Raw genomic sequence first — 1153433 nt, forward strand, 5'->3', positions numbered from 1 at the left:
GGAGGGCTGATAATTACATAAGAAGTCATGCTAAGATTTGCTATTTCAGTTTATCTGGCCTCTTCCTTATCTCAAGTGCAGGACTAGCAGTTCCCATTCTGAGTATCCGTAATCAAAATATAACGTCTTTTCCTGGAATCCATTGCATGAAGTAATATGCTATTTTATAGTGCCTCTTTTCCATATGCTGTTCTTTCTGGCAAATCCTTCCAGCTAGGTGCTGCTGGAGTGGCTATATTGGTATCACAGGAGTTGGTGTTGGCTCCACAAGCAAAACCATAGGGTGGGTAAAAGAGGGTCTTTTACCACTGGGGAAAAGGACTTGTGTTTGAGCAGACTGTCGGACATTGTCATTGCCTCCACCCTGCTGCTGCCATCCCTATTGAGGAAAAGTGTTTTACACAGAAAATGCACCTAAAAACCCCCTTTCTGTCAGTAACTTCAGCTCCTGTAAGTGATGCACCCTGTGTGCTTTCATGCTGCCATAACACAAAATGCACCCACCTATGTATCAGGGGGCTGTCTGCAAAGGCAGCCTGGGGCAGGCAGACAGGACCTTGAATTTTGTTGCTTCCCTTTAACTTAAAGGGTATTTAAGGTGTTTTTTTCAATTCTTTCTGATTAATTTAGCTATGTCCCACTGAGCCTTTCTCTACACAAAGTTCATCACAGATATCTCCATACCTTCTGCAGAGTTTTTTTTTCTTTCTTTTTCTTTTTTTTTTTTCCCAGAAGTTCCACTAGCAGCAAAGGGGGGAAGCAGTGAAAGCAAGGAGGGTGGTTTATAGATAATGGACAAGGGAAGCTGTAAGGCCCTTTAGTGGCATTATCCTGGGAAAAGTCACATATGTTACTGCAATTTGCAGCAGTGATATCTTTTAAAAATATAACCATTTATTCTCATGCTGCTCTAAAGCACTCAGAGGAAACAAGCCCATTAAAAATGAGGCAGTGGCCTGCAGCTCCTGGAATGTCCTGTGCCACATGCCACAAGGGTGCTCTTGGATTTCAGGTGTGCAGAGGCTATATCCAGCTCCCGGGCACTGGGGTGAATGGAAACACTTCTGATTGCATTAATAGCACAGGGCTAGACTCCAGCTGTCTAAATGCAAGCAATAGGTTGAGACTCTGGGGAGAAACCAGAAATGTTGGCTGTTGTATTACACATGAACAGTGTTAGAATTTAAAAAAAAAGTGTACAAAAGGTCTCTCTATTTTTATATAGCAGAGTGAAAGTATTAGGTATCTGTGGCAATATTTAGTCCCGAGGAAAATGAAATTGAATCCAAGTGACATAATGAGAAAGTGTCTGGCAAAGTCTGGTCCAGGGGAAAAGTAGCAGGGATCATTGCCTTCTAAAATTTAATTTTTTAAGATGAATATGCAATGGAATTGAAAGCCATGTTATAGCTAAAAGCTATTGTATAGTAAAAGCACACTGTTTGGGGGGGAGAGACAGAGGTGTTGGTATTTTAGAGCAGGAAATACGTGGACCAACAAGTGAGAGAGAAAATTTTAGTGTAGTGGGCTGAAACTTGGAAGACGCACAGAAGAGAGCTGTGAGCAGGAAGACAGTAGGGAAGAAGAGCAGAATAAAGAAGGGCAGGATGAAAACTGCCTAAAACTGGCACAGCAGGGTAACTTGGAAAATAATTCACAGTTGGTGTCAGTTCTTGAGCCTTTCTTTCAGACACTCTTCTGCTCAGCTTTGCCATCATGGCAGGTGTCTCAAGTTAACATCAGTTAACACCAGGGTGATTTTCCTTCCCCTTATAAATTGGGGCTGGGAGGGGACTGCTGCAAAGAAGATATTTGAAGAAAGAGCTCTGAGATAGGTAACATTTGTTTGTTGTTTTTTTCTCTGAGATCCTACAAGAAAGAAAAAATGGAATATGTCAGTGTGAACAAAATAAGATGCATCAAGTAAGAAATCCTTCAAATACACTGCAAAGAAAGATTCAAAAAAACAGGTAAATTTGAAGGGGCAGATAATGTGATTGTAGACATTATCTCTGCAGTAGGCAGCAATCTAAGGATGTCTTTGCCAGTGTGGCATTCAAATTTTACCATGGACTGGTGGTTGTTACAGCCACACTGCCCTGGCAGGCCCTCAGTGATGACCCAATGCAGGCCATATGGGGAGCTTGTGGGGCACAGGAGCCTCTGTTGTTCTCCTGCTTACAGAGGCTGTGGTTGGTGGTGCACTTCACTCCTTTCTCCTCCCAGCTTAGAATTATCTCCTTGAGGCTGAGGAAAAACAGAGATAAGAGGTTCCAAGACCATTTTTCCAGGAGAAAATCTTCAATACGCATCTGCTTTTGAGCCCCTTTTCTGTTGTACTAGGGGCATCTACAGCATTGCTCAGCTGCTTTTATTGGTGTGGGCTATACTGAACAGGTGCAGTGCTTTTTTCAATCTCAGATATTCATAAGCCACAACTATGAAGCCTGGAAAAAATCTGTAGCACTGTTTTCCTCTCTGTCTTCAGCCCTTGGTACTTTGCTACACCTCGGCATTATTAATTTATATCTGCACTCAGATATGCTTGGTGTTTGCTAGCAGGTGAAAATAAGATATCTTCAGTTACTGGAGCTGCAGGTGATAGGTGAGTTGAATTTCTTCTGCAAAATCACTGGTCATGATAACTTTTTATGCAGGTAGCAACAAGTACAGAACAAGGGAGTTTATCAAGAGAAGAGCTATGTGCTCACTGAGGAGCAATTGAGCTTCTGAAACCAAATATTTTTGAAGTGGTGTTTGTCTCTCTATTCCTACTTTCATCTGTTCTGACCTGCAGGAGAACCCTAAATGCAAAGTGAGCAGAAGAAAGAAAAAGTGCAAATCAAACTGGTAGTTCTCTTCTGTGGTCTTTCAAGATTCATCTCCTTTTTTTTTTTTTAATAAAAATTGCCAGAACCATTTTATTTCCTGTTAAAATGGAAACATTGCTCCAAATGTCCCTCCAGAATCCCATCTGTTACCTAAAGCTGAGATGGAGGAACTCGAGGTCAAAGCATGAGTTCAGCTTCCTGTGAGAAAGCAGAGCTGAGATTCATTAAACATGTTCAAGCTTTCTTTTAAATGGATTGTTTGCCTCCTAGTTCTCATTAAATACTTCTAAAGGAAGTATTTACATATTAAAATACATTCTTTCTTGGTTTCTGTGCTTTCTCACTGAAGGTAACAGTAAACTACATCTATGGCTTGGCAGTTATCACTTTTTTCATTTTTAGTTTTGCTATTTTTTAATGCTTTCCTAAGCATAGCCAAATTTTGAAAAGCTGCAGCATAACAAAGCAAACTGATGGAAAGGGATCTCTGGGTGTAGCAGAGTAAAGGGGGTGAGCAAGAGTGTGACAGAAAATCCAGCCTTTTCTGCCCTAATGGGAAAAAAAACCAAAACAAAGACCCAAAAAAACAATAAAACAACAAAGTTGAAAAATCTCTTCAGAACAGTTTTCAGTGTTAAATAATTTTGTGTAAAAATGGAATGAAAGAAAAAAAATAGTTCTGTGGCCAATTCTGTGTCCAGCTCTGATCCTGGTCCATGAAATCTTAGCCCCCTTTGAGTTGGATCAGGAGCAAATTGAGAGACAGTCTTAAAATGTTGATGGTCTTGCATGATTCAAGCAGCTGAATTGAGCTGCCTGGTTACATTTTTGCAATATATTATATACAGCACTGAATACTCAAAGGCTATTTGCCTAATGGAAAAGAAAATGGAGAACACATGAGCCAGATTAATAGAGGGAAAATTGGACTGTTTTTCTTTTTTTCTACTGGCATGGTTTCACCTACTTTGATGGAGTTATTAATGATTTATGTTGCTGTGCAACATATATAGCTAGCAGAGTAGGACTAAGGTGAAGGAAAAATGGGCACTTCAAGTGTATGGGACAGTTTGGGGAGGTGAGATGAAGAAAAACAAGAGGGAAATTCATTAAAAATGTGCCTAAAGTTCACTTTTCTATTCAATAAGCAAGAGATAAGCAGGTACTACAGCATCCCCTTTTCCTTTCTCTGCTTGTCTGACAGGGGAGACCCTAGAATCTCTCCAGGGCATGTGGCTGCCAAAGAGGAGCTGTACATTGCAGGGAAAGGAGCTCTCTGGAGGGAGGCATTTCTTTTGCTTAAAAGGCAGAAGTGGAAAAGCTACATTGAACCTTTTAGCTTTGGTTTGCTCAGCTATGGAAAAAGACAGAGCTTGACTTATGGGTTGTTAATTGCCATTGATGGGTAAACAGAAAAGAACCCAATCTTGCTGAGATATTTGTAATTTTTTTTCCAGTTCATTTGAACTGGAAATCAGTGAGACTCAATAAATAGAAAGCCATGAGGTTATCATTCACAGAGCCACTTTTCCTAGTAGAACTGTGCTTTAAATCAGCAGAACTGTCAACCCTTTGACACGGCCAGGCTGTAAATACTCAGTCATCGCTTCATTTGGGGTGCAGGGGAGTGGTGAGAAAGGAACGACCAAAAGCTTTCCCAGAAATATGCTGCCCTAAGGATTCATTTGTTACATAGAGGCTGTGCCAGTGCATTGCTCTGCCAGCCTTGTACCTCTATTGAAATGTCTCTGCTGATTTATTCTCAGTATCTGCATTCCTATGTGTGAGTTCTGTACTTTTCTCCATTTGACTTTGGTATCTGTAACCAAGGCTGAATTTATAGGATTCTGTGTGCAACAGTGCATGGCAAATTCAACTTTATTCTTTTCCTTTTCCAGTTAGTCTCAGTGCTGTTCTGTTATGCTTTGAAATCATGTTGGGTTTTTTTGGTATTTTGCTTTAAAAAAAAGAAAAGAAAAAAAAAGAGAGTTTTAAAAACTTTATCCGCTGTCTGTAACTCTGCAGGAATTAGTCTGGGTATGGGCCTTTTGCAATGCATGTGGCTGGTCCTATTTGTTTGAGTTTGTATCTGAGGATTAAGAGATTTGGGAAAACTCTTTCTTTCTTTCTTTCATGATCCTCTCAGTTGCTTTGACTGGTTTTATGCCTGCCCAAAGGGGGGAAATGGAAACAAAGATGTGTAACTCTTTACACCATGCCCCTCACAGCCAGCAAAACCTTCCACTTGTCACTTGGCAGGAAACAGCAGGATTCCTCTATGACAGACTTGCACTCATTCCATGTTTTTCCCAGCTGTAATTTTAGATTCAATATTGTAATGTTGATGTTGAGTACTCCACATCAACTGAAAAGCCTGACTCCATTTATTTTTTCCACCTTGCCATTGTACAAGTGCTAAATAGGAATAGCTGTGTCAGGAAACACAGTTGTGTATCTGCTGCTAAAAGTGGCCACTGTTAAATTCATTATAGCTGCTTTTTCAAACTAATAAAATCAGAAGTTTCTAGTTTTATGCTCATCCTACATTCACAGTCAGAAGTCCATTTTGTATACTGAAGATTAGTATAAACCACTGCTTGTATCTCCAGTGTTTTTTATTAGCAGAGGCTATTATGGTTTTACAGAAAACATACTCAACTTGGAACTTGCATGCTACTGTATCTAAGGCTGTGATTTGTTTTTTCTGCAAGTAAACCTTCTTGTACAAACATCCTGTTACCAGGTTGCTGGGAAAGGCAAATACCTGTCTCAGTAAGGGTTTGTGCTTTGTCAGCATATGTGAATTCCTTAAGGTTTGGTCTTCTTCCCTGCTGTCATGATGGCAATGAAGTGGTTTCAGTAGCTATTCTTCATGCAAACGAGAGTCTCTGGCCATGAACTGCAGCTTCACCCAGGGGCACTCCACTCCCAGAGCCACGGGTGGGAGGAGAGGCCCCTTGGGTTGGAGGTGTCTTCTCTACTGGGATATTGGAAAACACTAGGTGTCATCAGTGAGGTTTCTTTTTCGAGTTGTAACATGCATTTGAAAACACTCAGCCAATGCTGTTGGCAAATTGGCTGCCCAGGATCTTGGTGCATCTTTATAGGAAAGCCAGGAAGAATCCCTGAAATCCCCATCTCAGACAAGTCTAGCCAAGACTTCAGGTTGTCCAGTAAAAATAGTGTCAGGATTAGGCTTGATTTTTAAGTGCATAGAAGGCTATTTTTTAAAGCCTACTTTTATGAAGAATGAAAACATTATTAAAATACCAAGTGAAATAGAAATTTTCCTTTATTTGTGTTTTAGATATCAGATCTTATTGAGAATTTTTTTCTCTTCTCTCTGTTGTTCTTTCTTTCTGCACAAATCTCTTTCTGTTGCAGTACTGTCTCTAAAATAAAATAGGAATTACTATCTTGTTCAGAGAGGCTGTTTTCTGTCACTGGAATGTGAACAGCAGTGCACGTGGTGCACAGCTCCTTCTCCTGGTCCAAACAATTTTCTGTCCCCAAAGAGGGCAGGGAACTCACTAAGAAAAATATTTAAAAGTTAAACAAAAAAAATTCTCAAACATAAAAATTGCAAGGAGAACAGAGATAAATGTAAGAGGCTGAAGATGCCCCAACAATATTTAAAGAGGTTAAAACTTCTCAGGCAGCACAAAAGATCTCCTTTTGCCTCTGCTATGACTTCACTGTCCTCTTCTGAGTCCACCAAAGCCCAGACAATATGAGTCTTCTTTTGACCACAGGGAGGTTGCCCCTTTTTTCATTCTAGACAATCATCCTTTCTCTTTTTCTCTCCCTCCTGGTCATTTCCAGTGCCAGTTACGATGATGGACGTGGCAGCCAGAAAGAGACAAATTCCAAAAAGAGAAAAGTAATTTTATCTATTTTCCACTTCTTTTCCTAGACATATGTGTATTATTAATACTAAAGAGAAGAGGGATTTTTTAATATAGTCTAAGTAGCTAGAATTTTTATATTCTTTTTTGGAGATTTACTCTCTGAGCTGCTAGGAATGAGGGAGTTTCATCTTTTTGTGTTTAGGGATTAAACTCACCACAGACATTCCAAATTTTCAATTCCTGTCTTGCAGGTGACAGCTGTAATGGCACTAGAGACTTGCAAATCCTGGCCACCAGAGAGCCTAGCCATAATTTACGTAAAAAAATGTAAATAATAAATTTAGGTTTAAATCATAAACCTCTATTAACATCACATTTCATAAAAGGGCATGCGTTCTGGGCAGATGAAAACCCTTTTGTCTCCCTTGCCAGCTCTGGCAATATCTCAGATCCCTGCTATAAAAGAAGTGTGGCTCAAGGAGTAGCATCTATAAACCCAAGACGTATATTTAACATAAAATCTAATTTATTGTCTATGAAATTAAAGCAGATTCTCTTTACAGAGTTTAGAAAGTAGATGTATGGCCAAGTCCAGATCTGCACAGCTACTGGTGTGAATCCTGGATTAGACAGCAAGAATACACTTATCCCTTGGAAACAAACAAACAAACAAAACCAAAAAACAATAAAGCAAAGCCATTCAGGAAATTGTGGTGCTTGATACATTAGCTGTAAGCAGAGAGAATGCTGCCATAAACAGAAATTGGCAAAATACAGTTTAAAGAGTTGCAAATGATAAAATAGCTTTCTATTACCGTTAAGTGGAGAGTTTTTGATTCAATCCAGTTAGAAAAAGGATTGCCACCTAGTGCTAGCTGGCCTGATCCTGTGTCATGCTCTGCAGTCAGTGTCTGGTTTCTGTTGCTACTTCCTAACTGAAGTGGTTTCTAAACAGCAGTTTTTCATTAAATCATAGGAACATCAAGGTTGGAGACCTTGAAGATCATCAAGTCCAACCATCCACCCAGCACTATCACTGTAACCCCGAAAGCACTAAACCATCACCCAGCACCAAATCCAAACTCCTCTTAACCACCTCCCAGGATGGTGACTCCACAACCTCCCTGGGCAACCTATCTCAATGCTTAACCACACTAAGAATAATAATAAAAAAAAAATTAATATCTTCCCATCTGATGAACAGATTTTTGTCCATAATCTGCTTCACTTTCCCAGACCGAATGACCCTAGGCAGTAATTCTCAGCCACATGCACTACTGAGCACTGTCTCTGCTTCACAAAGCCAGAGGGCAGGTGGGCATGTGCTTCTCAAGATTCTGAAGATGACTGCAAATAAACAGCGAGTAAATTTAAGGCAGGCAGTGCTTCTGGAGAAGGGATTGAAAAAAATTACACTTTACATTTTATCCTCTGTTGTAGAGCTTGCCATTTTTTCAGTTCCTTGCCCATACCTTTGCCTCTGGTTCAGCTCTCAAAATAGTCCTTAACTAACAATGGCCCTTTCGAAGCCCTATTAAAAAACAAGAGACATACAAAAAGTGTTGTGGACCTATGGGATGCATTAGCTCAGCCTTTTCTCAGTTGCTTTTTTCTCCTTTAAATTCAGCTGGAATAAACTTAATTTTTATTTCTACTGTTATGAGCTTTCTATCTACAGGGTTGACAGGATTGTCTCTCACCTACCTCAGCTGGAGAGCAACAAGAAAATGTAGTGAATTCAAAAAATTCACCTACAACCCCAGTGATGTCTTCTCCTCCACCCCTACATTCACCACACAGGTAAGAAGCTTGGTTCTTGATTCTGATCTGCTTCCCCATCTTCAGTCTGTTTCCCTTTCCCTCCCTATTCTGCTTCCTCTAGCATTTAAAAACAAAATTCAAAAAGCTAAAAGCACTATGCCATGATCCTTCTTTCTTGCCATTTTTCTAGTAAGCAATCCCTGCTTCTAAAGTGGGAAGTGTTTGTGTTCAGTCCTTTGCTGCTTGTTCCTTCTGAGATATGCAGCAGTTGTTCCTTTAGGGGTAGCTTTACTCATCTGCAGAGCGAAGAGAGCAGTTAGCACCTTTAAAGGTGCTCAAGATCCACTTTTTGAGGAATGCTTGTGGGAATAGGAAGGATTTTGTTCAATCTTTTTTTTAACCAGATGGACGTTTTTCACCACGGGGACTCGTGGCGAGACCTTGGAAAAAGAACATTGTTCTCTGGAAGAGGGTTCATAACTTAATGTCAGCAGAGTAATTCCATCCTATCCCCTTCACATCTTAGAGCAAATCGTTTTTTCCTTGCTTTTACTTTACTCTAAGCCTTGTGGGATTTATGGACATACATGTACATGGCCAAAACACAGATTTGAGTGGAAGTGAAAGATAAGGACAAGCAAAGAAATAGACACTGAGAGACTATGAGATGCTTTTTAAAGCACGAAGGGTCTCCGGCTATCTTTCCATTAAACCTCTTTCGTCACTGGATGGTCTATTATTAGAATAAGAGTACACAAAGTTTTCTGTGTCCATTACATAAAGGCTGCTAATAAATCTTGTTTGGTTCTTTGCTGGCCTATGCCATTTCTCAGCAAAGTAGTTTTGTTATTGCCATGGTGGTTGTTGACTGGGTCCCTGGCAGTCTATAGTGGGAGTTACAGGGAGTCTATAGAGAATGTTGCCCCTCTGATGTGGGATCTTTTGGCATTTGCTGTGTAGTTCTGTCCAAATGAACATGTAAGCAGCAAATGGAGACTCACACCCCCTGCCTACGCAGGAGCTTAGATCAAGAAGCAAAACTACCCCCTGTTTGTATATAAATAGAGTTGTATATAAAATCTCAACACCATTAGCTTACACAAATTGTGTATGCCAATCATTCTAAAAATTCTTTCCAAGCAAGCAAATCCTCTATAAATTTAAGAGATAATTAAATACATGTCTTTCAGTCACTTTACACCTTTGGTAACCTCATCATAACATGCCAGTGGTCTGCCAAAATCCATGACTCCATTTGTAAATTTTAGCTGTTCCAGGAAGTTTGTGCACCTGATGCAATGTTACTTTTATTAAAACTACTGCTTGTTTTAGTTCTTCCCTTTAATTTATCTAGGATCAAGATAGGTTTGTAGCCATTGGAATAATGCTGTATGTGAAGAATGATAACTACTTGAATGATACATCCTGTATCTGGAGAAAACTATACTTTCCAAAAATATGGGGAAGAGCAAAAAGCCATAAATTATTCCTAATATTTTAAATGTTTTGAGGATAAAAGATTATATTCAGTATCACAATATTTTAAGACAAATTGATAATGTAAAATTATTAATGGATTTTCCTTAAATTTTATTTCTCTTGCAGCAAGGCAACTTGTGTTTCACAGTGCTGTTCACTACTTTCCTATTCTGCTCATACCACACAGTCTTTTGTAAACAGACCAAAAGCATCCAGAAGCATCAGTGAGGTTGCCTTGTCCCAGCTGCTCTGAAGTTTGGTCCAAAATTTCAGGCTTGCAAGGCTGTCAACACCCAGCCTTAATTTATTCCACCCTCTCACTTGGTTAGGAATACCCCCTAAGGTCATTTATCATCAAAAAGAAGAAAACAGATCTTTTGCATTAGCAAAGCCAATGGGGCATCTAATACTTTCTGTTTCAAGACATACCCTGAATAACTGTGCAAGAAGCCATCCTACAGAGCCATACATCCCTTCTCAACACTGTTACAAGTTTGTGTATTTCTTTGAAATGTCCAGTTAAAAAAGTTTTTACCAACCCTTTTTTGGAGTTTTTTTTTTGGGGCGGGTTTTTTGGTAGCCATCCCCATTTCCTGCAGTTTGTTTTATAGCTTCCCAGACAGTCCTAGATCTGATGCTTTCCTGAAGTTCTCAGAGATAAAGTCTGTTTCATCTCTGTGGTCTAACAAAGGGACTCTTGTGCCCAGGAGATATATGGAGTGAGTCTGACAGCACCTGATTTTTTGCCAGTGTGCTTCTTTTTCTCCTGTCTTTCATTCACATCTGTGTCTACCTCCATCATATGAAAAGCTTGTTTACAGTCCTACATATTTCTGGGCTTGCAATAACTATGGCTGTTAAGATCACCATTTTCCCCAGGCATTTGCTCTTAAGTCAGACCTTACTAATGACGTCTCAAGCAACGGACTATGATGCCTGCCTGCTAGAGATGTCTGCAACTTTGGCAGTCATGGTTTGGTGTGCCCACCTTGTTTCAGCCCCACTAGCTGGCTGTTGTGATAACAGCTGTCCCTGGTGATGTGGGGACCTGCCCCAGCCCCTGGATTGGTTGTGCACATAACACAGGGATCAATGCATTCCTGACAAAGCCGATTTCCTAGGAAATCATCGGTCAGGTCAGACAGAACACTATGCAGATGAACTGCCCAAATTGTTGCGAAGATCAGTGGAACATGCTGGAGGAAGTTATGCAAAAGTCTAGCTAGACAGACCCAAAACAAGAAAAAACATAAGCCCACGCCTTCTGTCTGGTGATCCTGATGACTGAAGAACAGTGGAAACGTTTATTTGCCAAAAAAGAGCTTCCCTACTCCTTACAAGGAGCTGTGTATATTCATCCCTGTCTTTATGGTCCTCTTAAGGACTTGCATCTCCAGCGACAGGATGAAAAGCTGGTCAAAATTCGTCACTGGAATGAAATGTGAGCTTCCTGCCATCACTCATCCTTTGCCTCTTCCTTTTTCTTTGAATAGATAAGGAGGTGGTTCTCTCCAGAAGGGTTTGTTTGCTTTATGAGGCATTTCAAGCCGAATGCCCGAGGCTGTAAGGTTAACACTGCAGGACAGGGTGTATTGTTTCTCGGCAGTCAAGTTCTGATTTGTGCAAGAAGGAAAAAAGTAATTTCTCATGCTGTTTTCCCTCTCATAAATAGAGCTGGATAGGAGCATTTTTTTGCAAAGATTTTGGTGAGACATGGAAAATGTGCTCTCGCAATTTGCAATCAGCCCTTCTCATGTTTGTTTTTTTTTTTCTTCTAACCAGCTATTTTGAAGTAAGTCTGATTAGCCTGTTCCTAGCATATATTTTGGCTTATGGCAGTGTAAAGTGTTTTATGGTGTGTATGTACTGCATACATGATGTATTACTTTCTTAAATCTATTACCAATTTTTTTTTCTTTAGCACTTCCTGTAGGTTAAACAGAGATAACTGAATCTGGATGTGAATTTTCTGGGTGGAGAGAGAAGGAAAAGAGGAGGTGGAAGGATCAGCAAATTGTTTTGCAAAGAGCCTCTGGGCTGGAGCCATACTTTTGTTTGAAAACTTAGATATATACCCAGTGACTGCTAATGTTAAAAATAACAAAATGTCAATAATCTATGAGAACGCCTAAGTTATAGGTCATGCAGCTACTAATGAAAAGCTCCTATGGCTTCTAAGTGTCCTTTGCCACATGTTTGTTTCATATCTCAGTTCACATGGTTTGTGGGGTGAGGGAAGCCAGCGCATAGAAGCTAATCTGGTAATTCTTGTATGCGTCTTTGTCTTCACAGAAAATCCTCATGGTCCACTGGCTAGTCCAGTGAGAAACAAAAGCTGAGGTTAGGTGAGCATTGCTGGTCTGTTAGAAGAGGACTTGGAGCAGGCTGGGGTGGGAAAAGGAGAGCAACCTGCCTTGGGGAGGAACAGGGTCCATGCTTAGGATCTGGGTCATGCCCCATGCAGTGAAACTTTTCAAGGAGATTTTTCCCTGCTGGGCTAGGAGTGGTGGAAACCCTGCTCATAAAAGAGAAGTGGAAATACTTTTTATAGCTGCTTGCACTTGCACTTCTCCGGATTATTCAGATATTGCAATGATTAATGCAGTAACACTTGCAAGTTACTCAGCTACTACAGTGTTGCAAGCTATATGAGGTAATACAGAAATATTTCGTTCATTTCCAGGGACCAGCTCGCTGGCAGTTTTCCAGCAGCACTGTAAACTTGTAAAACTGATGGATCAGTTTCCCAAGGGTCTTTATTACCAAGACTTCTGACTTCTCAGCAACTGGAACAGCCTTGTAAACTATTCAGACCATGCAAGATGCTTAAAATAAGTTTGCAATTAGTGTTCCTGAGGGGTTTGTGCTGGGCTTCTTTTCCCAAAGACTCTTTTCTGTCATATTTAGCACTGGAGAACTGGATGTAACTCTCCTGGGGCTTATTTCTGTCAATAGGAAAGGGGCACTTTAAAATGAAATTCAGTGCTACTGCTCCCTTCCTCAAAGGCAAAAAACAGTGCACTGAGTGTAAGTTATGTCTCCAGTTCGTTTAAAAAATTCCAAACTTTGGGTTGACTTGGATCTGCTTCCAATGAGGCTTAGCACAAGTATGTGTGTAACTGAGTTTCAAACACAGCTCTACTCATGTATTAAACTCTATGAAACACCATTGCTTTGACTTTTGTCATGTAAAATCTGAACTGGTGTGTGCCTCCTATCTCTTTCAGCTGTTCTACTTTGACATCCCTGTCTCTCTGTGTCGTTAAGGCAGCCAGTTCCTGAGTGAAGCTGTCTTCTCTTTGCTGACACAAGGAGTACAGACCAGGAGCATCATTATTACAATGTGATATTGGATTAATATTTCATTTTTTTAAAGGCTGTCTTTAGAGCGATTATGGTTTTGAAAGCCAAAACAATATTTAGACATATAGTGATTACCTAGGTGAACCCATAACACATATATATATATATATATATATATATGACACAAGTCTACAGTGGTAAGATTTTGCTTTTCATCATAAAGGAAAAGAAAAAAAATGCCACACTTCTGGATGATAAACCTTGTGAGCTGTGCCCTTCCCCTTCAGTTTCAGGCAAATAAAACTAAAAGGGAAGCAGAAGAGCCACTTTGTTCCCCAGCCCTGCCCCCGGGTGTATAAATAGCAGGCGTCTCTGTGCCCCAGTGGCTGCTGGAGTTCCACTCATTCCAGAGATCTTTGGCCACCCTCTTATCAAAACAGAAAGGCTGACTTCACTCCCGCTCTCCCCTGATTGATTTCATGTTGGAAACAGGTAACACGACAGCTTCCATTGTCCTTGAATTAGCCACCTACTTCCAGAGGTCAAACAAACAGGCTGAAGGTCCCAAAACTCACTTCAGATAATTGCTGCCAAAATTCCTTCTCCACAAAATAAGCAGGGGCTGGAGCAGTCCTGGGTGACAAATGTTCTCCAGAGAGAGGGACAGAAACCATCCCGGGCAGGCTAACAAGGGGTATCGAGCTACAGGGCTGGGGAAGAGGCGAAATGTGAGACAAAGTCCAACAGCAATTTTAAACTTAGGACCTGGAGCCACAGAAATTTCTACTTGATTTTAATAGGCTTTGAAATCTTGGTCAAGCTGAGGTGGAGCTGAGCAGTAGCTTAGGACATGGCTGTCAGATCCAATCCTGGAGCTCTGGAGGTTGTTTTACACTGGGCACCAGCATGGCCCTTCACTTGCTGAAAGTTTTCTGGCATCAGCATTTCCTACCAGCTTTCTGCTTTTGTATTTTTAGAAATAATATGAGTTTAAAGGCAGTAAGTGGTGGCTAAAACTTTACACTCTTCTCCCACTCATTTTCACTGTTTTTCCTTCCACCGCTTCCCTAGCTGTTGTTTTAACTACTCTCTCATACATTTTTCTGTCACGTAGCACAGACACTGCAGCTACTGCTGTGCAATCTGTGTCATGCATTTAGCATGTACACTGTGCCTAAGGTGATTGATGTCACCCTGCTGTCACTCTCATCTTTTCTTTAAAATGAAAGCTTAGAGAAAGAGAGGATTGTATTGCTGTGCTTTGGAGGGCTGGCCTCATAAAAAGTGCAGGGCTGTGCCCAGCTAATACATTGCAGGCACTTCATGTTCCTCCAAAGTACTGTCAGCTCCTGTTTAGCCCTAGATTGATTAATTTGACATGTCCCACCTGTAGCTGCATAGATGCTGTGGACTGCAGAGGCATGTAAAACCAATTGCATTAGGTCCTGCCTCACTTGCAGTTGTTTATATATAGTTGTCCTCTGCAAGAAATGGTTGATATGTTTCTCCATATGTGGGTATAATAAATAAACTCTTAGAGAACAACCCAGATATCCACAGTTTTGATTTATCTATGTTAAGGCAATCACCCTGCTGATAGAAAGGATGGCTGAGAAATACCTGCCTTTCAATGACAGCTTTTTCTTTCTTTTCTTCTTTCCTTAAATTGTGTAAGAGAGTATTTTACCCTTGCTTTAACATCCTCGAACAAAACCCTAAACTACTGCTTTTCCCATCTTTCTTTTTTTCCTATCCTGTTTTGAAACAAACAGGGCATTGAGAAACTTGAACTAGTTGAAGATGTCCTTGTTCATTGTAGGGAGGTTGGATTAGATGACCTTTCAAGGTCCATTCCAACCAAAACCAGTCTATGATTCTATGACACTGCTAAGGTTTCTACTTCTGCTGCCTTGCACACATTGGGTTGATAATGTTCTGTGTCTAAGATATCATGAAACATCTCTGTGTTTTAATACTGTCTCTCTCTCTCTCTTTCCATCTTCACTCAGACCTGTGAGTGGCCTTTGGCTCCTGCTGGCTCTGCTCTGAACATCTCTACAGACTGTGCTTGCAGCACTTCTGCACTTTCCTCTCAGCATGGCTTCTTGGGCTCGCCAAAAGCAGTTTGTGTCAGACTAACCTCACAGCTGTCTTCATCACTGAGATTATAAACAAAAGGAATGTGTCAGATCCCATTTATCTGGGCTTTAGGACAGCATCTGATGTCCTGCTTCAATCCTTATGCCGTTCAAGGTCATCGTTTTTATGAGCAAGAAGACTGTAGCATATAATACTGCAACAAAAAGTACCATGAAGAAAGGTAGTTAATGGAGTTTATATGCATTCATGTATATAATTACATAAATATAGAGTTAAAAAATTAAAACATCTTGGAATCTTTTCTGCTTAATTTTTTCATCATTAAACTAGGCACAAAGACGGTAAGTTTGCTGATGACAAAAGCTGGGAGGCCCAATCAGGTGGGAGGAAGATCTGAAAAATGCTATGGGAAGAACAACAATGTGACAAAGTCAAATTCAGAAGCAGAAATAACAAAAGCACACATATGGTTATCAGTTGTCAGTAAGCTGAAAATGGAAGAAAATAGAAAAAATAATCAACTGTGCAATTCCCTAGTACCTTTGGAGCTTCGATATGACTTTGTTTGGAGAGGGAAATGTCATTCTGGGACACGTCAATCAAGATGTTTCCAGTGGAAAAGCTAAATCCATAACAGAAGATGACATCAGTAAGGTGGCCTTAGGACACTATATATGATTTTGATGTCTCATGCCCATGGAAAAATACAAATTTGAGCAGGTGTAAAGAAAGGCTACTGAGATTACCAGGAGTGCCACAATCTTTCTTTACAAATGGAAGGAAGGCAACTTCAACTTGTTCAGTCCAAGAAAATGAAGGTTGACAGGGGATATGGTTTCCCTCTAAAAATACTTAGGAGTCAAACAACAGTGAGGGAGAACTATTTACTATGTGACTAAACTTAGTCTGGAAATGAGATGCAGGTTGTTGGCCATTAAAGCAAACAGAGGCAAGGACAGCCTTCCAATGGGAAAAGCTGGGACCAGAAAAGCACGAGCACTTTTAAGATATAAATTCAATTGAGAAGAAATGCTGTACCACTTTGGGAGGGAATGGCTCTGGCTCAAGCTTGATGACAAATCAGTTTGTGTGACTCCTGGATCCACCCAGTGAGGGCATAGAGAGGTGACAGTTTCTGACTGCCAGGTAGGGATGCAGGATGCTCTTATGTACCTATGGTCCCTTCTGTACCTCTTGCTCATCTTGATTTATGTACAGCATTTCAGTCAAAAATACTGGCACAACGTAGGCTTCATTCTTCTGATGGGGACACCCAGACCTATGGCAGCCAAACTTGCAAAGCCAAGAAGGGGCTGGTGTTTTCACAAATAAATCATTGTAACATAATTCACACATGTTAAAGGTTCACACAAAGGAAGGTGGTGTTGGGAGGAGTCCCTCAGACAGTTTTTCTCACCCTACCAACACAAAGGTTTGGGCTTGGAGTGCCAGGACTGAGGACAAAAGACATCTGATGACTTTCAGATTCCAACTGAATGGTGGGGTGGAGGTGAGAAACAGAACTCCAGCACCTGGAGGTGGGAGAGGTTTTTCCCTGTATGCTGGCATGACTTTTGGGGTTTGGGTAGCTGCAGAAAAAGAGCCACTGCTTGCTAAGCTGGTGACAGCTCTTTTTTCTGGCTCTGCTCTTGGTTTTTCCTCTCCATCTCTGGGCACCCTGAGCTTCAGAGAGAGACAAAGAGAGAGGGGAGAGTCACGGTTGCTTTTGGGACACACTGCAGACCTTTTCTTCCTAGGGACCGACATGGACTGCAAGGAGATTCCTGGGAATTATCGCCACTCCTCCACTCCCAGCTTTTCCTTCTTTTGAACAAGAACAAGAAGAGAGGGAGAGTCTGCTTTTCCCCCACAAAATGGCGTCATCCTGTACTAGGTGAGTGTTCACCCCCTTGTCTCTGCTTCGCTGGGAAAAGACTGAGAATTCACCTCTCAGCCAGCCGAGGTGTGACACTGGCACTGTCCATAAATACAACAGCACCAGAAGGAACCTATCTTGTTGGGGGGTTTTTTGGGTTGTTTTTCTTTTTTTGGTGTTGGGGGAGTAGTTTGCTCTGGTCTGTTTATAGTTATAACTATACATCAATCTATCTATATAGTAGTTAAGAACAGTTATTCTTCTTATATCCATTTTCTAATTAAAGTTCCTTTTTCTTAAATTTAATAAGAAGTCACATGTTTATTGAGGAGGAATCCTCTCATCTTTGGTAAACATTTTGGTTTCCCTCAAACTAAGACAACACATAAATATGCCACTGGTCTGTACAAGTTTGGTTCAAATTCTTAATGTGTATAAATATAAGCTGATCTAGTGACTGTTTCTTTTTTTTTTCCCAATTCTCCTCTGTCAGTAAATATTAGAGGTGTTTTATTTACTGTGGGAATTGCTGTTAGTTTATTTAATATTTTTTGTAGGCAGCAGCTAAAATAAGATCTCCTGGACATGTTCTCAGATTTTACAGCTCTCATGCCTAGTTGGTTTTATTTTTTTTCAGAGAAATATAACTCTAGACATGGTTACAAAGGCCGAGAGAGGTCTCTGCACAGGTTTTTATATGGATTTACTTAAGTTGTTACAAAATTTCGGCCAGTTAAGTCAACACAAAAGGAAAGCTATGTTGATTGTTTTGGTCTTAATTTATTTCCATATGCTTGTAAATGTATTGTTAGACTTGTTGATACACTGGGATGTTACCAGTTTGGACTACGTTCATTTTTGTACTGGTTCAGTTATGGCTGAAGTGACTTGAAAGATTTTGCAGGGTTGTGGTGGCATCTGCTGTGTGCCTATGTCGAATTGCAGAACAGGTCTGTCTTATGAACAGGCTACACTTCTGTGAGCTAGAGGTGCCAGCAGGAATAATGTAGGGTAGCTTCCTGCTCCCCTCCTCTGATGTCTGTCCAAATCCATGTGCCAGGCTGCTTCCAACCTGCCAGGCTCTTCGTGCCACAGCCTGCATCCACTTCCTCCCTTGCTAAGGTAACATATTCCATAGAAGCCTATAGGCGAAGCTGCACCTCTGCTCCCATGACATTAATTAATATAAATAACTCCAAGGATCACTCTGAAAGTTTGGTTGTGTACCTGCCAAACCCTACTAATTGGTATTCATGGTGAATGTCAAACATAGCTCAAAGACATCACTCAGCAAGCCCCTTCAGATGAACTGTAATTAAACCACACCAAGCCACAGATTTCTGCATTAACTGTGCCCTGCCATTAAGGAAAAGGAAATTAAGACAGGCAGCTCTCTTCAAGAGGTAAGATGATTGAAGGCATTACTCCCGTAATGTGCCTGGTTCTGTCAAAAATGGTAAATATGAAGTCTGAGGGTTTTTTCTTTTTCTTGTATTGCTTCATTTGAAGAAGCAGAAAGGGCTATGTCAGGCCAGGGTAGGGTAATCCAGTAGTTAGGAGCTGTGCAGAAATTCGGAAGAACTGGTTTCAATTCTTTGACAGCTGATTCCTCCTATGTATAAATGTTTATTGCCCCTGGTCCCCATCTGTAAAATGAGGCTAATGCTTCACAGTGGGGCTGAGGATGAAGCTGTTCAGGCTGTGATGTGTCGAGAAGCTTCAGATTGGTTTCAGTCCCTAAAATGGGCCATGTTTAATGTGATAAGTATGTAAACTTGAGTTCCTCAAAAGGCTTCTCATGTTTCCTGGAATGAAAAGATTTAGTTGCTGGTTCATTGATTTGGACTCACAAGGAGGAAATGTTTAACCTGTAGCATGGGCTGTGGCAGCCACATAGGTGGTCCTTCTTTTCCCTGAGAAGGAGGGAATAAAACAGACTTTTCTGGTTTAGAACTAGGGATGACCACTCAGTCACTCCAAAGGAATCCAGTAATAACAAACACTTACTTCCTTTGTTTATGCAACTTACCAATATTCTAGATACACTATAAATAAGGAGTATTTTATTAGTAAATATTACTTTTACTTTACAAGGGAAAGCACCAATAAAAAAAAATTAAAGAAGGCTTGATAGGCTAAAAGAAAGAAGCAATCAGTGTACAAAGAAGACCATAAATCAATTTATAACATTAAGAGTTTAATGGCTAACTATCTAAAGTGGGAAGACCAGCACTGCTAAATTTTCAATCTGACAAAAGGCACGGGCTTAAGAACAGTCTTGTTCGCCACCACGGTGAGTGAACTGCAGTCAGACAGAATGACAGCTACAAGAAAACACGCCCGGTGGGAAATCAGGCTGATGAAAAGTGAAGATAGCACAGCCGGAGAGAGAACAGGACCCTAAGAGGAGAGAAAAAAAATGGCGACAAGTAAGAATAAACTTGATCATAGAGGGGTTTTCTGGCCGACAAAACTGACCTGAAGCTAATTGGGTGGGTGTAGCTGCCCAGGTGGCTGGGCTCTGAGCCCCTGGCCAGTCACACTGTGCCCCACCACTGGCTCCTCCTACACAAGGAAGTCTTTGGGCTAACTGGAGTTATTGTGATAGACAGGATGTATGACAGAGGATGTAATTCAGCACTGGGTATCTTTCCAAAACACGGGCAGGAAAAAGAAAAACAGAACAAAACAAACAAAAAACAAAGCCGCCAAACAAACAGAAAAATAAAACTCCTTCTGTGGTACTAGTTCCAGGCCGTTTGGGCTTCAATGTGATCAAAGTGTTAACAGCTTGCCCTGTCAAAAGCTGGCTGCAGCCCCTGCTTCTCAGAAACATAAAGAACATATCTAATTGATCTCTTTTTGGCCACAGAGTTATCTTGGAACTGTAAATAAGCTGTTAGGCTATAGATGATATTCACATTAACCTCTTCAGAGAGAGGGTTACTTTGTGCTGAACACCAGCTATACGCTGAGTGTAAATATTTGTAGTAGCTTTACCTCTGAAAGAAAAGCAAAAGTGAAAGTAGCAGTGCAGTAAAAGCACAGCTCGTAGTTTAATGCCTTAGCACACAAAAAGCTAATATTAGATTAAGTGCTGGTTAATTGAGAATAGTTCTACTGTGCGTTGGTAATATGTTCATAATTTACGGAGCACTTTTTCCATTTACAAGAGCCTTTTTGTACTTCACCACCGCAGGTGATACTCTCTGTCAGTTTTGCAGTGCCCATTATCTGGCACCTAAGGCATTTCATTATCATTTAAACGAGACTTAAGTGCCTGAGTAATTCTGAGATAGTCTGTATCTGCATGGCTAGCTGACTACTGCATTTAATTAATTTCCAGTCTTCTTCCTTGTTAAGAAGGAAAAATGCAAGCTCTGTCTAAAATCTGATGGTGGTGGGAAGAACAGGCAGGCCAGAGTTCTAATTGCTGCTGAGGTTTCTTGCTCAACTTACTATCTCTTATTTCACTATTCAGCTCTAATGAAAAGCTTTCTCTCAAAGAGGAGTATATTTGGAAAGTGACCAAGAATGGCAAGAACTTGAACTAATGAGTTGCCTCTATTTCTATGCCCTGTCTCTGGAGGCAAAGGAAAACAAATTCATTTGTTACAAACTGGATCACAGAGCAGAAAAGTGAGATGAGATTAAAGACAAGACTGCCAGATTTGAACTGGGAGTGGCACTGGCCTGGGTGCAGTGGGTGGGTGTAATGCAGTGGCATGAGGACTCGCTGCGAGTGAAACCTGCTGCAATGCCAACCTCAGAAGTCTCTGCAAGTCCTTCTTTGGTCATGATGAATTAACATAACACTGTCTTGAGATGCTGCATGTGCAGATAGTTTGGGCAAGCTACTCCTCCAACAAGAAAATCTGAAGGCTGGGGGAGAACTGAAGTGGAAAGGATGATTTTCGTTGAACTGGCAAAGTGCAAAATCAAGCACAGTGTGCTCTGGTTCGCTGAGAGCAAATTGCTACCCAAGCAGTCAGCACAGGGACATGGTGACCTTGCAAAGGTCACATGATTCACACTGGGGAGTGGGGTCCTGGAGCTTTTTATACTCTAATAAATAAAACAGCATGCAAGTGACCTAAGGCCCTTGTGACACAATGAAAAATCCCTGTGATGGGGAATTTTTACCTCCATGAATTAAAATCATGTGAGAGTCTGTGAATGTAATGGGGATTTTCCTGATTAGAGATACTTAATAGAAAAACAGCAGACAAAAAAGAGAAAGATTTCTGAAAGAGTGGTTTGGCTGCAGTAGTGAGGGGTTTAGATGCTATTATCTTTGAAATGCTATTTGAAATGCATTTGTCCTAGTCGCAGCAACTGAAAAGACACACAACTCAGTAGGACAATGTTAAAATACCCTTGTTAAGGTTGACGTAACTAGGGCTCAGAAGACAGGACATGCCCTGGTTTCATGCACACTCAGGCACCTAAGGCATGGTCTCCTAACCCAGCATCACCTTCCAGTCTGAGGGCTCCCACTCGGGGTAGCCTGTGAGGGCAATGGGCACAGCAGGGCCAAACGCAGGCTCCCAGCTGACCAAGTGATGAACAAAGCAAGAGTGCAGAGTGGTGGGGCAGGGCCATCCATTATGAGGACTGTGTGTTGTGTTGACTGGTGATAAATAAAAATTTAAAGCTCCCTTCTGCACTGCTCCACAGTAAATCCGTGTTCGAAGAGGGGACTGAAATGACACTGTTAACTCAATGCACATTTCTTTCACAGCTGTTTTTACTTGTAATGGCTTCTGAAGCACATGAAATAAGGCAGAAACCTCAAGCCTCACCTAGTTGTGAGGTGCAGCTGAGCACGACACAGAAGTGCTGTCACCTCATCTTTGCCTTGTTCCTGCCTCTTGCAAAGCGGTGGCAGTGGCTGGCATCGGCAAGCCCAGCAGCACACTCTCCCAGCCAGCCTGCACTGATCAGGCTTGCACATTGTCAAATGGACAGTCCCTGTGTTAAACAGGCATATAACATAATCAGATTAAGCACCATTTTAGAACCTGTTTCAATTCTTGCACCCACTCCTACGGAGAGGCTGTGCCAGAAACCTTCCTTTCCTTCTTGCTGGTGCATCCCGTCTATTTTTTGAGCTGAATTTATCCATGGCTACTCCGTATCTGTTCTTGTGCCAGCGCTTTCTGTTAGCCAGAACAGCTCTTCTGCCTCGCTCCTGTTCCCCACTTTGAAGTACTCAGGGGGCGAGGACGTCCCTGTCAGCCCTCACGTTAATCCACACCTAACTCTGTCTTTCTGTAAGGGCTTCCTGCTCTGCTGCCCCTGCAGCTTCGCCCCCTCCCTGCAGGTGCGCCTTGAGCAAAGAGGGGTGAAAGCGAGAGTTTCCCTATTAAAAAAAAAACCCAAATTCAGTAAAACTGGAGACCGGTGCGCATTGAGCCTCTCCGCCCCTGCCCCGCTCCGGCCCCGTCCCGTGTGTGCCGCGCCGTGCCGGGCAGGGCCGGGCCGTGCCGGGCCAGGGGAGGAGCGGCGGCAGACGGAAGTGAAAACAAGAGCGGGGGCTGGCGCTGCCGCCTCGCAGTCGCGCCCCGGGTGTCTGTGTGTCCTCGCCGCTGCGCTGTGCCGCGCCGCCGGGTCACTGAGTGAGTGCCGCGGGGAAAGAGGGGTGTTGGGCAAATCGCAGTATGCTGGACGCGGTTTGTAAAGTTTCACGGTGCTTATTTTTTCTTTCCGTTTTATTTCTGTGAGCGGGGCACGCAGCCGGTCGCGGCTGCGGAGTGCCCGCCGGCCGTGCCTGTCCCCGGGGCAGCGCCTCGGGGAGCCAGGGCTGCGAACCCTCTGGGCTTCCGTGCCCGGGGCCGAGCGCGCTGCGGTGCCCCAGGGCTGTCGGGCACGGCGCTCTGGTGTGCCCCGGTCGCCAGGCTTTGTGGCGCAGGTGGGGCTGCACGCCGGAGTCCCTCTGCAGTGCCCGGGGCTGGGGCTGTGTCGGCGCCGGCAGCCGCACCAAGCGCTACGTGGGGGGGTTGCCCGGTCCCTGCAGCCTGCGCTGGCCCTGGGGCTCCTCGTCCTGCGGCTCTGTGCAAAGCGGGTGCCGGTGAGTAGGGAGGCTTACGCTGGCACTGCCCCTCAGCCCTTCCCCGGCACAGCCGCCCTGCCCGGGGGGCCGGAGAGCCACCAGTGCCGGGTCCCTGCGTGTGCCCTGGCCGGCAGGACGGCGTTTCTGCCGAGGTTTTGAAATTCCCCCTTCCAGAAGTAGATCCACCGAGCATTTGATCATCTAAAGGAAAGTAGCACAGTTTCACCCTTCGCTGGTTTGTTTGCACAGTGCTCTTCACGTGAAGCGAGGTTGGTGGGTTGCAGTGTTTTCTCGTAGCTGTTGCTCTGACATATTTTAAGAAATTTGTTAAATAAAACTTTGGATGGATCTTCTTTGTCTGCCGTTCCTTCCTGGTGTATCTGTAAGCCTAGAGATGCAGACATGTCAGAATTAAGGGAGTGAGAAAAGAAGGATGAGTGATGCTCGGAGTGATGCATGATATTTCAGCGTGCAGTCTCTTCCCTCCTATTTCTAGTTGCCGCAAATAAAAAAGAACAGTATCCTTTCTTACTATAATTTAATTTTTTTTCTAAGTCTGTAATTGTAACTGGCTGTTACTCAAAAAGCAACACAACAAAAACAAGTGCTTTAGTTTTAACTAGCAGGCAGAGCCTTCTGCTTGTGCCGAGCAACTGCATGTGTGCTGGCCACTAGATGCTTTTCTGCAGTTTCATAGTCTACAGTGACCTGTCACTGCAGTGGATTTCATTTAGAGGGAGTGAAAAGTATTTGTATTCTTATGCAGAAAGAAATCTGTGCCTAATTTTAATCCTCTTTTTAAAGTAATTCCTTGCACAGGGCAATTAAAAAAACTTAGTTCTCACTTAGTGGTGAGCAAGCCCCCTAAGAATCCTATTTCGAACTTGGTAAGGGTTTTTTCTGCCTCTTTAGCTATAGGACAGCTCAGTGGTGTGTTTCCTCTTCTGTACATTGGTGCTTGTTGAGACTTTTAAGGGTGGGTTGTGGCACCTGGGGTCAGAGCTGCCCCTTATTTGGATGTTAACAGGCAGGGACGGGTTGGGAACAGCCCAGGTATACAGTCACCTCTGTTAGACGCTTCCTAATATATAACTTGTACTGCCCACTGCCAGCAGCCCTACTCTGGTTACTTGAGTGGCCGTCGGTGCAACTAAAGTTCACTGTTTGATTTAGAAACAGGACTGAGCAGTGGATCTCTGCTGCTGTTGGATGTGTACCCAGAAACATGTCTTATAGTTGGCTTTTTTGGCGTGTGATATCCCTGGACCGGCAGGGGCTGTGCAACAGCCCTGCTCTTGTCTTTGAGGATAGGCTTCATTCGAAAAAAATCCATCAACTCCAAAAAACTAACACAGCGCACCGTCCCCCCCCCCCCCCCCCCGCCTCCCCCTCCGCTCAGAGTATGAACAGCTAAAACCCGGCTTTGCAGAGTTTGGTGGGTTTGCAGCCAGCTTGCTGCTTGACTGAAGGTCCACCTTAAATGTCCGTAAACGAGTATGGAATCTGGCTGTGCCCCGGTGTAGTCTTACACCAGCCCACCCTGGTGTGCTCCTGCCTGGCTTCAACTATACAAAAATAGACGGCATCCACTACCTAAGATGTCATTGTAACATTGCTTATCTGAGGTGAAACTGAAGCCCTTGTCTTTGACGCTGAACAGCAATTAAGTGCCTAGTTTGCCTTTTAAAGGTAATTTGTTTCCCACATTTGTGGAGAGGGAGATGCTTGGGTTTGCTTCCTCAGCACTGAATTGTGGCTGTGGATATTTTGCTTTAGTTCACAGCTTTCACTTGAGGATTGGTTTCAATATCTGTTTTGTCTGCGACATTGTTCTACCACTTGAAACTGTGCTATAAAATTAAAAAAGTCACAGGCATTTTATTTTCTTCTGATTAACTTCAAAGTTGTGAAGCTTTGACATTGTTGTGTTTACAAATAAGCTTTGAGCTGATGACATGGCAGCATATGATACTCATTTTGTTAGAATTGAATGTGTCAGTAGTGCTAATGTCTTCCATACTTGGGTTTAAGGGATCTATCTGTTCATGCTTCTCTCAATATTGACTTTTTTTTTAAGATGAGTTTTAATGTTGGGTGGGTTTCCCTCTACCCCAACCTCAATGTTTTGTTATTAAGATAAAGTTGTCAAATATATCAGTACCATAAGTTCTCTAAATTCTAAATCCATGTTACCTGTTCCCTAGTTATGTTTCTTCCTAAGCTATGGAGGAAAACAACATGTGAGAAATAAAAGCACAATGACAGACCAGAGGAGGTTTTTGGCTGGTTTGGAGAGAGGGGAAGACAGCCAAAGAAAGAAGGCTTTCAAAGTGGCAGACAGTGCCTTTTGTTTTTATCATCTTTAAATTAAAACTCTAATCCTTTTCTGCAGGCTTTTCCTTGGATTTGGTCCTTGAATACTAAACATCATGAGCAACTACAGCGTGTCTTTGGTTGGGCCGGCTCCCTGGGGTTTCAGACTTCAAGGGGGCAAGGATTTCAATGTGCCTCTGTCTATCTCTCGAGTAAGTTCATTTGCTTCCTTTCCTGCATGTGTGTCTCTGTTATGTTGTGGCCAACCCACAAGCTTCAGACAAAGCCATTAATTACATATACTGGGGCTCAACTTGCCCTATGTCATGGGGAACTGTTTGGGATTGGAGGAGGGATTTGAGCTGGGAAAACAAATCTTTATTGTATGAAGGCTTCAAGTAAATTGTCTGAAGAAGGACTAGGTAATTTGAAGTGGTTGTTTTATCTGTATTTGTTTATGCAACAAACAAAAGAAACTACCCTTGAATTCCTTTCCCTGCTCCCATTCACAAAACAGAGATGCAGAAGTTGGAAACTGATAGGAAACAAGCAAGGCTTGTGCCAGGCTGAGCCTGTGCAGTTCAGATGGGAAGCAGTAGGAAAAAATCACTTGTATTACCCTTGTTTATTCAGCAGCTTTTAGCAGCATGGCGATCTTCTGGTGTCTATTACAAATCCCACTGCTTGCAATGAAAAGGTACTTAAATGACAGTAGTTGTAAATAGCAGTTCATCAATATGTGCCTGAGTGAACGTGCCAGTTTCTCATGAGTGTTTTATAGAGTATATGTTCTGAACTGGTATTCAAAGGATTTGAGGAACTAAGTCAAAACAAATATGATCCTTGTACCCAGGCATTGTCTAACTAGTTTCCTACTTTAAAACTGTATTTTCAGGGAAGGCTTGTCTTTCAGTGTGGGCTGAGTTTCAAAGCCTTTCTCAGATGGCTGAAGCACTTTGCACATAAGATACAGGGACAAATTTTACAATATTGAGTTTCTTGGATCATTGGAAATCTCTGGGTGAAGAAACTGGCTTCTGATGACTGTACCATGGCATCTTCAAATTCGAGTATCAGTGTGGAAGAATACATAGAAATGGCCCCTTCTTTGTCAGCAGCTCTCTTCCTCCTGCTTATTCATGTAGTTTAATGACAAAGATGAATTATTTTGTACACCTGTTGGGACTGCAGAATTGATACTGCTCTGGTAGATGGAGCAGGTTTCTATTTGGGTTTATGCATCATGGCGATATTTTTAGCTAATCTTAACTAGCGATTCAAACTCTGCCAGTTCATTTAGACTTGGCATATCCTATCCACCTGTGGATTTTGTTGGTGAAGACAAAATACAGTTTGGCTCTGCAAAATTCTTTTTATCTGGCTAAAATGGACTGGAGAGCTGTAGAAATTCTGTACAGATGACTGCAGTTGATATCTGAGACAAAAAGGGATTGAAATGCAGTTTATTCCTGAATTCCATGGACTTTCAAGCTAAACTGTACTTCAGTTTCCTGTTGAGTAGCTGGTTACTCATACACAAATGAGAAATTTGAACCGGGGATGCTGATAGCACTCTTCTGATTTGATGGTAGAAGGGCTTTGAAGACAAGGATTTGCTAAAGCATAGGCCTCTGTAGGGTCCTTGTGGGAGACAGTCACTAGCAGTTAAGCACTATAGGCTGTAAGCCATACTAAACAACCAGTTTCAGGAAAGAGTAATACTTTTTTGTAGAAGCTTCTGTTGTACTGGAGATCTAGAGTGCACTCCTGCTGTAAGCAGGCTTTCTATCTGAAAGAGGAAACATATGTTGAAATTAACCTAGACTACAACTTTGTTGCAGGAATCAAATATACTGTTGTGTGGAGTAGCCTGGGGGAATTGGCCTAAATAGCTACCTATAAAAGCCTCAGTTATGGGATTCCCTAGTGACAAATGTTAGTGCCCACAAGAGCAGAACATAGTGAAAGATGGGGACCAGTGTGGTTTTCAAACTTTATTTTGTGCATGAATGGGTGAAGAACAATATCCAATTCACCTGTTATTCCTTGGCACTGTTCCTCAGCTGACCTGTTTCTTCCTACTCACAGTGAAGAGCATGCAATATTAGACTGCCTGGTGCCTATTTTTTTTAACTCCTTTGGATCAAAAAAGTGCTTAGTTCTGGTATACCAGTCCAGCTTTGGCCTGATAGGTGGAAGAATTCAACACCATGTTCCTGGTATGCTAGAACAGTATGTACAGTTCATCCCCCCCAAGCCCTTCTTTTCCTGATGTAGCATAAATTCCTTCCTGTATCCAAAGGCTGCTAATTAAATTATTTTAGCAAAACAGTAATGAGACAGCAGAATTATGTTCCTTGGCAGAGAGGACTATTCGGTTTTGGTTTGTTTTGTTTTTAATTTGTCCTCTAGATGAATCTGGCTGGGTTACTGAGGGCTAATTTCCTGCTTTAGTTTAAACTTTTTGAAATTAAGTTTAAATAAAGTATAGTTTATGAAGCACAGATAATACACTGGTTTCTAAAGCTGTTTATCTAAATGATTCCTAATGATTTGAACAAATTAAGATCTCATGGTTTCTTGGAGAAAGTTTTTAGTAAGTTATTTGACTTTGTACAGGATGCAGCTTAAAAGGGTGTATTCCTTGTTGCCTCCGTAAGGTCAAATGAGCCTGTTTTGTGTTCTTCCGTTGAAATTCTTAAGGTTAACTAAGCTATAACAGGCTAACAGTAGTGCGGGGGTAGCAGTAACTTTTGAGATTTCATAAGCTGGTGTATTGCAGGCTAGTTGCAACATCATTATTATACAGTCACTTCCTAGAGCTCTCTGAGTGCTTTAAAGTTGCTCTGTATACTTAAACAGCTGTAAATATGTAATGGTAAGTGATACATTTGATGTTGGGGATATAGCCTTGTAGTTGGTACATGTATTAGTATAGGTGTATACTATAAATACACATAGTTATGTGTACATATATGACATATACAGTTAGTGCATATATCTATCCATCTATATATATATCAGTACAACTCAAAAGCAGGTGGTACTTATGTGTACTTGTATCTGGCTGGACTTCAACAGGGTGGCTTTTCCCAATCTTCTTCCTTGCCTGGTGAAGGCACTTGTCTGTGCTCTGCAGTCTCATTGCACAGGTCAGGAATTCAGCACTGGGAAGTTGATGCAGGTTGGGAGCAGTGATGGGAGTGTGATGGGCAGTATGGCTCTCATGAAGGAAGGGCTGGCGGGAAGGAAGTTGCTCTGAAAGTAATAAGGAATAAACGGTAGGTTGAGATTTATTAACAGCCAAATGTTAAAGTGTCTCAGGCCACTGTAGGGCTTCCAGGTAGTTAATTCTGGGGTGGTACTGGTATAACAAGACATTGCAAACTGTGAGCAGTTAGCCCACAGTGAAGAAGGTAGAAATTACTGGAGCCAAGGTATGCGAACACAGATTATTCTGAGTTGCTGCTCTTACTTTTTTTGTGTGGCACTTAATGTTGAAGAAGCAACTGTTTTCCTTATTCCTTCAAGACCTATGCTGTGGTGCAAAAACAAAACAAAAAAAATAATGCTAAGATGCAAGATTTATGATTTGGTGGCTGTAAAGTAGCTATTGTAGGAAATGATTAAGATTCAGACTTTTTCCCTGTGGAAAAAAAAAAAGCTCAGTGTTTCTCCATCTCTCTGTAATATATGTAGTCATGTGAAATGACATTTGTCATACTGTGATTGTTGTCACATGAATGAATGGATTGGTTCTGAATCAACACAGATGACTTAAAAATGATCTACTTAATAAGTAGTCTTCACTTCTGTCTGGTAGATTTGGGATGCATTGTCCCAACACTGAGTGTTGTCCACACTGCAAGAATTACATCATGACTCCTTGAAGATTCTCCTTGTTTCTCAGTTGTTTTCAAATAAAATTTATTTCCAGGTGGGGGGATGTTGTGCTAAACATCAGATGGGTCAGAAAAAAAGATGATTGCCAGTAATAATATATCTGCTGATATCCATATAGGTCTGTGGTCTTGGGTAAATCTCACTGACATGGGATATATTCAGTTTGAGACTAACAGTAGTCTGCACGTCACCTCCTAGATTTGTTTGCACAAGAGTTTTTTTCTCATTCAGTAGAAGAAACAAAGAAATGCAGTTTTGGAAATTAAGTACTTCATACATACTGCTAGGTAGGCTTCTTGAAGTAGCTCTTGGGCGCGCTAAATACTGTATTTACAGAATTTGGAGTTAACAGTATCTACAACATGATCTGTGTTATTTAGATACAAGACAGTAGCTTTTAAAACAATCTACACTTCTTTATAGTTTGAATTAACATTATATTTGCTTTAATTTTTTGAAAGCTGGTTAGTTCCCAATGCTTAATAAACATAACCAGAAAAAACTCAGTAAGCATGCCTAGCATTAGAATTGTCAAAGCTGCTGTCTTCTGCAGATTGAAATAAACAGTGTTTGGTATTGATGTTGTATTTGTTATGTTTGCATGACCTGTGAGAGGTTTCAGTATTTGTTCCAAATGTGTGCTTGATATGTTTGTAGCTTATCAAAATTTTTGTGGTGTAGTCTATAAATGATGCTTCTGTCTTTTATGGCAATGTTTACCACTGGAAACAAAGAAATACTGAAACAGAGTTGTTGTTAGAACAGTAATGTAGCCTATATGCAATATACTCTCCCACCTCATGCAAATAAATGGGATTTTTTCTTGTATTTTAAAGTTACTTTTCTGTTGAATCCTGGTGGCAACTCTAGCTTTTGTCCTTCAGAAGATGTTTTGCTATTTGTCTTTCTGCTCCTGTGGGAATTAAATAGAATACAGTCATGTTGAAAAGCTTGACCTGGATGACAATTCTGTTTTTCTATTACTACTTCTTTCAGTATGTTTTCCCCACCACCATCTTCTTTCTGGTTCGCTGATCACTTTGCTTCTTCAAAAAACCCAAACCAGACAAACATCACTCTCCCCCTTAGAAATAATCCCTTTTTTTCCCTGTGTTTTCAGTTTTCATTATTTCATCTGTTTCAAGTATGTTTTTCTGTGTTGAGGTTGCAATCTTATAGTTAATGGAAGACTCATGAAAATCAGTCAGCAAGCAGATGCATCCATGGAGTAGGTGGAAGAGCAGCACACCTTGGGATGAAGTAGGAATGCAAGTACAGCACCTCAGCTGCTCAATATTCATCCCACATGAGCATGCTGACATTCTTTATGCTGGTGTCAGAAGGTCACTATCAGAGGAATTGTCTCCTTTGCTTTCCCTCTTGTCCAGGTACATACATGGTTACCCAGCAAGCTGACCTCATGGATGGAGCATCTGTGATTGGTTTTTTTACTGTGGTTGCTTATTCAGGGCTTTGGCCCTTGGCCTTCTTATTAATATTTTGAAGCAAGCTGTTTTAAAGTCATTAACATCTGTGAAACGAGTGAGAAGAGAATAAAGGAAAACGCTGCTTTCAATGGACCTAGAGCATGTCAGCTTGACTGACTAGAGTCTGGCCAAATCTCTTGCTGTTTGTGTTAATGCTGTCATTTCAAGTAAAATCAAGTTTTGTGTAAATATGAAATGAGTTATTTTAATGGAGATCTGGGGAAATTATCTTTCAAGCAGGCATGTGAAATAGGAGAGAAACACTAGAACAACTGCTGTCCTGGCTGGTGGTAATTGTGTCAGTAACTTTATGCTTCACCCTGGAAGCTACCGAGAGTTACTAACTAAGCCCTAACTGGCAGCTGCTGGCATTGCTGTGCTGGTTCAGTTTGTAACTGAGTTGTGGTGGTTTGCACAAAATACAGCTGAAGATGTATTTCACTATTGCAACTGAGATGGATTGAGAACTGGCTGAATGACTTGAGTTCAGAGGATTATGATCAGTGGTACAGTCTAGTTAGAGGCCTGCAGGTAGTGGTGTTCCCCAGGGGTCAGTACTGGGTCCAGTCCGTAAAACTTATTCATCAGTGATCTGGATGAAATGGACAGAGTGTGCCCTCAGCAAGTTTGCTGATGATACAAAGCTGGGAAGACTGGTAGATACCCCAGTGTGCTGTGCTCCCATTCAGTGAGACCTGGACAGGCTGGAGAGTTAGGCAGAGGGGAACCTAATGAAATTCAACAAAGTGCTGAGCTCTCTAGTACATGAAAGACATGGAACTACTGGAGAAGATCCAATGGAGGGCTGTGATGATGAGTAGGGGGCTCAAACATGTCTTTTGTGAGGAAAGTCTGAGAGAGTTGGACTTGTTCAGCATGGAGAAGACATAAGGGCAGGTGTCAAGAGAATGGGTGTCAGACCCTTCAGTGATGCCCAGGACAAGGGACAACAGGCACAAACTGGAACACATGCAGGTCCATCAGAATATAAGAAAAATCTTCTTTACTTGAAGGGTGACAGAGCACTTGAACAGGCTGCCCAGAGGGACTGTGAAGTCTGCTTTTCTGGAAATATTCAAAACCCACCTGGACACAATCCTACGCTACCTGCTATAGATTCCCCTATTTTAGCAGCAGGGTTGAACTAGGTGGTCTCCAGACATCCCTTCTAAGCCCAGCCATTATTTAATTCTGTAACTTCTGGCACTGTCTGAGATGCTGTCAGACAGTTCAGTATTTACCCACTGATTCTTCTAGGGCAGCAAATGCTGTATTTTGCTGGAGCTATCAGTACTTATGTAATGAATGGGATTTGCCAAGACATCAAGAAGAAGTGTTACTCTCTTCTGTTTAATTCTGTTTACAAGATGTGGCTTACTGAAAAATATACTGAGAATGACAAATGAGCTACCAGTGCCAAAGTCTGTATCCTCTCTTCATTGAGTCCTGAAGGAGCAGAGGCTTTTCTTTGGATAATTAAAAAGCTCCCAGCTGCACAAGTGGTTTAATATGAGCAAGTGTTCTAAAAGTCCTGAGTGCTAGTTAATGCTTTGGAGTTTGCTTAGGGAGCTCCTCAGTTTAATTTGAACATGGAAAGAGAGGTCAGTTGGATGGATGTAATTTCCCAATTGCCTCTTTTCCCAGTCCTGTTTAACCTCTTTGTGCTGAAAATTGGGAAAAGTGCTATGTTTTCCCATACCATTTGTTTTTCTTCTCTTGTCTATTGTGTTGTGCAGTTTAAAGGATGACAGACTGGCACTGGAGGGGGCTTGAGAAGAAGGGAGGGTGCGAGGAAGAAGAGGCATAAGAAAACTGTCTGCCTCTTTTCTGTTTCTGACCTTATTTGTCAGACATCCTGCTCAGATGGAGTAGGAAGCTAACTTTTTAAAAATAGTTCCTCTACTGATGTCATCCCTGCAAAAGTGAAGCTGGCTATACTGGGAGAAAAAGGAACCAAAGAGCTTGTAGCTGAGGAATACCTGATGTGATGTGTGAGCACATTCTTTTTACATTAAAAAATGCTGTTGTTCTTTTTCCCCTTATAAGTGACAGTTTAGTTACAGTATGAGGAATACAAGCTAAATATTTCATGATGGAAAAACTAAAGTATTTGTTTGCAATGTCCATTTCTCAAAGACAGATGTAGTGAAAAAATAAACTCTGATTCGATGTTCAGAGCAGATGCAAAATTGGCAGTCCTTACAGAGACCAAAAGACAGAACCATTTGAATAGTAACCTCAAAAAAATTAGGCATGTTTTCTTTGCAAATATCTGGCCCTGGAGGCCTGACAGCTTCTGTCGACTTCCCCACCATTTGGAGATGCTATTTTTAGTGTAACTGTTTTTCTCATTATTCATTGGCCGATGGCTATCAAAAGGCATTGTGAGAAGAGACATGGTGTTGAAAGGTTTGTTTGGCTTTGGTATGAGGCCAGGAGATAACATTGTTGGCTTTTTTTTTTTAATTTGTTTTGACTTTGTAAGAATAGATTTCATATGTTATCAATATAAGGGAAAGTGTGAGAGAAAACTGTCTCTCATGTGCCTAAGGCAGTGGAAATATGGGAAAGAAGGTATTCTTCCTGCCAGTGGTCATAAAGAATGAAAATTGAGGCTGAGGTTTGTTTGAAAAAATATGAGGAATGGAATCATAGAATCATTTAGGTTGGAAAAAGACCTGTAAGATCATCAAGTCCAACTGTTAATCCAGCATTGCCAAGTCTACCACTAAACCATGTTCTTAAGTGCTACATCTACATGTCTTTTAAATATCTCCAGGAATTGTGACTCAACCATTTTCCTGGGCAGCCTGTTTCAATGCTTGATAACCCCTTTGGTGAAGAAATTTTTCCTAATATCCAGTGTAAACCTCTCCTGCACAACTTGAGACCATTTCCTCTTGTCCTATATCTTTGTTGGGAGAAGAAGCTGATCCTCATCTCACTACAGCCTTCTTTCAGGTAGCTGTAGACAACAATAAGGTCTTCCTGAGCCTGCTTTTCTCCAGGCTAAAAAAACCCAGTTTCCTCAGCTGCTGCTCATCAGACTTGTGCTGCAATCCCTTCACCAACTCCATTGCCCTTCTCTGGACATGCTCCAGCACCTCAATGTCTTTTGTATAGTGAGGGGCCCAAAACTGAACACAGGATTCAAGGTGTGGCCTCAGCAAAGACGAGTATGGGGGTATGATCCGTTCCCTAGTACTCCTGGCCACACTATTTTTGATACAAGCCACGGTGCCATTGACCTTCTAGGTCACCTGGGCACGCTGCTGGCTCACATTCAAGTGGCTGTTGGTCAGCACCTCCAGGTCCTTTTCTGCTGGGACACTTCCCAGCTGCTCTGCCCCCAGCCTGGAGCCCTGCATGGGGTGGTTGTGACCCAAGTGTAGGACCCAGCAGTTGACCTTGTTGAACCTCATACAGTTGACCTCAGCCCATTGTTCCACTGAATGTGTTTACTTCTAGGGGTGAATAAGAATAGAGACAGAAGGAAAGGAGGCCACTGCTAAAGCCAGTGTTACATAAGTCTTTGAATAACTCAGGTCTTCAGGGCAGTAACAGTAGTGAAAATATGACAGAGGTTAGGGTCCTCTTACTATGCAAGGTCCCGAAGCTGAATTTGCGAAGAGAGGTACTATCTTTTATTAGAATTGACGTGAGTTCCCTCCCTCTTTTTGTATTCATCTGCTTCATTCATCACTCACCTTTCAACACTGTCACTTAATGGGATAATGTTCCTCACACAGTAGCTTTTCATCTTTTGTCACTTCAAGACACCAGAGCAGTTTCATGTAGTCTCATGGGTATGCTGTGCCAAGTAGGGAGGTAGCAGGGGGACAAAGTAGCATGCTCTAAGTTGATGGCTGTATCATGATGCACGTTCTCAAAGCGGATTGGTAAGGGCTGCATCAATGGAATAAATTACGTTTTATGCCAAAACTACTGAGTAAGTAGCCACAGAGCACAGAGACTTGTAGGCCAGAAAATTTCAAGTAGAATAGTCCATAATATTTTTCCACTATGGATTATTATTGTAGTTGCTTTCTCATTCTGAATTAGTCCTTCAATGGAAACTTCAGTTTAAAAGTTAAGCTTAGTAAAGGTAAAAGCAGTAGATAGTTGAAATTATTTGAGCGTATGAATTCGTGCAACTGCTGTCAGCTGTGGTTGTAGCAAAGCCCTAAAGTAAAATCTAATGCCTTGTGTGAAGTCCTGTAGGCTAAAAAGTGGATCTTGCCAGGTCTCTAGTAGTCCTGTTGGAAAGGTCACATGCTTTGCATGTTAACTGGCTATGAAAGAAGCTTGACTTATCCTAGTCTATATTAAGGAATGACCTAACACGGTATCTAGTTTTTCCCCTAACAAGTAATAGAACATTGTGAAGTACTAATCATGGGAAGGCAACAGAAACTTTCATTTTATGTTAATTATTTCATAGTTCTTTTGAAGCTGTGACTAGTGATTTAGATCCCAAGCCTGGATTAATGTAGATGGTATCAATTTCAGAACAGTGAAACTCCTGGTTTGTTAAGCTTTTGTATTTATGAATGTAATTGGATCATCTTTAGTTGTTCTTACACCCCAAATTTTTTCAGACTATGGAGAAAATGATCAATGTGTTCTTAAGTGTGATGATGTATTAGTAGCAATAGCATTTGAGATTTTTAGAAAATATTTCTGTAGAACAGAGGCAGGCAAAAACAGTAAAGAATGTAAACTTGAGATGTGTTTTTGTTATTGAAAAAGATTGTATCACCTTGGTAGAAACTATCTATAGAACCTTTTTGTTCAGTACTCTTCCAGAAAATGAAAGGCAGCTTTGCTGTGCAAATGCTCCCTCTGCCAGGCAGAGCAGCTCAATCTCAGAGTTTATAGTGCATTCTGCTATTAAAGTTTTTTCTTTTTAATGTGCATGTTATACTTGACAAGCCAGGTGTAGTTCTGAGTCCAGTGCTGTTAGTAAGTGAAACTTTTCTTTTTTGTCTGTGAAATAAGAGCTCAAAATTGTTGGTGTGTGTTGTTTGGGTTGGGGTTTTTGTTTGTTTTTTTGTTGTTGGGGGTTTTTTTCTTTGTGGCGAGGAAGTGTGAGTCTCCTTTGCCAGTGATTTCTCTTCTCTTTGTGGTTCTAAACATAGCATTGCATTGTGAAAGACTTGGAGTGGTAGACTAATAGGATTGTTTCTCTTCAGCTTGCTTGTGTATCTAAGCAATACCTTCTGTGCTGTTCTAATTTTCTTTACCTAATGCCCTTAAAAGGAGGAACAAAAACCAAAGAAAACTAAACAAAAATCCAGTGGAGATCTACAAGCCAGAGAGCTTGTGCAAGTTGAATTGAGTTTGCTTTTATTAGACCGATAGGGAAATTGAAAGCTTACAAAACTTTAAACAGCAGTAATCACTGGCTGAAGAAGGTTGTCGGAAGAAACATATACTTGCATCTACATGATGGAGCTTAAAGCCAGCTCCACAGATGGAACTCTTTCTCCATTAGTGCTGTAAGCAGGGACACTAGATGGGACTGGTGCAGCAGAGGCTCACTCAGCCCACCAGGTTTGCCTGCAGGGGCTGGAGCTGCTGGTACAATAGTGGGGGCAGTAAGGTCTAAAAGTGGTGAAGCCAGACTTGCTAGGACATGTCTGTCAGTGCAGTAAACTGTGAAAACTACCTTCAAATGCTTATTACATTACAGCTTTTGTCAGCTACAAATACAGTCTATTCTCTCCGCTTTCTAGATGTTTTATTTTGACAACTGTCTAGAAAGAAAAGTAATTATAGCTGGGGTTTACATGAATCTCCTTTGAGAACATATTCAGTTTGTACATTAAATTAGTTTGATAGTGTGCAGATTGAGTGCAATCCTGTAAATGCTAAGAACCCAAGCCTTGGCACTGCAAAAACACTCAAGCAAAAGTGTAATTTTAGGCATATAAGTTGTTTTGATGACTCTTGCTTAAGGTTCAGCCTGAGTTGATGTACATCACTGCTCAGCACCCTGCAGTTTTGGGTCTTCTGACTGTTACCAGAATGAAAAAAGCAATAACTTTGGAGGAGGCAACTTTCCCAGACAACTTTCTGTTTCTCTCAAGGGTGCATTACCCATTGATTGATAGCCACAAGAGAACTGATTAGCAGAGATGTTTGTATGACATCCTGAGAACTCAAGTAGAAACAGACCTTTGAGTGGCCAGTCAATCTTCATCACTAAAACTATGGGGCTAACATAAAGTGGTGTTGTAGCATTTTGAGATAAGGAGTTTTTGTGTATTAGGTATGAAGTGACTTTACTACTCCTTGGTCTTGAAATGCTGTAGAGGTGCTCTATCCCCTTCTCTCTCTTTGCAATCTGCAATTACTGCACTCCTAAGCTACACATTGGTACCTCAGAACAGGTCCTTTTTTTTTTTTGTATAACTTTGTGAAACCATTGCTCCTGAACCACTGACTAAAATAATTAAGCATATTAACAAAATATAGATGTGTAGGTTATTTTGACTGAAAGAGTAAATTTTGTGTGTCTGTCTAGAAATGCAGCTCACTTTCAATGTGAAAACCAAAAGATGGTTTCCTTGAGGTGAGCACTTAAAGCTTGGAGGGTTGAATTCTTGCAGTATCTCTCAGGATCAAAACTACCTGAAAGGAGGTTGTAGCCAGGTGGGGATTGGTCTCTTCTCTCAGGCAAGCAACAGTAGGACAAGAGGGCATGGGCTTAAGCTCTGCCAGGGGAGGTTTAGGCTGGATATCAGGAAGAAGTTCTTTACAGAGAGAGTGCTCAGGCATTGGAATGGCCTGCCCAGGGAGGTGGTGGATTCTCCAACCCTGGAGGTTTTTAAGGTGAGACTGGACATGCCATGATCTAGCAATCAAAGTGGGGTTGGATTAAGGGTTGGACTTGATGATCTCAGAGGTCTCTTCCAACCCAACTGATTCTATGATTCTGTCACCATCCCTCTTATGTCAGAGGGAATGTGATACTCTCTGGACACTTGAATAGCTGCTCTATGGGAGTATTTTCTTCAGTTGGCACATCTACACTTGAACTATAAAATACAGAAACTACTGATTATTAAAACTTCAAGTTACATTAATTTGTTTTGATACCTGACCTGATGAAAACTGCAGCTGTTGCATTTGACAGCCCAGATCATTTTATAACTCTGTCCTGGATGGTGTGGGATGAAATAACTGGAAATTGCTCACAGGAAACTCTGTGCTTTACTTTGTAACCTACTACTGTTGCAGAAGGCTAAACTGCAGGCGTGTTCTCCCCTTGCTTCCTCCTCGCAAGTGCAAGGCACGCTTTTGGCATACTGATGGAGACACATGGGTGTAAGTACAGAGTTTTGGATGCTGTAGCCATTGGCGTCATCTGGTTCCTGACCTCACCAACAGGATGGAGTGCCTCCAGTGCTTCTGGTAACTCTGAATGCCTCCTCTGTTACTGCTGTGTACTTTCTTTTTAATTACATATCCTCATCTATGCCTGTTTGATTAGCTCAGTAATTCTCCCAATCCTACTTTTTGACTTCTGTTGCTTTTTTTAGTAAGGAACATATTCTCTGGCTACAAAAGGAGGTTTTGTAGAGATTCTCTTGTCCTGCTTTGCCCTGATGATGATTACCAAGTGTAAGTCAGCCCCTATCCTGCAGCATGGACTCACTCCTGTGAAAAATCTCCTGTATGACTTGGAGGAGGGCTGAATATAACTGAAAGGTGAAGCCTCACCAGAGGGAATGAACAAAAATACTATCCAGGGAAGAGGGATAAACATGAGCTTTGTGAAATGGGTGACTTCTGTGCTTCAGGAGAAGCATATGCTTGAGAGTGACAGCATGCAAATAGTTTAGATTAAATGCAATGATATTTACATAATATTAGTATCAATACTAGGAAACATAGTGCATAACAATGGGCATTACAAATTAGGAAATACCTCACTTTGGCTTTTTAGATAGCTCAGATTGAATCACAGTTGGTTTTCTAGTGCCATTTTTTTGAGTTTCAGCCAAATAAGTTTGAGTCTTTCAGTTTGTAGCCTGTTTTGGCACAAAGAGGAAGGTAGTTTTGCAAGAACACAGTTTGTACTGCATTCAAGTTTTTGCCCTTGCTTTTCATAGCCTGAGGACCTCTCTCTTACTGCTGAAGTAAGTCTGGCAGGAGTTTTTGCTGTTAGTGATCATGTAAGAGAAGTGCAGTTCAGGAGCAATTATCATTCGTGGCATTAACAGGATTTAGGATTCAAAAAGAATATGATGGGATAAGAATAAAGGGAATAATAGGAACTAGGTATCAAAAAAACCATCCGAAACTAAACAAAACTTACAAAACTATTAAATGTATAAATATGTTTATGAGGGAGATCAAAGTGACAAATGATGAGAGCTTTGGACTCTTTGTAGCAGATGGTATAAGTAGTTACAGCAATAGCTTGCCTCTGTTTTGAATTGCATAAATACTGCATTGTAAGTCTGTAGTCATCTTTTTTCTTATGATTTTTCCTTTCTGTGCCAGTCCTTGCCAGAGTGTAGTATGTCCTGGGTTTATTGTGCCCAGCACTGTGTTTCTGTTTAATCAGAAAAGCAGGGCTGTATGACAGTTTTTGCTTTATTGGTACAGTTGCAGGAAATGCTTCAGCATCAAGAAACAAGCTGTTCTTTTACGCTCTTTTATGAGCACTTGGATACTGCTGGATTGCTGAACAAGTGTAGACATCAGCAGCAGCACCACATGCATACTTTATGTTTCCAGCCCAAAAGGCACTGCCAGCTTCCTCGGGGAAAGTTCTGTAGCTGGCATTGTGTGTGAGGTGGCAAAATGGGTCTACAGGTGGTTTCTGACTTCCATTCTCCTGAGAGATGCTTGGCCACCCTGGGCATGTATATTCAGCTATGTATTTCAGCTGCCCCGTGTGTGGGGCTCTCTTTCAGAGCCTGCTGCAAGATATCCCTGCTGCTCTCCCAGGTTCACGGCTTTCTTCCCTCGGCTGCTTCAGGCTGTTCGGATTCATTAGAGCACAGAGTGTTTAGGTTTCATTTGACCATGAGCTGTTACAATGTCTTTACCAAGTAGCAACTTCGGTTTGATTTCTGTACAGCAATAAATGGAATCTAAAAACAAAGCGTTGGTTAAAAATCACACGTAAGATACCACTTTGGCCATCCTCGCACTCCTTTTCTTCCCACTGGGAAGAGTAAAGGTTGAGTTGTTGTTGAAAGGCTTGAACTAAAATGAAGCCAAAGTCTCAGTAATCAGAGAGGTCACAGTGCAGCACAACAGAGTCGAGTTTGTTTTGCCAGTTGCCCCGTAAGGAGGAGGAACTCATTTGAGATCTGCACCAGTAACCCCAGATGGACGTTGCTCAGGACCACCCATAACTGCCTTCAGCCTCGTTTTCTGTCTTCTGTGTGCTGTAATAATATTCCCAAAGCAGGCCTTCCAAGATTGCTTCAGTTGAGATTATAGTGAAACTCAGAGTTACTCTTGCTGGTGCTGTTTTTGAGTGTCACCATCACTGTGAAATTTTAGGAGGGGGGGAGTGTTGCGGGGACCTTGCATTTAAACTCTCAGGCCTTTACATTGATGTCCTTGTATTCAGTTCAGTTTAAATCACCAAAATAATCCTTCAGTGTTGCATTGAATACTCAATAAAAGTAAATTGGAAAACCTAGCAAAACCTCAGAGTGTATCTTGGCATTAGAATTGTGAGATTAAAAAACACTCCTTATTTCTAGGACCTGACTCATGATTTTTGAATGTGTGAGGGTGGCAGTGCTAGCTGGTCAAGTAGCACGATAAATTTTTCAGGACTTTTGGGCACAGAGCTGTGCCAAATATTTTTCTCATGTTTGGGTTTTTTTCCTAATTCCCAAAACAAATTTTTGCAGATCTCTTATAATCTGGATTGTGTGTGTAATTAAACAGACAACATGTCAAATTTCCAAGTTTCTGCAAATGGTGCATCAAATCCAAGTATTTAAATCAATTACATAGTTACCAGAGTGTTACTGACTGCCTAAAAGCTGTTTTGCCGGGACATGGTGTATGCAGTGTCATGTATATGTGGTAGAGGAAAGTGCATTACAGAGCAGCTGGCTTGCTAGGGATCTTCAGAAATAAACAGTACATGGCATGTGTGGTAGAATTTGACAGTGTTAGGAAAATAAGTAGGGCAAAGTGTCTGATTAATAATGGTGGCTCTAGCTTCTGGTGGCAGCATAGGGAAAGCAGAAGAGGTTGTGGCGGTAGCACGTGGAATAATTGAATAATTCTTCCTGCCTGCCAGGAAGCCCCTGGTGCCCTGAAACTCATTCAGAGAAGTCATAAGTGAATTATCCTCTGACAGATTGCACTCTGTGGGAAGTATTTCTATTAGTTTTTATGAGACATTGCAAGTTGCAGCGGGCCCAGAACATTAAAGGGTGGAGGAGGCTTTCAGTGGAAGTGTATGGGAATTTCCTGCTCAGGACTTCATTGAACACTGGGATGTGGGATGCCATGGGCAAGGAGCCAGGATGTCACCCATCATGCCATGGGGTCATCTCTGGCAGCATGAGGAGGAGGAGTGGGCAGCTGGGAGTATTGGCCTTGTAAATTTCTTGGATGTGACTTGCCACAAACACTGAACAAAGTCTCTCCCTGCTTTAAAATCAGAATTAAAGTGCTAATTTATTTTTTCCACTTACTGAACATGCAGGTGTGAACGAGCTGCCTAATGCCCTGTTTGGTGCAGTAGTGAAATAATGAGGTTGAGAGTGGTGTATGGAAAGCAGTGGGTGATGTGCCTATTTCCTACAGTATATCCAGATGAAAAAGATGAACAGATACACTTATTTCTGTAATTTGCCCATTATGAGCATGCTGATTCCAGACTTCTGTGCCGTGTGGAGTAAGCCCTTTAATGAAGAAATTTTTGAGTTTCCTTTGTCTTTCAAGAATTCACAGTATCAGGGAGACTCCACAACCTCTCTGGGCAGTATGTTCCAGTGCACGGTCACCCGTACAGTAAAGAAGTTCTTCCTCACATTCAGGTGGAACTTCCTGTGCGTCAGTTTCTGCCTGTGGCTTTTGTCCTATTGGTTGGCACCACTGGGAAGAGCCTGGCACCATGTTCTTGGCATTCCCCTTTTAGATATTATATATGTTGATGAGTGTCCCCTTTTCTGGACCAGCATCACTGGTTTCCTCTGATCAGGGGAAACAAACTTTAGTCAGTGAAAAATCTGTATTACTACACCAAATTTCTTTGTTGTTGTGTTTGCTGCTGTTTTAAAAAGTATATGTCATGTGTGGAAAACCCTTCGAAGTAGGGAACAGGATGTGGTAGTCATGATCCTGATGAAACGTTGGAATATGTAGATATGTGGGTAATAGTAACCCAAACCTTTCTTGAAGATGTGTAGGAAATATATTGCTTGATTTATAAATTTGTGCTATTTTTAAAAGGCACTAAAACAAAGATATTGGAGGTAGGTGTGGAAATACATATGTAGGCTCAGTCATTGTAAACTGTAGGGGATTGTAATGTATGTAAACTCATGACTTGTCTTTTTTTAGAGGAGAAGGAATAATGCCTAGGGTATGTACCTTCTGTCTCCATATGCTGTTGTTTAAAATGAATAACTGAGAGCAGAAACATGTAAGCACAGTACTACACAGTTAGCACAGGGATATAATTTCAATTTGCCATCTGCATATCTAACTCATTTATTTGTGACTGGATTTCAGTGCAATAAAGGGCTCTATATTGTAAGTTAAACTAGCTTTCGCATTTTTAACTAACACACTGTGGGAAAAAATTGAATTCCTATGTTCCCCTTAAGAGAAACTCTAACCTTAATAACTTTTCCTTTCTTTATTTATTTCACTTTTGATATACAGGAATATGACAGTTGGCATGATGCCTCCTTTTTGAATTGTGCCATTTAGCATTTCTGGCAGCTGGATATGTGTGGAAAGCTGCATAGTGACAAATCTGTTTCTCATACCTTTTGTAGTCTGTTTTTCATCAGATAGAAAAACGTTAATACTCCCTGAACTTTCCCCCTTTGGCTCACCCGAACAGTAATTTACTTGAGCATTTCCTGTATATTGTCTCTGAATATAGAGCTCAAGCTTTCCGTCTCTGCTGCATTGGACATCTCCACCAGCATGCTTGCCTAGCTTCTTGGGCTACTTTCTGGCACACTCCAGACTTGCATGCTGCAGCGAATTTGGAATGTGCAAACTTGTGGAAGGGAATTTATCCTAATCTGAAGTGAAACTTGAAAAAAATAATAGCATCACAGAATGGGTTGGGTTGAAAAGGACCTTAAAGATCATCTGGTTCCAACCCATCTGCCGTGGGCAGGAATACCTTCCACTAGACCAGCTTACTCAGAGCTCCATCAAACCTGGTCTTGAACACTTCTAGGGATGGGGCACCCCCAACTTCTTTGAACAACCTGTTCCAGTGTCTCATCACTGTCACAGTGAAGAATTTCTTCACAATATCTGATTTAAACTCACCTTTAATTTTAAATGCTTCACTTTGTGTATTTATTGCACTACTATTGACGTTTCCTGTGTATCTTAGCAGTTTCATAAATTTTCTGGTCAAACGGATGTCTGCCTATGAGGAGTTACTGCTTAGAAAAGAAAAGTTCAGACAATCCTGTTTCTTCCACATGTTAAAATATATTTTGATACTAGTAAATGAATATTTTTATAAGTGATTAATAGAACCTTGGTTTTCTAGAGATTTTTCCTTGCTTTTGTTAATGTGTTTTGGCTTTGGACACCCACAGACAAATGAAGAATATGACATAGAGCTGATTTGGCTGTTGAATGAATATTTTAGGTTTCTTCAGGGCGCATGAGAAGTTTTGTGGTTTTTGTGGGCAAATGCCTGTTTTCAGTCAATTGTGCCCATTGTGTCTTAATATCTAAACATGTCCTGAATTTTTAGTGCTTGACTATGCAGTATTTGGATTCATGTGCATGGTCTGGAGTGGTCACATTCTTTAAGCAATCATAATAATGATTTTACCTTTTACTACTTTTCTTCTCGACTGCCTTTTTTTCCTTTTTTCCTTTATAGCAAAGCTGAAATGAGAATGTGGTATTTTCCTTTCCAATGTGCCTTGCTCTGCCATTCCACTGCTAGTTTTGAATGCTGCTGAAACTGTAATTTGTTTCTCTTCCCCAGTTCTTCTTAGACTTGGAGCTCTACTCAGAACTCAAATTGCCTCAGGGAAAAAAAAAGAAAGAAAAACTTTAGATATTTGGGCCAGACTAAAAAAAAAAAAAAAACAAGGACTGGAAATAGTCACGCTGTTGAGGGGAGGTAGATATGATGTCTTTTAATGAGCTCTTCCTCATCAGCAGTTCACTGAAAAAATTACATTGGTGCTCCTTAGAAAATATTTTGAATTATTAATAAACTTTGAAACTTGATTTAGGATGCTGTTTTCTTTAGTCAGGAATGTCTTGAAGTTCTTGAAAAGTCAATTTGTAAGTTATTGCAAGGATTAAACAGAGTCACATTGACATAAGTAGGCTTTTATGTTTATTAGTTTTCAGTGTAGACAAAAAATGTGTATGTGCATGTCTCTCTGCATGTTTTATTTTAGTTTAGTTCTGCAGAATGATGAGGTGAGAGATGTTGCAACACTGTTTTTTGTTCAAAGTACAATCTGACCTGCTGCCAGTGGGCACTGAAAAGTTGTCATGCAAGGCCCAGCTTTTTACTGAAGCATACCAGCCCTGAAACAGAGGTGATAACAAATACCTGCAGGGGTCATGCCTTTAAAAATTTTTCAGCACAGCCCTATTACCAAAATCTTCAGGAGCATTATACATTTATATATTATAGCTGAGCATTGCTGTTAAGCTTGAGGCAGATTCAGTCTCTACGAGCACCCACCACAACTCTTGATCCAGGATTGAAAACTTAATCCAAATTAAAGCAGTATCTGTGCTGTCACTTTCTGGGGAAGGTGTGGCTCAGGCTGTGTCCTGTAGGGCAGCTTCGTACACGCAGTGGTTTGCTATGGCCTGACCCTTCTACCTGGCAGCACCACAAAAAATTGGCAGTGCTAATGATGCTTGAAGTTTCTGTGAAAATCAACCTGGTTTGTGTGTTTTCAAGCCCCTTCCCTCACTGAGATCTCAGACAAGGAGGGACGAATTTCACTGTCAAATAACACAAACGAGTGGCAAAGGTCTCCTCTTCTCTTGGCCATTACATTTCACATACCTGATGAAAGCACAGTGTTTGTTACCTACCCCATGAAATAGCAGTGGTCTGCAATGTTTCAGTGCTCTGTTCTGTTTTTATGTTGCCCTTTAACATGAAGTGTGTGTGCAGGTAATGCCATTGCTATGGTACATCCTGTCCCTCCTCCTGCCTGACCTGGGTTTCTGTGCGTCACACCCTGTGCATGCCTCGGGTGGGGGAGTCTCAGCCCTCCGGGCACAGCACTGGCACTCTCCCTGCCCTGCCTCCCTTGACCTCTTGCATTTTCTCTCATTGCTGGCTGAGGCTGGCCCTGGGAAAGTACACAAGTCCTACAGTTTTGCTAAATGTACTTCAGGTGGATTCTTTTGAATACTTTTCTTATTTCTGCATTAAAATAAGGCCTTTGTTCACAGTTGGAAAATAGTGAAGACTGGATCTATAAATTGGATGAGGAGACCATAAATCATCGTTAAATTCAGTTGCAAACTGAGCTTGTTTGTCTCTATTCAATGTGGGACCCTTTTCCAAGAACCTGTGGCATTTTTCACTGCCTTTGGGGTACTTCTGCATGTCTGGATTTGCCAAAAGCAGTAACTAACTCCTGTAATTCTTAAAACCCTAAAGCTGTGGCACTCTGCTCTGTTTCACCAGAGAACTGGAGGTGAAGCCAAGGGTTCGTTATAAAGCACGGCTGTAACATAATCTATGGGCAGCATGTTAAAGTGACATGCTGGTTCAATGTGCCATGGTTCTAAATAACTTGCATTCATCTCCCCTGAGTACTAAATGAAAGTTTAGACCCTCACTGGGCAGACCACACCACAGTTGGAGCACACTGTTCCACACGTAGGCTCAGGAGTGCCCATGTGTCCATTTTGGAGGTGTTTTTCTACCACTTGCTCTTCCATATCTTTTTTTTAATTAGACTTGTGGTTTGTTTGGGTTTTCTTGCTGTTGTTGATTTTTTTTAGTTTGTTTGATTTTTAAACCAATTTAAGTCAGAGCTCTGAAAGCAAAGCTCTAACTTTCTACATCATGTCAGTCTGTGGTGAAGTGGCTGTGAGCTGTTTCATTCCCATTCCTTACCACCCCAGTGTCTGTAGTAGCGCTAAATTAAGCTAAGTTGATTTTATTTTTACTTCTAGATGATACATTTAGGGGAAACAGCATTTCACCAAGATGAGATTTTCTGGGCAACCATACAAAAATCTCTTAATTGAATGTTGTTTAAAAATTGTAAATAGTATTTAGAAATATTTAATCATGCAGAACTAAACCATCTATCATTCCATCAACCAAAAAGTTCATTTTAATTGGAAAAAGAAATGCAAATGTTTTTCATTGAGGGCCAGTGTTGGTGACCTCTGTGACTAGTACTGATTTCTTCGTGCAATGTGTCCCAGAAACTTAGAGGAGCTTGCCTGGGACTACCTTTGCAATGGTGTGTGTTTATGTGGTTAACCATGTCTCTCAAAATTCTTTTCCAGTCTTGGAATGTTTCCTCTGGTATTACAAGTTTTGTCTTTTTCATTGGAGAGCCCCATCTCCAATAAACTCAAGGCACTGCCTTGAACACTGGCTGAAGTCTGTATTGCCTCAGTTCTGCTATTCCCCATGTACCACCCCCAGCCCCTGTGCTACACCCACTGTTCACCTGTTAGACTTATTTAAGTTTTATTATTATTTTTGGTGGGTAATATCACCAGCTTTTCAGTTAGTGCTAGGGATGGGTGTGTTCTAAAAATTTGGTTTTCAGGAGAACTACATGTAACTGCAGGGCAGTGTCATGTTTAATGATTTAAATTGAAAGTTAAAGAACATTCTTTTTTTTGTTTTGGTGAGGTTTGTGTAATCCTGCCCCAGGGACATAAGAGTTTCCCCACCTGTGCTGGGAAATCAACTTTCACTTGTTGGTTGCCTGTGTTAGATTAGGTGATATAAAGGGAGCTATTACACAGCATATGCATATCTGGCTAGTAATTCTTCACTTAACAAGTCTTTACTTTCTCCGATACCTTCGTTTTCTGTATATTCTTGTGCACCCTTTTGCATGCAGGGTCTGTGTTGCCCTCTCTTCTCTGAGCTGTATCCATCAGACTTTGATGTCTTTGGATGTGACAAGTTATTTTGTTTTTCAATGGGTTGTACTTGATTGCTGTTGTTCCAATTTGTCTCTTCTGCTGGTGAGTTGCTACATCAGTCTTCAGCTCCTCAGGATGATGAAAACCAGCCTGCTTCTGTCTTCTCTGTAACAGGGAGAGGAATGACAGCTATTTCATGTTCATGAGCACTGTGGTTAGTGTTTAGGAAGTGCATATGACAGTAAGAGAGAAGCAGGGAAGTCTGGTGTAACTTCATGCAGGTTAATCACTGTATGCGTTGACATTTGAATGCAAACTTTCAGCTGCACCAGGACTTTCGTATGTCTGGTTGGTATTTCTTTTATTTTTTGTTGGCTTTATTATCTTTCACTAGCCTGGAAGAAGAAAGAAAGAAAGATCATGTTCTGCTTTAAGGTTTGTTTTTTTCAGAATAGTTATGATGTTGGGGTTTTTTTCACCTATATTTAACAGGAATATGGAAGAAAATCTTTCTCTGGTACACGTCTTGTGCTGCTGTCATTTGAATTTTATGTGCTTTCAATTCTTAAAGGCTTGAGCTTCCTCATTACATTTTGAATAGAGTGGGCTGAAGAAGTGAACTTGGTTTACTTGGACATCTGAAGGGCATGAAATGTAACTTCTACAGCAGTTGATTTAGTGTTCTCTTCAGTATGAGTCATTGCTACAAAATACAGTGCTGGAAGTGCCTCTCTCTCTCTTGGCACAACTCTTTTGTTCAGTTAGAGAGAAGCACTTTAGAGATAATGAAATACTTTGTGAAAGTCATGTTACTAAGAAGCTCCTATAAATGAGAGAGAGATCCTCCAGGTACTCTGGAGGGGCAAAATACCAGAAGGAACTGAGAGCGGCAGGGCTCTTGGCTTCTGAGATTGAACGAGGGCTTGTCTCTTTGGAAAAGATGCTCTCCTGGGGATGCCAACCACATCTGGGAGCTAGCAGGAAAAACACCTGGGATGGACACCTGGAAGTCATCAGGTGACTGGTCCTAATGTGAGATGGGAATTATTTTTGCGACTCTGACTCAAGGTGCAGTGGGTCAGTAACTCTTGACTGGGCTAACAAATATGCATTTGTTGCTGCATAAGGGACTTTGCACACTAGCAGCAATAGTGCAAGCTCACATGCATGCTCATACAGACACGGGAGGGTAGGACTCACCTGTAACTGCTGCTCCAGTCAATGAGCATTCCAGTAAGAATGCCAAAGTGCCCATATCCATCATTCTCCACATCCGTTCACTCCGTTTGTAATTTATTTGGAAACACTTGCAAGACACTTGATTTCTCTCCTTTCCCTGCCCACAAATCCTGGTTTGGATGCTACTATTTCCCATTCTTTAGGAATATGTGCAGCAACATGTCTGTGAATTGGTCAATATCAGATCTGTAAGGATGTGTTGTCACTCGAATATCTTGCCAATATCTGGCCCAAACTTTACGTAACATCAGCTAGAGTCCTCTGCAGGAATCTGCAGTTTGGCATCATGGTCTCATGGAGGGTGCCCTGGCTCGTGCACTCTGTATTTCTGTAGGGACTTACTCCCTCAAATCCTTCTCTTGAAACAGAATCTGCTAGTTGCATGAGCTTTCTTGTGGTAAAGGACTGAACTCCAGGTTTAAACCGTGAATGGTGTGTCCGTTTGTGCTCTGAGTAATACGCATGTTGTAAGAAGGAATTTCAGCATTTTTATTTGACCTAAATGCCCTGACAGGTCATAGGTGTTCTTATATAGATTGGAGAAGAGAAAAACCTAGAAAGCCACACTAACTTGGTATCCCCCTAACCTTGTTTATAAGTGGGAAAGTTTCTGAGGAGATGTTTTACTTCCGCATTTTCCAACTTTATTCATTTTCCGTCTGTGGTCATGCTTATTGTTCCCTCTTTTGAGAGGCTGTGTTGTTTAGAAAGTGAAATATTGTCCCTGTTGAACATTTAGAAACTAATTTTGTTAGTGTCTTACTCATTTTTGTTTAACAAGAGGTTGTGCAAAATGCTCATCTCCTCCTTCAGTTTTCATGCTCATATAACTGTTGAGTTCGTGACTGGTAGCAGATTGTACAGAGATGAGAATACCATGGTGTCTAAAAAGCTATTGCATCCTTCTCCAGTTAGTGCTGTAATAGGTTTAAGGACAATCTTATTGGAAAGCTGGAAGCAAAAATAAAAAAGGCATCTCCAACTATTTTACAGGTCTTTCTTGTGCCAGATTCATTTCTCACTGTAACCAATTGCAAGACTCCTTCTGAAAGTAATAGTTTACCAGGGCAGGTTGAATTGCTTTATGTGAGTGACATAAAACTTCAAAGTGAGATTCTATGCATATTAAAATTATTTCAGTATCAAATTCTGGTAAGAATAGGTCTTAGTATTTTTTGTATCCATGTCAGTGCTACTTCTTCCATTCAAAATTCTTACCACTGCATACAGGATTTTTTTTCAGAATGCTGGAGCATTGGTTTTAGTCCCAAAATGTAAATGGTTTAAATTTTTGTTTCCTTAGATGTGATAATATTCATTGTAAACTCTACTTCATTTAGGGAGGATTTATTTTTCTGTGTCTTAACTTTGAAACGGGCTGATTTTAGTTTTGATAGTATAGGGCTATGTACATACAAACAGAGGGGAGAAAAAAACCAGAAAGAGAAAATAAAAATAAAAAAATTCACCAGAGGCCTAATTTTACAGGATTCCTCTGCAAGTCCAGGCTTTGAGTAGCCAGACACATTCTGCTGCACAGTGTCAAGCTGAGAGCAAGTGGTAGACTGTTGCAGGGAGTAAATTTGAATGGTTGAGTTTTCTTCATTTTTTTCAGAGCTATTTGATAACGAGATTTATTAATTGTTTGGCTGTGTGTGTAACTTTTGGATCTCCAGATGTTCTAGTAAGAAAAAAAATATTGCAGCATAACTCAGAGGTTACTATAATTAGTTGCAGTGCAACTGTCAGCAGTGAAACTCAGACAATGCTTAAAATGTAGCAGCAAGAAATATAGTTGAAGTTTGTAGCTGCTACAAGTACACAAATATTTTCCTCTCTGGAGCTTCAGTAAGGAAATTTTGCTTGGGTTTATGTTTAGCCTTACATGTCTGCAATGTATTTGGCAATTGAATGGTAAGGAAAATTTACTTAAAATGAGGGTCTTCATTTTGCAGTCAGGGTATCTGTCCTGAATAGCTTCCTGTTTGCTCTGGACAACTGCTTTTTGTTGTATGCTGCCTAAAAAGAGTTCCAAATTTTCGTGTGGTCTTCTCACACAGGTGTCCAGCAAACAGGACAAGTGCCTTATTGTTTTATATAGAGTTGTGTGTAAAAATAAATATTTCAACACAAGTATTTACTTAAAGAATATGTATGTATACCACCATCTATAGTAATATATCCAGTGTTTTACATACATATATAAATGTATATATAAACCCCCCACACCTTGAACTGTATAAATAAATCATGTAAAAATGATGTTTAAAGTCAAGCAAACTAAAACAGCGTATTGTGTGTGTTTATATATATACACAATTTCAAAACAGAAAATTAAATTTGATAGTGTTATATGGTCTCCTGAGCTGTATTAGCTTGCAATAAAGATCTTTGTCTTAGCTAAAAACAGCTGTATGAATTTATTAAACAACATGCAACAGCTTTAAAATGTGTTTCTTGTTTTCTGAGGGCTTTTCATTGGACTTGTTTTTTTCTGCAGTATTTCATACTTCGGGATTTTAGCCAATATATGACTGGCCCAAAACAAATATCTGCTATAATATTCCCTTGACATATAAAAGGCAAGATACCCACTAGGATTTACTGATGTCTCCTATTTCTGTTCTATTTCTTTGTGCTAGAAGTTTGCATTGACTAATCGCTAGGAGTTCTCCCTCCATTGCATTAAAGGCACATACATATAGGATTATGCTTTTGTGAAGGTCTTGGTACCATCAGCATAATTGCCATGATTGGTTTTTTACTTTCCATGCACTTCAGAGCATGCTTATTGATCTGAAATGAATTGTCATCTTTCACGTGTTTGATTGCTTTTTAATTCCATGTTACCATAGGGACATGCCATAAGCATTAGTGTCTTCATGCTTAAACTATGGAGAAGTTTCTGCACTTTGATGCATTTCTTCTGCATTTCCTCCTTGGGTGCTGAGCTGCATGCTCAAAGGAGTGCTGTCAGAAGTGTAGTTCCAACTCCAGCCTTTTCAGTTGCTGGTTATAATGCTGACAGAAATGGTTCTTTTTGGGTTTGGTTTTTTTTTTTCTCTATATGTGACTCCTAAATGTGTCAAAATGCTCTGTGAGGACTGAATATGGTGGCTGTTACTGCTGCACTTGGGTCTCACCTCGAAAATGGACTTCTGCAGTTTTTGCAGAGTGAGTTTGGGATGGCATTCAGGTGAGGTTGTACTCCCTGGACACATGATTTGTGCCAATAAGCAATTCTTGTAGTGTCTGAACTTGCCTCCGTTTTCTCTTTCCTTATATGGTGCAACTTGTCATTATCTCGGTTCTTTGAAGCAAGCAGGTTGTTTTCTACTTGTTTATGCATGCCTAGTTTCTGGATAGGGAAGTGTAACAATGGCTGGTGTATCATGAGGAATTCGATTTTTAGTGGCATTTCTTGCGACTGACTGTGCTCTTTCTCATCAGATCAGTTTTTGATTCACACTCCCCACTTAATTCTCTGCTTTGCTTTCATGTGTGGAATTGCTTCATTATTTGTATTTCCTTCTCACTGCTGCCATGTAGGAGGCTCTTTGTCCTGTGAGAGGTACTTAAAGGTGAAAAAACCAGGGTATCTTTAAATTACACAGTGTAAGGTATTATGCCATTTGTATTTCTAAATTGGTTGTTCTGGCAACCATGGGTTGACTGCATCATGTTTGATGCAGAAAGGGTGTATCTCATTAAGAGGAACTAAATCACAGAGCATGAAAACAAGATGATATGTATTGGTCTACTGAGATTACTAAAGAGATGGATATTCAGTTAGTTGAGCTAATTGTATCATCTGTAAAGGAATAAAACTAACCCTGTTTGGAAAGAGAGGAAGTACACCATTTTATGCTCTGCAGACATACGTATGGCCTTTACAGAATGGAAATTACTTTCTTTGAGAGTAGCAGAGCTCAGTCCCTTTTGCCACTTCACACTTAAGCTCCCTTAGAAGAAACTAACTCTGCTTCATTTGGGGTTTGTTCAAGAAGCCTCAGCATAAAACTTACATAATAACTTTCCAAACTGTTCATTCCAAATGAGAGAGGCACTGGAAACTTCTATTCTGATGCAAATCATGTGGCTCCTAAGGTGATGCCTGTTTAGCAGTCCCGGGTTAATCGGTGTGCTTTAGTTGAGTTAATTTGCGTTGGCCATCCAAAAAGCCTCCCAAAAACCCCCAAAACCAACCCCACTACTGGAGGAGAGACAGGCAGCTCCTAAAAGCTAAAGCAGACATAAAAACTTTGTGTTGTGTTTCTGGCTATATTTTCATTCCATTTTCTCTCTCTGTCTCTCTGAGGAAATTAAGTGGACAGTAACCTTTACCCACTGGCATATAGTCTTCCAGGGAGAAACCTGGATTAGTTGTGTAAACTCTCTGAATACAAGAATAATGGTCAGAGAGAAGACAGCCAGTTAAAATAAATAGGGCTCTTAAGGCCTGCTGGCACCATGAGAACATGGTTGAGCTCCTTGAGAGAAAACATGCAGAGAAAGCTACTAATTTAGGGTCTCAAATATCTTCAGACATTTTGGTATTTGACTATAAATTGTTTTCCATCACTCAAGTGTTTGGAAAGCATATATTTCTTTGGAATTGCCCATGTTATTCTTGCAAATATGATTTTAGCCATGATGTCTGAATTATTTTGCCTTAGTCGTTTTGACAACTTGTTTTTTGGCATTGTGACATTTCTCCTCCAAATCAGAACATTAGTTGTATCTTATTATTCAAGAAGTATTACCCATCCCATCTTAGTTGCAATCGTTTCATCTCTTTGTTCTCCTGAATGCTTCAAGTGGCTTAGAAAAGCAAGACCAGATGCTTAGTCTTGTTAGATGTCAGTAGAGCTCCACTTGAACAGAACAGTTTCTTTATTCCTCATTGATGTGAATGTGAATTTTAATCATCCTTTGAATACTAGTGGGTATTTCCACATTTTAACTTGTATGTTAGTGCCTGGATACAATGTTTAAGCTACATGTAAAATACGTGGATTGTATCAGAATTTATAGCTACTTCCTTTTCACACCTGCAAGTTCAAAACCAGGGATTGTACTTTCTAATAACTGCTACTGGACTTGCAATCATGAGGTAGTGATGTTCTGTCAAAAATGAAAGCTGAAGACACCCTTTGTGAAATTGTTTCTGCTTCCTTACATCCCGCAATGGTTGGACTGTCATAAGGGAAGGGGGAGAGGTAGCAAAAGTTAAACCTGCTCATGGAGGAGAAGAGCTGCAAGGAAACCATGATCAGTCAGGCCATGACAAGTGAGAGATGGCACTAGTTAGTAAACCTTCTGTCAGCATGGGGAAACTTCCTGCTTATTAACGATCTCTTCTGGGGCAAGCAAGGGAGGCTGAGGGCTGCTGCTGGCATTAGAGTTGATTTGTTTAGCATTAGTTGATTGAAAAATAATAAAAGAGCAGATATTGAAAAGGCCTTCACATTGTGCAGTTATCCTGTTTCATAAACCTGATTTGTACTTTCGGATCTTTTTCTGCATCAACCCAATTTTCTGTAAGAATAATTGACACTGTGTGGTGCCTCTTCTGTTTTAAGTAGTTAACGTACTCCTGTGCTGCTCTGTAGATGTGTAGCTCCATGTTTAGTGCATGCAAGGATGGATAGAGTGAGTGATGTGTATGTATGCAATACATCATTTAAAGTGTAAACCAAGTCAATTTGGTTTTATTTTTTGGTTGGTTTTGGGTTTATTTGCTTTGGGGAGGGGCTCAGTGAGGGAAGCATTAAATAAGTATTAAAAGAAAAATGTTAAGGAGGAAACAGAGAGGGTTGAAACCATTTGTCTTTTTCCTAAAATTTGAACCCACAGGCATGCTCAGCCATGTTTGCATAAAGGGAAAACTCAAACTTTGTGTTAGTTTTTGTTTGATGTAATTTCTGAATGTGAAACTATAGGGATACACAGCTCAGTCACATTAAAATGTATGTTGTTGTCAGGGTTACTGCTGTCAGAACTGAGAATGAAATGAGTGAGATGGTTTTGTGGTTCTTTGCTGGCAAAATGAATGAATGCCTGTGGGCACTCCCTGTTTTCCTGTGGGCTATGATGAGTCAAAGGGCTGTTTTGGGTCTGCTTCAACCAAACCACTGCTGCATTGCAGCAAGGAAGCTGCTACATATGGAGGGAAAGAGATGAAGCAAAGTGGGAGAACCTGGGAGGACAGGTCAAGAGGCAAGCGTGGCCCTCTTGCCAGGCTCTCTCACCAGGGCTAGGGTAGTACTTGCTGTTGAAATCCACAGCCAGACAAACAAGTATGGTTGGTACGTTGCCTTACAGTTTTTTTCTTACACATTATCTTTTATGATTATTGTTGTGCTGTGCATGCTTTAGGTTACAGCTTTATAAATCAGTCTGAAAACACCTCTAAAATTATGGGGAGAAAAAGGAGGGAAATGAAAATGTAGCAAGTGGAAATACAGCCACATGAAGAGAGGTGAGGGCAGGGTTTCCTGGTGGTGATACATACAAAGTACTCTGGTAATCAAACAGGTTTTTTGACTTATGCTAACTTTGATCATTGCTTTCTTTGGGGAAAACCTTTAGCTTATTTTCAGGACTGCCTCATAACCCCTTTTTATAGCTGGTTGCGTCAGTGCTTTCCACAGCAAACCTGGCATTAGGGTTCTTCTAACTCAGCTGTATAAATTTGATCTGGACTTTAAAATTGGCATATGTTCTTGATTTGGAAGTGAGTATCAAGGCTGGCGGGCTAATCTGTTGGCTATGCGAATAATATTGCTGTAGTAAAGGCTGTGAGGAATATGATACAGTGCTCAGTTTCCATTGAGTGCAGAGGAAGCTTATTTGCCACAAAGAGCAGGTGTTCTCATGCTGTTTCTTCCCCCCTCCCTCTCCCCCCATTCAGGAGAATCTGGAGTGTAAGTTGGGTTTTTACTTCCTTCCCGTCATGGAAGTAGGTCAGGAAGGGCTTTGGTGAGCTGTCCTGTTCGGTAGGTCATGCTGGAGCACAGAGTTACCCTATTTGTGCTTGTGGTGTTCAGTTGCTGACCCTGAGTGTTCCATTCTGATGCCTCTGCAGGCTGTGAGGTGCTGAGGTAACCATCAGGAGTCAGGCCAGACATGCAATTTGTGTGACGCAGGTGGTACAGCTACAGAGTATAAGTGTGTCCCACCTTGTATTTTGGAGCAAGCTTGTGTTCTTCTCCTGCAGCAATTCACCAAAGGAGTGCTTTTTAGCGTAATTGAGCTCTACCTATGTTTGAGAGGATACTGTTGAAATACTGGTAATTGGTGCCAGGTGGTACTTTGGTCAGGTGAAAGGAGGCTAAGAATACTGAAGATAGTAACAGATAATGAATGTAAGTGTTAGTATGAAGTGTATAGTAGCAAGGAGATAAAGTCCTTTGGTTTGAATGTCTGTCAAAAGGCAGAACGTAATTTACTGAAAGAGATTTTTCCCATTTGCTTGTTTTCTGATTCTGCAAAGTTCTTTTGTAATGTTCTTTCTCTAAATGAATATGTCGTGTTTTGACTTTTTACATATTTAAAATACTTTATTATCATGAGGAACGTAGACTGAAAGAGAAGCAGGAGCAGTAGTGATATAAAGATCGTTGTCCGGTTGCCTTCTGCTTTGATTATTCATGACTTTAAACTGAGTTGCTATAATATCCAACTGCTTATCAAATGCTCAAGGGGTAAAACCCAAGCTGGAGGGACGTCAACTAGCCCAGAGAGTTTTAAATCAGGTGCAATGAGTAAGATTCTGAGAGAAAGGTGCAGACAACATTGAAGGATTTTGTGTGATGGAGGGAAGGTTATTTACTGTAAGACTATAAAATAGTTTCTTTGGGAAAGTGGTTGTGATACACAACTGTCACAGAAGCTGATTACAGCTAGGGTTGATTCAGGGCAGACAGTTTGGAAAAGATCTTTAGTCAAATAGACCTTTGTCCTGTGAGTAAGTGCAATTTAAGTAATTCATTTATTACTACATGAATGCAAAATAATGGTGGCTCAAAGAAGAGTTGCTTGTCAAGTTTTCTTCTTAGTCATGTGAGAGAAAAATATATGGTTATATGTTAATTGGAAATTAATTAGGCTGCAAGTTACATTGATTCAGAGATACACATGTGTGTGCACACATACAGTTTTCCTGGAAAGGTTCTTTCAAAATATCTCCTTAAAGCTTAAAAGTAAAAAACTCATTGGTTATTGCAAAACAAAATAGTGAGCTGGCTAAAATTTAGCTCTATAAAACAGTTGCATTCCAGGGTGTTTTGGGCCACTTGCTTTTCAAACCCTGAGTTATAGAACTTTGGTGAGATGACTTTTTATACCTTGCTTTTGAAGCTCATCCTAGATCAAGAACTGCTTTAGTTTTGTTCTATCTCCATTTGGAATATGTTTTTGGATGATATTTGCAGTTTTGGAATTCTGATGTTTAAAACCACAAGAACAACATTTTTTTTGTTTTGTTGGTTTGTTTGGGGTTTTTTTCTAAGGCCAAACAAAACTGAAATCTAATATTGGATGGGTTATTTTACTTATGTTTGTTAGAAAGCATTGTGGACATTTCTGGATGGCATAGACTGGCTTTTGGCTTTCAGCCGCAAAGCTGATTGCTGCTGAGGGGCAGAGAAGAGTTTTGCTGTGGGGGCCTGGGGGAGTGATTGGTCTCAGCAGGTGCCTGATCATGAAATGTCTCCTGCTTGCCTCCCCTTCTCTCTCCAAATAAGCTTCCCAGAGTACAGAGACATGGAATTAACTAGGAGGAAACATTCCGGGTTTGACGAGTTCATAGCTTTAAAGTCCATGGTGTAACATCAAGGAAAAAAAGGGGGGAGTTGTTGTTTTGATATTTTTTGTGTTGTTTTTTGTGGGTTTTTTGGTAGCTTTAATTCATGCTTGATTTTAAAAACTTGCATCATTTTGCAAATACAGAATTAAAACAGATCCATCAGGGATTTGAAGAATATTTGTGGTGCTTAGAGGTTAGTTGGATTTTTAGATAGTGACTTTTATAATTTTAATGCTCCACTCTTCGTCACATAGATCCTGTTGTATTGATTCCATGTGGTGACATGGACACATTTAATAAAGATATGTTTTAAGGATATGTCTTTTTTCCAGGTAATACTATGCTTTTATGGGTGACTCATGCAGGATAGTGTTACTGAGATAAGATTAAATTTGGAGCTTAAGAACAAAATCACTTGTATAGGACAAAGAAGGAAAAGGGGGTACAACAGTAGTAGTGAGATAACTTGTAGGTGATGCTATATAAGGAAAATCAAAATGGTATTTTTAAATCTTCTGCATGTATTGGATTTTTCAAAATCTAGGTAAAAAAAAAATTGAGTTACTTTCCATTGTGATGAGGATTATGTATAACCTTTCTTCTGGTTTTGTTTTGAATATGTATGCAGTTTGGGTGCAAATATGTACACAGTTTTGCATATGTAATCTCCTATATGGATATGAGTTTATTTTTTGTAATGATAATGCACAGTTATAGCATTGAAGAAGTGTCAAAATTGAGTCTCCTGAGGTCTGCAGTCTGAAAAAGGTTCGTAATTATTTCAAATGTTCTCATTTCTCTTGCTGTGTTCAGTCGAGATGTTTGTTTATATACTTGTTCTTGTGATAATATTTCTCTTGCATCTATGGTAAAACTGCCCTTGTAGGTTCAAGCCCACTTCATTGTAGGTGTTTCACAAGCTAGAGATGCTGGCTGGTACTTTCAGGGAAGACTCATGTTCTGGCTGAGATGTCCTAGAAGTATCAACCCCCTCTCTTGGTTAGTCAGATGTCTTATTCAGAATCAGAAGGTGTTACTTGGAAGTCTTATCCACTGTGTATAGATAAGGACATTACTGCTCTGGCATCCCTTTGGATGTGCAGTTCTCACACTCTTGGCCCAGTGATTTGTCCAGATATGTCTCTGACAGCCTCACCTACAAGGGATATTCAATTCCCTGCCTGTACAGCAGGACTCATGGACATAGCCAGAGACTCATCATGCTTCTCAGGACCTGTCTGTTCTTTTCCTCATCCCCAAGGTGACATTTCCAGACATAGTTTTAAGGAATTTTCATCCTGGGGTTTTCCTGGATGATTTTACAGCGGTCTTCTACATGTACTTGCAAAGAGTTTCATCCCCTGTGGGCAAGAGTTTCGGAGTGACCTCTTGAGAGTTAGATGGTTAGTAGTGGATTGTTATGTGTTGGCCACTAGAATTAAATAAAAATGCTTGGCTTATTTCAAAATGAATAAATTTGTTTTAATTTACACTTCTGTGGATGATAAGGCTTCCCACCCCTCCATGAAAATAGTTACCCTGAAGCCTGCTTTTGAAGTCTTACTGCCAAATTGTGCGCAGGTTGCTTTTTTCTTTTTTCATCACAAATTACAGCATGTCAGCATCATGTGCATTTGCACACGTTTCGAGAGCTAAATTTTATTCACTTGGGGAGCCCAATCACAAAGCACAGTGATCCATTTGACCTTTAGCTTTTAGCACCCTTACGTTCCTTTCCCTTTTCCAGACCTTGCTGGCAAATGTCAGCATGCTACAACATACCGGTTTAGGGATCTGTTTATGGCAGGTCCCATCCCTCATCCAAAGGTTTGAGGAGCTTTCCTATAAATAGCTATGTTGGTCATAGCTTTCTAGATACTTGTGGAGTTCCCTGATCAGTGTTTTATAGTAATCAGGTCTCGTAGCTCAGAATTTGGATGTGAACACCAAACTTTTTTGAGGAATTTTGCCTTTGTTGTTCAAGTATTTTGTAAAAGGACACACTATAAAACTTGTAATTCTTATGAATTGAGCAAGTCAAAAAGTTTGTCTGAAACCAGAGCATCTCCTTTTTTCCTTTGTCTTTTATGTTTCTTCCTTGCATGGGACTTGCTCTGCCATCTTTTCCTTGTTAGCACCCTCTAGTTTCAACCCTGGATAAAATGGCTATGTTGACTCGTAATGCTGAGGTACTGGCTCCTACTTTGAATCTGAAGATGTGACAAGTCTCTTGCATCTCAGGCCTCTCCCTTCACCAGTCTAATACCAAATGCAAGGATTTTTCCGATTTTGTTTAAAATTTTGTCTGTTGTTTTTAGCTGCTAAAGATTGCTACTTCAGTCAGAAAGTATGGAACTGATGTAGAAAAATGCCAGCTTTGATCGACTGTGAAATTTCCTGGGTTTAGTCTATATGTTGTCAGATGGTAACCTTTTTAGATTTTTGCATTTGCATTTGTCTTGCAGCATTACATGATACTTTTCTCAGTTAAAGTATTTGTCTTCAGATGCCATCCAGTACACATGTCACTGCTGTTGTGTATCATAGTCTCTTGGATTTTAGGAAAGACATAACCCTATCAGGTAGGCTGATGGAACACTTTCCACAGATTTACCTGGTCAAGCGACCATTCATGCACAAATGAATGAGCCCCTAATATTTCATTATTATCTATTTGGTAGGTAATACCAAAAGACAGTTTTCAAGACTTAACTGCACTTACCCTGTTGAAGTGAATGATGTGGAGACTGGTGACTGTACTTTGTAAAGGAACAACAATGAACCAAACTTCCTGGTTCCTACTGAATATATTAAAGCAGGCAGTTAAGAACAGCAGAAATGAAAGCCTTCCTTCTGTCTTCCTTTGTGAAGATACAGAATCATAGAATTGTTAAGGTTGGAAAACACCTAAGGGTCACCAAGTCCAACCATCAACCTAGCAGCACCTAGCGCTGTGTTGACCACTGAATCATATCCTCAGGTGCCATGTCCCATGTCCACACATTTTTTGAATACTTCTAGGGATGATGATTCCAGCACTTCTCTGGACAGCCTCTTCCAATGCTTGTCAATGCTTTCTATGAAAAAAGTTTTCCTCAAATCCATACTAAACCTCACTCGGTGCAACTTGAGACCATTTACTCTCATCCTGTCTCTTCTAACCTTGGGAGGAGAGACTTGACTCCCACCTCACGACAACCTCCTTTCAGATAACTGTAGAGGTTAATAATGTCTGCCCTCAGCCTTCTTTCCTCCAGGCTAAACAACCCCCATTCTCTAGTCACGTGCTGTAGCACAATTGGGGCCCAAGGTAAATGCCACTTTTGGAAATAAAGTAATTCTGCTGTTTGCAGCACTTCCCTAGAAATAGTGATTTCTTCAGGGAACAGACTTGTGCTTGCTGGCAGAGAGAGTTGCCAGGTTTTGTATGCACAGAACCAGCAGATACATCATCTCTGCTGTAAGATAGGAAATACATCTGGGAACAAAGAGGGAATTTGCACCATCCAGGACTGCTCTTTGCAGCCAGCTATAAAATGATCAGCAGATTGAAGATCAGGGATATAAATCAGTGCGTGTATCTTAGCATGTTTTGCTTTACGTGGGTTTCTGTTCTTGGGAATGAAGGTAGTTGAAATCAGTGATATCAGATGAAAAGATTAATTTATTGTTCAGTTGGGGCCAATAATGTGAACTTTACAAAGGTTTGTGTTGCAAGACTGTTTCATTCAAGTGGACCAAAGGCAGTTGAGCTGAATTTGCCAGTGACCTTGATGAAAGAATCTGATTGCTCAAGAGGCCTTTCTTATTCTGATCTGAATATACTGGAGGTCACTGAGGGCTGTAAACCTACGAAGAGAAAGGCAAAACCGTATCCTGTCATTGGTCTGTCTGTGATGTTGAACTTTTGACTTTCTAGCAGTTGCAGCTGGGGAAAATTCAGCTTCAGTATTGGCTTCCATATACATGACCAGGCATTGACAAATAGATGAATGAACTTTGAAGAAATTTTTAAGTGGAAAAGCTAGAATGGAAAAAGCTGGTTAACAATCTTTCTCTCTCCTCTTGTGAGAAAAATTTCATGTATGAGGAGAAAAGGGACTTGGCATGCAGGAAACTGAGTGCTTGTCCCTATTTGTGTCTCTTGGTGAATGTCCATAGCTTCCAGCCAGTAAAGTGGAGTTTGATTGTAAAAAAGAGGCAATACTATGCAATACTTTTCCTGTCATTGAAGTGAAATAAGAATGAGTACCTATAAATACTGCAGCAATTTTCACAGGGACGTGTTCACAGGACTCACAAAGGAGAAAAGATATATTTTTTTTCTTCCTCTTTCTTTCTCTGAAACAGCAATATGAATAAGATATTGTAATTCTGTGTTCAGTATAAGCATAAAGCATCCAGGTTTCTCATTTACCATTCTTGTTATGTTTCAGCTCAATGATGGTGGCAAGGCAGCCCAAGCACATGTGGGGATAGGTGATGTGGTTCTTACCATTGATGGGATAAGCACAGATGGGATGACTCATCTAGAAGCACAAAACAAGATCAAGGCATGTACAGGCAATTTGAACATGACTCTGCAAAGGTAAGATACCTTTATTTAAAGGGAATTGATCGTCATCATAACTGTTGTTTGGAGGATAAAAACATGTAGGTGGTTTGGCAAAGTACATGGAGTTAAGTGGAAATGACTGAAAGATGTGCTGCCATAGCCTAAAATCTATCTTGATTTATAGCATTTTAGAAGGCTTATTAGATGTTAATTATGTGAGTTGACAAAGACCTTTTCCAACCTTGTGTCACCTACTCTAGTTCCTCTTCCTTTTGAACTTTGAGTTTTGTTTAATTCACTTGTTTAGTTGAAACCAGGTCTTATTCAGGCTTTTATTTGCCTGCCCCAGCTGACTAGGGGCATTTCTTTTTTGGGTCAAGTCCCATGGCATAATTTTTATTGGCAAACAAAATCATGGGTTAAACGCTTAAACCTGGAGTTAAATGGATGAAAATACTGCAGCCCGGAGTCTCAGAGGTATGTTTCCCAAAGTAATGCCACCATTTCACAAAGCGTCAGCTTCCCTTTGCTAATTGAAGCATCTGCTATAGAGGTTACAGCTTGGTCAAGTCTTGTTCCTGAAACAGGAATTTTTTGAATCCCAGCATATCTCCGTTAGCCTGGGACTATGTTTTGGTAGGTGTTGAAAGAAGGGAGCAGGATGCTTACATCTGGGTTATTGAACCTGGAGCAGAAAGAGCAACAGCACAAGCAAGAAATTCTTCAAGCTCTCATAAGTCTCCCAGGGTTAAATATTGTTTTTTGTTACAAGACTGCCATTTTGATTTTATGATGTGAGTGAACATCTTGGAGGAGGATTGGCCCCTGAATCCATCACATTGGGAGAAACATTTTTTCTTGTTTTCAAAGAAAACAACAGCAGTTGTATGCCATGGTTGCTCTTTCTGCCTCATTTCAGCAATGCAAAGTGTTGGTTGAGGTGTATCTTTTCACCAGTTACTCACTGTCTTTTGTGGCAAATTATGCTACCTTTAATGAAAGGACTACATCTCTCTGGGAGTTCATTGGTATTAAAGAGATGACATGGTTTTAGATCTGACAAATATCCATCTCTCCAATGTGGTGGGTGCTTGTTCCCAGCCCTAAGTGACATGTACTTGAATGGTTGTACCAGTGCTTTCTTCTAAAAGAGGCTACAGTTCAGCCACACTTGTTGTGTTTTGTTTTTCCTGTTGTCCTGTTCTTTGTTCCTTAGCTACCCTTTGTAAGGGATTCCCTTAACTCAATCTCTGAGGAACGGAGGTTCTTGTGGTGTGGTTCAGGCCTAGGGCATCTTCTGAAGTGAAACTTGTAAAGGTAGCATTAAAAGTTTCTTGATGAAAGACAGGTATTATACCAGCTCATTAGAAGAATTACGTGTCATTGGCTTTTCTGACACCCAACAAGACAGGCAGGTTGTTTAGAATGCACTTTCCAGGATCCCACTGAGTCACTCCAGCAGCAGCTGGGAGTGGGGTGGGTGGGTTGGCCCACTTTCTCCTGTCACCATAATTGGATGGGCAGGGTTAATATCAGATATAGGAAAGTAATAGCAGGTGTGTCTTGGTCAGGCAATAACTTGTCTGAGGCTGCTTTTGTTTGGGTACAGGGATGGGTAGTTTGAAAATTGAATTAATCATGAGTTAGCCTGGTCCCCTGCTGTTCTCACCCTTCCTACCTAGTCTAGCATCTGACTCACCCTTGTTGGCTTCTTGACAGCTGAAGACTAAGTCAGGTTCAGACTAAGAGAGATCAAAGGAATTGCCTTGGTCCCAGCATCTGGGAGTGGGACAGATGTCCTGTCTTTTGGCTCTGCTGGTTTGCAGTCCCATGATCTCAGCTGTTTTGAACTGTGCCTGGATCCCAAGAAACCAAAGCTGTAGACAGTGCTCTCCTGGTTCCTCTGCCTGTGAAAATTTCCTTGTTCTGCTCTTTAACAGATTTGCTTTAGTAGTTTGTTTCTTCCTTATAGTCTGGAAGAAGGTGGTTCTTGGGGTCAGACTGACTCATTCTAGCTGGGGATGTTCGCTGCACATGGGAAGGACAGCTTAAAAGAATAAACAGGGTGGCAAGATAAGGCATTTTAATATTGAAGGTTCTTCATAATTATATTCTTCTGTTCCTGCCTTCTCTCCCAAAACAAACCAGAACTAAATAAAATATTTTAAGCTGTAATTGTTGTCATGGAAGATTAAAGAGATGCTGTCTATGTGAAACAAAGTTGGCCTTCAAAATATGGACTGGTGCCACAGTATGGGAAAATCTAAGACCTATCTTATTTTGTTATTACTGCTTTTAATTATCTTTTATTTTGACATTACTGGGATTTTTATCTACTTTTGCATAGTCTACTGGTAGTTTAAACTATAATGCAAGAATGTGGAGGTTAGTCTTGTAGGAGTACATAACTTCTTAGATACTTCGCTAGTTTGCTTCTACCTTGAAGGAATGCAATGATGAGATGGTTAGTGGTGTTACTTCGTGGTCCACAAGAAATGAAAGAACATTATGGCTTGAGCTAATGGCTTTTTCACTGTGAGCATGTCCACATGGTGTTCATCAAAGACGTGAAAGAATTCAGTTTGAGCAAGTTAGTTGTGGGAACCAGAATATATTTTGTAAATTCAAGTTGGTATATTTTTGATGGTAGCACCAAGTGACTTTTATTCACAGTGAATTGTAAGAAGTGCTGTGCCCTCATCTGTGGATGCCTGCTTTACTCATGATCAGTTATGATTTGACACTAATGTGGAATATGTGGAAATTAATTTAGTGCTACAGACTTAAGTGTAATGTGAAGACAATGACAATATGGGGAAAAATTGCTGGGTGTGGCACAGACCTTATGGCATGTCAGAGATGGGGCTGGCTGTGCTGTGTGCTAGGGAGGGGTTAACCAAAATAATCAGTACTTATTTGAAAAAGAACTGTCTTCTTGCTGGCTTTTAAAGGGCTTTTTTTTGTGTGTTGTGGGGATCAAAATGGTAGTTGGCAGAAGAAACAGTGCTACACTATAAGGATTGTTAGGTCTGTGAGCCTGAGTGAGTCCCATCTGAGGATGATGTATTTCAGCATCCCAGTTTGCTCAGTGATTGGGACATGAGAACATCTTACCTTTTAAAAACTGCAAAGGAAACTTCTTGAGCCAACATGGCAAAGGTGAGAGAGAAAATTCTGTATTATCAGACTCTTTACTGTTTTAACTTGATAGTTAACCTATTCAGGTTTTGACTTGGCTTCCTCTATTTTTTATGTGCAAAGTGGAACAAAAAATTAAGATAAACTAAACAAGGGGTAAGAAGTAGCTTGCCTGAGAGGTTGGAAGCGATATTTAAACAATATCTTCAAAACCTTTACTTACAAGTTTAAAGCAGTATATTTGTGGAGGGAGACTGTCAATGTGCCTCATGTAGAAAACCAGTTTAGATGTTTCATGACTTTTAATTGAATGTTGGCAAAATATTTGAGGGGTGAATAAAGTCTTCCCTTTGTCCTGTGTAAGGCAGTATCACAGCTTGGTTTTTTAAATAAGGAATTGTTCTGTGCCCCAAAAAGGAGATGGAAATGCAGCCGTCACAATTGCAAGTCCACTTTGTTTAGAGATTGCTCAAATGCAAATGGACAAAATTGTGCTTGCCAGCCTTGTGTGCAGTAGTAGACGCTTAGCATTTGCATGTGTTCACAAGTATTTTCAGGTATACCTCTTTAAAATCAGTTAGTTCTCTAAGCAAGTGTCCCTGTACGGTATGAAAGTTATACTTTTAAAAAATTATTAAATTCTAATTTTGGCATGTTATTTGCTCATTTTTCATGCTATATATGACTCAAAATATGGAGTGTGTTTTTCTTTTGTTCTTTTTATTTTGTAACCTGTGAGTTTTAGCTTCTCGATAGATTCCCCTCCTTCCCCAACAAAATTTGTCTTTCTATTAATTCCTTCCTCCCTGAGATCTTGCTCTTTTGCACCCCAATATTTTATTTTCAGTTAAAACCATTCCTGGTTCCCATGAGGACAGATGGAAACCAGATGCTTGATTTTTGGATATATTTTCAAGTTCAGTGACTTAACATGGACTTTTATAAATAAATCTGTAAGGTGCTGAACAGCTAAGAGCCACCACCTATTTTTAAAATATTATTTTTGGGGACTGTGTCTCCAGATTTTTGCCTTAATGATTCTTTGGGAGTGGGAAAGATAAAGAATTGTGGATTTCTATGGATGCGTGAGATCCTGATACTTGTGAAACTCCTGGAAAAAATGTCAGTGAAAATTACAGGGATAAAAGTAAAACAGAAAATGTGGAAAGTTTTTGAGTTTGTTTTTCTTATAATAATATAGAACTTATTTACCTGTCTATTCAGTAAAACAGATAAGCACAGGTATAGTATGATTTTTAAAGGAATTTTTTTCACTCTGCATGAATTTAGACATTGAGACCATTTGGCTTGGAAAGTAAAAGAAGGATCCTCAAGGTTATTTACATCTCTTGTTGTATTGTGGTGCTTCAGAAATCTTTTTGAGTACAGTGAGCTGTTAGTGAGCAGTTACTACCACTTTGCTTCCAGCTCTTCAGTGGAGGAATGTGGCTGTTAAAAAGGAATAGATGAATTTCAGTGATGTCTGTGGATTTGGGTTTTGTTTGGGCGGAGGTCTTTTGTGTTGGCTTTTTTTTCCTCTTAAACCTAAACCCCTAAAGCACAGGATTGCCCAAGTGTCGTAGGTGAGCCTTGCGCCTCATGGGTGTTTTTGATGTCCATGTTGACAGGACTCGGAGACAGAATTTATCTGAGCCTTAAGGCTGAGTTCTGCAGTTTGTAAACTCAAAGGCCATGACATTTATTTTACCTGCCTGTCTGAATGTTTTTCATATGGTTTTCCCTCATATTTTTGTTTTTTCTTTCTGGAAACAAGAAGTCTAGATTTTTAGCTTAAGAACAGATGAAATTCTCATGATTTGAGGTGGCGTAATAGGAAAAAAATGTTATGGGTCATTTGAATTCTAATTTCTAAGATAGTTTTTCAAGTTAACCAATCCAGAAAGGATTTTCAGCGGTAAGACTAGCTCAGTACGCTTTTTTTCTTATTCTCTTTTATTGGTTCTAGTATTGCTTTTATTAGAAAACAATCTAATGATATTACCATTTATTGTTTTGAGAGTCCTGCTCTTGAATGTGTGTTCTGACAATGTATATAGACATAATGGTTGCTTTTGTTCCCATTTTAGATGGGAAAGTGAGGCACCTTGAGGTAGACCAGGTTTTAAGACACTTGAGTCCTTTACTACTCGGATGTTGAAATATTCCTGTAGTGTAGACAGGCAGTAATCTGTTAAATTTATCAAAAATAAAAATCAGCATTGCAGGGAATGGCACCATGGATCCTAAGAGCCCACCTCAGTCACTGTTACAGGAGGATCTGAACTTCTAAAATGTATAAGTCTAAATTTCTCTATAGGACGGTGATAAAACAGTATAACTGCTAATTCCAACAGCAGGAGAGACTATTGTAAAAAGGAAGAGGAGCAAGCAGAAGAATACAAGTATAGAAGGGATTGCAAAGTATTAACAATACAGGCTTCACTTTAGATGATGGTTAAAACTCATGTTTTCAGTTTTATGAGTCATGAGTTCCTTGGTGTGGATATTTTGTTTCTATAAACCATATAAGGATGAGCTTTAAGAAAGCTATGATAAGAATGCGTTTGGAAGTCTTATTTTTCTCCCATCTTTGGTTTACCAGTCATCATCATTTCCCTTACGTAGGTATTTTGACTTTAGTTTTATTCTTCAGTGATTTGCTTTTTTAGTAAATGGAAGAAGCTTGTTTGTCCTATGCCTGTTGAACAGAGACAATAATTGATTGAAAGCCATTGCAGCTTCCGAATAATATTTTCGAAATCCAAAACCAATTTATTTTGCTGTAATTCTTTTAATAATATCAATTCTTATCTAACTTCTTTCAGGAATGTCAAAACCTAGTGTTGGATGATTAAGGAAGTAATCTTTTTTTAATTGAGAACATTGAAACTCAGAACATTTACAGAATTCAGTTGAGATTGTATGACAAGAAATATATAAACAAACCGTATATTGGTAGTTTAACTGCTATTCAAAACCTTTGGCAGTGTATTCCCCAATGCTAGTTTGTTACCCTCAATCAAGAATACTAATTTTCACTAATTATGCCTGAAAACTTAGCCATGTCACTAAGTTTTGAGGTGGCAGATATTCCAGGTAGCTCACTCAGTGGAGCACCTGTGAGACTTCAGACATTCCTATAGGACTTTGTGTTACTGATCACGTACTTTTCTGAAAGTTTCGATAGAAAACACTTAACCAGTTTCTACTCTGTTGCTGATCTTAAAACATTTGTGGACTCATCCCTGCCAAATGCCAGCATTTCAGCAACTTGAGGCCTTAAAGCTCTCCAGTGAACTCTTTTTCAGGGAACAAAAAAACCCCAAACAAAACAAAAAGGAGTTATCAAAGTTTTTAGTGGCCTCTAAGCTCAAAGCAGTAGAGATTTGGGGAATGAATCCAAACAGCTTAATGATGCAGGTACAGCTCTGCCTTGCTCCACATATTAAAATTCCTGAGCCTATTTTGTTTTATTTTTTCATATTATTTGTATAGAATTCCATGTTTCCAAAGAACCATTCAGCTTACAAATCCAGGGATGCAAAAACAGGAAGGTGTGTAATCAAAGACTTTCAATTAAAACCAACACTGTATCATCTAGGGCTGCTGAAGAGGGCCTTTATGACCAAGGAAGAGAAGTAATAAGGTGAAGAAATAATATGGGATCCTGGGGTTTATTGGTTAAATGAACATGGTCACTTATTCTTCAGGCCCTGCCATGGCCTGAATCAGCCTGAACTTTGTGACCTGACCTCCAGGACCAGCACTGCTGTGTGGTGTGCAGTAATTGGGTGTTGCTGAGAAGGCTGCTCTTAATCTGAAAATTTGCAGAATCTGTTTCTGAGCTTATGTTTCTCTGAAGTAAATACTCTGCGCAGCTTCTTCAGATTCTTTTGAGCTCTGTCAGTGTCAGCTTTAGGACTTGGAGGTGACGCATTGCTGGTAAAGAGCCTGTCAGTTTTCACCTCTGTGGGCTTTGTTGGTGGTGCCTTATGAAGACATTCTCTCCTGAGAGCATGGACTGGTGCCTTCCCAGACCACATCTGAGACTGTGACTGCTGGTGGGTGCCTAAGGTGCAGGGTCACAGCTGACCTGAAACCTTCCAGGCTCATACTCTCACACTTTAACAGGAGCTTTTCAAAAGCTGAAAGGTCTTTTTGTGCTGTGCATTGCAGTTAGCCAACTGAATCATCTTAAGTCCTTCTGGTTTATCTTGTTCTGAAATTAAGTGATGTTGAGTTAAAACATTGTCCAAAGAATTCAAAGCTAATGAATGATGCTGGTTTCTTTTTTGCATACAAAGGTTGTTGTATAAGTCTATGTGCTTTTATTGGAAGCAAGTTAGAAAGTTTTTGCTCTTCATTTAAGAGCTGAACAGCTTTAGCTAGCTAAGCAATGCCTTTGGAAAGCCTACCCACACACTAAAGAAATGGAAGGGTATAGCTCTTGCTTCCAGCTGAAATTCAAGATCTTGTTGCACATAGCACTTTGTTGCATGTCAGGCAGCAATTAGTTGAACTACAAAACATGCCCCAGCTAAGTGAATCCAACAAACTAGAGTTTCCTGGAAGTTCAAAGGAGAGTTGCTGGGATGAAAATGGAAGGTTTCAGGGTAAAAACAGAGTTCAGTGTCTTGTACAGGATCATACCTACCCCTATGCCAGGAAAATGGGTGGGACTGAGGGCTAGTTAAGCAATAGCAATAGCAGATTTCCTCACATGGTGTACCGTAGAGTTCTCCTGGGAATCTAAAGCTGCTGAAGATTTGTAAAAGCTGTGCAGTTTCTTGAAGTTGATGCAGTATGTAGCATAGGAACATAAATACAGTAGTAAATATGGATAGTGGACAATGGCAGGTGCCAAAGGCAGATCATTATGTACTGAACATTAGAATGTTTCCTTCAACTTAAAAGATAGTTGAGGACTCTCTTTGTGGGCAGTAGGGAATAACTTAATGCACTCCGCATTCAATTCATATGCTCTTGCTATAATCAAGAAATAACTTTTGCATGCTGAAATTTTATACAAAAGACAACTAGATTGAGGTGGTAAATCTTGTTACTCTGAGTCTGACCATTGCCTAATAGCAATCTCCAACTTGTAACATTGTTTCACTTAAGTTGATTTACATTCTGAGTGTTGAAAAGCCTTTTAATTGCTATAGAAGGGTGGAAGCAGAACATGCGATATATACTCAAACATCACACTGAAGAGATGAAAGTGATCTTTAATAACATAGATGACAGATTGAATTTATTTCTGAAACATTAAATATATGTATTTTAAGAGTACAGGAATACCATTAAGCTAATCTTCATTATGGAAGTTTAAAAAAAATCTCTTGAAAACCACAGAAGTTAATTTTGCTGACTGTCAATAACTACTGTTTAAGAGGTATAAGTACCTACTTGAGGGGAAAGTGGTTACTCTCCACCGATGGTACAATATCAAATTTGCCTTTCTGTAGTCATTTTATGCCAGTGGCTTTGGACTACACCTCCCTTGTCAAGACCTGTTGTGGCCATAGAAATTCAATCCATGTGCTTTTTAATTTTCATTATATCTTCTCTTCACAAACAGGTGATGCTGAAAGGTGTCTTGGTTTCTGGAGGTGGAAAGGAGGTTTTTTTGTTTGTTTGTTTTGGATTTGGTTTGGGTTTGTTTCAGAAAAGGGCAGAAAATGAGCCATTGAGTAGTTCAGATTTTGAAGACTGATAGGAAAGCAATGTTGTTTGCTCTTAGTGTGATTTCCCATCTAAGTCCTGCTTTTTAGTTATTCTGAGAAAAAGTTCATAACTGTGTCTCAGGAAGTGCTTTCAGTAACTGTTTTCCTCCCATTTATGAATAATTCCCAGAGGGGAGTGTAGGGTGGTTTTTTCTTTAATGAGTTAGAGCAAGCCATCAGAAAAGTGTTATTCTTAGGTTTTTGTTATATTTTGTTTCATTTGAAGTGATTCTAATGAAGTGTTTTTCTTCAGGAGTCCTTTGATGCAATTCTGGCTTTCATTTCCTTATTTTCTAATGGACTTCCATGGTGTTCACGATGACAGTCACTGATACTCCATAAGTACTGCAGCATAATGTAGCAAAACATTTTTTATTTCTCTGGTAACATTACCTGCTTCATGCAGTGGCTCATTACAGCTATTTTAAGATGCTATATTGCTTGCAAAATGTTTTCCATAAGTGATCTTGCTATTTCAGGTGTTATTTTATTTACCAGAACTGATTTGGTGGTTAAAACATAGGTTTTAATTTTTTAATTCCATTTCTGGATTTGCAACAGACTTACTTTGCAGCTTTAATGTTTTATTTCCTGAAACTAGAAGTTTCCTCTTTTTCTTATGCAGATAACCTTTATCTGCCTTTCACTCAGCCAAATCAGATCTTACTTGATAGCCATCAAAACTCTGAGGAATTTAATAGATACTAAGAAAAATAAAGTATCATGATGACAGTTAAGTCAGGAATAACTATTAACAATCATTTTGATTTAGTTCTCTGTGAAGTTCATGTTCTCCCCTGAAATACTCTCATTTTGTTGAGAGCCCTGTAGGTAAATAGTGATTGTTGCACTTCTTTTTACATTTTGTTGATGATAGAAATCTGCTTTCAATTCTGAAATAGTATTTAGGTTCTGGAGTGCACATGGGTTTCATTTCCCAAAGGGAAGTTTTCAAAACGAAATAAAATCAGAAGAAAGGTGTGCACCTGAGTGTTCTGATGAAACACTCATTGAATGAAACACAGAAGAGTCTCACTGCCCAGTAAAATAGACCTGAGTGTTTAATCTTCTAATACTGCTGTTAGTCCAATATTAGAAGTAAAATTCAGCTTTGCCTGGTGATTGAATAACAAAGAGGTGTGTAATACTTGATTTCTTAAAAATCCCCACCACTGCTTGGCATTTTCCAATGGGACGTATTTTGGCCTGACACTGAATAGGATGTGTTTCAGTGGATGAGTTTTGGTCTGAACACTAAGCCTGAGAAATAAGAGAATTGAAGAACTGTAAGGATGGCTTTGTCTTAGAGGAGTGTATTGGATCAATGAACCTGTTAGTCTAGTATCCAGACCGGTTGTGGCTGGCATCTGATGATTCAGCAGAAGAGGAGGGGAATGAGAAGCCATGCCTTGTAACCCCTGTGTGGTGAGAACGTGGGTGCTTACACAAGAGATGTGGGTTTGATTATCATAAACATTTGTAACTAATAATTAAAGTGGGGTCTTATAGGCATTGTTTCATGTATCTGTCAACATGACTCTCATCCCAGACAGTCTGACAACATCAAGGTGTTTGTGCTGTGTCTAGATGGGAAGTATTTTTTCACACTGATTGGGGATTTTTTTTTCCAATTGCACTTTTCTCTGGCTTTGGTGCATAGTGTATCCCCACTCAATCCACAGGAAAAAAGGAAGACAGTTTTCTTCTCTAATTTCTGTGCACCCTTTCTGCTTTGGCATGGTTTGCACCAGATCTGAGCCTTTGTCAACTTTGTGGTTTGAGACTTCAGACAGGAAGTCTTGAGGATTCATCTGACACTTCAATTTAGTCACAGCTGAATCCTTATTCCCATCAGAAAAAAAGAAGGCACATTGTCTTTTCAGTTGCTCATGTGCACATTCTTTCATTCATGGGCATGCAGCAATTCCTGGTCTTGAAAGGACTTTGGCTCCCAGCTGGGGCAGAGGCACAGAGGACACACTTTTCTCCTGACCTCATGGTGCTTCTGGTAGAGTCCTTCTGTGTTTGAGCCTCTACTCAGAAAGAAAAATTTCCCTTCATTCCTGTGATGAGTAAGGAGGTTTTATAAAGGTTTTGAACTGCCCTTTTAACCTGCTGTGTTTGTTTGGTGCTTGCTCCATAATTCTCTTCTGTGTTGCACGTGACCTGACACCAGTCGCTGTTGCTGGGGATGTCAGGTCGTTGCTCTCTCCACCCCTGAAGCAACTAATCAATGCAAAGGAAGTATTTGATCCTGCCAATTTCAGGGAGCTCTGAGAAGTGGGAACCTGGATATAAAGATGAGATCAGATGGGGCAGAGCAACAGGGAAGCAATTGTCAGTAAGAATACTATGTTTCAAAGAATGAGGAATCTTTAAAGTAAGGCCAGTGTACCTTTTAGCAGGAGTGGCACATCCACAGCAGAGATGTTTAGTGTTGGCTCATGTCACTGATTGAGCGCAAAGATAAGAGATGTCGAAGACTTGTCTTTGCTTCTGGTCCATGGGAATTAAAAACAAAACAAATAGCTATAGATATATAGGAATTAAATTAAAAAAAATTACTGAAATATCTCAGGACAACTTTGGGTAGTAATTTGCACACTTAAAAATCTGGGCAGGTTTCCTTACTCGCTTTGGTGCTCAAAACAGAACTCGTAGCTCCAGTGAGGGACTTATGACCACTTGAACCACAACTGAACCTGAATTTCTTTGTTTTTACTTAATGACATCTGCTTCTCTTGTAAATAGAGTAAGATTCTCATTCTTGCATATTTTCTCAGTTTAGGATTAATTACACTTGATGCTAACAAAGCGTTGGGTGCATACTTTGTAAAACATTGGTGCAGGTTTAGGCTTTAGCTTTTTTCCTGCCATCCTGTGGCTGTTTAAGCTGAGCAGAGTCTGTCTGTTAACTTCAAATGGGCAAATTATTTCTATCCCCCCTTACTTTCAAATTTACAGCAGATTTATGTGCTTTCATATTTTGGATTATTCAATATTCCTGTTAATGCCTAAAACTTCTCATTTTATGATGTCTGCTGAGTATTTTCTCCCACAGTTTCGGCAAGCTTTAATTTCCTAACATTTCTAATTCTTGCCAAGGTACAATTTGAATACAACTTGGAAAACCCTAACAAAACAAAAAAACCTATGAAGATTTGATAAGTCATTTTTATGTGGGTGTGGCTGAGGGCAAAATCTTCCAAAATAAAAAAAAGTCCAATATGAGAGGCTATAAGCCATTGTCTGAAAACAAAACTTTATAGAGAATTTATGCCAGCAGGTAAGACTGTTTTGAAGCTGGTGTTTCATGTTGCTTTCTGCTTGGAATAAAGTCTTCACCAAACAATTAAATGAGTTGTCTGAGTGGCAATTATTCTGGAGGGCTTGCTTTGACCTGGGACTGATTGCTGCTCTGTAAGAGAGAACATCTTGGCTGAAGGGAATGAATTACAGAAATAATATGAGCTTTGCTGGGGGAAGGGGGGACTCTTAGCACTCATTGTTTTTTTGGAGGGAAAATGACCAAACCAAGGGTAGTCAAGTCTATTGACCTTTCTAGCTCCTAAGCTTCTATGCAAGTAATGGAATGTAGCATACATATTTAAAATGTATTAGAGTTTAGGAAGCCAAAGCACAGTGACTTCAGAGGTAACTAATGCCTCTCAATTGTTAGCAGATTATTTTTCCTTTAGGTACAAAGTGACTCCACATGAGCAGACTATATGTTTCAGTGGCACATGGAGTCACTAAGATACACATGCCTGGGCTAAGTATAATGTGTAACAGTTTTTGCAAGTACAAAAATGTGTAATATTTTCCATTTGAGGCCTCTCAAGTACCAAAATTTGTAAGTGTGTCTGCTGTTAATACTGATCTTGGAGACCCTTGACCAACAGAGTGGCCAGTTATTTCCTTCCCAAGTCTTGGAAGGAAGGTGATAACTTGACAAGTCAGTCACTTTCTACAAAATGTTGTTAACCCATAAGAGACTGCTTCATTAACGTGATAATTAAGTGAATACTGGGACTAATATTTCTGTTTTTCATCTCTTGGAGCTGCCTACAAAGGAGCAATGTTGAATAAGTTCATTACAAAGAGAGTATGGTTGTAGGATTTTTGTATCTTACACTTTGCTGAAGGGAGTTCTCCTTGAGAAGAAAGCTCCTAGTGCAATTTGAGCGAGTTGGAGCAAGGGCAGACTGAAGTTTTCCTTGTGGCAGGGCTGCTAGACTAAGGTGGCACACACAGTGCTCTGCACAAGTATCTTGGGTTTACGTGAAAGCTGAGACAAAATCAATTTTCAGCATAACTTGGGAAAAAAACCACTGTTATTAAAAAATAAAATCAGAAAAAAATATAGAGGGTTTTTTTTTTGCAGGAAATGGAACTGGGGAGAAGAGAATTAGATGTCTCATTTAAGTGAAAACTACTTCCTGCAGTTCTTAGCCACTTTTGTGAAAAGCTGTTAGGTTGGTTTTTTTTAGGATCCAAATATCTGAAATCAATGAGTAAAATTTATAGGTCACTTTATTTTTTAGTTTTATTAAAAGAGAAATGATCCTTACTTACGTTAGCTATTGAAGTATTTTTGTGACACATTATGTAGGTGTTGCAAGCAGTGAAGAACAAATTCTGCTTAGAAATTCTGTTGTGCAGAATACATAGAGGTGAGTGGAGGTAGGATGCCAGTGCTGAAATCAATAATATATCGACTTTACAATAATATTGTTACTGTTGACAATTTTAAAGCCAGTGAGGGACATCAGGGGAAGGTTGGAGAAATCATGAAGTAATTTTTAACGGTTTAATCTGGTAGACTTATCTTGGTAGGGAGGATGGATTCCTAACTTATGTGTTTATTTTTATACTAGAAATAACAAATGTATTTTGGAATAAAATGTGGTTATAAAGGTTTGCATTTCTCTAATATGGAGGGAAAAAAGAGGTTCTTTGTTTAGTGAGAAGTACTTCATCTACTATAAAAGACAGTGGAGCCTGAGGCATTTAGCAGCCTTCCTGGAGAAATGTAATACCTTGCAGGGCTGGACCTGAACCTCTTCTGCCATAAACCAGTAATTAGCGGATAGAGCACATCTTCATCAAGATGTGCAAAAAGGACACCGTGATATTATTCCTTTTGTTTTCCTTTCCTTTCTTTGCCAAAGAGAGATGAAGAAGGTTGTAACTTGTTATGTGGCTATGTCTGTGGATGTAATTTTATGTCAAATTTTTATTTTAAAGCTACAGCTTTCATTTTGGTCATTATTTTGATCATTATACTTTTCTTGGACGAGGTGGGGGCTTTTTTCCCTTCAATACATTAGCACTAAAGAATGACTCTTTGTTAAGATGAGCTATTATGACTAGCTACATGCTGTGGGTGAGGCAAAAAGGAAGTACGAGGGTGAGCTGGAGTTACTACAAACATTAGATATTTACTCTTGACTACCCTGTTGTATAATTCACCAAAATGATTTTATTCTTAAAAAATGTGAAGAATTTGTCTGATGCTTCTCATGATGCACCATCTTCCTGCTGTTTGGTTTTGTATTTTTTTAAAACTCCATGGAAAACTCTTCTCATGAGAAGTCACCAAATTGTTTCCCTCTTGACATTTTCAGAATTCCGCCCCCCCCCCCCCCCACCCCGTTTTATCAGTCTGAATGTTTTTTCTGGGCTTTTTTTTGCGGGGGGTGGGGGTGGGGTGGGGGTGGGGGGCAGGGGGAGGATGGGGGAATTTCTTTGTCTGTTTGCTTTAAGTTACTCTTCCTAAAGAGGAAATGTCAGACATAGCTGCTACACATGTAGGTAAAAAAAAAAAAAGGAAATAGAGATATAGTTCAGGTCATTAATGGTCTAATACTATTCCGTGCTTTAGGTCACTGTAGGTTGCTAGTGGCCAGGCAAGGAGGTAAAAGGGAAGACTGATGGAAATGGACAGAAACTGGAAAAATTGTCAGGGCCCAGAAGTTTATCAGGTTTCTGTGATGGTAGGTATGGAATTCTTTCAGTGTGGGATTAGGGTGCTCTTGCAGTCAGAATTATTTCAAGCTCTCTCTGTTTCTGGGAGTGGTCAAGCCTGTACAAAAGGCTTAGGTAGGCAAGGACCAACCCTGGTGAGAGCTCTCCAAAAATCAGGCTTTGTGCATGTAACTGCTGGAGTGAAGACAACTGTGGGATATCACATATGGAGAGTAGAGGGTAGCCAGCACTACTTTGTTGGTGTCCAAACCATGGTACCCAAACCAAGCCTTGTGTAACTACACAATGTTTTTCAGGATTGTGAAGACATGCTTTCTCGTTTTCTCAAAAGACTACAGAAATCTTAAGTCTTTCACAAGTCAGTGATGTATTTTTCTCCTTGTTCATGGGTGTTTCCTCTTGGAGATAGCAGTTGGGCCAAGAAAAATTATATTGGTCCCTGGTTTGCTTAACATAAGCGTGTTATTAAGAAAAGATGTCTGGACCGTTGAACTTTTCATCTTGTTCAAATCACTCAAGAAGTGCAATTTCCATGCCTAAAAACTGTTGTAGAAAGCAGCTGAGATCTGTGGCTTTTTTCCATGAAAAAATGCCTTTAAGTAGTAGATTTTGGAGTTGCATTCCTCCCCATGGCTTACTAAGACAGTATCTTTTACTAAAACAGCATCTATATAACAATAATTTCCATGATCAAATTAGCTTCCCACTGTTTGCAGCTAGTATTTTCTTCAGTCAGTGATCCAATGCTTTCAAAGTTCTTGTATTTCAGGTAAATAATTGAAATGTTCGGCCCAAATTTGTTCTTTAATAGCAGGGTTTTTTTATTAACAGCTTGGAAAGAGTGTGCAGGTTCTACTGTATGACTGGTGGCAATTTGCCATTCACAATCTCAAGTGAAAACTTGCTAGCCATTTCTGCTTTAGGCTGTGCAACCCATACAATACCTTTTTGAAACTTCAGGGGCTCATTAGCTAGCATGTAAAAGTTGTTATGCCATTGACCTTGCATATTTATTTTAAGTTGTGTCTGTACTTATTGAGTGAAAGATGTAAAGAAACAATGTGAAGTTGGCCACAGCTTATCTTCACTTCTTAAAATAACATAGATACCTCAGAGTGGCATGGTCTTGGGTGATATTTTAATTCTGTTGGCACACTGAAAGAGCCAGCTGGGGCATCACAGACAGACATCAGTTTTGAAGCATTGCAGATACCATCTAAATGCCAAGCTTTTGAGTAGGAAAATATTGTATTTATATATAGATTAAACACACAGTAATCAAAAGTGCCTCACAACACATGTCTGTAATCGTGAACAGCTGGATCAGAACAATGCAGCTGTTGAAATTCCTTCAGGGCCCAGAATACATGTATTTGGTCCAAATTACTCCTGGGTATATCTGTATGCTTTTTAGGGGATACAAAGTTTGGGTTGCATTCATTCAAGAAAATTAGTCCTTGATTATATTTTATCAAGGGAGTGGGTGGTATGAGGAGGCTCATAGATATTTACAAAAGTAATCTAACACCATTCTCACACAGCAAGCAAAGATCACTGTAACAAAGTTGTATAGTGTTTGTGTGTACAGTGTCTAATATGTTGCAGTGCTGCCTCCCCACAGGCTTTAGCTCTATCTACATATTACACAGTGCTGCTCCAGAAATACCTTATAGTGTCATGGGTCATAGAATGTCTTGGCTTGGAAGGCATCTGAAAGATCTGGTTCCAACCACCCCATTTCCCTGGACAGGAACCACTTAGACTAGGTTATGTGGAGCCCCATCCAACCTGGTGTTGAAGACTTCCAGGGATGGGGCATCCACAGCTTCTCTGGGCAACCTGTTCCAGTGCCTCACCACCCTCACAGTAAAGAATTTTTCCTCAGATCCAGTCTAAAAGTACTCTTGATTTAAATCCGTTATCCCTTGTATCAGAACACACCCTTGTAAACAGTTCCTCTCCATCTTTTTTGTAGTCTCCATTCAAATACTGAATGACCACAATCATGTCACTCAAGAGCCTTCTCTTCTCCACACTGAACAACCCAACTCTCAGCCTTTCTGCATAGAAGAGAGGTGTCCCAGCCCTCTAATCATCTTAATGGCTCTCCTTCAGACTTGCTCCAACAGGTCTGTGTCCTCGTGTGCTAAGAACCTCCAGGTGGGTCTCACCAGAGGAGACAAGAGGGGCACAATTGCCTCCCTTGACCTGCTGGCCATGCTGCTTTTGATGCAGCCCAGGACATGATTGTCTTTCTGGGCTGCAGGTGCACACTGCTGGCTCATGTCCAGCCTAACATGGTAACAAACCAGTTAAAAAATGAAAACAAGAATCCTGGTGGTGTTCTAGCCTCTGCTAGCATGCCAATGCATAGCTATAAAAATAATTAGTAGTAAGAGCTAATGTTATGCTGTGCCTGTTGCTGAGGCATGTTTTGCACCAGTTAGTGTTTGAGAACTGGAACATAAAGTTGAGGAAATTCTTTCATTGTGATGGAAACCAGTCTTGTCATCATCGTTGTCATCATGCTGCCTGTGTCTTGTTTTTCCCTTGGGGTTTTTATTAGGAGAAGTTTTCAGCAGCCTCTGGTTCAGCTGAAGTAAGTTACATCATAAAAAGGAGACCAAGAGCAAAGCTGTCAGGGTCTCAAACTAGGAAAGACAGGGGAAGCTTGTGCTTGGCGTGAGGAGCTTTGCTTTGAAACTCTGGTGTGCTCTGTGTGCACTGTAATTTCCTAAGGAATGCAGCAACACAGATCTTATTATGACTGTGCTACTAATTTACAGAGACTCTGATTAAAGACTTCCTGAGATTGGCGTAATCATACTATTTGTAGTGTTTTGGGATGCTGATTTTTTCTTCTTTTCTTTTCTTGGTATGCTAGTTACTTATAGATAGAGACAGATGTTTCTAGAAAGATACCTGAAAGTCAAGAAAACAATGACTCTCTGCAAATGTTAGGCAAAACTTTGCTGTTTTTGAGTGTCCAATGCTAGTGTTAAGTCAAATGTCCATTGAATTCAATAGTTCTGTGAGACTGCCAAAAAGACTGAGCTTGAAGAATAGCCATTTGACCCAGGTCCAAATTTTTTCTGATCAAAAAGATTTTAAAGCCCTGTTGATTTACTTGCCAGAACCTGAAGTAGCCTTGGGATTTGGCAGTCGCTTGGCCGTCATGCGTCAGCAGCAGTGCTTCCTGCGCTCCTGGCCAAATCTAGATAAATGGAAAAGCTTGCATTTTGGAAAGTTTAAACATTTCTTGAAATATTATTCTCTTTGCCTGTGAATTTGAATAGTATGTGAATATATTTGAGAGCGAAACCTTTCTCCTCCTTTTCAAATAACACAGGGGGTTGTGTTTGGTATTATCTGGATTGTGGGACATGGTTAATGGCACTTATTTCAAATTTTATATGGAAAATTGATAGCATTGGGATAACAGAAGCAAGATTAAGAATGAGGAAAAAATAATTTTCACCATTTTCTCTAGTATGGGTTCTCTATAGCTTAAAATCTGATAAAGTACAGGTAGCTTATCTGACCTAGAGATGCCTCAGTCCATTTTATCTCAGTCCACTGTGTAATCTGTCATTTTTTCCTTTGTAAATGCTCACCTCGTTATTAGGTGCCAGAAATGATGTTGCTTGTCTCTATTTACACTCTGTTTTTCAAATGCAGACTATGCCCCACACCTGTTGCTTTCCTTTGAAAAACACATCTCTCCAACATGCATGGTTTATGATGCTAACTTGCAGGCATTCTTTAATTATAAAAGGATATGTGGTGATCTGTCAAGGGACAGTTGTCTCTAAATGGATTAAAAGAAGCTTACATGGTTTAAATATGGGCTATGCCCTTCGTATGTGGAAAATAGTTCAAGTTAGCATGACCTGGCTAAATAGTGTGAATATTTGGTACTTATGCAGGTAACTGGTTAGTTTCTTGATTTCAGATAGTTAATTTTGCATCTCTGTGCATGTGGGATGTAAAGAATAGAAAAAAACTTAAGGCAAATACATGAACTGACAAGTGGTGTTAGGTAAACTGTTCCTAAGCATCAGTCCACAGGAAAAAATGAGACACTGGTTAAATAAAACCTGTCCTATGCCATGCAAGTTCTCAGCTGTTGAGAATCAAAATCGTAGTGTCCTGACTCATCAAGTCTTACTCCCTTCCTTAGTAAAGGTGAAATGAGAATAAATTAATGATTGGCTGCTTGGAAAATGTGTCTTCCTGAAGGATGGTGGTGGCGTCCTGAAAGTGTAACAGCATAAGAAAGATGGGATGTTTGGTAATGCTAGGAAAAGCAGGCAGGTTTTCAGTTATACAGGATTTTCTAGAGGTCTGAAAAAATGCTAAATACAAATTGAGAGCCACCACTACAAGTTTAACTACGTATGTATCTGTTACACCATCTTATATTAACGGTATCTGCAGAGTTGAGAGCATAATTAATAGCTGAATTTCAGCTCATTTTGAGGGTTTGTTTTGATCCAGTTTTTAAAAAATTACTGCCTTTGAAAAATTCCAGTGTACTGTCAGTAGAAAGTCATGTCTGTGGCATAAACCCACAAAATCCCATGAGGTAATAAAAATACATATTGTGCCTGTCAAACATTGTTCCCTTGCTGTGGCTGTGAGGCAAGATGAAAGTAATGTTTGCAGCATTGTGACAAATTCCAACAGATTTTGTGGCCATGAGATGTTTTGCATCTGTTTTGCATCTGTGATTAGTTGCCCACAAAAGCAGTTAATTGCTTTGTATGCTGTAAGTGTGCTATGAATTTTATCCCCTATATATTTTGAGCTGAAGAGGATGAAAGGGTTTTTTTTCAAAAATTAAACTACAGGAAGGAAAAACTCCTTAGTTTTCTGGATCAGTTGGAGTAAGATGGGATTATTAGTTTTTCTCTTCCCTCACAGTTGTTTCAAACAACAGAACTCTGCTTTATTTATTTACTTAATCAATGTTAGTTTCCTTGGCCCGTTTATTGACTACAGAAATTAACTATGTGAGATCATTATTGCTTTTCAATCTTTCTTGCTCAGCTTTTTCAGTAAACAAAATAATTGCCACCTGCAGCTCATATTCTGGCAGTTCGTCTTTGCCTTCCCTTTCCCTTAAAGGTTTGCTGAGACTTGTTGGCCAGGCTAACTTGAGGTCTTGATGCAAGTTGAAAGAAGTCATGTAAGGAAACCTCCAAACAGAAGTTGTTAGATATATAAAGCCATAGTACACAGCCATGTTGAGGCATAAATAGCATTTCTCAGTATTTTAGACCTGCAGTACATCCTGCTAAGCCAGTGACCTTAAATATATAGCCATATAAACAATACACGGAAATGATAAAGTGCCACAAAAGAATCTGTAGTGGTAAAGTTAACAGCTTCTGGCAAGTGCATGGTCATTAAATTGTTTCTATAATAATTCTGTCATGGGGTTTATGGTGCTTCAGCTCTGCTATCCACAGCCACTACCACCTGCCTGTGGGAGCCCCTCCAAACACACTGCAGTGAAGACTTGTTCAGGTGTATGCTGGCTGCAGTGTCCTGGCAGTGAAAAAGCCCATGGTAGTCTTTGTGGCAGTTTGCCAGTCCTGTGCTCATGCACCTCGAGGATGGATATTCAGCCCTTGCTGCTAGGGTGACATGGCAGGGAGGAAAGAGGTGACTGAGAGGCTGAAAATTGGTTGGTTTAGTGGTGGATCCCACTGAGAAGTCAGACAAATTCTTAATGATGTTCCTGACCTTAATTGGAACTAACTAAACCCACAGTATATCCTATTAAAACCATCATCCTTTTAAATAGATGTAGCATCATATTTCTTTATTGGTGTCCCTGGCTTTTCTGCCCCAGCCTCAGGCTCAGCGATTTTCCTGACAGCCATGCGGTTGTGGTAGGCTCTCCATGTGTCCACATAATATGGTTGGGATGATGTACAGCAGATGGAAGTTCAGAAGTTGTAGTATTAGATTGCTCATATTGTTCCCCTATCATGGTAAGTCAGTAAGAAGCAGCTGTCAGGAGGAGCTGGGATTTGGCCAAAGACACCTGAATGGTGATTCTGGAATTTGAGTGGGTGACACCACTTTTTGTGCTGGTGATCTAGTGAAGGATGGGGCTCTTCTCTGCTGTTATTTCCTGATATCTCAGAAGAAGTTTTCATTTTGTTTGGTCAACTGCACTTCCACTAAACTTCTCGGAATTTCTGGAGGCAATGAATGGGTGAGCTGCTTCACAGGGAAGAGATGTGCTTAGCTCCCATAAGAAATAAAATACAATAATGACTCTTGAAATTCCAGATTCTCCATCTGAAAAAAAAAAGCTCATTCCCATGCAGACACTTAAGGGAAAAAATGAAAAATACCAAATAAGGACATGTTGGGGATTGGGAAGCTGGTTGTGATGAATTTCCAGTTAAAATAGATATGACTGCAGTTTTGAATTTATTTGGGTTATGTTTTAAACAAAGGAGGTAATTTAAACATCAGTCACCATATTGTGGAAAGCACTGGAAAACATAATTCAGTGCTTAGTTTTGAATCTTTTAAATTATAACCTAGATTTGATGACAGACTGAAGTCAACATGAAACTGGCCTTTTTCCTTTTTTTTTTTGTAAGAGTTTTGAAGGAGGGACTAGGTCTGCAAGTCATTTAGACCTATGCTTTTCTAAGATGGCTATTTTTAAAAGTAGCTTGCTCTGATAGAATGACTATCTAATAAGCACTCATAAAGAAAATAAAATGTGTAAATTATACCTCATTAAAAGCACAGATATAGTTATTTCATCTTATTTGCACTTAGCTGTTATGTGGATACTCTTACTTAGCACAACAACTTTAGTAAAACCTAAAGAAAAGAAAAAAATTAGCAAGGCTTAACTGATAGAAATTATCTCTGTCAATGAATATAAGAGGTCTTGTATAAAAGTCAGTAGTTTTCCTATTAGCAGTGAGAAGATGGCATTCCTGCTTACCAAACTCAATTATTTAGACACACTGGGCTACCACTTGTATATAGGCTGTTTATAACTGTTCTATAACACCTGGCACCAATCTGCCTTACAGGATTGTAAGGCATCAGCCATACTTGGTTCTGGGAATGCTTTACCTGTTTGGGCTCTTAACAGAGGAGTCATGAGCAGTATGTTCAGATGTGCCTTTCCAGTCCAGTGCTAACCATATGCATGGGATCTCTATCTCCAACCTTCTGCCTTCACGGAGAAGAAACACGTTTTTAAAAGCCCCTGACAGCCAGAAGGTGAGATAAATTCCGTGGTATTTTTCCTTAGCTTTTTGTTTGGTTTTTGGTTTTGCTGTAATAGAATAAAATATTATCTGCCTGCACTTAAATTCTCTTTACAAATGCGTTCAGTAGGGTTGCCACAGACCACAGGAATGAGACTATGAGCAGTGGTTGTCTTTGGGAGGTCTTAAAAACAACTAATCCTTTGTGGGTAGGAATACCAAAGCAGAGGGTAACTTTTTTCTTTCCTAAAATAGCAGCACTGTTTATTTTAACACATAATTATGAAAACAAAAACCTTATTTAAATTTAAGAGGAGGCACCTAAATTTGATTTGGCCAGCTATCAAAAAGTAAAGCAAGAACATATTTTTTCTTTATTTTACCTGACCTAGTGCTTCTTTGTGATCTGGTGTGCTGGGGGAGTGCACAGTGTGAGGATGTGAAGGTATTATATAGTGTATACCAAACGTAAAATGCTGACATGCACATTCTATTAATTCTCCCCCTTTAGACTTATTGAAAGTGTAGAAGCTTGTTGAGATTAATGAACTAATATTCCTAGGCTGAATTTAATGAAATAAGGTGTGAAAATATTATCTCAAGGTACTATTATGTCAAGACATAAATACTGATAGTCTCAGCATACTCCGTTAAATATACCTCCTCAAAGTACATCAAATCAAAAAGTTATAAGGTATTTAAAATGGTTCACTGGGCTGAAGAGATCCTTTTCTGAGATTGGACATACAAACAGAACATCCATAGAAACTCTTCAATATTTTGCTAGTGATGACACTACTGTGTCTCACATTGTTTGTGTTTTAATCATAGAATCGTAGAATATCCTGGGTTTAAAGACACCTTGAAGTCTGTCAGGCTTGGTACTGTGACCACTTCCTTGGGGAGCCTGTTCCAGTGCCCAACCACCCTCTGGGAGAAGAAGTTTTTTTTTTGATATCTAACCTAAACTTCCCCTGACACAACTTCAGGCCATTCTCTTGGGATCTGTCACCACAGAAAGCAGATCAGTGCCTCTCCCTCCTCTTCCTCTTGTGAGAAAATTGTAGACTGCATGAAGTCCCCTCAGTCTCCTCTTCTCCAGGCTGAACAGACCAAGTGTCCTCAGCCTCTCCTCTTACGGCTTCCCCTCAAGGTCCTTCTCCATTTTTATTGCCCTCCTTTGGACGCTCTCTAAGAGCTTAATATCCTTCCCATACTTCAGTGCCCAAAACTGCACACAATGTTCAGGGTGAGGCTGCCCCAGTGCAGAGCAGAGTGGGACAATCTCCGCCCTGGACCAGCTGGTGATGCTTTCCTTGATGCTCCCCAGGACATGGTTGGCCCTCCTGGCTGCCAGGGCACTGCTGACTCATATTCAACTTGCCATCCACCAGGACTCCAAGGTCCCTTTCCACGGGACTGCTTTCCAGCATCTCATTCCCCAGTCTGTACAAAAATCTGGGATTGCCCAATCTGGATGCAGAATTGGCACTTGTCTTTGTTAAACTTCCTACATTGGTGATTGCCCAGCCCTCTAATTTGTTTAGTTCCCTCTGCAGCACCTATCTGCCTTTGAGGGAGTCAACAGCTCCTCCCAGTTTAGTGTCATCAACAGACTTACTTAGTATACATTCAAGTCCAGTATCCAGGTTTGCCAGCCTGATGTGACCCTATTTGATATGCCTGTATTGAATAATCATGAGCATTTGAGTTATCATGAGTTTACAGACTGTTTTGTAGGATAAAAGGAGAAAGAATGAATTTTTAATGTAAGAATTAGTTGGCAGAAGAAGATGTTAGAACCAGTACTCCTGAACATGTGTGGTATCTGAAGCAGCATTTTGCATCCCATCTTTTCTCTTCTGTATTACTGGTTTGAAATTGCCATTTGCCCCCCATAGGCAGGCAGTCAGCAATGATGTTTATGTTGTTTGATTGTAGTTAACATTATTGGACATAATATGGCATGTTCAACTAGATGTAAACTAAAATAATAAACTAGAAAAATGGAATGACTGATGAAATAAAATGTTGACAGCCATCTCCTGGGATGTTGGCAAGCAAGATGACTAGGGCAGATATTTGAAAACATTGCTGTGTTTCTTTAGGTGAAAGAAAAAAAAAGTCCTTTCTGGTTTTTGCAATTACTGCAACATAATCCAGTTTTCATTCATACTTAATGATAATTTTGCTACCTCCGCTTTTCCACATGTTGGGATGTGGACAGGTTTGCAATCTCAGGGCCACAGATGCTTGTCCTGGCAAGATTGCTGAAGTGCTGATTTGGCGGCTGGTGTTGCCCAGGGCAGTGTATGTGTGGGAAATGCAGTTGTAGGCGATATCAGTGCATGTGTAAGGAAACCATTTCTCATGGTGGCTAAGTTGCAACAAGAAACAAGCTTAACAATGTTCTTGCTTTTCTATTGTTGCAAGTCAGAGTGAGGTTGGTAAGAAATTAATTATGACTGTGATAGAGAAGGAGCTTGTGTTTAAAGAAAAAAATAAATATATTTGAATTGTTCTTTTTTTATCTGTGCTTTAAGTTATGTCTACATTTGTTTTTACTCAGATAACCTCTAGTGAAAGTCATGGCTTGTTATAGATGTTAAATGTTTTCTGTTTGTCATCATTATTACATGAGTTGACTAATTTATGAAAAGCACATTTATTTAGCCTTCTACCCTGTCAACTGACTGCTCTCTAGAAAGAAAATGAAGCTAACCAACAGAATTGCAGATTAAAATGGCAAAGCCACTAAAAGATCCAGTTTTTGGAAGGGAGATCTGACCAGTGGCTTTTCAGGGGTGTTAGTATCTGCTGCCAAAACCCGTATTCTGGTGATTGATCAGCTAGGAAAAAGGAGTTAGTATTGAAATGGGAGGGGTGGGATGGGAAGGGAATCCCACATTTCTTCCATCCTTGTCTCAGAAAAGTTCAGTTCAGAGCAGTTTTGTGGAAAATTTTCCAGATTTGACTTAATGTGGTGGACTTGGTAGTGTTGTGGTTATGGTTGGTCTGAGTCTTTAAGATCTTTTCCAACCTAGATGATTCTATAATTCAATAAAGGTGTTGGAGCTTATTTTTGTATCTCACTCCAGAGTTTGAGCAATCCTCCAGGTAAGAGAGGTGAAAACTGCAAACGCTGTATCTATGTTGATACCAGTATTGTGTGTTCCCCTTGTTTATGGAGAGGTTCACAAAGCACAGTTACTTTCTTGTGAATTTCAGATTGAGTTTTGCATCTGCTTTTTGAGTTATAAATGTACTCCCTTGATGAGGAAACAGAAGGACTGGAGATGATGGGGCACTACATGGAGTTCAGAAGAGAGACAACTCTGAAATGTCTTTTGAATTTTAGGTTCAGTGAAAATTTAGTGATTTCTTGGCTGAGGGTTTGGGCCTCTATTGTGTGCTTATACACACAGGACAGCTGAGATTTATATAAAAAAATTCCTGCTTTGCCTTGTGCTTGCTTCCATAATGCTAATTATTGAGACAGCAGAGTATTCATTGATGATCAGTCTTTGGAGATGGTGTATCACACTGTACTCTTCAGAAGCGTGAAGAACAGTAGCTTTAGTAACATGTCTTTCCACCTACTGGTAACTACAGAAGGGTTCTGTCAAATTGGTTGTGTCCTTTTTGATTTATTTATTCTTTAAGTGGGAGAAATACTTGGAAAGTGAATGAATAATAAGAGAATTTAAAGAATGAATAGTTGTTGCTGGGCATATTGCTTACAGTGAAGAGTAGACTAATTCATTTTCCTAATAAGGCTGTGCTGGAAGTTGGAATGTTTTGAATTGCATTAAATGTCATGAAAGTATTCATCGGACCGGAACAGCTTGTGGTATGTTTAGACAGCAAATTTGTTCATGTTTGGTTGAAATGAGCTGTTTACATAGGCTAAATATAGCTCTTCCCCCTCATTCCCCTCCTCATAAAGAATAAATGACTTTGATGTAGAAGTCTGTGCAAAGAATCAGTGTACTTTTATTTTGAATATCAGTATGCCAGTTGGTGAAGGTTGCTGCTTCTGGTTTTGTTGTTTATAATAATTCTTATGAAGTTGCATACTGTAACCATTTGCCCAGGTCTTTTGCCTGAGTTGTTTCTAATATGTCTTTATACCAAGCTTTTATGTCTTTGCTTTGTTTGTATGTTACTGAAAGTATTGCATAAACTAATACACTGAACTACTAGTTTTAAATAATTTAGAAAATATCATGCCTTCGAGCCATCCTGCTTTTTCTAGTAAGTAGTAAGAGGGCAAGTGTGTCATCCCCTTCTGAAAACTTTTATCATCAGTTATTCATACATTCAGTGGGACCAAATCAGCATGAAATCCTAATGTGTTTAATTGCTAGGTGGCAAATGAAGTGTTAGCAGCTACAAAATGTAAAAGATTCTACAGTTTAATTATTTTTTTGGCTATGCAGTTTGGTAGTATCTATGAAAACCTTAAAGGAAATAGCCCTGAAGGAGGAATTTTCTTAAATGAGTGTGTTGGATGTGTTTTGCTTTTCAGCTTGAAGTGTGCATTTCCTTTTGTACTGTCTTGTCTAACCACCCTGCATTTTTCACATTACGATCTTAGTGACTCAGTTTGCTGGGTGAGCATTTTCTTTTTACAATACAGGATAAATCACAGATTTTACTCCAATTATGGTCTGAAGTCAACAAGGCCAAGTTAAACTTCTTGAAGTATGTCTGGGGCACACTAATTTATGTCCTTGTTTCAAGTATGTTTGTGGGGGAAATAATGTTATGTTGTCTCACTCCACTGTTTAAAAGGAACATTGTGAATATTTTGATTACCAAGGGGGTTTTTTCATCCTATCTTTTTCTTTCTTTGTATGATATAGTTGAAGATGAATTTGAAAAGTATGTCTTCAGGTCATCTGGTAATAGCGGTTTGAAGTAATTTCTACTCAGTGCTATATTGATGAATGCAGTGCAATCTCACCTATTGCAAACGCGAATTTGATTATTTCATAAAACCAAAAAAACTCATTAAGTATGTTCCTTTTATGGGACTGAAACTTCAAGGTCCAGCATTAGCAAAGAGATTTTTTTTCTCAGGCGTGAAATACAGTAATTGACTTGAATAATGAATGTCTGCCTACATCTTCCTGTTGGATCAGCTTAATAAATGCGTAAAACATTTCAAGTTACTTTATTTAAAAAAAGTATACATAAGATATGGAGCGAGATGCACATTTCCTTCTGACTCTGGTTTTAAAAAAGAAAGAAAAGTTTCTATATGTATTGGCATTTTTTTCTCCTTGTTGCTTTTGTTGCTGCAAATTGACAACTCTGCAATTAGGAGTGATTAATGATGCACCCCAGTGCTGTGGAGGGCCGGAGGTCAGGCTTTTCATACCCTGCCCACGCTGTGGGAGAGGGGAGAATGGACCTATTCCCCAAAGCAGACAAAACCCTCTCCCTGATGAGAATTGCGGTTGATGTGGACATAATGTGTGTCAGCAGCAATGCACAAGTGGAGAAGGCTAAGTGCAGAAGATGATCTTATCATGTTATGTGTTTTTTTCCTGGTGACATAGCACCTGGATTATATGTATTTCCCTTTTCGTAGGTTAGCTACTGAACCTGCCAGCTGGACTCCTCTTGCTGGAATTTGATGAGCACTGAGGCCCAAAAGATTTTAAGGAAATCAATAAATATTGTGAACAAAATAGTAAAAAGAAGGGGGGTGAGGGAAGGAGGGGAAAGAGGACAAAATGGAAAATGAAAACAAGAGTGTTAAAAGTAGCAAGTGTGCCAAATTCAATTCTGCATGTTTTCCCGGTAAAAATTGAAAAGATAGTTTATACAACAGGAGTGTTTTTAAAATTGTAGCCTCTATTAGCTGATCTCTAAATAAATGAACCTTGTTACCTCCTTAGCAAATTATTTTTTGGAAATGAGAATCTATCTTCAGTTTTTCAAAACCTTGTTCATAAGCTGTGTTACTTGTGTGATTTCAGGCAGAGTATGATTGCCAGTTCTTGGATCGTTAGGGGTGACTGCTTCTCTGAGCAGCTACCAAATGTGGCCAGAAATGTTTTGAAATGTGTCAAGAAGACACTTTTTACAGCATGAAAATACTCAAGTGTATCAGCAGCAACAATGTTTGCAAGCAAAATATTAATGTATCAATTTTTCTGCTTTTTTGATCTATTTCTTTAATTTAGGTGTGTGTGTGTATTTTTCCATACAAGTATACACAAATCTGAAAAAACTCTAATAAGTAAGATGCCTTTTACCTGTAACACGGTGCCATTTCACTTTAACTATAATAAAATGTATCAATTCTTTATCTGCTTAATAGTTTCCATTGTGATACTTCCTTTCCTTCCTACCACCCCATAGTAATTTCAATGTGCCCATTGTTTGGGAGAAGTTTTTTTGTTATCTGCTCTAGAGTTCAAGTGACATTAACCTTACTTTTGAAAAGCAAAGACTGTGCAAAAAGTTTCTGTATTATTTAATTTGCTGAGCTCTTCAGAAGGATTGTTATTGTTGTTGCTCTAAAAGGAAGCTTTCTGTTTTAAGTCTGTATATAGGTTATGTGCTATTTTAAATGAAATTTATCTAACCTGAGCTTTTGGGTTATGTGATGTAGTTCCTGGAGAAAGGATAGAAAACAGCAAGAAAATTGGAGTTGAAGTTTCCTAACTGAATTATGAGTTTTTAAATCAAATAGTACCTGATGATAGATGCTAGAGTTCCTAACATTTATCTGGACAAATTAATTCAGTTTGGTTTAGCCTTGTATTAACAACAGTGTTCTAGGTTTAACTTAAATATTTTTTGTTTCCTTTAGAGAAAACAAACTTAAATATTTTGTATATCTGTGGATGGACCTGCTGTGGCGGAACAGGGAAATGGTTAAAGAATTTGTTTTTTACAATTATGTTTGTTTTTCCTCTTCCAGAGTGGCTTCTGTGCAAAAACCGGATCTTATTCATGTACCAAAGGTATGTTCATCCTCACAACCAAGAAATGTAGCATGTGGCAATATCCATCTGTCCAACCCTGTTATTGATAAGCACTGTCATTCAAACTTTCCTTTCAGTATAACATGCTTGTTTTCCATAAGTTACATTAAGACTATTGCAGCATTTGGATTACTTTTTTTTCCGCTCCAAAAAAAAAAAACAACAAAGGATGAATGAATGTTGTTCCAGATCTCAGAATGCTGGGGTTTTTTAGAATGATATTGCTCATGTTTTCTCTCTGTACCTAAGAGAGAAACAGAAGTAGGTAGGATTTTTTTGTGGTAATTTTTTTCTTTGCTTTTGGGGATTTGTTTCTTTTAATGGACATGAAGATCTTTCTTTGTGTTTGAAAGGAACTTATCCAAATATTACAGTTTGAGACAACACGTCCTCTCACTTTTCTTAAAACCCCAGAGAAATATTTATTCTTCAGTTTTTCTGATGTTTTGTTCTATGCAACAGTTTCAAACCCCCCTTTTTGCTAAGAAGGCTGCAAACTTGAAAATAAAACTGCCTGTACTTGAAAATCCTCTCTAGTGGACATAAATGTGTAGTTTATTACTGTTCTGCTGAATGTGACCTTGAAAGGCCACAGTTTGGGAACCACAATGTTAAAACGTAAATCCCAGCACAAAAAAAAACAATCAAAAAACCCCACCCACATTTTTTGAGTGTATTGATCTGACAAGGGTTATGTGGAGACTCTGGGGAATATCAATGTCCTCTAGCTCTGCTCATAAGGATCTTACCAACAGATCAGTATGTATAGTGTGTGTGTACACATGCACATTACATTTGTGTGTGGGGAACGTGTCTCTCAAACTGGGTTTGAGAGATGGAATGTGGATTTTACAAAAAACACTCGTTTTTTCCACATGAATTACCCGGTGGGTTTTGCAACAGAGCAGTTTTTCAGTTGCTCTGGAATTTGATTGGTGGGGTGTCTGTTTTGGATATGATGAGAAGAGTTAGCATTGTAGAATTTCATATTGATCGTGTACATTTGGGTCATTTCCTTTCCTAAAATGCATGGCTTGGATTGTTTTTTCCATACATTTCATGGCTGCAGTCTCGGTAAAGCTTGCTTCTCTGCTTCCCTTTCTCACGCTTAGGTGGGTTATCTCCTCTGAGAGCAGCAAAAATCCCTACGGAGGAATGTGCATGCGTTTGGCGTGGTTTTGTGTGTTTCTTTTTTTGTTTTTCATCTCACATAGGGAGAACCTACCGAAGTAGTTAAGCCTGTGCCCATTGCCTCTGCTGTTGCACCCAAAGTCACTGCCACAGCGAGCGTGGCTTACAATAAGACACCAAGGCCGTTTGGAGCTGTAACCTCCTCCAAAGTCACCTCCATCCCATCACCGTCCTCCGCATTCACCCCGGCCCAGGCGTCGGCTCCGTCGGTGGCTGCCGCCGCCCCGGCCCCCTTTGCCGCGCCCGGACTGCATGTTAACACCAAGCCTAACCCCGAGCAGCGATCACCCGTGCCGAGCGCTGCTAAACCTGCAGTTAATGTCCCACGGCAGCCCCCAGCGCACAATGCCGCCCCCAGCGCCCCTGCCGGCGACGGCGCCCACGATGTAGCCGAGGGGCCACGACGAGGAGTCAGAGAAAACCAGGGGGAGAATAAACAGCAAAATGGGTAGGTGGGATTTTTTTTTTGCTGTGAGGGTTTTTCCTCACAGGAAAAAAGCTGGGCTTGTTTAAGGGCTAAGTCAAACACAACTTGGAGAAGGCGTTTAATCCTCAGGAGCACCAAATCTCTCAGAAGGAATTTGCATTTTAAAAGAGGTGCTTTGAAGGGCTAAGCTGAACTTATGGTGCTGATTTTGATCACGAGTGACATACCAGTTTACAGAGTGTCACAGCTAAATTGAACAAGGACCACAAAATGCTTCGCATGGTGTATTCTGTACCTTACAACAAGCCTAGTATTAATTTCAATGTCCATGTCTCACTGTGTATTTTGATGCCCAGTACAGTGACTGAAAGCAGCAGGCACTCAGAAATGCAGAGCAGTCTGTCAAGAAGTTTCAAGGGTGCTGTGATGGCGTTGCCCTGGCCCAAAAGGTGGAAAAAGATCCCAGGAGGGAGGCAAAGGGACAGGTGGCTCATTACCTCTCTGTACAACACAGGAGAAACTTTTGTGATATATTTAAGGAAGCTGTCAGGGTTGAGCATGTTTTTTGCAGTGCTATAATGTGAATACCTCAACTTTAAATTTTACCTTTACCCTAAAAAAGCGGTGCAGATTTAAAATTTGAATAATTTCCATATTCAAATACTTACGTTAAAGTGGATATTGGGGACTAAACATTCAAAGGACTGTAAGGCAGCTTATACTGTACCTGGTGTAGTATCTAGGCTAGTAAACAATAGAGTAGCAAATTAAATTGAGCTCAACAGCAGTCCTGGGAACTCAGACTTGCAGCAAGATTTTGACTGAGAACACCTTGGTCTCGCCCAGAAATTCCAGGGCAAGGTTTGGGAGCTGCAGCACCCCAGGAACTGATTCCCAGTGGTGGTTGTACTGAGGGGAGAGGAGGAGGCTGGGCATGAGCAGTCCCATCCCAGTTGGCCTCTCTGCCCAACAGCAGTGTCCAGCAGGATGAATTATGTAATAAAAAGGACAGGAGGGGAACTGTAGGTTTCTCTTCAGTCTTCAGAATTTAAAACCTGCGCTTAAAACCTAGAAGCTGTGGTTACTATTTCCCATCCTGCAAAGGAAAGCAACTGGAAGAACAGGCCTTGTACCTCTCTCCTCTGATATTCTCCCAGTATATAAAGTACATGAAGAACCCTACAGAAAGGTAGACATCCATGTCAACTAAAATACTGAATAAATGGAGTTTCAGTTGAGCTTCTCAACTTCTTTAGGTATCTCCTCCCTTTATCCTGTAGTACAAACATGTTCCATATGTAGACTCATAAAATGCAGTCCATATGCATTTTATACCACACTGCAGTCATAGTAACTTCCAGCCCTTTCTTAAACAGCTGGAGGCAGGAATCCACTCTGCATAGAAGTGGGATGAAATCAGGAGTTCCAAGGACTTGCTCAGTGGTGGTAGAATTGTTGAATACACAATTCTACAAATTAGCAAACAATCTCTTACCTTTCCAGGAATAGTGTTTTAGCAAATAACTGTGTAAGGAGCAATCAAAACCAGCAATTAGTACTAAGAGGAACAATAGCAAGAAAAGTAGTCTCCTGAAAGGAAATGCTGCAGGCATAAAGTAAGCACTTGACAACCAAGATAGGATGACTGGGTGAGCACTGCTATGTGCCCTACCTTACTTAGAGGATGAGTAATACCAAAGAAGAGGATGAATAATCACGGCTGAGAGGTGAAGAAATCCCTCTCTCACTGTCAGTTTTGCATATCTAGCTTGGGAAAACTTGAAAACATTTCAGAGCTGTAAATACTTACTTTATTATGCAGTCTTCCTTATAACACCGTGTTTGGGCTGTCTAACTGTCTTGCAGTCCTAAGGCTCAAAACGAAAACAAGCAGACAAAACCCACTAAGGTGTTTATATTGGTCTGCTGCTACACTACATTTTACATAGTAAAAAAGAAATTTCTACAACAATGTTTAACTATCTCCCCATTTAGAATGGTATCAATGACATCTATGAAATATCAGAAACACTGAAGTTTGGAATCATTGATCAGTCTGAAATAGATTCCATTTTGCAGGATTAATTTTCTCAAAACAAACACGAAAAAAAGCAATTTGTATCTTGTTCATAGATGGCAATGCTGAGCAAACGCATTTCTTTGGACATGCACCTTGTTGTACTCACAGTATCTTCCCTTCCTTTTGGGTTCCCTCAAACCACATTCAGGATATGGACTATTTGATTTCAGGATGGGAATACAGGTTTTGTTTCCCTTGTTTAGTTGTGGCTTAGAAAGCAAGCGACTTACCTTTTATAGGCTGTGTGCAATTGCACTTTTATCAAGACCTTCTTGCCAACTCTTGCATGGAGATGTGCCTGCTGCTTAAAACAGGTAAGATGTCAGTAGACTTCACTCAGTTTAAGTGCAGCTGGGCTAAAATCTTCCTTTGTAGGTTCTCTTGATGATTGTAAGTTTGACTTACATGATATATGGCGTTACCAGAGCTTGGATTTGGAAACTCCTATAGTATTCTGAGTGGCAAAGAATGAATTAACACATCAAATACTTTTTTTCCCTTGCAGATAACAACAATGACCAAGTTAGTATCAACAGCACTGGACTTGAATTATGGTCATTTTTTCTGTTGGAGTAACGAGCATGTATTCTTGTTTTGCAAAATTACAGCTCTTACAGAGTTTTATGTTTCAATTTTGCAAAACAGCTTCAGCTTTTCTCAGTGTAGTAAATTATTTTGTCTGCATTGGACATGACGTGGTTTTGCTTTTCAATGTGCTACATTTTGCAGCTTATTTTTATTCTACAAAACATTTGTGTGGTCTTGCTTTGAGAACTGTAGAACGAAGGGCTGGATTCTGAATCTGTGTAGGAAAAATGAAAATAAAGTACATACACTGTGATTTGTGCATATTAAAATGAAAAATGTTTGAGGTTTTATTGGCCTGTCTTTTTCTCCCTTTGCCTCAAGGCTGAGTTAAGGGACAGCCTGTTTCATTGAGTTTTCCTTTGTCTCTGGCACCACCTTGTTGCCTCAGTGAGTAATTACTGGTAGACTCTTAAGCCTTAAAAAGAGAACCAGTAGGATGCACAAGAGAAGTCTGCGGGATTTTTCCTTTATACCACTTTCAACAAACGTGACAGACTACTTATTTCAGTGTGGAAGTTGCTAGAATGCAGTAAACTGCATGTCAGTAATTACATTTTAATGTATTTCCACACCTTTAAGTACTGTTTTAATTTTCAGATTTTATTTTTGCTATTAATGCTTTAGATGCTTTACTTGATTTTCCTATGTACTACCTGTTCTCCATCCTGAAAATACCATTGTCTTTGTTTCTATACCTCTCTCTATTAGTAACTTGGATGTGTGATAGATGTACTTCACTAATACTGTGTGTCAGTGGATTCAATGTCTTGATATAATTTTGTATCATACCTTTCACATTCTTTGAAGTAGTAAGTATTCTTCTAAGCTTAAGTATTTACTAATGCATTCCATTGAATGGGCCTCATTCTTACTTGTTACAGTTAACATCATTCTCACTAATACTTTCCACTTTTCTTCACCAGAAATAGTTTGACATTAAAAGCACAGTGAAGAAGTAGTGACAAAAATAAAAGTGGCTTTTAATGTTTCATCGAGTTTTGATTTTTAATAATTATTAGAAGTTTTATGTTTTAGGGGCTAGTTATGCACAGCTTTTCTCCTGTAAATTCTGTAAAAATAAATGTACTCTTATAGGGTCTTAGAGATTAATGCTTTGGAATAACAAATGTAGAATTTAGGAGTAGCTTATATAGTTTGAGTCTTCTGTTCCCTTTCCTAAACTGACCAGTGCCATTACATGTGATTTCCATCACTTACTGGAACCAAAGCTTTGAAATCCGGTATTTTTGAAAGTCTGCTTGTGCAGGGATTGATGTTAGAATATAGGTTACTGTAGGAAAAATTTCCAGATGAAAAAATCACCCTACTTTTTTGTCTTTCAAAGAGGGTATCTGCTTGGTATGTTCCAGAACATTCCTATCTATGCTTTCAAATGGCCTGGCTCTGATCAAGACTTTGCCAAGTGCAAAAGACTTCACATGAACTGTGTGGCCCTTGCACATGCACACAGCTGTGCTTTGCCTCTTGAGAGCCATGGAGAGAATTTGTCAAGCAGCACTGGACCTGAACTAGGTAGACTACCCTGCCTTACCAAAACAAATTCCTCTCTCGTCCTGTAAGGAAATCACTCTGAGTTTGTGTGGGAGTTCTCTGCAGTGGCTTTAGTGGTAGAATGAAAATGTCACTGTTAATTGGATTTTAGTGTCCCTTCTTGCAAAACTAATCCAATAGAATAATTACCTGCTCTTCTGTTTCAGCTTTCTGACTTAATTTCTTGTTTTCTTTTTCTCCTTTTCCTGTTTATGCTGGGAAAACTTTCTCTTGCTGTCTTACTCTGTCATCTCCAAGGAAAAACCCGCCCAAACGGTAAAAGTTTAAACATAATTGTTTCAATGATACTATCTTTTACTGTTTCAATTGTTCTATCAGTGAAACAAGTGAAAATATTTCAGTCAGAGTAATTATAAAGCTGTGTTTGGTCCAGAGAACTGAATCTGCGTTCAGGTGGGCCTGAACTGCTGCGCTTCTGCATCTGAACGTGGAAGCTGCCTTTAAATGCTGTGAAAAGTCACAGTTCTGCCTATGTTTTGTAGCTGCCCAAACTCTGAAGCTTTTCCCTCACTGCTCTCCCCTCTGCCTGACACAGCCCCCCACGGAAGCACATTGTGGATACCTATACGGAGTTCTACCACACGCCCACCCACAGCGATGCCAGCAAGAAGCGCCTGATTGAAGACACCGAGGACTGGCACCCCCGGACAGGCACCACCCAGTCCCGCTCCTTCCGTATCCTCGCCCAAATCACCGGCACTGATCATAGTGAGTGGCTTGGTGTAAATGAAACAGAAGTTAATGGCCTTGGACAGATAAGTGTTTTTAAAAGCTGGGAGTGAGGGGAGGAAGTAAAAGGGAAAATATTATTGTAAAACTCCTTCAATTGCTAAATAGCTCCGGATATATACATTAATGGACATTATTCCCGATTAAGTTGAATTAGTACATTCTAGGTAAATTTTAAAATTTCCATTTTTACTCTCAAAGATCTTGGCAGATATGTATTTGTTGTTTCTTTCCCCGCCCCGTATGGTCAAAATGGTGACATTCACGTTCAAATTTTATGCTTCAAAAAAATTAGGTTTTCTGATATGTAGAAAGTCTTTGTCAGTCATACAAAAGTATGTTATCTGCAATGATTTAACCAATCAGAAACACAAATCCATAGTTCCTCAGTTTATTCCCACATTATTTTTCCATCCTCTGCTTTTGCTATGGTGTGATTACATGCATTGGTGGAACAAAATAGGTGATATGGAGAAGGTTCATTCCCAGACATATTATTTTATTATAAAACTTCAATTTCATGTTATGCTGTCAGCTATAATTCACTGGCTGAGATCTGTAATTTTATGTGAAAGCCATCAGAAGTACCATCAGGGGCTTTGAGGTTAGTCATGTTCAGACTGAGGCATCTGATGTAGAGGTAATTATTTTATTCTTCTGCTTTTCACAGCTAGTGCTATAATAAAGAAGTCATTGAGGAAATTGGACCCCTTCCTGGGGGCAGATTTGCTTAAATCAAGTATCTCTAGAAGCTAATGATAACATCTCCCCAAGTATGGGCAATTGCCCATGTGTGATAAATATTCTGAATTTGGACAGTTTTCTGATTATTTTGTAGTTCTGCATTGTGCTAGACCATTAATGATAATTTTCTGCATTCAATTCTCTTTACTAGTCCTTGTAAGTCCTTCTAAGGATCTGAACATTGAATAAGATGTTATCCAGTACAAAGAAATTTATTGTGTTGGCAAATACTGTAAAAAATAACTGCAACTAGATTTGCCAATCTTAAAATTAGGGCTGGGAATTTACATTAACCTTAGTGCATACCTCTAGAACCTTGATGGCTCATAGCCTGGCTGCAAACAGATGCTTGGATTATCACCTGTTACAAGTCCACTGAAGGTTTGTCCAAAACAAATGCCTCTCAACTTCCATTCATCTTCACCTTCTCAAATCACCTTTCTCAATGCCAGCATGGAGAGTGGGCCAAGGGAAAGGGCAGAGACCGGCAGAGCCACTTTTCAGCAATCCTACTAGCAAAACAGCTCTTTAAGTTTATAGACACAACTCGTGTCCATTGGGACGTATTTAGAATCAAAACATTCTAAGGATTCTTGTTGTAATGTCTTGCTGTGGTGAATGTCGTGGCACAGGAGAGAATCTCAGTGTGGTGGTACAGTGTCTCTAGTGCCTTGGAAAATAATTTTTTTTCTGTTTTTCTTCAGTGAAAGAACCAGAAAATGAAGCTGCAAAGAAGTCTAAGTGAGTTGATGTTTTGCATTTTTATTATTTTAATACTTTGCATGTCTTGATTCTTAACTTGTAGTGTTTGATGCATTTGTGTGACATCTGTTTTTAAAATGTTGCTTCTTTTTTTGCCTTTTACTTCAGCATGTAAAAGTCAAGATCTTATTCTTCACAGACCTTTTTTAAAATATTGGTGCAGTCCAGTAGTAAAGTTTGTTCAGGGAATTGTGCAGAGATTTTCTGCAAGCTTGGACTGATTTTTTGCCTGTACAAGGTCAGCTTGTTGATGTGTTTTCCTTCTCGTAAGTCTAACCAGGTGTTTTTGCTTTGTGAGTGCACATCAGATTGCAAGGCGTAGCTGGAAGGTATTGGCGTTCTGGACTGCGAATGAGAGTCACCTGTGTCTGTGCTTTGGGATACATGTTGTTCAAAATGAGCACCAACCAGTCACTAAATCTAATGGTTCTTGAAGTCAGTGAGACTTTTCCTACTGACTTAGACTAATGCTGGATCCAGCTGTTTTGACAGAGAGGAATACAAAGTGATAGGAATAGTGCATGGAGTTTGCATGCTTACTTATGAAACTGCTTAAGACAAACTTTCTTTCTTTCTTTCTTATTTTTCTTCTATCACTTCTTTCCACAGGGAAAAGGTTCACAGCCACGTCACTAGCCCCAAATATACAAAATTACGTGACTGGCACCATGAAGTCTCAGCACGTGTTCTTAATGTCCAGTGATTTTACCCAAGTTGCAAAAGCAAAACACAAACACTTCCTTTCTTCTTTTCCATCTGCTTTGCAAAAAAAAAAAAAAAAAAAGACAGAGAAAAAAGAAAATGTATTTCACTAGCCTTTCTGTGAGAGAAATTCTAGCCTTTTCTATACTTTTCTAACACTTTCCTACTGATGTGTAAAAATTGAGATGAAAATGTTTTTGTGCTAATCATTAGTTGACAAAAAGTACGTATTTAAAACAGAACAACTTGGGTGGCTGAATCTCCCAACATGGCAGAGGAGATGGCTCTTTCAGGGGTGTTTTTTGCCTGAAAGGAGTCCTTTGCATTGCTGAGTTACTGTAGGCTGTTAGAAAGCAGAAGATTTTGAAAAAAAGAATAAGAAATTGTATTACCTTGATTTTGGGTCTGGGGGAAGAAGATGAAGAGGGAATATATGCACTTATTTCAAACTGTCATACTTACCAGGATAATTAGCTCAGATTTGACTAGCAGGTCAATTTTAGAGTGGTTGTAAATGTTTTACAAAGTACAGCAAGAAGAGAGACTGCTTTTAAGCAAAGAAAAAATAAATTAAAAAATATATTCCAGTGTTGTGAATTGAAGTGAAAGCTCAATATTAAAATTCTGCTGCTTAGCCTAGTAATATATTCATGTTCTGGAAAACTTAAAAAAAAAGACTAATTGAGCAGAATATTGCTGTGTACTTGTAAGAGCTTCAACACATCTTCTAGCAGGAATAAGATAAGACAGTAGTATTTATTTATTACAGAGTGAAGCTTATAGGCTTTCTTGTGTTTATAAAAGCTTCACAGCCCTATGTCTCTTGTAAAATAATGTATTATAGTAGCTACACATTTATTAATTTATGCATTCTGAAGCTTGAAGAGTATTTTAATAAAAGTTGCTTTTATCTTAGCTCTGTCTATTCTTCTTTTGAGTCTCTCTAACTCCATGAATAGTCTTCTCATGCATGGAACTGAAATTTCATTGCACCTTTACAGGTTATAGGAAGAGAAACAATTAAATCTCCGCGTCACACTAGGAAAAATCTGAATTGTATAAAACTATCCCAGTGTTAGAGTTCCTGATCATGTTAAAAATGGGGTATGTGTTTGTGTTGTCAAAATTAACACAAAATTTGCAGAAAACAGTAAAATTACTGACCCTTTTGGAACTCTACGGGAGTAAGAATTCCACTAAATAAAACTCTCTTTCGGCTTTTGCAGTGCTCATTGAACCAGATAATGTTTCAGACCTCAAAGGTGAATCGTAAAGCACATATAAAAGCCCAGTCTTTCATAAGTGCTCAGTGAGAACCATTGCAATTGGTGTGGACTTTATGCAGCTGATCTACATGCTCTTCTGATGGAATTAGTCGTGTGAACAGATGCTTCTGCAGACTTGGGAGGATTGTTTTTTATTGCACAGATGGGAACTTGAAAGGAATAGAGACCTTTGGTACCATTTTAAGCCTATGTTTCCTTTTCAGAGGGTTTATGCTGCTACACAATACAGCAGTAGCTTATGGTATTTGTCATTTTATCTTTAGGAAAAGACAAACAGAAAATGGAACCTTCAGGTAATAGCCAAGTTATCTAACACTAACAGTCACCAATGTGGATGCCTCACAATGCACAGCATAAAGTAAAACTAGGTTTGCCCTGGTAACGGTGAACCAAGGGATTCCCCATCTTACACACCTTTTGGTTTAACTCCTTAGGGACAGTAGGGGAAATATTCCCTTTAATAACTTCACTAAAGACTGTTTTGATGAGAAGTGCCAATCAGTTTGATTTCTGCCTCCTCCCTCACATAACTTGATAGTGAGTACTGTGTTACTAAACCCAAGTGTGTTACTGAATGCACATACACCACAAAATAATGATTTGATAAATACTGCATATTAAAATACGAATGTGAAGTAGTGTATTAAAATTGTTTTGCTGGGTATATATAATGTCTTTATGAATGGAAAAAAGATGGGAGTTTCAGAGAACATCGATGCAATGAAAAATATGCGAGATTATCACTTAGACTCCTTGTAAAGGTTTGTTCTTAAGAGCAGAATCGTTTGACCTTCCATTTTTTTTACCTTTGGAGATGTCCCTAGGTAATGAGAATATTTTCATGTTGTTATTAAACTTAACATTATGTTTATCTATCTTACCAGCTCTTATCCCTTCAAAGGGTGAGTTACTTTAGCAAGAAATAGAAGAAAAAAAACCTCTTTACTTTAGGCTACTAAAATTATTAATTTTCTATAAATTCATAATAAAAAAAATCACTAGTTCAAAAAATATTTTATGAATGGTGAAATTAATTTCATTTAGTATTTTAAAGGTGTCATTTCTTCACCCAAAATCCCCATTGCACAGCAGTTACTGGTGTTAAATTTTTGACTTTTTGTTATTGTTTCCAAAACAATGGACCAATTTTTCATTTGCATGTGAATAACATGCCCTAGCTCATGTCTGATTCCCAGCATAAATCTGATCTTTGAAATTATTCTGAATGTTTTTTGATTTAAATGAATAAGCTTAAATTTTGGAGATCTCCTAGTAGTATTAATATGATAACGAAATAGAAACTTCTCTTTCATCAGTAATCTACAGAAAAGTATCCCAATTTAGTAATATTCAGCTTTTCAGGCAGGCACTGTCCAAGACAAATGTTCTGCCTGTTTTTTATTATTGTTTATTTCTAAACTGTAATTCACTAGGGATTTTTGTGTGGATAAACCAGATTTTTGTCTTCAGCAGCTGGAAGGATGGGAAGTATAAAGCACTCACTGAAATGTGTGAATTGCAGCTCTTAAGTCAGTTACTTAAAACTTAGACAGTGTCTGGCCTTTGTATAAAGTTCATTTATATATTTCAGTAACTGATTAGTTCTATTTCTGCAGCACCCTATTTCCAGCTTTCATTTAAATGTTCACTTTTAACCATCTCCTTTTGAGCAATGAGGTACAAATTTGGTTTTGGCCTTAAATTGAGTCAGTTCATTGTCCTAAGTGAAGATATGTTTGCATTTTCCAGATTTGTAGTTTAGTTAATCCATAGAAGCTGGAAAATATTTGTTCTAGTCTTGGTCAGTCCTGAAGAAACCTGTCATGAATCATGTATTTATTTTTTTCTCCCTTATGTCATAAATACATGTAAAGCATACATGGTGATCTACCTGATGGAGCAGGAGCCCAGGATACCTATATTAATTTGAATAAGAACTCCATAGCTACCCCGATTGTGGAGATGCCACCTACACCAGAATTTCCATCCACATCTTTACCACCTATGAGGTCTGCTCCCTGGTCATTCCTAAGTGTTCAATAATTTTCAGCACTTAAGGGTCCCTATTTTTTTAAGATACTTAATTCTGCATGCTAATATAAGAAAAAAAAAAAGAAAGGCATCAATACCTGCCCCTGTGGCTAATTTAGTCTGCTCAAAATTTGTTGATATGATTGCACTCTACCGTGTAGCTCACTTTTATTTTTGTGTATGACAGTGATGTGTCTGACAGGTGCTTTTCTTCAAGTAGAGTGCTTTAAGACAACATTATATAGATTTGGGTTTTTTTTCCTACCACAACTGAGTAAAAGAAAGGACATGAAAACTATTGAGAAATAAGTAGTCTAACCTTCACAAAACTAACACCCTAAGAAAGTTATAGCAAAAGCATATAAAGCTTCAGGAGTGAATCCTACTAGCACTTGTGTCACTCTCTTTTCCAGTATTTCCTAAAGTTTTCCATCTAATCCTATATATATATATATATATATATATATATATATATGTGTGTTCCATCTTTGTAAATGTAAAATACTACTTGGCTTTGTGAGTTCCAAAGCAGCAGGACACTCTCAGCCTTCACTGATAGCATGATACTTCCTAACAATGTTTTGCATAATTTTATTCCCCTAATTGTATTTTGCTGCGAACTCTGTGGTCTTTTTGGTGGTTTGGAGTGGGCTGGGAGGAGGATTATGTCTTTTTGTTATTGTTTGGAGATTTTTTTTTTCAATTTACTAACACTTTCATGAAGTGTTTCCTGTTCTGCATACTATTTTATGTGGATTAAAAGTCTCTTTCTCTGTGTGTCTTCACTTGGTTTTATGACTATGAATGGAGTGAAAACAGTGCTAAACCAGAACCTAGAGCTGCTCTTTTGCCAGCAGCAGACTCCTGCCCTGGCAGTGTCCTCTCTCCCAGACTTTCTGAATGTACTGCCACAGCAGCTTCTGGGAGGTAAATTATTCACAGGAATTTTTGCTTCACTTAATGATCTGTCTATATGTTCTAGTCTGCATTTGTCTGTCTTGGGGGAGAGAGGGTTGTTTGTCATTTACTTAAAATAAACTTCATTAATCTGCCTTGACTAGGGATTTTCCTGGAAATGGTAGGAGGGGGAAGAGAAAATTTGAATAAAGCTGAGGAGATTCATGAACAGTCTCAGGGATACCAGTTAAAATAAGATGCAATATTTAACATATGTACATTTTCAGTGGGTGTCCACCATATCAGTTGGATGGAGTAGCTTTTCAGTGGTCTCAATAACTCAAAAGTAAATATGGATTTAAAAACATAAAAGTAATTTTTTGAACTATGGATTATTTATTTCATTACACTATGCTGTGTTACAATGCAATCAAAGAAATCTGAGGGAATATCTATAAAATTTCCTGTCATTGGCCTTGGATAGTTTTACTGGTGCTTATCTTGACAGGTTGGTGGTGTTTTGGTGGTCATCTATAAGTACTAGACAGCAACAGTAATTTGAAGGGTTATGGTGCTCTTATTGAAGGTCAATAGCATTTTCTGAGGGTTTGTATTTCATTGTGCAGCAGTGTAGCTAGTATTCATTAAACATATACAAAGTACAAAGTTGTAACATGAAACAAAGCTGTTCCTTTAAAAATGAGAGTTAAATGAACAGTGCCTAGCTTTGCCAGGCCCCTAGACAGAGACTCATGCTTGTGCAAAGCATACAGAAATAAACTGTTGGTCACACCTGTGTGGGCTTTCTGCAACTAGAAGACTAATATTAAATTTGGAATTAATAGTCTCACCTTTAAAGCAGTAGTCTCAATTAGTTGAAAGGTGAGGAGAAACTTCACATCAAAATGAAAACCTCTTTTGTTGTCTTTTGAAGACTTTTTTTTTTTGTCTAGGAGATGGTGGGTACCTCCATGAGCTAACATGACATTAGGCAGGAAGGGGTGGTGGGTGATGGTGGGCTGGGTACTTTCATAGTAACCTTTGGTTTGAACCAATACAGTGAAGATTTGGTTGTGAGGTTTTCAGCAGCACACATTCTCTTAAATCACCAAAGATGAAAAATACGCCTAGAAGATGTATGGCAATACCCCTGGTGAGGTTTTGTTTTTTAAGCAGAAAACCTGGATGAAAAGGGCAGGGGAAAAAGTACTACTTTGAGACTTGATTTTCATGACTTCCAGTGAAACTCTAGGATGATTGCATCTACTTGCCCCGTCCCTGAAAGTGTTCAAGACCAAGACCATGTTGGATGGAGCTCTGAGCAACCTGGTTTAGTGAAACGTGTCCCTGTCCCACAGCAGGGGTGTTGGAACTGGGTAATCTTTAAGGTCCTGCCAACCCAGACTATTCTATGATTCTGCTGAGCTGCAGAAATGCCTTGCAGATACCACTACATCTACTGTGTTCTGAGTACCAAGGGGTCTTTTCTAAATCCCAGCTTTGCGTCTGAGTCCAGGAAAAGGAAATTTAAATCTACTCTCACTCAAGACTTACAGCTCTAAGTTTATTATTTGGCAAAATTAGCCTAGCAAGAGAACAGCTTTAAAATGAGAAATCAGAAAGGACAACTATGTTCATGGTGGTTCAGGATGAGAGCCAAAGTATTTATACAAAACAAAATAGATGATAGAATCTTCTGCTTAAGAAGGTCAGAAATCTGAGGAGCTTCTGCAGAGCTGTAGAAGACAGGTTTAGCATTGAGTATGGGAAGGAAAACAGAAATTACCAAGTTGTATAGTGTTGTCTCTCCTGAAATGAGGTATCATAAGCATAGCAACTGTATGTGATGTTTATGTTTTATTACTGAGCTGATGTCCCTGCTTTTATAACACTCTTTTGGGTAGGAAATACAGCAGATCTGATATTCAAAACCACCTTTTTACAAAATGCGAGCTATCAGAAATCTGTATGAAGCAATCGATGACTGCTATGTCAGGCTTTTGGTACAGCTAAATTGGGCCATCCAGAGGTCAGTAGACTTGCTCTTGCTCCTGAAGCCTTGCATTTGTTGTCAGTGACTGGCATAGGTCCTCATTTTCCTAATGGGCTCCATCTTTTCTTGGCTGAAGCTCTGTGATTTATACCACCCACTACTAAACCACCAAGAAAGAGAAAGCTTGCTGTGAAATGTATGGACGATCTGGATTTGATTACTAGATTAAAGTTAAGTTCACTGCTTGTAAGGCAGACTTCATAATGGTTTTTTATTTTAGTTTTAGTTCTTTATTGAAAGCCTCAACTAGTTGCATGGCAGTATAGCAAACTGCTGTAATTTATAGTGTATTATTACTCTATTTCACATATGCAATGTCCTCCTATAAGTTTAACAGTAAAATATTTAAAAGCAATTACTGCCTTTCCAGAAAGTTGCAAAATGTCATCTTAAAAAGTAATCCTGGCAACTTTAGACCATGTAAACCACAGAATCTGGCACTTCCTGAGAAATTACATAACTAATGTAAAGCAGATGCAATGCCAGCAGGTCTTTAGATTGCTCTTTTATATACATGCTTTTTACAGTCATAAAGACTTTTATATTTTCTTTTAGTGGAATTACTCCTGATATAAATACAAAGCTGCAGTATTAAATAGTAGGTATTAAACTTGATCTTTGTTGTGTACTTTTTGACAAGTGGGCAGCCAAGAATATTCTCTGCAGAAATTGTAGTCTCCGAGACTAATTTCTTACTCCTTTTCTAGCTACTGCCAAATCAAGTGAGAAATGAATATACAATGAGTTTGTATTCACTGTTTGTATGAATAAGACTTAGAGTCATCCTGCTCTCCCTTTGGAGCATATACTGTGCATGACTCAGTCCCCTCATCCTCATCTCTTCAAGGCCCTTTTTATGACTTAAAAAACTTCATATAGATGCTGTATGAAGTTTTGGAGAACTTGGTCAGTTCCAGGAGAGGGCAGAATCTGTGTCCACCTGTTTTGATGCAAATTGTTAACTGCTGCTGTACTTTCTTCAACTCAGCCAGGTGTCGTTTTTGTCAGGTTTGATGTTTCTTCATCAGTTTTTCTAATCAACTTCCCTCAGTTCTAGTCAACACAAAAAGGGAATTTGCAAAGACAGAAGTTGCTCATTTAATTGGCAAATGAGTGTCAGGTTGGGGAGGAGCCTTGGGCTGACCAAATTAAAACTGTCAGATCTTTAATAGTTGTTTTGATTTAATGACAAGCAAGAGGAAGTAAAATATGGAGGGAGAATATTCCTTTCGTGTGGTGAATGTGACTTGTCCTGCTTCCTTTTATTCCCTAGAACTTCTGTTTAAGAACCTTTTGGAAATCTTAGCCAAGCAGGCACCTCAATTTTTCAGATTTTAAATACCAGCAGCCAAGTAGTCACAACGTGTAACGTGTCATCTACTTACACTAGGTAGAGTTTCTAATATACTGGTTTTGCACTTGTTCAAGTTCATTGTCTTCTGAGTAACTAGCCAAATATTTTGGGCTTGTGGTTAAAGAAGCACTCAAACTTCAGCTGTAAAAATGCCCCCAAAATTGGTTTCAGCATGGTCTGATTCCTAGGGGATGAGTGTTTGCTTCCTAGGAAAGAAGGACAAAAAGCCCTCCCCTGCTATTCACTTAATCTTCTTTCAAAAGATGCAAGAACACCGATTAGAAAGAGTTGTCAATTGCTGTCTTGTATTTTCAATCAATTGAGAGATTTCTTCTCTGTATATTGTCTCATTATAAGTACTTGTGGAATTAACATCACCTAGGAAAATTACTGTGGAGTTGCCTGCCCCAGATGCAGCAAGCTTTTTGCCAGCAGATAAAGCACCTCATCTCCCTGCAAAGTGTTCTGTGGCCACCCAGATACCTGAGTTCCCGTTGCCTGCTGCCCCGGCAGGGTGGGTGCCTCCTGCAGCCCTGCATGTGGAAACAGCCCATGGGCTGCCTCCTGCTTCTGCCAGGTACATGCAAGCCACCTGCGTTAGAAAGGCAGGATTTGAAACTATAATCTTGCATACATTAAAGCACAGAACAGTTCATTTGAAGGGACTTTAAAGATCGTCTAGCTCCAACACTCCCCTGTCATGGGCACGGACACCTTCCACTAGACCAGGTTGCTCAAACCCCTGCAAGTCTGGCCTTGAACATTTCCAAGGTTGAGGCATCCAGCTTCTCTGGGCAACCTGCTCCAGTTCCTCACCACCCTCACAGTAAAGAATTGCTTTTTAAAATCTAATCTAAATCTCTCCTTTTTTAGTTAAAGGCATAAAGTGCACCTGGTTTTTTTATGATGATGTGGTCAAGATGAAGCAGCTTACAATTGTCTCCTGACTCTCTGAGAATTTTCATAATAATTAGAAATTCAGGTAGCTTTTACACAAACATAATTTTAAAATTAAAACAGCCCTTTGATGGAGGAGGAGAAGCAGTCATGGGTAGAAGATTCACTTGAACTTTTTTTTGCCCAAGTTGGTGACATGAGGAAAATACATAGTGTCCAAGTGTAGAAGGTTTGGGGGGGAAGGTGAAGTGAGCATAATGCATGCAGCTTTGATAGTCCACATCTAATTCACCTGACTTCCAAAGGTTTGTCACCCTTGCTACAAAGTGTGTGTCTTTAAATTGTCAAATAGCCTGAAGTGTTTGGAGCAGAATACAAGAATTATCTTGTGATGGGACATCTGGAATATAGTGTTTATTGGTGCTGAAACAAAGTGCTTCCTTCAGTAATGAACACTACAGGATATTAAACCACACCTGTTTTTTTAGTTTGTTTGGGATTTTTTTTGTTGTTTTTTATAGGTAAAGGGGGCTTTTAAAAAAAGTCCTTGAATGAACTCCTCCTAAGCTTTAGGTAGCCAGAGGTGTAATAAGTGTTTGATTAATTACTTTCCTTCTCTTGCTGCTTTTGGGCAGGCACGAAGCATCTCTTCCTACTTGCGAAGCAGGTTCTTTCAATACAATCTCAAGCTTTCAGTCTAAATCATCTATGAGTCATACAAGGTAAATCTTTTAAGATATACCTACAGCAGACTGCTACACACGAGCAAGATATTCAGGCGGTGGTTTTGTACTTAAATCTGAGAAGTGGTATATAGCTGTGTAAGTGTTTGGAGTGTTCTGTTGATTTTTGTAGTTATTTTTAAAAATACACATCAATTCAGTGGATAATCTTGACATTTTAAAATAAGAACCTGCCACATATTCACCAGTGTAGAAATTATTTTGAAGCCAGTCTGATTTTTCACATTTTTTCTGTCTGTTCATGTTCCTTTATACCTATGTAATGTAGGGAAAATGAAAATGGGGTGAGAATCACACTGAATTTGGTAAAAGTGGCTAAAAACGGACCTGCTGAAGTTAATATCAGCAAATATTCCAAACTTTTCTGTGTTTATTATTTATTATGAAAAAGAGAAGAAGGTAAATGATCTTTGAGGCTTGTTCTGTCCATACCATGGAGACATGTAGGGATCCACATGGAGTGTTCTGGGCTCTGGTTCAGTGGGAATGACCCAGGTGTGTGAAGCAGAGTCTAGGATGTGGAATTTGAAGGCTGACAGATGCTAAATGTAAGTTTTCCAGCCATTAGTGTGGTCTGGTATTGTATTGTGTCTCTGTCAATCTTTCCTACTTTCTCTGTTTTCTCCTGTGTTGGCTCAAAGCTTCTGTGCTACAAAAGTACTGCTGGAAAATCCATCAGGAAGTCTGCCGATCCTTGGATCCACTCCTTTTCCAGTTCTTTCTCCTTTTGAGCAGAGATCAAAAATTAAGAGCATGGCTGCTGCTGCTGTGTCTGCTGCTCTTGCTGTTCGGGCCAGGTAGACATCTACTTTGAAAGGAATGTTTTATAGCTTGATTTAAGAAAGTTCAAGTTCACACAAGAAAAATTGGTTCCTGGCAGGGTTGTGAAATCAGCTGTTTCACAAGAGAGTGGTGGGCAAGTCATTAGAATATGTCCAAGGCTCCCATGCCCCATTTTTAGCTTAGTTCCAGACTGCCACTCTGAACCTTGGTGAGTAATTCTACCATTCTGTTCCTCATGATACCCGTTTTACAGTTCAGTTAGTAAATTAACTGTAAATAACATTTGTGTTCCATGGGTAACAGTGAATAATTTGTATCTTTGAGGAACTTCGATGCTTGAAAACAATAACTTTCTGGGCTCCACCTAAGTCTTTACTGTATTACTTTTTATAATTAGATCAAAAATTTTGCGAAGTTTTTGAATCATCCATTCATTTCAGTAAAATAGTTTTTGAGTATACAATAACACATATGCTTTTCTAAATGACGTGGATGCCCTAAAGTACTAATAAATTATGTACATTATAAAGCATACACAAAACCAGAAAATTTTTAAAAATATTAAAAAAGAATAAATAAACACCATTTCCCAATCTCTTTTTATTTTACTTTTCTAATGGTAAAAAAAAAAATTCTTCTCACACCCTAGGGGGTTGTCTTGTGCATACCCTGAAGTATGCAACCTCCACTTCGTGAACTTCTTATTTAAACATAATTCCTACATCAGTTATCCTGGGTTCAGTTTCTCCATATAGGCTTTTCATGAAGGTTTTTGCGTTTTCAGTGGTGCCTGCCAACTTGGACTTTGTGTAGTCACCTTGTTTGTTTGTGGGGTCTTTTAAAATGCTTGCTAGACTCTCTGAACCTGGTGTCTACCGCTCTCTCTTGGATGCCCTGCTCATCACTCCTGTCGCCAAGCCTCCTCTTCAGGCTGTGGGACCCTCTAGGAAGTCCATAAGTGCTCTGGAGTTGCCAAAGAGCAAAAGGTATTGTCTGAGTGTGGGACACAATTGGCACTTGGGGCTCACAGGAAACTGGCATCTCCTTCAAAGCATGTTTTTGTCATCTGCATGCTTGCAGCAATGCACTTGTTCGGGTCTTTGACATGAGGTCACCAACCCCAACTATCTGCACCCTGGTCCTGCTGATGGTGTTTGTGCAAGTCTACCGTATTAAGTGAGCATTTCCTCACCCACATCAAATGCTTTTCTAATGTGCATGGTGCTGTTTGTGTTGTGTTATGAACTAAATAGCCAGCTAGAGAAGAAACAAGGTACTCTGGCTTGAAACCTCTATCTGACTGAATTATTTGCAACATTTCCTTGAGCAAGTAAGCAGTGTGTTGGATTGCAAGAGTGCTCCAGGAACAAAGAGCTGCTATTTTCAAAGCTCACTTTTAACGTATAAAATCAAATAACTGGTATGCAGTCTAGCAAATAACTTATAAAAATTATTTGCTGTCTAGGCCCTTTGTTCCAGCACTGATTCTGTTCAGTGCACAGGACTGTTTGTTCTCATTTCCTGACCGCAGCTACGTTACTGCTTGCTTCAGTGGAAAGCTGCTTTTATGACTTCAGCTGCAAAGGGAGAAGTCTCTCGTTATTTTACAGGGCAGTATGTATTAAGTTGTCCTAAGGAAGAAATATTTTTTGGCTTTTCATGTACTTATTTGCATTTTCACAAATATTAGACCCTTCTACAGATAAGGCCAAATTACAAGCAGAGCTGAGATTGACTTGATGTAGAGACTTCTGCTGAGTAACAAGAATTAGTTATTTACCTTTTGTTTCATGGCTTCTAAGGTGACCTCAGTCACTAGAAAAGGCTAAAGTAGCCCTAACCTTGGATATATCAAGATCCAGTTTGAATTGCTTGAAAGAAACATCCGTGGATTATTAGGGAGTTTTAAAGGTAGTTTTTAAACTTGTGAAAAATGAATTTTCTCTTAAGCCATTGCAATAGCTATGTTATCCTGGTTCATAGGCTCATAAAGGAAGCATATGATTTTTCAGGCTGTTGGGAACATCTCCAATAGGATATGACCTGAAATTTTGGTACATGTGATGTAGCAATACAGTTAGTCTGAGAATGTTATGCAAAACCTGCATTTTTAAAAGGAATTTTCCCGGAATACCTGATGTTGATCTGAAGATATAAAACATAGGAGGGTAAAGATTTCTGGTTTCCATATTACCAACCTTAGTCCTGAGCTGCCAGCACCAGTAAGGAAGAAGAGGTTACCAGTAGATGGAGCTGTAGAAATTGAGCTTTGTGCTGTCTCGTGCTAGTAAATGAAGGAGCACAGCCTTTATTGTATGGCTTGAGAAACATGTAGGAAAAGGAGATAAATGTATTGTCAGTAACTACATATTCTCATTGAATTTCAATAAAGATCAAGCAAAACTAATCAATTATGTCAGAAATAAAAACAGGTTCGAGAGAAATGCACCCATTGAGTGTGAGAACCTAGGTATTAAAATGTCTTTTCATTACAATCCATCCAGTGACATACTGTAATATGTACACAATTGTAATGCTGCAAAGGTATTTTCAGTGGCAGCTCACTTCATCCCACAATAAAAATAGCTGATAAGGAAGGAGAGCTGAAATCTTACATTCATAAGTATAGAACAGTATATAATAGACTGTCTTACTCAAAACGACAATTGGGTCAACCAAAAAAGCCAAGTAAATAAACTCCTTTAGAGTTTTTATTTTCTGGCTATCTTATATAACTATCATGAAAAGGTAATGAATCTAGGTTTCTTTGCATTATCTCTGGGGAAAAACTCAGGAAGATTGTAGCTGTAACAAAAGCTGCATGTTGATTTTGTTCTGCAGTAAGGTTGCTCCAGAAATATTTCACTTTTATCACTTTCACTTCACTGTCTCTGATCCAAAAAGCTGGCTGTCTTAAACTGCTCTGTACTGGGTAGCTGCCAGAGAACTTGATTTTTTTCTGACTTAGTAACTGGCCTGAAATGGTGCTGAACATCCACACATTTTCTTCTCCACCAGACTCCTCAGTAATGGCCTTTTTTGGAGTTTATAACAGCCATGAAATCTTTCACTAAACTAAGTGTTTCATCCTGATGGCAACAGAGATAGCCTTAAGTTTATGGGACTTGTGTGTTTTTTAACCAACAACACATATGCAGCAAAGGAAAGGATGTATTTAGTATCTTGCGTGTCCAGGAATAGAGCTCTGCCTTAAAATTAAATCCCAAAGCATGAGCACTGTGAAATTTTGGGAAACACCAGCAAGAATTGGTCTTGATGTGGCTTTTGGTTTTGACATGGGTTTTGATTTATCTTCCTGATAACTATGCCACATACAATTACTTTAAAAAAAGGATAATCTTTGAGATGAGCACTGGTGTTAACTCTGAGAGCATACTTATTCTGAAAGATGCTTTGTTTCTGTTAGAACACTGCGTCCAGAAGGGTTACATACTCCCTCCTTGTAACTTGATGTGGAAATAACCTCCACCCAGATGACTTTCTCTGCGCTTTCTTTTTATTACTCTATTTTGCATTTCTTTTTTTCTTGCATGTTACTGGAGCACTGTTAGGTTAACATGAAAAATAAACATTGACTGAGACCGTGGGTTTGTAGTCAGGATGGGAAAAAGGTCAGCACCCAGTGCTTCTCATCTTCTGTTTCTCTGTTGTTACAGCAGAAAACGCTTGCAAAAAGGCATATATATATATTTCTCCAGTTCATGGAATTTCGTCATCATTCTCATACCTGCCTTTTTCTGGTTTCCTAAATATATCTTTAACTATCATGCATTTTGATACTAGACAAAATACGTCACATGATTCGTATGACTTAAAAAACAAAGCTTAAAACAAGAAATTGAGACCTGAGATCCAAGTTTTATCTCAGCTGTGCCAATATCTTACTGTAAAACTTTGGAGGAGCATTTGTGTAACAGTTTACTTACAGGGTTTTTAGAGCAGACAAATAATTCTTTCCTTACTTTGAAAGTGCAAAGTTTTATTAATATAAATGTTTTTAAAAGTTTATATTAAAAAGTCCTTTTCGCTCTCTTTAGTGCTATATCATACCTTGTATATATAATTTTAAAGGCGTTTGTTCATGTTTCTGCAGTGTGCTTGGTATCTACTTGAGGTTAACGGACAGCCATGAGGCAACAATATGTAGTGCTAGGGAAGTCTTATTTTTGTAAAACTACTTTGGCTTTAGAAGATATAAAGCAGAATCAAGGATACCATATTGTACTTGGTTGTACCAGAAACCATTTCTGGCCATCTGAAGAAAGCATTTACATACTGTCCCTTATGTACTACATAACCTCTCCTGTCAGCAGGTTTCCTCAGAACAAGTTAGTTTAACAAACTAGTTAAAATATCGTTTATATCCAGAGAACTATTAGGAAAATACTGATGTACAAGCTGAGCTCAGAGCTCAAGTGATGATGTTTACCAATGGATAGCCAGTATCTTGGGCTTGCACAAGGGAAAAGTCCATTCACATCCCTTGCACCTGCTTGGGAAACTCCAGGAGACTTGGCCCTTGTTACCATTTTAGTGCCGGTAGAAGTTACACGACAGCAAGCTGAATTCCTTTTCAATTAGGACCATAGCTTCTCCTTTGGTTGGTAACAGCATGACACATAGTCAACTTCTCTGAAATTTGGGTGAAGAAATTCTGTGTAGCATTATATAGAAGTCTCAATAGATGAATGGAAGGAGGTTTAGGCATCTATAGCCCTAGACCATGAATTTTTCTTCTCTGGGGTTTTTCCTCTTTCCCTTTTTTTTTCTTTTTTTTTTTTTCCTGGGAGCGGGCAGGAGTCAAGCGGGTAAGAGAGAGGTAAAGCTTCAAAACGTCTAAATACATTCAGAATGTTTTTCCATTGCAAATTTTGTAAAATGCCTTGGAAATGTGTTCAGCCTGGTCTCTGAAAAACTGGTGCTTATTTCATGTGTGACCTGGACCCACTTCCTCCACCACAGGAGGAGGAATTATTGCTTGCTTTTTCTAGGTTTTTTTGTGCCAGTTTCCACAGTGCTTTTGTTGATCAGGAAAGGGTAAGTCTGAGGAGTGTTTTGTGAGCTCTGGATAAAGTTTGCACTGGCACTGGAGCCCCGTGTGTGTCCCCCGACCTCAGACTGGCTCCCCAGAAAGTTGTGTATTTTCCATACATGCACTTACTCTGATAGAAAAAGCCTGCACTGTGTGGTAGGAGTTGTTCTTCATGGAATTTCAGGAGTATCTGTTACACACAGGCTAGCATATGTAAAAGAGAGGTGTCTTTGGCTTGCTTCCTTGCCAGGCATTCTTCTTGGGCTGTTTTTGCAATCTGTGTCCCTTGCAACCCACTTCCAGAATTATTTTGATTAATCTTCCTATAGCTTATTCATCAAACTTATCTTAGGTTTGATGCAAGACTGAATCTGTCAGACTCGTTTCACTCTTCTTTCATTCTTGCAGTGCTAAAACTTCTTGCTCAAAGCTTGGCAGCAGAACATTCACATCTTACAGGGAATGTTGCCTTGCAGGGATTATGACTCTTGGTTGCATTAGTTTTCATCATGAAAAACTTGGTTTTGCTGTTAGTATTCATCAGGTGGAGGAGGAGTGAGTTAGGAAACAGAGTTAAAATGTTAATGCTAGAGACAGCAGGTAGGTGTCTCATTAATAATAGTATAAGGGTTCTAATATTGCAATGTTCTTGAGCTGAACCTGACCTATGAGTATCAGCTGGGAAGTCTGAGAAAGTACTCACGTGGAGCTAGGTAAATAATGAGGTTCATCATTCCTCCCTCAATTTCCAAGTGACAAAACTAAAAACTAGATGGGATCTCTCTTCCATAATCTATTAATGTTCTTGAATTTCAGTATATATTTGTGTCTCTTCCGATCACGTAGTTTCTAGATGTTGAAACTTGGGTCATCATTGTACAATATCCTAGTGAGTTACAAAGTATTAGTTGGGGTAATTGTGAGTATTTTTCAGCCACTTTGCAGAACATAAGTGTGCTTCTGAAAAGATCCATTGCTATATTTATAAAGATGGATAAAAATAATTGGAATTCGAGTGTTTCTCAGTGTAGAAGAGCATAAAGTAAATTGTTGAGGAATTAATTTTGCAGCATGAATTTGAAGTTCAGCATTTCAAAGGTTGAGCTTCTCATGAGGGAGATGCTGGTTAGGGAGCAGCACATCTTTGAAATTGAGACAAAAGTGAATCCAGCTTTCTGCAGAGGATGCTGCATATGCACTCCCAGGGAACTGTGTCATTGGAGGCTGTAATTTATGAAAACTGATGCATGCATTTTTTCATGCAGCCTACCACAGGTGGGCAGTGTCACACAGTAGAGACTTTCCAAGCTGCAGTAGCAGCCTGCCTGTTAAATTTACAGGCTGTGGTGGTGGCTCAGGTTTATTCAACTCATGCTTGAAAGAATGAGACACAGAGTACAAAGCACGTCCAAAATCTGTCAGAAGTTTTGCCCTGAGGCCAGCATGATCCTCTCTGTCAGAATAATGGCTTCAAGCTTTTCTCTTAAGAAGCTTCTTGCCTCAATAACTTACTGGCACATAAGTTGCCATGGGTGATGAAAACCATCACAGGTGGGTTTATAATTGTCTTTCATTTGGGGCTATTAGGATTTCTGCTAATTTATGAATGAAAACCTAAGTGTCTCTAATAATCTGTTGCTTCAGGACACTCCTGTATGGTACAGTCACTTAAGAGTTGGACTTGATGATCCTTGTGGGTCCTTTCCAATGCAGAATATACTGTGATACCGTGAACTAGCTTGCCATGTCATTCACAAGCCTTAGTATTGAACCACAAAAATGGCAGTGGTAGAGTTTTCAGTCAGCATTATAATCAGCCTTGTGGGCATGTGATCAGTCTGTTTCCTCACCTTCTCTTACCTGCAGGGTACCCATTTCTGCTTGTCAAATAGCCTCTTCTCTATAAGACAGCTGCTGATGCAGCAAGATTTTCTTACTTATGATAGATGGTTTGTACTATTTATGATTGATTTGTTCCAGACAAAGGCAGTAAAGAGGTGCTAGGCTGGAAAAGCAATTTGACTAGCAGTAATGAGTCTCTTGGATGGAGAAGGAGGAAACTTTCTCTTTTTAGCACCAACAGTGTTAATGAGGAATTCTTAAACTTTCAGGGGGCTCTGCGCTGGAATGAGTTTGATGGGTTATGTGTCAAATATACTGAACAGTACAGAAGGACGTTTCTGTAACAAGGAAGTTGCAGACACGCACTTTTTTCATAGGGGAAGCCAATCCCAAACTACCTTGTCATCTTTGGCTGCTGAGGTGATACTTCACATCAGAGGATATTTACCTATCCTTTTTCTTTCAGTCTGCAATAGCACTCTTTTATGCGGTGTATCTCCACTGCCTCAGAATCTGCTGTAATAAAGACTTGTATCCTAAGCCTTTAAAGAGACTAACATGTATTTCAGTGCCTCCACACACACTACACAAACGTCTCTAAATACATTTTCAGCATTTGAACATAACAAATTGCAGGGTCTCATTTTGTGCTTCAGTGGGCTTGTGCACACTGCGTGTAGCAAATCCATCAGCATAGGTTCAGCACAGCTACCATCATTACCAAAAGCCTACAATCACAGTAGCTGTTATCCATTAAACTGAGTGTTCAGATATATTCTCTAAACTGTGAATAATTTTTTTATCCCTTACCCAGTAGAAAACTCTAAATACGTGAATTATTTACCCTGTAAATCTAGAGACTAAAACCAGTGAGTTTTATGAGCTTGTGTTTTGTCCTCACGTTGTGTTCAAGTTCTTGCATGTTGTATGGGCAAGGCAATATTTTGTGTGTTTGTAAAGCAAAAATAGATCATGGATTTTTACTTTATGAACTTGGCACAATCTATAAATCTGTGAATGACCCCAGTGAAATTTGCATAGTGCACGTGTGCTGTAAATTTCTTCTCCTTCAGTAGGGGAAAGAATATAAGGCTTCTAGTGTGTTAACTGATGGGTTTTCAAATCTTGCAAAATATGTATTTGGCATGATTTTGTCTGTATTTCACAATGTTGCTGAGTTAATTTCTGGGTTTTGTGCCCCTTTTGGTTTGTAAATGACCTTCATTAGCAATTGCTCCTCTACTTTGAATATTGCAAATGAAAATATTTGTTTTCAGCTTCCCAAAGGTAAGGGAGAAATGAAAAATTTTCTTGCTGGCAGTGTAATTAGTGGCTACTTACACTCTACCTGAATTGTTATTAAGTTCAGTTTCATCATATGTGTTTTTAAAGAGCTGAGAGAGTTCTGCTAACCCTTAAAATATAAAAGCAGCTGTAAACTGCTCTAAAGAGGCAATATAAAATATTGTGCACACTATTTAATGAATAAAGAAACTTACAATTCTTTTAAAAGACTTAATCATTTGGGAGAGCAGTGGCTCACAGGGCAAACTTGCATTTAATTCAGTCACTTTTAGATTGATGAATTTTATTAAGATGTACAAGTATAATCTGACTACATGAGTATTTGCCTAGTCCCCTAGATAAAAAAGAAATATTGAAAAGCTTTAGGAGTGCACCAAATTTACAGCAAGAGTTCTACTTTAACATGTATCATGTTGACAATTATTTTAAATTGAAATTGTGAAGGGATTTAGTTGACTATATTGACTTGTCAGATAATACTCCAGTGCCAAGTGTCCAGTTCTTAAAAAACAGTTTGCATGTGTAACTACCACAGCGCTGTCGGTGATGACAAAGCAGTGGGTGCTGCTTTGTTGCAGCAGTGTGAGGGAATGCCACTCCACCTTTCCATTTCACAAATTGTCTTGTTCTAGCAAGAGACATTTTATTTATTCTCCCCCCCATTTCTAAACAGTGATTCCCTGGAAGCTCCCCAGCCTGCTGCTTTTACGGCCACCCCGGTGAGGAGCATGCCTGCCTGCCAAGACAACGTGGATGTGAGACCTGCTCCCGCCAGCACCACATCTGCTGCAGCCCTCAAGCCAATGGGACCCCTGGGTTCTGCCAAGGGCTGGCAGCCTGCAAACCAAGCAGGTAACTTTCAGAGACACTTTTTCTTGTTTGCTTAAAGACCTTGGGATAGCTCAGGAAAACATACTTTACCTTGGGTGTAAAAACAACAGGCTTCAAATGGTCATTTTGGGTTTTGAGTGCATGCCAGTTTGCTTAGAAAAGAGGATAAGAAAAAACAATTTAACTATTTTAGTAAACCAGTAGCCCTTTGTAAGTAGCCTTATAGGTGTAATTGGTTTCACAAACAAGCAAAATCAGATGTCTCTGACCTATATTAAAACCATTTATACAAATCAATTACATATATGCACCTCACAGTTTCAACTTGGTTCTTCCCACATAGCTGTAGATTCAAACATATTCCATGCTATTTCAGGGGTGGGAATATCAACAGACATGTTTTCCAAGTGATCTTTTCAGAGGTTAATTTAAAAAAGATAAAAGACTAAAACGTTAGAGTGTTTATGTATTTTGCATGTAGGTTTACTTGAGAAGAGTTTCAGATTATTGCATCGGTTTGTGTTACAGAGATGTGTGTAAAGGTGGGTTCTTGCAAGGACAATTTATATAGCTACTACCTTTGAATGTAGTTTGGTGGTTCTTACCCCTTTAAATCCACACTAGAATATCTTACATCTTGAAATCATGCTTTATGAATACTTCTATATTGTAAACATACCTGTATTAAGACAAGTAATATGTGTAACTTCATGCCTGTGTTTTAGTAATATTACTTGAAGTAGTAATTTGGGGTCATCTTTTAATCTGAAGCAGTCTTTGGTCCTGAGCTAAACTTGAGTAGTAATCTCAAAGGATCTGGGAAATCTGCGTTGCTAATTAAGCTTTAACTTCAGATTTTTCTCACTAACATGAGATGAATAGTCTGACAGGATCTAATATACTAAGCCGCTCTATTTGTTTGCTTTTGTTCTGCTGTTAAAGGTTTTCCCTCTTTAAAAGTATATCCTATCCCAAAAAGAAACTACAGAGGCCCTGGCATAAAAATAAAGCCAAAACATGTGGTGTTAATGCTGTGTGTTTTATAAGGGCTTTGGCACTTCTGGCTAAATTACCATTGTGGTTGGTAACAAATACATGTATTTTGGTTTGGATGTGCAGTTCTGCTAGCCAGCCTCAAGATGGCAATGCACTGTCATTGCTGTACTTTCCTGTCAAATAGAGAGTCCATTTTTAAGGGCAAGGTAAAGACTTAGTTAAATTTAGATCAATTTAATTCTAGCACTGTTTTAGTTCTTTGATTTAGCTATCATTAGAGGGGAAAGAACCTCAAAGAAAGCAACAAAACCCCTAACCCTGTTACATTTTTGATAACACGTGTGTGTAGCACAAATGTTTGTGGGAATATGATAATCCTGATAATTACTGATTGTGCTCCATGTTTGACATAACTTTCCGTCTCACCAAGTGATGAATTATTTCACCTACATAGAAACCATCCATCAACTCGGGGTTTCAGTAGTACCACACCCATCATCAGTAAGTTGGTAGGTGTTTCACTAGCATGCTCGAGTATTACTAGGAGTCAAATGTTTGAAATAGTTTGGGTTTTTTAAGACATACACATGAAAGAGGAAATTTAAAGGGTTTAATTAAGCTACATTTGATTCCATATGACTCTGAAAATCTATGGCCATGCTCTTGGATAATGTGAAAATCTCTTCACTTTAGAGATGCCAAGTAGATGGGGGGGTGGGGGAAAGCCAGACAGAGAATTTTTCTTTGTTGTGTTCCAAAATAAATTACAAAAAGCTTAGGAAATTCATGCTGAATAGAGAAGCTGGTAGAAGAAAGTGGTTGTGAGGATGTCAGCTTTATGCTGTGTTGCTGTAGGGTCCTGAGATGCACTGCTTAACTTCTAAAGAAATGTTGTTTTCTCTCCCCCCAGAAATTGGAGGAGCCAGAAATAAAAGCATTTAGGAGAAAGAGGCATTGAAAACTTAGAGTTTCCTAAAATTGGAAAGTGCAGGAAAGATAACACAGCAGTGTGAATGGCAGCTGCCCAGGAATTGGTAGGGGTGGTAGAAAGTACTGTATCCCAGGTGCCAGCAGAGCTTCAGTTAGTGTTTGTGTCTTGGGAACATGCAGAGTCACACGCTGCCATGGGAAACCAGTCTGGGCTTGTCCCCTGTTCATGGAACTGCTCCCTGAAATGGTGAGGACAAGTGGACTACTCGTAGATGTCAAAATGCTCTTGGGTTTTGTTTATCTTCAGCGCTTTCTGACTTCATCAATCTGAAGGCACCTTCATCTTATAGCATTCAGCAAGTCATTGAAGAATTGAGATACCCAGTCCCCCTGCAAGGTGTAATTTTGTAATTGAATTGAAATTCCAACACTTACCAAGATTCTGGAGGCTTGTCCAAAGTCAACCTATCTGACAGGTTTCCCTGCAGGTATGGCCTGTAAACCTGCCCTTGGCTCCCCTGTGGTTTTGTGAGCCATGCATCACCTACATCATTCAAGAAGTCAGTAATGCAGAAGTAGTAGATGGGAAATGGCATCGGCGTCTTTTTCTCAGGCCTGTATTTTACAAAAATGAAAATATCCAAGGTTTTTCTGTACCTGAGTTTACTCAGTAAGGCTGAAACCAGCAGTCTGACAGGTAAAATTTTGGTAAAATTAGTCAGATACTGAAGAAAAAGAAAGACTGTAACTGTTTCAGGATATGCTTGGACTTCAGACATTATTTCTGCTGTTTGCAGTGTGTGTGCATAAAGTTTTCTTTAAAGTCAAATTGCCAGTGCTTCACAGATCAAACAAAATTTGGCTTCATAGGCCATAGGTGTAACAACATTTTAGACAAAAAACCCACCCTGATTTCATAGTTGAAATTTGCCTTGGGAAATAATTAGAAAGAAGACATAATCTTATGTAAATGTGTATCAGCATGCTATTAGTTTATTGGGAGTACAGTTTTGTAGCTCTGATACCACTCACCCCTCTAATGAATATTGTATATAACACCAAGCTGTTTCCATAGCAAAGCAGGCATGTCATAGGATTTTGTTAGTGTCTGGGGAAGCTGTAAGCTGCTGATTGATGGTGTGGCATGAATATTACCAGTGATTTCATTAAGTTGTCTGGCTAAACAGATACCTCATTTGGGTAGACAGCATCTTCTTGGTTGTTAGCTGGAATCTCCCTTTCTTGGATAGGTCACCAGAGATTTCCCCTTTCTTCCCCCCCTCCTTATTAAAAGTTTTGGTTTGGTTTGGTTTTTTTGCTACTGTGAAGGTAACAGGTTTTATTTCTCTTTGGCATAAATTCCTGATATTGCAGGATTCCTAGAGGTTTGTTAGAGGAAATGAGGGATGGCTGCCTCATACTTTATTTTAAGGCATGGGCTAGATGAGCAGGTTAAAAACCTGACTTGTCAAACAAATAAATAAAACAAGTCTCTGGCACATTTTGTTCACAAGTAGTTGAACAGGTGGGGCAGACACACAGTACAGTGGTGGCATGTACCTGGACAATGGTTTCCAAAGAACACATTTGCTATCAGCTTCCCTTATCTGCATTGTTGATTTTTTTCTGTTGTTGAAATAAGTAAAATTTTGGCTGTTACTGTGTGTTAAGTGTATAGACTAGAATTTACAGTAGTTCTCACTTTGTTTTTGTTGAGCTATGAAGCTCTACTCACCCACCAGGGTCAGAAAATTTTTACAGGATTATATTAAATTAAAAAAAAATTACCCAAAGCATCCTACCTACATTGCAGTGAGTTATTCTACTATTTGATAACTATTACTCTACACTTATGTAGCATTGGAACCCAGCTGGAACCCAAAGCGTTTTCGAGTCCTGGGCAAGGACACGATGCCTGCACAGGAATGGCTTTCACTCATCAGTGCCATGCAGTCACTTCTTGGGTGAAACATAACAGCTGCTTGTCAGCATGCTGTAACACTGCACGGCATCTTGAAAGGAAGTGAATAGCACTGTGGCTAATTGAAACTGCCGGGATAATTTAAGAAAGTATAATTGCCCAGTAAACACAACTATACAAGTTGGAGTTAGTCCATGAGACGAATTGTTGTTGTGGAAAGTGTAGCAGGATCTGTGAGGTTCAGAAGCAGTCAGGACTTTTAAGGTTACATTTTTCACATGAAATTGCCTTCTCTTTCCCAGTGTCTTCAAAATGATGTTGTTGGAGGATGAGCTACTGGGGCAGGGGGAACAAGAGAATCTGTGAACCAGGCAGAGCACTGCCAGCACTGCTTTCTGCCTTCCAGGAGCTGGGCAGGCAGCATCCTGCTTTGCTTGTTGGGGTCCAGTGGGATGGCAGGGGTCTCGTGGGGAGCTGTTACAGCTGGTGGCCAGAAAGGCTGGTTTGTTTCTTGGAAATGAGGATTTCTTTGCAATTGATGCCCATTGTTCCTCCTAGGCTTTGCAGCTGAATTAGAAGAATGGGATGAGGAAGGTTTGTGAGAAGTGGTTAAAGCTTGCATTTTAAGTGACCATTTACTCACATGTGACAGTTTCCTTATTTCCAGGGTCTCTCTCAGCCTGATATCACTGGGATATATAATCCCCTTCCAGTAGAGCAGCTAAGGAATGTCAGTATATTCTACAATACCCACAACTAATGTCAGTTGCCTAATCCTGAGCCAGCACATGTGTTAAGCACATGCTCCCTTCAGCAGAGAGAACACACTTGGAAGCTAACTGCAAGTATAGAAAAATTGCTCCCCAGGAATCTTTGTTTTAAAAATTCTGCTATTTCCTTGAAGTTGTTTTCATGTATTTGGTAGCCTTTCATTTACCTCCTCTGAAGTTATCCTTAGCTGTTTTGCTGCATTTTATTTTTTTAATATTGCATTACCCCAATAATTCTAGAATTTTAAAAGTAGAAGAAAATAAAAGCCTACTCCTAGGTGTGATTTGATATCCTGCTGTACATATACTGACAGTCTCATTCTTTGTCTTCTTCTTTGCTACTTATTCTACTACTTACTCCTGTAAAAAAATGGGTAAAAAATCTAGACCATATCAAATTGTGGAGTTTGGCAGTCAAGTCAAACAGTACTGAGATATATTGTGCTATCGTAAAATGCTTGTACTGCCAGTAAGTCCTTGCTCAAGGTCCATAAAGGGATGGACTGCAACACTTTCTGTCCTCGCCATCTTTGCTTTTATGTGTTTCATTTGTAATGACCCCAGCCCCTATATAATTTCTGTTGACCTCACAGGGTACTCTGACTGGGTAAGTTAAGTTGATAGCCCATCAGCTTTGGAATACTTTTGCATGGAAAAAGCAACTGAACTATTGTGTTGGCATCACCTTGTTCAAGTTCTGCAATTTTGTTTTTAGGGCCCTCTTATATTAATTTGTTTCCTTTGTAGAAGAGGAATTTCAAGGCAGGATTAATTATAGGAATTCAAGGAGCTACTTGCCCATTGAGGATCATGGTCTGAACATGTGGAAGAAACTGGAGTAACACTACTAGTCATTAAGGCAAATTCTTGTATTATTGGTAAGTCCTCTGATAGAAACAGGTCCCAAAATATAAGCAGTTCCAGTGTTTTTCACTGAGAAAGGCTGTTAAAGATTGCTCCACCGTGATGTAGTCACCATTCATGAAAACAGAAAGTCTTGTCCGTAAAAGTGTTATGATTGACAGGTCAAAACATAAAAGCTTCCTGATCCTGGTTTATAGACTGTTACTAATTTTTCATCTAATCTAAATTATTATATTGCCATGTGACAGCAAACCACAAGTGTTTTTTTTTTAAAGTTAAGTAATGTGAAGTTATTTAGCCAAGCAAAACCCATTGTGAAACTAGAGTAATTTATAAATGTTAACTTTAACTTCATGGCAGTACGAAATGTTAATTCCTGTAGACATGATGAGAAAAATTAATATGTTTCTAAAACTTAAATGTCTATCCATAAGATCATAGTAAGGATACAGAAATGTACCACCTACCTTTTAGAGACAGAACAGCCTGGTGTAGCTCTCTACAAGATCTGCTGAATAGAATCTCAGCGCTTTGTTACAAATTTTCTCAGACAATTTCCCTGTGATTTGATCTTGCTAAATTCATGTGCTTTTGCACTAAATTGTGCACACTCATGAATTGTTTACACAAGTCAGACAGATGCATGTTTCTTTCTGTAGTCATTTAAACAAGGATAAAGAGATTATTTGGCTCTGTTGTTATTTCCCACCAAGTGGGAACATTTCACCAACTTTCAAAATTAGATGCTTGTTGTCTTTGAGTTGTTAGAAAGCAACTAGCCTCTTGTTATGGTCTGACCAGTTCAGCTCAAAAAGCAACTAGCCTCTTGTTATGGTCTGACCAGTTCAGCTCAAAAAGCAACTAGCCTCTTGTTATGGTCTGACCAGTTCAGCTCAAAAAGCAACTAGCCTCTTGTTATGGTCTGACCAGTTCAGCTCCGCTTCACTTACTAGCACCAGCTCAGATGTACGGTTCAGATGTACAGGTGTAGGACATCCAAGACTTATGCCTAATATTTGTTCAATAAATGAAAAGTCAACGTTCCTTTGGTAAATGCAGTATTCAGTGTTAAACATTAGCTTCATGAAACTGGCAGGTCATCTACATGAAACTGGACAGACATGCTCTCTGCAGGCATAGTCAAGTTGTCCAGGTCAGAATAGGAGCTAAAAGCAACAGAGGCAAAATCTTACCTGCAGAAAGCTACCAAATGAGGTTCTAAAATGTCATTCTAGAGAAATGAAACAGTACTATAGTACAGCTCTTCGTTTTCTCTTTCTCCTTGAGTCACGTTTCTGATAAAAGCAGCGCCAGTTGTTCTAAATTTGTGACGATATGTGAGGTAACAAATCACAAGGAGACGGGCTGAGCAAGCCCAAACCACCATACTCATTTTAATTAAGATACTTTACAGTCATTTACCCAGAGTCTTTCCACTTGAAAGGCTGATTACTAACACAGGAACTATTTCCTCTAGTTGCAGGGGTTGTTGAAATTGGGCCGAGGTGCCACCTGTTTTGATTTTCCACGGGTGCATACCAGCTTTCACCCGGCATTTAAAGACATGATAATGATTTAATCGTTTAATCCTTCCTGTGCTGCCTTTAATCAGCAAGAGGAGTTTAGCTCTGACTGTGTTTCCAAGACTCCATAAGAAAATAAAGAACAACTATGGAACACAGCAGTTGAGCTTTGGATTTGTTGTGGGGTTTTTTTGTGGGTTTTGTTTTTGGTTTTTTCTATCCTCTTACTTGTCCTGTAGCAGTCTTCATTGAACTTATGTGATTTCATACAGGCCTGGAAGTGGATATGGTGTTATATACAGCTACTGCAATGAGCTGACAGCCAAGCTTTTCAGACACATTGCCTTCAACCAGCCATCTGTTTGATTTGGAAGGAAAAAACAGGAAGATTTCTTACACCACAGATATATTAAGAAAAGTCAGAAAGTTGGATATATGAACCTTTATATTTAGCATTTATGATACAGTAGTTTGATAGAAGTGTATAAATCACCGAGTTAGAACACTTTAAAATGAAGTTCTGGCACTCCCACCGCTTAAAGTAGCATTGTTATTTATAGATATTACATGAAGTCTGATGTTATGTTTAAGTGAGCGTTAAACAGTTCAGGCTGTTGTATTGTTGCTACGCACCGGAGAACCTCTGTCAAAGTGACTTTGGCACCACCGCATATCCGCCTTTCCCCCTTTGTCTTCCAAACCTTTCACCAATGTTTGCAGTTATCCATGTGCTCAGCGATGGAACAGCCTATTGTTAGACTAACGAGGGCAAAGTCACACTGGGATTTTTAAAAAAGGAAAAAAAACCCCAATTCTTTACCTTGCCTTAAAGATTGTTAAATATTAAACTAGCCATACCAAGGAGTTTAGTGAAAGCAAACACTGTGGGTTTGCTAAACTTAAACCTAATAAAGTAGTAAGTTAATAGTCAGGTACAGAGTGTTTTCTGTTCTAGAAAAGAAAAAAACAAACCAGCAATGACAATATGCCAGTGCAAATCAGCAGTGCTTTAGACTGTTTAATTAAACAGAGCAAAGGTGAAGTGAAGCCTGCAAAACTCCAAAATTTGTCCACAGAGATCTTTTCATGACTTGCAGAGAACCCAAACCTCTCTGGCACTCAGGTCAGAATAGCTCCTGCTGGGGTGTATAATTCTTATAAATTATTTCTTTTATTTGTCAATTGTATTTACTTACTATAATTTTGAATCTTCAGACTACTCACAAAAGTTGCTATGCAAGAAACAGTGGTGGCAGCCAGAAAATACAGGGTGAGATTGTGTCATGAGGAAGCTGCAGTGGTTTCCTTTCCCATTCCCATATAGTCATCATTCGCAACTAAAAATGTGCGTGCACCGCAACAGATCTCAGGTACCGGGACATCTCCCCAGCACTACTTGAGAACAAAACTGCTGATCCTACATGTAAAACTTAAAAAGCAAAGTATAAAGCAGAAAGCACAGGAGAGCTCAGACCGATTGTCAAGAGGTGAGAGGTCTTCACATAGATTGAGTATCATGATTTGTACCTACCTGGGCTTTACTCATGTGCCCTGGTAGAACTCTGCTGTCTGCAAGCAAAAACATACCTGCATAGGTTTTCTGAACCTGATGTTTTTAAGTCAAGTGGTTGTGTTTCGAATATTTCCAAGGGAAGAGAAAGAGAATACATCAACTCAGTGTCCCCTTCCTCTCTATTTGCAGTAAAAAATCTCATCCAGTACTGGAGTGTTAAACTTGTTTAAGTAGAAGAAATAGATGGGAAACATCAATGTTCATCCTAAACAAGAAAACAGACCTAGTATTTGAAATTCTCTAGCTACAAGAGGTGGAATATTGTTGGAAAAAATAGTGAGAATTCATATAGATTTAAGTAGGGACATTGGGAGTTTTTAAAATCAAAAGCAAACCAACTAAAGAAAAATGACACCAACAATAAAAATGGTCCATGGGTTGTAGTGGAAGTAATGAACCTTTTGTAAAATTACTGAAGTGTTAAAGGCAGGTTTGTGGCCTGTGGAAAGACAGAAGTGGCCAATAAAAGCTATCCTCCTGCTGGTGTTCAGAAGGGAATGAGGAAGATAAAGGACTGAGGCAAATCAAGCAGTGGGAAAGGGAGAATGATCTGTGGCGGAAAAAAAAGCAACCTAGAGAACAACCATAGATGGCTTACAAAGAAATTGATATAATAAATGCAGTGAAATAGGTATTACTGTACTTAGTGCTGTATTTTCTTTAGTAAGAGTATGGATCTGAAGACAATGGAAGCTGGCTGACTTCTTTAGGAAAAAAAAAATCTGAACTGAAAGAAACTTGAGTCCACTTCAGAATAGGAATAGAGGAGAATAAGACTGTGCAAGACTAATGAGATCTTAACGTGATTACCAGCAAAGAGAAAGAGAATCCTTGAAAGAATGTGGGTGTGAGCAAAAATTGTGAGCATGGGCAGGGACCTTCCTTGTTTTCCACTGGTCTCAAGAAATGGAAGAAGAGAGCATTTAATAAAATGCATTAAGGGCTTGCTTTCCAAGGACTTTTGAGCAGAAGTCAGCCTTTTCTGTTGTAGTTCTCAGATGCTGATGGCATGTGCAGTGATCAATTAGGTATTGTTCCCATCATAGTAGACCAAATAGTGGCATAAATTTACAAATGACAGTAGAAAGCCTTTTAGAACTTAGTTTTTGTCCCGTGTCCAGAAATATGCTGGCAAATGTAGAATTATCTGAAGGCTTATTTGTTATTCCTCTTACTCTATTGGTATTGTGGCTGTGATCTCATGGGAGTCCTATGACTGTTGAAAGTCTGGACATTGAACTTGAGTGCACTGTTTTTAGTGGAAGTGAAGTGGGCCTGTTTGCCCTTGCAGATCCTCAGCGCTAAATGCCCAGCTTTATTTTGCTTAAGTCACAGCTTTTGCTTAACACAGTGCTAATTTATGTGGTTTTGCTGAAAAAATAATTTTTTGTTTTAATGCAATGGACTGTCGTCTTCTCTCCCTTTTTAGTGTTTTAAGTAACTGAGAAATGACTAATCCAACAGCTTTGTAGAGGTTTACATAGATAGGTTCTGCTCCTGGTCAGTAGTAACTTTGAAGTTAGGTAGTGTTCAGAAAAGCATCATTCATAAAAACAGCATTAACGAAAGCTGTAATGAGACCAAAGAAAAGGGAACTATTGTGATGTTTGTACTTTCTCCCCCCCACCTTTAAGCAATCAGAAGGACGTTTTTTAACAACGCAGTGCAAACCAGCTAGCTGAGGTGGCAGGATGGGCTTTGGGATGCCGTAGATAAACAGAAATTAGCAATGCTGCAGTTTGATTTATGGCAAAAGCAGTCTTCAAACAGATTTGGTTTTAATGTGTATTGCTGTCTTCTCATCAAATGGAATCTGAAAATTGGAAAGCCATGTGTGATGACAGAGGAGGAAAGTGCTATTAATCAACACCACTTTTGTTCATGTCTTCAAAGCCCTTCTGCCACCTTTCTAATTATTATCTGTTCCTGGGTTTTCAGCTTAGCTGCCATTTATAATATAAAGTGAACTACAGTAGCAGAGTGACTTGTTGAAGATCAAGTGCTTCTATTCATAAATTCTTTCTACTCAGGAATGTCAGATATTTAAAGAATAAAGATGTGATTTTTTTTCAAGACATTGCACATTAATTAATTATGCATTAAATATAATTAATAGTCTTGTGTTAAAAAAAACCAAAAATAAACCCCAAAAAATCAGCCCTAATGAACTGTTATACTCTTTGCTACTTTAGATTTTGAAAAAGATCCAAAAATATGTCAGACTTGAAATTGCCTGGTATGAGAAAATTTGATTAACCAACCATTTAAACAAAAAATAGATGTATGGATATATTGCTTCTTCATACATAGAAAGAGTAAGCAAAAGTGGTATTGAGCCTGTATCAGCAGGTTACCAAGCATGATTATAGTATAAAAGTACTGGTTTGAAGAGTTAATTCCCTGCCAGCTGTGTTGCCTTAGCCTGTGCATGAGTAGAGGAGGAGGTTGATAACTAAATGTTGTGGTAAATCGTGTAGTTCTTGACTATCTTACTTCTGTAAATAGCACTGTCTAGGCATTTCTGCTGGATTTTCTGTAGACTCAGTGTCACTTAAGTTATTTTCTCTGTGAATTAGTATGCCACTTCTGTTTGAGCAGGGAGTGCATTGTTTTCCCTGAAAGGTATTTGCACCTTTTCTGTAGGGCAGAAGCTGATGAGCGTTACATTAATGGTGATAGTGAGAAACACATTTTAATCTTTTCCCTGGAAGATGACAGAAAGAATGAGAGAGGATGAATAACATGAAGATTAACAGCTCCGCACAATAGACTTTTTGCAAAGCTGCGTTCTAATGCCTTCACCTTGGTGTTGGAGAGCTGCATCATTGCAGCAGAAGCATCATCCTGTGCTGTCTGATGTCTCAGTCATTGCTTGATTGTTTGTCTCTGAGTTTCCACTCAAATCTTAACTTCGCTTTTTAATTTACAAGGTTTAGCAAGGCTGCACTAAAGCCGAGACACCAAGTAAACACTCATGGTTTCTTTTGCTTGTGGTTGCTAACACAGGCTATGGCTATGGAAATGTGGGGGGTTTTCAACATACTTGAAAAAGAAAAAGGTATCTCTTCTTGACGGGAATAACTACTCCCATAAACTCATGTTGATGTAGCTTGTCCGTTACCAAGGTACGTATATCAATAGAGGACAAAGACGAGCAGAGGACTGTTTGTTTCTTCATTACTCTTGGCAACTGTGTCATCTGTGCCTTTCATTTTTGTAAATGCATTTTTCAAACTCCTTAAAAATGTATGCCTGTTCTACAGCTCTAAAAACCTGAGTACATATGGAAATGTGTCTTGTATATGTTTCTGAAAATGTCAGGGTTTTATTTGTGTCATAACTTCTATAAGGAGGATGTGACTGTGACCTTTGGAGTGCTTTAGATTGACAGAATGCAGTGATCTAGGATAGTGTTTAATTTCAATTTAAGAATATATTTTCCTTATACAGTACTCTATTTTAAGTTCCTATATGTGTTGTATTGAATGTGTACTCTTGTTTAACTTGTTTGTAATGATGTATGATCTATTGCACTCACTGTGAAATGCTTTGAGTAGGTATGTCATACTCCCCTACCTCTGTTCATACACTGATATTCTTGGCTTCAGCTTTTCTATCTAAAGCAAAATAATGCCTTCACAGGTTGTATATTCTTTTGCCTAACTTCTTCAACATGTTGAAATTTGTCCACTACTTCAAGTTAGCCAAAAGCATTCTGTGTTATTTCACAGACATTTCATTAAGTAGGTAGGACTTATTTAGAAACTTGATGGCAGAGGAGGGGGGAAATGAGCGCTTTTTAATTTGTTCATCTAAGTAGGCAGGTATGCACTGGACAAAGATATTAGGCAAATGGTTTTGGTTGCTTGTATTTCAAATCAATTTCCTTGGTATTGAAAGATGCTCTTCTAAATGCTTTGGCACTCTTTCTGCAGCTCCTGCCAGTGGATGGACATCAAACAGTATTAAATCACCTGGAACAACTGCTCCAAGTGAAAAACCTGCAACAGCACCTCAGCTAAATGAACAAGACACATTGGTTCAGAGGGCAGAGCACATTCCAGCAGGAAAGCGTACTCCTATGTGTGCACACTGTGATCAAGTCATTAGGTTTGTATCTGTTCACTGAGTGCAGTCTTCACTCTGACTAGACCCAGAGAGCAGTGATGAATAGACCTAAATCTAGTTGGCAACCAGTCACCAGTGTTGTTCCCCAGCGCTCAGTATTGGGGCCAGTCCTGCTTAATATCTTTATCAATGATCTGGACTGAGATCCAGATGACCCTTGGTTTGCAGGTGACACAGAAGTGTTCTTCTGCTGGAGGGTGGGAACACTCTGCAGAGGGATCTGGACAGGCTGGACCAATGGACTGAGGCCAATTGCGCAAGGTTCAGCAAGACTGAGTGCTCAGTCCTGCACTTGGGTCACAACAACCCCAGGCAGCTCTACAGGCTGGGGGCAGAGTGGCTGGAACAATGCCTGGCAAAAAAGGAGCAAGGGTGCTTGTCAAAAGCCAGTTGAATGTGAGCCAGAAGTGTGCCCAGGTGGCCAAGAAAGGCAATGGCATCCTGGCTTGTATCAAAAATAGTGCAGCCAACAGGACTAGGGAAGGGATCTGTTCCCTGTGTTTGGCATTGCCACAACTTGAATCCTATTGTTTTGGGCCCCTCACTACAAGAAAGATATTGAGATGCTGAAGCATGTCCAGAGAAGGGCAATGCAGCTGGTGAAGGGTCTGGAACACAGTTCTGAGGAGGAGCGGCTGAGGGAGCTGGGGCTGTTTACTGTGGAGAAAAAGAAGCTCAAGGAGACCTTATGACTCTCTAGAACTACCTAAAAAGGAGGTAGGGAGTCATTCTCTTCTCCCAGGTAGTAAGTGATATGACACAGCCTCAAGATGTGACAGAGGAGGCTTAGGTTGGATATTAGGAAAGATTTCTTCATCAAAACAATTGTCCAGCACTGGAACAGGTGCAGAGGGAAGTGTTGGAGTCATCATCCCTGGAGGTATTTAAGACATGTAGATGTGACACTTAGGGGCTTGGTTTAGTGGTGGACTTGGCAGTGTTGGGTTAATGGTTGGACTTGGTGATCTTAAAGGTCTTTTTCAATCTAAATGATTGTATGATTCTATTCATTCTGAAGGCTGTCTCACAGCAGGGCTTTGTCTTGTTTTTGTGGTTTTCGACTCTTCAGTTGCAAGTGTTTTAAGGCTTCATTTCAGTAGTGCAGAACACTTTTTTTCCTCCATGGTTTCTCTAACAAAAATGAGAATGAGAATAATTCAGAGGAAAAATATTGTGAATGGCTAATAGTCACAGTCTTGCAGCCCATTTTACAGAGAACCAGAAAGCTGGGTGGAATAGAGTAAAAGTAAAACCAAACAAAAGTAAGCACCCACTTATACACCCATTCCAGTAGAATTGGAAATATTTCCTAATTGGAAACCAAGCAGAGAGTATAGTCTTATAAAGACTAATCACAAACATTGATTTATAAATCGTAGTTTCTAAATGAGAGGAAGAAAAAGAATAGGCTTCATTCATACAAGAAAAGCAAGGAATGATGTTTTAACAATTACTAGGACTGGATTAATAATAATCTTCTGCATCGCTAGATTTCAAGCTCTTTGATGGGCTCTCTGGCCTTTGGGAATTACGATAGCTTCTGTCCTCGGTTTGTATGACGTGGGTAGAAAATATTAAGAAACACAAGTTTGCCAAATGAGATTAAGTTAAATACATTTTGTTGAGCCCGTAAGATTTCTTATCGTTAGCCAAGATTTCGTATGGAGGAAGAATTGAATCTGAATTGCATTGGTCAGTCAGTGATTTCTGACAATTAGTCATGATTGTCTCATCCAGGGAATTGTAATTGTTTTTATTGCCAGTGTGCAAATCATCCTCATTTTTATCTACTTTTTATTTCTTCCTGAAAATAGAAATCTCCTAGGATTATTGGAAGAAATATACTCTTTAAAAGTGTTTTCTTGCTTTTCAGTCATTTGTATTGTTGAACTACAAAGAGGAAGAAGTGATGCATTGAAGTATTTTTTTATTCATCTATGTTCCATATTTGCAGTGAACAAAACAGGAGTCCTGCACCATGTTTCACCATGGTTAAAGAACGAAACATTTTTTATTAGAAAATTAAGTTTTGAAAAATGAGAAACTCCATAAGCTGTATAGTTTGCATTCAGTAGAATAGAAAATCAGCCTTTCCTTCATGAGTTTTTGCACCCTCTTGAGCCTTAGCTTCCGTTCTACATCAGAAGAAGCAGGTAATGCAAATCACTTGATCTCTAGGGGTCAGTTGAGTCCAGCTTGTTTGCTTCCATTAGATTTCTATTCTGATAGTTCACTACCAGTTCAGTTAACACTGGGTTAATTTTAGAGGACTCTTTCCTAAGTGATCTGTGATGTTTTGGAAAAGTTATTCCTACTTCCACTGTATATGTCAAAGAAATAAAAATACATGATCCAAATCCCCTTGAAGCAATAGAAAAAGCTTATACAAATTCCCAACACAAGTGCACCTCTGCGTCTTAGTCCAGGTTTTTTTTTTGCTTCCTTGCACAATGAAAGATGAATATCAAAAAGATACACACACTTTTGGGATGAGATTCTTCTAATTTCTTGAACAGTTTGATGTGTATAATAATTCTATCTGTCTTTAGTATGCTGACCTTTTTGTTCCCTGGGCTTTGGATTTGTGTCTAGTAAATGTGCAAGCAACCATTCACTTTCCTTCTTGTTGCTATTATTTTAGTTGAAAACCAAACACAGAACATTGACTGTATGCTGCATCTTTCATGCCAGAGAGTTCATTGCCTTTTACAGCACCTGTGGTTTACCAGGGTTTGCTGATGCTCTGTGCTGTGGAGTCTCGCAGCACAGTCTTCAGATCACACCTGAGCAGTCAGCCTCTCCTCTTGGCCCTTAAATCACTCCTGCTTCTCCCCACTTTCCCACTTTGATCACCATTAAAAAACATATGAGCTGTTGCCCTGTAAATGGGGGAGTGTATTGCTCTGTGGAGCAAGTTACTCCTTGGTGGATACATGAGGAGGAGAAACTGCAGAGCCTTACTTGACAGTACTTCAGACATTGTCACCTATTGTAAGTGACACCTTTTCATGAATAGCAACTGATACCCAGGTCGAACTTCTTTGTAATTTGCTGGTGGTATTTAAACCCTTATATTTCTTTGTGTGTTAAATGCCTACTTGAACATTCTTTCATTTGAGGATGAACTGATGTGTTTTATCAGTGCCAAATATGCCTCATGTCACAGCGTACAGTGAACTTGGAAGATTACGATGGCATTTTAATTCAAGTTTTAGCATAATTACACTTCATGGCCTCAGTGGTAGTGTTACCTATGAAAAGGTAGGAGGGGGATCAAGTTACATTACATTGTACATCTGTTTTGAGACCAAAAAGCATTCTGGAGTTGGTTACTTTACACTCAGGCATAGAATGACCATGGCTGATTGAGCCAAAACCTTTCTTAGAGACACCTTATAACTTTTTAATATATCTTTAATTATTCATACAGTGATTTTCTGAAGGTTCCAGTTTTTTTCCAAAGCTACATTAAGTAAGCTTTTCTTACCATGTCTAAAAGAATCAAAGCTGCAGGCAAATTAAATTTCTCCTGATCCACTTGCTGTGACAATCTGGCAGACTTCTGGCATTTCCTGATGAAATGGTTCTGGTTCCCAGGCAGTCTTACCAAGTTCTGCACTGCAGAGTTGGCTTGCTCTTTGAAGTCCAAATGTGTTTCCCCTGGATCTCCATTGAGAAACATAACCATTGGCGTGTCTGCTTGAGAGTGATAATTTGGCTTTGTCACCCTTGTTTTTAAAGGCAAAAGGGAAAAAGTACAAATGATGCCTTCCTTCAGCACCTCCTATAGTTCAATTGTATACTGTGGCATTTTCAAGTGAGGAGAAGAAGAAAGTTCCAAGAATATAGACTGCTGTATGGTTAAATGTAAAGAGATTGGCCTACTTACCAGATGTGGAAATCCATTTGATCTCTCCACCACCAAATTTCAGTTCTGACTTGCTATCATAATACCACATGAGAAATTAGATTATTGATGTACTAATATAATACATCACAACCTTACTGATGAGTTATATTTAGCCACAAGTGTAAAGACATTGAAATTGTACTTATATTCCCTATATGTTACTTCTTCTTCCAATTCGCCCCAATATCATTGCTATATGCAGAACTCAGATGTTTGACGTGACTACAAAATTTATATACATGGTAATCCTTTGGGGCATAAGATTCTGTAAATACTCTTGTAAATAAAGCAGAATCCCTTTTAAAAATAATAAATAAATTACTGGTTTGTTTTCATATGTGAATTCAGTTCATGTGGCCTAGATGGTGATGCCAGATATTTGTTCAGAAACGCTTAGCATGTTTAAGTAGCCTGGGATAGAGGTGCACATTCATAGCTAACTGTTACCAGTTGGTTCGTGTCATGTCCCATTTGGATGGTAGGAACAGGAGTTTTTAGCACTACTTTTAAAAACATTTTCTGGTCGACAGAGGCATGTGGGATTTTTATTGGGTTAGGTTTTAAATGGGGAAGAAGGTATGAAGCCATCTGCAGCCATCTTCCTAACATTTCATCCCCCCATCTACTGCCTGTTGCATTGCATGAGTGTGGGCATGCACCTGCCTTACTCAAATTGGGCCTTTAAACTCTTTTTCTAATTAATACAGCAAATAAATACCTTTCATTACTGTAGACTGTCATTTTGATGGCAAAACTATGCAGAGACTGGGAACACCTCCAAGTTCTGAATATCATGTTTTAGTGTATTTTACGTGGCAGGTGTTGTTTGGCTGTTGGGGTTTTTTTATTTCTTCTATGTACTTTTGGGCAGCTTTTAAGTTGCAGGTCTCATTAAGCTGCAGTATCAGCCTGACATGTTTAAACTACAGCCTGATTGAAAGTGAGATTGTATTTAGAAAGTATTCTTCTGAACATGTGTGCACAGGGAGCCAGTCTGCTAATGGAACACCTCATAGACATTGTGCAGGGCACAGCCACAGCTGTCTGGAGACTTTGGGAAAGGAGCTCTGTAGGTGCACTCTCAGGCTGTTTCCCATCCGTCTGGTTTCCTGCGCGCTGTCCTGAATGGCTAACCTCAACATGTCAGAGCTGTAAACTCTGGAGAGCTAAATGCAGCAGATGTAAAAATTCCTTCCCCTGCTGTTGCTAGCAGACTTGCTTTCCATTGCAGAACTAACCGAGCCTATCACTTCAGTGCAGATGGCCAGAAACTCAATCCTACCCAGAGCCGGGAGAGCCTCTTTGGTGTCAGCCCTGTGTTAATGAATCTGTTAAATTAGCCTGTGCTGACACGGCGCACTGAGAGCACTTTGTTGTACATAAGGGCTTGTATTGTTTGATCAGTACATAACTGAAAGGGCATTGATGTAAAAAGGTGCTTGTAGAGCAGTGGGAGGGTATCGGGTTAGGTCAGTGTTTGCACTGCTCAGGCATCCACTGGGAGAGGGGGCTGGAAAGCTGTGCTCAACCCCAGCTCGCTCCTTAAAGGACTACAGGCTGCTCTCATGAGCCGTTTTTCACTGGTTTCTCTCCAATAAGCAGTGGTGAATAGAAGAAACTGCCTCAGATTACATATGTTCATCATCTTACAAGGTCTTTAAGTTATCCTAAATCTGTTTGAGTCGCTTGTCTTTGACTTCTCATCTTGTTAAAAATAAATGGTGTCACCAGAGAAAATGTAGAAGAGAAATGAAAGTAATTAGCCTCTACCCTTAATGAAGTTGCCCTCTGTCCTCAGCCTGCTTCTGTTCCCATCCTGGAGTCAATATAAGTAAATTTCAAGGTGTGTTTAAGGGTGTGTGTTTGTTGTTGGTTTTTTTTCTTGTTTGGTTTTGTTGGTTTTTTTTCTTTATTGATGTTGCTTTGTTCATACAAAAATCTTACACAAAAATGTTCTTGTAGCTTACTTGATTTCCAAAAAAATGTTTACCAACAGGTGGTGGTATTGGTATCATACACATTTTTTGCAATGAAGTATTAGATCAGAAATAAATGATACATTATTTGAAAGAATGACATCTTTATTAGTCTTGCTAAAAACATGGAATCTAATGAGGGAGATGAAATTAAATCACAAATTTCACTTGAAACTTAAATTCTGGAAGGTTGAGTGTTGGTGGAACCTTGAAGGTACGTCATTAGAGTAAATATGTTCATTAAAGAAATGAGCATGCTGAATGCATGCAGATGACTATATAAAGACAACAGTATATACCTGGGATTCATGACTTACAAACTGAGAATTTTTTTCTTGACTGAGAAATGGATTAATTTATCTTTTCTATTAATTGTGTTGCATTAGCCAGACAAATGCTATTAGAAGCATTGTTATTCTGCATTTGCTAATGATAGAGGAAGCTCTGTATTTGGAATAAAAAATGTACTTGTTTTATTTACAAAAAATCCTCCTGTAACTGGGATGGGTTACCCTGTAAGAAACTTTACAGTGATTGCATTTTTGTCTCAGAAGAAACTCTTATCTGCTTGTAGTGGGGTCAAGTCCACTTGCATTTGTAGCCTCAATAAAAATGCACTCTGAAACAGAGATGATCCTATCACTGAATCAAATATCTCTTTTCCATAGATGGAAATAATTTGGAACATAGGAAACATCCTTCTTCTTCACTTCCCTTGCAGACACTTCAGCACTGTATTTAATGTAGCTCTAAAATAAGATTTTGGAAATGCAGTGTAGTGAAAAAAATAGTTTTTATTGTAAGCAGGCATTTTTAGGATGTAGTTCAATGGGAATGGATACAGTCAACAATTGATGCCTTTCTTAGAACCTGTAGGAGGAAAGAGAGATGAAGCAGTATATGTGTGTGAACAGTGTAGTAATGGCACAGTGGTATTGTAGGTTAAGCCTATTAACAGCTTTTTACTGGAGCCAACCTAGGGCTATTTGCTGACAATATTTCTTCTTTCTGATCAGAGGACCTTTCTTGGTGGCTTTGGGAAAGTCATGGCATCCAGAGGAGTTTAATTGTGTCCACTGCAAAACCTCCATGGCTTACATTGGATTTGTGGAAGAGAAAGGGATGCTGTATTGTGAGGTCTGCTATGAGAAGTTCTTTGCCCCTGAGTGTTCAAAGTGCCAGAGGAAGATCCTTGGGGTAAGTGACTAGCAAGTGGCCTGTTTTATGATAAGAACAATAACCACAGTGTTCAGTGCATCTCTGCAATGAAATGCCTTTTTACCTGGCCCAGTCTGCATTCTTTTAAACATACTCTTGACATAGCTTTTCAGCTCCCATTGCATACAAACAATGGGTTTGGCTCTTCTAATGTAGAACCTTTTCAATCTCTGAGCAAAAGTGCTGTAGTCTCTTTGGCTCTTCCAAGTTCAGCTCCTGTTTTCATGAAGCTGTTCTGTAGCTGTTGTGATTACCAAATTTTCTTGAGCAAAATGCTTTTAATTGGCAGCTTTTTACAAGAATGGGGGCAGGGAGAAGTAAAAAGAAATACTCTTCCTTAGCTGAGCTGAGCACTGAAGAACACACTGGTTGACTAGACGTGAAGTACTGAAATATTCCCAGTGGTAATGTAGCTAGAAAGACACGTTACCCTACTCGGCGCTGATATTGCTAATTTGAGCCTGCCAGCTAATTGGCTGCTGTTTTACTGCAGGCAGCAATGTGTCTGGATTCTTGTGTAACTGGGGTCACACAGGGCTCTGGCAGCACAATTCTCAAGTCATATTCGGCCCTGTAGCATCTTCCAAAACAGCACAGAGCAGCCATCATTTTCTGCATGATGCCTTTTGATTAACTCTTCAGAGACTTCAGGAGGAGACAGAGATGCTGCTTTTCTTATTTCAGGGAACCATGGTGGGTGAGATCTTGATTAAAATTAAAGAGGTGAACAAATGAGTTGTTAAATCTGTCCAACTTTAACCTGAACCTTCCAAAACCCCCCAAAAGATTGCTCATGAAAAATAAGGAGGTGTGCCATAAATAAAGAACCTCACTAAGTTTAACATTGCAGAACTTACGTGCACAACCCATTTTCAAAGTAGCAGTAGAAAACAAAGTATTCTTGAAATGAATCAAGTGTGGAGGTGTGGTTACCACAATCTAGTCATCACATCAAAATAATGTGTTCATAACACTTTTTCACATCCCCACAGGAAGTAATAAATGCTTTGAAACAAACTTGGCACGTTTCCTGCTTCGTGTGTGTGGCCTGTCATAACCCCATCCGCAATAATGTCTTCCACTTAGAAGATGGCGATCCCTACTGTGAGACGGGTAAGAAGCAACACAACCAAAGATTACTGCAGCTGTGCAGGGAAGCAGAGATCTGTAAGACAGAAAAAACAAATTCATTCCTTTTTCTCAAGCTTCACATCAGAAGTGCCCCAGCAAATTCATGTGACTTTGATATATCGATTCAAAGCAGCAACAACTACTGTAGACACTTGGAGTTTGCAGCAGGAGAAGTTGCTGAAAATTTCTTCATCAGCTTTGGCAGCAGCAGGCTTTTGTCACTGATTTTACCTTTTCTTGTTAAGCCCTCAGCTGTAGGTGTCAGTGACACATCAAAGTGTTAATTTTAGGATGACTTTCTGGTTGACTTTAAAATAATCTGAAGTTTATGTAAATCTTCTTATTTACTAAACACAAGCAAATGCCAGTGGAGTAATGTGTTTTACTCTGAATAGCCTCATTCACAGCCTGAGGAACTTCCAAGAGTAATCAGTCTGTCCAGGTAGTTTTTTGCAGGATCAAGGATAACATCTGTTGAACATATGCTTGGGACAAAAAAACAGGCTATTGGGAAAAATACAGTGATACTATTATAGCACTTGATGAACAGTATTATGTGAATGATGTGACTGACAAGTTCAGAGGGATTCTGATTGAGTTTTTAGCACTTTGAGTTAATCATAACTGTTTTTATAGAATCATAGAGTGGTTTGGGTTGGAAAGGACCTTAAAGATCATCTAGTTCCAACACCTCCCTGCCATGGGCAGGGACACTTTCCACAAGATCATGTTGCTCAAAGCCTGTCAAACCTGGCCTTGAATGCTTCCAGGGATGGGGCATCCACAGCTGCTCTGGGCAACCTGTTCCAGTGTCTCACCACTCTCACAGTAAAGAATTTCTTCTATTACCTGATCTAAACCTGCCTTCTTTCAGTTTAAAACCATTCCCCCTTGTCCTGTTTCTACATGCTTTTGTGAAAAGTCTCTTTCCAGCTTTCTTGTAGGCTCCCTTCACGTACTGTCAGGCTGCTGTAAGGTCTTGCTGAAGCCTTCTTCAGTCTGAACAACCATAACTCTCAGCCTTTCTTCATAGAAGGGGTGCTCCAGCCCTCTGAGCATCTTCGTGATCTTCTCTGTACTTGCTTCAGCAGGTCCACATCCATCCTATCTTGGAGCCCCATAGCTGGATGCAGGGCTCCAGGTGGGGTCTCACCAGAGCAGATGGGGAAAAATCCCCTCACCCACCTGCTGGCCATTCCTCCTGTGACATAGCCCAGGATGCAATTGGCTTTCTGGACTGCAAGCTTACATTGCCAAGTGATATTGCGCTTCTTGTCAACCTATTATTGTTAATATGAGCAGCTTTTATTTATGTTATTTTCCTAGTTTGCTTAAAAACTTCCATGTATCCCTGTGGCCTAGGAGAGAAACAAGTAATTATTAAAACAATTCCCTCAAAATGGAAAAGAGACAAAGCTGTATCAAAACTATCTATTTTCACACTGCATGCTGTTTACATCTGTGTTGGTACTGTCAGTTGGACCCTTTTTATGGTTTTCCTTCTACTTTTAGGAGCATTGCAGTTTAACAACAGATAGAAATGGGTTGACCAGGAAATGATTTAGCACAAAATTCTAATGATCTCTTTGGAGTTAAGATTTCCGTCTGGAAATCCTGTGGTTGTTCACAGCAGGTGCCATGGAGAATGCTAGGTGCTGTAAGGATGAGGAAAGCAGGCAAAATTTATCCAAAACTTCTCATGTCAGGGCTGCTTTAATGAGGCGTTGATAGATACAAAAGGACACTGTAGGTTATTGCTGGCTTGGTGACACAAGTAGGGTAACGTGTTGCTCCTATTGAATTCATGGAGCAGCAGAGGAAACAAGTATATGAGCAGCATCTTCCAGTGTGACAGCATGGTGAAATTTCATCCTGAAGCAATCTGAAGTCCCTAATCCTGGTTACTGTTTGATGATTCAAAAATAGTACTGGAGGAATCAATAACTACCCTTTGGGTGAAAAGCTCATGACCGGGTTTGTTCTGTTAGCATTCAATTCGTGTTCCTGCCATCAAATGATCTGTGTGTAGTGAAGTTCATTGATTTGTACTACTGTTACAACTCCATGCACAAATGTGCATTTTTTCTATACTGCGAGCAGGAAAAACAGTGATGAAATGTCAGGGATACTACACTTGTCTCAAAGTTTGTTTCTGAGATAAAAAGTTGCTAGCACAAGTTAATGTAGACACATTCTGTGAGGTGTTATTGGCAGTGATACTTTGTAATGCCTCTGGCTCTCTAACTAGATGTTAATTTGAGATATATTAATTCTTTTGAGGCTTTCAGTCCAGCTGGAGTTATGAGTCTATGACTAATTTTAAAGAAATACAGAGTAAATGTCATTGCCAACTTTTCTTCTTCGTAGTGTAAAGTAGGGTTATAATTTTAAATCCGTGTTTGAAATTACAACAGCATCATCTATTAATATTAGGGTGTTTAATCTGAAAAATGTTCTGGTTTTGTGTGTCAAGCTAAAATGAAATTAAAAGTCCAAATATCTCCAACTATGAATTTTTTTAAAGTGCAGAGTTAGTAGCCTCGTTTTGAAAATGCTGTATGCAGGAAGCATTGATATGTGACCATATGAGAAGTCCGCCTTGGAACACTTCTATGGTATCTCAATTCAAGCATGCAAAAGCAAAAAAAAAGCTGTTGCCCTTCATTCTCCCTTATCTATTGCCCTTTCTTCAAAAGAAAAGCTAATAAACTTATCAGCACAAACCACAGGCCAACTTATAAAAGGCTTTAACTGCTGGCACCAGGAAAATATCAGTAAGATTCTTTATGAACACAAGTGCAAAAAACAGTATGGTCTTGAGATCATGTCCTTCAGGGATTTTGCACAGATTTGTCCTACCATTTGATATTTTTATTGTCTTTCTTCTGCTTAAACACTTAAAAATTCATACCAGTAGCATGGATTAATGATTGTGATAAGTGAAGCTGTTACTTGCCACTAGTAGCCAGTGAGGCCTTTGCTTTTCCAGTGCTCTTGTGTTCCCCATGCTATTGATATGTCTCCCTGTGATGCATTTTGAGGGAGTTCAGCACACAAAACCCTGCCTTACTAAACAGAAACAGGACTTTTGGGCTTTGACACATCTGATAATCCTCTGTTGACTCTGCTGCAGGAAGCAATAGCGCTTCAGCAGATCTGTAGTATCAAGTAAAGAAACAAAATCCACTTCTATCCCTCTTCCCACTCCTTATAAATCTTCTTTGCAAATAACCCCTGTCGTCCAATTTCCTTGTCAGAGGCAAAGTATTACTATGGTAGTAACACTCAGTTACTGATAGATGGAGTCCAAAGCTTCATTATGTCTGTCACTCCAGTTCTGCTTACTAAGACATGATATGTTTGCCATGGTAGTGTGCTGATGCCAAATTCTCTCATATTGTAGCATGAATGCTGTTGTCTTCTGGAATAAAACACTTCCTTCCTGGGACAGGGAGTTTGAGAGTTGAAATAAGTAAAAAAAGACCAGACCACTTGGATTGAAATTTAGACCTGCACGGGTGGGCAGCAAAGGAATGAGATGCAAACCCCTGAGATGGGGCAAAGCAAGTGTCAAACAACAAGATGATGGGGATGGGTTGGGGGTGGCTTGTCAGTACCTCCAACCCAATTTTATACATGTATTTTTTAATTCTAGTCTGTTCTTCTCACTCTTTTTAAAGCTCTTCTGTCATTGGGGAGTATGAACAGTTCAGTGCCATTTGTTTTAGTTTCTGCTCCATGAGACTCCTAGAGGAGCTTTACTCTGCTATCTCCAGAGGCACCAAATCAATCCAGTGCTTAAAAATGAATGGTAAAAATACTCTTCAGAGAGTCTGGTCACTAATAAGCATCCTGACAGCCTAGTGATACTTCTTGTTAAACGTAGTAAATATATTGCGTGAAGCCTCTGTTTTGGTTTCTTGCTTCTTTTTTTCCCCCTTCTTTTTGGAGGGGAGAGGGGGCTGTTTATTTGGGGGTGTTTCGTTTGCTGTTTTGGCAATTTTTAGTGTGTTTTTTTAAGCCATGTAATAAACTCCAGTGATTAGAATTGTCTTCTGTCCTGATTCAAATGTCTAGATTCTGTTTAGGGCAGAAGCCTAATGATTATATGACTTTGAGTAGTGCCATCTGAGGCAAATATTGTGCCAGAATGTAGGCAGGAGTTCATTACTCACTGAAGAGGTCTGTTGAGTGAACAGCTGGGGTATGCTTTCAAGGCAGAGTTGGAAAGAACATAAGGTCCACGTAGAGTTCACACGGGTGCTCTGCAAGGAGTGCGTTTCCCCCTCCCTGATCATGCTATTGATCCCAAGGAAATGAAACACCAGAAAGATAGAAACATTGCTCACTTGAAAGGGTGAGGAAGGAGATGAGAACTGAATACGCAAGGAGTAGATGACATCCCATTTTTTCCATCTAGGAGATCTTTATTGAGTGTACTCAGTCTTACAAAACTCAGCGAGTCCAAACCCACTGCCACTGAAAGAAAAGCGCAAAGGTCTCAAAGGGTCGGTATTGCTTTTCTGCATATGTTTTAAAAATCTGTTGGTATCTCTTTGCAGATTACTATGCCCTCTTCGGTACTATGTGCCATGGCTGTGAATTCCCCATTGAAGCTGGAGACAGGTTTCTTGAAGCTCTGGGCCACACTTGGCATGACACTTGCTTTGTATGCTCCGTAAGTAAAACTAGTCTACATCGTAAACAAACCTGTGGCAGCAACGCTTGTGCTAACCTGACCATATAGAAGTTAGCAGCTGTAACCTCTTTCAATCCCCTGGGCCCAAACAAGAAATTATTTGGAAGATGTGTTGCTGTTGTAAGCTTTTGGCATCGATCCAGAAGTTGTCCTGGATTGAAGCCATGTGTCCTAGAATTTAACCCTTGACGTTTACCTCTTCGGAGCAAGTGTTGAAGGTCATACAGGAATGGGCTGTGTTTCCAAAGCAGCAAGAGTGCTTTAGACATAAAGACAGTGTTGCTTGCTAATATTGTATAACCAAAACAGAAAATTGCCCAATCTTAATGATTGGGTTGTTTGGGTTTTTTAAAAATGCTGAACCTAACTGTGCTCCCAGTTAAAATCCTGTTGCCTTAAAAAAAGGTTATGCTTACACCAACCACTAGTATTACATCAAAAAGAGTATCCCTAAGAAAAAGGTAATTTTTAGTCTTTGAATATATTTGTGCATAGAACAATACCATGATTTGACATTCTGAATAATTGTGGTGTAATTCATCCATCTGAACTGGGTGATCTTTTCTTTTTTATTCTATTTCAGGTATGTAGTGACAGTTTGGAGGGCCAGACTTTCTTCTCCAAGAAGGACAAGCCACTGTGCAAGAAACATGCTCACTCTGTCAACATCTGATGCTTGGAGCTTATCTTGTGTAACAAACGTACTGAGCAGAAAGGTTAAAATGTCCATGTTCAGTAGTTGGTTAAAATTATTTATATACAATTTTTCTAGAATGCAAGGGAGATGAGAAAACTTGCCTAGGGTATTGTAGACTAATTTTTATCATTTAAGATTTTGCTTCATAAAAAGAAAGGAATCAAGGAATTGCACCCAAACCAAACAATTAGAGTGCCTTTACCTCTTCACTTGGTGCATTACGGTATTAGTTTCATGATTTTTATGGCCACATTTATATCTGTTTCAGTATGAGAAGTGAAGCATCTATAAAAATAAATTCCTGATATTAGAAGTCTTGGTTTGCTGCTCTTCAACAGTGAAAAGGAAACTGACTTCAGCAATCCAGATCGCTTTATTGCGGTGATGTTTTTAAAGTGTGTCTAGAAGTATTGCAGCTAAACTGCATTAAAAGCAACTCAAAGCAAAGATAATACATAGTTCAAAAGCTAATATTTTTATCTGATGTTTATATACATGATGCCTCTTGCACAATTACATGTACCTGTGCCTTTGCAGTTAAATTTCTGATGAGTGTGCAAAGGACAGAGATTTTTACAAAGGAGTTAAGTGGGCCAATGGCTATGCTAGTGAAAAAGAATAGTTTAGAGGATGCCACTTGGAAGAAAATGTGAATGGGATACTCTTCCTTAACTCATGTACTATCAGAACACTGGCCAAAAAGCCCTGCTGCTGAAGGCGTGTTAGATCAGATCTTAAGGGAGCGGGAATTTACACTCTTCTGTTTGCAGTTCAAGTTTTAGATAGCTTTAAGTGCCTCAGAAAGGGGAAAATTGCACTGAATCTGCAGGTAACTGTGTTTAATATCCAGAATGTGAGATTCTGGTGTTGAATGAGGGCAACTGCTGAAGTGCAAGTGAGGACATTGTTTTTCTCTCAGTACATTCTTTACCATGTAGCTCATGAATATTGATGGTGTGCCAGGTAGCGACCTGAAAATTTAACTTTCTTGCTCAGCTGTTATGGTTTTTATTAGTTTAGATTTTATTTCTCCCTTTTCTTCCAGATGTAGGGAATATATTGTTGAATAATACTATATTAGTTAAGCAGCTCAATATCTCTCAGATCCTGCAGGGGAGCAGAGAGACAATGCTGTCATTATGCATTTACCGCGAGCCAGGAGAGCGGCCAGTTCTGTGGCTTGATAGGAATTTTGCATCCACGTGGAGAGTCAGTACAAGACCTGTGCACTAAGTCCAACGTAGCTTCAAATTAGGGCTTAAGTAGAATGGAGCAATTATAAGCAGATAGGGAAAAGGTGGTGCCCATCTTCACAGGGTGAATTTTACTCCGGCAGAATTGCACAAGAGAGAAGGGCATGAGAGCAGATTCTTGAAGGAAATTGAATGTACAGTCTATTTTATTCCACTGAGATGTCAGAGCTGAATTGTTAGTCTTTAGTGCTCTTTCCAGTAGACATTAAAAAAGCCCCCGTGGTGGTTTTGTTGGTGGTGGGGTGAGAGTCAAGTGACAGTTTTATCCATAAAACTATGGGGAAAAATAAAAAAAAAAATTGCTATGGTTGACTAAAGCAATTGTAATGAGGGACATCAACAAAAGAGGAGGAAAGAAACCCAAAATTTCTGTACTGAAATATGAAAAGATATTTGGCTTTCTTATTAATCCAATGAGGCAGTCTCATGTTGTGGGACTGTTTCACTTGATTTCCTGAAGTTGGTTTTCTTCAATACTACCATGTTTCTTTTTTTAACTTCTGGTGGTACAAAAGAAATTTGGTAATTTGGTGAATATTGGTAAATAAGAAGAAATTTGGTGGTACGGTATAAAGCTGTTTTAAATGTTTACAGTCGTGTACCCTTTTGTGAGTTTGGCTGAAAATCAGAAGGGTAGAAGCAGACTGGACAAGATATGGTAATATATAAGCCAGGTTGCTTTTGAAATTAAGTGGAATGTGGAGAAATGAAACCTAGAGCCTAGGTTTCAGTGGAGCTGTATTGCACATGCATGAGGAAAGAGGGTGGGAATGCACAGGATAAGGAATTTCTGCAATTCCAACCTTGCTATTTTAACATAGAATAGAAACGTCTAAGTTTGTCCTTAAAATTCAATTACATTTTTAGTTTCATAATTTTAATTGGAATTGTATTTTTTAATCTATATGCTTTAGGGTTTGAAATTTTTCAGTTGTTAATGAATTTGAGGACAAAAGCCTGAAAGGCTCCAACAGAACTGCTTCATTTAGCTGCTTTGCATTTTAATTTCTGCTTTTATCTATTTGTTTAAAATTTAAAAGGAAGCATAGAGTCACTGATACATAATGAATATTTAATGGCTTTACCAAATTATATAAATCAACTAAAAGGAACATAATTTTTATCATTATTTTAATAAGTGAGATTTTAGTAGAGCACTTTATAATAATGCCATATATCTCACTGAATATTTATTACCCTTTTTTTTGTTTAGAACTATTTCATCCTGGTATCTTTATATTTTGTTTTGTTTGTAAGCCTGCCTTTACCTCTAGAATCTTTTGGGGTGAGAGTGTGTGTATGTGTATGTGTTTATATATATTTCTCTATACATGGGCATGTATACACATACATCGAGAGACGTGTATATATGTGTATTTGTATGAAGACTTAGCAAAAATTGGCACCCTTCCATCATCATTTGGGGATTTCCTGAGATTCCCAACTGTTTTTCATACAACACATTCATATTTTGAGGGAATGCTAGAAAGTCAGGAGAGACATGGTAGTAATGTAACTACTATAGCTTTTTGCATGCATTTTCAGTTAGTAATTATATTTCTTCCAAAACTGCCTGTGAGAGAATTGCATTTAACTCTGGTTGAAGGTAGAAGGCCTTTATAAGTGAATATTTGATTCATAATGACAGTTTCAGTATATTGTAACTAAATAATTCAGGATTATGTGTAAATATAAATGCTTAATATAACAATGCAATAAACATAAAAGCAAAAGCTGAGTTGTAATTCAATGTGTTAGTCTGTTCAATTGTGTACCTATTTCTTCATAGAGCTACTTGCATCAGAGAACCATATAAGCTGCTTTGCAAACACTGTTTTATGCTAAACTACTAGCTGCTAAGTCCTAACAATTTCTTTCCCTGTGTTTAATAATCTTTGGCATCAAATTTTGGCTGTTCACATTTGCAAATTTAAGTACAATTGAAAAACATAACAAGCAAATAAACCCTACTCAAAATTTGAAATTCTCTATCTGTCCTCAGTTATTTTGTGGTTGTTGGATGTTTTCTTTTTCTGAATCATAGTCAGTAAAAGAAAGCCAGTTTTGGATACAGGAATATATATCATTTGAGCTGCTCGTTTTTCAGGGGTTTCAGGTTTTTTTTTAGAATGGAGCTTTGTTCTACAGAAAGGAGCTGGGGGTCCTGGTGGACACCAAGTTGACCATGAGCTAGTGATACCCCCCTTGTGACAAGGAGGACTACAAGCCTCCTGGGATCCATTAGGCAGAGTATTTTTGGCAGATTGGAGAAGCTGATCCTTCTCTGCTCAGCCTTCATGAGATATGTGAAGAGCTGAGTCCAGTGCTGGTCTCACCAGTGCAAAAAGCATGGAGCATAGGTCATACAAAATGAGGCTGGAAGAGCTGGAACTGTTCAGCCTGGAGAAGGGATGGCTCAGGAGGGATCTCACTGATGTGTACAAACACCTGGATAGGAGAGTCAACAAAATGGAGCCAAACTTGGTTCAGTGGTACGTACTGACAGAACAACTGTGAGGATGGTCAAACACTGGCAGGGGCTCCCAAGAGAGATCCTGGAGTCTCTGTACTTGAAGATACTCAAAACCCAACTGGACACAGCCCTTGGGCTAGTTTAGGTCCCTCCATCTCTATAGGTCACTTCCAACCTTGGTAAGTCTCTGCTTCTCCATCTTTTCTGAAGACGGCTTGAAAGATGTAAATACTATAGTGAGTATTGTAGAATATGTAACAATTGGTCAATTAGTATTTATTTGGTACCTTTGCTTCATTCTATCACCCATCTAGAATAATTTGCAATGTTTGTTTAAAAGCATTTAATATTTTTCCTAAGTTGACAGTGTCCAAGGAAATACTGCCTGCTCTGGCAAGCGTTATCTGATCCTGTACATAGCCTTGGCACACAGCAGTCTCTGCTTTCACCACAGGATACTTAACTGTCTATTATAACGTGGCCAATTTCTTCATGATAATACAGTCCGGTAAGAATCACCTTAGCTGAGTATCTCTTAACTAGGCCAATGCACTGTTTTCTACCTTTATTTACACAAGCAAAGGAAAACACTGCACACAGCTCTGTAAAATTTAGAGGCAACTTTACAGAGAACTTGCCTCCCCTTCAGTGTTTAGGCTATGAAGGAGACAAACCCTAGTCTATTTGCAAACAGTATATTAAGCTCCAGAAGCCAAACTTTTAAAGGCATCTAGTCTGCATTTGACGTTTTAATGGCAAAGGTTTGGTTTCTATCAATCACAACGTCATGTAGCATTAAAATGCACCAACAGAAAAAGAGAGAGATCTGTCATTCATTCATTAAGATGCTGTAATCCAGTGCAAGATTTATAGGCTTAAAACTCAATGGTGTGTTTTAACAATAAATCCACTTTCACCGCTCAGCACAGAACAAATCTCTCTGTCACTCAAAATATTTGCTGGTCAAAATGCCCTATATGAGATCTTCAAAGGGTTTCTCACAAAATTGTGTATAAATCCTTTTACCAGCAAAGGCTTAATTTAGGTTCAAGTTTTACTTTCTTGGGACATTGGTTAATATCTTGGGCTCAGACAAGATCTTGGTTATATCAGAAACACATAGGGCCTAATTTATTATTAGCAGTCTGGTGTTAATTAGGGGGAATTACCAGAAATAGTTTGCTTGATGGAAATTTATTATGGGATCACACTTTACTGATGGCAAAATAGCAGTCACTGAAAGAGTGCAGCTCCTTCTCATAACCAACTAATTAATAAGGTGCCAAAATTCCTCTGAGAAGGTTTGGTCCTAACTATGGGAACCTCACAAAGCAAATGGTTCCTATGCAGTATTTAAATTTTAAGAGAGGAAAAGAGAGAGGAGAAAAAGCTGCCTAGCAGAAGTCTCAATAGTAGTATGGCTTTTTCTTGAATTTATGAAAGAAAATATTTAGCTGTGTTTCCAAGCTCATTAAAGAATAGCTTTTCTCAGACAGAAAAACAACAGTTAGTTTATAATCTTGTTTGGTATGCTTGAACTTGGTTTTCAGTTTTACTTGTGCATACAGCACACTACAGCTTGTAATTTTATGAGTTGGGCTTATAATAAGCTTTTATATTGCTCTTTATTGCTCTAATCGTCTTTTTTATCATCATGTGCTGTGAAAGTTGAGGTTGGCATAGACAGGAAACTGAAAAATACAGCAAATCTTTGATAAGCCCCAATGTATTTTATGTATGGGAGTCTGGGGATAGAAAACTACTATCTTATTTTAAGGATCTCATGAAAATTGTGTGAGAATGGCATGTTATAATAAGATGGAATGGAAGGAAAAATGTCTCTAAAGAAATTTTAAATCTCCATGCTTAAATTTATACATCACTGATTTGGGAAAAAGAATAATTTCCAAATGATTTTTTAAGGAAATATTTAAGATAGTAGGGTATGCAAGTTGCAATAAAGCATGTTTGTATTTGTCTGGAAATACCTTAAACTATTTTAAAATATCCAGCATTTTGGGTATGATTTAAAAGGTTTCGCCTGTACTGTGAAACTAAGGATGGTGTCACTGTGCTCTGAGTAGTATTCACACTTTCCATAGGATCACAGTCATTTCCTTTTCATACTCATGCCTTTGCTTTGCTTTCTCTTACTGCTAGGCAGTGGCATTGTTTGTTTTAAAAAGTATTTCAGTACAAGGTAATCCTGTCAGGTGTGTTCCTTTATTTTTCTTTGTGATGCATCAATGATATGTCAAATGTTCCTTTAGTAAATATAAACTTGCACTAAATTTTGGCACTCTTTCCAAAGTGTCAAGTTTTCCCACCAAGAAGTTTCTGCTGGAAAAATAACTCAAGATACTAGACCAAAACAGTAATTATACCCCACTTAAAGTCTTAATTTCCCTTGAAATCCATCAAGCAGAAGGGAAACACATGAAAACAAGTGTAGGGCCAAAATAATTGATAACCTAAACAGATACAGCCTCAATGATTCTAACTTCTTTTGCTCCAAATAAAAATAACAAAACCAAAACCAAACAACTGGTACCAATTTGTCCAGTAGGATCAGAATTAAACTAAGGATTTGGTCCTTACTTTTAGCAGGATTTCCATTAAGCTGTGCTCTCATTTGGGAGTTAACAAAATCATTGAGTACCACACTACCCAGAGACAGGAACATCATTCAAGAAATAGCTCTGCTTCCTAACTCTATATTTAATTTCTCAAACGTCAGATTTACAGTGTCTCTGGATGAACTACAACAGGCTACATAAGAAAGGGAAAAATATTTCCCTTATACTAATCTGCCTGCTCTCACACCTTGCTGATTCAGTGAAATCTAATGAAATTGTTATGCATCTCTACGCAAGTAGAACATAAAAGTTTTGTACTCATCTTGTGCTTGGATCAACATCCTTTGAGAATCGAAAGGATGGTGAATTCCTAATTTGGCTCTGCATGAAAAATGAACTGCTGGTATTTGGACTAAGCTGAGGTACTCTCTGTCGGTTTTACCACATGAGAGTTCTTCAGCATTTCTTACCATTTATGTTTATTGTTCTAGCAGCTTTTCTTCAATTTATATAAAGGCTTCAAAGTGCTCTTAAAGGTGGATTGAGAATTGCTCAGATGTTTCCAATTTCTTTCAAATTCACTTTCATTATTGGAAGTGTTGATCATGACTCTTAAAGTGATCATTCTCTCCTGATGTGTGCAAAGAATAAATTACTTTTCATAGAGCAGGATTTATGTATGTATGTATGTATTTATTTATTTATGGCCTGCTCTTCTTTGTACATTCACAGCCTGTGCCTGTTGGAGGTAGGTAGGGTATAAAATAGAGCCACTTAATATTAGCCTAGGGTTCAGTCATGGACTTACACTTGACTTTAAACAACTGCTGTGAGATTAATCTGCTGTGTGACTTTTTCTTCCACATGTAGTACTCACTGACTATCAATAGAGGTTTACTGGGAAATTCTGACCAGTGGTAGCTGGAGAAGAAAATAGGTTGGACTTTCTCTGAAATAAATCAGTGTATATCAGAGGGAGTAAAATGATACTACAATAAGGCTGCAAATTTGCCTTTAAATCTTGCATGTTGTGTTTTGATGCTTTTCTTTTTCATTTTTTCCAAGTGGATATACCTATGATATCCTGGTGGATATCAGTTTCTGAGGATGCTCTGATAAAGCCTATATGTTATGTTCCTCCTCTCCTGAAAAAAGTCTTTTAAAAGTTTCCTTCTCCTGGGGCCTGTCCAGCCTCAGCTGGTTCTCATGACACAGGATAGAGATGAACCTGCAGAACATTTTAATGTACAAAGCATTTTCAGTGTTTGGTATGAAAGACATAGCTTAGCTCAGAGAAATTTATTTGATCGTAGAGGAAATGGGAAAAAACCCCACGTTAATAACTGTTTGTGCTATCAGTGTCTTCCTTGTTATTCACAAATGAACTTGGTAATGTGATTGTATTGGGTGAGCCCAACATGCCCAATGATAAAGGCTGTTTTCTCTTATTATTCATAGTTTGATGTCCACAAAAAATAACTTTAACATAATGGAAATACATTTTGATTTTGATCCATCAGCTTTCTGGGGGTTGTTCATATGAGTCCCGGTATCCCTGAAAATTGGGTTATGCATGTCAGCCAAAACATGCCATGCAGGCATGGGGATGTTACTTTTAGGAGGGGCTCTCCTTTCATTGCATTCAGCTGTACCAAACAGGAGTGGATTCCTATGGAAACCAGAGCACACGGTCAGGTAATCGGAGTTTGTATCTGAAGAGGACGGAATCAGCACTATCTGCTACATAATGGTGTCCTTTACTTTTCAGCCTTACAGGCATTCTTTAATGGAATATAAATAAACCACACAGCAAAGGCACATGCTGGAGTGGTGTTTATATCAATGCTCTGGTCTGGTTCAAAGCTCAAACTGCTCAGAGGCTTGGAGTGTAAATCTAAAGGAATATTTATTAGCAGCAAAGGCCAAGCACATCAGTCAGTGATATGACCTGAGTAGTGTAAAATCTGTGCAGCTTGTGTGTGTGTGCGTGTGTGAACGTGCAGTTACAGAAATGAAAGCCTGTCATGGTTTAACCCCAACCAGCAACCAAGTACCATGCAGCTGCATAGCACCCCCCTACAGTGAAGAGGAATATCAGAAAAAGTGAAACACGTGGATTGAGATTAGAGCAATGTAATAATTGCAACAAAGTAAAATATAATAATATGGATAATAGTAATGATATCAACAACTACAATTCTAATAGTAATGAAAAGGACATAGAGAGAGGACTAAAACTCAGGAAAAACAAGTGATGCCCAACACGTTTGCACACCACCCACTGACCAATGCCCAATCTGTCCATGAGCAGCTATCAGCAGCCCCTGGCCAACTCCCCCCAGTGCATTTACCAAACATGATGCTCTATGGTATAGAATATCCTCTGGGCTAGTTGGGGTCAGCTGTCCTGGCCATGCTCCCACCCAGCTTCTTGTGCACCTCCTCACCACCAGAACATGGGAAACTGGTAAGTTCTTGATTTAGGGTAAGTACAGCAACAACTAAAACATAAGTGTGTTATCAATGTTATTCTCATTCTGAATCCAAAACCCTGCACTGTACCAGCTAATAAGAAGAAAATTAACTCTATCCCAGCTGAAACCAGGACAAGGCCTCTATAGAGAAAGGTACACCGAGCATCCTCTAAATTTCCCCTGCCTAGCAGTAGATCATACCATGCAGCAAAAAGCATATGAGGAAAGGGGCTTCAAGGCTGCTCTAGGTATGAAGAAATTAATAAAATGGCATGCCAAGCTCCTTTAATGAGCAGAAATGAAGTTGCTTTAAATTCTACCAGAGATTTTGGGCAAGATCAATTCATATTTAAGTGAAAGTTGCATACAGTAAGCATGGACACAAAAAGCTAGAATAAAACTTGTACAGCTGAAGCAGAGGCTAATTACACAACCTTTCTTGCAAATGGAAATTCTAAGTAAGGATTAAATACTTTTCTCGATAAAAATCAGCCAGATATGTTACAAGACTCTTAACTAACACTTGGCCAGAGCAGATGCATGGAAAAGAGCAAATGGAGAAGGAATTGATGATCCTGGAGAAGTGATGCTGGCAGTTCAAGCAAAACAAGATCAAAGAGCAGATTGCTTTCAGGTGAGGTAAGCCAAATATTTTGCTTTTTTTCTAATCACCACACTCCCCAGCTTAGATAGAAGCATTTGCTTCACTTTTGTCATATGATAAATTAGCCAGAGTTATTAAACAAACTGTTTATTTGTATTAATTCCAATAAGCCTGGTTTTAATTTTCTTTCTTTTGTTATAGTTGTCTTATGGATAATGCTCCACAGGTGTATGCAAAGAATAGAAAACCTTATGCTCTGCCTCATAAAGATGTTGAGCATAAAATGCAACCTGCAGCCCTTATCTCATTCGTGGTCTTTGTATCCGGAGAGAGGAGCTCTGTTACAGTATTCTGTACAGCCTTTTGGCCTGGGATCTGGACACAGAGAAATGCTCACTGGAATAAGGCAGAGACTGGGGGTAGCACAATGCTTGTTATGAAGACAATGTGCCTGGAACCCAACAAAGCCCTGCAGCACGTGCTTCCTCTTAAACATGTAAAGAAGTCCCCTTGAAAATAACTGCTTTATTAGACTTCGACTTTAAGCAGTCTGTCACACACATCTTTAAAATAATATTTATAAAGCAAGTTTATCAATGTTTATATTCCTACACCTTTTTTTTTAAATTATTATTGTTTTTAAATTGAGCAGGCTACTTCTCTTCCTTGCAGATCCAGGCAATCTGCACACTTTCTAAGCTCTCCACTTTTGCCACTGTGTGTAGAAGGTGGGTTTTATCAAAATGATTAATAACATTATTATTACTCTGCATGGCTGAATTTGAGGATGGTAACAAGTTTAAGTCATCTTGAATCAGTACAATTACTTACAGCTCCAGCATGAATCTTCTGAAATTTATGGCTGTCTGAGAGCCAGCAAATGGCATTTTTTGATTCTGGACCACTGACACATTTAGTATTCAACATTCTATGTCTGCATATCTAAAAATAGCTGCAGTCTTTGGGACTGTGTTACCCTGCTTCTTCCCAAGTCTGTATCTACATGCCATGTACCCTGTGGGGTAAGGAAGCTGTCTTCAAGTCAACAGCAGTGACCTCTCAGTTCTTCTTGCATGGAGGTCTACGTAGCCAATCCTAAAACATATCACTGAACTGGGGAGATGGAAGCTAAGGGAGATTTATGCTGGAACTAGAGGAGTAAATAGATATTTAGAGATGCTATGAAGAGAAAAGAGGCCATCTGAAGTTGATCAGGTTGGTCTCTGGTGCTGACACAGCAGCAGCAGAGAGAGAAACTGCAATTGCCACAGGGCTTGGCATAGATGGCTGCAACTTCTGGTAACCACTGCATCTCTTTATCAGAAAGCAGCTGCTTTTTTCTAGGGGATATCTTAACCCCCCTTGTGTTTTGTCAGTTCCCCTGCTCGAGTGAGAGAGGGTTTCCATGCGTCATGTGCTTGGCTTTGTTCATCAACCTGGCCATGGCAGATGTGGGTTGCCTTCTGCAGTGCTATGGAGGAGCCAAAAGCAGTATTGTGGAAAGGAGTACAAAAATGCCTCAAAACAGGTTGTGTTCAGACATGGCCAAGCAGCCTGTCAGGAATTAGACCACTTTCATATGGGAGAGTTGGCTTTAAGATTTAAAACTCCACGTGAGAATTACACTGTGTGCAAGAAACCCACTGCTTGTGGTTTTACAAGTGAGTCTCAGGTGCCCTCAATACACTAGGGCACAATAAGAAATAAAAGGTTTACAGAGAACCTTAATTCAGTGGCAAATGACTCTAACAAAATAGATATCCCAGAGCTTGCTGGGATAACTTGCCAATTTTGGCCTAAAATCTTTGCAATAAGGCCAAGAAGAACATGAATAACTGCAATCAAATTAGGTTCTATAGCTGTGGTTCCTAATTCGTGTCAACCCAAGGTAGGATCAGCCCCATCACCTTGCATTTCAGGGATAGTTCAGGCTGCCATTGTTGTTTTCTGGTGCTCCCAGCTTTCCTCCTCCCTGCGAAAAGCACAAGAAAGACACATGCAGTGCCTTGTAAAAGAGAGAGAAGACAGTAAATATTTGTATCGTTGCACAGCTCACATTACAGGTACTGTCCAAGCCTTCCAAACGCCTCTTTAGAAATGAGATAACATTACAGTGCATTTGCACAGGGAATATCTAGGAATAACTGAATGAACATTAATTGTAAAGGCTGGAGACCACAGAACTGAAAGGGCTTTGGTGTTTCTTTCTAAAGAGACTGCAGGTAAAATTGATATATATAATTACATTATCTTACATTTGCTCAGAATTTGGAGACTCTCTAATATGCAGTGTCTGTCTAACTTACAAATGTCTGAGCCCTTCCCAGAAGATTTCACCTGTAATATATTTAATGTATGGCACTTATGCATAGCCAGAATTACCCTTCCTAAATAAGTTTCAGCAGGGATTTACAGCCCTTGTTACAAGGATAGTTCACACTGGCATGTGGTATGAGTTTACTAAAATGGACCAAGATGAATGGAAGCACTACCTCAGATCTTGATATGAGTATTTGCCCATCTGTGTAGTCTTTCTTTGAATACTGCCAAGTTAGGAAATATAAAGTGGCTTCAAAATGTCAAAGTCTTTAATTAAAAAGTAAGAAAAACAGTGACATCTGAAGCTAATATTACAGGGGGAAATAAAAATAGAAACGAAAGCATAGGTAAGAATTTTGATATGATTAGTCAAATGCCAGTGAAGCCAAAACTCAGACTGTGTGGGTATTTTGAGGGAAGCAGTGAAAGTGACTGCTGCACTGCCTGCTTGCTGGATCCTGGGATTTGTCAGCAGTGCTAGGATTGATATGGGAGTTTTTTCTTCTGAAATGAGAAGCTGAAATGAGAGAGGTGGCTGGGACATGTGCAGCATCTCCTGGGGCTCCCTGTCTGCCTGTCCTTGCCAGAAAATGAGCCAAAAAGGAGCATGTCCACTCTATACCACATGCCTGGGCAGTTAAGGCTGAAGCCAAGACCTTATGAGTTGTATTTCCAGTGTTCCCACCATTGCTAAGCACTACAAACTACAGAAGTGAGGTGGGTAGGAGCAGCCTGGTTATGATTGCCATGTCATTGATGAACACTTCAGGCCTGTTCCCTTGGCTGTGCCCTGTTCTCTGAGGCAGGGCAGGAGCCAGCCATTCATCCCCTTCACCACCAGTGGCTCCTGCACCTTGCATCAGGGTGGCTGTCCCTGCCTGCAGCTCAGGGCCAAAGGAAGTATGCCCCAAAAAGCAGAAAGGTTAGCTCATCTGTGGCTTTTACCTTGCAGTCTTTGTTCACGACGGCTACTATATTGGGAGTTTTCTTAGAATACATAGTTATAAACGGTAATGGGAGTTCTCAGAAATATCATTTCAACTCCCTGTACTTGTAACACATGCCAGTACATTCAGGCTCTCATCACAGTTTCCAACCTTGCCCTCATCTTTGAGGCACTCTACTCCCTGCCTCCCCAGACAACAGATACTGGACTATAAAATGCAGGGGACAGTTATCTGACAGATGAATGAGGTTTGTCATACACATTTCAAAACTTGTCACATCTCCCAGAAGATGCTTGTTACCAAACTTGAAGTCACTGCATTTGAATGCAACACCAAAGGACAAATCTGCCCTTGAAGTAATCAGCCTGCATTCATCCCGTGCTGGTTCAAGGGAAATGATGACTTTTTTGTTTGCTTCTATAGAGTAAAATGGATTTAATGTGCATCTTTCTGAAAGCAAATCAATTAAGTGTGGCTATTTGAGAATAGAAAAATGGGAATTGAAAGGGATATCATGCTTCAATTTTAACTAAAAATTTGCAGTCACTTCTTTGGATATTCTCTTTCCTAGTTGATATTTCCTCTGATTTATTCCACTGCAGAAGTGGATCATTTCAGTGAGTTTTATATAAGTCTATTTGGCTGTTTTACAGTTCTCTACATGTTTCGAGATATTCCACTATTAAAAATTTTAAAAGTAGGTGGGGAAAGAGGAAATTTCTGGTTAATATATAACAATTCTTGAAGTCAATGTGCCTGGTTTCAATTTTTCAGGGCATTTCTCCAGATATCTAACGATGCCAGAAAAATAAAAATAGCCAACCAGCAGGACCTTTCTTAAAAATTCCTCTGCAATCCAGCAGAAGTTTCATGGCCCTAATCAGGTCTTTTTCCACTATCATTGGGGAGAAACTGAAAACACTATCACGGGCACACAGAAAAAAAATAAAGCTGCTATATAAAACTGTTGTAGATGATTAAGTCTCTTGCAGCAGAAAGAGTTGGAATTATGTGATCTTTTTGGTAACATCCAGTTATGGTTGACTAAAAGGTCTAGATGTGCTTTGCTTTTGAGATTACTGGAAATGTCAGCTGAGCAATTATATTCATTTACAGTGGGCCATAGGGAGGGCAGCAAGCTTAGTGCAGACACCAGGCTGGTGCTATACTTATTGCTATATCACACACTGTGGACAAGTAGAGGTACGTCTGGAACCAGTGTGTGCAATCCCAGGGATTTCAGATAAATTCACATTCAACTGACGAGAAAAATACCTTGGTTTTGAAAAAAACCCAACCTACTCATTTTTGAAATTGTATATTTTGGTTCAGAAATAAGAAAAGTCTTACATTGATAGTTTGTACAGAGTTCAACTAATAAAAAATTAAATGTGTAAAAAATAGAAGACCTGAGATGGGAATATTTTTCAGGATTCTTATAATTCTCTTGCTTTTGAGGACATATAGTAAGAGGAAAACTTGAAATCTTGAAAACTTATGGGTTTACCCATGAAATTTATTGCATTGTATTAAAAGAGTTTTTATTTTACTGGAGTATTGTGTTGCCCAGAGAGGTTGGGTAGTCTCCATTCTTTCAGGTTTTTGAGTCCCATTTGAATAAAGCCCTGAGTAACTTGGTGTGACCCTACTTGGAGCAGGAGGTTCAGCTAGATACCTCCACAGCTCCCTTCCAAACTGAATTATCCTGTGATCTTATCAAGAAGACAAGGAAGGATGATTTTTATTTCACATTTTAGGCAACATTTTTTGTGTTTGTGTGCAAGAAATGCTCTTTTTGATGGAAAGCAAGGACTTTGTTGGATTCATATATAATTTTGCATGCTTTCCAGGAAATGTAGCTGAAAATACCATATCAAACCACCTTCCATTCCATTAATAGCCTTTTATGATTTTAGGTGCAAATGAAAATATTACAAAATGTGGAAGTTAAATAAATGACGAAACACAAGAGCAGTTAATGACCGAGTAGCTTGGCAAGTGAATTAACAGGATAGTGTGAGCTATATTAGCTTAGTAGGTTGAGCTATGTGTATTATTGATAATACTCTATGCAGGATCAACATTATGAGATCTTCAGTTATTGCTAAAGCAGATGAGCAAATCTGGAATAATTCCAAGTGCACCTCATTCATCCCACCTATGATTTATGCCAGCTGCCAAATGTTATCTATGAAATTCTTTTCATGTCTTTATTCTTATTCTTGCTTTGGCTGATAAGGCAGTATCTGGGCTACTAATCCATATTATATAATTTTTTCCTGTCAATTACTTCTTGTTATTACTTACACATTTCCAATAATATACCTGAAGAAAAATGGACATGTAAAACATTGAATCTAAAATCTTATTCTTGTGCATTCATAGTATTTCAAACTCTTCAGGAAAATATTGTTTCAATTGGCCAAAGCTGTATAAGCCATGGGGAGATGTTTACTCTTGCCTCCATGTGTGCATACATCTTGTTTTACCCCGACTCCAGTCCTGCATAGCAATGTTCATTGAAAACTCCATGGAGGTAACATGCCACATATTAGCTTAGCAGTTGAAGGGTGCATAAATTCAACAGCAAGAGAAAAATGAAATTAAGTAAAGGAAAAAAAATTACTATTTGATGATTTAAAGTCACTTAGACCTCAGCTGTTTTGGGTTTGAACACAAAAAAATGAAACTACATGGGCTTTATGTGAAATCTCTTCCATCTGTTTCAAGCTTTTCATCGTGTGGTTAGATATGAATGTTTCAAACATGTTTTTCATAGATCCATTCTGAGTTTATTGTGATGCCTTCCAGAGGTCACAGTAGAAGTCACTGTAAATAGATTAAATTACCATTCCTGTACAAAGAGAGGAGTATATACAGTAACTGAACTAATCCCAGTCTGACTTCCCAACCTTTTGTGGTTGTTTCAAATAGCAAAGTGAAAATCTTCATATGTGTTTCTTTTGTCTTTGGCAATTTCCAAGCAAGTCATCAATTTCCCCTTCACCTGCAAAGAGTTACCCAAATCCTCTTATTTCATGATACTGATTTATTTTATAATTCTGATACTAAAAGTATCCAGACTAAGTTAGAGTGACTGTGGAAGAAGCTTTATGTCTTTTGGATCCTTAAAAAGACAGCTGACTCAAGCGTAACACGACAGAAGAGCCCCTTGTCTTCCCCCAAGAGGTTAAACCTAATGGACTACAATACTGCAAGTCATATATGGCAGAGAGTTTGGTGCATTGTGGGCTGTTATTGTAGCATAATAGAGGATCTGAAATTTCAATAAAAATTAAACAGTCCTTACAAGGAAGATGTGAAGCAGAGAAGACAAACTAGGAAGCTAATAAGTATAATTAGGATTCATATTGTTTTCCTTTAATGATTTAATGCTCAGGGCCTGTCCTGCCTCTTCTGGCTGAATAAATAGATACCAGAGCAAATACAATCACAAAGTTTGAAGTGTTCATTACTGCAACTAGGTATATCTATAGTATTAAAGCCCTAAGTGTGCAGTTTAGAAAGAGATGGACGTACTTTTGGGGCGGTCCCGTGGTGTAATGGTGAGCACTCCGGACTCCAGATCACGAGGACTCACAAGGTCGTGAGTTCGAATCTCAGTGGAGACTGTCCCAGGCAGTTCAATGCCTCCCTGCCATCCCATCACATCAGATGCTCAGCAGGGTCAGCCCAGTTAGTACCGGCTGCTGTAGACAGTCCTGAGGACTTCACTGTCACTGTCCAAACTCGCTTGGACGAGGCAGATGGACCTCAGGACTTAAACAGTGGGGCCAGTTCTGCGCACGCTGTGTCTCACCTAAAAAATCCACTGTGCAGGCTGGAAGGGCACACCCACATGGGGAGAGCCCTGTCCAAATCTTCGTTCGCGAAGTTTGGCCATACATAGACCTACGCTTAGGTATAGAACAGACTCTTGAGTAAAAAGTTTACTTTTGAGAAAGAATTTACAATAGGTATCATTTTAATGGTTGATTCTGGGGCTAGGATTTTGCCTTACATATTTGCTGCACAAGAGATAGAGAAATACTTGTTGATACAGATGTTAATACATGTAAATTTTTTTAGTCATAAATCAGTTATGAAATAAAAAAAGAAATACTTGCTTCTAAGTGTATATCATTTGCTGAACTGGAAAAAAAAAATTGAAGTCTCAGGACTTTCCAGTGCTGAGAAATTGCTTTTGGAACAGTGAGACACTTCTTTGCATCTGGGCAGAAGGTAAAAATAATGGAGTAAAGGGAAAAGAGATTTTTTTATAGGTGATTCAGGTTTCTTAAAGTAACATGAGAATGTGCTCTGAAGTTTTACATTTCAGAGAAAGTCAAAAGAATTACATTTTTTAATAGATATGGGTAGGATCCTAATTGATTGTATCATATTCCTGGCAAACTATCATATGGGTTCTTATACCAATATCAAGTGTGCTTGTGAGTATAAATACATATACATATATATATCTCAATCATAATATGTACGTGTATATATGTGTATGCCTGGGTTTCTGTAAAATGAAACAGGCCATATGCTTTTTCCTGGGTTATGCCCAGCACATTCATTTAATTATTCAGCGAGAACATACGCTATCAAATTCTTGGACCTTTTCCTTTTATTTCTTTGTCTTTGTAAAAGCTTTGGTACTTTTTGGCATGGGTTCATATAATCAGTAGAGTATATTTAATGGGGCAAAGGCATTTTTATTACCCTTTAAAATGTTTAACAGAGTTTCTGTATAATTTCTCAGCATGTTCTATTTGTTTATTTCTGTATATTTTTGGTATAAAGAGGTAACATTGTGGTGTTAGGTTTTATTACCTTGGCACTGTCATCATTAAAGATGTATCAATCCTTCCATTATGTGCCTATATATTTAGGGACTTACATGCTGGACACAGAACCTCCGTGGGTGTCCTGAGACAAATGGCCCAGTAAGGTGCCCATCATTATTTGCTTTAATTAAGTTTAAAAGAAATTCATTTGACAACTCTTAAATAGCTCAGAATCTGTTTTTCACTTTTTTTTTTTTTGATCCACAAGTGCAATAAGAAAAATATAGTTTTTCTTTGAACAGTTAAGGGATTGATCTGTCACTTCTCAGAAGCTTCATTATCTTAGTTGTAATGGTACATAGTTTGAGATGAGACTGAAGGCTTAATCTCAAGAAGTGACAGCCATTTACTCAATAGCTTAGCCTTACTTTTACCATTATGTGAGAAAAGCAAGTGGAGTGTTTCATATGAAACAGATGAAAATTGAAGTGCATAGAATCTGGATTTTCTCATATGCTACAAAGGGGGGAAACAGTACATATTTGGCCTTTTGAGTTGAAAACAACAGCAACATATTAGTCATTAAAATCATATACATTGTGTTTCTGTTTGCAACACTGATTATCCATTTGATTTTTTTTAAATTCTGACAGCTAAATATTCTTATTTGTACTTGGTTCAATGTAGATTTTTGAGGAGGATTGGTGAGTAATTATGATTTGGTTATAGAATTCGTAAGGAGTTGCACTGAAAAGTTGGTTGCTTGAATGCAAAAGTCCTCACTATCTGAGTTTTCTAGGTATAGCTGTCTTATTAATTCAGTGAATGTGAGTGTAGTAGACCACCTTCTAGACACCTGGTGGGTGGTAATGCAAGCATTTTTACTGCCTGAGTTCCAGTCTGTTGCACAGCTCCATAGAAAGAAATAGTTCATGGTTATAACAACTCAGAGTCAGATTTCGTTTCTGAGCTGTGCTGAGCTTTACCTTTCAAGAGGCAAAGGGGCAGCTACAGCAACATGTTCCTCAGTATTTGAAATCTCTTTCTCACTGCTATGTGTACTTCGTAAGGATCCTTTTTTTTTTCAAAGAAGACATAGCAAGAGGCCAACAGCACTGTTACCCCATAGGCTCCAAATCCTCCTCTCAAATGGTGCTGAGAAGCTAGAGCTTTTCATATGGAGATAACCAGCAGATAACGTGGTTTGACCTCAGACTCTTTCAGCTCCTCTCTTACCAGATACAGAACACAGAGGTGCTAGTAAGATCAGTGGTCGAGTCCAATGCTACATCAGAAGAATGAATACAGCAACTATATTACAGGGCTTGGTTGTTTCAAGTTTAGTGCTATTCCCAAAAGCAAGATAATTCACTAAAAAGGTCCAGTGCTTGGAAAGAGACCAGCATCAAAGATATATTCACTACTGTCCCAGTCTTAGTAAATATGGTTCCTCTCTGTTGGAACAAAATGGTCAAAGTATATCCATTACATTATAGATGCCTTCTGTCGAACAAAATAAATAATTCCAGAATTCTCAGTGTGTGTTGTGAACACAGATGAAGAATATATAAAATTTATGAACATGCATATTTATCATACAGGTAAATACATGCATATATAGATATCCAAGAAGTTAGGAGTGAAGGTAAAATGTGTAGAAGGCCTCTATCTTATTCAATTTGCAGAGTGAAGCATCGCTTTACTTTTTTCATAGTTAAGGATTTACTGTTCACATCTTTGGTCAAACCAGCCCTCTGGAGTAGCATTCCCAAAGAATTAGATTTCCCATAAAGCTGTGAGACACTGCACAACCAAGAAGCAGGTCAGAAGTTCTTTCTGTTTGTCACTGGTTTCTGTGCCTCAGGAATGTCTATAATCCTTGCTCATCCTTGCATGCTTGGGATCCACAGTGTGGAATATAATGGTTCATAAATCACAGCACACCAACTTTTGCTGACTGTTTAACTGCCAGTCCCAAAACTCATGCGCTGCTGATGAAGAGCCAGTCTGCGCTTGGACAAGTGAGAGAAGCAATCGGGTTCCTGCTGACATTTGGAATCTGTTGTCTCAGAAATTGTCATTTTAATGCATGACTGAGAGCCTTATTTCAATTAGAGGTCTGTGCCATTGACTATCAGCTGTGATGTTGTGGAGTTTGCTGTGACAGGGTACTCCCTTTTCCCAGACCAGAGTCTCCACTCAGTCTCTTGACAGTCTGCCAAGCTTCACAACTGGAATGTGTGAAGTTCAGTTTTGAAACAGTTTCTTTCCATCATTCTTGCCTGTTTTGATCTAGTATGTGAAACAGGTTTCTGCTTTTGTTACAGGATTCTTGTTCATTCTTGCCAGATTCAAATTCATTATATAATCTAGCAGCATCAGATGACTGCCTAGGAATGAGTAGCAGATGCATCTCCTGAGATACAGAATTCCTTGCTACAAGCATGCATTGGTGACTTGATCGCCACCACTATATGACTGGATTTTTGTCAACAAAGGCATAATGAATTCAATAAAGCTAAAACCAGACATAATGAACTCTGAAGGGGGTGTGATAAAGAGCTAGCCTCCTCCACCTTAAAAATGATGGGAAAAACATTTGTCCTGGCGCAACCACACTGTCATGGTAATCCTTTCTTGCCTAAGTTCAACTCAGGACTGTTCTCTCGGAGGACAGTCATAGCTATTGTCAGTATTTGTCTGGTTTCTCCATTTACACACTGTTGTACTGTGGGCAGACTCTGATGTACTGTTAAAGCACATTACTCAGCTCCTCTTTAATGTACCAAGGATGACCACTGCTCCAAGTTAATGGATGAGGTCCCTTCATTTGATGAGGGGCTTTGAGACTGCAGTCTGGGTTTTCAATCCCACTGTTGGCATAATGAGAAAGAAGTTACAGGTAATGCTCCTGGGGGTGCCAACGGCTGTACACTTCAGAAACTTGGAAAGAACTTCTGTGAAAACTGGCATGACATATTTTCTAGGTTTTTTAAAATAATAATCCACAAAAAACATCTGTCTACTACTGCTACCAGCAAGAAGTGCAGTGGTAAAGGCCATTAAACAGCTTAGAAACCTCCATTCAGAACTGCTCTGACAAAGCTGTCTAAGCTGCAACTTGACTCTGGAGGTACCTGCCCTCTCTAGGAGCTTTACTGCTTGGTGTTGCGTTCTCCAGTTGTCTAGGGTTGTACCTATGAACTTTTCACCATGAGTTTCACAGAAATAAGAAAACTAGCATGGAAGTGAAACACCTCAAGAGCCTTAAACAGTGCTTTTCTCCCCTAAAGTCATCAGGAACAGTTGATCTTGTAGCATAGGTGCCCCCAAAATGGAGCATAACAGTTGTGCTAGCCATGTCAAGGGGGTATGCAAGTCTGAACAGAGCTGGCAGGTTTTGCTAACAGTGGTGGAACCTACTCCCATAAATAATGACTACTTCAGAAAAGGGAAAGAAAGAAAAACTCAGCAAAAAGACAAAAAAAAGGCCCACTTGTGGGTTAGCCCACTTGTAGGCATTCTCAGAAAATGCCTGACACATACTGAAAGGATTGGGTTCCTCACAAAATGAAGTCACAGCTGTCACCACCTTTTAAAACAGAGCTGGAGGAAGAGAAAAAGGCCATAATTTTCATAATAGCATCCTAGTCAGATTATTCACTGAGAGGATGTTTCTTCCCATGCTGAAGGGAAACCAAGGCCAGAATGTTCCATCTCTGAAAAGCATCCTAGAGCCCGTGCTATAATCTCTATGTTTTGTTTCAATTTAACTTGTCTCTGAGCAAAATAAAAATATTAATTCCGTATTCATTGGCCCAGATGAGATGCATGAAGATTCTTGGGTTCTCATCTCATTATATGTAGACAAAGCAACCAGACCCTGCGCAAGTTATATGGGTGAGTCCTTCAATGCATGAGTGGGCCTAGACCTTCTTCCTTTCCTCTCTAATCCATCTTTGATTATTGAATGAGAGGAGTCTTACCTAAGATGACTATCTGTGGGATGAGACCACTCTATCCCCTGAATTTCCTCCTTCTATTGGGTCTCAGCTGTTTTCACTCCAGCCCTGCCTCCTGACATCCCAAAGTTTCTTGCTCTGTGGTAAGGTACTGGTTTTAGCACACTTGATACAGGACTCATAGCCCTACAGGGCTTTACCAAAGTCCTTCACTGTGTTCCCAGTTATGTAGCTCTGTTTGTGGAGGTCTGTCCCTGGATCATATGCTGGTACAGATACCTTTATGCCCATGTGAGAAGGAAAGGTCTTTCTCCTTAGCTTTTTATACAAGGTTTGTTAACAATTCTTCAAGCAGATATTAATGTCACAGATTGACTATAGACAGTCCTATTACCAGTCCCAACTGAATTATCTGCAGGTTTCCCTTGTAGATCAACAGCTGGCAAGATGCTTTCCAGAACTGACTAATATGTGCACTGTCTTGAGGATCATGAATGGAAGAACATCTGTGCTTAATACTTTTCCACCTTTCAGAAATTCTCCACATTCCACAGATGTGAAATTAGATACTTCATGTGTGAACAGTGCTTTTGAATTTCATTGACAGCTAAAGAATCTAATAACTTGATGACCACAAGGAAACCACATAGAAGACAAAACTTCTTTGGCTTCTAGATGAATTAAGAAAATTTAGCAATAGTGGTCATTATATAAAATATGTATTGGTCATTATTTTTCTGATGGAAAACAAGTGTTAAGGGATCGAAATGTGAGACTGGTACATACTGCATTAAATGGTTGGATATGTACATAGCAACTATTAGGGTTTTATAAATGATTCCTGGTCTGTTTATTGGGGTAGATCAGAGTTTTGTTTCAGGTAACTCCAATTGTCAAGACTGTCAAAAGCAAATTCAACAAACCTGGGTTAGGAGTCATGAACGACAAATTGGAGAATAAATATTGTGCATTATATAAACTGCAGCCAGCAATTTCATTACAAATGGAAAAGCAGAAGGAGATATTTGGATGTTGAATTCTGGGCTAGGAGGGGGTTACTTCTTGCCTTGAGACATAGGGCATGCTGTAAAGGGTGCTTTTAATTCTTTTGAAGGCCATATGCTAATACTACTCATTAACAACTGAATTTATTTCAATCTCATTTCCAGGTAAGAGCTGTTGAGTCATAAAGTGGAGCAGAAAAAGCAATATGGTGCAAGACTTCCATAGCCTGACTTGTGTTTTCTACCATAGATGAGGATGTATCATATATGACTGCAAGCAGGTCATCCTATGCAATGTGCACCAATTTTGGCATACACTGAGGCTAATTTTTGGCATACATTAAGCTTGCATGCTCAAGGGTGAATTCTTACTGTTGTCTAAATATTCTTAGAGGGATTGGTCTTAGTCAAAGTGTAATTATGTACGTACCTTTGATTCAGATAATGAATTTGCATTGTAGTTACCTACAAGAGACTATGTGAACACCCTCTCTCTCTTTCTCTCTCTCTCTGTGTTTCTTTCTCCCTCTCTCTCCCTCTCCCAAGTTTCCTCTATATTATTCTGCTGTGGAAGATGAAACAAGGGATTAAACTACTAAAGGCCAGATAGCAGCACAAGACCTCCTCAGCAGATACTGAGGTCTCCTGGAGCAATTCCCACTGGATTTCCAAATCTGACAAATCACTCTTTGCTTCCTGACAAGCTGGTGACTTGATGGGAGGTTTTCAGACCCCTCACCTACATGACTATGGGCAATCCAAAAAACAAAGGGTTTTTTCGTGTAATATGGACAGCTTCTGGAACAGGAGGAGAGGGAAAGATTTGATGTACAGTTGGCAACTCCCATGTCCAGTGACAGCACTTCATATTTGCTGGTCAGAATACTGGCTTGGCAGATCAGGCATACTAGACTGACATGCTTTGCTTGGTGTTTCTGTTCCTATGTTGTCATCTGGCTGATTTGAAGTCCGGTAGGATTTTTCTTCTGAGGTCAATGGCTCTAGACTTTGCTGTTGTCACACTGTGAAGAAACCATTGATTTAGTAAACTGCACACTGTAACAGTACAAAAGGAAGCTCCTAAGTTAAAGTTGCCACATGGCCAGATTTTCTCAAAGTATCTTTGTCTGAAGTCCTTGGCTTCAAGAAACATTATGAAGCATATTAGTGGCCTCAGATTTTCCGTTTACCAGATATAGCTGATGTTCTTATCAAGGATCTGTTTGGTTGGTACATAAAAATAGTGCTTGGTCAGAATTTTTCAATATTTTTAATATTGTTGAACCCCTAGTTTTTTCAGTCATAGGGAGGATCTTTCCAGAAATTATGCATGTTTCAGATTAGTGGATATGAAATATCTTTTTGTGTTGTCCTTCCGTGATCCTCTAGAAGTAACTCTCCACCCTTCTGTGTTAAAAACTGCTTATCCACATGTATTTCTGCACTGCCTTGGGTGTGCTCTTTTTAGCAGGAATAAACAATCTCAGGGAATGAATAAGCTGTCACAAGCGGCTTGGGAATAAAAAGCAAAGTCATGAAAAGCACAGAGCTAAAAAGGTTCTTTTTGTCAATGCTCATATTCATAGTTCATAAAAACCTAATTCAGAATGTTAATTTACACCCCTTCACCCCTGGGGAAAAAAAGAAAAGAAAAAAAAAGAAAAGAAAAGCCATTCAGTCACTGTGCATTTGTCATTTCTGAGCCAAATGCCGATAATCCTAGTATTTTCCTGTCCCAGAGTCCAAGAAAAATCAACTTTAATCTTATGAAAAATTATTTCATGTACCTAAAATATTGCTTTGTGTGTGGGTGGGGGGTGGTGGTGTTTGAAATGCATTGCTATATTACAGAGTTAGTAAAGCAATCTGTCCCTTGATAGTTTCATGTTCCTCTTACACAGGAACAAAGGAAATAAGACCAATGCATCTGATGCTGAGGTTATGGTAAGATAAACTTCCAACTGATAATGAATTAAAAGTAAAATTCTTGTGATATATTTTTCATTTGTTAGCATGTTTCTGTGTGAAAGACCAGAACTCTTTTTGTCTGAGTCCTGTGCTAATGCATGCAGAGACCCCTTACTCAATGAATTTATACCTGAACAGAGAAGACAGCCAGGTGGAAGGGGAAATGGAGGCACAGTAACAGAGGTGCTTGGGACAAGCTATAACAGCAGCCACAGTAAGAGCTGGTCACAGCATCCCATATGCTAGACTGGAAAAGCAAAGCTGCTGGCCTTCCCTGAAGACATCACCTTCAACTTAAGCCAAATATTTCTTTAGATTGATTTCCTTATCGGGAAGATGAGAGAAAAAGCCAAAGGGTTCCAGGGGGACCAAACATTAGAACAGTTTTTGGTTGGTTGGTTGGTTGGTTGGGGGTTTTTTCCCAGAAAAGGACAAAAGAAAATACTAGCAGTGCTTTTTTTTTTTTTTTTTAATCTATCCTGCTGAGTTTTATGACAAAATATGAACTACACAGTCTGACCTTTTACATATTACTTATCAATGTGTTCTCTCAACCATTGGTCCCTAAGAAGAGCCCTTTAAGTCAAATGAAACACTTTGGCACACTGTAATTACTGATGGTTATTACATGCAGAGAATAAAATGGGAATATTTCACAAATAATGATGGACTACAAAATTGCAAGAAAGCAAAACACACACCCTGTTCTTGCTCCCAAATCTGTCAAAAATTTATCATAAAAGATTCCTCATATGGGGATCTAGAAACAGCTTTTGACTCTGCTACTAGTCCAGCTTGTGGAGTGTTAGGTTTGATGTGTTTGGGAGATGTGTGAGGGTTTGAGGGGCACCAGAACATCCATACATGTGTGGAGAGGAATACTTCTTCCTCAGATCTGAGATCTACCAGGCAAAGCTCTGAAAGCCATGAGAGCTGAGGCTATAGAAAAAGATGTATTCTTCATGGAATAAAGAGTTTTCTCACCACAAAGTGTGTGTCTTTGAACAGGCTGGAGAGACCTCTGTCCTGTCAGCCCCATATAGCTATAAAACCTGTCTGAAACATGTCCAGATGCTCCCTATTGAAGTTACAGGCAATGTCCTACAATAGTCCCCAAAGCTGAGGACCTGAAAGGAAGGAGTTTCAGAGGGAGGGTGGTAACCCAAACTAAGCAAATAACTGTTTTGTTTGACATTTTTCCCAAGGTTCATAATTGAAATAAAAAGCTTTGACCTGTAAGAAACCCTGGGTGTGGTGGAAAGTGCTTCCTGGGCTGGGGGAAACAGGCAAGATGCCCTGTCAGCCGTCTCAGGCATGGGTGAGCAAATATGTGGTCTCTGGCTGAAAAGTGAGTATGATGGGAAATATTTTGCATGGATTCATACTTAATGTTTTTCAGGATTACTCAGGTGCTTTTGTTTTAAGGCTTCAGTACAAACTTGTTCTTAAGGGCTGTGAGAATAATCCTACGCAATAAAAGTTGCTGATGTTTTGGCACAACCAAAATTTCACTCATAACACTTAAATTTTCTAAATCCCATAAGCACAATCTAGCATGGCAAGTGATAATTAATTTACTGGAATATGCAGATCCTAACAAATGAAGATGGTATAACTTGAAAGGCTTCAGAAATTAAGCATCTTAATATGCTGTCAATATGCTCTGTATACAGCACAAAGCAGTGCATGTTTGAGAGCAAAAATAGGTGTGTGAACATGTGTGTGTATTTTTCACTGGACAAAAATGCTGGCTGTAGCTTGGTGAGCAAGAAAATTCCCATGAGATAGGTAGGCAGGAGGTGATATTATAACTGAAATTATTGTCTACATCTTTTGTGCTGAGGGCCTTTTATCATTCTACCAGAAAAGCTCAAGTCCTTTACTTAGACCACAATGTATGAGTTTTATACACCTGCCCTGATTTCTTGAGGGAGACATTTATGGGATTTTCTCTTTTCTTTAAGTAATTTATACTGAAATACATACCCAAGTTCCTCCTCAAAAAAGTAAGAGCTTTCCAAAATAGCCTAAAACTTAATCCAGCATGAGGGACTCTCCTCTAAATAGAAGCATTTTGGAAAGGCTGTAGTATTCTGGAGCTCTTTTTTTGCATCATACTCCTGATAAAATATACTCACAAAATCTAACATCATACATCTCATAGAGAAGAGCACCTTGTGCATACAGAGGGAAAAAGATTTTTCATGGCCTTCTAGCACAGAGGAATTTCAGTCTGTATGTGCTGTACACTGTCCTCATTTTTTCACAGTATAATGTTGCTTTCTTTTCCAGGTATGTCTCTTTCCAGATATTATTTAAGACTTTAAAATCTCTCTAATCTAGACTTTTCCAAAATGCTCACATTTATAATGATTAAACAGCACTTGTCCCACTATATAACCACTAGGTTACCTGGAGAAGCTATAAAAGTTTCATCACCATTTTGGTTGTAGGTTGATTTCTTTAACAGTTTGCCTCCAATCCCACTCTTTGTGTGGGCTTCACCCAAACAGGTAAATGGGAAGGAGACAATGTTTTACTTGACCAACAGGTGAAGTTTTCCTGCTTGTCCTGCTTCCAGCTTGTGGTCATCAGAATCATCTGGGATTCTGTTTATTAAGATTTCTTGTCTCCCTATCCACAGCATCTACTTACAGTGCTTGTTCCATCTGTGCCACTTGGAAAAACATGAGGGCTTTTTATATTCTGAAGTATCTGCTACAAAGACAGACAAAAGTAAGCTGTGGGTGCATCCATAAGTTACTTTTCACCAGGGAGATGAGTGATACATTTCTTAAGAGCACTTGAATTGTTTATGTCCCCCTCTGACATGCATGATTTCCATATAGAATGACCCTGGCTCAGAAAGTACGTTTAAAACGACATCATTTATTATCTGAGCTATGGCTGACAACAATCTGTTCCCTCTTTTGGCCAGGTCTTAAAACCTGACTGCTCCAGTTCGTGTGTCTATCTCACACTGCTGTTGTCTGACTTTGGAGACTGGGAAATGCTTCAGGGTAAGTTACATGGATTCTGTAATGACATAGAAAAAGCATCATTGGAATTTGTAAAAGAGATTGTTTTAATCCAGGAGACAGAAGAAATATCTTAGAAATGGTGAGCATCTGGTGCAAAGAACAAATCTAAAACATTACATTATCACTACTGGGAACTGTGAAATAAGAGTCCACTTTTGTAGTCCTCAGCAGTGCTTTTTTCTGGTAAATGTTACAGTATTAGTAAATGGAGTGTATATTTATGGAACAGCTTTGTCTTTGGTGGGGTCACTATAACGCTGATGAGGCCCATGTCTGCAAAAAAGAGAATTTCATTAGGGCATTTCAAGATTATGAACAGTAATATTTCATGGTTAGGTGCCTTTATGTATGTGCTAATTGGCAATAGGACAGTCTTTTGCTTAGCAAACTGATCCTGAGGGTAATCTCATTGTTTTCTCATGATTTAACAAAGAATTAGAATTCTAAACAGCAGTAAAATGCATTCAGAGGTATTTGACCTTGACCAAATCATAGCTTTTAGTTTAATTTTATTTTGCATTCCTTGCAGAGATTTGATAAACAAGAGAAACTGGCCCTGAGTTTTGCACCTACTATAACTTACTGCTCGTTACTTTTTGGAATTTCTCTTGTGTCTTTTCTGAAACACTGAACCATAATTATGCCAGTCTACCCAGCACATCCTGTTCCCTTCACTGCTCCAGTATAAAGTGTCCGTTGTTCTTAAATTCAGTGACTTTCAGAACACTTTAAAAGAATACATTTTCTTGAAAAGAAAAAGAAATGAAGTCAACAGTGTCTTGTATTAACTTGCTTATGCTCCAGCTAATAGTTGTAGAAACCACCTGTGGAGTGTGTCCTCAGCTTTCCTCAGCCAGGGCAAGTTAAGGAAGATAGCTTGTCCTTGGGACCTTGGGAGAGTCTCAGCTTTGGTGTTTGCATTTGTGGCATAGTTTTCCTGTGCAAAATAATAAATCGGAAAACGAGCTCCAGGCTTGCAGTAATCTTATGAACTCCTCACCTATTACCAATAGGATTGACCATGTTAATGAACCTTACTTGCCCAGAGAAGCTCCATATGGGACCACCACCCACATATCTTACCCAGGTAATCAAGGGCTCCATTGAAGGTCAGGTCTGAAAACTTCCTTCTCTCTGAGCACAGCTTTCTCCAGCACTTTTCCCCAGACCTCTCTGCTGCAGCTGCTGCTTGAAACCTCAGACCTGGCTTGCACCTTGCCATGTTTAGGGTCATAGAAGTACTGGTTCTATCCATTGCTTTCAGGCACTGTGGGAGGACAGGGTCCTGATGAGCAAGTGTATGGCTGATGCTGTCAACTCCCTCCTGCACTGAGCAGCCCCTGACATTACAGCCTTGCAGCTTGGCATCCTTCACTGCAATGGGGCAAGGATGAGATAGAGCATAAATGAAGAGTAACAAAAGCAACTTGTGCTCCAAAGCAATTTGATGCCATCCCTGGATGGCATCTCTTCCTTCTACTGTGACAGCCACACTGCTCAGCTTCATGTCATCTGCAAACTTGCTGAGGTGCACTTGATCTCACTGTCTGTGTCATTGATAAAGGTATTAATGAGCACCAGTCCCAAGACAGAGCTCTGAGGGACATCACTTTTCACCAGTCTCCACCTGGACATAGAGCCATTGACCATCCAGCCAATTCCTCATCCACTGAATAGTCATACCTGTTTGTCCAAAGAGAGGCAAGGCTGTCATGTGGGACTGTGTCCAAGGCCCTACAGAAATCTAGGTAGATACATTGGTTGGTCTTCCCTTGTTGACCATTGCAGTTACTCCATCATAGAAGGCCATCAGATTGCTCAGGCATGATTTGCCCTTAGTAAAGATGTGTTGGCTGTCTCTGATCACCATCTTGTCTCACATGTGCCTTCATATTACTTCCATGAAGATCTATTCCATGATCTTCCCAGACATATAGGTGATGCTCACCTGTCTGTAGTTCCCCAAGACTTCTTTTCTTCCCTGTTTGCAAATAGAAGTGTAGTTTCCTTTTTTGAAGTTGGGGACCTCATCTCCCTGCCATGACTTTCAAATATAATGGAGGGTGACCTGTCAGTAACATTAGCCAGTTCCCTCAATTGTGAATTGGGAAGTCGGGATATGGATCTAGAATAGAATCTGACTCCTTGTTCCTGTATTTTTGGTCAAACCAAACTTTAATCCCTATTTCAATATACTGCAAAGAGAGTTTTTCATTATAGACTTAGAGTTTGCACGTTGCTTCCCTGAGTAAAAGCAAGTCAGCCTCACCAGAGTATCTCCCTTGTGCAATCTTCCGTTCAACTCCAGCATCCTTGCTTACCACCTAATCCTCCTGTGAACTCCAGTGACTGATCTTCATGTTTTCAGATGAGTGTAGAGTGTTAGACATGTATTGCTGGATCATTTCTTGCTATTGTTTTTTTAATTCTTTCCTCATCATAAAGTCTTTTTTTCCCTCTTTTTTCTTTTTTCTTTTTTTTTTTTTATTCTTATGCAGACTTTTTAATTTACATTTTCTTTTATCTGGAATCTCAAACCCCTTGATTCATATTTGCTCTTTATCTTGGTGTACAGGCAAATCTTCAGCTCTGATAGTTGTGCAGATTTAGACCCTGGTAAGAAATAGAAGTATTCGAGACTAACTCTATCCTGGTGTATTTAAAGATTTCAGTTTCTAATACCCATAGATTGCAAATAAAAAATAAAACAATTATCTATAATTTGGTACTAGATCTTAAAACAATAGAATTAGTCATAGTTTATATGCTTGTTTGGTGATGTTGGGTGACGTTTGGTGTTAAGGAGGAGAGAAAGCTGAGGTTTGCTTCCAAAGGATTCTTGCAAAGTGACTTTGAAACATGGCTTAAAGGGTAATTGCTTTTCCATCACAAAAATTTTGAAAGAGAGTAATACTCCAGGTGTTTGATAGACACTTGGTTAAATAATATGTCTGAAGTCAAATGTTCAGTGTAACCCTTTTTTCAGAAAATAACAATTGCAAAGAGAGGAAAACCCCAAATCCTCCATTGGTGTAGGACCTCCCCCAGAAAAAATGTAAGGGGCTGTAATCCAAGAGTTAGAGGTCCAGCATTTACCCATTATTAACTGCATTCACAGGGGAGCCAAGATGCAACAGTAACCACTTGAAATTCTATGGCTCAGTTATTAATGGATTAATTAATTTTTTCTTTCTTTAACACTGTTCACAAGAATAGTTTCAAATTGCATAATGCTTTTAGCTTTCTCCAGTCTGAGGAGAAAAAAGCCAAAGTCAAATATGGTTTGGATAAATAAGGCCATACTTTTAAATGCTTTTTCTGTAATGTGTTACTACTTTTAAACAGTGCCTCAAAGATGTAGAAGTGTTCCTAAGTAATGATACTAAGAAATGCAGGGGAAATGCTGGTGCTTTAATAATAGGAAAATTCTTCAATTTCCAGATGACTGCTTTAGTTGTAGGGTGGGGTTTTTTTCCTTTCTAATAATGGTTTGAGTTTTCTCTCCCTTGTTCAGAAAATAAAAGGAATCCATACTACGTGTGTGCCATCTCTAGATTTATGGCCACATTTATCAATGGGTCTCTCACACTGCCTACAACTTCCCATGCCAGCACCTATTTTTTCAGTGCTACTTCAAAAGGCTAACACTGAACAAATAGATAAAAAAACTTTTTGCTCATACAGATCTGTGAAAAAAAGGTGTGAGTGTTTTGTATAAATGAAAACTGGATCCTCTGGTTGCCAGGTAGAATAAACAAAATTCTTTTCCTCCAGTTAGCTTTCCTAAAACTTACTTTTATCCCACAGGAATATCTGTTTTCAGCAGTAAGAAGGAAGTCTGTAGGAGGCAGTGAAGGACACAACTAAGCCAACAGGACTACTTTTCTGGCTTTCAATATTTGCATCAACTGAGCTTTATCTCTTGTGATAAGTGCTTTCTGCACTCAGTATAAATGTGTCAATGGAGGAATACTTGTGGAGCCCTTTGTGCTGCTTCTCTTCCATTTGAATCTACCAAACTGAGTTTCAGTGGAGCTCAGACACTGCCCACAACTTCCCATCCATTACTTTAACCTTACTAGGGCCACTCCATACAAGAGCTTATAAGCCAGAAAGGGCTGAGCAGGAACGGATTTGTAGGCTGGATTTCCATGCTGTAAAACACTTTCCAGAACTGGCAGGAGCTGATGCTCTACAGTATAATTGCTCTTTCACTTTGGGAACTCAAAGTAAAATATAGAGATCTCATATATGTTTGCTTTTTGATGGATGGTGATAAAAGGGACTGTGCCTCATGTGCTGCTGTGTTTTATTATTATTACAATAATAATAATGTGAAAAGGGTTAAATGGGATTTCTGTAACTCTGATGCAAGAAAGGTTGTATTTCACTAGCAGCAGTTCTCTCTCTGTTATGCACCTGTGAATGCAGGATACGCCTAAGTGTTTGCAAGTGGCCTCTGTGTGTTTATGAGTTTTGTTAACCAAGCCTCCATAAAATTTTTATCTGCCTAAAAAAATGGAATAAGCATCAGATTTAGCTGATGCCACCATACTGGTAGCATGGAAGAGAGAGGAAACTTGTTTCTTTGATATATTTTGTTTTATCCAAAGCCTATGCGGAAGCTACTAAATCCCTATTTACCATGCAAGAGTATATAGTCTTCAGGGCCTGGAGAAAGCTGCTTAAGGTGAAACGGTTTGCTAAGAATGAAGGAGAGCAGAGAATGAAGGCAAATAGACTGACCAGTATGTAAAAAAATTATCTGTTCCTGGCAAAGTAGTTCCTAGAGTGGCAGCACTGTTCTGCTTCCAGGACAGCATCACGACATGCAATGATACAATGAGCTGTGCTCTCTGTGCACAGGTTTGGAGATATCTGTGTCCTGTTAATCTGCTGAAAAACACATCAGTGCAAGCATTTATTAGTAGTGACTGCCAACATTTATGCAGCAAGTGTATGCCTATCTGCAACTTCTATCTGCTAACACATATTTAGGCATCTGTGGGACCTTTACTATTGACACCTTGGTAGCATAAGGAGCCATTTGCAGTTTCATGGTATACTTATTGTGAAATAAGAGCTTTTCCTTATAAGTGGCTTTATAGCTAAGTACTACACTGGGAATTTAAAATATCCCACTTTATCTTCCACCAGACAAATATCCTGCTGTTTTCTTGGCCTGGATCTCAGAACACAGCAGGAAAATAGCTGTAATCCACTTTCCATCTAGTGTCTTCTTGATGCTTAGAGAGATTATCTAATTTCACTGGTGGTTCTCCCATTTCTTATCTATACCAACAACTACAACATATCTTCTGGTATCTGACTACTCTATAACCCTGAATTTGTAGTCTTTTCTGTATATGCCTTTTGGTAAAAGCAAGCTATTTCAGTTGACCCACTTAAGTCTGTCAAAAGAACACCCTAAACCCAAGCAGTGTCCTAATAATATGGCTGGATGCATGGTTCCACCTCCAGTACCCTTTCTAAAAGACATAATGCCATGGGGAACACTGCACCTGAGCTGCAATACAGTCCATGAAAGTAGCTGGGATAAAAGACACTAGTGGGAAGCTCAGGATTTCTCTCCTGAGAATTCAGGGTAGGACAGGGAATTTTTCCATGGCTCCTCTTGAAATGTATGGACTAGCTGGATTGACTGGACCAGGGAAAGAAAGAAAGGCTCTCCAACTTCTGTTTGAGAGCTTCAGTTGGAGCCCACAGAGTCCTTTCTCAAATGATTTTTTGTTTACTTGTATCTCTTACTAGTAATTTCCAATATACAATTACAGTAAGTGGTGATGGTTTGGTTTTTTTTTGTCTGCTTTAATAGCATTTACCTCTGGGTTGTTTCGTTACAATTTTTGATGACCGAAAATTGGTTTTAAAGTTTTCTCTTTCCTCCTGAAAGCATTATGAAGATTTAACTGATTTTATTACAGTATTTTTCTTTATTTTAGAGGAGAAACTATAATAGGTTCATTTGGCAAAATGACTAGCTTCTCAAAGTTTCAATATGCAGCTAGTCCCATAGCCAGCCTGTGTAGGGGAGAATACACAATGATGAATATTTTAAATCTGAGTAGTGTGAAGGTGTGGTAAAGCCAAGGGTATGGAGAGGATGTGGTTGGTGATTCCTGCATGCATAAACTGTTTTAAACATTTTCCTGCCAAGAAATTTCCATTTTTTATAACAAGCTGAAGACAAATGAACTTTCTTGTTTCTGGACATTGTACCCATTGGCTTTCACCTGATGCAGTGCTCTGTCATTAACTCATCAAAAGACTCACTCTTTGGAGCCTCATCAGGAGAAAGCCAGGATATTAAACCACTGGAAATCATCTTTGCATTGCAAAAGAGTGGCAGTTCGATGGATTGTGTGACATGGCAGATCTTGAAAGCATAGCACATCAAGGAAGGAAGGAATTCCATAACTGCAAGGGTATTTGGTGGTTATTTTTGGAGTTTGACTGACAGATCACTATGCAACAGTAATGTGTTATGGGGAGAGCTAGGGAAATAGTGCTGGAGATGGTTATAGTCTGATGTAACTCCAGTGTGATGACAATTCCCTGGCACTTAGTGCTGTTTTATCCCTGACATGCAATGCTCTACATGTCAGCTTTCTTTTGTTTTCCATGGCTTGTTTCTCCTTGCTTTCCACACCATACAACAATGAGCAAGTGAAAAGGATCCTTTTATAAGATAATGAATGTGTTTTGTGGTTGTACATATTCCAATTTAGTATAGGAGAAATGCACTGTATGGCTGAGCCTGTGACTGGCAAAATGGGTACCTGCAAAGAAAATGGCCCCTAATTTCAAAATAAAGTGAGAACCTATTCCTTCCCATTGGGAGAATGAAACACTCTCAGCATGGCATATCTTTTCTTTGGGTGGATCCTAGCCATAGAAATCAACTGTTTTCTCACTGCCATTTTGTAGATCAAGTTTAACACACTTAGAAAGGACAAAACATTACCAACGGAAGATCTCAATAAAGAAATGTACTTTTTCCTATGCAAGCTCTGCTGACTCCATTAGGCTTCCACTGGGACCTTGTCTCCATGTGGTAGTCATATAGCTTGCTGGATAAAGTAAAATAGCTTAAGCAGTTTTGTTACAAGAACTTTTATGGCTGTTTTAATATTGAGTCCCTATTCTTATTTTGATGTCTTAAGGAATACCAAGATCTTTTACTGTCATTGTGCAAAAGGTCAAATTTTATCCCCTGTGACAACACAGCTGCATTCAGGGAGAACTGCTGTTGTTATTGCATTAAATTGGTCATTTTATGCTCTCCAGAAAGTCTGTCACTTTTCAATGGTTTAAATCCAAGAGGAAATCCCATTAATATCAAATAACATCATAGAAAGAACAAGAATATTAATGCATAATAAGAATATACATACACTATGTAGACATGACAAACAGTAAATATAGAAGTCATATTTATTATGTGAGTACTAAACTAAGGAATTTTAAGAGGAAGAAAGTGCATAAAATATACTCCATTATAGTGAAATTAATATTATAAAAGAACAATGACAGACTTACTTTCAATTAAAATAACACCTGTTGTATTAAGTTTCAAAGAAGTGACCAAAGAAAATACTGAGCATAAAACAGAGCACACAGTAAGTGTTTAGTACATCAAAACATTTAAAAATGTTTCAAAGAAGTATGAGATGTAAAAGGGACAAAAACATCGGGGCTTATGTTGAGATTATACTGAAACTTGACTAAAGGACCAACACTCCTGAACAAATAATGTTACATTTAGCTAATTAGATTTTAGAATATGAAATTGTTAAAGTTTGCTGTCTCAGCTGTTTCTTTAAACTGGAAAAAGGTTTAATCTGTATTGTAAAAAAAGTTAGTGGTTCAGAGGGCAGGAGCAATAAAATACTGCTGAAGTTTGGAGAAAAAAATAACAAAATCCACAAGAGTGCAGCCTGAAGTCCCAGCTCTTGGAAGCCTTAGACAACTGAAGAGCTTTTAGTGCATGTGCATTTACTGGACTAGGGTGCACTGCTGCTATCTGCAAGGTGTATGTGGGTGCTTTGGGATGTGCCACAAATGCAGGATGTTTTGTCTGCAGTTTAAGACTGAGTACTTTAACTGAAGTTAAAAACATTACAGGCAACAGTTTAATTTTTAATCAGCGAGCATTCTTTCCCACTGCTGTTGTCCTAGAGACACTCATTTGTTTTTATTCTTTTAAATTTCCTCTAATGATTTTTGCACTGTAAAGTTTCTTACTCAGTAAAGATGTCTAGTGCTCAATTCTGATGTCTTTCAAGCTCTATTTAAATCAATAAGAACTGTGAATGCCAGAAATTCGTAAGAGTACTCCAGCACATTGAAAGTTGCGGAGGATGTTATGGCTGACTGCTGGCTCCTCTTGCTGGTGAAAGATGCTGAGGCAGGCAGCCAGCTGCTCTCCCCAGGAGGGAGTTAGTCCCTGGATCTCAGTTTGGGAATGGCTGTCTTAAATAATTTTGTTCAAAATAGTTCCTTTTATGTTCTTTCCAATTCTCTGTCCCTCTCCAAATTAGCATTTCACGTGGGAAACATGTATACTTTCTTCTTGTTCCTCTCCTTTTATTGAGATGGGCTGTCAGTGCTTTACTCCCAGTGTAATACATAGTTAAACACATATATGTGCCTATGTATCCTATGGCAGAGTGAGGTAACAAGAAGTAACTTTGACCCTTAGCTTCTAGAGTTTGCGCAGCAAATACGAAATAAGCCTGTGCTGCATATATATAAGCATAACTTGAGTCTGTGGATAAAGTTTGAATCAACTCTTGGCCATTAAAATGTGTTTTACATGTTTGAGTTTTTTTATAATCATAGTACAAGAAACACTGGGTAGGTGATCAGTATATCTGATGAACAAAAGCATTTTGGACATAGTGTATGTGGTAATTGTATCTTTCCTAAGTAATGTTTTAGCTGGCTGATGGAGTTTTTGATATTCCGTTTACCACAGTTTAAGGGTTGATTTGAAAATCACAGCACTGCACTATGGACACCATATTAACCATCAGTAAACAGATGGTAGAAGAGCATCAGTTGTAATCTGTGAGTAAACAAATTAAGTCTGGTATTGAGTTTTGAAGATGAGTTGTAATTGTGTTATAGAACTGTAAGAATGTTTTGTCTTATCCTGCCCGTACAGTAAAGAACAAGCTCTATTTAATCTGGCATGGCAATACCAGTTTTTTGCTACGTTACTGAAACCTCCAGCTTTGGTGCAGTAGGAAAATCATAATATCTGATCAACAGTTAGAAAAATGGGAATAAAATAGTTGCATATGTGGTTTTTTCCTTTGTGAAATACATAGGGCCACTGAATGGCAAACAGACTTGGTGAAGTTGTTTACCGAGGAGAAGCAATACATAAAGCACAAAGCCACCAAGTTCTTCCAAAGACATAGAGAATACTACTGTTTTGGAAAGCAAGAGAGAGCATTTGCTTCTAAATTAGAAAGGATTATGTTGTCTTTTCTAAACATAGACAAAAGGTGAAGAGATCACACAATATTTGTTTTTCCACCAGATGGTTTATTTGAACGTCTTTAGCGTGGAGGGGATTCTCCTCCTCTGGCAACATGTAGTATGAGAAGGAATTGCAGAGGAGTAGTGCAGTGCTCAACACTTTGAGGTCAGGAAGGTGAAAGCACGCCAAAAGCTTCTCCAGGAGGCTCAAACATTTTTGTGGTTTCATCTGTTTACCTTAGCAATGATGGAAGATTTAGACAATTACCCAGCAGTCTCAAACAGTGTCTTGTTGGGCAACACTACAATCTCCTTTCCAGTATTGTCTCTGGGAGTATATTTTGAGCATTTTTGTTCAAGTGTTGTTATAATCAGGTCTGATATAATTAGGAATTAAAGAATGATGGCTGAAGTGATCTAGTTAGACGAGATTAACTGGAGCTTGTGGAGAGAAGAGAGGAATTGTGATTCCTTTAATAGAGCTCAGTCCAGGACTGCATATTTTCTGTTGCTGCTGAGTCATCACAGCTCAGAAGGGCATGCATTTCTGAAGATTTGCTATATGTTTTCAAAGAAGTTGGTAAACAACTTTCCCCTTTTGAGCTGCACACTGGCATTGGAGCACTATAGTACAAATCTTTGATTCTCACATAAATAATTAAATAGTTAATTATTTTGATGCCTCAAAGGAAACAATGGTTTTCAGTCTCTCAGTTCAACAGTGTGAAGAGAAGGTGTCCATAAGGCTTTTTTCTCATTACCAACTGTTTAATTTTATGGCACTTTGAATTCAGTTACACCTTCCTTTTGTTCCCTTTATTTTTTTGTCTTCTCTTCCTCTTCATCCCTCTCTTTATTACTTCCTGAGGATGCATTTTTGTTTTCTCTTGAGTTCTATATTTTCTAGGTTTCCCTTGCCAGTGAGTTGTTTTCTAGGAGAGCCAGTGCTCCTATTTGTCTGTGTGTTCTCTTATTGAGCTGTAGGAGGCAAACAGAAAAGGGAAATCAATTGACAAGTGAAGTATCTCTGCTGAGAGGGAAACCTTGGGCTCACAGTAAACAGTATACCTGTGTTATAATGAGCTGTGGCTAGGATACTGGCCAAAAAAAGTGTGGAGCATGAGTGCACAAGGACAGCTTGAATACACAAATTTCACAAAAGAGCAGTGCAGAAATCTTGCTGGAACAAGCTTTCTCCCAGTTTTCTCAGCATTTCTAAATTTGCTTTGACTAGTAATGTCTTCCTCCATGTCTGTCTCTACTATTCACTGAGGTATGTGTAAAGTGATAAAAAGTCTTATGCCTATGGTAGCAGGGAGAGTATAGGTTTGGGTCTGAGAACAGTGAGACATGTAGTGGAAGAAGCTCTGCTTTGGACATAGTTTGCCCTGTCCTCCATGTATCTGTCTCAAAATATTGGAGCAATATTTTGCAAATTAAATATCCTGAGTCAAAGCGGGATGGACGAGTTTCTGTGTATGTGAATGTAGCATTAATACACCAACCCCCTTGGATAGTGAGGGAGTGTATTAACTCCTCTTGAGTGTGAGAAACAGAAACTATGTGACATTAGGGTAATGTGTGTCTGCATCACCAGTGAGTGTGGCCCAGCAGATTTGCCATCTGAAACAGCTGGTTCTGAGGACCTGGTGTTTAGGCCACGCCATTTGTACTGGATGCAGCCTCATCGTGTACATGAGATGCCTGTTGTCCCAAAGTGCATCAAGTGCACTCCTGGGATGCATTTTCTGCTTTGTTGCTCACAGTCTGTGCACCGAGGTTGCTCCACAACTGCTTCAAAGTGCACTCCTGATGCACACTAAAATGCTAATGTATTCACGCCTTGAACATTCACATTTTAAATTCACCTTTTTCTCATTATAACGTTATAGAGGACTAAATTGCAGTCATAAACTTCTAATGTGATAACCTGAACTGCTGATCTGTTATTTCCTTTAATCAATCATAGAAAAGAGAGGAGCAGTAATAAAGTAATAGTGAGGCTGAAAACCCTGAGCTGTAGGGTAGCATGGGATGGTACTGGACTGCCTTTGAGATATGCCACAAGTAGCAGCAGAGTGTCTATGCTGGGGCTGTGGTGCTGCCTACACTTAGTAATAAATTATTGCTGATGCTATAAACAGTGTACAATGTATCGGCGATTCATTTTTCAATTATACGTTCCCACGCTGTCCAGTTTATCTCGATTGTTAATTTCATCCTGGCAGTAAATCGCCTCGCTTCTCTTAAATCTCCCCGTCCCGCCAGCCAAGTGCGGGGGGGACTTGGCTGGGTGTGTGGGAGGAGACGGCGACTGGTTACTTGGCTGGTGATTAATGGACGAGGGTAAGCGGCCCGTGAAGCCCCGTGCCTGAGGCTCCGCAGCCCCTAGTGAGTGATCGGGGGTCCCCTCAGGTGGCAGCGGCGGGGGAGGTGTGGGCGGCAGCTCCGCTCCGGCCGCCGCGCGGGGGCGGGAAGAGGAGGCGGTGGCTAATCCTCCACCGGCTGGCCGGGCGTACGATCTCTAGTGGGAGCTGGAGAGGGCGAGAGGAGGGGAAAGAGCCCCAAACCACCCCAAACCCGAGTACAGCGGCTGCAAGCCCGGCGGGAAGGGGGTGTACGCGGGAGGCAGGAGAGGTGCGAGCGCGGCGGCGGCGGCGGCGAGCGAGGCAGCCCCGGAGAGGAGGCAACGCCGCGGACCCCACCAGCCTTCACAGTCGGTAAGGGCGCGGGAGCCGGGCGGAGAGCGGGTGCTGCGGGGCGGAGATGCTGCGGCCGGGGCTGCACGGGGCGCAAGGGAGTCCCGGGGAGTGCCGGGTCTGAGAGCATCGGTGGCCCCGGCTGCGTGCTCGCCCCATCAGGAGCAGAGCCCCGAAACTCCCCGACGCCTTCCAGCGCAGCGCCGGGGCTCTGCGGGTGCTCGGAGGGCTCCTCTCGCCGCGTCCCGTGCGTGGCACGGAGCGTTCGCCTCGGGCCATCCCGAACTTTAGCTGAGCTGCTGTAGCGAAGAGTGTTAGTGGCCATAGCAGGGAGCCTGGTGGGACCAGATTGTCGGACGTTTTCGGTCACACGCGGCGCCTCGGTACGATCTCGTTCCGCGCACGCCGCAAGCTGGAGAGTAACCTGCAGTGTTCCCAAAGTGAACTTTTAAATAAAAAATACCTGCGTGTCAAGGTACACCTTGTTTTGTAATTGAAGATGATGGAGGGCCCTGTGAGTCTTTGGGAAGGGGGAATGTCTGGGACAGCAGTAAGGTATTGTGAACTGACAGACTTTGTGACTTGTGATGGATTGACCTGAACTCTGATTTACTGGTCAGATTATAGCAGTCGATGTCTTTGGTGATGTTATGCAGAAACATGGCGTTTGACCACTCGACTTAAGAACCTAATCAATGTTAATTACAGAAAGTGTCACTGTTTAGGAGTCTCTTATGGATAAAACCAGAGGTCTGTCTAGTGTCCTGGGTGTGACAGTGCAAAAAGTGGTGCCTGAGGGGCAGTAAAAATAAGAAGTTTAAGGATGATTCTCCAGAAGGCTCTCTCAGCATGCAACGATTTGCAGCGTGGATGCTTCCCAAGGGAGAGCTGGTGTCTTTATAGCACTCACTGATTTCTCCTTTCCATGAACTGCTCTCAGTGCCCCTTGACCTTGTGTAAACTTTTAGCAACATGTGCAAGGAATTTCATAGTTTTAACTCTACAGCGTGTCAAACCCCACACCGTTTTGTTCTGAGCCCTTGTTTGAGAGTACCTATGCCTTACACCGAGTTAGTGCAGAATTGGTCCTTGTTTCTGCCTGTCCCATTTGTGCTTTTATAAACTTTCCATTGTGTTCTCAGTTGTGTCCTTTTCAGGCCAAAATGATCTCTTCTACTTCACTTAAAGTTTACTTTAAGAGGAGGGGAATGAGTACAGACATAGTTATTTTCTGAGAATGGATTATTTTGAACGAGCACATGAAAGTTAGGATGTTAAAACTACAGTCTATGGGAATAATTTACAAAGGCAGTGTATATTAACTTAATAGAGTGGCTACCATGTGATGGCCTAGAGATGACTAGCATGGCTTTACAGCACCAGTTATTCCTGTCTTTTTTTTACTGGCAAAGTCTGCACATTCAGGGAGGGGATTCCTTTAAGGGGTTTTTAAAAGCCACCAAAAGTGAAACAGCATTTTACTATTAGAGTGATATGATGAATTCACAGTATGCTTGTAAGAAGATTCTCTGGTTCATGTGTTGAAATTGTTGTGAAACAGTTTTGCAGTTATTTCAAAATAAGGAATCCATCACAATAAATACAACCTAAGGGCCTTGACTGTCTTCCCACAACCTACTGCCCTGCTTGGCTTCAGCTGAGCTGCCCTTACTTGACACTTGTGCAACCAGGGAAAAAACCCCTCAGGCTTTTTATAACTGTACCTATCTATGTTTGTGTGTGTGTGTCCCTGACCTATAGCAGTCCTTCCTGTGGCTCAGTATACTGAATGCTTTGGCTTCGAGTTAGCACTTAAGTACATGATTTTAAGGATATAACTGGGTCCGTTTTAACTGGTGCACTTGTGTAATTAAAGTGATGCGTATGCTGGGGTCTTTGCTGCAGCCAGGCCCAAGCACTCCTCTCTTTGCAGAATCAAGCCCTCAAGTCTTGAAACTGTTTAAGAGTTTTGGTTGGTAATGATGTAAACTGACAGATTCACAAAGGCTGTTCCCAGCGTCTAATCTTTCTTGCCTCTTTCTGTCATTCTTCTCTGTGTATTGTTTCCTAGAAAACAAGAGCTTCAACAAGTAAAATGCAATATCTGTTGTCAGGTGTAAGGAAACAAGGAGAGGAAGTCTGATGCTTAGGTGGAAATGATGTGTTACTACTCCTAAGAAATTAGATTAACTTTTTTTTAGAAGAATATTTCTGAGCTGTTCTGTTTCTTAACGACTGCTTGCTAGATACTGACTACAAAGCACTTGCCCAGACTGTAAATCCTCTGTGGAAGGGGCTGCTTTGCTTTGTCTTGTGAATGTGATGCTTGGTGCAGTGTGCTGGAGGGAGTGAAGGGGTGTTTCTGAGTCCAGCCTATGTTGCTGCTGACAACAGCCATTGTAGTTGCTTTCAGACAGAATATGGGCTAAGCCAGAAAAGTCTTTAAAAACTTGTGACAGATATTTTCTACCAACCGTAGGGTAGTTGCAAGGAGAGAATAGCATATATAGCAATGTGGTTGTCTATGTTGCCATTACTCTAACTTAGGAAGTTGGCGATGATTTATTGATATATCAGTATCTGACTTGTACATTCCAAAATTATCATTGTGCTGTAACTACTGCAAATATAGAACAGAAACAAATTAATTAATCTATTGGTGTCACCTTGTTAAATAAACTATAAAATATCTTAGATTTATTTCCATTTGGATTTTTGTTCCTTTTCAGAAGATATGAGCTATTGTGAAATTGTTTGTTTGAGAATCTTGCTCCTGATAGGGAAAATTTGGAGGAAAATTATTTTTAAGCCCTGCAGTTTGGTCTAAAATTTGCACATGTCAAACTGTTTTTTTCACTAGTATACATTTCAGACTGGGCTTGGTTCTCATGAGCCCTTGCCTCTTGCTGTTTTATATTTGGTTGAGATAGCAAGAATGTGACAAGAGTTACAGGATAAGGTTTTGAAAAACTCTACAAATTGTAACATTCTGATTATATCTATGAATCGTATTATGCTCTACATCAACAACCTTGTTCTTTTGAGTGCATTAAAGGAGAAAAGACTTATCTGTACCAAATATATGAGAGCTGGACTTTTTTGTAGTAAAGGAATGATTTTGACATAACTAAAATACTTTAAAATGTAGAGTTTGATTACATTATGCCAGTTTTTCATACATTACATTACTGAGTTTACTTTTCTCTGCTTAAAATGTCAACACCTCATCAAGCTGTAAAAAATAAATCCTATGTGATCAATTATTCCTTGTGATCAGTTCATGCCACACTGTGCATACACACACAGGTGTGAGTGCTTACAATGTCCACACAGAGATGTTTGGATCTGTGTGTCTCTGGTCTACAGGCAATATGTTTTAGTTGCTCTCACACACAAACTATTTTGCAGAATGTGATAAGAAGCAAAATCCAAAGGAACCTCTTTCCTTAGGTGTTGTGTCTCACTGGCTGAGCAGTATGTCTGTGCTTCAGCCTTTCTCTCCACAGGGTCACTCACAGGGACTGTATTCTCAGCCCTGCTGCCTGCTTTTCTGCTGCTTGTCAGAGTGAATATCTTTTAGGCCTCCAAGCCTATGTCAGATTTGGTTCTAATTGGCCAATAGACTCAAAATTTATTAGAGAGGGTCTGGTAGACATGTTTATCCACAGATAAGCAAGTCTAAACATTGCCTTGGGAAAGTGGGCTGAAGGAGCTATTTTCTATTGGTCTATGTAAAGCAAGTCCTTGTCTGGTGGTACAGTGGCCAGCTGGGAGGGCATTTGTGTGGAAGTCACCATTACGATTTTGAGCCTTATATAAATGGTATTTGCAATCATCTGTGGCAGCTTGCAGGTCTGCAGATACAAGCCCACAGAGTTTTCAGTTTGAGGATACAGGCACAAATCAGTGAATGTAATGAAGAGACTAGAGTAGCATTTGGGCATGGGAAGAGCATCGGGAATCATAGGTTCCCCCTTTACATGTTCCAGAAAGCTTTTTCAGTAGTGACTGAACTGTAGTATGACACAGCTCTCATAAAGTTTCTTCCCCTGAAACCAACTGTGTTACACATTAAAATTAATTCAATGCAAAAGTCAAAATGCATTGCTACAGACCGCTACACCTCAATGTCATTAAGCCAAAGACTGCAGTTTCACTGACCAGAATGAATGCACCAATTTAAAATGTTAATTATTTAAAGCTACAACTTATTTCCTTAACACAAAAATAACTGTTGCTGTTGTTCTGAAACAAAAGGAAATATTCTTTGGTGTTCAGAAAAATTTCACATCTAAAGCCTAAAACACAAAATGCATTGTATGTAAGAAACATTTATAGAGTAGCCACTTAAAAATTTAACTTAAAAGGTTAAGTTATTCAAGACCTATTCCCTGAAGCTACAAACGTATTTGTTCATGCATAACTTCACTATGTGAATACACTTATGCACTTATAGGTTTGTAAAGTGAAGACCGTAATTAGCTCCAGGTTAATTTTCCTGCTTCCTAATTAAAAACTCACAGGTCAATTAAGGATCAAATAAGACATTACCTTTGTGATTATCTTCCTTGGCAGAAATAGCTGTTCTGATAAATATTTCAATTTCACTGTAATGTGACCTTTTGTCTAATTTGATTACCAATTTTGCCCAAGGAAAGAGAGTTGTGTTTAAATCAGACCATGAAAAGCTAAAATGTTGGAGTATGTATTTTGGGCATATGTGTCTTTTAGGGGGAAAGAAACCGGTGGATGAAAGAATAGATTTATTTGCCTTGCACTGATAATGTGTACATGAACAGGATTTGGCTGTTTTGTTTTTAACTCTCCTAGGTAAACAAATACAACTTTATTTGGAAACAGACAGTTAAATACAATTTTCTTCATGTGTCTGACAGTTTGTCTTTTCCCCAACAGAAATGATGATGAAATGACATCCAGAGTTGTGCATATGGAGTACAGTGCAAAGGGTATAGCTGTACATACATGCTAAATCTTTGCTAGTCAGATTTGCTTCAGAGACTGTTGATTGCAGTCTCTATGAAAGTGAGAGAATTTGGACAAGGCAAGAAAATTCTTGCTTCTGTGCCAGACATATTGCAACATCAGGACACTGTAATGGAGATAAGGTTAATTAGCTATTTGCATTTGCTACTGAAGTTGGATGAGTAGTAGGTTTTTTTTTTTTCCTAGCAGGGAATTTCTCTGCAGGCATAACTATCTGGTAGAGTTTGCTAAAATGAGTAGAGCAAGACTTTTGTAGCCTGCAGAAATACAATTGTGTGCAAGCATCATAGACTTCTTTTATTTGTAGGCAAGTCTTGTAGGGTCTTGTCCTACCAGAAAATCGAAGCGGAGAAACCATTCAAGCTGAGGGTCCTGCTGCTTCAAGGAGATGCCATGGGATGGGTCCATATCCTCTCTCTATCTCTGTTTCTGTCCAGTGGGGTGCAGACACAAGTACCTCTTTTAAAGTGTTTTGAGACCCTGGGTCAAGAATGAGGTTGTGTCCAAGCTGCTGTTGTTGATGGGCATAATGAAACTACAGTTATTCACGACATTGTTTCATGTTTAAAAATATTAATATGATTTTTTTTTCTTTATTCACAAGCATTCCTGGGTAGGCATTCAGGGCTACTGCATTCAGCACCTTGCAGCTATTATGAACACGAAACTTTAAATCTGTGTTGTGCTTTGGGTTTAAACTATTAGTATAATTTCTCTCTGGAAGATAGTAAGAAGTACTTTGCTTTAAGATTGCTTCTGTGATTTCTGCATTCAAACTACAGTCCCTCTAGCTTGGGGTTTTCAAGGTGCACCCATCACTCTTACATCAAGTGAGCTTCCTACAGTAAGAAACATTCATAGAATCATGGAACCATAGAATCATAAAGGTGGAAAAAGACCTTTAAGATCATCAAGTCCAGCCTAGGTCAACTTAGCACCACCACTATATTCACCACTGAGCTACATCCTCAAGTGCCATATCCACATGTTTTCTTAACACTTCCAGAGGTGGCAACTCCACCACTTCCCTGGGCAATCAATTCCAATGCTTTACAATCATGAAAAGAATTTTCCTTGTATCTGATCTAAACTGTCCCTAGTGCAACTTGAGACCATTTCCTCTCATCTGTTGTTACCTGAAAGTAACACCACCCCCGCCCCTACAATCTCTTTTCAGGTAATTGTACAGAGCAGCAAGATCTCCTTGAGCCTCCTTTTGTCCAGGCTAAACACCCCCTGCTCGCTCAGCTGCTCCACATCAGAGGTGTGCTCCAGACCCTTCACTAGCACCACTGCCTTTTTCTGGACATGCTGCAGCATCTCAATGTCCTTTTTTCCAGTGAGGGGCCCAAAACTGGACACAGGATTCAAGGTGCAGCCTCACCTATGCTGAGTACAGGGGAATGATGACTTTCATGGTCCTGCTGGACACATTATTTCCTGTACAAGCCAGGATGCCACTGACCTTCTTGCCCACCTGGGCACACTGCTGGCTCATGTTCAGCTGCTGTTGACCAGTGCACCCAGGTCCTTTCCCGCTGGGCTGCTTTCTGGCCAGTCTTCCCCAGTCTGTAGCACTGCTTGGAGTTGTTACCTGAGAACAGGACTTGGCACTCTCCTTATTGAACCTCATAAAACTGACCTTGACCTTTTAATCCAGCCCGTCCTGTCCACACCATGGGAAGCCAGTTTCTCCAGGAGAATGCTCTGAAACAGTGTCAAAGACTTTGTTAAAATCAAGAGAGTTGACATACATAGCTTTTCCCTTATCCACTAAGAAGGTCACTTTGTCATTCTTCCCACAGGTATTAATCGCCTTTTACAATGGCGTCTTGTCACAGGTGTAATCGTTTTACTAGAGTTAAAATGTACACTTATTTTCCTCCAGAATTTTGGCATCAGTTGGAAATGGAATGTAAACTCTGGGGGTTTATCTAGGAGATAACTGTTTACATAAGGCATGTGAGTTCTACTTGCTTAGCAGTACATGAACTGCAATGGCATCACATTGATGCATGTTTGGATTTTATGGAAAGAACAGGTTTGTGCTTTTCCTGACAATCATCTGAGCAGCAGGCAGATCTGTATTTATGCATTTGAAGAGGAGGAGGAGGAGTACATTTTAAAGCTGAAGCTAATTAACTTTTCTCTGATGCCCACGTCACAACAGTTAGACTTGCCTGTTTTCCTTGTCTTCCACAAGCGAGTCAGAACCACGAAGAAACACCCCAAAATATTTTTTTACAATCAGAATTATGCAGCCTTCTTGGGCTTTTCAGTGTAGAAGGAATGCTACTGGTTGAGAACATGCAGAAATCAATATTTCACTCCCATTAAATATTAAAACAATGAAAACCGTTATTACTTTTAAACTCAGGAATTCATTGACAGGCAGTAATGAAACTTCTTTACAACTGAACTACGAAATTTCTTAGGACTAGTTAATTTTGAAAGAAATTTCCTCTCCTGACAAGAACCAACATGATCTGAATGACACACATGCCTGTGTTTTGCACTCGTGGAATTTTCTTATGACTTGCTTTTTTTGAGGTTTTGCAGAAGTTACTCATTATTTGAAAATCAGTCTTTTACTTTAAAACAAACAAACATGCACAACCCCAAAACCAAAGTAACATGCAGAATAGTTTCTAGTCCTCTGGACTGTAAATTTATTCCTATTTTTAAGATTTGAATCATGAGTTGTTTGACTTTGTGTGTGAAAAATGTCATAATTTTTACTGAACTTGGAGCTGATTTTTTGGATAATGTTTTGCTGGCTTTCTGCAAAAGGGTAGATTTCTGCACCGTTTGTGCAGAACTAAATTTTTCTGATTCACCTTACCAGTTTGGGCAACGTGACTTGGAATGGTGTGAAGAAATGAGAGCCTGTCAAAAGGGTTTGATCTATTTTTATACTGCCCTTCTGCTCTCAAATACTGCACATATATTTGAAATTAATAATCCCAATGTAACTTTTTTCCTTAGCAGCATTTCACTTATTTCTATGAACCTTTCTTAGAATTTCTTTTCCCTTACTGCAAATTGAATAAAAACTAAAGCTGTGTGACTCTACTTCTGTAAATGGATATATTCTCACAGGTTTAATCAATGCTAAATCTTTTTAGAAGTTGGTGGAGCCTTTGTATACAGGCAGAAGCTGTCTTACATGCATTGAAACACCTTTTTTTTTTTAGGTCTTCTGGGGTTTTTTTTATGTTAGTCATACTTAAATGCTGGACTTGGCTCAAGGTGAAAAGTAAACTGTAAATAGTCTGATTGACCAAAAGTGGTACTGTTAAGAATAAATTAATGATCTGAAAGCTGAGCTAAGCTTTTAGAAGTGTTTTCCCATAAAATTAAGGACCTAAATGGGAAGTCTCAGAGCATCTGAGGCAATGGTGTGCCTAGCATTTCTTTTTATCCTCCTTGCTCAAAGATAGGTTCCTCAGCACTCTCAGCAAGGGGAGGGAATGTGCCTGCTCTGCATTAGTCCAAAGATGCCTGCCTTGTTTTGTCTCTTTCCCAGCTGTGATGTGAGATAACCCCACTGCCATCCTTAAGCAAAGTGAGGCAGTCCTCTTGTGAAGTGCAGGTTGTTTTAGCTGGCTAGCACAGAAATGAACAATTGAAAATGCTGTCCTCCTCAAAAATTAATGTCTTTTATCTGTGACTCCAGAAAAAGCAATACTTGCCTAACAGATGTCAAAGGCTAGAGATGGAGAGGGCTTTTTAGGTCTTTTTTTGGGTTTTGTGTTTTTTTTTTTTTAATTGGAAATAGTGGAAGGCAGTACCCATGAGGTGTAGGATAGAGAAGATCCAAACACAGTAATACAAAGAGGTCCTGCAAAGTTGCAACAGTTGGTTTTGGTCTTGTGAATAGACTGATAGCAGCAGTATAACACACAAAGCTTAACGTGTTCTGTGTAGATACACTGGTGCTAGGTGCTCAGATCCCAAAGGGACTGAACAAATGCAAGCTTAGTACTCTGAAACAAATGCCTAAAGTTGTCTGAAGGCACAGCCAAAAGTGAGTGCTCTCAGTCTAACTCTGGGGAGACAAAGCACAGGGGAAAGTCAGGACTCACTGCTTCTGCTCCTCACACTGACCAAGGACAGAAGGAACAAGTTACTTCAGGCAACACCTAAGGATTAGAGATCATAGTGAGAATTGGAAATTATTTTAATAAAATCCTTGAAGAATATGCACAGCAGGTCTTTTTTTCATTCCAGGCTCTGGTGTTGACCCTTTCATTTAGTCTGTTCCCTTAACATGTGTCACACCTACAGCAGGTAATTAAGAGTATGGATCTTTATCTGCGTAGGTTATTTCACTTAAACCAATCTATACTGAAATACTAAAATCATGCTTACATTTGCATATTATATTACTCCAGTGGAAAACCCCAAAATCTGGCCTTTAAATGGCATTGCTGTTTCAGGGAGAAGTTGCAAACCAAGATAGTCCTTTCTGGGTGACCACCGATTGATCATCACTGCTTTGGTGATTTATTGGCGTGATTTCAAAGCATGCACATTCATTTCTGGCCCTTGTTCACTTCTTTGAGCAGTATGACTATTCAGCACCTTTACAAATAAAATAATTATCTTTCTTATTTTGCTTGTGTACAGCAGGTTTTAATTTGGATTTGTAGGGCCTTTGAATTATCCTAGGTGACCATCTGTCTTTTCAGAGAAAACATGTGCTAAATTACAGGTGATTTTTCGCTTTCTAAGAGATATTGATCTAGTTATATTCTCTTTAGCTGTAAAAATGGACTGAGCTGTGGCTTTTCTCTTTTTGTGGGGACTGGAAATTATCACAGGACAGTTGTTAGAAACTTCAAACTACATCTTCAACTGCATACAGTCTGTTAACTGTATCATCAGATAAGGAGAGGTGGTGGGCAATGAATAATAAATACATGTCATGAGTTGAGAAAGTTTCTGCACAGAAAAACCTTTTCTCAATCTTACCGTCCCTTCCATATTTTCCCTAAGGTATTTAAGGTAAAGTGTCAGTCTAGGGGCTGTATTCTTGGAAAGATCTGTATCTGAGAGAGGGTAATTAGGGGGTTTTTATCCCACCATGAGGCAACGCCAAGAGTATCGCATGGATGGATCTATGTGCTGCTTTTTGTTGAATGAAGAAGGAAACCGTGTGATGGTGGCCGTGGTGGCAGAACTGTGTGGTTTTGGGGAGATGAGGAAACAGCTCTGGGCTGCAACACAAGGAATGCATGTGTGAAGTCATTAATCTTGGGGATTTGCTGCATTTTGGTTTTTTTCGTAGAGCCCACACACAGCTTTTGGCTATGGGTATGGCATTTTCCAGCAGATGGTCTGTTGCATAGGAAGGCAAGGGTGATATTGGAGACTTTCTTCGTGCACTCGTGCAGTCAACCCTTTCACACATACTCTTAAATTCTGTGAGCTAGTTTCAAAGGAGCAAAGTAAATGACTGTAAAGTCAGGATCTCTTTGCCCCTACTTTTATTTTCTTTATTGTCCTCAGGCATGCATAAAAGTACAACAGAATTTTGCCACCTTTCCCCTTCCCTTCTGCTTTAAAAGCAGGAAAACAGGTTAGCTATAGAAACAGAAAAGCTGCTAAATGTCCGTTCAACTGTAAAGTAGGGATCAGTTTATGCTCTTGAAAACCCTTTACATTTAGCTAATCTGTGCAGGCAAGATTTAGATTTGTAATGAGGTAAACAGCTGGTTGTGCAGTTAAAACTGGTATTAATGCCCTCTGTAAGATTGTTCCTTCTCTAGTTATCTGACTTCTATAATGTCAGGAGAATACACCACAGCTGACAGGATAAAGTCAAGGGGGTTTGTTGCTATGAATGTGTATCATTTAGGGGATGTAAGCATAGTTTTGTTTCCCTAAGAGCAGTTGTGTGCTACAGTATTGGCTGTTGTATGCACTTTTAAAATAGAGGTGTCCATGTTTAAAGACACTAATTTATGATATTTCTGTCATAAAACTCTTAGAGTAAATGCATTTTCAAATGAGACTTTTTAAAAAAAGTTTATATATCTATGTTGAATATTTTACTGTGGTTTGTTATATTAGCATTCCAAGAAACAAACTATATTATTGAAATAGAAAGAAATAATAAAAAACAAATATGTCTTGCAAAATATCTTCAAAATTATTCCATGTGAGTATAATTAGAATATAGAATATTCTTCCACACACTCTTGTTGGAATTATCTTGCACGCTCTTGTGTTATCAGTTTTGTGGTTTGCTTCGTTCTGTGCATTTGAGTCTATGCATGTATTGTTGCTTGCTGGCACAGATTTCAGAAGTTCAGTGAAACCTTTTGACATTAGTGCTGTCTCTACCCATCCTTACAGGTTGATTCTGCTTTATTCTTCAGAATCCTGCATGTGTGGGCATCTAGATCAAGTTGCTGACCAAAGTATGTGGTAGCTCATGTTCAAGGGGTCTTTCCCCAGAACTAGTGCCCATGGTGGTCTCATTGGAGGTGTGGTGTGAGGATGTGACCAGATGGTACCAACGACCTCAGTGGTGAAACTTCCCTTGGTATCAGTTGTCCTTGCTGGCCCTGACTGAATGAAGTTATCATTGAGGGGAATGCCTCCTAATTCCTGCTATGCAGTGCATGCATAGCAGAAGTTAGGTGGAGTCTATTTTCTGCCATTTGGCACAGTAGAACTAACATGGCATTCACTTGTGCCCTTTGTTTGAGGTCAAAGAAATGATATGTAAAATATGTTCTGCTTCTTTATCAGAGATGTAGAGAAGCCTCATTTCTTTGAAGGAGTCTTCAGGTAGTCTGAAACAGAGACAATCCCCACTGGCACAAACAGTCATGTGGGCTTAATCTAAGTCATTTTCCTTTTCTAATCAAGAGTTTGAGTCGCCTTCACTTCCTTTTGATCTGCTTTTGGAAATAGTGTTTGGGCTGGATCCTTAGTTGCATCTTTGAGCTCTTTTTACTGAGTTTTTCCAAATAAATGCAGATTCTGTGATTACAGTATTTTGCTGATCAGCTGGCATTTGCAAAGGCCATGAACTACATCCATGTAAATGTTCTTCATTTTTTGAGCCATAACATTTAAAAGGTAGTGTTACTATAGCAGATATAAATAATCCTGGAGGTGTTACTCTCTGTCTTATCTTTAAAGCTGCATTGTTTGTTTTTCACAGGGGGTCCATCTAATGTGATTGTCCAGGAAACAGGGCCTCACACTAGTAAGCATAAAATCATGTTGGGCTCTTTGCTTTGAGAGTTTCTCAAATTTCTGTCTGGCCTGAGTATTGTGATTTTTTTTTTTTTCAAACTGTTACTTTTTCTTCATTCTGAAAAGATTTAAAATTTCTTTTAAACATCTGGTTGTAACATTTCTTTGAGGAGTTTGCTCTCAAAATAGCACTTCTTGAAACCATTGTGTACTTTCTGTAGGTGGTCGTCAACATATGCTGGGGCCAGCTGACCAACTGACTAAAAAAATTGATATGTTTATTACTTACTAAATACAGCAATTTTCTTTTCCTCATTTTTTTTTCAATAAAGCACAGTATTGCTTGATCTTTTTGAAGCCTAGGTAACCACAGATCTGCATAAGTCACCTTAACTTAAAGATATTTTTTTGGGTTACTTGATTCTTGTGGCTGGAGGCATCAGTGCTCAGGAGCCCTCTAAAGGGATCCCAGTTCAAATAACTAGCTGACATTTGTTATAATCCCTTTTTTACTGTCTTGGTGTATTTATGATCCTTCCAAGGAAGTTGAGGGATCCAGTCTGAACAGAGAATTCATAGGCACAAGCTGAGAGTGGCAAGTTAGTAAATGCATCACTTGGATGTAGTGGACTACTAATGGCTACGTGCAGTTCAGATGGTTTTACAGGAAGCCTAAGGAATCATGCCACTCATGGAATTCAAGAGTAGATTTTTTTCTGTCCTGCCCTTCTACTATCTCCAACATGATGCTTACCATATCATTTGATGTAGGAAATCCAAAATGGGAGTAGATTGCCATAACCCCTATAAGGTAAGTGATGTACATTTCCATTAGGTCTTTGTTCATGAAAATAAAACAAGGGGCTGCACTAACATGTACCTGACAGCATTTACCTGGAGACTGCCAATATGTGAAATGTCTCTTTGGAATAGTATACATGGGTGAGATTTCACAGAAGTACTTCAGTCAAAATTGCCATAACTGTATATATAAAAATAAGAGTACTGGTACTTCACATTCAGTTTTATTTCTGTGACCATATTGAGAAAGTTTTAACTCAATCACTTACATGGCAAAAAAAATCTGCCTTTTTTGGTGTTACAGTGGAGTGCTCCCTAAAGCCTCATCAGCAAGCTAATAAGCACAGAGCAGAAGACATGATTGTGGAACTGATGATTCAGTCCTGCATTTAGGATGGAAGAACTTTGATTTTCTCTCTTCTGTGGTGAACTTCATGGTAGATATGTCTTTGGAGTATTCCCTTATGTTAAGATTTAGTTTGTGTGGGCTGTATTTTTCACATTTATCAAAGAGAAGAACCAAAGAGGTGATAAATGACAAAGATAAGGATTGTAAGTCCCATATTTGTAGGAAACAGGCTATGATAGAGTGTGTTTGCTTAAAAAATGTCTAAAGGGAACTTTACCAAACAACGTTTTGCTTTACCTATCATCTATGTCAGTGTGGGAATATCTCTTGTCTCATCAGAATTCCATTTTTATTTTCAGAGTTCACCTAAGGCTTTCACTTAAGTCTTAGGGGAGCTGACTTCTTACTGTCACTCAAAGAGGTGGACTTGAAGGTGATGAACACTAGGAAAAAACTGATAAATTGAGATTTTTCACACTGAATATTTAACAGAACTCCCAGTTTAATTGATCTTTGGCAAAACTTGTTTATTCAGATTTAAGTTCTAATCCTTAAAACTGAGCCTGCAGCAATTAGTTAGAAGTTTACCCCTGTGTTTAGCAGCAGACAGAAAGGGTACTTGATGTGATGGAGTTGCAGACATACTCATGAGTTATAAGGAAAGAATTGCAATAGATGATATGATGGTCTGAAATGAAAGCAACAGCTGATTTTTTTCAGTTCAAAATGACCCTGCCAAAAGAGGCAAATGACATCACAAACTGGAAGGTCATTGTTTCTTTATAGACTTATAAAATATGTTTTTATCCAAAAAATACACTGAGAAACTCAAACGATGATGAATAAAAGACTTTAAACTCATGGGAAAGCAGCATCCAGATTTCTGAAAGCTATTCAGAAATCTTCAAAAGTGCTGATGCGTAGGAGGTCTAACCTCATATTAATGGATATAGTCAAATACCTCACTGTTACAATCAGGTATGTGCAATGGCGCATTTTCCAGTGCCCTGTTCTGCTTAACCAAAGAATATGGAAATACAGAAATTACAGAAGCTTACTTGGTTAGTTTTACCAACTTTGAGAGTGTGCAGTGTTGTTTGTCTTGTTATTTTCCATTAGTCAGCTTTTCCCAGCTACAGTTCTTGTATCATCAGCCATGGAAATGAATCCCAATAGCAGCAGTGGTGTAAAGAAGAATATATTTTTTTAAAATGTGCAAATTACTGTAACAATGGGCAAAGTACTCTTTGGCTTCCCATTTTAAAACAAAACAAAATTTAGAGGCTGAATAATTCTAGGCATCCTTCCTGTTTATGACCCGGAAATTCTAGGACTGTATCCTCTCATCTTTTAACAATTTCCCACAAGGGAATAGGAGCCTTCATTTCACTATTCAACAGATGTACAATTTTGTTTTCAAAAATTGGCTTTCTTCTGCTTTTTCCTGCTATGTCTTAAATCCACCTCTGAATAGAGATAGAAACACCAGAGCTCCTCCACTCCAAAGAAGTCACCGAGTAATGTGATGTGTGAAGCTTTCCCTCCTTCATCTTTGTCTGCGCTCACTGGGAATATGAGAAGAGTAATTGTGTGGGACAAGCTTGTGCTTTCAAAGAACATCCATTAGCCTCAGATCCTTTTTCCATTCCCTAAGAAGTTACCAGGTTTGCATGTTCAAATGGTTTTTGTGAGGTGTTTTTGTTTGCTTGAAGACATTGCTTCAACACCTAAATGTCATCTTTTATTCAATCTGGTATGTAGTCAACTACTGATCTCCCCTTGTGAATCCACTTCTTCAGCCCATAGGCATCTTTTTGTTCTTACTCTCCAAATTCTCCAAGATTTCATGCTTCTGTAGAGTCAGGTGCTAGGCTGGTGCTGCTTAATAGTTGTTAGACTTTCTGACTGTGTTGCAGTATTTAATGATAGGTAGGCTATGTACAGGTAGAGCTCATATAGGAAAACATTTGCCTCCTCTCCAGAGAATTCAGTTTGGCTGTATTGAAGTCTACTGACTTTAAGCTGCAAAATCCTAGCAGTTTGTGGATTACAGTTAATAAAAGCACAATTTCAAATCATCAGTTACAAAATAATTTTCATTTCCACTGGTTATACTGCAGTTTTACAATTTGTTAGCTGTGGAAATGACATTGACTTTGGACCTTAATGTTACTCATTTTCCTGCATGAATTTAAGTACAATATTCACTGATTTCCTCTCTTCTCCCTTTTGAGATGGTTCAGGATGAGTGTTTAAAAATAGTTTGAAAAATAAGGAAATTAATTAGATATGTAAATTGGAACAATTCCTTTCCAATTTTGATAAATTGTTTTTCTGTTGCATTCTTCAACATTTAACTTGAATGCAATAATCTATTCAGATACTATTTTTTTTGGTGATGTGTTTGTATTCCCACTCCTTGATCTTTCCATGTTGTAGTTGTAACTGATCGCTTTACATTAGTGTCACCACATGCATGGAAGTGCTCATCTGATGTCTCATGTCTCTGCAATTTTTCCTTGGGCAAGGTGTTTTTGCAAGGAGCAGATTCAGGTGGTCCCTTTCTGTGTGTGCAGTTCAACAGCTGCCAAATACATGAAGTTTGACACAGCTAACATGATTTTAGTCCATTTCACAGAGCAGAAGTTGCACTTAGTTTAGCATCGGGTGCTGTATCCATGTCACTGACTGTTTCTGGAATGTGAGAAGTAATTTGGCAAAGGTACCTCTTGTGGCTCAGGATGGGTGTAGACAGGGATGCTTGCTCAGCCTGAGTTGTAGTGTGACTGCACAGGCTGCCTGTGGGTACTGACCAATCAGATCGTATCCCCCTTGTGCACCCTGTGAGGGTCTGCAGACAAGAGACAAAAGATACAGCCTTTACTTGCAGCTGTATGCCAAGTGTATCCCATATAGGCAAAGAAGTTTTATTGTGTTGGCTTGGATAGGTTGTCTTGCAGGCTTAAGCCTCTACTTGATAACACTCTTTTAATGTAGTTCTTGTGCCTCGTAGTTTCCAAACCTTAAAAAAGGATAGTTTATCTAATGGACTGGATGTTACAAAAGGGTTATTGTGGATGTGAAAGTATATCTCATACAACTTGAGCATATCCAGAGCAAATTATATTCAAACGCTGGCTTTGCTCTCTTTCAGTGGACTCCAGCTGTTCCAGTGGACACTGTTTTTTATCACTGTGCTGGACTACAGGGCTTAAGTGTTGAGACTACAGATGCTTTTATCTTGTATAAGTTTTCAAAGAGTTTCCATGTTGGCAGTTTACATGGCTCAACCTCTTCTCTTTTATGCTTTCTATATGTAATATGCATGGCAGTCACTAGCTAGAGAATCATACTTAGCAGCTGGTCACACTCTGCATTTCTTTCAAGATCTTGTGCGAAACTTCAAAGTTTACATCAACTTACATGAAAAATAACACCTGAGTATCAAAGGGAGAAATGAGCAGAGTACTCAGTAAATGTTGGTGCTGGTTTGAGTGCTATCACGTTGCCATGAACACAACTCATTTCTTTAGAATGTGCACTGATATTTATATTACCTTTCTCTGTGATCCTTTCTAAAGGATTTTTGTCTATGAAAAAAGTCAACAGTGAAAAAGTTTAAAATAAAGTTTTAAATGTGCATTTAGAACTAAGAGGTGGAGATGTCTTGATTTTTTTTTTCTGTTTTACTGTTTTTCAGACTTCATTTATGAACTGCCTTTAGTGTACTGAAGGAAACTAAGATGTTTTATTATGTCATTGGACTCTCATTAGTTACTTGTTTGTTTAACAGGACCATAATTTCATTTGGCAAGCCAAAACTTTATTTTACCACCCCTTTACCTCTCTCTCTTTGCAAAGCCCAAGAAAATCTTTGTCTGAACATTATGCTTCAAAGTAAACCCAGAAACCCCTAGACAAAATAATTCAACTCCCACTTGCAAAGTAGATAGGAATGGCTTAGCACTGCATGTGTAATGTTCCGTGGTTCACTCAGCATTGCAACCCCACTGCCAAGACCAGAACAGCCAGGTGAAAGCAGCCACAAGCTCCGCAGTGTGGGTGAGTCACAGCTCCACTTCTGGGTGGTTTGAGAACATTGGTGAAGAATATTTGGATAAAATAAAAATGACATCTTCTGGTTTAAGGGCTACAGAAGTGAGCAACTTTGAAAATATTATTATGATTTATGAGCTATTAGTTAATGTGGTTCAGTCATGAATTTGGGAATTAGTACTCTAAAGTTTAAAAAATTAAGTGAGTTTGTAATTCACTTGAAGACTGTTTACTAAGTATAATAATTTAGCTAAGAGCTAAGACTCGTGCCTTAACTGCCAGTGAAGTGCTTGTTTATTATATTTCTTTCTTACTAGGTTTTCAAATGGCCCATTCTGACAGGGAAAACTGGATCTGGGTCTGCCAATTTGATTTTCTTCTTTCTGTATCATTGCATTGGTAACTGGAGTTCATCTCAGTTAACTTAATTTTTTAGCACTTCCCCATAGTCAGTGGTGGGAAATGGAAGCTCCAGAAGACAGTTCAGTTTGTCCTATCCTAACATTAAGGTGTTTTAAGACAGAGTGATGAATATTTGTTAATGCAGAGTCCTCTTCCTTGAGGTATCAAAATATTACTAGGGTTGCAGATGAATACATGAGAGATAAATTACATCTTTTTTTAAGGAAATACTTATTTGATCTTTCTAAGTGTGCCACTCCTCTTTATTACTTTTTAAATTTTTATTTATTATTATTATTATTATTTAGGAATGGTTTGAGATACTGAGGTTAAAATATACATTTTTGAGGGTTTAGGGACCCCAACATCAAAATAAGATTTTGAGATTAAATCCTTCCTCTCTTGAGGAATCCTACTTAGAAGCTGATTGCTCTAGCAGAAGCTACCTAGAAGTGCTCCTTGTGCTGTGGTCTTCTGTCTGAGCCTTTCGTGGCAGTGAGACTTCCTGGGTCACTTTCCATTCTCTACCTTTTCATCTATTTTACAATTCCTTTTGTAGAAGTAGCATGTTTCTGCTTTTAAAGTCTGAGTGCCTGATTTCTGTTTCTCTTGCACAAAGGCTGTGTTTTCTGATGCTGAGCTGTGGAGTTGTGAGGACGTTTGCTTTCATTTCCAATCCAAACACCGTCTCAACTGCTTCATACATAGGGCTTGCTATTGCCTTAGTATATATGTTGCTTTTTCCTCTCTGCAAAGAAAGCCTAAGGTGTGTTAGCCAGGGCAGGCAAAGTCAGTGCCATGTGTTTTTACTTATTATTTGCTTTTCAGCAGATGTAGCTGCAGCAAAGCAGTTGACAGCTCTGCCCCACACAGCCACATGCTCTCTGCACCCCCAACAGAGTGGGAGAGAATGGAAGGGAACAGGAAGATAACATGGCTTGAGGTAAAGACAATTTATCAGATAAAGCAAAATCTGCATCTGGTGAGAAAGGAATTCATGCTCTATGTCCCATGGACAGGCAGGTGTTCTGCCATCTCCAGAAATGCAGGTCCTCATCACGTGTAACAGGTACATGGAAGAACAAATGCCATCACTCCAAACAACACCTTTTCTTTCTTCTTCTCCCAGTTTTTATTGCTGACCAAGATGCCATATGGTATGGAATAACCCCTGGGTCAGTTGGGGTCAACTGTCCCAGCTGTGTCCCTTCCTGACCTCTTGTGCAGCACCAACCTGCTCACTGGCAGGGCAGTGTGACAAGCAGAAAAGACTCTGACACTATTAAGCCCTTCTCAGCAATAGTGGAAGCATCTCTGTGTTATCAGCACTGTTTTCACCACAACCAAAACACAGCATCATACCAGTAACTATGAAGAAATTAACTGCGTCCCAGCCAAAGCTGCTACGTGTTTTCTCATCCATAGAGCTGGAATGTGAGTTGGGCAGCTGATGGGGTTATAGACAAGGGCAAGGAAGTGCAAAATGAAGATTTGATCTATTTTTCAATGTCTGGTGTCCTCACTCCAGAGGCAAATCAGATTATTTCTAGTTTGATGTGCTTTCTCTTTTGCTTTTCTTCCCCCTCTACTAAGGTTAATTGGTCTGTCTGTATGGGTGTCCACATTATTGAAATTCCAGTAGTAGCAGCACGGGACTAGTGTTACGTGTCATGGTAGTGACCCCTGGCCACTGGGGATGGCTGCAGTGAGGCTTTCCACCAGAACATGCCTCAGTTTCAGAGTACCAGCTTTTTCTCCCTTGGTCAATCTGATTCAATATTCTTCTCCAATTATAATCAGGTGTATGTTGCTGGGTCAGAAGCAGCTCTCTTCAGATAAGGGGGCTCCTATGCTAGTTGCTACTGAGAAAATATAGATGGTGGAAACTCTAAATACTTTAATAACTTCCTACTGTTAATTCATTATAAATTGGTTGTAGCTAGACAATCTATTTGCTTTCTCAGGAGTTTCAGAATTCTAGATACCTAACTTGTTACACCATGTGTTTGCTTCCCCTTGCAATTCTCAGATGAAGTGTCTAGCTTGCAAAATGTATGAGCCCAGGTTCTAGCTGTGCCCAACTTCTGAGCATACCTAAACACACTGTAGGTAAAAGAGACTAACTAGAATGGAACTACGTGATATTGTGGTATCAAAAAATATTTCATTGAAACAAGAAATTGAACAGGTTGGAAGGGACTATAGTGGGTCACACGCTTCAACCTCCCTACTTAAGCAGGGTTGCCCTACAGCATATTGCACAGGATTGTGTCCAGGCAGTTCTTGAATGTGTCTCATGAGGGAGGCTCCACAGCCTCTCTGCTCACTGGTATTTGGAAACTCCAAGTCCTTCTTGGTACTCCTACAAAAAATGGTGTTAACATTATGGACTACTGTGACAACATTGAATATTTTGGGCAATGATAAGGGGACAAGAGAAGCGGAGATTGTTTCCCTTGCTCTGCTTTGCCAGCCTTCCTCTCCTGTGTTGCCGGAGCAGAGGGGATGCCCAGGTAGGCTTATTCCACTTGGAAAGTGAATGGAGAGATGCATGAGCAGAGCACCAGGCATGAATTGGTGAGGAAAGTCTGACGGCATCAATACTGTGTGTTTCATAGTAGTGTGGTACTCTCAATTTATAATTGTTCACATCTAGTTATGAATACTGACATGCCTGTCACAGAGAAGAGGGAGTTGGAGAGGGATTTTAGTGGGACATTGAGATGTATTTTTTCTGTTCTTACAATTTGTTTGTTTTTTCCACCCTCACATTGCCTTACATTATTTTTCATCATCTTTTTTCTCCTTTCTAGTACATAATTTTGAAGATTAAATATGAAGGTTCTGGTATTATAATATTAAGATTCTGGTGAAGCATCTTCCATCACATTTTTCTGGTGAAGCATCTTCCATCACATTTTTCTGTAGTGAACTGTAGCACAAATGATCCTGTAGTGAAGTGAAAGCACATATGAATGCCAGTAACTGTCTGAATCTAGCCTTGATTCACCATACCTGCTGTTACTGGAGTAAATGCATTATTCATAATTTACATGATACTTTCCTGAAAGCAGTATACTTGAAAGCCACGTGTATAATATAATGTGTCATTATTCCAGAGCTCTGAAAATGTCCTTTTATAATTCTCCTTAGCAGTACAGTTTATGTGATGTGGAAACTATTTTCTGACACGTGTGCCTAAGCAGTGAGCCCTTTGTTAGATCCAATTAGAATTTCTCCCTTGATAGAGTGTGAGGTTCTAAAGTGGTGTTATGCTTGGCCATGGCCAAAATTAATCCAGTCAGTTGGGACTCCCAACATCAATTTTCTGCGATCTCATGGTATAGAACCGCTGATATGTATGTTTACATTCAGCAAACCCAGCATTCAGTGCAAGAGGCAATAACCAGGCCACTTGTCTGGTGCAGTGTGCGACATGTCAGCACATTTTAAAATTATTACATACATATGAGCTACTGTACAATAACACATTCCCCACAAAGTGGTGTAACTCCTCTTCCGCTGGTGAAGAGAGTTTCTTCTTAGTTTTTTTGTTTCTTTTTTTTTTGAGAGTGTGCTACAGATGCTTTGTTTGTGGAGATACTTAAATAGCACTTAAGAAAGTCTTACCTATTATCTGTTTGTTCTGCACTGTAAATTGTTAATTAAAAAAAACCAAACATTTTGTTGATAGCCAATTATTTTGTTTCTTTTAGGAAGTGTTTATTATGGAAGTTTTATTACAGTGTTATAAAGAATTATTTGAGAAACTTAGCTCTTGATTGTGTACTAAGGACACCAATATCAGATGGAGTAAAATACTTTCAAGTATCATTGATTGTTTTCTTTTCTCCATGTAGTTCTTATACTAAAACCTGTGAATGGAGAGTTTGCTGTTGATGCTTTGCTAAAACAAAAGCGATAAATGTGATTCAAATCTAATCCAAATTTGCAGTTCTTCCTGGAAGTTTATACAAAGGCTAGAATTTTTTTGACTAGTTTTGCTTCACAGAAATTTCTGTGAGCATCAAAATGATGCATCCGTTTATTCTGACATGCAAATACTTTTAAAATGAAGCTTTGTTTTGGTGGTTAATTGTGCTCTTCAAGCACAGCAAATCCATGCTCCTCTGTGGCTAGCAGTGAGTAATTGTTCTTGGTGTTCTACACAGCCTGACTTCATGTGCAGTGGCTTCTGCAGGTTGCTTACACAGGCTAGGGACCCCTCCTTGTCCTCTTGATACTTCAGACAGTTGTTGTGGAGTGAGGTCAGGTCCTCTCCCATACTCGTCCTGCAAGTCTGATTGTGCTGCATGGTATGAAAGAGCCCTGAGTGAGACAGAAGTGACTCTCTGAGGAGCAGTTTAGTGGAAAACACAGTAGAGGTGTGATGGCATTGCTCAGTGCTGGGTCATGAGCTTGGGAGAGACACTGAATAAAAGGCTAGGACTATGTCCTATGTCCTGATGACTTTCAGCTGCAGAAGAAGAGTTTCCAAGCTGCAGGGTTTAACAAACCCCTGAAGCTTTCATCAGATGTCACTTATGCATCAGGTTAGCTTGGCAGAGTTACAAGATTCTGGCACCAGAGTAGGTTGCTCTCTCTTTCCACTTCACACCAGTATGGAGTTTATGACCAATCACTCTCAATATCAAAGCTAAAGTTCTTCAAGGACAACCCACCCTAGAAACAGCAAAAAGACTCTCCTTTTTTATTTTAATTTCTTTTTATCCCTTTTTTCTTCCTTTTTTCTTTTTTTTTTTTTTTAATTTCCCCCTTCTGCCCCTGCACTATAAAGGATACTTTTGACAGGAGGAGCCAGAAACCTTGTTTTGTTTTTTTATGTTTTCACTTCTCTTCTGAATATGCATGAGGAGTAGAAACATTTATTTTTCAGGGATTATAGTTCTATTCTTGCTCTGACTAACGTACTCCAGACTCCTTAGTTGTTTTCTTCCTCCTGTACTGTGATGGATCATGTCTTTGGGTTGAAAAGTGCTCGCTCTCAAATTGCTTTTGTTTCAAAATCAGTGTTTGTGGAGGAGAGCTGAACCAATGCTCGTTCTCTGGGAAATAACCCACCATCAGGTCATTTCTATTAGCTTCTAGTACCTCCCAGAAGGAGCCAGATGCTGTACATCATATGTAGGAGGCATGATCCCTACCATGAAAATAAGTCTAAAAGACTCCAAGTACAGCATACTAATTGTGATAGCACATTTCATGAAATGCATACAGAAAGGCATATATTTAAATCATCTGGATAGATGTGACAGAATTGGATTCCTTACATATTTGTTCATGTAAGAACAGTTGCAGTTATACTTCAGATTCCCATTTTTTAAAGCTAAGGATGGTACTGCCTTAGAAAAATTACATAATACATTTTAGTTATCTAAATATAAAGTACAATTTATTGCAATTACTAACTTTGTTTTAAGTGAGAATTTGAAGGCTAGCAAATCTTGTTAGCTGTGTAATTATAAACGGAAGGAACTAAATAGTATTCTGGATACATTTTGCATTTTTCTGGAGGAATTCAGCTGCAGAACAAGTTTTAGATTGCCTTGAAAAAAAGTCATCAGTAAACAACTAAGAGATTTGCTATGATATTAACTAATGTTCCTCAATATAACTGGTATATGCATGTTGGAAGTGTATAACTGATCAAGCAAATGCTAATATATGTGTCATAAGTTATGCTTTTTGCACATAATTTTTGATACCATGTTTCTCAAGGTGAATCAAACTTCACAGTGCTGCTGAAAACATTCCCCTTTTATTTTTGCAAAGAAGCCTTTATGGTAACTTCTTCTGTGAGACTATACAAGATAGTTTACTATCAAGTAAAAAATATATTTTTATATATCTTAAAATATACAAAATCTTGCACTCCATTATTTGAATGTATCTAAGTTAAACAAGACACTTTATGTAAGACTTAAATATTAACTTTTATGAAGCCAGATTCTAGTATTACGCCACAGCTAGTGGAAATCTACCAAGGCTGAGATCAACATAATTTTAGCCCTCTATCTGTTCCTATCTAGAAATTTTTATGAATCTTTGGAATTAGGGTAAAGTGGCATTGGCCTTACTAAAGAATGTCACAATAATTCTTATTTTAAATAACCCTACCTGTTACAACTTTCTAGCTTAAAAAATCTGTTCATAATTTGCGGGGTGTTATTGGGAGAATTATTTTGTCAGCTCATAATTTTTATGCCCTTGGTTTACATTTTCCACTTGGAAAAAGTGTAATCTTCTCTTTTAGTTATTGCCTTGTCACATTCTGCTGCCTTGCTGCAAATAGTTAACCTGTTTTGCTGAATGATGAGTTAAATTTGTCAGGGTCTGTTTTTTACTTTGTTCTCAAGTCATGCTCTCTTGATTCTCTTGCTTCATTCACACCTCTGCCAAGCCCCATCAGTTGCACATACTGTAGTGCTTAGTTTGCTCTCAGGCTTGCCATGAGTATGTGGACAGTTTGTTCACTGCCTCCTGTCCTCCCCTGTGCATGGCATCACTTCTCTAGCAAAACTGTGTCTGTAAACCTAATTCTGATTGGCTTTTTGGACCATTTTTACAACTTTGAAAAATCATCCCCATGAAGAGTATTGGCCATGTTGGGTGACTTTGATTATAAAAGAGTCAATTGTTGGAAAAACTTTTGCATTTGACTTTCTTACATTTTTAAAAAATGCCTTTTTTTTTTATATTGCACAGCCTATTTACACATGAGGATATAAGGCAGAGTGTGAATGGTAGAGGAATTGTTTAGGTAAGATTGTATGGGCAATAAAGCCTAAAAATGAACATCTTAGTTCTTCCTGACCATGAATAATCTGTGGTTTGGTCCTACTGTTATTTATTCTTTCACTCAATAACCAAAAGGCTGACCAATCCAGTGTTACTGGTGAGTACGTGTCAGTTTAAATATAATTCCTTCCTCCAAGCTGTAGTACTAGCTAGGAGTTCTAGAGCTTTTCCCAGTTGCTTTGGGAATTAAAGCCAAGGTTAAAAATACTCCCTGCATCCTTCACAGGTGCTTCCTACCTCTGTGGCATCTTCTTCTAGCTCAGTATTTTTGGTCGATGCCAAAATGGACCAGACTGCAAATATTTCAAGGGCAGAACCGGTCTGCTGGTTTTTAACAGTACAGACTTCAGTGGAAGTGTAAGGTTTCTTAAAAAGTGAACATGACTTCACAACTATTCCTTTTACCATCAGTTTATGTTCATTTCTCATGGAGGAAGCAACAGAAATACTTTTGAGCCTTTTAAAATCACTGAGGTCTTAATTTGTGGTAGATCCACATAGTAATGTGGCTGACTGAAATACATAATAAGCATTTTCTTGTATGTGGTATAATTTTTGTTTTCAGTCAAATTAGAGAGGCGGTAAGTAGAGGGGAGAGCTGTGTGCATTTTTTGGATGTTTTTTACAGCATTTTCTTAGACAAATAAAAAATTGATTTTGCCTACCATTTCTTAAGGTTCACCTTATGTTTTTAATCAGGCTCCTTAAGTCTAAGGTCTAAAATATTTACAGGGTCATAACTTTTAACTTTTGCAGTAGCAACGAAGGGCAAATCTGTCTCTAAGATGTTTAATTTTTGTATTTTAGTTTCTCTTCTGTTGAATTGCTCAGTGTTTGATGGCATTTTTTGGAAATTGTGTTGTATGTACATATTTATGTCAGTGTGCTTAAGAGAGAAAAAAGGGACGTGCACACCTGTTAGGAGGGGAGCTATAAATGACAGTCTGCATTGTCTGCATAGTGTTCCACTGAAAGAAGCTTTGTGCAAGCAGAAGATCTTGGTAACAATAGGGTGGTGGAGGTACTGGCAAACATATCTCTTGTTAAAAAGCAGGAATATGGAGACATGAAATGAGTTTCAAACTGGTCTGTTTGGTACTTATAAAAATACTCAGCATACAGGAATGGATGGAATTCCCTTCAAGTAGTGTATAAATTTACAGGTTTGTTGGCACTACATACTTCCCTTTATCCTGAGTCTTCATGGAAAAAGCAAATGCATACTGGGAAAGTTAATGAGGAACCATTTGAAGGCATTATTCTTGCAGAGCCAAAGGGAAGAATGAATACTTTTGCCTTTTTTTTTCCCCATAATTTCCTTCATGTGTTGTGTTCCGAAAAGAATGCATTCCATAATATCTGCTTCAGCACTGGTTGAGAATTAACCTTAAACTTTCTACTCCTGGACAAATATTTTTCCTTCAGTCTACAGTGTTTAGCTGCATGTCATAACCCAGCCCAACTCTGTTCAGGCAAGTTGTTGTATTGGAGTTAGTATTAAGCATCAGGCAGCAATTTACCAGTGCCATATCTGTCCACTAGCACCTTTCCACTAAAGCAGCGACACTTTGCAGGTACATTGTGCCAACAATATGATACTTAAGAAACTTTCAGTTGAAGTCAGTGAAATGACTGTAATAAGACTCTTGTACACATCCTTGGCAGGACAGAAGTTGGCCATCTTCGAAATTTTCTGTTTCTTGTATTCTCTCTTTTCACATTTTGGATTTTCTTGAACTTTTTCTTCTTGAAAATTAAACTTGAGAGAATTTTTTCCTCCCTTCTCATTTGTCTTGACCATCATTCTCCAATTTCTTTTGCTATTATCTAGTTCATCCACTGACCATGTGCCCTTCCTAAACTAGATTACTGTTAATGTTTGTCTCATTTCAATCCTGATGTTTATTAGGTGGATATAAGGCTATTAGAAACTGCAAGTATGGAAGCACTTTCTCCCACTTTGAGTATTGATATATAATTTCAGAAGTTTTGTTTAGGTTTTTTTTAACAGTAGACATCAGAGAGTTTAAAAAAAAAAGGCCAGTAAACCACATCAAAGGTACAATATTTATGAGAACTATATATTTAATGAGACTTTTAAAATCTATTGTTTAAATTACTTTTCCTTTTGGGGCAACTGCAGAAGTACTTAATAAGCTGGTTTTGAATAAGAGCTGGAAGGAAGTAAAAGAATTACAAGTATTTTCTTACTTTCCATTTGCTGTGAAGAAGAGTTAGTTGATTTGCCAAGTCTGCCTTCAGTTCTGTTTAGTCCAAATAGGAGCCCCAGAGATTTTCTATTGAAAGGAAAATTTTTTATGCAAATGTAAAGAAATTATTCACATCTTGCATATCTATGTGAAGGAATGTTCTACATATCCTAGCCTTTTAAAATTTTAGTGTTACTAAAAGTATCCCTAGTACAGCTCAAGGCTACCCTCAAAGCTATGCCAGTACTTTTGAGGGCTGTAAATGGGGTGTGTTTAGGAGAAGAAAACAGGGACACATTGGATTAGGAGTGTACTGTGGCTATGAACAGCTAGAAATGTTTGTGTAACTTTTAAAAATGAACAGCAGAGTTAAAACAAGCAGAATTGTCTTGATTCAAAAAGGTTATGTGTCAAATTATTCTGTCTGCTTATTCAAAGGATATGCTCCTGGTCCCATGGTACAGGCAGGTGTTATGGAGCATGTTCATAGAGTCTAAAGGCAGTCTTATCCTGACTTGTGAATCACAGCTGTCCCATGTGGGGAGTGCTTGTAGAGACAGCATCAGCCCACTGTTGATGTAAGCTAATATTGACTGCAGAGGGATTGTTCAGCACCTGTGGAGGCCATCTTTAGAAGTGTCCACATTTCACTTCAGGGACCCACTTTAAATTTAGGATTATATTTTCTGGTTTAGTTGTTTGAAGTTTTTTGGTTAATGGGTTTCTCGTGGCCAGATAATCTAGTGGTATTATCCCTTCTGATAGCAAAGTCATTCAGCTTGCACCATCACAAACAGACCAATTTGAGTCCTCTTTTGTAGAGGTAGGAGGGCTTTTATTCTTGTTTCTTTAGTCCAGCTTGGTTATTTGATGGGACCTAACAGAACTGAATACTGGACTCAAATCAAAATATTTTAAGAATTGTGTGCCTGAATTAATTTAGAATTCTTAGTATTTCGGTGTCTGGTATTCAGATTCTAGTTTCCTGCTCTTGTTCATTTCAGTGGGATTCAAATTCCTTGTAAAGAGGAAGGTAATCGGGTAGAAATTCAACAAATGTGAAACTTGTAAATACAGTCAAGTTCCTAGTCTGAGCAATGAGCTGTAGAAGTTCAGGTACAGCAAGCCAATTTTTTCTGATATTCTGATGTCTTTTGTATTTTAACACTTGCAGAGAGGAGTCATTCTCCCACAATATGTTTTGCTAGGCTAGTTTTTCTCAATAGTTGTGTTTTTAGTCGGTGTTTTTTTTGGTGGTGGGATTTGTTTGTTTGGTTGGTTTGGTTTTGTCTTCTTATTTGAGAGAGATTTACCACTTCTGTAGCACCCTGGAAATCCTCCTCTGCCACAGATTTTACTCAATTTTCTAGAGCGTTAATGGCCAGATTTTTATATGCTGTTCCTGAAGTAAAATGACGTTTATGCTTTCCTATCTCTCTTGGTCACATAACACCTGAAAAATTTTCAGGTCATATTTCCCTTTGACGTGTGTGTTTTATGTTGGCAGGTCACAGTCAATCTGTTATCAATGAGTATTGACAATGAGGTATTTTCCCTCCTTGTACTTTTCCTGTTGATAAACAGCTTATTTCCTCATGCTTCCATGCACCTAGCCTTTCATTTTATGCTGCAGGACTTCGTGGTCACATATTTCAAAGTTATCCATTAAATTCTGTGTGATATTCTAAATCGTCCTTCTGTGTGTTGATCATATCTCCTAAGTTTGCATTTGAAGCTGTTTTTTATAAGGCACAGCTGGTTTTGGTTGTTTTTTTGTTGGGTTTCTTTTTTTTTCCCCCCCTTGCTAAGTTCATTGGCAAAAGTACTAAAAAAATGGCTTTCTGAGAAAATATTTGTAAGAATACACTAATAATCCTCACATGGTACATGCTTTCCCTTATTAAAACACTATAAGTTAGTAAGTTGGGTCATACTGCGATTATGTACTTCAAGTTTGCCCCCAGTTTCAGAGTTCACTAAAGATTGCCTTATATGCCACACTATCATAGACTTTGTTGAAAGCCAGATAAATGATATCTATTAGAAATGCTCTTTTAAAAAAACCTAGTTAGGCACACATTCTTCTCTCTCTCTCTTTTTTTTTTTTTGGTAAATAAAGGTACATTTATTCCTATTTACTTCCATTTCTTCAATTTTTTCCCCCTGTGAGTAACTGTCCTAAAGCCATGTATTCTGCTGGAATCAGAATAACTGGATTTTCTTTGCCCAGACTACATTTTTTCTTTCTCAAGTTATGGGTATTATATTTGTTATTTTCCAATTAGATGACACCACCCTCAACATCACAGACCTATTAAAATATTTTCTTTAACACCTCCTGCTTTATGTGCCAGCGTTTCCAGGGCCCTGGGATGTAAATTATCTAGTACTAACTTCAGTTATTAAATTCTATTGAATTTTCCTGTCGCATTGCCTGTGTTTATTTACATGTCTAGCAACTAATCTCAGAGAAGAAAATATAGTTTTTTTCTTTATAAGTTTCTAAATTAAAAGCACATATTTGGTAATTCACATTCGCCAGAAATCTTGAAGCAGCTAGGTAAATGTTCTATAAAATTGCCTGTAGAATTCACTGGGCTATTAATGCTACCCCAGAAACCATAAAAAACACAAGCCATTTGACAGTAAAAGTAATGTACATTTCCCAGAAATCTAAAATTGTGGGGTGAAGAGTCAATTGGCAGAAGAATGGTCATTTTCCTTTGTGACTTTCAACTAACTTTTGACTTTTGTTCAATCTGTTGCCTCTTGACATTCCTTTAGTATAGGAGGAAGAAAATAGATGCGTTGAAATCTTGCATGTGGAGTTTTTTCCTTTCATGTGTCTGATGTTCCAGTCCATCACAAATGTTACTGTCCTTCCAGTTTCCTTTCTACCCTTCCCATATTTCATATCTGTTATTCTATCTGTGCTTTGCTGTCATCTTCTTTATAGTCTTTCCAGCTTCCTGTACAGTCTTCCAGTCCTTGCCTGATTTCCTCATGCTGCCTTTTTTTCCCCTATTCCTCAGTTTTAGAAAGCTGTTGCTTTACATATTCAACCATCTGCGTTTTTAATTTTTTTTTTCTGAAAATCTATCCTTTTCACAGGTAATCTGCTGGATGTAATTTAACCGCCCCAAAACTTCTACGTTGTGTCTGCTCATTCTGTTAAACAGTATTCTCCATCAGTCAGGAACTATGTCTACCTATACGTGCATATATTTGTCCTCATCTCATCCTTCTCATCTTTAGAACCTGTGAATTAGTGTGGTTTCTTTTTTCATGGTGTGGTATTTTGCAGTTCTCATTGCAGGAGTTCACTTTCCAGTAGTGCTTTGTATTACCTGACGGGATCAGGAGAAGCAGAAAATGTGCAGTGTTATTAGCAAAGCAGCTGTCAAGGTATAGATATGTAGATATAGAGGGTTCCCAATTATGTAGAGAGAGCTTTTGGTGTCAAAGAAGGAAACTGCATTATACCTATCATTCAGGAGGTCCTTTCCAGCCTTGCTTTCCTATGAAAAGTCATGGTCAGCCATCGCCCTGTCCAGAAATGTCCTCTTTGGGGTTGCTCAAATTACTGGCAGCATTGATTGGAGCACTTTCTGTTTCTAAGTGTCAGAAGCAGGTTTATGACTGACTCTCTTTATGGGTGGACAAGATGTGATTTAACACATACTTTTCATTGCAAGACCACCCAACTGTAACACTCAGAGGGAGGGAGCTGTGGTTCTTGACCATGTTTTTATATGTTGTATTGATATGTATTGGCTGTGAGAGTATCTGGTTACACATTTGAGCACTCCCAAGCTGTTCTCTAATTGCTCCTGTTTTGCTCAGGGTTGCTTAATGTGTAATCTTGAGTGCTACACTGAACTCATACTATTTAAGCTGCTGGGAGCCTGTGCTCGGCATTAAACGTACAGCTGGTACAGCTGTGGCTACTTCCCTCTGCCACTGTGGAAGCTGCAAGTCTCGCCAAGAAGCAAGCTTGCCAGAGCATTGACCTGTAAAGTGAGTTGCTTTATATTAAAGGCCGTAGAAAACACTTCAGCACATAGCTGCTCCAGTACAACTCATCGTGGTGTGAATGCACTGCAGAAACCCTCTAATTCCCTCCTCGCCTGGGCAAGCACTGTTTCTAATAAGGTTCAGTGAAAAGGTTTAGCAAGTGTAGAATGGAATTTAAATGGTCTAAATTGACTGTAGGTTGTCCTTTGTATTAGCAGCCATTTTCTGGTCTTGTCATGTCCCATTCCCCTCTCCCCACCCAACTCCCCCTGCCCCCAGGCAAACATGCTTTGGTTTAGAGAGCTCTGGTCACTGATGGGGGAAAAACCTCACTATGAGTGGTCAAAGACCAAGAGCCAGGTCTTTAGCTCCTATAAATGAAGAGTTATCATCTGTTCTAGTATTACTGGAGGAAACCACAGAGAAGTTACAGGGATGGGGCCAAGTTCTTCTTGGGCCACTCATGCAGTCAGCTTGCCATGTGGCAAAAAGTGTAGTTTATGTATGCCTTACATATGTGTATATTGTAAGTGTACATAGCACACTGTGTATATGTGAGTGTATATGTGCATATTTAGTTTAATAAGAAAGGGTGGGGGAAAAAGTATGCAAGGAGGAAAAACAGTTTGAGATAATTCATGCCAGTGCGGGGTTGTTGAAGAAAAACTAACTTCACGAAATCTGGCTGGAGCCCTTGCAGAGCCAGCTGTGGGGATTTTGTCCACAGGACAAAAGCTCAGGAGCTACCAAAAACATGAGTTCTGTTTGGATTATAAAGGTCTACTTAATTTTTTGGTTTTTTTTCCTAGCAGGGTAGGTGATTGTTGGGGAACTATCTGAAGAAACTGAGTTTACACAGGGAAGCAAAATCTGTGTAGGGTGGCAGGGTCTTTTGAGAAGTCATCCCACTCAGATATATTTCTTCTAATTTTGTCAGTTGATAATACCAACCCACAAAGTGACTTTTGAAGCTGTGTAGGAATTGTGGCCCAAACTCTCAGATCCCAAACCTGCTGCGTACTGCCAGCACTGGTTTGCCATAACAGGTTTTAAATTTGCTTCCTTAGGCAAAATATTTACTCAGTGGGACTTCAGTTACCAAGCAATTTTTACAATAACTAGCAGCTTTCTTCTAGTAAAGCAAAAGGGTTAAATTCTTGGTATAGGGTTGGAGATGTAATCATAAAAAAGAAACATTAGGGCAATAAAATCTGTCCACAGAGTATACTTGATATCAGTTTTTTCTAGAGTTGTCTTTGAATTATGAAAATGTGTGTGCTAGAGCAAGCTTGGAACCAAAGACCTGTTTTGCCAGGACACACAAGATCTTCCTGAGCTTTTGAGTTTTGTTTGAGTGATGCATTGACTTTCAATGTTTAGAGCATGTCTCAACATCCTTCTTATTTACCTGTTCTGAATGTGCAGTGCTGCCTGACTGCTTGGTGTCTGTGAGTATATATCCATGATGAGTACAAGTCTTGGATGTGACAATCTTTCCATTCCATTTGGTCTTTTTCTGAGAAAAACAATTTCATTGCAGTCATAAAAAGTACACTGTTCCACTTTGCAGATGCAGAGTATAGAAGCTTGATCCTTTTATAGTATTTTTTTTAATCCAGGAAAGCATGCTTACAACAGAAACCCTTTCATAGCAACATCATGGCTTATGTTTCCTCTATATTAAAAAAAAAAATCTTTTTTTTTATTTAAAAGTGTATGTGCAGTTTCTGTGGAAATCTCTATCTAGTGTATTTGATGCCTGAGCTACATGAGTCAGTTTCTTCCTCTTCTCTAGTTTTAAGGAACTTGGTAACATAATGTAAAAATTCCTGTTGTTCATAGAGGGAAAGAACAGCATTTTTACTAGATATGGAAATTTCTAAGTGGAACATGTACAGAGATCAAATACCTTTTGGAGATTTAAGAAGACATTTTATGATTCTGCCTTTTTTGACATAGCGTACAACTTGACAAGTATTTGCTTTTCCATTGTGTTAGAGTAACTCACCTGAGAGAAATCACATAAGTAGAGAAACACAAATTATTTCTTTGAATAACCCTCTCTTCGATGCTTTTCTGAGAATCCAGAAGATAGTAGTGTTGAAAACTTTTACAGCTAACATACTTTGTAGTTGCAGGTAATGTCTATTTTCCAGTTACTGTATGTTCTCAAGTGAGTAGCCAGTTATTTTCCTTTCTCCATATTTTAACAGCCCTAGGGCTCTTGTTACAGGTGATGGCTGGCAATGGTTGGGGGCAGCAGCAGAGTTATGCCAACCTGTGTAGATATTCACTACCTGTTTATGGGTAAGATTGACTGCATACAGTTCTTAGAAGAAAGGTTACATCACAGGGATTGCTGAGGTGAGGGAGAAGTTGAAAGGATATAGCAGGTTTTTTTCTTTTCCTTCTCCAGTTTTAATTTGTTAGCACACCTGCAGGTCTGGCATTTGTTTTCTACTTTGCTTCTCCTCCTTTCAATATATATATAAATGGCCCACTGGAGGCAAAACTACCTCTAGTTTTATTTCCAGCAGACTCAAACCCACGCTGCTGCTCCCCAACACCCACATCCCTGCACCAAGCACACTCCCTCCTTTCCTTTCTCACTGCTAGGTAGTTTGCAAGAGGGAATTGGTGAATGCTGGACTTTGAAATCTCTACAGAAAATAAGAATTTAACACATCTCTCATTTAAAAATTATTTATAATGTTTATATGTAAGGGTAGATATAAAGAGCTTGTAAGATGAACATAGTTTATTGTTCTGCAGGGACAAAAGTTGAAGAGCATGACATCTGGAAAGTTTGGTAATATGAATAAAATCAACTGGAAACAGATGGATAATGGGGATCTCGTCTCCTACTACAAGCCTTCCTGTTTTAAGAAAGTGCTAAATCTGTTTTTAGTACATGACAGTATTTTAAAAAGGACTTTCTGCATCACAGAGGAAGTTGACCCTAAAGTAATATAATTATTTTGTTCTCTGTGGGACCAGCATTTATTCACCCAGGTGAGTAAAAACAATGGGGCCAAAAGTTTCAAATTCAGTTATTGAACTTCTAGTCTTTAGAAAAAGCTGTTATAAAGGTGAGAAATACACAGAAAATACACCATTTACATAACACAAAATTAGGTCTCTCCTCTTGAGTTGCAAGGCCCAGTTGTACTAGTACAAATAATTATTCTTACAATAATTATATTTATTAAAATATTAATTGAAATAATAATTATTATAATAATTAATATTAGTTGTCTATTTAGTCTTGTAATTATTGCATTAAAATCCTGGTTCATCTGAATGAAAACTGAAAACTATTACTCATGTCAGAGAGTAAATGTCAAATTAAAAATAATTTGTTGAAGATCACTTTAAATCATATGATGTGGTATCAGGAAGTTAAAACCAGAAGGTGAGCTAATAACAGGAGATAAATTATCCTTTCACCTGCCATAGAAGACATATTCTTATCCAGAATGCAGTTAAAAATACATTATGCCTTTGAATTATTTGCTTAATATATAGTGTGCTTAATGCCATGATATGTTCTGGAATGTATTATGAATAATTTAGCTGAAGTACACAACTGAGTCTTTTTTCACTTGCAACATTCAGAGATGAGGGCAAGGGAAAATCAAGGTTTTAAAAAAGTTAAGTATTTAATTGTGTTTGTTTCACAGTGCCATATCATTTATATGCATGTGAGACTGTTTCTCTGCATTTACACAGTAGAAGAACCAAAATGAAAATTAATTTGCAAAGCATTAGGAATTATCAAAAGGTTTTGATTTTTGTGTTTGTGAGACTGAAATTTTCTGTATGTAGGTGTTGAGAAGTGACCAAACACAATTTGTTTGCAAACACTGAACAACTTCGGCCTGGCAGTCATGTTTTCATTAACTGACAATAATGACTGCTAAGATCAGTCAGAACAAGAATGGGACTGTCTCAGGAACCTTCTGGCGACTCTGAAGGATGGACCATAGTGAGCATGCCCCATCAGAATCCATTTCCCACTGATCTTCCCGGCTGCTGAGTTCACCTAGTCGGTTTTTTAATTCCCAGTCTCACACAGCAGCCTCATCTGCCAACAGAGATGTTCACTACCAGCTGTAGTGGAAGGGTGCTTTTCCCTGTTGTAAACCACTCCTAAATTTACTGCTTAATATCACTAATTGCTATCTAATGTCACTGCCATTGTCATTTCTTCATTTCTGTTTCTTAAAAAGCCAACTCTGTCAATGTGGTGTGCCTGCTGTAACTCTGCCACCTATCCATGTAGCAGTACCTGGCCTTATTTTTTTGTAGTGGAGTTTCATTAGTGTAATAAAAAATTGTAGGCTTAGATGCGTGAGGTTTGCACCTCTGTACAGTGAGGTAACACTAACTGGAAGGTAGTCCATAAATCAAATCATATATGTTTAAGTATTCTGCAAAGAACAAATCTTACAGATGTGCAGGTCTCTTCTGAAAAGTGAAACCTAAGAAGACACCAGATGCTTGCTTTTATTGGATCCATAAAATCACCTTATGAAATCTGGTTTTAGTAACTGTAGGTTGTACAAAAGTCTGAAAAATATCCATATATTTTAAGATACTAAATATCTTACTAGTGATCAGGGGATTTAAGATAAGCAGAGGTCAACAGATCTAGCAGATTTCTGTTTGCCCTTCTCGACCTCATGCATATTGGAAGCTCTAATACTTGTCTAATCTCTAGACCCCAAAGACATTCTTAGCTTTACATCAGGAGGGGCTACAGGAACTAGGGGTGCTGCAGGGAAGTGCAGTGTTGCGGCTGCAAGGGTTCCTTAGTGAGGGGGACAGAGCTCTGGCTTACGTGGAGGCTGCTGCAGAAGGCCAGGGTTGTTTTGCACCCGCTGCTAGTTCAAAGGGCATTGTGGTGGGAAGAGCGAGTGATTTTCTTGCTTTATAGAAATTCTGTGTGTTTTGGTGAAGACTGTTGATTAGGTTTTGAGAAAAAATATGTTTCCAAATCATGAATAATTAATGCAAGTGTTTAATTTGCTCGTCCCATCCTTTCTTTCCTGTCAGTAACGGGGATTAGAATGAAAGCTGTACAGATAATTCCCAGGAGGTTATTTTCTTTGTTTCAAATGGCACAAATACGTGAAGCACTAGCCTTTGACACAGCATTGTTCTTGAAGAAGGTGATTATAGGACATATTGGATGAAGAATTATAAATTGGTGCTATTTTATACTTGTCCTTCTATGTAGAACCCTCGTACAGAAAAACTGAAGTAACTGTTGTGACTTAGAGAGCACACCATGCCTCACTGTCCGAGCGCCGAGCATCTTGTATAAATGAACAGCCATCAGTTTTAACTCTGCCCTCCAACTGCAGCTGTAGAAATCCCATGGCCAATAGCAGTCTAGTGGGCAGTGACTGAGCCATGACAGACCATCTGTGACAAAAATAACAAGGAACTTTATTCCCCAACTGAAAGTATACATCACGCGTCTTCACAGAGTATGTATTGTGGATGTGGCTCTTTTTTAGGTTTCCATTTTAGCCCTGAGTGTTTAAATGTTATTGTAGGCTGACAGCTCATTTCGGGTGAGACATTCCTTTGAACTTTCAAGGTGGGTGACATGTTCCAGCAAAAGTAGGTGCTTGCTGAATCAGGGGCTTAGTTTCTTTCTACTCGGCAGCACAGAGAATTCACAAGTTAGTTTGTCTTGGCATCTTTTCATTAATGGTTGTAAACAACAGGTGCATGCTGTCATACTTTCCTTCAACGAAAAGAAAAATTTACATTTAACTATGTATACATTCTCATATTGGTTTTGTTTTGATTAGTGTTTATTTCTAATTGATTGTCATTTTCTCAGTTTTAAATATCAGCATACTTCTGATATTTGTATGGATCAATTGACCACTATTTTTTATGCAAATTTTATGGAAGCCTTATGCTTTAAGAAAAAATAGCACTCAATTTATAAAATCTTTGCATGCTGAATAAGGTCCATTGCTAGAGATGTCTGAATTCACTCTGATTCAATATGTCTTCTTCTTTTTACCATGTACCTCTCTTCAAAAACATATCTTATCTTTGAATGCATCAAGTGAGTAATGTTTGAGAAGAGACATGCTTCACATTATGTTCATTGACTTCAGCTCATGCCTTGCAAACTTTCAGTGTGACCCAGGAGTTCCTCTTGCATTGACCAAGAAGGAAAACTAAGCGGTGAGTTCTTGCAATGGACTTGCCAGTGTTCAGCAACAGTAATGTGGTTCTACGTAGGGTGTAGCAACTCACTAATACTGAAATAGAAAGAGGAAGGGAAATTTTGAGCTTACCATGGTCAAACACAATGTTTAAAGCTAACCTACTTCTTGTGTTCCTGCTGTAAACCAACAGAACTTGACTCCTGCCACCAAGCAAATTGTTGAAGGTCAGTGCTGTCACCAATTTTACCATCAAAATGAAAGGATCACTGGTGCAGAGTTTATTTCTGTTTCTAGTCTAGAGGGTCACTAAGATTATAGAATCAGAGTGGCCTGGGTTGGAAGGGACTCTAAAGATCATCTCGTTTCAGTGCCTCTGCCACGGACAGGGACACCTTTCACTAGATCAGGTTGCTCAGAGCACCATCCAGCCTGGCCTTGAACATGTCCAGGGATGACACATCCACAGCTTCTCTGTGCAACCTGTTCCAGTGGTTGACACTGCACAAAGAAGAAGGAAGAGAAAGGGACTGAGAAACCACACCTATGTTTGGGACAGGAGTCCATGCTGTGTTGCTGTGCTGGTATTGCATTGTCTATGAGTAGTTTTCTTGGGGAAACTGAAGTAGGACAAGAAGACCTGAATGCCAAGTGTTAACAAAAATATCAGTGCCTCATACAGTACAGGAACTGTGTAAGAACAGTTAGTCCTTGTATAGAAATTGCCCCAGAGTGCTGAAAACCGGGGAGACCTTGGAGTTACCTGCTGCTTTGTAAACTGATGAATGTTTCCTCATGCTAAAATTGGAGAAACAGCATTCTGCTAGTTCCATTCCCCCTCTATCCCTAGATGTCATCCATATAAACTGGATTAAGTGAGAAACAACCAGAAAATTGGTTTTAGTGGCAAAGAAGTACCTTCATAAATACATACAGTATGTTTTACTGTGCAGAAGATACCTGGGGGCTCCTTTCAAGATGCTCTCTGATCTTATTGTATGGCTGGATGTTGGAAGGTCAAACCAGTTAGGGAAAGTGTCCAAAACATAAAACATTTAGGGCTTTGTTCTATTGCCTATACTTTAGTGCTTGCCACCTTTGGCAGACACCTTCACAGATCCATTAACCATCTGTGCTGGTGAGTGAGATGTTAATGCAAATCTGAAGAAAAAATTGCCAAGGAAAGAAAAACATTGGGAGAACTCTAAAAATATGTCAAAACTAGTTAGGGTGGGTTTGGGGTTTTATAGTAAAACTATGGAATGTTTTAAAAAATAAATAATGAAAAACTATGTAAACCAAAATTCTTACTCAATATACAATATAGTCATTTTGCTTTGTATTTAAGTTTCAGATGGATGCTACAGGAGCTATGTATTATCTTTTGAAACTCCTCTTTCCATATTTTTACAGAAGGTGATACAGTGATTTTGTAGACTTTTGCATCATCTAAAACAGGATGGTCATGGAGCATTACTGTTTGGTTTAGGTTTCTTTGTTGGTTTTTTGGTTTTGTTTTTTTCCCTTTGCTACACACATGGCTTATTCTTTAAGACTGAGCAAAGCCATTGCATTGAGTAACTTTGAATTCATGCTTCATGAGCAGTTTTAATTCTAACATTTACTAATTTGAGAACTTTTCTAACATTACCATTCCTTTAATGAGTTTTTTGTGTTGAGGGTTTTTTTTTTAATTTTAAGCTAAAACCTTGGAACTTGTTTGCCAGATTCCATTAATTGCACCAGTTGAAATAAGTAGAAAAGTTGTTGTTTTCCAGAGCACAAACGTTGAATTGGTGGTTACAGACTTCATTATGAACACCTTCTATTGATGCTTTCACATCCAATAATCTAGAGGCCATAGCTGAGCAAAATCAGAGCCTTGTTTATAATGGCAAATAGTCTTTCATTTATGTGCCTTATAAATTGTCAGTGGCAAATTAACACAATTGAAGATTTTTGTTTCAAATTAATGTGTACTTATTATGCACTCATTATGCATATTTAATGGAAAGAAGGAGATGAACAGACTCCATAGATTGGAGCTTCAGGATTCTCTTGTAGTGTATTGTCTATTTGACTTAATTCCTGGCTATTATGAATGCTCACCTCTTCTCAGCCTTTTCCGTCTGTATGCCAGGCAATTTCAATTTATGGAGTTGTTTGGTTTTGTTTTCTTTGTTTTTCATCCTTAAGAGCATCATTTAGATAAATAAGTACATCACAATGTGCACATTTTTCTGGCTCTTTTCATCTTTCAAAATCAGTTTCTTTTCCAAAAACGAGTTACAAAAAAGCAAATAGGGGTTTTGTATTTTTGAAACCATATTCTACCATTAAACAAATGGAGTTGCTTTTGAGCCCTGTGTCCTTGCTGTGATCCCCTACAGAACATGGAGCAATGGATAACTGTGACTATGCTTTTATGATTCTTCCTTTCAATAAACTTGAATAGGGGGCTCATGATGCTGTTTAACCATTTATTGTGGCTGAATATTAATGTCTTATGGCCCAAATTTTGCAGGTTGCAGATAGCTTTTCCTTTTGAGATACACTTTGGATAGGACTGAGTATTAACAACAATAAGAAAAAAATTGTTGTTATAATTGGACTCAGCAGTTTATTTGGGAAAAATAAATGCTCTGTGTTGTAGGTTTTCTAATTTTACCCACAGGCTAAGTCTTGTATATATAATTATGCTTTAGGAGACATTTTAAGTGCTAGTTGAACCTTTAACCTTTGTTTCCTGTGGAATAATTACAGGATGTGAAAATGGCCAAATGAAACGCTTACTCAGAGAGATTAATAGAATTAGTTAAGCTACTGTTACCTTATGCTTGATTTATATTGTATGTGTAGCTTGAAACAGGCTGTAATGGCATGTGGGTGTTTTCCTATCTTCATACTTGCTAAAGTTTTGCCTTATGTTTATTATTTGCTATGTTATGTGAACTGTTGAAAAAGGCATTTTAGACCACTGGCAGGTAGTTGAATTTCAAAGTCTGGCTCTATTTAAAACAAAACAGTAGTGTTTGAACTTTTTTTTTTTTTTTCAGAAAATAACAGTAATAGAATTGATTCCATCACCTTCCAAGGAAACAAGTTGAAAAAGAAACCTCTGTGGATTAGTAGTCCAGACATCAAATATATTTTGCAGACATTTGAAATCAAGAGTGAGTCAGCTACAATGACAGCAGGGAAAACTAAGAAAAATCACTTGACTGTCTGCATTGCCAAAATTGTTTGAAAAACTAAAAATAAAAAGTCTATAAATATGAGGAGTGGTATAGCAAAAGTAAAACATTTAATCTTATTTAAAGATTCAAGATTAGTGGTAATTCTAATATATTTTCAAGTAAAACATTCAATTAAAAGTGATCTGCTTTTTAAAGTTTGATCTGGTGTGTTTCTTTAAAAATTGTGATGCACTGGCTTTGAGGCAACTTGAATTTTGACCCTTGAAGAAAGTGTTGAATGGTTACCATCTCAATGTTCTCAAACCAAATCTTTAACAGAAAACTTAAATTTAGAATTAGAGGAAAACTTCAAATCAGATTATCTTGTTGGATAATACTTTGGGAGGGACCAGGCAAGTTTTTACCAGATTTCACTGGTGTTGAAGGACTTTTTATTGGGTTATTTTCAGTGAACACTTCACAACCCCCCTTCTGCAGCCTCTATGAGCTACAGCATTTGAGGTCTTCACCCAGGTGAGGAGGAATGTGCCATGGTGTTACCAAGGAGCAGAAGCTCATTGTGGCCCTCAAGACAACTGGCCTCTGGAGCTGGTGGACGGGGAGAGGGAGCTGAATACCCCTCCTGTATTCCAGGAGGAAATAGTGACTGACTTACTGAGCCAGCTGGATCCTAACAAGTCTATGGGACCAGATGGGATCCATCCCAGGGTGATGAAGGAGCTGGCAGAAGAGCTTGCCAAACCACTCTCCATCATCTTCCAACAGTCCTGGCTCTCTGGGGAGGTCCCAGATGATTGGAGGTTGGCCAATGTCACCCCAATCCACAAAAAGGGCTGCAAGCAGGACCCTGGCAACTACAGGCCTGTCAGCCTGACCTCCGTGCCTGGCAGGGTTATGGAGCAGTTCATCCTGGGTGCAATCACACAGCACCTTCAGGGTGGACAAGGGATTAGACCCAGCCAGCATGGGTTTAGGAGGGGCAGGTCCTCTCTGACCAACCTGATCTCTTTCTACGATCAGGTGACCCACCTGGTGGATGAGGGGAAGGCTGTGGATGTGGTCTATCTGGACTTCAGCAAGGCCTTTGATACTGTCTCCCATAATATACTCCTGAAAAAGCTGGTAGCCCATGGCCTGGACAAGTGTACCCTCTCCTGGATTAAGAGCTGGCTGGAGGGTCGGGCCCAGAGAGTGCTGGTGAATGGAGCTGCATCCAGCTGGCGGCCGGTCACCAGTGGTGTTCCCCAGGGGTCTGTATTGGGTCCAGTCCTGTTTAACATCTTTATGGATGATTTAGATGAGGGGATTCAGTCCATCATCAGCAAATTTGCTGATGACACTAACTTGGGAAGGAGTGTCGACCTGCTGGAAGGCAGAAGGGCTCTGCAGAGGGATCTGGATAGACTTGAGAGATGGGCTGATTCCAATGGGATGAAGTTCAACAAGGCCAAGTGCCGGGTCCTGCACTATGGCCACAACAACCCCCAGCAGTGCTACAGGCTGGGCACAGAGTGGCTGGAGAGCAGCCAGGCAGAAAGGGACCTTGGAGTACTAATTGACAGGAAGCTCAACATGAGTCAACAGTGTGCCCAGGTGGCGAAGAAGGCCAATGGGATCCTGTCCTGTATCAAAAATAGCGTGGCCAGCAGGACCAGGGAAGTGATCCTTCCCCTGTACTCTGCGTTGGTGAGGCCACACCTTGAGTACTGTGTTCAGTTCTGGGCCCCTCAGTTCAGAAAGGATTTTGAGGTGCTGGAGCAGGTCCAGAGAAGAGCAACAAGGCTGGTGAAGGGACTGGAGCACAAGCCCTATGGGGAGAGGCTGAGGGAGCTGGGGTTGTTTAGCCTGGAGAAGAGGAGGCTCAGAGGTGACCTCATCACTGTCTATAACTACCTGAAGGGAAGTTATAGTCAGGTGGGGGTTGGTCTCTTCTCCCAGGCACTCAGCAATAGGACAAGGGGGCACGGGCTTAAGCTCTGCCAGGGGAAATTTAAGTTGGATATCAGAAAAAAATTCTTTCCAGAGAGAGTAATCAGGCATTGGAATGGGCTGCCCGGAGAGGTGGTGGATTCACCATCCCTAGAGATTTTTAAATGCAGATTGGACGTGGCGCTGGGTGCCATGATCTGATAAATGGACTAGAGTTGGACCAAGGGTTGGACTCGATGATCTTGGAGGTCTTTTCCAACCCAATCGATTTTATGATTCTATGATCATGGCTCATTTAAAAATCTCAGCAGGTGCCAGCTTAATATATCCATTATTGGTTTTTTGGTTCTTCAACAGAATCTTATTGTAAGGTACAGATGATGGTGCTCATCTTTTGTGAAGATCCTGGGAAAGCTTTGGGGCAATGAACGGAAACCTTTAAAAATTTGACCCACAATTAGAACAAACCTTTCTTATGGAAAATTCTTTTTCAGCAACTTCATTTTGTATCAAAGAGCATTTGGGTAGACCCATTTTACCACTTACCTAAGATCTCTTTAGTGAGCTATTTCACTGCTTTTAAATCCTGTTTTAATTTGGTTTAGAGTTAATATTTACTTCAGTGGTTACAGAAGGCAGTGAAAATGAGATTTATTTTTTTGAAGGTCAGTGAAGTATGAATGTAAAGGAGATTAAAAATCAATTATTAAATCAATATTTCCTTTATTCTCATTCTATTTATGTTTACCTCCTTTTGATGACTTCCCCTTAAAGTATTATGCTAATGTAGGAAATTAAATTCTTTATATATGTTTCTGTATCATCTTAAGTTACAGGATTTCTCATCTCTTTCCTGATAAACATTCTCAGTAAGTTCTCTTAATGTGTATGAGAGATATGTATCCTCTCTGCACACAGACAACTTATTTACAATAATGATTCTGTTAGTAATTATACCAAATTTCTTTTAAGGACAAAATTTGTCTTTTGTTCCTTGCATAGAATGGATATACAATGCCCACATTACAGAATTTCACCAGACATATAAGAAGAAATCCTGGAAAAGGATTGCTAAACATGGAATCTGAATGCAAATATTCTGTGATAAATGTGGATTTTTTGATGAAGAGTGAATGTGTATGCATCATGTCATATTGTGATGGCATGAAGAGTGTGTATGGGCACAGCTCTGTGTGCTGAAGTGTGACACTTCAGCTGGGAACTTATACACCAGAATATCTTCCCTTTTATCTTTGTCATAAAGTCTTTTGTTACATAAGTAATTTTTAAGGAACTTTGAGAAACACAGAGGCTGTGGTTGAAGGAAAATCAACTTAGCAAATCATTAACATCAAAATAGTAAAAGAAGAGAGACTGAAGTATTGAACTATTGACTGTTCTATGTGTTTATCAAGGGACATTAGAATACTATGTTTAAAATAGTTGACTAAAACTTCAGAAGTATTATATTAACATAGGCTTTATTATGAGTATAATATTTATATTGAAATAATGAGAAGGAATACACAAATCCTTTAATATACAGTTATCAAATGCTGGTCGGAGAGCTTCCAATATTTATTGGAATGTCAGTGCCTTCAGAAATGTTTTTATACTTCTACCACATTTTCTAAGATCATGGAATGATTAAATATTAGCCAGTTGTGCTTTTGGGAATAATGAATTTCTGGAAAATATCCCTCTGCTGTCAAAGAAATGACGTTCTGTTCTGTGGAATTCATCTGGAAAGAGCATTTCTTTGGGGGCGATGGGCACCATCTGTGGAATTCCAACTACGTGGAAAACCTGGAGCAGAGATGGGCAAAAAAATAGACTAGGAGGAAGCAGTTCTGAAGAGGTCACTTTGGTAACCTTGTTTTGAGGAGAGGTCTGCATATGTGGTCTGACCTTCTGACCCTTAATAATTCAAGAGTAATGTTACACACTCTTGATGCCTGTATTTCTGTGCTGTAAGCCTTCTAATAATTCCCAATATTCCTGCAGCTTTTAGATATATATTTGCACATACAAAATATATACACACATAAACACTGTGATTGTTATTTACTGTGCTGCCTATGTAGTTAAAGAACATTCAACTCCAAAGTAAACAAAAGCAAAAGGAAACATGCCTTGAGATTCAATTCACAAATTGCTTTCTACTGCAGTGAATTAGTAACTTTGTGCTGTAGTGAGGTACATTTTTTCAACCATTTGGTTCACAAATGACTTTTTACTTCAATATTTTACTGCTGTTGTGTGATTTCATCAATCAAGCAGTGTTTGTTGAGTTATCCGTTTTCATATACATGTTCATTTCGTTTTGGCCATCCAGTTTGAAATATACCATATTCCAAGTTGCAATAGAAAGCTGCCCCTTCTTTTCCTCTTCTTTTGAGACAATGAAGTCTATTCATAAATGGAGAAGATCTGGCTGTCATTTCTCTTGTAGCTTATGTGGCAATGTGGTTTTGTCCAACAGAAAGGAGATCTGTGACTCTGGTGTGTGTATCCCCCACCTCCAATTAACCACATTGTATTTACAGTATGTGGTGGTGGTCTTAATGCAAAATGCAGAGATATGTATGAAGTCTGAAAATAAGAGAGAAGGGTTCTTGTTTCTTGTTTAAAATAGTAATAGTACATCATGTTGTAAATAAGGAAGGATTTAGAATTGTCTCTGATTTTTGTGGTGATATTCTGGCTTTCTTTTTTCATTGCATCAGCTTGAAAGGAACTGTAGTTCTCGCTTCTCTGGGTGTTTCTCACTGTCTAATTACATTGTTAGCCTTATTTAAAAAGGGAGAATAAAAATTGAAATATTATAACTTCTATTGGTGACCTTGTCCCATTATAGCTATTTTTTTCACATTGGAACTATCACATGCATGGATTATTTTAACATATTTCATTATTGTGATAATCCTGTTGTTTCAATGGAAGGTTTCAAATGTATGGTGGCACATTCAGAAATGGATGCTGAATTGGATAAATATTTTTCTGTTTTAATAGGCATTCCATGGTTGTGGCCTGCCAGAGAAGATAGGTTTATTAGGAGACTATCTTTATTTCAGGTGGATGATATTATGATGTTTGTGCATTCAGTAAGGAGAAGGGAATTGAGTTTACCAGTTTTCTTTGGACCACTCTCTCAGAGATCCTGCTTGCACACTGCATGCCAACTGTGGGAGGTTGAGAATGTGTTGCTCTCAGTGTCTGTGTGAGGAACACCTGAATGCTGCATGTCCTCAGCTAGGTACATGAATTGAGCTACCAGTCTTGCACAAGCACCCACTGCAGAAAAGTGAAGGTGGCTAATGGGAACCTCCTGTTCCCCAGGATTTCTACCAATAGTAGCAGCCAGTTTGTGTGTAGAGAACAAAATAGATCCTTGGATCCAGTCTGTGCCTGAGGCTGGAAATTAATTTCCAGTTGCTAAGTGTAGGTGAGGTGGAAGCCAAAGTTATATTCTTAATCTTTGTCCTTTGAAATGTATTTTTGGACTCTTCTTAAACTTACGTGCTTCAAATTAGTAGTGGTAGTTACTTTAAAATGCATAAATAGATGACTCATAATGTCAACACACATGATTTTTGTAGTGCCTTTTCTCTTCAGCTTTTGAGTTCAAAACAACACTAGAATATCTCAAGTATTAATTTCACAACTGCATAAAATACAGTATTCTAATAGTGACAAGTTGATAAATCTCAATAGAGCCACGTAAACTTAAGGGATATTTATACTGTCACATTTTGTTTGTACTCACTTTAAGTGATCACATATGTTTAATTGCTAGGTTTCTTTTCTGAAGTGAGTGGTAATGAATACAGTGTTACTGAATTTCTGCTGATAGGGATGCAGAAAAGTCCTCTGAAGCTGAGTGGATTATTGAAGCTGTTTATTGGACTTTTAAATATCAAAGACTTATGTATTTGAAAAACAAAGTAAAACGAAAAAACCTGAACAAACCAATAACCCTTCCCAAAACCTCAAAAAACCCCAAACCCAGAACCTATTACAGTATCAAACAATGATGGCCCTTGTCGTGGTTGTTTATGGCTGTGTTGTATCTCATTAATCCTGGGATAACTCTGACCCAGTCTCATGAATTATGAATTACACTTTAATCCTTGAGCCTCTGATTTGTGGTACTTGTGTGCCATGAAAATAGTCACAGCAAATACAGGAGCCAAATTTCCCATGTTCCTTATCTTTGCATGGGCTTTCAGAGTGGAAGGGCAGAGTTTATTCTTTTCGTCCTAAGAAAATATTTGAGTGTATTATTTCAAAATACAGTCTGAAATGTCTTTTTTTGGTGGATTTGAGTTGAAAACAGATGGATCATGTTTCATAGTCTCTGTTTAGATAGGTGCTTGTCATTCTAACAAACGAGCAAAGAAGGCTCAGTGTGTGAATGCCTGAATGGCATAGAGCCATAGGCAGGGAAAGCATATTATGGGGGAATGTCATAAAGCATGAGCAGGACAAGGGCTTCATTGCATAGAAGATCACCTGCGGTTCTTTTAGTGCCTGCACCTTGGAGAATCTCTCAGATGGCACTAATTTGCAGTACAGTAACTACTGAAAATAGGAAGTAATAGGAAACGCATTGAAATAAATGAGCCTACAGTGCACAGCAAAGCTCAAGAATGTTACAAGAAAGGTCCTTGTGTTTTTACTGATAGACTGAGCACTGCAAGGCAAAGGGAAGCTAGTAAATTTATGGAGAAGAGTTTAGCCATTTCTGTGAGTTATGTTTAAGATGGCAGATTATCAGCATCTTGCTTTCCATGTGCTGCAGTTTCCCTAGTGTTTGACTGTATGTGTGGAATAGAAGACTTCACAGTTGTCACTGCTAGAATCGTGTCCTTCCAAAGACAGTTCTCCGCAGCTGGAGGTTTTGTCTACTCAGTGTTTTGGTAAATCTTCTGGTTGTTTTTAGTTAGTTAGTTAGTTAGTTTTTGTTTAGAGCCTTATGCTTGTCTCACTGATGTGCCACTATAAAACTGCAAACTTCAAATTGCCACGATGTTAGTAAAAGTGCTGTTTTATGTGATTCTGTCTTATGAAATCACGTAGTCTAAGAGGAAGAGAGAAATTGATTTAGTCCAGATTGATTTTTTTTTGTCTATTTGTATTTAGATTGTTTGACTGCTCACTTTCTTGTCTGTATTGCAGTTCTAATTTTCCCCTTATAAAACTGGTAGGTACAGACCACTGCAAATGCATTAAATCTTTTTCATTCTATTGCAATGTTGGGTAATTTGAGAACTGAAGCCACTAATGAAAACTGATGTCCAGAAGAATTATCTGGGTTTCTACAATCAAACCACGTATTTCTATATGTTATGTTCACATGTTACAAAAAAATTCTCACACAATTTTCCACTTTTTTTTTTTCCTCATGGAGTCTGCATAAAATGGAATCTTGTATTCTCATGCTGTAGCACTTTTCTATAATCTATCTCCCTTAGAAACTTTCTGATGGCATCTATTAATTTTCTCTATAGATTTTAAACACTATTGATGCTGAGTAATGTGTTTAATTAGCCCCAAACCTTCTGTGTAATTATTCCAATCTGTGCTTTTCTCTCAGCATTTGCTTGTAATGCTGACAAATGGCAGGAGGGGGAAAGGGCACTGCCCTGTCAGTGGCCATGGGGCATTTGGTCCTTGAGTTGTCAGAATGCTTTCTCCTTCTGAAAGATCTGTGAAAGAACAATTAAAATACAGTTTAGCTTCATTTAAGAAGTCAAAACAAATATAAGTTCTAGAAAAAAAATCTTCCTTATCTTATGAAACAGGATGTTTTTATGGTTCCTTTAGAGTTTCCCAACTTTTTGTTGTCATAATATCAGCTTACTTGCCAGGGCTAAGTTCAGCTTTGTCTCTATTCTTGCAGGGTTTAAGAGGAAAGATAAATTAGCACAGAATTACAAGTGTTTTCTGAGCAATGTAGAGTGAATACTAACTGAATCCTCTTCAGGTTTTCATGGGCATTGACACCTTTGGCTTCTGTGTTGGTTATTTACCAATTCTGAGGTCAGAGACATGGATGTCAAACCACAGCTATTTTGGTGTGGTAAGGCACAGCTTGAAGTGTACAACTTACTTTTTGGGCAATTTTTTACTCATTCTCAACTTTTCTGTCTTTCTGAGAATAAAATGAAGGAAAGTCTTTATATTTTTCTAAAATATACCATAGAGGTAGCATATGGTCAAATGCCAGCTGAAACGTTTCTTAGACAAATTGTGTAGACCACAATTAGAATAATTGAAGCCAATTAAGGAGAAGAAAGGAAAGCATTTTCAAATAGGACAACATGCTTTTTAGAAGCTGGGAGCTCACATGGAGTGTTATGGTTAAAGGAAGAGAGACCTGCTTTGTCTGTAGTGAAATGTATCACTATTCCTATATTTAATACTATGTTAGCATGGGAAAGTTCTTCTTTTATGAAATCCTTTAAAAATAAGATCGTGAAATCATATCCTTAAAGGCTGTAAATGGAAATTACTGTTTCAAGGATGATAGGCTATACTGTGATTATTGGGGACATTCACTTGTAGGGTGTACCTACCTAAGTTATTTTCTTTACTAACAAAACCCATTAATTTGTTCTTTCAAACAACAGGTTATAAAAACTGTAGAATGACAAACTTCCTGTAGGAACAAAGAAAACTACTTGAATTAGACCATTATCAGCAAATCAGTTGTGTTTATGCCATTGCAAAATTTCTAGGTGTTCCAGTATTGTGAAGAAAATAAGTATTTGGCCACTGTTTGGGAGAAGAATGAAACTGAGCCATTCTGCAACTCTTGAATTGGTGCTGATATATGTAGAACTACTTCAGATAAGATAAGCACTTACTCAATGATCTTAAAGGTCTTTTTCCAACCTAAATGATTCTATAATTGTAAAGATTTTGGGAAGCTATCTAATGAACAATTTCTGTTTCATATTCTAGTGTAATAATGGAGTAGATAGTAGAGAGCAAAGGCAGTGAGGCTCAGGTCCTCCTGTTTCTCCTTGCCTCTCTGCTCTTGTGCCTTTTGTTCAATGTATGAAATTTCTTTTCCTTACAACATGAACATATAATGTATTCATTTTTCAGCAGCATTAATCATCATCATCATCCTTCTATAGCCGTTATTCTCTCTTCCTTTCCTCTTGTGCTTCTATCCTCTAAGATTAATTTTCCAGCCTTGTCTTCAGTCCTCTGCAGCTGATTGAAGCTGCACTTGCTGAGGACTATAATAAAGCTTTTATTGTTATACTGTAGGGTAAATGAATTTTGATTTTTCTGCTGCTTATGAGACTGTTGTTTTCTCCCTAAGACTTACGACATCTGTTGTCATACAAATCCCATCCTACTCCCATGGAAGTGCTTGAGTTGGTGCATTTGTTATAACATGGAGGAACGATGATCCTCAGTTTGTAAGATATGTAAATTATTAGAGTATCCAGAATTATTTTTAGTAATGTGTATCATAAATCTTATTCTTTCAGGGCCTCTGTTAAGACGTAAAGGAAAACTGTGTGGTTGAAGATATTGTAGTGGGTTGCAATATTACCAATTTATCTTGGCAGTGGACCTAATATATAAAAGGGTAATTTTCCTCATAAAACACTATTGTTAAGTACTTTGCTATCGATGGACTGCAGTTCATAGGAACATTTACATATTAGTTGTTGAAATAAGGTAGTAAATATGTAACTAGCTGTATGCCATCAGTGGGCTTTTTTCCAGATAGCATTACATTCTTACTTGGGTATCAGACCAGAATTGGAAGGTCTGTATTATTTGTAATGGTTTAAACCTTCTTTCAGAATATTGCTAATCATTACAAAAATGTTCTTTGTCCACAGGGTGGAGTTAAATTCTTTTGTTCCTGGAAGCTGAATAGGAGGAAGCGGCGTTTCAGCTTTTCTTGGTAAAGGTGAGACAGCATCTGTTGATAAGCATATGACACTGTTCATTATTATGAGCTCACAGAAAGTTTGTCAATGGAGGGTTTGTTTATTTTGGTAGGGTTTTTTTTTTAACTTTTTGTGCTTTGTAGTAAGTGCAATATGTGATAACGTCACTTGTATTGGGAATGGAATGTGTAATTCTACCACAGGTATCAGAAAAGACTCTGAAGATAAGCAAATACCTGTAGGTCAGCATGACAAAGCGGATAGCAATTTGTTCTGTTGCTGGACCTTGTGATATTTTCCATATGCCATTGAATTGGCCTTCCCAAGTTTACTCCATCATGCTTCCACACACTCGGCAAGAGCTCTTAAACACAGTAGTGTTTTCTCAATGCCACTTCTCAAAGAAAATGTATAGGATTTTGTGCTGCTGTCTTCACTGCTCTGTATTGTCACATGACAATGCAGAGGTTGATGTGAGGAGAGAAGGGCCTTGAGATCTATTTTGAGACAATACATTCAAAATTAAGCAGCAAATACCTATCCTACTTCTGTTTGTCAGAAGTAGGAGACTGAGAAGGGGATAAAACTCTGGAAGTCTTTTAGAGATACACCTTCCTCAATGATTCTTGCTTCATGTTGTGCTGAAAGGTCTGATTTTTTTTATAAATTCAAGTGTTGAATTGAAGCCTGCAAGAAACAGAAGTGTAACCTGCAGCTTAGTGTTGAACTCTTAATTACATTTTTTGATGCAGAAATCTACATAGCATTCTCTTTCCTTGTTTCCATTTGACAAATTTTGAAAAATGTGGTTAGGTTTGATGTGACAATTAACTAACACTTACCTCATGCACAGCAGACTGACTGTGAGTCCTCTGTGCAGTGCAGTGCAGGTAGGGAACACAAGCCTGTTCTCGTTTCTGTCCAAAGGGGCTGGAATTCATGCATGGTCATTTACAATTCCACGTGTGAGGGAGGCTGGAATCTCTAATTGAACGTGGTAATGTGTTTGAATGAGCACAAGCTGATCAGTACGTATTCTGTGACTGCATCCGCACATCCACTTATGAGTTGCTCAGAGGTGCATTTAACAGGATGGTAGAATGAAGGCTCCAATTGTATATTAATGTTTGGATTATTAAGAACAGCATGGCTGGTTTGGTTTAGCTTGGCAAAATGCCAATTGCCTAATAATCTATCAGAGTCCCCCCCTTAGGGAAAGGGAGGGAGAAGGAAAAAACCCAAAAAACCCAAAGCCCAAAATGGCAAGCTTCTTATATTTATACAGAAGAGAGACAATTAAAAACAGAATATGATATAACACATATATATACAAATGTGGAAAAATAATAACAACAGCAACTGAGTTGCCCACTCAAAGAACACAGATCTTCACCACCTCAACCCATAAAAACACTCCAACATACTCCCTCCAAAGGACACTCGTCAAGAGAGGAGAAAACCAGCAACAAAAGAAATGAAAAGGTACTTCCCAAACCAAACCGCTGTGAAGTGGTGATGAGGCGCAACAGCCCCAGGAACAGTGATAGCAGGTTTGCTCAGCACCCGCCTATGAGGGGAAAGACAGGGCTAGGCACCTCCTATACCTTCTGTTATACTTGATTTTAGATCAAAATGATATGAAATATCTCTTTGGTTGCTTAGGTCAGGTGATGCTTGTCCCCTCTAATCTATGTAGACTCTCTGGGACTCCTAAACTGAGGCCTTGCTAAAACTAAAGCCAAAACTACTACAATGGCATAAGTCTACTTTTTCAAAGTTAAATAGTTCAGGAAAGAGAAAAAAGAAAAAGGTAACTCTTAACAAAGCTGAAGAGAAATCACATTGACCAAAAATCAGTTTTGTGTTTTTGTGCAGATGTAGCTGATTTTGAGGTTTTCTTTTAAGTATTATACAACTTCCTTGATCAGTAGTTTAAAGTAATGCTATGTAGGGATGCAGTTTTTATGAATTTACAAGTATTTACTGTACTATATGAAGTCTACTACTTTAGAGAATGAGAAAGCTATAATCACCTACATAGCCTTATGATTGTATGGCTATGTAGACAATATGAGTTACATTACCTTCTTGCTTAGCAAAACACAATTAAAATATTTTTGGTATAAAAATGTTCTTTCAAAGTCTTTAGTTTCTGAATTTAGGCTTCAGCTTTGATCTCTTACCCTTTAATTCATACCAAAAAATGCCCCTGACTTTTGTCAAATCCTTCTAATGTACCTGGTGGTCCTGTCATTCTGTCTCCATGTGACTTGTGAAGCCATTGCCCATCATTTCAAATGTTCACATTTTGTGATTTTTAAGTTTACTCAACATATATAATCTCATATGTTAAATTGTTGTTGGAAGAATTCTCAGCCACTCATGAAAGGAGAACTTTGCCTGCTGAAGTGATATACATATTGGAGGATTTGTGGACTTCTAGTGAAGGATTGTGTTCTAGTGTTAGATTGCTAAAGATGCAGGGTGAAAAATTACTATTCCAAAGTACATGAAAATGTATTAATAATAATTTACAGATAAGTTGATATGGCCTGAGCTTAATCTCATTCTAGCAAAACCCATGTTGAAAGAAATGAGAATCTACTAGGTTAAGATGCAATTGAATCGGATTTCTCCGCCCCCCCGCCCCCCTCCCCCACCTTTTTTCCCTCCCCCCTTCTTTCCTGCACTGGAGAACTCAGGTAAAGTAATAGCCTTAAATAGATAATGGTATATACTGTGTGAACTTGCTGGTTACAGTCAAATAATTTTCTTCCCATCCTTGTGAGACTCAGTTGCTTGTATAAAGCACAGTCCTCTGGTCAAACAGTATACTCTTGTATTTTCTGAACATTGAACAGAAGTTATTCCCTCTTAGAGTTTGCTCCATGCTTCTGAAGCGTCTGTTAAGCCTCATTCAGTGATATGTGTAATAGGCTAAGTTTGACTTGCTGCACTTCTTTCTCTGTTTTTAAAAAAATTCTGTACCTCTGCAGTCTCTGTGGTGTGTGCCTCCCCATGGGTGCACAAACAGAACAGCAGCACTTTGCTTGCTCTTTGCTTGTGGGAGTGGAAGACCTCGGAGTTCACACTTATCAGTACCCAGCAAGGTTTAAGGATTGCATTTAATGACAGAAATTTCCAAACATAAACAGCCACAGATTTAGTTTCTGGATGTGTGAATTGATGCTCCTGTGAAGCTGTGGGAGGAAGTCGAGCTGTACAGGCAGGATCAAATAACAATGTCACCGAAAGAAAGTTGTAGTCTGTAAGCTCTGATGCTTCCCCATATCATAACTACTAGTTCAGCTTAAATACTTTTGCAGTGTCTGTAGGCTTCTTGAAGAAAAATGTTAACTGATCTCTGCCTCCTACCCACAGCCTGCTCCAAAACTAACGCCCTTGAGGATTAATTGAGCCTATATTCAACATTATATGTTTCTGCATTATACACAGAAAGTTTGTGTGTAAATTGTGTATGAGCGAAGGATGAATGCTTTGAAAACGTTCTGAAAAACATGCCAGTGTGCTGCCAGTTCAGGCTGGGAAACTCAGGTCCTTGGGAGTGGAAGGCCAGAAACTTCGACATTCCTGTATCTTCCCTCCCAGTTATGATGAATGGTGTAATTTTTTTCATCACAGCATAGTTCAAGTTCAAGCCAACAATCCTCCCCATGTGTGTCTTAATTCTTTCTTCCTTGACCCTTTTTTAAAATCAAGAACCCCTTGGGGCAGCAGCACTTTTCATACATGTCTGGTTTATGGCTGAGCACGTGCGTGTTCTGGTCAGTCTTCCTCCTGAACAGAGAGCTGTGTCAGAAAGTAAATGCCGTCCTCAGAAATAATATTTGCCTCAAAGGACTTGACCTGCTTTGTGATGTTTTTGGAAACAAAATGCAGGAATAAGCGTTATATTGTAAATGAAACAAGGAAAGGAGAGTTGCTGCTTTCCTAAAATAAAAACAGAGCTTTGATACTGCTGAAATGTTTGGTTTGCTGGGGCAGGTTAACTTTCCAGGAAGTTGGATGTTGTCTCGACTTGTTTATTTTGGATATTTCCACTAATTGATTGTAATCTAATTATTCAAATGCAAAGCCAGGCCTCCAAAACAGCCACTGGCTGCCCTTGGAAAGATTTATTGTTATTCTTCCATAGAAGGAGGGGAATTGAGTGGTATTTATGTTACTAGCAGCTTATAGAGCTGGAAGTGGAATCAGTGGAGCCAGTGAAGTGTGTGATATTTTCTGTCTAGGAACTATCTTTCAGTAACTGTTCTCATGACTTTCCGTTTATTGGTGCATGCTATAATTTAAAAAAAACTATCAACAGGAAAAGCCTGATTTGTATAGAAAATGATGGAAGAGAATATTTTGTTCCCTTTCTTGTTTCATATTCTAGTAGTCCATTCCCAATACTGGTAATACATTTTCAGCTTGAAAAGGTGTCTACCATAAAATAGAAATGCTAGGAAATGAACCTCTTTCTCACACAGAGCTCTGTATTTTGTGTCTAAGAGGAAATTAGTACAGAAGAGTGAGACTGGGAGAGGAGTGGATGTTGCTGAATGGAACAGAATGAGTTACTCATTCTTTAGAATAGCCAGAAGGTAAACTCAAGCGCACTTGAAAAACCACACTGGTAAAATACCCGCTGTGTAGTTCAGGCTTTTAAATACAATGTTTACTATTGACTTTTTTATTGGGTTAGAGGAGGAATCAACTCCTGAGAATGCACTGAGAAAAATATGCCATGTGGGATGTTAAAAAGTGGCAATGTAGGCTGTATTGCTTTGCACCCTGCACAGCCACTTAAATGTGTGTGGTGTGTCTCTCCTACATGTAGAATATACGTATATATAGATATGTTCAATATACACACATATATGCATAAATATCCTGTAAACAGATAGACATATGTTCACACATAGTCATATAGGTATGTTTGCACACACATGTATGTGATACATGTGTTAATACATGTGTGTGTATAACAAGGACATGTACAGGTATTCTCAGACTGGAGATGCAGGAAGTGTCATGGAAGGCAGGCGAATGCCCAGGAAGCTATTTTTTTTTTTCAGTAAGGGAGGAAAGGGAGTGAAGGGGTTGATGTTACGATTTACTACTTTACCTGGCAGGACTGAAGTTTGGGTAAGGCTGGGAATGAGATTCTGTTGAGATATATTTATATTGCAGAGGGTGAAGAAGCAGGAGAAGTGTAGAAAAGAACTGTTAAAAAGCCCCTACGACAAAGGAAGAAGAATTTACAGTGCTTAAGAAATGTGAAACAAATCTGAAACCACAGACCATGCATGGCGAAGTTGCTGGCTGAAGTATTAGTTATGATGTAATTAAAATTAAAAAAATTCCAGGTATTTATAAAAAGAAGAAAATAATGTACAAGAAGTTGTGATGGCAAAGATAGGGTAATGTAACCTTTGCAGCTGTGAGGGGTCAAAAGCAGGAGGTAAACACAGAAACTAAACCTCCCTTATCTTGGTACAGAAAGTGGGATTTTCGTAGCCTCTAGCCTTGGATAAAAAGGCAATCTGTAGGATGCCTAGCAGAAGTTGTTGTAGCCCCTAAGAGAGGAAACACACCTTTGTCATCATATGAAATGACTGATTTTCATCACAAATGCACATCTTGTGAATTCATGGAGTGTAAATCCACTGTTGAAAAGATGTTGCGTGGTAAGTCCAGAGCAAAAGAGGAGAAAGCTGAGTCAGATTTTGATTTGCCAGGGTTGGCTATTGGCTGTTGCTGACTGAGACTATTTGAACTGAATTCTGGTATATTAGTATGAGAATACTGACTACATCAACCAGTTTTGTCTACTGAACTACCCCAAACCACTTGAGAAATAAGCTGATCATTTCAGTTCCTTGGAAAATATTATCTGCAGTTGTGACTACTTAATGCATGAAAATGTAACATGCCATGCCAGCGTAGTACAATAGAAGCATTGTGATAATGTGATAATTTGTCTTCCTGAAAAAACATGATTTAGACCACTGAAATCAGTGTGACTGAAGGACACAGTTAAAGTATATCATGTGTTGCTCTCCTGAATAGTGTTAACTGGACCTTAAATACATTCCTAGGTAATGTAGTTGGAGCCACAGAACATCTGTCCATCATATTTGGGACACTGAGATATTCAGTGACCTGAGGTCTTTTATGTGTTATGGATGAATAGCATATTGCAAACTACTGAAACCATGCATGAAGATACTACATTTTGAAAATCACAGCTCTGTGTCGGGAATTGAATTACTTGTGTAGTATATTGCACAACCTATTGGCATGTTGAATGAAAGTCTCTAGAGACCTACAAAAGGAATACTTATTTGGAGAATTAGAAGTCAAAACCAAAGAACTAAGCCTGCTGTAGAGATCAGACTGCTGCACTGAGAAAATCAAAGTCCATGTGTGTGATTTAAACCATGTTTGACATGGAGGGCTTTGGTTTCACCAAGAGACTCACTATGCTATTTGGTTATGTTTTTAAAACCCGCAAGTGTAAATTAGAACTGGCTAATTTTATAATTATTCCCAACAGACACACAAGTAATTTAGTCTCAAACATGTTTATTTTATAAAGACACAATCATTCAAAAAAGAAGTGCTGAGAAACCACAAGTGGTTTGAGCAATAGAGGGTTGGAGCTTTTGCAAACATGCACATTTAAAATGTGGTAGCATTTATTTAAAAGCCGTTGAGTGTTTTGTCTCTTTCTTTGCAGCTTTATGATTGCCCTTAAAGAATAATACCAAAGAACTGGAGGGTGGAAGAGTTGTTTTGTTGATGATGGTATTAATCATTAATTTAGTTTAAATTCCAGGAAAAACCTCAGTTTGTCAAACTTGAGGAATAAGGAACAAAATCATGCCTGTTTCAGATGCTAGTAGAGGAGAGACTGAACCTCAGACTGAATAGAGAAAGGGATTTAAAAATTTTTTTAATCCCAAAACTCGATGGATTGTTTGTTCTGCAGAGACAGGGATACCACTTTAATAGCTCAAAGAAGCGACTGCACACAAGATGCAAATATGCCACGTGGAAAGGACACCATATACAAATAAGTTAAAGTCAAGGTTGTAATACTAGCCTGTATATAAACCCTTAAAAAGGCGACTAGAAATAGTGAGGTTTTCAGCAGTTAATGAGCAAGTTCACATAGGACTCTGATAGTTACTTGTCACAAACTGAGAGGAAAAAAAATGTTTGACAATGTGAAAAGTTGAGTGCCCCACAGTCTTGAGGTCTGCATGATATCATGTTATACTTTTATGTAAAATAGCATGAATAATAACAATACAAATTACAGTGGCAACTGCTCTCATAAACATTGCACTTTCTGAGAGCAGTAACCTTTATTGCAGTAAGCTTATGAAGACTAGTCTGCTTCTTTTACAGGAAAGATTAAACAACTTAAATGTGGCTGCCATGTGCTGTCAAAGGTAAGTTGTAGCCTAGTTTGCTTCTTTAAGGTGTTATTTAAATAAATTTGTATTTACCTTTTTCTAAGCAGTACTTTGCTTTCTGTTTTTGAGAATTATATTCAGCTGGAGGGTGGGGGGGGGGGAAGGGAAGTGAGACATTTATTTTCTATAGTGGAGATATAGAGCTTTTTCTAAACTTTTTGTAACATCTTTAAATACAACTAGGTAGCAACCAGACTTTTTACATTTCCTGTGTAAGTTTGTAGGATCACGTAACTAATTCTTCATCAGGCAATGTATCATGCTTTAGGTTCAAGTTGTCTTACTTCTGGAACAAATTGTTTAGCTATATCCAAAGCATAATGCTGCTGGAGTTAATATAGAATTATCTATTTATGGATTTTCAAAAAGTCTTCAGAAATCAAGCACCAATTTTTCAATAAAGGTAATAGGAGTTAGTACTCTTAACTTCATATAAGCTTTTAAAATTTCATGCCCTACAAGAAGCAGGGTAGCACGGTTGAGAAGTTGAACTGATGTGAAGTATAAAAAAAAGTAACAAATGATTCTTTTAGATGCCAGACCTTTCTGGCAATTCTATAAAATTTCTAGCATAAAGTAGATGAATTTTGTTAATGAATAACAAGTTAGAATACATATTTTAGTCTTTCAGTCTGAAGAACCCACAGCGTTTTAAGGAGTTTTTAGGCTTTTTGGAATGTCTTAAAATGCAGTTAGAACTTTCCACTGAATTCTAGATAATTTTTAACAACATATGGTCATTGATTTTGTTAATTGTACCAGACTCATACCTTCAGTGAAAAACTAGATTTTTAACTTGAGTGAAGAATATAGCCCTAATGAGAACATCTTGAGGAAAGGAATCTTTATGACTATTTATGACAGACTTCTGCTTGTGCTTATCTTCTGCAAGGTTTTAATAGTGGTCATCAAGTTTCCAGCATAGTCTAAAATTTCAATTCCAAGCCTTTCTCTTTGGGCAAATGTACAAGTCATTGCTCTCACTGCTTTTTGCTGTAACAGGTATGCCTTCATATTTACATTTCCCATCAGAAAATGTGTGTTTTAAATTGTTGAGTGCAGGTTTCAAGATTGCCTCTGAAGCTGGAGAACTTTGTGCAAAACAGGTTTTGTGTAGGACATCCTCAGGCAAGTCTCACCAAGGCCAACAGAGAGGCACCTACTGATGGCAGTGGGTGGTTGAGAACCGTGGGTTGCATTCTCCTCTAATATGTTACTGTATATTTTATTCTGTTGGTTTACAGGGTTGTGTGCTAGAAATGTATTTTTGTAGTTTAGGTTATAAAAAAGTCCTGCTGTTCAGTTTTACAGCCATATATATGACACCTAGGTCTTCTGTGAAGTTTTTTATGTACATGCCCTGTTTCACCACTTCCATGCAACAAAGAAGTTTTTTGATAATCAGGCATGAAAATCCTCAAATGTCTTCATCTTCAAACTGGTATTTTATTTTAAATAGTTGCTAAAGTTTGGAACTTTTATGCTTTCTTCCTATAAATTTCAATGCTGAAATATTTTATTTGCAATTCACTTTTCTGTGCATTATTTACAGCATGTGTTTTCCTATTTAATTTTTATTTCCTTTTCTAAATGCTCTAAGACACGTTGCACTTTTTGAGGTTGGATTTTGGGCTTCTGTTTTGGGAATATCGGTTTAGAGAAATGCTCATGGATGTTCAATATGGTCTTTGTATCCTTTTGGTATGAAAAGCAGACATAATGGGTGATTCCTACTTTTTTTACTTTAATGGCTTTCAGCTGCATTTAGCCAGTTATTTTTGGTCTAAATATAATTCAACAGAAGAAGAAAACTAAGTAATTAATGTTGCAAAGTTAGAACTACCGTGTCACTTTTTTTTCAAAGTTGAAAGAAACTGGCTTTAGTCTCAAGGTTTCTGCAGTGACGTGATTTTTTTTTTATTTTAAAGCATACATACCTAAAACACCAACAAACACATGAAACCTATGAGTATTGTTATTCCATATATATCTCTAGCATTTATAGACATATGAAGAATTGAACTACACACTAGTGTTACAAAAGACAAGTCCTTGGCAAATGTGGTACTATGTGAAGAGAGCCTCGGGTTGATAAGTAAACATTCCTTTTTTATTTCATGCAGCTGTGAGTTGTGGGGATTCTACTTCCTTCTTTGAACATGCCCATTCTTCTGTGCTTTTAAAATATTTTAACAAATGTAGATACTGTCAATGAGGCTTTGTATATACAGACCACCTAGAGAACATCTTTTTATGAGGGTTACAGTATTGACTTGAAAAGAGTAAACTTTTGGATGTCTGAAAGGAAAATAAGTAAATGAAAAGACCTTTGAGATTTTCTAGCTGTGGGCATATAAATATATATATATATGCACACACAGTGTGGGAATTTTTGAAAGAATGCAAAAAACCCTAACCATAAGAGGTAACAGATACAGAGGTTTCAGAAATTGTTTGCATAACTCCATGAAATATGAAATTACATATTAATTTTAAATGCTTATGTTCTGCAAAAATCACCTGACATTCAGAAAGTTTATTTTAAAGGCTTTCCCCCCCAATTGCAATTTAATAATATTTATAGGTATAACATTAATATAAAATTCAGCAGTGCAAATAAAATTCACAATAAAGCCCCTCCGTCTGACTCAATACTCAAAGAACTTTCTACTGAGTTTTCCTCCATTAGCGTATGTGTAGTTAAAAGCTACAATTAAAATGTCATCTGAGATAGGTGAGCCATGAATTTGTTTGAGACTGAACTAAGTCCAAAAGATTAAAAAAAAAAGAAAGAAAAAAGGATCCTACAGTACTTCAAACATGATGCCTGCTCCTCTTTGGCTGCCAAAGTTACCCTTGAAGACCTCATTGAAAATGATAGAGATTTACAGCACTTATGTGCATAGTCAAGGAAGGGAAATGAAAATGTAGTTGCAAGCAGTCATCAAAAGCTCAATCTTTCAGTTAGTTTCAGTTAAAAGCACAGTTTATTATGAAGTGTCATGCTCAAGTTGGCAGGATTTTGTCAAGTCTAAGTTGGAGCTAAATCAGCTGCAGGTAGGAGATAAAAGGCCCAATCCATGCCACACTGAAGTAAACCAAAACCTTCCCACCAGATCTAAGACTTTGAAATTTACTAAAATATTTTGATTGTGTGTGATGATTTTTATCTTTTTTAGGCTTTCAGGAATTATTAGAAACATTATTCATTTATATATGTTTAAGAAAAAAATATACTGTGGAAATCATTGTGCTGATCCCAGATACTGGTGCCTGAGCCCTGGGTGTTTGGAGAGTCCAAGAGTGGCTGTTACCCTGTGAGGCCATGATCATCAATACTTGTCACTACATGTGTGTGCTGCAGCATAGCCAAGCCATGCGGATTTGAATCAGGTCAGATGTGAGAACTTGCTCGTGTATTTGTCAGCCTGACACAGCACACAATGTTGTATTTATAGCTGCCTTGTACCAGCTGCAGGAAGAAGGATGATACCTAATCTGGCATAAAATCTACCAAGATAAAATTATTTTATTATTTTTTTAAATTTATTTGTATCGGCAGATACAGGCTTGGTAGCAGTTCAAGTTTTCTTTTGCTTTTATTTGTGTTTTTGGTTGTTGTTGTTTTGGTTTGGGTTTGGTTTGTTTTTTGTTTTTTGGTTTTGTTTTTTTTTGTCATGAGCTTTCACTGCTTTTTTAGGTATTGAGCATCCAAAAGATGCAGTTACCATCTCATTGAACCACATATTACAACTATTATTACTGCATAGTAATAATTTAATATTATTAAATATTTGAGTCGTACTGGAGTAAATTGGGCTGTTATCGGACAGCTAGTAGTTGTCAGGGCACAATTTGTGGAGCTATTTTTTACCCTTCCATTGCAAAGAGGATTTTCCATGACAGCATGCTTTCTCCTCTCCCTGCCCCCAGTTTGTACTCCCACACAAAACTTGCAGTTTTCCTTGCTGTGGCATAAACATTTTTCATAAACAGGAGTTACACTTTTAAGGTAGAATCATACTATGGATTTTTTAAAAACAGGAATTTATTCAGGCATGATACTTCTCTGTTTTATCAGCATAACTGGTGCCATGGTGAACCTGACTCTGGCATAGAAGCATAGTGAATGACAGAAATGTCATAAAATTTGCTATTGAACAGAGACTCATGGCCTTACTGGAGTAAATGCTTGTGGAATTGCACCATCAGAACAGATGATAGTGAACTAGTATTTCACATGAGGACATCTTATCAAAAAAGAGTCAAAAGTTATGCCCTTTTAGATATTTGTTAGTCTTTTCAAAGTCTGGGCAACATGTGGGCTTTTGGGAGACATGGAGTAGTTAAAAGTTTCCTTAAGAGAAATGCAAGATAATAAAAATGTACAATTCAGTTCTATGAAATGGAGTGATCCCCTGGGAAATGTGTTGGAAAAGGTAATTTAATTTAGGGGGGGGGAAAGAAAATTATGAGAGAACAAAAAATTGTCATGTTTCAATTACAAGTACATATTCACATATGTTATGCTTCCATGTATAATCACATTACAGTTCAGGATAAAGTGGATAAAAAAGCCTATGCAGATTTCTGTAAGTGATCCCTGCAACTTGAGATGTGGGATGTGAAGAGCTGTGAGGAATGCCAAGTGGGTTTTTCTGGGTTAAAGAAGAAATGACACTTTCACTTCTCAATTTTATAACATGCTCCCTACTATGTTTATGTAAATAAATACACTGAAAATAATCTGTCAGCAGTTGAAATTTGCATGCAACTGCAGAAATGTCAAAATTTTCAGAGTACCTCCGAACATGCAGCTCTGACTTGGGCAATGCATCATTTAAATGTACGAATTAGTTGGCACCCAGTAAACACTGGTCACAATTTTTTTCAAAGAAAAGAAATACAGAGCAAGTGTGCCGATTTAAACAGTGTTTAGAGCATATTTGTGTAGGTTGGACCATTTCACTTATGCATTAGTTGACCATGAAGGGTTTTGCACAACTGGTTTTTTACAGTGTTACTGACTGCTGAGCATGACTGGGAGTTGGATGCTTGGAGAGGTTTTTGCAGGGTCTGTTGACAGTATAGCCACAAGCAGGCAATATCAGTGCTCAGGCAGAAGAATTTGATGGATAAGATAAACTCCATATAAACTAACAAGCATACCCCTTGGCTGTATTAAGGAAGATGATGGCTGTAAGGTCATGTTAAAGTCCTGAATTGTTTAGGAAAGCTTATGTCTTCCAGCTGGGAAACATCACATAGACAGTTCAGAATACACCAACATTTTGCTTTAACAGAAACACAGAAAGTCAACTTAGGTAATTTTATCTGCTGTGTTCCCTTGGGCCAGTGCTTTAGAAAGGAAGGTAAGATCTGTCATTAGTCATCGTTGCCTCTTGTGAGCTATTAATTTATTATGCTCTTTTATGTCTGCACGTTTTTTTGTAAATAGTGCTTAGATTAAAGTTAAGTGTATGTATTTGTAAAAACAGATGGATTGGACTTTCTTTTTCCTCTGAGTAGGGCTGGTACCATTTTACTCATGTTAAACATCTATACTTGCTGTCTGGGAAAGTTTTGGTAAATTTAAAGGAAGACTAATGGTTGGTGAGAAGAGTAAGTTGCAGAAACTCTGATTACAGTTTTTCTCACTTTTATTAAGAAAGGAACAGCCCATATGTGCTGCATATCTTTTGTAACTCGGTATAACTGCATATACTCACCTCTGTCCTTGAAAAGGTCTTTTGTGGGGCGCTTAAGTGCTGCTCTATCCCAAGGCTGTGTGTACACAGTCATGAAATGGTCATGAGAGAGCTTTGTAAGAACTCCTGAAGGATCTTTCAAGGTGAAGGGTAAATTTAGCATTGTTTTATTAAATAATCTTTCAGCCTTTCCAGCGTTTGATCCTGCTACAGCAGTGCTTTGTGTTGAGGTAAACAGGAACCCTGGAAACACGATGTGATGCTGAGCAATCAGGTTCTCCAAAATTAGTGAATGAAACTGTGCCCTCATTGGAGGAAACTGAGCTGGGATACACACACAGGCACTACTTGAGCAAAAGGTGAACTCAGCTTTTACAAATGATATTAGGCACAAGCTACATAGGTTTAAAAGTCTCAGGTAAGTTTGACTTGTCTTTAGATGAATCATGTACATTCTGTGGCTGCTACAGTTTGGTGATGAGTATTGTCTGACTTCATTATACCATAGGCAGTTCTACTATCTTTAAAGTCTTGGATCAGTAAAAAATTAATTAAGAAGAAAAAGAATTGTAAGGAAATCTCGCTATGGATTCTGGTATTCAGTGGCTCCAGGCAAGCAAGGTGATGATATAGAATTAGGATGCCTGTTTAGTGTAGTATTTCGGCAAGGTAAAGGGTAGCCTAACAAGGAAAAGATAGGATTAGATTTTGCCATTGGGAATAGTTAGCTGCAGAATGATTTCACGCATTATGTTGGAAGAGGGTATTGTAATTGGGAGGAAGGCTTTGGAGTGAGCAGCTTTCTGGCAGAGGGAGACTTCTCTGGGGAAGATGGATCCCGAAAGGAGGGACTCCAGGAGAAATCAGACGTTTGGAAAACCTGGCCTGTTAATACACATGATCTTTTCCATGCTGTATCTTGGTTCTTGACTGTAACCCTTGAGCTGCAGGGAATTTTTGGAGTTTAGTTTATGCCTTCTAAATGTAATTTTGTCCATCTTTTGCCTGTCAAGGTTGTAGAATGGAGGTTTTGCAGCTTATGTACTTCTGTGTCAGTTCCTTAAGTGGAAGATCAAGAGTTGCTGAGAAAAAGATGAAGCTTTGAGAATGTGCCTCTGGAGATGAAAGGAGGGTTTTGAAGGGAGGGTTGAAGCCCACACAAAGGTGCTTTGGCACTACTGTAAAGTGTCATAAGGGTTACCTGAGTCCTCGACCTGTGTACTGGTGAAAAAACATGGGGTGCCCTTCTATGAGAGACAAGATAATACTTAATTGACAGATGTTTTTTATCCTTTCTAAGATAAAAGAAAAACTCGTTTCCGGCCTAGTTGCAACATTGCTGCTAAGCATGATGAAGCCTCTTTACCCAGGGCTCTGCTTTCTTGAGTGGGTTTTTGGATGCCAGAAGTGGATTAGCCCAGTGTTGACATCAAGCTTGTCCCACAGCACAGTGAAAAGAGGAACTCAGTATGTGTAGAATGGAGATAACTTTTCCCACTCATACTCTCTGTGGCTTGCATTCCTGCATGGTGTCTCTCCCAGCTCTGTCTTTGTCAGTTTAGCTGTCTGAATGCTGGAAATGTGAGAGTTTTTGGTTTGATTGCCCATGAACAGATGGCTCAATTGCCAGTGGTTGCTCTCGCTGCTATTCTGTTCTGCTCAGGTGCCTCAAGAGAGTGTTCCCACCTGAGAGCCTGCCTCATGTGCTTCTATGAGGGTAGTGCCCCAAAGCTGGAGAAACCTGAGGAGAGTCAGCCTTCCTGCAAGTAACAGATGGTTACTGTTTCAAATGCAAGGGAAGGAGGGAGGGGGGGGGAAGGGGGGAAGGGGGTGGAGTATTCCTATATAACATGCAATTCTGGGAGAGAAGGGAGGGTTTTCTTGGAAGGAGAGGGTGTTTCTGTGTTGTCTGAAGGGAAACGAGGTGGAAAGACAGATGAAAAAGAGAAAAATGGATTGGAGCTTTTTCATATCCTACTTAATCACAGTCACATGTCAGGCTGCTGGAGAGGAGGGAGGGGATAACTTGTTGAAATGTGTAGCGTGCTGGAATTCTGCGAGTGAGTTGTGCGGTGTGGTGAGTCCTGTGGCTTGCTGCTGCCCTGATGAATAGAGCCTTTCCAGAGCTGCCAAGCCTGAAGCAAATGTGGTCAGGGATTTATTATGAAATGTACCAAACCTTGGCATGGGGCTAATTGCATGTAACAAGGAGCGTGCTGGAAACTCAGACCTGAAAGGTGACAAATGCAGAAAATATTCTATATCTGATGCTGGTGAAAGAGGTTTTGTGCAAGGGAATGTCTGTATGTCTGTGCCTTTTGCTAATGAGCTCTCAAACATAGCTGCGTGTTTTCTTGTTATTAGTTTGGTTAACATAGGTTGAGATTTCTGGTTTTATTTCTTTCACAGTCAATGACAAAAAATAATCACTATATGGCTGTAATAGCTGAAGTTCTTAAAGCAAGTGTCTGGGTGCTGTCTACAAAGTACCTGATGCACACATTGAAAAAGAATAAAGTAGAAAAGTATGAGCCTGGATATTAACAAAATACTGAAGCTGAGAGTTTGAAACTTGAATATAAAGGTTTCAAGAGAGAGCAAAAATAAACTGTAGGCTTTAAAGAGAATACTCTGTTCAGTATCCTCAGTGGTTGAGTAATAAATTTGTACAGCAAGATTGGAGTTTCTTCAAGTTTTAAAGTTTATTAGGCCTGCCAGATCCACATCCTTGCTATGTAATGCATATAATGTCATATTGTGCATCATAGACCTGCACCACAATGACATTTAATCCAATGAATACCTTCTTGCTTCCTTTCAGCACTTCTTTCTGTTCTTCATGTATATCCATAGTTGCATTTTTTCATCTTTTGTTGGTCTTTAATGTCAGACTTGATTAAGCTTTTTCTGTGGCCATGCCAAGGCAGAGACAATTGCTTCTGTCTTTGAAAGCCCTCAAACTATCCAAATGATTATTGTTAAAATCAGAGGTACTTCGAAGAAGGGCATGAAAAGAAAAACTTGGAAAAAAACCCCAGCAATGACAACAACCACCCCCTCACCCCCACCCCCCAATCATGGGATGGATATAGAACTTAATTGACTTGATGTTAACTGACATAGAAGCTAGACAATAGTGAAACATGTTGTAGGAAATAAAAACAAATGCTGCAAGATTTTATGCTAATATTCTTTCTTGTCAAATTGGAAAATTTCTTGTCAATTTTTCTTTGTTTATTGGAGGAGAGCACCTTTTGAGTTGAGATTTCATCCAGAAAACCAACATAAATCCATAGTAAGTGACTTCTCTTGCTTTTCTTCATAGGATATCTGCTTCTTGGCGTTTCTAAAACTTCATCTAAATTACAGGGTCTGAAGAAAACATACCATCTCAATCTTCTTCCTAGTGGTACACGATTTGCTGTACAGTGAGGTATTAAGGAGACAGACATGCAAAATAGAAGCTTCTTATATAGTATTGCCTTCCCCTCAGTTTCCTGTCATGTTGATAGTCAGGAAAGGAGAGATGTACAAATGAGGCAAAAGAAAGCATAAGAAAAGAGAAAACAAGCATGCTGCACACATTCACTATTGTTCTAACGAAAGCTTTTATATGGAGTATGCAATCTAAGGCACTTAGTTCATTTAATGCATTAGCCCATAGTAACTTAATGTGTAAATACTGATACAGGCCTGATACGGTGTGCAGACTAAAAAGTTTTAAAATTATCCTAGTTAAAGATATTTTTGATATGTGAGGGCTATAAGATCTATCAAGTCTTTTATTATTAACAAAAAATGCAGTAGGTATCCTGTAACTTTATTAGATTTATTCCTCTCAAAAACTATTCTTGCTGGTTTTAGCAGCATCCTAGAGATGTCATTTTCAGTCAGATAAACAGTTCTTGAACCATTTTCTACATCTATGAAGCCCAAATAAGAGTTGTTTTTCTTGGCATGGAACATGTTCTATTCTACCTTCCTTTTCCACAATAAATATTCAACATTTTTATAGAAAGCAAGAAATAGTTTTGATACCAAAATGGCAGTGTAAGTTTTGTAAAGGTGCTGTCAGTTGGATTTGAACACAAAGAAGTTTTGTATTTGAAAGAAATTGAGTCAGAGAGAGAATCTCCAGGTATTTCTAGAGGGCTTTTGCCAGGGCAGAAGTTGCTCATTGTTTCTGTCATACTTCCATCTGCGCAAGTTACAGCAGCTTTGTACCTGTTACAGCCTCTCTCCATTAATAGCTTGATCATCCTTCTGTCGACGCTAGCAGGAAATTGTGCTTGACTCCAGCAAAGCTGAAGTATGTTGTGAGGGGTGGTGCTGAGGGAAGGAAAATGCTATCACAAATCACCTTCATCTGCGTGGGCATAATGGTTGCACATCAGACCATAAGCTTTCCCGATCTCCAAAGCGTGCCTTCTTGCTGCCTTTCTAGCAGTTGATCAAAATAGACGTGAGGGGATGCTAAATCTTTCAGTCCCTCTTGCTTTCTCTAGAAGAATGGATGAAATGGGATATCCAGTGGGATATGAATTGATTTTGGAATCAGTTTTTTAACTGAGTGATAGCCAAGTTCACCCCTCTCTTTCCCTTTCCTTAGAGTAAGACTTAAATTTAACAAGGACTCATAAAAGCTGTGGTTTTCACTCTGAGGATATTCTCTAATTTTGGAGGCTTCTGCTGAGGAAATTATTTTCCTCCTCAGTTCCTGATCCCAATAAGCACTAAAGAAGCCATATACAAATAACACTTTGACCCAAGCCAAAAATAATACTGAGCAAGAGTGTTGTCATAGACTAACTCTAGCAGAAGAGCAATTACTGTTTGTAACTTAAAGCCAGCATAAAATTTGAGAAATTCTTTCTACATTTCATCCAACAGCATCGTGTGACAAATTAGTGCCTATCAGGCACATGTAAATGTGAAGATAAAGGGTGTAGTAAAGGTGGAATAGTAGATGTCTCTTGGGTTTGCGCATTAGACAAAATTAGGGGATATTTCATGTCCTTGTACTATCTATGTTCCCATGGTAAGGCTGAAACCTTTAGATACCTTTCTGAGATGGTAGTGTTGCTGAAAGTTCATAGATAATACCAACTAAGTATTTGAGAGTTTGCACCAAAACCAGATATAATGCCCCTGACCCAAAATTTTTACAAAGGATACGTTAGAAGAAAAGTGTAGGTGACTTGGCAGACAGTATTATCTGAAAGAATTCCGGATTTTTGCAGATGTAGCTATGGTTCTTTATATCTTAATAATCGTAAACGTTACTTGCAGATTAAAAGGTCAAAGCTTTTAAATTAAGCAACACCAAATTGTTCTTTGGCACTGTATTAATAGACTAGAAGCATAAAAATAAACCTACAGTGAAGTTAAAAGCCCTAGAAAGATGATTTCTATTATAAATACCTACTAAAGCATGTTTTAATCTAAGGTCAAATGATGAATGTCATTGATGTGAGTATTTAACATATTCAGGAACAGAAATGTATGAGGGACCATAGTTGGAGTAGGCACATAGGCTGGGCTTAGATAATGGACAGGAATTTTTTTACGTCTGTAGTATCCACGTGTAAAACACGTAACAACATCCACTTGTAAAATCTTATATCTGTGCAGTTGGATCACAGTCATCCAGTAAGTTTGACTTTAGCTGCTCAGGAACAAGAGGCAGTCTGGTAAGTGAGAAAGTTTAATAAAAATAGCTGTGCAGATTCCATCTTCTTCAAATATGTGGAGGGGGAAAAAGGTTTTAAAAAAAAATTAGTGAACAGACCAAAAAAACCCAAAAACCCAGTGCCAGACCCCACATACTTGGTAGCACATGAGGGAAGTGCATTTGTTTTCTGAAATTTGGGATGGAAAATCATGTCTTTAATTTCATGAGTTTAAATTTCTTTTAAGTGCATTCTCTGAATGATTTCTGCCACTTTGATAATCCATAAAATAGGCAAAACCAAACTACAAAAGTCAAGACACATGGAACATTGTGTTTTCCTTTGTTTCTCCCAGGTCTGGAGGTGCTGTGCAGTTGTCCCCTGTGGAGTTGAGAGCCACATGCAGTGGTTTTAAGACACGTGGTGAAATTCCCTTGGGGCTTCAGTGAGGCACACAACAGTCCTTAAAGCATGAGAAGCATGTAGCTTATTTTTCAGCATGTTGTCTTGTGTACTTAGAGATTTAAAACACATTTATGTAAGTGTTACTTGAAACAGCTTCCTTGCTCTGTGTGGCATGTGCTGAGATGAACAGAAGCCACATCAGATCTCGTCAGCTGGCTGAAGTCTTTTTCTGTTGATTAAATCTGCACTTCTAGCTACCTGGCTGAGCAAGCAGAATTGCAACAGGGCAAGTGAAAACAGGGACTGCTTTCCTTCTTCTTACTGTTTATCATTCATGCTCATGCACTGCCTAGACCAGCTGCCCAAGGAACTCCTTTCTACACTGTTTGAGGTTCTTTACAAAACAAATTGAAACCATGGGCCTGGCCCTTAAGAGCTCATAGGAACTGCACTTCTTTGCTCTTTCTGCCCAGCTTTGAGTGATGTGCAGGTATACAACTAACTGCAGACTGCCAGGTTGTACTTCTCCCTGTTTTGTGAGGAAAAGCTGAGTGAAATTCAATGACCCATATTAGAGTCAGTCAGATAAATACTGGCTAGTTCACTGCAAATGTAACTTCAGCTAAAAATGGGGTTGGTTGGCTGGTTTTGCCTAGTTGCCAAGTGATGATTCCACTAGAGTTGAGTTTAGGTGCAGTTAACCATTTCTGCCTTTCTTCTCCAGCTAGGATGAATAGTTAAGGCTTGAAATGTGCGGCAATGGCAATTTACAGCCAGATGTTTAACCACTGCTGCTGAGGAGAATGGCAGGTTGTTACCATGGGGGCTGGCTGGAGAGGGGCACAGGGGTGGGAAGGAGGCCAGGGGTTAGAAATAACCCGCTGGTGGGGATCTTTAGGGCCTTTATGTAAACATGGCTGGAATGAAAACAAGGTGGGCTGGTTTTCTTTTTTCCTTTGGAGACCTGTATGGCATCCAAGCACAACATTGCAGGCTGAGCTGCACGCTCCCTTTCAGAAAGGCACCACAGTGCAGGAGATCAGCTCCACAAGTTTGGTTCAGTGCTGGCTTTGTGCACGGCTGCAACTTTCTACATGCATTGTATTTTTGCACTGTGGCTATAAAGGGTGGGGGGAAAAAAGAAAGAAAAAAACAAGGGTTGGGGCAGGGGGAGGGGGCGAATAGCTAGTATAAAAGCAGTGAATTGGAGTGACAATATCCTTGATTTGAGTGATAGGGCCTTATTAGTAAGTAATAATAAAACATACTCAAGTCTTCTATGCTTTTGGATTTCTAAAAAAAATCTCTTAAAATAGAACTATCCTCACTTCTTAATATGAAAAGAAGTTCAAATCAATAGTATTAACTGGCCTTTGTTTTAGTAAGATTCATAGTTAACTCATGTCTGTGTTGAGCTGGAGTTTGCATTCTTATATGTCTTGTTAGAAAACTATACAGCAGCATGTCATTTAGACAAATTTAAAGTTCTTTGACCTATACAGTTCTTACATGAAGTTATACACTCTTTTTGTTTGAGGATGTTCATTTCATCTTCATGGGCCAGCACCTTCATTAATTTATGCATTGTGAACAAGGCTTCTTGCTGAAGTGCTGCATGGTGCCAGCACACACTTGTATCCAGAAAACCCTTTCCAGAAAGGTAGAACCCCCTGCACTTTGCTGTACAAGAGGTCAATTCTCAGCAAAGTGTAGGATCAGATTGGGAAATTCTCTCACCACTTGTTGTGCTGTGTTGGTTAAGGCCATGATAATTGTAGCCAGAGATTCTGTCTCTCTCACCCACCTATTCTCTTTTGACTTGGTGGCACTGGTACACAGCTTGGTAAGATATTCATGTCTGTGCATCTTGCACTGATCCTGCCATTGTTTTAGATGGATGTAACTATCCAAGTGGGAAGACTCAGTGAAGTTTAGAGGTTTACACACAAGGACCAACTTACAAATCAGTCCTCATTTCATTGTCTTCACCCTTCTTCTGGTTTGTGTGGTTTTGTGGTTTGTTTTTTTTTGTTTGGTTTGCTTTGGTATTTTTTGTTTGTTTTTGTTATTTTGCTTTTGTGGGGTTTTTTTGTGTGTGTGTTCTTAATTTTGCTTTGTTTGGGTTTTTTGTTTGTTTATTTGGTTTTTTGGTTTTGTTTTGTTGTTTGGGTCTTTTTTTTTTTTTTTTTTTTTTTTTTTTTGTGGTGGGGTGGAGTTAGAGGGAAAAACAGAGGCTTAAACAGCCTGAGAATTTGAGTGACTTCTTTCACAGACAGTGGGTCAGGGGATGGATTCTACTCCTTGCTTTGCCTCATAGAAAGAAAATCCAAACTTATTTAAGCATGGTGGACTTTGGGCAGTTCCATCATTCACATTACAATCTGAGGGGCAAACGGCACATTACATTTGCTGCTCAAACAAGAGGCACTGAAGGGCTCTCCCCCACTGGGGAGCTGGGAACTAAAACAGCTTTCAAAGTAGGGAAATGTATTTTAAAGGGAAGAACAAAAATCAAAAGCGTGAGGAGCCATTGGCTTGAGCACTGTAATTTCATAGGATGAGGGTAGGTAGGGAGTGAGGACCACAGTGCGTTCCATGCAGGAGAAGCTGAAAGACACACCTTAACACTTCAACTATGGAATTAGTCCCTTGCTTTTTTGCCCCTGAATAAAGAAGAATTATTAGTGTAGCTTCCTGAAGCATCCATTCTAATACCTGTTCTAATGTTGCAACAAGTATAATAAGCTCTAGTATGTTTTACAGAAGGTTAAACAAGTTGTGAAGGAGAAAAATCTTCCTTCTATTTTTCTCCACCAGGAAATCTAAGTGAATTAGAAACAAACCATATTCCATTTAGTCTGTAAATGTTAAGCAGGGAATATCACATGGAATCGACTTTGTAAACACACATACAAATTATTTGGAAAATGAGTTGTGATATACAGCCTATATTTCAAAATACATTGGTACACAAAATATCCCTGGTGACACTGTTATACCCTTGAACAATTTTTCCAAGGACTAACAAACTGACCAGTTGAGAAAGTTGAAAACCCCTATTTTCAGTTACTGTTTTTTCTAAGCAGATACTAATGTATTGTTTTTGCTGTGTTTGAGGGAAGCAAAATTTCAGCTGCCATAACCACATTAAATCAGTAGCTAGTTGCTCAGGAATGCTGCTATTGGCATGTTGCTCTTGAAAGCTTATTAAGAGAGATGAGAGTTTGCTGCAATTAGTACATTTAATGAATAAAATCTTTCTGGGATTTTGTGCAAACGGTAGATTGTCGAGAACTATATGAAATCTGTGAGAGATGTGAGAAACAGGTCATATGGCCTAAAATCAGAGCCACTCTTACAGAATTAATTTGCTTTTCCTCCAGAGATTAACACTTAGCAATTCTGGGCTAAATTTCAAGAAGAGCGAACTCTAACCTGTGCATTTTCCCTTTGCTTGTTTTTCTTAACCTGAAAACAGTTTTAAGAGTGTTTGCAATAAAATGCCAGGAAAAATAAAACGAAATTAAATAATCCATTTTCAAGCTTTGGGAACTACTCTTTTCAGTTTATAAAGAAAGCTAAAAATACCTCCTGTACTCAACAGGCATTTGAAAGCTTGTTTAAATTCAACTTGTTCACCACCAGATGTGCCTAGGTATTTTCTGCTTTAGGCACATGCCCCTGTAGAACTGCCCTTGCCCTTCCAAGTGAGTTTATGTGTAGCACTTGTTGAACCTGCTCTTGAGTTAGCAAATGAGCTTGTGGTTGCTATCTTCTGCTCTTCTCTCCTTCCATCTCTGTCCAGGAAGAAGACTTTGTCCCAGTGCAACTGTTATTCATATTTAACACCCAAAGGTTTATTTTTTCATCTCAGGTATGGACTACAAAAGTAATAGCAGAAAGAATGTTACATGAGCAGACAGTATTGAAGTGCAATTTAAGGAAGGCCTCAGGAAGTGTAGATTTAGAGGGTGTGTTGTGAAAATTTTGTATTTCAACTCCCATTGAGCTGAAGGCTAATGGTATTGAAGCTTGGCATAGTTTTGGTATGAATGTGTATTTCAATGTGAGTATTGCTGGTTTGCTCTTTTAAAACTACACAAACCACTTGTAGGCCTGAGGTCACAATAGGCTGGACCAGATGCTAACCCCGAGTCCAGAGATATCCAAACCTGGATACTCAGAGGATCAGGGCTTACTATGAATTTTACCACACTTCTGCTGTAGCTTGGATGCAGCTTTTCATTATTTTTATGGGAAAAGTAGCAGTAAAGTTATTTAAAAGCTGCCAGTTGGCCATACATTTTAGACAGTTGTTTTTTTGTTTCCATCCTTCCGTCTCTTGACTGTTGTTGAGGTGGGTGCACCCAACTTGTTATGAGATATCCAGTGTTTTGAAATGCTGAATGTGCTGAGAAAAGGCATGTATCTTAACATACTGCTGCTGCCTAAGGACTAAGAAATACAGTAAAAACACACAAGCAAGTTTTCTAGTGGCTTTAGCTCTTACTTGTGAAGACATTCCTGTGGCTGGCAAGATTTACATCTTCCTGATCGTCAATATCATCCTTCTCTTTTCAATTTTAAGCTCAATTTTTTTTTTTTGAGGTATGTTTTGTTCTTTAATCAGAGTAAACTGTTTATCTTTCTAAAATTCACAATTTTCTAGTGCATAAGAACTTGAAAATGAAATCAGGTAGAAGATCATTGTATAAGCTACTTTGAGGTTCATTTTTCTGCTTTTTGTTGTCTTCTCTGAGTCAACGGATTTTGTGGTCCTGGATACTGGATGGATAAGCAAGGACACAAGTCACTTTAGATCTTTCCAATTTTATAAGTAGTTCTCTTTCAGATAACCTAATATAAAATCAATGGTGTTTTTTATACAGTTTCAAAATTGGTAAGCCCCCAGAAGTAAAATACATATAAATGAAACCTCATGAGAAATACTGATGTCCATACCCATGCTTTCTGAATACATTTATCTCAGGTTTTGTTTCTTGGGCTGAAAACTGGAATTCAGCAACAACTGAAGAGCTCTAAGCTCAGACTTGTCAGCCTCTTAGGTAATTTTCTTTTGACTGATGTCTCAGAACTGCCAGAGTTACTGTCTGATTCAGCAGGGGTCTGCGTATGTGAATACACCAACTTAACACTGTAAAATAACAGCACAATAATTAAAGTACGTTATACTGCTAATTTAGATTTTACAGCTGAAAAAGTAAAAATTATGACTGACATTCACATTTGAAAAATGCTTTTCCCCCCTGAGGCATTAACTATTGAAATAGCTGGATATACAACCTGAAGATTGTTAAAGAACTGGAAGAACAAAAAATATAATCTGCTGAAATTTTCAAGGGACTGTGGAATTGAAAGCTTTCTAAGTTTTAATTCATATGAATTGATTTTCTTAGATACAGAGTTAAATCCAGAGGAAGTCTAAATAAACCCAAGCCAAGGTAATACTACTTGTCTGAAATGTTCCCTAATCTCATCTGGTATAGTTGGAAAGTGTTTTTGTGGCCTCTTTGCCTTTAACTCAGTAATACATATGTGCACGTAAGCTGGATTTAGTAACATTATTCCTTTAGGCAATGAGAATGAGTCATAAGAAATGCTTAATAAAACCATGAGCAACTGAAAAAGTTCAATTGGATTGGCAACTGCCATGTCTTCAATTAGGAGAATCTGTTTGCTCTTTCTTTTTCTTAGTCTTAGAATGTATAATTCTTTTTAACCTTCATTCTTAACATGAGTCTTACTGCACTCCACAGAGAATCTTGCTTGCTTCTTGATAATAACGTGTAGCAGTGTGAAAAGTATCTTTAGACCATTAGGAAAAAAGAGTCCCATGCCCAGAAACAGTTTAGACACCAAGGATACCACTCCTGGGTACTGGTGCACAGCTACTTTTGGGTGGCAAAGATTAGTTTCTGCCTCATTTCCTCTGTTTGTGGATGCTCATTGTCACTGTTGAGCTGCTCCTGCAATGGAGGCAGCACTGCTGGTGGTGTGGAGCCAAGGGCTGGAGGTGGGAGCAGGCAGGATGCTCCTCAGTCTCCTGGTCTCTTGCAAACATAGACCCGGGTCTGAAGTGGTGTCAACATGACTTGCTGTTAACATGGACATATCTGCACGTTAGTACGCTTCTGGTTTAAAAGATAATAATTTGTCTAAATTGGAAAATGCAGCATTTTGCAGGTGAGCTAAAGTTCTGTCTGAAATTTGGCACCACCAGAGAATGGCAGCTCAAAATCTCCTGGGTGTCATGCTCTCATTTTCCAGTGGTTTGAGTTACTGACTTGCACTGTAGCAGATACTTTAAATACTTACTTTAGGCACTTTTCTTGATGTCTGGGTACATTATCTGATCCTATTGATACAAATCAGGCATGAGACTTCTCATCTGGAAAGGGCTGCACTGAAGGTGGATAGGGACATATTTGCAAGTGGTTTAATTAATGCAACTGTCAGTGTTCCAGCTTTCCTTAACTGGGTCTTGTATCAGAGAGAGATGCTTTTAATTTAGAACAATGACTTTATGGTTCTAGCATTTTTACCAACTCCATCTATTGTTCCCCACTCCCAAATTTTGATTAAAACCCAGCATTTATGTTAGAATTTAACGTCTGTATGACCTCTTCTCTTTTAAAACTATTTAATTGTTTATGTGCCGGTGGAAAAAAATACTTGGAATCTTTTTTAAAAAAAAAAAAAACAGCTATTTAATTGGGAAGCACGTTGCTTGTAGGAGTGCTTCATGAAGGTGACACATGCTAACTGCAGTGGCTCTGAGACCCCCTTGCTCCTTGTTTTCAAAGGGGAACAATTTTTAACAGATGGGAGCAAGACTTCTTCAACATTGTGATCTGTCCTGTTTAAGGGTAGTCATGAAGGAATATTTTCATGGGTAGCTCTATCAATGAGTAGATGTTCTACAATTCAAAAAGATCATTTCTTCCAATAGAAAAAATAATGTTGCTGGAGCTGAGACTATTACTGTCTCCCTAGAGGTAGTATTAATTAAAAGGCTAAACCCAAGACCAAGGTCAGACATTATTTCCACTTGGAGAGCTTGTTAGAATAAATTGATGGCTTTTGTTTGAATTTGTCTTTTACTCAAGTATCTTATGAAATGTAATAAATCAAAAGTGGCTTGTGAATAGCAAAACATCTAATTCCCTTTTTTTTTGTGAGCAGTGGTTATCTTTGAAGAATGTACTGAACACTTGGAGTGATACAAAATTAAATATAAAAGGACAGACTGTTGTGTTTTGTCTATTATTAGAGAGGTTTACTAGTGCTGGTATTTCTTTTATTACAAGAACTGTTTTGCCACTTATATGTTACTTCTTTGCCATGTTTTCATTTCCCTTGACTTCACTGGTATTCATTCAGTATATTTGTTTAAGGTAAGGTAATTCTTGCAGAATGGCTTTCCCCAGACCTTGTCTTATTGCCCAGTTATGACCTTTAGAATATAAATCAAATGGATTGTGTTCTTCCCTAACATTGGACAATTTCTACCCTCTGAATCAAGCAGAGATTCAATAGGTAAATAAATCCAAAGGTTGAGCACATTTTGTGAGGAGCTGTGTGTCTTCAAATCCCTTGACATCTAGAATTACCTCTTTGTTGAACATCATGCCAGAAGAATATATTAACTATATAAGTAGAAAGGTTTTTGAGATTTCATTTCTTGCAGATAAGCAGAAAACCTGGCTTCTTTTTTTGGAAGTGCTTTCCACTTAAAGCTAATTTTAAAAATAAGAAACAAATAAATCTTGACCTCCTCTTTTTTTCTCTCAGAAATTAAGAATGAATTGTATTTTCTTCAGGTTTTTCCGATCATTTACTCTTTCACAATTAAGATGCAAAAAGTTAATAATAGTAGGAAACTGGTCCACAGAAGGAGACTTTGCAGATTCCTTGGTTGTCCTTTGGAGTGTCTGTAATTTTTATGTTGTTTCAAGAGCTCCATAATATTTTGTTTTCCTATACAAACACCTGCCCCCATATTTCATAAGAATGGCAGTTCTTGTGCTGGGAAACATTTATTTTGAAAAATCTACAGATTTAAAGTGATTAATTTTATTAAAGCAATGTATAGGAAATAATTGCTTTTAGCAGGAGGTCCTCTTTAATATGTGAATTATAAGCTGGGAGGTCTCTTTTATGCTCAATTTTTTTTTTTTTAAAACCCATATTTAATCCACAAGATTAAAAGGTGAAAATGAATTCTTTGTACATTGTTGAAATTTGAGAGTGCTGTCAAGGAGTGAAATTATCCAGAGTTTTGTCAGTCCCATGAATTCAATAATATGCTTTTTGTAAAGCATTGGTACTGTACCCTTTTTATCTTTAGTGTTCCCTCATAAGAGATTTCGGATTTGAATGTTTATTATTTCTTATGATTTACACCACACAAAACCACTACTTGATGTTTTGGACTGGGAAAATCCTGTAGTGCAGCTAAGTTGGAAGTAAGTTCCCTCATGTGCTCATCTGATGGAGAAACATTGACAGATTGGACAAGATGGCTTTTGTAAGGCTCGGTTTGTGTGAACTGCAGTGACAGTGAGAGAACAAACCTCAGCTGGATACAACACACACTGAGACAGCCCTTGAATGAGTTTCTAGGTTGGAGCCTTTTCTTATGAGAGGATGAAACAGGACAACAACAGCTGCACTTCAGTAATTTGGGATGTAATCTTTGGGCCATTCTATAGCTAACTGAGATGTTATTTGAAGGAGTTTAACCAAAAATCAGATTTTTTTACTTGAGATCTTCAGGGCTAGTTTCATGTATGTTCTGAATTCATCATCGATGCTCACTGCGTTTTGTCTGTCTGTTTTTTCTTAGGTTGATTCTCTTCTAATATTGCATTGTCCTGCTGCCAGTCTGGACAAAGTACTGTTGTTATCTGGCACTTTATGGAGACTGTTGACTGAGTTCATACAAAAATTTATGAGTATGTTTATAAAGTACACATTGTCTGGGGTTTGTGTGGATCTTCAAGACTGAAAACTAGTCTGTATATAAAATAAAAAAGCTGGTTATTACTGAATTCAGGAAGTGTAAAGGAATATTCCATCTGCTAAAAATATATTAAAAAGTACATATAAAGATGGTATTTACATAAAAGCAATAATTCTGCTCATTAGTGAAATGGGTTAGATGGTGGTAGTAATTAGCCAAGCTCCTTATATGTAAATTGTGGTAAAAATGAACCATGAACAAATGGCTTTTTATTGCTTTCACGGTAGAGGTTATACTATTATGACATGATGGATTGAAGTGACATAGTCACAGGTCACCCTAGTTATTCAAAATCAAAATCATTTCTCAGGATACCTGGACAGAAATATTTTCCCTTCAGCATTGGGATACCAGGTGGTATCAAGCTCATCGGAGTTTATTTGGTTTTCATAAAAGATTTTCTCATTCTTCATTTATTTATTCCTCATAGACTACTCATTACTGATAGTAGCTGTATCAGAGGTAGTAGTAGATTATATCTGTGTCACACCAACTGGAAGGAGTTTGGCATTTTCTTTTGTGCAGGGTAAAGGTCCCACATGTAAGTGCAGCTCCACTGACACTGCAGCTTTTCTGTATTTTTTGGCAGTAGTTATTTATTCCATCGGTTAGTGATGAGGTTATTATTCTTGTCCTAGAAGATTAAATATTGCTGGAATTTCTGAAAGCATTTTCAACACCTGATGCAGGCAGTAGCATTGAGCAAACAGAAGCACAGCAAGATTTGTTTTATTGAGACACTTGCCTGGCAAGCTGTTTATCCTGTATGTGATCCAACAGGCATTGTACAAACTTTGACAAGCCCTGTGTAGTTTTGATAGAAGGGAAAGTAGCGAAGTGTCCTAAGAATTCTGCTCTGACCTTCCTTCTTAATCTGGTTGAACAGTTTGTTCCTACAGCTGAATTCCTCAAGCCACACAATATTTTATTTCTGATCTTTTTCTATCTGGTGCTGGCCTTTCTGCCAGTTTACACTGCCACCTGTCTTCCTGTCTGGTTTTGAGGTCTTCCCTGCTGTGTTTTTTTTTCTCATCAATACTGCTTCTTTCCAAGCTGTCTTTCCAGTCTGTGAGTATGTGAAGGAACTGAGTAAACTCTCATTTCAGTCCTTGTTCATTTGCAGAGGTAATCCACTTTGCCTGAGACATGCTTGGTTTTGCTTAGCGTATTATTAAATTTGGTTCCGATATCTTCCCTGAGATCAACTGTTCATTTTAGCTGCTGTTTTTTCCCTAAGTGTCTTGAGGATTTTTGTTGTTGCTGATTTTATTTTTTTGTCTTCCCCTGACTTCATATCACTCATGTGCTACCAAAGGAACCTTGACCTTCAAGTAGGATAATGTTATCAGTTTTGTGTTGTACAGTACCGGATACATTCTACTTCATTCTCCTCCTGTCAGCAACAGCAAGTAAAGCAGTTTGCAAGAACTCAAGATATTACAGTAAATGAAAGAGAAGAATGGTGTGCCTTTATCACAGTTATTAGTATTAGTAAACCTTTTCACTGTTGAGGGAATGTTAATGTTACTTTTGTAAAGATTAAAAATAGTTGTTCTGTATTTTTCTTTCAACTTTAAGTTCATTTTTTTTTCTTTCATTCATTTGTACAATCAAAGCAAGTAAGACAGAAGAGTTTGTTGAAAAAGTTGTCTGGTCTTCCTACATGTCACAAGCCATCAAACTTCTTGCAATTACTCTGTATTGAGAAATTGCATATCTGTAATGCAAATGTGTACTTTGCTATTATATATGTTCTGGAAAGGTTTCTTTTACTTTATCTCTTGATATCAAGAGCTAAAGAATCCAACATTACTGGCCTTGGTAATCTAGATCACGGATTAATTGTCCTTTCTGGAATATCTATCCATAGCTGAGGTTTTTTTCATACTTCATCAGCTGAAGTAAGATTGGTGTCTTCTTCCATTGAAGGCACTTGGGCAACTGCAGTAAAATCTGTTCCTAGAGCTCCTCTAAGTTAAGCAACAAAAAGGTTAGTTTGTTTACTGTAAATCCTTTAATGTGTTCTCTCTGACATTTTAGGTGTTGTTCAAAGGCGGGACACAAATTTCTAAGCTGACTTTGATGTCAGTAATGCTGTGCAGAGGCTTGCTTGATGTTGCTCATAGAGCCTGGATCTACAGTCATGACTCTGAAATCAGCCAGTCTTTTGAACAGGTGCTTATTAGTTATTTTTAGCATCAGCTTTTTTGATCAGAATTTTGGATAGTACAAAGTTGAAATGCCTCACAAATACCAATGTGCTTAATTTGTAAGCCCTTATTTAATCCAATATATTGAGGATGAAACCTACTTTGTTTCACTAGATCTATTTTACATAAATCCATAATGTCTGGCATTAATGTAATAACTGTTCATTGTTTTTGTATCAGTTAAATCCCCTGAAAATAGTTCCTTTCCTTGCCTGAATCGGTGTCAGATTACAAGTAGTCTGTAAGAATTTGGGTTGTCCTTCTTTGAATGTTGACACAACATTAATGAACTTCCAGGTTTCTTTAAATATCATTGCTCTTATAGACCTTACTAAAAGGTATTAACAGAGTGGAAATGACTTCATACAAGCCTGTTAGGCTTGTTGTGCCATATGCCGTGAGTGCCTGTTTATTCCCAGTGAGAAATGAACAAGTGGTATCTCGTCTTCCTGGGGTAGCAGTGTATTCTCTTGCTTTTCTGGTACAATTAAGGGCTATAACTGTGTCATTAGAAGGGTGCCTTTTGTCTCTGTGTTAGAAACTGAATGTCTTTTCTGTGTTGTTAGATCAAGTTCATCCTGTAATGTTGAAAGCCGCTGTGCCCAATACCCTTGAAAAAGACTTCAGTATTACTAAGCATGATCTTTTTCTCATATTTAGCTTTACTCTTTTACTTGTTGTAAATAATTTAAGCTCCACATAGAAATCAAGAGAATTTGAGAGTGTTTGGTGTTCCAGTCTTGGATGTATAACACTTGTTCCAGTGTTTTGTACACAGAAACCAAATCAGGCCCCTACATCCCAGCTCATGTGTCCTCCTGGTCACCTACATCTTGATCGGATGAGGGAAGGATGAAGCTGTAACTATAATATGAAACACCTTCCCTCCCATCCAATGCCAATTAAACTTCTCTCCTCTTTGCTCACTCTTTTTTCCCCAAATATCATAACTTTTCACATTACTGTCATGCCAATCATCCTAGCAGATTTCTGTAGTAATCTTGAGTTAGTGAAGTTGATTCTCTCCTTTTATCCTATATGCTTTTAAAATCCCCTTTTGAGTGACCTTCTAAGCAGTCCTAGCAGCTGACCCAAGCTTTCTGTCACTGAACTATGGTGCCACAGGACCTTTTCTTTGTAAGGTTTCAGCTATGTCTCTCTTGCCTGGTGCCACAACATCAAATTCCTGAATTGCAAGCAGCCAGTAACACATAGTAATTTAGAAGGGGTAGCAGTGGCTGTAAGGGAGTATCTTAGGAAACAGAAATTTTTACCAGTCATATGGGAGTAAAGTTCACCTAGGTACAGGTTTTACAATTAGTAAATGGCAGTTGTATATTTCAATAAAAATAAAGGGGTTTGGTATTTGTACACTTCTCAGTGTCTTTTTCTTTTGAAGCATGGCAGTTTGTCAGTCTCCTTTTCTTCAGTGCTAAAATTCTAGGCATTAGAAATTTTGCTTTCTGATGTAGCTTAAGGAAATCTTTGAAGTAAGGTACATTAGCATATGAACTCTGGAACTCTTTGACTGTTCTTGGGTCAGGATAATAAATGTTTGTTCAGGTGCTCGGGCTTACGAAGTGAATATTTTCTGCCTTGTCACAATACATTAGCAATTGGTTGTATTTTCATTAAAGCACTTGTCATATTTTTCAAACCTAGGCTTATTTCTAATTTCTGTTCCCCCAAATTATGAATTTTGAATGTTCTTTTGATCTTGCCTGCTTTAATTCAGAATGAAAGTGTTCCTTGCATTCATATGAAGGTCTCCCTCCCCTGACTGACAGAGGACATGGGAATGGATCAATCAGCTGTCACTTAACAGTGTTAAAGATTCTGAGAGCTTTATCTCTAACCAATTGTGATAAAATGTTTCTTCCAGCTGAATGACAAGCATGTATGCTTGGTAGCTGGTGTCTAATGAGTCCTGTTTTTGTAGTGCTGGGCATATGGCTTGTACCTGGGCAGTGAATCTAAAGCAGTCTAAATATTACAAATCTACTTTATGTTGATGAATTGTGCATTTTCTTGACATATATGCAATAGATTTGATGTGTAGATTTTTTTTAATTATTAATTACAGGTGCATAAGCCGTCTTTGTACTGATTGTGCATTAAGTAAGGTGCAAGAGCTGTTATCCAGAACAAATGGACATTTTATGTTGGTAGGGGGGGAAAAATGTGTTTTGGAAATTGAAAATACTGTCTGGAGATATATCTTGAGAACTAGCTGGAATGTGTAATAACCTTGTTTTCTTGTAAGCAGGAAGGATATGAACAGAATGATACTGTATGCAAACAGAAGTTTTTGAAGCATATTTTCTTAGAGAATTTACTAGGGACAGATGATATTTTGTAGATATTGTATGCATGGTTTTATAAAGGATTTACTTTTGGATTTAATCAGATTAAATAGCACTGGGAAAAATCAGCATAAGAGTTATTTACAATAGGATGTCTGTAGAATGTATACATGTGCCAGAGGGATTCCATCATTTGCTTTTTCTGGTTCTTCTGCATTTAAGTGCTCATTTGCAATATTGCATTAATATAAGGGTTTGGAGTTAATCATAAAAAGAGTGGATAACAGCTTGCTTTGGCTGCAAAGCTGCACTCTCATTTTTTTGGCAGTAGGTAAAAAGGGCTGATTAGGAGAATGTATTTCCTGTATGTTCAAATATAAACCAGACACTTGGTCACAAAAAAATCATTCACTGTTTCCAAGGACTTTTTTTTTTTTTTGAGTGGGCAACGTATTAGTCCTTCTACACAAAACAAGCATCAAGGAAAGGTATTAGCTTTTTCCCTCCTTCCCTCTCCCCCTGGATTCTGGTTATTTCTGCCTTTAAATAGATGGGCTTCCCTAATGGCCACATTAGTGCTTTTAATCCTGCAAAGCAGGAGTGAAAGTGTAGTTACTGTACATAAATATCAAAAGTACTACAGTTCAAGCAGCGTTTTTGATGGTCCAGATTTCATATAATTTTTAACAATGAAGATCTAATCTGCATCTGTGGGTGGCCCATATTCTGATTGTTGATGCTTGCAATTTTTATGGTCATCCCTTTGAATACTTAAACTTTTGTTCATATTTAGATGAGAGAAATCAGGTGTTTTCCAGATCCATTGTGTAAGAACTTCTTTCTGGTGGTGTTCTTCTCTTGGCCTGCTTAGAGCCACTGTTTTGTTTTCCTGTGGTGGTTGTGGTGACTCTGAGTAGCTAGGAGAAGCTGTGGAGAACTTCAGTCAACAGGCAAAAAATACATTCTGGTGATAGTCACATTCTTCCAGTTATGTTTTTCTGGTGAACAGCCCTGGAAGCTTTTAGCTGGCTAACCAACTCACCTTGCCTGTGACAGTTTAACACACACACACAAAAAAAAAAACAAAACCCAGAGAAAAAAGAGTCTTCTGTCATCATTATATCAGTGTTTGCAGTATGAATTGTGACTTGATGATGCAAACTTTCTTATGGAAAACATCCCAAAAGCTCGTGGTGAGGTTTGAGGGCTATGGGAGCCTGTGCACTCAGGCAGGCCATGGTGCCTTACAGGAGCTCAACTCTTTATCCTGGTGTGCACATCTTACGAAACATTTTCCAACACAAGCCCACTGTTTCCATTAAAGGATTTTATGGGGCTCCCTGCACATCATATCTTGCACAGCTTACCCTATTGCCTCTTAAAAGTGTCTTTGAATACAATGACAAGGCCTCCCCGTAGCAGCTTTACAGGCTGCTGGTGAGCGAGTGGGAAGCCCCAGCTGGCTATCCCCGTGCTAGTGGAGCCCCTTTACTGGCTTTTTCAGCTAAAATGTTGAAGCATTTGTTCTGTCTAGTTTAATTAGACATTACTTCCTCGCTGAATAAAGCAAGGAGCTTTGCAAAGTGCTACAAGCTCATGTTCCAGAAGTGCCTCCTCCTATTCTAAGGAAAAATGGGTTCTAATGGAATGCCAATATCTAATTCCCCTCTGTACCTCTCCGATGCCAGTGTAAAGGACATTAATGTAGGCCTAAAAATGAAAACAAAACCTTCATCATCAGGATAGCTCTTGTTTCTTTTAGTATCCCTGGCATAAAATTATATTTTCTTGCTTTTGGTTTCGCAGAGTTACTAAAAAGCCACAAATCTAAATCCCTTATGGGGAAACATGGCACACATTGTGTATACATCGGCTTGTATATGAACACTGCTGGACAGGTCTGCTAAAACTCATCAGTGCTCCTGGATCATTAGATCTGGAGTAACATGCTCAGAACCTTTTTGCCGGTATCTTTAAGAGCCAGGTAGATGCCACAGCTTGTAGCAGCTGGTGGCAGCCCCAGAGCAAGGTGCTGACGGGTGACAGTGGGCAGCAGCCTCAACTCTACTGTGCCTGCCTGAAGGGGCAAGCTGTGTCCCAGCATTTGCAGGATGCTGTTGAACTGCAAAATGACTTCTGGTAGCCTTAGGACAAATCCAGCTCTTTTTGAGGTGCATGCAAGGGCAAGGGTGCCCCCCTCAAACATGACATTCTTGCAAGAAACCTTTTAAGAAGCACATATTGACAGATACTGCGGCTTGGCCTGGTTTTTCTGTGCCTGTGTAGTTATTTCAGTGCATAGGGAAAACAAGTGTGTAAAACCTGAGCATCTTATTGCATATTAATTTTAAAAGTGATAAAAGGATGCCCCAACAACTGATGAATCAGGCACTAAATACACAACACAGTTTGTTTTTTCTAGTAGTGACGGGTGTTTTTGTTCATGAAGCTAAATGTTAAAATATGAGAGAAATAAAACTGAATGATGCACAAATGCACTCAACAATCAGAGTTAAAATTCATCTCCTTAGTAAAGCCCATTTAAATATTAGAGCACTGAAGAAACAAACACTAGATTAGCTTTTAATATAAAAACAACATTGTCTGGCTTTTTTCAAAGGAAGAAAGATACTTTAAAGATTGTATGCAGGTAAAAAAAACATATGAGGCAAACTTCCTACACCAGCAGTTTGATGCTCTGCTTAACTTAGGTTGGATGATGAAGAGCCTCAGGGAGACAGAGGAGGTGGAGGAGAAGCAATTCTAGACCTAAACAGGCGCCGTCACCAAAGAATATTTGTGAACTAATAGTAAAGTTTTGGTAAGACTCTGCCAAGGTAAATTCTTTTCAATGTGGTTAGTAAAGAAGGAAGTGTTCAGTTATTTGATGCTCACCATCTACCAGTGTTATATTTCTATTTTATAAGAATTTTCTCCTTCACATTGTTGTGGTTAGTATTTGAAGGGATAACAATATACAAAATAAAAGCATTGATTGGGAAGGGGTGAACTTAAGCATAGAGCTGGAATGTGTGTGGATCATTTCAATATGCAGGAAAAGCCAGGCAGGACTTGGTGGTTTGATTTAGACTCAATTTTGTGTTTTGAATAGTTTGCCCATCACAAACTGGTTGATGATGATCTCTGGTTTTGGTTACTGCTTCTCCTATAGATTGGGATAGTGCACTTCCAGATGTGATTTTCCAGGCTGATTCAGAGACTTAAAACACTTCAGTGAGTCATAAAGCGAGATATCAGTAGCCATGTTTTTCAAGAGTGTTATGTTCAGACAAGAGCTCAGAGAGGAGGGTGTAAAAGGCTGCTGGATGGTTTGATTGCAAAACTGTTGGCTCTAGGCTCTCATGAAGTCTATGTAGTAATATGGCTATGCCACAACTTCCTGGTGTTATATTGCATTGCCTTGTTAGTTTGATGTTTTCCATTAAAGTAAAAGCAAAGAGTAGAGTGAAATAAGGGAGCAGAAGAATAAGAGATATCTGTCTGCCATGGATTTTCCCTCTTCTTGAAAGGCTTTCATGTCCTCTATCAATTAGTCACCTTCCCTTTACTACGTGATGTGCTGCCCACTCAGAGTTTAGCTGGCAGTTCAGGCACAGTTTGTTCCTGCTGCAAAATCCCTGCAGGCAAAGCAGCTCCACCAGTCTTCCCAGGCTGCCCCATGGTCGCTGGGCTGACCTCTGGGTCTCTTGGTTGCCAGGCTTGAGAAATAGGAGTGTGTTCTTCTGGATTTAGCCAGAATATAAAGATCCAGACTTTTTCAAGTAAGTGTGATCCTATCTATTTTCAAGTTAAGAAGTTTATTTGAAACAGTTTGCTTCAGGTTTGCTTTTGAAACAGGTTGCTTCAGATTGTTGGGTGGGAGGGGGGGTTGTGATGATTTTTGATGTGTAAGCACTCGAGTTTTGTGTTTGCTGCCAGATTTGCTGAGGTTTAATGATGCAGGTAATGTATGGATTCACTGGAGATGGAGATGTATTGAAGCAACAATGTATGCAATTAGATATGTTAGTGTATTTCTGTTTAACTGTTAGAGTTATTAACTTTTGAAGTTATTTGAACAGTTGGTAGAAGTTTTCTGATTGCATGGCTGTATTATGATTTGACAGTCGGTTTCACTTTTACTGTGCTGTTCTGCTTGCTCAGTTGTTCAGTTATTGATCTGGTTTTATTCAATAGGAACAGCAACGATTATAGACATTAATTTCCCATGAAGGTCTTATGTTACCCTTGTTAAAAACAGCATGTTTCTCTGTTAAAACCCCTGAAAAATGCTCTTGTAAAAATTCCTATTCCAGTAGAAAGTTTGAACAGCTGAAAAATGTCACAGCAACATGAGTATATGAATAGGGTGCTTTCCCAGGGAGGCAGAGAAGGTGATGATTTGACAGAATCCCTGATATCTTCAGAGGAATCCTAAAACAGTTATGTGTTTAGGCACTTTGACTTTGAAATTTATGATTTTCTTTATAATTAAAACTGTCTATACTACAGAGGCATAGCTCATGCTTACTCTCCAGTGTTGATCTTGATAGGGCAGAGACCAAATGTTTACTTAGGAGACAGGGTGCCAATCTTTTACATCTACATCAGAGCAGCATCTTATGCAAAATAGTCCTCAAGATGTGATCGAGACTGCTCATGTCATAGCATCAGACCAAAAGCACACACCATTGCCACTTGGAGGGTAAGATTTTAGATGGTATTTGGAGTTGTATTTCAGGGGACAGGTGGAAGTAATGATGAAAATTAGAATGCCTTTGATGCCGTATTTAGCAAGTGCTCTTTTCCTAAAGTGGGAAGATCAAACAACAGGAAGCACTTTCCTAGCTTGTAATATGAGGCTTGGCTTTGCAGCCATTGCTCTATCTGAAAATCGGCCTCTCTTTTGCAGGGAGGAACTAAACTGTTGCTTTCCCTGCTGCCCATAATTTTCCTATTGGGTTTGATCCTCTGTGCAAGTTAAATGCTGGAAGTACACATGGAATCAAGTGAGCACTTTGCCCCTTGCGGTTCATCTCTGCTATCACAGCTGGAAGAGCCTGAATGCCTCCTTCCCCTCCCAGGAAACTCACACCTTGACTGTGCTCAGAGCAAGCAAAGTAACTTCAAAATTAGCGAATTCTGGCTATGGATTGGAGGCTATTGCATTTTTGTCCCCATGAGGGATTTGGTCCAAACCCCTGATAGTTCCCATTATATATGTAAACCAGGTCGCACCAGGTGGTCCAGAACTGCAGAATTTTGTCAAACACATCTGTCAGAGACAGCAGAAGTGGAAGTTACCATTCACATTGGTCTTTGCATGCTGGCTTTCATTGTCTCAGCTGACATTTAACAAAGACCATTCTAATCATCCTCTATTTAGTTTGGTGGCTAATAAACACATCAACTTCATGAAAACTGTTTGCTCAAAGTCAAGCCTCCTGTAAGACATTGAGAAACACTGAAAAGTAAAGGCATGCTGCTCATCCCACTGGTCAACTCTTGTCTAGCTAGGAACTATACACCTGCAGTTATCAAATACAATAAATCAATCCTGTATACCTGAGCCCCTCAGTTATATGTCCTTTCAAACAGAGACCCACATGGGAAGTGTCTCTTGCTTTGCCTGACTGGTCATTTGTTGTATTTTGGCACATACACTCTATACTGTAAATCTAAAATGTGAATAAGTTATGAAAAGAGAGGTGAGATTGAATGCTAATTCTATAAACTGAATGGAAAGTTTGGTTTCACATGTAATACTTTATTTCTTTTGCATTTCTTGTGACTAAGAAAAGAATGGTAGGGGACATAGGCAATGTATCTGAGTTGTGCACATGTAGATGAGCTAATGTTTGCAGTGAGTTGGAGTTGTGGACATAGGCTGGTATATGCCACTCAAGCTTGAGTCTAGCGGTTCTGTCTTTTGTTATGCTTTTTGTATTGCAACTATGTTTAGCGTATCATGTTTTGGTTGCGGTGCGGGTCTGGAGTTCAGTAATGTGATGTGTTATGTATTCAGAACAACAAGGGTCAGGGTTTGCATTTTTTATTTTTCTGACATCGAAAGGCATCTATCAATTAGTCTGAAACTCTCAGGGATCCCCTGCTGTTATTTGTCAGCCATGAACACCTTGTTAAATTTTATTTAAAGTCAGCACTCCATGTTGAGTTGTTGGAATATTGAATTTTTCAGTCCATTGAGACTTGCTTGATTTAAGTGAACTGAGCATGGCTACCTCTCAGTGTACTCAGCATACCAGCAACTTGTGGTTGTAAGCATAAGGCAATAGTCAGTGGCTACCAGCAAGCAGTGACTTGGCATGTCACACTATTCATGTATTTTCTAGTTTTTTTAAATCTTTCTGCCATCCAGGAGGATGAACACAGACTACTCACAAATAGTAACCGACCCAAGTAATTATTAGGCAGTAGATATTCATGTGAGTACTACAAAGCTTTTAATGCAGCAGGTTTTTACTAAATGGCCTTTAAAAGGTCCCTTCTAACTCAAACTATTCTATTATCCTGCAGTGTTAGGTGCACATATTTGTAATATTTGAATAGTAGGAATTATACTGCCTGTATTTTAATAGCTTATTAGCTATTAATATTTTAATAGCTTATTAGCCTGTATTTTAATAGCTTATTAGCTATTAAAATTCTCTAGTATTTTATATACTAGAAGTATATTTGTTTTATTTTCCACAGACATATGGGTAAACATACTGCATGGGTGTTCCTCTGTTTCTTAAAGGAAAGAGCAAATATAAAAAAAATTCCTCTTTATGTAGGTAAATCAGTGTTTTCACATTAGGTGGTGGATGGGAAAAGGCTAAAAATTTTCTTTTGCCCCTAAGTTTGATTTCAGTTAGCACAAGCACTATTGCATGTGATCTCTTAATTTATGTGTGTGGCAAATTCAAAGGTGAGATGACCCAGATCTGATTGCAATCTTGTACCAGTGTAAAGCAGATGGACAACGGCAGCTCCCCATGCAGCCACAGTGCTCTTGTCAGTGGAAGTCAGTCTGAGATCAGAATCTGAAACATTTACATATTCTAGACAAGAAGGTGAAACTTTATATTTAGTGTTGCTAGTTTTGAAGAAACTGTAAAAGAAACTGCATCTTAGCTGGGTTTCTTTCTGTTCTGTTTTCTACTGTCTCTTTCTTTTTGTGCTATGAAGTACAAGGGCAAACTAAGCTAAGATATTAGTGTAAAATAAAAGATTATCTGGTACCTAGGAAAAGGAAAGGGAACCTAATATGCATAGTCCATATACTACTAGTAAGACTTACAACTGGGTCTGTGCAATAAGTGTACCACAGGGCGCCTCGGGTCCTCTCTGAGCAGGCAAAAAGGGATTTCGAAACTGAGCTGGCAACAGCATTTTTTTAAATGGAGAGTTCTCCTCCGTGTTTGGGGTACACAATAAGTACACTACTTTGATGAAATTTTGTCCTTTTTGTTGTTTTAAGGATCCTGGTTTGTTGTAATGGAGGACTTGCATAAGCATGTGCTACATATGCATTGTTCAGATGTTGCTGGAGAAAAATAGCTTTAAATTGGCAAGAAGTGGCTTTTGGGATATGAACATGAATTTCATAAGTCTTTTTATTTAAGGGTAAATTCAAACAAAACAAAGAGGACCTTCAAGGTCTTCATTATAAATAGCAAACAACAAACAAAACCACACAAAAAAGAAAAAGTGTCTTGTGAAAGTGTTAGGCTTTTTAGAAAAACACAAGGGTCTTAGCCCTGATGAGTATCTTCAACCTAAAGTCCAGAAGTACCAGATTTTCTTTCCAAACAAACAGAAGATGCCTTCTGAACATGGATGAGGAATAGGCAAATCAGTTAGCCAGAATAAATAATAAAATGTTGCTGGAGGCACAAGGCAAAGTTTCAATCCAACAGAAATTTAAAATTGTGCGAGCTTTAAAAGGAAGATAAGGTAATACAAAAGTAATGTAACTGATTTTAGAATTGAGTTAGGCACCAGATTATACTTCTTGTATGGTTTCAAGCAAATAACTGAAACTCTAGGCTTCCATTTCCCATCATGAATACAATGAGACAGTGTTTCTTACTTTTAGGAGAGAAGTGAACATTGTTTCTCAAAAATGTCTTCTGTGTAAATTTTTCCTATTGTATGTGGGGTTTTGGGCAGTGGGTGGAGGGTTAAGCTATGTCATTTTATAAGCATCTTTGTTGAATTGTTTTCATGGCACTGTAGAAACAAATGTCTTCACTTAAGTCCCAAATTAAAACTCTTGCATTGCAAGTTTGAGCTTTATTTTGAGCTTTAATATATCATGTTATCATGGAAAATTTTAATTATTTAGAAAATACTTGGAATATTTAGAAATATTTAGCTATGGAGAGAATACTGAAGAATTTTTTTTCCTCCTGTATGTTATTTCTACATCTAGCTTCTGGCACTCCATTACTGTGGATCTTACTGATGTTGTGCTATGTGAACTTTTGAAATTTCCACATAAACTATATATTTTTTATTGCAAATGGTTAGCGTTTGGTTTTCTATTGACTGACTCTATAAAATATGACAAATGTAGGAATATATATTTTTATAATATTACTGAACAAACTATTTTAATTTCCCTGTCTTCTTCTATATTTATCCTCCAATTTTACCAGAGGTAACAAAAAGGTTATGCTAAAGGAATTTGAGCTTGTTGAGACCACCCCTGATTTCTAGGTTTGTGTTTGATTTTAGTCATATTGGATCTAGAGCAGAAGCTCACTCAGTGAAGGAATGCTGTGCAAGAGCCTGAATCTGGGTGTTATGTTTTCATCCCATACCAGCCCAGACCTCTGAGACAGAGATCCCCCTCTCCGAAAATGAGACTCAGACAAAGTGCAAACTCTTCATTTCCTGAAATCTCATTGTTTAGGCCAACAAACAGGCAGGTCAATGTGCAGGTTGCAGAGCTGAAACTGAACACCACCTCAGTTTCCCTGGATCAATGAAGTGTAATTTGAACCTTGTGGTTGCCTGTCCAGCTTGGAGAACCAGCACTGAGAACAAAGGCTCAACACCGCTCCCTTCAGATATTTGAGCAGCAAATATCTGTTCTCTTCTGCTGGCATTTGGCTCAGTGCTGTCCTGTTTAGGTAGGCTAGGCATAAATCTTTTGTGATAGTTATGCCAGCAAATTCTCCTAGAATGGAGGAAGTTTATTCTGTACCTATGTAGAGTAATTTGAAATAAAAAACCAAACCAAACAACAGCATCAAACCCCAAAAACAAACCAGGAAAGAAAAAATGGTTTGAGCTCTGCAGATGTTCACATAGACTGTTTCTTGCAACAAAGCTTCTAGGTCTGACTCTAAGTCAATCTCTTTCTCTGTAAAATTAAGTCAGCAGAGAGTTCTCAGTTAACAACAAATGAAAAAGTTCACATAAGTCTGGCACTAGATGCAGATTAAAGAACAGTAGATGTAGCTAGCTGTGATACCTAATGGTATTTTCAGTAAGTTGTGTGGAAGGTTAAACTCAGCTTCTGCCCTCAGTGGGAGCTGGTGCATACAATTGTGTGCTGTGTTGACTTGAGTGTATTTTGCAGTGTGACTGCTGATTTTGGACAGGGAGCCTTTTTTTGGTCAGTACGAACTCTGGCTCATAGAGTTCAGTTTAGCTGTATTTCAAGTTGTTAATAATTAGGCTTCACTGAGTGTTCATTGGGATGTAATCGGATCCAAGCGAGTATGGATTTTTTACTTGTTTTTACTGAAGAGCTCTTTAGAACTTAGTGGGAGTTGAGTTCATCTCAACCCAAGCACACACATCTTCCTAAAGCAACCTAATTCAATTGATTGGGTTGTTTAGTGACAATAAAGTACAGTGTTAGCAGCACCTTAATTATTTATCCTAACCATGCCATGAGGGTTACGAGTAATACATAGAAATAGATCAAAAGTCTTGCAACTCCATGTCTAAGCAGAAACATGGGGAAAGGAAAAAGGTACCTTCTATTAGTATGTATATGCAATACTGTACAATTACTGCTTGATATGTGCCACACAAATTATCTGCCATATCATGAAAATAGAATTTTATCTGTCAATTCACTCAAATGTGACTGAATTTTAATACTTACGTTAAAATGCACAATATCAAATGTGAAATATTTCCCTTCTCTGTTGCAGATTATACCACCTTAAACAGCAAGACAAGAATATTTCTTGAAAATTAAGAGTTCCTCAGGTAAGGACTGATTTAAGTAATTTTCTTTCTATAAAGACCATTGTTAATAAGCACCATCATGATGCAAACACGGGGCAGTTACTGTTTGTGAACTATGCTGTGAAAAGCTGAAGAAAATTCAATCAAGATGTTTGTGGTGATACAAACTATACTAAACAGAATACTTGAGAAAGACCCATATATGCAGGTTTGAATGGTTTTACTATATTGCATGCTTAGTACCTAGGATGTCTCTCAAGAAGGGATTGGTAAAGAATCGTCTTCTGACAGAAAAAGGAGAGCCAGTTGAGAAAGTTGCTGGAAGTAGTGGGCAGCACTCTGACACCAGGTGTTGGCAGCACGACTCTGGTATAGGCTTCTTGTCCTTGTCCACCTCATATTTTCAGATAAGCATTGGTAGACTTAATGTTCAGGAAATGTCCCTAGTCCCCTTGGGGTTGTTGCTAAATAATAGCATGCCCAGCAGGTTAAGTTGTCATTCTTTGACTGATGTCTCCCCTGGGGTAAACAAGAAGTAGTTCCGCAGAGTAAAAAATCAGCAGCTCTTTGTTTACACAATCTGTTAAAACTCCTGCCTTGTGCTTAGGAAAAAGGATTTGAGTCTTTTCAGGAGCATTGTTGAAAGATTAAATGATTACCCTGTTCATTATGGGAAAACTCCCACTTTGCTGGAGATGATGTTGTAAAGCTTTATAATCACAGTTGACATGAAGTTAAAATGTGAGCAGTTTTTACCTTATCACATAATGGGTTGGGAGTTGCGTGTTTTTTACTTCTAATGAAGACTGGTACAACGCAGGTAAGCAGTTCACTCAACTCTAAGTACAGGAGGGAGAAATACAGAAATTTGATAGATGCTTACAAAACATGAAGATGTCCTTCAAGTTTTGAACTGTCAGTCCACTTTTCCAAGCTAATGAAAACTTTGTGAGCTGCTTAATCTACAGAGACCTTGCCATCCTTTCAGTTTCTTCCTTTTATATACATCTATTTCATCTTAGAGCTTATAAACACAAAACAGGAAGTTGTTGAATTTGGATAATTAAACATTTTTCCATACAGATAGCTCTTCCTGACCCTATTCTGTTACCTTGTCTGAGTATTATAAAGAACCTGAAATGGAGAAATTGTGTTGAAGTTCCTTTGGGTTTACATTCTTGGAACTTTTCCTAGAGCAATTTCATGACTTAATTTGCATTTGGTGTTAGAAAATTTATGACTCTGGTGCTTTGTTACTTATACCTTGGTTTTGAAAGGAAAAAGAATGAATGCCTGTTGAGTTTAAAATAAAGTTGTAATCTTTTCTTATAAAAATGGACATGTTAACTTTGAAAGGCAAGTAAGTTGCATGGAGGTATTAAAAAAAAAGGTATCTGTTATCTTCCAAATGTTATAACCTAAACAAATGAATATAATATATATATAATGTAAGTATAATATATCTATAATGTAAGTATAATATGTATAATGCAAGCATAATCTTTTCTATGTTAATCTTTGTTTATATGGGGACATGGTATAAAAGAATTTTTAGGACCGTTAAAATGCGATAAATATTCTGTGTTCTGTACCAAATCTTTGTCTTCCCATGCCTTTAGAAAATGAGTCTTTTTCTTATTAGCTGCTCAAGCATGTTTTAAGATGTGTATAGAAATACTTCCTTTGAAAAAAACCTTTTTTAATGTTGATTTTGAAACTTTCTAAGGTTAGTAATCTATTTACTGTATGTAACTAAATGATAGCAAATGCTGGTCCTTCTACAGTATCCCAGTATCCTGATTTATTGTTTATCAGCTCGAGTCCAAATAGAAATGAGTACAATGATGATAATAGTACCAATGTAATTGCATGGATGTATACATTACTTTTGGTTGTACATCTGCACAGATGTAGATGGCTTTACTACTTCAGACCAAAGACATTTTGAAGGTGTTTGGATTACTTTGTGCTTAAAATGTAATAAGTTGTCTGGTTCTTCATGCATTGAATACCTGAAAACCCCATTTCAGCTTGGTTTTGCTCTAAGAAGGACTTTAACTTCATTGTGGTTATTCCCCATATATTTCTTCTGTGGAAAGAAGAAATAATAATAATTATAAGAAACAATAATAACAGTGCTAATAACTTCATCTGAAATAATTTTTTGTTAATAATTGACATGGAACCAATGCAGCTGAGAAAAGAATATGGCAGTATTCAGAAAACTGTTACTCTGCACCCTGAGCCTGAAACCACTCAAGTTATTGAGTTGACTTTTTTGACCCATAGTGAGTTGTCTTAAGGAGCACAACCACCTGAAACCTATTTCTTTGTGCAGGGAGCAGGGACCAGAGAGGAAAAAGACAGAGGTGTCTCTCAAGTGGTTTAGCTTTGTACGCTGGTGTCACAGACAGGTCATGAGAAAAGCAGTGATAGTCCAAGGAAAACAGAAGGAGGTTGAGAGTGGGACAGGCAGAGGAAAGTGGATTAGTCTCTTCAGTAGCCATCTGCTGTCATCTGTTCTCAGCTGTCTCATAAAACTGCTCTTCACAACTTGGTGAGGAATTCTCCAGTCTGATGAGTAGGGCAGAATAAAGGGACATATGTCTTACTAGTGAGAGACCCCATAAAACATCTCCATTCCACTAGCTCCTAAGGAAAATAAGCCCTGAGCCTTCTTCCTGCTCAGAGGAACTTTAAAGATGTCTGTTCTTCCTCCTTCTGAATCCTTTTGGCAGATTCAATTTACATCATGCTCTGGGGATTTGATTAATTTCCTATTATTGGCCAAGTCTTGGAAACCCCTGCACTCAAGTTTAGCAAGTGGGCTCTTGAATCTCTGTATCCATGAATTCTGCTCCTACACATAGAACCGATGGCATCTTTACTGTCTGGGAAGATACACCCAAACAAAGTTTGCTTGATGAATAGGTGGCAGTAGAATGTGAAATCTACCCTGTTAACAAAGTGAATAAATTTACTCAATAGGGAACTTTTAAGCAGTTTTTACTGTATGCCTTAGGATCATAATTTTAAATTAGATTTGCTCAAAGTGGAAATCAAGATTCAAGCTGACATCATAAGATATGACCTCCACTAGCAATGAAAACAGTGAAAACATGAGACAAGGGCATTAATCACTGAATAGTTTATAAGCTTGCCCTGAATGCTCATCTGAAATGTTAACACTATTTTATTATATCCAATAACAACTTAAAGTGAAAATTTATGATTGCTGTGGGGTGCCTAAGGTAAGGCAATCAGACTCACTTTATTGTACTCTGGCTCAAATGTTTTGAATCTTTAGCGAAGTGCACAGAGCTACTTGCATGCCTAACCTATTGCTTTTGGTGCATGTGTAACCTACTCCTTTTACTGGGCTGGAAATGTGAGTAGGATAGTAAGGATCAGATTTGGCAGCAAGACTTGGGTGGACTCAAATCTGTTCACACATACCCATTTGTGGGAAGAAGGATTTAATGGGCTCAACATGGAGGTGTTTTTGAAGTTTGGGTCATCATTTTCTGTTTGTTTTTTTTTTTTTTTAATTTTGCTTGGCAATTTGAATTTTGGCTTAAGAGTTCTGATAGGTTGTTTTTTTGGTTTTTTTTTTTTGTTTGGTTTTTTTTGTTTGGTTTGGTTTTTTTTAAGATAGTTGTAGTGGTATTTTTGAATGTACTAGAATATGGAATATAATGAAAGCAATATAGCTTAATTATGCATAACTGACAAGGGCTGTAGTCAAACAAATCTTTTTTTAATTACTTGGTGGAATTACCACTTTAAACCAGTTTGTAGTTTCATTAATTTTTTGAGTCTAAATGTATTTTCATTGATTTTGGTTTTTTGTATCTGATATTTTTTAATTACCAGGTACAAAATTTATTTGGTGGTTTGAAAAGGAAGAAATTTAAGAATGTCTTATTAACTTTAAATTGATCTTAAATTCAATATAATTCCTCTATAATATATTCTCTTTACATGTGAACTCAGTGTATCCCAGAATATTCGAAATTTGAAGTCATGTATCATTGACTTAGTGAAGTTTGGAAAAACACAAGATAAGGTGGGATCAATACTTTCCAAACTATTCACTGCTGCTGTTGACCAACAACACAAAATACTCTTCCTAATGAGCTGGAGTTTATACCTGGTGTTTAAATATCTGACTTGTTAGTGCAGAGTCTTTCGGTGGGAGACCGTCTTTGTTCCTATGTAGGTTGAGGCAGTGATTTAAAAATAGATTTAAACGCTTTTATAGGTGAAAGTGAGCCTAATTGACAGTGAGTTGATTGTACCTTTTGTGTTTTGCTTTATTGGGTAGTTCCAGTAGTAAACTGAATTTATTGAAGTAAATCTATGAAATTGTCTTAATTGCCTGATCTCAATAATATTTTTAAGGAACTGCACTATTTGCCTGTTCTTATTTCAATGTAAGGTACATGGTGCAGCTTGTATATACATATTGTTAGAAAGCTTTGAATGGCTTGCCTGTCTGATCCATTTTAATAGATTCCAGCCTTTTTCCATGACATCATTATTATAACAGACTTCCTAGAAAATATGAACAGCTGCTGTATGTTTTTTCCCTGTGTTTTATATTAAAACTGTAGCAGCTATTCTGTTCTCCACAAATGACAGCAATAGGCTTTTCTGATGTAAAACAAAATGAAAAAAAGTCAAAGTAAGGAACTGTGATACTGTTAACAGGCCAGTAATGTAACAGGTCCCCATGTATGAATCATTTCATAATGCAATAAGGGATTACTTATGCTGCTGTCATACTGGTCAAAGGTTCCTCCCATTTCCTTCCCCCCTCCTCCTGAACTAAACTGTGCATCATTAAAGATGATGAAAACAGTATTGTACTCAGCTTCCTGGTCCAGATGGCAATTTGCATGAAGAATTTTATTGTATTTTTTTCGTAATATTCTTATGTAGACTGTGCTTAGAGGTTTTAAAGTTCTTTTATGTTCAGGTCAAGCAGACTTGCTTCCTTGTTTCTCTGTGCATTCTGGCATTCAGGGACGGCTTAGAGGCCACTGAACATGGAGCTTGGAGTTTTAAATAGAACCAGAAATTCATCAATCTTGTCGTTACACCTAATTTTCTGTCTTTGCTTCTTCTGTAAATAGGTGAAAGGTGTCAAAGAACAATGTGGGCCTTTAGATCATTATATTGCATTTTGTCTGGAATACCTCAAATGGAGTTTTAATATTTTTAGATGACTTGTACAAACCAACAACAAAGTGTGATGTATTTCATGCTGCAATATCTGCATTTGATTTAGTAAAAATATTAGCTATAAACAAAATCTATCCTTTACATGGCTCTAAATAGAAACACGCGACACTGTACAGGATAGGGTCCCTCTTGGGTTTGAAGGTCATCCAACAAGCCAGGAGTTAAAAGCCAACTTGGGTCTCACCTGGGTGCTCCAGCTGGAGTAAGAAAATTTTGTTGATTGAACAACTGCTGCTTAGAGAGATCTGGAAAATCCACTGTAAAATCCAGCTTCTTGTTAGCTAGGCTGGATTTTGCTTCATTGCTCCATAATCAGGACTCGGCTTCAGCCAAACTTTTAATGTGTTGTGTTCCTCTATGATTCTTTTCAGACACCTTTCTTAGGGGATCCAACAACCAGGCTGAGTTATTTGGAGTATGCCCTACCCCATGTATTTGAGTATCAGAAATAGTGTGACAAACAGGACTAGGTCAATAATTGCTCTTCTGTACTCAACCCTGGTGAGGTTGTACTTTGAGTACTAGTGTGTCTAGTTCTTGGCCCTTCTATTCAGGACAGACATTGAGGTGCTGGAGCAAGTCCAGAGAAGGGCAAAAAAGCTGGTTAAGGGTCTACAGGTTAAATCCTAAGAGGAGCAGCTGAGGCCGTTGGGTTTGTTTAGCCTGTAGGAGAGGTGGCTGAAATGTGACCTTACCTCTCTGCTACCTAGCTCAATTGGCTAAATGCTAAGAACACCAAGCTCCTAGGTTTGATCCTATGTATCGGTCATTCACTTGAGAGCTGGACTCAATGATCCTTGTGGGTCCCTTCCAACTCAGAAGATTCTGTGATACCTCAAAGAAGGTTGTAGCAAAGTGGGGTTTGGCCTCTTCTCTCAGGCATCTAGTAACAGGACGAGAGGATATAGTCTTAAGCTGCATCAGGGAAATTTCAGATTAGACATTAGGAGGAATTTCTTTTATGGAAAGCATGCTTAAACATTGGAATGGACTGCCTAGAGAGGTCATGGAGTCATCATTTTTGGAGGTGCTTAAGGAAAGATTGGATGTGGCACTTAGTGCCATTGTCTTGTTAATAGGGAGGTATTTGGTCATAGGTTGGACTTGATGCTCTCAGAGGAGTGCCCAGCAGGCTCCAGCCCTTCACTGCCTTGTGTAGAATGTGTGTCCAGTCTGAGAGGAGGAAGGCATGCTGGAGCCTAGCTGACTTATAGAACAGACAAGTCTTACAATATAATATGGCTGTAAGACAACTCATCATCCATTAATGCTGTTATGTCAGTCCTGTGTCTTGTGGAGTGCTTTCTCTCTTCACTTGAAAATGTCACCTGTGTATTTTCTCTTGAGAGCTGGAAAAAAGAAGTAGCAACTAAGTACATTTCTTCTTTATGAAGCAGAGAGATTGTTTATGCACCAGGTATGTGACTGTGAGCTGATGGAAAAGCGTGGAAAGAAAATCAATACTAACCTTGCAATGAGAAGGTAGATGAGTACTGGACTACATTGTTCCTGTCTGTAGTATTCATCAAATGGTGCCCTCTTTGTGGCTCCATGTAGAGAAATAATTTCATGAACAAAATAACTGATACCTTTTGGCAATTATCAGTTATAAGCCCTTCATCTACTGTGATCTTTACACAAGCTTGCTTGAGCTGTGCTCCATTCATGTCCTAAAGTAGTCTTGAAAGCATGTAACACATGAATAACATTAATGCAAATAATTATTAGCACTGATGTGATAGAATACATGAAAATCACCTTCTGTTTTATAACCATGGAAGTTCTAAACCAACATGTGAGTATATAATGTGACAGATGTTTATAGAAGGAAAAACTAAGGCAATTCCTTTGAATATTTGATGCATTGTGGTATTGGGCAACTAATGGTCGATATCCGTGGCTTCTGGGCAGTACCACATCATGGGTGGGAAGACAGCTTCAGCCCACACACCCCCCTTTGTAGATCAACTCGCACCTGGGTAGTATGGTTAACAAAAATCCAGTCTTATTGCAATGTTAGATGGTTTCTGAAACTTGTTGTTGTGGTTTTTGTTTGTTTTTTTGATTTTGTCATCTCTGTTTTTTTTTCTTTTACGTTGAAATGAGTGTAAAAAGTCTGAAAAAAACAATAAAAATGGGGCAAAATCCGTGTCCCATTTCCACTTAGTTTTTGCAGGTAATTATTAAGCAAAGTGAAGAAACAGCAGGTTTATGTAGAAAGCATTTTAAGACTGTAATTTTTATCATACCACTTCTGCTCTGAGAAAAAAGTCTTTCTCAATACCTTAAAATTCCCCACTATGGAGGAAGCTGTAGGAACTTACTTGTACTGATTTTACTTTATTGTTTTTCTTTTTTAAAGCATGCAGAAATTAATTTCTTCCTTCCTCTTCCCTCAACCCCCCTATTATTTTTGAAGTTTTCATTCTCTTGTACTGCATTTCTGGTCAGTCTGGCTTACTTCAGGTGTGCAGAGTCTGTGGATTGTTTCATTGGTTCATTTCAGTAAATAAACTTCTTTACAAAATAGTTTTTCCATTTCCTACACCCAAAAGAGGGTTCCAGAAAGTAACTGATATTTGCATAAATATATATTAATAGGTTTTAAATAGATGTCAGAGATAAATATTTGCCAGATCATCTTATAAGAATCCTACCTACAAAATAAATCTATTTTGTAGCTTTTACTTTTATTTTAAAAATGCAAAACATCATCCACCCTGTAGAAATTAAACACTTCATGGTGAAAAATAATTTCGCAGTCATTGACACATATTAACTACAATATATAAAATATCAAGTAATTTAATGATAATTACCACATTCATTCTGATTTGTATGGCAAAGCAAAACTGTGGAGAAATTCAATTGAAACTAATGTGATTAATCTATAGTTGCATCACTGAGTCAAATAGTAATATAGAATCATAGAATCGATTGGGTTGGAAAAGACCTCCGAGATCATCAAGTCCAACCCTTGGTCCACCTCCAGTCCATTTACTAGGTTATGGCACTGGATCATGTATTTGTCATTTGAATACAGAGAGATCTGTGAAATAATTTTCTACCCTTCTTCAGGCATATAATGAAAATTGTTTTGCATTTGGCTTCATAGACCTCTGAAATGAAACTCAGAATATGTCTTAGTAACAGCATATGTCCAAAAAATGTAATTCACTGAAAGATTACTTAACTCTGGCTCTCTTATTCAGACCCTTCTTACAGTGAATTGGTATTATAAGGAAAACATGAACCTTTGAGTGAGCAGAGATGGCAATGAAGGACTTGAATATGGCCTGTTTTATAAATAAGTAGCAGTATATTTTAAGTTGAAGGCAAGAAACTGTTTGGTTTTTTGTTTTTTTTTAATTTGCAGTGCAAATGCATCACAATTAGATTTGTGTTAAATTTAATGGCAGGCTAAGGGAAGGAAAGTATGTCTTAATAAACTGAACATGAGGTTTCAGGTATTCATTGCATCTCCCAGCATCAGTGCCTGCCTGTGAAGCAGGTCAGTCAGCTACTTTGTGTTCCACCAGAACTACTCAGAACATCAAAATAAGTAAGAGACAAAGACCTTCCTGAAGCCCACAGTATATGAAAGGCTTTACTGATTTCTGTGGATTTTTTCTCTGCCATGTAAATGTGTATCCTCATGGTAAACCCTTTAGGGTGTAGTTCATGTGTTAGGGTATCACTTGCCAAGACCAGTCTTAGTAAGTGTGGCAGTGTTGCCACAAAAAAAGGAGAAAGTTTGTGAATGTGTCTGGAAAACTTCATCTCATTAGGCCTAAGTAACAATCCCTTGTAGGGATTGGTTTGCTACTCCTTCAATAGATATTTGAGAATTTGTGCTCCCCTGCCATTTCCTAATATTGTGGTACATGTCATACTTGGCGTCTGTTCTGATGGCCATTGTGAATGGTAATGACAGGACTTAGGATGATTTTTTTGGGGTGGGAGTGTGAATTATTTTTCCCTTCATCACCCCATCAGCTTTACACTGGCCCATGTTGGCAATGGGTATAGTCTATAATAAAACTGTTGCCTTTAAAAACAGTACTCTGTTCTCTGGGAAATGGGATGATGCCTGTTAGACCAAATGCAGAAGTCTATATTGCAAACCATTAGTATAACTAAAATGCAGTAGTATTGCGGTTACAGCCACGATATTCAAAGATTGTTAAGGGGGGGGAGGGCAGGGTTTGCACAGAGAGGTAATATCTTTTATTAGATGAACCAATATAGCTGGAAAAAGCCAGATACCTCAGGCAAACAAGTCCTCCTTCAGAACTGTGCAGGAAAGGCCTTGTGTGCCCAAAATCTTGTCTGTTTTTTCCAACTGTATCAGTTGGTCTAATAAAAGATATTACGTCTCCCTGTAAAATTTGCCCAACTGAAACATAAGTATTCCTGTTGGCAGCTTTAATAGAAAAGCCTGCGGCAGCATGGGCATGGTACTTTTCTGAATTTCATACACCATACTTCTGCTTATGCTTTACCTGCCCTGCATTTCTTCTCAGACATGGGGCAGAAAGGGCGAATATGTGCAATTAAAAAGATGACTTCTCAGACATATTTCATCAGAGCAGTTTGTTTATTGCTTTCCTTAGCTCAAATTTTTGATGGAAAGGAAATTTTGCGTTCTGTGGAGTCTGTTTCTTTCTCCCAGCTTGAGAGATATGAGTCCATATCTCCGGTTCATGCTGATCATCCCAATATGGCCAGTGTGTGTGTTGGAATGGTTACAGAAGAGAAAATTGTTCCCTGGGCATCACTCTGCTTTTCTGATTTGTGATGTGCTTAGGGATATAGTGATGATACTCACCCAACAGTTGCTCATAAGTCTCTTGCTTAAATTTTGAAAGGGCTCTCCTTGCAGAAAATAAAAGACAGAAATATTCTTGATGGGAAGTGGGTCTAAAAGGGGTCTGCTGTAATGTGAAAACAAAGGGAGCAGTGTTTCCAGCTATAGCACCAAACATCTTGGAGTCCACTCTGGAAAATGTTTATAGTGTTGTATAGTTTTACTAGTACAGATTGAAGGAAACAGCTTATTGAATGACTTCTGGAGACTAGATTTTTGTTCCAGCGGACTATGAAATAGTGGTCAAAGAAAACACCTTTCTACTATGGGGTGGGAGCAGTGGATCTGTAAAGAGTAGTCAGCTTTCTTGTACAATATTCAAGGACTAATGCTGCTTTTAGACTTATTGAGGGTCCTAAATTTTCAGAAGGCAGTTGGGTTGTGGTGTGGGAGACTGTTTGGATGCCCTTGGGCATGCAAATTGTCCGAGTCCTTCCACAGGGACACTGAGAACAGCATCTGTTGAGCTTTTGCCTTTCCACTTCTACACTCCCAAGGCACTTCATATAAAGCCTGGTTTGCGTGGGCTAGCTTTTAGCCGATAATTTCCTAGCTATGTTTTGCTCGGCATTTCCTTGGTGTGGTGTACATTAACACATGCAGAGCAGTCTTTTCTCTCCCCACAGGACCATGTGTGATAACTGTAGTGCCTGTACCCTTATTGGAAGGATTTCTCTCTTCTCAAGCAATAAATATTATTAAAGCAACAAAGTTCAGTAGCAAGATCATCAGTTTGTTTAATTGTTTTAGGCGTCTTTACTGCTTTTACTGTACTATACTAATGCCAGCTGTTACTGAGGACTGTAGCTGCAGGGTGAGCCTAGGGCTGCCATGGAGTCCCAAGATGGTTTGGCTTTTATTCTACTGCAGCAAGAGAACAAATAGTTCTCTTTGCACATTGCAGAATGAGGTGTGAGTGAGCTGTTGTGTCGTCTCAAGGACCTGGACCAGAGAGCTAGGCTGAAGCCAAGGCCTGAAAAATGTAGCCTCTGCCTAAGTGCCAGAGTGAAAAATAGTTGGGCTGGCATTCTTCCTGTTGTGTTCTGAGGCAGTGACTGAGGAGGACTTGGATTTGAACATGAAAAAACGAGATGCCTCTGTGTTAAATCTACATGTAGACTAAAAATGAGCAAGGAAAGAAAGGTATCAAGGAGGAACAGAGAGAAGTGTGCCAGATGCTGCTTTCACGCAGTATATTTTGTCCCTTCCTCTTCTACTTCCAAAAGAAAATCGCATGCCTTCTTTGGTCTCGGTTGATGTGAAATTGTCCACTTCCTCTTCTAGATCACTAAGCAACTTCGAAGCCTTTAGCCTCAACACCTTTTGTCTCTGTCTTTCCAACAGATGGATTTGCTGAGTCATTCTTAATTCCATAAGTGCCGTGTGCTGAATTTCTCCCTTCCTCACCATGAAGTAATATGGATTCTTTTGGTTGTGCTGTCACAGGACTATGATGACTGCCAGAGTGAGATTATCCTTGATATCAGCATTCAGCTAGGATGTGACAAATTAGCCTGAAAAGAGCCTAAGTCCTAGTGTTCTGTAGTAAAGGAGGTGGAAGACATCCTTTCTGCTTGGAATTCCGCAGTGTTTTCATTGCTGCTCACCTGCCATGCTATGCACTATCCTTGCAGCAGCTGCTTCTTGATACTCTCATTGCATCTTGTGTGGTTCTTATGAACAGCCATGATCTGCTGCATCTTGGCACTCATCTCTGCAGCTGAAAAAAAATTGTTTACTTGCTTGCAAACCAGAAGCCAGCTATCATGTTTACTGCCCATTCACATTTGGAAGATCATTTTGGAGTCAAAAGAAAGCTTAAAATCTGGAGACATTTTGGCACTTGGCTAGTTAAGTAGGTAGATAGGTGGTTCTTGAGTCATGATTTAAGGCACATGTGTTGGTGCACAAGGATACAGAAACAAAACAATGCAAATGCAGTGTGATATAATGTTTAGAAGCTGAAATACAGATATATATGGTCACATGACAAAATATAAGGTGTAAGTCTGGTATAAGAAAATGAATGGCATCTATAGCCAAGAAGAGTCAAGAAGAGAGACAGAAACACATGACCTGAATAAGCAGACCACAGATGCTGAAACAGGCTGTTATGTATAAGGTCTGTGTATGCAGGACAAATCACTGTCATCCAAATCTCTCTTTAAAAAGTAATGAAACACACAGCTACCACCATGAAAGCTTAATGTGCAAGGTCTGCTGTAAATTACATTTCACTGTAATGTGTACAAAGACTCTAAATGCTGGAACTGAATATAATTTGAGGCACATGTGGTAGTAATTCAAAGATATGCTCTTACCCTAATTTCTAATATATGTAACTTGTAGTGTAGTCTTGTTGACTTTTGCAAAATCTAGGCTAATAATAATAAATCATATTTAATGGTTTTGCTGTAACTAGCTTGGAAGACAGCCTGTTGAATCTGAATAGCTTTGTGGTGTTAAAATACAAGCATTAGAAATTAAGGAACCAGTGAGATCAACATGGCATCTCTTTGGTTTACAGTTAGCACCAGTTTTCATGTAACTACTTTGAAGGTTGTGAACACAAAATTTGCTAGATTTGGGGGTTTGGGGTAAATATAGCTTATATTATTTTAACTTTTTTCAAGAATAGTCTTGCAACATGTGCTTCTAGTTCTTTTCTGTATCTTTTTGACAAAGATTTCATATCTAGGTGTTAGTAGTTAGCTTCATTTCTCCACTTTGGCAGAATTCCCCTTTTTGTCTTCTTCACATAAGTTAGTAGGTGGGACTTGCCTCTAGTTGCTGTGAAACGTGAATTTTTGCATGTGTATATTAGTCCTATTTTTAATACTTGCAAACTCTTCTCAGTGATTTCAGGTTTTTTGTCCAGAAAACTTTTGAAATATTTCCTCTTCTTCTTCTTGATGATTCTTCATTATGCATCCTCACATCAGTTTCTGCTGTACACACAGAAGTCTCAGTGTACTCACCACTTTGTCACAGCCATGCAGGCCAACAGTTTTCTTCTGCTTTTTCCTTGTGCTTTGAAAGATGTACCCATTCCTTGTGTGTGCTTCTCTCCTCTTGGCTGGGAATTCAATGCTTTTAATTTTCTGTTCTCCCGTACTAATTCTGGCTAAGTAGATTGGTGTTGCTCTTTTACCTTTAATTAATTAATTCCAAATTCCTCAGCTCCTTTTGAAGAATCCTAGCGCCTCCTGCTCTGAGCAGTTTGCTTCTCTTTCATCATGAGTGACTAAAGCTTTCTCATCTTTTCTCATGATAATCCACAAGCTGCCTCCTCTCTGCTCTTCCCTCATCTCTCTGTTTATTTTAGAGGAGATAGAAGTGCTTTTGTCTAATGTCAGTTCAGTTAGGCACATGTTATGTAATCAGTGACATTTTCTGGACGTTTGAAACCTTGTGGCTCCAGTTGTGTTAAGTATTTGATTTCTTTTTCCACTGGGTTCCATATTTTTCCTTCATTGGAAGGAGATATAATAACCCCAAACACCTTTTTATCACAGGATATTATGACTACAGTAGTTTTTCTCTGTCTCAGCTCCTCATTGCAGAAAAATGATATCTTATGTTTAAAACATGACTCCTTATGTATTGCATTTTTTCCCTAGCAAAAAGACCCCAACAACAACAACAACAAAAAAATCCAGACAATGCAGTTGAACTATGCGTGTCTTCCAGAAAGTTTTCATTCAGAATTTTGCTTATTTGTAGCTAATTTTGGAGCTACTTTACTTTTAGCTTAATGAAGAAAAGCAGTTTAGAGCCAGAAGCTAAAAAGCCAACCAGATGCTGGGTTCTTCATTCTCTGTTCTTGTGTTTTGCAGTATGTAATAAACCAGCTGAGTGCTAGGCTTTGCTAACTATTTTAAACACTCAGGGTAAGCAAGGTTGGAATTAATTTTTGTAACAAAGAGTAAAAAGACAAAATATTTCATACACTTGAGAGATTTTATTTTTATTCCTCTAATTTTTTCTGTGAAAAAAATGTCACTTCTCCTCCTGCCAGGTTTTTGTGCTGACATCCTCTTGTCCACTTGGACCAAAGCTGCTGGTTTTTTTGTTGTTGTTGTTTTTTTGGGGGGGTTGATTCTTTTTGTTTTTTGTTTCATGTGTTTGTTTTTTGGTTTTTTATTCGTTTCAGCTACTAGCCAGTCAGTAAAGATTTTGGAAGCAATATAGGCATAATGCAGGGAAATTGTAAACAAAAAATTGGTTTTTAAAGGAAATAGCCAAGGACTTCTCAAGCTTTGAACCCTCATTTTTATAATTTAGCAGTTTAATACATGAGTTTGTATTCATTATATTTTATCCCTTTCCAAAAACATGTTGAAAAGAATAATGGAGAAGGAGTCCAAGACTCTGAATAAATGTGGAAACATCCATACCTGATGGAATAAATTATGATCCATAGTCAACCCAAAAATTTTGCTACACAGTGAGAATTTTTCCATTCTCTCTGCCTTTTTATATAATCCACCATTTAGATCAGATGCATCTTGGAAGGCTTTTTTGTTGTCAATCTATCTGCCCTTTTCCATATTTTTTGGAGCCAGTCTGCTTTCAGTGGAGCCCAGTGATGGGAAGAGAGACAATGGGCATAAACTGAAATATGGGAAGTTCTGTTTAAACATAAGGTCAAAGAAGGAAGTTTTTCACTGTGAGGGTGTTCAAACTGGCAAAAGTTGCCCAGAGAAGGTCTAGAGTTTACATCCCTGGAAATGCTCAAGATTCAACCAGCCAAGGCCCCCAGAAACCTGCTCTGGCTGTCCCTGTTCTGCACAGAGTGGTTGCATTAGACTCTCTCCAAGGCACCTTCAAACCTCAACTATTATGTGGTTTTATGAAATAATAAATTAAATTTGTGGTATAATCTAAAAGATAGCTGTCTTATTTCTCACCATAAGTGACCAAAAAATTTATTGGTCTAATCTGAAAGTACTATAAATAATTATCCTTTCCCACAAAAAAGAAATGTATTACCATTTTCAGATTTACCACAATGACACACAGCATGGAAACTTAGTTTAAAAAGTAAGAGCAGCTTTTTATTAATTAGCATATTGTTTGTGCATTCCTAGATAAATTGAGTAAATTAAAAGGGTAATTGAGATGGCACTAAAATTATTTTTGTTGTTGCCGATGCAGCTTTTGGAATGTTTCATCAGTTGTTTTCTCGTGTTGTATAGCTCTTTGAATCACTTTGGACTTATATAAATGGCAGTCACTTTTTGGGTAGAAGTGTTAGAAGTCATTCTTCTCAGTGGGAAGGTCTGACAATGTAAAGCAAGGAGCAGTACAGCAGAACAAAGCTGATTTGAAGCCTGTTTCAAAATGGTTCAAAATTAATCTCTAATTTTTATGTAGTCTCTGTAAGTGGATCAATGACTAAGTGTTAAGCTGGTCAAAGAGTCTCAGGTGAGACTAAACATCTCAGACCCCATTCAGATTTCATGTCAAGACCAGACCCAGTGTGGCCCACATTCCTCCTGCATTTGGTATCAGAGGAAGGAGGCTTGATATTCTGGAAGGATGAAAACTTGCCAGGAAGTCTTGGTGCTGTTGACATGATTTATCACAATGTAATAGAAGTAGTTCCTGTTTAGCCTAGTGTAAACTCTGAGTAGTTCTATAGCTGTCATCAATAGTGGAGTCAGTGTGGGATTTTTTTGTGGATAACATAACCAAGGATAACATCCCAGTAGCACTAAATCTTAAATCAGGAGACTCTGTTCTGTTAGAATATCTTGTGATGTTTACATTATTACATTCATTGTGTGAAGAAAAGGAAGGTGCATGGGTAAAGTGTATCTGGGGAAATGAGGACATCAAATCACAACGATCAAACTGTCAAAGCTTCTACATGTGCTTGAGAGATGCCAGACTGCAATACCTACCTGTCTTAGAAAACTAATTCTAATAGAACTGCAAGAAAGGAATCAATTGCATTTGTCTGAGAAACAGAGCTAGTTTGCCTTTCCCATGCATTTCGAGTAATTCTTATCCCTTTGTTTCATATTTCTCCTCCAATGAACTCATCTTCTGACTGTCACACATATGCCTGCAATATGTATCATAGAAAGAATTTGACTCTTATCCAAATATTTAGTCTGATTCAAACAAGCCCAATTCACTGCATATCATTACCTCTGTTTTCTTTTTGCCAGTAGTGTAGCTGTCCAGCAGCTTGTATCCAGCTGTGAGTGCAGGCATGCAGCTGTTCAGGGAAGTCCAATATCAGAAATAAAACAAAGCACCTATGAGTGATGTGTTTGTAGATAAGTGGCATCATTTACTCTCTACATTGATCCTTTACTGTTGAAGACAAACCATCAACATGTTTGAGTAAGTAAGCTGCCTAATTGTGACATTAAAAAGTAGCTGCATAGGTTAAATAATATATGCTGAAATGTATGCTGCTGCTTGACTCTTTTACTGTTTGCTATAGTTGTTTGGCTTTTTAAACAAAGTGAGAAAGCATGGTGAACTGCACAACCCAAGTAAAGTCATTGTTGATAATGTTCAGTTCATTTGTGCTCACTTGTGCTACAGCGACATTACCATAAACAGTCATAAAGAAACCTCTACTATTAGAGGTGTTTTCTCTTCATTATTCCTACATATATTATTTTACTGTGCTTGAGTACAAGCTCTGCTATTAGTTTAAGAAGCATTTTAGAAACTTTTGGATATCCTATTGTTTCAGGATTTTTATACTGAAAAAGGAGATTACTTATACATGATATAGTTGCTTTTATTATGGGAATGGATTACTTAAATATTAGCTCTTACATATGCCAGTCTTGCAAATTAACTATCATTAACTGCTGCGTATGATTGGTGCTTTTTTTTTTTATTTAACTCTATAGTCATATGTTTTGAATATTTCTTTTTCTGTCTCTTCCTTCCCAGTTAATCTCTTCCTCCTGTACAATATGTTTCTAATCCACTTCTTGATTGTGTGGAATCTTTAAAAGCATTTTAAATTGGGATTGTTTTCCTTCTTCTTGCCATTAAGAGACAGTTATCTAGTACATAGTTTATTAGGTGTAGTCTTAAAAGCAGTGATTAATTGACAATGATTTAGGGAGTAGCTGAAAATATTTATATAGACTGACTTACAGCAAAAGAGCTTTAAATTTGAATATTTTCTTCTTCTAAATGACACTAGGCTCCTTTAAAAACAAAAAGAGGAGGGAGATGTTCAATTGTATGGCTTTTGCTCTGACAACTTGCTGGGGGTTGTAGCAAAGTGGGCTCTTCACCCCATTTGTCATCAGCATCTACTCCCTGGGAGACCCAAGGCTGCTGTTTCTGTCCAAAGAAGAGCAAAATGTTTGCACAGTGTTGTTAGAAAGCTACATAAGTGTATTTATATTTCACCTCAGTGCTTCTCATTTCTTCAAAACTTGCAGATCATTTTTAAGGGGTATGAGTATCTTGCCCTACACAAAATGGAAGCAGCAGAAATTTCGATGCAGCTTTTGTTGATTGTGCTGCAGTGAACAGAAAACTGAAACCACATTCTGCAAATTACCTGCTGTATGATGTCTTTATATTTTTAATGGTCTTCTCTTCGAAAGTCCTGTTACAGTATTGCTTCAGTTGTAAAGAACAAACAGGCTATTTATTAAATGTACAGTCAATAGCTTTTCAGCTAATAATGAATAAGTGCTTACAATAATCTATCAACAGTAAAGGATTTTTTTGAAGTCATGTATGATCTTCCTGTCTGCTCCCTGGAGTCCAAAGTATTTATTACTTGGAAACAAAGACCCTTAGAGTCAAAGGTAAGCAATGGCATGCTGAAAGAGCAAGAGCATGCCTGTAAACAGGAATACTGTGGAGAGTTAATAATGGACCTCTGGTAGGGCCCACTGTACATTCAGTCTTTTTTTCCCACCTCATCCCTTCTAACCTAAGAGGCAGTTCCCTCTGGCCGCACTCATAAAGGGTGAGTTCATGCATCATCATAATTTTATGTGCATTCATTAGTCTACAAGGAATGTAATTCTTTTGCATGTTTGTTTTCACTAAATAAATAGCATTTGGTTCGGCAGACTGAGTGTATTGGTAATTACTCTGAGTAGATTCAATGTCCTGTTAGGTTGCACCTTTCAGTGGTGTTTGGATGAAAGCTGTTCTAAAACATGCAAAGTCTTTATGGCAGTATGACCCACCCATGTGGTAGAGCAATAGTCTTCGAGAGAGTGGTCTTTTTCTATTTTGTCATTCTTCAGATAGGACAAATCTGGAACATGGATGGGCACATTTAAGAAAATAACACAAATTAAAAATTAAATTGGTCTACTTTCTAAGAAATTTATAAGCATGTCATGTTTTAGGAGTCCACACTTTTTTCACCAGAGGGAACGCCCTTCTCCCCTGAAGTGAGACACCTTTACTCCCACCCCGGCAATGATGTCAATGGTATCAAACAATTTCCAGGTCTTAGCCATGCTTCTCTCCTGACTACTCTAAAAAATCACCCCTGTCCTGGCTGAAACTGGGACAGAGCAAAAGCTAACAATTCTTACAGTGCTGGATTCACAAAGCTCCAGCCAACTTGAAAAATCTGAATTTTGCTTTAGTTTGAGTTGCCTACAGATAATCCTTTAAAGCTGAATAGAATTCAGTGTGATGGGTGAAGCTTATTAGAATGGTTCATAATGCAAGGATGAATGAAATATGACAAAGTCTTGTTGATATTTGGCACCCGTGCAGAGTTTCAAATAGGCATTCTCAACAAGCAGAAAGAAAATGGATTGTTTTTTTTTTTTTTTAAATGTATTCCTTCTGGCATTTGAAACACTAATTTTTGAGGTTTGTTTGATTACACCAATTTTACAATCACTACTGACAACATTGGGAGATTATCTGCTTTTTAAAGTTCCCTTCTCGTGCTTCAATTGTACACATGCTGCTAACAGCACACCTAAATAAAACGCATATTGGTGCTGCTGTTAAAAACTTACCTTGTGCTTGTGAAACCTGAGAAGGAGGAGACGGTTTGTTAGCTGAAGAGATCATGGTTTATAATTAAAATCAGACCAGTCACTTAGGTTATGAGGGAGAAGAAAGTAGAAATGCAGAATCACAGGAACCTGAAGTTCAGATTTTATGAAATTTGACTTAGGTTTTAATTGTCCAGAAACAGAACAATATTTGCAGCCATGTGCAATCTACTGTCTGTGGGCTATTTTTCCCCAAAGTATTTTTTAGAATCATAAAATGTTTATAACTTGAAGGAATGTGAAAAATACTGTGGTCTTCTTCATAAATGGAGAGACCTTTTGTGGTTTTATTATTTCCTCTTCCTTTTGAAAGCTTCTTTCTTCAGTGATAGTGTTCTGTGTTAAATCAATATCTGAGGTGCTTGTTAAGGATGCTTAAAGCTTTGAAAGTAACTGGTGATGTTTTAGTTGTGACTAAACTCATATTTTTGAGCTTGGGAGGAAAATTTAAGGAAACCTTTTTTAGCGCAGATTATACTTTCAATGCAGTTTGTCATACAAGTGGAATTAAAACTGTTTAAAATATGCTGCTCTGAATTTGTAGAAAGGAGTTTGCCTATGTAGATTGTTATCCCTATTGTAACCAAATTTCCTACATTAATTTTTATTAGGAATATAGATGATTCCACAGATGTATATATGTATGTATCCAAACAATTAAAAGCTTTTATAATCCCCAGAAGGGCAGATGTCTGCTTTCTACTGCTGGTTTAGGGGAGGATGTGCAAGGCCAAGTAGCTGCTGCAGAGTGTCCTTCCATGGTAGCAACTCCTTTTCTTCTGTTAGCATACATTCCTAAAGGAAAGCATACATGGAGGAGTATATAGTCTAAATCCAGTGTGTTGAAATTTGTTTGTTCTAAGTAATGATTTTGCTCATTTGCTTTCCCACCAAAAGTCTGCAACAACTCATTCTGCCCTTCTGCCTTTTCTCCCCCACTTTCACCATTTTTCCAGGTGTTCTTTCATATAGACAGCTTTTAAATTTGCATGAAACATTAGGAAACAGTGACATCTCTGACTAATTCAAATGAAATCACGTACAGGATCAGTTCACCTTCACTGCTCAGTCACTTAATTCTATAAATCCTGGCATTAGGGAGTAGATTTATTCAGTTGAAAAGAAATGCCACTTGATTTGTCTTCACTTTAAGATCTTGCCATCCTCTGCTGCAAAAATAGTTTTTTCTGACAATATGTCTCCTGATTTTACCAAACAAATCAAAGATGATGTGATGCAGAGAAGTATTGAAGTGGCAAGGTATTGATAACAGAATTTTTACTATGCAGTAAGTGTCACACTGATGCTTAGATTATGTATTTCAAGTTGTTTACTGACCTTTTATATGAAACCATTCAACAAAATCAAATTCCAAACACATAATCCATAGGCGTGTCTCCTTTGCTGCAGCTGTCTTTTGCTATAGCTGTGTCTTCTGTGGCTTATGGCATTTCTGAATAGGGAGGCACAGTGATACAGCTGAAAGATTACTATTGATTTACTCTCTGATTAAACAATTAAATTAGTTTCAGATTTTAAAACATTAGTAGTACATATTTTGACTAACTTTGTTATAAAAGATTAGTGTCTCAAATGAGTGCCAGCTGAGTGAGGAAATGAGAAAGCATTATTATAGTAAACTATCAGTAAGGCGTTGGCCTGCAGATGGTCAGTTTTAAGAGATGAGGAAGTTATTTTTGTTAAATGTAAAGAGCTACCCTCCTGCAGAGTGTGTTAAAGACTATTCCTTATGCTTGATCTCAGGTCATAAAAGCTCAGGTATGCACCAGTGTCTTTTTCCACAGTTCACAAAGGCTTTTGACTAGACCTACAGACATCCCACCACCTTTACTGAGAATCTTCTTCCTCCAACTTCATCCTCTCAAGATTTTGGAATTTGTCATTAATGACCCAAGTGTCATCCTAACCCTCATTTCTTTATTCTCTAGTGAAGAGAAAAATCCAATCCATCCCAGCATTTGTTATTTGTAAGAATAACTCCATGTCTTTAAATTCTGTGGATTTCATAAAATTGAAGCCATCTTCATTAGTGTCTGCACAGCTGACAGATTTTCCTGCTGTGCAGAGTACAGGAGAGTAGGCTGTGATGAAGCCTGAGGACTCAAACTCAGAATGACCGCAATTTCACATACATTGCATTTGAAAATGTGCCAGTCTGTATGACAGATGTTACTGTTCTTGTGTGGTTAATATAGGTTTGTCTTAAGTTTTTACTACATTATGAAAACCCTTAGGGGCACTTATTTTCATATTATTCTTGGCTAGAGAATGTTATAGAATTTGGTCTTACAGCTTCAGTCATCTGCTCAGAGAGCTCACTAAAAGTTTCTAAGGCATTTATTAAGAAGAGAAGACAAGAAAAATTTCTGGAGGATTTCTGTCTTGCCTTTCCAGTTAAAGGGAAAAAAACTTCTGTGATAGTTTTATAGGATGCCTTAAATTTCTAATTTTGGGTGAAATTTGGAGGTTAGAAGAAAAGAAAAATCAGTCAGGAAATAGACTCAAAATATTTCAAATTATCTATATTTTATTGATTAATTTGCATACAATACTGAGATGTTTGATTCTGGCAATATAATGCAACACAAGCCTTCAGATGAGTATTGACCACTGAAAAAATGTAAGAAAGTGATGTCATGGTTTATTATAGTAAAAACCATGTCTTGTAGTTTACACTCCCTTGCTAGAGAGACTAAATCCTGAAACAACCTAAAACTTTCTAACTCTCCACTGAACTCAAATGAAGCAATGCCTCTTTTTAGGTCTTTTATATTTGATGACTATAGAAAGCAGTTGGGGCTTTTTTTTTCTTTAATCTAGTACTTTCTTCCTTTGTAAAGAATACTGCCATTAGCTTTGATATATTTTTGTGTCTTTCCTGACGTTATAGTGACAAGATAAGACAAGATACAGGGCAATGTGAAATTACATTCTCACTTTTTAGCCTGTTTTCTGTTTCCTGTTAGTTCATGGGAAGATTTATGGGAAAACAGATGGGCCATGCTTTTATGATCAGTAGGAATTATTCTGAGCTTACTGAGTTTCTCATCTGATATCTGTAATCAAAATTAAGTTCTCTGAAGGTGTTAAAGTTGAGGATCTCTAACTGTGGAATAGAAAATCAGAATTCCTTATTACCAATTTTTCCTTCTAGTGACCACCTCCATCCAATGACCATACCTCTGCCAAGCAGCAACAGTGTTTCCCAAAGTAGAAATAGAGGCACCTGCTCATAAATACATAGAATTATAGAATAGCTTGATTTGAAAGAGACCTCAAAGACCATAAAATTCCAACACCCCTGCTGTGGGCAGGGACACCTTTCACTGGACCACATTGCTCAGAGCCTTGAACACTTCCAGGGATGGGGCAACCTGTTCCAATGTCTCACCATTCTCACAGTAAAGAATTTCTTCCTAATATCTAATCTAAACCTACCTTCAGTTTAAAGACATTCCCCCCTGCCCTGTCACTACATGCCCTTGTAAATAGTCCCTCTCCATCTTTCTTGAGATCCCTTTGGGTACTGGAAGGCACCAATTAGGTCACTATGAAGCCGCCTCTTTTCCAGGCTAAACAATCTGAAATCTCCCAGCCTTTCCTCATAGCAGAGGTGCTCCAGCCCTCTAATCATCTTGGCAACCCTCCTCTGGACTCTCCAACAGGTCCATGTCCTTCCAGTGTTAGGGACCCAGAGTGGGATGCAGAGTGGGTGGGGTCTCACCAAAGTGGAGGGGCAGAATCCCCTTCCTTGACTTGCTGGCCACGCTGGTTTTGATGCAGCCCAGGACATGATTGGCTTTCTGGGCTGCACATGCACATTGCTGGGTCATGTCCAGCCTCTCATCCACCAGCACCCTCAAGTTCTTCCTGGCAGGGCTGCTCTTAATCTGTTCAGTCCTCAGCCTCTATTGATACTGGGGTTTGCCCTGACAAGATACAGCTCCCTATGCTTGGTCCTGTTAAACTGTGTGAGATTCCCATGGGTCCACTTCTTGAGCTTGTCCAGGTCCCTCCGGATAGCATCCCATTCTTTGGGAGTGTCAATCCCACCACCCAGCTTGGTGTCATCTGCACATTTGCTGCAGGTGCACTTGATCCCACTGTCTGTGTCATTAATGAAGATATTAAATAATACTAGACGCAATACAGACCCCTAAGGGGGGTCCTTCGGGACTCTGAGTTATTGATTATTACCCTTTGGACAAGACACTCTAACCAATTTCTTACCCATCTAACAGTCCACTCATCAAATCCATCTCTCTCCAATTTAGAGAGAAGGATGTTGTGAGAGACCATGTAAAAGGCTTTATGGAGGTCCAGATAAATGACATCTGTATCCTTTCCCTTATCCACTGTTGTAGTCATTCCATCATAGAAGGTCAGTAGCTTGGTCAGGCAGGACTTGCCCTTGGTGATGCTGTGCTGGCTGTCCTGAATCACTTCCCTCTCCTCCATGTGCCCTAGCACAGCTTCTAGAAGGATCTGTTCCGTGACCTTCCAGGCACAGAGGTGAGGCTTGACTGGTTAGTAGTTCCCAGCCCCATTTCTATACTCTTTAAAGATGGGTACAATGTTTCCCTTTCTCCAGCCACCTAGGACTTCACCTGACTGCCATGACTTTTCAAATATGGGGAGTGACTTGGCAAAACCAGCCAATTCCTTCAGGATGCTGGGATACATCTCATCAGGTCCCATAAACTTATCCACATTCGGGTTCCTCAGATGGTCATGAATTTGATCTCACAGTGGGAAACACTTTGCTTCTCCACTCCCTATCCTGCTGTCCATCCACTTGACAGGTGTGGAAAGAGTGGTTGCCATTCAAGACTGAGGCTAAAAGTGTTGCTGAGTACCTCAGCCTTCTCCTCATCCATTGTTAATGGTTTTCCAGCAGTTTTTGTTGGGTGGCTACACCTTCTCTGATCTTCCTCTTCTGGTTAACATACCTGTAAAAGCCCTTCCTATTATTCTTTCAGTCCCTTGCCAGGTTCAGTTCCAGATTCACCTTGGCATTCCTCACCACACTCCAACACAACAGAAACTCATCTTTATACTCTTCCCAGGTTACCTGTTCTTGTTTACACTGCTTGTGAATTTGCTTCTTTTCCTTTAGTATGACCAGCAGGTTTCCTGCTCAGCCATGTCTGTCTCTTGCTTTCCTTGCCTCATTTCTTGCTCCAAGGCAGACATGAATCTTTCTAAGTATGAAAACATAACCGTTACAGAGACAAAAACAAATAAACATGCAATTAGTTTGTATAATGTCTGAAAAGTAGCTTTTAAACTCTTTGTGACTAATGTAGAAGGTATCTTATGTGAAAATGCTCAGTAGAGAGGTAGAAAAACAAGTCAAGTGTTAGCAGAACTTTGGACAGATTTCGGTTTGCAAGCCTCACAGGCTTTTTGAACCTACAGGATCAGTTTATAATCTACATTTGGCTTTTGGCATAGACTTTTTTCCCTGTTTGGCAGGAATAGCCATGGAAGAAGTCTTAATTTAATCGAGGATAAAATTCACTGATTCATTATATGAAATAAATGACAGTGTACGATGGAGACACAGATGGAGGTTTTCATATGGTAATGAAATTTTATATAAGATGTTTGAATGTTTGTTGAGGCACAATATGTTAAGGTAGTTTTCAAAAAATTCAAAAGTAATCTTGCAGACCTTTAAAGCTATTTTGTGGTTTCAGAACTTTTGGCATGACTTACTGTATCATAACTAATGTAATGAAAGAAAATAAAATTAGATGCTTTTAAAAATACACTGAATATTTAGAATATTTTTCAATATTTAAACTGGTTTATAGTTGCAGAAATTCAGGCTTCTGGCACAATTTGAATTTTAGTGTCTGCTGCAATCTTTCAGTTTTATAGTATTACTGGAAATAATTTTCCCTTACTGGTGGGTGCATTCCATTCTTTCTTTCCAAATAACTTAAATCTTTGACACAACTGGTTTTCTTTTTTTTTTTTTTTTCAAGTTACTTCATTCAGCAGGTTTTCCCTTTCTTTAAGTCAGATTGGTTACTATGAAACTTTGATATTCTTCATCCTGCTAAAATGTTATTTTGGAACTATATTGGTCCATACAGTTCATTTACCATTCTGTGCCCTGTGGAGATTCTTATTTAACTACAACAGCCTTTTAAAATTTACAATAGTGTTGTCATATTTCTAGTAAGCCTATTACCTCTGACTGATATTAGTGTTAGTCCTAGCTTTAGGGCTAACCAGATTGCATTTTAAGACCTTGAGCTTAAGTGATGTAGCCTCCCTGACATCCGATCCCACCAGATCTCGGAAGCTAAGCAGGGTCAGCCCCAGATTAGTACTTGGATGGGAGAACTCCTGGGAAATGCTGGGTGCTGTAGGTTCTAGTCCCGAGGACTTCACTGTCACTGTCCAAGCTCGCTCGGCCGTGGCAGATGGACCTCAGGACTTAAACAGTGGGGCCAGTTCTGCGCACGCTGAGCCTCACCTAAAACTCCACTGTGCAGGCTGGAAGGGCCCACCCACGTGGGGACAGTCCTTCCCAAATCTTTGTTCGCGAAGATGAGCCACACACAACAACTGTCTCATTATCAAATTGATAAGAGTTGCTGGGTATGCAAAATGCAAGCAAAAAACCAGTAGTGATACATTCACATTTTTCTTGAGCTATCATTCGTCTTTCACAAACTGCAGGCTGCTAAACCTTGCACAGGTTTAACTTTGGATGTCATGGTATTTCACATTGACGTCACTGATCAGAGCAGGAAACATTAGGGTAACTAACATTAGGGTCTGATTGTTTACACTGAAGCTATGAGGTTTTAATGTATGTTACAGTTTCTAATACTGGGATGCTGCTTGTTTTAAGATGTCTACTCACATTTTGTTAAAAAAATTGGCTTTTCTTCTCTTGAATATTTGGGTAACACTGCCCTTCCTCATTTGCCCTCCTCCAACAGTCATCTTCTCAGTGCTGCCAGACTTTTCCAGCCTGCTAAGTTCTTATTTTTTGTCAACTAGCTGTCCTTGTATCACTTGAAGCCAGTGATGCTGGTCTTGTGTACTCTGTCACCTGTGATGTAACCCCCCTGCATGTGCAATGCCAAATAAATGTATTGTTATAAAACTAGCCATCACTAACAGGTGTAGTTGTGGTATCCTTCTCTTGCTCTTGTTCACAGATCTTCTTTGTTTTTTGTGTGGTATAGTAGTGATGTGGTACAGTAAAGGCATGCTGCAAATTTATTTACAGAAGTACAGGAATGCATGTTTCATTAAAATAGACTTCTGTATAATTTTTAAAAAAATCTATGATAATTCTCTGATTTACAGGTGTAGATGTCAAAGAATAAGTTTTTTGACATTATACTGCACATAAACTGTGATAAATACTTGAATTGCTTGGTTTATTGAACCACTCTGGTTTCTGTTTTGTCAGGGATTTATTTGTGGCAGCTTGGAAGTTTGATGGAATGATGTTATGAAACTGTTGTGCACATTACTGAGGATGAAAGCTATGTGCAGGAGCTTTATGATTGAGAAATTTGTAATGAGTAAATTAGTTTAGCAGACATTGCATCTGTCAGTTCACCAAGGCTTAGCAATTACTCATGTCATCAAAATATATTTTCATTTTAATGCAAAAGTTTTTTGTGGCATCAGTGACAAACATCTAAACCAAGGTTTTATAAACAGTGTCCAGTTAAACAAAGTCAGCTTTGGTAGTGGTATATTACTAACGATCATCTTAGTTTTTCAAGTTGTGTAGTAAAGATAAATAAATTGAATGAAAGAATGAAAGCCTTAAGTATGTGAACAAGGTACTAAAAGCACTTCCAAAAGCTGTTGTTGATGAAGGTAATGGAAATAAAGCAGTATAACTTAACATATCTTTCAATTTAGGTGCAGGAGATGAAATTTCTGTTTTGTTCCAAACTTGCTATTAAAACTTCTTCCCTTGACAGAGCTACAAATGGATAAATAAGCACTGGCCATGATCTCAGTGGTGATCTGAAAGATGTGCAGGGATGGTAGCCAGTGGATTATGCCAGACTGTGCCAGCAGGTACAGAAACTCTTTGGTTTAATCACACAAGCTTGATGGTCCTGTAAGCCTTGGAATAGACTGGGGTTTATGTATAGATATTGTCCTGGAGAAAGTGCAGACGGCAAAGAGAATTTAATGGTCATAAGCTACCTCAAAAAGACACTGATTATAAGATAAACTCCTGTAGCTCTTAGTGTTAATGCTGTTATGATATGTTTTATATTTTACTTTGGCAAAAACACACCATTATGCCATCTAATGTATTGATGAAGGCAGAACTTCCAAAAGCTGTTGTTGATGAAGGTAATGGAAATAAAGCAGTATAACTTAACATATCTTTCAATTTAGGTGCAGGAGATGAAATTTCTGTTTTGTTCCAAACTTGCTATTAAAACTTCTTCCCTTGACAGAGCTACAAATGGATAAATAAGCACTGGCCATGATCTCAGTGGTGATCTGAAAGATGTGCAGGGATGGTAGCCAGTGGATTATGCCAGACTGTGCCAGCAGGTACAGAAACTCTTTGGTTTAATCACACAAGCTTGATGGTCCTGTAAGCCTTGGAATAGACTGGGGTTTATGTATAGATATTGTCCTGGAGAAAGTGCAGACGGCAAAGAGAATTTAATGGTCATAAGCTACCTCAAAAAGACACTGATTATAAGATAAACTCCTGTAGCTCTTAGTGTTAATGCTGTTATGATATGTTTTATATTTTACTTTGGCAAAAACACACCATTATGCCATCTAATGTATTGATGAAGGCAGAACATTTTTCTGCATTTGTGGTGCTTGTCCCGTGTCTGCAGGAAAGGCCCCCAGCACCTGTAACACTGGCAGCAGCATGGTATTTCCAGGCAGATGGGGTGGGGAGCCAGTCCATGGCTTTGTCTGAGCAGCTGAGAACTTCATGTGAGCCATGCCGCGGTGTACAGTGACACCGACCTGTGCCATCGGCAGGGAAGGCATTGAGCAAGTGTTGGGGCCAGTATTTATAGACCACTACGTAGCAGTCCTGGAGAGAGAGAGAGACAGAGTAAGAGAAAAATCTTGGCTGATCTGAGGGCAATTTTATTTCAGGTTTCTGTTATTTAAGCAACGTTAAATAAAACCCTCCTGTTGAGTTTAATCTTCTCTCTGAACAGTCCTGCTTCACGTTATGACCAGGTGGAAGCAACATATTTGAAACAAGATATTTGAGGGTAAGTAATTGATTTAGTGTCACTTTTACTTCCAGTGTCCCTGCCCTTTGAGGACATTGCATCAAGAGCTCGGTGTGGTAACTGAGGCATAGTGCTGCCTTTTGCTTAGAGACATTCTGCATGCAGGGATTTTGTATACAGTTACAGAGGAGTATCGTGTGGTTTCTTCACTTAGCAACATGCTTGAAAAGGTCATTCCAAATCAGAAAAGAAATACGCACAGTTCTACTTCCACTATTGAAAGTAGTGTGGGTCATTTAAAATACTGTCTTGTAGTAATGTCTGGGTTGTGGCTTAAAGCATCTGTTTCTTGATGTATAGCCGGTTGTACTTGCATGCAAGTCTGCTGTCCTATATACAATGCTTTTAGTAACAGAAAACAAAAAAACTTTGACTCAAACATCTGTCTGCTGTAGTATTAGCAATCAGGGGCAATACTCAGTCTTTCTAGAGGAGCAGGACAGTAGTTAATGGAATTGCAAAGTTCAGTTTAAAAAAGAAATAATTTTTTCAAAGGTGGGGAGGTGAGTGGCTTATTAGGTGAGAAAAAATTCCCCTTCCTTCATGAATTGGTCAAGGTGACATAGAACACACCCCCATGCAGGCTATTCCCTGATAACAGAGGGGAAATGATTGTTTACAGCAAACTGTTATAACCAAAGTGAAAGAGAGATTCTTCCTCGCCTACCTTCACACAGGCAGCTCCCTACAGCTTTTGAAAAATGAACCTTTTTCCATTACTCACAGTATCTTTTTCAACAGCGTCCTCAATACATACAGGCTGCTGAGTTCATTAGTCTTCTTTGTTTGCCTATTCTAGTGTGTAATTTTAAAAGCCAGGTTACCTAAAAAGGGGATAATTCTTCTAAAACTCTCTCCTGGCAGCAACATGTGAAATCTGTACAATTCAACATTGATGTTTACTATGGTTAGCTCAGAGAAGATTAATGTGTTGCTTAAAGAACACAGCTTTTCCCTGAATGAAATTTATCAGTTGACAGCACTGAAATTACTTCTTTAAGTTAAGAAAATATAGACTTTGGCAGTGGTTGAAGATTTTTGGGGGTGAGTGGGAGGGTGGCTTGCAACTTCAGAGGGTGTTAGACATATACTGAATATGTGTTGAAAACAAAAGTCTGTTGAAATAACTTTAAGCTTGAGGCTCAAGCTAACAAATTAAAGGAAATGCAAGATAGGGCTCACATTAGATCCTTAGCTTTACTTGTTAACACCAATTTTTTGCACGCACAAAGTATGTCACATAAGCCACTATCCACCCATTTAAGACTTAGCACATAAAGGACAAGAACAGTGGTGTTTTCCAGATAAGAAAAACTGTCTATATTTAACAGATCTTGCTGATCATTGTTTCCTATGTGTATCATTTATTTCACATTTTGGTTAGACAGTGTTATCACAAACATTAGAAACATTAAAAGACTACACTGGGAAATGCAATAGGTAAGACAGAAATGTACTTTAAATGGACAAATAACACTAATAAAAGTAATCTGCTGGAAAATTCTCTCATTGCAGAGCTATTCTAGTACAAGGACATTGAAAAAATAAAAGAATATAAAGAATCTAAATGCAAGATGAAACCTCCTCTTTTTTCCCTCTTCTTTACCCAGATTTATTTGTGCTTCTGTTTAAAGGTTATGTGTTCTTTGTCTAGTACCTTGGCCAAATGCAACTAATAAGAAATAAGAGAAAGTATAGTTGTTGAAAAGTACAGTGTGTTTGGACACAGTAGATTACAAAACATTAGTCTACATCCTCAGAGTTTCAGTGTTGTGACTGTACATCCCTAGATGATCATGGCCTTGACAGGTTTTACTGTTATTGTGCTTTACTATTACTGTGCCTTTTACTACTATAGACATACGATTGATTTACCATTGCCAAACCTGCATGGTCCTTAGAGACCATAAACTGTTCTTCAGTAAGTGCCTCTGTGTGTATATCATTATGCTCAGTAAATGTGGCTTAACTGTAGGTAAACAGGTAAAAAAAGGTCTCTCATCTATAACCAAGGGCTGTAAGCTGCAAGTGTGTGCAGTGTTGTGGAATAGGTAATGCAGGAAGGTATCCATCTGACCTTACAATGCGATAGGTTCTTTGCTTTTCCATGTAAGTTAGTAAAACATTTTCTGGTTTGCAAATGTAAGACACATTGAAGGGAAGATATGGAGAAAATGTCAGGATTATAGATATTGCTGGTCTCACCCCAGGGAAGAAATAGCCTCTGAGCTGAATTCGATCTGTTCATGAAGATCTTGATATAACCACGCATTAGCTCTGTAGGTATTTCTTGTTCTTTGGAATGGAGTTTTCTTGACCCTTTCTAAGCTCCACAGAGAGATGCTTTAATGGCATGTTAACCTACTGATCAGTGAACTCCGTGCTAATGGGTCACACTAGAGGCAGAGATTTTCTGTCTGATTGCTGGGATTATCCATGAAAAGTCCAATTACCTGCTGGGGCTGGGGTGAGAAAAGTCACACACTGCCTCTGTAGCACTTATTTCTGTAAGAGTTGTAACAGCATTGGGTGTTGCATGGGTTAATGTTGGGGGATTTTGACTATTCTTGACATGCGTGGGAGGGCTATGAGTGCTTACATACTAGGATGGGAGGAACTCCCGGGATGACTGAAGTTGAAGTTGTCTTCCAGAGATTTTACAAGACTGATGGCTGTGAAGGCTTCACAGGAAAGGACAGTAGAGATAACACTTCTTCTGATGCCCCCTCTCCCCTTACTATTTGGAGCAGGAGCACAGATATTCAAATACATTAGTGGGCATGGCTCTATCTCTTGGCAACCATGTTGTGTTTGGGGTTGGATGTGGCTTTTCTTTGCGTTTTTGAATGTCAAAAGCCACCCTGCCCCTTCATAAGTAATTCTGGAGCTTGAAACTCATTGTATAATTTCAGCTTTAACAGCTGCATTTCCAGGGATGGCATAAACTGGGATGTTTGTGTTCTTGTTTTGCTTTTTTTTTGCTATTTATCTTGCACTCGTTCCATTTGAGGGATCCCCATCTGAATAATCAGGTTGACAGAACAGCATAATTCATGATCTCCATTCAAAGGGGACATGAGATTATGGCACAGTAAAACAATAAGTTTTGGGAACTTTTTTTTGTTGGTTGGTTTGTTTGTTTAAAAAAAGCATATGTATGTACCTGCAAAGGTAACTGCACAGAAATAGTTGCATGCCTTGGTTGAATGTAGTCCTTACAATGGAAAAATAACATAGGAAGGGCCTGGGGTTTTGGTGATTTATCAGGGCATGGAGAGGGCTTAGTATGATTTCTGATGTTACTTCTAATGTGGGATACCAATATGGGAGCTCATCTTGTAACACATCAATTTAGAAAACAATACAGGCTATCAGGCTATTAGGAATTCATTCTTTCTCTCTGATTTTCAAGGAAATCTCTTTGATTTTTTTTTTGCTTGTTTGTTTGGGTTTTTTTTTAATACCCTTTCCATTCAGACATCATCTTAGGGCAAACTCTTTCCTAGTAATAAACTTAGCAGTGTTTGTTTTCATCTCCAGGCTGGTTTCCTCAGCATGGTTTGGTTCTTTTTTAAATATCTGTGTACCCATGCAGAGATGGGAAAATCAGCATAGATTTGCTTTTTATGCCAGTGTCACCTCAATTGTGATACCTTTTATTGTGAGAACAGTGGTACTTGCATCTCTTCATTGCCATAGCTTTCTGATGATGACTTTGAGAGATCTCTTAAGGTTTTGTAACAATGAGCTTGCGAGCAAATAAAAAAAGCAAAATGTGCTTACACAACCAAAGAATAGCATTTATATTTTGGAGTCAGTGCTCTTTCCATTTTTAAGAAAGCTCTTTGGCTCCCATCTCTCCCAGAAGTGGTTTTTCCTTTTCTGTTCCTTCACACCTTTAAATTTATGAACGGGCATATTATTTTCCTAACCTGAAAAGCCTTCCTAATCAGAACATTTATAGAACACTGTATTTGTAGGCACCAAGTTCCTTGATCACTGACGTTTATCTTTTCTCCTGCACACAGGAAGTCCAGTCTTATTTGAGCAAGACTTAGTCACTTTACTGGTGCTCATTTAGGCAAACTAAGAATGCACAGAATTACATGTAATCCTCATTAGTTCTGGTTTAGAAATAGCACTTGCAGTGTGAACAGTCCTTTCAAGTTAGTCTTAGTATGTGGCATGATACAAGAATACTTACAGCATAAGAAAGCTAAAGTTTTCAGGCCATTTAAAAAAAATATTTTTTTTCCTACTGCTTCTCCTTCCAATTTCTTTGTAGTTCTTAATATTCATGTAAAAAGTGTATGTTGACACTGCTAACACTTCTCTGTGATTTGGAGTTATACTACTGAGTACTAGTAGTCCCAGACACATCTTGAAATCTTGAGATAGTTTTACTGAAGGAGTTCACAGAGTATTTTGAGTTGGAAGGGACCCACAAGGATCATGGAATTCAGCTCTTAAATGAATGGCCCATATGGGGCTTGAACGCACAACCTTGGTGTTATTAGCACCATGCTCTAGCCAACTGAGCTAATCTGACATTCTTGTACTCTACAAGTTGCAAATGCACAGAACCTCCATGGCTATACAGAAAGAAGAACCTGGGGAAAGAGTTGGAGCTTTTCACATGCTTTTTAGTTATGATGCTGTCTTTCGTGTTGGAAAGTAGAGGCAGACTTTAACATGTATGACCTCAACAAAATAACTGTGTTTCAGACAGTAACAACAAAGAAGGAGGACCGGGCAAGTACTCTGCATTCTAAAGTGCAAATTGAAAGTCTTCAGCCTGTTGCTTCCTATGTTAAACTGGCACTCAAGAATGTATTTCTTGCAACAGAGGACAAAATACTCTGATTTTTCTTTATCCTTTGTGGTGCACATTGTTACTTGGCCCACAGACCATATGTTTGAAATCTCTCTTTTAAGGTCAGAATACCCTTTACTTACACTTTGCACTATGTGCCAGAGCACTGAAGTGGGACCATGGTTTCTATAAAAATTAAAATAAGTCAGTGAATCGTAGTTATTTACTGGATTTTATCCCACCTCAGAAAGCATAAGTGTAAAGTGTGATTTTTAATTAACAAGCACATTGTCCCAGTGCTTTGACTTGGAAAATTACATATCAGTATCTAGACAGTGTAGAAGACCATTCATTTCTCCCTGCAAGCAATAAATAATATCCTACAACTTCCCAGGAATGTTTTTCTACTTTTTAGCATAGGTACATATGAAGCATTAATGATCAAGGTAAAATAAATGAAGGGTGATCATTGAATAAGACTATGCCATTTGCTAAACAAAACAAACCAAAACCCCCAACCCTTTCCATCCCATCATCTCCTTTATTTCATGATTACAATGGCTCATCCTGATATCCACCAAGAGTTTTGCCTACTAACCTTGAAACGTATCTTTCTGTTTATTGTCAGGACCTTGCTGGCAAATTGAGCTTGACAATGAGCTGGTGAAGGCAGGGGGGAGCAGGGTGACCTGGGACACACAGTTCTGCTAAAACCTTTCAAGGTCGTTAGAGTGCCTTTTCCTTTCCAATGAATCAAATTACCAACTGGGCAGCTACTTCACTTAGCTAATCATTAATGTGGGACCTGTGAACTATAGAGCTTGTAACCCTTTCTCTTGCTAATTAATTTTTGTGTAGGCTAAAATAGTCTTCCTCCTGTTGATGTGAGAGCTCTTAGTGGGGGCAAGTACACTGAAACCTGGCCCAGGTTCTCCCAGAGGTGGGTTGCCCAGCTTTTGCCCAGAGCCCTGCTGTCACCTTGGCTTGGAGGAAACCAATTCTGCTGGCATCCTCTCATAGCTGGCAAATTTGGGGACTGGTTCATGGTAGGTGCAGTTGGCAGGCAGCACATTTCTGCCTTAAGAGTTATCTATCAGCTGCCCTGGGGGTTCTGGTGCCTGTGGAGGTGAGTGTGAGAGGTGAGAGTCTATGCCATGCTCTTCACTTGGGATGTTTTTAACTTGGGATAATTCCTTTCTCCTTGTGTTGAAAAGTGCAGGTCTAATAAGTTTGTGCATGTGGAGTGTTGTAGTTCTAATGGCTTTAGTAAACATGTGGTCTTTAGATACCTTGTGCCAGTAAGAGCAGGGCCAGGTTAAACTCCAGCTGAAGTTCATCTCAATTCCTTAGTAACACTGCTTGTCTCCTCCACACATTGTGCACAAAGTCCCTGTGGATTTGAGAGTAGCTTTTATATCATGTTTTCTCTGCATAATAACAAAATTACTTTTAAAGGATTACTCTTGCATGTATGGTGTAAGATTTTTGCTGTATTTTATACCAGTTAGAAAAAAAGATGTTTCTTATTTCCTGATATTAGCACAAGCATCAAAGGACAGATGCTAACTCCATTTCTGAAGCCACAAAGAGCAGCTGTGCATCTCTCACTAGGCAAAGATGTTTTCTGCAGCCCTTTTGAATGTTTTGAGAGAAGGAAATCTCATACCTGCTGGATGTGACTGGAAAGGGATTCTATTTCAAATGCAGTCACTTCCCCAGTTTTTCACAAGTCCAGCTAAGATGCTGTGGGATAGGGGATTTGCTTGTAAAGTCAGAGAATGTCGATGTACAAATTCTATCATCATTCTTCAGGGATACAAAATCTGCCTTTCTTCCAAGACATATCTGCTTAACTCAGTTCAAAAATAAATGCTGATGACTTTTTACTTTTATCTACTCCATAATGGTGTAAGAAAATGAGCTATATTCTGTTCTGGTTTGTTCATTGTGAACAAAATTGTGAATAAAATTGTGAATTGCTTTCTAACGTGAGCCAGAGAGCACGCAGCACAACTTCAGGTTAGGCTCCAGGTGTACTTCATAAAGCAGGCTGTTAGAAGAACAACTTCTTGTTGTTTTGTTTGATTTAAACTTGTAGATTAAGAAAATGTACTTTGCAAGACAAATACTGATTTTTCATTGTGTCCCTTCTGTCAAACCACTTTTTATCCTATACTTGCACTACCAGGTCTTATTTTTTCATGGAGTTTTTAAAATATTTCTGGCAGTTATCAGCATCCTTTTTACACCCTCAGAACTCTTTAGAATAAAGTAGTACCTAACACTTAAATAGCATTTGCATCCTAAGATGATTTTGAAAGTCTCTATTAATACTTCTTTCCTGAAGGGAAACAGCAATGTGCATGTGTTTAAGATGAAAGCTGAGAGTGTGCTAAGTAACTTATTCTGAGCATGCAAGCAATTGGTTCCATTAAATCTCAGAGTGACTTGAGCATATAATTAGCTTTCAGCTCAAAGCATATGATAAAAAAGAAACATGAACAGCAGTGTGGTTACTCTACCTTAACTGAGTCAGTTACTACTTTGTAAAATGTGCCTGGGAGGAGGGACTGACTTGTTCCTGTGGCTTGGTTGGGCATCAGGATGATGCCTCCATGATATATGATGTCTCCATAGTATAACATTAAAACAAGCAGCCATGTTTGCCATAAGCCATGAGTTTAGCTTTCTAACTCAAATAAAGTAAAAGTTGCTATCTCTTTTCAGTTCAGGTTTTCCATAAAATGCAGATCCTAATGTAAATGACAGAGAGGTTTACTTTTGACAAAGTCCACTAAAGTCAGTTGTAACTCTAGCAGCAAGATAGAAAATCAAGGGATGTGGGGTCATGATGCAGTTCACTGTGAAGAAGCCACTACGCTCCTTGGTTGATTTCCATGAGCAGTAGTTTAATCGTTCAAAATTAAGCAAGTCATATCATGTCATTGGGGTTTTTAATAGACTTATTCAAGATAGATAGAAATTAAAAATGGATAAAAAAATAAAACAAGTTCTGGTTTAAAATGGTGAATGAATTGAGAATGCAATTTAAATCAGTCTGGAGAACATACCGTGATGCAGACGTGATTTTGAGAACGTTCTCTAAAACTTATGATGATGATGAGTGTGCATGATGAAATTCATTAACGGAAAGAGAGGTTTTAGGATTAGGGAAATTCATACTATGTATGTTGTTGATCCACAAAGCATTGTTAGCTTGTATGCCCAGCTGGAGAATACTGTATGCACAGTCATACTCAAGGTATATAGAGAAATTCAACATCTAAATATTAGAGCTGTGTTTTCTGTCTTCTGATAAGCTGAAGCATAGCCATGGTGAAAGAATATAAATACTAAAAATCTTACACAAAACAAAAGAAAAAAGTTGTAATGAGGCTAATCAGATTAGTTAATCTAAATTACTAATGAATGTTAACATCAGTGAAAGTTCATGCTTACTGAAAACAAATAAATACACTCAAATACATGCTATCTGAAAATATTATCTGGTGTATCTGCTCATGGTTATATTTCTCTTTGGCAACGTGAGATTCTACTCTATGGTAAAGGAGGTATCATAGAAATCAGGTTGTTTTGGGGATTTTAGTAGCATCAGTCATGGTGGAGGATATTATTTCATATTAGTATGACTGGTAGAATTTGAGGCCCTGATGGCTAGCTTTAAAATAGTTAGTTGCACAGGTCCTCAAAAGATTTATGAGAAATACTTACATTTCAGTTGCTGACAGTATTGTGCTTGCCTTATTTATTGGCCCTGTCATCTCTGTGCTTTTGGAAATATCACCTCTAATTGTTCTGAATAATTGTAGCAACACCTGCTGGCAAGCCCAGAGTTGATATACTGGAAGCTTTCCCATTGTTGATGTCAGCCAACAAACCATTTGTGTCTTTAGCAGATGTTTTTCATTTCTTTTTCACATGGGATTTATTTAGATCTATTTTCTTTCTCCAGTAAAGAGCCAGACACTTCTTTCAGGCTGTTTACCATCAGAAAGTATATTGACTGGGTTACTGGCACCAAACTTCTATGGATTTTACATATCCACAATGTTAAAATGTTTTGTGTTTTATGAATTCACTTCATCTTCTCTGTTCTTCTGTTTTACAGAAGTTGGACATTTCATATTTTTAAACTTCTAATTAAAAAAAAAATTCTCTACATTGTCTGCCTTTAGATTATAGGTCAACTACATGGTGTTGGCTCAGTTTTTTGGTCTTACTCTGCTACCATCTTGAAACAGCAACTTTTGCTTCCACTCACTTTTAATACTCAGAGCTCCTTGTTCTTTACTTGTTTACAGTCTGTGTGATTTTCTGAATTTCTGATTGCTTCCTCACTGTTTCTGTCAGTTGTGGGTTTTTTTTAAACTTATTTTTATGGTATATGCCACAAAGGCTTAGGTTCTCATTAAAAACAAACACAAAAAAAGGATAAAATATTTACAAATATTAATGCAGAATGAAATAGACCCAAATGAAGGGCACTACAATGAAAAACAGTACCACCCCCCAAAGTATACATTGCTTATAATATGTACTTTGAATCTTTTTGTTCTTGGAGTTATGTAGGAGAAAATAGTATCTATTTCTTTTGTCAATATAGTTCTGAATATATTAGAATTTCACTTTAATTTATAAGTTAAATTTTTGGTTCCCTGTTCTTTGGTAGGGTAGCTACACCTGCCTGTTGATAATAAAATTATATTTCATCAGTGTGCAACATGGACATATGCATTTAAAGAGTTTCTAAAGATTTCAAACTGGACCATGATAAACAGCAGAAATGTCTTCCCTGTCTCTTTTCCTTCTTTCCCAAAAAAATTATTCCCTCCTAAAAAAAGTGCTAAAAATCAGATTTCAGCTATCACAGAATAGCTGTCCAAGCCAGCCATACTGGTTTATAAAGTGTAGCAAGTAAAATGGTGTGCACTTTCTCAATCTTTCTGCTGCAGTGGAAGAGTGCTAGAATCAGTACACTGTCCTTGAGTCACAGATTGTGCTGGACACCTTTATAAAATGCAAATCTACAAAGTCCTGGGCATGAGCTCATAATTCCCAGACCGTGTATCTGTCAACAAGGCTAGTCAGGGCTCACAGTCCCTCTACATTCTTCTAAGGTATTAACCATATATTTATATAAAGCCACAAATGCTTTTTGCCTCTTTCACTTAGACTAGTTGTTACCATTTTATGCCATACTGTAGATATTCTTTCTTTTAATGAAAAACCTCTTAAAGGTATTTATTTTTTATCCAAGAGAGCTTTGTTCATGAGTTAGATGTGCTTTGTACATGACTTTTTTTTATTTTTTTTTATATAGGATGTTAGTCTTCTGTCTTGGAATAAATAGAGAGGTGGGTAAGTAAAATGAAAGTATTTCAGTGACCCAAACTATATTATATTACTAAAGCTGAAATGTATTTTCCCTATCACTTTATGTACTGAATAACAGGTTTATTATTGCTAATTGTACTAAGCTGACGTTTTTGTCTGTGACTTTTGAAGCCATATGGCTGTTTTTCCCTTGACTGAACTGAAAGTAAATTCCCTCTTGCCACTTCTGTTATGCTCAGGTCTCATCCTAATCAAGATTTAAAATTATATGCATGTGATGTCCTATACAGATATATTCCTTAATATGGTATAGTTTCAGCATGAACACATCAGGATGTATTAGCTAAGTACCTTATACACTTCTTCTTCCTCACTTGTTCTTCAGCAGTAGGATACCAAGATGTTTGCATTGATACAGTCAACAGTTTACAGCCATTCTTTCTTTCGGAAGGTTCCAGTTATAATCATCTCCAGGCTCCAATTTGTGCTGTACATGGCCATCTATGTGGGTTTTTGTACCCATTCCAACCACCTGGGTCCCATTACTCCCATTTGGTTCCTATTGCACTGACTTCCTGTCTGTATTATGGAATTTATTTTAATTTTTGAACATTTAACATAAATGATCTTTTATGGTCTGTACATGAAAAAAAAAATCACCACCCCATGTTCTAAAAGTTTCATTTAATTTCTGTATGTTCCTACTTACTCATTGTAGTATCGGTCTATAGGCATACAGTATCAAAATATAACAATGCCTCTTGCCAGAGACTTCACAGAGCAAAGCATGTTTTTAGAATACTAATTTTTAAAATCCCCCTAACTGCTGTTACAGAGTCATAGAAAAATGCTGACAGAGATCTCCCAGGGTCATCCAGCTGTATCCCAAGGCTGAATCCTTACATACTTAAGCAACTCTAGAGAGACAGTTTTCTGACTTTTTCTTAAACATTATGTCAGCTTTACTGGTGTCTCTGGACTACATGGTATGCAACAAGAATTTTTTGTTGTCTAGTGACACCTGATGTGAGGCTAAATTTGCTATTCTCTTTCTCATTGGGAATTCACTGGAATTTATGGGATGCTTTTTTATTTCCTCAAGCTTTCTCTTATTTTGGTTTTAAAAGCATAGGTACATGTTTATATGTGTGTACATAGTTATATAAAATATACTAGAGCATCTTTCATAGCTTAAGTGTTTGCATTGCATTGCCCTTCAGAGATTATTGGCAGGTAGACAGCCATGGTTTATTACTTGTAAGCATGAACAATGATGGTGCTATGCAAAAACATGTAAAGAGCCTTAGACCTTTCTACATGAATGCATAAAAACAGAGGAAGATCTGAACAAGAAAGGAGAGTTCTTTTTCCTTCTAATCAATTAGAATTTTTAATTGCATTTTTCTCTCACAAGTGAACAGAATCTACTTCCCATGGCAAAGCAGAAGGTAAATAGTGTCAATGGCCAACCTCCTCATTTCCCTTTATTTTTCTCCCCTGGCTAATGCCTTCTACCCCAGCCTTACTGCTATTTTCTTTCCCTAAATCCAATGCCAGAATCTACACATCATATGTGTAAAATAAGGTGTGCATAGACCGTTCAGTCCAAATTAGAGATTTTGTATTTCACTCCTAGATGTTTTTTTCCAGATTCCTGGTCATTGACACAGGAAAATACATTCACAAATGGGACATTACAGCGCCCCAGCAGAAACAGGGCCCAAATGCTACTCCATGCCAGCTGACTTGCCATTTCAAACAGAAATACCAAATGGCCCTGTGTCTGTTTCAGAAGACTGTGGAGGGGATACACAGTGGTTGAGTAATTCCAGTACTTTTCACTGGGTAAAAAAGTAACTGAGAGCTAGAAAGCAATTAATTTCCACAGCCACATTGTCTAGAGGCAAGTCCTTAAACTGTCTGCATGTATTTCTTTCTATTATGTGCCTCTTGGGGTCAAGAAAGCAAGGGAAAACATAGATCCTTCCTTCCATATACTGAAATGGCTTACCTGTAGAAAGCTATGCCAGAAATACTGGAATTCTGTGAATTTTTAACTTGGTTGGAAGGTGAAAAGACAAAGACACAGGTGAAAATGCTAACTGATTAGTCTTGTGTATAAAATTTATTTAAGGGCCAATAGCAAACTTCTGTATAAAAATTAATTAGAGCACAGCACAGTCAGTTGTGATCAAAGAACATACATTTATTGTGAAATATATGGTTGCTGGAGACAATTCATTTTTAATTTATTAGATTCCATAAATTGTTTTCTGATAGGTTTTGGAACAGAGATATATCAAGCTTATTCACATAATGCTGGCTCTGGTAACTAGCTAAGTGAATTATAGTTTTGAAGTATATGCTTATTACTCTTTAATAGTAGTAGACAGCAATGAAACTGCATGGAAGTAAGGCTAATGTGTTTTCAGGATTTCAAAAACACTTCTAGCATGGTAGAACATGGTAATATTAGCAAAATAAAACCCCACGCAACTCCTGTAAGGAGTCAGGGAGAAAGTGTGCATTGGTTTCATCTCACTAGTGTGATGTGTAGCATTTTTAGTGAGATGCATGTTTGAAAAGGTGGGATCTTGTTTCATTAGGGATCTGAAGTGCTTTCAGGTTCTTGAAATGTGTATGTGAATTTATGGTGGAATTTCTCTGCATTGCTATTTTCTATGTTGTTGTTGACCTTTTCCAAGGACAGAACATCCCATTCAGAGCATGATCACCCTTTTACCCAGCTGTTTTAACCTGTGCCTTCAGATTGCCCATGTGGGTAGAATTTGGCCTTATCCTGCTGCTCCAGCAGCAGCCCTTGGTAAAACAGACCCATAAGGCCTTAGTTATCTCTTGCTTTGTACTGTTTATAGAGTACTATTAAATGTATAGAAGTCAATATTTTGCTCACCTTTTTCCTTATTTATTGCTGCTTTAATCCATAATGTGATACATGTAGTGCTGAAGTCAAGTAAGATGTAAAAAATTAAAGTGTATATAGAATTAAAATTTCAGTGTCTGTCTGATCTATTCAGTTTATAGGCATAGTGATTGTAGAAGTACAGGAATGAGGAAAGGAAGGTGAGCAGTGTTCTCATGTTTGCAAACCCTTGATTTAACTGCATCTCCCCTGCTGTTCTTTTAGTTTGACCTGTGCTCATTTTATCCCAGTGCAGATTTGGATTCGTAACTAATAATCATTCTGTGTGACTGTGGAAACCAAACTTTTATTTATTACATTAAAAAGCAACTTTCATGTTGGGATCTCCCCCCCCTTTTTGGAGTCAATTTTCAAGTCCTGCCCTTTGTGAATATCAAAGATGGTCTGGTATAGTAGAACAAGACATTTTTTATTCAGAAGAATCCTAAAACATCTGCTCAGTAGAGACCTGATGGCAGAAGGACGGAGGGTGTGTATATATTCTCGGAACTGCATTTGTGTATTCAGTACAGGATGTATGCCAAAATCTTCAGGAAAGCAGCAGGATAATTTTGTTTTAAGATTATTTTGAGGTCTTGGGTCTTATTTTATGTTGTCAAAATATCTGGTAGCAAATTAAATATAATATGCTCACCCCCCTCTCTTTAATTTACAGAAGAACTGAGTTTCTCAAAAAGAAACTGTCTTTGGGGTATATCCAGGTATACACATCTAAATACTGTGGAAGGTTAAGCAGCATCAGACTTTTATTTTCTGAACAAATAAGCTATTACAAATCCGCAGGCATGAAGCCAAGTTATAATAGAATAATTTATTATAATTTAATGTAGATGGTAGATAGAATGGATAGATTGTAATTGAAGCTAAGTGAATAATTCCAGTAAATAATTTATTCAATGAATTTATCCTGTTTTCCTACTCAGAGATTGTTTTTACTCCCCGCTTCCCTCTCCCTTCTTGTGTTTTACAGCCCCTGGGTTTTTTTGTTAACTAGAAGGGTGAGGGCTCTCTTGGTTTCATCATGTGCTGGGCTGTGCTGGCCCCTGTGGCAGTGCTGCTGTTTCACACCTCTGTATCCCCAGCTATGCACAGCTGGGACCCCATCTTGGGGGAAGTCTGGTGAAGTTGGTGGGGCTCTGTGTGGGCCATGCCCATCAGGACAGCAATGGTTACAAAGATGTGGGTCTGGCTGTAAACACAGGTGCCTGCTGCCACTGGTCTTGCCACTGCAAACAGTCCTCTGTGTGCCAAGTGACTGCCAGCACTGCAGTGGGCATTCCTTCAAGGCAAGAATTACATCACAGGGTTTCAGCTTCATCCTCTAGGTTCACAGTTATGTTGGACCTCCTCAGCAAAGACCTACTCAAGATGGATAATAAGGGACTTTCTAGAGGCTGAGAATCATGTTTAACTTGGGCTGTCGATGTCTTCAGGCTTTTTTTTTTGTGTGTGTGTGGTGTTTTTGTTTTGATTTTTTTGGGCTTCAGGAAGAGACTAGAAATGTTTGTGCCATACAAACTCCTTCCAAAAAAAATGTCTCCAGTCCAAGGAACTTGTTTATTGAGTAGAGGCTGAGCTCCCAAAGCCCTGTGGGGCTTTGTTTCTATTACTATATATGCTAGCATACTGCCTGTTCATTGTATTTCTCATATTCTGTCTTGTTCTGCCTTGTCTTCTAGGTTTCTTTCTAGCTTTTAAAACAGTGTTTCTGGAGTTTGGAGCTTTTAATCAAACTTTGTTCCTCCTGAGCTGCCCATCCCTTCTTCATCAGAAACTTAGAAAAAGATTATGAGATGCATATATATTCAACAGATTTGTTTTTTCTGGTTCCCTCAAGGGCCCAAGCTTGTCTTCCACATTTCATTTAACACCAGATGCAGATTTTTGTAACATTTTCTCTCCATATTGCTTTGAATACCGAAAGAGTTTCATGTCACAGTGTTCCTAATTGATATTTTGGGTAGGACTCACTAAAACAAATTGAGCTGTGGACATATCATACCTATTGTTATTCCATATGCATTGCAAACTTAAGTGGGCAGCACTTCATCACTGGTAAGCAGGTCCTACTGTGGTTATGAATTTGCCAAGGTCATCTCCACAGTTACTAGTTTAAGATCTGAAGATTTTAGTATGTTCTTTGTGTAGTATGTGTCATATCTTTGCCCTTCATGTTTATGTTTAGCAGGTATTAATACCAAAATCTACTAGACCACAGAATCTGCTCTTCCATGTCCTGGCTCACTTCTTGCTCCCATAGCTCTAAGATATCACCTGTACCTATGAAAAAGGTCTTTAATCCTACAGTGCTTACCCAGTGCATGCTTGGAGTGATATCACACAAGATCATCCACCTTCACTGTGCTGTCATGGGTCAGATTTTTGTCATTGAGCATAACATCAAGTAGCCGGCTTGATTTCTTAGGAGGCTTGCCTTTTTCTTTTGACAAAAGTGGAATTGTTTGGTTTTATATAGATCATTTATGTACTCTTCAAAGTGACAGTATTCCCCTTGAAAAACTTCAAAACATTAAAGTTTAATATTAATCTATAAAAGCAAATTATTTTAATAATAGAATGTATGAACAATAGTCTAATCTGTTCAGCAGTCTGGAATATTTTTTAATAGATTTCTATATTAATATTGGAGCAAAGACAGTAATTTTTGGTGCTTTTACAGCTGTGAAAACATGCCTATTGCTAAAAGAGACTAAACTGTACCAAAGGGCGCAGTGTGCCAGCAATATTTAATACTTCATTGTAGGTCCACTGTTTTAAACATCTGTCCCTCATTTAGTGTATTTTTAATACAGAATTTTTAGTGTGGGCAAAAATGTAACTGTTTATAGTAAAATGCTTTCTCTGCTACTGAGAAAAAAGCAACTCAGGATTCTATGAGAAAAAGTATTTTTAGTGATTTACGGAATTTGGGTCATTGGCCTTCAAGTTCCATAAAATAGTAAGTAATTTTTATTGAGAGGAACTCATTGCTAAGAACATGAATGTCATTGATTAAGGAAGTTTCCATGAAGTAGATATGGAAGCTGGTAGGGGAGATTACCCTTTAGCCCCCATATTCTGCCGTGCATTATGCATATAAAGGGCATGATGGCATTACTCAGGCTGAGGCAGGTGAGTGCAACAGTCTCCCACAGTAAAAAGGAAGAATTAGGAACTGAGCTGTATGTGAAAGATACTGAGGTTACAGCCACTTGCTGTGATTGTCAGTGTTCTGTGGGCATCATAGAATGTTCAGCTTTGAAGAGACCTTGGGAAGCCATCTAATCTCATCAAAGGCACATCTTCAAATGTGAGATGAGAACATTGGAAAGATGTACTGGGGTCTTGTTATGAGTTAACAGTCCATCAACATAAGAAAGGACTCGGCACTGGTGAGGCTACACCTCAACTCTTGTGTTCACTTTTGGCTCCCTCATGACAAGACAGACACTGAGGTCCTGGAGCAAGTCCAGAGAAGGGCAACAAAGCTGGTGAATGGTTTGGAGCAGAAGTCTGTTGAGGAGCAGATGAGGGAGCTGGGGTTGTTTAGCCTGGAGGAAAGAAGGCTCAAGAGAGACCTTACTGGTTTCTACAACTGCCTTCAAGGACGATGCAGTGAAGTGAGGGTCAGTCTCTTCTCCCAGAGAAGAGCTATGTTTGTTCCATTTGTATAGGTACATGAGGTCAATATGACCTATGGGAATTCAACATCTTTTATGTTTTGTTTTGTTGATTTTTTTTTAAGCACTTCTATTCTTAGTTTTCAATGATGTGGTATGTGGATTAGAATCATACCCTTTTTAGTGATGTCCCTGACTTCAGAACATGCAAGTTCAAAAATAAAATTCAAGAGTACACCCGATGCAGCTCATAATGGCACGAGAAAAGGAAGCCAGGATGTGTCCCTCTTCATTTTTCAGAAGTGTTTTGGAAGGAGTCCTGCAAGTCTTGGCAGGCTTCGTATCTTAGTGGAAAGCCTTGTGATTCATTTTCCTTTGAGAGTTAGTGCTTCACACGAGCAAGGGATTGTAAACTGATTATTTGTTTCAATGAGTGTTAAGATAACACTTTAAGATAAATTTATAATTGTTTGAAATGAAATAATTATTTTGTGAATAGTAATTGTGAATTGTTCTACATAGTATATATAAAAGAAGAAAGTCCACAGGTGTGATGTGTTTAGAAGACCCACCGTCAGCCAGATTACCAATTTCTAGAAATGATTAAAAAAAAAGTATAGTTAAAATAATTTGGGAAGACCAGATATTAACTAAAACATAGACATCTATTTTTTGTAATATAACAGGCACACTTCTGCTGCTGTAGAGGAGCAAGGATAACAGGTGATAATTCTTAAAAATTTGTCCAAGTATATCAAAGACAGAGGAAAATCCATTTTCTTTTGAATTTTTGATCATTTATGTACACTCACTAGGGTCTAATTTCAAAGAATAAATGCAGAGAAAAGTGTAAATATGTATCACTGAAATTGGAATCCTTCTGGAACAAATCTTGAAGTGGAGTTGAACTGTCAGGATGTGGTCAAGACTGAAATCCCAGTTCAAAGAGTCTTGAGCAGGTTGAAGGGACTGCTGAGGTAGGAACTGTGTCAGCCAGTTCCTGTTAATTGCAATCTAGACCCTCTGCCAGGCCTCTGTTCTTGTAGGAACACCAAGATTAGGTCTGTAGCTGTACAGACGTAGTAATTAAGAGACCCTGATTTTAGTGGAGTTACATCCAGGATTGAAGCTCCAAGTGAAGCCAATTGAAAGATTCAGAGGTACTGACTCAATTCAGGATCACCAAAAACTTGTCAATGGTAAGACTTACATGCCCTTTCATAAGGTTATCTAAAATAAATAAAACTTCTCTGAATTCTCTTTTCATGTAAAACTGAAAAATTAAAAAAGGGGTTTCCATCCCGTGCCACTCTATGCACCATAACTGTGGTTGACATAACTTTTTAAAATATTTCAGGAGTAAAATTTCTCTAAAATATCCCAGTACTAAGGGCTTCATTTGTAACAGGCTCAGCAATGTTTCATAGTATTTCCATTTGACTGTACTGTGAGATAACATTTGTGAAGCAGCTCCAGTGTAGTAAAAAGTGCTGATTTCATGGGAGATTGTAAATGACAAGCTCTGCGTCAAATTTAGCTGCTCTTTGGAAGTGGAGAAAATGAAAAGCCCAGTATAATTAAACATCTTTCTGAACTGTTGCATTTTATATATTATGTTAGTTTTCAAAGGTGAGGGCCAAAATAAATGTTTGGAGTTCGCTCTTGGTTCTGTGGCATGGCAGAGATTGACATGCGTTTACAGTTCCATCATGGACACTGGAAAAACCCTGCTCACCACTGGGAGGAACGCGCTTGGCACCAGGTCAAATGCACAGCATGGAAGCATTCACCTAATTAGTGTTTTAACAGCTGCTTAAGGTTTGTTTCAATGGGAAGAAAATTATTGAGCACAATTTTATGTAATTAGTAGAGCATAAAACACGTGGTGTGTCTAATTAAATGTTTAAAACTATTGACATTACGTAGCTACTGTTGAAGTAAATGAAGTGGAAAATCGTTATGATTTTTTCGGTTGGTAAATTACTTCACAATACGCTCAAAGGCCCATTTGATAAGATGAACTCAATCCTAATGCAGAATGATGAGCACCGGGGCCTTTTCACACCCCACAGGTATGTGGAGGTCTCACCAATTTAACTGGAGTGACTGGTTGGTATTTCGGGGCTTTCAAGTGCTGCCAGCATGTGCTCCACTCTTCAGAGCACACTGTGTTAAACGCAAGCATGTCCCGCTCCTTTGGTTCACAGCTCCTCTATCCAAAGAGTGACAAACTGTGCATTGTAAAGCCAAAGCCCTCACATTCTGATCCTGAAACAATAAAGCCATTGAGTAATGATCCAGCAGGCACTTAGAAAAGAAGAGCTTGGAATTGCAAGCAAATTTGCTTATAAAACTTTTTGTATTTCACAGGTTGTGTTGTTGAAGTATTTGGACTTTGTTTTGCAGTTCTCAAGATAGATATGGAAGTGTAATTATGCAACGTCAGTTGTGTGATTACATCCAGTTGTACTACAGGTGCTTCCCTCTGTGCTTGTAACAACCCTGTTCTCATTTTTATTTACAGTAATACAGAACAATGGTGACAGTAAAGCAAACTTTTGAAGTTAGTATTTTCCCCATTTGAATCAATGCAACTTTTGCATAACTGATACTTAATGACACACTTCTTTTTCCTGTCTCAAATGCAATAGAGAAGAAATAGCACAAAAACAGGGAGTGGGGTTTAATTCCAGCTGTGGTAGTCGAATCCAACAAAGACAACAGAAAACCACGGAATTTACACTGAGCTAACTGAGGGTTCATGCACCCTTTTTGATTTGAGTATTTATAGCTCTAAAAGCTGTTTATCATTCTGTATAATACTTTCAGTAACTGTCGATATAACCATAAAATGAGCATATGCATAGTGGAGAGGTAAACATTCCCTAAAAGAAATTATATTTCGGGGGGAAAAAAATAACAAAGGGAGCAGTTGCCTTTTTTGCTTCCATGGCTGTGCATCCGATTGTTCATTTGTTTTTATGGCCTCCAGGAAACCATGAAGTCAGGTTAAGCTGTGATGACAGGTTTGCTGTGGGCTCTCCAGGAAAATAGGCTGCGATTAGTTACTGCTGCTCAGCCTTCCCATTTACTTTCTCAATAAGCCTTTTACTCCTGGAGTTACCCTATGAAAGCTTGAAAGAGAAGGGGGCCTTCTTCATGTATGGGGAGGGAGAGAAGGAGGCAAGCCCCTATGAGCCAGAACTTACTTCCTAGAAAATTAAAATTTGTAGCTGTTACCTGCCAGTAACTGGAATTCTATTTAGGGACTTGCTGTCTTAAAACCTCGTTGGTATGGCATGGAAAGCAATCTATGTTTCCTGATGTACCTCAAAGCACAGGGAGAAGCCTGTGTTTTGCTTTGAGGAAACCTTTCAAACTTAAATGATTTTATCCACTATTTAAATTCAGTGACAAAATTTTTAAAAGTACACTGAGGACTTCAGGAAGAGCAGGAGTGGACATAGTTCACAAGACCACTGGAAAGAGGGATCTGCAGAAGTCTGTAGTCTGTTTTCAGTGTGGGATTTTTAGAGGGTTGTAGCAGCATCAGGGCTGTGTGTAAGGCTGTGGGGCTTCAGCTGTGAGCTGAAAGAGTTAATTTTCAAGTTCACCATGAGCTGTGTTTACTGATCCTTTCTTATTCCTTTGTGATAATTGGCACCTCAGATTCTCTGCTAATTAATTGGGCTGTAAGGGGCAGGTGGCCCATTCTATTTTGGTAATCCCTGTCAGCAAAGTCTATATAATCTCTTTGTTTAATTAAAATGAATTTGTAATAGGGGTGCATGAACTTGCAACAGTTTGGTTTTTTTCCTTCTCTTCCTTTCTCTCTCTCTCCCCCTCTCTCTCCACCTCCCTCTGTCCTGACTTTTCTTTGCTTCACTTCAGTAGGCGTTCACTGCTGGGGGGCTGTTCTGCAGTTGTGGAACCACCACAGTCTGTGTGATATTGTCACTCTCTGGTCTCTTTGGAAATGTCTTACCTCATTAATACTCTCCAAGGCATAAGGCATTGATTTTGAAACATCTTTGTTTTTCTTTTCTTCAAAACAAAGAACACATCCATAGAGAGATTTAAAAATTTCTTCCTACTTTCAGTTAGAAACAGTTTAGAAGGTACATTGAGGATTAAAATAATTTTAGTTAAAAGCAAAATATTTAACCATTGAAACACATAATTGTAATGTTATATCAATTTATTGCTTATATATCTCTATGGCCCTGACAAAAAATTTCAAGCAAGAAAACAAAACCCAATGACAAAAGCATTGTTCATCTTAAGTCAGTCCAGGCAATAAGAGCATGGGTCAGCTTTATAACACTCTCGCTGAGGACTGATTTCAGAATGGAGAGCTGAAAGTAAATTTCTGCTAAGACATACACAATTTCAGTGTATGTTTTGTTACAAATATTGAAATTTCTTTATGCCAACTGCAAACATAGAAGTGGATTGCAAGCCCCGTCCTTGAGGAGGTTGCTTGGATTTGAAGGTCCCCTCTTTCTCTGAGGCCCTCCCTAGTATTTTGTCTAGCTTGTCTTCACATTCCAGAGCAGAGGACAGAAAGTTGCAGGAGGTGGAACAAAACATGGAATTTGTTTTACAAACACTTTAAAGGGATAAGAAGTTGAAGGATAGATGCTGAAGGCTTTCTGTTCCATGGAGGACATTGTACATCATGTGCTCATCTTCTCCAGTGGCCTGACAGATCACTTCTGCTGGCTGCTGTTCAAGGGGAAAATTATACTTTCCTTTTTTTTCTTCCTCCTCTGCCTGTACAGGATACATGCTGGCACCTAGCAGAAATAAGAATTACAATTTTGGCCAAGTTCAACTGCTAGAAAGTAACTATAGGAGTCTGTCAACCTCATGTAGTTAAAAAAAAAATAAGGTGTTATGTAGTAGAGTATTTATATTATCATTATATTCTATGTTCAAGGTGAGGTCACTCAGGAATTCATAGTGGCACTCATTGCTCTTTTATGTTTATTTGAAAAGGGTGGCACAAAAGATCACTTCTTCAGCGGCATCTGGCTCAGTATTTCCTCAGATCCCCAGGACTCTCCTGTTGCAGACATTTTTCCCTGTTACTATTCACATGTTTACTTGTGTTGTATGCTGAAGCTACACATCCAGCTCATTTTCCTGCAGTGTGTTTACTAGTGACACAGATAGGTGTGAATATCTCTGTTGTATGTCTACAGAACTTCAGAACTGTACAACATCAGCAATGTAGGGTGTGTAGGTGATACAATACTCCAGTTATCTCTTTGGGATCATCACATCTGGGAAGTCAGCTCACATACAGCAGATGAAGTCCTGAAGTTATAATGAAGAATGTTTTAGCAAGTGCAGTTTGAAAGATTTTTTTTTTAAATGGATGTCAGTGAATTAGCATTTTCAGTAGGAGATTGAAAGATGTGCCAGCAGACTTGTCAGCATTCCCTTGCAGTACTGTGATTGCATGCCCAGAGCTGCCAGCGTTTGTAACCTCATCATTAGCCTCTCAGTAATTGCCCTTTGTCTGATATCCCAAGTGTCCACACTCAAGTGATCAAATGAAACTGTCTGTTTTCATGAAATAAAGCAAAATGAAGTTTCTAATTCTCGTCAAATAAGGGAGAAGTTTGAAAACTCAAAGACTAGCATGAAAAAAAATCAAGAAATTCTTCTGTTCAAATCACCTGATTTTAAGAGATTATTTGAAGCTTTTGCCATTGAAAGAGAATGAAAACATAAAATGAATGCTGTGCAAATGATTGCAGTGTGTTTTTATCTCCCTTGAAAATCCCAGCCTGTGAAGATGTAGGCACTTTTCCAAATGTATAGGCACTAGTAGATCTTACTTCCACAGTTCTAATCTGTTTGGTTGCTGTTTGCCCCTTTGCCAGAACGGTACTCTGCAATGTCTGCATGGCAAGGGAGAGGAAATTTCAGTTCTGCTTTCTGGCATTTGATGAGGTTCATACTTGAAAGAACTTTTGCAACACAGTGAAAAGCAATCCCGAACTGAAAATGCATCCACGCACAGAATAGCCTGCATCACAGAAGTTGTTAGAATTTTCTGTTGCAAAATTGTATCTTTGAGGTACAAGACTGTGCAGATGTTTAAAGCAGAAAAATATCTCAGTGTACAATGACAGGGGGAAAAAAAGCTGAAATTTTGAAAAGGTCAAGAGGTCCAAAGGAATCTTTTCTCTTAATTGTCATTGAGTGCAACAATTAGGGACCAACTGAACAGCATCTACAGCATCTGTGACTTACTGCAAGTGTGACTACAGTGCATCCTTTTCCTGGCAATTAAGATGCTGTTGTGTAAAGGTGTGACTTCAAAGTTGTGTCTGGGCTCCCCACTCTTCTGTCTTATTAGCACATTTCCTGCAATAGTGATAAGGCTTAAAGGTTTTGCCGACCTCTGTTTGTGAGTCCAAATGAAAACAATGGAGGAGTTGAAAAAACTTCTGAGATGCTTTAAGAGCTTTCTAATTTGGGAAGTTAATTGAATTTCTGTCCAACTCGGTTTAGGTGGCAGATTCCCAGGGGACTGAATGTACAAATATCTCCTCATTGTGACTATTATGTATATGTGATTTTAATTAATAGACTCACAATTCAAGTTACGAATCAGGGTTTATGAGAAATGTGTTAAATATACACAAAATATAATGAGTGATATGACTTTTCAGGTATTTCTATTCCTTTGTTTTTGAGAGTCTCAGGTTTAATATTTTAGTTAGGGTCCTTTTGGTTCTAGACCTAGTTAATCCCAGACTACCACAAGAAAGTATGAACATGTTTGTTTCCTATTACTCTGTAGACTAGAGGTAGAAACTCCTAAAATGCAGCATTTATTTTGTGAAAATCCAGTCTTGAATGTGAGTCATCACATATGGTAATTTCTGTCCAAGTTTTAACATGGCAAGATCTGCATATTTCCCAAAGTAATCCTTCTCTACTGCTAAATGTCAGTAATAGTAGCATAGCAAATCAGTTGCAAAGACTATTTTGCGGTGCTTTTTAAAAGGTAAGCAGTTCCCTCTAAGGAAACATAGAAATAGCATCTTTATTTGGTAACAGTTCTGAGAAATAGCACTTTTTCAGTGGGCCTGAGATTAACAAATTCAATATTTGTTTGTTTAAAGGAAGGACTACTTAACTTCTGGGAGATTATTTTATATATTAGTTTTATTTTAGGATTTTCTTCTATGGAATATTTGGCTGGAATTTCAGCTGACAGACACTCTGGCAACTGAAAGTGGCAACATTTGGCCAGTGAACAGCTTGTCTTCCACACTCAGGCACCACTCAGGCTCTTCCCTAGCCAGCTCTTTCTGTTGCCTTTGTGATAGCCCTCTATTTGCCTCTAGCTTTGAGACAATATTTGCATCCTATACACATGCATAAAGTACCATCTCAGTCTATATATGTTAATAATTATCATCCATCAGCCCTAAAGCAAATTACTGTCACTGAATTCATGGCCTTTTAGTTATCCAAGAAGGACTATGGTAAATGCTCTCAAGCTGTATTTGCATGTCACTGAGGAAATATAGGGCAGCACTCATAGTGTTTTAAGAATGATAAAAGAATTACAATAGTCTGTAGTTTGCAATCAGGATATTCAAATAGCAATATTGCATTATGTCAGTTTTCAAACTTGTGTTAAAACTTGTCCAAACTTAGAGGTGTGTCACTTTCTCTATAACAGCCTGTGTCCTAGCACAGGGTTAGAGGGATTTTCAACACAATATCAATGATAAGCACCTCATTCAGGTCCTCATTTACAAAGCTAATTGTGGGTATGGTTTAATAGCTCTGGAGAACAAGGAAGAAAAGATAGGGCTAACCCGTCCATGTCATGTTACTTCAGCCACTAGAGAGGCTTGTGCTTACTGCCCCATCTATCTGGGGAAAATCCCTTGCAGAGGTTTTAAAGAGATAATAATTAGCAGTAAGGTGATATGTTAAAAGGACTGCCAAAACCACCCCTAGAAATTTGAAGCTCTGAAGAGGCAAACACTGGAGACAGAAAATGCAGATGGCTTGGCTACTGTATTGATTTGCTTTTTCTGGAATTACAAACTCATTCTTTACTTAAAATTAGTGATCAGCAGGGGCTGACTCACCTAGTTTATGATCTAGGCCCCACTTTTCCCTCTCGTAAAGACTCTGTGGGCAGGGGTAGGCCAGATGCTCTGGTGAACTGAAGTCTCTTTCCTGCCATCTTCTCTTCTGAGGGGCTCTCAGAGAGGTGTGCATCCATACTGATGCTAAAGACAGAATTTCCCCCCATCATGGAAGAGAGGAATCACTTGCAAGAACAACATGCCTTTGGGGTATTCCTGCATGAAGGCCTGTTGTGGCCAAGAAAAGCATTATTATTTCTGGTTCAGGTTGGTTGGTGGCTGAAGCAGCTTTCTGAAGCTATGCAGAAGCACTTCTCAATCAATCAACAGAGGAAGGAAAAAAAGCTGACATTGAAAAAAGCAGTCTTTCAGCATGATCAATCTGGCAAACATTTTTTTCATGCCAGGATCACATGGGAAATAAGAAAGGTTTTATTACATGCCATGATATTTATGTTGACCTTCTGGTGCAGAGGTTAGTAAAGCTGATCAGACCATAGCAAAGGCCTGTGGAGATTCTGGTCATCATCAGCAATGAATATGTAAACTGAGCTCAAAATCAGAATGATCTGCTAACTTAGTAGGCTTCTCATCTAATGTTATGTATCAGAAAGCAAATTAGTAATAAAATAATTGGCATCATCTCTAACTTATATTTGAGCCTTGCAGCACTGAAGCTTATTAGTTTGCATGATAGACATCATAGATAATAACACTGAGCTCTCTTACAGTGAACTGCAGGTCCATCCATTGATAAAGTAGAATGCAGACAGATGTTTGCTGCTGGAACAGATGTGCTGGTTTTAATACATTACCACTTATCTGCTGATGATTACTGCCTTTCTACTGAAGAGAATGGGCAAGGCCACTGAATACTCCTCGTCTGCTTTAGTGTAAATTCAGGTATCTTGTCTTAAGCTGCTGTTGAAGGCTGGTTAAAAAGCCTAGCTAACTTGTCTGTGAAATAGATGGGGGTCTCATGCAGTTCACTCTAGCTAGTGTTTTGTAAGGAGCGGAACAGATGTGATAGCTTTCTGTGTGCCTTTAAAAGTAGCAAAAAGCTACTTGTAGAAAGTTCTCTGCCAGGACTGAGATCAAGAAGATAGGAAGGGACATAGCTGCCACATTGTATGTACTTAGAAAACCACCATTGACTTAATAATCATACATCTTCCTAGTTCATAACTCTTTAAAATCATCTTAATCTACCCCTAGGGTTCCTAAAACAAGGAGCCAGTTGAAAATACACTGTATTTCCAATGTGCTCACTCTTGCTAAGAGCATTTACAAAGTACGTGGATTTGTATATAGCAGCTTCCTCTACTATCTGTGCCACAGCTTCACACAGAAACCGTGTCTTTACAATGAACTTAGAGAAACAAATACTTTAAATGTTTTCCCTAGATTTCAAATAGAGAGTATTTCTTTAACGTAGATCTGATTTTTGACCTGGGAGTGGGGCATGTATTTTAGGAGATGCCAGAAATACCTGTTTATGGGAGGCTGTGTGGTACTGTGGCCAGTGTTTGCAAGAAGAAAAATATAAGCACCTTAAAGATAAAATATTATGTGATGCCTTAAAAAGCCCAGGGTGTTAACTTGTAATGTTGCATGCTTAAATCAATGGAGGCAAGAATATACTGTTAATTGGTGTGATGATTCAGTGGAATTGACCACCTTTACATATAGTTCATGTTTCCTTCCATTCTATTTAATGATTTAAAAAATAACAAATACATGAACATTTTGCAAACAAGGGTAGACTACTTAAATAGTTCTGAAATACACTGTCTCAGCTGTAAAAGCAGCTCAGAATTGTTTCTGCAGGTTTCTTGCTTTAAGGTTAGGGGCATTATGTTCTTGTATTGTGTAGACTGCCTGCATGAGTTGCTGCAAAGTTCATTAATACTGCTAAGGCTGTCAGTGGTATTTATGGATATTCATGTGCAATGAACCCTTGAACCTGAGCTAGTCATCTGAGCGTTGATTGTAGTTAGAGTTGTGTTTATGCTTAACATTGGTAGCAGTATTTAATTGCTCCCTAGGAAAAATAATTGCAATTTGAACTCAGTTGTATAGTAGACAAGAGATTGCAAAAATGCCAGGCCTTCAGGAAGGATTGTTCTTATACAAGTATTAATTATTAGACTTCTCTTTTCAGACTCCTGTTTCCAGAGTTTGGGAATGAATGAGGAACAAGTGTATTATTTGAACTGCGCCATGTCCTGCTCCCATTAAAATCACTAATGACAAAAATCACGTTATGGAGTTAATCCTAGTTCACAAATATTTTCCAGGCATTTTTGGTGTCAGCTGCAAGTGGGAGAAGGGGCGATGATGCCGTTTTGCAACAGAGAGGAGTGGAGATATTCCCTTATACTCATCTGAAGAATTTCTAATTCAAAGTATTGCAGTGTTATCTCTGCTAAAGTTTCAGTTCTCATAATATAATATCAGATGGGAAAATCCCCCATAACGCCTGGTATGTCAGCAGAACTGTTATGGTTCTGAGCCTGGTGCTGTTATCCATGTCTTCAGAGTTGCATTTTAGTGCTTTCTTGCCAGTGTAAAGGGAGTTTATATTTCTGTAACTCTAGTGGGGATTCCTTTGGCTTGACACAATCCCGGGAATGTCTTTCAAACCATGTACATACACAGAACAGATGGCTTTCATGGGAAGCAGGAACTACTGTTCAGCATGTAAGAATTTTTTTTTCCATTTCTTGGTAGCTTTTTAACTTGAAATAATCCTTCCATAGATACTGTGTAATGGGAACAATATCTTGAGTTTCTCTTTCTCCATGCCTCTCTTTTTTTCATTTTCCTGTCAAGTTCAAGGAAAAATATTTTTTGCAGATTCTAAGTATAGAGGTGGGTTTGGGTTTTGGGGTGGTGGTGGTGTTTATTTATTTATTTTAGCTTTAAGTTCATTTACTACTGATTTTAAGCATTTGGAATGGAAGCTGAATTGCTAAAACTAATCCTTAGTGAAGAATGTGACAGTACAGGGTAGTGTTCCCCTCCTCTCAAGAACCAATGCCATCTGACCAAGACTCAGGAATGTAATTATTGACAGATATGTAGCTGCATATGAGAAAACATGTTTAGAATTTAATGTATTTTACTTGTAATTTGATTAAATATGGATGCTTAGTAGTACCATATAGCAACATCAGTGAGTGATACGTTGTGACAGAATATAATATGAAGTGACCATATAAGATATTTAAAAATAATTTTTAGTCAAATTTTCACACACTCGCACTTAGCAGGTTTTCACCATAAGTGGATAGTTAATAAACTGTCTGCTCCCTGCAAACACTGACTTGTTAAATGTCTCTATTTGTAATCATGATTTTGCTTTTCAAGTCTTTTGGCTTTATAGGAAATTAGCCTTTTTTGATTAAAGGACAGCAATAAATAGACCTACTTATGCTTTTGTTATGACTGGGTATGCTCCTCTGCACTCTTGTCAGTCTGGCAAAGAGTTTCTCCTAGATTTTGTTAATATTTCTCTATCTTGATAAAAAGATGAGAACAAGCAACCAGATAAAGGAAAAGAAGAAAATTTCAAATATTTGGTGTATTTTTTTAGTAAAAGTATTTGACCTTGAATATGTTTCCCAGTTACTACAAAGACAAAGAACAGAAGCTGTATGTTAATATTCAGTTGCCTGTACAATAATGAGTTACAACCTAATATTAGAGAGAAAAACTAAGTGGTCTATTGTAATTCTTTAATTGAAAATGTATCATTGTGGAATTGTTACTTGGATACCACTCAAATTCTTATGGAAATGTGTTTCCTTTCATTAGCAGGTAGATTTATTTGATGATATTACAGAATTGTAGGTTAATTTTCATCTACTGTCTTTGTGTCATATTGATACTGTCCAGCTACATGTTTAAATAAGCATGTGACTTCTACTGTCTGCTTTTTGTTTTCCATCTGAATATTTGCAAGTGCTGAGATTAGCATATTATCTACAGCCAGAGAAGTAAATTAGCACATTTTAAAGAAGGTACATCCAGAGAATGTACAAAAAACAGATCAGTCAAAATTAATGAAAATCATGGCAAAACTGAATCATCTAGATTCCATAAGTACCTCATATCTAATGAGGTACTTACTGTGTTAGACCTGAGTGAATATAATAGGAATTGAGAACATAAAACTGTAATGTCTGTCTGAGTCAATACTCCTAAAGATAGTGGGGAATTGTTCAGGAAAAGGAACTGCATTTCCGTGTTTGTTTCAGTCATGTAAGATTTGAGAGTCTCCCATCAGCTTCTAGCTTTCACCCAAGTATGAGATTTACCACAGTTTAGTGATGGTTTATGGTCATTGAGAGACAATGATGATACAAGACTCGTATCAGCACATGAACTGACCATGAAGATATTGCTGAATCACCCCAGCCAAATAAAAATTATAGGCACTGCACTTTAGCCTCTGTCTTGCTTGAATGTTTTGGCAGAGGTGGATGGATCTGCCTTGGAGGTAGCAAAAAAAATTTACAGTGTTGGTTATACTTGGGGAGTTTAGTGGTAGGAATTTAATGAGTCCCAAGAGTCTCCTCTAATATATTAACTGAGTAGGCGATGTTGACCCAGTGCGATTCCATGGAAGAAATGTGTCAGCTTGTTTGGGTGTATGCACATGCTTCTTTTCAGAGATTGGGCAAAATTCCTTTTGTGGTACTAGAGCTGCCAAGGGCCAAGCAATTATTACAGACTACTTGGGCAGCCCTTGCAGTGATGCCTGACTGAGGGAGTTTAGCATTGTAAGACTTGTGTAGTAACTGTTGAGCTAGTTACTCCCAAATGCAGCAAGTACTTATGTTGGTTGAGTGAGTGGCTGGGAGCTCATTAATTAGTGATCTTCATTCTAAGACCATACAAGAATTGAAAAATTTGTTGCTGCACCATCCAGTGAAGCTTATACCACTAATTATACTTAACGTAGTTTTTGAGGAGCATATTTGTTTTGCGGATGAAGCTGAAGCCTGCAGGCCAGGCCAGTGTACTGATGGTGCCCTAAAGCAGAGAAGGTGGTTGCAGCACTTACAGACTTTCAGTGCATGGGGATTTGCAACCAAGTCTATCATAAAGGAGGTGTTGCAGTTATGAAAAAAGTCTTCATCAGTGAAGTCTCAGATGTCAGAAGTTTCCTCAAGGGTCAAGTGACATCATATGCTTTCAGTATTTGCTCCCTTTCACATTGAGATGTAGGAACAATTTTCAACTAAGAGACTGTGAACTGCAGTAGCAACTCAGACTGCAAACAGCCTATGCTCTTAGCTCTTAAAGGAAGTAGGTTTTTGAAAGACAAATTATGCATAACCCTTAAAAACTGTATTTTTAATGCTTATTCAGAGTACTAGCAGGATGATGATAAAAAGAGACACATATATTTATGGCTTAAATAAGATGAACTCTGCTTTGATCCTGCAAAATCCTAGCGTAATGCCTTGTTCTTTCTGATGGCATAAGATATTCCACATTCTCCTCTCAGTCTTTCTTCTGTGACTCTCAGCAAGAGATCACCAGCCACTGCTGCTTTGGGTGTGGAACATGCCCACTAGGGGCCTGGTTTGTGATTACCAGCTAATTTTACATAGGCCACCCTAGAAGCTGTTGGAGAGAAATAAATCACTGCAGAGCTGTCCTGGATTTAAGCCACTGAAAGGCCTATAAAAATATTTGTTACCCAGATACCTGAGCTGGCCAGCCTTTTCTACAGACCTTAAACTGTCTGACATGTTTTGCATTGCTTATTTTGGGTAGTTTTAGGCAGGCAAGTTGAAAAAGTAGTTTTTGGAAGCTGGAGCAGGAAACGTGCATTTGCCATTTAAGTGCATGTAAACAGGGAAAAATCCTACTAAACTGCAGTTGATGAGACCATGTACTGTGAAATGAAAACTTGATAGAAGTAGTTGATGCTATATTATTTTCTCTAATGGAGCCTAAAAATTGTTCCCATTTCCCCTTAGAGCAGTTTAAGGCATCCCAGCTTTTCTTGCTGTCCCTCCCAGTTCCTCACGTACAGCTGCTTAATCACCAGGGCTTCCCTGTGGAGGTCCCTCTCCTGGAAAATGCCTTCAGAACATCCACAGCATGGCTTGTAAGATCTGATAGAAGGTATAGCTATAAAATAATCAGGTCTCTTTTTGTCTCACTTTTTTTTTCACGCTGTCAGTTCCCCCGAGGAGACTTATCTGCCATTCTTGGGAACGACTGTGATGTCTGAGCAGTCAATCTGGTGGAGCCTCACCCCAAGAGCACTACTCCCTGTCTCTTTTGCGAGGAGTACTGTTAGGCTAGCAGAGAGAGGAACTTTCTACATTTAAACATAATGATTTACATGTAGAGGAGCTTGCTTAGCACGTGATTTATTTTACAAGATTACACTTTTAATGTGGTTTTTCAGCTCTAAGAGAGAAACAGCAAAGAGCTGCTGCATCTGTTCCACCCTCTTGGTTGAGGCTGTTTTGGTTCCCCTCTGGCTGCTGAGGGTTGCTCTGTGACGAGGGTTTGGGTGACTTTTTTTTTTTCTGCACAGAGGTGGTTTAAGCAGCCAATCCTTGCTCCACTTACCCCAGTGAAGGAAATCCTGTGTGAACTGGAAAGTGTTAGAAAGGATTTAATGAGATTATCATGAACTGTTACTTCACAAAAAAAATCCTAAATCCGCAAGCAGCTGTGCTGTATAACTGGGGACAGGAGAAGGAATGTGAAGGACTAAAGAAGCAGTCTACTTATTTAAAGAGGCAGAGCCAAGGGTTTGATTTTTTTTTTATGTCTTAATATGCATTGTAGCTGAAGCCCCCCCCCCCCCCCCCCCCCCAACAAGGTAACAATATCCTCTTATGAAAGAAGGGATATCATAGAAGTCTAGTATCTTCCAATTTAGATTTATTTTTTATACTATTTCAGAAGTAACTGAAATTAAAATTACTGTTTAAAAATTCAGTGCCCCACTGGACTATGTAAGCTCCTTCTTGTCTTCAAGCTCAACATACCAGTTAGAAGGGAGCCAGAGAGGTCATATTGTGTCCACATCATGTTAGGGACTGCTTTGAGGTTTGACATGTCTTCTGTTGTAATACACAGAATTCAGTTGCAGTGGAATTTGGTTGTTGTGAGGGGATTTTCTGTTGTTTTGGTTTTGGTTTTTTGATCATGAGCTTGTGATAAGTCTGTAAACACAGCTAAGATTTATGTGGATGCCAAGTACTGCTTTTGCTCTTTACAACAGTGAAGCCACAAAATGCATTTACTTTCTGTGTGTTTGGTTACTTCTGTGGTCTTTGTGCACCTGCAATTATAGGAAAGTTGTGAATAGTGCATGTGTATTATGGAATTAACCTCCCTGGAAACCTGGGTACCTAAAACCAATGTGCCACTGTGGTTCTTAAGCGTGATCTGCTGTGAAGTTCAACTTGTAGAGTATTCTGATTGCAAACAGAGGAACAAGTTGGTTTTCTCAGGGGAAAAAAAAAAAGAGTGATTTCAACAGAAAATTGTTAACTAGTAAAGATGCATGGGAGCAAAAATATCCTCTGCAAGCATTAGAGTAGGATTTCTTTCAGTAGATGCCTATCTTGAATTTGTAGGACACTTTCCAAATCCATCAGACATGCTTTTGGGGTGGGAGCAGGGTAAATTAAATCTATGTCTTTGTCCATTTATTGCTTGGGAGAATAGCTTGGAGGCTGAAATCCAAACTGTGCTGAAAGAAACTTCTGAAATATGAAATTATGTACTGATAAGATATTGTGCCAAGAGACTCTGGTGTAACTTAATTGTTGAGAACACTTTATGGTATAAAAGTATTGTTTATTACTTTTATGCATGCTTAAAACTCGTTAGTATAATTTTTCCCAGTTACAAAAGGCAAAGTTCAGATAGAGTGGCTTATTGATGTAGATTTAAACCTTGATGTCTCACACTTTCAAATGTGCACGTTAACAGGCATTGCAGCCACCTTGAAAGACCTCACCCAGCAGGGAGGGGGTCAGTTCTCCTGACGATGCACCACACAGGAGTCCACATGTGCAGAAATGCACACGTGTGGCTTAAGCACCCTGACAGTGTGCTGAGAATAGGGCTGAGCTCGTCTGCTCTTGACCTTTCAACCCTTTCTTCTGGCCAGGCCAGAAGTCTAAATTTAGGTTCCCAGGTGGTGAAAGGGACAGAACAGCTGCCAGCTCTGCCTGTGGCAGGCGAGCAGGTGGACTGCTGGGTCAGGGGGATTCCGCTCCCCAGATGGAGGGATCTCATCTATGGATGAGAGAGGAAAGCCCTGAAAAAATAGTGTGAACAATTAAAAGAATTTTTTGAGGGTAGTTACAGCTGTCTTCAGGCACTCTTGTCTTCTGTACCCAGTCATCACACCAAACCATCCATCTCTGTTGGTCTTCCTCTTCCTTCCTCTTGCAGCCTCATTCTTTGGCATATTGAGAGGGAAAGCAGAAATGGAGATTTGGGAGGCACGCTGCTCCTGCCACCAGGAAGGCAGTAATAAGCTGCTTCTGGAATTGGTTTTGGGTATGTTAAGGTTTGGAGGAAGGAGTGACTTTGGGGAAATAAAATGTAATTACTTAAATTAGCTCAGATCAGAAAGAATTTAGCAAAACTGTGAGAGATTTGCTAAACTGATACAAGTGTGCAGGTTAAAATATTTTCAGCAAATGCACATTGTCAAATACAAAATCCTGGTATATTTCCTGTCTATTGAAATAACTCTGAGTACAAAAAGTGTCCTCATGAACAAGTCAAAGATATCTGCTTTGCACAGTGAGAAAAGGGAATTTGACTCCAAACAACAGATAAAGCTGATTTCTGAGAATGAGATCACTCAGTGAGTGTCACATCCTACCAGGAACACTGCATTTGCATCAGGCCACCTCAGCTGATAAAAAGGTGCAGCAGAAATAGGTGGATGACTAAAATATGAGATGAACTAACCCCTAGAGGAGCAAAAAATTTACAATGTGGGGGCTGGTTAGAGAGGACTTCAATAAGAGGAGACAGAAAAAGGAAAATAAAATAATACATATAAAAAGAAGTAGCAAATTGAATTCTACAGTTTTAACCTTTTACATAATAAAAGACAGGAGACATCCCAATGAAATTAAAAAGCAATGCATTTAAAAATTAATAAAAAGCAAATATCTTTTATAGGAGACAGGAATATGGACAAACTGAGCTTTTTCTCTGATCCAATATGTCAGCACTGAAATTGCTATGCGATGTGACCTTTTGGGGAAGCCTTTAGCCTCTGTAACCAGGTACAGTTTTATTTTGCCACAATCTGAGACATCTGGACAGAAGCCAGCTCTGGCTCAACAGTTGGGTAGATACAGTTGCTGTGGTAGTGGTAGTTGTGGTAGAGCTATTGCTGTGAGCTGATGGTGGCTCAGTTTGTGGGGAGAACTTCTAGTGAGAGTATCATGTGAAGATTGTCATTGCAAGATCAGGGAGAATATGACAAAACACTATAAATGCTTGTTTCCGGTTTATTAAGTCAAACACGTGTCCAAGCTCCTTTAACTTTCCTTTTATGATGTTGATTCCTTATCAAGATACAGTCAGACTATAGTCAGCAAGAAACATTAGTAAAGCTAAAGGTACAGTCTTCCCTCACACATCTAGATTTTGATCCAGCTTGTTGAAGAAATGGGATTTTATTCATATTATAGAATAACTAATGTTGTAGGTAATACAATTGAAACCAACAAATGAACTTTTAATGGAATGAGCTTCTATATGTGCATGTTAGTGTGTATGCTTTTACTGATAAAAATAATTTCTTTTCATCAAAATATTTCAAGTTTTAAAGGCTAGTTTTTAACCAAGAAAAAAAAAAAGAGATGTGGACCCAATCATATTAGACTAGGTTGAACATCTTACTAAGATGATTATTTGTTTGAATCTTTGTGATCCAAATGCTCTGTAGCCAAAAACCTTCTAAGGAACACTTCAGTTAAAGCTGAACACAGATTTATAGACTCGACATGTGGCATTAAATCTCAGCCCTTAGTTAGCATACCATATCCTGATTCCCACATGCAATGAGGTGGATGGTTTACTGCTTGTATTTTAAAAAGAATATATTGCAACACATGATCCACAGCCACAGTAGGTCCTCATTAGGAAATGTACCTCCTGAAAGCAGTGAGCATCTATGCTACTGCTGAAAATGGCTTAAATTAAAATTCAGTGAAATTGGTAGTGGATTTCTCTATGCTATCATCTTGAATATTGCCCATTTTACTGGAAACTACTAGATTTCTTTTGACTACTTCCTTCTCAATACACTTTCCCTGTGGCTTAATCCAAAGGTCTTTTCACCTCTTTTAGCAGTGTACTGCTCTTTTTCTCAAGGATCAGTCACTTTTGATATATAACTGAGAAATGAATGGCTTTAGAAGGAACAAAACTCAACCAACCAGTTCTGGAAAAGCAGCAGAACTACACCACAATGACATGCATCATACTGTGAACTGATCTCCTAAACTGCAGCAACAAATGAGTATTTGGATTTTGTACTTATTTATTTCCAGTCATATGAAAAAATGCCTTAGCTTACTCTTTCTGCTGCAGTGGCCAGCTGTGAAAGAAAGTTTCATGGTCTGAGTAAGTTTTGTAGTTAAAAAGCATGATCTAGCAAAGCAAATCACACTTTGTTTTAAGAGTAATTTCATGTAGTCTGTAGATGGAGAAGAAAAGATGTTTGAGAGCTAGGTATGATGGCTTATTTGGGCAGTTTATTTGTTTCCATGAAAGTCTGCAGTCTATAATCAGACTATAAGTTTGACAAAAGACTTTTGGCTACAGAGCATTTGCTCATAATCAGTTTTATCTGTAAGGATGGTACTGTATGAGAATTTAGACTTTGCAGATTCAGCAAGGCCCTGCTGGTAAGTACATTTCAAAGCAGCACATGCATCACCTGACAAATACTCTTATTTTCTCCTGACTCTCATATTTAAAATAAACATGCAGACTGAAGTAGGAGGTTTATAAAACCAGTTGTTGTTCTTGTGAAATCAGGAAATATTAAACAGAGGTGTCAGTCATTGCAACAGATGAAATGTTTTGGTCATTACTGATTTTATAATATATTCTTTACAAAAACACATTATTTGTAGTAATAAGTATTTGTGTGTAGTAAACAATAGGGTCATGAGTTCTTAAGGAAGTGATTTGCTTTATGTTATGCTTTGAAAGTACTCCATTCTAAGGAATGATTTTTAGAACTTACTTTGTTTTTGTAAATACAGGGCAGGTAAGAAACAGAAGGGGGTTGGTTGTTTGGCTTTTATTTAAGAGACTTGACAAGCCTTTTGTTCGCTTCCCCTCTTCCCCACAGTCTGCACAAAGTCTGTCCCAATTTGTTAAAGACGAATTGTTGCCCATGGTAACTGCAGAGAATTTGTTGAAAAGAACACTTTTAGAAGACAATGGGCCCCAAATATACTGTGGCACAGCTTTAAACTTTATTAAGTCTGTCTTGGACTACCCTCTCCTCTCCCGAGTTAAGGAGTTTGTCAGCCACCATGCTGTGAGCGTGATTGATGCCCAGAACATCTGAGGGACTTTTGTGTCCACATGCTCTCCATGAGTGCATAATGTGTGAATACTCAAATAAGGTCAGCCCTTATCAGATGTAATCTAGGCCTGAAAGCAGATCAACGGTGACAGTCATACCCCGTAAGTGAGAACACAAATCATCCTTGCATGCTCTGAACACGTTATGGGATTTTTCTCCCTTATTGTTGCTGTTTTACCCTTTCCAAATGGGGTGTGTGTGTGTGTCAGAGGGGAGGGGGAGCTTTGGCAGATCTCTGGGAAAAAAAAAATTGAGACAAAACCCAGAGGTATACGTGCCTAGAATATTAGATGGGCCCCTCAGCCGGATCGCAGGGGAAAGGGGGCTGTTTGCAAGGCAGTGGCTGCCCCTCTGCAGGGCCTGGGGTGTGTGGCTCTTCTCAGGCTGCCAGGGGAGCATCCCCACAGCTGGAGTGGAGCAAAAGGGAAGAAACTTGGGCAAAAGAGGTTCAATTCACCTCTCCAGTGCCTTTTAAGAGTCTTGTCAGAGATTTCGAAGCACATCACAGCTTTTGTTGTCTGCCTGCCCCTGGATTTGAATGCCTCAATTTTTCAAGTGGAGCAAAAGCATCTTTTTACACTTTTTGACTTTGTTCTCCATGGATGGGGGCACTGTGTTTCACCACAAAGTGAATGAAAATATTAGAGAATAATGCTTTAAAGAATTAATTTATACCAACTTTCCTGGAGAAAGCAGATGTAAGCAGGTTTTATCTGAAGGAAAAGCCTTCTAAAGGGCTATTAGTTATTGTAGTTTAAGTACCAGATTGTTTTGTGTCTAGGAAAACGAAGAGATCAGCAATTAAGTGTTGTTAATTTAGACTTTCTTGATTTGTGCTTCTGCTTAGAAAAGGATTATAATAGGTAAAGAGCTTTTACAGAACACAAAATATATAGGAAAATAGCATAATTAGCAGAAAGAAATAAAAGATATGGTTGCATCATTGGCAACAGTAACATCTGTGGAAACAATGATGTCATCCTATAAGATGTGAAGATTTTTTTCCACACTTATGACAACTTGAAAAATTTCATTTTTAGAAGTATAATGTCCTTATCAGGGCAATAATTTGCAATACTTCTGCTTGCTTATACACTTTGCATAAGTAAGTGTATAATACTGATGTATTCCCCAGGACTGAGGGAAAAATCCATGAATGCTGACAGCCTGCCTACAAAACCTGTAATTATAGAACATTATTGTGTACTTCATTTATTTATTTTGCTTTGTGCTCTAATAATAACAGGAGTGTCCTGCTCCTCATTGAAAATGCACAATAAAAAAGATTGCTTAGTTGGAGTGCACACCTTGAACTTGGAAAACACCAGAGAAACAGGAGTGGGACAACTTCTCTCTTCCCTTCCATCACTGTGCTGTCACCTCTTTGCTCTGCAGAATGGGTCAGGACTATTCATATAAAGGTCTGAAACACTGCAATACCAGATAGAAGAGGAAACCTCTTGTGTCATCAAAGTCAAGACAATGGTGTCTTAAGCAATCATATTACATATTTCCTCCCCCCTCTTGTTTTAATTCCAAAAAGTGATCAAGATATGTATAAAAGTAATTTATGCTTTCTTTTTGGCCACTGTCCCAAAGAGAAATAGCACCTGATATCCGTATATCCTGTGTGGATTAGCAACAATCCACTTAATTTACAGAGATACATCTCTCTCTCTAAAAGAGTCTTCCTGCCATCCACACCCTAACAAGTGAAACAACACCCTGTTGGGCACCTATGGTTAATACTGAAAAGCAACTGATGAAAGCCAGTAATTTTAAGAGGTGCTTTATCTCAGCTCACTTTTCTATGCCAACATGCAGATCTTTGGTTTCCTTCAGGGAGACTGACTAGCTAACCATAGGCATACCAGTACACGTTGTCTTAAGTTGCCCAGTCAGGGTGCAGCTTTGCAATTGTTTTTGAGATTCTTCCCACTGTGAGTTTGTGACTAGATACAGACATGAATTAAACACTTGTTTTCTTTAGTCTGCACAAGAAACTCCTTTTCTTGATGCATTGATTCTCCTGGCATCCTAAAAGCATCTCAGTTAGATTCCCCATACTTTTAATGGCAGTCTTTCAGATTCAGACATTTGCAGCTCTGAATTCATCTAGTTCTTTAAGGTCACACAACTGAAGCTTGTGGTGTCCATCCCAAGTGTCCAAAATAGTGATAATCTTCCATCTTGCAGTCAAAAAGTTCATAGGAGTGCCAGTCTATGTTTGATGTAAGAAGAATGGCCTGCTCTGTAGTGTAAAATGAAAGATGCGTGACATGTGGCAGTTGGATGTTTAGTTTTAATATCAGAAACATTTAAAATATTGTCAGCAGACGATAAAGCATTACTCTTAGCAGTTTATTATGGGAGTTTGGGAAGGAAGGAAAAGTCTAGCATGCTTTTTGAAGACCACATGTAGGTTAAATATGAATTTTAGAACTGAGGTAATTCTTCCCATAAAAACTGATTTGTGTGCAGCAAATCCGCACTTAAGACTCATATTTGAAAATAGTTTAGACACTACTGTGTTACTTTCTTGCTATATATTCCACTGAAAACACATAAGAAAAGACTGAAAAAAAATATATTCACGTGATGATTATATTCACGTAAATGTTGTATTACATTCATGTGTATAAAAATGGATGTTGGTGTTACAATTGCACTGTAAATTGTTATAGTAATCAAGCAGGTAACAGAGTTTTAAACAAAAGGATGAAGAAAGAAAAGTATTTGCTCGTCACCAGGAAAAGAAGAGTACCACATTTGTGATAGCTGGTCAAGGTCTGGTTTATGAACACTTTGGCCAGATTACTCAGAGTCACATTAAAAGTGAATTTTATTCTGTTGTTACTACTAATTGTTGTATGACAGCTGCTAGGCAGACACTTCAAAGATTTCCATTTCGCTAAGCATCATCAAAGATGTGGATCTTCCCCAGAAAGTTTTGGGGGGATCACTTGTTTGAATCACATATCATTTGAAGCCTGGTAGTGGAATTTAGCTAGTAAGATGCCAGGCTTCCATTAGCTACAGACAGCAGTTCAGTATCAGTGCCAAACTGAACAAACATTGTCACAAGGGAGCTAATGAATCACAAACCCTACTTTTCTCATTGTTACAGATAAAAAACAATAGTGCTGTCATTAATTATGACAGTATATTGATATGGAGTTTAATTGTAACTACCTAGTTTGCCCCCGCTCAGTTTTTTTGGGGTTGGTTTTTTTTGTAGGTTTTTTTTTTCCTTCCCAGTGGTGGTTGGAAGCCTCTTTTTATTGCGGTACATCAGTTTGTCATTTTCCTGTTAATTGCTGTATTCAGTGTTTTAAGGATCTCACCTTGTTTTGTTGAAGAACATAGACCACATACTTGAGCTGCTTGATGCCGTAACAGTTGTTTAAGACACTTGTTCCCATCTTAAGGGCCAGATGTGTAGATGGTTTGAAAGCCATGTGGATGTGGCACTAGGGAATATGGTTTAGGGGTGAATATGGTGATAGTTGGTTAACTGACTTAATGATCTTAGAGGGTTTTCAACCTTAAATAACCCTGTGATTCTGTGGGTTATTTTGTGGGATTGCATCTATTGATGACTTGATAACGTAATAGTCTATAAACCCCATGCATACATGAGGTGGCTTTGTTTAATGTGCCTAGTGGAGAAGTGACACAACTGCTGTGCATGTGTTACGGTCGGCGTGAGGTTAAATCCGCATGTTCGGCTGATTCACTATAATGCAATAGGGAAATCCTCCACTGCACAAATATTGCAGCAGCTTATTTAGTACTCGAAAAATGACAGAAGCTTAGAAAGTGTTTATAACAGTTGTCCGGTGACAAGCCCGGGCAGGGTGCCCTATGTGAAGCACGCCGGGCAGGAGCGGAGCTGTCGGTTCCTCCTGGTTCCTGGCTGCTCTCAGCTACCGCTGCTGAGCGCTTTCTGCACGGGGAAGGGTCGCGGTTCCCGAGCGCGCCGCGGCTGCGGGTCTTTTTCTGGGCACAGGAAACGTTTGAAGTGCGAAAGCCGGGACGCCTCCGGCTTCCCTGCGGGGCCCGGGCTGTGCCGGGGCAGGGGCAGCCGAGGGGTGCCTCGGCCAGCAGCGGCTCCTCGTGCTGCTTCCGCCGTTCCGGTCCCTTGGTGTCCGGCCCGCGGGGGTAGCCCGGCGGGTGGCCCTGGCCCGGCTCCCTCCCGCCGGCCCGCCGCCAGCCCTGCCCTACCCTGCCCCGCCGCCGGGGGCAGGAGCCGCCACGGGCGGGGGCGCGGCGAGGAGGCGGCCGGGGCCGACGGGTGGAGCGGGGCTCGTCGCCGCGGCTCTCCCTGGGAGCTGGCGCGGTGCTGGCTGCACGCCCGAGGTGAGCGGGGAGGGAGGACGGACGGATGAACAGAGGGGGGCACCGGGGTGGGAAGGTGCCCGTGGACGGAGTGAGGGGAGAAGGATTTTAGCTCCTGACTGTCGTTGTGGTCCCGCTGAGCGCAGCGGAGCGGGTGATGCTCCGGGGGCGCACGGCGTGCGGGGACAGCCGGCGGAATGGGGCGGCGTGAGCTGCCGCTCCCGCTGCTATTCGGTGTCTGATAGCGTGACTTGGGGCTACTTGTACCGCTCAAAATACAAAGTTTTAAAGCAGCTGCGTTGTATCAAATCTACCTTTAGAAATTTTGAGCGTTTCAGGCTTTTCTGATAACTTCGTCTGGTTACTCATTTAAACAGCGAGAGGTTTTTAGTAGTAGCTATAGGCTCAAGGAACGTTGTGCTGGTTTTGTACGAAGCCTGAACTTGTTCATGCTTCAGTGTTAGCAGGAAAACATCATGGTAATTATAAGTGAAAATGCCGTATTTGCCCATCAAGACGCAAAAATTTGACATAGCTAATAAGAAAAGGGGGCACTAATTGGCAGTAAACAGGTTGCAGTAAGGCAGAATTGTAATAGCGGAATCAGTACCTTTATTCATTACAGAGACTGAAAATAAAGAGTGAGTATTAGAGGATTTGAAACATACTTACAAAAATTGCATTTGAGAACAAGTTCTGGTTGCAGCAAATAAGCAAACGTGTTTTGGGAAGTTTTTTTAGGAGTTTATGAATGTGCTTAGAATAGTGCATCATTCATATACTGATGTTCTTGGGAAGAACTAAGAAATTACTGTCATTGAAGAGTAGTTTTTCTCTTAATGTCTTTTGAAAAGTGGTAAATAATTTAATGAAATACTCCTAGATGTTTTGTTTTCATTATGAAGCAGTTAGCTAGCAAACTGAGTATCACATCTGAAAAGAGAAAAAGTATGTGCAGCAAGGAAGTTTTTTCTTTCTCCCTACAAATGAATCAGTTCTGTTAACTGAACAGGTAAACTTTCTGTGACCTCACCTACAGCCCTGCAACATCAACCATGTTTTCCTTATCCTTGAGATGATATTACTCTGGTTTCCTTAATAAGACGTGCTAGAGCTAAGGAGCTGAAGAAACAGCAGTGCCATTTGTGTAGTCCGTTTGCCCTGAAAGCTTTCATGTTTTGGGAAACGGATGCAGTGTCCATGGAAGCAGCTGGGCTTGGGAGAGCATGGTAGATGCAGAGCAGGATTCTGAGCAGCAGTTGGACTGCAGGAATCCTAAAATGTAACGGTATATGCAGTTCAGATTCGAACTTGGAATCCTTGGTCAATCATTTTCTGCTTGAATCACAAGAATACTGTACCGATGTTTTTTATCTAATGTTTGACTTCGTTTTCAGACATGACATCAGAAGTTGTGTATAAGGCATAAGAGTGAGTGTGCTGCACAGTTTGGCATGGGATGAGCTGGTCTCAAAGACTTTGGGTGATTCTGAAAAAAGTTTAAAACTATTCACTGGTGCTGTTCTTCCTAAGTGATACTTTTGTGACATGCAGGCTCTCGACAAATTGCAGTCACACCTGACTGACCAGTTCTGAATATCTTTTCAGGGACCCTCAGCATTCTGCCAGCACCCTCTACTGCCGAAGTGGGGAGTGCAGCTGGGACTGCATCAACTACCCTGAAACCAGCAGTCATAAATGTTCCTGAATCTTACTAGTTTCTCTGTTCCCTTTAAAAATTTTGACGGGCAAATGCTTTGTCACTTTTCTTTTTATACGAACCTTTGAAAAACAAGGGAGTTCTTAGATTATCCTCAGAGTTATCCATACCAAAATAATGTGTTCCCAAAGACATTGAGAATCTTGTTGCCATGACCTTCAAGGAAATCCTGTGTATTCTGATTTAGGAACATCTGGAAGGGTCTGTAGAACAAATACAGTAGGTTACTGAAAGATGTACACAGAAAACTTAGATTGTCCAGAAGAGACCAAGATTTTTCCCTCTCTGCAGAATTTCAGGCACAAAGATGAGCATGCACAAATTATGCCAAAAGACAAGATCCTCAGATACTGTGTCTTATCAACAGTGTAATTACAAGTGTCAGTAGGAGATTCTCAGTAGAGTAATTTGAAACCAGCTGCTTATGAGTTCACGGGTTGCATTTGAAATACATTCCCAACTTCCTGGCAATTGGGAAATCTTCTTTTGATTTTTGACCAATTGTACAAATTTTTTTTTTAGGAAATGTGACTAGAGGCTTGTTCATCACAGGGTTTTTTCCCCTCATATGGACTGTGAATTTCTTGTTGCCAACACTGCTCAGAGGGTGAGAGGCTTGTGCTGGGAAATCTTTGCCAGGGAGTGCCCAGACAGGTTCCCACAGGTGCCTTCAGCAGCTCCATGTCCTTCTCTGAAATACTGAACATAAGACAGAAGCCACTCCAAAATCTTGTGGTAAATGCAGAAAAGCAAAGTGATAGCAATTGAAGCTGAGTACTTTAGGATAATTTTAGGAGCTAAATCTGTAGAAAAAAACTTCTAAAGCTATGCATTGTATACTTGCATTCTTTATGTAATATTTCCTTTTAAGTTACATCGCTGTAACACTTTGCTTACTCCTAACCTTTGGGTTATGGGTCAGTTTCAAGGCCAGAAATCGTTGCAAAGAGAGACCTTAAAATCAAATTAAGAGGTCTTTTAAGTAATTCAGTCCATGCCTCAGGCTGAAATCAAAACTTTCTAAAGCTATATTAATGTTACCTTAAATTTGCTTAGTAGATGAATCTATTCTTTCCCTTCAAAGCTTCTGTTTCCATGTAGGATGCTCACAGTGAGGATATGAATGACTAGCCTGTGGAGTTTGCCAATTGCCTGTGCCTACACCTGTGGACATCCTGATGGTTCCACATGGTCACTAATATCTGAAGTAGTTATATCATTCATGTAATGGATGATTTGCACTAGATGTCAAGAGTTTAGTCGGTCCTTCTGACATGCTTTTTTTTGACTTCCCTTTGGTGATGAGGACACCACAGGTTTCCAGGCAGTTGGTTCCAGTGTGTCCCTATTCTCTCCTCTAGAAGAATGAGTCCTAAGTGTACTCTGATCATCTTTGTGCCACTTCAAGCCAAAATTCTATTTGTCCAATCCTGAGTGCATCCAATTACTTTTGCTGAACTTTGCTGTGCATTTTTCAATCTCTATGTTCCTTAAAATGCAGAACTCAGACCTGAGTATTTCTTTATATTTGTCCAATTGATTTTGTGCATGCATTATATTACACTGGCTGGATATTGTATTATACTGTCTGAATATCACCCCAGCCTCTTTCAAACATTTCTGCAACTTCTTAAGGACATTTTTGAGTGCTAGCCAGTTCGCGCACAATCTTACTTGTCCATAAGGCCTATGTTTTGTCCCAGAAGGAATTGGATAGTTTTGACATGGTTTTCTTGTGACCAATGTTGGGTATTGCTCATATCTGTCTGTTTGTTGGAGTATTTTTGGCAGAATTTAATCTTGTCTAAAACTGAGATCAAAGCATAAGGAAGAAAGGCAGAGCAATTCAGTCAGACTGTACTGCAGGTCTTGTGTTCAGGCTTTTGGACTGAGCACTATTTTCTACTTCTATCTTGTGTTGCAAACTTGCAGAGGATAATTTTCCAGGCTGAGATTCACACTTCAGGAGGTTCTTTCTGAAGAAAATGTCCAAAACTAAAGTCAGAAAAAGTAATGTTTGTCTGAAGACTGAAGTATTAAAAAATGTAAGCCAAAAGCTAATTTGACTGGACTGCTAGAAAAAATGTTTACTTGAGTGATGATGCAACCTAGAGGGTTGTACTGTAAAGGAAATGGGTGACAAAAAGCTCTTCTTACCAAAAGCGCTTCTTTGTTTTGAAAACTGTCTTTTATCCAATAAGCTGAGCAAAGTTCACCTCAAAAATAGAAAAAAAAGAAGAAAATAAAAAAAAAGTTGCATAAGAGGTTGAGCTTTGGAGCAAAATGATAGTTTTGGCACAAATCCTCTGCATCTGGAACTGCATAACTATATCAGTCCTATATGTGGAATGAAGTGTAAGCCTTAGCTTACTGTAAAAATGGAGCTTTACCAAAAAGCTGAGATTTTCGTACCTGTCTTACCCATGTGAGATAGAGAGAGAATATTGATTTGGAAGATATTTTTCATCTTCATATACTACCATTGTTACCATCACAAGTGGAGCTACAAATGAGGATTTTTTGAATAGGCACTGACTGTGTCGCAGCCTTGTCCTAAAGTGATATGTGGAAATCACAGCTGAGTCTTTCTGAATGAAAGAGTGTAGCATTTGTGAAAAATGTAGGGGAGAAAGTAGCAGAAAACTGGGCAGGAGCCAGTTGTATCTTCGAGGAGGAGTATAATGCTTATACTGATGTGCTTGCTGTCTGTTGGTGTACCCCAGCCTCATGCTGTGGAGTGACATATCAGCCTTCACAATTAATGGATCCAAAGCCACAGGGACTTTGAGTAGAGGTAATGGTTAATTATCGTTGCAATATGGTGAATATTTAAACCTGATGTAACAGAATTATTTGGTATAATTATTTGTCATGCAGTTCACTGCTCAAGGGATTTAGCAGGCAACACTCTTTTGTGGTTTCATCTGAAAAAAATCATGTTCACCTGCTGGTCTAGTTGTTGTCTGGAGAAATGCCAGGCTTTCACCTTCACCTCTGATAATTGCTACTCCCCGATGCAATGTAACACTCAGAGGCTTACAGCTAAAAATTATGGGAATTAGGAGATAGGACCTGGCAATGTTCGATTTGCGGAACTTCGAAGGATGATTCAGGAAGTCTGAGGAGAGTTAACCTTTGGGATGTGTTACTTTAGAGGTAGCTGTGTGGTGTAGTTGTACAGTGTGCACTTAAATTAATAAGTTTTGAACTGTAAACTGATCCTAGTTACCATCCGGCAAAATCCACTGAAAGTCTGAACCCAGCTGTTAAATGCATAACCATGTCTGTGTTCAAGAGTCTTAGACTGCAGCTGTTCTGTGGCATCCCCAGCTATTCATCTCTCACTCTTAATCAGCAATAAAAGGAGCTTGTGGCGAGCATCACAGATGCTTGAAATCTGATCTCTTCAGCATCATACCTGGAGGGAAGATAGCAATACTAGAGTCTTTCCTTCTTTCATTCCCCCCTTCCTTGTTTTTCTAGGGGTTGTGGTTCAACTCGGGACATATGACGCGTACTTTATGCCACTTGTTCTGAACTGGAGTTTATTACCCATCTTCTCCTGTCTGGCCTTGACAAAGATACTGAGTTTAAAGGCCTGACTTGTTTTGCAGTTTGGCAAACACTTGTGTGATTTCTGAGTGCCTGTTGTTCCAGATTCGTAACTAGAAAGAAGAAAACTTAATTGGACTGAAACTAGATGTGCTATATGTTAGCCAGAGTAACCATGAAGCGTTTACTAAGCAGGTTACTTCAGAGACCTGTATGATTTTAAACTTAAATGGTCCTTTTGAGCCTGATAGTACTACTCTCTTCCTTGAGTACTTCACAGAAGTGGAGGCTTAACTCCCTTGAAAAATGAACAAGCCTAGTGTGTCAATTTAGTTATCCAGACCAAGAAGTCTTGTCTTTTTACTAACTTCTGTTTCCAGCTCTACTACTTGTTAGTGTTTGACACTGCAAACTGACTGTAGGGGACATATTTTCTAAGACTACTGATTGTTATGATGTCTGTCTGTGGAGTTACTGTGATATTTCAATAGTACTGATCTTCTATCAGCAGATTTTTGGACTGTTGCTTCAGACACAGCGTATTCTTGTAAATACAAGTCAAAATGTGCACACTAAGCAAGTGTATTGTTCTTCCTCTTCTCAAATGTGGCTTTGCATTAGCTTGCCAGCACAAAAGGTACTCGAGCCTTAGTATATAAACATTCCATGAAAAGGAAATGGGATATTCGTCGCTCTTTTGAAGGAAAGTTTGAGAAATGTCACTTGCTGGGCTTCTTCAAATAAACCCCTGATCTCCTTTGAGACAGCTCTGCTGTCCTGGCTCATCCGGTGGCCCTGTAATGCACTCAGGAGGTGTTCAAGGAGCACAGGGGTGATGGGAAGTGTTAGATTTGTCTCCATGCCTGCTTTGCTGAAGTTTAATGGCCGTTTGGTTTCTGTTTCAAAAGCATTCACTGAGCTACACAGAGAGGTGCAGCCCCTTTATTATTAATCCACAGTATAAATACTTAACTTTTGTACTTGTTTTGCTTTGCTAAGAAGATCGCATCTGTGTGTATTAAGTCATGGTTCTGTATTTGAATGGATATTTGTATCAAGCAGAATTTTGAAGTAATTAAATGCTAAATAATGACAAAGATTAATTCCTAAAAAATTCTTCTGGAATTCTCAATTACCCAGAAGAGAGAGAAGAGCATCTTGAAAGGGAGTGCTACCCTTTCCAAGGCAGTGGCCTGCAGAGGGATGAAATGTAGGAATGGCTAGGAAAGGAAAACCTGATCATGTTCTGTAGTAGAGGTTATCCTAGTGATAACAGATCTACTGAGATGCACAAGACCTGGACCCTGGAGAGAGGGAGCTTCAGCTGACTTTGAAGATTTTATGTAAGACATTTATCATTGGAAGAATGGAGCTATTTGGTGTTTACATGGCTTCATTTAATTGTAAATTATGTTGATTAATTTATGCTTTCTGTTCTCTTTTACCACATTCACTTTTTTCTTCACTGCTCTTTTGAGGAAGCCAGTAGGAGTATGAAGTTTGGTGAAAAAATAGCCTGAAGATGTCTCAGAATGCATTCATTTGCTTAAGTGTCTGATAGCATTCCCTTAAATGTGGAAGAAGGCAGGTTTGATTGTTCCAACAGTGTTTGGTGGCCAGTACACAATATCATTACACAGAATGTGTATGTCATTTGAGCTTTTTCCGATCCTTCAAAATACTAAACTTTTGTTGGATAAGGAGTGAAACTTGCTCATGAGCAAACATGCTCATTGGAGCATGTTTTTTATAACTGTTTGATACAGTGGTGTCAGAGGCAGTATTTGTGGTCCCTGTTTCTGGAATGAGTGTTCTGAAAAAAACTAAGCAGTCTGCATGAAAGGTAAGTGACTGGGGAGCTCCATGAATGCCACCACTATAACCTCACTTAATCTGAATGAGTGACAAACGTGGTTTCCTGTCTTTGTTTGAAAAAAATGTTTTTCAGGCTTACTGACATGCATCCTGCAAATTTAATTTTCATAAATATTTCATCTCTTTCTTATGCTCAATTTAATCTATCAAAGCCACACACTGCAGGAGACATCTGGGATCGTGCTTAGGCATCTGGATTTCATTTGCAGGAGGTTCCTAGCAAATTTCTCTTTCTTCCCAAATGCAGATTGTCTTGGTGACTGTGCAGTAGCACTAGGAAAATCGGTATCAGTGATGCAGCTTCAGAAACAAATTGGCTTAGTTTCTGCTTTTACCTGGGTTAGGTACCATCTAAGGCTTTTGATGGGAGCCTTTGTTTTGTGTCTGGTCAGCCTAAGCAATAAAAGAACTTTTTTTCTAACTGTGGCAACTTGGATACAGAGTGAACCTTTTACAGCAGCCAGCTAGATTTTCCTTTAGCAGAAAAAAGCACAGAAATCCTAACCTGAAATGTAATGATTAACAATCTAATTTTACACTGACATATGTTGTGATCAAGCAACATATATATTCAATAAATTAATTATTAATTCAGTGCCTCTTCTAAAATCTGAATGCATATTGATTAGGTCAATGTGACATTATACTAAACTCTTTTCTATTGTGACTGATTAACAAGTGAAAACTCAGTATTTTGTTTCAAGTTGTTAAATATATTCTGTTTGAATAAGGGCTGCTGAGTAGATTTTGATGAATGAGTGATAGCTGCCTGTGGGAAGTCACCAGCTGAAAATACAGCTACAGATGAAGAAATAACATTGCCACCTTCTGAATCTGTCATTACCAACTTTAGTTTTGCAAATAAATTTAGATTTGGGGAGCATTCTTTCAGGTCAGTTTTCAAAGAGCTGGAACATTTCATAAACTTTATTATTTTTTTAAATGTCATTTTCTGTATGTTCTCGTGGCAGTTGAATTGTTAATAGCTGCCTGAAGATGTACTTTATTTATTAGTTTTGTTGCCTCATAAATTGGAAAATAAATATATATCAAAAGTCATCAGTAAAAAGAGGGAAGGAAGGTAGAAAATTGTCTGCAGAAATTGTGGCTTTTATAAAATTTTATAACTGATTCTGTCCAGCTCAGTTGTTATTAACATTTCTTCCTTTAAAAAAGAAGGGGAGATAAAAATTCCAGCTGTAACTCTAATGGAGAAAATTTGAGAAGTTTTTTAATGTAAATAGGGATGGCACAGCTGCAGTAGGCATTTTAACTGGACAGTGGGGATTAACTGCCTAGGCAGAGTCTTGTTCATGTGGGAAAATTGGGGCATGGAATTGCTGCTCTATAGGAAATAGAGATGCTGGTATGTGTAATGGTTCCTCCTTGGTAGTGGCTGTATGAAATGTACAGCAATTCACATTTCTCCTAGATTATTTTTTCCGTGCTAACCCAGATACAGGAGTGTGATGATGTTCTGACATTTTTATTGGTCAATTGCCTTTAAAACATTGTCCTCCAAAATGTTTGTGGTTGATCCAGTATCTTTAATAGCAGATAGCTGACACTATCCTTGTGGATGGTTATTAACAGTACTGTGTAGTGGTTTGGTTTTTGAGGAGTTTCAACCCAGCAGTCTTAGGCTGACTGCTCTTTGTGGCAGAGGGAGCTGTTATGCTTTATACAACCTGAGAAGGATTCAGTCTCAAATATCTGCCTTCATGGTCCTTTGTTAATTTTTTTTAAACACTATAGTGTAACTTCTATATAAATCCCTCAGAAATTCTTCTTTGGGGCAAAAAAAAGCCATAGGCACTTGCCAGGTTTGTGGACATGTGTTTCAGTCATGTATATGTTTTGTTGAATAACAAAATAGTACTACCAAAGAAAAGCAAACTAAATCTCATAAAGAAATAAAATGGAATGCCACTAAGTTATGGAAGTGCATAAACTGCCTGGGCAATTGTTTATGTAAAAATCTAACTTTTTTAACAAAGCTTCTTTCCCTTAGAACATGTTTGTGCAGTAAGGTAGCATCCTGCCGCCAAAAATGTGTTAAACTAAGCCTAATGGTACAGCCCTACTTTTGTAAAACATATCTTAAGGTTATTTTGGGCAACAGAGAGAAATAAAGCCTAGCTGATGTAAAAATAAAGAGAAAATAAATTATATCTCTAAAACGCATTGTTCTTAATAGGTGAAAAAGCTCTTGTTTTTCTGCAAGTTCTGTAAACAACGTGTTTGCAGAGTCCTCTGCATGTTTAGAGAGCAAGGAGGGAACGGCATCTGTAGCTTCTCAACTGTGGGCGCCAGCACCCACTGAGAACAAACACAACCTGTGTGTTTTCATGTCCTGGCACTAAGATGACATTGCTGCTTCTGGGAAGAACATTTGTGCTTTTGGTGAGCAGTTCTTAGGTGGGGGTTACATTGCAGAAGGCCTGCAGCCCTGCTGTGGGCATACTCGAAAGTGGAGGGCAAATAGCAAAAATGAGAATTAAAGGAAAAATTCCTGTGAATGGTGCACTGCTCTCGCTTCTCTCCAAGCAATACATTTCTACTAGTGGGGAAACAACTTCCACACTTGGATTGAAGAGCTAGAGGAGCACTTTGGTCCTGTGATTAGGTTTAACCTATCTGACATCAAAACGATTTTTTTCAGGGCTAAGTTAAGGTGGTGGTGTAAATCTTTATTATATTTTTATGTAGATCTAAAAGAAGGGTAGAAATCTGTGTTTCTGAAAGTGTTAGCTAAAATGATACGATTTTTCTTACTTTATGACAGCATTAACGATTTTTATATTTTCAGGGTTTATTGGCATACTAGTTCTTCTATTTATACAATAAATAGACAGTATTAGGGGAAAAATAAGCAATAAGTAGCATGAAAAATAGCCATTAAACCCAGCACTGCAACCATTTAGTATAACCACATCACCCCTCTGCTGCAGTTTCTCTTGTCTGTTTAATGTTTTTGTGGTAGTAACTGACCCCTAACCAAAGGAAATAATACAGCTTAATTTTCTGAAAATTTTTGTATTCAGTTCACTAAAGATCTTTTAAAGAGATAAAGCTTTATAGTATAATCCCATGTAAATGTTCGTCTGATTTGTGAATCCAGTTCTTCAGTTGAACCAAGTTGGGCTCGTTTCAGTAGGAGTTAGGCACAGATTTTATGAATCTGGTCTGCTCTCTTGTTTCACATTCTCTCCTGCAAAATGGGAATAATACAGTCTGACTCCATAGAGCTGTTTTATGAGTGAAATTAATTGGGAGTAGTTATCTCCGCTGGTGACAAAGGAATTAGTCGTAGATACATCTATAACAATAACAGAATGCTGCTTTTCCGGATACTGGACCAAATGGATTTCAAAATCTGAATGGTCCTATGGCAGCCCACTTAGGCTATAAGATACTGACAAGTTGCATGCCCATTGTTTTTATTGTGGTAGTTTAATCTAAAATAATGGAGGATAAATTTCTCTAGGCACAGTGTTTGTCATTCATTCATTTGGCTGATTCTCAGTCAGGATCTTCGTTTGTGAAGGCATCCATGTTCTGGCCTCCTTGCAAGAACCATAGGAAGGATTGTGGCAGAAGATTATCCCCCAACCTTAGTACTCCAAAACCGAATCTCTTAATCTGGTCTCCTGCCTAATCTGGACCAAAGAATTTAACAAAGTGCTTAATGTGCCGAGTGCAATGCATTTTAAGAAGAGTAACATGCCATTTAGAAAGACAGTTTATGGATCTTAAATGATGTCAAGTCTGTAAACACTGCCTGTGAAGTTTCATACAGAAGCATAAACCCAGATGAAAATCCCCTTACTAGTGCTGCATTCAAAACATCTGCATTTCTGTTGCACATGCAACCTTTGTTTGACCTCTGTGCATATGCATTGCTATGCAGTCTTCAGTTCCATGATAACAGATTAGCTTTTCCATTGGACCCCTGCTTTCTTCAGAATAAAAGATGAGCAGCCCTCGCTTAATGAGACCCTATTCATTATTTTATTTTGCCTGTATTGTTCGATGTGTGACCATCACCTTATTTACCACATGCTATTCAAACCCTGCTGAGGCTGTAATTATTCATTTCCTCACATTTTTTTCCTGAGACAGCCATCATTATAGTATCATTATAGTAACTTTAGTTTTACAAATGACCATGGTTAAACAAAGGGATATCTGTCCCCCCACTTTGCAAATACAGCATTGAGGCTGAGGACGGCTCAGGCTAGAAAAAGACACCCAGGCAGTGGTTTCACATTGGGGTAAAATTTAGCATGTGAGCAACAGTGTACAACTCCTTGATGTAGATTCCTCTCTCTTCTTCTTCCTGGGACTTAGTCAGCCACACAGTGGATCACTGATGTGACTGCAAAATAACCTCACCAAAACAGAAGGAAACCAATTTTTTGGTTGGACGGTCTCGTTCAGTGGAAACATGTTCTGATATTGGCTAAAGCCTCCTGTGACATCATGCCCTCCATGTACAACGTGCTTGTTTTTGAGGCAAATTGGGCTCCATCCTTTGGCATGTGCTTATTTGAGGTAGAGTGCAGCCTTCCTGACATCAGTGATACCTGTGAGTGCTCAGTATGCTTGCTGATTAGAACTTAGGTTTTCAGGTTGAGCACATAGAGAAGTGGAGCAAAGAACTGAGCATCGCTTGAGAAAAGAATGGCTTGGATGTTTCTGCTGGCTTCACACCCAGGTAGCGCTGGGAGAATCAGGTCACAGGTCACAGCAAAGCGTGTCATGGGATTTCTTGGATATAATTCCTTTTTTACTTTTCTTTTTTAATAGTTTATTCTACTCATGGTTATTTAATTCATCTACCTTTTAAATTTCTGGGAAAAAAAAATGAAAAAGGGTTATACAGGCAACAGTAAGTATCCTTTGTTAAACAAACCTGCAGAAGTAATACTAATTCAGCCATCTCCTCAGGAGGTGAGTGGGTGGGTGAGTTGATTTTTTTTTAAATGTGCTTTTACTGTACTGTGGCTTTATGGGTTATTGTTCAGAGTTGAAAAAATTCAAGTGGAATACAGAAGTCCTTTTGTGCAGCGGACACCCTCATTGTGCCAAAGCATGATGCAGCAAGATGAACATGCATATCCACACCACAAAGCTTTTCACTTGAGCAAACAGAGTAAGTGGCACAAATAATAGGTTTCAAATCTCCTCGTGTCCAGCACCTGGAAGGGACTGGTCATTTTGCCAGAAAGGTTTTTGCACAGAGGAGCCATGAGATCGAACAAATCGAAGTGTCATTCTAAGCTATAGAGAAGCATCTAGTGACTTGTTCTCACTTGACCCAATTATCCCTAGCCCATTTGCCTCCTTATGTGAGTTTGGATAGTTCTCACCGCCCTCATTTCTCAGCTCACTTCAGGTGCTTATTGGTTTTATTGGAATGAACAACATCATCCACTGTGCTGTTGCACAGCTTGTCACAGCTTCTCACAGGCAGCAACTGAGGCTGCTGGAAAAGTCCTGCTGAGTTGTCATATTCCTTTGGAGGTGACATTGTCAGGAAATCCACTTCTGCAGAATTAGTACAACCAGAGGGGTTTACTGGCTCATTACTTGGCCAGGCTATATCAGCTCTTTGAAGGAGCAGCAACAAATGCACACGTAGTACAAACTCTTCTGGGTAAAGATTTTGTTTAAGAAAAAGTTAACAGAACTGCTTTGTGGAATGAACTCTTGTGCTTCAAATTGTATTTACTAACCTCTAATATTGAAATGTCACAGAGTCATAGATTTGGGTTGGAAGGGACTGTAAAGATCATCTAGTTCCAACTCCACCACCATGGGCAGGGACACCTTCCACTAGACCAGGTTGCTCAAAGCCCTATCCGGCCTGGCCTTCAATACTTCCAGGAATGGGGACATCCACAGCTACTCTGGGCAACTTGTTCCAGTGCCTCATCATTGCTTCCCAATATGTTTGGAAGTCTCTAGGTTTGTGTGCCACTGGTATAAAGGACTTAGGAGAAGAAAAAAAAATCAATCTATGAACACTTTGAACAATTTTTTCTTTGGACTCACATTATCAGTGTTTTAGAAGTAATGGAAATAAAATCTCATGGCAGTGTATGCATCCAAGATTGGAATATTAGTTTAAATTAACAGTATTATTTTCCTCTTTTTTTTTGGAAATATTTCAAATAGTGCTCAGTATAGCACTGGAATAGCTTAAGCAACTGCTCAGGTTACATCTGTAGCTCTCTCTGTGCCAGTCATTTCAACAGGAGGGAGGAACTCGGTGTCTCTCAGGACCAGGTTATTATTTGAATGGTTTTTTGTATCCCTATAATGTCCAGTGCCACCTGTCAGAGATTTTTTACTTTGATATATATATAGTAGAACTGTAAAGGGATGTTTCTGCTGCTGTTGACAGTCAGCTGTTGAGTGTGTTAACTGTGCTCTTCGGTGTGGGGTGGGAGTTTGCTCTTCTCTACCACTTTCATCCCTTGATTCTAAGAAAGGAATCTTTTTCTTAAACAAAACATAACCTTTTCCTGTCAGCAGCTGGAAGAGTGAGGATTAAGTTCTCTAAACAAAGCTCAATGCCCTTATCAAGTCTCTCTTTTCAGAAGGTCTTCAAAGCCACAATAATCAAAAGGCAGGTTTTAGACAAAGCATTTCTTCGAAACACCTGCTTGTGCTTCCCAAAGGATGGAGCTGAACACGGCATGCTTGCAGTATACTGTGCTCCAGCAGTGTGTCCTCTTTGGAAATTTCCCTTGAAACTTGGTGGACACAGACGATTAAAGAAATTCAAGACATTTCTACAATGTTTGAAATGCTTGGTATCTGTTTCCTTAACCCTCCCCCTTGTGAAGACATATGAAGGAATTCTTTGAAATAGCATTTTTCCTCCCTTTCTTGAAAAATTTTTTTTGCCTTTTAGAAATCCAGGCTATACATAAAACATTAATATTGTTAGTATAGAGCTGTTATTGCCTGGCAGATTCAGTCCAGCTGAGTTGACTGGTTCTGTTGTGGCTCTCTGTCTCCTTTTTTGTATGTATCCCTTGTTGGTTTGACTGTTTATCATCTTTTGCACCACACTGAAAATATTGGTTTTCATCTTCCCCAATATATTAACAATTCAGTTGCATGTGCATACATGGTAATTCTATGCTAAATGCAAAATTCTCCACCTGTGCACAAAGAACAAGCTTTGGCAAGCAAAATTTTACTGCTCTGACAACCAAAATCCCAACTGGCAGAAGCTGTTATTGACAAGAGATTCCATACATTGAATGGGGGAAGACATGGTAAATTGTATTGTTTGTTACAACTTCAGTTTGACTCATTTGAAAAATCAAACCAAAAGTAAATAGCTTTATATTTCAAAATTTTGATTAGTCTTTTGGGGGATGGGACGGAAGTATATAGATGTGTCACGTGAAAGGGAGGAGGGAGATAGAAATACAAAGATTTCTAGTCTTAACTGTATTAATATAAGTTATTAGCTATAAGCGCCCTCGGAGTAATCAAAGCTTTATGAACCCAGCACTGCCTGCTGGACTCTGGACAGAACACAGGCTGGAAAGATTTTTTACTCCCCTATGAAGACCACACTTAAGCCAGGGAGAAATTATTAGCAATAAGCGCTTCTAGGCAATCAGAGCCTTATGTTCCCAACACTTGTCTGTCGACTTAACGGACAGCCCACAGGTTAGAAGGGTTTCTGACTTCTAATATGAAGCCACACTTAAGCCAGAAAATAACTTTTCCCACAACAGCTCCCGAAATAACATTTATTAATACAAATATGTGACAGTTGTTGTGGGTTCTGCTTGCTGGTGATAACGTTTAGCTGCAGGATTGTGTTTAATTGATAATAAAATACCCCAAAAGAAAACCAGCACAAAACACATTTTACAGAGACAAACACTCTAAACTCAAGTTATAATACAGCAATGTATCCCATTTTCACAACAGACAAAAACTAGCAACAAAGAACTACTAACCAGAAGCACAGCCACCTAAAACACTTATCTAGACACTCTCTCAATAACATAGGACAATAAAATATCTTGCACACCACTCTCTGTAACACAAAACCAAAGGAAAGAACAGAACTGCTTTTTATCAACACACATGTTGTGAAAGAAACTGCACATTGAAAATAAAGGTAGCTGCAAAACAGAGCTGGTCTTATAAAGTAAGAATAGCAAAAAACAGTAACCAACATAAAGTAGCAAAGTGTGAAGCAAGTTACTGTTATTAGTATTAAGGTAGCAAAACACATTTAGTAAAGGAAATGCTTATAAAGTAAGAATCAAAGTAGCTGTTAGCATAAGATGTAAGATAGAATGTATAAAGGAAGAAAGTAAAATTAAGAAAGTAAAGTTAGAAAAAATAGAAAGCACATGGTCTTCTCACCCCTACATTGATCCAGGAGGAGGAGGAGACAGGACAAGCTGCAGCAGTTACCCTCACAGAGACACTGGCATTTTTCCCTCTCTGCTGGACTTTAAACTCCACACACTTTTTATACCTTTTTATTCTTTCATGTGGTTTTATGTGGCTAAAAGTCAATCTAGTGTGGGGGTGATGGTGAGGGAGATGCCTGAGGGGAGGTGGTTATAGAAGATATCGCAAAGGAAGGCTGTGCTGTTTCTTAACACTCCATCCTTTGTTAATCTTATCAGTTTGAAAGCATTTGTCCTCTGCCAGGAGCATCCCTGCAGGTGGCTGAGGTGTCTCCCTCAACCCATCAGACCTTATCAGGGGCCATCACTCCACAAGATGAAATTGACCATCTTCCAACATCAGCTAAAGGTGTGATGACAAATATGATACAGACTTCTTTTGCGTGAAAGTGATGTTTTCTTGCCTGCATTAAAAATAATCTCAGAGGAGATTAGGAAACATGGCTAGAGTCACAGAGCAGTTTTTAATGTTGCCTAGTTCCTCTGAAATTAAGCTATCATGACTAAAGAAACATACTGCAGTGTTCAGTGTGTAGCAGAAATAACTTTAACATAGGATTTATTTCAAGTTCTGCGTCTCCAGAGTTAAGAAAAAGCAAAATACTGTAGTCTCCTTCTTTGCAAAGCTTCAGTGTGTCTTCAAAACATTTCCCCCCTGAGTTCCTTAGCAGTTTTTCAGCTGTTGTTTTTTTGTTTGTTTTTTTTTTTTCTTTGGGTATAACAGTCTGGGACAGGGATGTTGGATCTTAAAGGTCTTTAAGGCCCCTTACAACCCAAACCAGTTTATGATTCTAGGATTCCAGACTGTCCCCAAGACTGATCCTATAACTGATCTAACCTCTTCATATTCTGATGTGAATACAATAATGGGAACAATATTGTGGAAATCTTGGAATTCCAATAATGGAATTATCTTGATAAGAACACTGTGAAGGATAGCTCTTTTGGCTTGGTGAGCAACTAACAGAAACAGAGGCACCATAATATATGTTTTATGAGCATTACATTGAATCATTCTGGGTTCAGATTACTTTTCGCTTTTGTTCATTAGGCCAAGTAAGAATTTAAAAGTGAAAGTACATTAAAAGTTTCGATGTTATAAAAATTAGGGGGGCTAGTTTCAGTTTTTAAATGAGTTTAATTTGCATTTTGAGATACATACATAAAGGGTAAGACAGTAAGTCTGCAAAGAAATTTGAATTGTCTAGGCTGTTCCTCCACCCGAAGGCATATATAACTGTACCTAAGCCATTTCTGACACCAATTTGTCTAATCATTTTTAAACCTTTGGGAATAAAAGTTTATTTTTGTACCTCTGCAGGCAATCTGTTTCCATTCTTAGTCAGGCTTAGAAAGAAAACTTGATCTTTTGGATGTCTGAGATCCCAGTGTTAAAATTTCAGCTTTTTTTCCTCATCCTGTGCCACTGCACATGGAATAAAGATACATCTCTCTTCAGAGGGACCTCTTACTTGTGTCAGAGCTGTTGCCATGTGGCCTTGTCTCTTGACTGAACAGATCTCATAATTTTAATCTTTCCTCATAGTTAATTGTTTTCAAATTAGTGAGGGTACTTTTTGTGACTTTCTGGATTTTTTTTTTCACATGTTTTTGTCCTCTAAGAGTGATGCTGCCTAAAGTACAACACTGCTCTTCAAGTGACTTCACTACCCTGAGTAGGAAGTGTGTTTTTCCTTTCTCATACAGAACACTGTGTGGATATCTCCTGATATGGTAACTGCTTTCTCATAAATTATTACACTAATGACAGGTTAAGTCAGTGGCCTCCTGTCTGATGCTGCAGATTATTGACTAGCCAGTTGTTCTCCCAGTTTTGTTTGTGCACCAAATTATGACAGTTCATTATTTGGACTTGTCCTTACTGAATTTGTGGTGTGTCAGAATTGTCTTAAATGAGTTTGTCATCAGTGCACATTGTTCCTGTTGCTAATAATTGCTACTATTTTTATTGATAGTTTGCAGTCATGGTGAAATTAAAGAATATAATAATATTAGGGGCAACACTTGAAAATACTCCAATCCTGTGAAAGTAAAAATTAGTATCACTTAGTGGTGAGCAAGTAATAGCAGTAGTTACTTCATATTGTGTCTGATTATTTTAAATGATGCACTCATGCAGCATAAGAGCAAGTAGTCTGGAGTGGCAAAAGACTTGAGTGCCCATGCACAGCTCTTCTCAAATTCATGTGAAGGAGAATGCCTGAAGCAGGCAAGATCAGTGTAGGCAGAAGCAATGGGCATTCAGAAAAATTGAAACATGCAGGGACAGGAGTAGTTCTTATAATGCTGTAGCTGGGCATCCTAAGGTATTAAAATGTTTTGGAGGCATGGTCCTACTCAAGGACAAAGCTATTGACAATTACTCATATTCCTTTTACTTTTCATCCCCAGGCGGATGTAGCTCTCTGGAATTTCTCACTGATTGCAACAGCATTTTATGTTTTCCTTTTTTGGTTGGTTGGGGTTTTTTGTTTGTTTGTTTGGGGACGGGGGTTAGTGTTTTTTGTTGTTTGGATTTTTGTTTGTTTGGTTTGGTTTGGTTTGGGTTTTTTTTTTTTTTTTTGAAAGGGGATAAATAATCTGCAATTGCTTTAGCAGTCTTGTCACAGGTGAGACAGGACTGGAAACATGAGCCTTCTGTCCTGGCAATATACTACTAGATATGGCCATTTGAGTGTACTTGAGCAATAATTGTGCTGAGTGTTGTATTTTGAATGAAAAGTATATATACACGCAGAGTGAAAAAACATGTGAAGTAGTGCAGAGGTGACCAAAAATGACTATTAGCACAATGGACTGAGGAATCCTCAGTGCTGCCAGGGGAGGGAGCTGAAGGGGAAGTTGGTAGTTGGTAGTGGGAACTGGAGGCTGGAGAGAAACTGCACTGCTGCTTGTGCTGCTAGGGAATTAGGAAGAATTTGTATGGGAGGCTGGGACCACTGATGTTCTTACTCTGGTCATTCACCTGTAAGCAGTTCCAGCAAGTCCGGATTTCTGTGGCTTATATGTAGGCTCTCGTGCAATGGGCCAATGACTGACTGTTTCCCGCATCAGTGGGCTGCTTCAGTCTTGAAGAAGTTCCCTGCAGACCTTTTATTGCTGAAAGATCAGTTCCCTTGGGGGACACGTGAGTGAGTTCTGTTCTAAAAGGCAGGGTGTGCTTCGCTGGGGAGTGAAGAGCATTGGTTGAAAAGGGAGACTTGGTGGTTCATCCAAACCTCAACTTTTCATTTAAACTGCTCAAGATGTGGAACAAGCATTAACTGCTGCAGCACTGCCTCCCTGACCAGAGGGTGCGCATGAAGTGATGCATGATTTGCTGTCTTATTCATAGCTAATTCAATTGTTGGATGTGGGAGCTTGAACTGTAAAATGGGTGAAAGACACCTTTGCATCAGGACACATCCATCCTAAACATTTGATAAGATAGGTTTTAATGCACCTGTGAAGTATTCAGTGCTCAGCTCTGGGCAGAGAACATCTGCCTCGGCATCAGAGGACTCTGCTTGCAGGGGCTGCTACTCAATCCCCACAGCAATGGTAGCTGCTCTAGCTGTGCATTCCTGAAGTCAAGTGCTGCTGCCACATCAGTGTTGTGCCCAGGGAGGTATTTCCCCACTGGCACGGAGAGAGTCTGTTATCTCACAGGATGTGGAAGGAAATCTAGTGCTGTGGCTGCTTCCTGTCATCTGCAATTCTACATGTCAGTCTTTTCACTTAACCTTTTCAGATAATACCAAGAATATGTGATTGACATCTGAAACAACACATTTGTTCCTAGCAGCAAAGACTAGACCCAGAGTAACTCATTGTAAAAGCTCTGTTTCAACCAGACAGCAATCTATATTGAAGCTTATTAAAGTCATGTGTTCAATTTTTTCATAATTGCCCCCATTCAAACCATGGCAGGCAGCCAATAAAGCACTAAGTGGAAATTTCTGTCAGTCCACCTGTCTTTCTGTAGCTAACGAAGTGTGCCATTTTTTGTCTTGTAGACATTACACAATTCATTGTCAGAGGAACTTGTTATATATAGACTTAAAATAAATTAGTTCGAGACAAGGCCAAAGCCATTCAACTATACTTCTTTGTATAGCAAGTCATGTATTTATTATACAGTGACACATTAATACTTTGTTTGGGTGGAGAGCTTATTCTTAAACAAGAACAGGCAATTCTGGTTCTTGGCCATATTCATCTGTTAAATGTCCTAATTAAAAAGGATGACATACTGTGTAGTTTCATCCAGGGCACCCACCAATCTGGGTTATGGGGTCTGCCACTTTCATTGACAGGTTAGTTGGAAGCTCCTTAGGGGAAGAGTAGGGATGTATTTCCAGGCCCATGTCCTCTGCTAAAGCCCCATTTTCAGCTGTTTCCTTTTGTTACACTTCAAACCGTAGGAAGACATCAGCAATTGCCTCTCATTAGCCTCCTTGTAAAAGTGGGAAATTAATTTTATAGTCTTCTAGGAAATAAAAAGGGGGTTTAAGTTGAAAACTTCTGATCTCTATGAACAATAGGTACGCAGCTTATCAAACCTGTAATTAATTTGCAGTTGGAAGTGCCTCCAGGATCAGAAACTTGACTGCAGAAGCAACATTCACAAAGAAAAGTAAAAAAGAAAATCTCCTGTTTTCTATCAGAGCAATTAATCTTGAAAATTTTCTTTGCCTGTAAGGAGATTGGCAAAGACAGCTGTTGCTTCATCCTGGAAAATGGCCCGAAAAAGGTCTGCAAAAAAAGATCTTGCAGTAATTTAATTATGAACAGTAAGTTTAGCAGCAGCATTCTGGATTTTCCTTTATTCTGCTGTAAAATTCAGGTGTGCTGGCGCATACTCATAGAAGGAAGTGAGCCAGCCAGCAGCTTTGCTTGCTGGCCATTAGCAGTGAAATGCTTCTGGATGAGCTAAGACAATAATTGAGTTGAGTGATCTCAGAGTGAGGCTGACACCTTAATTTTGGTGATATCTAAACTGTCAACACATGTTTTCCTAGTTCAGCCAGTTTGTGAGCAGCAATATATGATGTCTAGTCAAACCTGAAGGGAATAAAACGTAGTCTCCCTTGGATAAACTTTAGGCTGTCCTGATTGCTCTTACAGAGAACCTCTTACTTTTACAAACTGCTCTCCTGAAGGAGTTTTTCTGTTTAATTTTCCCTCTTCACCTTCCTCAGAAAGGTTCTGTTAACAGAAGCTTCTCCCTCCAGAGTCTTGCTTCTTTTAGACCTTTGTATTAAAAATCTTCAGCAATTTAATTTTTTAAAATATTTCATATGCAAGGATGTAATTCACCTTCATTTTATGTATTGCTAGCTCTTTGTTGTTGTTGAGCAACTTGGGAAAGAGGAGAGGGGAAAGATAGTTGAACAGGTTGCCAATGGTTAAATTCTTGCAGTGGTAAAATTCTTGCTAAGGCAGGGTGTATGGCTCATGTCAGGTGACTGGGCATATGACTTTCCTTTGGCTGATAGGTTTTCTGGTTCTAGATATTTTTGCAGGCTGGATTAATTTATGTGACCTCTTTTTCCAGGGTGAACATAAATGTGATTCAGACGATGTTAGACCTAATCAGGATTAACTCCTTTGTTATTGTCCCTACAGGGATGACAGAAGTGACTGTTCACTGTTTGATAGATAGGACAAAACAATGAAGGGTAAATTCACACACAGTTCAATTCAGCTGCTTTTCTGAGCAATGCAGAAACTTGTCTTTTATTCCAATCTGCATTATGCACATTCATGTAGCATACGAAAGAGAATGAGATGTAATCTCCCATCTCTGTCCATGCAAAGACATTCATGGTCCTGTGGAATACCTGGGTCTCAATACACACATTAATTCATTTGGACAGTTGGAGAAAACATCCTAAACCTTGATGAACTGTAAAATAATTTGAAGACTTTTAAAATTAAACTAAACTAACATCTTTTCAATGTACTCAGGATCTGGAGAGTGGTCTTCTGAACAAAACAATGTAAAAGGGCCTTAGCAGTGCATGTCATTTGAACCGAACAAGCATTATTTGTCTAGTGTTTTTCACACAGCTGTACTGTTGGGTTCTTTCATCACATTAGTGCTTGCTAAGATTGCTGTGTTGTTTTATACCTTCTAAGGGAAATGCCAGAACTTTGAGTTTCATTTTCCGCACCTCACTGTTTCTGTACACTGAATGTGTCTGCTTGCAAACATATCTATCAGCATCTATTCAGTGTGTGAGAATGGGCACTGGACTTTGGACTTGAAGGCTGCACTTCTGTCGTCACTTAAAAGAGTTAAGGTGAGAACTGGAGTCTCATTTTAAAAGATACAGTAGAAATATGCATAAGAATTTAAACTGGTTAGACTCAGAAGTTTGTCACCTCAAATTATCATTTGTTTAAACATTTTTAAAATAATAAAAAATGAGCTTGTATTTATTGTACAAAATCCCAGCAAGGGCAGCATTCTGTCCTCATACATGAGTAATCCCAGTGTATTGTGAGAAACAAATGCAGGGTTTTGACTGAGAGGATTTCAGCTCTCCATCTCTTCCTTCTGTTAATGAATAAATGTGAACTTCTGGGTGACAGAAAGGTACTAATGGACAAAGAATTCAAATAGCTGTTCTGCCTCTGATCTGTAGAGCATGGAAGTAAATCCCACTGCCAAACTCTTGAAACTAACCCCCAACATAAAATATTGAAGCCATTCTTTTCTGCACCTTCGCTGCTGTCTTTCATGCAGTTGGCAACAAGATGGTGAAGTACAGACACACTTCCAGGGTGAGCAGGTTTCATTTTTTAAGCTATTATACTGAGTATTATACTTAAACCCACCAGTTTTCAGGTTATAACTTTCATTTAAAGTTATATAAATGAGGTTTAACGTTCAAGCTGGTGAAGAAAGACGTGTTCTTTGAAGGTGGTTTTTGGCAACATCTAGCTCTCATTCTAGTAGAATTTTTTTTCAGCATCCTCATGTTATTCTGTGGCCAACAACATTCATACAGTGTTATCCTAGCAGGATATATTAATGAAGGTACAGATCTCTACAGAGAATAAAGAACTTTGCATGATTTGGTCCCATTTTCAGGGGCAAGCATTTATGAAAAATAATATAATAAACTGTTCAAAGTAAACCTATAAATTCCCTTAGGTTTCCTTGCATTGCTAATCACTGCAGTCGGGAGCAATTACTTAAAATTTGCTCCAGAGACTTTACAGGTACTCTATCTAAATATTTTTCTGTATTCACAGGAAAATATCCCACAGAAAGTTCTCAAGACTGATATTTTGAACACTAAATGTTGAAAAATAGAAAAAAAAGGCTGGACATCTGATACATTTTAATCTTGAAAAAGTATTTAATACTCTGAAAATATTAATGAAAAAATTATTTCTCTTGGTTTAAGTAATGATCCTGCCAGGTGGGCTGAAAGCAGAGAAGACGGGAAAGGAGTGATGAGCGATTGTTAATAGTGGGCTATGTGAAGCATGCTGAAGTTACCCTTAAAAGTCCAAATTGGGAATGAGGCATGCTGCCAGAACTGGAGAGCTTTTCTTAAGGCTGCCCTGTAGTCTAGTAAAGACATTGTGCATCAGGACTGCCATTTAATTAGTGCTGTATTTGTCTAATATTTGATGCTGAAGGTAAGAGTTGTTCTGCTGGCAAATGCAGACTTTATTAACTTGTAGCCATATTGTACAGAGAGCTGTGCAGAGTTTGAAAGGCATCTTTAAACCTTCTTCTTAAATACTAAACTCAAGCAGCCCTGTACTAGTAGAAGTGATGCTGGGATGGAAATGAAAATGAGCAGCCCTGAGAAGTTTTCATGGTGTATGAAACAGTGCACACTGCAACACATCAGTGGGAGAGGAGACCAGAGTCTTAGCCAGCCTTATTTTTTCATCCCACTTGGATTTTCTGTTAGTTATTGCTTTCTCCCTTCCTTACTGTCTTGTAATAAGTAAATGAAAAGATGCAAAGTCAGCCTTCACAAAGTGGGATGTTTTGAAAAGACATGAGATTGACTGTGAGGTTTGCTACTGAGGGAGAGCTGCAAGACAATACTTAGTCTCTCTCAGAATGGCACTTTTCTGTGATTCCATGGGAAATATGTGGTGTGTCCTACAGGATACTTTTCATCCAGCAGGGCTGGCCCCAGCTGTGACTGAAACTCTTGTTTCACCTCTGGGATTTAATCATCAATGTGGAGCTGCGGCCTCCTCACATATTAAAAAAAACCAAAAACAAAAACAAACAAAAAAACCCCCAAAACAAACAAAAAAACCCAAAAACCTGAATGTGGCTTGCATTAAGCCTAATTAAAACCCAGAATTACTCCAAAATGAATCATTGACATCTTTGTAAGAACAAACCTTTGAGGTAAATTTGTGATATGCGTGTTTCCCCAATTTCTGCTGACTAATGTGACAGTCTTGAATACTGAGAGAATGGCAGAATGATGACTTGTTTTAACTAGGACCCAGCATATCACTTATCTTCACATCTCAATAGGGGCTTTTCAAGTGCTTGTCATAACTCTGTAGATATTTAAGTGACTGTCTCAATATGTCACATGGCTTCCTGTAAATTCCCTAAGTTTTAACTCTCCAGCATTTCCATTTTTGAGAGGGAAAAAAAAGACACTCTTACTGGGCTTTATCTTGTATTTCTTTTCAGTCTAATATGTAATCTTAACATCCTATTACAGTGTATAGATACAGTGGAAAATATCCAATATTCTTTTTCATCATTGTCCTTAATTTTTCTCTTAGAAGACTGCAAAGTGATATGGTAGATAGAGCTGATTGAAAGAGTTAAGACAATTAAAAAGCATAAGCATATAAAGCCTAACAGAAAAATGTTTTGGTTTAGACCCAAAGCATTCACAAATTTGAGTTACATTTGACTAAGAGTTTCAGCTACATAAAAGGAGGATTTTTGAAATGTATGAGTACAATTTGTTCTCAGTAAAACGTAAATGCTTTTCTATCAAAATAACATTTCCAAATAAACACTGAGCTGGCTCTAAGCAACAAACCCCAAAATGTAATGATTTCTAAAAGGAGTAAATAATCTAGAAAAGAAACTAAAGAAACTAAATACTGTAGGCTCAACAATATATATTAAAAATGAAATTTGCAGGTTAACTGGAACATTATTGGAGGAAGCTTCTATAACTTATTTAAGCTTTATTCCAGTTCTTAGTAGGCTCCAAATCTGGAAATTACTTGTATGTTCATAGTCAAGTTTGGGCACCCCTGTTTTATTAAAAAAAATTAACCAAGAACAAAACCAAAAAGCACCTCAAAAATCAGCAAGGACATACAGAAAGACAGACTATCCAGGGAGAACTATTATAGAGGTAGGATTGGAAAAGAGAGAGGGAAAGTGCACAGCATACATGTGAAACCAGACTATGCACATTTTAGCTGAGAGCTTTTCAAGGTTCCTTCATACTTTCACATGATCTTCTCTGTGTGAGTGTCTTCTCCTCTTACTTGTCTGGCAGCATCCTTGGTGACACCAGGTTTTTCTGGTGTCTCCTGCAATTGCTGTACTGCTTTTCAAAGCTATTTTCAAGTTAAACAAATCATCTCCCATGCCAGAAATGCAGATCACTTAGTGGCTTTCCTTAAACAGAAAGTCCCAGGCGTCTCCTTCCATGAGCACCCTGCAGGAGCAGGGAACACTTGCCTTATAAACAAACATGGCCCAGAGAGGCTGGCCTGCTGGCTTGCAAAAATAGCGTATGCAGAGCAGGGTAAATAGTTTACATCTCCTTCAGCCTCTGGATTGTGTCACAGAGCTGCTGGTTGAAATGAGAAAATCTACTACAGCCCAAAACACGTGTCTTCAGGACAGGAGGATGGAGAAGTTGTGCTTTAGATAGCTTTTTGTGGGAAAAAAGATTTTCACCAGTGTCCTGTGGACCACAGCTGGCCAAAGAGCATCACTGTGTCTGGTCTTGGCAACAGGCATTGCAGTACACAGGGTTTAAGTGTTTCAGTGTGTCCTCTTTTTCTTTGCAAAGCCCATTCAGGAAAGGTTTTGCTTCTAATTCATACCTTTAATGAATACAAAGTGCAAAAATTGAAGGGCGTATCCAAACCATGGGAGTACAGTATGGGTCACTTCTCCTTCAGTGCCTGCATGTTAGCTGTCTGCCCAGAGTCCATAGGCAAAGGAAGCTTTAGAAATGGTTAGGTATTTGGAAGGATGGGTCCAAAAAATTATTCTTTATATCTGAAATATGTGTCTGTGTTATGTGGAAGGAAAATTTGGTGACTAGCTTTTGACAGTTAAATGGGAGGAGAGGAGACCTGTCCCAATTCCGCCAGCCGCCAATTTTAATTGGTTTACAGCTTAAATCAGATATAAATGTGATCTCTGAGGATTATTTAGATTTAAATTTCCATCATTTGTGTTTTCTTTAACAATAATCTCTACAGTTTAGGGAAGTCCCAGCACATGTAGTTTGGGATTAGAAGATAAAGAGGTCCCCTAACCAGTGGCCTACAAAAGAAGGAGGGTGGGAACACCTGCATGCTCCTGCTGGCAGAAGAATTATGAAAGGCGTGTTTCTTTTGGCAAGAACTACTCCCTAGCTGATGGCACTGTGGAAATAGAGTCCTTTGTTGACATCCTAATTGTTGTAGTGTGGGTTGAGAAGTTCATAAGCAGGGGCTGCAAGCTTCATTACTTTGTCCTCCATCTCTCCTCCTTGGATGAACCCCTGGAAATCTTTTGTTGAGTTGAAGCTGAGTGTCAGCAGGTTAAAATCTTATGGCTGGCTTTGTTGAGGAAAGGTTGGCTGCCACCTGTTAGCTAGTCCTGTGATCTCATTTTGGTGATCCTCTGCAGAGGCAAGGGGGAAGGAGCTTTGCCCTGACTTTCTCCTGGTAAAGGGTAGAAGGGACAGAAAGGAGACACTGCTGTTATGATTGTGTTTGCTGTAGGGCAAATAAAACAATGGATATTGAGGCACAGAAGAACAATGAAGTTCTTTGGGGATGGGGAGAGGTTTCTAAGGTACAATTTCTGGTGCATCTGTTCTATAAATAATTCTCCCCAGTTCTCCCCACATCTCTAAGAAGGTTCATTTGTGATTATTTTTCAGTGTGGTGCCCTTCCCCCCTTCCCCCCAACATGTTTAGCTTGAAAGCTCTCTAAAAGAGGTGTACAAAAAAGAAAAAATACCCAGAATCTGTTGTAATGAACTTTTTTGACCTTCTGTAAGTAATACAACATACAGATGGAGTAATATGACTATGCTGGTTTCTTGTAAACATGTCTGAAAATCATGGGGTTTTCACCTTTAATTTGGCAGTATTTTGGTTTGAACTCTTCTAATACAATGACCTATATAAAGTACATCTGGTCCTTGCTGAAAATGTGCTGAGCCTTATTTTGCCATGATTGTTACAGGCAGAAGCTGAATTTACCCTTTGGCAGAAGTAAAAACTCCTGAGAGTGCTAAGAAAGCTATTTTGCAGGGAAAGGAAAAGGTGGTCTTAAAACACTTGATTAATATTATTGCTGAATGTGAAACCATTTTATACTAGCAAAGAGAACCAGAAATATGGTGCTAGAATACTGTTTGTTAATATTCATCTCTTTCTGAATGGGTGTGCAGTTTTAAAGTCAACGGTTTTGACTTCTTCCCAAGGCTCCCTAGTAGTTCATGGGCTGCAGAACAATGAATGTGAAATCTGAAAGGAATCCTATAAATCTGTTACAGTGAATGCTGGTCTTTTTTCACCTTCATAAAATTTTTTAATTGACTTTGTCTAACTGACAGAGAAAGGAAGAGGAATTCGGCACAGGAATTCTGATATCTTCCCTTGAAATGCTCAACCCATTGGAGGTGATGACAGAACTAACAGTGCTTGCAGTAAAGCTGGGATTTCATTCTATAACTTCAGGATTTTTTAAAGGGTGAAAATTTGAGTTCTTGTCTTTTGTTAGGGGTGTACAAACAGTACAAAAATTTCAGAAATCATGGATTCTTACCTGAAACACAGTGAGCTTCACATTTGCTCAATTTAATAACTCATGTCAACAGTGCTGTTGAGGATAAAACTAAAGAAGTAAGGTTGTTTTTATCCTGAGTGTATCACCTATTGAAACTGCAGCCATCAGAATATAGAATAAATGATAAAGTGCTAATTCATTTGTTTTTCTATTTGGCTGTTCCTCTTAATACTTTTTCATGAATACCTGGTACCCTCCTTTAAATGTAGCTTCCTGCATTTGTTGATTTATTACAGTTATATAAGAAATACTGTTGCTGAGTAACAAAAATATATAGTTGATGGTGCAAGAAAAAGCTTTTTTCTCTCAGAGTTCTTTCAGGTAGTTATTAAAAGTTTCATTCTTGCTTGTTTTGAGGTTGACTGGGTAACATTTAGTAAAGAAGTCATGTATGTAGCCTACCAACACTTTCTCAGTCTCTAGGATCGATGTGAGCTAACATGTTAAACTCCAGTTCTAAGCCACCTTCCAAGATAAAGCTAACAGAGAGTGCCCATGATACTTCTTCCCCAGTAATACTTGCTCTTCCTTTTCTTGATGCAACCCAGCAGTAGGAATGCATGCCTCACAGCACAGCTCCTAAAGAGGCTCCTGCAACCATGACTCACTATCAATTTGGCAAGCATTAGTCATAGTTGCAGCTGAATTTCCGATTGGCATTCTTGGGTTTTTGCCATCTGTGTTACATGTCATTTTTGTCAGTGAACAAAGTAAGCATTTCCAATATGGGGACGTGGAGTATTCTAGAGAAATAATTTTTGAGTAAGATTAGTTAGCTATGGTGTATTTTATAGAAGAAAATTACTGAATCTGATATACTTTCAGTTGTCACACATATTTTAGTGTTTACACTGATTTTCTGCTGAATGTATTACTAAATCTTCTGAATGTGTTTCCTTGAGCATGGTGGTAACTTAGGGTGAAAGATAGGAACTCTGTGTTGGAGTAAATCAACTGGCCTTTTTAGAAGGTTTTTCTCCTGTGTGGAAGTACAGATCAGTCTGGTTCTTTAGCTCACAGTGATCAAACTTCTCTCCACAACTTCAGTCCAAGGGGACTTTGGAAAGGGAGGCAGTGTAGAAATAAAATTATAACATGTAGGAAAATGTGAATGTCTGGAGTCATCACATCCATCTCCAAAAAACTGTTTTACCCTTTTCCATATTCATCTGACTGAAACTCAGTGATACTGGTTGTTTTATCTGGTTTGGTCCCCACCCGGGAAGAGACTTTAGAAAATCATTTCTCTGTTACAAAGTTGTGGAGAGAGTTAATTTAGCAGTGGTGCATTAAAGGAACAGCAATAAGAAATACAAGCTGGGAGGGAGCAATTCCAGATGACTTTATGGGAAAATAATAATCCCTGTGTTTATTTACAGAATATCCAAATACTTGTTTCTTAGTCAAGGTTGATCAGGCAAATAGTCAGGATGTGTAGCACGGAAACAACCATTTATTTGTCAGAAACTTGACCACCAACAGATTCTTTAGGAATTCTGCCATTTTACAGAAGAAAGCTGACTATTTATATTCGTGTACTCTATATTTGGCATCTACTCACTTACATATTCTGATGGAAAATGTTGCACAATTCATGCATTTAGTTATGTTAACAGTATTTATAGTGAGTTACACTACATTACACTGATGAAGAAGTTTAATTTTACACCTTTACCTAGCTGTAAAATAAACTGTTTTATACAAATGAAAAGTTGAAAGCTTGAGAAAATATTTTTCTTTCTCTCTGAAATCATACAACATCTCAGCTTGAAACACGTAGTTGCTCTAGGCCCCTCATTCTTAAGACTTGGAGTATTTCTAGAGATTGACCGGAGCAGAAAGCAACGAAGGTTCAGCTGGATGATAATGTTCATCTCTTTACAATAGATAAAAAGAAGAAGAGTCAAAGAAGAAATCATCTTTAATATTTTAAATTTATATAGGTGAGCATAGCCACTTTTTTCAGTTTCATATGAGGTCTCTAGAAGACTCATGCTGTTGTATTTTGTTGGCATTTTGCTGAAGTCAAGGTTTCTAATTCAGTTTTAATGGATTAATGGAAGCTCGGGATCTCAGCTGAAATAAGTACACTACAGTCTCTGTTATTTTACTTTGGTCTTCTCTAGAAAGCATGTCAGCCCCCCAAAAAAACAAAACTGTAAAAGTTGATCAAGGAAGAAAAAACAGTTTGTCACATCAGCTACTGCTTTGGCAAGCACCTCATCACATCAGGGGGCTGTTGCCTGTGTCCAGTTTGTTTTTCCTTCTCAGAGGCAGCAGTGTCTTCTTGCCTTTGCTCTTGATACACTGCAGTCATTTTGGGGTGTTCTCCAGAGGGAAACCTGGGAAGAGAGAAAAAAGGCTTCACTTCCCAGAGGAGTTGGAGAACCAGCAGAAAAGCCATGCAGAGGTTGCCCTCCTGTAGAGGACTCTGTGTATCACACTGCATGTGTGCTGGGTGTACAGGTGGGAGCAAGTGCACAGGTGGGAGTACCAGCGGGAGCAAGTGGCATCTGCTTTGGGATTGGGAGTTCATGTTGAGTGTGCTTTTAAAGGGATGAAAAAGTGAGTCAGGGTGTGCAAGGGCTGATGAAGGAGTTGTGGTCAGATGGTTTTGACATAAATCATTCAAAAGGTGAGGAGAACATAAGTGAGAGGGGAAGGAGGGAAAAATATCCCTGAGCTTGTTAAAGCATCATTAGAAATTAGGAGTGAGGGGCTGGAAGAGGGATTGGGTTGTAGAAGAGAACAGAAGAAAGTCAACTGAGAGTGAGGCAGAGGCCAGGGGAATGTAAGTCAGGGGAAAGTTGAGTTTTTGGAAGGAAACTTATTTAAAAGAAAATGCTATGAAGAATGAACCAAATACATTTAAAAAATGAGAAAAAGAAATTAAATGCTAAAAATACAGTGGAGGAATTAAGTTGAGGAGAAACGGGAAAGAAGAAGGACTGATTAGAAGAACAGAATAATAAAATATGGGAAACATTTTATTTTCATTTATAAATGGTGTAAAATATGATACTTAGATCTTACTTTTCAGTGTGATATGGATAACATAAGCAGTCATTCTTGTGGTATGTAGCACCACCTGGTCATCAGAGCACATGCACTGTGCAGTGCTGCAGGTTTGTCTCTGCACAGTCAGTAACTGAGCTGTGCATGGGGGGAGCACCTGGTTTCTTGCATAGGGCTATTACTTCAGCTTGCTTTCAAAGTCTGTTCATAAATATCAGTTTTCATTTAAGTCCCTTATTTTATAGTTAAATGTGTGTGATCAAAGTGTTACATCACGGACTTGTGTTCTTTGTGCATGTGAGAAGAATGGCTATGAGGACCATAGCCTTCATACTTACCTTGCTAATATTGACATTATCATATTTGAATAGTAGTGGTATTTTGAATTTTCAAATAATTTTATTTCTACAGTGATTTGTTCAGTGCAACTCTTTGTTTCTTAAATTTAGAGCCCTCATGGACTATTTATTTTTTATACATGTGTTTAGATAGGATATGTATCTTATATATGTAGTACATAAACAGTATATTTGTTCATTTGTTTTTATTTCTTTCAAAATATTTCGACTAGGTAGAATTGAAGTGGTGAAAGACTGGGAATGCATGGCTTGCCTTCTCCCAGTGCTTTTGCCTGCATTTTCTTTTCCAGTGTTTGTATTCTTGGCAATCCCTTTTGAGTGTTTGTACATTGCACAGCAGGTAGAAGAAACACTAGAAAGTAACAGCTCTGTTTGGTCTGCTGTTTTCCTCTGAACTAGGAATTTACAGTGAACTTGTTTTATCATTTCAAGATCATTATTAGAGTGTGTTGTTAGGATGGACAGATATCCTCTACCTGCATCCACATCCTGGATTTTGTAATCCTCTGCTGTATTTGGAGTTTCAGACCTTTGAAGATAATCTGGATGGAGCTGAGAAAGAAGCAGTGTCTGCAGATGGCATTCTTCTGCCAGTCCTGTAATAAAAATTATCATCTGCAAACCAGAAATGCTTTTAAAAGAACATAGTTGTTCGCATGAATGATTTGCAGATGGGCAATGTGCATCATGGAGCATCTGGGACAAGGTGACATAAGTATTCATGAATTTGGCAAGAGGATCCGCTTTTGGGTTTTGCAAGTCATAGCCTCACTCTTAGGTTATGCTGCTTTACAGGGTGCTTGAATGCAGCCTAGCTCTTTTTTGGCTCCACAGTGAAACTAGGTGACAGCATATTCAAACTTTTTAATTCTTGTGATGGCAAAGGCTTTTCATGTTAGCAGATGTCGCTGAAGACAAAAGGATTTGTCTAGGGAAGGGCAAAAGGTCGTTTAAGGACGGTAAAGATTTGCAGATTCTGGAAAACACCTGCTTTAGGAATATTGTTCTCTTAATTTACTTGACCTTACCCGATTGCTAAGATAAGCCACTCATAGAAATCTATCAAATCGTGTTTGGAGAGTGATCTCTTTAAATTTATTTATGGGAACAAACCCCCTCTCTCTCTCTCTTAATCTGTGTCACAGTGTTTAGGACATTACTACCATATGATGAAACTGAATATTTTTATTGAATCTATTGTGTAGTGCCAGTGGACCTGAATAGGAGGAATGACACTGGAGAAAACATAAAAGGAGTTTCTTTTCTTTTCAGATGGGTGTAAGAGAGTTCAATGTTACCAGAAAAACTGCTTTGAACAATGCTGATAAAGAAGAGGTTTAATGAGCCTGGGGCTGTTTGCAGAAAATTAGTCTGTATTAGGGTATTATTCCTCCAGGGAACGTTTATAATGCCAGCAGGAATGTAGGGAGGAGGGGCAGATCAGATTCCCGTACAACTTTGCAAGCTTTCAGCTGCTGATGCGTGGTGCACCTGCGTGTTCCCCTGTCTGACCTCAGAGCTGGCTTGAAAATCTATGGCATCTGGAAGTGTGAGGAAAGATCAGGTTTGTAATTTTTGTGGCAAAAAAAAATCCATCTTTTTTTTGACACTTAGAATACCTTCTATTTTACATCTTTTTAAAAGGTATTGAACACTATTTTGTGAGTATGCTTTTTAGTGACTTGAGGTTGGTTCTTTTGCTTTTAATTTTATTAAACTATTATCTCAAAGATCTCATAGTGGCACATCCAAATAGATAATAATGTTCACTTAAAAATTTTGGTTAGTTGGCAGGACTCAAGAAATTAATTTCATGCTCTTTTGCTTATCTCAGAAAGAATGTTCTCCTTAGCAAGTGCAGATTTGAGTCTGCCATCTCTGGCATTTATCTCATTTGTGGAGGTCTAGGATAGCATCTCATTGTCAAATTGTAGTGATATGGAGATAAAATGTAACTACTGCTGTATAAAGGATTGCAACTTCATAATGTTGCACTTCAGAACTGGTATCTGCAGTAGTAACTTGCACATTGTAAGGGCATGTAATTTAGATTGCTTGGATTTAACTGTTTTGTAATTAATTTGTATTTTTTAATCAGACTCAATGGAGTGGTTAAGCTCTGCTGCTTATGAACTGTGTCAGTAATTTCGTAGTATAAAGTTGTTCTTATTAAATGAACAGATTTTCTTTTTTGGAATTTAAAAGTTGTTAGATTTGGCATCTGTAGCTTACTTCTTGCAGTCTACTTAATTGAATGGCTTCTCTGTTTATCTTAAAATGCAGATAAATGGCTTTCAGAGCAGTGTTTATAGCTTAATAGTTCCTGAAATAAGAGTCAACATTATCTCCTAGACTCTACTAGTCATAACTAATGATCCCTCTGCTTACACTGTTGAGCAAGTTAGGAGACACTGAACTCTGCAGAGAGCAAGGGCCCTGAGCAGTGGGAGGATAGTTTGTATGTGATGGCGCCTCGGAGACAAGGTTTTCATGGCTCAGTAGTGTTAATTGGGAAGCAAAACTTGTCCTCGGCCACCTCTAACCTCCTATTACTGAACTCTTCTGCTACGAATATGGATACAAACCCAAGGGTGAATTGACAGCACACAGTCTCACTTCCCTCATCATTTAAGGTAAATAATGTCAGATTATTCTTATATTTGCTTGTTATGCCCACGAGAGCACAGTTTGCAACACAAAGTCTTTGCAGAAATTGGGTGTATTTATAATGTTCCAAACATCACTGGCAGGAGTCCTAACAGAGGCATTATGTTGAGGTCTGGAAAAGGATGAGAAAATAATTAGGCAGCTGGCAATTACTATATTTTGTTCTAGGGCTTTTTATATGACATTTTTATTTATTAATGAAAGAAATCTGACTTTTTATATTTTCCTGACCTTTGGCATAGTTCCTAAATGGAGAGTGTTAAGCTTTCCTTTGTAATAGGGTTAAGTGTATGCTCTGGGAAGAGAAAGGGGAAAGAAAGAAAAGAGAAAGTAGAGTTACCATCCATTAGTAATGTCTATTATTACCTTGGGAACTAAAGTTCCTTGTTTATCCATCAAGTTTAAACAATATGGGGAGCAACAATGCCTCATGGCATTAAGCATCAATGTTCTTCTGTACTCTATCAGCCTGTCAATATGGTCTTCTCCTGAGGTTTTTTAACTAGCTTGAAGGGTATTTATTTATTGGAAATGGCAAATATATGTGTTGTGAGGTGGGTACTGCCCTTGAAGAATTTTAGACAGCACAGTGTTCTAGTTTCAAATAAATGTTCTAGCAGGCAGCTTTTTCTGTCTTTAGGTGAATTTCAGCTAGTGATATACAAAGCAGTCTCTGTACCTAATTCCTATGTCTCTACAGCCATCTAGTCCACTGTTTTGACAGCTAATTAAATGTAAACATTTAGGTGGGTGATGGGTTGTAAAAGGAACTCTCCATGAAAGCTGTTCCTACTTGAAGGAACTTATATCAGTCTTGTTTATGCCCCAGCTTCCATGTTTTTCATTGTTTTTCTCAGTTTTCACATTATCTTAAAAGTAGGTTTTGGGCTTTGTATTGGCAGGAGAACAGCAGACTGCTGCAGGAGCATAGTCTGGAGAACACCACACGTAGTGCAAAACCCACACTGTACAAAGACAACAAATTCAAAACACTACTTACAACTCCAAAGATGTTTTTATTGAACATTCCCATGAATGAGCTTGGAGACACAAGGTAGAATGAGCAGGATGCCCTCAGAGAGTTGAAGAGGAACATGACCGCTGCCAGGAGCACCACTGTGCAGTCCAAGTATTTTCTAGCTGGATCATGTTACAACATTGTGTTGGCAGAAGTTTGCATGTCATGTATCTTTTTCATGTGGTACATGTGGTCTTGATAGAGTGTACCGGTGCTTTCTGAAGTAGGGATGCAGCAGGAACAGACGAAACAGTGTGGAGGAGTTAAAATTCAACCATTGCCTCTGCTAGTATCAAATAGCTTTAAAAAAAGTGTGTGTCTGGCTCCAAAAAGGAAGTAATATTTGTGAAAAGAAAATGTATGCAAATTTTTTGAAAGAAGCAATTGGAGGCAACTTTTTTATTTTGATGTTTATGTTATATAAAGTCTTGTTTCTTACCTTTTTCTCTGTGATCATATCCAATATCCAGATATCATACTTGTTTCGCTAAGCATACTGAAGAGTCAGCTCTTCTGTGAGAAACCAGTTGAAAGTTCACATAGTTCCAGATTAGTCTTGAACATTTTCTCATAGGAGTAAAGCTCTTATTTCTTTGGAAATAATCCCATTGGTAAACAGCAGCTGCAATAAACCTCCCAACAAGAAATTGGATAGTTCTGAACATGCAGACACTTTTTGTTTTTTTAATTAACAATTTCCAAACATAGAATTAGATTAGGTAATGATCGAGCAGAAACTGAAGTATCATTTTGTGAAGAAAAGCATTTAAGTACAAATGTCTTGAACATGTTCTGACTGTAATGTCTGATGTTTACAACTTAATATTAGAAGGAAACATTAGTGACACTAGCTGAAGGTCATCTGTAACAGTTGCACACTACCATGGAAGTGATAGATGTTAGGTGTTATGTGAAGGGGGTGTGATGTATTACGACCATGTTATCTCGAATAAATCCCAATTACCAGCTTACTTTTCAATGTATTAAAGTTACAAGTTAACTAAATTATTTCAGGTATCTGAAAAATTAATCTTTGGGATTTTGTTTTTAAATAACACACTTTTATTTTACATAGATGTATGTGTGTGTGTGTGTGTCTGTGTCTGTGTATGTGTGTGTGTGTGTGTGTATCCCAATTGTGGTTAATCAACTTGTACAGCAAATAATCAGGATTATAAATTTCTCTCTGTTGTTACGTACTCTGCCTTGGAGTGAAATTCTTGCTATTATTCCATTACAGGACCACAGTTTGGTGTTGTTCATACCACTTTTGTCAAGTTTCCTATAGTTTGGTTTTTTTCTTTGTGATGTGCTATGATAAAGCCTATCCTGGTGGCAACTTCATGACCTCTTTGGTGACTTGTTCTCTGAAAATAAAATCACAAATTGCTGATTGCATACCATTTCTTAAAAGAGTCTGTTTTCAGTTGGCGTTTTTGTTTTGTCTTCAAATTAAACTGAAGGAAGCTTAAAAAGCATTGAAACCTTCTCATGATTGCGCTCATTGACAAATATGTATTGAATTGCATAAATGAGGGCCAGACCACTGTGGTGTAACCTGTATCACAGGTAGACACACGATAAAGGGAGGTGAGGAGCAGAAGGCTCCAGCTTCAGTGTGCATTTCACATACTGACCTTGGAAGCTGTTGTCAGCCATCTGGAAATAATTACAAATTCTGTATTGCTCAGAATCTCTGTTTTATTTTTAATTCCAGGATTTTCTTTTTCTTTCACCTTTCTACTGTCATATCCTATGTAGCCTGAATATTCCACTCCTCCTGGCTGAAACAATATTGTTTGCCAGCTTACAATCAAAGAGAGCATAGAGAGAAACAGCTGAGCCGTATTAAGCAGAGGCAGTCTGGACTGCATTTCTTTACTGCTGAATAACACGCCACAGGTGCAGGATTAGCCCAGCCTACGGTGCAGTGTTTGCTTAGCAGAGCCCCACAAGCCACCCTCTGCCTCCTCACATGACTCTCATCTTTAGGGAATCTGGCGGCGATGTAGCAAGCGCGCGGAAACCCAGTGTAAGTAGAAGGCTTAGCTTTTCAGCTCACAAAGCACTTGTGCTTCCCTCCTCCCTATTTTTTCTTCTTTATTCTTTCTTTTATTGTCTTTCTTTTTTTCTTTCTTTTTTTTTTAAAGCCTGTTTTGAGCAGAACACTAAAGAGTCTGTAAAAAAAGGTAAAAAAAATGAAGTTCAGAGGGTTCTGCAGAAAGGCCAAAAGGGAAATGCATGACTGAAGAAAGAGCAATATTGCTGGTGTGGTGTGCTGGCAAGATGTGAGGCTGCCCTGGAGGGCAATGTGGAGCCAGCTGCTTGTGGTGCACAGTCTTGTGTTTGCAGCTTCAGTTCTTGCAGGGGCACACACACATGCTGAAGGTTTCCTATTCATTCACTTGTACTGTGGGTCACAGTTTGTCCAGTGTCAGGGGCCTGCTGCAAACCTTTAGGTGCACTTTGGTTGGTTTAGGTTTAAGGAGAGAGGTGGGAGATTTACAGAGAAAATACTGCAGTTAAAACAAAAGATTTTCTGTTTCCTTTTTTGGTGAAGATTGAGGAAAAAAGAGATTTTTAAAAGAGCTAGTTCTTGGCATTCAGCCTACTACTGAATTTAAAAGGATGTTTCACTTTTTCTCATGAAATGTACTTCTATATTAATCTTTGGATTTGAAGTTAATTTAAAAATAAATGTTTTGGCAATAATAGGCCAATTTTGATGCCAGATTTGTCATGTGAGGATGAATTACAGAGAGCTGGGACTGGGTTTAGCCCTAGTGATAGTCACCTTTCTGTCTAACTTTAATGGGACTTTGGTGATATATGGTGTGTATGTATGTTAGTAATGCATATTAAAATGCTGCATCTATTCTGTACATTTCAAATACTAGCTAAACAGAAAAGTAGCCAAAAATCAATATACTTGTTCTCCTAGAACTTTTCATCACTGTTCATATATGGCTAGGCATTGAAAAAAAGTTTTGCATTTGACTAGAATTGTAGAAAAACCTGTAGAGAAAGGTGATCATGCAGCTCTTGAAAACTTCTGGTGAAGGAGATCACATGGTTTAAAAGTTTACAAGGGTGTTTGCAGTTCGCATTTCTTTCTTCAACTTTGAGGTTCTTTATGAAGTGTAATTATGAAGATACATCCATATGACATTGGAAAAAAACAAAGCAAGCAAATCTCGTTGCTAATGGTTGGTTCCTCCTCTTCCAGAGACCTGAGTGGGTGGACGAGTGTGGAAGCCTGACAGTGGGGACTGGTTAATGGTTTGGTGGCAGTGCCATTGGCATGTGTGGCACGATCCTCCTTCATGCACAGACACCAGCTCAGAGATGCTCTGAAGCTTACAGACAGGGAAATGCTTTTAGGCTACTGAAACACTTCTGGAAAACCATCGCCCTTATGTCTGTGGTCAAAATTAATTATTGTTGTTCCATGCATGCAATTAATTTTGGCTTGCAATAGAGCTACATGCTTTCTTTCCCCTCTAAATGGATATATTTGTTTTCTGTCAAAGTGAATAAGTCAATGACACTTTCTGTTCCATTTGGTCATGTTTGCAGAAGATAAGATTTGTGCCTCGGCCCTCCTTCATGAACACAAAGATCTTCTTCATCACTTACAGTTTCTACACATGTAGTTGAAATCCCTGTGCAGCGTGTGTGGTGAGGCCAACAGTAGCGGCAGTCAGTTCAATGCAGTCCTGCCTTGGCAGCTTAACAGGGCAGGAATTTATACTGTCACTTGTTCAATTGCTTAAAACTCTGCTTGGCCTGGTGACCTGTCAGGCATTTGCCTCCAGGCAGAAGAATTCTTGCAGATCCTTGAGCACTTCATTCAGCAACAGTTAGTTGCTGAGAGTGTCGTAATCATGTGGGATTTAGGGAAGCGTATGATATTCATCTGTGAAAAATTATCCAAATATACTAGTTACCTTTTCAGACACTAAATAATCTGCCTTTCTGGGAGATAGACAGGCGCTTGAGGAAAAGTGGGAAGGGGAATTGGTAGGAAGCATCATCCACCTGATTTGAGAAGCACGATAAACTAATCAATAAACCAAGTTTAAAGAAAGTTATATATGTATAGCTCTGAATTAAAAACAAACAAACAAACAACTTTAAAACTATGGCAGACTTATGCCATAGCTATATCACAGTTTTGCTTTTGTGAATATCTACACTGTTTAATTTATTCTTATGAGAAGTGAGAGGGATTGACTCAAAAGTAGTAGGAATTAGAAAGGAGTTAGTAATTTATGAAGTAGTTTGCTCTTTAGGTTGAGCTGGGGTTATGTCACATCTACTTTTGAACAGCAAAACCTGGTTAGTTAGAAGGGCACTGGCACCTCTGTATAATGTTGGCATTGTTTTCTGCAAGCATGGCATGTGCACATGCTAATTATATTTTAATATACAGGTGCAGTCTTTGATCTTGGAGTGAGAATGGCTAGTTGATATTTTTATCTTCCTGGTGCTATTTTTGCCTTTACTGCGTGGTGCTCTTGTGTTTCTGTTCACTGGGAAAGGGAACAGGAGTGACAATGATTTATTAAACATATCTAAGAGAGCCACGGGGTTAAAGCTGTCTATGGCTGTTTCTTTCAAATTCCATTGTCTAAATGCCTCAATCTAAGTATTATCTGAAATGATAAGTAAAAATCTATAGCTTGCTGAGTGCAATCTTTGCTGCTTTCCAAAAGATCAGATAGCAAAGATGTCACACTGCATTACTTCCCACCTGCATGTTTTTTCCCTGTTACTACTGTTCAAAAGATTTTTCAAGATCACTTGTAGTAATATTTGTGCAATCTCCTGATGGTCACATTTGGTGTCTGCTGCTTGGAACTGCAAGTGTACGTAGTGATTTGCAGCTTAAAAGCAGAAATGACTAGCTTTGGATGTTAATAGCAATCTTCCTGTATTTTTTTAAATAGAAATTTTCTAAATGAAAAGTGTGGCACAGACTCTGCTGTTTGTAGTTAAGTATCCAGAGTGCTTGTTTCATGTCTTTGTACCTTAACTTCCATCCCTGCTTTTAATCAGGTGATGCTTATTGACAGCTTGCTGTCCACCAGGATCCCCAGGTTCTTCTCCAAAGAGCTGCTTTCTAGCAGGTTGGCCCCCAATCTGTACTGGTACATCAGGTTATTCCTCCCCAGGTGCAGGACCCTACATTTGCCTTTGTTGGATTTCAGATGTTTCTTCTCTGTCCATCTCTCCAACCCCTCAAGGTCCTTCTGAAGGGCTGCACAGCCCTCTGAGGTATTGGTCACTCCTCCCAGATTTGTGTCATCAGAAAACTTGTTGAGGAGGAATCTGCCCCTTCATCCATGTCATTGATGAATAAGTTAATGGGCCTGGTATTGAGCCTTGGAGGACACCAGTAGTGACAGCCTTCCAACTAGAGCTCGTGCTGCTGATTACAACCCTCTGGGATCTACTCAGCCATTTCTGTCCACTCATCCAGTAAACACTTCCTGAGTTTGCCTGTGAGGATACTGTGAGAGACAGTGTTGAAAGCCTTGCTTGAATTCAGGCAGACAGTATCCACTGCTCTCCTCTCATCCATCCAGGGGTTTCACTAAAGGAGGCAATCAGATTAGTCAAGCATAATTTAACTGTAGTGAGTCAATGTTGACTGGTCCTGATCACCTTCTTGTTGTCCATGTGTATAGAGATGGCCTCCAGAATGAGGTACTCTATTGCCCTTCCAAGGACTGAGGTGATGGTGGCTGGCCACTAAGTCCCTGGGGCCTCCTTCTTGCCCTTTTTTAGAAACTAGGGGTATATTTGCTTTTTTCTAGTCCTCAGGTGGAATCCCACAGGAACACTCAGGCACCTCTCTGGATTGCCACAACCTTTCAAAGATGACTGTGAGTGGGTTTGTTAAGGTGTGTGCCAGCTCTCTCAGCACTCGTGGATGCGTCCCATCAGGGCCCATGGACTTGTGAATATCAAGTTTGCTTAAATGTTCTCTAACCCAATCCTCCTTGACCAAGGGAAAGTCTTCCTTTCAGCATTCCTTTACCCTGGTCTCTTGGATCAGAGATTCCTGAGGACTGGTCTTATGAGTGAAGACCAATGCAAAAATATTCAGTATCTCTGCATCCAGAGAAGTCAGTCATTCTTTGATTGGACCTGGATCTCAGTATTTATGGTCTACTTGCATGTCATTGTTCCAGTTTGATTGCCTGTAATACTCATACATGCATCAAGCAGCAGTAGTGCTTTTGCAGAAATGTTTGCATTACGTTTGTTCATTTTGAACTGTACAAGAGCACGCAATTCAGAATAGTGGTAGCTCCAACACATTTTACCTTTGCTATGTAAAATATGGCTCTTGAAAAGGGATTAAAATATATAATATTGATATCTTAATGCAAATTATGTGAAATACCTGTTCATTTATCTTTGCAAGTATTTAAAACTTAGAAGTTTTATTTGTCATGGAACATTTGTATATTGAACCAAAGGATTGTAGAAGGTGAGGATTAAATGAGAGGTTTGACAGAGTTGGGGAAATTATTAATGAGAAATTACAGCTGATTGGGGTAGACTTTACTGAGTCCAAGATGATAGACTAGAACACTTTGCATGTACTTTCCTTTGGAAATTTGGAAGTTATCTTCCTTTTCTGCTTCTTTTTCTGTTGTTGGTATGCTCTCTTGTGCTATGAAAAATGTGCCAACCAATTCTCATTTTCTTCCAAATGAAAAATAATGTCAAAGGTTAACTGTGGACAGCAGAAATGTGGTGAAACCAGAAAAAAAGTAACCCTCATTCAGACTGTGATGTAATGGTAGATAGCGAATTACATGTGCATTTTCCATGTGCTGTAACACCAAAGAAGCCTTTGTGGTTTTAAGTTGCAACTGGTATGGTATGGGTGTTAATTTAAAGGGTCTTTTCTCAGTGGCTTTGTCTTTGCTTGTTACATTCTGTGCTGAACTTAACAAGTATAGCTAATAATTCTGAAAAATAAATACATTGTTCAGAGTGGTGCTGTATGCATGTAGCTGTATTGGCACTCAGTGGCAATTCTATAAATAGGGACAGAAAGAGTTTCTAAGAAAACTACCTTGAGAGATGTTTAGAAGGAAAATGACCCCAAATTTTGAAACACACAGGTAAGAAGGAGCAATACATAGGTTCTATGTAATTTGGTGTACTGGAAATCCAGCATAGGTGGGAAATGGTGCAAATCATACATAAACCGCCACAATGCTACAGTGTTTTAAAAAAAAGTATGTCAATTTATTACAGTGGATGTATATCAGGGTGCAGCTGACTGATACCAACCTCAATTTGGGCTTTCTGGTGCAATATAGTCACACACTGAAAAGGAAAGCATGTTGTTTCCATGTTTCTGGTGTATTAATGATAGATTTTGTTTACAGTGGTTTTGGATCAAAAATATGCAGGTCTCAACATCTGATCTTTTCTTGAGTTTTACGGTAGCCTTAAATATCCAGTAAAGGGAAACTGTCATGACCCCGTTTTCCTTCTCTGTTACATAATTATCACCAATAAAAAGTGTTTTACTGTTAACCTCTTGACTATTTTACACAGTAGATCGGGCTGAGTTAAAAGGTGTAATTTATTTCAAGTTCTTTAACTGTGCTGTGTTTTCATTGCTGACTATTTGCCAACAATTATCTCATGGAAATTCTTTTATCTGATGACTGGAGCGAATTACCAGTTACTTATTTCCCTTTCTCCTAAAACAATCATGTTGATGGTATAACCCTGGCCTGGTGGCCAGTCATCAGACTGTGGTTTATGGTATGGCATAGGAAACTCAAGCAGGGTGTTGCAAGGTAGTTTTGTATTTTAATAAAAGTCTGTTTTGAGGAAAAGCACATTATGTAGACTAAGGCAGGGCATAGATGAAGTCACCTTGTGGTTTAAAATTTCTAACACTTCTATCAAGTTGACTGATTTCCTTTGGGTGGTTTTGCTTTGTTTTGTTTTCAGTTACTGTTCAGACACTTTTATATGAATATTCTTAATTTCCAATCCAAAGCAGCAGTTGAAACAGTTATTCCTTGATGTGTAAAGTTTCCTAGATGTGTACGTTCTCTGAAACAGCAAGCATCGATCACAGTCAGTGGGTGCTATTGCTACCCAAATGTTGTTATTAGACTGGGAGAATGTGAATGGATGGTATTGAATCCACCTAAAGCTTCAAATACCCTTTGTAGAAAGATGCAAGCACAGAACTCTGATACTTTTCTTTTTTGAACATACTTGTTTGTCACCCTTAGCACCTGTTTTGGGAAGGAGCAAGTCTTACTTTTACTTCTGACAAACCCATGCAAGATCATGAGAGATCTGCTTTTTCACTACGTAGACAGCACATAAATCACATAACTGTGGCACAGAAATCAATCTGAAGATAACTATTGCTAATTCTTCATCCTTCGGGAACAGAATGGCTTAAGATTTAAACTATAGAATACAGAGGAACAGAATAAAGAGCTTTTCACCTCCTAGATTACCAGACTTGTTGAATCAGAGCAGTGCCCAAAAGTAATTATCATCTGATGGCTGTGGGCCAGTGTTAAATGAGTTACTGGGCTTTTTCCAGATTCTAGTGGAGAAATTTCTGTCCAAATCATATAACTATGGCTACGGTTGGCAGGGGCTGAAGTACTTATTGGCAGTCATGGTAGAGAGCTTGAGGACTGAATGTACACTGAGAGACTGGCTCTCTAGATCAGATTTTTTTTGCACCTACAAGTCAATGCAAAGCTTTAATAGGCGATTTTCCTTTTGTGTGCTAGGTACCACTGTCTACAGACCTGTCAAACCAACAAGCAACATTATTTAAAACCAAGTTATAATTCATCCTGGTACTTCACTGTGATTATGGAGTGGGCATCTGTAATCACTTCTCAGTCATTTAAAAAAAAGTGATAGCAAAACTGGCTGAAATGCTGTGAAAGGGTTTCCCATATGACAAAGTTAGTATTTTGATGCAAATCTTATTGCTAACAGATTAGCATGAAGTGTAGAAGGGATGGGAGGCAAAATGGAAGAATATATACAAATATATACATTTTTTGACAATGAAGGTTGATAGGGCTTTAAACTAGACATTAACATTATCCTGAAAGACCATGAGAATGCCTTTTATCTTACAGCACTTTATTTTTCGTGTTTTCTTTCTCCTGGCTTCAGGATCTTTGTAGATGGACCTTTCCATAAAGGAGCTCAAAGCATGGAGAGAGGCACACACATTTGACAAAAACACAATAGTAGCATGCTGCACACAGTCCCAGTTCCTAGGTAGAGACTGATAACAGAGATCACCAAATCACACTTTTGGTGAGCCCAGTCCTACAGAGGAAAATATTTCTCAGGAGTTGCCCTCCTAAGAGACACAAAAGCCATGGTGGCTGACTGCCAGTCCTTGTGGTAGAAGGTGCTTTGTACATGCTGATGAATTTCGGTGGAAAAAGAGAGATAAGCTGAAAAAAACAACTAAATCTGATTAAGGTGTATGAGTCTGACGGTGACCTTCAGACTCTCAACTGTTTTGATTAGTTCCCTGATGCAGCGAGTAGGTTTCTCAACAGACTAAAATAACCTTACTTTTGATACCACTGATTTTCTGCAGTTCTGCCAAGCTGTGCTCAGTTCAGCGGGAAGCTGACCACAAACAGACTGAAACAAAATAGGCCACAGTAAAGAAGCAGTCAAATTTAAGTTGCCTGAAATCCCTTGTTTTCAGGGCTCTTGGACAAAGCTCCTTAGAAGAGCTCTCAAAACCCAAAGGGCTTCTAATCCCTAGACAAAGCCAGGTCTGCATGACCAACATGTGCTTGTTAGAGCACAGCAGCAGATGCAAGATGAGCAAGCTGTTAAACATCCCAAACCGTGCATTTTCACACCTGAATTTAGGAGGAGCTTGTTGCCAAGCTGGAAAGCTCATGTTAGTTCCTTCCTAGATGTTACATTTTGTTGAAGGGACTGCCTGAAAATCTTTCTGCTCTAAAGTCAAGCAGATGCAGAAGTCAAAAGACCTCAGTGAAATTCAGCTCTGAGTAGGAGGGGACTTTTTACGTGTTCTACAGTTATCTGCTGGTGAGACGTCTGAATTTCAGTGGCAAAAGATCTACCCATCTTTTTAGCTAGCAGCCAGGTAGTTAAGCCATGAAAGGACCAAGAGAATAGAGTGAGAAGAGTCTTTCATTTTAGAAGACAGAAAAGAGCTTGATTGAAAATTTCTTATTCCTACCTCTTTTAATTTTATTAAATTTGTTGTATTTGACACTGAATTGCAGTGTCTTTGCACTAGTTTTGATCCTGGCTGTTAGCTGAAAGCAAAATCCTAGGCTACATTCCTACTTCCCACTATTGGAAAGTGTAAATTTGAATGCCAGCCTACTTGTCCTGAATTTTGTAAAAAACAAACTACATCCCTAAATAGCCATCTGTAATGATTTGATGGTACTTCAGATTTTTTATTCTAATTCAGCAACTTCCATTTGTCTTATTATATCTGAGAGTACAACCAGGTCTAGGGGTATAAGCCGTTGTTACTTATGGCAAGTTTTGCAGAGGCTATTCATGATCACAACCCTGGTAAGTGGTGGGCACAGATTGTATTTGGATATGACTACCTTATTCATTTGTTGAAAAAAGGAATTATCTACAGTTGTATCTATTATGAAGAAGGTATTCAGCTGCCTAAATTTAACATCTTCAGACACCATCAAATGTGTAATTAAACCTTTCCTTTGTTTCGTGCTAGGTGTAAAATGCTTTTGTCTTTGCACTCCTTGCTGGGGAAAGATCCCTGCTGAAACTGCAGATAGCTTGTAGAAAGAGCTCTGGAAATGATGCACAGAGCAAACTATTTGTCACAATTGCCTCATGAGCTAGAAGTCTGAAAATCTTTGACAGGAGTATTAATAGTTGAACATCCCCCATTCAATGGTAACAAAGTGATATAGACAAAATCTGCTGATTGAAAGAGAATTTACATAATCCCTAATCTGTGATTCAGGGAGCAAACATCTGTTGATATTTATTCTTATATACAGGCTGCATTTTAAGGTATCATAATGATATTGTTAGGAACAGAAAACAGTGCACTTTTTTCTTAATCATCTACTACACCTTATGATACAGCTACAAGATTCACAACAATACAGATACACAATGCCTCTTGAATGAACTAATGCATTTAGTTCTAATTTTGCCAAATGTTAATAAAAGGAGTATCTGGGTCTTTGACATCCAGTCCTGTCATCAATCCAGTTTATATCTTAGTGGTGGGCAGAAGGGTTACAAGCCCATAGTTTGCATATGTTTTGCAAATGGTTTTCTGGTTTGGCTTTAAAAAGAGGTGAGCTAATAAAAGCTCCAGTCAGTGTCAGTGGGATACATAGGTACTGAACAAAGGTCAAGCTGTAAGAGTTTTGTATTTCATAGGTGTATCAATCTGGTATGGTGAGTGATTCTCTTTCAAGTGTATCCCCTTAATATTATTAGTACACCTCTTGTACAAGGAATATGCAGGGAATGCAAGGGCTATGATGTTCAAAAACCTAACACTTTTCTTATATGCAGTGTTCTTATGTGCAAAGCCTCACTCTCCCCAAGTTGCAGCTTTTTCTGAGTTGGCTAGACTTAAGCTTGCATATTTCTTGTTACTCTGGAGGAAATTAAGGCCTGTCTGCCAGTTGTTCCAGTGCCTATCTATTTGCAGAACTTTGCTTTCAGAAGACCCAGCACAGGAGAGGAGGGGTAGCTGGGAGGCATGATGTGTGCTCTTGTGCTCAGGGCACTGGCTGGTCCCACACACCCAGCAGCACAGACTGGACTTTGTTAGTCCTCCTAAGGGCATAGACTGCTTGAACAGCCCTGAGCTTTCTCCAGCCTTTCACTGCTTCAGAATCTTTCAGCCTCTTCTTGCCATCCAAGCCAGTAGTGTAGCTACTTGATCCCATCACCTCTGCCTGTTTGCCCTCTCCATCTCTCTGTAGGGAGCTAAATAGGATCACGTTTGCTGTCAGCTCCACAATATATCAGTTCTGATGATGGAGATTCGGGGAAGATTTTAGAGTCAAAGCAGCAGTTCAGGAGCCAGTCAAAATAAATCTAATGCCAGTTGCTTCTAGAGACTTAAGAGTAAATCAAGACTTTCAAGCCTGCTCTTGAACTACTCTGTTGGAGACAGCTGTTTTTAAATGACCCTAAAGTTTTCTTATAAAGAACCAAAAAGAAAGTGAGGAACTGCCAGTTGAAGCTTTTCATGCTAATCTCATTTTTGTCTTTGAGGCTTAAAACATTCCTAAGAACTGAAAGCTGATATTTATGAGTAGAGCTGGGGGTTTGAGGAAGTTGCTTAAACATCTCCTAGACTATCACCAACATCTCCAGCTGCACTGCACCAGCTCCACAGAAATTCAGTACTGTAATACTTCTATTATATATAATCACCTCCATATATTTCAGCATTTTTCATTCTAAAACACATTCTTGTCTTTGTTTATAGACTTTTTTACAGTAATGAACTCTTTTCTTTGTTTTCCAAGTAGTGCTTATGCAATTCTGTCACAGAAAGTGCTGTTGAACTTGAAAGTACATAACTTTCTCTTAAATCTTTGTTAATTTGTATGCTAGTGTTCTGTTCTGCCTGGAGTGCCATAAATCCCCCTGATTTTTATGGGGTTCAGTAGAATTGTGCCAAGTGTTGTAGAGATAAAGAATGCTTAAAGGTGTAACCAAGGATTTGCTTTGTGTAATGCAATAGAAGAAAAGCTGTACCCTGCAATATATAATACTGAAAGCACAATGTATCTCTTGGCAGCAGCAGAACTTGAACTTCAGCACCTTTGATCTAATACTAAGGTCCAGTAAGCCGCAAACATGGTGAACATTTCGGGGGCACTCTGTAGTGAACACTTGTCTCAAATAACTTTCTCAGATTTTGATGAGTAGAAACACATTAAAGCCTTCATTTCAAGTCTTGCAATGCAGCCTAGAACTGTTTCTTTTTCTTCCCCTCTAATATTTATAGCAAATTTCCTAGACAACATGCCCTTGCGAAGTTCTGGCAAGCTGAGCATGGAGACCAGAAAAGATGATGAGAGTACGGCACCTGCCCCTCCACAGAAGAAGCTCTCCTGTCAGTGCCACCACCACTGCCCTGAGGACTCAGTCAACAGCACCTGCAGGTTTGTGGGCTATATATTGGGCAATGAAATATGGGTAAACCTATTTGGGGTAGCTCAGCAGTCCTGTGTTTGGTGTTGCATTTTTTGTTTAAGCGGTAATATGTAAATGACTTGTTAGACATTGTGTCTAAAAATCAGAGGTAGTTTCTACCTCGATTTCAACTGTGTATTTGTATTTTTATGTTAGGGTATATAGATATTTATCATTTTAGATAATACATATATTAATATAGTCCATATGAAATATTCTGAAGGCAGAACTTTTTTATAAAATGTGCATGCAGTTAACAAGAGAAGCCTTAATGGAGATATATGGAAATGTCAGTACATGCTTATAAATTTATAATCACTTTCAACAGAACATCATTTATAAGAACTCTGGTCTCTCTGTGTCTTTGCAATTGCTGGGCTATTTTCTGTAGGTCCTCAAGGCTTTGTTTTTTGGTTGTTTTTTTTTTTTTCTTTTTTTTCCATGCTAAAAGGAAAACAATCTTTACCTTGAGGTGAAGTATTTCAGTTGAGGTTGAGTATTTTCTTATACTAGATAGAGTCTTCTGTTTGGTTTTTGCTTAGAGTACTGCTGATCTCTCATTTGGGTCCTTTTGCCTCCCTGGGGGAGAGCTATGTCTAGATGTGCACAGGCTTCTTGAAGGTTCAGCATTGGTCTTATTGCAGTGTCAGCTGCTTTGTTGCACTGACATCAGCTGCAGCAAGCAGAGGTGACTGAGGGTACCTGTGGTGGAACCAAGCTGCTGTTCCCCTACCCAAAAGCAGCTCTTACTGGACACATACAATAACTGCTGTTGAATGAAGGTAGTGTTCAAAACCCTTTGTCTTGGCTTGAGATGCAGGTTACAGTTTGCCTTAGCTGCAACAAAGTTGGGCCGAGCTCTTCACTTTCCATATGAGGAATTTAAACTTTTCTGCCTATTCAGAGCCAGAATGATTCTGGAGATGTGCACTATCAGCTGTAGCTGGGTGGAGCTGTGGGAATCAGAGAAACATCGAGGCAGGGCACAGATGTGAGCCCAGCTGGAGATGCCAGTTAGGTATATGGTGCTGTTTGAGGTGAGGTAGTTAAACATTGTGTCAGCTCTTCAAGGCAGAGTATTAAAAAGATAAATGGGAATAGCCTAAGGTTGCTGAAGATGTTGATAGCTTTGTTGGATTTTTGAGCATTCCTTTGTAGCCTGATTTAATTCTTCTCAGCCTGCAGGTTCATACTGAAGGGTATCAAAGTTTTGGTGACATCTGTAAATACCTTTTCTCCTTTCTGCGTCCTTCCTACAAACCAGTGCTCTTGCCAGGAGTTAGATCTAACTGTTCTCACATGACAGTCAGTTTAAAAGCTGTAAAAGCCCACTGTGGTATCAATTTGCAGATCCCCTGCAGCGTGAATCAGCTGTTTCCTGTTCCTGCCCAGCAGGAGTCACAGCTTTCATACGTGCTGCCTCACACAAGTGGGAACAGGGAAGTTGCAGATGACTTTTAAATCCATGAATTGGGAAGCACAAAGGGATCAGTGATAAGGAGCCAATTGAACAAGGTTTATACCCCAGCTAGGGAGACCCACTGTTGCATGTTGCTTTGTAGGTGTCATTGACATTAATTTTTCATGTTATCAGGAACTGTGAGTAATGTCCTATTAAAAACAGATTTGTGCATTTTCCCTCACTGCAATACTTTGAAGAAATTATCTTCAGGGGCTCTCTTTGGATGTCAAATGTCAAACTTTTATTTTTTAGGTGTTAGTGCCCAAGTACAGGCAGTTAAGTGGTAATAAAACATGAAATTGTAACCCGTTTTGTCTTCATAATATTTGAAGATATTAGGCTTGAATGTTCTACTTCAGTTACAAAACTATTTTTTCCAGTTTAGACATCAAAATAATAATTGAAACTCGACTTTACCCGTCAAATATTAATCACTTTTCTGTCCAGGAATATGGCAACAGTCAGGAGACTTGCATTAGATAAGCTCCTCATTCCTGTTCTGTGCATCACCTGAGCAGTACCCACCTTGTCTTTTGCCCAGTGAGCAACAGCATAAGTGAAAAATTGCTGAGGAGTTTGGAGTAATATAAAACAAACAAAAAAAATTAAATACCCTGAATTCATGGCTTGTCAGCAGTAATCCTGTTCATGATGGTGATCATTGCTATGGCTCCCACTGCCTTGGTGTGAGAGCTGCAGTGAGGTATGAAGGACCCAACATCTCATGTTTTCCTTACATCCTCTGAGATGTTAGTTTGTAATCGTTCCTCTCCTAAACTCCCTACTACAAAGCTGGAATTACAGATCAAAAATGAAATGGGATGTTACAGAAAGAAGGTGGTACTAAGCCTGCTGTTGGGAAAGAGTAGTTATTAGGTGTCTGGTTAGCTGACGGGTTTGAGACCAGGTTACAAAGATTTGAGAACAACCAACCAGGTTAGCAGGGATTATTTGCTTACCCTGTGCTTTGGGGTCATCCTACTACTCAGGCAGTAACTTTCGTACTTTATCCTACCCTGAATGACTGTTGGCACAGTTGTAAAGCACTCAGGAATTGTCACTGAACTTCACTATAAAGGAAGTTTCCCCATTTTGAAGTTCAAGCGGTATTGATTCCAGTGTCTGTGTGAAGAATAAATTGACAGTTTCAGATTAAAAGTTACTGAATTAATTATCTGCTTGCCTCAGATGTAGCCACTAAAAGCCTTATGCATTTGATATTTAAAAAGATTAATCAAATTTCTCATCAGCTCTATTAGTCTGTTAAGCTTTGGGCAGTGCTTGGACCTGCAGAGTTCAGGCCTGCCAGCCTGACAGGGATGAGCCAGTGTATGGTGGTGCACCCAAAGGCCTGGCAAAGCCAGGCAAGTTCACTGAGTACAGCCATAGCCAGGGCTTGGGCTCTGGAATGCCATCGTCTCTATCAGGGTTCTTACCAAAGCAGTGAAGCCTTTTGTGAGTCCAGGAGCAAGGACCTCTGAAAGTTCAATGGAAAAGCATTTCCAGTTATGTTTAAATTCAAACTCTCAGAGTGGAGTAGCTAATCCTACTGCAAACACCATTTAAAATTTCTCATAAAAAGCAGTCTGTCATCTCACATGAAGATTTTTATCTGTTACCACAAGTATTCATCTATTAAAGTATAGATCCTGCCCATAGTACCAGTGGTCTGAATGTTTATATAAAAATGAGGACATCTTGTGGCCATTTAAAATCCTCTCCGTAATTGTATTTTTAGAAATTTAAAAGTCAATTTTTATCCGCATCCGTATCAAATCCTCTAACAGCCTGCTGTGTTCTTATACAGAATTTCGCCTTTCTTTATGCTTCTGCAGCTAAAGTCCAATAATACTTCAGGGAGCTAAGGATAATACTGCAGCTTAAAAGGCAGATTGCTTTCTATCTCAACAGAAAAGCAGTGGCTCTAGTCAGAGTGTGCTTTAAAAAGTGGTGCAGATTGTGAGCACAAGTTCAATTAAACGGTCAGCTCATCAAGGGAGGGTTAATGTCAGGGTGTAGCAAAAGGAGGCCAAGCCAGGAGCTGAGGGTGATGCTAAGGCTGACCATTTCCTCAGTCACCAAGACCCCATTTCCCCAAGGGTACACAACGGGCAGAGACAGCTCCTTCAACAGCCCTTCACACAGCTCAGTGATCTGGAGACAGACATTGCTGTACCACTGCTCAGACCTCAGCTTAAATGAAGCCTCTGCGCAGGGCATCTGTATAAGGGGAAAAGGGGTCCCAGCTGGGGCCTTTCTGGGCAGTTGAAGTTCATTAGTGCACTCAGGAACTTGACAATTAAGATCTTTGGAGAAGGCTCACAATCCTCTGCTTGTAAAGGGTGTATTAAACTGCGGCATGTTGAAACTTTATTCTTCTTTCTGAACATCTGTGTGATTCATAAAAGGGTTTCAGTAAAGAAGGTCAAAGCTGCTTTGAACACAACCAGGACCTTGTTTTACTGTTCCATATCAAGTTCTGTGTGTACAAAGTGAATGCATGGACAGTTCTGTCTAATCATAATTAATTGCATATTTTAAAATGTGGTGTTACATTTAATTGGCTTTGATTGTAATGGGATTGCAGTAAAGGCAGAGACTGATTAGGTGCCTTGTCACACTCTATTTTCATGCACAAATAAATGCTGACAGTTTTAAAGATTGGGCTGATAAAGTTTAAGTTCTTATGTGTTGCCTGCTGGATTGTATTTCTGCCCAACTGTGTCTTGAGGTAGTTTTGGTTATGTAAAGCAATAAAATAATTAAGTTGCTTTTTCAGTGTTACCAGAGGTGATAATTCACTTGAGTGATGTTATTTTCATTCTCCTTTCTCCAGATGATATGAATGAATTTTCTTTGTAATTTAGTATGTAAAAGGAAGATGACTTTGACACTGGCCAAAGCACTGGGTTCAGGCAGCTTTTATTTTAAGCAACTTTAATTTTTAGGGAAAAGTTGAACATTTTCTGATAAAGGAGCTATGGTGAGGTCTTACATGTTAGTCTTTCAATTTTTTTAATGTTTATGTGTATTTTTTAATTCTGTCCTTTACACAGGGCTGTACTGGAAGTATTTAAGTTTTTCATGGTTAAAAAAGACCAAAAACAACAAAGGTCAACAGAGGCAAATTCTTGCAACCCCCAGCCTTTTTTGCCTCCCGTGCTGGGGCCATATGTCTCATTGGTGGCTCAGCTGGTGACTTCACCCCAGTGTTTTGGGCTGAAACTCAAAGTGCCCATCCCACTCTTTTCAAGTGTGCCCCAGAAATGCCTTGATTTTAGTTTTGTTTCATGTATTGCTTGCACATTAAGTATTTAATATATACCTTAGGCTAGATAGTAATGCAAACAGCCTTCCTGTACTGAGTCCTGCTGCATTACTCTCAGATAGTGTTTTAGTGTGTGAGAGCACGTTGGTGTTACTGTGCAAAAGTGCTGGAATACCTCAAACTTCCCTTGCATACTAAATTTAGTTACACAAAACCAACCAAAAGATCCTTAACAGCAAATACCTGTGTTAAGTCTCTCCTAGCTTTAAAGTATAAGAACATCATAAAAGTACAACAGCAGTGTGATCCTAAGGTCAAGTAAAAGAAAACATATGGTCTGTGTTTAAATTTTTGAGACAAAAGAAAGGACTAAAAAAAAAGAGGGAAAAGGAAAAGATGGAGTTGAGTCATTTTATTTTGACTGTTTTCTTTTTGGTAGTTCTTACATCTACTGAGATGGATTTTGCACATAAGCAAATGGTGCTAGAGAGAGCCCTGGTGAAAATGCAGAGGTACCCATGCTTTGTGCTGTTGCCATACCCCAAGTTGTGCCGTCAGGTTTGTAGACCTGTCATATCTCATACACTCTGCACAAAGCCTGGACAGTTTCTAGGGCTCTACCTCACAGAGTGGCATAAGGACTTATTTTTTTGTGATGTGACCCTACATGCCAAGAAGAAGTGTTTGATATACTTTGTGATTTAATGAAACAAGGCCAGACACATTTAGTGATGTCTCAGTCCTGGAAGAATACTATGGGCAGGTAGAATAGAGACCATATTGAATGATAGGCCTATAAATAATATTATGAAAATACAATAAGTAGTATCCTAGCTCTGCTAGGATGTGTTGGGTACCCTCGTTTCTCTCTGTGTGTATAGAGTCATCATTGAGCACCGAGAGAGCCAGAAGGCACGATACACAGCAGAGCGTACATAGTAGGATGAGCATTACCATCTTGGAGAGTAGCGTGGCCAGAAACTTTGGCCTGGTGTGAGCCACATTCTTTGCTTTATTACACCTGTCTCTCCTTGCCTTCACAGTTGTGGGAACATCTGAAGGTCCATCGATCTCAACAACTGTGTAATGCTGTTCTCACTTCATTTCATGTTACTTCCCTAATGTACAGCTGCTACTTATATTGTGTTTTCTGAAAAACGACCCTGTATTGAACACCTTTACAAAGACGTTATTTTATGAGTAGTGTCCAAAGACAGCATTTTGCTAAATTTGGCCTTCATCGTCTTCCTTAAGTGAAGGAGAAAATACATGAATTACATGCTATTTGGGTGTCAGCCAATCTTTAAATTATAGTATTTCAGACAGTCTTTACAGAAGAATATGAATTCTCAGTTTCTGTACATAATATAATCTAGCATTTTTGGATCATTTTAAAAACAGTGCAGAAACATGTCATATTGCTTTGGATGGAAATGAAAGGATGCGCTTGCTCTTTCTGATACCAAAATCAGGAATATAAAGAGGGGGAGTGGACAAAAGTAATAATACTCAAATGGATCTATTTGCAAATAAAATTAAAGATAAGGGATCTTTCCATGGAGTTACTTAACCTGTCCGTTTGTGATAGGCACTGAACAATGGAAAGATGTTGCTCTTCACAGTTATATATTGCCATCCCTGGCTGTGTCTCACACACACAGAGCCGTATGGGAAATCTTCAGCAGTCAAGTTTAGCTGAGGAATCACATCTTCTGTGAGAAATGGCTGCTGGCTGGTGAGGACATCTGTGTGAGCAGATGCAAAGCTGTTGGCCTTGGTTCCTCTCTTCTGACATTTAGTAAAGGTCTGAGTTAAGATCACCACTTTCTTTGTGGTAATCTGTAATTGTAGCACCACCATCTATTTCAGTGTTTATCAGTGTTTCCACTTATTAACTCCCTCTATTTTCCTGGCATTTGACTTGACTGAAAAATTCACTCTTGGCAAATATGTGACATAGCAAATCTATGCTTACTAATGATCACATCCAAAATGTATTTAATCGCTCCTCTCCACCATACTGTAATAGGATGATGCTTTAGTGGAGGCAATTAGTGGATGTGTATTCAGATGTATTCAGTAACATCATGTTGAGTTTCATCTTTACACACCACTTGCAGAATCAAATTGCGCAGAATCAAATTGCACAGAATTCAAATTGCAGAGTTTAAGAAAATAATAGTTCTCTACTAGGAAGGAGAGAATACTTTTTTCATGCTGCTTTGTATGTATAGGTGATGTGCAGATGTTTCTATTTGTGCAGTCGCCAAAATAAATATAAAATTTGAGAAGATGCAGAGTCATATGACTTGTTATATTAATAAGAACAGTTTCATTTCTACCATAAGCAGGTATGAGGTAGGGTAATCAATAAAACAGCAGGGGTTATGTCCTGCCCTTTACTTGCAGTGGGTGGTCCATCTGGCATCCTGTGAATCAGAAGAACAGGTCAGGGCCCGGAGGGGGGAAGCAGGTAGGAGGTACTTCTTTCTTTTCGGGAGAGTCACTTCTTTCCCATCCCAATACCTCAGAAATTTTCAAAAAGATAACGAGTCCTTACATTACGTGAAAACTTTTGGGTTTGGTTTTTTTCTTAGGGTTAGAAACAAGCAGTACCAATGTTTATTCTGCTCAGCATTCCTGTTCTTGTCTCTCATTTTTCCTTCATTAGTCTATGATTGTCTGTAAAGAGCATGATTTATCCTTATTGCTGGAGAATTATAACTTCTTTGTTTTGCTCTATCCAATATAATTTTGTTTTTCTTTTTCAATTTGGAGTGAAATATTCAGAGAGACTAAAGTACATGAGGAGTCTGAATTTAATTTTCAGAAACGAGCTAAGAATCAGAGGCCCATGACAAGTCGGAAGTATAGAATTAAAACAGCTGACTTTTCTGTTTCCTTTTTTCCCTTTTGCAAACAATTTGAATTTTTCTTCCCTTTCTTTTCTTTGCTGAACCAAGTGTTTTGGTTTATTTTGCTGAGGACTGTTAGCTGTGGAGTTCATTTTTGTCTTTCATTTGATTGCAATTTATTGTTTTGTTGCTCTGTCCCCTGGGTTAAACTTTCTCATTACTTTGAATAGAAGGCACCATGCAAACAAAATCTAATACAATATAATACTCTGCTCTAATGGATTCTTTACAGTCTTTCTTGGCAATGCTATTGTTCCTATCTTTTAAGCTTAAGCAATGAAATCAAGGTGGTGGTTGCGCAGAAGGGTTACTGTCTCCTTTGCCTTACTTGTATGCACAATGTCAAAGAAGAGTAGAATTCATTGGTCACTTCTCCAAGAAAGTAATTTGTAACATGCAACTGGTTACTTTTCAAATGCAGAAGTCCATAACTCATGATAGATTATTATTTGGAGTAATAAGTTTACTGTGGCTAGACCCTGCACCACTAATATAAAAAGATGCCACAGCAATTGTTTGACATGATCCTATGCAGCATCTCTCTGTCATGTAGCTAATACTTACAAATTGTGTCTATCTCTTAAATGTGTAACTGTGCCTCTGGTTTCCTACATCTTCATTGCCTTTGCTCTTTTTGCTCTGTTAGAGCTTTCTTTTAAGCAAGGAGCAAATTATCTGAAATTTTGCTGTGTTTAAGTTAATCCTCTTTTCTTTGTATTTCCTTGGTTTAACTTAGTTTCTCTTCTGAAGAATACTCATTGCACATAATAACCAGTGTTATTTTCCTGGGGAAATAACAGAATATTTTCTTTCTGTGTGACTTAAATGTCTTGTATTAAAGAGTTTTTTCTTTATTTTTGGATCTTCTTCCTGAAAAGCAGTCAATTTTTGTTTCTTACACATTACATATCTCCCTCAGAGTACTGAGAAATTAATGTGCAGCAGTCTCAATAAAATGCAGCCACCCTTTCCATGCCCTCCTCCCCCTCTTTACATAGTATTCAGACATTTGACCTTCATCAAGAAAGACATTTAACATCAGCACCATCTAGTCATCTGTTAGTATACTTGTCCTCCCTGGTGCATGTTCTTGTAAACGGAAGCATTATGGATCACTTTAGGCTTATAACCCAAGTAAACAGTTATGAAGGGTGTTGATGATAACTCAAGAACCCATACACAAGAGTGTTGCAGTTCATAATATGGTTAAAATGGGAATCACAAATCACTCTTAATAATATTTTGCATTTAGCATCTCAAAAATGTTTCTTTCTGCAGGTCTCTACCATGATGTAATATCCATGCCTTGTTCCCACACACAAGTCAGACCTTCTGTAACTTGAAGGTGGCATTTATGTAGGTCTCCAAGGTTTCAACACATTAATGACCATAGGCAGAGAATTAAGATGTTTGTTAGTGGGGTTTATAGCTGTGAGACATTGGAAAGGTAAGTGCATTGACTCCAAGACAGAGCTTCCTCTGTGCATGCAAGAGCTGGTCCACAGCAGCCTTAGTATGTTGATTTGTTAATGGCATATTTGCCTTGCAGGGAGTGAAGTTTAAGACTATTCAGCAGCATACTTTTCACTTCAGTGTATTTTCCTGATTCATTCTTTCCTGACTCATTCTTTCCAATCCTCAGCACTGATGGCTACTGCTTCACCATAATAGAGGAAGATGAGTCTGGTGGACATTTAGTCACCAAGGGATGTCTTGGATTAGAGGGCTCAGACTTCCAGTGTCGGGTAAGGAACTATTTCCTTCCAGAGTGTTGCTTGAATTTTTGATAGCTTTCAATTAAAGTGCAGTCAACAGACATTACTATGTTCATATTTTTCACTTCTGTTCATGTGGAAGATAGTTGATCTGCATTGATTGCAGAGGGGAGTGCACGTGTATCCCCAAAAGATGATGAGCTGCTCCTAACAATAACTTACGGTTTTGGCACTGCTGTTACTAGTAACATTCCCACTCAGAGGAGGTTTGGATTTAGAAAAATTCACTCTAACTCCTGAAGTCTCTATGGTAGCTAAAGCTAGTTAGGATATCATTTGATGGACTGCAGCAACTTTTTTGTCTCATATGCAGTTGCACTTTGATTTTGGATTTTTGATGCCAGAAATTCCCTTCAAGTACAGTGATCACCTGATGGAAAACTATCTGCAGGAATTGAAGGGGTATGGGCAATGGAGCAAGGTGGTTCTAAAATGTTTGCCTTTCCTCATGTTAACCTTAAATGGTTTTATGTGGGTATGGGAGTGATCTAATCATTAAGGCCCTTGGAAGGTATTTTACCCAGCTTCCCATGAGACCAAAATCAGCAGTTAAATTAGTCCACACAGCAATCCTGTATTAGTCTGACTAAACTGTTTTGGATACTCACATTAACTCATTTTTGCAATATAAGTCTAACTGATGGATGTATGTGACTTTCACCGTTCTGACTTGCACCATTAGAGTTGGTCAGTCCCTTCTGCAGCCATCGGGGCACCAACAGAAGTAAGTAAGTAAGTTAATTCTCCAGATGAAGTATTGTTGGATACACTGGGTGGCAGAAATCGTTACTCCACACTTCCTAGAAAACTGTGGCAGATTGCAGTCCAGTTAGTAAGCACATCTTTCTCTCAAGTGCAGAGTAACTATATGTTTACAACACAGGTAATTAATTGCTTTCTATCAAATTGTTTCAGGACACTCCTATTCCACACCAAAGAAGATCTATTGAATGTTGCACAGGCCAAGATTACTGTAACAAACACCTTCACCCTACGCTGCCACCTCTGAAGAATCGAGGTAAGGGGAAGTAAGGGGTACAAAATCCAATCCTAAACTCATCTTTTCCTCCTGTTGCTCTTTGTGCCTTAGGAAGAAACAAAGTCAAAACTGAAGCACCTCTGTCCAAAATCCTATGATTAGAGAGACAGATGGCATTAAACAGTATCACTGTATTCTTGCAGTCATGTGTGGAGCAATGTCGTGGATTGTGATTGCTGATACTTGTGGTTATTCCCATTGCGCACATACAGTGAACAGCAAATGCTTTAGAGTTGCACGATACCATCCCAACACAGACCTGCTAGCTATCAGTGATCATCCCAAAGACCTGGGATGATCCTCTCCCACAATGTTAGTCAAGGCAGAGAATGCCTCTGGCTGTGTATGTTTTTAGCCTGATAATCAAACTGAATCCTCTCTCTAGTCCCTGCAACATGCTTTACTGTCCTTCATAACTCCACACATATCTGGGACCAGGTCTGCAGTGGTTAATTAGTCAGTTCAAGTTGACTGTAGCCCACTAAGCTTTTCTTTAAAAGACATGATAATCCAGACTAGGCCAATATCAAGTCACTAAAGTACATTTTCTACTTGCAAAATGTAGCTGATAATAGAATGTAGGGTAAGATCTCATGCACTGTTTGGTTTAGGGGTTTGGGGGCATTTGTTTTTTTTTAATTTGTTATTTGATAGCAAATGGACATGTGTTAGTTGATGCTGGGGCAAGGTTTTAGGATTTTTGTTTGTTTAGGCACCACTTCCTGAAAGCTGGTAAAGCTATTTTTGTCTGGACGTTGCAGAATACATTTCCACTATGGCCATGCCACCCTGACACCCAGTCCCGTCAGATCTTGGAAGCTGAACAGGGTCAGGCCCAATTAGTACTTGGATGGGAGACCTCCTGGGAATACCGAGGGTTGTAGGTTCTAGTCCTGAGGACTTCACTGTCACAATCCAAGCTCACTCAGCTGTGGCAGGTGGACTTTAGGAGTAAAGGTTGGGGCCAGTTTAGCACATGCTGTGCCTCACCTAAAAAAAAAGTAACAGAAAGATCCATGGCACAGGCTCGAAGAACACACCCATGTGGGTAGAGCCCTTACCAAAAACTTTCGTTTGCAAAGCCTAGCCACGAATGAATGAATTCCTATGTAAGTAAGATTTGTCTATGATAAATCCTTGGCATTGGCATGAATTGGTGGTCAGCATTGAATCAGCTCAAATTTGTGGAATTTATAATCATGATGTTCTGTGTTGAAAATCCAGATCAGTGTGCAGATGCACTCTGAGTTAAGCAAACAGCAGATACTTACACAAATACATGCTTGGAGAAAGCCTTCACTCATGTAAACTGTTCCCTTCATGCCTATGAAATTCTGCACAGATGGGCCGCAGAATCAAGCCTATGGAGAGTCGTATGTAACTACTTCACTGTTTACTAGAAAGCTATTAAGGCAGCAAAACCTCATAAAATTCTGACTTCAGCAGGAGAGTTATGTACTACTTTGTTGGTTTATTTCATTTTACAAAGTTCTTTGGACTGAGAGAGAAGCACCAAAAAGAAGTCAATATTTGTTCACACTTACTTAGTCTTTCATTAAATATCGGTTTGGAAAACACTGCCATGATTTCTTCTTAATGCTGAGTTTATTCTGCATTAAAACTTCTTAAAAATACTAAACCAATGCCTAACACTAGACATCTACCTTACTGAGATTTTTAGTTATTTGACAACTCTCTACTGCTTATACAGAAAGCAATCAAACAAACTTTTGGTAGTGGCAGAAGTTGTTTGGATCGATATTGACTTTCTTCTTTGTGTATATGGGGTAAATAAAGTATCACTTGGGCACCATGGTGGCAGACCCATTGAACAGCAGAGAGAGTATTTGTTAAAAGAAAAATTTCAGAGAGTTGGAACAGGGTTCTAGCTGTTCTATTTTGCAAAGTTGTCAATTTTTGCCATGACAAACAAAAGGTTATGCACTCACTCAAAATATTCTGAAGATTTTGTTTGAAACAAGCTCTCACACTACCATTATCCTGACAGTGTGTTGTAGAAGTACAATTAAGGAGCTGCTTCGTTAAATGTGGCTGAACAGGGCTGAAGTCAGCACCTTTGTTAAGCCTTAAGTAAATACGTAATTCTTGGTGCCAGGCCTGTTTTAATTTGTCGCTGCTGTATCCTAATATGAAACCTCAGAAAAGAAAGCCATTATAGATCCTCACTGCAACTAGGCACAAATACTGTATACAAAATACAAATACATGCTACTGCCAGTGCCCAGTACTATGACTGTGATCGTTATATCTACTGGTAACATTTAGATTAGGCTGTGATTGTCTTAGTACTGTTAGAATTGTAAGTACAAGGAAAGAGAGATGAACTTAAAAGCAAGCTTCTAGGAACAACCTTCTGGCCTTCAGGATTCCGTGAAAGATATGTATGCTCCTTAGCATTAAAAGAAATTTGGCTTCTGTTGAACTCATGTCCGAGGTGCTATCTCATGGGAGAGATAGGGAGAGCATGCAGCTGCAGGTCAGAGGTTGCTGAACTGCAAATTGACCTATGCAGCAAGGTAACATCTACAAAGACAAGTGACTTGTGTTCTCAAAGTGCTTTTCCAGACCTGGCATGTGCTGGAAAGTGAGATTTATGCCACACCTCATCCTCCCACTCCCCCCACCCCCTAACCCCCACGAAAGGAAAGGAGGGCCACATACATAAAAGTGAGAGCTAGAAGAATTAACACTGGTCAAAGCAAGTCTTGTTAAGCAAGATGAAGAAACAACAGCTAAGCATAAATTTTGAGCTCATCTCAGTACAGAACTAGTGGGATAAAATACCCTAGAGAAACCACCAAGTCCTTGTGCCAGATATGCATCTGTCTTATTAAGGAAATGAAAATCAAAATTGGGTCTGATATAACACCTCTGTTTTAAACAATAAAAGATATTCCTGGAAATCACAGCAAAAGCACAGGCTGAGACCAGTCAAAAGCAGAAATATGTCTTTACTGATTTAGAGCCTATATAAGCAGAAGTGGTGGTGCCACCGTGTCTGGCTCCCTGCCTGTATAGCTAGTGATGAATGGGCAAGGGAATGATTGGAGGAACGATGGGGTTTGATGTGTGCACACAGTCTCCACGCCTCGGATTTCACTGCCGTTTTTACTTGGATAACTGTAACATTGTGAATTGGAGGGACCTGGAGAGGGAGGAGAACCACCTCTCCCTTTGATATGCTGACTTCTCCCTTGAACCTGCTGGGTGGCATTTTCAATTCACTCTTCAGCATGATCCCATGGATGGCAGTGAGGGAAATGAGTGGTGGAGGAGGGGGAAGTCACGGGAGAATAACTGAAAAGCTACTTGGTATCACGGAGTCCACCACTGACACGAGCACGCCACTGCTATTTTCATACTATGTGAAATGGTTAACGTGCCCTTTGCTGGGCTTTGCTATTGTCAGCCAGCCAAGGTATGTGAAGAAGCTTCCCAAACCTGCTGTGTGTTTGCTTTGCACTCCCCACACCATGATCCTGGTAATCACTTGCTGCTGCCTCCGTGGAAGCTGCTGCTTATTCTCATAACTCTGCTGCTTGGCACCTTGCAGTTACCAAGTAACATAACACTAAAAATCACAGTGCTGGACTTCTTAAAGGACAGTGTATCTTCGTCACCTAAACTGACACTAACTGGGACCCACCACAGCCATCATCGTAGAGCCCATGAGCCAGTCATTAAGCACACTCACAGCTGGGCTGCCCCAGCCCTCTACCTGGTCAAGGAGGTGCCAGAAAATGTGCAAGGAAAGGGAGGTTTGTCCTGCAGCTCTGTGGGGAGCAGTGTGGGTTGGAGGAGGAAGAAAGAGTTGATCTCCAGCAGCATCAGCCTGGTCAAGTGCAGCAGAACAGACAGATATTGCTGGTGTAAGGAAGGGGGCATGCTTTTAATCCTGTGTTGTCCACATGCCAGCAGGTTTATGAAGTCCTCAAGTGAATGAGCAAATCAAATTCTGCCAAAATGCTTTAAAAGGGCAGGAAGTGTTTGAAAGGTGAGACAATAGCTCACTTATTGTCAGTATGGCCTCTCATCATAAGTAACCCAATAAATATAAATACATATGGAATTTATTCTCCCCTTCTGTGAGAGCCAGTTGCACGCCTGTGCTGTGCGTAGTGGACCACTACTAAAGCTGTGTCAGCTGACACTGCTGGCATGGGGGACATCACCCACTGCAAGAGCATAAGCATCAATGCTGCTGCATTCTGCATCAGCCACTCCCAGCAAGATCAGGACACAATTCTTTATGTCTTCCATGCTTTCCTTGCATTCGCTTTACTTAATTGCATTTGGATACCAGAAGAATTTTGTAGTGTTGGAGCCTGAAGTTCGTCAGAATTAAACAACACTCCCAAATTGCCCTCTGGCTTCTGGGAAAACTAAACTGCATTTACTTTTCTGAACAGCAGAAGCCCATTGGAAACACTGAACACAAGGTTTGGATCTCTTAAACCCTAAAAATTACAGGATTTTGATTCAAGATTTCAGCATCTTTGTCATCCCTCTGCAAATGTACATACTTGTACATGCACAGGCAGCATGAACAAGTTCATGTGCAACACTTTGTGTCTGTATAAATGCACAGATTTTCATGGCTTTGAATGTAGCACACACAAGTATGAGAAAGATCTGAATTACTCCCTCTGTGTCTGATGTCAACTTTCATTACTGTTAAGCACAAAAGCCCAACTTCCATCATGTCTTATTCTGTAAAGTGGGAAAAGTCTTGCTGTGGATAGGTATCCAGGTGTAAAATGCCACTATATAATCTCTGTGCCCTGTTTATTCTCTCTTCAGCTGATGGGCTGCAGCATGAAATGCTACAAACCACACACTTTAGAGGGAAAGGGGGGCTGACACAGGCTGCTTACAAAGCACAACCGGGAGCCCTCAGCCCTGCCAAACAGTCATCACCTTCACAAGAGAGGTCTGGATTCCCCAGTGGGCTCTCGGGTTTGACTCATAGCCCACTTGGAGGGGCAGGCCAGGGCTAAACCTGCTGGGGCAGGGAGAATGATGGGCTCAAGGGTTTTCTGATAGACGTTGTGTCAGTGTCTCCTTTCAAAGGCATCAGCCGTGTCTTGAATGTTTACATTGTTAATGCTCCCGGAGCAGGTAATGGCAGGTTAAAACATGACCAGTGTGATCAAAAGGTGCGGTGGTAGGTAATCTGTGTTTCTAGTGGAAAGGGGAAGGAAATAAATAGTTTGGGAGCAAAAAAAGAAGGAGAAACTGGATCTTTAAAATCCAGAGAGTCTGACAGTAAACTAAGAGTCCCTTAGGACTCTCCTGGTCTCATTACCCTTGTAAATCTGAAACATAATAACATTGTTCCAGGAGGAGTCAATAAGGATAGATTTCTTGCATTCTGTAATGTGTTGGGCATTAAAGAGAAGGATGTAAGACAGCAAGGCTGCAAGAACTCCAGAAAACATGGTCCTCATTTGCGTTATACCAGACAGCAACTTCAGGAGGGTGGTGTATGTGTATCTACGTGCTGAAATACTATAATTTGGGAGTTTGAGTAGTAGGGGAGGTTAGAAAAGGATAGTACTAGGTTTCTTTGTTTTTCAGCAGAGAAGCATTCATGAAGGTCAGACTTGATTGCCTGAGCTGAGAATACAAATTTGGAGATTAATATACTTTGAAGGAGAATATGAGAATAGCTGCTGGAACAATAGTTTTGCTCTCAAGCATAGGAAGGACTTGCTGGCACACAGAGCTGCTGTAAAGTACATGGAGAAGAAAAATAGGATCCAAGAGATGGAATATTCTGTAATAATGGAAATATACTTTCAAGATGTCTTGTGGTCTGCCTTCTTGGGGATTTAATGGTCTGCTGTGTCTTTCTTTCTAGGATAAATGCAGTTTTGCTGGGGGGGGGCAGAGTGGGGTGTGATGTTGTTTGGTTTTGGTTTTGTTTTTTTTTCCCTTTGATTGTTTGTTTTGTTTTGGTTTGGTTTTGTTTTAATATTAACTACTCAGTATGACGCTACTTAATTTGACTGTTTTAAGATAGAGGCAATATTTTTTGCATGCCCTTGTTGATCACTGAGGTTAAGTCAGAGTTACAGATCTTGATTTATTTTTCATTCGGACCCAAACAGCGAATTACAAACCAGGGCAATGTTTCACCTGACAGAGGGCTGAAAAATCAAATATGCTTTTGGAGGTGCCAGTTCTGCCCTGATCAGTGAGGGTCAAGAAGCAAGTGCACAAAATACCAGGGGAATCCAAGGGTATCTTTTACAGGACTTCATTAGAAAAGAAAGGAAGTGAAGTTGTATTCAATGCACTTTTTAAGGATATATCTTTTGCTACTGACTTCATACCATCTCCTTTTCTAATTTGACACCTTTCTTGTTTTCAACCCCAGACTTTACTGAAGGAAACATCCACCATAAGGCCCTGCTGATCTCAGTGACTGTTTGCAGTATACTTCTGGTGCTTATCATCATATTCTGCTACTTCAGGTAAATAAGGAATACTTTGTCAGCTCATTAATGTTCCTCCCAACATTTATCTTTTTATAGACTTAGGAATTTGAGAAAATTAGAAGTGGATCTTAAGGAAAAGAGATGAGAAACTAATTTTACAGTGAGAAAAAAGGTGTATGTTATTCATACTAGTCACACCTGTGTGATGTATTTCATATAGAATCCTTGGCCCAACATCCTAAAAAGCTGTTCAGGTAGAAGCACAGATTATTCTTTACTGAGTCTAAGAAGGCCAAAGGACAAATTTTATATAGGGTAAATAAACCTAAGACTTCTAAATGTGTTTATGTGGTGAAGAACATAAAAAAGAGGCAATACAGGAATGTAAGTAAATATGTCTAGAATGGTATGATAATACACATAGTTTTAATAATTTGTCACATTTTTTAAACAATGACAGATTCCATGACTTTGCCTTCTCTGGCTCTTACAAGTCCACTACAGACAGTAAAATAAAACTGATTATTTATTTGGTCTGTGTTATAAACATATTTAAGTTTCTGAAAGAAAAACATTTGATTGCTTACCCCAGATTGCATGGGCTTTGAGTGCTATACTTAGAGTTTTGATGCTGAAAACATTTAGTAAAAACAAAATAGAAAATTTTGGCCAGTGAGTCCAGCATACTGCTGAGGGAAGCAGGGGAAGCTGTTAGTCTATAAATGAAGGAAATATGAAGGATGATGTGCATTATTCATTGCACATGTGTTCATTGTATTGAAAACTAATTTTGTTTTCATGTAAAACATCAGATACAAACGCCAAGAGACGAGGCACCACTACAGCATTGGGCTGGAGCAGGATGAGACCTTTATTCCCCCTGGAGAATCCCTGAAGGATTTGATTGAGCAGTCCCAGAGCTCAGGGAGTGGCTCCGGGCTCCCTCTTCTGGTAAGGAAGCAATACTATTTTAATACAAGCTTCAAAGACAAAAAAAAACAGTAGAGGGAGAAGAGATACGAGAAATTATATTTACATGTCCTCAGTTGTTGTTTTACGTTTTGGGTTTTTTTACTCTCCCAGAAATGACAAGGATTTAAGCTGGAGAACAGCTGCTTTAGAAGCAGGAGACTTTTTTTCCACATAGTCTAAGCCAAAAAATCTTGGGGTTATTTTTCTACCTCAGCTCATTTCTTATTCTACATACCATAGGGTAAGTAGAGGCTAAGAGAGCTCATGAAAATACATCAGGATTTACCCCAGTGTACAGAACAGCATCTGGCCCACTGATCTTGTTTTCCTGCTATGTGCAACACACAATAGGGTTTCAAACACTGACACGTTGTCTTTATCTAAAGGGAGTGTAACTCATCAAACGTGGAACCTTTTTATTTGTAGGCTTCATTTTGCATTCAGAAGTTAAGAGGTATGTTTTTTTCCTGTAGTGTGGCAATCTCAAAATTATAGGCATAGGGATGGAGTTTATGATTATTTCTGAACAGACTTCAGAATGACTAAACCTGCTGAAAAGGCAAAACCTTCTGTGGCAACACAGTTCTGTTCACCAGGAGGTTTCGTTTCTGGGGATCATCTTTGCATTTTTAGGACTGGTCAAACAGCCAAGTTACCTGTTTAAAATACTGCCTCTGAGAAAATGAATTAGATTTCATTTTAATTTTTCAGAGATATCCCTCTTGTCTCCCAAAGTTATTAGTTTGTAGGGATGCTATTACCATTGTCCAGTCTTGAAGTACTGTTTTTTTTCCCAGACATCTTTTTTACACACCCTAAAGAAGGAATTAAATGTGAAGTTTGATATTTCCTTAAAAATTAAGCAAAGCTGAGTTTGTTTTAGGCTTTAAGAAAGCTGTCATATCACACACTACTGTCCTTCTAGCACCCATGAAAAGGGAGGGGTCCTGTGTACAATTTAGGACTGTTCCTAACGAGTGCTTCCAGTTGATTTAATTGTGAGGTATTCTTCCTTTGTTTGCTTTGTTTTTTCTCTATAACACCTGCCACATCAAGTTGTTGGTCTGCACTTGTTGCTCCTGTTACAGTGACAGCAAAAATGTAACAATTTAGAGCAAATACAAGGAATTTGGTTCTCTTGAGAGGATGTAATTCCAGCAGCCCATGTGGGTAGCAGGTGCCCTGGGGCATCTTGTAACAGTGCAAGGCTCAGTACTTCACTCCAGGATGCCAAAAAAGCTGGAGCAATGCTGGTTATGATGGCTTGTTCTTTATGTCTTCCTCTGTCCCAGTAAACTATTTGAAGGTGGGATCTGTGATCTCACTGGTGTCCCCAGGTCTGCTCTTGGAGTGGACAGGAAAACTAACTTCTGCTAATTAACTGCTGTGAAGGCCTCTGTGGCATATCCCACTGGATCATTGCTCAGTAGCTCTCAGAGCTCTGCCACTGCTCTATGAAGCAGAAACCATCTGGTCTTCTGTCAGTTCACCCCTCAAGCCTGGAAACTTTGCAGCCTCTGGACCAAGTGGTTTTTCTCAAGGCGCTCTTTGCCCACTTCCCCCTTTGCCTACAAAACACACATATATTTTTTTTTCCCCAAAACTTTCTCCTTAAGTAGTGATTTTGCATGAAAGAAAAGAAAAATGAGCACTATAATGAATCTTGCACTTGTTAATAGATGTTTGCTGCATTTCCCAGACAGCTACAACCACTACGAGTTCACCATAAATGCACAGATGGGCTTGTGCCTGAAACAAGAATAAAGAAAGTGTCTGGCAATAATAATCTACACATCATTGTGCAAGAGTTTGTTTTTAATTTGTTTTTTTTTATACAAAGATTGAAACATCCAGAGTTATAATGTCAGGAAAGTAAGATACAAATGGTACAAAATGTCACTTTATGCTAAACAGTAATGTTTTTCTTCTGTGCAGAACATTTATTCTAATGGGTACAAATATTATACCCAAAGCAAACACTGGCCAAGATTTTGTCATACAGTAATACACAGAAAATGTTATTTCTCCTGACCTGTTTGTACTTCTGACAGACGAGTTTGATGCAGGTCAAATGCTGTAAATCAAACATTAAACAAAGAAAAAATAGACTAAGTTTTAAATAAAGACTTCAGGACAACAAACTGGGATATGTGCTAGTCTGTGCAAACAAGAATAACCACATTGTCTTTGACAGAGCAAGGAGTGTAGGCAAAGCTGTTGCCGCCCCTGAATCCACGTGCCAAATCAGGGAAGGTGATTAGACACCAGGGACATTTATTTCAGTGGTCTGTCTGAAGAGTCTGCTGAATTACGGTTTGGTCTCTACTTTTTCACACATTCTGTTCCTAGTTCCCTTTCCAGTAAGGTTTGCTTTTCAAGGGAGTGCACTCCAGCCATAGGTATGAAGTTCTCTGTTCAAAATATTAAAGTTACAAAAGGTTTATTTGTGTAAATTTTCATCTGCAGTACCTGAACACATTTAGCTGAATGCCAGAAAAATAGAAAGTAGAAAGAGTTGGTAATTGGACTGATTCGACTCAGGGAGAGGAAAAAAAAGGCATGTACCTTTACCTGGCTGCTTACAGAGCTCAAGCAGCAAAATATACAGATTTCAAAACAAATAAAAAACCTGCAGTCCCACTCAGTGTAAAAAACTCACTTTGAACACATCATTCAGCGTCCTTATGAAATCAGTTCATCCAACAGTTTTGATTAACCTATTTGTTTTAGAAATCCTAATCAGTTTATGATACAAGAAAGGACTAAATTCCTTAAAATAAAATAAATTGTTCATAGGAAATCATTTGACCAGTTCTAGCAAGAGGAAACAAGGTTAAGGCCCTTCACATAGTATTCTGCCGCCTGAAAACCTATAACAGAAATGTGTTTTTCATTTTCTTAATGTAATTTAATAAGGAACTTTTCATCATTAAGTATTGTAATTCCATGTACTTTATGATGCCATTACATATATTTGCACAAATTACGTTATTTGATATAACTACATTATTGTTCAGGATGCATTTTTAAAATGGACAAAATAGAAAGCAACAATGCTAAAATGACATTACAAAATGTAACAGCAAAATTCCAATGTAATATAACTGTTGCTCAATCACTATATGAGAGTATAAAAGAGAATAAATCAACCTAAAAAATTAAGGCTGATCTCTGTTCTTGGCTTTTACTGATGTTAATCAAAAATAATGACATTGAAGCTACCATCTTGGAAGTCTAATAATACATTACAGGGCTGGAAAAATGGAATTCTTTTTACATGACAGAAGAAGAAAGCTGGGACACTTGAAATAGCTTTGCATAAATGCCACTTTATGTTTTGCTTCTTAAAATTATCTAATATGAACAGCAAGGGGTTTTTTACAAAATGAGTGATGACAGACCTTTAGGTTTTGGGTCTCACTTTGGATGTACATTCATGCTGCAATGGGGTTGTGGCAGTCCTGCTTGGCATTACCAAACTGGTAGTTTCTACTGGACCTCCTAGGGATGACAAAGGAAGCAAATGATCCTAAAAATTAAGTTTTGCACATTTCTATCAGCCAAGATTGCAAAAATATTCTGGATTACATGAAATCACATGATTTCATAGGGATTCAGTTAGTGCAATAAACTGCTTGAGATTTGTATCTGGGTGGTAGCAAAACTGAGCAAGAGACCACAAATTTGAACTTGTCCAGATTTTGCCAATTTCTTGAGCCAGATGAAAATCTCCTTGCATTGGAAGTGATAAAATCATTTTCTTTCAAAATCTTGTAAAATCCTGCCAAACCAAAAATCATTAGCTGTGAACTGAACTGGCAATGCTGTAGCACAAGAGAGTGACATTTTAGTAATTTTGCCAGTTTTGGAGCGCTGAGACACTTGTGACTCTTGTGAGCTGTAGCCTTCAGTCTGAGCAGTGTTCAGTATGTAACAAACATCCCTGTTTTCATCAAAATGTGTTACCTGCCTCTTTGCATTGGGTTGCATTGAGGTGACAAGGAGGGTTTTCTGTCAAAACTTTTCCAAAAATAACAAAAAAAAAATATCCACCAAGTGGCAACATCCCACAGGAAAATAAAAATTTCAGGGTTTGCACTCAAATGTTGCCTTCATACAGACCAATTTAATTTCTTGAGAGGCCACAGTGCATTTTAAGCATGCATGGAAAGGTTTCTTCCCAGTGGCAGGAATGTCCTTATCAGCACTGTGTCCAGATGCAAATGGGGAGCATCAGCAGTTGTGGAGCGTTGCTGAACCCCCTGCCACAATGGTTGCATATTCTGCTTTCCTGCAGGCTGGCAGCGTGGGAAGGAGACCCAGAAGGAGGGAGGTGAATGCAGAGATTTCCACTGAGCAAAGTGTAAGCATCTGTCTTGGCATTTCACAGGTTCAAAGGACCATCGCAAAACAGATTCAGATGGTAAAGCAGATTGGGAAAGGTCGTTATGGAGAAGTCTGGATGGGAAAGTGGCGTGGTGAAAAGGTAGCTGTGAAAGTGTTTTTTACCACAGAGGAGGCCAGCTGGTTCAGAGAAACAGAAATCTACCAGACTGTCCTGATGAGACATGAAAATATTCTCGGTAAGTGAAATTAAAGAGAATTGTTTGATAGTGTACAGGTTTCTTAAGTTTAGTAATTTTGTATTTGCTGTTATCTGATGTCCTTTCTGATGTGCCTGGTTACCTGTTGTGCTGTGCAATTAGCCACCTAGTGCTTTTCAAAGGAAAGTTGTTTCAAGGATTACTGAAACATAAATAAAAGTTTAAAAGTAATGGGGTTTGGGAGTTGTTACTCCAAACACAACACGTCTGTTTAAGCCACTGGTATTTCCATATCTGGGCTTTCTGAAAATACTTAAAGGCTAGAGGTGAGGCATAGTTGCATGTAAGTAAGATGAAAGAAATTAAATATATTATTAAAATAAAGCTATTTAAGTGGATAACAGTCCAGAGTTCTGAGCAGTTAGAAAAAAAAGCCATGAGAAATACTAATATGAAAGTATTTTTTTTTTTTTAAGGATTCATTGCTGCAGACATTAAAGGCACAGGATCTTGGACCCAGCTGTATCTTATCACTGACTACCATGAGAATGGCTCCCTTTATGATTATCTAAAATCTACTACCTTGGACACAAAAGCCATGCTAAAACTGGCTTACTCCTCTGTTAGTGGCTTGTGCCACTTGCACACTGAGATCTTCAGTACTCAGGGCAAACCTGCTATTGCCCATCGTGACCTAAAAAGTAAGAACATCCTGGTGAAAAAGAATGGCACCTGCTGTATAGCAGATTTGGGCTTGGCTGTTAAATTTATCAGGTAAGTAGAAGAGAGGAGGCTGAGAAAAAGTTAGAAAATCAGATGCAACCGCTGGCTTAGTTGCTGACTGAGCAAGCGTGCACGTGTGAGTAATCACCTGCAGTGTTTGTGTGTACTTTTTGGGCTCTGCTCATCTGTGTGAGAGGTTACCTGTGTGGATGAGAATGTCACATAAACACTTAATGCAGGTATATAAATAGTTGGTCTTTAATTATTGATCACATTAGTAATATTTGCATAAAGGCTCAGTTTTCATCACTTTGTCCTCAAAAGTTACCCAAGTATTGCTGGCACACAGAAAAGGGACATAGCACTGACAGGTTGAAGTCACATCAGTGAGCTTGTTACTGAAGCATTCAGCTTGTCTGATCCCATGGAAATTCACTCATAACTTATATAGAAAAATACTAATCATGTGCACGAGTTGCTAACTGGGATTTATTGAAAAGGACCCCATTTGGGCTGCCTTTTGTTTCATTTCCTACAAATCAAATTGCTGAAGTACAGATTTGATTTTTGAAATGGCTTTTAAATTTGATTTAAAAAAATGGTTGTGTGTTTAAACAACTTAGAAAGAGCAGACAAGTAGAACTTTACTCACTCCTGGGATTCGTAAGGAGACATTGCTCTCTGACAGCTCTGTTCAAAAGGAGTTTGAGCTCTCAGTGGTGGTCCTGGTGGTGGAGATGTGTCTTCTAAAGTCTCTTGATTTTTCTGTACACAGAAATGTGTCCAGAATATATAGACTGAGGGTTTGAGTTTCAGAGGTCAGCTTTGAAACTGTGTGCTCCCTGAAGTATTTAAAAGGATTTAAGAATTCTGTACATATCTCGAACCAAAATTATTCAGAGTGAAAGGAAGGTCTGTTTTTATATAGTCTTCTTACCATTCACTTACCTACCAGGTGTCTTAGTGAGGCTTTTCCTTTATGAATCTGACCTTCCTTTAGGAGATGAGAAAGGAATATTTTTACTTTGAGGAACAGAGGCCTAGAAAACAACAACTTGAAAATACAATGTTAAAAATTTCAGGGAAGAAATTCACACTTTGCAGATACACCTTGCCTGGAAAATACAGAGCAGCACACTGCTTAGCTATGAATAAAGAACTAGGAACTACCACATATTGTTATAAAAGAAGGCAAAATATGCATTCGTCAGTCATACCTGGCTTTTTTCATACTGAGTCCTTCCTTACCATTTTGCAGGCAACAACAGGGAACAGAATATAGTTGAAGGGTGTGTGCTCTGCTGAAGCTAATGATTCTAGTAAAGTTCTTTGTATTTCTCATTTAATTGGAAATATTGCAAGGTGGTGCAGGTCACTGGATTTGTGTTACATTCTTGGAGGTACAGAAGTGCCACCAGCATATGTATGCTTTAAGGACTACATAGGTGACTGATTGTACCTCAGACTCTTCTATTTTTTTCATTTTCATAACAATAGGTGAAAAAAATTGCTGTACATGAAGAAAATTGCAGGAGTATATTTATTCTGCGAACTTTTGTTGTACCCATCACATTTAAAATATGTACATTTTGAAGGTGGGGAAAGGAAAACAGACATTTTATGCAAACCAAACTATATGGCATATATTGAACTTCCAAAAACATTAAAACTGATACAGATGAATCTGAGTTAATAAGAAAAAAAGTATTCCATTCACATAATTAATGGGAATTTGCTTCCCATTAGATATATCTTGTCTCTTCTGGTCAATGTGTGAGGTGTGACACATTTGCTTAGAAGTTTTTACACTTTTATGTCTCTGTGTCTACGCATCTTGATGTGTAAAGGTTGGGAGAGATCAAACATAATGCATACAGAAAATAATAATTAGATCCATCTTCTTTGCAGATTTGATTTGCTATAGCAAAGTGATACTGCCCCAGCTATTCAGTATCCTCCATTAATTGCTAAGACTAAAGCATTAGGTGGTGGAATATGTTAAGAAAACAGCATTTGATGAAGATTTGATTGTTATCACTAGCATTAGAGCTTGGGCTAATGCTAATGAAGTCTCACAAATGTTATAGCATCCCTGTTGAGTCTTATCTCCATTGTGGTTCTGCATTTGAATGCTTAACATAGCCTCAGGCAGGTCAGCCTTTTAAGGAGGGTTGCCTTCGCACTAAGAGACTTTTCTTGCAAAAATTGTTCCATTAAGATTATGCATTACTTTTGACCTTTATGGAGAGTGGATGTGTGTGAATTTACTACATCTCCCATCTAAATTGCTTTCTTTTCAAGCCACTTTATTGCATGTTTGATGCCCTCTTTTTCTCTTCCTTTTCTTTTAGTGATACAAATGAGGTAGACATCCCTCCAAATACCCGCGTAGGAACAAAACGTTATATGCCTCCTGAGGTGCTGGATGAAAGCTTGAATAGAAATCACTTTCAGTCTTACATCATGGCTGATATGTACAGTTTTGGACTCATCCTTTGGGAGGTAGCAAGGAGATGTGTTTCAGGAGGTAAAGAGCTGGGAGATTGCTTTTAATTGTGTCAGTGAACCTCAAATCTTCCTGTACATCTTTTTCTCTGGGTTATTGTTTATACAGTAATAAACAAATGTGGATAAACCATACTGGTAACTCTCTTGGTATCTGTTCTCTTGTTGAAACGTAGTTTAAAGTATCAGTCAGTGCTATTTCAACAGCAGAGACTTAGACTGTATTTTAATGACTTGTTTGAAGGCAGCAGATGCCTACACTGAAGAAGTATGGAACTCATCTGGAGGCCTTTTCCAAAGGCATTGTTTCTGTGGGACTGGGTGTGTTCAGCTGATTTAGCAGAATGAAAATAGTGATTTCTTTGTTTCGTGAGAGTTAAATAAAAGGAGAAGAACAATTTGGGGTTTGCTGTGCTGCTATTTGAAATAAATAATCTGTTTACAGGACAAGTAGCAAAAAAACCCAGAAGAAAGTGGTACTTACTACATTACTGTCATACCAGTGATGTGCTTCATTTCCTTCTGATATCAGGCATTGAAGTGTGAGGACAGCAAAGATAAAGCAATGCAGCCAGCTGCATATTCAGGGCAAAGATCATCCTTGTCTGTATAAGCCATGTGTGCTTTCTGCACGTAGAGCTCAGTGTAGTGCAGAAAAATGGGTGTTATTACCTCTGTTTTGCCATTGAGAAAGTTAAATGCAGAGAAATGACTTAGCAGCAGTTACATCCCAGTTTGGTGACAAGAGTAGAGAATGTCTCTCCTGGGTCTCCACTACCTTCACCATATTTTATGGGTCTTTAAAGCCCACAATATTGTGCTAAATGCTTACCCTAGAGGAGCTGAATGTTGCTGATGAGCAGCATGATCCCTTTGTTTATGAACTAGTAGTCTGTTGCAGTGATGTGATGTTAAATCTGTATTGTTTTTGTCATCGTTACTGTGCACAAATAATGGTACCTTGCCATGTTCTAAAAAGACAGAAAATGCCCTTTAATATATTTCAGGTCCACTGATAAGAAAGAAACCTAACTCAGGGTTAATTCTCTGTCAAATTACTCTGATACATACTCTATGCTAATAGCTCTTTCTGTGAGAACCTCTTGGAGATTGCTGGACTGGACGGCAGTGGTAGAAACTGTCTTACTTGGCAAGTAACTATGCTTTTGGATTAAGATACCTGACCAGTCTTTACAAGGCAGTGGTTACGTTGGAACTTGACTGTGGAATGAACTTCTAAGGCAGGGAAGTCCTTCTAAGGAGTGATACATCTAACTGTTAAACAGTATGGCCAATCTGGTATAAAATGAGAGGTGAAGAGAACAGTGGAAGTTGTTTTCTGCAAGTGACAGGCAACTAATTGCTTCTTTCAGGAATAGTTGAGGAATACCAGCTTCCGTACCACGACCTTGTGCCCAGCGACCCCTCATACGAGGACATGCGGGAGATTGTGTGCATCAAGAGACTGCGCCCCTCATTTCCCAACAGATGGAGCAGTGATGAGGTATTGTCTCTGTTAGTATGCAGTCTGTATTTTTATCAGAGCAAGTGAGTGAGATTGACCCAATTCTGCATAATTTTGAGGGAGGAGGACATTCACCACTGGTGCTAACAGAAGTCACACTGTAGCAGGGCTCAGGCCAGGAGCATGACCTTAGATAGCCTCACTGAAGGTTTCAGAGTCCCAGGGGCCATAGTCTGTGATATTTGCAAGCGAGTTCCTCATATGCTATCTGCTAGATCCCACTGTGATAGCAGGCTGTGGTCAGACCTTCTTAATCTCTCTGCTCCTTGAATTCATTTTGCTCACTGCTCCTGTCATTAAAAGCATTAATTCAGTGGCTAGCCAAAAATTCTGTAAGAGAAATTATTTTGTATAATGGAGTGGCAGCATACTTAATGTTCTGGTAGCTACCTCAGTGTGTACTGACATTTGGGCTGTAATTCCAACCTTTGTCGTTTATTTTGTTTTCTTAAGAAAATATCTTTTGTTGTACCAGTCATTAGAGCAATTTCTGACACCACATTTTGTCTCTTTGAAATCAAATGCGTATGCAGCTTTTCTGTGATCACAGGTGTGCAGGCTTGGAAACACAATTTTACTTTGATTCTGTGCTAACATAAGCCCAAGATAGTGTTACAGCATTGATAGGCAGTAGCACTGACTGCAGTAGCACTGACTACAGTAGCTGGGCTGCACTGAGGAGCACCAATTGCTCACCCTCCTACATCTTACAGAAGAAAGTGCTCGTGTACCTATTTGCATTTTAGCAGAGAATTACAGATGTGGCCTTTTAGAGGAGACATAGGAGCCAGAAAATGTGTTCCATTGTGAACTCAGGAGGTGACAGCTGGGTTAGGGTTAGTGATGTATCAGAACTCTCCCTTCTCAGCATCTGTAACAAAGCAAAGTTGTGTTTGTGAGAGCAGAGATGAACAGTTGAGGTACCCCAGGCAAACCTGGCAATGGCTCTCGAGATGCTGTGGAGAAGGGATCATTAAACATATTAATTGGTATAGTTTAATGCTATAAAGATTTCTACAGTCACAGAAGACAGCTCCCATTTGGGTAGAGCAGCATGCGGATGAATATTCTGCAGGTAGATTTTAGGTGGCATGAGATGTAGACAATTTGGGAATGTGAGGGAAAAACAAAGCAACCACTGTGAGTGTCTTGAGTACTTGTGCAACAGCCAGTGTGGGAAGATCTAACTGAAACTCACCTACCTCATCCTCTCCCTAGCCAAATCCCTCTAAGTCTTTAGACTGGGACTGTGGACACTGGGGAAGCTCTGTTAATATCAGTCCTGGGAAGTGCTTTTGTGTGGTGACATGCAGTGTTTGGTCAGCCACCATATATATCAAGGATTGGGGAGGCTTGTTGAAATGGCTGTTCTTGATTAACTGGTTAGTGTCATCAGTAATCTCACTTCTGGCATTCCAGAAGAGGTAAATTTGTTGGTGCACAGTGCTTGTGTATTACCAAAAATACATTTGTAAAACTCTACATTGATCTGAAATGTGTTCAGCTGCTGTGGGCAGTGCTCGTGGTGTTTTATATGTAATGCCTTTCAAGACTCTGCACTGCTTCTTAAGCAGGAATCTCATGAAAACCAAGAGTAAGTTGAATGAAATGGAAAAAATTCTCTTTTCCTATTGTAGCAAGCAAATATTTCAGCATAAATGCATAGGCTTGAGGGGTCATCACCTGGTTGCAGTGACTTATGTGATGGTTTATGTTTGGAATAAGGTGATAGAGGCATAATAGGAATGTATGATGCTTTTCCAGGATGTCCAAGGCAATGCTGAGACGCTGTCAGCAAGAGTTGTTGCTGGGAGCCAGAGGAGGATCTGGCTATGTTTCAGAAGTGAGCAGGGGACGGAGTAGGACAGGGCAGAGCTGAGTTGGGTTCTTGCAGGCAACTTTAAAGTGTGGGTAGCTGGGCAAGAGCTGTAGGTGTGTGTTTATGCTGGGCTGTACCCAGAGGATGGTTGTTGGCTGAGTAAAAGAAATTCCGCTAAATTTGTGCAGCAAAAGGCCCACTGTACAGACCCACACTTAATGCAGATCAGACTGCATGGGTTTGGGGAAGGGGAAATAAGACAAGGGCTTTTGTGGAGTGTACAGCCAAGTCTAGACTGTAACTTATCAAAAATTGCAAGAGTAATTTTCATGTTTGGAGAACTCTCCATAATATACAGAAAGCAAAAGCTTTTGAAAAGCAGTACCAACCAGCACATTGTGTTTTGTTCATCTGCCCTTAGAAGACCTTTTCCCTTCAGTTTTTCAGTGTTGCCAACAACTGCAGTCTCCTCTTCCACTGACCTAGATGGGACTTTTCTATTTCTCTCCACAGTGCCTACGGCAGATGGGGAAGCTGATGATGGAGTGCTGGGCTCACAACCCTGCCTCCCGGCTCACAGCCCTGCGGGTCAAGAAGACACTTGCCAAAATGTCAGAATCACAGGACATTAAACTCTGACTCTCCCAGAGGCAGCTCTCGTAGAGGCCCATGGAAATGGACTTTCTCAAGCAGGCAGAAGTCCTGAAGAGGTATCGAAAATCTTCACTATTAAGTACCTTGAACAGAATCGCATTTAAGAGCAGCTGTAAGTTTTGAGGAGACTATCCTTTGCAAAAGTCACCTGAATTTTGACATGCAAGATTGGAAAAGACTTGTCTGCCCTTGTTTACACGGGGAAATACAGTTTTAGTAACTGGTTTAAGATTATGCATGTTGCTTTCCATGAAAGCCACTTATTATTTTATTATTATTATTGTTATTATTATTATTATTTTGATTGTTTAAAAAAGATACTGCTTTAAATTTTATGAAAATAAAACTTTTGGTTAGAAGTAAAAAATATGTATATTGTTACACTAAAGAAATTTGGAGGGAACTGCTGAAAATTAAAGCAAAACAACTTTTTCATTTATAAAAATACTATTGCACTCCAGCATATAGAAAAAAAAAAAAGGTGAGTGGTCTGTGTAGCTCAGAGGAGCTGTAATGGAGGCCGTCTTAAGATCCACCTATTTGTAGAAATAACTTTCCATAACCCTTCATGTGCGAGTGGTTTCTCACAATATAGAAATGAAGCCCAGTTACGTCCCTGCCATCATTAATGTGAGTGGCCAGGTTCCTGTGGGTGGCCTGTCCCAGAGAAGGTCATCCTTCATTTAAGGTAATTGGGAGCTGGATGAATATGGTTCAGTGTGACTTGTTTGAAGAAGCTCTTCATGTTTCCAGAAAATCTGATGGGGATAGTACCGTGATGATAAACAAGTGCCCCTTTTCTTGGCTTTTTTTTTCTTTCTTTTCTGCCCCCACTGCAAAATAAAGGATTTTGCATGTGAGTGAAAATGAAGTACATTTAGATCCACTGGTGAATTTGGAACTTCTGTGACTCACATAAACAACCACTGGGTAAGAGGAAGCTCCTTGTGAGAAGGAATTATTGACTTGCTCTTTCATTTGTGTAAATGTAGGGATCCGTCTACAATCACAGGGAAAAAAAATTAATCTGTGTTCCCTTTTTTAAAGGAAAAGGGAAGAACCTCAAAAATGCCCATTTCTGGGGTGGTAATCATTTTTCTTTAAGCATAAGGAGTCCTGGTACCTCATGGTCATAAGAAGTGACAAGGAAGGAGCAGAGGACTTAGACAGATGGTGAGAGCTGGGCACTGCGGGCACAGTAGGCACCTGCCTCCAGCACTTCTCCTGATACAGTGAGAGACACCACAAACAGAACAATTTGGCTCAAGCTTCATCTGCATTACTATTTTGGGTGGCCTTCCAGTGGCCTCCATACCTCTGGCAGCCACCACATAGTAGTGACAGGCTTGGCTGCCAAGCTGGGGCTGCATAAGATCGTGGCTCCCAGCAAGAGTTGCTTTTACAGGAGAAGAACAATGGGAAATGGAATTTCCCTGTTCCTCCTTCCTGAGGCTGCAGCGATTGCTGCAATGCTAATACTACAGAGAGGTGAAATATTCCCCATGAAGTGTGTTCTTTGGAAAGGTTCTGTTCTTCATCAATGATCAAAGCTGAGCTGCATGGGAGTTACTGGTTTACCCTTTTTGACCTTTCTTTTCTTTTTTAAAATTTTCTTGCTTGCCTATGTCCTGTTTCACTAGAAGGTGCTCAGCTTAATTTTGAAACAAGTCCTTACAAATGCTGCTTTCATTATGCTAAGCCTGTTTCAGAACTGAAATAATTACCATGCTGGATTTAGCCTCAGCACTTCTGTAATGCTTCTTTTTTCCCCTTCTTGGACAAAACTGATTTATTTGTGGTAGGTAGGTATATAATTGGGGTTTAACTTCACAGCTCCCTAAAGGTATTTCTAGCTGGAAGAATTAACATTTTACACTTTCAAGCTAACAGAGAAGACTATGCAGGTTCAAGAGAACCAGCAAGACCTCCATGATTATATGTGTCAAAAGGCTTAATCAGAGGATTTTTGTTAATTGGAGTGGTTTTTCTACAGTGCAGTTTCCCTGCCTGTACCCAAAATTACTAAGCAATACAGAAAGAAAATCTCTGAGAGTTAATAGTACACCAAATCCTGACCCCAAGAGGAGCATGCTGGTTTCTGTCCTTAAAAAACAGCATATGAGGCTGAGAGCAGTTTGCTCCTCTCCTTGACTGCCTTGGCTTTGTGATTTGTGGTCCAAAATAAGGACAGCCCAGCCTCTCTTCACCTTTTTGTCTTAGCAACTGGAGCCATGGGGTTTGTAGTTTCACTTCTTTTCATAAAAGCCAGCACAGCCCTGTGTGGCCAAGGTTTCCCAGCTCCAAAGAAGCGGATGGGAATGTTGACTTTGGCAGCGACTGGAAGCAGGCTCAGTCAGTCACACCTGTGAGCCTGGTCCCTGCAGGCCCCAGGTAAGCAGTTGCAAAGCAGGGATGCCTCTTACCTCCTATGTTTAGGTGTGTTTCACCTCTGCCTTCCTCAAAGATTTTTTAATTCTCATGGCTCTCCTGAGAAATGTTTTTTTTGGAGGGTGCTTTGCCCGCTGGCAGACATGAGGTGTGCAGTGCCCCTGGCATCTGTGTGTAGTAAGAGAAAGGGCCAGTTGCTGGTTTTCTGAGCAAGTTTTACTTTTATATTTTGGTCCAGGAGAAAAGGATCTAAGATACTGGTTGATAGGTTACATAAAGTATGTTTGTTAAATATTCAAATTTATATGGTTTTATATATATATAAATATATATATATTCAGTTGCGAGTCTGGAATAGCTCCAGTATGTGGTTGAGAGTAAACTATTATGGATGATAAAGCACTAAATAAAACATAGTATTTATTTATGAAAATGCATAAATGACAAATCACTACAATGGTGCTATCAAGGAAAATAAATATATATATGAGGAGACACACACTGAGAAAGTAAACAGTCTGCAGTTGTATAACTGGGGCCTGACTATTATCTCCCCAGACTCAAAAGGACAAATTTTGCCCTCAAATCTCCTACCCACTGTAATCAATGAGACTGTAAAGGGCTATTCCTAAGGCCAGAAAACAGCCTAAGGCAAGCATGGAGGTCATTTGTTCTAGCACTGTGACATTCGAGTTACTGCCTGCATGGTTGACTTTCTGTAATGCTCAATGTGTCATTATTATTGTTTCAGTGTGTACAGTGACTACAGGTTAGCATGTTTACTTTTCCAGGTGTGGCCTTTTAATATCACTTCCAGATTTTGGTAGTTTCACAGTGCACATTAATGGGGGCTTGGAAGTCAGTGGTACTTCAGTGCCCACAGATCTAGAAATCCACTTTCCAAATGTAAAACACTGAAGGAAGTTTAGTTTAGTTTCTGACTGGCATAAGTAAGATGGCATAGGTAAGTGGGAGAAGAAAAAATAAAAAGAGAGATGCCATCTATCAACTGCTATCCTTTCTCTAGCACAAAGTTATTTCTATTAAAGAAAAGGTTGACAATGTAAAGAGTAAGAAACTAATTTGTGTTCTTTTCTGAGAACCAGTGCCTTATTAAACCTGTAAATCTTGTAGTTAGAAAACCTGGGGAGCAAACTTGTTACATTGTATTTGTTCAAATTGTATGTGGTTGTTTTAACATTCCCCCCAAATAAAATTGTTTCCATCTCCCCATGACAGAGATTGCTTTACTTCTATTTCTTCCTTTCCATACGCTTGAAAAGCACCATCTTTGGGTTTCATTTCCCTGGCTAGTTTATTCTGTCTGTGCCTCTTTTTATTTATTTTATTTTTATAAGATTTCTCCTCTGAACAAACAAGTAAACAGCAATATGTTGCATATGTTTCCACTGGCATAAAAAAGCATTGCTCCTTTCAAAACTCAGTGAAGAGAAAAATAGTAATTAAAACAGTGTTATCGCTAATAGAGCAGTCACTTGCATTTTGTGGCTGATTATGTAGATTTATAGAAATTTGGCATTTGCATAATATTTTTTGAAACAGCCCCTTCCCTTCATTCAGCCACATATTTATGAATTTTGGCTACTATTTTTAATAGCACAAGAAGAACAGGATGTCATCTATGCATGAACTGAAGCTAGAGTTCTCAGTCCCATGCTTCAGGTGAAAAATTACAGTCTACATATGCAGAATCAGCTGAAAACTGGCATTGCTTAATGCTGAGAGACATGGAATCATATGTACCTCTACATATAATGAGGTATTTGTATGTAGTTGCACCTAGAGGTGGAGCACTCTTTTCATTCTGCAGTTGCTGTGTTGGAACAGTATTTTGAAACATTTAATTACCTTGCTGGTTATTTTCAGACAAGTCTGTAAATAGCACTTTTCTCTTGAGCTGCCACCTTCACACAGCCCCTGCAGCCCTCCTGCTTTGCCCCAGACCATCTGTGATCAGTGGCAGAGCATTGCAGTTACTCTCCAGCAGCATTTCTACAGTCCCTTGACCTGGCCTAGATGTTCTAGGTGGGAAAGCCCTGTAGTTGGTGCACATTGTCCATTTTCCCAAAGGTCCAGTGGCTTTTGGGTGGAGTAAACCTGTCACTTGTGCTTGGGCACAGCTCTGTGCCATGCTCAATGTACAATGAGCAATACCCCATATTTCATCTGGACTTGGGGTGTCAGATCTTGGCTCAGTGTCCTGCTAGTCCTGCCCATCCCCAGCTCTGTCCTCAGTAGCTGCAAGGGACAGCTTCGTGAGCTGGTACCGTGGGGCTGGCTGTGTCTGACCCCCCTGTGAAGCCTGTTGAGAGCAAATAAATTACAGGAACCAGCAGGCAGAGATTGCATGGTAAATGGAGCAGCTTGATGTCAGTGATACACTTTGTTGAGGAGTGTTAGCTGTCCCATGCTCAGAGAGAACAGCCTGAGCAGTTGTCTTCTGCCTGCCATGGAGCTCACATTAAAAACTGTAATGGGAGGAAGATAGAGTAAAAGTACCTTACACCTTGGGAATAGCTTGCTGTAATCCAAGCATGCCATGGATGGTTTTTTTAAAGGTCTATGCTTTTCCAGCTGGACTGCAGGGCCTCGCAAACCTGGCAGATTCATTTGTCTTCAAGTCCTTGGCTTTGGGCTGTGTGCTGTTTGGCTTCATATGCTGGTGGAATGCTGCAGCTTGGACTTAACCTTGGCTAGCCCCTTGCAGGCAGAGCTGCTGAGCGAGTATGTTTCTTTACCACACTGTGAGACTGGCGTGCAAGGGGACAAGGGCTGAGCATTCCTTGGCATGGCACAGCGGGAGAGGCCAAGGGCTGGCAGGCAACCCTGCACCCCCAGAGGATGGGACACGATGTGATGGGATAGTGCTGCCTCTGGCAGAACCCATGTCCCTGTATCACCACCATAACGAGCAGGATGGGCTCCTCAGCCTGGAGCTGACCTGCAGGTAAGGGGCTGGCAGTAAGAGATGCCTGTTTCCTTACTGCCACCCCCCACACCCCAGCCGGGAGAAGCAGCATGCAGCTGTGCTGGGGAATTGCCTCTGGCACTCCCAGAAGTTTTATACTGAGCCCAACAGGTCTAACAAAGTCAGTGAGAAACAACTAGTCTGACAGCAGGAAGCAGGTGCAAGAAGAGTGAATATCAGTGATTGGGTATTGTATCCACCTGGGTCAAGGTGGATGACATAAGCAGGTATTGATGGGCAAAATCACCTTCCCCAAGTGGCATTTATTTTGCTTCTCTGGCAAAGGGCAAATTTTCTTGCCTGTTGCTTTTTTCCGCCTTTGTGGTCACAAAATGCATACCCCAGGAAAGCTGTTTGTGGTGAGCTCCCCTGTAGCAGCTGGGGTAAAACAGCATGGGGAGGCATGAGGATTTATGCAGTGCAGTGGCCTGCATGGCCATGTGGATGTCATGAAGCGTATCTTTTGAAGGAGAGGGCATCACAAGGTATTCTTACCTGGAGTAATATTTCTTTAGAGAGTTTTTTTTAAGAAACTAAATAAAAGACTCCACTTCCCATCCAACCTTCCAGCAACTAAACAATGAAACACAAGGTAGTGGTGTAGTTTTTCAGTTGCTTATAAATATAATTTATTACCTGTTTAAAAATTCTTTCTTACACTTTGTACATGTCAGGCTGACAGAATAAATGCAGGCATTTACAAACAGAGGGAAGGAGAAAAAGGGAGGGGGGTAAGAGGCACACTCAGAACTAGTAAACCACACCTCCACTGTACAGCAATACAAATAATGCAATGGCTAGCACTTCTCCTGTAGTCAGTCAGTCTTTAGAAAAGGAATTGCATAGAAGATACAGCAATAGGGAAATCAAAACCAAAATAGATCTCCAGATTGGAATAGCAAAGAAAACAAATCCCATGAACCCTGGTAGAGCTGTGACATGGGAAGAGGAGGGAGAAATGTAATACACCTGGGACACACAGATGTTTCATTTCCTATGGGCCCTCCTTCTTTGTGCTGGAAAATTATCAAAGATACCATGTTCACTTTTTTTTCTCACTTATCAACAATAACAAACAGAATATGTTTTAGCAAAAAAAGTCTACCACATACATGTGTGAAAACAGTAATGCTGGGGAATGCCACAACTTCTCTGTCTCAGCTGCCTTATGCACCCTGCTTCGAAGTATTTTACTGGCTCTCAGCTTGGGTGTTTCTGCAAGGTACCTTGGAAGGTCTATGGGAAAAAATGTTTTGCCTCTCCTCCCTAATTTTGTTTACTTTCCAGACTGATTTTGCTTTTCATTTGTATTTTGCAAGCTCTCAAATTTAGTGGCAAGTGGTAGCAATAGCCAGCGGGCAGCAGCCAAAGAAGCTCTGAGAGCTGTGCAAGGTTTTCTCATCTAGGGGCTATTGTCCCATCAGCTGCAAGCTGGCAGCTGGAGACTAGAGTGCCAGTGCTCAGAGAGCTACCTCCCCACTGTGGGAGGGCTCTGCCTGATTACATCCTGCTTCTTCACAGGCATGCAGAACCTGCTCACATGCCATGACATGGGAAGCTTTGGGGGAAGAGGGCAGGCCCAGGGTGCAGCACTCGTGGCAATTAATGTCTTTGTAAGCAGTCAAGGAGATTGAACCAGTACAAAATGCGTTTAACCAGCACCACAGAAAATGTGAAATACCTATTTAGGATAGAAGTTTGTGGGAACTCTGGATTATCATCATTGCTTTTTTGTAGAGGCAGAGTTCATGAAAGGACTTTCAGATAAAGGGATTTTCAGATTTCAGGAAGCAGGTGTCAAGCTTAAAGGACAAGTAAGTAAATAAACTAAATTTACTCCTATTCAAGCAAGGAATTTGACCTACCAAACTTGAGGGCTCATTTCTGTGGCTTTGGTTCAAGTCCACTTCCAGTTACTTGCCTGTTTTAACTCTTGGCTTTTGATGTACTGCCTATTTGACCTTGCAGTGATATTTAGCATTGAATTTTGACTTTCCCAAGCAAAATTGGTAATAAGAGGATGCCTGTAACTAACATCAGAACTAAAAGCCTCCAGCAGTAGCGTCCTTCGTTGTCTCTTCTTTGTCTGTATACACACACACTTGGCATTTCTGTTAAATTCCCACTGCAGAGGCTATCTGAGATACAGGGTTCACCATTTAAAAATCTTCAGTGCACCTCATTTTATGAACTCCACGTTTCACTCAAAAGCTAGGAATGGATGGTGGTGGTGACTCTAAAGTCAGTAACTTATTGGAGTCCTTGTGGGAGAAGGGCCAAAGGTTTGGTTTCCATTCATGACCCACTCACATGTTTGTACCGCCTGGTATTAACAAGCCAGCCTGCAAACAGTTTGCAGATGACGGCCAGAGTAATATCTGAAATTACTTCTGAATACCAGTAAAATATTTTAAAAACTGCCCTGGACATGAGATTAAAAACAACCAAACAAGCCAACCTTAACAGTATCATCATGTATAAAATTAACCTCAGAGCTGTGGCAACTACTTGGCTAGAGCATACAGTGGTCTAAGGGTCCTCACCGCTCCCTTTCCCATACCCCCATCCACAAAAGAAGAAGAAAAGGAGAACAGAAATCATTGTAGGCAGCAATACAAGACATTAGGGCACTGTCCACAATGACGGGCTTACAGCATGTAAATACATTTATTCTATACGTAAGCAACAGAAATAGCAAGAAACCCAAGAAAGAGATATGTTTTGCTCTGTGGGTAATGCAGACTCCAACATATCTCATGAGTGTTTGCATTTCTGCCAGCGAGACAGAAAAAAGTCTCGGTCGCCCATGGAAGCAAATCTTGACTCAAGAGACCCTTACTGCTGCAAAATTTTCCAGATTCAGTAAAACAGCACTTAAGTCTTGCACTGTTTAGTGAGATACAGTGGATCAACTGTGATCAGAAATTCTGGAAAAAAAATTAAGTGAACCCCAAAATTACCCTATACACTGACAGTCAACTTTACAAGAACACAACACAAGAAGAACTGAAGAAAAAAAAGTCAGGTGAAAAAGACTGCCTCTGATAAATGGTTCTTACTTGGAAATTAAAGGTTTTCCTCGAAGTCAGTAGATACTTTATATATATTTTTATAATATATATACTATTTATAGTGCTAGTGATCAACATGTAATGAAGAGATGGTGTGAAGAGCAGCAAGACTGCTCTGGTACAGAGCCAAAAATGAACAACTAAAAGGATAAGCATTTTAAAAAATAGTAATAACTGGAGGATAAGAAGCCTGCAACTTTTTTTTTTCTTTTAAAGCAGATGTGCTTGCCTGACATAAAATGTTACAACAACTTTAAAGAGTCTGTTCTGTCTGCCAAACGTCTTTGTCAGAGCCGCCCCATAGGAAAGCCTTTTTTTCCTGCACGATTTTGCTCCCTGTGCTGGAAGCGGCATGATGGGAACCAGCGCTCAGCCCCACGAGATGGCACTGTGTCCATGCAATCCAGGCAGAGGGACTGCTGCTGGTTTTTCTCCCACAGAAAATATCCTGAGCGGATCTGGTTGCCCTTGCTTCCCACCCTCCCTCCTTGGGACAGCAGATGGGAATGCTGAGTGGTGAATACCACCAGCCCCTGCCAGAGCCCTCTCCTACAATGCACACCCTGCCACTACTGTAGCCCCAGAAAAAAAGAAACAGCTGAGCAAAATTAATGAAGGAAAGTGTGAGGTGAAGTGGGACCTGCTTTAGCAGCAGGGGCAAAGAATGAGAGTAGAGCTGCTGGTGTGGCTCTGTGGAGGAACCTTGCTCTGCTTCTCCCTGTCCTGTCGGGGCTGAGGCAGCGGGCATGGTGCCACACTGGGACCCTGCAAAAGCTTATGGAGCAGGTGCCGAGGAAACCATCCAGCCCATGATTGAAGCAGGTGACAGAAGGTTTCTGAGCAGTTTGGCTGGAAGAAGAGCAGCTCCACCACCCAGCGACAATGTTTCTGCTCCCCTAGTCATGTTCAGTGATGAACGGTTATGTTCTTGACCTCCAGCCACTTCTGCAGATGTTCCTCTTAATCAGAGCATGCACTTTTCCTCACAATAAATCTCTTTTACTGTGATGTCGTGAAAAGAAGATGTCCCGGAACACTTTAAGAAAGTTGTTCATCTGTTTTTCTTGCAGGAGGCATGAGAATGTAGGTCAGAGAGTTGGCAAAAGGAGCATCAACTCAAAGTAATACAGATAACTATGAGACACCTTATGACATGACTCCAGTAAGAAGGGTGCACAAGCTGCACACTTAGCAAAAGCTAAGAGCTGGGGAGTACCAGTGAGCCTGGGCATCAGCCAACACAGACTGAGCTGAAGAGGGGAGAGGGTGGAAGGACAGTTCAACTCATGTGCCCCCGCTTGGGTGCAGAGTCATGCTGGAAGGACACATAGGAAACGTGAAGGAGCACAAACTAAATACAATTGGTTAGACCTGAAAATGGCACAGGAGGAAAAAAAGCTGAGACTTATCTTTAAAAGCCCTTTTAGTGCTCCAAGGTGATTAAAATATATGGAGAAAAGACAGAGCTGGAAGCCCCACTCCAAACCTCCAGAAGTTGAAAGCAGAATATCCATTAGCATTGCAATGGGCTGCATCAGACATCCAAGGTGAAAAAGAAGATGGTTGTTTGTTGAAAGGATGCCCATGGCATCTCCACATTAAAAGATGGGGCTTACACAGACAAAACACACAGAGATGTTGAAAGTTACAATGGATGTCTCCAGTTGTGACTGAAATGCTATTTGGCAAATTGCCAAGTTACCTTTTACAAGAAAGGGAACTTTCTGCACTTGCTGCCCGGCGGTCAATCAAACCCCTGCTGGTTTTGATTGACCTTGCTTACTGGTCAGGGAGTTGAGAAAAAAAAAGGTGCCAAGCCTGTGGAAATGTCAAATGGAAAAAAGGTCAAATTAAATTTTCTTTTCATTTTGACCAATGACATTTTCAAACTTGCCTACAAAGGCACAATCTACAAAGCCCTGGGAAAAACAAAACCAAAACCACAAAAGAGAACAAGCCAACTTGAGTCTTGGGAAGCATATGGAGTGGGAATATGTATGTAGGCAGGGGCATGCATGTCTGCACAAAAGCAATAACCAGGGCCTGGCTGGAAATCTGGAGTGGACAGGCTGCAGAAGAAAGCCTTTTTGTGCCAGAAGTAGAGGACGGACAAGTCTGCCAGTAAAACTACTGCAATTCTATGCATTGTCATGCATGAAACAGTCAGTCTTTTCACTGAGCGGAACATAAAATATGTTTGGTTTGCTCCTGTTACAAAATTCCCACTTCACCTGTTTGGTAACTGAGAGGAACATGGCTGAAGAGGAACAAATGTACCCTGGTCATTCAGTGAGGACCTGCAATTCCCTGCCTAGGCAAGCAAACTTCAGTTTATGGGATTTCAACTTCACCACTCCACTGCCCTACACTGGTCCACATGACACAGGCTTCCCTGGTTGCAGCAAAGCCTGGGAATATCTGTGGACATTCACCAAGTGCATCTGACACAGAAATGGCCCAGCAGAGAATGGGACTGTCAGTAGCCACAACCATGGCAAACATTACTGGAGGTGATGGATTTTAGTAAGAATGAGTACCTGCAGCTCTGTGGGGAACAAACAGGAGCTGCTGGCTCTTAGACTGTTACACAACAAAGCAAACAATATGGAGGCCCACCTTGGATGCACAAATCAGGTGGTCAATGTCAGTGACTACACATGCTTGCACCTGTGGTCATGAAACAGTGATCTACGTGTATTTGGAGTGGGAGGCTGTCTGGTTCACAGCCACCTTGGGACAGGATTGCTTCTTGAAGCAACCTGGAAGCACTAGGGTGGTGCAAAATATCTCAGGGATGGGTGTTGGGTCAGATACTTTGTGAGTGCAAATCAGTGACTTCAGTAGAGTGTCACCAGTTTTATACTGCCTTTGCATCGGAAATGAAGCACAGCAAAGCTATCATGCGGTGAGCAACCTGTGTGGGCTGGCAGAGGACTTTGGAGGAGGAGTATGATGGCTGACAAAGGGAAGGACAGATGGCATACAGAGCGACATGTCTTAAAAGACCTTCAGGAAAGAGACAACAGGTTCCATAAAATGAGAAATGATTCATTCTGCTGCTGACAAAAATAGAAATAAAGTAATAATGGTAATAATAATAGTCATTATAATCCTTGCACTAGATACTAATCATTAAAATGTTATCATAGCAACTTCTCTCTTTTATTTTTGTCTGGTTTTCTCTACCCTACCCCCAACCACTCTGAGCTGCATATCCAGCCCCCTCATACAGCAAAGGGGTGGAAAGGGTGTGAATTGAAAATTAACTCGGATTCTGCATTCTCCACTGTCTTATAGGTATTCTCCACACAGACTCAGTGGGGCTGCCTTGGGGAAGGAAGGGAACATTATGTGCTCCTGCTTATCAGCCAGAGTACCTGCTTTCCAGATGCACACCTCTCAAACCCTGATTATCTTTTTTTTTTTTTTAACAAGTAGGTCTAGGAAACAGAACAATGACAGGAGGATCATTGTGAGACAACCAATGTGCAGAATTGTAGCCAAAATCTGAATTCACCAGAAACCAATAAGCTGAAATAGCCACAACAAACTGTCCATAGCCTTGTCTAGAATGGCTTTAAACAAAAAATATAAAGAGCCATGGACAGTCTCCTTACCCCTGTCCAGAATTTGATGTAAACAACATCCATAGAAACTGGGATTGTTAAGAAAGTTTATCCATATATCTGGATAGCAATAAAAAGCGTTTCCTAGGAAACTGTAAAATCCTGTACCAAGCAGTGTACAGCCAAGCCGAGAGGAACATTAAGTTGATTTATATTTTCAAGGTACAACTTTGCATGATTTCTTTTTGATCCTGTGATAATGTACAAGGAGAGCACGTGTGAAGGTCAGGGCTGGTTTTTTTGTTTGTTTGCTTGCTTGCTTTCTTCTCTGAAATGTCTCTTGTGTAACTCATCGGTCTGGGTTTTCATTTCAATTCTCATTTGCAATAACAGGGCATTACCGCTCTCTGCGTCTGTCCTTCCTGTTCACGCCAAGGCTGCATTAGTAATTTCCTTCTGCTGCCAAAGAGACAACTGTTTCGTGTCTTCCCATTTCTTCAAGAACTGCTGCCAGCATGCTCAGATTGCCATCAGGGAAATTCTGGGCTTCCCAGAGATCCAGGATCACCCCGGTGGGACTCGATTTCGTAGCAAAATAATTTAAGTACCTGCAACGAGCCAAAAGGAAACTCATTTTTTTGAGCTGCATGAAAACTACCTGAATTTTTATAATTTCAACTCATCCTTGTTGCTGGTGCTGTCAAGGTGCTTATCCCCTGAAAATCAGTCTGATCAGTCTGTACACCTAGAGGGACCCTTTCACTCACCTAGAAGGACCCTTTTGCACATACCTCTCCAGGAGCTTCACTGCCCAACCATGCCCAGGAGCCCTTGCTCACCTGTCCAGTTTCAGCTTGTGGGCCAGCATCCGCCAGTCATGGCCTCTGGTCTGGGGGGCATCCAGGCTGCTGCACAGCTTCTGCCTTATAGGGAGGGGGATGCTGAAAGCACTGGGCCCGACTATGGTGGTGATGGTGCCCTCTGAGTCCATGGCAGGATAATCAATGCCAGTAGGTTCCTGAGATTGGAAAGACAGGAAAAAAGCTCACACAACCCATCAGTTTTGTTCCTGAGTGCAGAGAAAATTGTAGAACTCTATCCTCCGAGACTCACTGCTTTTACTTGCAGCCCTCTGCTAATCAAGCATTCAGGTTAGTCAGCTTGAAAAGATAAATATTTATAATCAACTTTGGGCAGACAAAAGATTTTTTTCCCCTCCTTTTTTTTTATGGTGAAGATTACTATGGCTGGACAAAATTGAGACCAAATTAATCACTTACTGGAAATAATGAAAGATCAGGCACACTGACACATTTCAGAGCAAATTGCTGTTACCGGAGGAGAACTGGGCTGACGAAGACAAACTTGCCAGCATCCCTCCAAAACCCCCATGGCCCCACCAAGCCAGCACCAGGCTCATACCACTGACATCCCTCTGGCAGCACCCATGCTCTCTGAAGCCTCTGATGCTGTGCAGACCACAGACAGTTAATACCACTCTAGGCACAAGCTGATTCCTCATTTTTATGCAGCTTTAACTCTATGCTGGAAATAGATCAAATGCATGCCCTCAGGAAGGGGCAGCCATTGCCCTCAGTCCCCAAGACCAGCACTGTGCTCAAAGGCAGCGTGGCAGCAAGTGTTTCAAGGAAAAAGTCACCTCCAAAGCCAGCTTGACCCTGCAGGTATGGTGCTGATTCTCTCTGATGTGGTTCTCCCATGTGGGAGACTCCCCATGACACCGCTGTTAACATGGCTCTGCTGGGAATAACAGCAGCTGGCTCTTCTGGGCAATGATTTTGTCTTTTTCTTGGCCTGGTATGATTCAGCACCCAAAGGCTTGGTAACTGGTAGGACAATGGCAGCTGGTCAATTTGGATGGTTGTGTTCATTTAGGAACAGCGAGGTCCTCCAGGGTGGCTGAAAGCCTCACCAGACCTCACTAACATCAACTGGCTGCCGAATGGTGCAACAGGGATGCTGCTCCCATGTGCAGCACTTCTGGATTCCAATGGAAAAATCATGAGGCATGGCTGGTTCTGCCTTCACACGTCTCAATCTATTTCTCAATTTTGTCTCCTTTCCAGACAGAAACAAGGGAGATGTTTCCCCTTCTCCCTCTCTGCCAGATCACAGCCCCGGGGACCCAAAAACACCCATACTAAAGACTTGTCATTAAATGTCAATTTGTTTTCTTCTCTGTGAGCTGTCATGTTGCTTTGTGTCAAACTGGCTGTTGGGAAGGCCCTGTAATACCTGAAACTGTCTTAATACCTGGTTTAAGTTGCCACACAAACTCCCCAAGGAGTTTGTTGGAGATGCTCACAGTCATGTCCAGTCTTTGGTTTCACCCCCCAAAATGTATTTTAAGACAGGAAAGGGAGAGCCAGCGTCCCTAAGCAATGAACAGAATTAAATCTTTTGCCTCCATTGTTTTATCTACACCAATTAATTTTCTTACACTCTATAAATATGATTTTGTTGGCCTTTTTCTTTATTTTTTAGAAATTGCATTTTAGGCAACCAGTGAAATTTCTAACCAAGGAATAAACTGTAATGCTTTCAGTTAACATTGCAAGTGTGACATTGTGACATCTGTACTTGAATTCCAAGGCCCTGCATCACAGACTGTCTGTCCCAACCCCACTGCTTCAGGCAATGAGTTATTGCCCAACTGCCTGGCAGCAGAGGCTGCCTAGTAGTGGGCAAAATGACTTGCAGTTGCTCCTGCCTGCTGGCTCACTTGCACTGGGAGGTCAGAAGCAGCAGTAGGGGAGTAACTGGTGGCATCACAGACAGATAATATTTTCTTTATATTCTGGGACAAAGGACACAAGCACTGCCCTGACTCTCAGGGCTTGCTGCCTCAGGTGCTTCAGCATTGCTGCAGAAGGAGCCCAGGTGAATGTGGCATTGCTCTGTGGCTCTTCTGTGTGATTATCAATATCATGAGATAAAAAGAGGGCTTCAAAAACAAATGGTGGGAGACCTTTATTGCAGTCTTCCTCCTGCTTTGCAAATGTGCATGTTTTGGCACTCATTGTATTTGTATTTTTGAAGTCCCAGTGGCAGACACTGTAAAAGCCAGTATTAGACAATTTAATCTGCAGAAGTCTTATATCCTCTGCAGAGAACTAAAAAGAAAGCCCATAAAGGGAAGATGCAGGAAACTATGTCACTGTATTTTTACTTCTGGGTGACAGAGGCAGAGAGGCAGATCCAGCAATAAAGAAAGACACCAGTACAGTCCTGCAATGCCTAACCACTAGCTGGACCACTAGTGCCACTAGCATAACCTCAGAAAAAAAACGTGAGGCACCACAGCTAAGGTTTCCTGATGCCTGATCTGATGTCTTTATCATGCTTTTACAGACATACACATTGGTTTCCAAGTTGCTGCTATTACACTTCCAGGTGACCTGTCCTCAAATGTCTGAGTTTTTGGATTTTTTCCTAGTTGACCCTATATACCAGCTCTTAGCAGCCCAAGGTCTCCTGCCCCTTACTTGGGCTTGGGAACATCATGAGGTGTCAACAACAAGGAGCAATTTTGCGGGAGACAGCCTTGAAAGCAGTATTATTCACTCCCTCTATTCATTCTTGATGGATAGGATCACAGCAAAGACAGGAATATTATCCTGTTCCCTCTGAATCTATTACCAGGCTATAATACACACAACCAGCTGAAGATGATTATAGCGTATACTTGCATTTCATTAAAGTTACTTTCAGTTCTTTCTCTTCTCTGTGAGGTTAAATTAGTGATTACCTCAATGCAGCACTTATTACAGTAATTGTTTATGATGCTTGTTTTACCATCTGTCCTTAATGCTGTGTAGTCCCCAGATGAATCTGTAACTTTACACCGACTAACCAAGCAGATGTTCTGGGTAATGGCACACAATGTCAGGGCCTTAGAGCACAAGCAACTTTTGTCTCTGGTCTCACAGCCCTTCCCAAAGTCAACCACCAGTAATTGCTGCCTGAGGATCTGCTTCTCGTAGCTGCCAACGGTACCAGGAATAAAACCCACCAGCACATTCACTGTCAATGCCACTTCATACCTGAATGTGTCACTTGGTCTTGGTCCCAACTTGACTGCCCCAAGGAACAAAAATACTCCAGGTGCTACATAGCGCTGGCAAAGATGTTCCCAAACTTACGATAAAATTTCTACTGAATAGTGTCGGCCATCGAAAGAAAATTGCCAAAGATAACAGTCAGGATTTGTAGCAGTAGCAAAATATGAGGAGAAAAGTTTACTGCAACCAGACCATTCAATATTCCCTGTTGCACAGCAGCTATTACACGGGATCAGAGTGGAGTAGCTTGTGAAACATATGGCACTGGCATTTTCCTATTCTCTTTTCTCTCTCTCCAGGGAACTGTCTGGCATGATGGGTCTCATGCACTACCAGGAAACAGGACCACACAGTGGTTCATGGAACACATTAGGGAATGGTAGCCAAGAGCTCCACCACAGAGACACAAAAAGGTGGCACTAGCAGAGACACCGAGGCTGCTACTCTCCCTTCCTTGAAGGAGAGATTCACCCTTTCAGAAAGGATGAAAATTCAGCAGTAATTATTTAATCCATTCTTTATGTCCATCTTGGCAGTCAGGAGGAAAATGCGAAGCACTAAACAGGTAGCAGTGGGAAAAGTTATACCTCCTTAGCCCTCCCATATTCCTGAGTTGGGTAGAAAACTGCACAAATGTCATTTACCTCTGAAATGGAGCAGTTGAGCTGGAAGATCTGTCCTTCTCCTTCAACCTGCCGCACACAGAGTTTGCACACCAGCTCCAGGGTATTTAGACTGAACCTTTCCAGTGTGAAGGTGCAGTGCAGGTTTCTCTGACATCCACTCCAGATGTGGTAAAAGGGAATCTCCTGCAGAAGAGAAGTAAATAAAGTATAGTCAGGGAAGGACGTGACACCAAGGCATGGATACTATATGACTAGAGACTGTGGGCTGCATGTTACTGTGGCTGCAAATGGTCCAGGGGAAAAGATATTCATGGGACTATAGCCTGGCACCTGGTGTTTTTCAAACACACCTGTGTGAGACAGTATTTCTTTAAGCCTCACTGCCAGGATCCAGTGTGAATGTTTTGTGTTGCTCACCTGGTATTTAGCCAGCAGTTTGCTCTTCCAGAGAGAGTGGGCAATATCATGAATGGACAGACGGAGATTATGAGTGCTTCCCTTAAAATGCAAAGCTTTGGGCTCCTCCAAAAGCTGCCCACCCATCTGCCGCTCAAGCTGCAAAACCTCCTGCAGTATTGGGATAAAAAGAAGAAAGTGGTCAGGTTTCATCAAGACAGCACAATGGTCTTCTCAGTCCTCAGGATTGTCTGCTGTAGATACTGTAACTTGTGTAATACAGATAAAAAAAAATACACCGCCATTGCACATAACTGTGTTTCTCTGTGAACTGGAACTGCATTAATGGATTGGAGTTAACCCCCTCACCCCCTTCATACAGCAGCGGCCCAGCAGGCATGCAGGCATCTCTCCTTTGGGAGATGCAGTGTCATTTTGCATGTCCTTAAGCAGAAGCTTAATTACATGCTATTATAGGGAATGCACAGACTTTGCATACAGTCATTGTTTGAGTACAGAAATAGATCAATCTTCTTCATTGCTCATCAAACTGGACATCTAATGTTAGCTTTGCTACTCTGTTTTCTGAAAGTCTTATTTGTGTAGGTCCTGCTGATATGGTACCTGTGCAGACCCCTGGTATCAGCTTGTGGCCTCCTGACAAGGTGTTCTGTGATGGAGTGGTACAAGACATAAGAGATGCCTAAGCTGAGTCTGCCAAACTGAATGGTATGGAAACAATGCAAGACACTGTGATGGAGCATTTTGTACATATGAATACATTGTCTCAGGGTTACTGAAATATTGATCATGTAATTAAAAGCTAGCAAGCCAAGAGTCTGGTCATTTTCTGAAGTTAAAAATAAATATAAGCCTGTAATTAATAAGACCACAGTGGAATGTTGCCTACAAACAGCCTAATTGTAGACCACATGGGAGAAGCAAGTACAAAGGACCTACACGAGCCTTCTCAGAAACCAACACAGACAATCTCAGTCATATTTAATTAAAAGAGCCAAGCAACCAACCAGTCTCATGTGGCCAAAGACAATCACACACAGAGTGAGAATGCTCAAGGAGTAATTGGGCACACAAAACCAGGATACTACCCCAGGCCAAATAAAGGAGCCTCTATTTTAGCTAAGCTACTCCTGACCACATTCAGGGAGCTAGTTAGCATATAAGAAAAGCCCCTATCCCATCATCTGGCAGGTTCTGAAGCTAAAACAATGTTTTTTTATTGGCCATTAGAGGAAAAGAAACAAAATCAAGAAACCTTTCAGATTAAGGTTATGCCAATGAATCAGTTCCAGCTTCTTTCCAGTGCTACCTAATTACTTCATCAAGATGTCTAAGGAGCAATCAATAGCAATTATCTGATTACTACCGATCTTCATTATGTCCAAATTAACTCCCTGGAAGGGCCAGAAGATGACTCATGTCACTGCGTGAGCAAATTGCAGATGCCACCTTTCAGGCATGCGGGGCATAGGCACTGAGAAGCTGCTCTGGAAGCTGCACTACTGTTGGGAAAAACACTGTGGTGTGATGCTGCACCACCTCTCCCACCAGATCTGGGTGTCTAATCTCAATATCCCACTTTTGGCAACCAACCTCAGCCACAGTAGCTCTTCCACATAGTCCAGCTGGAGGACACTGAGTAGCCCATGCTTCTCCCATGCTGCTGAGATCATTAATTCAGAATACTATGGCTGGTTCCTGCCCTATGACATTTTAAGGAAATGCTTATCCCCCTGGGTGGCACCTCTGTGTTGTCCTGAGCCAAAACCTGAACTGCTTGCCCTGTGTTGAGGAGGCAGGACTTACACCTTTATCCCCTTCCTAGGAGAGGGTACTGTGTGAGGCATCACTCCACCATCAGTGTAACCAGAACAGGCACAACCTGGGCCTCCTCATTAGTGGCACACAGGCAAGCAATGGTGTTCAGTCTGAGCTATGGCCTTCCTTCAATAAAAGGAAACATATGCATTAAATAACTGAGAGATCTCAAGCATGTTGTGTCCATTTTTGGGTGGTTTTTTTTGAAGATACTTAGTGTGCAGCAGTGGAGATGCCATTGTGCTACAGCCTGAAGTCATTTGCTTGCCCCCACCTGTGGGAGGCAGCTGTTACCATGTACCTGTAGGCTCAGCCCCTACCACACTGCCACGCACAGGTCACATACCTCAATCTCAGAGCTACACGTGAATAAACAGAACAAATCAGCTGGATTTCTTTTTAGCTATCAAATTATTACATTGGGTGGGGGTTTTTGTTTGTGGACTTTTTTTTTGTTTCTCTCTCTTTTTTTTTTTTTTTAACAGCAGACTAGCTTGGGCATCCCTCTCAAAGTGCAAAAATAAGCCTTAGAAAAACAGGGACCAGTGATCGAGGTCACAGCTGCCTTCACACTTGCCCCAAAAGCATTTCTGTGAGCATACCTTCCAGGTGGCTCAGGACCTGTAGAGCAGACAATGCTGCATATGTGATCAGTGCTGAGCCCACACTGCTTCACAGCCCCCAGGAACCTCACTAAATTGCTCCCACAATAACTGAGTCCTTACTGATGAGAAGTCATTACACTTCCCCACTGTACTACAGGTGCTGGCAGCTCAGCAGTGAGTGCTTACTCTGCATGATGAGAGGGAAACTTCTGCTGGATAAACACTGCACTGTCTTTTATACTGCAGCTACTTGTCTTCTTTTGGTGGCTGTTAAGACACATTCAGCATATGGCACTCTCATTCCTAGTTGTAAATAATAACAGAATGCATTTGGTTGTATATTAAAATACACATAATCCCCTACAAAGACTCTTACAAACCTCATACATTGCAATGTGGGAACATCTCATGCTGCTTTTCCCTCCCCCTGCCATGCCTTGCCCAGAGCAGTCAGCCTCGAGACACCAAGACATTGTAGCTGGTGCCTCCCCTGCTGTCTACAACTTTTCCTCTCTCTCCAAAATACTTTTAACCTCAGGAACTGCTGCCCAACCCTGTCTGCATGCCATGTCCCACACACTCAGTGGTAATTGCCCAGTGAATGCCTTCCCTTTGGCAATAGGCAGTGCCAAGGACATCCTCCCAGCATTGCTGGGGCTGCTGTGGTACCAGTTGCTGTGAAAGCACATGGCAAACCTTTTGTTTTCTTTCTCAGTAGTCACAGTTTGAGTCTACACAACACTGTCTAACAGGGATGGTTAGTACACAATGGCTTGTATGCACCAGGTTATACATGCTGGTCCATAGTTGACCCTTCCATCTACATCTATTTTACTCATCTGCAGCTAGTTTACCAGGCTCCTTTTTCTTAAACCTTCTCCTTCCCCAGGCTTTTCTTTTCCAAAGTGCAATTGATACTTTTATAAGTGTCTGTGGCCAGTTAGTATGTTTTTTCTCCTGCAAACCACCAGATAGGTTGGTCTTGAATCCATGGGTGACCTTCCAGTCTTAGGGTTGACAGGCCAAAAAAAAAAAACCAAACTGAAATTAGAATGCATGAACTTGCTGCAAAAAAAGCAGTAGGTATGAGTGGGATGGTGGCTTCCTGAATTTGCTCACTTTTCCTCACCAAATTACAATGATCTCACTTTGGGGTCTACCTGCTGCAGAAGCCCAAAGATTGACCTGCTGCCCTCCCAAGTCTTGTCTGCAACTTCTCAGGTGAAGGATGGTTCCCCTGTGTGACTGGGCCTTCCCTGATCTCTTCTGCTGTCATACTGAATTGGATTAACTTTACCTCACGATTCTCCCTTACAGTCTATTAGAAACAGACCAACAGCTCTTGAGTAACACCTAATTAGATTCCTCAGCTCTGACTGCATTAGCTGGCTGTCTAAAGGCTCTCCGACTCACTTATTATTACCTCAGGCCTTGTCGAACCCATGGAAAATTGTATTATGCAGCACAGACATAAAACCATCAGGACTTTTGAAACTTGATTGCTATGAAAAATCCTTTTCACTTTTTTTTTTTTTTAAAGAGGAAAAACAAAAGGGAAATCAGACCAGGGAAAATAATTGTTTCTAAAACCAGATAACACCAATGCAGTGACAGAGACCAAACTCCCAAGCTCTATACAGACAAAACCATGCTAAAGTCACAATGTGCTTACTTCAATCATTATACTGGGCTGCCTTTCTTACATATAGTGAGAATGAGTATCCCCCTAGCAAAGCTTGGGCAGGAAAACCTTGATATCAGATAGTATCAGGTAGGAAAACCAAGTGTGCTATTCGCAGTCATGGAAGTCACTGCTCTGGGAAACGAACACCTCCCAGCCAGTGTATGTGGGTTTAAATCCATTAATTTCCATGCAGAGCTGCAGAAAAAAAAAACATACACTGTACCAGGATGACTCTGCTTAGTCAGGCTTTGAACTCATTTTGCTGCAAAGAGGCATTTATGAAGTTACATTGGTTACAGTAAAAAATAAACCCCAAAACATCTTCTAATAAACTCCACTCTTGCATGTGCAGTTGGAGCTACATATTTCATGAGTGCATCTATTATAAGTACTATTGGTATGAATACAGGTATTTATAAAAGAAATAGCAAGTATGGTTATTTTTCTGCTCATCTGTATGTGGTGAGCATGTGTTTGTGTGCATGCCACAATTAGGCAGGGAGAGAAATGTTATATAGTTAGGGATAGCAACAGCTTTGGTTTATTTCAGTTGTGAATTCCCAACACAAAAGGCTGCATGTGAAGAGGTGTAATAAAGCAGTATGAAAGCAGGCAGTGATTAACGGGCCAAAAGCTTCTTTTATCATTATCAACTATTTACAAAGAAGCATTTATATGTTTCCCTATCTCTGGGGAGCTGGCACTTAGCATTAAAAATACATGAATAACGAATGAAGCCTTGTGTACCTTATGGCCTTTTAATAATGCAAAAACCTTAGGATTCAGGATATGATACAGGTAAACAAAGGAAAAAAGACTGGTGGGTGGAAAGCAGTGTGAGATCCCTATGCAAAGGACAATTTATAGCATGTGGAGGTTAAACTGTAAAACAGCAGCTTGCTGTCAAGCTTTTTCTAATCAGAAAAATAATCCAGAGAGCATAAATACATGGAGCAGAGGATTTAGTCATGGCTGTGACTGTAGTCCTATTACATCTGGAGGGGGACAGGAAAAGTGAGCAAGAGATCAACAACCACCTTAAGGGCATCCTGTGTGTCATCAAGGCAGTAGACCCGGATGCTGTACTCCAGCGAAGAGCAGGACAGGGGGCCAAAGATGGCCAGTTTGAGACGTTTGGCTGCTGCTTTGGTGATTGACTGTCCCACCAAGGCATACGTGCTGAGGGTTTCTGTCAGGATATGGCAGGCCTCTGGGTCCAGCTGGATATAGCATGGAGTGGTGAAATTTTCCTCCCCAACGACCACGACATCCTAAAGGAGAAAGAGGTCAAGTTAGAGCATGAGACCCCTCAGAGCTGCTCTCCTTTGAGGCAGCAATGCCCTTTTCAAGCCTTGATGATGCAAAAAGTCCTTGGTGTTTGCACCTTAGATTAATCAAGATTCAAAATTTCTCCTACCAGCTTCTCCTGTGTAGGCACAGGGAGGAGATGATTTCTCTGGGGTGCCAGAGGCGACATTTGTGGTAGAAAACTCCTCCTGTCCTTGCTCCCCTAAGACTTGGAACTCCTTCCTTTGAGCCCTGCATCAGCTTTTAAAGCCCTGGGCTGTTAGGCAAATAATGAAATTATCACCCAGACTTTATTGAAGAAGATATTGCAGAATTTATAATTTGGTGATCATGATTTAACATCAGTAGTTTCGGGCATGTTGATTAAATAACTGCTCTTTACTTCCTAAGCATGACAATAAGGACTTATAAAAACTCGAGGAAGGAAAGTAACCTCTACAATGGCCAAATGCCACATCTGCTTGAAATATCACCTGCTGCTTCTTCAGAATAATCCTCCCTGATGAGACTGCAGGGTGAAGAAAAAAAATACATACAGCCTGAATACAGATGACCTCCCCACCCTGGGCATGCAGGAAAACAGGCCCCCTGCTGATTTCTCCATTCAATCCTGCATGTAATATCCTGCACACAACACAAGGTGCTTTGAGAGAGAGCAAGGAGCAAAACAACAGCAGTGAATGATGGCTGCCTCTTGCAAAGCCACCACGTGCCACATGATGCTCAGAACAACTTGCCCACTTCATCCTCCCCTGCCTGCAGATCTGCAGCACAAACTACACACCATGTATGCTCAACTGACATTTGGCATTAAGCTTGGGCCCCTAGTCTCAGGAAAGGCAAATCTGACATGTTTTCAGGGGTGGCACAATCTTTTTGGAGGGCAAGGTGCTGCATTGCTGACTGCCCCATGGCCACGCCAACACCGGGCTCTGGCAGAAGGTGCTGGTCTCAAGTGATGCTGCAGGGGTGTGCATGAATGCATGTGCATGTGTGTGTGTATGTGTGTGAGGCTCAGCTTGGAGTAGCTGCTCCAGAATTGAGCTGAGGAAGAAGATCGCTGTGTGATGGCCAGGGACCCTATGGATGCTGTGGAGGCTGCACTAGTGCCAGTGTGTGCATGGCTGGCAGAGCAACCTCTGTCAAGGACAGGAGAAGGATGTGGGAGAAAATGAAGGGATGCCAGTAATACACAGCCATAAATAAGGAACATATGTGTGGTGCCAGGAGTCAGGCCAGTGGGGTGCAGATTAGTTGGCTAGACGGAGCTATGCTTGTTGCACACTCCCTCCCAGCATGAGGAAAAGCCAGTGCCACAGGCAAGAGGACACGCACAATAGGCTTTTGAAGGTAATCTGGGTCATGGCAGTTTTGCTGTTGTCAGCCCAACTGCCTTCAAAAGACATCCTGACCATATTAAACCTACAGGTAGGAGAAAGTGCCCTTGCCAAATTAATTATGAGACCAAACTGGTGGCAGCAGGTAATATGTAGGAACACAGGGTTGGAGAGGAGGGCTCTGTTAGGATGGTTCAGCCTTGCAGAACGCACTGCTTTATGCTCCAGTTACAGTGGGAAGATCCTTTTGCCACATTGCCTTGGGACATTCTCCTGCTATACTGCCGGCAAGGAACCATATCAGGCTCCCAGTAAGCCTGTACTAGGCAACAATGCTTGCTCTGGTTCCCTGAGTATTCAGGGTGCAGAGTTCAAACCTGGCTGCATGAACTGAATCAAAGTGATCTCCACCAACATCTTCAGAGGGAAAAAGAAACGACAGATAAGGCCTATACATTTTATTTATCTGAATGATGTCTTGGTGCTGAAGGGGAGAATTTTCAGCCTTATTTTCATGTTCTTCAAAACAAACTAAAAACTGGGAGAGTGAAAACTATTTTGTAAAAACCCATTCTTTTTTCTAGAGTCAAGACAGAAATTATTTTCAGGCATTGCTTTTTATTTTGCCTTTTTCTTCTGACCCCAAGACTCTGGCAAAATCTCCTGCCACAACTAGTAGCATAAGTGCCAAAATCTTGTGATGAAGGCTATTTCATGCAAAACTGCTAGAACTAGGAAATGTCAAATTGCCCTAAGACAGCGTCTGTGCTTGGGCACTGGGCAGCTTAGAGACCTAGTGTTGAAGGGCACTTCTGCCTTCAGTAGCCATGTATGTCATATGGAAAACCCAAAATACAGGCATCCAGGTTCAGAAAGGCAAACGAAGGACTAGCAGAGAGCCCTTCATTCAGTCAGCACACAAGCTGGATTTCCAGAGCCTCACCTCCCATGGTCCCTGGGCAGCCTGGTGCTTCAGCTGGATCTGCCAGTCTTCTGTGTTTGGTTCTGCACAGTGGTGCATGGTTAAAATGACGGGTCGGGTTAGCAGGGCTCCTGGTGGGCCACAGCTCACCACTGGTGTCAGCAGGGTTTGACTGTCTTCTACAGGTGGCCTGATGAAGAGATAGAGAGATGGATACATTAACTGAGTTGAAAAAAACAAAAAAGGTTCATTCGGTATGTAAAAATAAAAAAAATCCTTCTCTTAAAATAAAAGATTGTGCAAGCAGAATAGGTGGATTTAGATTTCCTTTATTTTTCTCAAATCCAAATTTATTTTCTTTTTTTTTTTTGCCAAATATCACTCATTGGTCAAAATATAGGTTTAGGTGTCAGCAGATTATAGACCACACTGGCTGAGTGCCCTCCACTCTGAAGGATCCTTCAGAGGCTTCATTTCACCCACTGCCAGAATGTGGTCACTGCTGCATTTGGCAGTTGTTCAGCAATACACAAAAATAAATGGTGGTTCTCGTGAGCACCATGTGTGAGAATTATTTACTGTCAGGACAGAGCAAAATGAAGAACAGAGGAAGATCATGAACTAATAAGCATGTCTGAAACCTTTTAAGTGGTGTATGCAGCAGTTTGAGTTCCAAGCCACCACCAAACACACTGAGACTCCATTTTACTTAAAAGATATTCAGATCTACTAGAATGGCTGTTGCAAATAAGTGTGCAGGCACCTCTGCAGGTGATGAAGAAAGATGGTTAGGAATAGTGCAGAGGACAAAACCCATGATTTCTAGTGATTACCCAGAACTGCTCAGTTACAAACACAGTGTGCTTGCTGCCAATCACTAGGAATGGGTGTTAGGGGAAATCATATTAATGTTTAGGACAAATAGTGTACACTGTAGTTTTTAAATGACTCTGTGTGTGTGTGTGTGCACATATGTGTGCATTGCAAACCATCCCAGACCAACTGCTGAGTGGCTTAAAACAAGAGGAAGCATGAGTGACTTTAACTATCCTGACATCTGGTGTATGACAAATACAGCTGAATGTGCCTCATCAACTGCCTCCCTAAATAACAGAGGACAAGTTCATGATCCAGAAACCAGCAAGCAGGAGATTAAAAGTGTTCAATGTGATCTGCGCTTAAACTCCGGATCTGCCCATGGGACCTTACATGATCTGCTCAGCTAAGGGTTCAATCCCTCCCTGCATTTACAAATGCAAGTACGTCAGTATTGGTCTTAGTGAAACTAGTGAAGACAATATCACTCACCATTTCTTTCTGCATGTCTTTTTCCTTACCAAATGAAAGAGCAAATAATAGGAGCTGTAATCTTAGATAATGTTTTCAAAGAGGCCAAATCAGGACAGAAGCTATTTGATATCCAATTTATTGCACTTTTCTTGCTATTGCAAATCTCTGTCCACAGGCATAATCTAATTCTGTCCTGCTTAATTCTCCCTGCCTCTCCCAATAATCTCACAGAAAACAGAAGACAAACTTTTGGGAACTTCTTTTTCAAAATTGGAAGAAGGCACTTTTGAAAACTATCCCTTGTTGCTACAAATGTCGTGGGAGGTTTTTTATGACATTTGAGAAGAAAAAAACCAACCTGGCATTGAAAAATTTAAACTTATGCAAATCAGTAAATCCAGATGATATGCATCTGTGAAAATTAACTGATGGGTTTACTAAATGACTTAACAATTGTTTCTGAAATCCCATGGACTGGAAACAAACAGCTGCGATATAGATGCCTTTCTAAAATACATGTGAAGTATAACAATCTGGACAGCTATCATGTATTATAGCAGCTATTTTAGCCTAACAAAGTGCACAAAATAAATGAAATACTAACAGATAGTCCAGCTCCTCTTGCATACCACAGGGAATTTTTGGATTCAGATTGCAAGATGAGGTATCATTCTCTTGCAGGACCAGACTGAATAAATCATGGGACAATTTTTCACGAAAACATTTCTTTTTTCCTCCACTCATTTACTTTGTTATTTTTCTCATAAGAAGCAACAAGAAGACTGAAAAACACTCACAGTGTGGTTGTGCTTTTTAATGATCATTGACCTTGGCCATTAGTGGATATTTGAACACTCTCCTACAGTCTAATTCAATAATTTTTTTTAAAAAACCCATAGTGTCTTACAGAAAAGATCTTTCAAAATTACAGTATTTGTCTAAAAAGCTACAGATATGACCAGCTATAGACTTAATCATCTGATTAATCTAACCTCATCTAAAAGTACTGACCCATGAAGAAGGAAGGAAAAAAATACAAGTCATCATAGTTTTTTTGACTGAATTACAAACCCAGCAGTCAAAAAGAGTATAGGAGTGAATATATCATGATTGCCATAAAAAATAAAATTAATACAGTGCCTTTTCAATGAAAAATTAGTTAAAATTACCAAACACTGATGCATGCGGTTAAAAAACCCCAGAAGGTCATTAAAAAATCAGATGGTACTGATAAATCACACAAACTAAAGTTGTCTCCAAGTAAAGTTTAGTTTAGTTTAGTCACTGCTCCATGACAAAATTTTCTTAACTGTCAAATTTTAGGACTCTGGCAAAGGGTGTAATTCTATGCTGCAACACTAAAAAAAATTATACACAACATCAAACTGAGATGTGTTGCAGACTGCACATTGAGCAACTGAAATGGGAGGTGTATACAAGAATATAAAGGACATGCAAAATCTATCAAGGCTTTATAGTTTTTCCCAAAGTTGGTAAACAGCATCTTTGTCACCAGACTTATGAGATTTGTTGAATGAGCTAGGCGTGGTCCTGATCTTGGTATTTATGACACAGGATATTCTGATCAGTGAAGAATAGAAAAAGGAGCCAGTTGTGGGGGTGCTTGATTTTACAGTCCCAAATTCCCAACCAGACACACATCAGAGATCAGCACGACAAAATGACTGAACACCTGCTGGTCCTAGTGACTCTCCACCTCATGCAGATAAACCTTTAAAAACTGAGATATAATCAGTTGCAGAGAAGTTCTCAAGTGGTGTGAAATGGGTCAGTGTCACTGTTGAGATGAAATCCCAGCTCTATTGAAGTCCGTGCTAAACCTCTCTCTGACTACTCTGAGGCCAGGATTTCTACTCACAAAGTGGAAAACAATGCAAATAGCAATGCAATCATTAAATTTACAGGTAATAATTAATAAGGAATCATTGCATTTAGCAGTGGAAGCCAGAAAACAATGCAAAAGTTTCAGAGAGGGTAAAAATATGAGAAGGAAATAAAATTCTAGTAATTGTACAGTAACTCATGCTGGAGCAAAACAAATTCCAAAAAGTTATTTAGTAGAAAAGAAAGCAATAAAAATGAACAAGATTTCAGGTGAGCTAACTGCAACACAGTAGGCATCAACTTGTAATGTGACACAGTGGCAAAAAAGCAAATCTGATTTCTAGTGCAGTATGGGACAAGGCACATCAGAGCACACCACAGTGATATTTCCTTTCCTATCCATCTCTAACATGACTGCAGGTAGCAGAGTGTTCAGAGACTGCTATGAGATCTCAGAAATAAACACCTGAAACCCAAGGGAATGAGCCTAAACTACCCAATGGCACAGAGAGCAGAGAGGTGCTCTATGACAACTGACAGGAAAAAGAAACAAAAATCTCTTGACAAATCTTTTCTTGCTTCTTACTGTTTTCAATTTACATATTAAAACAAAAGGATTATGGTTTACCATAGCTAATGAGAACAGAAACAGATGCAGTAGACAAGATATATTATACAAGAGATATTAATCTTTCTGCTTCAAAGCATAAACTCAACACTAATTGATGGAATTAGTAAGCAACAAATTCCCTTGAAGACAAGTTATTGTGTAGTCACTCATTAAGGGCAATTTTCTTCCTTTTCCTGATGCAGGTGATGCAGCATCAGCAAAGCCAGGATCCCAGCCTGGAGGAGTGCCTGTCGTGATCCAGTATTGTGATTTATGTGCTACGGATCGCAGGAGATCGAACACAAACAGAGACACGGGAACATATGGAGCAAGAGAGTTAGCTGCTCTAAACCAGAAAGATCTATAAACAAACATCTTCAAAACTGTGAGCAAGAACCTCTTTTTAGGCTGGTATCCATAAAGAACCCCAAACCCAAACTTCCCAAAACCCCATCCACATGTGCGTCACTTTAGACTTGCAGCAGTCTTGGGACAACTTATTGGAGGAAACTGGGCTTTCAGCTGCATGACTGCAAAGACATGGTCTATGACCATGACATAAATTGTATAACAAAGTGATGTTTTTGTTTTTCGAAGGCTTGAGACTAAAATTCAATTCACTGCTTAGCATTTCTATTAAAAGGCACTAACAGTAACTGGAAGGTCTTCAGATTTTTAGTTGTTTTCCTATCCCTCACAGCTTATCACGAACAGTCAACTTACATTTAAAAGCAAACAAACTTTTATTCACCATATCTCATCCTTTCACAATCAAATTTGTGTTTTTAATGGGATTACACATTAAAAACCATCTCCCAGTAATAAGCCAGACCACATTCATTAAAGTAGCTGTCAGACAGCAGATGTAAGCACAACTAGATAAATCTCTGCTCCTCAGTGGGACTACACTGTGTTCCCTGCCACCATGTGTAAGTGCTACAGGCAATCACAGCAGCTCATGAAGCACGGGATGGTGCATGGAGAGAGGAATGGCTATCTTGCAGTAACAAATGGCAACCTTTCTACACAGTTTAGCCAAAAGTTAGAGGAAAGATATTTTACTTCTCCTTTCATTGTTGGGGCTTTATTTTTAATGCATTCTTTCATAAGTTTCAAACCTAATATTCTCAACTGACCTTGGTTCTTCTGCCAGCCTATTTTAGAAGGAAAATCTGGAGTTTGCCCTCCCCTTTTGTTCATGCACTAGTCTTTTTTTATGTTGAATTGTTCTGTTGACTCACACTTCATGAAATTATCTTCTGGAGTTGCAAAGTAATTTGGTTTATATAACTGAGACACAGAAGAAAGGTGGAGAAATGAGATGTGGAAGACTTCGATTTCTTTTATTTTACATCACTAAGCTTAAAGTTTACTGGTGAAAAAGGCAACATTTCTCCTTGGACCAAACTCACTGATCTGCTACTTGATTTTAGTATCAAGTCTATGCATATGCTATAAAGCCATTGATACAAATCCTGGCAAGGCTCATCTGACCCTCCTTTCTTTTAAGGTAGCTAATTTGGAATTTGCACAATTATGTGTGTCTTCCATCAAGATCTTCAGGAGTGCTGCTTGCTCTGTTCTTCAGGGTTGTCACATTCTGTGGGCACAGTGACATCCACTCTCATTTGTAACATCTCCTGCGTGATGGATTATACAGGAGTGTCCTTCACAGTGCTGTATCTGTTCAGTGCAGTTCTTGCCTCTGATTAGAGTATGCAAGAGCAGCTCCACCTAAAGCTGTGCAAGCTCAGCAGGGGTTCACACAGGAACACGGGAACTGCCATACAAGATAAAACCAGTGGTCCATCAAGATCCAGATCACATCCAGCAGTGACCACTGCCAGATGTTTCTGAAGGAAACACACAGCTCCACTAATTTAGCACACAGCTAGATTTGTTTTTTAACCTGAGGCAGTAAAGAAAATCCCAGAGATTTGAGGTTTACTCTCCTGCTATTTAATCCTTAGCCATGTAAGACCTAGGCTCTCAGAGATGCTCAAAGGAACAGGGTCTTACCAGGTACTGGACACCATAATGTGCTTATTTTATAGATGAAACCATAGCTCAAGAAGAGACCCCTTCTTGCAAGCCTCAAAGTTGGTGACACTTCCTCAGACTAAGGAAGAGCATTTGATCACCACTGAAAAAGCTACTGAGCTTCATGACAGAAATGTGTTTGATAGCTCTGAAATATTTTTATAGGCTTGTAATTTTTTCAGTCATCTCTCTCTCTCTCTCTCTCTCTCCATACACATATATGTGTGCAAACACCTGTCTTCCCCCATTCCATTGGACGTTGCAGGGGTAAGCAATCAAATTCTTACTTTATTTTCCTATGCCTTACGAATTATAATTCCTGGGTGTACATGTGTTAATGGGAAGAGGCTGTATTTTTCCTGATTGCTTTTATTTTGGGTTACTGAGTGTGTTTACATGTGGTGTTGAACTATTGTGTTTCTGTTTAGTAATCCTCTGTTAGTTAAGTTTGTCATGGGAGTGGTATACTGCTGGGGTGGCCTGTAAAATGTGTGTTGTGCCAGTGTCTTTTGGGGTATTTTGTACAATCTTGCAGCTAAATGTTATCACCGACTAAGTAGAAGCAGGAATAACAGCCTCCTGCAGTATCAGTCTAGTAAAAGAGAAAGCCCACGTGCCACGAGTATGTTAACACACTTAGAGAAAGCAACTGCCTCCAAGTGGTGTTTACTGCTAGCTACCAGAACCCCAATTCATGGCAGAAGCATAACGTTTTTATGGTGACCCTCCTGCTCTCACATGCTTTGATGGATATGAAATGGAACAAACAGGCTGTCTCAGAAAGCTCTCCTAACCAATCTGCAAGGCAACACAAAGAGTGACATTACTGAGTTGTGAAGCCTCTCAAATTTCTGTACTATAGCTTTCAGAGACTAACTGGGGAAATGTAGTAAGAAAACAAATGAAGGAAAAGAAAAGGGGGAATTTGCAGGAGTCTGAGTGATAACAGATTTTCTGTTTCAGCTTGACTGTTCAGAATTAGTGAGCTAAATCTTCAGTTGCTAGAGATATGTGAGCTGTGGTAGTGAACCTCTTTGTTGCTGTACTGTTTCTATTAGGTTAGTGCTATGGAGACCACATGCTAGTTGTAATACCAAGAACAAGATCCTGCCTTCATTTCTGATTATAACACCCATTTTATAATTCCCTATATGTCCCCTTCCAAACTACATCAACATATAACAGGACTTTTCAAACTGTACACATTTACACAGTGCTCATGAAAATGAATATAGGGTCTCACAGGGTTTGCTGATCACACTGCAGTTACCACTTGGCCACAAAAACAAGTGTTTGAAGCTAGTCCTTACTGTCATTCTCTGCTAGAGTCCTGTAAGAGTGCAGTACCAGATTTAAAAAGTAATTATGCCACACTGTAGCTTGTGGTACCCGTATGACTCCAATTATATGAAGCAACATCTGTGGTCCATGGAGTCAGAAAAAGAAGCTTTGACTGAGCTGCAGCTCTGCTACATCAAGTGAAGTGTTTAGTAATAGATCCTGCAGCAGGAAACTGATATAGCTGGGTGCTACCCACCCTCTTCTACTCTTTGGCACCTGGGAAAAAGGAGTAGGTAACAGGGGAAGATGTTACAGTTCTGTGATGTTTAAGCCCTTTTTACTGAATATTCAGTTCTGAGTGATCTAGAAAACACACTATGAGCTTCATTTTAAATGTTCTAGAAAAAAATTGTTTTCCAAGAATGTGAAAAGTCTGGTATGCCTGTGGGCAGCTAAAAAACTGCTACAAATCAAATAAGCAGCTGGAGTCTGTTCACCCAGAAAGCAATTACCACCACAGCATGATGAGCCCTGCTGCTCCACGGCCAAGGCACCGTGCTCTCTGCTCTGTTCTCTTAGGAAAGAAATAATTTCTAAAATCTTCATTGTAAGCAAGAATTCACACATTTCTGTTCCCTTCTACAGGTGTACTTTGGCATACTTGCTCAATTTGCCAAGCAGAACCTCTCTAACCATGCTTTTCCCAATACAGATTACCCTGTCCTTCTATTCCCTTTGTGACTTGCTGAGTAACAGCTATCACAAAGCATGCAGAGAAGGCTTTATGATTCTTGAAGAAAATAAATTAGACTAAGATGTAACATTCGTTGTCCATAGCTGCATGAAAAAAACCCTCCTTAAAGGGCTGGAAAGAAAATAATTGCTCATAGAATGATATATATATATATATAATTTTTTTTTAAGAATTGGGTATTTTTAAAAGGGACATTGAGAGGCATGTTGAATGACAGGGAATGCTGTCTGATTTTAATTTTTTTCCGTCTTCAGGAAAGAGTCTTTTTTCAATACTGTTTGTAAATGTCTTTAAAACACAGCCAAAAGTAATAGCAATAGAATCAATACTAGCTATGAACAGAAACACTTTTTCTGTAGCTGCAATTAGCTATTTCCAAAGAGCAGGCAATGAATAATGTATGCAAAAGGATGGGTGGGAGGATTGCTTAATTTTTCTTTAAGCAGATTATTTTAGCTTGAGTGAAGGACTACCAAGCTAAAGAATAGTGTTCAATATCACATAGTGTATAAACAGCTGTGGCTTAGCACATAATAAAAGCTATTAGGAGGCTGAGCCAAAAAACATATCTAGCTATGAGGAAAAGAAAGAGGCAAAGTACCGTGTAATGACTGCCTTAGTTTCACATTTGCCATTCAGCCTTTGTGCACGAATCCAACCTGCAGCCTAATATCTCACCTTTCTCTTCATTAGGGTTTTCTAAATGGCTTCAAATGGTATCTTGGCCTTTTTTTAAACTTTTTTCTTTATGTCAAGGCTGCCAAATCACACAGTAAACATTAAGATCTAGAGTATGAATTGGCCACACATGGAGGTAAAGGTGACAACAACAGGGGTCATCGCAGTGTCGGCTCTGGGTGGCACTCAGTGTGTGGTGTCTGCGGCTAAGCAGCAAGGACGTGGAGAACACCGAAACTTTGTCTTCAACTCTTCACTGCATGGACTAGCCAAGCCCATGAAGGGGAAAATAAAAATTCACTGTCACTCTAATAGGAGAAGAGATTTTCCAAGTCAGGTGCTCAGCCACTCGTCCCCTCTGCCTGAGGTGATTTGTCACTCTGCTTCTCCGCTTCCTGCTCCTTTGCAACACCAGTCTTTATCAAGAAGTTCCCTCAGACCTTCTCTGCTGCACCAAACTTGTGCTGGCACATTTTCCCCTCCTCTATGATTCAGTATCCCCCCAGCCTGTGGGCTTGCTGCAGAGTGCAGCTCTTGGTTAGAAAAGCAAAAGTCTGAGCAGGTGGCAAAGTTTGACCTTGGCTTTGCTAGCATTTAACCCCAAGTCAGCAAATGGCTTCAATGCAGTAGACTTTGCATAAACATATTGCCACAGGTCTTTAGTTACTACATTTTCCCCAGCCTTTAATGCACAAGGAAATAAAGGCAGTCTTTTACCTCATATTCTCCTTCCTGTGAACTGTCAGATACATTTCATAGACTCTCCCTTGTGGAACGGCCCCTGCTGGGATCAGCAAGCTTACTCCTGCAGAAGAGACAAAAAAGATAAAATGGAGAAAAAAGGGGCAAGTGGGTCTGTGAAGAGGAGTGACAGGGGAGGCAGAAGGTGAAGCCAGCAATGCCAGATTTTCAGCCAGCCTCACCAGCAGACTCTAAATGACCTCAGCAACTCAGGAGAAAAAGTATTACTGTAACGCTGGTGTTTCCAGCGTCCAGCTGGCTGTTTTTACTCCTCTTTTGCATCAGCATGGAAATATGGGAGTGGAAAAGAGGATTTTCTTCCCTTTTATTTTATTTAAAGAGCAGACAGATGGTTACACTGTTGCTTACCTTGTAAAATGATGGAAATACAAACAACTCTCACTAAAATTTCCAACAGCTGTAACAGGACATCTCTCCCCAGGCAATTCTTACTTAATTAAAATCAGGAAAGAAAAGCAGTGGAGAACTGTCCCAGGAAGCAACAAGAACTAGTTGTTTCCAAGAAAGATGGCTCCTGCTGCTTGGCATCCTGTCTTTTCTGCGCTCAGCTCCTAGTCTGCCATGGAGACAAAACTGGACTTCTTGATATTCTGAATGTGTCTCATCCTGTAAAGTGGTTTAAAACTGGGGTATCTAACCTTAAAAAGATGTGGGTTTGGTGCTCTTTTCAGTAACAATTTGCTGCATACTTGATTAAAACCCACCGTTTTTACATTACTGTCATGTCAGAAATGTCTGGTCACTAGACAACAAACACGGCTCATGAACGAGCTATTTCACTCTGCTGGACACAACCAGCTGTTTTTGCAGACGTGGATTAGCCAAAAATCAGTGGCAAGGATTTTAATACACTTATTACTACATAGCTGAAAACAAATCTACAGGCAGATTATTTACATATATGTGTCTACACAGGAGAGACTTTATAGGCATCTTACACAGCCCTGTCTCTTTAGCAGGAGATCTCTGTGGTGCTGCACAGGTTCTCAGTCTCATACCTGGTTTTGAAGGAGAGAGATTAGCTAGGAAAGCATTTTCCACAAATGCTTTCTGGCACTTGTTTGTTTACAGGCCTCTTAGAATCTAATCTGTGCATGTTTATAGTTATTTGTAGTTATATACATGGGGCAGGTGTAGTGCTTGTGTAGGGCTTTGATCATATTCTGAGGAGGACATATGTATATATAGAAGCAGCACAGAGACATACACAGTAGCAGTAGATGGATTGTTCTATTTTACAAAATCATTACTTTAATAATTTTGAAGAGATTACAGCACTGAACTTTTTCTTTACAAATTGATATTAATATACGTGAATTAAATGTGACTAAGACACTTGCTGGCAATGTGCACCACCATGGCATAACAAACCTGAGTATTAATATCTACCTGCAGCTGCTACATAGAAAAATGTGAAATCCAAGACTGTATAGCATGAATTTTCAACATTCCTCAGCAGTCAGCACCAGATTTATTGAGGTAGTTCAGCTTTCATTTAACAGGTGTTTTTTCCTCCTGTTCCATAGGAGAGAGGGCTATGGATACCACCACTTTTGGCTGCTTCATGGGCAGTGTGGGACTGCATCCTGGAAGGACCAAACCACCTAGGGCCTGGGTCACCTAGGCATTTTGCTTTCTCCATAACATCAACAAATAAGGAATGATCAAGAAAAGGAGAAGGACGCAAGGGTAGGCACTATCTCCTTGGTTAGGGCACTTGCTGTAAAATGGCCAAGTTGTGAGCTGTGGTCTCACATGTGATGTGGTCCTACCTCAATTCAAAGTTCCAGAGGTATTCCTAAATGCTGTGCAGCCTGCATATCCCCTCATCCAACATTTTATGTACTTGATTCATCCACATTTTAGATTTTAATGCTGCTCTACAGTATCATAATAAACCCACTAGAACATCTACATGCTGAACTTCCACTGAACATCAACACTTCCTTTAGGAGCCAAATAGCAGTATGGCTCTGGTAACAAATCTGTCTGCAAGAGCTGAGCTCTCTGAAGGCTACCCCAGAGCTCCTTGGATGCTCTGAAACTGCTTTCTGGTGCCAAGGTGGCCTGAAGGGGCTGGGAAGTCTGGCTTCATGCCATATGAGAAAGACTGAGCAGCATTTTACAATTTCATCAACAAGCCCTCAATGCCCAATCCCACCCTTTCTTAGTTGTAAAGGAAGTCAACAGTACATATAAGGAGAGAAATACAGAAAAGACACTCTTGGGCCTCATTTTCCTTGAGTATATAATGTGTGCAGGTAAAAAGCCTTCCAGAAATATATTCTGCTATCAATTACATGTGGTCCACAAAGGATTGGAAGTAGAACAACTGATTTATTTTTAAATTAATTTGTCCTCTTTTATGTGTGATAACAAAATAGTGGTTTACTCTATTGAAGTTCCTTTTCTAGGACTGCATGAAAGGAAAATGTGATGCTGAATTGCACTTCACACAGTGGAGGTCTGAAGCCTCTGACAGTGGCTAAGAAGAGCCCAGCAATATTCTGTTTAGAATCATAGCATTATTTAGGTTGGAAAAGACTTCTAAGACCATCGAGTCCAACTATTAACCAGCACCACCATGTTCACCACTAGATCATGTCCCTGAGTGTTACTTGGGAGAAGAAACTGACCCCCACCTTGTTACAGCCTCCTTTCAGGTGTTTGTAGAGAGCAATAAGGTCCTCTCTCAGCCTCCTCTTTTCCAGGCTAAACAACCCCAACTTCCTCAGCTGCTGCTCCTAAGACTTGTGTTCTTGTAGTGAGGGGCCCAAAACTGAACACAGTATTTAGGCTGTGGTGTTTGTGGTACAAAGGAATGGATCAGTTCCCTAACCCTGCTGGCCACACTGTTCTTGATACAGGCCAGGATGCCACTGGTCCTCTTGGCCCCATGAGCACACTGTTGGCTCATATTCAGTTGTCTGTCAACCAGCACCCCTAGGTTGTTTTCCACTAGGCAGTGTTCCAGCCACTCTTTCTCAAGCCTTTAAAAGGTGGCCAGGACCTTGGATAGAAAATATTCGAGTCCTTTGGTAGATGTGAATGACAGGGGAAAAGCATCACGTTTGTTTTGATCAAAGAAAAGGCAGAATCCCAGGTGTGCACTTTTTTCCCCACATAGAAAAGCACATTAACTCCATTTAAACCCACAAACAACCACACCTTTAAGCCTCCATGACTAACACTTACCTGAATTGGGAATTACTAAGTGTCCTCCTAAGGAGTTGAAGGTTCCAAATGCAGTGCATGATGGGTCAGTTTGCCGAGCAAGGCTCTGGTTCTTTATGTTCAGGGTCTCATTCTCCAGCAGAGATTGTGTAATCTGTGGGGATAGCTTGGAGGAGAAGTCAGAGAGATCATCCTGGGGAGTGACTGCACCAGAGGTGTTATAAACCTTGATCTTTAGGTTGGGGAGTGGGTCCAGGATTGGAGAGTTGGTCATGGGGATTTTATCAGAGACATCATGCAAAGCATAAACAGGACCCCTGTACATGGCTGCAGCAGAAGTGAGGTCTGGTGGCACTGCCAGGAGGTCTGCAAAAGAGATGAGAAGGAAGAACCATATTACTTCTCTATTCTGATGACTTTGTTCTGAGCAACAATCTGGCTTTGCATTCTGCATTTTGCCTTTTATTCCAAAGGTTCAGATACTCAAAGTCCCTAACCTTCATCTGCATTTCTATGCAACTCTCCAGCAAAATCCTAGGGCTCATATCGCCCCAGCTGCTATGGAATCCGATTGTCATACAAAATCACAGCATGTTTCTGCTATGAAACCATTTTCCCAGGGTGCACTCAGATTTCAAATATGACATGCTCAGCTTCAGGGCAAGATGTTTTCCTCGATCAGTAGATCTAGCCTTAACTAATATCCCCTTCCTAAATGGTATGTGACATTTTACCTACCTGGCCTAATGACAGCATTCCTGAAATAAAAGACACAATAAACCTACAAAGCCATCATGCCCATGACTCCTGGCAGTGGGGGATTAGTACCTGCATCATGCTTTTTTGAGATTTGTTTTAAAAGTTTCTCCAGCAAAGAAAACAACACTTCTTCTAATCTACCAAATGCCAATTCTCTTGTTATATTAACTCTTTGATTTATTCTTCTGGTGCAGCTATTGGGAAAAAAGAGGAATTGTTCAGCCTACATATGGGTCCTGAAAAAGGCAGCACTAGTGTTTTTGTCTGGCCAGTGAAGCGTGGAAATGATCAAGCTGTTATGCACCAGAGATAAAAATGCTGATTATTAAATGATGTTCTACTGCAAGTTCTTCTACATTGTCTATTGAAAGCACAGTACTTCTCAAACTACTATTTATACCTGTGGAGACAAGGCACAGGAAAAAAGGCTATTAGTGAAATAAAGGTGAGGAAGATGTGATAAAATTACTGTTTTATCACACCAAAGTTTCTGTCAGAGCTCTGTCTTTCACTGAAATTTGAGCTGGACCTGTATTGCCATAAATGTTTCTGTTTCACTCTCACATTCTCATTCTTTCTTCAGAAGTCAAATACTCCTTCTTTATATGCTTGAACACATCTGAAAAATACCAACATGGGTTTTGAGCTCTTGACTATCAAAAACAAACGACCATGATCTTTGCCCCTTTTATCAAGTGTCGACAAGCATCCAGTGAGTATCATTCATGCAGCCCAAGAGATCATAACCTTGTAGTATCTCTCTGAATTGGTAAAAATGGAGTGAAATGAAAACTAACCTTGCCTTGCAGCCTTGATGTTAACTGGCTGAAATCCCCCATTTAGTGCTGAGGAGTCAATAATATCTGACTCAAAGTCCCGGTGGTTCTTGCGATAGACGAACAGGGCTACAGCCACAGAAATAGCCAGGCACACAATCACGGCGATGACAATGCCGACGTAGAGAGCAACATCATCCGAGTCAGGAGCAGCTAGAGGGAGAGAAGCCAGGAACTTTGAAGAAATGTGCTACTCATAAGGACTTTCAAGAAAACACTTTGTTATTATTCTCATTTCCTGCAGATATTTACTACCTTTTTTATAGGCTAGTTTAAAATCCATTTCCAAAACCATTTAACAGGTGTATGCCTTTTTGATGGGAAAAAAATCTTTGATTTCTCTCTAACTTGTGTTCTAACTCTTTCCCTATCTACTCATTCATGTCTCTAGTACTCAGGCTGTGAACTGCTAAGCCTAATATGTTATAGACAGTCTTATGAACCAAATTCACCCTATGAAATAGGATAGTATGTCTTAGTGACATAGTGTCATAATACTGCTATTTAGAAGTTTATCTGATAATAAAAATCATGTTGTGGGTTTTTAAACTTCAGAAGCCTTATTTTTTACTTTTAAAAAAATAGAAGAACCCAAAATTTCCATTTTCAATGGAATACCTTGGGCTGCATTTTTCAGCTTGTTTTTTTTTTTTTAACGGTTATGTGTCAAGCCATGACTCCCATCCCTTTGCCTTTTGAAATAAACAAAACTAGTAAAGCAGAGAATCAAACACTGAATTCTCATCATTGGCATTAGCACACACATATTTGGATAAAAGCTACAGCAAGCACAGAAAAAAAGGATGTGGCAATTTACCAAAAGGAACCCAGATTTATTAGAGCTGTCTCATGAGAAAATGGCTATGATATTTCCACTAGCTGCTTATATCGTATCTTCAGCACCAATTCCAAGCTAATCTCTAGCATCATTATCCACCTGACATTTTTTTTCCAAAAGGTCTGAATATGTGATCAAAATTTCATGTGTTTCTATACAGTGAAGAATCCCAGTTTTAGAAATAGCCTAATGAAAAAAAGAAGTGCAAAAACAAATCAGACTTTTTACTACCTCATTTTTGTTAGTTTGAAATGTGTGAAATCACTTTTACTTCTTTTAGCCATTTAAGCCAAGCTGCCCTCCAGCTGAAGAGGTGAGAGCTGGCAGACATAGAAAGGGACGGATCAATCTCTGCAAGCTCCTGGCTATCACACCTTCAATTTACCAACCTTGAAATATCCCATTTTTAACCCAGCAGTTCCGGAAGCAGATCTCTGAGTTCTAACTCAAAGAAAAGTTACCCTTCCACCACATTTCTTCCATTTGCTAAGGAAATTTTAATGAGAAGTTGGTTCATTCTCTCCAGTTTCAGTCTTTGAGGCAGCACCTTCTCCCATTCCCCTCGTGCATAGGGGACCTCATTGTTCTGTGTCATCCTGCAGACAACAAAACACTTTGACTGCTGTCAAGCAAGGAATGTGTCGCTTACTCTTTGCCAAGTCACACAGAGCTGGCCTAACAGTAAAGGAACAGCATCACATTAGCATCCAGGAACATAAAATCAAACAGTAAACTTACAAGAAAATCCATATTCATTCTGGGTTCTCTGTTCAGTTGAAATAGGATAAATGAAACCTTAAAAAGAAAGAAATTAAACAAAAATGGGAACAAAATCAAATGAGAGGAACGAAAAAGTGAAGCATGAAAAATAGTTCAATTAAAAAAAAAAAGGAAAAGAAACTGATGGCACTTTAAAATTCTGATACAGCACAGAATTATGATTTTGCATCCCCTGACTCCTCCAGAGCCTTACTAAGAATTAATAAGCAGGCAGATTGAATTTCTAAGCTAAAATCGGTCTCGAGTCACTAACTTTGGAGTGCTTAAAGTCTTTCTTTTATTGAGCATAAACTCTAATGGATCTAATTTATTTCAGACATCAAGGGTCATTAGCATATGGAAAGTCTTTTTATCCCTATCCCTTCCATATGCTTTAATTCCCAGGACATGTTCGGTGAGGCTCTAAACAGTTTTTATATTTAATTATAATAGCTTGCTGTTGATCTAATAGAGCTAAAGGAGACCTGTTGTCACTGGTCAGAGGTTAAATGCACATTCACTGAGCAGAGTCTATGCACAAAGCCCTCTCTCTGCATTTCCTTGGAATTATTTTATCCTGTCTTGAATACACATTCAACAGGAACTCCTTAGGGAGCAAAGAATTTGTCAGGAAATGGTAAACTGAATGGCTTCTCTTTGAAATTATTACAAAATCAATAAGGCTTCTGAGGTCAGATCATTACTTACTTGAAATCTTTGCAAGCACCATATATTGACAAAATCATAACGCAATTTACAGCTTTATTTCGGAACAAATAAGAGATAACTTTTGTTTAGTCTTTTCTTTCTGCAGCTCTCACAGCACACAGGAGGCTGGAGCTGCTTAGTTCGCATATGAATCCTGTGAACTCACTAAGCATTTCCCAGTTTCTTCTCATCCACACAGGAAACAAATAAAATGTTCCAAGTCCCATGCTGATGGAAAGGTAAATAACAAATCCAAGCTAAGCAGAGGAGTCACTGTCTGGGATGGCATTAGAGTTGATGTAAGACAGAAGGTACCTCTCCTCCACCACCTTCTGTTCTTTTAAAGGGAATTTCATCCCCTCCCCTTGGACTGCCTGCAAGGAGCTCACACAGCTGGGGACAAAATTTCAGCTACAGCCTTATGCCTAATATTTCCTTTGCCAAGATGTCTCCAAAGAGACCAAGAAGCATGCAGAAGGAAATATAAGGCACAAGGACAGAGGGGAATTTAGGCTGGATGCATCTCCAAATGCCTTTTTGCCTCATATTCCAATCCACTAGGAAAAATGAAGATGTCTCACTGCACTTCATGCTCTTGGGGGAGCTGGCATGGGAGGCACATGTCCCCTGCATCACCCATGGAGCATCAGCTCACCTGTGCAGAGCTGAAGAGGCTATTCCTTTCACCTTACATTACATTTTAGATACTAAGTTTTGTGTTGTGCATCAACATTTCCAAGGTTGTGTATCACTCCTGCCACATCTGAAGTGATCCAGCAACTGACACTCAACAGGCACAAAAGATTGCACTCCCTGTATCAGCTGTGATGTTACTGAAAGCATTCTTTCCTCACAGGAAAACGGAAATTCAAATTAAAGCTTTTTTCAGCAAAGTAAACAAGTGTCATCCTGGAATATTCTATAAGAAATTTACCTCACTGCAATCTCTCCATACACCCTGTTTGTCACAAATACATAGTTGTGTCTTACTAGTTTGCACAGATTTTCTTACTGATAACTATGGAGAGCATCCTTGCAGATGCACAAGAGTGACACCAATTTCTTCTACAGAAATGTTTTGTGCATGTAGTCAAAGGTGCATCTGTTGAAACAGAAGGAAAAGTTGATGATACTGCTTGCAGCTTTTATTAGCCTCACAAATAACATGTAGCGTTATCTTGATTTTATTCTCCTGTTTGTGCTGCAAATTGAACCAAGCACCCAACTCCACCCAACGGGCCCATGCAAACAGCCTGGCTTGTACAAGTGTCTGTGAGGATGCAGTTTCAGGCTGACATATGTGGGTTTTATATAAAAGAAAGGCATGGTGGAGGTGGAAAGGCTGCTCAGTGAGACACCATGTGTCTGAATTGTAGGCATGCCAATTTTTTGCTCAGAGCCAGGAGTCCCAGTTGATCCACCTGGCTGCAGATGGATAAGTGGCTCCTCATGCTGGATGTAAAGTCCTTGTTGGTGTGATGACACTACACAAGCAAGGCTATGGTGGTCATACAACCCTGTTTCCTCACAGAATGTGTGCAGTCCCCCCTGGCTGAAGCTAGAAGAGACGTCACCCTAGGTTTCTAAGCTGGCAACCCCAGACACTTCCTGGCCAAATATCAGCTCCGTTTTCATTTGCAAACTAAGCATGTCTGTAAGAGAGCCCTGAAACGTGGCAACTACAGACTGCTTCTGCCATTTTGGTGGAATATTTTAGACCAAAATTAGTTTTAAGCACTTCTTTGTCACTCTTCAAAAAGGGAGTGGGTGTTACAGTGGCAGTGGTAAGGGGAAGGAAGGCCTGCAGCCATGCACTGGTGATGGGGCAGGAGGCAGGCTTATTGCCATGATCACAGCACAAGAGCACAGGGTTTTCTATAAAAAGTTAGCTGTCACACTGGTCCCTCTGACTATGCCTTCAAACAGTGAAAAAGGACATTTTCATCAGATAATGATACAAGCCTGCTGGGATTAGTAACTGAAATAATGAAGAATGACTTCCCTCCTCTCTTCAAAGTAATTGCAGTGAAAAGAGATCTTTTCTTGTGGTTGGGCTTTTTTGGTTTTTATTTTTTTTTTACTTTTTGTATAACAGCAATACCTAAGGGACTTCTACCAAGATGATCAACTTTTTTAATGAGGGTGAATTTAGAAAGGTGCTGGTGGGTTTGACTCTAGAAAGACTGCTGAGGCTGCTGCCTCATACTCAGAACAGCTGGTTTCACAGTGAGCTACTTTCTTTGAGAAAAGTAATTTAAGCTTCTTCATACAGCTCATTGGGAAATGTATATTTTCAAAGGCACTTTCACTATTTTGTTGTGTAACTTACTGCTGAATGAGTAAATAGCAATAATCATACACAGCTTGCATAGTGCCTACTGCTGGAGGTTCTTAAAAACTTACCAGAAGTGGGTATTTGTTTCTCTCACTGTACAAGTACCTCACCCTATGTCATATCTGGAGAATCAGTGGGAGGCTCGGGTTAACACACAGAAACTGAACGCCTGTAATTGCGTGGTAAATGCATTCATTAAAAAGCCTTTAGTTAAGTTGATGTTTCTCCATGCATTCTACTTTATATTCTAATTGAGGTTTGAAAATACATTTTTTGTCCCAGTGGAAGTGCTTCTAGCGAGTGTTAAAGGTGAGCTTTTTTAAACTAAATTAATTAGGCTGGCACAAATCCTTTACACAAAAGCAGATGTATCATTACAAAGGTTCTTTATGTAGACATCAGCTATTTTCTTTCTAGAAAGCAGGAGAAGAGAAATTTAAGCACCTTTATAATAATACAACACACTGGGAAAAGTGAAGAAGGGTGAATATGTCAGATTGTACTAGAAAAATAAACCAACCCAATGTCAGTATATAGAAAAGACTTCAGCAGGCTTTTTATCAATTTAGTTTAACTCAATTTAAGCATCAGTCACAGTTGGCACTGATTTGGGAAACTGTGACCATTTAACTAAGTAGATTGTGAAGCTCATTTAATTAGTTTGGTGCAGTTTACGAAGGCAGATGATCCCTAAACACTGGAAGTCTAGCCTGAGCCTTTTAGTCCCACATGTCTTGTTCTGACCTTCTGGAAACACATTTGTGGCAGAGGCCACAGGAGACACAATTGCAGGTCTGTTGCTGAATGGCCTTCAGTGTACCTGAATGTGGATCCATCTGCCTTTAGGGTTAGCTTTGACAAACAAGCAGGCTGACCCTTTCTACAGCACAAATTCATCTACTGCAATTTTCTTTAGGAGGAGTGGATAAACCTTCTGCCAAGTTGAGGTAAAATAAAGCATTTGGGAATGGAGAATCTCAGACCTATGAAAGATATTTTTCAGAGATTATCACACTGACTCCCTTCAGATTGACATTTAACAGGGTGTCACCAAGGAGTCACCAAAACAACTTTTCTAAGTTCTTTTTCTGACACTGGGGTAGAATCTACTCCTCAACATATTCATGGGCATATATACACACACACATGCTGCTCAGCCTGGGAACTCAGTATCATGACCATGGGCATTCTGAAATCCTGTGTTTGCTGTTACATAGAAAGCCATGGGAATATACTGCCTTGGCCTGAGAACAGGTATATTTTAAACACAACTTTTATCCCTGAAGTACAGAGCCCTAGGTCCTGGGTTCATGCTGATGGAACTTTGTAACTGGCTCCTCTTTTAGGTCCTTAATCAATTTTGCTAGCTTTCTAGTCATGCTGAATTTCTATTAATGGATATCAATTTTACAGTGAATTGATCAGATTATGAAAATATTTTACCATGTTGCTTGCAGAAAATAAAATATTCACACCAGAGAGAAAGAAAAATTCCTAGTTTTCAATCTGTATTTTGTGTCTATTTTCCCTCTTTCTGGCAGCTATCTAGGTGAGATGGTGAAGTAGCTGAAGATTATCTTTTTGGGCACTTATTTACTAGGGTTTATACAATCTGGATCATCTTTACAAAAATATTTACATTTATGCTGCAAAGGAATAGTCTTATACTATTAGCTGCTGAGATCGCTATGATACATAGTTTGAGACTATATCAAGATCAGAGAGAACTGAAGAAGTGCACTTTCATTTAATAAAGTGAAGATTGCATAACTTCTAGTTTCTTTAAGGAATCATATTTTAATCTGGCACCATTTGCTCCTAATCTATAAACTCTCTTTATCCTCTCTGTAGTAGTTTCAAAAAGAGCCGAGGTCACGTAATTCCATGGCCCTTCTGAAAGCCTAGCCACATGACATGTCTCAGTAACATCCTGTTGCAAAGAAATCAACATGTTGAGCATAATACATTGTAACAGCACTTTTCCCCCTTTTGGCTCCAAAGTAAATGCCTTTAAATCACCTGTGAGAAAAGAAGAAGGTATGAATTCAACTGCTGCCTTTCTTTCCCTGCTTTGATGGGTTTATCCACTGTAGCGACATTGAAGTAGGAATAAGCTCTTGCTGGCAACTTGCTCTGAACCACAGAGTTATGATAAACAGAGACTAATTCTCACATGTAAGTGCCTAAAATGTGAAGGAAGCAGTATTTAGATGATTTAAAGTAGGTGTGTGGTGTATACATCGTGACATGAGAGTTCACTAAAATAACCCTTTGTTTTGCTGTGATATATACACATCACATGAATTCAGTATGTGATAACTCAAAGCCAGCGAGCTGCTAATTCTTTCCATACCAGTCCCAAATAACACATACTCAATTGCTTCTGTTCTTAATTCCCAAGATGATGTCTTTCTTCAGCATTAATTCAATTATCCTCCTCTTTTGCTCCAGAAGCTCACTATTTTACTTAATATCTTTAGATTTTCTACAATTGATCTCTGTCTCAGATATCATCCTGAGAAGTTTTAATAAAATTGGGTTAAGTATGCTAATAACCTTTTGTTGTTGTTGATTTTTGAATTCACTGAAATTCAATGAGTAAAAAAAAAAAAAGTATATATTACAGCTTATCTCCCTTCTCCTGTAAAACCCCATTCTTAATTCCAAGTCAGGCTAATTTCAGATTTTTTTGCACTCATGAGGCATTCATTGATTCCACATTCTAAATTCCACTATAAAGAGAGGGGTTTGAGATAAAGAAGAAAAAAAGTCGTATGCCCCTGCAGTGCTTGCAGTGCTGTGACCGTGACCTTGCACTACTAGTCTTCTTTGCATCCTACCTCCTTTTACCTTACTGTGTTCACCATCCCCTCTCAGCAACCCTACAGCTACCACCAGCTTGCTTGAGTTTCTCCATTATTTGTAACAGAAACTCTAGATGATCAATACAGTGTGCAAAGACTCAAAGTTTTCAAAAAAGAGTTTCAAGTGCTTTCAAAATGTTAATTCAGATGCACTGCAATGCTATAGGCATCCACCAAAGTCCATCTAAGTTTCTACCTATGATGGACAAGCAGCCACACATTCCCATCTTAGCAGAAGGAATTTAGAAGATTTAATTTGACATTCAGGAGTTTTAAATTGCTTTGTGCAAGTTCTACTGTTCAAAGGCTGCACGTGTTTTCAGTACTTTGTTCTCTACAAGGGGGTAGAGTTAATCGTGCAAGAGCAACCTTAGAGTAAACTCCATAGTCTGATTGCTTAGTGTCAAGACTTCATGTTCACTTAACATGTTGCTAATGCAGATTTACCATAGGAGAAATATTTAAAATAATATTTGACTTGTAGTTGCATTAAATTGTTTCTCTTCCCTGCTACTTCCCAGGAAAACAAGATGTGATATGTTACACCTTATTTGTGATGGTTAAAAATTTAAGAAAAACAAACCAAGCAAAACAACAAAATCCTTGGAGCTGCAAAAAACTTTCAGATAGAATGTGCCCAGCTCCTTCCTACATCTTCTATTCTAAGGAAAGACCTTCATGTCTGCAGTAATGATGCTGAAGGTCAGATATGATATCAGGCATCCCAGCGATAACACACAGCAATTTATTTTCCTTCTGAAGGTCTAATTATTGGCATGCTCAGGATGGGCTAATAAACAGGGAGCTTGAGGTTTTGTGAGTGTTTATTTGCTTGGATATTATCTCATCTCTTTCGTGAGTGGGTAAGTTAAATCGGGAGACACTCTTGTCCTCTCCTTGAACAGGAGTTTATGATCTTCTATAATTAAGGCTGCAATTATGTTTTCATTTTAAATTAGATCCTGACATTTTGTTAACATTGTTAGAAAGGTTTTTCCTCACTTTAAACTTGCATGTCATCTATATGGGAATAGGGGAGGATGGAAGAGAAGGATAACTTGTTGCTAAAATTTGATGAGGCTTAGAATATCCAAGTTTGACATTATGCAATCTTTTGCAGTTAAAGACTTTGACCTTTTGGTTAAATCTTACGTCAGTATTTAGTATCTTATAAGCACAGGACCTTAACATTGAATTTGTTATGCATGTTTGACAGCAAAAGTAAACACATGCCTAGCATGGCAATTGCTAGATTGTGTATTTGCAAATTCCGCCCTTGCAGTGACTGAATGCTAAATAGGCTTCCTGGGGTTCACTTTGTTTTGCAGTTGTAGCAGGACAAGAATTGAAATAAGGACATGGGGCAGCACTGAAGAGAGGACACATGGCAAACAGCTAGATAAGTGAAGGGACAGCTGGAAGAGGATCTAGGTGAAAGGATTAAAACTGTTAAAAACGCTGGAAAAAAAGACTTAGGGAAACCATGAGTTTCCACACAGAATAGGTAGAAAATCTTTGGCAGGACTGTAAACTCTCATGTAAGGTAACTTGGATTCCCCAATTTACAACCTCAAAAATCCCAGGAACTCCAGAATTAGAGGATCAGCTCAATGTTTGTTTCCCAAACTATAGAAACTTCCTTGTCCATCATCAGTTTTCATTTAAGGATGCTCCCCATAAGTTTGTTAGTCCAGATACAGAAATAGAGAGCACTGAGTTTTACTTCTGATCCTTTCTCTTACTCCTTGATGAGCCTTGGGATGCTCATGTAACTTTGCTCTGACTGACACCCTGACAGGAAAGCAAAAATCATGATTATATACCCACATTTATATAGGATAAGGAAAATATAAACATACATTATTGTCACTGTATGGTGTGGTTTCCTTCCACAATTAAATGAATGTATCAGTGAGACTTCACTGTAAGATTCACATTTTTTTCATTTATCTCAGTAACTATTTGAGTTTTTTAATGTGCACAGGAATACGAAAAATAAAAAAAACTCTGAGAGAATGAAAAAGAATTAAAGGTACAGATGAACAAGGTTGGTTTTTTTTTTTGTCCTCTTTGTATGGCTATAATATTTTTTAATTAGTTCAGATTTTTGAAAACAGTTTAGAGATTTTACAGCACTTGTCTTTCATCACAAATAATGTGGAGGTGGCTGTTTCTAAAGTGACTGAGGTTAAGACACAGAGATTTCAGTGCCCTGGGTTCTGCCTGTGGCTCTGCACTTCTACTTTCAACACTTTTATCTGCTTTGAGCAGTTGGTTTTCTAGGCAAGAGCTCTCAGTTGCAGAGGACCCATCGAAGCACGGATCCCTCTCAGCTGGGGATTTCTCATGTTTCTACAATAAAACAGAGATGAGTCATAACTCTGACAACGTGTGCATAAAATCCCTGGGCTGCTACACCATTACATAGTAATGGTGAAAACAGAATAACACATCCTTTTACTCATATCAAACAAGAATATTACAGAAAACTTCTAGGAACAAATGAGATGCCTTCTTCAAATGAATGAGCCCCCTCTGCATGGGCAAAACAGGCAGGTGGCTGTATCATTATGTTGACAGACTGAACGTATTAGAAGTCCTCTCTTGACCCACATGCTCTTAATAAAAGGTTTTATTTCATTCCTCTGCACACATGGGCTTCTGTTGCAGTCTCCCTTGAGAAAATTCTGCTTACCTTCTGGAGTCTGGAAAACATTCCCCTGCTCTTTGCATACTAATCTGCTCTGCTGGATCTGTAGTCCCCATCAAGCTGCTCTGCCCTGTAATTCTTGCCTAAATGCATGCTTTCAAACCAGGCCAAAAAGGGAAATGAATACTTTTTCCATCAGAAGTTCTGACCTGTTACATTAAACAAGCAAGGCATGTGCAGAACATATGTTTTGTAAAGGGAGAGATGGTAGTATCAGAGTAACCTTGCTTTCTGCTCAAGATCTGTGTGTAAACAGAGATGAAACTGGAAAGGGCAGCAGTTAGCCATTTCACACACAAGTGGGATAAACTGCATCTTTTATACTCAGGCGCTATCATTGCAACAGGGGACCTTATGAACTTCATACTGCTTTTCAGACAAGGATTTCAGAGCGCTCAGATTTGCCATCACCATTTCACATCAATTCACTCTTGACTAGAAGGCAGCCTTTCTTTAAAAGGAATGGAATTACTAGTCTGATAATAACATCTTCACCGTGGTAGAGCTGTCTTTTTCTCAAGCAGTGCACCTGCTATTTGAGTTTCCAAGTAGTTGAGTTACATGCAGGGAGAGAACCAAAGTGATCCAAGAGCAGTTCAGAGTAACACCAGCTGAAGATGTTTTGAATCTTTTCTTCCATTCTTTAAAAGACAGTAGCACAGTGTTTTCATGCTCAAGCAACAAAAGAAAAGTCCATTGTGGATCCGATGACACTTGGCAATGATTCACAAATGGAAATTTCTTTCTGGCCCTATTCAGTGATGGTTCATTATTCCATATTGGGAATCTGTATAAAGTAAACAATTTTACTGCACAGAGAAACAGTACTATTTGTGTAACTGGATAATCCATAGTCCTTAAGCAAAAAATGTGCTTCAGTATTATCTTCCTTGTTGCTGTAATATAGTTAGCCCTGTATTTAGGAAAAAATTGAAAGCATGACTCCAGACTTTTATGAAAAGCCAGAGCAGTCAACTAAAGCCAAGAGTGAGCTCAAAAAGCGGCACTGGTTGTCTTCCCGACTGTGCTAATGCCAACCTTGCACATCCCAGGCATGATTTCAGAAAAGACTAAAAGCCCAGCAGGCACCAACCTCACACGTACAGCCTTGCTGCACATGTTCATTCAGGACATGGACAATACAATTCTGAACACTGTCACTTCAGATCCTCAACAGATAGGATACAGGTTCTGAACATGACAGCTGCATGTCACAACTCGGGTAATAAGCCTTTAGCATAACCATGCAGCACAGCTAAGTCTCCTCATAGGGTCCACCTCTTCCTGACTAGCAGCAGCATTTTAGACATAATGCAAAACAGAATTTGGCCTGCCAGGGACTTGTAGCATGTGCTTTGTACCACACAAATGGTCTAGCAGTCATTCCAGACTAAGTCCAGCCAAACACTTCCCCTTGTACATTGCTTTAAAAATATTTGTGATCTAGTGAAGGGAACTACTTGTGCTGAAGTTTGAGCCAGCAGGGGAGTACTTTGCTTTCTTATTCCCCACACAGAACACCCACCAGAGTCATTAGGTGGGATGAGTGAAGGGCTAATTGCAGTGCTTCAGTATATAGCAATTGCCTGTGAGATGCAGTGTGTGCCTTTAAAAGTGTTGTTCCCTGCACCGAAGTATTTACCACAGTACTCATACAACAAATGGGAAATAATGCAGCTATGGAGGCAATGATGCAACTAGTGTGGGTGGTAACAAGCCAATTCTTCTTACACCTACAGTATATTTTTGTTCCAGAAGATCATATTAATGCTATGATGGGAATTACGAAATTGTCATAATGGGACCTGCTGGGCAATATTGTGTATATGGAAACTCAAAATAGCAATGACCACCCTAAATTTTCACTACATCTGGCTTTCCTCTCCAATTCAGCCTGCTGTCTCTCTGCAGGCTCTCTAGTTTAATGACTGTTCGTCCTTTCACGTTAACAGAAAAACACTAACTACTGGATAAGGGAGTGTATGTGTATACTAGCAAGATCATTAGTCTGAATAAATGTGACAGCAGAGTTGCATGAGAAATGCCACAGTTAGTGGTAAGCACAAGCTACGGTTTTGGGTGTAAAATAGTGTAATTACAAGGGCTGGAGAAAGCTCCACAGTTTTTATCCCCACAGAAATCAATAGCGGTGCAGACTTCTGCTCTTTGCTGCGGCAGAGGCAGTCTGATGAAAGAGCTTATTGATTTATCCAGCTGATGCTACTGAAGTGAATAACAGACTGGAAGAAAAAAGAGCTTGTAAATTAGACTCATTCAGTCCAGCATTTTCCATGATATCTTTTACGTGCAGCTATATAGACATATTTAAAAGTGAGCTTTTGTCAAAGCAACAGGCTAGTGACTCCTTGTAAGAGGGTCTGTCTACTAATTCTTTGACCTCAACTATACCCACAGTGTCAACCTTCAAGCTCTCACTAAAGACTGACAGTAAGGAGGCAGTGACAGTGCATCTAGGAACAGGATTTGACTCTGGTGCCAGTAAGCACCTGGTCAACACATCTCCCAGAGGGCTATGGCCATGGAAAAAAATGATGGCTGTAGCTTCCTCCATGCAACATGTGGCATGCCAGACCCAGTGGCATGGCATGAAGGCATTGGAAAAGTCTGCTGTGGATTCACAGGTTCTCAGGCTAGGAGAAATGTCAGTTTCTGGCCAGTCCCCAAAAGCCTCAAATAATATGGAAAGAGGCATGTTGGTTTTGGAATGAAAGGAGTCCTGTGTCTCTTTCTGGCTCATCAGGCAGTTTTTCTATGAATCTAAATCCACATGGGTAAGAATGTAGTTGTTTAGATTGATTTTGCATAAACTGAGAAGGAGAAATAAAGAAGAAGAGAGGAGGGGAGAGAGAGAGCATCAGGCACACTGCCACCAAGTACGGCAAATCAATCTTCTCAGCAGCAATGGATCAGGGAGCAGGACTGCAAGTTGTACAGGTATATGAAACCCCACGAGTATAAAGACACCATTAAAACATTGCCATTAAATTCCAACGCTTAAGGATTATCATGGCCCCTGGAGTTAAGCAGGTCATTATGTGACTGCATACTTTTCATTATCATTTTTATATACATATATATGAAGTAGAATAGGATTCACAACAGTTTCACCCTCTCTCCTGCTGAAGACCTCTGCTTTACAATCAGCATCCACTTTCACAAATAAAATGCAATATACCATCAACAGATAAATGAGATCCCTACAGGGCTTTTATTCTGATGTACTATTATATCTACTTTTCCACAAGTTTTCTGCTTAAATGGCTCTCTTTATGCACATACACAAAGATGACATACACCTGTCTAAATACAATCGTATAGTAAAGAGCTCTTCTGTATGGGAAAATGTATCTTTTCTTCCTAATTTACCATAATGAGTTATTAACAGTGTTGGAGCTAGGGGTATGCTAACTTCCCCACAATGAAAGTCACAGTGTCATACAGTAAGATATGGCTGTATTTTCATTTTTTTCTATCTTTAGAAACAAAAAAAGAGAAGAGCTCTGAAATTCACCTCTCTGTTTTCCCCATAAAAACAAATGTTTTGAGGGATTACAGCTTCAAAGGCTGCTGACACTGACTAATAGTTTTTAACATGATGGAAGTGAGCCACACTGAGGAAGCTATTTGTAAATCTGGGAGACCTCAGAACAAGTGACCATGCTGTGTCATAGGGTAGCTCAGAGATCACTGCCAGCACAGTAGCCATCCTATATAGCACGTATTCAAGGAGCAGACCCATTTAAATGCTAGTAGTATCACTTTTCTGTCATTGTGACTATTTCAGTCAAAACTAACCTGCCTCAGAGAATAAAAAATCTTGATTTCTTTTTTATGAGAGAACTCAAAGCATTTTATGATCTGGACACATAGATAATGGATTGTTACAGTCACAACTCTAGACCACAGAGAGATGAGTCTCAAGAGAGAAGTACTGTAGAGAGATGGGTTGAAGGAACAGGATAGATGTGTATCTGAGGATTTTGGCTCAGGTTATTGTGCCAAGGAAATGTGAAAGGGACTTTTGATGTACCAACAGACCAGAGAAGACCTCATTTTTGAGAAGGGATGGGATGCAGAGTAGACTCATGTCAGAATCACATTAAAAACCTGGGTTTTTTTTCCTTCTCTCTCCTATTATTCACAAAGGCAGGACCATGGTGTGAATAGGTGCAGGCGGAACAGATTTCAGTGCTAGAGCTGATCTTCATGAGGCTGCAGCATGCTGATGACTATATATGAAGTTTGCATTGGCACTGCATAGACACAGCCTACCTCTTTCAACCACAGGGCACTTGAAATTCAAAAAGCCACATAACTATTACACACAGAAACACGTGTATTCACCATTCCTGATATTAGAAAGCCACAAGCTGATCTGCTTGGCCAAGTTTACTCTTTAGAAAATGCTGACTTTGCCCTAAATGCTCTGTTTTCCATTTGCATTGCTGTAAGAGCCCCTGCCAAGCTTCTCTGGACAGATGCTGAGGCAGTAGAGAAAGGAGGGCTGTTTGGTGGAGAGAGTAGGGGGGAGTAGGCTCTGTTATGACTCTTGCTAATTCTTCACTGTTCAATTTCATATACATCACATGGCATTATATTAATCTTCAGGAAAGAAGAATGGGGCGCCCAGACTAATGAGAACTGGATTAACTAATTTTTTTCTAAAAATCACTCCATGACTTCAGTTCACTAAATTGCTGATGGGCAGCTATTTCATGTGTTGCTGCAACCACATACATCCCAGATCCCAGAGGCATCACAGTGGCACTTACCCTGCATGCAGAGCCCATCAGTGCAGTTTTTGGACTGCAGCACCAGTCCCTCGCAGTCCTTCCCTCCATTCTTGGGTGCTGGGGCTGTGCACTCCCTCCGGCGCCAGTGGGTACACTCTGTGCCACAGGTGGACCACTTGCTCCAGGATGTCCACTTCCCATCCACTGAGACAAGGGAAGAACAACTTGTTAGGGGGTACACAAAAGCGAGAGTGATGTACATGTTGGCGTATGCCAGCCTGCAACTCCTGGCCATCCCTGGAAAGGCAGAAGGATCATTAACCTGCCCTTCTCTAAGTTCTGCTTCTGTGTTGTAAATGCACATTCATGCCCACCTCTCTTTTCTTTCTGCCCTGACCCCATTTCTGGTCTGTCTTCCTTCTTATATAAACTTCTAACTAATTTATCTGTGTTCAAAGTGTACAAACAACAAGTCCAGAATCTGTGAGTTTATTTTATTTTTTGGCATTTTTTAATGCAGAGGTTAAGCTTGTGCAGAAATTCTTCTTTAGTAGGAAGATATTTAATGATAAATATTCCCTATTAAAAAAAAATTCTAGAGGCACCAATCTGTTTCACATGAGCAGAATCAGGAATGTGTTTAGCGTCTTTCAAATACCTGGAACTGATTTTCAAAAACACTAAACTGAACAACTGAAGAACAAAATACGAGATTATTCCAGTAACAGAGCGGGATGGCCAAATCTGACAAGCTGAAAATAACCTTATTGACATCGATTTTAGTTGGTCTGTAAAAGCAGGAAAGCACTGGACAATAGGACAGATGGCAGAACTTTGTCACAGAAAAGTACCAACTACCTTCTGTGTCCTGAGGGAATTTTATATTTTTCAGAAGTTTACATTTAAATTCCTTTTAAAAGTATGGATACACATCTCTTTCCAGAATAAGTGTCTTTGTATTTGAAGCCAAGTGAACATATACCTCAGGTTTAACATCCACATCCCAGATGCTTCAGTTGCTGAAACAGCTGGACTGAACAGACTTTGCAAATTTATTTACAACACAGTTGCTTTCTATATTCCAATCCTTTTCCAGAGCTTTCAACCATTATCTCCTACAATTTGAAGCTCTGAATATTCCCCAGATCCCCCGAATTACAAGGACTGAGACACTAGTGCAAGCAGCATGCAAAAGTAGGGCTGAAACTGATGCTGCTTGATATGATGTGCTCACTGTTTTATCTATTTATGTAACAAGATTTTGTATTCATTCCCTGAAACGTTGGAATTATTAATAACAAGAGGCAGGCTTTTGTAACTAGTAGTGTTCTCCTGAAATGTCTCATGACAGACCAACAATTTCTGTGTGCTGTTCATACTGAACCTGGACACAGAGTGGTGCAAGCTATTTTCTGGACGCTCTGGCCCTCGCAGAAGGCACCACCGTTGAGTGGGGCAGGGTTGGTGCAGGTCCTTGTGCGCTTCTGAAAGCCTCTCCCGCATCGGCTGTTGCACACTGACCACTCAGTCCAGGTGGACCAGCCTCCATTCACTGAAAAGCAAGAGAGAAAGGGTGTGATTCCAAAAGCAGGCCATCTTAGTTAGCCCAAAAGCACTTCTGGCTGTCTCATGCTGCCTCCAACAGTGGCTACAAGTGATGGCTGGGAATAGCACAAGAAGCAGCTCTGAAGAGACTCAAACCCACACCTCCAATGTACCAAATGTATGTCAGAAGTCACTGTACAAGTAGAAGAAATGATGATGCCAAATGAAAACCATTTGATGACTATTAGTGCTGGTACGTGACCAACCTCATCCTGAAAACTGACCTGACCCAGCCTTAAGCACTTGGTGGAGTGTGGATGATCAAAATCCCTGCAGATGGAGAGAATACACACAGCTCTGACAGCCAGAACTCTGTGCTCTGAACGCTGCACCATTTTCCAAAGGGAGATAACCTGCACTCCTACTCATGGTCAGATGCACCCAACACCTATGTATGCTGAAGATCTCCATGTTTTAATTATATATTGATGACTTTTCCTTTCTTTCAAAAAGGTGACTTCAGGATGTCAGGACAACTTCACTCACCCCTCTGCAGACATAGCTGATGCATATAAATGTCTCATCACTTCCCTAAGATACTTCAGCTGTCCAGAGCGAACTAACACTAAATGTATTTTTTTTTCCAATTGGACTTTGAGAAGGTGTTTATCTCTGGGTATATATTTATGCTGACTCTCATTTTCACTCACCTCAGTTTCTGGGATAGATGGATGAATGGAGAAGGAGCTATGCTGCTCTACATAATAATGAAAATGCCAGCATATGAGTAACATACTAACTGCTCAGATTCCCTAAACCCAAATGCTTGTGATATGATACAACTCTTAAGCAGCTGATATCAAAATCCATAAAAATGCCTGGTCCCTTACACATGTCTCATGAATGCACTGTTGAAAAAAATTCTGTATATGTATGAGGAGGAGTTGCCTACATCTTTATGTTCCTGCATTCATCACAGTTACAAAACATGGAGCTCTTGCATGGTCCATTCTTCAGTATCACAACCACTGCTAATCAACTCAATTCAGTCAGTTTTCTATAAAAACTGAACTAAAAGGCCCTCATTGTAACTTCAGGGAAGCAACTGCTTACAATTAAATCTAACTGCTACCCTGAATATGAAATGAATATTAGGGATAATCATAGGGATTTTTTCCTACTTGTCTATCCTATAATTAAGCTGATTGTAAGGAACACCAGTTCAGTCAGCTGGCACATCATCAGAGCAGGTTTTGTTCTGGCGGATATCCCCACCTGGGACACATTGGGGGCAGTAACTCTGCAGGGGCAAAGGCTCGACCTGGTGGGGCAGAGCTGCAGCACAACACAGGCTGGAAAGACCCGAGAAGGGCATCTCATCTGGCCTCTCCCCAGCCAAAGCATGGTCAGCCTTAGTTATATCAGGACTGCAGATGCAGACGTTGAATAATACTATCCCATGCTTTGTATTCCCCTGATGCTTATTTTAAAGCTAGGTTATATTCCTAAGAACTACAGTCCCAGAACACTTTGCTACTTTGCCCCTGATGTCAGGGAATGTTTTGGCAGCAGACAGCAAAAATAAGCTTATTTGAATAGATATAAAAAGATGGAGGATTCTGATCAGGTCTGACACTCTTATCAGTATCTGGAAGCACAAACTTCCCATCAGTTTCACTCTTATTTCTGAAAAGCATCACCAAGAACATGAACTGTATTGGTAGTAAGCAATGCCTTGGACACTGCTGCCGGATGGTGTGCCCTGGTGGCTTCTTGCTGTATTCAGCTGGCATGTGCTATGGCAAGGGGAACAACTGCCTTCTCTCGAGTGAGGCAGCCGGCTGTGTGTGTAGGTGCCTGTTCCTCCTGTAACACCATGGGCTGTCACCAATAAGCCAAGGCGTCAGACCAGTGTTTCTGATACTTTCATTAAAGAACCCTGATTGCAGTCCCTGCATATGGCTGCAAGTCACCAGACAGCACAGGTAGCCCAGACTGATGGCAGCTAGAGTGGCATACAGGCATTTTGCAAACCCTTCCTGCCCTGCCTCTCTCTTTGAATGTGCGTCCATCCACGTGCAACAGGACAAGGCATCACTTACCATAGACAATCACAGTTGCTGTGGTGCTTTTCCTTTTGGCCACAATGTTTTTTGCAACACAAGTGTAATTGGCTGTGTCAGAAAGCCGGGCTTGCTTGATGATCAGATTGTGATCAATGGTGATGTAAAAATTTCGGTCTTCCACAGGATCAATCACCTCTTCATTCTTTAGCCACTCCACCTTGGGATTTCAAAGGGCCAGAGGGGAGGCAGTGAGTCAGCACCAAGTCACATCACAACAGACAGATACAGTATCTGTGATTACACTGCTCACCCCTGAAAACCCTACGACCCATGGCACATGACAAAGGAGTCACCCACTGCACACTGCCAACTGAAAAAACCACCAGGGCAGGAATACAGGAGAACATTCTTTATTCCTATCCTTTCCTTCAGGTCCCCTTCTGTTCCACCCATCCACACAACAGCTGTCTTGCCTTGCCTTGAAAATACCAATGCATTTTCAAAGGCTTCCAGCTACTGTACAGAGAAAAATAGTTGTCCTGTGCTTTGAGAGTCTGAGACAAGGCATAATGAAAATGTGACACCTTAGGACACCATCAGAAACCCTAAATCAGCAAAGTTTTCACCCATTCTTTTCTATGCCTTGCCTAATTAGGCAGTTAATAATGCAGTAACTTTGTAAATACTTGCCCTGGGTCTAACACAATGAGGCCCTATACTGGAGTAAGTCACACAAACAAATTACAAATGCCAATGCTATCAAGTACATATGCACTCATATGTACATACATGTTATTGTCTAGCTGCAATCAGAATTAAACAAAATAGAGACAGATACCAAGGAAATAAGAAATCACAAGGATATCAGTGCTTATTTTACCCTTTTATATTCATGTAAGCAGTATTTTATTTTAATAAAGCATAAATTCCTCAGCTACACAAAAACCCCCAAAAAACACACATGATATTTAATCTAGACCATGCTCTCTTTATTGCCTTCCTACCCCATGCTGTTATATCCCAGCTGATTGCTGTGAGCCACTCTAATATAATTTGACTGCAAATCTAGTAGGTCATATTCATTTGAACTGTGTGCTCTGAAGGACAGGACAGGACTGGAGGCCTGGATGGAGCAAAGCTGGGCCTTCATGTCACTGGAGCACTACAGTCTGTGCCCAGGATTTAATTAAAGGGACAACCATAAATACAATCAACCCACCAGACTTGTGAGGTGCTAGCTGCCAAGACCTGCTCTCACAAACTCTACTTTTCTGAAGACACTTAAAGAACTACCTGAGCATTGACATACCCCAAAAGTAACAGAGAACCTGCTCCATACCTGAGACAGCTGTACAGACTGCCCCAAACCAGGGTGGTGTTCAACACAGATAGCTCACTTCATCCCTGGACAAAGCCAGTCCAACACCACAAGACCAGCGCTGGCAGATGTGAGCTTGGATTATAGGTGCCCACCACCCACTCCCCATCTTTAGCCTTGCCTTAAGCAGCTCCAGCTCCTCTACCCCAGTTTGGGTGGATGTACACCAGGTGTGAGCTGCTTAAAAAGATGTACACCTGAATGTAAAGCCACTGCTCCAAGGAAGGCTTGATTTGAACACCCTTTCCTGCAGCAGATCGATGCAGTTTGTGGCAGTCAACTGTCAATACTGTGTAGACTAAAGTCAGAGGTGTAAAAAGGGTGGTGGAAATGGATATGTGTGCCTGTGAGGAACAGGGAAGGAAGAAAAAGACATAAAACTTTGGAGGCTGCATTTCTGTCACCATCACAATCATGTTTCACCATGGAAGACAAGCTCTCAGTCAATAGCCTGGTTTTCCTTGACAGGATGACTACAATTTTTCTTCCTCCTTCCTTGAATCCTAATAGGTATCAAGTATAATCAAGACAGACAGATTCCTATTTAGTCAATGGCAATATTTAGCTCCTTCCTCACCTGCAGGTCAATTCTGCATGCATTCTAGAATGAGAACAAGCCAGGAGCTTATTTCCACCAGTGGCAGGCAGCCACTTAACCACTGCCTCTCACACAAACAAACTTTCTTGGGTTTTAACATCACTGTTTATTTCTGGGATGGAGTACAGACTTATGTCAGGGGTCTAACAGATGCTAAATGCACTGCCAGAACTGTGCATGTACCACCTTCAAATCTGCCTGTAATCTTCCTGTGTTCTGCTCATGGAGGACACCAGGGCATCAGTAAGGATGGGACTACTATCTACATGATCTAAGGCTCAGTCTAAGATGTTTCTTGGATGGTATGCCCATCTGAGCACATATACTAGCACTAGCCGTTGGCACCCTGAAGGCTCCATGCCCAAGTACATGGTTGCCTTTTTTCAGTACTCTGAACCAATTTCTCTCTACACTGAAAAAATATATGCATATTCAGTCTGGGTCTCAAATGATTAGACAAAATGAAAGCTGTAAGCACTAAAACTTCCTATCATCCCTGCAAAAACACCAAAGATAATTGCAGAACAAAAGGATGTCTTTTTTTCTGCCAGTATATCGCTACTGAGTATGCATGTCTAAATCCCACCTCTTTTACAAGATATCTCTTTAATATACCTAATTCGGTCTTCTGGCATCCAGGTTTTTATGATGTCTGCTAATGTTGCAAACTCTAATGTTAAATCTGAAGGGAGGAACTGATGGATGATTTGACAAACAGTGGGAGTCTCCTTTCACACATATTTTAGCCATCAGTAGAACAACACAAGAAAGAGCACACCCTCCAGTGGTTACGTTTTCTCCCTCAGTTCTGATAGAAATGTTAACTAATTAAATATACTAATATATATTTGTGAGACTGCCATTGGTACTTATTTTCTGTTGTTATTATTGGCCTCATTTTTGCAGATGCAGATTACTGCAGTGCTCAGCACCTCCAAGTTTGATTATTTTTTTGAGGTAATCGGAATAGATGGGAACAGGGTTTTTCTGTTACATACGTAGGAAGAGATCAGGTGTCAAATATAGAAGAGAAAAGTACAAAGTGGGATGAGACAGCATGATTTATGAATGACAAGTATGCAAACTGTTATTACAGAAGTTAAAAGCAACAATCTCTTTTGATGCCATGTCATTCCCCAAGGTACAGCCCCCTTGCTGAAGCAGGCTGTTAATCCAGTCAATGCAGAAACTTACTCTGAATTTAATTCTGCTGTCTGAATAATAGCGACTGGCAGATGAGGCACTGGACATTTATGTGCCTCATCCTATGCAGGCCTGTACCCCTGCATGCAAGCAGACAGAGGGACAGCAGGATGTACATTCCAAAATGTACAAAAGCATGCCTTCAAGGGCATACCAAATCACACCCTCATGACTCCATTTTTCATCTCTCTGAAGATGTTTTAGAGTGGATGCTTGCTTTTGCCTAAATATTGAGGATGTGTATTTACTGGCTATAATAATGATTCTTGAAGAGATAGCTAGCTTCATGCATTTAGTTAAATCATGCATGTTTGATAAATGTACTGATGGTTGCGCATATATATATATAGAAAAAGGATGGGATCAGTTTTTTCATATAACAGAAATAATTTAATTTGCAATAATTATGCCATGAAGGATGAGGTAAGTGTACGCCCCAAGAAATGACAGCTATGGAAAATTCCAATGCACAAAAGTTTTTTCTAATATACAAACCCCTGGAACAAAGCAGACACAAACTCCTCATTTCTTTTTGTTAGTTTTCTACTAAAAAAGTGGTTTTGTTATATGTTTGCAAAATGACTAGCAAAAGAAACCCACCCAGCTGAGATGTGAGAACAGTGAATGAAATCCTGACTCATAGAAACTGCACATGCCAAGAAGCTGGAGCACACCAATTACCTTATGGTCAGAGCTCCTTAGCACTCTGGATGCAACTTGCACAGCAGTGAGACACAGGGCTCCTGCCAGCTGTGCTGCATCTACATATCCAGTACTGCTAATGGGCTGGCAAGCAAGCCTACAAGAGGCTGAGCCATCCCTGCAACTGGCTGAGGAAGCGCAAGGTCCAAGGCGACTTTAATTTACAGCAACACACCTTGTAGCTTCTTTCTGTCATCCTGCTCCCCAGTGAGAGACAGATGTGTTGTCTCTAATCATTCACTGATTGGTATCGGGAGATACATTAACATAATTGGCACATTTGTTCTAATTAACAGAGGGAAGCTGCCACATGCCACCCAAAATGAAATGCAAGACCATCAGCAAGAATGGAAGACCTGCAATCACCACCTCAGCTATACCTGGGGGCAGCAGCCAGACCTGTGCTGCCACAGGATATTTCCAGCAGCAGCATGAAATAAGAAAGCACACACAGAGACTGACTTGCAAAGCCAGGACAGGCTTCTGTGCAGACTAAATGAACACAGGGAACATAAATCACACAAGCGATTACAGACACAGGAAAACCTATTACAGAAGCTAATTGCTGACACAAATTTAGCCACACAAAGTTACTAGCATTACTAGGCACTTAAGTCTCTTGGCACATTGCTTATGCGTGACTGTTTTAGAAACTCATAGAGCAGAAGCACATCTGTTCCAAAAGAAAACCAAGGATGGAAAAGGAATATGAACTCAACTAGATCCTGCCCTGCTGATCATACCAGTTGGCCCTTACACCTCTCATAATTTCAAGAGCAAAGTCAGCAGGGTATGAGTTCTGGATCCTGGTTGCTCATTGCCTCCTCTGCACCAACCTGCCCTAGAGTCCCCTTCAAAGCGAGGAGCACCTGCTGAAAACAGCAATGTTCTACCCTCCAGTCACAGGCAAAGCCCTCCAGTGCAGTTCTCCAGAAGAAATGAGATGCAAACAGCTGGGAGCAGCAAGAGACTTGCCTTGATAAAAAGGCAGTTTGTAACTCTAGGAAGTGAGAACATTGCATCCCTCTTCCCCATGCCTAGTTGATGCAGCAGGATTGCTTTCCATCTGGTCCCCCATCCATATCAGCACTGCAGTTGGTGTTCTCTGCAGCTGTGCCAAGTAGTCACAGCGGCATCACTTGCCTTGCAGCAGTTCCTGCTGAGCTCTCACAGCCTCCAACATCACAGGGAAATCACTGCTCCTCTGCTTCACCTGAATTGTAACAACAGGCATGCATCCCAAGCCATACTGATAGCAAAGACACACATGCACATTCCAGTAAGAATAATGCATTTGTTAAACTAGCTACTGATTTGGTCTCAATGCAAGATGTCCAAGTGAGACTGAGAAAATTTTCACAGTTTTCATACAGGCTATTGAACCAGCAGCTATTTCATGTACCTAGACACTTGAGTGCCTATTTGAAGACTTATTTGATTTTGGGGTTTGGTTTCAAATGTATACTTTCATCCCAGCAACTGCCTGCTGAGGAGGATTCTGTACTCTATGTACTATTTATTGGAAAGAGATTTAAGACCACTAAAAAAAAGTCATCTCCAAAGAGACTAAAATTACAGCTATGAGAGACTGCAAAACACATACTGAGAATGAGACAGCAAACGCAAACCACCACTATATCTTGTTCAGTTTTTGCTATTGTGCTTCTGCTGACAATAAGGGGAATTGTTCCTGCTGTGGAAACACTTCCTTAATTACACATACATACAGCTTTCTGCTTGAGTACTAAAATCTACATAGGGTATACATACAGCTGCTGGATGTCTCTGCCCCCATTACAGCTTTGCTTTATGCACAACTGGGAAGTGAAGCCTCACAGAGCAAACTTCAAAGGCCAAGATGTACAAGAAGCAGCAGATAGATAACTTTTTTCCAGAGCCTCAAATCCAAACATAGATCATGACATTATTACATGAAAACCACAGCATCTGATATGTGGCCATCAGAAGTTGCTGGCCTTCCTTTCCCACCTGAAAGAAGGACTTGAACTGGAGGTCCCACAGCTTACATGTTGCCTGGCACTTTTGGCATCATGTATGCATGTGGACTCCCTAGTCCTTGAGGCAAATGCGGGGGGCGCGCCTTGGAAGCAGCTTTAAATGAGTTACCAAAGTGACGTCTGTGGTTCTTTCGTTGGATGGATAGATGGATGAAACTTATTCTTCACAGCACAGAGCTATATGCCTTTCAGGATCATTAAATTCAATAAGGCACCAGGATCTGGGGGATGGCTGAAGTCCACAAGGCAGCTCTTTCCAATTCTACCTCAAAATTGTATAGTGCTATTGTCATACAGACAATTCCTGCTACCGGTTTCAAAAGGCTATGTAAGTTGTAAATCTGGCATGCATTTTGTTCATGTTACACATTTTAGTAAAAGAAAAGCATCAAGTCTAGAAGAACATGGAAATTTCTCAGCAAAACCCAACAAAACCTGATCAAACGACTCTTGAGTGGCAACAGACCATATTCTAGAAGTATCTCCATGAAAACAGGAAAGCATCATAATTCTTCATGCCTAGGGTGAGCACTATCACCAGGTGTCTGAGGGTAAGAATCAGGAGTTCTGCAAAGCCTTGACAGAAGTAACTCTCACATCTCAACACACTATGAGACCTGTAAGCTATAGTGAGCAAGACTCACTCTATGTCAAAGTAGGATCTGATGGACTAATCTTGTAGGCCTACAATATAGTGTCTCCAGGGTGAGGAGCTATCTTCTCTATGGACAGAACTGGGAGCTGTGCTCATCTATCTTATCAAAAGATGGAGCTAAAAGCTGTCCCCCACACTGTGTATCTTACAAAACTAAGAAAACTCAAAACACTGCTCTTTCTGAGCACAGCCTGAAGAGGACAGGTAGGTTGTGTGAGTTAATCCAGCATCCCAGAGCTATCATGGCTATAAAAAGCAAGTAGTAGAGAACAGGATAAGCTACCAGGGTTCATGTCAATGCTCTTGTAGATCATCTCCCATTCTAGTATTTCCTGGTGGAACTAAATTCTGACTGTTCTGCAGTCCCACAGGTCATCCTTGTCTGAATTAAATCATATAGCAATTTGATTCACTTTGGAGCATGCTCTGCCCTCACCTACATAGGCATCAATGGAACTGCACTAGAAACGAAAAGTATAGGGGTAGATCCCACAGAAAATCCAGGTCTTAAAAAACTCAGTCCAACAAGAAAACTTGAGCACCTTGGCATGGGTTCCCATACTGTGGGAATGAACTGGTAGGAAGTGCAAAACTAAGGCCAGCTAATGCTAGTAGTAATACACTTCCCAGGAAAGCACAAAACCCAAATGCAAACCTGTCCTTTCAAGCAGGTTTGGTTTTTCTCACTTTGCAAAAGTGTGTCCTGACCAATCACCAGTAGACTGGGGAATAAAATATATGTAAAAAAGAACAGAAATGTAGGGGCCAGGCACTGACAATTACAGTGAGTTTTATTCTGAGCTTTTGGAGGACAGGCCTGCATTGCCAGACCTTACCCAATGGCTCTCCATGGGAAACCAGAAGAGCAGTCCTCATTAATTTTGGGTTGTGCTCCTTCTGTAGGCAAACCTGTCTCCCCTTCCCCACTCTTCCTTCCACTGACACCAAAAGATAATTCTACTGTATGTCACAAAGCACTGCAAAGGACAGTGTCACTTTTCAAGTCATTAGTATTTCTGGCCACAGACTCCTCTACTTGTCTCTCTTAGTGCTCACTTTCCTGCCATGAATATAAAACACTGTCTCAGTGACACACACCTGCATGGAAATGCATACACATGAACTGCCAATTGAAGGATAACTGCTGCAAAACATAAGTGGCTCTCATGAAACAAAGCAAACACCAGCCACCTTAATAATCAATTAGATGGAGCAGCCAACTGATGCTGCCCACTTGGAGAAGTCCCCAGCTTCCACCCATTTTGCCTGTGCAAGAGCAGCTGAATAAACTTTGTGTCACAGTCATCTTGACTAGGTAAAACACCCTCTTCTGCCTCTTGACTCAGCGATGCTTTCCCCCTTGCTCTGGTTCCTAAAGCCATGGATGTGAATAAATATCACACCCAGTTTTAAACCAGACAGGTCACCAAACGGCACTACACCCTGTTCTGCAATTAAACTACTCTGTGAAACACCTCAATTATAATTAAACAAGCAATTATTCCCCTGTTAAAAGCCCCACAAATCACACAGTTCAATGCAAAGTTCATCTGTCAGCTTATGGCATTTTAACCAATCTTATACCTCAATTGTGTTTTGGTCTATAACCTATACCAATGAGCTAATTTGATGTGATTCAGTGTCTCTATATTTAATCATGTGCAATATGATGCCAGCATTTGTCAAAAAACAAGTTAAATTAGGTAAGGGGTTAATTGCTAGTAACTCTGTCATTACTGTTGGAGCATTACAGAATGGGATCCTTGCTGCCTTCTCAGATTAGGTTTCAAAAATGCGCACACAGAGGAGAGTGGAATTGAATTGGATGTTTCTGCTGCTGCTGGGGAGCTACAACCGTCTGATTTCCACTGAGCATGAACCTGGTGGGTCAGACTGCTTATCTCACCATCTTAGCCTATTTCTCCCCTTTGAGGAAAAGCAGAAAGCAGAGAAGGATGGAACTAGAGTGGGATGCTGTTTCTTTTTATGTTCATTCTTTTTTTGTTTCTTTTTGTTATAGGAGCAATATGTGAGTTTACCTCTTCACTCCTTGGCTATGTGTGGAAACCTCACTGCAACAGCACCTGTGCTGCTCCTTCTCCTGCTTGCCTGGGCCATGAATTGGAAAAGCCAAAACATTTACCCGAGTGTTTCAAAATCTGTAGGCTGGTTCAGCTTGATGTTGGCTACAGAACTGAGAATGGGGAGGCATGCCACAGTGCAGCTCCCAGGCTGCTTGGGGCTGATGGGCAGGGGTATATGATTGCAGAGAAACTGACCTGGTTTTCCCAGAGACCTCAGTTCCTTACTTAGTGCCAAATGATCAAGGAAGATGTACTTTGATTTGACCTCAGGCCATGAGACTGGTTATACTTTAACACATTACTTCCTTTTGGATCTCGGAGGGCTTTTTTCCTAGTGTCCATGGCCAGAAACTACTTTAATGTTTGTCAAATACTAGTGGATCTGAGGAACTGGCAAACATTGCCCTAAAAGCTTTATCTGCTCTTTTTTGGTTTTGTTCTTCTTGCCCTTTGGAGAAGCTGTATGTTGTTATGTGGTTCAGCTTTTCAGCAATAGTAAGATTTGCTCTTAATATCATAGAATCGATTGGGTTGGAAAAGACCTCCGAGTCCAACCCTTGATCTAACTCTAGTCTATTTACTAGATCACGGCACTCAGTGCCACGTCCAATCTCAGTTTAAAAACCTCCAGGGACAGTGAATGTACCATCTCTGTGGACAGGCCATTCCAATGCCTGATTACTCTCTCTGTAAAGAATTCTACACAGACCACATCCACAGCCTTACCCTCCTCCACCAGGTGGGTCACCTGATCTTAAGAAGAGATCAGGTTGGCCAGACAGGACCTGCCCCTCCTAAACCCATGCTGGCTGGATCTAATCCCTTGTCCATCCTGAAGGTGCTGTGTGATTGCACTCAGGATGAACTGCTCCATAACCCTGCCAGGCATGGAGGTCAGGCTGACAGGCCTGTAGTTGCCAGGGTCCTGCTTGCAGCCCTTTTTGTGGATTGGGGTGACATTCGCCAACTTCCAATCATCTGGGACCTCCCCAGAGAGCCAGGACTGTTGGAAGATGATGGAGAGCAGTTTGGCAAGCTCTTCTGCCAGCTCCCTCATCACCCTGGGATGGATCCTGTCTGGTCCCATAGACTTGTTAGGATCCAGCTGGCTCAGTAAGTCACTAACTATATCCTCCTGGAATACAGGGGGGCTATTCAACTCTCTCTCTCTATCTACCAGCTCCAGAGGCCAATTGCCTTGAGGGCCACCTGTCTTACTGAGGCAAAGTAGGTGTTAAGTATCTCAGCCTTCTTCTTATCTTTGTTAACTATATTTCCCTCCAAGTCCAACAGAGATTGGAGGTTTTCCTTGCCCCCCCCCCTTTTATTATTAGTTTATTTATAGAAGGACTTTTTGTTATCCCTAACAGTATTAGCCAAATTAACTTCAAATTGCACTTTTCTTTCTCTGATTTTTTTCTGCATGACCTAGCTCTATCCGTAAATTCTTTGTAAGTAGCCAGCCCTTTTTTCCAGTCTGTAAACTTTCTTTTTATCCCTGATTTCCTTCAGAATCTCCCTATTTAACCAAGCCGGCCATCTTCCCCTCTGGCTGGCCTTTTGGCACACTGGAATAGCCTGTTGCTGTGCACTCAAGATTTTCTGCTTGAAACATGTCCATCCCTCCTGGACCCCCTTGCCTTTAAGGGTTGTTTCCCAGGGTATGCTCTGAATTAGTCTTTTGAATAGGCCAAAATCTGCCCTCCGGAAGTTCAGTGTAGAAGTTTTAATGATGGCTCCTCTTGCATCTCTGAGTATTGAAAATTCTATTATTTCATGGTTGCTATGCCTCAGGCAGTCTCCAAACCACTACATCTCCCACCAGCCCTTCTTTGTCTGTAAACAGTAGGTCTAGTGGGGTCTTACCCCTAGTAGGCTAATTTACCAGTTGATGAAGGAAATTATCCTCTATACACTCCAGAAACCTCCTGGACTGCCTCTTCTCTGCAGTATGAAGCTCCCAGAAGATATCTGGCAGGTTAAAGTTACCCACAAGAACAAGGGCTGGAGATTGTGAGACATCCACCAGCTGCTTGTAGAATAATTCATCTCCTTCATCATCCTGGTTGGGCAGTCTGTAACTGACACCCACAAGCATGTCAGCCTTGTTGGCCTTCCCCCTGATTCTGGTCGACAGGCACTCAACCTTGCCACTGCTGACCTCAACTTCAACAGAGTCAAGAGACTCTCCAACATATAAAGCCACCCCTCCTACCCTGCTTCTGAAGAGCTTGTAGCCCCCCATAGCAGCACTCCAGTCGTGTGAGTCATCCCACCATGTTTCTCTGACAGCAACTACATCAAAGCTTTTCTGTTGCACGATAGTCCAGCTCCTCTTGTTTGTTACCCATACTACATGCATTAGTGTACGCGCACTTCAGGTGGGCTGCTGATTTCACTCTTAACTCAGGCTTTCCATCCTTAAGCTGACCTTTGGAGAGCCCGGTTTCAAACCCTTCCCCCTTCAAACCCAGTTTAAAGCCCTCCTAATTAGCCCTGCCAAATTATGGGCTGCAGTCCTCATGCTCTTCCTAGAAGGACGAAGCTCATCTGATTTGAGGAGTTTGCCCCATGGTGAAAAAACCCTACAGTTTTGCAGTGGCACCAGTCCTTTAGCCACCTGTTGATGAAATGAGCTTTTCTACTCCTCTCATTATTTAACTTCTCATCCGTCCCAGATAGCACAGGAATTGAGGCAAATATCACCTGTGCTCCTGTCCCATGAACTGACTGACCCAGTGCTTTAAGGTCTTTTTTAATCATCCTGGCACTTCTTTCTATAATATCCTCACTGCCAGCTTGCACTACTAACAGGGGATAATAGTCTGAGGGCTGAATTAGCTCAGGAAGTCTCCTACTAATATCCCTCACCCTGGCCCTGGGAAGGCAGCAGAGTCTGGGTGACATATAGGGCCCTCTGTTTCCCTCAGAAGGGAGTCACTGACTACAACCACCCTTCATTTTTTCCTTATAGCATAGGTTGTAATCTGTCTTGTAGATGGTGTCAAGCCAGGAGGTTCTCCAGGCAAATCTTGGCTGTTCCCTGCCTGACTTTCTGGATCCAGGGCCTCACATCTATTCCTTAAGGGCACCCAGGGTGGTGATGGGGTTAGAGAGAGGGTTCTTTTTCCTCTCCGATCAGGAACCTGTTTGCATTCCCCCCATCAATTTGGTCTGCTCCATCTGCCTCATGACAGGAGGGGCAGGGCTTTGCTACCTTAGGGGTCAAAAGGGTTTGACTCCATCAGTCAATTTCCTTTTCACTCTCCCTAATGCACCTTAGTCTCTCTACCTCTTCCTTAAGCTCTGCCACCAGGCACAGCAAGTCATTGACCTGCTCACATTGTACAGAGGTGCCTCCCATAGCATTCTGTGGTACCAATGCTAGGCTCAGACACTCTGCACAGCCAGAGACCTGGGTCACTGCATCCATCTTACAGGGTAGGGTCTGTGTAGACACACTCCTTGTAATAACAGTAGCAATGTTTTTCATTTTTCTGGAAACCATTACTAACTTTAGTTAAGTTGAAGAGAGAGAGAAAAAAAAACACAACAAAAAAAAACCAGAAAAAAACCAAACAACAAACTTACCTACGAGAACTGATTGTGCCCTGTCTGCTAGCCCTGCCACACCTCTGTTTGCCCGGTCCTGTTAGGTCGTGTGCTCCTTTGGAGGCTTTTATATAGCCCCCCCTAGCACCTAACGATCCTGACCCAACCCTCACTCATCTGAATAGGTTTGCGAGGAGTAGCCAGCCCAGGTAGGAAATAGCAAAGTAGCTCCTTTGGAGGCTCTTATATATCTCCCCTAGCACTTGCTGTATTGATCCATAAGAGCTTGACATGGTTAATTAAATGTGCTGGAAATGATAAGACTGAATTCCCCAGATACTGAAAAGAGGCTAAAATTTATCCCTGAGTGTGCTTATTCCCACCACTTTGAAATACCAGGGGAAAACAAGCAAACAAAAACCCCAACCCACAAAGAAGGTGGAGAAAAGGAAAGGGAGAGATGCTGGACTTTGGACTCCAGCACTGCATTACATTACACTGAAGCTCTATTTTATACAGTTTCACAGTGTAAGCTTTTTTTCATCTCTTTTGCTGTTAAATCCAGTGACTACTTCAGATGCCAGTAAATGAAAAAGAAACCTAAACAAAACACAGTGCCCAGAGTGTGAAGAGTCTGAGGCACAATAACACCAAAAGCATTTGGAAATGCTGCTCACAGCTGCAGCATATGCATTAGTCTATTCTAATTGGAATGAAAGCAGTCTTTCAACAAGTCTGCTCCTTGCCTTCTTCCAAGTCCTTTCTTAGAGTTACCTGTACCATCATATCAGAAATTTCTCCAAACAAATAAATGAAGTCTTAAACAAAGAACTCATTCATCTTTAAATTAAAATAATCATGTAATCCTCCAACCTACCAAGTTATCTTTCATCTTTCTGCTTTTTAAAATTTATCTTAGTAGCTTCAGCAAGTGGCTGTAATAAAGTGTCACATTAAGGTTTTCATTTTCATTAGTGTTCAGGTCTTTGTTCTTTTAATAGTGTTGGAAAGAATCTACAAAGAGGCTGCATTAGGCGGCTGTCCAATCTGGGTGTTTGATCTCTTTCTGACTTCAAAAGTCAGAAGAGGTAAAAAAACATCATTGAGAACAGTTCTTTTGAATGTCAGACGGGAGTATAAGATTTCTGGGCCTGCCAAGTGTTAATTGGTGTCTGTCCTGACCATGGCACAAATAAGATTCAGAGCCAGTCAATGTACTGTCATGAAGAGCTATTGTCAGAGCGAGTAGGATACTGGAAGGCAAGAAAAAGCATAACTGTTAAAACAGCAGCTCATAGAGGAATTTCACAGAGATCACTTTCCGCAAATCTTGTAAAACTGTGCTGTTTGGATCCCAGCCACGAGACTGGGTATAACACACCTTTCCGAGAGAGTGACCCGACTGGCTGCTGAAATGTCAGAGGTGCTTGTAACACTGCATAAAAACAAACTACCCATCGTCTTTAATCTCTGTTTCTAACAAAGGTAACAAAGTCCCCCAGTACACTCCTGTATGGCCTGAATAACAAATCCCATTGCAAAAACTCTTGTCATGGCACAACAAGAAATTGATTTGATGCAAAGAAGCATCAGAAAGGAAAATAAAAACCTGCCGTTAAGTTCCTGAGGAAACCAAACTGATTAATGTTACAGTTGTCAGCAAGCTGGCTCAGAAGACCTAAACACTCCTTACAGTTTTGGAAATCTTAAAGGGAAAATAGCCTATGGTACAAGAAAATGGGAAAAAAATTCTATTCTAATTATTCTTTCTGATGTTTGTGGAAATATGTCTGAAATTCCGATTAAATATAAACTTGAGTTAGATGGGGAGGTAGTAGTTTAAGCTTCGTCTCCTGAGAAATCAGCCATCAGTGCTGAGTGACAACCACTTTGCTACTTAGCCATGACAATCTGACTTATCCTAATGCAAATTGGCAACAGTTTCTTCTGTGCATGGTAGAGGAAAACCGAAGAGAATTCAGATAGGGGAATTACTGACATTAGCAATCAATTTTTCTCTTAACAGCCACAGTGGATTTAGGATTTCATAGGCCCCCCTGTGACTCAGAAATCCCTCTTCTGAGCTGTGAGTCTGCAGCTGGAACCACCACTGCACTTAGGGAAGCTGCTGTCAAGGGGACACTCACTGTTGTCCTCAGGCACAGATTTTGCTAAAGGGCAGGCTGTCTCCTGCAGGTGGAGGGCAGGCTACCCACTCTGGATTTACTCAAATGCCAGTAGCAAAAACCAGTAAGTTCCTGAAGATGGATTATTAGGCAGACATCTCCTACTTGCCCAAACCTTATGCTGCTTCACCTGGGAGACCGTACTGGACGATGGCACATCCTCTCTCATGCCAAGTTGGCAGGCTGGTGCATGCATATGTGAGGGAAATATAATTTGGCAAACTATAAATTAAAAAAGCTGTATATCATCCTTGGTAGGTGCCTCAGAATAAGTGATTTTTTTTCTTTAAAAGGAAAGATACTAGGTTGGTACTAATATGTTTCACCAGCTAAGTGTCCTTTGGATGCCAGATATAATTGTGATTTTTCAAAGAGAAGAAAAAACTGAAACCAAACCCCCTGCAGTTTTGCCCACCAAGGTACCATAACCCAAAGCCATTAATCAGTTCCCAATCAATTGTCAGTGAGCAGCAGTCAGTAATCTCCCCATTACCACCCATTCACCATGATATGCTGTAAGTCATTGCACCATTAGCCCTCCATCAGACCTTAGTTAGGATGTCCAAGTGCCAAGGCACTGCTGTTGCTGCTTACCTCAGCTACTGGGATGCCTTCAGGGGGGCGGCATTGGAGCAAGACCTCTTGCTCCAGGGACACTTCTTTCCCCAAGGGCTCCTGCTCAAAAGTTTTCCGGAGATCTGGCCAGACAGAAGTAAAAAAAAATATTAGTAGTATTAATAGTTGGTAATTTAAATAATATTTGATTGCCATACTGGATACATTCAAGAGACAGAGAAAAAAAGCAGTTCTGCTCCCTGGAAAGTAAAGCAATTAAAAAAAGCTAGGTCATGTTTTCACTTCAACATTAAGCAAATACTTCACAGTGGATTTATTATTTATATTGTGGTTCATCATGTGAACCCAGTGAGAATCCAAGACTTCACTGTGGAAGGTCATGTCAAGACACAGAACAAGAAGTGAAACAAGTTGCTTCTTCAGATAATTTATGTTTGGTAAAATACACTGGTGAAGTACCAAAAAAAGTTGTGGAAAATTAAATCAATCTGTAAAACTACAGCATATAAACTGCGTTTCCTTAAATTCATAGGTGAAAGTACTCTTACTGTGATCTAATGTACTATTAGCTTATAAGCATTAACTTTACAGCTTTAGCTAATTTGTCTACGCCTTATCATTATCCCCATAGCACTAAGTTATTATTATTATTAATAATAACCACAATAATAGCAATGATACTAGAAGCATAGCAATGAGGAACTGATTCCTCCACAGCACCGCAGAAACGCAGCAGGCTGAGAGGGCATCGAAAGCACTTCCAGAGATCGGACCAGTTCATTGTACTGGAAAGCTGTGAACTCTGGCTTTTTTGTGCTCTCTGTAATATCTTTGTGCAGATGGTAAAATGGACTTCAGAAGTTCCCTCTCACCATTGTCTCCATGTTTCTGCCATGGACTGGCACCCTCTCCACTGTGCCAGGGAGGACAGGGCCTGAGAGCTACTCATTCAGCCCCAGTAGCTATTGAGGAATATTTCTCCCTGCTCCTGGTTCCTGCTGCAAATGGATGTGAGGCCATGTTCCAAGTCAGACCAGAGAGCTGGCCTGACTTCAAAAACTTTGCAAGCCAGTTGTTTTCATTTTACCTTTTATTCTGGTCAGACCGGTTCCTTACGTCAGCTTACAGTGAGGTTGCACAAATACTTGTGTCATATTGGAAACAAGTCATAGTCATATGGGAACAATTTAAAAACCAAATAGTTCATATTTTGAATCCGTAACCTGTGACTGCATTTGAGAAGAGATCATTGAACTGCAACAGTTTACAAATAAACCATCCAAAAAGTTATTTTTCATTTAGATTACCTACAATATCTAATTTAGATCTGACCCCACAAGGAACTGCATCAGCACTATCAAAAGGCAAAATCTGGGGCAGGTGAATGCACAGATGGAAAAGGACATGGGGTGGCTGCCACCAAAGTCAGCTCCTCTGAGACTCGCCTTTGGATAGCATGAGACCTCCATCTATTAGCCTGTATTGGGAAAATGTGCTTGTTCAACTACCTGGAATTAAATGTCAATCTAATTGTACCACGGAAAAGCTCTGTCACAGCTGGAGATGCTCATTTTAACTTAAGCTGATATAGTAGTAAACTTCTAACATCCTTAAACCCAAGAATTTCCCCAGTGAAACTAAGTCATCTCAGTTCTTCCCATGCACCACAGGCATATGAGAAGAGACCCCACACCTCACTGCTTTCCCACCACTGGCATTCCTGCTCTCTCTAGCACACAGTGCAGGGATACCGACAGCCCCTCTGATGGGACAAGCTTTATGGCCATAGTTCAAAGCACTGAAAGATAAGCTTTGGTAATACAAGAAATTACTGTCTCCTTGTTTTGGGGTTACCTTCTGCAAAAAGGAAGCACATACCAATGTCACAGCTACCTCACTACAAAATTTTAACCTGAAGTTTTTGCTGAAGGAGGCTTTACCTTATGACACCAGATAACTTAGGGCAAAGAGGAGTAGTAAAAGTCTGGATGTGAACATTTCTTAGGATGAAATGTCAAGTTTCACCAAGCTATGTCTGTCAGCATCTTTGTCACACTGGACTTATTACAGGCCAATGAGGCTCATTAATGTGAGAGCAACCACAGCAAGACAACCAGACAGATTAGGTCAGATGTCTGTCCATAGCTCTCTACACATTGCCAGCTCCAGCATTATCTGCCCTCCAGCTTCACCCCATTCTCTCTGACAGGTTAACCAGGGAAAATTTAGGCTCAGTTTGGGTAGGAGTCATTCCAAGGACAAAACACTTGCTGGACTTCCACACATTAAACACAGAAATCAGCAGCACTTTCAGGAGCTGGTGAGTTTCTTGGGCAGTTACATTATTCCTTTGGCCCAGGCTCCTCACCCATCCTGTGGACTTGATAGGTATCCTGGGCACACATAATGCCAGGTTAATGCAATTTGCTTCAAGTTGGCAAACAGCTGGGGCTATATGATCGTACCCATATGATCATACTACTGCTAGTTCCACAGGTATTTTCAAAAGAAAAGAACTACCTCCACATCAGGTACACCTTAGTGCATTTAGTAGATACACACACGTGCACAATGTAGACAATTATTGTGCTCTAATATCATGGCTGAATGCAAATGAGAAAATTACCAAGACAGTAATAGGCACATATAAGCACAGTAATAAATAGCTTATCAATAATAGCTTTCAGGTGTTCAGATACAGAGGGATGAAGACAGTAGAGGTAGATGAGGTAGATAATAATCTGATTTTTTTCCTTGACATGTTGATTTACTGTTCTGCCTACCTTCCTGAAACATTTAAGAGAACTCTGATGTTCTACATTGCCTCACATGCACAATAATTATCCCTCCCATAAGGCACTTGCCTTTAAAAAAACTCCAAATTTTAGTGCATACAAAAGTAAATAGCATTAATCTATGTAATAACATTAAAAAATCCCACTTTAACCTCTTTATTATGAACAGCTAGAATTTCTGCAGTGGTAATAGCTGGAATAGATGCAGTGGGGTTGCCGTAGGTGAGATGAACCCTGTGGGACCCTGGCTTTCCCACCTGCCCCCACCCACAGTGCCTCGCTGTATGAGGTTGCCTCAATGTCATCGGCTTCAAGCTGGTCAATGATCCACAAACTGTAAACAGACTAAGTAGAGGCCTTGACATAATAGACAGTAATGTTCTCAAAGGAGCCATTAGATACTATTAAGTAAATTATACTAATATGTGGGCAGGGGAAAAAAAGGTGCATAATTGTGTATTTTCAAGACTGAGAGCTCTTATATTCTATTGGCTCCCTCCCACATGTTCACAACTTTTTCCCACCACTTCCCACTGGAGCCATGGCATCCACAAATACCTACAGATGGCAGCAGTTCAGGGCAGGTTTCACCTAACCAAGCATTAGGTTGGCTGGTTGTGACACTCACAAATTCACAAGATGGGTTTTTAAGGGATGAAAAAGCAGAGGGCCTGAACAAACATCTTTGTCACCTGCTGCAACTATTATGAAACAACCCACTGGGACAGCACTGGGTTTTGAAATGACTGATTTTTTTCTATGACCCATGCTATGATTTCTGTGGATAACAATAACATCTTTCTACTTATTCAATCCTCAGCTTCCTTTGCCATTTAACAACTAGGGTCATTATGGAAACTTCATAATGTCAGTCAGGACTGTGTGAGCTTGCTAGTGTACTGAGGGACTTTGGATATCTCCCAATCAGGACATTTTCAATAACATTTTTCACTTTCTCAAAGTGCCATATAAGTTACAATTGCTTGTAAGCAAGGACAGAAGGGATACATTTTCCTAAGAGACTAATAAAATTTACTGCAGCTAAAAAAACCCACATAATTCTTCAGATAATATGCCTGAAAAAGTAAATCAATAAAACATTTGATCCACTCTGGATCAGGACCCCTCTGCCTGTGAAGAGGCAGTGTGCATTATTAAAGCCTCAGGTCGGCAGCAGCCCTGTTACTGAGACACTGAGAGAGCTCCTTCTCTACTCTCACCTTCCATAGGGGGAGAGACAAGAGAAAGGCAGGTGCACTTTTTTTCCATTATTGTTTCAGTAATGTAGAATAATCTTGTATTGCCCGCACTAGCAATACTCTTCCTTCCCTTATACAAGTAATACTGCTGCCACAGCTCATCTCTCCAGAGTGGAGTGAGGTGGGGTGGACGGTGATGTTGAAAGGTCCATCTTGTCTCTCTCACCAGCTCTCTCATGTATCTCACCTAGCTGCAGGTAGGGATATCGCTGCCAGGCTCAGGTAACAGCCTGCACCCCCATCAGGCATTTTACCCACCTCTAACTTTCCTTCAAGGCTGTCTTCCTAGAAAGAAATCAAGGAGAATAATTAAAATTCTAGTCTGCTGCCACCTTGAGCCAAACTCTGTTTTCCTTACTAATGCATAGTCCTAGTAAATTCAGAGGGGTCTTTTGTGGCATATATTGCAGCACATTTACAGCATATTTAAGATGAGACTTTCCTCCAAGACTCCTGAAAGACTTCTGCACAATCTTCTCTGGAAAGGACATAGGGCTGAATTCAGAGCTGCACTGAAATGAGAGAATTTTCACAACTATAAAACTGAAATAAAGTAATGGGAAATAAGAATCTCAGTGTACATCATATTGTTAGCTTTAGTCCTGAATTGCTACACTTTTTGGGTAAAAGGGCATTAGATCTACATTTAGATGCACTGCTAAATGACTTCATTGTTTAATGCATTTTTATCTTACAAAACACTCAGAAGGTGCATTTTTCCTTGCTAAAGGTAATAGCTTATACAGGAAGTCATGAAATTTCATATCTTCCTTTTCTACCTGTCAAGTTCTAAGAAAGAGCAAAGAATGACCCTATTATTTTTTTTAAATCAAATGTATTTTATCTCTTTGTTTTTCTAGGTTTTACTGTGATGGGTGGGTGGGTAAAACTATAAGAATACCTTTTATAATTTCTGAGAAATGTGATAAGAGGCAGACCAGACGGTTCAATGTGCCACTAATGTAAGGGTGACTAATGAATGAGCATGAAAAACGGACATTTGTCAGCCAGGAATTAGATGCAAACCAGATGAACAGAATAATACAGCATTAATGTCAGGGAAAGATGGATTTCTGCCCTTGGCAGACCTTTAAGACTCTCTGCTCCTTTTACTAAGTCCACTTCAAGTCTACCTCCTGTCCTTGAGAGCCTTCTCAAGAGGCAAGATTCAATATGGTTTTAATTTTACCTAGCCTAATAAGAACACACAAACAGAAAATTAATTGTGGAAAAAGAGTGGAAAAATGCCACTGATGTTCTACAAAATGAAAGAGGATCCACCTGCTCATGAAAACACATCTCACTGCATTTATTTCCAAACTTGGATGATTGATGCTGAGTTTGAGAAACATGACTAAAAGTGCAAAACTGGTCTGTTCTTCTTCCATCAGCTTCCAGAATATGGATAGAGTTAAGAAACACCTTTTTTTTCTTAAAAAAAATAAAGGTCTTAGAAACTGAATTGCAAATCTAAATGTAAGAAACCATGATCTGTCAGGCATACTTTGGCCTCACTTTTCTGTTCAAAGCTCTGTCTATGACCTTTGCAGAGGGATCAATCACACTGGTGGGTAAGTAGCAGAAAGGTTAGGTACAAAAACATCTTTTCTTTTCTTTTTTTTTTCTTTTTATTCTTGTGTGGTTCCAGCTGTCTGTTATTAATTAGATCAAACCAGATTTCCACTGAGGCAGTCACAGGAGTGTCATCATCAGTTCCCTCTGAAATCTGTATCAATTGCTTTTCTCAAGTGTGGCGACTCACCCTGCAGAAACCCTGTTGTATCTGCCACATGCTGATCAAAGCCCTCTGCCCTTCTTCAGTGCACCGCTGCTCACAGAATGAGACTGCACAGAACAGGCCTGTGCTCTCAGCTGGCCCAAGCATCAGTGGCTGGAGCTGAGGACTGAGGAAATAAGGCAACACCTCAAAACTCCACCTTAATGCTCAATACACAACTCTGTGCCTCTCTTTCCTTCTCTGGAGGAGTTGTTTCATATCTAGACAGTCCTAAAGACAAATGTTGCAGCACCATGAAGCTGATCCAGGCACATTCTCAGTCTTGAAGAGGAACATTGGGGATGGTGGAGCTTCCACCTTTCCAGAGATGCCTGACAGCTTGTGACTGAGCTTGTCTGTAGCCCTCTGGTGGCACAGGCAGTAAGAAGCTGGCCACATGGCCAAGAAGCAGCATGAGTTTCCACAGCTGAGCAGCTGATGGGACCTGAAGCAGGTTTCTTGGAAGTGTGCAACATGTTTTGGGAATGCATCCTACTATATCCATGGACCTGAGGTACAGAATGAGGTGAGGAACACCCTTTGCTTGCAAGACTAAAATCTGAAAGATGCTCTGCCTAGGACCTTCTCTCCTCCTTTATCTCCTATATATTTTCAACCTAAACAAATGAGAGATGCAAACTGGCCAGTTCCTCATTCTGCCAATCGCATCGTCAGCCAGCTGGGGATAACACTACACTCTGATGACTCTCTGGAGACTCATTGTCTACATATCTGCAGAAAAACCATTTATTCCCTCCTCTCTTTAGCTCTAAGCTAGCTCAGCCAGGTGGTCCTAAGGCTAAACACTCTTTTGCAATGCAGCTTCCATGTGGGCTGTGGTAGTAATGAAGAACAACCCACTCAAGACATTTGGTATTGATACAACTGTAAAAAATACAAGCAAGCAAAATTAATCAAGAATTGACTGAGCAGATGGGTTCCCAGGTGTACATAAATTGCACTGTTCTCTTCCTCTGATATTTTGACTTGATAACTCAATATTTCTTTGTAAACTTAACCTGAAAACTAACTTATAAACTTAATTCTATTCATTATTTCACTTGGAGACTGAAGATAGACTCCAAGGTTCTTGCTTTTCAAATAAATCTAAATGTAATGTTCAAATGACCTAACCTCAACAGATGCCTTTTTACACGACAGATATACTAGAGATACTAAAGACAGACATTAGAAACATCAGGTGCACATTACAATTCATATGTAGAATTGAATTTACAAGACACTGAAACACTAAAAAAGAAAACTATTTCTATAAATGCGGTATTTTGTTGTTGCTCTTCTGATACACTAACCTAAGGTAGACAGATGTCTGGGCACCACCAAAATATATACAAAAATTTGTTTATTTCCTTTCTGGATCTGTGTTTCACCATCAGTTACTAAGCAGACTCTTCCAGAACATAATTTCTAAGGCATGGCAGTGTAGGTAGGATATTCTCAAGGCTCCTATGGAGAGATTAAATTTATATAAATTCAGTAAAGTGGTCTCCTTTTGTTTTTTAAGCAATGCTAACAGTGACATCAAGCCCTCCCCAATTTATAGAGTCTTGGCTCTTTAATATAATAAATGTAATTTGTATTAATTACTGTTGAAACTGCATTCTTAAATTTGGGAGTGATAGTGCCTGTTAACTTGGGAAGCAGTACAGAAACGTGCCTCTCAGGAGCACAAGCAGAACAGTGGCATCAAGTATGCTAAATGTGCAGTTAACTTCTCTGCTGCCCTTTCTGTAATCTGCTGTTTTTCAGTAATCTCAGCTCAAGACCACGTGCCTCAGTTATCCCTTTATTAACTGCAAGCTGCAGATATTGATTAGTAGCAACTTAAATGGTACAAAAAGAAGGGAAAATGGTCCTATCTCTGTTAACTCTCTCACACATTTATCAAAGTACACAAAATAAGTTTTAGTTTTGATTTTGTTTTTAATACTGGATATCCTGGAAATACTTTCCTAATAAAATTTTCAAGTGTTGTCCTTCCTAGCTCATTCTCCTTATCTCGACATCCACACAACTTTGTACCTACTGCAATGGGGTCTAATGCTTTGGTGGCTGCAGAACGTGTCCTCACAGCATTGCTCGCATTAGGTGAGTGAAGAGAGGGAAGAAAGGCATTGCCACAATGGAACACGGAGTATGGGCCTCAGGACTAAAAGCTGAGATAATAAGCGTCAGTAAAATATCAGTGATTTTTGGTTTTTTTCATATCTGTTTCTTTGTATAACTGTATACCCCTTGCAGGTGGTGATAAACCATCAGATTAACCAATCTACTTTTCTGTACTGCATTTATCTTATCAGTACACAGTATCTGACATGCATATATTAACTACATTCCTTTGAAAAAATGTCTGGGGGAATAAAGGCTTTTAGATAAGTACATAGGAAACCGGTACAAAATTATAAAAAAGATTAACAGTAGCACAGTTCCTTACTGCCTCAGGGCTTTTAAAAATGTTTTTTGTTTTCTGGTTTCAGATTTTAAGATAATGAATAAAGGAAAAGAAAAATCTATTCACATTTGTTACACAAAAAAAGGTTGGGTAATAGAAATTACAGAAAAACTTTCTATTTTCTCATGGGTGTTCAACAAATCCAAAACCTGACAGCAGATTTAGGACTTATATTCTTCTATATGTTCTCAAGGACAGAGTGGCTTAACATCATGAAGTTATTGAGGCTACAGCAACACCAAAGTGGTGCAAATGAAAAGTGAGGTTGCTCTATGCACATGGGCTCAAAGCAATTTGTCTTAGCCATCCCTTTATTATCTGATCTAAAAATTAGGTCAAATCCTTCAGCTACTGTTTAGTCTTCATCAGATGTGTTTTTCAGTGGGTTGAACTGTACTTTTGGTTACATAGGCTCAGATCTCATTCATTGTTTTAACTGGAATTTTGTCCTGTTAGGTTTTATCTGCTCAATGACATCAGTCCTGTTACAGAAAATTCACAGTAAAACTTTATATTCAGCCTGGGGGGTTTCTTACAGACAAAGGTAAAGCTGCCCAATTCCCCTCCTTTCTCCATCTCTTCCTCCACAATTGCAATATTTTTTAATTGAGCAGAAAAACTGTATCAAAACATATTAGTGACTCCTAGTGCTCCTGATAGGATGTACCTAGAATAAATAAGGAATGTGTGAATAAATAGGAAATGTGTTTTAGCACTTTCATTGGCCAGTATCTCAGAGAATTTATTATATCTTTCCAGCTCCACAAAGATACATACATTAGATGTCCCTGCTTTGTTGGGCACTGATATATCTAAAATGGCAACGTGAAAATTAATCTCAACAAATCTGCTAGTCTAAGTGGAAGAATTGCTCAGCTCTGCTCTCATGGGGAGACCAATACCCCAGGAAGATGAATTCCACGAAATAGGAAACCCGTCCTTTTTCACAAACAGCCTACACAGAAGGGAGTCATTTGCTAGAGTACTGGTGATTTAGGAGTGAACAGTGATGTGCCGTTAAATGCCCTGAAGATTTAGAGAAGCTGGGATGTTGTCTTTAAACTCAGACTCTTTTCATATTTAAATTGCTAGCATGGGCAGCCTTTGAAAAACATCAGCATCTTTACTCCATATTTATAGATCACTCCTTTCCTGACTAACTGAAGCTCTTGGTCAGAGCAATGTTGGTTGCAATTGATTTTCACTGAGAACTTTCATTGACTAGGTTGTTATGTACTTTCTGACACATGCCTGACCCTGCATTAAACAAACACAAGCCACTTTTCCAGGATGCACATTTTTCACACTTTCAAATTACTTTTCAGTTAATTCTATTACATGCTCAGTGAACAGTGATGCTGGATGCTATTTTTTTGTTTGTTTTAATGGAGCCCTTGAGAGGACACAATAATTCCAGAATGAGACATAAGGGCATAAGAGAGCAAAGACAGAAAGAGTAGGAGAAAGATGAATAAGGAGAGGGAGAGAGAGAAGGAGAGAGAGAAAGGGAGAGGGAAGAGACAAGCTTTTCGTAATGTGCTAAGTATGGGTAGTTATGCTCAAGAACAAGAGGAGAATCAAGCTCTAAATGGAGAGTTTTAAATGGCAGAGTCCTTCCTCTAATATGTCTGTGAAAAGCTTTATTTGGCTGGAAGAATTCTCTTGTCCCTTTGTAAATTGTTAGGCACAGTGCAGGAAATCCAGCTTCTAATGACCTTTTCTCACAAAATGTGTTTTTGCTGAGGTGAAAACAGTGGAAGAGACACTATTCCAGATGATATATTTTGTTCCTATTATACAGAACAGTATTTCATTATGTGAGAGAGAAATGGGAGTCCCCAGTGTGACTACTCTATTACAAAGAAAATCACCTCTTTGAAAATTAATGAACATTAAATATTTGTACAGTCAAATGAAGATCTGCTTTCAGAGAACTGGTTGCCCCATGTTCTAGGGGTCTAAGATGGGACTGGTTCCAAATAAATACTGAGGTTAGTAGCCATGAATAACAATGATTAAATATTAGGGTTTACATGACCACTTTTAAACTCATACTACCAATTTCATCTCATGACATGCTAGATACACACTTTTTTCCTTGTTAAGGAACAGCAGTTTTATTATACAGCTGCAGTGATAGGTATTTGCAGCTTTAAGCAAAGAACCTGGGTGTTCTGGTGGACAGCAAGTAGACCATGAGTTAGTAATGTGCTCTTAAGGCAAATAAGGCTTATGGCATCCTGGGCTGCATTAGAAAAAAAGTATTGCCAACAGGTCAAGGGAGGTGATCCTTCACCTCTGCTAAGCACTGGTGAGGTCACACCTGGAGCTCTCCAGACAATTCTGGGCTCCCCAGTACAAGAGAGATATGGGACGTACAAGGGAGGTGATCCTTCACCTCTGCTAAGCACTGGTGAGGTCACACCTGGAGTTCTCCAGACAATTCTGGGCTCCCCAGTACAAGAGAGATATGGGACGTACAAGGGAGGTGATCCTTCACCTCTGCTAAGCACTGGTGAGGTCACACCTGGAGTTCTCCAGACAATTCTGGGCTCCCTAGTACAAGAGAGATATGGGACGTACTGAAGACAGTCTAGCAAAGGGCCACAAAGATGACCAGTACCTCTCCTACATGAAAAAGCTGAGAAAGCTGAAACTGCATCCCGGAGAAGAGAAGGCTCAGGGGGATTCCATCCCTGTGTATAAACACCATATGGGAGGGTGAAATGAGGACATACTCAGTCTCTTTTCAGTGGTGCCCAATGATGGGACCAGAGGCAACAGAAACAAGATGAAACACAGAAAGTTCATTCTGAGCATCAGGGAATATTTTCATCGTGAGAGTGACAGAGCAGTGACATAGGTTGCCCAGAGAGGTGGTGGGGTCTCCTTTATTGGAGATACTCAAATGCCATTTGGACGTGGTCCTACGTAAATGGCTCTGCTTGAGCAGATGACCTTCAGAGGTGGCTTCCAGCCTCAGCCATTCTGTGGTTCTGTGAAAGAACAGCTACCACCCCATTTCATAGCTTGCTTTGTTAATATTCCTGCTTACTAGCTTCAGACACTTTTCTTGAGATATAAAAGTGCTGTACTCAAGAAATACTGCTTTTGATGCTTTCCCCCTACACAGAGTAGAAAAATGAGAATTTGCTTTTAATAAGAGAATAAACTGAAATTCTTCTGAATATTTCTGAATGCCTCAATTTTAGTATGCATCTATAACCGCGGAAAATACAAAGCCTAACTTGTTGGAAATAAAACCTCTCCCAAACAGCAGAGATTCCACAACTCCTCACCCAAACATCATCAACTCAACACGCACAGCAAAGCACTCACATGCAATGCGGACGTAGGCTTTCCGGCTCTTGGTGGTGCCTGCAGAGCTCCAGGCAACACACTGGCACCAGTAATCCTCGGGCCCGAAGAGCTCCTCCACTTGCTGGCGGGAAATCTCAATGCTTACCTCTCGGACAATCAGACCTGTCAGGGTAAAAGCAACGCTGGTCAGTGTCAGGCTTACAGATAGAAAGAAAGAAGCAGCGTAGGTACAGAAATCTGCTTGGGAAGTTGTTGGGATACCTTACAGCTCTCTACAAACATCTATTCAGCAACACAGACTGTCATAGAGATGTGAAGGAAGAAAAACTCCCACTTTATCTGCATAATAAGAGATATGGGTGAATGAAAAATTTATCACTGAGATTTTGGCTTTTATCCCATGCAGTATGTATGTTAGACAAATAAGAGGAACAGCACCTCAGCTAATATAAATTGTACCATGTCTCTAGGACAATTAACACGAAGTGACAATGCCAATCAATTTTATTTTGATATGAATATCATAAAACCACAGAGTCATTCAATTTATGTGACTTCCTTAGCCCATCTGTATTTCATCTGCTTTTGGTAGACAGGCACAGCACAAGGAGAAGTCCTGCTCACTTTGACACTGAAAATGATTTTTACCACAGCAGAAAATGTCATGACATATACAAAGATACTTTGTAATGATGAGCGCATGTGTTGCAGTGTAGTTATTGTAAGATGTGGGATGGGCACTACTACTGTCGTATATGCTACAGATACAGCAATATTTTTTTAAGGGATTTTATAACACAGTGAAACACACTTCAGTGCCTGACAGTCTCCCTGGCCTCCATAATGCATCTCAGCACAGTCCTATCCCAAGCCCACAGCTGCACCCACAACGACAGTGACCCACTTGCTATCCTTCCAAGCAGACCACATTGGCCCACATTTCCCACACAGTGCTCTCTCTCAGGAAGCTGTTTTGCTTCTTCTAAGTGCAAGGAAATTTTGTGGTGTCTCAGACACCACTGCAAGGGTTGCTGGTAAAATGTGCTGATCCTCTTATGACAACCACTGGGTTTCATATTGACACAACACCTTCCTCCATCTCAAAATGCACTGCCTGTTCAAAAAGCTCTTAATTCCAGTCAAGATACTGGATTGGGGTGGAGAAAAGTGCTTACAGCTCTTGTCAGTATATCTGGACTTTGCTGACCATGACAAGCTACTGATAAACTTCTAGTGTGTGTCTGCCTGTGGAGAACACTATCACCATTTCAAAAATGAACTCTTGCAAACAGCCTTGAATATATAAATTCACACACAGATGTTTTGTGTAGTGGGTCTGATTTTGTTTTTCTTTCCAGAATTGCCAGGAAACTCAATTGAAATATCCTTGGATCGGAGCATGCACAGTTTGTCCCCATCACTGAACACCAAAAGGCAGGTCCTTCTGGTGAGCACAGACTTGAGCCTGTGGAGCCCAGCTACCCTCAGCCTCCTGCCACACAGCTTACAAGGGGATATTCATAACGTCAATGTTCCCAATTGTACTGCATGGCATGTTCCTCAAGCTCTGGAAACCAGGCCAGCCCTTTGATTTGCCTCCAGCCTCACAGAGGTTCCATTCAGGGAGCCAACGATTAATTACTGTTTGCACACAGTTGTGCACTGTCATTGAGGCTGCATGCTGTTTGCATCCCAAACTTGGTTAACAACAGCAGAAAGGAATTAATGCATGTAATACCATAGACTTCTCTAGTGGGAATACCTTCTTATGAGAAGTGTTTGCTTGTTAGAAACTATCACAGCCCAGCCCCCTTTTTATTTCATTATCCTTGACATCTTTAGCCATTGAATTATCAGCTACTTTGGGGGAAACGCTTAATAGCTCTTCTTGAAATGAAATACTTAAAATATGGCAACAACACTCCAAAGAATGGAAATCAAAGCAGTGCATGGGCATTTGATATGCAGTGAACATTGTGCTATAAACTTGTTCTGCTTTGATGAGCTAATTTGGCTCCAAAAGGGGTCTGAGGGATAGCTTTTGTCCTGGTGAGAAGAGCATGAAGAGGGTGGGGAGCGAGCATGTACATTACATGCATAAAAATTGTTGTATTTTCCCAGTGCAACTGCTGTTAGCCTAAAGATTACTTCAGTTCCTTCCCAGTTTTTATTGCACTAGCCCAGGGAGCCTTTGAAGGTTACAAGACTATGTTTTTATAATAAAGCTGATTATGACAGAGCTTGATGGAGCTGTGAACTTTGTTACCCGAGGGCTAAAACAACCAGGCTCATAATGACCATACTGGTTAATAATGATTATGATATAGTCTTTTAGCATTCAGGATACAAATGCTGTTTTCCGAGAGTCTGTGAAAGATACAAAACTATACAATATACTGCACCAGCAGAACTTTTTATCCCTGACTTCCTGAGATGCTTTCTAATTCAAAATAACATGCTACTCCAGATAATGTCTTTTGGGACAGCTGTGAAGTACTGACAGGTTTTGGGTTATTTCAAGTAACTTGGTCTTTGAGTAATATCAATAGTTGTGTCATGACCAAAGAGACGCATACCTTCTTTACATTGCAAATAGATTCCACCTCCCTCTGCTTACAAGCAAAAAATACCATTGCTCTTTATCTCTATGGTAAAGTATTTTTCCTAAAGTTCAAAATGCATCAAACCAGTTGGTGGTGCCACAAGATTATCTAGGATATAAGGATCCATGGCCAGAACGTGAAGCTGATTCCACCATTCCTTCCCAGCATTGCCCACTGGCACCTCATTGCCACACTGATTTAGGAGAAACCTCTCACCAGATGAAATGCCCCCAGCTTCAGACTTGGGCAAGCACAAAGGGATGCATTCCGCTTGTACCAGCTCACAACTTTATTCCTTTTGCTAATACACTTCAACATCACCCCTAACAGAAAATCTCTTTCTAGGCCAGATTACAAAACCTGCAAGTGCTGAGATACCTCAGATAGCAACTGCGTTGTTGACAGCTGACACAGTGCTCTACATCAGATTTCCCAGATGCATTGGCACACTCTATTTGCTTTCATTCAGGAGTGTATCATCTATCCACCTCACACGGGCACAAAGGGCAGGAAAACCCTGGTATGATGACTTCAAACAGGGACCTTCATCTTATGCAGGTCTGTTGAACCTGCTTCTGCCTCTACCACAAAGAACACTGGCTGTAGTAATGAAAATAAAACCAACAAAAAAACCCCAACAACCCATTCCTCAGTATTTCCAGACAATGTGACATACTGCACCTGCCATTCAGGCAGCTGTTTATCGAATTGTTGGATTATAGGTGAGTGCACAACCTCTGAGAGCAAAATTAGAAGTTACTTTATGAGTCCCTATATTTTGCCCGAATATATTTAGGACAAGACAGGTTAAGAGACAAGCAATAATTTATGCAGCACAAAGCCTACCTGGTACTGGCTAATTCTACTTTGCCACAGTGTTAAGTAATGAAATGTCACCTTCTCACAGAGTACCTCTCCTACATTACCTTCTTTATTAGGAACATCCTGAATTTTTAAGTCTAGTTCCTCATACAGCTAAGCTATATAGAAGGTGAAAATATGCAGCACAATTTTTTTTTTAACATTTGAGTAAGTTGCACATTTCCAGAATTGCAATAAATACATAGATACTGGAACAACCCACAAGAAGTCAGGATCTCCCTATTTTACAACAATGCAACAACAAATACAGCCGAAGGCAAGTAACAGTAACGTGGGCAGCCAGAATGCTTAACAGGTTCCTTCTAATTTGTGTAAATCCATAAAGAGCTGATCAAAGGGCTGTGTCTGACCATATGACATGCTCAGTATATAAAGGCAGGAGAAAAAGAAGGAAGGAGGGGAACATTTGGAGTGATGGCATTTGTCCTCCCTAATCACTGCTATGTGTGACAGAGCCCAGCATTCCTGGGAATGTCTGCCTGCCCATGGGAAGTGGTGAATCAGTTCTTTCTTTTACTTTGCGTGCTTGTACAGTTTCTGGTTTACCTACTAAACTGCCTTTATCTCAACCCACTTTTACCTGTCCAATCCTCCCCCTCCATGCCACAGTGGGGAGTGAGTGAGCAGCTCTGTGGGACTCAGTTGCCAGCTGTGGCTAATGCACAACAACCAGTCAAAGATACACTTTTGCAGTCATAGTTTTCTGTCCAGTTCAGGATGGAAGATAGTTCACAAGAAGGCTCACTATGTTTGTCATAATTGGTCTGCAATTATGTCCCAGTCCAGTGAATTAAATAGGTTGTCCATTTGTCAAAATCTCTGTCTATTTTGTAGCGGAGATTATTCAATCATCCATTTCAATAAAATAAATGTATCTCTAAGACTAGTACAACTTGATCTCTGAAAATAAGTAGTAAGGAACCAGAACTTTACTTATTTCTGTATTTGCACATTAATGAGGGGATTAACGGGCAGAGAGAGGCAGAGGGTGGAGCGTGTCTTGCTCAGTCTGTCTGCTGCTAATGTGTGCAGCCAAACAAGCACAGGGAGAGGCACTAGCTGATAGTATATATCAAAATCAAAATTACTAGCCCTTGTGGAGCAAAAGGAAGCATGAAAAGGGAGTCATGCCTTATATGCATGGTCTTTTATTATAATCTGTATCCTGGAAACACAATGAAGCAAAAACACTTCACACACAGGTCCCCAAGTGCTTAACTAAACTGGCTATACAAACTGTGAGGTAGATAATCTGGTGTTCAGAGGCACAAATGTTAACTTTTTTAATGTATGCAAATGTAATGTAATTGTAGATATCATGGCAGATTATTTAGTAACTGCAATGATAACTCATGGGTTCCATATTGCACTCATTGAAGTAATTGGCAAATTTCTCAATTATTTTAATAGAAACAGATTTGCCAATCAGACTCATTACCTTCTAGGGAAACAAAAATGTCTCACAAGGTTCTATGACCATGCATAACTACACAAGACAATAAATGATCACCATAAATATCAGAAAACAAAAACATAAATATCAATTAAATGTTATTATCCATCCTGGAGTCAGTCTAGGTCACAGAGTCAATATCTACACCTCACTGGGCATTGATCTGCCAAAAAACTGTTTGGATGTATTTTAGCTGCCACAACTGTTCAGCATTTGATATTAATACCCAGGATGTGTGAAAATATTCCTCAGGACTCTAATAGAGCAATTTTGGTGAAACTGTTACACTGGCATGTGTTTGAACCCTCTGGCATGACAGTAAACAGGAAGTATTCAGTTGCAAGACTAAACTGCATTTACAAACTAAGAAACTGCATGGATAATTTGTTTATTTTCTCTGTAAGTAGAAATTCAAACTATTTCTGTGCTTTTGTGCTTTCATTTGCCCAAAGGTATCTCATTAATTAGGAATCACGTATGTCATATAACACATTTCTCAAGGAGATGGAACTTTATGACCTACTGGTCTGGAAAAAGACATTATAGTAATACCTGCATATAGATTGCAGGTATGTTGCAGCCACTGTAAATAAGTATGGAAATACAGCCCATTTTCACAAAGGTAACTTGAAACCCTTTACATATTCAATTTTGTGAAGTCAGCGCTCAGAACACCCTCCTAAACTTGGTATTCAGTGCTGTTGGCTCCCTCTGCTTAAACTGACACAGATTCCCCCAACTGCATGTGACCCCAAATCTCCCCCCCACTGCTGGGACACCGAGGACAGGGACAGAGTTTATGGACGATGTAGATGAGACTTTGGGGAGTCAGGAGCAAAACAGTTCTGGGGTAGGGGAGTTCCTCTGCACGTCCATGAAACACACAGTGCTATAGAATCAAATTATACAGCATGTAACATAGAAAACCATGGTCTGGCCCCATTTGGGTCCCTAACTTAGAAATAGTGAAAACTGTGGTTTCTTGTGCAACCTTGAGATATATCAGTTCCAGTCTGAAACAGGCCATGTGTTCCTATTCACAGTTCCTTTTTCTAGCTATTAGCAGTAGGAAAGGGCTGTGAAGGAATACTTTATGAATGTTGCTCAATCAGGACGGACAGGAAGGACTTAAGTATACATACTTTTATAATGCAAGATGAGGGTGGAAGGAGAATTCTGATACAAAACCAGAAAGTCAGATTTTCGCAATCTTTTCAGGAGGAGCTCAATTCCATTCACAATATTTGGCAAAAATAATGAACGACTTTTCAGTTCGCATAGTCCTCATCTGTCTTTCACACAAAGCTTCACCCAAAAATAATTAAATCAGCATCACATTTTTTGCTTCATGAAAGTGGCCAAAACCATATATCAAAGTAGTACTACTGTAAACAGATATAATAAAAGGTAAACAGATTGGTTTCTTATTATGCACTCCCTTCTCCTTTTACATTTAATGATAAAATTTAAGTGACAAAAGCTAAGAATTATGATCTTTTTATTCACTGATAGTCTAGAATGGCCTGTCCAATTTATTTAATTGCTCATCTCAGGTGCTATAAACAACCTGTCTCTCTAGCAGAAGTCTAATCACTTTACTGGGTAAAAAGAATCAGTGCTATGCCAGAATTTAAATTTATTTACTCTCTTGCAGAGATGGATCCCTCAGAATCAGAGAGTTATTCCACTCAACTATATCAGAGTACTTAAGCTATAGAATTCAATGTTTAAAAATGAATAAATAGGCTATGCACAAGAAGAACGGCTTGAAATATTAAAGTTCTTGCTGAGAAAAATGTACTCTGTGCACCATAATGGGACAGAGATGATTGCATAACTGCACACTTTGCCTATACCTTATTTTCTATATAGTGTATCTGTAATCTTAACAAAAGATAGATAGACAGATAGATATCCAGAGAGAGTTTAAAAGAGTAAACAGCTTTAACACCGAATAATCTTTCACAATGTGACTGCATGAACCTGGTTTTGTCTCAACACTGCTTCTGAGGCTGGCTGGCAATATGGAATGAGTGCATGAAAATCATGAACAATCTGCCCAAATATTAGCTTAAATATTTAAATTAAAGGCCCCCAGCTATTTTTGCTCTCTTCATAACTTTCTCTTTAGGAAACAGATACATTCTTAAATTAACACAGGTGAAGGCAACAGCCTAATAAAGTCAAACTGCCTTAAAACCCATGTTAAGTTTGCACTGTTTTCCATCACTTACCTACGGTATCTAATTACCAGCTAACGTTACCAAGTCAAGCTAAAATCCCAGCTCCCCTAATATTTTTAATTGAGTGATTTACACAAAAATTACAAAGGACTGTCTTCAGAGGGATTTTACTTTGAACTGGAATTAAAGAACATGCATTCTGTTTGGGTTTTGTTTTCTGTCAGTGAAAACAAAGCTTCTTTTCCTGTTAACATCTGAAGGATCAAGTAGTGTAGGATGCAGGGACAATTTCAAAAGGGAGTTCTTGAATGCTGGTGGAAAACAAACTGTGTGCCCTGGTTCCTGCCAGCACAGTGGATGTGGGCAGTACAGCCCTGTGGGTTTGTCCCCTTGGGGAAGGTAAAATAGCCCCTTCTGCTATCTCCTCCCCTGGCCAACCTCGGTATTGATTGCTTTAGGTCACCCTTGAACTATTGTTGTTTAATACCAAGGAACAGCATTGGATAGCTTGTTCTTTGCTTATAAACAGTTCAGAGACAAAGGAAGAACACCTCCCTCTTTGTTTTTTAATGAAGGCTATTTTCTGGCTGACAGCAGTTTTTGTGAATACATATAAATTGCTCCGTATTATTCTCTTCCATATGTAACAGTGTGTGCCTATAGTTGCTGTATTTGTTTTCCTTTTTTTTTTTTTTTTTTGGTTAAAAAGTAATAAGCTCCAGTGTAGCAGGACTCCAAAGAAAACCTCCCCACAAATGTATATTTACATTCAACTGTGGGCATCATAATTTCTGAAGTCACATAGGCTGAAGTCCAGGAGCAGAAGCAAATGCAAGTTGATGCACCTGGACCCAAATTGTCCTGACACTAAAAAACCCCAGGTGGAAACACCCAAGCAATTCCCTGCCTGGCTGGTGCTACTTACAGGAAGAGAAAAGTAGAGAGGTCATCCGCATAGAAAGCCATGAGTATGAAATCTAAGCAGCTCCAGATTTTGGGTCAAAGCCCAATCTCTCCTTCTTTTGACTGAGGCATGTGCAGCTGAGAAAAGATGTTTTCATTTTTTTCAAGGGGCAGGAAAAAAAACGTGCCAATGGTTCATGTTTTACTTAAAGCTGCAGTTGAGACTTCACAAAGAAAATCTGTGCATCATTTATTTCTGGTTCAGAGGACTTACATGCTCTTTCTAATGATCTGGGCCTTCAGTAGTGTGTAATGCTTCCCAGTCCCCAGCTTAGTGCTCATGCAAAATTGAAGCACTTTTAAAGCAGTTTAGAGCCTACAGATGAATCTCAATGTGCAAAAAGAAATAATGGTTGTTTAGCACTTCACAAGAAGCAGCAGAGGAAATTATGAAAAAAAAAAAGAAATCTATTGCACTTCAAACATCTGGGAAGCCAACCATGAGCATCTGAATTTCGAACAACATGTTTACATTCCCGTCACATAGTGGAGGGGGGCAGGGAAATGAACAATAAATGGGTTTGTGAATGAATTTATATAAAAAAATATACACCAAGTTGCTTATAGTACTGGCTTAGTGACATACACATGTTATATATATATATATATATATATATATATATATAAAATATGTGTCTGCATGTGTACTTATGTACCACATCTACTCTGTGTAGTTTTGAGAAGCAGAGACAACTAGAAAACACCTTATTTCTGTGAATTTGAGGCAATGATACAGTTCAGTGGCTGGTGCAGCTATTGTGGGAACAAGGACAGCCTCAATGTGACACAAGGGGTCACTCAGGAGCCTTCCTCAGCAGTTGTTTTCCTCTTTTTTTGTCCACTATGTGGACTGCAGAAACAGCAGGTTTAAGAGTTCCACCAGTTTTTGCCCTTGTTATTCTGCATGCTGGGGATGGCATCTCACAGCCGACTTACAGATTTTGAGAAAAACAAACAAACTAAAAATAAAGGGGAAAAGGCAAGCAGGTGCTTTTAAGGCAGCTTTGTCCAGTGCACTGTCAAGTAAAGGGAGTTTCTCCAGACAGAGTTGAAGCTCTGGGAATTTCCTGTCTGCTCTCCCATCCAGCGTGTTTTCAGGGCTGCGCCAAGGCAGCAGTCAAAACACCAGCTCCTGAATACCAGGAGGTTTTTCTTAGTTTCTAGCAAACAAAAGAATCATCACAGGAAAGCAGGCAAAAAGGCAGCCTGGTGATCACAGAAGTCATTTGATGTGTACATGTTTCTGGATGCAGCACAGTTAATGATACTTGTTAGCTAGAGTGAATCACCAGGGATGCAAGCAAGCTCCTCTGCAGATACATGTGACTTTGACTTGAAAAAAAAGACCTTTTCAACTATGTAAGTAAATGCTGTCAACAGGATCCCTGTAATCATTGCTACTTCTTTTTATAATTTTTTTGTAAATACTCACTACTCCATATTCCAAGACAGGTTTCCACCTGAGCTGAAAAACAAAAGCATTAAAACTAAAGCCCAAAGCAAGGTTGATCCACTTCCAGGCATCACTATTCTTCTGGGCTGGCAGTCCTTACTCCTCTTCAGAGGAGGGCAGCAACTGACCCAGGTGCAGGATCAGCATTCATTACAGAAACAACATTATACATGACACCGGGAAGCCAAAAGCTGCAATCAACCAGCCAAGAGGAAATCAAAACCTGGGAGCAAAGAACAGGAGAGGCTGCAATGGCCTGATGATCAGTATTCAGGGGGTAGAGGAGACACAGAACACTCTGATGAAAGACTCCCTTTCTGCTGTCACAATCAAAATATTAAGAGGGATGAGAAGTTATGAAGAACTCTGAAAGGCATCCCATCAAAAACCTGCAGAGAAAGAACTGTCCATAACCTTGCAGGTGAATGGCAGTCCTGCTGGTACCTACTACAGCATGCTGCTCAATTTATTTACAAATCAGGAAAGCATGGGAATGACAAAAAGAATACAAGCAATGAACCTGTGAAAGCACCACAAAATTAGATCCTGTATGGGTCAGAGCTGCATGTGACATCCACCTCTCTTTTCCTTACATGTTAGTGATGATTGGGTATCCTACAAGCATAACAAAAAAAAACCTTGCTAAATCTCATCTATGTGCAAATCTTGCTTACATACAAATGGTTTTGGTTGGTTGTTTTTTCTGTTTGTTTAGGGGGTTTTGTTCCATTTTATTTGGTTTTGGTTTCATTTTGGTTTTTTTTTTTGAGGGGGGAGGGGGAAAGGGAAAGTATTTCTCCAGTGTAGTTTTAAACAACAGGAATTCTTCCTCAGACAATGATTTCACCACCTAATGAGCTAATTTAGGAAAATACAGAAGTTCCCATTCAGGTGACTGAGATACAAGCTTAGATACTCAACAAAGGAGCCTGGACAACAACACTTAAATGTCTTGCACAGTCACCAACACCCCAATGTGTCTAAACAGTGTTAGACTACAGCCAGGCCACCCGACTGCATCAGACTATAACTTGTTCACATAGAAGAAAAAGTAAGGTATAATTTTGAGCTTTCATATCCTAAATATTTTCAGGTATTTTTGCAAAGAAACGACAGATCTACTAGTCCTGCTCATTCTCACATTTAATTAACTGAAAAAGCTACATTTATAGGATGCAAATGTTCCTGTCAGGGTGCTACTGACTGCAGCACCTTTTTTTTTCACAGCACACAAGACCTTGGCCGAACTCTTCTTTTCTAAAATGCTCTTCTTTTCTGCCATTCTGTTATCCAAAAAACAGTTGGTTTCCATTTAGGCCAGTGGGCGTAGGATGGAGACTAAGCTTTGGGACTCACTACTAAATCAAGATCATATTTATTAACCTTTCAGGAATCAGACCACCCTCGTGATGGGGGCTCCAGGTCCCACACAAAGGGCGTTTGGCTCCAAAGGAGCCAGCAGCCATGGATGGAAAAAGGAAGGATTGCTGTGCAAAGCTGTGGCTAGTGTGAAGCTGTGGTGGGTGGACTGATGTCAGAAGACGTTTTGGGAAGAATTAATGGGATTATGAGTGTGTAGCAAAGGGTTTAATGAAGGAAAAACTTGCAGGATGTAAGATGCAGGCTGGAAATATTCAAAGGGCTATCCTCAAATGCTTCAGATGAATGCACTAAACATTCATATTCCTCTTCTAATTATTTTAAACAACTTTATTTCCTGTCTTAGATTTGTTTTTCTAGAAGCCCACAGGAAACCTCCAGGACAATTGGGCAAACAGCTGCAGATAGGAAGTTAATGCTGCAATAAGAAATGAATAAATATCCTAAAGCTTTCATCTTTTGGTCCCAAAGCACTTTGCAGAGGTAAATAACAGAGACAATGAGTGATTTGCACAGATAGATGGTGAATATAAAGAAAATTTGGAATAGGCAAATGACCTCTCCTGTGGGCCTATCATTACTCAGAGGAAGAGCACAAGAGGGATTAACCTGCAGGAAGAGTAGCTCCCTCTGCACCCCTGAGTACCATGCAGGATACAGCCAGTGTCAAGGCTGGGAGAGCCTGCCTTTGTCAACTTAGCAGCAGGAGGGCAGAGGGTTTGTAAGGTCCACAGCTGCTGTCTGCAAGGTGGCTGGGCACACACTCCCACAGGGAAAGGGCAGCATTAGCAGAAAGACACGCAGGTGTCAATGGCTGTGGACACAAAAAAAAGGTGTCTAGGTCTCTATGCTGGAAGCAGCCTTCCACAAAGGCTTGGACAAAACCCCCACATACAACAATTTGATTAAATAAGAAATTAATGATATGTTAATGTACATATTATAAGCAAATACTATACTCAGTAACATCTAAACTAAAGCCCCCCAAGCCTTTTGCAGGCCTCTATATAAAAAGGTAATCTCCCTGGGCTTGGGGGGTGGTTTGGTATTGCCTGTAAGAGTTACCTCCAGAATCAAGTATCTGGTCCAATGGTTTTATTCTCTATATAAACGGTTATTTCTCTTCTTTAGGTAAGTCATGACCTTAGCAATTTCTCCACTCACTTCAAAAAACCCTACTGCTTTAAATGCATATCCTAGAAAATGGTAAATCTCTGCCTTTCTGTGTGTTTCTTCCAATGGTTCCAAAATGGCTAGTTTTTCTATCCAAATATACTAATTTCTCAGGAAAAAAGTGCTAACTTTGTCTGCTTGAAAAAATTGTCTGCAGCAGCTGTGTTGTTTGGTATTCCCTTGATCTGGGTGTGCTGGATTTTGAAGATGCAAACTGAGAAGAGAGAACTTCTCTTGCAGCAGTGATGGGCACAGGGCTCTTCTTCCCCAGAAGAGCTCCCTGTCAGGCCCCAGGCAGGGACAGGCCCAAGCAACAGCAAAAAAAGGGCTGCAACATAATTTCAAGTAGGAAAAAAAATCATAGGTTTCTTCATATATTTTGCGTAAATAATCAAACTGCATTTCCCCAGAGAGTTCTGGTTCTTTGGAGAAATAGAAGTGTGATTTTTTTCTGCACCAGCTGTAGCCTTTCAGACCATACATGTAAGTATGTTTCACTCCCAGCATCCTTTCAAAGAGGGGACAGACTTTGAGTTACTAAAGAAAATCGACTGTAGTATCAATTCTAACCCACATCTCAAAACTATTAATAGGACCATTTGGGAAGAGATACTCAGACACATTTTTAAATTTCCTTGAAATAAGCTGGATTAGGGCAGAGTATTTAAAAAGCAGAGCTAAACATTGGCAATATGTTCCTGAGAAATAATGATTTTGTATACGGGTGCTTGATGTTTGTAAAGGATTTGATCCCATGATAAATGGAAAGTAAAATGCCTTGTGACAACATTGGAATGAAAACAACCCTTATTTATGATGTGTGGTTACCCTTACTAACATAACCTCAAGGTATTCTACTCCAGAGAGTCAAAGTATTGCAGGCTAAGTATAACTGCAGCATTTAGCATCACATGCCATCTATTCAGTGAAGTTAATAGGGACACTGGACACATTCGTTCAGAAAAACAGCTTTGTTTCTTATCTTTTGAATTCTTCAAAAATAATACAGAGAATTAGGAGGCTACAGCAGGTCAAGAAGTAAAAAGAGATTAAGGAAGACAGAGGTGCAGAGAAGGAAAACAGTAGTAAGGAAAGGAAGATCTATGGGTCAGAAAAAACAGGTAAACCATCCCTCCACATTTCTCTCCCTGAGCTGTGCTTATTTGGTGACTGGAGGCACTTGAATTTGCTATTTGGGCTGCCAAATTAAGTTTTTCAACACTACTATTCAAAGAAGTGCTATACTAAGAAATAATGTCCTCTCTTACTTCTAAAAAAACCAAAACTAAAACAAAACAAAACAAAAAAAACCTAGGACAAATAATCACAGCTTCTTAAAAGGAGAGACTGTATAATGACCTTTGCTGTACAATCCAAAGTCCCAATGTCTGTGACTTCAGTCATTAGGGCAATACAGCCTTCTAAAATGTGGTGTCACAAACACCAAAATAAGTGGCTTTCATGAGATGTACACACAGAGAAGAAGATAAAGTGACAGAGCATTTTGTGCTGTAAGTGATTTCCCTGCCTCTATACATGGTGCCAGAAGAGCAGTCACTGTGAAGGTTTCCCCTCTGCTGTCTTGGCTGCAGCATCTTGTAAGAGATGTTTTAAAAGCAAAAGGGCAGATGTCAATCTTTGATCTTTCTGTTGAGAAGGTGATCTATTAAAGACTTAGCTAGCTGGGTACCTACTCCCTCGACAGGCTGCCAAACCCATTGCTTAAGGTAACAAACTCCTATTTGCCAGATCAATGCTGACCCCACATCAAAAGCTACGTCTCCCTCTGTCAAATCTGCAAGTCATACAAAAATACTTTATTAATGGGGAAACATAATGGTGGAAGGTAAGGACTGGAATCACAGTGGTCTCTGTGTAAAGAAACTGAAACAAAGAAGTGTGAGATTTCTGTCTGAAAAGAAGCGCATATTTGTCCATTTCATTGCAGTTTGATAAACTCTTTTAATCAGAAAAAAAAAGCTTTCTCTGAGACAGATTCTTACTTTATCACTTGTTTTTGTTTTTTTTTAACTTGTGGGGAGGCAGAGAGTTTAAGGGACAGCTGAAGGGGAAGTCCTTGGAGCAATCTATCCTCCTTGCTGAAGGCTGTGTGGCATTGGGGATGCTCCTGGAGGACATTACATGGGAGAGAGGACTGTCAACTTCACCTTCTCCTTTACAGAGCCTCCCTCAGCATGCCTCTTTTCTGGGATGGGACAGATGAGCTTGCTTGTTTTGCATTAGCTGGAGTCTCAGGCCAGCCTTGAGTCCTTATTCACCCTTACTGCTATTTGGGAACATGGAGGAAGTCATCAGCAAACTCCCCAAGCCCTCCTCTCCCTATGTGTCCCAGCAAAAGAAGACAGACAATGTAGGCAAACAATAATGCTGGTTGAATTGTCCAATACGTCTATTTAATTAGCGCTTAGAAGAGTCACAAATGATTTGAAGGAGAGAGAAAAAGAACATTTTCCTGGCCTTGCAGAGGGCAGGAGGGGGTTTATAGATAATTTCACCTTAGAAGTCACGGAGAAAATACTATAATGCACATCCAAATTGAAAAGGCAAAGAAAATTATTTTTTTCTATTTTTCTTTCATACATCACTGGGATGTGGGGTTTGATTTAGCAGCATTTAATCTCTCTGGACAAATGAAAGGGATGCAACACACTGATTTTCTGTACGTTCACAATTCTCCCACCACTGTAGAACTGGTGTGTGTGTTTCTCAGTAAACATTTCTCCATAAAAAGTACACATGTAAAATAAAATCATAGAATCACAGAATAGTGTGGGTTGGAAGGAATCTATAAAGTCTTCTAGTCCAAAACTCCTGCAATGAGCAGGGACTTCTTCAGCTAGATCAGGTTTCTGAGAGTCCCATTCAGACCTACTATGAATGTTTCCAGGGATGTGGCCTCTACCACCTCTCTGGGCAACACATTTCAGTGTTTTGCTTCCTCATTGTGAAAAAATCTTTTGTCATAGTACTTCTCTGATGCCGAAAGGGTTTTTGTTCTGATTTTCACATTTTGTAGATTTTAGGAACACAGTAGTTGTAAATTTTTAGAGGGTTAATATTTCTAACAGTTTAAGTTTAATGCCTTTCTATCACTACCCCTGTCCCAGAACAGGGAGCTCAAATTCCTTTAGCTAATTAATCTTGTTCAGACTCCTTTCCAAGGTAGAGCTGAAGGATATCAGAAGCCTACAAAACGAAACATAAACACAGGTCAGAGTGACCCAGAAGTCAGAACTGGATGAACTCCAAAGGACCTTTGTGTGCCCGAGGAAGAGGAGCTGATGAAGACAGAGGATCTTGACGATCCCAGACCGAATTCCAGGGGTTGGAACAAGGGTTGGACCAGGGGTGGAACCAGGGCTGGACTGAGAAATGTGTAAAGCAATGATTGGAGGGATCTTATTATAAAAGCCATGGAAACTAGAACTGAAGGGCACATGCATGTCATCATGTATTCCTGTGGGCCGTAGGCCTGTGATATTAAAGGGCCTTTCCTTTTTATCTTACCCTACACTAACGTGGCTCGAAGTCTGTTTTTGGGGGGAGAGGTCATTCACGGCATCACTCAGAGGGACTGTAATTTGAAAATGTGCACAAATTGCTCTAACGTTATTGATGCTACTGAACTTCCTGCCCTCTGACAATGGAATTTTCTTGCCCCTCCAAAAGCATCAATTCTGCAGGGCTCCTTTTATTTTTGTTGCTGTTATTTTTCATGACAATCAGCTATAAAATCAAATGTGCTCCCTCAAAAAAACTGTCATCTTTGTTTTTTAAACCCAGTGTTCTTATTCTTTTCCACATTATTGGGAAAATATTCCCGTAAAGACATAAAAAAGACCATGCCCTGCCTTGTGTTTCACATACATAGGAAATGAAAGAGTCAAAGATGTGCACTGGACATTTCCAAAGCACGCACACGACTTCTTTATGAAAAGGCTCAGCTTTTTCCATAAAGAAGAAAAATTCCATTGAGTCTGAGGATGAAAAAACAGAATGTAATGATCTTCTATGTAAAGCCTCTGGGTTCTTAAACTTGATCAGTGTAAAATATTTTGCAAAGCACTCTTTTCAGGCTAATTTAATTAAATAAAGTTGTATTAGAACAGCCTGTCACTCTTACAGTTCTCATCCTCTCCAACCAGAAGGCAACTCCCAGAGTCCCTGTGCATGTTCTTGACAGCCATGGTTTACCTACTGATTAAAGTATCTCACAGTGAAAGTGAATATAACTATTACTCTTATTTTGTATCTTCTCTCAGCTACAAATTAAAGAATACATGAGAAAATGATATAATTATTTTCCCCTCTTAAAAGGTAACCTTCTTAATCTATTCAACATTTCTATCTAGCAGCTCTCTTCGCTCTAATTCTTGTGCCATTGCTATTGCTGTGCTGCTTTCTCTGGCCTTATCAATGACAGAAAAAAATTTGCCTTATAAGAAAATTTCATTCCTGGGCACAGGCTCAAAGTCCATGAACACATAATCTTTTGCAAATCAAAACTTATTTCTCTCTTTCATGCATCATTTAGAATCCCAAGATGATGTACTGCTAGCATCACACCTGTATTTTAGTTCGCTTTCTTCCTGATTACCCATCCTCCAGAAAAGAAAGCACAAGTGACCTTTCTTTTTTCCTCTCATATTTTATTGTCTGTTTGCCTTGTTTTCCTTTGCTTTCCTTGTCTATGTAAAGAACTGAAAGACAAAGTCTGGTTCAAAAATGGCAGCAATATACATCCTCAGCATGTTCCTCTCCATAAGGAAGCAGAACAGACTTTAGGAGCAGTAAAATACCAGTATAAAAAAGAGAGCACCTAGTTTTCAGTTGCTGGGATCACACAACAGACCCTGAAGAAATACTGTGTAACTGAGATCCCTTTGAGCCCCTAGTTACTCATGTAAAGGCCAGGCCTAATGTGGTTTGTGGGCAATTTCACCTGCCTCTCTAACCACAGGCCTGAAGGCAGCAGCAATTTAGGCTTCGACTGCCATCCTTACATCACCCTTTGAGCAGCTCAGTCATTACTGCTGAACTCTGGGTTACAACTTCACTAGGTAGTCAAAAACAGCAAAAGAAACCCAAGTAGTCTCCAAAGTCATAGAGTCAAAGAGCTTTACAGTGCAAACTGCCAAGCTGATACCTCCTTGTTAGGGCACCAGAATGAATTCTAGCAGTCACTGTCTCCAGTTTTTTTCTTCATCCTAATCTGCAGTAAATATATTTTCCTGAACTTTCATTGCTTTGAAGAAAATAGTATTTTACAACTACCTTAAATAAATTGTTTACCCATTTCTATACCAATTATATGCCATGAGCCCTAGATTCTGAATCTGCTTGCAGGAAGGTGCACAAACACTGCAGCTGTGACATGTATTAACCAATATACTGCCAACAACCAGGGTGACAATTTGGGGTTTTGATGACAGCTTCATTTTAACAAGCTATTAGTGTGACTAGGTTTGTGGGTCTTGTGCTAATAATCTGATGTGCATAGCTTTCACACCCTCTTCCCCCCACCCAGCTCCAGTGGATTATGTTAATCTTTAATTGGATATGGTTTTTATCTACATATAATTGCTGCTGTTTGTTATGCAAAACATTTGTCCTCTAATATATTCTGATGCATCTTGAATTTTCAAGACTGGCCTTCTACAACTTGTACAATGCGATGTACTTCTTCAGCATCACAAAATTCCCCCCCAATGAGATTTTTGACAAAGAAGAATGAATTCTTCATCTGTAGTGAAATATTTCCATGTTTCTAAATGGTGATGTTAATAAAAGCTTAAAAAATTAACCCAATTATAGCTGTCCTCCTATTGGTCCTTTTTCATTTCCTTGGCCTCCCATGGAGTAAAAAAAGCCCTGAATATGTATTAAGTAACACAATTTTTTTTCCCCACTTTTTCTGCTACAGTCAAACTGGGGAAAAGCCAGTTCTTACCAACAATAAACAGGCCCAAAGTTTAATAAAGACTTTTTTCTACAGCTTTTCTTCCTACACCCACCTTTCCTTTTTCAAGTGGGAGCATGGAAAAAAGCTTATGTCTTTGATCTGTGTGCAAACAAATGAGCTGAAACAAATAAAACCTGGTTCACAAGAGACTTCCAAGACATCTGGTGGAGTTATTTTTCAAAGTAATTAGACCAAGTTGTGGTGTAATTCCCAAATGAAAGGTACCTTCTCGCTTGGTATCCAGTTATTTCTCAGAGCCATCAAAACAGCACTAACTCCTGCTTCTCTCCTTGCATGTGTCTCAAATTCTATTGATTACCAGTCTTCCCAAACACTGGTTTATTACTCAAGTTTTTAAAACTCTTTTTTTTTTTTTATTTTGTACTATGAATGTCAGTGGGATTTCTGGTATTAACTGAGGAAGGATGATAACCTACTGTAGTTCTCCTTCATACAGGCTCTATAGAGCAGGCAGAAAACTGTAATGAAAAATGGCCAGGAGCTTGCTCTGGATCAATACACTACTCTAAAGTGTGCCCAGGTGTGCTTTCTTCTTCTTTCTTACTAGAAGCTGATTAAATTTCTCCTTTTTTTCCTCGTATCTCCCCAAGAAAACATCATTCTAGAAACAACCCAATTGCTCTTTGACACTTTGGGGAGAATGTGGTTGGTGACAATACCACAATGCAAGCACTGTGAATTTGTGGCACTGGGAATGTGACCAGGGAGACCTGTCTGAGAAAGCAATTACATTTTTTTTTTTCTTTTTGTGCATGGTTCTCCTGTTTTTTGGTTTCAAACTTGGTCAGGGTGCCCTACAATCCTATTTTACTGACTGACCTGGATGCAGTAATTTTCTGTAATGTCAGATACAGAATTCACAGATGTATCAGGAGTAAAGAAAAGTAGCTGCCATATGAAACAGCTGCTAGATTACAAAAGCGGGCTTGAAATTAATGCTTACTTTTCATCCCTTCACAACATAACATAAACTCACCAGAGGTTTCATCTACTCTCTCGTCCACCACATGGTCCTTCTGATGAACCCATTCACTGTTGCACTTAAAATAGATCTGCGTGGCTGGACTTGCTTTGCAGTACAGATTCACAGGCTTGTTCTTCACAATGTAAGCCTCCTCAGGTTCAATGAGGAAATGGGGTAATGGCTCTGGAGGATCAGATGGAAAAGTTTCCGGAAGTTCGTGAAAAAAATCATCATCTGTAGAGAAGGGATAAAAAGGAAAAATGAAACAACCAAAATTCAGCTATCAAACACTTGCAAACCCTTCCTGAAAATTTCAGAAGGTGCATACTTTTTGAATAAAATGTTATCTTAGGAGTACTCCTAGACCAAGGTTTAAAATGCACTGCTGTTTTCAGACTAGAAGAAATTGTTCTTTACATCCTGAGTTTTCTTTCCCCTATGTGATGTGACAGGGACGTGCACATTCACACGTCTGGGATTGGGTCTTTGTTATCAGCAGCAGCAATACTAGTAATAAAGCATTATGTTAGCACTTGGGAGAGTTGCCTGCAAAACCGTAAAAAGAAATAATAGAAACTTTTGGAGGCTTCAAGGTCACACTTTTCAATAGGGACTTATCACAGTACTTAATCAGGTGCATGCAATAGCTAGTGCCAGCTGGGGCTGGTACAAATAGGAAATAGCACCTTTCATTTCAGATGAACAATTTGAAATCTTCTCTAAGGGCAAAAGACTAAATGCAAGTTCAATCTGCACCTCTTTGTTCATGCTCTGACTCTCCTGCTAAAACTCCTAATGAAGGTACCAAGCTATGCTTTATTTACTTTGTCTGTAGTACACTGATCTGTGCAGTTCTTGCTACAGAGAGGACTTGGGACCTGGGACAGGGCAGCTGGGAGATGGTGACATTTTGGGCCAGCATGGACAAATGCTATTGATGTACAGCTCCTCTGCATCTCCCTGGTGCTGCTGGTAACGAATAAAGTCAATATAAGAAGTCAAGAGAATGAGGAAAAGAATCTAGCATACGAGGCAACACTGAAAACATCTAACCTGCATACTTTCCTTTCTCTCTCCTACTTTTTCACAAATCCTCCTTCACAAACCCTCTGCCCCTTTCTACAGAGAAAGTCTCCCACATCAGAAAGCACCAAATTCAGTGGAGAATAACTCTTCCCATCCACGTCCCCACCTGCTGTCAGACACAAGAACGTTGAAGAGGCTTGCAGCAGCAAAGCGGTGGGGGGGCACCAACTTCTGACAGACCCACCACCAGCAAGCTGACAGTCCTGAAGGCCTTATTCAATCTTCCCTTTCTACCTCTGAAGCAGTTATCATTATACACAGTGACGGACGCTGATACTGATCGATGAAACACCACAGAACATCAGACTAAAAATACTGCGGAAGGCCAGCTATCTTCTTCCTGCGTCTTCATGAAGATGAAATGTCAGACAGCTACACCCCTGAACCTGAGACATGCTTGCACAGGCTGTGTCCAGAATTACAAGGGGCATGACTCTCCTTCCAGATAGTGTTTTTCAGAATAAGAAAGAACAGGAACAGATGAAGGAGAGAGGGGAAGAAGGTAATGTGATACCCATCCATGCTGCTATATGGAGGTAGACTGGACTAGAAGAGAACATATGTTCACTGATTTTTTCCCTCATTTTTTTCTCCTTCATAATAATTTAAAAATAGTCCTGTCCTTCTGGGTGTCTCATTTTACTAGGAGTATCAGGCCTGACTCACTTCTGCATCATTCCCTGAGAGTTAATAGAAGTGAACTGGTTCAAAGATAGAAGAAAGGGCCAATAAATAAAACCTGACATTTTTCTAACAAAGAGAAAATCTGTGACAAAATGTAACAACTCCATTTTCATCTCCAATTAATAATTTCCAGATACTCAAATTAAATTTAATTTTTTATCACTTTCTCATCCTTCATTTTTTTTCAGCAGTTTGCTTTTCACTCTGACCATACCAGCCTCCTTTTTCTGCAATCACATTTCCTCTCCTCATTAGGTATTTCTTCCTTGCTCCATTTTGTTCCCCATTTTATTCCAGAGATAAAGATGAATTACAGTAAGTTAATGGGAGTCCTCATTTGGTCTCATGACAATGAAACATGTCTGAACTGACTCAAGAGGCTTTTCAGCTTTCCTCATCCTCTTCTATGAATGTTCCCCTCTTTCCTAGTCTCCCTCTCACACACGCTGCTCCATAGACATCCACAACGCAGAAACATTAGAGATGAATCATTTCCCCTGAATTGCCACAGGACGTATCTTTTTCTTCTGGTCATTTAATTGCAAATCAGTGAGCAAACAGATGGAAACTAACAAAGCACACATATGTTTTATAATTAAACAAGTACTGCTTCGCTAATTTCTGGTGACAGGAAGAACAAATGTATTTATTTTTGCCACTAAATTTCTGCACATTATCAAAGGCAATACTTATGCTGCCTGACCAATTAACTGCATCTTATCAAAGATAACTAGAAAGTCTAAAAGGAAGGATCAGCAAGATACAAAAAAAAAAGAAAAAAGGTGTTTTTAAAAAGTATTTCTTTAATCAGCCTAAAAAATATGTGTGTATGGGCTTTGACATTTCCTCCTGAAGAACTGCTTCTAAAGGTTAAATATTATTTGTCTGTTAAAGTGGATTCACAGTACTGCCAAGTACATGACAATCTAGTCCTACATTTTGATTGTGGTGATAGCTGCTTCTCTCCACCAGCCTGTCATCCCACAGCCAGGTACAAGCCTATTTTCTTATTGTCTTCTTGCTCTGCTTCCTCCTTACTCTTCTTAAGCAATAACAGAGCTCAGCTTTATTTTTCCATACTCTTTCTCACTGCTATCAAAAAGAGGCATTTGAACTGCTCTTAAATGCTGAGGATATAGATGGAAACCATTCACAAACTGTCACACAAATACTGTGCAGAAGCTGCCATGTCCCTGGAAATTGGCACTTAAACCATCAATTTCAGCAAAAATTTAAGATAGTAGCTAAGAAATATTTTGTTGGCTTTTTAATTTGGAAATGTGTATTCAAACCTTGCCCTCTTACTGTTCCTAATAGGAGTAACAATGGTGCTCTTTTTTACAGAGCAGTTTTTAAGAGGAGCATATAGAATATGATCAAGATTGGGTTTACCAGAAAAAATCCCACTCCCACTGCACAGCTAGTCCTACCTCCATTACCACTGAGGGACTCTTGCTCCTGTTTTTCACTGCAGAAAGGTAACTGGAGGTTTAATCAGCCTGGCAATCAGAGGGGGAAGTCCCTTGCTGTTCCCTGCCTCCCACAAAGAGATGGGGTCAGCTGCTGGTGGGGAGGGGTGAGGGGGGAAGCACCACTCCCCTCCCACCCAGGCACACCAGTCACCACTGGCTGAAGTGTCAGGATGGTGCCTTAAAGACAGAGAGGGTGTGCAGCCCCAGTTCTGCTGTGCCAGGCTGTGATACTTGCCCCTTGGGATGAGGATCTTTTGAGGAGGAAGAACCTTAAATCCCCTCATGATGGCTTGTGCAGAACACCAGGCACAGCTTAGGACAGTCAGCCAATTCAGCGGCTGATTGGAGACATGGTTTTGAACCATAAAACTTTACATACATCTTGGATCCAAGTCTTGCACTTCATTCTTTGAGTTACACTAATATGCTGTTGTGCTTTCACTGTAATGCTCACAGCAATATGCAATAATTATAATGGCAGTGAAATTATATAGTGAAATTTTCCTAAAAATCTGACAGAGAGAATATCAATATAGGATATTTGACCATGCTGTGATATTTTGTAGAATGAGCTTCTGAAGCAATCTAACAAATTTTCATGAGGATGCAGTTCCTAATAAGCTAATAAATTCTTCCATCAAAGTTTCTCCTGACCAGCTCCAGTTAAACACAGGTCATTCCTCTCTCCATACAAAGACCAAATTTAGTTTCTTCAGGGATGATTTTGTTATAATGGTGTGGCCTGATGGGCCTGTTTCTATAATTTGGGTAGGGGTTGTCTTTCATTGCATGCTCCACTGCTTTATGAGGAGATAAATCTTGCTTGAGACTTTGATCTGCATCTCCCTGACAAGTTATCGCTGGTTATTTAACATGTTCATCTTCCAATGGTGCAACAAAGCAGCAAACTTTATAACTCTCTTATTTAACTCTCCTAAGTAGTTAGACACTTTTTTCTTTTATCTTGAGGAAAAAAGCTAATTAAACCATTTGGGAGTAATCTGGGAGTGTAGATACAAACAAACACTAAAAATTCACATACTTGATTTCCAATCATTATGTCAATGTCATGTGCAGCAAGTTCCCCTTACAACCTTGATCAAACACAAGCACAAGGCACACATTGTTCTCCACTGTTGTAACAAATCCCCTTCTGTGCTCAGTAACTTTGAGCTGCGAGTTTACTTCTGCAGTGTGTCACATTCATCTTTATTTTCACATAATAAAGTGTACAGCCCATCTGTTGTTATTGACTGATTTATATTAGCAAGACAAAAGACCTGATTAATGGTACTGCTAAACTGGTTTCACTCATGCAATTCATACATATTAAGAAAATAAAATTTAAAAAGCCAGTTTAATCTATAAACTTCATTTGGAATTTTTATTTTAGTTGCTGGACCAAATACAGATACACTTTTTACTGGCCTTCTGTAGTATCTGACAACTATATTGTTTTAAAAACAAAATCAAATGCAAAATCTATAGGAAAAGTTGAAATGCCACTGAAATCAGGATAGGTAGGAATCTGTCATAGACAGCCAACATATAAGAATTTTACCTTAGTTTTAGTTCAGGTGTCTTTTAAGGTAAAACAAATCTTTGTGTGCGACAGGAGTTTTCAGATGTTAGGAAAGGGCTTTATTGTTTTCATGCATTTGTTTTCAAAACTATACATATTATAGCTCTCCATGCATAACAAGTGAAAAGAAGATTTAATAGTGTATTTCCCTTTTTATGGACTAGTATCTCTGCTCTAATCTGTGGCAGAAAAATATTGTGCTCCACACACCAATCTATTCATCTCTAGATCACTAGTTTTATTACTATATATCAAGCTTTAATTCTCATCAACCCAGTATATAACTCAGTATATATCTGAACTGTGAGACTTAAACTATTATTGCTGAGATGATAATATATTGGACCATTATCTCTTCGTGTGAGACCTGAAGCAAATTCTTCTCAAATGGAATTTACTTCAGAATGATTCAAGAGCAATTTAGAATGAATGGCTGCAAAGTTAATTCCATTTGCATTTGGATGCCCATCACTAGGCAAGATCATTCCCCATGTGTTGCAAGAAAGGCAGCTGGAGTTCACTGTATGGATGGGATTTCTGTTCAGTTTTTAATGTTGTGATTAAAAAGCTTTCTAGAGCAACAAGTACTGTTTACTGTGAAATTAACAGCAGGTGCTATCTCAGTCAGACAGCTTATCAGGATGGAGGCAAGGGTTTGGATTACAGTGTACACATTTTCAGGAAAAGAAAATTGCTTGCCTGGAAGTCCTTTGGTTGCAGGATTTTCTGTTCTCCTAGGAAAGGCATAGAGTGCCAGCAAATGGGAAGCAAGGAAGCAAAAAATACTGTATGCTATATAGTCTGCCTCTACCTTAGAGGCTCATAACACCAACAGAGCTATGAATCCTACATTAGGCCAAGCTAAATGAGAATTGGGAAAAAACACGACTTTATCCAGGAATTACTTCTGAGCAGTTTCCATACCAAAAAGCCCTTTCAACCCTACCTAAGCCCTGGAGACCACATAGGGATAGAGAATAGGCACAACAAAGAATAGCCCGTGCCCTGAAAGCCCATACACGTTTCCTTGCTGTGCTGTGGAAAGGAGGAGAGTGGCTTTCTCAGCACTTACCTTCTGTCAGCCCTATCTCCAGCTGATTACAATGTGGGTATGCAACAAGGCAATCACATGTTATTCTTCATGATTTCAAAAGTGGAAGATATCTCCAAATAGCCCAGAAAGACTGCGATTTTACAACATAAAAATTGGCCAACTTGGGAAGCTGGTATCCACTTGCTTGTAGCTGAATTCACTGCAGGCCTTTATGTGCCTAAAGATGAGGCTTGGTTTTGTGGCAGCCCACAAACCAGGGGCATGCTGAATCTTGCTGAACCCTCCTGGGAGTAAGGTCGAGAGAATTTCTGACTCAAATTTACTGAGCACCCACAAAGTTAAATGCTCTTTTCATCAGTGAAGGCAGAGTGCAGGCACTGTCTGGAAAGAGTGATAGAGAAATCAATAGGGTGTGCAATGTTCATCTTTTTTGGATGACTTCAGTCCAGAAACAGAATAAATAAAGACCACAAAGAGGAATGAACTTTCCCTGCACCTGCAACAGCTCAGTGAAGACCCTCCTAACACATCTCAGCTTAACGATAAGTCTCCAAGAGGTCAAACCCAAGCTTTGCACGCACTTAAAAATGAAGAATATACCCACTGAGGGGTTACTTGTAGATCAGAAGGCTGCTGGGCAAAAGTCTCCCCCTCAAACACACAAACACCAAACAAGAACCAAACATATCCTTTCCTGTCTTTCTGTACCCCTGCCAAAAAAATAACTTTCACAGAAGCACAGGAGTCAATACTCAATCCATGGTCAGCCACAGGCACCAACCTGGACCCCTTTCAAAAATCTAGACAATGGACATCTCAGACATCTGAAATACTGGATTACTGGCTCAAATAAACAGTCCAGGAAGGAGGTTTCTGTTATTTGAGACAGGTTTGCTATACAGAACATCACAAATAAGTAAGTAGCCTACCAATATCCCAAATAAATAAGTAGCCTACCTGTGCTCGTTACACGCGCTATACCCCAACTAACCTTTGTCAGAAAGCTGTGAAGAGCTGATGGGGAGCAGAAAGCACCATGCTTTCCCTTTCAACAGCAATGCACAGTCTGGCATTAGACCGGGAGACTGCTAAGGCTGGAGCTGTAGTTCAAAAGCAGGATGTTTCACAGTCAAAGAAAGCAGCCAAATGAGCAGCTAATGGTGCTTCCCCCTGGCAGCACTGTGTGGAGTGGAGCCCTCCCCTCTTGTGTACTTCGCTCCAAGTTCCTATTTTATGTGAATGCTGCACGGTCAGATACAAAGCCAACACCAGAAGAAGATGAAAGAATAAATGTTTATCATGCAGCCACAGCCAGTGTGGACACTGTGCAACCATGTTACCTACAGCAATCAGCGTGTGCTCCATCTTCTCTGCTTTGATAGTGCCATCGCCTTCTCTCAGTTCAGTGCTTGGAGTACATTTTGCCTGGTTTACTCTGGTAAACTTCACTGCTGTTAATAAACAATTAATTTCAGGGGAGCCAGGTCTGATTTGTGTGAGAATAAGGAAAAGGAGAATCAGGTCTAGATGAGGAAAACGGTGACTGTACCAGCTTTATAAAGCATTTTGCATGTTATATATTGCTGTCTGGGAAAAGGACATCTTCCCCCAGTTTGTTTAATTCATAATTATAAGTTTTTCTTCTCTTGAGGTTAATGGCAATTTTTATATCAATCACATGAGAGTCAAACTAAAGACAAAACATGTGTTCTCAAGAAAACTCCCACAGCCCTCTGTAACAGAGAGAGATGTCTTTGTACATTCCACTGCTATTCCAAGACAAAGCCTGCAGGTGCATATGTAGACATGACATTTTAGGTTCTGTATCCAGACCTTTATCATTGTCTTGAGACAAACTCTCTCAGACTAGCAGCTGCTGCCTGAACATGCAAGTGATGATAGAGGTACTTGTTAGCATTGTACTCAGTGTAGGAAAATGCCAGGACATGGTATGATTTCATGCAAGGCAATGAAAATACCTTCTGTCGCATATGAAGAGCACCAAGCTGTTCTTTGAGCAACAAGATTTCTGAGAATTTCTCTCAGTATCAGACATTTATTGCAGCAATCTGTGTTATTTCTTTTGAGGCTGCCTAACCATATAAATAGATAAAAAAAGGATGAAGGCAAATCATCATGGGGTGAGGCTGACTTATGAGCGCTGAGTGTAAAATGTCAAATGAAAAGGCAAAAGCCCTGTTTCTTTGCTGCCCTGCCCTCTGTGCCAGCAGTCACATCTCTCTTTGCAGAACTTTCATTTCTTCTGATGGAAACTCTGTTGTGCTTGTACAGAGCTACTGGATAAGGTTGGCTCAGTTACTGTGCCATGACTCTCAAATGTACACCACCAAAAAATGAGAAGCTTGACAAACAGCAGATGACATCAGTGACATTTTGTGTTAATTAGCCGTGGAAGATCACTCTCTCCTTCCACTTCCAGGGTTGTCAAAGGCAGAAACAGGCTAGGCTGCTCAGGGAAGTGGTTGAGTCACCATCCCTGGAGGTATTTAGAAGACATGTAGATGTGTCAGTGAAGTGGTGGATTTGGCAGTGCTGGGCTATGGTTGTACTCGATGATCCTAGACATCCTGTCCAAACTTAACAACCCTGTGATTGTAGGATTTGTTTAATAAAATACTCATGATTAAAAACCAAAACAAAACAAAGGTGGGTTGCAAGACTGTTTCTGAAACTTTATCTTCTGACTCTGGCATGTAACAAACACAGAGAATAACACACGAGAGTTCCTCTGCTCAGTGCATACACCATATTCCATGTGAGCTACAGGCATTTAATCTATTTGGAAAATTAACACACCTCCTGTTAGATATATTTGTGTTGGTAGTGTTCAAGCATATTATCACTACTTGTGTTTTCCCTGATACAGATGCAACACAGGAACGGCAGACAAACTTCAGTGTCAGATCATCAGATTTTGTGTCTTTCCTCAAATGTATTTTCCCTTTTGGATTCTGCATGATGGCATGAGATCCCCTCCTAACCACCTGCAAAGCGAAGTCTAATTTGAAACATTTCTGCCCCAGCTGCCATTAGTGGTCATAATGGTTGACACAGGGTCAAAAATTATGAAACCTCCTAGGAGCATCATTTCCTCTTCAGTGTTAGGCTTCACTTCCCTTTGACACATTAGTCCTGAAGCAGCTCCAGGCTCTTGACCCCTCCTTTAACCCTGATAACTAATTAAAGATGGACAAGGCTTAGGCTAAAATGCTTTTTGTTAATCCTATTCATTCTCAAGTCCCCTTCAGGCACTCTTTGTCACACAAGACAAAGCCTGCCATATTTACACGAACATGAAAGTTGGTGCGTGTTATAATAGTATGAAAAATCTCTTTTTACAAGACCTAACTTAACCTTTGTGGTTAGACGGTAAGGATGCATTTTACAGCACATGAAATATACTCTCAGCACATACTGGAAGCGTTTCCTGGGTATAGTCCAAAGCATACACCTCAGAAAAAAAATCCAAGGATAATTAACTCTGTACACATTTTTTGGAATTTGAAGTTCAAACTCAGGTCCTTTATCTGACTGCTGTATCAACAGTCCAAACATGGTGCCCTGAACACAACAACTTAATGAAAAAATTGATTCTACCTTTTCTCATGTGCTAAAGTCCTCTATTATGTAACAGAAATGATGACAAAGCTCAGGCTAGAGTCATCAGCCATAGGCAGGTGGATTTTAGGGCCAGTGGTAAATCATATTACACAGAACAAGTTGGTTTAATATAGATAAATCAGAGTGCAATGTATTGTTGATGGCTATGGCACAATGAAAGGAGCTTCATTCTGCTAGCTTAAGAGAGGACCTGTAACTGAACGTGGCACTGCAAATATTTTCTTTGTTTTTTATGTTGTTCCATATTAGTAATTAAGCTTCCTTCTTGCAACAGTATGTTAAAATGTCAACCCCTTGGTTCTAGCAAGAATGGTTACTTTTATCCTTACTTTTCCTCCTATTAAAACTACAGCAGAACTTTGCTCCCAGTTTTCTAACATTTTCAATGAAGTATTTTTGTGTCATCCAAGAGTGATGATCCAACATCTCATGATTAATTAAACTGAGATCTAGTGGGAAGTCATGGATCATGATTTTGTGAGCTATCTGAAGTGCACAGTTAATCTAGTTAGCAAGATTGCTCCATCCCAGAAAAACACAGGTCACTTGACTAGACCTAAAATAATAGCTCAGTTGCATGGCCACCTGGTTAAGGCATTGAGGCAGACACAGGGGATAGATATTCTTGTGCAACCTTGGGAAAATCTAATCTGTCAGATTCAGGATCTCATCTGCAAAATGGATGTGGATGTAGTAGCTTAATAGGTAGCACTTTTCATTCACTACCTTCAAACAGAGAAAACAACTCAGTACTCAGACTCTTCCTTCAAAGCTTCTCTGAAATACCTGTCAGCATAATTAACCAAAGAGTCAACAGTTATACAAAAGATCAGAAGTCTATGCTTATGAAATGATTAGGGAACAAAGTATGTCTGTCTTGGAGATGAAGCAAGGCTTGCCACTAGTATCCCTTTGTATTGAAGGAGCAGCCTGGCCTTGGGTGCTCTGAAGGGCTCTCTCCATGGGCTAGGGGAATCAGGGTGATACTGTTGTCCCCAAACTAACATCAGTCCTCATGAATATCCGTGTACTCACTACTTTCTTCCATGGATCTTAATGAGATTATTATTTGCCTGGTGTTAGTTACCTAATTTCATCCGCAGCAAATTTTACAAGAACCATAAATTATTTTGTATGAGCCTGATTTATCCCAGCAGAAGTTGAAATCAAATTAGAAATCCATTAGCTAAGTTCCAAGCATGAGCTTCTAGCGAGAAGGGGAAAAGAAGGGGGGGAACTTGGGAAACTGAGCACTAGATGCGGAAAAGGTGGAAAAAGTCCTCAAAAGAAGAAGAAAAGGAGTAGAAAAGGTAATTATTCTCTTATTGAATTAAGTATCCAGGTTTTTATGGAGGCAGATGGAAAAACACAGATTATTGCTTAGGATCAGAAATAGGACTCAGGCATTTATTTATTTATTTATTTAGACTAGCAATTGGTTTTGTAAATACATAAGACTTTTTAAGCAGATAAAAAACCGTTTCACTCGAATATTATAAAATCATACAATCATAGAATTGATTGGGTTGGAAAAGACCTCCGAGACCATCAAGTCCAACCCTTGGTCCAACTCCAGTCCATTTACCAGATCATGGCACTCAGTGCCATGTACAATCTTAGCTTAAAAACCTCCAGGGATGGGGAATCCACCACCTCTCTGGGAAGGCCATTCCAATGCCTGATTACCCTCTCCATAAAGAATTTTTTTTCTGATCTCCAACTTAAATTTCCCCTGGCAGAGCTTAAGCCTGTGCCCCCTCATCCTATTGCTGAGTGCCTCTCATGAAAATACTGACAGATTGTGTGTACTATATATACTAATAAAGCTAATAATGAGCTGTTCAACCAAATCTTAATACAAAATAATCAAATGCATTCCTCCCTCTGAGACAAAATGAAAGCAAAAAAGGTTTATTTATTTTGGAAACATACAGGATTATTTAATCAGCTATCATCCTCCATGCAGAGCCTGTTTGAGGAGACGCATCTCATTGAACACATGTTTATTTACAGGTGAGCATATCCTCTCCTCTTGCCACTCTACCCTCACCATTAGTAGACTCTACAAAGGAAGGATGATGGAAGGAAAATGATGGTACTTTGTTGGCATGAACACCCACCCCAATGTTTTCTAAAGCTAGAAACTATCATGGACAGGTCCCAAGGCCCACAGAGGAGAACTGCAGCACAGTCCCTATCATAGAAGTTACAGAAGCAGTCTGTATCCATGCAGTTATTTCAGAAGTCCACAAAAGGTATTTGGTCACAGACGAAATTTTCCCCCACATTGACTACTTTCATTCACATTAATTTCTTAAGTCTTGTTGCTTTCTTACTCACAAACTCTCTAAAAATTAAAAAACCAATAAAACCATAACATTTCAAGAGAAGCCTGAGACAGCAGACTCCTGACTTTGCTTTACCTTCAACTCAACCTTTGACTTAAATGTCTGTGAACTATTATCCTTTCCAACATCAGGAGCACCCAACATAGCTCAAAAGAAGTCGTTACCAGAGAGCAAATGTGCAATACCTGTGGGAAGCTCTGATGGGTGCAATCAGACTTCTTCTAGATCTCAGCAGGTGAAACTCCAGTATGAGCAAAGTACATGGTCATCCCTCCCAGCCACCACTCTACCCTCTGCCTCCAAATATTTTCAAGCTCACTCCATGGACACTAACAGGAAAAATGAGGGAAGAGAAAGAAAAGGAAATCTGAATAGTCAGTAATCACAATCATGACTGACAATGTTAGCTAAAGCAGAGAAATTCCCAGCAAGTGTTGAGAGCAGATTCAGTACTGAGGTTTTGCAGAAAGACAGTGCAAATGTTCAGAGTCCAACATCTGCAGTTTAATGCCTGAATCTCTCACACACTGACTTGCTTGCCTTCCTTATCTGTGTTTAGTTTCTTGTCTGCCACATCCATTTTTAATGTAAGGTTCCCACAGGGACTGACATCTCCTGATAAGTCAACAGAAAATGCCACTGGAATTGGGGCTTCAGATCCTGCAATGGAAAAACCTTGCTACAAAGTTACATTGCTATTTCTCAACAGTGCTGTGAATTGGTTGGGACAAAATCAGAAGCACCCTGAAACTAAAACCACAGGTCAGATAATAACAGAATTGTGTTTCAGTAGCTAAAAGTACACAGGTGGAAACACAGGGAAAGCACGGCTTGAGTGTCTCTAGCTTGACTGCCTCTAGCAACAGGGATAAGAAACACTGAGAGAGATGCCTCTGTCTAGTAGATGCCACAGGGGCTAACACGCTGCACAGCACTCAGGACAACAGCATATAGCCAAACTGACCCTTAAAAGTGCATTGCCTGTATTGGAACATGGGTATTTGACTCCCTTGTGTTTAAAAAAGGTGGTATTGTTCAATAATGGTGGAGATTATCCCAAGCAATTGCATTTGTCTGTATCGCAGTCTAGTCCAAAGACCATGAATCTTTGAGATCTCAACTCCCTGTACAATCTTACTGTCTGTCTTAGAGCCTTGACCACAACATGAAACCAAAGAATCCTGTAGTTTTGATTTTTAAAATACAGATCTGCATTCAAAAAGACAGACCAGCAATGTTAATGAATGAATCCAAAACATAAAGAAAAAAAATCATGGTAGAAGAATGAAGAAAATGCAATGAAATTGTAGGCTTTGCTGAGGATATTTTGTATTGCTGCATCATATTTATTTATTCAGCACTCCTCAGCAAGTCAGCTCAAAGCTAGGGAGCAATGAATCAGTGCTCTAATCTCCCTCCCCATCATCCCCAGCCTCTGCGAGGAAACTGATATCCAGCCCCAGATGAATCTATTGAGTTCTGATCATAAATGCTATCACTAGAGAAACACAGACCTGAGCTATCTGGCTGATTTGAGCATAAACCATACATATTTAATTTTCACTTTTGTTTTCTCATCTCTGACTTCCTTCATCCCTTTTCTTAGTTTTTCTGTCCTATCTCTTACCCCCATTTTTATCCTCTTCTTTCTTGACTCTAGGCTCTCTACTCCCTTCTTTTTAATTCAACCTTCCATTCTTTTTTCCTCGAGTACAGCAAACCTGACTGGTCAGGAACCTCCCTGTGTTGTTACAAATGGATAAAGATTAATGGCCAGTAAGCCAAAACAGAATGACTGGGGACAGAGATCTCACAAAAGCCAGCATCAAACCTAAATAATTGTACCTACTTTTAAAATCTCAGAATAATTAACAACAAATCTACTTTATATGCATTCAAGAAAAATCCATTCATCCATGCAATAGTAGTAAAATCCTACTGTAAGACAAGAGTTGATCCTGCTTTATTTTAGTGTCAGAGACTACAGTTTAAGGTGGTTCTCCAGTTAGTTTGAACAGCTTTTTCTTCTCTTCATTTGGCAAAATTGTCTTGACTTGCACAAGTTCATTTTGTAGTTAGGTAGCCTCATTCAGCAGGTTACTAATTTGTGACCAGAAGAGGACATTAGTATTAAATCAAACATATCTAAATATATGGTACAAGATCACATTCTGTGATTGCACAAAGCTTGGGGCAGAAGGGGTAGAAAATACATAACATTAATTGTTAGCTATAGTATGTGGAGGTTTTACACCAAAAAAAGTCATTTGCAGTGGTTCCACTTGACTCTCTAAGCCACATTTCCTTTCAAGTGGCAAAATCACACCATTTAGACAAATTAGTATCTAAAATAAAACAGCAGCTGTGCATTTGAGTAGATATTGTATGCAAGAAACCTCAGAAGCTCATTAGTAATACTTAAAGCAAGGGGTGTATTTTGGTTGGATTCCCACTGTACTCAGCACCAATGCCAAAACACATTATAGCACAGCTGAAAACAGGTATTATACGAGCAAGACTGTCAGCATTTTGCTTCAGGAATCTGGGCTGTAGCTTTCTGTTAATGAGCAAAATCTCTCTTAGCTGAACTGCTTCTTTCCCATGCCTAACACCAGAAGGGCACAGCATTTCCCATTGTGTAAATTAATCTGAATTTTCCTCCCTTCCCTTCAAAAAAATGCCCAATTATTACATTAATCTCTGCCAATACACTGAAATTAGAGTGCTTTGCACAATTTGCACAACTTACACAATTGCCAGCTAAGGCTTGTTTTTAAGTGATTTGTTCTCTTACAGGATCCCCCTTCCCATGTAGGACAGTGTATGCTCTGGCCAGATGAGCAGAAACCCAAACAGTTTGGAAATCAGCTAGCAAAAGACTGTTTTACATATAAGCCAGGGAGCAAATGGGCCAAGATATTGGGGATGCATTTTAATGTACCACAAACACTTCAGAGGTAACAAATTACCAGCCTGTTTTTCCATCACCTCACACATGTCAACTTTCAAGTCCATAGGATCCCCTTCACAGCATCCCGCAAGACCTGCAGGCTTAGAAAGCAGATGTCCTGTGGCATCCCCAATGTCCCCGTACTTGCTACAACCACCACTACTTCCCGCCCCCATGGACTGTGGCACCTCCTGGCTTCATATTCCCCATGTCTGCTACTCCCAGGTGGAAAAATGTCATTACTCCAAGAGTATGCTTAATGAATGCAAAGGTAATCTTGGGTGCAGAAAGAGAGGGGACTAGGTAGCAGCAAGAGCAGAGAACAAGTTGCTGTACATGACAGTTCATTTCTGGATAACTGAGGAGATTAATGCCTTCGCCTGCGGCTCGTGCATTACTGTCCCCCGCCATACAGAGATGAAATGCTGTCATGTACAGCAACTTGCTCTTCATTGCTCAAGCGGAGAGAGCTCATGCAGTGACTGCACTCCTGAACCTCAAACCACAGTGCAGAATGTTTAATTAAGGAAAGCATAAATATGAAGCATGCATTGTATTTAAATAATGTACTGTAAATGCTACATCCCCAAATGACTTGAAGAAAAATGTAAAAACTGATGCAGCTGTGAACTATCTTAGCATAGGTCACATCAGTCAGCTACGGAATGAGTATTCTTTCTGTTAAATGAATAACGTCAAAGAATATTGTTCAAATCTTTCTTCACATTTATCCCACTTTCCATAGTTGTATTACTGCTCTTATCATTTGCCATTCCTAATACCTCCCACAAATCTGAAAATAACTGCTCCCCAGTTGCATTTTTTTGAAACTTGAATGTGTAGCATGAAAAGCACTAGAAAAGTTGCTAGGCTGGTTGCTCTAACACCCAAAAATGGACATATTGAGGAGTTTCTGTTAGTGCATAGTCAACATGCCCACCTGGCCAAAAACCTAACATTTTCCTGTCAGCAGTAGTCTCACACATCTTGGAGACAATAATTTTTTCCTTTTCTTTTTTTTTGCTTCCAGCATGGTGACCCTGTCAGACTGAAAACTGACTGAATGAAGAGTCAAATCCACCCTTCTAAAATCCCAGCCTCCTCTTCACTCTTCTAAATTACCCCTGGTCTTCACTAAGACAAACTTTTCTAGGGACAAGGTTGTCATTTCAAGTTGAAACTTTTCTCATAGTCTAGAGAATTTAGAATCATATTCCTCTAAAGTAGTTTCTCTAGCTTTACTAGACTGATTTAAAAGACCAAACCTTATGTCTTGAAAAATTTAACTCCTGAGCTCTCTGCTGAGGTTGCAAATTGTGACCAGCCTAGATGGCAAGACTCATGCAACAGAAAAGTGTTTTTTAGAAAGCCAGCATGAGCACAAATTAACTTCAAAACTCTCTTGTATCATTCGATTGCTACAATAAGAAAGGTCATCTTCAGCGATGGCAGACAAGAAATAAGCCAAAAAATTAACCCTACTGCTGTCCCTGCCTCTTCCAAACAAGTTATTTCCAGTTGGTTGTTTCCATTTACACTCATCACCTACGCTCTTCAAGTCTGATTATACCTCAGACTGTAACTCTGAATTTAAAAAACTGTCTGTCAACAAAGTTCATAAAAGTACCAGAATGTCTAGATTCCAATGCATATACACTGACCTTCTCATCATTAAACTACTGCAGGGTACACAAAATTTTGATGCACATCAGCATCATTATTGCGCCCCAGTTCAGAAGGGGTTCCAGCTGTTCCTGCAATCAGAATGACTCACATTAGAGCTGACAGTTTAGAGACCTTGGGGGTGGGGGGGTGGGATGGGGTGTTAAACATGTATGGAGAGTATAGATATATTTATCCATATATAGATAAAGAGATGCTTTTCTTTAGAAAAAAATAATTTTTCTAAAAAATCAAAACTTGCACCAAAGTGGATATTCTTGAGCTTATTTTTCAATCTTGCCACTACTTCTACTAATGTCACAAGAAAACTATTGCCTCATCAAGAGTAGCACTGATCCCATTGTTTGGTCCAATTTTCTCAATTTACTTACTTTAACCTCATTGTCTCATTAACTTTATCCATTCATTTATTTTCTTCCTCTGCTACAGGGCTCCTTTATCTCATTTCTGGGATGACTCAGGTTTCAACTGCTCAGATACATATAACAGTAAGTCTTATACACTCTCTAAATACCCCTGTTTAGGTACACTAGCAATCAGAGACAGTGCAGAATGTAAAGCATTTTAATTCAAGAACACCCATGTGGATCTTGATAGGATATGGCTTGAGAAAATAAAATATTTACATCTGTTGTGGGTTTTGCTATGAACTAGAACTGCTTCCTCTAGAGGGATAACACAGGTCCAACAACATCATTGGACCCTTGCAGGCACAGCCCAAGAGTTTTTATGCTCTCAGGGCTGCTCCATTCATATTGGCCTTTGCCTATAAACTCAAAGAACTGCAATAGGGTAAATATAATCTGAAAGTACCATCAGATAGTTAACAGCTCGTCTGCCAAATCCATCTGCCTGAACTTGATCCTTGTTGGGAAAAACACGTAATTGTAATTACTTATTGTATAGAATTCCTCCCCATATTCAATTTTCTGACCACAATTCTCCCCAGAAGAAGAGACCCCATTGAATTAAAAAAAAAAAAAAGGGAGAGAAAATCTGAAAGCTGGAGAAAATTAGCATGCAATAAGCAATTTCTTCCTGTCAATTTTCTCATCTCCTTTTATTAACAGATTTGTTTTTGAAGCAATTATACACGTGCAATCCATTTGTGGCACCTCTTTACTTGCCTCATGACATAACTATTATTAGGGCTGTCACAGCTGATCAGCTGACAGCTAGAGAAAGGCAGTTCTCTGGTGTCCTGGTACTGCCAGTCAATACCAGCTGAATAATAACAACACAGCCTGCGAGCTGCCTATTATTTTTCTTTCCAGTGGCTGTGTTGAGAACAGTTTCTTAGGATTTTGACAGAAGCAGAGGAGATGGAGGATGGTTTTCATGTGCTCCCTGAATCACGTGCTAGTCACAGACACTGCTATTTCATGTATTTTTACAAGCAGGTGCCCACTGCAACCTGTATTGAGCTCTCAGCAATCCTCATTATAGCCCTGACCAGTATGAGCTTTGCTTCAGAAGTGATTGAAGCATATTCCCACAAATGTATGGTGCTGCTGGCCCTGTCACTCCAGAGCAAGCTGAATGAGCCCAGAGGTTTGCAAAACTAAATTCATCCAGCTGCCTGGATGAATTTCCCCCCTGGTAAAGAGGGAAAATTGGTAAAACTGCCTATTAATATGAAAAACCTGTGAAAGCAGGGCCAGCAGTGCCAGCGCTAGTTTTTCAATCATACATCACTATGGAACATTTGATTACCATTGCTGTAGAACATACTGTGTGCTGACTGTCCCAATTTCACCAGGAAATTTGCAAGCATGCTGTACTATAGATACCAACAGCTGTGTCCCATCCTGCAGTGATGACTCAATTCACTGTGCAAGATGTGACTGTCAAGTGGGAGCAAGACTTTGTGTCTGATGTATGTTCCATATTGGCTTTCCCTGTGCTCTCAATGTCCTAAGCGAGGACAACATGAAGAATGCTCTTACCAGGCATGGAAAGGAACATTTCACATATCACAAGGCAAGCAAGTCCAGCCCAATACAACATATAAAACCAGTGGCAAAGTCCTGAGGGGAAGGAACCTGACCTGCATGACACAAGGTTTACAAAGTCAACACTATCTCTACTACAGACAACTTGAGTAATCATGGGAAAGCCATTTAGACTCTATGATCCTACTAATAATCTTTATTCTTTCCATCCTTATGTTACATTTTAATATTTTGACGTCCTGAAGGGGCAAAGATGACCTTTCACTGCATTGATGCTCCATCTAGAACAGAGTTCACCTTAGCCTTGAAGTTAAAGCTGAAGTTAAAGATGGCTACAGGTCTATAACAGTCTTCCCACAACCACAGAATTTAGGCACAGATGCAACGAAGTTTTTACCCTTCTAGCAGGAAGATCCTTGACCTTCCACTGATTATGAGTTTACGCTATTGATCCAAAAACTGTTTCTCTCTGAGACATTGCAAATAAACTGATTAATGTATAAGTTTATTTTAAAATGAACCCTTCAAGAGATCTGGCCTGTGGGTGTCAGACCATTTCTTTCTTGTTACTGAATAAAATGGATGCATTATGCTTCCTTTTGAGTTAAATCTAGGCCTACATCACAATTTGAATCATATTTGCAGGCACTGAGCCACTTCAATCTTTATGACTTGGATAATAAAAGTGATGAAAAAGTGACAGGTTTGTCTTTAGTACATTGTGTGCCAGTCCACCTGGGACCCTGGATATTTGACTTCAATTGCAATCTGCAATACTGGAGCTACAAAAGCATTCCTACCTGTGGTGTCCAAGATAAATACAATCTGTGGTATGTCTAGATACTCTGCAGTCAGAAATCACGAAAGAACTCACTGAAATAGCACACACAAGCTGGGCATGTAAGAAGGGAGAAAACCTTTCAGCATTTTCCCAGTGACACTTTTTAACTTTAAGCATTTTTTTTCCAGCATGAGCGTATGAGAATATAATGTAGAATCACCATCTTTCCAAAAGGCCATAATTGCTGTGAAAGGGACAAAACTCATGATGTACTTACTGTTAGGTAGTGATTTTGAGAGTTTTTATCTCCCGTTATTCGCAAGGCAACTAAGACTACAACTAGTACCTGAAAAAGACAAACTGACTTTTTTGAAAATAATGAAGGAAATGGTTATGTAGAAGATGGGTACCATAGCACAGTTCTGTCACTGGTCTCTTGATACCAAGGGAGGATGGCAGAAGTCTTGAAAAAAGAAGAGCAGGTGTTTACTGCTGTGAGGTGGGAGGCCCTAGCAGAAGAAGGGGATACTGCAGAGAGAGAGTGTAGGTGCACGTGAGAACTTGGGTGTTTCAAAGGCAAGGCCAGATGCAAACGAATGCAACATAATCACACAGCCACAGAAGAGCAAAACCTAGAACTGCCCTTCAGGATGAGCTTAATATAATCCAGGATCAGAAAGGTTAAATATTTCACTTGCAATAATAGGGTTGTTTACTGGAAGTGGTGAGTGTTAAGCTTGTTTGGATAGTGAGCACTTCCCTACCTTGACAAGCATGGATGTCTGAACTTAAATCTAAATATCCTTCATTTATAATCCTCAATTAGGGATAATTTTACTAGTTTTCAATCCAAACTATAGACATCTACATGTGCCATTGTGTTATTTTAAAACGGCCTTTTCCTTCTACAAGTAGAATTCCATGAAAAATAATATAAATCCTGTTCCAAAATATAGTTACACAATATGGAGTGCCTTTACTGACTTCCTCTGGTGTTCTCAAATGGCTCATTTCTTATTCCTTCGGCAGAAATAGGCCACCAACTCAGATCTTGGCTTCTGTAAGTCACTGTCTTGTACAAACTTATGAGCTATTCCAGTGTGTCAGAATAATATGTCCTTCAGTCACCTGGGAGTGAAGGATTTGGGCCAACACACTGAATCTACATGCATGGGAGAACATTCTGCACTCATGTACTTAGGTACATCATTAGTCTTCCCAGTAGAAGGCAGGCTTCATGTCCTTTGCCTGTGCAACATATTATGAAGACCCGATACAACCACTTGGGGTTTCCACTAAAATGGTCATTTAATAAATAATACTGGGCTTGCAAATCCTGTTGTTGAAGGACCCTAGGCTTATGAAGAAATAAATACCAGTTTTTGCTTTGTTCTAGATGTCTCTGTGCTCTAGATTAAATAGCAACTGGACACTGCTTGCAATAGAAGATGTTGCCCATGGTGTTGTGTGAAAGCATGAAAACCTGGGACTCAAAACACCTCTTCTTGCCCTATGCCTGTGACATGGGCAGCACAGGGCACTGTTTCCATTCCACCTGAGTCAGGCTGTTATTATGACTCAGCCTGGACAAACAAGAAGAGTAATTCTCTGCCTGATTATCTGTGAAGTCATGGCTGACCAAGAGCAAAGGTTTTTCCTGATGGACAGTGTGCATCTCTGCAGCATAATCTCTGTGTAATAGCAGACAATGAGGTTGAATATATAAAAAAGTTTGCTCTCTGGAAAGAGAACTATGGAATGACTCATGCAGAAGAAAAAATTATCCTAACAATTTCCTTTGCTGGGCAAATCAGTAGGCTATCAAGAATAAAATCAAGACTTCAATAAACTATCCATGCCTGACATTTCTCTATCAAACAACACCTCTGAAAGTATATAATACAAGCACTAAGCTACTTTTCTCATCAAAGAAACAAGTACATGAAAGTATGAGTCTTCAAAACTAATAAAAATTGACTGCTCGCTGGGCCACCATATAAAAATACTTGAGTTTTTTCTCCTGCCATTCAAAAAGGTTTTTTTTGCTTATTATTTTAATTTTATTCAAAGAGTTAGATTTTATCAAAATGTTAAAAGATGAAACACTAGTTTTTAAAAGCAACACATTAAACAGGCAATACCCTCACAGTCCCTCGCAGCCTACAGCATTGGACAACATTTGGCAGAGACTTGCTTCTAAGATATTGCTATTTTCTGCTGGTTTACTCAGTCTCTCTGCCTCTCTTGCTGTTATTCAGATGCAATGAGGTATTGCTTTGGAATTGGGATGAATAAAGGGCCCTTGGCACAACCTCGTCTGAGCCATATTAAAAATGCTCCTTCATTCCTCAGTCTGCCAATAGTTGAGTTCCTCACATGTCCCAAATCAATACTATGATATAGATTGTACAAACTTAGCCATCAACTGTGAGAGACTTGTATTTTACTGTGAAAAAATTGGCCAGAGCTTTAGAAAGACCACATTAAAAAAAAAAAAAGTAGTTAAAACAAACAGCTGACAAACCAAGCCTCTCAGGCTATAAACATTCCCTATATACATTAATGAAATCTGCTGAGTTCCCATCTCTTACATCTCAGAGGGTACATAAGTCAAAAGACAATTTGGTATCAAGCATAAGCAGGAGTAAGTGAAGGCTACAGGTTTTCATTGATTCTCAGGGCTAGTTATTTTTGCATGTGTTTATGAAACACATGTTACTTATAAGTCAACCTTTTCTTACTCAGAAAATTGCTACACATGCTTTGGCTCAGATTATTTTAGATTAAAAATATGATGTGTTTGAGATAGTTGACTATTTCCCATCAGTACCTCTCTCATTACTTGTACCCCCACCAGCATCCCTGACTACATCCTCTAATGGTTAGATACCAGTAACTAGTCAATGGAGAGACACATCTGCAGGATTTTGATCTGAAACTTTCAGTATGCTTTTCATTTCATATGGGAAAACCTCCTCAGTTAATGATTTAGGTACCATCATTTCAATGTCCTGCTATTTCAAGACTAAGGAAAGGGCCAGATCTTCAGCAGTGCCAAGGGACATTTCAGTCACCATCAGGTAAGCAAAACTTTTCAATACCAGCTTAAGGTCTTGTCCTGAGAGGCGTATGGGCAAAACACATGCAATCTTGCCATGGTAACTGAGGCAAGAAATCACATATTTTTAGGGTAAGAATGATACTTGTGAAGGAACTGTGACAAGAAAGAATTTCCACCTTTCCTCTGTAGCAAAACATCTGCTTAGTTCTACATCTTGAGACATAAAGTGGATGAAATAAATGCTGCAGAAAACATGCCTAACTTTGCACACACAGACATAAATATTTGTACCTTTGTTGCCAACCCTTTTAGACACTTTTTAAATTGATCCATCTTCTGTCAATTGCTGCTTCCTACCTATTGAGCAGTAGTATGCTATCTGCTACAGCTATTTCCTAAAGCCTGTAGTAGTCCAATCACATAATCACATAAAACTTTTGCTACTTCATGCCTGTTGTTAAACACTAATTTCTTTGTGCTTACTAAGAGAAATTGCTATTGACTGCTTTCATTAGGAAACTATTGACCCTTATCCACTGGTGCATCCTGCAGAGGAAATCCGCTAAATGTGCCCATATTTCATTCTCTGAACATCAAGGCAGGAGAGCCATGCTGAAGGATACGGTTTATTTAATTCAAAATTAAAATTTTATAGGCTACATTACCTAAAGTAAATTGCTTAATACATTCAGATAAACACCTGCTTTCTAAGTGTTTGGCTTCCATGTTTTCAAGGCCTAAATTAAGCTAAACAATAGACCATCACTGCTAGTCATGTAGACTTCCAGGAGATGAGATACGTTATCCCTAAATTTAAGAGGCAGAATTTAGATTCAGCAAAGCTGTAGTTTTCAATGCATTCCTTTAAAACAGCACAAGACTACCACAGTCTTTCAAATTCAATTTTCCTTTAGTAATACCTTTTATGATATACATTTAAATACTCATGAACTGTAAAGAGAAGTGTAATGACTTAGTTGTATTCACATTTGCTGCTTGCCAGAAATTATTTAGAAAACTGCCAAAGGACAGAGATCCAGTGTGACCTAAAGACTTTGGAAGTTGGACCCAGTGTCAATTCATTTATTCTCACTTCCCAAACAAATAGATCTTGCCAATGCAGAACCATTTGGACATAGTGAGGCAATCCAACCAGATTTCTCTTTGCATGCGACATTATCCTGCTTATGCACAGAGCAATTTGGTATGTGTGCTGTGAGTCAAATATGTAAGGAAAAGCCCCGTCAGGTCCTTTATTTTATGAGACATAAATGCTATCAACTCGGAGACCACTTCAAGTCCTGAAGGGCACCAATGGAAAGCAACAATTATGGACTTTATATGGTAGTTCAGAGTTCATTTTGGCTAATGTAGAGTACCACTTCAGAATCTCAGGACCTAGCACCATTGCCAAAAAAACCCATCAGCTTCGTTTGCATCCCTGCCATCAATAACCTGTACAAGTCTATAAACTCCCTCCAAGACAAGGAGTGCTTCAAGCCAATAATGAAGGATACAACATCAAATTCACTAATAAATGTCAGTGGAACATGACATCTGTTAAACCCTCACAACCGAACCCAAATGTAACTTTCAGAACTGTGTCACAAGTTTATTTGTCATAATTTTGACCATTTACCTGCTTCCTGCTCAGTGATTTATCCCCTTGAACACAAGCCAGGGCAGAAGCCAAGAAAGTTCACTCTAAGATGCGGAGCCGCTTCCACCAGATGCTGTGATAAGTTAATTTATTCTACTTTTAAGCAAATATAAAAATGGGGAGTAGGAGAATACTATATGTGGAATAGAAAGCCATACCATAAAACCTGAAAGGCATAGGAGAATTTATCACACTTTTGACAAACTTCTTTGGAGTCTGTCTATTACTACATCTATCCCCTTAAGACTAGTCATATTACAAAATATGCAAAGAGTTGCAAATAGTCAACTATGTGTTTTATTAATTCATTTGGAATGGTGATACTGTTTTGTCAAAGTTATAGCAATTTGTAACACATAACACTCCATTTTCACACTGCACTGATATAGGCATATGTATAGAAAAATGAGGACAGCAAAGCTATTTTATGTGCAGGTCATGCAACAGAAATGTTCATGTGATCAGCAGAGGCACATTTAAAAAAAAAACAGTGAAAGCTACCATAATCCTGATTATATACCTTACCCACAAATTAATCTCATTGAGATTTATTCTAGTATCCCAAACTTTTATACATGTGTCTGTGTGGCTCTGTTATTTATATAATTATTGTTTATTAGTACTGTTCTGATAGTGTTCAAATACCACAATGAAAACAAATCCCAAACATGCTGTACAAACACCTATTAAATCTTACTGCACTGGCAAGCACAGGGTCTAGAAAAACACAAAGGAAGATGAGAGAAAAACAGTGTGATTGCTGCCTCTTCTTCCTTTCAAACTGTTGTGCCATTTCCTTTGGCATGAAATCTTTGAATGTTTAAGTACAACACTTCTTACAATAAAATAAACTACTGTCTTTCACTACTGCATCATTATTCTTGACTCTTTCTCATCACTGCCATTATTTGATGGCACAAAGCCTTCTGGGGTTATAAAGATGAGCATTAGTGATCTCTGTACTGATTTAGCTTCATTATGATCTATATTAATCACATCTCTCTTCCCAACATTCATCACATAAATGCTCTTAGTTCTGCCTTCTCACTCCTAAAGTTAATAAAGACCCAGTGCTGGCCTTACCCCAAAATGTTACCAACTACAACCCTCTATGCCAACACACTGCTCACATCCCACACAATGGGCACTTGCTGATGGACATGTTCATCCCTGTGTGTGCATGTGGCACCTCCACATAGCCTGAGCATTGCAGAAATAAGCAATAAGCAGACTACTTACTAATTGTTTTCCCAAAACTCAAAGGGACAAAAACATGTGAAGTTCAAATTCTCAAATGGCCAGGCAGTATCCTGAAAAGTGCTGACCAAGTTAGGGGGGCTGTGGGACTGGATCACGCTTTCTGATAGGAGAGGGATGAACACAGGGCACAGCCATTTATTAAGGTTGCTCCATCCATTTATTAATCTGCCTCTTTCCTCTTGCAACCTCCCCTTGAAAAATGGTCATAATACATTTTCACATCCACCAGTCTGTGCTGGCAGGAATGCAGTGAGGATTAAGCAATTAATGGTTCTATGTTTCTTTGAGATCCTTCTAGGAAAGTTAATAGTAGTAATCAGAAGAATGATTACTGGTGTGTTACTTCCAGTACTGATTTTTACAAAACCCATATAGACTTGAACACACTAACCAGAAGACGTCCAGTTCTTGTGTAACTTCCGATAAGGGATTTCCAGGCTCCTGGCAACTGATTTAGAAAACCTTCATAGTGCACTCCATGTTCACTTCTTTGTAAGATAAGTCACCAAGAAAAAGGATTTATTTTCAATTTTCAAGCATCTTTTTAAAAAGCCTCAAACCATAGAGGAAGTAATCTGTACCTGCATTTACCACATTTCCAAAGCTTGTCAAGAAGTTACATTAGCTTACTCTGGAGTTTCAGCATTCTTCTGCAGACCTAACCACCACTCTGGACATAACGACACTACAAGGGCAAATAAGACAAAAGAGCAGCAGATGTTGTTTTTGTGCCCCTCTGCAAGAATTCCTGCCAGCTTGCTTTTCCTCCTCAAAATCTGCAGAAGTTGGGGCTCTGATGTCTCCTTGCCTAGGCAGCTCTGGGCCTTTTATGCTGTCTAGTGTTATTATCAGCAATACAATAAGCATGGCTACATCTTCATCTAATGCTATTCACTGCATATACTCAGTGTCTACCTGTATTACGCCATTATAAGTAGTGGACAAAGAAAAGAGTTAAGAAGAATAACAAACAGGATTTTCTTGGAATAATGTTTCTCAGCCTTGGACTGATAATGGGCTGCAGTCATATATATTCCTGTCATCACTGGCACACAAAGCTGTCTAGCTTTGTCACATTTGTTTTACTAATTGAATAATCAATTATTAACATAGATTATTTTCACAGTCATAAACAGCACTGCATACAGACACCTGCATGATTTGAGAAAGCCTCTGGTACAATTTATACTCCCTCAAGAAACTCAGAAGCCCCTGGTTTTCATTAATGCTACCCTCTTCTACTGTTTCAATATTGTACCCTCTTGTACTGTTTCAGCTCCTTGGTCTTGCCTTTGCCCCTAAACGCCACTTGGCATGGCTCAAGTAACTGTAAGACAGATGCTTCTTAATTTCTCCATCTGCCAAGTCCCCCAAATCCCTCTTTCCTTATCAACACACTGACTGGATAAGTTAAAATGCAAGTTTTACCTCTTGCACTGCTTTACCGTTTTGCAGTGCTTTCTGTCATTACACTACAATTCATTTGGTCACAACAATATCCTTTGAACCTCACCATTTGACTCCAAACCCAGTGTTTCTCAGTCTGGGTGCAGGCTGCAAACCACAGAGAATCTTCCTGACAGATAACAATGGCCCATCCTTGAATTCACAAATGATCGCCATCAATTTGAGTTTGCACCCATTAATTATGCTGCAGCCACCACCAAATCTTGCTGAATTTCCCTCCTGCAGAGGCAGCCCCTCTGCCTGTCTTGGGAGAGGATGAGCCCTTGCTTCTTGGGAGCAGAGAGCCCACCGGCCCTGAACTTCAGTCACTCAAGCAGGGCTAAAGGTCGAGTCTGGGGGAGTATTTGTGCCAACGTGTACAACTTCACATCAAAGCTGAGCCTCCAGGCTGTGTATATGTAAGCAGGGATCAGCCCACATGATTTTCAAAGCAAGATTTTTCTGTTATCAGGACACGCTTTCTGAAAGGCAAACTCCACTTTTTTGGTAACCTTACTGCAGTTTTGGTCCCACTGGGAGTCACACAGGGATGTGTGCGAGCAGGCAGGCAGGGAGGCAGGAATCCCTCACAACGTGCTCCTGGCACTTTCGGAGGTGCCTTCACAGAGGGAGTTTCACTGGTGAGAAATGAAGGAAGGAGAGCTGGGTTGGGAATAAACTAAAGCCAGAGCCAAGTTCTCCTTCAGAACTGCCGAAGGTCATAAACTTGAAGAACATAAACCCTATGCTGAGTTTGATGTGTTTGAGGCAGTTTGTCTTGGCAGTCTACACTAACAGCAGTGAATGCAGCTCTGCTACGCGAACCCCATTTTCAAGCTTCTGTGCAGCTCTCATAAAAATAAGGCTCAGATGCACAAGTGTAGAAAGACCCTGAATATGCAGGAAACATGTTAGGAATCAGAGGCCAATCCAGCAGTTTAATCCATTAAAGTGCAGAATATCAGCCCAATGGAACAGCATTTTGTCTCAGTTAGACAGGGATTTAAGAGAATGAAAATAATTAATCACTGCTTTAAGCATTCAAGCACTTATGTGAGGTGAACTCTTAAAAAACTGACATACCTCCTCCAGGTAGCCTACTTCCTTAACTAGGTGAGCAAGCCTGGCTTCTCACCAGTGTGATCCAAATAAATAACAGATGGTTAAATGAGGTATCATCAAAATTTGCAACAATTTACAAAATTATTTTGCCTCCATCTTCTAGAAATTTGTACAGGAATTTTTGCCTCAAATAACTTTTTCCCTCCCCTGGCATTGTTACATATACTCCAGTAAAACTGAAAATAAGAAAAATAAAATCAAATATTTTTTCTACATTTCATAAAATATTGATTGCCAAAACAGGTAAGATCGAGTATGGTAGAAACGTACATAGCTTTTATTTGAAAGATAAGAGCAGTTGTCCATAGTATGGGGAAAGTGAATTTTAACTGATTTTATGACAAAAGCAGCAAAAGCCCATTACTCACTTCTGTTTCACTTTTCCAAACCCTGTTCTGTACAGAGGAACTCAGGCATTCCCCATGCTTAAGCAGCTTTTGGTAACATGATTAGCAACATTCCTGGCTTTTTTCTTGAGATATATACTTTGGGCATGATTGAGTGTTTCAGAGTCTTAAATGATTAAGGAGACAAAAAGACAGACAGTGACAAGCAGGGGGAAAAAAGATAAGAAATGGATTACTCTCCAAGAAACTGGAAACTCCTCTGGAGACCCTGGGCCTTCACGTTCATTTAAACATTAACGAACTTTACATTTCAAATCATATCTAAGAGGACAAGTGATAGGATTACACAGCTAAATCTATAAGCATTGATTTTGTCTCAGTCACAGATGCACAGTGTGCAGCATTGGAAAATCGGCTAAGAAGATAAGGTTATGACACACAGCAAATAGCATGCAGCCTTGCTTTAGATGTGCCTTTATAAAACCACACCCGGTCTCCCAAGAAATCTCCCTAAGTGTCACGTTGTCTGAAAAATTAAATGATTCTAGAAGCAGGTGCAGACCCTGCCTGACATTGGCATTTTATTTAGAGGTTGTAAACAACCTGTGTGAATCACTGTTGGCAGATAACATGTATTTCAATTGATTATTAGTAAAAATCACTATGCAGCTCTACATTTTAAAATCAGCAGATTGTTTTGTACAAAACAAGAGATTCAGGTTGTGTATTTCAAGACAGTCTTGCTCAAGCAATGCCATTAGTCAACAGTGTGCCATTAGTTTTAAAGCAGATTGTTTACATCACTTACATTCTTGGCTACTGAGGAAAACACCATCTACCTTCTTAAATGATGGAGTAACGAACTCACAAAGCAGCTCAAGAGATACGATAACTCCATTTTGTCCTCCATACCTACTCCCCACAAAAAGTCTTGAAGAGCCCTTGGTGACAGTGGCAAATATGGGGAAGTGGACAATGTTGGATTTATTTAACTCTCTTTTTCAGCATAATCAAGAATTGCAATAGGCTATGCAGTTAAGAGAGTAAAGCAGAGAAGATGCTTTCCTAAAGATTTAGGGCTGTCAGTTTGGAACTCATTCTGGAAACCTCCAAAGGTGTTCTGCCAGATGATTCTAATTTAAACAAATCCTGTTTTTATTTGAGCTACATAGTCAAACGCTGTGAGATGTAATTCCTACCACATTCATTTGGAACTGCTGGTCCATAAACTCTTGCCCTTTAACTATACTAAAAAAGTGTACAACTGGGTATTTTGATGCAGTTGACCTATTCTTTTTTTAGCTTTTTTTATATTCTACAAGGAACTGTGTGCCATATGGTAACATATCATTATGCTACATAACATCCTTCTAACAGAGAAGTTTATCAGAAAAGAATTCTCCCTGGCCCGTTTTATTTGGCACTCTAGTGTTTGACACTAACACAAGCAGTAGCCGTAAAGTCCATATCGTGTACAATGTAATATCAACCTCTGCTATGTTACACAGCTATGGTTTGCCCAGCCCTGTTGAGAAAATGTTGATGTTATATAATCACCAACCTTAATCTTCTATCAATCCTCTGTCTTGTGGTACAAAGCAAAATCTTTAGGTCTTGCTTCTAGAAAACACAGAACCAGACCTAGTGATATGTTTATATATAAACTCAAAAATGGGTTATCTCTGCAAAGAAAGCAGGTGCCTATGTTAGTTAACATGTAGGCATATTTTTGTGTTGGTGTGGGAAGATAGGACTTAGGGTTTATATTTTTCAATCTAATTTTAGAGGGAAGGATTATTTTCAGTGTCTACATACTCTGAACTGAAATTTTAAGCACCAAATTCAAGGATCTTACTGAGCACCATGAGGTCTGACAGATATATACTGCACACGATGTGATCACATGTGATCTTTGATAATCTAGAGTTATTTTAGAAAAATCTGAGTTCTGTGTAATATTTGGCCATGCATCATGAAGTCAAAGTATCCATTCTCTGAGATGCAGGAATTGATTCAAGAAATAACTCAATGAAAATATATAGATTTCCAAATTTTCCTTGGAAATATCTCTCATAATTATTACTAAAATTTTGATACACTCATATCCAACAGGGAATGGGCAGAAATTAAAATGGAATTTTAACATATGTGCTGATTCTGCACACAGACAATGACCCGCATTTGGGTTAAGAATTAAATTAAAAACACTTTGCATATTGGAACCTGGACACCCTCATAAAAGTTACAGGTCTGGCTGCAGTGCTACATTAAAGTGTAGGGAGTCAACATCCAGGAGAAAAGCTCGATGACTAAAGGAGGTAGAATATTCTCAAAAATCACTGGACCAGCAAATCTGAGTAGTCAGGACATCTGAGCTCACTGTCTCAGAAATGTTAGCAATACATAACCTCATAATGCAAGATCTTAAAAATAAGTGTGTGCATATGTACAGGCATGACAAGCCAAAATCTGTTTTCAACTTGCCCAGGTGAAAATCTAAACCAGAGGCATTAACTTCTGCAGAAATACACTGAATCTATATCACTGCAAAATAAAGATTAAAAAAAAACCCCACAATTAATCCAAAAGATTAGTGCTTGGTGAAGAAAATACAGGATTAGGTAAGAAAATAACTGTCCTTAGAACTCTGGAACTTAGAGTAAAATTTCAGATGTCTACAAAAAGTTGCTGACGAGCACTGGGGAAAGATGAATTCATCTCTGACCTCTGTAAGCTCCTAAACTACCTATTTTCAAAATATAAATTATCTCTATTTTTGAAGAAATACTTTTTTAAATCCTCAACAGCTAGAAATCATAGTATTGCAGTGGTAGAGCACTAAATTTAAGGTACAGGACAAAGCTATGTAATCCATACAAAGACATAAAAAATTATTTAGGGAATGTTATATAAAAACTGCATTTCCTTCCTCTTCTGTCCCCTTCTCAGATAATAACATTTGAGTTTGGTTTTGCTTTTAGGATTTTCCCAGTAGTTTTAGAAGACAAGTGCTTCTGCACTGAGTAGAGATCATGTGCTTTATAAAAAAAGAAATAATATATTAAGACCTAGATAATCCCAATCCCCATCCCTTGTAAAATCATAGTTCTACTTTGTATTTTAAATCCCTCAGGAAGTTCAGATTAATGCCTCAACAGCACATGCATAACACTGTTTACTCTGCTTACAGGTCACTCTCTAAACTGCTCAAATACTCCAACATCTGGACAAGCCAAGCACCGATTAACCAGGTCAGCCTATGTAAACATACCCTGTCTCATCCTTCTTTCATTTTACTAAACATTGGCAAGATCCCCTTTGCATGGCTGCATAGATCCTGCAGTGTTTTCCCAATATCTGTCATCTTGCCACCTTGCATTAATGAATACAATGAGACCATATATCGGCAAAGTATTTTACATTTCCTCAATCTCATCAGCCTTTTTTTGAAAAAAAAAACAAAACCAAAACCCAAACAACAAAAACAAAAAAACAAACCTACAACTTGATGAATAAAGAAAAATCAGCCAAGCACAAGTTTACTTGAATAAACATGCCAAGGGAATCTCCTTCTGGCAGCAGTGTTTGACAGAGATCCTTTTGGCAGTGGGATAGATAGCCACACTGCTATTTGATTGGAAAATGATTCTCCTGTTTAGCCCCTGCTTCACCAGTGCTTGGCTGCATGCAAAACCGAGCATGAGCACCTCCTCTAGCGTCTCCTGCACATGATGGGTTAGCTGTCAAATGCTCCCTTGTCTAAACTACACTGCCATTGCACACTTTCCACAAAGAAGAAACAATTTAATGTGGTGTCATGTCATCAGTCTCCCAGCCCCTAGTACAGTTAGTGTGGAGGTATCAAAAACTGATTAACTTACTATGGACATCCAATTGCTTCCTTGAATTACTTGTCACATATTCTCCATAATTTCTGTTCACTGTCTTGTCAGCGGGGCACAGTAATGGGATACAAACACTGAGTGTAATGCGCATGAAAGAGCCACTCTAAAACACAGTGTAGCATCCAAGCTGGGCTGCTGGTAGTTTGATAATTAAGACAGTAAAATGAAACCTAATGTAAAAACCCTGCTACTTTGTCTGGTTCTTCTTTTAGAGATAAAGAGTGAAGATGCAACATCCTGACTTAGAAAAGAAGCACCTTTCAATTGCTAAATTTATTTATCACAAGCAACAACCAAAGCAGGGTACGGATTGGCCCTGGTATGCTGAACTCCAGGCCATAGACCCCATGTCTAGGGGCAGCACAAGGGAGGATGAGCTTAGCAGCAGGTCCCTGCAGCCTTGGCCAACATTCAGTGACCACCTTAGAATCACAGAAGGGTTTGGCTGCACAAGACCTCTAAGGTCATCAAGTCCACCTGCTAACCCAGCACTGCCAAGACTACCACTAAACCATAACCCCAGGTGCCACATCTACATGTCTTTTAAATACTTCCAGGAATGGTGACTCCACTACTTCCCTGGGCAGTCTATTCCAATTCTTGATAACCCTTCCAGTGAAGAAATTTTTGTTTGTATTCAATTCAACTTCCCCCCCCAACTCATGGTTGTGTCCTTTTGTCCTATCGCTTGTGACTTGGGAGAAAAGACTGACCTCCACCTGTCTACAGCCTCATTTCAGGTACTTGTAGAACACCTTCAGAGCCAACAGACAATCAATAAATAAGATATAAGGCATATTTTCTTATATACAAAAAATGTGTAAAGTTAATAACTATACAGTTAGGTTTATTACATGCATTTGAAATTATTCTATTAACTTCCATTAATTATTATTTCATTTATTAGCTTAATGTATTTACACAAAATACAACTATAAGGTCTTTGTCACCAACTTGAATTTTGATTACTTTTAATCACAAGAAATATTAAATTGAAACAGAATAAATCTCTCTCCAATTTCATACTGTTCTGCCTCCTTTTGCACAGCTACCTTTGCACAGCTTGGCAATACAGCTACAAAAGTTCTCACCGTGTCATGTAGGTGTAAAAAGCTCTATCAAAGAAAACTTAAAAATAATCTGGGGTCTGCTGCTGACATAATGGCTTCATATAAGGCTACCTAGCTCCAAATCTTATCTTGTACATGAAACCCATGGGCTTGCAGTCGCAGTCTCTGGCTGGCAGGGCTCTGCGACTCAGAATGAGTGGCAGTGGCATCAGTATGAAAAAGAGGTTTGGCTTTTCTAGCATACCCTCAAACCACCAGTTTATCTACTGTATTTTGTTAATTTGTGTTTTCATTTTTTTTGACAGTTGAACTAGCTACATCTCTTGTAAAACTTCAGGATTTCTAAGAGCAATGGTTGACATCTATCACATATATATGAAATCTGCAATGGTTACAAGGTAGTTCAACAGCTGAACAAAACTCACTAGAGTCCTACTTCACTCTACTGTGGGTACAGAAACAGTGCCAATACTCACTATTCAGTATGCAAACACAACTACTTTTCAAGGAAAACTGCATACTGTTGGTGACCTATGTGGCAATCCTTACCCATGACATTACCTAAATCATGCTTTAAGAAACAAACACCCTGAGAAATATCAGATTTTGAAGCAGGAAAATATTAAGATAGTAAAAGCCATCAGTGCTGAACCATTTGGTTTGGCTTTTTTTAAATGCACAATTGTATTACATAATACTGTTGTGCAATGATTTTGTAGCTATAAAACCACTTCTTGATTAAAAGCTCAATGAACTATTCATTATAGAATTTTAGTGGATTAGATATATAAATCCGGGGTTCCAACAGACTTCTGCTATATAATACTCTGGCAATCTCAGCAAACCACAGACTATCAGTGCAGATGAGACGTGCTTTAAGTGCTGGTTCTGTTTATTTGCAGCTGCCTTTGCACCCTTACTAGAAGCACCAGCCACCCAAGCTGGGCTTTGGCAATTCCTGGCTTCCATTCCATCCTTTCCCACAAGTTGACAAACCATTGCCCAGCCCAAGAGCAGTGCACACTTCACCTGCACAAATGCACTGTTTCCCTCTCCTCCTGGTGTTAAGCTGATCCCCTTGACTGGGGCATGGTGTTGGACAGATAGACAGCTGAAGAGATAAAAAAATCAGTCTGGCCTGGGACTGGAGCAAATCCCAAGAAAAAAACTCAGTGATTGGTTAAGAAGAAAGATAAGGAACATTAAAAGGCAATTTGAGGAGCTTTGTGATGCTGGTACTCTGTTTTAGGGCCCCTAGTGACAAAGAAAGGTCTTCCCTCTCCTCCGCTTGTCCATCTGGCAGCTTCTACAAGCACTAAAAATTCATGCCCAATTTTTGTAATGTATTAATTCCCTTTAGTTATTAAACTACATCTTAAAATGCAACATATGGGGAGCAATCTGCAGGTGGGAGGGTGAGGAGAGCACAGTATTTTACTCGGTCCATGCACTTAATGTAGTTCAAAAGGAGAGTGTTATTCTGCATCTGGGAAAGGAGGACACAAGAGCAAGCTGTATTTTAAACCTGTCACTTTAGGATGCATCAATGCAGGAGTTGATAAATTTCAAAATAACAGCAACAGAGAAATTTAATGCTGTGCTCCTCAAGTTGCTGAGTTGGAGGACACTTCACCCCACTGAAATATATACAAATAGAAATACAAAGCAGATATGCCACTATCCCAGGAGATTTTTATTTTGTCAGAGGCCATAGTTCCAGCTCACTTCCTGGGCAGCACAGTGGCTTTACTTCTTTTTAGTGGTCTATCACTAATCCCACCAAGAGTCACTAAAAGTCACCCCAAGAAAGTGGTTCTCTCACAACTAGTAGATCAGCTACTAGAACAACCCTGGTAGCAAGTCTTTGCCCTGCTTGAGCAGTGGCACTGGAAAAGCAGGTTTTTAAGATGAAGAAAACCACAATATGTGGGTGAACTCATGACAGGAGTCAAAAAAAAAGAAGAAAAACAAAATGTCACCAGTCCTATAATGGGAAAATCAGAGTTTGGATATGAAATAATTGTGAATGACATCTTTGACATGAGCTCTGCTCCCGTTCCACACCTTCTGCACACTCTCCATACCAGAGAGGTTTAATTATGAAGCTAAGTCCTATGCAAAGGCACTGGATGCTTCACAAATACACGTTTCACTGGTAGTTGTTGATAACAGAAACTTCATTTTCAGAAAACTGAAGCCTTCCAATTTCACAGGAAAGTAGCTAATAAACTGAAACAGCTGTTGCATAACCTGAAAAGGAAGGAAGGTTGCTGTCTTTCCCTTGAGCAAAGACAAACTGATAGCCAAGGTTTAGGGTGCATGGGAGGAAAAAGTATGTGGTACCTTGACACTGTAAGCTCTCACTGGGCCAAGGGAGTGTAAATCCCACTCTGGAACACTGGACCATCTCCTGTGCTGCACAACATTGCAGGGTTGCTTGGGGGAGAACTATCATTCCCATCAATCATCTCCTTTGCTTTGACCATCTACAGACACCTGCGTGTGTTTATGGCTAGTCTTTTGAGGCCATCTCAGCTTATCCACCTTGTGTCACTCCAGCATATCACCAAGTTAACAGGCCCTGGCCAACTCTAAGCTGGGCAGACTTTGCTTAATTGCCCAGCACAAAAGAGAGATTACTTGCCTTAACCAACATTGCTAGAGCTGCTAACTGAACAAAAAAAGAAGTATAGATATGAAATATCTAATTTGAAAGACAGAAGAATGGCAGATGGATGAACTAATTGCTTGAAATCAACAAAATAAAAACAAGATACTGTGAATTTACTAATCTAGAAAAAGCAACCACTTAGCACCACCTCTTACATGCCACAGGGAGAATTGTAACCATGAGCATGGCATCAGGGTAATGCTGGAGAAATCTGTCCAGTTTAGAAGAGAAAAAAATGTGAAACCATGATGCTTTTTAGAAAACAGCAATGAAATGATTAAAACCTCAAACTGACAGTTCTGAATCCCTTTATCAGTATGGAGGACTAATTGTAACTGGAAGCTGTATCCTTTCCAGTCCTCTCTTTCTGCCTGTGTTTATCAAGAATAGCTAACTAAAAACATCCTGAAAGCCAAAGAGAGTTGCTGCACTTACTCACTAGCCAAACCCACTGTTGAGCCACTCTTCCCAAGCGTGACTTACTATTTCCTGGCAGAACCATCTTTAGGGATATCCTTTCAAACATGAGGACACAAAATGTGCCTGTAGTTCTGGACAGACCCTATGCACTCTTTCCCAACCTCTTTTTTAACTCCCACCACCTGTTATTTTTTCACACTAGTTTCCTGCCCCTATCCAATATAATTTATTACTCTTTTAGGGAAGTAAAATATTAAGTTGTGCTTATTAAAAATGTGGAGATTTAAGATCAGATGGTACTGGAAAATAATAGTGAGAAATACTAACAGAAGGGCGAAGCAATTGGAAGAATTATTTGTTGAAGTTATTTAGTTGGCTAAGCATAAACATGTGGGTACTTATTGCATGGGCTATCTTTTGTTCACATTCCCACTCCTTTTTTGTCTTAACTCCTATGGGTTGTGACATTTCTCCTTATTCCCACCCCACTCACTGCTATGGGACATATACCAGAACCCTGGACTAAGGAAGTGGCTGAAGGAAGCTGTTGTAAATAATGTGCTGATCTTCTTTTTTTTCTTTTAACTTTGAATGAAAAGTTTTCTGCCCACAGTCCATTTGCTGAATTCAGTCTTTGCTCTTACCATAGTTCTGCTGGTCTGAACAGTCGATACCACCATTTGGATAACAGTGCTACTGGGTCTTGAACAGAAAATATGTTAAAAAAATGGTTAAAAACTCTTTTCAATAGATAATCTTCTTGTTCCTTTACAAATGAAACAGTTGCTGTAGTTTGTAATATGATTAAAAATAGTTTTTCAACTAGTTAAGCACACTCACCTCTTACCTTGCAGAAAGCTATGCCTTTTCATGGCAACAATCCTCAACAAGTACTGAGGAAATTAAGGGGACCCTAAAAAGTCTACTATGTCATCCTGTCTCATCTGTTTATTAACGCTGGGAAGAAGAAACAAACCTGTGCCTCTGTCCCTTATATAAGGTCATAACCATTTTCTCTCATCATTCACATTTGATGAGACAGAAGCAAGGTAAGGTAGTTTAAGTAACTTCATGCTTTATATAAAGGCCATTGCTTGTTGCAAATTATATATGTCATATCATCAGGTATCCAAACCTACTGCAATCCATGCTATACTTGCTGTGAAGTTAGTAGACAGTCAGTCACTAATGTTAGAAAAGAAGTACAAGCCTTCAGATGGCATATTAAATGAGGGCTGGAACTGTTCTGCCACCAAAATATAGTTCACTAATTTTTCCTTCCCAAGTACCATGATCCACGGTTTCTGCTGAGCCAATGCTGCTGTGCTGGAATGCCAACTGTCAGATTGTTTTTCAGGAAGGGATGTTTTGCTACAGATGCTATTCCAGTTGCAGTAATAATTTTTTCTTTTTCTTTTTTTTTTTTTTTTTAAATCTCCTCAATAAATTTGAGCTGGTTTCCTTAGAGGACTTAGGGTAATTATTCAAACCAGAAGTTCACTCTGAAGAACACCAGAAAGATCATAAAAATGAACAACTTTGTTCCCAGTGAAGGTAAGAGCTCTTTAAAAAAGAAGTCTGTCTTCAGGTCCGTTACTGCATTTCCCATCCTGCCATGTCCTAGACTCTGTCAGTAAATTATGGAAGGGTCTACCATATCAAAGTAAGTTGAAGGTGTTCGAAGAACAAAGGTGGTGGAGAAACTGACATCAATATTGTTTTAACTGACACCTTTCTTTATGGGAAATTTCATTTCAAAAAACTGTATCTGTAAGTTATGAAGACATTTATGTGGGATCAGTATTATGAAGGCTATTTTTCTAAACAGCCATGGGATGAAAAGGCTCCATTTGCCCTCTTCATGGCCAACATACGCTAAGTGAACACCTATTACATTGAAATGTTATAGTAACTCCTCTCTTAACCTTGGAAAGATCCTAGAACTGGTTTATAAGAACAGCAAAAAGAAGAATAACTTAAAAATCTGAAGGTCAATGTTTTAACAATATCTGCTCTTAGAAATATTTTCTCCCTCTCAAGCTCATTAAAGGTCACATCTTTTTCTAGAAGCTCAGCTGGACGATCTTTTTGGTGCTCCTCCATGTATTTTTATTGGCTATCATTTCTTCCGGCATCCTTTTCTAACCCACTACCTTTAGACTTTTTAGCACTAAATGGGTCAAGGGCTTATAACTGGCACATGCACCTTTCTAAATGTGTTTCACATAATTGTATTTTTCTATGTCGTATTTATTTCAGTTTCAGGACTCAAAGTAGAGCTTTTCTGATGTTTTATTATGGACAGCTGTTCTGTAATTTACAAACGATTTTATGGACTATAAGAAGTGGTTCTCAGGCAATCTGTTTTCTTAAGATAACTTACTAAAGGTCTTTCCCCTAGGCCTTGAGGCTTGCAGGAAGACTTTTGAATTTAAACAAGATTAAAGTTATGATAATGGTGTCCCATTATGAAACCTGTTCCTGGCAACTTATGCTGAGAAGAAGGACTAAAGCTGTATGTCTTTGTTTAAGATAAAGGCTTCTTTGGGGTTTTTTTACCTTTCAACTTGAATGTCACATAGCTAATGATAGTGAAATGATACAACAAATAATAAAATTATATTATTCCTCTCTAGAAGCATTATTTATTTCTTAATTGAAAAATAATTACTGGCATTTGGTCATTTTTTCTTTCAAATCAGTAATCAGTGTTTAAAATTGTGATAAATGCTAGCTGCCTAAGAAGCATTCACTCAACAAATGGAAGGGCTTTTTATTTAATTTTCAGTTGCTTAGAATGAACATTTTTCATGTTTATTTCATAGCCAGAAAACTGGAAATTATTTTAAGACATAAAAAAAATCTCTAAACCACGAAAAGAACCAAGATATTCTTTTAACCTCCATCCTTTCTGCCCTTACTCCTGCTGCACAAAATTAAAGCTGATACTGCCAGCAGAGAACTGATAGTGAATTGTGCATCATGACAGTGTCTCTCAGACTGCCACAAGGAAACCAGCTTTGTATCACTTAGCAAAACAAAACCTGATGTCTTTTAATTTGATAAAAATTTGGTGGCTTTTGATTGCTACCAAAACCCCAAAGCTGCTGTTTATCATGCCTTCCACTTCACAATCAAAGCAATACCTCAGAAGGCAATCAGCCCTGGATATGCAGTCACAAAGTCATTAGTTATCCCTGGAGCCTCTTTCATTGTACAACAAAAGCTCCAGAGTGGTGGAGAATTAGTGCAATTCTTGGGAAGTTAAGCTCCCAAATACGAAGAGACCTCAGGATCTCGCCCTTTGTTAATGCATCTGCAGTGAAACAACCTTGGTTGAAGAATGTGCATATGTACGTGTTGAGATGGGAGAGATGCTGCACTTTCCTCAGGCAGAGAACAAGATGGAACAGTGATCTCATCCAGGATGGCAAGCCCTTTGTGTCTGACCTAAGCACACAGTGTAAATTAATAGCTACTTTTCACAGTTGCTTCAGTGTATCCCATCCTACGTACTTTCCGTCTAAAGGCTCAAAAGCCACTGTTCCAGAGAAGCTGAAAGCCAGAGCAAGATGCTCCTCAAGTCTACTTGCACATGACGTGCAAGAAAAGACAAAAATACTCAGTTATGACTCCTGTAAGAGATCTTTTTTAAAATCAATGATTATATCTTTACACTATTTTTATCTGCTGTGAAAATAAACCGGCTGAGCTGAGAGCGAGGAACTGGGAGTGCACTGTGCTCCTGCAGTTAAAAGCAACCGTGTGGTGCTGGGAACTCTGAAGAAACAAAAAAATAGAATACAAACAAAAAAATAACCTCACTCTCCTCCATTCGCAACACCTAAAACAACAGTCTGTGAAAATGGTTTCATTAAAAAATAACAAGCACATGCTCACCAGGGGATAGATCAGGGCAAACCGAATAAAAAATTCTTCAATCATTGCTGAAGTAGGTCAACCAGAATTAATTCAAAGGGCAAACATTCAAACTGAGCCTGCCACTCCCCCACCTCACCCCAGCTCCCCACAGCATGTCTTTCTGCCTGCCCTTTGACTAGGCCAGGTGGAGACCCAGACTGACTTATTACTTCATTTGCTACAATGCACCCGCCGCAGTGGGTCTCTCTCTCCTCAGTGTAAACTGATAGGCCACAGATTTCCTCTGGATTTACACCAGTGTGCAACAGAACACAACAAGAGCCTGGTGTTATCTGGGAACACAAAACACTGAGCAGCCTGGCTCCCTAGCTCAGAAGTGCAGTCCTAAAGACACCTTCCTTGTGCAAATTTCTGACAAAGAGACATCCACACTGGCCTACATAACATAAAAATGTACAGAAAGTAAACAACAGGAGATAAGAGTCAAATGAAGGAGTCCATGCAGTAGCCATCTGCAAAACAAAAAAAAACCTGGGCTGCCCAGCCAGGATCCACATCCTGCTGCTGGGACAGTGCCCTGCAATGTGAGGTCTTAGCTAAGCACATCGGCTGGGGCAGGGCATAGTTATCTTGAGCTGACCTTCTGCCGGCATGAAGTAGCTCTGATGTATTATTGTACGGTATTAATTGACTTAATGGATTTCAGCTATAAGTGTTTTGCACACAGCAAAGCTGGTCTAGCACTAGATATTCTTCAAAACTTATTTATCTTGCAGCAATGGATTTTATGAATCATTATTTGGCTTTAAATCCCATCTCCCTTCTCCCAGGTGAGCTGTCATTTCATTTACAGTAGGAGAGAATAATTCAGGTCATCATGAAAGAGAAGCTTTTTTTTCCTTTCCCTTAGCTGACACTAATAAAATACATTAACCTCCCCTTCTCCACCCCATCAGCCTTTTCAAACCTAACCTCATGATTGAGCTTTGAAATACAGGCGGGAAAGGTTAACGCAGGGAGGTGCAGTCTCTTAACTGTTTTATTCAACATCCCATCTAATGAAACTGCTGTCACATTTTCTCTCTTTTCCTTCCCACTGCCCTAAAAAGACAATTAACCCTATCCCTAAAAGAGTGCATCCTCATAGTATGATGAAGTTGCATCACTTTTCCTTCACTGCCAGCAATGACACAGCCAGATCAGAGGCGAGAGCGTAAAGCTGTGCCTGGATTTCCAGTCTGTGGAGAGCACTGGCCCAGATGGAAGGGAATTGCAGCATTTTGGCCAACAACCAGGTTCCCCCCAAGCATGACAGGGACCTGCTGCTTTGCTATCTCTGCAAATATCAGTCAGTCCTTTTAGGTGGGAGGCAAGTGAAATAATATGAAGCTTTGGTGTACTTAGTGCTTCCCCTGGAAAACACTTAAGGGAACTGCGATGCTTATAATACCTATTTTAGATCGCTTGTAAGATGAATGCAATGTAGCTTTAAAAAGTTAGAGGCTCTCTTCTTTGGGACAGAGATTCTTCCTTACATACACCACTTAAATCACAAAAGCTGGATTCTACTTCCACTGGTATCAAGAGGGATTTTGTCCTTGACTTTAGTGAGAGCTTTATCTGCTCCTAAGAGAAAATCAATGCCCTATAAAGCAGCGCAGACATGAGACAGGGTTGCTTGTGGCCCTCTGCCGGGAGACAGATTGGGGCCGTGGTTTCTGCTGCACTCTTTTGTGAAGCCAACATCAACAGATAAGGGAGTAATTCCATACCCTCTCCTGTGCTGTGGCTGAAGTCTTCCAGTGTATAATTTCCAAGAGATACATTTGAAAACCTTACTGGATTACTCAAAACACGAGACTGAAAAAAGTCTGCCAGTGTTCGCCTTATAAACAGCTCCCTCGTAAAACCAGCGTTTCCCTCCTGTTCCTGCCAAGAGCTTCACCTGCCTCACAGTAGGTGAGCCAAGCAGTGGTGTGCAATGCACCAGGGCACAGCACTGCACTTCTCTGCCTTGTCCTGCCAGGGGAGGCAGAAACTTCAGTGGGCACACCACTTACATCTCACATATTGCTGTGCATTACAGCTGCAGTCATGCAGGTGCAATACAGAGCCTGCAGAGCCCCCAGCTAAATTCAGCACTTACGATAAATGGAGTCAGACTTTGTGTTCAGGAAATGACTGACACTATGGTATTCGTTGACTAGCTAAGCCTGATCTTGAGGCAATAGAGGACATATTTAAATGAGTTCATCTGTGCAAGGCAAGTAGTGCAGATCACTTTATTGTGCTATTACAAAAAGATTATTATCAAAAACATTATCCTAAATTCTCATTTATATTTAAGAGCAATTTTACTATTAATTGTCTGGGCTCCCCTTACTCCATAATTCAGCATGTCCAAGTCTGTTTCAGTTTCATGAAACTGGCATCTTTATTACAGCCTTGGGCTACAATTTTCCAACAAGAATTGTCTAAATGCAGGGTTTTTTTCCTTTTCCTGTGTAAAATGCTACTCTGTATTACCTGCGAGTGAGCTCCCAGGAGACAGGAGAGGAATTTGTACTACAGAATGTCTGTAAATTGAGCCAAAGGCATCCAGGTCCATCATCAACCTCTCCCACACAGGCTTTCAGACAGACTGGCTAATTGAAAGAAGGTCTTTCCCACCCCTTCTCATGGGCAGAAATGCTCCCCTGCCATAGAAGCAAAAGAACATTTATCTCCCCTCCAAGCCTGAAAATAATGAAGATGACAATTTGAAATTATTTCTCTCATTTCTGGCATTTCTGGCATTTTGATTTCTTTCCTACATTACTCTCTCTTAAAGAGTCTTCATAGCATCTTCTATCAGAGAGTCCTTTCCTTTTGTTCCTGCAATTTAAACCCACAAAGTCATTTTGGCAGGCCATATAATCTGTGTCCTTGTTCAGATCTTTATCTGGAGACACAACAACACATCACAGTTCTTAATTTAAAATAGAAGAGTGGAACTATTACCCTTTTGTACTCTGCTTTCTCTTGCCAGTTACATGTATCTCAAAGACTTTACTGCACTGGTTTTAAAATACATATAAACAGAGCATCTGCACTTTGTCTTAATGAGATAAAGTTTGGTCTACACTTTTTCAGTGGAATTATCTACATAATTGATAGCAATGATTTCAGAACTAAGTCCTTGTTCTGCCAACAGCACATTCCATGAGGAAATGAGGGAGCTGGGGAAGCAGGGTTTCCTTCTGAGGAAAAGTTGGCTTTTGTCTAATTAGAAGAAAAATCATGGCAGAAGAAAGTCCCATTCTGCTGACCTCTCAAATTCTCCAAACACTGTGGAATAAAACACATCCTCTTTTGAAACTCCAAACTGGGAGGTATTTGGATTTAGAGAAGAGCTTTTTAATGTTGGGCATGAAGCCCACCTTTCTGCTCCTTTAAGATGCCTTGATACAAAATTCTTGGCAAACATCAGAGGCTAATACTTTATCCCCACTGCACTGAATTATCAATCCAACACTTAAAACAGGCAGACTTCCTATTCAGCTGAATGCTGAGAATTTGGAAGAGATGCCCATAAATCTTTTGTGAAAAGTCCAGCCTTTTGATCCCATGGAGGAAACCAGATCTCAGCCTGCTTTATAAAACAGTCCCTAGATATTTTCTTTGCAAAGTTGGGCTTGAGAATGTCGGTTATGCAGACTTCTTGCTGGAAGTGAAAGAAGTACAAGTAGGATTTTATTGCTACCCTGAAATGACTTTGAAGTGAAATGGATCAATTGGTTTGGGGTTTGTAGCAAGTGTCTCCTTCAGAAACATTCTCCAAATCATTAGTTACAGCCTGTGCATAGGAAGGGAAACAATTTGATCTCCTAGCATTGCTTTGAGTCTTTGTGGCTGATCTTTTCACACTTCTACCTACCATTCATCTCATCTTTGGTGGCTTTCCTTCACTCTTTCCTATCTTTTCTTTTCTTTGTCAGAATAAAATGAGCAAAAGTGAATCCCTTAATGAAGGTGAAAAGGTATAATAGCCATCATTATGTCCTCCCTAAAAAAAGTGCAAAATTTTGGTAATCCACTCATAATCTTTCTCTACCACACAAATATATTTAGCTGTCTCTATCTTCAGTGCTGCTTGGCTCTGTAAGGTTAATTATGCTAGTTACACATTTTTGCTGGGATGGGAAAGGGAAGCTGTCCAGATGCCTGAACTAAGCTAAGTGACATGTTGCATAAACACTCCAGGAGACACAGTCACAGCTCCTGTTTCTATATGAGCAAAGAAAAGTCAGGCAGTGTTGTCTGATGCTACTGTGAGTGGTACATACCTCAGCCACCCACATGACTCATGATGCTCATCTCCACTCCTTCCAGCCACAGGGCTGAATTTATTCCAGAAGACCTTTGGTGTGTTCCTATGTAAAAGGGACAGGTTAACTTCCATCCCTTAATCTCTGCTAGGGGTGGCTGAGTTTAATCCACAATGAGTGCTTGCCAATTTGATCTTTGTATGCATTCCATCACACCTGCCTATCCTGAAGTACGTTGTCCAAATTTCTAGCTTTCTTAGGATTTTTTAATGCACTGTGTAGCTGCATATATAAGTTCCTGTTGTGCCAGTAGTCATCTCTTTCCTCCTACTCTTACCCCTAAACATTTTTAACAACACTCACTCTAGGTCTGAACCCTGTGGCTACATATTAATAACTTCCAGATATCAGTCCTTGTCTTCTTTTTTCCTATCTGTAGTCCAGGTAATCTAATTCCTTATCTGAATCTCTGAACAGATCTAATTTGACTCTCACCCTCTTGTTAACAAATTTCATTAATAGGCTTTGTAAAAAGAACTATATAACAAGATCTTTGAAAAAAAATAATTAGCTGTATCTGTGCTCTAATGGCACAGGGTTGTTTTTTTCTGCATTGTTCTCAATATTTTTGTTAAACCAGTCAAAGACTGTAGGACATCAAAAGTAATAGTATGTTAATTTATTAAAACAGAATACATATGTTTTCCTACCATGAAGATTAAATTCACTGGCCACAATATAATTCTTGCTGTTATTCTTATCTATTAAAAAGCTTTTTTAATTGGCAATTATTTAATAGATGAGGTTGTTTTCAGTAACAATCTATACATAATTTCATAGTAATTCTCTTCTGTGTCATTTTGAAAGCTCATATGAATGCCATCTGGTCTCAATGATTTATTGTCATTTAATTTCTTGAGGTTTTCCATTTCACACACACAAACACATATATATGCATGTGTATATATATATATATATGTATATAGGGAGAGAGAGAGAAATTTTTTGGAAATATCTGTCAAAAGGAGCACTGCATCTTTACTTTCTGGAATTCCCTGGCTCCAAATTTATTCATCATTCTCAGTAGCAAAGGTGAAAGAAAAGAAAATATCAAAAAGCTACATGGATATTTCCAGTTCTCATTAAATGGGTGCTGATGAGAATACCATAAGCTTATAAACAGATTATAAGATGAATTTCCATCTTTAACACAGTTTTCAAGGCTGAGGTCAATTATATATCTTGTAATGCAACTTTGCTTTTTTTGCTTTAGATGATATGTCCAATGCAGTAAGAAGTTAAAAATGCTTTTATATATTCTGCATATGTGTGAACACAGAGAAGGAAATCCTGTAGTCTTTTTCAGTACCATGTCTTTCTTCTAATATTAGACAACATGAAAGTCACTTTCATTACAGTATGAATTACTTATGCATATTTTATTACATGGTATGAATTAACTACACTGCCATCACCATACAAAAGGCTTAAATCAGTTGCCTAAATGTAGATATCTATGTAATTTGAGATGTGCTCTCTTTACAACTCATGCCTCCACTGGGTTGGAAAGAGTTAATAACTTAGGAGGAAAACAATTCAAGTTTGTTCTACATCTTGTTTCGAATACCATTTTTCAAGCAGCACTATTTGCCCATTAAAAAGGAGATGATTACAGAGTAAACTTTCTGGATGTATTGAACAGAACAAATCAGAATCTTAGTTCTTTGCTGGTCTTATTTCCTTCGTTACCAATGCATGTAATAAAAAGGCCTCATTGGAAGAGGTCTTTAAGCTCAAAAAAAGCTGAACCTTTTCTGTCTCTGTAATTTAATTCAGCAAATGTGATGCTCACCACCACCATCACTGTCATATTATAGTAAATCTGAACTAGACAATGAGGTACTAGCTCCAGACCCTTCATGAGATCCTTCAGAAAGCCAGGAGGTAAGACAAAGTGTTTTAAAAAGCAACTCTGAAATTAGTATACCTTCATCTCACACAGATTCACACATGTCTTTCTGATATAGGTATCATAACCCTATCCTTAGGAAAATGGCACTGGAGCATGACCTAATTCCAATAATACTTTAGCACTAATACTGAGTTTTCATATGTCTATCAAACCCTCAAAACTCACCAATGTAGGTAAGTATTTTATCTTACTCAAGGCTAGAATTTGTCAGATCTTTAGGTCTTTGTAATTTGATTCATTTCCCATTTGGTGACTCTTGTGAGGCCAGAAGACAGACACGTGCACAGGACTCTTGATAAAAGTCATAACTGGTGCCCCAAGCCAAGAAGCAGATTTCTGGAAGGAAAGGCTGCAGCAAAGGACTGAAATGAAACCTTCAGAACAACTCTGCTGCGAAAGCTGTACTGTAGACAGTTTTTTAATGAGACTGATAAGTTGAATTAATTTTCAACTCTTATCTGACTTTGATCTCAAATAACAAGAGGTCATCAAAATAAATGCTGCTTATGCTTGAAATGACATAATGATGCTATTAGGAAAACCTGAGGGATTAAAAACTAGCCTATTTATTCTCATAAACAGTCCCATTGAGGTTCATGAGACCAAACTGGATGCATAAATTTACCAACATTATATGAGAAAACCAAAAAAAAGAATTTCTAAAGTTCATTCTTCATCATCATAGCTGCTGTTTCTATTGTTTTATTTTATTCAGCTGAACCAGTAAGAAACATTATATACTACTTACAGTTTCTATTAGGATCAAGATCATAACTCATAGGTGCTGTATGAACATCTTTGTAAGTATAAAGCACTGTTAAACCTGCTCTCAGAAGCATAAGTCTTAGTGTTTGCTCAAAAAGCCCCTTTTAAGCTCTCCTGTCACAGGACTCCTTTGCACTGGCAGCTCAGGATTGTTTTATCTCTGCCTGTGAAGGGAAGGAGTTTTCACGAGGACCTAGCATTTGCTGCTGGCTTACAGCTCTTCCTATGCTCCCATGCACTCAGGTTTTACTCTAAGGAATACCTGGGATGCTGTCAAGGTGCTCTCCCAAATCTCAGACCTTGTCAGTACTTGTAAAGCTTAGCTGCACACAATTAGACCTACCCAGAAACCAGCAAAGCAAATTAAAAGCTTTCATAGTCTCTAGAGTGTAACATGGCTTCTTTATAAAAGCAGTAACTTTAAATGGTGCACTTCCTCAGTAAATTATCTTTAAACCCCAGTGTTAATAATACAACATTTATTTTTAAGCATGCTAAAACAAAGCACCCTTCTATGTTCAGTAAAACAGTGCAGGAGAGCTTCCCAGAATGCAGCAGTGCTAGCCTTGGCTGTGGACCCTGACAGGAATATTTTAGGAATTCAGTGCCTGCACTGTTAACAGCAACAGGGACTGCAGCCTCAGCAGATGGCTGACAACCACTGCCCTACCAAGCACCACAGCATCTCTGATCTCACAACTCAAGATGGTGCTTAACATGCTGTGTTGGCTGGCTGTGCAGTTATGCTAACGCGCCTCCTCTGAGGTCCCAGTGGAGATAAACTGTGTTATCCAATTGCAGTAATTTTTCTGTTGCAGACAGAGGCTGATTATCTGCAGTGATCATTACTGCAAGACACTGAGATTCCCAGTGAAGCACCTGTATTAAATAACACATGGTCTGCAGCAAAGGTGGACAGAGAACAGAAACAACAAATTTGCTATGGGTAAATTCTGTAACCACTTTGATTCATGTGCTTCCACCTAGACTCTACATAAATTCTAATGGAAATTTGCAAAAGATTGGTGTGCTAGCATATTAATTTGGAAATACTACAAACAAATATGAACAAAATCTAAAAATTCCTAGAGAGAGAGCGAATTGCTGCCTCACTGAGAGAGCAAAGCATCTGTTTTCCAATGGTAACAATTACCAATACAGCTGTGCTTAGAAGTCTAGATGCTCAGCTGAAGGGGTAAGTTAAATCAGCCTAACACACAAAAAGTGTCTTTTCAACAAAGTGTAGTGCCCCAAGAAGGTGGCACACGTGAAGGAATACCATTTACATGCTGTTTCTGCAGTGAAGATTTCTGGGAAAGAAAGCAAGCAGGAAGGACTGTACGAGGGATAAAATACCAGTTTTCTTTGGTGTTTGTAAAGCAATCTGAGAGAAGACTAGAGACTCTTTTGTGTTTATGTCTCAAAGCACCACCATGCCCTTCTGTCTCTCCCAAGCAGGCTATTTAAAAGAATTGTCTGTGTAGTAGGAAATACATAATGCATCTTCACTTCCCTCTACATGTCAAAAAGTGAATGGGAACATCCATATTAGAAAAGAAACACATTAATTAATAAGGCTTAAGCAAAACACCTGGAGATCCACATCACCTTTGGGATGCAGAAACACAGCTGGTTACATAAAAACTAGGTGAGAATTACAACCTGGCCTCTCTGGGGATTTTGCAGCTGAATGTTTGGGATCAGGAAGTGAACAGGGAAAGAATTTCAAGTCAAGATAAGGTTTTAGTTATAGATGTTTTAATACTTTCCTGTCCCCCTCATATTAGTATCACAAAGAGAGAGCTGCCACCTAGCATAGAGCCATTTAATGTAATGACCAGAATTAAGAATGTATTTGCTTCCTCAGTCTCAGTGATGTCCCACACTGACAGTGCCCAACTGCTGCCTGTGCAGTGCCTGACATGGGGCTGAAACGCTCTGGCCACTTTACACTGTGCAAACCTCAAAACTCCAACTGGACCATGACATCTGGTATTCTTCCTGGCTTCATTGCAGGGAAGCCAAAGCCTGAAACTAAACCAAGTAGAAAGCTAAAGGAAAAAAACAAACCAACCAACGAAACAAAAAAGAATGCACGCAAAAGGCAAAGAAGAATGGGTACTTCAGTAAAATGGCATGATTTCCAGGCATTGCTGATATTTAAGTGACTGCATATGCTTTGGCAGAGAGCGAAGCCCACGGAAAATCCCACTCTGTAATGGGAGAAAGTGTAGTAGGGAAGGAAGTAGATGCAGCACTGTCAAGCTAAGACGGAAGCACGCCCCAGGCAGGGAAGTGGGTATCAAGTACACTGAACACTATGTAGCTGGCAGCTCAGGGGGACCAAACAGTACCCAAATGGGCTTTTTTTTTACCTTCTTCTGCTCACCCCATCTTGGGCTGTCTCTGCCCAGGGGAGAGCTGGCAGCCATGATCTACTCCTGACTCTCCTGTGCCCACTAATGGTCTGAAGCTATGGGAATAATGTGATTTGTCAGGAAAGGGACAAATGCTGCAATAACAATGATCACCAAAACTCCAGCAATGGCATGGGGTAATTGTCCCTGCAAGACACTCTCGGTAGAGCTAAGCTGGGAAAGCCTAGTAGAGAAAGACATTATTTGCCTGTCCTTTATTGCAAATTTCAAGAAAACCAAATGTTGCTGCCCCTAGAGACTTCAGCAAGGAAACTAAGTGACAGGGAAGATAAATGATTCCTACTGCCAGTGACATACCCCACACAGAAACAGAGAGAATATTTTCATAACTTTGTGCTTTAAATGCCTTTATTAGAGAAACAAGATTTATGCTTCTGGCTCTCAGGGAGGGCAAGAGAAACTTAAACTGTACAAGTAGTTTTGTACACATGGATGCCTGTATGTGCATATCATATCAGGCACAAGCAAGGATTAAAGATAATCTGCCTCTGAATGGAAAGGTCCTCCCTGCTGTTCTAAATTTTCCTGACTTTTGTTCTTGTTAGAACCTTTAAAGAAAAGTAAGGTATAATGCAATATCCTATGATCAAAGTCTTAGCCTCAAAGAGAAACCAACCTAGTTTTTCTTTTATAGTTATATCATAAATAAAGTCACTAGAGGACAAAAAAAGTAGGTACAATACTTCAAGTAGTTATGTGTATGTGTATTGTAAGCAAAAGCCTAAAACATTGTCTGCATTAAAAGAAACATGCAAAGCATCATTTTTATCACATAAGCCTCTGATGCCAACTTCAGACCAACATAACTATATTAACTTCACATTTACCCTTGGACTGGTAAAGAGACGGGAATAAGGATCAATGACATTCACTCTGCCTGTTAGTTTAAGCATTAATGTTAAATACAATCACTGCCAAGAAAATTACTTAAAATAATGAAAAGGAGAAGCACTATCCAAATCCACTATTCCAAAATAAGCTCCCTGAATTGTGCCGACCATGCAAAGACGAGTGCGTGGGGAGGAATATAGGAAGCATTTTTAAATCCCTACTTTAAGACGTTTTATAGAATCAGTTAAAACACAATAAGGATGGAGCTACCAACTTATTTTCTAAAAGCTTGCATATGCTTTATGTCTGTCTTTAAATCATATGGGGTTTCAAGTCTGTTTATACCTCTTAAAGGCATTTTTTAAATCCTAGCAGGCACACAGGCAGAAATAGCTGGGTTTCTCTCCCCTCGTCAGCTTGATAAATGAGCATTTCTAAGTGAAAAATACCTCACCTGTAATACAGGGCAAGGGCTCTGTCCTATATACTAAGAGGCTTCCCACCCACGGTGTAACAAAAGCACATTTACTGTGTGGTTATCAGGTCAGATGGGAGAAGATGCTGCAAACTTCAAAACAAACCCTCGAGGCAGACTTGCCTGTACTTCTGTGATCCTCTGAGAGGAAGGAGCAGAGAGAAGTGGGGCTATGTGGGCAGCAAACTGGAGAACAAACAGTGCTCCAGATCAGGTCTCATCTCCCTCTTGGTTCTCATCTGAATATAAAGGAGCCATTGAAATCTGTAGTCGGTGAAAGTTGTGGTGCTTTCCCCTCCTCTATGAGCATTTACTTTTTCCATGTTCAAATGCAGATGGTCCTCCCACCTACCAAATGTCAAATGGCCACAGGTACACTATGGACTTTCTCCCAAAGGTGAGCTGATCTCAGCTTGGTGTCTAGACTTAAAAACTCAATTCAGTGAATATTACAAGACTAATTTTCTTGCTTTCCCTTTGCAGGAGGTAAGTTTTACACTGCGATCTGTATTCAGATGAGACAACAGAAACATAAAGCATCAAATGCTGGGTTCTTTGGGGATTAAAAAAATAACATAGGTCCACACATCAAAGTCTGGAGTTCCCTGAAAATTTGGCTGTGTATGTCTGTGGGTCTTCTCTGCCCAAAGGCAGAAAAAGAACTGTATGCAATTTGCTGATTTCTCTTTACTGTATGCATGAAATTGTATACTAATCTAGATTTACTCAGACCACTGCATAGAGCCAAATTTGGCCCAAGATTACTGAAAACTGCACCAAAGCTTTCTGAAAGCCTTTTAAACCAGAGAAAACCATTCTTCAACAAGGACTGGCTTCTGAGCTGACAACGAAACCAGAAAATGAGGCAGTTTCACACTGAATTTATGAAATCAATCAACCCTCCTCACAGTTTCATCCTCCCCCTTCATAGTTTCTGGAGGGTGAATCTCAGAGTACCCACTTGCTAACCTGTCAATTATACTCTGTTGCCATAAGCAAATTCCAGTTGATTGTGTTAGTTTCCTTCTCCAATATCCTTGTAGACCAAAACATGTGGCTCAGTAACTGAGCAACCTGTAACATTTACTACAGGTTGAAGTGAAGACTATGATGAAAATGCAAAGACTTACCTGCTCTAGTTCTGCAGAGAAAAAAAAGTACCTATTCCTAAAACCAGAGGGCAACTTGACCTTCCCATCCTACATTCCTGCACAGAAGTTTCAGAAAATTCCTGCAACTTTCCACTGTTCAACTGAACCAGCACTTTCCTTTAAGCGTCTTGGAAAAATCCCTTTTGCTGATACAGAAAACTGTTGCTGGTTTCCAATGGAAGAAACCAAAAGCAAGTCTGGCTCAAGGAATTGTAGAAATGGATTTAATTTTCTGTAAGTATGCAAGGAATTAAGAGTTTCATGAGATATTGTTAGCATTCCTTCCATTACCTTCATGAGAACTATAAGGATACTGTGACATCTTGCACTTCATCACTTCAATATATCAAGTTAGAAGAAATTATACCTTTAAACACATCACATATTACATTCACACAGTATGTGCTCTTCTATTTAGACATGAATCTGTGTCTCATGTGAATATGCTTTCTCTTCAAGGTTTCTTCCACAATTTATGAGGTTATTATTACTTACGTTTTTTTGCCTGCTAAGATTTGAAACTGTTCACAGACAGATCAATCCATAGATAGAGAGAAAAAGAGATTAAATGTGATTTCTTTTAGCAAGGAGCAAAGTCTGTGTGGAAAATATAATGTACCTCAGATATTCTGGTGACCAAAAGAATTATACAGATTGCATAGCAGCATGAAGATAAAGATAATTGGGTCTCTTTTTGTGGTATCTGTTATGAAAGCAGTTAAAATTGTTTCATATATTTTGGATAAGTTGAGGAAATATTACTTTCATGACTTTTTTTCTTCCCTCTCCTTTCAGTATCCTTTTATTTTCATTTTCATACACCTGCTAAGTGTACCCTGCTGTATTCACAGTTCAACATGACGGGTTTCACATTTAGTGGAAAATGAACAATTCGTACCCTGAAGATTCCAATTATTCGGCTCCCTCAGAGATTTGCCTTTAGAGTATCAATGAGGAGAATGGAAAGTGAAGCCGGGAAAAAGTATCTTTTTTTTTTTTCTTCCAATAGAGTGTTGTTTCACAGGAAGGAAGGCTTGAATTCAGCAGCTTGACAGCCGAAAAGAAACAAACTAAGAGCAAAAGGTTGTAGAAGGAGATCTGAAATTTCACACATTTGCATCATTATCAGGATAGATTTATTGCAGTTCTAATTCTGCCAGATACGCTTGAAGAGAAAACATAATATTGAAAGGAGGTCATGCTTCTCCTCCATCCTGAACAAACGACTGTGTTCTTTCAGAAGAGTATAAAAAAACCTGCAATGTTACCCTTCCTTGTCCTTGTGATCTTTTACTGAGGAATGTAAATTTAACTCTCTGTCTACAAGAGGAAGACTACTTCCAGCAACTCAATCCAACTCTGAATCTGAAGGCAATTTCTAATTCTTAAGTGCACTTGTTAAATCACAGTTGGATGCAAACCTGGCCACAGGGTGTGAACAGATCCTACATTACGACTCACAGATCTGGAGACTTTGAAATGTTTATTGTAGGACAGTTCAAGGCCCTGTGTTCCTGGGCTTTCTGCCAGTGGTTCATCAGACATGAAATATCAGACATTCAGATTTACTGCATAAAGAGTTAAGGGCAGAGTGGTACTACTTGGAAAGTCTGGACTCAGAGTTTGATAAACTGATTAATCTCTCCAAGGTTCAAAGAATTCACAATTTACTTTCCTCTTTCTATTACATTCTACTCCTGGATTCAGATTTTTGAGATTCAGGATGGATTTGACTCCAAGGTACAACCCAGTACCACCTCTGTGTCAGGAGTGTTCAGAGCACTCTCTAATCTCAGTTACACCTCACTAGCACTTCCAGAGGAGCAGATTGGCAGCTTTGGCTTGTGGGTGAGGCAAAAAAGAAGAAACAACTCAGTTGACATGAGCTAATAATGACCATACAGTATTCAAGACAAGAAAATAAAAGATCCTGTAGAAGTCCCACTAGTGTATTTTCCAGGCCTTGCATCAAACACCCACTTCTACAGAAGTGGATTCCCCAACAGAACTAGAAACAAAAAGGTCAAAACATGACAAAGTAAGATATTTTTATAATTATATCAGTGTATGTGAAACACAGAATAAGGTGAACTTTTATATAGGAAATACAATTCTACAAAAATGCTTCCCCAAAGCCACTTTTTCCTCTTACCCCACAGTTTTAGATATTCAAATGAATGTCTGATGAGCTTTGGGATCTTGATGGCACTCTACTGATCCTGTAAATTACCCAAACGTCCTTGACATCTACAAGAACAGCATCGTAGGAGGAAAATGAGGAGATACAGGAAATAGGTATTTCTTTAAGTTCTTATGTGGCCACTCATCTGATAACAAAATCCCATGCACTTTATAACCAACAGAGCTCCCTTTCTAACCTGCCACAGTGCAGACATGCAATCAGCTTCAGAAAACAGATTATAGTCTGCCATTTCCAATTACCAATTTCTCATGCAAGTAGATAGGAGTGTTTTGCAGTAGTGGTATTCATTAAATATATATGTTCATTGTTGTCTTTGTCACATTGTTCAAGTAACAGGGAACCACTGATGGTTTGCAAACAACAATGAATAAAATTGCAGTGACAACTGTTGTATAGAGAAAATTCTCCTTCCTTCTGAAAGGGTTATTACATGAATTACTTTGTTTGGTCTTGTTTCAGTGTAATAACCTCGTGGGAGAGAGAGGAGGGAAAATGTAATGAAAAAGAAAGAAATTGGAGACCAAAAAGGTCTGAAGTGTACATTTGGACAATGTAAGCATGCAGGGGAACAGAGCGTACTTACAGCCCACTGAGGGCTGTCTTTTACTACAATAACAGGGACATCATTTACTAAACAAACAGCTGCTGCCTATAGATATCTGACACCTGACCATTTAGGCAGTTCAAAAAACCTTTATCAAACAGAGTCATCTATTAAAGAGTAAAAGCAGAACTTTCTATGCTAAGAACCAAGAGAAAAAATAATACAGTTTTTTCCTCTCAAAGACATGGGAAATAATTTTTGGACAAGCATTTATTTTCTTCCTGGGCATACATCATCAGTCAGAGCTGGGGGGAAGGGAACACATCTCTTGTTTCACCTGGGAAACAACACTCAAAACAAGGATGGCTGTTTTGAAAATAAGCACACACATGAGCACGCCTCCTCAGTTTCCTCAACTGACAGTCCAACATTGACTCTCCAGGAAGCTTTCCTTCAGGTGCAAAGCTGGATGGAAAAAACATAAAACATTTGAAAACATACTATTCCTTGCTTAGTTTTCCATTCTGACCACACATTTTCTACGCAGTGTGGATCACTTAGAAGTTCTGTAAAACAACTGAAAGCAAGTAGTTACTCAGAGTGGTTCGATGGGCCGTGCTTGCAGGATGGCATTGTTGCATTTGGGCTGCTGGAAAGTCTTCCTACCAGCCAGATGGGCCAGATGTGATTCTCAGCATTCATCCCAAAGTGCTCTTAGCAAAAGCACCAGAACCATGTCTTCAGTATTTCACAGTGAAATAGATAATCACAGCAAAGCCAAAGAACTAGGAATTACCTCCTCTCCTTTTCTTTCCAGTCCTGCCTTGATGATAACATTTACTGGTAGAAGAGCTGCAAGACTGCAGCTCTGTAATCCCCTCCACCCATCATTAAAACGTGTCATCCAGGATAGATGTTGATTACTTTTTAAAGAAACCTCATGTTGAGTAGATGGAAGAGTTGTGAACCATACTGTATGAACTGCGAGGACACTCTCTATGTGCCAGTGTAAACAAAGTGCCAAGGTTTCTGCAGTCATTCACCCCCACCCGGTAAGTCTGCAACTGTTTTCCAAAGCTGTTCTTTATTTGGGAAGGAGGTCCTAAAGTTTCTGTTCACAACTGCTTAAGGTTCAACTGGAGAGCAACCTTGAAAGAGAGGAGTATTACACTTTTAAGCAATAACAGAAGGGCATTGGCTACTGATGGATTCTCTTCTGCTTTGCTAAATTTGGCTATTTTTGTTTGCCAAAACCTTACTCCCTTTTGGACCACAACTTAACTCCCAATAAAGTCATTGACCATTGTTTGCAATTATGTTGGGATTCCAAACTACTGCGCTGCCACAAATACAGCACTGTTTTGGGTGTTTACAGACTTTTAATGCTACAGCCCAGGCTGCACAAGGAGAGGTAAATCTAGGCAGAACACCAGGAACTGGTGCAAGACCTGCATTCTTTCTTCCCTGACTCTTGAGAAACACTGAAAACAATCATTGCCCTTCAGTCCGCAGGCAAAATCCACTCAAGTTAGATCATGCTTATGACATGCGCCTGATGTGTTTTTAAAGCCCATCAATGATGACCTGACCTCTTCTTCTGGCAACTATCCCCATGCTTAATTATATTTACCCTTTGTAAGATTTTCAGGAGATCTACCTGAATCTCATTTCCTTTAATCTCAACTCACTCAGCTTTGTCTTGTGAGAACACAGAAAGATGTCTGATCCTGTCTTTGTATTAATTTTTTTCATCTGTCCAAACACAAGTACCTTACAACAGAATTGGCATGGAAAATAATGAAAGTAGTGGAATTTTTTAAATCTGCTAACTCTAAGAAGTCCCTAATGATGAAATGCCGTAATTGCAAGTATAAAATTATATGCTATCAAAACAAAAAAAATTATGTCCGAAAATAATTGCTTCAGGTATGAGACCCATGGGGCCCATATTACCCGCATCACATCATCTTTTTGTTTCAGACTCATATTGCAAGGGAGAGAAATATACAGGACATACTGAGGTTTGAGAGTAGTCAAGTGTACGTGCCATAAGCTGTACACCAATATGAGGTAAGCAGAAAGAAGTAGGATAATTTCTTGCTTTAGATAGCCATCTGTAATGGAGACACAGCTCACATTCAGAGAGAATGTCCTTGTGAACCATCAAATAGAAGATTAAAAATCCACAAACTATTGTTTGGAGGCGAGGTTAGCAATTGTTTTGGAGGTTACATGGCACAGCTACAATAACTGGCAATACATTTACTTCATGAACAACTATCATGGGAGATAGTAGCTCCTTTTGATATTGCACTCTGAGCTTACATACAGCATTCCTGTCTCAGATCGTGTATTCTTCAGCTCAGATAATGTTTCCTGTAGATTATTCTACTTTGCCAGTCATAAGTACAACTATGGTCTGACAGCAGTTGCTGAAATATTAAAATAACTCCTGTGAACCTTACTTTACACTGTAACCTGAACTCAAGACTCAGCTGAAGCTGCAGACAGATGTAACAATTTCCCTTTGTGCATTTTCCTTTCCCTTTGCTTAGTTCATTTTGTCAGGTTAAAAACTTGATGAGCCTCATCTCACTGGCTGTGTGGCAGTGAAAGGCCATGAACCTTCAAAGAAGCAGCTCTGTTGAACAGGTTCATCTTCAGCCTGCTTGCTTTTCTGACTATTCTTTTGCTCAGCACTCAATTGGGATGCTCAAAGTAAAAGCAGAGCCAAGACTTTAAACCATTTTATAAGCTCTCAGGCCGAAAGCTTGACATATCTCTGTGTCATCTTGTGACCAAGCAGAATTCTTTAATTTTATGTGCCCAGAGGTCTAATAGGCTTGCTGTCACATGGCTGTCTGTCTCCTGTAAAACTCTTTTAAAACTGGACTTTCTTTCACTGACTTACTTCTGGCTGCAATCCCCAGCAACACTCAAATTCCTCTCTTTGTGCCTGGAAATCTTTCTTCACAAAACTGCACCAGAGATGTGGTTGAAAATGACAGCAATTTATCTGATGTCACTTCACCTGGGAGTGCTGTACCCTCACCTGTCAAAACTAAGCCTCTTTACCATGGTCTCTTCAGAAACTTCCCAATGCTGCTCTGAGACACAAGGCTTTCCTTTCACACTCACACCACCTCCAGGGACAGCTGAAATCTGTGGGCACAGGCAGCCTTGGTACCCTCTGTACCCACATGGTGCTGGACACAGCCCAGCAGCACTCAGAGATGCTGAGCATATTTCAGTCTGCTGCTATTGCTTCAGCTGCCATTTGCTACTTGCTTCTGCAGTGCACATACATACAGAAGAAAAGTCCTTTTATCCACCTTCAAGCATTTCAACTTCTCCCCATACCCATACCAGCCTCTACCCCTCAGCTCCATCACGAGTGCTTTCTCTTTTAAATAAACTTCACAGACTCATCCTTGCTCTCCCATGACCCCATCTCTGCCAACGTTTCCATCTGGTACCTTTCTCGCTGCCCAGTCCCGTCAAGAAACCTTTGCTCATGCACATTCACTGGCCAAAAAAATGAATGAGTGAATAAATAAATTATTTAAAGGAATCTGAGCAATCAGAAAACTGTCCTCTGATGTTTGCCAGTATGCAGCTAATTTTTCTCTGACAACAGCATGGCCTCAGATTAAACAAGGTGGTTTTAAGTTGAGAGAAGATGCTGAGGGGCTAAGGTATGAGTTTACCATTAAGAGAGAAAGCTAGTATTTCCATCAAGACTAATTTCTTTAACTAAGGATTGGTGAAGAATAATTCTCTAATGTCAGGGAGAAAAATTATGTGAATGCTAGATACTAGGGCAGAGATATTTTGCCTTAATTTATTTAAAAGTGTAAAAAAGAAAACTAGAAAGCCATCCACTGGAGGCCAGTGACCAGGGCACATTGAAAGAAATATAATCATGGCTGGGAAATACTGACATGTCTGCTCTCCCTAAATTACTCCTTCAGAGGCATTTTAGTTGTCTTGTTTATTTTATAAAGTGCAGGTGAATCAAGAACACATGCAGTCATAAATGAATCTGAAAAGAAAAAATTAGGGAAAAACTTTGGCTTATTTTACAAGTTCCTATTCAAAACCACTCACGTGATCCTTGTCCAGAAGGCAGGGTAGACCTCTAGATAAGGAGTTAACGTGGTGGGAGGGCTGACAAAAATTGGAATACAGCCTAAGCAATTAGTAGACTGTCAGTAACTGAGATTTAATAATCAACTTTGAACTCTGTGAAAATGTACCATAGAGTACACTCTTCCATTGCCAAGGAGATGAATAGGATAATTGCATGGCTTTTCCATCTTTAGCTGCCATGATTCAGTGGCAGAATAATCCACAGGTAACTGAATGTCTGCACTTCAACACGGAAATACCAGGATCAATATTTAATTCACAATTCTCTTACCTTTTCTTTAGATCCACTCTAAGTATATTAATACCCTGAAAACACTAACAGGCTTTTATTCCTGGGTGAATGCACCTGAAGCAGAGTGTCACCTGCATGGTCTCAGGATTTGGTACGTATTGATGACGCGTTTTTTTTGCATATATATTGTGATAAGCATTCCTTAAAATCACACTAAAGAAAAGAACAAGTGAGCATGTGAATCCTGAAACCCATCCTGAACTTCACTATGGAGTCCTACATCACTTTGTCTGAGCCTTCAACAGCTACCTGCCTGCTGAACAAATGGTACAGCTTCACATACCCACCTTGCAGACTTGCTGCAAGGCTTAGTGAAGGTGAAATTGCAGCTGCTCCTTGCAAAGTGGTTGAGGAAGAGAGAAGAGAGCCAAGACTTAGCCATAACTTGGTATTCCCAGGCACATGAGGTTTTTTGGGTAGCATAACCACTGCCAGTCCCAGCCTAAAGGACCACAGCACACCACACTCTGGATGCAGTTACCATTTTGCTCATTGGCAGGTTCTGGTGAACTACGTGCTATATATCTCAAAGGCAGGTGTAAAGATTGCCAGTGTCCCTGGGGGAGCCGAGGAAAACCTGCATCTTCACCTGTGCCAAGCAGACCTGCTCTTTGCTCAAACCACTCTTAGAATCCCAGCACTGTGTCCCTGCCTGTGTCAGTCAGTGCTGCGCAAACACACACTAGGGTTGTCACACCAAATGGCAGCTTGTCCTACTCGCATCTTGCCTGTACATCTGTCTGTAGAATTGCCTACCAACCTGTTAGGGAAGTGCAGAGAAAACTACTTCAACCACTTCCATAATTGTTGCTTCCAAAGCTGACTTCCTGGTGGGGATGTGCAACACAACTTTATGGGTCTGGGAGGCGGCACTCATAGTGCTGTGCACACCCAGATGTTCAGCTCCTCTCAAGGCAATGCTAAGGTAGCCCCTGGGGCAGTCTGCCCAACACAACATGGCCTTTCCCTTCGCTGGTTCCCAGATAACAGCCAGCAAGAAACAAAAATAAGTTCATGACCCTGCTTAAAACAACAGACCTGGCAGCCAGCTGCCAAGCCCAGGCACCAGGAGCCTGTAATTGAAACATGCCTTGAGAAGAGAGGCACACATGAAATATTAATTTCCTACATTGCCTGCACTAGCACAGCAATAAAAAGTTCATCCTCATGGCCTGCTCTGGCCCCTATTAATGTTTGTATCATTGTACCTAAGGTTTGGGGGAGGAAGGGAGAGTAACAGACAGGAAAAAGCCTCCTTTGGAAATGACAGCCCTAATGGAGCATATCTCTACCAACAGTAATTCAATCCAAAACGCTGAAGTGTTAAGAAAACATTCTCTAAAATAAAATCACTTCTAACTTCAATTAGACCATAGTTTTTTTTCTCCCCTTGCTTTCTCTCTTTTCTTCCTTCTCTCCCACTCACCCTCACTTCTGAAGTCAAAGGCCTGGCAGCAAGACCAGGATTCTTTCAGAGAAAGCTCCCTTGTCGGTTGTGGATTTTGCAGTAGAGATGTATCTGAACATGTTAACTGATGCACAGCTTATGACGTTTCAATTAGCCAAGACAAAGACCAAGTGTTCCTATGATAAAGCCCTAGTATCTCTCTCTCCCCAGGGTCTTAGTAGAGAATGCAATCTGGCTTCACTTTCCGCATGTTAATACAGGAACTTCCTTAATTACTTTTATAGCAAGGATGAGTGGTAGTTCTCTGAGTCTGTGGTTTTCCCCAGAAAGACGACCAACCCCTATCATTAGAAGTGTAGGCAGAAAGATGATCAAGGTGACTCAAATCCTATGATTAGTCTGGACAGTTTTTAAGAAATTCAGATCCTTAAGTTGCTGCTGGCAAGAGGAGATGATCCCCTTGGCTGGGAGGCAGCAAAGCAAAGGCTTGTTTGCTCACTGCATGTTTCCAAGGGCACAGAAGCACTGCAGGAAACCACAAAAAATTGTGAATTTTGTTTTTAAGATACAAAAGCAGCTGCTGCTGAGCATCAGAGATGAGACAGATTGCACATATAGCATGATAGCCTCCAAATTTTGTAACAAGGTCTTTCTGGTAGCGGCCAGTCAAAATTTATGTTTCTCCTTCAGTAAATTTTCTGGTTGGGATTTGTTTTGGCAAAGCTAAGAAAATCAACAAAAAACTCTAGACAAATACAGAAGCATTATTCATTTCTTGGAGGGCAGGTTCCTTTAGGGATAAACTCAAACAAGAAGACACAAACAATCTCAGCACATACCTTGAAGTGTTCAGCAAAGGGCACCCTCTGTGTCCAGCTGCTCTCATGAGATAAGGCATTTGCATACATGACAGCCAGGTACTTGTTACTACAAGAGGATTCATAATTGAGTTTCAGGGGATTATAAACTGTAATAACCTCGTAGCTGAGAATTTCAATGTAATCTGTATAAAACAAAAGCATCACATAATGTCAGAGGAATGGTCTTGTTTTCATTAAAGGACAGGGACCATTGGAAGAAATACTGTTTGCTTGGAACTATCCAGTTAAACCACTCAGAGAAAATCTCTCACGTGGTAACAGAGTTCAACAGCTAGAGGTACTGTCACATTGCTCTTGCTGAATGAGAGGCTCATGAAACAACATGCACATCTGTGGGAGCAGGATGGAACAGGAAAATGAAAAAAAAAAAGGAAGCTGCCTGGCCTCCCTGAAGGTTGCTCTGGAGTGTGTGTTTCTCTTTCAAAGTGTCATTCTGTCTCCATCCTGACAATCCTCCCAAAGGAGGAGAACAGCCCTGGGGGATGCAGAGTGCACTCCCCCTCTCCTTCTGACTTACTACTCAACTACCTGTTTCTTCCACCTGTACCACACACAACGCTGCCAGGAGAAACAAACCAACTGAACCTTTGCACTTTGGTCATTTAGGAGAGTGAAGGGTGAAAAAAGAAAAGGGAAATTAAGAAAAAATTCTGTCCTATGTATTCTGCAGATTTTGGGTGACGGTCCTGGCATGCCTGAGTCACAGTGTCAGGCTTCTGCCTACACTGCTGCAGGTTAGAAATCATAGATACCAACTGCAGTCCAGCAACTGGGTGTGTCTAGTGGGGCTCCAAAATGGTGCAAAACCTGTGAGCTCTCCGTGAAAACCAGCCATGCTCCAGGCCTCTCTTTTACCCCACAAATCCCATTCCATTCCCAGACCTGGGAGCTGCCCTCCCATCCTACAGCTATCTAAAAGCAAATGAGTTGCAGGCAAGGTCTGACCACCTCAGGTAGATTAGGAATGCTTTTGTCCCAATAGTAGCAGCAGAAAAAGTCCCTCCATGGTTGGGAAATAGGGGGATAAAAAGACCATAATGTTTACCATTCAGATATGCCCTGTAACTGCTAGTTTTTCCACATTTTCTTCAGCAAAGGAAAATCAGGAACTTATTCTACAAGATGCGGGTAAAGTTTTAAAGGGCAGCTGCTCTAGTTATTAGTGGGACATGGCAATCTGGCATCTTCCCATCATCTATGTTTTCACCAAGAAATAAACCCAAAAAGGCTTGACAAGAGAAAAATCATTAAGTAACTCTACTTAATTGCAGATCCACACAAATGTATAGATGTACATACACATGTAAGGGCAGAAAATATTCGGAAACTTAATAGTAACTTACTTGCAAAGAAGAAAAACAACAGCAGATTGAAAAAAGAGACTGCTTTTGAGCTGAGAACACTGAATGAAGTCACCATTCAGTCATGTCAGTCATCCAATTGCTCGTGCAGCTCTTAGGTTTACAGGTCCATAGAGTGGCATTGCAGAACCAAGATCTGATCCTGAAACAAAGCTTTGTGCAAGGAAAAAAGGTGCTCTGCATATTTTCACTGAGGTTCCTGGGGATCCTGTGAGTTTTGTTACCACCACATTATTTGTTGTCTGCATTTATCTCTTCATATAGAAAATCTTTGTCATTATTAGGCACAATAGAGCCTAGGCCTGCAGCCTGTATGCTTTACCTCAAATACTCCAAAACATATTCCTGTAGCAGTCCACAGGTTCACATCTAAAGATTTACAAATTCATGGTCTGGGTCCATCCTCTTGAAGTTCCTCCTCAAGTTCTAAAGCCATTTTACTAGTTACTTAAAACAACTTCATAATCCTTAGTGAGAAACAAGCTCAGCAAATACAGGAACACAGAAGTCTTTTTTTTTACTCACATTAAACTGTGGGGGTTTAAAACAACATATTTACACAAGACTTCATATAGTAGGATTTCAAAGACTTTCTGAAGGCAAATAAACAGAGGGGCCCAGAGGAGACAGCAGCCACTGGCCTCTGAACCTCGGTGCATACCTGCGAGCATCAGGAGAGCAGACAGCTTTTCTGCAAAGCTCTTTGTGAGCCCCTGAAGCTTATATACTCCCACCAGAGGTCAAGTGGGAAAGCCTAGCAATTATTTCCCCTGTGACAAGTCTGCTCTGGTATCTCTCTGCCATGAAGCCATCTCTTAGGCAGTCAGTCTTCACCACCACTTTAGCTCCAAAGCAGCTCTCTCTCTCACCTGCTGCCCTATCAGTTCTTGTAATGGCTTCCAAAAAAACAGCTAAAAGTTCTGACCCTCCTTGCTCTGTTTACTTAAGGCAGTACAATAGAAGTGGCAGCAGCTGTGGGGACGAGCAAGCTTATCCCAGGTGATGGAGGCCCTGACAGTAACTGCCCAGCTCCCCTGGTTCACAGAGCACAGCACTCTGCCTGCTCCCCAAAACCTCTCTTTTGAAGTGCCTCAGAGACAACACTTTCTCCATGGAGTAGCCCAGCCTTATCTTGCCCTGCGTTCCTGCACACAGATGCTTGGACCCTTCAAGCCATTTTTTGCATTTGATTTGAGTCTGGCAAGAGCCTGCTGATTTCCAGTGCAGGCCTCAGGAACAGATTAAGTCTTTCCATGCCTTAAGCCTAAACTATGTGCACATCTCCAGTTGTACTTTGTTATCAGACTCTCCGCAGTGTGCCCAAACTCTCAGATGTCTTCAAACGACGAGGAGCCAACAACACACACACACAGGCATCTATTTGTGGAAGTGAAAAGAAACATTTTAAGGTACCAACGTGGTGCACAGAGCTGGAAGGAAAAAGAGGAAGGCATCGTCCAACCAATTGGGATTGTGAGATGTACTTAAGAGATGCAAATAAATGCAGTTATTTCCCTCAAAAATTAGATTCCAGTGAAGAAAGCTTAGGAATGGTAAAGACCTTTAAGGCTAGTTCTGCAATCTGTATTTGCACTTCTGCTTTTTTATTCCCCCCCAACCCCTTGCATTTAATTAGCTGCAGTGCACCCTAAAAAGTCTCAGAAATTCTTGACATACTCTGGACTCTTTCCAGTCCTTAGATGAGCCTGCCTTCATCTGCCTTCATTATGAATTGATCTGAGTATGCTTGTGAATGTAAACAGCATTGTAACTGCACCCTGAGTCCACAGCTAGTCAGAAAGATAAAAGAAAATTGTCCCTTTTACAAACTGTTGGTTTATTCCAAAGAAACATGCACATTCCTTCTATTGAAAACACTTTAAGTTCACATCTTTCCCCCTAATATTAAACACGAGTATATAAGGTTGTGTTGTTCTATTTTGTAATATATTACATTTGTCCTTTTGCCCACAGGAGAACAGAAATGGGCCATTTGTAATTAGAAAAGGCATTCTCTGTTTGACTGTATCTTATCTCTGCTCTCTCTTCTGTCTCCTGCCTAGAAAAACAGACATCACAGTGGTTGGTCAAAGCAACATTTTTTCCACTGGAACATGACCAAACCCACACTGAAATTGCAGAAGCCAAATAAATGTCTCTGATTTACAGATTAATAAAGGAACCATGTCTCCTGACTAGAGAGAGTCAGCAAAAACAAGCATCAGAAAAAGGAAAATGTTTGCACAGAAAACGTATGGGGATTATAAAGGACCAAATGCTGGGAACCCACTACCGTTATCTGACACTCTCAACTGAATGTCACAACTGTGTTGATTCTACCAAGAACTTATATATCAAAAGACCATACAGTCTCTGCCTCTTTGCTTACAATCAATTTGATGTTAGCAGAAGCACTTTATAAACCAACTTATAAAATTAGCATAGAGCCTTTAACAGGCTCTCAGTAAAACTGTCTTCATTTCTGTAATCTGATCTGCCATTCACCATGATACCTTGAGGACTATAAAACTGATAAAATAGAATTTCTTAGCCTAAATTGTAGCATGAAAGCTTTAATGGCCTTCCTGGAGAAGGGCCAACTGTGGAACCAGATGCAAAACTCCAGCAGGCCCAGTTAATACCTGACCTATCTGCAAATCACAAGGGGAAATACAGCCCCAGTGCAAGTCCATTGCAGAGGAAAAAAATGGAGCCAGAATAAATGGATGGAGCAAATTCTCAGTCTGGATCAGCCTTTTCTGGGGAGAAGGTGTATTTTGATATCAATATTAGGAACTGTGGCAAAAAGCAGCTGTGTACATAGGCTCCAGCCAGCAGAAAACCAATGCTTATCTATCAGCTGGGAGGTTCCTTAGCTTTAAAGCCCTGGGAACAGCAGAGGTCTTCTCCAGGAGGGCTTTCCACATGAATTACCCTCTCTAGGGAGATCTAGCAGAAGGCAAAGGCAAAAAATACAGTAAAAACCTCCCTGTTTTCATTTCTGGCCTGACTTTAATTTCACAACACAGCAACAGCAGTTCTGTTATTTTTGTCCATGGCAGCCAGGCAAGCATAGGTAATTAACTGCTTAGTTTAACTTGGTAAATAAGTGCCAAACCACCAGAACAAGAACTGCTTAATAAATCCACAGAAGAAATTAAAATAACTCATAATGAGGATGCAAAGGCAGCCAACGAGTTATGACTACTTGTGTGAACACCACTGTTCTGCAGCTCTGGTCTCCCTGGCATCCTGCCACACCAAGTTTTTCTCCCATTGTCTCCACACCACGACAACCTCACCCCTGTCTTGTCCATCCCCTCCTCTACGGGAAGCACTCCTGCCACATGCCAGATACTGCCATGATCCCCATGCAGCAGTTTCCAGCCCCCTGTGGGAGAAGGCAGACATGCTGAGAGTGGCCCTCCTGCATCCTCATGTCCCTCAGGGGTTGTCCCACTATGATGAAGAAACTTAAAGAGATTATTTAATGATCTGCAACCCTCATGAATGAGAAAAGCCTGCAGCATAAAATCCTGCCCATTCCCAGGGCCTGGGGGCTGCCAGCACCAGGCTGTCCCACAGTATCCCTGCAGATTTGCCCCCTTGCCGGGCAGCACGGGAATGAGCTTCCAGTATGCCTGGCAGTGAAATGGCCATTTCCAGCCACCAGGATCAGGAGGCAGCCAGAACCTGCCCACAGGCAGGTGCATTTTACCAGCAGCAAAATGAATTTGGGAGTTTTCACAGAAGGAGGGCGCAAAGCTCTGAAATGTGTAGGGGAGCAAAGTTTTCTGTTATTAAAACTGGCATCCCTGGAGTCTGTGGAGCCTGTGGCTGGTAGCAGCCACCTCGATGCAAAGCAGCAATGCTCTCTGTGAAGGAGGTGTGCTCCCTGGCCTGTCCCTCAAACCCCAAACAGCTTGCAAGGCCTCCTCCAAGGATGATAGGATCTTTATCTGCCACTAACAGATACCAGAAAACACTGTTTAGCTGACTGTAGCTCATGGAGACACTATGGGGATTTGGACTCAAGAGGTCCCAGTCCTTGGATTCACACAGAGACGAACTGCTGAGTGGGGCTGTGTCTCTGTCTCTGTTTTCTGTTCAAGAGGATGGTCCTAGCCCCTTTTAGATAACCCCAAATACTGCCTGCACACAGTTGAAGCCTGACATGCTCCTGCATCATATGATGCAGAGCGCACGCAAGCAAAGTGTAGCAAATTGTAAATGCCAATTAGGGTTTATTACCAGACTTCTCCCTGCTGGAAAGAAAGGCCAAGCACAAAAAGTCATTGCTGAATGCAAGGCCGCATCTGCATTGTGGTCGCACTGTGACACACAGAAAATTCAGATTTACAAGCAAGCCTGATTGAAATAAGAGTTCTTTGTATCTGAGGCTTAGGTTCAGAATCATTCCTAGGAAAAAGCAGAGCATATCAGAGAGAAAGAGCATTTTTTGCTACTTGTAATTTCACAGTTAAGAGGAATGGATTTACATGGGTTGATGGCTAGATGGATGGAGAGGTGGGTAGACAGATACAGACAGACATGCATTATTTATTATCTTATTATGTTATAATATATACAACTACTTTTTAAACATGATGGTCATTGTAACAACCACAAGCTTGTTTAGATAGCTTTTAAATATGAAACAGTCTTTTTTTTTTCTTTCCCAAATACATCTCACAGTTCACATCTGAACCAGAAGTGACATGGGAAAATGTCTTTTTGGGCAAACTTAGCTTTCTTTGAAGTGTCTGTAACTCTGAATTCAAGTCCCTAGTCTTAATTGGTTAGATGCCTGATTTTTCTTTCTTCTAAGGATTATTTAAAAATTCAGTACAGAGACATCAGATCTGCAGTGCTGTCATTATAAAACTTAAGCTAGTGAGGCAACTGAGCAAGAAAGCCATCTTGGGAGTTAACACAACTTTGGCTGAATGCTTTGTATTTGCCATTTATTTTTTTGATTCATATTAATAAATGAGACAGATGCAAGAATCATATTTCTGAAAAGTATATTGCTCATAACTGAAACGACTTATATTATTATATATTATTATATTATATTATATTTATTCTATTCTATTCTATTCTATTCTACTAAACAAACTGATTAAAATATAAAATTCCCAGGGCTAAATTTTCATATGTGAGCTTTTTCTTTTTCTGTACCAAAACTGATCTTTGCAGGTAATTTAGCAATCCTGTAGCTGAAAATATGCATTTTCTGAAAAAAATGGATCTTTATAAAACATTTACTGATCTGCACTCTACATAAAAATAGAGAATTCCTTTCAACCACCATTAAATTATAGGTTAGCGAGTCTCTGAGCCAGTAATACATTTTCTGACCATTTCCTCTTGGGTAACGGTGCAAGTAAAATAGAAGTTTACCAACAGAGATGAACTATGCACAGCCTGACAAATCAGAACTTGATCTTGTAAACATAGCTGATGAAAACAGTTGTGTTGATTAGAGTTGGAAGAATAAAATGAAAACAGAATATTCTCCTGTGCAAGGGCTTGAAAGATCAAATTGAAGGGAAGAAGTGGGTTGCTCAAGTGCACAGTTAAGGGATATTATGGGCCAGACCCATGGCTGGAGAGTTCTGTATATCTTGCCCAGGCCATGAGCTCCTAGACAAGGGAGGGAATGGGACAACTGGAGGAGCTCCCACAAGCAGAGCCAAGGGTTAAGTGCTGTGAGGTTACGTCACCAGCAAATGGCAGTGATGCAGAATGAGGTATTGTGCATTTCTGCTGCTGTGACAGTTGGCGGAGCCCAGACATCTCACTTGCCCCTTGCTGGGCACTCTGCATGGCCATTGCCCACCCCGTGGTTGTACAGTATGCCAGTATTTGAAGGCAGGCATTTGGATACTGCAGCAGATGAAAGACATCTTGTTGTGAGATTGCTTGCAAAAAGTGAATTTCTGAGCAATCCAAACTGCTTCAGCTCCGTGAGAATCATGCAGATATTTCAGCTTGCACGGACACACACCTGCTGTTTGTCCGTTAGGCGACGGTCACTCCTTGCAAATGTTTTCACGAGAACGTCTCAACTGCCTTCCTGATCTCCGGACATGGACCTCAAACCATCGGGATGAGATAATACAAACACTGGACTTGTGAGAGATAGGCTTTTAACCAATTAGAAGTTCTAGGGTGTTGGGATGAGACCTTTTTAGCCAATAAGATATACCTCTAACCCTATATAAACCGTGTGTTGTGTGAAATAAAATGTCTTCACTATAAACTTCATAAGCTTGTTGGTGAAGTCCTTTCTCTCTGCCATTTATTTTTAGTTTACTTCAACATCTGGCTCCCCAGGAATACCCCCAAAGAGGGGAAGAATCTATTTTTCCCTTCAGTTTTGGTGGTATGCTTGGATAATTTACTGCTTCCCAATCTACTAGATACAAAGAAGTGTTTGGGTGTTTTTACTATTGTATAAAATAGACCGCTGATCAAGAGAAAAAGCAGAGCATTCTGAGGTACCCATGAGAGCATCTGGGTACAAAACACCATGGCTTCTCCAGCTGACACATGTACAGCCACCCTGGGTGACATATTGCCAATGCCAGAGAGGGCTCCACAAGCAAAGTACAAACACAGCTCACCCACCCAACATGGCACAGAAGCAGAGGACCGCATCACAAAACCCAGAGCAGTGTTAAAATTATGGCAGAAACTTTGCCACAAGAGTATTTAGAGTGGCACAGCAGAATTTTTGTTTCCAAAAGCATTCCTGAGGACAGGCGATCATAGCTTCCAACTATATCCACCATCAGGTTGCAGATGGCTGTGATTTGGAGTTTGCCTGTCTTACCATCTTCGCCACCTCCTCCTCTGACAAGCCCAAGGTGATTTGGCCTACCGAGCATTATGCCTCACCTGAGCACACAATTTGTATCAGTCCAGAGGCAAACTAAATCCTGACAATATTATTGTCTCCCATGGGCAGCCCCAAGAAGATCCCGAAATTCTGCACATCCCATCATTACCTTAAAAGTTGTTTTCATCAATGCTATCAGTCCAGGTGACACAAGTCAATTCTAGGCACAGCAAAGTCCACAGGACTAGTCAGGCACAGGTTGCAGGCAGCATTAATGCATACACCTGAAGAATGCAGGTGAGAGACTGCCTGGCTGCACACACCCTTTTAACATTTTGACTTAAAACTGAACAACAGAAATTGTCAAATAAGATGTGTGGAAATTTCTGTGCATCTTACTAATTTGAATCACCTTACAGATACTTATACTAAAACAGTGCTTCACAGCTTGCCACCTCACCAACTTAAAAGAAAAAAATAAAGAAATATTCCTTCTTCAGACCTTTAGTGGCATAGCTCTGTTTTGCAGTCTTAGTGACTTTAAAAGGGCTCTAACTCAGGGTAATGTTTGGTCTTAAGGCCTAAAATCTGCAAAAAGTTACATACCTGCTTTAATTTATGCAGCCTAGGTGAAATCCTAGCTAGGCCATAGGATGCCAAGATCTTATCTTCCAAAGATTTTCTTTAATGTCAATGGACTATTCAGCCAGTACAGCAGAGCATGCTCAAGATCAGCCCATAACATGGATTACACCTTTTCCTGCTTGTTGAAAGGAGACACAGAACTGCTTCCAAAGCAGCTACAGGAAAACCTGTAATTGGATCAGCTTTAATGTTTACACTTACTAAACATTGCATGCCCTTGTTATGGGGTAATATTTTATAATTAAGCTCTCAGTGATGTTACTGGACATTGAATGCTGTGGATAGTGCACCACTTATTATATTAGTGCCTGAAAGTACACTGTAAAGGAACTTATTTCCCCATTAGTGTCAGAAGTAGCAATCTGAATATAGACGCTTACACTCACTTGAAGCAGTAGGCATTTTTTACTTCATATACGTATGTATGTGTGTGTGTGTGCATGTGTAAGCACACAGAACCCTGTCCTGGTACAAAGACAGCAGGGCTCTTCTGCGCTAATTCAATTAAACCAACATTAAGTGGAATATTGCTTCTAGCTTATCTGTGAAACTTTTATTTAGCAGGGGTTTTTTTCTAACCCTAGAAGCTAAAAATCCATTTTCAAATTACTTAAGGAAGAAACAGAGATTTCATTTGAGCTTATTAGTTATGATGCTATCACTGTCAGCCAATATTGCACATCATCTGGCAGCCAGAAACAGAGGAATATCACTGCATTTAGAGGAAGGAGGTGAAGGAAACTGTAGAAAAGTTGTTAACTCCCTCAAAGGGAAAGAGGCCCTGCAGGAGACCTCAGCAAATCAGAAGTCTGGGCAGTAAACAAGCATATGAAGTTTAGCAAGGGCAACTGCCAGATTCTGATCCAGGACAGGGCAACTGTGATTGTAGAGACAGAGTAGGAAGTGAAAGGCTGGAGAGCAGCACTATGAAAAGGGACCTGAAGGTCCTGGTGGATGGCAAATTGAACATGAGTCAGCAGTACCCTGGCAGCCAGGAGGGCCAACTGTATCCTGGGGGACATCAGACAAAGCATCGCCAGGCAGTCGAGGGAGGGGATTGTCCTGCTCTGCTCTGCACTGGGGTGGCCTCACCTTAAACAGGGTGTCACAATAGAAGACAGATACAATGCTTTTAGAGAGCATCCAAAGAAGGGCTATGAATATGGTGAAGGGCCTGGATGGGAAACCATACAAGTTACAGCTAAAGACACTTGGCTTGCTCAGCCTGGAGAAGAAGAGACTGAGGGGAGACTTCATTGCGATTACAAATTCCTCACCAAGGGAAGCAGAGGGACAGGCACTAATCTCTTCTCTGTGATGACCAGTGATACGACTTGAGGAAATGGCATGAAGCTGGGGAGTTTAGATTAGATATTAGGTTAGATATCAGGAAAAGGTTTTCTACCCAGAGAGAAGTTGGGTGCTTGGACAGGCTCTCCAGGGAAGTGGTCACAGCACCAACCCTGAGAGAGTTCAAGTAGCATTTGGATGACACTCTCAGGCATATGGTGTGATTCTTGGAGTTGTCCTGTACAGAGCCAGTAGTTGGACTCAATGATCCTTATGGATCCCTTCCAACTCAGGATATTCTATGATTCTATTTGGCAACAGCAACATGAATTCAAATCTGACTGAAGCTTTAAATGGATTTCCTCGGCTTTTTTTAGGTTTCAGTTAGATCGCAGCTTAATTTTGGAATAACCAGCAAAATGCTGCATACATCAGAAGACATTGCTTTGGAACCTTGTCTTGCATAATTTTACTGTGAAATATTCTCAAAATTTTCCCTACTTCAACTGAAAGCTAAGATGTACCTGTCTGAGTAGAAACCTTCCAAATTAATATCATGCAGATGAGAGATGAACAGCATTTTCCCAGTACAAGAGTTAATGGTTCCAGTCATAAATCTTATCTCATGGATTAAACCCAGAGGATCAAATGCAGAGATTTATTACTTCATTTATTACTCCATGTGAGTTAATCACTTTCAGGAAATAGTTCATTCAGTGAAACTAGAATGCTATTTTATAATCAGGTCATGGTTTCCTCAGACATACTTGTTATTTTTTATGACTTGATTTTATAGCATTTATAGTGCCAAGTGGGTCTACATGCACAGGAAACCTATCAATGCCCCATAAAGGATGTGGCTTCAAGTTTGGAGCCTACTGCTATTTGCATGATTTGTTAGACTGCTTTCCTTCCTGCCTCCAAAATTTTCTAGTTCCAAACCACGCAGTTTCCTTCACCTCCTTCCATTAAAAGCAGTGAGTTGCCTTTGTTCCCACCACCTCCAGTCTTCCCTGTAATGCAGGTATTTGTGGTCCACAGTTCAGCAGTTGTTCACAGGCCTGCATAAGGCAGTTAACAGACCAGGCAATATTATAAATCAGATCTGGAACCTAGGTCCTTCCTAGTTTTTGGCATTTTATATAAAAAAAAAATCTACACCTTTTGGAAAAAAGCTGCTGCTGCCTCTGTCCACAGGTCCAGATCCCAGAGGTGCCTGAATGCCAAACCATCTCAAAAACCTACATTTCATGGAACATCCAAGCTCTACAGGGAAAACCAAACCTGCCAAGGCTTGTAGGTCTCAGAGTGCGTTTCTTTTGAAGTGGGTAGAATGGATAACAGGAAACTTTTCTCCATAGTAAAGGTGTAATTAGCTTTTTTGTCCCAGTTCATTTAGCAGTAGAGCTGAAGAAGGTGGATATAATCAACGTAATGCTGCTTACGCACACTAATGCAGCAGCAATGATAAGATCTAATGCTGTAGGATGCCAAAACAGAAGCAAACTGCACATCCAGAGGAACTCAGCTAAATTGTTTTTCCAGCTCAATATAAATAAAAACAGAGTGGCATTTTCCTTATCTTGGACCAAAAATTTAATGTGATTAATTCCTCAATTTAGCTGTAGTTTATTTGTGCATTAGAGATAACAGCAGGGCTGTGGGTAAAATCCAGCTCACTCATGCTCCTGACTATTAATAAAGTGTGACTGTGCAGATCTTACTCTCTCCCTCAAACCAAAACAAATCAAACTACAAAAACAAAAACAAAAAAAAAAAAAAAAAAACAAACAAAAAAATTCCCCAAACAAAAAAATCCCAGAAACACAATAAAGCAGCCTTGATGTATGGAAAATGCGCTTAATGTATTTGCCCTCTTCTACACAGAGAACATATCTTCAACAATTTAGCACTGCAAGTAAATCAGATTTGTCTTGCTAGTCAGTGCCACTTCTCCCTCTAGTTTTAGAAAAGAAGTATCTTGTACATGTAAAGTAACAGAAATGCAGCACAGAGCACACGAGAGTGTAACAAGCATAGCAAAAGCACACTACCTAGATAGATTTACATAGATTGTATCAAAAAAACTCAGAATGGTTTTTAATTTTTCATACTGATAGACTCAGAGTCTAGAAAGCCAAAATGGAGCTTCCCTCATCCTGGGCATTGCACACAGGTGTAGCAAGGCAGAGTGCAAGAACTGGCTAGCAAGGATTAATGCAAGGCTTGCAAACTTGGCTACTTTCTTGTCTCCTTACCTGGGCATGTGGCTTTGCTGTCCTGCATTTCTAGGCATGAAGGAGCATCTAAAGATTCTTACATTCTTCCTATGTGCTTGATGGTCCAGTATCTGTGTTCCCACACTGGTGCATGCCATGTCTTTTCATGAAATCTCAGGAGGATCACATACAAGATATTGGCTCTGCAAGACACCTCTCTGCATCTAACCTTTATCACCTGAACTCTGTATACATCAGGTGATCAAAGATCTCTTCTACCTTCTGCATGCTGCAGACTGCACTAGTCCTTGACTTTCCAGGCAAAACTGCAAACTTTTACAGAAATTAGGTTACTATTGATCCCTAACAAAATAATCTGGAGGTGCAAATTAAGACTAAAAATAGGTGCATTTCAAAGCTCTAATACCTTTATTCTGCAAAGACCACCTGGGTGCAGAAAAAATACTCCTAAGTGCAGTCTCATCTCTGTGTCACTATTCTCTGACCTGTGGCATTCTTGGGTGCTGGTTCTCACCCTGCTTGTTTTATGACAGACCACAACATCTTTATATGGACATAAATAAGAGCTGTGTAACAGCTGACATCATGGACCAGCCTCTCATCTTGTATATTTTGCTGCCTAGCAGCAGTCTGTCCACTGGTCTTGGGGAAACTGGGCTAGTTCTACACTTGCATAGCACAGGTGAGTCTCCAGCATCTGTGTGAGCTGGACAGGAAGGTGCTTGCTGCCATATAAAACACCCCTGACCGTATTCTCTTTGGTTAAACACTATAGCAAACACAAGCCTTTTGGCATGCATGTGGTCAAGGCAACTATGCTTCCACTTCCTTGGCACTGCTGGAAAGGGGCTTCTGCATCAGAGTGATATTTATGATCTGATGGTTAGACACAGAACCTCAGGAGTATTATGGCATCCCATACTTGTATCTGCTGCATGAATTCTGACCAAGGATGAGAATAAGCACTGTAACACTCAGTAGTGAAAAAACACCATCAGATTAGGCCTGGGAAAATGTCCAGGGGATTAGGTTTTCTGTACAGCTTCAAGTCAGAAGCCAACTCAGCTTCAAGACTTTCTACCTCTATCACAGTATTGGTGGATAGTGTTTTTCTTGCTCTTCTCCCACTTGTCTTATTTGTGAAGCATTATCACATATTTATTAACACATATTTTCTTTTCCTTACTTTCTGAGATACTTTTTTGCACAGGCACATATGGGACAAAAAAGACCTTGAGATGTGCACTTGGCTGAAAGGAAAATATCCTCCTGTGCCTCATTTTAATCACTATATTTATACAACAATCCTTGTCAAGATCAGCACGCAAATACATGTAAGTAACTGTGGTTAAAACAGATGTGCAGGGGAGGCAGAAGGGAATAAACCCCTGCTACAACCCCATGGAGGGCAGAGCAATAATGCTTCTTTTACTAGCAGAAGTAGAGGGTACAAATTAAGGGCTCTGAGGATAATGTGCTCTTTAGGAAATACAAAAGCTTTGCTTTGTCTTGGATCCAAGAGTGCTGCATCAAATCAAGCTTAACTAAGGCTCTCTCAGTCCACATAAAGCCTCAGGGGACTTTAGGAGCTCAAAACTGCAGTATGTCAAAAGGAAATCACACAGAAATTACAACAGTGCCAACCCTGAAACTCCAGCGGTACTCCAGGTGGCCTGCCAGGCAAAGCAATGGGACCACATCTGCTGCAGTTTAGCCTTTAACTACTCAAGAAATACTGGTTTGTTTTTTGGGGTTTTTTTTCCCCCCTCCCTCAAAACACTGAAGGGACCAGTGCTGAAAAAAGTTTATTATTTTCTGTAGCAAAAATATGTAACATAGGAAATCATTTAGCCCCACAAAGAATACATATTAACAATTCACAGAATATTTGATGAAGAATCAACAGTGGCAGTTGTGATGACCCACCATAGCTTTGCTTAAGGATTTTATATTTGGCCATCACCTAGAAGGAAAAGTAGCTAATCAACAAGATTACATACATTTTTGAAAGAAAGGAGTATATTTTTAGAGGTCTCTAAAGTGGCAAAAGAAGTGAGCTATGGCAAAATACAGAGTTACCAGATTTTCCTCTGAAGAAAACTCTTCAGAAAGCCAAGAGGATGCTACTGTTCTGCTACCTGGTTTAAACACCCCATACTTTTAAAATAATCTTTTATGTGCTCAGAGAAATTTATAGTGTGGAACAAAAGAATTCAGTTAGAGGGAAGGGAATAGTAAGCTCAGGACACTTGCCAGCTTACCTAAACCTCCAGAGAACTTCTTAAAGGTAAGAAAAAAAGTTATATTGTATTTCACAGCTGTACAGAGAACCACAGCTTTCTGGACCCCAGCACCTGACAGCTAAGAAACATATTGGTTCTCTCAGCAAAGGAAACCTAATTTGTGCTCCCATGTGTCATGGTATCTCCTAGCCTCACCTGCTCTAGATCAGGAGAGGTTGTCAACATTCTCTTTGACCCCTCTGACTGCTGTGATCTCCAGCCAATGTTGGACAGAGCACTCTCTCCAGGAAGGTGTCAGATGTCCTCCTAGACACACTGGGTCCTGTGGGGAGAAGAGCCTGGAGCAGAAGGGTTCATTTACAAAAATATGACTGGATAGTTACAATACTAAAGGCCAGGTACAGGAGCAAAGTAGCTGAGGTAGGAGGTCCATGGGATTCAGGTTCCTGCTTGGATCCCTGCTTACCTATTGAGAAGGAGCAAGGCCTGATTCCCAAACCCCCTCCCCTAGTTTTAGGCCTGTGTGCTCAATCTTTATCACTAAGCATGTTCTGTTCTCTTTACCAGGACTTGGTTATCACTGAGTTCATTGTACCATAAACCAGAGGCTATAAATCAGGTAGTGGTAAACATATGAATAGAGCAAAATGGTAGAGATCCAACATTTTGTAGCACTAAAGCCAAGGTTTTACAAGTTTGACAGGTCATGTCACTGAACAAAGAAAGGCAGAAGTCCAGCAGTGATGAAGATGCTTCAAGACCACCCTGGGGGATGAAGTCAGAAGACCACTACCCAAATTCAAAGCCAAAAAAAAAAGCTCCACCCAAGATTCCGCCCAGTCATTAATATGGAAATTAGAAGGTGTTAACTGTGGACTCAAGACTATAAAATATCTTATTTTCCACCCAGTATGAACTGGCTTGCCTCCAATGTTGTCAATAAATACCTTGCTGCTAATAGATCCAAATTTTTCTTTTAGTAGATATTTTTGTGGTGTTTCGGCTTACCACCTTTAAAAACACAACTTCCAGTAAAATTTGGCGTGAGAAAATTTGAGAGAAAGAAAAGTGTGACAAGAGCAGGAGGGATTAACTCTTCTTCCAGGTCCTTGAGTACATTGATGTGTCAGAAGCTGATGGGCACATCTGACAGGTTTCTCCCCTGCAGGAGCTCCATGGGATTTGAAAGCAGTTTGAGGAGGCAAGGTGACAGTTTGGAAAGTGAAGCACTGAGTATGTCTGTCATGAACACAAAGAGAAAAAAACATAACAAAAAAAGACAAAGCTGCTACCTCATTCACAGTTTGCTCTGATTTTTTTGAGATTTGGTAGAGGAAAGAGCCCAAAGAAAACAGAACATTGCAATGAAATTTCCATAAGTCTTTGTGCTTCTGCTGCAGATTTCTCCCTTGCCCTGTCAAAGACATTTAAGGAAAAAACTCTGTTTACTAAATTAATTGTGCAGGATTCCCATTTATTGTTTCAACATTGTTTATTTTTCATTTCTTTCTTAATTTTCCCTTGATCATAATAAATCCATTGGGAACCCGATCTGAGAAGGAGATTATTTTAAATTCTAATCAGAACAAAAATAATTTGTACTAAGTATTTCTATAGAATGGCTCAGGTCACCCATTACGTTAACCCACACAGACACTCCTTAATAAGGAAGCTCTTCATTATAGCCCTTGATCATCCCTAGAGATTCAGAATATACCATCATAGCTCTGTGACATCCAATACTGTGGAGTAAGACCTTCTTTTGCAGTAGGGCTGCAATTGTACAAAGGTAAAATAAAATCAATACAGCTGACTAATGAAGGATCTCTTTGCTTATGTAGCCAGACCCTGAAGCTGCTAAAAGCCATCAGCCTAGTGCCTACATCAACTGACCTGGGACCTGTTGTAGAGATAAGCAAAGATGCCGACGGACACAAGCTGAAGGATTTCTCCTCAAATCAATGGTGGTCACCTAATTTTCTTTCAAACTGATATCAAATACAACTTGGAGCAGTGGCCAGAGCCCTAGCCCTGTACAACCTTCACAGGAACTGAGGGCCACAAGATGCCACAGTCCGGGTTTGACCCCTGGCATGAACATGACCAAGATTTTATATTTCCAAAGCAAAACAAAAAAGAATTACAAACATGACACACTGATTGGAAATGGTTTACTAACTGCAGCACTCTGGCTTAAATCTTGAAGTCCCTGAGTTTCTTAGCAATTTCGAAGGATTAATTTTGTCTGCTACATATTCTGGACTGTCCTAAGAACTGCCGTTAGCAAGTGGGTTTGGTTAATCTTTCGATTAATCTCTTTTCAACAAGGGGAATTGGTTTTGCCACTCAATTACTATATAGCAGGCTAAATTCTGTTCTCATCATTTGACTTATAAATCTCCCTGTTATTCTTCCCACACCCCCCCCCCTTGCTTTTCTAAAAAAGCATGCTATCAATAAATAATAGAGAAGAAAACTAATTCATACTCAAATTCTTAGTACAAAAACCCCATGCAGATGACAACATATAGGTCACCAGCTGTAGCACAGCATAATACAAAATCTGCAGGAAATCTGTTAGACAATTTCAGCAATGAGGAATACATGATAGCATAAACAATTTCACACAATGATTACAAAATGAACCTGCCCTCCCATTGCCCTCCTATTCTCCTACTGTTGTTTGAGATTTGCCTCTTTATTACAAGAGAATATACCTCCTGGTTTTATTAGACAGTGTCTGAGGGAATGCTTTGTGTGACAGACAGCAGACAGCAAAGCAATACATAAGTGTGACTCAAGGCACATAATAAGCTTTATCACGTAAAATCTCATGCAAGTAACACTGAGGATGCATCACTCTTCTGTTACTTGATATATAATAATGTTTTACTCACTCTAAACATGCTTACTTGCTCTTACTCAAAAGCTTTCTGTCTAAATTCAAATGTAATTTCCAAGATTTTCAGTTAAATACTCAAAGCATGAAGAAGATACAAGAATATCATCCATCCCAGAAATGTTGCACAGCAGTAGGGACATGAGGGAATTTTTGAACAATGACACCGGGACAAATCCCTCTGAGGCACAAGGATCCTCTTAAAGAATGACACATAGCCAACTGAACTTGTATTTTTAAAGTCAAACTTGAAAAATCAACACTGTGAATGGTATGAAACCTTTTGAGCCAGTATCAGTTGTGTTACCTGAGCAAAAATCCTCCTGTTACCAACCAGAAAGTCAGCCCAAATGATCTGTCTTGAAAATAAAGTTATAAATGAAGCTTGTCTAAATTTGAGCTGATGGCCCTAGGGAAGGCAGATATTTCAAACCAGATGCTTAGACCATTAGGCCATCTGCTTTAGAAATGTATGAAAAGCCAACTGCTACAATGGAATTATTTCTCTCATTTTCTCCTTAAATCAATAGGTCTCTTTACACAAAGTAAATGAAGTGTGTATCAAGTGTTTTACTTTTCCAGCTTCTTCTTCACTTGTAAATCCTAAGGATCTCTTCCCTCAATGGACTGTGAGGAGAACAGGAGCGCTAGTTGATTCCCATCAGGCAATGGTATCTCTTACTCTGAATTATAAAATCAGATTAATGTGTATTAGGGAGTATTTACTTTTAAAAATACATGATTAATTTGTGCAAAATCATACCAAAACATTTTCAGAATCATTTGTTATGAAAATTAATTTCATATGTAACACTCCTTTCTTCTCTTCATCAAATGAAAACAGTCTGCATCTTGACCCTGAATTTGGGGAGTGAAGTTGCTTAGAAGTATTTGCAAAATGACCTGGAAGAACTAGTTATTTAAATCCTACAGGACTGCTTTTTTCTCTGCTAATTCACTGACTGTGGTAGTTTCAGAAAAAAAATGAACAATAAAAATTAAGGAATAACATATAGCAGGTAGGAAATATCAGCACTAAAATTCATCAGTTGTGGGTACTTTGGGAACCCATCCGTCCCCAAGGTCACTCCAACCTTAATAACTTCAAGTATTTTGTTGCTAGGTCTCACAGTGCACAGAGGCACTCATCATTTTTAACAAAGTTTTTGTTTTACTTCTCTCTGTCCCTCTCTCTCAAACATTAGGCAATTAACCTGATGCCAAACAGCAAACTTAAAAAATAAATAAATTAATGAAATGACTTCATGATCAATCAGAAACTTCTCTAACTTGTAAAGTTATCTAGGTTGGTGCTTCCACACTTTGTACAGCTGTAATAAAGATCTAACCAAAATAAGTTCATTTGTTGCTCTGAAAGTAACTGGAAAAAAAAAAAGGGGCGAGAATACCAACTATATAGAGAAGCATGAATAGCCCCATTTATACTTAATGTGAAAACATGGAATTGAAATATGATGTCTCAGTGGTCCCGTGGTGTGAGAGGAGGTAGAGTTTTACCACATCAAAGATCTGTAGTTTATTTCCTCCTGCCAGTGTCCTGTTGCCATTAAACTGACTGTTTCTGTTCTCCCTGCCTTAGTCATTTTGTTTGGGTGACAAGGAAAGGCATGGCATAGGCAGGTATTCCTAAACTGTGAAGCATCAAGGGCATCATCAGCCAGCACAACATCCTGACATACAGAGAGCTCAGTCTAACCCATTTCCAGCTTTCTGAAGAAAGAAAGATACAGCCTGCCTGTTCATGCAGCATTGGGCAACAGCTTCCAGCTAGGACCCTGTATTTAATGGGATGTTAGAACTGAATGTGCCTTTATGCCAAGATACTAACATGTGGAACAACCTTAGCAGCATCCTCAAAAAGGTCAGGGTGCTGAAATGGTTGAATATTACTCGTCATTATTTCAATTGTTTGTACCTTGAGCTAATAGAATCCATGTGCATTAGATCACATCAAAACTCAACGTTCTACAATTGTTCATGGGGACACTTTATAATCTGATTTTTTTACCCTAACGTGAAAAATACATGGTAGTCAAGAAATAACTCCTTACATTTTAAACCCCTATATGTTGAAAAAAATATAGAAACATTTTTAAAAAAAGTTACCTCCTTCCACAAATTTATATTTTGCAAAAGAAAAAACATCTGAATAATTTTATTTTCAGCAGGACTAACTACAAATCCAAAACCCAGATAAAAAAGCTTCAAGTTTTAGGAGCTTGAACTACACTTTAACATTGCAGTTCATTATTTGCTCACCTTAACCATCTAATATGGAGAAAAATCTTACTCAACTTTTTTATTCTTCCCCTTGCCAACACTTTCCAATATTCTCAAAAAGGACTTAAGACTCCAGCTGTCCAGTTTCACTTTGGCTCCCATACCACTCTTCTCTGCTCACCTTGCTCAGGCATTTTCTTTCATATTTTTATGAGTTCCCATAATGTCCTGCAAATACACTGCTCATTCTGACCATCTGCACAAGAGCTTTCCTTGTCAGTAAAACGCATTGCCTATTTGCAGTAGGCTTTGCATGAAACACAGGAACTGGGGGCAAAGGTGGTGATTAAACAACAAAATTTGAGTATCTGCAGCTTTCTTTCAGATAAAATATTGTTGGGATTAGAGGAAATATTTGCTTCTTGCTCTTAGTTAGATTTTTGTGTGTGTGTTAAGTCAATTAAATCTTAATAGGGTGAGTCTCTGGTACTTTATTTAAAACCAAACAAGCAAAAAGACAGACTACAAATAGTATGGAAAGGTTGAACTTTATATTTTATGTGTAGTCATATGGCAAGCAGGGTTGTTTATTTCAATAGTAACAATTTTTAATTAAAAAACCTCCATAACTTTGACAACAATCAAATGGAAATTGCTGAAGAGAAGTTGTTTACTATCCTGGCAATTTCCCCACTCCTCAAAGGGGCATGTCTATCTCTTGCATCCCAGTTTTAACCAGCTGCAGCTAATGGTGTTCCCTGCATCCCAGCATGTCTCTGCAAAGAAGAGAAGCAGGAAGAGTCTGGGGGTTGGTGGCACTTTTCCGTTTTGTTAAATTAGTTCATCACACTATACAGACATGATTAGCTATGATACCTCAGCCTTGTTTACAATTGAGTTCTTTCAAGACTTGATTTTACAAATTTGTGAAGTAGTGAGTAATACTGACTTTTCCTAAGCATTTCCATTGTCATGATGGCATCACAGTTAAGCAATCTCCAAATTAGTAACAATTATGTCACAACAACTCTACTGAGAAAGTGTGTTTACTTCTCATTAAAAAAAGGACCAAGACATGGAGAAATCGTGCATCTGGACCAACAGAAATCACCTCTGAATATCCATGGCTATCACCTAGGCTCCCTACATCCAAACCTAATCTATTATCTACACAACTCATAGCCTATCACAGTAATGACAATGACAAAATGGTGGTTCCCTTTAATATTTAAACATTTCTAGTTGTGAGTAGGACAGCAGAAACAATGCACAGTACAGAGTAAGGCACCATGATACGGAGTTGAATGTGACTGTATACAGGGGCTGTTACAATACAGGCCGGCTGGAGGCAGTAAACTGCACAGGGCCCATGAGTCTGCTTGCTGCGAGACTCACCTGCAAGGGAAGCAATGCAATACTTATGAGCACTTTGCTGATTATCTCATTCAAAAGTGCAGGGCACACAAGAAAAGTCAGAATCCCATTTGTATGTGTGGAAATACCTTTCAGCAGTGTGCTTACTCCCAGTCTTAGCATTTGCACAAAAGAGGCTGAGCAGAAGGGGAGGAGTCCTTCAAAACACTCAAGAAATCTCAGGGTCAATGGGAATCATGGCAGTACCCCATTCTAAGTGTTTTAACTGATGTAAGGACATGATAAATTAATAAAGCCAAGCTGCATGAATCAATTTCATCTAATACTGCTTGTAATCACTACCAAGAAGATGCAGAAAGTCTGCAGACAGAGTTTTGTGAAAGGCCAGGAAGTTAATTTGCTATTTGCATAAGTCATTTAGAAGAAGAAACTATTTAAAATTATGTATCCATGACACATTACATGTGAATAGATGAATAGTAATCGTGAATAATAGTTCAGTGTGTGTATGTGCAGAGGAGGGGGAAGGGAGCGGCCTTGATAAAAGAGCATAATTTGCAAGCATTAGAGCAGGGGGATGAAACTACTCAGGTCACAGACTACAAGATGTGAAGGAAAGAAATTTGAAGATACTGCTTCATGGCATTTTGTTTCATGCCTAACTTAAAGAAAGAAAGGACCATGGACATCCAACAAAGTTTCATTGCAGCAGTGATCCTGATGGTGCCATACTACCACCTAGGACAATTCATGTTTCTTCACACTATTTTATGCCACTGTCTTTTAAAATATCACTACTGAAGCACAGTGTTTGCACCATAACTAGGTGTAAAAAGAGAGCCCATTTGCCCAATGGTTGAATGTGATGGGAGGACAGGGATGGGGGGAGGATGGGGGAAGACGCACACACTTCATTTTCCCTGAAGAGCAGTGTGAGATTTCCAATCCTCAGCTTTAACACATAAAATATTAAGAGCCAATTTTCAGCTGCACCTCTGTCACTTCCATTATCATTCTACACGTCCGGAGGTGATAATGGACTCAGTAAATTGCAGCCTCTTTCCATCCCAGACCACAAGGGCTTTCACCTGGGGACAAGTCTGCACAAGGGGTGGCCCAGATATATGCTAATGGCATCCAGCAGTAAGGCACTAGGGAAGACAACAGGATGTGTTCAAAAAAGGAAGATACAAAGGCAGGAAAACAAATGCCCAGGAACAAAGCAAAATCAAAAAAGAGTGAGCTTGTTCCCCAAAGTTATGCACATTTTGCTATCCTCACAGACATTGGTTGCAAATACACTGAACAGTCAAACTTCTTTCCATTCGGAAACATCCTATGTGAGCTGCTTGCTGCTCTGGTTCAGCCACAGTGCCAAACAATACTGAGAGCAATGATTTTTTAATTACGTTGTTACAGTAACATGGACAATGGCATGGGTGATGACAGAGCTGCAACTGGTATCCAGCAAGTCCACTGAGCTCACAGACATGTTTCAGAGCTGGGCAAATAAAAGCTACTTACAACAAAATACTGCTGCCAGCTGCAGCCTTTGTATGCTCCCAGCTCTGCTTGAGAGCCCTGAGACACACACTTCTGGTGACACATGCTGAATTCCACAGAAAATCACCCAAAATGTAATTTTTAAATAATGACAGTGTAAAACAGTCTCCATGGATCATAAGCATAAAAGGTATCACTTTCTTTTCCCATGTATACAACAAACCCAAACCTCAAATCCAGCAAGCAGATGGAAAATGTCCAGTGGGTATTAATGAACTTGGGATAACACCCAATACGCTGCAGGACTCTCCTGTATCAACTAGCAGCCTTCAAGGAATAAGCTGCAAAAACTGAGAGCTAGACCACAAGGATGTTGGTCAGTACTTGGAAACCCTTAGTGGTTACCTCCATCATGGGTGGACAACGTGGTGAGCTCAGGTCATGGGACAGTATCACTCCTGCTCAGGTGCCATGAGCATTGCATTTTATGTCCCTCAGCTGTGACATCTGCTAAAGCCTCCATTCTGCCACACTGCTGTAGAAGGCAAAACGTGCTTTGCTAGTACACGGTGTACTTCAGTAGTTACCATTTAATTAAGTTTTTTCTCCCTGCAAAACATTCTTTGTGTATAACAGGAAAGCAAGACTACATGGAACATATTTAGCACACAAACAGGCCATTTGGTTCTCCACCCCTTAAAATGCACAACCAAGCTTAGATGACCAGCACAAGTGGAAAAAAAAGTAGACTGCTAAATTCTGAGAGTTCAAGAAGTCATATCTGACGTGGGCTTAATTAGCACCACAGTTAATTAATGTCACATAGTGGATATGTAGCCCAGAGCTCTATGCAGCCCACTAACAGCAGCAAAGCATTATAATTTACTTAGTTCCCAACTATCCCACTTAGGCCTTGCATCCTGTTATCAGTGTATTAACACTTAACAATCGTCAAACATTTTTGTCTCTGTGAAGCTGTGCACCAATTTTCCCTGTCCTTGTACTGCATGTGCTTACAGGTATATCATGCATACGATGATATTATTTCAGGAAGTCAAACAGCAACACTTGATCCAAGTAGTAAGGTGGCCACAATTAGCTCTCATAAGAATTACAATTTCGAAAGTTCACAAGGTTGGATTACTCCAGCTGCATTTCAACAAGTACTAATTTTGCATGTGCCAGTCTCCTCACAAAAATTTCATTTCTATGAATTTTTAATGACGCAAAGTAATTTTTTCAAGGTCACTGAGAGACTGAGCAGACATTAAATTTGCTCACAGTTTCTTGGCAGCTTTGAAAGAAAGTGAGCAAGGATGGTGCGTTGTGGCAGTTGGGGGAGGGAAGAATGATGGGGTAAAAGAGCAGAAAGAAAGCAACAGAAATATGGGGCAAAAAACTTGACAGAGAACTAACTTTGAGAACAAATTCATGGGGTTTATTCATGTCCTCAAAGGTGAAATGAGTGAAACTCGTGCCTTAGGAACATGTGTAATCATTTAAACTCCCTTTTAGCATTTTGTTTTGTTTGAGTAAAAAGGAGAGAGGGGAATCATTAGACATTTAATTTTATTTTGTGTCTTGTTAAGGTCCATTTATGTCACAGCAGATTTTCCAGCAACCTAAATGCGGCAGTATTGAAATAACTGCTTTACCTCATTAACTAGTTGTATAAAAAGGCTGGCATGACACTGATGTAAATTAGCAATTCAAATGGTTCTGGCAGCCATGAGAATACCCGCTTCCAAATATTTCACCTCCTAACACTACCAAAATCTTGCCGCTACGGGAGCTTAGTGCCTGACAGCCGTGTAGCACCGCCACCCTCTAAGCTGTTTGGGACAGACAGCTCAAAGTGTTTTTTTAATATTCATCAAATATGTCATTTTCTAGACTTCAGGCCACATCATTTAATGTAGCAAGCAATTCCCTGGAAGAGTGGGTAGGTTCCCTACCCTGCTATTGCAGCACATGCATGGTTAGAGCATGAGCTCTAACCTACATGGAAAAAATAAATGTGGAAACATTACAGGTGGAGCTGGTTCTGGTGAGGTAATGCAGCCCAGCCTGAGGTCCCAGTTCACTTCAAAAGTCATCCATGTCCCCAAGCCTCCACAGTCATGGGCTGAGCAGGGGCTGCTGTTACTGTGCAAGAATGCATGTTTTTTCCTCAGATGGCTTATGTGCTTTCCAGCAGAGGTTTTGCATTGCCTGAACAACCCACACTGCCTGTTAAAACTGATCATATGGACAGCTTTCGCTATCAGAGAAAGGCTGTAGCAATAACTGCCGTCCTCATCACCCCTGTCACTCCTCATTCGGGTGAGCAGAGGAGACGCCCTGCTGGTGGCAGCGACGCAGGGAGCGGCGAGCTCGACGAAAACCGCCTGGAGGAATCTTTGGCCTGCACACACATTTCCGATTCACCTGCATTTAATGCCATTAATATTTCAGCAGCTGCAGTGCCAGGGTCAAACTGAAATTTTGCACTCTCTGTTTCACTCGGAAATGTCAGTCTCAGACCTTCTGCTTGATTTTTTTTCTTTTAAACACTGGTGAATGAATAAAAACAAAAAGAGAGTAGCAAAAAAGTTTACAAAAAGGTCAGAATACACATTTCCACAGCCTGTAATTTAAATATTGCTTTGTACATAACTTGACCTTGCCATCTGTCTAAGGCAGGTAACATTTCCATGCAATACAAAGGCAGCTGTCAGCCCACGGTACAATTTGGTGTTTGTGTCTGTTCACCTTGATGCATGGCAGCAGACAAACTGATAAAGTTGTCAACAAACATGTGAGTTGTATCCACATATGTTGATTCAAACAACCAGAGCGTATATACTTAAGTATATGCTTTCCATTTCTTTCAGAGTCGTATGATTTAAACCCTCAGATTTCCCTAGAGATTTCTCACATAAGTCATTCACCTGTGCAATCTGATCCCTTTCTGTCAATGTTAATGCTATTTATCTAAGTGGGGAAAAAAACCCTAAAAATGACACCTTCTTTTTTTTTTCTTAAAAGTAGAAAGTTAAGCAAAAAAACCCTAAGAAACTCTAAAAGGAGCTTCTTAGGTTCCTGACACCTTTGACACACTATGAAGATACAATCAATAGAGAAAACCAAACCCAGCAACATGATTTTCACAGTGTCGTAGTTTAACCCCAGTTGGCAACAAAGCCCCCACACAGCCACTCACTCAGTCCCTCCCTGGTGGGTACCTACCCTGGGAAGGGTAAAAGTGAGAAAAATCCTGAGTTGAGATAAAGGCAGTTTAACAAGTGAAGTAAAAGCTGCACATGCAGGCAAAGCAAAGCAAGGAAATCATTCACCACTCTCCATCAGCTACTAGATACTGTAAAGAAAATTAACTCCACCCCAGCCAAACAAGAACACATAGATATGTCAAAGTAAAGAGTCACAAGCCATTTAGCTTCTCTCATTGGCTTTGAGCACTGAAGTCCCTCCCAGCCTTCAGCCAGGCAGGAAATACTCAACAGAAAGATGCCATACTACCTTCAGAGATTACATGCAAGACTCAAGGTTTCAAAGGCGTGCACAACTTGGAAAGTTCTGCTCCAAAGGCATGGCCCCTTCTAAACACCCATCCTTGAAGCTGTGCCACTGCAAGATACCTCAAGCCACAGTGACTAACTGCAGGAGGATGGAGTCCATGGCTGCATCTTGTCTGTGCTTCTCACATTATTCCAAACAGAACAACCTCCTCATCATTAGGAACTATGGAGAACTTCTGGAGGTGTCAGCAAGTCATAACAAACCTCATCAAAAGCAGTTCAGAAAATTCATGAATATGGATGCCCCAAAAGAACTTTGGTTTTCAGTATAAATATTCAGTTGTTTTGGGTTTTGGTTTTGGTTGTTTGTTGTTTGTTTTTTCAGCTGTCTCATTCTCAGAAAAGCAGCCTGGAGCAAAAAGTACCTGCTGACTCTTTTCATCCATACATCATTTTTTCTCCAGTCACTTACCAGCAGTTCAGCAGACCTGACTGGACTATATCCCTTTCCCTCCTTCTACATTTGGGATCAAATTCACCATAGCCTGACCACCACTTAGAACTGAGCTTTTCAGTTATGGTCTGTAGATAGTTACTGAGCTAGTAAGTGTTTAAACACCTCCTCCCTTCCTCCCGCAGATAAAAAACCCTAGACAAAGAAGTACCAAAATGGACCTCTAATTTCTCTGAAGACAGATGAGTCATACTGGATAGGTCAGCTATAAATTTAACAAGATTCCCAGGAGTATCCCTATGTTCCCTCTAGGACCAGGTCTACGAGAAGCAGTATTAAAAATTAAAACACTAGCTGTTAGTTTTAATGAAAGAAAATTAAATGAATAAATATTAATAATTATATTCCCAAAATAGTCTTGTGAGCTAAAAAATTAATCTTTGAGTGTTCTATGCAAGAACACTATAAAATTCTGGTTGATTGGGAAAGGCTTGCTATTCAAGGCAAACCATGAGCAAGATGGAACTGAAGAGGTGTGTCTCTCCATCCAGTGATAGGGCACTCAAACAGACACTCCAGACTCATTTTCTCATTTTGAAAAACGAGAAATAACCCTTTGTGTGTGTGTGTGTGTGTGTGTATTTGTGTGTGTGTGTAAAACAACCAAACAAAAAAGTCAAAATAAGGATCTGATGATTATTCTCAAAAATCTTTCTCTCCCTCAATGTCCCTCCTAATTTGAAACGCAGCCTAACCTGTGTCTACAGCATTAACAAAACTGCAGTGCAAGTCATGTATGTCATAAATCACAAATGCAAAGCTTTTCTGCCAGCTGACCCTGTGAAAAGCCATAGCACATCTGATCAGAGGGATTTTAGCCACAAAAGTGCAAACGCTACCGTGTAAACCAACAACAACCAATTACTTAGAGGAGGGTAGCTTCTGATTCTCTCTCCCCTTTTGTTCCTCTGGCAGGATTGGGGGGAAGAGCTGTCTGATGAGGGCTTCATTCTTTTTTATTTTCCCAGCTGATTCCCAATCAATTATTTAATGAATTTTATGATACATATCACACAGCTGGAAGATAAACATGCTATCAAATGATCAAGGTTAAAAATGCTGGATTTTAGAGTTCATATAAACAGTAGAAGCATGTGAAGATTATCAACACCAGAAAGATTTTCCGACCATCTAGCTCGTTTTTCAAGGCTTAAAATGTGTTAGGGTTTGTTTTCCTTCTTGATGAAGACATGATAGCCAGCTTCACACTTGTCTATGGTCATTTCATACTCTACTGTCATAGCATCCTGTCCAAACTTCAAATGTTTAAGTAGAATTCAGTAATCATCATTGATAACTCATGATCTGTCTGATGAAAATAGATAGGTTAGATTAAATTCACATCTAATATCCCTTTAACAAAGGAACTGCAGTAATTTTGTGTCTTTGCATGGGTACTTCCTTCTGAAGTGGTGATAATCTGTCTATGGAAAAACCTTTCTAAACTGCAACTTTCTGGAAGGCAAACGATGGCTCTACATTTTTTTCCTCCCCTTAATATAACAGTCCTAATCCTGCAAGCTGATAAATGGAGATGCCCTGTCCTGTTTTTGCAGAGCTTTTCAGAGCTCTATGTGAGGGCAGAGCTCTGTCAGCCAGCAGACATCCATTTACAAGATCTTGCACTTAAGAAATAACACATTTTCCCTTCCTCATTTGCATAACCATTTGCCACATTTTATTTTGACGCACAGTCCACAGTTTCAAAGCTAAGGGAGGTACAGCTCTATCTAGGACAGAATTCATGCCAGTACCATACCATTTACATCTTTAGCTTTCCGTTGTGCTGGTAAGGACAGGCAGAGCAGCTGGAGAGATGAAGGCTGGATCAGTCCCATGCGCTTGGAAGAGTGGTTTGCCACAGCCACCTGGCAGGCAGCATCTACCCTACCCTAGGAGAGAGTTGAAGGCCTTGTGTGAAAAATGAGTGAAATGCAAAGATCTTGAAGTACAGCTGCATTGGGACTGTAGGTAGCTGCCATCTGCATCCAGCTCATTTGAGTAGAAAAGAAGTGCTTTTCCATTGCAAAGATGGGGCCAAAAGACACAAGGGCAACAGGTTGTAGGACTGGCTTTTTACTCAACTATTTTACCATGTTTGTATTTGAGTCACTCAGCTTCATTTTAAAATATCTGAGCCTTTTTCTTTCAGGAGTAGCCTATAAAGAAGCTCTTGGGCCTGAGCAGGGCCTTCATGAATGTGATATCCTTCTGAAACACAAGTGCTCACCCACAGGCTCACCCTCCCCCACATTCCTGCAGACAGCAGTGAAGATGGATGTGCCACCACAATAATGCTGCTTGTTCATTGCAGAATTTTTCTTGGCATTATTATTTTCTGGCCTGATGCTTTCCTGAGCTGTGACTTCAAGTTCAAAATAAAATGTTAATGAATTTGGTTGTTTTTCATAACTTCTACTTCATGACATAAAATATTCTCTCAAACATTCTAGAAGAAAACCTGAATTCTGCCTTCTTTTGGTTGTTCCAAAAGCTGGGGCATTTCATTGTAACTTGTTGTGGTTTGGATTTTTTTAATTAAAGTTGATTTCCTAAAGGATTGTGTTTTCAAGAAGGTATTGAGCAGTGGATATGACCAGCAACCAGTGTGGTAACAAGCCAGTTTGGTCAGCCTTCCTTATGTTATAAAAGATGTATTTTACTTAGTGTTACAAGCTCCACTTGAACAAACCAGTACTATATATTGGCAAGCACTAGAAATAACTGGACTAAATAAATCTTTCTGCAGGCAAGGACTCTAAATAGGTGATGGCATTAGACACTGAGAGTGAAATCCTGATAAGTGTCAAGGCTAAAGGAAGCTTTGCCATTAGAAGGCTACACCCACACCTAGGAGCATAGATAGGGACTCACATATACGTCTCTGAGGGAGTTACAAAAGATGGGGGCTAAATTCATTTAAAGTTGTCAATTGGTAAGCAAATGCTTCATACACCACACCAGCCACACGCACCCACACAACTATAGGATTTGTGCTTCTTGGAGATTATTGGCATTGCAGGGGTTAATAGTTACCCTTGAACCCCTGGGAAGTGGACTTGAAAAGTTCCAGAGTTCAAGCACAATGCCATAAGCAAGGTGCTAAATAATAAAAGAGCAGCCTTGTACAAGGCTCTCCGGCAGGGGATGAGCCTGCCAGAAGCTCCGCCCGGGGTGATAGTCCAGACTGCGACACCGACAGCATAATTTCGACAGGGTGTCAGAAAATGCATTACTACTAAGTGGCACCACTCTGAATGAAATCTGTATGGGTCAACTGCAGGTTAAGCTAACAAAACAATTAAAAATTTAAAATCTAACAATCACAGAGCCCCCCAAGCACTCAAGAAGGAGCAATGGGTGATTTATAACGCGGACAAAGGAACAAGTCCCCACCTCATTTTTATTTTTCCAAGGGATAGGAAAACGTTTGCCCTAAGTGGGTTTCACCAGGTTATTGCCTTGAAAATGGGTTCACGATCTTTTCCTTGTTAGTGAGAAGGATCTCAACTGACAGTGTTTCAAAACATGGCCTACATACAAGTGCTCTGTGTGAACCTGATTAATGTCTATCAGTGTCAAGATCTCAGTGAAAGGACTCTCACTTTCTCTACTACTATTTGTATGTAGAAAACACATGGAGGACTTGGCCCAATTGGTTGATGATGGTTAGTATATAGCCATGCTGTATGTTTGTAACCACATTCTGTTCTTACAGGCAGCTTTAGGAAATGAAAAATTTCATGAGACACGTGGGAGAGACATTTTTGGGAGAGACATTATTGTGAGGAGACCATGGGCAGCTGGACATCTCACAGCCTCCCTAAACAAAGATTTTGCAGTGAGCAACAAGAATGGGGAAGCGTTGACCAGCCACAGGGAGGTGTTCGTTTCCAAAGGAGGAATGCCTGGGCAGAGAAGGGGCTTCTAGTTGAGGTGTTCCTCAGCCCAGGACTCCAGAAGTCCAAGACCTAAGTTAAGGCAATGGAGGAGCAAACAGCCCAAACGGCTTCTTATTCTGGCAAAATGTCCTCTGTCCACTTGAACAGCCTCCCTAAGCAGTACTTCAGCTTTCACATGAACACAATCATACTGTTTTCTTCATTACATTACAGAATTAAGTAAATGTGAGGCTGGGGGACATGCTGATCTCATGTTCAGTAAGTCAGTCTCTTGCAGATCAACACGTAATAAGGTAACTATGAAACATATTTCATCACACAGCAAGTTTTAAAGTATTTCTGTGCAATCTCAAAATGTGTTTTGACTGACATGTTTACATGACTATATACAGGCTCATTAGCAAAGAATTTTTGTTGCATTTTGACTTTGAACTTGTGCTTCCCTTCTTAAAGTCCAAAGGAATGTTATTATATACATCCTGCTAATGGACTTTACAAACAATTGTAATGCTTTTAAGACTTCTGTATATTTTTTTACATTTGTATTTGTAATTAAAAGCAATTCTGAGTCAAAAACATATTATTAAGTTAAAACTATATATATGTATGAATATAATCTAATGAAAAGGCTTCAACCAACTCTAAAAAATATGTGTTTACATAAATTAGGTTAAAATGGGAATAAATTATTTCATGAGCTCACTCCTTAAGTTCAAGAGTTACTGAATATTTTTGTATTTATTTTTGGAACAGTGGGTTTATTTAAAAAGTAGATAAAATGAAATAAACATTGGAACAGAGGAATGGAAATCCAAGTAACAGAGTGCTCTGCTGGTCCACAAGGATGTTTTTCCTTTGCAAATGCAAAGGAATGGTAACCCATCAGAAACAGAAAAGTCTGAATCTGTTCAGATTTATAACAGGATTAGTCATTAGTGGAAGTAGAAGGTTCCTACCTTATCCCCATTTGAGTGAAATGCAGAAAACTAAATGCATTTATTGCAGATTGTAACTTTTTTCCAATCTGAGAAATATAGAAAACAATAAATTCGTTTTAACAAAGTAGTTTTCCCCTTAAACCCCACAAAATTAATTGTATTGCCTTCTCTTTATGAATATGATTACCACATATGTTTTCTTCATCAAAATAACAATTCCACTAACACACTGTACTACCAGTTCAAGCTCTACTTAACTATTACTTAAAATTCATAGCTATTGTTCCTTTATTTTTCTGTGCTTCTCACCCTGTTTCAGTTGGGTGAAATGAAGGGACTTGCTTGTTAGTGAGCTAAATTACAAAATGTCCAGACAGTGTTTTCAATTAGCAAAAACACATGTGCACACAGAAAAATTAAAAATATCTGCTGTATAATGCTTTTCCAGGGCTGACAGCAAAGAGTATTTTGTTTTTATAAATATGGGGAAACTCTGAATTTTGAAAGCTGCTGTACACTCGGATTTTAAAAAAAAAATTAAAATCATCCTAGCATCTATCTGTTCATCCATCAACTCCTCCATTCGTCTATCCGTGCCTAAGCCCCTCCCACCCCCCACCTTCCTTTTCATAAACAGCTCTGCTAATTAACTCCCACGTTGCAGCAATCTTTCCATTACAGAAAAAGGAGAGAGAGATTGAATTTATCTATACATGATGAACAAATGCCCTGGAGAAGCTCTTGTAATCTATCATGTCAATGTAGATGAACTCCTCGGGATTTCTTTTCTTTGTTTTATCATTCAATAACAGCAAAAATAACGCACAGAAGAATCCCAGTACTTAGGCTACACAGCTAATCAACGTCTGAAAAGACATTCAAGGTTGCTTTGCATTTATCCTTTTTTGAACAATAAAATTTAGGGGTGACTGCTCCTGGATTTGAGGTCTAATTGCTATAACAATTAGGCTCATCAGTGTATTTTTTCTTATTAAGGAATGATGACAGAAAACTGGTCTCTATCTGATTAAACAAAATAAAGGACTAATTGAGAAGAACAGCCAGCCCATTATTTTTCAAGTGCCTGAAAAAGGGCTAAACTTCATAAATGGAGACAGCATTAATCCTTACTATAAGGGACATGAATAAGAATGGACATCCTAAGGAGATGTGGGACAAGCAGCATCCCAGCAGAGCGCGTGGCACAGCAGTGGCGGGCGCGCCTCCACCCCGATCCCGGACACACATGCCTGTCACCACGATTTTCAGAAGTCATTTATTACAGTGACACCTCTCATTTAAGATCAGCTCTGCATTTGTTTTTGCAATGACTCGTTAATGTCACAGTCTTCACTTACACCTCTTTTTTTCCCACTCCTTCTGTTTGGGCCGCAGGCTCTCACTGCGCGGTTAGGCGGGGAAATCTTGGTGGAGCAGTGGGCATTTTGTCTGCAAACTGAGTGGGAGTCCTGAGGAAGTAAAATCCCCCTTCACTAGGTTTTTGGAAAACACATCAAACGCTGGGATGTGTCAAAAGCTGATTAGCACTCTATGTCACACTACTCTGTCTTTTGTGAAGCACAATGCAAATGTGCGAAGGGATTTTTGCATTTTTACACAGAAAATACACAAATATTTCAAGATTACAGAGAAACAAAATTAAAAAAAAAACAAACAACATAACAGAGGACAAATTATTTCAAGCCTCAAACTTTTATGCAAAACCAAATAGAAAGAAGTCAAATCAGGAGAGATACAGAATAACCAGACACCTTCTCTTCCCTCATCTTTCCACATTTTCATTAAGCAAGAACCTATTCTGTTTTGTAGATTTAAATTTCCTTACACTCCTGAACAGGTCATAGCAAATGCCATTTCAGCTCCAAAGTCCACACAAATTAAAAGACCATGGCTTTACTTGCTAATTACTTCCCTAAAACCGTTAGTACTACATATTGTTTGCAAAAATATCACGGGATGCAAAAACTTAGTTATTTAACATGAAACAAAGTAACAATGGTGGTTGCATTTACAGAAAGGAAATAAAACACAATTTTAGTGGAGAAGGAAATACTTTGTAGGATGAAAGTAATCTACTTGCATGCAAGTAGATACACTTTCTTGATCAATAAGGAAAAAAAAATCAGCTCTGCATTTCTCAGATCAATCACCCCCCTTTTAATGTAATATTTCAAAGCTATTTATGCACAATGCAGCTGCCAAAATATTTGATGTGGTTTTAATGTTGATGAGTAAAGCAATCAGAAGCTTTTCACAGGAATTATAGAAACTTTGGATTTCTAACTATGTGAACAGACAGCTAACGAACAAACACAAGCAACTTCATGACCATATTTTACCATAATCACAACAGGGCACTCCTCTAGCGAGAAAAGCTACCAAGAGTTAGGGATATGCACTTTCTGAAATGCATGGCTTGTTTTATCCTGTGAAACACCATTTCACAGGGCACCAGATTAATCCAGAGCACCGCCTGTTCTGAGCAGCATGATGCAAATATAAATTCACCTTTCAATCACGTCTGCGGGTTAATGACACTGAGTAATAGCACATTAGCAAAGTGCCACTCCAGACACCAGTCAGGCATGCCAAACAGATAATCTGACAAACGTTTCAGATTCATTTTCCATGAACAGAAACACCGTTCGGGCTTATTAACTAGCAAATCTGCATATAGTGCAGTGCAGAGCACAGAAGCTCCATTAAAAGTAGCAATCTATCTCATTAATGTAATATATAAGGGTATTTGGGTTCTTCTATTGTTGCAAAATTTAAAGAAAAATATGCTCCTGCTCCATACTGTTGTAGTATATTTGCACTAATTGCTTCATATACTCCAGTCAAGTTTTCTCCGTAGAGGAATTCCCCCACTGGTTTAGAGAAAAAAATGTTTTCACTTACTAACAACAGTGCAAATAAATCAGGTAGCCTGCCCAAACTACTCACCATACTCACTTCATTTCTCCTGTTTCTATTAAATGCTTCCCTTGCAAAAGTGCTGTACCTGTATCTGGCCTTCACATCTGTTACTACATCTCTGCTTTTACAGATGTTATTTGAGCTTGCAGAGGAGTAGAGTTACAGGGGCTGATTGCTCACTTAGTCCAAAATCAATAGGAGCTGAACAGGATTTGTCTTCTTATCTCTATCATATTGATAACCAAATGGGAAAAAGGGCAACTAAAAAAGAACAGTTCCTCAGAATGTACATTCGCAGTTGTAAATAAAATTACTTGAGTGCTTTCAAAGCCTTTAAATATTGATCTTACTAGAATGTTAGAAAACAAGAACATACCTAAAACAATACATTAAAAGCAAACTTCCCAGTAGGTTTATCCAAACACAGTTCTAACAGCAAGCACATGTACTGAAAACCCAATTAAAAGCCCCACTCCTATTCAGAGAGCAGAAACAATGCTGTGCTATCCATATGTCAGCTCAGTTCATAATTTTTTTTAACAGCTGGGATTTGGAAAACTATCTATAGACGTTTCCACTGTTGGCTAAACCTTCGCCTAACTGGTTAGCTTCAATTCTTTGGATCTGTATAGCGTACCAGTGTTTTAATCTGATCGGGGGAAGAGGGAGCTGGAGGGGCAAAAACAACCATGTCTGTTTTGCCTAAACTGTCTTAACACATCATTTCTAACCACAAAATCACTTCCTTGCAGTGTTCTGCCCCTAGGATCAGCAGTTACAGTTTATCACTATTTACAGCAAAAGGTAGGTGGAAAATTAAGCTTTCTGTCCCTTCGTTGGTCACCCTGTGGTTTTCATCAGAGCTTTTGTTTGAAAACATGGCTGCAGGTGATTACTTCAGTGGGCCACCAGCCTACTCAGCCACATTTCAATTTTCTTTAATGCTGAATTTAGAGTTTCAAAACCACAATTTGCCATTCTGTGTTTTCCCTTCTCTGCTGTGCCGTTCCGTTTCAGGGCATCAGAGGAGACAGGGGCATGTTCTTGCTCTTGGCCTCAGATCAAGATAGCCCAGGTATATTGTTTCCTTTTTAATCTTGTGTTTCGTTTTGCATCCATTTTACTGTGCTCTGCAGAGTAGTGAAGAGGATGTGCCATGGTGGAATAACACTGCCAGGCTTTCTCCAAAGTAATTCAGGAAGGATTTCAGGTTTGCATCACTGGGTAATCAAGTACTTGGCTTTACTGTTACTTATATTGAACGGCTCACACACTATTTCCTTTACAAATGCCTCAAGTGCCCATGTTGGTTAAAATTCCTTTTAATGACACTACAGAGTATTTAACAGAAAAATACAGCTGCAATTAAGGATGATGAATAAACATGTTATCGATTAGTTCAGAATTTGTGATGAGAATCACAATCAAGAGATTAAATCGCCACCACACTTGGGAAGACCCTGGGAGGTTATGGGCAAGTCTGTTAATTTTTCAGACTGCCTCTTCTATGTTATAAAAATGAAAATACTCCCTTTCCCCCAGACTTTTTGCCTGCTCAGACAAAGCAAGCTCCTTTCTGCTGGAACTGCTATGGTGCATGCACTCTTGGGTGAGTGCCTTAGGCACTACACTGCTATAGAGCAAATCTGCTACTATGAAATATTAAATTATAGTAAGAACAAAGGATTTAAGTTATGGCTGGCTTAGGATTTACATACAGTGGGTTCCTTAAATTCGTAGTTCACACTATTCCACATACTGGTATGTACAGCAAGACAGTCAAAGCCTTGATTTCCCTTGAATCATACACATTGTTTTACATACATTACAGTCCACAGAGACTCAGCAACACAGAGCAATTAAGAAAGCAAACAAACTGTAGTCATGAACCATATAAGGAAGAAAAGCAGAAATGTCACCACCAGCCTTCAAACATATGGCTCTCGACAAGGTCCTCCTTGTGCCATGCCATTTCCACCGCTCCATCAGGCACAGATGCCTGCCTATTTTGGAGCAGGATTTGCTTAGAAAACATCTCATAGCCATCATGGTTTCATACCTCATTAGCATTGTCTTGATGCAAATAATGGAAATAAAAGTCCTGGAAACCAGTAATTCTGTACACTTGCAGAAGTTGCTCGCTTATCAGGTGCTTAAGGGAGGCAATGGAAACTGAAAAAAGAATAATGCCATGAGGGGCAGGATAAAGATAACATTCAAAAGGATGTTAGTAGGCATCAGTGATATTTACAGTTTAAGAGAGTGTTGTCTCTGATACCTGGGATTGGGCCAAACAGATCACCATTTGCCCAGATACACTGATAATTTTAGATGTTTTATTACAAACTTCATTGGAGAAGCAAAATGGATAAAACCCCACAACTGTTCATCTCTTCTAAAGCTTTGTTTCTCAACTCAGATCATGCCAGTAAGGTTACAGCATTGCCCAAGAAACAACAGGGGTAAAGGCAAGATGGAAAAACCTGATTAAATGAGTAACAGGCAGCAAAGGAAGGATGGGAATCACAGAGAAATCCTTTAAGTCAACTCTGCTGCCAAGGAGGGGCACATGAGTCAGACATAAGTTGTTAGTTAGGTTATCTGGTAACATATACAGAAAAATACTTAGCAATCTCAATTTACCTCTATCAGTAATTTACAGATTTCTGCATCAAAATCTACTGTCAAAGAAAGTTTGTCCAAGCAACCTTCAGCACTTTTTTCACATGAAATGTGAAGCAGATTGGGCATTTAAAACTAGAGCAGATGTTTAGTGACAAAGTTCCCATTAGGGCTACTGGATCTGTGAATCTGGGTCTCTGGCCCACAAGCCAACATTTGAGTAAGCAAGCCAACTCTGACTTGCTACCAAAATCCACAGCATTTGAAGATACTCTGTCACTCACACAAAACAGACTGCAAACAATTTTTCATGGTATATAATGGGAAAACGCACAGTGAAAGAATGTGATGTTAAACTGAATGGGAAAAACATTCTTTCAGGCTTCCTTTATCCCATCAGCTGAGTACCACCTTAAAACTGCCTCAGCTATCTTATAGCATTGCAATTAGACTTCATGTCTATTGATTACTGCAAAGTTTGGTTGTGCCAGCCACAGATATGTTAAAACAAAAGAAAGAACCAGTGCTGTAGCCAGCACCCTGTTGTCATCTTGGCTAGCCATTATCAACAGTAAAATGTTCAATATGCAGCTGCACTTTATTTCTCCCTAATTGAAACAATTCAGGTTTGTGCCTAATGGCCCCATGATCTCCAAACTGTATTCTATTATTTGACAAAACTTTGCACACATTAACAGTGACACAAATGATGTTTCTAATAATGGACAAGGCAGCAACTATTTTGAGAAAGAATGAGCTCAGTTATGGTCTTAAAACAAGTTTGTTAATGTTTATAGACCCAAACAGGAATATGTTGAACTTGGAAGAGTGGAGGAGAACCAACAGGAGGACAATTAATTAATAATCAAACTTGCCACAAGCACTACTCCATGAGAAGAATTTTCCCACCCTGCCCTACCACCATGCCCTGCTCCCCAAGTCCCATACTTCTTAGGGCTATTTAACACAAGCAGCAGTATCTTGATTATCTCTGAGTATCACTGTGTAGAAGAACAAAGGCTGATCATGCAACAAAAACCATGAGCAGTAAAAAACACCATTAAAAATCCAACAAGATGACATTGTTATGCTAAGGACTTGTGCCAAAACTACCTTCTGCACACCCTATGGAGCACTGGGGCTGGCTGTGCTCTGCTGCTGTGCCCTGCACAAGAATAGCTCATCTTCAGGTGATCCCAGCATGCCTCCTGGGGCAGCAGCAGAGCTCAGGCACTTCTCATAGCCAACTGTTGCCAGTTCCATGCAAACAACACTCTTTTCTTGCCCCTCCTTCAGGATTCTCTACCAGAAAGCAAGAGTCCAGTCCTCTCTCTGATACGCCAGAACATCCACTAGCAAGCAGCTCTGGCTCCATCAAGTATAAGAAGTCATCAGTCTTACAGCTGGCACATAACTCACCCCCACCATTTCCTCTCTTGTTTGGCAGTTGACCTCCCACGGAGGTGGCTGAAAGGGGCATCAATGGTTTTTGTCAGCTCACTTTGTTTAGCAGCTATCAAAATCAAATCAATCCTCAATGACTCCTTCATTGTCTTTGTGTTCTCCTATAGCTTTTTCTGTACTCCGCCTCATCATGGCCGTGAGCTTTGAACCATGATTTATCACCAGATTCACAAGGCTGCTGCTTCATGGGAGCAATTACCAAAAGTGTAATTCTAGCAAGTTTGCTTTTCAACATGTCCTTGCTGAAGGCAACAGCTATACCCGTGCTACCCTTAAGCATAACTCATGCCCCAGTGTTTCCAGAAAAAAGAGACAGAAAACAGCCTTCAGAAAAAAAATCTTTGCCCTTCCCTAACTCTTCCTTCCTTTTTTGTCTCTGTACCTTCCAGCTCCTACCACAGCTGCAACCCAGAGGCTGGCTGCAGAGTCTGCAAGCTGCTGCAGTGTTTCCAGCTGCAGAGGATGACGATCTTGAACCTGTGGGTCCTCATAGAGCATAATGGCAGAGGAGGGTGGTGAGGGCAAAGTTGCTGCAGGCAATAGAGAGGAGAGGGCTGGTCCCTCCCTGACCCAGGCTGAGCATGGTCCCACACCTCAGCTACAGCACCTCAGGTATGACAACTGGGTCACTGCTTAGTGACCCAGGAAAACACTAAAAGTGAGTCTGGAAAAAGTATATTGGCAGAAAAAAATAAAAGTCATATAATGAATTGATTCAAGAAAATAATATTTTATATTCATTGAAGACAAAGCTTATGAAATAACCACTATTGAATTACTCACTGAGTTCTCATACTACAGCCCTAATACAAGATCTGTCCTGCTGGAACATACAGAATAGAATCCATCATTCTTAGAGGTACCCAAATCCTTACTTTTATCTAAGTGGTTTACAGACCTTGTTTACACATAAAATTTCATTCTTTAATAAAAGTAAATTCCAAAGCAAATGTAACTCTTCGGAGCCTTCATTGCCAGGCTTGTTAATTCTCTCAGTAAGAATCAGGTCCAGCCACTCTGCTCAGTCTCGACACTTCTTCAGAAGGTGGTAAGATTTATTTCAGTGTCTGACACTCAAGCAAAGTACACTTTCCTTTAGTTTCTGTATACATATATTATACAGCACACTGGCTGCTCCTCTTGTTTTATCTTGTACCTTCTCTCCCCTGTATCCATCTCACACACCTGTTTGACTTGTGGTCAGCAAAGGTGTTTTATTAACAATTGTCTTTAGGATGATGCTTGCTTTTTTCCACCACATGATTACCAGTGCAATTAAGCCCTGATCTTTACAAGTGGCCTCTAAGAACCACAGTAATGGAAAGCATAAATCATTATGAATAATACTGTCACAGGGAAGCTCTCATTCTCTTCCCTTTTACTCCAAGGCCCCCAGCTGGATGTGTGGGTGAGGACTGGAGGTAAGCAGGAGGGAAGTACTCTTTGATGCTGGAACCTGTGCAGCAGCACCATTATGACATTCTTTTAGCAGAATAGGGAAATAACAAACCCAGCCAAGAAACAGAACCACAGCATGGCAGTATGGATATAACCTTTTACATTGGGTCCCTTGAATACATCTACAATGCAGGAATAAAAAGTAACATTTATTTCTTTCAGGGGATGCAACGTTGCAGTGGGACTGAAGCACTGAAACATTTTAAGACTTAAAAGAATCCTGAGTTTCCTTTTTTTTTCTTTCTTTCCTTTTTGACAAACCAGATACTCTAAAGAAAATTAGTCCAAGGGTCTAAAATGAACAAGCCTCCCCAAAGCATACAGTTCTGCATGACCAAATTTTTGCACAAACAACTACCAAAAAATGTGGTAGTAGGCAAACAAGATCAATCCACCCCCGGGCTGTTTCTCTGCAATGAAGTTGTATTTCAAATGAATCCACTCATCTCAAAACAGTTTGGAATACCTGACATTTGTAATTCTGCCTCCTTCCATCAAAGCAGGCATTTCAACTGTGTAACATTTATATTCCACTTATATTCAGTACTATCCTATTACTGAAGTATCTCTGGTGGAAGTTCTCATGGAAAAAAGCTAAAATTCATTAATACACTGCCACTAGGCCACATTAGGGAAAGCATCTTCGGGGAAAAGAATTTTCCCAAGAGAGAAGATATAAAAAATAATCTTTCAAATCTATATAACATGGAATTCATACATGCATAGATGTGAAGACAAAAGAGGCAGGGGAAGTATAAATCTGAAAATACTATTTTCAGAGAATGTAGCAAGAATAACTGAAAGACTTTTATCCTAAAGCACTTCATTGTGTAATACACAGTATTCATCTATTAAGGGGGCTCAGGAGGGTTAAACCAGACCAGACGGCCTCAAACATGAGTATTAGTACATTTCTTAACATCATCAGTTGCTTAATGTTGCATCACCAGCATCATGTTTGTTTTGCAAATTATGGCGTTTGCACAGAGTGCAGAGTCACAGGAGATTTTTGAGACCATGGAAGGACACGTGAGCAAATGAGCCAGACAGATACCCCTCTGATGTCTCCTTTATCTCCTACAAACTTCTGCTTTCTACCCACTGCTTGAGGAACAGCACAATGCTTATTGACAAGCCGCATAGTACAGGGTTATCTAAGAACTCAAACCAGAAAGTTTTTACCTTCTGGAACATATATCTATCAAGCAAGTGAAGCTGAATCTCAGTTTCACAGATATCTGTGAGTGTTTCCCCACTGACTTCTCACAGGAATAGATTTGGTTCAATGGCAATTTCTTCTTCACTCTGTGTATGCGCCCCACCAGAGGAAACAGAAATGAAGCTTTGGAGAGAGTAACTTGTGTTGAAGAGCCTAAGACATGTAAAAGGACGTTACCCAGAGAAAGACCACAGGCTAAAGCCTTAACAAGAGTTCTGCTGGAAAGTGGCCAGCAAAGGCTGGCCAAAGGGCTCTGCCCTCTACATGTCATCTTACACTTCTTACCTGCTTTTTTTGAATTGCTCCAAGATGACTGTAGCTAAAAGAAATTTTAAAGCAATGCAGTTTACACTGCATAAGATATCATGTTAAGTCAAAATTCCCTAAGACATGTATTCAGTATCCATTTCCCTCTCAAAGGCATGACTCAGTGTCCTAGTTCAGGAACATATCAAACTGCTCATTATTGCTGCAGTCCTACATCTACAGGATCTACTTTATTTGCCAGCTCTGCCTCCCATATCCTGTTCTGTTTTCAACACACCTTTAGAGGACCAGAGCCTCTCTCCATGCAACAGGAAAGAAAATAATCTTGTTTTTAGCCTTCTACTAAAGGCAAGGTCCAGAACCCAAGTGACCAGTGCTGCCAGACCAGCAACTACAGCAACCCTCCAGTTTATTTCTTCCTCTCTCATCTGAGCTCTGAGCACAGTGAGAGTGCCCAAGCACTGCACAGTATGTGAGATGGGACATACAGTGATCCCAAACTAATTAGCCAGGGAAACATCTTTATTTGTGCAGTCACTAAATCCTTTTCAAAAATTTAGACTTCATGTACCTTTGGGAACTGAAGTTTTTAATTTTGTTTAAAAGTCCAACTCTTACAAATGCAGTGTTGTGTTGAACAGACCGTGACTTGGCTGGAGACTTAAATCACATGGAGGCTTAGATGATGTATTGAAATGTATTCCCCATGCATTTATCTCAGCTTGGATAATGAAACTAAGCTGTTTAGCTTCATTACCCATGAAATACTCTTAAGAAACAATTGTGCCATATTACAGTGAGCAGAGTTGACTTCCTTTTTCACATTCTTTCTCTGCTTTGGCCTGTCTTCTCTGCACCTATACTGATTTGGGGAGCTCTGCATTGAAGGAATCCTGCCTTCCTGACATCTCTCAGTAGATCCTACAGAATTTGAATATTCTAGTATAAACAGCAAAGTTTAATAATTAACAATTATCAAGTTTTACCTTTCAAATTTTCCATGCTGCAGCATATGCAAATACTTTTCCTGCCACTTTCTTAAAAAATTAAAACTCAAAAACCTTTGCAAAATACAGGCAAGCAAAAATCCAAGAATATTTATTGCTCTTAAAATCAAAACACTGGGGGCACATCTTTAGCCTACACAAATTGTGGTTTATTTCAGGAGCAACCTGTGACCACCAGCAAGATAAAGGCACTAGCACCTCAATAGGTCTGAGTCCACAGAAGGAAAATCCTGACTTCTTTTCACTGCTGGTTACAAGGCCTTTACTTCTCTGTTGTCCTAGCCCAAGCAGAGGACTCTTAACGACTGCAAAAGGAGCATTAAACTTGCCACAAGAGATTTTACAATGGTCAGAGGTACTGTTCGCTTCCTTTCTTTTCTTCTTAGCTCAGCACACAACATCAATCATATGAAAGTAATTTTAAACAAAACAAAAAAGTCCCATAAGGAGTTGCCTGATGTTTTCTTTAGCTGATTTATGTATCAGGTTTTACTTTTTACTGATACAGTGCATCAGCCTTGTGGCTGTCACAGAGCAACAAAACAAAAATGAGAGATCAACTAGTGGACGGAAACAAGTAAACTGGAAGTGAGCACTTGACAGTCCCCATGCTGTCCTGCCTAATGCAGAATGAACAAACCCGAGCATCTTAATTATGGGATACCAAGGGAGCGTAAGGCTTCAGGGTTTGCTTAGCACTTTGCAGGATTGACCCCTTTCTGCTTTCTTTGACAGGCAGGTGATGGTGGAATTCCACCCCAGATAAAGGAAGGCAGGATACCTAAGGCATGAGCACCTCTTCTGAGCTGCAGATCAGTACAGCAAAGTAACAATAACATATACATCCAGTGACTGTGATTCATCACAATCTGAAAGCAAGTTTGTCAGCTCCTAAACACTAAACTCTCTTGTCATTACTTTTGTTTGAGTCATGTAGAACAGGTTACTTCATCACACCATTTAGGGAAGGAATAAATGTGACATCCATTGTTTAAATCATAATGGAAGCCAGAATGAAAGTGGCAATTTTAGTTATTCAACAACTATGTGAGCTTGTTGGAGAGCACTCACTTTCACATCTACTAGCCAAATGACTTGAGAAAAATTATTTACTATATATGAATAGTTAAAGTGAAGGGAATCTGCTGGCCTGAAAAAAACTTAATAGCTAATCCTTTTACAATAAATCATGAACAAGGTAGACTGGATTTGTTTTCTTGTCTATAGATTGTATTGAAGATATGAATAGTTATTGAAGTTATGTAGCAAGTACAAAACTGAATTAAAAAAAAATTAAAAAAAAGGCCTGGAGTGTTATATCCTGTACAATGATCAGCAACTGGCAAGAATAATAACTTGGGGGGAAGGTGTTGGCAATTTTATACTTTCAGCTCAATTCTGTCACCTAAAAAATTCTCAACATTTAAAAAAGTTAGGATTCTCAAAAATCTTCTATGCATATAAATATATATATGTGGAATCTAACTCAAAAGCATGTATTTTTAAGAAAGAGTGCAATATTACTCTTTCTTCAATATTCAGCAAGAAATCTGATGACTGCTGATACAAATTCTCATACATAAAAATGTGAGTCAAATATTTTTTCTGTAGATATAACAGTTACAAAGATTATTTGATAAGCAGTCTAATTTGGGCTAGCATTTAGAGATGAGTGAATTATAATAAAAATTCTACAATAATTGACTAATAACATATGCAGTTACCTCAACAAATAAATCAAGTCCATAGGTGATATCATTAAGATATGGGGGATGAATTTGGTGACCCCTGAGATGCAGACTGAGCGCTCATGTCTGGTGCTAAGCAACTGGGCTTCTCAGGGCATGTGAAAGAGAGCCGGCCCTTTCTTGTAGGCATTTGTCCATAATTGCAGGCAGTTCACAGATTACTTCAGAGATGTTGGCACATTTTATTCAAGACATGGGCAAGTAATGACAATTTACTATAAAATGGGCATAGGCCTATTTTTCCTGCCAGGTAACATTCTCTCTTCATAAGTGCCATACTTTATGTAGCACATAAATGTAATGATTTATGGATTATGGATTCCCATAGTGCACTGGATGCTGCCATTTTTTCAAACATCCATACATCTGCTACAGTACATCATACTGCTATGTAATGGTTTTAGGGAGTCAGAAGTACAGATATTTGGGGACTGCTTTCATTCAAGTCAACTGCAAACGAGCCAGTGCAGATATATGCGCTTTGAAATTTGTTTTTAGAATAATGGAGGCCTAAATCAGATGTATTTCATCACCTGTGCTTGCTACACAATTCAGGAACATTTTCAATTACACTCTTAGGCTGAGATAAGATGCAAAGGTTCATTGGACAATCTTGATTTTATGAGGAGTTTATCATATCCCACAAGTTTAGTCTAAAGCTTTCTTCTTAGTTCTGAAACAGTTTGGGTCTCCTGGACTCCTAAAACTTTGCAATACAGTAACTTGACCCAATGCTGCAACTTCTTCAAAATGTGTTAATTTATGAGGAAGGTGTCTTATCATATAATGACATAAAATCATGACAGGATGTGCCTTCATCACACATCAACACAACATGACATGAAACTACAGTGAGATGAAGTTATTTTGTGCAGTACAACAAATATGATTATCTCTAGTGAAAAACCAAAGAGAAAAACTGTGAGTTATGTCAACTGTAGTGACAAAACAGCCTTTAGTATGAATCCCTTGGAGTCAGGCCAAAACAAACAACTAACAGAGACAAGATCACACACTTGAGAATGTAAGAGTGGCAAGCGGGTACTGCTCGGAGCACTTCTCAGAAGCAAACGTTCTTTGCATGCATTTTTTTGGTGTTAATTTTTTTGCCACTGATACAGTGCTGAGGCCAAGTAGAGTAACTGAATGTTACATACTGTGTATTTTAACTACTTAGTGCCCTGCTTTATTATTTCTTCTTTTTGAAACCATACCAATGCAAACTTAACACAAACAGCCAACTTTTGCAAACAAGACAGTTAAGAGGAAAATGGCAACCCTCTGAAAACTCAGCCAAACCTCGAACAAAAGCAACTATTTAAAGTGAACATTGAAAAGTCTGTTAAATCATCTTATTTGTGTAACCTGAGCCACGCTATGTGAGGTGTTTCCTCTCCCCTAGCCAGCTCTGACTGCCACAAGGGTGAAGAGAACAGGGTTCCTTAGAAATGTCAACCTCTGTTTATCAAAGAGCTTTGTAAAATTACTAAAATAACATTTCAGCTACAGTGGCTGCCCTTAGAAACTTGCCAGATGCTTCTGATAGCTGAATAGGTACCTCAGTAATCCCAGCATTCCAAGAATTTCCTACTATAAGCAGCAGGAAACACAAGTCAATGCTTAGGCACTGCGGCATCTAATGCCACGCTGGCAATCTTATGTGAAGCACACACTGTAGTGTGCTACACCAGCTCATTCAGCCCTAAGATAGCACGATGCTTTCCTCAGTTGGGATATTCCCTCAGCAGCAGAATTCCTGAAGCCTAGATTCCTTTGAATTCCTTCCTTACATACCCTAGATATCCCTCCTTTCCTGGTCCCAGTGGGCTCCCACCACCAGCAGCACCCACTGGGGCAGCATGGAGTAGGGCTACAGAGTCAAGGTGCACACCCCCTTCCCTTTCCACACACATCCTTCCCTCCACCAGAACCGCATTTTGTCCTCTCATATCCTACTACTGATTTTTGCAGAGTTTGGAGAAATATCTCATAGTGTTCCTTACCTCTTTCTGTTGAAATGGGCTATTTAAATAAAAAAAAAAATGCAGTCTTTGGATTGGTGAAAAGCTGCATGTAAATGGGCAAATGCTTGCTCCATCAGAGATGATGACAATTCTGTCACCACTGCTAGTAAAGTCAGGGCTTCACACTGATTGCTCATGATTGACATATTTGGGATGACAAATATCTACTTTCTATCCATTCACCTTTTTACCACTTTGCTTACTTGTTCTCCATTAATGTGCTACTGTGGTAAAGCAAATGTACAGCTTGAGGAGCTAACCACATTGATTAGCTTTAGACTGACTTTATATGTGTTCCCCAAATTTCTCTCAGAGCTGTTAATATGTACTGGAGCTGACCTCTGTGTCAGCCGTACAGCTCCAAGAGCTTCTCGTTGATAATTAAAAGCGACAGAGTTCCTTTTGGTTAAAATTAGCAGAGGTGAAACTGCACAGAAACTGCCTACTCAAGGAGTCACACCACTCTCCATTATCAGACTCTAAATTATTAACTTGCCTTAGTTTTATCATGATTAATTATTTAAATTCAGCTGCTTGTCAACATATTCATCATAGAACTGATAGATTAGCAGTGTCTCGTGCTACATTGGCTGTGCTCTAAACAGTGACCTTTCAGCAGTATTTCATGTCTCAAAAGGATTGTTGTAGTGGCACATTTTACACAGGATGATAAAAGGAGCAGAAGAAGAAACAGTCATCACTACACTGGAAATTTAAGGCAGATCCTACCCTTTCCTTTGTCTCAAACATCCTACTCAGTTAAGTGGGAAAAACAAGAATCAAAGGTAGCTGATTTGTGTTCTGCAGCAGGGGAAGGAAGGGGTTCCTCTTCTTTTTCTTTTTTTTCCTTCTTTTTTATTTTTTTTTCTTATTTTTTTCATTCTTTATTCCCTCAGTATTCTTTTCCTTCCAATTGAAGATTTACAGGAATTGCTCAGACACTACATGCTGATGAATTGTAGCAAGGTTTGCCTCTAGTCGAGAGGCTACAGTTCAAAGTATTCACTTTCGTTGTTGAATTCCCGGCACTAAAGACAAAATACTTTGCTATTAGATTTTTTTTTCTTTTAAATAGCAACAACTACAATTCTTTGCAGTCTTTCCTGCATATTTAACACTTATTGGAAAAGTCAGCTGAATACCACAGATTGCAATCAACATCTTTCACAGATGCCAGTCTTTATTTTTTTTTCCCTTTGAACGTTCAGAGCTTTGCAAGTCATTAGTCCATTAGCACAAAGTTAAAGTATGCCAATCAATGTCTTTTAAAGCTGTAGGTCATCTCGGGTTTTTATAAACAATCTTAAGGCTAATCACAGCTACCTACCCTTCTGCTCTCATTTTCATTTCATCTTGAGCTTTCTTTGAAACATTAGATTTGGCATTTGCAAAGAAATAAACTCTCTGCAGATGCTACTTTTACCACGATAAAATAGAAATTTTGTTCCCAAATTCACTAAGACTTCAGGAAAATGCAGGATATTGCAATCTGGGTTTATTCTTACACTTTCTAATATCCTTCCATTTACTAGAATGATGTGAAAGAAGCCGTGCCAGAAAAAACTGTAACTGTTTGGCTTTAAAGACACTTTATTCAAAGGATAGAAAAAGTCTTGAGCTTGAGTTACATGACCTGGCAACAGTAAATTCAGGTCTGAGCTCCGGTCAGCCTCCCTGCCCAGCCTTAGGCATATCACTTAATCTCTCAAAATGTCTCAATTTCTCCCTCTAAATGAAAACAAACCAGATTGCCTGGTAATTCCCCCTCCTTTTTTTTTTTTTTTTCAAGATAGCACATCGCTGCAGACCATTATACTAAGCTGGCGGGGAGTTAAATAGCTCTTGTGTGTCTTCTATCAACTTACTGCTTTCTGCCTGCCTACAGGGAAAGGCCCGTTTGGGAAATAAAACTGCTGAAATCTGAAGCCCAGATTTCCATGAGAAATGAAAGAGTCGTTTGCAAAATCTGGTGTCATCCTTGCACTGACAGGGAAAATATATTCACTTCCCAGTCTATCAGACATCAGGTAGCTGTGCAGGGATGCTGGCAAAAGGAACAGTCAGGGCTGGAGGGGAAAGGAGGGCTAAACAAACAAACAAACAGACAGACAAACAAACTGTGTGGAAAGAAGGAATGAGGGGGGAAAGCTTTGCATCCTCTTAATTTCTGTTCATATATTAAAGCAATTATTCATCAATCTTAGTTTTATTCAAAGGTAAGATGCTGTTACCTTGGACATACTGTGAGACCCCATGCAAGAATCAAATTTTCTTCTCAGGTATGACTCCTGACAAACAAAGCACTGCCATGACCCCAGGTAACGCTTCCCTGAGCCGTAAATGTGTGATCAGAAGCTGTCCCTGGCAAGATCAGTGGGAGACATGTGGACTCCCTTTAGTATTAGCTCTGAAGGACCGAGCAAGGACACGAGGGTTGGGATAAGGATATGCCCCAGCACTCATTGCAGAGTCATTGCTCTCAGCATTTTCATAGTTCTCAGCTCTGGCAATCAAAAGGTCCTCGGGAAGGGAGTAAGAGTGGGTACCAATCTGGCATCTACAGTTCATTTAATTCTTTATTAGATTGGTTGGAAATTTTGAGACTTATTCCTTTCACTCTCTCATGAAAGAAAATTGGCATAATACCCACAATGAAAACGATTTGATGAAATAAGCTTATTTCTCTGAGGCTTTGGCCCCTTCTTTCTTCAGATATAAGATACAAGTTCCAATCCAGAAATGAACCCAAGAGCCAATAGGACACTCAGTGGGTGTTTTTCAGTAGAAACTGAAATTCAAGCCCCTGGTTTGATTCAGACAGACTGGAGACTTGACTCTTTCGTCCAAGTGCCCAAAGTAACTGGTCCTGGCTACTCTTGAGCAATTAATTATCTCATGAAGAGCTTTGTGACTGTAAATGTCATCTTTGCTGGGTCTGTAGTTTCTAACCCTACTAAAAGTCCTCATTCCATCTTTACAACCAAGGAATTTCCCTATTGGTGTAATATGTAATTCCAGAAAAGTGTTTTAAAAACAATATAAGAAATGGAATAAAACTTGAGGGTTTGCTGTAAAGAGGAAAGCTCATTCCCAGTGGAAATTAAACTGCCTTAGAGATATTCTCTCTAGATTCTCTGCACCACTTTGGTATAAGAATTGAGCAGGGAGGCAGAGCCATTTCTGCAACAGTCTTAACATGAATCCAAGCCTCTCAGTGTTTATAGCATCCAGTGGGTTGCCCACTTCCTCAAGGACTTACTATAACAGCTTTCTGCCTGGGAGTTTTTGTTTCCACTCAATTATTACCAGAATAAGTGAGTCAAGTAAGTGCCATTCTTCTTTCCAACACACACCAACTCTCCTGGTAATTCTAATGAAGGAAATATTTCTTAAATATTATAGATTTGCTTGGCACCCTTAGTAAAATAACTGTTCTGCATGAAGTTACTGTAGTGAGTCATCAGGGCAAAGAAACATGCAGTGGTGTGGATTGAGCAAGCACTAAGTTCAAACTTGGTTTGCAAGCAAGATGGCTAGCTGAAAACTTTTTTCTTTTTTTTTTTTAATTTACTGTGTTTCTCTTCTGTGTCCCTTTTCCCTCCTGCTTTCTCCCCTCTAGTACAAGGAATAACATTTAAATTATCTTGCATCAATAAAAGAAATAGATTATCTATTCCTCATTACACTCTTTTTAGAACCTGAAATAATCTCACTTCCCTGTGATTTGCTAAGTCCCCATTTGATCCCCCACCCCTTAGGAAAAAGATAGATATTAGTTTTGACTGCACAGATGAGTAAGAGCTACTGTCAATTACAAGAGCTACAATTTCTTTTATTAACCCTGAAACAGCTCTGTCTGGTCTTTTATTAGGCCATTTAGAAGATGATATGAAAGTGATGGTGAACCCTGGCCCACCAGAACTTTTCAACAATGGCAACTGGTGGCATGATGATGGCATTTGTTCATTACTAGGGCATTCAAGGCAAATGGAGAATTCTGCCTTAATGAACCCCATATTGTGTGTGGAAGACTGTGAGAAGAGGAGGAATCAATTCATCAGCTACATGTCTTAGCTGGGTGAAAAAAGCATAAAACTTCAGTGGAAACTGAAAGAGGAGTGGAACCAAATGGAGAGAATGTGAAGACACTTTAAACCACAGCGCAGTACAAGTATTCTTGAGGTGGATCTATGGGGCTTTCCCTATTATAATTTCAGTTTTTTGTGCTGAGCCACAAGGAGGACCCTTAAAGCTGTAACTGGCCTAGGAAGGTCTGCAAGCTGAGATCTCTGGCCTGGCTCTGCCTACCTTAGCCCAGCAAACAGGGACAGAAGGAGAGCTGGGGACTCCAGCTCAGCCCCATTGCTCACATTCACACAGGGTAACACCAGTTGTGGTAACTCTCAGTCAGACCACAGCAGCAAGCAGGGTGAAGGTAGTCAATCATAAATACCACAAAGCACCATTCCTAAACCCTCTGCATTCCCACATTCAAATGTGGGAATTACACTCAAGTAAGTGGCTTTTCCATCAAAAGTTGCCATGCATGTAATGCAATGAAACTACCGCTGGCAGCTTTACCTAGACTTAAACCTGGCTTATATTTTCTTCACCTGCTGGTGTTGAATTACAGCAGCTGAAACTTGGGGTTGGTCTTATACAGGTAGCAGTTCAAAGGAGGCAGGTCTTATATTTTCACCTCTGTTTGCCTTTCCTTCCACCACTCGATGCCCCAAAGATTAGTATACCAGGCTGCAAATGTTTGCCTTTGTGGAGAGAAAGTTCACAATCTTTTCATCTTTAAGGTTCCCAAGACCTCTTCAGCCTCCAGTGGAATCACTCAGTTCTCACTCCCAGCTCACATCTTTCAAAGCTCCTCCACAAGCACTTTTCTTCACTGTGAAGAGTTATGGGTAAACCTTTAGCAGGACCACCCTGCAGTGCCAGAGCTAAAGAACATTGATGAGTAATAGCTGGTCACAATTTGTTGCCATAAAAAGCCCCCACCCATTATTCCAGTTGCCAAATTGTCCAGCATCCACCATTAACCTAGGTCACAACAGCCTTCACACACCATCTTGGGCTTCAGTACATGGTATTTATCAGCAGAAATCCCCAGTTCTCAACCTGCTCCATCCTTCTCTCCAGCTCTTCATGTCACCCCACACTCTACAGACAGCAATTCCCTGATGATCAGAATCAAGCACTGACATTATGAATCTTTTCATTACTTGTGGTGTATTGCTGGTTTGTAAAATATAGATTAAGCGTAGAGGCACGCTGTGCCCTACATCAGGCTAGTGTTGTTACATGTTTATTAAGAAAGTGATTTAAAAGGGAGATCATGCAGTGAATTACCAATCCTGCACAACCTACTAAAAACTGGGTGATGAAACAACATAATCATCATACATCAGCTTCCCATTACCTGATTTAGGGTAATTTGTATTCTCTGCCTTTGTGCAAACAGAATGTCACTTACTGCACAGTCAAACTTTATTTTAAGAGTTAAAAGGTGGGTTTATTATTCATAATGCTAACAATCAGGAGTAACTAAAATGTTCCATATGCCAGAAATCAAAACCTGTTATCATGGAATTGGTTACAGGAGATTTAAACCAAATTAAAGCTCTGACAACATTAGTTTTAGAATGGGAAAGCATAAGAAGGAAGAGTAGCACAAAGACTAATTCTGTGCATCTGCTCTTGCAGGCTGTTTTTGTATTTCAAATACATATTGAAAGATAAAAAGTCAATTATTTCTCCAGGCTAGGACAGCATGTGTGAGATGACAAGCGGGATGGAAAGTGCATGTTGGTATATGCACCAGAGAGAGTCAGATGGCCCTGGTTTTGTCCTCTTTCTTCATTTTTGGTAGGACACCTGCCAACACCCATAGGCAAGTGTCACCCAGGGCTCTTGTGGCTCTCCAATTCCAGACCTCCGGTCAGGAAGTGTTTTGAAGACCAGTAAACCACTCAGCCCTGGTCTCCTCTTCATAAATAATTCCTCATGGCCATTGAGGAAGACTAGAGATGGCTTTCAGCTTCATTATGGTTATTTGAGAGCACTCTCTGGTCTGGCATCTTCACAGGCAGCCTATTCCTCTGTGGGAAATCCTAGTGGGCTATGGGGAGTGGTGAAAGAGAGCCGTCAGCAGTGACTGCTTGCCTAGCTGGAAGCCACACTCCCCTGCACTTTTCATGCAATCAATCATGAAGGAAAGGTCAACAGACAGCTTTCAAATAACCGATCCATTTAACTACTGACATTGATCTGGGCCAGAGAAGTGGAGTTGGTGTGAGGGGGAGGAAGGAAGGGAGGGTTCAGTGGTCAATCAGAGGAAATCTAAACCCCCTTTCAATCTAATGGGAAGCCTAAAGAGAGTCCTAAGCTTTCTGCTTTAAATCTCACTGTGATTTGCTTAAGGTGCAACAGGACCTTCACACAGTTGTCTTAAAAAGTAAAAAAACCCAATATTTTCCTGCATAGAATTAAATACCTAAACCAGAAGAGACCCGTCCATATTTCACTCCATAATACAGTGCTGTACCAGTAAGCATAATGGGTGGGACAAAGAGAGTCCCTGGCGTGGTCCCAGGGACAACAAAACTGAAGCTGTTTTGCTTTGGCTATAGTTTGAAAGATGTTCTTCCTCCCATCATAATCACATCCATTGGTGCAACCCAAAGCATACTGTCACCAGCCATTAAGGAGATCAATTAGTTACCTTCCAACTAAAAGAAACAAAATTCGCCTAAATCATGGTTGCCAGTTTAGAATTTTCCAACCCCAAACCCTCTTGTGAAGAGCCAACATCTTGCAAGAAATCTCCCAGGAGTGAAGCAGAGCAATATATAGCTCGTCATTCACTGCCCAGGCTCAGTTCCAGATAACTCAGGTCTATAAACTGTAAATAGAGTCCTACAACCTCCAAGCAGTAATCTGTGCAGGATGGATTTTATTCTCATTGCATATATGCCACAGAGCTTAATGTTGAGTGTGTACCCAAGAGTAAATAGAGCAAGGAGAGAGCGGAAGCAGATTTACTGTTCTCACTTAAGGCCTTCATTTCAGGCTAGTCCTGGACCTCAGACCTGTTTCCGCAGTACTTCACATGATCACTGCATCATCTGATATATACATTCCAGCAGCACCTACAGCCACTTGCCAGAGCCTTTTTGTGACAATACAGTTGGATTTTAACTAAACCAGGGCTTCAATAACTGATTTCAGCCTCTTTCCAGATCAAGCACTTCATCTTCCTGCAATTCAGATCCCCATCAATAGAGCAGAAAGACTATCTCTCCCTTACCTTGTAGGCATATAGTGGGATAAATATATGTATTATGATATGCTCAGTGATAATGATAACGCACCATAAAAGACAGGCAGTCTGACCAAAAGATAACGAAACTCAGTGGAAGGATTCCCTCTGTATTAATTGGGCTTTGGCTGTAGTCTCCTTTTGAAAGGAACAAGGCGCACAAGGATTTCTTGGGCCCTAAGCTAGAGGTATAGAACAATTCTCCAAAACCCATAGGAGCTAATTCTCAATCAAATAGGCTAAGAAAAGAATCTCTGCATGAGACTCTACTACAATAAAAAAAATATGACATGAAATCCTGTGTGCATTTATGTAGGTGTATCAGGAGAAATGATATTAAATTCAAGAGGAAAAAATAGAATTAGACATCAAAAACAGGATTAAACCATAAAAATCTGTCCACTATGGAGAATCCAGCTTGTAAGATAATCTTTTCTACGAAAGGCAGAATATTAAAGTAAATAACTCAGAAAAACCCAGGAGAATCTGAGCTTTCACTAACCAGCCAGATGGAGAATGCAATATAGGCAAGAGCACTGCATGCCACAATTCATATATATAAGGGGAAAAAAAAAGCTATTTCTGGGTAACATTATTGCTCCTCATGGTTTTCTTAATTATTTCTTCGTTCTGCTCCTCCCCATGTGCATCGACACTAATATTAGCAAAGTCAGTCATTTGCACCAAGAAGTACGATTTTGTTGTGGCACTAATCACACATTTCCTGTCACAACAGAGACAAGCCCCATCTCTTCCCTCTAACTCTGCCATACTACAATCTGTAAATACATTTCTTACACAGAGAAAGGAATGCAAATGAAAGGTACACATTAGTCTGAATAGGTATTTCAGTTTTCATTTTGTCCAAACAGAGAGAGCTGTTAGTCTGTTCTTTGCCAGGGAAATCTGCAAAGACAGGCTAGAAATGCTGACAGGTTCTTTAAGGGAGAAGCCAGCAGTCATGGTAGTCCACAACCCATACCACTGCAGTCTTGCCCCCCATGTCACAGAAGAGTTCTTCCCACCTCCACTCAGTCATCATGCTATAAATTTACCAACGGAAATCATTGACATTTCTGACAATCAAACACAGTACACACTCTAAAAAATGAACTCCATATATTTAACTTTCAAAAACATGCCCTAGCTTACTGTCTTAGTCTTTTAGGAAAGAGTACGAGCACCCAGATTTTGGGAGGTAGTAAGACATGATAAACTATGCTGCCAGTCCTCATATGTACACAAGCAATAAGCAAGGGATTACAGCTACTAAATTACAGTGTCATTTCAGAAATTTATTTATTCTATTTTATTTAAATTCTCTCTCTTTCATTCATTCATTCATTTATTTAATGAAAATATAACCCTTTGTGATAAACTGAGGTTCAGAGGCTTAATTAAACTTACAGGCTGCAGGAACTGTCAATTGCAAAGCACAGAGAAGGAGATAATGCAAGAGCAACCACAGCTTCATAGCACAAATTTTCTAACACCCAACTAAAGCAGACATAGGGTAAGCTAAGCAGAAACAATGGTACTCCAAAAAAAAAAAGGCAGCAAATTTTGGGCATAATCATTTTAAATGCACTTTGTTTTCTAAATACTCATGGGGATCTAGACTTGGTATCTAAATATATATGAAGATTGCAGTCCTAGCTATCTCCAGGCAGCTTGCATCCACCTCTCTCTGAACAGCCCTACTAGAATCAGTAGTTTAATTTGGGATCTCCTTCCATCTTGTGTTAATTATTTACGTGTGTAGAGTCAGTATGAGCCGATCTTGAGAGCCACAACACAAGTGCCTTCAGAAACTCCCACCTGATCTATTACATGACTAAGATAGAATCATTCAGCTCCATCAGGAGGTCCAATCATCAGCTTTTATCTAAGAAATGATAATATCTGCTACATTATCCCACGGGGACAGAATTCTCTTTTATCCAACAGTTTGAGGTTGGGTTTTTTTGGCTATGTCACAATCAAGGAAGGACATGGATAAAGATACTGGTATAGGAATAAAAAATGGAAACAGTAAGACAAACATTGTCAGAACAAACAAATGACCAAATAGGCATGTACTAAAATATGTGCATGTTTCTCTTCAAACATAGTTTTAAAAAAATGTAAGACTTTTTAAACTAATGTGAAATGTTTAATGTGAAATCAAGCTTTAGTGATACCCAGCTCTTCAGCTGGATAAGTAACAACTTGGCCTTGTTTTGATTAAGGAGAGCTATTAAATGCTTTTCCTGAAGCTATTATTTTGCTAGGAGCATGTTGTAATTTACAAGTTTTTCCAAAAATGAAATGAATAGGAAATTAATGCTATCAGGCAAAAAGCTTTTAGCTAATAGTTTCTAACACTTCTCTCTGAGATATTGGAGAGCAATTTTCATTTACCAGCTATCTAAATGCGAAAACAACCTGCAGTTTCATTGACACAAGCTTGATCCTCTTGTCTGCAGTTATCTGACAGTCTTGGTTTGGGGATAACATACAGCAAACTTTGAAGTCTTCTGCCCAGCAACATGTGCCTGGACCCAAAGTGACAACAATTTCAGAAAACAACATTCCACTTAAGACACAAATGGGTCTAAGATATACTCCTGTTCCTAATACGATCAAGAAAAGTTGGGTTTAAAACTCCCTCTGGCTCCTATACATTGATGTATATTTTAGGTAAGATCATGGTGTCACCAAAATCCACACTTGTCACAGAACAGTGGAAAGGTCTACCCTAACTCAGGACAGCAGATATGTTGCACAGAAACAGAAAGATAAGAGAAATAATGTCTTTACATTGGTCCAAAGCAATGCCATAGGAAAAAGAGTAAGACTAATTTAAAGAATGAGACAAGAACTGATAAAATCATCTTCAATCACCCTTATCAGCAATTTACTACATGCTAGTTTCACTGAGTTTTCCTATTCAGAAAACATAAAAGTACTTAGTTTGCTGAAGGACTCTAGTACCCCTCCTAACACTCACATGACTATGGCTAGATGCTGAGTGCGGTCCTATGGCATAGAAAAACATCAATTTGCACCAAAACTTCATCTTTGAAAGGTGGCTGTAGCGATGGCAGTGAGAGAGTGAGGTGACTATCAAGAATCAGATCAAACTCTAAAGCAGAGGTGTACAAGTGATTCAGGGATGCAACCACTGGTGCTGTGTTGAATCAACAGTAGGCACCACAGATCCACACCACCACATCTGCTGCCTTTTCTTACCGTGGAAGTGCGGGACATGGGTTGGCAAGGATACTCTGGATGCCGTGCTTGCCACACAATTATGTCATACTAACACAGCCATTTCAGGTGTGACAATACCATGAGTGATGTCAGTACTGTCCCTTCCTGTCCGTGGAATGGTGGCACGGAAGGAAGGGCATCACCATCTGGCTGCACCTGCATCGATGTCAACATTACTGCTCAGACACAGTCAGTAACGCTGAACATGGAATTTTTGGGACAGATACAAAAAGCCACATCTCCCCTGGTAAGAAAAGTTAGGTTGGGAAGCACATAGAGACTACTGGCCATGCTTCACTCCTCTTAATTCTTCTCTCAGGAGCCGTACTTTGAAGTGCTCTTGAATTACATGCCTGACACTCCCTTTGAACACGCTCTCAAAGTGATGCATGTCCCCTTAACTGACTTTTTATTTTGAAATACATTATTATATGGCCTTCTAGAGAGATGGAGTTGTCAAACCACATGAATGACAACTCCTGGCAGAAGACCAGCTCACAAACCCCCTCCTTCTCACTTTCCCTTGCAGAAACCTTAAAACTGAAACAAAAGCAACCAAATAATCATCACTCACAGATCATGCTATAGAAAACAGTTACAGCAGATGCAGAAATAAACAGAAAACCGATGTGGGTTTTGGGTTTTTTTCTGTTAGGAAAGAGGAAAATGTTTTAAAAGAAGATGAGATACTAAATTCTATCATGGCTGGGCACAGCTCACAACCAGGGCTGGCTTTTCACAGTTTACGGCTTGCTACAGGTTTTCAAACGTGGTATTTGATGTCAATCTGGAAAGAAGACAACCTTAAAAGTGAAACATTGCCTACACTGTTATCCACTATGCATGTTTCAATTATATTAGTAAACAATCTATCAGAGACATTAAATACTAGCTTGACTTTTGGTTAAGAAGCTCGGAATTTTTGAGATTTAAGACAGGATAGAGAGATTATGTGTTGTAACATTTAATCACAAAATAAAGACAGCTCTGATGCAAAGCAGCAGACAATCTTTCCAGGCTGCACACATCATTGCTAGGATACCCACAGACCAGCTATCACACTTAAGGGATTGTTTCACATCAAGGAAAAGAAAAGCCGTGGGGGCAAAGACCAGACCTCGGGCCTTGGATCTCTGTGCTTAGAGCCATAATTAGGGGAACTCAGGTCAAGCTTTACTTTTTCTTTTTCGCTATCACTTTGGACCAAAGGATCCGTCCTTCTGCTCTTCATTTCAGCACACTTCACAAAGGAGACCCCAGGGGGCAGGGGATGGCTTCTTACAAAGCAGCCTTATCTTTGCGATCAGAGCTGTCTCCTGGAAGGGGTCCGGTTTGCAGGGAGAGAAACTGGAAGCTCGACTCCCTGGCAGTGCTGAGATCATTAAAGTTCCCATTTTAAAGAAACCCCACACTTTTCCCAAAACTGAGAGGAATAAAGCAAGCATCCCGACCAGTTCTTCGAAAGGCAGGGTCCATTCCCACTGAATTTCCTGTGTCACAAGGATGCTTATTTTCACATGCAGACTGTCCACCTCTCACCTGAGCAGTCTCTCCAAGGCTAGCAGAGCCAGTCTCTTGGGGCAGGCTTGAACCTTCTACATGCAGAGAGCTGTAAAGACAACACCCTCATCACATGGTTTCGGGTTCTGCTATGTATCTTGCTGAAGCACCAGAATCATAGCATCAGCAAATCCTTTTTGTCAACAGGATGCTCATTGACTTCAGAGGGAAGAGCAGACCTGCATGAGGACCTACTTGCTGTAATGAAATAACACTGACACTGAAACCAGTTTCACCAGAGTACAACAATGATGAAAACAGATGAAAAATTGAACTTCTTGAAAGAGTAGCTGCAAGAAAAATAAAGATTTCCATCTCCCTGCTACTTTATTTTTTAAAAGCACCCATTTAACTTGGAACTTGAATGTAAAAACAGATTTCCCCCTTGCCTTATAGGTGTGTACCAATTCATCAGACAAGAAAAGGACACTATGCCATCAAAACCCAGCCTCTCTCTTTTGAATTTATTTCACTCTCCCCTTACTTGCATCCCTTCCTGAGTTTTCAGAGCCTGTTCACAATGAAAGTCACCCTCTTTGTCTCTACAATTTACATATTGGTTTTAATAGCTTTGCTTGACAACTTATTACATATGTTTGCTTGCATTGAAGCAACAGTTCTGCCTGACTTTCCTTTTGGTCTTAATTTCATAATAATTGAATCGACTGCATAGCTCATTCTTAAAAAAAAACCCAGCAAAACAACACACATATACAACACCATTGAGAATAGAATACTAGTGGCCTGTTTTATCATTTTCAGCCTCTGTTCTGTTAATGTTCTTGTTAAGTCATATTAAATGTTCTCTAAAAAAACAGATAAATTGTTCCTTTATTTTTGTCTCATTGAAAAAGAACCCTTAAATTAAGAAAAGCAGAGAGAAAAAAAGTATAGGTCCCTGGCCATCCACTCCTCCTGTCTTTGAGTGGAGGAAAACTGCACTCTGTTCTCAAAAAAAACCCAAAACCAAAAATCCAACCAAAAACTCCCCCACAAACATCCAAGTAAATCTAAATCCTTTATTATTCCTGAGCTCTAGTTCTGAGCCTTCAACAACAGCACTAGTTCTTTGGACCTCTATTATTCCATTTTAATGGCAAAACCCGTAAATACTTCTACACTGGCCTAAAATTTTTAAGGCTGTTTTGCTGCAATGGACATTAAATTCTGGCTCATTTTGAATGAAGAACACCACAGTCAAGATGTGGTCTAGTTAGTGTGGTTTAGTCTTTCTATTATACCCACTGTTTTCATTATGATATTGCATCATGCAGTAAGCTGCATTTCTTATGCATTTACCTCTTGTCCATGAAAGCTGTGGTTAAAACAGAACATCTCTCCTATGAGACCAAACCCCCACCAGTTCTGTCTGTTTGTACTTGATTACACTGACAGACCCAAACAAAAACAGGTACAGTAAACCCTACTAACCCCATTGTTTGCAAGAATGTCCACAAAATCCTCTCTTGAACTTAACTGCTAGCTTTCCAAATTAAGGTCTTTCAAAGCCACATGCACACCCAATGCTACATGTGAGACCAGAATCACAATCTGCCATGTGTGTGATTCAGAACAGATTGAGGAGAGCTCATACCTGCTCCCCTGCTTATCTTACCTATGCTCCTATTGGAGAAGATGGGTAAGCTTATCAGATGCTGAACTCACAGAGCTCTCAGCTTTAAGGAAAAAAAAAATGCTTCTCTACCTTGTCATTATTTCCTTTCTATTTCTTGTCAACATATAAACATAAGGTGAGTATCTAGCCCAGCATCTGCTGGATCCAAAACATGTGTTTATGTATTTGAAAATTCATACAAACACTTTCACAGAAGGAAAAAAAAAAGGCACATAAAACCTAAACCCTCTTTTGTTTTTGTCAGTGCTGTCTCTCAGTGACATGGGTAAAACAGATTTTCCTTTTAGCCTTCTTCAGAAAAATGACATTTTGTCAGCTGTAATGCTTTCTACCAAATCCTCCAAAAGAATTTCCTACACAGAGTTCCCCAGCAGACCCCCAACTGAAAGCCTACAGTTTCTGTATTCCTCACCCTTTCTTTTAAGGGGGAAAAGAGTTTTCTGTTCTGAGCATTTTCCTGAGAAGACTGACTGCACTTATTTCTTTTCCACATTCCTGAAAAAGGCATGCATGCAGGTGTGAAAATGGGATATATGCACACAGGGCTGAGAAGTACTTTAGTACCCACAAAAGCATGAGTAAGCAACTACGGGTTCCACATACCCAAGCCAAGTCTCCAGAGTACTGTGGTCTTGGCATCAATACCAGCTTCACAAGCTGTTTTGAACCCAGCTGGTAGAGCCAGAGAGGTGATGCACACAGCTCAAGGCAGAGGCAGGGGGCTGTGAGTCCCCATTGGGACAGTGCTGCTGCCAGAGACCTTGTGTCACAGGGTCATGACCTCATTGACTGGTGGGCACACACTTTTTGGGCTAGTTATTTTCAGCAGCTGTATTGCAAGACTGCCTAGGAGGGCTTGCCATGAAGTAGTACTTCCCTGTGCTGCATATCCCCCTGGATAAAACCATGACTACCTCCCAGCCCTTCTTCATTCCTCTCTGTCCAAAGCATCAGCCATCTCATTTCCTTTAGGTTTTGTAGGACATAAGAAAGGTGATGATGGGTCTTTTGTTTTTTGGAGGTTTGGGGATTTTTTTAGCCTTTTCACTTTGTTTGTTTTCAGATTAGCAAAGAAACACATTGTGCACAAAAGAACAGCAATTAATGAAAATAAATTTAATGATTTGGCTTTAGTTCAGTGTTGAAAAGTTGGAATGAAGTGGCTGGGGGCTGGTTCACAACTGTTTTTCTTTTTTTCTTCACAGTGTCTTGATTACTTTCAGAAAGCAGGCTTCCTGGCACTAAATGGTTTGCGATAGCCTCTCACTTATTGTAAAAACAGAAGGAAAAGAACTGCTGCACAAATCTGCCATCACACGACTTGTCATTCCTCCACTTCTCTCCTTCTCAAGCCTGCACAAAACTGTTCCTGCTTGCGCCTGACCACAGATCCATCATGTTAAACATTTCTATTGCTCCTGGTTGAAACGCATCTTTGCAAAGCTCACTTTGTTAGCAGAGCTCTCAAAATGCCAGAGCACATGTTAAGCACTGTCAGCCCCTCTGCCTTTTGAAATATGTCTTTGCACAGAATACTTTTCAAAACAATAAATCCTGAATATTTAAAAGTCAGCAGCAGGGTAAGAAAAAACAAGCTTCTCCATAGCCAATAATAAGCACAGGGGTTTATTTCTTCTTTTCTTGAACTTGCAGTAATGAACTTGACTGTTTTAGAAGTAACTGGAGACCAAGGTGTTGCCAAAAGTCAGTGATGAAGTTACCGAAATTTGACTTGTAATCATTTGTTGGCCCCAAACCACCCCCAAGCCAAGCAGTGCGAGCGATCGGCGGGAGCCCAGGGAACTTTGCACAACCATGTGCAGGCAGGGGGATGGGTGAACAAAAGGCTGATTCAAAGGAACTGGAAGTGATCCCAGAAAAACAAATGGTGGAAATACTTCAGCCACCAAGCTGGAACTTCACTGAACCTCTCAAAGAGGGAGTTGGAACAGCCAGGTCCCAGCAAACACAACCAGTGAGCCACTGGGCTGCCAGTAGCCCTGCCAACTAGAAGCATGCCCCTAGTGGTATGGCACACCCCTTCTTCAGCGCATCCTCTTCTGTGGCCATTTCAGCAAACAGATCACATGCATGGCAGTGAAACATCGGGCTGCTCGGCTGCTGGCCTCATCTGCTGCTATTTCTTATTTTGGGTGTACTCACGGGAAAGTGCTTACTCATTTCACTCCATAGGAAGTGAAACAGCCTCACCGCCTCAAGAATAATTTATTGTCATTAATAATAATACACGGATATAGAACTTTTCATCCCGAAGGACGAAAAAAGCAATTTAGAATCTCAAAGCAATTTTCAGGGTGGAATAGTTTATGCTTTAAGGCACAGGCAGCAGTGACACTGGAGTGTCCCTGAGTGTGCCCATGCCAGTCCTGTGCACAGAGAAGTGTGCTATGCTGTAGACTCAGCTGACACCTTCCTGGCACCCCAGGGAGAGGGAACAATAGGTGAATTAAACATGGCAGGGGATGCAAAGCCATCTACTCTACTGCATTGCATGGGATGAAGCCACTGGGGCCACATCCCCCCTTTCTCTGGGCAGAGGAAACAACCCTTCATGCTTGAATCAGTACAGAAAGGAAGAGGTTATGGAGCAAGTAATGGAGGTTTCAGAAAGGAAAAGAAGGTGAAATCAGACCAGAGAGAGACTGGTGGTTTCTGCACTGATATTTCCTTTGCTGTCCAAAGCTAAGATGCAATGCTAACTGGACACCAGTAGTTAAAACATCAATATGCCCTTGATGCTTTTGTATCTCTCAGATTGAAAAAGAAAATGGACAGCAACAAGAACTACTTTTTGGTCGAGATTTCACATTGCAACCTGGGTGCCAAGTCTTTCTGGCACAGCAAACTCTGACTTCAAAAAAATTGGACAAAAATTGAGAAAACATAAAGCTGCACAAATATTAATAAGTTTGTGCAGTGTTAGAGTAAGATATTTCTTCTGTATACCTTCTGTATTTTCCCTCTCTTAGCACTTAATGCATAAGCCAGAGAGATAAAAATGTAACTTTTGTTTAATGACCACACAGAGGAAAGGGCAATGCATTCCTCCAAGGAGCAGCAGTTGCATACAGAATTTTTCACCACAGGTAACAAATTCAAATTAACCTACTTTACTAGTGACTCAGATATATTAGTGACTGCTGTTGCTTGCTCACTTACAAGTTAAAACATTTTTCAGCTTCATATGAGTTCTTTGTGTGTACTAGTCTCTGGCTTATATAGATGTTGTAAAATCTCCAGCTGCTGAGAGGAGGGCAAGGGTCAGTGAAGTTAAGAGGCTTTCCTTTCCCAGTTGACCCAACTGATCTGAGCAAATCTGGACAGGAAGGTGGGATCTCCATCTTCCCGGCATGACTCTCATACCTCTTCTTCCAATCTCCTTCTGAGCTCTCTGTCTTAATTTTTTATTTCCCCAAACCTCCTCTTTGGCTTTCCCCTTTTACAATGCAAGCAGGCTTTCAGGTCTCTGATCTTAAAAAGACCCAAAAAATCAACCAACCCTGTTATCACTTCTCATCATCAACTACACATCTCCCTTCTGCATGTCTCACCCTTTAGTTTGGGAACACAGTTCATATAGAAGCAGAAATTAAAACAGTTGAAACGAGATCAGAGGATGAGGTCAGATGGACAAATCCCCATTGCTACTCAAGGTGGCTACATTTCATTATTGTGAAGTGGTGGTAAAAATAGGTCCAGGTACAAAGCATTGTCAGTACCAAGACTCCTATCACTGCTAAACCTGGGAATTTGTTTATGATTTTTTCCCAAAGCAGATAGAGTCTTAAAAACACACTTGATTGATCTTGGGGGGAAAAAAAAGTAAAAATAATGGGGGAAAAAAGAGTCTATATCAAATATTTATGGAGCCATGAATCTGTTTACCTGGAGAGTAGGTAAGATAAACAACTATGTCATATATCAGGTTGTATTCTGGAATGGAAGAATCTACTGTTCTTTGCATGCTATGCAGCTTGCATCCATGAATTCTATTATAAGCATACATTAAAATTTTCGTTAAGCATTTGGGGATTTAAGGAATCATTTGGGTGTGTTAAAATCAATATTTACTTGTATTGTTCACTGGCAAGTCACTCCAATAGCATTACACAAAATGTTTTCAACCATACTGAATGAATAACGATGGTATAAACCAGTTTGGGGGAAACTTTTATTGCATTAAGTGCAGGGTTGTTACTTTACTCTTAAACAGTCCTTACCAGTATCAAAGGGATGTAATTGAAATATTTTGCAATGATTTTAAATGTTGATGGCTGCTGACTTACGATTTTACAAACATGCAGACAGAAATTAAGATAGCACAGGCTATTATAGCTACAAATAAACTTTTAAGCAATTTAGGAATACATTAAAGGAAGGCAGAACACTCAGAAGACCAAGCAGCTGACTCACAGCTTCTGATGAATACGTAGTGATAGATAGCAGAGCAGAACAAAACCATGCTTACTGCCAGGCAGAGCAGGCCTGAGAAAGCCAACAGTCTCCTCAGCTACAAATCATTACAGATAAGACCTATAAAATGAGGATCCTGCCCGTGTTGCACAGCCACAAGACTCCCAGGGAACTTTCAAGTTTTGAGCACCAGCTTCCATGGTGGCTGAAGCATTTCACCCCTGCCTTGCCAAACCCTGGGCTTGAGCGGTTTTCCTCCACACATCTGCCCCTAAAGCTTCTGAACAGTGAGTCTTGCTCTACTGTGGCTGCTCCATGTGACATTTAACATGAGTGCAAGCTGTGGTCTCCTGCAGTAACAGAGGGACAGTGATGCCTCCTCTGCCTTATGGTGGAAAGAGAAGAATCAACTGCTTCCTTTAAGGGTGCAAAGCCTTAAGCATTTGCCAGTATTGCATTTAAAGTACATTATCAACATGGTACCAATAAAGAAACTCTATTTTCACTGGTGTAGAATGGAAACCATTCTAAATTTGTGCATTCCTCATTATTGTATATGTGTATTTATATAGAATTTTGAGAGATATATACCTATACGTATGTATATATAAAATTTCCAGAAATATCTGAAATGAGCAAAAAAGATCAAGTGTCTCTCTCTGACCAAGGACTGACACATGACTCCTGCAAGAATCCCATCAGAAGTTATGATAAACACCATCTTCTCCTTTTGAATCTCCCCTTCTGGGCTAGCCAGTCAAAAGAGATGCTGAGTAATCTTTATCCAATGCTTCTCAATATTTTTCCTCTTTGACATGATCTTTTATGCTGACTCATAATATGAAAACAGCTTATAAAAACTTTATTATATTTCATGAAGTCACACTTTGTATGCTATGGAAATGTGTTTAGCTTTGGGGTTTTTTTAAAAGAATATTTCCGGGGGCTGGAATATTTTACACTTGTTTATGGTATGTGCTCCTAAGATATGGATTATACATAAAAGTAATGATATATAGTTTCACTTTGTTTTTAAATCTGAGCTTCTCTGAGTTTATCCTCAAAGGAATAAATAAAACTTGCTCCCCCAGTTATTAACAAATAATATCTGCTGTGGCCAGATTTTCAAATTCTTCTAAGTTGCACAGAAACATTGATTTGAATGTAGTTACAGCAATTTACATCACTGTAAGACCTGACTGAAATGAATATTTCAGGCAGTTTAGTATTACTGGTACAGGCTGTTCTCATTTGTTTATTTAATAGCCAAAGTTACGCATAAATTTGCAAATAATAAATGTGTTCATGACTATATCTATATGCACATGTTTCTATCAAAACTTCTAACAAGGCCTGAAGTACAACAATAAACCAGCAACAAAGATGAATATTCAATCCAACGTGTAAGAGAAGACATCTTCCCACACTCACTCATGAATACAGATGCTTCCAGGAAAGCAGAGCCAGGTAGATGGAAGAAAAAGCAGACTTGGAGGGACCATACAAACTACTGTATGTTTTGGGAGCGCAATACCCACCCACTGCAGCAGTCTTCTTGTGATCCAGCACTGGCTGCAGTGACGGTAGGAAGTGGGGCAGCTGCCTTGGGTTAAATCATACATCATTCTATGCTAAATATCAGACAGGATGAAAAAGATGCAATCTATGAAAATACTGATTCAAAGGATTGTTCTGATATTAGTTTTATGTGCAGAATTCTTAAAAACTCACTACTTAAAAGCTCCCAACACCTCCGACCACAAAAACCCAATTCACAGACAGGCAGTAATCCTTACAATCTTTTCAGTTAAGTAAAATTTCATCTCATTAGCAGAAAATTAAATCAAAGTGTGTACTGATGTTTAAGTGGACAGCAAGGGATGGTGTAAAATTCGTTCCTGCTCTGCCATCTACAAATTCAGTGCATTCTTCAAGCAGTCACATCCACACCTGCAGGTTCTCCTAGACCCACAAATCACTGCACTTCATCTATTACAAAGAAAGACCTGGAGTTTTGCATCTGTTAGGGCTACATTAGTACCTGAGCTTCTTTTAGAAAGCTACAAGAAATACCACAGAATGTGAAATAGAAAATTAGTAACTATGAATTGGGGGGGATTACTGTTAAAGATAACTAGAGATTTCAATTAAAACATGCACATGGATGAGTCCAACGTGTACATGCAACACAGGCATTACTATCTTCTCCAGGTTTTTAAAATCTCTGATGTGCCGAATACAAGGGACTGATCACAATACTTGTAATCTCCATTTTTAATTGCCGTGGAGGTAGTTTCATGGGGATTTAGGGGAAGCAGTAAAATGTTTTAAACGTTTAAAGTGCTTCTCAGTACTAAAGTTGCACTGGGAGGCTGGCAACACCATCGCAGGGCTTTCAAAGCAGGGAGTTCATAAAACCACCCCTCTCCTCATCCTCCCCCCGCCGCGGTCCGCCCGGCCCTCGCTGCCCGCGCCGGCCGCCAGAGGGCGCGGGCACCATTCCCGTGGGCGCTGCCGTCCCTTTGTCGCGTGTCTTTCCTCCTCTGCCCTTCCCAGCGTGACAGACTCGCACCCCAGGCTGGAAATCGGGGGGGGGTTTCGCCGAACTGGTATCGTGCAACTTGGCAGCAGCAGGTTGTGTTCGACCTGAACAACCAGTGACAAGTGACTGCCATCAGCGGGATGTCACCACCCGAGGTCTGCCGGCAGCACCAAGTCAGTTTGCCCAGAACCCAACGCCACGTGCTGGCAGAGCAGCCCTAGCATTTCCATAACCCAATTTGTCCCTGAGCTGACAGAGATGTACAGTATTGATATGCAAAGCAGAAAAGCGGCTGTGTTGGTGTCAGAGACAATTAAGGTCTGTGCTCCCCTGCCCATTAGCTGAGGGATTCAGAGCTGCTGGAGAGGTTTAGTCATTCCTGTGGGGGATAAAGGACACGGATACTCTGTCTGGGGATATTGATTGAGAAGGACACAAACAGTAGCTAGGATACTTTTTCAGTGACACAGAAGTTAATGATTTAGTGATTTATAGAAGAAAAGCTGCCTCGCCACCTTTGGTAATTGTTTGCATTGCAGATAGTGCCGCGAAAAGTGACCTTGTCAACTTAGCAGTAGCCCGGAGCACCATAGAGCAGGTAACTCGCTGGCAAACTACAGAAGTGAGTTTATCAATATGTGAATCTCTACACATGCAACCACGCACACACTGTGTTTCATCCTGGCTGAGCACAATTTCTGAGGCTCTTTTCTGAACAGAGTAGTTCAGCACTGGATTTCTGTTCTGTTTATCCCATCTTTTGGTGAAAGATCTTAAGCTTAACTCTGACTTCCTAACAGACAGCAAAACTAAAACCCATTCCCCTTCTTTTTCTCTACAGAGTACAAAAGCAAAATTAAGAGACAAAACGTTAGAACAATCCTTCTGGGGATCCACAGGAGAAGGGAAACTGCCTGGCTGCTGGGGAACCACAAGGCTGTAGCAGAGTACAGTTGCTCCCCAATTTCCTTGCAAGCTGCAAACACAGTAAAGGAAATCTAAACGTGAACCGAGCTCTCAGAGAGTAAGAAATGGGCTCAGCTGCAGGATTACAGGTCTCAAGAGATTGTTAATGGGCAACAGAGACAGTCACCTGCAGGCTACTGTTTGGCTCAAATTCACACTGGCTAGAAGTTTTCACCGCATGATGACTTGCTGGTAGTCTGTCCAGAATAAGGATATGCCTTCCTAGTCCCTTAAAAATTGTTCTTCTAATTCACACTTTGTTGTTGTGTCTGGTTTATGCTTTCTTCTAATCTGCATCGGGATTTATTTGCTTTTAACATTTCATGACTATCTAGTAAATTTGAAAAATACTGGTGTGGAGAGGACACTTTGAAGCGGTCATTTAACTTTGCTCAATAAAGCCAATGGCCTATATATTCAAAAGAACAGCTCTCGATGTTGCTACAAGAAAAAAAAATATGTGAAAACTTTTGTTCTCCCTGTTTAGAAACAGCTGGATTTTGCCACTGGATGTAGTATGTGATACTTGTCACAGAGTAAAACTCTACACAGGCAAAGCAGAGCAGTTTCACGAGAAGTGTGGCTGAGCATCTTCCCTCCATCTTGTCTGGAGAAGGGGGAATATAATTTAATATTAACATGTCAACAGGAATTTCTATGTTTTCCATTTGTGTTCAACACGAACAATATATTTCATGGCTTCCACATTTTTACAGGCTATTATGACAAAACCACGCTGTTCTTCTTGAAGCTAATGTAAGATTTGCTGTATAGACCAATTACATTCCTACTACTATGTTCTGAAATATATATATCAGACCCATATATACCCACTGTACCTCCCTCTGAAATGCACTGATTTATGAAGATGTCTAAGTAACAAGCTAGAGTGGGAGTAAAAGGTTTTCCCCTAAACACTTGAAATTATTTGCACTTAACTCACTAGTGTTACTCCAGATTCGTTTCTGTGGCATTAGACCTGTGCAAAACTATAGTATCATTAGAGATAAATCAGGACCAAGACTTTTTAAGTCCCATCCTGGTTTCATGAGACATTAATTAAGGTACCTCAAGAGCACTAGGTACTCAATCTCTTTCTTAACTAATTAAAGAAAACATTTTAGCTGAAAGCACAAGTTCTTTGATGTGGGTTACTCATATCCTCCTCCCTTCCTCCCCCTGAAAACGTTCGGCATTAAGCATGTAAATCATACTGAGCATTGCCAACCTAAAGGAAAGTGACAGATGACTGTGACTGCCATTAAATGTTTATTGCATCCCTGTCATGTAATGCAATTAGATGGCAAGGAACATGTAATGTGTATTGCTCTGGTGGGAAAATGGAGAAATTATTGAATTTTCCTTCTTAATCTATTTATATCTTGCAGTGGGGGCATTAGGTAGATTAAGCTAGGGACAGTGCCCCCATTCAGCATGCTAAGTAGTGTTTGTCACTCATTGTATTATATGGCAATAAAAACATAAGAGTTCCGCACATTGCAATAACACTGAATCAGAGGGAAAGTGGCTGAAGAAGTCTCTGTTAACAAAGTACTCTCTTAGTACCCATTCTTAAATGACTCTCTCAAATAAGAGGCAAAATTTCTCGCCCCACATCTCCTCTCCCGCCCCTCCTTCCCCCCTTCCCTCAAAAAAAAAAACAAAACCCAAAACAAAAGATCACTAACTCTGGTAATCTTTCTAGGGACTTGTGCTACAGGAGTATCAACCTGCATGATGTGTTGCTGTAATAAAATACTACTGTGCTCCTTCAACAGTGCTTTAGTGCTTATATGCACTTGGTTCTTCAGCCCCTGCTGAGGCTGAAAACTTTGAAGCTTAATGAGCTCAGCTTCGTGGTAGCTTGTGGAGGTCAGCGAGTTAAAAGGGATCTTCATGTTAAAATGGGGGCCTGAAGCCATTAGAAGGTTCAAGTAAAAAATCAGAAATGAATGGACAAACAAGCAGGATTCAACACACTGTTCCAGCTTTGCTATTGATGCACGCTCCTTGTCATTCAAAAACTATCCCTTGTTATCTCTGCAAATTCCACCTCAGAACTTATCTTTTCCTCAAGCACTTCCAACAGTGACTTTGCAGCCCAGCTTCTGCAGCAGGCTCTGCTGGGACAGGTGAGAGGTTACATGGCTATGGCTCTGCCACACCACAGCCCCAGGATCACATCCCACTCTGTGATGGACCTAAACCTGAAGTCTCAAAGACTGATTATGGATCTACCAGCAGGTGGTTTTTCCAAAAGTTAATTAATCCCTCAAACATCTGATCTCAAAACTGTCCTCACAATTTTGCTAATTCAGGCCTCCTCAGCAGATTTCTAGTGTTTCCTGACTGGAACCTGGCAATGGTCCTTAATGACAAGCTAAGTGGCCAGCTGTGGCTCCTTAATACTTCACCTAATTGCTGCTCTAACATCCTTCTCCTCCAGCCCTTGCATGCGTTTGTCTGAAGTAATGGATAGGTAGCCCTAGAAACTGACAGCCTTTGTTCATGCAGATAGATTTAACATGGTCAGGAGCAATAGAAGGCTTCTCTGAGACATGCACTAATGCACTTCACCCTGCAGCAGCATCATTAAAGGTATCTCTTTTTCAGAGGGTTTACTCAGCACTTGCTCCACATGCCTGAGCACAAGGCTTAGCCCAGCACAGCTCGAATGCCTACGTGCTCTTTCTGAGCCCATGTCACTTCACTTTTGCTCTGCACGCACAAGAGCATGTCTGGGGTTTCTCAAGCCCTATTCTACTGCTCTTTGAGCTGCAGTAAGCTCTGCTGTTCTGATGTAGTTTCCTAGAAAGCTGTGGGAGGACGTAACCATCTGCCTGGGCACATGGCAGAAGGCATTGGAAGGCTCCTCCTCCTTAAGTGACAGCCTGCATCCTCTATAAACACATACTAGGGGAAATGAAACTGAACCCCTATGCAAAGCCATGGCTGCCAACCCGTCATAGTACAAACAGTGTAATTTATGTTGTTAACTGCCTCAAACAGTTTTATCTTCAGTCCTACCACTCTCTAACCTCCTCATCTCCCCTGTCCCCTTGCATAAGTCACTGTGCTGCAGTCACAGCCATGCCTAGCACTCAGCCTTGAATCATCTCCAAAGGGCGTGTGGCTTTGCATTTGCTGACAGAGAATTTTCAGTCCTGCTAGCACTGAATGTGGTGGCAACTCACATGCAGAAAGACTCAAGCTGCTGCTCAAACTGGTTGCTGATGCTTGGGGTAATGCTTTGAGCTGCTGCCACCTCCTTCAGCACAAAATTCCAAACAGTAGAGAAAAGTCTAGGCAAAGAAAGTTCCACCTATGCTGGGCAGGCTGGCAACTCTTCCTACTATGTTACTCTTCTTGCAGCTGCCATATGTGATATTTCAGGGGAATTAAAGTCCACTTTAGGAACAGATCTAGGCTAGGAACTCAGAAAAAAAGTACTATACTGAACTCACCTGCTTGGCCTAAGGAACTTGAGAGCCATGACTAAACTGAGCTTCCACTAAAATCTTCATTTATACAACAAATAACCAACAGGAGCAAAGACCTTCCATGAAGCCTTCTTGCACCATCTCAAGAAAAAAAAAATTGTAAAAGTGGAAAGCTTCTCTCCTTTGAGTGGACAGTTATTGAGTGAGACTGTAAAAGGCCCAGCAAAGTCTGAACTTGCTTTCCAAGGGCTTTGTAGCAATTCAGTTTTCACACCTTTTCCTTTGTCAGGTGAAATAACTGAATTGCTCTGTCTGATGATGGGTTGTATATTCACATAAAAATCCCTTCTCACAGTGTTATTTTTACACTGAGTACAGGAATGCTAAAAGTTTCTGACTGACACCTTTTCATTAAAGACAGAAAAAACCTGCACATATCTATCAAATCTCTAGATGCAATGATGTGATTATTGCAAAAAATAAGATAAATTTATGGTACAAAAATCAATTCTAGCAATTTCCAGCCCTAGATATATTGCTTTTATATCCTCAAAACTCTAATATGAAAGCTCAGCCTTTCAAGAAACTAATGTAAAAGAAGTATCTTCTCAAAGTTTTAAAGGGGACCAATTGAAGCCCTGCTGGAAAAACATGCAATATAAAGTCAGTAGAGCTGCAGTTTTTAATACTTGGGCGAAGCTGTCTGCACAAAAAGCCTCAGTCTTCTATTTCTTAGCACTACACTAATTTGATGGCAAATAACTAATCTGTAAGCTACACAGGCAAAGCATATATTTTCTTGAATGAATACAAAGGAAACTCAGTCTGTCTCAAATTTGGGAGATTTGGCAGATTAATAGTATTATGAAGGGAAGGTTTTATTACTACATGGAAATCAGACTTGGAAAACCAAAGAGTGGAATAATACTCCTATGGAGCCAGTGAAACACCACTTTGCAAATCAGCAAGTCATTGCATTTTGATATTTTTTGGCACTGCAGTGCATCTGCAAGCTCGTCATGCTATCTGATAATCTTTTTGGTAGTTGATAATATGGTACAAAAGGCACAAGTGAACAAAAGGCAGACAGGGAATTATTTGTGAATTATATGATATTGGTTTTCAGTAATTAAGCCTTAGAATTAGCTGGGAGAGGAGAGTATTAGGCTTCAAAATTGCTCTACTGAGTACAATATTTGTCTTCTGTGTCAAACACATTTATTCAACTGAATCATGCAGATCTGCTTCCAAGCTTTGAGACTTTATGCCTAGTGAAGGGCTTGAAAATTACTGATTCCAGCTGAAGATGAAAGCATTTACCATACACTCACAGATGAATCTCCAACCTCCTTTTCATTTCCTAACTTCAACAGCCAGACAGGACTGTAAGAGTTCAATCCTTACTCTTTATATACAGCAATATCCTGGTTTGTATAATCTCATTTAAGAGATACCTGTTTCCCTGACTCCTTGTTTGACAGTAAGCTTCTATAGGTGAATGTTTTATACACACTCAATCCTCTTTCTACTGAAGCCAGTTAACGAAAATCCAACAAAATTCACACAGAGCTGTCAGACAGTAAATGTTTGTTCCAGACTGCTAAAATGGAGTAGTTTACACCTTGTAAAGAAGGTATCCATTAGATTATATAGATTTAACTGAAAATAAGAGAAATGTTGGGCAACAATGAGAGGAATTTCATTGTGAAACTGATGCAAGGGACTATGAAACATCTGGAAGATGTTAGTGACTGCACTGGCTGTAATCACAGAGCACGCTATCTACTCTTTGAGAGCTGACTCTCCTTGACTTTAAGAGGAAAGAAAAAGTCAGACAAGATAGCGGATATGTTGTTACTCAGTGTGAACTGGCACTCCTCATGTAAGCACTGATAAAATACCAGAGGGAGACTTGGGCTAGCTCTCCAAGGGGGAGGACACAGCCAGCCTAAGCTCCTCTCCAATGGATCTCAGAGTCACCACTGACAATCACTCAAGAAACACTGTGTGTGCTCAATCCCAATAGCTGCAGCACTCCACAGGCTTCCACCACTTATCACCCTTTGGGAAGATACTTTGGGAAGGGAAGAACTGCTCTCTCTCTGTCTACCTTACCTTCTTTCTTCATCTCCCTTCCCCCACACTTGCAGAAAGAAAAGCTTTATTTCAAGTGTCACAGGTTTTACTGTTTACTTTTTTTCCTCCCTTAGAGAGATTTTTAAATGCTCAAATATTTTTCTCTAAACAAATATTTGCATTAAAAAAGAATAATATACATTCAGGTAAAATGCCTAATGTGATGGTAGAGGCAGAATGCAACGGAAGAAGGCATTACAGCTAGAGCAGGAGAATACATTAAGTTTCAGTTGGTTTTGTCCCTACTTTCCTCTGATATTCTCCTGGGCTCTCAGCAGTACAGATTGAAACAAGCTGAAAATCAGCACTCCCCATCCTGTTTTGAAAGACTTACTGTATTCTGCCACTGAAACAGATGTTTTGTTTGTGGTGTTTTGTTGGGTTTTTTTCTTTTAATAATATCCTGAATAAGTCCTGAACAGACTGATTCACTTGTAGCTTCCCCTTGGTGTTCCCTGAAAAAGTAACACAGCAAGGCGAAGTCCCATCCCTCTCCCTGCTGACACAAGTGGCTGGTGTGGAGACAGGGTTTAACTCCTGGAGTCTCTCCTCCACTTCTCACTGTCACCCCTGCTTCAGGTACCAGCCCTACTTCACCAAACTTCTCAACTTTACCCACCCCAGGCTACTACTGATGTTCCTTTCAACTTGTTTCCCCAGAAAGATCTGCCTTTTATGTGCAGTCTAAGTCAAAGGTGATAACAGAATTTTTGAGATTTATGTTTCCTGAAACCCAGTAACTCCAAGGTGCATTTCAAAATAACCACAGCAATTTTGATTGGTGCTGAAAAATGTCAGCAAGAAGATAAAGTAGTGACAAAACGTGAATTATCACATTCTTCTTTACAAATTATATGCCGCCTTATTTCCTTTATTAATTTTATTTACAATCTGATCTGAGTATTATTCAGCTATGTTTGCTGTTTGGCAGTATCCATGGAATTATTTTCATGGAAAATTTTTATGTACACTTTATTCTCAAAGTCTTTGTGTTGGCAATATACCATTCCACCTGGCAAGGCATACAAGATATTAAGCACCATTCCTGCTTCCCAGCATTGGAAAGTGGCAAATCATAAGTACATTGCTGACACCCCCAGGTATGCAACACATTTTAAATACAAATTTTCAGACGAAAGACCAATCACACCACAACTCAACAGACTTCAAAGATTCACAAATAATTTCAATACTGCCTCATCCAGATGATGAAAAATAGTGGTGAGGATGACCGAAAGAATCACAGAAATTAAAACTAGTGACACACTGACAAATATGCTAATCCACACTAATGCTTCTGTTTGCTCTGGGAGATAAAAAGCATTACAACTAATGACAGCATCAACCTTATCAACAGCATCCAGAGAAGCAAAGAAATATTTGGATAGCTGTTGGGACAGCTTCTGAAAATAGTCTGCAGAATTCAGCCAGAAACTTTAAAAAAACCCAAACAGTCTCTGGGGATGCGTTTTTTTGAGAGATAGACTGGTCTCCTGACTTGCAGGGCTACCACCAGAGGCAACCTGCTGCTGTGTCAGGACCAACCTTCAAAATGATGTGCAGAAACAAAATATGACAGTGAAAAGCATGTAAATAAACTGAAGGCTTTAGAAACTTCAAAAATAATAAAATTTAAAACCAGTATATTGGAAAGAAGTGAGGGGAGAAAGAAGGTGAGGAACGAGGCCGAGACAAAACTCTTGAAAATTGTTTCACATAGTCATAGGAATAATTAAAAATTGGAAAGAAAGACTGAGGCAATGCTAGAGCAAATTTAACATGCTTTATCATATTTCTGCTTTCATTTGGGTTTTTTTGCTTGGGAAGTAGTGGGAACAGACAGCTACAGTGGATGTTACCTAAATACAAAGCAGAAAGCAAGTCCTAGTAGTGTGTCTTTTAAAAAGGGAAGGAAACACACCAGTTCTCAATTATGTGCTTTCATTGGTCAAGTCAACATACAAAACAGTTTACATGACACCCCTACATTGCCTACATGTATTTCTGTAGTCAGAGAGCAAGTCAACAGCAGAATTATTTTTGATGGGAGACTCAAAATGACTGGAGAGCTTTGCCTCCCAGATCCAGTTTTCATCACACTTTACTGACCCAAACCTGCCAATGAAGTCTTGAGTATCAGCACACACAAATGAAGCATTTCCTGAACTTTGAAAAAGTAGCAGGGTTTTTTTAGTTTTGGTTTTGTTTTTTGGTTTTTTGTTTTTTTTTTTAATTTGGGTTGATGCCAAGAAAACTGGCAAATATGGGATTAATTAAAGTACTTATGCAAACATAATTAACAAAATGGCTGCAAGAGATTAAGGCAGACAAACATGCTGAGATTTAGCTGCAAACGGATGTTTCGCTCCTCATTCTTCCAAAAGCTCCCCATCCCAACAAGAAAGGTAAGAATATAACACTATAGAATAAAAGAAAATATAATATAATACAGTAATTGGAAGGGCCCTATAATGATCTTCTAGTTCAACTGCGTGAACACTTTAGGACTGACCAAAAGTTAAAGTAAATTATTAAAGGCAGGGGCAACTGGCCCATTGACAGGCTTGAGGCATCAACCACCTCTCTAGGAAACCTGTTCCATGGTTTTGCCATGCTCTGTGTATGATCTGAAGTATGTTTTGGAGACTCAGGTTGTCTGAAGGCTTCATTTAATATTCCATATTGTAAGCAAGTACCTGGTATGGTTCATTGTTCCCCATAACAGACACCCTGGATGTTCTTCTGAATCTTTCCATATTTTTCATTGAAACAAAGGTTGCACTTGTGAGCAACATTTTTAAACATTTTTCATAGAATTATAGAATGGCCTGGGTTGGAAGGGACCTTAAAGATCATGCAGTTCCAAACTTTCTGCCTTGGGCAGGGACACCTTAAATTACACCATGCTGCTCAGAGCCCCATCCAGCCGAGCCCTGAACACTTCAACCCAGTTGCAGTACCTTTTTGCACTTATCCATCAAGACATAGCACTCCTGTGGGCTTAAGAAATTAAAAATACTGCAATTTCTAGGACTGGAAGGCACATGTCTCATTACCCCCCAGCAGAAGCCTTGTGAATAAGAATCAGTGGGAAACTGCCACTTCCTGTGCATCGTATTCAATGTACAGCAGTGAGACAATGCTGATTGCTACATCATGTGTCCATGTTGTGGACAAATATCTGTGGCACTTCAGTCGAAAGTTCTTCTCCAGAGTACATCTACCCTTTCTTAACTTCCTTTAATGCCCATTTAAATGGTGCTAATACATACCAGAGAACACTGACCCAGCATTTCACTTCTAAGACATGGATTTACACTATGAGAAAATCTAGAAAGCATCACTTCATTGTCACTCCAAAAAACTGTTGTCCCTGTACTTGAGTTTCAAGATGTGATTAATACATAATTGACTGACTAATATAATATCTCAAAAACATTTTACAGAAAGACAGACTGATATGAAAAGCACAGTATCTCCATGTCTCCAGAAGTGGGCAGTTGTATTAGATACACGATTCCAGTTTCCCAGATCAAGCATTTGCCCTATCATGTATAAATTAAGCGAAACAGGTTTATTTGCAGTATGAAGGACTGAACCCTATATTAAATGACTGAAGCAGATTTATTATGTGCTATATGGACAGATTTGAAAACAGCCTTTTAAGAAGAAGGTGAAAGAATCCCAATATCAAAGCAAGATTTAGAGTGTTAAACCATATAATAAAGTACATTTAAGAATGAAGCCTTCAAGTCTTTTTTCTACCCTGCACAAATGAAAGACATTTCTGAATTTAATTCGTACCTAGGCAAAAGACCCATACAAAATCTTATTGACACTGAATTTTGACTAGAATGTTTTAAGCAAGACGTAAGTGGTGTGTAAGCCACTTTTCATCCATTAAAAATTACCATATTACGCTAAAAAGAATGGAATGTCCTTAGGACAATATAAAAAGTAGCAGCTCCATTTTCTGCTATTTTTATCAGCAGTTTAAATTCTTCAGTAGGCTGACCTTGAATGAAACAGACAAGTAAATGGCAGTCCTGAACATTTTAACCCTCACAATGTTTTGCACAGAAACAGTAAGAGTGTGTCTCTGTGTAGAAGTCCTTGTCAGGCTACTTGAAGGGCAGCCAGAGGGCAGCCAGCCCAAGGTAAGTACAACTCTATTATTCTTCTCCTTTCATTTTATGCAGTACTTATTACAGCATTTAGAAGAAAACATCTAATATCCATAGTGTATATAGCCTTCTGATTTGTAATAAATTGGGGGAATTAGAAAAAAAAGGAACACAAATCATCCTGTATCAGGCAAAACCAATATCAGAAAAAGTAACTACCAAAGAAGACATGAAAGTTGTGTTGAGATACTTTGCTTACTATTTGTTAAACAGTATTCAGACCAGAGGATGAACTTCAATTGGAAACCCCTGCCTAATAATTTGTACACAAGCAGCAGGAATACATCATGTACTGAAACACCAACTGCATCTTAGCCAAAAGCAAGCCCCATTTCTCCAGCTAGAAGGTGTCTATCCCTGCAGTGCAAGAATGTAATCCATTTTACAATGACACTGAGAACCTATCCAATCCTCCACATCTGAACAGTGAAGTCATGAGCCACCCCAAGAGAGAACAGATTTTGCTGCAGAAGAGGAATTTTTGGTTTGTGAGACCTTCTGTATAAGGTGCAGGGCTCAGCTGGTCTCCCACAGGAGTGTTGTGCAGCTTCTTACAATAAAGACACAAAGTTTTACCTCCTACAGCAGTGAGAGAGTACCTGTTCTTCAGGATTTGCTCACCAGGGTGTCTTGAGCACAGTGCATAACACACACTGTTACTCGAAGTCTGCAAAATGCCTCAGAGGGGAAAGAAGAAAGGGACAATGATGGAGTTCATGAATGGGCAGGGATGCTTTAGAGTAAAATGCCCAGATGGAGAACCATAGCCAGAAAACCAGGGATACTTTAAAAGCTACTGCAACAGAGCCACATTTTGTAGCTAATAATGGTTTGTATGAAGCTTGAACTGTTGTTCTTAAAGAGAGCAAGGAGTTTTTTGGCCGCTTGTCTAAAACATGTTACCTTCTTGGCTCTAATTGTAAGGAGTTCATTTTCCTTCCCAGACCAGCCAAATGAGTGCAAGTGCTTAGGTCATATCTACCCAGGCTGTACCTATCCTTGCTTCTGAGCTAGTGGGGAATGTGGCTTACCTCTTAAAGCATATGTGGTGCCAGTACCACTGTACTCCAGTGGTACTTCTGTGCAGAAAGTCACTATGTCTGAGATTCAAACATCCACTTGGACCCAAAGGTATATTACAAGGTAGTAATAAATATATCCTCAAATTTAACAGCAAGCAGAAACCTCATTTAGCCTGGACAAGTCTAAAGAAATCCTCAGCATCAAAGGAAAGATTAAAACAGACAGCCTTGTAAGAGAGGTCATCACTTCTTAACTTCCATAAAGCCATGAATGAGAAAATGCAGATAGGAGGTTATGATTGTTAATGGATTCACACACTTATGGGAACTACTGGGTGGGAGGGCCCAGTGGGGCCAGGGGAACGATGCAGCCAAGAACAAGGCCAAGGCTTTCAGAAACAATTCGTGATTTTGCCCAACTCCACCATGGGATCATCAAAGCACAATCCCTGTTGGAGAAACCTGCTTTAACAGGAGCACCCTTAGGTCTGTAGTTATTTTTTTCCCTTTGATATATGTTACCCTCTTTCCACATCATAAATCACTCACCTGGGCAAACTGTGGAAGGCAGACAGAGGGCTAGGCAGCAACATCTGTGGCAAAGGCCTTGTAACAGCTGTTACATTGCTGATAGACACATCATCAGCACTCAGCACAGGTGTTTGGCAGCTGTGCTCACCTGCAGACACAGGCTGGTGTGCACAGTTCAGGGACAAAGAAAGCTGAGTCACCAGGACAGCAAACGTGGTTGTGCCCCAGCAGCCAAATGTCTCCGACTGCTGTATGTTCTACCTTTGCCTGGTGCTGCGAGGCACTGACTGCTAAGCCCAGCTTTTTTTTTTTAGTGTTTTCTGTTACAAAACTGGAAGTGTGTTGCCTTGAATATGCATTGCCTGGAAATATAGTTGAAGATAGTATATACAGTTGTGCTTACTCCTTATATTATTACAGAGTGCCGAGGTGAAATGCTTCTTGGCATTCTTTAAAGAATTCTGTAGCTTAGAGGAAGTAGAAAGAAACTAAATATTAGCAACAGTCAAAATGTTTTAACTTTCAAATATATAAATCTACTGTTGCATTGACATAAGCAAACTGCAAGAAAGTTTAACCAAAAAATATTCAATTAGTAGGAAAACAACCAAACCCCTATTCTTTGTGTTATTTACACATGAAAACAAAAGGTAACATGCCTGCCTGTCCCTCTTGGATTCATTTACATCCTGCAATGCATTTTAGACAAATTGTTCAGGTAATCTTGCAGTTTCGTACACTATCTCAGAAGGTTACTTCAGTTCTTTTCTGGGGGTGCTTCCACACAGGGAGACTCTAGCAATGGGTTTTCTAGGTCTATCTTCCAAAGGAGGAAATAAATTCTAATGTACTGCAGATCTCTGTTCTCCAGTGCAGACATAATTTTGTAAACACCAGAGTCTGAATGGTCATTGCTCAAAATACAAAACAGAAAATAGAACACATACCATGACTTAAAAAAATACAAAAGAGGAGAACTGACTTGTACTTGTTTTCTGTGCTGAGAGAGGCAGCAACAACTAGCCCCCCAGTTTTATGACAACTAATAGAAGTGCAAGAGATGAGCTACAGACCAATTCCACGTTTTGGGATGTGTCTGTTTACAGTCTGACTTTTGTAGTATTCTGAAGGAGACAGGAGCTCCAGACCAGGAAGCAAAGCCATTCACTCTCGAGGCACAGACAAAGCCTTGACCTACTGTACAAGGCCCCTCCACCAACTCCAGACGACCATCTCCAGCACATTCTGCCCTCTTTAAATACAACTGACAAAGGGGCTCAGAGAGGGCACTTCTCTTGAGTAGCTGCACCAAGGCCCTGAGGGAGTTCCATCTGTGCAGATTTGAATGATGCGGTGTTGCAGCATGGCTCTTTCATGTCAAACTCGGCATAACCACCCACCTAAGTGCAGCCCCTAGGGAGCACAGGGGCACTGGCAGACATGCACCCCCTCAGTTTCACAGCTAAAACAGTCTTGGCAATGCTCTGGGAAGACTTGTCCATAGGGTGTGGAGAAAAGGAGGTTTTTACGAGGGCAGTGAGTAACAGAAAAGCTATGTAGGGGTATCATTAGAGTCACACAACTTCGACCTCATGCACATAGGCAAAGAGGCTGGAGAAAACCACACAGCATGAAGCAAAACAGGGAGGGTTGATCCTCAGAGGCACCAGCTAAGCTGGATCCAATGGCTTAGTGGAAGAGGGCTTCTCCAACTAAGCTTTTGCAGCCAGATGCTGTTCTCATTACATATCCGCAGAGCCAAAAGTCAGCATTAGAATCCCCACTTCTAATTTTGTCTGTATTTGCTGACCACCAATGAGAATGAGCAGCAAAGAGGAGCTGGGCCAGCAGCATTTAGGCTGGTCACAAATCAGACCATACTGTAAAAATCCAGTGCCCACTTCCTCCATTCTCCATGGCCTTTTGATAGAAACAAGCAACATCAGCCATTTTCATACCACAAATTACTTCCATGCTTTCTGTGAGCCCACCAGAGGGGAATTCCTGTGTCTGCTCACTCCCCAGTCCTGCCCCTTGCTCCTCTTGTTGCCATCTAAAAATGGAGATAATTATACTTGCCTCTCCAATACATTTTTCCTACTGCAAATAAAAATCACAACATTCACTCAAAGTCTCCTGAGCTTCCACTATGCTAAAGTATTGTTTCTCAGGGGGCATTAGCTTTGTATTTCATAGTCAAGATGGCCTTCATTAATTTAAGAGGTAGAAAAACAAGTTTTAGAAAAGAGGGTAGAATGAACTAATGCACTGAAAAGTCTTCCCAAATTTTATTATGAATAGTTTTTAAGTTGGTGGATCATTTTTAATACAATATATGATATTTAATGTTCTACCAAGCCAAATCCATATATACCCCCAGTTCTTTACATTTCTTCCTCTGCTAGCATAATATACTGGGTCAAGTGTGACTACTGTTTATTTTAACTTTGCAAAATTGATCCCAGCTTCATATTTTTGAGACATATTGGTCCATTTTGGTACACTTCCAGAATAAATCCTGCCTGTTCTTTTAAAGTGGGACAGACTCTTGACATACCACCATTGTGACTGTGGAAGGCATTTCTGGCACACATAGTGAGTGATAGACTTTCCTGCTTGTTTTCATAGTGATAAATAAGTGGTACTATTAGGCACCAAAACAAAGTATTCCCAAAAAAGTCTCTGCTAAGCACATTTTGGAGTGAATGGGTTACTATAGATATATCATGCTCCCTCTGTGCTAAGAGGCTTTTGGTTCCATAAAATTCACTCCCTCACACATAATTTAAAATGCTAAAATGGAACATTCTATCTTCCCTTTTCTACAAATGTAACTTGCCAAGGTTAACTATACAATTGTGTCAGGCTTCTAAAGATTTCATTAATGCCTCATAAAAGAGAATCAATAAAACTCCTTGCACATCAATATAAAAAATGACCTTTCAATTTACTCCTTAAGATACAAAAAAACCCCTGAAAACAAACAACAAAACCCCAACAATCTAACACCACCCCCCACCTCCCACCCCCGCTTCCTTAATCAATAGACATGATCAAAACTTTCCTGGTAAGAGTTCCTGCAACAGCAAGTTTAGATTAAGAATTCTTCAGAGGAGTTATGTTCCAGGTCTGAACTCCCTCCTAAGGAATGGTTTCTGATTCTATTGGGAAACTTTGATGGGACTACTCATTTTAGGCCACACACAACTTTGCAAGGCTGCATATTAGCAGTGTGGGATTACTCACACACCGAAGCACAAATCCTTGCATAAGTGTCATCATAATTCAAAGGTTAATAGAACTGCTCACAAGGGAAAGGATTTCTACAGAATTGCACTGGTAGTCCTGGTAGTCCTATTTTTGCTTCAAATTTTCCTTTGACATTTTTTCTTGTGTATGAAAGTCCACAATGACTTTTTCAGCTCCTTTTTTGTAATTTACAACTTAGCATACCCAGCAACTGCATCAAAATGACACCTCAAGCATCCCAACAGGAGAGTCACTGATAACAAGTAGCTGTGCCCTGGCATCAGCATTAGCACTCAGAAATGGACCTGATCTATGGTCTTTTCACCAAAACTTCCCCTCTATTTTGCTCCAAATTCGTCACTCAGACAGCTTGCAGGATCCCACATACATTCCCTTGGGGTTTACAGTTTACTCTTGCATTCAAATATAATAACGACTCTTTGGTATCCTTTTAATAGCTAGATGGACCAATTCAGAAAATTGTTCTACATGCCCCCTACCCATTTCTGCAAGATTTCTTAGGGTGATAAGGAACAGCCTTACATTAAAAAAAGAAACAAACCAACCAAAAAACATCAAGAAATAACCTGGTGGCAATAGTAAATATTATTCTTCTTTTTAAAACATCTCTGTTGCGAAATGTGCCTTATAGCCACAACAGATACTTCATATAGATGATGGCACATTTATTTAAAAAAAATACCCCAAACAGGTTCATGTGACTTAGTTTCCAAGGAATTTTTCCTCCCTGCTTGCCTTAGCTCATACTGAATTGTCTTTCAGCCTGAACTGAGAATCCTGAGGCCTTTCATGAGACAGGGAAACTCAAAGCCTCTTGTGTCAGGGCCACATTCTGTCCAAGCAATTAGTGGTGTGAGATGACTGCATGGTCACTCATGCTCATTAGGCAGGACCAGTCCGCTTTGTGCTGGTGACCTAAAAAAATGCAGCAGCAGCTTCTTTATCACCACCTTCCCTTCCTTGACTCAAGTAGCATCATGCATAACATGCTTTGGTAACCTTTAAACAGGCTGCTTTGCATAAATTTTTGTCTGTCTTGTGGTTTTGAAGTGGCTAGTAAATACATACTATTCTGCTCCCTTTCTCCAGCCTCAAATCCCACAAATAAATTTCTTCTTGCAGTTTTCATGCAAGAGAAAAGAATGTTTAGTCTATACCTTGTTATTTATGAACATGTATTTTGGGGGAAGAGGATGCTTGAACTTCTTTATACAATGAAGTATTTGTCTTACCGCAAGGGAAATAAAAAACAAAGCCTGTAGTGTATTCAAAACTCTTAATTCTCCAAGGAAATGTATGTTTTCCATCGTAACTAACTAGTATTTGAAATCACTAATCCTAACAATTTGATTTTTGTATGTTTTAATTTTCCATTGTCTAATAGAATCAAGATTTATTTCTGTTTCTGTAAATATCCTCTAAGATGATCAAAAGTGACTGTCATTGTCACAGCTAGGATGATGGCCTCGATGGTACAGAGACCTACTGAGAAAAGTTCATCTCGGGTTTTGTTCAGAAGTAGGGTGATGTTGTGGGAACAGGCAACTGCAAAGAGTAAGGGCAATGTGAACATGCAGATTTTTCATTTTAATTACTAAGTCTTTGAAGAGGCTTTGCATCAGTTAGTGGCTGCAAAAACTTCCAAAGAAGATTTTCTGTTTAAAAAATAAAAAGCCTCAAAAATTTTGTAGTCATAAAAGAGCATTTTACCCAATAATTGCCCTTCTAGATGCCTATCTTTTCTTTAGGCTCTCCTAAGTGGAACAAGATCTTGTAAAGATACAAAGATTTTTCTCCCCATTTTAGTGATAAAGAAACTCCTTTTTTAACATGGGAACCATTCTCTGATGTACTTTGCAGTGTCTGGTCCTTTTTCACCCATTTTTTTTTTAAAGTGCACTTGGAGTCATGAAAATTTTTTCTGTCCAAACAGACGAGATAAAAATCTCTCCTCCACAAATACAGTCTTACAGAAATCCTAACTGTTAGCAGCCCTCAGCTGGTGCTGAACTGAGACACTCACTGACCTCAGGGAAGCTCTGCTGGTTTACACAAAATGAGAGGTTCAGCTGCAAACATACTTTGTGAAGGCCAGCTCTTCTACTTAGAAAGTTCACCTATCTGAGCGTAATCAAATGTTTCAAAACCTAGAGCCTGTAGGCTGAAATTTATTAGGAACAGATGGGGCTAGGTGGCATACACAATTTACCTGTGCACCTAAATACAGTTATATATATTTATAAGCATAAATAAGCCAGCTGGTCTCCATTTCCTCCCTAATGAAAACACCTTTGACCTTCCTGAATTCCAGACCTACACTACCACAACTGGTCTTCATACACACAAGTCATATCTGTTGGCCTTTGAGTCACAAAAACTTTGTGTTGCACAAATTTTCGTTAGTAATTTTGGCTGCGTTCTAGTTTCATGTGGAATAGAGAGTTCATTTTCTTCCTAGTAGCAGGTATAGTGCTTTATTTTGGATTTAGGATGACAGTAATGATGGTAACATACTGACATTTTAGGGTGTTGCTAAGCAGTATTTATAGTGAATTAAGGACTTTTCAGCTTCTCACCTCACTCTGCCAGCGAGGAGGCTGGTGGTGCACAAGAAGTTGGGAGGGAACAGGGGAACACAGCAGCACAGCTGACCTCAACGGACCAAAGGGATATTTCATACCACATCATGTCATAGTCAGTATATACATGGGAGGGAAAACTGGCCAGGGGCCACTGTTCAGGAACTTGCTGGGCATCAGTTGGCAAGTGATAAACAACTGGACTGTGCATCACTTGTTTTCTATATTCTAAGTATTTTATAGTTGTTGTTCTTGATATTACTATTATTTTCTTTCTTTTCTGCCCTATTAAACCATCTTTATCTCAATCCAAGAGATTTTACTTTTCCCTCCACCCACAATTTGTTCCTCCATCCTACTCTGTGCAGGTGGAGTGAGCCAGCAGCTGTGTGGTGTTAGCTACCTGCTGGGTTAAACCACAACAGGCTCCTGAAGGAAGACTCATGCTGCCAGTTAAATAATGGCAGCAGCTGAAATCTAAAGGTCACATCACCTAATATGAAACAACACAGCATTTATAAACAACACAGAGCACAAGTCAGAAGAACTAACTTTTGAAGGTAGGACTATTTCCAGGTAAAGCTCTGTACCCTTGCAGGTAAGTGCATCTCCCCAAATAATATTTCATGGACAGTAAGATATTTCCTTGGCAAAGGTCTTGCATGAGCCTTTAGGCTGGGTTTGTGGGAAGGAAACATGTAGGCTTACATAAGCTATTTCAGTCCAGAAATTCCTTGTGGTTAGTTAATTATATATACTAATAACTTCCCAATGACAGTGTCTGGATACACATACACAGTGTTTGTGTGCATACATATAACAAAGCAATTTAATATTGTTCATGCATTTCAATGTTCTTAAGCAATGACTCACACTTCAGTACAAGTTTTCATACTACAGAAAACTGAGAATTGGGACTTCAGCTTTCCAACATTAAAGTACTGCACTCAGGAACTCCTGTGATCTCTCTAGAGAGAGTGACTTGCTACATATTTTATAGTAACACCTTTGCAAATCATAGCATTGAATCCCTAGGTGCCCAAAGGATGCTGAGATGGACACTCGACACTGATGGCAAGTATCACCACCTACCATGATATGTTGATATGTCTTAAAATACTGACCATCTAAAAGCAAGGCCAAGGAGCCCCTTTGCACAAACACGCACCTTGGGTTGCTGAACATATCCACAGACTTTTTATATCCCCTCAAGGAGATAGGAAAAGAAATAAAAATCTTATCCTGCAATATATCCCAACGTTATCACCTACCTCATAACAACAGTTAGTTGTGCTTTTTATTTTGGGGGCGGGGTCCTGAGCTTAACTGGTTCATAGCTCAGAAGAGAAAACATTCATGAAGGAGCCTGGCATAGTTTTGGAGACTAACAATTTCTTCAGATAGTGCAACAGTCAAAACATTTGAAAACTTATGTCAACTTTAGTGAGTGAATCCAACTGCAGGACAAGGGTAAAAAAATCCCAAAGTGAATATTTTTCAAATTTGCCTTTCAAAATAGTACTTTAGTTACTTTGTTTCTTATTTTATTTCAGAGATTTAAGAACATTACAAAGTAAACAAAAATTGCAAGATGTCTTTTGCACAACTACTTTCTAAGGTCTTTGTTTGGAGCAGGGAAAAATGACTTGAGGGATGATCATAAACATTTTTTTGAATATTCAAGGCCCTCTTCTGAACTAGACAAACCACACACACAGTTTGAACTCTCAAAGATGATTTAATAGTCGCATGCAACCTCAAATATTCTGCAGTAGACAGATGATTGGTCACCTTTTCTTCCTTGTATTTCAATACAAGCTCAAAGCCTTCCCAGAAAGACAGGGCCCAGCACATAACACAGTATCAAGGGTCCCCCAGCACAACATAACAAACCTGGCCTCTGTCATCTTTGGTTTCCCAGCCCTTTGGCCACCCAAATCAGCTGCATAACCAGCTTCTTCTTAGTGTCTTATGCATGTCTTTCAGGCTTAGTATACAATATAGAAACATTCAGACAGATAAAAATAGGAAAACTTTGAAAAAGACAAAGAGTATTGGCACTACAATGCCTTTCCCAATGAAAAATATTCATGGCTGTATTGGAGAAATTGTCCTGTGCCAATGAGAATGGCGCCATTTCGTTAGCTCCAGCATAATGCAATTACCTAATTTTCCCAGCTCATGAATGTGTATGTATTTATTTTTTAATAATAAAATACTATAATGATTTTTAATAACTTTCAGGCAATGTAGTGCAAGAGATTAAGAAAGAACATATGGTACAAGTTGTTTTTGACCTGTGTTTTATCCTTAAAACCCAAAAGTGGATTCAGTATTAAAATCAAAGCACTCTAAGTGTATTATGAAATATTTACAGCTGTTATTATTGCCTGATTTATATGGGCCAGAGACCAGATTATTCAGGCTGGTTTCACAAGCAATATGTCAGTAAACAGGATTTTGTTTAGTAATTATATTAAACATGTCCATATAAGCTTGGAAATAATTATAAACCGTATTTTACTGTACTTGATAAAAGCACTAAGCAACAAGAATTAACGATGGCAAAAAGGTCTTCTCTCATTTTCAATAAAGCTTTCCATGTGAAAATCTGTCAACATGAAAAAGTTACTGCTTGTAATTAAAACCAGGCTTTAGTTCAGTAATATGTTTACATGTTTTTTCCAGAAGGGGGGAAAATGCAATTGAATTACTCTCTTTAAACCCTGTGGTTCATAAACACACAATCTGCTCTGGGCACGCTACTGATGTCAGGAAAAAAAAAAAATCAGGTTCAGCCTCATGACACTTTTGAGAATTTTGTTCTACTAACACAGTGTTGTAAGAGCTGAAGGGAGCCCTCCAGACACGTTCACAGGATTTTTGCAGTGGGTATGTCTACCCGTATCAGGCGTTTCAGCTCTCCTCCTGTCAGTACTTGTACAAGGTTTTGCTAATGGACAGATACTAGCACAGCTATTGAGGCTGAGGAGGTTACAGCAATACTTCACCATACTTGGGAGCATGTCAGTAAGGGACTAATTACCCCTCTGTTCCCAGTTCTCACTTTAACTTACTAAGAGACCCTTTGCCTGTCTCCACAATGGCTTTATAACACAAGATCTGTTTTAAAAGCAGACTTCAAAGTGACTTCTCTGGATTAGACCCACTGCCAAACCAGTTGCTAAACTGTGCCTCTGTGGGTCCCAAGACCACGGTACTAAAACTACAGTCTGATGGATGCTTTACCAAGCAGGCACCATTTTTCTCAACATATTTTTCAACCCTCTCTTTGATGCTATTTGCTGTGCCATGGGTTAACTACAATTTCAGACCATAGGCATACAAACACTATCTTGACACGTTTTAAAGTTTTCACTTTGCTGTAATGAGACATATTTCCTACATAGCCAGGAAAAAACCTTCTTCCATACCAAACTAGTGCTTCACGTGAGAAAGCATCTTATCTTCCATATAAACTTTTCTCAAACAAGGTCAGAATATATTTAATGATAAAAACCAAGCAGTTAAGCAGCCCTGTGCTTATCCTGTATTACAGAAGCCTGTACACTAGATTTGTTAATCTAGCTTTAATTCAGAAACCTGACACTCCCTGCTTTACTTGTAACTAGTTTTGTTTCTTGTTAATGTAACCAGATGGTGACTTCAGTTTGATTACAATTCTCCCTACTTTAATGTGAACTCTTCATTTTACTACTATCAGATGACATTCGCTTTCCTTAATGTACATAGTTTTAGAAAAATTACAGAAGTGCTATTGCTGTGTTACATGAAAAATTCCAATATACATTTAGCTGACATAACATCAGCGGGTGTTTAAATTGGGCTTAGCTAATGGACTTTTAATGTCACTGGGGTTGTGTGCAGTTACTGGCTATTAGCAGGAATGGGCCCTTTCTATAAAAATCACTTTTCCTCAAGTGTGTTGTTTGAACATTCCTTCCTCTGATTTAGTGACTGTCACCAAATACAAAACAAATGCAAGGACACTGGAATCTACTGTTATCTTTAAAACCAACTTAACCTCAGCCTGCCCTCTGCGAGTGAAATTTGTTCTGCATTGGTACTAGTGGATTCGAAACTTTAAAGACAAAAGGCCCAATTTTCCTTGTCTTGCTCCAGTGAGTAAATCTCAAGCAATCTAGTGAAAATAATCAGACAGAAAGTAAATTTGATCAAGATACTGCCATCAGTTGATTTCCCTAAGAGAAAGGATCTTTACAATGAATCCAAATACTGGTAAAAATAAGCTGATCAGTAAAAAAAAAGGCAGATTAATAGCCCACACAATGTCACTTTGCTATTTTAATTCAGTTTTTGTTGCAAATGTTTCTTATAAATGCAAATTTAAAACTTTCCTCTTGAGACCACAAAAATGATAGAAATGTTTATAAAGTAAATAAGTAAATTAGGCCTTTTTTTTAAGTTTTGGAAGGCTTTATCTAATAGCCATCTTTACTACAAAGAACAAACACATAACATTTAAGGGTGGGGCAGGAATAAAAAGAAAAAAAGTTCCATGCAGAAATAGTTCAGGACAAGCAAAGGACAAAGCTTAGCAGCTGAACAGTTTTGCCTTTTCCAGTGCTCATGAAAGGCATATGGCACTTCTCATTCTACTGCCTAAACCAGGATAATAACCACTTTTCTTACCAGCTATCAGGTTGTACTTCTAACTCAACCCTTCGAAACCCATGCTTATAGTAGCAGAGGCCTTTAGTTCAAAAACAACTCAGTGCTAAGGCACGAAATTGCCACATTTGTGTGTAATAGATATTTATGTGGATATCTGCCTACAGATGGCAACATTTGGCTCTCAGTGTTCTTATCTGAAATATCATGACAAAACCCAAGAGAAAAAATATCTGCTTGAAAGAATCTCCCCAATCTGTTTTCAAGTTAGGCACTGTGTTAATCTCTCTACAGGAAAGAGTCACATTGCTACATGTAAGAGAAATAGAAAGCCTTAAAGTTATTTGAATTATTTAGCTTAAAAATCCCCAAACCCCGAACAATCCCACAACAAACTTGCCAGCAAATTAGATGAAATCAAGGCCCATCCATCCTAGTCTCACTCTGCTGTGGCAACAATATTTTTAACACAGAATCAGATCAGCTTCTGATGTGTACTGGCTTTGAAAGTAAAGGAACTGTATTTGTTGGTGGTCATAACCTGGCCTTATACAGCATAAGTCTGTCCTTGGTGTAAGCACTAGGCATTAGAAAAAAAAAAAAAGAAAACAAAACCAAAAGGAAACGGATAGTAAAACTGCCAGGTCCCAGTACTAAACTTTCTAGCTACAAACTTTCTAGTTACTTAGGAACTAAGAAATGAGGAACTTCCTACTTGCTATTTTACATGAGGAAGAGAAGGAAAAGCAGGACTCATATTCCTGCCATCAGAGACCTGCTGCATAAGAAGATTGCTGAATTTGATTCGAGCAAGGGACCAAAAAAGTTACTCTCACCTTCAGAAACTGGTGAGGAAGCAGAAAGGAAGTCCCTAAAGCTATGTTTGGAACGTCTGCATGAAAAGAATTTGTAATGGGGACGATGACTTGCCAAAAACTATTGCAACTTCGGGGCCAAAAGGCTCAGAGAAAAGAACACTAGTATTTCATGAGACAATTCAACAAAATTTTCTGTGAACAGCAGTCAAAGAAGGGCATTCTTCCCCATTTAATTACAACTCTGTTCCTTAAGCAGACAATTCTAGTTTCTACAATCAACTCTGATTTTCAGAAATGAAGTAGCCGCATATAACAGGAGAAACTTTATCTCCTCCTAGTTGAAAGCACCACTGAATTTCATCACTTTAATAAAGGTTCAAGCAGCAGATTTCTATACAGTTTCATCTGAGTGCAGACAACCTGAAATTTCAGTCTGGAGACCTCACTGTTATCCTGTTAGCTCCATCTATTCATTGCTACTCGTGGCCACTCATCTTTTGTATGCATAGAACTGCAGAGTAAGGAGGCAGACACATGAAGTTGTTGATGTTGTAGGGAAAGGTGAGAAGGATACATCTGTGCTAACTCCATGAGCATCTGGCAAAACATAGAGATATACTAATGAAAGAGAAAATTAATGCAGACTAAGACTGTGCATATTTGTACTTGGATAACCCCTGATAATTACCCCGGCTTCAGTCAGTGTAGGTAAATCCAATGCACATGAGAACAGAATTAGTCTCACTTTGCTGTTCTGTCCCACTTCTCACTCCTCGATTTTGGTATGACTGAACTGCAATTAACCTCATTTAGTGAGACTGTATTATTATTTTCACTCACCGTGTAAACTTTCCAGTATAAACACTTATGTTGAAACTGAATAAGATAAGCAATGTATTTAGACAGTAAATAAATATACCATATCATAAATGTGCAGCAGTTCATGTTCCAGCCATTATTTTAGCAAAATTATGGCTGAAATATAGCTCTCCAAGAAGCTCTGAATTAGTAATAATCCTGTGGTGATCACTTTTCACTGTCTCATATGAAATGTACTAAAGTCAAGCAAAGAAACACCTGTGGAACAACTCTCAGTTCAAAGATGTTTCCAAAATGGCTGCAATAGAGTCAACCTCTTTTGCCAGATCATTGAAGGCTTACTTGCACATTTCCTTGTATCTAGCTGATGAAATCCAAGATTTCTTAAACAATTGTACCCAGCACTCAGGGGACTAAGAAAAATGCAAGCTTTCCTTTTCCTCAAAGGATACACCGTTAATCCACAGAGATTACCATTTCAACCTCTCACTCAATATAAGGCTAAGAAATAAAGCTACTTTACTTCTTGAAAATAACTAAAAAGGGATTGGCAGGAGCTACCTGACAAAAAAATGCTCAGCTGTTGCCAGGCCACTAAAATCTAACTGAGCTCCTTCAGCATTATTGTTGATAATGTTACCACAACAAGAGGAAAAAAAATTGATTTAATTGCCTAGGCAACTTCATAGCTTTTATGACTGGTAAGGCAAAAGGGTCCTTTGGAGCCTAAGTCGTTCAGATGAATGAAGTATAGTTGAATAACACAGTGCAGATTAAACACAAATGAAGCAAAACAACCCATGGCATTGATCCCTAGTCCATTTACAACAGTGCACCGGATCTGCTCTTCTCCTTACAATTTGAGATAACGCTATGGATTTCACTGGGCAAAGCAAATCCTTCCCTGGGTAAAGCAAATCCTTCCAAACTGCCTGCTACCAGAAAGTCAGAGCTTCCAGGAAACATCCCTCTTCCTAAGGAACATTGTATACTTTTCCACTCTTCCTTTGTTCTGGTTCCAGCCAGAGCAGGGTTAATTTGCAATAGCCAGGAGGCGGCATGGCTAGGACACAGAGGTTATTGCATACCATGGAGGTTATTCCATACCACCTCACATCATTTTCTGGAGATGAGGAAACGGCTCTCTTCCAGTTCAGCCTATCATGCCAGAGAGAACAGGCAGGTTGTTGGGGTTGCTGTTGTCAGGGGGTTTCCATGGGAATCCTTTGCTTATTTCTTGTAGCCTGTGTAATTATTACTGTTCCTGTTACTGTTAATTTTCTTATCTCAAAGCTGTTTCCAGTACATCTTTCTTATCTCAGCCATGATCTTTACCTTTTGTGCCTACAATTCTCCTCTCCATCCCACCACAGGAGAAGGGGTAGGGGAGGAGGAAGTGGCGCAAGGTTTGGAGCGTCTCAGTGCGAGCACTAAACTAGGGAGTACCATTCCTAAACCAGGATATCCTTCTAAACATATTCCTAGATATCAGCAGATATATACAAACCATCAGTGAGACTCAACAAATACAACATTGGGAAGGTATCTGAGAGCCTTCAACATAGCATTCCCTTCATAGCATCCCTCATTGGGACTGTCAGACAAGAAGGGAGATGAACTGGAGCACCAGTCTTGGGTACTCAGAAGCCTCAAGTTTGCATTTTGGCTCCCTAATACATTTGCCCTACAGCCTTAAGTAATTCCCCTTAGATCTCTCCACAAAACTGTGATAAATATAGCAAACTTCCAAACCCAGCAAGATAGATTAGAGATTAAATAGCTAATGCAATGTGACAAATGAGAACTTTCCATTGTCTCTAGCAATGCAAACATGTAGCAAAACTATCCTAAAAACTTAACTGCAGATGTCCCCAACAGGAGGTATCACCAACTGAGATGAGCATGCACAGCTCTTTGGGTGCTTCTCCTGTCCTGCCTGTGTAGGACACACAACAAGGAAAAGTGAGAATTTGAGGAGGTACTGATGCACTCCAACGTCACATACTGACACAGGACATGTCCCTGACTTGACAGGACTATTGGACTGTCATGCAAGCTAGAGCAGCACTGTCTGTATTTGAGGAACAGCAAAGGTGCTCACCTAAATCCAGTGTTGCCTGATGTTTCCTGGTGGACTTCAGGGCATATCTGGCACCACTGAGAACCTGGGTCTCCATCTCAACTTGCATTACAGTAAAATCAGCATGATATACAAGAAAAAAAAAAGGCAAAAAGAAAAAAGTGAGATCTATAAAGTACTGCTTTTACACCTTAACCAGTGCTTAACCAGGACTGTCAATCAAGTTTAACTGATCTTTTTCACTACGCTGGTTGAAATATATGGAAAAATATAAATTTAATTTTCACTGAACACCTAACGTATTTTCAGAGGGCATAAATACAAAGAGTTTGGTCAGTAAGGTAAATATTTTGGGCTTTGTTGACCTTTCAAATAACTGAATCTTTTCTGGTTTTGATTAAGGTTTCTTGCTTTTCTTTCCAACCTCTCCCTAGCAAATAAACAACAAGGAATCTTTTCTTTTGTTTCGCCCTAAATTTTCCATGTTCATAAAAGTGATATTTTTAAGTGGAACTGTTCTTGCATGAAGCTCTTTCTTTCCCAGCACAAACTTTTAGATAATGTGCCAGGCTATAAAGGGGCTCCCCAAATCCTGATGTTTGATGAGTTGGGAGGAAATCTCATGTTTCCTGCTTAATGTACATGTGATTTGGGATGGAGTCATAAAAGCAAACAGGAAGCTGACTACCTAGGGGAAAGCTATATACAAGAACCTCTGAGGCTACTGAAAGATGGGAAGACCTCTGGCAGCTGTTGCTCACTACTCTGACTGGCTGTGCCTTACTTGTGCATGTTGTTTGTACAAGCAGAGCCAACCTCAAAGAAAACAACTGGAACACGACTGCAGTTTGAGGCTTTCTTGTATCTTATTCAGACTGCGTGCAGTCAGTTTTATCCTACATCTTCACCCTAGAGAGATAATTCTAAACACAATAACTACAATGAATGTTCTTCAAAATGTTTAACAAACCAATCACAAAAACAGCAACAATACTTAATAAATCAGCTTCTCATACCAGCAGAGAAGTTTGGGGTTGGAGTACCTGCAATGACCCCATTAAATTAAACACAGGGGAATAAAGTACATTCACAATTAAGGGGAATTTTGTTGTTCCTATTTGTTCTGTGTAAGGTTCTTTATAACCATTTCCCTTTTAGCATAATTTCAAATGCTTGCTTGCAAATGATGCAAATTAAGTGTTTCTTTGAGTACAGTTTGCCTCCCAGAAGAATTAATAACATTTCCTTCAGACCACCTATTGGATAATGATATGACGGAAAGATCTGGGGATGCCTGCTCACGAGACTGGACTCTACTGAGCACACACAATAAATCACTTAAAACACCACCATTCCTTCAGCCCTTGGAAGCAATCGTCACTGAACTCTGCCTCTGCACAACATTATTCTGATGCTGTGTTTATGGAGGTTATAGCTAACTGGAAAGCCACTGCTCATCTCTTAGTCCTTGCTTTTAATTCTTGACTTATACTTTAAAAGCCCTCTTATACCTCCAAGCTGAAACTGAAGCAAAGAGGGCTAATGAAAATGACAGACGGTGTAATTACTCTTTTCTGGCACTGATGCCAAGATCCCTGCCTGCTAGACTTGAATACCTCCACTGGGTGGCTAACAAGATGTGCACTCCACAAACTAGCACAGCCCTCTCTCCACCCTAAAGGGAGAAAAGAGGGAAAGGGAATGCCATTTTTTCCTATAGAGACATACAAAGAGTTATATGAAATATTTTGCACAGGCAGAGCATCCATTATTACATTAACTGTTTTTTCAAAGATAGCCTTCAGTAACATGATTTCAATGACAAATCAACAATCTGAGCATTTGAGACTCGAGTCGAATGCTCTCTGACTAAATCACAGCAAACAGTTCACTATTTTGAGCAATGCCAATTTACCCAGGAAGTTCTCTTTGCAACAGCAATTCAAACATATTTTACTGGTGAGCTGCAAAAGTAATTTTTGTGCCTTTTCCAGAAAAGGTAACCAGAACTGATTCCTCAAAAGTCTGATGATGTAAAATCCAGAAAGAACCAGAAATCAATAAATATACCCACACACTATAAAACGGGTTGCTCCAAACAAGATTGTTTAGCTGGTAGCATGACATAAATGTAGCTGCACTTTCAAAATATAACTCTCCTTAAGTATTTTATTTATACACAGCACTCTGATTGTATACTGTACAGAAATACTAAATTGTTGTCCTACTCAGCCTGAGCTGCTCTTACCTTCCTTAGGAACTGATGTTGCTTAATATCCTATTCAACTGAACTTGGCAGACTGCACATCAAAAGACCTCTCCTTGATTTGCATAAAATCAAGTATTTACCTGAAAATGCCTAACAAATACAATCCACATTTTCTCCTCTCTTACTGCACAGACCAGCCATGGAAGTGATTTGCCTGGCCTTGGCACAGAGTTGTATTCCTGTTTTCAGATGTATTGTATTTGGAAAATTAAATTAGGAAAATATTTTTAATTTGGTTAATGCTGTTTCCTGTTTCTGAATCTGTATGTCACACACAAAGCTATTCCCAAAATACAGTGAATAACTGGGGTTTGAGACCATTACTGAAGAAAAATAAAGTTGTGCAGTGAATGATCCATGTAAAATGATTAAGTGCAAACATGCACAACAACTGTGGAAATGTCTGGCATTCTTGTTGTACAGAGGAGTGGATGACACTGACAGTAATGCTGAAGAGCCTTCAGAAGGAGATTGTACATGATCTACAGACTTTTTCCATGGCTACTGCAACCAACTGCTTGAGCCTGGAGCCAGAGGAAGAGCTCAGATTCTGACTCCCACATTCCCAGGGAGGAATCCTTCCTCTATGGACAGATCTATCCACTTAATTTTAATCCTGCTTAAACTGCACCTCAGTCAGCAAAGGAAACCTGGTGGCTGCTTTGCTTTCAGTAAAGACTATTGCCATACCAAAATGCTGCTCAGGATGACTATGGACTGCCATATTCAGCCCAAACTCATAAACATCACGGAAATCTGCCACAGTACATTGCTTTAAAACAGATTAATGATCCAAAGGGCCTTATCCATTCACAGCGAGATACTACTTGGCTCTTGCTTTATTAATACAATACTATTACATCCACATGATCAAATACAAGAGGTCCACTGATGCATCAAGATAATTAAGTTCTTTCCCCGCCTTTTTTCAACAAGATGAGTTTAGGTATTTAATTAGGAAATGCATCCCCAAAAGGTTAGTACATTCACATGTTATATTTCACTTTTTCCGCACTAAGCATTTTCAAACTGCTGCTGTTGCTAATACAGACTATGCTGGGGCAAGAAAAATATCTGCACATATGGCTCTTTTACAGTTTTCTTTTTAAATTATCACTTTGATTTAATTAGGTTTGAGGGGTTAAGCATAAAAAATGCACTCTTTCATTGTAAAAGAATAAATGAAACACAACCTCATTAATACGTAGTCCCTTTGGCTTTTCTCTCCATCTTTTACACCATTGTTATTAACTCAAAAACCATGTTTGTCACTGCAGACAGATACTCTGACCCTCCCTTTTGTCTCATCTATGCACCAAAAAGGTGGGAGCCAGAGGAAAAGTGGGTAACACTCTGGGAGGTGGGAAGTGGGGTGGGGTAGGGAAGTAGTAGGGAAGCACAACAGCTAAAACTGTCTCCGCTGATTGAAGAGCCAAAGGAAAAGTCACTCTTTCTGAGATGGCACTGAAATGCCGGGCAGGGGCACAGTTTGGGACATTTAAATTCTCATTCTGATGCAGCTTATCATAGAGTCATAGTGAATGCAGAGAGTTGATTTTGACTTGATAATCATTCTGGCCCCATCCAAGACACTTTGAGAATTAAGGGCTGTCTCTATCATTGTGGCCATTTCCTGCTCTCTCCTGATAACAGCGGAAAAATACATAGCCAGTTTCAGATAAGAAGATAAGAAATACTAATAAAACAAAAATTGTATTTAGGTCTGCTGAGAAGCTCACAGGAGGGCACCGAGATACAGTGATATGAATCTGCCAGGGAATGTGGGGGGTCAGTCCACCAGCTACTCAGTTAATAAATTCATTTTCCACAAGGCAATGGAAAAGAAAAGCATGAAAGCAGATGTCCCAGCAATGCTCATACCTTTTCTAGCCTGCTTCAAAAGCTAAAGATAGTTGAGCAATGGAGATGAAACGTATTTATTTTTAAAACATGTAAATAAAATCGAGGGAAACTTTGTCTGGTGCTATATGATGAGGAAACTTCCTGAAGAGGGCATAGTTAAACTGTTGATTCATTGCCTCACTGAAGCACCATATACACATACATACACCCATAAGGATCCCCACCATACACATCAATCACAAAATCCCTCAGCTCTGGGAAAAATGCCAAAACCAGGTCTGCACCCAAATTCTGTGCCTGGTCCTAGCAAATGGGAAATAAAAGTATACATGGGAAAACAAGTCCAAGACAAATAGTTATATCCCAAGAACATTCCCTGGCTTTTCCACTCTGTTATTGAAGTTTATCACACATTGCACACTGGGAAGTGTTGCTGGAGAGCTCCCTGTCCCTCTCTGGGTAGGTGAGCACACCTGTGTCCTATGACAGGTCCCACACATGGCTCACCCTTTGCGGTGCAGGCACGGGGATCTGGCTCCTCTCCCCTCATGGCATTTCTGTTACGAAGGGTAAGCATGGAAAGGAGAAACCATCCAAGAGTGTGAGCTATGCCCTGTGGCACTGAGATGAGCGCTCTGAAACAGCCGAACGCAGGGGGTCCTCTCTTCCCCACTCAGGCCATCTGTCATGCAACCTCGCATATCCTGCTAGCAGAGGAGGCAAGCTCCTTTCCACTCCAGGTCCATCTTCTTAAACACTCCCCATCTACACAGACTGATATGTACTCATTGACATCTAGGTCTACATACATATGGTACTATTAAAACCTTTAAATACAAAACATCAGACCTGTCCTATCTTTAACATGAAACAAATCAGTGAAAGAAAACAGTATATAAGACACAGGTGAAATGTGGCAGGATGTATACGAGATTTTTGTTCTCTGCTACTTCCTTTTTGTGACGAGATTTCTGATCTTCCTGTGAAATAAATGCCCATGAAACAAATGCAAGGGGATGGGACTCTGAGGATGGAGTAAGTATCAGCAGGAAATGGATTAGCACCATTACGTGTACAGACATGATTTTCAGTGTATCCAGCCCACCAGCAGCTCTCAAAAGTCTGCCAGGAACACTGGGCATCAGAGCAACTAGCACTGCGCGTTTGTCAGAAAGGCCACAGAGGAGTGCACTTTGGAATGGCTGGGTGAGTGCACTTTAGAACGGTTGGGTTAGAGCACAATCTCAGATCTGTACAGTTTTCACCAGTACCTTTCCACAGAAATGACACCAGGAAAACCAAGAATTCTTATACTTGCATTATGCTGGCAAGTCCAAATCAAAACTTTGGTATGTATTATTACTTCTTGATTACGTATAAGGAAAAAAACCAAAAAACCCCAAACAAAACAGCTTCTAAAATTCCTTTTCTCTTCTTAGCCATATAACTGGGATTTCCAAATGCTGTAGCGAACTCGCACATCCTTGCTGTATGCAGCTCTGCCCACATGCAGCAACAGCCTTTCTCTCCAGTGCTCCACAAAACCAACACATTTCCACATTAGGTCTAACTCCTGGGAAGAAAGAAGAAAAGCACCGAGAAAGTTTGTCCAGCATCAGCTTGCAGGAGAAAAAGCCTCCTGCTGTGGCTGTGTGGTGGGTGGGTGCCACACTGAGCCAGAGCTCTTTGTGATGCTCTCAAACATCCCTAAACACGGACTGAAAATCAGGACAATGTCATTTGGAAAGCGGAATTGATATATACAGACCACAGGGAAAGCAGATCTAGATGTACTCCAGAATCCCCGACACGGGAAGGGAAACAAAATCCCAAAACATAAACACAGAAAGACGGTAACTCCCTTCGGGTATATCATGTTTTAGGCAGGAAGGAGAGCGTGAGGGGCGATGGGGGGTTCAAAAATGACCGTCGAGAGCAGAGCCCCGGGGCACGGCTGTGCCGCTGCGGAGGGACACCCGCCCCGCACCTGCCTTTCCCACGCATCTAGCCAGCCCTCCGGGGCGCACCGGCGCCCCTCCACCGGCCCGGGGGGCTGTCGACGGGGTTCCTTCAGCCCAAACTTCCCAATCCTGTTCTCGTGCCCGACCTGAGGACGGAGGGTAGGGAAACGACTGTCCGGACTAGGCTCAGCACCGACAAACTCGACTCGGCCACTGCGACCAGACCACGGCGGGGGTCGTGCATGCGGGGGAATGCACTGCTTGCATATACAGACGTAGGAAAAAAATCCCAATCACTGGATAAATTCGTATTTCTAGCCCGCACTCGGAGGATGCCCCGACCCTTCCATCTATCCATTACCTTACCTTGCGCCGCGGAGCTGGGGCGGCTGGCTCCCAGGACGGCCAGGGCGGGGAGCACCACGGTCTGCAGCAGGTATCCCAGTCCCAGCCCGCAGCGGGCCGCCGTCCCCTCCAGCCCCTTTCCCATGGCCAGGGCAGCGGAGGAGTCGCACGGAGACGCGGAGCTTTTCTGTGCCGCTTCGGCCAGCCCCGTCCCACCGCCGGGCGCGGAGCGTCGAGGAGCCCCCGCGGGGCACTCAGGGGGCGCGGGGGGCGGCGGACCAAGAGGCTGCGCTCGCACCGGGGGCACAGGGGCGCTGCATGGCCCCGCGGAGGGGCGCGGAGCCGGCAGAGCGCTGCTTTCTTCCCGTGGGCTGCTCGGCGCGTCTGCCTCCACCCCGGGGGTGGGCGGGGGCCGGGGCCAGGGCCGGGGCTGGGGAGAGGGGGCTGCGCCGGCCGCCTGCGATAAAATGCGAGCTGGAAAGAGGAGCAGACCCAGAGGGAAGGGGGCGGGGGAGGCTGGGAGCCACCCGCCGCAGAACCGGCCCCCTTTCGCCTCCCCCGCCCGCGCCCCCTGCGCGCACACCCGCGGGCACACTCGCACGCAGATGCTGGTGCACACACGTGCGCGCCTACACACGCACAAACACACGCTCACACCACCTCCCCAGCACACCCCGGCAATGCTGCCGGGAGCAGACGCGGGAGCCAGGGCTGCGCTGGCCGGACTTCACTAAATCGGGTCACTTGTCCCCACACTATCCCTGTGGGCCAGACACACCCACACACACTCACAGGGCTCTGGACGACCAGGGCCATTCTTAGGGAGCCATAAAATGCAGGGTAAGGGATCCCCATGAGGACCGGGCAACACTCGTCTACTCCCACAAGCATCAGGGTGAAGGGCAGTGCCGGAGCGAGCACCAGGAGAGCTGTTGGAGAATCCACTATCTCTGGGGAACATCTCCCCAATTGCCCTCCAGGGCCTCTCTCTTAAGGTTAGGGCCGCTCCCTGCCGGACCTTACCCTTCCACCCCTCCTTATAGTCCTAAAAAGCTGTGTCCCGACCTCTGCCTTCACCACATACCCACCAAATCTCACTCAGAGAGACAGCAGCACCTACACCTCAGGTTTGCTGCTCAACCACAGCTTGATGTGGTTTTCCTGTTGCTCTCTAGGGCTTGGAGGTTTTTTTTCCTTTCCTTTATTTTTTTCTCCCCATCATATTTTTTGGTTTTGTGTTTTGTTGGGGATTTTATGTTTGTAGGATTTTGGTTGGTTTATTATTTTCTTCTTTTAAGTTGCACTTCCCTTTGCAGAGCCAGAACAGGCTGTCTGCAGCCATGACCAAACCAGCACCTCACACACCAGGTGTGTCAATGCCAGAGGCTGTGGCCCCACAGCTCTCCCCATGCCATGGTACTCCAGGGAACATCACCATCTCCATCCCAGAAGTTCCTCCAAGCAGGGCTGCCTGTGAGACAAGGAGCGCTCTTTTTCTTGGAGGTGTGACTGGGATCTTCACAGTCACTATGGCTTTTTTCCTTCCCTTTCTGTGCCCCTTTGACACAGGAAAACAGTCAGCAGCCTTGCTGATTCTGCAGGAGTGTTTTCTGGGTGCCACAGGAGCTTCTTACCTCCAGGGAGGCTCTGTCGCACCTGCCCCCTGATTTCATGCCCTTCCCAGGGAACTACACATACTGTTCCCACCTCAGAACCTCAGGTGTAGCATTTTTTCTCCTCCACAGCAGCTTACAGAAAGCTGCAGTGTGACAGAAAAGCAGTCTCTCTCTCTTTTTTTTTTTTTTTTTTTTTTGGTTGGTTTTGGTTTTTAACTTGCTCTGTGTCTGTACAAGAAAAGGGCAGCTTTTGTTCTGGGCAATATACATGGGCATGCCTGGAAGGAGCCCCACACAGGCTTTGTTTCAAGCCCAACAGGCTGATTTACCCAGTAAGTCTTAGCAGTACTCTCCAGCTGGAGCACTCCACCTCTCCATCTCCTGTCTGTACTACAACCTTTAAGGGGGTGAGTCCCATCAGCTTGAAATAATACAGCATAGTTTAGGAAATATTAAAGCTCCATCAAAATCCGTAAGTTAAGTCCTGAGGGCTGTATAAATGGTGAAAAGGAAACTCTTAACTTGTAATGATGTTCAAAGGAGAATGTGAATCTTGATCAACAGCTTTTTTGATTGCAGGCACTCCCCACAGCAGTCCCTGACTTCATGCTTCCCTAGCCTTAAGGCTCAGGTGGGTAGCGAACAGTTCCCCCATGCATGGTATGTATTTGCCAGTTTTGTCTTAATTCTGTAAAGTGGGAGCATCTTTCTTTTTTGAGGGGTACTTACTGTTTTTCCTGTGCTAGGGAAACTTTTCAGAGGCAAAAAGAAAGACACCTGAAAGATGTCACATGTGGAAGATCTATTCATTGTAGCATCAGCTGACGGGCACATCTATTGCCACAAGGGATGGGAGAGGGAGGGCTTGCTTCTCCATTAATCGGAGTTAATTTATTTTTGATGTTTTGGGGCTTCCCAGGAGTAATACCTATAGTTCCAGGCTTAGTTTCTAGTTCGTAGCTCAGTGACCTCATTAAATAAGTCCATCCCAATTTCAAGATGATGTCCCTGCAGACCTGCTCAAGGATCCCTGGTGGCTGCCAACCTGTCAGCCTCTCTGCCCTGGAGTAGGTGCAGTAGCTGCTTCACAGCTGTGACAGAAGTGATGGCACAGGGACCACAACCTCTCAGATTGGGGAGAAAGAAGGACTTTTTCCAGTACTCAAGGTGTGCTGGACAATGGAGGAACAAAGGTACTGCAGCCTGAGGTGTTCAGTAATCACTTTTATGCTGGAAGGGGATATACCTTTACCTAGAGAAGATGGTTCAAACAACAGCAACAAATAACTAGATGGAGGTCTTCTCTGGAACATTCTTTCAAATCTTGCTATGCTCCATTATGTGTAAGAAAGAACATCCAAGGATGGTCCATGTGTCTGCATCACTGATCTTCCTCAGAGATCCAATATACAAGTGACACTTGTGCCTCAGCTATCCCTAATACTCCTGCAATGGATTTTGCCTATTCAGGAGAAAATCTGTCCAAGGGCTCTTTATTTTTCTCCCTATGAGATAAACAGAATTATTATCCCAGCTTAATAAATTTCAGATTTGACACCAGAGTAAAAGGACTGAGATAATTCAGGGATTTGGGATTAGAGAGTGCAAATTGCCTGGATTTATTCCAAAAGCTATTGTTGGGATTTTTTTTGTTCCCTGATAGAACTTGGCTGGGAAGATATTTCCCAGTTGTTAGAAAAGTTTGTGACTTAAAAGTACACATAATGTATGTGTATCTTTTCATCACCTGTAATGTCCTTAAAAATCACTGCATACCCTTTAGAAACTCATCTGAAGCAAAGATTAATCTCCAGTTTTTATACTTAGATAGAAATATCAAGTGCCAAAGAGTTTGCACTGGAAAGTGGCTTTAGTAGCCCAACAGGTGTCACCTTAACTAGGTCTTCAGACAAGTTCAAGAAATCACAACTCCAAATTAGATACCCACAGTGAATAACTATAAAATCTAGGGTAACATTTAAAAAGCTTCTGTGTAACTTGTGTAGTGGTGAATCTGACTTCTGACTTTATTGCCCAAGTACCTGGAGTTGCAAAACAAGCAATTAGAAGGTATATTGGATTTGAAAAATTCTATCACCTTCCATAATTAATATTGTGAATGATAGGATAGGTACCCGGTTTTCATCTAGATGTTTTCTTAGGATCCTCTACATTTATAATGATTTATACAAACTATAATCTAATTACAGAGCTCAAGGGAAATTTATATTTGTTTTTGTTAAGGTGGCACAGCTCAGGACCACATTGCAGCAGGCACTGTATTAAAGAATCACAGAATCAATTAAGTTGGAAAAGATCTCTCAGATTGAGTCTAGCCTTTGATTGATGACCACCTTGTCCACTAACCAGAGCACTAAGTGGTACGTGTAGTAATTTCTTGAACTCCTCCAAGGATGATGACTCCACCACCTCCCTGGGCAGTACATTCCAATGTTTTGACAACCTTTTCCATGAAGAAATTCCTTGTAATGTCCAAACTGAAACTCCCCTGGCACAGCTTGAGGCTCATGTCCTCTCATCCTGTCACTAATTGCCTGGGAGAAGAGGCTAATCCCCAATAATGAAGTAGTATATTTCAATAAAGGACTGATATTAAAAACAATTCTGGAGGATAAAATACATCTTGTTATGCTTGGACCCAGGTAAGATCTGCATCAAACTTTTTGAATCATCTCATTATTTAACTGAAAGGAAAGAAAAAGTACAACACTACACAGACATCTGCCCTGTCTGAGTGAAGTAGGTGTCAGCATTCTATGCTTTGTGGAGAGATGAACTAGAAAATTTTGATGTCTGGGTGTTCTAATGTCATGCTACTGAAGAGTTACAATCTTCATTGTTCTCCCAGAACGTATTTCCCTCCAAAACAGTGGTTTAAATGGCAATTGATTATAGAGAGTTTTCAGGAATAATTTAGGCTCAAAGGAATATAACAGTTTCTTAATGTATTCCTCTATGCATCAAACCAGATCTAATTGGACAAAAATGGTAAAAACTGGTTCCAACCAGACTGAATTGATTCCAACTAGTTCTAACCAGTTCTATCCAATTCAAACTGAATCAAACCAGTTTCAAGTGGCTCCAACTGGTTAAACTGTATTGAATCAGTTCAAACCCATTCCAACTGGTTCAAACTGGGTCGAACTTCTAGCTGGTTTAAATGGATACTTCAGCAATGCTGGTTTGAACAAGGAGAAGAATCTCTTCTGTGCATTGATAATTACCAATGAGATTCATTAACCTGTCCTCTCACTGAGCATTGTGTTCCTTGGCCAATACTGTCACCTTTGTCCAACCAACCTAAGGACTCATTTGCTACACAAACACCAAAAAGGAATGCACATTCAGGTTACACATCAGGTGATTATGACAGCCAAGATGCTCTCAGCTACTGAGATACACCTAAAGCAGCATGGCATGTTTGAGAGAGGACTATATTTTACATGCTCCTTCAGTAGCTGTTTGCAGTTCTACATAGCATGTGGCATGTACACCTGCTTTTGGCTGTGCCATTTCCCCAGGCTCTACCATGCTGCTCTTATTTTATGGCAGAGCCCAGCACAATGCAATCCAAAAAGCAGGTGTGTGACAAACCTCTCACTTTACTGACATACATACCCCAAGCCATCAAGCACTGCAGTTTTCTCTCCCAATTTAGATAAGCAATTACTTCCTCTGTGGTTTCCATGTGTGATACTGTGTATCAGCAAATGAAACTACCCTTCTGATATATTTCAAGAGCAACACAACCTCATTTGAAGTAAAAACCTCTGAGCACTTTTTTTCACACTGAGAATGACTGTTAGTGGTGGAATTGTGGTTCAAGGAAAATTTCTTTCATGCCTACTGAAATCTAATAAAACAACTGATTGTGTTTCAGCTTCCAAAATCACTACTTTGTCTGCTTATTTATGGAATCAGATCTTTCAAAGTTCCTCCCTTACTTATGAATTATAGTAGTGTGCTAAATTTTCAGTCTTGACATTGGATTAGCAAGACCATGGGTCAGCATATATGTTAATAAACTTAAACAGTTTAAACAGTGGTTAATCTCATAGCAACTATCACTCCAGAACTGTGTTGAACCACCTGTGAGACTACATCATGCCCTGTTCCTGATGCCATTTGAAATGCACAGCTCCCACTTGTTTAATAAACTCACAACTTAAAATTAACAACCCTGTTGTGTTTCTACATTCTTTTGAACAACTTGGATTTTCATAATATCAGAGGAGGACCTTCTTGAATTAAAGTAATTATGCTAAAGGTAGGGCCAAATTCTGTCTCTGTATGCATGCTGGATACTGTGCATAACATACTGTTGTAATTTCTACACGAGAATGCTGCAATCTAAGCTCAGGACTTGTTCACCTAGAGAATTAAAAATTCAAAGTTCTCACTTTCAGTAGTCAGGGGCATCATATTTTTGAATGGCAAGAGGACTTAGGCTCCTTGCCCATTTTTGAAATGTGTCCTCCAGCTACAGCCAAATAATGCAGCCAAAGAGCTTTTCCTTTCATGTGAACTGTCTGTCAACAGATTACAAATTTCTTATTTATTTATTCTCTCTTCACATTTGTTTGGAGAATATTTTCTCAGAACAGTTCCTGAGTTCATTCATGCGCAATTCATCATGAGCATTTGAAGTTCAGTATTCAAACTATTTTCCTTATTCCAATTGAATGACACGATACAAAAACCTTTCCCATCTGGAAATACTCTGTTTTTAAAAATAATTTAAAAAAAGAGTTAAAGAAAAAGCGTGGTCATTCTAACCTCTATCTACCTGAAAAATCACTGCAAAAATAAAAATGTTGAGCCTTATTGTCAATTCGTATTTTCTGGGGCCCGAAGCGAGCGCTGCCCTGGCTGTTTCTGGAGGCAGCTCCGATAGCGACAGGCGGCTGAGCGATTGCGGGGCCTCCCAGCAGAGGGAGGTATGATACATCCACTCCGGCCCCGGCAGCGCAGCTCTGGCTCTGCAGTAGATCGATGAGTCATGAATGTTTTAGGAACATGTCAGAGTCCCATGGCTTCTCATTACCTAAGCATTTTATCGGAGTACAAACCTCTTTTATGCCTGTCCGTGATAGCTGCATCATCCTACACCAGGTTGCCTCGGTCTCCAGCTTCAGCTGAGGAGAAGGACTAGAATAACTGGAAATATTTCAGTCTGTTGCACAACAGCATTATATTCCTCTCTCCTTCTCTTCTTTTTGTAGCCTTGTCACTATATATCTACCTTTAAGTTGAATATTAATGTGGCTGACAGGTGTCAGTCTCTGCCTCAGGACAATCAGATTCCACTGAATTAGGTTTTATTTTTTATTTACTAAGTACTAATTTCTGATTGTCCAGTTCAGGGTATGATGCCTGCAAATTTATTTACCAGTGTCACAAGAATCCTCTCTCTGATATCTCAATACTACCACACTGCCCACCTCTGCCTTTGTGATTTCTCCCTGCTACAGGTACCATGAGATAACAACATAATTATTTTTGGGATCTTTGTTTCAAGTTCTTTTTGTAGGTGTGTATGATGGCTTGCTCTTACTCTGTGCATTCTTTTATAGGTTCTTTTCTCTGATACACTTTGCAGAAAGTGACATTTGAAAGAATTATGATTACAGTATTTATTAAACCACTTTTTAAGGGAGAAAACTGATAGCATGCAGAAAAAAATTTTAAAGAAGAATAAGAAAGTGCTCTGGCAAAATACCTTTAAGAAGATGTAGGTCTATGAAGAAATATATTTTCTGAGAAAAATAATTTTTAATGTAGAATTTTGGTGCTCTACAATAACATCAAACTTACATACACACCTGTGTAAAATTCCTCCCTCTTTTTGATAAAAATTGGCATAATTTTTTACAAATTTTCTATATTATTCAATATACTTGCAGTAGCACAAATGAACTATTTTGTGAAAATATATCACATGAAGCAAATTATGGGAGTTTGAGTACAGGGCAATGGCCCCAGCCTTCCCATTTTTGTACTTACTTTGTGAGGAAAACCAGCTACAACAAAACCAAAGGGCCTCACTTTGTGTGCTTGTTTTCCCCCCATTTTCATTTTGAACCTTGACAAACTATTCTGTTGTACCGTGTGTTTGAAATGCAGCTCTACTGCACCTTCATAGAAGTCATTTACTCCTGCCAACGAGCAACTGAATAATCTTTTTTTTTTTGCTCAAGAGAAAGAAGCTTTCACAGGGAGACCCTCAAATTTCTGACCAATGTGTGAGAGTAGGAGGAAATCTGTTGTAGTTGCCTATAATGGAAGCTTGGTTGTGTGTTTTTAGTCTTTTTTCTTCTGGCCTTTTCATGGCAGGGCAATTAGAGCTCAAATGTACAGGGAAAAGTTATCCCAATACAGTAATCAAAGCAAACATTATATAGATTTTGATTGCTCCAACAAGAATGAAGTATTTGTTAGCTGAAGTAGCTTTATTCATTCGAATAAGGAGAGGTATTTATTCTGTTTTGTGAAGTATTCCATGCTGTGCATGCATTTATTGCTTACGAACTTAGAGATGAAGGACAAGAAAAGTTCTGTGTCAAGCTGTAAAAGAGAAACTGCATCATTTCCAGAATGTTTATTCTAATGTTCTTTTCAAAAGGCAGTTATAATACTTGTAGTTATCATTATTATCTTATAAAAGACCTTAATGTTTCAGAAACAGCGTGATTTGTTTAAGTCAGATAATTAACAACATTCTTGACTGTTTAGCAATAATTAGTTTGTTTTCATAGAAATACTGTTTCATCTATCTGTAGAGAGGCTGAAAAATGATGGAATAAAAATGTTCAGTCTCAAGGCCGAAGATGAAAAGATTATGAAAATAAAAATCACCCACAATGACAACATGTGATCCTGTTTAAAGTATGACCTTTAGCTCCTTAAAGCTCATGCTATTAAATACTAGAAAGTAACTGATGTGGTTTGTGTTACTCGAGTAGTTTGAATTGACAGGCTTAAGTCTTTTTTGTCTGAAGACATTATTAGGAACTCAGCTGTGCATTTCCTCATGTGCAACACACATAACATCAAGCAAAAAATAAAGGGAAGAAGACTCCCTTTGCTTCTGAAGTCTAACCAGGATAATGTGAGTTCGTCATAACACACTGAAAAAAATTTTGTCCCAAGAAGGTGTAGTTATTCTAGGTCTGCTCTTATTTCAAATGAAGTTTGGCAGAGATTTACAGAAACCAGCTCAGGCCCTTTGGGAATAAGTCCTCTATGTGAAAAACTTTGTGCCCTTTCACCTGTAGGACTCTACTCTAAAGATAAGAGTCTTATTTTTGCCAGGGAGCATTGAAGGTTATCTGCAGCTGTCTAATTTATTAGCGCTTCCATTCGAGACCTACATTTTTATTCAATGTTTCTCTTATGAGTAACGTTTTGAAAGGTAATATCAAATAAATGGACCCATGGCTGAGGCCCAACAATGCTTTCTGTTATTAGATGTCTCAGTTGTTCTGTGTTCAAGGATGATTAAACTATCTTGAACGAAGTTTCTTAGTTCATTTCATTCCGTGTGCATACATAAATTAGTTGATGGTAATCTATTAATAAAAACTTAATATTCTATATTATTCTCTATAAAATGTTGCAGGCTTTTTTCTCTTTTTTAATATTCTTTTTTTTCTTTTTTTTTTAACTGGAATATTCACACTCTTCAAGAAGAGACTCTGATAAGATACAGATTACAGTACTGGCTTGATAATGGTCAAGACTTTTGCTTCCTGTGAATAATAAGAACTCTAAGATGAGAAGAGATACTTTGCCTTCATAACTAACACATTAGTCATTATTTAGTCTTGAGATTATTAAAACCAGTTCTGAAATGTGGAACGGGAACTTACCACTGAAAACCAGGATAGGATAAACTCCTTTTTCTTGGTCCCAACAAAGCAGTACCAGTAAACACATTATCTGCAAGATTAATATTCCTTAAGAGCTCCTCCTTCTCCAGACAAGAGGAGGTGAAAAAGGAAAGATCTCAATTTTGACCAGGTTAGATCACAACAGACCTGCCTAGGGATTTATCAATTTCTTTGGAGTTAAATTGTTCCAAGTAGCAACAGTGCCAACTCACTTGATGATCCCTTTGAAAAGCAAGTTTTAATGATCAAGTGTCCAAAATGGAAAGCATAGAATGGAAGACAGTAGACATGGGAGGGGGACAAGACTGAATATTACCAGACAGTCTCAACATTTACAGGGAATGGCAGTAAATTAATTTATTATTGGAGACCTCAGGTAGTCTCTGCTTGCTCTACATGTTCTCAAATATGTCCTGGAAGAGGAAGGTATAAATTGGAACTGAGAAAGAGCAGCAATTTTGGAGGCTGCTGGATGACTTTTTATCCTTTTAATTTTTAGCAAATAAGGAAGATTTGGTTACTTTAGAAAAAGAATTGAAGAACTGATCACAGTTTACAAGGATGAGCATGTGGGAGGACTGCAAGAGATGGAACTCTGTAAAAGTAATAGGACATAATATATAAGCAACCAGATCCTGTTTCTTAGAAGAATCGAGTAAACAATACGATCATAACTAGGACAAGATTCACAGTTACAAGCCAAGAAAAGATTCCGTGATTCTTTTTCCTCCCCACACCTTCAACATTTTGGGGATTGTCAAAATCCCTCCAGGAGCACAGAACATCTTTAGCCTTTTCTCCTTTTTTTTTTCTCCACAAAAGGAATTTATTTTTCACTTAAATTTACTTTTACTCCACAGTTCTTTCTCTGCAAAGATAATCATTCTCACAGTAATGCAGCTTGAAATATGGTCCTGTTCTACTTTACCCTCCACAAAGGGAAGTCCATCAGTTGAGCACAGCAGCCAGGGTCATTATCATGGCAGGCAGAGACTCCACAAAGACCTTAGAGGTTCAGCTCTAAGGGGTGTTCAAACATGTCTTAACAGTGCAACCTTTGGTGAAGGGCCTCAGCAGTTCCTAACACATTGTCCTTTCCACAGTGATGCAGTGGTTTGCACAGCAGTGCTGCAAACTGGGTACCTTTGAGTATGTGCTGAAAGGTGGGCTGTGACTTTATCCATCTAGCCAGATTTTTGTGCATGGTGGAGCTAAAAAGGAAAAAAGGAGTTTAGAGAGTATAAGGAGTCACTGTGTAGTCTTACCCCATTTTGGCATGAGTCCAGACCTTTTGTTGCCCTTTTAAGGACATTTGTCTACCCTAGGAGTACCATGTGTCCTTAATGTTTACAAGAGAATTAAGATCACCAGTGATAGTGGTCTCAGGATCAAGAGGCAAGTCTACATTGAATACCTTGTTTATACTCCTAGCTGGTTTTCCCAGAAGTACACACATCAACAATTCCATAATGTATGACTAAGATCTGTTTATTCCTTACCACAGCTTCAGCATTAATCATTTTTCCTTCTCCGAATCACCAGTTAAACTCTGTGCTGTGGAAAAGTACCAAACAATGTTTAGTGTCTTGGAGCAGGATCAGGCTCAGACCTAGTCCAGTTTTAACAATACTGTTTTGTACAGGGATGTTACACTGCAGTACAGCTCTCTGCTCCAACATAAAGTTTTTCAGTTTTCCATTCAGCTGTGCCTTGCTTTCAACCAGCAGCTTTGGAGAATATATTTTTAGAGACATCTCAAAGTAACCATATATAAATTTTCTAAGAATGGGAACGCATTTATGTGGCACGTTCGCAAAAATTACACAAAAAAAGTTATAAGCTGTAAAGCTTCCTAACATTTTGCAGTGCTGCAGAAAGCTGCAAGGCCAAAGCTAACAGTTTTCTTGGGTATTGGACTGGTGTCATGCTTACTCTGCTGATAAGGGGCATAATGAAGAAACCTGTGTCAGTCTGGGGATTATGATAGGAGGAGAAAGGCATTTTTAGATCACTGCATCTAATGGATTCATTTGGAAGAACAGATAAATAGACACAGCTGGTGGCAGATCTAGAAGCTGAGCTGCCTTTTTTTTCCCCTGTCTCCTACGAAGTACAAGGTGAAGGAGATTGGTGTTAAGAAACATCATCTGGAAGAGAAAATAACAAAGAATAGAACTAGTATTTGCCTGCAGTTGCCTAAAACCTATACAAAACACAGAAAGTCTTCCATGCTTTGTCTGCTACTGGTTTCCTGAGAACTCAAGCAGATACCATTTAGAGACAACTCCTTTCATAGCTACTGAAGTGTTATAGTAGCTTTTATAGCTACTAAAGATGGCATGTTCATTAGCAGACTGGCCCTGCAACTACACAGCCATTGCTGCAAATCACTGTGGAGGGAGGTGTTTCTGGAAACTTAAGGCCACAGTACTCGATATGGTTTTCACCTCTCATGGTAACAATTTTCATCTGGACCACCTAACTCAGTGTGGTTTTTAATTCAGCTGGTCTGCAAATAGATATGCTGTTTTCCCCACGTACAGTATTTATGTTCTTCCACATTTAACCCCAATAGAATTAGTGTTAAAGGTGAACATTAAACCAAAGAGTGATTCCTTTAATTACATCTGTTACTGACACAAATGTTCTTTATATCCAGAATCTCCTGCTAGTACTCATATGAACTGTCATGTACCTCTGGCAGGAAAGCAAATGTTCAGAAGCTTAAGGAATTCCACATTCATTTTATTGATGGTAATTCTGCTAGCTGTGTGCTCTAAGGCTGCTGTTGGAGTAAGGTCTGGTCTGGCTAATGGATTTTGCACACAGAGAATACATTCAGGAGGAATTCTCCAGGGAATTGAAAAATGAGCCGTTACCCTTATATAGACATTAGGAGAAAACAAAACAAAACAAAAGAACCCTCTAAAATTTAATACAACAATATTTATAAAGTGTGGTTCAGCCTGGATGGTGGGATTTCTAGAGACTTTGCTTATGTGTTTGTAATCCTGCCTAACAATTGAAAAGTTTGCTGGGAGTAGCTAAACCATATGTAGGTGGCTTACAGTCTTTTCCCAGACATTTCTAAATATACAAATATGTGCCTCACATGGTTTATCTTTCTTTGTCTGTCCCCCTGACATGCACAGTCCTCAGCATAATCTCAGTGGGTTTTCTCAGGAAGATGGGGTGAGAACAGGCTGTGATTCTTGTGGAGACCTTCCCTCCCCTGCCCTAGCATAACTTGGCTGCCACCAGGAAGGCAGGCAGCTGGGAGCAACTTGGTGAGAGTAAGTACTCACCATCCTTTGCCACAACTAGTCTCACTCTCTCAGAGTGAAGATGTGTTGCCTACCAATACTGCTTTACCCTAACTCTTCACAACTCCCTTCCAGTCTTTTCAGACTCTTTGGCAGCTGCCAAAGACTGAGAAACACTGATTTACAGGATTGCTGGTAGCCTAGTCAACCCCACTGCAGAAACCAGTACCAATTGATGGCAAAGGAAACTATCCAGTTCTGCAAATCCCAGCACACACACAAAACCTGGCAATTAATTTTCATATAGATCATGGAGTAAGATATGATGAACATATATGAAATATTTCTAGTGCAAGTCCTATTTCTATTAGAGTTTCAATCAAAAGTTCATCAATTGCCTCTAGAGAAAGCTAAGGGACAGAAGTACTTGTTAGCTGTAAAATTTAAATTGGCATAACATGAAGTGGATTAAGAGTTTAAGAACTTAAGGATGAACATTTTTGGTCTAAAGCCACAAGGTTTTGGACATCAGGATTCTTCAGGTCATGCTTGGTGTGGACAAGTCTTAGCTAGACATTAAATTGACCTTATCCCTTACCAATAACAGAAAGCAAGCTTGAAAGTTATCTCATGTGCTGAAGGTGGGATAAGTTAGCCTGTGTCTCAAGCACACTTAGGAATGGCAATTAAAATCTAATTTTAATTAGCAGGACTGGATGATGCTCTAAATAAACAACAATGTGCAATTTGTCAGGCAGATTCTTAGCTGCAAAAGTAGGAAAGTAGTAGACAAAGTGCACGTTAATCACTGCTGCAATAGCAAATGGACTAGATTGCAAACACACAAAATACACACTGAAGATTTCTTTTGCAAGGTGAGTTATTGTCAGACCAGACATTACAGCTGATGTTGAAACCAAGGCAACCTCTTTGGGCTTTACTGTCTAGTTCAATTTCTGGTTAATTAGGGCTGAGAAGTCGGAAAGTTTGCAGTTCTGTTGCATATTTTTTACCTTCTCTGAGGAAATAAATTAGGAGAAACTGTAGGCTGTCAGTTTTCTATCTCTAATAATCATCCAGTAAAAATTACAGAGAGGCAGAAAGTCTCCTGTTGCCAGCTCAGGCTAGTTACTGTGGGTCATGTTGTCTAGAAAGCCAAAAGAAGCGAGGATGCAGGAACTCTAAGCATTAAAGGTAAATTGTCTTTTATTTAACCATTATTATTGCAAACATGAGGAGATCCGAAAAGCATGTCCCAGATAAGGCAATTATTATAAATAGGGCTCTGCATTTGATCCTCTCAATTTATTACCACAGTATAATGCATACTTTTATTAATTTGAGCAGCACTAGCTCCTGATCCTGCATATATCCTGCCAAGCAGTAACTTCAGAAATGTGACTAGTGCTATTACTATTCATGTGTGTACATCCTGCAATGTGCCTAGGGCCAAAATCCTGAAAGTTCAGCATCTAAATATTTTCTGAGATTATGGCTTACATTAAACAGAATTGAATTTGCAATACATTTTGGCACAATATTTCCAGAAACTACCTTAATAACACTGTAATAATCCCTAACCTGTTGCAAGGGAGGGGAATCATGTTAGAATTATAAAAAACAGAAACACAGAGAAATATTTAGAGTATGTCACCCAACATTATATACTGTGTTTTTTAATTGCAAGGAAGCTGGGACTGCAGTGAAAAACAGCAACACTTGTGAATTTGGACTGCCATTACTGTCACATTTTGTTGAGTACTACATTCATACACATTTTAATGGTACTTGAAATAGAATGCCACACCTTCTCAGCTTTACTTGCTCTATAAGAAGAATCTGAAGTCAAAGTCTAGAAGTAAAGGAAAAAAAAAGGAAAAAGGAAAAAAAAAGATGAAGAAAGAATGTAAAAAGAGGAAAAACCTATGTGATGCCTTTCCTGGAAGCAATTAACTGGAAATACTAGCAATAAAGCCATTCTAGAAATAAAGACCTATAACACATATTCATGATGAAAGTAGATCTTTTCACTCCTGTAAAATATGTGAAGTGCTACCTGTCAGTAGTTAAGCATAAAAAAACTGGGTTTTTTTTCACCTCCAAAATAAATACAAATCCAGTAAGTTTCATTAATCCAATTCTCTATACTTTTTTAAATACCCCTTTAAAACTCTGTGTGATTGCTATTTACATGCAAGTCCTGTAATAGAGCCCTGTGCTTTCACAAAAGTATGTATTTTATGACTTTCTGAAGGAAACAATGTATTATGAAGGAAAAGGAAGAGGGAAGTGAGACAATTTATCCCAAAGATGTCTGGCTACCTTCTTACTTCTAATTCCATACAGCAATAAATTGTCTGGCAAATAAAGGAAAATAATTGTCCTCTTTTTTGCATATGTTGAATTGTAGAACCCATATTAACATTCACAGCCTCTCCTCTGTCTCACCTTGAACAGCTTTAACTACAACTGAAAGGCTGAGTTGAGTTCTTCAACAGAGACTTTTATCTTGGCACTTGCCTAAATTCTGCTTTTCCAAAATGGTATGAGTAAATTTGCATACACTGAACTTATAACATTAAAAAGATATGCTTTCACTTCCAAAACATTACAGTCCCTATTTCTGAGCATATTACAACTTAATTCAACTTAACCATCACTGGGCCAAAGCTGTAGAAGGGGGATTGCATACACTAGTGTGAGTAGCAGACATAGTAGATGTAAATTGGTATTTAAGCTGCCTTTCAATTTGTTGGCAATGTCAGGTTTTGAAATCATTCCTGTAAATGCCGCTTTTAAACATTTGAGGCCTAGAAATTATTCATCAATATGGGATAATTTTTTATTAACTCAAAGTTTTATGTCACTGCTGCAGCTCTGCAAGTCATGCTGAGTTAGCCTATCAGTTTAACCAGGGTGCAGGCAAGTGGCATATTTGGAAAGTACATGGAGAAATTACCTTTGTTCTCAGAACTTACAAAAGGAATTCCAAGATACTGACCACAGTGTCTTGCTTTGTGTCCCTGTCTCAAGGATTAACATTTTGCCTACAATAATCATCTGAGGTCTTATACCTTAATTTAAAGGCATATATAAAATTAAAATTTAAAATTAAACATTTCAAAGGAAAAGACTTGATCTCTCACTCATACAGTTAATGAAAAGACAGTGATACAAATATCCAGTGTAAAAAATGTAACTTACAGTTTGGCTCTCAAACACTGGAACAAATTCAGAAGGGCACTGACTCTCATAAACATTCAGTGACTCTAAACTCTTTCTAGGTTAACATAAGGAGAGTAAAATGGTTTGAAATTTATTGCCACATGAGCTGGACTTGAATCTCTTTAATCAAAAATGGATTCCTTGCTATACTGCCTTGCAACTCAGACCACTTACGGCAATTGTGTCATGTAAAGATGAGCTGCAGAGATTTGCACTGTAGTTGTGCTGCTTGTGAAGACAGAGTGTGTTTGTAAGGACATATGGACATGTGGAAATTTGTGATTAAGTCCTGTATCCATGCAGAACAACATTAAGATTAGTGGGGCTGAACACAATTTCAGGAGCTATCCCATACATACTTCTTCATGAGCCTAGAATGCAGAAAACTGGAGAAAAGTTCCGTAGTGTAGGGGTGAGTGTAAGTGCATCCCTTAAGGAAAGCTGTTTGGAGTTCTACCTTAAAGAGAACAGAGATACCTGGAGTATGTGTGGTAGCTTATGACCAATTAGAGGTTGTGTATGCAAGGTGAATTGGTTAACCAATTATGTGATAGCATGTTGGATGTGAGAGTGCATAAAAGGTGTGGTTATTACTGCGTGAGAGGTAGATCTACTGTTGTAATAGGAACTTCTAGGAACTAACTTCTTCTATTATGTGCTGTGAAGAGCTGTCTGTTAACCTATCTTGAATAAACTCTCTAAGTTGTGAGCCTTCTGATCAAGTCTTCTGATGTCTGCTGTGCCTGAGCTCTTCTGACCATCGGCCCACAGCCCAGCTCGGTATAAGGGACTCCCCCTGTACCGTAGCCATTGTGAAAATAACATCTAAGATTTTCCTTTTTCCTGTGGCAAGGACATAACAGTCTCTCAACTGATCTAGAAATTATCATTGTAATGATTGACACACTCCATTGGGAAATCTACTGAATTTTTCTGGGGAAAAAAGGAAGGACAAAAACTGTTCTATTACATGTAATGCAAGATGTTATGTAATCACAACCTGTATTATGCATTGCATAATTACATTTTTCCTTTTGGATCACCAAAGCAGTGCAATAGCTGAAATACATGAGTACCACGAGCTGAATAAAAATACAACCAAGTTCCAAAACATTTAAAATATTAGCCGAATGTATTCTGCCCAGGCTAGATATCCTGCTGCCAGATCTGGTTATGACTTTTGCACAGAAATGAACCATCCCCCTCCTTTGATAGAAAGAATTCTCAGTGGCAAGTGCTTCCTGTTGAGGATGCCCCAACAAGTCTCTTGCTAACCTTGCTTCCTTGGAGGCCGCGCAGCTGGCTTCCTCAGCACTTAGAGTAAGTTGGATAAGTGCTTGTATATCCCAGCAACAGGCATTATAAATATCCTGCTCAGCTCTTTGCTTATGAAGCTGCATGAAGTCCAGTGCAATTTACATGTGCATCTGGAGGCAGAACATTCAGTGTAGTTTTACCCGTTAACCATGTATGTAGTGACCTCCCCAGCTAATCCAGCTAAAATGCCTGGTGTCCAAAGACGGCAAGCTGACTCCTTTCTGCCAGCACCTACCTGGGAAGCACCTAGGGTATCAGTAGATATGAACTGCAGAAGTGGCTGAGTGCCTGCTCTGTGAACTATCAAGGGACATCAACAAAGACCTCAAGTTGATGGCCTTGGGGACAATCAGTATTTCCTTGCCACTATATTCCCAACAGCTTCAGTGGGAACTCAGAGCACGTTCAGTCTCTCAGTTCTGTGCCCAGTCCAGCTTCCAGCATAAGTCTCATGTCATGCAGCATTTTGGAATTTTTGCTTTTAGTGTGACCTGCAGTTGAGCCATTGGTGAAAGAAGGTTCCAGTCTGAGTAATCACACTGTCTGCACCAACATAATTAAGCAAGCAATAAATTCAGAACTTTGCATATGAGATAAATTAAAGCTTTTTGTTCAATGGCATTGAATGCGTTTGAGTTAAAAAAGGGTGTATAGTGTCCCTTCAGTAACCCTGCCTTGTCATCATGATACACCACCCTGTACTCCTAGGCTCAGAAAGATTAAGAGAAGCATTTACATCTTGCATTAACGAAGCAACAGATTATGGGGTTGTGCACTCTGTTACTGTTTGCTTATTCTTATTTATTTATTTATTTTACAACCTAAGTGAATCAAAGTTCCAGTGGGCTGAATAGGATGATCTCAGCTGATGTCTGGAAGTAATTTTATAATTGCCCAATAAGTCAGAAATGACAAAAAGCTACTTTTTTCCCATGGCACTGAGACCACCAGTTGCTGCATTTCCTGCCATGTTCTATGCTGTTTTGTACTCAAGAGGTTTCTTTTCAAGATGAAAACTGTTTACAGTCATGAACTAATATAAGATATACTGTGCAGTGAAGGCTATTTGGTTAGAGAAGAAAAAGACTTGAAGAAGGAGTGAGAAAATAAAAACAATAAATAGTGACTTAAGCCTTAAAACATTGGTTTTGGTGGTTTTGTTTGTTTGTTTGTTTGTTTAATAGTGCTTTGAGGTTTCTTTTGGAACACTTTCTCAGCAGAAGTCCTGAGGTTTCTTACTGATGAGGATTATTATTTCCCAAAATTGTTTTTACTGTCTGATTGCAGAAAGGACCACGGTTGCTTTCTCAAACAAAAGGCACCTGTAACCCTACCATAATTAGAGAGGTTTATGGTGACTGTCAGCAATCTTTGTATGAGGAAACTTTGCTCAAATTGATGTTTTAGCAGCAAAGCCTGGTGGCAAGAGGTGCAAACCTGATCTCTCCTATTTAATCCCAAACATTCTGTGAACCCAGCAGATAACACTGAAGTTCATGACTGCCTCTAGGTCTCTCCTCAGGGTGAACATCTAATTATGATAAGTCCCACTTCCTCACTGTACTGGTACAATTAAAGGTAAATGCAGTCAGTCAGATCTCACAATAAACAATTACTGAACTCCTTTCAGAGCTATGGAAGTATCTCTCTCCCTTGCCTAACACATCTGTCACACAAGTAGAAGACGGCAGACAGAGTGATCTGCAACCACATTTGCATGGTCACCTCCATTCAGGTCCCAGAGCACCAAGAGAGGCTTTTACTTATGAGTATGTACACTGCAAAGACAAGCTGCCATACAAACAGAGAGGAGGCTGGATACAATGAACCAAGCAGCCATACTTGTACTTAGTATCATGTTTTATTCCCTGCACCCTGCTAGAGAAAGACGTATGCACGCAAATCAGGTCAGTCTTCTGTGGCTGGGCACGAACAAACTTGTTCCTATAGATACTTGGCTTTTTGCAGAGGCTGTGTTTGTACACCGTATAATACAGCAAAGAACTGGTCTCAGGTGGAGCCAGGAGGTGGTATTGCAATAAACTTCATAGGGAAATCATATTTTGTGATGTCCTTTGTCTTTTTACAAGGGCATTAGGCAGTCTGAGGTTGGCAAGTTAGAATTATTACTTTTTGACTGGCAAGCTCCAAATTATGTCTTGTCTGATTAACACCTTTTATGGTTTATTTGCAGGTGTCAGTGGATGCAGTGGGGCTGCCTGAAAGCAGTTCTTCACTGTGACAAACTTAGAGAGACCAAGTGACTTGCCAAATATTTTTTTTCCAGGGTGCCTGCTGCATACAATCTGTCTTTTTGGCATCTACAAGCCTTACGATCTACATGCCCTCCTGTCATTTGCTATTTGGCTATTGTCTTGTTTAAAAAAAGTTTTTTGGAACTTAAATGTCAACAGGTGTGACAGAGTGTATGAAGGCATGCTGTACAGAAACGTGACTAATTATAATCTTCTAAATTTTTATCCTCTTATCAATTAAAAGGAAAAAATAACATGCATACAGAGTCCTGTGGCTTTTTTTTTTAAGTTCTCTAATTAATATAACTTCTAATTAATGAAGTCTTACAATCTGTTTCGGTGATAAGTTATCCCAACTCAAACACACAACTTGCTGTTTACTGCAAGTCTGGAGTCAAGCTGACCTGTCAACCACTTCATACACAGTATTTCTGGAGTAGGGGCAAGGGTCTGACCAACATATAACCCACATAAGCAGCTTCCGAACAGATGGGATTGGAGACCTGGCAGCTGAAATACTCGTTCTGTTCATTGGCTGTGGGCACAGAACATAGCCTGTCCAGACAGATTTTGCACCCTTAGTTAGCAAGCCTATGGCAAAGGTGTTTTACAAGGAGATCTGTGAATATTTTAGAGCTGTAAATCCCAAATATCACACATGTTGAAATGCCAAGTGGTAGGGAGTATTTGTGTCTCATTAAAGTGCTCCTCAGCATGTATTTCCACAGAACAGTGCTCCATAAAGACAGAAACAATTTTTTGGCTCATCTGATGCTTTAGAGATGAAGAGCTAGCAGAGAATCTGGGAGCACGTACCTCATTATGACAAAGAACAGCAACAAAGAACACACACTCCATCTTTCCCTTTTGTTTCCCCTTAGACACCCAAAGGAAAAGAAAATTCATGGGTTGTGTTTCATCATGCACAGTTCCTTAGATTCAGGGGTAAGAAAATCACACAAACTCCCATTCATACCTGTCCAAAAAACCAACCAAAATACAAAGAAATGGGCTGCCTTTAATATAAAGAGCATGATCCAGTATTTCTACCTTGTATCCCAAAGTTCTTACACTTATCTCTAAGCATCTGTAATTCTCTGCCCTGTGAAGCTTTATTGAGATAAATAAAGAAAACCTGTCTGAGGGCAAAAGATGGAGATAAGCAAGGCTTTTTTATGATTATTCACAAGAGATTGATTCTTCTCAGTGTCTTATCATCAGTCTTATAGTCACTTTGCCACACTCAGGGTCAGGACAATCATATTTGTGTATACTTCTTTGTGCCAAGCATGGGTGAGGTAAAGGGAAGTATGAAATGTCAGGAATTTCAGTGTTGTAATTCCACCCTCATTGTTTCACAATGAGATTTTTCATGTATTCCAGGTACTGCCTATTTATCTCTAATCATGTCATTGCCTCTCCTACTCTGCTTAATCCAGGCAGTACTGTAAGGTTAGTGCAGGGGCTGGGCACAGAATCTTTTTACATTATGCCAAAAAGATTCACCAAAATAGGTCTGCATAAAAAAATTCATTATGAATTTGCAAAGCCTCCTGTAAATGCCTAAGGATTTTGCACTCTATAAATTTTTAAAACAAATATCTCCCAATATGTAAACACACTTATTTCCTGCTGATAAACCTAGAAGCATCAGCAGGGGTGGAGGAAAGGCAGTTATCTGCACTCAGATGTTTTTTAGCATATCCCTGGATGCAATGAAACTTTTTTGTGTTAATTCTTCCTTTTCACTTATGCTTTTCATCATCATCTAGCATCTAAAAATGCAGGAGATGTAATCCAGCTTCTAATCTTAGCTAATGGGAACTATGTCTAGTTAAAAACTCATCAGTGTAAAAATATGTTTTGTTCAGAGCAAAAGGGAAAAAAATACAAACCCCAACTCTTAAAAACTCCATCCTCCAATATTGCTGCTTTTATTTCTTGTGCATGATCTGTGCAATTAGACAGTGTTTTACCTCAATTAAACAACATCACATACGTACAGGAAAAGCCTTGTTTACACTAAACAATTTGGGAAGACGAAAGATATTTTCTAACAGGAGTCAGCTCATCCACTACTGAAATGTTAACAACTCAGGAGCAATGAAGAATCCCCAGATAGCTTAGTCTAGTATTACACAGCAGCAGAGAACTACTCCTACTACTCTACTACAAAAGGTATCAAGTACTACCTATCAAGGAAAAGCTACCCAAGCAGAATGTTTCTGTATAATGAACAGTACATCTGGGTCACAAGGGCCTTCAAACAATTAGTCTCATTTTTCTGTCTCAGCTGTGCAATGCCCACTCTCATCCTCTTTGCCTGCTCTGACGCAAGTTGGATTTGTGGAGTGCATGCATTCGGCAAGTGCTGCCATCATGTCTGAGGCACTTGGGCTCCTCTGAATGCTCTGCTGGATAAATGAACCCTGGCTCTGCTCTTCTGACCTAGTGCCATCTCTGAAAGGACACAAGAACAGCAGATAGAGAGAACTAGCTCCAACATTCTGTAGTCTGGCACTCTCCCAGAGCTTCAGGAGGTGCTTCACTGCCCTCCTCTGAAATCTACCAGGTGGTGGGTGAAAGCCCAGGAAGCGTGCAGACTGTTGTCTTTGCAATTCTGTAATTTATATCCACTGTACATCTCAAGTAGGGATGCTGTTTACTTATCAGTGTTTGTTTGCATTGCTGCATTTCTACCATTCCTACTCGGAGAACAGCCTTCCTCTCCCCACTTCCAGAACAATGCTTTGCAGGGAAACACTTATTAGAACACTCGGGAGAGCTCCTGCTGCCTTTGCGTGGGAAAGAGTGCTGATTGCATGTGGAGATAGAGTCAGGTTATATTTCTGCCTTTCTAAGTTCAAGTAAACTTCTTTAATTTATTTACTAATGTGGAATTAATGTTACATTTGAAACAGGTCCTGTCCCCATGAACTCAGAATATCAGGGAAACATTCCTTGAGTTTTCAAAACTTTAACTCTTGAAGATCTGGAGAAGCTTCCACTTTTCCGCACTGTGGCAGCCAAGAACAGCACAACTGGAGGGGGGTAAGGTAAGCCAGGTGACGACAGAGACAGGTGTACAGACCTACACATGTCTTTTATGTCTGCCCTCACAGGTGCAAGGAGATACTAATTTCTGTTTCTGTCCTTGCCTTGCTTTATTTTCTCCAGGGCATGATCTTCCTTTTTAAGCAGCTCAAAAGACTACCTTATATTGGTACCATATTGACGTCTACCTGTGGCTGACAGCATGCAAGACTTGCCTGATGAACTACAAGAGAACATGTCATAAAGTGCTTTTGGAAGCCATTCATGGACAGCTGTATTTCCTTTCATTTAAAACTTCCTTTTACAGCTGGCCAACTAAACCTAACCATCTAAACCAAGTATCAGCTGAGTTTTCGGTAGTGGCTGCAGGATGCATTCCTTTTTTTTTTTTTTTTCTCCTCTAACTGAATGAAAAGGGAAGCAAGTTTGCCACTGGAAACATTGTTATTATTATTATTGCTTATAAAATACCTGCAAACTAGACTTGTTATCTATACCTGTATGAAACCTACCACAACCAGGGCTCAGGCTTGGTTGCTTGAGGCATCATCATAATAGATATTGTGATGAAATAAGTTCTGATAATCTCCAAAATAGCAACTTCCCTTTCTCCCAGTGACCCCTTAAGCTATTTAAAGTGTATAAAGTCCAGATCAGACTGTGATGTATATACATGGAGAGAAGCTAGGAAGCTTTAGAGACACATGTACATGGTCCAGCCAAGAGCACTGACAAAACTCAAGTATGGCATTAGGTCCTACCTAAGGAATACTGGCAAACAGAAGGAAAACTTATTTCTCCAAGTAACTGGTGAACAAAGTACTACTTTGATTCTCAATGCAGCTTTTCTTCCAGTAAGCAACTCTACCAAGGAAGAAGTATCACCCTGAAGGGCACCATTTATGCTATCAGAGCTGCACTACTACTGCTCTGAGCCCCTGCTGCACCTCAGCTGTCCCCACCCTGATGCCTTCTGAGTGCAATATGTCATGGGAAGGAGCATTGCTAGATCCTCTGGAACTGGTGTACTGTCATATCTTCTCTTCCTTTTAATCCTAATTTTGTCCCTTTTCCCCTTTGCCTTCAGTTTTGACTACCTGCTCAAGTGAATCCCTTGCAGCACCACCAATGCTCTGTAAGCAGCAAAGTCACAACAGCCACATACTAAATAGCACTGAAAAGAGTTGCAAGCTTACTGGTTTGTGGTGTGCTTCCCCTCAGCCATCAGAGGACTGGAGAACTGCAAGGAAAAGACATCATTAGTGGCAGAAACTATTTGCTGTGTGACTGTGAGTGTTTGCCTTCCGGAACATGAAGCTGGAGTTTAATGGCAACTGTCTAGACCATCTTAACAAACTAGTTTTCCTCTGACAAACCCAGTTTCATCCTACTTAAAGCTAAATACTTGCTTTCTGTTCCTCTCAGTAATCAAGCTCTATAATTAAGGGGTTAAAGGAAGGCTGATTGAAAACCTTAATATTCTATATTTCATGTTTTTCTTATTTTTTTCTGAATTTTTAATGGAAGTTAAAAAGTGTTTAATGGTGCTTTTGCCATGCGATATGGATGAAGCCTGTGCTCAAAACCCTGAGCCTTGTTTAAGCACACAGTGACAGGGTCATGCTAATGTCTTTTACTCTTTAGACCAGTTCATTCCACTTAAATTAACACAACATCAACAAGTCCTTGTCCTCTCTGTGGTCAGCAGTGCTGCCAGTATGATGATGGCATTTGCAAATAAAACTTTGCCTGCTGTGAGCTGCTGGGTTGAAAGGCAACTGCTAGACATTTGAATCCAATGTTAAGCAGATGTGTGATGATGTTATGGGAACGAACTTGTAGCAAGCTTCCAATTTGTCTTAATTTCCATAGTACCGCATTTCTTAAACAGCCTGAATAATACCATGAAGCTTGTTTTGTTACACTTTACTGAGTATATATATACATCTCCTTGCATGGTCTGTATGATCTGATGTCTTAATCTATTTATATTTCCCACTTTTATATTCATAATTTTTTTCTGCAGTTCTTCATCCTTTACTCACATTTGATTCTTTCTCCTTTTGCCTGTCCCGACACGTGTAGAAATGAAGAGAATTTATTTGGTTTCCCTTCCCACAGGATGAACCTAGGGAGCATGTCTTCCCACCTCTGTGAGTCACCATACTGAGATGTACACCGTTCACAAGCAGGTGATGCACTGCAAAGACATATGCTCAGCTAACAGAAGTAGTGAAGTTATGCATGGTAAAATAATTTACACACCAATATTTTCTATTTTATTCAAACAGAGCAATATCTAGCCAGAGAATTGCATGGAGAAGCAGGCAGAGGCAAGCCGAGAAATTACTTTTGCTGCTCCCTGCCCCCCCCCCCCCCTTTTTTTTCAGATTTTTGCATAGATTTTTTTTTCTTATGTAGGAAACACCTCCACTACGAGCTCAGTGTGGTCATTTACACTTATCCTGAGCAGCTAAAAAACAGCACTTGGAAGAGGCAGAACACTGCACCTGCTTGCTGGACGTGTAAGTGTGACAGTGCATGCTGTGAAGGAGATAGAGCCTTGCCCTGCTCTGCTGTACACACTGTGGTGTCTGATCCATCAGAGGACTGGTAGGAGGAGCATTACCAGTGCAAGGAACTGAGAGGTGGAAGGAAAAGTGACTGAAGCATTCAGTGGTTATAAAGGAGCACTTCAATGTCTTTCTGCTTCAACAGCAGAGTACAGTGTGATGAGAGGGAAAGGGATTGCAATCTGCAGACATTGATGATAGCAGCAGTGGGACAAAATAGGAATTGTGCTATAGGTAGACACAAACCAGCAATTGGAATGGCTTTTTTTTTTCTATTCTAAGAAGAGGAGAGCTTTCACAATACCTGTTAATTAATGGGGCACCCTTCACACGCAATCTCAAAAGGAAGTGCAAATCCTAACTGCATTTGGTTTCACTTGTACCATGTTTAATCACTGAGCAAGGAGTACCTAAGTTTGCTATAGAAAAACTATGATAAATTCTAAATTTTCATGCCAAAACAGAGCTTTCCCCTCCAATCCTTCACTGACAAATTCTTGCTATGCAAGGAGCAGAACAATTAGTGGAGGAGATTCAGGGTAGAATACACAACATGAAGGCAGTGATTCTGCTGCTGCTATTCTTGTGCTTCTCACAGGAATGCTGCTCTTTCTGAACATCTTGCCAATTAATTTTGATTTCCAGTGGTGTACATCTGCTTCCTCAGGGTAGGTGTCAGAAGTCATGGTCACTTTTAACAGCCTATATAAAGGTGAGTTCCATCTACTTCACTGGGGTGATGGTTATCTGGCGTTATGCAAATGGAGAAATTCAGGCTTTATCAATGTCAGAGGGAAATCTGAACAAGGCAGCAATGGGGCTGAGCTCTACTCAGTCTAAATGATTTCCTGATCCCAAGGAATATGCCTGGCTGCATTACTTGAAGCTGGTGGTGGAAAACTTGGCTGTGACCACCTGGACCTCAGAACAAACCCAGCGAACAAATGTTAAAATTCTTGTGCCTGACCACCCAGATGGTCTCTTGAATTGAAAAAGTTGTTAACAAAATATTTAAGAAATGGTGGCTAAAAAGAGAAGGAAGGGGAGATGGGCATGTTTTAAATTGCTGAGTTTTCCCTGTCTGATTACTGACAAAGTTGGTTTGAAAGGATCAACATTTTTATTTTAAATTATGCTAAGATAACAAGGAAGTATGTTTTCCATGCATCTTCTTTTTTTCCTTTCTTTTTAGCAAAATAGTCACTTTCTTCTTTGTCTGGGAAGAGGGAAGCATCTGATTTGAAACAAAATTGCAAAGAACACATGCAAACAGAAATGGGCACGGGTCTTTAGGACTTGGACAGAAAGATCAGTCACTTTTGGATCAGAGGTGCTGGCGTATCATTGAAACAATCTGTTGAGGCAAAGAACAAATGGACTGCACACAGGATATCAGGACTGTGTGTACTGCCTGTAACATGTTACCTACTGTTCAAGGTTACAAGCCTAATGTACACAAATAAGGTCAATCACAGCAGCATCTGATGCATTCAATGTATTTATGGATGTGTGTGACTTCTCAATTTCGCACCTGCGCAGCAGGGCTTGATTCCTATGTTACAATTGCTTCTAACTCAGTAGGCACTACAAATAATCAGTGCTCCTTGATTTCCTCACCTCTCTTCCCGAGCAATCTGTTACCTACATTTGGTTTCATGCCAGATCGAAAGCAACTAATTCCATTTTTAACCCTGAAGTTTTTTAATCATTTTTCTCCTCCATCCTTTTCCTTCACTGTGAAAGTATAATGACCTATTTTTGGATGGGTTTGTAACAAAACACCCCCATCACACAATTAACTAGTTTACAACTGCTCCAAAATGTCTACTGGATTCATATAAAAGAAATAGCCTTAAAAGTTGGTCTTAGAACAAGAAGAACAGTCAGACAACTTTGCTTTCATTAGTTGCATTTCCTAAATTGCATGCATTTGGGGTCTGAAAAGGGAGCAGGGGGGTGGGGCTCTGCTAAGTTTTAGGCAACACAAAACACACTGAAGATACTTCAGTTCTGCCCAAAACCTCTCTGCAGAACTATCCCCTTTCCCCCATGACCAGGTGCAGTGCACTTGATTACCTACCTTCACAATAAATACCAAAACACACTTAGGAAACAATTACTGTAGATTACCTTACTCACCTATCTTAAAACTCTGTTGGTTACTGTAGATGTTAGTTTGGCCCTTGTTTGCCAGCCTGCATATTGTAGGAGAGCTTTGGAAACAAAATGAGCTCTGTGAAAAGTAAGATATTTCAGGAGGAAGAAAGTTCTGAATGAAAATTTTCTCATGGTATGATAAAGAACAGGCAGAATGATCAGAGGGGAGATCTATGGTCAAGAATCCGATGATTCCTCTTGACTTGCTTTTGTTGGTGCAGACAAACATGCAAACACAACACAGCTGCTCACAGCCCCATGGGCTGCACGTGTTTTGGTTCTTTCTTCAGCAGTACAGGCATCTAAAGCTGTAAGGGTAAAAGTCCCTAAACAGGTAAGCAGAAGACACACTCCTATAATATTGCAAGGGCTATACCTCTAAACTGGAGTGCTTATGGCTGCTTCTTACAGTGTTGTTCAGGATTTCACCTTGGAAACTGCAACACTTCAGCCTGTGTTCCATAGCAAAGTCCTGGAAGAGCTGAGTCCTGAGGAAACTGCCAGCTGCCAGGAGCTCTACCTTGTAGCAGAGGCAGTGAGTCACCATCAGCATATTGCTGTACTCGGCATAATGTGGTGGGTCTGATGCAGGTTTAGATAGAGCACTCATGTGGAACATAGGCTGTCAAAAAATCCTCTTGTCCTTCACCAATCCAAGCAGCAATGCTCTCAATGTTCCCAACGCCAGTGATGGGATTTAACAAATCACTGTGCATGAGTTTGTGTGAAACTGTTGAAAATTTGGGATGTCAAATGGATAGCCAGTATTTTACAGGTTCAATGGAGTTATGAAATATTTTCTTTTAACTTCTAGAATGGGGACATTTATAGAGATTCTCCAAACATCTGTGACTGAAAGACTGATATACAGAGGACCAAGTGAATATGACTGGGGTTAAGTCACAAATTTTGCATTATGAGTAACGAAAAAGGTATTTACCAGGAACAGGATATAACAAAATTAGTCATCTTTTCCTATTTAATCTGATTTTTGCATTTTCCTTCCTAAGGAAGATCTTAGGTATTTTAACTATAGAGGACTAGATACCTGGTCAAATATCATAGTCTTATTTCCACTCTGACCCTTATTCACAATTCATTTTTTTCCCATCACAGCTGTGCTTCAAGTGCTACCTCTGCCTACAAAGCTTCAGTCCTTTTCAGGCTAGCAGTAAAAGGAGCTCAATGAATTGAAGAACAGCCCTAATCATCAGCAGAAGCCTTGACTGTGTTTGTAGCAGGTGCTAGCCTATACATATCACACCCTCTTTCACGGTAGTTCATCAACTAATAAAATAAAAAGAATACTTGAAATACTATAAATTGTATATAAAACAATAAAGACAATTCATACAAATATTTATCATAAACCCCCATAAAATGAATTGTAAGTATTTGAGTTTATTAATAAGGATTCTAACCTACAGCTGACAAACACTCCAGGGGAAGAGAAATAGATAAATCAACCCTTCTCCTTTATAAAACTCAGACCATACCATATGTTTTATCTAGGGTTTAGGTGAGAACAAGGGGTAATTTTTGTCAAGTGGTTACTAAAGAATATCCACGTATCCCATCATAGGTTTTGCAACTGTAAGGAGCCCAGGTGGCCTAAACAATGTTTATCAATCCTGTCTTGATAGAGCAACTACCTTTCCCTGAGCTGCTGTTGCTGCTTTCAAGCAGATCAATTGTATTCAGTCAAGGTGATGGTGTTCATTCTGGAACACCTCCTTGACCTGCAGGATATTTCATTTTTCTGCAATGCATTGCAGTGACTGCGTGGGTAAGACGTGTCCCTTTGGCTTGCAGTTTGTCTGGAAAGCTTATGTTTCCACAGGCATGTCAACACCGCCTCGGATATTAGCAGGAGTATAAATGTTAGTTTATGCTAATAAGTAATACACTGAAAAACAAAGAAAAGGTCAGAAACTGTAGTTTTATATTAAGTGTGATTTCCCCAGACAAAATAAATCCGATTCGTGGCACATGCTTACAGTTTTTCAAGAGATATATTTATAGCTGTGAATATGTACTTTGGCTAACCCTATTGTAAGCACAGAGAAGGGAGGAGAGGTGGGTGTTTTCCTCTTTCTTTTTCTTTCCTTTCTTTTCTTCTTTCTTTCTTTCTTTCTTTCTTTCTTTCTTTCTTTCTTTCTTTCTTTCTTTCTTTCTTTCTTTCTTTCTTTCTTTCTTTCTTTCTTTCTTTCTTTTTCTTTATTTCCTTTTCTTTTTTTCCTTTCTTTCATCTATCTTCCACTTCTAAAGTAAGAGAGGTTAATTGGTTCTGCTAGCTGAAGGGTTATGTGTCAGGCAGCAAGAGCATGCATTGTAATAGAGGAACTACAGAGACAAATGAGTCAGTCCATGGGATGAAAATATCCACATATGCCTTGGGATACAGAGAAAAAAATACCAAGGCACAAATAAAATAAAATCAAGACATCTCTGGCTACTTCAGGTGCAGTGATATTAACCAGCATCTTGAGCAAAAAATAAATAATTATTTGCTTAGAAGGGCAAAGAACATATTGTTTCTGTGCTGTAATTGCTAGAAGAGGAGGTCAAGTCAAGTATTGCTTGGCTGTCACCATCAAATTTACCCTTTCTGGCCCAGAGACTCTAGAGCCCAAACTAGCATCATTAAAGGTTTTTGTCATGATCACATGGAAGAAATCTTGCTTATTTTCTCTCTTTAAATCAGGGATAAATGATTTGTGTGAGCAAAGGAGCAGTGCAGTAAAAGCAAGCAGGAACAGATTTTGCAGGCCTTCAAGGAAAATCACTAAAGAAAGAGACAGTTACTCCATGGCAGTGTTTCACAGACACTGGACATGACAAGCATGTACATAAACTTATCACAAAATATCTACAGAAGCAACGGGAGATCTTTATAAACAAAAAGATCCTCAACTTTCTTGTTTATCCAACTTTTTTTTCTGCTTAGTTGCAAGGAGCCCGTGGACAAGATGCACAAGTTTGTGTAGGAAAATTATCTTTAATTGTCTTAGTTCTTCATATTTTTCTAGTTTGCTGTCTCTCTATCCCTTCTTTCTTCCTTTGGCAGAAACTGCAATTCTCCTTGAACAGTGACCTGCTTTGGAGAAACTCTCATTGTACTTATCCATCACTCTTTATTTAAGGTCACACATTGTTTCCAACGCTGATTGATAATAGTACCTCATATCATTCCAAGATGCACAAAAGCCAAAGAGAGCACCTGCAGCAGCCCATCCTCTGGAAGAGCGTTAGTACCACTTACTGACAAAACTGCTGTTAAAATACTACCAGTTTCTCTCAGGTCTTTGTTTCTATTCACAAGATCATATAAAAGAACTCTGTGCTACAGATGGAGTTTTATGAAAACTTATGGAAGGAACAGTATGAGCCAGCACTGGTATGTGAAAGCCATTTCCTCCAGAGCTAGTTGGAGCCAAAATGCACAGAACGTCAATGGTGTTTGATTGAATAGAAATTAAGGAACTGAATAGCTTTCAGGAGCTGGGACAGCAAGATTAAGAGACTGGTGTCTGAAAGATATTTTGGTCTGACTCTACACAGACCTAAGTGACTCAGGGTTTTAAGTCACACTTTCAAACATGAGCTTAATGTAGCTGCTTTGGATCACATCTTTTCCATGGTTTTCATAGGAATGTCCACTTGAATGAATAAGAGTTTACAGTTTGGATCAGACATAGTATTTTCCTTCTAGTAGATCTTTTACTTAATTGAATGTCACAACTCAATATTCTTCCCAGTAACTGCTAAAATGGTTAAAATTTTGCATTCTTCCCTACAAAGTCTGAAAGAGTTAAAAATGTGTATCATTAATGCAAGATTTGGAAACTGCTGTGAAAATTCCGCTGTGCACTGCTGAGGTCAGAGTCTTCTTTTCTTGCAGCTCTTATTAAGTGGACTTGGGGAAGTAAGTCTACATTTCCTTTGGTAGGTCAGCTGTAAAATTTGACTTAATAACTAAAATAAAGTTATGAAATTATTTCCACTGGGATTGAACAGATGTGTAACTGAGAGAAACTTGGAGATTAGCAAGGAGTCCTTTTTTCTTTCATTTCTTATTAATAAAACAGGAAACCACAAAACACTGACATTTCTGGAGTGAAATTTCTTTTACATTTAACAGGCTGTGAATGCATTCTTTTTTCATGTGCTTGGCACATATCAGCAAACATTATTATTTTTTTGCATGTTCATATAATAAAAAAATTTAAAAATTGTCCATCTGATCAAGCTCAGTGCACTGCTATTTGAATTTTGTAAAAAACAGTGAATTACTTATTTTCTTATAGAAAATATTGTGCTTTAATATACCTAGTACTCATAATATTAATAAAATCATGACTTAAAAATAGTAACCATGTGCAAAAAATTTCTTCTCTGGAATTAAACCTTAACATTGGAATTATTCTACTTTTAACATATCATCTTTATTCTTCTGGAAGGGGTGACTGTTGTACAAAATTCTCTGTTACTCTCTGTCCTAGTTCAGCTGGAGGGACCAGCTAACCCTGTGTGGTGGTGATCAAACCTGTGTATTCCACCCCCTCTATTCATTCCCCAAGGACAATGGGCCATTAGCAGCAGCTGCCCAGGGAGCCATTATCACTTCACACCCAGCCTGAGGGGGGCGGAGCTGCTAATGGGCCATCAACAGCTCAACACCCCCTGGCTCCCAGAGTTAATCACCCATTGTGTGAGTCCCCGCCCAGGGGGAGGGACTGAGTGCTCCCTGAGGGTACATAAGTGGTGGGTAAGAAGACCTCAGGACCTTCTCGTCGGATCCAGAGCAGCAGCAGGACCTCGACAGCAGGAGATCACCGCTCTCGCCCAGACCACAGCCCTCGCCTGCACCAACAGGTTTTTCTTTTCCTTTTGCTCTGGACTTGGGGGAGCCACAGGGGTCTCAGCACAAGGGCAAACAAACCCCCTTGGGTTTGTGCCCCAGGACACTGGGTTATACTGCTGGGGTATTGTGAGTTGAAAGCAATTTCCCTTGTGTATCAGTGTTGTTATTGTAATATTATTATTAAATTTTAGCTCTGACTTATAATCTCTCTCGTGGTGAGTTCATTTCCCCTGCTGGTTCACCTTCAAACCAGCACACTCTCTCCAGTAAAAGGCCACATTAACATTTGCTGAATGACCTAGTTTCAAATTTTCTACTTTCCCCCTCTTACCTCATAATGTTCCTTCTGCTGTGCTTTAATGTATGTTAACATAATCATTTTTGTTTCTCACTCATTACAAAACACAGATAGGATATTTATAGGAAAACATGCAAGCTGGGATTTCTTTTTAGTTTGCTTTTAAATTTTCAAATTGAAACTAGAAGAATTTTTTTTCTTTATGCATTGTTTTTGATTTTGAGGTCTTTTACAGGGCCTCATGCAGGGTGGAGCAACAAACAAAATAATTGAATAAGAACTGAGCAGATAGTGGAAAAACACTAGTTTGATTCCCCCAGTTTTTTTAAAAAAATATGTGAAATAAGAAGGCAAATTAAAAATGTAAATATTTTTAAACAAAAACCTGAAGCATTTACATTTAAGAAAAAATATTTCTCAAAGTTCAAAGTAAAATAGTCACACTTTTTCTTTTGTCTTTATTCTTTTAATGGAATAATTCAGTAAAGCTTAATGGAATACACTTCCCCCCAGTTTGCATTCTTCTCTAGAAGTATTGCTTCAGCTAAAAACTGACACAGCTCTGAACAAAAGAAATTTTAATACATCTTATTTTGTTCTTTCAGTGATTTATTTGCTTCCCTGAGTCCTACCATTTGCCTAGGTGCATTTAGGATAGTTAAAATGAAAATATTGAGAGAATAAGTAAAAAAATAGAAACCAGGAAAAAAAAACATGAAGAACTGTTGGAATCATCTGGGAATGCTATTGTATACATGGCTGAAAAAGTATGTATTGTTATTAGTTTAACTACTGGGATGACCAAAAAACTGTAACTTCTCATTCACTTTTATGGGAACATTAAATTTAATGATAGAACTACATAGAAATTTAGCTTCACTGATGTGTCTGTTTTTAAACAAAATGAAATATAAGCCATAAAATGTGATTGCATAACCCCAATTCACAAAATGCTTTACACTTTTTTATTTATATGACTTAGATAAAGAAAAAAGGGAAAAAAAAGAAGGAAGGTGATATTTAGATTTTTTTCATTATGAAGATCTTTGAAATCTCCACCAAGCCTTTCTGTTAGTATAAATAATGAAATAATTTGAGCAGATAATTTTAAAATAATTTTTACAGTTCTATCTTGTAACTAAAAGATTTTAAACTTTTATTGCTAGAAAATGCTCACTGCCAACTTAATTTAAATTAATATGAATAATTTGATGTTTTAAAAGTTCAGTTTAATAAAAACAAGAAACTGAAGCTTGTTTTGTACATATATAATTAAAATTAATTACTTAGAGTGTTAGAACCTGACACTAGATTTGTACATTTGTTAGAATGGAAATAAAAATCTGTGCTTGTCTACATATATGCTTGTGCATATTTCTTAGAAGAGAAAATGGATTTTACTCATATTATGGAATACATTCATCTTGCACTACAGAAATCCTTAAGTCCACGGTGGGGCTGAGGAAATGAGCAGTACCAATAGTCAACAAATATCAACTAGAAATATCAGACTTTGCAATTTGTATTGTTTCCAGAGAAGAAACTGCACCATCCTTGCTAAAATTGGGCTAATCAAAGACATCAATCAATTTCACTCTGTGGAAGAGGTACTGTGAAAAAAATGTTATAATACACTGAGTTCTCTGTTGATTTTAGTATTCAGCCATGCAACACTGGCATCAGGGGCTAGAATATCCTACAGTACATGTTAAATGATGTTCCACTCCATGCAACACTCACACATTAAAATGAAAGTAAGAGCTCTGCTTAGGACAGGATGAGCAGTATAATTTCTGTTCAGTGAACTCCACAACTTGTGGAAGAAGTGAGGTAGACTGACAGAAGGCAAGGAAATTACTTCTGATGTGGTTTTGCTTTCGCATCAGAAAATATTGAAATAAGCTCTCAAGACAAATGGTTACCTTTTTCAAAGCTGCCCAACCTTTCTCCTTCATTGCTAACTCTCTCACTCTGAGAATGGGAGAGGGACATCATTTTGCACACAGAAGTCATACTGGAAAGAATGATGCCATGCATGACTAATGAAGTCCTCTGATACATAAGGAAATTTTGATTTACATTTCAAATCTATAGTGAACTCTACCCAAAACAGGTTTTGAGAAAAATAAAAAGTGAACTGTGCATTTCCATGGTGATAGTTTGTGAAGCATAACACACAATGGCTAATCTTTCATATGTCATTTCTTACACCAAAGTGCATGTTACTCCTTGCTAAAAGAGCACAGCAATTCACGAAAGCAATCTGTATTTTCCTGCAGGTTCTATATATATATATCTAAAAAAGTGACATTATTTATTATCCAGTCATTGATATTATTTTATACAGTATTCTCTCTTACATATAATTGAGATAGATTGTAGCCCTAAATCCAGAATGTTTTCTATAATAGCTTAAAAGGAGAAAAGCAAGGCAATACTATCACTAACAAAATTTTCTCATTAACATTGCATTACTTACAATATACTTCCTTTTACCTATGAAAGGTTTGGTTAGTGTATTGCCTCCACACTTTGACTTTTGTTTCCTGTGCAGAGTTTTATAAAGCTGGCAGTCTCAGTTATGGTTTATGGAAAAAACTATTTTGTTTTTTTTTTTCTTTCTTTTGTGTTCACAGTCTTTGCCAAGAACGGGTTCTTACTGCTTAGCACAGCTGAAAGGGATGGGCTCTAGTAGGGAGTCAAATACAAATGGTTACATCAAAATAGATGCAAATCTGTGTGGTCATCACCTCTTCTGTTTACATAACGAACAACACACTGAATGAGCAGCAGTAACACTTTGGGAGTGGTTAGAAACATTTCCTCTGCTCTGGCAAAAAACAAACCAAAACAAACCAAAACAAACCAAAACAAAAAAACATTCAAACCGATGTCCAAATTACCAACAGCAAAGCAGTTAACTGAAGTGTATGCCTCCATCAAGTTGTGGGAATGGATGCATTTTGAGACAAGCTGACATGTGTTAGTGACAAGAACGTGTCTTAACTTCTATCTTATTTTTGCTAGTCATGCCAATCTGACAGACTGTGCCTGAGCTGGATTCTGTGCTTGTTCACAAAAAAAACCTGTTAATGGAGCTGCAGCTGCTAGTCCAGATGTGCCTCCATAGTCTCTGGGCAATTCCACTATCTACTTCCCTTTGGGGATACCCAGGGAAAGAAAAAAGTGATGGAAACTGAGGCATCTAATGGAAATGGAGTTGCAGAAATGGTAAAGTAGAAAAGATTTTTCCCTGCTAGAATTTCTGTTACAGATTAGGTTATTTGTGCCAGACAGAATAAAGATAGATTTTCAGATGCTAACACTGGCAGTAGGTGAAAGCACTGGCCATTAAGAAATTCCTAGCACATTTTGTCTCTGACCTTTGTGAGCAGATACTCCAAAGTGTCCCAATGTTGCTTTCACAGGTACAAGTTTCAAATCATAATTGCGATTTAAACCTGGAAGCATGCACACTGCTGATTGCATGTGAGGTGCCTTCTGCTGCCTACACTTCAGAGCTTTTCGTTTGCTCAGTGGGGTGCACTCTCCAGGTATGAGTATCACATTAAATCCTAGTAGAAGATTATACAGATGACATAAAGTACTAAATTACTGAGGAATGTGCTATGAAGAAAGAGGAAAAATGTGAAGAAAAATGGTACCAAAAATATCACAAAAAATTTCTCCTACAATAAGAACTTCCTCAAAACCTGTAGTTATTCTTTCCAAAGACTAAAAGGTGCTTTGACCTTGTCTTCAAAGGTAAACCCCAGAGCATCTCATAGCAAACCACAGTATTTCCCTGATGCCGAAAGGGTTTTTGTTCTGATTTTCACATTTTGTAGATTTTAGGAACACAGTAGTTGTAGATTTTTAGAGGGTTAATATTTCTAACAGTTTAATGCCTTTCTATCACTACCCCTGTCCCAGAACAGGGAGCTCAAATTCCTTTAGTTAATTAATCTTGTTTAGACTCCTTTCCAAGGTAAAGAGCTGAAGGATATCAGAAGGCCTACAGAATGAAACATAAACATAGGTCAGAGTGACCCAAAAGCCAGAATTGGATGAGCTCCAAGAGACCTTTGTGTGCCTGAGGAAGAAGAGCTGATGAAGACAGAGGGTCCTGATGACCCCAGACCCAATTCCAGGGGGTGGGACTGGGGCTGGACTGAGAAATGTGTAAAGCAATGATTGGAGGGATCTTATTATAAAAGTCATAGAAACAAGAACTAACATGCATGCATGTCATCCTGTATTCCTGTGGGCTGTAGGCCCTGTGTTATTAAAGGACCTTTACTTTTTATCTTACCCTACACTAACGTGGCTCGAAGTCCTGTTTTTGGGGGAAGGGTCATTCACGGCATCAGTTTGGCGAGCGAAAGGTGGAATCAGAGAATCCAGCACCCTGGAACCACGAGGGACTCCAGAGCAAGAAGTTTCATCCTGCGGGAATTCTCTACTGCCGGCACATTTTGGAGGATTCCTTCAGTGACCTTTGAAACTCCTAACAACCGGGTAAGATAAAAGGAGCAGTTCCTTTGGGTATTTTTGCTAGCAAACTAAGGGAAGGTTTTTCCCTGGAACTGGGAATACGTTGGGCTGGGAGGTATAGCTGATCTGGCCAGTCAGTTTCTCAGCCTGGTGGGCAAAAGGGTGTTTTGCCTGGGTGAGGGACGGTTTGGTCCCTTGTTGCTTCGGGAAGGGCAAAGCAGAGTGCTCAGGGGTTTCATGTTAGCTGAATGCAGCTGGAAAGGAGAGGAATATCTCTCTGGGATTACATCACTCTGTCTTAGCCTGAAGCGGTAACATAGCACTTGGAGGAGTGAGCTTGCTTGGTATTCCTGAGGCCAGCAGTTCAAATCTGGGTGCTGAAAAGTTTTTTTCCCTTGCCTGTAACTTGTCAGCATGGGTTGTACACAATCTATGGAAGAGGAGACTCCAGTGGAGTCCCCTCTAGCTTTGGTTTTGCGGAAATGGAAGCATCTAACAAGCCCTGAAACATCTTTGAGAAGGCAAGTGTTACGAAAAGAGAAACGGTGGGAAGAGATCAAATATACAGAGCAGGGAGGCACCGGTAGCTTTCCCGAGGTTGCTCTGGCAAGCACAGTCACTGATAAGGCAGCCCTGAAAAGGGGGGCCAAAAGGAATGTTGCAAGGACTGCAGAGAGCAGCGTGGGGCAGGAAGCAGCAGGCTCATTTCCCTCTTCCCATCAGTCGGCCCGAGCTGTACAGGGGGAGGCAGCACCCTCCCTTCCCCCTTTCCCCACCTCTGGCGTTTCCAGCTATGCAGAGGCAGAGACAAGCGAGGGAAGAGCAGCAGACACTGCCGTTGCTCGGCAGCCAGCTTGTCCGGTACAGAAGAACAGGGAGACCAAAGCAGTGGATAACACCAGGATTGTAGAGAACAATCTCCTTCCTGCCTTCCCTTCCCCTGTTCATAGCTGTGTGAGAGAGCAGTCAGTTTCGTGTTTTAATGAAGCAGTGGTTTGCATCTTGTCTGTTGTTGAAAAAGAGAATTTGTATCAGCACCTCTGTAGTGAAGAAAGAAAAGCAAAGATAAGCTGGAGCCAGCCTGGTGAAAAGGCTAAGGCAAAGCTGAGTTTCTGGGATGGAGCGGCTGTCTCTGAGCTCAGGGAGCTGGGCTGGGAGAAGCCAAGACAAGCGTGGCTGTGGCACAGCTGCATGGATTCAAGGCTAGTCTTAGCCTGGGAGATTAACAAAAGCAATAATCTCAACTTTCTAACTTACTTTTCTTTTAAAGACCATGAAAGGTCTGTGTTCCCAAAGGGAGAGAGAGGGAGTGTTTCCGTTCCCTTGAGAAAGAAAGTACCTTTGCCACCTCCTGAGGAGGCAAAGAGGAAGGTGTTTTCTCTGCGTTCCCCTATCGGAGAGGGAGCAGGGAGAGTTGCCATAGGGACCCCCTGTAAACAAATGAGTAACCAGAAGTCCAGCAGCTCCTGGGAAGGAGGAAACTCCGGAAACGGGCCGGGACCCCCAGAGCCCCCCAGGAGGCTGTCCCGGCGGATACAGGGATGCACTGAGGTTGTCCCGCAGGTGCGGGGATACACTGAGGCTGCTCCCGGGGACGCTGAGACAAGCGCACATGCAGCGCAAGCAGAACCCCCTGGAGAAGCAAAGCTTGGCATAATAGTTGTCTCAGGACAGCCAGGAGCAGGTTCCACCAGAGCCGTGAAATTGACCTCTGCCAGCATCGCTCCACCTGGAGTGGCGAGCAGAGCCAGCAGAGAGGGGCCAGGCACAGCAGGGTTGGCCTTGGAAATCGGCAGAGCCAGCAGCTGTGAGAGTGCCTGCAGAAGGGCAGTAGGCAAGCACGCAGATAGAGCGAGTGCGGGGGAGGCAGCACACACATTCCCGGGACCGGGAGATGAACAAGCAGGGCTTGCTGGCCAGGCAAACGCAGCTTTTCCTTGGGCAGCTAGAGCAGCAAAAGGTCCTGAGGGTACCAGCGGAAAAAAGGTGCTTGTAACTGAGAGTCAGCTGCAGCAAGTGCAGGATCAGTCTCTCTCGACCGTGGGTTGGTCCTCCGTGCTGGGCTCTCCCGCTGCTGAGAACAGAGCGGGCACTGGCTTTGCTGCCCCTTCAGCAGCTGCGGTGGCAGAAAGGAGGGCAAAGGGGGCTTTAGCAGAGACCGCAGGGAAAAGCGGGAAGGGGGAGCCAGCACCGTCCCTTCCTCCATCTCTCGCCGATGCCGTTCGTGACCATGCAAAGGCAGGGACAGGCGACTTGGCCAGCTCTGCCCCTGTCCGGCAGCCAGTGTGTGCTGTGCAGAGAGGCAGGGTGGAGAGAGCCACTTCTGACACCAAGAATGCAAAAGGCACAGGAGCAGAGAGACATGGTCTCCTTCCTGCTTTCCCTTCCCTTGTTCGTGGTGGAGAGAGAGAAAAATCAGTGCTAGTTTGCCTTTTGTCTGCGGTTGGAAAGGAGGCTTTGTGTCATCTGTATAATGGAGAGTTAAGAGCAAAGCTGGGCCAAAGTGGACCCAGAAGGAGGAAGGCATCTTCATCTTTGCCTTCTCCTGGGAAAGCAAGGAAAGGAAAGTTTTCCTTGTGCTCCCTCACTAGAGATAGAGCAGAGAATGTTGCTATTGAAACTCCTTGTAAACAAAGCATGAGTAGCTTTTGGAGAAGAAAAGGACTAGAACACTGTCCAGGACCCCCGATCCCGGGGAGTTCCACCCCTGGGACCGTAGAACTAACTCCTGTCAGCGTTGCTTCCCTTGGAGCAGCGAGTGAAGCCGGCAAAGAGCTGAGTGGGCGGCACTGCACGGCAGGCCCAGAGCCGGGGGCAACACCGGCAGCGGCTCCAGACGCCTCGGTTTCTAAAGCAACAGAGGCCAGCCCAAGGGCCATCAGGGACGGGACCGTTCCCTTAAGAGCCAGCATGGCCCCGACAAAAAGGACCAAAGAAGCTGTGCTCAAAGCAATAGCAGATGCCAGCATAGACCCAGGGTCAGCACCTACAGCTGAGACCTTGCCCAGACCGACAGCGGGAGGGCCGTGGGCGACCCTTTCCTTTCTAGCCCTGTCGCTAACAATCCCTACCTGCTTCGGCGAGCAAGCAGAGAATTTAAACACCTTGTCCTGGAATACAGGACTCCCCAGCAAGCAGGCAAGCAGCCTGATCATCTCAACTGCCTTGCCCAAGTGTGCAAAATTTCTAATTGCAGGAAAAGGGGGGGCGAGTTCCTCTACCCCCGAGAGCATTTCCAGCATTTTCTCTCTACCCCTGCCATCAAGACCGAAAAGGGGGGAGCAAAAGAGTGATAGTGTCACTGTGTTACAAGCTGCCTGAACAAACTCAGTTCTTTCCCACTGTGATGAATGTTAAAGCACCAATTTAAGTTTAAGGAATCTCTATCTTAAGCTTAAAGATTCTGTCTGTGTTTGCAATTTTCTCATTTCCATTCTAGAGAAGCCTCAACACCTGATACACCGAGACAGATTGGCAAAGCAAAACCACAGCTTTCTGTGGTAGTCTCTGTGTTCTGAGTTTGCTCTGAGCTGCTCCAGCTTGTAGCATGTCTGTCTCAGCATAGCTCTGAGGCTGCTAAAAACTAGGACCAGTATCATACTGGTGCAAAATCAATCAATAGTTGCTACCTATGTATTTTTGTCTTTATTGTGAACTAACCATCTGCTATTAGAATATGATTATTTGCAGACAACCAAGAAGTCTGTCACCACCAGACCTGAAGGACATGCCTCTCAAGAATCCAATCTGAGAGCAAAGTTGATGAAAACATCATTGTGCAAGCTTTGTGTAGAACAACTGTGTCTTCTCTTTAATTGCTGTTACATGTAAGAGAAATTTCTCTAAACCTGATTTGAAAGTTCTACACGGAGGTTGTATGATTGTAACTTCAAGTTTGTTTATTTTGAGTTTGTCTCTAACGTCTTATCATCTAGTGTCTGTTACAGTGTGTGAAGCACTGAGCCTCGCAAAAGAGAAGCGAAACAAGTTCTGTGTGTCCTGTGTTACAAGACAAGAAAGCAAGCAGCTAGTCACAACGGTGCAGCTGAAGAATTAAAAAAACTGATTTCGTAGACTGTCTCATGAACATTGAGTTACATCTAAGCCTGCAATTTTTGAAATGAACTGGTAACATCCTAGCTAAATAGCTTGTTTAAGCCATCTAAGTGATGCTTGTACCCTATTTAGCCTAATTAAATGAATTTCAGTCTTGTTCTGAAAACTTTTTCATGCTCTTATGTCTCTTGGATTTCTTTCAGCAAAACGATCTTTTAGAAACCTGCATTATGGCTCACAATATGTGAAGATGCCATTGTTATTTAACATGCTAACATATACAATTTAGCAGTGAAAATGCTTTTATACACGGAGGCAAGAAGCTCCTGCACAGCTACTCCGTGAGGTGGAGAGGACTGACTGTAGTCAAGGCAGGCTGTGGCAGGATGGTCTGACCTCGATAGGGCCTGAAATACACTCAGAGGATGCAAGCACTCTGTGAGGAGCAATTAGTAGTGCCAAGATGATGTTTGGTGTTGCAGAAACTCCAGACACACCTTGCTGGTGGAAAGCTCCTGATGGGCCCATGCATTCATGGCTAGCAGTCAACCCCTTCATGTTATAAAAGCTGAATCTGCTTTTTGTATTGTCAAAATGCGAGAATTCTGAAATTCGAGATTCCTTTAAAATTGCCTGGGATTTGCAAAATTGCACACTTCTAAAACTCAAATTAGCAAAATTTGTGAAGAGATATGAGAGACATAAGACATCTTACATACCCAAGCCTTGCCTATAGCTAAGGCAGAGAAACAACTGTTTCATTTATTCCTCATATTCACATAAGAAAAGTTGGTTTGCAAAATTATTAAATGGTCTAGATTTCCTTTTACTTTGCAGAAACTCCAAAAGCCCATGAAATTGGACGTTCCTGTTCCAGACTGAGAACTGTTGAAAGATGGGACACTGACATCTGCATGCTGACTAGAGTCATCTCAAGTACTGTCAACTAACTACACCACAGTGAAAGACAGAACTGTACCCCTGTGATCCAGACTCCAGGACCACTTCAAAGATTAACAACCTGATGTCATCCTAAAAGACAAAATAGACTGCTTTCTTTGCATAGCAGGTTTCCTGGACTTACTGCAGGACAGAAGTCCTCTGCCCCTAGAACGAGGGCAACAGAGACTATTACTTTCTTAAATTACTTTTTGTATGTATTGTTTGCATTGCTACTAACCATGAATTAGGTTAAGAACTAAAATTTGTAATTGCATTTGGCTTCAGCCAAAACGCCAAAAAATTGCTAAATTTGCATTATGAATTTAGCTGAAATTTGAAATTAAAACTTTCATGTGACCCTAGTCACATATATAAAATCCTTCAAAAACTGACTGCTGTATTTGTATTCAAATACCAGCAATTGATGAGGAAAGCAATTAGCCCTAATTGGCATTTTGATGAGTGAAACAAACTTTGGAAAGTCCTATGAAATTCCAGAGACCTGGAGATTCCATCTCTAAAAGTAAGTCAATGAAAAAACACTGTCATTGAAATTATCCAAAATCAGATCTCAGATGCTATTGCAACTTCAGAAAAGTCCAGAGTTTGTCTCATGTAGTACTACAAATCAAGTAACTCTTGCAAAGTTTCCACAAACCTACTTCATGGTTACTGAACCTAACCAACTGTTTAGTTATGTTTATCATTAGTGTTTTGCATTATAGCTAGCTGTAAAATTTAATACTATAGTTTTTGTTTATCTTTTTAGTGTAATGCTAAGTTTAAGTAGTAGAATCCAGACAAAATTTTTGAGTTTTGTCTGTTTCTAAAGGGGGGACTTGATGCCGAAAGGGTTTTTGTTCTGATTTTCACATTTTGTAGATTTTAGGAACACAGTAGTTGTAGATTTTTAGAGGGTTAATATTTCTAACAGTTTAATGCCTTTCTATCACTACCCCTGTCCCAGAACAGGGAGCTCAAATTCCTTTAGTTAATTAATCTTGTTTAGACTCCTTTCCAAGGTAAAGAGCTGAAGGATATCAGAAGGCCTACAGAATGAAACATAAACATAGGTCAGAGTGACCCAAAAGCCAGAATTGGATGAGCTCCAAGAGACCTTTGTGTGCCTGAGGAAGAAGAGCTGATGAAGACAGAGGGTCCTGATGACCCCAGACCCAATTCCAGGGGGTGGGACTGGGGCTGGACTGAGAAATGTGTAAAGCAATGATTGGAGGGATCTTATTATAAAAGTCATAGAAACAAGAACTAACATGCATGCATGTCATCCTGTATTCCTGTGGGCTGTAGGCCCTGTGTTATTAAAGGACCTTTACTTTTTATCTTACCCTACACTAACGTGGCTCGAAGTCCTGTTTTTGGGGGAAGGGTCATTCACGGCATCAGTTTGGCGAGCGAAAGGTGGAATCAGAGAATCCAGCACCCTGGAACCACGAGGGACTCCAGAGCAAGAAGTTTCATCCTGCGGGAATTCTCTACTGCCGGCACATTTTGGAGGATTCCTTCAGTGACCTTTGAAACTCCTAACAACCGGGTAAGATAAAAGGAGCAGTTCCTTTGGGTATTTTTGCTAGCAAACTAAGGGAAGGTTTTTCCCTGGAACTGGGAATACGTTGGGCTGGGAGGTATAGCTGATCTGGCCAGTCAGTTTCTCAGCCTGGTGGGCAAAAGGGTGTTTTGCCTGGGTGAGGGACGGTTTGGTCCCTTGTTGCTTCGGGAAGGGCAAAGCAGAGTGCTCAGGGGTTTCATGTTAGCTGAATGCAGCTGGAAAGGAGAGGAATATCTCTCTGGGATTACATCACTCTGTCTTAGCCTGAAGCGGTAACATAGCACTTGGAGGAGTGAGCTTGCTTGGTATTCCTGAGGCCAGCAGTTCAAATCTGGGTGCTGAAAAGTTTTTTTCCCTTGCCTGTAACTTGTCAGCATGGGTTGTACACAATCTATGGAAGAGGAGACTCCAGTGGAGTCCCCTCTAGCTTTGGTTTTGCGGAAATGGAAGCATCTAACAAGCCCTGAAACATCTTTGAGAAGGCAAGTGTTACGAAAAGAGAAACGGTGGGAAGAGATCAAATATACAGAGCAGGGAGGCACCGGTAGCTTTCCCGAGGTTGCTCTGGCAAGCACAGTCACTGATAAGGCAGCCCTGAAAAGGGGGGCCAAAAGGAATGTTGCAAGGACTGCAGAGAGCAGCGTGGGGCAGGAAGCAGCAGGCTCATTTCCCTCTTCCCATCAGTCGGCCCGAGCTGTACAGGGGGAGGCAGCACCCTCCCTTCCCCCTTTCCCCACCTCTGGCGTTTCCAGCTATGCAGAGGCAGAGACAAGCGAGGGAAGAGCAGCAGACACTGCCGTTGCTCGGCAGCCAGCTTGTCCGGTACAGAAGAACAGGGAGACCAAAGCAGTGGATAACACCAGGATTGTAGAGAACAATCTCCTTCCTGCCTTCCCTTCCCCTGTTCATAGCTGTGTGAGAGAGCAGTCAGTTTCGTGTTTTAATGAAGCAGTGGTTTGCATCTTGTCTGTTGTTGAAAAAGAGAATTTGTATCAGCACCTCTGTTTTCTTTTTTGAGGGAAAGAAGAATAGGAGTTTGTTGGTGTTTTTTTTCTTGTCGGTGTTTTTTGTTTTTTTTTCCCAAGTGAAACTGCAAGTGGAAATTTGAGACAAAGATAAACGAATTATATAAGTGGATTATAGATATGATAGAAAGGTTAATGATCCAACACTTGAATGCGTGCCAGGACACAATAGTGACCATAAGCAGTCACAAATTTGGTTTTATATTCAAGTGAAAGAAGCTCTGCAGTATAGCATCTCTTGACATCCTGGTGAAACACTGACTATGGGTTGAGTTGGGAACAATAAAACCTTTGTATTCAATAACATCCTTTCATGTGAAAACTGACTTGTATCTGGAGATCACCCATTTAAATCCCAATAGTAATCCTATTTCAATTCCAATATTATATCATTATTATATTTTTTTTGTTGGTTTTGTTCCTTATACTCTGAAATACCACACTCTACAGGGATAGTAAAGGTCCTGCTGTTCTGCCTCAAGTTGTGTTAAACTCAGTAGTACATGAGCACATTTGTAAAGGGAGAGAAGGGACTAAGGACAGCCACCATATTGCAAGATACTACAGCATTAGGTGGAAACCGTGCAGAGGGAAAACTCTTTCTGATTTTTTTTTTTTTAAATTTGAGGGAACTGAAGTCAGCTATTCAGAGTGAAGTTGGTGAGGCAGAGGAAAAAAGCGCTGTCATCTCAGTTGTAGATGCTGCTCACAAAAAAAAAAAAAAAGTATAGAGCTGAAAAATGCCAAAGGAACGAACAGCAGGTCTAGAGCAAGTTAGGGGGGGATAAACAGTAAGTTGACAGACCAGACAAGAGAAATGAATCAGTAAAACAGAGGAATTAAGAACAAAATGCATAGAACTCTGTCAGTTTAATATAGCTTTTAAAGTGTCTAGCTTGACAGAACCTTAGGAGAAAAAGGTTATTTCAGTGAGAAATACTGACGACCCTTCCTGCTCCACAAGGAGTCCTGCAAGGAGGCCCTGGCAGGTTTGGCATGGGAGGGACCTCTGAACAGGCCTGGGAACGACATAAAGAAAGAAGCAGGCTTAGATTAAGAACTTGCATACTAGTAGCCTGAGAATCCCAAACCAGATCATTACAATACAGATAGAAAGACAGATAGAACAGGAACTGAAGATAAACAGGAACTGATTTCATTAAATAAGCACTCAGCCTATGATAAGCAGGATATTGCTTGGGCAAACAGTGGACAGGCAAAACCCTTTCAAGAACAACTATATTCAACAGTTATCTCTGTTTATATTCTCTGTAAATATACTTTCCTGATGTATGTCTCAATAATAGCTCCTAATTTTTTTCTTTCCCTGGATTTACGCCTTGTAAGTGCATTGGCTTCATCAGTGGGCCTCCCAAATTGCCTCAGGCTACATGAGGGCAGCTCATACCAGCCCAGTGTAAAGAAACATATTTCCACTACAACCACTGCAAATGTAATTATGTTTTACTCCTACTTGCAAATTTCTGGAGCTCCTTTGTGTAATTTTTGACTTCTGAACCCTTTCAAATTTACTTACATTCCTTCTCAGAATTTCATTGGAACCCATCAGTGCTTGTAGCAGAGCACAACATCATATATTTTCTGAGTGACTGGAAACGTAAGCACCACTTACCCTCATACAAGCCCACCTGGTCCACCCCACCCCCCTGCAAAGCCCTTAGTAGAATGTTCTCCAGAGCAGTTGTTTTTAGGTTATTGGACTGAACCCCATTGATTCTGGCTACAAGCAGACCAGAGCTTTGGTTTCCCAAGCACCTCTTCCTATTCTTGGTAACTCCTTTTTTTTCTGGTTTCCCATTTTAAGCACATACATAAGCACCCTTTGGGACAGGGGTCCATGACAGCTGCATCCCATAAACATCAGGATGCCCCTGTGATGCTCTATGAGGTGCAAACAAGGAACAGGCCATGCACAGAGGCCACAGTGATGGAGAACCTGGGGTGCAGCAGTTCCTGAACCCTGTGCACTAGCTCCTTGCTAACTCTCATTACTTTCTCCAGCTTCCCAGAGCTGTGGCCACTCCATTCTCTGCCTAGTGGCTAAATGCTACAACTCTTTGTCAGTATCATAGCACAAAGTTAATAATTATATTTGCAGTATTGGTCTTTTTCTCAGTTCACACCAAAACTGATTTGTTCAAAAAAGTTGGTCATGTATTCCTTCATGCTTTAAACCCTCTCTGGCTTCACTGGGAAACTTCACTGAACAAGCAATGCAACATGAGAGTTTCAGTGTCAGTTTTAAGATTCAGGGAGATTAAAAAAATGCTTTGATTCATTTTAGTGGCCCGTAGACGGCTAACTTATAATTACTTCTATGGTCGTATCATGTAGATTTTTATAGCTTACAAGCAAGAGCCATTTATGCTAGGAAAGACCAGTGATACTTTCTCTGTTTCTCTTCATGTATCTATCCTTACTAAAATGAGATTTGTTATTCTCTGTCTCTGAAATAAACAGAATATTTAAACAATATTATTATCTTAGTCTTAAATTTTGACTGAGTTCCAGTTAATTAATCCTCTTCTATTCCCTTAGCACTGAGAACACCTATACACAATCCTATTTGTATTTCACAGATAAAAGTAGCTGTGCTAGAATAGCATGAAGAACTATGTAACAAAAATTTTGCTGTCTTGAGAAGAGGAGGCTTAGGGGTGACCTTATCACACTCTACAATGACCTGCAAGAAGGTTATAACCAGGTGAGAGTCAGTCTGTTCTCCCAGGCAGCTAGCTAGACATTAAGAGGACACAGTCTTAAGCAACACCAGCAGAGGTTTAGGTTGGATATTAGGAGGAATTTCTTCAAAGAAATGGTGATTAGATGTTGTAATGGGCAGCTCAAGGAGGTGGTGGAGTCACTGTACCTGGTGGTGTTTAAGGAATGACATGGCCATTAGTGCCATGGTCTAGTTGACAGGGCGGTGTTGGGTCATAGGTTGAACTCAATGATCTCAGAGGTCTTTTCCAACCTAATTGACTCTGTGATTCTGTAAAAGGATGACCACATGCCTTTGCACAAAGACAGGAAGAAATCTGGTAGATATGATGTAGAAAACAACAAGATATATTTAAATAAAGTACCAGGAAAAAATTAATAAAACCCGTTCTGTTAATACTATGAATTTATGCTTAGTTTTAAATTAAATGTAATTTTGGGGATAAGGAGCAAATTTGAGTTCATGGTAAAATAATGAAAAATGTAAGCCTTTACTGCATGAGACGGTAACTATTGGTCTTCTGAATTTACTGTGCTATCATGGCCATACCTCCGTGGGGCTAAATTGGTTGAGCCAGAGCTAAACTGGATATCCACCAGCCTTCTAAACTGCCCTCAGTTTACTGAAGTCATTGCTAGCACAAAGGAAGCATGAGCTGGAACTTTTCCTCTTATCTGTGAGTGGCAGAAGCAGCAGGTATTAGAAAATGCCTATGCTTCTCTTGAGAAAGTATCTAACTAAGGAGACAACAGGCACTGTGCGGAGGTACAGCGAAAAAACTGCAGATGCAAAGCTGCTTTCTCACTGCTTGAGCTAGGTGAAAGGTCTTTGTAAAACTTCTTTTTAAAATTATTATGCATATACACTATGAATAAATTAGGAATAAGTTAGCAACAGACTAACCAGGATATGCTCAGAAAGACCTTATTAAAAAGTCCATGCATATGGCACTTCAAAATGAAAAACCCATTGTTCCACTTTCTGAAAATCCTTTTTGAATACAGTCCTAAATATAAGTGCTTATTGTTAACTTGAAAAAAACCCACTTCAAAACAGACCAACCAACAGCTGAATGAGAGTAGAAGGGAGTGTGACACCACAGTTCTCATTTGCACAACCCCATCTGGCTAGCTGGATGGAGATGTCAAATGTAAAGAATAAAGGTGGAAACCGGAAGGGACGGTTTCCAGAAGCTGGTAGCGGTAGTGGCACTTAATCTGTAGGCATTAACTGCGCACAAAAGAGCTAATGTGTGGTTTTTATGAGGTCTGAAAACTCTGAAAAGCTGGAACTTCTAAGAGGGGCAGGGTAGATGGGGGTTACCCCTTTAGCATCTGAACCATTATTTGTTTCAGGCTGAGCATGCAGAAACTGAGCCCTCCTAAATCTGTGTGCAATCCTGGAAATGCTGACTTTCATTTTTTAACCCTCTGCTAATTTGCCAAAGTAATTTTTTATTTCCCAGATCACTGTACCTGCAGAGTGTACTGCACTAGATGACTGCAGCATCTCTAGAGGAAATACCTTTTCCACATACAGAAACAAATGCTATCAAGCTGGCAGACTGAAGGGAAAGAGTTCAGTCTATGCTCAGAGACACCTGCCTCGGGCATCACGTCCCTGACATTCAGCTTTCACTGCCTGTGGCCTTGCCCCTCTTGGGCTATTATCAGCCATCCTCTATTCTCATATTCCATATATCTGTCAAGAGATGTAACAAAATTAAACCACATCTGTTGGATAATGTCTTGACTTTCCTGTCCGATTTAGCTCTCTTTGGCCTACAGCCTCCAAAGACAGATTTAAACTACTGGTTTGCCTACAGCTTCAGGCAGAACTCTGTGTGTGTGTGTGTGTGTGTGTGTGTGTGTGAGCCTTCCTTTGAAGTAATTTTCCTCGTCCCTTGTTTAAAACAACTAAGCACTTCAGCGCAAACTGTTTTTGACAGGGGAATAATGTGTGTACCATGTGGGAATATTTAGCACAAAAGATGTTCACTTTACTGGAATTTGCATAGGAAAACTCTGCTCAGAGTCCTGACTGGGGAGCCTACTCTCATCTGCAGTAAGTGCAAATGGACAAACAAATTATTTCCATTCCTCAAGATGCTGTGTAGAATTTGTACAATTTCAAAGCTAGCTGGGAGGAGGAGTTTTACAAAGCCTTAGGGCAAGGTACTCGGAGATGTTGTGAAATGCCAAAAGGATTCTCAATGGGCAAAATAAAGGTTATGTTTTAATAGAGGAGAAAGATCTCAGATAAGCCAAAGAGATCTTAAGGTTTCCTCTCCCTGCTCACCACTTGATGCTACCAAACATATGTTCAGTTACCTCTCTGGAGGTATGAATTAATGCTGTATTTGGCTGTCAGTGGTTTTCTATTGGTTTTCTTCTCTTCAGCAATCACTGTCCTAGAGATGTCTCAATTCTCACACAGGAAAGAATGTTTTCACTGATAAAACTCCCCCAGGAACAACACCAAGTAGCATTCAATTCATCCAAAAATTATGCAGGCATATTATCAAATTATTAGCTATTTGGACAATGATGAATCTACATATAATCAGGTTTGTTTGCTTGTTGTTTTTTTTTCCTTTTTTTGGATTTCAAGAGGCAAATCCCATTTCCCTTTAGGCTTCTCTGCAGGGCATAAGAGGATCTCTCCTCTGCCTCTACCCCACAGCACACTCATCCCTACCCTGGAAGCTGTCACTCCACTGGCCCTGTGAGACAACAGCCATGGAACCAGTCTTGCTGGGCTGTGAACAAACAATGTGTTCTGTTTGTATTAGTGGTGCTAAGTAAATGTTAGTATTTTCCTGATAAGTGTAGCTCTTAGTAATGAAAGAAATCAGGTGGTAGGCATGAATGTTGCTGTGCCATTAATCTATTAAATGGGCAAACTTAAGAGACAGTTCAGGGGCCAGTGCCTGACTACTCCTTGCTGTGCCAGAGCAGATTTCTGCCCTATTTGAAAGAAATTACATCTATTCCAAAAGATAATGCAATTGCTTGGTTTTCTGTCTCTGTGTGCCCCAGCTTGAAATTCATAAAGAAAAGATTCCCTGAAGTTATTTAATAGGAGTGGTTCTGAGAAAGCCGGAAATCAAATACAGTAGATATTTTCTGGTACTGAGATGTTTCTGAAGATGTGGAAAAGGATTAGATGACCTTGTTAGCTCTCTGCCAGACCATCTCCTATGATCATATGCAATCAAAAAAAGCCTAATCACTCATCCTTGTCCTAAATATTCCACATTTCATTTTTCCCTATGTATTTCTGATGGCAAAAAGGGGTGACTTACTTGTTTTTTAAGGTGTGAAATGAAAGATAGGAGCTGATTTTCATTTAACGCAAGCTATTTCACCAACTTCTTTTTATTTCAGTTTTGTACATTGTGGGTCATTTTGTTGTCAGTTCTCATGCTCTTTGGGCTCATTTTGTCTTTAATGTTCAGAAGTTTAGGTGTCCAGTACTTGAGCCTTATTTCCAGCTGCAGCACTGAATTCCCCTATAGATATTAGCACATCTCCAAAGCTTCCTATTTCTGCTATCGCTGCCCTTAAATAGCTGCTACCATTTCTTCACTTATTTTCTTCCTCTGCTGTTCACCACTGTCCAGCCATGAAATGCTGTTCCTTGGCCACTAACCAAAGGTTTCTAGGGAGAAACATCATTTACAGATTTACATTTATCAATGAATCCTCAGATTAATCCATCTTCCATATTATAATTAATATTTAATGAGGTCTATAAAAATTTGTCCCACCTCCAAAAGCAGAATACGAATGCCATTCCCTTCCCCTCATTCTACACTGTCTTTCTGTGGCAATGCATTCTCAATACATGGCTTGAAGAATGTCATGCCAGAAATGGGCCGATGAAGAAAATATGCCAGGCACTGAGAATGCTTTAACAACTGATGTTTTTAATGTGGTTTAAAAGTACTAAATGTAAAAAGTGCATAGTCACTGCTTCTTCTTCCCAGAACCCCCTGCCAGGCCAAGGGGCTGGGAGAAGGACAGTGACCTCATATTTCCTGTCACCCCCTCCCACTGAATGTAAATCCCCTTACTCTTATTGGCACAAATCCAGACTTCCTTCTTCTCCCTTATTGGTGAATTTGTATCCCTCCAAAGTCCATATAAACTTGTACCCCTGATTAAACTTCCTCTTTGTTCCTGCCTTCGCCGGTGGTCCTTTTGTGTCCTTTCTGGGGGCTCTCAGAGACCACATGGGGGGGGTAAGCATAGAGCACACACTTCTCCTAGATTAATGGACTGATAATCCAGGACCAGGAGAAGTCCCATATCATTGCAGATTTCCTTCAGCATAAAGAGGCTACAAGAAACCAACCCTCATATCTTTCCACATTGGAGTTCCAATTGTATGCTCACATTTTCCTTCTCCACTTCCACAAACCAGGACTCGAGGTTTAGGGTCTTGATAAGTAATAAAATAGGAATTTTGATTATACTTTCCTTCACATTAGTCACCACTTTAATTATGCGATAATTTCAATAAAACCTCTGATGTTATTTTGGAGCTGGTGTAATTAAGCTAAATAATTTGTTATGAGATGACACCTGTATGCTGACATGTGTGAAGAGAGGAAGTGATCCCAGCTCACCTTGCATTTGGCACTTGCAGGAGGTTCTTACCTGCCTGCTACTGCTCACATTCCTTCCCTTCAGAGCAAGACACTCCTTTGTAGGTTCAGACTCCCAGTTAAATTAGAAAGTTATCATAGTACTTCAGAAAAACCATAAGATCAAATAAAGGTTGGCAAGTGCTACTGTATCAACATTTATTTTCATTTTTCAATATTAACTGTGGCACCCTTGCTTTAGATACTGTGGGAGAAAGACAGGCAGGGCACAGCCTGACTTTTTAGTTCCAGATTTTTTTATTTGCCCTATTTTCTACAGGACTTTGCAAAACCCTACAAGTATATTCAGGAAAATATATTTATTATAAAATCTTCCAGCATTTTCTGAAAGGTTAAAAAAGATGGATTCAAATCTTAAAAATCATTTCTCTCATCCTGTGGTGTTTTGTGAATTTTTTTTGTCTTCTTCAGAAAGAAAGGAAAATCCTAAAAACTTAAGAAATGGAAAATAATTTAAAAGCCATCCTGATGACTCCTTCAGTCTGGTACTAGAAAAAATTGTTAGCAGTTCAAGCTAAACAGAATTTTTAGTCTAATTTTTTTAACTAAAAATCGCTTGCTTTATAGGTTCTGCTCAATGGGGTGGCTCACATTTGCTCCATACTTCATATCTGCTGCTGGTCATGCTTTCTCTTCTGACTTGCAAGACAAAGGCACTTTTCTAACTGGTTTGTAGGTCACCTGCTTTGCTTCCCCTTTGACTTGCCTGTACAGCTCTTCTCAGTTTTCACTGTGCTTCCTCCTCTTTTTGCCCTTTTTCCTCCCTCAGTTTCTAGAGGGCATTACAGTATTATTCCTGCTCACTTTTCAGCTATTGAGAGATGTATATTTTTAGCAGATATATCTCTTCTCATCTACTTGGAGGCAAGTGATCATGATAGTGGGAGGGAATTACAGACAGACTGGATTATCATGCTTCCGGATGGCAGCTTAGCTATTATGTTCTCAGTCTTAGGATGGATGACAGAAGGGGGAATCTTCCTGACACTCACCTATGTCCAGTGAAGACTCAGAGGAAGCCTTCTTCCAACACCAAAACCAGGTGCCAATCAAATCACACTATGTGCTTAATTTAAAAGCAGTGAGATTTCATAATTGTGTCACAACTGTTCATTTTGCGCATTTCAGAGTCTTATCATTTGTCCAGATAACAGATTCATATCTTTTTTTCCTGCAGTTATGAGATATAGAGACTGTTTCCTTTTGTAACAAAAAATGGTTTCTGATCTCACATATATGCAGGACATGAAGCACTAAGTAAAATATAAAATAAAATTTCAAAAAGAGTACAGTTAAAAAAAGTATGGTTTAGTATAGTTTAGTGTTAGACATCTGACAAACTGACAGGTAAGCTAGAACTATTTAAGTAAAAAATAATAATGATAATAATGATAATAATAATAATAAAGACAGAATAGCATCATTTATAGACATCAAAAGTTCATCTTTGGTTCTACTCCTAGTTATACTGTAACAAATCAAAATTGGCTCCAACAAAACAAGACTAGGGGAGCAGACACTTGCTGTTGAACTGTGCAAGTCCCTAAAAGGGAAATCCAGTGCTTTTGTTACTTACATTTGTATTTTAGTGTCATCCTTCGGATTTTCATGTTTAGTGTTCTATACAGATTTAACTGGGCTCTCAGGCAAAAATGCATAATTATGAAGTTTTCTAAAACCTGCATTATTTAATTCACTGACCATCTGTTGGATAAATACCTAATTAATTGTCTTTGTTATTTTTAGATCATATCGCTATATGTTCCACAAAAAGCTATTTCAGTCTTTTGGCTGAATACTGAGTAAGTCTTAAAAAAAAGATTAGATATTGTTAAACAAGCAGTCTTATAGGGCAGAAAAGATATTAAAGTACCTCTTTTTTTTTTCCTGGTTGATTCCTGGCTTGCTATTTGTTGCTCTTTTACAGATCCAAGACAGAACTGAGACCCCAGAACTGCCTGTGACAGTGCTGTGGAAAGTATTTTGTGTTCAAAGGCAGAAGCTGATCCTTCTCCACCTAAGACCTACATGGCAAACACATACTTTGCAGAAGAAGGTGAACACCAAAATACCAGAATGGAGCCTGACAAGCAACAACATTATTGCCATTGGAACATGTACCCATTGAGAGGCCCTTATGAACACACCATTTCACGGCATGTAGACAGGATCCGAATCTGACAGTGTCACTAGGAGGCTCCTGGAAGGGAAGAGTGAAAACACTCTCCACTTTCACTGCCTGCCACAGAGGCAAACTACATTTGCAAGCTGGAGTTATCTACATGTTTACTTATAGGCTAAAGCATCGCAGCTGTGAGAGAATGTCCCCTCAGTTATGCCAGCTAACCTTGCTGTACTTGCTATGCACAAGCTGTGCAGCAGATACACTTCCAGCATGCCACTACTATAGCTGATGGTCACCTCTTCTTGAAGTGTATACAAAAAAATATGGAGTGTAATTTAGGCATGATGGAGTTTATTGGGCTGAACATGCATGCACTGAATGACAGAAGCACTTCTCATTGCTATCTTAAGCAAGCTATACTATAAGTCTCTTTTTCTAGCCATTTAATGAGGTTAATAATACATGAGATCTTGCAGATTTGTATTTTCAGTTAACCTGTATAGGCCTTCCACCAAAAATCAAACCCCTGTAAATGGAAAGATGCTCCCTGCCTGCTAAACAGATGTATTTCTGATAAACAGTGTCTGCTCCTGGGTATATGGTCATTTAGTACATTATATTTTATACAATATTTGCACAGATCTAAAAGGCAGTAAGCCATTTCATCTTACTGGGTTACAGCTGTTCCTCCATGGTTTCTGAGCTGAATACTCATTAAGTCATTCTTCTCAACAAATTAATATGTGTGTGTTTTTTTAAGAACCCACTCAGGATGCTAATTTTAGGAAGATATTTGAACAAGAAGCAAATTTTCTCTATATGCAATTTATATATCCACTTGAAAATATGGTTTTGTAATGAAATGCTGAGAGACCCTTAATTATGGCAGCTTTAGCGGTGCCATTGTAATACTAAAAAGAGACCATCTAAAGGATAATTCCCTTCAGCAGAGATTTGCTGACTACACACCTGCTTCAGCAAATGAACACAGAACAGTGTCAAAACATCCTTTGGACTTACTGCTGCTTTCCCACTCTCTTGCTCTCAGTATATCTTGCACATGACTGACAAGTATATCTGCAAAATAATAAAATGTGTGAGGAAAAAAAAGTCTTCTAGTTAGTAGTGTTTCTGCTGAGGTATTAATGCATTTCACTTCCTATATGATATCACCATTATGTCTAAGCAGATTTTATGAGAAGGCTCACTGAAGTGAAAATCAAGCCAATGAATTGTTTAATATCAAATAATGAAAACCAGATATAAAAGGCTTTCACAACTGGTTTAGAGTTTTAATTGTCAAGCTGATGTAAATTCAGAGCATTCCTAAGTAAAGCAATGGAGAAAATGGGATCACTTTGTGTTAATTTGCTTTAATTAAACAGTCATATAAACAGCTCTGTCCTGCAAGTTAATGAGTGAAATAAAGAATTTGCAAGGTAAAAGCTGGAATTGCTAAAGAGTCTGAAAATGGGACGTGCATTATCATTTTGCCTTCTGCTTTGTACTTCAGCTATAAGTGCTGATGAACATATCTTGCTATAACTTAAATAATAAGTATTGTTATAGTAGCACTTATTGTAACTTGATCAACAAATGCTTCTTTGTACAACCTGAAACTCAAACAAACTGGGTATGACTGATTTAATGTTTGAGCCTCTCCCACTGTTATACTGCAGTAATGCTTGTAATGCCAGGTCATGGAGTTGGGGTCCACTGAATCAGCATGTTCATCCCTTGACTTGTCATACTCCTGCTGGGGTGAAATATGCTCACAGAAAAATATCAGTATGATTTCTGTGTGACACTTTGTGTTCTCACATTGATGGCACTTGACAAATGTAAAAGAAGAGAAAGTCTATAACACTTTTCCCCCTAGCTGTGTTTCAGAAATGCTGAAGAAGATGAAAGTATTTTGCATTTTTTCTATATCTACATCTAGGACTTTACATCTTACATAACAATGCTGGAACACAGTGGCTATAGTGCGCTCTGCAGAGTTCACTCTTCACCAGTTTGGTTGTTTTTTTGTTGTTTTTTTTTTTTTTTTTAAACTGCTGTCATATGCCTCAGTGGGTATTTAATATTTAGAATCGATAACGCTTCCCACCCACCTTGCTCTCATCTTGAATTGGTGGAACCAGTCAACCTGTAGATGCTGGAAGGGAGAATCAAGCCCTGTATTCCTAAGAACACCGTGCTGAATGACACCTGTTTTTCAGATTATTTAAGTTCCACACAGCCCACAAGAACTGAGAGACATATTTAACCAAAATTCAGTGTTATATAATGAAAGTCATGCAGAAAGGTGGGGGGAAGTATCTCCTCACACTGAAGACATTATCAAAGCTTCATATTATGGAATTTCAATTTTTATTATGTGCTGAGACTTAATTAACCTCCAGGATAATGGTCTAGATCAGAATAAGTTCTGTTCCAGTAATCACCTAATTTTAGCAATCTTTCATATTTCAACATACACTTTTAGCTAAAGTAATTTTTAGATTCTTAAGCTAAAAGATAACTATTTTGAGGTAAAGAAACTTGAAAAGTCATATCCATCCAAATCGTCCACCTAAAAAAGTGCCACAACAGAACACAAGGAAAGAAGGTCTGCATGCTGGCAGACCTGGGCAGCCAGTACACATTGATCCACACTAAGGAGGGAGAAAGACTACCATGGTCTGTATTTCACATTCCATGAGACCATTAAACCACTTTGATAAAGCCTAAATTCAGTCTTCTCTAGCCGGGTCCTCACCTTTTTCTATCTACTGCCAGGAATATTGGCTCAGCCTAGCCAAACAGCATGAGCCAGAAGAAGATGCTCCAAACACCACAGAGATTCCTGGAGAAAGACCTTTGCTAGGATACTCAGCTGTTGCCCACATTATGCTGTCTCCATTTTCCTTACACAAAGTTGCTCATGCTCCTGATTTTTCCCTGTTCTGAGTTAAAGTTATGGAGGTCCAGTCTTCACTTTCAAAAACATGACAGTTCTTTTGCTGGAAAGGAAGTCGACATATGACATGACACAGAGCTGAAATAAAGTGTGAAAAAAAATGCAAAATGTCACTAATCTCCCTTTAGCCAGGGGCAAAAATCCCAAAATTAGTCATATAAACTGTGAAAAGTCCGAGGGTTCTGGTGCTGGTAGAACAGGGTACCAGCTGGTGCTGGCACACCAGCGTGGGCAGAGTTTGATGTCATACCAACTCATCACTGCTCAAAAGACTGGTTGGGCTCTTGCTTTCCAGGCTGCATCATCATGTTGAGAAAAGGGTCATCACAAACTGTGGGAGAAAACGGACCCATAGTCCACTTTTGCAAAATGTTTATGAAGTGCAGAAAGTTTACACCTGTCTTGTAATTCAGCCATCCACCTTTGAAGGGATCCCTGTACAGGATACACTTTGGATGTACAGAAGTCCCTACTGCTTTTGGTCTGACAAGAGGCTGAATTTGCATTCCTCTAGTAGCTTTTTGTGGAATGTTGAATTCTACCTTGCTTGTTGAAATGTATGGTATAAAATGAGTGAAGAATAATGTTTGATAGGTTCTATTTAGCATTCACGTTTATTGATCTCAGGATAACCTACAACAGGAAGGTCCACGAGGAAGGTAACAATCCATAAAAATCAAATGTAACAGTGCACCTAATACTTGGTGGCAGAATCAGCATCTGAAGGACTTTCTGTTTTGAGGCCTTTGAATGATATCACAAAAACTTCCTGCTGCAAGACTGATGACTGGACTCAGCAGAGGTGATCTGACAAACATGGGTGAAAATGAACCGAGAACCCAGCCTCCCTCAAGACTAACTTTAGTTGTTACATTCATGGAGATGAAAGTAACTACAGGGAACCTAATTTTATCCGAGGCATTCCTGTTTCTTTGATTTGTCTTGTCACATATTAGAAATATGCTTTAGCCCACAAACATCAATATTTTCTTAGGAAAGATTTCACTTAACTAGCTGACTTTGTTTGGAAACACAAAAAAATTTGACCACAATTAGTATTCACTTTGGAAATGGCAAAACATTCTGTAGAAACAGACCTTTCCATTCCTGCCAGCTTCATTCTCACCTTCGTCTTGTGTACGTGCTTTGGTTAAAAACCCAACCAACCAAACCAACCCTACACCAGAATTAAACACTTTCTTTAGGTTTTTTTTCAAGAGAAAGTTAATTTTCTGTTTTCCTCATACATCTCCTTCATGCTGAACATAATTTATCAGGCCAACCAAAGCAAACTCTTTGTGTAATGCATACTGAACTACAAGTACATATGCTCTGTCTCATTATTTCTCCATTTTTTTACTGGAAATATTAAAGAAAAGAACACACTACGGCATACGGATGAGTGGATGAGGGACCCAGTCTTTCGAATTCATTTATCCAAATGTCTCCCTATTTGTATATTTGTTTTTGAACTACTCAGTACATACTCTTCAGCATTACTGATTTTCTTCAGTCTACACATTAGTGGAAGCACCATCACATATTGCATTTGGTCTCAGCTTAGTACAGTCAATCTTCTTGGTACGGTGGAGGACCAATAGAGATCAGTCAAGCAAAGGGGCTTGGTTGGCAACAGAGTTTCTGGTGTCACTACCTGGTGGCTTCTGTCTCAGCTCTTCCTGGGTAACATTCCTGGGAGAGCACATGGTGTGAAAGCCAGCCACTTTTCCCCACCACATAGCAATGCGACAGCAAGAGGCCTTCTTCATCTGGTAGGAGGGAAGCAAATAGAACTTCCCTTGCTGCAAGCCGTTTCCATGTGCAAATTCACTCTATTGTAAGTCATTTCCAACCCATTTACATCTCTTGCAAAATGGATGTTCTTGGAAGAGTGTTTTTGCTTTCTTCTTTCCTATCAATCTTTTTTATTTCCTTTTATTCAATCTTCTGATTTTTTTTCTACAATACCTATTCATGTTTACAGCTAGAATCTTCTTTTCTACATTAAAGCAGGCTTTTATTCACTCTATGGCATTGTAATCATCCATAGCAAAGCATAATAACAATACTTAGCATGTGCATAAAGCGTAATATCTTCAAAGCACTGTAAAAAGTATCCCCACTTCTGTGAGGCAGGTAAGTATAGTCAGGTATGTTTTACAGAAAGGGCAAGTAAAGCACCCGGGAAGTAACGTGGCTAAGGGCAGACCAAATTAGCAGCAACCAGGACTCAGAAGTCCTTTCCAATCTTAGGTGTTGACCATTAGGTAACACAACTCTGATGGTGTGTTTACAGTTGTTTCTCTTTCTTCCCAATTAAATGCCTAAATCCAGGTTTTGTCTTTGTTTTGCAGGTGCAATTTTTACTTCAATTCATCTCAGAATATGATAGGATTTTTCTCCATACTTGTATTTCAAAGCAGAATTTTTTGCTGCTCGACTACAGCAAGGTTTTTCTTGCTAGTACCTCTTTTTGTAGTTCAAAGCAGAGTTTTTTGACTTCTTGTAGTTCAAAGCAGTGGTCTTTCTCTTGTAGTCTAAAAGTAGGGTTCTTTTTAGCTCAACCCTAGATAATTTGTTCATCTCAGTGAATTAGATATGCTACACATAAGTATTCCAGACATTAACTCTTTCTTTCAATACCAAGAGAAATGACAGTCAGCTTCCAAATCTTCCTGCTTCCCATCATTTTCTTTGACTGGCAGTTTCTCTGATGATCCCTTGCATTTTCAGTTTTATCTCTAAAAGAGACATGTATTTAGTGCAGATGTAGATATGCACAGTGCTCAGACCATGTTCCCAAATGGAGCTTCTGTATTTGTGTTGTAGTTTGGAATTATTATGTAAATTCTCTCCTCTGCCACTAACTGCCCATGCCAGCAGTTAACAAAAGAGGTAGTTGACTGCTAGCATCTTCTTGAACGGTTGGGTGGGGGCAGGTTGTCTCTTTTGTTTTAGGGGACATTTTTTTTAACTTCTAGCTCGGCTGAAAGGGGAGCAGGGTGTGTGCTGCTGAGGAGGGAAGCAGTTCCTCTCCTGCTCCTCGTTGCTGCTGGCTGCTGCTGTTGCTTCTTGCTAAGCCGTTTCTTTTCTACTCGCCACGGCTATTCTCCTGGTTTCTGCATTTGGGGGTCCCACTCTCTGCTCCAGTCTCACCGCCACCTGCAGCGTCACGGCCTGCCCGCCCCGGCTGGGGCAGCGACCCGGGAGAGAGAAGTTTCCAGCTGCTTTCCAGGACACACGGCTGTTCCCCACTTCCAGTTTTCCTTCTTCATTTGGGACGAGAGACACAGAGGGAGAGACAGAATTCAACTGGGAACTCACCCTGCAGCCAGCTGGGTTGTGACACAGACACTGCCTGTAACTTTTCTTCAGGAAGAAACTTACTTGTTTGGTTGTTGTTGGTTTTTTCTTGTGGTGTTGGGGGAAGCAGTTTGGTCTAGTCTGTTTACAGTTATATCTATACCTGTATATATATATCAGTTAAGAACAGTTATCCTTCTTGTATCCATTGCCTGATTAAAGTTCCTTTTCTTAAATTTGATAAAGAGTGGCGTGATTATTGTGGAGGAAAACCCCTCCTCCTCTTGTGGGTAAACATTTTGGGTTTTGCCCCTCAAACTGAGACAATTTGATTTTGGGGAGAATGCTTATTTTGAAACACTGACATGACTAGAATACTTCACACAGTCCTCTCTATTTCTGAAAAGATATTTATGAGTTTTTTCCTGCTTTCTGAAGTGGAGAGGAGTTTCTTCCTTTTGTTTCTTTTCCTCTGTCTTGACACTCCAGAAGACCAGGCTAATGGCTATAGCTCATGACCAACTGTGCACGCAGAGCAGTGAATTCAGTTACCCAGTACACAGGATACTGGCTAACACACACTGTACTTTGAAAAATAATATTTTCCCCCTCAGTCTTTCAAACTGTCAAGCCTTGTTTTGCATATAACAAATGTGTTAAAAAATCCTCTAATACAGACAAACATTATTTTTAATAACATTTCATGAAATATCTCTCACTAGGTATTTTGGGACAACTCAAAATTATTAAATTCAATTTGGAGGCACTAGCTTCTTTCACTGATCAACTTTTAACCCTTACTTATCCTACAGTTCAAAATGTCTCTCTGTCCCATGTCGCTGGAAAAGATCTGTGCTGACAGAATTTCATAATACCTTATAATACTTTACTGAAAAGGAAATAGAAATAACTGGGCAATGTATTTTTAACACTATACAGTTCTTAGGAGACAGGAATGAAACTAGAAAGACTGCACAACGGGGTCTCTGGCAGAGATTTTCAGCTGTGGGCTATCTCCTTATGTGCTTGTTTCATCTGCCGATTGCAGAAACTTCTTATCTCAGTTAGTCATCCTATCAACTGTTGTAAATGTGGTGTGGCTCCATCTCACATGAATCTATGCTATCATTATACAGATCATGTAACAAATATATCCTGGCCTTTGATTAATAATGCATAAAGTGGTATCATTTTAAGCATAGAAGATTAAAAATCTAGAATTCTTTAAAGTGATTTACAGTTCTGGCAATTGAAAACTTTTACTACCTCACTGCATGTGCTGTAGTCTGAAAGAGTGACTGCTCATCCGGTCTCAAATGTAACCACACCATTAAAAACAAGAGGCCTTGGGATCCCCCAGGGTGTGACTGGGGCTTTACCTTCTTATATAATTGCCCATTGCATGTCTGCTTGTGTGCTGAAATTCTGGTCTCGACAAAGCTAATTTTTTCACCTAGTACTCCCTCTGCTCCTTTCTGAAGGAATAAAAACAGTTCCTGTGAATTGCTAGAAGATGTGTTAACTTTCCCTCTCTCTCTGGAGGAACGCATTATAGTCATGGGAATGTAGCTGATAATGGCTGTAGAAATAACACGTCAGCTCAAAGTTTCTTTAAGCCGTACTTTGTCTGTCACCTGAGTATTCTCAGGACTGAAAACTGTTATTCTACCTGCACTGAAAAACGTGTGTGTTCTTGAAAGCATTTCTCTCTCACCCAAAAATATGCACACACAATACCTACTTCTGTTGAGCTAAAACCACTTAACACTGACTATACTCCAGTAAAATTCCTCTACACAAGTTTCTTCCATTTCCTCTTACTTTATTAGTAAAGGCTTTGTTATTTTCTGGGCAGAATAACCCTGAAATTTAATATGTGGGAATACAAAGTCCATCTTTTTAGTTTTACCTAACAGAAAGAGGGATGATCAGGTCCTCAGTGAGTTAGAAAAGTAAAAGCAGGATTGTTCCATCCAGTAGCATCAATAAATCAACAGTTTTATCTCTCAACCTTAGTATCTTCATTCAGTGGAATGCTAAGAAATAGTGTTAAATAATTTTGCATCAAATTCTCTTTGAGTCAATGTCTTCCTAACTCCCAAAAGAGCAGCTGGGTTCATAGCACCTGCCCACAGGGAAGCCAGCACTGCACATATAATTGTGCATGGCAGCATTATCCATGATTTTCATGCCTCTTGTAAAGCATCAGGCTCTTTTATGGATAGAGGAGACATGGATAGGCCTAAGATCACTACTAAGGAATCTAGTTTGTTCCTCTGCACTTTATTTCATCGTTGTATTCTACATAAGAGTCATCTTACTTTCACATATCTCACATATCCAGAATCTGTGTTTAACCCAACAGAGCTGTGTCTTGATGAATACAACATAAAACAAGATAAATACAATGTGAAACAAGGCCAGGACAACACTTGGAGTGGAGCTGGATCTAACGAGTTCATAGGGAGCTTAATTTGTTGCAACATAGTTGCTAATGAGACTGAAATTCTCCACTTACATATGTGGGTCTGTCCTACCAAATACGTATGTTTTAACATCCTTGTTGGATGAAGACATTCACATCAACAGTGTTCAAAACTGACAGACCTAACAAGTCACCAGGAAAGAACTGGGGTCTTGTCTTTTGACAGCTCTCTGCAAGGTGACCTGAGCAATGGTATGAACTACAGCTCCCACAGTGATATCCCCTGGTCACTGACGAAACATGTTCCAGCAACAAGACATCAGTGCCTCAGCAGGTGAAGGTAGTGAGAGCTGCCTGGGAACTACCATTAGATGCATACTCTGATTACACTACTGTCAGGAAACAGTCCTGTTCACCTTCCTGACTCCTCTGGATAGCTCTCAATGAAATACTTGGAAAAGTAGGTCTGAATAACTCATTGCAAGCAGTAATTTATCAAATTGATTTAGTCTCATTTCCTGTTTGTGGGACTGTCCACATGCAAGTCACGACTTCCTGAAATGTATTCATTGTCCAAAGTTAATTCTATTTACACATGTGGACTGAATATGAACTGTTCTGTGTATTTGGTCTTCTCAGCTCCAGAAAGATTCACAAGTAATTGTAGGAGATCATATCTATCATGTGGTGTCACTTCTGTTTCTTGACTGCCTGAAAGCAGTGTTGGATGTGAAAGCTGCAAAAAGGGGGTTCAGAGGTTCCTTGCATCTGAGTCCATGAATGAGAGCAGCTCTCACATCTGGTGTGAATGACCACTGACTGGCATGCACAGGGTCAGTGTGAAATCTAGGCAGTAGCATCACTAGGAGAGACTGCTGCCTTGGGCTCATTTCAGTGACTGACATGGCAAAGCAAATCTTTCATCAGCATAGATCAAAACTGAGTCACTTAGTATGGCTTGTTCATTCCCCTTGCTGAGAGATCATAAAAATTATTTTTTTGCACAGTAAACTACAGAGCATCTTTTTTAAAACCATTATATAACTTTTTTCTGTAACTGACTCGTCGCTCCATTATGTCACTGGTATATTAGTAAACACACCAAAGATGTTCCTGATTTAAACAAACAAGCAAGGGGGCAATCAGTCCCTATATACTCAGGCAAACAACTTAGACACTGAATATAGATAGGCCTAAAGTAAATGTATGAATGTGTTCAAGCTGATTTGTTGACTCAGTTCTATAAACACCTCTTGGATTTTAATCCACACTTTACTGTTTTCTGGTTTTATGTATCATTCTATTTTTTTACAATTCATCTTTAGTGTTCGATTTCTTCATGTATTTTGTCATCCAGAGGCTTATGAATGCAGCATATTTCAAGATGTGGATGTGATATATATCTGTTTTTCTTAGGAAAAAAACCCAAAAATAAAAGTAATAATAAAAAAAAGTATAAAGAGTGAAGAATATGTAAAACACAGCAACAGCAGCATTTTCAATAACAAAGGCAACAAAACTTGCTATTCATATCTGAACCAACCTCACATTTCCCACTGTATTTTACTGAGGCATCAGATTTTATCTAGGCACAATCTGTCCCTGCCTGCAGGCTGTTGTAGGGAGATTTCCTACTGTCCATAAGAAAGGGAGATCAGTCCCCCGCTTCCCAAAGTACCTAGCCAAGCCTCGATGATCAACGAAGCAAGGACATGACCAGGAGCAAAAGTGAAACAGAAGCAATTTATTAGGGTAAAGCACTCATATAGGGTAGGGGAGAGAAGCATCCAGAAAAAGGGGTGGTTCCCCAATCCCCATTGGACAATAGAGGGATTGAGAAATGCAAAAATCAGAATATCAGGATAACAACCAATAGGAGAACATATTTAACGATCTATAAGAAACCAGATACAACAGCCCATAAGGAATCAGGATGGACAAAACAGCAGAAAAATACTTAGGAGGTTATGAGAAGAAGAAACTGGGAGGGGGATGACTAAGGTAAAAGTACAATAGGACACCATAATAGTTTTATTAAAAATGCGACATAACCGGAAAATGTCCTTAGACAGCCACATTATTATTCTATTTGTCATTCCTCAGTGCAATGTCCTTTAGCTCTATATTATCATCGTAGATCCACCTCACAACAGTCCTATTATTATTGTTCCTCTGGGCAGCGTCCTTTAGCTCTGGGTCCTCATCGTAGATCCATCTCCTGAAATGACTTTTCCATTGATTATATCTCTGGTATTCTTCCACACCTCTCATTCTCCTGCACTCTCTCTGGTATACATTTCCACTGTGGGATTGGTCTGATGAGCCTTCTTGACTTTTCTATTGTCACTACAATCAAGTTAGACCTGCCAGCGAGAGTCTATCAATGGATTTAAATTACTAATGTAATTGCTTCCTTTATTTTGCAATCTTCCTAACCTTCAAAACATTAAACAACGCCTGGAGTTTTTGTTTTCAGGGGGCAAATGGGATACACAGGCTTTTTTAAAACTGAGAAGAACAGCATCGGAGTCCATGCCACTCAATTCCTAAGATTACCAACCCCAAATGCAGACCGAGGGGAAAAAAGAACACACACGGAAAAGAAAGCAGTTTCAGAGTGTTACCTTAAAAAGAAACAAGTGTCTATTCCTAGCAAAAGAAAAAGTAAATTGTATTGAGTTTACAAGGCACAACTGTGATAGGCATATGAATGTGAAAATCAATGTTTATGAAGTTTTTAGCTATTTGTCCTTTAGTTTGTATGGCTGCACTTTCTTCTTCAGATATATAGTCCCTCAGACTTTCCTTCCTCTTTTTCACTATCTTTATGTCCATCCTAAGAAACCAACAAATGTTTAAACTAGCAAACAAGCATTAGTAAATTGTTGCTGCTCCCTGTGACACTAGGTGTACACCACTGTACTCAAATGAAGCCAGAGCAAAGCTGGTTTCAATAAAAAACATAACAAGCCCTTAGAACAGAATTTAACCTATTTTATACCTGGTTAGTACAAACACAACAGAATATTAGGGTCTCTTATTTGTACAGTATGTCTTACTGTATTGGATTGATGACTTACCCAATTGCTTTTGTGTACATGGAATACTCGTGCATATACATATTTTTTTTTCTGGGCTGATCATAATTGCTTCTTTTAGTTCTACAAATCAATTTTGACTATAGATTTTTTTAATATAAATTGTGCTAGATATAGAAGCAGATACTTTTTGTAATACTAATCGCTTAACCAAATGTCCTAGATAGAGCATCTCATATTTCTAACTGCAAATTGAAGGCTAGTTCCTTAGCTTCTTTTTTTTTCTTTTCCTTTTTTTTTTTTTTACCTTTTTCCTGAAGTAAGTCTGGTAGCCAGGCTTCATTAAATGCCTAAAAGAAATGACTTTGACAAGACCTCAACTAATTCTTCTGGCTCCTGGACCTTTTCTTGAAAGACTGGAACACAGTGCCTCTGTGGCTCATACTAAAACTCTCCTTTTCTATTTTTTCTTTTTAATCCATGTCACTTTTATCTAGCACCCATCCTACATGTGTGACAAGCAGCTGAGACTAGGCTGTTGTTGGTTTCTAAATATATATCACTGTGTGAACAATTTCAAATAATTACTGATCTACCAGTGAAGTCATGAATTCAGTTGCTAACATTATATGAGACCCATACCACTAAATTCATTGCAGGATCCATTTTAGACATATGAATTTAAGGTTACCTGGTTCTTCCTTCTACCAAGGCAAGCCTGCCTCTTACACTTTACTTCCACTGCTTCTTAGTCATCTCAAGAAATAGGTATTTTGGTTCATTTCAAAGGAAATTCTTCCCTTCTTATAGGAAGTGATATTTAATTTGAATTCTCTTAATAAGATTTTTTTCCATCCAGTGTCACAGTAACTCCTTAGGACAGATCACTCAGTCTCTCACTGAACTAGGAGATGTCTTGTCCCCATTTGACTGCATAATGGCCATTGTTTCCTTTCCAGCATATGCTAGGAAAAAGGCTAATATAGGAAGACATGTAAATATCAATCATATTTGTTTTTTCCTGAAGACTGTGAGAAACTCAAGCATGTTCTTCCAGACCACATACAGTCATCTTACAGTCTTTGATATACTGATATGATGGCACTGAGGCAAAATAGCAACACCCTTCCTGAAACCAGTGACCATATCAGGCCTATTTAAAAATTGCAAGAGAAGAGGACATCAGGAACAAAGCGAATTCATAAGCCAGAATTCAGATGAAGATCAATTAACATTATTTTTGGCGGGTTTAAAGTTCATTTTATAATTTTCTGCTTACAGTTCTACTCTCTGTTTTTATTATTTCTCTCCTCAGTGGTGTTTTGAAGCTCCTTGGAAGTCAGGGCATTTTCAGCCAATTTCAGTCCTTTTGACTGCTCTCATATCCAAATCAATTTGAATTATTGTTGGGTTTTTTTTCATATTCAGGAAAGGTTATGCATGGCCAGACTGCAGTTTCTAGGACAAAAGTGAAGCCAGCTGCCCACAGACTTCTCATATTGCTTGCTGTTTGTATTTGCAATCTCACAGAAAAGGAAAATTATTTTCTGCCACAGTGCATCTGGGAACAATTGATAGAGTTTATGAGACCAGCAGAAACTCGAGATGTATTTAAGCAGGTTTTGGAACACTGTAACAAAAGCCTGACCCAAGGCCTACTGAAGTAAATGGAAGAAAATTCTCACTGATCCCTGTGGTCTCTTTGGATCATTCTTCGTTACTTAAGCCAAAGGACACAGTAAGCTACTTCTGTAATTAGCAATGCCTGATTTCTTCAGCAGAGACACAACCTCTAGGGGCAGCACATGCACTCTCTGTTTTCTGACAGCCTCAGAGCAGGAACATGGAAAAATCATTTGATGTGAGTAATTTAAAGTTATTTTAAAGCCTTACTGAAGCTCTGCTGGCCCTGTGGGTTTGGAAGTCCTACATAGACCTAAGGTGATCAAGGATGCAAGATGAGCACAGGCTACTGTTTCTTCTGTGCATATGAGATTCATACACTAATGCTTAGTATCAATAAGAAAGCTGCAGAGAATGAAAAGTCAGGAACTAAAAGAGGATTTTTCACTGAGGACAATAACCAAAATGCTGAATTTATACACCAGGTTTGTGACACAGAAGCCCTCACTTGACACATTTCTTACTGTAATACAGCTTTCTTTGCTGCCATGCCAATTTCCTGATCCCAAGCCAGCTTGGTGCCCAGTCTAAAGCAGCCTACCACGCAGGGGAGCAGCCTCTGGTGTGTTGCCTAGCATTCAGATTGTTGTCAAGTCTTTTCATAAAATATACTGAGTCCTAGTCTCTCTCACTGACTCCAGAGTCTATCTGTGTAATTCTTTGGAAAATTATAGAGTTCTTTTTCAACTAATGCAAATAAGAAGAATCTGGCCAACACAATGCGAACTCATTTGCTGTAACTTTAAAAAATATGCTATGTATTCATTAAAGATGTATGAAGTTTAGAAACAAAATTAATGGACTATATGATAAAAAAGTGCAATAAGAAAATTAAGAGATACAGACAAGTGTTTAAAAGTATATCCTCAGCTGAGATTTGGAAGAAAATTGAGACTTTATGAGTCAAAGAGCTATACAGAATCAGTTTCAGATGCCAGGAACTGCACTAAAAGAAAAACATCAGGAATCTCAAGTGGTGAATTGCACATACACACAAGGAAAATTCAGGTGTAAGATGAGTATGAAAAATAAGGATGATTGCGAAAGAAAACAATCAATAAAATATCCCGGGGCAAGGTTTGTGTAACACTCAAGGAAAATAACATCCAAGTGAGAAATAAAACAGGATGCTCACAAGAGAGACAAGACTGTCTTTCTGAGAAAGTGCGTAAAACCTCAGGAGCCTTCTGGTTGGGAATGCCATGGAAGAGACAACTTAACTAGCCAAGGTAGGTGTGTACCAATAACGTGGCAGAGGAATGCAGCAGACATAAAAGCAAGTGAAGGTAGGCTTGGGCAGCACTCCATAATTGCAGTGTCAGTAAGGTGCATGCTGTTTGCTCCAGGGAGAAATTGCTCCAGGAAGAGATTGCTTTGGAGCACCTATACCTCTTCAGTATCTTTGTACTATCACTCTGTTATCACTGTACCCCACAAGTTTAAAGACCATTATTTATCCCTATGGAGTATCATTCCAAAGGTAGGGATCTAGGAGTGGAGGCACAGAATCAGATCACTGCATTGCGTATGTGCTTACTTGGAGCATGAAGGAGGAGCAGAGCAATGTTTGTGCATTGATTAAAATTGCCTCTTCTCTTCAACTTCCCATGTAAACAGGTGAGCTCTCTCAGTCCACAGAGTGGAATGACCAAATAGCCAATAAAAGTAGTATTTACACACAATTTTTGGTTTAATATTGCCCTTAGGCTTGATCAGAGGGCTTGAAAGCGCTGGGTTTTTCCTATCAACCCTGAGAGCACTTAATGAAGTGAAAGCTTTTCTTTCCTTCAAACAGGCAAGAAACCATGGTGGTACATTTGAAATTATCTCTGGCTGTCTCTTTTCAATTAAAGCTGGTCATAGCTGACCTATTCTTTATTAAACCTTAATCCATAGCTGCTTCTGAGACTCCAGCAATTCAGGGGCTGGACTTGAATCCCAACCAGCTCCACACTATTAGGCAATGATGCAGAATAAAACACTGTTTGTCCCCATGCTCAGTTTGCTTTTCTAATTACCACACTGTAATGTGAAGGTTCACAATAAAAAGAGAATGGAGTTTAAAAAGGGCTACTTGGTGTTTCTAGCATTGTTTTTACTAATAATATTAAGTTCAGCCAGTGACTTTTCTGTGAATTTTTTTTTTCAGGAAGCAGTCTAGTCAGGGAAGAATTAGCATTGAAATATATGAATATTTTATGTCTAAGTTGTGATAGGCACATATTTATTCACACAGAGTTTCTCACAGCTCCGCATTTATGTTGTTTGGTCTGAATTTGACATCATCTGAATAATATGAAGCTTCCAGGCATATTACACTTGACAAAACTAATTCTTTTCTACTTGATAGTGCCACAAAATTTTCAGACTTATACCCTTCAATATTTCAGCTTGGCAGATTAAAAAATTAAATATCATATCAGTCCTTGCCACTTTTAATTCAGAGAACCTCATTTTGTCTCTTTATGCCTTCATATTTATGTGAGAACTTCTGGTCCACTCATACAATGTGTTGACTAACTATGCATAGTGTTTTCTTTGCACAGCCCAAGTCTGAACTAATTTTTTATACAAATATTTCTTATCAAAGTAGACAGCATCCTTCATCAAAGGGTAATGAGATATTGTCCAGGAATGCAGACCAGGACTTCAAAATTCTTCTTTGAAGTGTTAAAGGAACCAGAGTTCCTTCATTTCTTCTAGTGCCTTGGATAGCAAGTGTTTCCTCTACACACTCTTCTCCTATTCTTTCATGCCCATTATCTTCACAACACTATCCAACAATAAACATTCATCTGAAAAGAACTGTCATCCTTGCATCATTTGAGGTTTTCCCTGCCTTATTTCCCTATATCCCTGCCCTCTTTCTTCCTGACATTTTCATGAGGCAATGCTGTTTCAAACCTAAAAGTTCTCTCCTAAGTCAAGGACCTTCAGGGTTCCCATGTATTGCTGCTGCTGAAAAGGGGGACCAAGTGATGATCTCTGCAGAGTAGTTGCTACTTCTTAATCACCAGGAATCCATCTAAAACAATTTCTTTAGTTCTGAAGTTCCCTATCATGGACTTGAGTAGTAGAGCTGGTGTGTCAACCCAGTCTTTTTGGATTCCCTACCATATAAGACATGACTTGTCCTAAGACTTTATGAGGCCGTGTGTGAAGTAAGACAATGTGCAGGTACCCCTTAAATGCCAGGAAGTAGATGGTTTGTAGGAAAATTTATTTCCAAAGTCAAGAACACTAGACTTAAAGAACATTAACCATAATAGTATTTCAAGCACCAGGCTTGGGGAAAGACACCCCCCCTGTTCTTCTCAGGGCCTTCACACATGTCTGCAAGGACTTTTGTTTTTCTCGTACAGGGAGAGTTTCTCTGGAATGCAGGAGAAGAGAACATCTAAAAGTGTCTCTGGAAAAGATGCCTCTTCCAGGCAGGAAAGTCTTCCTAAGCAAAATAAGCCCTGACCTCCTTGTAATAAATCTTCCAGGAGGGTCTTCTACCCTTGAACTATGTAAATGACAGGATATAATACACATCATGAATAGTTGAGGGAGAACATAACTGTGGCTTGGTTAGCTGGCAGAGCTAGTTAGGAAATAAAACAAATTGACTACAGTTTCCTTATCTAGTACAAGTATTTATCCAAGCAACTTTTACAGCTGGTGATGGTCACATTCTGACACTTCTAATCCTTGTACTAATATGAAAAAATGGGGCTCTTAGCTGGGCCTTGCCAGCAGCGTTTTTGTGTGCTTTAACCTAATGGGTGGCTGGAGCAGAGCAGCCAAAGACAAGTATCAGTGAGGAGACTCACTGTGATTTGCTCTAGTACTTAATGCTTTTGTGGATCTATTAAAAGTCAGCGGAATAGTTTAAAATCAATGAAATCTGAAACTTTTGCTTTACAGTGTTGCTGTCAGAAGTTATTTTCCATTTCAGAACCCCTATGAATCTCAGAGCTTTGACAGACTGACCAAGGAGGACAAGCTTTCTTAAAGCAAAGCCAGAAGCCTACATTTGTAACTGTCAACCCAGATAGCGTACAAGAGTCCAAATCCAGCTCCACTGTCCTCTACCTTTTTTTTATCCCTCTCTCTGTCATTCAAAATTCCTCATTTCATGCATCTTTGATTTGTCACATTATTTGATTCAGTAACATTAAATTAAAAGAAAAAAAGGTGTAGATTTTGTCTGTATTCTTGCTAAATGCATACTTCGTGACATGTAACTTTATAGTATGTCTACTTCTGTTAAACTGTACATTACCATAACAGTAACAGTAAATAGTTATTTATCATCTGAATGGTTGATATTATCATTTAGGCAGCAGTTACTACTTTCTAATTGAAAATACAAACACAGTAGATAAGTATGTAAGAATTCTACAGTAGTTTTATATGCAAGATAAAAGCAGCAGCTAAGCATCACCTGCAAAATAGCTACAACGACCTCTAAAATGGAAATTTAAGATGTAATTACATGCATATGATAATAGACTCAGATGGAATATTAATATAACCCACTACTTATTTGTAGGTGCATGTGTATAGCTTGAAAAAAAAAATAATCAGGTCTCTGTTGCCATGTTTTTTTTGTTGAGTTTTTATGTTTTGTTTGTTTGTTTGTGGGTGTGGGGGTTTTGGTTTGGGAGGGTTTTGTGGTGGGGAGGGCATTTGACTTTTAGGACTCTAAAACAGCTCCATGCAAGATCTATGTTGGTTAGACTTTTAAAAAACTTGGACAGAGAATATTTTCAAACATATAAATAATCTGCATAACCAAAGAAATATAAGTATATGACTCTTTCTTGCTCATTATTAAGTGAAAAACTCTGACATTCAATCTGATGTTTGAAGTACAGGTTTATTCAGTTCAGCTTAAAGAAACACTTATTCAGAATAAACCTCCCCTAAACCTCTACTGGCATGGAGTTGTGTCAGGGAGGTTTAGATTGAATAAGAGAGAAAGATTCTTCTCCCAGAGTGGCTGGGTACAGGGTCCCCAGGGAAATGGTCACAGCACCAAAACTGAAAGAGTTCAAGAAATATTTGGACAACATTCTCAGGTACATGGTGTAACTCTTGGGGCTGTCCTGTGCAGGGCCAGGAGTTGAACTTCAGTGACCCTTGTGGTCCAACTCAGAATATTCTATGTTTCTAAACAAGCTTTAGTCCAAATAACTCATTAGACTAGTGACACTGTCCTCAAGAGAGGTGGAACATCCTGTGATATCACTTTTTCATTCTGTCTTCTTACTCACATGACAGGATTCAGTTTGTGTCCAACAGACCTGCCTACTCACACAGGCCTGCCTGCCTTACAACACTGCAGGAGCTCAGGGAAGACAGGGGTGGATGGATGTCATACTATCCATTCAGTGAGATTTGTATTTTGAGGTCAAGAAGTCAAGTGTAACTACTGTTCAAATTCCTCCTGAAGAGGCGATCTAGATGATTTTTAATACATCAGGGCTTCAAGCAATAGATTGAAAAACAGTACTTTCCATAACCAATTTTTGAGTCAAACACCAGAGCTCTCTACCTGATGTAGACATTGATTACTGGGACATCCATGAATCATTTAGCAGAAATGTAAGCTGTATAGACGTACGTTAGTTTGGTAATTCCCTGTCTACTTTTCCTTCTACATAAATGTAAAAAATTTAAAAGGATATGCCAGTAAGCGTTCATTAAAAAAGAATTATAAAAAAGGAATCTTGGATGTAATTTTCAGATAAAACCTTATCTTATTTTCTGTCTCAGCTCACACAGCCCACTTTTAAATCCTGAGTGAACTTCTGAGAACAAAATTTTTCTCCTATCAATTTTGCCACTGACATCTTGCACACCTTTCCACAGTTCCACAAATGAGGGCTGTTATTATTTTTAGAAATACACAGAACAATTCCCCATGGTGGTGTTATCAGATGTAAGATAAGAGTTGCAATAGTCTGCAGAATATACCAGAGCTAATCAATAGTACTAGAAAATGGAGCATTTTAATCAGAAGTTTTTACTGGCAGGAGAATATATTTATATAGTACCAACAACACATATCCTGACTATAAAACGTCTTTTTAGTATCTGCTTCCTAGCATACAAAATCTTTCATTTCATTAACACAACTCATATTCTGACATGTGAACGCTACACATTTCTTTAGCCTTTTGCCTACAGATCTTTTCAAATTCCACTAACATTTTCTGTATTTATATGTGATTTTTAAAAACAGGTGTTCAGAGTGGATTTTTTTTTTAAACCAAGACAGACTGGAAGATTTGGAGACCTAGGTCTTGCTCAGAGAATGAACAAGACTTAGGATTACTACTATTTTCTCATTCTCTTCTTGTTCAATGTGAAGCAAAACCATAGTCAATTCTCGTTCATAATGACTTGTTGTACCACCACTATCAACTAGAGGATGAGTATCTCATTCTCAGTTCATTCATGACAGAATCATGTCTTACAGTCCTACAGCTTACCAGAGATAGTTTCAACTCAACAGGACCACATGAAACTACTGTGTGCAAATCTCTATTATAGCCCCGTAAGTTATTCTGATATGCGTTAGAACCTGATCTTTACATTTCCCTTACAATCTCTCTCTTTTGGTTACTTCATACAGATCATTTGCTATTAAAAGCACTTTCCAGTAATAATGTTCCTCCTCTTATAACATTTTGGATCCAAACAGCTCCCAGAGCATATTAACAACTGACTTTATTGTACAAATGAGCTACTTATAACTATTTTCTTTTGGAGTATAGCCATATTCAAAGGAAAATGCTTCTGCTGCTTAACACTGCACTGCTATCTTAAGCAAACCTTCAAAACTAGTTGCTTACAGTAGGCACAGCTCTGAGGAAGAGGTGAGGGTAAACATCCCAGAAATAGCCCCACTAGGCAATGAACTCATCAGTATATTTTCATGTCACAATTTCTGCATAGGGAAGTATTTTGTAATGGTGTCTTTTGAGGACATGTTCATTCTCCTTTTTCTCACCCATGCACTGCCTTGGTAGCAACCAAAACTCCAAGAGAGAATGACTAACATGACATGGCTGCACAGCTTTACAGTGCAGAACCTTGATTCCTATGAGGCTATCCCATCAAAGCAGCATGGTTTCATGGATACAAGCAAGGATGCTCCTTCAAATACCATTACATTATATAAAGTTTGTAGAAACTATTTCACCAAGAAGATGAGAGGTGATTACAGGAGAGAGACTTTTTAATTTTCTTTCATTCCAAGTTCATTCCCTTAGTACCTAGTTTGATCCTTCTGAATTTGACCCTGAATTATCAGTAGCAATCAGCCCAATTTTTTTACTGGACAAGGTCTAGGCAGGAACTCCTAGTGCTGAACTGCAGTCAGGTAGGTCTGGCTTTTGGGAGTACTGCAGTGATGTGAGTTGCTGTCATGACCTTTTTTTTAATTCAGCGCATACGTGAGCCAGATGTAGCGACTAAAGTCTTCTGGTTTTTATTCTTCACTGAGCTAACAAAAGGTCCCAAACCCCACTCATGGGGGAATGTAGATTCAGAAACAAGAATTTCAGTCTCCATCTCTAAGATTAGATTTCCTCTGGAAGGAAGATTCAATTAGACTCCTGCTTGAGACAAGTATTGTAAAGTAAGCTTTATTTTGTGCACAATTCCTTATTTAACAGGAAGCAAATCATCACATATTACTTCTAAGGAGACTATCTGCAAAGTCAGATATTTTTAGTAGGCTGAAATTCAGGAGGTTTTCATTATATGTTCCTGTTCTTCTGGAAAAGTTTTTGGTTTTTTTTTCAGTAAATAGAAACAGGTTAGAGAATACTATTATTTAACACTTTTTGTGAATTAAAAATAAACTGCTACAACAATAGGTCCAAATTTAAGTGACATGATCCCTTGAGACTGCAGTACAGAGTCAATGCAAAGATCTCTAAGCACTACCTCAGCAAAACTGTTTTCTTTGCAAAAATTACAATTAAGTTCTTTAAATGAGGAATAACTGGTCCCACTTCTGTACAAAAGGAAGGATGACAGCTTGTATGCAGACATAGGAGAGGGAAATAAGTCTGTTCCTTAAGCAATTTAAGGAAGGTGGAAACCTCATTTTCCTATGAGGATCATTACCATAATGACTGAAAGTAAGCTGCAATCTGACATGAAGCATTGATGAACAAAGAACTAAAAGTTTAAGAGTGGAACATGTTACGCATAATTAAATATGGATCTGTACTAATCAATAGTGAGTGTATCATTACGTTTCCCAAGGTTATTTAGGCAGGGTATTGTGAAGAGACAGGCTGAATAGAGTCAAGTAGGCAAACTAAAGAATCAAAGATGTGCTCTGCAGTGCTACCGAGGCTGTTTGCATCAGACTTGCCATACTTGAAAGGCTCACATTGAATTTTTTACCAGTAGTCTCATAAAGGAGCCATGAAGCAAGGTTAAGGAGGCCCCCAAGAATAGGCAAATCCACTTAAGCAATGTTGCTAAACCACTCCAGCAATGCTCTCTATTTTATCTAGGGCATCTCTGCATTTCTACACTTTGAACAATAGTAAACAGAACCAGACTGGATTCCTTCAGAAAAGTGAACATTGATTTCTTAAAACAGGTTTGATAAACCCTTTTCTTTAAAATGGTAACGTGAGAAATCATGTAAGACTAAAATGCTAATTTCCCTGACGGAAGGTTCTGTTGCAAGCCTATGTCTTAACCACTCAATATGATTACAACAGAAATTAATATTTAGAAATACTTTAAAGAAAATGACTTAGCAATGTGATAACTTGAAGATGTCAAGTAAGTTTATTAGCACCATTTTTCCCAACAGACAAAACCATCAAGCAATATAATTGAGCATTTATGCTAACTTTGGAGTTAAAAAATCAACACCTGAAAAACTCTCCTCTCATAAATTACATCTATTTTAAAAGAAAATTCATATGAAGTAGCTTTGAAAGTTTTAATTTCATCATCTTTACCCCAGCCATTTGGATGCAATTAATTTGAAAAGGGTCCTACATACACACCACCTCTCAAGGGCAAGGGCTCAGAGGCTCTCGGCAGTACCCTGAGTGTGAACACATCTCCTTCCAGCCCCTCCCAACACCAGATCCCGTCACTGATACAGACAAACAGCATCATCACCTGAGGATGTGTGAAATATGAAGTGCTCAGGCACTGACACACAAAACTTTAGGGTAAGATTCAAAAAAATGCTTTCCTGTAGCTCACTGTAATTGGAATCTTTGAATTCCTACAGTAGCTATAATCAAAATACTGGAATTTCCTTCAAATGAAAGCTAATAAGAAATGACAAGGGGAAAAAAAGTGATCCAGTTCAAATGGCACTAACAAAGCTTGGTTTCCCAAATGGGTTGGGATGGATTCTAGGTGTTTTTTTTTTAATCATGAAACCTAGACCGTCATCTTTGTATTAGTATGGAGACATACTCTACTCATACTGATTCAACTTGATTGGAACCCCAAAAGCACACATACAATGTATGTCATATATATGTACAATATCTATACTGAACTTATTTAAGAGAGAAAGTGGAAAAAATATCGAATGGATAGAGCTTCAGATGAAGATTTCACTTCTAACCCTCTGCAACTGTATGGCCTGAGCAAACTTCCTATCACTTTTCCCTTAAAAAAAAGCCATTACTTATGGGGTTTGTGTAGTATTTTGAGATTTCCTGATAAGAAAGTTTTACTCTCCGTTACTGCAGATTTCCATCAGATTTTTACTAGAAAGTATTTAAACCACAAGGATGCAAAATAGTAAATATTTTCTCACACAAACCATTCTTACTTACCTAGACATAACTGTAAGTTCAGCATGATTGCTGAAGTCAGTGAAAGCCACTTAGAAATCAGATTGCTTCCATCTCAAGCCTTTTGACTTAACTTTCTCTATTGAAAATTTCCTATAATTTTTTTTGTAACTGTTTTGTTTCATTACCACATCTTCATATTAGCAATAAAACTGTATTTGGCCATCATAATTTTTCCCAAACTCTACTGTTCAGGAATTCTGATAAGACCAGATGGGCAATTACTGGCCTATAAACAGAAAAAGTCCCAGAATAACTGTACAAATAAATGCATTAAATTTGATAAGACACAGACCTTGCAATAAACTATTAAGCTTTTCCAATACATGCATATTCCCTTCCCATTGGACATGGCTTTGCTGGGTGAGGCACAGAGCATACAAACACTCCATTCCAAGAGGTCTGGTGCTGGGTACTCCTCAGTGGGCAGCTGCTTATGTATTGACACAAAAAATAAATATAAGTAAGGAAAGCTGTGAGTATTCCAACATAAACAGCTTCTTGGCCCACATTCCTTTAAGGACCTGTTTAGGAACAATAAACCAGAAGCTATGCTTCTGAGGTTGAGGAAAATCCCTTATAAATGTGAACAAGACATCTCTATTTAATTTCCCTTAGAAAACAGACACAGAGTTTTATTCAGAAGTGGTTAATAGAATTTTCTAAATTACATTCTGTCACTCTTAACATAAGTATATATAAGGGAGTGTAAATGGATATAAATTTGACATTACAGAGATGAAAATTGTTTTTGTTTAAGCAGACTGCCGGGATCCTGACCACTGGGTTAGCTCCAAGTGCCAAAGTCAGTTCTGGGCTCATGGACTGTAAGCAAGACTTCTTCCAGAGTCAGGAAGGACAGAAGCCAATGGATTTCACTCCTTAATTTACCAAGAGACCTCAGCGCAGAACTTTATTATTTAATATGTTGGCCAGACTAGGATCACTGTTCAAAGCTCACAGCTTGTTCTACACTGGAGTTTAATTTCCATATAGCTAAACATTCCAGTCCACTCACTTACCAAGATCAGGACTACTCTTTGTTGTAAAATGTGGTCACATTAATAAAAATAAAGGCAAACCCTTTTCTCCCAGTTCTTACCTTATATCTAAGGTATCTGTTGCTGTTATGAATTATCAAAGGAGAAACACATCAGATTCTGGATGCTGGAAAAGGGAAGAGTGGGAAAAATTCTTATCAAGAATTTTGTTCTAGAAAGCACTTAAAAGTTTTAAATGCTGCTGCACAGGTTATTCTCTTACTGAGCTAAGCCTTGAAAAACCTTTATTTTTTCACAGTTTCAAATTAGACAATCAAGTGATTTGCAATTGCTTCTGAACTGCTTGTGAGTGCATAGGAATAGCAAGGCCAGTCCTCCAATACTGCTCAGCTGATGAAAGTGAACATCACTCTCATTTGCCCTTATTCAGGAGAAGTCTTAATGGGAAGAAGAGCTCAAAAGAAATTGGCACTTTGAGAAAAATGGCTACGTGGGGAAGAGCACTTTTGTTAATAGTAATTGGAGGACATACTGCAACACCTTTTCCAATTGTCTGAAAATCTGTGGACAACCCAGAGCCCCATTTACCCCCATTTTCTACCAGAGTAATTCCACTGACTGTATTGTAATGATCCATACTTTTCACCAGTGTTAGAAGGAAGAGGGTTACGTTCCTGTGTTGAAGTCTCTAATAAAGGTGCAAATATCTAAAATCCAGAGAGAGGATATGCTTAATTCAAGGCCCACGTTATGCCTAGAGGTCAAGGTTCTGAAAATGAGGACAAAAACTAAAAAGACAAAAGAAATGTTAGTTTGACTCAGCATCTCACCATAAAATACCAGAAGCATAATCACATAATGTTAACTTCAGCAAAGGATACAGAAGGTGGCAAGGTTATTTCTTTTTATCAGCTGAGATATCTTCTGTGACAAAACTACTGTTCTGCAGTGCAGCCTACTTCATCCTCATACAAATGCAGAACAAAGAGGGTGAAAATAGAGCTTTACTCTCCCATGTTTGCTTATTTTTTTTCTCCACAGCATTACTCAGAGGTAGACTTCAGCCAAGCTGATGGCCTTTCAGGATACTTTTTACTCAGTAATTTTATAAGTACATTATTAGACAAAATTATTTACAAGCACAATGTGAACAGTAAAATCACTTGATTCCCAGAGTGTAGCAACTTCAACAGGTTGAAGCTTTTGGCATTTCAGCTGTATCCCTACCTTCCTTGTCATTTCCTATATTGGTCCTGCAGTTCTGGTGTGTGTTAGACTTATGAGCTAATAACTAAACATTGAAGAGTATTCTTTAACTTAGATACATGTCTATGGGATGAGAGATGATTACTTAATGACAGTCTTTAATTAGTTTGCATAGATTTGTAATCTTAGGAGCCTGAATCCCCAAGTCAACATTCTGTTTCTCATTCCTCCTCATAATGGAGTTTGGGTGAGGAACAATTGTATTTTGCCATAAATTACATTTGCTTCTCCAAAGAGAAAATGAGAACTGAGAACCAGAAGAGGCCAGCTGGGAACCAGTTTAAGAAAACCCTGCCCCTGCAATGCTCTGTGCTCCTTATTCTTGCTTTTGGCATTGCCATTCCCTCAGTCCTACTTGTTTGACGGTTTCTGTGTCCACACCTTTTGACAAGATACAGGAAAGAAACCATTTAAAAAATAACAAAAAAGGAAAAGTGCAATGCAATAGCTCTTCTGCTAGTGTAAGTGAAAAGTCTGAAGCCCCTCATGGAAGGGAAAAGGGAAGAACAGATGGAAGAAGCCAAGTCAGGCTGGGAGCAGTAAGGACTAGTGGAATAACAAAGATGTACTACTAAACAGGCCTGTGATGTCGACAGTTTGGCTCTTCTTATTTCAAGAATATTTTTATAAGTCCTGTTACTTCTTATACAATACTAAAAGACCTCTCCTCAGGTAATCTAGTGCATATAACAAAATAAAACATTTTAGTGATCAATCTCTGCAAAAAGCAGTTGTGAACTACAAAGACCTAGACTTCAGGAATTATATCTGTAGCCAGGGTTTCTGACTAAACATCATGTACACTTCTCCTTTGTATTAGTACAAAGAGTACCACTGGAGAGAGACAAAAGGATGAATCCACATGTTATTTTTCTTCCAAACACCATATTTTAAAAATGCATTGTAATACATTTTTCAAGAAGCAAAGAATGTGAGCTTGTACCAGTACAGAGCCTGCTTCAGCAGGTCTCAAGATATTATCCTTGCTAGAGAAAGAAACATTTGACATTTTAGGGCTTGTTTCACCTCAGAGCTTGATAATAAAGCTGGTCTTGCAGATATTTTCATTACAAAATGGTTAGGAAAAGTACTGTGCAGTAAAGCAGTTTTTCACAAGGTGCTTATTTAACATCTTCAGACCACCTTAAAAGATGCTGTGATTTTCCTCATTCATTTGTTTAACTAACTGGGCTTATGAAGTCCATCAGTAACAATAGCAAAGCCTTCAAGTCCTTTTGTTTTGGACCTGTGTTCTCAAGTTGGGTTTTCATGCAAAGCTGATCAGCTAGAGCATTTGCTTCTTTTACTGCCCAAAGCCAAATCATTACAGGATTAAATTAGTAAGCTGAACATTTTCCCCTAGTTTTAAGATTTGCCATTAATTTACTTTATTTGGTTGGAAATCTTCTCCATAATTAGTCTGTTTAATTATAGGGTTGCCGAAAATGGAAGAACTTTCCAGATAATATTAGTACAGATAAAATAGAGGGCAGGTTCTTTAACTAAAGTGCTTTCAGGTGCAACAAAATACATAAGTGTGCACCCAGTATAGGGTTCTTACAAATTTATGGCACTAATTAATTCTCATATCTAATGGATACATCCAACCCAACAATCGTCTGCCTCCAGAACCATTCTTGGATCTGCCCCTTTGGAGCTTCTTCAAGGGTTTTTGGCCTTCTGTCTTGCTTTGACTACCGTGTAACTTCTAGGTGCACATGTCCCAGACAAGATGTCATTGTTAAAATCTTTTCATTGAAAAGAAGGTTAAACAGAATTTCAGTAATATGGCACAAACCACAAGTGTCCTGGGTTGAGCTGTCAAAACGCCAACTGTCCAGGACAGAGTGAAAGGGTTCCTCTTCCCCCCAGCCAGCCAAGGGAAAAAGAAGAGAGAGAGAAAAGAAAAACACTCAAAACTAGGTTTATGCTGAAACTAACTACATGTATTTATACAGAGAAGAGAATATTAAGAGGAAACTACAATATAACACACACTTACACAAGTTACAGATATATAACAAGGAATAACTCCCCACTCCCCAATTAATACAAAGCCCATTACTCTAAATTCACAAGCACTCCAAAAGACACTCAGCAAGAAAGAGAAAGTATAACAACAAAATATTTCTACTTCCCTGAATGCAAACAAAATGCAAACACAGGCAACAGGAGCAGGGTCTAGCATAGTAGAGGAGCTGCTAGATGTCTTCCTCTTAGTGCAGCCATGATGGAACTAACCAAGCCACTCCCACACACTGGATTTTACACCCTTTGAGATGATGTAGTATAGTATGGAATACAATATTATTGGCTGGAAGAAGTCAGCTGTGAGCTAGCTCAGCCCAGCTTAAATCAGCTGACTATCCTAGGCCTAGCTGAACTTTAAAACCTAAGTTTAGGCCCACCTGGCTAAACCCATAACGAGACAGAGGTTTAGAAACTCGCACCCGCTACCGTAAGTGTGAGAAACTGTACAGCTATATTAAAACCCTACAAACTATAAAAAATCTTACGGCATCAATAGTAAGTCAAATATACTTTACTGGCTCAAGTAATGTGCAATATTTTATATTTAGAAATGTTAATTCAGCCAGTGAAAGAGTCATCTGTTTTTAAAGGAAAAATTTACTTTGATCACTGTGCAAAAAACACGGGAAATTATACATTTCAAGATCAATTCATAATGTTATTAGACGTCACGTCAGATTGTGACATAGAGAAGATAAGTACACTTTATCTTCATTTCTATATTTTTTTGTTTGTATATCTCCTTTTGATTTGTAACATCCTACCTGTTTCTTGTTTAATGTGGTAAGCAGACAATGCAATCTTGATCGAATGACAAGAAAATCAACTTTTTTTGTATGTGAGCTGCTGAGAATATTATGTATGGAATGTATTTAATAATTTTTACTTCTTGTTTTACATTTTGAGAATTTTAGTGTTTTCTTATGACTCATGTACTTTAAATGAGAGGGGGAGGGTTACAGAATGTTTTAACATTAAAATTCTGGTCCTTGGAAGTGCCACACAGTGATAACAAAAGAAATTATTATTAGCATAATGTACACAGCCAAATACAAAGATGCATACCACAAATTTCTTACAAGTTGTTAGTTTCTCGTATTTGGCACTTTGTTAAACTGGAAGGGAAATTCCAATTAAGTAATGACTACTAATATCCTTAGGCTCTTAAAGATTAAAATGATAACAGGAGTGGGTTGAATATTTGACCTTATGCCAATAATACCAGCTAATAAACAAACCCAATTGAAACATATGAGAGCTATGGATTTCATTAAGTTTTCTAAGGATTTCTTCACATTCAACCAATTCCAGCTGGGAAGTGTTCAATATTCTAATGAGATCAGCAGTACAACATGCTCTTAATGACAAATAAATGTCATAGCTGGAAATTTACCATACGGATGTAAGCAGGTCTGTAGGCTCTAGGTGGCCCTAAGCATACTGTTTCATTCCTTGCTTTTGCACCTGAGCTATTGTGTAGGTTTTAAAAGTAATGAATATAATTTCCTAGAGAAACTGAATCACTGCTCTGCCCTTTTTGTTCCTTGCTTTCTGGTGTTCAGTGATGTGCTCATAGATTATGATATGATTGCCTTGCCAATTTCACTTTGAATTCCTATAGCTGATCACATACAACTTCCTCCACAGCTCTGTCTTCACATCATTGCACTCCAATCTTGACTAATATAGTTCTTAAAAAGCATAGTACTCATATTTTCCATATTTTGTGAGGGTCAAACTAATTTGCCAGAAGCCTTACTGTTTTCATAATATTTAGTCATGAGTGTATTCAAATTTACATCTATCACTCATGTGATCCTGTCCTCTCCTTTGAGTGAGGCATTACAATATTTGTATAGTATTCTGATACCTGGCACTATGTTAAAATAACAGACAGCTCAAAGGACACGGGGAATAAAACCAAACACACAGTGGAGGATGTAGAGATCAAATTCTTCCAATTTACCACACATCAATATTTACTACGGTACCTGAATTGATCTTTGTGTGTGTGTATATATTTTTCTTGATAAACTCAAGTTACATTTATGCTGTGAATGTGCTTTCTCAAGAGTAAACAGTGAATAGTTATCCTATCTGAAAATGACAAAACATCTCTATACAGTAACCATAGAAATTATCCACTCCCATTATATCAGGAATAAAGGTCATTTTCCCTCTCTCTCAACCTCTGAAATCAAAATCACCATGAAATCCTTCTGCAGCACTGAGCTTAAGGTGGGATTATTGAAAAGATGCTTTACTGCTTTTTTGCTGCACAGTAAAAAAAGGATAGAGAGGATGTGGCTATTACACACAACATATGACTTTGGAGATGTTTGCAAGATGCCTCCAGAAAGTGAGTGACCAGTCCTTCCAGAAGCAATATTCAAAATATCTGAATTGTATTTTTAACAGGAGAAGCTGGTATTTTGAGAACGTACATTTCTCTCACTGAAAATATGCAGCCAATGGCCAATGTAGGGTAAAAGTTATGGTGAGTGACTGTGTTGTTAATAGACCAGATGACAGGTTGGCTGCTATTCAGCCCAGTGAATGATCTATGTCTCTCAGATCATCTTTGTTTCTCCCTCACTATTAGGCAGTTAGTTTGATATCACTTGTCCTGTAGTCAAAATATTAACAATATTATAGTAAATTTTCAAAATCAGGAGAACTTCACATACTTGATAAAGAACATTTGGGCCTGAGAGTAGCAGTATTAGCTGTTCTGACAAAACATGTTGTTTTTCTCAGGAAAATTTGCCTTTCTTTCATCAATAGGCACATGACTATGCCTCTGTCTATACAGTCCATCTTCCCTTCCTACACAAGTATATCCACCATTGAAGGAGTGGGACCTGGCAGGTAAAAGGAATTCTCTGAAACATCATCTGATATAAATGAATGTATAAGTGACACTGCAGGATAAACATGTGTACCCTCTTAGAAAAGTTGTGCTTTGGTTTTGGGGCAGTAGTTAGCCTCAGCAAAAGCAGAGGAGATCAAAAAGAGTGGGAAAAGGTGGTAGGACACAAAGCTACAAGATCAAAGCCTCTGTCTAATGCCCTTTGATTTTACAGTGTTAATTCCCAAGTCTTTGAAATCCTTTTAACAAGTATTCCCTCAAGAAGTTCCCTAGAAACCTGTCTAGAACTTAGAAGAACCTGAAGAGAAATTCTGTGAATGATAACAATAAATAAAATAAAAAGCAAACCTCAAAACACAATGGCTACTGTAGCAGTGGCTCTATATAAAGAAGTATATCTTAACATTTAATAATTAGGTAATCAAGATAAACACTGTAGCATGATAAGGAGAAAATACATGAGTCATAAAAGACAATTAACAATAAACACCAAACCACCATTTGGTAAAAATCACATTGGATTTATAGCTATTGTGGTGTTCTAAGATACATGACTTCTTTTTTCAGAGATTTACCTGTGTCTGGATACAAATATCATACCAAGTACTAAAGATTTGTTAATTTAAAATACGTGCAATACACTTATTCACATCTTACTATTTGCTGTTGTTCTTACTCGCATAATGACCTCCTTTGCATGTAGTACTACTGCTTTCTGCTATTACTGCCCTGCACATCCTCTCAATCTTGGCACCCCTTTCTTCTCCTGCTTCCTTACACATGCACAGACACACAGCCCACTCACCACTTTCCTGCTTTTATTCACTTGCCCTCATTGACAGACTGTCATTTGTGTCATTTTTGCTGAAAATCATGGATTTTTTAATTCCTTTAACAAAGGGGAAAGAATTATCCCATGATTAAGACTCCAGGTTAGTATTGTAGGGTTCAGGCTGTGTACCCTGGCTTCCTGCCCAGATGATGTAACATAGTTTTAGTGTAATTGAGAATAAGGAATGCCATGTATGTAGGACTTCTAGCAAATCACTTAAACAAAGTGCTTGGATGTCTGAAAGCTTTTTCTAAGGTATTCACTGCTCTGTAATTCCAATGGGAGTTGAGAGCATACCACACTATGTAGGACACGTTTATCATGTCGAAGGATCAGGCTTAGTTCACCACCTGCAAAAGGGGGCTAATTCTTACTCAGCTCACATAAGGCTTATGATGATGAAAACATTCTATTAATGTTCATTATGTGTTCCTTTGCTACAGTAATGAGTGCCAAGAAATAATTCTCTCAGTAAGATGAACGCCAGCTAAAATAATTCTGCTCTAATAGATTAAATTCAATACAAGGCCACCAATCACCTTCCTACAGCACCCTTTATCTTTAATATGTTTCTAACATGGAGAGAGTCTTTGGAAAAAAAGTTTAATGTTAAAGTCCTTTCCTGTAGGAACACATATCCAAGACCAGTGTTATTTCTCTAAAGCAGAGAAGTATGCTCCTGTGCCCATGGTCATAGTTCCCAACTAGGCAGTGTGCTGTTTCTTACGAATTTGGTGATCAGATTTCACATTGTGTCTACAAGGCAGCAACAAGGCTACTTCTATTGATGCCTGTTGAGTTCAGAACTGCAGATCCAAATTCACATTATGTAAATTACCTCTGGATTAAAATGAACTATTTTTATTTTTTATATTTCTCTCTCTCAATCCCACTATTGCAGCTACCTTAGACTTCCCCCCCTTTCTCTATTATTTTTTGTGTATCCTCTTCATTTCCTATTTCTTTCCTACCATTTAGCTCCCAGCAATTATTCTACATAATGGCCATTTCATATTTTTCATCTTTTACATTCACTTACATCTTTAATAGTTAGCTTAGCTGACACAATCTTTCCCCCTCAGTGCAATTTTTCATAAATTTGTTTTGAACTCACTGTATTTTGTAATTTCCTTACCTGTGCGCACATCATAACTTACATTTTATAAGCCTTTTTGTTTCTCCATTTTGAATGCAGGAAATGGAGTTTGTGCACATTTATGTTTTGCTGCATATGCCTGAATGTCTTGCAGATGTGACATGCTATGTTTACAGAAGTAGGGTGTACCTCTGAAGTGTATTCAGAAGAGACAATAGCAAAACTTTAAAATTCCTCCTTTCTTTTAGAAAACTGGTGACATGAGATATACTGAAATAATACAATATTGTTATTTTCCTCTTCTCAGGTGGCAGAGCAAGGAACTGAAGGACTTTGGAACAGTTTAATCTTGAGCTCATTATCTGAGAGCTAACTGAGTTTCCTTCAACTGGGTGGTGCCCAGACTTCTGCTCCACCCAGGAGGATCTGGAGAGCTCACTTAGCATAAGGAAGACTATGGTGACAGAAGTCACAAGGAACAGATTTGCCATAAGATTCAGGCAGAATGGTCTTTGTAAAGGTTACTCTGCAGACCTGCCTTTCAGAGCCTACAACTGATCATACTATCACCTGTAGGAAGTCTGCATACCTGTATCTCACTCATCTAGAAAAAGAGAAGGCTAGGCTAAGAGCAACAGATAGATCATCATACCCTGAGAACATGAGATATCAAGGCCTGGAGATTTATCTCATAGCTCTTTCATTTTGTTACTGGCTTCTATTTTTGAAGCTGTCACAGCCAGATTCTTCATACACAGACCCTAATGCTGCCATTGGACAGCCTGGCTCCCAACAAAGGCAGGGAAAAGCTACAGTGACACAATTTGAGGCAGACTTCTTATCCATAAGGTTTTTGACATTTTATTCTTTTTTTTGTCTCCCCAGAATATACAGCCCTTCCAATGTTTTTTTGCCCAACAACATGGTATTTCATATTCATCTCAGAAATCACTAGTTTGTGAATTACAGAAGTGTCACAGTTCAGAGTAAAACAAACCCAAACTAGCTCCTGCAGTGGTTCTGACTCAGCAATCACCATACATCTCGAAGTCAGTGTACATCTAGCACTTACCTGAGCAGGTTGCAGGACTGTGCTGTACTGCACACCCCATGTGGCCTTCAGGCAGTGTTGTGCTGCATAAATCCCTTGGCTGCAGGAAAAACTCAGCCAGCTCCTTGTAACAGAGAAGCCCACAGGCAGCTCCTACTTGGTACCATTGATGACACCACATGTGTGTCCTTCCCTTTATCTATAGCTGCAGCAATAAGTTCTCATGTGAACCTAATTTCTATTCGACAGTACAAAGGATGAATAGAGTTGTTTTCTTGTAAGAAAATTCTATAATAGCTTGAATGACCAAAATGAGAGAACTCTTCCATGGACAGGGTCTGCCTGGGGCATGGATCAGAGGTCATTTTGATGCAATATCAATTGGGGTTCCCAGCATATAAAAGGATATTTAAACTACTATGTTATTCTCTTATAGTGGTAGTTCTCCCAAATCTTCATTTGCAAACCCTATCCATGATGATGAGTGTTAGTTCTAATAACTAGCATTTTAAATGATGACTTTCAGGGACTAAGTAACTTTCTTACTGGGATCATTAGGGACCAGTAACTCCTGGTACAATGCAGCTTCTGGATTTACTCTTATTGGAGGGTGAACTCATAGCTTGTGGAGTTCAGGTTCTTTGTTCCCCACATAATGACTATGGTGAAACATGACATGGTACCTGCAGTTTGATCCAGTACATACCCCAGTGATGTGGGATTTAACAGACATTATATTTATAGGGAATGGAATGTATATAGCATGCTGTCCCTTGATAGGTTGGGTTGGAGGTATTACAGCACAGTAGGTTACAGCATGTTTGTAACCCGGCTGCTTCAAGGCTGAGGATCAGTAAAGTGATATTCTTTTGGAGTTACATTTCCCGGCAGGCTTTGAGAAACAGAAGATTTTACAGTCTCCAGTGTCCTTGGCTGAGTGTATTCCACTCAGCACTTTGGCTCAAGTTCTTCTTGCATTATCTTGGCAGAATACACAGCCTTCAGGAATCGTAATCTTTTATTTAATCTCTTTATCTTTTCAATTTCATCCCTCTTCTATCCCAATTCTTTATTTTTCATTAAAGCCAGTACACAAAGATCAAGCTGGTAGAATATGTTTTGTAGCTGTCAATCAGTGGGCACAAAAAATACAAAACGTGAATAGTTAAATCAGCAGACTTGCCTGCTGGAGTTATCTGCATGGCAGAGATGTCAGAGTATTGTTTCCAAGCCTGACTTCTACATGCAGAGAGTAGCGGAGCATGTCCTGGCCTCTTTCATCTTCCTCAGGAGAGCAGCCAAGTGGCATAATCAATTCTTCCAGGCTTTTGTCTTTCACCTGATGTTTACTTTGCTCACTGCCTAAGACTCTTCTTCTGGCCCTTAAAATATATTTACTTTTAGATTATATGAAAAATAACTGCAAGTTTTGCATAGTGATATATATATATATAAATGAACTATATAAAAAAAGAAGCAGGATATTTCACATTTTCTCTAGTTACTACAGCCACAAACTTCCCTCAGTTGTTGAGAAATAGTCAGACAAACACTAAACTACCACTAAAATGTTAAAGAGCAAGGAATAACCTTCATCAGACAAGCTAAATGATGGAATTTTAGAAATACAGGCAGTTTTGATGAGTCTGTGGTATTTATTATTGCAGCTAACAGAGGTCAAACATTAGAGATGTGACTCTTCTTGTAACTCCTGGTATTAAAAAAATAGAATCTATGGCTGAGAAAACCTGCAAAGCATTTAAATAAATGTAAGGTGACTTAGTTGGCATACAGTTAATGTATAAAGCAAAATTAAATTTTGAAGGAAAACCAAGCTAGACTTTGCTGTTGTTCTATTTTCTCACTAACGTAAATTCACAAGGCTGAGATACCACAGAAGTATAATAGAGACAGTCACGATAAGAAAACATTTCCCTTCATTGACACCAGTTCTTTTTCGAAGTCTGTGTCACAAATTTGGGTTAATAGATAAAGAACATTTCTCTAAGAGAAATACTTTTGCAAAATATGTCTTTAGTACAATTATTCAGAAAATAATAAGCATTGTTAGTGAAAGAAAAAGTGGAATTGGTAAATGACCAGTCATTAATGAGTTGATCAGGTATGGAAGGTAAAATACCAAATGCAGTGAAGCAGGTTTCTGGCTATTATTGAATGCCAGAATTTTTTTTTAACTTTCAATGTGCTCAGTGTTTCGTATATGCAATTTCCTCCAAAGTGAGCTTCAAATACAGAATGGAATCAAATCAGGTCCACAATGTAACTTAAAATACCTGTGTTTTATAAAGTTATAGAATTGTCCAGTTTTGAACAGAAATAAATGACCACATTTTAAGATTATTTTTAAGGTAAGACTCTTAGACGTTTTTTTAAGCTGGTCATTTTTATAGCATTGTATACTTTATGTTTTACTTTCATCTGCTTTGTATTAAAAGGTTTAGTTTAAACATCTGCACAGGGATCTCAAGTGAAAGATCATCCTGCCTTAGAAATGAATCCCCAATCCTTATGGAAACTTTTGAAATGTAACTAAAGAATAAAGGTACTATTGTTCCAGAATGTAAGTCCTGAGGAAGAACTGGGAAAGAGCAAACAAATCCACTCAAGACAATTCAAAAGAAGGAAAGGAAGATAAAAATTCTTCCCTTACCCTTTTAATGTTTCAAAGTTTGCAAGGATGATTTAAGTCTCCAGGTAGTAATGAGAAGCATTCCTGTGTCAGATATGCATGTAGTTGTGAGGTGCTTGTTACTATTTCTTTTTGCTGAAGTGTAATACTGTTCATGCAAAATGGTGTACTGACTACAGTTGACACAAGCCAGTATTTACCCCTTGGAACAGTATATTTCAGTATTCACCCAAACAAAGTCAGTGAGCTGTAAACACTGCTGCACCCATTCATCCATAATCATTCTGAGAATGAGAGTAAAATACTATCTTTAAAACATTAAGAAGAAAATTAATCTTTTTTTTTCTTTAAAATTATTTTAAGAGGTGCTAAAAAGACAAAACCCTCTAGAAATGTCACACAGAATACACAGATTCCCATAACTCATTTCTAAGGGCTTCCACTAACCTCACACATGCCCTGAAGAGCCATCACGATCAGGGTGTTTGAACTTCAACACACTCCGCAGAAAGACCTCAAATAGTCTCCACCATCAGAACCGCCCAGTAAGGGGGTATAGGCCATGTCTTTCTTGGCTTCACTAAGAAGCTGCCTGGTTTCTTCTCAGGGTTTTGTGAAAACTAGGCTATCTGGAGGAAGTTGAGACTGCTTAGAGACCTCAGCTGACAGGCATCGAAAGTTCCTAACTCCTCCTAAAAAAGGAAATTCTGAGGAAAGAGGAAGCACAGAGAAAATAATCAAGATTTTCACAGCCTGGCATTGCTCTTTTTTCTACAGACTAAGTTTTATAATACTGAAAGTTAAGACTATTTTTTTAAATAAGACTTTAATATAATGTTTTCAATTGTGTCTTTCAAATTCAAAACCAATTGAAAACATAGATAAGGAATGCAAATATTTACACCCTCTAGCTTTCCCTCTCTCATTGCAGTCACTGCCACAGGGACCATTGCTGTACATGAATGGGAGTTTATGATGGGCTCCGTTGCCACCAGAAGGACTCCACTGTGCAATCAGTGGACCAGCTTCTGACCAGAAGCTAAACCCAAGGTTGCTTTGATGTCCTAAACCAAAAGGAGAGCAATTCCTCCACAGGAGGGCAAACTGCATTAGGCTTCCAGGAGCACTGAATGAAGACTATGACCAGGTGGCACAAGCTGAATTCTGTAAGAAAAACTTGCTTGTCATGCTTTTAAATTTAACTCAGAGCCAGACATTCTGTCTTAGTCATAAAATATATAGGTCCTTTTCTGGAAAACTGTTCCTCACTGCAGCAGCTCACTGAATAGCTTTCTGTGGCCCACTTGTGCACTGAGCAAAGTTATTGTTACACATACTAATGATTTTTAAAGGGCTCCATTTTTTCAACCACACAGTAGCTCAAAGGATTTATTACAACATGAAAATTTCTTTCAGGTTATGATTGCAGCAGGAGTGAAAAATTATTTTAAAATCTGTAAAAATAAAGAGGGGAGCCTATGTCTACACTACAGCTAAATGTTCCAACTGGTGTTCACCCAAGGATTCCTATTTAGTACAAAGAAACATATAAGTTCTGCCATTAAAGTGTCATCACAGACTGGCATTCAGCACTGATTGCAAAATTTACAAGTGGGCTGGGTTGCCAGGTTGCTCTTTGTGCATAACCTAGTTTATACCCCCGAGAGCATGGCATAATCATAGTGAAATGAAGGACCAAGTGTTCAGTTTCAGTCTGGTTGACACATTTAAGATTAAGACAAACAACAAAAAATGAAGAGCAAAAAGGAAATCCTGATGAGGAAGAATTAATGCTGCTTTCTTCTTCTCTAGAATTAAGAGACAGAACACTTGCTGTCTCGACAGCAGAGATGAGGGAGCTCTTATATTTCAAGGCACAATATGCACAAAAGAAAAACAATTTTTCCAGGGAAACCCTGTGCTTACAAAATCTTATTTTAAATTATAAGACACAATAGTTTGTCCTGATAAAAACAAGGTGTTCTGAACTTAAAACTGAGACAGCAGCATAGTTAGCTTATGTATTCCATCACCAAGCTTGAGCCCAACATGACTGAAAATCTCATGGATGCACTGAATTCTGCCTTCAGAAAAAGATCAAAAATATTTTTGTGATGCAGAATTCTTCACTTTTCTTTGCAATGCATTTCCTTTTTCTGAAGACACTTCACTGAACCAGGCAGTCTCAGTTCAGTCAGGGAGGATCCCAAACACTGATCCAAAACACCTGGGATAAGGATAGTCAAGACCAGATAATCCCGTCTGTCCTGAACAGGACACCTCCCAGAATCTGAGCTGTTCTCACACTTGGAAACCAATGGACAGCAGAATATTTTTTTAAGTGGCTGGATAAAGAGCCTACATTTAGTTTTCCACACAGAAAACTGGCACTTGAGGGTCACAGTCATGTAAATACTTTAAAAACTGTGCCAAACTGATTGGCAGCTTTAAAGGTTAAAGAATAGGGCTCACTGGTACATTTACAAATTTTATTTAGAAAGAGCAATCACAATATGGAGGACACAATTGCATGGCAGGACAATTTACTACTGGTTATGAAATAAATAAGAATGCAAAAAAGTTCACAAAAATACTTTTCCTTCTCAAAATACTCTGTTAATAATTCATTTCCTAACTGCTCCTAATTTAGGTAAATGGGTAGTTGCTAATCCAATGATATCATGAATCTGGCTATCAAATCAACCTATATTTCATAAAAGAGGATATTAAAGTTAATTTAGGAACTCAATAAAGATAACTGCTAGAATTTATCATGTTACTCTAATAAAATATTCTGTTGACTCAGGGAATTTCTTTAGTTCTGATTCAACTATTCTGATCACTGTACTACATGCAGTCACCTGTCTCCTTTGTAAAGGTTTTATGTAATTCCTTTATCAAGTGAAAAAAATGTGGAAAATAGTTATGGATATGTTTTCCATGATTTTCATACAGTCCCTTCAAGATTTACTTTTGTGGTGATCTAGGATATATCTATGACTAATACCTCCCAAATAAACCATAAATAAAATAACTCTAGACAGAAGGTGTAACTTGGAAAAACAACATATTTAGTAGATGATAAGGAAGCATGATAGCAACAGTAGGTTTGAAATCCCCTTTTCTAAGCACAGATTTATTGCTGTGGGATAGATTTGCCTATGTAGCTTTTCATAAAACTGTTTAATCTTAAACACATTTTTGAAAAAAGAGAAGGCTCTTACTAATTATTAGGTTTGTAGAAATAGAGAAACGGTTGCCCTTGTGTTGTACAATAAAGGAAATGAGATTACAGATTTTTATAGACTGTACAATAAAAATCAAACAAGTTTCAAGTGAACACAAGGAAACACCATTTGCAATCAAACCTGGAAGTGTGTTAGTTCCAAACAGTGAGTGTGCTTTAATTCCATTAGAATCTAGGTAAATATTTTCTTAAAAAAATAATTAATATGGTATTGGTTATATGAAACAAACTCAAACCTCACTCTTTATTCTATACAGTTTTCTTTTCCAGAAGTTAAATTTCCTAAAATTATATTCATAGAAACGATATTTTCTTCTAAAATAAAAAAAAAAGGGAATTCTGAAATTCAAATGCTTATATTCAGAAACCCCATTTTTTGGAAGTCAATTAATAAGGGAAAGAAAAAATTTAATATGCCACTATGTCACCAAAGACTCCAGGAAGATCGGGAAATAAGAAACTGTGAATACAGTAATGCTGACATTTGTAGTAAAATATCCTTTGATATTTTTGCTAAATTTTGCTAAATTTTCAAAATTATTTGCAGAACTGTTTAGTATTGGATACACTTCACAAAATTATGTCATCATTATGAAAATGTATCAAACATCCCCTCCGACATTAAGATTACTGGTAAATACAGTAAGATATTGTCTTCAAATTACTAAATTGCAGGGTAAAAATTCTGTATTCAGACATTTGCCTAGAAAAGGCTCAAATACTTATATTAGCATATGGTAAATGTCACAATTCAGCAGCATACTTATTTAGAAAATTATTGTGCAAGTTATTTCCATACCAGCAATATTGATATTTCTTAATCATTGTCTTAAAGGACACACTTAAGCAGTCTGCTAAATAGGATGGATGTGTTGAATGCTGTGGTATCCACTGGAGAGTTAAAACACAATTTATCAGAGTTTGTCTCAATTGAATTTATAAATTCATTGGTCCCTGAATGAATCTACAGAGAGAAGTGTTTGATAGAACTTTCTATAAACAGTTGTTTTAGTGGATTTTCAACAGGTGCTGTTTTACACTTGCCTAAAGGACAATGACAAAACCTGTCAGGACAGAAGTATATATTCACACCAAAATCCTTGTTAGGTTTGTTTTTCATTAACCTTGCTGCATTAGTTTATTTTCTGCCTGAAATAACTTGTGCTCACAGAAGTATTTTTTTTTAGCATGAATGCTGGTTTATAAACAGCCCTTGTTACAGGACATTAGTAGGGAAGTGCAGAGATAAACCTAGCTATTACTTCATTAGGTATTAATTAGCTGAACAACTTCATCAACATAACATTGTCATCCAGGTCACAAAACTCTAGACTGAAAAATGCAAACCAGTAGAAGATTATAATAAAATACATGCAGTAACTGTAGTGGGGATATTTATATTTATTCTCCTTGTAGCATAAAATGTTTGTGAAAACCTTCTGAAAACGAAATTATAACATTACATTTTAATCTCTTGGAATATTAATAATTTTAATTTTAGAAAACAAAGCAGAAATACATTCTGTGGGAATCACCGTGGCAGTGTATTACTGGTACTTCATATGCATTTGAACAATAAATTACCAAAGTTCTCATAAATTAGGTTAGCTTGGAAATAATGCACAAGAATAAAACTGTGAAGATCTTTCATTACTGGCCACAATCAAAAGGTGTACAGTTCAAGCTGCTCTGTCAAGTGGCATATATGAATGCTATCCTTTTCCATTTAAATAAAGCTTATCTTCTTTAAAATATTCCTGACGTGCACCAAAATACTTCTAAAATTCCTCTTAAATAGGACAGTAGGACATTTAAAGCTTGAAATTCTGTACTATAGAGTCAGAACTACATTGCAAGGGAGGTGGTCGGAAAAGGCCTAGGCATCCAATGAAATACAAAACTTCCCTACATTTCCCTTCTTTCCAGAGGGTCACTGTTCATAGAGAGCAGTACCTTTTCCATTGCAACTGATACTGAAGAGAGAGGAAGCAATTTTTCATTCTGCATTAACTCAGGGATGAGAGAGGCCCAGAAATTACAAAGAAATGTTTCCATACTGTGCATGCTTACAAGTTCCCAGACACCTTAGGGAAATGGATTTCATATAAAATAAATGTAAATTTTCCACTAAATAAAAAAGAAAAAAATGAATTTTGCCTGAGTATGGGTTATACAATCACTTTTAAAAAATTTATTAGAACACAACAAAATAATTTGCACTTTTTACCTTCATTTTGATCAGCTTCCATTTCCACATGTGAGTTTTTCCCCATGTAAGACAGTGGCACTGCTTCTTACTTGAAATAACTTGTACCTAAATTGGAGCAAGAATTACAATAATTAGAAATTATGACACTTATATTCCCAAAGTATCAGACAGGATCAGTTCTTGCCTACTGCTAAAATTCAGACGTTATAGAACTCTGGACCTCGATAACACATATTTGCATTTCTATTTTTGTCTTTCAGTTTGAACTTTGACTACGTTAAATGTCTAATTGATTTTTCTTAAATATTTTCACAATGTATCAGTAAGAAGTTCCAGCCCAGGAATTTCCTGGCAGTTAACAACCATCTAGAACAGAAAATTCTTCAACTAGAATTCCTTAGTACTTAAATATTTTAGGAGACTTCCAAAGTATTCTTATATTTCAGGATTTTTCTGACCCTGGCATGAATTCCTTCAGGAATATAATGTCCTGTGGATGGCCAGATACCTTGAGAACTGTGGGTGTATATTCCTAACTCAATGATCCTAGTGGGTCCCTTCCAACTCAGGTTATTCTATGATTTTAATTTTTTTTCCTGTTGAATTTTAAATAAGGGAAATAGGGGGGCATTCACACCTTCATTACTTATTTATGAAGGTTTGATGAACTTGCTTTGTGAAAAAGATGTATAACAGCACTGAGCAGAAGAGGAAGGGGCACTTACACAGCTGCTACTGAGGCAATAAAACTAATCTATTGGATTCAAGACAACAGTTAGACCTATGCTTTGTCTTTATGGGGATTGATGATGAACCATTTAGAGAGGCAATCCAATCATATTGCAATGAGAGTGCGTGATGCTGTAATTTTATACTTTGCATGGCCTCATTTAAATTACTAATATTTTACAGGTACAGTAGGAAATTGGAGCTATATCTTCTTCATAATTTCTATTTTCATTAGCAGTAATGAATAGTTGTTACAGAATAACATTAAAGCAATGTATTTAGCAAAACAAAACCAAAGAATGTACTGTCTGATTCCCAAGGGCTGCATGCACTTCTGCCTTGAAACACATCAGTATGTTACTGTTCTCTTGAAAACTACAACCATTGTGAGGTAACAGTAATGAAGGAGACTTTTCAGGTCTAACCCAGAGTGTATTTCACAGAATCACCAAGGTTGGAAAAGAACCCTAAGAACATTGAGTACAGTCATTAGCCCAGCACTGCCAAGTTTACCACTAAACTATGTCTCTAAGCGCCACATCCACATGGTTTTTGTACACTTCCAGGGATGGTGATTCCACCACCTTCCTGGGAAGCCTGTTTCAATGCTTAATTACCCTTTCAGTGAAGAAATTCTTCCTAATATGCAGTCTACACTTTCGCAGTCACAACTTCAGGCTCCTTCCTGTTTGTTCTATTGCCTGTTATCTGGGAGAAGAGTCTGAGCCTCACCTTGCTTTTTCAGATATTTGTAGAGAGCAATAAGGTCCATCTGAGACTCCTTTTCTCCACGCTAAAAACCCCATCTGCCTCAGCCACTCCTCATAAGACTTGTGCTCCAGATGCTTCACTTTGCCCTTCTTTGGAGACACCAAACTTAACACTTACACCACCTTACAAACTTGCCTAAAGACTCAGCACAAGCCTAGCCACATGAATGCATATGTTTCAGAGCTTTCAGCTGCTTTAGTACACCTTTGTCTAAATAAGCAGTGACTGTCACACATACATCTGCCATGTATTACCCATACTGTCTGATGAAGACAATAACTGAAAAGAGCATCTCTCCTGAAATGTGCTGATTGTGTCTGACTAACCTGATGGGAGGGTCTGCCTGGCACTCTGCCTCCATGAGAAAATGCAATGTTTGTGTCCTGCTTTGAAAAGGTGTTTCCTCCTTGAGTGTTCTTGACAATTACTGTATTACCTGATATATTGTAATGAGCTCACATATCCCAAATGTGCTGCTCTGAGATCAGTCAGTGTTGTAAGCCAGATTTCACAGGCAGGGAAACTAAAGCTAGGAGTAAGTTAAGGGGCCTGTCCAAAGACAAGTAAGAAATGACGGACAGGTTACTACTATAAGGAGACATCTCAAGCAGCAAGATAGGAGGAGTTTAGGGGTCATGTAGAGCCCATGTCCAGGCCATAAAATCTGGACTGGGATAAGCTGTCTCAGGCATGGGTCTAGACAATATAACCCTGGCAACCTTCTGGGGCCTCCTAGGTCTTATTTCCCATTGATAAGGCAATGAATGACTTTTATTTGATTAAGAGAAAAGGAAGAAAGTTGCATGGTTGCCTTTCTCCCAGTTTTTGACTCTCTTTGCATTAGACCTTAATGATTTTTAAATCTGTGTTTTCATTCTATAAAAAAGGTACTGTCAATCTAAAGGAGACAAAGTCTTCACAGAGAAGCTTTTATATAAGTCATTATTGGAACAGTAGTTAGCTAAATAAGGAAGAAAAACCTAGCAACTCAAAATGGCAATGCATCATCAAGTGTCTGCTGCTTTATGTGCTAACAGCCTTTCTCAGCTTCCTTGAAGCCATCTGCTTGTTTCAGCTATCTCTCCATACCACCAGCCCCTCCCACTGCATCCTTCTCCATCTCACACATTTGCCAACAGATACCTCATCAGTACTCACTCATAAGAGTTTGTGTTTTTCCTTCTAGACACTCTTGCCTTTTTCCACAGACATATTCCTTCTACCAGGTAGAAGTTTCAGCAGATCCTGCTTAGGCAGGAGAGCAAACTTATGTTAACTTCTTTTTGGGTCAATAAGCACCTCCAATACCTCCATTTAAATAGGCACCTCCATTAAAATAAAGTGTTGAAGGACAACAGAGAAAATCAGGAGATTCTGATAGGCAGAGGTATATGACAGGTACTTAGGAATGACAATAATACAGTGAAATTAGGAAGTAAATCACATGTGGATTTCTTTTCTCTTACTGCTACCAAGAGAAGTCTTTCTTTTACCATTTTAAAACATAGATTTAACTGAAAAGATTCTGTTGTTGTTATAGTAGTATTGTGCAAATGCCTAGCTACAAAATTGCTGGCTGGTGGGAGTGAAATGGAAAGAAATTGCACATGTAAATTTATATGACACCAAGACTTGAGTATGTAAGCTTTTATTCCAAATGTATGGAAAATAACTATTACAGCAGTAAGTCACAGTGTTATAAAGCACAAAGCTGAAGGCTAAGTACTTACAGCCATTTGAGTAGTGCAAACATTCAGTTATGAAAATGTGGGTCATTAAATTAATAAATCATTAGAGGGGAAAAATAGAACATGAAAGATACAGAGTTTAGTGCCAGGTTGAAAAGAGAATCTTGTGGAGGTAAACAAGATGAGCGTGGACCATACACAGAAATGGATGGGGCGTAGTTCCTAGAGGTAGGAAGGACCTTGGCCCAGGAAGAATCAGCACATGCCCAGCAGAGAGGAGGCCCTCTGCAAGGAGACCAGAGACACCCTGCACAGAGGACACAGTATGTGCACTGCCTCTGATCCCAGAGAAGATTTTGTCTTACAGGACCTGTCGGGGCTGCTGAGTCTGCTGGCTCCTTTTTAAGGAAGAAAACTTTGAAAGCATCTGTTTGATCTTGGAGTGCTGTTGAAAAGACAGATGGGCAAGAAAAAAAAGGTGAATAAGTGCCAGTTCCTTTCCATGATTTATAATGTTCTAATGGAAATTTCTTAACCAGAGAGTACCTAGATACTGTGAGGTCATTTCCATTTTTATTTTTTTTAATGACCAACCACATAGATATGGAGACACAAACTTAAAATAGCTTGGAGTTTTGGGTTGACAGAGATTTTTTTTTTTCTGAAAAATGGATTTTTGCTACAGTTATCCAATATTTAATATAGTGCTCATAACACCCTGGATCCAGATATTGCACAAAGAATAACCCAAAACCCACTATGCTGACATATCTTGAGCTGGAAGGCACCAAAAGCCCCAAAAACTAAATTTAGGACCATTCATCTTTAATATCCTAAATTCTTTAAATTATGACATGCTTTAATCATGGTTATTTATATATTCCTGAAGAAAATAGAGGTTAGTTCTAAAAGTGCTGGCAATAAAAATCTGAAAAGTGTAAAACTTTTTTTGCCAGCTAAGGTAAGTGCAACTAGTCAAAGAATATAAGACATGATAGATTCACATCTCTTTTCCGAATGTAGCTGAGAGATCATTCCAGTGATAATTGTGTGATCAAGCCACTTCTTTTAGTATTGCAGATTTGATCAAACAGGTTTTAAATCATCTAGAAGCTCTTTTTCTATTGATTTTTCTACTGATCACTTCCTTCAGTGAACTGCAGTTCCAGCTCCATTCTTTATTTTTTTCTTTCATTCAAATTTTCTAATAAATAGAACAAGCAATAGAACACACACCCTCCTGTATTGAACAAGCCACTGAATTCAACAGTTTGCAATCAGTTTTTGTGGTAATACATTCTTCACTGAAACCTGTGAATAACACACATATTTACACAGATAGCAGGATCAGTTTGAGAAAATCTGAGGCTACCTCTATCAGATAACATATCCAAAACTAATATTTCAATTACATCTCTTTAAATCCTGACTGTTGTGAATAATTTTCAAACTTTTGAGCACTCAGATGAATATAAAATGGGTACATATCTTCCATACATCACCTCCTTAATTCCCTTTTCGTACGTGATGTCGTATTCTGCACAGCTGTGCCTGTAACGCAGGCCATGTTTTAAAGGCAACTGTATTTATCTTAAAACATCATCCATCAAGATTATATCACAGTGACAGGAATAACAATTAAAATAATCACTATCTTTTATTAAGCTTTAAAAGTAATTAAAACTAAAATCTGTCACTGTCCTTTTAAAGTGATCATCTGTTTTTCTTTTAATTCTGCATAAATTAAACAAATATTTGATGTTAATTAAAAACATGGGTTTATACTTGCATTTTATTGCAAATAAATTTGTGCTAGTGTGTATATGTGACTTTTTAGCCCTGGAATAGAATAGACATTTTATTAAATGATGACAAGCAATAAAGCCTGCTGTTCTGACGAAGGGAAGATTGCCCTGTTAGCCATCATGCTTTTGAGAAGCATAAGAGATTGCCTTATATTCAAATGGCATAGAAGGTAGAACTGCAAAAGAACAACGAATTAATTAGAGTAATCATTTTGAAGAGCAGTTCCAAACCCCATTTTAATTAGCAAATAAAGCAGAATACTAACTGCTTAAGAACTATTTTTGCTTTCTGATTTACTGGATGATGGCAGTTGTACTGTGCTTTGTTACAAATCACAAAATCTACTGCCTCATTTTGCATGCAAAGTGCATTAAAACACCTTCTTTCCCATTCTATAGGGGCCTTTAAGATGTATTACAATGGTAAAGTCTGTATAACCCAGCACAATTATTTTCTAATTAGCATCCTTAAATGTTGCATTGTGGCCTGAATCAGTTTTAGCATTGTCAAAGACTTCTAGAAACAGCCGTATCTGTACAACCCAGGCCACACGTGACAAAATTAAATTGGCACACTTCACTGTATAGATCTTGTGCTCCTGGCAGAGATAGCCAGCTCAGTACCTCAGAGGGAAGGCTCAGCTGTCACTCACTGACCCATTAACGCTCAGGTTGCATCCTGCAGTGTCATAGTCCTCATTCTCACAAAGATAGTTCTCCCTGGAGATCCCCAGTACTTCCAGGAATGAGAGGACAGCCGTGACAGCAGCACTTTCAAAAAGGGCAGCAGAACATAGTGTGAGAGCACAGTGTGTCAACATCCCAAAGTAGAGTTGAAATCCACTGTGCTGCCCTGCTGAGCCAGTTTTAAGCGGGGTATCATCTCTAACAAGCTATAGCTGTCCCCTTCAACATCATACACACATACACATGCAAAAGGCCACAGCCAAGCACCTTTGGTGTACTGTAGAAATACAGTTTGCTCAATTCATGCTGCAAACTCATCCAGTGAGGTGTTAAATAAAACAAACACCTGCTGCTGCTGCTTCTGAAATGTAAAGCGAAACCATTGGAGGAGTAAGCAAAAATCATGCATCAAAAAGCCACTTCTTTTTTTCTCTTTATCCAGAGTCCTGTTACTGCCTTTACACAACATACTGCAAGGCACTATTTAACATAAAGGGAATGGTTGCTTCAGGCTTATGTAAGTTTTATGATATGGGGAAAAACCCCACATGTCCAATTCAGTGCAGGAGAAGACAGTGTCAATATCACTCTGCCTATAGAGCTCAGGCATATCTCCCCAGCAATGTAACACGCTGGGGATTCACTGCATATACATATATATGATTTAGGCCACAATATGTGCACTGGGAAATTAAGTTATATCTTGTCTGTAATAGTGCGTGGGTGTGTGTATGTAAGCATATGAAGACAAGTCAAAGTATGTGTGCATACCCACATGCACATAAGCAGAAAAATGAGAAAAAGAAACAAATAAAACCAGGCTGGAACTTATGGCAAAGATAAATTCAGGCACGATTACAGCTGTGAGGTGAAAACAAAAGTCCCAATTCTGTGGTTTATGTGGAGAATGATCCAGTAACAAGGTTTTATTTCTAAAGATTCACACTTCTCATTTTTTCTATTCTCAAAAAAACTCACCCATGACACCCCATGCAAAAGAAGTCATAGAAGAGAATGCAAGAAATTAATACAAACATAAATATAAAAATAATTCTTTTTTGAAAGAAAGAACACATAGTTGATGTTGTTGCAGGAGATTCAGACCCAATACACTGTAGGTCCCATTCTCCAGCCTCTAGATCATGTTCAATGATGGATAGAAAATGACGCAAAATAATTCTGCCCTCCAGGTTTTGTAAACAACAACAAAAGCAAAAACTCATGGAAAAGAACAAAGGAAGGAAACTTGACTTCACTTGCTCTGCCTATACAGACTTGAAAGACAGATGAACTCTGCTTCTTAAATCTATCATGAAATCATTTCTGGCTGACAAGTAGGCATATGATCTCAAAGAAGAAAAGAGAGCAACAGACTACTTTGCAGATTAAAAAATTCTGCATTTATAGTAGAATTAAAAATATTGAAAAATATTGACCAGTACACAAGATATGAGTGTTCTTATTTTTCAGTACCTATGTTTGCCTATCACTTAAGTTTGTATCTCTTCCCATTTCCCTAACCCAGCTCACACTTTAGGTGCATGCCTCAATGAATACGTGTTTATGCCTTACCATTCTAGAGAAACATTTCTTTTAATATACGTACTTTACAGCATGTCCAGATGTGGACCAATTAGTTCTAAAGAACATCCCTGCTCTGAAATGTGACCTGGGGTAATTGGGTATCGTTCGGCTGGATGTTTATGTTGCAGTAACTTTAAACTCAAACTGTCTTCAGAGTAGTTTAAGCCCTACCACAGTGTCACAGGGCAATAACGACTCTAGCTTTAAATGGGATTATTTCTGGTGCACACTCTCCAGCAATTGCTCTGCTGGGCAGACCAGACGGTGAGCACCACTATCTTCTAATTATATGATCAGAATCATTTAGGCTGTCCTAGTGTCCTCAAAGAGATTGCACAGGAGTAGCGGAGATTTATAGAGGTTTCATTATAGAGCAATTCTAACTAAATAATTCATAATAGTGAATTACAGAATTAAAAAATAGACTCAAACATGTTATACCAATATATATTATAGCTATCATTTCAGGGCAAAATTAATTAGAATAGAATGCAACTCTCCTTTTCTTTGGGTCCTGGCTTTGCAGGGCTGCTAACAGTGCTAAGCAGGAAGGATCCAAAAGAGAGACTGAAGCCAGCTAATGCAATTCTGGCTCTGGAAGGGAAGGCAATCAGTTGACTATTATGGTGTCACACTATAGGCTCTCATTTTTCTTATTAGACACACACTTTGAAGGTTAAAAAGGGAATTTATTTATTTTATGCAGCACTATGTGTCTAGAGGTTATTAGTGATTAAAGAACTATTTTAGGATTTTCTGTGACAATTTCTCTGTGGTATAATTTCCCTATAGCAAATGAAATTACGGGAGGGAAGAACTTGGCCTTATATACCTTGAAACCAAATGTTTCTGTCAGCATTTCAGGTAGGTTAAATACTTGCAGTGTTAAATTTCAAGGTCCAGGTAGTGAGCTGCACTGTCAGCTTAATGCAAGGCTGAAATCACTGCAATGGTACAGTCTACAGACATATGATCATAAAGGAATGGGTGATTGTTTTGCTTTAGAGAAGCTGAAAGCTATTCCCCTCTCCCTGATTCTCAGTTTAATGTGATGAGACACCCTCATGCACTATGCTTTTCTCCATGTAATGGTCGACAGCAGAAGACAATCTGAAGAACATGGAAACCAAGATGACTCAGCCTGCAAAGATAACTAGTTTCCTAGATGACAAATACAGTGGCTCAACTGCAGCAGACTCTACTTCTTTTTGAAGTACAACCAGACCATGATCCATATTCTGGCTGGCAGCTACTGCCCATGGCCCCGTGCAGATGGATCACAGGACAGCCTGGTGCCCCACAGGAGCAGGCAGTGGGTAGTAGGTCCTGGAAGCACTGCTGTCCTATAGCACAATGGGGTGAGCAGAGTGCAGCCCTCCCACATCCTGCACCTTGTTCCTTTTTCCCAGGTATCTTTTTCATCTAGGAGTGAGAATAGGCTCAGGCCTTGCAGGAAAACTCTTGTGATTATATCCCTTTCCTGAGGTAGCAGCAATGAGATTTGCCACAGACCAAGCATGTTAGTTACCATACTTGAGGACAATGAGGTATCAAAAACACAGCACAAGATTGTGCCAAATTCATAGAGGTAATGAATATTCACCTTAAACTTAATAATTAAAAAACAGAGGAGATTTGAATCAGGAAGACTCAGAAAAATAAAGCAAACCCATTTGTTGCCCATTGTTTACAGAAGTGTACAATACCAAAGACATTACAGTGTTGCTTCGTATACATTTCCTATTTCTCTTCACTTGTTAAATGAAAAAAAAAAGTTAAACAAGACTGTGAAACACAGTTTATGCCAGGAAAGGCAATGTGATCAGATAAATACCTTTTTTCAAATGTTACTTTAGTTTTTAGTCATACTTTAGTTGTACATCACTAATGCCTTATTCATGTAGTCTCTTTTTCTTCACTGCCCAAGTATTCATGTGTATAAATACATACACAATTTTGCGAGTGTGAAAATGGAAATAAAATTAGCCAACATCAGAGTACAACAAATCTGTTATATTGTTGCCTTAATCACAGAAAAATAAATGCATAGATCAAATAATTTAGTAAAACAAGCAATATGAATTAAGTGCCATGGCCTTTTGGACAATAGGAAAGAGACCAGTTTTCTCCAGGCAGGGTAGCTCACAGTATCTTGGTATTTTGAAACCCTCTGTTTATGCCACTCAGGAATTACAAAGCATTGTCTGGGCAATTTACATTCTCCCGTTATGGCTTAGGTCCCTTTCCTTCCAGAAAATTTGCTACATGAAATATTACTTTGCAAAAAGAGGGAGCAATTATTTTAACAATGTTTCTGGAAAGTAAAAGCTATTAGATTTCACTTGAATACTTTTAGTTGCACATTAGTGAAATGATACTGTCGTTTGAGGAAGTCTATCATTTGCTTCCATTAGAGATTTGTAGATTGCCAGTTCCAGCAGAGCCCAGAATAACTTCCACTGAAGTTAGAATATCAGTACTGGTAGCAAAGCAACAGCATCTCCCTTGGTGAATGGAATTCTGCCTCTTTCTTTGAGCGCTGTCACATTTGGGGACATATGTGAAGAAAAGGTTTTATATTTAGAGTGAATTTTAAATATCTCCCCACACATATTTCTGAGGTCCTTGTCAGTATATATATTAGACTGATGCAATATTTTTGCTTATGAGTGACAGTATTTACCACAGTACTGTATTTGCAATTAAATGCTAGTCATCTACAGTATTACTTTGCAAAGAAGTGAGAAGGAATATCATGGATGATCTAACAGGCCTGGTAGTAGACTTTCTAGAGAAAGAGTATTTACAGCCATTGTTTTAGATGTAGGTAACTTTACTCAGGTGTATCTTCATTCACTTCAAGCATACTTTGCTTCAAGGTTCATATATGGGAAAAGTGTCACCCTTCAAGGAGAGAATATAAGGCTTCCAACCAAAGCAAATACCGTGGTGAGCTGTTGGGAGACGTACAGGCATTTACCTTCCAAAGCAATAGCACTAAGTAATAATGTCTATTAATAGATCACTTTTTGTATTCTTGTTTACCCTGCTGAAAACAGGCAGAGATGGGAATCAAAGCTTATAGAGCATCAAAATTAACATTTATGACATGAAAGATGGGACAGAGATGAAGACTTATGGTGCTCTTAGGATGTTTTCCTATAGGAATATTATTTGCCTTTGACAAAACCTGCCTTTTAATGAAATCTGTTTACAGAAAAGAATTTACTGTTCGATATTATGTTTGTAAGTCTAAGAGCAATAACTCATACCTGGCAGAAGCTATTAAGCAGTATTCAAAATGACAGTAAAGTAATGAAAGTGAGAAAATAATTCCAAAACTTAGCTTAGTCTAAGCAACATTTATGGAATCCATTTATGGACTTCTGAAGCTGCCTTGCAGCACAAAGGTAAAATTCTATGTCCAGACAAAGCCTGTGAACTACATAAGTCCCCATTAGCTCTCAACATAGAACATACACCATACTTAGGGCTTTCATACAGTCCGCACAATGTTGAACTTCATTCACAGAGAAAAAAAAGGTAAGATTTGAAGTGCCTAAAAGTTCCTCGTTTAAACCCTTTTTCATGCACACTTGGGACTATGGGAATTCTTTGTATTATGCTTACTTAGACAGTGATCTAGAAAATGTAATTCAACTACACAATAACTCCCCATTAGCAGAGAAAGCCTAATGCCAAGTTTGTTTTAAAAGGAAGAATACAAAAAACCCCTTTTTTGTGACATGACAGTGGATTCTTCATGGTTTGTTGCAAAATTACGTTAGAACAATGTAGGTAATAAATTATGTCTCTTCTCAGTGAAAACTACCATCCAGCTATGACTGAAATAGGTAAGTTCACAAGCAAAGTTTTCCATGCAATGACATGAAAATATGAATGAACTCAAGCCCTTGCTTGCTTTTCTATTCTCTTTCTACATAATAAGCTCTTACTGATGAGAAAAGATCGAGAGTAGAGATGAGATATTTTTGTTATGTTTCTCAGTTAGATCATGAATTTATACTGGCCTCAGAATGAAACAATCCTGACCAAAAGTGCCACTTCTACATGTGTATATTGTGCATGTGATTTAATCTTGGTGGTTGGATGAAGTGACTCCTGCTCACTGACAGGCAGTACCACATAAAAGTTTTTCAAATTCTGTAAGAGTTTGGTATTACGAATGTATTGCTATTTACACTCTTTGCAGCTTCTCAAATGTTCTGCATGCTGCTAAAATAATCAACTTTTGTAAATTTATTAAACAACTCAGTGGTTATGGTCTACAGAAATTCAGTTTATTTTTCTATGCTAGTATTTTTTTCTTCTTCAGGAAATCAATACTAAAAAAGCCCTTTAATGATCTGTACTTCACATAGTACCATCCAGATCTACATTCACACTGGTGCTAAAGTAATAGTGATAACATTTTCATTATTACTATTCTAGAAGATAGCTTACAAAAGAATATTACTGAAATAAATAAAGGTAATAAATAGCTTAGTATGTTCATTAGAAATTATCAAAAATAACTAGAAAGAATTTAAACAAAGAAACCTGATGCTTATGAAATACTTACTGTGAATAAATTAGCTTCTCATATTTCTAAATAAGGTGGAATTTATCTTCTACCACCTTCCAAAAGTAGGGAGCAGGTGGCTGTGTCATACTGGTGAAGCAAAACACCAGTGTGAACACTCCATTTATTAACATTATTCATACACCTTCTATCATGAGGAGCATTACACTGCTCACTATTCAACATCAGGGTATGAAAAGCACACTCAGACTTCAAAAATCAATGACAACGTGCCCTCTACCCATCGCTTTTCTATGGCAAGCAGTAAAAAAAGCCACTCCTAAAACTCAGCATGCCATTTTTTAATTCACAGTTATGTTTCCACTTGAACAGACAAGCCAAAACAAACTATTCCTCCCTGAGAAGCACCATGGGAATAAGTTCCCTCCCAACTTCAATAGTTATTAGGCATGAGTGCTTCTTCATTCCCTCTTCCAACCCATTTATAAGAACAAGCTTGCATTTGGCTCCTGTTTGCGTAATTCCCAGGTATCAACCTGCAGGTTGGCTGTATCCAGCCCAATCCCAGCTTTTCTCTATCAGGTTGAGCTCTTTCACAGCTTCAAATGGGCTTGTGCTGCCACAAAAAGTGGCAGATGAAGTTCAATAGCAAAACTGTGCAAGCAGTAGTACAACCTTTCTCAGCTGAACATATACCTCTATTTCTGACCATTTCTTTACAATTTACAGCAATTGTAATTAACCATAAAGAAAATTCCAGCAGATGTTTTCAAGTCAGTTAGACCTTCAACATTTCATTCTTCAAGATAAGAAAAAGAATGAATTAATTTACAAAACATACTCTTTGTGCTAAAGAGGTTTGTAGAGGAAGGTTTGTAGAGGAAGCAAATTTATTTTGATTCTCTATAGTTATATGGCATTAAAAAATTGATTTTTTTTCCAGATATTGTTGTTACAGTAAAATCAAAAGGGAGCAATTCAGATCTACAGAAAAACCCTGTGAGGCTTATCTATCAGCCAGAAGCAGCAAGGAGCTCAGCTGCTGCTGGCTGGTAGGGAGGTGGTTTACTCCCCAAGAATTCACATAGTGGGAGTTCACAGGACTCTGCAGGTACACGAAAATAGCCAGGATGAAATAATATAAACATGGGACTTGTGAGAGATAGGTCCTAACCAATTGAAGTTTCTATTCTTTTAGCCAATAAGCTGTAGTCCTAACCCTATATAAACTGTGTGCTTTGTGTAATAAAATGTCTTCACTATAAACTTCATAAGCTTGTTGGTGAAGTCCTTTCTCTCCACCGAAAATAATTTACTTTAAGATATCATGTAACGCATTGTTAAAGTGTGTTCCTCTGACTATTTGGCATTATAAATTATTCAACTGAATTCTGTCAGCATTGTACTGTATTTAGTTTCTGTCTTTAAAGCAGCAGAGCTATGGTGATTCTTGCAAGGAAACTGATGACAGAATCCTGAATGAAAGCAGAATGGGAAGTGAATTAATATACCTCCATCCAAAATAAAAGACCCTTTGACAAAAGGAGAAATGAGGGTGGCACAGCTCATACTGCATTGCTGTGATGAGACTACACAGAACTTCATTATGTCAAAGAACTGAGGCTTAGCAACAGCAACAACCATGAACCAAGAGTTTTCAGATGGCCACAGTGTTATTTATGGCTAAACCACACAGCCTAAACAGAGACAAAGCATTGGCTGAAACAACAGTGATGACATTGCTCTTCAAGATAGAAATGATCAATTTGCTTTTCAAGAGAATATTTTCTTTTCAGAGCCCTGCTTTGTGGTGATCATATCTTAACGCCACTTACAGGGAGTTGACTATGTTACTAACTAGTGAATGAATCTTTCATATGCGAAGACCATTTTCATTTCATACATGATGATACATAATTTATTTCATTTTTAATTCTTAAAAATTGATTAACTGTATCTGAAGGGTGAACATTTTTCAAAAGATAAGATGCTCATATTATATACATGAGTGAATCAAAGTTATTGAGAATTGTTTACCATTTATTCAAAACTTTAACATCTGCAGAGTAAGTAAATAGGTATCTTATGAGCCCAGGTATTTACAGGTTCTTCTGGAAAATTTCTGCTTTCTTCGATAAAATGTTTTAGTTTCCATGGGAACCCAAAATCTACTTCTGGTTCACATAGGAAAAAAGTTTTAGAAATTACTAACATAACGTTCTGTCTGAATTTCCTCTCTCAATTGTGTAGTGAACGAAAAATAATGGACACGATGACAGAATTAATGAAACAAGTAGGGAGCCTATTTTCCTGTGGTGGCTTGGTGCCTGTTTTATGTGGTTGCACTGGGATAGTACTTAGATTTTACTCAAGGAAGTACTTAAAAGAGACCAGAAATGTTATACAGTTCTGCAGCTACTTTTCCATGTCTGTTGAAACTTGGATTTCATTCTTGGTTTTCTTCCATTTATCTGTGAAAGACTCTGAGCCACATCAGGTTTTTATTCAGTTTTACATATTTCTGAAAATCTTCTCTTTGAATTTTCTTTATAACTTACTGAATGCTAATTTCTAGATTGATATTCTTTCATTAGACTCATCTACCCTGTATTCCTGTATTTTTCCACAGTTTCATGGAGGAATTGGTTTTCTGTTAGTTTTATCTTTCCTTCTTTCTTTCATTCTGGACAGGACAAATATGTTTTCTAGTGCTGCGGTTGAGTCCAGCAGTATTTTCTCCACCTGAGTGTTTCCAGTAGATCAGTCTGTGAATAATTGGCAAGAGTGATCAAATGGCAAGACTAATGTAAAAGACCTCTTTAAAAGTTGAGTTAAATAAGGTTTGCTTATTTTCCTCAGCTTCACCAATTCACATTCTTTGTTACTTTTACAAGAAGCTTTCTGCAATAGCTCTGAAGTGTGTGTAAAGTCTGTGAAGAAACTCTTCTCTTGCCTCTGGAATGCCAGTGGGGGCCACAGAAGTAAAGAGTAACTCTCAGATGAATTGTACCTTCGTTTTTTAGTTTTCAATTTAACTAGGGGAAAGAACATTGTTTGCAGATTTCCTACCTTATTGTTTAACAACTCAAAGATTTAACCTCTATTTCTACCCTTCACCAAACATTTTTTTAGAGCAGTCTGGTTGTCAACCTGTTCATAAATGTGAAATTGTCCTGTGAAGGAAATAAGTGGTACTGTTTAATTTAAACAATGAAAATGTATATTGAAAAACTCCCTCAAAACCAGTAAAAAATGCAGCAGCACTACACTCAGAGTAACAAAACTCAGACTTACTCAGAACAAGAAAATCACTTTGGTGAATATACAAATTATCCTGTTCCATAAATATGACACTCTGCTGTAGATGCATGTATGAAGAACTCTTCTGATGGAAGGTGACAAGATTCAATATGCTACAGACCTGTGACATGTCCATCCAGTGAAAGGGAACAAGCTTTAAGAAACAGTGACCAAATCCAGCTACTGATGGTGAGCAACACAAAAAATCAACCATTAAAATTCAAGTTGTCCAGTCACAGGATTGTGGATAGAAGAGTCTGCTACTCTGAAAAGACTCAAGTTTGCTGCTTTTCAGAAGGATAAACTGAAAAAACCCACGACTCTCTATTCCAGATGAATGATGGAAGGGTGAAGGGATGTGCTTATAAGGAACGTCTTACAGTTATGATTAAAGAGGAGGTGGCTTATTTCCAGGGCTTTGCTGATCTTTACAGTCTCTGTATAGAGTGTCCAATATTCTCTAATGACCATCTTTTCCTAAATTTTGCATTAAGAAAAATCCAGAACTATTGGAAGAAAATAGTTTCTTATGCTACTTAGAGATACTGATTTGGTGGATCTTCACACTTAGCTGATTTTCTTCTACATGTTTTGGACTCATAAAAGGCCCTTAGTAGTGAACAAAGATTTCACCAGTCATGACTTCACTTTCTTTCATATCCCCAAGAGACTGATGTTAAAGTGACATATAAGGTTTGGGGATAATATGAATGTATTGTCCAAAATTCAAGTCAATTGTCCTAAACTGTAACATCAAAATGACAGCACTGTGAAACTTTAATCAATCTGATAGTACTGTGGTTTGAACACTGATTAACATTTTCAGATTGTGAACCTCTATTTGGTCAGGATTTTCATGATGATATTTCCCCAGTAAACTTAAGTCTGAATTTTCTGGACATCTATTATTTTCATTGGCTTTCATTATGTGTCAGTGCTGAAAAAGAATATGACATTTCTTTGTGGTTTTGATATAATTTGACTATGAGAAGAAATAGCTAAACTTAGTCAATATTCTTAAAGGAATGATTTATTAGTCCAAAATCCTCTCAACCAGGTTGTTGTGTCTTTCCTTTGCCTAGCAAAGTTGTGTCATGTGCATTGCTCCATCAACTATTTAATTAAAAAAATGATTATTAGCCCCTTCCTTAAGAACCTGTTTTCTAAGGCTTTCCTAAATTTATATAAATATAATTAAGCATCACTATGCCCATGAAAATTAGCTGAGTATAAATCTTTTCATTTTCTAGAAGAAATCAAGATACTACAAAAGTAAATTACTTGTCCAAAAGCACACAAGGAATCAAAATTAAAGGTCAGTTCATGGGCGAAGCAAGAAATCCTTCTGCCATTCAGTTAGTGGAATGAGGCCAGGATCACAGTAAGACCTTCAACTGCTCAGCATTTTCTGGGATGAGGCTTTAATCTGCATGTTCCTCACACTTTTCAAATATTTCTGAAGTCTTGAATACATAAGATCATAAAATTACATAAAGAAATTTAAAGTGTTCATTTTAAACATAACAATCCACATACATCCTTCAATTGTTTGAATCCTGCATGAAGAGCCCTCTCTCCAGTTTTGAGCACTCCAGGCAGAACAGTCTATTCAGAATATGCACACATTTATTAAGTGAGGCAGCTTTCATAAAATGTCAATATTTTTGACCGAAAATTGATATTTTGAAAAAGCTGCCCTACTTAATAAATTTAAGTAGCTTGGACATACTGCATTATCTACAGCACACCATAACATGAGAAGTATTTATACTGGCAGTAGAACAATGTCAAGAAAGTACAATGATCTGTAGAACAAGTCTCCACGTTTAGGAATTTATGTAGCAAATCATTTTGATGTAGTCCTAGTTATTGCTTTCAGAGCTTCCCTTTTTTATTTATATTGATTATCTGACATGCACAAGATCATTAACAACCTCAGTGAATGTAACATCAAAATAGCTCTGTCGAGAGAAAACAATAGGACTAACCATCTTAAAACTGCAGACTTTAAGCCCTGAGTGAGTGTTTAACAGAACAAGATAGGAGAGGGGATCCTACTAGCTGCATATCCATTTTGTGGCAGGTGTGCTTTATGGTGCATCTTGCAGCCTTTATCCTTTAATTGTTTAGACAGAGGCCACTCCTGGAGTGTGCTGAGGACTCTCCATGGGACAGCATGGCATGTGGGCAATGCTGCACTGACAAACCCCCCACTGGGGTGTGAAATCAGGACAGACAAGCTGTTCGCTAGGAATGAGGACCTTTCCTGTCCCATAGGGCATTCACAGATGCAGTCAAGCAGTTGGTTCAGCAGCTGGGTTCAGTTAGTTCATAACTTCCTACATGTTTTTCAGAATAAGTCCATTAATTCTATATGTAAGATCTTCTAAATTCCTCAGCTATAAAAGGGCAGTAATAGTAGTCAGCTTCTTCACCATTGCCATTTTACATTTTTTACATTTTAACTCTCCAGAATTATAAGTATGAGCAGTGTCTTGCATAATGTGGTTTCAGTCTCAGCTGGGATCTTGCTCAGAAATGACACTAACTAGAACATCTTGCACCATCATATTACACACACTAGTGACATGTCTATTTAATCTCTGAAACAGAGCTAGAAATCCTATTTAGAACTCATTCCTGAATGAACTGTGTAAGTCAAATATATGCATAAAATATTCACTGAAATGTTAAACCTGTAAAGTAAATCTTCAACATATAGGAAGTACCGGGATTAGAACTGCCTGCACATTTTGCACTAGAATATTTTCTTTAATAATGTATTTACCGATGTATTTTCTGGAGAATTCTGTCATCATTTAGTTGAAAGTATTTGCTAACTGGTTGTGAATTTCCCCTTCACCAGTCAATGTACACCTTGTACAGCACACTCACTTTTGTCCTCTGCTGAATACAGAACAAGCATCTTCACAGTCTTTTCTATGATGCTACTGTTAAATTATCCAAAAGCTTGTCTTTGCTCATTTTAGTAGTTCTACGAAGCCAACACATGTTAACAATTCCACATTATAAGAGTGAGAGTCTAAGGCATGGCCTAAAGTTAAAGCTTTCTACTGTCTTTCAGTGTTACCTGTCCTCTTTGTCTGAACTTCCAGAGTGTGTGACAAGATTAAGCAGGTCACCACACAGAAAGGCTCACATTAATATCAAAGTGGAATCTCCCCATTTGATTTTTATTTTATTCTCTATTAAATACAAAACATTATGCATTTATGAAACCTTGCATGATGCATGGTAATAAATAATAATAATAAATGTCTGTAATGATAAATCATAAATTATCTTATGTTTTAATTTCCTTGGGTAAATATGTTGAAGCACGACATCTCATTTCATTGCTGACCTGGGGTGAGAGCACAGCAGCATGACATTTACAACAGATTCTTCAACTGTAATTACCAAACAGTTAATATATCAATTTAATTAAAATTCCATAGTGATGAACAGCATAAAGTATAAAACAGAAGTTAACCCAGGTAAAAGCAAACAAGAGGATCGAGGCAATCAGCTGAGGCAAAATGAATCAGAGTACTTGTTCCACCAGTTCAGAGGGTTATTTGCTCCTTGGAGATGGATCTTTCCAAAGGATATTCATAGCTAGATGGTGTACAGGAATATTTGGAATACCAAAATGAAGAAATTAAAAAAAAAATTGCAGGTTGGATTTTATACTGAATTTGATGAAACTAAAGCCTGTTGCTCCTATCAGGTTTGTCTCCTGATAAAATGAAAAACAAAGGCATGTTAAGTATTGCTGAAATTCCTTCCAGTGGTTTCATTGTAGAACTTCCAGTCCAAATACCTCTGATTTCTAGACCAATCAGTCCACCCTGGCTATTGTCAAGCTGCTCAACATTTTGCTAATAGTTACTGCTGATAGAGTTCTTTCTGTCAGACTCTCACCTCAATCAGCAGATTAAGAGTGACCAAAGTCCATTAACATCAACAGAAGAGGTGATTTGCATCAACAGAAAAGTCTTTTGCCCTTAAAATCTAACCTCTGAGCTTTCTCTTAATTCAGCCAATTTTTTAGTTGTTCTTTGTATCTTAAGAGCAATCCAGCCTTCTTTACATTTTGCTGAAGTGAAAGATTAATTTTTCTTCAATATCATTTTATGTAGCACAGAGTGAATATTTGAGCACCACAGTGGGGAAGATGCATTTAAGTATGCAATCTGAGGCTTGAAGTGAGGAGAAAAGCATAAGCAATTACAAACACTATGGCAAAAACAGATTATTGAAGTGGTTTTCCTTGTGAAGCATGAATTCAATTCTTGAAACACAAGCCTGAAAAATAGACCTTCCTCTCCAAACAGCAGCACATTCAAGGATTAGGTCATGATGAGAATAACTTTGACATATGAAATATCAGTAAGCTTAGGTAAATGCCTAAATGGATTTCTTTTTTCTTCTTCTGCTTTTGAAAGCTGCTACCATCTCCTATTACATGATTGGTAGGTAGTTGATTTATCTCACCTATCATTAAGCTGGTTCACTATATTGTCTTCCTCTATCAGATTAAAGAAGTCAGTGACTTGAAAATGTTTTTGGTAGTTCTAAAGACACCCACGTAGTAAACCACATTTTGAATGAAACCAACATGCAAAGTTCTTGTGAAATCTAGGACTGGGTTAGGTGCCAAAGAGCAATACTGGGAGCTTTTCAGGATGGGATCCAAGACAATTACTGTACTAAGTATAGGGCCAAATGCATCCTACAGCATAACTGAGAAGACTGACAGAAGTAAATGCTGTTCAGAGAAATCTGTGCCTTTTAAATATGACCCCTTTGTTTATGGTGCAGAGATCTCTGCCTGTGATCACTCAGATGAATGTGCTCCCAAAGTTGTGTGGTTTTCTGGGGACAGAGGGCTACAATACCTTTTTAAAATAAATTAGTTGGATGTCTGACTTCTCAAATTTGCTATTAGAGTTGATTCAAACCAACAACTCTTACATCAACAAAGACTTTTTAGCCACAAGGCTATTTTGCTTGGAAGACCCTAGAAATCAAAACTGGGGCAACAGTCTTTCAGCTCAGATCTGGCTCTCCCTTTTTCAGGCAAGCGTTCCAGGCTATAGGTTTATCCTCAAGTTTATTCTTTCTTCCTGACCTAAGGCATATTTTTACACTAAAACCAAATTTCCATAAGAACAGAGAAGTATGTCCTTGTTCAGTGTTAGCTATGGCCGGTGACTAAAGATTCATCTTCCACCATGGAAGAAGAAAAGTTTTGTACATGATCAGACACACAGTGGAACTGAACTTTAAGTCTTCCACTTTATAGACAAATTCCCTAAATACTTGGTAATCAAATAAATAGGATTCACACAAGAGTACTAGCAAGTCATCACTGGATTTGGGAACACACTTCTGGGTGCAGATTACAAATTTTACAAGATTGCTTCCTGGATTGAGCCTCTTAGGGTGTTTGGAAAGCAGATATTTCTGGCTTCTGCTCAGGATTGGGTAGAAGATAATAATCTGAACATCCTGTCAAACTTCTTGCACTTTTAGGAACATACAGAAAAAGTTGTAGGGAGTTGTCCAACAACTACCTTGGTACTGAAATTTAAGAACCACTGGTGTAAGGAGCATTTAAACTGAAGTTTTCATGATCACAGTTTTGAACCTTGGCATCTAAGCTTCACTGATGTTCTACTGTAGTCAATTTATGTTGTGGTTAAGCTCTCTCTACTTCTAAAATATCCAGTAGTAGTTTTAAGGCCCCTTAAGGATTAATTATCTGGATTAACAGTTTTCTGTTTAAGTACAGTATATTTTACTTAATTTCTGCAATAAAACTTGTAGGGTTTTTTTTTCTGAAATGGTCGTTTAAGTAGTATTCAAATTTTGCTATCCAAAAATAATCCATTTGCTATTATTTTTATTAATACACTATGCAACTCTTGGCTTGATTCTTAAAGGACATCATGAAGTCCAGCTTGAAGAGACCACCTTCAGTTCCAAACAAAAATCTACACTTTCTCTTATTTTCTTTCCTTCTGGCCAGCCCACTTAGTGAGTTCTTTTGTTCAACAGAGCTGTACTTGTCACAGGAATTGGAGAGTGGGAGGAAATGGCAGCTTTAAAACATTTTGTACAGGAAGTAATGTGGGCCCAGTCCTCAAATGCTGTTAAGATTTATTTCAGTTCCAATAGTCTCCAAGGATCTGCTTTTCAGTTTAACTGAACTGAAGCAGTGTCCTGATGTCCCCTTCTCTCCAGTCAGTCCCTCAGGATTCAGTAGAGGGCCAAGCAGAATTTTATGCTTGAAAGGTCACTCTGAAAGGAATGCTTACTAGGAGTTTGATAAGGCATAAAGAGCATATTGGTGTTGTTGGATTAAACTATTTATTTAATTAAAAATACCAATTTATGACTCTAAAATCTTATTAATTACAGAAATACCAGTCATTTTTTGAAAAAGCTCTGTAAGTCCATATCACATCTGCACACTTAAGACAACAGCTGATTATCCTATAGTATCCTTTTCTTTCTACATTTCCAACAATGCTTATTCTTACTGGATTTTAATGATTATAAATACATACTCTGGTTTTCTCATCTTAGCTCCTTTTCTTATCCTTCACCTCCCTGTGCACTTTAATAATTTGCAACATTCTATCTATACACAGTTGCCATTTTTCAAGGCATTCCTATTCCTGTTATCTTATTGAATAAATCTTTCCCCCAGTTTCAGTTTGTATCTCATATCTGTTCTGACAGATACAGTTTTTTACCATGTACTGAGGATGGGATAAAATGAGTCCTATCAAACCACAAGATTTTAAACAACTCCCAAGAATTTGAGAATCAATTTTGGGAGAGTTAATGAGATGCACCCAGCTCTGAAGGGCTGTGGAGGCCACAGAGACAGTAGCTTGTCTTCTGTGAAGACAGGCTGAGAAAACTGGGGTTGTTCAGCTGGGAAAAGAGAAGCTCCAGGGAGATTTTAGCACCTTCTAGTACCTAAAGGGGGCCTGAAAGAAAGCTGGAGAGGGACCTTTTACTAGGACATGTAGTGACAGGACAAGGGAGAATTGCATTAAACTGAAAGAGCGTGAGTTTAGATTAAATATTATGAAGAAATTCTTTATTGTGAGCACGGTGAGGCACTGGAACAGGTTGTCCAGAGAAGCTGTGGATTCCCCATCCCTGGGGAGGTGCTCAAGATCAGGCTGAATGGGACTTTGAACAAGCTGGTCTAGTATAAAGTGTCTCTGACCATGGCAGAGGGGGGAGAATTAACTGAACTTTGAGGTCCCTTTAGCTCACTCCATTCTGTGATTTTATTATTTTATGATACATTAACCTTTTAAACAAATAGCAAAAGAGAAGCAGGGATTAAAAATAGAGAAAACAAGTCATGTGAGGCTTAAAGTGGGGGGGACAACACCAATTTTTTACACTATTTTAAAAGTGTCAAGCACTTGTATTCCCCAGTTAGAAGCAAACACCTGTAACTTGCAGTTTACCTCCAATTCCATGTTTACAAGTTCCAGCTACAAGGATTTGCTTGTAAGTGGGGGAGCTCCAGTCCTCAGAATATCCTGAATTTTTGTCCAAGCTATTTTGCACTGAACTTGTATGGACTAAAGTTGCAGGTTAAATTGAAGGTTTTTTAATATTTCCCCTACCACATATGCTTACTTTCAAAGTGAAGTACTCAAAACTTGCACATGTATATTAAAGTAACAGTCCCTTTATTGAGAGCTTACTTTTGCAAACAGTATAGTTTGATCAGTACTAGTCCCAGAATGTGAAACTGCATTGGGGAGGAGACAAGCTGTGCTACTTCCAAACATTTGCAAATCTATTGCCTTTGAGAATAGTTGTGGTTATTTGTGATATCAACTTTAAGAAGAAAAAAGTAAGCTTGGCTTACTTATATGACCAGATGGGACTACATAGACCCTGATCTTGAATACTGGCCCAGTAGCTTCAAGGAGAAAGAGGATGGCAGAGAGGAAACACTGTACTCCCATTTTAAGGGAACTGCAGACATTTAGATATCAATGTTGATTGGCATAAGGTACAATTTGGGTCCAAGTAAATGTAAGCACAGACATTTGGCACTTGAAAAACAGAGCTGCTCTCCTTACCAGTAAAACCTGAGCACTCAAATACAACCATTTTCAATAAGCAAGTCTGTAAAAGATTTAATTGCATTAAAAGAACCCTGCAAATTCCAATAAAGACATAAAAACAACAGTAAATAAATAATTGGAAATAAGAGGGATACTAGTTCATAAATGCTGGCAGAATTTGGCCTTTCACCCATTGTACAATGCCACTGGATTATTTTTCTAATAAGATGTAATTTATACTTTATGCCTGGGAAAGAAACATAATCTCCATAAAGAAAACTTGTTTCAGTTAATTCCATAGCCACACTTTTTTTTTTCCTATTCCAAACATCTTGTTATGCACAGTTGTAACTTAAGAGATAACATAGCTGAGGTCATAGTCTCTGGTAAAATAATTGCCATTTTAAACCATGCTAGGTGTACTACAGTCATTAATTATCAGCTTGACTAATTAGTACCAGTAGTGATCAATCTTTGCTTTCATAATTACTGTTGATGGCTGTACATGGTTTGCTTTATTAAAAATTCTCCCAGAAAGACAGAGAGCAAATCCACAGCAAAGCTGCATTCTATGGAAAATTATAAGAAAGAGAGGCCTCTTGGTATCTTAAAGACCAAACTCTACAGAACTATTTTTTGTTGTTTATTCAGTATCCAAACTCAAACAACATCCATGTATATAAACTAGTTTCCCAGTTGTGTTTTTCATGGTATTGGCTTGAAAAGAAGAGAACTCACAGCCATATGTAATTGGATGCCAAAACCTAAGGAGCAGTATGCTCAGAACAAGCTATTCAGGAGATCTAGTTGTTTCCAAAGAGCGAATTCAACAGAGAGGAGACACTCTCATGATTAACAATTCTATTTGAAATTACAGAGAATAATTCTATAAATCATTATCTGTACTTAAATCTATACTACCCTAAGTGGAGTTAAGGAAGATTTTATTTTTAAAAACACCAACAAGAAACTATTATACCACATGTCTCAGTGTAGGGCAAATTCTTAAATCACCCCTGGCATAGCTTTCTATGATCCTTCTTCCATTTTAATGTGTGGGTAGTTAAAAATGTTCACTATCTGAAAAGCAGCTTTTTAATTTTTTTTATAACATGTTGGAATATGACTTCAAGAAATTCAATTGCTTTTACATTATTAGATGAAAAAAGCCTTTAGTCATAGGCCTCCATTAAATGCTTAGCAGTTTTTAATAAAACCTGCTATTTAATTATAAATCAAGATTTTTCTCTTTCGGGTTTTATTTGTGATGCAGCTTATGTTACATTTAAACTACAGACAGAAACAACAAGTGGACATAAAATGGGAAAAGAACCACAGAGAACTCTCTTGAATAGAAAATGTTGTCCAAGTTTCCTATTTTGCAAAAAATTATTTAGACCCTTAAGTATGCCCATTAGGAGTAGTTTCACTTATGTAGCACAATGATTTTCAGTGGGTAACATTTAATATGGTCCCCAAAAGTTTGATCCTAAGGCCAAATCTCTGTAGAAGTGCAGATTTTCTGTAGAAGTTTAACATTGTGAAAGAAAATAAACTTGATGCCTCTGGAGGAAAAAAGTGTGACTGTCACATGCTGTGCAGCAGTAACTTTTATGTGCTTTCTCATCACTATTTCTCTGCCCTCTCTGACAGATCATTCAGACATTTCTAAACTCTGGGCCGCTTCATGCCTGACTTCTTGGTTAACACAAGCAAGCTGGTGCCAAACATACACTTTGTTTCTGTGCAACCTCTTATGAAAGTCTACAGCTTAAACCAAAGCTTATAATTCAGTCCTGTAACATCTGCTATATGAGTGCAACCACGTTGCTCTTTTTACTTCATCAGTCTAAATACTATATGCTTGTTCTGTCTTTCATGCTTTCATATTGATGATATAGTCTGTACTCATAAATTATCATTTTTCTATTAAAATCTTTTAAACTGCTCTGACAGCAGTAGACACTGTCCAGCAGGTACACCAAGGTCACCAGTTTAAATCAGATGAGATGATACTCAGCCATCAAGCAGGTATAACGTATTATCTATTGATCCAAGCTAGATTTTATACATGAGACCTACAGCTTAAAGCTCTGGACATTTACTACCAACTCACTAAAGTTATCCAGTTTCTCTCCAAATTCTTGTAAACACAAAAACATGACTTGTATTAAAATTTGTCTGTTTATTAGCATTTCACCTATGATTAGAAATACTGGGATAATTAATTCAAAAAAGTCCTTAAGAGAGAAAAGAAAATGTGAAGCTGTGTTGTCATTTCAGTCCATAGGCTGCTGTCATAAAACAATCACCAACTAAGTCAGGAAAACCCATGTAACGCATAGGTTTTCAACAATTTTTTGAAACATACCTCCTTGCATAATAGTACAACGTACACTCCTTAGCTCAGTTAACAACAGAGATTTCAGAATTGAATTTTTAGAAAGACAAAGCATAATCAACTTTTGAGTCACACTTTAATATCTTTAGTTTAGTTTGGAATTATTAAAAACAGATAAGGTTGGGGAAAAAACCCTCTATTTACAGTGGTTTTGATAGTGACACAAATGGTTAGCTGGCTTTAAAAAGCTTTCCCTGCTTTTTTGCTGTTTTCTTACATGCAAAGTTAGACCAACACCATCATTTTGAAGGTGAAATTATTAATTATTATTAGTTACATGATTAATATTATATTAGAAGGGTACTTCTGCCTTAGGATAGATCAAGTGGCTTTTAAAGCTCTTCAATATCTTTGCCTTTATCAAGCTGTGATTCTTATTAATTAAATATTGTCCAATCGAATTACTCAGAAACATGGGTTGTGGCACAGGTGGAATAACATCCATTTTGTGCTCTTTTTAGACAGATTTTGACTTACTTAAAGCTTGCCCAAGTGATATGTAAATCCTCATACACTGAAATGCTACAGCTTGAAGTACAATGCATGTGGTTCATCTCTGTATGAGACAGCACTGGCCAGAACTGTTCACTTCTGAAGTTTACTCAGAAGAAAATCTCTATTCCTTAGTGTCCCTCACCCCTTACAGACCCTTTAGGAATGCTGATGTTTCAGGTAGCACCTCAAAGCACTGACAATAATTTTGACCCATGTAACACAGAAAGAGTGTATAGAACTGAGCACTGTAATGGAGTATCCTCTCTGGGCATGAGCCAAGGGTACCCAAGGAAAAAGTGTTAGAGCAAAGGGATTCCATTCAAAGCACTGACTTGTGGATAAGCTACCAGAAGCAAACTGTAGAGTGTTTTTTCAAAGCCATCATGCTATTTCAAAACAACTGGACTCAGATCCTTCAAACAAGTGATCCAGCCTCAATTGTGGGATTTCAGCACAGCCTCCTGGCCCATAGAAACATCTCAGGTATGGAAAACCTGATCCATCTCCTGCAACTTCCTCTGCCTTCCCAAAGAGGCAGGAAGATTTCCCTACAGTCAGGTGATTAGGATTTAACCATATAACAATGATTCATAAGGCAAACATTCATCATGGGCCTTCAGTCACAAGGTACAGTCACTTAAAAATCTTACCTGAAGAAATTCCTTGTCACATGTGAGCTTTGATATAAAAAGCTTCATATGATATGACAGATTGATTAAGAGACAAGGGAAACTATCTATGACACACCTTCTGATAGTACTTTGTGAAATAAAATACCAGGAACAGAAATTTCTCTGGATATTTTTCCCCTCTTTCTTTGCAAGGATTCTTTTATTCATTTATTTCAGGTGGGCAACAATGAGAGATTCCTCATTCATTTCCATGAGAAACTCAGATAACTCTTCAGGTCAATGTAAGATAATCAGGAAAAAAAAGGCAATGATGAGAAGAGTCTTTCAGACTGTTGCAGAACCAACACCAGAATTCACAAGGTAACTGCAAGTTACATTTACAAGGTAACTTTACAGGTTTTGAATAAAAATAGTTCCTTGAACATGAAATGCAAATAAACACATTTAATTTAATTATTAAATTAAGGCCAGTATCCTGTTTGGGAGGTAGGGTCCAGGGGTTAAACACAGACAATGCTGTCTTAAATACCATAAGACCTGATAGGCATGCTGAAAGACCAAAATTGTTTTGCATGGCAGCAAGCAACAGATGTAGAAAAATGGTACTAAACACTTCTCTTTAGCCCTTGTATTGTTTCCTTAGTAATTGGAACATACACCTTTTAAGCAGTGTGAAACAGGAATCATAAGGTTTTGGACTTTTACAAATGTGAATAAAGAAGGCTGTACTTAGAACAAAGTTCTATTAGTGAAAGGATCCTGGCCTATGCTGGACACCTTGACTTTTCCCTTTTGAACCACAAGACAGAAATAAAGAAGAGAAAAACTTCATGACTGTTTTCAAATGAAAATAAGAACAGCATTTTATCAAAATGTATTTTTTTTTATTTCTGATGGAATACATATTTGGAAGAAAGTAAGAATTACATAGCTAGAGCTACAACCGTGAAATACTTTTAACAAAGATTCACTCAGGCTACTAACAGGACAAGGAGCCTAATAACTCTTGTGACTGGTCAAATCCATTTTATGTCCCTCAAAATCCCATGTGGTAGCTCTTATTGACTTGTGGTGACATTTACCAGAAAGGACACAACTCCTCACTCACCCCAGCCCCTTGCTATTGAATTCAGCCAATATATTGCTCAAGTCTCACCAAGTTGCTTCCAAAGCTGGAACCTAAATTCAATAAAAGCTTTATAGGATTTTCCACTTTCCCCACAAGAGAAAAATAGCTGTGAGTTTATTGTTTGGAAGGCATTGATTAGCATATTGTTAGAACAGATTGTTGACCTGACTATCACAGACTCAGCATGAATGAGGTTTCCAAGTAAAAGTATCTAGCAGAAGTACTCATTTCTTTAGCAAATTACTATTTCCATAAATTAGATGTTCTGTTTTGCATATGTTATTTTAGTCAGGAAACTGAAGAAAAGAAAAAGGATTCACCATCTAGTGAAGGCAAAATTATCAACTCATCTAGAAGTTAAGAAAGCTAAGAAAATTCAGTTTGCATTTAAAAAAAGTCCAAAAAAATAAAGATGTAGTATTTTCTTGTGAATTTTATTTTTCAAGCTATGTATTTAAATAAAATTAGAAATTACCAAGACATGGTTCAGGCGAGTTAGGACACCCTCAGAACATCAGAAGAGTATTTTCAGGCAGTCTGCTATACAATTCAAGACAGCAGGACATAAACATGGGGCTGCTGTGTTTGTAACACTCCTGTTAACCCAGCTGCCATGCAGAATTCAGAATGCTTATTACAAGTTTCCCAGACATTTAAAGACACTGTTTCTCTTGATCATGGAAGTGGGGGGCAAGGAAAAAAAAAAAGTCATGCTGAATGAAAAATCTACGTGGCACTGTATGAAGAAATAGATCATTGCAATAGCATATTGCAGTGGAACAGGGTATTTTTAGGTAGTTTAAGGATGGGAACAGTAGACTTTTTGTGTAGAATTAAGGGAATACAACATGTGAAAGTATCTGCCTTCCTTTCTTGCTGCCTGCACTTAGGGTTTTTTTCCCAGTTTGTTGCTCCAGAGTTATTCCCAACTCCAATTCTGAATTAATGAGGCGTCCACACTTCCACAGGGAAGATCTTGTTTTAAAGTACTTCTGTTTATGTTCTGTCTGTGCTGTAGAGTTGAAGTTGACAATTCAGTTATAGTGAAGAATGGCCATTTTTAGCAAAAAAAATCCCAAACAGATCTTAACATAGGTTTCTCTGCCACTGACTGGGGACAGACTATATCCCTTGTCTTTAGGAATCATGGTACTTCTCATGCAGTTTCTCTAGCATGCTGTTCTGATAAAGAGCATTCATTAAGTTTTGTTGCTCTCAGAATGCAGAGCTGCTGCACCATAAGCAAAAGTTTTCAATGAACCAGTTCAGAGGGGTCCAATGAACAATAAAAGGCTGGATAAAAAGTCTTTGAATATGTTTTATCATGTATCCACTTCTATGGATGAATGTGAATTAGTTTTATATGTACTAGCTCTGTTGGGATGTGCTCTATTGCAAATTCATTCAGCAACATAAACCACAAAGAATTTAGGCATGAATGTATATACATGAATACACACACATCCCCCTCCCTACACACACACACATCCCTCTTTTCTAAACCAACAGAAGAGTGTTCCACACGATTCTTCCAAGACCTGAGTTTATAGAGATTCTGTTTTTTAACATGCATTCCTGTCTCATGGCAGAAAACTAAAAGCCTCATTACCTGATTATGTCTACAAAATAACTTTATCATTCTCATTTTTACAGAGGGAGCACTGAGGCAAAACAAATTGATTGCGCAGAGAGCAAATTATAGTTGACCCAGGACTGAATCCCAGCCCAAACCTCTATGTAGCAGATGATGCTTCCATAGTTTGTCTCTGAGACCTACTTCTTATAAAGGCAGAGAGGAGTTTTTCCCAAAATGTAGAATCTTTTAAGAGCAATGGACTCTTGTGAGGTCATACAATGTCCCTATTCTTTATTCTTTAAAAACTGGAAGAAGAATGCAAAACAAGATTAAAGACGTGAATGAGAAAGTGGGCATTTAAATATGATGGAAGGACAAAATCCTACAACAGGGAGAGTTAAGATAGTAATGCAAGTCAACCAAATTATACTAATGTACAATGGGCATAAATGGGGGGAAAAGGAAGCATCAAAGTGATTTCATCTTGCCTGCACTTTAGATGCCCACAACATTTGTGTCTATGAGCCAGACTTCCTCACAGAGAAAAAAACTCCCACATATAAAAAGGAATTTGTCTGTTTAATATTTAGAATTAAAGAAATTGCATTCTGTAAGTTCCTTTTCTCTAACTCTCTTAGGGGGAAGTAGCGAATTTCCTCAGATGTAGAAGTATATTCCATTATTGCATCTCCCCAGCTACTTTTCTGCAACAGTGATCATATTCTAATTGCAACTAAGCATCTGAATAAAGTATGGAAAACTTTTAAAGTAACAAATTAATGAATCCAGGAGTCTTTAATGGTTTCTGTTCTCTAAGTCAGTTTGTGCCCATTTATTCAGTATTCTTCTCTTCAGACAGTTTTCCATCCATTTCATCAGCCTCTCATTGACTCTAAGACCCATGAATTTGCATATCAACTCCTCCTGTGAAATTTTATCAAAGCCTTACTCAGATATAAGGGAATCAGATCGATAGCATCCCTAGTCTCTAATTTCTTTGTCCCACTTCCTCCTTGATTAATTCTATCACATGCTTCTGACAAGATCTACTTCTCTAAACCCATGGCTCTTGGCTACTGCTTAAGAGACTTTTATCTAACACGCTAACAAGTTCATCCTTTATGAATAATTCTAGAAGTCTTTCCCAAAACAGCAGTTAAATCTGCAAGCCTGTTGTTCTCTGCTTCACAACCTGAGCTAACTGACAGTGAACAAAATGTCAAAATTATACAATTCTGGTGGTGTCTGATGAAGTGAAGAAGTTCTCTTTGTGGCTTGTACCTGTTTAGAATTATGTCTAGAAGACAAGGTTTGGGATGTGCCTTGTTGTCCAATCTGCTGTGGCATCAGTGCAAGATACAGCAGGGGAAAGAGACAGCAAATAAATTGACTTCAAAAGGCTGTTATGTGAAAGAGGATTTAGGGAACAGGGATTTGTTTCCTGAGGTGATATCACAGAGTTGTACAAAAGTGTTGAAAAAAGTAACAGGAAAAATAAAACAGTCCACCCATCTGCCCAAGTCACATTATAACTGTATTTTGCCAGACAGTTTTTGTCTAACCTGTTCTTAAAGACATACACTCACAGATAAGCATAAGCTCCAGTCTACTACAGTGCTTCATTGCCTTCTTTCTGACAGAAAGCTTTTTGGTGGGACTCGATTAAAAGATGTTGTAGATAAAAATATTAGCAATAGCTTAAAAATAATTAGGCTACATTAAACATTTGAACCAAAATGGCAGCTAAAATTGTGATTCTGACACATCTTTGAATGCAGGAATTCCCTAGGTTTTCACTTATTAATTCTGTAAAATATGTCAAGAAGCATTTTCCTTTATGTCTAGTTTTTGCACTCTTTCCCTAAACACTCCTTGCTTGTTAGTGTCAGGGAGAAGATAGTGAACTAGACCGACTGAGTGATGCATTATAACTATCTTTTTGTTCCTACAATCTTGTTGCTCTGCACTAGCCTCTCTCCAGTGGGTCTGCATTTCTCCTGAAGTGTGACTATCAATTTCAAACTCTCTAAGCTTACACTGTCAAAATCTCCATGTCTCATTCAAGCTGCTATCACCTTGCACTATGTAGGACTGCCCTGCCACCTCCTCTGTCGGTTGTATATTTCCACTTGTTGCTTAGAGTTCTTTAAGATAATATACTTGCCATGATGGACTAAACAATGCTTCTTTAAACTGGTATCTTCTGTCTATCTGTAAAAATATCCTGTTGCCCACAATTGTTTTTAGGATGGTATGTATTATCCGCAGTTTTAGCCCACCTTTTTGCAGGACTTTTGACTCTCTAGTCATTGCTATCTACTTTTTGTAATAATATTATTTCCATGTGTTCCCCGGTAAGTACTCCAGTGAAAGAGAAGTTCAGTTCCTTTAGAATTGTTTGCCCTCACCTAGGAGAAGCAGTTCTTTACTGTTTTTCAGGAACCCAATTTTCCCCTCTCTCTTCTTCTATCACCAAGGCTACAAGCCTTGGCAACAGGGAAAACGGAACATCTATTTATAGAACCAAGGCGCGAGAAGTGCAAAGATCTAGAGATGGACCAATTAGTAACTACTCTGGCTCATTAGCATTCAGTTTAGGATGGAATAGAAAATGGCAAATCTGAAGATCATGTGCATGAGATACTGGAAACAATAAAACCAATCCCATAATGCCTAAGGAAAATATATAATGACAAAACAGTAAGGGTTCCAAAATTGGACACTGTAGAACCCCAGCATTAATGAATGTTTCATTAAAGAAGCTTAACTGCAACAAACTGGCTCCTCTGAAAGAAATATGGTTCATGCAATGCTAGATAATCCAGCAGAGATAGTTAATCTCCTCTACAGAAACTGATATTCATTGGTAACACATGCTGCAAACAAATCCTAAAAGAGGAGATTAACGTGGTCTTTTTTAGTAAATATGTGACAAGAGCTCTGCTGGATACTTCTATTAAGCATCTGGGGTGAATGTCAATTGAATTTGGCACTGAAATTTCTTGCACATGTTGCTCGCTAAGGATGTTCTTCCACCTGAGCTACAGCCTCATCTTGAATGATTAGATGCTAAAATAGAGTATATGAAATCTAATTCTCTGTAGGAAATACTGATCAATTCAAGATGTATCATAGTTAAATTCAAACATGTAAACTGAAACATAGTTAAATAGACATAATACTAGAATTGATAGACAATCTGCAAGGAATAAAGTTAGTACAATATTGATTACAAATAACCCCTTCAGAATAAATGCACAATCTGCTATTACTCTGTCACTGACTAACAGGTCAGTTGAAAACCAACCTAGGCCTGATTTTTCCATAAGCATTTATTCTTTATTTGGGAGCAACTGATTTTGAAAACACACTACTGATTACTCATGCTGCCTAGACAATTACAGGTAAAAGTTCTATTGCTTAAAATTGTATTAATGAAATACCAGTGAAAAGTGTGTGGCAAATAAACACAGCTTTTAATGGCCTTGTTCTTCCACACAGTCTGAATACAGGTATTTGATCAAAGAGTGTTAATTTTGTGGGTACCTGTCAACAGAGTAAACCTGAGATTTAGAACTGTGAAGCTTTTCTGAGGATGCTTTCTTTATATTTTGAATGAAAACTCTGGTCAATAGGAAAAGGTTGTCACAGTGCAAAACTTTTGCTGTTTATGAAAAATGTGCATAAATTCCAGGTCATGGAAACAGACACTGAACAGGAAGTCCAGTAAGAACTTATTAGATGTGCAGTGAGGCCTTAGTAACAGGGAGAGTAGCAGTTTAAATATGGTTAAAAGGTTGGACAAGGTTATCAAACCCAAGGTAGACAAGAAAGCATTAATAGGTAAATTAACTCTTAAGAAATAAAAAAAAAAAGATACAATCCAGAGGAAGAGAGAATGAAAGCAAGAAAAAGTCCATTTTTGTTTTTCAGCTGAACAGTTGAAAATTCTGAAACTTTCCTTGTGAAATTGTTAAAATACACTCCCTTCCCTGCACATTCCCTATTCCCCCACCGTTATCTTTACAAATTAGGGACATTTATCTTCCATATAGGAAGGGAGGGATGTCTTAAATAAGGAGTTGCCACTCAGATCCTTTGTGGAAATTTCTTCTCCCATAATTTTCCCTAGAGAGTTTATGGGCTGAAGGTCACCCCTGCTGGACTGGCATTAATTGAGGAGAACTTGCTGCAGATATGAACCATCTGATCCTTCTGGGGGTTCTTTCTCACTCTTCTCAAATGTTAATGTTTAAATCTTTACCATCCGCATTATACTTCTCAGCTTTTCAAAGTTAGGCAAGTTTTAATTTCACAAGCAATCAGACTGTTCTCCTCAAAAGGCTCTCGGCAATTCCATCTGCCACAAGAGCAACAATTCACTCTCATCAACCAGGCTCCTCCAAAAGCAATTTTGCTTCTCTCTATGGGAAGTACTGAGTGTACTAGTGAAAAAAAGATAATCAGGACTCTCTCCAGGTGATGACATTCACTAGGTGCAAATACAGAGGGAATATTAACATCATCTTATCAAAATAAATCACAAGGAAAAGAGTTTGATGGTTCAGATCCTAGTATAAAACATCAGCAAACTCACACCACCACTCTGAGTGTCCCCAAAAATTATAGTACCTTTACATCTAAACTTAACTGGCACCTTACTTATTTTCGTGGTCTTGAGGTCAGGGACTGTGTGTTGAATTTACTGCAGTCACCACCACTGTGTCACAACACACTTCCAAAGTACAGAGATCATGAGTAGAGTTCACTGCAGAGTCATGAAGTCATGACACTAAAGTTACTCTGCTCATGCCTTGGAAATTCACCCAGGTAGTCACTCAATTACTCAGCCATCAAAGGATTGTCAGAAGGGGAGGGATTCAAATCAAGAGTTAAAAAGATGAACAGTAAGTATAATATGCTGCTCTTACGCAGTCCTTTGAAAGAATAGGGTTAGAACTTTTCGATGTACTCTTCTATATTACCAGTAGAGAAGAGTTGTGGCAGTGTATGTACACACACACATAGATAGACATGTATGCATGCATATATGTGTGTAAGTACAAGTTCCAAGGAAAAAGACCACTTTTGTGAGGAACAGGGAAGTGACTAGCCCTGAGTCCCACATCATCAGGCAGTTATCAACCAAGACCAAGCTCCGTATTCCAGGGCAGAGTATACTTTACCAAAACCAGTTTCTCACACCCCAAAAACTCCTCCGGTGAACATCCTTTCTCCCATCTAATCAGTGGAACTCACCTGCTGTACTGGCACCATGTTCCTCCCATCACTTCACTGTAAACCTGAGCCTAGCTGCTATGGCCAGGTCACAGCTATTCTCCCCATGGCCCCTGTAGCCCTAAGCATTGTTTCTTGCCAGTTTCTCCCCTTAGTCTACTATTTGCAGTGCCTGGCTTGCCAACTGGCGTGGAAAAATGACACATATATGTGTCTGCACAGTGGTGCTGATGAGATAGGAATAGCAGCATCTTGCAACAACTAAGAGTCATGGTTTGACAGTACCCAAATAAGATGGGCCACCGTCTTTGAGAAACTCTGCAGTTTACATAAGTATTGAAACACAGCTGAAGGCTGTTTCACAGGATTTTATCAGGTTTGTTGAAGAAGAGAACACCAGAAATGTGAAAGCAGATCCAAATAAATTTCAGAAAGAAATGCATGTAGGAAAAAAAACCAAACAAACCCAATTTAAAAAAAAAAAAAAGAGAAATACCCTACCTAATTGGTCACCAGTGAGAAACTTCCTGACAGTTCTTTATGAATTCTTTCTTAAAAATTTCAAGTATACTCTTTAAAATGTAGATCACAATGAACCCAATTCTCATTACTCTAAGCTCTGATTTTTATGGCCTGAGAGCTGAAGCAATGTCCTTGTTCCAGAGCTGATGCTGTTCTCTGATAAAAACTGCACTAGTTCTTGGAAGTTTTAGAAAATGTTACATATTGTAATCCTGTCTTTGAGGTGATATTCAAACTACCAGAATATGTGGCAGTCATATAGCACCAGTGTCTGGCCAGACTTGCAACAGACTGCGAAAGTGAGAATATTGTGTATTTTCCTCAGCCTTTCATTAGGACTACAGAGGAACTTATGAGGTAAGAGGCCTGCCATAAAACAGAAAATCATCTTGTTCAGTGTCAGAAGAAAACTTGCAACTCCAAACCACACTCTCATGACCTGAACTGTGCTCCTTGTTGAAAACTGAGCAAGCTCTTCCTTTTCTGCTTACTCTGGATCTAGTGTTGCTCCTTTTGAAATGGGTGGCACTGTTCCCCGTACTCCAATTCACAGAGCTGGCTCCCAGTTTGTCAATTGATTCCACCTTCAAAGGATTACATTGTTTTCATCTTGAACTCTGAAAATCAGGCTAGTTTTTTAGTGTTTTGAGCCATATTTATGACCCTATGTGGTGCAAGCAGCATGCAAGGGATAAGTCACACAGGTCTTGTGGTTTTACAGGAGAAATAAACTCACACACTGAAGGGGCTACAGGGGTTATTTGATTTTCAAATTTGGGACCAAGTCATACCAGTCATTAAAAAGAGTTTATTTAAGGACTACAAGTGGTCACAAAAATGCCATCCTTTTCTCTTCACAACACCTCCCCTAAATATCTCCATTTTCAGGACTAGCTTTGTAAAAATAATGATAAAATTCTGAACATTTGCTGGGTCTCAAGGTTAACACCCTGATTTGTCATTATGATGTTAGCGAGAGAAGGTACTAGAGTACACTAAGCACCGAAGTAATTGCCTAGAAAGAATAAAACAAGGAAGAACTCCAGTAGGTCCTAGGCTTATAGTTTTAAAATTTTATTGACCTTTAAAAGGTAAGGCCACAAAATTGCTGTTTCCCTCAACATTTTTCTTAAACTGTTAATCACAGCTATGCTAGTTACAAGGTAAATGCATGAAGTTGAAGTGACTGCTTTACAGGTAGGTATCCAGCTGGAGGAAAAAACATTGCGAGCTAATAGGTATAGAATGGAGCTTTAGAAACCAAATGCTTCACTTGATCAATAGTCCAGCTTCAATAGTTTTGATTTGTGATGTCAGAAAGCCAATGCTGGCTACTCATTAATATGGAAACATGCATCTTCCTGGGTGCAGGGCCACCAATGAATCTGATCGCTAATTAGACATAGTCTCAAATAAGAATTTTTAAAAACTAGTGTATCTGAAAGGAAGTAGGAAAGAGATTTGCAAGAGAGGTGTGCTGGTTTAAAGGTGAACCAGCAGGGGAAATGAACTCACCATGAGAGAGATCATAAGTCAGAGGCTAAAATTTAATAATAATATTACAATAAATACACTGACACAAAGGGAAATGGCTTTCAACTCACAAAACCCAGCAGTATAACCCAGTGTCCTGGGGCACAAACCCAAAGGTGTTTGTTAGCCCTTGTGCTGAGATCCACCTGGTTCCCCCAAGTCCACAGCAAAAAGGAAGTAAAAAACCTGTTAGTGCAGTTGATGGCTGTAGTATGATCAATAGTGGTGGTCTCCTCCTGTCAAGGTCCTGCTGCTCCTCTAGATCCAACAAGAGGTTCCCGAGGTCTTCTTACCCACCACTTATGTACCCTGAGGGAGCACCCAGTCCCTCCCCCTGGGCGGGGACTCACACAATGGGTGATTAACTCTGGGAGTCATGGGGTATTGTTGAACTGTTGACGGCCCATTAGCAGCCACGTTCCCCCCCCCCCCCCCCTCCCCCCAGGCTGGGTGTGAAGGTGCTAATGACTCCCTGGGCAGCTGCTGCTAATGGTCCATTGTCCTTGGGGAATGAATAGAGGGGGTAGAATACACAGCTTTGATCACCCCCACACAGTGTTAACTGGTCCCACCTGCTAAACTAGGACAAGAGGTTTACAGGTCATTGCTTTATAAGTAATCGGAAATGTGAAAAAAACTGCAAGGAAGGGGTGATACTAAACCTCTGAGGTCAGCCTCAGAGCAGCAGGCATCTCAATCATTTAACTTCTTTTTTTTTCCCTTTTTTATAGCACTGATATTTCTCAGAAGTCTATATCCATGCAAACATTCAGGCCTGTTTGGGTTATATAGCGATTATATGTGTCTAGTGAATTTCACTTTGGGGCAAAACCCCCTGCATTTTATCAATATTATATGACAGACCAAAGAGAGGGATAATAACAACAAATAAAAAAAAATTACTACACTTGAAACTCTCAGAAAAGGTGATTAATAATCTGTTACATTCTAGGTCTCTTTATCAGCTATTTCTCTGGGAGCACAGCACAGTAGTGTTTTCTTAAAATAGGAGAATTTCATTGTGACACAGATGGTTTTGCCACCTAATTCCTGGTCATTATATCATGGTGTATTAAATGATGTAAGTGTAGAGATAGAGCTTCTTTTGGCTGCAGAATCAATCTTCAGTGGGCATTCCAAAGGGTGGTAAATGAAATGGGATAGAAGTTTACAGATAGGATAGGTCTCCTCTTGAAGACCTACAGTTTTTGTGTACCTGATTTGAGCTTTCCTTTATGTGTCATGTGGAGGAAGCCATAGACTCAGAGTTACTCTGCCAGCACTTCTGGTAGGCTGATCACAATTTCATAAATAAATCAACCCAAATAAAACCTAATTTCCTTAAGCTGTTTTTATCAACAATAACTTTCCAACATATGCATTTTTGGAAATTGGGGCCAAACACACATATTGGTATTTTTCTCTTCTTCTTACCCAAATATACCTACAACCTTAATCTCCAGTAACAAACAGTCTGTATAAAGCATTTTTTTAATGTGAAATAATCCCACAGTACATAACCTTGCAATTTTAAACTTAAATTAGGAACAGGCAGAAAGACACAGCACCTGTAAATCAGAACGGATTCTTCCAGCAAGCTTCATTTGCTATTATACCCAATTCAAGATTAGATACGTGATTTCACTTCAGAAAATACAATATTGATTATTATCTTATCTCTTTCTCCTTATTCAACATACAATATCATCTCAAGGAGCCTGATGTTTTTGCAGCTGTGTAACAGGTGAGGAGTTACATATATGCACAGTATTTTCACTAGTGAATTCTTTGTGCATGATGCAGGGTCATGGCTGTTCTTTATTCGTTTGGCAAATTGATTATAGCTCTTTAAAGCCTCTCAAGCAACACAAAGCAGACAGGAGAATTATGCGCTAGTTTAATGTATTTTACCTTGATAGAGAGAGCTCATAGCTCAGAGAAGCAGGTAGGATATTATATATACATACAGCCTTCAGCTTGAGGCTTTCACTGCAAGCTACATGACTAAATCAGAGGTTTATTAGCACCTTGTTGATGACTTTGCTTTGAAAATATACTGGAGTAAGAAAAAGGTTGTTTCCTACTGGCTAGGGTAATTGAAGCTGAAATACTTATCAAATCACTGTAACTGCTTGACATATGTTTTTCAAAAAGCAATCTTAAAAAATGTGATAGGGGTATAACTGGGCTAACTGATTGAGTTTATCATGTGTTTGTTACAGATTTTACATTAGCTCAAGTTATAGGCAAGATTTCATATTAAATTTAGATTTCAATTCAAAACTAAATTTCATGCAGTATCTGTGGCTGGGCATAGTCATTCCAGTTCTCATATTTGGTATCTGAAGGCCTTTTTTCTATTACCTAACAGATCATGGTAATTTGGCAGCCTGGAACACTGTCATGGTTTAACCCCAGCCATCAACCAAGTCCCACACAGCCGCTTGCTCACTCCCCCACCATTGGGACCAGGGAGAGAATAAACCAGGGAGGAAAATGGAACAGGAAAATTCTGCAGAGCATGTGTATAAGGGGTCTGATGTATCCTGGACATGACATTCCATGTAGGGCTGACTGTGGATACAAAATCAGTGTGCATCAAATATATTAGTGCTACCAAAAGTCATGATCCAAAACCATCAAGAAACAGGTATGTTTAATTTGCTAAATGCCTCCTGCATTGTCCTAGACTCTCACTTTTCAGGGCAAGTTCACCAGGATATACAGCTTCTGCTTTTCAAATAGGAATACCAATCTGGAAGATAAAATCCAATCAAGACACTTAACCTGTAAGGTTTAGCGAGGACAAGAGCAGATCAGTCTAGACTAGACCAGAATACCAAGCTGAAAGGACCTTGGCAAAAGCAGAGCCCAGATTAGATGGGGCAGCACCCTGTTCAGCTGAATCTTAGAAGTGTTCAGTGTTGGAGAATCTCCTGCTTCCCTGTGGAGATTGTTCCAATGGCTGGTCTCACTGTGAGAAACTTTCTCCTGTGTTCAATCAGGGTCTCCCCAGAAGTAACTTTTGCCCATTACCCTTCCTCTTTTCCATGTGGCTCCTTGTAAAAAGGCAGTCTCCATCTGTAGCCACCCCTGAATGAATGCTGGAACATGGTGATAAGGTCTCTTCTGAGCCTTCTTTTCTCAATGCTGCAGAAATCCAGCCCCCTCACCTTTCCTCTTACAACAGGCTCCACAGTGCTTTGATCAACTTTGTGACCCTTCTCTGGACCCTCTCCAGGCTGCCCCCATGAGCTGTGTTTCAGAGGCACTAGGCCAGATCCTTACATTCTCTTAAGGCTAGCACAGAATGTGGGGAGCATTAGGAAGGCTATCAGCTGTATGATAAAGTTTGTACATTTTTTGAAAGGAAGTTTCACAGGGTTTTTTTCATGTATTAAATAATTTATTCAACCTACAGTGCCTTGTTTCAGGAGGTCACTAAATAGGTTCTTGTTAAGATTTCTGGCACATTATTTCACTGTCAAAGACTGATCAAATTCCCTCCCCTCCACTGCCCCACCTTCTTTTCCCCCTAAGAACTGCTACATAATTAGTACCTCCAAGAATATCTATTTGTCCTCTGATTGTCAAAATTCATGCACACTTTTCAAGCACTGAAAACATATGCTTGCTATTACACTATTTGGAATTTGTTGAGGGCACTCCTTGTCCATGTAAAAAAGTATAGTAACACAATAATCTGGAAAAAAAAGTGTTTATTTCTGGTTTGAACACTAGATGCCTCAATTGAAGATGTCACTTATAGCAGAATCTGTACATTTACTATTTTATAATAGAATGCAAGTGGCAACATTTGCAGATAGCAGAATATTTAGGTTCCTTAAACCTAAAAAAACAACCAAGAGAATGTCAAAAGGAGAAATAAAACAGTGACTGCTGTCATTCTATGACAAAAGCATTGTGTATACTGAATAGATAATTTGAGACTGTAAATCTCCTGTATGTGAGGAAAGAATGATTTTGAATTAATTTGAGACATCACTAAAAATACCTACTCCATTTACATCAGTGACTAGCACAAGGTAACCGGAAAGACTGGGATGGAAACTAATTGAAAATACATCATTAAAACAATTATAGGCTTTCAGCAACAATATTTTCCCTCCCTGTCCCTTTTGAGAGGGAAAAGTAGGCATACAAGAAATCCAAACACAGTAAAAAGAAGTCTGTAGGGGAATGGACAACTTTGAAGAGAAAATAAATATGCAGAACAGAACTAATCCATCTGAGGAACAGCCTAAGAAGAAGCAACATGACAGAAGTATACAAAGAATGAATATTATGGCTAGTAAGAACCATGATACACCTACTTATCTGGGATCATTCTGCAATTATAAAACCCTCTTAAGCACCACACAGATTTAAAAAAGTTAGGTAGCAAGATTTTATAGCCTCATATGAATATGAAGATCTTCAAGACTACTAAAAGTGTTCAGACCCTGGGGACAATGAGCAGAGTTTACACTGGGAAAACAAAGAGCATAATTGTTTGGGTTTTGGTACAATACAAATCCAAATTTGTTTTTAGAAGATATGATCTTCTGCTGCATGCTGGTTATTCTCAATGTCTCCTACTGCTATGTTTAATTTGCAAATTTATCTAGATCTGTTATGGTATTTTTACAATGATAAAAATCACCTAAGTTATTAGCTTGAAGAAAATCCTTTTTTTATTGTTTTTTTTAATCTCCATGACACCATTACCCTTTTCCTACAACAATCTGAAGTGTGTATTCCCTGACAAGTATTTGCACTAATCTGCAAAAACAATAATGTTTAGATATAGTTAGATGACAGGATTTCTATCTTCCACTAGGAGCAGGCACCATATTTAAGGCAAAATTATGACAGAGAAATTAGTCACTTGTACAGAAACCTGAGTTTCACATTTCTTCTAAGGGTCCCTCTTCCTCTCTTCCTCAGGCAGGCAACAGAGACCTGAACCTTATTTGGAAGGACAGAATGTGCCAGATGGAGCAGGCTGGTTTGAAAATCAAAGGAACACAAGGGCCGCTTTTCTGAAGGGGATAAACACAAAATGTTCTGTGCTGCCAGCACGTATGAGCCCTCCTGTGCCTTGGTGCAGCAGGCATCAGTTGGCTTTCAATTGCTCTGATGCTTTGGCTGAGCTGCGTCAAGTCCAGGAGTACCATTCTCATGTCAACCTTAACACTGTTTCTGAGTATTATCTGTGAATGTAAAGTACTGCTCTTAATTCTCTGTATTTAAAATAATTAGGGTTAGTACCTGAAATATTATAGTGAAAATGTATCTGCAGGATGATGTGGTCTCCACATATCATAAACATCAGTTTAGCTCTAGAAGAACTCTCAAATTAATGTTGCATGGTATTTTTTTCTTGGAAAGGGTAATGGTGAAGAGAGAACAAAGTAGGCAGAAGCCTTACTTAAGGCATTCAGTCTGCTCTGTTAAGACCCAAAAACTATTTGAGTCTCATTTAGAAGGCACAAGCCCTATGAAGAGTTGCAGAGAATTGAAACAATTAACTACACATGAACATCTCTCTTACTCTGACATTAAGGTCAGAAATCTAACCAAAATCCTCATGAAGGTCAAGATTTTTTCCAACTTTTTACTGGAGTAAACTCACTATTTTTTTCCCTATCTTGTATAATAACCACCTTGTAGATGGTACTTAATGTGAAATGGCAATACAAATAATGTAATTCTTAAAGATACGGGTTTGATAAAATTCCTATTTGAAATGGTTTTATTTATTATTTTCATTCATAAAATCTTCTTATAATATCTTTGCCAAGTTAGGGCTTGGTTTCCAGGCAGTAAGATGAAGAGTCTATTATAAACTTATATATACATACTTAATATCCACAGGCAATTATTTTCCCACCTTCACAATAATTTGTCAGCAATATTATAGTTATAAATAAAGGTTTCCTATGTAATTATGGATAATTTTGTTACTGTACAGCACTGGACTGAGGCTTAAAAGAATATGAATCAGAAGTGTTTTCACAGAGGTTTCATCACTTTCATGGTTTAACCCCAGCTGCCAACTAAGCACCATGCAGCCACTCACTCATTCCCCTACTCCTACTCTGTGGGGTAGAGAACTGGAAAGAAATGGTACACTTGGTGGATTGAGATAAGAACAGGTTAATAATGGAACTAAAATAAAATAGAATACTAATGCTACTAGTAATAATTGCTAGGAAAAGGAGAGAGATGAGTGAGAAGAGGTGCCCTCTCAGTTGTCTTTTCTCTTCTCAAGGCTGAAAAGGCCCAGTTCTCCCAGCCTGTCCTCATAGGAGAGATGCTTCAGACCCTTAATCATCTTTGTTGCCCTCCACTGGACACACTCCAAGAGCTCCATGTCTCTCTTGTACTGAGGAGCCCAGAACTGGACACAGCACTCCAGACATGGCCACAGCAGGGCTGAGTAGAGTGGCAGAATCACCTCCCTCAACCTGCTGGCAGTACTCTTCCTAATGCACCCCAGGATACCAGTGACGTTCTTGGCCACAGGGGCACACTGTTGGCTCATGGACAGTTTGTTGTCCATCAGGACCCACAGATCCTTCTCCACAGAGCTACTTTGCAGAATGTTGGCCCCCAGCCTGTGCTGGTGCAGGGGGTTATTCTTCCCCTTGTCAGGACTCTGCAATTCCCTTAGTTGAACTTCAGACAGTTTGTTTCTGCCCATCTCCCCAGCCTGCTGAGGCCCTTCTGAAAGGCTGCACAGTCTCCTGGGGTATGGCCACTCCTCCCCACTTTGTGTTGTCAAATGAACTTGCTGAAGGGGCACCTGACCCTTTATCCAAGCCACTGATGATTAAGCTAAACCATACTGGGCCCAATATTGAGCCCAGTATTGACCACCAGTGTCAGGCCTCCAAATGACACCGTGTGCCACACATTACGACCCTCAGGGATATGCCATTCAGCCGGTCCACTGCAACTTCTCCTCATCCAGTCCATACTTCCTGAGTTTGTGCAGGGTGTTGTGAGAGCCAGTGTTGAAAGCCTTGCTGAAGTCCAGATAGACAGTATCCACTGCTGTCCCCTCATTCATCCAGGTAGTTGCCTTACTTCAAGAAAGACATTGAGGTGATGCAGCATGTCCAGAGAAGGGCAACAAAGCTGATGGAGTCTGGAGGACAAGTCCTATGAGGAGCGGCTGAGGGAGCTGGGGCTGTTTAGCCTGGATAAGAGGATGCTCAGGAGTGACCTCTTCAGTCTCTGCAACTACCTGAAAGGAGACTGTAGCAAGGTGAGGGTCAGCCTCTTCTCCCAGGCAACTAGGGACAGGACAAGAGGAAATACCCTCCAGCTGCACCAGGGGAGGCTCAGGTTAGACATCATGAGGAATTTCGTCATGAAAGGTGTTGTTAGACTTTCAGACAGATTGCTCACCATCTCTGGAGGTGTTCAAGAAAAGACTGGACATGGGACTTAGTGCCATGGTCTAGTTGAAAAGCTAGTGATCAGTCATAGGTTGGACTCAATGATATCAGAGATCTTTTTCAACCTAATTAATTCTATGGGATTCTGTGTGTGATTCTGTCCTGGCCATGCTTCCTCCTAGCTTCCTGTGCACCTGCTCACTGCCAGAACACGGGACACTAAAAAGTTACTGATTTAGGGTAAGCACTACTGGGCAACAACTAAAACATCAGTGTTATCACCATTATATTCACACTGAATCCAAAACCCAGCACTGTACCAGCAACTGAGAAGAAAATTAACTTTCTCCCATCCGAAACCAGGACAATCAAGGCCCAGGCTGTACATACTAGAGTGTTTTTCATTCATCTAAATTAAAAACATTTTTCTGAACTGGTTCAATTAGTATAGTCTCTAATTTATCCTTTATATATCTTCGCAAGTAATCAGTAGACTATGAGCCCAAGAATTTGGTAGTTTGCTGGGGAATTTTCGAATCCTTTAAGATGACAAATGTATATACATGCATTATCCTGAGTCCTCTTCAATTTTTCCTTTGAGAGAGTTATGTTGGCAAGCGTTATGGAAAAACATGCTATACAAATAAAACCATACAGCTTAAAACAATTAAGGAATTTCAAGGACTAGAAAGGCATCCCATCATCTTACCATGGCAACAGCAGTAATATGTTCTATTGAACTCTTGATCATATTGAGTATGATAAAGATAAGCAGATAATAATGTTACTAATAGCTGCAGCTCTTTATCAATTTGACTAGATAAAGGAATTTATTAGAGAAGAATCTGATAGAATTATGTAAAGCTGGTATATACACAGAAATGAAATCACATGAAATAAGTGGTGTCCCTCAGGAGTTTGTATTGGGACCAGACCAATTTCCATCAATGACATACCCAGTAGGATCCCTGGGAACACACAAGGTCAGATTGGAGCAACTTGATCTAGTTGAAGATATCCCTGCTTATTGCAAGAGAGGTGGACTAGATGACTTTTGAAAGTCCCTTCCAACTCAAACTATTCTATGATTCTACAACTCTGTGAAATACTGTGTTCGAAGTGTGCCATAATAATCTGGATAGGGAGTCAAAACAGGGCACTGCTCTTAGTAATGTTTCTGAGCCATCTTCTAGTGTCTTAAAAACAAACTCTGTTTGAAGAATAAAGGGAGAAATCTGATTACAACTCTAGAGGCCAGACATGTCAGTGGAAGTCTAAGCCATTCAAGGGTGCCCTCACTTACTAGAACTTGTATCATAAGAAAAAAATGTATGTCATTAAAATAACTACCTATATCATACCTGTTCAAATGTTTAAGTGGCACTAGCAAAGTCACTGAATGACAGATACCGAATATTTCTGGTGTTGACAGATTTTCGAAAAATGTCATTCATCAGTCTTGGCATAATTATTCCTATTGAAATAGAAGCCATGCATGTTAATACAACACGTACATGGCATATAAAGTTTAATCAAAATAATACTATTTTTGGATTTTTGATTGACAAGCTCGTTTTGCTGCTTCCTTAACTCAGCTATGACATTATTAGCACACACGCTTCTAATCAACATATCAGTATATTTCAGGGTTGTTCTAACCATGATTTATCCACAAAAAAGGGTAAAAATATTGTTTGTAATGCAGGTCCATTAAATCCCTGCATAACAGATCATGCTGCTGTGTCCCAGCCACGTGGACCCTTCCTGCAAAGAAAGGATGACCTCTGCATCTCTTCAGCAGATATTAATGCATATTTTGGAATAAGAAGACTCTTCTCCAAGTGGAGCTATTGACAGAGATGGGTTTGTCTGGATGTACTTATAAGCAGAACATAAAATGTTCTGAAGACCTGGGCTGTTGGAAACAGTGATATCAGCTGCTTTCAGCTATTGAAAGAGAAGCAAGAAAACCAAAATACTCATTTTGGAAGAAGGAGATTTTAAATATAATTCCAAACCTAGAAAATCAATATTGATTTCTTGGCTATTAAAAATAATAATAAACAGACATTTATGTTTATAAACTTTTCTCACAAGTGGACCATATTCATCTGGAGGCAACATGTGCTTTAAAGAGTTTTGTTATTCTGAGCATGAGTTGTGAGCAGATATAAATAAAAGTAAGGAAAAATGGTATTGAAACTTAAAGGATGGCTGTCAAAGTTGCAAGTGACTGGTAAGCCAACAGCTGGCTTTGCAATATTGGCATTCAAGAATTATTCTTCATAGCACAAGACTTCTTTTTCTGGGCACATACAAACCATTTATTCATATATAAAATGCAAGAAATGCTGAAGCTCACCTTTTGGAAACATACCTTGACTTCCATTTTAAGTAAGGCTACTCTCATCAGAAAGACCTCCCGAGTACTAAATGCAGTTTAAAACATGCAGAGAAGGTGAAAGGTACTGAGGAAATTAAAGCACTTCTTTGTCTAAGACATTTTCAGTACAAATTCTATCATTGCAACAACATCTGACAAGCACTTTGCAGTCATACTTTCTCAGTGGTGCTGATGTTCTTGTACTACACAGCACTGTTGTGTGTGCAGAAAGCTTCAATTTTCTTGTGACACTTGGCCAGAGATAAGCTCTGCAAGAGTTGTCCTCTTGTTTAGACAGTGAAGTATATCATTGCAGAAGGGAGTGTGACCATCACCTGCCAGCTGTGGTGATAAAACATGAAGCAGGCATGCAGCAAGGGTTCAACTTTTGATCATAACTTTAGCCTTTCCAAAATAACATTACACATTATTATACACATCACAGAGGAACAGACAATTATGCAAGATACTTCACAGAATTCATTTTTTCCTCGGGAAATGTATGCGTGTGAGACAGCATGAGGGACAGAAATGACAATCCCACTGTAGCGAGGGGACAACAGCAAGTTGTGCTTATTTCAATGCTTGAGAGTCATTGCAGAAAAAAACTCAAGGCAGCGGCTATGGGGAGAGATGAAAGCTAACACAACCAACAGTGTCAGTGTTAATAAGGAAAGACTATCAATGCAAACTCTCTGTTGGCCACATGAGTAAGACAATGAAGCTCAATCTGCTGAATGTTCCAAAAATAAAATGACAAATTAAGCATCATCTAACACTTCTAAGAGTATGACAACAGCTTTTGTGTTTCCTGCCGAGAACCATATATTATTGTGAAACACATGCAAATACACACTGTAAATCCCAGAGCCATTCTTCCCCCATAAAACTGCATCCATCCAAAGTCTAGCAGGCATAAAGGAGAAGGTTTAAAAATTACCAACAGAAATAGCAATAAAGTAAAATACACAGTGGATTTTGTTTCTATTGGCTACCTTCAAAAACCAGTTGATGAGCAATATTAAAAACCATCTATACAGATGTCCTACAGGTGACAATTTTTTCTAGTGATCTGTAATGCTTGAGCTATTAAATAGAATCAAGAGATATTCTGTTACTCCCAAAAGCAACATAAGAGAAAAGAATACATGTCCCACTTACTGAGACAAGTTATGGTGTCTCATGACAGAGAATGTTTCTGAGAAGACCTCATTATACGTAGAGAATCAGGTGATACTACATTTTAACCAAATATCACAGATATTTTAACAGTGCTAAAGGCTGACATCTGTAGTATGGGAAAATGAATTTTATAATGTACACCTTCCAATACTCTTCCAACACTCTTCCAACTGAAGCAGCAGATGTAGGGTACTGGAAGAACTAAAGACCATGCAAGAAGCTGCATAAAATTTAATCTGCTTCACATTCTGAATCACAGAATGTGTTTTGTCTTTGGAGAAGCACAACTAATCCCATCAGTAGTTATATTTTGCAAATATTTTCTAAATCAGCTTGGTACTGGAACAGGCAACAAGGTAACCACTATACTTAGTACTGCAAGAATTATGTTGAATAAAAAGCTGATATGCAGACCTTGGCAAAGGTACGATTACTTAATCTCCAAAACAGGTCAGTAATTTGTCATATCAGCCCTTTTATGAACCATCAACCTCATTATCACAGTTCACTGCACAAAATGCCCTTGGGAGTCCAATACTAATAGTGTGCAGAGAGAGGTAAGACACACAGACCAAACTACCTCATTATAGATCCACTTTAAAGAAACACTTACATATTAGGGTGAAACAAGCATTACATTTCAAAAAACAAAAATCAATACAAGGAACCCAAAAGCTAAATGTGTTTTTTTCAAGTAATACCATCAAAATGAACTCTAAGAAGCAGCCCAGGAAACCATTCATGTGACAAGTATCATTGATTTAGCTGTTAGTGAGCCTGTATGAATGGCATCATTATACACTCACCATTATTGGTAAAGGCACAGCATGAGAGAAGAACTGCATATTTGAAGCAGAGCATGCTTTAAAACAAAAGATACGAAGGACTTTCAATTTTGCAAGTATGTGTCTGCATTTTTCTCCAGGTGTAAGCCACAGCAGTGCCTAGGCCTCAAGCCTTTAAGATTCTGGGTGGTCTGGGAAGCTCTTACAGATTTTATTGAATTTATGGGGAGCTAAGGATATTTAGTGTCTTCTTGGCATCATTGATGTAAATTTCCCTCTATGAAGCTTTTAAAATATGTGGGCACAGTAAAGTAGAGATGAAGTTTACTTATGAAATATCATTAACATCATTAAATAGGTAACATACCTCTTTATTTTTTTTTTGTAGCGACTGGAGAATAAGAGGATCATCAGTCCTTTTCTTGAGGATGAAGCTAATAAAGTGAGAGAAAATTGGCAATTATGAAATACTTTGTTCTGTTTAGTATCACAGAAGTAGATCACTCCCAAACCTCTAATGCTTTATATACTTTAAACCCACTTGCTTTTCTGCTCTTAAATTTCATCTTGGCCCCGTTACCTTGTTTGTGACACTACTGTGGTATTCAGTAGGAAAAAGTTAATGCTTTAAGTGGCTGAAATAGCATTTTGAGAATTTAATACAGACACACATTTTGTATCAATTTACATCAGTTTATCTCTAGCTCTGAAAACAACTTACCCATGAAAAGAAAAAAAAATTGTTAAGATATCAGAAGGACTGAAAGCAGATTTGTTGCTTATTCCTCCACACTTTATGGGCCATTATTTTTCTTACAATTTAAGTGGACTCAGATCAAACTTCCCTCATACACGTTTTTATTTGTTGCCATAAAACACCAGAGATCCAAAATAGCCACTGTGGAGAAATTTTTTCTTGATAGTATACTGTAACTAGGTATCCTAGTATTACTTTTTGTCAGAAAATAATGTTGAACAAAAGGAGATGAATGAGCAACAGGTCATATAAGGCCAGATAAAACAAAACCATTTCAAATACACTTCAATAACTAAAAGGGAAGATATGGGAAAGCAGATTATCAAGTTCTGAAAATTCAGTATGCCTGAAGTTACATAAAGTTACCTTGGAGGCTAGAAAAGAATGGGAGGAGCTACCAAACAGTAGTAGGGGTTTACTTCCAAAATTTAATTCTGTTTTATAGGCTAGCTTAGGAAAATGCCAAACAGCCTAATTTTTGGTTAGTTTCCAGCCCGCAGGGAGATCATGAACACCCATAACTCATTTTGTATGCATAGATATGCTGTCCTAAACTCACTTCACATTCTTCAGAACACCATTTTTAGTGATGCTTTCCCTGTTTTCTTTTCATGTACAGCCTTGGAAGTAGATCAACTAGAACTGAAATACAGTAGGTTTCAAACCATGTGGATCCAAACCACAGATGGAAAAAAATTAGTTTCCATGGCTTTTTACCAATTTGTACCAGATAAGTCTCTGGCTTTTTGGAACAATAGTTTCTATTGTTTTATGAAGGTTGGATTTTTTAAAATGCCAACTAAACAACCTCTTGTACAAATGGTTAGTTCTGCTCCCCTCCATCCTCCTTTCTATCAGCACTTGTCTGATTGAGCAGTAACCAGTTCAGGGAATCACAGTGAAAACTCACACAAGATGAGTTCCCAAAACCAGCTCATTGTGGGGTCAGACAAACCCTAGAGCAAGTCCAGAGAATAAGATGGGACCACGTGTATGAAAGCAGCATGTTTGGTCCCCATTTCTCATTAGACTGGCTTACTAGCTGGGCACAATCTCAGAAAACCTATTTCTTTTCACAAATGTTCCATTATAAAATATATAAGGATTTCCACATGGGTTCTTTTAACACTACTTGCAGAAAATGTCAATGCCTCCTCTAAAACACTCTGGTAAACTCAAAACATTAATACAAATAGCTTTGATGCGTCCTTCTACTGTTACAAGTGTTTTTCTTATTTCCCCTGCCCCTTTTATCTCCAGCTCTACACATCATATTTTAGAATGTGAGGGTCTAAAATGTGGTATATTCATATTTTACTGCTTGGATCAGCAGTTTAATTATCAACATATAATCTGACAAATATTCAGTGCCACTGAAAATCACACCTCCTAAACACAGAGAGTTATTATCTACCTTTGAGCTTGGCTCATGAAAGTGTCTTTTCTTCCCATAAGGAGCTGGCAAGAGGTGAAGATGTGTTCTACTACCTTCATAGATCCTGAATAAACGTGTCCCTTACTTTTCTTTAGTTGTCTCAAAACAATGAAAACAGCGTCTCACTTTGGTTTACTGGCTCTCATCCCTCACACAGAAGAATAGAGATGAACAAAAAACTGTGACCAGACCATGGAGAGCGTAATGAATTGAGGGCACTGAAATGCACTGTGAACTCTTCATATTTCTGTGACACTTCATGTAAGAAAACCTCATCTGAACGACTAGAAAAACTCAACTACTCTCTCCAACCTTTCAATTCTTACATGAAGAATATCTCAAGCTGCAGAAGGAGAGAACTCAAACAATAAGGAAAATGTGTGATGTCAGCTACAAAGATATCTCAGATATGATTTTATGAAGAGGGTTTTTTGAAAGTAGAGTTATTCTCAAGTAGTGTAAGGCCTTCTCCCTCCTCTTTGCCATGCTCTCCAGCACTTAAAGCACAGGTAGAAGTAATTTTTAAGTTTTCTCTTAGATAAGAGTGAGACAAGCCACAGCACCAATAGCCTTGATTTAAATAGAGGAGACAGAGATTCTTTTAAAGCACCCTTCTACCTCCGGAACAGAAGAGACAGAAAGCAGAGTAACACGGTGGGGCTTGCAACACTTCCAAGGAACTGTGAAAAATAAAGCGTTCAATGCTGATGAGAGCAGAAGAGGGAAGAAACCAGCAATACCTGCTCCCAAGAGCCTGATGAACCTCGGAATCCTCTGGGTGGTGAGGACGCTGCTTCCCACTGACCCCGCAGGCTGGAGGGGGGAGGACAAAGCAGTCTGCCGGCCGGGGATCCAGTCCGGGACCGGCATTCCCAGGGCGAGGATCCCTCCCAGGGAGCTGTGAGCCCTCGGCCAGGAGCCGCCAGCTTGCCCGGGATGGCTGCAGGAAGGGGATTTGACAGAAAGAGAACCGGCCAAGTGCCCTGCGTGCCGGGAAGGGCAGGAGATGGGAGAAACATTTTCACCTGATTCATTGCTGACTGTGCTCAAGACAAGTGTTTGAGGACCTTCTGCTGTATTCGAGTAACTGTTTCCCAGCAAACCCCAACCTTTGGAGTTGAGCAGGGCAAGAGGCAGAGGGGTGGGGCAGGCTGGGAGCGGGGGCAGATAGGGGCAGGTACGGGGGTGACATCAGCCAAGGCTGGGGATGTGCCGGCGCTTTGCCCTCGCAGTGCCCGGCAGGGAGCGGTGTGCGGGGACAGGCTCTCTCCACTCCCACGTGGGAGCAGTGCCAGGGCTGTTCGCCCCTTTCCCTCTTACACAGCCCCTGCCATGGTGCCAGATCAGGTTATGGCTTCTCGCGCTGAGAAGGCACAGACAGGCCTTGAGGGGAAGTTCTCCACTGGCTTGTTCTGCTGCCTGCAGCTGTGTGTGAGCTGCCCCTGGGGAAACAGTATCAGCCTGAATATAGTTCACCATGCTCCATCACAGAGGATGGTGGTCAGAGGCTGTCATATGAAAGGGAAGAGGGAGACAGAAATGCAAAGATTTCTAGTCTTAACTGTATTAATTAAAAGTTATTAGCCGTAAGTGTTTCCAGACAAGCAGATCCTTATGTACCCAACACTGTCTGTCCTTTAACTGACAGCACACAGGATGGAAGGGGTTCTGACCTCTGATGTGAAGCTTCACTTCAGCCAGGGAGAAATATTAGCAATAAGCGCTTCTAGACAATCAGAGCCTTATGTTCCCCAACACTGACTGTCAACTAACGGACAGCCCACAGGTTGGAAGGGATTCTGATTTCTAACATGAAGCCACACTTATTGCCAGAAAAGAATTTTTCTCACAACAGCTCCCGAAATAATATTTATTAATACAAATATGTGACAGTTATTGTGGGTTCTGCTTTGCCGGTGATAATGTTCAGCTGCAAGATTGAATTTAATGGATAATAAAAGACCCCAAAAGAAACCAGCACAAAACACATTCTACAGAGACAAACACACTAAACTCAAGTTACAATACAGCAATGTATCCCATTTTCACAACAGACAGAAACTAGCAACAAAGAACTACTAACTAAAAACACAGCCGCCTAAAACATTTATCCAGAACATAAGAAAATAAAACAGCTTGCACACCACTCTCTCTGTAACACAAAACAAAAGGGAAGAGCAGATCTGCTTCTTATCAACATACATGTTGAAAAAAGAAAGAAACTACACCTTGAAAGTGAAGCAAGTTACTATAGAGCAAAACAGAGCTGGTCTTATAAAGTAAGAGTAGCAAAAAGCAATAATAGCAAAAAGCAATAACCAATACAAAGTAGCAAAGTGTGAAGCAAGTTACTGTTATTAGTATTAAGGTAGCAAAATACATTTAGTACAAGAAATGCTTATAAAGTAAGAACCAAAGGAAGAAAGGAAGAAAGTTAAGAAAGTAAAGTTAGAAAAAATAGAAAGGACATGGTCTCCTCACCCCTACTATGTTCCAAGAGGAGCTGCAGCAGTTACCCTCACAGAGACATTGACATTTCTCCCTCTCCTCCTGGAGTTTAAGCTCCAAACACTTTTTATACCTTTTTTTCTTCCATGGGGTTTGTGTGGCTAAGTCAATCTATTGGAAGGGTGATGGTGATGCAGGTGCCTGAGGCGAGGTGGCTCCTTTGAGCAGTTATAGAAGATATCACAGAGGGTGGCCATGTCATTCTTTAAACAACACTCCACCCTATGTTAATCTTATCAGTTTGAAAGCCTTTGTCCTCTGCTGAAGCAGCCCTTCAGGGGCTGAGGCATCTCCTTCAACCCATCAGGCCTTATCAGAGAGGCCATCACCCCACAGAGGCCTTACATGGGGAGAGCCAAGAGCCGGCAGGTGGCACTCCTTGTGGCCATCTTGTGAAGCTCTAAGGGCTGAGACCTCCAGGCTGCTGCACTCACCCTGACATGTACTGCTATTTACCATACCCGTGCTAATGATACATACTGATTACATTTGAAGCTAAGGTGAGTGGCACTTCCTCCATTTCCAGAAGTTTTTTCTTTTTTTTTTTTTTTTGAAGGTCAGGTAATTAGATTACAGTGCATTCCTTGTATCATTAATTTTACATATATTCCAGTATGTTTACTCCATTTTTTTTTGTAGGAAAAATGTGTCTTTAAACCCTACTAAGCAAAATTTTCATATTTCTGTTTCCGGTGCAGATGCAGCGATTACAAACAGGAACTCTGCATACATAGGTCTTACCTAACTTTTACTCATGTTTTGCAAAAGGAGAAGATAATAGACAATCAGAAACTCCTTTCTTTGAAGGACTTTTTATGTGTACACTGTGCTTCAATACTGAATGCAAGTTCTAATTTCCCTCCAGTTTGCAGTATGCCAGGCTAAATTTTTAACTTTTTTTTTTAAATATTTTAATCAAATTTTTGCTCCCACTAGGTGGCATACACTCTAAATGCACACCGGTGTCCTTTGGGGGAGAACCAGTCATTATAAGCCTAAGGAATCCTGGATTGTATCATCTTTTTCCTGCTCTTTCCTAATCACTCATTTCTATGCTATCTCTTTTAGTTAAAATTTAAGACTAGTACTAGGTACAGAAGGACTTACTGCTTGTCAATGGATGTAAAACCCCAGGTTTTTATACTATTAGCACAATTCATGGGGTATGAACACCTTAAATTATTTGTAGCAACCAAAGATTTAGCCAAAATAGTTTTCAACTCTCAATCCAAAAAATGATACATGCACATTTGGATAGGTTTCTCTCTGTTTTCCACTGTGTCAATCTTGTTCTTGATTCACAGAATCCATCCCTAACTGTCCCTAATTGTTTCTGTTGTGGTATTTGTGTGTTAAAAGAAAGTTCTAAGTATGCTATTTTTATCTCCTCACCTAGGACGTAATTCATTAATAAATCACAGTGCCTTGCTTATGTTTTATGTTTATGTTAAATGAAGGAGTCAGTATAATAAAAATTAACAAAGAGCAGAGAGTACATTATTTTTCAAGACCTTTGTTGTCCTTGCTGTTTCTTTTAAATTGCCTTACCTACTTGTAATCACACTGATATATATACTCTGACCTTCACCTCTCTGCATTGGGAACACCTCGCAACTGTACTGTTTTAGTGAACTAATTTATCAAACAGCTTTCTGCATATGTGTAAAAAGTATAAATTAAAAATGAGCCCTTTTTTATACATATATATACCCTGAAGTTTGCAGTTGAGGTGAGTATTCAAAAACCATTGTTCAGGCGCAGGGTTTATAAAAAGGTAAAGAGAGGAGAGACACAGGTAGCAGTGAGAGGGATGTAAAAACCTGATGTAAGTGCTGCAGTAGAGAAGAAGGGTACTGCCTCCTTGGGGCAGAATACTAGTGGTGAAAGAAGTATTTTGCATTAGTTAAGTACATAATGACAGTAAATCTACAGGTGCTGAATTGTATTTGTTTTAGGTATGGATCCTGGTCTTGCACATCAGCATAAACCAAGAGCAGCACTATGGATGACTGTAGACTCACACTGGCATAATACCAAGTAAGTGAAAGAAGAGCTATCTCTGCTGACAGTTTTTCAAAAAGAATCCCTCACTACCCAGGCACTGTGCTTTATGCTCTGCGTTGTATGGGAGGGAGCGAAGAGGCACCCATGTCAGGTGCAGAAAGGGCAGAAGGTATTGAAGAGTACTGAGAGTACTGAGTCATTACTGGTCTTAGGGTCAATTGGAGTAATGTTGGTACTTTTAGTCTGATACTGCTCAGGTTTTAAACTGCTAACAGTTAATTTGATCAAGTAATCCTTGAGGACCTTCTCTCTCCTGTAGAGAATCTTAATACCTTTTGTATTTTACTTTACTAATAGCTGGATTGCAAACCTCTTGCAAGTGTGAGCCAATATCCCATGAATAGCAGCATCAAGGGAAAGTAATTGTTTATAAATAATGAGGAAAGACTACCAGTCTACTTCTTTCACCTTTTTCCCTCTCCAATTTCAGATGAAATGAAAGGGAAACTTGGATGATAACCAAGTAGAAAGTACTGTACATGAATATCTGTAATTCAAACAGGATTTATAGCCTTCTCAGAACATTACCATCAGCTTGAGAGCTTGGAAATTTAAATTAAGATAAATATGCTGTCATTAATTTCAATCGTTAATAGATGGAGGTTAAGGAATTAAAATTCTTTCTAATTCTTTTGTAAAAAGAATTGTTTTACAAGGAATATTTTTAATAGTGGTGCTTTATTGGATTCTCTGTGAGATGAAAGAAGCTTATGCTGTGAGAGCACAAAGCATGTGATCCTTGAAAATGTAGCTACTTTAGGTCTGAATTAATAATTTTTTTTATATAACTTTTAAAATTCTTGGCTGTATGTTTTCTCCTCTGCTCCTTTTTTTTTCCTCTCAGAGGCTACTTTTTCTCTTTGAATACACTATATAAAACATTCTAAGGGAAAATTTTAGTTCTTTATTTGGAATGTTCAGTAATATTGTTTGGACTTTCAATGACATTTGTGCAACTAACCTGCAGAGGGTTTTAAGCAGAATGTTCATGGAGCAGTTGTTTCCTTATTTTATTCTTTTGCTCTGTGATTTAATTTGGCTTTCTCCTCCCTGTTCTTATTTTCTGAGATGCTGCTTTGGTTGGATTTAGATGGAAAGATTAAGACAAGTAAAATTTGCTGTCATTCTTTCCTTCTCCTATGAAGAAGGAAAGATTAGGACAAGTAAAATTTGCTGTCATTCTTTCCTTCTCCTATGAAGAAGGACCCCCATGCAAATCCCTCAGCTGGAACCACTGCCCACATTTGACTTATGCTTATGAATTCCACAAAGAGAATATTGCATTACAGTTTCCATCTCTATTTTCCAAGTGCAGACATTGATATTAACAGAGTTAGCTCAAAGCTATAAATCATTAGAAAGCTTATTGACTGTTCAAAATAGTTCTATCAATATCTCATTTGCTGTCTGATCTAATGCACAGGCTGTGTAATGCCAATGCAATGACTTCGTCTTTCAAGGGATAAGACATAATTTCTTACAAGCATTTGTAAAAGGCCTACATTTTTATGTCTGGCCCATTGAGTTAGATGGATGTGTTCAGCCTACTTTGCTGCTAGGCTGGTATCTGTGAAGGAAAATTTACTCCTACAAGGTATGTTTCAAGTAGATGTAACATGAACATTGAAAGAAATACTTTGATGAAATACTAAAAGTTAGACTTTAGGAATGGATTCTTGTAGTCTAGGTTAAGTGGGAGGCACTACCTTTATCAGATCGAATCCAAAACAATGTGTAACAAAGCCTGATCTATCCAAATGATACCCCATGAAGATAACCCAAAATGGTGAGAAATCCCAGCTCTAGATTCTGTTCTGGCTTTGTACTCTTCTTTGTATCTGATGACTTGTCCCAGAATGGCAGCATGTGTGCAGGCAGCTTTTCCCTTTCTTTAGCTTCAGGAAGCTTTTACAATCACTGAATGCTGGATTGTGATTTGGGTATCAGGCCTGAGCAAATCCAAATGCTGTCCAGTCCTCTCAAGATTTCCCAGACTGAATATCTGGGAGCCAAGGACAGCGAGTGTATGTGGGTTCTTTGGAGCACAAGAAGCAGAAGATGGACAGAGATGTATTTCCATCCTTTGCAATTCAATGGCCAGCACAGCTGAGCTAATGTTTAGGGGCAGGAGGGGTTAATGATTTGCTGCTGGTTTAGGCCAGCAGCTAATTACTTTCTGTCTCCAACAATAGGGAAGCAGGATGGAATAGCCTCTGTCTAATTTGCAGTCATTCCTGTGGAATGCTCCAGTGCAGAAACCTGCTGCTCTAGGCTCTGCGAAAATACACAAACACTTGTCATGTCTTTGGGGGATAAGAAGGCTTAGACTCTGCAGGAAATCTATGGTAACAACTAACTTTTTGATACATCCTACCATCTGACTAAGAAGGAGAGTTCACAAGGAAGCAGATTTTCATAGCACTGTACAAACATTCAATGTAGTTTTCTAGATATACCCAAACCCAAGTGCTATCTGCCTTTGCATGACATTGTAAAATAATTAACTCCTCTTAAGTGCAAGTATGGTGTTGAAACCAAAAGATTTCTTCTAAGATTCTGGCATTTCCACATATTGATTAGAATGGAAGAACAGACTGGCTAACAGGAGCTGATGTGTAATCTTAGCTGAAACTGAGATGAACAATCATACAATGAGATGGGTTTAAGATGACTTGGTGATACGTGTTTTAAAGATGGCCAACAGCAGGCATTCTGAAAAGCCTAGTTTTTCCCACTCTGCCCAAAGAGCAGATCGGGGTACCTGAGGGGAAATGTTTCCTTCTGGGTAAAAAGGTAAGTTTCATAAAATTTTCTTTTCAGGAGCTGAGATTAAAATTTTACAATTCTAAAACTCAAAAATTCCCTTTAGGAAATGGCAGTTCAGTTTTATACTTTTTAAATGTTCCCCTTATCTGTTTTTATTACTTTTTCATTTGTTTTCTCCTTTTAGAACTAAGTATGCAGAACTAGGATTTTCAATAGCTTTTAATAAGGAACATTGAAAAAGGTTTAAAAGTACTAACACATTTCTACAATTGCAAAAAAAATGTTAAAGATAAAATAACTTTTAACCTGTTTGTTTTGAATCAGAACAAGCCCTTTTTTTGGGGAGAGAGGGGTGGAGAAAGCAAACCCATCTGACAACGGTCGGAGTTAGTCTTGCTAATGGGTAAGCATTTGCTGCTATGGGGAAAAATAATCAGGGCTAAACAAGAACGTCACACTTTATTGTTGTTTGTTGAGTCTGGCTTTTTTTTGCGTAGTGATGTTGTGTCCCCTGTCCCACTAGCCCCCCACATCCACTTGTTAACCTCAGTTGCAGGTTGGAATACTTTGGCTTTCTAGTGCCACTGAGGCAGGAATGCTAAAACTTAGTTCAGATCTGGAATATGCTGTTCTGCAAGGATTGTCGGTAAAATTGAGATTGTACTTCTGAGGATTAAATCACTAAAGTGAGTGCAAAACAACTCCTATGCAGTCATGGGTTGGAAATCGGTGCTTTTGATCAGAAACACACAGAAATGTCAACCAGTAAATGGATGTTATTAAAAACTACAGACAATGAACTGCAACATCTCCTCGGGAGACCAAAATACACAGACCTCAAAAACTAATAAATATCTGATGTTGCTTCATAGAGAGAATACTAAGGACTAGCTCCTGAGAATTATTATGATAATAACTGTATTAGAGATGTAGGAGAATTTAGAAATAGTTGTGGTAAATGTGAATAAATAGAAATGAGTGTTTGAGGTGGTAAAAAGGTGAATATTATCACTTATTTATACAAAATAATGAGTATGTGATGTTTTTCTGTTTCCTGAGGCTGATAGCACAGAGTAAGACAGCTTTGGTTAAGCTACTGTTATTGTAGATAACAAAGAGTAAAATACAAATTTTTTACTTGTGTGTGTGTCTAAGTTTCAGTAAGGAGGTTGGCACCAGAGAGCTACCATGACTGGGTTATTTTCTAGAATCTACAAGCAAATTCTTGATCTGTTGCATTAGGCGCTGTGTACAGAGCAGAGTCATAAGGTACTACTTTTTCAAAAAGTCTCAGTCTTACAAAGCAAAGGAATTATAGATCTAAAAAAAAAGAAAATTACTTTTCTAGCATAATTTCGGATTCAGTGTTACACTACTTCTATTTGTTGACTACTTAATGGTGCTGAGAATATCAGTGACACTGTATGTATGCATTACTGCTCATTTTATTGTGCCTATTTTATGCAAGAAAAAGTACAGAGTTGATCATAGTTCTCAGAGACTCTCAGCGTATCATTGTAAAATTTATGTTATCTCATGCATTGTACTGTAGCATAAAACATAATACCATTATAAAGAGTGCAAATTTGACTACAAGAATGTAAAAAATGACACACTTTGGACTTTCAGTATGTAAATAATAGGCATTAATGACAATCTTTTACATAATTTTTTGCAATTTCAAGTTATGGAATTAATTTATTTATAGGTATGCAGGTTTGCTTCTGTTCATGAATATAATTTGCTTGCATAAAAGGACAAAGCATTATTAAGATTCTTGGATTATGAAGTGTTATAAAGAGTTCACTCATAAGTTAAGGTCAGTTGTCTGTGGGAGATATTAGGAATGCAACATTACAATATGTGCATGCTACATTTGTTTTCAGTATATTCTGTTTCTACCCCTATATCTATAAACATTATTGACGACAATGTAAGTGTTCTTTCAAAAGACACCATATAACTTTAATATTAGAATAGAGAACTACCAATTTGAGTGGGGAATAAGTATTAGGATCCCCTAAAATGAAAGATCTTTTGCCTTCATGCAAGTGTAGGCAGTTATAAAACTATAGAACAGATGACAAGAGAGTTATCACTATAGTGATTATGTGGTCGAGAAGCTGTTTGAGTTGAAACTGTGATGGAGATCTGTAGGAGAGACCATTTTGTATTTGTCTTTTGTATGGTGGATGAAAGGTATTATGTGTCATTTTCCTTTTCTTTCTGCATGGAAAAATCAGATATAGTCCTAAGCACTCTGTGGACCATGTGAGGAGATGCTATTTTGAATGCGGGACAGAAGAGACAAGAAAAATTGGGCTGCTTTGTGTAAAGAAGCCAGCAGTCAGTTCTGGACAGGAGGAAGTTCCTTGGTAGACAAAGCAAGCACACTATAAGTGCTGACCATCTCCACTTTATTGCATCTGATATGAACTAATGTTGCCTTTGAGATGGAAAATACACTATCCTCTTTTTCATAGCATTGTAGAGGACACTAGAAAGGCACATAACTCCACCCTCTGTTTGATAACTTGGTGGCTGTGTATGAGAGCTGTTGATCTTCTGTATGAAAACATGTCGAAATAAACACAATAACCATCCTTGTGAAGAGAGCCAAGACATAGCATTCAATCCTCCTCTTGCAGAACATACTGATCCTCTGAGGCTTTGCTGTTCAGAGTCAGCTACTGTAGGCCCTATAAACCTACCATGTAAACTGAAGTCTTGAGAGGCTGAAAGATTGTAGAAGTATTGCTAGTCAGCGTAGAAGCACTGCTAAATCAATAGGCAGTCTGTGGGGTTCAACTGAGCTGCTACTGGAGATGTGACAGTTGTGTCCAAAAAAGGCATATCCTGTTGTTAAATGCAGCAAGACTGTTCAGTTGCAATAAAATCTAAGTACCAAAATGTAATGTCAGGTCTAGTGAGAGATTTATTTTTGCTATGAAGAGCAGTAAGCTCCCAGAATCCATTATTCTTTTGTGTGTATCTAAGTATCTGTTCTGGACTTTTGTGGTTTTTTTGTTTGTTTGTTTTATTGGTTGATTGGTTTTTCTAATATACACATAAATATAGTTGCTTTTTATACAATTTCCTTCAGGATTTTACTGTTAAGAACTTAATGTTTTAATAGATCTTTAATTCTGTCACATTTTCAAAAAACTTGGTGTAATGCTCTGGTGTAGAGTTGCAGTTTTGGAAAGAACCTGTCCAGTTTTACTGAATTAATGGTGAGTTAATGGAAGAAGAAGTGTGAGTGCAGTGTCCTTTTCAGTCCTGCAGCATTTTAGAAAGGTTTAACCCTAAGGGATGAAGTGACAATGATAAATTTCTCTGTCAGTTTTGACCAACCAAGCAATGAAATGGCAATAAGGATACTGCTTTTTAGCATGTTTGGTGGTGTTGGGGTTTTGCTTGTTTGTTTCTTTGTTTGGTTTGGGGTTTTTTTCAAGTTCTTTGCAGCATAATTTTGCAAGTGATCTTTATTTTCATTGAGACTCTGCGAGTTATCTTTTCTTCTTTAGAATGCTTTCCATCCTTCAGAAGAAAGTTTCTTTGGAATTTGTACAAGGTTTTTGTTATCTGAAGCAACAATTACTGCACGAAAAGGACCATACTTTTAGCCCTGAATGAGAATTGATACAAGTGCTTTGCCTTAACTCTTAATTATTCCTTTGTTTATTTTGAACTCACTTTGTATCCTTGTGTAGATTTGCTCTGGGAAACCAATTACTAAAGCACCCTTTGCAATTTTATTTCCTGCTAAACAACCAATTTTCAACAAATATCAATTTAAGAAGGCTGTTATGTTTGTCTTTTTTTAAACAAATGACCATGTGGCATCTTTTAGTTGGGAGTGGAAGATAGAAGGATCTTATTTCTTAATTGTGAGCATCAGACAAATATTACTAAAGCAGAAGAGTTAAAGAAGCCTGTTATGAATCTTGCCATAAAGGGTCAAATCTGCTTGGGTTCTCCTTCCTCCTCTTAATTTTTACATTTGGAGTATTTTGAAGACTGAAGTTTGTAAATATGCTTGGAATGAGCATAACCTTATTTCCTTGGAGTCATTGGAAATGATTTTATTGACTTCAGGAGACAGGCATAATCTGTTAATGAAGATCTTATCCTGACTTATGCAGTAAATGAAACATATTTTCTGGGACTTGGAAAGATTGGTCTCTGAGCAGAAGCAGATTTCCGATGGAGCTGTAAGCCACTTATGGGTGACTCCTAGAAGGGATTGTTGCCTGAGAGAAAATTTTAGGTTTTTTTCTTTTCTGTGAATCCTAAAATAAACTATACCTTCTTGTCCATGTTGCCTTGTGGAGAGGGAATGGTGTGATCCCATGTGTAATCAAAAAATATCAACACAATCAGGCCCTTGCATATCATGAGGCAGAGCTCCACCAACATTTCATGAACCCAAACACGGTGGGAATTTTGAGAGGGCATGACACAGCTAGAGTTATTAGATCCATTAACTGTGGTGGGGTTTGATTACCTGTGCAGTAAGGTAAGCAGGTACTGTAGAGCTGTTTTCTTATAACTCTACAGTTTAGTGGAAAGGCTGTATCCTTGGGGGAACTTATTAGTGCACATATGATTTCCAGAATTGTGTGAGCTTTCATTTAGCTCTAAATGACTTATTAATAAAGGTCTTAATTTGAAAAAAAAAAAAAAGGACTCCAGAATTCTAACAATACATAAACAGAATATTTTATAGTATTTCTGGTTAATATCTAATGAGACAACACGTCCTTCCTGGAATTTCTGCTTCTAACTTCAATTATTGCTAATGAGAATTTTATGTCTTCTGCATTAAAAAGAATATGTTAAAGATATACTCATGAAACTACTTGTGGCTATATATTCACACTTAGCACCTCAAAGGAAGATGAAGATAGTATGTGTGCCTGTATGTCCATAATTAGTATTGTCATCAATTATAAATATAGCATCCCAGGCTGTTTGGACTATAGTTGTTGGTAGATAAGATTTCTGAGACCTTTCCTACATTTTAATTATGGATTTTAACTATAACAGCAGCTATGTTATTTCAGAGAAATAAAAAAGACATCTGCTACAGCAGCTTATCAGTGTAGCCCATCTGACTGTATACTGTACCTGTATATGTTATGTATATTTTACAGTCTCAGGTTAATGATATCTCCTAACTGCTGATATAGGGAATTGTCTTTTATGCTCGCAATTAAATATAGATGAATCCATAGCATGTTACTGAAAGTCATGTGTGGTTGTCCACATCTGATCAAACAGAAAAATCATTTTTGCATGATCAGCTGTTCATCTAGTGGAAAAGTATTGAGATTTTTGGGTTTAATTTGAATGTTTGAAGTGTATTATGTGTGAAATAAAGGAGAATGCAAGAAGTATTAGATTCTTTAATTAAGGTAGAAATAAAACAAGTGTATAATTTAAAACCCTTGACATCCTATCCAAAGATAGTGGTTTTCACCAGTGATTGGTTGTATCTAGCTGTGATTACTGCATTTCCACAAAACTAGGTCCACAGACTTATTAGTAAGAGCAGTCTCTAGGGATGACCTTGAGCAGTCAGTGAAGATGGTTCCCTTGTACTTATATTGCTAACTTTCTACAGGGTTAAAAACCACCCTCTGATGCCTGATGGTATGATAGCTTGAGCAAAGTGCAAGGGAAATCCAGGCAATATGGTCATGTACACATTCAATCACTTAGGTTCATAAAAAAATTAAAGTAATCTTATTTGGTTAAAGTGCAAACAGCAGATCTTCAAAATATGTGCTGCACATTGTGTGTTAACCTCTGACATAATATACAATTACTAGTGTGGAACTATCTGTAGAGTCTGAAATATTTTACAGGGAGTTGTTAAGTCTTTTTTTGCCTTTGTATCATTTGCTGATATCCTTAGTCAAGTAGTTCCCTTTATACTTTTGAAAAATGCCAGTCATTTTCAGCACAGTGAATAATCTGCCTGTTAAATTATTTACATTAATTTACAAGATGATCTATAAAAATAAAGCATTTTAAATTTTGTATGCATGCCAGATTGTTATAAAAGAAATAAACAGCTTTTTTTTCTCTCCTACTTCAAATTAGATGTCTTTGGCATATGGTGAAAATATAAATACACGTGTTCAGACAGGATCCAAGTGGATATTATCAGTGTTTAAAACAGTGTTCAAATTCAGTTACATTTAAACATTGGCTTTTCTGTAAAGGTAACAGACAAAGGATGGCTTCCTTTCACTTGGGGGTCTGTCATAACCTCTAGAAGTGCAATCCCCACCCTGTTATTGGTAGCTATATATCATTTCATTTCTATCTGAAAATAATTGGGAACTAGTCATGTAAGTCAGAAAACATGTTTCTCAAGTCTTAAGTTAGCCCAATAGGTATATTAGTTCTTGTGAAGCTCTCTGAGTGTCCAGAAGTTCTTGCTGTGATTGTTTTAGACCTGCTTAATCTTCATCAAGTTAAATGAGCAATGAAGCTGGTGAAGGAGCCAAATCCAAAGGCTTATGAGGAGTGGCTGAGCTGGGGTTGTTTAGCCTGGAGAAAAGGAGGCTCAGGACACACCTCATCATTCTCAACAACTACTTGAAAGGAGACTTTTGTGTGATAGGACAAGAGGAAATAGATTCAAGTTGCACCAGGGGAGATTTAGACTGGATATTAGAAAAAATTCCTTCACTGAAGGGATTGTCAAGCTTTGGAACAGACTGCCAAGAGAAGCAGTTGAGTCTCCATACCTGCAGGTATTGAAAAGACTTCACAGAATCACAGAATATACCAAGCTGGAAGGGATCTATAAGGATCATCAAATCCAACTCCTGGCCCTATTCTACTGTTCAAATTCTGTGAGCTCACTATCACCACAGTTATTGGATTGTATAAAATATTTTTTTTTAATTAAATGTAGAAATGGCCAAAGCAAATCTGTCTGTTCTGACATTCTGACTGAGTGCTCAGCACTAGTACCTTCAAGGCTAAGTGGAGAGACTGCCATAATAGGTGGTTATGGTGCAGTAATGGTAGTTCTGGAGCAGCCTGACAGTTGAGAAGGACTTTTCTAGTGCCTACAAGCAAGAAGTTGAATTATTTACTGAAGCATCAAGGTTTATATGTCATGTGTTGGTTTTTTATCTTATCTAAGGTAGCTGTGGATGTTTTCATTTTGCATATAAATGTCTAAATACTTTTCAAATCTTTCTAATTTCTTGGTCTTGGTCATGGTCATAACTTCAGGAAAGTTACCACCAGTCAATTACGTGCCATGTAGAAATATTTTCCCTCTGTTCAATTATTTTTTAAACATCACTTTTTTCCATTTGTTTTTGTATTATAAGTTGTGGCAAATAGTACTATTTAATTTGTATTTTCTTTTTTTAATTATTATTTTGTATGTCTTCATAGGTTCTGTTTGTACCTGTTTCATTTCTCAACCACAAGGTCCAAATCTTCAAACTGTTCATCCAGATTTAAGTCTTTGATTTCCAAATAGAAATATCTTCCCTTAAGTCTTATACCTTGGCCATGGGCAGGTCTGAGGACAAGCTCTAATTCATCAATGACTCTGTTTTGTCCCAATATTTCATGGGTGAAATTCAATCATGTGCTCTAGTGGCATTCAAAATAGAGGAAGATTTAGAGTTCTGATCTGAAAACCACAGAACAACTAATGTAGTTGGGCTTCAGGTTTAAATTCAAGCAGACACTTAATTTACTCTTTGTTTCTGTAGAAGACTGACTTCCTGAACCATGGTGAATATTTGGAGGCCTCACATAATTATCCCTGGTGTTTCGGAGGATAGTAAAGGTGAAGCATTTCCCAGAAAAGCTGTACCATATTTTAGGCAGACAAGAGGATACAAACAACAACCCTCAGGTTTAGTCTCAGTAGCTGTTGAGACCCAAATAACCATACTGGCTAGAAAATGTTCTTCTGTGTTTATCTTTAGAGTTTGCTATTCATGCAGTCTGCCTATGATGATTTTGTAGTTTTTCTTAATCTGTTTCAAATTGTACCAGATGTGTTTTGTTTACATGGCCTAAAAAAAAAAAAAAAAAGAAATAAAAAACAGAGCTAGCACTTCAGCATTTTTGCCAGTAGGGACAAAACCCTCCACTGGCTGAATGAGGAAATGAAGGATATTCAATGTCTGCCCAATGCCTCATTGTCTTGAATCAGCAAAGCTGCTGTGCAGCTTGGCTCTCAGTTGGTTCAGGGAGACTACTGGAGCTGAAAGTTGCCTTTGCCTTAGTACGTAGCTTGAGTGGGTAATAGAAAAGATAATTCATAGTGGACTCTTCTCACTCACTTTTCCAAGCACATGTGAAACAATGCCTGCAGTTGTTGGGTGAGAGCATGAGCTAGTGCACGCTGTGGCCTGAAAACTGATCAGTATGAGTATTTATACCAGCATGCCCCCTTAATAATTGGTCCTTATGCACATATACTGCACTAGTCATAACTGTAAAATAGGTGATTTCTATGTTGCTATGATGGACAGGAAGCTGAGGAGTGGTATCAAGTAGTACTGTTAAGATTTCATCTCTGGAAAAGGGTTGCTTGTTTGTTGATCTGAGGTTACTAAGTTTCTTGAGCAAAAAGTGAAGTATTATACCTATTACTCTGTTGAACATGCCGGGATCTTTTACCTTCTTCATGATGTTATGGATTATTCCAAGAGTTACATGAAAAATTTGCTCATCTGTTGATGTGGAGTCTGCTGGAATAATTCAGGATGAAAATTCTGTATTGGCATATTTTTTTCTATAGTCCATAAGCAAGCTCATGCCCTAGATTTCAAGATCAATGTGTAAAAAATACATTGGGCCAGGAAGTCTCTTTACTAAAATTGTGCTTTAAGTCATTCCTCACTTCTCTGTAAAAATTGGGCAAGTCCAATATAATTTGGCCAAATTAGGTTATTTTAATGAAAGAAGTCCTTTTGCTGAGCCAGTTTTAGAAGTACAGATGACTTCATACAAAATGAAGGCTGCTTGTGGTTTGGTAATTGTTTCCTTTACCAACAGTGTATGTCTTGGTCCTTTTTCTTAATTTTGCTGTTATTCACTTTATTCCTGCAAACTTTGTGTTTACCCAATAGTTCAGGTCATTGCTGCATCTATTTACTTATTTTTTCCCCCTGCACTGCCATTTAGTTAGAAGCAACTATTTTTGTTAACTGCTGATGGAAAAAAGTATAAGGGAGAATGTTTGTATGATGTTGGCTGTGTTGTTTACAGATTTTTTAAAGATTTCTAAGTAACTGATGATACATCAACCATCAATTCAAATCCATGTCCAGAGAGACACTTTAAAACTTTAGTGCTTAACGGAGCTTGAAATATGCACCTGTCCTCCACTCTACCCTGCAACTGCAGACTGAGGGAAAGATAGACTCTCATAATTATTTACATGTCTAAACACTGTCTGCCAATAACTACCTCATTGTTGATGTTTGCTGATGCTTTGTACTAGCTGTTCCCATCATTTTGATAGAACAATGTTCAGCATGCGGTGAAAAATGTAAGAACCTATGGAGGAAGAAACAGTGTATTTTAAGAAAAATAAATATAAAAATTAACTTTCTCTAGACCCAAAGGAAAGAGATTAGACATGTTCTCTAAAGGTGAGTGATATTTTTGAATTATGGTATTCCAGAACTAATACATTAACATTGGCTTTTTGCAAACTTGTGGAACTTGATTGATTATTTTTGTTAAAACTCAGATTATACCATCAGTGGTGGTTATGAATGAAGAAGCAACAGTTATTTGTTTATTGCTGTCCAGGACTCCTGATGGAAGATATAAGGTCTAGACAGAAGAATAAATTCTGGTAGTCTAGATCAAGTCATAGCTAACTATAATCTAGTTTATAAATTCAAAATATTAAACTTTCTGTCTCAGGCATAGCTTTAATAATAACATTTAATGTTAAGTAAATGTATGTTTCTTTCATCTTCAAAGCATGTAAAATATTTCAGGTAACACACTTAAGGTAATACACATTTTTTTATCTTGCAAGTAGAAATTAAGGTGCCTATACAAATGAGTGGGCCAAAGCCATGAAGTGAGGACATTTCAGATCCAGGCTAAGAACTGTGAAAGTTCAGTATCACATATCTGTACTTAATACTTGTTCAAGAGCCCCAATTTGTGAAGGCACAGAAATATGCGTAAATGTATGAACAGTCTCTTTGACTGTGGCACTGTTCATGCTGTTGGGTTTAATGTTGTGTTTGTGCTCAAGTGTTTTCCTAGTTTAAAGCTAGAAAGACCCATTTTGGTTTGAATTTCCAGTTTCAGCATGAATTGGCAGTTTTTGTGAATACTTCAGTTGAAGTCTCAGCTTTTCACTAAACGCAGAAGGTTTGAACACCAAAATGAGATTTTTTTTCTTTTCCTTCACATATATATATAAATATATATATAAATATATATATATTTACACACACACATATATATATACACACACACATATACATATACATATCTATACATACATACATATATATATATATCCAAGAAACAGAAAATCTATTTCTTTTTGCAATGATACATTTATACTTGTTTTATTTTGTTTTCCTTTTTTAAATGGGAATACTCAGGGACAAGAGCTATAGGTACTTAGTAAGTGAATTTGAGAGGTAGCACTGCTTTGATTTCCAGAAAAGCAGCGGTGCTGAATTTCTAGCAATAGCTTTTTTCTACATCTGCTGCTCTTTCCAGAGATGGCTCCCAGCTGAACCTCTCTGCATACTAGAGTACATCTCCTGCCTAACATGCCATAGGTTGCACTTACATTTTCTCATCTCTGCTCATCCTTTCCCCCAGGCTCACAGTAGGGCCTCTGTTTAAGTCAGAAAATATTGTTGTCTGCAATTGTTCACAAGTATTCCCTTGATACCTTTTTTTTGGTGATTTCCATTTTCATAATGTGGATGTTGCTGGTAAAGATGTGAGTTAAAGCATAAATATGAATGAAAGAGTTACCCTTGTAGGTCTGGGATTTAAAAACACCAAACCTTTAGGAAGGCAGGCTATTAAATTCCTCTAAGAATAAATTAAAGATATTTCCTGAAAATTCTGGCCTTGATTATCAATATACTGTGTATTTTCCATAATTTTTTTACAGATTTAAGAATAACCAATGTCTTGTTCATTATACTGAGCCACCAGATAGGTGTCAATCAAACATTTGCATAAGCATAGATCACTGAAGGTTGCTTGGTGTTTCAAGGGGAAAGCATTTTTAGTTTTTGCCTTGGAAAGGGCAGATCAAGCACTCAATCCAGCATTCAAGATTTTTCTCAATTCATCACTCATTTGACTCAGTAATTTGACTATGATTAACCAAGACCATTGAATGCTTTTAGCTCTTTTCCATGGAAAGAAGGGACCTCCCAGGTATGAACAGCTTTGATGAATGTATTAATTTCATGCAGTTGCCATTTGCCCTACAAATTCAAAAAGCAAAAGAAGCTTTTCTTGTAATTTGTTTTGCCGCACTGAAGATTTTTGTTAAGACATAAAGCACTATGTGTTGGAGGTGTCACTAGGAACTGTAATAACACCAGCTGGTACATTCCATACAGGTATTGAAGGTGCATGCATTTAAGGCAGGTTAAGAAATAATCAGGGTGCAGGGAATTAGTATAATGCAGCAAAAATACATGGCAGTGAGGAAAACATCCCTTCTGCTGATTAATTACAGGAACACAAGGAATCCTGTATAGAAATAGTGTTTGTCTCAATACATAGCACTGATATTTAACCAAATATTCTTTCTATGACCCAAACTGAGGGCTGTTGCATAAGTTAGTATAAATAATAATTTAACAACTCCTCAACCGTGCTAAGTATACAAGGGGTAAAGCTCTACTGTGGTAAGGACTGTGAAGGGATTAATTACTGATAGACAAGATTAACCAGTAGGGCTGCTGCTTCTTCTTTTCTTTTTGGGAATGGCCACTGCTGTAGAAAAGGCACTGAGTTCTCCACACGTGAAGAAGCCCTATGTGATATTTGTTCCTCAAACTGTGCGTGCATTATGTGTTTTTGCAAGGAATCCAGATATTCTCTTTGCTTAGGGTTTTGTTACTGCTAAGGAATGCTTTTGGGGAAAGTTTTGTTCCTAGGCAGGACAAGTTTTGTCACTTGCTGCTATCAAAGAGCAACAAAGAAAGCCGAATTCAACACAAACTCACTGCTGTATATTTACCAATCAGCAAGACCTGCATCTGATGTGAAATGGGTCATAGTCCATCCAAGTCACTGGATACTTGCTAAATGATTCCACTCTTGTATGTTTTTTGCCAGAGCTGTCCCCACACATTCCTCTCCTATGCCATTAGCTATTTACTGTAATAGTAACTCAGAATTTGGATGTCCTTGATCAGAATTTCAGCAGGTAGCACCTTCTCCTACCTATTTTAGGGAGGGGACAGGACAGAGAAGTGTCAGATTTTATTTATTTATTTATTTATGTCCTGTTTCTTTTCTTTCAGAGTAATCATACTCTGCATGATCATCTCACCGCAGAGCTGGATTAAATTCTTTGAGGTAACAAGAATATGATTACAATTAAGTGCTTGTGAACAACAGGTGAATGAAAAGCCACATTATAAATAATCTGTTTCTTTACAAAAACTGAATAATGGCCTAAAACAAGATTAGATAATGACAGTGGGAGGTTTTATCATACAAAATGAAATCAGCATTGTCATATGTAGATGTTTAATGCCACTAGAAGAATTCCTGTTAAGGGCAATGACTTGTGTGTCATATTGTCTCCCTAACTTTTACTATATTTTATATTCTTGTCATAAAGGAGCTTGATGCTTTTAATAGTTTTTATATAGCTACCAAAATATTTTCTTTATGGAGATGTCTTTTGGTCACAGTTTTTAATGATTTTGCTAGCCTATCACTTCTGTTGTTTTATAGACATATTTGTAAGAAATTTCTTTGGACATATTCAAAATCAGAGCACTACTGCCATTGATTTATAGATGTGTATTTTCATTATAAACAAGGTGCAGCCAAAAGCCCAGCAGGTGAGTGTTAACTAAGGAATTTCACAGGAGTTTTAGTGTTACTCCAGTGTGATCGGAGAAGACTATGGGCATATCTGCTAAAACACGATCTTTACCATGCTTTCAGAGAGTTCATCAGATACTCCTTTCTGTGCTTGACTGCTTTTGAGGAATCTCTTTACATTTTGCTTGCTCAGGAAAGAATATGTAAGATAGATTTTATGCTTGAGCAACATGCACCAAGTGGGGACTTCCAGGCCTGTATGTTGCTGAAATGAACTTCAAGTTATTTATCATTCAGAGGTGCAAGGAACACAAATGCAGTAGAAAAATATTATCAACAGGTTTTGTGGTTTGTGGTTGTTTTGTGTTTGAATAGTGCTCTACCCTTCCAGGTCCCAGGTGTAACATCCTTCCTCAGCATCTCTTTTCACAGTCCAACCCTGGACTCATTCTTCCTCCCTAGACTTTATCTCAATTAACTTAGACTTTTGTGCTACCTGAATTCAGCCAAATGGACATGGAAAATAGGGTAGAGAAAATTTTTTTCACTGCTTCCTACACTTTGTTCATTGATGACTAAAATCAGCTCTTAGAAGAAAACCCTAAGACTCAGTTTATGGGTTTTAGCAGGCAGCATTCCTTTTATTACAGTATCAGATGCAGGAGAATCTAAGTTCTTTAAAAACATGCATCCGAGTTTTAAAAGCCTCTTGCTTTTATTTATTTACCTAATTAACAATTCAAAGCATTAACTGATCCCGTTACATTCACTTCCAAAACTGTCCATCCCATGGGACCTCTCAGGAACATCTCCCAAATTGAGTTGAAGGTCTCAGTGACCCTTTATCTTCATCTTGTCTTCCTCTTGCTCATCATCTCTGTCCTGCTTGGAATCACTCCAAGGTTTCTGCGCCTTCTGAATAGTTTTGACTAGAGTTATATCAAATAATGTGCCTATAATATTTCTCTGGGTACATTCTTTACAAACTAGATGTTCTTGGTTAAATCTTTATCCATTGCAATCCTTGACAAGAAACATTAAACAATATTTCAGGAATCTTAATACAAAGGTACTTAGCTAAGATGCTACTAAAAGGGCTAAAAGAGTTATACTAAATTCTATATAATCCTAGATTTTAAGGAATCAATAGGGTAAGTCTTGCTCCACCTGGACTCTTGAGAGACTTTCTCAGTAAAGATCTAGCAAACGTATGCTAAACATGCAAGCTATGGTTTTTATCCTAACATTTTAATACCTGATTTAATTTAGCAAAATCTTTCAGGGAAGAGAAGCGCATCCCTGGGAGAATTCATTCCACTGGCAGTTTTATAATTCCTATTTTAAAACTTCTCTAAAAAACAGTCAACAAAATGGAGGGAAGAAACATTTCCATAACTGTTGGGTTTTTTTCTCTACTGACCGAAAATTTTAAAATAAATTAAATAAAAATTCACTTCAAAAGAGATTTTTGCATGTAAAATTGTGGTTTGCAAAATTTGATATATAGATGAACACTCAAAAATAAAATACAGCTTTTAATAACAGGGAAAACTGTCAGTTTGCTTGTAATATGATGATTATAAGGTAACTATCCATGTAGTTAGAGTTATTCTTTTAACTCAGCTTTACAGAATAAAAATGATTGTATGCCTCTCTGAATTGCTTAGCAACTGAGAGGTGTATTAATTTCCCTTATCTGTATGTTTTTATTAGGAAAGAGTTTTGTACAAGGCATCTTTAGTATAATTATAGAAAACCATCAAGTTCTAGGTTACATTTTTCAAAAAAATAGCACAGTATGAACTCTTCTATAATTAGATAGTTATTTTTGCCCTTATGTGCTCCTTTCACCTGAGGATCAAAAAGTTTTTTACAAATATTACATAAGCCTCACAAGTTGTCATTGTATCCAAGGACTTATTTGGTTTACAGGAGCTACAAATGAACTATTTCCCTGGAGGTTCATGTAGAGGTTTGAATTCATTGTGTATTGGCCTTTCAGAAGAAATCTTCAAAGTGAGTCTAACTTTACTTTTCAACTTCTCACTTCTTTCCCCACTTTCAGAAGTTTTATGCTCTGATTGTGCACGTAAGGTGTAAGAGAAAACGTGTTTTGATCAGCCATTGCTCTTAGGTTGTGAAAATGAAGAAGGCATATGAATTTAGCAGCTCTTCAGCTCCTCAGAAACTCATAGGATGTTTTTATTCATGGGCAAAAGTTTGTAAGTATGTCTGACTGATAACACCAACTGTAGATAAGACTCCGCTATTTTTTTCATGGATTTGGTGCAGTGGTCTGTAATAAAGAAAGTTATATTCCACTTCAGATCAGTATTGTGGTTTCTGAAAAGTTTGGGATCTGCTAATGAAAAGTCAGATAAAGAGCCAGTATCACCGTAATGACATGCAAGGTCTGAATTAGAGACATTGTTATTGGCTGGGGGTTTTGTGGGATTTTTTATCTTGCCACTTTAAGGATTATAATTAAGCAGCCAAAACAAATTGCTTTAAATCCCCAGCAGAAAATGGTTTGCTTGATCATAAGAAATAATACTTTCATTTTACCTTCCTTGCAGATTCAATGTAATATTTGTAGTTGATGCAGAGCAAAACTTTTAAAAGCAAAATGACCCCTAACAAACCCTTAGTTAAAATGGCGTTATTTGTGGTAAAATTAATTAAAATGAAGCATCGTTTAATGACAAAATTGCTGCTTGGACTCAGATTTCTTGGCTGTAAGTAAGTTTGAAATATTTGTTAGATGACTTCTAAGATTAGGAAAACATGTTACCATCTTTGTGTACAAAACACTACAATATAGCTAATACTATTTGGGCTAGAGAAATAATTTGTATTTTAAATGAAAAATCCAGTGAGAGAATAGAAAGCATCAAGATCTGACTGTATTCATGATCCAAGGGGCATATGTGACCATCTGCATGAAAGTTGGGTGGGTTTTCAAGCTGGCGACCTCATCCTTGTAACATTCCCTTCTTCTGTCTTATCTTGACTGCACCAAAAATAGCCACTATTGAGCAGTAGACTTTCTTATAGAGGCTACAGACTCCAGTAAGCCGGGATGGGAATGAAAGGAGACTGGAGTTGATAGTTTGTTAAGATTTCATTAGAGTTCCTATTAGATACTGTGCCTACTCTGTAGGGGGAGAAATGGTGTCCTGGCAGCTGCATGTTTTTGGAGTATAGCTCCTGAGGACTGATTACACCTTATTCAAAATTATCCTGCCTCTTTTTTTCTTTATGGGTGTTTTGTGGGCTAGTGTGAATAATCAAGGTTTACTTTACTCAGCAGGTGAAGTGGGAATAATGATGAAAAGATATGGCAATGTTGCTTAAGATTAATTTAAAACTAATTATTTTTTAAATTTCGTGAACTGAAACTATTAATTTCAGACTTAATCCATTCCAAAGTCAGTTCAATTACTGGGGCATTTTGAGGGCAAAAGGCAGCTGCTACAGCAGCTTCTGTGCTCTTTCAATAGCTCAGGCTTTAGAACATTAGCCCACTGAAGTGCAACTCAGATCCTTTCTTCATTATTGGAGGGCATCTAACTTCTAAGGGAGTGATAATCTGTCCATCTTAAACCACTGCATTTTTATAAACTTTATATTATATTACAAAACATATTTTTGTATATGAAAGATAATTAAATCTATGTTGCTCACTGATTAGATAGGTTTCTTTTGTCGACCTTCATGTGTTTTCTTCTCTCTCTGGGCTACATAATACTTCTTTTAGATAAAGTAGACCATGCTAGCAGGAGAATCGTATTTCCAAATTCCCTCAAATCCAGTGGTGCCCACATAGAAGGTGTCAGTTCAAGCTGTTGTGTATCAGAGGAGAGCTTGAATACAAGTGACCAGCATTGTACTCAGCTCTGAGGTTCCCAGACCATTATTCATTATTACAACTGTTCAATTCTAACTATTGAGCCAGTGTATTTTACTATTACCAAAATGAACAGGTTGGATAGTGGTCTCATATGGGAAATAGTCTTTCAAGACTATTGTCTGAATTTTATCTGAAATTGCGCCATTCTGTGTTGATTAAATTTTGTCTGGCAAATAAAGTCTTCCCTATTCCTTTTCTCTTACCCTATTATAGCTCAGCACTTGCGATTTGACTCATCAGCCAGCACAGCATGGCTCTCTTCTGAATCTGATGCAAAAGAGAATAGCTCTGTCTGTCTGTAAATGGGCTCGTCATTATTTTCATTCTAATAACAAATGATTCTTATCATGAGGTAATACTGTGTGCAGCATATATACTGCTGGTTATCATATGATTCCTACGTAGGGGTCTGGATGGAGGCAGAAACCCCACTAATTCTCTTGCGTTAGAAACGAAGACCCACTGTAGTAGAGACTGGCACTTCCACAGCTGCTGTGATTTGCACCAAGCGCTGTCCTGGTGCAATGCCAGGCTGATCTGATGGGAACGTAAAGGTTGGTTTAAGGTCCCTTTGCACATTGCTGCCTTTGTCAGATACATTCTGCACTACTGAGCTGTGATTGAGGTCTTAGATCTATGAATATATAATACTGTATTTGCAGATGCTATGATTTAAAAAAAGACAAGGAAGGAGGAAATATATGCTACTAATACTTTGTTTCTACTATATTAGTAGCAGCTTGCTAAAGTGGCCTGCCATCGAACAGTATTTATAGCAATGTATAAAACATATTAGTGACATCCCTTTTAAATTCAAAAGCTTTAGCTAATATTACTGTCTGCATTCAAAGCAGAGCTCAGTGCCTAAAAGCTGGTCAATAAACATTTTAGTACTGCTCTATTCCAGTGATCTGAATTCAATAATGTTACCTTTCCAGAAGCTGCAAAATGGAAAGTGAAAGAATGATTTATGAAGCTTAGCTATGCATGGCCAGATAAGAAAGCTTTAACTGATGCTTGCAGGATTCTCTTTAATGAAGTACAAGTTGCCAAGATAAGTTTAGGTAAATGAAGCCTCTGTCACAATATGTTACAGCAAAAGAAATGACAGAGACAGCAGAGCAGATGGAGGTTATTACAGAACAGTGGTGTCAAGAATTGTAGTCTAGGTAACAGAACAAAGACAGAACAGATGCATTAGGTTTGGTATTAACAATTTCATGATAGCAGCAAATATTTATAGAATCTATTTAAATTAAGCCTAGAGAGCGTCTTTCCTTAAATTGTCATTTAGCCTTCATTGAAATCATATCACTAAACCATCACTCTCTTTTGAGTAGAATTCTTCTTTTTCAGTGCCACTCTCCATTTTTGATGTCATTAACTGAAAAGCCCCTTTACTTTTCTCTTCAAAATGTTGTTAATTTGTTTGGTTTTTTTTAATGCCTGCCTTGTTGACAGTATTAAGCAGCATTAATTCAAATGAGTAAAATTCCGGTTGTCTTTTTTTAAAACATCCTAATTTAAACTGTAACAACTTACTGTGAATGAATTGAGATAGATGAATTTACATTTGACTGTTGGAGCACATGACCTAGAATTAGCAGGTGTGAAAAACTTATTTTGAGTTCTGCCCTTTTCAGGAAAGGACTGGGACTAAGTCAATGTGAAATCCATATTTGCATTGTGGTCTGTCCGTGGCTGTTTTATGCTGAGTAGGTAGATGATTTGGGGGGAAAAATGAATCATTAGGGAGGTAATCCTAAATGTGACTTTTGAGACTGTACTTAAACAGTGAATAAGCTTGTTTGGAGAATGTTTCTAGAAAAACATGCTGTCTGCTTCCAATTTGCTTAGAATTTAGAGAGTTTCAAACTACAGGATCAGGAAAATACAGTTTTCTTATTTGCATCCTGTCAAAAAGGCTATACTAGCTTCCAAAGGGAAGTCTGTCACACTTGTAGGATGACAGCCTCTGTGGTGAGCAGGCTGACAGACAAGTGCATTGAGTTTCTCTACAAGCGTACATGAGATTGAATCTCGGGTGGTTGTGTTGCACCATCCATTGACTTGGCCAGGGTGCACCGTTCTTGTGTTTTCTCTGACTATTGAAGACTCAGCCCTGAAGGCATGTACTGTCTTTATGCACTGATAGGTTTATTTCATAGACTATTTAAATTATGTATCTTTTTGGTGGAAGGGGATGGGAGTGGATCTAAAGGAGAATGTGGTATGTAATACACCCTTTAACAATTTCAAATACCTCCAGAACTACGATTAAACCAATCAGTGAAGACTCTATTTAGTAAAAGAAAATACAGAAATAATTTTTATTTCTCTGCTTCTTTATATGTCAAAAGTTTTCCCCTTCCCTCACTTAAAAATTAATGGCTTGGTCTTCCTTCTGTGATACTCCTGTTCCAAGACTTGGGATTTACTCCTGTGACTGTTGAAGTCAGTTTTCAGCTTCCTTCTTGTGTTAGTGTGGAAATAATGAAGGAAAGGGAAGAGTGAAGGAAGGTAAGGAAGTAAAAGTAGGAAGAAGCAAGGGAACCTGCAGACATCTAAATTTTTCCCTGTGGTAAAGGCATTTGCTTTGTTTAATTGTGTTTTCATAATATTATGGAGGTGTCATTAATTTATTGAGAAATTACACGCACATTGAGTGAGAACCCTACTCTACTGTGTAATCTGTGTATTACCAAAACCTGTTTTTCCTATTTCTATGCTGTCTTCAGCTCTTGTCTGATAATTTGTAGAGTGCTGTATAATGAAAGATGAACTGATGCCACAAAGCTCACTTTATACAGATGAAGTGTGTATTTTATTTTTCCAGATCATCTGAAAGTTACTAACCTTGGAATTAAAGATATTTTCTACTGGTTTTTTTTCTTTGATCCTAAGACAAAAATCTTTCAGTGTACAAAGAACTAAGACATCTCGGTCTTGGTTCTGCTGATGTTATGCTTTTTTTAACAATTTAGCTTGTATGTAAACAAAGACACATTCCACTCAGATGCCACAATTGGCTCAGCATTCCTTGTGGCATTTTAATAATAGTTTTAACAGCAGTGCCTTTTTATCTCTGCAAGTCTTCTTTCCTACTGCTGTGTTTGTTAGAGGGGGAGCCTTAGAGAGCGAGAGTTAGAGACAGCGAGAGAGAATTAGAGCAGTAATTCTGTGAGGCTTAGAATTAGATTCTTGAATTTTATTCATACATTATTTGTCTTTAGGACTGTAAGAGCTAGGAGAGTATAATAAAGTTTGGGATTTATTTTTTGTGTTAACAAAATCTGAATGTTATCTGGGTTCTGTAGATCCTGGTAGGCTCTAAAAGAAGGAGGGAAATTAGTTTCTGCATCACTTGGTCTACACAATTGACTAATTAGAAATAGATTTGTCTTTCAGTCTTTCAATAAATCAGGGCAGGAATCTGTACTTGCAAAGCAAAAGGAGGACTGTTATTACCAAAATTCAGTGAATGGTTATGGGTATGTTTTGTGCCTGAGGAGAGGGAAGATAGATAAGAAATATACTCTGAGAGCCTCTCCTCCCTCCCACACATTTTACAGGGATTTCAGAAATTGTCACAATTAATTAGTGAACATTTGAGGAAAGATGATGGGTCACTTGGCTGTCAGTTTCCAATCTTTGTGTTCACTGGGCTGAAATCTGAGCAAACTGGCTGAAGGACCTGGCAGAAATATTTAAACATCTAAAATTCCATAAATGCAAAAAGCATCTATTGTTTGTGTCTTTTTTAAAAAGTAAAGGAAGTGCATGTTATTCCATTCTTTTCAGCTGCCGGATGATTCCTAAGAGAGGTCTTAGTTTTTTAGAGGATGAGGGATATACTGAACAACATGATGCGTCTTTGGGACCAAGACATGGTGTTGCATCTGAGAGATACAACGAGTTATAATCTTTGAATAAAGGTTCAGTGGTGCTCTGAATTCTGTGAAGAGCTACTAGTTCTTCTTTCTTTTGTGTGACAGGGATAAACAATGCTCCTAAGCACTTGCTGTACTTCCAGTGTCTGTCTGTGGAAAGATAAGTTGTTCTTCATTCCAGCCATGCACTGTTATCTCTGTTAGTGCAAGAGCAGATGATGCCACCATAGATCCTGCTATCTAGCAAGACAGAGACTTCCATAGAGCTGGACCCTCTACAGAAAGTTTCTCATGTGGTTAAGTTGGCAAATCTTAGTAAGTTTTTTTCTGCCAGGCTATAACATAGTTTCTCAAACACACCTCAAAAATATCAACATTATTGTGTTCTGTCTCAGCATTTTGACCTTCAAAATTAAGAGTTAAATCACACCTAATTTTTCATATGTTTTTGTTTCACTGGTTCATGCAAAATGCTTGACTCAATTAAATAGAGAATTAAATCATAATTAGTTTGGTGTTAAGGGAATCAGTCACTTGGAAGTTTCAAAGTGAGGACCATTCTATTTTACTCTACAAGAGAAAATGAAAGGAAGACTAGCAGAGCTTTCCTTTGTTCTTATTTTTTAAGGACAGGTAGGTAAGATTACAATAAAGCTCCTAGTAAGCAGTAAGAATAATAATGAAATAATTAATGATAGGTTTACTTGGGTGTTCAGGAAGCTGTAAGGCAAATTATTCTACTCAGAAACTTATAATGAAAAATAGCAATAATATACCAAATACCAAAAGGATAGTCATGTTGAAAGCATGCATTAAATTTTTTTATTCCATAGCATACTACTGACATAAAAGAAGGATTCAAATTAAGAACTTTCTGGTTTGCTGAAGTGACATCAGTCTATCTCACTGCTTTAAATAAATGATTGCATCAGTAATACTAACATTTTGTTTGAATCATCTGTCTCTGACCATCTCCCCAGCCAGTTTAGAATACTAAACCACCCAGGTGATATTCCAATTGTGTGGGTTTGGCGTGGGGGATTTTTTGCTTGGTATTTTAATAGGGGAATGTAAAACTTCTCTATTTCTTTAACATTAGTTTGATTAATTTAGTAGTCTGAGTTTCTGTGTTCCTCTGAATAAGTAAAATTTTACCTAGTCCATTTATCTGAGGCTGTAATTTTATATGCCCATACTAGGGTAACTTATGTTTAAGAATGGAATTTGGGCCGAATTTGGGCAATTAGAGATGTTTCTTTCTAGGTTAGTGGGTTAAGTACACATTTCAGAATTCCTCAAACTTAAAAGCTTGATTGAAATCCCATTTAAAACTTGACTATGGCTGAACTGATTGGCTACATTCCTGGCTTCACAAAATATTTTCTGTTGTGAAGACAAGATTTTAGATTTTTACAAGCTAGTAGAAATACAATTAATTTTGTATAAAATGGTCTTTTTTTTCAACTTGTTTTTCTTTATATGTCTTGAAGTTACAGTTAATATTCTTCAAGGCTGCTGCTCAGCAGTGGGGAGCAGTCACTTGAAATCAGTAGTGTATTGCCTGATCTGTCCAAAACACTGCAGTGCCTGAAATTCTCCTTATGGTACTTTGCCTTCAAGGTCTTGTGATTAATTCTTTGTTTGTGCAGCACAGTATTTCTATCAAGATAGCTGGAAAATGATACAAGGAAATGCAGAAATTTTATAGTGCAATTTTCATTACTGCTCAATTATTTCTTTTTTATTAATATGTAAGGCTTGGATCTTCTAGATACTGTCACGAGACTATAATATTTGTTAGACTTTGATCAGCCAGGTCTATAGTCAAAATTCCGACGCCTCATTTGTGAGCAGCAAAAGGTGTGACACTCCACAGTATCTGTATATTTCTCCTATTTCAGCTTGCACAAGCACTAGTTTTGAGTTTAATTTTCTGTCACTAGCACTGCTTGTGTGAGTGGAAAAATAAGCTCTTAGAACTTTGTTAAACAATAACTCTTTCTGAACTGCCCAGAATTAAAAAAGGCAAATAGTAGACTGTTTGTGAATGTTAGGGATGTATTATTTTTTATTATTTTTTTAATAAAAAGAAGCACACAAATATATATATGAAGTTTCAAAATATATTGGGTGTCCAAATTTCAGAAAATGGAAAGTGTGCATGACCATGAATCCATTTTCTTTGGTGATAATTTTTTGCTAAGTATGATTAAACCAAGTTATAGCATCTTCTGCAAGCCAACATTATCTGATAGCCTAAAAGCTCTAGGATTAATTTTTCCCTTAATTTTTAAATGGGAATATATGAATTAAAGTACTGAAAATTACTTGTAAGACTAGCTCTTGCAAATTTTGCACTTAGAAGGCATTTGTGTAATGTGTTTAGTGGTTAAGGACACAGAGAATTTCTGATACTGATGCCAGAGGTTTTGGGATATAAGCAGATAGAAAGAAGCAGCTGCAATACGTGCATTCCTTGCTTCTTAAAACCATAGGTATTGTGCCTGTAATTTTAAAGAATTTATTTTGATTTCTTAAGAGGCTTACGTCTGAACTACTCTCAGTTTTATTAGGTCACAGTAGTTTGTGGTATTGATCTTTTAAGTAAATACTAAGTGATGCAAATGGAAGCTTTCTAAAACCTAATTCACAACTATTTTTTATTTCTTAAAGATAAGCGTTTATCTTAGATTTTCAGTATATTGAAAGAGCAGTCTGTCATATATCATGCCCCTCATCTGGTGACCAATGAAAGTCTAAATCTGATGAGCTAATCCTCTGCACAGTGGTGCAGAATCAGTGTGGTGGAGGCCATTTCAGGTTCTCTGGATGCATCTATCCATAATGAAAAAAGATTGTGATTTTTACCTATTTTTTTTTTTTACTGAAGTGTGTTTTGGTGGTGACTTTGCTCTTGGTCCTAAGTAGAAAAGTTCCAAAGCAGTGGATAGAAATTTTGTTTGTTTGTTTGTTTGTGATGTTTTTTTTGTTGTTGTTGTTTTTTGTGTTTTGGTTTGGTTTTGTTTTTGTCTTGTTTTTTTTTTTTAACTCTCTCATTGTTAGAAAGAATTTAAGTTCTTATTTCACATGGTTTTGAGCAGTTCAGTTCTGGACAGAATTATGAAGGAAACACAGGTTTAGTTGAATACTCAGACTTTCATAAATCTGGTTCCTCATGTAATCGTGAACACATTAATCCTGTCTTCTCAAATACAGACATTAGCTCATTGACCAAGCTGAAGCTTTCACATTGGGTACGCTAATCTGCAACTGCTGGGTTGCTTGACATAGAAAGCCATGACTGGCTCCAAGGGAGAGCCTGGCACCTGAGGACTAGCTGGAGATTATTGGGGAATACAACTGTAATGTTTTCAAACTTGAGTAAGTAGGTGTGCGCGGTGCTGAGCTCTGCAGGTTTCCTCAACTCAGAGCTCTGTGTCATGCTTTGTTGCACGACATGTAGAAGTTCTTTTGTTGCAAGAAAACTCTAAATATACAAATAATAACCACTGGATATCTTTAACTTTTGCCCACCGTGTTGCAGATGGAATGTATTTATTTCTGTGTCCCATTTGGAACAGCTCCATTAGCAGCTAAGTAATTTGCTTTTTATGTGTTTACTCGTCAGAATACTGCTGTGCTTTTTAAGCTGTCACTAACTGGAACAGGCTAACAATATAACCGCAGTGGGCTGATGGATTATAAAATGAGAAAAGTTTTGCTAGAATAAAGTGCTCTTGACTGTCTCTCTGGTCTTTGAATGTAATCGGATGATAAATGCATTGTGTGAAAGTGTTTCATTAAGGAGGACAAATAATATTCCAAGAAAAATCTCTCACTTTTGATTATTGAAGTGATTTGTGATACCTTTATTGATCTCTATCCCAAAAGCATAGCAGTTATTTTCTCTGAATTTTCTTAGAAAATCAATACTAACAGTTTTTTGAGAAGGAGTTCAAACCAGGTAGGAAATTTTTGTATGTTGTGATTTGCCTTATGTTTTCTAGTTAATGTTATTTACAACAGTCTTGAAAAGATTAAAAAATTGTTGGCTTGTGTCACAGTTAGTCTTCTCTCTCTGTTACAAGACATACATTATTTTAATTTTTCCTTTGGGCATTTCTTTTCTCTCCATTGCTTATGGATCGTGGATCTCTTCACACATGTTTAGAAATGAGATTTGAAAAATTTAGGAAAACACAATAAGGTGGAATGAACTTACCAACCAGACTTTATGGTTAGATGACTGGTTCTCTCATGCATTGAGCAGATTTTTCTATTCTAAGTATGCTTCTCTCTGAAATACCTTTAGGGTTTTTTTTTTTTTTGGTTTTTGTTTTGGTTTTGGTTTTGTTTTGTTTTTTTAATGGGAAAGCTTCACACAATATCCAGGATTACAAATAACTAAGAGAAGTATCAAAATTTCGTTCCTTAACACTCAAGTTTTGACCACTGGTCCTTCTGAAAGTCTTATTCTTTAGTTTGAAGAAAGATACCTATATGCTGCAGAGAGAGAAGGGACTGTTCCCAGATTATAAACCAACCTACCTACCAGTTCTTCAAGAGGGCACTAATAGTGAACAGTTCTGGACATGAGTATAATATGTTTAATTCTAAAATCACATGTTCCTTGCAAACAGTTGTGATTTGCAGAGGAAAACCCAAATGTGTGTCTGTACAGGTTTGGACCTCTACAGGTTTCCTCTTTCTTTGTGAGAAAAATGCAGAATTTTGCCTCTGAGAACACAAATACTGAAACTTCTTGAAGTAGTCTACTTTACAACAGCTTTAAGCATGTACATGTCTTTTTCCTGTGATGCATTTAAACATTAAGGCCTAAAACATTAGAAGAAATGCTGATTTCCCACAGTCAGATTTGGGTAAATGAAAATAAAATCTTCCCCTTTTCTTGGTTTGAGGGACCAAAAAACCAGAGGAGAGGATTACTTCTCAATAATCACGTCACTCCTTATTAAATTTGAGAAAAAGTAACTTTAATTAGAAAATGGATATAAAAAAAGATAACTGTTCTTAACTACTATATAAAAACCAAAATGTTTATATATATTTATATAGATATAAATATATCTATATATATTTATATCTATATATAGACCAGAGGAAACTACTTCCCCAGCACCAAATGTAAAAACAAAAGAAAACAACCCCCAAATGGTAGTTTCCTCCTGGTGCAGTTGCATTTATGGACAGTGTCAGTGTCACACCTCGGCTGGCTGCGAGGTGAATTCTCAGTCTTTTCCCAGCTAGGCAGAGACAAGGGGGTGAAGACTCACTTTGGTACAGGATGGAGCCATTTTTGTGGAAGAAAAAGCAGACTCTCTCTCACACTCCTTGTCCTTTGTTGAAAAGAAGAAGAAGGAAAAGCTGGAAGTGGAGGAATTGTCATAGTTCCCAGGAATCTCCTTGCCGTCTAAGTCAGTCCCCAGGAACTAAAGGTCTGAAGTGTGTCCCGAAAGCAGCCATGACTCTCCTCTCTCTCTTTCCCTCTCTCTCTCTCTCTCTCTCTAAAGCTCAGGGTGCCCAGAGATGGAGGGGAAAAACAAAGGGCAGAGCCAGAAAAAAAAGAGCTGTCACCAGCTTAGCAAGCAGTGGCTCTTTTTCTGCCTCTGCCCAAAGAAAAACCCAAAAGTCAAGCCAGCACACAGGGAAAAAACCTCTCCCACCTCCAGGTGCTGGGGTTCTGTTTCTCACCTCCACCCCACCATTGAGCTGGAATCTGAAAGTCATCAGCCATCTTTTGTCCTCAGTCCTGGCACTCCAAGCCCAAACCTTTGTGTTGGTATGGTGAGAAAAATTCTCTGAGGGGCTCCTCCCAACACCACCTTCCTGTGTTTGAACCTTTAACAACCCTTTTTGTAATCACAGAAATCTTGGTATTCCTGGCTATGTGCTCTGACATGGCAGAAATAACCAAATCTTCTTAGACAAGAGAAAACAGATAAAACAAGGAACGAAAATAAAGGAGATCTCTTCATAAGAGAGAGTCATCAGGCATTGGAATGGGCTGCCCAGAGAGGTGGTGAATTCACCATCCCTAGAGATTTTTAAATGCAGATTGGCCGTGGCGCTAAGTGCCATGATCTAGTGAATGGACTGGAGTTGGACCAAGGGTTGGACTCGATGATCTCAGAGGTCTTTTCCAACCCAATCGATTGTATGATTCTATGATTCTATGATTCTATAATGAGATGGACTTGATTTTTTTTAACTAAAGACAACAAAATAGTGTCAAAGCAGGCAATGAAGCCTCAGCTGAAACTCAAGAGACAGAAAGATTAAGGGGAGAACTGAGGAAAAGATAAAAGCATAGCAGTCATGAACTGAACACTTCTAAAGAGATGTGATTATTTCAACCTCCAGAATGGTTTCTTCAGACACTTAGAAAGAAAAACACCATATCATAAAATGAAATAGATATGAGAACACAAGTATCTCAATTTATTTGGAAAGAAAAAAATAGAGGAAAGACAAAGTGTTTGAAAGCTTTCAACATGTTGTGAGAGATAGCAGCTCTTCAAATGCTTTCACTCTATTCAAAGATACTTTCAAGATAATAAGCTTCTGGTATGCTCTTTAGGAAGAGCTTAAGTCATTCCTGAAATATACTCACAATAGAAAGTTATTCTTCCCTTTTCATAATTAGAGGGGGGATGCCCCACTCTCCCCCTCTTCCTCAAATTTCTTAAGTTTGACATGACTCAGTGTTGTAAGGATTTCTTGTCTATCTTTTTTAGTTCCCTCTGACATGAAATAAAGTTTTCTTAGTATTGAAAATCCAGTTTCATTAGTTTTAGTTTTCTTGTTAGTGTCATTTTACTGTCTTAAATTATCTAGAATACTTCTGAATAATTTTGCTGCTGTGTTCTTACTTCTGTTCCCCATGAATTTAATCCACGTTATGTGTCTTGGACTTATTTTTCATTCAAGAATTTGACATGTTATCACTCATTTTTGTTCATTTCTTTTACAATAATTAAGACCTGTATAAGTAAAAACATCACTCAGGTTTTCAAATAGGTTTGTGTTGTACTTCGGCCTCTTAGTGTTTTGTTTAACCTTCTCATATTTTTTTTTCCTGTTGTCCACCCTCAGAATCATGTTTTAAATCTTGATCTTAGTTAAGTGTTGTTAAAATTGCAAATACCTTCAATATTTCAAATTCCTGTTTAAGACTAGGTCCCTAGGGCGAAGAAATTTTTTAAAATGTCACAGATCCAGTTTATGTTTTATTGTATTTAATTAAGATTCTAACTAATATGTTTTCTAGATGATTTTAAGTCTAAATGATAGCAAGAAAAAACAATCTTTTGCCCTAAAACTTCGCTGTTAATAAGCTCCAGAATATCAGTCTTTTGCACTATTTGCATTGAAGTTTTTAATCTTTTTTTAGCAGTGAACATTAATTAGGTATTATCTGAGCCATAACATTATTGTCAGGTTAATTAATATCTTAATAGATATATTTGAAAAACTGTTCCATATACTGAATTACTCAGATTTTTTTCACCTATGAACATAGAGATATGTATTTTCTATATTTTAATAGTAAACATTACCTCAAGAGAACACTGTGATTAATTTAAAACTGAAATTTGAATTGTAGTTCACTTTCTAGTTCGAGTGTTCCACATTCACAAAAACCAAGAATGAAGTTTGTTGGCTTGAGTTAAAAAAAAAAAAAAGTCTGTGAAATTTCAGCTTTCTATGTTTTTTGTCAGGGGAAAAACATTGTGAAAGTGAAGGACTTTAAAATGCAGTCCTATTTGAAATGGCTTTGAAAGTTACTGAAGAGCTGTTTTCCTTCAATGTTATCTGAAAAGGTATTTTAGAGCCCAGCTGTTCCTTCGCTTCCACCAGGTGCATCAGTACAAGAAGTCAGTTATTGAAGTGAGGTTATCTCAGCCTGTGTGTGTCCTGCAGCTGACACACATGGGAGCCTGACTGTAAGTTGGGCTCTTTCTGCAGTCTCCTTGTGAAGGCCTGTTCTCAATTTCAGTAATTTCTCATGCTATGCAAATAGTGTTTGGATAGCAATGTAAGGAGGACTTAGGACAGAAGAGGTATAGCAGCAGTTTGTCTCATTATAGGAAGCATTCCTCTTTGAACGGTATTTCTTAGACTTTGGTTTGATTGCAAGCTGATCCACATCTTACTACTCTGCAAAGTATTCGTTAGTTGACAGAAGAAAAAGAGTGCATAATATACATACATTTATACCATTTATATGAATCAACCTTTAAATTAAACAGAATATGGCAATATAAATTTAATATAAAGTTCAATCTGCCTGTTACAGGGTCATCTTGTAACTTTAAGTGAGTTATCTAAATTCTGGCTTAAACATCGGGTTTCTCTGGATGGTGAGAACCTAGTGCTCTGCCTGTTAAATTGCAGTTTTAATCTGGGATATGCTGTTGGCAGAGTCAGTTCCCTATGTCAAAATTTCAGTTGTAGACATACCCATTGCCATTCTTTTCAGGAAGATTTTCTATTAAGAGCAACTTTGGAATTACTTGTCAATGCTGTGATAAAGAGCTATGGTAGGTTGAGGCAAGCCCTCCTATTGATGCTTTGAATCCTTTTCATTTAGTATACCTCAGTATTCAGTTTCTGTTCCACATTATCCTAAGAACCAAAGCACTAATTTTTTTTTTAATAGGAAAATGGGAAATTTCTAAATCCAAAGTTAGATTGTACACTGTTTCTGGATATTTTTCTGAGTTGTTTTTTTTTTTTTGTTTTTTTTTTTTTTTGTTTTGTTTTTGGTTTTTTTTTTTTTGTTATTCCTCATCATACCCTGTACTTTCAAATAGGAGTGCTGGATTAAAAAAAAAACAACACAAAAACCCCCCCAAAAAAAATCCAAACCAAAACCAAAAAACCCCCACAACAACAACATTTAAAAGGATAAAAAATGGTAGAGATTGAAAATAGCATTTATAGTAGTAGTTTCAGACTGAGCTTTCTGCAATGTGGATGGTACTGTTGCAACTTCCCACTGCTCCTCTGCCACTTAGGTTAAATCTGGCAAGTAAAGGATAAGCAGGTGGTGATGGGCATCATGTTTACGTTCAGAAGATTTAAATTCAATTCATGACAAGATCAGAAACATGGCATTTTTCTCTCTCATAAGGATATTCTAGGGGTAGATCGTTACAGATCATGAGGTATTCAGTAGCTAGTTTGAGGTTACCATAAGTGTATCTTCCATTGCTTTTATTATTTCATCAGTCCTCTACACTTTGAGAATTCCTGCTGTTGAATTTTAAAATAGGATATCTGCTCTCCTCTTTTATGTTCTGATGAAAATAATTATTTGCTATCTGATTTAGCACCCATTGAAATAGCACAGTTGAGATCTCAGAACTCTTCTGAAAGGATCCTCATGAATTTGTGCAATTTCATTCCAGAACTAAATAAAGCAATCACAATATTTTTGTTTGATTTGTTTGTTTATAACAATCAAAATTAGAAGCTTAGCTTTTATTTAGGAAAAATTAAAGAGGAGACTGAAGACTGCAGGTGTATCTGTCTGCATATCTCAATTGGTTTCATGCCCTTATTAAAAAGATGATGTAAAGCTATTTTTCATAAACACTACATTTAAATTTTGGAGTACATTTTTTGCTACTGAGCATCTTACTGGCCATTTTTTCCTAAAATGAATAGTTATGTCTTTAATGACTCTCTGTTGCTGACTATGAATGACTTCTGGTATCTCCTGTCTTTTTCCTCACAAAATCAAGGGAAGAAAAAGCCAACAATTGCTGATATTTAGTGTAGTTTAATATTAGCAAGTATAATTTCTGGGTTTCTTTTGCTTAGGAACATTTTTGCAGTGAAATCACCCAATCTCTTTAGTCCAGGGCAATAGATTGTACTGTCTCTAATACTTAGACCTAATCTGAAAGGAAACAGGCTCTGAGCTTTAATTAAGGCATGGTGTCACCACGAGTCGTTGCAGTGCAGCACAGGATTGCGTTACTTCTACAAACCTGTATTGTACACTCTGCTGGAAAACGTCTGCTGTTGTTTGGTAGTGATAAAATGAAATAAACAAACAAGTCAGCCAACAGGTCTACAAAAGTGGAACTTTTTTTTTAGAGAATATAATGAGAATTTTCAAGCTTTGGTTCCTTAATTTAGATGTTTAGATTGAGATTTACTAAATGAGCTTTAGAGATCAAATGCCCAATTCCACTGCATTTATATGGCCAGCTGCATTGAAAATATCAGCAATAATAAAATATAACTTATTAGAGAAGAAATTTTTACAAGGAGTTGAAATTTGCACCTAAATATTGAGCATCTTGAGAAATCATTCAGTAATGTCAAATTTGTTTAATACATGTAATGGTGTTTTAAGAGGCAAAACAATATTCAGTAATGTTTGTTATGTGACTGAAATTAAAGAATACAGATTTTGAAATCCTGTCTCTATTTTTCCTTTTTGAAGAGTCTAAAAGGATTTGGGAAATTTTAGAAATACGATTTTTGAAACTGTTTTCCTGTCCAGTTGAATGTTAAATCTGGCTGACTGGGATGGCTGAACAAATGATAATGCAAGAAATTCATATGTATTTTGTATTAATTTTTATTTTTATTAATGATCCAAACTGTATTATTGTTGCTGATTACACTGATAATCTGTATGGCCCAATATACAGAAATTGCTGATTTTATGCTAAGATTTACAGGCATTATGGTGGTTCTGAAGAAAAATTATAAATGCCCATGAAACATGTCAGCTCTGACTGGTTGCTTATATAGAAATAATCCTCTGCTAACCACAGACAGTTCATCAGGTGTGAAAGTGGGGTAAAGGGTAAGACAGAAAAAGAATTATTATGGCATTTGTCATTAATGTGTCTAATTTTGAGAGGCTGTGCAGATGGATATGCAGATGTGTGAAGACAGAAGATTATCTTTCCATCACCTGGATTAATCTCCAGAGTAGATGGTAATTTCTGACAGGGGTTAAAAATTGCCCCTATGCCTTGCACACCATTGCTGACAGCAGAATAAAGAGATTAGCCTTTTAGGTGGTGTATGGACAATGAGAACTGTGTTAACCTCTATTTAGATTCAGAAAAAGTGAGTAAATATAATATTTTTCTCACACATTTCTTACTGTGAACTGGTACTATTTCTGTACATGATGTATTGTTCAGGCAGAAAGTGTCTGGCTTAGTTAATGATTCCCACTGAAACTCCCTGAGTCTGGTTTACTAACTTGTTTTGTGGGTTTTATGATGAAGACAAAGTAGTTAAATATTTGCCATGGTGTTTATAGTACTTTGCTTTACATATCTCTTTGCACAAATCATTTTTGTTGAAACCCCCAAACAGATTATTTTCATGCCACTGTATAGAGTACATACAGAAATTAATATTACTCTATATATATACACACAGGGAAAACCAATTTCATATTTCAGCAGTCAAATGAATGATCTACTCTTAGTTACCATTTTAGTAAAATTGCAGAAAGCAGTGACTCATTTTATAGTTGCTTGAGGCTTTTCATCCATCCACACTCAAGGATAGTTTTTCAAAATCTAATCAGCAGTCAAATGTATTATAGATCACAAAATATATTATGAAGTTATCCTACAATAACTAACCCTGTATTTTCCATCTCTATGGAACAGTGATTGAGAATTGGAGCACTGTTCAGAGAGGAATTATGTGAGAGAGGGCAAACAAATCCATCTCTCTTTCCATTTCATTTGTATTCATTACCTTCCTTGGTAAGATTGTAAATTCTTTGAACAAAGAGTCTTCTAATACTTGAGTGGATGCGGGAAGTAGCTCCCTGACACAGCTGGAGAGGGAAACCACTAGGGAAGGTGTCCTGCTGGACCTGCTGTTTCTGAACAAAGAAGGACTGGTGGGTGATGTGATGACTGGAGGCCTTCTTGGGTACAGCTATCATGAAATGATTGAGTTTTTGATTGTTGGAAAAGTAAAGAACAGGGTCAGCAGAACTGCTTCCTTGGATTTCTGGAGAGCAGACTTTGGCCTGTTTAAGACACTGCTTGAGAGTCCCTTGGGAGGCAGTTCTGAGGGACACAGGAGTCCAGGACTTGCTTTAAGAAGGAAACCCTAAAAGCATCAGAGCAGAGTTGTATCCATGTGCCAAAAGATGAGCTAGCAGGGAACAACAGCCTGACTGAACAGAGAGTTTTGGCTGGAACTCAGTGAAAAAAAGAGTTTATGGCCTTTGAATGAAGGGGTAGGCAGCTTGAATGTACTGCAAGTATGTTGTAAAGTTGTGCAGGAAGAAAATTTTTGCCGGGTAAGAAGCCTGCTTGATAGCTGGGCCCACAGAGTGGTGAGGAATGGAGTTAAATCTAGTTAGCAAGCTGGTTACTAGTGGTATTCTCCAGGAGTTGCTACTGGCACCAGTCTTGTTCAATACCTTTATCAATGATCTTGACAAAGGGATCAAGGGCACCCTTGGTCAGTTTGCAGATGCAGTGGGTAGGAATGCTCTACAGAGTGATCTGGACAGGCCGAATTGATGGGCTGAGGCCAACTTTATGAGATTAAGCAAGGCCAAGTGCTGGGTCCTGCACTTGGCTCACAAAAACCCCATGCAGGACTATGGGCTGGGGGCAGAGTGGCTGGAAAGCAGCCCAGCAGAAAAGAATCTGGAGGTGCTGGTCAACAGCCAGCTGAACATGAGTCAGCGTGTGCCCAGGTGGCCAAGGCCAATGATATTCTGGCTTGTATCAGGAATAGTGCAGCCAGCAGGACTAGGGAAGGGATCATTCCCCTCAGCATTGGTGAGGCCACACCTCGAATCCTGTTGTTCAGTTTTGGGCCTCTCACTAGAAGAAAGACATTGAGGTGCTGGTGTGTGTCCAGAGAAGGGCAGTGGCACTCATGGAGGATCTGGAGCACAAGTCTTATGAGGAGCAGCTGAGGGAGCTGGGGTTGTTTAACCTGAAAAAAAAGAAGGCTCAGGGGAGACCTTGTAGCTCTCTGCAACTTCCTAAAAGAAAGTTGTAGCCAGGTAACTTGATCTGTTCCCCAAAGTAAAAACTGACTGGCCTCAAGGTGCACCAGAAGAGGTTTAGAATGGGTACGAGGAAAAATTTCTTCATTCAAGGTTGCTCAGGCATCAGAACAGGCTACCAAAGGAAGTTATGGAGTCAACATCCCTGGAAGTGTTCAAAAATGTGTAGATGTGGCACTTGACAACACGGTTTAGTGGTGAATATGGTGGCACTAGGTTAGAGGTTGAACTCAATGTCTTTTCCAATCTAAACGATTCTCTGATTTTATATTTTATAAAGTGCCATATATGATGCAGATCTGATCTCTGAGGAGGCATGTGTTGGTAGAAAAAGCCAGTTATGCTATTTCCTGATCAGCACTTTAAATTTTCAAGGTTGGTAACATGTTTATATTTCACACTTTTCTTGTTTCAGTGCTTGTTGGTATTCTTTCTCTGTGTAAATAATGGGGTTTGGTGTTTTCTTATTATTTTTATGAGAAGCCAGGGTCAGTATGGCAGCTTTTTTGAAACACAGTATGGACTAGCAGAAAGACAAGTAATTTCATTAACAGCAGTACATTTAGAAATGGTTCTGTGAGTATTTCAGGCAGATAACACTATACAAGGACATTTCAAAGTGTGTAAAATTAAGGATATGTGGAAGTGTAATCAGGCCACACATAATGACCAATCTCCCATGATATCTTTAAGCTACTATCTCAGATTCACAACTTTACAAGCCCTAGCTCTGCATACAATTCAAGATATTTATGGACATAGTTAAAACTAAGATTAAAATGTTAAAAGAATGTACAGAATTAAAGTGATTTTTGGATTTCCCTGGGTTCTTTCAAAGTCAAAGAGAAAGTTTTGTAAGAAAGAAAATATCATATACTTGGTTGCTAGGCAGCTGCCACTAATTGTGTTTCTAGGATGATGTTGCACATTCTTAGGAGGGCAAAACAAACAGAGCTTTTTATATAACGGAATCGATTTTTGACACTAGCTCCTTAGAACAAAGACCTCTAACTTTTGGTTATTCTCTCTGTGTTCCAGTAGTTTACAGTCATGCTGCATAGGAGCCAGATCCTTGGTGTTGGCAAACCTGTTTATTTGCAATAGTATATCTGCACTGAAGCATGTGCAATGCTGTTTGGTTTTGGGTGAAGGACACATTTGATGAGCATTTCCAAAATCCCCTCTTGGGAAAAGCCCCATTCCCTGATTAACTCACTATGGTACTATCAAATGCAAATACTATTAAGAACTAAGTGTGGAAATAATCAGGATGTTCTGTGGAGCAAAATCTGCTGAAAGCAGAAAGTGAATTATCCAAGGTAAAATGGTGTCTGGTATGTGAAAAATTGGATTTTGTGCATTTCTAAAATGAAATCACAGTGGCCTATTTGGACAAGTGTTTTAAGTGCTTATTGTAAATTTGATGCCTGTTGTTTTCTTTTGCTCCAGTGTGGAACATTTTAAAGACATCTTAAACATTCCTCTCCTCTCACCAATATCTTCAATATCTGGTCTTATTTAAATTTTATCAAGATGAACATGAAAAATCACTACTCATTTTTGAAAATCTTGTCCCTGGGCTATAGATATCTGTGGTTTATATATTAGGTATATAGATGTGACTTATATAAAATTAATAATTTATATGGAAGGGATCCTTATCCTCACTCCACTGAAGCACTGAATGTATCCTATTTTGCTGAGATGAATGAATACTGACATCAACTACATTCTGGTGTAGGTAGAGGGTTTTTGTCACCATCTGTTGTGGCATGAATCATATTTTCCTTATGATTTTATGGGAGAATAAAAATAACAGGAAAGAGAAAATGAGAAGAAAAATAAGAAAAAGAAAAGTATTATGGTCTGCTTAGAGGATTCATCTGGTTAAGAAAGGAGTACTGCTTGCATTGGCTTCTTTTACTTGCACTTTTGTACAGCTAGTTGATTTTCCCCAGCTTGGGAAAAAGTGAGAGTAGTGATTATCCTGCTATGGAAGTAAAGAATAGTTAAGATTGCAAGATACTTCTGGATGTCATTTTATCCAAACCCCTGCTCAAGCAGAGCCACCTAGAGCCAGTTACGCAGGACTATGTCTAGGTGGTTTTGTAATATCTCCAAAGAGGGAGACCCCACCACCTCTCTGAGCAACCTATGACTTCTTGGTCACCCTCACAGTGAAAAAGTGTTCCCTGGTGTTCATAGGTAACAATCCTGTGTTTCATCTTGTGCCCATTGCCTTTGGTCCCATCATTGAGCTCCACTGAAAAGATCTGTCTCCATCACCTTTGTACCTTCCCATTTGGTGTTTGCACCCAGGGATGAGATCCCCCTGAGTCTTCTCTCCAGGACAGACAGTCCTAGCTCTTAGCCTTTCATCATAGAAGGTTATCAAGATGGTCAAGTGTGACTTCCCTTGGTGAAGCAATGCTGACTATTGCTGATGACTTTATTGTTCTTCATGTGCCTGGAAATGGTTTCCATGATTAGATATTTCATCTCCTTCCTGGCGACTGAGGTGAAGCTCATTGTTCCCTGGGTCTTCTGTCTTGCCCCTTTTGAAGACAGGAATGATATTTGCTTTCCTGTAGACCTCAACCACATCTCCTAGTTGCCATGATCTTTCAAACATTATTGAGAGTGATCTTGCAATGACGTCAACCATCACCTTTCTGTTCAAATAGAACATTTTTCTAGTGTGGAATGCACTCCCAAGCCCCAGTTACTTCTTGCAATAGAAATGCCTCAGAAGTGAACAACTGATAAAAGTTCATTGGAATTTTCAACATTTCTGGTTATATTTCTGAAATTTTTATGGGGTGTGGCTATGAATAAGAAGGATGCTATGATTTTTTAATGTGTATTGTTTATGTAAAGGGAATGCAAAAAAGCATTCTGTGAGAGAGTGTGTGTACTATTTGTGTACACACATGCACACACTTCCTTGTAAATGTGAATTTTTAACCATTTTTTTTTCACTGAGCCTATCTGTCAGCCAGCCTGTGATGTCTTCTTCAAAATCCTGTTTATATGTAGGTATATTTAATTCATTTTTTATATGTATAGAGACCAGCTCTCAGGTATATTTGTGTTCCTAAATAACATGTGCTGGCCCATGTGACTGGAGAGAATAAGCTTCTCTGGGAGTCATAAAGATATTATTCTGCCCCCAGGGCAGTTTTGATGAGAATTATGCAGTAAGGTATGGGACTTTTACACTGAATTTTAGTTTAGCTGCTCGCGGAGAATGAATTTTCCTTCACTTCTGTCAATTAAAATTCTTTTTTTTTTTTTTTAGTGTGACTATTTTATTTTTATCCTGTGTGCTAGTGTGGTGAAGTGTTTGTGGAGTGAGACTTCTTGTTAAAAAAAAATGTATCTTTATTACAGTGAATCAAAACCTTAGCAAAGTTTCCCAAACTGCTTTCTACCAACAGGCAGAGGAAAGCATTACATGCAAGCAACACCCACAAACCAGTAGTCTTTACAAACTGGCATAATCACAGTTTACTTTCCTGGATAGATTGAGATGATGTCTTCCTTCCTGTTTTGCCCAGAACAGATACGTAGGTGGGCGAATGAGGTAATGTTCTAGAAAGCACTGCCAATGGAATAAATCCTCCACATTACCTGAATAACAGGCTGTTAGTTTATACACAGGTTATTTTTGGTTTTGAAGAAATGATGTCAAAAGAAAGAACAGTATTGATCACTAAAGAAAGACAGGCTTTTAGAAGAAAACTAAAGCAAACAACTGGCATTATTATTGCTCTTTAACTGTCATTGGCTCTTAGGCAGCTATCAGTAGATGCATATGGAATGGCTACTGTCAAAATGGATCAGGAATTAAATCCCATTAGGAGACTTCCAAAATTCATTAACCCAAGTAGAGGGCAGTCCAGTAGCACTGGCCTTCTATTCTGCACGAGGGATTGTTACAAAAGATGGAGTGGCCAGTATGTGGGAAAATGAAGCCACAGAAGCTACTTAGAATCAAGACCCTTTTGGAATTCCAAGCCATTAACATTTGCCAGGCAGCAGTGTCTGTATAAAGGAGTGAACTGCCACTATGCTTGTGTTGACTGAGCTGTACAGTGACATAGCAATGACTCCATAAAGGATGACATTCCTGCGGTCAGACTGCTGTTATGTGTGTACTCAATTCTGTATTAATATCCCTTCACTGTATTTGTTTTTCCTACCAGGTTCCTTGTGTTCACACAGCCCCCATGACATCCACTCTGCCACAGAACTCTTCATCTGTTTTTTGATTTTTATTATTCCGTTTTTGAGACTATGTATTACTGGGGATGTATCCATTGGTATTTTCATAAAACTCCCTGTTTAGAGTGCTTTAGGAGAGATGTTAAATGTTTGCAAGGTAGTTTCCAGCAGACCAATACCTGGCTCTGAGACTTGTCACTGGCAGAAGATTGAGTTTAGATTGAGTTTTTGATCCTTGGAAAAGTAAGGAGCAGGCTCAGCAGAACTGCTTCCTTGGATTTCTGGAGAGCAGACTTTGGCCTGTTTAAGACACTGGTTGAGAGTCCCTTGAGAGACAGTTCTGAGGGGAATAGCCAGGAAGTCTGGAAACGCTTTAAGAAGGAAACCCTAAAGGCATCAGAGCAGGGTGTACCCATGTGCCGAAAGATGAGCTAGCAGGGAACAGCAGTCTGACTGAACAGAGAGCTTCAGCTAGAACTTAAGAAAAATAGAATTTATGACCTTGGAAGAAGGGGCAGGCAACTTGAGAGGACTTCATGACAAGGACGTCATGAATTTATGCAGAGAGAAAATTAAAAATGTCAAAGCCCAACTAGAACTTAATGTGGCCATTGCAAATAAATGACAATTAAAAATGTTTATATAAACACATGAACAAAAAAAGGGTGAGCTAAGAAGACTCGATATCCTTTTCTGGATGCAGGGGGAAATGTAATGACAAAGGATGAGGAAAAAATGCGGTTACTTAATGCATTCCTTGCTGCGGTCTTCAACAGTAAGACCAGTCTTTCTCCAGGTACACAGCCCCAGAGGTGCAAGACAGTAAAGGGGAGCATAATGAAACCCACAAAATAAAAGGAGAAAGACAAGAAAGACATTGAGGTGCTGGAGTGAGTCCAAAAGAGGTCAATGAAGCTGGTGAAGGATCTGGAGCACAAGTTTTATAAGGAGTGGCTGAGGGAGCTGTGGTTGTTTAGCCTGAAGAAAAGGAGGCTCAGGGGAGACCTTATCACTCCCTAAACTACCTGAAAAGAGGTCATAGTGAAGTGGGAGTTAGTCTCTCCTACCAAGTAACAAGCAACAAGACAAGGGGATATGGCATCAATTTGTGCCAGGGAAGGTTTAGTTTGGATTTCAGAAGAAATTTCGTCACTGAAGAGGTTGTCAAGCATTGAAATAGGCTGCTCAGGGAAGTGGTTAAGTCACCATCCCTGGAAGTGTTTAAAAGACAGTTAGGTAGGGCACCTGGGGACAGTTCAGTGGTGGACTTGGCAGTGCTGGTTTAACAGTTGAACTCAATGATCTTAAGGGTCTTTTCAAACCTAAACCATTCTCTGATTCTATGAGAGAACCTGTATATCCTGAGCTGTGTGAGATACACTGCAGATCATTTGAAACATCCACCTCTTGCTTTAACCCAGGAAGCTGGTGTTGCTGGTCTATGAGGATAGAAAGCAAGGTGTGTGGCATTATACAGTCTTTATTCCTTTCTTTCTCAGTAGTCATTGAGGTTTTTATCTCCTTAAAGGAAAACACAAAGGCAGGTAGAAGGATGGGAAATATTTCTAGATTTAGAAATTTCCTTATCTAGAGAAGAATTTCTAGAAAACCTTTTGCATATTTATTATTATCCCTTTATCAGATGGGTACAGGAGGGTGGCATCTGCTGAATCCACATCATTAATCTTTATACTAGTCTGGAAGAAAAGGACTGTTACATCAATATGCTCAAGTTATTTTGATGCTAAGTCATATGTCAGATCATGAGACATGATTTCAAATGTTAGTGAAATGACCTTTTCACTGACAAATGGCACAACCTTCAACTTTTAATGGTTTTGTGGGAAGCTTATGTCCTGCTAGTCATTTTCACATATTTGGAAATAGGGAGAAAGTGCATTGTTTTCATCTGGTTTATCTATCCCATCACATGAGCTAAAGAACATCAAGGTAATTACTGAATAGATTTGTAACCCACGTTTTGTACTAGATTTCTCAGATTATGGATTTATTGTAGTGTTTATCTTTCTTATTAATGATGGCACTTTTGATGCTTATAATAGATATGAGTAACCTTCATATGTTATGTTTGGACAACTTGTTTGAATTGAAGTAAGCAGGTTAAAATGCCAACTTTGAATTTAACCTATTCACATCAAGCTCCTCAAAATCAGCAAAATCTACCTTTGACATGAATAGTCTTTGAATCAAGCCTAAAAGTAAATAAGGTGTAGATCTTAACTACTCATAAGTTTCTTCACAATGAATCATCTCTCACTTTAAGATTTTTTCTGTGGAGGGAGGCAATACATATACAAGTCATACCTGTTTGTTCTCACAAGCAATATATTTGCTTTAACATTAGAGTAGAACCTGAGTTAAAAGAAATTATTGACTCTTTGATAAGTTCATAATGACAAATCATAAGACTTATTTATCTTTTAGTGTGTTAAACAGTTCATTTATTGTTCCATATATGATAACATGAATATGGGTTCATAAAACAAATTTCTTTTAAGAAATCAAGGGAGAATGAAAGAGTGTGGTTGAAGTATTGTATGTATTAAGCTGCCCCTTGTGCCAGGCCAGCTTTCTCATCTGTTAAAGATAATATTTTTCTAACTTTCAGTGATGAAAAGAAGAAAGGTCTACAGCATACACACTACAGATACGGGGAACATTTTGGCATACTTATTAACACACTTTGTTTTGCAGATAATGAGAGCATTGCAAGCTGCTTGAGTCTTTTGTCTAAAAATTCCCACCAGAGGCTCTTGTGACTCGTCATGGCTTTCAGTGATGATTCCTGTGGAGCCTAAGACTGGTTTAACAGTTATTGTCAGCTGTTTCTTGTTCCTGTTGTTCCTTGTTTTGCTATCAGTGGGCACCTTGCCAAAGTTCTGAGAAATCCACTGGCTTTAAGTGTCCTTCCCTTCACTCCTGCTTTTGTGGTTGTAGTCTTGATCTACTTCTCTGTGGTTGCAATTTTGATCAACTTCTCATCGAAGAGAGCTGTCACTTTGAACCACATTGTATGATGACATAGATTAGCTTGCATTGCCCCATCCTGGCTAGAAGTGAAATGGAACTAATGACTGGCATATGGAAGCAAAATGTGCAACCATAGCAGATGAAGTGCATCAGACCTTGCTGTCCTTTGAAATTTTCAACAAGCCAATAATCAGCACTAATTGATAATTTTAAGTTAATGTTACAGTGTACATCATAAACTAGAATAGCAAATTTTTCATTTTTGATAATTATTAGTCATATCATAAATTTATTAAAGACTCTTCAGTTCTTAACACTTGCAGCTTTTTTCTAAAAGCCAATGCACACCAAGATGCAACAGAGATTATGTATGCAGATCAGTCAATCACAGTGGCTATCCTTCAAATCAAGAGAAAGGAGCAGAAAACTACTTAGGCAGGCTTAAGGAAAGGGTGGAACGTGGTCCTGTTTCAGAAGTTCTGGAGTGATTTCATGTGGTCTGCTGGTTTGTCTGTCTGTTTATTTGTTTTCCCTAATCTGACTTAGGTTAAAGCAGAGTCTTGTAAGCCATGAGGAAAAAACTGACAATGGGACTGGGGAACAGAAAGAGCTTTTCATGTATACCATTCATGTCACAGAATTCAGATGGATAGCAATGTCTTGAATCTTGGAGTGTCTTTCATGAAAGGGCTTCAGAACACTAATGAGGAAAGTCCCAGTTTTGAAGTGGAAACTGCCCAGTGTTTAATTTAAATAGCTGAGAAACAGCCCTTTCTAGAATAATAGCTGGGAATCCGTAACATGTTTAGAAATAGATTTGTTTTTAGAAATCTGAGTGTGGTTATCACGAATTGCTCTGTTACCAGAATTCATCTGTACCACTTCTCCCTGGATCATCCAGCAGAAACATCACTTAAAGACTTGTCTGGTACAGATTTCTGATCTCTTGAAGGTCTCCATATGTTGTAGTTTGATGAAAATACAGAAACAGGTTTTTGCAACAGCCTGGTGCCTAAAGAATGTTCTGATCAGAGTACTTCATAGTCCTGCTAAGTTTCCTTCTGTTTCTGGCTCAGTGAATCTCAAGTTCTTTTCTATAGAGTGAAGCAGCTTCAATGTAAACAAAATAAAAAAGGTGGACTAGTGGGGTAGGAACAAAATTAAAAAGCAGGACAGCATCATCATTTCTGCTGATAGATTGTATTGTTCCCAAAGCTTTCTATGTTCGTTTGGTTTTTTTTTCTTTAGAGTTTTAAGGAGATGATTGAGTATAAGCATTTTGGAAAGTACAGGAGAATATTAGAGGATGTCTTCTCACAGCCTGAGGGTTTAAGCATTCTTAAGGATTCTTAAGCGTTATAAGGATAGGAAATAGAAGACAATCCTCAGTCCCTAGCATTTATCATTGGCCAAGCAATTTTTCACTCAGCATATGCAGGCCAGGTACATGAAATCCAGGTATCTTGCGGGGAATGGAGGTTACACCACATGGACTAGCCTGAAAGCAGATGATATGGTAGACAGCAGTTAGCACCTAATTCTCCTTTTGAATTCAGTCTTGAGCCTATATGTATTTGGGTTGGTTGTTTTTCCTTGTTTCCAGTATCAGAAGTAGAGCTGTGAATTCTGATACCATAAATCAATGGACAAATCAGCCTAATGAAATCCCTTTATTTCCTTAGAATTTTCAGAAGCAGTTTTTCATGCATAGTATACATAGTAACCAAGTGTACTCTTCTCTGAGAATGTGCACTATTGAACTCTTTAGTTACAGAAAGATAAAGCTATGGTTTTGAATATTAGTGCTGTCACTTTGATCTCAATGTGAGGTCTGTCTCAGTCTCAAATCTGTTTTGCTGCTGTGCTCATTTCCCTCCCTGCTTAGAAAGTATTTTTTGTTTTGTTTTATATAATTGTCCACTAAAAATTATATAATTTAGAAATGTCCTTTGTTTTTTATTGTTAATTTGGTTTACTTTTGTTGGTTTTCATTTCAATTAGAAAGGGATATCTTTGTAAGGATCCGTATTTTCTTTAGAGAGACAGTTTTTGTCCTGTACTGATGAAGCTCCTGGAAAAGCAGAGATGGTTGTTTATACGAAGTCGTGTAGTTGGCAGTACCAAATGTGAAAATCCAAACAATGCTGCCCCTTGCTTTAACAGACCAGTTCCACAGTAGAGATACTAGAATTGTGATATGACAGATACCACCTAATGCTTTAATCACCATCCTGTAAAAGCAAGCAGGACACAATCTGTAGGAACATGAAAGCATGTCAGTTTAGGGTACAAATACAGCATTCAAAATATAATGGAAGGATGAGATGTCTGTGTTAAAAGCATCTGCTACAGATTTTTCACAAAACAAATCTAATTGCTGGTTTCCAGTGCAATGAAACGTTTAGGAAAAAGTTGCTTCCCAGTTCTGTCAGTTTAATAACTCTCTCCAAACTTTGCCTTGCTTTAAAAAAACAATAGTTTATATCAAAGGCTGAAATGAAGTTCTTCAAACACAAAAAATTATTTACTATGTTCGTTGAATAACTAATATTGTAAATTAATGACACTACTTTTAACATAGAGAGGTTTAACACTGAATTAATAATATTAATTATCTCAAGATGAGTAGAAAGAGTTATTTTCTTTCAAGACTCCAAAAAGAAACTTATATTTAGGAAATTGTCTTTGACAAAGGTCAATCAAAGGCAGTGAGCATTTGTATTTGGTTTCACAAGCAGATTGCCATTGTGATTTATACTGTTGAAATTACATCTGCAAGACCATTCAACAACCCTAAAAGCCAGGCTTTTTAAAAGTGTGGTAGGTTACAAGATTGTTTATCTATGTGTTTGATTGAAGAGTATTTAAGAAGTCTTTGTAGCACAGACTGGCATATTGATAGAACTAGTCTGCTGGGGATTTACCCCAGCCAGCAGCTGAGCCCCACACAAGTGCTCACTCACTCCCCACCAGTAGGATAGGGAAGAGAATTGGAAAGGTAACAGTGAGAAAACTTGTGGATTGAGATAAAGGCACTTTAACTGGCAAAGAAAAGCCCCATACACAAGCAAAGAAAACAAGACACTCATTCATCATTTACCATCAGCAGGCAGGTATTCAGCCATATTCTGGAAAGCAAGACCCCATCATGCACAATGGATAGTTGGGAAGACAAATGTCATCAGTCTGAACATTCCTTCCTTCTTTCCCAGGTTTTATATGCTGAGCATGACCCCATATGTTTTGGAATGTTCCTCTGGTCAGTTGGGATTAGCTGTCCTGGCTGTGTCCCCTCCCAGCTTCACGAGCATCTCCTGTGCAGGGCCTGGAGTTGGACTTTGATGATCCTTGAGGCTCCCTTCCAGTTCAGGAGAGTCTAGTCTAGTCTAGTCTAGTCTATCTCCTTGTGCATACCCAGCACACTGGCAGGTAGGGTAGTATGGGAAATAGAAAAGGCCTTTACTCTGTACGAGCACTACTCAGCAATAAAGAAAACATCCCTGTGTTACCAATCCAAAATTAAGCCCCATAGCTACTGTGAATGTAATTAATTCAATCCCAGCCCAAACCAGCATACCTGTGTGGGAAGAGAGCTGTGGAGACCTCACTGGTCTCACCAATATATAGTTCGCAGATATTGTTTCATGAGCCTTTTTAAAGCCCTTTTAAAAATCTATTTTGTAGTAAGTTAATGTAGTGGGATTTATGTTGCCAAACTATTTTTTTTTAAATCATTATAGTTCTGGTTCTGCTGACAAATTTCACTTTTGAAGGCTGGTAGTGAGCGGGGATGGAGGATGATCCACTTGTTTATCTTCCCTTAAAAAGTGCATTTAAGAGTGAAGTATGAATTGTTTTAGGGGGTGAAGAAAGAATAGTAGGGGAACAGAAGGGTAGCAGAAGCAGCAGCAGTCTCATATTAGAAATTTGAAGTTACTTAATGGAGACTAAAGGAGTGTGAAAGGAAAAATGAACAGCAAACCATTTAAAGATTTTGAAGAGGAATTTTCATAAGGGTGCATTCAATATGCTTTCACATTTATGTTGAGTAACTAAAATTACTGATGCTAAATATGGTTTTCATCTTAAAGTGTTTTCTGAGAATCTTATTTGCTTTTTGTATCAGATTTTTTTTTTTAATACAGAAGTACTCACACAAGGGACTCAACCCTCTCAATATACATAAGCATTAGAGCACATTTTTTCTTTGAATGGTTTAATTCTCTGTCCTGTAGTGGTCAGATGGTGTTCTGCAGTAGAAGGTTTCTAAAGACATACAGCTTGTAACAAGGAGAATATTTTGTATAAACCCACGTAAAACATTTGGAGAGAAGGGAGGAGAAAAAGAATCCAACTTAGAACATGTCCCCAGGAGTTTCTCCATGTACTGGAGCTGCTCTGTTCTTTAGGGGTCTTTGACTTCTTCCCTCCTCACCACATCTTCTTTTTTAACCCTACCAGTTCACTTAAGAAAAGGCAATCTCTTTCCATATAAATTGTCTATCTTGGCTGCTCATAGATTGTCTTGGCCTTAGAACAATTAAGTTCATCTAATGTTCATCTGGTCAGCAAAAAGTATATTGCTTTATTGAGATTCGCAAAAGTTATTTTCTTTTGCCTGTCATAAGCGGTTTTGAGATGGAAACTTTCCTGATGGTGCATTGTTTCTAGCTCATATAGTTAGTTGGTTTTGCCTTTTTTTCCTCTCTCATGTCCCTCAATGTTTCACAATATTTTCAAATAACCTAACAGCACTTAGAGACAGCCGTGATTCAGCCAACTATTTTTAGAATGTGTTGCTTCTAAACTTTCACCTGTTCTCAGTTGTCTTTTAAATGCATCTGAAAGCAACAAGGAAACACCTTCAATTTTAGAATTTTCATCTCTTGTTCTCTGTAGGTAATGTTGATGAGGGAGCTGTTCTCAGCTGGTGACTGTAGAACACTGTCATAGTAAGTTAAGACAAGAACTGCTTATGCTTTGTTTTCGTTTCTTCGGCTCCAACACTAAACAGCTTTGAACATCTTATTAAAATGAAGTATCATTAAATACTATCGAAGTCAGATATTTATGCAACTTTCTAACAGCAAAGAAAATGCAAGACACTTCCAGGATGTTCTTTCAGTGGGCAGTGAGTGGCAACAGAAATGATCATCGATTATTAAAAATGTGTAATGAAGGTTCCTTAAATTTTGTTTCTTTGGAATCTGTAATGTCTGTGGATTTCAAAAGATCAAGAAGAAGGGATAAATTCACTGTGAGCATTGCATGAATTTAACTGACCCGCAGTCTGTGAGGACAGGTGTTCGTAACTACCCTTTCAGAGGCTAACAAAATATTTTCTGGTCTTACTGTAATAATTATTATTTTTATTATAAACACTTAAATTATGTCAGGAGTTCAAATACAATTAAAAAGGACATCTGCAGAGAATCTGCAGTGTTTTGGTAGTGGTACCTGATTATTTTTAATTAAGAGGACGTTAATGTATGAACACAGTGAGTCATAGATGAGCAGGCTGACAGAGCAAGTCAATGTTACAGTGCAGTGCGTTCCCTCTCGTTTCCATATAAACAAGTTTTTGAGGATTGGCAACAGGTTTTCATTTTGTTTTCTGTTTTATAACGTGAGGCTTATCTGGCCTCCATCCCCCTCTATGGAGAGCAGACAAAAATCTCCCCAAGCTCTGACTTACCAGTGGGTCTCCCCAGGCTGTAGTGATGCCTGCACAGTGCTAGATAAGAAAAGAGTATACTTCAAACAGCTTGGCATTAATCAGCCAGCAAGGCTTCAAGCTCAGTGTTAGAGCAAAGGAATGCAGTTCAGAGACTCGCTTACATTAAATGAAATTAAACCAGACAGACTCACTTAATTCTTGCTTTTAAAAAGCTCTTGAAGTGCTGTTTTAAACTAGTTACTTTGTGATGCCACTGAGTGAGGCAGTTAATCTGACTCATCGGAGGGGGAAAACGCCAGACCCCTTGGGATTCTTTCAAAAAATTGTTGGACTGGCCTTTGAAACAATTTCTTTATATCTTATTCATACCTTTTCAGCATAACATAGTGCATTATCTATCATCTTAACTAGAAGACTCAGCTCCTCCTTTAATATCACTGGTAGGGCAGTCCTTGTAAGGAATGTAGATGGTAGCCTAATTGCTCTACTTTGCACCCAGGAACTACTCTTGTGTGATTCCAGGTCAGTGTTACCTTGTGACTTTGAGGGCATTGAATGAGCTGTCAGTGAAACTTTATATTGTATTGCACTCCACATTATGCTGGGAAAGGACATGAGAGAGTTTGAGGAAATCAGTGTAGAGAGCTGAGGAAAAAGTCATCCTTTATCTACTCTTCTCTTTTTACGAGTCTCAAAGATTGGAATAAAGTCAATATGGTCTGAGGTATATTCATGGTAATACATGATTTTTGAAAATCACATAAGTGGCAAGTAAAAAATAGAGTCTAAAATCTAAACAGAAAGTGCCTAGGAAAACTCTGTATTTATAGACCCTATTCCAAAATGGTTTCTTATTAAGGATCTCTTTCCTAATTAAGTGATTAGCCAATCAGAGCAATCAATTTATGCTAATGATAGGGCTAATAGTGAATTCCCAGTTGGGGTTTAAATCCATGGCTGTAAGCTCAGAAGCATCTGTTCTAATGATTAAACCATTTGCTCTGTATATATCTGGTACTTGCTCCATCAGCTAAACCAATGATAACTGTAGCTCTTTCACCTTAGGCAGAAAGTAAAGCATCTAAGAAAAAATCCTGTACTGACAAACTCTTCATAGGTACATATTTATGTCATTGTCCTCTTTGAACTATGCTAAAGCAAAAGCAGGTCTGCAGTGCTTAGAACTGCATCATTTCCTCCAGCAGAAACAAAGGTCACTTATCAAAATTGGGAAGGCTTATACTGAGCACTGAAGGCTTTCTGGACCTCATGTTATACTGTTATACTTGCCACTGATGTGCGTATTTACATTTATAAGATAATAGCCTTAAATAAAAATAGTCAAGGGATTTGTGGAGGTGGAAGAAATGTCAATAAGATGCTGCAGGAGTTTTATATGAGTGAAAGAGGCCTTTCAATAAGCAATTGACATCTGATTTTTATGGTTCCTAACTTACCACTTTAGAAATCAAAATAAATGAACATTTATAACTCTCTGAAGTGAAGGCAACATTTTTATCTATTTGAAGGCCAAATCTAGATCTCGTCCTCCCATCTGTCACTTTCTTCTAGTTAATATATTTAGCATTCTTTTAAAAAGAAAGGTACATAAAATAGGATTGTATGTAGAAGATTAAATATAAGAAAATTGCCTATATACAATGTCCCATCTGTCTTGGAAATGTAGGCCATTCACTTAAGATGTGTTTATGGGCATTTGTAATATCAAGTGGGGTTGGTTCGTTCACTCTACGTATTTTTCTTTCCAAGCATGTCCTCCTGTGATGTTACCTGGGGGAGAGGAGCAGGCAACTATAATGTGGATCTACTGTATTTGGTTTGGCTACATAGAATTAAAAGAGGTCTAAATATCTCAAGTTGACTGTCTTCTGAGTTTCATCCAGAACAGCCCATTATAATATGTTAATTTTTTATTACCTTTAATCCAAAACTAAAATGGAAATAAAATAAAAGTTCATCAGGAGGATCAAGGGATGAGAAGGCTGATGGAGAACCATAAAGTGAAGGAAGAGGGAGGGAGTTCCAGTGAAGACAAGGAAAATGTGATGGAGAAAATACAAGGGAAGTGATAGGAAGAGAAGAGCTTCTTCACCTCTGTTTTTAAAGTGAAAATTGCCAAGTGGAACTAAAGGCAAAATCTGGTAGGGTCAGAGAAGGAGGGACAGCCAGGCTTAGACAAATGCTAGTACATTAAGCATTTTGTCTCATCCAGCCATTTCCCCACATTTACTGTCACAAATTAGAAAGCAGAGACCAAAGGCAATTTCATGTCAGACCTGTGCAGCACTCCAACAAGCTGAACAAAAGGAAACTGATGAGGACCATATTTATAAGATGAGAGAAAGACATGGGAGAGTGTTGCGCTCCAGACAGCAATACGTGACAGGAAAAGGTGCTAGTTTGCTTCCATGGCAATCATCTGATTTGCTTGCATATCCTGCAGAGAAACAAGGATTTTTGTTTTCCTTCCTTCCTCTCTTATTTTTTCCCCCTCCTTATTTCCCATTCAGTCATCTGCTCTGCAGTGTGCTATTCTCTCCAGTCGAGAATGACCCACCATTGCCAATTCCAGTCTTCTGGGAGATGATCTTGCATTGCGCAGCTGTCTTCCCGAAGACAGGGGCATCACCTTCCTAAAAATCTCTTACTTTGCTGTTCTCATGGCTGCAAGCTTGAGTTTGTCCCAAAAGCCAATCATCCAGTTGTCACTCAGTGTGCTATGACCATATGCTAACTTAATGGGAAGCTGTCTTCAAAGCAAACACGATTGTCCACTCTACCACTCCATGACTGTGTGGGTGCATATGTGCAACCATGCAGGTGGTGTCTGTGTGTACATGCAGGGAAGCAGAGTTAGCATGAAATGATTCAAGCGTCAAACAACAGGGAGAGGTTGTTAGTCACATATGCTATGTGAAACCTGGCAGCATTTAACATTTTCTACTTTTACTTACAGAGGATCCGAAGGCCCATAGGTCATTAAAAAAAAAAAAAAAAGAAAACCACCAACCCACAAATAAAATAAACATGTTTGTGTGTGTTATTGAGGTCAGTCCAATAATTTCAGACATGGTATTTGTGTAAGTGGAAACACTGATTTATTCACATCTAGCCATTCTCATTTTCAGCAGCTGGGATGAGCTACATCTGGAGGCAGAAATATGATAAAGATTCCCCTGATACTTGCAGTCTGTGAGAGTAGAAACTGTTTTAGAGCATTTAAATGACAATCTTTTTCAAAGTTGTTAGCTACTAAATCAGCTTAATAGGCATGCTCCAAAACTCCACTGGGAATCATCCTTCTCTCTCTCTTAGTTTTTTTTTCTAGACACAAAGACTCAAATCTTTCTTTAAAAATACTATGTAAACACAAGTGAATAGCAACATATTCCAACAGTCATATTTTGCAATTCCCTTGTGTCACACTGAGGACACTTAATTCAGTGGCACTATTCATATCAGTGAGGCATGGACAATAATGGAAAGGAAGTGTAAAAACATCATTTAGTCTTCTGTTTGGAAACCGAAGGGCAAATCTCCCAAGGCTCTGTGTGGAAACAGAAAGCTTTGCCAGGTTTGGGGTTTTTTTCTTATGTTGGATCCAGAATCACTCTTTGTATAATGTTTTCTTCCAAAAGACAAAGTCAGTAACAAACATTCTTTCTCTGTGACTGGAGAAATAAGGCAAGAATATAAAATGTTGTTCCCTTTCACCTTTTATTGGGTGAATGGGTCAGGAGAGATGTCTTGTTTTGTCTCTTATTATAGACATCTGCCATCCCGCCATAGGAACAGTGCTCCTGAATGAATTCCCCAAAAAGGTATGTGGCACTTCTTTTACCAAAAAACACCACCCCTGTTCACAAATCTGCCTGTTTTTTTTCGTTATGAGCTTAGAGTAAAATTATTGGTATTTCTTGTAAGATTCCATACTTTTTTTAAAATGTGCACACTGCATCACAAGAAAACAAAATCATCAAGCTCAGTTTTCTTGTATGTTGGGCCAGTTGTAGCTGGAAGGTAGGGATGTGTTTTTTTGTTGGTTATCAAAATGGGATTTGTAATAATGACTTTTAACTAAAATCCCATCCCTGAACAGGATTTGAACTAGTGACTAACCAAGAAGAGGATGAGCTCTGTAATTCAAGATGCTCTCACATGGAAAGGGTTCCCTTTCCTCATGTTAGCTTCTCTCTGCAACAAATAATAAAAATAGTTGTTGAATACATTGTGTAGTGTCAGTTCATTGGTTACCAAATTCAACATTTACTATTAAAAACTAGATAAATAAGGAGTATAAAATTTTTAAGGAAAAAAATCCTAATCTCTTCAAATATTCAATTGTCAATGAAACTTCTATCACTGAAACAAATTAAAATGTGTTGCTATAACTAAGACAAGGTCTAAGCAATACATGACGTCTTCCAAGAAACACTTTAAAATTTATAGATTTGTTTTATTTTGTTTTCTTTTCAACATTGACAGAGTATGTTGGAAAATAAATTAACCCCTTTTTGCTACTTAGTTTCCCCTATGAATATTCATTTATATGCATACCTATTCTGGAGCTGTGCAGTTTTGTGACCTGTTGTTGAAGCCAGACTGCCTGATTTTGGAAAATGCACATGGATATCTGGACTCTCATATAGTGCACAAGTACCTATGAAGCAGTTGTGTGCAGTTAGTTCACTTGCTATGTTTTTGCACAGATTGGTAATTATGATGTGCAAATGAGGTAGCAGAGAATATAAATCATGTATATGCAGGTAACATAGTTACACCCTCTCTTAAGTATGATCTTTGTAAGAACTGCTGACAATTGACTCAAGTCAGTCAAGGTCCTTAATACTGATTTTTATGTAGGAGGTGTGCAAATTGTGTGGTGAAGGCAGTGGCAGAAAAGCTGCTGTTTGTGTCTCCTACAGTGGTGGTATGAGATTATAACAAAAGGTTAGCTTCTGCAACAGTAGAAGCATCCATGGGTAAAGGTAAGGAAGAGAACTGGACAGCAGAAAGGAATGGTGTGGCTCAGAGTTCATGGTCTGGATTTCTTTCTGGCAGTGAAGTGCAGTGTGATTCTTCACATAGCACCAGGATATATACACTTAAAATGCTGTAAAAGTTCATAGAAATCCTGAATGACAGGAATTTTGAAGGGAAATTTTCTGTGAAATCAGTCATTTAATTGAACAGAGACTGAACAGGTAGGAGCTTTTTATTGAGTCTCAGGCTCTTTTCTAAACCTCTGCTTTGAAAAGGCATATAGCTGTTGCCTGTCAACTAAATTGGACTAGTGTTTTGACGCAATACATTTTTATGCACCAGTGGAGCGGAAATGAAAGCTGTCAATAATAAGCTTGGCCATACAGGTGTACGCCCACCTACATTCTAATCTTTATAAAAACCTATTCCATCCTTCACTGCTGAGGGGTGAAACTAGTGACAGAAAACTTATGAGTCTTCCAGAGCCTGTGTGCTACAACTCACATTTCCTCTTTTCAGGGAATAAATTGTATTTTGTTTTACATTCCAAGAATAGAGGGAAAAAAAAGAGTTCAAATAGTAACACATTCGGTGTTCCTGTCAGTGCCAGACTCTGTACTGTAGGACTTTTGTGTGACAAAAATCAAAAGCTATTGTTCTCTGGCAGTCCTGCTTGTAGTTCAGTCTGCTTCAATAAAAGAGAAAAGAATCTAAAATGTGACAACTTTTGCAACTGTGGAAATGATGCATCTCATTGGCAGTAGTCTTGTGGCTGGGATTCAACGTATGCTCCAAGGCTGGGGCTGACCAACACATTCAGAATGTTTAGGTATGTTATATACACTGGTAACATATGGTCTTTGTAGTGTATTTTTTTCTGAAGGGACTGGCTTGTACTCTTCCTGAGTTAGATGAAAGCATATGAGAAAGATCACAGAGGAGCACAGATTGTGACAGACAATCACAAATCTGTCATTGACACAGACATACCACTGGGCATATGAAATGCACCTTCCCTCCATAAATCACTAGAGTGATCTACTAGACTTTCCTCTTTAAGAAATATGTATTTACAAATGCAAACACCATGGCATGTAGCATTTATTGTTGTATTATTCACATGAAGCAGACTTGGAAGTACTTAATGCATTTGATTTTCATGTGCTTAATGTTGTCATGTATGGTCCTTGGAGGGAAAGTGAAGTTGTCCTAACTTCTCAATGGAAGTTTTTCTTTCAGTAGTATTTCTAGCTCTTAAATTATACTAGATGCCAGACTTAAAAATTATAAAACCGTACATTAAGCTAAATGCAAAGAGAGGGTTATAGTCTTTTCTTGGGAGGTATGTGAGTTATGATTATTGGTAAAATTTCACAGGCTTTTAATGCTTTTTAAAAATTATGGGGAAACAAGAATCTCAGCCTGTTGCCTTCAGTTTAAACAAAAAACAAATGTTTTTTTAGGGGATTCAGGAGCACAAAACAATTTTTAGTGTGAATGATGCTGATAAGAGATTATTTCGAATTTCCGCATTGTCCCTATCCTAGGGATTTGCAGAGGGGGGCTTAGAGGGACTCAGTGTGTGACTACATGTGTGTGCGTGTTTATATGAACACAGCTGGCCCACCACACTTTTGTCCAGATCCATAGTAACTCTGCAACTTGAGGTTTAAATGAATCATTACCTTACTGAGTGAGGCCTTTTCAACAGGTGTCTTTGCTAACTAAATGTTTTTTCTTTTCTTTTCTTTTTTTTTTTTTAAGTAATAGGATTCAAACAACCTTGGCAAATTACCATGTTAAATTACATGACTCTGAATCTGGCCACTAGTTTTATCACCTGTGAATGACTGTTATTCCAGCACGAACTCACAATCATGCCATACATTCACCACAGAGCTTGTTCTAGTTAAGATCCTATTAGCTGAATTACTTTGTAGCAAATTATGAACATCATTATGATTACAGGGACCAAACATCTCCCTCTTAATTTCTGCAGAACAGTAGCTCTGAGCATCAAAGTTACTACTGCAATTACAGTGAAATTGGGTTTCTGCACTGTATTGACAAGCAGCACTATGAATAGCACAGGTGTGAATACCTGCTCTCATGGGAAAGGCAAACACACTAGAAAGGGAGTCTCTGTGGGTCACACATGGGCTGACTGAAGGGGCTGGTAATTCTAGCTACTTTCTAAGGAAATGAAATTAGTCAAACAGTGGGGTGGATTTCATGACTCTTTAGGATGCTTCTCTTTCATAATTTGCTGCATGTATGTAAACACCTCTTAAAATGCCTTCACTGGTGTAAGAGGCAAACTCTTCCCTGCAGAGTCAGATGTGTGTGCAGCCCCATTGGAAGTCATGGTGGTTATGAGAGTGACATCCAAGGGCTAAATTTGGCCTGACACGTAATAACTGACATAACTACACCTGGGATACAAGTGCTAGGAATACAAAATGCATCACTCTAGTAATTCCATCTTGCTTTTTCTGCTTCCCTACTGTCAGAGTACCTACTGGAGTGGGAATCTCCTTGACACAGAGCAGATAAATAATGTTGTTCTCATAAATGAGCTATTTAGAGTGTCTTATTAAGCTGTTGCTTTGTTTTTGGTTTTGTTTTGTTTTGTTTTTAATTTGGCCTACTCTGAAGATTGCTTTCCTATATTGTAAGTTATTGCAGTGACTTTCAGCTAACTTTGCTCAGTGTGTATATGGAAATTGTTAGCTAAGTCTGGTTAGTGTCTTTGAAGTAAAATATGAGGAAAAAGTTGAGTTTGTGCTGCCCCAGCAGGAAGGCATGGCCAGGGATATTAGTGTTCCCTGTTGTCCAGACAGTCAGCAATCTCTGTCAGGCCTTCTATACCTCTTCTTTTCTTTTCCTTTTTTTTTTTTTTTTAATCAGAAAATGTCCACTTGATACGAACAAGTAGATTAGGAAAAGTCTTGGACACTCCAGCAAAACTGGTCAAATGCAGTCAAAGGACTAGGAAGCCTGCTGCCTGAGGAAAGGCTGAGAGACGTGGGATTTTACAACCTTTAGAGAAGAAGGCTGCAGGGAGACCTTACAACCATGTTCCAGTATTTAAAGGATGGATACAATGGAGATGGAGGCTCCCTTTTTACAAGGAGTCACATGTGAAAAAGACAAGGGGTAATGGCTACAAGTTACTCCTTGGGAGATTCTGATTGGACTCAAGCATAAGATTTGTCACAATGAGTACAATCAACCATTAGAATAATCTTCCTAGCAAAGTGATGGATTCCCTGATGCTGGACACTGTTAGGATTCAGCTGAACAGGTGTCTGGGCCATCTTGTCTGGAGAGACAAGCTTGCTGAGACAGGTTTGACCAAATGATCCTGGAGGACCCTTCCAACCTGATACTTTATCATTCTATGTTTCTGGTGTTAGGTAGTCATGCTCCATTCCTATAGCACTCACCACCTTGTTCCTTGATTTGCTGTAATCTCCAATTTTAAATACATTTCCAGGTCTTGAATTAGGGAACTGCTTATTGCAGCTCTGCAACTAGGGAGCTCTATGTTGTCTGAGTAGTAATGCAGGGTAAAAATGTGGAAGGGATGTTTCCTAATTTTACCAGTCTGCATTACTATATATTTTTTTTATTAAACTGTAATTTTTATAACAGTAGTTTTTCATTTTTCCTATAAGTCAGAAGTATGATAATTTTCCCAAGAGCATTTGAAGGGAAACAGATTATAACAAATAAGTAACAGTAACTGTCATCTGCTGGTTTTAATCATAGTATAATGCCAGAAAGGTTAAAAGCAAACAAACCCTCAAGCCCTTTTACAGGCAAGTAAAGATATGGAGCAAATGAGCGTAACATGTTTCTATTTTGTGTTAGATCAGTTACTGTGCAAAATTGGTGTTTAAACTCTCATTTATACTTCTGCTGATAAGTGAATACTTTAGACTGAGGTTTTTCCATGTGGCAGCTGCCTTCAAGGGCAAACACAAAGGCTTGTCGCAGGTCTCAGCACGCTGATGTAATGCTGCAAAAAACATCAGGAAATTGTGAAGAAATAAATAACTTGTGCCTCATCATTATGATAGTTAATGGCTTTAGGGATGGCACTAAAGCAGACAATATGGTCAGAATGAAGTCTCCATCTGTGTCACCGCTGTCAAGGGAAATAGTTTTACATCATTTCTTATCTCTCTTTTGGTCCCTGTGACAAGTAGTCCATGAGGTGTTCAGACCCTGCACTGAACTGACTAATGAAATATGATAGGCTGGGCATTGATAAGTGAATTTACTTTGACTGTAAACCCTGCAACGTCAGATGGCAACTCCTCCTCTTATCCTTTTTATAATCTTTCTTTTAGTATGGTGGCCCTGAAAACCTTCACACACAATTCTGAAATGTCATTTTCACAGTGATTCAGAAGTGATCAGAAAGGCAACCAAAATGACATAGAGAGCAGGGATAAATTAATGGGCTGTCAAAAAAGTATTCTCACTTGGAGGGATTTCAGGCTTCTCTCAGATCTGATGTTAACCCAGAAAAAGTCTTGACAAAACTGAATTCTATTAATTTTCAATAGAAAAGTTGGAGTTCCTTAGTGAAAGTTTTGCAATATACTTTTAGCTCATAATTAGATTGTTTGTGTTTATTCCCTATTCTGATGACAGGCAAATCCTATCACAGTCCTGATGGCTGATCCCAGAGAGAGGTCAAGAGGGCTACTCATGTGAGTGAAGTAATACACAAGCTTAAATGTGAGCACAGTGGGAGACACAGTTTAATGATCTGGTTCACTTTGAGTAAGAACTTTAAATGCTCATTTGAAATAGTCTGAGCTGTCTGAAACAAAAAGCACAGCTAATTAAACAAACATCCCTTGACAAGCAACCCTCGCCTCCCAGCCTCAACAGGGGTGTGTTTCAAGGTTGCTCATATAGCTGAAAATCGCTACCTAAAAGGTATTTTGGATGTAGGTCGTTACAATAGTTTTCAGTCCCAATTACAAAACAGAGAAGGAAAGAAAAACCTCATCAAGCGAGAAGACAAAACAACTTTTTTAAATTAGTTTCATATTTTTAAAAATTTCCAAGTTATCTAACTTGGTGCATTTTGTTCCAATCTCTCTTCTGTAGTTTAGGAATATAATTCATGATTACTCCATTTTACAAGGCCACCCTCACAAGTGTATAGATGTCGTAGACCCTGATTCTGTTTTTGAACTGACTTGACTACATCAAGAAGACATGGCTTAATCTTTTCTCTTCTTTTGTAATCTGTGTTTTGACTTTCTATGTTACTAACTGACATCACTTTATTTTCTTAATTTTCAGTGTCAAATGTCATGCCCTACATGCTCTGCAATATTCAAGCTCAGATTCAATGTCATTGAATTATAGCAAAGAGCTCATGTCCTTCTAAATCCTTAAGCCTCTTGATTGCATAAACTCTGACTGAGTGCTTAACAGTTTGAAAATTGGGCATGATATCTAAGCTGAGTTGCACCTTAATCTGTATTAATTGCAGTCACCAGAAGGAGAACCAAGCTTCAATGCATGTGGGTTGTGGATGGGATGAGTTTCTGTCTAGAGTGACTCTGGAAAGAACAGAGAAAACTGGCTGAGATTTGACAGATGCATAGCATTTTATAACACGAAGTATCAATTCTTAGGGGTTCACAAATGCAGACATAAAACTGTTCTTATTGATCTAGGTCACCTAATTGAACCTAATTTTAAAAGGTGGTATGTTTGCCTTTTCTTCATCTAGGGAAGTTCTAAGTGTGAGGAGGACCAAATGCTGAGGAAATGTCTGAGGTTCTCCTACTTTTTTGATGTCAGTGTGAAGAAGACAAATTGAAACCAGAAAAAAGGTAGTTGTAAACCTGAACACTTAAACAGCTCCATTTATCATTTGCTGTGACTCAGGGCATATCAGCCAAGGTTTTTCAGATAAAGAGGCAGAGTTAGATCTTTTTGATACATTTTTTAAAAAATTATTATTTTTTCTTTTCAATAGTGAAAGTGAAAATGACGAGAAATAAAAGTTGTCCTTAAATTATTTTGTTGAAGAAAAAATGAAATAAATGCACTATTTGGTTTGTTTGTTTGTTTGTTTGTGGGGTTTTTTTGTTGTTGTTGTTGTTGGTTTTTTGAAGGGGGAGCAGCAAAAAAGCAGTACTTTGGAAAATGTTAATTTATAATCTTTCAGATGCACAGAGATTTTTCCCATTTTAGTGGGTGAGAAGAGGTAGGGATGTGTGCATATTGTCTGAACTCCTGTACTGGTGTTTGTGAGAAGTTACTAATTCTCTGTAAACAAAAATCAGCTCCCCCCTGGCTGCACAAATAGAATGAGGGAGTGGGAGTTTATAGTCTCCTAAACCTTGTATTTTTGGGAGAATGAGTCAGTCCTCCTTACAGATGTCAAAACAATTAGCTATGAGGAGTTTACAGGATAATAAAGACTGTATGTTTCATATAGGTATGGAGAATTAGTTTGCACACTTTACACATATGGTTCGACCAACCGCAACAGTCACCAAAATAATTAAGCAATATAGGTAGGGATTAGTTCTATCTCTGAAATGCATGAGGCTGTAAGTAGTTCCTCAGCTGAATTTGTTACATATTCTGTTCAACGAAAGCAGTGCTCGAGTCAGACCTGACAAATTTAAAGCAACTTCTTTGCGCTGCTTTTAGCTCATCTCTTGCAATATGTTTAAATGTGGGCTTTGTCTCAGTTTAAAATGTATTCCTTCCTCAATGAACATTCTGGAAGGCAGCAAATAATGAATCATGCAAAAATGGAAATTTACAGCCAGACTGGGAAACTACCATCATGACCACAAAGCTGATCCACCACCTCTCTGGTCTGTCAATGCCAATGTTTCATCACCCTTTCTATGAAGAAATACATCCTGATGTTCAACTTGAAGCTCTCCTGGCATAGCTTCAGACTACCTCCCCTCATCTTGTCACTAGCTGCTTGGGACAAGACACTGACCCTCATCTGGCTACAACTTCCTTACAGGTAGTTGTAGAGAATGATAAGGTCTCCCTTGAAACTCCTCTTCTCCAGGCTAAAGATCCCCATTTCCTTCAGGCCACTCCTGACAGGGCTTGTGCTCCAGACCCTTCAACAGATTCGTTGCTCTTCTCTGGACTCCCTGCAACACCTCAGCATCCTTCCTGAATTGAGGGGATATTAAGTACAGCCTATATGTGTTTGGTTTTTTAGTTGCTCTGCATTGGTTGGAATATTTTGTGTGGTATTGGATACTAAAAACAATATTTTTAGATAGAAGAAGGGTAAAAAAATTCACATGGTGATCTTGGAAATTATTAACACCGAAGATTAAGGTGAGATTGAAAGCTTCACTGGGGGAAACAAAACAAAACAGAAACTAAAGGAGTATTTATTAAAAGAGGAAACAATTGATTTTCCAAAAGGTTGGGGTTTTCTTGTGATGAAAAAAATGTCTTTAAAAGAGACCAGAAAAAAAAGGGATTATGTTTTTCTGACAGAAAAAGGAATGGTTCTGGTTTAGGTTTGTCGAAGTAAATATAAAGATATCATTTTATGTTCTGCTACTTAATGTTACTCTTGTGCTTTCTTAAAAACATATTTTCTATTGTTGGATATACAAGTAGAAACTCAGTGGCCACATTTTTGACTTTTTAAAGAAAAAACAAATACCTTGTGAGATACTGTTTTGTATATCATTTTTAGTATCTGTGAAAGAGATTAGAGCTATTCTCTTTAATTTATAGAGCCTTTGGGCACTGAAATACAGCATAATTAATTTTAATTCTTTAACTCAATATGGAAATGAAGCAGCTTTAGTAGAATGGCTAGTGGATCTTGCAACATGCATGGGTTTATCTCTTCTGACTGAACTCTGATTTTTTCTTTTTTAAAGTGATGTGCTTAAATTTGATCTCGTTTCCAACATCTATCATTTAAGTTTGATACACAAAAATATAATGCCCTATCAAAAAATGCCACACATATATCTTGGTTTCTTCCTTCCTGTAATGTATTCATTTCGAAAACCAACTTCTCTCAAGGTCATGAATTTTAAAACACCCCCCCAAACAAAATTTCCCAACAACAACACCCCCCCCACAACAAAACCAGCAAGAGCCAAACAATAGCTGGCTCAGGTTTGTTTTTACTGGGTTATGCAGTAAGTCTTGTGTAGGCTTTATTTGTTTTAAATTTCGTGCCTAACAATTTCTTAGCCAAACAACCTTGACAGTGTCCCTTTAACTTATTCATAGCAACACACAGAGACATCACAGGGAATTTATTTACATCTCTAAGTATTTCAGAGGCCTGCAGCTTCTTCACAAAAATCTTCTGTGCTGAACTTCAGAATAAGCTTTACTGTCTGTTTGGATTGATTGATTGATGGGCCTGTGAGCCCAGTTACTCTTCTGACAAGCTGCGCTTGCAGGAGCTTAGTCTGGGTAAATAAATAAGTTAGTGAAGGGAGAAGTATGTGGCTTTGTTGTATGCTTTGTGCAGACAAGCTATTGTTTCACTGTAAGATTATCTGGAGTATATCAGATTGGCACTTGTTGGGACTGGACATCACTTAACCTTTGCACACTGGAATAGAGAGAACAGTTTCTGATGGCTTTGTAATGAGCTTGCGCTAACCAACCTATTAATACAAGTAAATACAAGACTGAGAAATAATTTGAATTCATGAACTCATGAGACATTATTTAGATGTAAGTTTTTCCATTACCATTTATATTTGCCAGGTATCACTTTTTGCTTTTCATGTGTACTACAGACAGGTTCCATTTCTTTTTGTGTCAGCAATCATTGGCATCATGGTTAGTATTATTCTTGGACTCATAATGACTCTTTCCATCTTTAGGTCTCTATGAGCAGTCTGGAATCTTTGACTAGGATGTGAGCTCCTTTTAGGCAGTGCCATAAAAATGTAAAAGTCCTGCTGTGCTTAATTAAAAAAGGAGCATCAGTATCTCTTATGTACAACTAATGGCATTTTCTTTTAAATTGGAAGGAAGATATAGAAAGTCTTGTCCAGATCCTCAGCTGATAATTTACGTTTATTAAGGATCTGGCATAGGGAGTCTGACTATGGAATTATGATTGCATTTATTTTTTAGTTAATGCACACAGTTTGAATTAGGTACTTCAGTCATTGCACTGTGTTTCAGTAATGGACATCATTATTGATAACTGCAAATTACAGCTCGAAATAAAAGATAGGCACATTCATATCCTTCTTCAGGCTTTATTAAATTTTTCTGACATTTAGAAAACACAGTTTGCTTTACTACTGTTATGTGTTAGAGTTTTAGGAGAACTGAAATGGGATATATTTGCACTGTGCATAATCATGGTTTGGGGAGCAATATATTAAGGGAATTACTTTAGAAGTAATTCTTCTGAAGGCATCCTTCAAATGAGGGTGTGCCTGCACTGTAGATGTCAAAGACTCAGCTTCACTTTTTGTTCTTGTCATTGTCAGAATTACTCTTCTCTTTTCCTAAAGCATGCAGCATGCTGAATTTTCCTTGGCATTTGCCTTCTCTGCTCAGGGCTCATTTTGTTTCAGTGAGATGTCCTCATAGCATAATGAAGTGTTGAGAGATTTCTTTCAGAAAATGAATTTGTAAGTGATCCAGCCTGCACCAACTCTGTGAGACTGGAACAGATATTTCACCAAGAAAGGACACACACCTGCTGTTTGTTCGTTAGGCGATGGTCACTCCCTAGGAGCTTCCAACGACTCCCTGGAAGTTTTCCCATGAGAATACCTCAACTTTCTTACTGCACTCTGGAGATGTACCTGAAAATATAGGGTTGAGATAATATAAACATGGGACTTGTGAGATATGGGTTTGAACCAATTAAAGGTTCTAGTGTGGTGGTGTAAGACACTTATTTAGCCAATAAGATGTAGTTCTAACCCTGTATAAACTGTGTGCTGTGTGTAATAAAAGGTCTTCACTTTAAACCTAATAGGTTTGTTGGGTGAAGTCCTTTCTCTCTGCAGAAAATTGTTTACTTTAATGAAGCACTTTGGTAGATAAGATGCTGTAGAAACATAAGTAAAGGAATTTCTAAGCCCTTGACCCATTACCTGGGGTGTACAGATGGACTCCAATTCTGTCAAAGGCAAGCAACAGAGGGCCCTTGTGACATGGAAGATGCATTTTAAAGTTGCTTATCACTGATAAAGGATAATAACTGAAGTTAAAACTCAATTTGCTGAACTTTTACAATTTCTTTTGGCTAAAATGCTTTCAGTGGTGTGGTGTGAACATGACTAGAAAAAGTCTAGGTGTTACTTGAGATTGTTTCAAGGTTCCCACCTGACCACCAGGGCAAGAAATTACAAGATCACCAGGCTATTCTTTTTTGAACCAGAGAATCTGTATTAATGAAAAGATTGTTATGTGGAAACTATTGAATTAAACCATTTACATCCACAAAAAAGAACTGACAGATGCTTGTCCTACATTTATTTGAAATGCATGATAGCGGAGACTTTATGTCTTCCTTGGATCAGCTCTTCTATTAGTGCACCATTCTTGTCTATAGAAAGCTTTCCTGGAAATGTCCTTACATCTTCTTTTCTTAAATTCAAGACTGTTTTGCACTATGTTTTATCCCTCACAGATATGCAGAGTGTTCCATTCCCTTTTGTTTTTTACACTACTTTGCAGTCTATTTCCTTTTATGCTTTGCTTTTCTGGACTAAAAACCAGTTGTTTGAGCTCTTCCTTGTGGGTTCACATGCTCCAGTCTTTTGAATACTTTGTTTGCCCCTCACTAAGCCACCCTCTATGCATCCTTGTTGCAGAGTGTGCCCAAAGTAGGCACAGTGCTTAAATTTAGCACTGCTTGTGCTGTATGGTGCCATAAGTAATTTCCAGTTTCTGGCAGCTGTTTTCATTCCCCCAGCCAGTGATGGTGTTTGTGTCACACCATGGGCTGACGGTATTGACTTAGGTCCAACTTGTACCTCACTATGCTGCTGCCTCATTCATTGTTCTTCTCAGCTGATAATTTCTGCCCGATGATATCTTTTAATGGTCTGATTTGAACTGAATTCGTTTTTTTCCCAACCCATTTATTTAGTTTCTCAGCAATGCAAATCCTGTCCTGCAGCATGTGTGTTGTTGTTTAATATGGTGCTAGTGCAAGCTCAGTATTCCACCACTGTGTTATTTAAAAAGAAGATGAGATAAAAAAACTCAACCAACTTTGAATTTGGCAGCAATGGGTTGAACAGGTGAGGTTGACTGTTGAACACCAGCAGTAGCTCAGCCTGCCAGTCTATTTAAACAGCTGACTAAATCAGCTGCTGCTGAGCTTGGGGAGAGGGGAAGCAGCCAAGTGTGCAAGCCCAGTCTGCTGTTGCAACTTCAGTCTGATGGTACAGAAAATAAAACGTATAAGAGAAGGCAAAGAGTTATTTATGGCTTTTCAGTAGAATTAAAGTGATTACCAATTTAATCTTATTGGGGTGATAATAATGAAAATAGATAATGTTTTGCACTCATTTGGACAGGAAATTAATTAACCCACTGAAAAATATATGAATAAGAGGATTTGTAGAGAGATGCTGAACTGTAAGGATATACCATAAATTAAAGTTGAAGCAAATTTTACTTACTGAAAAATTACAGGTCCTGTCTGACCAACTTGATCTCTTTCTATGATCAGGTGACCCACCTGGTGGATGAGGGGAAGGCTGTGGATGTGGTCTATCTGGACTTCAGCAAGGCCTTTGATACTGTCTCCCATAATATACTCCTGAAAAAGCTGGTAGCCCACGGCCTGGACAATGTGCCCTCTCCTGGATTAAGAGCTGGCTGGAGGGTCAGGCCCAGAGAGTGCTGGTGAACGGAGCTGTATCCAGCTGGCGGCCGGTCACCAGTGGTGTTCCCCAGGGATCTGTATTGGGTCCAGTCCTGTTTAACATCTTTATTGATGATTTAGATGAGGGGATTGAGTCCATTATCAGCAAATTTGCTGATGACACCAAGTTGGGAGGGAGTGTCGACCTGCTGGAAGGCAGGAGGGCTCTGCAGAGGGATCTGGATAGACTTGAGAGATGGGCTGATTCCACTGGGATGAAGTTCAACAAGGCCAAGTGCCGGGTCCTGCACTTTGGCCACAACAACCCCCTGCAGTGCTACAGGCTGGGCACAGAGTGGCTGGAGAGCAGCCAGGCAGAAAGGGACCTTGGAGTACTAATTGACAGGAAGCTCAACATGAGTCAACAGTGTGCCCAGGTGGCCAAGAAGGCCAATGGGATCCTGGCCTGTATCAAAAATAGCGTGACCAGCAGGACCAGGGAAGTGATTCTTCCCCTGTACTCTGCATTGGTGAGGCCACACCTTGAGTACTGTGTTCAGTTCTGTGCCCCTCAGTTCAGAAAGGATATTGAGGTGCTGGAGCGGGTCCAGAGAAGAGCAACAAGGCTGGTGAAGGGACTGGAGCACAAGTCCTATGGGGAGAGGCTGAGGGAGCTGGGGTTGTTTAGCCTGAAGAAGAGGAGGCTCAGAGGTGACCTCATCACTGTCTATAACTACCTGAGGGGAAGTTATAGCCAGGTGGGGGCTGGTCTCTTCTCCCAGGCACTCAGCAATAGGACAAGGGGGCACGGGCTTAAGCTCTGCCAGGGGAAATTTAAGTTGGATATCAGAAAAAAATTCTTTCCAGAGAGAGTAATCAGACATTGGAATGGGCTGCCCAGAGAGGTGGTGGATTCACCATCCCTAGAGATTTTTAAACACAGATTGGACGTGGCGCTGAATGACATGATCTAGTAAATGGACTAGAGTTGGACCAAGGGTTGGACTCAATGATCTTGGAGGTCTTTTCCAACCCAATCGATTCTATGATTTTATGATTCTATGAAAAGAAAATATTGGGATACTCATTTGTTAAGGCAATGGTCTTAGTTATAACTGCAGTTTGCTTGTTAATTAAAATACCTTTGAGAAAATTTTATAATATCACAGTTAAAATGCCTAATTTTTTGGGGGGTTTCTTAGGTATTCTCGGCATTTGCATTAGGAAAGAATCTGATGATATTTCCTTTGTTCGTGCTAGGGACAGTAAATACTGCAACTTGTCAAGCAATAAAAATATCACTTAATGAAGAAATGTTTGTGAATATACAAATCAACAAATATTATGAACAGTAGATTATAGAATATATCAAAATTTTGAAAACCTCTTCCTACTCATTAGAATTAAAAGTAGTTTTTGCGTATCTCATTAAGCATCTACAAGGTTTTCTAGGGGTTTTCCCCTCTGTGAGTAGCATCACTTAGTTGTTCTGGCCAACCTGACCCATTTTTCTACTCCTCTCTGCCAGAACTTCTAATACTTTCCATTGGAGAAGGAGGGGAGGAATGCCACAGCAGAGCTGACTGCTTGACATGCCACGACATCAACCCAATTAGTGATCTAGCAGTGGCCATAAGCAGGTACCTATAGAAAAGTAGTAAGTGGTACATTTTTCTGATTCTCTCCAAATCTCCAGTTGTGTTCAGCTGAGATATTTCCTGGCCTTTTTGTTGCTCAATTAGTAGTCTGCTCTGGATCTTTTTTTTCTTTTTACCTGTGCAGTCTTCCTCTGGCCTCTCTGAATTGCACCTGCACTGTCCGGTCATAGAGATCTACAGCCTGATGCATGAAACCATCTCCTAATGTTTGTTTTGAGTCTGTTCCTCCTGCCTGGGCAGCCTGTAATTTATTCAAAACTTCATAGATTTCTATATCCCCAAAACATCATCTTGTTTGCTGACAGGACTTTCATCATTCATGCCTTCTATGGAAGTTGTTCATTACATTTGACAATAGCTTTAAAATTTGAGTAGAGCATATCATTTGGGATGGTCTTGTTCACATGGTCATAAATCTCTTCCAAAACCCTCAGAGGTTTTTAAGGTGGGATTTCTATTTAAAGAATCCATATTAGGTCTTGCCAAGTTTACTGCATTTATCCAAATGTCATCAAATCTGTAACAGAAACCAAACACTGAAATAAAGTTATATGGTAGCTAAATCTCTATACTATAAATAGCTTTCACTTGATGTTCCTTGTGAGTCCCTTGCAGCTCAGAGTATTCTGCAAAATTCTGTGAAATCTTTCAGTCTTCATGTACCAAAGAAGTGGGCCTCATATGTTCTGTGGTGGAGGTTCTCTGGTGGAGGTTTGCTCAGGAGGTACTAGAAAAAGGAGTGTTTCACTGAAGGGTAGTCATTGACTCATACATTTCTTTTTACCTCTTCTTAGAGTCTCATGCAAAATATTTATGTGACATTTGCCTTGACGACATGAAGATCGGTGAAGTAACCTCAAGCAATTCGGATTTCTGTCCTCACAGTTGGCCTTTCACTGGGGATAGTCAGTAACACAAACCCATTATTATATTATTTCAGCCTGGAATTTAAGTCCATACAGAATCTTGGGTATTTTTTGAGATAGTTAGCTTACTAATGAGGATTACTTCTATACTGTCATAAACATGATCTATTCTGACAGCAGCATGGTTTACTATTTCGTCACTGAATATTTTGTCAAGGCATTACAGTACTCCAGGGATTGTTTTCTTGTCATTAGCTTTCTGAAATGCTTAGTACATTAGTGTCTTTATTTAGAGACAGACATTCCACTTCCCCAGTTTATTTTTAGCCTTCTAGTATTTGTGCAGGTGTGTTTAACTTTGTGTCAGTTCTTTGCCTGATTCTTCCTAAGTGTCACTCCATTTGTGTATTACTTCCTCTTTATTTCCAACTTCTGACCTAGGGATGACAATTTTTTATATCTTTTTTTCTTGTAAGTGTCATCCCAAATGATATGCTCCTATTGACAGTCCTTCCTTATTGCTCACTTTTGGTTCACTGACACCCTTCTAGTTTAGCGCCTGTATCATCCATTTGGCGTCTTTTTGTCCACTCATTTTTGTCCCCACTATGCAGATAGCAGGTGAGAGGTGAAAAGAAGCCTGAATACAGTAGAAACCAGGTTATATAAATAAAAGGAAATGCAATATTAATGGCACAATTAATTTAAATTGAGCATAATGAAGGTGAAAAATGAGCAGAAGTAATGCCATGTATATTATCTCAATCAAATAAAAACCTTAAAAAGAAATAGGTAAGATAAAAAGAAAACAAGCAAACTGCAAAGTTTATGTTTGTTAAGCTGTAGTTATCTCAGTAATTGTTAAGGCATGTACACTCTAATTCAAGAAGGTTCTTAAGCTCCTGCTTAATTTAGAATGACTGATTTTAAGAGTATCCTGCATATTTAAGTATTTAGATGAACCAAGATACTCCTGAAATAAGGTAGGTAGATAAATGAACTTGTAAAATTTAAAATAATATGGTCAAGAAGCTTACAGAGATATCCCGCTTGACTGAACATGAAGGGAACAACCTGTAGATTATAAATTACTACAAAGAAATTATTAGGGCAAACACAAGGTATTTTAGTGTGTGAATTAGTTAAAGGAAAAGATGTAAACTGCTAATTAATTTGTACAGTACCTATTAGTGCCCAGGAAAGGAGTAGACATACTTAAGGAATTTACAGGGTTTGGAAGTCAGTGTAGTTGTAAATAACTTATATATTTAATTTAAAAAATAATAACCAAAGACTTCAGAGCATATACATAATATGAAATATATATTGAGTGCTTTATTAATTGTACTTTCCTACATGGTGTATAAAAAAGTTATTGTATAATGTATTACATTCTTTCTCACTGTAGAAACTTGTTTATTCTTGCATATTTTGTTCTATGAATCGCAGCATATTTGCTTTTATTTTGATTATTTTCATATGTGTCCTTCTCCAAAAATAGTATTATGAAGGGTCTATGTGAACACAGGGAAATGACTACTTTTGACAACATAAGGATTAAAATGGAAGTTACCCCAAATAATGATCAGAGATTATTTAAATAATCACACTTAGAGAAGCTCTCTCACACAGATAAGCAAATAAATAAATATGCAGAATCAATATCATATCCTTTATTTTCAAGTAATTCTTGAATAACAGGAAACTCACATTAGTGCATACTAATTTTGCATTTTTAATATGCTTTTTTGATCTACAGGTAGATGGGACCATACACTCATGGTTCTCTTTTCTCAGGTGAGAATGTTTTCTGGTAAAACTACTGGAAAAACACATAGTAAACCAATCTGAGCTTCTCATAAATCATGTAAATACTTGCATTAGACAAGAACAAAACAGACTTGTTTTAATGGTATTAAAGCCTTACTAGACAAGAAGACTGTTGGAGCTGGCCCTGGCCTTTAATGCACTCTTGTCACTTAATCTTCTTTCTATCAAAAAGGCTTTCCCTTAAAAATACTGAAAATGGTGTAAACTGTTTGTTTCTTCGTGTCTTTGAGGGCTGCAGTTTTGTCTTCAGAGATAAGACATGACTTTCCACAAATTTCTGTCTCTCCCTGAAGAGTAAATCCTCGTAAATAGAAAATAAACACCGACCTTTAACACAAGGTTGTTGTCTCCTGGTGAATACAGGTGAAAACCAGACCAAAAAATCCTGTCATAGTTCTGTGTAGAAAATTTCTGAAGTACCTTGTGCAGTTTGGTATTGTGTTTGTTTTAACTCACACATCTACTTGTAGTGTTTGAAATGAACACCCCAAGCCATTATTTGGTTCAACTGTGCAATAAAACTCATGGTTTAAAAATTTTGGTGATAATTACAGTAATGAACAATGTATGCTGCCACATCAGTGGGACTCTGATGGAAAGCGGACAAGTTTGGAGTGTTTTCTGAACTCCTCATTGATTTTACAGCACTTCTTTTACACAACTTTCATAAAGGATGCAGTGACAAGATAGTAAAAAAGCTCAGGAAACTTGAGATAATGTGTTTTCAGCACAGTATATTTGTGGTTTGTTTTTTTTTTATTGCACACTAGCTTGGTCTATTAAATACTGCAGCTCTTGATGCAGCACTCTGAACAGAAATAATACATACTTGTTATGAGTTTTTCTTATGATCAAATGTGTAAAATGGAGGTATTTAAATTTTAGAGTAAAATTATTTGCAGTTTTACTTTATTTTAATTGTACATTGGTGACACCGTAGGAATTTCAGGTATGCATTTAGTCATCTCTGGAGCCAGACTATAGGTTGGAGAGTTTGTTTCTGGCCTTTTTTCACTGTAATGTTAACATTCAGCATGAGCCTGAAAAAAATAAGTAATTGTTGTTGCCATTATGTTTATGTAGTGGCAGTGGCTACTGCAGTTAACTTATAATATATTCTGCTCCTACAGCAGTTGACACCAATACTTATCTGTCGCTGTGTTAATTGGACGATGGGAAAGATGTCCTATTATAGATTTACCCAAAGAAAGCTCAAACCAGATGAACAAAAATACTTGGTGAGTTTTATTGAGTGATGTCCAATAACAGGTTGGAGAAATGTAAAGAATTGTCCTGGGTTGAGCTGGCAAAATGCCAACTTCCAGGACAGAGTGAAAAGGGTTCCCTCCCCCCCAGCAAGCCAAGGGAAGAAGAAGAGAGAGAGAGGAAAAACAACTTCTAAAACCAGGTTTATGCTGAAACTAACTACATGTATTTATACAGAGAAGAGAATATTAAGAGGAAACTACAATAAAACACACACTTACACAAGTTACATATATATAACAAGGAATAACTCCCCACTCCCCAATTAATACAAAGCCCATTAATCTAAATTCATAAGCACTCCAAAAGACACTCAACAAGAAAGAGAAAGTATAACAACAAAATATTTCTACTTCCCTGAATGCAAACAAAATGCAAGCACAGGCAACAGGAGCAGGGCTTAGCGTAGTAGAGGAGCTGCTAGATGTCCTCCTCTTAGTGCAGCCATGATGGAACTAACCAAGCCACTCCCACACACTGGATTTTACACCCTTTGAGATGATGTAGTATGGTATGGAATACAATATTATTGGCTGGAAGAAGTCAGCTGTTAGCTAGCTCAGCCCAGTTTAAATCAGCTGACAATCCTAGGCCTAGCTGAACTTTAAAACCTAAGTTTAGACCCACCTGGCTAAACCCATAACAAGAATAGTGGAGTGAAAAATGGCTGGTGGATGTGTGTGCATGTCTGGCCGTCTCTGGATATAGAGTAATTTTAAGCGATGTAAATCAAACCTAAGTCTGAGTAGTAGGAAACTTTTGTTGTGACAAGTTTGGACACGAAAATGAATCTACCACTGCCAGGAAGGCACTGTGACTGACTGGGAGTGCATCTCTCTGTCAGGGAGTGAGACTGCACTGTGGTGGGCATGTTTGGAAGATGGATGGATCAGACTGGTCACAAACTTCAGAGTACCCCTTTGCTTCACTGACATTCAATAGCCATTTGTGCTGTGCTGGTACAGCCCTGTGGAGTGGATGGTACATCATTAGCGCTGGTGGCTGTGGTCTGCACTGGTCTCAGCTGGCCAAGGGGCCAGGCTTCAGCCTTCAGAAGGGAACTGAAGCTGAAGAATGACCTCTTTCTTCTCCAGTTTAAATGCTCATCATTGTAGTTTTATGCTCCTCATCCCCTTCTCGAAATAAAAAATAGGTGGTTTCAGATCTGGCTCCACTGTACACCTTTCCTGCCAGCACTTCATCTTATTCTTACCTTGCCAATTTTACTTAGACGTGTTTACCTGTACCCTTTTGTGTAGTTATGCTACAGGTTTCCCTTTAGCAGTTTGCAGTTATGTGTTACATATATACATGTCTGTATGTATAAAAATCTTAGCCATGGTACCAAATGCTCATGATTATGTTAGCAATCTTGTGGTGCTAAACAATAGTAGCTTCTCATGCAGTTTTAGGCCTTAATTTCTGCTTTCAAAGCAAGTAAATATTAATTTTATCTTGTGTAATGTGCTTCTACTTTATTATTAGAACAGGACTTTGCTTTGCCTACAAGGGAACTTGTAGTTCGCTATTATAATCCAGAATTGAACAGTATCTAGGTATCTATATATAGATCTATTTTATCAATAGTTTCACTATAAACTATATAATTTATTATATTGAATAAGGCATACTGTATTGAATAAGACTGTGTCACTGCCTGCTTTAATGAGTAAAATAAAACTTCATGTTTTTATTTTTAATACAATTTAGCTAAAAATCAACATAAGCCAACTTTAGTCTAGGTGAGGGAAAAACATGAAATATGAATGAAATACAGTATTGCAGTGCTATATTATTTATTATTTGGTTTGGTTTTAAAATCAGAAGTCCAGTCTTCTTTTTGATATAGAAATAGTTGGTTTTATTGTTAATGATATTACTAACTTATTTCAAAATTTCTGATTGTGGGAAGCCAGCAGGTAACTGTGAATTATGGTCCTCTGATTTCACTGCAGGGTCAGGTGACATAAAACTGCCATAGTGTTTTATATGCCACCAGAACTCTGGTGAGGTTAAATTATAGGCTCATAACTCAGAGTTTTCTTGTTTGTTTAGGTTTTTTTATCTAATGTAATATATAGGTCCAAATCCAATACCCTATACAGCACAGTCTCCAGTTCCTTCACTGCTCCAACTGTAATCCCATTTCTGCTCCCTCTGTATCAATTCCATGCTTGGATCCCTTTCAAGCCTTTTGGCTTGGCTTTACCAAGGTCAGCTCCTCTCACTCATCCTTCAGCTGCTGAAGGGGCCAGGGGTGAGGCACAGGTTAAGATCTGTTCAGATGCCATTTGAATTTAGTTACATATACTTTCTGGGGAACTTAATAGCCTTTTGCTGAGATTAGAGCAGCAGGACTCTGGGGTTCAAATTGACGCCCTGAAGGTGTGTGCTGCAGCAGCATTAAGCACTTCTGCCACCTAATTCTTCCAGGTCCTCATTTCCATAGTCCCGCCAAAAGTCTGGCTTACTTCTCCCCAGTCTCCATGTCTTTCTCACTAGACTGGTCTTCCTGTTTTGGTAAGACAACAGCCTGCACATGCATCCATACCATTCCATTCCTCTTCTCTGTACTTCTTTTGGTTTTATGTTTGCCAGCTATTTCCTCTGTTAATACCAGAAGTTAAAAAAAACAAACAACCAAAATCAATTAAAAGGGGACAGATTTGGGTAGGGATTCAGTGCAGTGGTCTCATCTTAACTAACCAAGGTTGGAGAAATATTTAAGGAACAAGAAACAAATATATCTATTCCAATTGTAGTGAGAAGTACAGCAAGTATAGCTCTCTTACTGTGAAAAATACAGAAATATGCAGAGATGGTTGAGAGGAGTATTTTCAATTTATAGGAGAAGGAAAATTGGAAAAAATAAGAATATGGTAAAGAATACTGTGTCAGTGAGAAGATGGACTGATGAGAATAAATAATCAGTGATTTATAGGAGAAGAAAGAAGCAGGCTTTCAAATGAATAAGTCTGCCTGTACTGAACCTGGTGAAAGCCCTCTGTTTCCCTGGAAAGAAATTACAGGAAAGATTGTATGGTAGTACTTGACACATGGGTGAGAAAATTCAGAAACTGAAGCACCTTTTAGAGGACCTGGAAAAGAGGCTGAGGAGTAACAAAGGATTATTCTGGCTCTTCATAAGCTCATCTTTTTATACAGCTTCTGGTAGATGTGAACAGGCTACTCCCTGGATTTAGAGGAGCCTGACCACATGGAGCTTCTATCAACTCTCCAGGAGAAGATAGGGGCAAAACTAGAATTAAAACAACACTGGAAAAATTTATTACAGTGGTGATACTTGAAATAGTACCCTTGCAGCATCAAGGAATAGTACCTGATGATCCATAAGGTTCCTCTGGTTGCAGTTTCATAAGTTCACTTCTAGAGCCTTAGCAGTACTTTAAGAAAATGTTATGTACTCTTGAAGGGTACTGAGTAAGCTATTAACACAGTCTAAAAAGCTCTCTAAAAATAATAGTTATCTGTGTTTTAATAGATGGCTCTGAGAGCATTTTATCTTGTTGCTATGTCATGCGACTTTTGTGGATACAGAAAAGGTTTACATTATTTTTAAGAAACACAATACATCTGAAAAACTGAATTCCTACTTGGGTTTTTGGAACATTTTCAGAAATGGATAAGGTTTAAGGTGTAAAACAATTCTGCCCTGTTCTTTTTTTGAGAAATCCTTTTTGGAATTACAAAGAAGAGGAAATACAATCTCTATAGATTGAAGAGAATGCATCTTAATGGAAATAGGGTAAGCTGATATTCAAGGATAAAAAGTAGCCTTTGACATAATGCTCATGAAGCCAAATGATCTATAACCTCAACAGAAACACTCTAAAAAATCAACCTATTAAGTAGTTATTACAAAATATTCATTTTACTGAAAAAAATGGTTTTGTCCCATTCACTGTTAAAAAAAAATCTCAACATATCTTTGTAAACAAGGTTGCACTTTTGATATTACTTACAACCTGTTATCACTTGCATTAAATATTTTCCTAAGATTCCATGGACTCTACTGAATATTAACACAGTTCTTTACCCAAATGTAAATCAGAAGTACCTTCCTAAAAATCACTGGTATTATGCTAGTGTAAAGTGAATAATAAAATGAGGTTCATTGACGATGGAAACTAGACCTTGTTGCCTTCTCTTTTCTACTGCTTCTAATTCTCCTGAACAGTCAGTGTAGCTGGTGGGCTAACCCCTATATGGGGAAAGTACACCAGGATAGTTTATTGCACCTTTTGAAATGCGCACCTAGATTCCTAGTGGCTTTAAAAAATATTTTGCAGCTATATCAGTATGGAAGTTGTAAGAGCAGTTGCCTCTGAATGTGATGGCTGCAGTTACCATGGACCTGGGAACTCTACTTCTAAAATTTGAGCAGAGCTTCAGAAGTTCTGCATTTTCAAGCTGGCTTCATGCAGTAGTTGGTATGGCTACCCATTCAGGGTCAGGCGCACTGCTGGTTGCTGGGACATGTGTGTATCTTATGCTTGGCATGTACCTGTCTGTGGGTAAGTTGCTATACTCCTTTACATAGATATAATGATTTTTAGTCCATACCTATAGACAGAATCATTACAAAAATTTCAAAAGCAATGTATGCATTTTTGTAGTTTTTGACATTAATTAAAAATTAAAAGAATTATTCATTTACAGGAGGAATGGTGAACAGAGAAGTACTATTCTATGTGTATTATTATTTTCCATTCCTGTTATTGTCCAATGCTTACTTTTTGCAGGAATTCTTACCTCTTTCATTTAAATGCCTGCAGAAACAGAACCATTTAAATGTTCCTGAATTACCTGAGATTCTTCCTGTAATTATGCGGGGTCTGGTTTGCCCATGTTTGTCCAGTACATTTCTGCCCAACTGCCTTCCTTTTCTGTATCTGCCACTACATAGGCTGCCTATTCTCTTTTCTCAATATTTGCACCATGCACAATGGAATTTTAATCCAGAACAGGGAATCATTTCCTCTGTCAATATATATCACACCAGTTAATGAATAATACCTTTCTCCAAAGAATATCAGAGAACAAAACTTTCTAATATTGCCTTTTTATACAAGATACAAGACTGAAAAAAGGAGGTAAGAAGTCTTTCCTCAGTTTATTTCAGTATAAATGAATTTCAGAATAAATTGATCCATGAGGTTATATTATTATGAAAATGTATCTGAAAATGTTATCTTTAAAAGATTATATGAGTGGGTAGTTATGTAGATGCATCATATTCCTGTGCTGTGGTAAATTTTTTTGGAAAATATTTCTTGTCTCTGAGCTTGAAAAGGACACTGACAATTTTTAATTTCAGTGATGGTGGCCTCTGTTTCTTTCAGAGTTTTTTGGAGTTTTGCAAAGGTGGAATTTATTACTTTATGTAATGGGCTTCTCTTTTGTATAAACCAAATTGTTTCTAAGGCTTTTTAAACATAGTTTTAAAAAATACACTGAGGTTTTGTGGTTTTTTTTGAAAAGAAGTGTACTGACAAAATACATATACACTACCAAGAATTTAGTTCAGGACAATATAATATCCTAAGCTGTCCCAAACATAGGAGAAGAGAGAAAATGACACCTTGGCTATTACTTCACATTTGGATCCTCTGTTGAACTGCAGTTACTTTGCACAGAGAAAATGATATAATTCTAAATCTGGCATAGCTGCATAAAGGCAGACTAACCCTCATGGGGATCTTCATGCCATGAAACCAAGTTAGATCTTTCCTCCTCCTTCCTCTGTGTGGTCTTCATATAGTAGACAGAAAAAGATGTAAAGTCAATGTTGCCTTCACCCTGCTGGCTACCGGTGGCTTGGTCATTCAGAGTAGTCCCTGACTTTTGTGGTATAGATCTGGGGACAGCTGGTCACAAACGGATTAAGAAGAGTACAAGTGTACAATGGTAAAGTAAGTCAGGCAACATGCAGACACTGTGCTCTGAACCAATCCAGCCCAATGTGTTTTATACTCTTGGTTTCTGTTGATGGCTCTTCTCTTAGACTTTAATCGATTTCAGATTCATATTAATTTTTTCATCCCTGAAAACCAAAATGCCATAAAGAAGCTGCTGTGAGATTCCATCCTATCCCTCATCATTTTCTTTTAAATGAATGACCCCTTACATTTCAGCAGAGCACTTGCAAAAATAGAGACCTTTTCTAAGGCAAAGAGTCATTTTAAAAATGAGAAAGTAAATGAGCTGCCTGCTACTACAGGTAATATGGTTGCTTTGTGCTGTCACCCATGTTTTGTGAAAACCCAGTAGGCCAGCATTGCTTAAAACAGCTTCTGACAGAACAACTTTTACATACTCACCAATGTGTTTGTTTAGAAAAAGGTATATTCAGATTGAACAGAATGAGCATCTATATCTGATGTGGACAGGTAGATGAAAGATGATTGGAAAAAACTGAAGAATTTCTCCTACAGAAAATGGCTTCTTGATCTCTGAAAACAACAGGCTTCTTGTGAAGTGCAGTCAAGGCTTACGAACACATCGTCGTGGTACACTGAGTTTGAAATCCCAGTTGACATTTCAAATGGTATTTAGAGTTATGACAAATCTGATTTATTTGGGTCTCTCTCCAATGCTGCCATACATGAAGTACTCATTTGGTGACTTATTAGTCACAGCACCTTCAGATAGCTTCTGTTTCTAGTTGTGGAAATTGCTATCAGATCTATATATTCTTTTCTGTACTGTAGTTTAATACTTTTTGTCAAGATGCTGTTCTGGACTAGACTCTTAGTTTTACAGTGAAGTTTTCACCAGAATGTATATTTCCTTAGAAGAATATCATGTCCAACAACATTCTAGATAACTTAGGATAATGTCTTGCAAAATGCTGATTTAATTGATTCAGAAGAAACTTCAGCTCTGTAATGAAAAACTGATCCTTGTGGGTTTACAATTTAAGTAAAATGAAATTGAAATATATCAGTGAGTATAATTGCCTGAGCAATATTTATAAAATTTCTTTTCAGAAGTAAAACACAATCATTAATTACAACAATCATACTCTCAGTAATGAGGCCCATCTTAACAGTTGGATTTAAGTCAGTATTTTAATATAAAATTTAATTGCAGTTGTGATCTAAGGGTTTGACCCGAGGTTTGAATCACTAAGGATTATACCTGAGCAAAGATGTCAATGAAAATATTTTTCCCCAGATGCTTTCATTGATTTCAGTTAAATGAAACCCACTTTTGTTTCCTGTTTTACCACACAGTTTCTTACACTGAAAAGATGCTTTAAAGTGGGGAAATCTGGTGTACTGATTAATCCATGTGCAAGGCCAGGAACTGGACTCAGTGATCCTTGTGGGTTCCTTCCAACTCAGGATATTCTATGATAAATAAAATTGTTTCTTGATACGGAGGGGAATAAGGGACCTCCTTTATTTTAAATGCAAACATGTTTGTGGATTATTTCCAAACTTCTACCTGTGGATGCAATATATTTCCTAATTTTTATGGTGTCTTTTCTTCTTCTTCTTTTTTTTTTTTTCATTTTCAGTTCTAATATCACAAGTGTGAATTTTGAGTGTCCTAATTTTTCATGCAAACAACAGTGTTAGATGTCCAATTTGTATTGAGGGTGAAGCTTCAGGTGTGCTCTCTACAAAGGAGTTTGCCTGATATGGACAGATCACTTTCTCTTCCTTTCTCACTTGGGTGGCTATTGACTGTCTACAACAGTTGTAATTACTTCATTCTTCTGTAGGTGCTTTCTATAATGAGATCCAAAGTAACAGAAGAAAGTTTTTGTTCCTTAATGTACTACTTTTTTCATAAATCCATTACTTAATGTTGTCCAATACTTCCCATCTGTTATTTTTCTTTCTTACATTTAGGATGCCTTTTCAATATTGGGATTTTTTGTGGCATCTTGGGTTGTGTCCCACCCCCTGCCTTGTCGTCAAGATATTTAATTATCAAAGCCTTTTTTCTTAGACTGAGACTGTTATTGAAGCACTGCATGAAATCAGGTTAAAGACTGGTACTTGAGAAACTCAACTCAGTATATTCTGTTCTTGGCAATACTCATTGCACTGCCTCTTACCTTTGCCCCTTGATGAAAATTTACCTTAGCCTTAGAAGAAAAAAAAATTTCTATCTTAGCCAGAATCCTAGGAGACAGCTGTCTATGCTGTAAAACTATCACAGAGTTAGTTCTAGTATAATGAAACATATTTAATTTGTTAATGTTTAGCAGTACCAATGCTCCAAGTTTAGATATGATTGATGAGTAAGGACTTTAGAAAAGACTCATGGTTTTATGGAGTCCTGTAGGAATGTTAAAATTACTCTGCATGGCTAATCTTTGTCCTTTGTCTCTCTAGTATGAGTAACACTTAACAAAAGGCATTGTCTGGATAAGCTGTGAGAGGGATAATGCCAATGAAGCCAAGATTTTTGTCTTTTCCACTGATGTGATGCATGTTGTTGCTGTAATGCACTGTATGTGTTGTTTCACTGCTGTATGTTAAGTAGACTCCTGACAGCAGCAAAACAAGGGGACATAGTTTGGCTGGTTGATCAGTCTATGTGTCTGTCTAGCCATCCTAATCTACTCTGATCCCCTTCATCCCTGCTGAAGCAAGAATGCAAAGACTAATGCAGATAAACAAGAACTTCTGGTTGTTTGAAAGGTTTCCAGGCTTGTGTCTCATAATGGATGTGTTTAGAATACTCCTGCCGTATTTCCCAAATGGTACTAACACTGTCCTCTTCCATCACAAATGGCAAATAGCAAAACCTCTGCAGATTTTCAGTTGAGAGAAAGAAATTTAAACATTAAAAAAAAAATCTGGTGACTTCCTCCTTTTCCCTTATATGTGTTAATTCTGTTAATAATTCTGCATGTTGGTTGGAAAAATAAGCTATTACTTTGTATCTTAAAAATGCAGACAAAAGAGATTAGTAATTGCTGAAAATTGATATGTTTAGCATGTCCTTCACAGCGCTTGACCTGGCCTAGGTCTGATCCTTATTTATACAGCGTAACAAAAGTTTACTTAACAGATGCTCAGAGGATGCATTTTCATAGATTCTGAGTCTCACTGGTGTTAATTTGCTTACATTGCGGAAAGCAGAGGGGAATAATTCTGAACTATGTGCAACCAAAAAGAAAAAGAATGAAAGAATGTGTTCATTTTGAGTTAATGAGTTGATGAACTGGTAGGCCTGTTAATTGTAATACTCAATGGAAAATCACCATTTCTGCACTCTCTGAGTGGCTTACCAGCACAGCACATCAGTTTTTGAGATAGCAAAGTAATTTTAAAAGTCAAGAAAATAAGGGAAAATTTAACATCAAAAAGTCTTTGTCTTTATTATTTCCACTGATGTGAAAAGTGTGCAAGTTCCCCATCACCCTGGTCAGCAAGGCTTGAGTGCACAAAGCACTGGGTTTGGTAGAGGAAATGCATGTTCTAAATTTTGGAATAAGATCTTTTTGCTTTTGCAATGAGAAAGACATATCTTCATCATGCAGCACCTCTGTCATTAACAAACAAAGCATTTAGAGTCAGTTGTTGATCTCAGCCTTACTGAGTTTGTTCTAAAACTAAGAAAACCGTGATTGAATGTGTTTTCTAGTTTTGTAGCTCTGCTTGCTATAGCATTCAAACCCCAGAATAGAAGGATCCCTTCAGACATTTTTAATCGCATTGTGACCTCCCTAGACTGATTGTGTTAATTTTTCTTCCCCATCTCTTGATGCTGCCAGTTCTGCTATGAGAGTGAAGACTCTTGCTGTTTTATAAATTACTAGAATACTGCTGTAGAAGGAAGTGTATCTAGTAGGATAATATAGTATTTTGCTTTTGCCAAAGTGTTAAGAAAACAAAGATAAAATGAACCACTGACAAACACGTGGCAAGAGATAATAGATGTCAGATTCTGAGGACAAAGCATTTTTTAAGAAATAGAACAGCTATACATGGGGTGGGGGCGAGGCGGGGGGGGGGAAGACTGATATAGAGAAAAGCAGATGGACAGCATGTACTGTGTGGGACTCCAGCAGCTATCAAGTGAAATCAATCTGACTTTTGTTAAGTTCATGGCTGTTCAACACTGAATAGAGGGGACAGAGATGTAAGGATTATGACCACCATATGTCTTAATCCAGAACAGAGACACTTCCTTGTGTCCAGCTTCCAGGATCAGCTGACCCGTGAACTCCCTGACTTGGTATCTGCGTTCACCAGACTGCAGCATGGAGACAATCCAATAGACAGCTGTCCCTCAAGCCTGAAAGCCTTATTTTTATGAGTCTGTAAGATGAAGTTGCCTTGCAGGTTCAGACATTGAATTTACTTGCTACTGTGGTAGACAATAGACCCTTTCAAGAGTCTGTAATTTCTTTTGTGATTTCTAACCATTCCCCTTCCAAGTATCACTTTAGCCAACGAGTTAGTGCAGGGCCAAATCCTCCACAGCTGAGGTGCAGCACTCAGATATTTTTAATCCCGTATAACCTTTTACTGAATGCCAGTGTGTCCTGATCTCTGCAGACACTCAATTATGGTTTAATGGTGTGCTGTAACATGAAAGTATTTTTTTTCTCACACACACACGAGTGTGAGGAATCACTTCCCTCAAGCCAACAAACCTGCTCCTGATTTATGTTGCTATAAAGAAAAAGATTCCCTTTTATCAGAATGACAACTACAGTGATGGAAGGAAGCTGTAGAATCAGCATGAAGAGAAGCAAGAAACAGCATGAAAGAAGTCCTGTATGGTTGATAGTGTATAAGCAGTGGTCTAATGGTACACATGGAAGCTGACTAAACAGAAGGAAGGATTTAAGACAATACTGCCATATGTGAAATGCTTGGATTGTTTCAACATTTAGCACCAGGGGGAAAAAAATCTATTCCTGAAATGTTGATTTAGTACCAGACAAGACAAACTTGGCTCCACTGCTAGTCATTCAACTGTTCTTCATAATCCTGAAACTGTTATCTGAAGGGCTTATAATATATTGAGATCATTGCTTTGGCACTCTTAAAACAAACTGAAAAGGAAGAAAGAAATAATACCAGAGGAAATTGGCCAAGAAAATTGGCACTCATGGACCAAGGAGGATTTGTTATTTGGAGGCTTAGATCCCAGTCATGCATCTGACTCCTTTCAGTTGCTCTAGTGACACCAGGCAAGTAGAAAAGTGGCCCAAATGGCCAGTTTAGAACAATTCCTGGAAACACAGCTGCCTCAATGCAGTCTTCATCCAAGCACAATGAGTAGACGGGTGTTAAAGCTTTTCATTTTGCTTTCTTTAGAAAAGCTATGTTCAAGTCAGAGGTTGCTGGAATTGCAGTCCTGAATGCCTGAAATGAAATGCATGTTCCATGCATCATTAAATGTGGTTTAACAGACTGGGTGACAGCTCTGATTGGTAGCTTATGCTTGCAACAGTAATACTTAACTGTTTATTTGTCTCTGACAAATGAATTCTCAAGCACTGACTATTCCAAAATAAGCCCTATCTTCTTGTGTTTTGACCAAATGTTGCAACATGGAGTAGTTACATCAAGGGGAATCAGGCTCATACTAAATTTCAGGTATATTGAGGAAGGATATAAGAATTAAGCATTATATCACCACAGTTCTTGTGATGGGTGAAAAAAAGTAATACAGCATACCTTTGCCTGTTGTATTGGCATTAAGGAACCTATATAGCTAGGTCTCTCTCTGAAAATGCAGAGAGGATTAAACAGTGCCTAGCTCACCTATAACATCTATGGTGGTTTTTAATATGTGACTTGCCAACCAGAACCAACTTTTTCTTCTACTTGGGTGCCAAGCAAACTTGTAACTGTAAAAAAACTGACCCTAAACTGTCTGTGCCTGGCAATATCCTGCTTTGGAGTCCCAGGCAAATGTGGACTCTTGGGAATAGCTGCTGTGCCATTAAACATTCTGGGAAAAAACAAGCACAGGCTATGTTTTATTTCCTCCTCAACATTACATGTTGCAGCACAGCAAAAGAACAAGGAAGACAGAGCATTTCTTTCACCATGTGCAGAACATGTACACAAAGCTTGTATTTTGTTTGACAGCAAGATCTAGGACACTCTCTCAACCTTCAAACCACTGCCAGGTCATTCCAATTTATCACATTTTCTTTTTTTCTGCAACTCTGTAATACAACACAATGAAGTGTGATCTACTACCACTCATTGCACTAGGCAGTTCAGAAGTTACAAGTCTCAAAAATGTCAAACGTAATGAAAAATAAGGGAAACATAAAGAAGAAGTTGTTCCTGTATTCCTCACAATGTACACCATTCTTTTCCTCATCAGTGACTGCAGTGTAAAGGTTCTCATTCTATTTTCTATGATACCTTTATATCAACAATAACCTACAGTCCTTTAAAGTAACATCTTTTGCAGAAATAGCAGGACTTGCCACATCTCAATAACTAAAGCAAATGCAGTTTCCTACTTTTACACTTTTCTGCTGTAAATTTCAGATTTTTTGCAGGTAAATCAAATACCTAAAAGATGAAATATCTGATTTGCAGGCATCATCTACTACTTATCAGTATTTATTTGTTTGCTCAAGATGATTGCTTACTTCATGGATCTCCCTAAAATATTGAAGAGTTTTTCATAGCAATGTATTCCTATTCCTTTACACTGAAACCTGTGTCCCTTAAAACTTGATAGTAACAATAGCAACAATAACACCATTGAATAATTTAAGTTCTGATTTATTCTATATTTGAAAGATACTTAATCTCATCCAGCTTCATAGAATGAACTATATATATGTGTTTTAAATAATACCTTTGAGAATCGAAAGACTTGTTTTCTTCTCCATCAAAAACCACCTTGAAGAACTGAGGACAAAACCAATATTTTCTTTAGAATGCTATCATTCATATAGCTGTAATTCTGCCCCACAAGCTCTTACAGACTTCTGGTGTAATGTCAAAGTTCCATGGGTATGACTTGGGGTATCAATATTAAGTTTTGGATGTACAATGAAAGTAGTGTGTAATTCCTCATACCCACTTGTGTTTTCTGCTTTAGGTATAGAAGTGAGTTTGCAAGTTAAATCTTGCTAGATCTTTAGGGAGCTTTGCAATATTTTAGGAAGGCTTCTTTTCCTTACCTATTTTTAAACATTAATTCCCTTATCACAGTAAGTCTAACTTTCAAGGCAGCAGGGAGAGAGGAAGATACAGAATACTGAGGATTTTAAAATGTATTATTATATGTGTGAAAGGAACCACCTTGTAATTTTTTGGACTGTGTTTCAGATCTAGAAGCGGGTTCTGTATGTCACTGGAAGATAAGAAACACTGTTATCTCTTGAAGATACCATTCATTTCTAGCATGGTTGTCTTGTGAAATAACTGCATTCAAACTTGTCACTGCTTGAGTGCTGATTATTGCCCATCTTTGGTCCCAGGCCACTGTGAGTTTATAGGGAAAGTCCTCATTTATTATGATGAGGGGATGAAACATTTTGGCAATTTTTATTTTTAAAACTGTAGTCATTGGCAGCACTCTAAAGTTCGGAATATTGTGGGTATTGTAGTAATCCTAGGATTGATGACTTACTGAGCAGCACAAAAGCGAGATATTTGAAGCTGTGTGGTAACTGCAGGTTTTTGAACAAATCTCTGTGCATGTGTTTTGAACAGTACATTAATGACAACTGACATGGAAGCTATTTAACAGTATCCCTCAATGTATAGGGACTTCATTATGAAGAACATTCCCTAAAGTACTGAGGTGTGTGCAAATATTTTTGGATCCCTAGAACTAGAAGGAGAAAAAAATTTCTCCAGTCAGCCTTCTTCTTCTGGTGGTGTTTCTGAATAACCTCATGCTTTCCTGCGTAGCCTTTCTGAGGCTTGTGTTTGGAAGTCAGGTATTGTCTGTGCAGATCAGAAGCAGAGCTACTGGTTCCATGCACAGCTGGTAATGTGGAGGTACGCCTTTCTGAGAGGACAAAGAGGTATTTTTGAAGCATATCTAGTTTAATAATATTTTTTTCAGTGTGGAAAATCCATTGATGGCTAAGTGTCAACTGAAAATGAAAGATATGACTTGTGAAGTTAAAAAGGGATAGAAAAATTGGTTCTGTAAACATCTCATCTGAATAGAAGTCTCGTTCAGTGACAGGTGTCACTTAGCTAAAAAGTAAACTACATAGAGGAAGTTATAACTTACTGAATTCTCTTTGTATTCCTTATTAAACGAAAATAATAATAACATGTATATGTCCATAATGATTGGAGTGATCAGATTCAGTGCTGGGGAAATAAGTAGTCTTAGCCTATCCAGACAATTCACATTGTCATATGTATACAGCATATACTACACAATGCATCTAAGATCATTATGTCATCTGCTGCATAAATTGTACATCTAAAGAGGATGGAGGAATAGCAGTTGTGTCACTGGAAAATGCTAATCTGATAATGGTTTGTGCAGCATTATTAGTGAGCTTCCCAGAGGACCCGAAACCCTTACTAGCTAGCTTTGTAAGTTTATGAGTTATTCTAGAAACAAAACACAACTGGTTGTGGGATAAGATTTACAAAGAGCTGAAGTTCAGAACAACAAACAAAAGAAAAGGTAAAATTTCCTTTTGCATCTGAAAGGGGAATTTTGGAAAGTAGAATAGAATTACTGTAATCAAAAGGCTGAGCATAAAGAGGTACATGCTTTCAGGATTAGTGGGTTTTATTGTAACCTAAAAGTGAAAAAGGATATGGAGGAAGAAGGTGCATCATTCTGTGTATCTGTGTATCTGTGCAGCGTGCCACTCTTAGCGTTCCAAATGTGTCTATTTTTAAAATATATTTTGTAGAAGGTGAGGTGCAGCAACATTACAAACACAAGCATATAGGACAATTGTTCACTGTACATCAGCTAAAAGTGATAAAACATAAAAGAATGTTTAAATTTTTTTTATAAAGCTGAAAAAGGGAAAGAAAACTCTAAATGAACTACTCTTTGATATAATGTTTTATAAAATAGTGATGACTGTGAGTACAAAAAGGACTGAGAAGATTGAACTGTAGGAATATCTGATGCAGATGACGAGGTTTGGTGGCAATGTAATGCAGGATTAGATTAGGATTCTTTTGCTACAGATGAGATTATCAGTCAGCCTAATGGCATGTTAACTTGCTTGCTTGCTTAAATGTTTTAAAGTGGGGGATAGATTTGCTGGTAGTGTTGTGATAGGAAAATTTGGAAATTACTGCTGACAGAAAAAGACTTGCATATAGAATGAATGCAGAAAACACATAGCCAGCTGAAACTAATCAATCTTGGGAAAGGTACTTTTGAAATAAAAGAGCTTATTTTGTGTTTGTAGACTTAAAGTTATCCAGAGTTGTAACTGCCATAACCTGAAGAAACAAGAGCAGTTATCAAGTTCTATGCAAAATCTAGGATGTGAGTCCCAAAACACCAAAAATAAAAGAAAATAAATCTGCTCTTTTATCAATTTTTATATATATGTATGTATGTATGTATGTATGTGTGTGTGTGTATATATATATATATGTATGTATGTATGTATATGTTTTTCCTATTCTGCACAAACTGCTGCATTTTAGGCTGTTGTATGGGCCTTTCCCTCGCACCAGCTGAAAGTGTCCTTGAGCCTTTCTAATTACCAGGAAATGTCAAGAAAGGCTGCAGGTACCCTGAGTCAAGGGCATCTGGTCAAGCTTATTGCAAGCTGCTAGACCCTAGTTGTGGCTCCCCTTATCTTGTCCTCACCTTTTGGCAGGAGACACTCTCATGATTCTAAGAGAGGTTCCAGGGCTTTTCTGATGATCCTCGACGCTAAGTTCAGAAGATCTAGAAACTCCCAAAACAGTACCCAGAGGGTTCTGTGCAAACTGCTCTGCCTGTTGGCTGCCTCTGTTTGCTGTACTCTCATCCTCTCTATATCCTCACCAAATGAATTATGCTTCAGGTCTGAGTGTATAAACAAAGGGTTAATGGAATTAGAATTTAAATTCTCAGATTATAGTGAAAGTCAACCTTCTGGAAAATACTTTGGGCATACCTACTATCTTTAAAGAGAAATTACTTGGGAGGGACAGGGGTTGCAATTTGTGTCCAAGGTGAGGTCCAGTCAAATTCCTGAGAACACGAGCAGTCCTCTGTGCTTCCTGAATAAAGATCAATAGTTGAGGGTATTGTGTCCCCTCTGCAATTTCCTGAATAAGCTATACTTTTACTGCCTTTAGTGAATTCACATAAAAATATCCTTGGTACCTATGATTAATCTTACCCTAGTGCAGGGTCAAAATTAAGTGCAGCAAGTTGTAAACTGTCAGCTCATGAGACTGGAAGGAGACAGGAAGACATTTACCTCTCTAAAACTCTGGAAGGATTTCTTGAAATATAACAACTTGCCATATGAAATGTTATCACCACCTGGATATTCATAGAGAACAACAGAAAATCTGTTGAAGGTTATCTTTCAACACTATTATAGAGAGAATTGACAATGTTCCCAGAAGAAAAAGAGGTAATGTTGAACATCTGTCCACTCTGGAAAAGATATTTCCAAGATTGGAGACAGTGCGACTTAAAGAAACTTTGTATTTATGAAATTGTGTATTTGATTGTCAGAGTAGATGGAGAATATAACCTGTAGGAAGGGTCACAGCAAGTGAATGGACCTCAGCTCCCTCTTACCTTAAGGAACAATGGGTATACTGAAGTTTTAGATCACAGTTACACAAAAGAACAGGCCTTTTTATCAGTCTTTGAAGAATGACACTGCAGAGTTTTGAAGATAGAGATAAGGCAGAGTTTTCCAAGAGTGGCTTAAGGATTTAAAAATCTGTGGCTGCATCAGTCTAAGCAAAGAAATTTATCCTGTCACAGAGAGTGGCAGTGTATGGCATGGGAAAGTTTTATCATATACCCTAAGAAATTTTGCAGAGGAGTCAAAGGAAGGAATCTTGAGATTAAAACTTTCTGGGAATGGGATTACTCATAGCTAATGGAACAAAGCTACTATTCCGTCCAGCACTGGATGAGAACTTTCAACTTATATGATAGGAAAGAATTTCAGTCATATCACTGGGTGTTGCTATTAAACACATGCCTTTATGAAATATGCAGTTTAGTATCAGTGTTTCAGTGCACCTGCTTTCAGTTTATTGCCAGTACCAGAATATTTAAAACAAAACAAAACAAAACAAAGGAGTACTGAGGCATTTCCAGGAGAAGGTGTCTCTTATAAAACACTTTCACTTGTTGGCAGTAATTCCCTATAAGGTAGCAATGGATTTAACATGATTCTGGATATAACAGGGTCTGGAAATGGAGAAGTATACATGGAGTGCACATCCCTGTTTAAGAATGATACAATTTATTTGCTGAATAGCATAAGACTCATATCACCTTGATATATTTTCCACAAAATCTTTGGCTCAGAGGCATGGCCAAAAGGAGAGAAGGACCTGGAAGTAGTAGAACAAGAAATACACAGGAAAGAAGCCTGACCACCTTCCTGTTTGCCTAACATGCCAATAGACTTGTGAGCCTCATGAACCCAATTAGGAAGCTCATGGGTTCCTGGGAAGAAGTTAACACCATTGACTTTAATCCTTTGAGAATGAAAGGGAAAATGCTGAAAGATCTTGTTTTCGGAGATCAAAACTGTAGTTATTGTGTGAAAGATAGAGTTGGGCCAGAAGGCTCTTCTAGAACTATCAATATCCTTCCACTCACTTATCTTGATCTTACCTTGAATTGACTCCATGTGAAGTGAAATCCATTTCTTCTTGGCCAGTCAACTCATAAAATCATTCCAAAGAATTCCTTCAAAGGGACAGTGAGGTGCCTAAATCCAGAGTGTACTAGGCTGGATCTGAGAGTCTGAGGAAATAAAGCTGAGGAAGGATAGGAGAAAATTCAGAAAAGAACATATTTATAAAATGTCTGCTATGTAACTAGGGAGAAGCAAGATTTTCCTTTACTGCTGGTGCGGAGAGGCTCTGTCTGTTTATAGACCCAATGCAAGGATTTAGTTAAATGTTAGTGTTAACAATGAAAATTAAGAGAGAGAGATGTGCTATAGCATAGAATTAGAGGTTACTTACAATCAATCTTGCCTTTATGGTCTCCACCTGTTTATTTCCAGTTTATTTCTGTGGGAGGTTTTTCCCCTGTGCAGTTTATGGTACAATTAAAATGGAGCAACACTTTCCTGAATGACTATGAGGACAATTTGTGTTCGTTGAAATGATCAATCCATTTGCTCAAACACAGTTCCATTTTGTATGTATCTGTGCTGTTGATTCCGGCATGTTTAGATTAAAACCTTTTTCATTACATAAAATCAGATTCTCTTCCATGCTTATCCCATGGAAAAATATCTCAGTCTTGCCCACTTCCTTAGGATTAAGTTTATCTTTAAAGGTCACATTGAATTTTTCTCCCTCAAAGCAAACTTGGCAGGCATTTCAGCTAGTGCCATTGTTGTTTTTTGACTGGAATACAAGGACCAGTCTTATCCTAGGATGATTTTGAAGTTTAATATAAGAAGTTCCCTGCTACTTCAGGAACCTTAAGCATTGTTTGCATGGCGTATGATCTTGATTTGTGTAGTTCGTATAAGTTTCCTTTAGAGTGGTTAGAACTAATTTCTACAGAGCAGGATAAAAAGCAGTTGTTCTTCAGACCTGCCTGAATGAAACACTTATTGCCCAGACCTTTGTCATTGTGGACTATTAGATTTTATGACTGATGCTTCCATCGTCTGTTTCTTATATGCCAGACAGTAGACTAACTTTGATAGTAAATTCTGTGAAGGTGCTACTCTTTAAAAAGAAGTGGCACTATCAGGCCTCAGTACCTTCAGATGCACTGGGTAAATGGATACCTGTATATAAAAGTGCCACTGTTTTTTATGGATCCTCTGTTAAAATGCCAACTTCCTACAATAGGAAGTTTTTCCCTTTTTTTTTTTTTTTACTATTCTAAAGAAAAAGAGAAAAAAACCCCACCACATAGTTATAGGTGTTTACTATTCAGCCCTTATACTGAAATGTTTTTAAATCCTCTGTAAAGCATGAAATACCACTTGACTAATCAAAAATCCTTGGGGAAGATTCTTATAGATTTTACCACTCTAGGCAGTCTTAGTTGACTAGTGCCTTCCACAGAGGAATTCATTTTCTGCTTATTTGTTCAGACTATTATTGAACAGTGAAGGTAGCCTAAAATTCAAGAGAATATTATTATTAGCTGATTATAAATTATTTCTTTTCTGTGCTGACAAGATAATGCCTGTCTGATTATCCTTTAGCTGAATGGGATCAATGCAATCAAGTGGCCCTCAGTCACCGTACATTTTAAATAAAGTGTACTTACATGTTATTTCTTTTCTGTTCTGACTGCTTCTCCCTGTTGCTTCACCCTTTGCTCTGTGCTTAGTTTGAACATCACAACTTCCCAATAAATATAGCTTAGTCTTAGCTGGATATTGAAAAGTCATGAGTGGCCTGTGAATGCAACTGCATTAAAAAAAATAAATCGATCTGTTTTAAGACTTTGATGTGAAGACCATTAGAATCAATGGAAAGCACTTCCCTGAAATTGAATGGGTTTTGAACAAGTATCTGTAGTGATTTTCCTATCTAGGGTGCTTCCATTCCAGAAACTTAGTCAAGCACTTTAAAACAAAAATAAATTTGATGATCATGTAGTTAGTGTTCTTTCTTGCAACTTGATAAAATTAGTCTCCAGTTTTCTAAATGCTTGCACTATAAGTAATGTATTATCTGATGGTACCATGATTGATACCCTCTCCCTTCTGTGCATCAAGATACATCTAACTACTTTCCTGTTAATAGCATTGGAGAAAAAGACTTGCTGCAAATTCTTGAATGTGAGCAGGAGCCACAAATCACATCCATATGTCTTTCTGACTTAAGAATCTGTGAGAAGTCTTCATCACCTCTTTGCAATTTTCAAAATCAGAGAGTTCTGGACAGTTCATGCTGTGATCTGGCTTCTTTCCCTGCTGAAAAAAAAATCAGTTGTGAGCGTTAGTGGCCTAGTTTAAATTGTTTACTCCCTCCCTGTGCATGCCCACAATGACCACACATATTGTGAGCAAACCCAGGAAGGAAGAGGTAACGCATTTTCAACCAACATTTACATCAATGGATTTTCTGCTGGATTATTGACTAGTTTGCCATGGAACAATGCCCCCAAGAGTTGCTTCTGCCTGGCTCCATTTCATCCTGGCTAGACATATCCCCTGAAATTATGTGAAGCCCTGGACCATGCTGTGTTCATCCAAAAGAGAATCCACAAGCTCAGAGGGAAGAAGATTATTATGATGTGAAGGCTCCACTCTTCATCTGTGTTTGTTGGACACATTTGGCAAGGATTATCACCAACTGACCTCCCTCATGCAGAGCGGCTGGAGGAGTGATGTCAGTGCATTTTGTAAAGGAGAAGATGAGTCAGTCTGTTCTTAGCTGTAATATTTAATGCTGTTTATATTTTGTTTCCTGAAGCGCAGATAGCACCTATTAGGCTCTGGAAAAGCCATAAGCAAGTATATCCTTACTCAGTTGGAAAATAAAAACCTTTACAGCATTGGTGCTTTTCTTCCCCTTAGATCTCCATAAAATTACTGTGGTATGTCACCTTCTGTGGCTAACTAGGTAATTAAATGCTGTCATCACTTCCAATTTCCTAGCATCTGTATATATTCCAAATATTTGTTTTAATTCTGTATTTGACCAATGGGGATGAACAAAGCATAGTATGCTGTTATGTATTCAGACTTTCACTCTCTCATCTTTTGTAAAGATGGCCAATTCTGTAAACAATATTTTTGAAAGATATAAACAAAAAACAATGCTAAGAAATACTTAGTTCCTAATTGGAATTAATGCTGGCATAACATAAACTGTTCTAAGCAGGAGAATGTTGCAGTGTATTTGCCATAGCTAAAGCTATCATCCAATCTGAATTCCATCTCCTCAATAAGACAAATTGCTGAGAGTCTCAAGTGTTGCAGATCCTACTAAATTGTTACTATCTGAATTCTAAATTAATTGTTGCTATAAACCAGTGCTGAACACACTACAAAGTTTACTATAGCCCTCTTCCCCGTAATCCACAATGCTAAGGGCAAGTACCAACCTGTATTAATAATAAAGTTGTAGAGCGCTCTTGATTTTTACTTGTGACAGGTGATTATGCTGGGAAGATTGCTGGCCTTGAGAGGTAGTTCCCAGAATATTTGTTTGATACTTTTAGAACCTACATAATTATTTGTTAAAGTAGTACCAGGAATAAGATCTTTGCATGCCATTACACTTTTTTACCTTGCCACTTTTAAGGAGGGAATTGGGACTAATTTCCTTTTTTTTTCTCTCTGAAGTTCTCACCAATTATAAAAGTCAAAATCTAGAACTCCAAAATGCAAAGCAAAAACTGAAATGCAAATGTATATATAATGACATATGCTGATTTATTTATTTTTAAATAAGTAGGGTTGGAAAGTAATAGTGATATATCTTTTATAAGCCATGAGAAAAGTGCAGATAGGTAGCTGGATGATGAAATAGCAAGATAATATAATCAGCAAATGATTGCAATTCTATTGCATTACTTTTTTCTCCTCTGGCCCTCACTCCCATTAATAAAAAAAATATATCAAACTACTACATTTTCTTCAGAAAACTATGTGTTTTGGGCAATAGTGACAAAACCATCTTTTTTCTAATATTTATCTTCAACATTAATATTCTGAATTTGACTCTGCCACAATACCTGCTGAACACATACAAAAATTATTATTCCTTTCTGTTGATGCTGCCTCCCAGAAAATGAAACTCCTTTTTGCTAATGCCTGTTTCCAAACACTGTACTTTTAATAGGGGGGTAATAGAAGGTAGTAGCAGAATTTTTGTATAAACCGTAACAAATTGGACAGCTCATTTTAGAGATCTGTTGCTGTGTTAAGAATGTGTTTCTCAAATCTCCTGTGTGCATCACCATCTGTTTCTAAAGAATAATATACCTGTCTACCCTCGAGCTATTTTGCCAGTGACTCAAGCAATTGAATGAAGCATCCAACAGCTTGATAAAGATAGCACTGCTGTCTACTTTAACTAGAGGAACAATTTAAGCTTCCAAATCTCAGGAAAGCATGAATTTCTGCATGGAAGATACACAGTAATACCACGGTCTTTTGTTAGGTTGGTACATATGAGCTTTGAAAATGAAAACAACTTCTGGACTGTAAAGCCACTGATCAGTGGTCTGGTAATGTCATTAGATGGCTGCAGAAAATATTTGTCTTCGAGATCAAAAATCTGTGTTTTATATAAACATTACTGGATAAATTAATCTGCCATAAATAGGGATCAATGGATATAAAAATGAGATATGCTATGTCTTCTATGAGGCAAGTACAAAAGATTGCCTTGGAGGTAAAATTTAACCCAGCACAGGGTTTGCAGAGGTCACCTACTTAAACCCTGACCCTAAAAGCCACATCTTGGACCTTATGAGGTCTAAAGTTTTGCAGCTTAGCTTTACATTAGCATGATTTCATACATGGCACATTTAAATCCATTAAAATGTCACTGAATTAAATGTGGTATTCCAATCTAAATGAAAGAACAGAATTTGGCCTTGTTTAACTGATTTTATAGTCACTGGTAATGTTTGAATTCTCTGTACTGTATTATATGTGAAGTAGCCAAGAAAAGACATTATTTGCTTGTCAATGTGTAGACTTGGAAGTCTAGAGGTCTGCTTTCAATTCTTTACTCTGTCAAGAAGTATTGGTGAATTCATGAACAAATAACATATATCTATATCTAATATCTTCCTCAAAGAAGCAGAGATCAAAGATGTTGTTCACAAACATTTCTGATCTAGCTTGCATACTTATTTGAAAAAAAATCCAGTTTAGATAGAAATGTACTTCAGTGTTGTCCCATTTCTACAGTATTTCTCTACTTTTTATTCCTAGCTGAGATGATACATGCACAGTCCTCTGGACAGTGGATGCATCATAAATTCACAGCACACATCCACAAAGATTAACTCCACAGCATCCACAGCAGTGGCTGCTCTCTGCTGTCCACTGTGTACCATATAGTTCTTTGGTCTTTCTGCATGCTCCCAAAGGCAGAGTTGTCTCTGAAAATTTAGGTCCTTCAAATTATTTTGGAAAGAGTTGGCTTTTGCTGGATTTAAAAAATATAATGTACTTTTTCTCCCAAGGAATCCAGTTACCTGTTATATTTAGATTAAGAATTAAAACATCCACCAAATATTCAAAACTGAAAATCATTCTGTAAGTGAATGCTTGGATTTTTCGCTGTGTGTCTGCTATTAGAGAACTGAAATTTATTCTTTTTTTGTGCTTCAGTAAATTAAAGGGGAGATTATAATATGTTTGCATCAGATAGAACTGGTATGATTCTTATTTCTGCTACTTCTACAATGCCTCCCCTATCACTATTTATGATGCTATTCACAGAATCAAAACTTTTTGCATCCCAACACATACTAATGCTTGGCCTAAATAATGAACTGTCTATGTAGCAGGTGGACAGCAGCTGAATACCAAGTAATGCTGAGAGAAAGACAGCACAAGTTATATTCAGGAAGCCTTGAGCAGTGTGATGAAAACAGTATCCAAACTGCTTACTCACTCATGTTTAAAATAGATATTGTGAAAGGCACTAGTCACAAGTAGAAGTTTAAAGGAGGAAAATAAATTTTCTGTGCTTATGTTTATGAGAAACTTGTTCCATGTATAAAAAGTGCATGAAAAGGCAGACCAGCAAATGTGATGTAAAGCCTTATTTGCTGCCATAATTGGCATAGTGCATATCCATTTATTTTCAAGTGTGAGGTATTGAGATATTACTGAAGTAAAGACTTAGACTTAAAGAATACTTAGAGAAAAAAAATCCTTTTCCTTTTCAAACTTGATATGAACTATTTTGAAGTGCATTATTAGAAGCCGTAGGTCTGGTCAGATATTCATTGTAAATGGAAGACTGAAAACGTACACAATGGAATACTCATTTGTGAATTCATTTGCCTTCAGGAGCAATTATCAATCTTAAACAGTCAAGAAGTCAAAACTGTGCTTATGGACCTCTGCTCTGCGTGAGGTGATTGGCATGGTTTACCATGTTGTTGGATGACAGAACTAATATTTATTTTATTCTGTACTGACTGAATTGTATTTTGTTTTTATATTCAGATGCTGGATTTGCTCCTAATGCAGTCTCATAATGCAGTACTGAACATAAAATCAATAGCCCCTATCTCAAAGCAGTGTAGATCTTCTCTCCTGTATTTTGCTCTCCAGACTGAAGCATCAACAAATTATCCTATATGCATGTAATAAAATCTGTGCCCCTTGCACAGCTATCAAAAAACTTTGTGTCTGAGGACAACCATTTAAATCTCGTGTGCCCCTTTCACCCATCTGGCTCATGGGAACATTGAAGACTGCTATCTGAGAAAGGTTTTGTTCTCCACAGGCTGAGGGTACTTGTTAAAGGTAAATAGGAATAATATTATATGCTAAGACACTATTAGGGCCTTCTCATCTGTAGTGCTTTACAGGTGCAGAGAAGCAAATGTAATGCCTGAGGTGAGGACAAGGTCTCCCTTTGCCATGGCAATGCTGCTCCCCAAGAGCCTCCAGGTGACCCTGCCCAGCCCAAGTGTGAGTGGAGAAAGTGAGGGCCAAACCACACAGATTCTCACCAGCCCCTTCACCAGTAGCCACTTCTCTGCCTCAAGGGGAATTTCCCATATTCACTGACAGAGAAATGTAGTTAACCTGACATAAGAATCAACCAAAGTACTTGTATTTCTTTCTCTTTTGCTCTAGTCATGTTGTGGGAACAAGATTTGGGATTTAAGATCTTAGTGTATTCCATATAGATTAGCAGAAACTTTAAAATTGGCTTTGGTATAAAAATACCCTAAACAGTCGTGCTCTAGTTGCACATTATTGAGCCTGAAATTGTGAACTTTTGACTGAAATCAACTGAAATAAAAAGTTCACACTGAATTTCAGTAGGGTTTGAATCTAAAATTTGTTGGGTCAAAAGGTAAAAGCCAAGAAACCAAAAACCAATAAGCTCTCAATAAACTGATAGCATCATAATAAATATAACACATTTTAAAAATAATTTTAGAAGCATTTCTGAGGCCTTGATGATGTGTATTATCATCTTGGCAGAAGGCAAGAGGAGAGTTACAACATCATGAAGTCAATTTACTAGAGCTCTGTAGTGTCAAACCTTTGATTTAGAACTTATGATACACAGGGCTTAAGTAAGCTTGTTGGGAGCATCTATAGTGGAGTATCAGCTGTTTTATAAATCTATGTACTGTACAAGTAAACTAATGCAAATCAAAGCAATATTGACACAAAGTACCTTGATTGTCCCTGAGTCACTACCAGTTTTAATAATAGAATTGCTGCAGATGCATGTTTGAAGTGGGTTTGTTTAAAGCCCCTGTTTTATTTACAGCACAGATAAAAACTACTCTGCAGTAATAAGCTTTCCCGTCTCAACAGTGGGTATGTGTTTGCTGATGTTGGTTACCCCCTGGTTCCTGATTTGGAAAAAGACTTTGGCTTGATTCATTGAGCAATTTATGCACCATTTACATGCAGTTCCCCAAGTGTTATTTGAAGTAATTGAGTACATATTTTTATGATCTATAAAACAGTCCTTTAAATTTGTACACATGAGGAAACTCTTTATGATGAACCAAAGAGTAACCATCCAAGAATGAATAGCATCTAAAAATCAGGGGCAGAATTTTCCCACAGCACTTCAAGTGCTTAAAACTTCATAATAATTCTTTCTTTATTGCAGTTACTTACTGTGGGTACGATACTACTCATGTGTAAAATTCTAAGTGTTTTATCAGCCAGAGTGGCAATTATTTTCCCTTCCCACCCACTCCTTTTCACTGTGGAGAAAGCAGAAGTAAAGGAAGATTAGGCAATTCTCTGAAGTTGTGTAGAACATCTGCCCTGAGAATGGAGATAAAATTCTGAGAGTGCAGTGCTGAGCCCACCTCTGGAGTCACAAGACTCTAGCAAGAAGCCTCCATACTGTGAAGGGGCAATGGGGAGTGCTGCTGTGGGAGGGAGGCTGTGGGGAGTATCAAAGAAGCAATTTCAGTGGCTGCACATGTTCTCCAAAAGGTAAAATAAAACCAAGAAATTTTACTGAATACTTTGAGAAGGCATGACCTGGTCATATTAGAGGTCTACCTATGACAAGGAAACAAAAGTAATTCTGTTAACAAAACCAACAACAAAAAAATTAACTCCCCTACTCATTACATTTTTTGGTTCAAATTCACAGCATTAGAAGTTTCTGTCAATGGATTTCATTAAGTGTCAGAGTGGTTCTCTGCATTGCCATTTTCTGTTCTTGTTTGACCCTTCTGAAGAATTTCCACTGCTACATAACTCTCCTGGTTTCTTTGTGACTCGTACTGATAAGCTTTTATGTGATAGTTTTTCTCCCTGCTGATTTTATTATTGTTTTAAATTGCTGTCTTTGCACTTATTTTGTTAAGAAATACTAGTGTAATACATTTCAGGAAGCAAATAATTATAAATTTATACCTCTTTAGCAGTAAAATTTCATGCAAATAAAGTTGTATAGATGCATAAAGAAAAATGTGAATGTAACTCCATATAGGGAAGGAAAGGCAGGATGTGTTCCGTTATTGATTCCTTTTTTTTTTTACTACTATTTTTTTCCTCAGCAATATGGTTACCTAATGTTATAATATAAAGAAACTCTTTCTAAAGTCTGTCATTTTTTTTTCACCCCTTCAGAACCTCACTTTAATAACCTGGCAATATTTTATTATACTTACTCACTTGTCCTTCTTGACAAAAAACATTATCCCTCCAGTATATTTTATTAACATTACCTTTTCCAAGAAAACCTGGGAAGCTAATATTGCATATATAGTCAAGAACTGTTTTTGGAGGCTCTGTGTTTTTTTACAAATGGATCAAAATGACAGAGCTTTAAAAAAGAAGAAATTAACCTGCTTCTAGAAAGGCCTTTGTTTTGAAGAAACCCAGCTGGCACCATGAAAGAAAGAAATTCATAGCAGGTTTCTACATTTCCTGTTATCTATCCATCAGCTTTCTGTGCCAAATGTGGATAACTTGATGAATAAAAACATTGAATACAAACTAAGTGAAGACCTGCTAGTATGGTTCCTACTCAGGTATTCAGGGAGTAGAAACATAGTGCTGAAGCTTAGAAGAGGACTGAATGAATAAGTAATTTAGTTGCCTTCAGGTGATCAGACATGGATAATCAGGATGATGTCACATGATCAGGACGCTTAAGGCCAAATATTTATGCAATTCGTCAATGTACTTTTTCTTCACTGATCTGCTACACCATCATTTGCTTATTGTTGCTACTTCTACTACAACTCCTCTACTATCGGTATGTATGATGCTATTCACAGAATCAAAACTTTTTCTATCACAACATGCACTAGCTGCATCTGAGAAAGCATGTATGTTTTGCATTATTATTTCTGTGGTGAAATTTTAAGACATGTTAATTTAAAACAAATGTTTTGGATCTCTATATGGAAAGAAAGAAAAATTTTCCTCACTGAGAAGATAATGAATTAGAGTCCTGCTACATATTCAACATTAAATGAAAGGAAAATAACTACTCTAGGTCCTGTGCCAAATTAGAATTTCATATTAAAAGTGTGTGAAGGGTTTATTACCAATTTGCAAATTCAATAAATTACTCAAGACCACAAAAAATTACTTAAATACATCATGGAGGGGGATAATGTTTTGGAATCATTAATGAGTTACTTCCCTTACATTAATTAGGCAAGACACATTTTCCTCATTATTAAAAGGATATGCAAATCACAAACCTAACATGAAATAACATGTACTTTTGTGCACTTATCTGTGTCATATGGGCATGAGGGAATAACTGCAGCATTAAAAGGAACAATATTTCTCCATCCTGTGGCATGTTCTGCATTTGTGTTCAAGTGCATGTGCATGTGTACATCCAGTGCTTGCAAACAGAGTTACAGACAGAAAAATACAAAGAAAAGCTCCTTCATTAGGAGGTGGATCTATTACTTTAACACCAAGGTCATCAGTAAGGAAAGAACATATTAGGAACATCTTAGAAATTTTTTAATCCACTGATCTTGATAAACCAGATGATGAAATCTCAGAAATCACAAAGATAACTATATTTGAAGTTAGTGAGGTGGATGAGATGGTGGGCAAGTAGAATAGAGCACAAATACTGCTAAGAGAAAAAAATTAAAAGGCAAACCCCCCAAGTATCTGTAGTTACGTAGGATATAGGAAAAAGAGGATTAATACCCAATATTTGCAAGAATGAATAGCACTCTAATTATTCAATTTACACTATGGGATGCTGACAGGGCTTGTGCAAGGAAAAGCATCAGATAAAAAAAATTAAAATTCCCTAGGGGTTTTGTCTGTCATAACATTGCCTACTATAATACATTTGAGAATCCTAACATTTTCCTAATCTTTTCTAAGGTCCCTGTATAAAACTGGCTGAAAAACTGTTCCCCAACAGCAGTTATCAACCTTGCACCATCAAAATGGGTGAAAGCTCAGTGGGTTCTCCTCAGATTCCAGTGCTATTCAATATTTTTCTTAATGGCATGAGTGATGAAATAGAATATGCTTCTCACAGGTGCACGTTACACCATCCCAGGAAATATGTCAAAATTTTCTTAAGGGTTTAGTTCCAAAATTCTTTAAAAATAAGAGATATAATCTAAAAACACCTTTAAGCTATTTTAGTAAGTGCATGACACTACGTTTAGGTAGAAATAGCCAGCTGAACATGAATGGTATAGGAAAGATACAAATGATGTAGCAATATTCTTATAGCTGCACCTGATCATAGATTAAGTATGAATTGTCAATGCTATCCTGTTATAAACATGATAAACAGTAAGCAGTGATTAGTAAAAAAGGAGTTTAACCTGAAAAACTTGTGAATTAGTAGCTGATCAAATCTGGTGTATGTTACAAAGTTCTTCAGTCAATAATTTACAGTCTCATACTTCATGTTTGCATTTGCACGATGAGCTAAGACTAAATGGGCTTGATTTTTGATATATTAGAGCATGTCAAGGCTGTTGACATACCTTTCGCACAGACATAAACATGATTAGATTTATTTTTCTTATTTGCAATATCATCATGGCATGAAATTTCTTTACTTATTGAACTACCTTGTTTTGTCTAGTTTCAAAAGAATATTAAACATGTTTGCTAATCAATAATAGTAGTTTAGACAACGGTTACCCAAAAGAAGTATTTTAGAAGACTGATGTAAAGTTATTGAGATGAGCTGAATTATCAGTCTCCCATTTACAAGGCTGTATAATGAGCCTCATTCCATGTCCAAAAGAGTTGTCTTGTGCAGTTCAGTGGCCACAGATCAATCTGTAAAGCTCAGACTGACTACCTGAAATCACCAGAAGGAGTAGTATTCAAGTAATGCAGTTTTAAATGAACAAAATCTGTGAGAGGACAAGGCTGACAAACTCAATTTCTTTTTGTAAAGTACTGATGTGTTCCAGTTCAATATTGTTATTTAATAGCATAATATTTGGTGAATATTTCATCTAATGAGAGTAAGAACACAATGGACTGTTTTGCTTTACCTCATTTTTACAAATTAGTTTCATTGCTAATATCCAGTTTAATTTTGGCTTTGTCTCTTTGGTTTGACTTGATGCTGGGAAATTTTGTTATCAGGTATGTTTATTCTTTGGTGTAGCCATGTTTTCCACTTGGCTTAGCTCAGTGATTTGCAGATGTATTTTAACTTCTCAGGCTTTAGATGCTGATACAGCTAGGCAGTGTCCTGGATTTTGAACCCTTTCCACTGCAGAGCTAGAAGCATTGCAATAATTTTGTCATCTTTGTAGGTACAGAAACCATTTCAGAGTGGTGATGACACTGAGTCCTAGAAAACATCTGGAAAACAACCATGGAGAAAACATACTGTAAAATAGTTAACTCATGAGAGAAGCAGGCAGGCAGGAGGTTCAGTAGAGACTTCATCTTCCCATTAACACTGCATGATTTCATTCGCTTAGTTCAAAAACTTTACTTTGCAGACTTTTGCTTCTTTCAGATCAGGCAAAAACAGGAGTCATGAAAGCCCATAAATGTACATGTCCTTATTGGATGTATGGAGAAGCACGTGTTGACATGAGCCATCTCTCCATGTAGAAGACTTCGGTTTCTACACAGCTACTGCCTGTTTAACATGACGTAACTTAGCTACTCCCAGCCAACAGATCCATTGCCATACCCCTTTCTCTCAAATTCAGTAGGAAGTCTTCTGTGGGAGGAGCTGCAGGCACGCTGAGCTTGCCTGTACATGGTGTATGAGAACCAAGGACCAGATAATCGATGATGCACAAATTATGAGAGCTGGATCAACAGCAGAAGACTTTAATGCAGCACTGGTGGTAGCAGCAGTACATGGCTCTTTAGAGTTGCCTGTTTGAGAGATAGCACAGTTTCAGTAAATCCTCAGCAAACTTAATTTTATCCTCCTGCATTTTGATGAAGCCATAAAACAACCTCTTTGCTGAACAAAGAACCAAGACACCTCAGCTAGTAACAGCATGACATTACTGAGACAACCCTGATGCAAATCATGCAACTTGCTGTCTACACAATCCCTGAAACATCTAGTGGTAGACATGCTGGCATACATAAACCTCAGACGTAGGAGTACCAGGCTTTTATCAGAACAGAAATAATTCTGTTGACCTGAAGCTGAACCCATTATCTATGCTGGTATGAGACAGCATCTGTACTTAAAGGGAGCACCAGGTAAAAATAACATGGCTGCTGTCAAGAGAGACCCAAAAAGTCATTTTCCATTTTGGACTGAAGGGAGGATTTTCATCTTGGGCTCTGATGTAAAGAAGCAGCAACCTGCTGCCATTACTGCTGCAAAGCATAGATAATAGATTTTTCTACAAGAGAATGCCAGTTTTTAGTGATTCCCCTCCCTCTGCAGTTAAAGCAGGGTGTTTAGCCAGCCCTGTGTTGGCTGGTGGTCATCCATCTCTCTTGCTCATTATTTGGTGTGTATTTGGTCTGTCTTTTCAGTGAATCTGGGGCCATTGCCTCCAAAAGGTACACATACTGTTCCTCAGAGACTGAGGAGGAGCTTTCACCTATCATAGATTCACAGAATCAGCATGGTTTAGGCTGAAAAGGGACCTTAATGACCATATCTTTCCAACCACCCATCACATGGGCAGGGACACCTTCCACTAGACCAGGTTATTCAGAGCCCCTTTCAATCTGGTCTTGAACACTTCCAGGTATGAGGCAACCACAGTTTCTCTGGGCAACTTGTTCCAGTGCCTCATCACCCTCAAAGTAAAGACTTTCCTCCTAAAGTCGAATCTAAACCTTCCCTATTTCAGTTTAGAGCTATTTATTCCTCTTTCTGTCACTTACATGCCTTTGTCGTGGCTTTCTTGTGGGCTCTCTTTAGGTATTGGAAGGCTGCTATGAGAAGCCTTGTCTTCCCCAGGTGAATAACCCCAGCTCTCATCCTGTCTTCATAGGAAAGTAATTGTTGACTTCTTAAGAAATGCATCCAGTGTGACATCCCTTCCATCAGGAAGAGGTCAGGGATGTGGGTTGAAGCTGAAGGGATTCTCATTCACTAAATTCTCTTTATGACATGGAGAGAATTGGAAGAGTTTGAGTGAAAAGCACATATTGTCTGTGAATTGCATTAACATTTAAGTCTGACACTGGAGAGTTAGAAGATTGGGACACTTTGGGTTTTTCAGAAGGAAATCTCAAATTTTCTTGTCCATCAAGATACAATTTGAAAATTCTAGTTTTCTCTCTGAGCTTAGGAAAATGCTTCTTGGTACTAGAACGGAATGAAAACCTACCCATTCATTCCATTAGAATTGCTAACAGTGTCTTTCATGATCTCAAGCAGCAAGGCAAATTAGCCTTCTGAAGTGTTTCAAAATGGAAAAAGCATGTTGCAGATTCTCTAAAGGTTCAGGTACTCATCTTACTACTTTCCTGTTGCTGGGCTACTTGTCTGACTAACACTAGTGCTGTCCTTGAGCAGGCACACAGTTGCATGGCTCCAGGCAGAGTCTTGGAATCTCCAGAATGTGGCAGGAATTTTCTGTCATTTTCATTTAAGGATGGCCATACCTCTTCAGAGTAAGCACCCTAACAAATTAGACAGATACTTTAAAAAAATTGTTGTGCATTGTGGAAACAAAATTAGTTATAAACATGGAATACACTCTTTAGGTTTCTGAAAAAAGAGATGCATAAAGACATGCGTTACTAAAGGGAAAAAAATCAAACAATGTAATTATAGTTTATCTCATGATAAGCTTCATGTTTTGGGATGGCTTTCTGCACACTTAGGAAGGGGAACTTGCAAGCTAAAATGCAGAGTGGAATTTAGAAGTGGCAGCAGCCAGCACAAGGAATGTGACCATCTCTTGTAAATGGCAGTTTGCATTTAGTACAGAGAAGTAACTTTTGTGCTTGACCAAACAACTAGCAAACCATTACCCACTGAGAGGGAAAAATGCTTTCATCATGGGTAAGGCAATATACATATTCTTTTCAGGTGTTTTTCATGCGTTAGAGCTAATAATTCTGATAAATAAATCTAAGTCGATAACTCTTGATGTAAACAAAAATTAATTAGGTTATTGCAGATTGCTCTTTTCTGGTTTATGGGTGAGATAACAGTGAGATAAATAACCTTTATCTTTGTTTAAATCCCCTCAAAGGTGGTCTGTTGATTTTTTTTTTTTTACCATAGCGCAAGGTTTGGTGTAGATTTTCCTGTTGCCAAGGGCTTAATGACTCCTCAGATATACTGACCAGCATTTAGTGAGTCTTGAAAAAATTTCTTTCTTGCTTTTTTCTGAAACAGGGTCTTCAAGCACCTTAACTCAGTGTGATATGTATGCATAAAATAATCATGGCACCACAAAAAGAGGAATACTGTATTTGCTGGCCTTTTGTAGCAAGTAAACAGCTTTATCTGACTGTGCACTGAGAATTAGTAGCAAAATTGTATGCTTTACAACATATGACTGCATTTATTATTTACATGATTAATTAGGAGTTATCAGGATTTGAAAGTAAGTTACTTTCTCATGCTATCTCAAAAAAATATTGCTTGATATGATGCTTGCTTACTGCAATCATTTTGGCCTTGATTAAAAAAATTGATGTCTGAACTAAGAATGGAACATATATTGTGCTGCACACCACTTGCAATAATAATTTTGAAATTATAGACTTCCTTTATATTTAAACTAATCTCATCTCTCCTGGCTTCTAGTTGTATGAAATAGTTTTATAGTTAAAAGAGAATTTGCATAATGCTTTAAAAAGTCTTAATAGCTATAATAATTTTAAACTACTATGGAGTGTTTATAATATATAGTAAGCTGAAGCATTTAATTGTGTAAAAAGGAATATAAAGTCACATCTAATCAAAAGAGTAATGGAAATATTAAGTATGATGGTTTTTGTTATTTTTTCCTAATTGCATCTGGACATCCAATTTTATTATTTCTTTCAAAACCCAAATGACCATGAAAAATGAGGTTAAACCTTTAATATCAGAGATACACTGAAATAAGCTTTATGCAGGTGTTTTATTTAGTATCCTTTCTGGAACTGAACCAGTTGGCTCTGCTGAGATCTGGTTCTTCCCCCAGTCAATCAATTAATGTTTTCCCATTCACTTTATTTCAGTCAGGTTCAGGGCTTCTCATATGATTGGTGGGGTTTATTTATTTACTGGAATATGAGAGACAAAAAATGCAAGCCGTTATCTTCAATGTGCTATTTAGTCAAGGATCAATCTCATCAAGAGGTGCAGCAGATCTGACATAAAGGACCTGCAGCTGTCCCAGAACAAAACACACATTGCACATAATAACAGCCCCACACAGCTTTCCCCCGTCAAGGGTCCAGGCAAAATACCACAGCATACAATCAATGCAAATTTCCAAGCAAAATGTAATATGGCTGTTTTTCAAGGATTTGATGTAATTCATCTTTTCAAACAGACAATTTTTTTCCCATTTTTAAATGGTGATTTGAAGTGGGAAAGCCATTTCTTTGGTAACTGTATAGAATTTTGTGACAGATTTCTCAGGAAAGCATCATTTTGGTTTAATCCTGCTATTTTTGCAATATTAGGTAAAAATCTCATAGCTGTATGATGAAGGTAGCAAGATGCTAAGGAAGAACAAGATTTCTGCCATGCCATACATTTGTGCTGAGTAAGCTGAGGGAGATTCTACTGTACTGTACTGAAAATTGAGAATTGAATCTCCATTTTATCAGAAAATCTGACTTGTAAATTCTACACTGGAACAAAAATTTGATATTTGGCATTTTACATAAACCAGTAAATTCTGAGTTTATTTGGTGGGGGTATTCCTTAATTTAATGGTAGAATTATCTATGTCAGTGTGATTATTTTTATTATTTATCCTTAATATTTTTATCCTATTGAGGTTTCCTTTATTTGTAGAAGACTGTGAAAACAACTTCAACATTTTTCACATGAAGGGAACAGCTTTTGATTTTAAACAAATGTTTCATCTGTACTCATTCAAGCAACTTTGCATCTTGTTTCTTATTGTCATTCTGCTGATTAATTTCCCCCATGTTTTAGTACAAATCAATGCATATTGTTGAAGTTTTTTATTAAGCCTCTGTACAAATTTAGAATCTACACCTCCATGATGTTTTCTACTACCACTGTTTGTGGAGAAAGATCAATACACACATATGGATTTATTTTTTTTAAATTATATGCTCTTCAATATGAAAATAATATGATCTATGTTCTGAAGCTATAATCTAGTAGGATTCACCTGGGAAATAATCTATGTAATTACAGTGTGGTAGTCTTGTCTTTTATCTCTGAAGGCAAGGCAGGAATTTTTTCAGAGACAATGATGATATGTTTTATAGCATTTAGTATCAGTAAGTCCCTTAGGGGCTGAGCATAAATGCAAATAAAGTAGGGTTTTCGTTGCATATTTTCAATTTATGATCTAATCCAGTTTCACCTACCAGTAGGAATACTGTAAGAAAAGTGATTCTCTGTTAGATCTCTGAATCCTGCTTTGAGACTGTAGGGGGAAAAAAAATGTCCAGGCATAACAGAGTTCCTGCTTGCTTCAGACACTTGAAATTTTTACTGTTTATGAAAGTCAAGTCTGAGTACCATTCCAAGTTGGTTCCTTCTACCCATCCTGTGCCATTCTTGTTACACATTTTTGGAAGAGTTGTTGGGTGCCTGAATACACACATGACACAGAAAGTCTATTTAAAATCTCTTTATTGTAACATTAATTTATAAAAATTAAATTGACTACATAATTATTAGTATACTGTAGCTTATAGCTCAAAGGGAACATTTTAATAGTAACTTTTATGTTCTGTAGTGACTCAGATGCTTTGCTCAGGGGGTAGAAAGGATGTTTCTCCAAGCCTTCACAATATAAACAGTCCTACATAAGCTTTGCAGTGGCATTGATGCAAGTGAAGAGTTCAGTGATGTTCTCTGTCCACATGGCATTCAGTTCCTGATTGCATGTTGCAGCCTTGTCCTTGTAGACAGAATCAGCTGAACTTGCAAATCTTTTCCCCATTTTGTATGGCACTGTTGTCATTGTTCAGCAAAGAAAGTCATGTCTTGGAACACAGAAAATCTGGGGTACAGGTGAGGATTCCTAAAGTCAAACTGTGTGAAAGAAATTAAAATGGCAACTACCTCTGCTGGGAATAGCTTTGTAAAATCAGGTCTTGCCACATGGGTTCTTGGAATTTGAGTATTTTATTGAGGCGGTGATGGAGTAAGTTTGGAGACATATCTGATGATTTTCTGCCTTCACTACCTTTCGACTGTATGAGACTAATTATGTGTTTATTTATTTATTTGCAGGAGCTGTTTTCCTGCATTCCCATCTGTTTGACCTTTGAAATACTTATACCTGTAAGTAGTTGACCTGGAACAAGCTGCAGTTCTTTTGGTTTTTCAACTGATCTTGTTTCTTCTCCCTTTACTACATTTTTTAAGACAAAGTTCATTCTTGCAGAAATCTCCAGCTTAAAGTTTTATGTTTACTGTTAAATTTGCCTGTCAGATATTCCAAAGAATTCTAATAAGCATACTTCTTCTTTGAGAATAGCCATATCTAGATAGAGAGATGTTTCCAGGTTATGAAACCTTTTTAGATTGTTTCTTTGAATGGGTGGCTCACAAGTAGCCTATTTTTATTGTTATGCAGCAAGAACAAGAGTGCCTCTATGTTTTCTTAAGACATAACATAGTTTGAAGTGTTTGAAAACTGCATGCTGAAAATCCTCCATTTCTGGCTTTTCACTGAATCCAAACAGTGTGCCAGTGCCTGGTGCTCCAGATACATGCAAATATATGTGCACCTGTCTGCTATGGAGCTCTTCACATTGATAGAAATGTTGCTGTTTACTTCAGTGATTGCCCATTGAAATAATGATAGTACATTTATATTTAGATAGTAGCATCTATTTCAAATGATCCTGAAGAACCTTATTACCATTAAGACTTCTGTCAGTCATGAGGAATCCCTATGGATTTCAGTGCATCATGTTTGGATTTTATCACAGGAATGGGGATATGGAGATTTGGGGATTTGGGGAATGATCTCTTGAGTCAAATTGCATTCTTCGTCACTATAAATAGAAAAACCTTTGCCAATTGTTGATCTTAGACATATTTTTGTTAACAATGAAGGAACTTCCAACCAAAGTGGATGATGAGATGCATAAAAAATGGACTGGATGGGGGTCTGAAAGGGCAGTGGTCAGCGGTGCAAAGTCCAGCTGGTAGGTGGTTATCAGTGTCATGACTCAGGGACTCACACTGGGGCCAGGGCTATGTCATGTCTTTATTAACAACTTAGAAAAGCAGGATGGAGTATCCCAGCAGATTTTGAGGTGATACCAGGTTGTGGGAAGTCCATGCAATGGAAAACAGGGCTGATATTCAGAAGTAGCTAAACAAAATGAGAAAGTGGGCTGACAGGAACTTCATGGAATATGACAGATCCAAGTGCAAAATCCCACAGATGGTCTGAGGAACCCATCAGACCAGCTGGAGGGCCAAACAGCTGGAAAGTTGCTTGGAAGAAACAAACCAGTGATGTACTTGTGAAAAGCAGCTTGAAGGAGAATCATCAGTGTGCTCTTGGAGCAGACATCAGTAGGATTCCAGGCTACATTAAGAAGGCTGAGAGTGAGGATCCTTCCTCTCTACTCAACCCTGGATCCAGTGGTGGGCTCACTAGTACAAGATAAATCGAGCTATGCTGGAGTGAGGCTTGTGTAGAGCCACTTTGATAGTGGGAGACTACAGAATGAGGTGTATGAGGAGAGTCTATGAGGTCTATGAGCTGAGGTCATTCAGCCTGGAGAACAGGAAGAGGGATTTTCTTTGCAACTACAGCTGCTTACTGGGATTGGGTGGAGGAGCTGGAGTCTTTTTCTCAGAGGAAATCAGTAGAACGATTAGAGGCAATAGGCAGTATTTCAAATCATTGCAGTGAATTCTCCAAAACAATCACACACCCATAAATTCCAGATCCATAAATGCCTTCCAAAAGTGCTATTTTGAAGGAATTTGGGACTGTATGTATCCCGGGAAACTACTGCTTTCTCATCAAGTTCAGTTGAAACTGCATTAATGTCACATATATTAATATGTATACCAAATTATATTCTCATAGTCTAAACTATGAGAATATTTTCAATGTCAGGTAATCATTTCCTAGTATTTTTTTCTAGAATGTAAGAAATTATTTTTTAACCAAATTAAATTTTAAACTCATCTAGCTACATTTGTTCATTTGACAAACAAGTGGAGAAGAAAATATAAAATTATGTTTTCAAAGACTATTCAGATTTTTACCTTCCTCATGCATATGGAAATCTTGGTATAAAATCATGCATAAGATTTTAAAGATAGGGGAAGAGAGGAAAAAAATTCTGGGATTACAGCTGTTATATAATGATTATTAAAGGGCTTTCCAGAGTGTTGCCTTTTTAATATTGAAAAAAGTATTTACCAGATTCAAATAATATTCTTTTAGTCCCATTTGCTTTTTAAAAAGGATTCAAATATTGAAATAAATACTTTTGAAGCCATTAATAGCTATGGTTGTATTAGCAGTATAAGAGCCACAAGGTAGTTACTGTACATAATGGATGTTTGTCTGAACACACAATTACCACTACAGAGAGCAGTGTAGGGGGGTGTGCAACACCAGTTCCCTATTCCACTGCCTCTAGAGGGCCCTGGTGACAGCTTTACACTGTCGATGGGGGTTTAGTTGTTCTGGGGAAGAAGGAAATGCATAAACACAGGTTGTGGTTCTGTTTTGGAGATTCTCTGCCTTTCACAGCTGGGCCCCCTGGCTCCGTGCCATACATAACTGAGTCCATATTCTGCCCCAGCAAGAAAAAAGACCGTAGATAAAAGGGTTGGGATACATAAGGCATGTTCATTTTTCTACATCCTAATCATGCCTCTTCCGTGATAGGCAGAAGAGCATAGGGTACCTAAGTGAATAAAGTGGTGTTAAAATCTTACAGTTAATTTCACATAAGAAGATTACTGGGTGATTTGTGATATTCTGCTTCCAATAATTTCCAGAGTTAAAATGCCATTTCATTGTACTTCAGACTAGTTTCCTTTCGATGCTTTAACCCTTAGCCATTTTTGGCCTTTTGTATTAAATTACAGTAGGCTACTTTTTCTTATCTTAGGCCTACTTTTGGAAATGGCAATACTTCTAGAGAAAATAAGTGTTTTATTACTGCACCGGCTTCCAGACTCCAAGGAACAGAGTGTCTCTTTTATACTATAGGACAATATATATTGTTCTGTATAGGACAAAGTAATTATTTCTTAGAGACTCATTAACACAGCTGACTGAAAACTGCAAAATATGTCAATTAACTGTTGATAAATTTGAAAATGAGTAGTTTAGTTGCACCTTTTCCCCTCTTCTAGTTTTAGCCAGCACCACCTTACCATTACCATGAACTCTGCAGAAGCAGCAGAAATATGCTTAGTACTCAATACTATCATATTCTCCTCTAAATAATTCCCCTGAAAGAGTATTTTAAATTCACAAATTTGAGTCCTTATTCCAAAAGCAGTTTGGATAGGACACCACTGGAGGGGGAGTATCAGGTTCCTTAAAATGTCTGTGAGACTTCTAAAAGGGAACCCCTTAAAAAACCTACAACAATCATCTTTCTGCTTTCTTTGCACTTTGGACTCTGATATTATGAAGCACATAAACAATACAGAAAGAAAAGAAAGTGAATTACTGAAGCCCCCCCTTTTTTTTTAAATTGTGGTCAGATACCACCAATATTTGTCCTGCTCCCGTAGATTTGTGAGGAAACAGTGTGGAAGCCATTAACATGCAGTGGCACAAAAGACATCAATTGCATGTTTTGTGCCTTCAGCATTGTCTGGCAAAGCCATTTCCAAGAAGATTCCTAGAATAGACTGCAATCTTCTGCTGTGAAAGTTCATGCTGGTGCTTCCAGAGGGATTTCCAATGTCTTTTCATTCCACCAAAAGACTGGGCAGTCTTTTCCTACCGTGTTCAACTTGTAGAGGAGAAACATCATGCCATCTGTTGAGGGGTCAAATTGACTCTCCAGGAGTGTAATGCTGTTGTTACTAAGAAAACCTACTATTGATTTACAAGGCTGGACCACTGTGTTCAGACTTAAATTATAAATGGACCTCTGAGATCTCATAAGCCATGGAGATGGGGTTTCACCAGTGTAGGAAATGGAAAGGCTTCACGAAGCAACTTATACCAAAGGAAAGAGTTAATGTAAGTGGCACTTTTTAAATATAAATATCCAAGATTAAATATGTTTCTTAATGTGTTTTAGAAATGAACCATCTGACTCACTTTGCAGCCGTCCTCACCATTAGTGCTTAGTTAATCCCTCCCATGTATTTTTGTCTTTCTCTTATAAGTGCTTTTCAGGCATTTTGTCATGGCTGAAAACAAATCCTTTGCTATTCAGTATTTCTGTACTCCCATAATTATATGACTTGGTTCATGTATCTAAGTCTTAAGCCTTGTCTAATTAAATAAAACTTTTATTAGTCTTTATAAGCCACAGTAAAGATCTGTCACATACAGCCATCATCACGGTTGAATATTTAGTCAAGTTACAGATCTTCAGTCACAACCAAAAGTTTCACTGCTTTAGAGGAGTGGAGAGCAGCACAGTCTTTGAGGCTGGATACCTAAGTAACTGCTGTATGGAATAGGGATCTAAATTGGCTGTAATTTCCTTGTGTGATGTTATCATATTCCATCAAGAGCCCTGAATGCTCATAAGAAAATAGCAAAGTGTCTGTTGCACTGCACAGGCTGTCAGTGTACTGAGAGATAATTTAGGGAAAGCTAAGCCTGAGAAGAAACAAAACATAAAAGCTGGACCACCTGTTGGGGAAAGTTGCCTAGCATTCAGAGGTCTTTCCAGGGCTTTGAATGTTATCATGCAGTCAACATTTACATTGCTATTAGAAGAATCTCTTTGTTCGCTCCTTCAGCTTTTCAGTAGAGTAAAACTGTGTTGGGTAGGTGAGGCTTTTTTCCCATTTTGACAGTGTGTGAATGTGCACGCCTGATGAATTAAATTTGGTATGCCAGTTCTAGGGTCCCTATTCATTAGTGTCCTCCTGCTGTTCACATTTTATTAATGAAGGAAACCCTCACCCCCCTACCAGCAGACAGTTAATTCCTTCCCAGAATCCATCTGCTTTTCATGGTCCTTTGAAAGCAGTTTTTTATGGAATCAGCTTTAACAAAGTCTTGTTTCCATGGGTCAATTAAATACCAAATATTGTCATTTCAGTTACAGCTCCTTTAAAGTGACTCTTATCTGTGATTAATTCTAAGATGATTTCTGGGGAGGGGATTGGACAAGCTAGGACCTATTGAAAAAGAAATCGATTCTTACAGCAGATCATGGACTAAAGGTGGAATATGAACTCAAAATGGGAAAATTAATAAAAGTGTGGTCATGGAACACTTCCTTACTCAGACCTTGCTTAGACAAGTAACCATACGCACTGCTTATTATGGGATGCATCATATTTTAAAGATAGATTTTAATTCTCGTGATGCATGTTTCAAATATAATCAGAGAATGCACATATATATCTATAATTCTATGATTTGCTACAAACAATAATTACTATACACATACAATTACTTTAGGTGCAATACAGTATTTACAATAATATTTTGAGAATACCCATTACTCTTTCAAGTATTGAAATAAATTATGTTTATAGACAGTATCTCTTCCAATGACATTTTATTATGTCAGCCATAAGAATATATATTTTAAAAATTCAATATTTCCAATTGTAAGTAAAGTTTTTGACAAGTTTAAAAATCACTTTTTATGTCTTTAATATTATAAATTTATAAAAATATATTCTAAGCCTTTATTAAATATTAAAAACTGTCACTTGTATGACCTTCCTACTTTTAAAGGTCACTTCTGAGCTTCAGGTTGGTGTCACTGAGGTAATAATAACACTTTAATGTATAGTGGAGCATCACTGAAGAACTGGTGGCAAAAAGTTTAACAAAATGTATGTGGTGGGACCTAAGAAACAGTAGGGTTTGCATTTCATTTGTGCTGAATGCCCAACTTTATCTTCCAACTCGACATCTGCTGCTGAAGTTTGGGGAATATGTAAAAAGATTTGCAGTTCACCTCTAACTTTGTTATATAAATTATTGATTTAACCACTGACATTGAGTTTATCCCTCTTGTGTGTTTGCATTGTCTAGGATTTTTTTAAGTTAAGACAACCACATTCCTGGTATTTTACAAAGTCATAATAAACTGTGAACTTTCTCTAAACTGAAATGAGGTGACCCATAACTAAAGAGGAAAAAAAATTGTATTCAGTAACACTGCATGTGTGGAACTAGTGCTTCAATAGAGACTGACACATCTTCCTGTTTGATCTGAGAGTCAAGGCACTTGATATCTGTGAAGCACTTATGTAGTGCAGATGTAACTCACAGTTCTCAATACAAGGTGAAGGCGTTTGAGAGGTGGAGTTGAATGTACAGTTGTGCTATTGCCAGTGGATTGGGTAAAATTCTCTTCTCTGGACTGGTTTGTATGTTTGTGCTTGGGCCAGACAGTGGTGGTGGTTGTAAGGTTTGCTCTGGGTTTTGTTCCCGTGGTCACTCCTGACACCTGCCTCACAGACCATAGTGGATGACTGCCAGTCTCAGCAAGGAACTGCAGTTTGGAGATCCTGAGCCTGAAATAATCAAACATCCTTGAGGTAATTTTGTCAGATAGGGTGAATGTTTATCAATTAGATAAAAGAAGAAAATGGTAATTGCTTCAGGTTTTGAAAAACTATACTTGACCTATCAGTTTTATGTGTTAAGTTTATGCTAAACTTGCACATGTGCATACCTGTATGTTTCTTATAATTAAGAAACAAACCATTCTTTTTTAAAAAAAAAATCAGGTATCAGTCAGGACTCTCTGCCTGTAGTGAAAACATACAGTGTCTTTCAACCATTTAGTGGAATGGCATGGATGCATCTTTCAAGTGGCTTTTTAACTGGCATATGGCTAAACATTCTCTTTGTTAACGTGTAGTTCTGTAAAGCTACTGGTAGAATGCTAGAAAGAATGTATTGATTCCATGTTGAGATGGATAAGCAGTGTTGGAAAGTCACCATATCCCAGTCTGGTTTAGGTCATTCTTGTGTTTGTCTAAGCCATTAAATTTAAAAGGTTTTAAGAACAGAGTATGAGCCATAACCTCTGGTACAAATATTTGTATTCTGTTATTGCACTCTATAAATGCAGGATATTGTAAGTAGCAAATATATAACCAACATCTTGAGGTAAGATGGAGGACGTATCACAATGAGAAAAGATAGTTTAATCTCGATCAACATTTACACACAAATCCTGATTGTAGACAGGGATATAATAAATAAATAGTCATAAACAAAGGGAAAATAGGACTCGGAAACAGAGGGAGTTGTTTTGATATGTGCCCAGTGTCTAACATAAACACATTTCACTGTACATTGAGTAGTGCCTGATTATTTATACACTGTGAATGTCTAAAAAAGTAATACCAGGCTGCTCATTATCATAATAAAAATGAGGATTGGTCATATTTTGGATCCAATGACCATAACAGCTAGAATTCTAGGTATATTTTTCTCCTTCTATTAATTTTTGTTCAACACATCTCTAAGAACATGCTGTTTCTTAAAACAGCCTAATACAGGTGTCCAGCTGCTCTGTATGGCCATAGTTTCTTTCAAAAAAAAAAGTATGTTTATTAATCAGCTGCTAACTAATAAAAACTAAAAAAGAAATTTCTTGTCTCCCAGCTCTTATTCTGCATTGAAATAAAAAGAAGAAGTCTGAACATTTTGCATTTCTTGAAAAAGTTCCGTTTTTTACACAATGAGTTAGGTGATTTTAATGTCACATTTCAGTTTAATAAGGAAGTTTTTTTTTTTTAATAGGAGACAATATGCTGGAATGTAAAATAGCAAATATGTTATAAGCAACACATCGCTTATGTTGCAACATTATCCATAACAATGACATTCTCAAAATTATGTGCTTATTGTATTATAAGTCTCATATAGTGTAGTCCCATCAATAGACTCAGTAAAATTTTTAAACATTTTTTATATTAACAGACTGCATTTTTTGACCAGTTGTATTGATTTGGTTTAGTGGTGAAATACATAAACGTTTCAGCATCAAATGCTGTTTCGTCCGCCCTCAGAAGCTCAGCAGGGTCAGCCCTGGTTAGTACTTGGATGGGAGACCTCCTGGGAATACTGGGGGCTGCAGGTTCTAGTCCTGAGGACTTCACCCTCACTGTCCAAGCTCGCTCAGCCTATGAACCTTAGGAGTTAAAGTGTGGGGCCAGTTCCGTGCACGCTGTGCCTCACCTAAAAAATCCACTGTGCAAGCTGGAAGGGTACACCCACGTGGGGAGAGCCCTGCCCAAATCTGCATTCATGAAGCCTGTCCATACTGATTCATTCTCCAATGGAGATTAGATAAATCTAAAAAAATGTGCAGTGAAATAACTGAAAACTGTGGCCTTGCTGTTAGTCTTTGGCTATTGCTACCTCATTGTCTTTTGAGGTAGTGCTGATTTTTCCCAGCTTCCCATTTTTTCTTCTGAGAAGACAGTTCTATACACTTATGGCAATGAAGGTGATGTTTATCCTACAAGTATTTTACAGACGGCTACCAGGCAGATAGTAATTTTTGTGATGATTTCTATTCCTGTTTGCATTGTTAAAGTATGAAAATAATATTTTAAAAAAAACCACAAGGATTTTTATTGCTTCAATGACAATAAGGCTGTTTACTTTGTAACAAAGTGCTCTACAAAAACTGTAACTTCAAACGTAAACATGACTCCCAGTGCCCCCTGCCAAGCACACAAACAAGCCACCTAATCATCAACTTGAAATTGCATTTTAACCATAGCAACCTGAGCACTTACCTTCTGAAATGCTTCATTAATGAAGGTACCAGGTGAATTCTTTGCATCTAGAAAATTAGAGTAATTTAGAAATGTTTAGTATTTAATTTGCAAGCTTCTAACCCATAGTGAGTAATTCACTTTGGTCTTTCAGATTGTTTTATTTTTACTTTTAATCCTATGTATTTCTGCATTAATTTTACGTTTGCCCTTATAATCTCTGGGCAGAACATAGATCTAAACAATTTTAAAGTGATTCTTCTAAATGTTCTGTGCTTTGGGGAGTTTGGTTGTTTGTGGGTGTTTTATGTCTACAAATACAGAAAATATAAAAATAATATAAAAATAAAATAAAATACTACCATATAAAATGAAAAACATTCAAAATCTTATTTTCATGTAATTATTTATTAGCCTCTCTTGCTAAAGAAAAAGACTAGCTCCAGATACTTCTCTTTTGCTTTCCCACATGCACATGTTTAATGGCACACTTGAGAACTGGGACCTCACACTCAGGATTATATGCCAAGAGCACAGAATTAGTTGGGCAAAATATTTGGCAGCAGCACCAGTTTTATCATCTCCCACATCCCATGATTTATTCTTACCTCTTGCATCAGCAGCATACCCTTAAAAGGAGAAAAAGTAATCTGCTGTCCTGTCCCTCCAAATCCTCAAAGCAGTAAATAACACCCTGGAAGGAAAATACTGGACAACCAATCATTGCACATCTGCTGTGCTGAAGAAGAAAATGTCATACAATCACAGAATCATTTAATTTGGAAAGGACTTGTAAGACCATTGGTTGCAACTGTAAAGCTAACACTGTCAAGCCTACCACAAAACCGTGTTCCTTAATGCCACATCTACAGGGCTTTTAAAATACCTTCAGAGAAGATGTCTCAGCTGCTTCCCTGGGCAGCCAGTTCCAATGTCTGACCACCCTTTTATGTGAAGCTCAAGCTTTTCCTTATTTGAAAATGAAAATAGGAAATGTATATTAGACTTTAGAGAAAAGTGAATCAACTAGTGATATAACCAGAAGTCAGGTCACAGATTCCACTGTTGTTCTTCTGGTAGTGTTCCTAACTCTGCCTGAAGAGATCATGGTGTTCCTGTTTCCTTGTTTTAGGGAGAATTTAGTTCCTTCTCTGTATAAAATATGTTTTTTTGAGAAGATTTACAGTCCTGCAGGGCCAAATTTTCTAGATCTTCAGTGTCATGTCTTCATAATAGTGAATGTAAAAACAGTACAAAATGCATTTTTCCTATGATTCCATATTATAGGGGAAAAAAACTATAGATATATACATATATGATAAAATAAGAAGCTGTTGGCTGAAAAAATCTACAAAATGGAAAGTATTTGTTCATGTTTCCTATGATTAAGAAATCCCGTATTTCCTACACCAGCCTTTGTTTGGACTTTTGGCACTGAACAGAGACATTTCCTTCCCTCGGTTTAGCTTTTCAAACCACAAGAATCTTAAGTGGAGTAGACAATAAGTACTTTAAATGTTTTTAGGAGTTCTTTTTGTTGAGAAGAGAGCTGAACTGCTTTATTTATGCTGAGCCTTGTAGAGAGGAACTGCTGCTATTGAAGGTCATCAGTCCAACACTCTCTATTGAACTGTCCTGTCTGGATGAAAAGCGGTCAAGGGAGTGCCAGGCAGTACAGACCTTGTCGTTGACTGCATAACGTGCCCAGCGCCTGAAAATCTCAGTGGTGTGTGCTCCCTGGAACAAGGAACAATAAAGCCATGAAGACAACCAATTGCTTTGTAGCTTTCTTATGAGACATAAAATTGATAGCAGCTACAACATGAAGAGAGCCTAATCAGAATGGAATGATGTATCAGTGGAAAACCAACAAGAAACCAAATACATGTGAAGAAAATAAATGAAAGTTACATTTAGATGGCTAAGGAAAAGTGCGAAGATGATACTTAGGCAGCATTTCTATGAATTTTTCATCACATTCTGAGAAAGAAAGCAGTGCAGTGACACAGCTGTCTGGATTTGAAACTAAGAATCTTGTGATATCTGTGATGCCATGGACTATACATGAATTGGATGGAGGGTCTCTGCTTGGGAATGATGGTAATCTGGCCTGGTTTATATATCTTATATTGTAACTTCTGCTTCTAGTGATTCTGAAAGCAACCCCATTGCTCACAAAAGAAAATGAAGCAAGAATGAAATTGCACAGGCCTTTTTGTCTGCGGTGTATAAAGCTATATATTATCCTGGTGTTACACAAGCATTTGCATATGAATGGAGAAGCCAACACACTGTGGTGTACAAAAGTAGGCAAAAAGCTTTCCCAGCTGAGTAGAAGCACAGAGGCTTCTACACAGCTCAGGAAGAAGCTCAAAGTTTCTCTTGGAGAAAAATCCAATTTAAAGTCAGAGCTTTGCTTTCATTCATAGATATGGCTTATTCATGGAGCACCTACCAAAGGCAAAATAAGTATCTCATCACACCTTCTTATAACCTGGAAATTTAATATACAGATGTGTAATATTAGAAAGTAAAAGATTAATCCAGTTTAATGGTGGCCACAATCAGATATCTCAATATGCCTTCCAAACATAATCATATTCTATAGCCAGAGGTGTTCTTTGTGTTACATTTTAACATATACTTTTATCACATGAAATTTAAAAGATTTAATATAAAAATTATTTGAAAAGCATTGTACAAGTATTAATGGTTCCCCTGAATTTTTAAACTTATTCCTTGTTAGAGGGAATTATGACATTTAATGCTTGATAATGTCTGAGAGAGAACATAATTTTAACTTCAACTGTATAATTTTATTCTAAGAAACTACTTATTAATTTTAGCAGTAGAGCTTTGAAAGCTTTATGCATTATCAAAAAAAAGAAACATTAACTGCTGTCCAGGTGCATAGTGGTGACTGACATAACAAAAAAGGTGGCTTATAAGGCTGTGAAAACCAGTACCCATCAACTGAACTGGAAAAACAGATGCAACAACTCAAAACATTGATTCATTGTCTCCCCAATCTGTAGCTAATTTGCACTGCATAAAAATCAGCGAAGTTAAATATGAGCCTTGCAGATTATCATAGTTTAAATGTGCAAGAAGAATTCCCAGTTTCCTGAGTAAATCTTGGTCCTAATAAGCTGAAAAAAAAATGTCATAAATCTCAGTTTGTCTTCTTACCTGCACTCCTGCACACATATCCAACTGAACTCTGGCAAAGAGTGTTGAGGTTTGGTGGTGCAAATGGGGGACAAGTGTTGCCCAATGCATTTAATCAGAAAACCATTGGCTTTCAGACTCACCCAGGGGTGATATGTGTTACTTTCCTGGACAGTGTGACATTGCACATATTTTTGCATGCCAAGTTGCATCAGGCTGCCATGGAGAGCAAACAAGTGAAATAACAAGTCCCCCTGGCATACTACAGCATCAAATCTGTGACCCAGATTCTCCTAGCTCTGCATATAGCACAGCTCAGAGCTAGAGCAGTGAAAAGACAGCCTTACACTGCTGGAATCTGGTATACTGGGAGCTCACTAGTGCTAGGATACAGCAGCTAGCAACCACCAGAACACTGGAAACTACTGGTCAGTCCTTTTTCAAAGTGATCAAGGCCACTTACTCATCTGTGCACTTGTGTGAACGAGGACAAAGAAAGTTCTTTGAGGGAACACCTATGAGAATACTGCACTGTCTTTGAGGCTGCGGGGACACACAGTATAAGGTATCTTTTCTAAACTCTAGAAAAATATGGAGGAAAAAAGGACATGTGGCATTGCCCCTCTCCAGTGAAGTGCCAGGATACAAGCAATGTGTTGGAGAAAGTTGGTTACATTCTTTCCAATAAGACAGTAGTTTTTTGAGACTATGACATTTTTTCACCTAATTTCTCATCAAATATTTTCTACAAGTTGTCCCAAAGTAAAGCGTAAGAGCAGACAGGCTCATCCCTCTTGATGTTACCAACAGGAACACTATACTTGTTCATTATAATTTCTTTCAAGGAAATTGATGAGAAACCCAGAGAGGTCAAACTAGACTTTGGAATTTCCTTGGCAGGAAGTATTGATATCCTTTGTGTAGTGGGTGTTTATGTATTTTCATCATTATTAAGGTCCTGATTCAGAAAGTTAGGGAAAGCTTTTCATAACCTTGAGCACAGGAGAATGCCTGATTTTGCAGTGAATGACCTCAACTAGAATACCCCTAGTAGCATCTGTACTTCTTTGTATTCCCAGATGGAATAAGCTCTAAGACCCAAGTGATGTTTCTGCTTGAAGTGCCTGGCAGTCTAGTGAAGTCAGCTGGAGTTTAACCTTCAGATTTGCTGCAGTTTGTGTGACTCATCTATAATAAATTTTTAATATACACAACATATTCAGAGAGTTTTGGTAGGCAAGGCTACAGGTTCTGCCAACATAGCCAAGGGGTTATCATAGGAAGGGGTAGATGTGAGAGCTTGTCAGTATTAGAAGTGCATTACAGTTAAATTTTCTGGATTGTGGTGGTGGAAAGTGAGCTTCAAGATTCTCACTGTAAATATAACATACTCTATTTGTCTAAGCTTTCAAAAAGCTGAGCATATGGGTGATTTCAGTTACAATATCAAGAAAAGTTGTACATTACAGATCATTCTATACCTATGCATACTGGATTTAAGAAAAAAAAGCTTGTCTCTAAAATAAATTATTCTGAATTGTCCTTGACAATTGTCAAAGACTAATTATTCTGCTAATGTTGTGTGACTTACTCAAAGGCTATTTTTACCATGAAATTTTTCTCACCATGAGAATGCTTCATTCTGCTTCAGTAGTTAATGATATGTCCTTGAAGCATAGGTCCTAGGTTTGGAAATTACCAAGGGCTTTTGAATGTGCAAACCACTTTACTTTGTAACTGAACTGATTCTCTTTTCGTCTCATTGCATTTAACAAAGAAAGTTTTCATAAGCAAACACAGATAATACCTACAGTGCCTGGAGTTGAAACCTTAGGTGGTTTTAAATACATGAACATATATGAAATAATAATATTGTATGAATTTGAAAATATCTAGAGCCTCTATACAAGAAATCAGAGCATTAATGTCCATTAGTAGATTCAAAACATATTAGATCATGTTGTCCTTTGTTTCTCTTTTTATTTAGTGCAATTTTTTGATTATGAGGTAAGCAGTATCATGTCTCAGTGTCAACAAACTGCTTGAATAGTGCAATCAGGCATAGCTATGGTGATTTAATGCAAAATATGTTGACTCTCACCACCAGAAGGCAATTTATAATTTCCTTTTCTAATGTGGATATCTTGCAAGATACAGAAATCTTTCTGTATGATATTGAATATTCATGTATTTAGAATATGGATTAAAAATTCTAGGGACATTTTGTGAGAAATTTCTGATAAATGTCCATTGTTGCTCTTACCAAGGAAGGAGAGCCTGTTGCATTTGCTTGGACAGGCCCTACAGTATTGGAGGAAAGCAGATCCGTGGTGCATGTAACAAAAACTTGTTTAGAGTTCTCTAATGTGGGGCAAGGTTTCCTAGACAGGCTTCTTCACCTGATTCTGGTGAACTCACCTGAATGTCATGGACTTCTATTCTCTTAGTGTCAAAATCTTATTTATGTTTCTTTGTTTAAGAGGGGTGCAGGGGTGGGGAGGGATTTTGAAAGAGTACATGGTTTACCTCTATCCAATAATTTTTCAAGAAAGAATTCAAGCGGGAAATAGTTGATGATCCAAAAATTCTGAGTCAGAGTAATTTATTTCTTTGGTGCATTCAGGCAGTATTTTTCTTCAGGCTTGATGGTTTACACTCGTATTCAGTTACAAAACAAAGTTTTTAAAACACTCAAAACCAGAGGATAGAAAGAGTGTAGTGGAGAAAGATGACACTGACATTGATGTTATTGTGCTAATACAAGATCCCCTGATTAAGAGTTTGTCAAGTCCCTTTTGAAGCAATACAATAAATCAAACTGTCTCCGGAGATGTTCGACAGGGTGTAAGCAAGGATGCTGTACACTAATACCTGAGGGATATTTACTAACCTCTTCTCTCCAGTCGTCAATAACTTCAGCTGGGCCAAAGTGACAGTGTCTGGAGGTCACTTAGTAAATAAGACAGGATTAACTCTTTCCAGCATTATGTTATATATATATGAGTCATTAACACCTGTATCAGATTCTCAGCTACCAATTCTTATCTTTAGGAAAACATCCTAAAGACTTGGACATCATCATGAAAGCAGAAATTATAAATGGGTGTTTTGAAAGTTTGAAATTAGGAGGAACAATGAATTGCTGTTGTTTGACATACTTGGTTGTAATGGAACCAGGAATCACAATATTACAATAGTTTTATTGCAATATAATTACAATGATATACAAAGTAGGTAGAGTGGAGCAGATGTTAGGTGTAAGAAGTAACTTTGTTCATATTAGACCTGTTTTGGAAGCATGAGGATAATTTTTGCAGGAGGCCATGTGTGAATTAAGACACCTGAGTTGGGAAGTTGCAATATAAGTATTGACACATAAAACAGGGGATTTATGAGCCTGAAGTTAAGATAAGCAATATTAAACACCTCATATTCTGCAGTTCAGATAAATAGAGCAATTCTTGTGTTATCTGTTTCAGATAAGATTTCAGAGAAATGTAACATTGCAATCACCTGTACTTGATACCTCACAGCTACAGCTATCGGTTTGGCCCTGAATCACATAATGTATTCTGTGGATCTCGAGAACATGTAAAACTGAGTTGTAGTTCTAAAATATTTCCTACATTGTCTTACCATGGGTCAGCATTTCATATAGCACAGCAGTCTGGTCAAAATATTCACCTGTTGGTGGTATTCCTTAGCTCTGTCAGGGCTAATGTCTGTTTTTAAAGGCATTTTTCTGAGGTTAACGGTAGATTAATTTCATGGTTTCTTACTTTTCAATTTTTTTTTCCAACCGCTTGATTTTTAAAGGTAATGATTTCCAATTGAACTTGTATTTTACCAAAATGTTTGTAACAGGATTTCTATTTTACTACAAGGAGGACCCTTACAGATATCCTAAGATTCTCACAAAACTGTAGTTTTGATTTTCTTGCCTCATCTTCTGTAAGCCAGTCTCTGCTCTATCCTCTCAAAGAGGTCCAGTTTGTTCCTGCACATCCTGTTGTGCCTGGAAAAAGTGGAAAGTCTGTATTAACAATAGAAGGAGTTCTATACATGTCCTAAGGAGCCTAGACAGACATAGCTTAATGTAAAAAAAGCAAACACCTATACTTGAGATCAAATGTTTGGGGAACACCTGTGCTTCCTTTAAAAATACCATAAGTACCTAGGTGTCTAGTTAAAACTAGCTCCAGTAAAAGTGAAAGCTGGCTTTATGTTAAAAGCTCACTTTTAACTTGCTTCCCAACTTGAAATCCATTGATACAGTCACTGATTTAATTAGAAAGCTTTAAAAATGAGCCACTATTTATTCATGGCATCCTAGAAGTCAAACAAACAAAAAAAAAGTAAGATAAGGTGTTGAAAATATTCTTTAAAGTGTTGTTAAAGTTTTATCTGCTAGGTGACATCTATAAGGAAGACTCAGAATTGTTTGCCTGTGAATTTATATTATTTATTTCCTAATTTCTATTCAACTTCAGTCTTCACCAATTTCTTCCAATAAAAGTGCAGCCATGGATCTCCAAAATAAGTTCTGATTTGCTGTTGTGTTCACATTGGCTACCTTAAAGCTTTAATGTATTTTATTTAAAATGCAAATTCAGCTGAAAGAGTGGAAATAGTTATAGCCTTGATCTATGTAGCACATAGACCACTGTCTTCCTTTCCAGTGGATGAGAACTCACTCAAGATTTCTAAAAAACTGGGTAGTCATCTTTATCAATAAAATGTTTGCTTGCAATTGATATGTGGAAGCCATTGGCATTTCTAAGCAGCAATTAAATTTTACTTTCCTTAATCCATGCAAGACTTAAAAGAGAGTTCTCTCTTACTCAGGTAGCAGAGAAGACTGCAGACAGTGAGTAGTGTTGATCAAACTGCCTACACGTCTCTTTTTTTTGAGGCGCCATTTCTTATTTATTGTAATGAACCAGATATGAAGAAGCCATGTGGAGTATGCTGAGGGTGCTGGTGAAAGATGGTCAAATAGTTGGGATGATCAATAGTGTTTACATTTGCAACAAAGGTGTGCATTTCTTAATTTTAGCCTAAACATTACAGCATTTATGTGAGGATTAATGCACCAAGAGAGGAATTCCTCTACAGGTCTGGAAGTTCAACTCCTAAATGTGTTATAATCACATTACTTCCATTTCCTCAAATGCAGAAAAATGAGTATCTGAAATCAAAATCATCTTAAAAGGACTATAAATTGCTGTTGATATTGGCATTTACTCAAAGGAAACCAGTGCAGTTTCACTGCTCAGTGATGTGTTTCTATTGATATTCAGACCTATTCATATAGGAAGGAAAAAGAATAGTTAAAGAAGCAAAACTGTGTATATTTATGGAAAAAAAAGGATAAAAATTATGTTATAGGTTTCAATCAGATAATTTGAAAACAAAGATATGTGTTATGGGTTTTACTGATAGGAATTAGTTGAAGTAAATGAAAATACAGTTGTCTGGAGGATGCCATTTTTAATCTCAATAAACTCTTTCTACATAAGATATGACAAAGAATACAGTTTGATATTCAAATAGAATAAAAATTCTATAAGGATCAAGTTAGTGATCTCTCTACTGGAGAGTTGAGGGTGTTCTGCCCTGTTGGTAGAGGTTCAAAGCAGATCTCAGCACTTGTGATGCTCATGCCACTTTGTTCTAAATTTGCTACACATCCTTTAACAGGGTTTTTCCTCTCAGTCTTGTCTTTTACTTTCAGTTTTGCAGACTTTAGCAGAAAAAGTGCTTCTGACTTGGTGGATAAGCATTATCACCATTCAGTATAGATGTTAGCATTGGTTTTAATATTGTTTGGTCATCTATAGCTCTGCAAACCAACAGAAATCCTGGAAATTATCCTGATTTCTCTCTCTTCTACACCACCATTCCTTGAACTGTACTGTGTGAAATGTGTTGAACTTTGCTGTGCTAGCTTCCCAAATTGTGTAATCTAATTTAGAGATCTTATTCAGAAACAAAGGTGTACATTAAGGTTTTACTCCTGCAACTTTGACTTGTCCTCAAGCCATTCAGCTAGAATATTCAATGTACAAAACAAAGTGGTAGTTGTCATAGAAACCTACAAAAAATAATGGGTCACTGGTCCTCAAGAAAGGTAGACCGGAATCTACCTTTCTTGAATGAAGTTTTGCCTGGAGAAGAGGAGGCTCAGAGGTGACCTCATCACTGTCTATAACTACCTGAAGGAAAGTTATAGCCAGGTGGGGGTTGGTCTCATCTCCCAGGCACTCAGCAATAGGACAAGGGGGCATGGGCTTAAGCTCTGCCAGGGGAAATTTAAGTTGGATATCTGGAAAAAATTCTTTCCAGAGAGAGTAATCAGGCACTGGAATGGGCTGCCCAGAGAGGTGGTGGATTCACCATCCCTGGAGATTTTTAAACGCAGATTGGACGTGGCGCTGAGTGTCACGATCTTGTAAATGGACTAGAGTTGGACCAAGGGTTGAACTTGATGACCTCGGAGGTCTTTTCCAACCCAATTGATTCTATGATTCTAATTGTTTAACAAAAACATGGTTGAGGTTGTATGTGAATAACTTTGAATAGACCTCGAAATACTGTAGTGGTGCATGGTAACTGGTAATCTTCTCCCCATCCTACCAGCATTCTGATTATTTCTGTATCTGGTTTTGATTTTGTGCTTCATTTTAAATGTAGCAAGAGCATCCCATTTCAGTCAATTACAACAGTATGCATTTTGTTTCCTTCTAATGGTTTCTCATATATTTCCAGTGCACAGGAGCTACATGATATCTCTCAATTGCTCGAGGTCACAGACATACAATACCAAGACAGGCAGAACTTCACATTACAATCTGAATTGCAACAGCCACATGAAATATCCAGTAAAAGGGAGATCTTATTTCTAAGCTGCATGAGAGTTGTCCTCTAGCTCCTCTTAGCTCTGTTGAGACTTTAGTACATAGCTTAATGAAGAGATGGTGGAAAAACAGGAAGAGATCAAATAATTTCATTGTCGTAATTCACCATGTCTTTCAAACTTTCATATTCTGCAAATATAAAAATGGGTTTCATTCTCATTTTACATATGAGGTCATGTTTAATGTTCAGTGAAATGAATAAGGGGCTTCATTTTAGTTTCAACATACATTGGATCAGATTAGATGTTTGGCACATGACATTCAAAATGGCATACATGCTAGAATGAAATTATGAAAATTGCCATACCTTCTCCCAAAAACACCAGTAAAAACAAACAAACAAACAAGTGGACATGCTTTTGTAATGCATATGTTATTTTAAATGCAACAAATTACAACATCCTTTAAGGTTGTGGTTTTGGAGATAATTACTATGTTTAAGGAAATGCTAACCTTCTAAAGCACAATATTTTCCTGTATTTGGGGAAAATAATTATAATCTATATACCACACATTCTACAATATTGTCTTAGACTACAAGAATATCCCAAAACATTAAATAAATTTTACAGGAGATGAAACACTCCAATTATTGGAATTTTGGGTTGCGCTCAGTGATGTCCTTTTTATATTTACATATGTCTTATGGAGAGCTCAAGGTCTCATAAGGAGAAAAAAAAATGTATCATAAGTTGTCACGACTAGCAATATGTATTTATTCCTCTGGTATTTAAAAACATCAAAGATTTTCTTTTGCAGTGACATGCTGTAACAATGTAAGGATCTTTAAAAAAGACCGTGACATTAACAAAGCAGAAGGTTGCTATAATGGAAGAGCTGTTGGTAAAATGCCATTCTCACATAGCAAGTAATTGTTCTTAAGATATTAGGAGTTACTAATGCCTCAGGTGTTTGCTCAGGTAGGCATAACTTGAAAAGAATCTGAAATACTACAAGATTTTTATTGCTAATCTGTGAAGCATGAGAAGTGAGCAGCTGATTAATTAGTCTAATTCAATGGCTGCAGTCAAGAATTATGACAGGCTTTTAGATTTAAAAATAATTGAGTAAATTGCAACTTGATGTATTAAAATACTATAAAATTAGCAATTCTAAATAAAAAGATACTACAGATAGCCTACTCACTTTGCTAGACATAGTATTGCAAATAATGAACCTGTACAAATAATTCTTTATCCAGCAATGTGTAAGGGGGTTTACTTTTAGAAGTAGCCCAGGGTTTAAGAAAGCTGCCAAACAAATGAAGTCTGAAATAGTTGTGATGATTTTGCAGTTTGGTCTCCATTAACATTTGCAAAGGCAAGGCTGGTCTCTTCTCCCAGGCACTCAGCAATAGGACAAGGGGGCACGGGCTTAAGCTCTGCCAGGGGAAATTTAAGTTGGATATCAGAAAAAAATTCTTTCCAGAGAGAGTAATCAGGCATTGGAATGGGCTGCCCAGAGAGGTGGTGGATTCACCATCCCTGGAGATTTTTAAACGCAGATTGGACGTGGCGCTGAGTGCCATGATCTGGTAAAGGGACTAGAGTTGGACCAAGGGTTGGACTCGATGATCTCGGAGGTCTTTTCCAACCCAATCAATTCTATGATTCTATGATTCTATGAATCCCTTTAGACATAGTGAAGGAGGAGACATGAATAGGTAATTTAGAAGCAGGTTTGTTCTGAGGTTGATATTCGTGGAAAGATTAATTTGAGGGAGTGTCAAGGTTTGATTAGATGGTCTTTTGGAACGGTCAGTGTTTTCCTCATTTGCTGCCTGCTGGAAGCACTACAGGGAAGGGGTTGTTCTCCCACAAGGAAGTTCTTCCATGCCCATCAGTTCCTGATAAAATATCACCTCTGTAACCTCTGAGTTGTTTTCCTCTTGCAATGAGCAGGGATGGCAGGGACTCATACACCAGCCCCATGCCCAGCACCACTCCACAAAGGAGATGGAAACACAGGCCCCCATGTAGTAGCCCTCAGCAAAGAAGGATCCCCAGCAGCTAAAAAGTATTTGAGCTGACACTGCTTAAAAAGTAGGTCTATCACTATATCTTGTCAGCTTCTGACCTAGTTTCAGATCTAAAACAAATGCTTGTTTTGGACTGGTAGGCAGAAAAAGGAAGTTATTCAAGTGTTTTAGAATCTTAAAAAAAAATCAAAAACAATTAAAAATCATCTGAGATTTGAGGGAAAAAGATTTCAGTTTTATTTAAACTTTATTTGCCTTAGAAAATATCAAAATTCCTGTTCCACTGCAGGCAAGTGAGATGCTTTCTCTCTTTTCATTTATTTCAAATATCAGAAAGGGTAGCATCACCAAGAAGTAAATATGTCTATTGAAAGGAAAAGAGTATAAATGCTGAAAAATTATATAAGGAAACATACGATTAGTCAACAAAGTAATATGAAAATGTTGCTTCTGTACAGCTCCATTGTTGAAAAATTTCATCATTCATTGGTGAAGAACCACAAATCCTTCAGTCTTCATTTGATAAATTTGTTATTAATGTTGAGTCCTTTCAGAACCTTTACAGCACATTTCTAACTAGAACTGTTTGGAGTGCTAAAAAACTTAATCTTAATTATTAATTTTGAGGTAATAATGCATTTTTAAGAAAACTTACAACATCCCTGTAGGGTATTTTTACTCCAGTCATAGGCATGTATGTTTGTCCCACCTTTTGCTTCAGAAGTGGTTTCTGGGGAGTTGCTCTGGTTCTCCCTAGGTGAGAAATGATGTTCCTAAGCACAAAAGAACATGGAAAATCAATCACAGTGTAACCACAGATAATTTGAGTAACTTCAAATAAAAAGTATCATTCTTTCATCAACTTTTCTAGCATTGTTTGATTCAACAGGGCATTCTAATTCCATTATCACTGCACAAAGCTGCCACTGCAAGCTATCCTTTTTAACTGGATTAAGAGATCCTGCATTTTGCCAGGCTAGTTTTTCACTTCCTCCTGTATCTTAAAATGCTCTGGCTTTTGTCCTTTGTGACTTTCTGCAATTTTGATACCTGAACATCTGCCTATGTCTTTATATCTCCACAAATAAACACAGTTTCCTGCATCCCTGTCCCCTGCAGCCTGTGCAAGTACTCTTTTGCTTCTCTTAGTCTTTTGCTTCTCTTACCCACTTTTCCTTTTCAAGGATGTATACAATGCTGTCTCCTCCTGCTCCACCACAGATATAATAATGTTCAGTGGTTAGGCATTCAGAAATCATAGATTTGAAATGAATGATCAATTTTTGCAGTTATCATCTCAAAAATGATTCTTTGCACAGAAAAGGACTCCTTTCAGAGTGATCAATAAGCAGTGTCTGTCTTGTCAAAATCTGTATCTCCACTGTTCGATGGAGCACAGGCCAAGAGCCATCTAAAGCATTGGTGTGGTGTATAGAAGAGACTGTTCTTTTACAGTATGCTTTGGAGTCGATTATTTATCGTTTGGAGTGCAGTGAATAACTAACTTTTTGTTACAATGAATAAAATAATCTAAGTAAAAATTACCTTAATACTGAAAAATTGTAAAATTGTAATGTAGCCTATCCATAACAATTGTCTTCTTTTTTTTTTTTTAAAAAGTATGTCCAGGAACTTCAATGGTATTGTTACTAAGATTAGTCTGGCATTGAGTGTCAAGTATTTGTATTTAGTAAATTTGAATTAATTATAATTCCTTAAAAAATTAGTAGATTTTGGATTCATTCTGTATAAACTCATTGCCAATGAGTCAGTGTGGTAATTTTGGGAAGGATACATTGTAATTTTCATGCACATCAAAATATAGAAACACTTTAAACTGCAGCACAGAAACAAGTTAATTATAGAGCTATCCACAACCTTCCTGTAGTCTCTGTGTGTTTACAGAGAAAGAGATTATAAATTCATGAGTCTGTGCTTACTGCATTTTTTTTACTGTTATTATTTGAAGATCATTTTCTAATATACCTGGTATACAAATAAGCATTTTTGTCTTTTCTGGGATTGCCAGATGCTTGCCCCTTACTTCCCTAGATACATATAGCCCTTTTATTTCCCTGTAAATTCATATGTACCTGGATAAAAGCTGTTTTCTAGCTGTATATGCATTGTCCATATGGCTAAAAACCTGTTAAATGTCTGGAAGATTATCCAGAGCAGCAGTGCAGTTAAGCTTTATGTTCACTGAAGTGTCATTATTTTTTCAGGATAGTAAAAATCAAGGAATATTAAATGGAAACACATAAAAAGGTGTTATTACAACAGCTCCTTAATTAGCCAGTCTGATTTCCCTTTTGATCTTCTCAATTAGCCAATAAACTATCCTTTAAATTATGTTATTGGCCGAGTACATCAGGAAAAGCAGTTATTTGAAGGATTTTAACAAACTCTCATCCATTTTTACAAATGTAAATGTACTGTAACCCTTAGCCAACTGACTAAGTAGCCATCTGCTGTATAGATGATCACACTGATTATGTGCAAAGACAGCAGGTCTCTGCTGTAGACTTTATTTTATTTATAAGGCTATATACATTGGCTTCCATTCTAATTAGATTTTGCACAGCTATAGCAATGTAGGAGGTACTTTAATAAATGCTCAACAGTATCTATGACTCTGCCAACTTGGCTTAATATAATGAGATGTCCTTTACAGAAATGTACCAGAAGGAATTGTAAAGGGATTGTTTACCGCTCGATCTTACAAGGAGTTAACCAGGATTCTGTAATAGCAGAGGCCTGCAGATGAAAATCATGGACTGAATTTTGACTTGCATTGTGCTATAAAACTCAGAAAGAACAAATCTGTGGCAATACATGGCTTTACATATTAATCATCCCTGGACGGAACTTCTTTTCTCAATAACACCATCTCAGATTATTTGCAATGGGACCCTAAAAAATACTTTAGAATGTGGAACCAATAGCTGCATGACTGTTTTGACTCTTTCCTGCTCTGGAGGTATGCAGTTCAGCTCTCCAAAATTCACCACTGCAAGAGATGGTTGCAGCAGAGCAGTTTTGATGAATGTGCAGTGAAATTGTAATGATTGTTCTGTGTCAAAGTCAATAAGCCTAGACTTCATGTTTCTGTTCAGCTAGGTTTCATGCTAGAAATTCTGATTCTTAATGAGGACAATTCATCCATTAACTGGAGTAATTATACAGTTTTGAGACCCTCTATCAAAGAGATTCATTTTTAAGGAGACAGTGTCAAGAGTCTGAGGACCCACATGTCAATTTTGTTAGATATAATTTTTTCCAGAAGGTTTGTTATTCCACTGAAAGCCATGTTTATAATTTTTTCTAGATGCCATTGAAAATTTCAGTGAGGGCAACATTGTACTTCTGAATGACAGGAAGAAAATGCAGTTACACTTAAAAACAGGTAACTGACCAGACAGAGTGAAAGATCCAAAAGAAACAGTGTACAGTAGTTATTATATTTTTATGTACTATTTGTTTTAGTAAGTGAAGAAAAATTTGCTAGTGTGCTAAAGAAAGGCAATGTCACTTCCACAGTGAGATTCACATGAGTGAATACTTCATAATAGCTCACCACAGACATTATTAACAATAGTAAAACCCATTAATGTAATTAAAAGTGTTATTTTTCCTTTAATTACAGAAACAAACAAAAAAGAGTCATATAAAAATGTGTGCAAGCCCAGCAATAAGAGTTAGATAATAAACACAACAATCAAACTTTCGGTCTGAATAACACTATTCAAGTTGAGCATGTCTAGATATTAGGTAATAGCTATAATTTACATTAAAATAGGCTTAAAAACTTCATTACGGAACTGTTACATGATAATGTCATGTAGATTGTCAAACAGGGAATAAAAAGGTTTAGGACATTTCCTACTTATTTGTAACTAGCTAAATGGCAGTATCTTCAGCTTGCCAAGAGGGAAGTAACACCACACACATGTGATACAGTATGATAGAGTGTAATCAATCATAGCTGAGACAAAATATAAGCCTCTTAAAGTAACAAATAGGTGATTGGTTTAGCACTGCTGCCAAAAATAAGGACAGGACAGGCTGCTGGGTAATCTGGTTGTGCAAGCAAGAAAAAAAAAAGGAATTAAAACAATGGCTCAACTGTATGAAGTGGTGCCAGATTATTAAATTTTAAAGATCATTATATTGATTCAAATAATTTTTCCAAGCACTTTTCATTGTCTTGCCTTTCAAAACTATAATTTTGTGATAATCTTCTCAATCAAATTACTTCTTGGTGTAATTATGCCTTTTCCACTGTCAGAGTTTGACAGGCTCTCTATAGAGTGACACATTACGGAGAGATACAGAGGGAGAGAGTATGCTGAACTCTTCCACACAGTGACAGATTCAGTGTGGCACAGTGTCAGCATGTAATCTACAGTCCATGGCCTTAAAAATACACCCTGTTCAAAGACAATCAGTTAATTTTATAGCTCTATTAGTTTAATAAGCAGGTTAGGTTTGGGGAAGGTAAGAACTGATGAAGTAAGAGCAATTCTTTATGCTCAAACAGCTTTTCAGGAGGGAAGGGTTTCCCTAGAGATATTTTTCTATACATTGTTTAGTTTAATATTTTCTGTAAGACACCAACAAGTGGATTCAATTCACGCACAATATCTCTGCATTTTCTTGTTTCCTCCTGCCTCCCCCCCGTGTCCTCACTTTCCAGCTCAGATAGCTCTTCAGCTGTTCTGAAAATACTACCATGCATTGCAATGAGGAAATTGAAAGTAACATCTAATATTTAACTGCTTTCTGGAACTAGGCAGAAAATTAACAGGTTAAGTGAGCAAGTATGCTTCAAAGAACAAAAAATCCCAGGAGCTGAGTGCAAATGCTTATATTATTGCAGCTGAATGAGGATGTGGGGAGAGGTGTGTGTGTTTGTCGGTGAAATTGCATCAGTGTTATTAAGTGCTCATGATTCATTTTTTTTCTGTTTACTGATTTATCTCTAAACCTAGCATAATTAGCTCCACCTCTGACATGAAACTCAAAAACTCCTTAGAAGGACAGATTCAAATGTGGGCAGCCTGCTCTCATCTTTCAGAGACAGGAAATATTATAATAAGCAGATTTCATCTGTGAATCCTTAGGCCAACACTGTAAAATCAGAGACTTTGTATGAACATTAGGAAAACCTGTGTGTATTTCATAAGGAGCAAGATTCACTGTGCTACAGGCCTGGTTTTCACAAGTGTTCAAAACGGAATTGTAACTGAAGTTGGTGGGAGTTGTAAGCATTGAGACTTTCTGAAAACTGGCCCCAGGGTTTTATTCTTGGGAAGTAATAGGAAAACTGAGAGAAAATAAAGTTCCTCATATAATAGAAAGACAGGATTTATTTTTTTTCAAAATAGAACATGTTAATAATTCATGTAATATCTTGTTATTATCATTGGAAATCCATCACATGAATCAAAAAATCCAAGTCTTTCATCTTCCTAGGAAAACATTACCATGAGTGACAGTAGATATTAAGTGTTTAAATGCCAATTTCTGTCTCTGCATAACAACTTCAATATGCCATTTTCAGTTTGCCCATTAATTATATTTCATAAGGCTCATTATGCATTATTCTACATGTATGAGGTTTGCATACATGCATTTAAGTCAGTGTGTCCAGTTATAAAAACTGTCCACTAACACTGAGATGTGTCATCCTTGATGTATGTACAGTTCCTGGCAAACATCCTGGGTAGATTCTGGGAAGATGTGCTTTCACTTCACAAAGTCAAATATGCAAAAAAAGAATATTAATAACTACAAATTTTGTAATATTCTGAAAAACCTACTGGTTGAGGTTTATTCTCACTTCTGAGGTGAAGTTAAAAATGTCAGTTTGTACCCATTTGTGGATTATATAAAAAAGAAAACTATACCATGTTAAAAGAAAATATGATACTTCTCAGCTACTGGATTTTATGAGTTAATACTGAGAAAACAGATAATGATCTCTGTCTCCAAGGTGCAGAATCACTGAGATTTTGCCACAATAAAAGGAAAAAATTACATATTTATCTGCAAAACAGCAAAATAACAATATCTAACTATACAGTGATACATTTAACTGATAGATTTACACATTTAAATAATAAGTTGGGGGTTTTTGCTTCCTGATCTCAGTTTGACAATAAATATATCTGAACTGAAACATTTCAATTATAATGCTGACACTTCAAGGCTTCCTTACTTTGACCTAGAATGTCATTCAGCAAGAGATTCTCCCAGCCATGCTGAACACAGTTGCTGCTCAGTAAAACATGCTTCCACTGATTAAGTAGGAAAAGTGTGAAAAAGTTGTCATAAAAACAAGCTGTGATTGAATCTCTCAGCTCTGAATTCTCTTGAGTTTTGTGTAGTTTCTTTTCTTGCTACAAACCATTTTGCTTGCCAAACACATCAACCGTAAGCATCTTATGGAAGCTTCATAATGGAATGTCTCCCTTTCTGTAAAGATACATCTAGGTAAAAGGAAACTTAAATTTGCAGAAATAATATGCTTGACCATCACTTTCATCTCATGTAGATCATTAACGGAGTTTGATTTAGTGGCATCAGTAATCTTTCTACTGTCCTTCCAGTGGTGAGGGAATTAAGTTCCCAAATCAGCAATTTCTTTTGGACAGCGCACCAAGCTTTTCTATGAAACATTTTATATTGTCTCTTTAAGATCATCTATTAATGGAAAGCAGCTGGCACAGTGATGCATCAGATGTAGCAAGACTAATAGCTATTACTTTACATCTTCTTCTCTAAAGGATTTTTACATTATGGCACAGCAGTCAGGTGATTTTCGAGTGACGATGTGGTGGGTTGATGGAAGTTCTACCTGATGTAGCAGATATAATCTACATTTTCCTCTAATAAAGTAGATCATCCACCATGACTTAAGAGAAATAGAAAAAAGCCATGGGTTTTCATTTGTTTTCTTGTACACATATTTCCCTTTGGATAATGTATAGGCTTTCATTTCCACTGTTACACAAATAAATGGTCAGTCACAAGTAATAAGCCTCAATTATTTAAGCTTTAGTAAAGCCCTTACCAAAGTACTTCCAGATGACTCATATTGTATGAAATTCTCTCAGTAGTTGCTCATCTGTTACTGATAAGGGAGGCACAAAACAAATCATAGCAATATGATTTGGGTAAAAATTCTCTAATGCACCTAAATGGTAGAAGATCTAATTTGTAGGGCTTTGAGCTATGCAATTATGCGGTCACACACTGACTAGAGTGTAAATGCAGACTCAAGTAGGATTTAGCACTTTATCTTCTTACAAGGTTTTGAAAACTCTGTGATCATTTCTCTGCAATTTTAAATGTCTAAATACTTTTGTAAGTCTTGGACTGTAGAAGTCACAGTGTAAAGAAACAAAGATCTGCAGTATTGAAGAGTATAGGATTTGATTCAAGAGAACTGACGGATGAAGATTTATGACTAAAATATTTCTGATACGTAAACATCAAAAAATCATTAGGGTCAGGATTTGCCCAGGTTCCTAGTGTTCAGTTGTTCTGCATCCGCATGGTTTCAATCTTGTACTGAGCACATCAGGTATTATCATTTTCTTAAGCAGCCTTATTTCTTTTACTGCATGGTATAAAGGAACCTAAAACAGAAATCCATTCCTTCCCTTGGCTTTTAGTTTAGACTGTATTTTCTCCTGGTTGTTTACAGTCTCCTTTCATAGTAAAGCTATCACAGATCCTGATTACAAGAGTATGTTTTGTTTATTTATAAGCTTTCAAAAACTGCTCATCATTATTTTTCTCATCTCATTTTGGCATTAATGAGCACTTTAATATACTTTGGAAAGGGAGTAGAAAAATATTCTCTCAGTTCTGAAGATGAAATGAGGTACTCAGAGCTGGAGGAATTTGTTCTAGTCACACAGCCAGGCACCACGTCAACAGGATTATGAGCCAGATGTTTACATGGCACCCCCCTCTGCAGCACTTGAACACCTAACCAGCTTCAGTGCCCTTGCCCTTCATAACACTCCCATGAGATAAGGAAGATCTGTAATACTCAGTGTACAAATTAGGAACTGGGTTACAGGAAAACTAAGGGTCCAATGCTAAAGGTACTTGGAGATATATCACCTTGAAACTTTTCAGAAAAATTATAGAAAGGAAGTAGCTGGAGCAGGGAATTAAACCTAAGTCTCCTAAGCCTTGAACTAAAGCTCAAATTTCTGAAAAACCTTCCTCCTTCTCGGAAAACTCCTGCTGCTGCATATTATACACAATCTGGGTCATATCCCAACTAAGTTTATTTCTTTTCTCTTTTGGCATATTACACAGACACCGAGGCAGATACTGTTAGCTAAAGAACCTGATTTATTGGGATCATCTGCAAAGGTTAATACTCACTTAGGGAATACCATTAACAGGTTGGTTGTTCACTGTCTAGATGGTCATGGGGATTTCCCTAGCAGACATTTTGTGACACCTTCTTCACCTGGATCAGCAGGCATTCCCTGAAATGTTGGCCAGTGAATTATTATAATTCAACCTACCACTGTCTATCTGCATGACCACTCTCCTCTATTGACTATCTCAAGCTATGTACAAAACACATCTTATGAAAACATGTTATGAATATATATCTTAAGCATCTGCAAAAAATTAATAAATACATCTGAGCATAATAGCTGGAAACAGGTTTTTCCATCAGGGAGGTTCTGTCAGTCAGCTCATGCCAATGTCTGTGTGAGGCCAGGATAGCCTTGCAGGTGTCCTTTGTTTATGCATAACAAATCTTACCTGAACAGAAATGTGCTGGGGAGAAACTGCTACTGCCCTACCAATGACTGAGTGTGTGTAGGCACAGCTCATACACCCAGCTGCATTATTGTTAAAACTAGTTATAACATTTAAATCCATGGGTTTCACCACAGTGTGCACCAGCATATGTATTTTCACCTTTTTATCCTTTAAAAATATCTATGTTTATATCCCTAGTTTTGGAGGGCTTCCTGTCAGACAGACATTGTCTTACTCAAGGCTCAGCTGGTCCTTTCAGGGAAGCACTATTTCTGCAGAGCCCAGGTTTTCAGTGGTGCCTGGGAGAGCTGCAGCACCTGTTCTTTTGGCAGAAGGGATATGTGGAGAGAATAAGCAGAAAGAAACCATTGTTTTCTATTAAGTTTTTCCTCATGTTATTGTTTCCAAATGAATCAAATAAACAGAAAAGATTCTTGTATAACTGAATGACCTGTATGTGATTTTGCATATGTGATAATATATATTGTTGGAGAGAGGAATCAACTTTTGTGCCAATCTTCTACAACACAATCTTTGTTGTTCATGTTTTTCTGTTCAGCATATTTTATTCAAACAAACAAATAAATAAATAAAGGTGCTGAGTTGAGCTTATTACTCCTCAGATCTCAAAAATTGCTGTTTTCCGAACTAGAAACCAAGTAAGAACTTCAGAACTGGGTCTACTGGTTCTGTAATTATAATGTCATATTATCAGTATGTTCTTTAAAATGTCAACATGAGGAGAAAAAAGGCTATGGGATGTTATTTTCTTATTATTGCAGTGTTCCTTTGAATACTGTAAAAAACATCAAACACATATTAGAAACAAAGGCAGACTGGACCGAGTAAATGAGATCATGCTGAGGTCTTTGTTGCTCTGGCTAGAATGTTTTTGATGTCTGAACGAGCTCAGTAACTGGTTTTATCTTTATCTGGGACCACAATGCAGCCTGCAGCATCAACATGTCCAGCCAGCCAGCCAGCAATCATGGCTGAGGTTCTGACCTTTCCAGATTTCCTCACAACTAATAAGCACTTAAGTGAGAACTTTTTTTCCTCTCTGAGAGACTTATAAAAGCAAAATACTATAAGTGTTATGTTTATGCAAAATCCAACTACAGTTTTGTTTGACTTTTCATCTTCAGAAATTGCATTATGGAGTGAGTGAAGTGAGTGAAGAAGCATTTCTTGGTCAGATGCTTTTCACGAACCACAGGCATGGTTGCCTCACTCCTCTATATTACAGATTGGCCTTTGCAAATGGAATACAGAGATTTTAAAAAGCATTGTCGTAAATTTTCATTGTAGAAATTCAGTGTCCAGTAATGTTGCATCCACTGAGAAATATCTGAATTTAACCACAGAAATTAATTTATAGTACCTTTAATGCCAACTGATGTGCAAACTGGTTAATCTGTTTCCTCTGGTTGCTGCATTCCTGGTGAATAGTTGTCACTTATTTACTATGACTTTCAAGGATATCATCTGTCTGCAGTTTGGTCTCTCTGATGGCTTTTAGGTAGGAGAACATCTGTCTTTGATTCTTAGGGATCCCTCTTTGAGCCCTGCATCCTTAAACATTTGCAAACACATTCTCAGTAATATTAGGCCTCCAGGGTTCTTGCTTTGCCAACTGATAAGGTCCACTTTAGTGTCTCGTAAAGTATTCGTATAGACATAATAGTCTGGCCAAAACTAACATTTTTCTCTGGTTGTTATATGATGCCTTGAGTGCTATAGACCTGGAGATAACAAAGGTAAAAGTTGATTACAACATAAGAACTGAGAAAAGGCTTTCAAAATCTTTAAGAAAGGAGGCTTGTCCAACTGCATAAGGAAACGCTTCTCATATGTTTAACTCTCACCTGACAACTTGCAAATTTACAATGATTTCATGATCAAAACTGCCTATGCTTTACTGGAAAGCTAAAATGTCTTAACTAAAATCCAAGTATCCCTTTCCTACACCATTAGCAATAACCACTGGAGAAGACAGCAAAAAAAGCTGTAGCATTGCATTCCAGTGACTGCAGCTGGACCTGCATGTGAGAATTATGCATAAGAAATAACAGATTTGCTTTGAAGCTCTTTATCATCTATGATTGTTTATGACACGGGTGACATGACTTAGACCTCTCTTTAAGTGGGACAAATGCTTCAGTGAATAAAGCAAGCAACTGAAATACATAAAACAAGTTTCTGCCAACACCATGTCTTTTAAAATACTTGCAGATTTTTTGTAAATATTCGTATTTTCCAAATTAAAAGCTATTATAATTTACTTAAAAGAATTATTTCTTGATAATGCAGATAATTTTTCCTCTGCTTCTGTTGCTTGCTATTGAAATGTAGATTTGCACAGGTCCTAAATGTGTTGAAACATTGTTATTCAACATGGAAAAACTTGCTTTGAATAGAATAAGTGATTTCAGTTGAAGACTAAGTGTTTGAGGAGAAGAGGAAATTGTGGAAACTTTCTTGCATCCAGACTGGTGACTTTGAACGACTGTAGAGACTGGGACATCTGCTTTGGAGTAGCAGTTAAGGTAAAAAGTTGAAAGAGTAACAAACTTGCTCTTTTTTCCTGTGTTCATCACTTCTTGTCTCTCACTCCAAGGTAAATCTGTAGAAATTACTTTGAAACAAAAGTTGTTGGCCAGAGTAACAGAACTGACCAGAGTTCAGCATCCATTACTAATGCAGGTGCTCTACATCTTCCTTCCTTAATTTTGACAAGGATGACCTAGAGTAATTTTTATCCAAAATTGCTTTTCTCCTTCCTAAAATTATAATTAAGGGGAATAGAGGGGAAGAAGGGGGGGGAAAGAGAGAAAAGGGCCCACTTCTGCATTCTTGAGTGTGATTAACAAGGTTATGATCATTCAGAATTATCACTAAAACTTTCACTGAGAATGCCAGTTTAAAAATTTTTGTTATTGTTGTTGTTTCTTTGAGAACCTAACTTGAGTATCAGGCAGGGCTGCAACGATCCATTCTCAGCCATGGCAATTCTACATGATCATTCTGATACCCAGCACCTGTGGCCAACTGTGGAATCTGTGGCTAGCTCCTCTGGGTGAAGATAATGGTGCCAGAAATTTAGGAAGGGGAATAGGAAACCTTTCTATGAAGTTCAAAAATAATTTTGCAGTTACTGTGTTCAAATAGTCTTTTGTTCACTCTGGGGTTATTAGCCTGTGCTTAGAAGCTTGGGGTACAGGTTGAGCTTAAACACAAACGCACTGTGTGTGCACCTTTCCACAGGGTTCATTTGTGCAAACAGGTATTTGATAAAAATCTTGTTTGCACACATGCAGTGCAGGACAGTTTGCAATTGCACACACACTTTATCACAAATATCACAGTGTCTCTTTGTATGAAATGAACACCTTTGCAAGGTAAGGAACATGTCTGTTAGAAGCAACTTACCTGTTCTTTATTTGTAGATTAAGGTACATGTAAAAGGCAGGTATTTGTTACTGAGCTGGGATGAAGTATAGTGACTACAGGAAGATAGCTATTATATAATATTAGATCAGTTGGTTAAAACTTGGTTGTAATAATACCAAGGTCATGGGTTCAATCCCCTGTGTGGGCCATTGACTTAAGAGTTGGACTCGATGATCCTTGTGGGTCCCTTCCAACTCAGAATAGTCTGGGATATGGATATTCTGTAGTGTGCCCAGGTATATAAATATTTTATATTATGGTTGTATTGCATATTTTCATTATACAGTGAGGATGTACTTGGGGATACAAGTTCTGACCTTGCTAAGAGATTATCTCTTTTAATACAATCCAGCCAAGTTATAGGAGTTGCCTGTGTAACAATGAGGAAGCTATTGCATGAGATAATATTGCAAGACATTTTATGGGCAGAATGAAGCACCAAAAGAGGGTAATGCATTGCTATCATTAGAGAAAGAATAGAAATTATTTTATTTAGCCCTTCCAGAGGAACTACTTTCATGTGGTACAATCAATACAGAGGTGGAGCTGAGTGTTTCAAACTATGTTGCCATAAAGGTGGTCTGTTGTTTTCTGTAGCCAGTTTCATGGCTATCCTTCCTGGTTTCTGTCTGCACTTTTGATCAGGCCTGTTTTGCTACCTAGGAAGAGTCCTTACTGACTGTTTATTGGTGAACCTCAGCAATAAGTCACCTGAATTTGCTGTACACTGAGAACTCAGCTGGACTGTGTGCTAATTCCAGCTCCAGACCCACTTTCAGGTACGACAGACCATGTAACCCATGTGTGGACACATTATCCAGCATTCTCATTTCTTCTGCAAATGGGTAGCGTCAGTCTCATTGCCTCGAGCAAATGATGCCAGAGACAAAAAGTGACGGTGTTTGTGGATTACAACTGTATTTCAAAGTTTGGTAAAATTCTGTGCTGTTTTAATGTCCATCCTCGAAGATCATGTAATCTCTCTTATGAGGAAAAAATCATTTGCACCTCCTAAAGATTCACCCCCTATCTTTTTTTTTGAAAGATGACAAGATTAAAGATTTAATTGCTTTTTATGGTTTAATGCCAAGATAAGGACACGGCTTTTTCACTTCCCTCTTCTCCCACAATTCCTCTCACTCATCTGATGTGTCTCTGCAGTGCAAAATGCCAGTTATTTTAACCTTGTGTAATACGACACTTCTGATAACAGTGCTAAAGACAGAGAAATGTTTTCCTTGGAAGTGTAATTTTCTTTTTCAACAAAAATTAACACTACAGAAGACATGTTTTCTGGCTGGCTGGCAGCAATTAATTGGAAACTCCTGAGTACTAATTCACTGGAATCAGTTTGGAGTGTGTTATCTGATTTATTTTTAATTGAGTGATCAGACTTAATTTCTTTGCTCTGATGAAGTTACTAATGTTTCCTGGTAATTTTCTTTGGTTTGAAGAGGAAGATTTTTAGCATTGGTGGGTTTTTTTGTGTTTTGAGTTGGTGTGATTTTTCCCATAGTAGTCACACCATTGAGATTCAGGCAGTGCTGCAGCTAAGAGGGAGAAATAGCCTCTTTTCCTGTTTGCAGCTGTTCAGGCCAGGCAGCTATGCCCTGAGTCTAATTCTATTCCCTTGCCAATCCCTGCTAACATGAGCAGCAGGAATCACTTTCTGCCTCCTTTGGCTCTGTCTTTATCAGCACTGATGCTTTGAGGGCAGTAATAAAGAAGCGCTATCTTAATGACATCAGGAATGACCTTAATGGATGGGAGATTGTTAGGAGTAACTGTGATTAGTTTTGGACTGAGGGTAGGGGATCTCAGGCACATAGCAGAGAATAAGCCAGGGAACTAGTAACTCCCTAGATGAGGGAGCAAAGGGAACAGAGAGTGAAAGGATTCTGTAGAGCCTTAGGGAAAACAGCTTTCTTGAATGAATCAAAATGAGTTCTTGAAACTTCAGGCTTTTTTGCAGGTTCTACTTGTGCAAGTTTGAGAATGAAGACAAATGTTACAGGAGATCTTGATTTCGCTAGGACCAATTGATTCTGTTAGTGTTGTTTTAATTTTTATAGCAGAAAGATTCCTTCTCTCCTTTCAACTGATAATTGCTTTACTTGCATTCTCAAGTTCCTTCATGGCATCTTTTACCCAGTACACATACAAGAATTTTTAGTTTTTCTGACTAAACCTCTTCTAACCATGTAGAATGTGTGCTGATATCTGAAGTTGGATTCCTTAGGTCATATGAATATGTGAGAATAATATCCAGCCTAACAATAGATCCAGCTCTCCCTGAGTTGCTATGTCCACTTTTTTCTTATAATTGAAGAGCTTTGGGTTGTCATCACTTCAATTATCCCCCAGCTTACAAACAGGCATAGGCCTAATAGTCCTAATTATTTTGCATCAGGTATGTGATTATTACAACTCCTGATGTGTTGACAAGATTAAATTAAAAAAAAAGTAATACCTAAGACATTTACTTTATTCTTTTTCTGTCTGAGCTGCTTTAGAGGTATTGTGCTGTCACAGAGAAGAAATAGATCAAGGAGAGAAAGTACAGCATTTCAGAAACCATAGTTTCCCTTTTTATAAAATAAATAATTACAGACAAAAATATGTTCTTCGGTAGAAAGTTGGGTGGCTTAGGCATTTTAAAGTGTAGACATTCATTTTGGTTTTGCCAGTCTAAATCTGGCTGAGTGAGGCTGCACCTGAAGATAAGCTTTGGGCTGGCTTGTAGGGAACAAATTAGTGCTGTCAGCTTTGTTCCTATGGCTGAATTGCTTTTAATCAAGAGCCACAATCACAAGTGTTCTTGTTCACCAGAACATCTGAAAGGGCCACTGTCAATTGCGAATTGAGTATGAACTATATTCTCCCTCTTGGAAGAAGCCTCTTGGCCACAACTGAGGAGACAAATGAGTGGGTCATTGTGTGGGGACAGCTGCATAAGCTCTTGCTGTCTGTGGGTGAGGAAAAGGCATAAATCTCCGAAGATCCAATCTGGCACCTGTCCTAGTGATTCCAACCGCTTGATATTAAGAGCTATGTGTGGGTTTGGAAATCAAAGATCTCCTCTTTACCAAAGCTACCACTGCAATGAAAAGCCTTGTAGCCTGTCTGTATTGTTCACTGAAATAGTTACAGTGGGCTGAGAGGGGGAGTGAGTAAGGATATACTTGATGATCAAACTTATTGCTAGCTCTGAAAAATCCTGGAAAATTTTCCTGTTGACCTATTTGTCTGTGAATTTAGATATAATTATTTAGGATAACCCTGCACTTTAGTAGGGTACAGTTTGGGACACTTACCACATGGTCTCTTATCTTTTCAGTCTATCACAGGGATACACAGTCTTACTCATTTTAATGCATAGTCCTGTAACTGCTTTTTCCATAACCTGTTTACCTTTGCATATAACCTTGAAATTTGACCAGCAGATTTGTATGTAATCTAGAAAAGAGGTTACATCCTAAATTAATTCTCAGTTAAAGCATGACAGTTGTTACATCATCTTGTACACTGTCATGGGGAGCTCCTGCAGTTGCAGTGTGGTGAGAATTCAAACACTTAGGCAATAAGTGAGCAAGGAAAGCTGTTACACTTCAGTAAGTGACTTAGCATTACAGATTCTGAGACTGAAAATGGTCTACTATATTTAATCTTGCCTTCTCCCCTCTGAAAGTCAGACTCTGACTCCTTTACTTGCCTCTATTTTTCCTTTTATCAAAGCTGGATTTTCAGACATGACAAGCCATAACCCCCGTGCTGTAAGTAGGTCTAGCACATACTCCACCTCTCTGAAAACAAGGTTTTATTTTCTAAGTATAGCATGTAAGTCTACAATAACCTTTCATCAGTAGAAAAAAAATTGATCTAGAAAAAAGGTGGGGGTTTTTGCTGGATCATTTCTTTACCACACTGACTGGTTTGAAGGTAGCTTTTGTTTCAGATTGAATCTGGTTCAAACAGAAAGACATTCATTATTATCCATCAGCATTATAGTTGTCATCAAAACCTGAAGAACCATAATTTTTCTTTAACATCAAATAATCCACAGTTAAGAATTAAAAACCTTGATCAGTTTTTCGTTGGATTCTTTTTTCCCCTGTAACCTTGTTATTTGCTTTTGAAGCAAGAACAGTTACATGTGTAAGAAGATGAACATATATTTTGCACATGTTTTGTATCCTTTCGATTCATTCGATGAAATTCCAGTCACAAGAAATTCTTACAGGATTTTCAATGGGGTTGAGACTTGCTAATCCTTAATGAAAGCCAAATTGGTTTTGTTCTGAGACAAGTGTATGAAGACAACAATTGGGTACAAGAGAAATTAAATTATGACCAAATTATTCAGCTCCTTCCTCACCTTGGATGAGGTTAATCAAACTTTAATGGTTCCCTGGAGTCCAAAATCTTGTTCTTTTAAGTGTTAACAGTTTGCACTTTTGAGCCTGAGATGCTGTCCCTCATACTAAGCAGCTGTAGGCATTAGGCCTTTTCCGGGATTACTCCACAGAGTAAAAGACCACAGCATGAACAAGATGCTTTGAGGAGTCTGGAACCAATAATGCTGGGTTTACTTTGTATGTATAGTTTATAATAAAGTAAACGTAGTGTAGTAATGGGATTGAGCATGTACCAAATTTTTCTCTGCTTCTGAGATCCTTAATGGCCAGTGAGCTTGAAGTCACATTGTTGTTCTTCCGCCTGAGAGAGCATTGACCATCCATCTCCACACATGCCCATGGTATTTAGACTTGTGCAAATTCATTTATCCATGTTCTGAAAAGTTTCAAGCTGAAATTGGTCTGTTAGTTAGAAACACACATCCAAGTGCAGACAGGCATGCACATGCACAGACAGACAACACACATGATCACATCAACCTTCTGAAGCAGGAAATGGGTAACAAATGAGGACAGTATCGGCAGAGAAAATATTATAGCTGAGAAGTTCTGGGACAACTGCAATCCTCAGGGTTTTTTTTAGGTGTTGGACAGGAGAGAGTCTAAATGTGTTTCAGTCTGGCTCATCAATACATTAGTGTGATTTTATACACTCTTTTTTGTGTCTGTCTTGGACAGGACTGACCACCTCATACAGTGATATCATCTGATCCCCACTGTGATGGTATCCAACTTGGCAAAGGTTTTTCTTTTTCCAATCAAACTGCTCTCTGAACAGCATGTCACCCAGCATGTGTACAAATTTCTGGATTTTGTCTTCAGTGCTCTCTTATTACTGATGCCATTGTTTTAATTTTAATATTTGTTTGGGAAAGTGCCACTTAAGATGGTCTTAGGAACTGCCCTAAAAGCTAGTAGCAAAAGCACTTCTCCTGGGTAGCATTAAAGAGGAGAACACACATATCCAGTTCTGTGTGGCTTAAGATCAAAGACCTGGGAAATCATCAAAAGCCTTTTCCACCTTCTTTAGCCCTAGGGACTCTTCCTGGGCTGCTTGTGAGCTTTGGCAGAAGTTGTTAACATTATGCATAATGGTCTTCCTCAGAGTTCCCAAATTCTTTCGAGTTTAATAATATAATATCACTGTTGGCTTTATGTAAAATTTCTTGCTATCATGTCAGGGCTAAAGTTACAGGAAGCAGGGGCCCCAGTACTGCTTAAATAGAGTAGCTCCTGCTGTTTTCAGGGTTGTTGTTTCTGAACATTTTGAGTTCCTGTGGGGCTTTTTTGATGGTTTGAGGTTTTTTCCTCAGTTCTGCTTAGCTCTGGAAAAAATAAAACAATTTAAATTTGATTCACAAAAGCTGTAATTCCATATTGCCTTGATATTCAATTTAAGATAGTGTTCTGCTGTAGGTACAGAAAGGGTTCCAGGGGTCAGATGTGATAGCAGCTGTGACTGAAACCAATAAAAGAAGAATGAAAGATTTATTCACTGATAAGTCACTTTTCTTCAAAATAAAATTATCCAAAATCACTATCTATTGGAACAAGGAATGGATTTCAAAGACCAGAGATTAATAAATGTTCTGTTATACTGTGAATGTTTTGTCTCAGTATTTTTGTGATAAGTTTATTCAAATCTCTGTGTGGATCACTACTCAGAATTCAGTGATGCTGTGTAAGACTCAATAGGTAAATGGATGCAAGCGAACATTGCAATTTATGAGTTGTCCTGTGATTTTCAGCTGTTTTTAACTGTTTAATTCCACTTAATTAAACCTAAAATAACACATATTGCTGCTTTCATTCCTATGAAAGAGGGTGTGAGGAGATTAAGCTTTAACTTTTGTCCAGAATTTTTTTCCCAACCTGATAATAACAGGATGAATGGATAGGCATTTACAGAAATGCCATTTTCAACTACTTGAAGGCACTTTCATGTCTTTTTTTTTTCCACTTCATTCTTGCATGTGTTTTAACCTTGGCCACTATGACTTGGTGTCATCACCAAAGTAGACATCCAGCTGGTAACCCACTCTGTGCATTGAAGTACTGTGCAAACAAAGCAATTGCGAGCTGAACTTTGCATCTGAGGAGTGGAAAACATGAAGAAGTAATACCATCCCTAGTAGAATATTTACATATTTACAAATACTTCCCACTGCCTCCCTTTATTCAGTTCACTACTCTTTGCATTCATCTGGGCACCAAACCAGACTTACTCAAATCACTGGTCTAAATCTGTGTGAGTCCTCTGAAGAACAGGACTTCAATCCTGATCAGAGATCAGAAAGAAGGTATATGCATGATTAAGCAGTATTTTCAGACTAGTTGAGCTCCAATGCGGTTACCAACTGAACTTGAATTTATTGAGGTGTAGGAACATGCTTGGCAGAAATTTTGAAGTTACCCTAAAAGAAAGGAAATCTAACATCAGACCGTCTCCTATGAAAGAAAAAGGAGATGAAAGGAAGCAAGAAGAGTGAACACATTTCTGCTTAAATGAGCAGTGCTAAAATGGGGTGATGACAATGCCATGACCTATAGCTCTTTAGTAATGAGAACATCCTTCATGTGCAGTGTGTGTTTTGCCTGAGCTGGGCTGAAGTCAAGCACTGCCTCAGTAGGCTTTTAATGCCCTGGTTGTCATACAGAATAAAGAGGTTGGGTAATGTGCTGTGCATTAGGTTTCTGAAGTGACTAGACTTAGGTAAGTACCACAGGATGACAAAACATAGGATTGCCAAACAGACCTATTGATTATTTTCTTTTTACATTCCTGCATAATTTTCATGGCTGATATTTGGTCTGTAAGAAGTTTCACATATAGGCTAGAAATTCCATTCAAGAAATTTGGGAATGTTGAAACAAGATTTATTTATGAAAACAACCAGCAGCTCTTTTCTATTTGAAGGGAACTCACATCATATCATTCCTGTTGATGACTTACAATAGGAAACCTCTCACCCGTGGATCGGGAGGCACCTCTGCTGAGCAAGGATGGAGAAGCCCAGTGCACTTTTATTTTTTAAATTCTGGCAGACAAGTCCTATTCAGACTTGCAGTGGGTCACAAAAAGCTCCTTGTTCTGCTTCCCCTTGTAGCAAAGACATAGGCATGAGTTTTACAAAGTGATCAGAATTTAGAAGACTCGACAGACTTAATCATCCTACTGCAGTGTCACCATGGTGATTTCCATTTACAACAAAAAAAATATTAGTCTGATTTAGTTGTGGTTCTTCTTCTTTTCTTTTGTTTTTTTTCTTTTATTTTTTTGCTTGCTTGCCTGTATGGAAATTTCATGGTGCCACAAAACAAGCCCTTGGGCTACACATTAATGTAAATTTAACATTCATCAGAACATTTCTAGGCACTGAAGGCAACTGGGCAGGGGGAGTAGCTCATGTCAAGTAAATTGTCTTAGCTTGCAACACTGACTGGCTTTGTCCAAATTCCCTCTCGTGATAGGCTCCCGGAACAAGTCTACCTGCAAGTCAGGGCTCAGGACCCCTCCAAGAAAGTGCTAATCAGAGCTGGCTAAATTTGTGTTGCGAATATCATCTGCAATTTGCTAATAGAGGGTCATATGCCAGTGCACTCTGTGGTGTACAGAGTGGAAGCTGAGAAGCATTTGAACTAGCTGACTGACTGTCTACTGGGTTTGCTCTATTTGTCACTGTCTGAGACACGTTTCTTACTCTGGGTGTCATATGTGAACCCGAATGAACAAAACCGATTCTTAAATTTGAGACACACCCACTTCATTCACAGTGAATAGTCAGAATTCAAATAGCTACAGATCCTTCTGCCAGCTGGATTTCTTTCTGAGAAGTTTTGTTCTTTTTCATAGTAATGTTGTCAGCTTTCTTCTTGCCTGTATTTGTTATTGCTGTTGTTGCTGACTTTATGCAGTGGTGTGGTTTGTATCTGGTATTTGGGAAAAGTGAACTATTTGAATCTGTGTTTTAAAATGAGAACCAGCCTTTCCAATAGAAGAGGAGAGAAAGCAGGCAAGAAATGACAGGCCTCCACAGAAAGGCCTAAGGTCCTTCAGGGCTGTTTGCAGTTCATACAGCTTGCTCCATAGTATTTAAAAAACACAGCTGTTAAAATAAATCATCCCTTGGGTTGTTCTTTTGACCATTATACAGCATCAAGTCTCCCATTTTGTCTCTTTTGTGTATTTAACTTACGACTTTCATGACTTGTTACAGTTTTTCTCCATGCATACGGACATTGCCAAATGTGTCTCTAGAGACAGTAATTGCATTTTTTAATTCATTTTAGTAACACTACTTTGGAAATCCTTATGCAGATACCACACACTGGCTTTTCTCTGAACAGAAGGACTGTTTGTTTTATACATGCATTATGTGGAAGAATATGACACAGTGCATGATGGTTTTAGATCTTAATAGTCAGAGATGTCTATAAATAAACAGCTCTTGCAAGTAATGTTGAAGCTTATTGCCTATCCTGCCAAGTAAAAGGCCACACTGAGATGAACACTGTTTACAGGACAATAAGATCAGGAGGCAGGTCTGTATTAAAGCCTCAGCTAACAGTTTTTCAGGCTTTTATCAGACCCTTGATCTTTCTTGCTGAGTTATGATGTAGGCTACTACAGGTTTCACATGAAAACAATTTTTGACAATGCATTAAATAGTAATCACAGAATTTTTTATTTTACTATTAATGCATATCAATTCAAACACTGTAGCTCCCTGCTAACACTTTTATAAGCAATTTCTTCCCCTGTGTCTTATCATATATGTAAAAAAATTGTCTCTCCTACAGAAAGCTGTCCTAAGCCCACTCAGCACTTCACAAACACAACAGAGGCAGATTTTAAGACTTGCTATAAGTAAGGTACTTCTTTAACTGAAGTTGTATGCCATGCAGGTGTCTAACAAGACTCTGGATATCACAGCAAAGTGTTTTTGCATGTGTTCTTGACACATAGGGAGTAAAATCTGAAATAACTGTTTTATTTATTCAATACCATTGGTACAAAAAGTTAATTACAGAAAAGTAATAGAAAACATCAGTCTTCACTTTTGTCTTCTGTGTAAGATGTAAGGGCACTGCCGCCTAGAAAAGAAAGGTTGATAGTAATTTATTCATTTTATAAATCTAGCTATAGATGGAACAAAATCATTCATTTAACTACCTGTTGAACCACTAGCACACCACTTTCTGAAAGGGATCAAAAAAATAGTCTTTCCAACAAACACCATTAGAGAGATATTTCAGCTCAAATGAGTCACTGTAGCACACACACCAATTCATTTTGTGTGCCATTTTCTAAAGGACCATTCTGTGAATGTTAGCTGGGCTATGGTGCCACTCTTAGCACCTTGTAGAAGTGCCATTATTAGAAACATGCAACTATGAAAACATGAATGGAAGGTATGAGAAAGGATAATGCCTGATTGCAGCATTGATTAAAAATTTTAAAGTTCTGTTTAGCTTGGACCTAGGGCTTGTAGTAAGTAACAGCCAATAACAGGGCTTACAGTGGTGGAAATGCTGTTATTGGTTCTAGCTTGCAATTTTTTTTCTCTGTTCTGTTGCAGTCTTTTTAAGAATATACTTCCAAACACATTTCATGGAGTACTATATATTTAACTGCCAGACATATGTGTCAAGGAGTAACATGTAGTCAAAACCTCAAATAATGAATTAGATAAAGAGCCCAGGAAACCTTTGGCTCCCTAGATTTGGTCTTGGATTCTTCTGCATCGATTTTGGTGTCTGCTGGTGAAAGAGAGCACTGTGTGCAGACATGATTTACTACGTTCTCTGATGACATTTACTTTCTCTTGGGCCTTTTTTCTTCCCTCTGTTGCAAGTGGACAAACACAATAAAACTGGGAGGTCTCCAGGACTTAGCTAGCAACTGGAGAGAGCTGAAATTGAATTTGTGGTACTATCCTACCACTTCCTAAGACTGTTAAAGCCAGACCTATTGATGTAACAGCCTATGCTGAGGTCTTTTTGAACTGCCATTTCCTGATGAAATAGATCAGGAAGTATAAAAACAAATAAAAGCAGCAATAAAAAAAAAACCAACAACCCTTAGTTCACAAAAGGATGGCAAGCCTTCCCTGTAACAGAGAATTGGAGAAAAACAGTAAGGTGAGCCTGAATATTTCGAGTTTTAAAACAGCCCTAGGTTACTATATTGTGCAGACCAGTTTCTCAAGTGGAGTAAACAAGCACAGTTCCCCTGTTCTCAGCTGAGCAGTAGCGGTGTCACTCTATTTTGACCTGGTTTATTCTCACAGTACTTTTTCTTGTCATAGCTTTCCATATACACTGCTGTCGTAGAGTTCATTAAAACAGAAAGATCTGCTACTTTGGTTTCTTAGTGATTTACATCCTCTTCATTTGCATAAAAAGATGGAAAAGCAGGTTACTGTCAGGTCTGTATCATACAGGAGGATGAGCTTTAGGGTAGGTTGCACTGGGACACGTGTCTGAAGGAGTCACACTTGGTTTTGTCCAACTTAGAGTGGTCTATCGTTAATGAACCTTGCGTGTGAACCAGTTCAACACATGAGTTTGAAGTCCTCTAATTCACACTGAAAATCAGTTAAGTTGTGTGTGCTTTTGTAAGGGCTCAGTAGGTGCTGAGGGGTTCAGGATACATTTTTTTTTTAATATGAATGAAAAGTTTACATTTTGGACATCTCAGGTATTAAATTGTACTGTTGCTTGATGAGCTCCTTAGATTTGTTCATTAATCTTCCCAGTGAAAATATATTCATAGATACAAAAAAAACCCAAACCCAAAACAAAGCCAAAAACCCACAAGCAAACAATCAAAACCCACATCAAAACATAGAGAAACTGAGAAGCGCAGACGCGCTTTCATCTTCAGCTAAGTAGGTGTTGTCTAAAAATTCTAAGATAGCTCAATTGACTTGTCATTGCTACCACTTCCCTTTGACAGAGGAAAGTGACCATTTTGGTTGAAGAGGAAGTATGTGAAGAGAGTGCCATTTTTTCTGCTTTCGGTCTCATCAATCATTTCATAAAAAATAGAATGATCAAATGAGGAGTCCTTAGTGGCAACTAGTCAAGCAACAAGTGATAAACCCTCAAGAAAGTAGTCATGAGGAACTCAATATTTGTGAGTACTTTGTCCAGCATCAAGGGTAAATCAATGTTAATACAAATCCTGGCACTGAATAGTGGGTAACATGACATCATTCCTTACAGACAGGCTCTCTAAGAGAGACTCATCAAATCATGGCAATCTGCCTGGGCTTAATGTTAAGATAATTCCATGTAGCTGTACTACCTCATCTTCCCAACCAATCCAGGTCTCACTGGGAGAAGAAATTAAATAAGAATTTTATTTTCTTCTGTCCTAAAAGGAGAGAACATTTTTGCCTTTATTAATTACTGATTTAGGTTTTATGAGTACGTTTTGCTTTCCTTATCCTAACAACTCACCCACACAGATAATTTGCCAAGAAACTTGACAGACCTGGAAAAATATCTGCAAAACTCCTCCTTTTAATTATTTTATTTTTTAGAAAGCTGTTCATAGCAACTTTGGCACACTTCTGCCAAGAACTTCAAGTATTAAAAAGATGCTGTGTTTTGGAAAATATAGTTGATATTTACTGATATAATTTGACATATCAAAGACTACTGTAAAGTTTGCTTCATGTCAAGAGCATATTTTCCTCTAGCAGACTCCTTTTGAAATGCTGCACTAGATACGCATGCAGGAGAGCTTTCCAACAGAAAACAAAATAAGCCTGGAAAGATTTGACCTAAAAAAGAAACACCTGCCCTGCTGAGAGCTGCCTGGCCTTCAGCCAGCAATGCAGTGCACTTGTGAAGAAACCGGATCTTTCCCACTTCCCAGGTCCCACTCGTGTAAGCGCTGGGCAGGGGTGCCTGGTGTCTGAAGAGCTTTGGATGGGCTTTCTCACCCTTCCACTGTACACAGGGCTCTGGCAGCCTTTTGAGAGTAAAAACAAGGAGTATGCATGACACAGTGCTTCAACTGCACTGCTTGTGTCTCATGGTATGGCATCCAGCAAACTGCTTGGCTGTGTAGGGGAATGGCAAAAGAGAAGATGAATGTGTCCTGACAAAGGAGCATTGTTTTGGCAGTGTGCAGCCTGTAGGCTCCCAGATGCTCAGAAGCCACTTCCTGCACCCCTGCTGAAGGGCTGTGTTTCTCAGCTGCTCTGTAATGACTTATAGCTGCTGAGTGCCATCTTCCCTGAGATCCCAAATTGTAGGAATGCTGACTCTCAAATTGGAACTATGCTAATTAACTCACCAATAAAACTTTTTTAAATGTGACTTTAAGTCAGGCATGTGATCCTTTCTTCCATTTATTTTTCTTTTTTCTTTTGTTATTGTTTAAAAAAGCATCTGTGTGAGAATACATGTTTAGCTGCTAATTAGATACCCGATGGCTAATATTGTTACAAACTGCTAAATACCAGATGGAAATGACAGTGGTGTAACAATGTTCTGATAATGAAATATCAGTGACCAGCAAAAATACAGGGTATTTTTAGTTTACAAGGCACATGGAATTGCTGTGAAAAACACCTTAGTTTCCAGGCTGTCTCATCTTAATAGATGAAGGACTAGAGAGTTGATCTTTTTTCTAGTTTCCCTTTCATTGAGAGTGCACTGGCTCCAGTGGCAGCTGCGCAGATGCAACAGGCAGAGTGGGTTCATTTAAAAATTCAAATTAACAGAAAACCTATACATTATTTGTCCAGCCCTAGTTGTTACCCAGTTCTGCACAGAGGCAGAGTCCTGAAAGTAGGTTTTGACAGGTACATAAATCTTGGTCTTTTTTTAATGTTTATCTGTTTATTGAAGACCTAAAAGGGTGCTGACAGTGTGCTACTGTGCCATGTAGGTACACCCCAGCCCAGGCAAAGCTGTCTTTCTCTACAAAGCAGGAAAGTGGTTTTAGGTAGAGGAAACTAAGTATAAGGCTAGGGTTAGGGTTAGGGGCATGGCTAACCCTATCTGGGGCATGGCTTGAATTGTAGAGACTAGGGATGGGTATGTGTCTTCTGGGGGCTGAGGAGGCTCCTACACACAGATATTTTTGTATCCGATTTCATTCTGCACACCCTTTTGTTCTATAGCCCAAATCTGGATGTAGCATCATTTTGAAACTTCTTTTTCTCTTTCATTCCTGTTGTTGTTGTTGTTTTTTAATAGAAATGCACTGGACAAAAGCATTAGATTCTTATCTCCGATCTAAGTGGGCAAAGGTGATGAAATGCTTATGCACCATGCAAGAACATACTGAACAGCACAGAACTTTTAGGCAATTGCACTACATGTCATACCCTACACTTTGCAGTGATGAAAATTATTTTTTTTACTGATTTATCAACAATATGCCTGATCATGAATTGCTAAATCCTGTGGCCCATGGACTAATGACTCCCACCACGGAATGACAGGAAAAATGCGCATCTTGAAGTTGGTCACTGAGTTCTGCTATTGCTTGATGATCTCAGAAATACTGGAGTATAACTGGGACAACACTTAAAATGTCTGGTTATAACAACAGGTAATTTAAGAGCAGACACATGCTTACTGATGTATTACATGAACTTAGCTCAGGCTCCACAATACAGTATTCTGGGCTTCACTGGTCCCTGCAGCCAAGGGACCTCTCCTAGACTTCACTGACCACGGGATAAGAAAGGAACCTTTACTGAAAGGTTCAGTATGGTTAAAAACTGTACTGAACCTTGCCATAGACTGTAAGCATATTTCTAAGTAACACCCATTTAGTGATAAGAGTCTTCATGAAATGTTAAGGATTGTTGGGGTTTTTTCCTGCAGCACTGTGGGATACCAACAAAAAATGTGTCACAGATTTCTGTAAGCTGAAAATACAAATGTTTCATTTAGGCCTTTGCAAATTATTTAATTTTACTTTCAAGTTTTCTCCTCATTTTAGTCTCTCTCAAGAAGATTCATATCTAATTATCCTTACAGGTTTTTATCTTGAAAATGTAAAAAAAGGATACTTTGCCTGTTTACTAGTCTTTCTCCAGACAAACAGAAGTTTAAAGTAATTTAAAGCAATGAAATTTATCAAAAAAGCTGAGATCGGAAAACTTCTCAGTTCAAAAAAATTGACTTTTTTCAGAGCAAAAACTTTAAAGAGCTTTTAATCAAGATTAATGCTGTTTCTTGCATTCTCCATACTCTGTTGGTATGAATTTTGGGTTATCATTAAAATTAAATTCAATTTAGAGTGAAAGAATCCTATATCTTTAGAACTGTTGCAGTTTCAGATTCTTTACATACCTGCCCCTTTTTAAATTCATGCTTTTTATGTTAGGGTGTTTGAAGGCCCATCCTTTTTCTAGCAATACCTATTCAGTGGAGCACAGCAGCAATACAAAATAAGGTCCTGAAAAAGCTACAATTTAGTAGCTAGAATCAGCACTAAAAAAGAAGGCTTTCTTTGAATTTGTTGTGTTGCAGGGATGCTTTCCTGTGCCTAAGTGATATTGACTGTTGTTCTTATTGAAGAGGAAATAAGTATGTGCTTGGAGATACTCAGGCAACTATTCATCATGCTCTCTGGCAACAGAAGGAATCCTCATGCCAGAATGCAAAATCCAGCAGCAGCTACAGTTGCAGAATATCAGAAGCCTGTATTAGAAAACTCACAGGCTAATCAGAACCCAATTTCCAGGCATGATGCACTTCTTCAGAAGCACTGCTTTAGGACACAACTCAATTCTCAGAAGACTACAGTCTGCAACTTAATTCAAGCATTTAGGGGGAAATGAGGGTGTTTAAAATATACATTTTGTTCTTTATTGCTTTCTAGTGAAGCTTTGGTGGAGTACTGGAGTGAATAATGATAACGTTTGTTCTCAGAATCTGATGCTGACTCAGTCATTATGGCAAATCATGATGAGGAACTCTGCTGTGAAAAGTGATAAAACCATCATTTTTTATAAGATAATAGTGAATATTGTTGCTTGGTAAACCCACTATTAATATCTGTAAAGGTAAATGACTATTGCTCAGTTAATTTAATTTGTTGAGAATCGTTGGTTTATATCTACTGACTTAAATCTGACTGCTGGTACAAAACAATAGGTTAAAGCTATGTCACCAAATTTGTTGTGCTGTTTGGAGTCAATTGGAAAAATTGACTATAAGAAACAAAGAAAATAGGTACAGACCACCAAATGGAGTCTCAAGGGTGCCTAGACTTGCAAAGCTTACACGGTAGGTTCAGAGAATCACAACAGGCTCTAAGGGCGCAGGAAAGATAGAAATCATCCTAAACTATATTCTAGCTATACCTTGATCTTTTTGGCTGCATATGGAATATGATTTCCCTTATCTAAGGCTAGCATGTCTATATTTACCCCCAAATATAGACAAATACAGCAAAAGGTAAATAAAACCAACTCTCAGACAAACATTTTTTCCTTGACAATGAAAAGTAGAGTAACTAGATTAAGATTAGCACCCATGTTACAGAACATGCTTTCTGTCATGATGACTCCAATTCTCATCCTTTTCTCATAGACTTCTATTATTTAAATTTTCTAATGGGAAACTGTTTCTACAAGATAGTGCCAAAATTAAAACAATAAAAGAAAGTAACCATTAAACTATTTTATTCTTAACTGGATTTGAAAACACTACAAAATACTTGTTATTACTAGTTCTCATTTACTATTAAAATCTTCCTGTTCTTCTTGTAATGACTAAAGGAAATGTAGAACATAATTAGAGTTCAATAGAACCCTAGAAAAACAAAAGCATTATCTAGAAAAATGAAAGTACTCCTTGGAAATAAAAGCTCTAATTAAAAAATTCTTTAAAATGCCCTAGAGAGAAACAAATGTAGAGATAGCAGTCACAGTCTGTTTAATATTGGCAAGTATGTCTAACATGACAAGACATTTAAACCAACCTTTGCCTGTACAATCCAGCATCTGGCATGGTCATAATGATTAAACTTCATAACATTGATTAGAAATCTTATGCCTATTAAACAAAATATAAAATCACATCATCTTGAAGTATTACTGTTATTTCCATTGGTTGATCAATGCTTCGCAATTTTTTAAATTTGATTTCATGTCTTTAATCTCATTAATTTGTGAGAGTATTTAAGTGATACAGCACTAATTCCATATGCTTCTGTAAAGACACACAGGAAAATTCTTGGTCCTCCTTTAAAAATGTGTTAGCATGAATGGTTAACAGTGTTAAAACTGAAAGAAAAATTATTTTTTATTCAAATTTTAGGGCTTTTCTAATAATATTATGTAGTAAGAATGTACAACATCACCCTATAGATCTGTGTGAAATGTATTAACAAGGTAACTTATGGCTTACTATCTCCAAGATTTTATATCCAAATGTAGAATAATAGTGTTAATACATTTTTCTATCTCTGGCCTCCATTGTTGAGTGAGTAGATGTAATAGTGTGCCATATTTTGAGTCTCTGACAAAGCATGTTTCCTTTGCCAAAATACCACCTACCAGTTATCTGCAGCCGTCATGGCAAAAATCAAGTCTGTACAGTTCTTCTCATTCCCCTCCTACAGAAAAATAAGCCCTTCTTAGAAAAGCAGTAACCATACTCTGCAGTTAATATAAGGCCTGCCCCCAGTAATATAGCACATGAAATTTCATCATCTCATACTTTGTATCAGTGTAATTCAGACAAGACCAGTCCTTAAAAGGGATAACACTCTTTAACCTGAGGAAACCCCAAGTGCACTAATAAGCCTTATTAGCCCTGATCAGCTTCACTTGTTCATCCCCACACCCACAGCCCCCTGTGCTTTATTTAAGCTCAGCCTGAGGTTATTCCCTCTTTTTGAGCTGTGCTCTGTGGGTACTGGTGCAACCCTTGAACCTGGGCTCACCCTGTGAGCTGGCTCTCTGTTTGACTGCAGCACTGCCTCATTGCTGTGGTGTTGCCTTGGCTCTTGGCTGGACTTGGCCACCCTCTCCTGGCCTGCACTGCCTGCATCTCTTGAGCACTGTGGGATTCCCCTCTGCTTAGGGAGCAGTGCTGCTCTGACTGCTCCCTGACACACTGAACTGAAAGGAATTCCCCTGCCATGGAAGGTGGTGTGGACACTGGGATTGAGCATGCTGGCAAGGAGGTGCAAGAGGTAATTTTACGTTTTTCTTAATCTTTTGTGTTCTCAAAAACATATTAGCAATTAAGATGCCAGAGTTTGCACAAAGCACAGCTGGGAATCCCATTTATTTAGTTGTATGCCTTGAAAATGCATAACTATTTATTCTAGCTCTAGTACCCATTTTTGAATACTAGGAGGCAAAATTTTCTGCCCCTCATCATGTATCTGATTGCTGTGTTAGAACCTGATTGTACTGCTCTGGAGACTATTACTTTGGAGAACACCTATCTGTCTCGTTACCCAGTGATAGATGGATAGGCAGATGGGTCTCTACCTGTCCCCCTATTTCTATATATCTTTACATTTTTGCATCTAACAAAGCCTGTTATTAAATAACTGTACATAATTAATTTCTTTATTGTTTAATATCACTTTATATTAGACATCTTGTAAGGAAATTGCATCCAACTTAGACGTTATGCTTTTTTCTAAGGTTAATGCTGATAAACACCCATATAATGATACATTTATTTGTGACTTTACTGCCAATTACTGAAACCCATAAAATCTATTATTGCTGATTTCTTAAGATATTCAATTGGTTTTTGAGATTTCTATGAGTTAAAATTGTAATAATACAACCCGGTTAGTGATGACCTTTAAAACTGCAGTAAATTGATACTTGTGATATAGGATGCTGTCCACTTTTGGCAATAAGCAAAAGACTTATCTGTGCAGACCATCAAAGTCTCCTGATTTTATTTTTTTTAATTTCCTTGTTGTTGAAGTGATAAAAAAGTAAAGCAAAATGAGGCTTCAGAGCCAGATACCAGGTATAATGCAGCAAAGAAGGGAAATGGAAAAACAGCTATACTTCAAAGAACTTAATTGTGGTCATAGGCTCTGGAATTTTACCTATAGAGCAAGGTGGGGAAAAGGGAATGGGAAAAAGAAAAATTATGCTTTTCAAGGTAAAAACCTGTTTTCAAATTCTGTATTCAGTGCGTGATTCCTGTATTTGAGGAAGCAGCTCATCTATAAAAGTTTTTTTCTAGTATGATAGTGCTGTGGAAAGCACTCTAATATGTACTTCTGATCACTTAGCAATGATGTGTACAGACACTGTCACTAACCAAGGTGGCACACACCCTACTGTTGGTCATTTTGCTGTATCTCTGCAGTGATGGAGCTTGTGTCATGCATGGAATAGCTGTTGCTGTGTGCATGCAATGCTGGAGTGCTCACTGGAGATCTGAGCCAATTCTAGTTTTTGCTTTGTTTTAATACAAGTATAATACTATATGCATTATACTTAATGTTTGGAAATAAATCCTCTATGCTTTTTCTAGACCCTCTCCTTTTTAATGAGACATGGTGAATTTGATTCCCAAACTTCACCTTTCCTGAGTTTTATGTGTTAAATTTACCTTTGACTTTTAAGCTTAGGATTTCACTGAGAATCATGTCTACACTGCCAGCAGCTGAAGCTGGGTGCAGGAAACAGGAAGGCTCTTGTTCCAAACTGTAGCCTTTCTTGTTTGCAGTTCTCAAGTAGGAAGGGAAAAGGGATTGAGCAGCAACAGGTTACACATTCAAATCAGATTGCAGTGATCTGTGCTGTTTATTTGCAGAGCAACATGGCGAACTATACATAATAAAAAGAAAATATTCATAAATCAAGCAAGTTGGTTGCATGTTTTATCAAATAGGACAGTGGACTTATTTGTACCTTTAAGAGAATAGTTTCAGCATCACAAATGTTATATTGTCATTTTTTTACAATATCAAATAAGGAGAGACTGGGAACAGTCCATGTCCTTCAAGGTATAAAAGTGAAAGAAAAATCCACACCAGTATAGCTATGAACAGCTTGTTCCTGAAGTTGACTTTGGAATCACTTGCAAGTCAGAAGCATGTTGTCCAATACTTGCCCTTGTTTGTGCTGAGTACTTCCTTTCTGTGTCATGTAGAAATGTAGCTGCGAATCATATGTACCTCTAAGGACATACCTCTGCTATGGGATGTACTTCTAGGTTATGAACAGTCTCTGACTGGGCAGGCTACTGCAGGTAGTAGCCAAGGTCCAGCAAAACCATTTCAACTTTGGGTTCAGCACCAAATGGTCAAGTTTGTAATTAACCTTATGCAACATTATTGGCAAATCACTAGTCTGTTATTCTGGGTTTGTTTGCATTCTTCTTTCCAAGATTGCCTGTATTTGAAGTCTTCTAGAGTAAACTTTGATAGTAAGTATGTGCCGTGCATCACAAAGTGATTCCAAATGCACTTTGAAGCACTGATACTGGGGGTTTATGCAATATCTGTTTATAAGTTTCATTATATCAGAAACAAACAGCTGGCTCCCTCTTAACTTCTGCACACATTTAAAAAAAAGAGAGAGATATCATTGAAAGAAGATCCTCCCTCCCCACTTCCCTGTCTTGTTTCTGTGACTAATAGTCATGAAAGTGTCAGAATTCCTCTGCAGGTAGTATAGTATGGTAATGCTCAAAAACCAGGAAAAAAATATATGTTGAAAGGCAGTTGACAAATTTAAGTGCTGTTGAGAAGCTGGATGTTTCCAATGTTTAAAATAACCTGCCATGTTTGGCAAGCTCCCACTGCCATTCATATTCACTACTTCTGTTTCATGTAAAACCAAACAGCAGCAAATCATTTCAGGCAAAATGACCCTTGCGCTGAGGAAGTGCTGGTGTCCCCCATCACTAGTAATTAGTAGAAGAAAGTGAAAAGCAGGCATTGATAATTACAGAATAGGAAAAAGAAACGACAAAACCCAAACAGACACCACTTTATTCTCATTTCTGTTTGTGTGTAACTCATAGGGTTTCTTATACACCCAACCATATTTTGCTAATCTTAGAGTTTATAATCCCAAATATGAGACAAAAGGCACTTGAAGGGAAAGACAGAGGTTGCAGTGGCAATGCTTGCTATAACTTTGATTCATTTAACAGCTAATGATCAAGGAGTTATTTTACCCCAGGGAAAAAACCAAAGAAACAAAACAAAAAACAGCCAAACAAAGAACTAGTTTTTGTTAGCAGCTAAGGAACACCTGAAAATGTGTAGCACTTGTTTTACTAAATGATATTACTTTTGATGAGATATTTGGCAAGAAATAAGGCTAGTAGTTTTATTTAAGTATCTTCTGTTTGTGCTCTAGGAATGGCTCTGGCATATTGCTTTGGTGTGGATGCCGTGGATGCAGTCTAAAAAAGGAGGAGAGCATTTACATTTTGGTTTCAAAGGACGTAAAATATTCTTTATGAAAATTTACTGGATCACTGCTTTTGGAAGCTGGGCATAATTCAATATGCAATGTGATGTATTTCCTTTTAAGCCTGCCTGTAGGCATAGTAGTCCTTATGCTGAATTACATGTATGCTTTAAATTCTTGAATAGTTGGGGCTTTTACCTCTAGTATTTCTCACTAATTTTTTACCTTTATGTAAATATTTCTAAGGTAAATTTATTAAAAATATTAAACATTAACATCAATCTACTGAATTTTCAACATTTTTAATAACTCATTATATTTTTAAAGTAGTTCTACATATGATATGCCTTTGCTAGCATGTATACAGATGAGATTTATAAAGTAAGCTACCCGTTTGTAGAAAAAAATAAAAACAGAAAATGAAAATCCTTTATTAAAGATGCCTCTGTAGATACTTCACAGGAGAGGAAGAAAAAGCACAAAAGATAAAAGCAGAGAGATTAATTCCACAGATTGGTACTGAAAATAAAACCTTGTATTTTCTGCACAGATTTACAAACTGTAGTGGAACCCTGGGATTTAATACCACATTTCTCCATGTTCTTAATGGCATTAGCTCTTTATGAATCCAGAAGCCAGATACCAGACTGTGCCATAGCTTTATCAAGACAGAGTTTCACAACAACAGTGTTTGATTATATTTGTGAAATAATTTACTCATCAAACAGTGCTACTAAATGTAGGATGCCTTTACAGCACTGCTTCTGTTGTTGTTTTCACATTCTGTTTTACTGGTGATAAATCATTTTGAAGCAATTCATTTTTTACACATTGAGAGATAGACAGCAGATCCTGAACTCAGCAGGTGACACATTAAATTCAGAGACATGTCAGTCACATTTAAAGCATGCAGCTAGCTCCTACAGCAGATCACTCCACTGGAAAAAACAGTTTCTCTGCAGTTCTCTATCCATGTCAAACTGAAATAGAGTTTGATTTTTCTTCACCTTGATAAAGAACTTTTTATGAATATTCTGTACTTTGTCATAGAGTAGTAATAAAAGATAAACCAGTATTCATATCAAAAGTACGGAATTCATACCTTGAGAGACCGGACTAGAGCTTTAGATCAATACCACCTTGATCATCCAGTATTTCCCAATGAGATATATTTGATAAATAAAAATCTAAAATGTTATCTCATTACAGTAAAGAAATAGAATGCTTCAGACATTGGCATCCACCTTTGGATGTTAACTAGGATGTTAAGAATCAATTTGTGAAGCCTTCAGTCTGAGAAAACACAGGCAAAAACATTCCCTTGCCTGGAGCTCTGCTCTCCTGCAGACTGGAACACTCACTGCCGAACGGGGCAGACACCTCCAGCACTGCTCCTCAGGGCCACGTTTGCTTGTAGGAATTTGTCTGTTTTGATAAAACATACATAAGTAAGACTAATGAAGTAGGAAAGTCCCATCAAAGATAAGGTTTCAGTGACAAACTGTGATGTTTGCAGTTCCTGGCGCACAAGAAGGTTACCTGTGTCTTCATTTTGACAGTTTCAAGGAACTACTCCTGCACTCTGGTGTGCAAGCCTGACATATTCGGACTGTTCATTATCTTTTTAGCTTTATGGAGCCAAAGTTAGGCTGTGGCATGCAGTTACCATAGATTTTAAGTTTTGAACTCTCCATAACAGTCGATGTTAAGTGTTAATTTTGCACCTTGGCCGGCAAGGGGTGATAAGCAATAGCTGAAGTAATTGTGTGTGTTTTCTGCTGTCTCTGCTATTTAGTGTTAAAGTTTGGACTGCGGAGGACTGTGTGAATCTGAAAATTTTCTCTGAATCTTTTGCATCTCTTATTTCAGCTAATAATTTTAAAGGGAAACTTTACAGTATCACATGTTTCAGGGCATCACTATTGGAGTTTTTTATTGATGTGAGAAAAAATTCCAAACACTGATGAGAAGCAACGTGTTAGTGAAGATTAATTGCTGTTTGCTATACATCAAGGATATATAGCAAGGATGTTCAGATTCCAATAGGTGATGTCCTTTATTGTAATTATTTTTCTAGTGGGAATGTGGCTTTTTTCCCTTTGATGCAGCCTTTTTCTGCTGGAAAATTTGTGATGAGTGTATTTCCTTTCTTTGATGCTAGTCATTAAATTTAACTATAAATGGGAGTGAAAATGGACACAAATGTGAAAGATGTGACTTTCTAACTGACATTTGTGGTGGAAGATCTTTGTATATTTTCATAACTAGACCAGCAGTATTTCCTGTAAGTAACATGATGGATCTTGTCAAATGCTTACCCAAAAGGTCAATCGCATAGTCTATAGCTCTTGTTTTCCCTTGTTGCTGCTGCTGCTGCAAGTTCCATCATGGGGTGACTTTAGAGAGAAAGCAAGTACTGAAGCCAGGAGACCTCCAATTCATTGTTAAAATATCCCTTTAAGAGAGTAGGGGTGGGACTTCTTGTGCCTGGTGTAAGGTGGGCTCAAAGAAAAGTGGCACAGCATCCCTGTGAGTGCTCTGTTTGTCAGGTAGGCATTTTGGCATATGAGGAAACCCCCAGGATGCTTTCCTTTATGCAGAAAATTAATCTCTTCAAAGTGCAGCATGTACTCTTCAGCCAGGTATGATAATCAGGTCATTGTCACATGCTGATACTGTGTATTTCCTGGAGTGTGTTTCTAATGATTTCAGCTAAAGCTCATTGAACACTAAGCATAAATCAGAAAAAAAGTCTGTATCTGTAATAATTCTTCCATATTTTTGATTTTAATAGATGGATTTAAATGTTATATATACCAAACCTGTGCATTAATTTCAATATCCATCTTTTCCTGTTCCTCCATTAGTTAAAACTGGGCAGGACCTGGGGATGAGTGGGAAGACAATGCAGGAAAGTTTTTTTGTCATTAAGCTTTATCCATACTATAAGGGAGGCTAAATGTCTCTGTTCTGAAAAATAGTTCACTTATGGAACTGAAGAAAAGCTTTCATAATTCCATTACAGAGATGTAAGAGATTCTGCAGACGAACAGAATTGTACAATCTTTGGTCAAATGTTCAGAGAGAGAGTAAAGCTAGTACAGCCAAGGAAGAGGATGAAGGACATTCCTTAAGCTGTGGAAGCAGAGTATGGTACTTGCAAAGATTTCTAAATGCAGATTTGAGAAGTGGAGGTGGATGCATCTATATCCAGGTTTTGTGATTTATGTTGACAGGGCATATGCTACCAATGCTGGGAATTATTTTCCTCCTGACATAAAGGTCTCTCAATAATTGAAATTTGACCTGAGTGTGAGGGATTGGTTGGGGAAGCTCAGTATTATCAAATTTTCCATAAATTTCTTGAATGGATTGACCTTTAGCATCTTTTTAAAACTCTGTTTCTCACTGCATCTCTGTGATGGCCTAAATTTATATCTCTATCCCTCTGTAGCAGGAACTGGTAATTGAGTGTGTGCTCATGCTTTTCTTCTCCCCTCTACCTTTCCATCTATTTCTGGAAACATTGGTCATAGGTGCACAATTTTCAGCTCTCTTTAACAAAAGAATTGGTGAGATGAGTTCCATCTAATGCATTGATATTTTATGATGATAAACCTTAATTTACTCTCTGAATCATTAAATTTTTAAGCTTTCTTTTTGATGAAGATATTGATCTCTGATTTTCCGTTTTCTTAGTTTTGTTGTTGCAAAGTACCGAGGTGTTTTTCCTTTTAATTGTCACAAATCTACTGCATGCCTGCAAACAATTTCAATACAGTGCTTCTCCATTTCTGAGGTTCATGGCACTTTCGCATGATCATAATATTCAGTAGATGTTTCTATATGAATCAGAAATTTCTCCCTCTGATTGCTGGTTTTCCATGAGTGTGTACATGGGCATCCCACAGATACTCTTGTAATTTTTTTAGTGAATATCTCTCTGAGACAGAAATATGAGTTTACTTTTTTTTGAAAATGGCTAACTGAGCTTCTTCCCATTAAACTTTGATCATTGCTGACTGCTACTGAAAAATCCTTCATTTTAGCTGTATTTCTAAAAATGAAGAAGTTGTTTTCAAACAATTTCCAGCAGGTTTGTGCTGGTTCAGATTCACAGGCATCTCCAATATGGTCCCTTCTTTGGGGTTTTCAGACTTCTTGGGGTGTGTCTGTGGGCACGTTTCCCATTAGTTACTTGCATATGGTTGACCTCCACAGGTACCTTTTGACTTCAGTTATTCTTGCAATCTGTGACTCTGGTTATATCAGGGCAGTAGGAATGATATGTCAATGTCTTTTCGTACAAAATATAAATATAGCTATTTATAGCTACTTCACAGATACTGTGGACACTCATTAGGCAATAACACAAACCCAGTATGAAGCTAAGTCCAGAAACTAAGCACACCACTTGAAATACAAATATATGCTTTTGGAGTAGCCAGTTTTAGAAGGCTGAAAATAGCTATGAACTGAATCAGTGGGGGGAGAGAATGTAGTCAGAAAAATGAGAATGATAATGGAGAACTCTTTAAAAGAACTTCCTGTAGGTAATGATGTGTCTTTTTAAAGTCTTAACAGAAGAGCAGTATATGCAGATTCATGTTTGTTGTTTCTGGGAATGTTCAGTGCAGATTTACATATTTATAATTTTGGAAGGTAAAATATTTTTTTTTTAGTTTTTTAAAAATTATCTCTTTTTTAGCAAACATACAATAATGTAGTTTTTGCATAAATGTATGTAAAATGTGGTTTTCTTATTTCTGAATATATCTGTTGGAGTTAGTTTTAGTAATGTTTTGGTAAAAATATTTGTGGACAATAATGACTGTATAAGAGTTGTATGTTGTATATCTGGCCTTCTGTAAGTCCTTTGTAAGGACTGTGGAGTGCTGGAGGATTTTATGCTTTTCTATATCTGCACACAAATGAGTATGTGTATATATATAAGGAAATTGCATTTTAAAAGTATTTGCAAGCCAGCAAACTGGCAGTCTGTCTCAAGTGTCATTCATAGTTGCCATACATTTCCTATTTTCATTAGTAGTACATAATAGAAGAAGAAACCCCATATTTGACTTATAAAAGTTCTACAGCTTTACTTCAATTGCTTGTACAGTTGCTGAAAAATTAATATATCTTTGTTCCAGCAAGTTGTGCTCAGGATTATGAGGTATTTAGTAAGAGCTTGATTTGTCAAACACTGACTAATATAAAATATATTTTTATTTCTCTTTCCCTTTTTTTGGGGGGTGGGGGGAGGTCAGGGATTAATATACTCTGAAAATAAAAGCCAAATCTGATTTGTTTAACAGTGTTACTAATTGCAACATATTATTTTGTTCCTTAAGCAATTATTTAAGTATATAGCAGGAGACATCCATTGTGGCCATTCCTAACTGTATCAGTGGATTGTCCTAAATGTTTTTCAGCAACTTATTTTGGTGTAATTCTACTCTGTAAATCTTTTACAGCTGCTGTTTTGTGTTTATTATGACTCACAATAGAATTCCAATGTTTTATTAACTATAAATGTTAGTAGCATATGATCCCCTTCTGCAGAATTTTTTTTGCATATTTAGGTGGGGAATTTTTGTGTTTTTTCTCATGTTTTTTAGGAACTCATGTCACTGATCAAATATCTGTCTGAGGGACTCAGATTTTCTTTATTTTATCCTTTATTCTGGAATGAATTGAAGAAGTTGAACGGAAATAAGAGAATCTGACAGTTTTCTCCCTGTTGCTTTTTATGCAGGATAGTGACCCATTCTTTTATTAGTTTCAGATCATGCTATTTAATTTGTAGTTTGATATATTCCACATCTTGCTGACAAATTATCAAAATTAATACGAAATCTTTTTTCAGATTACCTTCCCCAAGCCCGTCCAGAGAATTTGGCAAGCATTCTTTAAAATCTAAGCATTTGTACACAAATTACTGTTTAAAGAAGCCTTTCAATTGCTGAAAGCATTTTTTATATCAAATGAATACATAATTTGTGTGTTCTTGATTCTTATACAATTCTTCTAACATTTTGCATTTCTGTAGACACAAAAATGCTTATTTCCAATCAGTAAAGAATATTAAAATTAGTTTTTAACTGTTAATCCACACCAGGTTTCTTTTCTCTGTTGACTTTTCCAATACTATGTGGTTGTTTTCACTGGGGTTTTTTGTTGTTGTTATTTGTACTTTTTTGCTTTTATAATCTATTTTTGTGGGGCATTTGTATTTACCTTGGAATTTTGTGTCACTTGTGCTCTCTCTTATCTGTTCTGTGTAGTATTGCCTTCATTTGTTCTGTATTACGAATGGTTTATTTTCAGCTTGCATATTCCTTCTTCCTCCTAAGCATGTTTTATCCTATTAAAAAAACCCAACCAAATAAACAAACAAAACCAAAACAAACAAACAAAAAAAACAAAAAACCAGACAGACAGACTTGTATCACATTAGTGTGCTATGGCATAACTTTTTTTGTAATATGGTCAAAGTTACTCTATGGCAAGGACTGCAACTAAATCTACTCTCCCTGCCCTAATAAATAACTCTAATGTATCATGGGATCTACAGCAGGAGTTCACCTATGTCTGGTAGACCTGAAAAACTATGATTTCCTCGGTTGCAGAAAATGTAAATAGTGGTTAATGGTTAATGTATCATCAATACATTCTTAGTTTTCTTCTTGTTTGTTGAATGGGTAATCTGACGGATGGGGGGGAATGTCGATATTGGAAAATGTATGCAGTATCTTATTTCATGAAAGTAGTAGTGTTCTAAGAAGATGGCTTGGTGTCTTGTTAATTAAACATGGCCAAGCATAGATATGTTCCTTAACTGGAAAAGGAAATCAAAATATCAAGAACTCTCATGAGAGATATAGCTTTAATTAAACTGCAAGTCTTCAGGGAAAGAGACCCTTTGGTTCATGTTTGAAACTTGTTTTTAGCTCACCTGGATCATGACCAAGGATCCTACTTTGCTACTGCAATATCTCACATTATGGACTTGGTCCTAAATGAAATGTTTTTGTCGATGTTTGTGCAAGTATCCTAAATATCTGGAACTGGTAAGACCAGAAGGCAGTAACATCTACTTCTGTGTGTCTTTGAACAATCCAAAATCTTGTTCTGACTACCCAGTTTGTCATTTAACTCCCTTTAACTTTGCCCTGAAGGTAATTGCAAATGTGAACAGGCTTAAAGGTGTGTGAGGATATTCATATAGACATATATACATTGAAGCAGTGCTTCATTGCTATGGCAGGTTATCACTCAGGGTAAAGCAGGACTTTCTAGTCCCCTTGTTAGCAAAAGACACCTTAGTTTTGCTGCAGTGGGCTGATTGCTGGTCCATGTCTACTTCCCAAATTAGTAGGGGAAGGGCATCTTCCCCTCTGAGTGAGTGGCAGAGTGTCTTCATCATCACTTTCTTTGAGCATTAGACCACTACTGCAGCCACCTTCACAGGACTGTATGTCTGTGCTGAAATATTTGGGTTTAAGGTCAGATCTGCAGCTGTTTTGCACAAGAATGTCTGGCCAAAATGCCACCTCACTGAAAGGCGTTTTCTCTCCTTATGAGGTTATTCCCTTTTTCTCCAAATCATATCATCTTTTTATACCTGGAAGAATTTACACCAAAGTCCTGCTTGTGGTCATGTGGCTGTGTTGCACCATATCAGTATGGGTTTTTATGGAAAGCATTTTGTACACTAAAGAGGAAAGATCTTTGAATTTATATTCTTCTGAAGAACAGATAGTAAATTGAAGAGAGATAGCTTAACCAACTTTTTACATAATTTAAATTAAGAAAACATTCTCTTTTTCATAGCCTTGTTGTGAGGGTTTAGTTCTATATTTTAAAGTTTATTGATATTTCTTAGATTGAATAATATGAATAATTGATATATGAAATTATTACTATTTTTCAGGTAAAGTTGTTTTTACCAGGATTTCCATAATCCAGAAAGAAATACATTATATTTTTCACATAAAACTTCTAAAATGGATTTTTTTTCTCCCATGCAAAATGCATTTTAGAAGTTTAAGCCAGAATGTCACCTTATCTAGTCTTCTTTGACCCTCTGACATGTGCTAATTTGAATTTATTTCTAGGATGTAATGATTTTACTAGTCTATATAAGCAAGTTATTACCACTGTACAGACTCAGTATAATAGCACTTAGTCTTATGTAATGATTTATCATTTATTTTCCTCCACCTTACACATGCTAATTCACAAGGTTGCAGTTTGTGCAGAACAGTTTTATTAAACCCAATTTATAGGTAGGTAAACTTGGGCACACAGAATTTGAGGGCTTTGCCAGCCACCTGACAGCTAGTCAGCTTTAATAAGGGATAGATATGCTCAGACTGTCTGGAATTTCAGTTGGCTTACATTTATTATCCCATCAGCTGAATGTAGTTCATGTGAATGTAAAGTCATGCAGCTAAACAAAACTCTTCCATGCCGCTCTGTGTGTAAAAATCATATATCCTGGAAATAGAAGGTTATTTCACTGTGGTGAAGGAAGTCAGGGCTTAGCTGTGTGAGGTACTCCATTGAAAAACTGGAAAGTTTTACTTAGGTTTGCTGTGAGACTAACCTATGTTATAGATGTAGCCCATTATATAGTACTCTTGGTCTTGATGGTAGTGATTTTCCTCTTAGTTCAGGCAAGTTATCTTTCACCAATCTGTCATGTTCCCTTTAGAGCATTGCTGGTATACTGGTCAGTTGTGTTGGCTTGGTTTTTATGAAGGTTTTCCTGTCCTTTCCATGCTGCCCAATTTGCACAACTTGTATACGCATAATATTTCAGAGCAACACAGGTGCTTACGCTCTTACTGGAAGTCTTGACAACAGGTTTCTGCTTTGCTACTTATGTTATTGATAAGTAAGGACATCTACAAGTAATGCGCAATTTTTTTCTGTGTTATCTGCCAAACCCACTTTGTTCATAAGTCTCAAAATCAACAGCAACTCTAAAGCAGTTATTTAGAACAGCAGTTGCTCATATGGCATTGTTATGCCCCCCCAGTTACCTGAATGCCAGTGCTGTAGCTCTGTTGTACCCAAGATCTACTGGAGTAAAGTTGGGCAGGCACATTACAAATTGAGACAGGTAAAATATTACACTTGGGTTATCCTATATCTCACAGTTCCCTGCAGTCTGCATTTTGTCCTCAGTTACCATTTCCCCTGCCAATATCCACTACTAAAAGTGATAATTATGGGTGAGAGAAGAGAAGGGACTGTGCTCCAATTCTATCTGCTGAATTTAGCTACAGATAAAGCAATTGTCAGTTGATTTTGTTCTTTGCTCTGGTACAAAGAAGGAAACAGATTAATTCAAGCTTTCTGAGGACAGTGTTTGACCCTGAAGTGTATTGAACTATGTACTGAATTTACTAAAGAAGGAATATTTGTCAAGTGGGCTATTATTCTGATAGGATTGTAAAACATGCTTTGAGATATCATATGCAACAGATTTCTTTTTTAATGTTTTTTGTTAAAAAAATACTGAATTGTAGGATGACATGGAAGTTTTACTCAAATCTTTCAGAAAGCATAGCAATTTTTAGCACAGTATTTTAGGGAAAGTAACATATTGCACTCTTTTCCTCTGAGAATGATACTAAGACCATTAAATTCAAATGTTTCTGAGCTGGTTTCAATTCACTAATCACTTCTCTATTAGAAAATATCTGAGTGTCTCTTCTTGGATGATTTTTAGTTTGAAACTGTTCATGCAACACTGTCCAGGTTTCCTTGCTCTGCTGTCCACAAGTCAAAATACAAAGGAAACACTTTATTAATGTTGCTGGGTTTTTTTCAATAAGATATTTTATGCTCACTTCCCTAATACCTGTGATTTGCCTTAGGTGGCTTGAACTGACCTCACCAACCAAAAAATCTAGTTCTTGCTGCAGTAGGTATTAGAGAAGCAAAGCAGATAATTTTTGTATTCCCCTGGGTCAATGAATTCCTCCTCAGGTCTGCCTCACTGGGAGCTCGTGATACCATCAAGAGATATTAAGAAATTCTCTTTTCATCTGCCTGAAATTTATTTAGAATTTGACAGATGTATTATGAATGGTAATTGTTCAAGGCTGCTTAAGAAAGTCTTTCTGGAGAAAGAACTTAGCAATTTGGCTTTCCATCTTTATTTGGAGATACTGACCTTTTGATTGTTTGGTTTGAGGTTTTTTATTGTTATTGTTGTGGGTTTTTTGAGGCATAAGGGTTTTTTGTGGGTTTTTTTTTTATTATTCTTTTTTTTTTGGGGGGGGGGAGGAGTGTTTTGAGGTTTTTTTCCCCTGTATTTGTTGTTAGGTTTTGGGTTTGATTTGGTTTGTTGTTTCTTTTTCCCCTCAGGAGTCTTATGCTCATTTCCTGTGTCACTTATAGCCTCCATTTTTCTTAGCTCCGTCATTAACTATGTTTTCTGAACTAACTTTCAGTCAAAATCAGTTATATGTCACTTTGCCTTCTGAAAATGTTATTCAGTTTGTATTGTGTTCTCCTTTCTGACAGCAAAATCAAACCATGAGGTTTTTTTAGTTGTATTTCTTATCTAGGATCTTCCTCTTCTGCTACCTCTGAACCCCACTATGGTTGTGCATTTCTATAGTGCATTATTTTTAATTTTGAATGTTCACTGAGTTTAAGAATCATTTCCTGGAATCCTATTTTTAGATGAAGATAAGTGGGAGAAAAATATTGCATCTCTTATCATAGTTTGAATTAATGATTAATGACTGACTTGCAACTACCCATCTTTATTTGCTGTATTCTAACTCCAGTGAAGCACTCCTTTTTCCATGTCCTGCCTGTCCCACCCCATGATGGGGTCTTATCATGGCATTTTCTTTTCTTCCTAGTGAGAATGGTTCAAGGGTATGACTATTAAAATTTGTGGTGAAAAAATTACTCTTGGAAGGGACCCCAAACTGTGGTTGGATACTAGAGAAAATTAAAGATTTAGAGTGAACAGTTTCATATCCTGAAAAAATGGGAGGAAAACTGAAGCCAGAAAGGAACTTAATATGGCAGCTCTGAAGGAGTCAAATCTCTTCACTGATGTTGTAGGGGCTCTTGGTGATGAGTCAGCCCTATGAGAAACACATGAACTACATTGGCCAGCATCAGCTGGAATACAGCATTTTTCATGAAAGGATTAGCCACTAGCTGGTTTGGTTTTGGGGTTTTTTGGGGGGGTTTGTTGTTTGGTTTTTTTTTTTTCCTGTGGAAAGGAACTAAATTGCCATTTTCTTATAATGCAATCTCCATTTGTGTCTTTTCTCCTTGCCGCTTAGTTGGTTTGCATGCTCCAGGCATCTTAGAGTGTATCTTTTGCATCATCCTGTAAACTAAATTCAGAGAGATAAGGTCCTTCTGACCTTGAATTCATCATTCATATAGTTCAATTCTTATAGTTAATTCACTTCTCTTCATCTTCCATCAAAGCACAGGGAAACCAAGTTCATGAGTCTTCCCTCTGCAGCTGCATTCTGCACCTCTTTGGTGATACAGGGAAGAAACTAAGAAAACCGAGAATTAAATTGTGGCTATGCAAGTCTGAAGAAAGTTTTGTATGTCCTCCATGCCTGTGTAGATGGTAATAACTGCAAAGGAGGTTGCTGAAGTTTAATTGGTATTTCTACTATTGTCCATTGAAATAGACAAAGTACATTTATCTTACTGCTGCTGACACACAAAGATCATTTGCAAGAGCCACTGACTCAAGATATAGTGTCACCACTAATAGAATAAAGCAGCTGATACTTGGGCATATTTTTAATAGCTTTCCTCAAAATCTGTAGGCATCTTCAATTTCATTAGTTATTCTAGAGTTCTGACTCTCCAATAAAGTTTATAGAGGCAGATCAGGATTTTCAAAAACAAAGTTTGAGGCAGGGTGAGCACATTCACTGATTCCTCTGACAAAAGGCCATTTGCTCTCTTCAGGCAAGTTTCAGTATTTGGTAATAGTAAGACCCTGTAAAGAACAAAACACTAGTTAATGAGGTCTGTGTTTCATTTCTCTGTCTTTATGTGGCACCCCATGGATCTAAACATTTTGATATATTATTAAACATATAAAACTGACAGCAGAATTCAAGCTCGGTAATTATAAAACACTCCCTTATCTCTACACAGCTCTAAGTATGTAGTAGGATAAACACTTAAGGGAATGTTTCATCTTCAACAGAACAGACAATTTAATTTTAGTCTTGTATGATATATCTTCCTACCTGTGGAGTACCAAAATGCTTTACAGAACAGTCAAGTAAATAGCAAAGTGAATATATGGACAAACAGCAACCTGTATCATGCTCAGCAAAGGTAAATCACAGTTTCACTCCACAAAGTGGATGAAATCCTTCTTGTTAGTGAAAAGAAAAAACTTGTGGATTTCAGTTCTGTTTGGTTGTTTTTGTGCTATTTCTCTTGCTTACAGCATGGAACAGTTTGAATTCTTTGCATAGAGTTTGAAACAAAGATGCAAGGAACATAAAAGACTAAGAGCTTGATAGCTGGCTATGTTGCAATACAGTGCTAGACTTATAGAACCTATAAAGGTAACAATTTAAAATATACAATAAATGAAATAATAGAAACCTTTACCACATTTATCAGTGTAAAAAAAAAAGCATTGATGAGGCATGTTGTGCACCATTACTTACTGTGTTCTTTCTTCAGAGACTGGCAGGTTCCTGTGTAAGTTTCAATCCCTTTAAAGCATAAATGAATATTCACCTTCCATCTCATCAGCTGCAAAGAGAAAAAAAAGGGAAGCACAGTGCTTGAGACAGTCCAAATAGGACTACCATTGATTGAGAAACTGGTATGGTCATGAATCTTCATGCTTAGGGAAGAGATTTGTAGCAATGAAATACACTGAGAGGGAGGTGAGACCAACCTCAAATGTATTCATGCAGGTGGAGGTACCACAAGTTGGAGGGAAAGTCATAAACTTCTAAAATCTACAGTCTAAACTCTGGATTGGCTAAAAAGGTGTAATTTCAGAATGACTTGTTACGTTTATATAAGAATGTGCCACAAACTGTACGAGAAGGGAAAACAGTGCTCCTAGCAGATTTGTTGGATATTGAGAACCGCAGTTTACAAATGCAGCTCTGCGAGTTGAGCAAGTGCAGATGGGCAGCACAGTGCAGTCTGTGGGTTGTGTTATTGCTGTCGTGTAGTTGCTGCTATGAAACAGCAAAAATACACAAGCCTATCTTCAAAACTAAGACTTTGCAAATGAGCTGGCATGAAAATTCTCATTAACAACCTGGTTATTCTCCATGTGCCATTCTCAGGGAAAAATATTCTTTTTGGTAAATTAACAGAAGAACCAAACTTAGCATCCTTACCACACAAATACTTTTTACTGATATATTTCTCAAGACTCTTTGTTCTGAAGGAACTCAGATGAGTTGAGAGCTTAGTTCACAGTGACTTTCAGGGGGCACCTGAAATACAGGGCTTGATTATTACTGAACTGTTATACCTATGTAACTGATGAAATGGATTTTTTCATACCTTGGTTAAGCCAAGCCTTACTTTAAAGTTATTGAATTTCATGTTATTTTTCTTTGAAACCACACAAATAACTACATTGTTTTATTTGGCTGTGTTATGATATCTTAAACTACCTCCCCTGCTGGACATGCATGAGCAGCATGCCATAGGAGAGGAAAAAAAAAACAAGAATAAGAAACAAAGATTTTTATCTGTATTTCAGATATAGATTGTAACTCTCCTTTTGAAATATAGCACAAAAGTGAAATAAGAAACTGCTAACACAGTATTGCTTTATTTTGGTAGTGGCCTCAGTGTAACACCCCATATACTAGATCTGTAGTCGTCTGCACTGTAGTGTTTTCATTGCTGTTCAGCATCTGATGGGCAATTATGTAGCAGTCCTAAAACTGTGATGGAAAAATGATCTAAGCTTCATAGAAAATTTCAAATGGGGTCACTCTTCTGTGTCAGGCTGTCTAAATTTTTTGTGATTTGCGTTGTTTGTCTAGAAGTCACTGTGCATATTTTTACAAAGATTCGCTGGATATGAGTAAATAAAAATTGACTTGAGGGGTTAAGAGTTAAAACTAATGAAAAATTATTGATAAGGTAATTTTATGTGGGAGTTTCTATCTACTCAGCACTATTTGAAATATCTTTTCATGTAATAAGCAAATTGCTCATACTTTTAAAACAGATAAAGGGAAAAAGTTGGAGCCTCTAGAAGGAAGATAGTATCTCACCTGGCAACTCAGAAATGTGTCATGTCATGCTTCTTACTCCTTGAAGTAGAATCACCTACTCTGCTTGTGACTGTTTAAAAAGCTACTGCTGTTCACTTAGAGGATAAGGATATGAAAATATAGTTAATTATGAACCAGAACTTGATACATGCTGGCACCAGGAACACTGCTCTGCTTCTAGGACAGGTCTTGTAAAATTACATAGCTTGGCTTTAAATTCCAAGATCTCAATTTGTGATTTTAGGTGCCCTGCTAAAATACCTAGAGATGGATGGTGAGGAGTCTCATGTCTTTCATAATGCCTATTCTGTCATTCTGTAAGATCACTGCTCATTTTGACATCTTAAAATCTACTGAGTCAATAAAAACTGCACACCACTGTCCAGTGCTATAAATATTTGCAACAACTTTCTTTCTTCTGGAGTTGTTTCTCTCCTATACAGAATTTCTAAGCTGATATGTGTTTTTTATGATTTCTGCAAATACCTACAGTGGAAGAAACTGGGGTCACAATACCTGTTTCTATTTCATGCTACATCATATATGAACACAAACTGTTGTTTAAGGCAAAACATAAAATGATTCATTTTAGTAACAGAAACTGTATTATTTCTTTGGACATTGTTTTTTGTCAATACTCAGTTTTCCAACAAATTCTCAGCATCCACAGGTTGACTTTTCCTTGTGGGCATCAACTAGACAGCATTGCACAGTATGAGAGGCAAAACAGCAATTTAAAGCCGTAGAAATAAAATATGAGATAACATGCAATCATGCTGGTGATATATGGAATGATGGTGCTGACAGAATGTGCCATTTCTGAACCACTCTTGGGAGAAAAAAAAGCTTTTTTTTTTCTCCCCTCTTCTTTATACTACCTACTGTGTTCATGGTAATATGAACTTCTCCACAGGATAAATTACTAGAAACCCAGTTTCACTACATTAATTTTTAAAATGTTTATTGTTCCTTTTTGAAATGAAATATATGTCTCAGGTTATATCTCAGCCTTTCTGTACTGGCAGTCAGATCCTGGCATATAACCTCTATAGCGTTACTGTTATATCTATTAATCAATTATGTATTTTTAAAAGCGTTTAATACATTAATTCTTTATTTCTCATCAAGATCTCCTTCAGAAATTTCCTGGAGTGCTAATTGTGTAAGCACCTCAGCAATAACAGTGACACTAAACAGTAATTAATACTGCATAAGAGGCCAGATTATTTGGTATTATTTCTTCTTGATTCTGAGTTTTCTAAATATTTTATAATTTTTATCTTTGCAATGTTTGAATTAATCTGTTTCCTGTATTCTGTATTGCATCCTGTATAAAACTGTACTTTCTTCCAAGAAGTTCAGTGAATTTTAGGTAGGTAAGAAATATTGTTGCTTTTATCTATTAAATTAAGGTGTAAAGAAAGGTTTGTGATTTTTTTTTTAGTTGCTGTTTTAAATCCTAAAAATAAGATAAATCGGCATTTTTAAAATGTATGCATTTAGGATGAAAAGTCCTGAATTATTGAAGGTGACCCTTCCTGACATCCCTAGATTTATAAATGGAGCCATCTTGCCCTTGGCTTTTGTGGAGTTTCACAATAAATGTGTTTTCTAATAAAAGCAAGTATAGAAGTTAGAGGGAAGTTCCTGTTGTCCTATCAAAAGAACAAAGCTGGTGGCAGATAAAAATCTGGGCAAATGCAAACCCTCCCCTTCAATAATTAGATAGTAGGAATAGTTTGAAAACAACTTCACAAGAAATAGGATCACTGAAGAGTTCCTACCTGCTCTTACTTTGAATTTTGTTTAGGAAAGTTGTTTTCAGTATGATGTAGGATGACTTTCAGCACAACCACTACTGTAATTTGAAGTGAAACAATCACTAAAATGTAGCAGAAGACATCCATCTTTAAAGCTTCTAGCACGTGTGAGGGGAAGCATATGCCAATAGGAATTGAAAATGGATGCTAAGTAGCAAACATAGCAATAAAAATATGCTACAAAAGCTGAGGGTTGTGTTTTGGGGGTTTTTTAGTACAGAAAGAAATCACATTGGTTCAAAATCAATACTTATTGCTGCTGGATTCACATGACTAATTTCTTGTAGTGAACTGTACACTCTTAATCATGAGTCTAAATGCCTCACTGCCAAAAGTATGCACATGATGGGTGCTGTGTGGCTTAACAGCAGTTGCATTTTAAGATTTGCAAATGACTATGTACTTAAGAGAAAAGGTGACCTCTTGCAATTATTCTTCTTGATTATAAAAGCACTGTCTGCCAGGTAGAGTCCAGAATTGTGCTTTTATGTGCTGGCCTGTTCTTTCCATAAACTATTCATTGCTTGCCATTATATTGACATGGGTTTAGAATTCAATGGCATCAAAGAAGAATGCCACTTTAACCTGAATTTTTTGCTTTATGTCTTGTAAACTGGGTTAGAAAACAAGTGCATATTCTTTTTTGAAATGCATGTTAATATACACAAGTATGACAGTCTCAAATTACTGTCTTTAAGTCATGACATTCTCATTAGTTTTTTAGTGTATATACCTCATAACATCACTGGGGAATATGTTTGTTGAGTGGTATCTCTTATCTAGCTTTTTTTAATAGATTGCTTTGGCAGTTGTATTTCTTTGCCAAAAAAATTTATTGAACTAATAAAAAACTGAGGAAACTATTTCATGTTCTAATTAAATTCTCTGAATACTCAATTTCAAAAAGTTGTATCCTGGTAAGATTTCCTATTAAACTCTCAAGCAATTCCTGCTATCTATGAAGTAATTCTTACCATGTTAAGGAAAGCAGAGAAGCATGGTCTTCAGTTAGTGCACACCACTGTGCTTTTGTTACTTCAAAGTATGGGGTTAGTTCACCACACCTATAGGTGTGCTCTAGTGGCAAACGAAGTGCTTTGCACTAAACTGCCGCTGCCTTGCAGGGAACAAAGCAAAGCTATCAAGAGGTTCAGACAAGTATTGACAACTGCCTGCATAAACTGCATGTTCCATCTGTGCACTAGAAGTAAAAACTTACACCATTTCCTGACAGAAATTTTGTAACCTCGTACACATGAGGTTATACCTGTGCAACTGCTTATTGCTTTTTCTGGATAGCTGTGAGGAGTGAAGGGCACTGGACTCTTTAACTTTTTCCCTCTCAGATGTGTAGTAGGATGTGTGTACGTATAGTTACATATACACACATACCTAATACATAATCAACTGAAACCAACGTCATTACTGCAAAGGTCCAATGTTTCTTGTTGAAAACAAACCATAAATCAAATAATTTTACCATTTTATGTTTTTGGATGATAGTATTTGCAACATATCATCCTTCGGACTTTTGTCCTCCCAGTCCACAGAAGTTTTTGGCTGAGGTGATTTCTTTTCCACCTGGCTTTTTGCTTCTAAATGTGTTCTAGATTACTTGTTTGTTCATGGTTGTGAATGAGATGCTGCAAGAGAAAGGGAATATGAAAGGCAAAAGCTAAAATAAAAAGACCAGCAGAAATCTTAACTCTGTTAGCAGTCTGTAAACACTTTGTTGAATGTAGTTATGCTTCTGAAATACTGTTTTGCTATAGTACATAGGTCATAGAATAATTACTAAGGAAATTCAGTCAAAAAAAATGAGGTTTTTTTAATTATTAATTTAGTCTGATTGTGAATTGTGCTTATATTCTCAGGTCTTTTATAAGAGCTGAAAGATCATTGTGTTACAATGTTCCATGGTGCATTTGCAAGAGCAGTATAGCAATGGCAAAATGTTGGTGGGCAAGATACTTAAGACAGCTTCTTCCAGTGTGGTAAAATGCCAGGCATCCTTCATTAACCTGCTTAGTCTTTGACACTTGACTGTAGTGGGGACCTCAAAACTGGGCAACAGTGACAGGGTCTCTGAGATGGTGAAATAATTTCTTTTGATCTGCTGTCTTTCTTGTGTGCTTTACTGTAGCCTTTCTTTCTTGTTCTCAAATCTTTTTGCTGGAGTTTTTTTCAGTAAGTAAATACTATTTTTCCACCTAAGCTAATGGCTTTGGATAGAACAGTCAGAATTAATCTCTGATTATCCTTATGCAATTCAAATACACAGACCATTGCAGACTTGCTGCTAATAAAACAGAAAACTCTTTTTCATGAGTCTAGGATCAGCTCACTCAGAGGACTCCTCCTGCTGCACACACAGGAGCCCAGGTTTCTACATCCTCTGACACAGTCCTCTAAATAACATAATCTATTAGAATTTTGCTCTGACCCTACAGGCTCACTCCTGCTATTTCCTTGTATATATCTCCAGAAGCTGTGACACTGTGTCATCACACGCCCTCCAATTGTGTGCCTTCTGCACACCAGTGCAGCCCATACTCGTGCCTCCAGCAACTCACCGTACCTTTTGTCCTTCAACTTTCGTTCTGTTGTGCCTACACCCATGCTTTGATCTTTTATGTTTTTTTTATGTTTGTCACCCTCAGAACCTGACCATCAAATTCCACATCCTTTCTACTGCTGTGCATCCTATCTGCCATGGTAACCAGCCCAGGACAGGCTTCTGCACTTTGTAGTAAGTGCTGAGTAGACTATTAATGGTCAGTTTGATTTTTATTTAACATAGGTAAGAGTGAGTGATTGGGCGGTTAACAGGAGGCAGCTGAAGAGTGCCGGGACACTGCAAGGTGGGTTCCTCTTCAGGCTGCCTTGCCCAGGCAGTGGATCAGGCAGCCACTCCTGCTGGGCACAGGAGCCATCTGAACTTCACTGCTCCTCTGCTGCAGGGAAAACCATCATATGAGCAGTGACTGAACTGGTACCAGCCTGCTGGGCCTCTGCTTCTAACTCCTGTCATTGGCCTGATGGGTGACCTTGGCTAAATCTCTTAATCTGCATCTGTGTTGCTTTTCCTCTGTGTGAAATCTGGGTAATATTATCAAATTGCTCGGAAAGCACTCTTAAGACCTAGTCATAAGTAGACAATATAAGAGTTAGTTCTTTCTATTTCATCCAGCTGGCGGCCAGTCACCAGTGGTGTTCCCCAGGGGTCTGTATTGGGTCCAGTCCTGTTTAACATCTTTATTGATGATTTAGATGAGGGGATTGAGTCCATCATCAGCAAATTTGCTGATGACACCAAGTTGGGAGGGAGTGTCGACCTGCTGGAAGGCAGGAGGGCTCTGCAGAGGGATCTGGATAGACTTGAGAGATGGGCTGATTCCAATGGGATGAAGTTCAACAAGGCCAAGTGCCGGGTCCTGCACTTTGGCCACAACAACCCCCTGCAGCGCTACAGGCTGGGCACAGAGTGGCTGGAGAGCAGCCAGGCAGAAAAGGACCTTGGAGTACTAATTGACAGGAAGCTCAACATGAGTCAACAGTGTGCCCAGGTGGCCAAGAAGGCCAATGGGATCCTGTCCTGTATCAAAAATAGCGTGGCCAGCAGGACCAGGGAAGTGATCCTTCCCCTGTACTCTGCATTGGTGAGGCCACACCTTGAGTACTGTGTTCAGTTCTGGGCCCCTCAGTTCAGAAAGGATATTGAGGTGCTGGAGCGGGTCCAGAGAAGAGCAACAAGGCTGGTGAAGGGACTGGAGCACAAGTCCTATGGGGAGAGGCTGAGGGAGCTGGGGTTGTTTAGCCTGGAGAAGAGGAGGCTCAGAGGTGACCTCATCACTGTCTATAACTACCTGAAGGGAAGTTATAGCCAGGTGGGGGCTGGTCTCTTCTCCCAGGCACTCAGCAATAGAACAAGGGGGCATGGGCTTAAGCTCTGCCAGGGGAAATTTAAGTTGGATATCAGAAAAAAATTTTTTACAGAGAGAGTAATCAGGCATTGGAATGGGCTGCCCGGAGAGGTGGTGGATTCACCATCCCTAGAGATCTTTAAATGCAGATTGGACGTGGCGCTGGGTGCCATGATCTAGTAAATGAGCTAGAGTTGGACCAAGGGTTGGACTCGATGATCTTGGAGGTCTTTTCCAACCCAATCGATTCTATGATTCTATGATTCTATGATTAATTTGCTTTCTTGTCAGTCATCATGTCTAACTTTGGGGCTCACTTTCTTCACTGTTACTCTGAAGTTTATTCCTGGTGTCTTGTATTTGTGTAGCTAAGCTATAACTTTGGATGTTAGTGCATACCCTGTGTCTAAATGTAAACTCATGCTTATTGCCTTTGCTTTTTAGCATAATCTGTCTTCAAGTGTTTATCTCCCTAAGGACTTTTATAAACTCTTTAGTTACTGAAGTTGCTATTTTTCACTATGAAATAGAGCAAGAGAACATAGAAATATTATGCTGAGTGTCTGCATGAATCTTAGAGTATGTCTTCATTTTGTTTTCTTCTGAACTTGCCCTCCAAGGTGATGAACAATCTTGTCTTGATGGTTTCAAATTAGCTGTTCATGTATTTAAGTGTTAATGAGGTAAATATGTGCTTTATCGGATTGGCTTCTGATGGACAAAACCCATTAAAATTTAGATCTTTTGCTACACTGAGATGAAATTCATTTCATACTGAAGATAATGACTGAACTCACCAGGGGCAGTATTTAAACACTTACAAAATTATAGATTTAACTTGACTCTAACCAACCTTCTGTGGGCATAGATGATAGTGTCAGGGTTTTTTTTGGTTTTGGGTTTTTTTTGGAGGGTGGAGGGGAGGATAGTTGGGGGGTTGTTTGGTGGTTCTTATTTTTGGAAGTCTGTTATCATCTGCAATTACCAAGGACATGCCTAAAATTTTTTTTCCATGAAATGATATTAATCTAGACACCTACCTTATATGCATAATTTTAGCCTAAAACTAGTTTTTACATCTTGTGGAAAAATAGAGGTCTGTAGCACAACTGCTGACACATCCTTAACTATAACATTGCTACTAGGCACTGCTATAATACAGTACATATTTCTTTGTGAAAGAACTGAAAGCTGCAATAATAAAGCTTAACTTTATAGTATCGAAATTCGCTGTGTTTGTACCTCCAGGGAGAAAAACAATTAGAGAAGACAATCTACCTAAATAGGCTGGGAAACTGAATTGCTCTGTCTATGCTTCATTACCCTCCCTCTTTCTCATCTCACACTTTCCACAAATAGCATGATTATGTTTACCTGACATCTTCATGCTTCCCTGCTGAGCAGGCTGAGGAAGCCTCGCAGCTGAGATCAGCAGTGCTTTCTATGTGGAACGACTTAGATTTTTTATTTAAAGAATCCAGTTCTTGAGCCATTTCAGCAAAAAACTTCAGAGTGCCCCTGAACTCTGGTAGGCAGCAGAATACATGAAGTGCCAATGGGTATATTTAAAAAAGCAATCCTTGGCAATAACAAGTGCTATTTTGGCAGACATTATGTTGATACATCCTTACTTGCTTGATTGAAAGGCATGGTCTAAGATTCTAAATGTAAACTTGTTGACCTCTGTAAGTGGCAGAAAGCCTGACAAATTTTTCTTGAATGTGTCTCTGAGCACCAAAACAAGAGTCAACCCAAAGAGTGGCACCAAAATAAAATGCCCTTTTATGGATAAAAGCCTTAATACAAAGGCAAAAGGTCTGGAATAAGGTATGCTGTAAATGTTACCAGAGGACTTTTTGTTGACAGCCTTGGAGAACTTAATCATGAATTCAGCAGAACAGCAACAAGACTTGGGAAATAGACAGGGTGCCCTTATTAGGAACAGGTATTTTATTTTTCAGACTTCTTAGGTAATGGAGAAGAATTCAGGACTTTCTTATTCTGGGTTGCCAAGTTATAAATCTGAATAACTAAACTAGAGATAATTGGACACAATTCCTCAAATTAGAAACCAATATTACATGTGAGAATTAATGACATTTCATTATGCATTACTGTCTACATTATTAAACTATGACTATATTAGTCTTAGCAGCAGCATACAAGTCTCTTTTTCTTGTAGCCTCTGGGATCTTTCTCTAAATCTACCTTTAATCTAATGCTGTCTGAGCAGCAGAATAACTGAACTTGAATTCATTTGCATTTTAGTTTGAAGCACTCCACTAGTCAAACAGTATTGTGAAATATGTAGATACCTGTCTATTGACATGTTAAATCAGAGTCTGTATAATGTAGGCTTAGTATCAGTAGCCTAAATGCCTGCTCCTACTCATGATTTCTAAACATTTGGAAAGACATTGACTGGAACAAAGTTTTGGTGCTTCTGCTTTTCTCTCTTTGTTTTACAATGTGCATGACCTGAACCTGCCCTTCAGGTGCCAAAATCATCTTCTGGTCTTAGAGTCCTCAATAACTGTAATTAAAGCTTTGTTTCATGTTTTCAAAATGTCATCAAATTGAAAGCGTGGAATTAATAGGCACCCTGGCTTTTCTACCCTTTAACTTGTACTTTCTCTTGCTTGTTACAGTTAAATGACTAGGCAGCTGTCCTGATCTTTCCTTAAAACATGGACTATATTAAATTGAAATCTGAAGGTTTGCTGGGGGTTTTTCTGTGGTTTTGGGTTTTTTAGAGGGTTGGGGGTTTTTATTTTTAGTTGGGTTTTTTAGACAAGCAGCAATGTCATGGATCCCATTTTCACAGTAGGGAAAGTCCTAAGCTGAGCTAGTTCAGATCAGAATTACTAACCTCAATGAAGGCAGGATTCCCTTTGACCGCCTGTGAACTCATGCTCCATGTCAAAGCTAAAACCTCCTCTAAAGGCACAATACATTGTTGATATTGCTGGCCAATAAAACTGGATATGTTAGCAGTCCTGCATTAATCATTTTAGGTGTCACATTGTTATTGGAAAAGTGTGCATAGAGAGGCAGATACCTTACAAATTCATATTCAAAGGACCCTAGAATTGATGCTCCTGATTTGTTTTAGGATAAACACTGTGGGACCTAGGCAACAGTCGTGGTCTTTTTTGACCTCATACAATAGTAATGACAGTGCGGTTTGCATCTCCAAAAACTCATAAGGAAAGATGTCTCAATAGACCTACAAATACCAGCAAGATATTTATTCATTTCATGTGCAATGACCAAAGCCAGGCTATTGACCTGCTGTGTGTTACAGCAATGGAGCTCAGGGTGGCTGTGGCAATACAATAAACTAATGTCACACAACTTGATCCCATTCAGTAACAATACTGGAGGTCTGAATGTTTTCTATTACTCTGATCTAGGCTCAGATCCCTCAGTCACTAATTCAAGTAAAGAATTTAACAGAAAATAGTATTATTGTATGTGTAACTTATACAAATAATCTTTAATACTTCTCTGTAAACAACACAGAGCAATTTAAGGGACCAGACTGTCAGCTGTGATTTGTATGTCTGTGGCTCCTCTATTCTTAGTGCTGCTATAAACAATAATAGCCAGTTATAGTTTCAAGAGGTTTTCATGCCAGCTAGCATTGCCTGGACTGCAGTGGCTCTTTGGACTTATGCCCTGTCTCCTGTCTACAGATTTTGCCTTCTAGTGCCAAGAAAGTATTGACAGGAGCCAGCATTGCCTTTCACAGATTACCCTAGATCTTGGGAACAAGCCACTTAAACAATTTTATTAGCCTTTCCTCTGGTTTCTTTCCTGTGCATTGCAGGTATACCAATGGGGAGTGTGGACTTACATTTTTTTTGTTCCTGGTGGAGGTTATTTCAAAAGTTATCACATTACTATCATTGGATTTGACAGCACGTAATTTATTGAAGCTTCTTGCTATCCAGTGAAGAATGTAGACTGCAGAGATCTTTTTACATAAATGGAGTTAACTTGTGTGAAACTTAACTCTCAGCTGGGCAAGGAGTAACCAGCAGAGAATCTACATCTTAAGGTGGGAGGGTGGGCATTATGTAAAGGTATGACCTAGCTCTGAAACAATGACCTCTAGAACTAGAAACCACATGGCCAGCTTCGGGGAGTGCTTTGTTGACCCAGTTAGTCCTGGCAGAAGGCAGCGCTGATGTAACCTCACTGCTTTTAGAAACCAACCTGACACTTTTGTGTAGTAAACTGCTCTGCCAAATGGCCATAGCAGGTCATTCAGAAGTAGATTGAAGATTTGTGTTACAGCACATTTCACAGCATTTGGTCTACCTGAGGAATCCTTCTCAAAGGCATGTACTGTGTGTTAAACGAGGGATTGGTTAGATGCAGTAGACATTTCTTGGGTTTTTTAATGCTATTAAAAAAAATGAGAAGGCAAAATGGGGGCAAGGGGAGAAGCGTACCTTGCCAGCCCTGTTGTTTGAGAAATAATAATAAATGAGTTCATTATTAATAACACAATAAAAAACCCTTCTGCACTAAATATATTGGGTCAGCTTTGTGATGAGTGTCAGTTTGCCTAGTTCCACTGATTAAAGTAAAAGTGCAGTGATTTACACCTGTGTTGACTCAGCACACTTGCCCTTGTAAGTGGCGTGTGATAAAATAGACAAATAAATAAAAGCACAAATCCTGTACTGTATAGATATTGCTTAAATAATTAATTATACCTGCAGGGATAGAGGTAAATACAAAGAAAACTGCTTGCCTTTTGAAATACTAGCTAAAGTCTTTTTTTTTTCTAGGTTCAGGTAACTTATATTTTCTTGCTATGTACTCTTCAAGAACTTATAAAGTGTAAAACTCTTTAAGGTTGCCCTTATTTATGCAGTAAAGCTGACATAATCCCATAGATCCAAACACTGTTCTCATCTTGGAGCAGTGAAACAAATATGGCCATGCAGCACATTAAACTGCAGTTTGTTCATTAAGTCAGAGAAAACTCTGTGCAGTTAAACCCCTGACCTGCTGCTTAATGCTGGCTCGCTGTTGTCAGCTTGCTCAGCTTGCTTTAGTGCTGTGATGGAACTGCACTTCAGCTGCATCACAAACGTGGGCCTTGCACCTGAATTATGCTGGACGGATGTTAAGTGCCATGTAGGCTTAATGTTAAATGGTTAGTGTTTATTGAATAGTGAAATAGAGATGGGGTTTAGATAAGAAAATTATCATGCTGCTTTTAGGTGCACCCCATTTTTAGAGACAAATGGCACAGCTAAAAGGAAGCTGATCATCCTATGGTGCTGCTAGGTGAGAAAAGCCATCCATTCAGAAAACAAAATGTTAATTTATGTCTTTGTAAAAACAATGGAAAATGCCTAAAATATCACTTCAAGAATTTGAGGTTCTGGGGTGGGTTGGGTTTTTTGGTTTTGGGGGTTTTTTGTTTGTTTGATTTTGGGGGGGGGGTTTGTTTGGGTTTTTTATTATTTATTTTTTATTTTTTGCATGCCTGAAGTGTTGATTAGCTTATTTGTGGTCTTTTTTTTCATTAAATATGTATTTTCATATTGAAATCTATAGTGCTTTATATATTCTCACTGTTAAACTGAGAAAAAAAATTCACTCTAAGATCCCACCCTGAAGAAGCCAAGTCATTGATCCTAACATTTGAAGGAGAGAAAAAGGAATAAAAAGCTTTTATTGTTGATATGCTCAAATTATTTTTGAGGGAATTAGAAGGTCTCTCTCTAAGTATAGGGATCTCATTGATTGCTCCATAGTTCTATAGGAATCAAGCATAGACAAATCAGACTTTACCAATATCATTAGAAATAAATCTCCAGTATGTTTTTTAGAGATACTTGACATGTCTTCAAAACCATATGCAGTCTCAGACCTGAGTGAATGACTTGCAACACTTATGTTTGACCAAGAGACTTTTTCCTGCCTTATGCTGAGGGGAAGGAATTCAGATGCTGTGAGCTCTAATAGATAAATAGATCCTGCCACATCCTCTCAAACAGTTACAGAAATGATGGGATAAAAGAAAACTTTGTCCTCCCGATAGTGGGAGAGAAGATGCAATATGTCAGTGGCATCATACATTAGCACAAATGAAATTCATGGCAAGGTGTTGTAATTCTTTATATTTGTGACTGTATTTTCTCTCAGCAGTTCTTGTATAGGTAGGTGGTTTCTAAGAAGTAAAATGTTTAAAATGGAATTTTAAACCTTCATGTAAAAGTTTAAGTACGTGCAGAATAGCAATGTATAAACTCTAAATTGGTATCATTTATATATCAGAACATAAAAGAGAGGATGTGAAAATGTATAGTTTAAGAGCTACCGCATTGGTTTAGACCAGCATTTTGTTCTCTAAAGGTGTCAGAAATATTCTGTGGCAGTGGAGCCCATAGTTGAATTATGGACTGTATGAGAAAACATTCCTTGGAATTTGTGTGAACGCCCTCTGCTTGTCACATTATGAATGAGCAAAGACCCACTCCATCTGTCATTCAGAAATCTGCAGTTTTCTCAACCTGGTCCTGGCTGAGATGTTTTAGACTGTTTTGACTACTTTCAGGTGGAGATGGATAAATACCTCTGATCATCTGCATGGTCGTTATTGTGCCTTTTCTAACTAAAGAAGTTCAAATATGCAAATTCAATGTGCAGGTACCTGCACAGCATGATTGCACTCTGCCTAGTTTCCAAGGTGAGCAAAAGCAATGCAGACAGGGTGCTGAGCTGAGGTTAGCTAAGCAGCTGAGCCTTAGTGCCTTGCTAACACCATTACACAGCCTTTGGCTTTGGGGTGGGTTGTAATAACTAGGAGGCACATGGGCAGAACTGCTCCCAGCTTTGTATCTGCCTGCTGTTGCTGTAGGCTGATGTTATCCACCATCAGATAAGTTATGAGCACAGAGTGCTGGGACAATTCCCTGTGTGAAAGTGGATTAAATGCAGTGAGATAAGAGTTCTTAAACTTAGAAAACTATTAGGCCCCTGATCCGGACTGTTGACATTGATAGGAAAGTATTCCAAGCATTGTCTTTTTGTCTTCCTCTGTTTCTTTCTCTAATGTTGTAAGGGCAGTACACTTAAATAATGGATGGGAAATCTCACCTCCATTTGAATAAAAGTATTTCATTGACTTGACTTTGGCTTGGATTCACCTGAGGATATTTAGTAACTTTTTTCCATATTCCCATTTATTAAGGAATTGCACTTTGCTGCATAACAAGGTCACTTAGCTGTAAAATGTATATGTTTCAAATACCAAATACATGTTACCTGTAAATAATTACAGGAAATTTGCATATTTTTCTAGAAGATCTGCCCTTTCCTCATCTGGTACTGTTGCTACCAGCATTTTTCTTAATTTTTGTTTATCTAACTTGCTCTCTAATAGGATTGCAGAAAAGCAGCTGGGAAAGTGGCCCCACTTAGCTGGCCCAGTAACCACTGAAGGAATGAAGCTTTGGGTGTAGGAAGCCTGTATCTTCACTTTAAATGTGGTTTCACTTCAAAATGGTGCAATATCCACAACATGGAAGACATTTTCCTCCTGCCAGGTGGTAATGATATTTCCATGTGCATAACATTCAGTAGAAGCCTTCCAGTCCTCAGAAAAAGAAGGCAAAGGCAAGGCAAGACAACAAAGATGAACAGATGGCTCAAGGATAAATGCTGTGAGGAAAGTCTGAGGATGACTGACTGTCAGGAAGCATTCATGGAACAAGAGTTCCTCCAGACTGCTGGACTCCAGTGGAGTAGCTGGGCTAGTAGCCTTCTGGAGGTGAGCTGAGCATGGCTGATAAAAATGCTTAACTAAACAGAGATATTTTGGTGTATTTTAATACAGGAATAGATTGTTAGCAATATCACCATGCAGAAGGAAGGAAATGAGGGCATTAAGGAAGTTTGACTCTAATAATTATAGAGATACAAATGAACCCATAACACCTACATCATTTGTATCTCTATTATTATTATAACTATAACAGTAGGTGACGACAAATGAACTGAATTTAGTGTAACTGTGAGAATATTTCCTGAAATCTGTAAAGTCTGTTGCAAACAAAGAGACTCTAGTATTCATGACAACTTATAGAGATATTAAAAGAAAACAGAAAGCTTACAAAAAGCATATAATAGAAAAGACATCTATGGTTTGTTTACATGCACAGATCTAATGAGAACTGCTCTAGGTCTAACTTGTGGAGGTAATTAAAACAGGAAGTGAAAGACACCTATGTGGAAAAAAAAAGTAATGACAAGGGAAAGGCTTGATATAACTCTAAAAACAAGTGAACTAGTTGTCTAGTATATCTTTGAGAATTATTAATGAGATCGTTGTAGCACATGAATGCAGGGATGGATTGGGAAATTAACCCTGCTAAGTCAAAAGCACAACTGCAAAACCTGACTTCATCCAAATCATGGGAACCCTACATAATCTTCATTCTAGAACTGGGACAGAAGTACATAAAATCACAAATATTGCTCCCTTTCTTCCCAGCCTTCCTCTTTGGATTTTGATCTGTGTAACACTTTTGTCACTGGGGCCTTCACTGGAGTTTTCTTTTACGAGTTGATCTATTTTCCTTTAACTGAAAAAGAGCAATGCCTATGGGTTATCCGAAATGCCTGTCTTCTTAACACCTCATGGCTTACACTTCAAGAGAATTTACAGGAAAAATAACCAACCTTCCTGAATTTTTCTTTGAAACCATATTGAATTTTGAAGCACCAACTAACAATAGGCTTTTGTAGAATTTTAGAGAAACACAATGCCTGTTTCTATAACTTTGTCCTTAGAAATACTATTTCAACCTAGATTCAGAGTTATGAAGCTTTTACCTATCCCCTCTCATTCTCAGCAATGTCCTGATCAATCTGAGCAAGGCTGACTTCTTTAAATCTCTGCTCTTTCCTTTCTCTGAGCTCTGTAACGATGCATTGTGATCCACTGTTCTGGAATGACTGCAGTCATACCCATAGCAAAACATTTCCTTACCAAAAGTATCCCCTTTTTTAGAGTTAACAAGACCACCCTCAGGCCAGTGTAGTGGCAGAAGTACTGTTTTATGAGAGTCACTTGTTCAGTCTGAAATCTATTCTTTTAAAAGGCAAGTATAAGCCTCTGGGCTTGTGTAACCTATTTGCAATGTGTTAGTTTTGGGCTGGCCCTCTGGAATATTTTTCTCTCTCTTTCAAGCAGTGACTATACATTTTTTCTGAATATGTACTGCATGTTTCATACATGTCTCCAGGTACTGGTTGCTGTTATTGGAATATAAAGTATTATAATATCCTGGTTCTGACCAGGACAGGGTTAATTTTTGCAGTAGCCATGAGAGACCTAGGACACAGAGGTTGTTCTATATCACCTCACATTATGGCCAGGGAATGGGGTGAGGGGAAGTGGTCCCTTCCAGCCAAGTAGCGTGGTGAAGGTGGTTGGGTAGTGCCAGTTCCGTGGTGAGCAGTTGTGTGTGGGTTGTTCACCTCTCTCATATCCCTCGCTATCACACTATGGCTTGTTACTGTTCGTTTTCTTATTCCAATGCTGTTTCCAGGAAATTCTTCTCTCCAGTCTTCCACAGGGGAGGGGGAGAGGTGAGTGAGTGAGCAGCTCATGGTTTGGAGTGTTTTGGTGGGAACATCAAGTTGGGGAATACCATTCCTAAACCACAACACATAATATTTTGCAGCCCTTCATGTATAGTGGGTCTTCTCAGTCCTTGGGGAAGGGGCCAACATTTGACATTTCTGATGGAAGAATGGGTATTTGGCAAAAAAAAAGACCTCAGAGAATTCAAAGACATGGGTCTACAAAATGGAAATATCAACTTTGCTAATGCTGACAAGGTGAGGTGCTGGCATAGTGAGGTCATGGAGTAAGCCGGGCTGGCGTCTTTCATATAACGCATATGTGTTCCTGGATTTGCTTTAGTAAACATCTGCTTGCAGTCTATCAGCTCCCTCATGTTCCAGTCCATTTTTGTAAACATGTGTCAAAACACTTTCATTTTGTTGTTGAAGATTTTGAAGTTGCACACATTTTTGTAGTGAGCTGTATAAAAGTTCATTAGCGGTTTAAGTAATTTAACTGGCCATAACTGGGTGGTGGTACTTGTTAAAAAAATATCAAGTTGTGTTTGGCTGATGCCATGAAACAGAGTTGTCAGGCTGTTCTGCAGCTTCTCCCAGGCACTCAGCAACAGGACAAGGGGGCATGGGCTTAAGCTCTGCCAGGGGAAATTTAAGTAGGACATCAGGAAAAAATTCTTTACAGAGAGTGTAATCAGGCATTGGAATGGCCTGCCCAGAGAGATGGTGGATTCACCGTCCCTGGAGGTTTTTAAACTGAGATTGGATGTGGCACTGAGTGCCATGATCTGGTAAAGGGACTGGAGTTGGACCAAGGGTTGGACTTGATGATCTCAGAGGTCTTTTCCAACCCAATCGATTCTACGATTCTGTGATTCTGACTCTTCTCAGAGAGCAGCCTGTGTCCACAGGCCTGCACACAAGGGTGAAAAACACAGAGATACTTCCTTTGTATTTTGACTGAAATCCAATGTCTTATCCCCAAATAACGTAGACCAGGAAAAAAAAGTCAGTTTGCCTTAACAGCTAAAAGGCAAAATTTAAAATTTTATTTTCAGTTTTTGACTCTGAAAGTAAGTCTCATTCTGGACCCTATAGACTGTGTATGCTTCCACACATTCATCCCCACCTCTCACTGATCTGTTTTCAGGATTGTGTTTTGTAGAAATGATGTGGAATGCCTGAGAGCTCTGCTGGGTCAGGAGCTGCCACAGCTATGAAGGGAGGGAATCAAGCAGGCAAATTTATGACAGTTTGACATTTCAGATAATAGAGGTCAGTCCTTCAAGTCACAGTTCCCCTGAGAGTTTCAGCTGGTGAATGTGGAAAGAGCTGGTACCGTTAAATTGTCCCTTTGCTGCAAGTGAAGCATGTGGCGATAGGTTGGAAGAAAAGAATTCTTTTCATTATTGCGAGAAAAATTCTCCCTTTCTGATGTGGATGAATGATGAACAATCCCATTCATTTCAGTTACCTTACTTGCTGCTGGAAGAGGAACAGGATTTGAATTTCTAGAATAAAGCTTTATGTTGTGAATGAGCTGGAATGAGATGTATTAGTGCATTGAGATGCAAGACTTCCCTTTCTGGAGATCTCACAAGTAGGATCTTGAGGGATTGTTTACTGCCAATACTGTTTATGACATCTGAGACTAAATAAATTTAGTCCACTTAACTGATTTTGTGCGCTAGTTCAAACGAAGATTCAATACTGGTTAGTTTTTAGGAGTACTGATGAACCCTGTCCCATTAAGCTGTTGCATCTCTCTGCCTCAGGCACTTTTCCTGGCAGTTGCAGGAGCTAATGGTATGCAGTGTGATGACAGTATTGGTGTGAGGTTTATAGTGTAATATTTGCTAAGAGGTTTGAAACTGGGACTTGGGAAATGCTTTGGAAGAGCAAATGATTTAGTATTTGTGTAGTCATTTTCTTAAATGTTATGAGAACCTTTTCATAACTTTATGACAATATCAAATTTAATAAACTATATTGGCCCTTTTTCAAAACTAGGGATAAAGCCCCAAATAAACAAAGTAACAACAGTTCTCAAACTAGAAATATGGCTTTATTTATATTTTTGTTTTTAATTAAAAGTTAGGGGCTTTTTTTCAGTTCAGTTTGTTCTTGGAACTTCTTCCACTAAAAGTATTCTAATTAAAATGTCAACAGCCACTCAACCTACTGCTGTTTAAGTGTGAACTGCCATATTTCTTAAATATCTGTTTTTGAATTACTAGTGGAGGAAGATAAAAATAGAATTCTAATTTCTGTAGGAAAAGAGGTGAAAATAAAATCTCAATTCACTTTTCCTTTTTGATATCTGGAGTGAAATCTTTGTTTCACAGATAGTTAAGAAACAACTTAACATAAAAGGTTGACAGTGATGTAATCCAGTGACAACTTGCTATAAAGAAGCAAGAAACCAAAGGGGGGAAAATGTGATTTATATTAAGCTGAGCTGTAGCATCAGCTACAACTGCTTCTCCTGCAAAAATATGGGGTAATTGATTGCTGTGGTCTTTGAATTTCTACAGATGGTAATCATAAAATTTAAACAAGTAAGTATTGAATCTAGAGGAAATTATCAACCTCTTTTCTAATTGAAGACAAAACATTAAAAAAAATCTTAAGCTTTTATTTCCAAAAATTATACTTCCATGTACAAACCCCTGTTTAGTGTGCCACTTCTTTTATGTTTTCTTATAAGAAGCAGTCTTGGGCTTGGCTAGATTATATGCCTGGGAGCCAAGAATGTGCCAGTAGCTAAAATATGTGCCTGCAAGCTAAAAGTGAGAGACTCTACTCTTGCTTAATTTCTTCTGGGGAGAAGCAATATGTGAAAAGAAAAAGTGTGTGTGTGTGCAGTAAATATACAATAGTTACATTGTATATGTGTTTATACACTGTATGTAGCTGTGGAACAATTCCTTCTTGAAGGATAAATGAGGCTCTGAACATGTTGGCAAACATAGTGATTCTACTGGGGGAAAAAGGCTACCAAGTTTTCTTTCCATAGCTGAACTGTGAATCCTCAAGGTCAGACAGCCAAACCACAACTCTGCAATTATCTAAGTCTTTAGACATCCTCACTTATTCAGGGCAAAGTTGACTCTTACCAAGATATGGATTTCTCTCCAAGGTGGGAGGAAAAGTGTAGAGTTGCCTCTGAGCCCCAGAATTGCACATGTGGTTTTATTTTGTAGCAGGTTAGTTTGCTATGTTGTAATCTACTTGTACACACACATTTTACTTGTGTGCTCTCTGTAAAAATTTTCTCTCTCCTTTTGGGCTTGAACAAAAGGAGAGAAGAATAATGATATTCAGGTGATGAAATTGAAGAGCTAGGCAAAGAATAGCATTAATTTCAAAGAGCTCCTTTCTTTCCCTACCCTCCTCTAGGGCTGGAATTCCAGGTGTGGGTCCTTGCACAGCAACCTTGTCATCCAGCTCTCACAGCCAGGCTGACTCCTAAAATTGCAGTTCCTCTGAAAAGTGAATATCAAGAATAATATTCATGTCAGTGTTTCATTCACTTATTTTGTTGGATCATCGTTGTTTTCAGGGCAAATTAAATTTTTCAGGAGTTCTTGGCATTTTCTAGGAGAAAGATTTAAGGGCAGAAGTGGTAAAATAAATCCAGAAATTAGGGAAACTGGAGTTCTTGTCTTCAGAAGACCTATCACACACTGCTTTAATAGCTACACATGTCAGGAATTTCCTGTGGGGTTGACTTTAGCAAAATTTATGAGCTCTCAAAAATTCAGAAAGTGTTGAAAAATTAGCAAATTACTTAAAATGAGAAAGAATAAAGATTAAAAGAACATTGTTTCTTATGGAAGGCTGTGTGCTTCCAAAGCAAAGCTACAAAAATCTCTGCTATCTATGGGCTACTGATGTCTGTTTGCCTAACATTTGTTGGTTTTTCTCCACTTCAGCGTAGTGTTGAGGTTTGTTTTTCTTATTTTACCCTCACAGCAATTATTCTTTGAAGGTATTCTTTACTGTAAATATTATTCCCATAGCTCTACTGCTTCTATAGGCAAGTTTTGGGGATGGACAATCAGAATTAGTGTTGGATTCTTTCTTTTGCACTTCTTAAGAATTTTTTTTCTTGTTACTTGTCTGTGCCTGATTTTCTCTGTAATTTATATTCACACTTGTTAAAAGTTTATTGGCAGAATACTCTCATATATTACAGTCACAGTTTTGTTTTGTTGCACAGATAGTCTTTCAGATACCTTTTATTTTTCAAAATGGGACATAGAGGACATTATTTGGGTGCTTACTCAAAAAAAACAAGATTTCAAAGAGAAGAGAGAAAAAAATCTCTGCTTCAATTTCTTACAGTGAAACTGCAAACAAAAAAAGTGAAAGAATAAGTGTAACTTTGTATAAGAATTTTGTTGAATCTCACAAAAATATTAATATATCATCTGTGTGTTTGCACAGAAAGGAATTAAATTAGTCTAACACACATATATTTTCCTGAAAAATTCCAATACTATTGAAGTCAAAAGTTTAAAATTCAGGCCTGATCTGCAGCCCAGCTGAGTTTTCCTGTTGGACAAAGTACTGGCTGGATCAGGCTCAATCAGGCATTTTTTTTTTTTTGTAATGGATTTCTATCTTTTTCAGCCAAAAAAGGGGAACTTAATTGTTTTTGTAAATAAATATTACCTTATTGATTTGAATCAGTAAGCTGTGTCTGCAGGAAATTGATATACTAGAAATCTGTATAATTAATCTGAGGAACTGGAGGTGAGAGCTACTCTGTAGTTCAAAACACTAGGTTTTGATGCCATATCATGCATCATCAAAGGCTGGTGATTAACATCTCCTGTCCTGTGATAATATTGATTATGCTACCAAATTCCTTTATTCATTAAATGTTTTTATTTATTTTTTTTAGCCCAAGCCCAAATTTGCATGTAGTCATATAACCTTTGTATTTGTTGATGTCAAATCTCCTTGCTGTCCTGGCTCTCTGTTGCTTATTGCCATCACTTTGTTTTTTATTTATATTTGGATTTAGTACACAGACTACATCTATTTTAGCAAATACTGCAGCCTGTATGAGCAGATTTGTAGAGCAGAAAGGTCCACAGGATACATATTTCAAGGCACTTACTTTGCACTACTTCTAGCCCCAGTCCCAGTTCCCTTTAGAGACTGGAGCTAATCAGGTGAAGACCTGGGGCAATTATTCTAGATTAGTTTGAATCAGAATAAATCCAGTTTGTGCTGTGGTCCCCTGTGATATGAACTGAAGCAGGGACAGTTGATGGAGGTGCTGCAAAGTGTCCTGCTGAAAGCTGAGCAGTAATGTAGATATGCCCAGAGACAAGGGAATTGGGAAGAGCTTGCCATAAGCAGATGCACAGATATCGTGTTCATTTTTTACCAGGTGTACATTATCACTTTTATTTCAGCTAAGATCTTTTAGGGTTAATAAAATACAGACTTTGGCATGACACTGTTTCCTAACAAAACAGAAGTTCAGTTCATTGTCATGAAATGTAAGGTGTAAAGCTTTTATGGGAGGACAGCAAATGCAAAGATGTTTCAGCACCATTTCCTCAGTATACTTAATTTCCCATAAGGCCAAATTTAATATAAATATAAAAATATATATCTATGTGTATGATATAAATTAGCAAAGGCCTTATACTTCAAATAAGCAGAATTATTTAAATTAACTGACAATCTGTTTGTTAATTTCAAAACACTGTGTTGTGCCTAATATTTACTGTGATTTCCTGCTTGGGAAGCCATCATAAAAAGATGATCCCTTCTCCAGTGTGTATTTCGGTATGGATTGCACTGGTTTAATGTTATTATTCACTTCAAAAAGGTAGTAAGCAACAAGTTTCACAGCACTTGAAGGTGTGGGGAATGACAGCCTTTGTCTTAGATATGTCGTTCTGACTTTAGTGTGTATGAGGAATCTTGATATTTCCATGTGAAGTTCATGAAAAAGATCTTTCTTCAGTGAAATCTGGCAATTAGAGTATGCAAAAAAATATAATGAAGATTAAAATATGACTAGAGGTGCTTAATTTAGCCCCCTGAAATCTTGCAAATAACCCATTTCCTATCTTTTGGCAAGGCTACTAAATTAGGCATGCCCAGTAATTACTGAATTACCCCTTTTAGCAGGGGAAAAGCAACACGGGTGCTAGGTTTTTGTTACTTTACATTCAGCCCCACCAGTGTTAGGTGCTGCACCTAATAGGCTGATAAATGGCATATTGCTACTGTCAGTGAGTAAATGGCACTTAATATTCCATTTTGAAGTTCAGGAAATCAGAAGTAGGAGGAGAGGCTTTTGATGGCCATTTGCTCAGTGACACAGACTTATAATCAAGTAAATTGATGTTGAAGGTTCAATTACGTGGATCTTACCACAAAATGGAGCTGTAAAATTGTACAGTTGATGCAATGGACTTTGACAATATAACCCTTCACCTTATTAGGATTGCCTCTGAAAATAGTATTAAAAATTAGAAGTAGACCCCAGTCTCTCATTCCTGTAACATTACTTCAGTATAGGCAATGAAAATAAGAGGGTTTGGAGCAGAGTGCTGCATTTTATTGTGGAATATAACAGGCCACTGAAGAAGGTTTAAGGGGACAATTCCAGCTTTGAGGTGCTCAAAGGTCGTGAGCAGGCACCTTTGCTCAGGAGAGGGCAAGGAGGGCATCTTGGAACACTCACACTAGAGGATTCTGTGGACTGCTCTTGGACATCTAATCTGCAGTCGTTAAAGCTAATACATACTTGATAAATCTTTTGTAACTTACCAATTGTTATGCCTAGGTACAGGTTTTAATCTTTATAGCAGTCTAGAGAACACACTGGACCACATTACCTATGTGCATTTTTTACACTTAGCCGTATGTGGTTCTGCCATCACAGAACAAGAAACAGCAAAAGTCTGACGAAGTTTGCTATTTGGCTGGAAGAAAAAGCCACTCTGAAGGAAGGGAATTCAGGTCCAGGCAGGGAGAGCTTGCATAGCTGGATTTGGATGGAAGTCTAGGTTTTAAACATTCACATTATTCAGAGTTGTTTGTATTTGGAGAACTAGTTCTGACCTTTTCTGATTCTCCCACACAGGAAGATACTTGATTCATGAGGAAAAGTTGGTACTGCAAGCAGCTTAACAGTAGAACAGGGAGTGACCAATGTAATGTGTATACTGAGATTTTATGGTCTGAGAGAAGCAACTTGGCTTCTGCTGAGTCGCTGCAGTTCTCATGGGCTGTGACCTCTTTACTGGCCCAAACATTGTCACAGGATTAGGGGGATTCAGAGTCCCCCATGCCCCTCTGTCGCAGGTTTGGCCTAGCTGTTGCCAACCCTGGACTGGCCCCCCCTTCCCCCTCCCAGAACCTTCCCAGCAAAGGAAAGGGAAAAAAAAAACAAAACAGCAAAGACACACACTCTAAAGAAACTGAACTGAATGAAAAGAATAAATTATATTTACTAACATTTACAAACCACACTGTATACACAATACATAGGATCCCACCCTCCAGGGGAGAGAGGAAGGGAGGAAAGGGGATTGATTAGCCGGAAAATGGGGAAGACACCAACCCAACCTAAAGAAACCAAATGAATCAAAACAAACACAATTAAAAACCTCAAGGAAGGGGAACAAGAATGAAACAATCTCACCCAGGACAGGAGAACCACCAGGGACCGGAGGGACCAGATTCCAACCACCTCCCACCAGCTCCTCAGCCCAGGAAGGGAGACAGCAACAAAACCACCCCCCCACCCCCCCCCACCCCGCTATGTGGAAGGCACGTGTGGAATACTTGCAACTTCCTTAGAAACAATGATTACTGAGGAAGCCATGGATCAAACCATTACATTCTCCACTCTTTATTCTACACTGGTCTTTTCATGCAATTCTTGTATTTTTGCATTTGCTTATATTTCTTTCCTCTCCCTCTTCTTTTCCCCTTAGCTGGTTGGGGGGAGGAAGAACCCTTTTCACCCTATCCTGGACAGCTGGCGTTTTGCCAGCTCAACCCGGGACACCCTCCTTGCACTCAACCCCTGTGAATTTCACAAGTCTTTTAAGAGCCGCCTTCTATGCAGCCTCTACCATCTGGAATAGCTTCACTGTGGCTCTCTGCCTCATTGACTCTCTTCTTCTTTTCAAATCTCAGTTGACCATTTATCTTTTTTACCTTGCCAATTTCTTTTAATTTCCCTGTCCATCTGCTTCATCTATTTAACTCTGTGAAAGCTTTTAGGTTACATATTTTATAGCAGATGCATGAGGAAATGGTACTGTATTATATATGAACAACTTCCCTAACTTAAGCAAGTGTGCTGCTAGCATCAACTGAAAAAATCCTACTTCTCCCCTATGTGCTCAGTGTTACCCTTCACAAAGTTAAAGGGGATGTTGACATTGTTTTGACAGTCAAAAAATATACCTACTTTCCTAGAGCTGCAGCAAGTAGAGCAGATGGTATTTTCCCCCACTTCACATCACTCTCTGTCCTTTCCTTCCTCATGCCCCATTGTTCATTTTTCACACTTCTCTGTTGGCTTGGTTCTGATTCAACACCTGCTGAAGTCAAGGGAGTATCTCCCACTGACTTTATTTGGCTTAGCATTATGCTTCCTGCAATGTCTCCTCCCTTCAGCTACGCCTGGACCCAAATTCCTGCTCTGACTTCTCAACAGCTTGAATCCTGTCTGTACACAATCTTTCTTCTCACTTCCTGCACTTTGCCAAGTGCCTCAGCAGAGCAGAGATGGGGAAAGCAGTGTGGAATGGACATTGCTTGTGTCAGGAGCTCAAAAGAAAACCTGTAAAAAATTTAGATTTGTATTACACTGAAACAGCATTTTCTCTAGTTTTTTTCCATCACTGAACCATAGAAACAAAACGGGAACCTAGTCTTGAGTTAAATATTATGGGAATGAAAGTTAAATATTTTGTTTCACTTGGGTTTTTATTTTTAATTAGATTAAAAATTTATGTCAAAACAGAAATTAAAACCCTCTGGTTTGGAAATCTCACAATGAAATATTTTGACTTTCATAAAATAATGCGGTTTTCAATACATCTTTTTTCCCCAAAATAATTGGTTCTGTTATTAACCCCAAACCATTTTTTTGTGATTAATTAATTACTCAGTTATTTAATGCTATTTTCTCTCATAGTTTATCTCTCTATTCCAAAACATCAGGGTACCCCCTTTCTTACTGAGATCCTTCCCAGCATCCACTTCTTTTCTCAGCCCAGAAATGTAAGGAAAGAAAAAAACCAAAAAGGACAGATTGCTGTTGCTCTACTTAAAACTTCTGTTTTACTCTTTAGGCTAAGTATTGATACCCTTGATATTTCAGTATAGTATAAGATTGGAATAATTGTCATTGCATTCTCCAAATAATGCTGACTGCAGCCCCATCAAGCTTTAGAACAGCATCCTCCTCTACAGTGTCTCACTTCAGTAATGGCTTTCACTGGAATTTCTATGATTTTCTTCCATAACAAGAAAGTCAAAGGCTTTACTCTTTCTCTGAGTGTTGAGTTTCTAAGAACAAAATCATCATCCCTATGAAGCCAAATGAAAATTTCCATCAATATCATCTAACAGCTTTTGTGTTACTTGACACTTGAGTCACTCCATAAACAAAATATTCTTTTTACAGTAACATTATGGTTGTCATAAGCAGTACCTCAGAAGAAACTCTCTGTATTTTTCTAGACCTGGAAAATGGTGTGGGTTTTAATTGACATCCCTAGGAGTTGTGAGAATTCTCAACAACTTGCAGGATTTAGCCCTAATAGTATTTACAGTAATTAAGCACACTAATTAAATAACAAAACAACTAATGACAAATTGGTTCAATTCCAAATCAAGGAGTCAAATAGATGTTTAATTAAAGATGCTAATAAAATCCCCCTCAGCCTTTACAGTCTGCTCCCTGGGGCTAAAGATGACTTTCTACCTCAGAAATGTTTACAGCCCTTTGCAACCCCAGTCCCTAGGGTTACTGCCTTCTCTAACCTCTGGATTAAATGCTTGTTAGCTAAGCACTGTATGAACCCAGTTAAAACACAATCAAAAGTAATGAAGTTGGCTCCAGAAGGCTCTGTGTTCTCCAGATATGATATGCCACGATATTCCCATGTGCACGGATGCTTCCATTCACTAGAGTATGCAAGGTTGTGTCAACTCAGCACCTGGGCAGAAGCACAGATACATGACCATCTGACCTCCTTAAGCCAGTGACACAAATCACATGCTTAAATTTAGGATAACTACCTTGTAGAATTGAAGCCAAAATCAGAAAGAGCATAGCCATAAAGCCGTCCAGTTTAAGTAGAGAGAGACAGCTGTTTTGTAATTCATTATTGATCCTGTTAAGCTTTCTTATCACCTGAGTAGAGCCAAGCAATGAAAAAAATTTTTTTTAAATAAAAACATTGGAGAATGGAGCTGCCATAAAAAATTGTCTATTAAGCAGCACTAGGAAAGAAGAGAGTTTTTAATGTTACTATTCTATATTTCTTTCATGTGCCAGGAATCTCTCTCTCACTCTGGCAGGTAGCCTCATTAGATATTTCTCTCCTTATCTGGACATATACTTCTTTTACACCTTTTTTTTTGTCAATAATGATAAAACAAATACTTATAAAAGTAGGAAATGAAAAGTAATTTCCCAGCCTTTCATAGAAGGTTTCTAGAGGGACTTTCAAGAAGACAGGCTGCTGTGATCACCAGATACACAATATATAACAATATATAGTTCACAGCAGCTTTTTCCACTTTTATCTGTAATGTTGCTTTGTGATGGGATTGTTGTCTTTGGAGTTGTCAGCAGGTAATCAATCTCGAAATTTTCCTTTCTCCCTCTGATGTGTTACATCATTTCACATTATCTCATCTAACAAGCCAGTGTGATTTTGGATAACACAGTATGTGTTTAACTTCAGAAGCTCTGAGCCCAGCCTGGCTATCTCTTATCAGCTTTGGTACTACCCAGCTCTGAATCTGGGGCAGATGGAAGGAAATCAGATGTCAATGAGAAGGAAAGGATTCTTTACGCTTGTTATAAGATGCTTCTATCTCTATGCTATTTGCTTATAAAAGAAAGCTGGTTGTGCAGCCTATTGGGAAATTGTTCAGAGTCACATACTTTGGATTCTCTTGGAAATACTAAAAAATGTATCTCACATGCCACCTTTAGTTGTGGCGCGGGTGAGGTGTGAAAATTGAGAAAGGTGCTTGCAGGGTGCTAAATTACCTGTTGGATACCTGAGTACTTGCAAATATTGCAGGTAACTTGTTCTTATCCTTCTGGAAACCCAGGAGAAAAAGCTTACATAGCTAGCAAGCGAAGAATTATGAAAGCAAGTGAACATGAAAGAAGCTTGAGAAAAAAAGCCACAAAACAAAACACAAAGCCCTGAAGTGTGAAAAGAATAGAATTAGAATTAACAGCCTTAACTGAATCAGAATTGCTCTAACCACTGATATTTCTAAACTTCACCGCTCTATGTCTTCCAATTATGTCCATGTGCTGCTTTCCATCAAGAATAAAGAAAAAATCCAATCCTCCAGGCAATGGTATTTGAAATGATTCATCACATCATGTAACTCTGAACTTCAGTGTCAAATGAGTGTTATGCTAAGTCACTTTCTGACCCATCAAAGATTCTTCTATTTCCTCCTTCTTGTTTGCTCTTGGCCTTTAAAATATCTGCTCTTACTGTTTACAGCTTCAGTAACTTTAAGTAGCTCTTACTGTGTCATACTGGCCTTTTTGTTTCCCACTGTTATCCTTCAGCACATATTACAGGGCTTGGATTGAGGGTTTTTTTAGTTACTTTAGTGTGTCTGTACTTTTCAAACTTAAAGAAGGGCCCAAAACTTTCTCCAGGGTTTTGTAAACTCTTAGCAACTGTTGAGGGAAAATATATCTCTTATACCTTTAGCATTTTATAGTTTGTCGTTAGACCCTCATGACTGCAGCAGTACGACTGTAGAGCATTTTAAAACCCGGCTTCTATAGTTAAAGCCACCACGAAAGACTGAGAACAAAATCAGATCTCTGCATCATGGCTTGTATCTGATAGAAAAAGATATTTATTTCCCTCAAAGTTTGTAAAGCAAAAGAACAACAGGAGCACATCTCTGCCATAAATTGGTTTTGCCAGAGTAGAATCATGTGGGGCCTATTGAAAGCTCGAAAGCAAGGGATTCTTCGGGAGTGCTGTGTTTGTGTCTGTGGGAGTTTTGTCCTGGGTTATTTGAGATACTATTCTGCAAAGTGAAAGAGTTCAAAGCAAAACAGAGACAAAGCTGACGAAGACAGGCGATCTACAAGCCCTCCTTAAAAGACTTCCTAATATTTGTCTGTGTGTCCTTTGTTAATGCTGTTGATAAAAATAGTGATGACTGTTGAGGTAAATGTATACAGGCAGCATCACATCCCTGGAGTGAAAAGGACTTCTTTTCTTTACATAGCCTCGGGAGAAGCTGAAATAAAATTCCAAATCCTAAGTCTTTGAGCAATTATTTAAATTGTTCTCAATATCATGTAGTATTTCCATGGCTAACTTGAAAAACTGTTCTATTATCACCCCAGGAAGTAGCCTAGAAGGGAAATGCTACTCTGTAATAAACAAGATGCTGTCTGGCATGGCTGTACTGAGATGAAGAAGGAAAAAAAAATCACCATATAGTTCAGCAGTACTTAAAAGAAGCAAAATGATTTCAATCTGAGCAAAATGTCACAGTTGTTCCCAGAAGTGTCACAACACAGAAACATGGGAGTACAAGATAAAGCTCTGCTGAAAATTGTTATGTCTCTTGATAGCTTTAGTCAGCCGTGGCAGGGAAAACAAAGGCATTTCTTGCTGTGTTGCAGAAATGTTCACTGGGCAGTAATAAAGGAATAAAATTAGGAAGTCACATTGACATAATAATACAATGCAAATTTCATTTGTTTCAGTAAAAGCATAACAAATTCTTTCTATCCTACAATAATTTCAGTTATTTTTTTAATAGCAGTCGTTCAAGATTCTTCCATTGAAGAGTAAGTTGCAATAGGTTGAAAGGTGAAAATTTCAATATCGCTGCATAAGAATGTGAAGATTAATTTAAACTCTGAAAATAAAAGGAGAGGAAATAATGTCTTTAGTTTCAAAAGAATTTGCTTTGAATTAATGACATAGAATAGCTAAATATTTTACTGAAAAAATAAGAAAAGGAGAAATAATAGGTTGAGAAGGACATATTCAATAAAATGGGTGTGCAACCATTATTTTCATAATGGAAGTATTTTTGATTTCCAAAATTCAGAACATCTGTGAAATCTCGCCTGTTTAAGTTATGTAGAACAATAAGGACATGGAAAACACTACTTAAAACAGAGGAGATACAGATTACTGCTAATAACCTAAATTGAATACATCTACAAAGAAAATGGTTAAAATGACAAGAAGTCCTGCCTAAAGGGGGCCAGGGAAGTATCATGGAGTTGTTCTGGTTTAATGCTGATGTGCTAGTTCCTATGTTTGTTAGAACTAATATTAGTGTCTTGGGGATGTATGATACTGTGAGAAACTTGCTGGTGACACAGTCTTAGATACCATCAGTACAGAAAAAAAATTATGTATTTTTGAGAAAACCACATGACCTGGGTCATCACAGAGGTTTGATGAAATATAATCATGAAATTGAAGGTTAAACAGTCAGTAATGTATAAATAGAATTTCTCCCATATCATAGGAGCTCCTTAGTCAGAAATAACTAAGGATGAGAAGGCTCTGCATCTACTAGTTGCTCACAGAGCATTTAGAAGCTGCTCCTCTCATGTGCCATTAAAAAGGAAAATACAAGTTTGAAATATTTTTGACAAGCCATTTCCGTGAAAGCTAATAGAGCTAGTGGATATTGCACTGGTTCTTCTATAACACCATATATGCCACTCTGTGCACCTGCGTATATTACAAAAACAAAAAAACCCAAACCACCAAAGCAAAACAAACAAACAAAAAAACAAGCACACAAAAAAAGAATTTAAGCTTAAGAAGGAGATTGGAATACTGAATAAAAAGTAACTTAAAAAGGGATGTTGGCCTAGTGAAATAAACACTGGAAAAAAAACATAATTTGTTTGCATGATTTAAATGAGAAACAAATATGAAAGAATATTTGGAGGTTAAAAAAGGAGGTTACAAGAAAAATGTATGTAAATTAATGCCATTGAATAAAAATAGGAAGTTTAAATATCGCAATAGTGAAGTTCCAAATTATCCTTCTAACAAAAGGTGAAGCAGTAGCATAATTAGTATAGTTAAGGGGAAGCTATAATAGTTTATAAATGGGTTAGAATGAGCAGCTGAGTGCATGTCCTGGATGGAAATTGAGGGTGCATCGATTTTAGCTGGAATCAGAAGTGCACTTTTTGAAGCTGTCCCCGCAGCACCTCCACAGCTGTGCTTTGTCTCACACTGTGCTATTTCCTTTCAGCTGAAGCTGAACTGGAAGATGCAGTCCAAAAGCATGATTGGTGCTGCACCTGCTGGTGGCTTCTCAGTTGACAAGACCAGGCTAGAGCTGCTAAGAATTAAAATCCCAAGAAATGCATATGCAATGGATGCCAGGCTTTTAGCACAACTGTGTCACCATCTCTGTCGGCTACTGTCCCTGTAACCTGACTGAAAAGGAAAAATGCTGAATCTACTATTCATTTCTGTTAGATTTCTAACTCATAGCTCAGAAAGCTAAAAAAATCTACCTTAATGCCAAAGAAAGGCATTTGGCATTTATATATATATATATATAATGTTCATGGTTTACTGGTGTTTCAAAAGTAGAACTGAAGTTTTTAATGCTTTCTAGGAAGAACCATTTTATGCATATTTATACACACACACTGCACATATTTATATGTATACATGTATAGACTATAGACAGTATCTTGTAAAGCAAAGTCCTAGGTCATATTACAAATGCCATAAAAGAATGGACCATTTATCTGGTCTTACAGCTTTTTATTTTGCTTACACTGTTTATTGCATGCCAATGTTCTATATTAATTATAAGGACTTAGCCCTCATTTGCTACATTAAGAGATCAAAATCAGTACAGTCTCAGAGCCCAATTGGCTTATTGACTTCCAGAATAAAATAATTTGCCTGATGTCGTAAGATAATTAGAGCAAAGTTTAGCAGCCTGTGGCTAGCTGTGGACACAGAGATGAAGAAAGAAAATCAACTTACACATATGTACAGCATGAATGGTTGGTATTTAGAGAGTGCATGGTTATGAGATCTTCACTTAAACATCTCACAGCCTTAATTTTTCAAATATACACTCAGTAATTGAAAAAATGGTGATTTATTTAGCTAGTTAAGTGTGGGGAAAAAAAGAGGCCTACTGTCAGCACCTTTTAAAAAACCATCTGAGTTGTTTCTAGAGAGGGTGTATGCATGTCTTGTGTGCATGGGATATATTTGCTGTGAGATTGATAATGTTCAGTAATTATTTTACTACCGAGCATGAGAATGCTGGGCAGCTGTAAAATAGGAGGGGTCCGTGAGGGGCAGGTAGATATATGTCCAATAAAATTTCACTTTTCCAAAATTTAACTGTCATGTGATGCTTATTCACCAGTTTGTAAATGAGAAGCACTGTGCAAGCATTCCCACTCTTAGGTCGGTGCCATTAGCAGTTGGCTGGTACAACAGGCTTAAAGCAGGAGTGCCCAGAGCATGGGGAGAACAACTGTGGAGCTTTGCTTTGGACCAAGCCATTAACGAGCTTCTGATCCTCCAGCTCTCATGCTGAGCTTGCTTTCTGCAAATTCCTCAGACTCACTGGCTCCCCAAACCAGGGGACAGGCAAGTCATCTTTGCTACCATTGAACAAACAGCTTCTTGCAAACCAAGGCCTTGCAGGATAATGTAGCTGAATACACAAGTGCTCTTGGTGCCCCAAAGTGTTTTTGATGAGATTTTATTCAATATAGGTGGACAAGCAAATCGAAGCACTTGGGCAGCTGAACAATTTATACCTTGAAATGTCTATAATTCCTTCTAAGAGGAGCCTTGTGTTTCTGTCATCAATTGATTGTTTCTGTCTAGAAGAGAAATTGTCAGACTCCACCTTTTTTCTGGGAAGAGGTCAGTAACACAGGCAACCACAGATGACTGATTTTTACTGAAAGTTTCCTGGCTCGTGCAGGTACTGTACAGTTGTGTTAATTTTTTTGTTGTTGTCAGGTTTGAGTTTTTTTCAAGGAGTCAAGAGTGCATAGCATTTCATTCCCTCTCTTTCAACTTTAATATGTTAAATATGCTCCGAGTTTGACAGAATATGGACAGTGATGTGTTGTGCTATTTCCAATTCCTGTGTTTCTATTTGGACTTTTTTACATTTTGCAAGTATGCAGCTTTGAAAATGAAAGAAAATATAATATCCCACTGAGTTTTATAAGACCTATTAAACAGCATTTAAAATGTATCACTGCTTTACCCTGTGTGCCTGGTGTTTCACTATGTTCACCAACATAGCACTGTCATTTATAGTAAAAGGGAGCAATCACTGTCAACTTATTTTTGAAGTTGCTGCATGCGGGTCTGTGGACAACCTTAGACAACACAGCATAAGCCTTTTCTTTCATGTAAGGTTGTCAGGGCAGTCCTGTATTGGTCAACAGCAGATATCCCCAAACTGATAACAGCCACTGTGCAGTTAAGTGAATCTCCGTTTCAAACAGAAAAGTTTGGGAGTCTTTTAGAGATCTACAAAGATAGTAAAACCTTCAATGTGCAACTATGTCTCAACAGCATGTCCTGTGATGGGCAAATTGTTTGCTGAAGAATGCTGAATATTGAAGTGTTAAGCTACACTCAGTCAGCCAAATATTTCCAGTATTAATTGTAAGAAAAGCCATTCAGCTATCAGAGTTCCCAGAGCCCTCACATCAAAATCGGGCAGGCCTGGGGACTTGACTGCTTGCACTGCAGTACCAGGGCCCTCTCTATGTTAATAATCAAGGTTGCTGTAGAAGGTCATTAACAGACTTCATAAAGTTAGTGGTGTTTCCTTTCTTCTCTCACCTTCAGGCAAGATGGCAATTAGCTTTTTTCTCTGTTACTTGCAGGTGAGAAAGCACTGTGATAAAGATACATTCTGCTGTATAAGGGAGCATTTAGAGCAGGTGTCCTGATACCACCACATGGTGGGGTTAACACTGACTTTCTTTTAGAACTTCACTTCAGAGACAGGTTACCCTCACAAGGGGAAGGGGATAAATGAGTAATTTTGAATCTCTGAAGAGCGTTCTAGCGAGTCGCTGACTGAATACAGGTGTTCATTCATGCATCCTCTGTAATTAAATCACAACAGGGCTCTGAAATTGGAGTATCAAATGAATACTTCTAGTATTTAAGGAACCATTTTCCTCTTTGTCTATACTCATACACTATATTTTGGTGCCTTAAGAGCATTTTGGCGGCTTGTAAGTGCTTTGAATTGTTGGTTTGATAAGAAGTCTGTGTGAGTATTTACCATACTAAATGGTAAATACTCGTTATGGTAAAATGATGGTAAATGTTACAACAAAATGATAAAAGATCCTGTTTGTGAATGAAGACTGTTTTCATGACTGCAAGTATAAAGTCCAAATTCATCCCTCACCTAGCTTTGACTTAGAAATAGAATTACAGGTGTATACTGCCAGGATTCCTTTTGGTGGTTGTTAACTCTGGATCTAATGTTGATCTTACCTGAATTGATGCTGTTCATAGTCACTGACACAGGGATGTAGAGAAGTGCTGAAGATCACAGGTCATCCTTTGTTTTCATCCTGCATATCAGATTAAGCTCTTTTACAAAGAAGTATGTCTGAAAATCAGTAGCAGGAAGAATATTGCCCTTCCTTACTTCCCAGCAGTATGGACATCTCCTCCTATCATCCGAGATCTGAGCACATCTTCTTGTCCAGTTCAAAACCAATTTTTACCAGTAAAGCACCTCTGAAACTAGTCATCATTGATTTTAGAGGTTCCAAGTGCTTTATTTTTCTTTGGTGGATTTCACTAAATCAGTTCTAATGCACTGATTTTAAAACATCTAAAACTACCCCCAGAAAGTGGTATGTACGAAGTTGTTGTGATTGTGCAGAAAATTTCTGAGAATACTTAAAACCAAACGTGTTTCAAATGCTACCCAAGCACAGTAAGCTACCCATACTGCTAAGATTTACTGAAACAGTAAGAAATAAATCTCTTCATATCTGTATTTCCAACACACTCTTGAAAAAGTCTCTGTACAACATAAAATAAAGCTCTGTCAATATAATGTCTGTAGGAGACAAGCTAGAATTGTTTTACATGCTTTGTTCCTTGGTAGCCTTCCCCCAGGCCTAGTCCCTGTGCAAACATGCTAGAGAGCATGCCTAACATGGTAAGCTTCAAGTGCAAATGGGGAAAATGATTTCAGGCTTGTGTGCACACCAAGCTGGCTACGGAGAGTCGTATTAACCACAACTTGGGCACACAGGAAGGAGAGTCCTCCTGATGCAAAGAGAATTTTAACAGAGAGGCCAAGGGAAGTAAGGAAGGCAAAGCCTGGAAACGGGGAAAGCGGTTCAGCTATTTTACTTACTTATTAACAGAGATATAGGTTTACATAAAACAGCCTAATGCTAGGAGGAGCTGAAATTGAGCTTGAAGCACAACTGAGGTCAGAGAGATCCAGAAGCGCTTACAGTCTTCAAACCTTCAGTGAATCCTCTAACTGCACAGCATAGGTGAACTAGATTTTTTCATCTAATCAATGAAGCAACTGATTGTGTCAATAAAAACATTTTGGTCCATCTCTGTTAAGGTTTGCAGCAGAATAATAGGTTTCTGGTTTACTGCTTGATATTCTTTCATCTGTTATATAAACAAGTAGTCAAAGACAAAGCAAACTGTGACATCCTCTCTTACAAGGATAAATAAGGATCAATCTTTTCTGACATTTTGCCTAATAAAAAAGCTGCAAACAAGAAAGCAAACAAAAATGTTTTTGATAGAGAATGAAAAATAGGGAACAACTGTCTGGAAAGATATATGTTATCGTAAAAAACCATCACCAAAACAACAAAACAAACAAAAATAATTGTCTGAAACTGACAGCTCTGCTTGAAAGATATTGAACATATTTAGTTTTTGGTGAATTTCAACATGTATAGTCCTAATTTTCACCTCTTCTGTTAGCTGTCCGCTGCTGAAACCAAAAATCATCTCAGGACCAGCACTGTGAATTAAAGCAGACGAATTCACAGATGACTCCTTTTCTAAATGAAAATGAACTGAAAAAAGTCAGCATTTCTTTCTGAAGGGATTTAAAATCAGCCTTCATTTCCTACGGTTTGTTATATATCTTGATAAATATATATTGAAATAGGATGAAAAATAACCTGTGAATATTGATTGACAAATTAAATTCCCTTTCTGTAAAACTTTTAAAATTGGGGAGAATATGGTTGTGTGATTTAAAACTACCCTAAGTACTTTTTTGAACGCCTAACAAGAACTCATTTCATGAATTAGTTTGACCTTGTGAGAATTAAAATAATGTAGGTAATAATCTTTTATAAAAGCATTACTCAGTAAATGTTGAAATTAATCTGTCTGCATAGTACTCCTCATTCTCCTGGTTTTCTTCAGTTGATATTCTCTTTCCTTTTGGTTGTGAATTGCTCATTTTCTATGTACTCCTGGGTCGTGTCCCAGTGATGAACTCATTTTTAAAAAGTTAAGTAGTACTACACTGCATTATTAAAATTATCATCCCTTTGAGGTAATCACGTAATATATTTAATCAGTAAAGGTACCGCATTGCATAATGGGAATCATGCAAGCTGATATTTCACATGGCAGACACTGAAACATGTGCATGGCTTTTTCTCACATAAGTAAATATACCTACTTACTTGAGAGGTTGAAAAACCTGGCACTGTGTCATGGATCATATCTTGAATTGAATATCTGTGCAGATATTGGAGAAGTTAGAGGATAGGAATCTACACACATGTTCAATAGCTGTTCCTTTTAGAACATAATCAAAGCATTACTGATTTGACTGAGCTTGGGAGAAGGGTAGTGATATCCAACTCATGACAAAGAAGAAATAAAAAAAAATCTGTCATAGTTGATTGCCAAAGTTCCCATTGGAATGATTATTTTATTACTGGTGAAAATTAATTGTATAATTGAGCTTCTAAAGCAGTGAATATGATTTTGTTTGTTTTGTTGGGTTTTTTTTTAAATTTACATTTTAATAAATAAATCAGAAAGGGATGGATTCTGAAGAACTTTCCCCATCTGCTTTTGTCAGTCTTTGTTATACTGAGATTTTGCTTTCTCATAAAAAAATAATGTTAGCATCATAAAATTCCAAACCAGAAAGATATTTTTCTCAATTTCCACTTTTAAAGTTAGAAAAGTATCTTTTGAGAAGTCCATGGAAATAAAACCTCATCATAACATAAAAGATACTGCCTTGATCTGTTATAAAAGACCTACCTAATCCTCAAAATGGCATAGAATGCCATTGAATTTGGAGATAAAAGGTAAAATAATGATAAAAGTACTATTAACTCTAGATAAACATGCTGACTCCTTTGAACCAGAATTCAATGCAAATTTATCTTGATAATTTGCCAAGTATGCTTTTTTCCAATATTTCAAGTAATAGGTTTATATTTTAGCTAGATTTTTCACTAGAACATAGAATATGCATTCCATCATGGAATGTGATGAAATAAAACTTCAATTATTGAAATACATAAAATAGAAAGAATGTGCAAGGTCCTTTCCCTAAGTTTTATGCTGGGCAATTCAATTATATATTGTGCCTTGGAGGTGAACATTACCCCTTTATTAGTATGGATTCTAAGTTAATGTAGTGCTTAAGCAAATAATCAGTTTTGTATATGAAAATAATGCCATTGAACATGTGAATATATATTTGTGGCTATATGCTACACAACTGCAGGTTGCTGCCTTCCTTTTGAACAACAAATAAAAGAAAACCCAGTCACATAAGTGTGAATCTGTATTTTGTCCTTGATTTCTCAGCCTGGACCAGGAACGTCCAGAGCAAAGGAGACTGGTTCCTATGCTTTCCCAGTCCCAAAGTACAGGAGTTTTAGAACAATTAGTATGATACATAATGACAGAAATTATTTTTATATTGTCTTAATCTGTTGTCTTCAGAAACACTAATAAGTTGAGAAAGTATGTTAATTGTGCTCTAAACGGAAATCGACCAACCCCTATGACAAAATATGTAGCAAGTCAAGCACAAGAAGAGTGTTAGAACTGGATTTCATGCACAATCTACACTGTCATTACTGAGATAACTGTCTCAAGATTATTTAAAAGAGAATTTTTCAGAGGAAAAATCCTTAAGTCTATGAGCTTTTAATAAGAAGTAGACAACTGATTTCCTTTTCTGACCTGGAGAAATTCTTGCAATTGCAATATGCTATGAAGTATTTTTCAAATATATCCTTGAGATGTCTTTCTCTTTGCTGTATTACTTTTATTGATATCTACATAGTAGTTTTAAGCTACAGTAAAATATTTGTTGTGTGTTTGGTCAATAGAAAATGACATCTACTGCCACAAGAAGCATCTGAATTCAGAAGTTTCCAAACACCATTACTGTTCTAAGCAAATCAATGAAAGTAGTATTTACTGTCTAAAGTTTCTACGATCTCTTCTCTAGCAGTGTTTTTAGCTACAGTATTGGTTTAAAATTTTAAAAACCCTCTGATGTCACTATTTGTAAATTCATAACTAAACTAATTACAGGTCACAGCAGTGCAGCTATTTTGAAAATGTGGTTTCATGAGTTATTACTGGTGTGTAGTGGAAATAAGTCGCTGACTTTTCCCTTTCTTCTTCAGAAATAAGGTGTTACAATCCTAATCTGTTCCAGTCAGAGGAAGTAGGTGGTAGTTTCTCTAGTTTGTTATTGCACATGTGATCTTAACTGAAGTGAAGCAGTTAAATAGGGAGCCTTGTACAAAGGTTGTGCACTGGCTAAATAGACCTGCCATGACAAATGGCACACAAGTATGACTGCAGTCAGCTTTCCCAGCTAGGAAAAATCTGAAGATTTGTTTGGTTGCCTGATCTGTCTTTCAGGCTTCAAGCTAGGTTTTCTTTCTTCAGCAATTGTATTTTGGAAGTACTCAGGAAAAGGGGAAAGACTCTTTAGTACTTGGGCACCCACTGAGTTTTCCTTTCCCTAGCTGAGTTGAGAGCTTCAAGAATCAAACTCCTGTTTAGGCATGAAGTGTGCAGGAGATAGGGGAAGAATAAAACTCTGTTTGTACAAACATTAGTCAAAATTTCATATCTGTCACATCCCCTGAAAGTTGAATCCACCTCCGCTGTTCAGTATTGCTGCTCAGATGGTTTTGGTTATGTTTAGTCTCTGTTGAGAATTTGCAATGATCTGAAGGCATCATTTCCCTATTTCTACAAACTTTCCAACCTTTGTATGGTTGAAGATAGCATGGTTTTTTTCACAGCAGAATTTCACAGATATTTCAGTCAGCTATGTTGTCTATTCATTTGCTTCTTCATGGAAGCCCAAACACAGTCATTTATGGTTGTACCCTTGGACTCGGGCAAATTCAGTAGTGAATTTTCCATTATTTCTGAATGGTAGACAATTTTAACTGTCTAAATTGAAGGAATATCAGTATGTCTAACACTGGGGAAAATCAGAACAAAAAATAGAAAGAAAATATCTTGGAAGAAGGTTACAACTTAATATCTTGATTAAGTTTCAAGTTTGCAAGTCAGAGAAAATCCTGGAAGAATTAAATAAGGTTCTGACTTTAATCTCAGACAGAAATTGGCACGTGCTTATACCCAGCTCAGTGTGCCTTGTAGAAAAAACATCACCCAGAGTGTCTTACATGAAGATTGAATCCCCTTTATAATGTCTAGTAACTTTGTATTTGGAAGACACAGAGAAATCCCGTGAAGATGAATTAATATTTAGTTACCTGTAAAGCACATTTTTATTTTCATCTCTGTACATCTCTTTCTAAGCATCACAGTAGTAGTCTATTTTAATCTAAGCAAAGTAGTTATTTATATTTGCCTAGTGTAAGGAGGAATTGCCTGGTAGCTGTTCCATCCCAGACATGCCTTCCTCAAGTCAGGGATATACAGAAGTACTTGATCTTGTCTTCCCTTACACACAGGCTTGGGACATTTTTTGTTGCTTAAGTGCTTTGTGTAGTGTTTGAAAGTGAAAATGATGTTAGGAGCTTCATTTTTTGGGGGGCCAGTGTAACTTATTCTTCTTAAGCAGCTGGACAATAAAAATATCATCATCTGGAGCTTTCTGGTGAATTCGTGGCAATACCATTTTAAAGTCTACTGGTAGCATTTATAAGAATATTTTTGCACATACTCCTTATGTAATTGTTGCTTTTCTGACTACCTCTTTAATTACATTAGACATGAAATATCCTGGATGAAATCCTGGTTTCAGTAAAAGCATTTATGTTCTTGATAACAAAATATCCCAGCCTATTTCTATGAGGCCTGAAAGCCTGAAGCTAGAAATTGGTTTTAAGTAACACAGTGTGATGGAGAAGGCAAAACATGAAAGAATTTGAGCATCAAATTGGAGACTAATTTTAATGTTCCTTGGGAACAGCATCCAAAATTCTGTTCTTGTGGTATGTTTTTCACTAACTGCTTGGCACAGTATTTCTAACATAAAATGCTATTATGGATGGCTTTCCTAGACTTGCATCTTTAGAAAATTACATCTGTAGGAGAATTGTACTGTTTTTCCTAGCCAAAAACAGGACAAAAATTTCTAACCTACAATTTCTTTTTTGACTTTAGAAAATTACTTTCAATGTTTTTTTGCAAAATAATTAAGCTTCCATGAAATCCAACAAGGAACACTGCCTTAGATGCCTCCTTTAAAGAAACACAATGGTATTGTTATTGGTAATAGGTATTGATAGGTACTAAATGCATTGTTTTGCATTGAGCAAACTTAAATCCATACCATCAAAAAGAAGGTAATTATTAAGTTGCTTAGATCAGGCCAAAACATGCAATGGAAGAAGGAAATGTAACTTTCAAGCTTGTGTTTTCATTATTCATTTGGTGTTAATAATACATTGCAGTACAGAACGAGGTAATGCAACTCATAGAGTGCCTTATTATCAAGTGTCCTCAAGGCTCTTCAAAATAACATCAAAAAGGAGACCAAAAGACAATAGCTCCTCTAAGAGAGGCATTAAACTTTTATTTAAAATGTAATGAGTTGGGGTCCCATCAACTTCAAAAGAATTTTGTTTAAGGCTATGTCTCTCCCTTTCTTTTTCTGGCTTTTGTTTGCATTGTTTACTGTACTTCACAGGAGGAATAGTTTCAGAAACAGGGAGGGGAAATAGCTCTTCTAGTGGTAGTCTGCCTGACAGTGTTTGCAGTGTGGGAAAAGGTTTAGTGGGACTTCCATTGCAGTGCACTGCTTGTCTGCATGTTTGATGTGCAAAGGAGGCCTCGGTTGTCAATTGCTACTTATTGTTTGTAGATAGGACATTCCAGAGCTGCAGCAGATGGTATGTAACTTCATGAGAGGATACAGTTTTAAGGAGTTGACAAATCATAGAATCATAGAATCGATTGGGTTGGAAAAGACCTCCAAGATCATCGAGTCCAACCCTTGGTCCAGCTCTAGTCCATTTACTAGATCATGGCACTCAGCGCCATGTCCAATCTGCATTTAAAAATCTCTAGGGATGGTGAATCCACCACCTCTCTGGGCAGCCCATTCCAATGCCTGATTACTCTCTCTGTAAAGAATTTTTTTCTGATATCCAACTTAAATTTCCCCTGGCAGAGCTTAAGCCCGTGCCCCCTTGTCCTATTGCTGAGTGCCTGGGAGAAGAGACCAGCCCCCACCTGGCTAGAACTTCCCTTCAGGTAGTTATAGACAGTGATGAGGTCACCTCTGAGCCTCCTCTTCTCCAGGCTAAACAACCCCAGCTCCCTCAGCCTCTCCCCATAGGGCTTGTGCTCCAGTCCCTTCACCAGCCTTGTTGCTCTTCTCTGGACTCGCTCCAGCACCTCAATATCCTTTCTGAACTGAGGGGCCCAGAACTGAACACAGTACTCAAGGTGTGGCCTCACCAATGCAGAGTACAGGGGAAGGATCACTTCCCTGATCCTGCTGGGCACGCTATTTTTGATACAGGACAGGATCCCATTGGCCTTCTTCGCCACCTGGGCACACTGTTGGCTCATGTTGAGCTTCCTGTCAATTAGTACTCCAAGGTCCCTTTCTGCCTGGCTGCTCTCCAGCCACTCTGTGCCCAGCCTGTAGCACTGCAGGGGGTTGTTGTGGCCAAAGTGCAGGACCCGGCACTTGGCCTTGTTGAACTTCATCCCAGTGGAATCAGCCCATCTCTCAAGTCTATCCAGATCCCTCTGCAGAGCCCTCCTGCCTTCCAGCAGATCGACACTCCCTCCCAGCTTCGTGTCATCAGCAAATTTGCTGTTGATGGACTCAATCCCCTCATCTAAATCATCCATAAAGATGTTAAACAGGACTGGACCCAATACAGACCCCTGGGGAACACCACTGGTGACCGGCCGCCAGCTGGATGCAGCTCCGTTCACCAGCACTCTCTGGGCCCGACCCTCCAGCCAGCTCTTAATCCAGGAGAGGGTACACTTGTCCAGGCCGTGGGCTAGCAGCTTTTCCAGGAGTATATTATGGGAGACAGTGTCAAAGGCCTTGCTGAAGTCCAGATAGACCACATCCACAGCCTTCCCCTCATCCACCAGGTGGGTCACCTGATCGTAGAAAGAGATCAGGTTGGTCAGACAGGACCTGCCCCTCCTAAACCCATGCTGGCTGGGTCTAATCCCTTGTCCACCCTGAAGGTGCTGTGTGATTGCACTCAGGATGAACTGCTCCATAACCCTGCCAGGCACGGAGGTCAGGCTGACAGGCCTGTAGTTGCCAGGGTCAGCCTTGCAGCCCTTTTTGTGGATTGGGGTGACATTGGCCAACCTCCATCATCTGGGACCTTCCCAGAGAGCCAGGACTGTTGGAAGATGATGGAGAGCAGTTTGGCAAGCTCTTCTGACAGCTCCCTCATCACCCTGGGATGGATCCCATCTGGTCCCATAGACTTGTGAGGATCCAGCTGGCTCAGTGAGTAACTATATCCTCCTGGAATACAGGAGGGCTATTCAGCTCCCTCTCCCTGTCTACCAGCTCCAGAGGCCAGTTGTCTTGAGGGCCACCTGTCTTACTGGTGAAAACTGAGGCAAAGTAGGTGTTAAGTACCTCAGCCTTCTCCTCATCTTCCTTAACTATATTTCCCTTCAAGTTAACAGAGAATGGAGGTTTTCCTTGCCCCTCCTTTTGTTATTAATGTATTTATAAAAGGACTTTTTGTTATCCCTAACTGAAATAGCCAAATTTACTTCAAATTCCACTTTTCTTTCCCTAATTTTTTTCCTGCATGACCTAGTTCTATCTGTAAATTCTTCGTAAGTAGCCAGTCCTTTTTTCCATAGTCTGTAAACTTTCTTTTTATCCCTGATTTCTTGCAGAATTTCCCTATTTAACCAAGCTGGCCGTCTTCCCCTCTGGCTGGTCTTTCGGCACACTGGTATAGCCTGTTGCTGTGCACTCAAAATTTCCTTCTTAAAACATGTCCATCCCTCCTGGACCCCCTTGCCTTTAAGGGTTGTTTCCCAGGGTATGCTCTGAATCAGTTTTTTGAATAGGCCAAAATCTGCTCTCCGGAAGTCCAAAGTAGAGGTGGCTCTCCTTACATCCCTGAGTATTGAAAATTCTATTATTTCATGGTCACTATGCCCCAGGTGACCTCCAACCACTACATCATCTACCAGCCCCTCTCTGTAAACAGTACGTCTAGCAGGGCCTTACCCCTGGTAGTCTCATTTACCAGTTGATGAAGGAAATTGTCCTCTATACACTCCAGGAACCTCCTTGACTGCTTCTTTGCAGTATGAAGCTCCCAGCAGATATCTGGCAGGTTAAAGTCACCCACAAGAACAAAGGCTGGAGATTTTGAGACATCCAGCAAATAGAGGCAATCCTGACAGAAGCAAGGCAGCCACAGTAAGTGCTCTGCGTCCAAGCAGAGGTGAGGCTGAATATGGAATCCTGACAGGCACATTTGCAAAGACAGGTGTAAAATACACCCATACAGGCAGGAGCACTCAGTATTCACACAAAAATGAACTGCCCAGCAGTCTACTCCTGTTCCCCATTCTTGCTGATCAGGATGAAGAGCTGTTAGTGGGAAATCCATACCTATTTACCACGAGGACCTCTCCAGGAGCTGAGCTTATTATACACATGTGTATCCTACTTGCTGGCTAGTCTGGTTTGATCTTCACTAGCAGTCAGACACTGAGAAGTACCTTTAGTTGCTGGCACCCCAGACACAGGGTCCCCAGTCCAGCTGCTGGCACTTACACTGCCATGCATATGCATATATATAGGTTAGGGATTTTCCTCACCCGAGAAAATAGAGTTTAATAAGAAGACAGGACTGACTGATCAGGTTCAAAGCATGGTCAAAAAAACCGTGCTGACCAGCACCCTGCTTATAAGTAACTGCCTCCTTTTATCCACTTATCCCTCATTTCCTGCATTTGTTCTGTAATAAGTCCAATCTCCAAATGGTCTTGCCTGCATCCCATAATGTGCCCCATACTCCTCAGATCATGAGGTGCCCCAGACAGCCACTCCCATAGACCTGTGGTGCTGGGACACCCCTGGGGTTGCTTGGGCAGGGGGCCATTCTTCTACCTCTCCTACTGAGGTTTTCCCACCTGTGCCTCATTGTATGGGCTGTTGCTCTCCTGTGATGTGCCTGGGTGGTGCCAGGACATGGTGATATACAGGTTCCACATCTCCTATTGTGCTTCTACTCCTTTCCACTTCTGCAGATGAGCTATTTATTGCACAGCCTAACATTAAGGAACTTGTATTTTAGAGATTTATTGGTGCTGTATAGGAACACAAATAAGGAGGCAGGGGAGCAGGCCCAAGGTGCCACCCTATTTCATATGTCTGTATTAGCTCTACACAGTGCAAAACTGCAGTCAAAGCTATTCTGCATGTTAGAGCTCCAGGATAAATGATGATGAGTCAGTCTATGCAGCAACTGCTGTCATCCTGCAGCTCAGTTAAAATATACATAAGCCCTGTTTAAACTAGCTGTGATCTTTCAAAAATTGCTCATGATGATGGATAAATTCATAACTACTTAACTAATGCTGCTGGTGACCTTGAGTAGTGATGCCATACAGACATTGCAAGGCTGCTAAAATTATCTTTGAAGATCATACTGTTTTATGACATCTCCACTGAGTCAACTGGGGACAACTTCACTAGCTAATGCATTCATTTAGCCACAAATGACATGAAGTGATTTGTGAGTTACCCAGGGCTTAGACCTCGTTTTTCATCACTTGGAGAAGCTAATATAGAGGCTTTGGTCGACTAATATCACAGAAAGGAAACATCACTGGAATAATTTAAAACATGTTTTCGTGGAACCCAAAGCATGGATAGTTGTCAATGGACTTCAGTCCAGATTGCCAGTGTAATAAATTCCTTACAGTTAGCCAAAGCACAGTGAGGGTATAAACCACATTTTACTAAGCACAGACATATTTAGTCAAAAAACTGTTTCCATGGGTATTGTAGTGATTGAATGAATGAGATCAAATGTATAACCACTTTCTATTTAATTAATGTCCACAAGAAGACAGAGGATTTTTCACCTCATATATCATTCTTAATTACTCCATTTTAGCCAGAATATTAAGCTGGACACTGCATTAGATGTCTAATAGAAATCTAATGATCAATGTGGAGGCTGATACTGTCATGTGGTTTGGACAGGGGTAAAATGCCTGAGTGTTCTCTATGCTGTTTCCTAGCCAGAATTTCAAGTGCCAATGAGATCAAGTGAGGGTATACAGAATAAGTAAATGTAAAATGTACCAATGAATTAGTCAGACTGCACAGACCAGAGAATTTTGCTAGTGCCTGTAGCTAAGACCATGTCGGAAATTTTTTATCGCGAATTTCCATTTCAGGGCCCTATTATGTAAAACAAACTCTCTTGGGTAATTTTTAAAATTTTCTATAATCTTCTTGACAATATAATTTTTGCGAGTACAAAAAAGCAAAGAGAAATTTTGAGGTCACTTTGGTGCATGTGCAAACTTTGTTTACTTCATTATGTTTTGCATGACCAACAGACAACAGTGTGGATGAGACATGTCTGAAACTTAATGAAAAAGCTGCTTTGATTTGCTCTGGGGCATAAGGGACAGAGCACATTTTGTCAGCTGAAGCCAAGGGATGAAAGTCAGTATGACTCAGTTTTAGAGGAGTCATAGCTTCTCTGTCCTTCAATTTACCCACCTGTAAAATGGAAATAATGGAGACTGGCAAAAATATTGGTTTGTGAAGATTTAAACAGTGTTGAAATAACTCTGTGTTAAAAGTTTGTTGGAATGAAAATGGCAACGATTTCCATTAATGCAGAAGTTGTGCCAGTGGTAGTGCTTGCTAAGAACATTTTTGGCAGTTAATAGTATTGTGTTCCCGTAGGAGGGCTAGAGAAAAGGTAGCTTTTGAACTTGTGAAAATCAACCATAAATCAGCTCAGAGCAAGCTATTTAGTCCTGAGTTTATCTATGCCTTTAGTGGTCCCATCTTATCTTTAAAAAAATTGAAAACTATTAGAAAAAATAAGTGTGGAGCCCATTAAGAAATCTCTCAGAAATCTTGATGCTTAGGATGAGTTTCTCATCAGACATGACTACTTCACTATGCAACTTGTGATGTTGTTTCCTATTAAGGTACTATTTCACTGGCACTGGACATTCAGCTTCCAAGGTTTTCTTCTGATTAGTATATTCAGACAGACCTCTCAGGAGCTGATAATGAAGCTGAATTAGTTGAAGACAATAATGGTTTTTTAATTGTGCAGTTTTGTAAAATATTACTTGGGAAATACCTTTGCATTTATCTACATTATGGAAGGTTGAAGCAGTCCAGTCCATGAATCAAGCCAAAATGCTTTGATAAGGTAACATTATAAATCATCTGTCACCTTGTTCATGAGATTGATGGGCAGTAGAAAAAGTAGAGATTGAATTGTTTTTATGAGACATATTGCAGTGCAATTTCCTCAAATTATGCAGGACTTGAGCTTGTTCTCAGACAACCTTAAAAATAAGAAAACATTCAGTTCTGAGCATTGCCAGTAATATTCTCAAACTAATTAAATCTTTATTCTCCTCTATCAGTCCTTCTCATAATGTCCAACTAAATGAGTCTCTTTGTAAACTACCTCTTATTTTCCAACTTTCCTTACTAACTAAGAGATTTTCCAATAAAGCCTGATTTTATTTTGGACAAGCTGAATGCAGTTTTTCTGAAGTCTGAAGGGTAGAAGGCATTGTTCTTAGATGAGAAAGAAGCTGGTATCTTGCCTCGACATATCTGATTCAGATACAAAGTAATAATCTCAATAAAGCAAAAGATAATTGTTACTCTCCAATGCAGAAAAATAAAATACTGTGGAAGGGACCAACTTGAGAACAGATGCAGTCAAATGACATTGAGGATTTTAGGTATACTTTGGTGACATTTATGTTCTTGTTACTTAAAAATGTGTTTTCTTGTGAAGAGGAGAGTGACCGATGTGTGGTTCCTAATGAAGAGGATTGTTGAATATTTACATCTGCATCTAACCCTTCCCAGACAGTGCTAGAAAGATGAGATACATGAACACCTCTGTGCTCCCAACAGAAAAAGCAATGTTATGTGTAAAGTCAAGTATTTAAAAATATTATTTAGGTTCTATATTTATTTTTTAAAATTTGTGCTTAAACAGGAGAGCTTTCTGTTAAGGAAAAAGTAGTTACTGCTACTCAAAATGGTGGTGCTTTCTTTCTGTATTTCCATTAGTTATGCTTAACTCCATAGCTAGATTGATGGAGGACGGACAAATGTTTTAGAATCCTTTATATTTAATGCACACCCTAACCTTGCTCAGGTTAGGTTTCTATTTATCAGTCTCAGATTTTCAAACTTTATCAGAGTTATCAGTCCCCTGAAGGGCAAGAAATTGTCCCTGTCAGCTTCTTTCATGAATTCAGCCAGCCCCTTCTGACTCACACACCTCCTTCTGTTGTGTTCAGGTGGGGTTCTCCTTTGAAGTGTTTATTTTTATACCACATTTTCAATTTTTTTCAGGCCCTAAGGTTTATGTTTTGGATCAGTCAAAAATGAAAACTTTATATCATCACTTCACTGTAGGTGTGTTTTATATCTCACTGTGCTGCAAGCAAAAATTAAAACCGTTGTTCAACTTTAACTTCACAGCATTATAGAGGCATTCTACAAATATGTAGTTACTCAAATCCCCAAAGCGCACTGTGAGCTAAATTAGTTCTCCCATTTAATGTTAAGTATCTTTTGAATTTTGAAGGTACCAGCTGAATGCACTCAGTAATAGCTTTTTGAGCCCTTTTCTTAATTTCTGCGTATTATGAAGTTTTCACCACATTTTTATCAATTGCTCCTTTTCTTTAGCTCAGCAATATAATAGAGTAATTGAAACAATTCACTAGCATGCAACCACTTTGCATTAAAAGATACTAATGATAACACTTCTGACTTATTAAGGAACCTTTTCTTTCCCTTCATTGTCACAGAGCTGTACTTATTAGATTCAGAGTCTGTTCCAAGTGGGCTGTTGTTTCACAAAGAGTCCTTAAGTCGCAGAACTTAATATGAATAACTTTACATGCAATTTCTCAGTGTAACTCCATTTAAATGATTGCGTAATTCAGTGTGACTACGCAAAAATGACAATATAGCTGCTTCCTAATTACATAATAGTTACAGAGAAGTCAGTGTAAAATGTAATTGATTCTTAATTGTTCTGTCTTGAAAGGATGGACACTGATTATAATTTCATTAGGGTGATCAAAATGACTCTGCAAAGAGAAAGAATCAGCCACATATATACATGCTTATTTTAGGTATGCCAAAAGTACAGCTGATTTATGTCTTTCAGGTGCTGTTTGTAGAATAGTACTGTAAAGAACAGAAATACAGAAAAGGAGTTTCAGGGCTATTGCCTTGTCCTTTGTTTTGCTTTTTTTTATTATTATTTGACATGTACTGATTTGCTATCCCAGAAGCAAACTGAAGATAAACTAGCCTTGTTAGGCAAGTTGTTTCAGGACAAATAACAATGTACAGTAACAACAAATAAGCAGCTTTTCTAGCCAGATTTCAACATTTTCAATTCTGAACTCCCTCAGCAAGCAGAAGGGGGCTACCCCCACTACTGTTAATCAATTAGTTGAGGTTTTTTTCTTGGCCCCCAAGGCTCTTGCTCTTCTCTGTCCAGTAAGGCCTTGAACTACCTTCTTGTCCCCATCTCCCATGGGACCCAGCAGGGCACATAGAGCCACTGTGGGTCCTGAGGGCACAGCTAAAGCCGCAGTGTCATGTCAGGGTGATTTGGCCACTGTATGAGTCAGGGATTTTGCACTATTTGGCTTTTCATAGAAGTGGAGTGGCAAGCATTGCACTGGCCTGCCTGGTACTTGATATAGAGCTTCCTGCAGAAGGGCAGTTTTCCCATGATCTTCACCACCACTGTGGAATATTTCATCCCATTGTCATGGTAAATGTGAGTCTTTTACCTAAGGGGTACAATTATTCTCCATGGTGGAAGATAGGTAAGGTCTGAGGGTACCTTTTACAATGCTTAGGGTAGCATAAAAAGTATTTTCTTTGTTATTGGTTTACATTTATGGCAAAAATGTGACCACGTGGCATGCCTTTTGCTGTGCCATAGTAACTGTAATCAATACGATTATTCAGCTATGTACATTGTTCAGATTACTGGATGTTTATTCAAATGGAAAATTTCATTCTGACTGTACAGTCAGGTTTCTGTCTTTGTCTTACTTCCACGTCAGAAAATTAATTCTAGAGGCCACCAGCATGAGGCTAACAAAAAAGCAAGTTGTCAGGTGAAAAAACAGTCAGCTCTTCCAAGGAAATGAAATACATTTGAACAATAAGTGAACATCCTCAAGGAGAAGTGGCCTTCATGGATGGTTGCCTAGTGATGAGCTCATCCAGTGCAAGGCTGACTGACAGGCAGCTCAGATCTGGAAGACTATAAAAAGTCAAGGGGGTTATTTCAATTTGGAATAAGGATCCGCATAGAAAGTGCTTTCATTTGCTCAGAGTGAGAGAAGCCTTTTGAGTGGTATGGGAACCCATCCCATCTACATATAGAAACTCCTGTAAGAACTCCATGAAGCTGCCAAAGGTGATAGTGGAGAGGACCACTACTCCTAGAACAGTTTGTCCTCATTTTTCTAGCTTTTTACTTTACATAAGCTCAGTGATTCACTGCATAATGTGTTCCAGGCCATAGTTAACCCATCACTGTAGTTTATGTATAGATTGTACTGCTGCTGTTAAACATGATTTAGGGTTGTCTCCCCACACACAAACACATGTCCATGAGAAAGACAGCAAGGTTAGGTAGAAGTAAGAGGTTTGAAGTGATTTTTGTTGGGAAGGGTAGGATTTAGAGTTGGAGGGCCTATTGTAGGTGAAAGTGACTGTGTCATCATGCTAGCATGTACACTGTGACCCCAGAAAGGAAAAGCATAAAACCCCAAATAACCAGGTGAGTTGCATTCAGAGAAATGTATGTGTTTTGTAGAGAATGGGAATTCAGCTATGGCCTCAGATCCTAAAATAAACTAGAAGGTTTTCTGCATCCACTGATCCTGGTGGTCACCACTCAGGGACACTGAGCTCTGTTTAAACTGCTGGGAGGGGAAATGGTTTTATTTTCCTTTGAAGGAGTTTCAAAGTCAAGCAAAAAGAAGTTAAAATACCTGAACACTATTACACAATATTTTATTTTTGGTGGAACAAAAATTTTTAGATTGACCATAGGCTAACATTTTTGTTCTTTTCTTTTCTGAAAAATGCAACAGCCTTACTCCCATATCTAAGCATGCTTTTCAAAATAGGGTCTACAACTGTATTTTGATGACCTGGAATTATATTTACTATGATATTCATCACTGTAGAATCACAGAATGGCTGGGGTTGGAAAGGACCTTAGGGGCCATATAGTTTCAACCCCCCTGCCATGGGCAGAGACACCTTCCACCAGATAAGGTTGCTCTGTTGCCTAAAATGCAGGGGAAATCTTGCTGAGACAACATTATCTGAGTAAGGTAGAGGGAAGTTCTTTACTTACAAGGTCTTAGGTGTAAAAAATATAGAAGGTATACAGAGAGATGCACCCTCTGCCCCCAGTACTGGCCTCGTCTTCTTCAAGCAGGACTTGAGGTTCTTCATGGCTCTTCTGGACACAAAGGGAGAAGCTCCCCCTGCTATGTGGATGCACGTTGTAAATAAGCACTAGATTTCAATTCCACTCCGCTACTACTTCTACTTCTCTCATATATGGGTCTTACTAATTTATAACACTACTATCATAACTAAAGGTTACATCCAATCTAAGAATTGTCTACTCCCAGAACCAACCTGGATCTGCCCCCTCTGGAACGGAGTCAGAGGTTTCAAGACCCCTTACTTCATCCATCACCATCATCTTCACGCCACTTTCCGTTATTGGAGCTTCTCCAAGGTTTCTGGGTCTTCTTTCTTGTTTTGACTAAAATGGTGTCTTGTTATTCTAATTCTGGTACATATGCCCTATATGTGATGTTCTAGCTATTATCTGACCCTTGAGACAGAAAATTCAGGAAGTAGCACAGGGGCTAGAAGATGCTTGCTACTACTTCAAAGGCAAGAAACTACATAGCCATATAAAAATCTACAAATATATAGAATTCTAAGGTAACATTTCCCCCCTTAGAGACTTGTCAAAAAGATATAACTTTTTGTCTAGTCTCTCTACTTAATATTATAGCATAAAGATGAGCACTAACTATAGCATCTAATCATGCAGCAAGCTATTAAGCAAAAGCTAATAACAAATGTGCTCAAAGCACCATCCTACTTGACAGGGAACACTGATGCTGAGGAATCCACAATTTCCCTAGGCAACCCTCATTGAGGAAAAAAAATTCTTCCTTATATCTAATCTAAATCTAACCTTTTTAATTTAAAACTATTACCGCTTTTTCTGTCACTAGAGGCACTAGCAAAAATCCTCTCCATCTTTCTTATAAGACCCCTTTATGTATCAGAAGGCCGCAATAAGGTCTCCCTGGGACCTCCTCTTCTTCAGGCTGAACAACCCCAACTATCTCAGCCTGTCTTAATAAGAAAGGTGTTCCATTCTCTGATCATTGTCATGGTCCTCCTCTGAACCTGCTAACAGGTCCACATCCTTCTTGTGCTCTTGAGCCCCAGAATAGCATGTAGAACTCCAGGGGATTTACTGGGAGAGTTTGGTAAAATATTTTAAGAAAAAAGGTACACCAGCCTTGATTTGTAATTGTAGGCATTAAGTGTTGCTTTGGCAGAGCAGTCTGCAAGAACTGGCAGTGACTCTGTATTCCAGTCAAATAAATGCACACTGTTAGACAAGATTCACTCAGGCCTTGTTATCTCATGTATATTTCCTTTTTTACTCATTGATACTTTAGCACCTTAAGCCAAAAAGCTTTCACTCATTCAGAACAAATCTATACTTTCTTTGCAGGTAAAAAGAATCACAGAATTAAGCAAAACCAGCTGTTTCACAATGTCCATCAAATTGCTTTGGTTGCACAAAACTTTATAAATTGTACTGGCAGATTAGAAAAAGCCCAACAAACAAACAACAAAACAAAAACCAAAGACAGAGTGAAAATGCCTCCATTTACCTGAGATGTAGAAATCTTGTGTGTTGTCAGGTGAGATGTGACTTTATGGCTCTATTTGCTGTGTGAAAGCTGGTAGAGTTGTCAAATCTGAATATCTGATGAAATAATGAAATTTCTGCTTAGCACCTTACAGACCAACACTACAGCGGTAAACTTACTTTCATCCTATAATGACTTAGCTTGCCCTCTTTCCTGTCTCAGTTCAGTCTTCAGACAACTGTTGTGGCCCTCTCATCATGTCAGCTCTTCTCCTGCCTTCTATCATGATTTTGATTCCTGATGATGAATTCTTCAAGATATCTTGAATCAATTCTAGACCTTATCTAACCTGTTTGCAGACACATGGTGATGGTATTAAGTAGAGTGCCTGATGTGTGGTTGCTGATAACACGTATTTATTGTTGTTAGTTCACTGGCATGTCTAAGACTGGCAGAGTAGGCAAATTATGCTGTCCCGCCACAGGAAGTCACTCACCAGAGTGGCAAATCCTGCCAATAAGCATCCAGTGCTAGCAGCTCTCAAAAGAGGGATGGCTCTCTAGAGAGAAATGAGCTGAGGACATCATGTGACACAGAATATCCATAGATGCAACAAGGCTGCAGTGATTCCTGTTTATTGTTCCTGTTGCATTAGTTTTAGATGTGGAGGGAAAAGCCCTGACTATCCTGAGCTATGAAGTTCTGTGACTTTGAGAGCCAGTATGTTTTCAAATTGTTGTCTAAAGAATAGGAGGATGGGAGATTTTTGTAGTTTTCAAATTTCTTACGTAATTTTCCCAACAGTGTAACTAAGCCATCTGATGGACAGCAGTGTGCAGAGTTAGGCTTTTTGCCACATACTGCTTGATATCCCTGAGTGACAGAAAGTACCACATAAGGCAGAAAATCGACTTAGAGCAACTCAGAGGTGGCACTCTCAATGGACAGGTATCAAAACCACCATTACTGCAATTAGAACTAACTGTGCCTGTTTTTGCTGGCAAACTTAGCAGGGGTTTAAGAACTGTGGTAGGTCTCATGCCTGTGTTACTGGTGTCACCCCAAGGGCAGTGCTCCCATGTTATACCTGTGCTGTGAGGAGAGGTGGAGAAGGGGTTTGGTTTCTTGTTGTGTTATAATATGTAAGTTGTCTGTTGTCAGACAAACTAGAGGAATGAATGTCCCTTCATCCCAGAAACCTTGAAAAGGTATAAGTAGTATAAAATCTTGTCTTGCATCTTGATTTTTCAAACACATATTCAAAAGCAGTTCTTTTGTTTAGGGGGTGTGTGTGTTCATTTTTGGCCAAGATCACTTTAAATAATTTTGTCCTTTATTTGCATTTTTATGCAATTTATTGCTTATCAAAACATTTTCTTATTCAGGTAAAAACAGAGAATAAAAGTCTACACCTAAAATGACAGAAGTCATACTTGGTGACTGTAATTGTATTTTCTGGTTTAAGCATTTTTGAATCATATGTAATAATTTATCCAGGACTTAATCACTGCAGAGCAGATATTTGTCACAACCTTTCAGATTCAATAAGTTTTTACAGCTGCTTTGCACTCATGGTCACATACTTCAGTGCTTGTCTGCTTCATACACCATGCCAAATGAGCACATAGGCAAACAAATCAGTATTTGGATATTAAAATGCAGATGATTTTACTTGAAAATTGTTTATGAATTTCAGGCTCATGGTTTGTTTTGTTTTGTTTTGTTTTTTAAATAACCCTGTTCAAATACCTGGTTTAGTGGGGAATTTGTGTAATCTAAAAGAGTAATGAGCTTTTCTTGCTCATTGTCTGCTCCTGCACAACCCCAGTTCCCATTTGGTGGCAGCTAAAAGCCACCTGTGAAGCCTTTGCTTATGAGATACACACGAGTGTGTCAGGTGCCACATAAGATGTAGAGCACTCAGCAAGTTGTGTTAAGCATTTTTACATTCACTCCTTCCACAGGTGAGACCCGGAATGGTTTTGTGAGCTCTCAGCATAGGGGAGAAGGGTCTTCCTGCAAAGCAGTGCTCCTGTGCACAGAGGGAGGAAGCCAGTGGGGTTCAGTCAGCTGTCTGAAAATTGCAAACACTTTATAGCTGCTCATTTCAGCTGCCAGCTATGGAAAGAGTGAACACAAAACAAGACAAGTGCTGTGCAATGGAAATAGTTTTAATTTTTATGATTATGTTAGTTTCTTAAGTCACTGTGTTTAACCCCAGCTGGCAACTAAGCACCATCTACCAACTGTTTGCTTACTTTCCCCTCACTACTAGTGAGAAGAATTGGAAAGGAAAGGTAAACCTTGTGGGTTGACAAGAGTTTAGTAATGGAAAAAATATAAAATATAGTAATAAGATACTGATAATACTACTAATATTCATATTATTACTACTAGTAGTAGTAATGAAAAGTAGAGAGAGGGAGAACTAAAACCCAGGAGGAACAATTAACGAACAATACAGTGGCTCACCACCTGCTGACCAATACCCATCTCATACCAGAGCAGCAATAGGCCCCCTTTCAGGTACCTCCCCCAAGTTTATATTCAGAGCATGACCATGCTCCCTCCCGCTTCTTGTGTGCCTGCTAACTGGCAGAGCATGGGAAACCAGTTTTTGACTTAGGGTAAGCTCTACTTGGCGACAACCAAAATATCAGTGTGTTATCAACAGTATTCTCATACTGAATCCAAACCCAAGCTCTATACTCGAAGAACTAGCTGAAACCAGGACAGTCATAAAACTTGGTACAGTAGGAGGTAGTTCAGGAAGGAAAGTTCAGAATTAAATCTTTGAGTGGTGTTGCTTTTTGTTCTATTCTGTTGTGGGTGCTATTTTTTGTCCTCTTTTAAATATATTTTAGCAGGAGAAATTCAAACATGGCAGCAAGTCTGCAAGAGCAAGTAGGGTGGCAGGGGCTCAAGCTTCTTGTGGTATTTGTGTAAGTTTAACTAATTCAGCTGTAGCATACTGTACATATCAGTAAGCTAAACAGGGCCTCTCCTTCATTATCACAAGCTGCCAATTCTGCCTGTCATGTAATTCACATTTTTTGTGTGCTTTATCTCAATTAAGTTCCATCTCTAGGGCACACTGCTGCATATTACTGCTCTGCTAATGAAGAGATAGCTATATGGCATTTCTTTCTGATTCCGAAAAACACAGAACAAACACTAGTCAAACATTCCCTTGACAAATTGTGTGAGATAGGCTCTCATTTCTATCCAGAAAAGAATCTGTTTAGCTAAGATGAGAGGATATATAAGCTCTGAGACTGTTAGTCTTGGCTGGTTTGCTGGTGGAATCATTCCAAATGCCAAAGGACTAGAGGAGCTCTTCTGCCAGGTGGGACCCTCTTGAACCTGTGAGAGACCAGAAGGTCTTTCCAGGCCCTATGGAGAGCCAGAGAGTGGCTTCCTGAAGATAGTGCAGCCATTGCCCAGAGCAGGAGGAAAGTGAAAAGAATAGAACGGTGATCTGCTGGTAGTGCACACTCTGGCATTGGACATTGAGCTTAAGCTTGGTTGAAAGAAAGGCTATAGCATTAGACATGAAGTTTCTAATAGGCTTTTCCGTTTTTCATTCTCTGCTTCCAGCTCCTAATACAATTCAGTATTGTTCTCATTCGCTCTAGTCTCTTCCAGTGGTGCTGAATGCTGATGAGCTAATACTTGGCTCAACACCAGCAAGTAATTTCCTGGTAATTAATTTGTTTTCTCTATACCTGACCTGAATTTTTTTCAGGTAATTTGCAGGTTGGGTAACCCATCAGAATGAAACAATTTTAGGGGGTGCCCAGGAGTACAATGAGTAATGGTTATTTTGAGTCTGTCTTCCCTCAGACTCTTTCTCCCTCTCTCTCTCAGCATTAGGGTTTTATTGCTATTATAACACTTTGCATATAATTACCCACAGCTTTGGGTTATAATTATATTGTCATTTAGTACATTTGTAATGGGGAAAGAATGAACAAAGCAGTGAATTAAATATATGATGACTGTTGATGTTGTGTGCCTTCCGCTTCCTTAACAACTTCATTAATATTTTGCAATGTTTATGAGGATCTACCTGGAAAAACAGCCATTGCACAAATTTAAACATATCACAACTCTAGGAGCTAAAAGGAAAAATAAACAGGATGAGCAGATACCCTTTAGGATTTAGATTTTTTAATATGGACTTAAAAATGACTGCAATCATTAGCATATTTATTGCACACGACATTTTCAAAAGACAGCAGCAGTGGGCTAATGCTACAGTAAGTGGTAGAACTCCTGTTGACCTCACTAAGAAGAGATGTAAATAGGTACCATTCGCTCAAGAAAATGCCATAGAGTGGTTACTATTTGTAAAACAGTTCAAAAGTTAAAGCCTACTGAGCCTCTGCTTCTGTTCTTGAGATAACATCCATACACACAGTTCTGTATTTTCTCTACAGGTGGCCAACATGAAATATAGTTGAATAAGTACATTTTGCCACCATATATGTGGAATAAACTTATGGTGGTCTCTAGGAAATCTATAATGGCTTCAGTTTACAAACATGTATGAGTCAAAGCATTGCAAATGCTGGATAACGTTGCATGATTTGTCTGTATGTATATAGACATGAAAGTGTACTCAGTTGTATGTGTCTGCATAAATATAAATACACATCACAGTATGAGGAATCTAATTTATATAGCACAGTAATGGGCAAAGACAGCACTAGGTCCCAGTTGCCTGACTCAAGCAGGTGCTCATAGGACTTGGAGATGTCAGAGGGTGCTTCATACCCTTGTCCTTTCTCCAATACACCATGTTACATCTGTGCCACTGAGCCTGGTTGCAGCACAGATCATGAAGATGTTAGTACAACTACAAGTTGAGCAGCAGGCTGGGGTGGAGTTTATTGTAGTTGATGTCTGCATGAATAGCACTACTGCTTCACTCACAGCCTGATTTGGGTCCTTTTCAGGAACCTGAAGACTGCAGATTTCTTGTTAATGTGGAGGAGTAACTTTAGACAACACAGCTAGTATTCAAATTGTTTGGGTTTTTTTTTAATATCGCCTGAATATGTCAATGCCATTTGTGCAGGGTGCAAAATCCCTGCTCAATATGCTGGCCGGTTTGTACATTCCCATGAACTCTAGAAGTGCAAGCATGAAAGAAACAATGTCTCAGAATCAATTTCATGTTACTGTGTGATCATGACAGACCTATCAGATTTAAATCCTTGAGACACAAGCACAAGTCTAAAATTAGACAAACATGATAGATTCATTTTGTTAATTAATAATGCCACAGTACTAGGTGTATCTGTCTCTCTCTGATCTCAAACTAAAGAATACTGGCTGTAAGATGTTACTGAATATATGAGATAGGATTGTAAAGCATAAAATATATCATAGCCATTGAGAACGTCTGCTGTAAACTCTCAGTGCCATAAAGGCTTGACTGAAGCACACTTTTCCTGACTTAATTCATTGTGCTTGTAGTTATCAACAAAGATGATGGGTATTTAGTAAAATAGTGCTTGTAACATATTTCAAGTCAGTATAAGAGGTTAGAATTTGAAAGTGTGGATAAAGATGTTTCTAAAGATTGATTTTTCTAGTGATTTTATTTCTAGATAGCATCTCTATATAGTGCAAATAGGGCTTTTACAAATGAAATTTGAATGTTGATTTGTAAACAAAAGACAATTTACAGAGAAAGAAAATTTGTTCAGTTTAGAATTTGTTTAATTTAGAGAATGTTTAGTTTAGAAACAAGATAAGTGAATCAACTAAAAATAATGGGTAATTGAGAGTATGTACAATTTCTTCGTATTGAAATGATTAGCATTAAATGCATCACAATATAACTCTTCCTATCTTTGGGTGGTGTAGAAGAAGGTGTGAAGGTAACAGCAGGCAGACAAGTGGAAACACTTGTTGATGTTTCTCAAATGTAGAATATTAATGAGTTTCTTCCCAAATGTTTCACATGAATACAAGATTATTAAAAGGAAAATATATCATATCTTCTATCTTTTCCTGGGCAGCTAGAGAAACCAAGAACCAAGATCGTTACACCTAAATAAGAATTATGCCACTTTGTTCTATATAGAAGTCATAATACTCTGTTGGAAAAAAGTATACTTGGAAAAAGATGGAATGAATGTGTCTATGAATTGGAAAGCTGAGCTGTCCACAGTCAGGAAATGCCACAATCAAGCTCCTGAGCATATACTTCAAAGTCATTCCAACAAGTTCTCTACTGCTTTGGATTCCTCAGTGTAAAAAGGCACAGGGATATTTTTTTAAACGGGCAAAACATTTGCTCCCATTTCTGCCAACTGGTGCTACAGTAAATGCTAAGAAAGGACCCTGCAAATAAGAGAGACAATTTCAGGTCAGTACATTGAAATTTATCAAATTTATAGGTGCAAATGAAATTCCGTAATAAGAGAATCTTGCTCGTTTTGTCTTGCTTGCCTGTCTTAAAGGATCTGGCCTAAGGACTTCAGCCTAGATGACAACTTAAATTTCTTAAATTACGTAGCCATCAGTAAGATTACACTTTTACTTGTCTCTGAGGTAGCAAGCATCCTGTATAAGCACTGATAAATACCAGACTGCTAAGTGCTGGACCCAGTGCTTTAACCCTAGCAGAATTTTCAACCTCGAGATGGCTTTATGAATCTTTTCTGTGAAACCTGATGAAGTATTTTCTGAGTGAATGATATCCCTGTGAAGATAATGATAATGAGCCACCAAGTAAAGTATTGCTTAGAATAACAGAGTGTGATGGTCTCCAATTCAAAACTTTGTGTCTCTACTCAAATTTGAAAGCTGGCTCTAGGTGAGAATCTGAATACAAAACAAGCACCCAGAGCAAGGCTGGAAAATGGACTCATCAGTTCCTTCTCCTGACAATCAAGTTTTAAAATTGTTCAGTCTTTTTCATCTTTTTGGATCAATGAATACATAGCATTTTAATGTGATAAAAATTATTCTAAGTTTCAAGATTACTGTTATTAATTAGCTGATCAAAGCTCTGTTTGCTGGAATTTATTTTTTTTTTTAGCAGAAAGGGGAATAAACCCAGAGTTTTTGAACTATGTTCTTCTCATGAATAGAAATTAGAAAAGTCATTAGCTTATAAACATTGTGTACCAACTAAGAGGCAAATTATATGAGTTTTCATTTTTCAAATTTTATATATAAGTCATAAAATTCATTGAGAGCAGCAATATCCTACATGATCTTTTAGTAAACAAGATTACAGAAAAACTGTGATAAATAAAGTGTCTTTGATAGGTAAATGAATGCTATGAAAGCTAATGCTGTGCTTAATGGATGAACAGCTTCACCAGCATCCATTAATTTGTATATGAATAACCTGTAAGTATAGGTGGTCTTCAAGTCAATTATACTTCAGCGAAGCCTGACAGGAAGAGCATACAATGAAATGGCCTCCTTGAAGATGTAGTAATGGTGAGCAACAGGACAGGTAATCATGATGGATTATCTTACTGGCTCATAAATCCAGATCAATGCTGACAAAGCTCAGCTCTGGGGATGACAAACCTCCTCTTTCTCTTGTGGTGTTGACTCGAAGATGCCAGGCTAATGATCTTATTCCATTAAGGTCTTTCTAATGCCATCATTTGATGGTGTGTAGTTTGAATGTTTATATTCATCTTCTATTAAGTTACCAGGGGACTTTTTGGGCCTTGGTACATCTGACAAAAGTAATGCTGCAAACTCTTTTTCCAGTGAAAAATTTTAATCCAAACATTTACTATTGTTTCTAACATACTGTGCAATCAATGGATGGTCATTCTGCCCTCTACAGAGACAAAACTTGTGTATTTAGGTAAGAATAATTAAAATACAATAATAAATCTAAGTGGAACCCCCCTCCCAAGTGTTACTGAAATCTCAAAAAAAATCATTTACATTTCTGTTAATTCATCTAAGTGATCGCTTTTTAGATTAGCAGGGGTTCAAAATAAAACCCCAGAGAGGTGTTTTTCTTGTGCTTTCTTCTTGATGGATTATTAACAGAAGTTTGGTCTAATTGTAAAATATTTCAGGGATTTTCAGTCTTTCTATGCATAAAATCTGTCTCTCTGATTGTTCTGTGTCCTTCTCTTAGTTAGCCATGCATATTGCATCTGTTTAAAGAGGGAGTGTTATTGAACGTAGTATTAAAGGTAGACAAATACTGCCATGTATCTTGTTATTAATAAACTTACAGATCCTTCATCTCAAAGTGACTAGATTGTCTACATTTTCTCACATATTCTCTGCTACTCTTCCTTTTCTCAACAGTAAATTTCATTTGTCCTTGTGCTGCCCAGCTGCCTATCTTTGATAGGTCTTTCAGCAGCACCTTCCTGACATCTTTGTTTTGCCTAGCAAAACAACTTTGTGTGTGTATGTGTATATATATTCTAGTTTATAATATATACTAGCCTGCCAATCAACAAACTAATAACAGGAAGGTTTTGTGTTGTCTCTTTTCTTCTGAATTGCCTTGATTTTTGGAGCTATATATGTACATAAATAACAGCTACCCAGTGTTATGCAGATATTGTATTACTGTAAGTCTGTAGGTATTTGTGACTGATCCAGTGGATAAAAGCTTTGCTAATGTAGCTAATAGTTAAGTGTCTACCTTCTAGAAACAGATCAATATGACATTAGGGACCTATATTTTTCCCTCTCAGTTTTACCTGCCCTCATCTATTTGCATTGCCTGCCTCCATTATCTCTATATTAATACAGGGTCTCAGGAGTGGAACGGAGTTATAAATGAGTCCTAGTGTCCTACGTTTATAAAATATCATATGAATCAAAGAATTATGTGAACCTTTTGTCAAGAATTAAAGTCTGAAGGATTGTGCTGGTTTGGCTGGGATAGTGTTAATTTTCTTCACAGTAGCTTATAAGGACTAGGGTTTGGATTTTGCTGGGAACAGTGTTGATAATACAGAGGTGTTTCATTATTGCTGAGCAAAGCCTTTTCTGCTCCTTGCCCACACCACTCCAGCAGTGAGGAAGCTGGGAGTGCACAAGGAGTTGGGAGGGGACAAAGCCAGGACAGCTGACCCCACCTGACCCAAGGGATATCCCACACCAAATAGTGTCATGGTCAGCATACAAAGCTGGGGGAAGACATTTGGAGTGATAGTGTTTGTACTGCCAGGACACTGTTACATGTGTTGGAGCCTTGCTTCCCTGGGGATGGCTGAACACCTGCCTCTCCATGGGAAGTGGGGAATTAACTCCTTGTTTTGCTTTGCTTGCACATGCAGCTTTTGCTTTACCTGTCTATTTTAACCCATGAGTTTTCTCACTTTTACTTTTCTGATTCTCTCCCCTATTCCAACACAAGGGGACTGAGAGAGCAGCTGTGTGGGGCTTAGCTGCTGCCTGGTCATGACAGTGATCGCACTAGTCTCTATGTACCTTCATTGTATTTATTTACATACTATTAGAAAGTAAAATTCAAAGTAATATATTCCAGGAAAAGGGACATTTTTCTGTTGTCATTATAAAATGTAAAAAGAGGGGTATTGAATTTTAAACTCTTTATTAGTTATGCTAACATTGGCTTCTTCGGAGATTTGGTTCAAACTGGATAGTGAATTAGTGAAGTGGGGGGGGGTTGACCTTGTATTTTTACTGCTACCAAGGGTATAAAAGAAGGACATATGAGTGGATCCCATAAAAGTTTTTTGGTTTACGTAGTTGAAAAATATGATCAAAAAAATGCTTACTCGTTCTGCTAACTGTATTATTTTAGTTTTCCCTTTGTATATACCTCAAGACTTTGAAAAGAAGAACAGCCTACACATTGTCAAGGGGAGACTATTTCTTTAAAGTCTTGGACAAGTCTGGCTTAAAAAGCTGCCATGAGACTAGAATGTGAAGTATTCTGTTCTGGGATCTTGAGAAAATGACGGTTAAAAGAGGACACATTTCTTCCTCTGCCCATTCATTCCTCAGTTTTGCCTACACAAAGATGAAATGAGGTAAGGAAGAGTCTAGAAAGGTGGATAGCTTGTGCTTACAGCACAACTCCTTTTCTTTTACATTTGCATGCAAATTGATCTAGAAATCCATCATCTGACTCTGTTAATGAGGTCAAGAAAAACATGCAGAGTTAATCAAACCCAGATATAGTTTTTATTGGTTAACTGTCTCCAGGGATGGAAACTCAGGACCACAATTTTTCTTCTGTGCTTTCAGAAATACCTTGCCATAAGTGATATTGGAATTTAATTTCATTGAAGAGCTGCCTCTCTTTTCCCTTTTGCACAAAAGTTACCCATGCATGTCAGTCTTGTCATTTTAATTGAACTTACAGGCATGAATGGCATGTGGTGGAATTTAATCTGTCAGTATAACAATAATAAATTATTGCAGTAGGCTTGATAAAGAAACCTGGGACTTTGCAGAGAATAGTAAAGAATTAGGGGTTGGAAGGAAGAAGTTTCATGTACCTTTGCCTGACAGTCAAATTCTCTGTTTTATCCATTTCTTCTTGTCATTTTGCTGTCTGTTGTTGCCTAATTATTCCAGACACTATGCCCATCATATTCTGCATTACCGCTGTTAGTCAAATGGTTCAATCTTTTTGAGTCTGCCTTTCAGACAGGATAATGTTTCTAGTTACTTTTACAGCATATCTTATTTTTCATCTGAGTGTACTTTGAAATGAATTGTAGAAATAAGATTTATCTTCTTGAATCCACAAAGCATATTAGGAGGAAATTAATTTTAGCATTGAATCTGATTGTCCCTAAAAGATGTAAGACATTGGTAGTTGTGACCATGTGGCCTGAATAAAAGAAATCGTGGAAGTGCTTGGATTCAAAAGTATTCTGAATAATATCCTGCTGCAATACATGTTTTTGTGAGAAATATATCCATAGAGGCCTCCCAGATTTGAGAGGCAGACAGGGGAACATAGTAGGGTGCTCATGTAAGCACTTGTGTAACTGAAATTGGTAGCAAGAATTTATGACAGTTATGATGGGACTACACAATGAGAAGCCATGCAATGAGCAGATAATGCCTGATATGTTAGAGAAGAAAGAGTTTGAGTGTCTGGAAGAATGACACTGTTAAACAACTGCTGGCCATCTTACGTAGGTTTATATTTTAAGCAATGAGGACCCTGTCTTAGCCCCACACGGTAGGGTTTTTTGTTTTTGTTTTTTTAAATGTATATCCCCCTTCTGAAAATTGAGGTTCAAAAATATTCTAAAAATATTTAGCTCTAAATAAAAGCTAAAAAGGTATGTAGATGTCACTCCCCTAGCAACTGGCAGAACCTTTGAAGCCTAAATGGAGGTTTCCACACATATGGAGAAACATCTTAAAGCTCTTAGATGCCCCTTTGCTGCATGAGGCGAAACAGTGCCAAAAAGCAGATGCTTGAGAAGCCTGACTTTATCTGCTGGGTGTGCCCAGAGCAAATCTACTCCACAGCAACATGTCCCTGAGCAAATGCCAGCATCCCCACTCACTGCAATTTTCAGTAGGGCCAGCAGGAATGGTTATAGTGGATCCTACCTCAACAGTTTATGCATTTTCTGTTATACATTCTGTTATACATTATATAACAGTTTATGTATTTCCCGTGGTGTAATGGTGAGCACTCCAGACTCTGATCACAAGGTCGGAGTTCGAGTCTCAGTGGAGACCGTACCGGGCAGTTCAATGCCTCTCTGCCATCCGATCCTGTCAGATCTCGGATGCTCAGCAGGGTCAGCCCCGGTTAGTACCGGGTGCTGTAGGCAGTCCTGAGGACTTCACTGTCACTGTTCAAGCTCACTCGGCCGTGGCAGATGGACCTTGGGACTTAAACGGTGGGGTCAGTTCTGTGCACGCTGTGCATCACCTAAAAAATCCACTGCGCAGGCTCGAAGGGCACACCCACGTGAGGAAAGCCCTTCCCAAATCTTCGTTTGCAAAGTTTGCCCATACATACATATACAAAAAGAGGCATGAAATGGACTTGGCCTCAGCAGAGCAGACTAACAGGTTGTCTCTTCCTACCATGAATATTCTACCTGCTTGGATCCTGAGTCGTGTTACTTGATTACAACCATGAATTTTGTCATGTTTAAGAGTATTATTTAGATATTTCAGTGAGTAATTTACTTCACAAGGGTGGTCTCAAATTGTATCAGTATCACCAGGAATGCACAAGGACACCAGTTTAAGTAAGTGAGCTGCTGAGATTAGCCTGAGTTAACAGGCAAGTGGAAGTCTTGGAGATTAGCAGAGTATGAAAAATGAGAGATAGTGGGATTATTTAGATTAAAGTATCCTTCAAGATAGACACTGGACAGGGAGGGCTGCATTCCTGCTGAAGAGAGCAGTAGTGCAGTAACCAATACACTAACCCAAAAGTTCTCAGGAAATAACTGTCTCTGCATGAATGTGACAGGAAGGCACAACCTTAGCAATATTACTCAGAAAGAATATGCAAATTTAGAAAAAAGTCCATACAAAAAATAACATCCAGACAAGTGTGACAGTAATAGGCAGCACACTGTTCACTTTGACGGAGGGTATAAATGTAAATCTTGAGAGGCAGAACAGTATTTCTGTTTTAGCTGTACTGAGCCTAAACTAACAGCTGCACCATGGCCAAAGATGTCAGAGAAACTGAATGTGATTTTAGTTTAGATGGAGAGAGAAAATTTTGGAATAGCAAAATAGAACGTCAGAATAGAGAAGGTACTTAAATATGTACCTCATTAGAAGAAATTGTGGTCCTCAAGGTTCTGGACATTCATCAAATAGGTTTTGAAAAAAAGCTGTATTTTGAACCTAAATTAAGTAATAAGGTATAATTTAAGACCCCTGTAGTTATTAAAAAGAATAGAAAAGGCTGTTTTTCTCTCACAGAGTTATAAAGGCAAATAGTTCCTCTTTCATCATTAACCTTGGTGTTAATTTTTTAAGCAAAGAAACAATTAGTCTCTCAGAATCCTTCTAACAGGTATACATTTGAGTGATACACATGCAAATGTAAGGGTTTTGTTTCATATTTCATAATTAGAAACTAAAGCCTTTGATAATGTGGTAAGTGGGCCAAATGGGGGTTGCAAATAATCATGTCTAACTAATTATCTACTGTATAATCAAAAAACACAAGAGGAACAGACACCTGCATAATGCAAGCCTTTGGAACAGATGTGCCCTTATTAATAGACATGAGTTGCCTATTAAAACTCTGTGGTGACAAAGCATACTTTCCACCTTATGAAGGATACCCTGCCTAACCTTCAGTTTCTATGTAATTATAAACACAAAGGAACTGTAGAAGTAGTGTGGCTTTCCTTTTTTCCCCATTATATTGCAACATGAACTCTTAGCCTTCCAAGGTTTCAAAGTTACTGTACTGCTTATCCAGTTGTCTTTGGTTCCTTTATAGGGCTACGTATTGTCTGAAGACATGAAAAGAAGTATCATTCAATGGGAATATTTTGCCAGTAAGGAAATTCAGCATTTGAAGTCCATTGCAAACATCTGACAGATGTGTTGTGCGGATGATTATGGATATAACAAACAATGTAGTGTGTGATGGTTTTTTTAAAGATACCAAAATAGCAGTTTCAGAACTGTATGACAATAAGAGAAGAGTGAGCTACTTAAAATTATACTACAGGGAACAAAAAAATCATACATTTATTCATTAGGATAATATTTTAGATATTAATAACTGTTTCCTGGCTCTAACAGATTTCACTGGAGATGAACTTGAGTTTCACTCAGGTTCAGGTATACATACGACATCATACATGTGGCTTGTCCTATAGATTTCAATGGCGTTATTTACATGCTTAAGACTAGGTGCATGCATATGCATTTACAAAATAGAAGTTTTAATTATTAGACATGTTGCCCATTAATTACCCTGATACATGCATCTAAAATTAACCAGACTTACAAATGTATTATTTTCTTGATGCTAGTGGTCATGAGATAATCTGATTTGAAATATTATTCAGAGAATTAATGGAAATCTCAAAGACTAAAATAATTTCTTGAAGAGTGGGCAAAGTGGGGAATGTTAAACACAGAAATCTGGGGTTTTTTTTGATGCTCATGAAGAACAAAACTAAGATGTTATGAAAAAGCATCAAAACATCACCATTTAGGCTACCTAATTCATCATCTTCAGACTCTTTTCCTTTTAATATTTTCTACAAATAGATGCTTTGGTAGAGAGAATAGATATTCTCTCAATTTTTGTATTGGAGACTCAAAAACATTGGTGTCAGAGAGCAGTTACCTGAAATGAAAGTCATCCTTTTTTCATAGCCTTTCAGGTGAGAGAGAAATCCTTAAAGCAAATGTATTATTGGGACATTTGCACCCATGGTCTCTCTTTTGGATTCAGCTCTATTGAACTGAAGAAACAAATGGCAGTGAAGAATTTAAACATTCTTTTTTTCACAACCCATTTCAGAGAACTGGCTGACTCCTGCTATCTACACACAGTGTTCAGTGCACCTGGACTGCAAATGTGTGTGATCTTGGATGCTTCTCAGCAGAGGACCAAGTATGCTGCTTCCCTACCTTCTAATTCCCATGTTTTCACAGCAGGGTTGGGGCAGGGAGACTGGATTCCTGGCAAAGGGCCTCGACACCTATGGTCATGAAATATTAGTCTATTTTTTTTAAGAGTAAACATTTAGTATTTAGGGATGGAATAAAAAGCTTTGAGCTGTGACTAGCACTGAGATAGTCTGACTGAGTTTGCAGACACGTGGAAGCAAAAGCTGTGATGAATGTGGGTTGGCCCATATGTCCTGAAGCAGAGCTATCTGAGCCATGGGTGTTTTCTCCATTCCTGTCCAGGACAAGACTGGGCTGACTGCTGGCAAGAAAAGTGTGAAGAGTCCAGCTTGTACCTCTGTTACCATCATCAAGGTTTCTCTGCTGCAGGGAGAGTACAGGAGTGGCTTCTTGTGCTGAGAGAGAAAATTCTGATTAGGAAAGGATAGAAAAGCCTGGATTGTACTGGTCCAAGATAATGTGGTTAATGTGTCCTTAATCTTACAGCCTCATAGGTATTCCCATGCTTTCCCTCTTCTTAAACACCACATGAAGCTTCTAACTTTCAATAATGCAAACCCTTGCAAAGTGTTCCTTTTAAAAAATATTTTGCTTTTTCCTCTCTAAAATTTAGGCTACGCTGATCTGTATAGAATACATAAATGGAAAATGCTGGCCACAGATGTATCCATTCAGGATAGCAGAAGCCTTCCTTTTGGAATGATGTGTTATGACTTTCTAAATTATATCTGACAGCATCAGGGCACTATAGTGAAGTCAAAAGACAGCTGAGATTTAGATATTTTCTGTGTCCAAAATAATTTTTTTTGATGAGTAAAGATTAGCTTAAAAGGTCAAACTGAATGTTTTATCATGTACTGTAGAAAGTGTAGAAGGACATTAAAAATATATTCATAGAGAAAAAGAGCATGTGTATGTTCATTCAGTGAGAACAAATATATTCAAATATATACAGGAAATCTGCTCCATCCATCTAAGTCTCAGATCTAAAGTACTCACCACTAAAAAGTCCGCAGTTGTTAATGTTTATCAGACAGTGGGAATGAGATTACCTCAGCTTTTCTTTCCATTTAGGATAAAAGATATTCTATAATAACTGTAATTTTTATTTATTTTTTTATGAATTCTTGGACTTAGCAGCTCTCACAACTTGCTGTAGTTACTTGCACTTTGGAATTTAAAAAGCTGACAGTGCGGAATTGTGTCTATATGAAACTAATGTGGTAGCCATTGCTTAGTGATCAGAGAGCCATTCCTCCCCATCTTACTGCTCATTCTGGTAGTACCTTTGCTGCTGACCTACTCCATATTTGACATTTTTAGTGCTGAATTCCCTGCTCCACATAAGGCATCTAACAATTTTTGAGGTTTCCCTAGTGTATCCATAACAGTCATGTGGAGCTGACAGATAAAGAAATAGGACCTGTAAGAGATCCGTGTCTTCTGAAGTGGCAGTCAGAATTCAGGTGAAGTATCTTAAAGCAACACCAGTGGCACTATGTCAAAGTGGCACTTTGGTATCTACTTGTGTGAGCATCAGCTGAGTCCCCAGTGACACTTTTTCTGTGTAGTGAGAGGTAGTTAAGTCTCTACCTGCTTTCTTTGCCTTCCCTCTCCCTGCCTTTGTAGACAGAAGTAGACTGTGTATGTTCAGGTCAGCATAACTTGAATAACAGGGGTCTCTCCAGCTGGATATATTTGTGCATGGCTTACCAGCAGCAGACTTAACTCCTAGCATTCAGAAATATGCATGTATGTATTTTCTTTTCTGTCGCCTTTTCAGTCTGTTCATTGCTGCCCCCAGGGAAACATTCACTCACAAAGATTTGTCATCTGTCATCCAGAATTCATCATAATTTTGTTACACATTAGATTTGACACAACTGTGATGAATACTCAGGGTATTGCTTTCCCATTCTGTGAGTGCCACTTAAATTTGTACAGTCTGGTGACTCATTTCACTTTGATACCATTTTTTAATCTAGAAGGCTGAACAGCATGTCCTGACTTTGGTCTCTTGCCAACTGTAGTGAGCTTTGCTTTCCTGCATCACAGAAGATCCTCGCCAAAAAGCAAATACGTGCAGCTAAGAACTCAGCTGATCAGAGCAACCCTGTTCTTCCCCATAGAGGTGGGAATAGGCCATTGAACACTGGAGAAGAGCATTTAATTAGTTCATATTGGCCTTTCTTCTTCAGCCTTCTGGAAGAATTTCTTTCATCCAAGTAATTTCAGCTGTATTTTGCTTGAATCAATATGTCAAGGAGATAGGACCTTCTTTTTCAAGTCTTCTCCAGGCACACCATGAGTGACTTCAGAGTTAATTGACTTCCCTGTGATTTTGTTTCTTTATCTGTAAATGGGAACAACCTCTACTGTAAGGCATATCAAGACCTTCAGACAAAATGAGAGCCTTTCTGAAAACTCTAAGATACTGTAATGATGCCTGATGCAGCAGGTATTCTCCATATAGTTACATGAGCAAAAATGTTTTGTATGCCACCAGAACCAGTTATATATTTTCACAGTGTGTGACAGCCTGGCTGAGTTCATTTTATACAAGTCAAAATTATTTCTGAATTAGAGATGCTATGCTCCTAGGTGCCAGCAAGTGCCAAATCAATATACTATGTAACCACAGTTGCCCATATGATGTCCAAAACAGAAGGTGGATCCACATTTATGCCAACTGCAGAATGATCCTGATCCCTAAATTCCTGCAAAAAGCCCCTCTCAAAACAACATTAGTGGAGAAAGACAGATAAAGGAACCTTTTATTTGTAGCTTCTTGTTGCACACCAAAAGTATGAGCATGTGCACCCTTTTGATGTCACAGTTTTTATAACTTTCAGTAACTAACATATGCAATATCGATCAAGATATATCAATACCTATGTGATATCTATCAATATCTACCAATTCATGGTACCCATTTCCCCTAGTGGCCATCCTCAGAACTGCCCCCTGGAGCTTCTCCAGGGGCTCTGGGCCAACTCTCCTGTTTTGGCTACATCTTATTGTCTCAGTTGGAATTCTTGCAGGTGCTCTTCAGAATAACATGTCCTTGGCAAATGTGTGTGAAAGTGCTCAGTAACTTCTAAAAACCACTTAAAATGTAAGAAACTTAGGAAAACTCATTTAACTTATATAATCCGGTAAAAATCTACAAAATACACATTAAAATCCTTCACAAGCATGACAGAATATACACTGACACTGTTGACTGTCAAGTCATCCCCACTCTCAGCCAAAACTGGGGGTGGTCTTCTCTTTCAATAGTGTGCATATCAGATAGCCAGTTTGTCAACCAAAAGAGAGTGGGAACTCCTGAGTCCAAAGTAAGCCTCCTAGAAAAGAAGAATACCCTAATCTTTGCAAATATGATTAAGAAGTTGGTTTATTTTATTTGGGATGATGTTTTCTTTTCCTCTCCTCCTCATCCATTACACAGACAAGAAGGAGAAGCAGGGCTGAGTGTGGGTTCAAGCTTAATTTAAATCCCGCCCATGCAGAGCAGTCTTGGGTGCATTTACTGCAGTCACCCACACAGGAAAAAACTTCATTCATTCTGGGACACTGAGCACTTCGTCACAGCCCAGTTTGCCCATGTAATCACAGCCTGCATATACAAAAACATCAAAACAGTTTCAAACTTGTAATTTTTGTGGTGAGATCACACTACTGCTTTTGCTATTATTCATTTATAATAACATAATGAAAAGTTAAGGAATTTGGAGAGCAGGACTGCAGGTCTGTGCTCACATTACAAAAATTCATGACAGTGTTGTTTGATCCCAATGACTCAAAATACTCAGGGACTTGCTATTTTCTGTAACAAACTAGCATCAGAAGCCATCTAGCTACAAACATACAGAAACACTCCAGTCTGAGACTTCTGTTCCTTAGTAATTATAGATTGAAATGATATGCAAAAGACATATCAAAGCTGAAAAGCCAAACAAGATACATGAGGCATTCAAGATGACCTCTGAGAGGTAGAAATGAATGTCTTTAAAACAGACACACAATTCAGTAGAAAAAGAAAGTTGGAAAAGGTTGATATGGCAGATGAAATTGAATGAATTAATGAAATGACCATTTTATATGCTCTGACTCATGACTTGTATGCAAGTATAAAATAAATTAACCAGCATAATGGTCAAGCATGCATCCAGTGCACCAAGTTTAGATTTTTATGAATGCCTTTTCACATTTTCACCTTCCATAGATAATAAGAGCTAAGTGTTGCATACTTTTTAAACCAACATTAGAACTTCTCCTGAAATTTTTTGTGCACATTTATTAATTTTTTAAATTATTATAATCTAGACAGATATTTCCTGCTCACAGTATGTTTTTCCAACTATGTAGTGCAGTACAAAATTGTTCTTCCCTGCATCTGGTATAAGGAATGAGTTACTAGTTGCAAATCTTCCTCTGTTTGTAAAGATGATTTGTATTATCTAGATGTACAAGTGCAATATTAAGCATTGCTATAATTGATTACACTGAAGACATTGGTCAAAGTCAAAACAACAGAGTGAAAAGGCTGCTTTCTGCTTGAGGGCACCATTGTTTGTTCTGAATATATCGCTCTAGTGTCTTACCCTTGGGGTCAAAGCAATTAAGGCAATTCTTCATGGTACTAATGCTTTTCTGTGTTCTATATTTTTCAGTACAAAGTATTAAAAACTCTGCACTGTCACCACCTGCATACCCAAACTCCACTTTTATCCCTGAAGGTTTAGAATTAATTTATTACATACATTTTTTATGATATTGTTAATGTTAACGTTATGACTTGTATTTTTGGACTTTCAGAGTCATCATCAGGTACATCTTATGGTCTCTTATCTTTAAAGAAAGGTAGAATAGAACAGTCAAATGTGCTGCTGAATTCTGTGGTTTACAGCAATAATATGCTGGTTATACTGATAATAGCCATTTCAACCAAAAGGGAGGATAATGTCTACTGACATGTCATCATAATGAATTAACATGAAATCTACTTAATGGGATATCTCTATCCAGATTATATTTCCAAATGAAAGCTACCCTCCATTTTGTATGGCTTGGGTGCTGTAACTGAGCACTGTATACATCACTGTCAGTTCCATAACTGGTATGTGATTAAATATCATTGAAATGGGAATTTTTCAAATAATGAGCCTGATCCTTTACTCACACCTCAGAAAAAAATTGCAGTTGACTTGGTGGGCAGTTTGGTTTATAATATTTTTCAATGGTAGAAAAAGGATAGTCGACATTTCACTTACAGAAGAAAATTGCACAGTGAAATGATGGATGTTTCAACGGAACCTCTGAATTCAGTGAAATGAATAGATGTGGTTTTCCTTGTCAATATTCTGCCTCCATTAAAACAGTCTGAGAGTATAATAGAAGCAATAAAATTAGGTCTTTGTAAACCAAAAGTAGTACCATTTAACTCCTTGTGAGCTGGAGGTGTGATAGAAATTGTGCCTTAGTATTTCACTTGAATCCTGATTTCCCTGTTCTGTACCGGAACAAGAGGAACTGTTCTATTTTGTTTTTGAAGTGAGTATTTCTAAGCAGTGAGCATAGCATAGGCACATATTTGACATGTGGAAAGCTGATACCTGCCTCATGAAGGAAGAATCAACTCAATAGTCTCACCTAGAGGGCCAGGTTGTCAGCCTTGTGCACTCTCCAGCTAGGCATGCTGAGCCCCGAAGGTATGATGTGGAAAAAAGGAGGATGACTTCTTTCCAACACTCAGCACAACACAGGCAGGTCAGGCTGTGACCTCTGCAGCCTTCGGGCAGCAATAACTCCTGTTGCTTAAGAGATCCTGGGTCAGTGTCAGAACTGACTGCTACTTTAGCAGTGGGATAACAATAAGTCCTGTGGCACTTGAGACCCCAAATCCCATGAAAGATGAATGGCTTGTTGTAGCCATAGGCATCTATTCAGAAAACCTGCCCTTCCACCTCTTTCCACTCTCAAGACAGAACTCTTGCTGCTAGGCCCTCACCATCAGTGCCTTAAATCCTGACCCTGTGCCACGTATGAGTGTAATCAGACATGCCGTGATTCACTGTACACTTGTGTGTGAATATGCCTGTGAATGGATACAAACATGTGAGAAATCATCTAAAAGGAGTGGTGGTAAAGACAGAATTTAAGAGTAGCATCACTAGCTACAGGGATTACTAGCTTGAATTTTAATTTTTCCATTAACTACTTCAAAAACTAAATGGACTGGATTTCTCACCTCTAAAACCATCTAACAGCCAAACATACAGCTAAGACTCACTTAATGAGTGATGTCCAAGGTAGAAGAGAATCCAGGCCCACCTTCAAGTGTGAGGCCAACCAGATGAAATGCAGAGTGTGCTTTTTTATTTTTAGACTTGAAGAATATGGCTTCAGTAAGGCATAGACTTCAATTACAAAAGGCTTTTTGAGTAATAAAGGGCATTTTTAGATAATAAGTTTTAAAACCATAAGCCAAATTAATTTTAATGTAGGCCTTCTAACGCAGAAGTGCCCTTCTCTGCTGAGTTGTAACATTGTTATGTTGAATGCATAACAGAAAAAAGTAGGTAAGTGGATGTGAGGGCCACAGGGGAAGTCACTGCCATTGCATCTTTGACTGAGAGGGCTCTGGAAAACCTGTCTGCTCCTCCTACCATAATCCTGAAGAAGGCAGATAACACTGTTACTCCCTCACACAATGCCAGAATCCCATAATAAACCAGACTCAACAATATATAGTAATCTGTACTTTCTTTTGTAATGGAAAGATTCAATATCTTCCTGTAATAAGAAGTTAATTTAAACAGTCTTTCCATCAATATTAAACCGCCTTTCTCTCTTATACGCTGGTGCTTTTTTGGATTTTCTTTTTGTCAGATAAATGTCTCATTTCACTGTGGAGATTGTGTTGTGGGATATCACATTTACAGTCTCCATCCAAGAAAACCTCTTTAAACTTATGAGTGGCAAATCATTTTTCTACATAGATACTTGAGTACTTGCAACAATCTTACACAGAAACTCAGTTCCCTTTTTAGAAATGTTGTCAGCAAAATCTGGGGTTGCTGCAGTTTACTTTGTTTTTAAATATTTCAGACTTTCAAAACCAAGAACCTTTCTGCTCTGCCTAGGGCAGCATCAGCATAAGTTTGCCTCCTCAGCAGAAATGTTTCCTTTTCCTGGTTGCAAAAATTGTAACATTTAATTGATGCTGTTTGAATATCTGTATTTAGCTGGTGTAAATTGGCACCATTGCTCTGTTCTCAGTAAAACAGTGCCAGCTTACATCTGACACTAGACTTTGGTGAAAGAAGGCAGGTCTCACAGGGAAGAATTATACACAGGTGGGAAATGCTGTGAAGGAAGTTATGTTGTTCTGCATTTCTGCATTCAATTTTTGAGCAAAAAGTATGGATAATTAAAGTGCTTAGGATATCCACATTTGCAGTAAAGTTATACTACATGTTAAAAAAAGGGTATTATACCTCCCTACAATTTGCTCTAACTTTAAATATATACTTATATTCCTACAACTAAATACAAGTTCTAGCAGAGGACTCCTTCCCATATCAAAGACCATTAATAATCTATATTTTACTATTGGTTGTCAAAAGCCAGCTAAAATTTAGATACTTATCCTGTCATTCTGCATTTTTCTTCTTCTTTCTCACCTTGCATACCTCAGGCCCTTGGAGTACTTACATGTATGTTTATGTTATCTGTAAGTCAGTCTACACATGTAGCTATAAATTCAAATGCCTGGGTCACCCATGTCATCAAGCTGTGTATTCAAGGCACTGTTTTATTGCTGTGGCCTCTAGTTAGATAGCAGTATCCGATTTGGTTTGCCTTCATCTTTAATTGTCTTGTGGAATATATTTAGAGCTGACTGGAGAGTGGAGAGGAGAAATGTTATAAAACTGGCCAGCATCAAAGGATGTTGTACATCAAGATACTTTCCTGGATGATTTGCACTGCAAGAGAAGAGTAATGCAATTGCGAGGATTGTCCATCTACATGGTTTTATGTCACGTCATGGACTAGTGAGTGTCTAACAATGCATTGTTACCATTGTATATAGCTTCCTGTGTAGTTTTTACTTAATTTAGTGGAAGTGTGTTGAATATCATCTAAGTCATAGGCTTATACATAGTTTCAGAAGGCAAGTGGAATGTGTTCAAGTTACTGAAAGAGTGAATATCCCTGTGTTTTATGCTTGAAGCAGGTGTCTCATATTAAGCCCAGAGTCTATTGCACTGTAATTTTGCATTAGAGATGATGCTTGGAATTCTACAGGAAAAGTAACACTTTGCAACATTTTCTCTGCTTGTGTTTATGTTCTGGTGTGACATCTTTTGCAATTCATCAGATTTGTAGCAAAACGGAAATCTGTGTATGTGTAACTTCCATGAAATATGAACTTAGTAATGTGAGGTATGAGCTTTAAGATGTTGCTAGACTGAAACTATCTTACCTCCAAAATATACCATTATTGGATTGTTTCTAAATCTAGCAACATGCCACATATTGCTTTAAATTTCTGGATTTATATTCTCACTGTTTCTGAATTTCTTAACAGTACAGTTCTAGTGAGAATCTACTAAACTATAATTTGTCTGTAAATCTTCCCTGTCATCTGCAAACACTATAAGATCTTCAAGGGAATTGCTTTTTCTTTTAAATACAAAAAGACACTCTTTGCCTAGATTGTCAGTGTAAAGCCCTGAGCGCAAAATACAAAGTAGAGAAAGCCCTAGAGTAACTAAAACAACTTTATCTATCGGCAGTGCAAAAATCTTAATGTAAGTATTGATAACAGAAGGCACAGGCTCAGGGTCTGCCATCAGTGGTTCCCACTGACATCAGCGATGCAAGTAGGTAGAGCTTGATAATTGTCACCTTGAGAGTCTGACAAAATCTAGATAACAATGGGCAGGCAATCATCACTGAGCACTTTGTGTGACGTTGCAAATAAGGGTTTTCAGTGCTAAATGGCAGCTTAGCAGAAGGGAAGACAAGTCGCTTTCCCTACCTGGTGCTCCTGTGAAGGACAGTTTCTTGTTCTCTGCTGTTACAACCCGTCCCTGAAAGTAAGGGTAACTGATATTCTTGGTAATAATAGATCCCTTGGGGCAGATTAGAGTGAAATGGCACTGAATGACTGGTGTTCATATATATATATATATTTGGTTTATTTTACAACAATTTGGTTGCAAGGGAAAGCAGATATGTAGCCAGTTTTGTTATTATCTATAGTAATATAGCCATATAAAAGCATAAAAATAACACTTAAAAATGTATTAGAAAAAGAAAGGATAAGAGTAAAAAGGTATCACCACCTGTGCATCCAGTGCATCCAGTGATGAAATGTGATTAGTGCAATTTCCGTGTCTGTTGGTTGAAGTGATAGTTACTATCTTGATCCATCAGGGGTGGGGTAAACCCAAGAAACACAAAGTTCGATGGGTTAATATATGCTAGGTATACCCAGGTACCTCCTCTGGAGAGGCTGGGGAGAGTTTTACAGTGTCTGTCACACTGTGGACCTTGCAGAGTCCTCCAGTGGAAGGACCCAGAAATGAGTCTGTGAGCCCTTCGGGGGTCTTTGATGGTTTATGACACCTTCTAAGACATGACAACTGCCTTTCACGTAGTTGAGCCAGTTATAGCCCATCAGAAGGATGAGCACCTTCAGGACCATGCGTGAATGTCCCAATACCTTCCCCGGGGGCGAGTGGAGAGTTTTACAGCTGAGCCAGTTGTATAAGAAAGGACATTGGCATGATAAAAACACTATCCCACCTCCTCAGGGCCTCAAAATCCAGCTTGTAGCCTCTGGTGGTGTGTGCACACCCCTCTGAACCAGGGCTGTTACCTTGCACATCGTCAGCAAAGCACCCACTGCTTTTGCAAATGGCTGATTGTTTAAGTCATTAACCATTAACATTTCAGTCTCTCCCATCTGAAGAGTTCTGAAAGAGGGTAAGTTATGAAGTTATGCACCAGTTTTTTACTAGTATTCAGTTTCAGTAATATAACTATTAGCAGCAGTAAAATTCTTGATTTTTAAATGTGGCTGACTGGGTATTTTAATGAAACTGAACTTGAATCTGTTTCCTGATCAACACATTTGTGAAGGAAAAGCACAGATATATATTCCTGTTAAGAATTTGTTATTCCCTGTATTAACATTTGGTGAGTCAGATTTATGGGCTCAGACATCTTGTCTGTATCTTTGTATGCATGTACACTTGTTTAAACCTGAGAGAATATGAATAATTGAGAACAGCAGTTTTTATGGAGAAGGCACATGAAGTAACTGCTGTTGGCTCTCCTAGGAGTCAGTTTGGGAACATGTTATTACATTTGCAACTCCAGAGGGAAACCACAGTAAAAGCTATCCACAGGATATTTTGTAAAGCTGAGGGAACAGTGACTGCTAGGGACACACAGTCTGGACTTCAGAGTTGTGCATAAGACCTGCTAAAGAAGTGTGATCTGAATGAGGAGAGAGAGAGAGAGAGAGAGAGAGATGGAACAGTTTAGTATTTAGGTACGACAGTGCTTTGGAGTGAGCATATGAGTGCCTGGCATTCAAAACTCACAACATTCACGTCTTGAAGAGGTTTTTCCTTAATGTATCTCTGACAACATGAAGAAGAGCAAACCTGCAAGTCATGATGCAGAAAGAACACGTTGCCCTCTTCATTGGCTTCCCCTGCACATTGCACTCCTCTAGCAGAGACTGATCCTTGTTAAAAGGTTTGTCATTCACCTCTGACCAACTCTGCTCTGTTGAGTAGATTTAAGGAGGAAATGTTCCAGCAAAACAAGGTCGAGCTTGTAATCAGAAAAAACAACCATGCAGCTCTGCCCTCTTTCAGTCACCTTTCATTTCTCTCCTGTCTGGGCTTTCACACCAGGCCAGATGGGTCACACCGCCCCTTTCACACTAAGGCTTCAGAAGCAGGGAAGTATGTTTTTGTCAGTGACATTTCTGTCCATTTGAGAGATCACCTCTGTCCCTTGGGATACTGTCCCAGGTGGAGTTGCCTCTGACTTGGCAAAGGAGGAAGGAAGCTGACCTCAAGGCTTGTCAGTGGCAGTTGCTGCATTACCAAAAGAGGAGCTTGCTGCCTTGCTGCTCTGTGTCTCAGAACTGATGATTTTGGGAGTCATTGCATGATTCAGGTATTCCCCCAGTTTTCACTTGAGACTTTAAGGGATTGGGATTTGGCTGAGGAGCCATGACAGATATCATCACATTAGCCAAGATTTTTAAGAAGTACATGCACAGATAGATTTAAATTTAGTTGTTGCAATCATGTTGGTTCACTTTGTACTTCCTTTTTTCTGTTACCTGCAGTCATAGTTTAAGGAATGCTTATTTGAAATTCAAATGGATCAAAATAACAAGAGACATGATAGATCTCACAACAGAAATAATAAAAGCTAATCTATGGCCAAGGAAACACTATGTGAAAAAGCAAGTGGCCTCCAGCCATTCCTTCTGAGGTCACAGGCCAGCACCGGGAGAAGAAACTGAGAGCTTGCTGGGCAGTACCACACTGTCCATCCCTCTAAACTTCAGAGAGGGCAGCAAGCTGAGAGGTGGCATGGAGTGGTGTTCCCCAGCTGGGCTGAATGGAACTGGACTGTTTTGTACAACTGCTTGTGATGCCTGGCTCCACACATGTACTTGCTGCTGAGAGCTCTCTGCCACAGATCATAAATAATACCTGCATTGACAAATTTCTGTATATTCTCTTTACCATCAATCCAAACTACTTAACCTTGACAAGTGAAGCTCATGGGGAATATACCTTGTAACTCCTTCATTCTAAAGAGTCCCTTTTGATGGCTAATTGAGGATAGATTATAAATTTCTTAACCTTTAAAGTACAACAGCTCCAGTTCTTAAAAACAAACAAACAAAAATCTGTCCATAGTAGTAAGGTCAGTATTTTAAAGTCATTAGACTGTAGACATTTCCTTAAAGTGATGTAAAGAGGAACCTATATTTTTGTGAGGACCAAGGCTTATAAAAGTTATTCTTTTTGATCTAAAAACTTACTTTATCAACTGATTTATAATTCTGAGTCCCATTTCCAGCCACTTGTACTGTATTAGTTGATTCATGAAGCTTTTAACATCTGGTCACAGAACAATTTGAATATAATTGTCACAGAATGGGTCAGTGTGGAAGAGATCAAAATATCAAGGGAATTCTACAATACTAAAATAACAGAGAGTGCAGTTGTGGGGTGGAGGAGAGTAGCTACAAATATTTGTGTCTTGGTCTAGAAACAGAGTATTTTTGTGTGTGTGTGTCATGTGAAAGGGAGGAGGGAGACAGAAATGCAAAGATTTCTAGTCTTAACTGTATTAATAAGAAATTATTAGCGATAAGTGCTTCCAGACAATCAGATCCTTATGTTCCCGACACTGCCTATCAACTATGGACAGCACACAGGTTGGATGGGTTTCTGACCTCTGATATGAAGCCACACTTAAGCCGGGGAGAACTCATCAGCTAAATAAGCGCCTCTAGAAAATTAGAGCCTTATGAACCCGGCACTGCCTGCCAAACTTCTGGACAGAACACAGGCTGGAAGGATTTCTAAGATCTGATTTGAAGCTATGCTTAATAGCTAGGAAAGAACTTTTCCCACAACAGCTCCCGAAATAACATTTATTAATACAAGTATGTGACAGTTATTGTGGGTTATGCTTTGTCGGTGATAACGTTCAGCTGCAAGATTGTATTTAATTGATAATAAAAGACCCCAAAAGAAACCAGCTCAAAACACATTTTACAGAGACAAGCACACAAAACTCAAGTTTCAATACAGCAATGTATCTCATTTTCATGACAGACAAAAACTAGCGACAAAGAACTACTAACCAGAAGCACAGCCACCTAAAACACTTATCTAGACACTCTCTCAATAACATAGGACAATAAAATAGCTTGCATATCACTCTCTCTGTAACATAAAACAAAAGGAAAGAACCGAACTGCTTCTTATCAACACACATGTTGAAAAAGAAACTGCACATTGCAAAAGAAACCAGTAACTAATATAAAGTAGCAAAGTGTAAAGCAAGTTACTGTTATTAGTATTAAGGTAGCAAAACACAGTTAGTAAAGAAGGTGCTTATAAAGTAAGAATCAAAGTAGCTGTTAGCATAAGATGTAAGACAGAATGTATAAAGGAATAAGATTTGTAAGAAAGTATAGAAAAATAGAAAGGGTCTCCTTACCCCTACATTGTTCCAGGAGGTAGGAGGAGGCAGGACAACCTGCTAGAAGTTACCCCAGCAGAGACATGGCATTTTTCCCCCTCCCCTGCAGTTAAAACTGCATTTCTTTTTATACTTTTTTTTCCTTCAGGTGGTTTCGTGTGATTAAAGTCAAAATGTTCTGGGAGGTGATACAGATGCCTGAGGGGGGGTGTGCTCCTTGAGTCTGCAGGGCCAGGGTGCGGCAAAGAAAGGCCATGCTAATTTAATAACATTCCATTCTCTGGTAACACCCACCACTTATCAGTTTGCCTCACTTTTGTCTTCTGCTTGGTGCACCCCTCCAGGGGGCTGAGGCATTTCCCTCAACCTATCCAGGCTTATCAGAGCCATCACCCCACAGTGTATTTGTATTATATTAATGAGGTGTAAAAACTGGGACACTGGAGAGGGAAAGGCAGAAGTTTGGGAACTAAATTTCCCTGGTAAATGAACCAGTGGGGGGGGGAAGGTTTTTTTGGTTTTTTTTCCCATTTTAAAACACTAAGTCATACTGTGTGCATGGTGAATAATAGAAGCAATTGGAGCCAGGATGTTAATAAGGTTTGATCTTTAAAAAAAAAAAAAAAAAAAGAATGAGCCAGCAAGAGAGGTAGAAATATAATAATGTTTTGAATTTGAATAAGATGTTGGCTAACAGCAATGGAAAGAAACATCAATTCAGAGGGAAGAAAACTGGCCAAAATTGCATTATGGAATATGAATCATAGAGTAGTTAGAAAGCAAAATATGTAAGGAAGCAGCAGCAAAAACTGAAAGACTGGACACCTTACAAGGATTCTGCTGTTGAACAAATTATCTATTCCTAGTGTTTTTCTACCAACAAAATATAATTCAGATCTTCCAGAAGAGAATAAATAACTATGTAAAAAGTATTACATTAAAGAAACAAATGATTTTTAGAAGTCATCAGCCTTGGCTGCATACACATGCTAACATGTACTGTGCTTCCCTTCTTAGAAGATCATCTGTCATGTCAAAAAAGGTGTCAGGTTGGCATGAGACTACCCTTAGTAAATGCAGATTCTATTTACCTCCTTTTTAGTTTTTCCCTCAGAAGTGGTTCTCCAGCTTTGTAAAATTTGGAGAAGCTAACTCTGGCCAACAGACACTTAATTATTTTCTTTTTTTTCTTTAAAAATGGCTCTTCCTTTGTTATCTAAGCAAGGTAGTATTATCCTTGTTCTGGCAGGGCTTCACAATTTAGTCACCTTGAATTGGCTCCAGCAGACTATGTCACTGTCCTTTTAGAAAACTGAGCTAAGGTGCTTAGGTGAGGGGTTTTTTCATTCATGGCTGCACTATCCTTAATTTTTATCCTGCATCTCATTACATAAGAACCCATTTTGCCTCCTTAATTTTTAGCATGTCTGAAGGACATTTTGGGGGTACTTTTCATCTACTTGATTACCCCAGTTCAGCTTGCCTCTTCATAACTGTCACTACATTCTGCATTTTGTCCCTGAAGAAACAGCTTTTTTCTGTCAATCAGTTATTTTTTTTCTTTTCCTCCCCCATTTTCATACTTAGATAGTCTGTTGACTCCCGGTATCTTATTTCATGTAATTATTCATCCAGTTATGCGTGGTGTCTTTCCCTGCAAGTTCTTTCCTTCCTTTTAGCAACAGATTCTAGCCAGTTTTATACCTTTCACACTGTTTGTTTTCATGGGAAAATCACAAATTAGTTCCCCCAAACCAACAGCGTTGGAAGAATTAAGTTTTAATATTATCACATTATGTCCTTATTCTAAGTCCATTGGCAAAAGGAATTGAAAGTTTTTGCTGGTACTTTCAAAATGTAAATCAGACTGCAGTCAAAATATCCTGGCTTTTACTAATTTTTTAAGTCCTGGGATTTACCATTTTATTCCAGGGTTTTTATTCATGAGGTTCTTAAGCTGAATACAAATTATTGTTCATATATCAACCTGAATATGAATTATTGTTCATACAGCTAGCTGATAAACATTTAAACCCAAAAATGGCTCTCAAAGACCATCTGCCAGTGGTTACACCAGAGACTCTGGCAAGCTTCTTTGAGAGGAGTCACGTTAAGCCAGGTGGTTGCTAAAGGCCATCTCTCCTGTTGAATGTCCCTGCGCACAGGGCAGAGGTTCAGAGCTATCCCCTTGTGCTGTTTATCCATAGGAGCGAATTAAGCAGGTAATGTTCTCAAGTGCTGGATCTGGATTATCGGGACTATTAAGATGGTACAGCCATCTTTGGCAGGAGTTTGAACTACACTCAACAGGCAGTTTGCATGAAGGCACACTGTAATTTTAGTAATAAAACAATAGTTTATTTTTACCATAATGTATTAATGAATATAATAATAATTAATATAATTATGACAAACCCAACAATAATAATGTCAGTAATTGTGGTCCACACTGAGCATCTTCCTCAGGTCTCCCCCACCTTCCTTATAACCTTAAGAGAGTTTTGTTAAACAGTTTTTAAATGTACAGTATCTAAAATGATGCAAGTATTTTGCTGTATTCCACCGGAGTGATGCCTTTCTCTTATTGCACCAGGTGCAAAATTGCATCTGCATTTGCTTCAAAGACAACTAACTAGTCAATTAACTTCAAAAGAGAGCTGGGAAGAAAACCACTGTAGATGTAGCATGGCCAGTTAGGGGACTCAGGAACAAACTGGGAAATCAAATGACCTGGCCAAGCAGCTGCAGACACACCCCTTTCAGGCCTGCTGTCCACCGTCTTGCCCACATGGCGATGTGAAATTGCTAGCATAAGAACCTAAGTTAACAGGGAAGAAAACCTGTCGTAGTAAAAGGAGCATTTAATTGACCAGAAACCAGAGCAAACAGTTCTTCTGTTTTGTGCTTTCTCTTTGGTTTGTTTAGGAAGTTCCAGATTTTTCACTAAATTCAGCTGTGGGAGCAGGACAGACGTTAGTTCTGCTCTGCCTACCTGCACCCTGATGTGCTCAACTTTAGAGGGTGACTGGGAGCACTCATGTGAGGGTTGGCAAAGTGATGACTCTTTTGTGCTAAAAGTGACTTGGAATGCTCTGAAACTACTGCATCATGCCTAATGCCTATGCAAACAGCCCAGGTGCTTGCACAAATGTCTAGCGTTAGGAGCATGAACAATCTCATTGACTCGAAGGGCCCTTCTCATGCATTTACAATAGGCACATTCTTACGCCTGTGGGTGTAAGGAGCCAGAAGCCTACTTCTGCAGTCACACCATGTTACTTCAGTCTTTGATGCCTACCGTGATTTCCAGAGGAAGAGTTTGCAAACACTGAGCCGAGATCAAATATGTTTACTTATGCTGAGTATCGTTACCTCACTCTGTTGGCATTTCCTTTCACTTCAGTGGGGCCATTCGCAAAGCTGTGCTACTTCACCAGTAAAAACATCAGTCTGGGTAGTGATGTGTGTGTGTGAGACAGCACAAATCTCAGCCCGAACCGTTCCATTCTGGTGCTGCTAAAATAGACCTAGAATCAATCTCCTGTCAGTAAGTGCAGTGCATAATAATAGTGCTCATATTACAAGCCACGCAATATTACTTTTCAGCTTCACACCGTTATGAATAATTAAGAGATAATAGTAACCACTTGCTGGTTTATGGGACAGTAATCTGGTTCACAAAGGGACAAGCCGCAGGACCAAAAGGAACCCAATTATTGACAGAAAAAATGGGGATGATGATGTTCTTAGAGCTGTAGGAAGAAATACTCATCTCAGATATTTCTGAGAGCTGCTCCATTAGTTTTAAGATGATAAACTGCCTACTAGGAAGAAAAATGTCCATCTTTCTGTTGATTTGCTTTTATCTTGACATACTTTCAGGGCTGAATTAGTAAATTGTTTACCTCTGAAGCCTAGAATCCTTTTTATTAAGGATTTTTTTAAATAAAAAATGTAGTTGTCTCTGAGTATAAGATGGTGTTTCAGCTTCAGAAACCGGAGCTACTGGAACAAAATCAACAACAAACTACTTTCACGCTGATGTAGGCATGACTTTTACAACCCACAGACTTCATCCTCAGTTTTCAAATTGCTTGTAGTTACTTTGTTGTAGATAATAACATAATGTGGAAAGTAATGGTTTACAGGTAGTTAAGAGGGAATATACCAGAGTGCTTTCATGTTGTTACCACTCATGACTAAGTGCCATGACTCATCCAGAAGAGACACAAAAAGTCTAGAGACTGGTAGCAATCCAAAACTTAGAGCATTATTTAACACAGAAATTAAAAGGCAACTGAAAGAGGCTTATATTACTGAAATGAGAAAAGTTAAGATAATATACAGTGATGTAAATCAGACCCATTCAATAAAAAAGACCAAGGAACATATTCCCTTCCAGATGGGCAAGCCAAAGTGAAAATGAAGGTCACAAACTCAACTGTGCATACTAAATAGGTCAAACTCACTCACTAAAATATTCTTTCACCCATCCTAGTAGAATAACCAGTAATACTCGGCTGAGAATTGCAGGCATACATGAGAAAAACAAAAACCCTGCAACAAAATCTCATTAAGAGCTTTGGCCTAAAAAGGCATAAAAAGGTATTAAAAGTAATTCCTGCTTGTGTAGTCAAATGAGTTTGCCTGAGGTCCCGCTCCACATTTTCAGCCATATTCTCAACAGATTCAGGCACTACTTTCTCATATATTTGCATGTTGAAATACCCTCTTGGGCATATGAATACTTGTTCTTTGGTACATATTGTAAACATTCTATCTGCCACCCATAAGAAATAAGGTGTATAAATCAAAATGGCACTCATAGCAAGGGCTCAAGTAGCTGTCCAGAACTTGTTTTGACTACCAACAGCATTTTGAGACATTACCTGTAAACCAGGGAAGAGTGTGCAAATGAAGGGAGAGCTTCTTGTGGGAGAGAAGTAGGGTGGTCCAAGTGGCTCTGTATGCTGCATCTGCCCCAAGCCACTAGCAGCTCACATACAGTTAGGAGGAGAAAGCAGTGGGGTTTGGTTGGGTTGGAAGAGGCATGGGGGATGAAGCACAGAGTTTTTTCACTCTTGGCCTTCTGAGGTACTCAAACTGAAAGAAGTTTGAGTTCTTAACAGATAAAATATATGAAGTAGGAAAACCTTGGTTCATGTAGCCAGAGCTATCAATGAGAAAAACAGTGTAAAAGCATTGGTACAGCTACCAAAATATTTGCTTACAATAAATCACTAAATGTTAAATTTTGTGATTATTAACCAACATTTTTCAAAGCCATACTACCCTCATCAGAAAGCAATCTGCATACAAAATTATTGGGGAGTCCTTTGGGCATCTGTGAGCTATAACAACTCAGACTCTTTCAATAACATCCTCCTAGCAGCTGCAGAAGCACTGCAGAATTTAGGCTAAAAAGATAGCTGCTTAGTGGCTCCATTCTGCTTCCCCCAGACAACAAATGTTTCCTATCTTTTTATGTCACACTAATCTATCTGTACTGGCTATTTGCAAGGAACAGGGCTGGGCCCCAAATGTGCAACTGTGGTCACTATTTTCTAGCAGGATGTGTGAAGGCAGCTAGGATTTGACTGCCTGCATAGCTTAATTGTAAGGTCTAACTATTGACACTCTTCTTACTGCTCATTTCCTAGCTCTTGTCTTCTGATTATTTGTGACATCAGGACAGTCGGCCATAGAAAATGCAGCCTCATGCAATCTACCCCCTTATTCATTTTGTGCTATAGTAAATATTCAGGCAGAGTCAATTATAGAAGTAGAAGGGGAAGAATTAAAACCTAATGAAAGTTAATCAAAGAGAAGAACTTCCTTCAGGCTGGCCATGCGTGTCTGTAGTTTGTCTGTCATTTATAATACTGCAGCCTCTGGTTCATAGTCAAGCTGTAATTCTGCCAGTTAATGTATCCAATTAACCCCACTAATGAGCTAATCAACAGTGTAAAATCTGTGTAAAATCACTGAGGGTGTATGATGAATGGGAAATGCACTGAACTCTCACGGTATAAAAAGTGCTTTATTGCACTTGTTAAAGTGGCACAGTCTTCTCCCTCTCTAAAGGATAATTTATCACTAGGGTCTGTAACAGTGCCATGCCCTGATAAGGGAGAGGTGGCAATAAACCCATCATAAAATGATTACTCAGGAATGCAGAACAATTAAAGTGTCTCTGCATATGAGAGTCATAGGCTTGAGAGCAAAAATGGTATTTTTTAGTGTAGAGTGCTAATAAAAGATAAACAGTTGGTTTTAGGTGATCCACAATTTGGAAAGCAAACACCTAATTCATACAAATATTTCAGTTTAGGAGTAAATAATCTATTGAACAATGTGGTTATGATATATGAAAGTCATTCAAGACTAGATTCTGCCACCTTTTTCAGTATGAGAAATGTTTGCTGCAGTGATAATCCTACTAATTTCAATAGATCATGTGAATAGGAAAGTAATATTCCACCCAAATAAGCATAACAGGATCTGGCTGAGAGAAAAGAATCAGATGAAACTATACTTTCTTTCCCACAGTCATGACTAATGCAAAGCATTGATAACAGTAATTAATTTCAATTATTGTTTTGTTATTTTATTTAGTATCTATGCTTTCTTTCTTTCAGGATCTCTTTTTGGGAGATACAGTTTAGGGAAAAGTAACACATGATAGGAGAAGAAAGGAAAGAAAACTGACATAATGGCATGCAGAAAAAAACCCACAAAACCCCCCAAATTCTGCTAAGTAAAGGGGTAAGGCAAATTATCACAGGAGTTTGGGAAACAAGGAAGTTATATCCAGCTCTCTGAAACTCTTATAGATAATTAAATTTGTGTTTACCAGTTGCAAATAATTATGTATAAGAGTAGGAGGAAATGGGTTACATGAGATCGAAACTCTGCTGTGCCTGAATTTGAAATTACTGTATTCTTCATGTAACAAGAAAATCTTTTTTTAAAAATATACAAGAAGCAACAATGATTTTAGTAGAAAGAAATAGTGTCAAGGGTTTTCTGGTTTATTGAGAGATACATACAGCTTTAGCTCTACCGTTTATACTACAGGAAAAAAACTAGATTGCAGTAGGCACTGCTAAAATATAGCTTTTGCAGTTGATTTTGGAATATTTTTTTGAATGCAAAGGCAAAATGAATCATTTTCAAAAGAATTATATGAAAAAAATGTTAGACAGAGTTTATAAAAAGCAGTATTTTTCAAAGGATTCTGCAAAGAGACAAACTGCAGGACATTTTTTCTTGTGGTGTGTACAGAGTCTTCCCAAAAGAGTTAGTGTTTTGTCTCTTTTTGATCTTCCTTGCCATTCTTGCACTGACAAAAAATAGTAGATTTGAAATATTTTGTGTAGAGTGTAGGTATTCTTGGTTGGTGTGATTATATTACAGGATGTGAGAACATGTCCTAGGCTTGAGCTCTGTTGTGTATTCATGTCCTCCTCCCACCTTCCCTCTACACTTTTCTACCTTGAAGGCTTACTTGTGGAAGAGGGAAAGACAACTGAGCAGAAAGGGGCTCTGTGAGCTTATCCAGGCAGCCTTGGGCAGTCTCCATCACCACACTGGAGTTATTGAGCAATGCGTTGGGATGCAGAGGGAGGGTAGCACAGGAGACTTAAAGACAGGAGGATTTAAGAAAATTGTAGGGGGAACACCAATTAGCTTTAATTACTAAAAAAAGTACAATAAAAAAGAGACAAAAAGTTAAGTGGCACATTTTGGGGGTGGGAATTCACAGAGGGCCTGGGAGGAAAGTAAATCCCTGTGTGGTGCACAAGCTGCAGGAAACATGGAGGTTTCTGGAGAACAGGAGGAGGAGGCTAGCTCTGGAGAGGGACTGGCATAGAGGAGGTATAATAAATGTTTAGAGCATGAGAGAGAGAATTTAAAAGGAGAGGAATAATATTTACCAAGAAAAATCATGGAATCTTTTACTACAGGCACATTTACAGAACAATGGACATCTATACCTTACCTCCACCTTATCTGTGCCCCAAAATTTGCTGAGTAGTCTAATATCCCTTATTTCTTATAATTTAATAACACTATTGTTATGTTGTTAATTAGCAGAAAAATCAAGACTGTGGTAGTATTGCTTGGATTGTCCATATGTGTGTTCAGCCACCCAACTGTCAGACAAAACTGAGATATGTGTGCAAGCTACTTCTGAAACAGGTCTTATAAGCTATTATTATGTTGTCGGGTTTCAAGCAGTACATCACTACGGTGACCAGAAACAGTTTGTATTTCATCATTGTTTTCTGGTTTGCAGACACAGAAAGATCCTTACATGCTTTGAATTACTTAGTTCCCCTTTGGAAGTTTTTGATGCAGTCAAAAGGGATGGAAATAGACAGGGGAAATGCCTTCTGCTGATATTGGGACATGCACTTTGGGTCACCAGACACCAGCACTGTCACTGAACCTGTGGCTGGTATTGCTGCACGCTTCCTTTATGTCAGACAAATACTCCTCAGCCTTTGATGTGAATTAAGCTGAAGAGCTGCTCTGGGTTAAGATTATTTTTTGTCATTTCAGAGTTTTAACCCAAGCCAATTGATCCCTTTTGTTCTTTGGATGGCACAAGAAACAGGGAGGCGGAGGCAGAGGAGCAATTGGCCCAGGCAAGGTACAATTAGGATGCTGCCTTTCAGCATCAGTGCCAGCTGTTAGAGCTGACTCACATTTTAGGCCCAGTAGAGATATACAGTGATTGGTATAAATGTTTCCTACTGTACTTTTCCTGTATCTTTGTGTCCATCTGCTTCGTACGTGAACAGTAACATACAGGCAGTGCGATCCCAGAGGTCAGAAACCCAATGTGCCTGTCCCCTGGCAGGAAAAAACTACACAGTTGGTAAACTGTTGACCAGCAGAGACAGCCCCTTAGCCACACATCTCAGCTTTGTGTCCCTTCTAGAGAAAAAAAAAACCAAAAACAACAAACCCAAACCAAAGCTGCCATTCCAGCATTCTAAGTTTTGAGGATCAAGAACTGGACCCAACCTAATTTTCTTCAATACATAGATTTCTTTGAGTGAAGCATTTGGTGGAAGTAGTTCAGTATGAACCAGGCTTTAGGCAGGAAAGATCTTCTGAAACCCTCCTTTCAGGTGGGTTATTTCTGAATGCCATTTAAGGCATACTCCAAAACTGAGTGTACTTCATTGGCAATTCTGACTGGGAGCAAAAATTTAGCATTCAACTATTGTTCAGCTCCTCTTTTCATGCCATTTATGATTTGGAGGTAGTACACTTTAGAGGCACGGTTTTCCAAAGCAATCCTTGGAGCCTTCAACTAGGAAGTGTATTAAAAGCAAACCAAAATTGGACTATTATACAACTTTATTCCCCTTTAACCATATCCCTAGATTTAGTTCTAATTGCACAGATGCCTGAGGCTCTTTTTTAATGCAGTCCACTACAAGACAACATTATCTTCCACAGAGTCCATTCCAGACCCTACATTACATTCCAGATGTACCTATGTGGTTCAAATTAAAATTTAGTGTATACCTTTTGATATTAAAGTAAATTTTTCAGCATAGAGGTATAATTAGAATACATTCAGTCTGTAAACAAGTTGCTGTATAGTTGAAGGAAATTTATTTTTCCCTTCAACAGTGTAAGGATTTTAGTTAGCAGCTGATATGCAGATCAGCCAACCTTGTAGAAGAGGTAAGCAGTGTGAAATTATATGTGAGTTATTAATAATTCCTAATAGGAGGAACAGACCTGACAGAGAAGCTGAATTAAATGACTGTAATAATCACAGAGATGCATTACTTGGGATTCATTTCAGCAGATTTTTGATACTCTGTAATGGGAGAGTCAGCTTTTAACTCAGCAAGAAAATACGTTCTTCCTCATTAACAATATTTTCTGTTGAATTTAAATTCTTTTGCTTTACATTCATACAGTGATGCCAGTACTACACTCGTAGGATGGCTTTTTATTATAAAAATGCTTGTCTAAATACATCCATTGAACTGCAGTTCTCAAAGTATGGAAAAGATTGTTTATGTCTCTTCTCAGACTTTTATCTATTCATCTCCTTTTCTATTGAATTCTAAGAAGGCAGTAAAGAATTATTTGTTAAATACTGCATAATAGCAAAAGGGTCGCTGTAAGCAAAAAAAAGAAAAAACCTAAAAATAATAACATGCTACACTGCAGGAAAAAATGGTGGGAAACTATTTGGTAATCTTATTATTCTAGCCTTATCTGTCAGAAATTTTAATCCTCCTTTGATCCAGTTGTCTTTCTTACAACCGTTTTTCACATTATAGCACATCTTTCTATGTGCACATATTTTCAGCAGTGGGCTGTCTATATGCTGTTAGACATAGCAAGATCACCTGGATATGACTGACAAGAGATTGAAATATTTTAAAGAAAATGCCTTTATTATGTTTATAACCTTTTCTCAAAATCCCATATGTATTTCTAAAAAAGGGTGGGTGAGTCAGACAAGCATGTGTGCACACACACACCACCACACACCAACTGCACACACACAAGCCTAAACTAAGGCAATGCTTTCCTGTAACATGGAGGATGCACAAATGTCAAGTGAGGTAAATAATGGACATTAATTTGAAAAAGGAGACAAGAGCTTAGCGGGAAATCAAGATGAATAGCTTTTGAAGAAGGCTTGATAAAAGACAAGTGAGGAGAAACAATTGAACCAGACTGAACATGTACATGATTATGGAGAGCCAATGATAGGACCTACATGAAAGAGGGAGTAAGTATGAAAAGTATCTGTGCTATTGTGTACCAAATTTCATCATAATCCAGCTTTGGTTTAAATACAGGTATGAAGTACCATACTAGTTTACAGAGAAACTGGGACAAAGCTTAGAAAACAGGACTCTAGCACACAGTGGATGACTTCTGTTCCATAACTTACACAAAAGACGAGTAGGATGTTCATTGCAAATGTACATACAGTGTTATACAAGTTTTTAAAATTACTATGTGAAAATTATTGTTCCTGTTTAAATTATCACTTGCTTATAATGATTTGGAAAATACCAGCCTATATGTGGGATTTTGGAGGTGGAAGGGAAGGGAGTTGATTATTTACTGATTTTCTTTGTTGGGTGTATTTTCTTATGTTTGGGCTTTTTATGGTTGAAAAATTTGCACTATAATTTATCTGTCCTGTATAAATTAGTATTAGATAATTCCTATTTCTTCAATTCCTTAACTGTCAGTATCTCCTTCTATTAAATTGACAGTATGCTCTCCTCTCTAGGTTTCACTTTTCTATTGAGAATTTTTTAAGAAGTTTTTATAAAAATACAAAAATCACAAGAACATCTTTGCATCCTATGACCAATTTTTTCTGAATTTTCAGATGTTCCGAAACTGAAAATAAATTTACCATTCATATGCATTTGAGAACAGTTATTTGTAGAGAATGGTTAGTTTTCTCATCTGCTATGATCTCCAGATGCTGGTAAGAAAAAAGTTAATTTGCATTCTCATCCATTTCAGCAGACTATCTCAGATCTTTAAGGGCTTTTTCTGACTTGGCAACCCCCACCCCCAAACAAACAAACAAACCCAACAACAACACAACACCCCCCTACCCACCCACCCTCCCCTCCAAGTATTGTTGCATGTTTTCTTTTGGAAAAATTGCATTTTAATCATTGCTTACATGATCTGCTTGGTAAGACTAAACGGCTGTAACATATTCCTCTTTTGTAATTTCATTTTACTTCTATATATTCTCTCTTAATATTAAAAGCATTTGTCTAGGCCAAACCCTATAGGGATTATTATGCACAATTCATTTTTGTTAGGTAGGTAAACAAAATACCTTCCAGCATAAATTCTTGGACCTTGTGTTCTCCTTTGAAGATATTTTCCTCAGTGCAAACAGAAAGGCAGAAAATGCATATGATTTCTTCCTCATCATTTGAGATCAAGCAGGTACTCCAAAAATTACACATTTGTAAAGGGAACAGCTCTCATGCTACTCCTTGAGTGGCAACAGACCATGCACTCTGAAGATATTCCTTGGTTCAGTAATCGCAGTTATTTCAAGAGATTACTAACATTACAGGCTGTACCATTAAACTACAGTTTTGCTTTACAGCAAAGTCAAGGCTGTTGAATGAACAGAAAAGAGAAGACTTTATAAATTGTGCCTTGTTACTAAGTATCATGTGGAAATTTTTTTTTTTTTTTACTTAAGGCTGTCCAAACATCACATACTATAGGATAACATTCTCAACTGCTTTTAAGATTTAAGTTCTTCAATAGGGAAATTGAAATTTTCTATGTTGGTCTTATTTCTCTTCAAATATCTCAGAGAAAGTGTCAAATCAGCCAAACAGTTCTGGTTTGGAGGCTTCAGCGATGTGTAGCTTAATGACGAGTTGTGTCAGTACAACTTAGGGCACAGAGGACTATGCTACAGGATAAGTTCCCCAAGGTTATAAACTTTTGAAAGCTTGTGCATCAGAAAATCTGTTCTAACTTCAGGGTGGAGGTAACACAAAAGATGGTAGAAAAAAAAGGAATCAGCTATTGAATTCAAGGAAAAGGAGATAGGAAGAGAAACTACGATGGACTGCAGCTGAGTTTTTGTGGAGTGCAGGTGTTTTTGTAGGACACAAAATTTGATCAAGGCAGGAATTAGCTGAGTGGGGAAAATGCACATGAGAATATAGATATGAGAACATGAAAAGGATTCATACAGGGCATCAAGGACATGCTGGGACTGGGGAAACAGAAAGATGAAATAGGACCCAAAAAGAAAAGGAGACTGAACAACTAAGGAAAAAGAAAGCCAAAAGCCAGTGGTAAGCGGGCATGGCAGAGTCTGCATGACTAGTATGTGTCTGGCTGTAAAGAATGTCAGAGTATACCAAGAACAAGGAAGCAGCAAATGGGAAGGGAACATGAGAAAATGAAGGAGATGAGAAAATGAAACTAGATGCAAGGATCTGAGGGACTGTGAAAGGACAGGTATAGATTGGAGATTTTCAAGGGATAAATTATGTAAACCTAAGGGAGCCAGATCAAAGTCTGGGGAAATGAGCAGAAGTGCCTGTACTCACTAGACTCCTGTGTACTGAGCAACAGCAATAGAACCAAACCCCATTTTTGTTATCATGAAATATTTATGGTTCACATTTCCTAACAGTGTTGATCCACATATAGGATTACAACTGTATTATGGAGTTGTCAGTTGTGGCATTAAACCAACAGTACGCACTCATGTGGCGAGTTTCCATCCTTAGAGATATTCAAAGGGTGTCTGGATGTGGTCCTTGGCAGCTGTCTCTAGGTGACCCTGCTTCAGCAGAGGGGTTGGACCAGATGACCTACAGAGGTCCTTTCCAACCTCAACCTGCCTGTGATCTTGTGAACTCACAGTCCACTGTCGGGCAGTGTGAAGGAGGAGCAGATCCAGGGAAATGGCTTGTTTGTTCTGAGTCCTGTGAAATGCCACACACCCTTTATGTTCTCTCTCCAGCTCATACAGAGCAGTTTCTCAAAATCAAATGTGTTAGAATTAAAACATTCTTCTGGGACATTGTTTCTGTAGATTGGACTCGATGATCTTGGAGATCTTTTCCAACCTTAACAATTCTATAATATTTTCAATTGCAAACTTATATGCTATTTGTTTATTGCCCTTAAGACCTGGGAAATCATAGCTGATTTAACAAAACTTGATTGCCACAACACAAGAAAAGGATTTGTAAACACAGTCATTTCTGTTGATAAAGGAAATACTACAAATACTTTGAGTTTCACTGATCTTCAAACTTGTAAGCAATCCCCAAAATCATACAATATTTATATTATTTTCTTACGAGCATACTAGTTACCCTGACTTAACATCTTTCCTGAGAACTGTTATTTTTGCAGTTTTGGGAGATCTGGTAACATTTCTCTCTGCAGTCTGCAATAAAAACCATATAAACCAAATGCTTGTAACACTGCATTTTTTGTATAATGGTGAGTATGAAAATGAACCTTCATAATTTGATCACATACCTGTTGAGAGTTTATGAAGACAAGTGATTTTAATCTGTAAAAGGGCAATAAATATTTATATATCTATGTGAGAGCTACCAACACAGCAAGAGTTGTATTGACATATAGACAGGTATTTGGTTTTGCCCATTCGTTTTTGCTCAGTAGCCACCAGCCCTTAAGGTGTAACTTGTTCTGGTTTTGGTACAGCTTTGGCTTGCCTGTATGTTCCCTATTCTCACACTCCTGAAGCTGTGTCACAAATGCCCACAGGAAGAGGAATACACAGGCCACTGCTGGGAATTTTCAGAGGCCTTTCAGTAATTGTCTGTAAGAACAGTTCAGTGAGGCAAGGCATGTCCTTACAAGCAATTTAATTCTTAGTCACTAGGGCTTTGAGGAGGAAGAAACTAAATGTTATAATGAGAAAATGCCAAAGAAATATGGATTAATTCTAGGAAGATGTGGAGACTCATTCTCTGTCACCATTTGTGGTGATTTTCACACCCAGCACAACAGCCTTAAGTGGTGGCATGCAGGAGTAAATGATGATACGTTTCAGCAGAGCTATAGGGTAGAACAGCTGCTTGTAGATTTTCACTCCATGAAATGAAAGGTGAAAAAAGACATGACTTCTATCCATACAGAATGACCACAAGCAAAGCCAAATTTTAGATTGGTTTGTTTTTAACTTTGTAGAGATCTTCACTTTTGAAGAACTAGTTTTCCCTCTGCAGTGCTCTACTTTCCTACTCCCTTTTTAGCCTGAAGGAGCATCTTTTCTCACAAATACTGACACTGCATTCCTTGAGACTGGTTGCATAAGTGTCCCATGGGCTTGCAAAAAAATGTGGTGCTGTATACTCAGGGCTTTGAGTCCTGAGTTTATGAACAACACTCAGTGTGATCTGCCAAGCTGAATTCCTAGGTGCTGAACCCCATGTACCATATGACATTGATGGATCAAGAAGCACATGAACTCTCACATTTTTAAATGTGCAATGGTGTTCAGAAGTTCCAGAATAATTTTGAGTATGAATATTTATACTTCTAAATACATATATATGTAGGTAGGTGTGTGTATACTTCTCAAAATACCTGAACTATGCATTTGGAATGTTTTTTTAAAATTGCTTTCTAAGAAAATACACAGCAACTGATGGCACTATTGACATAATTTGTAAAGGAATAGTTGATTACCTGTTCTGTAACTGAGCCAATGAATATTCATAGATCCCTTGCTATGGAGCTGGCATATTTCAGCTAATTAAGCCTTCTGCTTAGTTGGTGCATGTGCATACTTTCTATATGATATGAAAGTATGTTTAATTGAGGTTTGGCAGATAATACTAAATAGTTTGCAAACAAACAAACAAAGCAGACTCTGCTGCCATTTCCATAAGTGGAATGATACAACTTCATGGACACTTCCACAAAAAAGTCAGAAGGGTCTAAAATTCACACTTTCAGGGCATGTTTCAGTTAGAAATTGGCCAGAGAAACATTTCTTACTTCAGAAGTGCATACAAATTTCTACTCAGAGTGTTTCTAAATGCTGTTGATATTGACATTATCCCCTTTACTGAATGTATTTGAAAATACTATACAGCCTTTGAATTAAAGTTTTAAGATGTCATTTTCCCTTTGAGAGTCTTGGATGCAAGCCAAGGTAAACTAAAGGTCAGAAGTTGAGCTGCTATCTCAGTTTCTTTTTTAACTTCCTACTGTCTTTTGGTGGGAATAGACATAGTGGCTGGCAAGGAGCACAGCCTGCCAAAGGGTGCTCATCACCACCTTGCTCAAAATAGGTTGCCTAATAAGATGCCCCGAGGGTAGTTTTGGGGTGTTGTACCCGCGTATCCTTTCAGTGGCTTTGCCACCTGGCCTTAACGGTAGGACAGTTGGGTTCATGTCTTGATGCAATAGAGAGCCCAGACACAGCTGAGGTGTGTCCCCAAGCCCGGAACTTGGAGCTTCTGTGCTCTCTGAGCCTAAAGGTACCCCAGTATCCAATCACAGAAAAATGACGTAAGGGATATGCTCTGCTACTCTGTTTCCATGGAGCCCTTGCCCTTCCTCCCTCCCACAGCTGAAGGACTTAAACTTCACTTTGGTGCCACAATGTTGTCATCTTAATGGGGCACATCAATCCAGCCACTAATCTTGAGTTACTCTTTTTTACCTATCAAAACAACAGCTCACTAATTTTTATTCTTAAATTATATTTCCTTCTTTTGCTAGTCTTTCCTGCATTCTATAACCTTTTCCACCAGAATGGCACTTTCCCGTGCTTTTCCTTGATATCTGTTATTGAACAGAAGACTTATGTGAGTCCACCATCTGCAACAGCATCTTTATGTCTAATTGACTCATGACTCTTCTTAGATCCCATCTTTTTCTCTGACCCATGAGTGCTTAACACCTTCTGTAATAAAAATATCTAATTCTGGAGTGTGGGTGATTAGAGTTGGTTATGAAACAGAGCTTTTTAATCAAAATCATTGCTTGAGACCTACTCCTTGTTACGGGCTGGAGTCCATCTGGAGAAATCATGCTGGCACAGTTTTAAAGGAATAAACTGTCTTCACTCTGTAGCTGATGGGAAAATGTTTTCATGTATATGAACTCCAAGGCGTTCATGGCAATATTTATATCAGATTACATGTTTTGCTGAAAAAAAAAAAAAGCAAATCAAACCACTAGAAAAAGTTCCCACACTCTGCACCAGCTTAATATGCAGTTGCACCAGAGTTAGGCATCATTAGGGTATGTGGTTCTCTTTTAATTCAAATAAATCTGTGTCCTGCCTAACTCAGGTTTACTTAAGCTGTTATCAGAAACTCATCTAGACCTGTCTGTTCCATATGGAAGGCGTGGATTTACTTCTAACCCAAATTATGAAGTTCTGATACATATTGAATTCCATTTATAAACTTAGCTATTAAAATTCAACTCAAGGAAAATCAATCCTCTTCATTTTTTGAAATTTCATCATTTCTGTGTACACTCTCTAATCTGCTTGGAAACCATAGAACTTTTCTGTGTATGAAGCTATAAAAGAATATAATCTCTTATAATCATGACCAATACAGTTTTTATGTTCTTGATACAATCTATCAAAGAAAGGGTAGAAGATAGTACATGATCTCTTTGAAAAGGAAGGTCTGAACTACATTTTCATTCTTTTTTTTTCATGAAACTAGCAGCAGACTGGTTCATGTTCTGCTTCAGTAACTTCTCATGAAGAAAATGCATTTAAAAACTGATGAGTCTTTTTCCTTTTCATATTTGTTTTCTGTCTGTGAAGCTTTAAAAATGAATTCCATAATGAAATTATTTTCTCTGTAAAGCTAAGAATTTGAAGCTAATTTTATCTTACCTACATGATGATTTCCTCCTAAATATCTAGGTATTATGGCTGATCAGATTACATATATAGATCTTAATTCAAGATAACCTCTAGTAGATTTTTAAATAGCAGTATGTCAAAAGAATTTGGAAAATAGCTATTTTTACAAATGTTAAAGCTATAACAGAGTTGGGTGTTTTATTGTTAACCATGCTGCAAGAAGCAAAAGTTAATTTTGCATTCTCAAAAAGGGTTTAGTGTGAACTGGTTTATTACCCGGTAGAAAGGAGGGAAAACAACACCTAGGAGAGTCTTGTAATGGGCTTTTAACATTTGTAAGCATTTTTTTCCCCATTTTAACCCAGTAGTAGTGAAAAAAAAACATTAGGAGAAAATAAAAATCCTGTTTCTGGGGGTAAATAAAGTCATATGATGCCTAAAGTGTTTAAAGTAAATATCGAAGATCCAAATTGGTCACAGGAAAGTCAGTTGTTTAGAAATGGTCTATAAGGTTTTCCCCGTGTCTACCATGGCAGAGATGGCAGAAATCAAGAAACAGGTGGCTTCTCTAAAGACTGTCCTTCCCCTGAAAAAGTAAACTCTAAATGTTTAGTTGCCAGGAATTCTGTATTGCCTGGGAGACCACCTTCTACAAATATATTTATGTTTGCACCCTAGATGATTCTCTGGGGGGTGGGGAGTATCTCTGCCCCCAGGCTTACACTGCCTGCAGGACAGCAAGGCCAGCCCAGTTCAGGGATGTGAGAGGGGATGTGCAGCAAGGGGAGTGTAATTCCTCTCCCCTAAAGCTTTCCCCGAGCAACCTGGAATGCCCAGTTTGGATCTGAGCCTTTGAGCCTCACAAGATGGGTTTCTTCTTTTGTAATACCATCATTTTAATTAGTGTAAGCACTGAAATTATCTGATAGCAGTATTGTAATGACCTCAGCTAATGCACTGGTTTTAGCACTGTGCTTTAAAATGGGATAATGAATCTCAATGTGGCATGAAAATATTCCAATAGGCATTTTATAGTATTTCTGTGTAGATGAAATTACAGATTTATAGTAATTAAAATGTTCTTATAAGCCAGTAATATTCCAGTTCTCCTACCCCTTACAGGGCTTATTTGGACTAGTGTTAGTTTTTACCACTATGGTTTTTATCCAGACTAGAGCATGATCCACTTTTGTCTACTTTAATCAGTCTCACAGAAAAAACCCTGACCTGCTTGCCTAGAACACTGAGAAAATAGAAATTCACTTGATAGTCTTGTGACCTGGAGTCAGAAATCAAATTGCAGTACCTCTCAGGAGCACTAAAATTCACTTTCAGGAAGCCATGTATTTAGAGGCACCAGCCTAAATTCCTATTAGAAGGTGAGACCTGAGACAAGGAACTCGTAAATAAAACAAATAAGGTTACTTGTATGCTGCCACTCCAAATTAATTGGCTTCAACAGACAAAGGTATTTAATGGAGTTGTTTCGATTTTGGGTTTCCCTTATGTAATCTGGCAGCAGCTTCACAGAATTTGTTGGAACTGAGGGAAGTGGGCAGACTTGTGCAGGCTACTTGTTGAGCACTGCGCTTTCTGTTTGTGTTACAGATGATCAGTGAATAGCATGGTAGTTGCAGGCAAGTTACAATGCTCTTCTTTGATTTTCACCTCTCTCTTATAGTGGAAAAGGCATATGACCTTTTAACTTGCTAATAAAAATATTTCTTTTATGGTAAATTATATATGTCCAAAGATAATTCTTTACTGACAGTGTGTCCACTCATTGAATCAGCAATGTATCTAAGGAGACATCGCTAATGGAAGGAAAAATTAGAAATATTTTGTCTTGTTCACTGTGGGACAACAAACATCAATCAGCAGATCTGATCCAGAATAAAATGCAGTGATTTTTTTTCTGCAGAATTTAAAAGTCAAGTACCCATCCTCTTGATTTTATGGAGAAAAAGATGTACTACTGTCAAAATTAGTTATTTATGCAGTAATGCAATAATGTCAATAAGAGTGTCAGAATCTAACCATTGAACATTAAATAATTAAAAGTGAGATCATAATGAAATTCCTTTCTGCTTCCAGGTGGCTAGTTTTTTCTGTGACCTTTTGTTACACACTAGGAATAAGATGTAAATAAAACAGGCAAAGGCATTAAGTTGCATTACAACTGCTTTTAACTTTAATGGCATTCCCTGAATCTGAAATAACCACTGTTACTTACAACTTGACCTCTTTGATCTGGCAATAACTTAGCACCTGAAGTTAGAAGGTAACATGGTCAATTATACTTCAGCACCGTCTTCACAGGAGACGTGGCCTTCCTAATGCAGATTCAATGAAATTGTTAATGTTTGCCTTAATTTTGCTTTTGCATAAGTAGAATGGCAAGTAATTTCATTTATGCTTTTTAAATCAAAGATGAAACAATAATATGCTTCCTCATCCATTGACTAAACTTCTAGGACATAGTTTCAACTATTTTTCTCTTATTCCAGTGTCACTTGTATTCCTACTCTCTGTTAAATATTACTAGTTAAGGATATCATGATACTTAATCTGGAAGCATTGAAGTCCTCTTTTTTAGCGTGTTCTAGACAATAAATTTAAACATTTGTAAGTACTTGTGTTAAATGCCCATTAAAAAAGGAATCTTGTGCTTAACTCAGGATTGATTGTAAAGGCTACTAAAATCTGAGATATCTTACTTCCTATAAAGCAATGTAAAAGTCTGTCCAGTCAGTGAGCTCAGTCCTGAGAAGATAAATCTCTATTGTGTTTGCTACTAAATGCCAGGCATTTCAGTGTGCGGATGCATGTGAGCAAGAGTAACATCTTAAGAGGACTTAAAGGTAATTAGTAAGTATTGGATCTGAACAAAGGACAGATTAGTGACATTTTATGTTTATCACAGATATGCACAGCTACTTCATAATGAGCAGCCTGCATTATTTGTGCTAGAAGTATTTTATAGATTTATTCTTGACTAGATTTTTTTATTATTATTTGCTTAATTTTGATATGGAAAGCGTAAGTAATATCCAGCACACTTCCCTGCATCAAATTCACTGCTCCACCATCAGAGGGCTGAACATAATGTGGAAATATAAGTTAAAGCCTTCTCTGCACAACACACCTTTGAAATGGCAGTGGCCCCTCAGATTGCCTCACCTCAGCCTCTGAGGGGAGACTTAGACCTTCTTGTATCCCTTTCTGACAGTCTCTTTTGGTGTCATCACTGAACATCAGGTTTTAAAACTGAAAGGAAAATGCCCAACAACTAGAATCAACACTGATGCAGAAAGCAAACACTTTGCAGGTCACTTGATACCAAGAAGTTTCATATGGGCAGGCTGGCAGCTGGGACTGCACAGCTCCCCTCTGGGGGCAGAGATCCATCAGAAAGGATCACTCCTTTCCCAGCAAGAGCCAAAATCAATATTGGCTGTATTCATGCAAAGGTTTACGTGAGTATATACACGCACAGTGTACTGGTATTTACATATCAATGATGTGTTTCACCTCTCCCATATGTGCAAAATATGCAGAGTAAAAGATACACAACGAATTCAAATATTGCCAGAGGCGTGTTGAAAATGTGTGCATTTATGTTGTGATAAGTGCAGATAAGTCCTTGTGATTTGAGTCCTACAGCAGATTTTTCCTTGCAGCCTGGCATGGTTATTTGCATTATGACAAGAAATCTTTCAGAAACTCAATCATTCACTCACATTTCCTACTGCTGTCTACCTGTCTGTGACTTTCCTTTTTCTCTCAGTTCTCAGCAAATGAACCACAAGACATTATTCCTCTAAGAAATCCACCTGTAAAAAAACCCAGAGATCTCCTTCCACCTTCTGTTCTGCAGCTCAGCTTCAGGAAAGTTTCTCTCTCAAAGCTGTGTGAGCTACCGGGTACCTATTTCTCAGTTTTTGCTTTGTTCAAAAGCTCCCAAATAGGGCCACTGAGCACCTTCCTTCCCCATACCCTGTTGAAAGTCTCTTGACGCAGGGGAATAGAGGCTTGTTATACACCAGTAGTGCCCGAAGATGCCCTGTTTGCATCCACCTACTATGATAAAACCCAGGAGTGGATGAAGATCCTCAAAACTACAAGTGGTAGCCAGGGCACCTTAGCAACTTTACCTTTACAAAGCATGATCCTAGAGTTGCTAAGGTATCGCTGAACAATTATAGTTGCCTGTCGGCTTTGGTTCTGCAGATGGGGACAGGAATGTTTCACTCTGCCAGTCCTCTGTGAAACACAGATGGAGGCCACAAAACAGGAAGGAAACCCTCCTGTCTTTCAGATCATCTCCAAGGAGGCAAGATGTGTGTGGGAAGCCAGCAGGGCTCATTAGAGACAGCAAGGTAGTTTGCCACTGAGAGCCGGAGATAATTTTCTGGCAGCAGTAGAGAGAATTTTTCTGAGAAAAGAGAAAAAAAAAACTCACTGTGGGAGGAATGTAAGCGGGAGTCCAGGCATGTTTGCTTTTTGTAGATGCTTGTTTTAGTTTGTGGAAGATACTAGTCTTCAGATAGAGATTAAAGGAGGGGAAGACCCAGTAGCATCCAAAGATCAAGAAATAACAGAACACTTTCAGAAAGCTGCTTACTTTAGAAAGATGAAGCAACTATTTTTCTTCAGAGACTTTTTGCTTCTAAGGACAGTAATTTTCAATGCTCTTAAGCACTGGCCAGATCCCAGGACTTCAAAATTAAGTATGGGATTTTGACACTTTCAAGGTTGGTTTGAACTATTGTGACCAGCCAAGCTTTAGAAAAAAAATGTGCAATCCTCCTCAAAGCTGGACTGCTTCTCCGTGTCTGACTTTAGAGTGATTTCAACTGTGATTAAGATTTCCAATTACATTACAGCTGGAAGGATAAAACACATCAATGAAAGTAGAACAAAACTGCAGAGCAACCTGAGGACAATAAAGTAGACAAGCCAGAGGGAATGAGAAAGAAATTCACTAATAAAAATGTAAGCTGTTATGAAATGCCTTTCAGTCCAGCTTCTCAGAGCAAAATAAACATTTCTTTTTTGCTTTTAATCTGGAAGGAAAGGGAGGCACTAAGCATTGAAATGACATAGCAAAAGGGCAAATGCAGAGAAATGTGTTATAAACATGGAACATAAAGAGACGTCATTTGCCATAGAAAACTATCAGAGCTGTGTTGGAAAGCAATTTTCAGTGGTCAAGCTATACAATATTTATTTGCTTTCATTTTTGACTGGAAAAAAACCTACTTTTTTTGTATTTCTCTAGGAAGTACAATTCTAGAGGGAAGAATGGTAAATTTGAGTTATTGGAAATACTTTAACATTTCTTTTGATTTCAGCTTCAGAATGTAGTGTAGAAATAGAATAAATAAAAATTTCATTTTAAAAAAAATTCTTTATTCAGAAAAGACTTCAATATGACACTTTGACATTAGAATTCTTCCACCATTTTTTTTCTTTTTGCAATAATGTTCACCAAAATCCACACAGTTTAGTGAAGTATTTTTAGTTTTGTCAGAACTATATTTTCAGATGGAAAATGGTTCCCTTAAAATTTTTTCTGACTGGCTCAATTTCAGAGTCATATATCTATACTATTCTTCTGCTAATGCAGAATTGTCCCCTGCAGTGTATTTTATCAATGCTTTGTCCAGTCTTGCTATAAATGTCTCAGACAATGAGACTCCCACTGAAAGATTACTCCATAGTCTAATAGATCTGTCAGAAAGATTTTCCTGAAACTCAGACTATATTTTCCTTGTCTTAATTTGGGATGTCATCGAGCAGCTCATGAAATGCAAGTGTAGTAAATCACTTGAACCAGATGGTATTCATTGGGGGGTTCTGAATAAAATAAAGTGCAAAAAGAGGGAAGATACTGGCAATAAATCATTAAAAATAGCAGCTGTTCCTTTTAAAAAGAAAAATCCAGACTGTATTTAGAATAAAAATTATTATTCCATTTTAACTGAATAAAAGATCAATTTCAAGAATTGCAGACTGATGAGCTTAATCTCAGCTTCAAGGAAATCTACTAACAATCTAACTATAGTCCATGTATTAGATGATTATAATTTTAGACCTAACCATGGCATCTCCCACAGTGGTAAATAATGGCTCTCTGGTGTGAGAGAAATCTTGGGAAGAAAAACAGCCATAATTGTGTAGGAGATTTCATTCTAGAAAAATTTACAACTGAATGGCTCTAACATTCCTGGATTTTTAAAAAAGCTTCAGGAAAGGAGTCTCCAGAAGAGGGATTCATTGGAGGGGCAGTTTGCTATTACTAAGCTGGATAACTGAGGCCTCCCAGTACTAATGGGACATAGTATCTTGGGAAGCAGCAGGGAAGGAGTTTGTCACACCAGGTGTCCAAACCTGCAGCAGTAATGTCTGTCATGATAAGGTATTTATTTCACTTTAAAATGCAATGTGCTTACATTACAATAGGCAGGGTGAAAGAAATACACCTAGCAAATGGAGCATGGGTGAGTTAAGGTTTGTGATGTTCCCTAGGTCTGATGGCAACCCTTTCTTCTCCATGGCCTCCAAAAGAAATCTTTATCTCAGCCAGCAACCACAGGAAATGCAAAATAACAAACAAATTTCTTCCTGTGAAGTTTGTGTGAATTATCTCATAGGTAAGTCAGAATGTGGCAAAAGAAGGATATAGTTCTGTTCTCTTAAGAAGCATGTATTTGTATTACAAAGCAGGAGCAAGACAAAATGATATTTCCATACAGAGATGAAGAATTACACTTATTATTATTCAGATATTATCTCCAATTATGTTAGAAATTTAGCAGGTATTGCTGGGCCTTGAACCACCTGTTGAGAAAATCTCCCTGATTAGTGTTGCATGAGCAAGTTACAGGAACAGAATTGTGAGCAGAGATAGCAAAAGCAGTCAAAGAAAGAGAAGTACACACAGCAAAAAGCTGCTGTGAGTCATGCAAAAAGCCAGAGAGGACTGACAGCTTTAAAAGAATTATTCATTCATCTGAATGCTTTGAGTAAGGAAAGGTAAATTATTTGTTTCATTTCTCCTGTGTCATTGTGGTGTGTACTTGGTTTGTTTGGATTTCTTCTCTTTAGATCTCATTCGTGGTGACTCCATACCATGTCAGGAGGACCAGCCATCAAGGGGATCTGCAAAACTTCCTTCCTACCATTCATTTTATCTCTTGTAGGCATCACACATTCAGCCCTGGCTCTGGCTACTTACATATCCAGTCTGCATTTGCACTAGGTAAAGACTAAGCCCCCCTAGAAAACCCACTGGAATCCCTGTGTGGAAAGACTCATCTACAGTTTACAGATGACCCAGGGGGATATAGGTGAAGGCCTGCTTTATTCCTGCTGAAAGGGCTTGGCTAAAAAGGGATTCTTGCAAATATTGACCCCAGCAAAACTTTTCCACAAGCAAACCTGGAATGCTGCTGCAGAGAGTACTGGCACTGTTCCCACAGTACAAGTTGTACCTGTGGTTATTTTGACTTCAAAACTGCCAGCAGAAGGAGTGGAGATCTCCATCCAGGCACATAATGATTGCTACAGAAGTCTTCAGAAAAAAAAATCATACCTGCCTAACTGGAAATGCATCCACAGGTTTTTCTCACTACAAACTCCATATTGCACAACAGTATTTTTTATTGTTCAAAACAGTCATTGAAAGACAGATTCTTACATCTCTCCTCTGGTGGAAAAAAACCTTATTTCCCAAGTACTTTGACATAGCACTGCAATATTTTACACCTGCTGTCCGTCCACAGAGTGGCACAGCTGCAGAGTCTCAGCCAGAAGCATAGTTAAGACGCTGTCCCTGTATTACCTTGGTTAAGGATTCTTCCACAAATTAGCAGTCTTAGGTAGCTGAACAAGGCACTCTTCCCACTACTAACTGATGCCCAAATGCAAATCTCTTTAAGTAAGAAATCCAAATTCTGGACCATTTCCCACATAAATCTGAGCATACTCTGCCTGGATTTAGTAATATTGGCACTGAAAATCCATGTGGACATACTAAAGAAGTGAATATGTTCCTTTTTTGTGATTTCTTAAGAACAAACAAAATAAACAAAAAATCCCAACAACAACCAAACCAAAGAAACACACCCCTGCCCCCCTGCCCCTCCCCCCCCAAAAGAAAAAAGAAAAGGAAAACAGTCCCCAAGCAATGACAGTTTCTTTCAGCTTCTTTTGCCAGGTGTAACACTTCATGTGACTTCACCTGAAACAGGTGTGCTCTGTGGTGTCCATGAAGTCTTAGTGCCTTGATTATCCCAAGTGAGAGAATCACTGGAGTGCTCCTCATGCCACTCACACATAGGTTTCTCTTCAGGTTGCCAGGGAATGCAGCCCCTGCAAGGTCAGAAGGCAGCCGTGGTTTACCCCTATTTCCAAGACTGAAAAGTGCACTTCAAGCCAAAGATAAAACCATCATGATTCAGTTGGATGCTTATTTTTCTTCTGATATTATCTTTCCGATATAATTTTATGGCCTTTAGCAGAATTTGATATGCAGGGTGCTCCCAGAGAATCATCGAAGTCTGAAGTAGCTTCTCTGACTGAAAGCTATTTTTGGAAGACTATGAAGCCACACACAAAAACTGTGAGATCAATTTAGAAATCACAAAATATAAGACATTAGTTTTGTTTTGCATTCCTCTCCCCTTGATGTTTGTATTTTTACAGAGTAATCCCTATACTGTGAGTGCTGCAGAAGCCTCTCCTTTGCATTGCTCTAGGAGCTCAGGTTGTAACAACTGCTATAGATATTAAGAATTCCCCATACAATGGCATTTGTTCCCACTAATCATTTTAGCATTAATTATGCTCTGCTTCTCAGAGGAGCTATCTGCAATTTCTACCAAGCTATCCTAGAAAACAGCAGCCATATAAAACAATTGATAATCAGTTTTTGGGGCATAAAATGGGTTCTTCCTGGTGTCTAGAGCCATTGTAGGCTATTGAAGATGATATACAGTCATGTTGCCAATTTAGACTTATAACTAAATTGTTCATATTGGGTTGTGTCACTGCCTTAATAATTAGCATAATTTAATCTGCTACTTTCCTAGCATATTACTACCATAATACAAAACCTTGTCAGTTCATGTATCTTTGAAGATTGCCTCCAGAGATGTACCATCATTTCCTTCCAGGAAAGGAAGTATTGTCTTGCTATAGTTGACTTGGAGTACTGTGGTAATGAGGTCCCCATCAGGGTATGGTTTGCCTTGATGCCGAAAGGGTTTTTTTAGTTTTTCAATTTTCATATTTTGTAGATTTTAGAGACACAGTAGATGTAATGCTGTAGATTTTAGTGAATTAATATTTAGCAGCTTGTAGCATGAAATCCTTCTATCTCTACCCCTGCTCCAGAACAGGCAGCTGAGATCTGCCAGCTATTTAGTCTCTTCCTCAAGGTACCTGATTAAAGCATATCAGAAGAGAACATAAACATGGAGCAGTGTGACCCGAAGCCCTGAAGAGCGTCCAAGAGACCTTTGTGTGCTGAAGAAGAGGAGGTGGATGAAGACAGAGGGTCCCAACGACCCCAGCCCCAATTCAACAGGGGTGGGAACTGGGAGGGGACAGAGGTGGAACTGGACATGTGGACAGTAGTGATTGGATAGGTTATATTATAAAAGCTATAGAACTTAGAGCTTGCTTGCGCGCGCGTCGATGTATTCCTGGATGAGCTGGGTTGCTCATTAAAGTGCCTGCCCATTATCTTATCTCCTACAAAACTTGGCTCGGAGTCTTCTTTACAGACTTTTACGGCAACACCTCCACTTAATTTAGAGTGGGGTCTAAGTCCCAGAATTCTCAAGTTAAATGTACAATGCACAAATATGGTGAAGACATCAGCACTTTTAAAGACACAGAAAAAGAATCTTTGGTTAGCAAAAAAAATGATAAAGACTCCCAATATAGGGATTATAATATGTGAAAAGAAAACATTGGGCTTTTTCTCCCCGTTTTGTAGATAAAACATTAGTGGATAAAATAGGGGATCATATTCCTCTTTTGAAAAACTTACTACTTAGAGATTTGAAGAAAAATCAATGTGACATTTGAATACACTTTGAAGTTCTTTCACAGCTTGAAACTTCACAACTTTTGTCTCTTTTTTTATCAACTGTATTCATTACATTTCCATATAAAGCATCCTTCTTGTTAAATACCATCCCTCTTCCTCTTGCTCTTTTCCTCGTCCTTGCTCTCTCTTCTCCCATTTCCCCCCTCCTGCCACTTTGCTCTCCAGGAGTACTGAACACTTTCTCTCAAAGGTAGCAACACACCATTCAATTAAGTCTCCAACCTTTGTAAGGACAGATAATAACTTTGATCGCTGTATTTATATAATTAAGGGACAGGCCTCTGGTTTAAAGGGGCTCCTCTTTTGCCTTTGAAACAGCGAGAGCATGATGAGTTTTCTGCGGCACCAGCACGGTAGGAAAGTCCCAGTCTCCTTTGGTGTCACATCTATCTGCGTCCCCCAGTCTGCTCGTCCCTGTCCCTGGGACAACGATTAGGCAGCCCTCCCGCTGGCCGGAGATGGAGTGAAGCGGAGCGATAAGGCAAGCTGCCTTTCTCCGCTGCCTCAGATCGGCACGGGGAGAGCTGCTCTTCACAGGCAGCCCAAGTGTAAGCCGTTTAAACAAGCGTGCAGGAAATATTGGGGTAATTACCAAGCGCAGGGAGGGGGTCTCCGGCTGTCAGCGGTATTGAGAATGGATTCAAAAACCCGCTCAGCAGATTAATTGATCCTTTTTCTGCAGCTCGTCTTTTGAATAATTCTCGCAGCAGCACATAGCCAAAAGTTGGGAGAGCGCAGTGTGCCGAGGAGAGGCATCCTCACCCACAGACGTGCGTATTTACTAGCGTCTGCATCAGACTTTCTTCTCCGCCAGAGTATTAAGAATTTTAGCACTAATTCATGCTTGGTAAATTTGTTTTCTGTAATAAGATCAAGCCCACAAAGGGAGAATAAAAAGCAGTGCTGCCTGCGTTTCCTTATCAGTGGTGATGCCAGCTAAGTGCTCTGATCACAGGAAGCTGCTCCGAGGTGCTCTCGCCTGCTACTTAATTCAGTTTACTTAGAAAAGAGTTCGCTCGATTGTAATTTTCAGTTTTGCCCCAGCAAAGCGGCTGCCAGTTCAGTGGAACAGCGGTGACCAGCGGGACCCCACGGAGCACGGACAAGGTTCCTCTCCGGCCCGGCAGGCCACTCAAGTGGAACAGCAGCGAAGTGGCAGGTTTGTTGCTGCGTAGATGAGGACCAGCCTCTGAGTCCCGTCTGCCCCTGCCCTCACTCTTCCCAGCTGGTGGAGGAGGGAAACTGGCAGGGAAGACCTCGATGCTGTACCCACTTCTCACATTTGCCTGGCAAAGGATGTGCCAGCAGGAGGGAAATGGTGTGCGGTGCATTTGTGGCGGTGCACGTGCGTCTCCTCTATAGCTGCATTAGTACATTAGCGTGTATTTAGTGCCTATAGCAGAGACGTATGGGAGAGGAAGGAGAACTTGCAAGAGCTATGATGTGTTGCTCTCCTGGGTGACTAATATTAATTGCTCCTTTACGGAAACTAAAATAATGTTCTATGATTTAGATGCTGTTCTGCAGAGAGGATTTCAAAACTCTTTATTAGCGCTGTTCTAGCAGCTAGAGATAAAGCAAGTGTCAAAAATGTCCTCGTCTAATTTTGAATACCTATATTTGCACAGAATGATCTACTATCATAGCAGTTTCTGTCAGAGCACCTTTCAATTTAGACTCCATTTAGTTGGCACACAAAGTAAATTGCTATCCTACTAAAATACAGTGAACAGAGCAATTAAAATCCATTTCTGTGATGGTTGTCAGCTCCTTCATACAGGGCTACAAAGATATTGTGGAAGGTCTGTTAAAGCCAAAAACTTACAAGTTGCTGTGTGTTTTCCTTGTCCCCTTTTTTTGCTGCCTTCACCAATATTATTGGTACATCTGTGAGTGTCATATCCCTCACAAAATACCAAGGGCAAGACTTTTGCAATTAAATGGCAAACATTTGTGTGAGGGAAATTGTGTGCTGACATTATGTGGGTTTGAAAGACCAAACATTCATGAGAAGCAGGTGGGCAGACGTCTGATCTGACACTAACGTGGACACTTCTCATCCTCAGGCACACACAGAGACATCTGCATGGAAAGCCTGCGAGTGCTGCTATACTCAGGGTCACGCTACAAGGCCCTGTATTCTACATAATGTTCTCAGTAACCACAATGTCTTTTTTGGTGTTAAGAAGTTTTCAAATGGAAAATTCCACTTAGTGTAGGCAGATGGATTTAAGAAAATTGCTGGGACTACTGTGACCACGTGCCTGTACACTTCCATCTTTCTATCCTATAAAATCATGAGAAACATGTCTGGCTGATTTCACAGGGTCTCCCTCAAGTATTTTTACATGTTTTGATCCACAGGCCTTATATTCCCTCAGCCTTGGATGTCATGACAGAATAGAAAGGATCACAAATCTCGGCGCTACTGAATTTCAGCTGTGTTTGCACGACAGTGCAAAAGAGAAGGGTCAAGCTTCACCCCATTCAGCTGGGCCCCATTTTACATCCAGGTTTACCCTTGCATCTCTGGGACTGGAAATGACAGGTTATCTATTTTCCTGCCTGTCTTTGGCCATAGTTAGGTTGCCAATGAATAGTAAAATTAGGTATCTGCTGAGCTGTGGACCTGTCAGCCACTCTAGCTCAGAGGGTAGTGACAGTCGGAGGACGTGGCTTCCTAAGGCTGCCACAGACCAGGAAAGCACAAAGAAATACCATTAAATGCACTAACCACTAGTCTTAGAGAGATATTTACAACAGATCAGTGGGGAAAATTACTTTAGTTGTGCATTGTTTAAAATCCACTTCTCTGTGTCTGTGCAAATGACTGTTTGCAAGTAAGCACGTTCCCTGAAAGGGCCTGGTGGTATTGGTGTGCTGAGGACTTTAGATGCACCTGTAGTGATGACTTGGCACATGTAGGAAAAGAACAGTGCAGGTTGCACTCTGTCATAACATATGTGCAAAATAATATCCAACTGTAAGTGTACAGTTTGGTACAGAGCACGTTCTTGAAATTAATCTATAGCTCATGAAATGTACCCATTCTGAGGAGAAGAAACAAGACTTGAAAGCACTCCAAAAAACCATGTTGACACCACAGCTGCTGTTTTTAATACCCCACTGTGCAAGGTAGCATCCTGAAAGAGACTAAAAGCCTCTGTCCTTCTACTCATGCCAGGTCCAAAGCAGGTGGCTGTTAGAGCTGTCTTTTTCATGTTGCCAGGATTTCTTTTGGGGATCCATCATAGAGCCAAGGGCAGTCTCCAGTGGGGCTTGCACCAATTGTTTACTCTATTTATATTTAGCTAATTAAGTGATAATCCTAAAGTATCAGGACACATATGAAATAATAATTATTATTCACAAAGCACAAACTGATCAAATTATTTTTTTCTTTTGTTTGTGCCCAAAGACTGTAAAACTGCTGATTGAAAGTTGTTCAATTCACCTTGAGATGTAATTTTGCTATCAAAACTGGAGTAATAGACAGAATGAGTTTGGTTGATGGAAAAAATGTAGTGTTGGTTTCAGGGAATCTGTATATCAAAAAATCTGTGAGCTGGACTCAGTTGTGATGTCAGTAATGTTTTTGAATTCCCTATCAATGTTAAATGCTGGAAGGGCCACGCCTGGTCACAGGAGAGGTTCAGAGAGTAATGGTACAGTTTTAATGGTGCAGTATCTCTAGAGATGTGTGATGGTCAAGTGTGGCTGCTTCAGAGGCAATTTCAGGAAGTAAACTACCATGAACTTTTCCCCAAATTATTCTATGAGGAGAGAGGATTACTAAACTGAACTCCTGCACACGAACATGTTTTGCTGTGATGGTGTCCGCATAGTGGTGGTTGATCTTTCTTTTCAGGCCTTTCATATTGTCAGAGCAGGTTAAATAAAATGAGGTTCTTAGTTACTCCTTGAGTAAGCAAATAATATAAAATATGGTAGGATACACTTAACTTACATTCTCAAACTTTTTTATTTAATCTAAGGTTGTAATGGTGCTGCTTTTACGTTTTTAGCAACACTTTGATACCTCTGTAGTCTCAGCTCCACATCCAGGGTTAAATATAGCATAGTATAAGATTCTCAACACTGACAGTACAGAACCACCAGCTGGAAGTGGTGCAAAAGGTTCTTTGAAAGGTGATAATGTGCTGCAAAGGTTGAGAGGCACCCAGGTCTCGGGAATGAATCAGTTTCCTGGAGGGGATGTACTCACCCTTTGTTCCCCACCATGTGGTCCCTGAGATGCCCCAGGAGAGACAGACAGAGACCATCAGTGAGAACCAGAGAGAGAGCTTTATTACAGTGGGTAAAGGTATTTAAAGGTTTTTGGGGAGATTCAAGTTCCAACTTTTATAAAGCAATAAGGATTACAACCAATGGGAGAAGATGAAACAGGAACCAATAAGGAAAACTTATACAAACATTTCAAGGTTAGCTCAGGCTGTCCTGGTTGGTGAGGAAAGGGTCTCTAAAGGGATTTTGGGAAGGAGACAGTGACTCAGGGAAAATAGGGATAGAGAATCCACTTTGTAACATATTTTTACACAACTGTAAAAACTTCGGATTTTAGGGCATTTGGGCTTGTATCTTTATCATCTTCACGAGCCCATTTCTTACAAGATTTTTTCCATCTTTGATACTGTAGGTCCTCTGTCACAATTTGCAACCTCTTTGCATGGAAATAACATTCCGTTTCTTTTTCCTTTTCTCTTCTGTGCTCTCTTCATAGACTTGGAAGAAGGAGAACTAAGGAAAGATGTCTCAGAGGTTTATCAAATCCTGTGGGGTATATAGAAGATAAATAGGGATTAGCTGTTCACTGATCTCTTCCAATACAAGACACAAGCCTGCATGGTCGGATGGCAGATTCAAAACAGAATTTTGCCATCAGTTCAAGTAATAACTGTGCAAATTCAGGAGGGAAATTGTGCAAGTTCTTTGTAGAGTTGGGAGTTGAGATGGGAGTTGGGAAGTTTTGATTGTATGAGAGTGCTCTTGCAGGAAGACCAGCTTCTGCAGTGGTACAAATGTGTTGGACTTTAGTTTTAAATGATGAATTTGCAATTCCTTTCATCTATATTACATATTTTAATGTAAAAAAAAAAGGAAGAGTAAAAATTCTTTTTCTATTTGACCTTGTCTTGTGAATTCAAATTAGAGGAGTTTAATTTTCTAAAATAAAGGAGATAAGACCATAAAGCCATTTAATTGCATTGTTTGCTGTATTTCTTTTCCCTATTATTTCTAAATAATTTATCAGTTGAAATTACTCGGTGTAAGGGCTCAAGGCACCCTTTCTCAAGCCAGTGAGAACCATCTATGATTGTTACTGTTTTAGATAAACTGCTGTAGAAAATAACTAATCCTATGTGCATGGTAACTATTTTAGAGACATCTTAATAAAAGGTATATAGATAGATGTACAAAATGGATGGGTGGATGTGAGCATAACAAAGTCTTTAAGTTTTTTTATATGGGATGATAAAGTTAAAGTTGGAGCTATATTGTGAAAATGAGTTTGCAGGATTGAGAGCTTAGCAAACAAGTTGAGCAGAAAAAAATCCAGGCTTCATTCTGATATAATCAGATTAAAGAAAAATATGAAACTGAGTTTTAATGGCATCGAGTGTTTCAAAATAAAGAGGGGGAAAAAAGAAAAATATGAGGGAAGAATATAGCTGAAGAAAAAAAAAAGCAGAAGAAATCGATTTAGCAATCAAAACAACCCCCACAATTTAGCAAGGAGATTTTTTTTTAATTTTAAAGTTAGCCTGAAAAGACTGAGGTATATCTTTCAAATATGTATTTAGTAGTTTTTTCCATGATCATCATCTCTGTCTCTAATCATTCAGTGTGAACCTGTTACTTGTCATTCAATGGCTTGTTTAAAAGGACACTGTTTTGTGGGCTTTTTGTAATGGCTCATACAAAAATACTGAGTTTTTGACAGACCCCTGGAAAAGACGGCCTGCTTCTTCAGTGTAATGGATAGTCCGTTTGCCCTTGTTGGTGTTTAAATGCTGCTGCTCATCCGGTCCCTGTCTGCCCTCACCCCTGCCTTTTCTTGGATCATTTCCAGTTTCTATTTCAAGTCTCTGTGACAGCTATTTCAGGTAAGCACTGCCTTCCAGTGTACTGCTGGCTCACTGCACACTAACACAGGCAGAAAAAAAAGGTAAGGAAAAGGGCTGTTTAAAAGGAGTTTTACCATTACTTTTATGTGCTGATGCCTTGAAGATTATTTGTAACAGTAGTACATATAACTTTTTGAGGACATGTTAAGTCATCAGCGCTGCCTTTAAATTTTACCACACAACTTGATGTGGAAACCCTGTTCGTATGTTTTACGCGCTTGTAAACTGCAAACCATCTTGCTGCAAAAATAGAAGGATATAGATAGGACAACTATCACATCAAAATCTGACAGAGTACCTCTAGTGAAGTCCCAAGTCCTTGTTGGGTACCATTTTACTTTCAAAGAAGCCTCAGTGAATTTTTCTGTTGACAGGAATGGCCAGTAAGTCTCAAAATCTTTCCTGCAGGATGATTTCGCAAAGGAGGAATCAGAGACGTGACAGCATTTAAATGTCATGAAGTTGTTTTGTCTCCTCTGAAGACCACTCAATTGAAATACAGATTTTTTTAGAAGCTGGGAGGGTTTTTTGTTGTTTTTGTGGGGTTTTTGCCTGGCTTACAGACACTGAGTTCCTATTTCTACTTGCTTTAAATAGCCAAAATACTGAGTGAATGCTGTTCAGGGATGGGGGAAAGCAACGGGGGCAATGGCAGGAAGCTATCCAACTACATCCTCAAATCTTCTGGCCTTGTATTTGATCTCTGTTAGGCTGGACCTTTCAGTCTGCATAATTATACCATGCCTAACACAAAATAATTCAAAGTAAGTCAAAACAGCTCAAGTTTCCTTTAGCTGCAGCACTAAACCCTAAAGATGCATCATCCTGGATGCATCAGAAAATATCCCTGTGCTTTATCAAACCTACCTCCCAGTGAAGGGGGTTACGAGGTGATTCTGCAGTCCCCACGCCTCTACTTTTTATTTAGCAGAGCCAGACATCCCACAAGGTCTGCTTTGGGCCAAATAGTAGGGGTATGAAGCTTGTAAAGTATGCAGTTATGGCCTAGAAAATTATCTAGGTAAACACCAGCAATCCATCTCCTCATGTAAAGGTAAGATAATGATAATTAGACTGAACAGTACATCCTTTCTCCTCCACCAGCACCACCGAGTACTTAAATCAGTTGGGATCCTGATGTGCTGCTAAAGAGCTTAGTCTGTGCAATTTATGCTTTTTTATTCATAACTTGCACCTTTATGCAGAGGTGATAATTTCCTAATAGTGAATTCAACCACATTATACCTGCCAGACAGTTGCAAATACCTAGGGACACTATTACATGAGAGTGATTGTGTATTCTCTATTTTGGGAAAAAAGTAGTGTGTGCCAGATTAATGAGCTTATGAGCAAGTGAGCAGAATAAACCACTAAAATGTAATTAAGCCATTTAGCACTCCATAAAAACAGGAACACATAAAAAAGTAATGCAAACCACAGGGTGCAGTTACTTACCAGCCCCAGTATGTCAGTAGAACTTAAAGGGGCACTCTTTCTTTTCCCATTTTCGAGGCAAAAAAATGTTCAAATCACTTTAAACTTTTTAAAGTTGTCTGTCCGTGTCCCATCCCCATTGTATGTTATGCCCTCCCTTCTACCTGTTTCCCCTCTTAAATGTCTGTAGCAGGAGGAGGATTTTTAAAAAAATAATTTGGTTTTTTTTCACTCTTTCCAGCTGCAGACACTCCCACTTTTTCAGCAATCGTTACCATATTCTCCCTTAGGTAGCAGGAGATGTGAACTCATCAGGATGCAAACACATCAACCAAAATTGCTAGTCTGTGATATACTTTGTTTTTTTGCTTCTGCACAGGTCACTTCATTAGGAATGCCTGGACAACTGAGCCCTAGGAAGCACAGAACTGCATCTAGAGACTGTGAGAAGGAGTTAATATGTGTTCATTTTAGGACTGAAATAGGTTCTCAGAGATAACCCACTGCAGCTACAGTTCAGCAAGGATATTTTCAGAGAACAGACATTTCAAATAGTTGTTGTCTATCAAAGGGGGTAAAAGTAGATTTTCATTATGCATAAAGCCATTCTAAATGCCACTATGTAAGAGGAAAGGGATCAAAGGGAGAGAGATTAACATGCTTGCGGGGTGTGTTAGATTCCCTCTAGTGGCTGATCTTCCAGAATTTAATAAATTGCTGTTGCCAGGAGCTAATACAAATATGGTCTCTCATGTAGCTGAAGTGGTAGATGTTCAGATCACGTAGATGGCACCTGTGGGGATCATGGTAAGGCACAGGAAGAGAAGAGGCGAGAAGGAGGAACTAGTGTGTGGCAGAGAAGTGCATAGAGAAAAGGAACTTTTGGAAGAGACAGAGAATATGTTGTGCCAGCAGTGACTTAATGTGGCAGATCAGTGGCTCATGTCCTACAGAAGAGTGGATGCAGTGATGGCCTGAGGATTTACATACATCATGATAACACACAGATAAAGCAGTGAACTTCAGTAAACCCAGAAAATTGTTTGGCAGGTTCTCACAGAGAGGAAGACAAGCACAAAGAGAAGAGTTGGAAGTTTTAAGGGAGAAAACCCCAAAAGCCAACCAGAAAACTTTATATCTTAATGTGAATAAAAGAGTGGTTGTAGTAAAACACCAGAATGGAACACCAGGAGCTATTGAATGACATGAAAATCAAAAAGAAAACATAAGAAGAAACAAGGTGCTGGAGGCTGAGTGTAAAATAGCACATGGCTGTGGATAGGCAAGATCAGAAAGACTAATAAAGAAATGGAATTGCAACTGGTGATGGCCATAAGAAACGACATAATATTTCTATAAATATAGTTCCCTTACAAGAGACAGAGGAAAATAGAGTCTCTGGCTTAATGGAGAAAGGAGCAGAAACATTCAGCTTTTTTTTGCTTTTTTTTTTTTAATCTTAAGAAATAATGAGATTGTAATTGCACCTCTGATAAGATTAACAGCAGTTAATGACAGGACAGGAACTCTGGCCAGATAGTCAAAGATCAGGTCAAATAACACTCAGATACAGTTAGTGTGCTGCAGTCCTTAGGTCAGCTGAAATGTATCCTTGGAGTATTTAAGGGATTAAGATGAGCCGTTGTTGGGTAGTGATTAACACTGAAAGCAAGGGTGAATTCCAGAAGACTGCCAAGAGGATGGACATTAATTCTTACTTTTTAAAAAAGAGGAATGAGGAATAGAGGAAAAAGTGAATTAAAGACTAACAAACTGATTTTCAGTACCTTAAGAGAGTGTGAAGAGCTGTCCAGCACTGAGTGGTTGCAGTGATAAGATACAGCAAGTGTGGATATATCAAGAATAAATCATATTGAAACAAAGTGCTATTGAACAGCATTGCACCTCCAGTGGGTACTGAGAGGAGGCAAAGGATGTGATATAAAGACTTTTGGCCCATTCCCACGTGCTGTTCTCGTAAGCAGCCTAAGAAACTGTTCCCCAGGTGAAACTCCCCTCAGGGTGATACACAATTGAAATCAATAACATAATGTTCGAAGTGCCATGTTTAGGACTGAGAACTCCCTGCACAGATGGGAACTGAGGACTAACAGAATGCTCCCGTACATGGCAGTGGTATGACTTGGGGCTTGTATCCTGCATTCTGAGAAACATGCTCTGAATGTGAGTCATCAAGGCAATACAGGAAGTTTGTACTTTCTGTGAGGCTGGCTGTTTTTCAAGTCTTATCGCTCAGTTTTAAAGAAATGTGCTGGTTGGTGGGAGTTGTGAGTCAGTTGGGCAGAGAAAGAGAATAACAAGGAGCATAGTTGTCCTCTAAAGTTTCCAGTCCTTAGTTAAGGAGCATAATCGTTCCAAATTCTAGGTTATGCTGGCTTTTTGAATGTGTGGTTTCCCTTGGTTTCAACTTCTTACTGATAACTTATTTTTGAAAGATAATTTTTATTGAAATTACCATTTTTAATCAAATAGCCTGACCTCATATTTACACAGACCTTTCGTGTGTTAATTCCTGTTTTAGTTAAATAAAGAAACTCTTTTAATCTGCAAGCCTATTGCTAACATTTCCAAATTGAATGTAACACAGATCCTTTTAAAATTGTTTCAGTAATTAGTGAAAATGTCAATTTCAATTCTACTCTGTTTCTGACTTTACTTCTGGATATTGTTATATTATTATCAAAGTTTTCTTTTCTAGTACATAAAGACTCGGATCAAGTTATCCCTTTATCTCTTTGATGAACTAAATACATGGCTCTCCTGGAGTTTAAAGGCTTGCTTTCCAATCCTGGAGTGATTCTTACTGATTTCTCTGAATTCTTTCCAATTTATCAACATCCCTGATGAATCATGAATGCCACATTTCGGCATAAACTCACAAACATGAAGCTCTAGTGCCAAATCCAGACTTAATATAATTCCCTTCTGCTTGCCTGCAGTCTGGTTGCCTACAGAAATCCTCCTATTTATTTTTCCAGGGACTGTATTGACTCTTGGATTCACCATCTTATGCTAGGCACTCATACCATTGGTTATCCACTATCATTCCTAAATGCTTTTTAGAGTCCCTGGAGTAAACTCCCTTGTTCTATGTGTCCTAGACTATTATTCCAGGATGTATTCCTTTCCATGTAGCTGTGTTATAGCACTAAGGGTTTTCACATTTGTCCAAGCCAGCAGGTAATTTTCTGCTGCATCAGCCATTTCTGTAGTTTAGCACTTGGATTATGATTTTTCTCTGGTTCTCGAGATCGTTGATAAAATTGAGGGACACAGAAGGGCCAAAACCTGATCACTGTAGAGCTCTGATAAAAGCTCGGCCTATCATGAATGATTCTCTCATCTGAATTCATTAAAAATATGCCGTGCTGTTTTAACATTGCTCAAAATTCATCATCAAAATTCCACATCAGCTATCAAGTCATCTTGACTAGATGCTGTATATTGTTTTTGGCTTATTGAGAGAGTAGATGCCAGTCTTCAGATTGCACTGCTGTGTGCCTGAGTGAAGTTGTGCTAAAGACTTGGGAATCAAAAGCAAAATTCATACCATACATGAGAAATGCTGTCTGTTGGAGGAGAGTTCAATAATTACATTTTAGCGTTGCAGTACAGTGGTATGTAGTTCATCTTTAACTAGTTTCTGTGAAGATCAATGCGAGATTTGAGTGAATTAGTCTGGGTAAGTGTTTGCAACTCAATAGCTGTAAAATTATGATAGATACCTTAATATTACTATATTGGCTTTCTAGAACATACTGCAGAGGTTTGATGGGTTTTGGTTTTGTTGTTTTGGGGTTTTTTTGTGGGTTTGTTTGTTTGTTTGTTTTTGTGGTGATTTTTTTTTTAACTTACATTCACAACCCAGTTCTGAGTAAGGCTATGAATTTTCCTGATGTATTGCTTGTACCCTTTCCTCTGCTAGGACTTCAGGCATTATCCGCAATAGTAAATTTATTTAAATAAGGTCATCAAACCCCCACTAATATTTATGTAGTTTTCTGAAGAAATATTGTTTTGTTTTCCTTGATCTCTTTTAGAACTTGAAAATTAAAATAGTTACACTGGGTTAGTTTACATGCCCTGATTTTTTATTATGTGTATGTAGTACCACATACACTGATCTAACTGAACTCTTGAAAAGGGGAGAACTGCTGATATTCTCATTTTGCAGACTGACCCATTTTTTAACTGATATTTGAGAAGTTAAGGGCCACTAAGTTAACATACATTTTCTACTTTGAGTGTCAATATGTAGACAATTACCTTTATATTTGACTTTTGCATTAAGTTTTGAGTTTTGGAAAAGTGCTGAGCATTTTCAGGTTCTTCCAAGTGCTGGCAAGTGCCTCCACAACTGCATGTTGTCATCCTAGGACACTATGAGGACAATAAGGAGAGCATCAGCAGCATTCCTTTTTTTTATTCTATCATACATGACTTGCTTGTCAAACAAAATACAGCATAGTGAGGTAATGACTGTGCTGAGTGAGGAAGTTTGCAGGCAGGAGGGAACACGGCAGCTGCTCTGGGACTGAAGCAGTCACACCGTTTGGAGCCAGCAGTGTTCTGGGGCTCTGCTGGCACTGCGCTCCGAGCAGCCCACCCGGAGCTCTGAACCATCCCTGCACTCACAACCCACAGACAGCCTTTGCAGATTATTCGTGGGCTTCTCATTCATTGTTCTGTCTCTCCACTAAACCAGTGTTCCCGGAGGCCCCGGGCAGGGTGAGAGAACCTGTATCAGGTGCCATCTGAGCAGGGAGACGGGGTTTGGTACCTCCTGCCTCGCAGCGGTCTGTGTGTGTCTCCGGCCGGGCACAGGCACATAATGGCACAGCTCGTGTTCCGGATGGAGGCGACGAGAGAGCATGCTGAGAAAAATAATTGCAAACGGATCTGCATTTAAAAGTAATCAAATTACTCCTTGGGATTAAATTTTTAGAGCCAAATTTTAGCCCTTATTTTACAGAGACGCCTTGCCAGGACTGCGTAGATTGGCCCAGCTCCATGCCTGGGGAGAGTTTACTACTTTTCTGAGTAAATAGAACATGTGAAGCCAGATTCTCATTGCTTTTATGCCTAAGTAAATGCACGGCTTTTTCAACTGTGTCCTCCCTGATTTATACATATGTCCATGAAAGAAAATAGAACGAGAATTGCTCCACAGCTGCTAAACCCTTGCTGCTGTCATTGACTCTGCTTCCGGAGTGCTCAGGGAAGGCAGTGGTGATGAAAGAAAAGAGGGCATCATTACTCGGTGTCTGATTACTTCTTCGGGGGTACTGGACCTACTGGATCAGGTGCAAAGTGACCATTAGGATGAAGAGTGTAATTCCACTGTGGCTTCTAACAAATGTAAAATTCCATTGTTCAAGGACTTCACCCTTAAGAGCTCTGGGGGATTTATCCTAAACTGTTTGCCTTGCTGCCTTTTGACATCTTATCAATGAGAGCAGTTACCGAAACCCAAGAGTAGGAAGAAGCTTTATAGCTCCTGTAAAAGGAGAAGCAAAAAGAGGATGTTCAGAGGCCATGACATGTCTCTGGCCTTCCAGACCACTGCAATTCCTGAGTCTAGTCATGGAGCTGTCAGGTTTTAGTACTCAGAAAAATTGAAACTGTCACTGAGTTGCATTGCCTAGGAGGAAAATCCAAAAGGAGGAAAATGCTGCAGGTACCAACCATGAATATTATTTTTTGTGGCTTATGTCTCTAACAGGCACCTCACTGACCCTGTACTCTTTTCCTCTCTCTCTGGGGTGTGCACATGTGTCTGCAACATGCACAGGTGCATAGGAGTGGGACCTTCCTCCTTTGAGTGAGGTAACCTGATTTCCAACTTAGATCCCTGATATTTGCATGAGGAAGTACTTGTGTGTACTCAGTGCACCACCACATGCACCCAAGATACAATTTTTGACCAAGAAATAATAACAACATGATATAGGCTATTGCAATAAGGTCTTTCAGCATGGAAGCTTAGGTGTCTTACAGTCTTAGGGAGCTGCTCTTAAAGAAAATATGTTTTATGTGTGTATACAAATATATATACACATACATGTGTAGGTCTATTTCTATGCATGTTTAAGCTGAGCTCAAATTAAGAGTCTGAGTTAAGCAAAGAAAGAAAACTGTTGGGGAAAGTATATATATGCACATATATATATATATGCACACACAGATATAAATGTATATATATGTGCTATAACTAACTGTGACAAATACAGCAGCCTAAGCTCTGTTGCAGTGAGGTTGTGTTATAACATATGTATCTGTCTTGTCCATTTCGTACACTGAGCCCATCAGCCTGTTATTTGAAGATTTTTGTATCATATATCCTACACTGTGCTCTGACAGTATCTAGGAACTACAGAGTGAGTTAAGAATGGACTGGCACTTCGAAGACTGTCCCTTGCTGTTAGCTTAGCACTGTTTCATGTGAAAAATATCTTCAGAATGGCTGTTTCTTTCTCAGAAAACAGACCTGTCTACCCTTATGAGTGACAGCTCCATCCCTTCCACTTCAGAAAACAGAGGGTATCATTAAAATGTTGACATTCACCAAACATTTGTTAAATTTATCCTAGTATTTTGTGTTCTTCGTATAGGAATACCAGGAAAAGAAAGCGGTAAATTTATATACCAAGATCTGGTATATGTCAAGATTTTAATGGAACCCATGCTGTCAAAGATCTCAGAAGCAACCATTTGCTCAAGAAAAATGTCCTCACTTCTTTACTATTCTGGTCCTTGAAAATTGGTAGACGTGTCTTACTAAAATTAGATTTGTAGTGCCCCAAGGTGAGAGTCGTCACATCTGTGGTCTCATTAGAGAACTTCCACCAAAAATGCATCCATCAAAAGTGGTCAAAAAGAATTCATATAATTTAATTGGGTGTGCTGGCCTCTTTGAAAACTTAGTTCAATATTGACTGAAATCAGTGAAATTATTTAATTGGGAGTTTGTTCTCATTTTTGGTGTTGCATCCCAGGTCCATAAGTGACAAGGCTAAACTCTTTTTTCAGTTTGTTTCCAGAACGCTAAAGAACTTTGAAGTAATAATGTATCACTTTGAGACTGCACTAAATCCATGGGAGATTATGACTAACTGTAAGCATTTAGGGGCATGAGAATAGCAGAGTTGCTCAGTCAGATCAGACCCATTCAGACTTGGAAAATGGCCACATGAATTAAAAGACATTACAGGAAACCATGTATTAGAAGAGTGTAGCCATAGAGTAATTTTTTTCCTGTCCTCCTGTCAGATAGAAAGAGCTCTTTACTTGAAGTATGCATGTTTGTTTCCTCCTAGATGGTGTTGCCCTTCTAATATAACTGTGAACAGTCTTATTGTCCACAAATGAATAAAGTACCTGGTGCCCAATTCTGGCCTTTTTGCAAAAAGCAGATACAAAACAGATACATAGGTCAGCCTCGCTCTCCTTAGTTTGATGGCAAAATTTCCATTCTGGATCCTGCTACTAGAAGAATTCTTTCTTTTGATACATAATTCACTAAATAAACTCAACGAAAAGGATTTGTGAAACCCTCTTTTAATTTCTAAAATTATATCAGAAATGAGGAAAATCTATAAAAAACCCATGGGTTTTATTGCCTTTTTCAAAATTGTCTTGCTACATCTCCATCAACTTATTTTTTATGCTATTAAAGATAACAAAAAACCCGTTTCATTCTTAATTAACTGAAATATGCTCACTAGAAAATAAATCTCTACCACTTTCTTTTCTTTGCATTGAGATCATATTTCTGGTCAATCCAAAGTTTCCTTTATACCAGATTTTTGAGTAATGAAGGCAAAATATCAACCATTCAAGTATGCCTTTCATTTTTAGCTGTAAAGGACTGAGATTAAGACTTCAGTATCCAAAATGCCAAAAATGCTATGGCTGATCACTAATAATCTAGTCCCTCATCAAAGGACATCCATTCACAGACAAAAGGGAACCCCATCATTTAAAGGGCCAGTAGTCATTAAATATAAATGAGAAGATAACGGTAAGGCTATGTTCTCTTAGCATGCATCATATCCCACAGTGATTTTTTACTTATAAAACATTGAACTGATTGCATACTGTTTTGCTCTGTGTCATTCACAAGGACTACTCTCAGGTAATGAAGTGTAATTAAGAGGAACTGTATCTATCTCTTCATTCAAAGCCAATGATTTCCCTTTCCCATTAGTTACACTCTGGAAATACAATGCTTTACAGACAAAATCTTTACCATTGATTTAATTGACTCAGCTGTCTTCAGATGGTAGAACTGGGTACCAATAGTTGTATCATTTAGGTGCTTAGTTCAAAAGTTAAACAAATATAAACAATATTCCTTACCAATCATCAGGACAGATTATTAGACACAATGTTACACAGCCATTTTTTTGAAGAACACATGGTATGTGTGTTTTGGAGTTTTTTTAGGGGTGGTTGTTGGTTTGGTTTTTTCCCCTGGGAAGTTTCTTTGAGTTTGCCAAATCAGATAATTTTCTTTACTTTTTGCTTTCTTGCATCTAACTACTGTGCTTTTGAAGCTAATGAAATATTACCAAGATCTGGGAATATGTAATACCTAAGTGCTTGTTTTCTAACTACTGAAAATGGACACTGCCAGTTTGTGATCTGGAAGTGAAGAACACAGGTACCAAAGAAGGTTGGTGCTCCCTCAGAATTGTAGCAACTTGCATAGATGTGCTCTTCCTTATGGCTGGCCACTGACATCTCACTAAGGGTAAGAGTGGCATCCTTGACATCTCACTGGGAGTTCACAGTCATTTACTGAGAAATTTGAAAGCCCACTAATGATATACTGGTGAAACTCATCCTGACATAGAGAATAACCTAAAATTTTTAAAACATGAACTTACAAAATTGGGCATGTTATGATTTCATACAATAATAGAACAATTTGGGTTGGAGGATAATCTAGTTCCAACCCCCTGTCATGTCCATGGACAATTTTCACTAGATCAGATCTAGTTTTTATTTGACAATCTTTTATCTTGGTCTTCTCTTATGAGAAGTAATTCACCTACTCTGGAAACGAATATGAACAAAATAAGTGACTAAGTGTCACTAGAATAACTAGACAGCATGGGTTCAGTTTCTTTCAATTTTTTTACCAACAGTTACTTGCAATGCATGTCATCAGCAATACTGATGCTTGCCTACAAGAAAGCACAAAAGGGATCACAGAGACTAAGAAAACTGATCTGAACTAGAAGGGGCTCTAGTTTACAAATTAGTGGATCCAGAGAGATTGTTAGTTATGTGTTTGTCTGGACTGTAGCTGCCTTTTCACAATGGGATTAAAGTGAGCCATCTACTTTCCTGTATGAATGGATTAGGTTCATGAGATGATTCATTCTTTATTCTTTCTGGAACATCATCTAGTCTGAAATCACTGGCTCCATCTCTGCCCTGATCAACAAAGTTAGGCCAGGTTAGTGATAGAGAAGAGGTGGCATTTAAGGTGTGATTCTCCCAGAAGATGGACTCTCCGTCCACATGCAGTTGTCCAAAAAGTTTTCTTCCCATGGGAGGCTGTGGTTTTGCACCACACTATGCACAGGCTTAATGAAAGTGCCTTCTTTGTGTCTGAAGGCAAGTCCTGATTGTGTCCTCTGGCTAGAGTAAGCCGAGAGGGACTCCACAAAAGTTAGGTCTGAAGGGTTCTCTAATTTTCATTCTGCCAAACCACAGGCTGAACAGCACGCAGTCAGTGCTAGTAATAGGGCAAATCTGCCTTTTTAATGCTTTTAGCTTCATGGAATAAACCTAGACTATTGCAAACCTCAGTCCTGTAGTTTCCTGCCAGTCAGCACTGCCACACTGTGTTAATGATCATCAAATGTCAAGAATCACTTTCACCTTGGAAAAAGCTCGGAACAAGAGAATAATGACTAAGTAAAGCTTGAATCTTAGGGATAAATGTGTGATTTATGATACACCACAGAAGGAAGTTTACCTGTATAGCATTTCCTTGGTATGTGTATGCACACATAGAGAGGAGAATCTGTTCTCCTTCAGTCATGACGCACATTTGTATATGTTAAAGACAGTGAACAGATGACTGTTTAACATGACAAAGAACTATAAAAGCCTTACTGTCTATCTTCATTTTCAGTCATTTAAAACCTTTTTTTAATGAAGTATTGCAAACTAGCATCTGAAGAGTCCTAAGGTATTTTGAATGCCTATCAAGGAGATTATTTTTAAATATTATATTTTAGACCTCATAGGAGATCTCAGACAGTTTGTTATTCGTTTCAACCTAATGCAAGTAATAACAAACTTACCAATAAGATGTCTACTTTCTGAGATGTTTTGACTCTCTAATGTTCATTATTAGCTGTTTTAATATATAATTCATTGCATTTGTAGTATATGTTTGCACATTCTTTAGGAAATCAGGATAATAGTGTCTCTGGACATTAGAAATGCCCTGGACAACATATTTAATGACTTCTCTCTTATATTCTGTTTTGAAAATACAGATTCAAGGAACTCTTAAAAAGATCATTAAGAGGGCAAAAATATCAGAGTGGCAAAACAATAACATTCTTCAGCTGCTAATAATCTCCAAACTACTAGAAATGCTTCCTACGGTCTGCGTTTTGGAAACCAAGGCTAATGATGTTTTGTATCCTCAGAATCCTCAGGGGTGTCATTAGTACAAACTCGTCTCAGGAAAAATTCTTTCTGTAGCTGAAGGAGCAGTTTGAGACCTGGCCTCTGCAATATCCCCCCACCCTGTGCAGTGTGGGTTCTGCACTGGAAGCAGCAAATTGGACACCCTGGTACAAGGACCAGGGTATGGAACAGAGGGCAAGTGTCACAGACGTGACAAGCCTTACCCTGGAACGGGGCACTGCCTGCATCATGGCACACCAGCTCCAGTGGCAATAAGTGGGATGAGTCACAGTCACAGTCTTGTAGCTTAGGTATGCCCACTATTTAATGCTGCAGGAGAGGAGGGCTGTTAGCTGCAGGTACTAGCAATGCTGGCCAGATTCATCTATTGTGTTAGGTAAGAGCAGCAACTCATCCCAGAGCCTTATTCTGTCCTGTTTGGCCCTGTTTATTCATACAGTGTCACATCCTGAAGCTACACAAAAGCCCTGCTAGGGTGACTGGATAATGATGTTACACATTACAAGGACTGTATAAGATAGGAGCCATTTTACCTATGAAATTTCTTCCTAATTGTGGCAAATAAGAAAAGCACTTGATTTGTTTATCGTGGTGCTTTCTTATGTCCAGGACCTCTGGTTTTAATTATGTCTAAACAACTCTTAGTTCAGCACAATGATGGTTCAGCACCAGGGCTCTCAAAAGCTGCAGTGACAGAAGTAGAAATAAATAATAAATGTACCAGTGCTCATAGCTCCCAAAGTATTGATGTTTGCTGATTTTGGAAGCCACAAAAAACCCTATCTCACATTTCAAGCATGATAAAGTATGTAAATTTTGTAAAACTTAGGAAGATATAAAACTCCCTGTCAACCTTTGTCCTTCTGGCACTGCTGAATTTAGTAAGCCTAATCTCAAGGCATCTGACTGGTTTAACCCTCTCATATTTTATTCTTCAAACACCACTGATTTACATGATATTTTGCCTTAGACAGGGCAGTCAGGCTTTGATATTTGATCCCCATGGGACCATTGATTAATAAAGGCTGAGAGGAAAAGTTATAACTGCAGAAAATGAGAGCAAATGAGAGTCCTTTGTAAATGAGAGTCCTGGGATCTGCAGTGACTTCAAATTACATTTCTGTGTACGTGTGTAGTCAGTGCTTTAGCATGTCAATAGCTTTTAGTATACTTTAGAAAAGATGTTCTGAACATTAATAATCTGTAGAGCTAAGCTATCTTGGTTCATATAATTGTATAAAAATAGCACCATCACTGTGTTAGAAATGAAAAACAAAACAGAGAAAAGAAAAAAGAAAATCAACCTGCAAAAAAGGCATTGTAAAAGCAGGAGACTAAAGAAAACAAAAGTGCTGCAGCTGGGAACTATGCAGTTTCTTCCTGAAGGCACAACAGGAAAAAATTAATTCCTTTACAAAGCAAGATCCAAATTCAGGGCATCAAGAAGTATGAGAAGTAAGCTGTAGTCTTGACACTGGGCTGAACAGCTGACCTCATTGCTTTGGGCTGTTTGGGAGCAAACAGAAGTTTCTGCATTTTCTGTATTCCAATTTTGAAAGGGTCACTGTGTGGTCTAATAGCCCTGGCTACACAAAGCATTGGACACTTTTTCATATGACCACACATGACCTTTTCTAATGTGGAAAAGACTATGAATCTACCTATTCCCACTGAAAACTAACAATGAGTCATGTTACATGCATGTATAAAACCTCTGCTAAAATTTATTGATCACTGTTTGTGACATATACCATCAGGGTTTTAAAAATGTCATCGAAAATTGGAATTGCAGTATTCTCAAATTTTGTTGGTGACCTTCACTGAGCTGACTGTAATTTGGAAATACTGTGAAATCCATAAAGGCTACATTTTGCAACCAGCTAAATGGTGAATGTGGGTTATGGTTTTCAAGGCATGCGAATAGCTTAATATTTTTATTTTATTTTACCTCTGATTAGTTCTATGTGGAATATTAAAACTGGCTTTTTAAAGTCATATAGCTAGGGGTATTTAAATAAGAACATAGATCTCTCTTCTAAGTAAAATCAGAAGGGCAGACACTTAATAGTTTTGAAACATATGGTTAATAGGCTTATATTTTTAATTTATAGCTCTATGATTTTATTTTTCAGTTTGTAGTTATTGGGAAATGAATATTCAGATGATCCTTAATTATTTTGAATTTAGCTAATGAGATATGTAGCTGAAGTCCAAACTCCTAGGCTCATAATAAACAAAAGCTAATAGAAGGAAATACACTCATTCTTGCCTTCTTTTTCTTAGTGAATGTTATTTAGAAATATTTTTCTTTTCTTTTTAAATTTTCTAATTACTGAGGTTGGTTTTTGTTTTTAATGGTTGCTCTACATCTCCGAATTTTATTGCTACACTCTGTGCTGGGATTTTGAGAGACCTCAGTTCTCATTTCCACAGCAATTGGTATGATCTGGGGACCAAAAAAAAGGCAAAATAACTCAGTGCAGTAAAAAAGGCTGGCCACAAGTGACCAGCTGTCAAAGCCAGTGAGAGCTGGAGCCCTCACATAGCCCCTCTGACCAGCCACTCAGCACCTGTGTGGCATTTTGCCTCACGATCCTGCAAAGCAGGGAACAGGTCCATCTCATTTTTCGGGTTAGGAGCTGAGGGAGGATCAGGTTGTGCTTCAGGTTGAGCACCCATCCTGGATTATACAGTGGGAACAGCATCTTTTCCCATTAGATGAGCCACATGCTTGACCTGCAGTGGCCCTGGGACAAGGTGAGATGGAGTGCTACCATGGCTGACCCTAGGAAGAAGATGCAATGCGTCAGTGCAGCCACGGTCATCTCTAGTGTGACTGTCACCACTGTGACTGGGGAATAGGGTACGGGACTATGAGAGAGATGATTTGGAGGTGAGCAGCAATGATGACTTTATCAGTGTTCCACTCCTGCTTTGAGGAAATGCCCACTCAGCAGATATACTGAGTGTCTTGCCCTCTCTGCAGGTGGAGGCTGACAGAAACATAAGGTGACTTGTGCTTAAGGCTGATATCCTGGCTGTTGAACCATAGATCTCCTATACTCACAGCACTGTAATTAGAATAACTTTCCTTTTCCAATTCATTTAATAAAGATGGGATGTTGTGGACCATGCTTAACACTTCACAAAAGCTGCATTCTCATGGACGCAGACATTTGTGACCAGCAAGCTGCGTATGTGACAGCAAACAGCTGTGACTCAGAATTTAAAACAGTCATTTGTTTATATACTGCAATGGCTTTTTTTAATGTATGTTTTAAAGGTTACAAAGAAAACATGGAACCAGGGAAATTGGCAGCTAATTCCAGTTCACCGTAGCAGGTTTGCTCATGCTTTGGCCACTGGCTGGACCTCCCCTGACAGTATTCCACTGTTCTGAGTGGTTCTTGGCCTTCCTTTTGTGTTTATGCTGTTTCTGAGGATTCTGTGGTGTTATGGGTTTAGCCAGGTGGGCCTAAATTTAGGTTTTAAAGTTCAGCTAGGCCTGGGAATTGTCAGCTGACTTGAGCTGGGCTGAGCTAGCTAACAGCTGACTTCTTCTAGCCAATAATATTGTATTCCATACCATATTGCATCATCTCAAAAGGGGTAAGAGCTGGTGTGTGGGTGTGGCTTGGGGAGTTGCTTCACAGCTGTGGTGCCAGCAAGACACTCTGCTGTCCCAGGAGGGATGGGGAGGCCCAAGCCCAGAGCACCGGCTTAACATCATGTTATCTGAGGGAAGTAAAATATTTGTTCCTAGCTTTTCTCTCTGCTTAAGTCTGTCTCTGAAGAACCAACTTCTCTAGAATGATTTGTAGTTAAAATGGTAGAATTTGTGTTTACTGGGAAGTGGGAAGTTATTTCTTGTTATATATGTAACTTGTGTAAGTGTGTGTTATATTGTAGTATCCTCTTAATTTTCTCTTCTCTGTATAAATACAAGTAGTTAGTTTCAGCATACACCTGGCTTTGGAAGTTTTTTTTTTTCCCTCTCCCCCTCTTCTTTTCCCCTTAGCTGGTTGGGGGGAGGAGGAACCCTTTTCACCCTGTCCTGGATAGTTGGCATTTTGCCAGCTCAACCCAGGACATGTGGAAAAACAGATTGAGGGAGACAACAGGGGAAAAGGGGCTGTTTTTTTGTTCTGTTTCATTCCTTGTTAGTACGCTCCAAAGGAAAACCAGCAAGAAAGGGATGAAGGTAACACAGTACTTGGCTGAAAGACAATGCACAGGAGTGCTGCAGTGTGTTGACCACTGTAAATCTTTTATCCATTTCAAATATTCCTGTTTTATTATGAGCAGTACAAGCTGTACAAGTTCTTATTCATATAAGCCACTTATGCAAGGTAGCCCAGCAAAATTTTATGTTTTCCATTGTTTGCACCTATCCTGATGAGCTCTTCATTCCAGGATCTCATCTTCTTCATCCTGTTATCCTTGTCATTGAAATTGCTCATTGCATCTCAAAGTGGTTTGAGATAGCCACTGATTCACACTGTGGTGTGTGAACTGCTTTATACTGACAGTAGTGGTCTGATCCCTGATATCATTATTCTGTGTCATTTGTCCCATGTCTGGTGCCATTACTGAGGATCAACACTCTTTGACCTCCTGCCACTTTCTCTCTTGTCCCTGAGCACTCTACTTCTTTGTGCATGTTCCCTTTCCTTAATGCCCCATGACCTTCTGATTCCTTCTGCAGATTCAGGGCAGATGCATGATTTTGTTTGTCCAAATGACTGCCATCTACCCAGGGAGAACTTCAAGTAGCACCTGACTTTTACAGGAGTCATCATGTTCCCTCCGAGTTGCAAGCATGGGTAGCTCTCATCCAGGAAGGTAATATAAGTAATGCCTGTTGCCGTGTCTATTCAAGGATTTTGAATTAAACTGTGTTTCCTTTCCATCTACTAATAATGGAAAAGAAAGGTAATATATTGTTATGTATAAATTATCTTAGAAAGACATATTTTTTGACCTTGATTTAAATAAGCTGTACTAATAATATAGGCATAAGGAAAATGGGGTTTGACATGATTTCCAGTGAGGTATTTATGGAACTGTTTGAACAGATTTTACAATAATTAAAACAGAGTATAGGTTATGTTAAATTAAATGAAGTCAATTTAGTTCATCATCATTTTTGCACTATTGGAAATTAACATAACAATGACAACTATAGTTGTCACTAACTTGAGCAGCAGTAGTTAATCATTGCAATTAATCATTATTAATACATAATTCATAATGATCAATCATGCTTGACTCTATGATCATAGTGGGCTTATATTAAATACTATATAAATATATAAGGGCATTATTAACTGTCTAAAACCTAGGAAAATTGGGCCCCCATTTTCCATTTTGATGTAATGTTATGAGCTGTAGCTGTCATGTGTCTGAGTTTGTTAGGACTTGTTTAGTTCAAATTTGTCTTGACAGGAAAGAAGTAAGATTGCTGCATGTCTAAGCAAATTGCATAAATGTCTCATATTTGTTCAAGGTAGGTGTGCATCTCGCAGATCTGCTAAGTCAGTCAGGCTGAACTGGACTAGTGCTTTGGCCTGGTAATTCTCCTCATGGCATTCTCTCCCCATGGTTTGATGAACATCATGAAAAGTAACCTTTCGCTCTCAGGTCCTCCTCAGCTGCTATGCTCAAAGTTTGTTGAGAAAGGGCTGCTTCCAAGGTAGACACTGTGCTGTGCTTTGTACCTATTGCAATATTGATGTCCAGGAGCACAAGAACCTTTGAAATAGTTTTGCAGGCTGCGTAGATGGCTTTACAGTCTGCAAGTGACCTGTATTTTTGAAGTCCATGCTCTATACCGTGGTTTGGTTTGTTTTTTTTTTTTTTTTTAACAAGCTCTCTGTTTACGTGCTCATCTACCTCTCTGTGAAGCAGAAGAACAATGACATAAATTAAGTACTTTTTCAGAAAGCTTTGGAGTACTACTTTTCAAGTTCAATCTGCCTAGACATTAGTCGTCTTTGCATGAAAATTAACTGAAGTGATGGTGTTTGTCTTCCTGAATCACCATTAGACATGATGGAGCCCTGGTTTCTGGTGATGCCCATGAGCAGTGGTGAGTGAATATCTTGTTCTGCTTTGATTGTGTGTGTGGCTTTTGCTTTACCTGTTAAGCTGTCTTTATCTCAACCCAGGAGTTTCCTCACTTTTACTTTGCCAAATCTCTCCCCTGTCTCACTGTGGAGGGAGTGAGTGAGCTTACTCACCAGCTGGGGTTATCATAGAGTCATAGAATATCCCAAGTTTCACCCGCAAGGATCATCAAAATTCAACTCTTAGCCCTGTACAGGATCATCCCCAAGAGTCACACTCTGTGCCTGACCATGTAGTTCAAACAGTTCTTGAACTCTGTCAGGCTTGGTGTTGTGACCACTTCCCTGGGGAACCTGTTCCAGTGCCTGACCACTCTCAGGGTGAAAAACCTTTTCCTGATATTCAACCTAAACCTCTCCCAACACAGCTTCATGTCATTCCCTCAGATTAAACCACGACACCATGATTCAGACATATATTGCACCCCAAAATAAATTAATTTATTGTAAATGGAAGGCTAACATAGAGCTTTTTTCCTCCCTTAAAGAGTGAAAAGCAAATACCTATTTTGATTGGAATTAAATATTTTAGTTTGTTTTAAGGAAAACGGGAAAACTGTGTGCATATCCATAATAAACTGCAGTAATACTTAGTTCAAAATTACTGTAGTTACAGCATGCAACAGTGCTCAGAGAAAGCCAGAAATTCAATACAAACAAAATAAAAGCATTAAAGTTTGATAGCCATATGATTTCTGGACAGAGGGTAAAGACCCACTAGAGAAGCTGCTAAGTGCCCTGATACTACAAAGAATATTTAGAAGCAAGTGCTTTTTTCTTAACCAAACAAAATATTTCAAAAGCAGCAAAACCCTTTTAAATTCCTCCATGAAATGAAAGTCTCTTCAAGGGTAGTTTGGCAGAATTAAACTCTTAATTCGTCAGATTTCAGCAGTGTCTGATCTCTGAATAGTATGCACACCGTTTTCTGCCTGAAGGACAAACAGAGCCATGTGACTCCTGCAAGTGGGTGGATGTCATCAGAGCAAGCTTAGAACAGCAGCTAAAATTGGGCTCTACTTGCCTCCAAAAAGGACAGGCAACAAAGTACCATCCACTGTCATGTAATGAATTCAAAATTAGTCCTCTTACCACAGGTGTAAGTTCAATCTTGTTTCCATCTTTTTTTTTTTTTCATCTTGCCAATATTTTTTTTCCTGAGTTTAAGGATGCCTCATGAAACTGTTATTTTTATCATGCTGCAGTGCCCATCCTCTGGGAAATCATTCCTCACCCTGCCAAGGACAGAAGTTCACTTTTCAGTCCTTGGCCGTGTGTCTCTCCTGTCCTGTCAGTGACACTCTTACTTCTGTGACTGTGGTACTGAGAGAAGATGCTACCAGGTAAAGTTATTTCTCTGTGTGCTGTAACCATGCTCAAACCGTGAAATATGAGACTGCCAGTAGCATGGAAGATGTGGGAACAAGGCTCTCATATTCACCTCGTTTCTGAGACCTGGCAGGGAGCTATTATTTTATTGAAAGAGGACTGTGCTGCCTTCTCACCCCGCACGTTCTCACTGTTTAACTGTGATAAAATGATTTATTACCTAAATTAAATTAAGAATGGATACCATCTTTGTCCTTGTATTATTTGCTCAGAATGACACTTAAAGCTGGAGGGAGGTGAGCAGAAAACATTTGAAAAATAATGTTGTTAAAAAAGTATTTTAACAACATTTTCCTAAAAACTAGCCATTCCCAAAGTTTTCAACAAAACACGTAGGCTTAAAATGACCTGAGATAAAAGAAAGGCCATCTTAGGAGGAAGATATTAATAAAATACCTTCTTAGGAGTTTGAAAATTGCATCAATCATAGAATTTTGTTTTAAGAATTAAAAATTGCCCTTGACTTCAACATTTAAATGTTCAGGTCCTGGCCTCTGATAGAAGAATCATATGCTGAGCACTTCAACTTCCTGAAGAAAGTGTGAGAGAAGTGGGGCAACTCAGAGATAAATAATAACCAGCTAAACTGTAAAGAGGGAGATCTGCTATGGAGAAGATGAGGAAAAACCCCATCAGCGGTGTGTAAATACTCTGTTGGTTTGGAGCTTCGTCTGGGATTGCAGAGAGGCACCTTTGTCCAGCTGAGGACCACAGCCTGAACGATAGCACCAAACCTTGGGTTTTTTATATTTCTTTAAGTAATGAGAGACTGAGCAGGGTTCACTGCTTTGATTGAGGAGAGCAGCAGGAAGAGATATACAGAGTGTGAGCCTCGGTGCTTAGGGGGTTCAAGGAGAGCATAGGTCCCTTCAGGTTGGAGTGGTGCCTGGTTTTGTTGCAGTTTCGGACTGAGAGGGGAGTGCCCTTTGTAACCCCTCCTTGCAATGCTAAATCTTTTATTTGTGTGCAGCTCTCTATCAGTTCTCACAGATGCAAGATGAAGAGGGCAGAGCCTCTTCTAGGCACATTTTTTTCTGTCTTATTTATTTGTATCAGTGAAGGACTCATCAAGATTTATGCTTTCAAGAATACTGGATTGTAAATAATAATGTATGTATGTGTTTACCTTGTCTGATGGGGTTGGTTAGAAAACTAGTCGGTTTCTAAAATACAGTGAACCTGTATATTTTTCAAGATGCTCTTGCGAAGAAGAGCTAAGCAGAGCTTTAAAAAGACAGCCAAATTACTTTCTTCTAAAGAATTTCCTTTTGCATGACGTCCTGAATATAAATAATCAACTTATTTCCCTTCTATTCTATTTTCCTTTGCAGCCCTGTGAGTCTCATAAGTAAAACCGTTGTGATTCTTTTAGTAGCAGACTAAAAATACAAAGTTTAATTTTTTTCTTTAAATTAGCATAATAAAACTCTAACATATGAGGAGTTAGTATCCTAAAAATAGGGATAAGAAAAATAAGAAGCAAATATAAAAAATAATATTTTAGCTGTGTATGAATTTTTATGCCTATAAAGTCAGTACTTAACCTAGGAATATACAAACCAGTTACTGTGTATGTGAATGAATTACATTTTCACACTGACACTTTGCAGGCATGAGGAATATGTTGTGCTATATTCTTCTATTCCTCATACCATTTAGGAGTGCACAGAAATTATTGTAAATCCAAACAGTGGTAAATTAATTTGCATATTGCTTGCATAAGAAGCTGAAGGCATCTGTGTTGGTAAAATGGATATATCTATACACACAGCAGAATATAAATAATTAGCTTTCAGTCTTTGTTAAAGTTTTGGGAAAAACATTAACTATTCAAAACAGAGCTCTTGATAACCAAGTTAATGAATGAGAACTCTGAAAATCTGTACTCATATACCTGTATACAGGAGTATAAAAAAAAATCTGTATATTTCCTATGTGTCTTCCTGCTTGAGATATCAAAAGATAATTTTTCCCAGCTGCCAGCTTGCTGTGGGGTGGTTTTTTTATGCCTTAGTCCTCATGGGTACCCTGGCTAATCTCATCATTTCATTGCTCTTGCATGGAGATTGAATAATACAAAAATGTAATCCAAGGGTTGGTCTTCAAAAATGCAGGTACTTCTTACCTAGAGCCACTTATCAGTCAATAGTGGTAAATGTTTACTTGATAAGGTTCAGGTGCTTGGAGGGAAAACAGTATGAGCAGTATGTGAGTAGCATCAACAGGAAAATATTGTGCTTCAGTATTCATGTTGTATGCAAATAGCCTCTGTCCTGAGGACCTCTCTCCTTTCTCTTCCCTGCAACAATAATTCAGTTACAACTGTCATGATATCTCCTCTCACACACATCAGTATTGGGTTTCTGGTTGTTTGGTTTGTTTTTTTTAGAGGGATATGGTGGGAGCTAGTGACCTTCCTTTTTCATCCAATTTTTCATTTTTGTCAAATTTCCAGACCCCTGACAGTTTTTGAGTGAGTGAGATCTACAATGTTTTTATAAAATCTGCAGGACAGCTTGATCTAGATTTTATTATTGTTGTTATTGTTATTATTTATGCAAACATCTGTCCTCATTGTTCACTCCTTGCTTGGACAATGTGAGCTGAAAAACATCCATGGATGTAAATTCTTCATGATAATGCAATAAAGGGGAGGGATGAAGGCAGCATCTTTCTTGTTGAACCAAAGTGTAAAAGTTATGGTTTACTGTTCTATTATGCTCCTGTCAGGAACCAGCTGCTGGAGTATCCCAGTCAGTGTGAATTTGTGACTGCAGCCACTTGAGAAATGCCACAGCTGTGGCCTGGCGAGGCTCAATGAGGGCACTTAGGAAACAGGCAGCAGAACTCCTCAAGAGCTTCCCGACATACTCCTGCAATCCCATCTGAATAATGCTTGGAGACTGCTGCTGAGACTTTGGATTCAGAGGTATGAGCATCCTCATTTTTTCTTACCTATATCCACAAAGAGATCACTATTGCTGAGCCTGGAGGTCCCTCTGCTCCCAAGTCCAGTTTAAATTGCCATTTTATTAGGTTAATTGAAGACTAAGATACTATTGCAGCTCAAGAACTTACACAGTAATTATACCTTGGACACAGTTAGAGATAACCTCAGTTATCAGTCACCTGAGTGAAGAATAGTGAGTTCTAAATACCCTTTATTCAAGGGAGCTGGCTGTTATAGACTAATAGCAATAATGACAGTTATTTGACATCTGCCATTGGTGCAGCATATTTTTCCATATCTTCTTGCTATATGTATTGTGAGTACACCTTCTTATGACAAAATGTGTTTCCTCCGTTCAAGTGAAATTTGAGTGTACTTTTAAATGTCATTGAATTCTTCTTGATATAAAAAGTCAAACAACATACAACTTACCTTCACAAACCATACTCCATTTCAATTCCCACATGGACTATTAATTTATGAGTCATTTTTCCATTTTAATCTTATGATAAATTTTTGTTACAGCTAGGAACAGTTTTAAAAACTGAAAAATCAGGTTAATGTAATATCCATGAATTGATTCAATGAATTTTTGAGCAAGATGTCAGGGGTTTAAGGTTGGTTTATTTTATACACCTAAATTTATGCACATTTATGGTTATATTTTGTCACATAATTTATCATTGTCCATTACCATGTTTTGCTTTTAGTCTAATTTACCATCTCTACTTTTAACACTGGGTGTTTTTTTGTATGGGAATGGGCTCGCACAGGCCTTACCAGACACCTTTTTTCCTCTAGGTCTTGTGCTCCCTGGAGAGTAGATGATTTGGTTAGATGATTTGGCTCAGAAAATCTTTTACAGACTAAAGAGTTTTAAAACATTTTGCTCAATTTCTGCTTGAATAGGCTTCTAATTTTTAAAGAATTTTGGAGCTGGCAGAGCTTGCTATGCTAGTGGGGTCTGAGGCTGCAGTCATTACCTACAGCAGCAAAGGTGCACATGGCAGCAGAGCAAATATTGGATGAAAGTTTGTCAGCTCCTATTTCATCTGAATGTGTCATGAAGTCTCATTAAAAGTATAAATATGGGCCAGAATCTGCATCTTTTTTCACATTTCTATGATTGTTCTTCCTAAGTTGCACTCTTTAATAGCCCTCTCTACTTCCAAAAGATATGAAGTGCTACCCAGCACAGAAAAGAGCAGCAGAGCTTCGTTGCCTCATGCAAAAGACTAGGTTTTTTTAATGTATTTTTTACCAAAGGATTTGGAGAGAAACCACTAAAACCTAAGGGCTTGGGCCTGTTTCTGAGTCCAAATACATCACAAAAATCTGCTCTAAGGCACACCCATCACTAGTCTTGCAGAACTTCATGATCACTCATCCAAGTATGTTACCCCATACATCTTTCTTCCTGGGATAATCTGAGGATGCTGGCACAGATCTTCATCTTCTTTCCCATTTCTAGAAGTTGTCAGTGATAGTGAAATCAGTTAAATAATTAACAAGGAAAATGATACTGAAAAGTCTGTCTTATTCATCCTAAACATAGTTATCCTTGTTTTCTCCTACATGACAATGTCTGTGAAAGCAACTATACCTAAAGAAATTTTTTTTTAAAATACGAGTACTCTTCATACTACAATGAATTTGGAAATAGGACAATCTTGCTATTGG

At 38.9% G+C, this 1153433-nt stretch overlaps 3 protein-coding genes across 16 annotated transcripts; 2 read left to right on the forward strand and 1 right to left on the reverse strand.

Moving 5' to 3' along the window:
- Nucleotides 1-17081: 17081 nt before the first annotated feature.
- Nucleotides 17082-148159, forward strand: PDLIM5 (PDZ and LIM domain 5). Of its 10 annotated transcripts, none has more exons than XM_071555871.1 (14): nucleotides 17082-17216; nucleotides 25643-25775; nucleotides 61734-61885; nucleotides 90892-90934; nucleotides 92170-92594; nucleotides 97051-97068; nucleotides 97349-97521; nucleotides 98991-99027; nucleotides 118668-118846; nucleotides 131338-131512; nucleotides 138433-138613; nucleotides 139627-139747; nucleotides 144328-144443; nucleotides 145048-148159. In XM_071555871.1, the coding sequence occupies exons 2-14, from the start codon at nucleotides 25680-25682 to the stop codon at nucleotides 145135-145137; spliced, it is 1806 nt and encodes a 601-aa protein (XP_071411972.1). In that variant the 5' UTR covers nucleotides 17082-17216; nucleotides 25643-25679; the 3' UTR covers nucleotides 145138-148159. The 10 variants fall into 10 exon arrangements, with proteins under 10 accessions (XP_071411972.1, XP_071411971.1, XP_071411975.1 ...); XM_071555870.1 differs by lacking the exon at nucleotides 17082-17216 and adding an exon at nucleotides 22729-22816; XM_071555874.1 differs by lacking the exon at nucleotides 17082-17216 and adding an exon at nucleotides 22729-22816 and having other exon boundaries at nucleotides 92479-92594.
- Nucleotides 148160-184716: 36557 nt separating this feature from the next.
- On the forward strand, nucleotides 184717-428369 carry BMPR1B (bone morphogenetic protein receptor type 1B). Of its 4 annotated transcripts, XM_071555880.1 has the most exons (14): nucleotides 184717-184799; nucleotides 234831-234901; nucleotides 277882-277939; nucleotides 316497-316534; nucleotides 394906-395062; nucleotides 404381-404483; nucleotides 405429-405531; nucleotides 411953-412049; nucleotides 412826-412964; nucleotides 417376-417568; nucleotides 418006-418303; nucleotides 420604-420779; nucleotides 422131-422261; nucleotides 424615-428369. In XM_071555880.1, exons 4-14 carry the CDS (start codon nucleotides 316498-316500, stop codon nucleotides 424738-424740), a joined length of 1560 nt encoding a protein of 519 aa, XP_071411981.1. In that variant the 5' UTR covers nucleotides 184717-184799; nucleotides 234831-234901; nucleotides 277882-277939; nucleotide 316497; the 3' UTR covers nucleotides 424741-428369. The 4 variants fall into 4 exon arrangements, with proteins under 4 accessions (XP_071411981.1, XP_071411984.1, XP_071411983.1 ...); XM_071555883.1 differs by lacking the exons at nucleotides 184717-184799; nucleotides 234831-234901; nucleotides 316497-316534 and adding an exon at nucleotides 271399-271488; XM_071555882.1 differs by lacking the exons at nucleotides 184717-184799; nucleotides 234831-234901; nucleotides 277882-277939; nucleotides 316497-316534 and adding an exon at nucleotides 347110-347176.
- Nucleotides 428370-430741: 2372 nt separating this feature from the next.
- Nucleotides 430742-689434, reverse strand: UNC5C (unc-5 netrin receptor C). Of its 2 annotated transcripts, XM_071555886.1 has the most exons (17): nucleotides 689275-689434; nucleotides 527824-528045; nucleotides 508772-508915; nucleotides 497147-497250; nucleotides 482213-482393; nucleotides 479950-480117; nucleotides 478605-478769; nucleotides 465174-465230; nucleotides 463559-463750; nucleotides 462024-462368; nucleotides 458784-458871; nucleotides 449590-449758; nucleotides 447039-447272; nucleotides 441895-442044; nucleotides 441496-441660; nucleotides 437609-437787; nucleotides 430742-437377 (listed from the first exon to the last, which is right to left on the reverse strand). In XM_071555886.1, the coding sequence occupies exons 1-17, from the start codon at nucleotides 689396-689398 to the stop codon at nucleotides 437212-437214; spliced, it is 2853 nt and encodes a 950-aa protein (XP_071411987.1). In that variant the 5' UTR covers nucleotides 689399-689434; the 3' UTR covers nucleotides 430742-437211. The 2 variants fall into 2 exon arrangements, with proteins under 2 accessions (XP_071411987.1, XP_071411988.1); XM_071555887.1 differs by lacking the exon at nucleotides 465174-465230.
- Between the last annotated feature and the right edge of the window lie 463999 nt (nucleotides 689435-1153433).

This window comes from Pithys albifrons, chromosome 5, assembly GCF_047495875.1.
Source record: "Pithys albifrons albifrons isolate INPA30051 chromosome 5, PitAlb_v1, whole genome shotgun sequence".
Classification (NCBI taxonomy): Eukaryota; Metazoa; Chordata; class Aves; order Passeriformes; family Thamnophilidae; genus Pithys; species Pithys albifrons.

Excerpts from the sequence above, each read along its gene's own strand:
- UNC5C (XM_071555886.1), bottom strand. The coding sequence starts at position 689,398 with ATGGGAAAGGGGCTGGAGGGGACGGCGGCCCGCTGCGGGCTGGGACTG. Across the intron at positions 462,369-463,558 it reads CATCAAGGCTGCAAGGCAAG|ACCTCCTGGCAGTGCCACCA; the intron begins GTTAGTTTTCAT and ends TCTCTTTTGCAG. Across the intron at positions 437,378-437,608 it reads CACAAGCTGAAACTGGACAG|GTACTTAAATTATTTTGCTA; the intron begins GTGAGCAAGGGC and ends GGCTCGTTGCAG.
- BMPR1B (XM_071555880.1), top strand. The coding sequence starts at position 316,498 with ATGTTAGTCTTCTGTCTTGGAATAAATAGAGAGGTGG. Across the intron at positions 405,532-411,952 it reads GCCACCTCTGAAGAATCGAG|ACTTTACTGAAGGAAACATC; the intron begins GTAAGGGGAAGT and ends TTTCAACCCCAG. Across the intron at positions 422,262-424,614 it reads ACAGATGGAGCAGTGATGAG|TGCCTACGGCAGATGGGGAA; the intron begins GTATTGTCTCTG and ends TTCTCTCCACAG.
- PDLIM5 (XM_071555871.1), top strand. The coding sequence starts at position 25,680 with ATGAGCAACTACAGCGTGTCTTTGGTTGGGCCGGCTCCCTGGGGTTTC. Across the intron at positions 97,522-98,990 it reads AATCACCGGCACTGATCATA|TGAAAGAACCAGAAAATGAA; the intron begins GTGAGTGGCTTG and ends GTTTTTCTTCAG. Across the intron at positions 118,847-131,337 it reads GCAGCCTGCAAACCAAGCAG|CTCCTGCCAGTGGATGGACA; the intron begins GTAACTTTCAGA and ends CTCTTTCTGCAG.